The sequence below is a fragment of the Tenrec ecaudatus genome, chromosome 13, assembly GCF_050624435.1.
Source record: "Tenrec ecaudatus isolate mTenEca1 chromosome 13, mTenEca1.hap1, whole genome shotgun sequence".
Lineage (NCBI taxonomy): Eukaryota > Metazoa > Chordata > Mammalia > Afrosoricida > Tenrecidae > Tenrec > Tenrec ecaudatus.
In genome coordinates this window covers 92,147,794-93,301,226 of record NC_134542.1, presented here as the reverse complement: position 1 = coordinate 93,301,226, position 1,153,433 = coordinate 92,147,794, and the positions used below count along the sequence as shown (strand labels likewise).

Here is a 1,153,433-nt window from a genome sequence, read left to right as displayed (position 1 = left end):
TGGGCAGAAGACATGTTTGGCCACAATCATGAGAAACAAATATGTGAAGGACGTTCCAGCCACTCTGAAGACTGCTGCAAGGGTATTTTATGTAGGTCAGATTTGATGATGAAAACTACTCCAGTTGAATGAAGACATCTAACTAGAACGGGGCTGCTTAAACCCTGTGATAATACGGGCCAAGTGCGGCACTTACATGACAGCCTCTTTCCGGGACCTCTCTAAAAGATAGTGGTGAACGAAATTTCTCCTAAGGGCAGAAATTTTATCAGTGAACTTATGTGAGAAACTGAGGACTGGGAAGAGAAGGTATGTGGACAAATTCTCGATACTTATAATACACTTGGTCTGGAAGACCAAGACTTTGATGGAGGAAGGCGTTCACATTTGTGAGTTGGAGATGAATCCGTCACATTCTCCTGATTAAAAATCATCCTCATAATCTGCCCCCATAATAATGCCCCTTTAAAGATGATTCTTACAAGCACATGGCTGCTTGCAATACTCCCAGAAGCTACCTGTTGCTAAGAGCAATCAGGCTCTATTGTCCACCCCTCCCAAAAATGAGTCGACTCCCTTCTGACATCAATCATAGATTGTTCCCCTTGGAGAGAGCTCAGGGACATCCAAGGTTAAGCCACCATCCAAGGTTAAGCCACCAATCTAGTACTTGCCCATCCTGTTACATATGTGCCTCTAGTGCCCGCCCACCATGTTACGTATGTGCTTAACCTTGCTAGCCTCAAGACCATATAAGCCTGTTGGGGTATACATTCACTCTCTCTTGATCCTGATGTCAGAAAAGTGAGCACCCTGCATGTATTGTCTAGCTCATTATTTTCCCTCAATTGCTCCTTAAGACCCTCTTGGTTATAAGGCTGGACCTTACACACCCGGCTGCTCTTTTTGTTTAGAAGGATTTCATACCGATTCATGCAGTATGACCAATTGTATGGCTGGTTGGTCAAGGACATGGAAGGAATGTGATGGAAAAATGGATACAAAGAAAGAGAAAGATGTTTCTGGAAAATCCTCCCTGAGTCAGTCAAAGAAGTGATATTATTTGTGTCTCATCTCATGTAAAAGCTCACTAAAGTCTCTCCAGACATAAGAAGATCTTAACAATTCAGTGGTTAGGGTATCATATTCAAAGGAAACCAGTTAGTCTCTTCCCCAAGTCAGTTCTATCATTTCCCAATCGATTTATGAACAAATTAAGAATAATGGCACTAGTGGAGATTATGCATGGGCTCAGTACCATGGATTTCCATTTTCCAAGGCCAACTTTGATACTACCACTGGCTGCTGGGTGCCAAACCAGCCTACAGTACAGACCAACACTGAAATGGGACCATTTCTCAGGAGATCAGCCAGCAACTTCAGGGCAGGCTGATGACACTGGGACAGTTCCATCACATAAGAGCAACATTCTGCTCATTCTAGAACTTAGCCTAGATATGGAATTGCCTTTCTTTCACACAATTCTTCTGCTAAACTGACCATCTTTGGACTTATAGAATGCTTTATGGCATTCCATACATCATCAGTGCTCTTACAATGTTTCCCATCATCCTGAAGTGACACATGTGATATCATGATGGAACTGCTTTCTAACACCCAAATAAAGTACCATCTTGGTTGTATCCACACCAAATTTATTCATCCTGTATTCTGAGAAAATAATCAGAGAATTGGGGTTAGAGGAAGAAGAATATAGCATCGGGATTGGAGGAAGACTTATTAACAACTTTGGATATGTAGGTGATACAAACTTCCTTGCTGAAAGTGAGGAGGACTTAAAGCTCTTGCTAATGAAGATCAAGGATTGCAGCCTTCAATGTGGGTTACACCCATATTTTCTTTACCTCAAGGTAAAGAAAATAAAAACCTTCACAACCGCACCAATAAGCAAAATTGTGATAAACTGAGAAAGCATTAACATTGTCAAGGATTTCATCTTGTTTGAGTTCACAATCAATGTTCAAGGAAGCAGACAGATCAAAAGACCTGTTGCATTCTGCTGCACAAGACCTCTTTAGAATGTTGAGAACCAAGGATGTTATTTTGCAGACTGAGGTATACCTGGCTCAAGCCATTTTCCATTTCCTCACATGCATGTACAAGTTGGACACTATATAAGGAATAACAAAGAACAATTGATGACTTAGAATTGAAAGTACTACATCATTATATAACTGCCAAATGTCATCATTACATAATTGCCAAACCACTGAGAATCATGGCCCAGCCATATCAATGCATCACCTTAACTATCACAGTATTACTTCCACCTCATTACTATCAGCCCTAAAAATGCACCAAATAATCAGATCAACTTCTGCTATTGGTATAAATGTAAAATGTCAGATAACAAGACAGTCTATTGTATTTTAAGTATTGCAATCTAATACTTGCCAAGGTCCAGAGGCCTTGATTCAAAATTATCCTATAAAGAATAAGTTTGAATATTTAGTTTTAAAGTCCCAAACTTAAAATATGTGTAATAAAATAAACAACTCTGTGATTGTGGTCAAACCTATAACACATATTTTGTCTGAATTCCATCACATTTCCAGCAGAAAATTATAACAAACACATGAATGTGCTGCAGTTGTGGTTGTTGTTGTTAGTGGCCATTGAGTTGTTTCTGACTCACAACAATCTTATATACGGGAGAATGAAATAAAAGCAAAACTGAAATGAATTTGGAGCCTTTAGTGATACATTCCTCTCAAAAAAAGGGGGATGCTAAGGAGGGGTAGATGAGATGAAGTCTCACCATTCTTGCTTCAAAGGAGTAGTCTGGCTGTACTTCTTCCAAGAAAGATGTTTGTTTGAATGTCATATGAGGGTTAAAATAAAAGGAATGGGTAAATACAACGTAGACTTGATACATTCTGTTTTCCATGTTCATGGGTTACACATCCAAGTTCTGTAGCTCTACACCACTTTTAACTTTCCAGACGTCTTACTGTTAACGAATGCCAACTAGAGTCTCCATATCCTGGGTTATGTAGAGAAGCAAAACCAGTGCTAAATACTTAATATATAATATATCAAAGTAATTTTATATCAAGAAAGTGTCTCACATAGTTGTAGAAACAGTTAAGTCCAGTCTGGTTCAAGTTCATGAATCAAGTCTTAACCTGGAGATTTTCCTGACTCCCATAGCTACTGGGATTAATGAAACAGGAAGCAGGAAGACCAATCCAGAAGTAGAAAGACCACAGCCTGGTGGAGGCAAAGGGAGACGAATCCAAGATCAGCAAGGCAGGCTCAGGCCTACAAAGTCAAGGGAATCTAAGGTCAGCAGGCAACATGGCAGGCTCCTGATACCTCCCAGGGTCGGCAGGTCAATGAGCCACATGCAGGATCTGAACCAATAAGAAGAGCTAGGCTTCGCCACAATGTCAACTTTCAGCAGAGTAGACCACACCCCAGTGAAATTTCCTTTCAATTGTATCCAGGTTGTTACCTGATTAGGGAGTATCACTCCACCCTGTTCTTTCCACAATTGCTTGGCTGCTCACAAACACTCCCATCATGGAGTTGATTACATTATTTCAGACCACACCATGGGAGAATCCTGGCCCACACAAGTTGACCCAAAACCTATCACACCACGGCAGATAATGGACTTTTCCTGACAGTGGATTTAGGGGGTTCTCCGACTAGATGTATTTGCACACATGAAGGTAAGTAAGAAGTATTGCTACAAAATCATAGAAACTGTTATTAAACAAAACTATAAAAATGTAATAGCCATTGGACTGCTGATCAAAAGGTTGGTAGTTCAAACCCACTAGCCTCTCCATGGAAGGAAGATGAGGCTGTCTCAACCCATAAAAATTTCAGATTCCCTATATAGGGTTGCTCTGAGTTGGAATCAACTCAGTGGTGGTAGGTTTATTTGTGGGAGGTGTTTTGCTTAGTGTTTTTATGTCCAAAATGTAAAGCTATTGCTTTTCAACATATCTTCCATTTAAGTCTATAAATTTCTGAAAGTGGTGCTTCCAACTCTGTAAGCCCTCCCTGAAGAATTCTGTGCTCTTCAGTTTACACTGCATCTTTGAGGGAGTCAAATCATATTCATTTTGAATATTTTTAAAGTTTGGAGACAAAATTAAGTCTGAAGAGGCAAAATCAGCATTGTAGGGTAGACGGGTTTAAAGTTTACCAATGATGCTCTTATAGGAAAATTCTTGCTACCTTTAAGGACTAAACAGATTCATTATTACAATGGTAGGAAAATACTTGTTCCTGACCTTTTCCTCTTTGATGAAGTTTCCATTTTCTTAAACCCTCTTAATTATAAGCTTGCATGACCATCATGTGTCCTTTGAGAGACTATCAAGATTAACCTTTAAAATCCCCCAAAGAGTTACCCTAACCTTCTGAGATGTGCTTTTTACCTTGAATTTAACTTTCCCAGATGATCCTCTGGGAAGTCATAGTCTTATTAATGGAGCCCCCCCCCCGTCGCCCCTTTTCAAAGGGACTCCAGTGAGACTAAGTCAAGTGAGTTACAGAGAGAACATGTCTATAGCCACCCACAGAAACACGTTTAACATGTTTTGTTTTGAATAAACATATGTTTGTATGAATTGAAACCCTAGTAACAATTATATATATTATATATATTTTTCACAGGATATATATTCTCCAAGAAGAAGGAGGAAAGAGAGAAGAGGAGCGAGAAAAGCAGATACCCCAAGGTGGTGGGGTGGTTTAATATATATTTTAATTGACATATCTTACTCATTCCAATATATCCCTTCATTTCTCATACAGTTCTGTTGTTCAATCCCATTGAATGGGGTTATACAGTCATCAATTCTATCAACTTGCTTCCCACCACACACCCTCTTTCCTCCTCCCCGACCACCACCTCACTTCCCACACCCTCAGCGAACCCTTACTCCTGTCACTGATTCTGAGGGGTTATCAATCTTGACTACCATGTACTGAGCCATCTTAAATATGCAAATGAACATATGCAATTCTAACATGATTAATGAAGTATATCACATAAAGACCTTAATAGCAAGGGAAGGAACTTTGAAAGAACTAGAAGATAGTTATGTGGCTCATCAGTGCCACAGTGCACACTGGATTTATCCTTGTTCCATGAGGCCCATCTAAGAGGGACTGTCCAATTGTCTTGCTGGTGGACTTTGGATCTCCACTACATCCACTCTCCTTCATATTGATTTGATTTTTTGTTGTTTGAACTTCTGATACCTGGTCCCATCAACATCCCATAATCACAAAGGCTGGTGTACTTCTTCCATGTGGGCTTTGTTGCTTCTCAACTAGATGGCCGCTTGTTTAACTTTAAGCCTTTAAGACCCCAGACACTATAACTTTTGATAGCCGGGCACCATCAGCTTTCTTAACCATGTTTGATTATACATCCATTTTGTCGACAGCAATTGTGCCAGGCAGGATCACACAATGAGTATCATGCAATGTCACATTATTACAACAAACCATTTTCGTGAAGAGATAAGATATAAGTAGAGACCCAAAGTCCATCTGCTTCCTTGCTGCATTTACATATCTAAACAAATACACATAGATCCATATATATTTATATATGCACATATTTCCCCTCCTACTCCACTATTATGTATACCTATCACTCACTTTTCAATAATTCCTCTCAGATACAATTCAATTGATCACACACAACCAGAAAAGCTACACACTCCCCACAGTCCATTTTAGAACACTTACTGTTCCCCTGTGCCCCTCTGAGTAACAATACTTTTTGACTTACCCTAAGATCAGTGAAAGCTTCACTCCATAAGCCTTAGGTTTAAGGAACTGATTAGGATATAAGGGAGAAAGAAAATGGCCAAGATTAAAAACAGCGAAGTGTTTGGGCGGGGAAATCTCAGTTGAAAGGTTCCTGTGTTAAAGGCCAAGAATAAGAGGATTGCAAATAGATAAAAATATAAACCAAAATTGTTACCTGGTGGATTTCCCGATGTCTTTTAGGTGCAAGTGGCAAATACACATCTTAAACCTGCTTGAGCAAATATGGGACTTCAGTGGTTCATGGTAGTCACGAATGTGCAAAGCAATAAGCTTTGGGAAGAGCAGGGAGTTTACTGAACCTTTGAAATGACTGGAATCGAGTCTCAACAGCACACTGAACTTTGACTCCTTTTCGACCTCTCTGCCTGCTAATTCTCCCTTCCTCAGAACGACTTTCTTCATGACCCTGATGCCTGACAAGTTTTATTTCTTTCAGGTTTAATCCCTTAAAAAGAAGCTTTCCTCAAACTCTTTCTGACTCCCAGTCCACTCAAGGAAAGGACTCATGAACCTTGGACCAATCAACTGGGACCAGAGGAAAGGCTATCAGGATTTGCCCGGTTGTCAGTTTGAACAAGTCAGGTATAATCTGAAATGGAGACATTAAAGGATAGTGATTTGTTTATTTCTGTGTTCGCTAGGAGGGTGAGGGAATGGAGGATATTCTTAACAAAGCGATTCTGGCAGACAATCCCAAGAACCTGGATCCTCTTATCTGGGCACAGCATAGTGTTACATCCTCCCAGTGTTTCACTTTGGCAGACATTCCTTACTCCTTTATGTTAGTCCAGGTAAACTAGAGAAACAGATCCGGGGAGATTCATATAGGTATAGGAAAGAGCTTTATATCAAAAATTAATTATATATTGGGAAAACATCCCAGCCCAATCCACATGAAGTCCTTAAATCCTATATTAGCCCATATGTCCAATGTCAGTCTATAAATTCCTTTTTTAGACTCATGCAATACATGCAATGATGCTGAATGCAGGAAGATTACAAGCCAGTGGGTAGAAAGTCTTATGGATTCAGTGGTGGTAGAAGCATCTCAGCTCTGGCATGGGCCTCCATGTGGCTCTACCAGCTCCAAGACCCTGGATGCCATCAGCATAGCTCCATGTGGCTTGTCAGCAGGAAAATGAAGCAGAGAGAGTGTGTGTGTGTGCCCTGCCTCCAGGGAAGAAAACAGGAGTTCCCAGAATCCTCAGGAGAAGGCCATGCCCAAACAGAGGCACCATTGGCTATGACTTGATGGACAGGCTAGCCTCCATTCCTTTGGTCAAGTTGACAGGATATTACATAACTGTCACATCCTTCAATAAGGAACATATACAGTTTCCAATCATTGAACACCCTAAGGAATAAAAAAAATTTATAATCTTGATTAAGTTGGATCAAAATCAATACTTGGCCAGTTGACCTCCCTATAGATACAACCTGAATTTGTACTGGGTACAAGTATCTCTTACTTGTTCCGTGACAGAAATTTCCTCCCTGGCTTTTGAATGATGATAGGGGTCTTTTCCTTCTTATGCATTATTAGTATTTTTGTCTTTATACTGTTATGATTTTATCCTTATACTTTCGTGTGATTTTGTTTTCTATTGGGTTTTCCAGATGTGAAGCACAGGAGGAGTGGATGCATAATTAGAATAACTGACGCAAGGGATTGTAGGGGATGCAGAGGTTGGGGGTGGGTGATAGGAAGGGAAAGGGGATTTCGGGAGTAAATGCTGAAGGCAGGAACAGGGAGGGAGCACTCGCACTGATTGTGATTCCACAACTCATTTTAAAGGCGATTTAACCATTGGGGGGTGCTCTAAGATTGATGTGGTGGTGATTGTACAGTTCTTCTTGATATGATTGAATGATTGAACTATTGAATTATATGGCATATAACTTACATGCCAATAAAATTGTTGGGGGGGGGAGAATAAAACCTTCTTGAGGAGCACAGATCTGATATGGAGCCATCAACAAGAATTTGGGGGGACACTTTAGCAGTCAAAAAGGATTTGGTAGATGTCACTCGTTATATGAATTTTCACTGGTGCACACCTAGGAGACATTCTCTGGAAACTGCACAGATAGTTAGGGAGGGCAGAGAGTTTGTCCAGAGACGGTGTTTCTGCTTGTAGTTAGGTACTCCAATCCATCAACCAAAGTCACTGCTTTCAAGTGTAGAGCACCAGCAAAATAGGAATGATTGCTGGCAGTGGAGGACTACTGGGACACAAGAGCATGAGACTAAGAGTAGAGGCTTGGGAGCTAGACTGCGTGTGTTCAGAATCTTCCTGCACCCTATCCTATCCGTGGGGTCTTGAGCACATTACTCAAGCCGCTGTGTCTCCGTTTTCATAGCTGTAAATGGGAATGATAATAGTACCTACTTCACAGGCTTGTTTTGAGGAGTGCCTGATTAAAGGTATATAGTTTCAAATTTGATTTTCCAGATGGTTATAAACAGAGGTCTTTAGGAAATAAAAACACCTCAAAATCCAAAAGAATGAATCTCTAGTCATAAATAAAATTTCAGATATTTATATCTGTCCACAGGATAAATATAGCATAAATAATCCCACTGTTTTGGGGTTTATTTTGCGACTAGGGGTCAGGCTACTTCCAACTCTGATTCTCTTCCTACCATATCTCTAAGGTTTTGATCTCCAGTAGTTTTGTGGTAGGTTGGCACAGTGGTTACTTGCTGGGCTGTTAACTGCAAGGTCAGCATTTCCAAACTGCCCACCGCTCTGTTGGAGAAAGACTGGACTTTCTACTCCCATCTACAGTTACTGTGTTGGAAACCCACAAGAGCAGGTCTAGCCTGTTCTGTAGGGTCACTATGAGTTGGTATGGACTCAGTGGCAATGGGTTTGAAGTTTGGGTTGTTTTGGTTTGGGGGTTTTTTGTTTTGTTTTAAGGAATTTGTAGGCCTGTATTGTGCCTTGGCCCTAATGATTCTACTCTCTAAAACCTAGAACTTCAGAATCTCTGTAAATTACTGGAGGGCGGGCATGAAGATAAAAACAAAGAAGACTGACAAATATCTCACAATGCCCCATTGAAGAAGGTGTAAAATAAGAAGATGCAATGGTCAGCCTGTCTCGAGGACAAGCAATAAGATTCACTTGCTGCACACGACAAGATGGAGGAAATGCATTCATCCTGGACCAGTTATTGTGGCCCTGCAAGAATGGAGCAGCGGGAGGTACACAGTTAATCCAGGTCACCTACAATCAAAAGGGGTGCCAAGCATTTGGCTCAGCTGCACTAGCTCCACCTAAAGCCACAGAAAGGTCAATTCTGACACACCATGGACAGGGAGACTCCTTGAACTGCTGGACTACAATACCCATTCATTGTGAGCACAAGGAATGTTGAGTTTCATATGTGTCTATGTGGGGTTTTTCTTCTTCTTCTTCTTCCTCTTTAAAGGAAGTTGCTAAACTTGTTACTGGAAAGAGCCCGATTCCTTAGATTGTTCCATATGCCCAATGCTGACAGTCACACTGGCACACTTTGAGTCCCCATTTCCAAAACGTGTGCAGAGAAGCAACTGAGCGGCTTCCATGTCACATCCTGTTCTTTCAATCCAGCTTTTGACATTTGCAGAGGACTCATCCAAAGGAATAAACTCAGCACAGAGAGAACTCAGTCTTTTCCCTTCAAACCCGATCTTCCGTTAACATATTCTTCATCAAAGATACACTAGAAAACACTGTCTAGTGCGTAGAGAAGGTGTAATTTTTCAGTTTCTCACTGAGACGCAGGTTGGCAAATAGGTTAATTTTAACTTCACAGATTGCAAGGTGTGTGAATAGCACAGCTATATCAAGAACCAACTAGAGCTGAGAAGACAGAGCTGCTCTGAACCACCAAGCTGTTTCATCCCTAAGGTCACAGAGGGCGTTGGGGGCTGATGCATTCACTACTGAAACAGCATTGAGTTGAGAAATCTAAACAATTTATGCCTCTTTAATCCCTTTCAAGAATAAAGAAGGGTGTGGAACATAAAAGAAAAACAAAAAGGGACATTGACCGTTTGCATAGACAGTAATTATAGCTACCATTTAGTGAGCGCCTACTACATGTCAGGCACAAGGCTAAAAATATTACATCATAATCTCATGTAATCCTTACAATGGCTCCATGCGATAGGTACAGTTTTAGTCCCCTCTTATAGACATGGAAGGAGCCCTGGTGGCATAGTAGTTACTTATTGAGATGCTAACCAGTTGTTCACACCCACCAGCTACTCAAGGGAGAAAGACAATTGTCTCTTCCCACAAAGAGTTGAAGGCCCAGGAAGCAGCTCAACTCCATAGCAGTTGGTTTGGTTTGAGTTTTGTAAGTGTGGAGTCTCTGGGTGTTCAAATGATCAAATAACAACAAGCTGGCAGTTCAAATTCACCCTGTGCTGCCCCATGCAAAAGGAAAAAACTCTGGCAATCTGCTCCTAAAGATGACAACCTGGGAAAGCCTGCGGAGTGAAATTCAACTCTGAACCCATGGGGCCACCATCCGTCAGAACCCACTTCCTGGATGGTTTGCTTGGGTTTTACAGATGAGAAGCGGCCTTGGGTGGTACAAAGGAGTCCTGCTGCTCACTGAAAGTTGGAGATTTAAGTCGGCCCCAAGGCACCTTAGACCTACTTCTGAAAACGTAGCAATTTAAAACCCTCAAGAGAACACTTTTCTTATGACACATGGGATGACCGCGAGTCAGAGTCAGCTCCAGGTGCCTGGTTTACTTGGGGCTTTCGTTTTATAGATGGGGGAGCTAAGACACAGGACACACGTAGCTGACAGGAGATGAAGATGACATTTGCTCCAAGGTGTGTCTGTCTGGCTTCCAAGACCATACACATTTTTCTAGCCTGGCTTGGGGGCATGAACCCAATACCAAGAAAAGGTCTTTCATTGTCAACCCTCCTTGGCTCAGAGGCCTCTTACCTTCAGGCTTTATGGATCATTCAGCCTCTCACCTCTTTTCTCCCAGGGCCCACTTGGCTCCTCCTCCAGAAAAGTGAGTGGGCCAGGGCAAGGACAGGGGAAAGAGGAGAAACTAAGCAGTTTATTTGACCCACACTGGTACCAGACACGTGGAGGAAGTCATTAAAACCAATGGTTGGCGTGAGATTTGAGGATTATCTGCATATTCCAAATATCAAAAGCATGTGCTGTCCCTCATAATCCTAGATAATCAACTAGGCTCCAGAGCAGTTTTGTTTGCCTTGTCCTTCTACTCACCTAATTAGCCCAGACAAAGGCTGCGCTTCTGATTGTAGATGAACAAAAAGTCATTCTGTGTGAAACATAACTGGTTCTACAAGTCATGCAGCAGCAAAGGCCCTACCTAAGATTCATTGCAATTTAGGGCCAGTAATGAATAAGGTCATTAAGTCACTTTAAGTCCTCTTATTCCAACTGCCTATGGAAATTAGGGTGTGCTTACTCATTTCCAAATGCCAAAAAAATTCCCCAGAAAGCTAATATGCTCACCTTAATAGTTAGGATCTTAAAGGGTTTCATGTACAGACAAGTGACATAGATTCATAGTTCTGTCATTCCCTAGGTAAAGATCCTATTCCCAAAGATAGAAAATACAGAGCCACGTATCACCACCAATACCAAATTTTTCAAGGACGATATATTGAAAGATGCAAGGCTTTGATTTACATTTTGTTAAACAACCAAGTCTGAGCTTTGAGATGCTAAGCAGTTGCCTGTTTGATTTGAGACAAGGCAGGCAGGGCCAGGGCAGAATGGAGTGCTGAGGTTTTCCAGCCTTGTATATGAAAATAAATAGCTCTCCTTGGATGAAGTCACAGGGATCTGAATGCCTCGAAAAAGAAAGCACCCTTTTAACAAAATTCATCCCTTGAATGAAGCCAATCTATTCCTACAGGTCACAGCATCCGTTGATTGATAAATGAGCTCTGTGGCAGCGACGGCCGGCTGCTCACTACAACCCGTCTTCCTCTCTTCTTCCCAGGATCGACGCTAGACTCCACGTCCCAACTCCTCTGCAGCTGAATGTGGCCTTGTGCTCAATGGAATGTGAGCAAGAGTAATGGATGCCATTTCCAGACCGGGTCCATGAGAACCGTCCATGCAGACTCCTCTGTGCCCTTCTCTCTGACCAGCTGCAGCCCCCAGGAAGGCAGGTACTGAAGATGACACCATCTTCAGGAGTCTAGGCATTGGACTCCATGCAGGAAGGTCATCCTACTGACCTCTTTTCCCAGCCAGAGTTGTTAAATGAGCAAGCAATACATTTCTACTATGTTTTAGCTATACCTTATTTTGAGACCTATTCTTATGGCAGTTAGCCTGCTCTAACACAGACATTTTCTTTAGGCAAATATCAACCCTAAGTCTGTTTTTCATTCTGGACTGGTCGCCTGGGTATCACTTAGGATAAACACCAACCATCCAAAAAGTGATGGATACCTGCTACATTTAGCTGGAAGCACAAGGACATGAAACGATTGACCATGTGAGACAAATTGACTGCAATGATAGATCACGCCCTCTACCCTTGAGATACTTGACTTATAACTCATATTTGAGATAACTGTTGGCTCTCTCTGTCCAGGGAAGCTTGGTACTTGCAAGGAATCTCTCCCAATTCACAGACTAAGCATTTCTACCTGTGCTTCCATGTTGAACCGTTTTGGAGAATGACTGCCTATCTCTATGGAGTGTTCCCCATCCCCTACTCTCATAGCCAAGCCTCACAAGTGAATTTCTGGTATGACGTAGATAGTTGATGTTTCAAGTTAAACCAAAACTCCCAACTCACTGCCAATGGGTTGATTCTGACCCATAAAGACACCACAAGCCAGAGTAGAACTGCTCCCAGGGGATTCTGGGCCTACAACTCTTTGTGTCTTGATTCCTACTTCAATTGCCAGCATGGAAAGAATTTTCAGTGTTTGAGCAACAGGAGGACCAACTAGAAAATAATGTACATAAAACCAGTGCAAGGTAAATACTGTTTTCCTCAATATTCCATACAATTACTCTGAAGTATGTTTTAAGTAGTTGTAAAAGATGTTTCAAAATGATTTCTTAAAGCTGTATAAACAGCATGTACAAATAATGTACTGAAGCATGCAGATTATTTTTCACATACACCCCCTCCCGGTCCACCTTCCTCTTCCTTCCTTCCTTCCTTCCTCACCACTTGAATGAAAGGATTTTGAGGAAATTGTTGGATTCAGTGGTTTATGGCTTCCTAGATGGATAGAACAGGACATCAGAATAGGAACCAGATCAGAAGCCAATCCTAGAAACAGAGGTTAGGAGGAAGACAGAACAGAGAATGCGAGGGAAATGGGAGACGCGAGCTGAGGAGCATGGGTAAGAAAGAGAACATGTAGGGGTGGGGGGGTCGGGGGGGCATGCTAGGCAGTTGGCTTGGCTGAGGAGGAGGCGACTTCATGTGCAATTTCCTCATAGGTTGCTTAAACAGAGTAGCTAAGTATGTGACCAGTGTATCAGGGTTGTGTTGGCCTGTCAATTAGAAAGTTACAGCCCAGTAATTTTCAATGCTTGTAAATACATAAATATAGATATGAAAACCTGGTGACACTGTGGGTTAGGTGTTAGGCTGATAACCAAAAAGTTGGCGGTTCAAATCTACCAGCAACTCCATAGGAGAAAGATGACACTATCTGTTCCTATAAAACTTTACAATCTTGAAAACTCTCAGGATCAATTCTACAATCTCCTAATGACCCTCCAAGAGATGTAATCAACTTGATAGCAGTAAGTTTTAGAGATATATAATACATTTCTCAAGTTATGATTTTTCACCTGCACAATGTAGTGTCACCAATTGTATAATGCATATTGTGTAAACATCACCAATATCTATGGACAAGTTTTCCAGCACCCTTCCACTCAAATATTAACTAAGAGTTGGAGGTTCAAACCTCCCCAGACAAAGAAACGCTATGGGGGATTTCTACTCTGGCCCATGGAGGTGCTGCGAGTGGGAATTGACTCCTAGCACCGAAAAACAGCACTTAAGTAGAATTCGGTGCTCTCTCAGTAACTCTTTCCCCTGGCCACCTCTCTTGAGCTGCCAGAAAACTACTAATACACTTTGGTCCCTCTATATTTGCCTCTTGTAGAATCAACCTGGTGGCAGTGGATTTGGCTTTGATTTAAGGACACAGAGGTGACCATTTTGACCATAACCAGCTGGCTTCAGTTTCCAAACGGTCAGTATCATTGGTGTACCATTTTCTTCTTCTTCTTCCCTTTGTTTTGTGGTACTTTTTGTGAGACTGTTGGAATCTGTCACATCGGCAATGAGAATTTCCCCAAGGAACATCTCTTCAGCCACCCCCTCAGTTTTTCCATAATGGCTGTAAATTGTGAGGGTAAAATATGAATTCAATAATCCGTTCAACTTCATCCTGCTTCAAAGAAACATGAGTAAGTTCCCTGTCGGTCATGCTAATTTGTACAAATTAGCCTGGCTCTAGAGTCTCAGATCCCTCAAAAAACAGCTTCAAGTCAAAACAAACAGAGAGAAAGAACAAAAAGCAAGACTCTTTAAAAATAATCTTATAACATATTACAAGTATATACTATATTGAAAGATATTAAAATAATAGAGAACATACGTAGGTCCTTGCTGAGATGAACCGGCAGAGTGGCGGGAACAGTGAACCGAAAGACAATTGGCTGGATGGCACAGGCCCTAGTGGGGGTCCATGCTGGTGTGCAGCAACAGCAACATGAAAAAGGCGCGTGCTTTCAAAACGTTTTATGCGTCAGTATGTGTATAAGCCCTTAGGGAAACAAAGCTGCCCTAAAGCATAGCTTTCAACCAAAATTTGGAAGATAACTTATTGGCTCTATAAACCTTCACCCAAATCACAATGAAATGTTTTCAAAAACAACAACTCTTCAAATCACAACAGGCCAAAAAAGTTGGAAAGATAGGAAGAAGACCTTCCATTCTGATTATTGAATGTTAGTTGGCATTGTTTATCAGAACTGGTGTGATTAGGAAAAAACTTTATAAGGAAGCAATGGAAAAGCCAAATTATCATCATTGGATTGAACCTTGCTATGAGATTAGACAGCTCAACTCTCTGTGTCTACTTCTCTTCAGACTAGCAACAGACCCGATCCCTACCTCTTCCTTGCACAGGGCAGGGGTAAGGGATGGTGACTCAGGAGTCTGTGTGAGACCAGCAGAATGATCTCTTACCCCCATTCCACTTCTTCAACTGGAATTTCGTGCAGGTTAGTGCTTCCTGGAAAACACCATGAGAAACAATGCCTCTCTCCCAGAAGAGTCTCCCTAGGCAAGGCTTCCACTGGAAATGAGGGAGGAAACCAGAGAAGAAGGCGTGAGAGCTATGGGGCCGAGTGAACCGCTGCGAGTGAAGAATGTTCGTGTAGAAGCAGAGTGGGTTGGGGTATCAGTTCATGGTTCAGAATACTTGACTTGCATTTCTTCTAGTGGAAGGTGAGGGAAAAGCAACCAATTAGGGTTAAAAGACAACTTTGGGGATGGCTCAGAGTCATGCCCCAACCCCCTGCCCCTTGGCTGTTGCACCTCTGAAGTAAACAGCATATCTTGTTATTATTTTCCCTGTGACCTCTGAGAGTGTGACATGCTAAGGTGCTGGCCGCTACACAATTCATTTTTGTTTTGTCAGGATAGGCTAGACTAGACCGGGGTTGAAAAGAGAAGCGAGCCCACGAGAAGAACTGAGATGGAACTAAAATCTCTCTCAGTGACTTTGCCTGACAAAAGTTGATTCCTCACACAGAGTCCTTGGCAGCTCCAGGCAACTGTCCACAACAGCTGTCCTCCAAGCCTCGGGGCAGCCGTCCCGGCCTTTAGATCCTAGGGTTTCACCATTTCAGCACAAATCCCCCTGTCGTGACTGTGGCAACAGAAGAAAGCCTGCAGAGATCCTTGGCCCTGTATCTCACAACTTGCTGGTCAGAACTTGCCACATGACCACTCCTAGCCTTAGGGGGGACCGGGAAGAGTACAGCCAGAATGCTCCTTAGATGCAAACGTGGTGAGACTTCATCTCACGTACTTTGGACTTCCTGTCAGGAGAGACTAGTCCCTGGAGAAGGACATCATGCTTGGTAAAGTGGAAGGGCAGCAAAGAGGAGGAAGGCCCTGGACGAGATGGATGGACACAGTGGCTACAACAATGGGCTCAAATATAAGAATAATTATGATGGGATACAGGACAGGCAGGATCTCATTCTGTGGCACATAAGTCACTATGAGTTCATGACGCTTAACAACAACAACAACAGAAAGTAAAAGGCTTCCCATATAGCTACAAGAATTGAGTGAGGATTAAAAGACACTTCCACCTGAGTTATGGAAGAAAACATAAGTTGATATTAAACCCAATTTTATTTGGCTTACCAGTCCCTGTTCAGATAAAAATTACTCAGTTCCCCCTGGCAATTAAAACCATTTGCGCTTTAGCCCCTTCTCCAGGATAAAATGCAAGTTATCTGCTTTTGAAGGCGCCCTGGATCCTTCCAGTGCCGCCCTCCCCCCCCCCCCGCCAGGGGTGGTATCACCCACTTTTGGAAACATTGTAGGTTAAATGATATAAAATATGAGAAAATTATCATGATTCTCGCAAGCACCTAAGAAATGATCTTTTTATGCCTTGTGTGAATCAGCCAGGTGCTAAAGTTGCTGAAGACGATTAAACTCATTCCTTACTTTCGACAGGTTTCCAAGGCCGGGTCATTATGTGAAATCGGTGTTATGTGAGAATCAGGGGCATGCCCAGTCTTTGGCATCAGTGCCTTCCTCCCTCCTCCTTGTTCACCACTCTTCGGGTGTCCCCAGATTGTCTTGGGATGTGCAGGGACTGCAAGGTTCCTCTTCCCACCATGTCTTCATCACCAGGAGACTGAAGTAATTAGGGACAGTAGGGATGGGATCAAGGCAGCTCTTGCCCTGAGTGGTGAACCCACTCATTCAGGGGTGCTGCTTATCTTCCCTCTACCGAGGCCCACAGGCTCACCCAGAACCCTCCTCCCCTCTCACCCTGTTTGGCCTGCCCTCCACTGGCCTTCCTGGTACTGTTGGGTACTTAGCCTCTCCCTGCCCACCATGACCCTGCCCCCTCTCTGCCTGAACTGAGATGTTTCAGAAGAACCAGAGAAGGTGTCCCATGGCTTATTAATTGCTATCCCCCTTGAGGCCTGGATGCCACCAGGGTCTCTGTTATATGTCTCTGGGTGTCCCCAAAGGGCACCCTGGGTCTGGCCGAAGCCTTGAGGGTGGTAGGGTGGGTGAACAGACCACTGGAAACACCATTTGAGAGTTTTTCAAAATTGTCTTAAATCCATAAGGTCAGCTAACTCGATAGTGAAGAGTGGGTGTATAATTAATAGACTCCTCTCACAAGGCACTCTCGCTCTTACTGGGCAAACAGAAGATGCTACTAAGAATTGAGGGAGTTTAAAACAGGAGCATGCCAACTCAGTGAAGAGCCAGGACACTCAGATTCCAGTGACTGTTCCATCACATACTGGTTCTATCAACCAGAGTGAGTGAGTACCATGCTCAGGGTCCTCAGCCGAACACTGTGGAGGACAGCTACCCTGAAAGGCTCATGTGAGCATCAACGGAGATGACTTATGGAACAATGTGTTCTTCACACACAATCCTTTTTGTTGTTGTTGTTCACACACCCCCTGTTTCTGAGGCTGTCAGTCTTTATGGGAGCAGATAGCCTCATCTTTCACCCTTAGAGTGACTGGTGGGTTTGAACTCCCGGCCCTACGGTTAGCAGTCCGACACTTCCCTGCCAGTGCCACCAGGAAAGTATCTGCTTAATTCACTGCATGCCTACTTTGTTATAAACACTGGGCTGTACACAGGAGCTGGGCAGTGGGTTTAAACAGGAAGAGAGAAGGGAAGGAAACTCCATTCCATTTATGAGGAGCAGCTGGATTCACAAGGCATGGTGTTAAAGACACAAAGAAGGCGGGAATCACACCAATGGTTCCTAAGTGCTGTGGGAGAACCCCCAGAGTAGTTGTAAGGAGCAGCCCATTGATGGAGAAAGGTTCAAGGCAGACTGAGAAGAGTGGCCTACATCCAGGTGTTAATAGAAAGCCCTAAGAGGTTCTTGAACAGGGAAGTGGCCTGATGAAAACATTGTTTCACAAGATTAATTGGGCACAACATTCAAGGTGGTGTAGAGAGAGGCTGGGAGCAGAAATCTCACTTAATTACATCTTGAGTCTAGAAGAAAGTGACTGGGGCTTGCTCTGGGAACTGGAGAGGAACGAACTGGGCTGCGAGGACAAGAAGCGACACCTTGACCCACTGAGACGTTAAGGAAGATAAAGAAAGAAGAAAGTAGAAGATGCCCCCAAATTTTGACCTGGGGATCAAAGCAATGACTTTGCACTTTTTATCTGTTATTTTAGAAAGTGGGCCATCTTAAATATTTTTCACCCAATGGACACTATTTTAAAACTGAATAATAAAATGAAAGCGTACATTTGAATCGACTCGATGTTATACACCAAAGGTAGCATTATGCATTTTTCATGAGAAAGAGAATTCTTAGTTAAGATTTAAAGAGCAACCATTAAGCTGTAGTCTGTTAGCAGAGAAGTCAGTGGATCAAACCCACCAGTCTCCATGGGATTAAAGACCTGGTGGCCTGTTCTAGTAAAGACTAGAAGAAAATAAAACAAACAAACCCCACTGCAATACCTCTGCAGGACAGAGTCGAACTACCCCATGGGGTTTCCAAGGCCGCACTGTCTGACCTTTCTCCTGCAGAGAAGCTTCAGTTCAAGTCACCAACCTAGTGATCGACAGCTTAACCACTGCTCCATCAGGGGCCCTGTGTTAGACCAGGGTGACTGGTGACACAAATCCAACGACACTCAGATATGTATACGAGAGCTTAATAACAAGAAAACACCCCAGCCCAAACTCAAGTCCATAAATCCAACATGAGTCCCTAAGTCCCTCTTCAGGCTCACGTCACTCGCAATGGTGCAAAATGCAGGAATATCACAGGCCGGTAATTACAAAGTTATGTTGATCCAAGGCAGTGGAAAGGGGGCTGGGCTCCAGCAGCTTTCAGAGTGGCCAGCTAGCAGGAAAGCGAAGGCAGGTGGCGGCGGAGGTTCCCTGGGCCCTCCTTATGGAAGGGCCACACCCACAAGGAGGCACCATCAGGCTACCTGATTGACAGGTTGGCTATCACTCCAATGCTTTCATAAGGCTTCAAGTTGACATGTAATTCTGTAACTACCACAGTCCCTAGGGGGGGAATTGTACTCTTTCCTATAGGGTCACTATGACTCAGAATTAACTTGACAGCACACAACACAACACAACACAACATGACGGGCTTAAATCCGTTGTTGTTGAGTCCATTGCTGCTCCTGGACACCCATGAGTTACATCCACTTAATGTACCTGCCTGCTAACCAAAAAGTTCAAAGTTCCAGAGGGCCCAGAGGCACGCTGGGAGAAAGGCCGGGCAACCTGTTTCTGAAAACTTAGCCATTGGAACCTTCTGGAGCACAGTTCTACTCTGATACACACAGAATCACATCAGTCAGAATCTGCTCATCATTAACTGTTCTTCTAAGCGAAAAGTTGAGAAATATATAGCATACCACTGCGTCACCCCCTTGAAGCCCATTCCCCTGTTACCTCTAAATAAATCCATTCCTGTGCTCCTCAGAAGTCTGGTTCCAACACAACTCTTCGAACCTTTAACTCGACACCAGGCTGCTTACGGTGTCCACAAATGGGCCGTGCGCTGGCTCGCCTCCTTGCCTTTGCTTCTGTAGTTTCCTCAGTGTGGTATGTTCATTCCCTCCTCTGCCATGCCCTGTGTCTCACAGAACTCTGTGCCTTTAATACTCCACATGCATTTGTTTGGGCTGCAACTTGCTAGATGCATGCTATTTTACCTCAAGGCTGAACAACTCGGCCTAGTTTGTCCAGGACTTTTTCCCATTGTAAAACTGTGAGAACCATGACCTGGGAAACCCATCCGTGCAAGGGAAACTGGGAAATTGTTCGTCCTGAACCACCCTGGTTATATTAACATGTCAGAGGTTATATTAAAATGTCAGAGGGCAGAGAGAGTGTTCTAGGCCTTGAAGGCCTATATACGGCTAAGCATAGAACCTTGGACACACTAGTAATTATGCATATACACTCTGTACCTATAAGAGGTATTTCTTTGAGCACTTGCATAATATAACTTAATTCTCACAGTCACTTGATGAGGCAGACATTATTACTTTTTTAAAAAAAACAAATGAGGAAACTAAACTTCAGAGGATTTGAATAACAAACCTAGAAAATAGCAGAGCCTGATTCAGGACCCGCATGGTCTGTAATGCTAAGTCCATCCAACGGATGCCCCGCCATCAGCGGAGCCGGGGCAAGGGAGTGACTTGTGTTTTTCTGTGTTCTTCCTTTAGTTCAATCCTACTTTTCTTAATAAAAACCCAAAATTTGTCCATTTCAGGTGGGCCGATGATTCCTTAGTAAGTGTGGTATCGATATTTGTTGAGGGGTGGTTAGTGGACCGGTCATTATCTACCATGAAGCTCAAGAAAGAGATATGGAGGGGAAGGGATCATGAGAGAAAAAGAATTCATTTTCAACACTACAAAGGAGAGAGAGGATGGCGGGAAGCACCGAGTTAGAGGTTCAGATAAAAGGAAACGTAGCCTGCTTGCTTCCCCAAATCTCACCTGCATTCAATCGGATGGAAACCAGACTCTTTTCTTCAACATTTTCTCAGAACATTTCCAAGTATTCTCATTATTCTTATATTATTCCATTTGCATTTTAAGCATACAGTATAAAGGCTGGAAAACAATGAAACATGCAAATAAGGAAGCTGAAAGTGTTCTTTGAAAAGTTAAGTGATGAAAAGTAATGGCATTCAACTTCTTTAAATGCAATACATTATCTCTTAAATCGACTTTGCTGTGTTTTTCCCACCTTCCCCCCTGCTTTAGTTAGTCTCTGTGTTTAAAAAGAAAAAAAATCCACAATAGTATTTTTATATGTAAAAGTAACTTTCAGAGTTTGAACTATTTGTTTTTAGTATTAAAAACATCATGTTCCTTTTAGGGAAAAAATCTTTTAAAAATCTGGATAGATAATTCTTTGACAATCCTCCATTATTTTTATATGAGCTCGATTATTGATTTAATGCAGACTCAATTGGTATAGAGATTTCTTCAATTTGGAGATATCCTGAGGGTCAAAAGCTTTCTCCTTTTCTAAATTAAGGTCCGTTAGTGACCATCCACTGAAAATGTTTTTATGCAACCGGATCATGGCCTGCTTATTCAGGACTTGATTATGAGGGATCACATATTAAATTTCTGCTCCCAAGCATAAACTTTTCAAATTGCTAGCTCTCGTCATCTGTAATGGAGACCTTGTGGGACAGGCTGCTGTGCATCGGGCCGCTAGTTCCCAAGATTAGCAGTTGGGACCCACGAGATGCTGCAGGAGAGGAAGAGGAGGCTTTCCACTCCTGTAAAACTGGACAGCCTCCACAGTGCAGTTCTACTCGGTCCTGTAGGATCACTGAGCGGATTGGACTCCATGACAGTGAGTTTCATAATCTGTAAACTCTTAGAAAGAACGATCTCAATTATACATTATCAATTTGCTTTTAAAAAAATGCTTTAGGTAGCCCTCCACACAAATTCTCCCTCCCTGCCCGCAAGTCCATTCTGACTCATAGCAACCCGACAGAACCCTGTGGACTTCTGACACTATCACTCTTTCTCCTGTGGAGTGGGTTAGAATAAATATATTTTCATGATGACTATAGACACACGACCGCAGTAATATTCTTTAAGGATGCTGAAACCGTTGATAAAGCATTATCGTATTTTATTTTTTTTAAGTTCAAAAGATCTTTAACTTAAAGGAACTGCTCCTGTGAGTATTCCCTGGTTCTGCCATTGTAATCCCTGGACTGCCCCCCCCCCCAACCCAATTGTTAAATCCAGGCAGAGTTCTTCATAGGTACTAGTGTTCTCTCTAATGTGCCTTCTCTACAGCCCTCCACAACTTGGTTCCTTGTAAAGAAAATTACTTTGGGTGAGCCACAAGGTAGATGAGGCTATTCTTCCTGTTACCTTTAGGGCCTCTGTAGCTTCACTTTCTGCAGCCCACCCCTGCCCAGACCTCGTCTCCCAGCGCTCCAAGGGGTTTCACCTACTTTCCTCTTTACAGCCTACTCTCCAGATTTCGTTGACCTGTTTACTCCCAGGATTATTTGCATTTTAAATGAAAAATGTTTTCTTCCCTTTTTTCCCCTGAATGGAACCCACTTGATTATTTTTTATTATAAAATTGATACATGTTTATTTCATAAATATACAGAGAATGATAACCATCAATCATCCTACCATCTAGATATTGGTGGTATATCCTGCTAGATTTTTTTTTTCTAAAATACAGGTATTTGCAAGGAACTGAGACTACAGCCTACATATGATTTTATAACGTGCTTTAACAGTGCTACGGAGGTACCCTGTAATAAGGTCATGGGACCACATCTGACCTCTGACCACAGGGAGAAAGAGAATCAAACTCAACATCAGCGCAAGGCCAATTTCTGCAAGGCAGAGATCAGACTTGGCTCCATACTTCAAGGTTCTATACCACTCTGACACCAATCATCCCTCCCAGGCACTCTCTGTTTCCCTGCTGGGTTTGAAAATCCATTGCTGTGGCCACACAGAGTTCATACACACTACTCACCATTATGAAGTTTGTTAACATGTTACAATTCAAGATCAAAAATCTCAGGACCCAGTCTTGATAAAGAGCACCTCCCACTCCAAGCTCATTTTAGAAATGCCTTCATAAACACTTGCTAAATCTAAATCTAACATGTTATCTTTTAACATGTTACACAGGTCTCAGCACTGGAAAGCAGCATTTGGGCAGAAGGGTGCCAAGAAAATGTTTTACTTGCAAAATAAATCACACCTGCCTCTCTCTATAGAATCCAGCACAGTCCATCACACCTCAGTGATTTACATTAATAACCTCAATCATCTAATGGCTCTCTAGGCCCCTGTGTGTCCGATACTTCCAATAGCACTTCTGTGCAGACCAATTTGGCTGGCTGTCTTCACCACCTCCCCCTATGTTGGACTCCCCAAAGGGAGGTATCAGGTCTGTATAGTACTAGGTGTAAGGTTAATTCATTAGGTAACAAACCTGACCTAAATTAATTGTGCAATATAGTCTTTATGTATCTGTGTGACTGTACATAAGCTTCCCTATAAAAATATGAAAGGTTTTGATTATTAATGCTGACCCAGACCTTTCTGGGATGTTATGCGATGTTTAAAATATATCCCAAACCAATCTCAAAACCTGAAAAATTCTGAATTTTGTGTCTGCTTTAGGCCCTGAGACTTAACTAATAGATTATGGATCTCTGAATGACAGAACCATGGGAAGAGGAAGCTGCGGCCCCAGGCATTATCTTGTAAAGATCCATGTGTTATCTCTCTAAATTCTTTCCCTTTCCTTCCATGGGATCTTTGATCTCTGCCTCATGGTCAGTAGTTCCAAACCACCAGTCACTCCTAGGGAAAGACATGGGGCTTTCTCCTTCTGTAAAGAGTTAGTCTCAGAATTCATCAGGACAGTTCTAGCCTCCCCAATAGAGTCACTGTGAGTCAGCAGCATCAACTCGATGGCAGTGAGATTGTTTTGTTTTGTTTTGATTTGCTTTATTTTGTTTAGTTGGTCTTCCACACTAACTTTGTCCCCATCTTTATCTCCGCAGTCTGGGGAAGAACGGGTACTCTCCCAAGCCCATGACGGTACTGGGCACTGCTAAATTTCCATTCTGAATGACTCCCACAGCACTCTGCTTTCCCCACACCTACTTTTCTGCAGGCTCCGTAATTCATTGTGATGACCACTGGAGCTCACAGTTGATACTCACAATTATAAGGTTTATTAGGGAAGCTAACAGGTTACAATTCAGGTGAGATATGGTCAGGATACAATTGTGCAGTCAGGGCACTTTCTCTTCTTCCTTGACCACAGGTAGACCTCTTTCTGGCCCTCACCCTCTTGGCCTGGCCTCTGCCCTGCTTGGGCATTGTTTCAAAACTCTTTGAGGACTGCCAGTGCATACGCTAGGGACGAAGCACTCCACTTTAAACCTGGATCCTGGGGCACTCAGCTCTCACTCTGGTCAGCAAGCCAGCTCCTCCAATTCAGTGCCCAGAGGCACCTTATTCCACAAGCCAGCCTCTTGCTCGAAAGCACTCACCTTTATTTGCACTAAGGGCTGGGGAAGGCTAACATTCGGTCTCACCCTCCAGCTCTTGGTTCTGCTTTTTCTGTTTCTCTGCCACTCCTCTGGTATCAAAGCTGTCTCCGGGATAAAGAAGGTTCAATGTGCAGGGACCTCGGAGTCCAAAAGGTGCACTCCACCCCTTCCCACTCCTTCCCCCACCCCACCCCCATCTTCTCTCTTTCTGCTAGTAAGATCTCTCCCTCCTAGCTTCTGAGATAATTTGTTTTATAGCTAGCCACCTGGAAATTAACTGTTAATGCTCCCAGCTTAAGCTTACCGATGTCTTCCCCCACCTTCTCTTACCAGACTTGAGGAAAAGGTTACTTGGTGGGAGTTACAGATTCTATGGCTGTGTTAATCTGAGTAGACTAGAGAAACAAATCCATAGAAACTCATACGTGTACAAGAGAGAGTTTTATATAAAGGGTAATTATACATTAAGAAAACATCCCAACCCAGCCCAGTCCAAGCCCATAAGTCCAATATTAGCTCATATGTCCACTACCAATCTATGAAGGTCCTCCTCAGACTCATGAACCACATGCAATGACACTCAGTGCAGAGGCCAGTGGGCAGAAAGTCTGGATCCAGTGGTGTTATAAGCATCTCAACGCCTGGAGGAATCTCTACATGGCTTCTCTAGGTCCGTGGTTCTGGCTACATCAGGGTGGGTCCATGTGGCTTCTCCTCAGGGATGCCTCGCAGGGAGTCAGTCTTGTGTCTTGTCAGTAGAGCGTCTCCAAGGGAGTCAGCAAAGAGAGAGTCTCTCCCACCTCCAGGGAAGAAATATGGGATTCCCAAAATCCTTAGGGGAAGGCTATGCCCACACAGAAGAAGCCTCACTGGTTACAACATGATTGACAGAGTAGACTCCACCCCTTCACTCAATCCTCAGATTGACAAATGATTACACAACTACCACAATGGCTAAAAGAACCACATGCAAGAATTCACCGCCCGTCACCGGGAGAAAGAACATGCTGGGTCTAGTTCGTCCTGGTACACTAGAGAGAGTTCACAGGAGCAGACTTGGCTTCGGGAGCACAGTCCTCTGGCTAATGAGCAGGACATGTGGACTATTTGACGGGTAATAAATGGTATCCACTGCAAAGACCACCCCACAAATGACTTTCCCAGAAAATAAATGTAAACCGCCATCGTCGGTGAGAGTGGGAGGGGTGTGTAGGGACAGCGAGTGTTTTTTGGGGGGCGGGGTGTTTATTATTATTATTTGAGAGGTTTTTTATGTGGGAGTTTGGGGGGTTAATTTTTTGGGGGGGGTCTTTTGTGCCGCTTTGCATTTTGTTTCTGTATGCACTTACTCTATTTTATTTATTTGTTTCTAAATGATATAAATACACCATTCCATTTACAGGTTACAAATAAGTGTATGTTTAAATAACATTACATTTAAATAATGTCTGCTTTTATTTTCTTACAGAACAATGAACAGTTCATTTAAACTTCTAACTCAAAATTATTTCCACATCAGGTAAAGCACTGATTTTGTCCTAAAATTGGGGAAATAATAAGAACTTTGGGGGAAAATAATAAGGACTTTTTGTATTCTCTTAAAAGGAGACTTTTAGTGTTACTTTCTGTCATCTTGTCTCTCTTGACCTATAAAATAGCACTTTATCATTACAATGAAGCTGTTCACTACTATTCTATTATTTCCTGACTCTGCATTAAAATGGCTGCACTCCAGAGCATATTTCCCGGGAAACTACAATGATGGCAAGTGCTTGCATCTTTAAAATAGTCCAGGTGTGCCTACAGATTTGCAATTCAACATTCCTTCTAATATTTGAGTGGTATGCATTTTATTACCCACTGGTGGACATTTCAGTTGGTGCTACTCTTTGACTATTAAAAATAATGTGTCAGCGAGCACTTATGCATGTCATCTTCGTTGCTTCTTTGATTATTTCTTAAGAAAAAATTCTAAAAGAGAATTGCTGGGTCAGTGAGAAGGCAATGGGCTCTCCCAATCACACTCTTCTCGGGGAATGGATTGAACGCATGTTGTTATAGTTCATTGAAGAACTACCAAAGTTAGCATCTCGGGAGGGGCCTTTGCAAAGCTACTGAGGACAAACAAAAAGGCAAAGACTTTGAGTATAATAATGATTAGAAAATGTACAAAAGACCATCATAAATGTTTAATCATCATGTCTATCTAGATAAGATAGGTGGGACAAGCGATCTGGAGGAAAAAACAACAGAACCGACAGTTCCATTGGGGGGCATGGGAAAGGGGGAGGCAGGGGAAAGGAAGTGGTTATTAACAAACCCAGAGACAAGGGAACAACAAGTAATCTAAAATCGATGGTGAGAAGGGTGTAGGATGCCTGGCAGGGCTTGATCAAGAGCAATGTAACCGAGAGGAATTACTGAAACCCAAATGAAGGCTGAACATGATAGTGGGACAAGAGGGGAAAAGGAAATAAAAGAAAGAACCAGGAGGCAAAGGACATTTATAGAGGTCTAAATACAGGCATGTACATATGTAAATTATTTTTATATAACAATGGGAAATAGATCTATGTGCATATATTTATAGGTTTGGTATTAAGATAGCAGGTGGACATTTGGCCTCCACTCAAGTGCTCCCTCAATGCTAGAACACTTTGTTCTATTAACCTGGCATTCCATGATGCTCACTTTCCCGACACAATTGCTAAAGACAAATGGGTGCATAAGCAAATGTGGTGAAGAAAGCTGATGGTGCCCTGCTATCCAAAGATGTAATATCTGGGATCTTAATGGCTTGAAGATAAACAAGCGGTCATCTAGCTGAGAAGCAACAAGTCCCACATGGAAGAAGCACACCAGCCTGTATTATCACAAGATGTCAATAGCATCAGGTATCAGGCATCAAATAAAAATCATATCATTGTGAATGAGGGGGAGTGCGGAGTGAAGACTCAAAGCCCAACTGTAGGCAACTGGACACCCCTTTACAGAAGAGTCACGGGGAGGAGAGGAGCCAGTCAGGGTGCAGTATAGCACCGATGAAACATACAACTATCCTCTAGTTCTTTAATGATTCCTCTGTCCTACTATCATGATCCCAATTCTACCTTACAAATCCAGCTAGACTAGAAGATGTACACTGGTACAGATAAGAGCTGGAAACACAGGAATTCAGCACAGAGAAACCCCTCAGGACCAATAATGAGAGTAGCGATACCAGGAGGGTAAAAGAAAGGTGAGGGGAGTAAAGAGGAACCTATCACAATGATCTTCCTATCACCTCCTCACTGGGGGATGGACAAGAGAAAAGTAGGTGAAGGAAGATATCAGTGTAAGACATGAAAAATAATAATAATTTATAAATTATCAAGTGTTCATGAAGGAAGAAGGATTGGGGAGGGAGGGGGAAAAATAAGGAGCTGATACTAAGGGCTCAAGTAGAAAGAAAATGTTTTGAGAATGATGATGCCAACAAATGTACAAGTGTGCTTGACACAATGGATGGATGGATTGATTGTGATAAGAGTTGTATGAGCTCCCAATAAATGATTTTTTAAAATTAAAATAAAATAGATACAGTAAAAGTTTAATCATCTTCTAAATGTTTGACTTGAGGACCCTCATTCTGAAAATGCTGATGGGGCTAGAGAGACAGAGGACAGTAAAATTACTGACAGTCCTGCTGAGGGACTTGGAAGATGGGAAGGCCAGGCAGAGAGTGAAACAAGAGCATGGGGAATCAGATCCGTGGAAGGGTTGTGAAGAAGGAACAGGAAATCTACTGAGGTGAAAACAACATTTTTAGATCCAAGCAGTATTTCCCACACCACTCTCAGAAAACAACCACAGAGACTGAAAAACCCACCTTTCCAAAGAATAGATCAAATGCTTCACATATACATTTTCAGGCAGCTCAAAGCATTTCCTCCAGAACTCTGCTTTTAAGAAGTTTTCCCAAAACAAAAGATCATAAAATAAGTTAAAGAAAACAAGTATCTGCTTTCAAATAGTCATTGGGTTTTAGCAATAGTTTTGTGAAAGGTTTTTGTTGTTTGTTTTTTCACTTTCTACTGATGAAGTTTTTCCTAAATGTTAGGAATAAGGTCAGCTGATTTATTTACAAAAGGAAAAATAATCCATTGTCCAGTAATTTATTTCTATTATGGATTACAGTGGACTTCACAATGAGTTTCGTGTCTGCTCCTGATTTCTTTTATGTCTGGATCAGCTTTTTAAAAATGCAAGTCCAGTCTTCCCTGACTTATATGTAAAGGGTAAGACAAGTCAACTGAAAATCTGTAGTGAAGTACCACTGTGAAGAAATGTGAAAATTATCTAGTTGACAACAGGAATTCAAAAGATTAGATAAGATATTTAGAAATCAGAAGTGAGCTTATATTAATGGGAAGAAATAACTCAGAAGAGGAGGGTGCGAATACTTGTACAACTCAAAGATTGTAATCAATGTCAGTGAATTGTACATGTTGAAACTGTTGGATTGGTGCATATACTGATATATATCTATGTATTCAACAACAACAAAATTAATTTAGATTTTAAAACCAAGAAATGTGAAAATGAAACTTTCATTTAGAAATGGTTCCCCACCCAAAGCTATTCCCATTAGCCACTCCTGAGTGCCCAGTTATCTCAGCTGGGCAGACTCGGATTTTCAGCTGCATGTGGAGTCATAAGGTGGAAACCTGATTAGCCTCCCTCTTAATAGAGCCTGAAGCTATTAATAATACTTCCAAGAGATGTAGCTTAATTAAAAAAAAAACACAAAAAAACTGGAAACTATTGTCAGGCAGAAATCACCTAATAAAAAAGTAATGTATAATGTATGCCCCTAATTAATAATTTACCTCCTAGGGTAAAAAAATATATATCAAAAGTAATTACAATTAAGACAACTATTTTTTTTTTGAGGATGATAAGATAATATTAAGAAGCTAAGACCATTTCAAACAAAAATTCAACTGCTACTAACATTAATTTTGGGTCAAAAATTATGATTAATTTTAATGGTTTTTTTAATACCGAGGTTCCCTTACTTCAGCTCATAGTCCATTAAGCTCATAATTGTGACTTTACAAATCTAAAAGCTTTTAAACATAATCTAGTATAATTTTATGCAAGAAAGAGACCCACTAATTTAAAAGGATTTAGGAAACAGCAAATGTTTAAGGCTTGAATGAGAGATTAAAATTGGCTGAAATTAGGCAACATTGAGTTACTGACCTAGAACCAATTTCTGATTAAACAAGAGGCTTCAAGAAGGAGATTAAACACAAACAACCTCCCCTAGGCAATAAACATTAAAAGAACAGGCACTTGTATGTATGTGTAATTGTTGACTTGCCAGCCTCTAGCTAGTAGTACATGGCAAAATTATTCACTTAAAAATGATATGTTAATAAATGAAAGAATAAACCGCTGTAGAATAAGTGTATGAATATAAACAGTCACCGTGCTCTGCTGAGCTGCTCAGCTACCTCTTTTAAGGAAACAAAGGATTTATTCTCCCCAGCTACTCATCAGAGTTACTGGCTCATGGTGCTCAGCAATCATCTCCCTTTAAGGTTTACATCAAATGAAGATTACCTCCTCACCGAAGATCACACCATTCCCCTTCCACATTCTTCCTCATTGCCCCCCAACCCCCACCCCATCCCCATCCCCAGGGGATGCTTATATCCTCTGACCTAACTTTCTGACTATAAAAGGTTCCGTCTCAACTCTGAAAGTTCATCCTCCACTCAGAATTCCCTTTAGGGCTGCCTGAGGCAGTACTGGTTCTGCCCTTTCAGACCAGAAACACTGGTTCAATTCCAGCTAATAAACCTCAGGCACATCCACCGCTCATCCCACCTTGCATGTTGTTCTGATGCTGAACAAGTTTTAGCAGAACTTCAGCCAGGACAGACTAGGAAAGACGCCCTGGATCTACTTCCAAAAATCAGTCAATGAAAGCTCGATCACAACAGCCCGATCCCCAACTGGCTGTGGGTATGGTGCCTGACTGGGCAGTGCTTCAATACATTGTGCTGGGGGTCCCCAAGAGCCGGGATCTGACTCAATGACAACTAAGTGACCTCAGTTGAAACTGTGATAACTTCATTTCTTTCACCTGCCCATTCTTGGCATCATCTGTTACCTCCAAAGGTATGATCCCAAGAACACTTGCTAACACTAATCCACGTTTCAGAGTCTCCTTCCCAGAAACCCATTCTGTGACAAGCTGTACAAAGAGTATTTCAGGTTCAGTGGAGACGACTGATATTTGTAATAAAACATCTAAGAGCATATTTCCCTGAATTTCTCACCCAGTACCCAACATATATCTCAACTCACTGAGCCAATGAAGGAAGGCCAAGAAGGAAGATTTCCATTGACTTGACAGCAACCACCACACCTTTAGAAGCAATTTCTCATCCCAAGTGTGGATTTGATGTTCCTGCGTGCTGTCTGAGAGTAGTGGGATCCCAAAGCACCGTAATGATTGTACAGTCACTAATATCACCTAATCAGATATCCACAACACATGGGTTTGAATTCTTCTTCCCAACTTCCTGGTTAAGTAACCTTGGGCAAGTTCCTTAACTTCCCCAAGACTCCGCAATGGCGGGAAATAAGATAAGAATCTATTGTGAAATGCTTCACAAAGGTGAAGAGAAAGACAATATCCAATAAGAGGGAGGTTGGGAAAGAGTGATGGCAGCAGGGAAAGCCACTGAGAGATTTTCAAGAGTTAAAGACAACAGAAGCAAATCCTATTAGAGGCACAATACTGCAAGAGCAGGGATCTGGTGAACAAGCGGCCATCTGGCTCAGAAGCAATAAAGCCCACAGGGAAGAAGCACACCAGCCGGTGCGATCATGAAGTGCCAAAGGGACCAGGTATAAGGTATCGTGCAAAAAAAAAGAATATATGTGCGTGTGTGTGTATACCATAGTGAATGAAGGGGGATGTGCAGAGTGGAGACCTGAGGCCCAAGTGTCGACCACTGGAGATCCCCTCACAGAGGGGTTTAGGAGAGGAGACGGGTCAGTCAGGGTGTGAGGTAGTACCGATGAAGAACACAGCTTTCCCCCAGATCCTGGATGCTTCCTCCCCCCAACTACCATGATCCGAATTCTACCTTGCAGGGCTGGATAGGGCAGAGGTTGTACACTGGTGCATATGGGAGGTGGAGGCACAGGGAATCCAGGGCGGATGATACCTTCAGGACCAGGGGTGTGAGGGGCGATGCTGGGAGAGTGGAGGGTGAGTGGGTTGGAAAGGGGGAACTGATTAAAAGGATCCACATGTGACCTCCTCCCTGGGAGATGGACGGCAGAGAAGGGGGGGAGGGGAGACTCCGGATAGGGCAAGATATGACAAAATAACAATCTATAAATTACAAAGGGCTCGTGAGGGAGGGGGAAACGGGGAGAGAGGGGGGGAAAAAAGGAAAAAAAAAGAGGACCTGATGCAAAGGGTTAAGTGGAGAGCAAATGCTTTGAAAATGATTAGGGCAAAGAATGTACGGATGTGCTTTATACAACTGATGTATGTATGTGTGTGGATTGTGATAAGAGTTGTATGAGCCCCTAATAAAATGTAAAAAAAAAAGAGCAGCATCTGCAAGTGTATGTTTGGCTAGATAAGGAGGCTTCAGATGAGAACATGGAAACATACAAATATATTTAGATTTGACAGAGGATATTTGCATACATGTAGTTACTTTGGCTACAAATATACCCATACATGTGATGGAATACGCAGGTGACAAAGTTATAACAACTCTGTAAACATAACCCAGCACCTAGAGGGCATGAGTCGGTGGGCCTCGGGAATCAAGACCATACTCTGGAGGGACTCGCACGTCAATTGGCATAACAGAGTTCCCAGACACAATGCTCCACATCAAACTTCTGTGAGCAGTGAAGTAGTGACGGCAGTCTTAAAAGCTCCTGAGCAGCCATGTAAGATGTAACTACTGGTCTCCCTTTGTCCAGAGTGATGAAAATCACGACATGTGGAAAGAATCAGTTTAATGAATGCCCAAAGCGCAGGCTCCACAGCCCTGAGACCAGAACTAGATGGTGCCAGGCTACCCCTACCAACTGCTCTGAAAAGGATTACATTAGGAGGTCCTGGAGAGAGTGGGAGAAAGCCTGGGGGAAATAATTCAAAATCATAAAAGGGACCAGGCTTACTGCTGGCATAGAGACTAAGGGGGGGCCCAGGACGATGACCTTTACCTTTCGGTGCTGAACTGAACTTAACTCTGGGTTAGAATAATCAACCATTGAAAATCCAGGGGACAGCATTTGCCTAGGGCCGAAGTTCAGTGGGTAAGGAACGAAGGAGGAAGGGGAATGAGAAAGACAAAGAGGGAAAGGGAGAGAGATGATACCGTGAGGGATCGCAGTGGGGGACGGTGGTCAGAGCATGTAGGAACTGCTGAATGCAAAGCTATGTGCTCCCTGAAAAACTTTCAATCAATTCACAATAAAACGTTTTACAACAAAAGAAAAGGAAGCAGTGGGTTAGTTGTTTCAACAATCAATATAAAATCTGTTCATCTCCAATGACCAAAAAAAAGCTTTCCACAGCTTTGCCTTAAATGGCTCACACTCTAATCTTCATGCTTGTTCCACAACAAATGGTGCAAACAGTTCAGCTGGTCATAATGAACGCTTATGAAAGTAAAGAGCACACAAGAAGCACCCAGTAAGTGGCAGAGATAATTCACTTTTTTGCCTTCATTTTTACTAGGAATGCAGAAAGATGAAGCCCTCTCATGGTCAATCGCCTAACTTGATCTCATGGAACACCCTTGTGGTTAAGGGCCAAAGAAATTCTCTGTGCCTTAGTTACCCCGCATTCAGAAATGAGAACATTAAACGCTCACAAGAAAAGAAGCAAAGAAGTATAGATAAAGCCTGGAACCTCTGGGCTTCTTGAAAGAGACGGAATCTGGACGTGCTGCCAATGCAGTGTAAGGAAGACAAAGGGACCCTGGAAGATGTCCTCAGCTTTACCCCTACATGCAAAGGACCTGGACACCGCGCCAGCAGTAAAAGCTTGTCATACAGCTGAGCCTGTAAGACTTCCGGTGCCCAGTGTGACCGAATGAGGAGAACTACAACTCTCCCCTCCCAAAAGAAACCATAAAGCTTGAAAACCCCATCAAAAACAACTATTTCAATTCTTGGAATTTGAACAAACCTCCAAGAACCTGAAAAGCATTTATTCGAAAAGACTACTAGCATTGAATAAGGACAGTACACGTCTACAGTATTTGACCTGGGGCGGTTACAATTTCTCCCATCGTTCGTGCCCCTTTGTCCAATCAGGATAAGGCAGACTGAAAACAATACATTTTGGTGCCAAACGCTGTTGCTGCTGTTGGAGGGTCACCTGGTTTGAAGAATTGGTTGCGAGGGAGGGCCAGACCTCATGAGCCCGAGGCTGCTGACCTGTTTGGAGCAAACAATGGACTGGTGGATTAACTGGAGATTTTCCAAGGAGTTGTGATCAATGAGACATCCATAAGGGATTTGATAAACTCTTCAAATATTCTGGGTTGACTAGAGGTTGTGTACCTGACCATTCCTGGTCAACAGAGCCAAGTCTGGACATAGGAAGAGAAGATGTGAGATAGCACGGCAGGAAGTAAAAGCTTCAAAATTGCCCGGCATTCGAATGCACTCCCTGGCCTCCAAATCAATCCATCAGCAGAAAGTATAAACCATCCTGACTTTAGATGTTGGAGTACACCCTCTGACTGAACCCTTAATTATGTAGATTAGGAAGGAGGCTTTCAGGCTCCAATGTAAAAACAAGGAAATAAAACTGAGTAGAAGCTGGAGGGAGACGTGCTCAACATATTTAACCCAGACTATTTATGAAGCAAACAACAACAAATCCCTCACAGGGAAACACTCGGCCTCTAGAATTACTAGAAGAGATTGTCGAAAATGTCCGGTATTCAAAACAAAAAAATTGTGAGACGTGCCAAGAAATAAAAAATTATGATCACTATCTAGGAAGAAAAAAACAGTAAAAACTATGTCTGAGGAAACCCAAGTATTGGCTATAGTAGACAAAGCTGTGGAAACAGTTATTATAAATATGTTCCAAAAATATCCAGGAAAATGTGTCTAAGGGAGGAAAGGGGAATGCGATGGCAATGGAGGACCCCGGTGGTGTGGTGGTTGGTGTTGGACTGAGATCCACACGGTCAGCAGTCTGAAAGCACCTGGGCTTTTACACTCCTGTAAACAGTAAGGGTCTGGAAAACCCACAGGGGGTCACTATGAGTCAGCATTCACTGGATGGTAGTGGGTTTGGTTTGGTTTTGGAATGGTGGCAATGATTCGGCCAAACAGACCATCACTTAAAAACATAAAGCAGACTCGCTGCCAGTGAGTTGAGGGCTCACTGAGTTCCAACTCACAGAGGGCCATAAAGACAGGGTTAAACTGCCCAGGGGGGTTCCAAGACTGTACCTCTTTATGGGAATAGAAAGCCTCAGCTTCCTGCATAAGGGGGGGCTGCTGGTTTTCAAGGCCTGGTGGCATAAGCACTATGCCACCAGGCCTCCTAAGAATTTCAATAGAAAATATTAAAAGAGAAGACAGAAATTGTGGAGTTCAGAAATTTTCATAGCTGAAATTAAAATTTTGCTTGAGGGGCTCAACAGTAGGTGTGACATGACAAAATAATCTGTGGACTTGAAAAGAGATGCATGGAAATGATCTAATTGGAAGAATAATATTTTTAATTTTGGAAAAAATTAACAGAACCTATGGAGCAATATCAAGCACATCAGCATATAATGGAATTGAATGAAAGTTTCAGGAGAGGGGACGGGGAGATGAAAGAGAAAATATTTGAAGACATAGTGACCAAAGCGTCCCAAATCTAATGCAAAACAACCAAGAGAACCAAGCAAGGATTCAAAGCATCCCAAGTGGAATAAATCTATATCTAGAAACACCACAGTAAAACTAATAGAAAATGTAAAAAAAAAATTTTTTTTGTAAGTAAATTCTTGAAGCATCAGAGAGTAACGGCTCTTCACATAAAGGTGAACAGCATTGCCATGACCAACTGACTTCTTATTGGAAGCAATGGAGGTCTAAAGACAGTGGAATGACAAATTGAAACTATTAACAATTATTAAATTGTACACGTGGCAATACATAAAGCTATGGTAGGTAAATTACAGCTCAAAAACTGTGTTGAAACCCATAAGATTAAGAAAGCAAAGCCATACTTTAAACCATTTCTAGAAGTACTCTGACGCTCCTCTTCTTTTTACTCTTTCTTGCCTTTTTCTAACTCCCCTTTTCTCTTCTCTCCCATCCCCAACGTTTCCTTCTGCCCAGACCATGACTTTTGTGGCACCTATAGCCAATCGCTTAGGCCCCCTGCTATAATTGGTAGGTACCATTGAGTCAGTCCCATAGAGACCCCATATATAGCAGAACAAAACCTGTCGTGTTCTGCCCTCACAATTGTTGCTATACTTGAGCCCATTGTTGCAACCACTGCATCAATCCATCTCATTGAAGACCTTCTTCTTTTTCCCTGACCTCTGCTTTACCAAGCATGTCCCTTCCGTCCTTTTCCAGGGACTAGTCTTTCCTGATAATTGGTCTCTCCAACCTATGTGCAACGAAGTCTAGCCATCCTCACCTCCAAGGAGCATTCTGGCTGTACTTCTTCTAAGACAGATTTGTTTTTGGTCTCCTGGTAGGGCACGGTGCTTGTGATCTTCCCTGCCAGCACTAGAACTCAATGGGTAGGCCCATAAGTAATACCAAAGATAAATACACTCTAATCCCAGATCATCTGAAATGAGCCAACTTCATCTTAGATCATTTTCCCTTTTCTTTCCTAAGAAAGAATTTTTATTTCCGATCTAAATTCAGAACTCTTTGCAAAAGAAAAAACAAGGAGGGAGACATATTGAATATCCAAAACTATAATTTCTAGGTGCCCAGCACTTAAAAACAGAGAAGTTTAGAAGCCCAAAGAGTAGAATGAGCATCCATGCTCGATTCTGTCTCCATAAGGTAGCACAACGGGGCTGTTCGTACAGAATGAGTTTACTTAGAATAGTCAGTTCATTTACAGTACGCCCTTCTTTTCCATGTCAATAATTTCCATGGAAAAATAACACCAATTATAGCTGTAGGTTTATTTGAAGCAGATTTGGGGCAAGGATCCCTTCAAAATCACTATATACTGAAGGCAATGTGTTTCTGTAAGATTAGTCAGACACAGGGCACGTTGGGCAGCTTTTCAAAATTAAAGCTGAACATGACAGATAGGGGCTAGCATCAGGTGGGAAAAGTTACACAGTGTTCTTGGAGCCTGGTGTTAATACTGTGCTGGCTAAGCTGGTACACTTGCTTGCTGCAGTATGCTACAAGGACATTCAAATTAAGCTCCTTTTTACAGTGCCGAAGGGACATAATGTGATGCAGGCTTCACAAAACAAACTTTTATCAAAAATTAAATATCAATTATTAGACTCCTAACCAAGCCAGCAGCTTGGTCTGGTGGGAAAATTGAAGGCATCAGGTCTTCATAACAAAGCCTTGGGCTGGAAATCAAGAATTCCTTCTGGTTCTACAACGAAGAAGTTATATAACCTAACCTGCGCCATTTACCTTTTGGGGCCTCAGTTTTCCTGTCTGTAAAATGAGGACCCCAGTCCTGCTCACCCCAAGCCCCCCTTAAACTCCAATATAAATGTAGCTGGAAAATAGTCACCAGTCCCACTCGATTTTGCTCCTTGCTAGTTCGTAAAGCATTTTTTAAATGTTTGCCCAGAACTGATTGCTAACCTCCCTGAACCACCTGGCAGATGATGCTCCAGCAACAGACCGTAAGGGTTCCAAAGAGCGCAGAGAACCACCTGGTACCCAAATGATCACATTATTTCTATCCTGGGGAGCAGCCAGAGCACGAACCTAACTGGGTATGGCAGATCAGGAGGCGAACATCCACAAAACGCCTGCTTCCAGACATCTTTGTCTGTTGTGGCGCGAGATACCCAAATTCTCCCACCCACTTTATGTGGGATTATTAAAAAGGTTAGCGAGCTATGAAGCAGATCCTGATAGTTATTTGCTGCCTGGGGGCCTCACAAAATGCACCCCTTCGTGCTTTCAACATTCTTTTTGAAGGAGCTTCCTTAGGGAAAGGGATACTGCACAAGCAGAGGTGCAGGGTCTACCTCTGACATTGCTTCTTTTAGTAGCTAGCGGTGCCTTGAAGGCCAGTCGCTGTTGTAAGCAGACACCAGAGGAAGAGAAAAAGAGAGATGGAAAACACACTGAGAGGCTGCTCAATCTGCTAACTTCTCAGAGCCACCGAGTCAACGCCGACTCGGAGCGACCCTAATCGTGTAATAAGGCGTCGTCACTGAATCCACCAAAGCTCCCGAGTCTGTGTACTTCCGCAGGGCCTCACTTCTGAAAGCTGTGTTTCCAGCAAGCCAAGTATCCGCATCAAGCAGGGAACATTCTCTCAATGGCAGTAGCTCTAGTCTCCTTTTAGAAGTCTGTCCGGTAAAAGAGGAAGAAGGAAGTTTGCCTTGGAATTCACTGATTGTTCGCAGATATGAACATCAAGTGAGAGAGTATCTGATGGTAAACTATGCATTATCTTTACACGGTCCTTTGCAGGTGGTAGCCAAGATCAGCCAGGTCTGCATTTGGCAAGCAGCAGCATTTACTTCACTCTGAGCCTCGCAGAGTAGCCATGTCACAAGCATCTGATAGGAAATCAATGCTTTATTTGAGCAAATAGATACCATCTTCCCCTCAGCCACCGCTCAAGCATTGCTCTATTTTTTTTTCTACATAGAATTACATTTTTAATAAACTAATATCCAAATAAAAAGAAATTCCTTTCCCTGGCCACCCTCCTCCTATAGACTCAGAGTTCTTTTACCTGCCCAGATCTTGACTGACTATATTGAGTCTCTCCAAGGAGTGGGAGCAAGGTCTCAACTAAAGGAACACAACATTGCACATGATTCGGGGAGGAGAGGCTAGCGGAAGTAGTTCATGGTCACACGCAGCCCTTGCGGCTGACCGAAGCGTCGATTCATTCCTGCAGTCAGAGGAGCCATGACCATCTGTAGTTTGAGTGAAAGATGATCCCGAACCATAAGAAGCAACAGCAGCTGGACTCTGCTTCTAGGGAGAGTTATAGAAGAGCCATTGCATGCATAGCATTTCTGTAGAAAAATCTGATTAGACACAGTATGGTAACAAAAAAAATGTGAACTAAACAGTACAGCTTCAAAAAGTGAGGTTTCCTAGTCTCGTCTGGGTTTCACATAACATTCTGGATGTCATACGCGGAGAGCCAATGTTTCTCTAATTTCAGCAGAAGTGATAATACATTATTCTTGCCATTCCCCATCTCAAGATAAAGTTATGAAAGGTGAAAAGTTAAATCAGGCTATGAAAGTTACAGTCAAGGTTACCCCACAACAATTGTCTGAGTGGGCAGCATGGGGTGGGTCCTACCCAGGTAGAAAATTACATCTTTTATAAGAACTTAAGTACAGAAAGGAACCAGAGAAAAACTGAGGCTTTGTGAGGCAGAAAAGAAAAGAAACATGTCCAATGAATCTTAAGAGTAATTATACTTTTCCCACGATGCTCCTTGAAACAAAGCCCCCAAAATCACACCCTTTTAGCGGATCCCAGGAACAAAACCCGCTCCAGTGCTAGGATCCCGAAGTAAAGACTCAGCAGGCCTCGGAGGTGGGTGCCAGTAGAGAATGTAGGCATTGCATTGCCAGACATCCTGATTCTCAGAGATGCCAGAACTCTTCCGCAAACTCGTCTGACTTTGTCCATGACACGTGGCCCAGAGCAAACGCAAATGCACCTCCGATTGAAGTTCCCAGCCACCAATTTGAAAGCCCTTCATTCCACAGAATGGGGATCCTGACGCTGAAGGATTTTAAATTCAAATGACTACTTATGGGTACATCCTGACCTGATGTCAATTCTGTCTTCTGTGCATACGATCCAGTATACCTTTTCACCTTGAATATGTCAAAAAGGCAAAACCATGGGGAAACAATTTTAATGCAAAAGTTGGTAAGCCCTCTTCCACTCTCCTATTGTATTAGCTGCCTACTTGGAGTTGCCTGCTTAAGTAAAGAAGCCAAGCCTGCCCAGCATGCACACGTTGTAAGCAAATTCTTACAGGTGCAGGGCTATAGATCCTTGAGAGACACACATGGAGACACAGAACGCATCTCAGGATATAATCGAACTCAAGAAGTGGACCATCTTCTAGAATTGTGACACTTTCTGAGCATGACAAGCGTGCTGACACTAGGCAATAAGCACAACTCACCAGGATTTTCTAGGATTTTACCTGGTAATGCCTTGAAATAACAAACGCCCTCTAAAAACATTTGAAAATAACTCATGAAGCAGCATTTACTTGTTCCCGTGGAGAAAGGAGAACAAAAACAACCACCAATGGATACTTGCAGAAGCATCATTGGGTAGATTTTTAAAAGAACATTAGAATTTGGTCGCACTGAGATCAGAGGTGAAATCCACAAACTTCCACAAAACAAGGCAATGCAAAGTAAGAGAAACATTTCCGTCCTGCAATAAAAACGGAAGGGTGGTGTTCCAGGTAAGAGTGGTATGGGGGGCAGTGCCTTGCACCTCAAAGGGTGTGAAGTGCCTTTTATAAGGATTGCAGGGTCACAGCAAAGTTAGGGACTGGCATTTAACAAATTTGCCTTAAAAGAGCCTTCTTCAGTGATGGGCTCTAAGGTGACAATTTAAGTGTGAAATACTATAAGTGCAAATCAAAAGTTGTTGTTTTAAAATATATGTTTTCAGCAAAAAGATGTGATATATATCGAACATGCAACTTTTATGATAACATTGATCATCAAAGAATGACTTGGCCCATTCATTGACTGAATTTTTTTTAAATCCATTTCATTTAGAACTGTCTAATCAACCAGGGAGGAGAGTTGGAAGAAATTCCTTTACAGAAGGGCCAATTTAATTTCTTATCAAGTACTACAATTTAACTGGTCTGCTTGCTGCCACAGCCCAGCTTCAAAAGCTGTTGGGAGAATGAAATAAGTAATGCCTACCCAGAGCATACAACTAAATGTCCGTTCATGTTATCAAAAGAAATCAAATTAGAACCGCAGCACATTGTAAACAGCTGGTCACGTGGTCGCACACAGTAAGCTAGGAGGTCATTTTGTAAGGACATGGGAGCTTTAAAAAGACCTAGGAAGACAGGAAACTGAACCATTAACTAAATACTATCATGATCTCATGCTTCATTTTGGGAAACTGTGCAGTGGCAGTAAAGAGAATTTTCGGACTATTTTAGATACAAGTATGCAAGGCTGGTGAGCCTGCTGTCTGCAAAGGAGCTAACTGCTCACTTATACATGTCAGGATCAACTTCAGAAAGACTTGGGCCAGTATCACATCATCTCAAAAAATAACAGCTATTATTCTTGATCATACTGCAAATGGCATTTCGAATCATACCACCCACAGCAGATTAAACTTTCAAAAGGTAAATCATGAACTTCCGTAATATTTCAGCAGCGCATCTCAAACCAGGTTGGCAAGATCCTGACATTCTCGCCGGCAATAAATGTTTGGCTACTATATTATTATTATGTTCCCCACAGTGAAATAATTTTGCTCTTTCAGAAGTGTTATGCATATTTAATGAGCATTAAAAATAGTCAACATTCTATTGTAGTATTTGTCATCTCTCGGGTACTAGTTCTTCAAAATAAGGACCAGGGTTTGTTTTTCTTTAAATGCCTTACAATCTTTCAGTGCTTTCCACATAGTTAATACTTAACACAAATTCATTGATTAATGTTCATCAAATGCCCCTTTCATTCATCTTCTCATCCATTCAATCAATCTGCTACCCATCTACATAACTCAAATTAAAAACAGATTAAAAGATAAAGTTTCTGCTATCTGCTGGATATTTCTCTGAGGCATCATTCCCCAATGAAGGTTTTTGCTTGGTTTCTTGTTTGCTTATTTTTTAAACGGAGTTTTCTGCAACCCATTGGGTACATTTTCTTCCATGACATTCCTTATATTTCAGTGTGGCAATCCAAGAAAAATAAAATACTGATTTCAAATATAGTGTGTAAAATATGGCCTCTAAATCCGTTCCCTGCATGCCATGCCCTATATGAGTTCTGTCTCCTTATGGAGAATTTACAAGGATAGCAATCCAAGCCCCTTGGGTCATGAATTTTAATCCTGCAGTGTCTGGCCAAATTTAAATTGCAGCACATCCACTATGCCTTCATAATCCAGCAGGATGTACATTGCGTTGCTTCTGAGACCACTTATCTTATCCTCTCGGTGAATGGGGTCCCTTCTCCCTTGTGCCTTGGAAAATACCATTTGACATGGTCCTTTAGCCACTGCTGATTTGGGGTTTTTAATTAGCAGCTTGAGCAGACGGTGTCAAATTCCAACTGTGTTAGGGCAGAGTTTGCAGCCACTCTCTGAGAATCACACCTCTGCTGCCTCCCTACCTCATCCATCTTCAGGCCAAGTTTCAAAGCAACATACAACAATAGGGAAAGAGGCCAAAGTTAGAAAGCAGAAGGTGTGACTTCTGGTCTCTCTGTTCTTGTTAGCTGTTGGGACCCAACTCATAGCAATCCCATGCGTGACAGAGTAAAGCTGCTCTACAGGTTTTCTTGATCTTCATAGCAACAATGTCACTAGGTGCCAATCTTTAGGTTAGCAGTTGACCAAAGCCAGATGATTTCCACAGAGGCTCCTTGACTCATGGTCCTAGTTATCACCCTTTTCCATCCACTACAGGCAGCAACCTTTCAGATCCAGTTCATGAATAAAAAGAAAAATCTCAATTTTAAAAAAATGCATTCATCTCAATTTCTTGAAACCACAATTTTCTCATCTAATAAATGAGGACACTGTAAAGATTAAATTGGATAATACATGTATTAGGCCAAGGATTTACTTTTGTCACTACCATAGCCCACATGCCCAGAACAGTGCCCAATAAATATTATCGTGTAAATCAGTGAACGTTTTATAAAGAAGCCATGAGAATATGTTTCCTCCTTAATGGCTGGCTGCATATTGGTGCTAATCAAGATGATCCAGTAGGAGCCTCCTGAACACTGGTTAGTACTAGCCACAAGGAAGAACATCTGTCCCATACTTTGCATCTTACATCTGGTGCAATATAAAGTCATGGTTTTTGCCCCAAGTCTTTGAATTTCTTAGGTTTCTGGAGTGGGTTATACCCCGATTCTTTGCTTTGCATGCTGAAAGAACTCGTGCCAAAGCATGTTGTGTGAGCCAAGTGGACTTTGATGAAGGAACTGAAACGTTTCAGGTGCTACAGTCTCAAGAGGGTACATGCTATTTCTGGGCAGCATGCCAAGCCTTGAGGAAGCCACCCTAGGGTTCACAAATGGGCACAAACAACCATGTGGAAGAGTGTACCCACTCAGGCAGAACTGGGGAATCCCAGGAAAGGCCAGAAGCCCAAGAACCCTAAGGGCTAAGAGGCTGTGGGCCCTGAGTAGGCCCAGAGAGGATACATGGACACCCACACAGGGGCAGGAGACCTCACCCTACACCTGCTGCTGACCAGAAGCAAGGGAAAAGAGAGTGAGCAAGGGGGCAAAAGGTCGAGAGGGTAAGAGAGCAAGAGTCTATGAGCCCAAGCGCATGTGCATGCCCACCCTCCTGCCTTCCATAAGACAAGGGCAAGGTAAAAGAAAAGGAGGCCTTCCTACAGCCAGGATATTTCAAACTTCTGGCTAGGGAGGCGTGGCTGATGGTAGTGGTTGCCGCCATTGACTGAGTTAGGCCCAACAGTGTGATGTACCTAAGGTGGGTGTGTCCAACATATTGGTTTTACCTGGGTCTAGGGGTCTTGTGTCTGTGCACGCTCACTTTGGGGTCTTCATGGGTGTTCGATGGTTGCCTGGTTTCTTTCCAACCTCCTCTATGGGGGCATTTTCAGGCATAGGAGGGACAACCCCCTGTCCCTAAGCTAGCTACCTATCAAATTCATTAGACAGCAGTGTTAGGCTTGTAGGATTGATAGATCACCCCATATTTCAATGATACTAGTAGCTGCTGAGAACAACTTTGGTCATTTAGTATTAAAGCAACTTGCTTTCAGACAACTGTCTAGCAATGTTTGCCGGTGGTGTTCTATCTCCCAAGATGGCATGAAGTACACATTGATCAAAAGGCCTAGGTTATATGAGACAGATCCAACTTCGAGTTGTCCTATTGTCAGAAACCATGCCAGGTCAAAGGAAAAGGTACATATCTTGGAACAAAAATTGGCACACAACCTTACATAGGAAACTTAGGATGTCATTCCCCAAAGCATTGACCCCAAATGCGAGTTTTCAGAGATGCTCTGGGGCTGGGGGAGGGGAGTGGGAGAAGAGTTCTATGGGAGAATACATGAGGAAATATTGCAAATGCAGCAAATATTAGAGGGTATCCTCCCCCCCCAAAAAAAAACAACAGGAAAAAGCTCTGCTGGGTGGAGCTTTTATAGTACACATTTTTCCCACTAAGCGAGCATTCAGCAACTCGCTCTGAGCTAATGCGCCCAGTGGTGTCACCTGAGAAGTTCCTCTCTTCTTCATAAAAGCAGTTTCACTCGAATCTCATTTTGTTGTGATGGCTGATGTGTTAGTCTGGGTACATTAGAGAAACAAACCCACAGAAACTCATATGTATAAGAGAGAGTTTTGTATAAAGGGTAAGTGCACATCACGAAAACATCCCAACCTAGTGCTGCCCAAGCCCACAAGTCCAGCATTAACCCATATTTCCAACACCAAGCCACAAAGTCCTCCTCCATCTCACAAAACTCACACAGTGATGCCAACTGCAGAAGGAAAGCCGAGTCAGTAAATGTGTAAGCATCTCAGTGCTGGCATCCAGAGCTGCATCGGGGTAAATCGGTATGGATTCTCCTCTGGGATGTCTTGCAGGAAGTGAGCCTTGCCAGCTGAAGCAGGGAACTGGCTAAGGCAGCTGCACTCTGGTCCGACCATCACAAAGCAAGAGACCTGAGAACTAGAAAGGCGAAGCTCACCGAGCCATTTATCCCTCCGCCCTTCAATTAACCCCACATGTGTTTATCGGCCAGGTTGGCATAATACACTTTAACTATCTCAGTTGATTTAAGAGAACAGCAGGAGGCTGTGAAATTTTGTTTCTTGCTCAGGAAACGTGCCGCAGAAACTTTTGTGAGGTTGAACCAGCTTACAAGGACAGCGCTATGGGAAAACACTCAAGTGTACAAGTTGCAAAGAAAATTGAATAAAATCAAGGACATGTGGAAACAATGATCAAGTAGGCCAGTGCCCCACGTAAACATCAGTCTACCCGATCCTGGGATGAGAAGAACTAGAAGTGCCCATTACCACTACTAACTGCTAGGAAAGGGAACGCATTAGCAGGACCTGGAGAGAGCGGGTGGAAAATCTGGAACAAAACTCAGCATAATGACAAATATCAGGCTGACAGGATGATCTCAGGTAGAACACCGGAGATCGTGGCTCTGAGTCATCTTTCAGATTTGGAACTGAACTCACCCCCATCTGCTTAATTTCCAGATCAACAATGGACAGATCTAATGCACGGCAAAACAATAACACTAGAGTGGTGCACAAGCCTTAGAGTAATTCGCCATCTGAAAACAAAAGGGCACCATTGCCTCAAAGGCGAGCTTCAAAGTGGCTAGGGAAGCAGAAGGGATGGAAACAAGGAACACAGAGAAGATGTGGGATAAGTTGGGTTACATTTTGTGGATTGAAATTAATGAGGTGAAGCAGGACAGGTCTGAATTACTGAATGAAAAACTCATCTGCTCTATAAATCTTCACCCAATTCACAATAAAAAGTTTTTTTTAAGAAGTAAAGATTGTGGAGCTGGTAGAAAAACCAACTGGTTTCTTCTCTATAGACTTATTAGTGATTCTTATAGGGTGATATAAGGGAGACCCAAAAATAATACAGAATTTTTCCCTAAAGCTATGTATTTTATTTTTACAAAACATCCTTATTCTCCATTACATTTAATAAGTACATTTGTCAAATCTGTGATCCCATTCTTGGAAACCTTTTTCAAACGCATCTGTCTGGTTGGCTGACAGCACCTCCCTCTCTTCCTTCTCGTCTACGTCATCAGGCCACTGAGATGCCCCTCTTCTTTTGCAGAGATATCAAGAAGCCACGTGGAGCAAAACCAGGTGAGTGAGGTGCATGGGGCAAGAGAGGCATGCTGGTTTTTGCCAAAAACTGGTGCGCTGAGATGGCTGCATGAGCACTTGCATTATCGTGGTGGCAAAACCAGTCCCCCAACTGTCACAAATCAGGCCTGTTTTTGCTGCACGCAGTTATACAATCTTTTCAGAACCTAAATAGAAAGATTGATTAACTGTCTGACCTGGTTAAACTCCAAATGCCCTATGAGTCAACGTTTTTGTCCTTTTGGGAATTGACGTCCCAAATGAAGTTTGTCATCAACCGACATTTCATCTTTTTTAAAACAGGAAAACCACTCATACATTTGATTTTTTTCCTATAGTGCTGTCCTTGTAAGCTGTGTTCAACATCACAACAGTTTCTGCAGCATTTTTTCACAAGCAGGAAACAAAATTTCACAGCTGTATGCTGTTTTCTTTAATAGTCATCACACAAAAAATGAGGTTTATGCCAAACTGCTTTCACAAAAAAATGTACTGTAATCAGACAGACCCTTCCTAGGTGACACCACTGGGTGCACTAACTCAGAGCTTGTTGCTCGGTGTTCACTTGCTCAATTTTTGCACTGCAAAAATTCCACACCACCCAGGGCAATTCCAAGTTTTTTGGCGTACACCCCGATAGATTAATGAGTGACATTTAGCTTCTGCTTTGCCAGGGCCGCCCAAAGATGCTCTGTGAAGAATTAGGTAAGTTGCCCTCTGCAGGTTTAGCTTCCAGTACCTGTGCATCTATACCTTACTTATATTTACAACTCGGTGGTTCCTGATGCAGTGAGAATAAGGGCCATGACTCCATGGGCCAGGCAGTGAAGGAAAAGACAGAAGTCAAAGAAGAAAGATCAGAGATGGACCACAGTGTGTCATGACTGCGTTTTGTGCCAGACTTTTCACATATAGTATGAGCATTCAGTAGGCATGCTTGTAGTTATCCCATCACAAACTAAACCACCTTGCTTCTAGTGGGTTCCATCTCATAGTGACCCCAAATGTGTCAGAGCAGAGCTGTGCTCCATAGGGGGTTCACAGCCTGATTGCTCTGAAGTAGGTCACCGAGCCTGTCTCCCAAGGCACCTCTGGGTATACTCGAACCTCCAATTTTTCCATTCGCAGCCGAATCCTTCAGCCATTTGCACCACCCAAGAAGTGGACAGAACTAAAGATTGAGACTAATTGTAGGTGAAGTCGGTTTACCGAATAGCACAGGTGGTGGTGACAGTGAGGGAGAACACGAAGACCTTTCCAAACTCAAGAATGTCTGTATAGTATGAGAGGATGCTTTCGAGGGAATTTATTGTAACCAAATCCCCAAAGATCAATTCATTTAATCCATGACAAGAAAACATCCTCATTTTACAAAGCCTCTCATTTGCAATGTCTCATCTGAAATTCAAACTGTGTCTTCCAATTAGCCACTAATAACAGCTAACATGCATTGAACTCTCCTTTACATGCCAGGAAGCATGCTGAATCCTGTCCCTACTCTCACCCAGTGACTCTTCTCCACAACCCAGTGTGGGGAGGACCATTATTTTCGTGGTAGAAAGAAAAAAATCTGAGATCCGAAGGCCTTGCCCCAAATCACACAACTTGTAAAGAAGCTATGGAGGCAAGAGGTAGCCTAGGACTGCTGACTGGAGTGATGCTCTCAAGCATAGTGCCAGCCTGCCTTGATAGATAGAGTTTAATTACCTACCACACCACCTCCAACGTCTATGTCTCTTCTGGGTTCAGAGAATGGAGGCTCCTACAGCTTTCCTGCAGGGAAGAAGTGAAGTTCTTGTTCTTACTCACTGTCATCAAGTGGATTCCCACGCATAGTGACCCTGTAGGAGTGGACTGAGTTTAGTTGCCACTATGAGTTTCTGATCAATCTTTATAGGAGCAGAGAGCCTCATTTTTTTCCCCTTGAAGTTGCTAGTGGGTTCAAACTACTGGCCTTCTGATTAGCAGCCCAACATAACTCGCCAAGGTTTCTTGTTAGTACACATAGTGCCTGTCACGTTGGCTCTAGTTCTTGGTGACCATGTGGATGACAGAACAAAGCTTTGTCTAGTCCACCTTCATTGTCATTGGTGTGCTTGAGCTCGTCTCCCAGCACTCAATGGGGCTATTTCTTCAGTGAGCCAAAAGATTTTTTGTTTTAATAAAATTTATTGTTGCTGTTGTTGAAAATATCCACAACAAAACAATTTCTACTTGTACAATTCAGTGCCATTGATTACCTTCATCAAGCTGTACAAAAATTCTTACTCTCCTTTTCTTTTTGTTTTTAAAAATATATTATTGGAGGTGAGCACACAATGATATGAGTTTTTGTTCTTTGATGCCTGATAACTGGTCCCTTCGACACCTCGTGATCACACAGGCTGGTGTGCTTCTTCCATGTGGGCTTTGTTGCTTCTGAGCTAGATGGCCGATTGTTTACCTTCAAGCCTTTAAGACCCCAGATGCTGTATCTTTTGATAGCTGGGCACCATTGGCTTTCTTCGCCACATTTTCTTATTCACCCACTTTGTCTTCAGCGGTTGTGTTGGGAAGGTGAGCATCATAGAATGCCAATTTAATAGAAGAAAGTATTCTTGCATTGAGGGAGTACTTGAGTGGAGGCCTGATGTCCTTCTGCTACCTTAATACTAAGCCTATAAATATATTCACATAGACCTATTTCCCCATCCTCATATATAAATATATTTGCATATGTACATGCCTTTATTTAGACCTCTATAAATGCCCTTTGCCTCCAGCTCTTTCCTCTTTTTCCCTTGACTTTCCTCCTGTCCCACTATCATGCTCAGTCCCCACCAGGGTTTCAGCAATTCCTCTTGGTTACATTACCCTTGATCATGCCCTACCAGACACCCCACACCCTCCTCACCACTTTCTCTCCCTGTTTCTCATTTCCATTTATCCTTCTTTCCTACCCTCCTTGCCTTCTGAGCTTTATCTATGGGAAAATACTGCCCTTTCGGTCTCATCTGGTTGGTTGTTCTACAGGTGTATACCTCTCTGGTTTACCTGATAGTCTATCTTTTGTTTGGGTGAAAGTGAATGACAGGCATGGGTTCAGTTCCAGCTTGAAGGTGTCTATGGCCCATAAGTGGGGCTTCTACCAGTCTCTGTCAGAGCAGTAAGCTTGACTAGTTTGTTTTGCTTTGTTTATGATTTTGAGCTTTATTTCAATTTTCCTCTCACTCTATCCACAACTTTCTGTTGTGATCTTTTTCTGAGCCGTTGACAATGATAGCTGGGCACCATCCAGTTCTTCTGGATGGTCATGGAGGCTCAGGGTCATGGAGGTTGTGGCTCACATACTTCATTAGTCCTTTTTTCAAGCATATTTGATTTTCTTTACACTTCTTTGCTTCAGATGGGGAAAGACCAATAGCTGCACATTAGGAGACTTCTTTCTAGCTTTGAAGACCCATCATGGTAGGACATAGAACACTGTCTTTGTGAACTATGTTATGCCAGTTGATTTAGCTGGCTCCTAAACTCTAAGCACACAGACTCATTACCTTAAGGCAGTGCTTCTCCACCTTCCCAATGCCATGACCCTTGAATACAGTTCCTCATGTTGTGGTGACCCCCCAACCATAAAATTATTTTTGTTGCTACTTCATAACTGGAATTTTGCTACTGTGATGAATGGGGCAATCCAAAGGGGTCACAACCCACAGGTTGAGAACCACTGCCTTAAGGTTTGGTTTTCACTAAGAAGTTTTCCAAATTTTACCCAGATATATCTGTATATATAGTTACAGTAAATATATAGTGCATATACATGTACATATACAGTAACCAGGCATATAGAGTATATATAGTTACAGTTCAGACATCTCCTTTGCCAAACCTACACATGGTCATGGGTGTGGTCCCATTCACCTATCCAAACCTGTTCAGCTTACCTAACTGCCAATATATCCACTTGTAGATTATTGCTTGTTATTACTGATATTGCAGGATTGCATATTTAATAGTATTTGCTTTTGCTTATTCCATTCTTATTCACCTCTCTATGTCTTTCTTGGTGATAATGTGCTGATCACCCTCTTTTTCTAGATTGCCTTTCATTGTACTCAAACTAAGATGTGTCTGTTACCTTCCAAACCAAATTTATTGCCATCGATGGGAACCTGATTCACAATGACACTCCTTCCTCCTCCTGTTCCTGATAATCATCAAAAAAGACTTCTGTGTGTAAACTTTTCCTTGACTTTTTATAGTGGTGACTTCATACAACATTATGGCTGTTTGTGATTGATTTATTTCACTCAGCATGAGGTCCTCCAGGTGCACTCATGTCGTGAGATGTCTCACAGACGCAACATGATTCGTCACTGTTCAATAGTACTCCGTTGTGTGGATGTACCATAGTCTACCCACTTGCCCACAGACTAACACTTATCTTGTTTTCACCTCTTCGCGATTGTGAAAAATGCTGCAGTCAGGTGCTCATTTCTGTGCGTGTCTTGCCCTCACTTCTCTAGGACACATACCTAGTGGGATTGCTGGATCAAATGGGGCTTCCATTTCCAACTTTTTAAGGATGTGCCACATTGTTCTCCACAGTGGCTGTTCCATTCTATAGTTCCACTAGCAGTGGGTGAGAATTCCAGTCTCTGGAGAGCAAATGCTTTGAAAGTGATGAGGGCAAAGAATGTACAGATGTGCTTTACATAATTGATGTCTGTATGGATTGTGATAAGAGTTGTATGAGTCCCTAATAAATTTTTTTAAAAAGAGATATAGAGCTATACACAAAGACACACAATAAAATAAAATAAAGAGAATTCTAATCTCTCTCTTGCCAGCATTTGTCATTTTCTGTCTTCTTGAACTTGCTGGGGTAAAATATTGTTTTGATTTGATCTTTAGTGGCTAATGATCAAGAACATTTGTGTGTGTGTGTTTGCCACCTGAATGTCTTCTTGCGAAAAGTATCAGTCCATGTATTCTACTCATTTTTTAAAGAATGATGTTTTGGTGTTGAAATTTTCTATAAATTTCAAGACTTGTCAGATATGTCATTGTCCCAATATTTGGTTCTATTTTTACCCTTTTGAAGAAGTCTTTTCAGGTATATTGGTGTCTAATTTTTAGAAGGTCCCAGCTATCTGGTTATTTTCTGCTGTTTGTGCTTATTGTGTTGTTACATTTGATTGTCTAGTTATGCCCTCAATTTGCCCCTGGTTTTTCTTTGATGATTTTTTTTTTAGGTTTTTACATTTAGTTCTTTGAATCCATCTTCTATGTAGTTAGTTAGATCCTGGGTGGTTTTTGTTTGTTTGTTTGTTTTGTTTTAAGAGGGCAGCGTACTTGAGGATAAGATTTTTTTATTTTATTGCTAATCTGTTGTTTCACTACAAGGTATCCTCGGGGGATAATGATAGTGTAGGAATTACAGTATGTCAGGGTGAAGTCTTAAGGAGTCTCTAGTCTCAACTGGTCCAGCAAGAAAAGGATGGTTAAGAATGTGAGTCCTATTCCTTTTTTCTCTCATTCTTTCAGGGTTTATCTATTGTGCCCTTGATCAGCGCAGGCAGTAGTCGTAGTAGCCAGCCACTAATCCATAGTATTTTCTTTCTTTTCTTAATCAGGAAGTTCCATTTTTATTTGGTGGGTGCGAGTGACAGCGCAGGGCTACCAAGGCCTTCGTGGATGCAGGGCCGCCGCTGGTCAAGGGGCCATGGACAGGGATGTATTACTGCACAGCCGTGCAGGATGAGGCACTTCTCAGCTACCATAGCCTCAAACTCATCGTCATTGAACTTGGTGAAGCCCCACTTCTTGGAGTTGTGGATCTTCTGGCACCCAGGGAAGTTGATCTTGGCCCAGTGTAAGGCCTCCATCATACGCTTCTTGTTTTGAAGCTTGGTGCGGATGGACATGATAACCTGGCCAGTGTGGACTCGAGCCACCGTGCCTTCATGTTTCCCAGTTTGGGCCCAGTCAGCCCCCATGCATGACAACCTCTTGTTGATGCAGATGACGAGGGAGGGGTGGAGCCGCACTCAGATGTAGAAGCCATCTTTGCCACCAGTTGTCACCATGTACAGCTTGTCACAGATGCTGCTCGCCCTCATCCGGCACCATGTGGCCACCTTTGCCTTCTTCAAGCCCAGGTCACAGATGCAAAACTTGGCATCAAGGGACACCTCGACAGAAGTGGGACTTTGGGTAGGGCTTGTTCTTAAAGACCAGGAACCCATGGCAACACCGGGATCAAGGTGGCACGCCGAAGGAGAAGAATCCATAGTATTTTCATTGGTTAATTGTTAGCAGTAGATCAGCAGATTGTCTTTGTCTGGAAGTTCCTCTGAAATCTGCCCACCATGGGTGAGCCTCTTGGTATTATCTAGCATCCTAGTAAGACATTCGCTACCGCAGGATGCCAAACAGACAGATGATAGGTAGCAAGGGTGTGAGAGGAAACACTCTCTCCTTATCTTACGGCTCTTCTGGGGCAGGATATTTGCTCTGCGCCAAACATTTTCCAAATTTGCATATTCCTAGGTGGTCCATTTACTTTTTCTTGGCTTTGTAAGCAAGGATCGTGTGAAACACTCGCTGGCTCAGAGTGGATGCAGGAGTCGTTTGCTTGTGCTGTGCTGCGGTTCTCTATCTGGAAGTGGCCTTGGTTACATTTATGGTCAGCCTTGGTGCTCCCCCTTATAGATAGGGCTGCACTGAATGGCTATTTTTCAGTGGCTTTCATGGCATGTATCCGATTGAGGTGGGAGCATAATAGGCATAAATCACAAATCTCAGTTCTAGAATAAAGCAAGAGTATCTGCCTCTCCTCAGTTGCCTGTGGCCAAATAACAGCAACAATTCTCACGAACAGATTGTGAGTTTCATTCCAAACAGGTAAAATACCATTTAATCAGTTCTGCTTCACACAGCAATTTCCAGGTCTCCGAGGATAGGCCATAGTAACCGTGCTTTGCTGATCTGGTTTCTACAAAAATCTATTAAAAGAAAATCCTTCAGAACAGATGTGTTCACAAATCCCTGTCCACAAAGCAGGCAGGCTATTTAACGAAAATGTTGGTTCAGTATTTGTTCTATCTGCTATAACTGTATGTGTTTGCCTCATCTCGCTGGGGGTAGAATGGAGGAGGTGGACTGGAGAGACTACGGAAAGACGTGTTCAAGGAGCCAGGGGAGCATGAAAGGAAGTAGGAGTGGGTGGAGTGAGGAGGAGGGGAGAGAGAGAGAGAGAGAGAGAGAGAGAGAGAGAGAGAGAGAGAGAGAGAGAGAGAGAGAGAGAGAGAGAGAGAGAGAAGACAGGGCAGGGCAGCCAAAACCAAAGCTTTAAAGAGAGTGGCCAGATAGCAGGAAAAATGAGACCACGATGCTACCTGTCCAGGTAGCATCCATTCCAACCATTTTCCACCTATCCCCACAATTCAAAGAGTTTATATCATTTCCATGTCACATCTTGTCCTCTCCCAAAGTACCCTCCCTCAGCAGAAGAAGCCCTGGATTTTCAAGCCTGGGATCTGTGAGTTCTCCCTGGCTTCTCTCTCTGTCATACCAGAAATGAAACACTTTCCATCAACTGATGTATTTACTGTTGCTCAGACCTGTTCCTTTCTCTCAACCATCACTTCTCTTTCTCTCTAATCACCCTTCGCCCGTGACTGCTCCCCTGTACTTTGTCTTCCTCCAATCCATTCTTCACTAAGAGCTAGAGGGCTGTATCTACCATGCAGAGAACATAGGACCTAACTGGGTCTCCACACACCGCACCCCAGCCCCGCCCCTGCTTCCTTCCCCTCCAGTATGCACAGACAAGATGTGTGATCCATGCTGTAACTCTCTATCAGAACGTGGCCTTGGCCACATTCAGTGAGTTGCCTAAGTGCTCCCCATGGCATTTCAAATGCCATTTCAAACTTTAGCATGAGAGCGAGACTCTAAGATTGGATCCTACCTATATTCCCAGCACCCTCATTTTTCCTGTCTCTCTTCCCAGCACCATTTTTACTCTTGCCAGTCTCCAAAACTCTTGTTTCTCGGTGCTCTGTGCAGAGCCTCTACAGAGAATGGCTGCTCACCCACCCCCAGACTAACCTTCAGTTCTCTAGCTTTGATGACACATCTTCCCAGACCCTCCTAGGTACCTCTCCTCTGAGTTACCACAGATTTGGGGGGACTTGCCTCTCTCATAGCTATTATACAAGCCATCTTTTAGTGTCCAACTCTGAACTCCATGGGAGCAATAGCTCTATCAGCGCACCCCCGGCAAAAATCCTACTGCCCCCCACAGAGTAGAGTTACTTAGTAGTTGCTTCTTGGTGGAAAGAGTCCACACCCACACCAAAGTGTTCAAAGATGAACTTAAAACGCCCTGCCATTGAATTGAGTCCAACTTTCAGCAACCCTGTAGGACAGGGTAGACCTGCCCCTGTAGGTTTCAAGATTAATTTAAGTTTTTAAGAGAATTTTAAATATTGACTCCATAGCACCTTTATTAGTTTTAACAGATTCAAGAGTGTACACTAAAAATAAAAATCAAAAGTTTCCATACCCAATAGCACTAGGTTTTCATTTTAACATAATTTGAATTTAACAAAGCATGTTAAAACCCTGTCTCATTGATAAAAATGGCACTTTTAACTTTAAATATAAATATGGGATTTTTAAGTTTTGTATTTGAATTGTTCTTGGTGAAGGGGGAAATCCCTTTCTGCAGGTTAATCAGTGTTTATTGATGTTTCCATGAATGCACCCAGAAGGAAGCACGGTTTATTTTCTGGACCACAGAGCTCTAATTCCAACCACCCCAGAGAATACCCATCATTTCCATCCAATTCCTGGACTTCATAGGAGGTCTTTCTTTCTCCTCAATTGGAAGAAGGAGCCATTTACCATCACTTAGGCTCACACTGTGGCCCTGGTGGAAATCCTTTGTGCAAAAGAGAACAATTCATTAAGCACTCAACAATACTACTCCAGGAACCAGGAGGAGAAATTGAGGGCCTGGATAAAGATCCTGCCATTAAAGAACATTCGTTTTTGGATACAACTAGCCAGCAGCCCTGACGTGCTGACATTGGCGCTCTGTGTTCTTCCCTATCAGTCTCCCTTCCTTGTTTGCTTTTTCTCTTCTGCCTTCCTGGCCTCTCGATCCCCTCTCTGGTTCCTTTCTGTGGGTTCTTTCTTACCCTGGCCTGGCCCTAGGCCTGGCACTGATAGTCCCAGGTAACTGAAAGCACGCTTTCTCGGTAATGCCAGGCTTTGCTCTTGTCCCGTCCCTCGGGCTCCACAAGAGGCGCCCCAGCACCCCCCGCACTAGCAGGAACCCTTTGTTAAAAATGGAACTTTCAGCAGCACCGTTTCCTTTTCTATTGATAGAAGTCACATCACACAACCTTTTACACAGAGGTGCCATGAACATATAAGATGTTATGATGGCACTTTATTTACAATAGATTTTGAAAACTTAATACCAGCACCATAGAATGCTATACAAACCGCATAGTCTTGGTGATGCTTAGTTTGTTCGGGTATTTTTTTTTTCCTAAAAAGATAGGGAGTAAGCATGACTTTCACCTGGTCAACATAGTTAAATGGATATTGACTTATACTTCGGACCAAAGCTCAATGCTGCAATTTAAAATGCTTCTAGGAGTAAGGCTGGAGTGGGAAGTGAAGGAGATGGAAGATGAGGTAAATTTGGTAACAAAAGACTGGGATTTTCACAAAATCCCTTTAGGAAGCATTCTCATATGATATAGAAACAATACAACTAAAAGCCACTGCTATCAAGCCAATTCTACCTCACAGCAACATATAGAGAAGTAGGTGTTGGTTGGGTTCTCTAAACCCAGTGACATCTGTATGTGTCTGGATATAGAAAGATCTACATCAAGAAAGGATGCACACAGTTGTCCGAGTGACTAAAGCCAGTCCTGTTCAAATCCACAGGTCATATGTAAACTGAAGGTACCTGATTCCTGTAGATGCAGGGGCTGATGAACAGGAAGCAAAAAGCTGAAGCGGAAAGACCACAGGTTGGTGGATGCAAAGTGGCATGAATCTGAGATCGACCAAACAGATCCAAGACCAGCAGTCTGCTGATGACTCCTGGGATCAGTATGGGATATCACACGAGGTCTATGAGCAAGCTGCAGGGTCCAAATCCAGCAGAAGTGAGCTAGCTTCCACACACTGTCAATTTATATGAACAGTAGGCCACCCTCTGAATGAAAACTCTCAATTGTGTAAAGTCTGTGACCAGAATAAATTGATAAAGCACTGGAGGCATTCACTTATCTATACTGGGAAATTTGGAAAAGATCCAACTTACCGAGAGATCCATATTTGTACCCACTCCAAAGAAAGGTGACCCCACGGAATGTGCAAATCATAGAACAATATCATTAAAATCACATGTAAGTAAAATTTTGCTGAAGCGCATTCAACAATGGGTGCAGCAGCATGTTGGCAGGGAGCTACTGAGAGTTCAGACTCAATTCACAAAAGGATGTGGACCAAGGAATATCTTTGCTGATGTCAGCAGGGAATACCAGGAAGATGTTTACTGGGTTTTTATTGACCATGCAAAGGGATTTGATTGTGTGTATCGTGACAAACTATGGATAGCCTTGAGAAGAATGGGAATTCCAGAGTACCTCATTGTGCTGGTGAGGAACTTGTACATGGAATAGGATATGTTGTGCAAATGGAACAAGATCAAACTGTGAGGCTTAAAATCAGGAAAGGCATGAGTCAGGGTTATATCCTCTCATCATACTTATTCCCTCTGTATGCTGAACAAATAATCAGAGAATGTGGATTATATGGAGACGCGTGTGGTAGTGGGATTGGAGGAAGACTTATTAACAACCTTTGATACTCCCATAAAGAGTTCGTCCTATTAACCCACTGGGCAGTTCTACCCTGTCCTTTACGGCCACTGAGACTCAGAGTCGATGTGATGGCAGTGAGTTGGGCTTTGCGCTTTATCACGCAGTAACACTGCTCCACAGGATTTCTGAGACTATAATCTTTAGGGGAGTAGGCTGCTTCGTCTCGCTCCTTCAGAGTAGCTGCTGCAATTGAACCACCACCTTGAGGCTAGCAGCCCAGTGTCCGGCCACAGCACCACCGAGTCTCCGGATAGGAACTAGTTACTCAAAGTCAAGTTAATAATAGTGTATAATATTTATTAAGTAGCATGCTGTACGCCAGACACTCTTTTAAGTGGCTTACATGTATGAATTATCTGATCCTCCCAACAATCCCGTGAGACACGATTGCTCCCATTTTAGAGAGTGGTAAACTAAAGCACACAAGGTTGAGTTATTGCTTCCATTTTAGAGAGCGGTAAACTGAGGCACACGGGGTTGAGGGACTCAACCGTCTGCGCTGGAACACAGGCTTTTCCCTAGAATGCTCAGTTGCCTTTGCCATCACACTGCAACCAAGTAGATGGGTTCTGGATCAGAATGGCCAAGAGTGAAGCCTATTTTCACGTACAACCGCCCTCAGACGAATGGGATAATACCCCACACCTGGTACATACTCCAGCAAAGCACAGCTGCCGTGTACTACTTTTGCTTTTGAAACAATGAACCGACTATGCTGACTCAAAGGAAAGCCATCTTAAAGGCAATATATATAATTCAAGTAGGTTGCCAATTAGAAACCTATGCAGACGCATAGTGAACAAACTGAACTGAGATCATTAGATGTGTGAGGCACAATTTCCCCGGCTTTAGAGTGGAATGGGGCAGTGAAGAAAAAAACACAAAAACCAGAAGCATTCACATTGCCATTTGCTCTGTGCTAGGATGTCCCTCTGTGAATAGAATTAATTGAATTTTTTGTCCCCGAAACAATCCATTCAGGGTAAAGCAGACACAGCCAGAGGTCGGTCTCTCTAAACAGATCAGGTGAAATAGAGAGCAAGGCAATTTTAGATTATTTTAATGTAGTTAGTCCAGTTGAATAATTTAAGTTAAAAATTTAGCCTTAATGAAGGTTTTTAAAAATGAAATAATTTAGGTAATTGTCCCAGATTTCCATTTCACTGTGCTTGTATCGACAAAGCTTAAATTTGCAATTTAGAAACTCGTCTTGAAGAGGGACCATGAACTTGGCTCTCTGTTCAGGTAAGAGAGAATTCTGCATTTCATATTTCCCCTGACGAGAGCCATCCGGAGCAAGCGTTCATGGGCCCTCAGTGAGTACTTCCTCTAGTCTCTCCCAGAAGAGAAAAGACATCAATTATTTGATCATATGATGCAAGTTACTCAATGTAATACTCCTCGCTGGAGTCTTGGCAATTTGGAAAAGGGCCACTATGTGGGGAAGGCAAAAAGTAAGAAACACTGTTGGGTACATTTCAAATATGCACAGTCGGACTATAACTTTGAGAGGGTGACTTCCCAGCTTCCTGTTAGGGCCACAGGTAATTGTTTGCACAACGCACATTGAAATACTTCGAACATTTTTGTATTTTAAAAAACGAAAATATCGCATCATGAGATGATAAAATCAGAGCAATATGAATGCTCATTAATGGAAAATAGACTATTCAGTACATCCAAAAACTATGAAATACAAAAAGGCATTTTTCGCTAAAATTGTTGGTGTTTTTCTATGGTTTTTAATGTTTTGATATAATGTATGTGCTGCTAGAAGAGTCTATCCAAACGCCATTAAGTGTATGGCTTTTCAGATGTTGTAGGTAGATCAGGCAGTGAATCTGTAACCCAGCTGTGGGTTTGGGGATATAAGAAAGAAAAGAGGCGCTGAAAAGATACTAGCTCATTAAAGAATGCATTTTATCAGAGCAAGTTAACGGGGCAGAATCAGAGTGGTGCAGCTGTGTGTTTCCAAGCACATAATATATAAACATGTGTTGTAAAGAAAAGATCCTAAGTTTTGGAGATATGACATGATGTCTTGAATTTTCATTGATTTCTTTTAACTTTTCAACACCATAATTTTTATGGAAATTATTTCTATATGTTCATATGTATTGCTAGTGTATAAAATTCCAAATCCAGAATTTACAAAAATCGCATGACTTAGCGATCTGGCTACTTTCATCAATAGAACCAGTACTTTCTGTAGCTGTTTACATTGTATGTGTATTGTTGGACATCGCACAATACCAGACAGTATTCCATTTTACCTTCTTGGTATAAAAGTAATTATAAAAGTAAAGTTTTCTGAAAATAACTACGGATTATGTTGCTGTTTGAGCCCAGTTCTGTGATTTGCTATTGAAAAGAAAATGTTTGAATTTAAATGGCAACTCCATAAAGTTCTAATTTCTTCTACAATGATTTAATAATATACACACCTTCCTAATAAGATTGAACTAAAGACTAAGTAAATTGAGATAAACAAAACATTTAATATTCATTGAGTCTATTCTGACTCCTAGTGACCCCATAGGGCAGAGTAGAACTGCCCTTGGGGTTTCCAAGGCTGTAACGTTTTACTGGGGTAGAAAACCTTGCCTTTCTCTGAAAGACCGTCTAGTGATTGTGTACCGCTGACCTTGTAGTTAGCACCCCAGGGTAAGCATATGTGAAGTGAGCAAAATGGTAGTTGGTACTGATCTTGGAACTGATTTCAGAATTAATCACGCACTGCCATCGAATTAATGCTGACATATTGTGACTCCCTGTGGGTTTTGGAGACTGTAAATGTTTACAGGAGTAGAAAGCCCAGTCTTTCTCCTGCAGAGCTGCTGGTGGTTTCAAACTGCTGATCATGCTGATGGAAGTCCAACTTGTAACCACTACACCACCAGGGGTCCTGATAGGGAAGTATAAAATATGCACAAAAATGTTTAGAGTACTGTTAGGGGCAAGATCACTAACTCATATGAGAAATCTAAAGGTTGGAAATCGACTTTATGGGTATATAGAATATGGGAGCATTCAACAAAGGGAGAAATTAAACTACAGAGATCACACACATGGTTGATTTCCATAGATCTTTGGTAAATTATGAAGGACAGGTTTCTCCCTCCTTTCCTTTAGCTTAACAATCTCCCCTCATTGTCACCCTAATGATACATAGAGGTCTAAGGTGATTGGTCATTCAAAGAGCCCCAAATAAGGAGTCAGATAGGGGCCAGTGAGTGGTGGGCTGACAGAGCAAACCAGATCCTTGAGATACATATGTGAAAGAGCCTTGGGAAGGAAGCCTAGGGATATGGGCAATCTATAAATGGCATTAAAAAGAATAAGCTTAAGACAGTCGTTTGTTTATGGTGTGTGGTTTTTTTTCTTTGTTTTTTGCAGCAATTCCATTTGAGAACCTCGGAAATAGAACCATGGAGCCCAAGATGCAAAGTAGCTGGCTCAAGAACCCTGCCATCTTCCAAAACTGGAAGAAACCTGAAATGCAGGCCGTGGGGCAAGGTCACTCTTGTGCCTGCTGAATTAATAGGAGGCTAAAGGGCCCTCTCTAGCAGCATGCCTATCACTCTCAGTGTAATGAGATCACTCATTCATATCTTTTACCAACACTCACTGACTGCCTTCCACATCCTGAGCTCTCTTCTCTGTGCTGAAGCTGCAGAGATGACTAACTCACAGTCCTGAATGGCTCTCAACCTGTTCCCAATATACATGGAAAGTGAGACTCTCTTGGCAACCAGCCATCTTCAGTTTGATCTTTCTTCTCAGTGGGTTATGTAAGCTTCCTGTCGGTATGATGCACTAGAGCTGGAACCTAAATGGGAAGTGATGCCTTCATGCATGTGAGACCACACACTGCCCCTTCACACACGGATAAAATCACAAGAGGTAGAAGGGAACAGTGGGGATGCTTTCAGTAGTTTTTAAGAACCTTTCTGCAACTATGTGGACTTTTAGCAAACAAAGGTTCTAGATCCTTTACTTACTAACCACGAAACATCAGACAAGAAGCATCATTCTCTGGGCTGCTTCAGTTTTCCCACCTCTAAACTACCAGCCATAATGGTATTGACTTCAAAGGCATGAAACAAAATGGGCACTAAATAAAAGTTGACTGTTTTGTTTATGCAGATGGTAAAATTCTAAGACACGAGATTCACTTGATCACAGAGTAAATTTCCTTTCTCCCAAACTCTTTCCAACACATAATCTGGCTCTTCTCACCTGAAAACTGAAATACTGGAAAGATTTCTTCATTATCAAAAATAATAAGTCTTTAGTATCTCAGAAATGTCTCATAGCTTAAAATATAAATAACTGCCATTGGGTATATTCTCAAAACCAAAGATTGGTGAAGGGAAGGAAGGAAGGAAGGAAGGAAGGAAGGAAGGAAGGAAGGAAAAAGGAAGGGAGAGAGAGAGGGAGTTAAATCTACAACTGTAGTGATACAGAGCTAACTGTATTGATATAGAGTTGAGCTGTATTAAACATTTTGTGGGCTTTTTGAAACGTAAAATTATTCAACGGTCAATCAATAGATAGGTCAGAACCTGCTATGGAAAAAACACTGTTCTAAGTGCTAGGGCTTCCACTGTAAGCAGAGCTGCAACCCTAGCCTCACGGAGCAGACAACGAATGGGCAAAGAGGCACAACGCAATTAAGTGATATAATATACTGATGTCATGTGACTCCAAAAGTTATTAGTGAAGAGAAATAAAGCAAGGTAAAGGGACAGAAAGTGCTGTAGGGAATATTGTACACAGGAGTTTCTGGGAAGAGGTAGTATTTGAGATGAAGGACGAAGAAGGAGAAAGGCAACAATATGAGGAGCCACATTTCAGCAAGGGCAAACATCCGCAGTCTGCTGGGGGCGGGGGGAGACCATGCAAAGATCCATGTGGCTATATGAGAGTATGAGTGGGTGAGGAGAGATGCATGAGATGATGCCACAGAGACAGGGAGGGGCCAAAGTACCTAGATCATAGAAAGAGTCTTGGAATTTATTGTAAGTATAATGAGAAAACATAGACATTAAAAATTTTTATTTAATTCGGGGCTCTTACAGCTCTTATCACAATCCAACCCTATAGCCATTGTGTCAAACACATCTGTACATATGTTGTCATCATCTTTTTCAAAACATTTTCTTTCTACTTGAGCCCTTGGTATCAGCTCATTATTTTCCTCCCTCCCCCATGTCCCCTTGATAATTTATAAATTATTCTTTCTCTCCGTTTTGTTTTTTTCATGTTTAACACTGACTTCTATCTACCTTCACCCACTTTTCTGCTGTCCATCCCGCTGGGAGGGGGACCATAGGTCAATTATTGTGATCGGTTCCCCCTTACTCCCCACCCCACCCCCTTCCCTTATCCTCTTAGTATCACTGCTCCCTTTATTGGTCCTGAGGAGTTTATCTGTCCTGGATTCCCTATGCTGCAAGCTCTTATCTGTACCCATATACATGCTCTGGTCTAGCCAGGTTTGTAAGATAGAATTGGGGTCATGATTGGAGGCGGTGGGGAGCATTAAAGAACTAGAGGAAGGTTGCTCGTCAGTGTTATACTGCACCCTGACTGGTTTGTCTCTTCCTTGCGACTCTCCTGACAGGGGATGTCCAATTGACTGCTGGGGGGCTTTGAGTCTCCCCTCTGCCCTCCCCCTCATTTCCATTGATAGGATCTTTGTTTTGTTTCAAGTCCTTGATGCCTGATACCTGATCTCATCAACACCTCATGATCACACAAACTGGTGTGCTTCTTCCATGTGGGCTTTGTTGCTTCTCAGCTACATTCTCATTTGTTTATCTTCAAGCCTTTAAGACCCAGATGTTATATCTTTTGATAGCCAGGCACCATCAGCTTTCTCCACTACATTTGCTTATGCTCCCATTTTGTCTTCAGCGATTGTGTCGGGAAAGTGAGCATCAGGGAATTCCGAGTTATTAAAACAAAGTGTTCTTGAGTTGAGGGAGAACTAAAGTGAAGGCCCAATGTCCATCTGCTGCCATAATACTTTATAAATAAATATGTGTACATAGATCTATTCGCTTATCAGTATATATAAAAGTATTTGCGTATATACGTGCCTGTATTTAGAATTCTGTAAATGTCCTTTGCCTCCCAGTTCTTTCCTCTATTTCCTTGAACTTTTCTTCTGTCCCACTATCATGTTCAGCCTTCATTCAGGCTTTAGTAATTTCTCTCGGCTACATTGTCCTTGATCATGCTCACCCACCCCCCAACCCCTCCAAGTATCCTATGCCCTCCTCACCATCAATTTTAGATCACTTATTCTTCCCTTGTCCCAGGTTTGTTGACACCCCCAACTCCCTTTCCCCCACTTACCCCTCTCCCATGTCCCCCCAGAACCATCAGTCCCATTGTTATCTCCTCTGGATTGTTTATCCCACCTATCTTGTCGAGATAGACATGCATAGAAAATAATGCATGCAAAAACCAAGCAAAGGAAAACATAAAAAATTAAACAACAACTAAGACAACAAAACTAAATAAATAAATAGCCAACAGCATAAAAAAGAAAATCCCAAAAACAGTTCCAGGTCTGTCCATTGACCTTATGAGTGTTTTCCAGTCAAGTCCGCCAGGGTGCCACAAAGCCCACCTTTGGCATTCTTCGGAGACTTCATTGCTTTGCTCCCCTTGCTGCTCTGCTGTACACCCTTAGTGTTTCACCCCTGTGCGGTGGGGTCGGATCGGGCACATCTCACTCACTGCCATGTCCCCAGTGCTGTCCCACTTAGAGCTATCTGTCAGTGAGGGACACCATTGACAATTTTTAAGAGGTTTGAGACATGATCTGTTTTTGTTGTTTAATATCGTTCTAAATGCTATGTGGAGAATAAAAGTCTAGGAGGTCAATATTGATAATCATATGCTATTGAGTCATCCAGGTAAGAAATAACAATGGTTACAGTGGAATCATACAGTAGACGTAGCAGTTATATTAATTGGAGTTGGCAAAGCACAGAGCATGTCATCAGGATAAGAAGACAATCCAGTAAAAAACTGTGGTGTGCAGATGACACAGTCTTGCGTGACAAAAGCGAAGAGGATTTGAATTCCTTATTGATGAGGTTGAAAAACAACAGCCTTCAGAATGAATTAAACCTCCACAAAAAGACAACAAAAATCCTCATAACGCAACTAATATTCAACATAATGATAAACAAGGAAAATGTTAACGTTATTAAAGATTTCATTTTATTTGGACCCACAATCAAGACCCATGTAAGTGGCAGTCAAGAAACCAAACACCATATTTTATTGGAAAAATATGCTTCAAAAAGTGTCTTTAAAGTGTTAAAGAGCAAAGATGGCACTTTGAAGACTAAAGGGCACTTGAGTTGTGGTTAGGTCCCATTGTGTCCATTCCAACTCATAGTGACCTTATATGTACGACAGTGTAACACAAATGCCCAGTCCTGCACCAGGCTCCCAGTCATTGCTATCATTGAATCCCTTGTAGCCACTGTGTCAAATCGATCTTCTTCTTCACCAACTCTCAGTTGGTCCTACCAGAGTAGCATTAATTTGTTGAAACACTTAAATTTGTATGTCATCCGTTCTTGGTGCTGTCTGGCAAGCATTGGATTGCTAACTACAAGAAGGGCGGTTCAACTCACTGGCACTCTGAGATTTACAGCCTCAGCAACTCCACATAAAGTTCCTATGAGTGGAAATCTATGTGCGCAATGGCAGTGAAGATGGGGGCTCGGTGTTGTTATTTTACAGTAGGTCCTGTGTGCACCTTTGACGTCTGGTTGAAAAAGTTGAAAGTTGACCAATTATCTTTGCTGCGGTGATTCTGTGTATCTTTCCATCTTATTTTGATGCTTCTTATGTTTTTCAACATTTTACCCGCAGAATACTTCTTGATTTTTTTCTTAAATTCTTTTAAGTTTAAGAAGTGCATAAATAAGATAAAAGAAAATGTGGGTATATATGCCCATGTGTATTCCTAGAGTATGTTTAAAAGGATGCACAATCATCTACTTACAGGATCATCCCTGTCATGAGAACTGTGAGATGGAAAAAGAGATGCTTAACAAAAATCTGTATCCTCTTGTTCTTTGTATTTATACACCCTGCCTATGTTGACTATGTAAAACATATTTTAAGGAAGTAGTGTTTCCAGGAGGCCAAGTAAAATAAGAACTGTAAAGTATATGACAAGATGGTCATTATGAACAACAAACAGAAACACTGCCATTGAGTCCATTCTGACTCATAGCGACCCACAGGATTGAACAGTTCCTTAGCATTTCAATCGTTATTGAAGTGAACAGCCCATTTTTCTCCCACAGAGCAGCGGGTGGGTTTGAACTGCCAACCTTGTGATTAGCAGCTCAAAGCACCATTAACTTATCTTGAAAAAGTGAGTTGGCTGGGACTCTAGGGAGATAAATATGGTTGGATATTTAATATTTTAATGATATTTTGAGGTATAAGTGGTTATAATGAATTCAATGAACATCTAGAGTAGAAAGGATATTGGTCTTCATTTCAGCCTCTACTCTAGTCATTCCTTATCCTTTCAATGTGGGGAATCACATAATTTTTGTGAGCCCTATTTATTCATGAAATTCAAGAATAAGATAAACAAAACCATGTTTGTGCTACCTACTTGAAACCATTATTATTGGGCTCAGGTAAGAGGGTGTATTTCAATTTGATAAGCTATAAAACTCTATTAGAGAACAATGCTGGGGACACACATACCAGCAACAGGAGCAAATCCAAACCACAAAAACCACTGAAGAGCCCCCAAAATAGACGTCAGACTAGGAGGAACACACATACATGACTGATGGGGAAATAGTCATAAACGTCAGCAACAAACCTGGAAATATGTATGCTTTTTCGATTTTTTTGCTAGCTTTTTTCCCACTCTTTTTGTTCAATCTTTTGTGTTCTTTTTGTTTTGTCTCCATTACTGTTGGTTTGCCTACCTATGTAAGATAGGCATGGGAAGCAAGCCAGAGAAAGAAAAGGGACCAGTGGTTCTGGAAAGACGAGGAGGTTGGGGAAGGGAGTGATGAACAAACAACACTATAGAGAGGGGAACAACTAGGGAATTAAAAGCAACAATGAAGAGGATTTAGAGATCCTGGGGGTGTTGAAGCAACAGCAATATAGCTGAGAGGAATTACTAAGAGGCAGATGAAAGGCAGGCATGATGGTGGGGAGAAGGAAAGGGCAGGAGGAAGGTAAAGGGCAGAAGAAAAGATCCAGGAAGTGGATCTATGCTAGTAGTAAGCTATGGATAGAGTTCTAAACATAGGTGTGCACTTATTTAAATATATTAATTCATAAAAATAGAGGTATTGGACTATGTACATATATTTATATGGCAATACATTGAGGATGTTGACAAATTTGGGGCCTCTGATCAAGCCTTCCCTCAAAGCAAGAACACTTAATTCTAACAACCTGGCATTCTGTGATGCTCACCATCCCAACACAATCATTGAAGTTAAAATGGGTGCATAAACAAACGTGGTAAAAGAAACTGAGGGTTCCTGGCTATCAAAAGATATAGCATCTGGGGTCTTAAAGACTTGAAGTTAAACAGGGGGTCATCTAGCAGAGAAGCAACAAGCCCACATGGAAGAAGCACACTAGCCTGCACAATCATGAGGTGTTGACGGGATCAGGTAACAGACATCAGAAAAACAAAAACAAATAAACATATTGTTGAGAATAAGGTGAGGGGTCAGAAAAGAGACCCAAATTCCATCTGTGAACAATAGGACATCCCCTCACCGAAGGGTCACAAGGAAGGATGAGTCAACCAGGGTGCAGTAGAGCACTGATGAAACACACAATATTCCTCTGGTTCTTTGAAGCTTCCTCACCCCCCACTATCATGATCCCAGTCCTACCATTCAGTCCTGGCTAAATCAGAGCATGTACACTGGTACAAATAAAACTTCATGACACATGGAATCCAGGGGAACAGAAATGGAAGTAGAGATATCTGGATGGTAGAGGGAAGGTATGGGGAAGAGGGGAGGAAATGGGAACCAATTGCAATGATTGACACATAACTGCCCCCCACCCGGGGAGGGATGAAAATCAGAAATGTGGGTGAAAGAAGACAGTGGTCGGTATAAGATATGAAAATAATAATAATTTATCATTTATTAAGGAGTCCCAAGGGGCGGGGGAGACAAGCTGATACTAAGGGCTCAAACAGAAAGTTAATGTTTACAAAATGATGATGGCAACATACGTAAAAATATACTTGATACAATTGATGTATGGATTGATATAAGAGTTATAAGAGCCCCCAATAAAACTATCTTTTTTTTAAAAAAAAAACCTCTTATCAGATAAGACATCATTTTCTTTATTACTACCCAAGCGCCATTGTACTACATAAGAAATCCTAAAATTTGTTAAAATTCTATTTTGGAAAATTGGAGGTTTAAGATTGCTTTATTGGTCTGTGACAATAATGTAACTGCATTATATTCCAGGAATTGGTGGAATACCAATTGAAATGTTTCAACAAGCTGGATAGCACTGGAAACATTCACTCAGCTGGGCCAAGAAATCTGGACAACAGCTTCCTGGCCAACTGACTGGAAGAGATCCATATTTGTACCCATTCCAAAGAGAGATGACCCAACAGGTTGGCCAAGTTATAGAACAGAATCATTACTATCACATGTAAGTAAAGTTTTACTGAAGAACATCCACCAGTGGTTCCAGCAGTACATGAACAGGGAGCTTCCAGAGGTTCAGGTTGGATTCAAGAAAGAATGTGGAACAAGAGATATCATTGATGTGAAATAGTTTTTTGTTCCAAGCAGAAAATAGCAGAAAGATGTTTCCTTGTGGTTAACTGACTATATGAAGATATTTGAGTGTGTGGTTCAGAACAAATTATAGATAGTGCAGTGAAGGGAAAGTTCTTATTATGGGTCTTCTACCCTAGTCCCTATATAACTCCCATCAAATGATTGGATGGGACAATGTATGTAGCATTAATAGAGAGGGTGGGTCAGTTGTTGTTACTACTCCCTTGGTTTTCAGCATGAGCCATAGCTGAAGCAGTGGTAGAGAAGAGAGAAGCCATGAGGATATTGGAAGACCAATGTCAGAAGTAACAAAGGCCACCAAATCCAGATGTATCTGTCTTGCATAAACTGTGCATAGACTGTGACACAAAGACTCAGAGGAACAGTGCTGAGATTATAGAGTACCCTCTCCCTATCTATGAGACCATCTGGTCAACAGTTAGAAACCACTGACTGTTATTCCGGAGAATGATGGTGCTTTCTACTCCTGTAAAGGATTACCATCTCAGAAACCCTATGGGGTCACTATCAATCGGCATTGACTCCGTGGCAGTTGAGTTTGGCTTTGGTTTACTCCTCATTTGGCCAGAGGTTGTGGAACTGTGGGGCAGAGTGGCACACAGACTGGCTTCCTGGACCATGGAGGCAACAGTCAAGAGACCATGTGGCTGAGAGGCAGAGAGCTGAGAGAGACTTGGCTGCTGGCTAAGGAAACCAATGACTGAATCCTTACTATTTGCTGATCCTAACTTGTGGTAACTTATTAACTTCCCTAATAAACCCCTTTGATTTTGAGTTTTATCTGTGCATTCTGTGTAGCCCTTGTAACAAATTAGCGAACCCACATTAGATGTTGAGTGGCCTGGGAGAAAAAGTCAGTGTCCAAATAGGTAAAGAAGGATGGACCATTGAGGCTTGTCTGACACCTGCCTTGTGGCAATAGGGAAGCCAGAGGAGATTAGAGATGGCCCTCCGTTGCCATTTATTGCAGATAACATTGAGAAGAATGGAAATCCAGAACACTTCATTGTGCTCGGGCAGAACATGCATAAGGAACAAAGAACAGTCTTTCAAGCAGAAGAGAGGCATACTGCATGGTTTGAAATCAGGAAAGGTGTGCATCAGGGTTGTATCCTCTCACCATATTTATTCAATCTGTGTGCTGAGCAAATTATCTGAGAAGCTGGATTAGATAAAGAAGACCATGGCATCAGGACTAGAGCAAGACTTAATAGCATTCTTTGGTATGCAGATGACACAACCCAGCCTACTCAAAGCGAAGAGGGCATGATGTCATTGCTGATGAAGATCAGGGACTGCAGCCTTCGATATGAATCGCAATGCAAAGAAAATCAAAATCCTCACAATTGGTCCAAAAAGCAGCATCATGATAAATGGAGAAAGGGTTGAAATTATCAAGGATTTCATTTCACTTGGATCCATAATGGAAGGTACAGTCAAGAAATCAAATAGCTTATTTCATTGGGCAATTCTGCTTCACAAGACCTCTTTACAGTGTTGTAGAGCAAGTATGTCACTTTGAGAAGTACGGTGCAGCTGGCCAAGCCATGGTCTTTTCGATCACTTCGTATGCATTTGGAAGCTGGACAATGCAAAGACGACCACAGAGGAATTGAGGCATTTGGATTATGGTGTTGGCAACAAACATTGAAAATATCAGCGACTCCCCCACCCCCCCCACCGCACCCCCCCCCCCACACACACACCCAGCCCCGGGTTCCCTCAGCCCCACCCGGTCCAGGCCGGTTCCGGGAGGATGAAGTTCGTGTATAAAGAGGAGCATCCATTCGAGAAGCGCCACTCTGAGGGCGAGAAGATCCGAAAAAAATATCCGGACCAGGTCCCAGTGACAGTAGAAAAGGTGCCCAAAGCTCGGATAGGTGCTCTGGACAAAAAGAAATATCTGGTACCGTCAGATCCCACAGTTGGTCAATTCTACTTCTTGATCCAGAAACGAACTCATCTCCGAGCTGCAGGTGCCTCGTTTTTCTTTGTCAACAATGCCATCCCGCCCACCAGTGCCACAGTGGGCCAGCTATACCAGGAACACCATGAAGACTTCTTTCTATACCTTGCCCACAGTGACCAAAGTGTCTACGGTCTGTGAAGCTGCTGCCCTGGAGCTGGGGTGTTCCGTTCTTAACCCGTCCCTCCTTCAGGCTCAAATACCACCTCCCTTCTGCAGGACCTGCACTACTTAATGTCTGCGGCTTTCTCCCCAGCCCTTCCTAGCAGGCGCAGTAATGGTGGAAATGGCCCCTAGTAGCTCTCTCTCCTTTTCTTTCTTCCTCTTTACCTTTCTCTGCCACCTCTCCCACTCCACTTCAGACTTCTTGGTTGTCAGTCTTATATCCAGGGATTGTTTTCAGTTTCTGTTCCCTTTCTAACTAACCAAGGGGCCCAGAACCCCAACAATGCCTTTCACTGCTTTCTCTCTGGGGGGTAGATGGAAGGGACAAAAATTGTGTGGGGAAATAGGCACATCAATAAAGAGGAAACCACCAAGCTGAAAAAAAAAAAAACAAAGAAAGAAAATACCAGCGACTGCCAGAGAACAAACATCTACCCTGCTTTCCCGAAAATAAGACAGTGTCTTATGTTAATTTTTGCTCCCGAAGGTGTGCTAGGTCTTATTTTCAGGGATGTCTTATTTTTCCATGAAGAAGAATATGGTACACATTTATTGTTGAACCAGAAAAAAGGAAATGTATTACCTGTATACGGTATGGTAGTAGTTGTCCTACAGGATCAAGAATTTCTTGTTACTACCATTATTTCCATGTACAACAATCTATGGTAAACTTACTTGCACTTCCTGTCTGCTCTGCGTGTTTGTGGCCAACAGTGAACTGTGTGGCAGTGCCCGACGCTACAGTCGAGTCCAGAGTTACGGTAGCTTCGGGAGGCCTTATTATCAGGGAGACCTTAGGTTTAGGGAAGTCTTATTTTCGGGGGATGCCTTATGTTTCAGCAAGAGACAAAACTGTAAGTAGGTCTTATTTTCGGGGGATGTCTTACTTTCAGGGAAGCGTGGTATCTTGGAAGAAATCTAGCCAGATTGCTTTTGGCGGGGTGAGGAAATGGATATTGGTATCTCATACTTTGGGCATGTTATCAGAAGAGGAAGTAGAAGGTCATGGGAAAAAGAGAAAGATCCAGAAGGAGCTGGGCTGACATGGTCACCGCAACAATTGGACCAATAGACAACATCATGCTAAACAGAAAAAGACTGAGTTGTCAAGAGTTGATTAGGTTTATGGGCTCAAATGTAGCAATTGTAAGGATAGGATAGTGTTTCATTTTGTTATACATAGTGTCAAAATAGACTCAATGGTAACACACAAATACAGCTGGTATGTGTGTTTATATAATTTTCTGAAATTCTCTTTTTTCCCAATGTAGATACATATTCCAATTAAAAACTCATGGTTTTTCTTTGTTTTAACACAATGGTGATAATAGAGAAATGTGAAATACAATACTCCATTAGTCCCATTTCTAAGTGGTAGTCACTATTCACTTAATATCTCCAAACATTTTCTCTACTGTTTCTTCCTTACATAAAATCAATATACAGTGTACATTTACTTTGGATTTAGATGGATACATGTTGACCCATGTTGACACCTCTGAATCCAAATGTGAAACCTTAGTTATACTAGCTCCCCTAAACCCCCACCAAAGTACAACACTCAAAAGCATGACATCCAGATTGGACTTACTGTGAGAAAAACCAATAGTTGGGTGTTTGTTTTATAAAATTTTAAAAAATACATACGTAAAATTTGTAAACTCTTTGGGTATTAGTTCCTTCCTAAAAGTTCAGGCTTCTGAGTTGAACAGAAGTGTAGCAGTTAATTTTCCCCTGTCAGATATTTTTTATTTCTTTAGAAGCCAGGGCAAGAGCGTGGATGAATGCCCTGCAGAATAAGAAGTGCAAAACTTCCTTTCCACTAAGCCCTTTGACCAAGATAATTAGGAATCACCTAATTTTGTCCTGAGCACTCAGTACTGAATAACATATTCCCACTTGAAAGAGAAATTTTAAGACGTAATAAATATTCTTTTTAATCAAATTAATTTTTGTTTGCATAAGCAGACCCATCTCTAGGGCAGGTCCAAGAATAGAATTTGCACATAAATCATGTAAAACACCTCTATCTACAAATGTGAATTTGGTCCTTGTAGAAATTTAGCATGTATTGTGGGGCTGATGATATTTCTGATTTCCTTCTCACTTACTTCATCCAGGCAATATCAATATGTGTAATAAAGCAAAATCAGGGGGACTGTAGCCTCACTTGTCTATGTAGAGGAAACATTCTCCCTTATTAGTAATCCCTTCTAGGTGACTATGAAGGTACAATGAAAAGGGACACACTGGTTACAGAAAGAATGAAAAACAATGAAATGTGCCCTGGACCCAAAGTCAAGAGACATGAATTGTGCTACAACATTCTAGTCCTTGAGCAAGACATTCAATCTCCCTCAATTCTTCCATTTGTTCAAAAGAAACGGGTTGACTAATAGCCCACCACTAGTGCTCCTATTCCAGGTATTCAAAGCAAAAGGGATTAATTATTCTAAGGCTGGTTAAAATTCATTTCTATCCAGCTGTGAAAAGATGATGGAGTTATAACCTCCCTTTCACTTTCAAAAATTTCCTCTTTTCCAACAAAAACCCAGTCTGAGGGTTTCAGAAATAAGGTTTAGTAGCTATTGGAGAGAGAGTTTTAATGCTGCGAGAGCATGTCGCAGGCACACTGCAAGACCACAGAAGAATAGTAGACAGACACTGGGGGATAATCCAATGGAGAAAGTTGGCATGATTTCAAATTCTTGTTTAATATCCTTTAGTCTCACTTTCATCTCTGAATGTACTCCTTTATACTATGATAATGTTTTTATGACCAAATTTAACACAATTAGTTAGCTATCTTTTCACTTTCATAGTGATATACATTTCAATGGCTTAAGCCTCATTTTGACGGTAAAACTAGGGGTACTCCCCCCAAACGAATTTTTTTCCCCTAAAACTATGAATTAATTTTTTTTTACAAAACAACTTTATCACCGTCAAAGTACTCTCCATTAGGGGGAGAGGAAGAGAGAAAGGGGGACCTGAGCACAATGATCAACACATAACCATAAACCCCTCTCCAGGGGGAAGAACAACAGAAAACATGGGGGAAGGGAGGCAGCAGTTGATGTGAGAGATGAAAATAATAAGAGTGGGATGAGCAATCTGGAGGACAAAATAACGGGACCGACAGTTTCGGGGGACATGGGAGAGGGGGAGGGGGGGAAAGGAAGTGGTGTTAACAAACCCAGGGACAAGGGAACAACAAGTGATCCAATTTGGTGGTGAGGAGGGTGTAGGAGGCCTGGTAGGGCGTGATCAAGGGTAATGTAACCAAGAGGAATTACTGAAGCCCAAATGAAGAATGAGCATGATAGTGGGACAAGAGGAAAGTCAAAGGAAATAGAGGAAAGAGATAGGAGGCAAAGAGCATTTATAGAGGTCTAAATACAGGCATGTATATATGCAAATATATTTTTATATCAGGATGGGGAAATAGATCTATGTGCATATATTTATAGGTTTAGTATTAAGGTAGCAGAAGGACATTGGGCCTCCACTCAAGCACTCCCCCAATGCAAGAATATTTTCTTCTATTAAATTGGCATTCTATGTTGCTCACCTTCCCGACACAACCGCTGAAGAAAAAGTGGGTGAATAAGCAAATGTGGTGAAGAAAACTGATGGTGCCCGACTATCAAAAGATATAGCGTCTGGGGTCTTAAAGGCTTGAAGGTAAACAAGCAGCCATCTAGCTCAGAAGCAACAAAGCCCATATGGAAGAGGCACACCAGCCTATGTGATCACAAGGTGCTGAAGGGATCAGTTATGAGGCATCAAAGAACAAAAAATCCTATCATTGTGTGCTCACCTCCCTGATAACGATCACTGAAGACAAATGGGTGCATAAGCAAATGTGGTGAAGAAAGCTGATGGTGCCTGGCTATCAAAAGTTATAGCGTTTGGGGTCTTAAAGGCTTGAAGGTCAACAAGTGGCCATCTAGCTGAGAAGCAACAAAGCTCACATAGAAGAAGCATACCAGGCTGTGCAATCACAAAGTGTCGAAGGGATCAGGTATCAGGCTTCATCAGAACAAAAAAATCTTATCACAGTGAATGTGGGGGAGGGGGGAATGTGGAGTGGAGACCCAAAGCCCATTTGTAGGTCACTGGACATCCCCTTGCTGAAGGGTCTTGGGAAGGAGACGAGCCAGTCAGGGTGCGATGTAGCAACGATGAAAAATACAACTTTCCTCTAGTTCCTAGATGCTTTCTCGGCGCCCCCCCCCCCCCCGCTCACTATCAGGATCCCAAATCTACCTTACAAATATGGCTAGACCAGAGGATGTACACTGGTACAGATAAGAACCAGAAACACAGGGAATCCAGGACTGATGATCCCTTCAGGACCAGTGGTGTGAGTGGTGGTGATACTGAGAGGGTAGAAGGAGGGTGGATTGGAAAGGGGGAACCAATTACAATGATCTACATGTGATATCCTCCCTGGAGGACGGACAACAGAAAAGTGGGTGAAGGGAGACTCGGACAGAGCAAGATATGACAAAATAATAATTTATAAATTATCAAGGGTTCATGAGGGAGGGGGAGGGTGAAGGGAGAAGAAAAAATGAGGAACTGATGCCAGGGGCTTAAGTGGAGAACAAATATTTTGAGAATGATGAGGGCAATGAATGTACAAATGTGCTTTACACAATTGATGTATGTATGGATTGTGATAAGAGTTGTATGAGCCCCTAATAAAATGTTTAATAAAAACACATTCAAAGTAAAAAAGAAAGAAAGAAAGTAAATGTCTAGAAGAGAATAAGGGCAACATATGTACAACATGTCTGATTCGATTGATGTATGGATTGTGATAAGAGTTGTGCGAGCCCCCAATAAAATGATGTTTTAAAGTACTCTCCATTACACCTAATACATTTGTCAAATCTGTGATTCCATTTTCAAACACATTTTTCAAACTCATCTGCTTGGATGGCCAACAGCAGCACCCTCATTTTTTTCTTCACCTCTTCTAGTCATCGAATCACTGTCCTTTCATGTCCCTCTTCATACACGGAAACAAAAAGAAATTGCACAGAGCAAAGTCAGGTGAGTAAGGTGTGTGGGCCAAGAGAGGCATTCTCATTTTGGACAAAGTGGTGCACTGAGATGGCTGCGTTGTCCTGGTGACAAAGCCAGTTCCCAACTGCCACAATTTAGGCCTTTTTTGTTGTACACTGTTATGCTGTCTATTTAGAACCTCTAAATAGAAAGCTTGATTAACAGTCTGAGCTGGTGGAAGGAACTCCGAATGCACACTAAAAGTCAACATTTTCATCAATCGACATTTCACCTTGTTTGAAATGAAAAAACTATTCATACACTTGAGTTTTTCACATAGTGCAGTCCTTGTAAACTGTGTTCAACGTCAGAACAATTTCTGCAGCATTTTTCCTGAGCAGAAAACAAAATTTCACAGCCACACGCTGTTCTCTGAAATTGGCCCTCACAAAAAACAAGGTTCAAACAAAACTGCTTTCATAACAAAAAAAATCACTGTGACCAAAGAAACCTTCCCAGACAACTCCACTGGGTGTACCACCTCAGAGCGAATTGCTGGATGCTCACCTAGTGGGAAAATGTGTACTATGAAAGCTCCGCCAGCGGAGCCTTTTCAGATTGGGGGGGGGGGGGCACCTCCTCATATATAAAGGTCACAGAACTGTAATAGGACACATTTAAGATACTGTGGAATTTGGATAGTGATTAGGAATTTTTATTAGTGATAAGAAGCAAATGCCTGATTGTGATAAGAGTTGTATGAGCCCTCAATAAAAATGATTAAAAATAAATAATTTTAAAAGAAACAAAGCCCTTATAAATTTTAAGTAAAATAATACAAACTTCACAGTTACCAGTAAGAATTTTTTAAATCATTTCATTGGGAACTCATACAACTCTTATCATACCAGTAAGAATTTAAAAGTGCTGTGGAACTGAAGCAATGATTAACTGCCAAAATTAGGTTAGCCATAGAAAATATTTACAGTGACAACCAAAAAGACATAGAAATTATTTCTACATATAAGGGAATTATTTTTCATGATGAATCCAATCAATAGTTTCTCCCTCATGATAAAAAACTATGACATAGTCAATGTCACAATTACATGTTACAATTGTTACATATATACTTTTATGATATTCAGATACACACATAAAAACTTGCGAATACATATGTCTATTTGCAACCCTCCAATGCAGGACATCGCAAAACTCTCAGAGATTCAAAGGTACAGCAACGCTGCACCAGAATAAGGGCAAAATCTAGGGAAGGCACAGGAATTTGGTGCATTTGATGCAATTACCTGGAGAAATGGCTTTATGAAAACTCTACTTCAAGGCTCTTTCCTATGTAATCAAATATCCTCTTGCAACAGAATCTTGACTTGGGCCATGCTTGAGCTTTCTGAGGCAGGCAGGTGTACGGCACAAAAAGCCTAGAAACCATAGGAGAAACCATGCAAAGGGACCCATACCAAGGTTTCACCAACTACCTCCTGTAAGAGGCCATTTCACTGTCATCATAATGTTCAATATTCATTGTAGCTTATTGAATATATATTCATGTTTAACTTAAAGTGTGATAGCACTCATTTCATAGCATGAATTTAATTATTCTCAATTGTATTAAATTCGTTCAGACCTTATTAAAGAATGTTATCTGGCCTGAGTGTTCTCAAAACCTCTACTAACAACTGTAGTCAAGGCTCAGGAAGCCAAAATGATGGGATGAGGTAAATAGCATGCCTACCAAGTGATGCCTGAACAAGTTTCCTTTACCCAGACAGAAGATATCTAAGTCATGCCCATATGTCCTGGGCACCACCTGAAAGTGAGAGAAGGGCACTGAGCAGCATCTGCTAACTCAATACAACCCAATGTCCTTCGTCAGACATGCATCTAGAGGTGCAGCAAGATAGCAGTATGGGGAGCACTTACTGCTGGGCTCAAGTCCAACGGAGCACCAGACAAGGAGTGAGCGGAATGACAGTTTGCGGCATCATAAATATGAAAGACACCTGACCAAGGTAACTTTCCAGGAGTGGGGATGGTAAGCAAGGCTAACAACTTTGAAATTGTCTCTTGGTGCTCAAAATGGCAGGGATTGGGGGTAAGGGGGGGGTATACTTTAAGACTGCCACAAGCACTTGTTGCCCTCTCTCCACCCCTGTAGCAGAGTCTATACACATTCTCCAGCCTCTAACTAGACACTAGCAGCTTGGTGGCATAATTGGTAATCCATTGGGCCACTAGCAGTAAGGCCAGCAGGTCAAACTCACCAACTGCTCCCTGGGAGAAGCATAAGAATCTGCTCTCGTAAAGATTTACAGCCTCTGTAACCCTAGGGAATGCGGTGGATTGTTTGGGTTTGTCTTTCTAACTAGACACTGAAGAATTAACTACTAAGGTGTACATGGCATTATTGCTGATGTCTACCAAGTTAGATCCTGGTTGTACAGTCAAAACTGATATAAGTACACTCACAATGTAGCTAAAGAGACACTAAGTGTGACACTATGCTAAACAGGATATGAAGATGAATGAGACCTGCATGGTCCTTGACCTCAAAATGATTACAACCCTGTAAAAAGGAGCAAATACAATAATAATAAAGTGATAGGACTTATTGGGCTCACCTAATATTCCTAGGGCTGGATCAAGAGCTTTCAAGCACATACAAGATCTCATCTAATTCTTGTATATACACTATAGGATAGATATTATTATTCCCATTTTACAGATGCAGAATTTAAGCTCACAGGGGTTAAGTGGCCCAAAGTTATAAAACTAGTAAGCTAGCCCCAAAGACAGTTAGCTCCTTTCCATGGTCTCACACTCTTCCATGTGTAAAGATCTCTTACAAGATGCCAAATCACAAGACATGGCATAAAGCAGATCAAAGAACTTTGGGATTTTAGAACTTCTAGTTGCAACAAACTGGGAATGTTTGCTGAGTATTTGGCCTTTCAGCTAACCCTTGAGCATCTTCATATTCTGCTTAGCATATTGCCATTTGACTAAATTTGTTAGTGTATGGGAGGGTACCCCCCAAAATGAACTTTTTTTCAAAGCTATGTATTTAAATTTTTTTTTTTTTTTTACAAAATAACCTATCACCTTCAAAGTATTCTCCATTACACTTAGTACATTTGTCAAATCTACAATTCCATTCTTGGAAACATTTTTCAAACTCATGTATTTGGATGGCTGACAGCACCTCCCTCATTTTTTTCTTCACCTCTTCTAAAGTCATCAAATGGCATCCTCATTCCCCTCTTCATTCACGAAACAAAAATATGTTGCACAGAGTGAGGTCAAGTAAGTAAGGTGTGTGGGGCAAGAGAGGCATGCTGTTTTTTGCTAAAAACTTGTGGACTGACATGGTTCTGTGAGCAGGTGCATTGTTATAGTGGGCAAAACCAGTCCCCCATTTGCCACAAATCAGGCCTTTTTGTCACACACTGTTATGCTATCTTTTCAGAGGCTCTAAACAGAAAGCTTGAGTAACAGTCTGACCTGGTGGAAGGAACTCCAAATGCACTGAGTCGACATTTTCATCCATTCTTGAAATTGATGGACGTCCAGAACAAGATTTGTCATCAATCCATATTTTACCATTTTTGAAACAAGAAAACTACTCGCACACTTGAGTCTTTCCCATAGCACTGGTCCTTGGAAGCTATGTTCAACATCACAACAGTTTCTGCAGCATCTTTACCAGCAGGAAACAAAATTTCACAGCCTCTGTTCTCTTAAATTGGCCTTCACACAAAAACATTTTTTTTTAAAAAAGAGGTTTGAGAACAACTGATTTTACGAAAAAAATTCCCTATGACTAGAGAGAACCTTTCTAGGCAACGCAACTGGTGTTCAATGTTCACCTAGCCCCAAAAATGTGTGATACAAAAACTCCACACAGCAGAGCTTTTTTCCAGTTTTTTGAGGGGATACCCCTCCAGATGTCTATCAATTTTGCCTCTTCAACTAAACTATAAGAGCCAAGATCATTCCAGTAATTAGGAGGCACCTAAGTTCAGAGAGCTGAAGTTTATAAAGGAAAGAAATCGTAACGGTCTGTTTTGGTGACAGCCTAGAAGAAATATCATAGATTAGTAGGGAAAGTTAGACCCAAGTTGGAGTCAAGTCGTAATGAATTTCTGTTTGGATTTAGACTATTTAGTAGGGACTACTGGGGAGAAAGAGAGGCTTTTCTACTCTCATCAGTTGCAGTCTCATTGACTCACAGGGTTGTTCTACCCTCCCCTTCAAGGTCACTATGAATGGGCTCAAATGCAGTGAGTTTGATTTTTGGTGTTGACCTATTGAGAAATCTTGCTGGTATTGTAGATTATGAGCTGGGCTACCATCTCAAGGTCAACAGTTTGAAGCCACCAGTCACTCTGTGGGGGATAAATTAGACTTTCTGCTCGAAACCCAAGAGAATTCCTATTTTGTCTTATAGAGCAGCAATGAGTTGGAATTGATATGATGACATTGTGTTGGCCTTTATTGTTGTTTTCTTGCTTGTTGTTCAGTGACCTACTGGCTATTTTTAAGGAAGAAGAACACAATCAAAGCAGTGCTTTAGGATTACGAAGCAAGGAGAAAACAATTCAATGGTGATATATGACAACTCCTATCTCAATGCACGAGAATATCTCTACTGTAATATGAGGGGAGTTCAAAAAGTTCATTAACAAAATTACATTGTCTCTATTACTTCATGAGCTTTTTGAAGTACTCTGGTATCAGGGCAGAGCTGATACCTTGTTTCAGGTGTGACTAGTCCAATAACTGATGATATCTTAACCAGAATTATCACAGTCTAGACTGGGTCAAGAAAACTTAGACTCCATTCCAACTGTTTTGCCTGCAGCAGTTTGATCATCCAGGGAGAAATGATAGAGGAGCAAGGGAAGCAAAATAATAATTTATAGTAATGCTACACTTTAAAATGGAGCTCATACTATGTGCCAGGTACGCCCCATGCACTTGGCAATAGGAATGAAGTGGCTGCTCTGTGAGCCCAGAGTCCATGAAAAGGAGTTGGGTCATCCTGTGAACTATTCAGATCGGGCTGCGTGAGACCAGAGACTTTGCTCACTGTTCAAGTCAGTGCATTAACACATGAGGTCTACCTCCTCTTGGGCAACCGCAGATGAGCACTGAAAAATATTCACCAACCTTGCCTTTCCTAAACTCCATAAGGACCATTTGTCACTAACAGGCTTCCGCTTCCAAGATTACAGTTTATTTTACGTTTGTTACATCTTGTGGTGCTTGTTTCCCAGCACTTCTGTCTCTTCAGTAAACTCTCTCTTCTCCAAAGCACAGTGTAGGATGGGTTATTTCTAGGAAAAACTCCTGCAAATAAGCTGATTCCACCCACTATGTCTTCCTTCTGGAGTCTTGTTCCTGCATGTTGAAGCACTTCTGGAACCTGAAGCTCAAAATCTATCATTGCCTAAACATTCTCATTGTGGCGCACGGGTGCAAGGAGGTTGAAACAAATAGCAAGGGAAAGGTTTCGCAATCCAGATGAGGTTCCTGAGCACTGGTGGCGCTGTTGGGCAAGAATTATGAGTGTTAACCCTAAGAATGAGGGTTCAAACCTACCAGGCTCCCCATGAGAGAAAGATGAGGCTGCCTGCTCCTATGGAGATTTACAGCCTTGGGGGGGGGGGTGAATCCATTAGAATCAACTCAATAGCAGTGGTTTGGGTTGTTGTTGTTGTTGTTGTTGTTGTGGTGGTGGTGGTGGTGGTGGTGGTGGTGGTGGTGGTGGTGGTGGTGGTGGTGGTGGTGGTAGTGGTGGAGGTGGTGATGGTGGAGGTGGTGGTGGTGGTGGTGGTGGTGGCGGTGGCGGTGGTGCTGCTGGTGGTTTATGACATCCCTACGGCAGTCTGGTGATGCAGTGGAAAAAGCATTTACCAAAGGTCAGCTGTTAAAATACAGAAAGGTAGTCTGCTTTAATAAAGTTTGTGTTCTGGGAAACCCTATGGAACAATTTTATCTGTTCTACAATGTCTCCATGCATGGTAATCAAATCAACAGCACTGTATTCCAAGGGCCCTGGATAGCACAAGATGAAGGAACGAACTAAACAATGGAGGGCCAATTCTACCCAAAGACACCTCAGAAAAAAGACCTGGCAATCTGCTTTCAAAAATCAGCCATTAAAAACCTTATGAAGGGATAGCGGGGCAAGAGGAAAGAACAAGGAAACACAGGAAAGAACATGAAGGCAAAGGACACTTATAGAGTTCTAAATATAGGCATGTACATATATAAACATATTTATATGTAATGATAGGGAAATATATCTATGTACATATATTTGTTATGTATTAAGGCAGCAGGCAGACACTGGGCCTCCACTCAAGTACACCCTCAATGCAAGAACACTTTGTTCTAATAACCCAGCATTCTGTGATGTTAACCTTCCCTGACACAATAGCTGAAGACAAAACAAGTGCATTAGCAAACATGATGAAGAAAGCTGATGGTACCCAGCTCTCAGAAGATATAGATAGTATCAGGAGTCTTAAAGGCTTGAAGATAAACAAGTGGCCATCTAGCTGAGAAGAAACAAAGTCCACATGGAAGAAGCCCACCAGCTTGTGTGCTCATGAGGTGTCGATAAGGTCAGGTATCAGGAATCAGAAGACCCAGAGCAAAAAATCATATCAATGTAAATGAGGGGGAGTGGAGAGTGGAGACCCAAAGTCTATCTGTAGACAATTGGACATTCCCTTACAGAAGGATAACAAGGAAGCGACAAGCCGGTCAGGGTGCAGTATAGCACCGATGAAACATGTAACTTTCCTCTAGCTCTTTAATGCTTCCTTCCCCCAACTATCATGACCAATTCTACCTTATAAATCTGGCTAGACCAGAGCATGTATATGGGTACAGATAAGAGCTAGAAACACAGGGAATCCATGACAGATAAACCCCTCAGGACCAATAATAAAAGTAGCAATACCAGGAGGGTAAGGGAAATGTGAGGGGACAAAGGGGAAACTAATCACAATGATCTACCTATAGCCCCCTCCCTGGGGGGGTGGACAACAGAAAAATGGGTGAAGGGATACAGTGGTCGGTGTAAGACATGAAAAATAATAATAATTTATAAATTATCAAAGGTTCATGGGGAGAGGGGGATGAGCTGATACCAAGAGCTCAAGTAGAAAGAGTTTTGAAAATGATGGTGGCAACAAATACACACATGTGCTTGACATGATGGATGGCTGCGTGGATGGATGCATGGAAGGATGATGGTAAGAGCTGTAAGGGCCCCCAATAAAATGATTTTTAAAAATAATATTTTAAATATTTTTTAAAATTAAAACCTTATGAAGAATAGCACGATTCTGACACAGATGGGGTCACGAGAAGTCAGAATAAGGTCAACAGCAACTGAATTGGTTAGGACTAGCAAAGGGGACTAAAGCTATGCTTTTCTCATAGAAGATTGACTACGAGTAAGCTAGATATGTAAGCCAGCTATGCTGGGATGCATTGTGGAGAGCAAATCACTAATTTGCACTCTTCGATATATTATATGAAATCTCTAATGATTGAAATTACTTCTTGGTGTCTCTGGATTGCCTAACACAGTAAACTGCACACTGTAGACACTGAATAAATATCTGCTGAAAATAAGTGAATTCTTTCTTAACAGACTCTAGATTGGTGGAAAAGAGAGGAAGTAAATTTCAAATAGGAACAATTCACATATTTGAACAGTTTGAGTTAAAATACCTAATACATATTTAAGATAGTGGCTAAATTTGAGCAGAATGGGCTTTTATAGAGATATAATAATCTATTCTTTTACATGACCCATATACTGAATACTTTCAATAAAAGGACCCGATTAGTTAATTCAGCAACTGTTGTTTACCAGAAAAGATCATATATATTTCTCCCTATCCCCATGACCCTGCTTCACATATAGTCTTCTCCATTTCAGTGGATGTCTACACTTCCCTTTCAGTGGCTTGCCAAAACACCTGGCTTCATCCTTGGCTTGCCCTTTCTCTCCCACTACCCATTTCTCTACCAGTTTTATTTGTATGTGTCCACTTCTCACCATTTCGACTGCTCCAATAACCCAAACTGCCATCTTTGATCAGCCCCTTAAGGACTGTCCTATGGCTCCTTAGTCTTTTGGTGAGATATCAGACAGACTAACCCTTTTAATACTCTATCATAATCACGTCAAAATACTGTGAGGACTGTTCATTTTACCCAGAAGAAAATCCAGAATCCCCGTGTTGGCTTACAAAGACCCTCGTCAACTCTTGCCATCACCTCTAACTATTCTCCCTCATCCATGGCATTCTGCTCTGCTCAAGCCATAGACACTATGCACCTCCTCTCCCTCCTCCGCACTCCAGGCATCATCCCCACTCAAAGCCTTTTACTGGCTGTTCCTTCCGACTGGAAAGGCATTTGTTCAAGGTTTCCATCATCACCTACTGGAAGGTTTGCTCAATTTTCACCTTCTTAGAGGTAGAAAAGTTATTGACTAAATAAGTGAGGGGATTTTGGCGATATCTTCTGTAAGTATCAGACATTTATTTTGTAAATAGTTTCCCTGTTGTTGCTCTTTTTAAACATATGACCTAGTCTTAGTATCACATGCATATTTTCTCAAGTTGTGTAGATTTAGATCTCTGTCTAATGTCTCAGATGTTAAGTCTATAAAGACCTAATGACCTTGGATGATTTGGAAATATGAACAGCATCCGTTATTTTCCAAAGTAGCGTGGCATACCTTTTGGAAGTAGCTAGTTTGCATTTGAGACATAAGTAATCTTTTCTTTATGATCAAGAAGATAGTTGTAAAGCTCTTCATTCTTTCCAAAGTTACAAACCACTTTTAGAAGCGTAAATGGTGATTAGTTAATGAATAATGTAAGGAAGCATTTAGAAGAATATAGAAAATTAGCTTCAGAAATGAACAGCCCTATCAAAGAAAACTATTTCTCCAATATGGTCAGGATGGTAGCAGGTATATTATCACTACAGGAAGCAAATTTGTCTGTCAAGTTGATGAAGAATAATTACCATTGTCAGGCAGAGAAATGATGAGATTATGGGAAATTGAGCATTCCAAAATTCTCACAAGACTGTTGACTTCATTTAGCATCTCCACATTCATTTTAATGCTATAGAGCCAAGCCAACTCACTTTTCCAGAAATCCTCGTTGCCAGTTGTCAACTTGCAAATTGTGAGATGCTCTAGTGTGATTTTTATGTGCGTTTGCTTATTTATTTGAAAATTTACCTTTACTTTGATTTCTAGGTCATTGTTTAGAGAGGTAAATTTGGTAGCCTTTTAAATCAACCTTGTGATAAGCCTTTCCTTTGGAAAGACCACTATCCCAAGCATCCAAAATAATTTCATAATGCCCCTTGGATTGAGAGTTTATAGGTTTAAGGCCCACACAATTATTTCCTTGGCTACGATATTAAATTGTTCCCAAGATAAACAGAACTTTCCCAAACCATGCTGACAACAGAATTTTCACATCCTAGTGAGTCAGTTTTCAACGGATCGAGTGTCTTTAGAATAAATGTTAAGCAGATGAAACACTTCTCCTAGGCCTTTGGCGACTACTGCGATATGGTGGGCTGCTTTCTTGCTTTTCTATGTACATGGTTTACAGTAATCATATTAGCACAAAACTCCCTCAGATGTCATATGCTGGAAGGCTCTGGAGGCACTGGCCTAGGATAAGCCCCTGAGAGCTAAACAAGGGTCAGACCTGGTATAATTTGCACAATAGCCTACAGCATTACCAGTTCAGACTGTAATTTTGCCAGAGCTTATAAATTAAGCAGGCTTGGCCCTAGTCATTAGCACGGTGGGTAGCCTCCAGGGTAAACCCAATTGCTGTAGAAACTATCATTAAAACTATTATTGGACATCCATCTGGTGCCAAAAATACATCAAACTCATCATAGGCATTTGGATCTGAAGCAAGACAGTGGCTCTGTTCACAGGGACACATGAACGCCTTGACAATTGTCACCAAGGGAAAGGCTGGAATTGAAAAGCACTGGTCCCCGAGGCATCCGAGCAGCTGCACCTTGCCCCTCTGATTCTGGACCACTTGCAGTCTCGGTCCCCTTCTGCATCCGCTTGGGTAGTCAAAACTCTGAAGGGAGGCCCAGGTGTAGCTCAATCATGTTTGGTCAATTGTATCCTGCAAATACTTCTCAGATCTACCTCCTCTTTCTTCCTGCCAAATACCATTGCTTTAGCTCACCATTTCATAGCCAATGACCTGGATGACACAACAGCTTTCTAACTCTTGTCTATGTACCTCCCCAAACTCACTCCTTACGGATCTTTTTTACACCAAAGCTCCACATTAATAAATACCACAAACCACGTGCATAGCAAAACAAGAAAATAACTCACAGTATACTTCTTCCAAAAAAGAAAAAGGAAGAAAGAAACACACATCTGCTCATGTCACTCCCAAGTTTAAAATTCTTCAATGATTCATTCATTTATTCATTCAATAAATCCTCACTGTTAGAAGACTGTTTACAACAGTAAACAAGACAGATACATTTTTGCTTCTTGAAGTTTATTGCCTGTGGGTAAAATAAGAAAGAAGCAGTAAACAGAGAGAAATGGTCCCTGGTGGCACATCAATTAAGCAAGCACTTGGCTGCTAGCTACAAGGTTGGTGGTTCAATCTTCACCAGGACCTCCTTTCAGGAAATATTTGCAGATTCTGTTCACAGAAACATTACGACCTAGAAAGCTTCATGGGGAAATTCTACTCTGTTTCATGGTGTGGGGTGGGAGTGGGGAGTCACTGTAGGTCAAAAATTACTTGACAGCACCGAAGAAGCACACATATGCACGCACACACACCAGCAACATACACACCCACAAGGGGCCTTCAAAAAGTCCATGGAAAAATAGAACTAAAAGATAATGGGATCTTTCCATGAGCTACTTGAAGTCCCCTTGTATAGGTACAGATATTCATAAAATAGAAAGGAGAGGGAGTGACCTGTGAAGGAGACAGCTCTGTAAAGGGAAGTCAGTCAGTGGAGCCTTTTCTTAGCATAGACCTGACATGAGGGGAGAAAGTGGCCTCAGGTGATCAGGAGGATCCTTTCAAGCCAAGGAAGCAACCAGGGAAAAGCTGAGAGAGAGTCCCTGAGATGCCACTTAGGTTGTAGGACACCCAGGCAGCCTGGAAGGGGGATGATCGGTGAAGCACAGTTTGTAAAGAGTTGGGAGACGAAATCAGATGGTGGGGCAGGGCAAAAGTAAGATAAGGATTTATCTCTCAGGCTGTACTAAGAATGTGAATTTTAAGTGTAAGTCTAAAGAGCCCAGTGTCGGCTTGAGGGTCGGGCAATGGGATTATCAAGTCCATGTTTCAGTGGGGTCATTCTTACTGTGGGGTAGAGGCTCGAGTTGAGAGGGAATCCGAGGAAGCAGGGAGACTGAGCCCCGCTGCAATTGTAGAACTCTTGCTGTGGTCCAGTGGGGTGACGGCAGTCGGACTAACTCAGTGATGGTGAGTACCTGACAATGAGGCCTTCCTGGAGGCTTCACTGGGGGCTCAGAGAGAAATTGAGGAATGAAGGACTCATTGCCTAGAGACTAAGACCTAAGCCGAGAACCTGACCTGTTCCTATGTAACACGTGCTTCCTCACCCAGCCTCATCTCCCACCACTCCACATCAGACACGTCGTTCTTCAGTACTTCTGAATTCTGGATATTTCCCTGTCCACATCCCCATATCCCTGAGATGGTGGTTCCTAGTGCCTAAATTTCTCTTCCAACTTAAACAAGCCCTTGTCAAACTTCAAGAAAATTCAGCTCAGGAGTCATCTCCCAAGGAAATTTTTGTTGGGTCCCAAGTTAGACTGTGTACTTCCCTCAGTGGCCAGCAGCCTTATCTCAGCCTTAATCATGCTCTATGAAAATTCTGATTTTTACCACTAGGCCAGTGGTTCTCAACCTTCCTCATGCCACAACTCTTGAATACATTTCCTCAGGTTTTGGTGACCCTCAACCATAAAATTATTTTTGCTGCTGCTTCATCACTATCATTTTGCTACTGTTATGAATCAGGCGACCCCTGTGAAAGGGTCATTCGACCCCCCAAAGGGTTCGCGACCCACAGGTTGAGAACTTCTGGCTAAAGTGACCCTCCTAGGGGCTCTTCATGATGCCAAGTCAGTCTATCGGATCAGACACCAGAGAATGATCACTTCAAAGAGAAATAGCACAAAGGAAGATGCCAGGAGGAACAAACGAGTGAAAGGCAACAAAGGTTACTACTACTACATACACAAAAATACAGGACATTGAAAGCAATCAGCTATGAGTGGATATGTAGATAAACACACACGTGAACAGGGGTAAGGAGGCAAATGGGACTAATTCCATATATAGAAATATAGATATGTGCATCTCTACATGTTTGACAGAGGACATTTCTATTCCTGTTTACTGAAAATATAAACACAGTAAAGCACACACTTCTTAGCCACAACCTAGCACATTGCGGGAATGAGTCACTGAGCCAGAGGGCCCGGGATCTTAGTGTCTGGGAATACTAAAATCAATGAGCCTGACATAGTCCACAAAGACTACCTTCTACCTTGGAGTGCAGCAACCAGAGTCTTGGAAACTTGTGAGCAATCAATCATCCACCCAAAGCAAAGAAGAGTGAAGGAAACAAGATTCAGGAAACAATTGACCCGAAGGATTAATGACTTAAATAAGCCCTGAGACTAGAAGGACTCAGTGGTGCTGAGATACCAGCACTGATTGCTAATAAAAGCATCACAATAGGAAACCCCTGGACATAGTCGGAGGAAAATGTGCAAGAAAGCTCAAAATCGTAAAAAGAACAAAGTTTACTGGTCAGCTAAATACTGGGAGAACTCCAAGACCGTGACTCTTAGATGCCCTTCAAACCTGGAGCTGAACTTATCCTGTTGGATCAACTTTCAGCCAAACAATAGATAGGCTTATAGTGTGAACAATAGCATCAGGGGGCTATGCACACATTAGAACAATCAACTAAATGAGATTAAAAGAGGAGCATTTGCTCATGGATAAAGCTCCGAAGGGAGGAAGGGATAAGAAAGGACAAAGGAAGTGGTAAGCAGAGGGAGGAAGTAAGAAGAACACATTACATTGCGGAAATGTGCATGAATCGTTGAATGCAAACCCAATTTGCTCTGCCAACTCTTGCCCAAATCACAACCTCTAAGAAAGAAAGAAAGAGAAGTCGAGAGTGAAGTGTTCCTAACTAAATCATATTGAGTAGACAGGGGAGCTGGCTCGAGTCACGTTATGGAAAGTTCAGGGAATAACACTGTTACCTCCTCTCTGTTGCACCTGGGGTAACAGACCTCCAGAACAACTGAACAGCCGGGCACCAGCCTCCTCTAACAGAGAACATTAAGAGAATCGGTCTGGAAGCTGAAGGCACATAGTGGTGTTCAGGAGATCTATAATCATGTTACGTAAAGTAGGGTTTATATAAAGTTGACAGAATGTGCTGATGTGAGCCATTTACAGTTCAATTGTAACAAAGCAGTCTGGCAAGCAGTTAGCTTTATCTGGGAGATGATGTACTTTGGATTCTGCTATCAAGTCAGATTTAGAATAACAATCTGAAGCGAACACAATCCCCCCTTTTCAAAATCCTGACTCTTCTTCCTCAGATGCAGGGAAGCAAAAGAAACTAGAAGAGTCTGTATTATTCCAGCAGAGTTTTCATTAAGTTTAGCAGAAATTAAACACTTCTAAAGATTTTTCCCCCCACAAGAAAACATGCTTTGTATATAAACCTCAATTTCATATAGTAGAGGGGAAATTCACACACATATACACACACTTACACACACCTGCTAAGAAATAGGTTCCTACAAACTTAAAAGTTGGCCAGGTGAGTTAATAAAATCCTTCCATATTTTTTCAGCATAGCTTTAGTAGATACTATAAAACACACAGCCAGTGAAAATTCCATAAAAGGACAAAATTCTTGAATTTAGACATGGATGATAAAAGCTACATGAATAGGGAAGTACTGAAAACAAAGCTCCTCTTTTGTCTTGTCGGTCTGTTTATTGGTACACACCATTCTCAGTTATTGGTTTCAAATATTGTTAACTGTTTTAAGTACTTTCTGGTTTGTTTGCTTTTTAATACTTCCTTTTTCTATGCTGACACTCATTCATTTTTATAGTTAAATGTTTCCATATTTCCCTTGGAGGTCTGTGTGTGTGTGTGTGTGTGTGTGAGAGAGAGAGAGAGAGAGAGAGAGAGAGAGAGAGAGAGAGAGAGAGAGAGAGAGAGAGAGAGAGAGAGAGAGAGAGAGAGAGAGAGAGAGACTAACCTTGGCTTTGGGTTTTTTATTTGTAGCTCGATGGTTTAGTTTTTCATGCTGCCTTAGATGGTAGCTGAAGCCAAAGTTGAGTTGTTTTTTTTCAACCTTCTGAGGTAGTTAGTTTATTGTGCCAACCTGGCCGATAAACACATGTGGGGCTAATTGAAGGGCAGAGGGATTAAATGGCTCAGTAAGCCTCGCCTTTTAAGTTCTCAGGTCTCTTGCTTTGTGATGGTCGGACCAGGGTGCAGCTTCCTTAGCCAGTTCCCTGCTTTAGCAGGTAAGGCTCACTTCCTGCAAAACATCCCCAAGGAGAAGCCACAAGGACCTACCCTAGTGCAGCCCTGGGTGCTGGAGCAGCCATGTAGAGATCCCTGCCAGCGCTGAGATGCTTACACATTCACTGACTCGGCTTTCCTTCTGCAGTCGGCATCATTGCCTCTGTTTTGTGAGATGGTTGGAGGAGGACTTTGTGGATTAGTGTTGGACATATGGGTTAATGTTGGACTTGTGGGCTTGGGCAGCACTGGGTTGGGATGTTTTCTTGATGCGCACTTAACCTTTATCTAAAACTCTCTCTTATACAAGAGTTTCTGTGGATTTGTTTCCCTAAAGTACCCAGATTAACACACCTTCCCGTGACTGACTAGCCAGTTATTATCACACTAAATGATCCACCTTTCGGTTGTCTTCTTGAGTCTCCTGGTGGGCTCGCTCCTGGTGTTCATCGTTCTGTTCGTCCCTGTGCTGGAAGGACCACACTCCCTCACGTGACTAACACCTCAATGCGCGCTGGGGGAACTGACCCTGCATCGCTCTTCTTGTGCAGAATTTCATATCCTTTACATTCATTGGCTCTTAGACTTTTCTGAGCACTGTTGATGATATTTATTATCCAGAACTATCTTAAAAACCATTTGGTCAGGTTCCCTCCCCTGACAGACCCCCCACACCCCCAGCCTCACTTGGGGTTTTGAGTAGCTCTGTCATTCACTCCTGACGGTCTCTGCAGTACTGAGCGTTTGTAGCCAAGAAATGCCACCTTCCCTTTCCTTGTCTTCTGTGTGCCTCTCAGTATATTTGATTATTCTCTGCACCGGCCATATATATGTCATATTATTATTCTTAGCTCTTTTAGAAGTTTGAAATTTAGCAATTCTCATTGTTCCTGGCCCTATATATCAAGATTCAACTAAGATATTCGCCCCAACTTTCAGTTGGCCCACCCAGTTAATGTGTCACTTGGTTTTACTTTTTATCTCTTCCTGCAGTAGATGTGTTCTCACTGAGCTTCGTTTGTCCGGGCCTTTGGACCTTCATCAGCTGTGGCGACCTGATAGCTTTGAAACACACTCTCCCGATTTTGAGAGATTTTTTTTTTTTTTTACAGCCTGGGCACAGTCCTTCCAAAGCAAAATGGTGTATGATACACAGAAAAAAAACCCAAAACCCCATTCTTTGCATCAGCCCTATGTTGCGTCAAGCATGTGACTCATGTAAGAGTCAAAACAAACACCACCACCATGTGGAAGAGAGCAACATAAAACAATGTCACCTGTGTGTAGAAATAGATCTCCCGTCAACATGGTAGTGGAGGTATCTGATTCTTTGAGTGGGTGTGGGCAGCAGGGCTCTGGCAGGTGGCCCTGAGCACTATCAGTAACGGTGGTGGGTATCTTTGCCCTGATAGTCCGACAGCTGCGTGGGGCAGAACTCCAGTCTTGACTGTTCCAAAATGTGGCCCTTTCAAACCTGATCCGTGAGCGACCTGAGATACTCATGTTTAATACTTTTCTCTCTTGAAACTAGCCAGAGTGAATTCTGAAAACCCTGACCAATTCAGACTTTAGAAATAGAAATCTACCTAATATCACATAGATTAAAACAAAAATTTTTTTGCTACAGTGAGTGGGTTGGGTCTGTGCGTGTCCTTCCATCCCCTACGCATGTATTTAATTATGGCCTTTCCGATGCCTCTGGCCAGTGAACACATTTTCTCTTTTAATTCCTCAAGTGCTGGTAAACTTGGCTCCCTGGTGTGAAGAGCAAACATACTTCCATGGCACAGGACTTTGATCCTTCTGTTGTTTAATTAACCACGTGTGATGGAGAAAATGTGTGAATTTGTTTTTTTGAGGGTTTTCTCTTTTCTCTCTCTCTGTGAATGTTCTCCAGAAGTCTAAAGTAGGTATTGGTGTAGATACTCTGACACACACTGATTCATGCATGACTATTCATCCACACAGAACATAAACATGTATTATTGCTAAACAGCATGCTGGTCTCAGCTACAGCCTTCACCCTATTTGTTTTACTGGGCTTCCACAGGCCCCATTAATGACTTGAAAGAAAACCAACGTTTCAGAGTCAAACACACTTGGATTTATTGCCTTCGTTTTGGCGTTTTCCTTAATGAAATCCATTGAAGGTAAGAAAGCTCTGTTTTAGATTGCTAGGTATAAAAGATGTAAGCAAAAAGCTGAAGATTATATTTTATTTCTTCATTTTGTTCCATTTTTCTTCCCTCCGCCTCATATACATGTATTCCCTCCTTCATTTTTCTGATCTTCTTCACGCTCTCCACTAGATGGTAAATAAAGGTTCTGTTCCTTCTCCTCCAAGTTCAAAGACACCAAGGATTGTTCTATTTGTCAAGATTAAGATCACCCCTACACATTCACCTCATAATCTGTTCAAGGCATCTGTTCATCCTTAGAAGATCTATTAACTAAGGATCAATTCCCACAGTTCTCACACTTACCTCGAGTGCCCATCTTACTTATCTAGCTTCAGAGCCTCTAGATGGAAAAAAAAAATACTGTACTGAGAGAGTTTAGCACAGTTCCCAGGACATACTGTATAATCACGGAACACTTCCTAAAGGATGTTTCAATGCTAGATTACTAACCAGTTTGTAGAATGTATGAGAAAATAAATTCTAAGGTAGTTTCAAATTTCCAATGTTTTTAGATGGTTTACGATCCAAATAAGGATCCCTCACAGTGTACTGATTAAGCATTCAGAGAATAACCGAAAGGTCAGTGATTCAAATCCCCCAGCCACTCCGTAGGAGACAAAAGCTTGCTCTCATAAAGGCTGGAAGATCAGTAGTTCAATCCCACTAGCCTTGCAAACCCTTTAGGGCAATTCTTTCCTGTTCTATGGGACTACATGCATTGTAAATTACTCAAAGACAACAAGTTTGTTTTGGTTTGGCTTGGTTTGATTATCTAAATATCAAAAATATTTTTAATGAGCTGGGTTTTTTTTCTTTCTGAATTTTACTTTGGAACAAAGAGGATGAGAAGGAAATTTTGTATTTATCTCGAAAGTCCGTAAGAATATGTCCACAAGAATTTCATGGTCCTGCTTTTAAACAAGCAACTATATGCATTTGTTACTCTTAGTTGGCACGGAGTAGATTCTGATTTGTGCTCTAGAAGTAGCTTATTCCCTGTGATGCTGAATCCACAAGAACCATGTAAGGAAGAACTGAAAGGAAACATTTTTTGGCTCCAGTTACCCAATTGTCCTTCTGAAAGAGAAGCCACAGTTCAGGTATTGGTGTCTTATTTTCCCTTTGGGGTGGGACGTGCATTTTTTCTCCGGCTGACCTTCTTTGTTCAGTCATAATTGGACTAACAATCCATAGCAATTGGGAAATCAAGAAGGATTTTTCCCAAGAAACTTGAGAATGTGTGAAAAACTGAAAACTTGAAGGATAGTGACCTTTATAAATAATGCCTTGAAGTCATGTGTTTATTGTCTCAGATAAATCATGTTGCTTGGAATTATTGGCTTGCATATAAGCACAATTAAAAAGCATTTTCGTCTCATATAAAAAACAGATGGGGTAGTTGTTTTCTAATAAAGCAACAATGATGACAGAATGAAAAGGGGGAGAAAGGGACACTCTCCAAATTCTCCTAAACTCTAATTGCTTCTTCCACTTAAAGAATACCAGAGGGTTCCTTTTGTTCCCTCCCATTCTGGGAATTTAGATCCACAATTTGAACCACATTTAGCAGGAATCTTACGACCAAACTTCTGTTCATCACATTTAAGAAGAGAGGACAGAACCATAAATATGTATGTTCATACCTGAGTTTGCTATTTGAGGTCTTTTGAAGGAACATGCAAAAGATCAAGTTCATAGGAGTTCTACTAAGAAAAATTATAACAATAACAACAATTAAAGAGTGGCAGTTACTAATAGTAAGTGGCCACTTAACAGCACAGTGGCTTCTTTCACACATGATGACTCCAGACTGTTGACTTCAGGCTGGGTGACCCAATTCTTGGCTATTTCAAATTTGTGTCAAGTCTAGTGACCTCTTTTCTTTCTGAGCTACTCTTCAGATTAAGGTCACTGATTTTGCATAGAATAATGTGAAGGAAAAAAGAAAGCCCAGAACCCAACTTCAATTTTTTTTAAGTGGCAGTCTACGAATACTGAAATGTAGCTATTCAACAGTCTCTGTGTGCGGAGTGTCCCTGGACGGTGCAAATAGTTAACATGTTCTGTGGCTAAGCAAAAGATCAGAGGTTCGGGTCCAGCTAGAGGCATTTCGGAAGAAAGATCTGCTGATATACTCCCCCAAATCAGCCATTGAGAGCCCAGTGGAGCACAGTTCTACTCTGACAGACGTGGGGTCTGTGAGAGTCAGAATGAACTCAAAGACAACTCCTATGTGTGAAGTGCTGGACTAGATCCCGTAGGAGGAATAGGGAGCAGAAGATAGTAACCATGCCTCTGGAAGAACTCGAAATCCAGCAGAGAAAGAACAAATCTTACCATGAAAAAGTAATGACGTATACCAATAAATGGGAAATAAAATACATATGACCAGCTCGAGTAGGTTAAATGCATGCCCCAAATCCATGATAAATAGGGTATGCCCTCCTGACCTGTGGGGCACAGTTCTCTGCTCTGTCTTTTTGCTGTACAGATGGTTGACCAGAGTCACACACATGCAGCCCACATGTATCAATCTCATACCATGCAGCCATCTCAACAATGCAAATTTTGTTCCAGATGTGTGATCTGAATCACTTGAAACACTTTAAAGCCCAGAAGCATATTCTCGAAAACTCTTTGTTTAAATCTCCATTCTTCTCCCTCTGGTTTAATAAAAAAGCAATTCAAATTAATTCAAAATTTACATTGGACTCTTTAAAAAATGTTAATCTTTCATCTGTGAATCTGGGCCAAACAAGCAGAAGACAATATTAAAAATGAGAGCTGGTTCTGGTTACCCCATGCAGTATCAAAGCGAGCATGGTGTTGCTTCTCCTGTTCATCTTCCCAGGGGGTTGTCCAAACACAGGACAATTTTGGAAAAATCAGGAGACGAGCACAGAGCAGCAACCTGGGGACATTTATCAACCACGCCAGAGTGCGGCTGCTGTGAGCACGTGTCCTCCTTTTCCTACATCCGTTGGCAATGAGAGTCACCAACACATAACATCACATGCGCCCAACTTTGTCAAGCTAAGTTCTCAACTCAGAAATAGTAGATCCCCAGTGGGAGCAGAGTAAGAGGTATGTCGATTCATTTGCAGATAGATGGTAACTACTGTGGATGCCAGCATTTTTGATGGGTTGCTTTTTGTTGCTTTAAAGCGTTCAAAAAAAATGCCATCCATCTGTCCTTAATCTGGAAATGACTCCCCTGTTTAGAAGCCTTTGTTTAAAGCTCACAAGAATGCTACGCATTGACTTGACTGCCTAACGGTGGAACTCGGGCCTTCAATTAGACACCCGAGTGAGAAAATTATGAGAGTCACAGAATTATGTTTTTTAATAACCATTTATTGTCTTCCAGTATATTTAACTTAATATCTTATGTCTTCCTTGACATCTAGTTAAAATGTTAGTCTCATCTAAGTGAAATTGATGAAATCTAACATGTATAATTAATGACCTCCTTTGCAGAAGAGTAGAAAATTAACTTTATTTCTTTTAGAAAAGGTGTTATTCTCATGAATAATCAGATTTCTCTAAGTTGTTGGAAGTAGTTTAGCTTAATAATCTTTTTTTTTAATTGCAGAATTTTTACTCTTCCTTTTGCAGAAGAAATAAAAGCTGCATGCACTGTAACACCAAGGGCCCAAATTAGAAATTGTACGCTGGCTACTTCCCTTTCTAGCCCCCACATTTATCTCTCTGTGCCTCCTGTTCACCCTCTCGTAGTATGCCTGCACTTACCTGTCTCCCCAAAAGGCAGTGCTCTCTGGAAAGCTTAATTCTGAATTGCAGAGTTTGCATCTCCCAATCCAGCAAAGTGTGCATAGTAGGGACTCCAATGTTTATGAGCAGATTTTTCATTCTGTTAAATATACGTGAGACCAAACATTCAGCAATTCAAGCATCTTCATGTGTGCAGTGCAGCGAGGGGATTGCGTTCCTCACGCTGTTCTGCCAGCCCCTTCCCTATGCCCAGATTAGACCATCACCCTCAACAGAAGCTCAGTGTCCTCCGAAGCAGTGCGTTCCTCTCTACCCTGTCCTCCCACCCACTCTTGCTAACCCCTAATAGACAGCGGTCTCTCTGCGCTTGCTTATTTTACATATTTAATAATCAAAGGATTCATACCATATGTGTCCTTGGGTGGCTGACTTGTTCCTTTCAGGTTTTTAAATTTAAGTTAATCCATGTGGCAAGAGACTCTTTCGGTAGAAAAAGTAAGGATTTGTTGACATCATAGCTCTGATGCCATGAAGACTTCCTCATGAGAAGGTAGTGTATGTGCCATCCGTGGCCTGCCTTCACCTCCCTGCGACTTGGTCTGGACCTGCTGTTTGACTCAACCATGTCACATTCCTCCTTACTGCTCTTGATACCAGCATATGGCATGTGCTCCAAGGGTGAGATATTATGCGAGGAGAACTTAACTGTGAGCAGCAGTGCTCTATTCTGAGACAATTGAGGGTCCAGAAAAGGGCCCTCTGGACTGTCCCGGTGTTCTGATCTGTGGGTATCCCCTAGCAGTCTAATATTGCCCAGGCATGACTATGTCCCTGAGAAGATAGTCCCATTGCCCAGCTTTGATTGGACTAAGGGAAGCATTTTTAGATGCTGAAGGTTATTGTAGGGCAGTGCCAAGGGGGTAGCAGTATCAAAAGTGTTTGTCTAAATCTTTATGAGCCAACAATGTTTCTGCAGATCCGGTGCTGTAGCACACTTTGGGCTAAGGTGGCTGGATTCTCAGTGTCTGTGTTAGTCCGAGTAGACTAGAGAAACAAATCCATGGACACTCATATGTGTATAAGAGTCCTATCTATATTAAGGGTAATTGTACATTAAGAAAGCATCCCAAATCAGTCCAGTCCAAGCCCATAAGTTCGACATTAGCCCATATGTCTGAAACCAGTCTATAAAGTCCTCTTTAGACTCACAAAACACATGCAATGATGCCAAATGCAGGATGATCACAGGCCAGTGGGTAGAAAGTCTTTGTATCGAGTGGTGGTGTAAGCATCTCAGCGCTGGCAGGGGTCTCCATGTGGTTCCTCCAGTTCCCAGGGCACGGAGTCTATCAGCATAGTGCCATGTGTGTCAATAGAGCATCTCAAAGAAAGTGAGCAGAGAGTCTCTCCTACCTCCAAGGAGGAAAAACCAGATTTCCCAGAATTCTCAGGAGAAAGGCATGCCCACACAGAGGCCTCCTTGGCTATGACCCGATTGACAGGCTAGACTGCACCCCTTCACTCTTAATCCTCTCAAGTCCCAAATTAATACCAGATTATGTACCAATATGTACCATATTATGTACCAGTGTCCAATCCCAATCCACCCTGACTGAAACCAGAGATTCTCCAGGAGGGAATGAAAAGTCTGGAACAGAAATCCTTTGGGTTCAACGTTCCCATCTCCAAAAGCAGTAGTATCTAGGAGTCAAATGAGCAGGGCTAGCTTGGGGTTCAGAATCCTAGTTCTGGACTAGACAGACCAAGGGGTGGGTCCAATGGAGCAAGCAGAAAACCAGAAGGCATTCTAAACAAAAGGTTTGCAAAGATAGGCAAAAACCTAGGCCATTCATGAGATAATGAAATTCTAGAGAGGAAGTCTTTGATGGAATTTTAGACACAAGCTCACCAACAGTTGAAGAAATATTAAGGACCCTGGCCAGCTTGAACTTGCTCGTTTTATAGTTCCCAAGGATATCCAAAAGCGAGTCAGAGTAGATACAGTCAAGGTGCATGCCCGTCTAGAAATAGTTTTTGGTTTGGACTTATTTGGTTTTCATTTAGTTATTGGTGTGTGTGTGTGTGTGTGTGTGACAAATTTATGTTCCTTTTTCTTTTTGTAATATCCATCTGTGCAAAGGTGTATTCTAAACACCAGTAATAATGTCCATTCCTTCATAGGTGTAAAAATTAGATGGAACTATGCTTGAAATATTTGTTTATTTATTTCATGAAACTCATTATACTTTTGATGGCCTACTACATCTCTATTTCCTTGTATTTGTTACTTCAGTAAACAAACAGGTGGAAAAGGTGCAAAACAACCAGAGGGTGACACGCTGTCATTCATTTTAGCTTTGTGTTATGCCACAAATGCCCACAAAATAGTATAAGTTAATTAGTCAATTCCTAAAAGCGTTCAAAGAGCTAAGAATATTGTCAGCACATTGTTGTAAGCGCACCAGAAGCCAAAAGGAGTTTTTCAAAGAGAGCATAATGTGTTTAGAGAAAAGAAGTCAACTCTTTTCAATCTCCCAAACACAATGACTTTTGTCTAAAATGGCCCACCTCTAAAGGAGCAGGACCGATGCCTACAGGGAAAAGGTAGTTACAGATAAACCACACAGCTGATGAAAAAAATCAAAAATATTGCAAGGGAGGACACCAGTCAAGAAGCAATGTAAAAATATCTTGAATCAGTGTTTTATTGGTTTTTGTCAGGTATTATATAATATTTTTTTCATTAATATTTTAAAACTCTTTCTTATTAACAGTCTAAATCTAGGTTTTGTACCTCTTTTATTGTTCTTATTCACATATAATTGAATGAAAAAATTAACTACTTTTCAGTATATCATTTTTTATACTTAAAATGATCCTCAGGGCAGCCAGCCAATTGTGAGACATTATCTGAATCCCACCACTGGGTAGAGGCTATAACTATGAACAACTGTTGAAAGAAGCTTCCACCAAGGCCATGATGTTTGGCAATTGACTTCTTCAAAGAACACTTGCTATTTGTTTGTTTGATTGTTTACCATTAAACTTCAAGTTATCTTTAAATGAGTATTGGGAGCAATCTAGAAGGATAAAAAAGGAAGCTGTCAGAGAGGGTATGTGTTTCCTGGGAAGCAAAAGTGGCAATAGTTGAGAAGCTGCATTGCCTAGCAACCAGCAGTGGGTCGAGCGTGGAAGCATTGATAGGGAACTCCGGAGCTCTCTGGACCCTTATTTCACCTGCCAGGAGGAAGTCAGTGTTTGCCCTCAGGGTGCAATCAGTCTTCCTCTCTCTATTTCATCCTCAGCTGCTGCTTTCTACCAACACCTTCTCTGTGGGACTGTCTTAGGCCAGGACCTCTGCCTGGGGCTCAGAGAGGATGTGGCAGCTGGGGGAGCATGGGGCCCAGTGGGCTGCCTTTCCTGCTGCCACATTAGCCTTTTCGTTTCCACAAAAACAACACACCAAACTTCACAGACTTAGGCAAATGTCTTTTCTCAAAAATGAATGAAAGTTCAAAAGGGAATCCAGACAGAGACAAAATAAATATTGAAATTTCAGCAACCTCTCCTTCAACTGTCAAATACACCTTACAGATGCATCTCAAAAATTAAACCCTCACAAGGGAAGATCCTTGTGGACCTCTGTCTCCAACTCTTCCCCTAACTCTCTCTCTCTCTCACACACACACACACACACACACACACTCACTGAGGTAGTTTATTGTGCCAAGCTGGGCAATAAAAACATGTGGGGTTAATTGAGGGGCAGAGGGATAAATGGCTCAGTGAGCCCCGCCTTTCTAGTTCTCAGGTCTCTTGCTCTCTGATGGTCGGACCAGGGTGCAGCTGCCCTAGCCAGTTCCCTGCTTCAGGTGGCAAGACTCACTTCCTGAAAAACATCCCCAAGGAGAAGCCACATGGACCTACCCCAATGCAGCCCTGGGTGCTGGAGCAGCCATGTAGAGACCCCTGCCAGCGCTGAGATGCTTACACATTCACTGACTTGGCTTTCCTCCTGCAGTCGGCATCATTGCCTCTGTTTTGTGAGATGGAGGAGGGCTTTGTGGATTGGTGTGGGACTTGTGGGCTTGAGCAGCACTGGGTTGGGGTGTTTTCTTGATATGCACTTAACCTTTATATAAAAGTCTCTCTTATACATGAGTTTCTGTGAATTTGTTTCTCTAAAGGACCCAGAATAACACACACACACTCTCCACCAGGACATCACCATAAGTGCAAGACCGAAAACAATAGGAACCTGTCTCTAGCTTTTCAAACCCACTGCCATTGAGTTGATTCTGACGCAGAACCACCCTACAAAGGGTTCCCCAGACTAGAAATCTTTACCACGCACGGCTCCCTCTTCTCCTGTTGAGACTGGTGTTTAAACTGCTGACCTTGCGGTTAGTAGCTCCATGCCTATCCAGTAATGCAACCAGGCCTCCTTTCTCCAGCTTTTAGTGGCTCTTAAATGTTAACTGCTGGGAGAGGGGAATTCCTCATTCATGGATCTCTTTTTAAATTGTCTGTTTTTCCAGTACTAACTGATCATCTTTTTATTTATCCTTACATTGTGTCTCCAACCTATAACCCATTATTTGGTTTCCAAAAGTCTATGCGGGCTCATTGTTCCCTAAACTAATTATGTTCTTTGCTCAGATATTGGAAAATATCATTTAAAATTCATCTGTGAAATCTCCTCTTTGAACTGACAGTTCGTTGAATAAGGAATGAGAGGCAACAGTATATGAGGAGTTGAATAGCCATTGAATACTCCAAAGTAGAGTGACAGCGAGATGGCTTGGTATTCTCAACATAAGATGCCCGTGGAGAGAAAGAGTTAAATGTATCCCCAGAACACACTGGACCGTGCCACAGCCTGGGAAGGCCACTCCATTTGGCCACTCACAAACATCAAGTGTCATTTTCATTTTAAACATGAAGACTGTCCTAGCTGAGAGTTTCAGGCTCTCGTGTTTCAGCTCAGTCTAATTTGATAAGCACCATCCCTTTTTCTTTGCATGGATTGTTTTCCTGTAAGATTTTTTTAATAAGGTAACATTTTCGTCTAATATTCTCTTTATGCAAATGAATTTTATTTACATATATAAAATTGGTTAAGAAATCAAGATGACATCCAATTGATATTTACAGGCAATTTCATCTGCTTACTTTTCAGTTTCATAGAATTTAAATTTAGCATTTTCTGTCTCGGATTCCGTTAGATTGATACACTTAAGAGTTAAGCTGATTTTCTTTCATTAAAGTTTAGTTTCCATGGTTTAATCAGTGAACATATAATTGCTTCAAGTATTCATTTTATAAGATTTTTCAATAAATTATCAAGGATGTTTAAATCTAAAAACCAGTGCTATTTCTGTACTTGTGGTCATAGATACACAGCACAATCTTTGCAGCTAGTCAGCTTGCTCTACTTTAATCTAATAAACCAGCTGGGGGAAAAATGATTCTGTTTTCTCTCTGCTGGGTTTCTTTTTCCTTTTCCTTCGTTCTTTTTTATATGAATATGTTCTTTTAATACCTTATCTTTCTTTTTTAAAGACCATGAGTTTGTATTTCAGATGACTCCTTGAATAATCAGGAAGAATTAACATACCATATAGAAAGTTCATTATGTGGCAGGCACATAGGAATGGAGTTACTCATTTAATCCTAATAACAACCCTACAAAAGGTTTACTACTATTATCCAAATGGAGAGAAGGGGCCTAATATACAAACAAGTTAACCTTAAGAAATAAAACCTACCATTCCGATATGCTGTATTCTTATTAAATGCAATAGTGCCTATGTAGCACATGTAACTACTGGAGATCTGTCATGTTCTTATTAAATGCAATGACATATGTGAAGTATGTTGCATAATGCCTACATACCTTGAGCAAATTATTTAACAGCTAGTAAGTCACATGACCAAATTATTACCTGGGTGGTTCATGCCTGGAATGCTAATTCTTAATCTGTATGATAAACTGACAGATAAATAATATAATATTGATCCCTCCATCACATCAACACATGTTCCTCTTTCTACCTTACTACATTATGGTGGCACAAAGGCACTCCTCTGTGACCACACTGATTTGAGAATATCATCCAGTGTCAAATCTAGACAGCATGATACGTGCAGACAGAAATACAAACATACATTAAATGGAGACAGTATAGTGCACGCTCTCATAAAATATGAGGAACCCAGATTCAAGATTGGTTAAAATAAGAATATGAGTCATTTAAACTTTGGAGAAAAGGGAATGTGCAAAATCCAAATCCCAAAATACGAGAAGGATGATGAAGCATCTTGTTCATCGCCTTCACCTTGGTTTGCTTAGAGATCGGTACGGAAAGTAGTGCATCACTGCCGTTTATAACCCTTTTAAGATCCAATTTCTCTTTTTGCTTGCTACCAGCTTGCTTTCTGAAACACAAATCTGCTTCCTTCTCTGCCATATTATTTCAGTACTTGCTCCCCACCCACAAGGCTCATGACCTAGTCCTTGTCTCTCCATTCTGCCTCCCACCTTGTGCAGACCACTTGATGTAGTAAAGAAAACTTGGATTTGAAAGCCAAAATTATACAGATTTAATGTTCATGCTCCACTGCTGCAAATGGGCTCATCGAGGAATATTTTTAATCATTTTATTAGGGGCTCCTACAACTCTTATCACAATCCATACATACATCAATTGTGTAAAGCGCATTTGTACATTCATTGCCCTCATCATTCTCAAAACATTTGCTCTCCACTTAAGCCCCTGGCATCAGGTCCTCATTTTTCCTCTTCCTCCCCGCTAACCCCTTCCTCATGCACTCTTAATAATTTATAAATTATTATTTTGTCATATCTTGACCTGTCTGATGTCTCCCTTTACCCACTTTTCTGTTGTTTGTTCCCCAGGGAGGAGGTCACATGTAGATCCTTATAATCGGTTCCCCCTTTCCAACCCACCCTTACTCTACCCTCCCAGTATTGCCACTCACACCATTGGTCCTGAAAGGATCATTCGCCCTGGATTCCCTATGTTTCCAGTTACCATCTGTACCAGTGTACATTCTCTGGTCTAGCCAGACTTGCAAGGGAGAATTCAGATCATGATAGGGGGGGGGGAGGGGGAAGCATTTAGGAACTAGAGAAAAGTTGCATTTTTCATCGTTGCTACATCGTACCCTGACTGACTCGTCTCCTCCCAGAGACCCTTTTGCCAGGGGATCTCCAGTGGCCTACAAATGGGCTTTGGGTCTCCACTCCACACTCCCCCTCATTCACTATGGTAAGATTTTTTGTTCTGATGATGCCTTATACCTGATCCCTTCAACACCTTGTGATCACACAGGCTGGTGTGCTTCTTCCATGTAGGCTTTGTTGCTTCTAAGCTAGATGGCCGCCTGTTTACCTTCAAACCTTTAAGACCCCACACGCTACATCTTTTGATATCTGGGCACCATCAGCTTTCTTCGCCACATATGCTTATGCATCCATTTTTCTTCAGCAATCTTATCATGGAGATGAGCATACTATGATATGATTTTTTGTTCTTTGATGCCTGATAACTGATCCCTTCTGCACCCCATGATCACATAGGCTGGTGTGCTTCTTCCATGTTGGCTTTGTTGCTTCTGAGCTAGATGGCCGCTTGCTTACCTTCAAGCCTTTAAGACCCCACATGCTATATCTTTTGATAGTGGGCACCATCAGCTTTCTTCACCACATCTGCTTATTCAACCACTTTGTCTTCAGCGGTTGTGTTGGGAAGGTGAGCATCAATTCCCATATATTTCTGACCCTTTTATTTCTTAACCTGGTGAGTTAGGTGAGGTTGACTAGAAAAACAAATCTGGTAACACTCATACTTGTATATATGTAAGAGAGAACTTTATAGCGAAAGATAATTATCTATCAAGCAACAACACAGCCCAGTCCAGAACATGTCCATAAGTCTGATACTAGTCCATCAATCCCTCTTCAGACTCACACAGTCACATGCAATGAGGCAGAAGTCAGGACAATCACAGGCTGGTGGGTGCAGAGTTGTGTGGGTCCAATGGCGGTGCCTCTGGAAGATATAAGAGTGACTCAATAATAGGAAGGTTGGGGAGGGGGGAAAGAAAGGAGAAGGAGGTCCCCACGACCTTCATTATAAGAAGGCCACACCCACAAGGCTGCATCATCAGGCTGCAACCTGATTGAGAGGCTAGACTCCACCCTGACACTTTATCAAGTTGACATGAAATTATGGAACGACCACACCTGGGGATGATCATACATATTTTGAAGGCAATAAAATGGGGCTTCAACAAGTTCATGGACAAATGGAATTAAAAGGTAATGGAATTCTTCCATAAACTTTCTGAAACCCTTCTCACGCTATTTGGATTAAATGAAAGAATATGTTTAAAGCCAATAACATGGTAGTTCGCATACCGTACTTGTATGCATTTAATTAGATTTTTCATTGCATATTTTTTCTGTTATAACAAGAATCCTACCATATTCCAAATACTTCCAAATTCCACACTCCTTTAGGCTCCATTTTCACATCTGCAAAATGACCATAAGAGTAAATATTTACCTACTAGAGTTTTCCTAAAGATTAAATAATGAACACAAGCCACTCAATAAATAATAGCTACATTCTTTTCACTTCTGCTACTTGTTGATGATCTACAGCAGCGGTTCTCAACTTTCCAAATGCCGCGACCCTGCAATACAGTTCCTCATGTTGTAGTGATCTCCCAACCATAAAATTATTTTCCTTGCTACTTCATAACTGTAAATTTGCTACTGCTATGCATCAGGCAACCCTTGTGAAAGGGTTGTTCGACTCCCAAAGGGGTCGCGACCCACAGGTTGAGAACCGCTGATCTACAGGCTCCCGCAACAATTCTTATCTTCACCTTACTTTATTACACAGAGGGGTTGCTTACACAGCAGGCTCTCAACAACATTTAAATGTATGAAAAAGGAATTTTATCAGCTCTTCCCTAAGGCATGGAGCTTAAATGGTGTAGTGGTTAAAGCTCTGGCTGCTAGTCAAAAGGTCAGCAGTTCAAATCCACCAACTGCTCTGAGGGAGGCTGATATGGCAGTGTACTTTGCAAAGACTTACAGCCTTGGAAATCCTATGGAGAACTCTGCCCAATAGTCACTATAAGTTGAAATTGACTCCACAGCAATGGTTTTGTTTGGGGGTTTGTTTGGATTTTGTTTTGTTTTTATTACCCTTAAGGGAAAACTTCTTAGGATGCTCCAATTGCAGTGGAATTTTACATCCAGCTCCAACACTAGAGGTTTCAGAACTTCAATTTATTGGTTAAAATCACTAACTCCAGTTGTTTCAGAAGACAACTCCAAAACTTCAATAATATATATTTTTAATAATTTCTTATGGCAAAATATAAAGCATGTTGGATTCTCAATGGTTTGTGATGGGAATAAAATTACCAAAAAATGTGTAAATTCCGATAGAATAGGATCAGTGTTATATATGTATTTATGTGTGTAACTTCTTTAAATACTACCAATCTTTTACCCATAGGAATTAGCTCAGGACCATTACTCCTGTAAAAATTCAGAAGCTCTGTGTTATTTACTAATGGTGGGGTGGGAGGAAGATTACTCCTATAATGATTGACAGTCTCGGAAACCCCCAAAGGCAATTCCGCCCTGTCCCAGGAGGTCACTATGAATAGGAATTGACTCGATAACAGTGAGTGCATCTAACTACACAATAAAGTCAGACTATGATCCAGAGAAGAGCCTTGATGGGGCCATGCATTAGGCAGCTAACCTTACGATTGGCGGTTCAAACCCAACAGCCGCTCTGTGAACAAAAAGATAAGGCTGTTTGCTACCATCAAGACTTCGGGTCTGGGGAAACCTTCAGAGAAATTCTCCTCTACTCTGTCTCATGGGGTTGCTGTGAGTCAGAATCATCTCAAGGACAGTAGGTTTATTTTGGGTTTTTTTTCTGTTCCTTTTATGCAAACATTTTAAGGGGGAAAGTGCCTTATTTTTCAAACCTCTCATTTGGAAAAAAACACTTTTATTTAAAGAAAATTGGATATAAAAGTCTATGTTTTATTTATTTGGTCTCAAAACTCTAAACTAATTGCCAATGATCAACCCCAATTCACAGCAACCCAACAGGACAAGGAAGAATGTAGAGACTATAACTCTACCAGCGTAGAAAGCCCAGTATTTGCTAGCTTTATCTACATTAGTTATCTTCAAAAGAAAGGTGTTTAATCATATCCACATTGGGAAAAATGCTTTGTATACATATCTCTAAGACTTTTACACTAAAGCAAAAATGGTTTTAAACCAGCTTTGTGTATGTCTGACCAAGAATGAACACAGAAGTCTGAATCTTCCCGAGTGCAGCGTCAATGTAGAGACTACGTTGGCGTATAATAAATACTTAGAGAATGCTTTCTATTTGTAAGGCACTGCGCTAAAGGCCTTGCCTGGATGGACTCATTTAATGCATTCAACAAACCACATGATAAAAGTACTATTATTATTCCCGTTAACAGCTGAAAGAACTGAGATGGGGAGAAGCTTAAAAACTTGCCCAAGGACTTCCAGCTGGGGAATGAAGGCGCTGCGATGTAACTTTCAGCTGTCTTTCACAGATTCTGAACTCGTAAACATAGAGACAGAAGAAAACAGTGTATTGTTGGTTTCCAAATAATATCTTGATCTTTACAAAGTAAAAGAGATCGCGTAGAATACCAGGTGGACAGATTATAAACAATCGATGCATAATTGCCTTTTTTATTTTTACTTTTAAAAACACCTGAAGGTTTCATATGGTTCAAATTGACAGTACTTGAGTGAGGAATTTGCTCGGGAACTGCTTCCTTTGGTCCCAGAAAGGCATTCGATTTGCTGTGACAAAATGATACAATCTAGTTTTAAGGATAACATTTGAGCTGAACTCAAGTTTTGTTTTTTAAAAAACAATCTGTAATCTTCAGTTACCAATGGCTGATTTCCAGGTTCTATTTTGAATGTGATAATTAGGCCTAGGACTTTTTTTTGTGCTAATGTTGTTATGTAAATCACACCTTTGGGAGAAAAAAAATTGGACAAAATAATACAATAGCAATAGAAAAACATTTTTCCCCAAAATGATTTTTTTCCCCATCTATTCAATTCGGTAAATATGAAGGCTTTTACCAGGCTCGATGAGTCCTACAGGAATTAAAAACTTACTTCCTGGCTTAAAAGAAGAAGAAATGATCTTTATTTTGGCTACTGCCAGCTCAGATATCAGCTCCAATGCCTCAGGGTCCCATTTTTGACTGGTTGAAGATTCTTATAGATTCGTGTGTGTGTGTGTGTGTGTGAGAGAGAGAGAGAGAGAGAGAGAGAGAGAGAGAGAGAGAGAGAGAGAGAGAGAGAGAGAAAGGAGAGAGAGAGAGGTGGGTGAACGTTTACAGAGTTTTCCTTTCAATAATGCCTACACATTTTGTTTCATGTCATTGATTGCAGTCCCCACAGTGTAACCTTACTTTCACCTTGTATTTCCCATTTCTGTTCCTCCTTCTTTCCTCCCCCTTACTGCCTTCTGAACTTTGTTCTTGGGCAAATGTGACCTTCCAGATCCTGCGTGGTTGATTGTTCTGAGACGGGCATACCCACCTAGTCTTACTGTCCCTCTTGTAGACCTGTCGATCTATTATTTGATTGGAAACTGAGCCACAGGTGAGTTCCAACGCAGTCCTGAGGGTGATTCAAGGTCATTGTCTCAGGGGGTTCCTCGAGTACTTATCAGACCAGGGAGCTTGGTCTTTTCCAAGATGGGGAGTTTTGTTCAACATTTCTCTCTCGCTCTGTCTACGACCTTCTATTAGATTCCTTTCAAGCAGTGGTCACCAACCACCATCTAGTCCTTCTGGTCTCAGGGTCTTGTGGTTCATTAGTCTCATAAGCTTTAGATTAATATAATTTTGAACCCCCAGAAATGTAAAGACTTTCCTCTTTTATATTACTTTTTCATTTTCAACAACTTTTATCTGGAAAAACTGTGAGTTTCCTGTTCATGTTTGCTTTCATTCTGATATCTGCCTTTTTTTATGACTTTGAGACTAAACTACCCAACTTTCAAATACGTTTTTTAGTCAAGACAATCTCCTTTTTCTTTAAACAGTTTTGTTGGCACTTCATCTACAAGTCAAGACAATTTTTAGATACAAATGCTGTTACCTGCATTTCACCGATGGCAGGTGAACGATCCAGGCCAAAGAAAAAGAGAATAACTGTATTGGCTCTTTGGACTGATTCACAGCGGATGCAAAAAGGAAATGATCCTCCCAGCGAACATTGAATGTCCTATTCTGGCTCCTTGAGAAGCAATGTCTGGTTTTGATGGGAAAGTCCAATTTCAATGATAGACTCAAGACATCTGCTGAACTAAATATATCTCTGAGTACAGCACAGCTTAAAAAACAGATCCGATCTGGCTTCAGAACACTGTGCTATTAACCCTTTACAAGATGTAGAATTCCTTGAAACAATTATCAATATAGTTAAAAGGAAAGAAAATCAGTTAGGTCCAAATATTGCCTTGTGATATTCACTTGGTGGTTACATCCTACCTTAAATCACTTGCTGTAGGGCCCCCTGAGGCTTACGCTTGCTGAATCCCAGAACAAAAGAAAAATGATTCTAATTCTGCTATTCATAAGTCAAGGTCCGAATGGAGAGGCTGACTCATCACAGAGTTGTTAGTAAGTCATAGTCCTCATCTTCCATCAGTTTGTTCATGTATTTTTATGAGCGATTCACCTCTTGTTTTTCTTTCTTCATTCAGGCAGAAGCATAAGGCCTAGGCCCGAGAGAATGGAATCCTTCTCCTCTCTCCCAAGTCCCCACTTGACTGGATAGCCAGTCGGCTTACATAGCCAGTCGAACACAAATGCCTTCGCCATTGCCACGTCACCTGCCTTTTCGCTGTCATCCCTTACCCGTGTGGTTTCTGTCTCTTATCTGTTGATGGGGTAAGTTTCCAGAGAGCATATGCTCTCTACATGGCTACATATGACATTTATGATAGTGTCATTTAAATTTAACATATATGATGGTGTTTACCTATGTTGATGGTGCTTCTGACAAAGAGTATTGAAAAGTACCATGACTGCCAAAAGAACAAACAAAGCTATCTTGGAAGAAGCATGGCCAAACTGCCCTTTAGAGGCAAGGATGGCAAGAATTCATCTTGCATAATTTTGACATGTTGTCGTGAAAGACCAGTCCCTGGAGAAGGACTTCATGCTTGGTAAGCAGAGAGGCAGCAAGAAAATAAAAAAGATGAGGGCCTTCGACCAGATTGGTGGACGCAGTGCTTGCACGGATGAGCTCAACCATAGGCACAGTGGCGGCTGCGGCTGCGGTGTTTCCTTCGGTTGTTGTGCACGGGTCGCTGTGAGTCAGAGCTGACCGATGGTACCTAACAACAGCGCATTAATGGAAGTAACTTTCCCTTTTTTCACAATCATCCCATTGAAAAAGACCCTACACGGATAAGGGGACTTTTCATTTTTAAGATCTGAGTTCCAGTGCATCTCAATTTTTGTCTGGGTTCCAGTGCATCTCAAGTTTTGACTCAAAGAAATCTCTTCATTCCTAATTATTTGTCCTTTCTCTGTTCCGTGGCAGTGCCCCTTGAAGAACATCTTTAGGGCCTTATTCTATTCTGTCATGTTCTCAATTTGCCTGTCAGTGGTTTTCAAGTTGGTTTCACATCAGAATCACTTGGGAAAGCTTTATTATTATTATTATTTGGTGTCTGAAACACATGGAAAGCTGTATTGTTTCTAAAGTTTCTTAATTGGGTCTTCCCCTGCCCATGATCATTCTTACTCCCCCACCCCCAAGACAGTTTGCATTGCATAAAATCAACAATGAGAAGGACATAGAGGATCTTTCCGGTGTTGGAGCAACATCAATCTAGCTGAGAGGAATTATAGGCAGAAGAAGGGTGAGTGTGATGTTGGGGCAGGAAGACAGTAAAAGGAAACAGAAGAAAGATTTAAGAAGCAAAACTATGGATAGAGATATAAACATAGGTGTATACATATGCAAATATATTAATTCATAAAAATAGAAGTACTGGCCTATGTACATATATTTATATGGCAATACATTGAGGAAGTGGAAAAATTGGGGGCCTCTGCTCAAATCCTCTCTCAATGCAAGAACACTTAGTTCTAATGACCTGACATTCTGTGATGCTCACCTCCTAGCAAAATCACTGAAGACAAAAATGGGTGCATAAGAAATGTGGTGAAGAAAGCTGATGGTACCCACCTGTTAAAAGATATAATGTCTGGGGTCTTAAAGACATGAAGTTAAACAAGCAGCCATCTAGCAGAGAAGCAACAAACCCACATGGAGGAAGCACACCAGCCTGTGTGATCCAGAGATGTCGACAGGACCAGATAACAGGCATCAGAAGATACAAAACAAAACAAAAAACATTGTTGAGAACAAGGGGGATCAGAGCAGAGACCCAAAACCCCTCTGTAAAGAATGGGACTTCCCCTCACAGAAGGGTCACAGGAAGGAATGAGTCAGCCAGGGTGCAATATAGCACCAATGAAACACCATATTCCTCTGTTTTCTTGAAGCTTCCTCACCCCCCCCCCCACTAACATGACCCTAGTTCTGCCTTTCACTTCAAGCTAGATCGGATCATGTACTCTGGTACAGATAAGATCCCTGACACATGAAATCCAGGGCAGATAAACCCCTCAGAGACAGAAATGCGAGCAGCGATACTTGGAGGCAGGGGCAATGTAGGGAGAGGAGGGGAGGAAGGGGGGACCTATTGCAATGATCAACACTTAACCAGACCCACAACCACACCCAGGGGATGAGCAACAGAAAGTCTGGGTGAAGGGAAGCAGCGGTCGGTGTAAGATATGAAAATAATAATAATTTAAAATTTATCAAGGGGTCACAAGGGTGGGAAGGGGGAGGGAGGGAAAAAAGAGGACCTGATACCAAGGGCTCAAATAGAAAGCAAATATTTAGAAAATGATGGTGGCAGCAGATGTACAAATATGCCTGCTACATTTGATGTATGGATCATTTTAAGAGCGGTGAGAGTTCCAATAAAATGATCTTAAAAAGTTTTAAAAATATCCAGTGGCCATAGCAATGGATTTGAGCTTACCATAATCATACAAATGGTACAGGACCAGTAACATTTTGTTCTGTTATGCCTGGGTCACCCGAGTTAGAGCCAACTTGACAGCAACTAACAATAATATTAGGCACCTGTGGGAGTACTGGCTCAGTTTGAGGAACAAACGGGTAGAGAAAAAATGACTGTGAACACTCGATGCTAAGCCAAAAAATGTGGATGTGTGCTCTCAGTCAGAACATGCTATGGATGCTTCCTAGATAAAAGGAATGTCAGCTACAGCTTTAAAGATATAAATCTGAAAGCATAAAAGGAATAAAATCAATAGGGAAAAGACTAGAGTTCAGTAGACCATTAAGGAGCAAGAAATGAGATGAGGAGGCTGTGAGGTTCTGATTCATGATGGAGGGGAAGGAAGGAACAGATGTATGAGATACCAAGGGAGATGGTCAGGTAGTTGAGTTAGAGGGAAGATGGATGGGTCAGTCCCAAGTTCCATTGCATAAACAGTTGGGTTCTTTTAACTAAAAGAAAGTACAGATTTTGCACGGAAGCTAATGACAGTTGTAAAGTAAGTCAGGTCAGTTCTGACTCATAGTGACCCTGTGTAGAAGAGAATGAAGTGCATCCCAGTTCTGCACTATGCTTCCAATTGTTATGTTTGAGTCCATTGTTACAGCCATTGAGCAGTCAATCCATCTCCTAGATACCTTCCTCTTGCACTGACTCTACTTTTCCAGAAGCATGATGTACTTTCCTAGAAACTGCGCTCTCCTGATAACGTGTCCGAAGTAAGTGAAATGAAGTCTCACCATCTTCATTCACTTCTAAGAAGCAATCTGGCTGTACTTCTTTCGAGACAGCATGTTTGTTTTTCTCGAAGTCCATGATACTTTGAATATTATTTGCCAGTACTATAATTCAAATGTATTTTTTCCTTCTGTGGTTTTACATATTCATTGTCCAGCTTTCACATGCACATTGAGGCAACTGAAAATACCTTGGCTGGGGCCAAACCCATCTTATTCCTCAAAGTGATGTCTTTGCTAGTTAGCATTTTTGAAAGGCAGGATATTTGCCCAATGCAATATCTCATTTGATTGCCATATGGCTGTTTCCATGAGCCTGCATTGTGGGTCCAAGCAAGATGAGATCCTTGACAGCATCTATTTTTTCTCTCTTTATCATGATGTTGCCTACTGGTATAGTTGTGTGGATTTTTGTTTCCTTTACATTGAGTTGTAATCCTAAATCATCAGCAAGTGCTTCAACTCTTCCTTGCTTTCAGCGAGCAAACTTACATCATCTGCATCACAAAGGTTGTTAATAAGCCTTCCTCCTATCCTGATACCAAATTCTTCTCCATAGAGTCCGGTTCCTAAATCATTTGCTCAACATATAGATTGAATGATCATGGTACAAAGATACAGTCCTGACACCTACCGTTCCTGATTTTCGACCCTGCAGTATTCCCTTGTTCTAGACATACAAATGCCTCCCATTCCGTGTTTAGATGCCACAAGAGCACCATGAAGTGTTCTGGAATTCCATTTCTTCTCACTGCTCCCCCAGTTATTTAATGATCCACGCAGTCAAATGCCTTTGCATAGTCAATAAAACACAAATGAAGACCTTTCTGGGTTTTTTTCTGCGTTGAGCCAAAGTCCATCTGATGTCAGCGACGTTCTCCCTCATCCCACGGCCTCTTCTAGATCTGCTTGAATACCTGGCCGTTGATGCACTCTGTTGATGTACATCTTTGTTGATGTACTGTTCCAAACATTGTTGAATTATCTTCAACAAAATTTGACTTCCATATGACATGAATGATGTTGTTCAACAATTTCCATATTCTGATCTGTCCCCTCTCTTTAGACTGGGGACAAATGTGAGTCTCTTCCAGCTGGTTGGCCAAGTTCCTGTCTTCAAAACTTTGTGGCATGGACTACTGGCTGTTTCCATTGCTTCATCAGCTCAGCAAAACATTTCAAGTAATATACTGGCTGCAATGATGAGATTTGTGTTGTCTTTTATCGAACAATTAAACTCAATTTGATTTTGGAAAAATGTAGTATCAAGTTGGAAATTTAGGTCTGAAATTCCAGTTAGATGTATGTTTAAGGTCATCTATATAGGAGTACTAATTAAAATAGTAAATGGCACCATTTCTTTTCAAAAATTAAGGCATTGAAGGAGTGAAGGCATTGGGATCAGCTAGAGACTTAAATTTGAGGATCGATGACTGATTTTAATGTCCATCCATTGAATCTCTCAGCTCAGTAAAGAGACCGCTGAGAGGAATGTGAAAAGGGAAGGCCTGTGAGGAGGAAAGGGACCGTATAGCAGCATCAGTGTGCCCTGGTGGCACTGTGGGTTGAGTGTTGGGCTGCGGACCACAGGTGGATGATTCAAACCCACCAGGCTCTTTACTATGAAGAAATGTGAGTCTACCTATTCTTACAAAGATTTTCAGCCTTGGAAACTCTATATAGGGTGTCTGTGAATTGGAATTGACTCAATGGCTGTGGGGATTTGGGGGGCAGTGGTGGTGCTAATTAAATAAATCATTATTGTCTATGCCAGTGATATGCTAACTGCTATAACAAAAATGTCCAAACCTCAGTGGCTTAGCACAATGAGTTTATTTGTTGTTTATGTCAGAGTGCAATGAGGGTAGGTGGAGGAGGTAGAGAGTTAAGGCATGAGGTCAATGAGGATTTGACTCGGCTCCATGTAGCCATTCGTAAACACTCCTCATCACTGTCAACTGAGCTGTCAAGAGTAGGCTGACATCACCCAACCAGAGGATAGGGAAAGCGGGATTGTGGAAGACTTCACAAAATGTATTCAGAGTTAAGTCCAGAGAAGGTCTACCGCACTTCTACCCACATTCCACTCAATTACATGTTCTACACTTCAAAACTCAGTTACATGATCTACACCTCAAAACTCCATTACATGATCTACACCTAACTGCAGGAGACACTGGAAAATGTAATTTAACTGTGTATGCCCAGGATGAAAGTAAACAGATCTGTTGAACACACGATGATATCTGCTGCATTCTGCCCTCTGGTCACCCTCTGGTCATCTATTTTATACTCCCCATACACAAAAGAAAATCCCTGCCTTCCATTCAGTCAATCACTGTGTCGAGTTCAAAGCCAAGGATTTCTAAGTGATAATCAGACCTTCTATAAAATTGAAGTGGGCTTCTTCAAGCTATTACTATCTCCAATTCTCATATGCAAGTTGAAGCTCTACCTGAAGAAAATTAAAGCAAGTATACAGGAGTCAAAATATGATCTTCAGTACATTCCATCAGAATGTTGAGACTATCTCAAGAACAGATTTGATGCATAAACCTATTATGACTGAAGACCAGAGAGTCCTGGTGCCGTGAGCTTTGAATTGAAAACAACTAACCACAAGGTCAGCAGTTCAAACCTACCAAGCCATTCTGAGGGAGAAAGATAAAACTGCCCCCATGAAGATTTAGTCTTATTTTGTTTTTTTAATTGGGCAAACAACTTCATTCTTTTGTTCATGTGATTACTAATGATTTTTAAAACTTATCGATGATTTATTTTTTGCTTTCCTTTCCCTTACACACACACACACACACACACACGCCAGTAATATGCTGGAAACCCAAAGTTTACTGTAGGGACACTATGTATTAAATCCACTCAATGGAAGTGAGTTTGGTGTGTTTCTTTATTAACAAAAAAGTAATTAAAAGATAGGAATGACAAAAAAAAAAACCAGAAAGGATAGTGGCAAATCTATGACTGATTCTAGAACGTAGAGTTGCTTAAAGCACATAGAAAGTGATGAAATGAAGAGGTGAACAGAAAAGTTTAAGGACAGGATTATAATGAAATATGCAAAGACTCGAAATTAAAAAACCAAAATGGAAGTTCATGCTTACAATGTCTCAAGCAGAAAGAACTAAAGTAAAAAGACTGAAGGTGTGTTAGACCAGGTTGACTAGAGAAACAAATACAGAGACATTCATGTGTGTGTAAAGAGAAATTTATATCTAAGAGAAACTGTAGGGAGGGGAAAAAAGGGGAGCTGATATCAAGGGCTCAAATAGAAAGATGTTTAGAAAATTATATGTACAAATATATTTGATACAATTGATGTAAGGATTGTTTTAAGAGCTGTAAGAGTCCCCCATAAAATGGTCTTTAAAAAAAGAGAGAAAAATTATATATTGAGAATACATTCTAGCCCAGTCCAGATCAAGTCCATAAGTCCAATATTAGCCCATATGTCCGGTACTAGTCTATAAATTCCTCTTCAGAATCACACAGCACATGCAATGATGCTGAATTCAGGAAGATCATAGACCAGTGGGTGGAAAATCTTGTGGATCCACTGGTGATGGAAGCATCTCAGCACTGGCACACATCTCCACATGGCTCCTCGAGCTGCCGGGCTCTGGCTGCCATCAGCATGGCTCCATGTGACTTGTCAACAGGACTGTGAAAGCAGAGGTAGAGTGTGGGCCACCTCCAGGGAAAAAGAGGAAGTTCCCAGAATCCTCATGATTAGGCCATGCCCATAAGGAGGCATCACCAGGCTGTAATCTGACTAAACCGCATCCCATCATTCTTTCATCAAGTTGACCTGAAAGTAAATAACTACCACAGAAGTATTCTATAGGCAAAATATTGAACAATGCAGAAAATATCAAAAGAAGATGGACGGAATATACAGAGTCATTTACCACAATAAATTGATCGATGTTCAACCATTTAGGGAAGTAGCACATGATCAAGAATTGATGATATTGAAGAAAGACATCCATGCGTCTGAAGGCTTTAGTGCAAAATACACCCATTCACCACCACCCCCTGCCATTGAGTTGATTCAACTCACAGAGACCCAAGAGGACAGAGTAGAATTTCTCTGTAGGATTTCTGAGACTAAATCTTTCCAGGAGCAGTTTCATCTTTCACAGAGGAGCTGGTGCATTTGAACTGCCGACCCTGTGACTAGCAGTCACACTTTTAACCACTATATCATCAGGGCTCTCTAGATAGATGATATAAAGGACAGTCATTTAATGATTGCTAATCATCTCATGCCGCTCTTTACTTTCAAATGCAATGCAGTTTCCACAGATTACTCAGGGCAATCAAGAATATTGAAAATTTAAGTGAAGTATACACTATAAAAAAATACTATTATTTTAAATGCCTCTGCAGTTCAAACCCATCCAGCTACTCTGAGGAAGACCTGTCAATCTACTCCCACAAGAAAACCCTCTGGGCAATTCTACTCTGTCACATGAAGTCATTCTGGCATGGAATCCACCCAACACCCAACAATGCTTAGATCACTTATTCTGTGGCAACCCAAGAACGAATGCAAGCTTTTAGCTCCTCAGCTAAGCATTCAGACATCGCCATACTGGCCTTTCCTAGTTGAACTGCCCAACTTAGAGGCTCTGCTCTCCTCACCATCCATTCCTTTTAAAAGTTCTGTGAATAATTACATCTACTTGTGCTTACGTTTTGGAATATCAGCTCTCTTTCGCTCGGTCTATCTAAATCCTACCACTTTTTCCAGTTTCTTACATAACTTCCTATGCAGCGTTCTCGCGGAGTATTCCCACTTCCCTCAATTGCCCATTATCTGAACTTGGGCTCACTACCCATAGACTTACCTGTTTGTTGTTGTTGTTGTTGTTGTTGTTGGGTACCATTGAGTCCAACCGACAGCGACCCTTTACACAACAGACCCAAACCATGCAAGCTCCTGGACCATTCCCACAACTGCTCCTGCACCTGAGTCCACTGATGTAGCCACTGTGCCAGTCCATCTTGTCAAGGGCCTTCTTTGTTGCCACCTCTCCACTTTACCAAACATGATGCCTTTCTCCAGGGACTGGTCTCCCTGACAACACGTTCTTATACTCCTTTTTTATGCCCAGGAGACTTAGAGTGAAAAATGTTTTTAAACTTCTTGGAGTTGGAAATAAAAATATGTTCTCAAGAATTGCATAATCATTTACTTCTTACACCACTGTCAGGACAGCAGGAATTCCAAGATCTCAGAGATTTACCTACAGCCAAGGACATTCAATTTTTTCATCTTTCACCAAAAAAATGTATCCATCTTCTCTGCCACTCCCAATTGTCCAAACTAAATCTGATAACAAATTTATAGTAAGATGCAGGTGCTGAGCATGGCTCCTCTGAGACTGTACTTTCATGATGGTCAGAACTGTTTCTGTAACTGGCAGGCAGGGAGGTAAAACGTAAAATAGGACAGCGAGGTGTGAAGAGCTGTTGATGTCCTTCAGATATACAAGGGCAAATATGGTGGTCCAATGTTGTCCGGTAAAGTACCTCCCTCTGGGGGGGTGGGGTTAAACCTTCCTTAATATTGAGTAATTGAAACATAAGTAATACATAGGAATAATTTTAGCATTGCTCACGGTAAGACCTTTTAGCACTAATGATGTATACCAGTGAGTTTATTTCTGACTGTAGGTGAGAGTAGAGCAGCCCCAGAAGGTTTCTAAGGCCCTGGTGGAATAGTGGGTAAACACTGAACTGCAAACCATAAGATCAGCAATTCAAAACCACCAGCTGTTTCATGGGGGGAAGATGAGGCTTTCTACTTCTGTAAAGAGTTACAGTCTGGAAACCTGGAAACAGGGGCAGCTCTATCCTGCCCTATGGATTCATTATGAGTCAGAATTGACTCAATGGCAGTGAGTTTGGGGTTTAATCTTTTTGCAGGGAAGCCTGGTAGTGTGGTGTGTTGCACATTAGGCTGCTAACCACAAGGTCATCTGTTCAAAGCCACCAGCCATCCAAGGGAGATAGATGAGGCTTTCTACTCAGGTAAAGTTCATAAAAACCTATGGAGATCCTTGAGAAGAATGGGAATTCAATAACACATCATTGTGCTCATTTAGAACTTGTACACAGATCAAGAGACAGTAGTGTGAACAGAACCAGGGAATACTGCATGGTTTAAAATCAGGAACTCTATGTATAAGAGGTTATTTCCTCTTACCACACTTACTCAATCTGTATGCTGAGCGAATCATCAGAATACCCAGATTATATGAAGAAAGGAAGACTTGGAGGAAGACTTACTGACAACCTATGATACGTAGATGGCACAACCATGCTTGTTGAAAAAATTATATTAGCTATGAAGAAGTCACCGATCTTGCAAAATTCCATCATATGATCTTCAGCTTCGTTTCTATTATCCAGTCCATATTTTCCGACTAGTGTTCCTTCCTCTTTGTTCCCAATTGTTGTCTGTCAGTTTGTCATATTGTGGTGACTTGTTGGTTGCTGCGATGCTGGAAGCTATGTCACTGGCATTTCAAATGTCTGCAGGTCCCCCACAGTGCACAGATTTCCACGGAGCTTCCAGACTAAGAACGACAGTGAAGAGGCCCTCAGGTGACCACTGCAGAGGAAGCAGCCACTGAAAACTTCATGTGTAGTTTTGAAACATTGTCAGTTACGGAAGGCCTAATGACTGGAAGCAGAAGAACGTCAGAGACAGTGCTGGAGGCTGTGCCCCTTGGGTCGGAGGACACTGGAAAGGTGACAGAGGAGCTGCTTTCTCAGAGTGGAGTCGAACATGGGGACATGAATTGAGTACAGCCTGAGAGTGTGGAGACTTCAAGATCTGCATTTGCTGATGGGGCAGGACTCAGGCAAAAACAGCTGAAAAATCTGCTATTGACCAGAATTTGGAATGTGCAAAGTATGAATACAGGATGGAAGGCATTAAAAATGCAATGGAATACATAATGATTGATATCCTAGGGATTAGTGAGCTGCCCCCGACTAATAGTGACCATTTTGAATCAGAAAATCATATGATTTACTATGATGGGAATAACATAATTATGGGGAATGGCATTGCAGTCATTGGCAAAAAGGACATTTCAAAATCAATCTTGAAGTACAATGCTGTTTGCGATTGGATTATATCTGCCTTCAAGGAAAGCCAATCAATCCAACTAGTATTCAAATTTATGCACCAACCACAAAAGCTCAACTACAACAACAACAACATCTCAAGTCAAAGCAACCCCCCTTGGGTCACTAGGCTGTAACTGTTTATGGGAGTGGAAAGCCCAGTCATTCTCCTAAGGAGCTGCTGGTGGTTTAGAACCGCCCACCATGTGGATCATAGCCCAACGTTAACCACTAGTGATGAAAAAATTGAAGAATTCTACCAACAACTTCAATCAGCAATTGACCAAACACGCAGTCAAGATGCACTGATAACTAATGGCCATTGGAACGAAAATGTGGGACAGTGCCAGGGACTGCTAAAGGAGCAACCCAATCCGTCTTGGGAGAAGTGCAGCCAGGAAGCTCCTTAGAGGCGAGAGACCTGACCCTGGAGGGCATCATACTTGGTCGAACAGAGGGTCAGGGGAACAAGGAAGGCCCTCGACAAGATACATCGGCAGAGTGATGGCAACAGTGGGCTTAAACCTAAGAACACTGGTGAGGATAGTGCGGGACCGGGCGGTGTTTTCTTCCAGAGCACAGGGTCTCTATGAGTCAGAACCAACTCGATGGCATCTAAGAACAATGACAACACTAAAGATTTACAGTCTTAGAAACCCACAGGGACAAATCTGCTCTGTCCTATTGCGTCGGTATGGAGTTGGAATGCGCTCAGTGGCAGTGCATTTGCATCTTGAAGGAAGCAGATTGCCACCTCTTTCCTGCAATGAGCAGCTAGTGGACTCAAACTGCCGACCTTCCAGTTAGTAGTCAAGCGCCTTACCACTGTGCACCAGGGCTCCTTAACCCTCTTGTAGCTTTCTCTATTATTAGTATCTGATTACAAAACATAATTATATAGAAACTGGCCAGCGACCTAATATAAAGATTATAGTTCTTTTCATTTTTATTTTAAATTTAATTCTTGAGTTAGAGAAAACATGTTTTTTCCTTACACATCATTAACATTTAATAAGAATGAGTTATTAAGAAACAATGCTTTAGAGGACAGCTTTCTGTTAAACTACAAACTGACCTCTTAGGCAAAGGATAAATAAACATCAAGTCATTTGTGCAAATCTGTTGGCCAAAGTACCGTCGTTCAAACCTTCCAGAAGCAGTCCAGTCTTTCTTCTGCGAAAGAAAACTGGGAATGAGCACTGGGGATGTATTTTTAGATGTTGAACCTTGGGTATTTAGAGACCATGCCCTGGCATACCTTTTCATGGGATCATGTAAGTTTTTGACATGCAAGCATAATTCAATATTGATATCAGAAATGCTTCCATCTTTGGTCATGAGCCTGAAGAGCAGAAGAGAAACTGTGCCTCTTAGCTACAGCCATGCCATTCAAGGTCCAGCAGCTTGCTGACCTGAGAACTCTTTCCCCACCCTATCATAAAATAGTGTGTTATGCCAATTACGGGAAACCCATTCAGTGAAATAATTCACAGTGAGAGGGAACGAAGTACCTAGAGAACCAAGGGGAATGTTCGTATAACTGGCCGTGGATGTGAGTGTGATGATATAGATGTCTTTCTCGTTTCAATGACTGCTTATTCCTGAAAATAACAAAATTAGCCATTCATTCCTCTCTCTTAACTACAAATCCAGACACAAATATATGTGAATAGAGGAGTTATATTGAGCACCATTTTTATCCTGAAAATTTTCATTATGGTTGAGGTGAATTCAAAGAAAATTGCAAAAGACAAAAGAGCCAGCGTGTGTGTACGCATATACACACATGTGTGTCTAGTGAATAAAGCTTCATAAGTTTTAATTTAAATTTTAAAACCTTTAGCATATAAGGTATGAACTATTTGTAATATCAAGATAAAAGAAACGTAACTAGCTCTTCATTTACTTAACTGTAGAATGCATCCATTTATAGGTGCTTCCAAGACCATCAAAGGATGTGTCATTAATTACAAAACTGAGGTGACATTCTGATTACCTGCAAAATTTCTTAGCTCTATTATCCCCGATCACACAGAAATGAGGACAATTTCTCTTTCTGTTTTTTATTTCCTTTGTTTTCCTTTTCACCAACTGTACCATCAACGGAATTCATAAGTAACCTGACTGTGAATTTTATAAAGCAAATAGGTAAAACTCTGTAGAGAGAAGTCTTTCTGTTCTCAGACATTCTTCTGTACATCATCTGTGTTGTGTTTATAACAAAAATGATCTTAACTTCTATTTTGAATGACAAACCTAGAAGTTAAAGGGGGAAAAAAATCCCTAACCATTTGTGATGATGCTTTTTCAATTCATTGCAACACCTGACGCACTTTATCTGTCCTATCTCTAATCTCTTCAGCTCAAGGAAAACTCAGAACAGCAAAGAAGAGGATGCTTATACCTGTGAGCAGGGAAAGAATGAAGTCCTGGAGCCTCATCTCTCGGAGGTGCTCTCCTCTGTGCTAACCAGTGGAGATGGCGGGACACGTCGGTGGTAGTAATTTACATGCCCACCCACCTCTGTTCGTGCCTGTGCTAGAGGGGTCTGTTGGAGACCTCATGCCTGTGTTTAAGGACAGAAGAAGGAGAGCATACAAAGAAAGGACTTCTCTAATTCTGGTTATTTCATTGTTTAAAGATGCTATCTATTCATTTTCAAAACTTAGTATACATTACTACAGATCTCTGCTCTCTGCCCCAAAGACAACAGTCAGCCCCTAAGAGTGGTGTTTGCAACACTTCATATAGACAACCTACATCCTTCAAAGGAAAATATCCCCATTTGAGGGGGGCGGTTTTGTTCTGTTTTTTCCTTGTTTATCTAAAAAATGTCTTCTGTGCTTAGAACCAAAACAGTCCTCTAAACAATCTCATGTGGTGGAAAGCACAAGGAACAAAGGATGTTTTAGTAACTGGGTTTTGTTGTGTTAAATAAATGCAGCATGAAGTTTACATATTTGTGTGGGCGTAATGATGTAACCCAATCTCAGAAAACTCATACATTTACAAATTGATGTTGGGATATATGCATTCCTCAGCACCGAGATTAACAATACGTTTATAGAAAGCTACAAAGGCTGATGACAAAGGCAAAATATTGCCACCTTCATAAAAAAGGGTGAAAACAGATCAGTCACTCATATAAAGTGTTTTAATCACTTCTGTTAACTTTCATTTGAATTACGTCGGCTTTCTCCTTCCAGTTTAAGACAGTCCTACACAAGTACTCCCTCAATGCAAGAATACTTTCTTCTATTAAATTGGCACTCTATGATGCTCACCTTCCCAACACAACTGCTAAAGACAAAGCGGGTGCATAAGCAAATGTGGTGAAGAAAGCTGATGGTGCCTGACTATCAAAAGATATAGCATCTGGGGTCTTAAAGGCTTGAAGGTAAACAAGCGGCCATCTAGCTCAGAAGCAACAAAGCCCACATGGAAGAACCACACCAACCTGTGCGATCATGAGGTGTCAAAAGGATCAGGCATCAGGTGTCAAAAGAACAAAAAAAAATGTACCATAGTGAAAGAGGGGGGGAGTGTGGATTGGAGACCCAAAGCCCATTTGTAGGCCACTGAAGATGTCCTGGCAGAAGGGTCTTGGGTAGGTGTCAAGCCAGTCAGGGTGAGATGTAGCAACGATGAAAAATACAACTTTCCTCTAGTTCCTAAGTGCTTCCTCCATCCCCACTATCATGATCCCAATTCTACCTTGCAAGTCTGGCTAGACCAGAAGATGTACACTGATACAGTTAGGAACTGGAAACACAGGGAATCCAGGGTACATGATCCCTTCAGGACCAGTGGTGTGAGTGGCGAGACTGGGAGGCTAGAGGGAGGGTGGGTTGGAAAGGGGGAACCAATTACAAGGATCTACATGTGACCTCCTCCCTGGGGGACGGACAAAAGAAAAGGGAGACGTCGGACAGGTCAATATATGACAAAATAATAATTTATAAATTATCAAGGGCTCATGAGGGAGAGGTTGCGGGGAGGGAGGGGAAAAAATGAGGACCTAATGGCAGGGACTTAAGTGGAGAGCAAATATTTTGAGAAGGATAAGGGCAATGGATGTACAAATGTGCTTTACACAATTGATGTATGTATGGATTATGATAAGAGTTGTATGAGCCCCTTATAAAACCATTTTTTAAAAAGACAGTCCTACAAACCCTTTTCAAGTACTCCTTATCAAGACAATCTTATTTTCTTACCCTATTTTTTTTTCATTTTACACTAAAGTTTCCTCAATTTTTATCCTTTTTTGTTTAAACCAAACAAATTGCCATCAAGTCAACCCTGACTGACTCATGGACATCCCAGATGTTGCAGAGTAGAGCAGTATCCTGTAATGTTTGATGGCTTTGACTACTTGAAAGCAGACCACCAGCCTTTCTTTCATGGTGCCTCTGAGTCTGTTTGAACTGCAAAGCTTTCCGATGGTAGCTGAATGCTCCACCATCTGCACTCTGCCGGGGTTCCTGTTGCGTATGCCCAAATCCAACCCACCGCCATCTCGTCAACTCTCAGGGTTTCGGAGACTGTACATATTTCTGGGAGCAGACAGCTTCCTCTTTCTCCTGAGGAGCAATGTGTGGTCTTGATCCACTCATCTTGTGGTTAAAGTATGACAAATTCTTGTTAACAGTGTGGAAAACATACCCAGTTATACCCCTCTTTCAGTCCTAAGAGCTATGTGGAACTGACTCAACTCCACCTCTGCCAGAGGCTCTGTGTCCAACATTTACCACCCAGCTGCCCACAGTTAGCTTCAAATTGGCTGAGAAGATAGTTTGGGGGAGAAAAAAATGAAAAAGAGAGAAAGGATTAAATACCAAAAGTTACCTGAATGCCCAAATCCCAAAGTGGCATGCTTTACAGTCCCAACACTATTTTGCTTCCTCTTTAGATTCTTATTGTCTCCATAAAATTCTGCGAACAGAATATAGTTAATATTGACTGAGGACTTATTACATATCAGATATTTTATATACGTAATTGTCTTTATCATCTCAATAGCCTTATGACATGGTCTTCAATCTTATTGTCATTTTTCTGATGATTGAAGTAAGGTACAGAGATAGCAAGTAATTGAACAAGGTACAAATCCACATTAATAAGTAGTAGAGCCAGGGTTTGAACCCCAGGTGTGCCCTCCTGGCCACTAAGCAGCACTTCCTCCCACTAAGTACATCAACTCCCACCCTCTCCACCCAATGGACTCCACTTGAGAGTGACCTGTGAGGTCAGAGGACTGCCCCAGAGTATGTTCAAGGCTGTACATTTTTAGGAAAGCAGACAGCCGCATCTTTCTCCTGAGAAGTACGTTGGTGGGTTAGAACCAGCTAGCCTTTTGGATGGCAGCTGAGAACTTTAAGGACCATCCCAGCAGGGCTTCTACTGAGTGTGCCACACATGCTTCGCTTCTGCTTTGTCTTGCTCAATCAATTTTTGAAATGAGAATGAAAGATGATTGCAAGAAACTATCATGAATACATGGGAAGTTAATCGAAAGACCAAGTTAATCGAAAGTCAAGGAAAAAGGAGAGTGTCCTTGATCACACGGATATGCTGTGTCATATCATACACGTGTTTAGACTGTGCTGTGGAAGCTGCCTAGAAATGAGAGCTGTACTAGCTTCCTACGTGGCAGTTAAATCCCCAGTCTCTTCTACGTTCAAATCATGTTCTAAGCCTTCAAATGGATGGTTTCAAGGGTTCCATGAAGACAGGAGGAAGCCTGGTGGCACGATGGATTTCAAGTTGGGTTGCTAGACACAAGGTCAAGGTTAAAAACCACCAGCTGTACCTGATGCAGCTTTCTCATGGGAGAAAGATGAGACTTTCTATTCCCATTAAGATTCGCAGCATGGGAAATCCACGGGCAAGTTCTACCCTGTCCTTTAGAGTTGTTTCAATTAAATCAGGGGCAATGAGTTTGGATATTTTACTCGAGACGGGAAAGTGTCCTGGTGGTGTTAGGGTTAACAGCAAGGGCTAACAGCAAAGTCAGCCGTCCAAACTCTCTGAAGGAGAAAGAGGCTGTGTGCTTCTGTAAAGCTTCTACCTCGCTCAATGGTGCTACTGTGAGTTAGAATTGACAATTGGCAGGGGCTTGAGTTTTTGTTATTTTATATATAAGACTGCAGTTGTGGTGCGGTGGTTAAGTGCCTGGCTACTGACTGAAAGGTCACCAGTTTGAACCCATCAGTCATTTCTTAGGAGAAAGATGTGACAGTATGCTTCCCTAAAGCTTACAACCCTGGAAGCTCTGTGGGGCAGTTCCACTCTGTCCTGTGAGGTGTTTCTGAATTGGAATCAACTTCATGACACAATTTTTGTTTGATGGGTTCTGGGTGGTTTTGTTTTTGTTGTTTTTGTTTATTATACTTGAGATGGGAATAATTTAGTTGAGTATTTGTCTCCCTAAATTAAAGTTCATTGAGATAGGAACTATTATCTTCTATGTCTCTTAAATTGCTTGTCAAGCTTGGTCGCATGGCCTCTCATCTTCAAGGAAACTAAAACCAAAAATTATCTAGTAGATTCTAACTGGTAGTGACCCTATCGGGCAGAGTAGAAATACCCCTTTGTGTTTCCCTCCCACAGAGTGGCTGGTAGTGGTGGTAACTGGTGGGTTTGAACCATTAACCTGGTAGTTAACAGCTCAGTACATAGCCCACTATGCCACCAGGACCCTTTCAAGAAAAGCTCTCATTGTAAATTCAATTATGGCAGACACAGGTTAATATGTAATATTTTATAATGTTATCTCCTTTTGGACCCATTTTAAAGCTGTTTCCATTTTGTTGTTGTTTTTGTTTTTTTAAGTGAACAGGAAATCCATGTGGTTTAAGTCCCTGGTGAAAGCCCTCTGACCATGGACCCCAGAGGTGAAAGCCTTGCGGTCATGGAGAATGCGTCGGAAAGTGAACTGTTGCAGATGCAGTCAGTGTAAAATGATAGCACCCTAGCAATTGTCCTCCCTTGTGAGCCATTTAAACTCGCTATAGTTTTTAATATTTTACACGTTCTTCTCAATTGAGATATTTTACCTGTTTAATTTGTTATTGTTAAAAAACAAAAAGTAATAATTTGTTAGTATTTTATTTGTCTAACAAATGTTTTTTTGTATGTGAAATCCAGGAGAAGTAAATGTATCGAGGCAATAACTGGCTGAATGGTTCCTTGGGGATAGGGCAGGGAGGTTGGGGGGGAACGGGGACCTAATAACAAGGAATGCAAGAAAGAAGAAAATGCCCTGAAACTTGATTGTGGGTGACTGTGCACCTCTTCTGGATGTAATTGAACTATCGAATTGTAATTGAACTATTCGAATTGTATCGAACTGAACTATCGAATTGAACTATCGAATATATGTATAATTGTATTATATGCTAATAAAACTGTTGAAATAGTATTTTTAATTTAGAAAAAGATAATCCTAACAAAAAGAGAAGCTATCACTTACTCACTGGCAACTCACGGCTACCCTATAGAACAGGGCTCTGTGAGTTTCCAAGACAAACTCTTTATGGGATGAGAAAGGCCCATCTTTCTCCAGTAGAGCAACTGGTGGTTTCAAACTGCTGATCTTGTAGTTAACAGTCCAACGAGTAACCATTATACCATTGGGGCTCCTCTAAGAAAAGCTACAGAAGTGAATATATAACTCTTTCTCCCTTGTTCATCAAAGGAAAGAAGAGAGAATGAGTTTGAAATTGCTCTTGGGCTAGCCAACCAACAGACTTCCTTGACCATTTACTTTGTCTCCCTGAGGGCTTGACCTGGGAACCCATCAACATGTGTTCTTTTCCTTATCGGAAGGATGGTGTGATGGTTGGAGGCTGTGACAACGAGACCATCCTGGCTAGGAGTGCAGTTAAGCCTGACACCATCTTGGGAGAGCAGTCTTTTGTATAAGAGCAAGATCAAACAGAGCCAATGCCTTTCTGCCACCAGTTTCCTCTTTGCTGAGGCTTCCCTGGAATTCTGTGTCTGCCACTAGGGGCAGCCCCATGAGGGCTACCCACCCTAAGTGCTGTCAAGGCCCTGCCATGCTTCCAGAGCCCTGCCTTACTTCCTCGGACCTTGGATTCAAATAATTCTGCACTCACTGACTGACCTTTGATCTCCCTGCTCCCCACTTCCCCTTTTGCGATCATCAGCCTGCAGCTACATGAGTCTGAAGAGGACCCCACTAAACCTACGAACTTGAATTGACCTGGGAGTGGGTACCTCCTTGATAGAAAGTAGTTACTTGATAGAAAGTTATTGCTTGTTTGGAGATGATGTCACAGGTTTGTTTCTGCTTTGTATCTCTAGAAAACCCAGCCTTACACAGAGAGATCTAGAACTTAGGGTAAATTCCGAGTGGCAATGTCAACCCTGGGCTCTGCTCCATCATCAGTATCTCTCGCTGCATATGCTACGGCCATTTTCAGCAGGACTAGTCACTGTCCTGTGTGACTTATGACTACTCATACAGAACATTGATCACCACTCCTGGTCCCTGGTCCCACTGACTGTGGCCATCCAAAAGGTCTCCTCTCATTACAAAATGCCCCTCAACAAACCCTAGTTAGCACCTGAGTGCTAAATGAAATTGCAGGACAAAATTCCAGAACCCAGCCGCTAGGTATAGGTAGGGTACTGAATTGGCAAAGAGTGCAGAAAGGACATTTGATGAGGCAGCAGGACTCTCTCAAAAGTTCTGTAAAGTTAGTACCATCCGAAAGGGGTTGGGAAGGGGGAATCCTAAACAGCTTTTCCTCACTAGTTCTTAAGGAAACTGAGATTCTCTGGAGGCCTGGTCTGGTCAGCATGGCGGGATTGCACATCGAGCCATCCAGGCCACAAGGACACTGAGAGCAGGATCCATGTAGTAGGTTTGCTTCTGTTTCTGGAAAAGAAAGGCCAGTGAAGTGAACCCAAATGCACCACCATGGAGTCAACACTGAGTCCTAGGGACCCGATGAGGCAGAGGACAACTGCCCTCCTCCCAGGGAATGTTTGGTAGTTTCGAACTGCTGACTTTGCCGTAAGCGGCCCAAATCATTACTGCTCCATGGCCAAGACTCCTAGAAGGGCCAAAGAGTGCAGATGTTGACACACAAACTCTAAGGTTGGCACCCATTAGTAACAACAGCAGCAACAAGTTCACTGAGATGGTGTTCACATATCACACTGGTCACTCATCTAAGGGTATAATTGCAGTTTATTTGTGTTTGTTTCTGGAGAATTAAAAGTTCGGACTGGGTGATTTCTAAAGGTGTTTACTACTCCGAGAGTCTCCTGCTTGCTGTGTGGTCCCAAGCGGAGGAAGAATGATGGAGAGGGGATTTCCCATATCTGCGATCCGTGCTGCAGGCAAACATTCTTTCCCTGCTTTATCTTTTTTTCATCAAAGACACGGTGCATGAGGTGACACTCAGTGACAGATACCCAACCACACACATGGCTATCGTCGCGTCTGACTCACCATGACCCTTTCAGACAGAGTAGAACTGCCCCTTTGGGTTTCCGAGACGGGAAACCTTCAAGGGACTAGAAAGTCTCATCTTTCTCGCGCACAGCAACTCCTGATTTGAGAACCACCAACCTTGCAGGGAGCGCTGCAAAAAGCGCACTCAGGTCCTCTTTCCTTGTTTTCTTGTCTGTATTTCGTAGGCGACCCTATAGGATAGAGTTCAAAACTGCCTCCTTGGTTGCCAGACTGTGGTGTTTCTTACAGGAATACAAAGCCTTGTCTTCTCTTGCCGAGAGGCTGCTGGTTTGGAACTGCTGCCCTGGCAGGTACCAGCCAAGAGTAACCGTGACTCCACCGGGACTCCTACGTGTGATGATGTTCACTTTATCGTGAAGGATAGTGGGAGACATTGGTTTAAGATGTCTTAGTCACTACCGGCTGTCGTTGAGTCGATTCTGACTCACGGGGAACTTTCAGAGCAGAGCGTCACTAAGCTGCCAAGGGTTCCCCGAGGCTGAAATCCTTACGGCGCAGAAAGCCTCACCTGTGTCGCAGAGCTGGTGGTGGTTCAAACTGCTGACCTTTCAATAGCAGCAGGCTAGTGTGCAACCCACTGAGGCACCACATCACCTGGAATGAGGCACAGCGCCCCTATATATCATTGGGCTCCCTGAGCTGAGAGGGTGAGCGTGCTGCTGTTATGTCTTAAGAGAACAAACGTTCGTGGCAGTTTCTAAGACGTTGAAGAGCAAAAAATTACAGTAAAACGCACTTCTTTTGTTAAATAGGCTCAGTGTGTTCTTTCAAACTTGATCTTTTGTTACTAACAATGAAGATTCGAGGCTTATGCAGCACTTTGATCCACAAAGCACTTCTCAAATGTTAGCTAATTAAACGTCACAAGCACCCTGGGAATGAAGCAGAAAGCAATTATGTTAGAATTCTATGCTTTCTGCAACATGTATATTAAATACTTTATGCTGAGTTCATCAGAATATTACTGACATGGATGAAGAAAATCTCAGTTTTACTAATTACTTGTCTTATGGCAAGGGTTATTGAAAGTATTGATTCGATATTCTGAGATTTTCAGTTAAATGGATTAGTATAGGACTAGACACTTAAGGTTCCCTGGTGGCTGAGTGCTTAAAGTGTTCGGCTCCTACCTAAAGAGTCGGCAGTTGGGCGCCCCAGTCTCTGCACAGGAGGACGCAGAGGTAGTGTGCGTCTATAAAAACTTACCCTCTAAGAAACCCTGTCAGGCTGCGCAACCTTGTCCTAGAGGTCACTCAGGCTGCTAGACCCTGGCCTAGAAGGTCACTCTGGGTTGGAGCCAACTCCATAGCAACAGTGGCTTTCCTTTGGACTCTCCATGGATATCTAGAATGACATACTGAGATTTAAAACAATTTTTTAAAGGAGTGGTTGGTACTAACTGTTGTTTTAAACCAACTGTTGAGAGAGTTTTAAAAACTCAACAATAATAAAGCTGTTAACATTGATTGAGCCTCTTAGCTGACAGCCACTACTCTACGTGGTTTACATTAATCAATTCATTTAATCCTCTTAGCAGTCTTATAAGAAATATATAATTATCCTTATTTCACAGATGAGAAAACTGAGAAATGAAAGGTTAAGTATTCTGCACATGGTCAGATTAACTAATAGGGAGCAAATGCAGGTCCATCGTCTTAAATTTATACGCTGCAAAGGACAAACAAATCCGTCTGGAAGAAACACGGCCAGAGTGCTCCTTAAGGACAAGGATAACAAGACTCCATCTTACATACCTGGGGCATGATATTGGGAGAGACCCTGGAGAAAGGTGGTGTGAGGTGGAGGGGGGCAGGAGCAAAGGAGAGGAAAGCTCTCAAGGCGATGGATTGACAGCATGGCTATGACAGTGGGCAAAGCACAGGAACAATTGTGAGGATGGCCCAGGCCTGGGCACTGTTTCCTTCTGTTGCAAAGGGTCCCTGGGAATCAGAGCTGACAGGAGGGCGCCTGGCAACAACACGACTAGTGTCAGGACAGAGAGAAAGTTGTGTTGTTTTGTTTTAAAGAAGATTGCAACTTAAAGGTCTGAGGATGGTTATTAGAAGATAATGTGTCCAGGTTCCTTAGAAATCTTAACCTGAAAAAAAAGAACTTAAACATAGGTCTTTACACATGGAAAGGGGAAAGGAAATGAGTACCATTTCAGTCTGGGGGAAATAATTATAGATTTCATAATTGCAAGATTGATTTTAATATTTGATCATTATTTTAAGTGCACATAGATTTAAAGCATTCTCTGACACTAAACACAATTATGTTCTGGACCTTCAATTTGTCAATTTGTTCCAAAATAACTAACTGTTCAACTGAACTCTGGGTGAAGAAAACGCCTTATGTAAAATGTCTTTTGTAGTGTGTATTATAATATAAGCAAAGTCCAAGGGTAATCAAACCCTTGTATCAGTAAATAATCAAATATACATAACATTGGTCAACATAGATATCATTTTAAAGACAGCAAGTTCAGTGGATTCTGACTTTATCATTCAATAAGCAGTCCCATGAGTACAACAGCTATTGAATGGTTGCTGTGTATCTTTGGCCAAGAAGGAGAATGTTTGATTTGGATTTTTTTTTAATTATCTAGCATCATCCAGCTTTGCAAAGTGAAAGGGCAGTGAAAAAAGAGGAAATCCCTCCATAAGATGGATTGGCACAGTGGCTGCAACAATGGGTTGAGGGTGGTGCAGCCTGGGCAATATCTCCTTCTGTCGCACACAGGCCAATGGGAGTTGACTCAATGGCACCCCACAAAAACAGCGTCTTATCTGACGACATAAGCACAATGACCTTGGCAGACACAGCAAAACTCATTCACTATGATTACATTATGTGGCAAAGTCCATTGCCCAACAATTTGGTCAAAAGGAAATATCGTCTCATCCTGCAATAAAGAGTCTGATTCTATTGTGGATAAGATTTATACTTCCATCTAATTGTGTCCTTGGGTGTCTCTCTCACTACAATGCAGAAAATGCTAAATGATTGATGGAAATCTCTCTGCCTTCGCTGTTTGAATAGAGGTCCAATTGTCTTGTCCATGTTCAAAAGGATGTCATATCTCTTAGAGAACACTGCAGAATTTTCACATTCTTGTTGACCCAACCAATAACAATTCTCCAAGTCTTTTTTCTGCTTCTCTTCCTGCACTTCTCACCTCCTCCCCTCCCAACCTTCTGTGCACTTTCCCCTGACCCCCCTCTCCAAGGGGCCAAAGCACAGGACCAGGAAACCGTGTACAGACAAAGACATTAGAAAATAACTCAAATTAACAACAACACACTATAGCTATTATATCACATAACTTGTTTTAACTTCCTGTCTCCACCCTGAAACAAGTCCATACTTGTTTGTACTTGAGAGGCATAAATAAATTATTGCATCTGTTTAAAAACAAGATCAAATTAGGCATGGAGATTATAAAACAACCATGTCCTTGATATTTCAAAATTCTTATTAGATTAATTTCAGCTTTATTAAACCTCTGCTTTGAATAACTCATTTCCTTTGCCTTGTCAGAAAGACAACTATTCTAAAGGTATATGTCAAATTAGAAATAACAAATCTTAGTAATGATAACATAGTGCCTAGAAAAAAATCATTACCACATTTTACAATTGTCTTCAAGAATGCAAAGTTCTCAGGGGCCGGCCCCAATCCCAACTACTTAGACAGCCCCCCTCCCCGCAGAAGAACGCACTGCAGAGGACAGCACAAAAGCTATAGCTCAGGGAGAGGGACATGTCTGATCAGAGCACACAGGAGCAAATGAAGGGGGAGGAAGAGAGAGTGGAGCACATTCTGGCCCACCAAGCCCTGAGGACAATATTCCTGCTCAAAGCAGCCAATGCACAAAGAGGACCGTAGGGCTGGCCCCACTACGAGACACGACATCCCTCACTGACCCATAGCACTACAGGAGACAACACTGGAGACACAGTGTGGGAATCGCGCACCCAATCTGACCCCACCACATTAAGGCAAAACACTAAGGGTATGCAACAGAACATGGAAGGGAATAGAGCAATGAAGTCCCCAGGGAATACCAAAAATAGACTTTGGGGTCAAGGTATGGCACCCATCAGACTCAACCAGAAAACAGACTTTGAACTATTTACAGGCTTTTCTTTTGTTGTTGTTAGTGGTGGTAGGTTTTGTTGTTTTGTTTTCTTTTGCTCTGTCTTTTTTTAGTGCATACATATATCTCTGCAGGTCTATCTAAATAAGATAGGCGAGATAAACAAGCTGGAGGAGAAAACACTGGACCGACTGTTCTGGGGAGGGGCGGGGGGTGGGGTGGGGGTGGACATGAGAGATGGGGAGGTGGGGGAAAGGAGGTAGGTGTTAACAAACCCAGGACAAGGGAACAACAAGTGATCCAAAATCAATGGTGAGGAGGGTGTAGGAGGCCTGGTAGGGCTTGATCAAGGGCAATGTAACTGAGAGGAATTACTGAAACCCAAATGAAGACTGAACATGATAGTGGGGCAAGAGGAAAGTAAAAGGAAATAGAGGAAAGAACTAGGAGGCAAAGGGCACTCTAGAGGTCTAAATACAGGCATGTAAATATATATATGTAAATATATTTATATATGACAATGTGGAAATAGATCTATGTGAATATATGTAAAGGTTTAGTATTAAGGTGGCAGATGGACATTGGGCCTCCATTCAAGTACTCTCTCAATGCAAGAACACTTTGTTCTATTAAACTGGCATACCATAGCTCACCTTCCCAAAATGATCACCGAAGACAAAGCAGTTGCATAAGCAAATGTGGTAAAGAAAGTTGATGGTGCCTGGCTATCAAAAGATATAGCATCGGATGTCTTAAAGGCTTGAAGATAAACAAGTGGTCATCTAACTGAGAAGCAACAAAGCCCACTTTGAAGAACCACACCAACCTGTATGATCACAAGGTGTCAACAGGATCAGGTAGCAGGCATCAAGGAACAAAAAATTATATCATTGTGAATAAGGGGATTGCAGAGTAGAGACCCAAAGCCCATCTGCAGGCAACTGGACATCCCCTTACAGAGGGGTGGCAGGAAGGAGAGGAGCCAGTCATGGTGCAGTGTAGCAATGATACAACATTCCTCTAGCTCTCCAATGTTTCCTTCCCCCTCCAAATTCTACTTTACATATTCGACTAGACCAAAGGATGTACACTGGTACAGATAAGAGCTGGAAACACAGAGAATCCAGGACAGATAAATCCCTCAGGACCAATAATGAGAGTAGTGATACCAGGAGAGGAAGGGGAATGTGGGGAGAAAAGGGGAACTGATCACAATGATCTACATATAACCCCCTCCCAGGGGGACAGACAACAGAAAAGTGGGTGAAGGGAGACATTGGACAGTTTAGGACATGAAAAAAAATTATAAATTATCAAGGGTTCGTGAGGGAGGGAGGACTGGGGGAGAGAGAAAAACTGAGGAGTTGATACCAAGGGCTGAAGTAGAAAGAAAATGTTTTGAGAATGATAATGGCAACAAATGTGCAAATGTGCTTGTCACATGGATGTATATATGGATTGTGATAAGTACATGGATGTATGGATTGTGATGAGTTGTACAAGTCCCCAATAAAATGATTTTTTTAAATAATGCAAACTTCTCCCTTCACTTTCTTTTTTGTTTCTTAACTACAAGTTCAGAAAAAGAGTAGTCTTGTACCTAATATATCTGCTATATTAGGGCCCATAGAACCAACTCCACCTGAATGCTCTTATAAATCTTAGCAAAACTCTGTAATTCAAGATATGTGACCTAACTATCCAACAAGTCTTTCAATTTAGGAGTCAATCATTTTGATAAAATCACCAAATTGGTGATGGTAAAAGAAGTTATAGTAAAAAGAATAAAATGTGACAAAACAGCCAGCTACACTATATTCTAACTTGTCTCACTAGGAAATTAATGGGTGTAATGTTTGATCACAACCTAGTTGTTAAGTGAAATGATTATGTGACAAATGAGAAAACATCAGTCTCACAAGGACCATCTAGTTAGTGAGGAGGTGTTTTATACCTAAGAAGTACAACATCCTACGTTAATGTAACGATGAGGTATTGCTGAAACCCAGGTGGGGATGGAGGAAAAGTCAAGGGAAATAGAGGAAAGAGCGGGGAGGCAAAGGGCATTTATAGAAGTCTAGACAAAAACATGTACATATGCAAATATATATGAGGATGGGGAAATAGATCTATGCGCATATATTTATAGGTTTACTATTAAGGTGGCAGAAGGACATTGGGTCTCTACTCAAGTACTCCCTCAATGTAAGAATATTTTCTTCTATAAAATTGACATTCTATGATGCTCACCCTCCTGACACAACCACTGAAGACAAAGCGGGTGCATAAGCAAATGTGGCAAAGAAAGGTGATGGTACCCAGGTGACAAAAGATATAGCGTCTGGGGTCTTAAAGGCTTGAAGGTAAACAAGCGGCCATCTAGCTCAGAAGCAACAAAGCCCACATGGAAGAAGCACGCCAGGCTGTGCAATCACGAGGTGTCGAAGGGATCAGGTACAAGGCATCATCAGAAAAAAAAATCTTACCATAGTGAAGAAGGGGGACGTGCAGAGTAGAGACCCAAAGCTCATTTGTCAGCCACCAGAGATCCCCTTGCAGAGGGGTCTAGGGGAGGAGATGAGTCAGTCAGGGTACAATGTAGCACCGATGAAGAATACAGCTTTCTTCTAGTTCCTAAATGTTCCCCCTCCCCCCCCCCCCACTACCATGATCCAAGTTCTACCTTGCAAGTCTGGATAGAGCAGAGGTTGTACACTGGTGCAGATAGGATCTGGAGGCACAGGGAATACAGGGTAGATGATCCCTTCAGGACCAGGGGTGTGAGTGGCGATACTGGGAGGGTAGAGGGAGAGTGGGTTGGAAAGAGGGAACCAATTACAAGGCTTCATGTGACCTCCTCCCTGGGGGACGGAAAATAGAAAAGGGGGTGAAGGGAGACGTCAGACAGGTCAAGATATGACAAAATCATAATTTATAAATTATCAAGGGCTCATGAGGGAGGGGGGAGCAGGGAGGGAGGGGGAAAAGAAAAGGACCTGATGCCAAGGGCTTAAGTGAAGAGCAAATATTTTGAGAATGATGAGTGCAATGAATGTACAGATGTACTTTACACAATTGATGTATGTATGGATTGTGATTAAGAGTTGTATGAGCCCCTAATAAAACATTTTTAAAAATAGTGCCATAGAAAGGGGCAACATTTTAATGCATTACTTACTCTTTAATATGAAAGTAACACTTCCCTATATATTGCTATATAGTTGTTATTATACTTGATATCTATGTATGTATATGTATATATACATGTATGTACCTCTGTATCTAGCTACATGTATGTAGAGAGAGAGAAAGATCAGTACAATCCAGTGGCCATGAAGTTGATTGCAACTCATAGGATTTCAGTAGCTGATTTGGGGGCAGTAGACTGCCAGGTCTTACTTCTGGAGCACCTCTGTGTGAACTTGAACCATCAACTTTTCAGATAGCAGCCATGAGCATTACTCATTTGCACTACCACCCAGTGACCATCCTGAGAGATAGACATATAAGTGTCTCTGGTATTTGTCTTTTAGTATCACATCCTGCATTATCTTTTCTCAGAGAATGGCTTTCAAGCATCGTTAAGTGTGTCCTATTCTGCTGTACATCCATGTAGATAAGAAGGAAAAATAATAATGAAAATTAGGCAGCCATAGTATACTTAGATAAAACAAACAAAAATCCTCATTGCCATTATTTATGCCTAGACTTCTCACAGGACAAATAGATAAGAATGGTGTTCACATTATGTTTTATGTTGCAGGTGATAATAAACCTTTAAACAATAAAACAAATTAATTAAGCTGAAGGAGGTAAGATCCAGAGGCAATTCTGACTGCAGGTAAGTCTTAAATGAGCAGCTTTATTGCTTTTACCAGCTGTTGCTTTTACCCAATTTGTGTCTATCTCCCCCACTTACCCTTCCTTGCTTTTGATTTTATCCTCAGGCCCAGAAAGTTGCCCCTAATGGACCCACCTCCAGAGGCAGCAAACCCGGCATCCCCAAATTACACCAAAAACAAAAGAAAGATGCCAACAGTGAGATACACATCTTTGGTCCAGGTTGAATCACATACCTAACTCTGAACCAATCACAAGGCCACAGAGATGAGCTATTCATCAACCAATGAGGACCCAATGCAGAGTAAAGAATATGGTCAAATCTACCTACCAAACCATTGACTAAGTGGAGGGTTGGGATGGTGAAATGAATATCATAAGATAAAATAAAATAGTAAAATAGTATGTTGTATACTAGCCTACCACTGTCCTACTGTTGTTGGCTCAGGTCAGCTAGCCTTTAATCCAAAGACTTCACACAATAAAATGAAAATAACGGTGTTGATTCATAGGTGAGTAACAAAGATAATTAAAGATATTTTGATCGTTCATCAATCCACATGAGGTAAGAAAATCCGAAATCTGACCCAAAGGCTCCATAGGAATAATTATAAAGCAATTATAGTCTATCTTGTTTTCCATTTACATAAAACGCAACACTACTGGTCTGCTAGGTTTTCTCCTTAATGAACTCTCTTTTCTATTGAGCTTCCTGTTAGCTTCTAGGTTAGGATGCTCCGTTACTGCAATCGAGGTTAGAAAGACAGAACTGGCCAACGTCTTCCCTCAATGGGCATCAAGAGAGAGGAGAGCCCTGAACGAGATGGAGTGATGCCATGGCGACAGCAGTCGGCTGAAGCAAAGGAACTATCGTGAGGAAAGCACTGAGCAGAGTCTCGTTCTGTTGCGTATAAGATCACTGGGAACAGAAGTGACACGAGGACACCTAAAAACAATTTCCCCAAGTGCATTGTTATTCACAAAAGTAACAACAATGGTCAACTTGCAGTGCTCGTTTACTATGTGTGTAGTTGTTTCCTATATGCCAACCAGTGTGCTAGGAGCATTATACTTGGATCTATGTTTTCACCTAATGTGCAGGGCCCCATTGGGGAGGTAATTTGCATTATTCTCTTTTGAAGATGAAGAAATGAAGTTGAATCTTTCTCCCAAGGTCATTGTAGCACAGAATTCTTCCTATATGTCCAAATGAGAAGAAACACGAGTTTCTACTGGGTCAGTTGAAGAACTCGGAGATGAGACACATTTGAAGTGTAAGAAAGAAAGAGCCTGTGATGTACTTCCGAAAGTCAGCCAAAGAAAACAACATAAATCACAATGATCTGGTCCCCAGTCAATTACAGGGATGATGCAGGACCAGACAGCCTTTCCTTCACTTGTCACCATGACTCAGTGACAGCAAATAACACCAACATCAATTAGGTCTCATGATCTGAGAAACCATGATATAGCAATCGCAGTACTGTGGCTGTAACTGTTGCCTCCAGAATATACTAATTGATGAATTACTATGACTAGAGATGAATTATTATTGTTCAAATCCATTTCTTTAATCTGCAATAGACATATAGACCCAGTAGAGTTTTCAAAATATTTTTACATGCTGAAGCTATACATGTAGGGTCTACCTTTATAATGAAGCCTTTCTGTATCCGTCAGCTATTGTTCCATAACAACCCACCCCAATCCTCAGGTCACGCAACAATAAGCATTGATTCTCAGTCATGTGGCGGGGGGCATCTTGGGTAACTTCCCTTTAAACTCGTTTTTGGTTCCTCTGTTTGAATATTTCATTAACATACCACTGTTAAAATGGCAGTCATTAGCTGCAATGTCTTCTTGTCTTGAAGCAGGCAGAAAAACGAGGGGCCAATCCTACTCCAGCACATTTCCAAATCTTTGCTCTCATCATCTTCTTAAACATCCCACTGGCAGGTCACACAGCCAAGATAAGAAGCAATGGAATAAGGAAATATACTTCTTCCATGAAGGTATGTCAGAGGAAGGGAGTAAATATTTTCTGAACATTAATTTACCTCAACCTATCAAATAAAAGACAGAGATTAACCTGTATTAAATACAAAGAAACACCAAAAATTTCATGGAAAAATACATTCTATTCTCATTCTATTTTGCTATGAGCGTTTTGAAGCCCATTCATTCATTTTACATACCCATGTATTCATCAATGTAGAAATATTATGGAGTCGTTACAATGTAACCATTGTTGAGCTGGGTACTAGGACTGCAGTGGTGAACAGTAGTCTAGTGGGCAAGGCAACTGTTCTTTTCATGTGAATCTTACTAGCACAATAGTAGCAATCAGACTGGTAGATATATTCTTCCTAATTTTACAGTGGAAGACCTAAGGTATCAGAGAGATAACTTAGTCAAAGTCACCCAGGAACAAGTGGCAGAGGTAGAATATGCAGGTTGGTCAGCCTGAAGCTATGAACTCTTTGTATCTCATCCATTCAACTTCTCAATAAAGGATAAATTATCATATGGCCTCAGAAATGAAAAGCAAAGAAGAGATGGCCATGGATATCAGCCAGCATTTGACCAGTCAAGCAGGGCCAATATTGAGAACATTTAATATAAGGATTTATCAGCCCTTAAATGATTGTGGAAATCAGTTGACTCAGTCTGGTGCTGAGCCAGAAAGCCAGTAGTCAGGAAGAGAAGATGGACACAGAGTGGGAGAGACCAAGAATAAATGTGGAACTTAAGAGGGAAACTAGAATTTCCCCTAATCTCACCACTTTCACTATCAATGACTTGGGAGACTTAAGGAATAAACTTGTGATGAAACTCTTTAGCATATATCTGTACATTCTACTGCTCAGGATTCAAAGAATATCCTCCAAATATAATAGATTTAACTTTCTGGTAAAAAGCTTATTTTCTTTCTTTAGTTATTTAATAAATCGTTATATTTGGGGCTCTTTCAGCTCTTATAACAATCGATACATCAATTGTATCAAACACATTTGTACATATGTTGCCATCATTGTTTTCAAGACATTTTCTTTCTGCTTGAGTCCTTGGTATCAGCTCCTCTTTTTTCCTCTCCCTCCCCAACTCTCCTACTCTAGTGAACCCCTGATAAATTATAAATTATTATTACTTTCATATCTTACACTGTCTGCTGTTTCCCTTCACCCACATTTCTGTTGTTTGATCCCCTGGGGGTGGTATATATCAATCACAGTTGGTTCCCTGTTTCTCCCCCTTCTCCTCTCACCTTTGCCCTATCCTTCTGGTATCACTACTCCCATTACTGCTCCTGAGGGGTTTATCTGCCCTGGATTCCATGTGTTAAGCGCTCTTATCTGTACTAGGGTACGTGCTCCAGTCTAGCTTGATTTGAAAGGCTGAGCTGGGGTCATGATAGTTGGGGGAGGAGGAAGCATTAAAGAACTAGAGGAATGTTGTGTGTTCCGTTGGCACTATGCTGCACCCTGGCTGACTCATTTCTTCCTTGTGGCCCTTCTGTGAGGAGATGTTCAAATGTCTACAAATGGGCTTTGGGTCTGTACTCCAACCCCCATCTTTTGCATCGATATAGTCATTTGTTTTGGGTCTTCTGATGCCTGACACCTGATCCTATCAACACCCCATGACCACACAGGCTGGTGTGCTTCTTTCATATGGGCTTTGTTGCTTCCCTGCTAGATGGCTACTTGTTTAACTTCAAATCTTTAAAACCATAGACACTAAATCTTTTAATAACCAGGCACCATCAGCTTTCTTTACTGCTTTTGCTTATGCACCCATTTTAACTTCAGCAACTGTGTAGGAAGGGTGAGCATCACAAAATGCCAGGTTGTTGGAGCAAGGACTTGAGTAGAGGCCCAATGTCCATCTACTACCTTAATACTTAACAATTAAATATATTAATATATTTGTATATATCCATACCTATTATTATACCTCTATAAATGTCTTTTGCCTCCTAGTTCTTTCTTTTACTTCTCTTTACTTTCCTCCTGTTCCATGATCATGTTCAACCTTCATTTGGCTCTGTACGTTCTCTTGGCTATGTTGCACTTGATCAAACCCCACCAGGCAATCTAAGCCCTCCTTACCATCGATGTTAGATCTTATTATTCCCTTGTTCCTGGGTTTGTTGGCTCCCCCTCCCTTTCTCCCCTCTCCTCTCCCATGTTCTCCCAGAGGCATAGCCCCATTATTTTCTCCTTAGGATTGTTTAGCCAGCCTATGGATAGACATGAGAAAAAGAAAAGAAAAGCCTGTAAGGATTTCCAGATTTGTCTGCTGACCCTTATGAATGTTTTCCAATCAGGTCTGGTGAAGTGCCAAGCCCTGCTCACCGATTTCAAAGTCTATTTTTGCGATTCCTCAGGGACTTCAAGTTCCCCGGGGCTGTTGTATCCAAATACCACAGTCTAACTGGTTTAGTAACAAGAATTAATGCTCACGTTGTTCTGGGAGCTAGAAGTGCAAACTGAAGGTGTCAGAAGAGCTATGATCTCCCTGAAGACTCTAAGGCCGCGGTAGGGAAGATTTTTTTCTCCCAAGAGTCATTTGGATACTTGTAACATCATTCATTCAAGAGCCTTATTGGTCAAGCTTTTCATTAACTCATCCCTACCTGAGGACCTCTGGCAGCCGCATCGGGCAGATAACAATAAAGTCAGCAATTTGAAACCATCTGCCGTTCTGCAGGAGCAAGAGAGGACTCTCTACTCCCATGAAGAGTTGACTCTCTACTCCTGTGAAGAGTTACAGCTCCAGACACTCCCAAGGGTGGTTCTAGCCTGTCCCGCGGGGTCCCTGTGAGTGGGCATTGACCCCGATGGCAGGGAGTGAGTATGTGATGACTGAAACGGCTCTGCCTCTCTTTGGTGAAGCCTGAGATATCAGTTGGTATTGATGATTTCTCAGGCCTTCTATAGCCCTCGGCCGATGTTCCCCATCCTGACCTTTTTCTCATCTGATCAAATCATATTGGATTAGGGTTATCCTATTTCAGTGTGATGCCATGTTAACTAATTACATTTCCAAATAAGGTCACATTCACAAGAACTAAGGTTAAGTCTTCACTTTATGTTCTTGGGGACCTAATTCAGCCTATGAGCAAAACCAAAACCAAATTCACTGTCAATTTAATTACAACTCATAGCAGCTCTACATAGGGTTTCCAGGATATTAAATCTTTACAAGAGTGAATAACCTCATTTTTCGCCAGTGGAGTGAATGGTGGGTTTGAACCACTGATATTTCCGTGAGCAGTCTAACAGCAGTGCTCCTTCAGCCTATGATAGAAACAAGTAGGGAAGAAAAAAAAAAGAAGAATACATATCTTTGTAGAAGCATGAATGGATTTTGGATTTGTATTTAATTCTAGCCGTAATCTAAGAAAATATTAGTTCTTATGACATAGCACTAGTTGATGCTTGCCCTCATGAAGAGGTCACTGAAGACATGGGTGCTATAGCAAAGTGTGGTGAAGAAACTAGATGGTGGGCAGTTATCAGAAAGAATAGCATCTGACAATTTTTTTAATGCTTTTAGTGGGGGCTCTTACATCTCTTATCATAATCCATACATTCATCCAGTGTGTCAAGCATATTTGTACATATGCCACCATCATTTTCTTTTCTTTTTTTACATTTTATTAGGGGCTCATACAACTCTTATCACAATCCATACATATACATACATCAATTGTATAAAGCACTTCTGTACATTTTTTTGCCCTAATCATTTTCAAAGCATTTGCTCTCCACTTAAGTCCTTTGCATCAGGTCCTCTTTTTTTCCCCCTCCCTCCCCGCTCCTCCCTCCCTCATGAGCCCTTGATAATTTATAGATTGTTATTTTGTCATATCTTGCCCTATCCAGAGTCTCCCTTTCCCCCCTTCTCTGCCATCCGTCTTCCAGGGAGGAGGTCACATGTAGATCCTTGTAATCGGTTCCCCCTTTCCAACCCACTCACCCTCTACTCTCCAGGTATTGCCCCTCACACCCCTGGTCCTGAAAGTATCATCCACCCTGGATTCCCTGTGTCTCCAGCCCCCATATGCACCAGTGCACACCCTCTGCCCTATCCAGTCCTGCAAGGTGGAATTCGGATCATGGTAGTTGGAGGGAGGAAGCATCCAGGATCTGGGAGAAAGCTGTGTTCTTCATCGGTACTACCTTGCGCCCTGACTGACCCATCTCCTCTCCTAAACCCCTCTGTGAGGGGATCTCCAGTGGCCGACAAATGGGCTTTGGGTCTCCACTCTGCACTTCCCCCTTCATTCACTATGGTATATATATATTGCATGATGCCTTGTACCTGGTCCCTTTGGCACCTCGTGATCGCATAAAGGCTTATTTTTAAACAAGCAGCCATCTAAGTGAGGCATAAACTAAGTCTGCATGGAAGAACACCAGCCTATGTGATCCAAGGATTGTAAATCATGCAATCGAATTCTAAAGGAGGGAATGACATGCGAGCTAAAATTATGAACGCCTGGTTTGCCAAGACTGTGGATGACAGTGCGAGCCCCAAATCCACTTGCAGGGTCCACACGTGGATGAAGCCTCCCGTGAATCTGCTCTGATCACAGTCGAGGGACGTGAATCGGACTGTTATTACAAAATTGGTTGTCGCGCACTCAGTCTCGCCAGCAAGAAGGACGCGCCACAACAGGATTCTTCCACAGGCGTTTAATGCGGGTTCGATTTGCAGATGTGGAAAAAGACCCCGAAGCCCCAAACTACTGCTGCTTATATGCGCTCTATGGGGACGTGCTGTGCATTGATTGGTGCATTTGCCAGAACCCTTATTAGCATACTCCAGGGTGGAGTTATGACTACGTCATCTAAGCAGTGCGCATGCTCTAAGTGGTTGTTTACCACTTAACTGGGCCACCGCCCTGACTGCCCGGCGCCATCTTGTAATGGCGGCGAGAGCTGCGGCTTCCCACAATTGGTCATGAAAGGTAGTTAAATTAAATGCAATGTTTTGTCATTTGACCTCCCTTTTGACCCATTTTAAAGCTGTTTCCTTTTTTTTTTTTAAGTGAATCAGAAATAAACATGGATTGAGTCCCTGGAAAACCCCTCCTCGCAATGCACCAGGGCTGTGAGTAGCATCGCGGTCACGCAGAACGCATTGGGAAGTTGACGGCTGTAGAGATCGTTCGCTTAAATAAAATTGAGCGCCCAATCATTTGTTCGCTCTTATTATCCATTTAAAATTGTTATAGTTTTAAATATTTCTATTTTCTCTTTGCTTGGGGTTTTTAATTGTTTTAATAAATCATTTTATTGGGGGCTCTTACGGCTCTTATAATAATCCATACATCGATTGTATCAAGCACATTTGTACATATGTTGCCATCATCCTTTCCAAAACATTTTCTTTCTACTTGAGCCCTTGGTATCAACTTCTCCCCCCAGGCCCCATGAACCCTTGATAAATTATAAATTATTATTATTTTCATATCTTACACCATCCACTGTCTCCCTTCACCCATATTTTCTGTTCTTCATCACCCTGGGTCGGGGTGGTGTGGTATCATACGTTGATCAAGTAATTTGTTCCCCCTTTTTGCCCCTACCCTCATGGAATCGCTACTGTCATTATTGTTTCTTGGGGGGTTATCTGTCCCGGATCCCCTGTGTCGAGATCTCTTATCTGTGGTAGTGTACATGCTCTGCTAACCAGATTTGTAAGGTAGAACTGGGGTCATGGTGGTTGAGGTTATGCTTTGTTATTGTTGTTAGTTGGTTTTTTTCAGTTAGTGTTTCTATGTATACGAAATCCAGGATAGGTAAATCTATACAGGCAGTAACTGGATGAATGGTTCCTTGTGGGTATGGCAGGGATGTTGGGAGAAAATGAGGCGCTAATCACATGAGCATAAGAATGAAGAAAATGTTCTAAAACTTATTGTGGTAATTATTGTACAATTCTTCTTGAGGTGGCTGAACTATTGAAATGTATGAATTCTATGCCAATAAAACTGTTGGGAAAAAAGAAAAACGCTACAATTTAAGCCATAGGAACTGTTTACAGACTATGTACTTAACTTTGATTTTGCTTACTATAATCCATCTTTCTCTAATCCACTGATTACTGTAAGAACCTAAATTCATGTTGTTTAATTGGCACAAAATAAGATTAGACAGAATCCCTCTTCTGCTGCCACTAGCCTCTGGGAGAATCTCAACATTGAAAATTTCTATTGTATTCTGGAAAACCAGACCTTGCTGATATTAAGGTTTAATATTACAGTAAAATATATTCTAATTATTTGTTCTTCTCTTCAGGCTGAGAATTTTAAAAAATTAAATAATTTTTAAGGGAAATAAAGAGAGAGAGCTATCTTTTTCCTGGAGGAGCGCACAGGAAAAATTCATGGAAACACAGACAGTGCTATAAATCACCTGCACCCAGCTAGCCAGGACAACACAAGAGCACAGACCATTCATTTTGCCAGGGAAGGTTTTAAGACCAGGAGCTGGAAAGAGAAACTTTGGAATCAGAGACCAAGGAAAGGTATTTCAGGAAGCAAAGGTACACCAGCCTTCACTCACCTAGAACTTTGTGGATGAAATGTGTCACTGACAAGACAGGAGACAGTGGGAAGGAATCTGCAGAAAACGAATGGCGGGTGGGGAGACAAGACAGACTGGTACAGACATTCTTTGCAAAAGATTACATAATGGTATCACATGCCAAGGAGTTTAGAAAGATAACTCTGGGAGAAGTAGAAAAGATGAGTGACAAATAGAGGAGACTGACAACACAGACAATACGTGGAGGTTTCGAGATGGCTGCTAAGGAACCTCTGCTAAAACAGTGCAAGTCTGCAGACACTTCTCAAGTTTGGGACGGAATTTACTAGCAATGGATTGAAAGAAAGGCACAGGGAGGAATCAGAATATCACTTCTATATCTAGATCAGAAGACTTGTTGGAAGGAGATAACCATTGAAGACGTTTTTCTTTTAAAAAAGCAGCAGCAGCCTTGAGAGGGGAGAGAAGGACAGGGGTGTATAACAGAGTTATATTTACCTATAATATTAGGTAATCATTTTGTGTTTTAATATCATCATTGTTGGTATTGTTGCTGAGTGCTGTAGAGGTGGTCCCAAGTCATGGGGACTTTAGGACAACAGAAGGAAAGATTGCCAGTCTTGTGCCAACCTCACAATCATGCTACAGGTGAGCCATTGCTTACAGTCGTTGAGTCAAATCCACCTCGTTAAGGGTCCTTTTCTCTCTCTCTCTCTCTCTCTCTCTCTCTCTCTCTCTCTCTCTCTCTCTCTCTCTCTCTCTCTCTCTCTCTCTCTCTCTCTCTCTCTCTCTCTCTCTCTTTACCAAGCATGCTGGGCTTTTCCAGACGTTGACGACTTGGATCTCTCCGACCCACATCATGCGGTTGTTTATCGGACAAGTTGTTTTCCTGATGTTGAGCTGGACTCCTGAGTCTGTCGGCTTTATCTTCATCAGGAAGTGCTTCAAGTCCTCATCGCTTTCAGTGAGCAAAGATTTCATTTTCCTTGGTTTGCAATCAATATCCATGAAGGCAGCAGTCAATAAAATAAGTTACTTATTGGGCAAATGTGCAGTGAAAGACCTCTTTAAAGTGTTAAAAGGCAAATATGTCCCTTTGAGGACGAAGGTGTGCCAGATCCAAGCAATGGTATTTTCAGTCACCTCACGTGCGCAAGAAAGCTGGACAGTGAATAAGGGAGAGCAAAGAAGAACTGACACAGTTCAAGAACTCTGACTGCTCTATGGACTGCTGGAAGAAGGAACAAAGTCATGTTGGAAGATATAGAGCCAAAATGCTCTTTGGAATTGAGAATTGAAACAATTATTTTGATCCAAACAAGGGGAATCAGAGAGGAGACACAAAGCCCTGTAGACAATTGGATAAGCCCTCCAGGAGGATCACAAGGAAGGGACAAGCCAGCCAGGGTGCAGTAAAGCACCAACAAAACATAGCATTCCTCTAGTTCTGAATGCTTCCTCCTTCCCACTATCATGACCTCAGTTCTATCTCACAAAAACTGCTAGACCGGAGTATGTACATTGGTAAAGATAAGAGTTCTCAATGCAGGGAATCCATGTAAGAGAAGTCCCTCAGGACCAGTAGTTAGAGTAGTGATACCATGAGGGTAGGGGGAGGGTGGGGGGGAGAAGGGGGAGAAAGGAAGAACCGATCACAAAGTTGGATATATAAGCAATAATAGAAAGGTGGGTGAAGGGAGGTAATGGACGGTGTAAGATATGAAATAATAATAACCATATATAATTGATCAGGGATTCACGAAGGTGGGAGGGTGGGGGAGGAAGGAGAAAAAAGAGGAGTTGATACCAGGGGCTCGAGTGGAAAGAAAGTGTTTTGGAAATGATGATGGCAACATATGTACAAGTGTGCTTGATACTATGGAATTGTGGATTGTTATGAGATATGGAAGGGCCCCCCAATAAAATGATTTGCAATTTTTAAAAAAAGAATTGGGAATGGCAAAATTTCATCTCATGTACTTCAGACATGTTATAAGGGGACCCAGTTCCGGGAGAAGGACCTCATGCTTGCTAACGTGAGGGTCAATGCAAAGGTGGAAGGCCCTCAGCAAGGGGGGTAGACACGCAATGGCTGCAGCCATGGACTCTGACGTAGCAGGGAATGTGAAGATGGCACAGGATCAGGTGATGGCTTGTTCTGTTTTACATAAGGCTATTGTGAATTGCAACTAACTCCATATGACCTAAGAACAGCAACAACCACCTTTATGTGTAATAGAGTTCCAATGTTTATAGAAAAGGTATCACCTTTAAGGTATGCAAATATACAACAATTTGAGAGGAAAAAAATTCTGACCTCAACTAGTGATCCCTTTATTAAAACTGGAAACTCATATGGTTCAGATTTTTTAGCCTCCATTTTTCACATGGAGTTGTTCGCATCTGGAGAAATACAAAAGATGTTCAATCTTTTCAAATGGTACCTTTTTGATTCATTCACAAAACTAGAGGACTTCAGGGTTTTTTTGGGTTAAGATAAAACTACACTCACTAGAAACAATAATAGCTACATATGTAGCATTTTCAATGGTATTTGGATAAATGTCCTTACTATTGTAAGATAACTTTCACAGCAATCTTATTATATAAGTATGAAAATGTCTTAGGAGAGGTAGCGGAGTATTTTTCTCACTGGATTTCAGGGTGGGGTGTCTAGTCTCATTTAACACTGAGTCTTTTTCATTTACTTCTCTTAATGCATTCAAAAGTTGTTAAGGAGTCTTATATAAAAATATGATTGATTGTTACAGTGACAGTAATTGCATTTTAGCAAAAGTAACCATTATAGTAATTTTCTTCAGGGAAGAGAAATCTAACTAACTAAAGTAGCTAGTTACTTCCTCACACATTAACTTTGAAATTTTTTAACATAAAAAAACTTGATAAGGGAAGTACAGATTGAAGAACATAAAATGGCATGCAATATTTTTAAAAAGACTTCCATTAGGGGGTTCACAATTTTATGTAGCTGTTAATCACAAATTAAGTGAAACAAAATATAGGGGGAAATGGAAATTTCTATACTAGTGGGTCAATTTATCTAAGTCCTCAATTGAAACCTTGTGAAAATGACTCTCGGTAATCTCTCATTTGCATTTATAAACCACAGAAGATAATGCTGGCTTTTTATTTTTGAAAAAAAAAAGATTTATTCCTATCAAGCCTTAGAAGATTGATTCAAATGAATACACGAAGATATTATGATTTCAAAGAAAAACTGCTGTGCATGTGCATAGACATGGTAATACTACATATAATACTGGTGTGTACATGTTAAATCACAAATGAATCAGCATTAGCATTTAATTTCATGTATTTCACTGCACACCTGAATACTAATTAGCAACTAAAATAGGAAATGTGTGGTACTGCATGTATTGATAAAATCTCAGCTCAGTATTCTTCAGACACCAGAAATTTAACATGAATTGCACCCTGGGAAAACCAAGTTCTTTTTTGCTTCTTTGTCTCTCTTTCTCTCTAAGCATTTAAAAAAAATCGTTCTCCTTATTATTGGAAGCAAATATAGTAATTTCAAAATCAATCAAAGGTAGCAAGTGTCGGCTAAATCTGGAATTGCATTTTCTAATATTTATTGTTAACGATGCATAGACAGTAACTGGCTTGACAAGCATAAAGCAGAAGCCTCAAATTCAGCATGCAGCAATCAAAGTAATCTAAATCAACTGCATTAACTCTGAGTTTTCATTTTTAGGGGCCATGGAGAATACTTTATTTGTGTACCTTCTTAACCCTGGTTTTGAAATGGGCCCCACAATTTGAAAAGAACGATCTATTGTTTTTAAGGCTGAGACAGGAAAAAGGGAGTTTATGCTTCATGATTTTTCCTGGTTGCCTCTATTCATCTAGTTACGTCTTCAGTGATATTCTAGTCTCTGCTTAAATTGGCCCTTCCACTGCCATTTTGATGTGTTTTTGGAGTTATTCGTATGGAATGGAATACCATTCACAAAGTCATATCCTTTTTAATGACTAACTTCTTTAATTTTTCTACACTAGACATAGATCGCAGCTTCTCTCCTATTTGTTTGTACCATTTTGCCCATTAATTATACCGATAATGTAAGTTCATTATAATTATGAATGGTACCGAATATAGTAGGGAAAATGTAGAGGAATATGTGTGTGTTTTTCAACTTGACTTATTTTCAAAAGGATTTAGTCTGAAGTTGGCCCCTAGAAGACTTTCAGCAAAGTCCTACTTGCTTGAAGACTGACTGCTATCTTATTTATTTATTAGCCAAGCACAGAGGTAATTACAAAATAATTACACAACTAAACACCAACATAAAATGTTTCAAAGAGAAAGGCCTCACCAATATTTGCTAAGAAAATCACCAGGACTAGATCAGTTAGAAGGACCCCTGATGGAATAATGGTAATGTGTTGGGCTGCTAACCATAAGGTTGGCAGTTTGACCCACTAACTGCTCCTTGGGAGAAAGATGAGTCTTTCTACTCCCATACGGAGTGACAGTCTCAGAAACTCATGTGGGCAATTCTACCCTGCCCTATAGGGTCACCATGAATTGGAATCTGTTCAATAGTAGTGAGTTGAGCGCTATCAGTTAGAACGCTTTTCGTTATGAGCAACAGAAAATGTGCCTCAAACTTGCATGAACAATAAGAAAGGGTGCTGCTCAAGATGCCAAGGACGACGCTCCGCTTGGCTGCAGTTGTGTCAGCTCCTCTCCTCTTTGATGACTGGCACTAGCTTCTTTTCAAGTTGTCAAGTGCCAGGCAGCAGCAGCTACAGCCAACTATGCCACGTCATAGGTCTGTCCTCATTCATGTGCAGGGGTGGATGCCCCAGTAAGCAAGGTCAATGCAGGCTTACTTGTGCTTGCTAACTAATCGGTATAGCTCACCACAGATCAGGGCATAAGCACAAGTAACCCTGTGCTTACCTTGCTTATTGGGTTTTCTCTCTTTCCCAGGGATTCTGCGTTTGAAAAGAGGCTTTGATTCTGTAGGAAATGCTGTGGACTTGGGAGAAAGACAACCAGCTGCAGAAACAAATTTTGATATATAGAAAAATTATGAAATTGTTCACTACAGAGTAGTAAGTAATCACAAGTAAACCCACACTTACCTTGATTATTGGGTAATCTGGGCTGATCCACATGTATAGTTTTTTGCTAGGCAACAATATACTCTGCTAAAATCGGAGTCCTACTACTAAAGAAAAAGAGAACCAATATAAGGGGACAGCTAGGAGTGTTTACCCTGCCGGCATAGTGGATTATGTGTCGGAATGCTGACTGCAAACTCAGCAGTTCAAAACCACCAGTTAAGCCAAGGGAGAAAGACAAGGCTGTCAATCCTGTGAAAATATACAGCCCCAGAAACCCACAAAGGTCATTCTACTCTATCCTTTGGGGTCACTTGAGTCAGTCATCAATGGCAGTGAGCTTAAAGTCTGTTTTGGAAAGTGAATGCCAAAGGCTTTATACACTTGGAAGAAAGCAATGGATGTATCTGCCTGCGGTTTGTAGAGTCCCAATAAACTATGATGTTTGTCCTAGGATAATTTCCAAGATAACATTTCAGATCCTTAATATTATAACTTGGTAAGCTCCCCGCCCCCCACCCTAGTGTCTACCTTATCTTACTCTCTCAACATATACAAAAAAAACAAACTCACTGCCATCAAGGGGGTTCTGATGCATCGTGACCCCCATAAGGCACACTGATGCATTGTGACCCCCATAAGACAGGACACAACTGCTTCTGTAGATGTGTAGGAGAGAAACCATCACCTCTCTCCCTCAATGGATATAATTTGTTTGAGTATTTTCATAAGAGGTGTATAGTGAGAAGACGTTAGAGTCAAAAGAATCGTTACAAAAATTGAGGCTAGCAGGAAAATTTAACAATATGTGGGAGGGACAGAATTACAATTGGGATGGAGGGGGTGACTGCTGCTAGACTAAAACTCTTACCTGCCCTTCTCTGATGATGAGGAGTTTAAGTACATTGAGTTAACAAAAAGTCAAACTAGATTCTCCAACTTCCTGCACAATGGCACAGCCAAAGGAGATTTTGTGTTCCTTGAAAACATGGCGGGCTGTTTAAGAGAAAATTCTTCTCAAGGGGAAAAGGCCTGCCCAGCCTTAAAAATGCTGAACAAAAAAACAAGAGGAAAATTTTGCAACCCAAACAAAAGAAGATGCATCAAACAAACAAAACAATGGTGTTAAAAAGAAAGAAAGAGGGAGTCTTACTTACCTGGTGCTCTTTTAACAAATATCACCACAAGTGAGTGCTTTTAAAGAAGAGGAATCTATTGTCCCAACGTTTTGGAGGTTAGAAGTCTAGCTCAGAGCATCAGCCCTAGGGATGGTGCCTTTCTTGCTGGCAGTCCTGACAGTTCATTGGTGTTCACTGGCCTCCAGTCCCCACCCCCACCCTGTGTATGTCTCTCTGTCTAGACAGCTCTTTTTATAAGATTGAAAACCTATTCTGAAGTGAATAGGTTTAGGACTAGGATGTGTCTTCATTAACATAATAAAAGAAAGCCCCTATTGCCAAATAGAGTCACAAATTCACAAATAGGGCACAGGATTTCGATATAGCTTTTGGGGTTTTCAAGTCAATATATAATACAGATGGGGGAGTAAAAGATTTTAAACATAAACATTGGTGGCTTTGGAGACTATTCAATTCATGGCTGGTCAAAGCTGTTTAAAAATAAAGACCAGTGCAGATCTTACATTAGAGTGCTGGGTGGAGACCCAAAGCCCATGTGTAGGCCACTGGACATCCCCTTACAGAATGGTCTCGGGGAGGAGATGAGCCAGCCAGGGTGCTATGTAGCAACGATAAAAAATATAACTTTCCTCTAATTCCTAAATGCTTCCTCCCCTCCCCACTATCATGATCCCAATTCTGCCTTGCCAGACAAGAGGATGTACACTGCACTGGTACACATAGGAACTGGAAACACAGAGAACCCAGGACAGATGATCCCTTTAGGACCAGTGGAGTGAGTGGTGATACTGGGAGGGAAGAGGGTGGCTGGTTTGGAAAGGGGAACCAATTACAAGGATCTACATGTGACCTCCTCCCTGGGGAACGGACATCAGAAAAGTTTGTGAAGGGAGACGTCGGACAGGGCAAGATATGACAAAATAATAATTTATAAATTATCAAGTGCTTATGAGGGAGGGATTAGCGGGGAGGGAGGGGCAAAAAATGAGGACCTGATGCCAGGGGCTTAAGTGGAGAGCAAATGTTTTGAGAATGATGAGGGCAATGGATGTACAAATGTGCTTTACACAATTGATGTATGTATGGATTTTGATAAGAGTTGTATGAGCCCCTAATAAAATGATTAATAAAAATAATAATAAATGGATTAACAAAAAATATATTAAAAATAAATAAAGGCCAAAGCAGATAGATATTGGGCTCCACTCAAGTCCTCCCTCAACGCAAGAACACTTTGTTCTATTAAACTGGCATTCCATGATGCTCACCTTCCCGACACAATCACTGAAGACAAAGCAGGTGCATAAGCAAAAGAGCTGAAGAAAGTTGATGATGCCTGACTATCAAAAGATATAGCATCTGAGATTTTAAAAACTTGAAGGTAAACAAGCAGCCATCTAACTCAGAAGCAAAAAGCCCACATGGAAGAAGCACAACAGCCTGTGTGACCACAAGGTATTGAGGGGATCAAGTATCAGGCATCAAAGAACAAAAAATCATATCATTGTGAATGAGGGGCAGTGCAGAGGGGGAACCCAAAGCCCATTTGTAGACAATTGGGCATCCTCTTACAGAAGGGTTGTCAGGAGAAGATGAGCCAATCAAGGTGCAGTGTAGCAATGATGAAACATACAAATTTCCTCTAGTTCTTAAATGCTTCCTCCCCTGCCCCCCATCATGATCTCAATTCTACCGTACAAATCCGGCTAGACCAGATGATATACACTGGTACAGATAGGAACTGGAAACACAAGAAATCTAGGACAGATGATCCCTTCAAGACCAGTGCTAAGAGTGGCAATACCAGGAAGGTGGAGGGAGGGTGAGGTAGAAGGGGGAACCAATTACAAGGATCTACATATAACTTCCTCCCTGGGGAGGGACAACAGAGAAGTGAATGAAGGGAGACATCAGACAGTGTAAAACATGACAAATTATAATAATTTATAAATTATCAAGGAATCATGGGAGGCGGACAGGGAGGGAGGGTAAAATGAGCTGAGACCAAGGGCACAATTAGGAAGTAAATGTTTTGAGAATGATGATGGCAACAAATGTACAAATGTGCTTGACACATGGATATATGTATGGATTGTAATAAGAGTTGTACGAGCCCTCCTCCAAAAAAGATAAAGACCAAAAAATGCCATTGAGTCAAAACTAATGATCACCATGTGTGTCAGAGAAGAAGTGTGCTTCATAGGATTTTCAATGGCTGATCTGGGGAAGGAGAGCACCAGGCTTCTCTTCTGAGGTACTGCTGGGTGGAAGCAATTTGCCAACATTTCAGTTAACAATTCAGTGTATTAGCCTTTTGTGATAGGCAGAGACATCTCAAAGCTCTTACTGGTGCTGACGTTATTTAGAATATTACCCCTGCTAATGTTGTGCCTCTTCATAGTCCTCTGATTTTCCCCTGAGCCTTCCTATAGCCCCTATCCATTTTTTAATGGGACGCAAGTGTACTGGAGACTTTAGGTGAGTCCCTCAGATCTACTCTCCATCCTTCCCTACCTTACTTTGTACCTCAGGAGGCTGACCTGTCTGGATGGCACCAGTAGGCTTGCTGACCATCTGGCCTCTTGCTGAATCCAACCAATACGATTGGAGGACAGAGGGTGGGAGGGTTGAGTAGGTGGACTAGGCTGAGGAGATGCTCTTTCAGATCAATTTGGAGGCAGCAGAAGCCTCCCATTGACGAAAGAATTCCAATAGCTAATAACTATCTCGCAGGTAGCATCCATAGAAGATAAAACACCCATGTACATCAAAAGACTTCACCAAGAGAGTAATATTAAGAAGAACCCCTAGCCCACCAAGCCTTGAGGATGATATTCCCACTCAGAGCAGCCAATCCACAGAGAAGGCCATATGGCTGGCCCCATTATGAGACACGACATCCCTCACTGACCCATAGCCCTACAGGGGACAACACTGGAGACACAACATGGGAATTGCACTCAATCTGATGACACCACACCGAGGCAAAACACTAAGGGCTTGTAACAGAACAGCAAGGGGATCAGAGCAACGAAGTCCCCAGGGAATTACAAAAATAGACGTTGGGACCAGGGCTTAGCACCCCATCAGACTTGACTTGAAAACACCCCTAAAGGCCAACAAGTAGTCCTTGAACTAACTACAAGCTTTTCTTTTTGTTGTCGTTATTGTTGTTTTTGTCATTGGCTTGTAGATGATGATGATGCTTTGTTTTCTTTTGTTGCTTGGTTTTGTTCTGTCTTGTTTTTTTGTGTGTGCATGGTGGTATCTCCGCAGGTCTGTCTACATAAGATAGGCTGGATGAACAATATGGAGGAGAAAACAATGGGACCAAAGCTTCCTGGGATGACCTGGGGGAGGGGAGGTGGGGGGAAAGGTAGTGGTGTTAATAAACCCAGGGACAAGGGAAAAACAGGTGATCCAAATCGGTAGTGAGGAGGGTCTAAGAGGCCTGGTAGGGCTTGATCAAGTGTAATGCAACCGAGAAGAATTACTGAAACCCAAAGGAAGGCTGAGCATGATAGTGGGACAAGAGGAAGGTCAAAGGAGATAGAGGAAAGAACTAGGAGGCAAAGGGCATTTATAGAGGTCTAAATAAAGGCATGTACATATGTAAACATATTTATAGATGAGGATGGGGAAATAGATGTATGCATATATTTATAGGTTTAGTATTAAGGTAGCAGAAGGACATTGGGCTTCCACCCAAGTACTCCCTCAATGCAAAAATACTTTGTTCTATTAAACTGACATTCCATGATGTTCACCTTCCTGACATGACCACTGAAGACAAATCAGGTGCATAAGAAAATATGGTGAGGGATCAGTTATCAGGCATCAAAGAACAAAAAATCATATCATTGGCTGCACACCTCCATGATACAATCACCGAGGACAAACGGGTGCATAAGCAAATGTGGCGAAGAAAGCTGATGGTGCCCAGCTATCAAAAGAGAGAGTGTCTGGGGTCTTAAAGGCTTGGAGGTGAATGAACAGCCATCTAGCTCAGAAGCAACAAAGCCCACATGGAAAAAGCACGCCAGCCTGTGCGATCACGAGGTGCCAAAGGGATCAGGTATAAGGCATCATCAATGTGTGTGTGTGTGTGTGTGTGTGTGTGTGTATATATATATATATATATATATACCATAGTGAATGAAGGGGGAAGGGCAGAGTGGAGACCCAAAGCCCATTTGTCGGCCACTGGAGATCCCCTCACAGAGGGGTTTAGGGAAGATGAGTCAGTCAGGGTGCGATGTAGTACCAATGAAGAACACCACTTTCCCCCAGATCCTGGATGCTTCCTCCCCCCAACTACCATGATCCGAATTCTATCTTGTAGGACTGGATAGAGCAGAGGTTGTGCACTGGTGCATATGGGAGCTGGAGGCACAGGGAATCCAGGGTGGATGATACCTTCAGGACCAGGAGTGTGAGGGGTGATGCTGGGAGAGTGGAGGGTGAGTGGGTTGGAGAGGGGGAACCGATTACAGGGATCTGCATGTGACATCCTCCCTGGGAGACGGACAACAGAGAAGGGGGTGAAGGGAGACTCCGGATAGGGCAAGATATGGCAAAATAACAATCTATAAATTATCAAGAGCTCATGAGGGAGGAGGAGCGGGGAGGGAGAGGGGAAACAAAAGAGGACCTGATGCAAAGGGCTTAAGTGGAGAGCAAATGCTTTGAAAAATGATTAGGGCAAAAATGTACAGAAGTGCTTTATACAATTGATGTATGTATATGTATGGATTGTGATAAGAGTTGTATGAGCCCCTAGTAAAATGTAAAAAAAAAGAAAAGAAAAGAAAGAAAATACGGTGAATAAATCTGATGGTGCCCAGCTATCCAGCTATCAAAAGATCTAGCATCTGGGGTCTTGGAGGCTTTAAGGTAAACAAGTGGCTGTCTAGCTCAGAAGCAACAGAGCCCACATGGAAGGAACACACCAGCCTGTGTGATCATGAGGTGTTGAAGGGATCAGGTATCAGGCATCAAAGAACAAAAAATCATGACATTTTGTGCTCATCTTCCAATATGATTGCTGAAGACAAATGGGTGCATAAGTAGAAGTGCTGAAGAAAGCTGATGGTGCCTGGCTATCAAAATATAGAGTGTCTGGGATCATAAAGGCGTGAAGGTAAACAAGAGGCCATCTAGCTCAAAAGCAAAAAAGCCCACATGGAAAAAGCACACCTGTGTGCTACGAGGTGTTGAAGGGATCAGGTATCAGGCATCAAAGAACAAAAAATCAAATCATTGTGAATGAGGGAGAGTGCAAACTGGGGACCCAAGACCCATCTGTAAGCAACTGGACATCCCCTTACAGAAGGGTCACAGGAAGGAGATGAATCAGTCAAGTTACAGTATAGCAACGATGAAACATACAACTTTCCTTTAGTTCTTAAATGCTTCCTCCCCTGGCTCCCATCATGATCTCAATTCTACCTTACAAATCTGGCTAGACCAGAGGATGTACACTGGTACAGATAGGAACTGGAAATACAGGGAATTCAGGACAGATGATCCCTTCAAGACCAGTGGTGTGAGTGGTGATAGCAGAAGGGTGGAGGGAGGGTGGAGTAGAAAGGGGGAACCAGTTACAAGGATCTACATATAACCTTCTCCCTGGGGGATAGACAACAGAAAAATGGGTGAAGGAAGATGTCAGACAGTGTAATACATGTGAAAATAACAATAATTTATAAATTATCAAGGGTTCATGAGGGAGTGGGGAACAGAGAGGGAGGGGAAAATGAGGAGCTGATATCAAGGACTCTAGTATAAAGCAAATGTTTTGAGAATGATGATGGCAACAAATGTACAAATGTGCTTGACATAATGGATGGATGGATTGATTGTGATGAGAGTTGTACAAGCCCCCAATAAAATGATTTTTTTTAAAAGAAGATTCCACAGACTAGGAAAACATCTTTAGCACATCAGATGAAGGCCTTATTATTAAAATCTACAATACTCTGCTATCCTACAATAAGAACAAACAAATAGCCCATTTGTTTTGGGGGCAGAAGACCTCAACAGAAGTTTCACAAGGGCAACAATCTGAATGGTGAACAAACATATGAGAAAATGTTCCCGATCTTTAGCCATAGAGAAATGCAAATTAAAACAACAATGAGATAACACCTAACACCCTCAAAGATAGCCCAATTCAAAAAATCAGAAAGTAGCAAATGTTGGTGGGGCTGTGGTGAGATAGGAACTCTCATCCACTGCGGGTGGACCTGTAGATATGTGCAGTCATTATGGAAATGATTTGGCGATACCTAAAACAGATGGCAACTGAGCTACCATATGACCCAGCAATCCCTTAGTGGGCATATACCAGACCTCTGCACTCCAGTGTTCATCATGGCGCAGTTCACAAACACAAAGAGTTGGATACAACCTAAATTTCCATCAATGGATAAATGGATTAGAAATCTCTGGTATATACATACAATGGAGTACTACGTATCCTTAAAAAGCAGTGATTAACGTATGTAGCACATCGTCTCCTAGGAAGAGTTGGAGGAAATTATGCTAAGCGAACTAAGCTAAGCTGAGTCCACTGAGGTAAACTTAAAATACACAATAGGCATAGGGGAAAGCTTCTAAATGTATAAATTCCTGGGGTGAGGTCCAGGCACTCCTGCAGGACTCAGACCCAACCTAGGGGTACTTATGGCAGTCAACTATAAAGGAGGGGGAAAGAAAAAAAAAGACAAGGGTAGTGGGGGAACAGTGCACTGTACCCACCCAGGGGGAGCTTTTTTTTTATGTCTCCACCAGGAAGGGAGAGAGGGATCAGACCTCATCCCTGTGCACAAGTAGTAAGGGGAACATACTGGCAGGGAACAGTGAACTAACAGAGAGGACTACAGGGCCAGCCCAATCCAAGCTATGTTGCCCCCTCCCTAGAAGAAGTTCCCCACAGAGGACAGCACTAAAGATATATCCCAGAGAGAGTGGGTGGTCTGTCTAGACCACACAGAAGCAAACTAAGAGGGAAAGAGAGAGAGAGAGAGAGAGAGAGAGAGAGAGAGAGAGAGAGAGAGAGAGAGAGAGAGAGAGAGAGAGAGAGAGAGAGAGAGAGAGAACTGCATCCTGGTCCATCTAGTCTCAGGGATGACATTCCCGCTTGAAGCAGCCAATTCACAGAGAGAACCGTAGAGCTGGCCCCATCGTGAGATAAGATGTCTCCTCACTGACCCACAGTGCTACGGGGACAGCACTGCAGACACAGTGTGGAAATTGTGCCTGGTCTGACCCCACCCCGCCCTCTCCACACACACACCTGAGCGAAACATGAAGGGAGCAGAGCAGAGCAGCAAGGGAAGCAAAGCAACGAAATCAGGAGGAACTTCTGACTCAGGGGGCAGGGCTTGGCACCACATCAGACTCAATTGGAAAAACATTCATAAGAGTCAGTCAACAGCATCGTCCCTCACACCCTTGGTCCTGAAGTTATCATCCACCCTGGGGAACTGATTACAAGGATCCACATGTGACCTCTTCCCTGGGAGAGGGACAGCAGAGAAGGGGGGAAGGGAGACTCCGGATAGGGCATGATATGACAAAATAACGATGTATAAATTACCAAGGGCACATGAGGGAGGGGGGAATGGGGAGGGAGGGGGAAAAAAAAGAGGACCTGATGCAAGGGGCTTAAGTGGAGAGCAAATGCCTTGAGAATGATTGGGGCAGGGAATGCATGGATGTGCTTTATACAATTGATGTATGTATATGTATGGATTGTGGTAAGAGTTGTATGAGTCCCTAATAAAATGTAAAAGAAGAAAAGAGAAAAAAATGATTAGGGCAAAGACTGTACAGATGTGCTTTATACAATTGATGTATGTATATGTATGGACGTATGAACTGTGAAAAGAATTGTATGAGCCCCAATAAATTGTTAAAATTAAAAAAAAAAAAGAGTCAGTCAACAGACCTGGAACTATATAAAGGTTTTTGTTGGTTTTTTCCTCCATGTCTATCTATATAGGATAGCCAGGATTGTTTACAATCGCAAGGAGAAAATAATAGGAACTATGGTTCGGGGGGGGGATGGGGGGCAGACATGGGAGAGGAGGAGGTGGGGGAAAGAGAGCACAGAGGCAACAAACCAGGGACGAGGGAACAACAAGAGATCTAAAATAGAATGCCTGAGGCCGAGTTGGGGGTGTGGGGGTGTGGTTGATCAAGTGCAATGTAGCCAAAAGGAATTACTGAAAAATGAATGAAGGTCAAACATGATAGTGGGGCAGGAAGAAAGTTAAAGGAAATAGAGGAAAGAACTAGGAGGCAAAAGACACTTATAAAGGTATAATAATAGGTATGTATATATGTAAATATATTAATATATAACAATAGGGATATAGGTCTATATACATATATTTATGTGTTAAGTATTAAGGTAGAAGACTGACATTGAACCTCTACTTAAGTCCTCCCTCAACAAAAGGACACTTTGTTTTAATAACCTGGCATTCTGTGATGCTCACCTGCCCAACACAATCACTGAACACAAAATGGGTGCATAAGCAAATGTGGTGAAGAAAACTGATGGTGCCTGGCTATTAAAAGATAAAGTCTGAGGTCTTTTCTTGTTTCGTTTCTTTTAGTTTTTAAATTTTTTATTAAATACTTTTATTGGGGTCTCTTACAGCTCTTATCACAATCCATACATTCATACATTGTGTAAAGCACATTTGCACATATGTGGCCATCATTTTCAAAGCATTTTCTTCCTACTTGAGCCCTTGATATCAGCTCCCCATTTCTTCCCCCTCCCTCTCCTGCCCACCATTCCTCATGAACCATTGTTAAGATGTAGATTATTATTTTCATATCTTACATCATCCTCCATCGCCCCTCACCCACTTTTCCATTGTTCATCCCCCTGGGAGGGAGTTATAGATTGATCCTTGTGATTGATTCCCCTTTTCTGTGCCCACCTTCCTCTAATTCTCCTGGTATCTCTATTCTGCTTGTTGGCACTGAGGAGTTTATCTGTCGTGGATTCCCTGTGTTTTGGGCTCTAAACTGTAGCAGTGTGCATGCTCTAGTCTACTCTGATTTATAAGAGTAGAATTGAGGTTATAATAGTGGAGGGAAGGAAACATTAAAGAACTAGAGGTAAGTTGTATGTTTCATCGGTGCTATACTGCACTCTGACTGATTCATCTCTTCCTTGTTACCCTTCTGTGAGGGGATGTCCAATTGTTTGCAGATGGGCATTGGATCTCCACTCCATGTCCTTTCCACCCCCCATTCACATTGGGTATGATTTTATTCTTGGTCTTAGATGCCTGATACCTGGTCCTATCAACACCTCATCATCACACAGACTGGTGTGCTTCTTCCATGTGGGGACTGTTGCTTTTCAGCTAGATGGCAGCTTGTTTAACATCAAGACTTTAAGACTCCAGATATTATATCTTTTGATAGCCGGGTACCATCAGCTTTCTTCACCACATTTACTTATGCACCCATTTTATCTTCAGTGCTCTTGTTGGGAGGGTGAGCATCACAGAATGCCAGGTTTTTAGAACAAAGTGTTCTTGCATTGAGGGAAGACTTGAGTCGAGGCTCAATGTCCATCTGCAAGCTTAATTCTTAACATATAGATATGAGTACATAGTTCTATTTCGCTCTCATTATATATAAATACATTTACATATATACAGGCCTGTATTTAGACCTCTACAAATGTCCTGTTTTCTCCTGGTCTTTTCCTCTATTTCCTTTTACTTTCCTCTTGTCCCTCCATCATGTTCGACCTTCATTCAGTGTTAGTAATTCCTTGTTGCTATATTGCCCTTGATTAAACCCCACTAGGCATCCTACACCCTACTCTCCATTGATTTTAGTTCACTTGTTGTTTGAGGTCCTTTTTGTTTTAATCATTTTACTGGTGTTCTTACAGCTTTTATAACATTTCTTACATTAATTGTATCAACTATATTTGTACATATGTTGCCATCATACTTTCAAAAACATTTTCCTCTTGAGTCCTTGGTATAAGCTCCTCTTTTTGCCCCTCCAACCCTCATCAATCCTTGATCAATTATATATTATTATTATTTCGTATCTTACACTGTCCATTGTCTCCATTCACCCACATTTCTGTTATTTGTTCCCATTGGGTGGTGGTGGGGAGCTATATATCTAACCTTGTGATGGGTTCCCTCTTCTCCCCCCTCCCCATCCCCGACCAACCCCTACACTCCTGCTATTGCTATTCCCACTTCCTGTTCCTGAGAGGTCCTGAATCCATTGTATCAAGAGCTCATATCTGTACCAATATGTGTTCTCCAGTCTAGTCAGATTTGTAAGGTAAAAATTGGGTGATGGCAGTGGGGGCAGGAAGCATTCAGGAACTAGAGGAATGATGTGTGTTTTATCGATGCTATACTGTGCCTTGGTGGAATCATCCCTTCTGGGTTAGTTAAAGTTTATTTTGCCAACCTGGCTAATAAACACATGGGGAGATAATTGAAGGGCAGAGGGATAAATGACTCGGTGAACCTCGCCTTTCTAGTTCTCGGGTCTCTTGCTTTCTGATGGTTGCACCAGGTTGCAGTTGCCTGAGCCAGTTCCCTGCTTCAGCTGGCAAGGCTCACTTCCTGCAAGACATCCCCAAGAAGAAGGCCCATGGATCTACCCTAATGCTGTCCTGGGTGCTGGAGCAGCTGTGTGGAGACCCCTGCCAGCGCTGAGATGCTTACACGTTCACTGATTCGGCTTTCCTCCTGCAGTTGGCATCATAGTGTGTGTTTTGTGAGATGGAGGAGGACTTTGTAGATTGGTGTTGGACATATGGGTTAATGTTCGACTTGTGGGCTTGGGCAGTTTTCTTGATGTGCACTTACCCTTTATATAAAACTCTCTCATATACATATGAGTTTCTGTGGATTTGTTTCTCTAAAGGACACAGACTAATACAACTGGGCTGTGTTACTTTTGTTGTACTTAGGGTCGCTGTGAGTTGGAACTGACTGACAGCACCTAAAAGCAATATAGGATCACGGTCCATCAAAACTGACTCCATGATGAGTGAGGGATTATTCACAATCTTATGTGTTTTCATTGTTTGTCTTAAATATTCATTGGTGCAACTGCCCAGTACATGCGCAGATATATTTCTAAAGGAATGCTGGTGGCATAAGTGGTTTACAACGGGCTGCCAATCCAAAGGCTGATTATTTGAACTTACAGAAGAGTTCCGCGGAATAAAGTGCCGGTGATCTACTTCTGTAAGGATTACAGCCAAGAAAAACCCAGGAAACAATTCTCTTCTGTAACAAATGGGATCTCTGTGAACTGGGAGCCGATTCAACAGCAGCTAACAACATCCTCCCTTTCCCACCCACACCCCCCCCCCCGAAAATGGCACAATTTGTATCTCAACTGATAAAATTCTTTAACACACTAAATTTTAGGTTAGATTGGTTAACTCAGCACTAAGACTTGGGTGACAGCTGGAGCCCTCCAGAAACTAGCACTGAAAGGTGCTAATATCCGGGGAAGCACTTACAGAAGACAAATTGTCTCAGTCTAGTGTAATGTTGAGCACTGTTTATGGAAGAAAAATAAAATGCTGGCAGTAATTCAGCAACCAGAAATGTGTGCCTCTGCCAGAGACAGTTGGACAATTCCTCTAAAAGATAAAAAGATGTAACTCAAAAGTCAAACATTTGCTTCTCCATTTGGTAGGAAAAATTTTATTTGGTCATCCAATCCAATATGTATTATTATTATTTCTTTTTAATGGCATGGGTCTCACTAAGTGGCCGAGATCACCTACGTATCTGAGCTAACATCATCAAAGAAAGCAAGCAAGCTCGGCCCCAATGTCGATCAAAGTCAAAGAAAAGGCCAAACTAAACAGATGAGGCACCATGCCCTGAAAATCAACAAAGGCGATAACTCTTAGATGAAGGAAGAGAATGTAGGAACAGCAGCAACAAGGATTTGCTCTGCCCGTCACGAGCGCCAAACAACTCACTTAAGCTTCTTACACACAAACCCTATGGTAGTGGAATCTTGGTTGTGTACAGTGAGATTTTTCTCTTTACCAGCCTGCATTATAGTGAAGCTCCACGGACCTTCCGTACGTATCCAGGAGACCGTACCAAAATTTTGGCAGCACGGTGGTAGTAATAGCTTTGTGTTAGCTGTTTAAAAAAAATAATGAAGAACAGGTGTTACAAATGGTTAGATGTAATGGCAAGTATGATGGTTTAGGTTTAGATAATACTACATTATTTCTGTCTTAATATTATCACCATCCAGAAAATTCCTCCCACAAGGAACCTATAGCATTTGAACCCCGAATATTCCTAGTCTAGGGTACCAAAGAATCCAAAAATACAATTATATTAAGGTTTGTCAGTGGGAAACTTCTACTTAACTTAACAAACTTCATTCTCTTCCACAGCATCCATTCATATTCCTCTTAGCCATGTATCTTAGCTGTCAAGAGACTCAACGACAAATGATTAAGCAAAGTCATGGGGCACAAAATTAATATGGAGAAGTCAAACAACATCAATATGAATAGACAGTGGAAGAAAGTGTCCTGTTCAAATGCGGGGGGAAGATAGACTACATTGAGTACGAAATGTTGAAACACTACTGGAGCACAAGCAAGACAATCTGACTGAAAGGAAGACGTGCCTCATTGGTCAACGAAACCAACTCTTCTGAGTTATTTTGTCATTTCAATTCAAGTTCAATCATAAGAAAAATAATGACACTGAGTTTTTTAAACTAACAATAAATAACTAATTGGCAGGGAAAAAAACCTGTGAAAGGGGGTAATGGAGAGGATCTAGCTCTATCACCTATTCAAATATATTTATATTATAAAACCTGGTATTTCAAACAGCCTGGTGTTGGTTTGTGAGCATACAAACAAACCAATAAACAATACAGAACATAACTCCAAAAGTATACTGCAATTCAATAGATGGTAAATGTAGCATCTTCAATCAGTCGAGAGGAAAAAAACTAAGAAACAGAACAATTTTTCAGCCAATCATGGTATATCATCCAGGGACAAAGACATTGGATTCAGATCTTGTACCACACTTCGACAAGGAGCCCTGGTGGCGCAGCAATCAAGTGCTCAAATGCTGTTCAAAGAGGCAGCAGTTGGAACCCAACAGCTGCTCTATAGGAGAAAAATGGGGCAGCTTGCCTCCATAAAGGTCCATAGTCTTGTAAACTCTGTAAACTGTATAGGGAGATTCTATTCTGCCCCATAGGTCCAGTTGGAGCTGGACCCTATTAGAGTGTGAACAGGCAAGACTCTAGTGAAACAGGATGGACTTAAAGGCATCAAAGATGTATGTCTAATGAAAGCATGCTAGTCCTTGAAGAGGAACGTGATAGCAAGGCCTTCATATTTCTAAGTCAAAATCCAGAAATTACAAAGGTATACATTCAATAACAGAAATATAAACAAAATCAAAAGATAAATGACTGAAAACCTTACATCGCAAATAAAGATTTATCTCCTTAATACATGAATAGCTATCAGAAATCAGATAAGGCCAACCATAACATTTTTAAGTGACCTGAAATGTATATATTCATGTCATAGTAAGAAAATAAGAATGGCGTGTATATATAAATACGTGGTCAAGTTAACTTATGATAAGAGAAATATGCACTAAAACCACATCGAGGTACCACTTTTCAGAATGACAAACTCTTAATAATACAGTCTATTATTTCTGAGAAAACTAGCCCTCCCTCACCTTAATTTACCAATGTAAATTGGTACAACCCTAAGAAAGGATGTTTTAAGGCCAGATTTGTGAAAATTAAAATTGTATACACTTGCTGACTCCAAAATTCCACCTCTAGGAATTTACTTTCCACCTATGCTTGCCCACGTGTGAAATGTCACTAGGTGGACCGTTTTCTGTGCCAGCACCGCTCAGAATAACAAATTTCTGGAAACACCCAAAAGCCCATCACGACGAGAGAGGTTTCAGTTTTGACACGGTGGAAACTTCAGTTATCTCCAATAAAATGAGGAAGCTCTCTATATATCTAATGTGTTGCTTAATGGGGGGGGGGGGAAGCATGCAATAGGGTGTATTGTATGCTACTTTTTGTCAAAGGAGAAAAGATAGAATTATATACCTGTATTTCCCACAAGTCCCATGGTAGGAATATGGAATATAACGAGGAGGCGTTGCGTGTGCGTGTGTGAGGGAGCGCGTGGAAGGGAGCGTATGTGAGACAGCGGTGTTCATGGTAGCCAGGGAGAAGAGCTGATGTTTAACTGTTCACTTTTTCGACTCAGAAAAGTCTTTGAACAACATGAATAGATGACGTTTGAAGGGCCGAGGAGATGGTACTTGCCAGGAGGAGCTGGCCCTTTACAGCCTCAGTCACAGACAAACCATTTGCTGTTGGGGAGAGTGGGAAGTCAATTACAACTCTCTTCTTCACTGCCAGAAGGGCTCCTTCTGCTTGAAAGTACACCAGTAACGCCATGCTTTGGAATGGGAAATGAGTGATTTACTTTTTTTTTTTTTTTGCTTTATTTCACTGGATTGCCTAAAAGAAAGAATTGTTTTCCCCCAAACTATGTGTCCTCTTAGAAATCGCTCTCTTCTTTTTTGATTCTTTCTCAATATAAAAAGGCATTGGAGTGCCCACGTGGCACACACAGTTAAAGTCTAGAGTCTAGTTTTTATTCGGTGTTGTAAAGTCGATTACCTTGAAGGTAATGGTTAGCTACCTAACAGTTATGCTCCTTTATAGTTTACTGTTGCGCCGCCCCCGCCCCTGGTTAAGCTCAGCACCACCAGCCAAAAGGTTGGCAGTTCTCAGCCACCCCGAAGCATCTCAGAAGACAGGGCTCGTAATCGGCGGAACCTCAAATCACAGCCTTGAAAACCCAACAGAGCATTTTTGCTCTGCACCCACAGTTCTGTGGCTGTCCTTAGGTGCAGTGCAGCTGGTTCCCCCCACCCCCTCCGTAGCGACCGTGTGCACAACAGAATGAAACCCTGCCTGCTCCAGTGCTGGCCTCCCCATTGTTCGGAGGCTGAAGCCCATCGTTTGCAGCCACTGTGTCAATCCAGCTCGGTGAGGGCCTTTCTCATTTTCACTGCCCCTCCCACTTCACCAAGCACAATGTCCTTCTCCAGGGACTGGTCTCTCCTGATAATATGTTTAAAGTAGGCAAGTCGAAGTTCTGCCATCCTTGCCTCTAAGGAGCACTCTGGCTGGACTTCTTCCAAGACAGACTGGTTTGTCCTTTGAGCAGACCATGGAACCTTCGGTATTCTTCTCGAGCACCACAGTTCAAATCCTTCGGTTCTTCTTTGGCCACCATGAAAACGCAATCACTGCTTCCCTGTCAGTGTTAACTCTTAGGGGTCCCCTGCGGGTTTCCAAGACTGTAACTGTTTATAGGAGGAGAAAGCCCAGTCTTTCTCCCGAGCTGCTTCTGGTGGTTTCACACTGTCACTATGCAGATTGCAGCCCAACACATAACCACTGTACCACCGGGTTAGCATGGGTCAGAATAAAATCTGCAGCGAATACCAGCAAAACAGCCCCACGCCTCCTTCGTAACACACTTTCAAGCCTTTTTGTAAACTGATTTTCCCACCCCCTCTACTTTGGCTGATTTTGCCATTCAGTTTGGAATCTTCTGTAATTTGCCTATGAACTTTTGAAATTTCCTGACCCAGAAAGATACCTTGTTTTAGTATAAATCTGTTTACAGATTTTTAAAAATATTTTAGTATAAATCTGTCACATAAAACGTGTAAGGAAAGGTTTGTTCTCAAGCTGAAGTTAGGGGAGTTTCTTTGTACATAGACCTCACTTTGCATTTGCAGTTTAGGATTTCACATCGAGTTTTGAGAATAATATTTTAGCAACATATCAAGTGCATTTCCCTCTCAGCCGTGGACATTAGCATAGCATCTCATTCAGCTTTCCAGTTGTGGAATAACATGCTCTGAATTCCTTCACCCAGGATGCCAATAAGAAGATCAGAAGAAAATTGTCCTCGTGTCAGGTCCCCACTAATTGCTGTTTCATTCATCTCGGTTAGAAATGCAGCCTTTCCTACCTACTTTTGACTGAGATTTTGCCAAAATATTCAAGAACCTACACAAGGTATTAACCAGACCATAGTTATCTGAGAAAATCTTCCCTTTTCTTGAAGCTACTGCAGTTTCCAATACTTCATTATAACTAGATATTCCCAAACTGTAACCCACCTGGATGGAAACTGACACACTGTGAGAGAAATAGGATGTCTCTAGGCTAAGGAAAGAAAAGTGATACAAGGAAATTGGTAGTCTTCTTCTCAGCCACTGTCTCAAAAGAGCTAACACTCGTAGTGGTGCAACTTGCTTTATAGGGTAAAGATAACATGAAAGTGATATCCCAGCAATTAAAGAATGGTTTGATTTGTTTGTTTTTCTCCCCTTGTGCCAACTGCCACCTTACCCTTCTCCCCAGGGTTTTAATTTGGTTTTGGGGTTGATTTGAAATAAAAAGCAGATTAATCTAAAGGGAGAACAATTTGTGAGTAAGCCAAATTAATATGATAGAGTGCCTGAAAAAGATTTCTTTTTAAAAATAAACCTAAGCAGCCTCTGATCATTGTGGATGGTGGATTATGTGTACTTGGGGTTCAATATAATATTCCTCTCCATTTGTATATGCTTTAAAATTTCCACAGCAGATATTAAAATCAAGAAATTTATACACTGTCTGTCTCTTTTGTTGTGGTGAATCTTTTCAGATAGCCTCTAAATCACTCTCCCAAGTCGGTCCTCTGTCCAGAGACAGAATTTAAATGAAATTAAGGTGAATTTTACATCATATTTAATAATATGATGTGAAAAGTAGAGAGATAATAGTAAATTGGCAGTAGTAAAATTCACCTGTAATATACGAAGCCAGGGTCATTTGAACAGGTTGGTGATGTTGTTTGTGAGTTGGGGATGGAGGTAGTACGATAGGGCTTACACAAGACGGCGTCAAGGAGGTAAGGTTTGAAAGAAGCTCAAGATTCAGGTGGTAAGGGTCATTCGTGACTAAAGAAGAGCATGAACAAAACCAGGAGTGACATGAATCCTTAGGAGACTTCTGCATAGTATTACATATCTGAAAATAACATCCCCTCCCCCCCGAAAAAAAAAAAGCTGGTCATGGATTTTCTGTGGGTTCAGTCCTAACAACAAATAGGTAAGTTGAGCTCTCAGGTGCCGACAAGGACGATAGTTTTATCTCAAAGCTTATTCAGGTAAACAGAAGCTCCTGCATCTTCAAGGATATTGTTCAAGAAAGGTTTATCTGCCCTTGGATTGAGGCTGGAAGCAGAATGAATTCGCAAGGAATGACAGTGGCCGAGGGTTCGGGCTTAATGAGAGAAAAGTAAACGTAAAGATTGAGACATTTGCGCGAGCTGGTTTACTGCTTTCAGCCTGTCCTGAGTTAATAAAACAGTATGCAGCAGAAACTCGCTTCAACTCGCTGTGGATTGTTTCTCAACTTGCCCACGAGGATACACACATTGGTTGCAGGACTGAGCAGGTTGTGTGGGTTATATTTAGGCTAAGACCATGGAAAAGGTGTTCTCCGACTCCGAAAAACCAAACTCACTGCCATCAAGTCGATTCTGACTCAAAGAAACGCTATAGGACAGGCTAGAACTGCCCCTTCTGGGTTTCCCAGGCTAAATCTTTACAGGAACAGAAAGCTTCATCTTTCTTTCACAGAAAGACAGGTAGGTTTGAACCACTGCCTTGCAGTTAGCCTCTTAGTATGCAGCGCACTGTGCATCCAGGGCTCCTTGGGTGTGTTCCAGAGAGGGGCGGGGGGGGGGGGCGAGGGCTAGGGGAGGTATGTGCCACGCTAGGTAGACCTACTTGGAAGAGGAATCCCTTCTCACTTGATTCTCTGGATGGTTGAGAAGATCGTGATTTGCTCAAGTCAAGAGGCAGCACATCTGTATATCAATGTTTGTTGCAGCCCTGGCCACCATAATCAGAAGGTGGAGACCATCAACACCTGAATGGATAAACAAAAATATGGTATATACAGACATGGGGTACAACTCAGCCATAGGAGAAATGACGGACGGATGCATGCTAAAACATGGATGGACCTCAAGAATATTGTGCTGAGTGGAAAAAGTCCATCACAAAAGGGACATAGTCTCACCTGTGTGGGATATCTAGACCAGGCATTGAGGGTGAGAGGAAGGGAGTGAAGGGGGAGTCACCGTTTAGGAAGCAGTGTGTCCCTATTTGTTTGGCAACAATGTTGGTGATGACTGTACACCACAATTCCTCTGATTGGCGTCACTAAACCACACACGTGAAAAATGTTGAATTGGCAAATGTTGCATTAAATATATTTTTACAACTACAAAAAAGACATGGTGGGGAGGTTAAGGGTCATGAAAACCTGATCAGAGATGCTTTCTCCATGGGGTCTCATAGTGGTACTTCAACCATTTAGAACTTAATTGCTAGAGCATAAATAAATTTCTTAAGCCCCTTATTCTCTTTATAAATAGCATTTTCTCACATGTGTGCCATTCTCCATTTGCCTGGAAAGCAAATTAAGCCTTTCGAGTAGCTATCCACAAATACATAGCAGCTCTGTGAATCCTATTTTATTTTTCTCACTTATGAGTTCAGCATTGATGCTGAGAATGTACTAATTAAAATGGCCAAAGATGCAGAGTTAGCTCGCAATCCTATTAAGAAAACACAGGATCTACTTCTTCACAATCGTCACAAATTTGAGGACATTTAATAGGGACAAATGCAGACCGAATCACTTCTAGAAAAGACATAGATATTCTAAATTTACATAAGCCGGGCAAAATATTACCTAGCAGCCATGATATTCCAAACCCAAATCAAATTCACTGCCATCAAGTCGAGTGTGGCCCACCATGGCCCTGCAGGGCAAAACTGAACTGCCTTTGTGATTTTCGCAGGGTGACACTCTTTACAGGAGTAGAAAGCCTCACCTTCCCCCGCGGAGAAGCTAGTGGTTGCCCACTGCTGACCTTGTGGTTTGCAGTGCATCTCTTAATCCACTATGCAGCTGAAATGGCCATCCACCACACCACCAGAGCTCCTCATGATATACCAGGGGGTTCAACAGGTTTGTGAATTTTTCCTGTTATCTTTTCATTCCAATTATCCACCAACTTTTTAACGCCCTGTTACAAAAAACAACAAAACCTTTATCCTGTTCACTGACCAGGTCTTACTCGGAGAGTGGTTCCAGGGTAACATCTCATATTTGGGGGATCTGGCAAGACGGGAATCTTTCTAATAGGGAGATTGAGGTAGTGAGTTTATTGAGCCAACCTAGTCGATAAACACATGTGGCGTTAATTGAAGAGTGGAGGGATAAATGGCTTAGTGAGCCTCGCCTTTCTAGTTCTTGGGTCGCTTGCGTTCTCATGGTCGGATCAAGGTGCAACTGCCTTAGCCAGTTCCCTGCTTTAGCTGGCAAGGGTCACTTCCTGCAAGACATCCCCAAGGAGAAGTCACATGGACCTACCAGATTCAGCCCTGGGTGCTGGAGCAGCCCCATGGAGACCCCTGTCAGTGCTGAGATGCTTACATGTTCACTGATTCAGCTTTCCTCTTGCCGTCAGCATCATTGTGTGTGTTTTGTGAGATGGAGGAGGACTTTGTGGATTGGTGTCGGACATATGGGCTAAAATGTTGGACTTTGGGGCTTGGGAAATAAGGTAGTTAGTTTATTGTGCCAACCTGGTCGATAAACACATGTGGGATTAATTGAAGGGTATAGGAATAAATGGTTCAGTGAGCCTAGCCTTTCTAGTTCTTGGGTCTCTTGCTCTCTGATGGTCAGACCAGGGTGCAGCTGCCTTAGCCAGTTCCCTGCTTCAGGTGGCAAGGCTCACTTCCTGCAAGACATCCCCAAGGAGAAGCCACATGGACCTACCCCAATGCAGCCCTGGATGCTGGAGCAGCCATGTAGAGACCCCTGCCAGCGCTGAGATGCTTACACATTCACTGATTCGGCTTTCCTCCTGCAGTCGGCATCACTGTGTGAGTTTTGTGAGATGGAGGAGGACTTTGTGGCTTGGTGTCGGAAATATGGGTTAATGTTGGACTTGTGGGCTTGGGCAGCACTGGGTTGGGATGTTTTCTTGATTTGCACTTACCCTCCATATAAAACTCTCTCTTATACATATGTGTTTCTGTGGACTTGTTTCTCTAATGTACCCAGACTAGCACAGAGATATTCAGAGACATTCAACCAATGTGTGGATGTTTACTAAAAGACAGGAGGAAATCCTGAATTAAGTAGGGTGAGATGATAAAAGAAAAGACAACTAATGTAAAGACAGTCTCTAACATTCCTTCAGTATTTAGAAAAGAATAATAAAGTTTCCTCATTTCAGTAGAGACAGAGATGGGGCAAGTTGCTACAATGGAAATTTAAACAAAATGAATTTTTATTCATAACATCTGTATGATATTGTGATCAGTGAGCACTGAGGGTTTTCATCAAAAGATATATGAAAGAGGGACGGTATTATGGAATTTATTCCCTCCCCATATGTGTTACAAATTCTAATCTTTACAGCTGTTACCACAGTGAGGTAATATTAATATTGTCAGTATTTTAAATCGGTCTCTTTTTAGCTATGAAAGAAGATTAAATAAGGAGGCACACACGGAGAGAAGCTGCAGACCACCTGGTGGACAAAGGACCTAGAAAAAGACGCTGAAAGACACCAGGGAGGAGCTTTCCCCAGAGTGGACAGAGAGTGCCTTCCCATGGAGCCATTCATTCCAATGAGTCTAGACTTGTAACCTTATAAACTGTGAGAACATTAATTTCTTGTCATTAAAACCACCCACAGGTGGCATTTCTATTATAGTAGTACTATTTCTTCTTGTTGTTGTTAGGTGCTGTTGTCATTGCTGACTCATAGCACCTGTATGTACAGCAGCAAGAAGCACCGCCTGGTCCTGCGCGGTCCTCACAATCGCCGAGTCCATTGCGACACCCACTGTGTCTAGCAATCTCCTTGATGGCTTCCTCTTTCTCTCGGACTTCCCACTTTAACAAACTTGATGTCCTCCTCCAGGGACTGTTACCTACTGGCGACATGTCAAAGGCACGTGAGATGCAGTCTCACCATCCTCACTTCTAAGGCCCATTCTGGCTGGACTTCTTCAAAGACAGATCTGTTTCTTCTTCTGGCAGTCCATGGTACTTTCACTGTTCACCGCCAGCACCATCATTCTGCGTTGGCCTTCTTTAATCCTTGTTCCTCTTTCACATGCATAAAAGGCAATGGAAAAGGTCATGGTCTTGGTGAAGCGAACCTTATTCTTCGAAGGGACAGCCTTGTTCATCCACACTTTAAAGGGGTCTTGGAGCTGCAGGTTTGCCCCGTGCAATGCATCATTTGACTACTTCACTGCTGCTTCCACAAACATGGATTGCAGATCCAAGCAAAATCAAGGCCATGACCACTTCAATCTTTTCTCCATTCACCATGACGTTACCTATTGGTCCAGTTGTGAGGAGTTTAGCTTTCTTTCTTTTTTTTTTGCTTTAACATTTTTAATATATCAAAAGGCCTGCTTTTAGTGACCTGCTACTCCCACCAGAAAATACCCCCAAGACACCTGTCGGTAACATGTTTTTAAGTTGACCAGTCAACTTGTATGTCTACACCCGTGTTGTGTGTGTGTGTACATAAGCCCGTGTGTGTCCTATAACTGCCATAAACCATTGCCAGAGGGCCTCCTCAGGTGACTTGCTGCTGGTAACCTTCCACCTGCCGGAGCAGATCTCGCTCCCTTCAGGAGGGTGGGCAGAGAACCCCTCCAGTGCCCTGCCTGCCCTGTTCCTTCTCAAAGGGGGACCTTGACTTCCACCCAGGTGCTGAAACTTAATGATGATCCTTTAAAACAACACACACATACCTATATATATACTTTTTGTTTTTAACATTTAAATATAAAAATACTACTCTGCTTTGTGTTATAAATGGAGGACCAAGCAATAAGAACTTTTCTTCTCTTGAGGTGGGGGGGTCATAGCCACTTTATTCCGAGTGTAATCTTGAGGCCAAGGCTGTTTGCCCTAATCAAGGATGGTGTGACCAAGGGCATTTTCTTTCCTGGCCCCTCCCCTCCCTCTCAGACAAGTCCCCACTTTTAATGTAACGTTGGTTATATTCCTTTTAAGAAATGAGATTTCCCACCAGAAGCAGGAAATCCTGACCTAACCACAGAATGAGTCAGGCCCTATCCCCTATTCCAGCCACCTCAAAGAAAGAAGTCTGTTGGGGGTAGCTAGGCCTACTGGAAAAATACACCTGATTAATGGAAGCAGTGGTTATGGTTTCCCCGCCCCACTAATGCACTAGTCCCCAGTCTTCCAGAAAGCTGGAGACAGACACAGAGAAAGGGAGGTGGTGTGTAGAGAGTAAGAAAGTGACCCCCCACCCTGGGCCCAAAAAAGACAAGTGTTATTAATTGGGCACAAGGAATAAAAAAGACCTTGATATTCTGTCTTCTGAGTTACAGCTAGTAGGAACGAGTGGGAGAGGGGGAAACATGGGTGTGGGGTGAAGAGCTGGGAGGGGCCTGTCGGCTGGAGGTCTAGTCCGCTTAGTTTTTATATTGGAAGGGCTCCTCGCCGGTCTCGTTGAGAAGACACGTGCGGATGAGGGCTTCTGTCACCGCGAAGGGGTCACAGTTGGCAGAGGGGCGGCGGTCTTCAAAGTAACCCTTCTTCTCCTGGCCGGTCATCCGGGGAATGCGGATGCTGGCACCTCGGTTGGCCACGCCGGCTGAAAAGTCGTTGATGTTGGAGGTTTCGTGGAATCCCGTGAGGCGCCGGGCGTTGTCCAGGCCCCCTTTGGGGTCGTAGGCGCGGATGTGGTATTGGTGCCGCTTGCTTAGCCTCTCGATGGACTCCTCAATGTACTTCAGACCATTCTCTTCCCGCATGGCCTTGGTGCTGAAGTTGGTATGACAGCCTGCACCGTTCCAGTTCCCAGGGATGGGCTTAGGATCGAAGGTTGCTATCACTCCAAAGTCTTCACACACACGGTGCAGGATGAAGCGGGCCACCCAGAGATGATCCCCATGTCGATTCCCTCACAGGGTCCTATCTGGAACTCCCACTGGGCAGGCATGACCTCGGCATTCGTCCCTCCAATCTTGATGCCAGCATACAAGAAGGCCCGGTAGTGAGCCTCCACAATGTCCCTGCCGTAGGCTTTGTCTGCCCCCACACCGCAATAATACGGACCTTGGGGTCCAGGAAAGCCATTGGAAGGCCAACCAAAGAGGTGCCCATCTGTCCCCATGAGGGTGTACTCCTGCTCCATTCCAAACCAGGGGTGTTGGCTGGTCACCATGTCCATAATCCGCTTACAGGTGTGCCGTAAATTGGTCTCTGCAGGCTTTCGGTTGTACTTAAAGACTTCACAGAACACCAGCTTGTTGGGGTCCCTGCGGAACGGGTCCCGGAACATGGCAACAGGGATGAGATACATGTCACTGTTGGAGCCTTCAGACTGGAACGTGCTGGAGCCGTCGAAATTCCACTCGGGCAACTCTTCCACACACTTGGGCTCACAGTCCAGGGTTCGGGTTTTACAGCGGAGCCCTTCTCCAGTGCCATCGATCCAGATATACATGGCTTGGACTTTATCGCCCTGAGGCAGAGCCATGTACATCTGCTTGACGCCTTTGTTCAAGTGGGAACTTGTCGAGGTGGCCACGGTGGAAGGTGGCGGCCGCAGGAGGGAGAGCAGGCGGCGAGAGCGAGGTGAGGAGCGGCGAGGCGGCCAGGTGGGCGGCTTACGAGCTCGGCTCCACTCCCATGCTCAGCTCTCGTTTAGCTTTCTTTCCATTGAGTTGTAGTCCAGACTGACGGCTACAATCCTTGATCTTCATCAGCAAGTGCTTCAAGTCCTCACTTTCAGCAAGCACGGTTGTGTCATCTGCACATCGCGAATTGCTAGTAAGCCTTCCTTCGATCCTAATGTTATGTTCTTCTTCATAGAGCCCAGCTTCTTGGATTATTTGCTCAGCATACAGATTGAATTAGTATGATGAAAGTATGCACCACTGACTCACACTTTTGCTAATTTTAAACTACACATACAGAATTCCCTATCGGTGCCTCTTACCATGTACAGGTTCCACGTGAGCACAGTGAAGTGGTCTGGAATTCCCATTCTTCTCAATGTTATCCAGAGTCTGTTATGATCCACGGTCAGAAGATTTTGCATTATAAATAAAACACAAGTAAACATCTCTCTAATATTCTTTGCTTTGATCCATGATCCATTTGCTATCCCTCACTCCATGTCCTTTTCCAAATCCACCTGATTCAGCAGCACTATTAACTAAAGCAAATGACAAACATCCTTCTTTCACAGAGGGATTCAAAGCAGTCAAGTCAAAATTATGTCTATCTCTAGGATCCTGAGATACCTATAGCATGAAAGATGATTATCATTCTTTAGGAATGATTTCTCAGAATTCTAAAACCTCCAACATCCATCCAATGTTTACTAAATTGGTCACTAGCAACACTCTAAAGGAGCTAATACAACAGTAAGTGTGGCAGGAAATAATTATCTGAGGAAGACTCTTAAAAGTTTGAATCCTGACGCTGCTAATTCTGTGACTCTACATACAAGGCGATTCATTTGGAAAATATAACATCTGACCTTTGACTTCAAGAGTTAAAAGGATGATAAGGTAGCATATGTGACAACCATTTGAGACTTGTATAATCATTAGGCAGAGATCCATTTTTTTGTTATGAGTAACCAAACATCAGTTCCAACTCTTGGTGCCCCACGTGTGCAGAGCAGGTTTGTGCTCCACAGGACTTCCGGGGAGGTGGCCTTTCAGAAGCAGGTTGCCAGGTCTTTCTTCTGAGGCTTACACTCAAATTCCCAAGTTTTCCGTTAGAAATGAAGCACTTACACACTTGTATCATAGACAACTCCTTGTATTAGTAGGCCCAACAGTAATAAACATACAATATTTCGATGTCTCAGTGGTATTTCCCAAAAAAGCATTGCTACTAGGGTTTCAGTTTCTACATGCACGGGTTTATTTACAGCAAAATGTTTTTAATTATGTCTCTGCTCTCGAGGGATGGTGGTGGACAAATTCTCTCAGTAATACGTTTGTCTTACTGTTATTAGGTTACCTAAGAAAATCGCCCAATCAAAACAGTGGTTTCTAGTTAAATTAAATGCAGGTCAGCTCCAAAGCTTCTGATGACTACTGTTTCTCAGGATTCCTTAGGGGCAAGATTGCTAGATTTTCTTAAAAGCTAAAGGATGATCGCAGTGACCTGTCAGAAGTTCATTTTAAGAATATTGCATTGGTGAACATCAAGACAGGGAATTCGTGCAAAGGAATTTTTTTTTTTCATCACAACTGTGCACCTACTCCACCTTCTAGGATAGCAAGGGATGGCCAACAAAATGTTCGGTAGGAAACCTCACCCCACCCACCTTACAGCCCAGATCTTACCCCTTCGAGCCATTTGTTGTTCTCCAAGTTGAAAACACGGAAAAAGAACATCATTTGAGCCCTTCCAGGAAGCAAAAACTGCCATTTTGACCTGGTATAAACCAAACAGTGCAGAATTGTTTTTAGGGAAAGGCTAGCGAGATGGAAACGCTATCTTCATGGGTGTATAAAACTAGGTAGCAGATATGTAGAGACAACAACACTTCACATTATGATATTTTTGTTTACTAAGACCTTTTTACCATTTTTATAGTAATTCTTGTTGGTTTAACGTAGGATCCCGTCTGATGAGGCCCACATGTACGAGGCCTTTACGTTGTTGGAAAAGGGCGTTTGAAACGTGGTCTTCCTCTGTTTCCAGTTTTTATATCCCAGTCACCAATAATTGTCCATGCATCTCAGTTGCATGTTTGATCAATTTTAGACTGTAGAAATTGGTGAATGAAGTCTTCCATTTCTTCATATTGGCCAATAGTAGTAGGTATATAAATGTGAATAATCGTCATGTTAACTGGTCTTCTTGGTTGGGATATGAATATTATCTGGCCGCTGCATTGCACTTCAAGGTAGGTCTTGAAGGGTTCTTTGTGAGTGTGACCAGTGCTATTCTTCAACTTCATCATTCTTGGCACAATCGACTAGAGTTGAACACATTTGTCACAGTTAATTTGAAGTCAACTTTTAATAACTTAGATATCCTTTAGTTCCTAAGGAATTCTTGTATTTTCATATAAAATCCTGAAATGTTTGCTTAGCCTATTCTACATTGGTGGTCCCTAAATTCCAAGACCTATCTCCCCAGATCTTTAAGTCTGCCCAAGTCTCTACTCCACTCTTTAAACTCCAAGCCACTCCTTTATACTTCATTTCTCTGAATTTCACCCCTTACAGTTTACAAATCAGCCCAGGCCTTTTAGGGAAATTTCACACATTTTTGAGCTCACACCTGTGTGGTATCCTCAATTCTGGGATCTTAGTCTGTTAGGTCCTTATCACCTTGCCAACATTTGTCTCCTAAGACTGCAATAAATGCAGACTGTCACTGTATTCTTAGCCTCAGTGCTCATGCCATGAATCTGCAAATGTCCTAAGTGGAAAGTTGATGTGCACGAGGGGCTCATTTCAATGCATTTCTCTTTTCTCTGGGATCATGGTTCCTTTTATCCTGGCTTTTTTGGTTCATCTCCAGTGGCTTCAAATAGCTCTTGTGTTTTTAAATAGTTCCCAGCAGGAGAGTTCACGTAAGACAAGCTAGCCTATCATAGCCAGAAGTTAAACTATTTACTTTTAATTTGCAATTTATCTTAATCTCTACTTTCAACACAGTCTTTCTATTGCCTATTTTTCCTTAAACACATTAGTAGTCATAGTTAATTTAAAGTTCCTGTCTAATAACTCAAATATCTGAATCACTGGTTTGAGTTGTAGAGTTAAAATAGAATCAGAAAAGTATGTACCTGGGTGAACTTAAGAGAGATGAGTTAGGAAAACTTTTTCCCAAATGTTCATTTAAGTAAAATTTGAAAAGTTGCTTTCGAAACAATTTCTAAATGATTTGTCTAAAAGAAACCAGAGATAAAAAGATAAATAAATTACCTAGGTTTTTGTCTAATACTCCATTGTCTATCACAGGTTTAGTATCAGTATTGGGAAACAAAATGAAGTACTCTTTTGATTTTGCAAGTATAAATGTTACTGCTACTTTGCAACATGTATTTCATGTTGCTCTTTAAATTCATAACATGTCTTTTCCCTCTAACAACTCAGAAAAGAGAGTTCCACAATGTTCCCTGCCTTAGTGAAAGAAGTAGGTCTCTGTACCATGTTGCATAGGTCTTCTGGATGGGACATGCTCCATTTAGAGCTCCCTTTCCTGCTTAGAGGGACTATTAATATGCTTAGTACTTGAGAAACAGCATGGCTCATTGGACTAAGCTTTGAGTCAGTAGTTTGGAGTTATAATTCCACTTCTGCTACTGATTCAATTTGTGCCCCTGGGCAAGCCACTTACCCTTTGCATTTGTTCACCTGAAAACATGGAATAAAATTATCCATCTATTTGAAAGGGTAACTAGAAATAACTGATTTTAAATATAAAGCAAAGAATACAATATATTTTGACCAATTAAAATGACTACAAATAATACAACATTTCAGCTTTTCCTAAAGGTTCGCTACAGCTTTGATTAAAATTCTTCTGATCCAAGTTAAAATGAAGCACAATAAAGTGCAGTTAAGTGTTTTGTTTAATTTGCATGCTTAAACAGGTGGGAAAATCCAGAGCAGTTAAGCCTGACAAAACAATTAAAAAAATAGAGAGAGAGAGAGGAAAATAATCTCGTTTACCCCACAGGCTTTAAAAAATTGTAAAAGTGCTACATAGCACATGCATGTGTCATTCTCTTTTCCCGAAGTGCAAAATTCATATTCACATATAATACTATCTATTAAATAAACTCACATCTATTATTTTTCTTTTGCTTACTCCTAATTCCTTAGAAAAAAATTTTAAATAACAATTATTTCTAAAATGTTATGATAATTTAATCTCATCATTGGTTTAAAAATGTCCTCTCTCTACGATAATAGGAATCAAATGCTCAGCTGGTTCCTTTAGCCTTACTTTACATGATACAGGCCACTGAAAAAAAGGAAAACTGAACTTTTTATATACCGAGAAATTTAAAATATGCTTGGACTTGTACAGGCTACCATTGAAAGGATGTTTTATGATGGATGCTTTTAAACATTTGGTAAGTAAGACATAAGCTTTCATTTATTTCATAAATTTCATTTTAATTTATTATAGAGGACAACAGCGTGAGCTCCTGTATAACTGCTTTTGTTGTATTTATAGTCTCCCTGAGACTTTTTTCTTTTCCTTACACATAAAATGGTAATAACATTATCCAAGCTGCCTATCTCACAAAGTTATCATGGAAAATAAGTGAGAATGTATATAAAAACACTTTGGAGATAATTTTTCTCTTTAGAGATAGCATTGAGTGAGACCTGCTATCCTTTCATCTCCTCCTGGTAACATCTCCTTATCCTGGAAGTCTTGACGCTTTTACTTGGTGTTTTGACTCACTAGCCTAACGGTTGTCACTATTCTAGGTGCTTTCACCATCCTTGTAAATAGCGCATTCTAATGTCTGGATGCGTTGTCACCCTAATTCGCAGGCGTCCCGTCTCCATTGGCCATTTTCTCTAGCATGCCAATGGTTAATTGCTAGACATTGTGATCACCAGACACAACAGACCATTATTGTCGTTTCTGTTGGTGTTAGGTGCCACCAAATTGGTTCCCACTCATAGCAACCCTGTGTACAACGGAATGAAACTGCCTGGCCCTGTTCCATCCTCACAATTGCCCCTATGTTTGAGCCCATCAATGCAGCCACTGTCTCAAGTAATCTTATCGAAGAGCTTTCATTTTTACCGTGCCCTACACTTTTTAACCAAGCTTTCGCCTTCTCAGCACAGCTTCCATCCTTCCAATTCCCTCCTCGACCTCCATTGCTCCTACCAACTCTCCCTCTACCCACCTATTTATTCCAGGCCATCTCTTCCTCTTATCTAACTCAAATCCTGTCATTCTTCACTATAATAATTCCTATACAATTATTTTACTGGCCTTATACCTTTGAGAGAAAGATGGGGCTTTTTCTCTCCAAAAGAGTTACAATCTTGGAAACACAGAAGTACTTCGATCCTGTCCTATAGGGTCACAATGAGTCAGAATCAACTTGATGGCAGTGAGTTTGAGTCCTCATGTCTTCCTTGCTCAAAATCACTTATCTCACAAATCACCATATGTGCCGATTGCCTTTGCTGTCTTCTTTGGGTGGCCACTACAAATATGTTACAGGAAATGACCATAATTCAGCATTCTCCAGTCTCAATAAACATGTGATTTCCCAACTCAAAGGCACGCAACACTTTCAATCCTATTACAGTGCTTCCCTCTCCATTCTTCGCTCGGATACCTTTTCATCTTGGTCCCTCCACTTTGAGCTGAAAACTCCACTTTGTGTTTTGGAGAAATAAAGAATTCTCGGCCAAGTATTTTCATCCTCCAGTGTCCAGTTTCACAAAATCTTCTGCTTGTGTTTACCTTGCCTTCTTCCATCTGCTTAAAAAAACAAAACCCACATTTCCTCAAAGACCAACCCATCTATCTCAACTTCTGAAGTTCCCTCTTCTTTCCTTAGCAAACACATACATTCAGTTTTCTCTTCCAGTCCATTGTCTGCATTCTTCCCTATTGCCTCACCCCTATCAGTTTGCAAATATAATTTATTCCCATTTAAAGCATAATGAAAAGGAAAATTTAAAAAATTTTTATATTCTCTTCTACTCCTGTTTTAGTTGTTTAGGGCTGCTTTAGCAGAAATGCCACAAGATGATGACTTCAACAAATAATTGATTCTCTCACAGTTTAGGAGGCTCAAAATACAAATTCAAGTCACCAGCTCTAAACGCAGTTTTGTCTGTTGGCTCTGGGATAAGATTCTGGCCCAGCTTCTTTTTTTTTTACTTAATAAAACAAAAGCATCTTTGTTGCAATAAATTAATCCAGTGACATCCACAGATTAGTTGGTTAGTGCAATAAGAGCCTCCACCACATTGCCCATGTGCTCCCGCAAGCTCCGCTCCGCGGCTGCTCTGGAGATCTCCATCTCAGTCATTATCAGCTCCAGATCTTCTTTCTTGATGGTGACTTTTGCCAGTTCCTTCTCCCGCTCCTGTTTGGCTTTCTGTTCCCGGGATCGTCTGTCTCCAATCACGGACATGGCCGTCTCCAGGTTGGAACTCTGGATCTCCTTCTCCTCCGCATAGTCGGTGACTCGCTCCAGGTCCGCTGCGCCCCTATCATGCTTCCGGGGCTTTTCTGGTGGCTGCTCCGGACCACTGGTCTCAGGCTCCAACTCCAGTTCCACGTCCCCCTCGGTAGTCTGGCCCAGCTTCTCTTGGAGATCTCCATCTGTCCTGGCATCAGTCTTCCTCTGGGTCTGGGACATTGGTTCTCAACCTTCCTAATGCTGCCACCCTTTCATATAGCTCCTCATGTTGTGGTGACCCCCAACCATAAAATCATTTTCATTGCTACTTCATAACTGTAATGTTGCACTGTTATGAATCATCATGTAAATGTCTGATAGGCAGGATGTGTTTTCATTGTGACAAATTGAACATCATTAAAGTATAGTGATTCATCACAAAAACAAAATGTGATAATATATTGTGAAATATTTGTTTCTAATGACAAACCAATGAAACTTTGTCTTGAAGTATGGTGCAGCATTGGAAACAGTCTGCATGCTGGGTACTTGTATGTGGTCATATCTGCATGTGGGCAGACCCACCTGGAGACAGAGAGAGGAGCGGTGTCTCTGATCCTAAAACCATCGGAAATATGTGTTTTCTGCAAAGAATGTACAGATGTGCTTTATACAATTGATGTATGTATATGTATGATTGTGATAAGAGTTGTATGAGTCCCTAATAAAATGTTTTTTAAAAATGTGTTTTCTGATGGTCTTAGGCCACCCCTGTAAAAGGGTCATTCGACCCCCAAAGGGGCCGCAACCCACAGGTTGAGAATCACTGGTCTAGGAGCTTCTCCGTTCAGGAACCTGGGTCCAACGTACATGTTTTATTCCCATCTCATCTTTCTTTGTGGTGCTAAAGTTCCTCTACCTGTGCTCATTTGTTAATCTCTCTAATATATATATAGTTTTAAAAAGCAAAACTAAACTAAAAATCTTGCTTGCTGAAAGCAAAGAAGAATTGAATTACTTACTGATTGTATGGACTATGGTAGCCTTCAGAGTAGATTATACCTCAACATGAAGAAAACAAAAGTCCTCATAACTCGACCAATAAACAATATCATGATGAGTAGCGAAAATATTGAAATTGACAAATATTTTCATTTACATGGATCCACAGCCAAGTCCATGAAAGCAACAACCCAGAAAGCAAGCCCTATGTTGCTTTGGGCAAGCTCCCTGTGCAAGACTTCCTTAAAGTGCTAAGAAAGCGCAGAGGATACTTTGAGGGCCAAAGCCACAGTATTTTCAGTCACCTTGTGAAGCAAAGCTATAGAATGGATAAGAAAGGCCAAAGCGGAACTGGTGTCTTTGAATTATGGTGTTGACAAAGAATATTGAATGTACCACGACCTACCAGAAGGATAAGGTGTCTCGATGCCCTATTAGGCTACCTGTTGGGCTACTAACCACAAGACTAGCACGTTAGCAGTTCAAAACCCCCACATGGGGCTTCCTCCTCCTGTAAGGAATTATAGTCTCAGAACCTCACAGGGACAGTTCTACCCTTTCCTGTAAGGCCACTATGAGTTGAAGTTCACCTTGATGGCAGTCAGATCTTTGATCACCAGAAGACTGAACAAATATATCTTGGAAGAAACAGAGTCAAAATTCTCTTTAAAATGAGAATGGCAAGACACTTGGTACATACTTTAATCATGTTGTTAGGAGGGACCTAATGGACTGAGTTAGGTGCTGTCAAGTTGGCCCAGAATCTCACCATCCTAGCTTTGGCAAAACATTTCTAGTTGTACTTCTTCTAAGATAGATTCATTTGTTCTTCTGGCAATCCGTGATATATTTCATATTCTTTTCAGCATCTTAAAATTAATATTCTTTTAAAAAATTAATATTCTTAATCAGCATCGCAAGTCATCAATACTTCTTTGATCTTCTTTATTCATTGTTCAATTTTCACCTGAATACAAGGCTAGGATTTATAATTTATAAGATAATGATATCAGGTTACAAAATTCCGGATAATTTTATTATACAAAAAACCCTGCCTGAAGCAAGTTGACATACATTTTGAGGAACATAATTCAATCTGTAACACTCCCATTTATTTTAGTTTCTCAACCAAATATCTCTAAATAATTGTTTTGATGCTGCCTTGAATTTGCTATTTACCTTTGGTTTTTCCAGTGTGTAAGTCTGGCTTCTTCTGGGACTACTGTCGTGAATAGCTATTCTCTCCAAGATGCCACATCCAGTGCTTACTAATTGTTTTATGGCTAAGTTCACTGGACATCTTAATAGTTTGGAACATTGTCCCTATTATCTTTTTTGTAAAACACTCGCTGTAGCAACTCTCTTTCCTGTCGTTATACGTATATATATATATATATAGTTTTACTTTCATTATTCAGGCTGCAAGTGCTTCATCCCTTCTTCTAGCCTCTAATTCTCCACCTGAGTGTTAAATTTCATCCCTTGCCACACTCTATTTAAATGACTCGATCCATTCCCATAGCTTTTTAAATACCATCCCCGCACTGAAAGCTCCCAAATGTGTATCTCTAGTATTTCTTGTTCTTCCAGACTTCAATCACCTGCATCCAATTACTTGCTTTACATTTCCATGTGGGTGTCTCAAAGGCATCTCAATTCAGCACTTTCAAAACTAAATTTCCACTACTTATCCCTCCAATCTTTCCCCAATAATACAAATCACTCCCCTTAAATCGTCTTCATTTCAATATGTGACATCATAATCCACTTATTTGCTCAAGGAAAAAAACAAAACAAACAAAACTAGACAAAGAAACAAAAACTAGGATTCATCTAACTTATAAGTCCTATTGGTTCCACTTCCAAAAGATGTCTTGAATCCGTCAACTTATTTTCACATTCGTTCACAGAAACACCATCTCTTGTCTGAATTCTTGCAAAACCCTTCTAAACTAGCCTTTTTGATTTTAGTAATCTCTTCCAATTCATTCTCTACACCACAGAGTGAGCTTTTAAAACATAGACCGTTTTATGTAACTCATTTGCTTAACTTTGAATAAAATTCAAGCTTTTTCGATTGATGCAGGATCCCTGGCAGCACACTGGCTCAGCGCTCAACTGCTAGCCTACAGGACAGTGCTCTGAAGCCACCAGGTGCTCCATGTGACAGTCTGTGTCCATACAGTTTACAGACGTGGAAAATCTATGGGGGAAGTTCTACTCTATCCTGTAAGCTTACTGTCAGTCGGAATCTGTTCAATGGCACTCGATTTGGTTACTTTGATCTACAAGATCTTGAATAGTTTGGCCATGGATGTGCAAGTAGACTGGATGATAGGAAAGCAAAACAAAACCCTTCCCAATTAAGCTTGCTATTTTGGTTTTCTACACATTTACTGGAGTTTGAAGGAGGTCATAGTGGAGAGAGAAAGCTCAACCTTACCCTTGGGATGTTACCGAGAGACTAATTGGTTGCTGAGATTCATATTGTTAGTTGGGTTACAATAACCTTTTCCCTCAAAGTGCTGTGTGGTTATTTCCATCAGAGCTCACTTCTCTAAATCCTTCTAACTTACTCTTCGCGCCCTTAAATATTGTGCCTCATGCTTTACCCCTCATTCTTTCTACATTCTTCTTCTTCTCTCTGTGGGTCTTGTTGACCCCACACATGCTGGAAGTAAGTAGAAGGGCGAAGGTGCGATAGAAGGTGGAGGGTAAGCAGCAATAAAAGCTAGGGTGTAGTTGGCTTTCCTCTCTCCCTTGACACTTAGGAGATGAGGATACTTGTGGTACATATGCCGTCTGATGCCTTCCTTTGACTTCCACTATCGAGTTTGCCCCCGTGTATCATGCTTTACACCACTGGCATAAATAAATAAATGTACTACTTGTGCCACCAAAACAAAGTCCATGGCAGTTAAACACACAAACCAAAAAGGACTTTTATATCAATTAGAAAGCAGCAAAAGTGCATCTACCTCGTTTATCTGAAGGAAACTCAACTCTCTTTCATAAGTGACTTGGTCACCTTCCTGAAGATGAAGTAAAATGCAGTTGGCATGTAATGTTTGTGGCTCGTGGTACGTTCAAAGTCAGGGAAATGACATTATATACGGCATATTACCCAATTTCTAAATGCAGTCCCCAATCTACTGCTACGGAGTCAAATCGGACTCATAGCAACCATACAGGACAGGACCAGCTGCCACTTTGGGTTCCTGGGACTTTAAATCTTTAAAAGAAAAACAGCCTCTTTTTTTCTCCTGAGAAACAGGTGGTGGGTTCAAACTGCATTGCTTGATCTCTTGACTGCTGCTTCCATGAGCCTGGACTATGGATCCAAGCAAGACTAAATCCTTCATAACTTCAATTTTTCTCAGCATATCATCATGTTAACTATTGATTCAGTTGTGAAGATGTTGGTCTTCTTTACATTGAGTTGTAATTCATACTGAAGCCTGCAATCCTTGATCAGTAAGTGTGTCAAGTCCTCCTCATTTTCAGCAAGTAAGATTGTATTATCTACACATTGCAGGTTGTTAATAAGCCTTCCTCCGATCCTGATGCCACATTTTTCTTCATATAATCTAGTTTCTGTGATTATTTGCCCAGCATACAGATTGAATAAGCATAAGAGGCTACAACCCTGTCGCACAACTTCATGATTTTAAACAAGGCAGTATTCCCTTGTTCTGTTGGCAAAACTGCCACTTGTACAAGATCCATGTGCAAGTTCTACATGAGCATAATAATGAAGTGTTCTGAAATTCCCTTGCTGCTCAAGGTTATGCCTAGCTTGTTATGATCCACCCAGATTAATGTCTTTGCATAATCAATAAAACACAAGTGAATATATCCTTCTGGCATTCTCTGTTTTGAGCCAAGATCCAGCTAACATTAGTAATGATATCCCTTGTTCCACATCCTCTTCTCAATCCAACCTGAAACTCTGGCAGCTTCCTGACAATGGACAGCTGCAATGGTTGTTGGATGATCTTCAGCAAAATCTTACTTGCTTGTGATATCAATGATACTGTTTTATAACTTGAGTTGGATCACCTTTCTTTGGGGTGGGTACCAATATGGATATCTTCCAGTCAGTTGCCCAAGTAGCTGTATTTCAAATTTCTTGGCAGAAAGGAGTGTTTCCAGTGCTCCATCAGCTTATTGAAGTATTTCCACTGATATTCCATGAATTTTGGGAGTTTCGTTTTTGGCTAATGCTTCTAGTGCAGTTTGAACTTCTTCCTTCACTATTGTTGGTTCTTGCTCATGTTATGCCCCCTTAAATGGTCCAATGCTGATTTGTCCTTTTTTTATGCAGTGACTCTGTATTCTTTCCATCTTTTTCCTGATGCCATAACATCCTTCAACATTGAAGGTGAGGCTTGAATTGTTGTTGAATTCTTTCTGTTTAAGATGTGTTGAGAAGTGGGGAAATCGCGCCTGATCTGATCCTGCCACACTGAGGCAAACACTAAAGGGGTGCAACAGAATAGCAAGGGAACAGAGTGGCGAGGTCCCCAGGGAATGCCAAAGGTAGACTTTGGGGCCAGGGCTTGGTGCCCCAACGGACTGAACTGGAAAACACTCCTAAATGCTAACAAACAGTCCTTGAACTAACTACAAGCTTTTCTTTCTTGTTGTGTTGTGTTTTGTTTTTTGGTTTGTTGCTGTTTTTTTGTGTATTGTTGCTTGGTTTTGCTCTGTCTGTCTAAATAAAATAGGCAGGTTCAACAAGCTGGAGGAGAAAGCAACAGGACTGACAGTTTGGAGGGACATTGGAGAGGGAGGAGGTGGGGGGGAAAGGAAGTGGTGTTAACAAACCCAGGGATAAGGGAACAACAAGTGATCCAAATCGGTGGTGAGGAGGGTGTAGGAAGCCTGGTAGGGTGTGATCAAGGGTAATGTAACCAAGAGGAATTACTGAAGCCCAAATGAAGAATGAGCATGATAGTGGGACAAGAGGAAAGTCAAAGGAAATAGAGGAAAGAGATAGGAGGCAAAGAGCATTTATAGAGGTCTAGATAAAGGCATGTACATATGTAGATATATTTATATGTGAGGATGGGGAAATAAATCTAATGTGAATGAGGTGGGGGAGTGTGGAATGGAGACCCAAAACCCATTTGGACATCCCCTGACAGAAGGGTGGCAGGGAGGAAGCGAGCCAGTCAGGGTGCTATATAGTAACGATGAAACACACAACTTTCCTCTAGTTCCTAAATGCTTCCTCCACCCCCATGCCCAACCCCCACTATCATGATCCCAATTCTACCTTACAAATCTGGCTAGACCAGAGGATGTTCACTGGTACAGATAGGAACTGGATACACAGGGAAACCAGGGCTGATGATCCCTTCAGGACCAGTGGTGAGTGGCAATACTGGGAGGGTGGAGGGAGGGTGGGTTGGAAAGGGGAACCTATTACAAGGATCTACATATAACCTCCTCCCTGGAGGATGGACAACAGAAAAGTGGGTGAAGGGAGACATTGGACAGGGCAAGATATGACAAAATAATAATTTATAAATTATCGAGGGTTCATGAGAGGGGCTAGAATGGGAAGGGAGGGGAAAAATGAGGAGTTAATGTCAAGGGCTTAGGTGGAGAGCAAATGTTTTGAGAATGATGAGGGCAATGAATATTAAAATGTGCTTTACACAATTGATGTATGTATGAATTGTGATAAGAGTCGTATGAGCTCCTAATAAAATGATATATAAAAAAAGAAATATACAATCAAACATTAAAAAAAAAGATGTGTTAAGAGTGTTCTTCCTTTTTGCTTCTAATGCTAGGTCTTTGCGGGAGCTGTAGGGTTAATTACAGCGATCTCCGTGTGCTTTTCTTGCTTTGGAACTGTGTTTGTCAGGGTAAACTAGAGAAAAAATTCATAGAGACACATTATGTGTATAAGAAAGAGGTTTATATACAACAGCATCACAGCCCAGTCCAGATCAAGTCCATAAATCTGATATTCTGATACCAATCTATAAAGTCTTCTTCAGACTCATGAAACACATGCAATGATGCCAAATGCAGGAAGATCACAGGCCCATGGGTGCAAAGTCTTGTGGATCCAGTGGCAAGAGAAGCATCTCAGTGCTGGCATGGGGCTCCACCTGGTTCCTCCAGTTCCCAGGGCACGGGGTCTATCAGTGTAATGCCATCTGTCTTGTCAGTAGAGAGTCTCCAAGGGAGTGAGCAGAGAGAGAGTGTGTGTCTCCCACCTCCAGGGAGGAAGTACCAGAGGTTCCAGAATCCTCAGGAGAAAGCCATTGCCCACACAGTGGCCTCATTGACTATCACCTGATTGACAGACTAGACTCCATCCTGTCACTCTTAATCCTCTCAAAGCCCAAATTGACACCAGATTATGTAACTACCACAGGAACTCCCATGGAATTAGTCACATACTCCTCAATCTTATTGGGTTAAAATAGTTTTGAAACTGTACCAATGTTGGGGTAGGGGTGGGGTGAACTCATATGTGAATTTTTTCTTTTAACAAACTGCTGTTACAACCAAACGCACTGCCATTGAGTCGATTTCAACTCATAGCAACCCTATAGGACAGAATAGAGCTACCCCATAGGGTTTCCAAGACTGTAAATCTTGGTGGAAGCAAACTGCCACCTTTCTGCTGTGGAGCAGCTGATGGGTTTGAATCCTTAAAAATTAGGCTAATGGCTTTAATCACTGCATCATCAGGGCCATATGAGTGTTGTTATTAGATGTTAATAACTTCCAGTGGGGTTATTTAACTATTTAAAGATTAATTTAGAGAAGACGGACTTGTAGCTCCTCTTTGATACTATCTCACTGCCATCCTGTCCATTCCGACTCAAACGACCCTGTAGAACTGGGTGGAACTGAAATTGCAATTGTTTCTGAAATTGCAATTGTTTGTGAGAGTAGAAAGTCTCCTTATGGTAGTTATGTAATCTGGTACCAATTTGAGACTATTAAGAGTGAAGGGGTGGAGTTTGGCCTGTGAATCAGGTCACAGCTTGATGACCTCATTTGGGGGCACCATGGAGATAAATAGCTCGCTGGAGGTAGGACACACTCTCTCCCTGGGAGACATTCCTGTTGACAAGTCACATGGAGCTAAGCTGATGTTATTCAGAGCCCTGGAGCTGGAGGAGCCACATGGAGACCCATGCTAGTCAGAGATACTTCCACTGTCACTGGATCCCCAAGACTTTCTACCCACAGACCTGTGATCTTCCTGAATTTGGCATTATTGCATGGCTGTGTGAGTCTGAAGAAGAATTTATAGACTGGTGTCAGACATATGGGCTAATATTGGCCTTATAGACTTGATCTGTACTGAGCTGGGATGTTTTCTTAATATGTAATGACTCTTTGAAATAAAGCTCTTTATTATACACATGAGTCTCCCTGGATTTGCTTCTCTAATCTACCCCCTAACACATTATGGTACCTTGGGAGTGGGGCACTAGAGAAACAAATCATGAAGATGGAGAGTGGATGCTTGTGTGACTTCTGCCTCATAGTAGTTTTTCTTCTTTGGCTAACCAGAGGTCAGGTGTGGTCCTGCAGTTTACTGTGTTGTTTTCTGGCAAGAATATGGGAAGTTAAAGTTTTGATTCTTTTCTTTCATTGTTGTCTTTGGTTATTCCTGTTTGCAATGGCATAAATGAATGTTGTTAATATATGTTTTGAGCTCAGGGATAGAAATTGTCCTTGAATTTCTCAGAGACCATGCAGCTTAGTGAAAATGGATGACAGAAAGCCTGGACCAGGTTCGATGAAGTCAGAGGCCTAATCCCATATTTTGTATTAATAGAACACTTTAGATGAGGATTTAGATAAGATAGATAAGGATTGAACTTGATTGCTTTAAGAACTGAGTTTAGGATCTGGCTGTACGAGGTTTATACTGTTTTCTTTTGACTATTGTTATTATATAATGGTTCATAGAATTGACTATTGGGAAGTATGAAAATAGAGAGCTTATAAGCCCACTTGTCTTCAGCCATTAAATTTGGATTGTTAAATGGGGTTAGGAAATGCCTACAATGGAGGCTCTGAAAAGATAAGCCCCACCCAGTGTCTTGAATGCTCAGGACATTCGCCTAGGGGGCACATTTTTTAATGTATGCATTTTTGTTTTATCCTCTTAGGTACATATATGACTTTATAATTGTTTTGTTTAAAAACTTGTGCAAAAAATTGTGTAAGGCTATGTAAGAATTGTGTAAAAGTGTCAAGTTGACAAGGGGTGGTCTGTGGTAGTTATATAATCTGATGCCAACTTGAGACTATTAAGAGTGAAGAGGTGGAATTTCCCCATACCAGCTACATGGACAACTGTCCCTGAACCCAGAAGAATTTACTTGAGAGGATGACACTGAAGCTGCAACTAGGGGAGAGGGGCCTGTCTGATCAGAGCAAATGGGAGCAAATGAGGGGGGGGGGAGGAATAGAGAGTGGAGCACATCCTGACCCATCAGGCCTAGAGGACGATAGCTCCGCTCTGAACAGCCAATGGACAGAGTAGACAATATGGCTGATCCTACTACGAGACACGCCGTCCCTTCATGGCCCAGGACCCTGAGGGGGACGACACTGTAGACTCAGTGTAGGGACTGGACCAGACTGACCCTGTGACACCGAGGCAAACCACTAAAAGTGTGCGGCAGAGCAACCGTGGTAGCAGAGTAGGGAGCCCCTGAGGGAATACAAAGGACAGACTCTGGGGCCAAAGCAGGGTACCCCATTGGACCGTACAGAAGGACATGCCTAGAGATAAAAATTCAGACCTTGATCTATTTACAGGGTTTTCTTTCTTCTTAATTTTTTTCTTTTAATTAATTTATTCTTCTATGGGTAATTGGTTTCATTTTTTGTTGTCATTGCTGTGTTCTCACCCATTGCCTGTCTTGTTATGGCTTGATTTTTGGAGCATATTATTATCTCTACAGATCGATCTAGATAAGATAGACTGGATGAATAGTCTGGAGGAGAAAACAATGGGACCAATGGTTCGGGGGGGACACGGGAGATGAGGAGGAGGGGGTAAGGAGGTGGTGGTGACCAACCCAGGGACAGGGGAACAACAAGTGATCCAAAATCAGTGGTAATGAGGGTGTGAGAGGCCTGGTATGGATTCAGCAAGGGCAAGATAACCGAGAGAAATTACTGAAACTCAAATGAAGGCTGAGCATGATGATAGTGGAACAAGAGGAAAATGTAAGGAAATAGAGAAAAGAACTAGGTGACAAAGAGTATTTACAGGGGTCTAAAGACTGGAATGCACATATGTAAATATATTTATATAAAAGTGTGGGGAAACAGATCTATGTGCATTTATTTATAGGTTTAGTATTAAGGCAGCAGATGGACATTAGGCCTCCACTCAAGCACTTACTCAATGTAAGAACATGTTGTTCTATTAAATTGGCATTCCAGGGTGCACACCTTCCCGACATGATTGCTGAAGAAAAATATGTGCATAAGCAACTGTGGTGCAGAAAGCTGATGGTGTCTGGCTATCAAAAGATATAGCATGTGGGGTCTTAAAGGCTTGAAGATAAACAAGAGGCCATCTAGCTGAGGATAAAAGCCCACATGGAAGAAGCACACCAGCCTGTCTGACCACGAGGTGTAGAAGGGACCAGTTATCAGACATCAAAGAACTAAAAATCATATCAGTGGGTGCCCACCTTCCTGATATTATCAATGAAGACAAACATGTACATGAGCAAATGTGAAGAAAGCTGATGGTTCCCGGCTATCAAAAGATATAGCGTCTGGGGTCTTGGAGGCTTGAAGATAAACAAGTGGCTATCTAGTTCAGAAGCAACAAAACCCACATGGATGAAACACACCAGCCTGTGTGACCATGAGCTGTCGAAGGGACCAGGTATCAAGCATCAAGGAATAAAAAATCATATCATTGTAAATGGGTGAGTGCAGAGTGGAGACTCAAAGCCCATTGGCAGCCAACTGGACACCCCCTTACTGAAGGGTTGTGGGGAGGAGATGGGCCAGCCAGGGTGCAGGGTAGCAACAAAGAAACATATAACTTTCCTCTAGTTTTTAAATACTCCCCCCTACACCCCCACTATCATGATCCCACTTCTACCTTACAAATCTGGCTAGACCAGAGGATGTACATTGGTACAGATAGCAACAGGAAACACAGGGAATCCAGGACAGATGACTCCTCCAGGACCAGTGGTGAGAGTGGCGATGCCTGGAGGGTGCAGGGAATGTGGGGTAGAAAGGGGGAACTGATTACAAGAATCTACGTATAGCCTCCTCCCTGGGGATGGACAGCAGAGAAGAGGGCAGGGGGAGACATCAGACAGTGTAACATATGACAAAATAATAACAATTTATGAATTATGAAGGGTTCATGAGGTAGGGGGGAGTGGGGAGGGAGGGGGAAAATGAGCAGCAGATACTAAGGGCTCAAGTGGAAGGCAAATGTTTTGAGAACGATGATGGCAATAAATGTACATATGTGCTTGACACAATGGACGGATGTATGGATAGTGATAAGAATTGCAGGAGCCCCCAATAAAATTATTTTTTAAAAAGAGTGGAATTTAGCCTGTCAATCAGGTCGCATCTTGATGTCTTCATTTGGAGGTGCTATGGAGATAAATAGCTTGCTGGAGGCAGGACACACTCTCTCCCATGGAGAAATTCCTGTTGACAAGCCACATGGACCTAAACTGATGGTACCCAGAGCCCTGGAGCTGGAGGAGCCACTGGAGCTGCTTCCACCGCCACTGGATCCACAGGACTTCCTACATTTGGCATTACTGCATGGCTGTGTAAGTCTGAAGAATTTATAGACTGGCATCATACATATGGGCTAATGTCCGACTTAGTGATTTGATCTGTACTGGGCTGGAATGTTTTAATATACAATTATTCTTTGATATAAAGTTATTTCTTATATATATTTGCGTGCCTCTGGATTTATTTCTCTAGTCAAGCCAGACTGACACACTCCTCTTCCTCTGGCTTTAATACTATTGTTGTTGATGCTCTGCAATCAGTTCCAAACTATGTACAACAAAGGATAACACTGCCTGATTCTGCACCATCCTCACAGTGACTTTATGGTTGAGCTCAGTGATGTAGCCATTGAATCAATCCATCTTATCAAGGGCCTTTTTCTTTGTTGTTGTTGTTGTTCCTCTACTTTACCAAGCATGGTATCTTTCTCCAGGGACTGGTCTCGCCCAACAACATATCCAAATAACATGAGACAAAGTCTCGCCATCTTTGCCTTTAAGGAGCATTCTAACTGTATTATAGAATTTTATTTTTACATTCTCCTACTGGAAAAGTTGGGTGGTAAGATAAGGAATTTATTTTTAAGTTTTAATCTTACTACTTGTTATTCTACTTTCTCTAGCTTCGCAATTCAAGAAATATTATTAAAATGATGCAGAGATGACAGTGGGCCCTGATCCAGGGTAAAGCTGATGGGTTCCTGAATGAGCTGACTCACTGCTGTTGACTCTTTCTCATAGCAACCCAGTGGATAGAATAGAACAAGTGCTCCTTCAGGTTTCGGCGACTAAATCTTTATGGGAGCAGGCAACCTCCTCTTTCCCCGGGAGAAGCTAGGTGGTGGGTTTGAACTGTTGACAAATGGCAGCCCAGTGCTTAACCCACTGTGCCATTAGTGTCCCTGAATAAAATTAATGTGGCTCTAAACTACATTCACTCTACCACTGCAGAAAGATAGTAGCAACTCTTGATTCAGAGAATGGAAGGTTTATATTTATTCCTCTGATCAGCTCATAAAGTTAAGAGAACTCCAAACTATGAGATCATCCAGACTCTAGCTTGGGACTTCTCTGAACTATTATGCAATATCAGTCAAATTCTGTGCTCCACAACTTGAGAACTGGAAATCTTGGAGAGAGTTTAAAGAGCCATGGTGATTATTAATAACCTTGACAAGTTGCAGAAAAGGGCAGATAATTACAGGATGGACTTAATAGACAGAAATACAGAGCCATTTTGAGCAAGAGAGAAAGAATACTACAAATACAATGGAGGCTTGGCTTTGTGGGGAAGATGTAGGAATCAATAAACCACAAGACATGAATTCGGCACATAGTATGGGTTATTTTTATTTAAAAAACACAACAATTTGTAGCATATCTGTAGAATATTACATTAAGGAAAAAAGAAACGCGTCATCTAGTCATTTTATATATGCCCTTATAAAGCACCTCTCTTACGCTAGACTCTTGTGAGTGCCGTAAAAAGAAATGGAGTAGACAGACTCCCTACCTGTATGGAGCTCAGTACAGTGTAATAACTGACAGTTTCTTTCTGTAACCAACATCAAAGCAACCAGTACTGAGACCCTTGAGGTAGCAGTGGCATTGGAGGAGCATGGGGTCAGGGATTCAGACTGCATCAGGCGGCAATGTCAGTGAGGTGACACCAAAATGACAATCTGGAAAAATCTGTGTGCAGAATTTGAACAGAAAGCAATTAATTCTTTATTAGAATATTCCTGTTGCTAAGAGCAAGAAAAATAATTTTTTTTGGAAAGCCTAGCTTTGTGTTGTTTCTCAACATGCTTATGAGGCTAAAACTCTGCTAGTTTACTTTTTTAGTCCTCTAATGCACTCCCAGCCTTGGCATTGTCAGTGGCCTCATAGGTATGTGAAAATTGAGTATGGGAGGCCACAGAGGAATCGATGCATTTGAATCGTGGTACAGACTACAGAATACACCAGGGCCTGCCAGAATGAACAAACCTGTCTCGGAGGTACTGCAGCTCGAATGCTCCTTAGCAGAAAGGAGGATGAGGATGGCGAGACTGCCTTATATACTGTGGACAGGTTACCAGGAAGTCATAGAAAAAGATGACAACTCTCATGGATTAAATCATTGATAGCAGTAATGACATAGCAACAATCCTAAGGATGGTCTAGAACCAGCCAGGTTTCATCCGGCTGGACACAGTTGCTATGGATCCAATCTACTGCATGTCACCTAACAGCAGTCACAAATGCCCTGGCCGGAGCTGGTATAATGACCCAACTATAATGATGTTTGCCATCAATGATTTCATCCGCACTGGTGACAACAATCCTAGTGCTGCCACTGTGAGGTAGGTAGGGATTTTATTTTCACATTTTACACCTCAATCTGGAATAGTTGCTGCACGCTGTAAACTATCAATATGGATTAAAAGGAAAACGAGCTCTAAAATGGCCCCAAACTAAAACAAAACAAAAAAACCCGAAAACACCAGACCATCAAATAGGAGGGCGCTTCAAACACTTCCTGGAAAAATGCCAATATCTTAGAATTCCATTTTTTCCACGAACTTTTTGAAGTCCTACACACAACGCACAGATGGGAAGGATGAGAATCTGAAGTCTTCCCTTCAGCGGGAAACAAACACGGTTTCGAACCTATTGTGTGCTTCAGAGTTCTCCACACCGCGCTTTGTGTAGAAGAGCGATTGGTGGGAATGTATTCAAATTACGCAGCATGATAATTGGTGTGGACATCCTGACTGGGTGGATAAGCCCATTCTCCGTTGATTCCTTCCCCCCTCCTCCACGCCTTTTAGCCGAAAGACAAAACGCTTAGCAGAAGCCACAGGGGTGGGACGCAACGCTCGGTGTGCAGACACCTGCTCGTGTGCAAAACGCACGCGGGTGGGCAGCTCGGCAGGCGCCGTGGACGGGCTCCCAGCCTCGGCTTGCACTCGCTCGCCGCCGCCCGGAGCCTCGGAGCGGGCAAGGCGTCCCCCCAGAGGAAAGACAGGGTGCCGCACGCGCCCCTCGGAGGCGTACGCGAACCCCCTTCACGCCTTGGTCTCCGGCTCCGTTTGGGCTTCACCGAACCACTCGGACTCAGGAGAGGCCAGGGCGCTCGCCTGGAAACCAGAAGGCTAAACCTCCGGCCCCACCGCCAGGGCCCCACCGCCCAGAGACGGCTCCGGGGCTTTGAGGCACCCGCGCCCCTTTCTCGCGGGATCTCTGGCCAAAGAAGGCCGGACGCCCAGGCCTCGCGGTATTGAGCCTCCGTCCGCCCCGCCCCCTCGCCCTCCAGCAGGCCCCGCCCCAGCGCTCTCGCCCCTCCCCCGCTCCCGCCTCTTTTCCCCGACAATCTCCTCGCACTCGCAGCCCGGCACGCGCGCTGCGCTCGGTCGTCGCCACCGCCGCCGCCGCCGCCGCCGCCACCGCCGCCGCCACCGTCGCCACAGCCGCCGCCGCCGCCGCCGCGCGTTCCACCGCCGCGCCAGGCTTCAGCTTTGGGCCGGAACCGGAAGTTTGGGGGGCGGGGCCCGGCAGAGGCCGAGCTTGGAGCCCGGAGCCGGAGCCAGCGCCTGGACCAGAACTTGGCCGCCTTCTGCTCCACTGCCGCCGCCCGCCGCTCCTTCCCCCGCCGCTACCGCCGCCGCCTCGGCCGCCGCCGCCGCGGGCTCGGCCGCCAGTAGTCCGCGGACTTTGGGTGTCCGGGTTGAAGGTCGGTCCGGACGTCGGACCCAGCTTGGTTCCCGGACTGTCCGGGCGGCAGCGGGCGCCGCCGCCGCCGCCGCCTCGTCGCCTCGTCGCCTCAGCCTGGCGTTTTGTTCCCAGAGACCCGAGAGGCGAGCGGAGCTGACAGTGATTTTGACAGTGATTTAACCCCGCTTTTGTTGTTGTTGGCTTTTCGTTGTTTGGTTCTGAGTGCTGTGCGTATGTGTGGCGGTTTTCCCCGTGGTGCAATTTAAAAAAATATTTTTTTTATTGTTGTGCCTTTTTTTTCCCTCCCCCCTTAAGCCTCCTTTTTAAACCCCGTGAACGGTTTTTGTTTTTTTTTTTTTCCTGGACTGGGGTTTCCGAGTATGTTTTATGACGGTTGATTTTATACCAGGAGGTTTGTCTCCGAGGAAGACCCAGGGAACTGGATATCTAACGAGAACTTCCTCCGGCTTCCCCGGCGCCTGGGGAAAATGGGAGCTGCAGCGAAGTTGGCGTTTGCAGTCTTTCTTATCTCTTGTTCTTCAGGTAGGTGCAGGGAGCGCGGCGCGGCGGGGCTGCTGCTGCCATCACCACCTCTGGCGGCGGCGGCTGTTGTTTGGCCGTGGAGCCTGGGGAGGCTCTCCCCCCTCCCCCGAGATTGTGATTGTGATCTGCAAACCTCCATGAATTTCTCTCGGTTTGAGTCAGGTTGACCACCGAGGCGTGTGACTGTGGTTGTGGAAGTGAGAAAGTCACGGTTTGTGGCCATCACACTGGATGACAGCGCTTCTTGGGCTCAATTAACCCACAAATACCACAAGTGACAATTTATGCAAAGGTAGAGACCCGAAAGGCGTGTACAAAAAATGCCACTTCGCGTGGACTCCTCGAGAAATCAGGATGGGTGTGTGTGTGTGTGTGTGTGTGTGTTAATTAGCGTCTCAGAGGTGACTATTACGACACAGATCAGGTCAGTTGCTACTTAATTTTGACCGTGAGAAACAGTGTATCGTATCAGCATTTTCATCTGGGTCTCCTCTCACGTTTTCTTCAACTTCAGTGTCCAGCAATGTTAAAAATAGTTGTAGTTGGAGTATTAACTATATGACCCAGTGCAGAAAAGCCATGCCACTTGCGTGTCGGTAATTTGCTGGCTTTTAACCACCATTTATGAGCCCTTTTCGGGTATAGATTTTGGCTTAACCATTTAATTTCAACGCTTTGTTTTCTGGTTAGAATGGCTCAGAGGCAATTGCCCTTACTGCTAAATACCTGTAATTGCAAAAGAAGTTTTGGCCTAAAGTTGGGAGAATAATCTGGCTATTTTTTATCTGAAATTTGGGTTTATGAGAACATTCTGAGGTTGCAACCAGTGGTTGGGCAAAAAAACCCGAAACCCCAAATTAGTCTTTTGTATTTGAAAATCAGCAAATGAATGTAGCATCTAGCCCAAAGGTGTACCAATGTGCATAACAGGAGAGTGGGTCTGGGAGGTGAAACAATTTTAAAGTCATGGTGGATCCGTTTATCATAAATTTCCGTACACAGTCACTAGATTGTGAGAAAGAATTAGGGGTGGAGTGGGGTGGGGGGAGGCACAGAAAACACCGAATTGACAGGTTTCATGGCCATGTCTTTCTCTCATTTGCCACAGGAAATTAGAGGGTGGTAGTCTTTTCTTTGTGTACCTCAGTAGTGTGTGTTTGTGTGTCTGTCCATCTTCTCCCTCCCCCTAATTTAATAGAATCGTTTGTAATGTATAGAATTTTGCTGAATGGTACATTTCCTTGTGGTTAATAAATGGATAAAGTCTAGTCTTGTGTCTGTAGTGGTATTGATCAGTTCCGGGTGGGCTGAATGTGTTGTGAAATGGCGATCATTGCCAGAGATTAACCAAAAGAATCATGTCTGTTTAAATGGAAGAAGGAACATGCTTAAGGCAGGCTGACAGTCTTTTGTGCATGGATTGGGAAAGAAGACGAACAATGGTGTGTCTAAAATGAATGAAGACCTTGACGGCATTAAACCTCCTGTTTTTGTGCCTTGGCTTACTTACCCAGGTGGTTCTTGTTTTCTCCCTAGTACTCTTTTTGCCTCTGCCTCTGTATTCTCTGGTCAGTGAACTCCCCTTGGTCAAATCCCGTTTCACATCTGCCCTTGAGAAGGAGGGGCGTCTTTGCCCCTGGAAGGAATTGTGGCCTTTATTCCCTCCCAAATCTACCAGAATCGTACTAATTGGTGAATGAGGTTATTCTTGTGCAGTATTCCTTCTTTAAAGCAGGCGATTGCTTCCGATCTTAAAGCTTCTTCCTCTATGTGGTTTGGAAGTGAAAAGAACTGAGCATCAGTTTCTTGAAGGGCTGTAAACAGTGGGCCTGGAGGTTAATGACCACAATTTTGAAATAAAGTCATTTTGGCGACATAGAGCATATGGGTATTCCACCTGAGATGGAACCAATATTAAATGTTTTTGCATAGTTGTTGTTGTTGTTGTTAAATGAACGTTCCCAGTTGAACTAGAATATGTGATTCCATTGAAGGTAATTGAAATAATCAGAAGGACCTTATTTCATATTTATACCTGAATATGTTTAGTACTTGAAATGTTTGATTTTTTTTTTAAAAGAAGTTTTGTTGGGAGTCAAATACACTGTGAAGGGACTCATTGTGTTTTTCCTCTCAGTAGATTTTTGTATAGAATGTATAACCTAGCATGCTGGAAACGTGGATGGCAATTTTTATGAGAATTGAAAAATTTCTAAACTTGTTAGATGTTTCTGGTTGTTTTTTCCTTTTTTAAAAATGGGGGCAGTAGTGAAGAGCAGTTTTATTACAAGTATTTAGGATGAATGCTTATGATTTCTTTTAGCATTTTGTAGACTTTCATATTTCAGTTTCCATGATAAGGCATGTATTTCATAGAACAACTTTGCAGATTATTCTTTTAGGCTCTCAGTACCAAAAAGGCCATTGGATATGACTGTGGTCCTACAGCAGATAGTGAAACTGCCTCCTAGGCTTCCAAGGCTGTGACCCTTACTGAAGTAGAGTGCCACATCTTTTCCTGTAAGAGGGCCTGGTGTGCTTAAACTGAGAACATTTTGGTTCCAGCCAAGTACTTAACCACTGTGCCGCAGGACACTTTTTCCTGTAGGATATGCCAGTGTGTAAGTTTTTCTCTCTCTCGACACAGATCTTTGTTCTCACCTGAGAATGCTTCAGATTTTACTTAATTTTGAATATTTGTTCTGCTTCTTTATATTCTCTGATCCTGCTTCAAAATATGTCAGCTTCATAAAACTATATATGTATATGTATATGTATATGTGTATATATATATATATATATATATATAGCTAAGCACTGTACAGGCAGCCTCAGGTTAAGAACCAGTTCTCATCTTTAAAGTCTGTTTACATAGAATTTATATCTAAGTCAGAACATTTAGTTACGATTCATTAGTCGAATGTCTTAATATTTAGTGTGCTTTTCTATAAACATTAAGAAATACACTAAAATTTTTAGCATGGGAATACAGTAGTAATAATACAGTATATCAAAGTAATGTCCATTTGTTATGAACCACTCTTTGAAACTTGAATTTTTAATGTAGTACGCTAGATGGGTCTTAACTACAGGGAAACTGTAGGTTGTATGTAAATTGGAGGATCATAATTTGGAGAATGCCTCTAGTTAATCTGTATCTTTCTTCACAATTTGTTAAAGTGTAAGGAGGAGATTAATGCTTGCTTGCTCGCTCTTATATTTGTTATCATTCCTAGAGTGATGCACCTTTTATGATCTTTGAGTTCCATTGAAGTAAGCTGAGCATTTATTTAGATTCTATGGGAGCTGGTACAGCCTATTCAATATACTTGATGAAATAAAGTAATTAAGTGCATTTTCTTTAGTTCAGTTAGGCAGGCAGTTGTGTGTGTGTGTGTGTGTGTGTGTATGTTTGCTTGCATTCAGGATTGACTGTGAGTGGAAGGAGAGTTGACAGATTCTCAGATCTAAACTTTGGCAAACAAGTGGTAGATATTAAATACTTTGTTTTCTTAAAGTCTGACTCTCTTAAATGAGATCTGTGATCGAATTCAAATATAATATAATGAAATATCCAGACCAGAATAAAAACAAAACATTTCCCTAATTGATTGTGAATTTGCTTTTACTTAGGATCTAAGTAGAACTTAACCAGCGTTCTCAGCCGTGGTTGATGATTGTCCCCCAGGAGACACTTGGAACACTTTTGGTTATCATTACTAGAAGGAAGGTGCTACTGGCATCTAGTGGATAGAGGACAAGGGATGCGGCTAATTATCCTACGACAAAGATTTTGTCCCGCTCACAATGTCTGTAGTCTAGGTTTGAGAAATCCTAGTCTAGGTTTGCAGTTTGGAACAGCATTGAAATATTAGTGAAAGGGTTCTAGTACCCCCCCTCCCCACTACCCCAAATATAGTCTTCTAAATTGTAGAAATGCATGATGTTGAGAGCTTCAGGTGACCTTGTATTGAAAGTTTTCACCATCTTTTAAAATTAGAACATGATTAACAGAAGCAGGCTATAGGTATAAATAATAGTTCATTCTATTATGCTTTAATAAAAAATAATTAGACTATTTATGAACTCTCCAATCACTTGTTATGATAGAGTCCTCATGAAGGTGGTATTAGCCTGGATAATGAGTAATTGGTTAAGATATCAGGCTTAATTATACTTTCTGTTGATTAATCCATTAGTCTTTTCATATTCATATTTAAGAATATTTTTATCCTTATTGAAATTTGACATAGTGGTATGGTTTTTGTGTGTGTGTGTGTGTGTGTGTGTGTGTGTGTTCGTGTCTGTGCACCTGAAAAATAGTGCCTGAAAGTTTTATATGTTTCATATATAAAGAATTATTTGCATGCACACACAAAAGAATTATTCACTATTGCATGTCCCTTGAATGATTGTAGTATATACATTCATTTTTATAAAAGGATATTTCTTTTGTCTGGATAATTTTAATTTCAAGAATCTTTAAAGTGACTTGTGTAATTTTCTTGAAAGTAATTCAATTTGGGTTACTAGTAGGCTAATTTATAAATTGATAATATATGTAATAGTCTATGACATGCTTTTTAATGTTAAGTCTCGATCATAATTAATAAGTGCTTACCTTGGTTTGAACTCCAGTGTAAGGGTGCTTATTCTCCTAACCAGGATAGACTTAAAGAAAAAAAAAGCCACTGGCCATCCCCATCAAGGGTAAAGTTCTGAGGTCAGTCCCACCAAAGAGTCACATTCTGTCTCTATAATGCATCTTCCCATACTGATCTCTGGTACTGCTGACATTTCACCCCTGGGCGCCCCAAACCCACTCATGAAACATGAAGCATAACTAAACCAAATGAGACTTTAGTAGTTAATAAATTATCTTTCGATTCTAAAATTTTCTTTTGTTGCTATTTACTTTTGCCATCAGGGTTACTGGTTCTCCTTTACTCACTATGTTTGGTAACTTACCATCTTTTCCTTTCCTTTTCATTCAAGTTTTTCCCTTTGCTTTTTTTGCTCCCTCATCTACCTCCCCATCTCCCCTTTTCTGTACGTCTCTTCACTGTAGGCTTATTGCTAGTAGAACCTAACACCTGCTTAGCCTCATGGGTGACACAAGAAGGATCCTGCTGGGCTTAAGTGTGATTGAGTTGGATTTAGAATGCAGGCATACCTTATTTCATTGCACTTTGTTCCTGTATTGTGCTTCACAGATACTGGTTTTGTTTGTTTGTCTTTATGTTTTTCACAAATCGAAGACTTGTGGCAATCATATGTGGACAAGCCTTTCAGTGCCGTTTTCCCAACAGCATGCGCTCACTTTATGTCTTTGTCACATTTTGGTAATCCTGAGAATATTTTAAACTTTCTCATAATGCTTGTGCACTTTTAACATTACAGTACAGTGTAAGCTTAACTTTTATATGCTCTGGGAAGAAAAAAACAATCTCAAGTTATGTGGCTCACTTTATTGCAGGGATCTGTAATGGAACCTGCAATAACTCTGAGGTTTGCTTGTACCTGAGAATTGCCCAGATAGTGTATGTACACACACACACACACTCACTCACTCACTCACTCACTCACTCACACTCACTCTCTCTGTTGGGGGTAGTGTTACTTTCTTGGGATCAAATGACTTGAACTTTAGATTGCTCTTATTTCCTTTTTAATATTCAGGTTTTCTTTAACTCTTTGTTGCTTTCAAAAAGCTTTTCTCTGGTTATTCATTCATCCATTTTGTTTAAGCCAAATTTGACTAGACCAGAGAGTATATTTATTGCCACTGCTGGGACCACATTAGCCTTCCTCTGTGGTAGATTTAATTCTGTTAGGTTATAACAGTCATGTCTAGACAGAACATTGATTTCAAATTGACTATTGAACATGAATGTTCCAGGAATAGTGTATAGAGGAAGGAGGAGAAATCAAAGTAAGAAAAGGACTGTAGGTAGTAATTGACCTCCCTCCATTCTCCAACCAGCTTTGTATTAATTATTTTCATGTACCTGGTACATCTAGTGGTCAGATTTTATATAATTAATGGACCTAAAAGGTAATGTGTCATTTTCTCTGAGGTTGAAGTTTTTGAGCTTTTGGAATAGTGGGTTTAAGGGGCAAAATTAAGTTTTTTTGATCTGGAGCAAATGTGTGGTTGTAGTGGTCAGTAGACTTGGATTCTAGGTGACTGCCCTGCCACTGTTTAGCTCATCTATCATTTCTCTTAACTGAAGTATTATAGTACCTTTCTAGACAAGACTAGCTAGTTGCTGCCTCTTTTCAGTCCATCCATATAACTGCCAAGGTGACCTCATTAAATAATAAATCTGAATTTGTCACTTCACTTTTAATATGTTTCAGTAAATGTGAGTCACCTTTTGCATAAAATCTAAAGTCTTAGAATGGCATACTAAGTCTTTATTGTTTGGCTCCTTCCTATTTTCTATAACCTGTGAAGTGGAGTAGATAACTGCATAGGTGCTGAGGTTAGACTTGTTGACTTAAGTGTTGGTCTGATTCACAACTTCGCAATGGGCAAGTCACTTAACCTTGCTTTGAGTCTCAGTTTTCTCATCTATAAAATGGGCACATTGATGCGGTGTTTCTTAGAGGGTAGTCGGGATATTAAATGGCACATAAATGCTAGGCATTCTGCTGCTCTACTCTGTTTCCTGACTGCCATCCTTTACTGTATTGGGTGCCTTTCTTCGTGTTTTTTCTTCCCCTTCTTCCTCGCTAATCTCTTTCCCACTTTTATTGGACAGTCTCTGTCATCCAACTCAGATTGGGTTAAAGTGCTCTCTGTTCTTCTAATACTTGAAGAAAGTGACCTTGATCTCAGTAATTATTACAAATGTCTATTTGCTTATTGCTATTCTAGACTGTAAACTCTTCAAAGGTATCTTTTCTTTATCCTGACTCATTCTTAGAACCTGGCACATGGTCAACCAAAAAAAACCACACACAATAAACAAAACACTGCCATTGAATTGATGCTAACTCATAGTTATATAGAATTTTGAGACTGGAAATCTTTATAGGAAGCAGTCCCCCCATCTTTAGATCTCTCTCAAAGGTGCTCAGGGAATATTTATTGAGTTAGTCTAGTGAAATAATTTTACTTCTTTGGGCCTGTGCTTTCCCCTTATCTATTAAGTGATGGTGTAGAAAGATCAGGCTTTCTAGTTCCATAAAGAGTTGTAATCTTTGAAACCCACGGTGGCAATCCCATTACCTGTCCCAAAGGGTTGCTATGAGTTGGAATTGCATTGGCAGTGAATTTGGGTGGGGTTTTTTTGGTTTATTTTTGTGGGAGAGGAGTTAAGTGATGACTTTGTATTAGATATTTTCTGAGTTGTTTTCTCCCTAAAATCTTTATGATTTTACAATTATAAGATTAACATCAGTAGTTACATTTAATTAAGTGATTTTTGTATCCTTAAATTTGTTTGTTTTTTAAAATGCTGTATTTCTGATCTTAGATTAAACCTCCTGGCATAATTGAATCATATAGGCTTAGATGCTTATATAGGCTTCATGTTTAGTGACATTCAAACCTTTATGACAAAATACACAATTATATATATATGTACCTGGCAGGGGAGATACCATGATCACGAAGGTGGTTTTCCCAGGGCGAGGCTTATCCATTGCACTCCGGATGTGCTGACCCCTGCGATTTCCCCAAATGTGGGAAACTCGACTGCATAATTTGTGGTAGTGGGGGACTGCGTTCGCGCTCTCCCCTGAAAAAAAAATATATATGTTTCATGCACCATTCATTCTGTGTGGGATACTTTGTTTTCTATTTGAAATAGTGATTGTGACCCATTAATTGAATTAGTAACAAACTAATGGGTTGTAAACTCTGAAAAACAAAAACACTGACCTCATATTATTACACTGGGCACAGAAGGAAACTGTATTAAGTAAATGAATTCAGGAAACTGCATTAAAATATGAAATATATATATATATATTTATAGTTGTGGTGGGAGAGCCAAAAAAACTCACTGTACTACATGAAAGGAAGTCCAAATGCGTTGCTACTAGAGGTCGGTTTCACATGTGCACAGGCTAAGCAAAAGGAGCCCTCGCAGCACCGTGGTTTGCTAACCACAAGGTGGACAGCTTGAAATCACCAGCTCCTTTGAGGGAGGAGGCTTTCTACTTCTGTAAAGTTAAACCGTTCAGAAACTCGCAGTTCGGCCCTATTTTATAGAGTTCTGTGAGTCTGAATCAACTTGATGGCACTGAGTTTTTAGTTTTTTCCAAACAAAAATATGTTTAAGTATGTCTTAGAGATTAGCAAATGGCTGTAGACAAGGTCTTTCAGTAATACCGTTAGCTTAGGTTCCTTGGGGTGCCTTCAGATTTTGAAAAAGGTACTACGTATGCCATGGAATAAAATGATTTTGAGGCCAGGGCTAATACCACATTTTAAACAAAACTCACATGGGCATCTTCCTAAATCATTGAAGCGTTGCAGCTATGAGAATACTGCTCCACATAAAACAACAGTTTGTAGATGGAGTCAAGCAATGTTGGGAAGACCTAAATGATGAGCCAAGAGAGGAAAGACTGTCAACCTGAACGAATGAACACTTACTCTTTCCGTCCAGAAGCTGGTAGAAAATCGTAGATTTACCTTGGATGCAATAGCTACTGAAGTTGAGTTCTCACAGGTTTTTTCATTTTAAGTTTTACGTGAACATATTAGTCTCAGCAAGCTTTAGCTCCATGAAAGTCAAAAGCATTGAATGAGGATCAGCAAGCTGATCTTTTCATCAGTGTTTGTTGATCAAAGCTAGTGAAAGCTAGTTTATGGAGCAAATTGTAACCGAGGATAAGTCTTGGGTTTACCATATAATTCAAAGAGCAGGCTCATTTAAAAGAGTGTCTTCCCAGGGGATATGCTGGCCCAGTTAAATTGACGGCAGAGAGAGGTCAGCTCAGACTGTTTTTAGGAATTCCAAGGATACAGGATGATCACTAGAGCTTATTAAGAAGTTGTACGAAAACTGAAAGCTGTGTCAGTGAAGGCTAGGGAAATTGTTCTAAGGAATTTACTTCCATCATGGTACTGTGTACCTGCTTATTCAAGAATAGTGACAAATACAGGTTATAAGTTCAGGTGGTGACAAGTACAGTTACATTAAAAAGAAAAAAAAAGTAGCAGGAGCTGTTCTATGAGAATTTTATTGATGAGAATTTTGTTGGTAAACCTTATTCCATTCACCCTCCAGCCTTGATCTTGCCCTTTCAGACATCTTTTTGTTCCTCAAATGCAAAGAACATTGAAAAGGAACAAAATTTGAACCTTTTGAGGATGCCAAAACTGCCATTGTGTAAATTGAAGAATTCAGACTTCTTGGCGGAAGGGCTAGAGAGATGGAAACATTGCCTTTAGAAGTATGTAGACCTAGATAGAAGATGTGTTTTATATATATATATTTTAAAAAACCAAAAACAAAATAATAGCTTCATATTTTACAATTTTATTTAAAGTTTTGTTGATCATGCAGCCATAACTGTTGACTTACCTTTAGATGATCATTTAATCTCTAAAAAGGCTGTATGGTGAAGTATGTAATGTAGGCATACATGGCTCAGAGAGGAATATAAAACTACATTGACTGAGCTCTTCTCTCTTCTGGACTAGCTGGATGAGTTAATCACATGCACAGGTTAACTTTAAATGGTAATTTTGCATGTTTTTCATTTAAGAAAGTCCTGTAGGAGAGTATACAAACAGGGAGAAATATCTTAGCAAAAGTCTAAGAAGACGGTTCAGTTCAGTATGAAGGAAAAGGCACAGAATAGGATTAGGACCACAGAGGTAATAAACTGGACTCCAGAAAACAAGATGGGATCAAGGTATTTTGACTAAATCTGAAGAAGAGATTTGTGCGATAAAAGATGTTCATACTTGCTTGATGTAGAATAACAGTTTCAACTGAAGAGATTAAATCTAGATAAAAAGTAATTAAAATCAAAAGGAAGTAGGAGTAGATGATAAATGTAAATGAAGAAACAAGAAGACATCCTATACATATATATATATACATAAAATTACAGGACCAAAAAGCACCTTGAAGAGGAAGTTAGGTTATCAGTACTAAATAAAATTAGTAAAGAAATAACAAGCCAGAATAACATAAGAACTTTATCAATTAAAATTCTCCAGACACATATGGTCTTAAGTAATAAGGATGAGTGAAAATGTAATAATAGGTGTGGAGAAATAATAAGCATGATAGCATGTGATAGCCTCTTAAGAGGCAGATATTATGTAATGAATATGTCTTACTTGTCTGTCTAGTTGAATTTTAAGCATTAGTGGCTCAACGTATTTGTGTTTAAATAATGGTCAAATTGCAGTAATTCATGTAATTCATTGTGCTGATTACTCAGATTATATTCTTTAAAATGTAGGTGAGGCATTTTCTTCAGAGTAAATTATACTGTTCTACAGAAGTAGACTTAGAAACTTTTACATATATACTGTATATACGTGTATAAGCCAGGTTTTCCAACATATTTTTATGTAGTTTTTGTGGTAAAATTAGGTACCTCTGTTGATATTTGGATTGGCTTATACTTGCGTATATACGATATGTAAAATCCTAAAACTTTTCCAGTAATCATTGTTTTGGATTACATAAAAACAATGATTTTTTTAAGTTGGTTATCTTCTTAGTGTCTGTGATTCCATTGGGAATCACTTTATTCTCTAATGTTGCTGAAGAAAATGTTACTGTAAAGCATGAAGTTAATTATTAGAGAAATAAGTTGTATATACAGAGTGAGATTTCCTTTTAAAATATATATTTTTAAATTCTGAGATTCTATGCTGCCTCTAACTTGTGAACCAAGATATTGTAAACATTAAGTCAAAATCATATGCTTCATGATTTAGTAGCCTGTTCATAAGTTTTACATATTAGTTTTCAACCTATCTCTGAAGTTTCAACTAAAAACGTGTGTAAGACATTTTAAAATATAGACTTAGGTGAATTACTGTATATACTCGAGTATAAGCCAACCTGAATATCAGCCGAGGCACCTAATTTTACCACAAAAGCTGCATAAAAATGTGCTGAACACATCTTGGCCCACCAAGCCTTGAGGACGATATCCCTGCTCAGAGCAGCCAATGCACAGACCATATGGCTGGCCCCACTACAAGACACGACATCTCTCGCTGACCCATAGCCCTGCGGGGGAACAACACTGGAGACATAGTGCGGGAATTGCACCTGATCTGACCCCAACACACTGAGGCAAAATACTAAGGACATGCAACAGAAGAGCAAGGGGAGCAGAGCAAGGAAATCCTGAGGGAGCACCAAAAATAGACTTGGGCTAGGGTGTGGCACCCCATCAGATTCCACAGGAAAACACTCCTAAAGGTCAACAAACAGGCCTTGAGCTATTTACAGGCTTTTCTTTTTTTTGTCATTTGTTGTTTTGTTTTCTTTCGTTGCTTTGTTTTGCTCCCTCTTATTTTTTATGTATATGATTATCTCTGCAGGTCTTTCTAGATGAGATAAACGGGATAAATGATCTGGAGGAGGAAACAAAGGACTGATCTTTGGGGTTGGGGAGGGGACATGGGAGAGAGGGAGGTGGCGAGGGCCAGCTGGGGGTGGGGGTGGGTGGGAAGGAAATTGGTGTTACAAATGGGTGTTAACAAACCCAGGACAAGGGAACAACAAGTGATCCAAAATCTATGGTGAAGAGGGTGTAGGAGGCCTGCTGGGCTTGATCAAGGGCAATGTAACTGAGAGGAATTACTTAAACTCAAATGAAGGCTGAGCATGATAGTGGGACAAGAGGAAAGTAAAAGGAAATAGAGGAAAGAACTAAGAGGCAAAGGGCATTTATTGAGGTCTAAATACAGGCATGTATATATGTAAATATATTTATATGAAGGTGGAGAAATAGATCTATATACATATATGTATAGGTTGGCAGATGGACATTGGGCCTCTACTCAAGTACTCCCTCAATGCAAGAACACTTTGTTCTATTAACTTGGCATTCCATGATGCTCACCTTCCTGACAAAGATCACTGAAGACAAAGTAGGTGCATAAGCAACTGTGGTGAAGATAGCTGATGGTGCCTGGCTGTCAAAAAGATATAGCATCTGGAGTCTTAAAGGCTTAAACAAGCGGCCATCTAGCTGAGACGCATCAAAGCCCACATGGAAGAAGCACACCAGCCTTGTGATCATGATATGTTGATGGGATCAGTTATCAAGCATCAAAGAACAAAAAAAATATCATTCATTGTCAATGAGGGTGAGTGTGGAGTGGAGACCCAAAGCCCATCTGTAGGAAATTGGACATCCCCTTAGAGAAGGGTCACGGGGAGGAGATGAGCCAGTCAGGGTACAGTATAACCCTGATGAAACATGCAATTTCCTCTAGTTCTTTAATGCTTCCTCCCCTCCACTATCATGATCCCAATTGTACCTTACAAGTCTGGCTAGACCAGAGGATGTACACTGGTACAGATAGGAACTGGAAACTCAGGGAATCCAGATAAACCCCTCAGGACCAATAATGAGAGTAGCGATACCAGAAGGGTAAAGGGGAAAGTGGAGTGGAAAGGGGGACCCGATCACATATAATCCTCTCCCTGGGGGACAGACAACAGAAAAGTGGGTGGAGAGGGACTTCAGACAGTGTAAGACATGGAAAAATAATTTATAAATTATCAAGGGTTGGGAGGAAGGGAAAAAAATGACCTGATACCAAGGGCTCAAGTAGAAAGAAAATGTTTTGAAAAAGATGATGGCAACAAATGTAGAAATGTGCTTGACACAGTGGATGTATATGTATGGATTGTGAAGAGTTGGAAGAGCCCCCGATAAAATGATTTTTTTTTAAAGTGCTGTAAAACTCGGCTTATACTCGAGTAGGTATGGCACTTATCTGTTCATGGGAGTGATTTTCTGACTAAATGATTCAGGGAAAGAGGTCAATAAAATTAGAAGTTTTAGGAACTAGCTAGAACATTCAGAAATCGTGGTTTGTTTGGAAAGTTTTTTAAGGGCTGTCGCATTGCTCTCAACCTACTAAACTCACTTTCTTCAGGTCAATTTCAACTTATAGCGACTCTGGATGATCAGGGTACAACTGCCAGGGTGGGTTTCCAATACTAGTCTAACTCATTATGGGACTTGAAAGCCTTGTCATTCTTCTTCAAAGCCGCAGGTGGTTTCAAACAGCAGACCTTGTGGTTAGTAAACTAACTGGTAACGTCTATACCACCAGGGCTCCTCTTGTTTCTGTAATGTTCATTAAAAAGAAAATATATCACTGTCACCATTTATTTGTTGGAACTTAAAATATTTCTCTTCAGGAACTTCATTTATCTTGTGCTTTAAAATGTCTTATATGAAATTAAGTCATGAAAGAGTCACAGACCCTTTTTAGATACCAGCTGGTTAAGCTTTTAGTTAAATATTTTGAGTGTGGTATAATATTTTAGACTGAACTTGTACTCAAATTCTCTTTAGTGTAGAAAACCACTAAGGCCTTACTGGTTTCTAAATTAAAGAGCCTGAAGCAGATGTTTATTCATTAAACAAATATTGAGCTTCACTGAGGCACTATAAGGCACTGAGTGCCTGGGATGGAGTAGTAAACAAGACAGGCATGCTTAAAACTTTATGGAGCTTACTGTCATAGAAAGTTGTCAAGTGAGTAAATAATTACAAGTGATCATATGTGATTTGATGGAAACGGGTACTGAGAGAGAAGCGTTTTCTATTTCATTCACATCACATGTCAGAATCTCTAATTATTAGGTTTATTTATTTACCTATATATGTTCATATGAGTTGGAATTGATGGAAGTGAATCTTTTTGTTTTGAAAGTAGACCATCTAATGAGAAAGAATATTTGACTTGTGCTTCACAATATGTCCAGAATGTTTTACAGTTTGCACATAGTAGAAGCTTAATACTTGGCACACTGACCAGTTGTCTGTAGCAATGAATGCAAGGAGACGGGAGAGTGATGAATCATAGAGGGGAGGCTATAGAATAAAATTTCAAGGGTAGTGCAAACCGTTCTAAAGAGGAGCTGCATCTGGGTTATGTATTAATAGGTCACTCGAGAAGCTTGTCTGGAGAGGATGATAGGTGCAAAGGTATAAAGAGGTGAAACCAGGTAGGAAGATGTCAAATCAGTCTAAGCCCAAGCGATTTTCCAAGATCCCTTTTACCTTTGGGCATGTCTAATTGTATTCTATCACTTGCCTACACTTAACCAATCTTCCTCTGAGATTGTATTAGTCGTCTGTTTTTCCTTATACTACATGTTGGGCTACCAGCCATAAGATCAGGAGTTCAAAACCACCAGCTGCTCCAGGAAGAAAGACAAGGCCTTTTACTTCTGTAAAGAGTTGCAGTCTAAAACAGTACATTGGAGAGATGACTATTGGAGATAAAAATGATAAATCTGACTTGAACAGTTAAAACTTTGTCAGTTGATTTCCCACCCCACCTTGGACCTGATCTGGTTTTCAACATTTAACCTTTTCTCTCTGTGTGTATATTCCTTCAATTTGGGGTTTAACTCTGATTATTTACACACACACACACACACACACACACACACACACACGTCATTGGGGGCAGCCCTCTTGAGTTTTTGTTAAATGTTTTTCCTGGTTTTTGGTCTATGAACCCTAGGACTGCTGAACCTCTAGAGACAGCCCGTAGAATAAGGGCTCCTGGGGGGTGCAGTGGGGGAGGGGAGGGGGGAGTAAAGGGAGCTGACATCGAGGAGGTCAAGAAGAAAGAGAATGTTTGGAAACTGATGGTGCTAGCATTTGTACAGCTCTGCTTGGTGTGATTCAGCTGTGGAATATGATGTGATATGATCTACATTAACTCCCAATAAAAGATTTTTGAAAAAAACAAAGAATTACATTGTAGGAAACCCATGGGGGGGGGGGGAGAGGTAATTCTACCCTGTCTTACAGGGTTGCTATCAATTGGAATTGACTCATTGACAGTGAGTTTGTTGTTTTTGGTTTTTACTGTTACTTAAAACAAAAACAATAACAAGGTTGTTAGATTCTTGTCCATGTGGCACAAAAGTAGGTAAAGTGTAGACTAGGTGCTGTGGAATTTCTTGTAGTAAATTCCTCTCTCTGGAACATTGGGTTTACTCTGTCAAAATGCATGTTTTGTTTTTTTTAGATAAGGTCACCTTTACATTTTGTCAAAGATGCAGTATACTGTTATCAATGTGGTTAGAGATTCAGAAGTATATATCAGAGTATTTTGTATGAGTTCTTAAGATTTTAATGTCTTTGTAGATTTTGGAGGTCTTTTGTTTGTTTTTTAATTTTTTATTATGGAGGTCTTATAATAAAAGTTGAAATAATTAGTACTAATGCTGTTAATTTTATTCAGAGCCATGCATACTATCTTTAGGTAGTCAGCTTGAATATTTTAATCCCAGAAAGATTTTGTACGGTTCATTTGGATTCTTTCATTTCAGAAGCAGAGAACTCTATTCATCTTTTATAAAGACATGTAATTTCACCTGGTAAATGTTACAGGCATTTTCATTTGTTTTTACCCCAAATAAAGTAGTTGTAGAAAAAACTGGCTTTAAAGTGTTACCTGGTTAATGGAGTTTCAGACTGTAGAATTAGTGAGTAAAACACATTAATTATTTTTATTGAAGTTAGGACTTCAAATTAATGTACACAGTACACTTTAAAATTATTTGGACAGAAATGAAAATCGAAAGTCTTAAGAGGGAATGATGATATAAAATGAATGAGGCCAGATGCAAGATACTAATTTATATGTGATTGGGTGTGGTCATAGAGCAATTTGATTAGTAGGCCTTCAAAAGTAGATTGCCGCCTTTCTTTATGACCAGGAAAAATGACTGAATAGCCTTTGTACCACCCTTCATTCTGTGTAAGTGTTATATAACAAAATTTACCAGATAATCTTTTAAATTCTCTTCTTAGTTCTTTAGACAAACATAAATCTGGTTAGGGTGTTGAATTAGGAAATTAACTGCTAATTATGTTGTTTGTTAAAATGTACATGGAAATTGCTTATTAGCTGAGAAGATTAGAAATAATAGAAGCAATTGAATTAGGAAGTTTTGACTGTTGAGAAGGGTAACCATCAGGTAATATTTTTTCCAGTAGAATGATTTTTATGAAGAGTAAACTGCTTAAACTGATCGTCACTTACAAAAGGTAAACCAAAAGTAAAAGGCTAGCTGTTAGAGTCAGAAAAATACAGTTTAGGCTTTTTCCCCTCTTAGAATCAGTGAAGGGTGGGTTTTGATGGTTACATACAGATTAATCTTTCATCACTGTTGACAAATCTCCATACCAAGAATTGTAGTTTATAGTGTCTAGTCAGCCTGTTGTGTGCCATTGAGTCAACTCTGATTTACAGAAATCCTGTAGCACAGAGGAGAACTGTCATATAGGATTCTCTTGGTTGTAATCTTTAGGAAAGCAACAGATCTCTAGGCCTTTTATTTCTGTGGAGTGACAGCTTGAACTTCAGACCTTTTCCGTTGCAGCCAAGGGCTTTTAACCATTGTGCCATCAAGGTTTCTTAACAGCACATAGGACCCAAAACCAAACTCATATTTACTGAGTTAGTTCCTACTCATAGCAACCCTATAGGACAGGGTAGGATTGCCCCTGTGGGATTCTGAGACTGTAACTCTTTCTGAGTAAAAAGCCTCATCTTTCTACCATGTAGTGGAGTGACTCATGGTTTCCAACAGTGGTTAGCAGCACAAGCTTAGTGCAGGTAACCCCAGTGGATGGCAGTAGGGCTCCTTAACAGCACGGATGAGGGGACTTCAAATAGTTTGGGGGAGGGGGATCCATGATCTTTTCATTCCTTTTCCCTTAACATTTTGAAACCCCTTCCTACCAGTGGCCACACTGGAAGCCATTTTTTATCATTATTGACCAGGCTTGTGTCATTGGTATATATAGGAAATCAGCTCACTAAACTAACAGCTGCTTTGTATCCCCAGAGAGCAGAAGAGTAGTTGAGCAAAGTCTGGTACCGGTTACAGAATTTTGTGCCATTTGAACAACAGGTAAAGGATGAGGAACCCTGGTGGTGCAGTGGCTAAAGTGATGGCTGCTAACTCTGATATTCCTCAAAGTGAGAACAGCAGGAAGTAATTCCTAAATCTTTAAATTCAAGGGAAGCTATTAGTTACATTCTTTTTCAGTTGGTATAGTAGGAAGAACAAATATTCCTTAGGGAAAAAAGGTGGGCGTTGATCTGGGGTGTGATATGCCTTGTGAGCTTGGGAGACTTGCAAAACCTTAGTTTCTTCACCTGGAAAGTGGTGTTTATAATTCCTTTCTCACAAGATGATAATATCTCTCCACTCTCCCAATGCTGTGAGCTATTTCCTGCTTCCCTAATCTCTCATCCCTACCTCTACGTATTTTATGAAGCAGGCATTTCAAAGCTTCTAGGGGCTCCTGTAGGAGTGGTTTGGTGACAAGATTTAAAACAATTTTATGTATATGAGGCAATTGACCCTACTCATTCCAACCCTAAATATACTAAATCAGCACCAATATTTTAACAAGATTTCCAGGTGATTGTATGTGCACATAATCAACTGAGAATCTGTAAGAATTGCCCAGGGACCTTTTGAAAATGTTGTGTGTGATTTTGTGTATCTGGGATGGAAATGCTAATTCTCAGCAGGTGGCTGAACTGGAAAGAACCGGTTTGAAGCCTTTGTGTCTGGTTAGGGAGGAGGGTTAGGAAGAGAGAAGAGGGGTGGGTGGAGGTGGGGAGGGAGTGAGAAAAGGGTGCCAAGGAAGTTTCTTTTTAAACTATAGGTCACCACCCAGTGGAGAGTTGTGAAATCAACTAAGTAGGTAACCACTAGCAAAACAAGGAAAGTAGAGCGTATCTGACTGCATCTCATGTGGCGAAGTTGTTATTTTTGTGAAACCTCAGGTATGCGAGTGGTTATGTATATGGATGTGTGGGCTAGGTCACAGTGAGACATGTATTCTTGTGGTTTGTAAGTTTGAAAGACCTTTCTATAAAAGCTTGGGATACTGATCATATGTAAGAGCTAAATGAAAAATACAAAGGAAATCTCTTGATGCCTACTATCAGGTACTTTTCATACCATGTTACCCTATGAGGTAGTGTTCTAGGAGAAAAGAGACCTCAATTCAAATGTTTTATAGACACCCCTTTATAAGTCTAAATCAGGATGAGGAAGACAATCAGTATGAGGGCATAATGGTATCCAAGGAATTCACAGCCACCTGACTGCTTAAATAGGACACATAACAAAGGAAATTGTCCTAAATTCATGATGGGCAGAGAGTTCATCACAGTTGCAGACAGGACCCCACTATCAGAACGGAACTTTGATTGGGAAACACACCGCATTGCCCATTAAGAAAGCTTCCTGGATTAGTTCTGAGGTCCTCTGGCCATCTTGTCTAAGATATGACTACTCAACCCTAGTACTCCAATTTCTTTCAAGGACACACCCCTGTTAAGTTCTGAGGTTGAGCTTGCCCTCCTTGGGCTGGCTAGGGGAGTCTGAGCAAAGAGCAGAACTCTGCCTGGAAGTAAAACTTTTGGCATTGCCAGTGGTCAGAAAAAATTCAATGAAGGATGAATAATATGTGGAGATTCAAAATGGATTTGGGGTGCCTATTGTCAATCCTATTCTTCTGTAGGCCCCCTGCTGCCATTGAGTCCATTCTGACCCATAGTGAACCTAACCTGGTGTTTCTCAGGCAGTAAGCTTCCTCCTGCTCCTGCAAACCTAGTGCTCAGACTAAGACAGTTGTTATCTATGTGCAGATGTGTAATTAGGTTCATACAGCTAATAAACAAAGGCTCACCCTGTCTTAGAAGATGTGCCTCATCTCTTAGACCATGTTATATTCTCTGAAAGGAAAGAAGCCATTTTTGACACTAGTTAGTCTTAGAGGGGAGCAAAATCTTACTTGGTAGCAGCTCATGTAACTTTTTTAAACCAAGGCTCTGGCTTTGATTTGGCCACTGGAAAGGAATGAAGGTTTATGATTAGGAATTTGAAGAATGACAGTTGGTAAGATAGGAGACAACTCGACATTTTGCCTATAAAGTTTTCCTCCATTACCTTCTGTACTGCTGACCCTCCTACTTCAGGCCTCCCTACCAGTGTAGGCTGCTCTTCACTTCAGTTAGGAAGAGTAAAGGATGGAGGGTGAGACTTAAGGGGAAAGGAATGTAATTGTGTCTTTAGCTAAAAGGGAAAGGGAAACCCTAGTAGCAGGGGTACCTAGCCATCCGGATAAGTTAGCTGTGCCCAGGTGGCAATTCACTCATTGTTATAAAGTGTAAACCAAAGGAGCCTTGGTGACATTATAGATTCGTTTTTTTGACTGTTAACTATAAGTGTACAAGAGTCTTGGTGGCGTCAAGGTTACTTGGTGGGTGGCTAACACAATGTCAGCATTTCAAAGTGGCCAACTGCTCCCAGGAGGATTTCCATAAAGAGTAACAGTCTTGGAAACCCACAGGGGCAGTTCTACCCCATCCAGTGAGTTGTCTGTGAGTCAGAATTGACTCGATGGCAGTGAGTGAGTTTGAGCTGCTCTATGGGCAAAGATGAGACTAGCTCTTCCCATAGAGATTTATAGTCTCTGAAACTATACATAGAGTCTCTGAGTCAGAAATGACCCTTTGGCAGTGAATTTAGTTTTGCTTTTTTTATAGATAAAAAGAAAACAGAAGGTTTGGTGATACAGTGATTAAGCCATAGTTTCCTCAGCTGAAAAATGGAGATAAAACTGGTGCTTATTTTATAGAGTTATTATAAGGTGAGTTAATATATGTAAATGATGCTTGGCATGTAGCAAGTACTAAACTCAATAAATTAAATGCTGATGCTGCTTGTTGCAATTGCCTAGCATAATGTTTAGCTTGAAGCAATTTATTCAATATGACTAGCAAACAGTAGTGAATCTAAAACTGAGAGCAAGCAGTTCAGGATATTTAATGAGAAACTGTGCTTTTGCAGGTGGCATACTGTTCTATTCAGGAATGACTTTTTTAAGACGGACCATAGTGATGTGTAATGGTTGTACCTTGTGCTGTGAGCCTCAAAGTCCACAGTTCGAAACCAACTGTCCCTCTGAAGGAGAAAGACAGAGCTTTCTACTCCTGTAGACAGTCTTGGGAACTCAACAGAGGCAGTTCTACCTTGTCTTACAGGGGTGTTATGAGTAAGCATTGACTCAATGGCAGTGAGTTTGTTGTAAAATATTAATTTTATTTATTTTTTGACTCTGGGTTAATGTTAGCACATCAGTTAATTTTCAGGGTAGAGTACTGGAGTTTCAGTTATATAATTTGGTGGTATTGTTTTATATAGAGATTTGAGGGGAGTTAAAAATTTATTTTTAAGAAAACTGAGAAGTACTATGTGGAGAGTAGAACAATATCTATTCAGTCAGGGTTCCCTCCCCTTCCCCTTTCTTCCAGATGAGAACACCTCAAAACCTCTCCAAAATAAGAGTAACATGAAGGAAGGTAGTAATGTTAGTAGATTACCCCAAAATTCCTAGAGTTTATCTTGTGGTTTTATTTTCTCAGTATCTTATTAATATTGACTTTTCTGGAAAGTGCCTTTGGTGTCTATGATGCTTTATAGCTTTCTAAGTGAGTTCATGTGCCCTCTGATTTGAGCCTCACAGCATGACATAGTTTGTCTTCTATCCTTCCCCACTGTTAATGGGGTAGTTGCTTTATAGATACTCCCTGTCTCATGTTTTGAGAAACCTGTCTAGAGCCTGGGGTACCTGGAGTAGCAATACAGCACTGGCAGGAAATAGGAACCACCAAGGTAAGTGCTGATTCTAAGGCAGATGTTGTTTTGAACTTTTGTAGTTTAGCTTACATCATGCTTTCATACATCTTTGTGTATTGTTACTTCAAGGATATTTGTTTGTAAATCCAACCCGGAGTTGTTGGAGAAGTGCTTCTATCACTTTAGTTTTTAATGAAGAATGATGAAAGTGGACTTCCTACACAGATAATTTTCACTACACGTATACTTTTTTTTATATTACTACATTTGGGGGGGGGATCAAAATTGAAACTGGCACAGCACAGCCATCATCTAGAACAGTAATATTAATGATTGCAATTTGTTGAAATTGCCATTATTAACAACTACTACTTGTCGCAGGGTTTGAGTGAAAGTACTTTTACATTTTAGTGATTGTGTGACTCATTTTAAAAAATAAATAGTGTCCCCATTTTGTAGATGAGGAAATTGCGACTCAAGTAACTTGTGCAAGGCTATTTAGCTAAGTAAGTATTAAAAGTTGGAGTAATTAATTCATGTCCACAGGGTTTATATCTAATCTTTCTGTTGAAGAACATACACTAAACTTGTAGTTGCCAGTTCCAGAGTAGTGTGATTTTCTTTGAACCTGATCTGTCAGGGTTCCCTCTCCTTCCCCAACTCCCAATAGCATGGCTGTTTCTAGCAGCTTTGGAAACCTGTGTTGTAGTAAAAAATGCTGAATTATCAAATCGAAATGTGTTTTGATGGTCTGCTATAATTTTTTTAAAACATTTTATTAGGGGCTCATACAACTCTTATCACAATCCATACATACATCAATTGTGTAAAGCACGTCTGTACATTCATTGGCCTCATCATTTTCAAAGCATTTGCTCTCCACTTAAGCCCTTTGCATCAGGTCCTCTTTTTTTCCCCTCCCACCCTGCTCCCTCATGAGCCCTTGATAATTTATAAATTATTATTTTGTCATATCTTGCCCTGTCTGACATCTCCCTTCATCCTCTTTTCCGTTGTCCATCCCCCAGGGAGGAGGTCACATGTAGATCCTTGTAATTGGTTCCCTCTTTCCAACCCACTCTCCCTCTACCCTCCCAGTATCGCCACTCACACCCCTGGTCCTGAAGGGATCATCCGCCCTGGATTCCCTGTGCCTCCAGCTCCTATCTGCACCAGTGTACAACCTCTGCTCTATCCAGACTTGCAAGGTAGAATTCAGATCATAGGGGTGGGGGGTGGGGTTAGCATTTAGGAACCTAGAGGAAAGCTGTATTCTTCATCGGTGCTACATCGTACCCTGACTGACTCATCTCCTCCTCTAGACAAGAAGCCAACATAATTTGTTCATTATAAAAAGGTAAATGCAAGTGGGCATATAGCAGAGTTTTCTTCACTTCTAAAATGAAAATTATTGTTTGTCCACAGCTGATTAAAGACTGAGACACAGATATTAGCCCTCTTTGTTGTACAATGAACCAGAATCAAAACTAGGTCAGAATTCATTTGCTCTGTTCACCACTTGAGTAATTAGTGAATCAATTGATCAAAATAAATGCATTAAATTATTATACCTTGATTCAGAGAAGTTGAATTAATTGAAATTTACTAATGTAGAAGACAACGAATCCAGGTTCTTCCTCACTCATATTTGGAAAATCATGTATCGATAGTGGTGGTTAATTGCTCACTCGGTGTCTGTAACCTATGCTATGTGGTGAGGAAGAACATATTTGATGAGTGTGAATGTCTCTGGCATTTGGATTTGTGGTTCTATTGTCTACATTTGCCTCAAAGCAACCCTATAGGACAGAATAGAAGCGCTGCTACGAACCCCTGAGACTAAATCTCTATGGGTGTGAATCAGAATGGACTCAATGGCAGTGAGTTTGGGTTTGGGGTTTGTCCACATTCATATTAAGACATCAATTAAAAAAATATACATATATATATAAAACATTGTTTTTCTAAATCCAGAGACTTCAGTTTTTCATTACTACAGCTTTGCAGTATCAGTTTGCTAGCAGACAACTGAAAGATGGTGAAGAGACCAGGAAGAAGAAATCCTTCTTTCTGTATTTTTCAGGCCAGGGTGCGTGAATAAAAGGTGGTCAATTAATAGTGGAAGTAAGTAATAAATCCACTGGGATTTGATTTGAATTTAGGGCACCGAACATAAAGGAAAACAAATATTAAATCATATCCGTAATCAGTTTAGCTATAAAGTTAGCTAACACCTAAGAGTTGTCTACTCTAAGGCTGCTCATACTATGGAGGTATGAAATCTTTGAGTGTTTAAGAAACTAGTTCACACACTAAGCAAACATACTAAATTTTAATATCTAATATGAAATCAGTTATAATGATTATTAACATTAAGGTCACTATGAGTTAGATGACTCAGTGGCAGGAGTGGGTGAGAGAAGCATGAAGAGATGTATTTTTAAGATGGGATGTTTGGTTCACTAGGTAGAGCAGCAGATTCTCCGTGGTCTGGTAGCTAGCTCAGCTGTATCTAACTGGGCCTGTTTTCTTTCTGAAATTGTTGCTGATTAGATAAAAGCACTATGAGAATAGGGTGGTGATTGCCATGTTTACCTCTGCATTCCTAGTACCCAGTTCCTTCAGTGTTGTGGTGCTCAATAAATATTTGTTGAGTAAATAAATTACTATGAAAGAGATTCCTTTTTATTCCCTCTGCCCTTCCTCAAAGGTTTCCATATTTTGGTGCCTCCACATCTGTACCATTTGTTCTCTCTCTAGCTCACTGTTATGCTGAAGTAGGTTAAATGATTCCCATAATGATTAATGGTTTTCTAATCATCTAACCTAAAGGATTATATTAATTGGTACCTAGTTACTACTCCCTCTTCACTCTTCTCCAACTTTTTTCTTGTCTACTTGTCCTTTCTTGAGCTTCCTTTCTCCCTTTACTCTCCCCATTCATCTCCACTTGCCTTACTTATCCTTGCAGTGCTGCTGTTTCTCAGAGTTCCCTCCTTACAGCATTCTTGTTTTCTGGACCCTCCCCTTAAAAAGCTCTGGTGGCACATTGGATGTGTTCAGCTGCTGAAAGAACAGTCAGCTGAGAGAAAGATGTAGTTTGCTTCCCTAACGATTACAGCTTTGGAAACCCTGTGGGGCATTTCTACTCGATTTTCCTGTGAAACAGATTTAACCTGATGGTTTTTGTTTTTACTACTTTAACCTTTTTGAAGCAATCCCATCATTCCTCTTCAGTTTTTACCTAAATGTCCAACGGTATCTCTCTGACTTTGACCTCCCTCTTGAACTACAGATTTTTTTTTATTATCTAGTAAACATTAAGTATATGTGAGGACTAGGGATAGGGAGATTGATAGTCATCATACGGCGGTTCTCAACCTGTGGGTTGTGATCCATTTGGGGGTGTGTTGAACAACCAACCCTTTCACAGGGGTCGCCTGATTCATAACAGTAGCAAAATTACAGTTATGAAGTATAGTATAGGCAAGTGATACACTGCCCTTCGTCCAGTCCTTTCTGACTGAGAGAAACTCCGTAGGGTAGAACAGATTTGAACTGCCCTTTTGTGCTTCTGAATCTTTACACAACAGACAGCCACACCTTTCTCCCTTGGAGTAGCTTGTGGGTTTGAACAGCTGGCTGACCTATGCTTAGCAGCTCAATCAATGTGTATTGCAGTAGTGGCTGTGATACCCCAAAGCAGTACTTCTCAGGCATTGCTATGCTGATGAGTCACTTGAGGAGTCTTGTTAAAAAGCAGGTTTTGATGTCCAGTGGGTCCTCAAACTCGCATCCAGTTGATGGCGTCTCATAGTGATCCTGTAGGACAGGATAGAACTGCCTATGTGAATTTCTGAGACTGGAACTGTTTACAGGAATTGAAAGCCCTGTCTTCTCTAAGAAGTAGCTGGTGTTTTCGAACTGCTGACCTTGTGATTAGCAGCCCAACTCATAACCACTACCCCACTAGGGCTCCTGGACTGCATCCTAGGGTTCTCAATTTCTAACAAGCTCTTACTAATTCAACTGCCATTGACCACAAAATTATTGCTCGTATAGAGGAGTAAGGAGCCAATAATTGCTGGACATAGGCAGAGGCAACAACTTATTTGGGTACATGAATGGTTGTTGCATGTTTAGGGAATTTTTTCAGCAGTTCTGAATCATAAGGGGCACATATGAGGCATGGCATCGTCAAAGGGAGGTGAGTCTGCAGATAAGTAGGCAGCAGAGTTCAGACTGAGAAGGACTTAATTTGCTCTGCAGCACTAACTTCCTGCTAAGAACTGTGAAAGGGCCATTTTGAGCAGGAAGAGTTACTTTTGCATTTAAGTAGAGTTTGAAAAATTTGTGGTTCATCCTGGTAGGGATGTTAAATAAGTAGTTGTTGATACATAAATCTGAGTTGCAAAAATAGGTTTACAAGTTCAGCCAATAGATGTTCAATTGTAAAAGTCTAGGCAAAATGAAGAATAAGAAGAGAATCACAGATCAAACTCTGTGGAATATTAACATTTTCAGAGCAGTAACAGAATAAGGATGAACTTTTGGAAGAGACCAAGATGGGTTCAGATAGGAAGAAGGAAAACAAGTATAATTGTAAAAAAATATAGTTGGAGGGAATATTTAACAGTGCCAGAGAGAGAAAATAGCGAGCTTAAAAGGTTGCTACTATATTCGTTAATTACAAGACTGTTTGGAACTTTAACAAGAGGATCCTCAGAGTAGTGGAGACCCGCTACAGAGTATGAGGGCTCAGCTGTGATCACTTACTTCGTTAAAGAAGTATTGGCTGAGAGGGATGTAGAGATGGGAAGAAAGCTAACTAAGCTCTAGATCAGTGGTTCTCAAACTTCTAATGCTGTGACCCTTTAATACAGTTCCTCATGTGGTGACCCCCCCCAAACCATAAAATTATTTTCGTTGCTACTTCATCACTGTCATTTTGTTACTGTGATGAATTGGGCGACCCCTGTTGAAATGGTCTCAACTCCCAAAGGGGTTGTGACCCATAGGCTGAGAACCACTGCTCTAGAACTTTTTGTGCTTGAGCGATAGGTTTATAAAGGAATTGTAGAAAGGAAAAAATTTAATTGAAGCCATTTGGAGACAAACTTGGTGCTGTTGTCAACACTTCTTTTTGCTCTTCTATATTTGAGCAATTACTTTAAACTTCTAGTTACCGTCTGAACATGCCTTGAATTTATTCCCGTTTCTTCATTGCTGCCACTGTTAGTTTGGGCTTTACCACCCTTTTCCTGCATTTTTTTTGTGAACTGTCCCCTCCCTACTCCCTAAATAAAGCAAACAAGTACACTTTACACTATAAACCATGGAGATCTCTCAGAAACCAAGTGTGTGTGTGTGTGTGTGTGTGTGAATCTGGCCTGGGCATTTCTACATGCAGTGCTGGTTTACAAATGAGATTGCTTCTGTTTTTAAGAATTGGTAGGCCAGACCAGGTACATATGGCTCTTAATATAAACCTACCTTTAGTGGTTACCTGTTGGGGTGCTAAATGCAAGGACAGTGGCCTCCATGGGAGAAAGGTGGGGTTTTCTACTGCTGTAAATAGTTTAAATCTAAAACTCAGGGAGGCATTTCTACCCTATCCTTACAGGGTTTCTATGAGTCAGTGTCAACTTGATGTCAGTGAGTTTTTTTAAAAATTTGAGTTAGTTGCCCTAAGATCCCTGGGTAAGCCTTGATCATAAAATCAGCAGTTCAAATCTACTAGCCACTCCATAGGAAGAAAAGTGAGGCTTTCTGCCCTGTGAAGATTTGCAGCCTTAGAAACCATATATAAGATTGCTATGGGTCAGACTGGACTCAGTAGCAGTGATTTAGACTACCACGGGCTTTTCCTTTCAAACTTAATTTATTGCCATACACTTTCTTCTTCCACATCTTTGATGCTTTCTCCCACACTTCATTTATCCTGGCCTCAATGCTTCTTTCTGTGTTCTCATAACACTTTATACCTTTACTGCATTTCTTTCCTCTAATTTTTAGAGGTTTTATCTAACTCATCTTTGTTTTCTGAGTGCCTGGCTCAGTGTTGGTAGAGTTGATGTCACATGTGGAGGCATTTGAACTGGACCCGGGGAATCATGGTAGGATTTCACTAAGTGGCCTCCATGGGCCATATTTCTATGCAGAGTAGCTAGTACACGCAAGAATAGTGAAGCAGTAAATAAGATAATATTTATAAATATGCTGATCACTTCTTTTGGACAGAAAAGAAGTAGAAAATGTAATGGGAGCTAGGTTAGAAAAAGAAGTTGGGTACAAATGAAATAGAACCTTGACTTCTGGGCTTTCCCATTAGTGGGAAACCCCTGGGTTATTTAACTGGATGGAACACCAACTCTTTAGTGTTGAGGACATGCTCTATTTAATCTTGAAGTGCTGAAGGTGTGTGTACCTTTTTTTTTTCTTTATGTAAGGTTTTAGTAGTTCTTGGAGCTCTCTTCTTAAAGATTATTGTAATATGTTACCCTTTTGGGATATATTATTACTTCCTTCATTTTTTTTTACCACTTTTAAAGAGCAGTCCTTCGTCACCCACATATTTTCCCCCTTAGAACTGTAATGAACTTGTATTTTTTTTAAATGGTTGAATATTAGAATATTTTATATTTTTATGCCGATTGCAGAACTTTCTGAAAGTGTTCCATTTTAATTTGATGACTTGCTACCCATACTGGCTTATTGAAACCTGTAGGTCTGGGGGTTTTGTTGTACACATGATTTTCCATTATTGGTGAAAACGTTAAAATTGATTTTGTATCATTCATTATTTTTAAAAGATTTTATTGGGGGCTCTTACAACTCTTGTTATAATCCATACATCAATTGTATTAGACCTATTTGTACATATAGTGCCATTGTTCTTTTCTGGACATTTACTTACTTTCTATTGAGTCCTTGGGATCAGCTCCTCTTTTTTCCACCCCACCCACCCACCTTGTGGCCCCTTGATAGATTATAGATTGTTATTATTTTAGTATCTTACACCAACCTCTGTCTCCCTTACCCTTTGTTTTCTGTTGTTCTTCTCCCTGGAGGGGGTGGGGTGCCATTCATTGCGAATGGTACCCACTGATTTTGCATCACTCTTAAGGGAGACAATATCCGTTTTTGCCCTTTTGTTTATCCTCTTAAGTCAACATACAATTGATAACTGCAAAACCTCAGTTGTGTGTGGGTGTATTTAAATTAAATCTAAATGTGATACTGCAAAATCGTGGAAGGCAATCCAGAGATTGAATGTATTTGGAGAATTTTTAGACAAGATTAGGTCAAAGAGGAGGATAGCATTTAAGGAAACAGCTATTTAACAGGATGTGCTTGCTTTATGGGTATCATTAAAGAGAAAAAAACAGAATGAGGTGGCCTATGGTTAGGTTCTATTTGAAGAACAAATTCTACATATCAATCAACAGAGTTATAGTACATATTTAAATGCTAAGTTACAGCTGAATACCAGGTAAGTAACTGAGAAATCCAGGACAATGAAATTTCAAGAGACAAAGTAGCATGTAAAGCTTCATTATAAAGGAAATGGGACATAAGTGAGCTTTGAAAGACCAATTAAAATTTAGATAGGTGGAAAGAGGTGTATGGGTGGTTAGAGGTAGGGGAAGAAGATTGAGCTTAGCGGCTTTCACATGAGGGACAATGAGGATGGCATGTTTACACTAGATTTTGTAGAACTAGTGTGGCCATAAGTCAGGAAGGTAAATTATTACCAGGTTACTTGGGTAGGGCCTTGAATTTCAGAGTAAGGAGTTGGTAAGGAGGGTGTGGGTATGAATATGCGTGTGCATGTGGGGGTGTATGAGATGGTGCTTTTGAGTGATGTGAGAATGTGAGAGGGTACCTGTGGGGAATGTGGGGCATGTGAAGTTGCGGGAGAGTGAGTGTATTCTCTCCAAAGCAATAACATTTACAGTAGAGTGAAAAAAGTCTGAACTGTAAGAAAACCATTAAGACTCAGAAATGCCTATTAGTCTTTGTGGTGTGCTTTTGTAACATAACATCAAATGAAATGCCGGCATATTTTTTCCTCCCCTTAATATTCCACTTGGTCATCTTTATTTGTTATTTCTTTAATAAAATAGGTGACTTTTAACCTCAGGTGACTATACCTTTCTTTTGGATTCGTCTTGAGTGAACTATTGCTTGCCAGAATGCTGAATTTAACATGCCCCTCCAAGTTTTTTATTGTTATGGTGTTTGCTTTTTGAGAGCAGGCGTCCCGTTTTGTATAATTCTTCAGCCTGTCTAGTACCCTGCAGGTTGCCTAAGATGGAGTTGGCACTAAATGTTGGAGATTTAGGCCTTACTCCTTCGACCTCTGGCCTGCTAGACTGTAAAATCACTAAGTGGTGTCTCTGAAAGCCTTAGGTAATAATACAAGGTTTGTACTTGCAAGGACTGTTTAATCTTAATTTCTGTTTCCATTTCCTTCTCCTGTCTAGCTACTTCACTGACTGCTGAGGATAAGACCACCCTTTCCTTCTTACTTTTTAATAGATCTCCCTTTTTGTTTTCAGCACAAGCGACTTTTTGCGTGTGCGCTATTCCTTTCTCTGAAGATTCTCTGCCTTCTTTTGGCACTCAAAAAGTGAGAATCTTTTTCATGTACTTCTCTCACGCCTAATCCAGCGATTGTTTTTATATTTTTAATCTTTATTCACATTTTTAATATACTTTGTATATAAGCATACAAAATATAAACAATCTTAAACTTTTTGTTATGTTTGGTATTCAAAATGGATAGTAGACTCTCCTAGGGAGAAAACAATTTTTTGTTGTTGTATAGTCATACAGTGTTTTGCACACTTTGAGTTCCCAGATATGGCTATTGACTGACGCCTGGTACTCTTGTTCAGTACCTAGAGCTTATCATATATAGAAAGGTGTTTCCCTCGCTACTTCTCTAATCCTATGTTTCTAATGCTTGCTGATTTTTTATGATATTAGTTTATTAAGAAGACATTTTTCCTTCTTTTTGATCATTGCTGAGTAAATGTTGAATTTATATATTAATGCTAGTTAAATCCATTGTTCAGTAAGATGTCTTCTACACTTATCTTATGTTAATCACTTTTTTTTTTTGCATTTTAGTAGCTGTTTCTTTTTCTTTCTTTAGTACCTGATTTCTAAGGAGCTGAATGACATCAAGGACAATTTAATTTGGTCTGTTTCTTAAATTGGGCTTTCTAGAGGAGCTCAACTAGAGATAATGCATACATATAAATATATATAAACCAAACCAAAATAGCACCAACTCCCCCTCCCCCATGTTCACGGAATTCACCTGGATTCAGACATAGTGGCCAGAGTAGAATTATCCCCTACATTTTCTGATTGTAGATCATTACACAAGCGAACAGCCTCATTTTTTTCACACAGATAAGCTGGTGATTCCATTGACTATTATTGTGGTTAGCAGTCCAGTGTATCACACACTATACCCCAGGGCGTATTTCTGTGAATGTATACATACATACATGTGTGTATTTGTATAGAAACATATACATATAACAATATAAATAAAAGTGGGTGTTTATTTTTCGCTTGAAAGAAATGACTCTTACAGATGTGGAGGCTTACAAGTCTCAAATTAATGGGCCAGGCATCAGGCTGGAGGCTTCTCTGGACTCATGCGGTTGCAGGGACTGGTGAACTTAAAACCAGTAGGTTAGACAGCAGCCTACTGGTTCCCATCTCCCAAATTGAAGGTCAGATGTGAAGAGTGGGATACAGGATCCAGAGTGTAAGTGAGCCTTGCTGGTACATTTATTTATACACAAGAAGCAGTTTATACTCCCAGTGTATCTCCCCTTTAAACTAATTGGCTACTTGTATTGTCATATAGATCATAGGTTCCCAAACCTATTTGGTCGTCCACCTCCCTTTCAGGAAAACAATTACTCAGTGCCCCCTGGCAATTAATAACTTTAGACTATAGCCCATATCCAGGAAAAAGCTTAAGTATCTGCTTTTGTAGTCCCCTCCGTCCACATTCCCAAACATTCAAATGCATCCCCAGGTAGTGGTAGCACCCACTTTGAGAAACACTGATATAGTTGATTATATCATAACACATTTCATCGTACAGATGATTACATTATGTTATAGAAGAGCAATCAATCTAATGTTTGCCAAATTAATAAGAACACAACCTAGCCAAGTTGTTATATCACAGTAACTATGACAGCCTATCTTGTCAAGTGAGTACCTGTATACATCTCATTAGGCCATATATAATCTCTGAATAAAAGAACTTTGAACCCATACTTATGTATAACACAATGCAACTAACATCCATACAACTGAAAACGCACTAACTTGTCGACATCTTATATTTTATAAGTAATAGAATAACTAAAATCAAACCAAGCTCACTGCTATGGAGTTGGTTCACCCCATTCGTAGTGACCCTTTTGGACACAGTAGAACGGTTAAGAGTTTTCGAAGGTATGAGTCTTTGTGGGAGGCAGACATGCCTCATCTTTACTCCACAGAATAACTGGTTTGAACTTGCAGTTAGCAGCCAGGTCTTGGAACAAAACTATTGTGATTGCCTAACTCATTTTAAAGGAGATTTAACCATGGGGATGAGGGACAAAGAATGCTTTAAAATTGATGTGGTAATGATTGTACAATTTTCCTTGATACGATTGAACGATTGATTGACTTGTATGATATGTAAACTGCATGTGAATAGACTGTTGGGGAAAAAAAAACAACTTTGATAAAATACTGTGTGTTTGTATTTACATACACATAGGATGGTGTCTTTAGAAGGTCATTCCATCATTCTATCAAGCCAGGGATAGGGATGGACGATAGGGAAATAAGACCAGTGAATTCCACTAGCCTGAGCCCACTGCCACACATTATTTGATGTAAAATGAGTCCCTTCATTTGGGGCAATTCTGTGTGTGATACCATGATGGTGTTAGGTATTCTCTTAGGTCTACAGATGGTAATTTTGCCAGATGCATCTCATGTAGGAAAGGCAGGTCCATATCTGGAGTAACTATCCTTTCCATGATAGAAATGTTCCATTGCAATTAACCTGTTACCAGGTTAATTGTTGACTGATCTAGGAATGGTGCCATGTCATTGACTCAGTGTTAGTCTCTGCTGCTGACAGGACACTCAGCAATGGTTCTACCCATGTTGGGTTTGGTGATAGAAGTCCATGTTTTGAGCCTGTGCCGAACAACTTCATCCATGCTGTCTTAGCTCCTTTTTTTCATGAGCCTTTTGGACCATGCATGACAGGAGGAGCTGGGGAAAGAGGTCAGGGAATTCCCACAGAATGCATCCTATCCACTTTTTAAAAATCTTGCTCTACTTTTGGTGAGCATTCCCAGGAAGCACTATATCTTCACTTCTTTAACTCATTCAGAGAGATCTAGTCTCACATTTCTTCCCTATACCTTTTAATCACCAGTTTCCCAGTCTGTTCATGTCCCCGACCATCCTGTCAAACCAATGGCTACAGCCTGTAAATCAGTATGCAACCACACATTTGGCCATTTCTTTTCTGAATGAATTGAAGTCAGTGCACTGCTTGAAGTTTTGCCCTTTGGAAGGCACACATTTTTGATGCCTCTTTATGCCTCGTGTATATATATTTGTGTGTGTGTGTGTGTGTGTGTGTGTGTGTTTGAGAGAGAGACAGAGAGAGAGACAGACAGACAGAGAGAGAGAGAGAGAGAGAGAGAGAGAGAGAGAGAGAGAGAGAGAGATTCAAGAAAATACCTCAGCAGTTGTTGAGTCTGGCAAGTCTCAAATCCTTGGTGGACAGGTGTTAGGCTATAGGCTTCTTCTGATTCACATGGTTGCAGGGACTCTTGCATAGATTGGCTTATTAGATGGTAGGCTGCTGGCTTGTGGGGCTGCAAAGAACTGGTGCATGCCAAATCTGCAACTCAGGCAGCAGGCTATTGACTCAAAGTCTCAAAAATGGAAGGTCAAATGAGGAAGAATGTAGGATGCAGGATCCAGAGTTACAGTATGAGCTTTTCTGGGACATCCATTTATATCCTGGTGGTAGGTCACACGCACAAGGAAACTGTTCTCTTAATTGATTGACTACATACAGCAGATTTCATTATGGAATTGATTACAGTATATTTATATGGAAAAACAATCAGTCAAGTATCTGCTAAACTAATGAGAATCATGGCCTTAGCCATGTTGACACATACCACGAACAATCACAGTCTGCTTTTTTAAGTTTTGGTTTTATTTAAATGGAAACTTTTGTATCTCATCTTTCATAAAAAGATTGGAAGAGGAGACCTGGGTAATGACATGGAGATAAAGTTCCCTACCTAGAACCCCCTTTGCCTGGCCCAGAGATGGACAGTATATGAAACCCAAGACTGATGAACCTATAGGAGCTGCAAGTAGAATAAGGGTTTCTGGGAGTACAGTGGTGGTGGGGAAAGCATATAAAAGTGAGCTGATGATGTCAAGGAGTTCAAAAAGGAAAAGAATGTTTTGAAACCGATTGTGGTAGCAATTGTACAGTACTGTTTGATGTGAATGAACTATGGATGGATATATCTATATTAACTTCCAATAAAATGGTTAAAAAAAAGATTTGAAGAATATTGAGGCTGAGTGCTTGTATACTAGGTATTTATGATGTAGTTAATATTAAATTAATTCTTACAGCAAATTTACCAATATTTTATGAAGTAAAAATAAGTAGGTAATGAAGTAAAATGAGCATGCTATCTGCTGAATGTAACTCAAAGTATAAGATATCTTCTGTTGAGCTATCTACTGAGTTTTCTTTCTTTTTTTTTATAAATCATTTTATTGGGGGATCTTACAGCTCTTAAAACAATCCATACATCAGTTGTGTCAAGCACATTTGTACATGTGTTATCATCATCATTTTCAAAACATTTTCTTTCTCCTTGAGCACTTGTAATTTCAGTGGAATTGAGCAGATCTATATTGAAAGCACATTACATAACTATTGTGAGGACTAAGTCCCCTCCTAAGCCCTCTGTTAGGTTTCATTTTAAAGACAAATTTCCTCCTGCTTTTTTTTTAAAAAAAACATTTTATTAGGGGCTCATACAACTCTTATCCTCCTGCTTTTTGGTGTCATATTGAATGTTCATACAGTTGCCATCTTCTTGTTCTTCAAGTTGTTATCTTATTACCTTTACTACTAATTTTGTGTCTTTCTACCGTTTTTTAATGGCTTGATTTTATTTGGCCATTGGTCTTTGACATGTGGGTGGCAAATAATTTTCTGTATTGTTTCTATACAGAACGAACCTATAGGGACAGCAAGTAGAAGTGGTGTGCCTTCAAGTGGATTCCATCTCAAAACCACCCTATGTGTCAGTAGAGATTTCCCATCAGGTTTTCTAGGCTGTAATCTTTATGGGAGTAGATCACTCGATCTTTTTTCCCCCATGAAACTGCTGGTGAATTTAACTACTAACCTTTTGGTAAGCAGGTAAATGCTTAACCATTGTGCTGCCAGGGCTCCTGGTGACAAATTTTGTGACAGTTACTTGCTTTTCACAATTAGCAAATATAACCAAATGCCATTTTAGCTGAATTAACACCGCAAACATGGCAGTGTGGTACTGGTATGCATGTGTTCTACCTAGGTAAAATTTATGGTTCATAACTAACTTCTGAAATATGTCCCACCTATCAGTTTAACATCCATTGAAGAGTCCTATATTATTTTGTCACATTGAACTTTATGTAAAATTAAAAAGTAAATATGCCTTCTTACTACGTTAATGGTAAGTTAGATTCTTTGGATATCTGAGAAAGTTGTCATGGCTACATTTCTCATCTCATGCAATTAAAGCATTCTTGATTTGACCTCTTTGACAGAAAAGCTACTAGATGACCATGGTATGGGTCCAAGCCACCCAACACTGTCACAGGGTTATCTGGTGGAAGAAGGATTGTGGCAGATACTGTTTAATGCATGCTTTTTGAAAGTTTTAATGAGTTGTTTTTCTTAGCATGTATGCTAACTCCCAAAATCTTATACTAGAGGAATTGAACGACTGTTGAAAAATGGAATGGAAAGGTCATAGAATTTTTCTATGAGCTTTTTGAAGCCCCTGTTATGCTTTTGATTTTACATATATAATTTATCAATCCAAGTGGTACTTTTTTTATAGTTACTCAACTTTTCTTTTGTTAGAGATAATTTCATTATATTATCTCATTAAAGGTGCCTTTTAAGGACACAGTGGGGGACAGATGAGACTGTCCACTCCTGTAAAGATTTAAAGTCTTGGATACACGAGGGAGCACATCTAAGCTCTGCTTTGTCCTATTGGGTCTCTCTGAGCCAGAATTGACCCATTGACCATGGGGTTGTAAGTTTATAGGATAGAAAGCAATGAGAAAAGTTTCACACATCGATTTCCAAGTATAGTATAAGACTGTCTCTAGAATAAGCAGGGTGGTTTATGTGCTTTTGAATAGTCCTTTAGTTTGACACCTAATTTGTACTTCCATTTTGAGACACATATTTTCAGATGCTGTTCAGATGCTTACTTATGTTTGTGGCTTAGGATCTCCATGATACAGTCTATGAAACAGAGCATTATGAGCTTTGGATGTTGTGCAAACACTATATCATATACAGCCAATTCCCATTCATTACTTAGTAAAATCCCCATAAAATCTATTTTTTAAAATTATTTTATTTTATTAGGGGCTCATACAACTCTTATCACAATCCATGCATATATATATACATCAATTATATAAAGCACATCTGTACATTCTTTGCCCTAATCATTTTCGAAGCATTTGCTCTCTACTTAAACCCTTTGCATCAGGTCCTCTTTTTTCCCTTCCCTCCCTGCTCCCCCCTCCCTCATGAGCCCTTGATAATTTATAAATTATTATTTTGTCATATCTTGCCCTATCCGGAGTCTCCCTTCACCCTCTTTTCTGTTGTCCGTCCCCCAGGGAGGAGGTCACATGTAGATCTTTGTAATCGGTTCCCCCTTTCCAACCCACTCACCCTCTACTCTCCCAGTATTGCCCCTCACACCCCTGGTCCTGAAGGTATCATCCACCCTGGATTCCCTGTGCGTCCAGCTCCTATATGCATCACTGTACAACCTCTGCTCTATCCAGACTTGCAAGGTACAATTCGGATCATGGTAGCATTTAGGAACTGGAGAAAGCTGTATTTTTCATCGGTGCTACGTCGCACCCTGACTGACTCATCTCCTCCCCTAGACCCCTCTTTGAGGGGATCTCCAGTGGCTGACAAATGGGCTTTGGGTCTCCACTCTGCACTTCCCCCTTCATTCACTATGGTAAGATATTTATTTCTGATGATGCCTTATACCTGATCCCTTCGACACCTCGTGGTCACACAGGCTGGTGTGCTTCTTCCATGTGGGCTTTGTGGCTTCTGAGCTAGATGGCCGCTTGTTCACCTTCAAGCCTTTAAGACCTCGGACACTATCTCTTTTGATAGCCGGGCACCATCAGCGTTCTTCGCCACATTTGGTTATGCACCCATTTGTCCTCAGCGATCGTATCATGGAGGTGTGCAGCCAATGAATCTATTCTTTTAAAACCTTATGGGAGCCTGCTAGACAAAGCCTGAAAGCTGCACTCACTGGATACAGGAGGATGGCCTTGCTGAATGTACAGTTAGGCCCAGTGGACTGCATTGGCAGCCAGATTGGGAATTTGCATGTCAGAGGAGTGGACAGGGATACATGGGACAAGAAGAGGTGGCTTCAGGGACAGCATGTGCAGGTGCTGAGAGTGCTGCCACAGCCCTACTGGTGTGGCTGGTTTCTGATCATTTGCAGCTCCTGTTGCCCACAGCCAGGAGCCTACATGCAATGTAGGTCCAACTGGAGGAGACTCAGCTGGCACAGAGGCGACACAGCGAGTTCTTAGTGTAAACAGCATGGAGGTGGACATATCTTACCTTCTCTTGATGTCCTTTGAGGCTAGGGTCAGACAAACCTTGGTCCATCCTTCTTTACCTATTTTCTGACACCAAGTGTTCCTTCCATGCCACTCTACATCTATGCTGGGTTCAATAATTCATTGCAATGGCCACACACAGCTCACAGGCAATGCTCACTAATAAGGGGCTTCATTAGGGAAGTCAGTAGATTGACGCTAGTCAGGATCAGCACATAGTAAGGATCCAGTCATTGTTCTCCTCAGCCAGCAGCCAAGTCTCTCTGGTTCTCAGCCCCTGAGCTACGTGGGAGCCAAGTCTCTTTTTGGTAGCCCTTTTGCCTTTTTCCTCCACGGACTATCTGGTAGTTACATAATCTGGTGTCAACTTTTGAAGGAGTGGAGTCTAGCCTGTCAGTCGGATTGCAACTTGACCTCATTGGGAGGCACCACAGAGATAAATGGCTTGCTCACTGGAGGGCCAGATACACTCACTCCCTGTGAGACCTTACTGACAAAGCTTGATGGATCTACGCTGATGCAGCCAGTACCTTGAAGCCGGAGGAGCCATGTGGAGACCCATGCCACCACTGAGATGGTTCTACCACCACTGGAACTACAAGACTTTTCCACATACTGGCCTGTGATCTTCCTGCATCCGATGCCATTGCAAGTGTTTCGTGGGTCTGAAGAGGAATTTATAGATTGGTATTGGACATATGGGCTAATATCGGACTTAAAGACTTGATCTGGACTGGGCTGATGTTTTCTCAATATTCATTTGCTCTGGTATATAAGGCTCTTTCTTATACACATATGAGTGCCTCTAGGTTTGCTTCTCTAGTCAACCCAGGCTAAAACAGACCCCCAAACCAGTTCATTTGTTGTTCTGTCCCACAGTTCCACAGGCTTGGGCCAGATAAGAAAGTACCCCATAGTCTCAGCACTGCTCTTCTGAGTCTTTGTGCAAAAGTCTGTGATGCATCTGGTCTCAGTAGCCTTGGCCACTTCAGACAGAGATCTTGAACTTGCTCTTCTAAGGTCCTCTGGGTTTCTTTCTCTGGTGCTGCTTAAAAAGCTAGCTTGTGCTTTTAGCCAGTGGTGTGGTAACAAAAAGTGACCAATCCTCTCTAATATTCCCTACTTGCATAGTTCCACGCAATCATCTAGTGGAGGTTACAGAGACTTGGGTAGAAGAGCCATCTTAAAGAAATTTCTGCCCTGTGATCAGAATGGGAGACAAAGGAGTAAGCCTTGCTGTAGGGATTTGGAGGCACTTTGGAGTCCTGGTGGTGAAATGGTTACTCCGACTGTCAGCGGTTCAAAACCATAAGCCACTCTGGGAGAAAGACAAGCCTTTCTATACTTGTAAAGAGTTACAGTCTAGGAAACTCACAGAGCCAGTTCTAATTTGCATCATAGGGTCGCTGAGTTGGAATTGACTCTGCAGTGAGTTTGGTTTCAGTTTGGAGTCCCAAAGCTCTTTCACTCTTGGGAGTCTGGGCTCTTAAAACATTAGGAGGAAATAATAATCAAAAGGAGAGTTGCTTTCCCTCAACAAACAAGTAGACATTAACACCTATGGGACCTTGAGGGATGTGTCATCGAACACTGGCCTAAACGGATGTTAAGTGACATGTACATGGTTGTGTGCCTTGTGATGAAACATTATTTGGGATTTTAAAAAATTGGATTAACTGATACTGTCTTGAGGAACTGGTTGAAAAGATGGCATATGGCAAGTCTCAGGCAGCAGGTGATAGGATAAAGGCATTGGGTCATTCAAGTTCAGAATGATGGAGTATCTAGAACATAGCTGTCCAGAAGAAATGTTAGGCCAGCCGTAAATGTGATCTGCAAATGCAATTTTAGATTTTCTAGTAGCTACATAAAACAAAGTCTAGATGAAAAATTTTATTTCACTCGGTATGTTAAAAGTGTTCTTTCAACATGTAATCAATATGATTATTAAAATGATCATTTTCTTTTTCTGTACTAAGTCTTTTAAATCTGGGATATATTTTATGTTTAACACATTTCAATTCAGAGTAGCCACATATTATTAGACAGCTCTGGTTTAGAGTCTTTGGTGAACTGGTGTGAAAGAACATTGGTAACGATGGGAAACCATCCAGGAGGATGAGGATGGCAAAGATTCCGATGAAGATGAAAATAAGAAACAGTGGAGCTTGACAAATGCAAGTATTCTATAAGACCAATGTAGTAATTCATTATCCTTTTGAAGAAAACATTTTTTTCCCAATCAAGGCCTTTTGGCCTAGGCTGCACATAGTTTGGAAAGGAGCGAGATTATTCATAATAACATCCGAGAGAAACCATTGGTCTCAGTAAATGAAATTGAAGAGTAATAATGTGGGTGTTAGGGAAGCAGGGAAGGACAATTTTCACTAAAATAGTAGAGAGGAAGGGTCTGAAGTAAATGATTGGTTTTTATGAAGTAAGACCTGGACAAAGTTCATGAAAGATTATCCAGAACACCATCTCAGAGCCTTGTCGTAGGCAGGGGTTATGAGGTCCCAGTGAGAGAGACATTCGTCACAGTGCTGAGTGTTGTTAGGAGCTCCCATCCAAAGTTACTTAGTGTTGGCCTGGCCATTTTATTTTGTATTCTTTTGCAGCTTAAAATCATCAGTCCTATTTTTTTCATCAGGGCAGAAGTTAGGACAGAAAAGGTATTTACTATATAGGAGTATATGGATTCAGTGTATTCTTAAGCATGTTATGACTTTCACCTACATGACACACATCGTATTATTTTTCTCTTGGCTCATCCAAAGAAGGAAACAGTTACTATTGTGTTGTCTTCAAATAAATGTTCACACCACATATTTTTAAACTGTTATTCTTTAAAGTAACTTTTCAGAGTTCCATTCGATGAGAACTCTTAATCAGTAGTTGATGAAAGTTAATTTATACTTAATCCCTAGTAGGTGAAGGAAGAACAGCTTTTAAAATTTCATTTTGTATGTGGCGTTGCGTAGTGAAAATGAGCATAAAATTGTGAGCCCTGACGTCTTGGATTGAGTCACATAAGAGTTTTATCGCTTCATCTCTCAATAGGACACAGTTGGCATTGAATTGATGAATGATTCTCCTACTGTGGCTTGCGAACCTTCCAGTATCCAGGATTTCTGTGGGTAATATGTAAAGATGCAGATTCTTAGACTCTATCGTAAACCTTCTGAGTCAATCTGTGAGGGTAAAGTTAAAGATGTTTTATTTAGTACTCATTTGTTGCTCTTATGCATACATCATGTCTATTGTGTTGAGAGTCTAGAATAGTTCAGTAGGACTAAAGATAACCTTTTCTGTTTATCCTTTATAATTACTTTGATGATTAAATAATAAGTTTTTAAGGTTGTAAAAATAGATACGAATAAAAAAATTATATTTTGAGCTCCTATTTGGTTTAAAGACCAATCCCACAAAACTGATTGCTGTCAATTGATTCTGACTCATACGAGACCCTGAAAAACATTTCTCATCAAGTTTTATTTGATGCTAGATCTCCTAGCTATAAAATAATGAGTTTATTTTGACTTCCTCCACCTTCATTTAAATTTTGCTTTTATTAGTTGCGTAGAGGCTAAACAGGTATTTAGACTTTAAAACCAATAAGTACATAATTTAAAAAACCCTAAAAACAACAAAGATTAAGGATTGAATTATGTTCTACCCAAATATAGGGTAGATCTTAACCCATTTATCTTGTAGATCTTAACCCATGTATCTGTGTGTAAGAAGCCTTGTTGATGCTGTAGGTTAGACATTGAGCCACAATTCAAAGTCATCATCTCCTTGGGAGGAAGATGAAGCTGTCCACCCTCAAAGAGATTTACAGTCTTAAAGACTCTGAAACTCTAATTTAGGGGCCTCACCTTTGACTACGTGACAGTGGGTTTATTTATTTAGTTTTTAAATACCTGTAGCTGTAAATTGGAGAGCTCTGGTGGCATAGTCGTTATATGTTGGCCTGCTAACTGCAAAGTCAGTTGTTTGAAACCACCAGCCACTCCACAGGAGAAAAATGCAGCTTTCTACTCCAGTAGAGAGTTACAGCCTCAGAAACCCATAGAGGCAGTTCTACTTTGACTTAACGGGTTGCTGTGAGTTTGGAATTGACTGGATGGCAGTGAGTTTGCTTGTTTGTTTGTGGCTCCATGGCAGTGAGTTTTTGGTTTTAATGTTATAGTAGTTAGGAGTTGGGCTGCCACATTTCCATTTGGGGTTGTGGTCTTCTTTGCTATGTTAATCCAAACATATCAGTGCTGGGTGTGTCTTAGACTCAATCACCTTTCAGATACAAAAAGAACAGATTAAGAACATAAAAATAAGGAGCCTAGGTGGGGAAAAGAGCCTCCCCCTCACCCCCTAGGGAGATGAGCAACAGAAACCATGCGTGAAGGAGGACAGCAGTTAATGTAATATATGAAATAATAATTTTTAATTTATCGAGTCACAAAGGTGGACAGGTGGGGGAGGGAGGAAAAAAGGAGCTGATACCAAGGGCTCAAATAGAAAATAATGTTTATAAAATAATTATGACAACATGTACAAATATGCTTGATACAGTTGATATATAGATTGTTATAAGAGCTGTAAGAGCCTCCAATAAAATGATCTTTGAAAAGAGAACAAAGACAAGGAAAGCAACAGAAGTTGAGAAGAGAAAAGGTTAAGGACCTCTCCCAGAGTTGGCAAAACTTAGAGCCTTTCCATAGAGCGTGAATTTGGACTTCTAGCGTCCTGACCTGAAAGAAAGTACATTTCTATTTGTTAAAGCTGCCCACTGTGGCATTTCTGTTATAGCTGCACTAGATAGCCAAGACAACCAGTATCTGTTCACATTTTTAAGTTTAGAGTGTATTACTGTTATGAATACCCTCTGCCCATCTCTGTGACTCTAGGTGCTTCCTCATCTTATTGCTGTCTAGTTGATACCAACTCATAGGGACCCTATAGGACAGGGTAGAACTGCCCCTGTAGGTTTCTGAGACTGTAGAAAGCCTCATCTTTCTCCTTCAGAATGGCTCGTGGGTTTCAACTGCTGACCGTGTGGTTAGCAGCCCAACGTAAAACCTTTATACCACCAGGGCTCTTGTTCTCTTTCAGGATTATTAATAATCTTTCAACACTTTTTCTTTCCCGAAGTTAACTCCTGCCCTTAAAAAATAAACAAACTGAAAACTAACCCAGAACAAAAAGCCACCCTACTATTAGGGTGTTTTGGGGGATGAAATATAATCTCACTTCCTCCATTTCCAAATAGGGCAAACCACTATGAGGTTACTTACAATATTTAAGGCTTTAGCACATGTTTATTTAATACCTATAGGTAACTTCCTGCTGGTTATTATAGAGTGCAAAAAGAGCCACTTTGGGTGTTTATTGAAAATGCAGCATCTCATACCAGTTATAAGCCTTGCTAGAATCTGATCTAGTGTTTTTGGAGTGGTGCCCCCAAGTCAGCTTTTTAATGATTTTGATTAAGGCTGTGCAGGACTCAGGCTTTGGGAAATATTACTGGTTCTTGTTGACAGCAGATGCATAAATTGAAGGCACTTTCACTAAAGCATAAATTGGAATAGTATACTCCCAGCTTGGAAATGAGCTGTTAGCATTTGTATAATCACTTGTTGCATACCTGTGTGTGTGTGTACGCGCCTGCCCGCGTGTGCACGCATGCCTTGTGATTTCACACACTAAAAGGATGCTAAGGATGGTGGGAAGAATGTATTAAAGCCTGAAAGTCTGTGTTCCAAGAAGCAATTAATTTGTCAATTGTGAGTTGAGACTGAATCACATTGTGGAAGACTTTATAGGATTTAATAAAGATTTTGATTTTTGGTCAAGGGTAGTGGAAAGCTATTGAATGGGCTTTAAGTTAGAGGTGTGACTTGATTTTGTTTGCTTTGATCTGATTTTGTGTGTTCTTGGGTTTCATTCATCTGTAAATTTTTAATTGACGAGCTAGATAACATAATTTGTTGTATTGATGAGGGTGTAGTATTATTGTGTCTTTATGGAGAACAGCCTCTTAGATTTACTAGCTAATAAAACTTTTTTTTAAAAAACTAATAGTCTAGTAGTTTTAAATTTGTAAGGTATCCTCCTTTTTGTTGTATACCTTTGAATCAGTTCCAAGTCAAGTCAGAGTTATGCTGCAGAACGGAGTAGGACAGCCTCTCAGGGTTGCCTAGGCCAAAATCTCTATGGAAGGAGTTCGCCAGGACTTTTCTTCCATGAAGTGGCTGATAGGTTTGCTCTGGTGACCTTTAAGTTAGCATTGCACCACCAGGGTTCCCTAAAATGTAGTGTGTGTGCCTCGAAGGCGGTGGTGCATGGCTGCTCAGTAGGATGAAGTAGAGATGACTAGTGAACACTTTTGTATTCTAACTTTGTTTTACTCAATTTGTGTATTTCCGTAATAAATTTTTTACATTATAAATTCAGTTCCAAGGCAAATAGCTACTTTTTAAAGCCTCTAATATGATTTTTCTTTTTAAAAAAGTTGATTAATACAGAGAAATTGAAGCACTTCAAATTTTTTAATCTTTGTAATCTCCTGTCATTCCTACTTTTATACTTCCTTACAGGAGAGAGTAGGATAGGGATTGATTGAGGCTCAGAATGTGTTTCTTCCTTACTTTAAGCACCTAACTTAAAATCAAACCTCTCATTTTATCTTTCTTCCCAGGTTGGTGTCAAAAATTCCTCAAGCATAGATATTCTTTTCTTTTTCATTTTTCCTGATTGATATGTGTCACAGGACCTGACTTACAGTTATATATTTGTTGAATGCCAAGGTGGAAGACATAGTGTTGTCACCAACATAGATTTTACACAGTGTGACTGCTGGGCATGCAGGGGAAGGAGGTAGAATTTCCTCATTGTGAAGTGGAAAGTGTGCTCTTTTTCCCCCCCTTTGCTTAACAGTCATTTCTCCCCCTGAAGGTCATAAGAAGCCTGTTTAATGCTGCTCAGGATTAGAAGAAAGCCCCTGGTCTTTTCTTAAAACATTACCCCTCAGCTCCTTTGAATGATTAAAAAGAAACAGGGAGACTAAGGTCTGGAAATTTGCAAAGTTTTCATGAGATATCCCAGAATGGCAATCTTAAAGTGGTCCCAGCTGCCATGGAATTGAATGAGAAATCTGGAGTTTTATGATTTACTTTTTCAAGTAAACTAATAAATTAACAAATGTTAAGGAGCTCCCTTACCCCCAGTGGTCCTGCTCGTTCCTTTTATAGAAAAGGAAATTCTGTCATCCAAATTTGCTGTACTTTCAGGGGTTCTAAGACTTTCTGTGGAGGCTTTTAAGAAAATGTACTTGAAAAATTGAGACATCAAATCATGGAGCGAACAATGTTTGTGTTTTTCCTTTACTCCTTATTATGTTTTCAGTTTATTTATATTACTTGAGCTAGATGTATGGAATCTTGCAATATTTTGTCATTCCAATAGTCAGTGTGGAATATAACAGGCAAGGCAAATAAAAAGACCCAAAAAACTCACTCTGGGAAGAATGCCAAAAACTGTTTGTGTTTTCCTTTAGAAGCGATTGTTTGGTGGTGGGAAGGTGCTTAGTTTAGAAAAAAAATAATATCCAGATTGACAGGGCCTAAAATGTTTGTATTACAACACAGAAATTATATTTGAAAACTTACTCTCCTTCCTCATATTTCTAACTTGTAAATCAGATGTCCTTTGGGACATTTTGGACTTTAGGGAAAGGTTAGTGCAATTTCTCTTCTTAATGCTTAAAAACAGCTCAGAACAGCCAGAAGTTGGGAGGTAACTCGACTTCTGTGATGACACCAAAACGAAACCCCTCTGCTGTCAGGTTGATTGAAACCCACAGGGGTTCCAAGGCTGTACTTCTTTATGAAAGTAGACTGCCTCCCATGTTTCCTGTGGAGCAGCTGGTTGGTGGGTTCGAACTACTGGCCTTGTGGTTAGCAGCTCAGTGCTTAACCCTTTGTGCCAATATAGAAAAAAATAGGAACCCAGAAAATCTAAGGAGCATTCAAAAGTTCCTGAAAAGTTCCATTATCTTTCATTCCATTTTCCCATGAATTTTTTGAAGCCTCATATATTTATAGCACAGAAACAAATTTCTTAAGCTGTACAAAGTTGTAAATAATTACATTCCAAAAAGTAATCGAGATTTTCAGAGTAAAAAATACTAGGAATCTACCTCCTTTCAAGATGAAGTAACAAAGTTGACAGTTATTAAAGACTGTGAGTGATTAAAAAATGTTAGAGATCTCTTTGTTTATTTAATGTGAGTAAACAGTATTTTTTCCCCTTTAATAGCTCATTTCTATATAGAGCTACCCTAATAAATATTCTGAATTTTCTTTAATGACTGATTTTAAACCTACTTCTTTTATAAAAACTTATATGTTACATTTTTATTTTTAAAGTTTATTTCTCTTGACATTGCTGATTCTGTAAGGGTAATATTTGCAAATTACTCTCATAGCAGCTGATGTGATTTATTTGTATTTTGCCTGAGTTTGATTATTTATTAAAAGAAAGTCTACATTTTCTCAAGTTATTAAAGCAATGAAGATCTTTCTTAGTCTAAATAGTATCTTACCAGTATACAGTTACTCTTGGACAATATAGTTGAAAATCAAAATATGATTTACAACTGATCTTTGAACAACACAGGTTTGAGTTGTTTGGCGTGCCGCCCCCATTCCCCCCAACTTGTAGAGATGGTTAGCATCACATTACATTTTAAGCAGATACATGTAACACTTTAGCTCACCAGGTAGCAGTGGGGCTAGGGGAAGGGGTGTTTGCTTGTAAACTGGTAATTTTTCATAGGAAGTGGTAGTGCTGTGAGTTAGGTGTTACACCACTAGACCACTAACTGCAGAGTCAGAGTCCAAACCCATCACTAGCTCCAAAGGGGAGAGAGTATGTGCTCTCATAAAGACTTAGTGTTGAAACCCTGAGGAGCAACCAAAGTTTACCTGTGGTTACCATGGGTCCAGAGGAAGAGTTTTTGCTTCGGAGGAATTGAGTTTATTTTAATGTTGGTGGAACCATTTGGAGAGGGATTATCAATGGTTGTACAACACAACGAATATAACCACTGAAAGGTCGAAGTTGTTGAATTGGAGACTGTTTGTTGTGTATATTTTTTGCCACATTGAAAAAATAATATGAATAACAATGAGTAAAATGAGGGGAAAAATGTAAAATTGATTGTGGTAAAGATTGTAAAACTCTTTGTGATGTGATTGAAATCTTGAATTATATGATAGGTGGATGAAGTGCTAACAAAACTTTAAAAATGAATTTTCTCTAATTTTCAGACTTTAACTTTGTTCTTTGTGGTAACAAAATATTGGTCAATTCAGTGTTTTTTACCTGTTCAGTTCTGTGATATTTGTTATGGTCTTCAAGCTGTTGTATTTTCACCACAGTCTCTTACCAGTTTATTCTACCACATTAACAGAAACTCAGCACCCTCTGAGCCAAGACTCTCTCCCCTTTTCTTCCACTCCTAGAAATAAATTTTGTTCTGCTTATTTTATGTAAATAGGTTCCTACAACACTTTTTTCTTTTTCACAATTGTAGCATATTTTATATATTCATCTGTTGATGGACATGCAGGAAATTTTCACTTTGGGGCTGTTGTGAAGAGTGTTGTGGTCAATTTGGTGTTCAAGTTTCTTGTTTGTGGCTCTGTGTTCATTGCTGGTTATAGTTCTAGGTGTAACTTGCTGAGGAGACCTTGCACTTTCTGCAGCAGCCATTCCACTTTGTGTTCCCACTAGCAGTGGGTAAAGGTTCCATTTCTCCATATCCATGTCAATACAGGTATACCTTGAAGATACTGCCATTTTACTTCCAGACCACATCAATAAGGCAAATAAATCACAGTAAAGCGAGTCACTTGAAGTTTCTTGTTTCTAAGTGGATATAAAAGCAATGTTTACATTTTACTGTAGCTTGTTAAGCATGCAAATAGCATTATAAAGAATGTTTGCAATATTGTGAGAATTATCAACATGTAGCACGGAGGCATGAAGTGAGCACGTGCTGCCGGGCAAAGTGGCATCACTAGATGTACTTGAGCAGAGTTGCCACAAACCTTCAGTTTATAAAAAACGCAGTATCTATGAAGCACAATAAAGCAGTGTAATAAGACAGTATATGTCTGTACTTGCTCTTTTCCCTTTTTTTGTTTGTTTTTGGTTTTTAACACTTTCAGTGGGGATGAAGTGGCATCTCATTGTGGTTTTTATTTGCATATTGAGTCACCATGAGTTGATTTTACTTGAAGGCAACTTTTTCTCTTAATGACTAATGATGAGACATTGGTGTTTCATTGGAAGGATTCTCGTGTTCTACGTAGGAAACCCAGGTTTGATTCCCTGTCAACTGACAGTGAAGGCTTGCACATTATAGGTTGCTCACTGGAGTTCTGGAGTAAAGCAGACTAGGAGGAAAGATCTGTCAATCTACTCTTTAAAATCAGCCAATAGAAACTTTATGTATCACAATAGTCTGATCCCCATTGAGTCATGTTGTAGTAAGGATAGTATGGATCAGAGGCAATTTGACAGCAACTGACAATAATGACTGATGCAGAGTGTCTGTTCATGTGCTTGTTGGCCTCATCTTTTACTCTTGGTCTAAGTGCATGCTCACATTTGACATATGTACCATTTTAATAGCTTATTAATTCTGATGTGAATATTGGCTAGCTAGAGTCACAATGGTACGATGAACATATAAAGTCAGAAATCAGTTTTGCACAGTCTAGGTAATACTTGTATGTACTTGTTCCTGTTTTGATTGAGTGCCATAGAACTATTTTAAATCTGAAATCTGGGCATTTATAAATACCCCATTTGCACTGTGGCTATAGGCTATTTTCTGTTGTGCTCTATCTTTGAAGAAAGTTGTTTATTCCCAACGATATCTCTCTCTCTCTCTCTCTTTCTCTCTCTCTCATGAAAGTGACTGAATATCAGGAAGATAGCAACAAAGGGAAACTGAGGATAGACAGGATGTATGCAAGCAAGCATTGTTAGGCCAGGTGATATAAGACCAGATGAAATAATCAGCCAGTCAACACATTAAACTTTATCTCTTCCTTTCTTAAGGGAAGAGAGACGAAATAAGTAACTCATGTATAAGAGCTTGCTCTCTTAACTCTCTAACTTGCCATTTCTTTTGATAACTATAACCATCCAATCAGCCAGGATATTAGCCTTTGACTTTTATTTTGTAGCTTACTGTGTTTCTTCCCATGCCAATACAATTTACTCCTTATTTTGAGAATAATCCTAAAAATGTCACTTCTTCTGTACACTGCCCAGCTTTCACCTGCATATGGGACAGTTAAAAATACCATGACTTGGTTTAAGCACATCGTAGTCCTCAGGTGACATACCATATATTCTCCTGTGTAAGCTGAGTTTTTCTGCACATTACTGGGATTTGACTTACACACGTGTCAGTGGTACCCCAGTGAGGTAACATCTGTGAGTAACATCTCACAGGTGATTGCTGTTCCTCCTCTGTTCATTCAAAGCCCCGCTGACACTCCAGGGCTTTGAATGTTTGTTTACTCACATCTAACCAATCAGAGCCGTCCTATGACGTGGACGGCTACAATTCGCAGAAGCACCCGTAGTGATTCACTTACGCTGGCAGCTGAACTGGTAAGGATGTGTCTGTGGCTGTGCTCCTACTCTCCCCTCTGGTCTCTGTGTTAATTCACATCCTGCATTTTCCACCCTAGGCTTATACTTGAGTCAATCAGTTTTTCTGGTTTCCCAGGTAATAATTAGGTATCTCGGCTTATACTCGGGTCGGCTTATATTCGAGTATATACAGTATTTGCTTTTTAACACTTTAAAGGTCTTTTGCAGCACATTTGCCATTTCTTTGCTACTGCTTCCATAGATATTGGTCGTGGATCCAAGTAAAATAAAATATTTGACAATTGCTATATATTTATATAAACTTTAAAAAAAAATTCTTGATGCTTCTGAATCTGCCCTAGTACCATCTAATACTAAGTCATTTGGGACACAGTCAGAGTTGTTTGTTTTGTTAAACACTCTGAAGATTCCCAACCTTGTTTATTTGGTCACGATCTTCCCTGTCTTCGTGTTAGTTCTTTCTCTCCTTAGAAGCCTGAGCCCCAGTTTAGGCCCATTTCCTCCAGGAAGGCTTCTCTTCCTGTTGTTGCAGGAGATGCAGACTGATTTAGTGCACATTTATTGAGTTTCTCTATTGTACCAAGCACTGATGATACAGAAGTGTGATAAGGGCTTGTTTTAGGAGCTCATAGTCTCTTGTAGGTCCTAGATTGTCATCTTCAAATTCCTACTGCACTATCTACAGTCTAAATCTTGGTGTTTTTAATTACAGCACAATCTTATGTGTATGACCATTATACAGCAATTTTTTTCTATAAAAATTCCTCAAATAATTAGTCATCTTATAATTTATAAGGCTGTTTATATTTTTAGGGTCTGGTTTGCATAGCATTGTAATGTTTGGAGAAGATAGATGAGTTTGAAAGGATTCCAATCACTGCTAGTTTTGATGCTTATGTAGAGATTTCCTGGTATATTACATAAAGGGGGTGGGCAGAGTTTTAACAATTGATAATGGGGGGAGTTAAATTTTTATGATTTGTTGTAAAAGCGTCTTTAAAGGCTCATTTTTTAAAGTTGTATTGTAAGTAGTAACTTTAAGAGATCATGGTATGCGGACCTGTTGTACAGTGAGAGAAGCCAACTGTCTTTAGTTCTATGTGACTACATATCTGTGACAGTATTTTATAGACCTTCAAAGAGTTGCTTCGTAAACAACTTAAATGGAAATGAAGGTTATTGGCTTTAGGATACTTTTTAATGACTCAAAAAGGAATATAGTGAGATGACACTGCTTAAGAATGTTTTTGATATTTGAATACATTGTTTTGAGTAAAATTTGTGTGCCTTCTGATTTTAAGACCTCTCTAAAGCTGAACTAATGAATAAAAATAAGCACTGTTTTATGTAACACATTCTTCACTATTTTATATAGTAAAAGGTTTATATATGTCAACCCCCCTGCCACTGAGCCTATTCTAGCTCATAGTAACCTTATATAGGGTTCTGAGACTGTCAATCTTGATGGGAAAGGGCAGCTTCCCCTCTTTCTGGCAGAGCAGCTAGTGAGTTTCAGCCACTGGACTTGTGGTTAGCTGCCCGGTGTCTACCCCACAGCACCATCAGACCCCTTTATATATCTTTAGTTGGTCAACATTTTTAAAAGGTCCCATTTTGGAAAATTGGAAATCTCTATTGATGCAACTTGCAGGTTTTGGGAGAGTTGCAAGACTACCTAGCATAATGAGAAACTGTTAGATCATTTTGGTTTAAAGAATTGTCTTTACGAGGGTAAGTAGAAAAGTATTACTATTAGGGTTCCAGTTAATAAGAACATGAGTTCATTCCAAACAAAATGTGCTTTATAATGTGCTTACCATCAGTGGTTGGCTGCAGACAAGTTCTATTGGTAATACATTTGCCTTTGTCTCTTCAAACAAGCAAACATTTTTTATGCCATGGAGGGAAATTTGAGGTCAGGCTAATACAAAGTTTTTCATGGAATTCAAATCTTCCAACTCATTGGAGGTTTGCAGCAAATTTGTGAGAATGCTGCCCTACATAAAACAACAGTGTTAATATAGATCAAGCATTTTAAGCTAGGTCAGGAAGATCTCAAAGATGAGCCAAAAGAGGGAAGACTGTCCACCTTAACGAATGAAGGAATTGTGGCAGAAGTTCAGAAATTGGTTGCAGAAGACCATAAAAATACCATTGATATGATGATAGCTACCGAGGGGAAACTCACATATTTGGCATGTTCAAAATTAAGGGAGCCTCTTGGCCTCAGCAAGTTTTCAGCTGGATAGGTGACAAAGCTTTAAATCAACAGTTCTCAACGTGTGGATTGCAATCCCTTTGGGGGTTGAACGACCCTTTCACAGGGATCATCCGATTCATAACAGCAAAATGACAGGAAGTATCAACGAAAATAATTTTATGGTTGGGGGGCCGGGTGTCACCACAACATGGGGAACTGTATTAAAGGGTCACAGCATTAGGAAGGTTGAGACCCACTGCTTTAGATTGAGACCATCCAGCCCTTAGATCTGATCTTTCCACCTGTCTTTTAAACAAGCTCCAACCCAGTGAAAGTGATTTTAAGGAATGAACCATTTTAAGGTTTCTAAGGGAGAAAGATGGACCTTTCTACTCCCACAAAGAGTTGCAATCTCAGAAACCCACCAGGGCAGTTCTACCCTGTCGTAGAGGGTCACTATCTGTCAGCATTTCCTCAAAGGCAGTGTTTTGTTGGGTTTTATTTTATTTTTGCTATGAAAAATTGTACTATTCCAAAATTTCACCATTTCTTTTATTAAATAATTCTTTTGTAAAATGTTTTCTTATGCTTCCCCCACTCCCATCTAAAATTTGTGCTCTAAGATGCTTTGGATTAAGAATATTCAGTTTGATCTGCCTTCTCTAGCTGCTGCTTTTTGAATTTGTGGTCTACCCTTAGGGTGGCAGGATCAGTGGTCTGTGACAGGGAAACAGGAATAGGATTTATTACATTGAAACTCGGTTAACCCTTCCTGTAGGATTGTGTTGCTTTTGAGAAGCACACTTTTAGAGAAGTCATTTGTTTGCATGCCTGTTTTATACTGTACTCTTAGTGGTTTGTAGAAAATTTCAGACTCTGAGGATATTTTCTAGAAGTGAGGCTCAGATTTGTAAGTTGCCTAAGAAATATTTTTAACAATTCTGTGTAATGTTGACAGCATGCATTTTATTATATTTCATTAATTATTTTACTGGGGGGGTGTCCTAAAAGTCTTATAACAATCCATTATTTAATTGTATTAAGCACACATTACATATGTTACTATCAACATTTCCAAAACATTTTTCCACTTAAGCCCTAAGTATCAGCTCCTCTTTTCCCCGCTTTCCCCCACACTCTCTCACCTTCGTGAATCCTTGGCCAATTATATATTATTGTTGTTATTTTGTGTCTTACACTGTGTCTTTACCCACATTCGTCCCACTGTGGGTCGGATAATATATATCTCTTCAATCTTATGAGCACTCCCCTCCCCCTCTCCGCTGCATGTTTTTTTTTAATTGAGGTGGAGAGGAAAGGCTGATCATAGGGCCAGCCATGAAAGGCATTGCCATCTTAGAAAAAATGTTTGAAACACTTCTTAATTGTTAAACGATACTTCAGTCTGCCCATTAGGAGAGGAACAAGTAAAGCTGTAGTGGTTAGTTTCTTTCTCACCAATGCAGTTTTCACGTTTTCTTTAAATTTCTTAAAAATTACAATGCACATTCTTTTATTATTCATTAAGTATCTGCTTATTTTTTTGGAGGGCAAGTAAGATGGATAGTTTTAGACCCATTGGCATTCTGATATTTAAAAAGACACATTATAGACAACTGATTAAAAGCAATGGATACATTTAAAATAAAACACTTCATTTGATTCCAAGTACTGTATATTTTGAAGCTAGGAGGAGTCCTGATTGAAGGACTGTAAGTGCTTTGTTTTGCCTACTTTGAGAAAACTTGAAGATGGATGCAAATGTCAGATTTAGCCTGCGAAGGTTTTTTTTTTGAAAGAGGTAGGCTTTCAAGAGCTGACAGTAGGGTGGGTGGGCATTTAAGGTGTACTTTGACACTATGTCCAGTTGCTCCAGCAATATGTATTGAAAATACTCTCCCTCCACCACTGACTTGCTTTTTCTTCTTTGTCAAAAACTCATTTAGGCATATTTGTGTGGACCTGTTTCTGGTCTTCTGTTCTGTTTCTTTGTCTTCCTCTCCCAGGACCACAGTTGGCTTGATTACTGCAGCTGTATAGTAAATCTCAACATCATGAAGTGTGACTCTTCCACGTTATTTTTCTTTAAATATACGTACATATTTTAAAGTATAGATGTGTATATAATTTCAACATTTTAAAATGTGTGTTTCAGATATTTTCTGATATTTTGATATGAATTACATTAAGTATGTGCATCAATTATGGGCGACTTGACATCTTCAGTGTTGACTTGTGACACATGAACGCAGTCTCTCTGCTTAGGGTTTCTTTCATTAGCGTTCAGTAATTGTTATTCTGATCCTTTACTTGTTTTATAAGATTTGTATCTAAGTTTTATTTTCTTTGGAGCAATTGTAACTGGTATTGGTGTTTAAATTTATGCTTCAACTTGTTTGTGCCAGCATTTATTGATTTTATGAATTGACATTGTATCCTATGACCTTACTGAACTCACTTATTAAGTTACAGGAGTTTGGGCTTTTTGTTTTGTATATAGATAATCATTTTATTCCTTTCCAATCAGTATATTGTTAATTACATTTTATTACTTTATTGAAGTGCGTAGAATTTCTAGTACCATATTACACAAGAGTGATTTTTTTGCCTTGTTCTTGATTGTAAAGGGCAAACACTCAATTTTTCACCATTAAATTCGATATGAACTATAGGTTTTTATTATAGAAGCGCTTTATGAAATTAGGAAGTTCCCTTCTATTCTTAATATACTGAGGTTTTATTATTGTAGGACTGTTAAATTTCATTTTATGCCCCTTTTTCCATCAATTCATATGAGCATAAGATTTTTCTTAGGCGGGCACACACATATACATACAACCTAAGAACACACAGACATTTTTGAATGTTGAATCAGCTTTACATGTTGGTGTGAAAACAACTCATTTGGTTATAATGTATTACATTAAAATATTAATACATTGTTAGATTTTGTTTGCTAAAATTTAAGTGAGGACTTAACATAAGCTATAGCTCATTTACGTATGTTGTATTTGACTTTTTTAAAAATCTTTTTCTGGTTGGGGCAACAAAGTAATTTTGGCTTCATATAAAATTAGTTGGGAATAGTTTCTTGTGTAAAATTGGTATTGATATATTAATTGCAAGGAGCCCTGTTGGTACAGTAGTTACTCAGTTAACTGGGAGAATACTCACTAGAAAATTGGATAGTTTGAAACTACTAACCACTTTGAGGGATTGGAAACCCAAATGGGGCAGTTCATTGTTCCATAGGGGTGTCTTAAGTGGGAACCTACTTGTCAGTACACAACAACATGCTACTTTAATATTGTATGTTTTGGTTTTTTTTTTTAGATAGGATTAGATGCAGTTTCTGTAGGTGACACTTATTTATAAAGAATATCTTAGACTTGAGCATGATTTTTGCATGGATATTTTGTGGCCAAATGCCCTACCAAATGTCAGGTCAGGTGTATGTCTGTTTATTTTTTCTGATGGTAGACAAAGGAAACATTATTAGTCATTAATATGTAAGTAGTGCTTTTGAGTATAAGGACATAAAACTTTCTGATACTGGATTATGTGACTAGATCTATTGATACTCAATTTCTTGAAGAGTTTGGCTTAATGTGAATTATATATAGTTCTGGAAATGAATTTGGAATTTAAAGCTATCTGTTTAATTTTGTAGATCTGTAAACCAAAGCAGTGGAAAGTTTGGTAACTTGTTCAGGGTCACAGTTTATGATGTAGACTCCAAATTCAAATCACGGTCTCCGAAGCCAGTTGTTGTTCACTAGAGAGCAGCACTGTTTCACCCTGGGACTTTGACAAGCAAAGCACCAAATATACACAACACATGTACAGATAAATGGTTCTGAATGGGCCTGTTTAACCCCATATACATCCAAGGTCTCATAGTTTTCTTGCTTATTTTTTAAGGAAAACCAGTTCTTCTCTTGTGCATTATGTCCCCCTAGTTGTTTTGCTAACCACAAAGTCAATAGTTCAAAATCACCAGCTACTCAGAGGGAGAAAGATGAGGTTTTCTACTTCCATACAGTGTTCCAGCCTTGTAAACCCACAGGGACAGTGTTAACCTGTGGGTAAAACCTAGTCCTGTAGGGTTGCTGAGTCAGCATCGACTTGATAGTAGTCCGATTTGAGTGATTTAAAAGGTCCTCATACCCCGACTCTTGCAGCACCAGATGGGATACTGACAAGTGAATGCAGATGATAGAGTTCTGGGTGTGGACTCCCTGACTCTGTCCAGCATGCAGGCAGTGGTAGCAACAGTGGCTTTAGGGCCAGGCTGCTCCTGCTGCCCAAATGGGTGTAACAGCAGGTGTGACTGAGCATACTTTGTTCCCTCCCACCTAGCTTCCTCTGGATCCACTTCCATCAACAGCTGGTCACTCCCTGCTCTTCAGCTGCTGCCATTGCCTCTGCCGCTGCCAGCGATGCTGACCAGGCCAACTGGAAGTGAGCTCCTATAGAGAGTGCTTGCACAGCGTGCCGATCACATGGCGCCCAATTTCACAGACTGCATTGTGACTAAACTACACAAACCTATATTTTCTATATGTAGATTTCAGCTACCCATTGCAAGATTTATCAAATGGAACTCAAACATGGGGATTTGAGAAAACAAATTTTGATATACATCATGGGTTAAAAACCACTGTATTAAACCCTGTAGAGAAAACTTTTATGCTTATTATTTAACAAAAATAGCTGGTGAATTCCTTACAGAGTTACTTTGGTGGAATTAGCCCTATGGGTAGAGATTTAGTTTCAGAAATTTTTTAATTGGGAGATGCTTTTGAAAATAAATGCATAAAATGATTTCTGTTCTTTTTTAAAGAAGTATATTTTTATAGTCACAATGTGAGCTTGACATAAAAGTGTTTATAATTTGATCTGCTATATCTAGTTGTATCTAGTGTTAGGGATCATGTTATATATAGTGTGTACTTAGACATCCAGGGAATAGAGACCAAATAAAGAACCAGCCTTAGGAAGAATAGGGAACCTGCCACAGTTTTCCTTTAGTATCAAATGGTAGTCTAGATCTAGAAAATCCAGAAATCTTAATTTATCATTAAAAAAGACATAATAGAAGTATTTTTTAAAATAATAAGGTTATTCCAGGCAGTCCTCGGATTACATTCTTAATTCTATCTTTAAGTCAAATTAGTATGTAAATTGAAAGGGTCAGGGATAACGCATATCTCATACCAGTCAAATGTATGCAATATAAAATTTATATTAAAAAAAACAAGACAAAAACACTTCTAGGTACACTGAAACACCTTGAACTAATTGGTTATGTTTTTGTTCCAAATCACAGCCACTCTATATACAACAGAATAAAGCACTGACTGGTTCTGGGCCATTCTCATAGTTCTTTGTTTGTATGTTTGTATGCCCATTATTGCAGTCACAGTGCTAGTCTATCTATCTTGTTGAGGGTCTTCCTCTTCTTACTTGTCTCTCTACCAAACATGATGCTCTTTTCCAGGGACTGAGCTTTACTGATAACATGTGCAAAATACCCAGAGACAACCGGTACTTTATTTTTTCTTGACTTGATTGCTGTGTGTCATGAGCTGTTTTCAGCTCTAAAGAACCTTGGTAGTATAGTGGGTTATACTTGGGGCTACTAACCAAAGAAAGGTCAATAATTCAGACACTCCACAGAAGAGTGATACTTGGCTCATAGGGATTTACTGTCTGGGGAATCCAAGCAGGCAGTTTTACTCTGTTGTGTAGCGTTGTCATGAACCAGAATTGATTTGATGGCCTTGGGTAGGTGGTCATTGTATAGGACAAAGTAGAAATGCCTCACAGGATTTCCTAGCCTGTACTGTAATCTATACAAAAAGAAGATTGTTGGGTCCTTTTTCACATCATCAACCTCTTGGTTAGCAGCTCAGTGCTTAATCATCAAGCCACTAGGTTCCTCTTTTTCTAGACTCAGTCCAAACTAAACTCACTTCCATTGAATCCAGTTCAACTCATAACACCATATAGGACAAAGTGGAACCCCCCTGTGGGTTTCAGAAACTAAATCTTTACAGGCGTAGAGAGCTTCATTTTTATCCTGTGGAGCAACTGTTGGGCTTGAACCATTGGCATTGTGGTAAGCAACCCAAAGCATAACCCACTCTGCCACCAGAAGATTGACAAATCCAACCCCTCCTTTTCTAGGCGAGGGTCAGCAAATACAAAGCACTTGTTTTGTTTCCCCTCCATTCCTTTTAATTTTAAGACCCTAATTCAATAGAATACTAAAAGTAGCTATTATTAATTGATTGGAATGAAACTCACAGGTGAAACCTTTTTGGCATTTCTGCTCAAGACAGTGTTCTCTTTTTTGTTAATTTTGTTTAAGTAGTATTCCCGTTCTTCAATGGACTGCTGGCTATATAGGGATTTTTTTTAAATGTGCCCTAGGCATGAAACAGCTCTGGCCACAATCCAGGCATCAAGCTAGGATGAACAAAGGACTTCAAGTTGGCTCTGTCCCTGACTGATATAAGAGCACCACTACCAATCAATTGTCTCTTCGTATATAGGGATTTTAACATAAATTAAATATTTCCCTCCCTGTCCCATCCTTACCCCTACCCGCAATTCTTAAATTCTTAACACTATGAAACACACACACACACACACACACACACACACACACACACACACACACACACACCAGGTTAACTAGACTTTGGAATGAGGAGATTGTTTTAAGACAAGTGCTTGCACTGTCCAAGTCCAACCCCAGCAGGCTGGTTATGCATAGTCCATGAGCTATTTATTAATGTTTTTCACTTTGTTTAATTGAAAAATTTCGAATTAAGATTTTATATGTTCAAAATAGATGAAATTCAGTTTTTAGTGTCTGCAAATAAAGTTTTATTGGACCATAACTGTGCTTTTTCATTTGTTGCCTAAGGCTGATTTGTTCTACAATGTTAAGTTTAATATTTGCAACTGAGACTGTGGATGGCCTGCAAAGCCATAGTTACTTGTCTGGTCACCATAGAAGAAAGCTTGCCAATTGTGTATCATAATAAACATGTGGACAGTAATTGATTGCTGCTAGATTATTTGATAAAGGAGGAAGATTATTCTGTTAGTATTTTCATTGTTTTAAAAAAGAAATAATTTAGAAAATGGCTACTTTTGGTTTACACACATAAATAGTAATAGTAGTAGCCTTTTGTTTATAAAATGTAGTTGACATAGATTCACCAAGCACGGTTTACAATGTCAACTCATGCTATTATTTCTTCCTAGTGGAAAGGAAGTCCCTGAGATGCATACTAGTGGCTTATCATTGCATCTCGTTGTATACTCTAGAATAATAGTTCTCCTTGTTTGTACCAAGACCCCTTTAGATTCTTAAAAGTTCAAAACCCAAAGAGCTTCTGTTTATATGGATCTTATCTTTAGTGTTTACCCTCTTAGGAGTTAAAACAGCAAAATTTGATATACTAATTTATCTGAAAATAATCATACCAAATTACATATTAACAAAAGAACAGATTTTTATAAAACTCAGTTATTTCCTAAAACATAACATTTAGTAAATCTGTTTGGTAGACTACAGTTGGATTCTCATGTCTATTTCTCCATTCAATCTGTTGTGATATGTGTTGATTGGTTTATACAAAGGAAGTCTGGCCACACACAAATGCATAGTTAGAAAATAGAGGCATATTTAATCATTATCAGATAATCTTGGATTATCAGACTTATTGAAGTATCATGTACACAGAGTACAATGTATCTTTAGATGTGAAATTTAGCCATATAAAATGTGGTTAGCCGGTATAGTCTTATGACCTCCAATCCAGTTAAAGTATAGAGAAAGTTTCTTCATATACTCGTGTCATCACTCACCTCACCGTATCTCTAGCTCCTGATTATCTCTGATTCAATTTTTCCACCTATCTTTTCTTTTCCAGAGTGCCTTACAAATTGAACCCCACGACATACTAGACTCTGGCTTCTTAAACATTTGGCGTAGTATGCCTTAAGTTCATACCCGTGGTTGCAGCTTCTACCTGCTGTGGCGTTCATTTTTATTGGAAGGATGCTTGTTCGTTTGCTAGCAACGAACATTGGGCACTTTTTAGTTTTTAACAATTAAAAATGAAACCACTGGGAACACTTGTTTTTGTGTTGCCACCTTTCCTTCTTGCTGAGCAGAATAGGAAGAGCATGCTTGACTATAAGTAGCGCCAACTAATTCTGAAGAGGCTGGGTCATTCTGCGTTTCTTCAACCAGCAGTGTCTACGTACAAACTCAATTTTAAAAAAATCTGTTTTAATAAGTGTGTAGTGGCATTTGTCATGGTTTTTATTTGTATGTCTCTAAGGATGTTGGGTATCTTTTCATATGGAATTTGCCATTCACCCCTGAATCTACAAAGTTATTGTTAGAATATTTTTTCCATTAAAAAGAATGCATAGTTTATTTTTTTATTATTGAATTCTGAGCATTCATTGAATCTCAGTTCTTTATCAGAGAAGCATTTTGCAACAATATTCCCTCATGTATATTTTTAATTTTTGGTCAGATCTAACTAGCTCTTTCCCTTATAGCTCAGAGGCTTTTTGTTCTCTCTGAAAATTAGTTTATTACTGGTCACAATGATTTTTATATATGTTTTCTAAGGGAAGGCTAACAGTTTTAGGTCTTTTGAATTGAGGTTTTAAATTAATTTCTGTGTAATGCATGAGAAATGGATAGAAGTTCTTTTAGCGGGGAGGAGTTGAAAACACGTTTATTGTATACCTGTTGACCATATATGTGTTGGTCTATTTCTGTGTTGGTCTATTTCTGGATTCTGTATTGTTTCACTGACATTTCTGTCAGTGATCAGTGTCTTGATCGTGGTAGCTTTATATAAGTCAGAAAATCAGGTAGTATAAAGTTTCCCTTGTGCCTTTTTATTTTAAAATGGTTTTAATCCCAGTGTCTTATTTTTCCATGAGATAAGAGATTGCTTCTAAAAAGTTCGTTGTACTGTGGGATTTGGGACATGAACATGAACTTTTTGTCCTTTAATAAATAATATTGCTTGGTTTTGCATGCTGAATGGACTTTTTTAAACAAAAAAAACCCTGAATGCTTTTGTTATATCACATGCTATTCATTTGGAAAATACTGGTTCTTTGGGCTCTGCAGGCCATCTACAGTCATTTAAAAATCATGGTTTTTTATATCACCCTTTGAGAAGGTGTCACTAGCAGTGATATGTACAAGTTTCTTGAAACTCTATTTTTCACTTGAAAGTTCAACTTGTATCATTGGCAATATAAACTTTCAGTTGTTTTTCTTCAATGGATGCTCATCTAGGAGACTTTCTGAGACCAGGGCTGCCAGATGCCCAAGTATTAATAATCATAGTTTGTTTATGACTCAATCATACAAGGTTTTCTTCTTGAGGCAACCATCATACTTGAGTATACAGGAGAAGTGCTTTTGCTTACTTTCCAGTTTGTCACAGAGAAGATTGAAAAGAAATTTACTCAAGGGTTGATATTTCATCAAGAACATGCTTAAGTGAATCTGGCCTTTTACAGAGAAATCTTCTGATAAAATATTATAATTTGAAACCTAAACCAAATGTTTTAACACAGGGAAGACAAGTGAATAGTGTTTACATTAGCAACACTGGAAGTTGGTATATTGGGACAACCTCTTTTAAGAGCTAATAGCCATTAATATCAAATTGTTGTTTTCTTATTTTCTAGGTGCTATACTTGGCAGATCAGAAACTCAGGAATGCATTTTCTATAATGCTAATTGGGAAAGAGATAGAACCAATCGAACTGGTGTTGAACCCTGTTATGGTGACAAAGATAAACGACGGCATTGTTTTGCTACTTGGAAGAATATTTCTGGCTCCATTGAAATAGTGAAGCAAGGTTGTTGGCTGGATGATATCAACTGTTATGACAGGTAAGAGTGCTTTTAGTATTTTTGTAAATAGGGCTTAGTATTTTTATTTACTAAGTGAAATGATGATCAATGCATGGATTTTCACTTAAATGTCTCTTACTGTTAAAAGATGGGAATATGCTCTTATGATAGAATAAAGGTTTCAAGTAAAATACTAAACATGGAATATTTATGTTTTTTATCTTGGATTTTTTTTGAGTAATCTACCAACTTGTGAGAATACTAGATACAAACCATTCCTGTACTGATGCTTTTAGGATTATACACCTGCGTGCGCACGCACATGCACCAATTTTAAGAGAAAGCAAGATTAAAAGTTTGTGTAAAAAGGTAGCATATTTGCTGTAGGAGCTGTTCTTACGGAGAATACAACTTAATCATAGTATTTTGTTTCCTCCTTTATATATCTTGGAGGAATTGATCTTGCTGTACACCCTGCCTCTTCTTTTTTTTTCTTGCAAAGTTAACTGTTCTTGACCTCGAGAGGTAATTTACTTCAGAACTCAGTCCTTAGAAAGCTACATTAAGAAAAGAAAATAGCTCAAATTGTTCTGTTTGTACTGGAAATGAGATGTGCATACAGTGATCATTTTGTTGATTACTTGTGTTCTTTCCTTAAGAGGCAAAGGTGGGCCGATCACTGGACTACCTCTAGATGGCCGGCAGGGATATTTGGAGGCTAAAGTCCTATACACCCCCTGAGTACTAGATAGCTCTTAGTCCCTTTGCAGGAGCCTCAGTTGGTTACTGGGAGTTGGGTCTGTTTTCCGTGTGTGATAATATCACAATATAGTAAAGAAGTACATGAAAGCAAAATTTACTCCACTTTTCATGAGAAATTATAGCACAGTAATTCAGTATTTAATTTTTATTGTGTGCCTGCAGATCTGCTAATTATCCAGGAATTATTTCTATATTATGTATCTTAAGTGGACTTCTGCTTATGGAGGAGTCCTGGTAGTGCTGTGAATTATTCATTGGGATGGTAACTGCAAGGTCAGCAGTTCGAAACCACCAGTTGCTCTGCAGGAGAAAGATGAGGCTTTCTACTCCTGTAAAGACTTACAGTCTGGGAAAATCATGGGAGCAGTTATATTTTGCCCTGGAGGGTTGCTATGAGTTGGAACTGACTCGATGGCCTGAGATTTAGATTCTGTTTATTGAAGTGTGAGCATCAAGTGATAATTGGTATTTTGAAAGGTAAGTAGGAAGCTGGGGCCTTGGTAGTTCAGTGGTTAAAATACTTGGCTACAGACGGAAAGGTCCTGCGATTTGAACCCACCAGGGGCTCTACAAGGGAAAGATGTAGTACTCTGCTTCCATAGAGATTCACAGCCTTGGAAACCCCAGGGACAATTTTATTCTGTCCTTATGTAGTTCCTGTGAGTTGGCATCAACTTGACAGCAATGGATTTGGTTTAAATTGGGAAGAAATTGAAGAGGAATGGTAGTGGTGGTATGGAATAGGGTTTGGGGATCATCTTGATCCCAAACTCTTTTGTTAGTTGAAATCAGCATTCCTTATTCTTCATGTGGCAAAACTTTCCTATGCCTCTTGCCTACAACCAGTTTTTCAGTTGCTTGAGACTCAGGCAGTGTAGCCATTTTTGCTGGAGATAGAACTTTGCTATACACATAATAATTACCTATTTATTTGTGGAGTAATATTACTGTACCATTTTTATTTCTAGCTCATTTATGTGAATGTAAAAATAAGTGAGTTTCTGTTTTTATTTAAATTCTATGGGAAAACAGGAAAAGAAGAGAAAGGAAGAGTTGAGATAGCACTGTGACTCTACTACTCAACTACTCAGTGTCATCGGTCAATACCGACTCAGTGACCCTATAGGACAGAGTCCAGCTGCCTCTTGAATTTCTAAAACTACAACTCTTTATGGAAGTAGAAAGCCCGTCTTTTTCCCATGGAGTAGTTGAAGGTTGTGAACTGTTGACCTTGCAGTCACAGCCCCATGTGTAACCACTATGCGGGTTAGTACAGGAAACCCCAAACCAACAATTGTTGAATCAGTTCTGACTCATCACGACTCTATAAAATAGAGTAGAATTATAATTTATAAATTATCAAGGGTTCATGAAGGAGGGGGGAACGGGGAGGGTGGGAAAAAAATGACCTTATGCCAGGGGCTTAAGTGGTGAGCAAATGTACATAATTGTATGTATAGATTGTGATAAGAGTTGTATGAGCCCCTAATAAAACGATTAAAATAAACAGATAAAAAAAAAAAGAGTTGTATGAGCCCCCAATAAAATGATAAAAAAAAGAAATATCCTAATGATCATAAACAAACAACTTTAAAACAAGCAGCTGATACCATGAGGCACAGAGCAAGATGACATGGCAGCTGCTCTAATTGTTGGACTCTGTTTCTTATCTACTGGTAATGAAAATTGTTGCCCACTGCTTAATACTTATGGTCTTTAAAATAAAATTTATTAAAAAAATAGAGTAGAATTGCCCCATGGGATTTCCATTGCTGTAAATTTTTTTGGAAACTGACTCCTTCCATAAAAATTTATTTCTGCTGTAGAGTGACGGATGGGTTTGAACAGCCAACCTCACACTTAGAAGCCAAACTGTTTAGCTCCTGTACTTCCAAGATTCATTTTATTATATCTGAAAATTCACTACCATCAAGCCAATTCTGACTCAGTTGACCCTATAGGACAGGGTAGAACCTTTTCTCTGGGTTTTGGAGACTGTAACTCTTTATGGGAATTGAAAGCCTCATCTTTCTTCTGAGCAAGTGGCGGTTTCCAACTGCTGACCTTGTGGTAAGCAGCCTAACTGGAAACTCATGATATTAGATGGGGATAAGTAATTTTCTTGGATTATCTTGAATTACTAGGTATTTGATCACATTGATGATCTCTTGTATTCTGAAGCATATTTAGAAGTGTAACATTTGTTTTTAAATTTTAACATTTCTTTTACAAATTGCTAAAATAGCGTTCATTTGTCTTTTTAATGGTTTACTGAATAAATATTAGGAGGCTTTAAAAAAAGTTCATGGAAAAATTTTAATATCTTGTAATTCCATGAGCTTTTGAAACCCCTTTGTATTAAAAATAAAGCTTTTATTTCAAAGTATGCTTTGTTAAAACTGCCTCTCTTTTAAAGTTCTTTTTAGAGTTGAAGTTGAACCTTAATATTCTAATAACCATCACAAAAATTTATTGTTTATATGTAATAAATGTCTTTAAATTCACCTGGTGTTTATTAATCATATTTTAAAATGTGATTTGTATTGTATGTTTCTTTTATAGATATGGCTGTTTCTTAGTGGTTGAGTAGGAGAACAAATCCATAGCATTTTGTCCACTTTGCTCTGTATAAAGGCTACCTATCTTCCACTCCGCTTTTAAATTAAGTGATCCAATGCTAATCGTTCTTAGCATTCTTTAGTCCTGTTGTTTGCTATTTGCAGTATTGCTGTTATTTATAGCTTATCTAAATTCTGTTCATTATGCTGTAAAAAATGGCATCAGTCATTCCCATGCCTCGTTTGGTTGTCTGATTTTGTAATATGTTCTCATTAGATATGAGCTTGTATCAATTTTTATTTTCTACTTGTTTATATCTTTTCTGTATCAGTGAAATTGGAAAACTATTTCCTGTGAGCAAAAGTATTCATTGGCCAAACTTTCTCATTGGCTTTGTTTGTCTTAGAGCTTTTTAATAAAGTACAAAAAATATGATCATCCGAGTGGTCCCAAAGGGATCAGTTACCAGGCATCAAAGAACAAAAAATCATATCATTGACTGCACACCTCCATGATAGGATCGCTGAAGACAAATGGGTGCACAAGCAAATGTGGTGAAGAAAGCTGATGGTGCCCGGCTATCAAAAGAGATAGTGTCTGGGGTCTTAAAGGCTTGAAGGTGAACAAGCGGCCATCTCGCTCAGAAGCAAATAAGCCCACATGGAAGAAGCACACCGGCCAGTGCGATCACGAGGTGCCCAAGGGACCAGATATAAGGCATCATGCAAAAAAAAAAAAGATATAAGTGTGTGTATGTATGTGTATATATGTGTATATGTATGTATGTATGTGTATATATATATTATATTAAATGAAGGGGGAAGTGCAGAGTGGAGACCCAAGGCCCAAGTGTCGGCCAATGGAGATCCCCTCATAGAGGGGCTTAGGAGAGGAGATGGGTTAATTAGGGTGTGAGGTAGTATCGATGAAGAACACAGCTTTCCCCCAGATCCTGGATGCTTCCTCCCCCCAACTACCATGATCCGAATTCTACCTTGCAGGGCTGGATAGGACAGAGGCTGTACACTGGTACATATGAGGGCTGGAGGTACAGGGAATCCAGGGTGGATGATACCTTCAGGACCAAGGGCGTGAGGGACGATGCTGGGAGAGTGGAGGGTGAGTGGGTTGGAAAGAGGGAACTGATTACAAGGAGCCACATGTGACCTCTTCCCTGGGAGAGGGACAGCAGAGAAGGGGGGAAGGGAGACCCCGGATAGGGCAAGATATGACAAAATAACGAGGTATAAATTACCAAGGGCATATGAGGGAGGGGGGAAAGGGGAGGGAGGGGGAGGAAAAAAAAAAAAGAGGACCTGATGCAAGGGGCTTAAGTGGAGAGCAAATGCCTTGAGAATGATTGGGGCAGGGAATGTATGGATGTGCTTTATACAATTGATGTATGTATATGTATGGATTGTGGTAAGAGTTGTTTGAGTCCCTAATAAAATGTAAAAGAAGAAAAGAGAAAAAAAATGATTAGGGCAAAGACTGTACAGATGTGCTTTATACAATTGATGTATGTATATGTATGAACTGTGAAAAGAATTGTATCAGCCCCAATAAATTGTTAAAAAAATATGATCACCATAGATTAGTCATTATGAAATGAAGTGATAGTTTCAAAAAACAAGTATGATTGTTACAGTGAATTTAAAAAATTGGACATTTTGACCCTTAAGAATTGATCATTGGATATTGAAAATCCTGAAAGTGAATATAAACAATTTATTTTTATTTTATTTTCCTGTCTTTTAAAAAAATCATTTTATTAGGGGCTCATACAACTCTTATCACAATCCATATATACATCATTGTGTAAAGCAAATTTGTACATTCATTGCCCTCATCATTCTCAAAACATTTGCTCTTCACTTAAGCCCCTGGCATCAAGTACTCATTTTTCCCCTCACTCCCCGCTCCCTCCTTCCTCATGAGCCCTTGGTAATTTATAAATTATTACTTTGTCATATCTTTCCCTGTCTGACGTCTCCTTCACCCACTTTTCTGTTGTCCATCCCCCAGGGAGAAGGTCACATGTAGGTCCTTGTAATCGGTTTCCTCTTTCCAACCCACTCTCCCTCTATCCTCCCAGTATCACTACTCACACCACTGGTCCTGAAGTTATCATCCACCCTTGATTCCCTGTGTTTTTCCAGTTCCTATCTGTACCAGTGTCCATCCTTTGCTCTATACAGACTTGCAAGGTAGAATTCAGATCATGATGGGAGTGTGTGTGTGTGGGGGGGGAAAGAAGCATTTAGGAACTAGAGGAAAGTAGTATTGTTCATGCTACATCACACCTTGAATGGCTTGACTCCTCCCCTAGACCCCTCTGCAAGGGGATCTCCAGTGGCTGACAGATGGGTTTAGGATTTCCACTCTGAACAACCCTCCCTTATTCACTATGGTAACATTTTTTTGGTCTGATGATGCCTTTATACCTGATCCCTTCGACACCTCGTGATCGCACAGGTTGGTGTTCTTCTTCCATGTGGGCTTTGTTGATTCTGAGCTAGATGGCTGCTTGTTTACCTTCAAGCCTTTAAGACCCCAGACACTATATCTTGATAGCCGGGCACCATCAGCTTTCTTCCCCACATTTGCTTATGCACCCATTTGTCCTCAGCGATCGTATCATGGAGGTGTGCACCCAATGATATGATTATTTTGTTCTTTGATGCCTGATAACTGATCCCTTCGGCACCTTGTCATCACACAGGCTGGTGTGTTCTTCCATGTGGGCTTTGTTGCTTCTGAGCTAGATGGCCGCCTGTGTACCCTCAAGGTTTTAAAACCCCAGACACTATATATTTTGATAGCCGGGCACCATCAGCTTTCTTTACCACATTTACTTTTTCACCCACTTTGTCTTCAGCGGTTGTGTCGGGAAGGTTAGCATCATAGAATGTAATAGTAGAAAGTATTAGTAGAAATTTAATAGTAGAAAGTATTCTTGCATTGAGGTAGTACTTGAGTGGAGACCCAATGTCCTTCTGCTACCTTAATAATAAACCTATAAATTTAGGCACATAGATCTGTTTCCCCATCATTATATATAAATATATTGAGGCCTGGTAGGGCATGATCAAGGGTAAAATATATAACCAAGAAGAATTGCTGAAACCCAGGTGGGGACTGAGCATGATAGTGAGACAGGAGGAAGAAAGTCAAGGGAAATAGAGGAAAGAGCTGGGAGGCAAAGGACATTTATATAGGTCTAGATAAAGACATGTAAATAATTTATTTTTGAGCAGAATTTTAGGAAAATACCTATTGTACGTTTAGTATAATATTCGTTTTAATTTTCTCCCTTTGTTTATAGGACGGATTGTATAGAAAAGAAAGACAGCCCTGAAGTATATTTTTGTTGCTGTGAGGGCAATATGTGTAATGAAAGGTTTTCTTATTTTCCGGAGATGGAAGTCACACAGCGTAAGTTCACAAGAAAATGCATAGTACATTTAACTATTTAACTAGTAAATTGAAAATAAAGTGTACTTGAGTTGGATATAGTGATTTATTTCTACCTTTCTAATTAAAAATGAATTACTATTTTTATTTCTACTTCATCTATTTTTCTTAAACTTTGATAAAAAGAATAAAATACTTAAAAAAATTTAATGAGTTGATTTTTTTCCCCCTTCCCCTTTCTATAGCTACTTCAAATCCAGTTACACCTAAGCCACCCTATTACAACATCTTGCTTTATTCCTTGGTGCCATTAATGTTAATTGCGGGAATTGTCATTTGTGCATTTTGGGTGTATAGACATCACAAGATGGCATACCCTCCTGTACTTGTGCCAACACAGGTATGTTAATTGCCTCATTTTGTGTTGTTTGCAATGATGTATATTGGAAGAAAAATTATTTTAGGGTTTTAAAATATGTGGGGATAATTTTACTCCCCTTATTCTAATTGGGAAAAATGCCTTTAGTGATACCTATTATAAAGTTGAAAATAATTTTCTTTTGGAGTTAAATTCTGAATAGTTATTTTCAGATTGTTAATTCTGTGACATTAATTTTCTTTGCCCTAAATTGTTTCTCATTCAAGGGAGTAGGTAGAATAGAATGGAGGGTCATTTCTCTTGTTCTTCTTTGGAGATTTTTACTTTCACCCAGTATGTTTTGTTTCTAGGTAAGCATTCATGATAGAGTAGAAGTGATACCACTATTCTTCCTTTCCCTTCTTTCATCTATTCCTAAGTTTTGTGTCTTTCAAGCCAACTTCCCAACGCATGGGAAGGGGCCCAAGAGCGTGAGGCAGAGAGTGTCACCTGAAAGACAGTCTTTAGCTAGAGCCATACACATTGTTTGTATGTGAGCAGCATTTCTCATTTTGTGTTGTTGATAGTTACAAGTATATACTGTAAACATATGTGTACACACATATTTGTTTATAGCATATCAAGGGTGTACTGAAGCTTAAAATTTATTTTTATTGCCTTTAATTCTTATCCCCTCCCAAAACATTTCTGAAAATATAGGTGTGGTGGGTAAAGATTAAATTCATTAAAATTTCCTCATTCTCGACCATGTAGACATGTAGACAGTTGGCGCTGGTCCAGTATTTTGTAAGAACTGTTTAGTAGGAGTTAATATTCAACAAGTCTAGGAAAACTGATAATTTTTTTATATACTTGCTTGAGACATATCTAACTCCTGCTTTTAGGATTTCATTTAACTCCTTGGATCAGATTACCTTGGCCTTCTGGATATCTTGGTTTATTATAGGTTTTCTAGTACTTGTGAGAGTGATTGTCAAAACTTGGTAGGAGAAAATGGTAAAGTCCTATAACTTAGTGACCAAAGTAACTCCTTTCCTTATATATTTGTATAACACTTCTTTCTCAGTTGTTGCAGTGATTTGTTAGCAACAGATCACTGATCCCTACAATCTCTGTAAGATGTTTATGTGGAGATGTAAACCAATGAAAGCAGTCTTGTTCATGAGTTTGGTAAACATACTCTCATGTGCAGCCCAAATATTTTAGCTTTAAGGTGCTAGTAACTAATTTATGTGTTTACTAAAAATCATACATAAAAAGTGCCTTAAAAGATAACTTTTAGTATCCAGGATATGTGTAGTTTAGTTCAAATGGCCTTAGGACACATTTTCTTAAATTTTTTTTGGGGGGGTGGTGGTAACCAGTTCTTATTTGCTTTAGTATATACTTTTTTGAGGGGTTACCACACACACAAATGGATTTTTTTTTCAGTGCTATGTATTTAAATTTATTTATTTTTTTTACCAAACAGCCTTATCACTTTCAAAGTGATACACTCAATTCAATTGTCAAATCTGTGATTCCATTCTTGGAAACATTTTTCAAACTCGTCTGTTTGAATGGCTGACAACACCTTCCTCGTGTTTTTTTCCCCACCCCTTCAACGTGGTCAAATCGTTATCCTTGCATGGAGTAAGGTCAGGTGAGTCAGGTGCATGGGACAAGAGAGACATACTGTTTTTTACCAAAAACTTGAGCACTGAGATGGCTGCATGAGGAGGTGCATTGTTGTGGTGGCAAACTCAGTCCCCCATCTGCCACATATCAGGCCTTTATTTGTCGCACACTATTATACAATCTTTTCAGATCCTCTAAATCAGTGGTCCTCAAACTTTTTAAATGGGACAGTTCACTGTCCCTCAGACCCGTTGATGGGCCAGACTATAGTTTACAAAAAGAACTATGAACAAATTCCTATGCACACTGCACATATCTTACTTTGAAGTAAAAAAAAACGGGGCAAAACCACCAGGTGGGCTGGATAAATGTCCTCAGTGGACTGCACGTGGCCCCTGGGCTGTAGTTTGAGGATGCCTGCTCTAAATAGAAAGACTGATGAACAGTCTGAGCCAGTGGAGTGAACTCCAAATGCACTGCTCCCCTCAATCAAAAACCAAATGAGCGTGGTCTTCATCTTTGATTTCACTTGCGCTTTTTTTTTTTTTTTTGAGCGAGGTGACAATGGTTTGACTGATGTTTGCTTTGGGGGTCTTAAGAAAAACACCATGTCTTGTCACCAGTCATGGGAACAAAGTCTGGGTCATTTGAAGCTGTCTGTCAAAGCACGGCATGTTTTCACTTGACATTCTTTTTGCTGGTCAGCCACAACCCGAGGCACAAATTTCACAGCCATCCTCTCATTCCCAAATTTTCTGTTAAAATTTGCTGAACCTAGCTCTAAGATGGTCCAGATAACTTCCCCATCTTTTGGTGACAGTTTTGTCCATTTGGGAAGTTTCCAGATGTACGGAATGACGTTTGTCATCAGTTGACGTTTCACCTTTTTTGAAAGGAGAAAACCACTCGAACACGAGTTTTTCCTATAGCGTTGCCCTTGTAAGCTGCGTTGAACAGCACAACAGTTTCTGTGGTATTTATCCTGAGCAAGAAGCAAAATTTCACAGCCACACGCTTTTCTTTTAAATTTTGTGATGACAAAAAAGTGAGGTTCGCGTGAAACTGTTTTTATAATAATATTCACTGTCACCGGAGAGAACCTTCCCAGACAGTGCTACTGGGTGCACTGACTCAGAGCATGTTCCTTGATGCTCGCTCACCCAGAAGGAAAATGTGTGCTATGAAAGCTCCGCCTAAGTGTTGCTTTTTTCCATTTTGGGGGTACCCCCGTGTAGAAGAGACGAATCCACAGTTCTATGATGAAAGAAAACAAGTTAGAGACTATACTTAAAAATAAACTCAATAAAGTTTTCAAAAGATAGGACTTTTAAAATCATGCTGTCGTTTTATTGTCAATATTGGCTTATGAAAACATTTCTACAAATGTTTAAGGCATTTTTTAAGGTCTCTATATTCTTCATAGGGACTGTTTTATTTAGACCGTGTTTATTTCAACGGTCTAGCCTTTTAAAAGGGAAAATGCTTCATGAGTTTCTATTTCTGTAGGCTTTAGTAGATATTCTTGATAGCCGTGATTGATGTGACTATATGCATCTTATGTGGAACCGGGATTGCCCCTGTGGTGAGTGCACATGAAGATATGAATTGCTGAAAGATAAAGGAACACATTTTATGGTTTTTTGCTGGAATGACTTAGAGCGATGAAGCTTTGTTAGGGAACATAAAAGAGATCTCTGACTTTATACTTTTTTTTTCCTCTTGTAAACTACGGTGGAAGAGAGTTTTATCAGCAATGTGGACCTTTCTGGCATCTCTCATGTCTCTAAGACAGAAAGAGTATGCTGTCATGCTTTGCATCTCATTTGTGATAGCTGTTTATACAAACTAGTTCATAGGATTACTTAGTAGGGTACTTCTTAGTTTAGTTTTTCTTGTTATAGAAAGCTAAATTTTATTTCCTAGTTTAAAATAATGATTGAAAGCCACAGTTTGCGTATGTTGACCATCCATTGTACTAGGTGATGTTAAGTTAAATTCTTATGTATGAATGTGTGGAAATATACAAGCTCAAGTTCGAAAGTATATTGCTATTAGGATTCAAATTCATAAATGCTTGTTCACATATGCACTTGTTTCATCTGTAGACTTTTCCAGGTATTCCAGTTCATATGTTTAATTCCAAACAAGGCTTGCTTAAACATGTCTCTGATCAGTGATGCATGACAGCAGACAAGCTCTCTCAGTAATGGACTTGACTTAGTTTTATTAGGGCGCCTTCAGAAAAACAGTCTAATTAGGACCGTCGCTTCCAAGGGCGTCTGCTGGCTCAGTTACATTTATGGAAGAGACGTTTGACCTGGAGGTTATGGCAGTTCGTTTTTTTTATTCTAAAGGGGGTTTATTGGACAGGGTTCTCTAGAGAGACAAACCAGATTGCTAGTAATTATATATAAATATATTTATAAAGATAGATATATAATTCAAGAAATAAACCGTTAAATAATATACAGATAGATAATACAAGAAATTAACATTTAAGTTATAAAGCAGTGAGACACTAGCAGTCCTTCAAGTTTTTGAGAGCTGCCAGTTACTAGTCCCCTTCTGTATAGACTATATATACCCAGGCAGCAAACTGCAAGGCAGGTCCCCAACTGTCATCAACTATCAGTCCCCAGCTCCAGAGATGAACATTCCAATCGTGTGGGCTTAAAGGGATCTCAACTTACAGCAACACAGTCCACAGGCTTGGCGTCCCACAGGTAGTGTACCCCTTTAAACTGAGGCACAGAACAACCAAGGTGAGGCTCACCGAGCCATTTATCCCTCTGCCCTTCAGTTAATCCTACTTGTGTTTATCGGCCAGGCTGGCACAATAAACTATAGCAGGGGGTAATTATTATATATTTTCTTGAGACATAGAATGATCATGGGATTTTATTAGGAAGAAGTTTTAAGAAAATTGAAAACTGTGTTGTTGAGAAGAAGACCAGAAAAGTTACAGTGGGGCGTTTGTTTTCATTATGACAAAGCACTTGCTCGTTCTTCCAGGGTCGCAGGAGCTGTCCTGTAAGAATCTCATCAGGAAAACTTGCTTGATCCGCTCTACATCTCTCATTTTGTCCTTTCAGACGTCTTTTTGTTGCCAAACTTAACTTGAACAACATTGACAAAAACAAAACAAAACAGTATGGGTGCCTAGAGGATGCCCAAACTGCTTTTTTTGACATGGTGTAAATGGAAAAGTGGAGAGTTCTTTGGGAAAGGGTGAGAGAGATGGAAACACCATCTGCAGAAAGATAGAGACCAACATTTCCCTTGGCCAGTGAGCAATACTGCCTCCTGGGTATGCTGGGAAAACCCAGGGGAGCCTACACTTTATCCTGGATTATAAGTTATAGTACAAAAGTTTTTAATTGCCTTGGAAGGCACTGAGCAAATATTTTCCCCCCTAAAAAGTGGATGATAAGGCAAAAATTTTGGAAGCCTATGGTATGTGTAGACCAGTAGTTCTCAACCTGTGAGTTGTGCCCCCTTTGGGGGTTGAACGGCCTTTTCACAAGGGTCACCCTATTCATACCAGTAGCAAAATTAGTTATGAAGTAGCAATGAAAATAATTTTATGGTTGGTCACCACAACTTGAGGAACTGTATTAAATGGTTGCAGTATTAGGAAGGTTGAGAACCACTGGTATAGACTGAGATGGCGGGAGGCTATGTTGAAACACAATTTTATGTTTTGGGAAATTTTGTTTAATCAGGTTTCTATTATTTTGTAGCTATAATTTTCGACTCACCTTCCTATAAGCAATATGCATACTATTGTCAGGTTGCTTCTAGCTCACTGCAATCCAGTATGAGAGTAGATTTAACTACATAGGGTTTCCAAGGGTGTAAGTATTTACAGAAGCAACTCCGCCTCATCTCTCTTCTTCGGAGTGCTTAGTGGATTTGAATTGCTGACCTTTGACCTCAGGTACATCTGTGTCTCCCTCCCAGCCTGGTTAAAGTGCTCAACTCCTACCAAAAGGTCAGCGGTTTGAACCTACCAGCTGCTCAGCAAGAGAAAGGTGTTCCAGTCTGGTTGTGTAAACATTGCAGCCTGGGAAACTTTATGGAACAATTCTACTCTGCCCTATAGGCGTGCTGTGAATTTGTGGAAAAATGGAATGAAAAGATAATGGAATTCTTCCACAAACTTTTTGAAATTCTATGTGTGTGTGTGTGTTGTTAGTACTGTTGTTGTTGTTAGTACTGTTGAATCGGCCCAGACTCAGTGACCCTGTATACAACAGAGTGAAACACTGCCAGGTCACGTGCCATCTTTACAATTGTTGTTATGTGTGAACCCATTGTTGGTAGTCACTGTGTCAATCCTTCTACTTGATCTTCTTGTTCATCGACCCTGTACTTTACCAAGCATGTTGTCATTCTGTAAGACTGGTCTCCTTGTAACATTTCCAAGTATGTAAAATGACATTTCACCATATTACCTTCTTTTTAAAAAAATTAAATTATCATTTTATTAGGGCTCTTATAGCTCTTACAACAATCTGTACATTAATTGTATCAAGCATATTTTTACATAGGTAGCCATCATTATTTTCTTTTTTTTCTCTTTTTTACATTTTATTAGGGGCTCATACAACTCTTATCACAATCCATACATATACATACATCAATTGTATAAAGCACATTTGCACATTCCCTGCCCCAATCATTTTCAAAGCATTTGCTCTCCACTTAAGCCCTTTGCATCAGGTCCTCTTTTTTTTTAACCCCTCGCTCCCCGCTCCCCCTTCCCTCATGTGCCCTTGGTAATTTATACATCGTTATTTTGTCTTATCTTGCCCTATCTGGAGTCTCCCTTTCCCCCCTTCTCTGCCGTCCATCTCCTAGGGAGGAGGTCACATGTGGATCCTTGTAATCAGTTCCCTCTTTCCAACCCACTCACCCTCCATTCTCCCAGCATCGCCCCTCACACACTTGGTCCTGAAGGTATCATCCACCCTGGATTCCCTGTGCCTCCAGCCCCCATATGCACCAGTGTACAACCTCTGCCCTATCTAGCCCTGCAAGGTAGAATTCGGATCATGGTAGTTGGGGGAGGAAGCATCCAGGATCTGGGGGAAAGCTGTGTTCTTCATCGGTACTACCTCGCACTCTGACCCATCTCCTCTCCTAAACGCCTCTTTCAGGGGATCTCCATTGGCCGACACTTGGGCCTTGGGTCTCCACTCTGCACTTCTCCCTTCATTCAATATGGTATATATATATATATACACACACACATACACACACATATATATCTATTTTTTTATTTTGCATGATGCCTTATACCTGGCCCCTTTGGCACCTTGTGATTGCACTGGCTGGTATGCTTCTTCCATGTGGGCTTATTTGCTTCTGAGCTAGATGGCCGCTTGTTCACCTTCAAGCCTTTAAGACCCCAGACACTATCTCTTTTGATAGCCGGGTATCATCAGCTTTCTTCACCACATTTGCTTACACACCCATTTGTCTTCAGCGATCATATCATGGAGGTGTGCAGCCAATGATACGATTTTTTGTTCTTTGATGCCTGATAACTGATCCTTTCAGGACCACTCGATCACACAGGCTGGTCATATTACCTTCTAAGGAAGATTCTGTCTGTTTGCTTCTTCCAAGATAGATTTGTTTGTTCTCCTGGAAGTGGGCAGTGTTTTCAATATTCTTCATCAGCACCATAATCCACATGTGTCCATTTTCCCAAAGTCTTCCTCATTCATTATTTCATGTTCACCTAAAATTTTTCAGCAATTTCCAAATTCTGACTTGGATGTAAGGATGATCTTTGGAATTTGTTAAAAGTATATAAATTCCTGGACTATGTACTTGAAAATATAGAAAGTGTAACCTGGGATATTATGTTTTTAATTAGCTTCTCATGTGATTTTTCTGAAAAGCCAGGTGTGGAAAGCACTGATTTTATTTACTTCACAGGGTTGTTTGTGTAGCTTAATCTTTATTTTATAGAAAGAGAAAGTGAGACATAGCAAAGCCCACAAACACCAGAGCTAGAATCTGAAACAAGGAGTCTTCTGATACGAAAGCTTTGCTTTTAATGCTTATGCTGTTTTTCCTCTTTCTCAGGGAAGCAGATGTTTCAGATGATGCAGTAAGCAGCTCTGCCATCTTAAAATCATTCCATAGGCTACTTTGTTTCGTGCTTTTGAATATTAAGTAATTTATATGACTACTAGAATGAGTAACAGGATCACCTCACATTAACGTCTCACATAGGACAGAAGGAAATATAAACAAGTCATAGATGTATATGCATATGGAGGCTTCAAAAAGTTCTTGGTAAAATGGAATTAAATGATAAATGGAATTTTATCACACTTGTTTGGAAACTACATGGTGTGGTTGTTAGGTGCCATCAGGCTGCTTTGACACATAAAAGCCCCGTGTAACAGATAAATTGTGAGGCTGTGTATTTTTGGCATTAAGCACATTGAATTATTACATTCTAAGAGAATGACATTAAGTTCTTTGTTCAGACACACATCAAATCATACCCAGGTCACTTTTGTTTTTTCGCCTCTGCTGAAACTGCCTTTGCACATGGAGGAAGATGCTATGCAGTGAATAAACTGAATGCAAACTGGTTTTTCTAGTGCCGGTGAGGCATGAATATGAGGAAATTGATGCATTGACTCTATCATTAAGGAGTCTCTTTTTGTGGTTTGAGTTAATGTAGTTTCAGTAAAACTGCGCGTCTTCATAACCATATGTGAGCTTAAATTTCCTGCTTGTGAGATCTATATTTATATTGATAAAAATACTATTTGACTTCACAGTGACTGTTAGGGTCAAGAAATGACTTGTCTTTTGCCCAAGCTATTAAGCTAGCTTCTTACTCATTTTAAAAAATTTCTCTGAATAGCAGCATGTTAGTATTATAATAGAAATATTTTTTCTCAATGCCACTTTGCTCTTCAGTCCCTATGTCATTAAAAGTCATGCATGGTCTTTTGTCTAGGCTTTGGTCTGAGAGGGACCAAAGGCTTTCAAGATGTTCAGGATACCTGAGTTGGGCATACAAAATAATCCCCCTGACTTTAATAGTAAAGTAATAATAGGTTGTCCTTTTGTGCTGTGTCAAATTGCTATCCAGTGAGAAACCCAGCCACTTATGAAAATAATTTATAGGTTTTTCCTATTGAATATGAGTCTATATATCTACCCATTTAAAATTAATAGGACACTGAAAGGGTGGCATAACCTCATTCAGCCAAGTTAGTTTAGGAAAGGATGGTACTACTTTATTTGTAGAAAACGTAGGGGAGACTCATTTTTATTGAGTATTCAATCTCTTGCTAATCTTGAAATAGGTTGGCCCCATATAGTCAGACTTTTAAACACAGCTCTCTCTATTTTTAAAAAACATTCCCCTACTTAGAAAATTAATTATAAGTACAAGGGGATTTCAAAAGGAATTAAAGATAATAGATTTTCCCCCATCTTGAATCCCTTCTTTTTTACATGCTTGTTTTAACAAGACAGATTGTGTAGTTTTTTTTTTTTTAACAAAAGCACCAAAGAAGGTGTGTTGGTAATGCAATGGATTATGCATCGGACTGTTTAACTCTAGGACCAGTGCTTCTTCAGACCTATAGCAGTGCTGCAGAAGGAAAATGAGATAGGTTGTTCCTGTGAAGCTTTATAGTCTCAGAAGCTTCAGGTGCCATCCTGTACTGCCTTGTGGGGTCACTGAGTGGGAATCAGTGTGATGGATGTGAATTTGGTTTACCTTTAAAACAGAGGGGAGAATGAGATCATTACTCCTTCTTTTCCCTTTATCACTTTTCTAAAATGACCAATGTAGTAGATTGGTGTATATCCCTTGACACATTTCTCTAATTTCATGTTTGAATAATGTTTGAGTACATATTTTTCTTTCTATAAACTATAAAAAATTTTTCCACTGTACACTTCTTTAACATTATATTGAGGGCTGTTTTCTGCTTACTTTTTTAGGGTTACTTATATTTAATGATGTGCTTAAAAGTATGAGCTAAGTGTATACTCACAGAATACCAAAATTTGGTATGGTTTATTAACCTGAAGTTTGTGTTGGTTTCTGCTAACACAGGAACTTATATTTAACAAAAATCTTCTCTAGTGTCATGTTTAAAGTGCTATAGATATAAGATTATTGTGTTACTCTTTAGCATCTTTTCCTCCCAGTGTCTGTATGTGTGTGTGTGTATTAGCACAGGAATATTCCAGATGTCTATCTTTTTGGTGCTCCGCCTTTATAACCACCTAGATTAGACCATACTTTTATATATACCTGTAAACAGAGTGAAGGGGTTCTGGTAGTGCAGTGGGTTAAGCATTGGACTGATAACTGAGTGGTGATTGCTTCAAATTCGCTGTCCACTCTGAGTTGGAATTGACTCAGTGGTAGTGACTGGTTAAACAAATTGTAGGGAGAAGTGTCATATTTTATATATACCTATGGAATTTGACACAAAGTTAACAGAAAGTACAGACAGATCCTTAGAGGGTGATTAGCTGAAATACCATATCCTATAGCAAGGTTGGCAGTTCAAAACCTCCAACATTTCCTTGGGAGAAAGACTGGGCTTTCTATTCCTGTAAACAGTTTAAGTCTTGGAATCCACAGTGGTCACTATGAGCCATCATTGACTCGATGGCAGTGAGTGAGGGATAGCAGAAAAGGGAGAAGAAAAGAGAAAAATTGAAATATTTTGCAAAAGCTTATAACAAGTTTTAATGTAGCATGTTAAAATAAATAATTGAAGCCCCTGATTTCTAAACATGACTCATTGTTGATTATTTGAAAATCTTGAGATCAGTTTTCCTTTTGCCTTGGACCAGGGCTCCATCTGCTGATTTACAAATGGGGCTGATACACGTAGATGCAAATACATGATTTTTCCCATCTGGCCAGAAGGTGGTACTTGGTACATAAGAGGAAGTGCGTTTGCTTTTCCCTCTATTCATTTCCTGTGTTTCATCATAGACCCAGGTCTTCATTCCTAGCTGCGTCATCACTATCAAATCATTGTTACTTTAAAATAATGGAAATGAAACAAACGTCAAATTGTTAATGAAAGCTGCTTTGTCAAAGGGACTGGGAAGTACTCAGGAGCGCAGGGTATTTTTTAAAACCCCCCTTGACCATTCACAGTAGGCTAAGCATTGAGCTGATCTGGGTGAGGAACCTGAAGCCATCAGTTCTTGTAAAGATTTACATAGGGTCTCTCTGAGTCAGAATCGGCACAGTGGCAGTAGGTTGGCTCCTGGTATGCTCCTCGGTCCCCTAACTCATGGATGCTGACAGTGTGCAGGTGGCATGATGTGGAGGCAGCCCTTGCTTGCTTGCCCTTCTGTGCCAACAGTTGCTATGTAGATGAACTCAAAACAGACCATGGGTTTGTTTTACTTGGGAGTTGGGCGATGAAGGGCAAAAGAGGGTAAGAAGGGACTTGCTTCAGCACTCTTTAGGCAAGTGATGGAGGGAATGAGGAGCTACTGTCTGGTTCCTGGGGAGAATTGCTACATCTGGCTTTTGTTGTGCTTGGCTAATGTTAAATGCTCATTACATATTAGCTGTTTTTGCCCACACGGGAATCACTTCAAAATTATACTCAGAAGAGATCATTTTTATTGAAATGATTCTGCTATAGGTCAGATTCAGTGTTTAGATTTAGCGTGGCTGAATATTTCATTTTAAAGTACTGTATCAAACACTATACTGAGTACACATATTTAATCTTTCAACATCATACCCATAGGTTCTCTTATCAAATGTATTTTGTAGATAAGAATATTGAGGCACAAATGTGGAGTGACTTGCCTGGGGTCACCCCCATCAAATGGCAAAGTGTTTGTTCATAAGATTATTGTCCATTGAGTTAATTTTAATAAAATGGCTTATTTTAATAAACCAGTAGTTGGGATTTGTTTTTATAGTGAGTGTGTATGTTTAGTGATCCTGGTGGCTCCATCATTCAATGCTTGGCTGCTAACCGAAAGGTGAGTGGTTTGACAGCACTAAAAACTCTGTGAGAGAAAGACCTGGCAGTTTGCTCTGGTAAAAATCACTGTCTGTAAACCCTGTGGGCAGTTCAGTCTAGTCATATGGGTCCCCTGCTCTCCGTTAGAATGGACTCAGCCACACCCACACCATCACAAGTTACTCATCTACGCCTGTTCGGATGTTCACGTGCACAATGCCAATGCAAAAATAGTAAAAATAAAGTTCCTTCTGTACCTAGTCATAAACCTAACAGTAAAAAAAAAGTAGAGTCACACCTATATCTCCTTTAGATTTTTAAACCACAGTGCAGGCTAGCCTGAGTCGTAACTACTGCGTAGGGAACATATGCAGACTCTTCCTTTTAGTCACCCTGGCCCTTTGCCTTGCTTTCAGGAGGAGTAGATGAGAGAACTGTAGGAAGTAGGGTTGATATAGCCCAAAGGCATTTTAAAGATCTAATTGCATAAAATTAATGCCTGTGGCTAGATAATATCTTACTTTTCCAAGCTCAGAAGCATTTAATCTCTCTCCCTCTTTCACACAAGCATACACATAATGTTATATCTTTAAATGTTCCATTTCTCATTTGCCAGCCTTCTTTTGAAATTGTAAAATTTCTTTGAATGTAACTAGATGACTAAAAGGAAACAAATTTAGAATTTGTTCTTAATAATTCAAAGAGGTTGTTGCGTTAGGTATTCAAATTTTAAAAAAAAGCAAAGAAAATCTTGGAATGATTCAAATAGTAAATAAATTAAAAACTGTCTAGCGCTTGTTTTCTGTGCATATATGAGTGTATATTTTCAGTTCAATTGGTTCTGAATCATGACAAGTGACATTATATGTAACAAAACATTGTTGGTCCTACACCATAGTTTATATGTTGGCATGTTTGATTCTATGTTGTGGCTATTAGGTTGAGATCTCTCTCTCTCTCTCACACATTCTCACACATACACACATACATGCACACACGCTTCAAAAAGTTTTTGGAAAAATGGAATTGAAAGATAATAAAAATTTTCCACAAATGTTTTGAAGCTCGTGTGTGTGTGTGTGATCAAAACCCTTGTTTCAAGAAATATTTCTCTAAATTCCAGCTCTGCATATTTAACTGCTACTACTTACCCTCAGATGAGTATTTTCTCCCCCAAACCTGGAACTGGGTTCTCAGTAAAGGTGACTACAAGCTAGAAATCTTGAAGGTGACCCAATATCTTTTCTTTTTAAAGAAATACTATCTTCCCTCTCAGTTTTCAGGGTTCCTTCCTCAGGTAAATCTTCTCTTATTTAACCGGACAGTATGTTAACTCACATTTCTCTTTATAAATATCCATGGTACTGAATTTCTTTTCCTTAATTTATATGTATGCACTTCTTAGTGTGATTGGTTAATACTCTGTCCCCTACACTGCTGTAAGCCCCATGAAAGCTTGGCCAGTCGGTTCCTGACGCAAACAGGGCCCTCAAAAAAGATTTGCTGAATGAATGAATGAATGGAGACAGTCTTTCCTAAAGTTTGGTTTTAGTTATTTCTTTCTCCTCTAAAGAAACCTGCTTCTCATTCAGCAACTGAATTGCTCGATATCGATGTGCTGTTATTACACTGTATGATATTAAGGTTACATGTTATATATTGTGGATCCAAATGGTTTCTGAGAAATATAAATTCATCTACTTAAGTAAATTTATTTCTTTGGGTTCTGTTTTAACCTTTCTTATTTAGTCACATACTATAGACATAGAAGCCTGTTCTTGGAGTCTCATAATTTCCTTGGGCCATATTATAGTTTATTCTAATGTTCATTTATTTAACTGTGTTTTGAGCAAAAGTGCACTTTCTGGTAAGATATATGACCTCACTTCTCAGTGTTAGTTCAGTGATACCTTTTTCTTTCAAAGAATACCTCATGGAAACAAAGACTGAAGGGATTTTTGAGCCCCTGTCTGCAGGTCTTTGGGAAGCTCTCGTGTAACACGTTTTTCAGTTGGCATGCATTTCTTCCAAGGGATGCAATTTTCTCTGGAGTACTGATTAGATGTTTTGATAGTAGGATTAGCTAACCTTCTTGAATTAATTATAAACAGTACTAAGTCATTATCATAGGAATAAAATCAGGAAGGAAAACTAGTTAAGCAAATGAATAGTCAAAATTCTTGATCACAAGTACGCTATTGTTCTCTGTAAAAATATTGTGAACAGGAATGTAGTCAGGGATTGGTTCAATTCACAACCTCTCTTTGTGACACTGTTTCTTTAAAAGTTCTTACTTTATCTACCAGGGGAACTCATAAAGTGGTTAGCACAAAGAGCTGCTCTTTCCATTGTCTTTGGTGGGCGTCATCAAGATAGAAGGTAGTGAAGGTGATTTTACTGGACAAATTGCAATCAGGAACAAATCTTGGATTTACCAATATGCCCAGTGACCAGTGTCCAGGACAGACAGTGACTTCCGAAGGTGTCTACTGGGTTCATGAAACTCCAGTCAGAGGTCAGCCCTGAAGGTTATGGTGACTGTTTTGGTTGGGTTATCAAAGGAGTAATCTTGCTAGATATTCCCATGGTCATTGGACAATTTGGAGGGCTCACTAAGCAGAAGTTATTTTTAAAAGGTGAGGAAAAGGTCTGGAAAATTGCTCCAAGAAATATTTCCCATTGTGTCAGTGCACCAATTCATTCTTCAAGAGGCCTAAGGGCTGTCCTGGGAGCATTTCTCTGGGAAACCTTACCCTTCTACGCCACTTGCCCCTTCATTCTTGTAATTGCTTTTGTTTCCCAAATACAAAGAACAGTTATAAGGAACATAGTTTGATTTCTTTGAGGGTGCCCAAACTGCTGTTGTGACGTGGCCTAAGTTGAAGAGTGCAGAGTTTTTTGAGGGAAGAGTAGAGAGAAGGAACCACTACCTTCAGAAGTGTAAGGATCTGTGGCGCTTGCTTGAGGTGAGAAACAATAGCTTCTTCACACAGTGTTGCTGTTTCTGTTTCCTTAAGGTTTGATCTCAGTTCTCTGTGACTTTCCATCCTTTGTATTTGAGGAAAGGAACCATGGTGGTGCAGTGTGTCAGCCCCCCAGCTGGTAACCCCCAAGTCAGCACTTGGACCCCACCGAGGCCTTTAGAGGAGAAAAGACTTGACAATCCGCTCCTGTACAGATTTCAGCCTAGGAAACGCTATCAGGCCGTTTACTCTTACCCTGTGTGGGCTCTTTGAGTAGAAATTGACTCCATGGTCCATCACAGTAACACCAACTTACTGTCGAATGACTGGACAGACGTAACTCTGGCTGTGCCTCACACTGCGAGGAGTATGGATCGGCATTCTGCCTGAGGCTGCCACTCCTTTAGCTTCTTCATGGTCGACGTGGCCGGGAAGGTCCATGAGCAAGCATGCCTGGTCTGTTGCGGTGTTCCCCTTCACTCCCATGGTCTTGCTCTTTCCCTGTCTATTACTGATATCCCAGTGCATCACTTGTTTTCCACACCCTCAAACATCAGACACATGTTTTTGTTTGCCCTTATGAACCAATGTCTTAACACTAAAGGGGAATGAAGCAGTTCAGGGAGTAGGAGATTCTAGAGATTCTTAAACCAACACTCCAAAAATATGGTCTTAGAGAAACCTTAGCTAGCTCTGAATAAATTGCTCTATTTCTGCTGGCAACAGTTCTTGATAAAGGCAATACTGCCCTCTGGTGTCCAGAAGCCAATCTCAATTCATATCCACAGTTTAATAGTAGATTGTTTTATTGTTATAAATTAGAATCTGTTAGAACAATAGCCATTATTTAAGACTTGGCTTACTTTATTTGCTGGCTTAAAGCCCATGGATCAGGTAATTTGGGTTATATTAGAGTTAAGAATTCGTGTACTGCCCCTCATCTGCTAGGTAATACCAAGAGTCTTTGTTTCTTCATTACTTTCCTGTGGTTTATAAGGAAAGTGTTCTCAATATCCTTATTTAATTAAACAAACAAACAAACAAACAAACAAAATACATTGGATCACTGCCAACTTTTAAAAGCTAAATCATTATTCTTCTTTCTTCACTTTTGTAACTGATGTGTCATTTTTCATTCCATTCTGGATATCAATCGTAATTTCTTTTGCCTGTGTTTTTTCTTCACAAGCACGCCTTTCATATAATGATAGAGGTAAGATGCATTGCTGTTTGTTTTATGGTTGTGGAACTTTTTTGTGGATAAATAAGCATTTTGTTCTTACATTTTTTTTTGTTGCTTTATTGTGCATCCTTAATGTATACATTTACGTTGTAGCAGTTTTTTTACCCATTTTAGTATTAAAAACATAAATTATTTGCCATAGTAATAGTTTTTATTATAAAAGTTATTAAAATTATTTATACTTATTTAAGGTAGAATGGCAAAACTATTTTACCTGATGAGTATTAAGAGAAAAAGTGAAAATACAGAAGTCAACACCTAATGAATAGATTCTAGTCTTAACAACCTTGTATGGTTAATTGTTTTTATTTTCTGTATGGTTAATTCTTGTAGTGTTCTGTTAGCTTAAATTTCAACATATACGAATTTTCAATATGGGTGTTTTGGTCCAGGCCATTATTTTTTAATGTGGAATCTGTAATTTTAGATAGTCAGCATGAACATTATTATCAAATGGACTGAATAGAAAAACATAATCTTGATGGTCTTTACTCTTGATGTTCAGAAGGTTAGGCTATGTTTAATTTAGAACTCACCCTTAAGACAGAGAACTAGAATAAGTAACATGATTACAGACTGATTGACCCCTCCCCTAGTTTATTCCAGTATTGGTTATAATATTGGTTAAAGTAGGCATGGGGAGCTCTTTCTGATTATTGTCTTTGGTTTCTTCCAAATATAATTATGGTGCCATAATTTTTGCACAGGAATGGGTAAAGCAGAGATGTAATCAGAGCCATGTTCTAATGTCTGTATTGTCTAGGCTTCCAGAGTATCATGAATATTGTAAGAGAACTGCAGCTTTAGATAAACTTTTCTGGAATTCTCTACTTCTTATGGTTGCCCAGAAATGTGGTTATTTTATTTAAAATATTTTATTTTTATGTAGCCTGGCAGAGCCATGTTTTATGTATAACATCAGAATGTTGCTCTAGGTAATGAAGTCTAAATTTGTCCCCTGAGCACATGTGAATATTTTAAGGTATAAACTTTTACTCATTGGATCCAGTGTTGAGGGTGTGTGTGTGTGTGTGTGTGTGTGTGTGTGTGTGCGCGTGCATGTGCGCGGGTGTGTGTGTAAGTCAGTGTAATCATGGTAATAAGCTAAAAATCATTTCTAGTAATCTTAGATTATAGGCTGAGTAAAATTTAGATTTTAGATATGTTTTCAGAGCTTTTTATAAATGTAATGATGAGTTAAAGACTGATACAAAAGAAAAATCTAGTGATTTTTCATTTAAAAGCCAAAAGGTACCTATTAGTGTTACAGTAATGATATTGAATAATTTGTCATCTTTATCATATACTTTTTTGTTTTAAAGTAAGCATTAAATCTTATAAGATACAATTTAAAATTACATTTAAATCACTTCTAAATTACATTAAATTACATTAAAAATCAGTTCTAGAAAATTTTGACATTATTCAGGAAAGTGCCTTCTCAAATTTCTTATCAATGAAAATAAACCAGAATTTTCCTTCATTTAACTTTCATACTTACATATAACTTTGAAAGGTGTGTTTTCTGACAATTATTATCTAATATTGAGTAATTCAGAGGAAGATAGAAGATTTCTTTCTGAAGGTATAGTAGTGTAGTTACTTGTCTACAGAGGCCTGGAAATTTGGGGAACTTTGACATGATCGATGCATTTGGACAACATTTAATGATACTTTGCTCCCCCTAAACATACACATTAAAAATTATTGGGTGTTTCCTAAAATTAAGGTTAATTTTATACCATAATTGTATTTTGGATGCATATTCAGATTGAGGTACAAATGAAATCATCTGAATCCTGTTGTATTGAAGAAATCATAGTCATGTGGTTGGCACCCTTAGAACAGACCTTGGGTAATGTGTTTTCTTTCTTTCGTTCTTTCCCTCCCTCCCTCCCTCCCTCCCTCCCTCCCTCCCTCCCTCCCTCCCTCCCTTCCTTCCTTCCTTCATTCTTTTCTTGTGTTTGTTTTCTAGAGAGCCATTATCAGCCTCTGGCTGAATAGTGTGTGGCATAGTTTGTTTTGAAATTCTTCCTTCTAAAAAGTTTAGCTTAATTGTGTTCTTTTTGAAGTTGTACAAGAATTCTTGTACCTTGAAGACTGAATGGTTTTCTTTGCCATTAGAAGATAATTTCTAGCCCCCTGGCCCCTTTCTTTCTGTCTGCATATTTATGTGTATAACACATTCCTTTTGGTAGAGTCTCCCATGACATATGGAGCCGTCAGTGTAGGAGTTGGGGAGAAAGGTGTAGGATTAAAGAAACCTCTCTAGAAATTCTCGGATCCTGCCCCAGTGAGCATCCTAACTCTAGAGAGGAAACTTAGGAGATTTAGACCTGATCTCTTTGACGGGTCATGCCGTTATCCTAACAGGCATATTTTGAGTACAAGAAAGATGTGCAACTTTTGTAGACATTTAAGAAATAAGTATCTTAGATGGAAACAAGTAATAGGTAATCTTCTAGTTAATCTTCCAGCTTTAAAATGGGAATTCTAAACTCCTTTTAAAGATCATCTGCTTTAGGTTAAGACAAGAAAGTGCATATTTGTACTAGTTATACTTCACAATGTTTCTATTTTGAGGGCCATCTAATGCCGGTGCCTCTTTGATTAGTACCAGTACAATGAGACAGTAGAAGTCTAGAGGCCTTAGAAGAAGAGATAGGGGAAGAGAGGTAGAGATAGAGTATTGACACACAGGGACCCAAGATTTATAGGTGTCTTACGTGGCACCTGGAGCCCTGGTGACATAGTGTTTATAAGTTGAGCTGCTAACCACAAGGTCAGCAGTTTGCAACTTCCAGCCCCTCTGATGGAGAAAGTTGAGATTTTCTATTCCCGTAGGGTTTATAGTTTTGGAAATTCACTGGGGCTGTTTTACCCTTTCCATGAATCCGAATTGACTTGAAGGCAGTTGTATGGTTTTGTTTTTGTTAGGTGTCACTTATATAATAGTGCCTATTATTGCCACAGAAATGTTAGTTAGTCTTCATAATACTCATGCAGCCCCTGACACATTTTTACTGCATTTCTTGAATTCTACAGTATGTGCTGCTTTAGTTACAGATATTGTACTGATAAGCATGCTTTCAATGAAGTGCTGCCACTTTATATACTTTGTATAGGGAGGATTCCCTTGTGATTTTAAAATGCTTTATTATTTATAGATTATTGTTGCTTTGCTTTATCCACTATAGTACTATACCTTTTAGTTTACCATACTTTGTTTTCTACTATCATGATAATATATTTTCTGGATTATTCTTCTTTTCTTGCCAGTCAGTCCTAGGGCACAATTTTTTTTAGGGGGGTTGTTTTGTTAAAATCTCAGATCAGTTTGGGGAAGTAATTGTAAGCACAGGTATAACTTGTTAATATGCTTGAAAATTAGAATGAGCCAAACAGTTTGGCTGTAGTCATATTAGCGTTTATAGTTCTTTTATGTGCACTGTATTTGATATACCTATCTGAAATGTACTTTAAAATGTCTATGGTTGTTTCTGAGAGTAATGAAGAAAAGATTTACAGTTGGGGAAGGTAGAAAATTTTGAAGAGAAATTTAGTTTGAAAAATAGTTTCCTGTTTCTGGAACTTTTCAAATCTTGTAAGGAGTGCAAAATGAGTGAAACAATGAAATACCAATAGTATCCTAAAATTTACAGAGAATCTTAATTGGGAAAAATAATAAAACTGGATGAAAAGATGATAGGTGGTTTCCGCTTCTCTACATATATAGAGGAACTCTGTTGGTGCTGTTGGGTGTTTGCTAACCACAAGGTCAGCAGTTCAAACCTACCAGTTCCTCCTTTGGAGAAAGATGCAGCTTTCTGCTCAGTAAAGATGTGTGTCATTGCAAACCCTATGGGTTATACATATATAGCAATAGTGTGGAATATGATATGAAAATTGTTCATCCAAGTTGCCTGCCTTGTGATTTCTATGGCTGATTAGTAATGCTTGAGAACTTAATTATGGCAAGATTCAAACTTTTCACTTGTACTTGTTTATGGCTTCTGTCAATTCTTCCACATGCTCACCTGTTCTATCATTTTCAAATGGATATGTATCATGTGCAGCTTATTTACAATATTACTATTGTTTATCTATAGGATCCAGGACCTCCCCCACCTTCTCCATTACTAGGGTTGAAGCCACTGCAATTGCTAGAAGTGAAAGCAAGGGGAAGATTTGGGTGTGTCTGGAAAGCCCAGTTGCTCAATGAATATGTGGCTGTCAAAATATTTCCAATACAGGTATGTTTATTGCAGTTTTAAAGTCTGTATACAGTTTTGGAAGATGTAACTGGGTAGGCCGTTGTAACTCAGAAGCATTTTGAAAGCTGTGTGTTTCAAAGTGGTTCTGGTGAAACTAAGAAAAGCCATTATCCCTTTTATGTGTGCTTCTTCATCTGAGAAATGGGATTATTAGAATACCAATCATTATTTTTGCTTGCAATGGTGTGATTACAAGAAATTATTTTATAGGGGATATTTACCAATAAAAATTCTACAGAAATGCTAACATTAAAATTTCAATAAGTGAAACTTTTCATCAGAATGCTAAATTTTAATGTCCCACTAAACTAGCTAAAAACAGGAAATCAAGGAGTGAAGAGAGTATTGTGCCTAGTTTTAGAAATAGCTATTTTTGAGGTATATGCCAGGCTTGAATTCATTTTTTCTCTTATTTTGAGTGTTTGTAGAATCACTCCAGTTTTTATTTGGTGAATTTCCAAAAGCATTGAATCAAACCCCCAAATAATTGGTTACTGTTGAATTGGTTTTCTTTCAAAGGGGCTTGGCCCGCCCATAAACTCTGGTCTGTATTGGTCCCTCTGGCCTGCTCTTTTGGTTTACTTTGTTGGATTGGTAGGATAGCTCTGTGATGACCATGACAGCTACAGTGCTGAGAGCTCTTCCTGGAGAGGCTCTTTCTTAGAAAGAGTGGGGAAAAGTGGATTGACTTTGGTTGTTGATATTAGCAATGCTCACTCAAAAACTCATGCGTGTCAATTCTGACTCAGTTACCCTGTAGGCGCCCTCATGGTGTAGTGGATTACACATTGGGATGTTGTGCGAAAGGTCAGCAGTTGAAGAAGCTGCTCTGTGAGGGAAAGATAGGGTTTCCTATTCTCCTAAAGAGTTAGAGTTTCCAAAACCCACAGACGCATTCCTGCCCAGTCCTGTAGGATTTCTTTTTATATATTAATCAATGCAGACAGTATATGCCAGTGCTTCCCAAATAGGTGATAACTGTGTCCCGTGTGTGTGTGTGTGTGTGTGTGTTTGTGTGTGTGTGTGTGTGTGTGTGTGTCTGTCTGTCTCCAGGGCGCTGCAAAAGCAGACACCTACAAATTACCCTGGATTAATCATGGGTAATTGTCAGAGGGACAGTGAGTAATTTTCCCCCTGAAAAGGGGTGATATGCCAAATAAGTTTGGGAACTGCTGTTGTAAACACTAGTATTCAGAGGAAGAGCCTATTCTATTGTTCCAAGATCCATAGATAGTAAAATCAGGGAGGAAAATGCATTGTATGAAAAAGATTAAATTAGGGAAAGGTGTTCGGGTTATACTGATTTAAGAGGAGCTGTAATAACTGTAGCTAAACTTAACATGTTGATAAATCCTTTTGTGGGTTTGTCAGGTAATGGTGCTTTACAAATAATAATCAGAAATAGTATATGTGTATGTATTACATTGGTACATATGTAATGCAACATCTGATATATAACATAGGATCCAGTGGTCAGACCTGTGAGGCAGGCAGTAGTGCTCTTGGGGAGACTTGAGTGATCATGCCATTTGCCAAAGGTGAGTGGGAGACTCAGCTTTCAGACTTAGGTAGTTTGGATCCATTGTGCTAGTGTGCCTCTCATTTTCACTATGCTTTTCATAGTGAAAACAAATGAGCAATTTTTTTATAAGTGGATGTGTTAGGCCTAGATCATGGCAAACACAACTGAATATGTGGCGTGCTTCAATAATTGCATTACATATTTATGTCCCAGTTCTCTCGTGTTGAACTTTCTGAGGAATGTTTGATAATACATCACGCATTGAAAAAAATAAATTTATTTAAATGAAGAGATTCTATCTGAATTTGATCTTCGGACATATTATTTTAAGTAGGACAATGAGTTGTTCACATCATGATAAAATTACACTGAAGTACTAACTTGTAAGCAGAATATGTTCTCACTGTAAGATAAAGAAACACAACCGTTCTAGTTAATCCTACCTGTGCGTGCAAACGAGAAATACAGAAATGCTTATTTTGAGGGGATGAGCATTTTGGTATGGAACTATTAGCTATTTTCAGAGTTGGTTTTTTTAACCCAAGAGAAAGCAAAAGAAAGTTATGATGCTTTATTTTTTGCCTTACAGCATTATTTGAATAATTTCTTAGACATGGTTTATTAATCTGTGTTCTTTGTGTTCTTACCATCCCCTCCACCCAAACTCTAGGACAAACAATCATGGCAAAATGAGTATGAAGTCTATAGCTTGCCTGGTATGAAGCATGAGAATATATTGCAATTTATTGGTGCAGAAAAGCGAGGCACCAATGTCGATGTGGATCTTTGGCTAATCACAGCGTTTCATGAAAAGGTCAAGCGCTTTTCCACTTAAATTTCATTTTGTAAAACCAGGTTGACCTCCCTACTTAATATTGGCTACCGCTCCCTCAGGCATATTTTTTCTGGAGATCATAGGTTGTTTGGGCTGACTGTTATATAACTGAAAATTAAAATCCCTCTTAAATCTATGTTACAAATTAATTTATTTTAATAAAGAGCAAGGATGGCAGCTTTTTACCCAACCCTCTATTCATAACCACAGTCTTACCTGTTGCCCCTTTTCCTGTGCTGCAGTTATCTCTCTCAGCAATACAGATACTTTTTATAAGTAAGATACTACAAATAAGAATTAGTATAGCCAATTTTTAGTAATTTTCATTCATCATTTAAATATATTTTGTGTGAAGTTTTTATGTGGGTTTTGCATCTTAAAACTCCTTAATCAACCTAGTCGAGTGACAAATCAGAGTTATGAACTTTATCTGAGAGGAGATTTGTCATAGACTTTCAGATAGTTATCACTAAAGCAGACTTGTTATTTTGCCTCAAATTTTTCTACTCTCCGAGTTGCTATGACGGCAATGCTTATGAAGTAGGGGATTATATTCTCTTCGGTAATAGTTTTGATAATTGTCAGGTGTAAGAGACTCTTGCTTTATTGCTTGTGGACTTTATTCTTTACCAAAAGAAAGGCAATGATCTCGAGAAAAATATTCTTTATATTTATCTGTAGGTCTTCATTTGTATTCTTAGTGCGGTAAGATGCCTTTGTGGTCAGTACATGTTAATTTTAAAAACATGCTCTGGAACTCTGGATTTTCAGCTTTTTATTTTACACTTTTAAATAGAGAGGACTTGCCTAACTGTCTTTTTATAAACCCTTTAAGATTAGTGCCATTCTTCTCTGGAAAAATGTTTATTGTAGGTGAATTGGAGGGAGGAAACCTTGAATCGTTTCAGAAAGACTGCTTTTTTGGGTAGTATCAGTCACTGAAATGGAAGCTGTGTTATCTTCTAATCATCTTTGTTTGTTTCTCCCTTAGGGTTCACTCTCGGACTTTCTTAAGGCTAATGTGGTCTCTTGGCATGAATTGTGCCACATTGCAGAAACCATGGCTAGAGGATTAGCCTATTTACATGAGGATATACCTGGCCTAAAAGATGGCCACAAACCTGCCATATCTCACAGGTAGATTTAAATTTATGCTGTCTCTCTAATAACTCAGTATTTGTGTATTATTAAAACTTTAACCCCCCCACCCAGACAAAATTGTTTCTCCTCCCTAGATATGTAACTGTGTTGTCAGAGGCAGTAGATTTCCTTTCTTTCTATAAAAAAAAATCCACTGTGATACTGACACACAATGGATAATGCACATATTAGCATCATCAACAAAGTTTAACAATTATTTTACTGTGTAAATTAGCTCATTTCTGAAAGCAAGATTAAGAATGAACACATATTTTCTCACTTTCAAATACGAGAGGAGTCTGTTTTACCCTGACATGATTATAACGAGTTGTTGTGTCATTAGGTGCCAGGGAGTTGATTCTGACCCACAGTGATCCTATGCACACACGATGAAACAATGCGCGGTCTTGCTCCATACCCCGATTGCTCTTATACTTGAGCTCGCTGTGGGGTCTCCTGTGCCACCGCATGAAAGCCTTCCTTTTTTGCTGCCCCTCTGCTTTACCCAGCATGACGGCCTTCTCTGGGGACTGGGGACTAAGGAGCGACTGTGTCACTGTTTGCCTGAGTTCTATAGACTGTGCAAATGTGTGGATCATAATAATCTATGCATAATATTGCCAAGAATGGGAATTCTAGAGCATTTACTTGGGTTCATGAGGAACAGTGCTAGTTTAAGAGGCAGTTGAGCTAACAAAAGAAGGGGAAACTGTGATTTAAGAGCAGGAAAAATGCTTCGTGATTATATCTGTATGAAGAAGTATATGACATTAGAATTAGAGGAAAGACATTAATCTACAACATGCAGATAACACAGCCTTGCTTGCTGCGAGCTGAAGGGACTTTGGAAATAACTGATGAAGATTTTTAAAAATTATAACCTTCAGTATGTAGATTGTAGCTCAACGTTAAAAACATACAAATAGAAACCTTGCAACTGAACCAATAGGTAATATCCTGATAAACAGAAAAGATTGAAATTGTTAAGAATTTCATTTTACTTGCATCTACAAACACCTATGGAAGCAGCATTCAAGAAATCAAATGACGTTCTTCATTGGTTAAATATGCAAAATATCTCTTTAAAGTGTTAAAAAGTGAAGGTGTCACGTTAAGGTCTAAGGTGGTCTAAGGTGGGCTTGACTAAGGGGTGTTCAGTTGCTTTATATGCATAAGAAAGTTTGTGGGAGAGTAGAGGGTGAGTGGGTTGGAAAGAGGGATCCGATTACAAGGATCTACATGTGACTTCCTCCCTGGGGGACGGACAACAGAAAAATGGGTGAAGGGAGACGACGGACAGGGCAAGATATGACAAAATAATAATTTGTAAATTATCAAGGGTTCATGAGAGAGAGGGGAGCAGGGAGGGAGGGGATAAAATGACCTGAGGCCAACGACTTAAGTGGAGAGCAAATGTTTTGAAAATGATGAGGGCAATGAATGTACAGATGTGCTTGGCACAAATGATGTATGTATGGATTGTGACAAGAGTTGTATGAGCCCCTTAAAAAACGATTTAAAACAAAAAAGAAAAGTAATTCTGGGACTGGTAGATGAAGTAATGTAGGTAACATGCAGTGAGTTGCCAGCTAGTCAGTTACAACACATAGGCTAACATGTAGCATGAACGGTTTGCGACCGAGAATTCTTTATAAAGGTAATTAGTGGACAGGATTCCTTGTTATATTGTCTATGTTATGAAAAGGAGTTTGTCATTTTACTCTTGTCAGAAGCATATGGGAATTTTGCATAACTGTCCTTTGTCTCTGTTTCTTTGAGCTTTGTACCTTCAAATACTATTCTGTTACCGCACACAAACTTATTCTTTCCCACTTTCAAAAAATGTTTTAATAAGATAATATGTTTAAACTTACTTTAAATACTCCCATTTTTTAATTTGCAAGGGACATCAAGAGTAAGAATGTGCTGTTGAAAAACAATCTGACAGCGTGCATTGCTGACTTTGGTTTGGCATTAAAGTTTGAAGCTGGCAAGTCAGCAGGGGACACCCATGGACAGGTAAGAAAGAGAATTTCAGAATGTAAGAAAAAAATAAGCATGTTCCATGTTTTCTTAGGATGATACGTCAGGATTGAAAGTAAAATTGTTGTAGTTATTCAATCAGCATCTAATAAAATTACTTTCTTAAGCACTGCATATTGCATTTTCTTAGGATGACGTTTCCATATGGTGGTAGCGTTAGGACCCTCAGGTGATTTTGTTCAAACAGTTGGATAGATGACATGGGATTGTCTACTTATAAAACTAATCAAAGAAGAATCTGGCCCCTGTGAATAGTCTTCAGGCTTGTAAATTTTTGTATCTAACCTATTACTCAGTAGTTTTCATTTGCTAATTCTCTCCCCATTCTAAGAGGAATGGAAGAACAATCATCAATCACTAACCTTCCTGTAGTGCACTAAGTTCCCTTGCTTATTTTCCCAGACAATTATTGTAGTTTCTTGATTCTTGTTCTTTATTATTTCATTAATCCTTTAACCGGCTTCATGGCTTTCTTTGAGTTCCCTTGTAAAGCCTCGGTTGGGTGTGCAACTTTTGTGAAGGAATGGGTCACCTTTAGGAAGGCCAAAGGAGGAAAGAACATCATCCATATTTTTATTCTCAGAAACACTGAAGCTAGGGAAGATGTTCCTACTCCTACTGGATCATCTTGTAATCACGAAAACCAGTTTTTCTGGTCACGCAGTCAAATGATCCAGATTTGGGCTGTATCATTTCTTCATCTTTCAGATGGTGTTAATTATTTGGTCAGCTTATTCCCAGCTTCTTTTTTGCAATATATCCTGTTGATCCCAAAGAACACAGTAAACAGATGTTGGCAATATTGACTAACAATTTCAAAGTGTAATTTAGAGTAATGGTCAACAGGCAGCGAGCTATAGAAAAGTTGACACCACACATCTGGAAGTGAAGGTGGTTTTGTGGAATCTGTTACTGAGATGGATAAGGTTGTTTGGGAAGCCTAGAGACAGACTTCTGAGCTGATTGGTATAATACAGGACTAATTGTTGGCAGCACTTGCATCGTCTGTTCCTCATACTCCTGTTAGGTAAAAAAGATTCAGTAGTACTGTCTTTCAACTCCCTCATGGGCTTACTCCATGAGAGGAAATACCTCATTTTATAGTAACTCTTTAGATTTTGAGGACAAGAACATTTCAGACCTACTTAAAGGGGCTTGCATGCTGTCACATACATTTTATATTGCAAGGAATGACCACTAGGGAAAAAATTACAGATTTTATCTACTAACATTTTCAGTGTACAGAAGAGTACATTTTATACAAAGAGACAGATAAACCATCTCACAATAAAAGAAATACTTTACTGGAATAAATTGGTAGGCTTTTGGGAAATATTCTTATACTGCAGTTAAAATAGTTATTAAAAAATGTAAAGTCATTTTCCCCTCCCCTTCAAAGTATTTTCTGTATTAAATGAATTAAATACGTGTACCTTAGGGTCTTGGTGATTTATTTTTTCCTGTTACATAAATATAAGAAGTCTTGTAAAAGCTCGTGGAGATTGGAATTGACCGATAATGGACATTTCCATGAATTTTTGAAGCCCCTCGTGTTTGTTGGTAATAGTCCAGCTTCTCGTCTAGCATCTGTGCACAGTCATCAGGGAACCACCCCCTCAGGGCTGCCCCTGAATCGACTAAAAAAGTTGATTTGGGTCTACCCAGCCATCTCAGCACCATGCCCTCAGCCTTTATAGATGAATGCTGTCCAGCACCAACCAAAGCCTGTGACATCATAGTTACTGTCTTCAGAAATACTAGGTTACTAGGGAGTGATATTTGTTAAGGACTCTTTAAGGTAGAAGGAAAAACTCATGAATAAATAAATGTACACAGTAACTTTGTCATTTATTTATTTTGCTAATACTTTTTAAAAGTTTAATGATATTGATTAGTTTTTCTAATACAGAGGAAAAAACCCTTACCAAAATTTTTTTCGCTGGACACAGTGGATGTATGTATGGATTATGATAAGAGTTGTATGAGCCCCTAATAAAATTATTTTAAAAAATTTTTAAGATACATTTTAGACATATATGTGAAAAATATGTTCAACTTCTCTATCCCATCTTTTTCCACACAGCAAACCACTGTTCAGTTTCTCAGGATTTCTTCCAGGAAAAGGGAAAATAATTCTAAGACTTGTACCAGTATATATACACAAGGGAGCTTAAAAAATGTGTAATAAAATTTCATTGTCTTTTAATATAGTTTTTCTATGAACTTTTTGAAGCTCCCTTTATGGCTATCCGTGTGTATATTTTAAAGAATCCTCTAAAAGGTTCTCACTACTCATACAGCTTTGTTTCTTGTTTTGCTCTTTGTTAACTCAACAGTAGTTTTAGTTTTTAATGTCATCAACATGTGAAGAGCTAGCTGATGTGTTTAAGGAAAGCCCTTACTTGTGGGTATTTTGGGTTGTTTATAGTGGTCTGGCTGTGGCACTCCCTGGTGTAGAATTGATGTCTGCTTGACCCCACAATGTGATCTTCATAATTCAGTTACTGTTACCTACCTGGTATCAGAACTCATTTCATTTTCTTTGATTCTTTGCACAAAGTTGTAAGATGTTAGTTCATGAAGTTAATGAATGAGTGCTGTTTACTTTCAACATCTTTTTCAGGTTGGTACCCGGAGGTATATGGCTCCAGAGGTATTAGAGGGTGCTATAAACTTCCAAAGGGATGCATTTTTGAGGATAGATATGTACGCCATGGGATTAGTCTTGTGGGAACTGGCTTCTCGCTGCACTGCTGCAGATGGTAAGGGAAATAACATTTTTTTAAAAGATATATGCCTACTACACATGTCTGAAAAAGGATGATTATGCTGAAAATAAATGTAATAACTTAAAGTATACTTTTTTTTACATAAATGGTAGGATGCTGTAGCCTACAGAAGCTTTGAGAGGCAAAGGAGCGTAGTGTGGGTCAGGATAGGTCCTTCCTTTCTAGTTACCAGATACTGTGTTGGGCATATCACATGCCTTTAGCTTCTTTTCTAAAGCAGCTTTGGAAATTTAATTGCTCGTTTTACAGAGGAGGAAATTGAAGACTCTGTGATTAAGAAAGTAATGTGTCTAAAATTATATAGCCAGAAGCTGGTCAATGGTGAAAGCAAGATGTGAAAGCTCTGATTCATATGCAGGATAGGACTTCTGTTTGGCCAAGTCACATGACACCCCCCCCCCACCCCTCAGTCAAAAGTCAGCACTTGTGGTGAGAGGAGATGCCTGTTGAGTGGGGGGTGGGGGTGGGGAGGTTGGATTGCTTCTAAAGATACTCAGGCATTGCTGCTTCAGTACTTAAAGGATGCCAACAGAAATCCCAGGAACCAGGCTGAACAGTCTGCCCTTTGCGACAGACCCCCGAGACCCATTTGGGTAGTTGGAGACAGGTTAAATGTTGTCGCCTTGAAGTAGGATTCCTGCGGGTGCAGTGGGTTCCTTTAGGGCTACTAACCAGAAGACCGGCAGTTTGAAACTCATCAGGTGCTCTTTGGGAGAAAGAGATTTCCCTACAGCCTAGGAAACCCCGTGGAACACTTCTCCACTGTCCTGCGAGGTTGCTTTGATGGACTCTGTCGAAGTGTATTTGGTTTCTAAAAAAGCTTTGAAGGTTTGATCTAGTGCAGACACTGTTGTCCACATTAGTCACATTCCTTAGTACAGAACCTCATATCCAAGGCATGCTGTTCTCTGTTGTTCATATTCAAGTCCTCTATTGCCTTTTTAGGAGGCGGGGAGAGGTAGGCTTGAAGACAGTATTTCTGGTATGACAAAACTAATTAGGATGTGCCAGGTTCTCTGTCATTAGTGCTCCTTTGTAAGGGGTGCCCCCTGGATTTTCAAATATATTACAGTGTGAGAATGTGAGGTAAGCATCCTATCCTGACTGTTAAACACTCAGGCAAATGTAAATCAACTTGATCTGGCTTTCTATTCAAATTTATAATTGACTAAAAACGTCCTGTGCATTATCAAAGCTGTATAAGAAATTGTGTTGAATATATAAAAAGTTGTAACTGACTTAACCTGTGTTAATAAAAATACTTTATTTGCAGCAAGTACTGCAATAGTCTTGTCATCATAAGACTGGTCACCAGTCTGTGGAGTGTGATCTGGGGTTCTGTGCTTTTAAAGGGATCCTAACAGAGTGCTGAGGGATGGGCACCTGTGATTCGGGTATGGTATGGGAGTGGATCCAGAACCTCAGAAAGGTTGAAGCAATTTGGGGATAATTTTAGCTTCAAGTCTATAGGAAGAAGAGTAAGCTGTTCTGTGTATTTTAGCTCAAGTTGAAGAGGAAGTACATTTTTGTGTGTGTGCATTTATGGAAGCAAAACTAGGTCAGGTGGCAGATGTTATAGGAAGATTCATTTCATAAGAATTTTATTCATATGAACGCTCCAAAGCAAACTCTCCTTTGGATTAGGTGTTATGGTGGGTATGCATACAACTTTGTCCTTAGGTAATTTACAATGTAGTTGACTGAATATATCCTGGGAAATGAATTTTAAGCTCTGTTAGAGTTAATGGTCTAGCTCAAGGTCTGGTATAGACTTGTGAGGTTCCCTGAAGTCTATTCTGACCCATAGTGACCCTCTGCACACAGAACAAAACACCGCCCAGTCCTGTGCCACTCTCACCGTTCATCTTGTTCCTGAGCCATTGCTGCAGCCACGGTGTCAACCCATCTCCTTGAGGCCCTTCCTCTATTTCACTGCCCTCTACTTTACCAAGCCTGATGTTCTCGCCAGGGACTGGTCTTTCTTGACAACATGTCCAAAGTATGGAAGACAAAGTCTTATCATCCTTGTATCTAAGGAGCATTCTGGCTGTACTTTTTCCAAGGCAGATTTGTATGTTCTTTTAGCCGTCTATGGTAATTTCAGTATTCTTCTCCAGCACAATTCAAACTGGTGGATTCTTTTTTGGTATTCAAAAAATGTTTTGGGATGAATGTAGTACCTGAGAAATATAAAGCACTGGTGTAGGAGGTTAGGAGTGGGGCATTAGTTTTGGTTGTGGGGAAATGGGAAGATCAGGGGACTTTATATGGAAAAGGAAAAGGGATTGATACATGTTGACATTTCTTAAATACCTTGTATATGCCATGATAGATGAGATTTCAAAGTCTGATGCTTGAAGCCAGGTCATTCTGAGTTGGAAATGGAGGTACATTGTGGTTTTCTATAGGTAGGGTCTGAAATTCTACATTTCTTACAAGCTTCCAGAGGATGCCTGAACAGCTGGACTATGGGCATTCTGAATGGCAGGGATTGAGTAGAGCCATAACCTGTCAATACAGCCCAAGTAGCCTTCATGTATTCATAACATCTGGAGAGAGTTGGGTTAGGCCTCTCCACAATTCATTGTTTGCAACTTGCATTCTGTTCAGGAAGTTTGACAAACCCCAATCAGAAGCTTGAACAAGGTTTATCTATGGACCCATACATGTGGTCATTGAAGTTCCTCATTGGTGACCTATATCTGTGAAAGGGAGAAAGTCTAGTGATTAAAAGCAGAGGTGGGTCTTTAAGTTCTTTGGAGAACTGGGTTGAGATTTCAGTTCTAAACTTTTTAATGCTATGTCCTTGTGCATCTTGTGTAACCTTCCTGAGCTGCTGCTTTTAAAAATAATGGTAATGTTGCTTTCATAGCTGTGAACATGAAATGGAAATGAACATGAATCCTGCTCAGAATAAACATGCATTTAGCTCTAAGTGTACTTTTTTATACATCTGAGGAGACCTCAGACCTAAAGAATGAGGGTATTGAATAAGTCTTGTTGATGAAGGCATGTTCTGACTTGTCAGGAAACTTGATTGCACATATAATGTTGTGATTTTAAAAAATAATAATAAAAGGTAGACTTTTAGCAGCTCTTGTGAGGACAGAGAGGAGGTGTGACTGAGGGATCAAACTCCTTACGTGGTTATAAGAGATTGAACCCAAAGTCTTCAGGGAATAAAAATTTCCAGTTAACATTTTGATATAAATTGCAAGAAGGAATGGGTATCTCAAAGGGGAATTACTTCATTTGCAGATGCTTTGTGTGTGGAATCAAATGCAGGTGAAGATAAGCATTACTGATAAGAACCCCAGTAGGTAAGAAAGCTTCTTACACAATTGTTAATGAGGTAACATGCCAAATCACCAACCTTGTTTCCTAAAGGACCTGTGAGTTACAGTGAAGTGCTGTGACAGTGGACCAGGTAACAACTAGGAGAAAGGTGATACAGTGTATATCTTACAAAGTTTTACTAGCTTGGAAATCAGAGAGATTTGAATTAAAGTAATTTTTCCCTCCTCCTCCTTTTATATTTCAGGGCCTGTCGATGAGTATATGTTGCCATTTGAGGAGGAAATTGGCCAGCATCCATCCCTTGAAGACATGCAGGAAGTTGTTGTGCACAAAAAAAAGAGGCCCGCTTTAAGAGATTATTGGCAGAAACATGCTGTAAGTTATACAGTTAGCTTTTCATTTACATTTCAATAAATCACTCTTCAGAGGAATGGTTTCTCTCTGCATATTTCTCTCTTGGGCAGAGTTTCTGGGGATGTGGTCCTGATAAAGGATGTTCTAGAAAAAACAGGTGTTGTTTGCATACCCACAAGAGAGTGGGTGAAGTCATAGAGCAGTAGCCTGTTTCTATGTTCCTGTACAGATTGGCATGGTCATATTTGGAAACCTTATCAGAAGAAGGAATACTGACCCAGGGGTACTGACCCTGTAGGTAGTTGACTAACCTGCTCTTCTGACGTCGTTGTCTGAACTGCTTATGTAGGTTAAGCAGCCAGTATTCTTTCTCTTCCCCATAGGAGTTGGTTTGGATTTGGGATTGGAAGAATTTCAAGGTTTGAAGAATGCTTTAAAGTTAGAAATGAGGCAGAGGGTAGTCAGTATTGCGCTCATCAATTGATCTAGATAGAACTTGAAGCTTCTTTCAACCAGGCAGTGCATTCCAGAGGATGCTCTCTGACCTTTCTCTTGAAATGCAAACTAGAGAAGCTGATACACACTAAGAGAATAATAAAGGCAGGAAGATTTGAATTGACTTGGTTTGTGAACAGCAGAGAGATTTTTGGAATAAAAAAAATACGTATTCCTGCTGAGATACATTTCATTGTTGACAACAACAAAACCCATGCTTCCCCCGAGTGGTGTTCTTCATGGCCCTGCACATGGTAGATAGTCAATAAAAATAACTCTGTGACAAGCTCCAAGTATCAGTGGCCTGGTTTGAAACTTTTGTTGACTCACACAAATAGCAGTTTCTTCATGGCACTTCTATTTAGTTTTCTGATAGAAAAACCACTTGCTCTGACCCTGTATTCCTCCTTTCAGGGCATGGCGATGCTCTGTGAAACCATAGAAGAGTGTTGGGATCACGATGCAGAAGCCCGGTTATCTGCTGGCTGTGTAGGAGAAAGAATCACTCAGATGCAGAGACTCACAAACATCATCACCACAGAGGACATTGTAACAGTGGTCACAATGGTGACAAACGTGGACTTTCCTCCCAAAGAATCTAGTCTATGATGGTGGTACCATCGGCACGCACTGAGACCCAAGACTGAGCTGGAGCTGCTAAGCTAACTAAACTGCTTAGTTCATTTTCTGTGTGAAATGCGTTGGAGGTCTCTTGGAAATGCAGAAGACCCTCATTGAACAATGTGGCTCTGGGAGACCGACTTCATTGCCTATAGCACAGACGTGAAGGACTTGAGAGAGAAGGAGACCGGTTGCAGACTCTACGGAAACTGCGCATGTGCGAGGAGAGGGGGCCCTCTCCAGATCTCTAAGGAGCATTTGGACCTGGCTAATGGAGCATTCAAAAACTGATGTCAGATTTCTTAATGTCTGTTCGAAGACACTAATTCCTTAAATGAACTGCTATTTTTTTTAAATCAAAAACTTTTCATTTCAGATTTTAAAAAGGGTAACTTGTTTTTACTGCATTTGCTGTTGTGTTTCTATAAATGACTATTGTAATGCCAACATGACACAGCTTGTGAATGTTTAGTGTGCTGCTGTTCCGTGTACATAAACCAAGTCATCAAAGTGGGGTACAGTAAAGAGGCTTCCAAGCATTACTTTAACCTCCCTCAACAAGGTATACCTCAGTTCCACGGTTGCTAAATTATAAAATTGAAAACACTAAAATTTGAATAATAAATTGATCCATGTTTTGTAACAAGGTATTACAAATTCACTGTGTTATTTAAGAAAAAGAGAAAAAGGTAAGCTATGCTTAGTGCCAACAGTAAGTGGCTATCCATAAAGCAGTGCTTTAGTTTTTCTTGTGCTAGGCTTGTTATTTAAGGAAAAATTGTTGTTTTTTGAAATGAAACAAAAATGGTGTCATTTTCCCTTCTTCCCACATCTTAAAGCTTCATCTTATCTCTAGTTCCCCAAATATTGCATACTTACCTAAGTGTGTGTGTGTGTGTGTGTACACACACAAACACATATATAGACGTATATTTTTAGGTGTGCCATGTTTGGGAACTACTTGGAAATTTAAAGCATGGTTAAAATTTTTTTTTTTTAATGAGCTGTGACACTGGAAAGCTCTTCACTTTTATTCTTTTAAAAGATTTTTTTTTCCTATTTATGTATGTAAAATTGTAGGGTGTATCTTTTCCCCAAACTGTGTGGGACATTCTTTATCACTGTTTTAGAATCACCTCAGGAAGTGTCATTACCCAGAATCCCTCACTCTCTGCTGTGAGACTTGTAACTCTATCACTCTACTTTTGCTTGGTGCCATCTTGTCAGAGTAATATTTGACATCTGTGGTATGTCCAGAATTAGCCTAGGAGAGGGACTTTGAATTGAAGCACAGATTTCAGATGTTACTGCTTTAAGACAAATCAGGGACAACAGTTAATCTTATGCAATGACATTTAGAGGTAACCAATGTTGACATAGACAACATAGCTTGGCCTCCACCCCCAAATTGCTTTTACAACTAACTGATATTAATTTAGGATCGTTCATGCCTTATCCTTGCTAAGAAAATGGAATTGATGGTAGATAGGTGCCAAAGAGCCTTTCAAAACAATACTGCATTAGAATACAATTGGACTCATTTGTCAGATTTATCCAGGCCAAAGCAAATTGTTAGTTTCTTAAATCTCAAGATTACTGACCAACAAATAGCCAGTATTATGCTATGTACTTTTTTGTCAGGTCATTTCTAAATTCATACATTAATTTTATAAAGTAATTTTTTACACGTCATCAGAATTGACTTGATGGCAATGAGTATTTGTTTTTAAGTTTTATTTTTTATTTTAAAAATGTAAATCAGGAGCCTCACTGTGAATGTTATCTTCAGATAGTTATTTAACCACACAGTACACACTACATTTTACATGACGTGCACTTACTCTCTGGGAATAATAAACTGTATTATTTATAACATGACGTTGGGCACCAGACTCTCAGCAGGGCGGGAAGAAGGGCCGGCCACTCCATTGTTGTCCGTGTGCCACACGCCACACAGGGCACAGGACCCGAGGGTCATTGTCATTGTAGTCCTGAGAACTCGTGTTCAAGGTTGACTCCTCCTCCTTTACAAAAGTACTGGGCCTCTCAACTGCCTGATGAGGTTTTCCTTTCATTTTGAAACAAATTTAAGGGAACATACTGCGAAATGTGTATAAAAGAAAATGGTTCGTTTCCTGAAGACTTATTTCTATCTGTTGTAAACCTTTAATCCTGTTTTTAAAGTTAAGAAAACAGAAACCAAGGGATGATGTTTGGCTTTTATGTGAGCTCTGGAGGTAAATTTTATAAAACCAACTATTCACAATATAAAATGTTTTCTCTTCGTGGTAGGAAAATTTTTTAGAACTCCTGGGTATTGTACTTAGCTCTAGCTAACCAATTTTAAAACTTGTATCCTTTTGCGAACTATGTTAATAGAATACTTTTTATAAGCAGTAAATAAGAATGTTCCAGTGACTACCTGTCGTGATAATACCTAGTCTTGTTACAATTTCCTTTTGCAGGCCATTGCAGTGTTTGGTTTACAGTAAGTGCAGAGTGGGCAAGTTCGTACCAAGTTTGAGATAGGGATGCTGGGAAGAATAAGAAAAAAAAAAAGTGATTTCTTGGTTTTGGGGGAAACTGAGACCCCAGTAACTTTTTCCTCATGTGTATGGTGCTCCTGATAGTCTTATATTTTGCCTTTCTGATACCCATTGGCAAGTGCTGCTCTAACTGTACTCTTTACCTTGCTCAGATCTCCGTGTGAGGATGGCTTTATGATCAACTGCCATAGGACTGATGGATTAACCAGTGTTTGGCTTTATGCGAAGTCTATGCCCTGACACAGCTCTTGTATGTATTTTAGATGCTAGGAAGTCTTTTCGCATGTGCTGTGTGATTCTTGTTTGGGTGTTTATTACAGGTACCTTTTGGATTCCAGAACAGAGACTGTGCCTCAAAAGTGCTGGTCCTGTGAACTTGCACTATTCGTTCATGGTGACATTTTGAAAATAGAACCAGGAGAAAAATCACCGCGTTGGGATTTAAAGATAGAATCATGACATGAAATTTTGAAAGAAATTTTTCCCCTGCCTTCACCCCTAGTAACATCTACATTTCAGTAAAATGCAGGTGATAGGGAAAACCTGACCAGATGGTAGTTTAGTGGATTAAACTGATTGTTTAAAAAAAAAAAAAGGAAAAAAAAAAAGCTTCTCCACAGATATTTTCCAGTTTCTCTTTTTTACCTTTTTTAAAAATTGCTTTTTAGGAACATTTGGTATAATGTGCATAAATTATTTACCAATTTATGGGCAAAATGATACAAGTAGCATCTTGATTGAACATCATTTACCTCAGATATTGAACCAGCAGTACGTTTTGATGTCCTCTTTGTTACCTCGCAGACATGGGTAAGAAGTTATTTTAGCTTTACTCTGTATTTCTTGTCAGTGTTTTGGGCACAGGTTGTTGTACTACTGTCAAATTGTACTTGCTATTTTTTTCTGCAAGTATTTAACGAAAAGCTTAAAAAAAAGACCCATAAAACCCCACCTTGGATAAGTGATTGTTAAATATTGTACAAATAAAATGTATGCTATCCCCATTCCGTCCCCAAGTTAAATAAAAAGTGAACGTGGTGTGATTTGCACATGCAGTTTTTCTTTAGCTGTTCTTATAGCAGGACTAGTGGCCTTGTCATAGAGAGGCTCACATGTAGAGCTTTCAGTAGGAGGGAAAGGACAGGGTGAGTGGTGGCATTACACCTCCCGCCCCACAGGCTAGCTTGGCATGGGTTACTGACATTCACATTACCTTGACTTTACATATGACGAGAGAAATATGACTTAAGAAACACGGTCTGCAAAGGTAGAAATATTCTTCCTAAATAATGAATTTACCAACTGAATCGGCTGAGGTTCCAATTCTGGTATCTTGCGATAGGGTAACTAGTGCACCAGGGAAGCCAACTTTTATTCAACTATTTAAAGTGTCTAGACTCTCCTTTCATCCTCTCGATGGAAATAAGAGTGTAAAAGCCCAGTTGAGACCACTGAATCCTGTTTTTGTAGGATCGGGGTGCAGAACTGGGTCGCATGTAAGTTCTGCTGGTTAGGAAGAACCAGTGACCTCCACACCAAATGAAAGGGCCACCATGGTGGCATCTGTGTGAAGTTGTTGCAAGTCTGAATTGTTTTCTACCATGAGTTCTGCCAAACACTGATTCTCCGACAAGTTCATAAATACCATCTTAAATACACCATCATAATGCAGTGAACTGGGGCCACACAGGCGTTCATCCCACGGAGCCTTTCACAGGCAGGTGCCATGTCATCTGGAGGCTGTTTTTGGTGGGCCACCTAGAGGAGGAAACTCCAAGAGGCGCTGAAACCGCCAACACCGCCCCACCTATGAGCAGATGGAAGGAGCTAGGGCAGGTTTGCATGGGATTTTGTTTTACAAACCTACATTTCTTTCAGTGACTGGAAGAAATATTTTAGGCTATACTTGCAAGCTCACATTACTCAAGTTTCCACTAGGACATTTCCATTTTGGATTTTACTGATGGGTTAAATGAGAGAATGCTGTACATGCATTTTAGCTTCATTGTACTGGAGAGTACAGGAAGGGTGCATCATCTCTTGCCAAATGCCTTTAGAATACAGACGTATATTTAACTTGTACGGCAATTGTGTAAACTTCTCCGTTTCCTCCTCCAAATAAGCTTTCTTATGGTTTCATGTTTACCTCAATCACTGAAACTTAAACCTGCCTTAGTTTTCCTATCTGTATACCTGAATGTTGCTAACATCTTCTGGAGTACTATGCCTGGAGGCAGAAGACGGCTTTCAGTAGCATCTTAAGTTAACAAAGGATCCCTGGTGGCACTGTAGCTAAGCGTTGGACTGCTAACCAAAAGGTCAGCAGTTCAAACCCCCTAGTGGCTGCTAAGGAGAAACATGAGGCTCTTATTCTTCCACTGAGTATAGCTTCAGAAGCTCTATCTACGGCAGTGGTTCTCAGCTTTCCTAAGGCTGCAACCCTTTCATGCAGTAGTTCCTCATGTGGTGGTGACCCCCAACCATAAAATTATTCTCATTGCTACTTCATCACTGTAACTTTGCTACTGTTATGAATTGGGCAACCCCTGGGAAAAAGGGTCCTTCGACCCCTAGGTTGAGAATCAGCCGCTGCTCTAAGGTCATTTCCATTGGAATCTCCTCGATTGCTGGTTGTTTTCTTTTTAAGGTGGGAGCTGTGTAGACTAAATTCTGCAACTTTATTCAGTGTTTGTCTAAATTACACGCACACTCGCCGCCATCCAGTAGATTCCCATAGTGAGCTGTAGTACCACCTCTACAGTTGTTCAGGATTTTCTTTTAAAAAGGCACAATGACAGCACAAAGAGTGACATATGGGATAAGTAAGATGTTGCTAAGAAGGACAAGTGATCTGGAGACTTGGAAGGCTAATCTTCTCTGCAGGGAGGAAAGGATGCAATCATGGAAGGCGACTTGGATGTACAGAAACCTTCCGTCTCAAGAGGTCATAAAAAGCAAGGTAAGTTGCTGGGGCCTATTTTTTAAAAAAATAGTTGGTAAGGGAGCTATTGTCTTTTAGTGGCTTCTAGCATCCATCAAACCTGGCATGAGTTCCAGGGTTGGTCATTCCGTACCTGTGTGATTTTGGGCCCTGCCACTTCTGAGTTTCCTAATGTGACAGTGTTAGGCACACAAGGTAAGGAAGGGACTCTAATGTAAGCCTTTCCACACCACCCCCTCCCAACGGGTAATCTAATCTTTAATGAAATCACTAACATTGAGTGCTTGCTAAATCTCTAAGGCCTCTGGGTAGTACAAAAGATTTGCCCTTGACTAACCTAGTTTGGTGATTTCAGCCATCTAGCAAGGCTTTGAAGAAATGTCTAGTGATTTGCTTTGTTTTGGTAAAGATTCTTGGTAAAAAAACAAAGGAGCAGTTTTGTGTAACACATAGGGTTGACACGAGAAAGTCTTGATGGCAAGTTTGTTGTTTAAATGTCATTTTAAACATACACAAGTACTTGTAGATCTCTGAATTTGTAAAGGCAAAGCTTCCCTATTTCACTCCATAGGGCTTTATTTTTTATAGAAGTAGCTTCAGCTAACACTACCAAACACTTCCCATTACTTCTTGTGGTTTCCCAGGAATTTCCTAAAGTGCTGATTAAAAAAGATAAAATTAATTTTTTCAGCCAAAGGAGTGAGGTCCAAGAAGCTGCATTTCAAATCCTGTAACTGATTCTGATGTAGATTTGTAAGCAGGACACATTCTGGGAAGACTGGAAGAAAAGGTTTAGTTCGTGGTAGGTCTTTCCACATGGAACCTTTCTTTTGGTCAGACTAATCATTCTCACACCAGAAGACCGGGTTTTGTGTTAGACTCCCAAATTTCTGTGTGTACAAGGGTGTGTGTGTAAGGCAGGGATATCTACTGAGCCCAAAGATTAATTGTTAGCACATTTATTCTTAATAGCTTTGGCTGATAGGGTGAATTCTTCAAATGTACCACGTAAAAAACTTCAGAACGGTTAAATAGGCATATGGTCCAATTACTAAGCGTACTCTTTTAAAACAATCTAAATAATCAGAATTATAAATCATGTAACAGCACATCTATTGAAAGGAAAGACACAGATTCTACATGGTGAAGTCTCCCCAAAGTACAAAAATACATGTTTATAAATACATAAAACCTAAAGTGACGTTATCTTTTAAACAATGGCCTTTTAGTTCTTCAGAGAAGTATGCTTTGAGCGCCAACAGTAAGTCCTTGGAGAATATTCATAGCCAGCTCAGCGAGGACGTTGCCCACTGCCTGACATCTGTAGGACAGTTGGGGTATTTCTGCAGAGCATTCATGATTTGAGTGCTGTCTAGAAGCAGTTTCATCAGCTGGTACTCTCTCTGCGCACTTACTGAAGTTCTCTCCGTGGGCTTCACTAATTCTAGCTGTTGTAAGTGTTCAAAGGCCTGTAAGAGGAAGAGAGTTCATGTTGGGTAGATGGGAAAACAACAAATTCAACTTGGCGACAAGTGAAGGGTTTTTGTCAGTTGTGGAACAATGTTGGGAAATGAAAACTTAATAGATGTCAAAACGACTCATCAATGTCACAAAGTAACTTACACATCACGTCAAACAGTTATCTGTCCCTACAGTGTTAGAAGTGATCATGCATGATACAGCTTTTGTTCATAATTATTCTCATTTTAGGAACCCATATGTTCGGCCAGGACTTCAGTTAATGAAGGATATCTAATTCGATATAAAAACAACTGAATATAATAGGCTAGTACTTTTTAATCAGTTACCTGGGTTATTCAATTTGGCATTTACATTTTGCCTATGTGGATAGGACTTTAAAGTTCAGTACAGCCAACAAAAGGAAACCCCCTAGAGGCTCAGCAGGAAGTAGGTCCCTTGGGCATGGAAAGGGAGGGGACAGGCTCCGTTTTCTTCAAGGAACTTGGCTGAGGCTGTGACAACCTGTCACAGAGCCCCCTCATTTAACATGGCTCTTCTGTGGTTGCTTCTTGTCCCTCAGAACACGTAATGTCTTTTCTAACCTGGATTGCTATTCCATGCATGTAGGGATTTTTGAAAAAATGTGCCAATAAGTCATGATACACCAATCATTAAAATATTGACACTGAAATACATTGCCATTGTGAAATCTATTACACAACTTCACTGTAGGAAAACGAACATTGAAACATGTTCTCTACGTAATAAAACTTCTTTGGATGCAAACAAATAACTTAGACACCATCCATCTGTGAAAAATAAGAAAATTTAATTTTTAATCACTTTATTGGGAGTTCTTGCAGATATCAATAATTCACAGTTCAATCACATCAAGCAGTATTGTACAATTGCTACCACGATCAGTTTGGAAACATGTTTGTTCTTCTTAACTCCTCCTTGGCTTGCACAACAAGCCATGATCTTCACATTAGAGGAGAAAATACCTCTTGGTCCCTACTGAGGATGTGGCGATGCTGCGTACGCTCTTTCCTGGACTCTGGGCGCCTACACATCAAAACCTCCTACTGCTGAGTCAATTCTGACTCAAAGTGACTCGACAGCACACATGAGAACTGCGAGGTCTTTACAGAAGCAGACTGCACGGCCACATCTTTCTCCTGGGAGCAACCGGGAGCTACGTGACTGTTAGCAGTTGACGTTTTTTACCACTGTGTCCCCTAGGCCCCTTACTAGGTAGGACTTATTAGCGACTGCCAAATACCAGTGGGCCTACTTGACAAAGTTAAAAGTTTTTCTCCTCTAAACTCTAGAACTACGTGGTCCATAAGGTAAGCACTGGTTACACATGGTTAATGTATACTTGAAATATGACTGAAGGACATTTCAAATCTAATTAAATATCTGATACCGAATTTAGGAACAACCTAATGCTTGGAATAAAATAGAAGTTAAAATAAAGGTCAAGTATTTTCAGTAAGTATTTGGTACTGCAACACATGACAAATTTTAGACTATACAAAAGGAAGAATGCAAAACACGAGGCACTAGAAACTTTGGGGAAAATCTCCTCAATTTCATTTTTCCTTTCGTGTTTTGAAGCCCCCTTGTCCTTCCTTAAAAGTTTTTCTATTACTGATTATACAGTGAAATATAGATAATATATTTATAAATTAATTTTTGAAAACCTTGTTTCGTGGCTTCTACATTTAAATTCTGTGGCCCACATTATATTTCTACTGGATAGTGGTGACCTAGAGTTTTAATAACTCATGACTCACCCCCATCACCAACACCCTCTAACAACACTCTCTGCATGGTCTATTAGTCAATGAGACGTCTGTCCTTTACTTTCTTAACTAAAGGCTCTTATCTGCATTTTGGTCCTCTTGTTGAGAAAAATCAAACTCACTGCTATTGAGTTGATTCTGACTCCTGAGTAATCCTATGAGACAAGGTAGAATTTCCCCCGAGACTAACTCTTTACAAGACTAGGAAGCTTGGTCTTTCTCTTCTTAGTGCTAAGATACAAAAGTCAACTTTTAGAATGAAATGGTTATATAAATGTCTGTAACGGTTCATTTTTAGGATGCAAATACTAGGAACAGACAGCAGAGGGCAGCATACCTCCACAAACTGGTTCCTCAAACATTTTGAGATTTGTTTGGGGGAGGGAATAAATCATGATTCATAACAAATTTAAAAATTAGTAAAAGAAACAAAAGAACAAATCCAATCTTACCTTCATGACAACTGGTTTCTCAAAATTATAAATGGAATGAGCCTTCCTTTGAACAAACTTCTGAAACTCTGGGTAGAAAGCAAGGAAAACATTAGCACCACCTTTGAACGGAAGGGGGAAGGAAGAGCATTAGAACAGTCCGACTGAAGTCTCCTCTCACCATTGTAGACCATTTGAAAATTAAAGGGCTCCTCGTCGTAGATCTCATTTAAATGTTTCATTGCTATTATAAGACAAATTTCCAAGACTGACAAACCTAGCATAAAGAGAAAACAACAAACGGAGTTATAGTTTACTTAGTGTCACAGAGCACTGGGATCTGTAAAATAGTACAGTATGATTAAAGATGGTCATTTTCAGGGGGAGGAAGGACAAGATGAGCCTCCTTCCCCTAAGAAATCTGTGTCAGTGACAATGAACTATACAAACACAAGTGACTTAAACCCATGCTTAGTTTTCATACCTAGAGGGATATTTATTCATAAAGGAGGCTACAGGATGAGAGATAATATCACCTTAAATCCCACAGTAAATAACAAATAGCAATTAAACTGACTGTAAATCACAAAGGGCTCAGGGGTAGGATTTACTCAGAGCATACCCCACACCTGGGAATCATATGAAATGTCCCCAGAGAGGAGGCTCACTAGATTCTCAATGCTCTTCAGGGTGGAAGTTATAGCAACAGCCTTGGGTAAGGGAGGTGAAAAGGCAAGATTTTTTCACTTTAAATAGGAATGACAATACCTACTTAAAGGGCTAAGTTAGGCTGTGAGAGCAATTATTCTGCATATAAAGCACTATATTAATATGTAAGCTGAATTTATTAAGACCAACCCAAAAAACCCGGCAGGCTTCTTACCGTGCACGATATTTGCTTTAGAGTCCATGCTACACAGCTGACTTGCCTCCATCAGATCCGCTGTCGTTACAAATGGGTGTGACGTTGTAACACGGTTTAAAGCCACCATCTTTGGAAACGTAAACCAGAAAAACAATGATTTCTACGTGGGCAATTTGCAGATGTTACTTTGCAAAAAACATATTAATATGAAGTTCTCATGAAACTCCAAACCCTAATTTGACTCCAACTCAAAGCGACCCTATAAGACAGAGTAATTTGACTCTTAACTCAAAGGGACCCTATAAGACCGAGTGGAAATGCCCTGTGGGTTTCCGAGACTGTAACTCTTAAAGAGAGTAGAAAGTCCTTTGGGGCAACTGGTGATTTCAAACTGCTGAGCTTTTGGTTAGCAGCCCAATGCAGAACCACTGCACTTCCTTCTTCTGCCCTTAGGAGAGTAACAGGAGTGTTATGGTCCGATCATTTTCTAGAGAACCTGAGTGACTTAAGCAAAGAACAAGGTGGAGGATCTCATCAAGACACAACAGCAGTGGAAGCTAGCGGAAGAAGGTGGGCCGCCCAGATGACGGCAGACTCTTGTCGGAATCTTAGCAGATCCCAGTCTTGGAAGTCTCGCAAACAGAGCATCTGTGTGTTGAACAGCTGAAGAGTTTGCATCAGAAATCTGTGTCTTTCATATGAAATTAGTAGACTTTTATGTAGTACATTCTTTTAATGTATTTCCTTCATGTTTAAATGGTATTAATTTGAACACTACATTAAATATCCTGATTCTTGTGGGGGAGCAGAGTAGTACATGGCATGTGTTTTGGATTTCAAAAACAAGAGCTGATAGGGAAAACCCAAGTGAAATTTATCCTAGGTATGCAAGACTGGTTCAACATGGGAAGATCATGTAATCTACAACAACAACTCAAAGAAACATCATATGATCATTATCAATGATGCAAAATACGTATTTGATAAAACTGAGCACCAATTCATGGTACACTTTCACCAAGACACTAATGAGTATACATAAAAAACCTAGAACTAATTATCATTTAGCAGATTAAAAAAAAAAGAATGCTTCCCCCCTTCCCATCAGGAATCAGCAAAGATGTTGGCTGCTGCTTTCCAACACAATGCTGGAGGTTATAGCCATTACAATAAGGTAGCAAAAAGATATTTTATTGGAAAGAAATAAAACTATTTGCAGGTGAGATTGTATAAACAATTATAAAGTATCTTAAAAGCTTCTATTTCTAATAACTGAGTTCAGCAAGGCTGTAGAATGCAATTTAAACACATACCTGTCAAACATAATCATATTTCTAAATACAGTGAAAATGCAAAATGGAAATTAAAAGCAAAATATGACTTAAAATTGCTTCAAAGGAAGTTAAAGACATACATAAGGCTAAAGCATGCATGGATAGATCTATGTGGTAAAAATTACAAAGTACTGATTAAAAAAATCAGATGATTTATATAAAAAGGGAGACATGCTATGTTCCTTGATTAGAAGACTGACTGCAATAGAGATCGTCTTTCTCTGCAAATTTATAAGCTTAGTGCAATTCCCATAAAAATATAATTAGCCAAAAAATATATATATATATAATTAGCCAAAGAATGAGTGACACAATTTAAAAGTAATACACACCAACAGCATATGCAATGACCGTAGGTTTTTGTTGACATTGAAGTGTTTCTGTAGTACTTCCTGTATACTTCTGTCTTCTGAGAGACACTAAAGGGGGGAGGGGAATCCAAATACAGTTAAGGAACAATGTATTTAAAGTCTATATAATCCTGTGCCTCACTGGTTTATGTTCCTCAGTTACACTATACATATTTTAAAATATTACATAGGTCTACTTGCTGACCACTAAAGCCACAATCCTACTTCCAATCTTTATTTTTATCCCTTTTCATTCTTTTAAACACAAAGATAACCCACACACCTGTTTGCCATAATTTTTATTCCAAAAAGGGAAACTACTCCTATACTAATGGAATAGGCAAAATGCAGCCCAACACACAGCAGAGAAGGAAAGGTATGACATACCTGGTATGCCATATGGTAACAAGGTAATATTTGGACAATGTCGAGGCAAAAGTGATGACTCTTAGGAGCTAACATACAGAATAGGGAAGAGCATTTGTTGTTGGACACGGCATAAGCAATGTAAGAAGACAGGTATATTACACAAGAGCAGTCACGTATGTACCCTTGCGTTTCAATTCTGGGAAAAGGATTGAATAAGGAGAAATAGGCAAAACACCTAACTAGGTACAGCTGCAATTATTTATACAAGAGAAAAAAGGGTCCAAATTAGTAAGAGTGGTGCCCAGAAGACATTCACAGAAGCTCAATCAGATAAAGAGGAGAGTGAAGTATGTGAGAGGAGCAAAAGGGCAGGGGGCGACAAGATGACATCAGGAGGGATGGAAAGTCCCTGTAAATGTGAGGTGTGAGAACTGAACAGCAAGTAGTCAATGCTGGGTTATCAATAGTTAAGAAGCAGATTGGAAAACAAGGAAATCAAGGAACGAGGAGAAACATACTAAAGATCTAGAAATCAAGGGAAGAAATTTTCAAGTAGTAGTGCCTAACAATGTTAATTTAACTACTTTGTAAAATTAAAATGAGATCAATTTTTTTAAAAAGGCTAAGACTTTGGAAACTAGGAGATTCAACAGAGTACTCTGAAAAAGCAGTATCTGAGAGAGTCAAGTAACTGTGATGAATGAGGACTGAATGACAAGTGAGGGTCAGATGGCATAGAGTTGTTAGATAAACTAAGAATGAACTAAGAGCCGGAAGAGTCAAAGCGTTTTTTAGGAAAAAGAAGATGGATCTAATTTTTAAAAATCCTCTGTAAGGAGTAAGAATTATTTCTCTGCTAGGAAGGGTAGGGGCAGTGGTTTAAGAGAACTAAACCAGGTAGTTTACTTTTTCTAATCTAGAAAGATACAGATTGACACTTGGGATGAAGTTTTAGGATCTTAGTGAATACATTATCTTAGGGAGGAGTCCGACTCTCTAGCTATTGTCTTTGATATTTTAAAGGGTTTGCTGTCACCACACATGTATTTTCATCATAAACAAAAATATCTTATGAATTACTAGAAAGAACATAAAATGCAAGAAATAAGCTTTAAAAGCACAAGGGGCAGAGGGGAAAAACTACTAAATGCATACATTCCTGGAGTGAGGTCCAGGCGCTCTAGCAGGGCTCAGACCCAACCCAGGGACGCATATGGCAGCCAACTAAGAAGGAGAGGAAAGGGGAAAAGACATGGGGAGGGGCAGGAACAGGGCACTAACCCACCAATGGGAGGGTACTGTTTAGGTCTCCACAGGAAAGGGAGAGAGGGACCAGACCTCAACCTGGTACATCAAGACTTGAAGTCAACATACTGGCATGAAGCAGTGAACCAACCAAGAGGTCTGCGATGCTGGCCCCAAACCCAGCTACATGGACCCCTCCCCAGAAGAAATGCACTACACAGAGCACAGCACTGAAGAAAGTTCGGGGAGAGGGCTGGGTCTGCTCAGAGCTCATGGGAGCAAACTAAGAGGGAAAGAGATTTAGAGAGAGAACCACATACTGGCCCACCAAACCCTAAGGATGATATTCCTGCTGGGCACAGCCCATGCACACAGAGGACCATAGAGCCAGCCCCACCATGAGAACCGAACCTGGTCTCACACCCTGCGCCCCCTGCCCCCACGCACACATCAAGAGGGAGTACAGCAGAACAACAAGGGGAGCAAAGCAATGAAGTCCCCAAAGATTCAAGGAATCAATCCTGACTTTGGGGCAGAGCTCGGCACCTCATCAGCCTTGATTGGAAAATATTTGCAAAGGTCAACAGACAGATCTGGAACTATTCATCGAAACCCCCCCCCCCCCTTTCATGTCTATATAGATATAAGATAGGCAGGATAAACAATCCTAAGGAGAAAACAATGGGACAGATGGTTCCAGGGGAACTGGAATAGGGGAGGTGGGGAAAGGTATGGGGCGACCACAAACCCAGGGTTAAGGGAACAAGTGATCCATAATATATGACGAGGAGGGTGTACATGCCTGGTGGGGTTTGATCAAGTGCCATGTAGCCGAGGAATTACTGAAAGCCGAATTACTTTGTTCTAACAACCTGGCATTCTGTGATGCTCACCTTCCTGACAGGATCGCTGAAGACAAAATGGGTGCATAAGCAAATGTGGTGCAGAAAGCTGATGGTGCCCAGCTATTAAAAGATATAGTGCATGGAGTCTTAAAGGCTTGAAGATAAGTGACCTTCTAGCTAGGTAGCAAGAAATCCCACATGGAAGAAGCACACCAGCCTGTGTGATCACGAAGTGTTGACATGATCAGAAATCCGGCATCAGAAGACCCAAACAATCACTATGCGAACAAGGAAGGAGGAGTCCCAAAGCCCATCTGTAGACAATTGGACATCCCCTCACAGAAGGGTCACAAGGAAGGGACAAGCCAGCCAGGGTGCAGTATAGCACCGATGAAATATACAATAATCCTCTAGTTCTTTAATGGTTCCTCCTCCCCTCAACTATCATGACCCCAATTGTACCTTACAAAGGTGGCTAAACCAGTGCATGTACACTGGTACAGGTAAGAACTCTCCAAACACAGAATCAAGGACAGATAAACCCCTCAGGTTCAATAATGGGAATAGCGATACCATGAGGGGAGGGGGAAAATTAGAGGGACAAAGGGGAAACTGATCACAATAATCAATGTATAATAACCCCCCCTCAGTCCCCAGGGTGGTGAACAACAGAAACATGGGTGAAAGGAAGCAACGGATGGTGTAACATGTGTAAGTCATAATTTATAATGTATCAAGGGTTTATGAGGGTCGGGAAGGGAGGGAAAAAATGAACTAATACCAAGGGTTCACATAAAAAATGTTTTGAAAAGAATGATGGCAACATATGTACAAATGTGCTTGACACATGGATGTATGGATTGTTTGAAGAACTGTAAGTAGCCCCAATAAAATAATTTTTAAAAATGAAAATCTTAATAAAATTAAAAAATAATTCTAACTTCCAATATTCAAGATGTATTAAATTAAAAAATATGTGGCCAAATACCACAGAAAAATGAGTCCCGGCTCCTGTATCTTTGACTCTTATATGAGGTGTACTAAAAATGTTCATGAAAGTACCTATTATGAAAAAATTGATATAGATTTAAAAATTTCTTTACACCAAAACAAACTCATATTACATTGTTGTAACATGTCTGAGACTAAGTTTGAGACTCAGCATGGTAAGACATCAGTCTGAAGAAAGCTTTCATCAGCATGAATTCTTCTACATGGAAGCAATTACATAAAACAAACACCAAGTTCATGGTGAAACTTGCGTGTAAGAATGATGAAAGCACTCATGCTTTCTGATAATGCACCAGAGAAATGAGCAGTTTACAAATCTGTAACTCCTGTATTTTGATACTGAAGGTGAACCCGCCAGTGGCAGCCCTCCCACATCAATTGCTAAGGAAAAAATCACTCTCGTTCATGCTCTAATTGAAGAGGACCTATGGTTAAGAGCAGAAACAAAAGCCAACACCGGACACCTCCTCTGGTTCAGCCTAAAGAATTCTGATTGAAAAATTAAAATTGAGCAAATTCTGTGCTCACTGGATACCGAAAACGCTGTGCCAAGACCAGTGGGAGCTAAGAGCAGAATGTGTTCCATTTCATTTTGCACGACTTCCAATTCTTAGATTATACTTTGTACATTCCATGTCCCAATTATTAATTGATGTTTGCAGCTGTCGCTTCTCATTTTGAGTTGTGCCCCATCAGCAAATGAAGGCCCCGACGGCTTTCCTCCGTCTGCATCATTATGGTGGTCTCTACTTTGAGAAGGCAGCTCTCCCTCAGTCATACTGTAAGTGCCTTCTGATCTGAGGCGCTTGTTTTCTAGAGTTTTCTCGACAATGTTCTACTTTCATTCATTAGGTTTTGAGTAATTGATGATGTTTCCAGTCTATCTCTATGATTTTCAGTGGTTAATTCCTCTCAAGTGGAAAGCCTAATCTTTGCAGCCTGTTCTTAGTCTGGAAACTGCTTAAACCCGTTCACGTTGGGTGATCCTGCTGGTGTTGGAAATACAGTGACATAGACTTCGGCAGCACAGCAACACACAAGCCACCACATTGTGACAAACTCATCTATGTCTTGATAGATTTAAACTCCCAAGACACTCAGTTCTTTAATAATGGGCTAAATTACTGGTATTTTGGCTTATAAAAGTATCCGGAACTTCATGGTGCTTATGTAGAGAAAGATTATATCTTTTACTTTTTATCTTTTAATTTATAAGTAATTTAAAAAATCATTTTATTGGGGGCTCACACAACTCATCATAATCCATGCATACATCAATTATAAAATTGATATAAAATTATATAAAGCACATTTGTACATTCGTTACTCTCATCATTCTCAAAAATGTGCTCTCCACGTAAGCCCCTGGCATCAACTCCTCATTTCCCCACTCCTTCCCCGTTCCTCCCTCCCTCATGAACCCTTGATAATTTATAAATTATTATTTTGTCATATCTTAAACGGTCCGACGTCTCCCTTCACCCACTTTTCTGTTGCCTGTTCCTACTTTTAATCTTTCAATTCTCTTTTTTTTACAAACATTTTTGAAATCTTTGTAGAAGGAGTAAATCAGAATACTTGTGAAAAACTTCAGTGAAATTTTTAAAACTCTTACTTTTGAAAAACAATATTTAAATGATTCTTCAAAGGGTTAATCTTTCTATATTCTGCCTTCCTGCTTACCTCTACATTTTCAGGGCTTTGACTCCAACTCTCCCCCTTTTTTTCCCTGTAAGCTATCACACCTGCTTGTTTCCATAATTACTTACTCTGCTCAAAAACAAACAATAAAAATCCTCTAAAAGATATGTAATTGAGCCATATGAAAAACTAAAATACCAGAAAACTAGCTGCCTAACTTTTCTCATTAAAAAAATGGGTGGGGGCAGTTTTATAACTTTGTTAGACAATAAACGATTAGCTCTCATCCACATTGACTGCCTATTGCTTTTTAAAAATTTTAATCATGGTGACAGGCACGTAGATAACCAGTGTAGAGAGTTTGCTTTGGTGAATCTTCATCCTCGTGACATTTTCTGGACAACCAGCCAAGGACATGGAATGGGATGTTGCGGATTCCTTTGGCTCAGGAAGCTCTGTTAATCCTGGTGTAGATTTGTACATCTAGTGTGCCTATCTCCTTCTTGGCAAATTTCTGAATCTGAATAACTTTGGGGGGCTAGGCAGTTTCTTTGGGGTGTATAATTCTCGTCATAGAGATTTGTCTTACATTGCGAGGCTGAGCACAAACTGAAAGGAAAAAAGAAAACAACAGAACTGCTCAACACAAGCTCTAGTGTTACTAGTTCCTTATGAAACAGACCTGTAAGACATCAAAAAAAGATGAAGGCTAGTACTCATTTTCATTCTTCCCACTTAACCCCTGAATCTAGGATGTAAGCCCCAAACCAATCTCACTGCCGTTCAATCAATGCTGATTCACGGCAACTCACAGGACAGGGTCCGACTAACCCTGTCAATTTCCCGAAACGGTAACTTCACAGGAGTAGAAAGGCCCGTCTTTCTCCCACTGAATGGCTGATGGGCTTGAACTGAGGTTACCTTGCAGTTAGCAGCCACACGTGTAACCACTCTGCCCGCAGGGATCCTAAATCTAGAATGTGGGGTTTTCAGCAAGAAGAGGCTGCAATGCTAAGGCCTAGCCACCATTCTCCCACATGGTTAGCATTTTCTGGGCACAGTTATCTGTCTGCCAGTAACTCCTTTATCTCCTTTTTTCACATTACAAATGCAACATAACTGAAGAAGGAACGAACGATGGTTAATGGCACCGTAAAACCTGAGCAACATAATCATCTTAGGGATAGCTAGTCTAGGGAAAGAGCAAATTTTAAATACTATAAAAGATTGCTTCAATCTATACCACAGGCAAATACCAAACTTGGTTTTTTGAAGACAGGAGTTGAAGGTGAAAATCTACAAGGCACTGAAAAGTGGACACAGGTGGAACACAGGGTTCCTACTGCACATCTAGATGAGAAGAAACAACGGCAAGGGAATGCCAAGTCGAATTAAAGTGTCACTACAGATTGCAACCTTACCATTCCATACAGCACAAGCAAAGAGTTGCTTTAGCTATGTGAAACAGCGGAATCAACGCTGAGAGAGAACCCCTATATAAGGCAGGCATTTCTACAGCGAGGTGTAGTTAAAAGTAGAGCAACAATGATGAACTCGCGACTAACCGTGAAGACCCAAAGGATCGTGTGTAACGTTGGACCTGTACGTAAAAAGAACAAGCTTAACTGCGCATAAGGCATGAAACCTAGATAGCAAACGGTCACTCTGTGGTAAGAGAAGAGGATAAACACGAACGCAAAGGTAAGTCAAAGGCGCTGTAACTACAGTTTCACTTCACACATGTGCGGGTTGATTCCTGACGAAACCAGTTTCAACAGGTCTCTGCTATCAGTATTTCACTTGTCTTAGTCTTCTTTATAGTGCCTAAGAAAAGGATGCTTTTTGTGCAGGAGAAAATGATTTCTCAGGGCTAATATGAAAAATTTAACAAAACTCAACTTCCCAAATCACTTAAGCTTTGTAGCAATTCCCTAAGAAATGCTGCTCCCACATCAAAGACTTTTCAGCTGGATCAGTGTTTTAGGGAAGAGAGGGGCTACTGTCAGCCGCAATGAACGCAGAGACACTGCGCCTGGCTCTTCCTTTCACAAGATGAGAATTAGTTTTTGGAAACCTTTGTCCATGCTTCCTACAGTCCCATACACACTTAAATCTCAAAGCTTAACTATAAAGTTGTGAGAGGAATGTAAGAGAAATAATATTTCAGCTGTCTTTTAACACACATACAATTTGTACTACATCTTTATGCCATAGTAACATTAGAAGATTTCTGAAAATTTTAATTGCTTTCAAATGGTAGAGCAAGACACATAAATTAGCATTATTTCCTTTGTTCAAATTACCTGAACATTCTCATTCCATTTCTCAGCGAAAAGCTTGTCTGGAAATTCTACAGGTAGAGATAGTTGTTCTTTAAATATTTTAAGATATTGTGGAAAACCGAAAGAATTCATTAAGTGTATCTGCCGGTGTGAAAATCGTGACTTCACTCTTTTTTCCAGGAGTTCCAAAATATCCTTAAAAACATAAATAAAACCTCCTGTAAGATGCATGTTATAAAACACATAAGTATTTACTTCTCACTTATAACTAGTGATTCTTATTCTGCAATACACAATGAAGCATTTAAAGAAAATCTGGGGTGAGAGTATAAGAGCAAAGTGAAGTGGGGACGGGGCTATAGAGAACGCCTCAGTATAGAAACAACAGTGTGGGGGGCAGCTGAAAGATAACACAGTAATATCTAGAAAGTAAAAAGTCTGGACATCACCTTGTAGGAAATCAAGGTGGGGCGGAGGAATAATGAATGAAATCTAGGAAGGCAAGGTAGGCAGATGCATGTGGGCAGAGGGGAGATGCTTACTACTCATTTCACCTAAATTTCAATAGCAAAGCTCAGGCTCTGATAATAAAACCAGGCAAAACACAAACAGGCCTGACTAGCTTCTGTAGCCTAAAGGTACAGATTCGGCATGTACAGCCTTCATGAAGTCCTGTGACAGCAACACCTAAACCAGAGGGAAAGGCACTCTTAAATCCCTCCAGCACCACAGAAGCCGTCTATTGTGCTCGCCTGATACACATCATCTGTCTGGAGATGCTGATTTATCAAGATAGAGAGTACTATTTTTCATTGATTCAAAGTATTTTCAAATATTGGAAAATATCTTCAATGTAAAAAGAGGCAAGCAAATAAAAACATTAGCAGTTCTTACAAATCAGTGGTGAAATTATTTAATGGTCCTATTTACTTGGTTAATGTATTTTAACTTCTGTAATTCTATAGGAAAAGGGGGAATATTACTTTACAAGCTAATTTGGACTAGAGCACTTACTGATAATTGTGCTTAATAAGAACAAAAAATCCACTGGACTAAAATAGCCCTACTGTCCTCAAGCATGTGTAGTCCAGTTAGTAGACTTTAATTACTCTGGAATGCTCTATTATAATCAATTTTTAAAAAAATCAATATTTTAAACTACAAAGACTTACCAATCTACATGTAAGACCAATAACTGCAAGTGGAGTCTGTGCAGACTGAGAAATATCAAAAAGATTATAGAGGAGTGTTTGGTTTTTATGATGGGCAAAAAGATCAAATTCATCTAAAATGAAGACCACCGGGCAACTGCTGGTCCGATTACCTGTGATAAAAAAGAGAGTTCTACATTAACGAGCATGATGTGAATCTTTCTTAAACCTCGACAGAGTTGACACCTACTGTACTCAAGCATTTGTAGGCCAGTTAGTAGACTTTGAACAGTTTGATTAAAATATTAAGAATATCATATAAATGACTTGGGCTATTATTTTTCAATTATGTGAACCTAATTTTTTTCATTAGAAAACTGACAAAGACTTTTCAATACCTAAGTAGGATTAAATGTAAAGAAAATCATCAGTAATTTAAGAACAAACCTATTTATTCCAAACAGAGTTGTTAGTAGAAAAGAAGACAGTATCTTCCTATAGAAATAACTTTTATAATCATTGGTCAGATGAAGTTGAAGTCCAACCAAAGAAAATTTAACTCCTTCTAACCACTTTTAGCATTTAACAGTAAGGGAAATTGCAACAGAAGACTTGTCTAACTCTCACATATCCACTGCCATAGTCAATTCTGACTGTTAGTGACCTGAGAAGCTATAGTAGATATATGCTCCTGCCAGCACTGAAGGTACGGCTCAGGGAGAGGGGTGCATTTGATCAGAGCACACAGGTGCACAAAGAAGAGGGAAGGAGAGAGAGTGGAACACATCCTGGCCCACCAAGCCCCAAGAATGCTATTCCTGCTCAGAGCAGCCAATGCACAGAGAGGACCATAGGGCTGGTCTCACTACGAGACACGACATCCCGGACTGACCATTAGTGTTACAGGGGACAACACTGGAGACACAGTGTGGGAACTGTGCCCGATCTGACCCCACCACACTGGGTCGAACCACTAAGGGTGTGCAACACAGCAGCAAGAGGAGCAAAGCAATGAAGTGTCTGAGGAATACCAAAATTATACTTTGGGGCCAGGATGTGGCACCCCATCAGACTCTACTGGAAAACACTCCTAAAGGTCAACAAACAAACCTAGAACTATTAGGCTTTTCTTTTGTTGTCATTGTTTTGTTGTTGTTGATTTGTCTTCTTTTTGTGCTTATTATTGTCTCTGTATGTCTATTTAGATAAGATAGGCAGGATAAACAATCTGGAGGAAAAACAATGGGAGAGAGGGAGGCTGAGGAAAGGAAGGCCAGTGTCAACAAACCCAGGGAAAGGGGAAAAACAAGTGATCTAAAATCAATGGTAAGGAGAGTGGTAGGATGATTGGTGGGGCTTGTTCAAGGGCAATGTAGCCAAGAAGAATTATTGAAACACAGAGAATCCAGGACAGATTAAAGGGAGATGAACCACATTAAAACCAATAATGGGAGTAGTGATGCCAGGTGAGTAAGGGAAAGGTGGGAAGAAAGGGGGGAACCGATCACAGTGATCTACATATAACCCCCTCCCAGGGGGATGGAAATCAGAAAAGTGGGTAAAGGGAGACAGTGGGTGCTGTAAGAACAAAAGAATTATTAATTTACAAATTATCAAGAGTTCATGAGGGTGGGAGGGTGGGTAGGGAGGAAAGGAGCTAATACCAAGGGCTCAAGTAGAAAAAAAATGTTTTGGAAATGATGACAACATATGTACAAATGTGCTTGACACAATGGATGGATGTATGGATTGTGATAAAGAGCTGTACGAGCCCCCAATAAAATGGGTAAAAAAAGAAAAGGAATGCTCCTGCACTTAAGATTCCGACACTATAAATCACTACAGGCGTAGTGTGCCTAATCTTCCTCCAGTGGAGCGGCTGGTGGGCTTGAATTGCTGACCTTGTGTTTAGCAGTTCAATGTGTCTAAGAAACTAGCTTAATATAAGTAGCAATGCTACTTTAGCTTCAAGGCTTTAATTCTGCACAAAAAAGAAACAACAACTCTGTGAAAGGAAGACTTACTTTCACCAGAAAATAAAGCATATACAATTACATAAATTGTTAATACTGACACAAAATCAAGGGCAGTTCAAAAGTCTAGAAATAGACTTCTATAACACGGACATTAATCTTTATAAAGTAAGAGAACACACAAACTGGGGAAACTACTTAGAAAAGGACTAATTCTTAATGGATTAATTTCATAGTCTATAAAAAATCACATCTCAAAATGAAAAATACAAATAACCCCCCAAAAACTGGCACAAGACATGAATAGTCAACTTAGTAAAGAAGACATCCAGGTTGCTAACAACCGCATTAGCAACATGAGAAATACAAATTAAAACAATGAGATACCACTTCACACTGATATTCGTAGCACATTAAAAAGAGAAAACAAATCAAAATAAATGCTGAAGAGCAAGTGGAGAGATTGGCATGCTCAGACATTGCTAGTGGGACTGCAGAATTATATAAACGCTCTAGAAATCAGTATGGTGCTTCTTCACAGATAAAATATAATATTTTATGAGCCTGAAATCTCTCTAGTGGGTGTACACCCTAAAGAATTAAAGAACATGAGTCTTGTGCCCAGCAGGCCAAGCCAGAAAAGTGAGCATGTTAATGGAACCGTGGACCTGATTGAGGGCAGCATGACTGTTAGTACAACAAAGAGGACTTTGACCCTACATCATCATCAGAGCCAGAGACCTAAGAAAGCTCTAGCCAGGAGTGTTTCGTTTGTGCAGGCAATAAGAATTCTTCAGGGTGATGTTGCATGTGACATCATTAAAATAGATTCTTTAGTACGAAATAAAGAAAGATTCGTAAAAAGAAGACAGCGTCTTATTGGCCCCAAAGGATCTACATTGAAGGCTTTGGAATTGTTAACAAACTGTTACATTATGGTTCAGGGAAAAACCGTTTCAGCCATTGGACCCTTCAATGGTTTAAAAGAGGTTCGGAAAATAGTCCTGGATACTATGAAGAATATTCATCCAATCTACAACATTAAAACTTTAATGATTAAACAAGAGTTGGCAAAAGATTCTGAATTAAGATCACAGAGTTGGGAAAGATTTTTACCACAGTTCAAACATAAAAATGTGAATAAACGCAAGGAACCAAAGAAAAAAACTGTGAAGAAAGAATATACACCATTCCCACCACACCACAGCCAGAAAGTCAGATTGACACAGACTTGGCTAGTGGCGAATACTTTCTCAGGGCAAGTCAGAAGAAACGGCAGAAGACGGAAGCCATTAGGCTAAACAAGCAGAAGCTCTCAGTGAGACAAGAGGAAAGAAACAAAGCTTTTATTCCACCTAAAGCAAAACCAGTTGTGAAACCTAAGGAAGCTTCTACAGAAACTAAAATTGATGTGGCTGCTATCAAGGACAAGGTTAAGAAAGCCAAGAATAAGAAACTGGGAGCCCTGACAGCTGAGGCACTTCAACTTAAGATGGAAGCAAAGGGAAAGAAGAAGACAAAGACAAAGTACCATCCAAATGGAAGCCCTTGGAGTGCAAGTTATTAAGCTGTCTCCTTCGGTAAAGGAGTGTGAGGTGTGCTAGGCACGAGTTGCCTTATCTTTCAGAAGAAATACTTTGATCTTTTTTTTTTTTGAGCTTTTGTTTCCTGAAAAGTTCTCTCTAAATAAATTATTCATGTGGTTTTTTGCAAGATTTTGTACTACAAACCAGTATATGTGTCGTCTACGTTGGATCTAAGCATAATTTTAGAAGCCAATTTTTAGGTTTCATACAGAATTTTAAAAATATGAACTATTGTTTAGACATTGTAATTCTCAATAAAATCCAATGACTGGTACCACTGATTAGAATTAAAAAAAAAAGAATTAAAGAACACAACACAGACATATATAAATCTATATTTTCTGCACCAATTTCCATAATAGCAAAAAAGATAGAAACAACCAAAAACTTTGATTATAGAGGAATGGATAAACAATGGAATATTATGCATCAATAAAAAGCAATTACGACTCTCTGAAACACCCTAAGACATGGCAAAACTAGAGAATATTATACTAATTAAAGCTAGTCAATTCTATAGAGACAAACATTTAATTAAATCATAACAAAGGGAAAAAAATGAAAAGTGATTTTCACACCAAAAGCCATGCATTTGAAGACTACTAGGAAGGCAGGGGCAAGGAAAGTGAGAGGGACAGGGAGAGGGACAGGGCAGGGAATTTTGAGGAAGGAAAGGTGGGGGGAAGGAGAAGAGCCACATTACAGAGGGGCTAGGTTAACAGGGTACCGTTAATGATTTGTTAAGATGGGCTGTGTACCTATATAGACTGCTGTTCTTTAGAAACCAACATACACGAAGGAACAGAGTTAAAATTTCAGAAATTAAATGCAACTGAAGTGTCTAGATTTCTTACCACTCGGATCTAAACATTGGGCTGAGTGGCTATAGAAGAAGGTAAAGAAAACTGAAGTGGACTTGGGATTCTTCAGTGATGAGCAAGTTCATTTCAGACATAAGAAAAAAGTTTTGTCTTTTTTTACAAAATAGATTGTAATTCCAAGTGGGGGGAAGGATTTATTTCAAGATGGATCCTCATTTATGTTTTGTAACAAGTTCAAAGTAAACTAGAAAAGTTAAATATAGGAAAACATAAGTAAATGTTTTATAATTTGAAGGGGAGAAAAACTTTTCAGATAAAAGTGACCACTTAAAAATTGTTAATGTTTACTTAGCAGAAAAGTTAAAACCAAATTTTAAAAGAGAAAAGTACATATAAGAATTCCTCTACATGAGCTTTAAGGTTCTGAGTGTTGTCTCAGAAGCAGACCTGTCACACTCCTTGTCTCACCAAAGTAGATCATAAGCAGTATATAAATATATATAAAATCAATAATATGCTGTAGGTAATTATGAGAAAAAACATATTACAGTATTGAGATTATAGGGTTTTTTCTATATACATTTTTTTGGGGGTAAAAGCATATGTTTAACAATAAAGAACACAGAGCATATATTTTACAATAAAGAACATACACCGTATATGCTCAAGCAAAAGCCGATCTGAATATCAGTCAAGGTACCTAAATGTACCACAAGAATTGCATAAAAATGTACTGAAAAATTCAGCTTATACTCAAGTATATATAGTTTTTAACAATGAAGAGTAAAGTAGGATGAAAGCAAATATTTTGATAATTTTAGATGTGGATATTTACCTTTTCTTAAAGCTTCCAGAAGAAAAACAAGGTTTTCAGCAAAGCTTCCCTAAATCGCAACAAAAATAATGCCATTTCTTTAGTAAAAGAAACAATAAAAGACAGTTGTTAGCCTCTTAACACACTGTATCTATGAGGCAATAGACTACTAGATTTGGGGCTACATATTTCCTAGTTTACAATCTAAAATATAGAAGTAGAAAAACCAATCGATGTTGAATCAGTTCCAACTCATGATGAGCCCACATGTGTCAGACTATGCTTTCCAGGGTTTCCAGTGGCTGATTTTACAGACTTATTGCCAAATCTTTCTTCACAGGTGCCTGTGGGTAGACTCGAACTTTCAAATGTTTTGTTAGCAGCCAAATGCATTAACCATTTGTGCCACCCTGGGTGCATTATTGAGAATGGCATGTACTTCTGTTGGAAATATTTTTTTTTCTGAACCAAATCTGTACATATATTAACTTTAAAATAGTCCTAAAAGAAAATGAGAAATTAGCTTCAAATGTTAGATACTATAATAATGTATCTCTATTCAAAACAGTTATTTTCTATTCAAAAGCATGTCTCAGAATTTATATATATACCATATCAAATTTGACAACGTTTACTTGAAACATGGGCAAAATATTTTTGGACAAAACTTAAAAATTCTAGATGGAAATTGAGTAAGTAGCAGATGCAGTGTCCAGATATTCCTGCTTGGGGGTAGAGATCCTATTTAAATTGTTTTTCAGTAAAGACTTTAATTTTCACTTCATTCAAAAACTTTAAAGAAACTGTCATTTTAAAATATGAGAATTTAAACATGAGGGAAAACCCCACTTGTTTATTTCCCCAAGAGAAACACAACTGTGGTTTCTCAGTTTTTAAAAAACCAAACAACTGATACAAGAATAGGGTTACAGAGTTTCAACATATTTTTTGATGATCTCATGCTATGTTACTAATATAATTACCAAGGTAGAGGGTGGAAGAGGTACCATTCATAATTTTAAGAACTGCTTTGAGAGACATGCTGGGAAATCAGTGGATGAAGTTATTTAAAGGTTGTGTGTGGCAGGTCTTTTTTGGGGAAACCACTATGGGAACCCATTAGCCAGTCTGCAAGAGAATGCTGAAGTTTTCTGCTCCCTTAAAAGATTTACAGCCTCGTACACTTTAGGGGAAAAACCTACTCTGTCCTATAGAGTGACTGGGTCAGGATCAACATGATGGTTGTATTCTGACTCATAGTGAACCTATGTACAACAAAATGAAACACTGTCTGATCCTGGTTTTTCTTCTTCTTACATCTGTAAAGTATAGAAAAACAAAAAAGCTCTATATTGAAGCTAGGTTCTTGAAGTCCAGTCTTAGACATTTCATAACCTTAAAACCCAAACCTACTGCCTTCCAGTTGACTCGCTCACCTCACAGCCAGTCTACAGGACAGAGCAGCACTGTGGGTTTTCAGGGCTGTAAATCCTTACAGGAGTAGATTCCCAGGCTTCTGAAGCAGAGCAGATGGTGAGAGGACTTAACCCACTGCACAACCAGGGACCCTTCTATGAACCTTGGCAACCTAATTAAGCACTGTGAACCTCTGCTGTCTAACCTACACAGTGAAGTTAAGCTAATAATCTCTATGTGATACTATGAGAACAATAGGAAGCAACTGTGTCTTTTATTAGTCACATAATTTTATTCTGAATATGTGTATTTACAATTTGCTAGAAACTTCTATGTAGATCAAATGGAAATAAAAAGTCAAACTAAATCTACTGACTAGAAAGAAACTTCGCTTGAGTAAGTATGCTCCTAGGTTTGACATATTCTAACTATAAGGGAGAACACTAAATTTAACAAAGCACTTTGAACTTGCACTTTAAAAACAAGCAGATTGTGGTAGGAGAACATATAATTGGCTTAACATTCTATATGTAAGGATTAAAGAATGCAATTCCTAAATGCCTTTATACTTTAGGAGGCTTAGGAAACATTGGCTGTGTCACTGCAATAAGAGAACACATTTGAGATTATTCTTTGCATGATCACAAGTAACCAAAAATGAACTCAGAATGTACCTAGCCCACCTCTATAGGATAAGTAAGAGAATGGGATCTTTCATTATGAAAATCAAAGCAGCTCCAAATTAAATTATTGTGTGCTTCCTTTAAAGCATATAAAGTAGGCGATGAATTAAAAGTGCAAGAACTAACTAAAAGATTGTAAATCGTATACTCTGAAGTTGAAGGAGGGGATAGTATTGGAGCCTCAATTGTGAGAGTCTGGATGCAGTCGACAGTGGAAGCCCAAGACCCATCTGTGGGAACCACAGAGGAAATAAGCCCGTGGTGTTGCCCTCTGTATGCGATGGAGGGATGTGAGGGAAGTGGACAGAGTGCACTGGAGAGATGACCACAGAAGATCAGAATGACAAACCTGACTGGAACTTGGTAACACCTTGTCAGCTGAGCCCTCCTCTGTTGCATGTTGGGTCTGCTATTGTTTTCAACGTTTTCTGTATTTTGTTGCTTTTTGTTTGTTCATTTGGAGTCTAACTCAGATGTGTTACGTCATTGGGGTCACTCTCTTACATTTTTGTTCCATGTTTTTCAGTATATAAAACCCAGGAGTGATGAAGCTACAGAAACAGCACGTACAATAAAGGTCTCTGTGGTGCACAGGGGGGGTGGTAAAAGGGGGCTGATGTCAAGGAGTTCAAGAAGGAAAAGAGTGTGTTGAAACTGTGGTTGCAGTTGTACAATAATACTGCCCGATGAGCTTGAGCTATGGAAGGATGTGATATCTGTACTCACCCCCAATGAAATGGTTTTCAAAGAAAATAAGGAATGTTTTAAAGTACATATAATCATACAAAAGTTATTATTTTTATTACTGATGTTGACTACTAAAACTGTCAAGAACAGTTTCTGAAAATACATTTACTAAGAGATAATTGACATTACGCAGCACACATTGCCATCCAGCTAAATTTGTTTTTAAAATAGAAATTATCCTTAATAGTTTTTTAGAATAATCCTATGAACTATGATAAAATAAGGCCAACCTAATGAAATATCTGAAATTTAGATCCATATGCCATGATGACCAGCTAGGAAATGATTGACAAAACAATTAAAATTAGAAATTGTGGCTTCATATGTGGGACTTGCACTAGTCTCAGAAGACCAGCAAACAAACTCTGTGATATTTTCTTAGGTGCCATCTAATCTCTTCTGATTCATAGTAATCCCATTAACAACAAAATGAAATAGTGCCAACATTCCTCATAAATGTTGTTATGTTTGAAGCCACCGTTGCAGCCACTGTGTCAATCTATGTTCAGGAATGGGGGTGGGGGTAGTGGTGGTGCTGGGGTGGTGGTGGTATGTATGTGTGTTTGTTGTGTGTGGTGGTGTGTGTGTGTTTGTACCTTCTATGTCTCCAAGTATGATGGCTTTTTCCAGATACTAGTCTCTACTGATAACGTGTCCAAAATATGTGAGTGTCATCATCAATTTGGAATCTCTGAAACCTTTCCTAACCTCCAAAAGATAAGATTATCTACACAAAGTAAAGCAAATTTTACTTTGAAGCTTACTAAAATCAATTGAGATGATACTTACAAAAACTTTATCTTCGACTACATTTTCCAGATTTAACTGCCTTGTGATTTCCTTTAAAGCAATTTTTTCATTTATCTGCAGCAGTCCTGAAATAAGACCCATTTTAAAGTAGTTAATGAAATTGAAGCACATATTTGATGGGATGTAGATTATTTCCCAGGCATGCCCAATTTCCAATATTTTCTATACTTAGCTAGAAAGAAAAGCATCAAAAGTCTACAAATTTATATTATTTCATTTTTAAAATCACTAATGAAGACATTTGGTAAACTCAAAGAAATATCCTCTTTGGGGGTAGTATTTTAAAAAAAGAAAAATCAAGGCAGCAGAGACTTCTTTGGGCTTTATTTTTTAATTATAAAAATTATAGTATAAGATATGATAAAGGTCATTAAACATGCAAAGTTTATCCAATCTAAATATCCTTTTCATTTATAACTTACAGCAAATGTTCTTTGAAATTTAAACATACTGTTGGGGCTTGAACTGTGCTCTCAAATAAAAGTGCTCTAAATCCTAATCTAAAATTGGTGGATGTATATGTTAATGCTGTATCAGTAGAGGGTGTGTCTTAAGCCAATCATCTCTGAGATATAAGATGATCATATTAAGCAAGCAGAGATGGGGGGCAAGATAGATTTCTTACCACATTGTGATTGTCAAGGAAGTAAGCAACAGAAACTGAAAAGAGTTTAAGATTTCCCTCTAGTGTGAACATAGAAACTTCTTGAGTCGGCACCCTGTGAGAAATTATGTTTCTGTTCACTAAAGACACCAATGTTATATTTCTACAATACCAGCACTAGATAATACATAAAAATGAATTTGCTTTAAGAGTATAGAAAGACTACATGGTTTATATTATTTTTAATGACAAAATGAAAATACACTTACCATTTAGGTGAACTTGTAATATGTTTCCACTCACATTTTCAATTTCCATGAGTTCTTTTAAAGCATGATTTACTAACTAAATGAAAATTTATAAAACAATTAACAGTAATAAAAAAGATAAAAAGAAGAGCATTTGCTCTTTTAAATTATAAATATGAAGAACAGAATCTAAGACTATCTTTTCAAATTAACAGGTATATTTTCAGATTCTTAAAATATAAGACAACAATTTAAGTACAACAATTCTTTAATCAGGCCAAGTATCATACTCTCTAATCATTTTGTCAAACTTCTCGTAAATGTTCGAAGTAACCCCAAGTTTTATAAGGAATATTTTTCTGGAAGTCAAGAAAACTATAGTGTAAAAATATCATGTATCAATACTTTATAAATTTTAACATTTACTCTATTAAATGTCATTAAAATCAGCTATAATTATCACACATACAAATAATCCTGAATGATGGTAAAAGTATATACCAAATATTATCAATTCTAATAGAATACTGTCAACTATATTTTGTTATCATGAAACAAAAATTATTTAAAAAATGAGGTTAACTTAAGAAAAAGATGTTCCTCAATTGCTAGTCAGAGAAAGTCCCTACTAAAGAAACTTCAAGATTACAACAAAAAGTATTATAAATATGTATATTCATAATTATACATAGAAAAAATATAAACCTTAACTTCTCAATTCTAAAGCTTCATATAGTTAATGAATTCAAAGCTATATAAGCAGGAGCCCTAGTGGCTAGTGGGTTACACATGGGCTACGAACTGCAGGTTCAGCAGTCTGAAACCACAAACTGACCGGGAGGAGAAAAATGAGGCTTTCTATTCCAGTCAACAGTTATGGTCTCAGAAAGCCAACAAGCATTATAAGACAGCCATATAGGGTCTTTGTGAGTCAGAAATGATTAGCTCCTCAGTGAGTTTGAGTTTTTTGAAGCCATATGCATACGGATGGCGGGGCCCTGGTGGTGGAGCAGTGGTTATTATGTATTAGGCTGCTCAAAGCAAAGTCACCAGTTAGAAATCACTCGCCACTCCTCGGGACAAAGACAGGGCTTTCTACTCCCATAAAGAGTTCCAATCTTGGAAACTAGTTCTATCCTGTCTTATATGGTGAGTCCCTATGAGTTGGAACTGACTTGAAGGCAGTGAGTTTTATGAATATACACTATGACTCATAAGAAAACAAATGTGCCCGAGTCTGGGAGACGATAAGTCTTTACAAGCCTGGAAAGCCTCATCCTTCTGCAGCGCAGCTGGTCGTTGTGGATTGCCGACTTTGTGATTATCAGTCTAACACGTAACCCACTGGGGAGTCAGGATCAACTAATGAGTCTGATTTTTTTTTGGAATCCATATAATACAAAGGGACCCTTGTGGCACAGTGGGTTAAGCACAGGCTTAACCAAGGTTGGGGTTCTAACCTAACACCCATTCCTCAAGGGCAAAATGAGGTTGTTTGGTTCTGTAAACATTTACAGTCTCAGAGATTCTAAGGAGTCCTACTCTGTCTTGTAGCGTTGCTGGGAGTTAGAATTGATTAAATGACAATTGGTGGGTGAGGATATTTTATATAACGAAACCAGTGGAGGTGGAACTCTGATTTAAGGCTGACCTGGCGTTGTTTTCCTGGGTCTCCTGCCTTTGATGTGGTGCAGCCACCGCTTTTTTATAACTCTTTATTTAATGGAAAATATTTGAATCTTCCTCCACTGACATGTTTCCCCGTGATGCGGTCTCACTTTCACCTATATGACTGTAGTTATTCATTATATTCAGCTTTTGATCACTCTTATATTGCAGTATCATCCACAAATGAGCTCCCAAAAGTTCATGAGAAAATGTAATTTTCCCACAAAACTTTGGACGCCCCCTTTTTATTTCTCCATATTATTACTGCATTACATTTTTTAAAAGCTGTAAACGAACAGTATTAAGAAGAGTCAAAAAAGCTTTTAAAAGGAGTAATGATAAGGGCCTGTCCTTGCAGTACTAAGGGCGGCAGTGTCGGCTAGGCACTGGGCTGTCCACCTGAAGACCGAGGCTCAAACGCCCAGCTGCTCTGCGGGAGAGAGGTTCTCTGCTCCTAAAAGTTTGCAACCTTGGCAATTCTAGAGAGGGATTTCTAAAACAACTCAATGGCAGTGAGTATCAAAACAACAGAGTCTGAGCACAACAAAAATTAGTACACACAATAACAAAATTCAGTGAGCACACAAAGGAGTATACAACAGACTGTGACAACTGGAAACTGTTCAGCTAACGAAAATCTACTTATTTCCTTTTACAGTAAGCTGCGTGTGTTTGTCACTGCTACCTCTCTACACACAGGAAAAATAAAATGGCATCCTCTTTTTTATATTATTAGGCTTCATACTAGGAAAACAAAATACGTTAAGGGATTTCTAGTTTATCTGTATAGTTTTTAAAGCATATAGAATTGATTTCAGGTCATAGTTACCCTAGGTCTCAAGAAGAAATAATCTCAAATTACCACCTGCCAATCTATTAGTAAGGACATAGCTGAGAAAATAATTAAAAAAAACACAAAACGGTCTCTGATCACAAGAGTATACTCAGAACGGATTAACTTGGTCATTCAAAATATTGTTTCTTAGTAATAAACACTTCTTTTCCCACCTTTCGGTACTTTACTTATACAATGCATCTGATGGGAGCTGGAACTCAATGGGTCTGCCTTGTTTTGTTTAAATTATTCTTCCCTGAGAAGTCTCTGCCTTGAAAAAGCTTTTAAGTTCCAAATATTTATATTGTTTCTTGCTACAATGATCTACTTTAAATGCACACACACAGGATAAAATGTTTCAAAGTAATTTCATAGCCTTTGAAGAATAAAGCATTATTAGCAATACCTTTATTTACCTGGGCATACAAGTTCTAACAGGTTCATAGCAGCCTTTCCATATTATAAACTCCAAGTTTTTATGCTTTGCTCTATTATGTGTGATCAAATAATAAATTATATATTAGCAAGTATGTCTTCAAACTATTTTTTTCAAACAACAATTTTAATTGGGACCTAGGTATTGATAAACTTTCTATGCAATTAGCTAGATAATCAATGGTATCATTTAAGTCAGCTTTTCATGGCTACATCCCCCACAGAATGGCTGGTGGTTTGGAACTGCTGACTTTGCAGTAAGCAGCCCAATTTGCTACCCATTATACCACCAAAGCTCTTTACCCACAAAACTATTTATATTGCTATACAGAAAAATGTTTTCCACAGTTCACTCTGACTTGGAACTATAATAAAAGATAAATAATAGCATAGGTATTAAGAGTTTCTTATTATCTAGGCAATACCCTACCATATGTATGTCTGATGTGACACATGGTTTGTTTTCAAAAAAAGGAAGTAGTCTCCCTTTTAAAAAATCATTTCCATTTAAGCCACCAGAGTGAAAGAGCTTGGGGCTCCAGGGCACTTTCCAATTCCACAGCATTTCTTCCTGTCATTATGCTGCCCGTCAGGGCACTCATGGAGACTGGCTCTGGGCGGCAGTGGCCACTGCCATCCATGCTCCTGGGACTGGCAATCTGCTCCTCTTGCAGTCTTCTGAAGCCAGCTCTTCACATACCATATACCTCACCCTGCGTACCTGGCAGGGATAGTGTCTTGCAGCTAGTGGATATGCTCGAGCTTTGTCTGGCTCCCATAAAGTTTTAATATAATAATCTTTACAGAGATTTAAATATGAATTTCATGGGGACTGGTTGTATACATTATAGTGTTTGTACAATGGCCAAATCACAATAATGTCCTATCTCACTAAATGAATTGTGGAAACACATACCTATGTTTGAAATAAAACAAACTATACAAAGTATTAACTTGTTGAGTGAATTGTGTATTTTTACTCTTACATATTTCATTCAGGGAGTTGGGTTAAAGGTGGAATTTAAAATGTTTTAAAATTTTTAATTTACATTTAATTACTACTGAATCTTCCTGTAAATGCGCTAATATCAAATTGCTAAAGAGTTGATTCCAACTTATAGCGGTACTTAGAACAGATCAGGACTGCCGCTCAGTGATCTGTGGTGGTGAATCTTCACAGAAGCAGTGTCACATCTTCCTCCATTGCACTAGATGATGGTGTGTTGTGCTGACCTTTTGCTTTTAGCTAACACAACGCCACCAGGTTTAAGAATAAGCTATACTGCACCATTTATTCGATCATTTTTTGCCTCCTCAGGAAACACACAAATACTTAATGCCAAACACGACACCAGTCGTGGAAAAATGCTCTTGTCTTGTTGGCCTCCAATATGAGTGCCCCAGGAATAAATTAAATTATAGAGAAACAAAACACTAACATGGGGTTTTTTGAGAATCCAGTGAAGTCACACTAGATAAATGACTTAAAAGCAACAAAACAGAGCACTTGATTAAGATGCAACAATGAAATAGTTGTCAGTACAATCTACGTATTAGCTAAAAATCACTATTTTAATAGCTGCTTCCTAATTTACACATAAGATAGAAAGGAAGCACTGAACTGATGAAAAAGATTAAGGACAAAAATGTATACTGGAGAAACATGTTTGAAGCTGTCGCTATGTGACTTAGATAAATGCTGAAGGAGAGAGGAGTATAATGAAAGCAGTAACAGTACTCTCACTCTAAACCCAGGCTAAGAACACATATACATTTTAAATAGGTAATTTATTTATGATCTATATCAGATATCACAAACATCTTGTGCGTATAACTAGAAATATAAAAGGCATCATAGAGGATGGTACAGTATGAAGCGTCAGGAATGGTTCTCGCTACTGAGACAATGATTGCACTGGCAGCAACGGTCTGAATCACTGTTTGAACCTCTGGAGTCTACTGAAACATTTGTAGTGCCTGGCAAGAGGTCACCAAAAATGCTAGTACTTTTTGTAAAATTTAATAAAAATATTATAATAAAAAGTAGAAAAATATGGCAATTTATAGAAGGAAAAAAATAGAATAATTTAAAAGAAACTCTCCCACAAGAGACACCGTAATTACCAAACACTACAGTTAGTGAACTAAACAAAACCAGAACAGTAACTCAGAAAACTGATTTCAGATCAAAACCATAATTATCAATAAAAAGATTAAAATGACACAAAAAGGAGGCCAAAAAAAAAAAACAACCTAGAGCTGAAATGTTGGCAGTTCAATACTAAAAGTACTATGGACTTTCCAAATCTGTCTTGGAAGCAGTGTACCAAAAACGCCAGGATGGTGAGATTTCTCACGTACTGCTGGGCATGTTATCAGGCGATACCAGTTCACAGAAAAGGTCACCATGCTTGGTAAATCAGAAGGTCTTGAAAAAGAAGACCTTCAGGAGACTCACACAGTGGCTCCCAACAAAGGGTTCAAACATGAACAATTCTGAGCTCAGCTAGCTCATGATCAGGCAGTATTTTGTTCTATTGTACATAGTATTGCTAAGAGTTGGAACCCACTTGATAGGACTCAAAACATGCTTCATAAAACAAGAATCACTATGCCTGTCAAAGTAAAGAAACACCAGAAAGCAATCGCTTTTTACCATTGTCTTTCCTGATCCACGGGGTCCAATAACGAGAACCGAGTTACTTTCTCCATGGATAGCGGTTCTTTTGAGCAACTCAATTAAGTGTCTGAAATGATATAAGTAAACAAAAATATGAAAAGGTAAGCTGGGATAGTTAGCTACAAGGAGAATTTGTTTTCTAAAAAAATTAACTAATTAATTTTTTAAATGTTTTATTAGGGGCTCATACAACTCTTATCACAATCCATACATACATCAATTGTGTAAAGCACATCTACACAATCATTGCCCTCATCATTTTCAAAGCATTTGCTCTCCACTTAAGCCCTTTGCATCAGGTCCTCTTCCCCCCCCCCCTCCCCGCTCCTCCCTCCCAAATGAGGTTTTGATAATTTATAAATTATTATTTTCTCCTATCTTGCCCTGTCCAACATCTCCCTTCACCCCCACTTTTTAAATTGTATTTAAAAATAATTTTATTGGGGGTTCTTACAGCTTTTATCACGATCCATCCATCCATTGTGTCAGGCACTTTTGTACATATGTTGTCATCATTTAAAAAATATTTCATTTCTATTTGAGCCCTTGGTATCGGCTCATTTTTCTCCTCCCTCATAAACCCTTGATAAATTATACATTATTATATGTTCATATCGTACATTGTATGCTGTCTCCCTTCACCCACTTTTCTGTTGTTCATCCCCCTAGGGGAAGGTTTTTTGTTGATTATTGTGATTGGTTCTCCCTTCTTCCCCCAATTTCCCCCTACGCTCCTGGTATTGCTATTCTCATTTCCTGAGGGATTTATTTGTCTTGGATTTCCTGTGTTGCCAGCTCTTATCTGTACCAGTGTACATGCTCGGGTCTAGCTTGATTTGTAAGGTATAACTGGGGTCATGGTAGTGGGTGGGTACTCCCATTAGAGAAACTAGAGGAATGTTGTTATGTTTTGTTGGTGCTATACTGCACCCTGACGGACTCATCTCTTCCTTGTGACCTTTCTGTAAGGGATGTCCAATTGTCTAGAGTGGGCTTTGGGCCTCCACTCTGCACCCCGCCTCCCTTCACATTGATATGATTTTTTTTCCTGAGTCTTTGATGCCTGCATTTAGATATCTATAAATGTCCTTTGCCTACTACTTCTTTCCTCTATTTCTAAAGGTAAATTTTAATATGCTCAGAAACCAGGCACTTCTCTCGACTTCCCCTTGGAATAGGCCCATACAGAATAGCGTAAGAGACTAAATGGAAATCCAGTGTTATTTTTCTGGAAACCTCAGATAAACCTAAGAATTCCTCGGTCTTCATGATGACACGGAAACAAAAGTAAGAGCACCTAGGACCTGCAGGTACAAAATCCCCTCCTCCTAGATTATAAACTCCTGGCCTTTTACTTCTACAGCTAATGACTTATATTAGGGCAAAAGGTCCAGAATTCTCTGTACAGTATCAGATAATAGAAACAATAGAAAATTGAAAGTTAAAAAAGTGTTAATTTTCCAGATATATCTGCTCTTGCTACATGATAGTTAATACCTCCACATGCAAAAGAAAAATTCCTGTTTAAAAAAAAAAGTCAGATCTAGGAGTAAATCTGTAAATGACAAGTTTTAAAACCCTGGGCAGCATCTAGAAGTGGGTTCATAAAAACAAGAGGGTAGAAGGCTTACTTGTATTGTAACTGTACTCCAAATAGGTTACTGTGAGAACTCTGATGACAAAATCTTTCACGTAAAATTCTTTGTACCTGAAGATAATAAAGTGAAGAAATAAGTGACAAAAAGTGGAAACATTACATATGTGATAATAAACCAATGAGAACATAAATTTTTACCAGATTTGGTACTAACGAACCAACTCAACTCTTCCTAAATATTTGTTCTGAAGAGTTCTGGCACCACTACAAAAAGTTTTAAAATTAAAGATTCTTTTTAACCAACATCAAATCCTAGAGAAAGGGTAATAATTTAGAGCTGAAAAAAAAACCAAGTTAGAAAAAAATCTATTTCCTTGAACACCTTTACGTGATAATAAATTAACCTTAAGATCAATAAAAATATATACTGACCTGTGAAAGGCATTCTGCATGTATTAAGTTGCTATTCTTTGACTTACGACTGTTCATTTCAACAAATTCCGATCCTTTAAAGAAAAGTGAAAAATTTGGCTTAATAGCTACTACTGAAGAATTAGCTACTATGATAGAATCAAAATAAACAACAGTATCCACTAATGAAAACTGCTCCTCTTTCTGAAACTTTTAAATCTTCACTGATGCTTTTTTCCTCAGTATTGGCTTATTTGACACCCCACAGCACACTTCGTAAGTGTCCTACAGATAAGCCACTGCTCTCCTTCAACTCAACTTATTCTCCCCTTCATGATCTTGTCATGGAAGAAGTGCAACAGCACAGCTCCCTTTTCAAGATTATCAGACAAAGAGCGGTATGTAACTTGATAAAACAAGATTGAAGCAAGTTTTTTCTTAATGAAATGTTTAATCCACTGTTTTTTTTTGGTTGTTGTTGTTTTTAATGCACTGAATGATCGTGTGGGTGAAGAATATTGAGTATGTCATGGCAGACAGACAAATGAGTACATTTGTCTTGGAAGGTGTACAACCAGAGTGCTGCTCCCTTGGAAGTGAGGATGGTGCAGGACTGGGGAATGCTTTGTTCTGTGTACAAAGGCATGGATTCAGCGCACCTAACAGCAACAACAAAACTCCTTCTTTGCTTCTTAAAAGTAGCCTTCTGTGCTGAAAACGACGTTTAATCCCTAGCCAGTACTTTTCATCCCTCAGTCATCGGTGGCTTGAGTACTGTTGGACACTGACCTCAGCTCCTCTTCGTGGTACACGTGAGGAGGTGGGAGGTGGGAGTTTTAAACAGGAATTTTTAACAATTTTCACCAACTTGAAGGCAGACCAGTCACTAGTTTTAACATAGCAAGCAGATGTGTCTCTCCACTTACTGTATAAGGCAAGTATCTATGGTTGAACCTGTAAGAGCTTTAGGCTCCCAGTTCCCAAATTGGAAATTTATGGAGAGAGTAGTTAACTGATAATTGATCTCATCCATTAAATCCTGTCTTTCCTTAAAAATCAGCACATTGCAGTAAAAATTTCAACTCAATTCACTTCTGTCACTAGTTGCCTCCACCTCCATTTATATTACTAACATTTCTTAATTCTAAATTTTTAATAGCTTCTTTACTGGTCTCCAAGTCTTACCTGTACTCATATCATTTCCATGAAAAATTCTTTAAATTCTATTCCCAGCCTACAAAATTTCAAATTTCTTAACATACTTTAAAAGGCTCTAAATTATTAGTTCCAAGTTTAATTCACTATATCCTTCTATTAATACTTTGTCTAGAATGATCAACAATTACTCTATGTTCCAACTGACTCCAGCCTTAGGTCTGAAATGAGTATTCCTCTGGGATACTTTCTTTGACCCTTTTAATCCCCATTTTGAGAAAGTCAGAGCCTTATAAATTCCTTATGCATTTTCAGGATATGTGGAATGCTCTTTTTTATAGAACTTAATAGTACAAAAGTATATATTATTGGTTTACTTGTCTTTAGTTTACAGACTCCTTAAAGGAAGAGATCAAGAATTATGCTGTCAAATTCCAGTATCGACACACATTTCTTTTTTTTCTTAAATGCTACCAGGGAAGATGTTCTAAAGTTACAAAGGCTGAAAGCAGACAGGACTATTAAGTAATAAAAATAAATAAGTTTGAACATATGCAATGACTAAAATAGAAAAAAAAAGCCCTACCAACTATCAAAGAATGATACAGAAATATATAGAGTACACCACCAGAGTGGCTATGACAAAAGATAAAATACATAATAATAAGGAACTCAGATTACGAGTTGGGCTGCTAACAAAAAGGTCAGCAGTTTGAAACCACCAGCCGGCTCTGCGGGAAAAAGATGTGGGTATAACGCTCATCAAAAGTTAGTCACACAGTGTGGTAATTTTGTGCCTGATCTGACCCCACCACACCAAGGCAAAACACTAAGGGTGTGCAACAGAACAGTCAAGGAAGCAGAGCAAAGAAGTCCCCAGGGAATACTAAAAATACTTTGGGGTCAGGGCATGGCACCCCATCAGAGTCAACCAAAAAACACTCCTAAATGTCAACAATCAGACCTTGAATATTTATTGGCTTTCTTTTTTTGGTCCCTTTGGTTGTTGTTTTTTTATTTTGTTGCTTTGTTTTGCTGTCTTGTTTTAGTGCATATTATTATCTCCACAGATCTATCTAGATAAGAAAGGCAGGATAAACAATCTGGAGGAGAAAACAAAGGGACCAAAGATTGGGGGGTAGGGCGGAAGTACATGGGAGAGAGGGAGCTGAGGGAGAGGAAGTGGTGCTAATAAACCCAGGGTACAGCAGGCCTGGTAGGGCTTGATCAAGGGCAATGTAACCAAAAGGCATTACTGAAACCCAAATGAAGGCTGAACGTGATAGTGGGACAAAAGGAAAGTAAAAGGAAATAGAGAAAAGAACTAGGAGGCAATTACGGGCATGTACTATGTAAATACACTTATATATGATGGGGAAATAGATCTATGTGCATATATTTACAGGTTTAGTATTAAGGTAGTAGATGGACAATGGGTCTCTACTCAAGTACTCCCTCAATGCAAGAACACTTTGTTCTATTAAACTGTCATTCCATGATACCTTCCTGACAAGACTGCTGAAGAAGACAAAGCGGGTGCATAAGCATATATAGTGAAGAAAAATGATGGTGCCTGGCTATCAAAAGATATAGCATCTGGGGTCTTCAAGGTTTGAAGATAAACAAGCGGCCATCTAGCTGAGAAGCAACAAAGCTCACATGGAAGGAGCACACCAGTCGGTGTGATCATGAGGTGTCGATGATATCATGTATCAGGCATCAAAGACCCAGAACAAAAAACCATATCATTGTGAATGTGGGGGAATGCAGAGTAGAGACCCAAAGCCCATCTGTAGGTAACTGGACATCCCTTACAGACGGGTTGTGGGGAGGATATGAGCCAGTCAGGGTGCAGTATAGCACTGATGAAACACACAACTTTCCTCTACTTCTTTAATGCTTCCTCCCCCCCGCCCCCACTATCAAGATTCCAATTCTACCTTACAAATATGGCTAGACTACAGCATGTACACAGATACAAACAAGAGCTGGAAACACAGGGAATCCTGGACAGATAAACTCTTCAGAATCAATATTGAGAGTAGCCATACCAGGAGGGTAAGCGGAAGGTGAGGGGAGAAATAAGGAACCAATTACAATGATCTACCTATAACCCTGCCCAAGGGTGATGGACAACAGAAAATGGGTGAAGAGAGACATCAGTCAGTGTAAGACATGAAAAAATATTAATAATTTATAAATTATCAAGGGTTCATGAGGGAGGGAGGGAAAAAATGAGCTGATACCAGGGGCTCAAGTAGAAAGCAAATGTTTTGCAAATGATGATGGTACCAGATGCTCAACTGTGCTTGACACAATGGATGAATATATGGATTGTGATAAGAGTTGTACAAGCCCCCAATAAAATGATTTAAAAAATTGTAATCTCTGAAAATCACAGGGGCAGCTATACCCTGTGCAGGAGTTAGAATCAAATCGATAACAGTGAGTTTAGCTTTATATTTTTGCAATCCTGGATTGACAATTCCTGCTAAATATGAAAATATACATTAGCAATACATCTCCCACTTAGAGGTAATATTTCATTTAAACAACCTTTAATTACAAGTATAAAAATTAAGACACTAATTAAATTTATCAAAAATCTACGCTTTTATTTTATTAATATATACAAATAGCCCAATTATTCTCTTTATCGTGACATAAATTTGTCCCAATGTAGAATATTCTCTATTTGCAGTTAGTAGAGGTCATGTCTGAAAAATCTGGCAATATAAATTTTAAAATATATTATTTAACACTTCATAAAACAGGTCCCCAAGTTTCTTTATAAGAAATTGACCTAAAATAAGTCAAAGGTAACGGAAATTAAGATACTAGAATTTTAAAAGGAATGTTATTATTTTCTTAGAAAATAAGTTACTAACGATGAATTAAAAGAAATATGCAAGTGCAAATAAGAACTGGTGCACCTGAATTATAGTGTTAGCAAAGAATACTGGAAGGACCATGGGCTGCCAATGGACAAATCTGTCTTGGAAGAAGTATAGCCCAAATGGTCCTTAGAAGCAAGGACAGCAAGACATCATCTTAAGTACCTTGGACATGTTATTAGGACGGATTAATATCTAGAGGACATCATGCTTGGTAGAGAGAGAGTCAGCAAAAAAAAAAAAAAAGAAGAACCTGAGTCAGGTGGAAATAGCACAACGGCTGAAACAATGAATCCAATCATTGGAACAACTATGAGGACAGCAGGGTTTCATTCTGTTGTAGACAAGGTCACAGTTGAAACCACATTACCAAACAACATTCAAATAAGAACTGTAAGCATGGAGTCATGAAAAAAAAATCACCCGTATACCAAATTTTCAAAGAAATGCAAACTAAGACAAAGCTAAGAGGGTGACGAAGAGAAAGGAAATGATGATAGTGCTTAAAGTCCTCGTGCATGCGCTTGGCCTAGATTTGAATTCTTGTATGTGGGACATGACCTTGACAAATTGAGTTTAGAAACCTGAGAATCTGCATCTCTAGAAAGTTCAAAGATGCTGCTGCTGTTCAGTCCAGGAACTAGACTTGGTGAACAGAGAAAAGTGGTTTGATTTTGTGCATTCTACAATAATGCTAATGAAATTGATGAGTGGTCAAGAAGATGAGACGTCAAGAGAACTCCATGGGCAAGTATCTTATCAAATTATATAAACTTAAGGGAAGGGTGGCTTTGAGGATCATGGGAACGGAGGGAACTGACAGAATCGGGCATAAGGCAGGCATTGGCAGGGCTGAAGGGTTTTGTTCTTGGTAACTTAATAGGCTTTGAAGCCCTGGAAAGCTTCCAATGAGACAGTAACAGAGATAGCACATTATAGGGAACAAGGAGAAGCAAAAATAAGAAAAGATTCCCTTTTTCTCCTGTTATCAAAAGCTAAAAAAAAAAAAGGTTTGGTCCTATCTTGACAATACATACACTTTTTGAGGATAGTACAAAAACACAGTTTTATGATCAGCCTAGGAAACTCTTTTGGTTGGCTGGCAATTCAAACTCTTTTAAAACAAAAGAATAACAATATAGAAATTAAATATTTGTGTGGATGTTTTAAATGCATACGACGAGGTAGCTAAGAAAAACCAGAATAAAAGCTCCACTGGATAGAGCGGAGCTTTGGTAGCATGAAAGGCAAGCAATGGGCAACTTGCTCTGAGTTAGTGCACCCAGTGATGAAAGTTTCTCTCTGGGGATGGTGAATTTTGTCATAAAAGCAGTTTCACTTGAACATCATTTTTTGTGATGTCCGATTTAAGAGAAAAGCATGTGGCTGTCAAATTTTATTTCCTGCTCAGGAAAAATGCTGCAGAAACTTGTGATGTTGAACACAGCTCACAAGGATAGCGCTATGGGAAAAACTCAAGTGGTTGGTTTTCCTGTTTCAAAAAAGGTGAAATGTCAATTGATGACAAACTTCATTCTGGACATACGTCAACTTTCCAAACGGAAGAAAATGTTGACTTATAGTGCATTTGGAGTTTGCTCCACTAAGTCAGCCTGTTAATCAAGCTTATTTAGAGGTTCTGAAAAGATTGCCTAACAGTATGTGACAAAAAAAGGCCTGATTTGTGGCAGACAAGGGAATGGTTTTGCCAACACAACACACCTGACCTGCTAAAGCAGCCATCTCAGCGCACCAATTTTTGGCAAAAAATGAGCATGCCTCTTTTGCCCCATGTACTTGATTCACCTGACCTTGCTCCTTGCAATTTCTTTTTGTTTCCGTGAATGCAGAGGGAGATTAAAGGGAAGTGATTTTAAGACATAGAAGAGGTATAGTAAAAAATGAGGAAGGTGCTGTGAGCCATCCCAAACAGATGAGTTTGAAAAATGTTTTCACGAATGAAATCACAGATTTGACAAATGTGTCAAGTGTAAAGGATATTATTTTGAAGGTGATAAGGTTGTTTTGTAAAAAAAAAATACATAGCTTTGGGGAAAAAAATCCCTTTTTCGGGGTACCCCCTGTATATCATTTTTCTGAGAAATCCTTGTTTTTCATACAGTCTCTTAGGTTTTCTGATGTATGTGTTTTAACAGAATAGAAGAAAAGAGTGTTTTCAAAATGAGTAGAAAGACTTATCAGTCTTTATTTGGACAAATTAAAATGCCTATACCAAAAATATATATTTACATATATAGAAATAAAAGAAAGTTTAAAGGCAATGCCTTAGCATTATACTAAAATTGTTATCAACTAACTTGAAACAATTTTTATAAAAATGAAGAAAAGATCTATTCGAATGCAGAAGATGAAGAAAAATATTTGCTCTAAAATGAAGCCAGCTAATTAGTAGTGCTATGTGAAGATTATAGTATCCTAGTAAAAGTCACAGCACGAATGAGAAATAGTTAAGCAGGAAAGCTCTAGCATTGCGGGAAGACTGCATCAGCCACTCTGGTACCAGCTTGCAAATCAATACTAAAGAAAAAGCAATAGATTATTCAGGAAGAAGTAAATATTATGGATGAATGTTCACACACAAAAAACATCAATCCCCATGTAGCATTCCTGAATCTTTGTGGATAGGCACCTTAAAAAAATCAGAATAATAAATTACTCTGGTTTACTATTAGATTTTAAAAATTCAAATTATTGTCAGAGAGTGTATTTAGTGAGATTTATTGGAAAATGCTAGTGAGATTTATTTTACAAAACCTAGAAAACTTAGGCTTGACCTAGTCTGTCCAGGTGCCATGAACACTAATCTCTTGATCAGTAAATATCATAAATGAGATCCTTAACAGTTATACTAAGAATAGACAGAATAAATTTATTTCTAGAATATAAAGTATGGGAATATTTTTCTTTGTCAAACAAATAGTTTTTCAAACATTGCTTGAAATGAGATGATTACAATAAAAATCATGGTAGATCAGCAGAAATATTCTATTAAGGATAATAAGTAAAAAGACTATTTCACCTTTTATTATTTCAATGTTTTGAAACAGCAAAACATTGTGGGTGTGTATATATATATCTCCAAGATACTTTACTTGGAGATAAAGTATCTGCTTTTATTATGTGCTTGTATAATTGTTAAAATGAAGCCGATGCTAAACTATATAACCGCTATATGTGTAGTAGTTACATAATCTGGTTCAATTTGAGGATTCAGAGTAAAGGGTTGGAATCTAGCCTGTCAATCAGGTTGTAGTTTAATGACCTCCTTTAGAAGTGATCAGGAGATAAATAGCTTGCTGGAGGTGGGATACATGCTCCCTCTCTGTGAGATAACCTTGTGGAGAAGGCACATAGAGAGGCGAATGTAACCTGACAGCCATGTGGAGACCCCTGCCAGCACTGAGATGCTTAAAACACCACTTGATCCACAAGACTTCCCACCCATTGGCCTGTGATTGTCCTGTACTCGGTGTCATTGCATGCGTTTTGTGAGTCTGAAGAGGACTTTATAGATTGGTATCAGACACATGAGCTAATGTTGGACTTACGGACTTCATCTGGGCTGGGCTGTTTTCTTAATGTACAATTATTCTTTATATAAAGCTCTTTCTTATACACATGAGTCTGCCTGGATTTGCTTCTCTAGTCTACCTGGACTAGTGCAATATGTTTCACAATCAGACCAAATGGCTTAGATTATTAGAGTCATTTATTTAAAAAAATAAAATTTAAAGACATTAATAATACTCTTAAAGACTTGTACAAAGAAAACTATAGAATATACCAAGAAATCAACATAAAAAAAATCTCACAACCCAAAACACATAAATACACACATCCCAAATTCAGTGCCTTTGAGTTGATTTTGACTCATAGAAATTCTAAATGTCCCCTGAGAAGAATTTGTTTCAAAGGACGACATTGATTCTGCAGCTCCGGGAGATGGACATATCTGATCAGAGCACACGGGAGCAGATGAAGGGGCAGGAGGAGAGAGTGGAACACAGCAGGGCCCACCAGGCAGTGAGGATGATGTTCCTGAGTAGAGCAGCCAGTCCACAGAGAGAACAACATGGCTGGCCCCACTATGAGAAATGATGCCCCTCAGTGGCTAAGGGCGATACAGGGGACAGCACCGGAGACACAGTGTGGGACTTGCACCTGACCTGATCCTACCACACCGAGGCAAATCACTGGGGGAGTGCAGCGGAACAGCAAGGGAATGGAGTGGCAAGGTCCTCAGGGAATGCTGAAAGTGGACTTTGGGGCCAGGGCGTGGTACCCCAACAGACTGGACTGGAAAACACTCCTAAGGGCCAACAAACGAACGATCCCTGAACTAACTACAAGCTTTTTTCTTGATGTGTTTTGTTTTGTTCTTTGTCAGTGGTTTGTTTTTGTTGTTTTGTTGTCTGCTTGTATACTGTTGCTTTGTCTCCCTCTGTCTTGTTTTCGTGCATGTTATTGTCTCCACAGGTCTGTTTGAATAGGACAGGCTGGATGAACTACCTGGGGGGAGGTGGGGGGGGGTAAGGAAGTAGTTTTAACAAACACAGGGACAAGGGAACAACTTGGGACCTAAAATGGTAGAGGGGGGAGTGGCTGGCCTGGTGGGGAATGATCAAGGGTAAGGTTGCGTAGAGAAGAGGTATAGCTGTAGCCCAGGTGGGGATGGAGTATGGTAGTAGGGCAGGAGGAAAGTCAAGGGAGATGGCGGAAAGAGCTAGGAGTCAGGGGCATTTATGTCGGTCTAGACAAAGACATGTCCATGCAAATATATATATGACGATGGGGAAATAGATCTATGTGTCTATATTTATAGGTTTAGTACTAAGGTGGCGGAAGGACCTTGGGCCTCTACTCAAGCACTCCCTCAATGCATGAATACTTTCTTTTATTAAATTTGCACTCTACGATGCTCACCCTCCAGACACAACCTCTGAAGCCAAAGCAGGTGAACAAGGAAATGTGGTGAAGAAAGCTGATGGTACTGTCTATCAAAAGAGATAGTGTATGGGATCTTAAAGGCTTGAAGATAAATAAGCGGCCATCTAGTTCAGAAGCAACAAAGCCCACATGGAAGAACACACCAGCCTGTGTGATCATGTGGTCCCGAGGGGATCAGTTATCAGGCATCAAAGAACAAAAAAGCATATCATTGGCTGCACACCTCCATAATACGATCGCCGAAGACAAACGGGTGCACAAGCAAATGTGGCGAAGAAAGCTGATGGTGCCCAGCTATCAAAAGAGATAGTGTCTGGGGTCTTAAAGGCTTGAGGGTGAACAAGCGGCCATCTAGCTCAGAAGCAACAAAGTCCACATGGAAGAAGCATACCAGCCTGCGTGATCATGAGGTGCCAAAAGGACCAGGTATAAGGCATCATGCAAAAAATATATATATATATATATACATACCATAGTGAATGAAGGGGGAGGTGCAGAGTGGAGACCCAAGGCCCATTTGTTGGCCACTGGAGATCCCATCATAGAGGGGTTTAGGAGAGGAGATGGGTCAGTCAGGGTGCGATATAGTACCGATGAAGAACGCAGCTTTCCCCCAGATCCTGGATGCTTCCTCCCCCCAGCTACCATTATTCGATTTCTATCTTGCAGGACTGGATAGGGCAGAGGTTGTACACTGGTGCATATGGGAGCTGGAGGCACAGGGAATCCAGGGTGGATGATACCTTCAGGACCAAGGGTGTGAGGGGCGATGCTGGCAGAGTGGAGGGTGAGTGGGTTGGAAAGGGGGAACTGATTACAAGGATCCACATGTGACCTCCTCTCTGGGAGATGGACGGCAGAGAAGGGGGGGAAGGGAGACTCCGGATAGGGCAAGATATGACAAAATAACAATCTATAAATTATCAAGGGCTCATGAGGGAAGGGGGAACGGGGAGGGAGGAGGGGGAGAAGATGACCTGATGCATAAGGCTTAAGTGGAGAGCAAATGCTTTGAAAATGATTAGGGCAAAGAATGTATGGATGTGCTTTATACAATTGATGTATGTATATGTATGGACTGTGATAAGAGTTGTATGAGCCTCAAATAAAATGCAAAAAAAAAAAAAAAGAAACTCTAAATGATATTGAATTGTCTCTGTGGGTTTCCCAGACTGTACATTCTTAGGGGAGTAGAAAGCTTTATCTCTCTCCTGCAGAGGACCTATTGGTTTCTAACTGCTGGTCTTCCAGCCCAGCATCTAACCCACTACACTACCGAACACACACAAACAAAAAGAACCTCACTGCCAGGAGTTGATTCCAACACATAGTGAGAGGGTAGAACTGCTCCTGTGTGTTTCTTTACAGGTGTAAAAGCCCGGATTTTCTTTCAAGGAGTGGCTGGTGGTTTCAAATTGCTGACCTTGAGGTTAGTAGCCTGCTAAGTAACCACTAAGGCACCAGGGTTCCTACTATACCACCACGGCTACAATACTACCCCATAGCAATCTATAAATACAATGCAATTCCAATCAAGATCCCAACTTCATTCTTTAAAAAAATGAAAAATGACTTACTAATTTGTGGAAAAATACCATGCTGGGTATTATCAGTCAGAAGAAAGCTCTACCCAACTGTGTAACAGATCAATTGCTCATACGAAAATTTAGCTTGCAACAGAGGAAAATTAAAACAAGTATAGAAAAGTCAAAACACATATTTGAGTATACTCTACCTGAATTCAGAGACCACCTTGAGTACAGATTTGATATACTAAACAATGACTGTGGCTACATAAATTGTGGAATGATATAAAAGACATCGAAAATTAAGAATGAAAATGGTCATTTAAAAGAAGGAAAAGAAAAGCCTGAAATATTTCAACTGCTTCATATGAAAGCAGCAATCAAGGAATGAAATGAGGTATTGCACTGGGCAAATTTGTCGTAAAAAATCATTTTAAAACATAAATGAGCAAAGATGTCACTTGAACACTAAGCTTCAACTGACCCAAAGGTATTTCTAATTGACGAAGGAATATAACAGAATTGATGCATTTCAATTATGTTTTTGAAGAATATTGACTATAGGATGGCCTTCCAGAAAAAATGAGCAAATCTATCTCAGAAGAACAGCTAGAAGGGATGGTGGTTATACAAACCCAGGATAGGAAAATCTCTACAAAGAAAGTAACTGGATTAATGGTCCCTTGGGGGTATGTCAGGAGAGGCTGGGGGAAAATTGGGACTTAATAATGATAAGAACAAAAACAAAGAAAGTGACTAAAATTGACTGTACCATTGCTCTTGATGTGGCTGAACTATTGAATTCTATGATAGATGAATTATATGCCAATAAAAATATTTTTTAAAAAGGAAGGTGGTGTACTCTGGACAGGTTATCAGAAGAGACCAGTCGCTGGAAAAAACATTATGCTTGGAAAAGCAGAGGGTCAGAAAAAGAGATTGACATATGGCTTCACTAATGGGCTTAAGTATAGCAAGAAGCATGAGAATGCCTTAGGTCTAGACAGTATTTCAATATGTTATACATAATGTCACTACGAGTTGAAGTAACTCCAGGACCCTTAAAAACAAGAGAAACATATACAAAGAATCAAGTTCGCACTTTGTTTCCTCTTCACCAGCTTGCCCAGTATCGTCATAGAGGCCCCCAGAACAAGGACACTTTTAAAATATAAATTCTGGGTCTCAAAGCACCTCTGGTAATCTACAGAATGTTCACTAGATTATTCTGTTACACGCTGAAGTATAAGAACAAGTGCTTTATATATACGACTTTCCTACTGACTTAAACCCTTCTACTCTATTCTGACATATACAACATATGAAATTGGAGAAAATCCTTAATATACCAATTCTCAAACACTTCTACAGAATAAATAAGAAAGCTACTGATCATTTAAAACTTATTTCTGTATTAATATAGGTCAAGAACCAAAGGGATTATAAAAATGTGCCACCTGAACTGACTGCTCTTTGAATAGGCTATCAACATTTCTCCATTATACTCAGACACCTAAGATTTACTTTTATAAATGAAGCAATATTAAAAGAGTAAACTTAAGTACTACATTTAAATTGTATTAGCCCCCAATAAAATTATTTTTAAATTACTATATTTATTATTTGCAAATTTGTAAACAGGTTAAAGCAGAAAAGCTAAATGAAAACATTCAATCATATTTATTATATTATTTCTCAATTGAGTTAGCTTATCACAATTGTCTATTTTTATATATCTCAAGGACATTTTGATAAATTCTTCAGAATTATGAAGTATAAACTTTATTGCTCCGGAAGTTTCATGAGTAGTTATTAAAGCTCTTCTTTATCATGAAGCCTTCCTCTTATCTAATCTCTACTTAGACACCTTTTCTATTTCCCTGACACTCCAAAAATGTTTACTGTAGCATTAGAATAGTATTGGCGAATGGTATCAGGGACTATGTAGGAAAATCTCTTACATTTTGCAATATGTAAGCGGAAACGAATGATAACCTACTCCCACATACAGTCCAATATTCAACCAGATGTTAAATGCTTTCATACCCTAAAGTGAATGCATAAAAGTCTCCCACTGGATATACACAGCTGACTCAAGTTCCTCATCCTAGTCTGGCTCTAATCACCGTCTGGTTAGGCTAACAGAATCGTAACCATAGAAGGAAAGGCAAACTGGGTGAACTGAAAAGTGTCACTTGAGTGGATTTTTTTTTTAAGTCTGGTAAATTCATGAAATACTTCCATGCTGGCTAATAAACTACAACAAACAATATCTACGTTATGACAAGATTACACAATTTAGAAGATTATTGTCTTAAAATAAAGTAGAATTATCAAACCTTACAAGGGCACATACCATGACACTTGCTTTGGAATTCTACCAGCGATGTCTAAGAATAAACTGCTTAGTAAATCATTCAATTGAGATAATACGTTTCAAAGTAGAAAACAGTTTTGCTCCAACTAAATATTGTCTTAAATCACTCTTAATTCTCTTTATGCAGATTTTACATACTCAATTTCCTTTCAGCTGTTTCATTGTATACTAAATATACCTTTGTGATAATGCTGCCAAATTATATGGTGGTAACTGCATGATTAACTTCTTCTGGCCCAAGACATTGTAACATTAGATTTGACTTATTTTCTTAATGTCCTTATGAGTACATGTTTCCCATGTACAAGAGGGGGTCATGCAAAAGTGGGAGTCAAAGAAAATAGAAGTTTTCCATGAACTCTTTGACGCCTCCTGGTAATCATATATAAATGAATTCATAACTTTATTTTCAAGCGCTGATTGAAGAAATATATTTTGCTATACTAAAAGCAAAATTGTTATGGGGAATACATTAAATGGTATATAAAGTGGTGCATTCTGAGAATTAAATAAAAAAACATTTATTTTACACAAAGGCCTCTATGTATTACAATAAACAAGACAACCATGAAATTTATGAAATGGAAAAGCTTCTTTAGTAAATCAATCTAACAAATATTTTTTAAAGTTCCAAACACTGCCATCCAGTCAATGCTGATTCATAACACCTCTGTATTTAGTGAATGTTAAACAACTAACCATTAATTACTCAACTTGGTGAGTAGAGAAATATAAAGGTTTGGCTCTTATATTTAAAAAATTACAATCTGATTAAGAGTTATGAAAACAAAACGAGCAGAAACTACAGCACTGATTCACAAACTCCTCAACTGAACAAAGAACCTTTAACTTGAAATAGTGAGTTTTTCAATAAGAATGGAAATTGAGCAGATTTTAAATGACTTGTCCAATATCACATGGCTGACTTACAGTAGTTGGAGCTGGTAGGTCTGATGACTCCCAATGAAGTCTGTTAAAAACCAAACCTATCGTCATTCAGTTGATTGTATAACTTGCTCTACAGGGTTTCAAAAGCTGTATGACTTCATGGAAGAAGATAGTCACTTTCTGTGCAGCAGTTAGTGGTTCTGAACTACAGACCTTTGGATTTTCAGCAAAGCAATTTAGCTATTGTTCCACTAAGGCTGCTGAAGTGTTGTGCAGTTAAACTTAGATGACATGGAAAACACCTGCAAACACCAAGGTCATCAAACCTTCACTGGGTTTTTACTGTGTTGCGATTAGAAGCTGATGCGTTGGTTCTGACACCATATGATCACGAGTGACCCTCACAATCGTTGCTATAACCGAACCAACTGTTGCCTCTACTGAGTCCATTCTCCTCCTTAGCTCTTCATTTTTTCACTGAGCCTCTACCAAACATGATGTCGTCCTCTGCAGGGACTAACCACAGCTAGCATAGCCGTAAGAAGGGAGCTGAACTCTTCACTATGAAGAGGCATTCCGGCTGTACATCTTCCAAGAGAGATTTGTTTATTCTTCTCGCAGTCCACTGTGGATTCATTTTCTTCACCAACACCAGAATTCAAATGCATCGACTTTTCTCCAGTCTTCCTTATGCACGGTGTAGCTTTTGTATGCATACAAGGAAACTGAAAACAAATGGCTTGTTCAGGAACAAGTTAGTCCTCTAAAAGACACTTTCTGCTTTTTAACACCTTAAAGAGGGCTTTTGAAGGAGATTTGCCCAGCATAAAACATCATATGCTTTTTTTACTACTGCTTCCATGGGTGTTGAAGGTGGATACAAGTAAAATGAAACCCTCAACAATTTCAATCTCTCCATTTATCATATTGTTTACTGTTCCTTGTGAGAATTTCTGCTATCTTTGTGTTGGGGTTTCATATATAATGCAGCCTGTAGGCACAATAATTAGTGCTGAATGCTCTTTGAAATGCTGGTGGTTCAAACCCAGTAGCCACTGCATGAGGTTTCCATTTGCAAGAAAACAGTACCTGCGATATTCAACTGACTATACGTTTCTCTTTGTGTAGCAGCACAACTTAACATGTTTTTTAGAATATTTTTAATGCTATAAGTTTAATTTTTTTCATAACCAAGTAATGCTCCAAACATGGAGAGAAATGAGTCGTTCACCTTTCCCTATTTTTACTAGAGGTTAGTAGAAACAGTACTTAGGAACAGAAGAGTAAAATGGAGTGAGTGGCAGGAAAATGAATGCTCCAGAGCTCCACATTAAATGAGATGGATCATCCAAAGTGCAAGATGATCCTCCCATAGGAACCAGAAAAGTCTGGAATCTATAGGGTGAACACTTAAAATTTCCAGTGTCTGAGATACTTGAATCTTGAATATTTTGAAAGATTATATGAAAGATCCCATGAGTTTCTTCTCCTCTGATGGCACAGTAGTTAAAACCACAGGGGCAAACTAAAAGGTTGCAAGCTTGAAATCTACCACCTAGTTTGCAGGGGAAAGATGTGGCAGTTTACTTCCATAAAGATTACAGCCTTGGAAATCGTATGGGGAAGTTAGTTGGAATGAGTCAGAATCAACTTCCATTGCAATGGGCTTGAGACATGGAAAATTAAATTAAATCCCTGATGTGACAAACACCTTAAATGGAATAGAAAACGTATGCAAACATATAATACAAGTTCTAAAAATAAATGAAGACCTAAATGTGCATATACATTAGCATCCTATATGCCAAATAAAACTGACTTGAGGACTATTAAAACTAGCAATGATTTAAATTGCCACTCAGTCACTAAAGTTTAAGCTTAAACAATTCAAGACTTCGAGGCAGCACAATATCTGTAAGACACTTATGAGAGATAAAATTAAACGCTAACAATCAAATCTATTGTACACAGGGTCACTATGATTTGACGCAAACTCAAGAGCCCTAACAGCAACATTACAAAAAAAATACATTTGCATTTATATATCACTATAAGTTATTGTATTAGCAAGACAAAGAAAGGCAGCACAGTTTAATGGTTAAAACAAACAAACAAACATGCAGATTTGGGAGCCAGACTACCTGTACTTGAATAATGTCCTTTACTTATTAGGCATGTGACTGTAGACACACTATCTTTGCTCTTCTCTCGGGATATGAGGAAAATAGCATTTACACCACGGGAATTCACCAACAGCCATGCTGTTCATTCTAAATGAAAATATCCCGAGAGGAGAACTGCTTCCTTTAACTCCTGAGGCTATATAATTCTCTATAGGAGTATACACCCTAGTTTTTCTTCCAAGGATCAGCTGCTAAATTAGAACTGCTGACTTTGTGACTAGTAGCCCGAAATGTCACCAACTATTATCCCCAGGGGTCTCGTCATGGGAGAGGGCAGTATGCATAAACTGTACAAATACTACTGCTTGACACGTTAGGCTCCATTAGAGTAAACCTATGTACAATAGGAGCCAGCCTTGGTGGTGTCACGGTTACGAGTTAGGTTGTTGCTACTTGCAAGGTCAATAGCTAGAAATAAACAATCTTTGAGAAAAAGACGAGACTTTCTAAGCCTTAAAAAGTCAGTCTCAGAAACCCACAGGCTACCCTGTCCTACCAAGTCACTGTAAGTCGGAATGAACTTGATGGCAGTAAGTGGTGTACAAAGACAGCCTGTTCCTGCACCACCCTCACAACTGTAAAGTGTGAGCCTAGCCTTGCAGCCACTCCTCCCTTGACAATATCCTTTTCTTGGACTTTATACTTTATCGAGCATTGTATCCTCTTTTGGGGACTGGTCTCTTCTGATATGACCACGTTTGTGAGATGAACTTTTGCAAAAACTGCTTCTAAGAGAATTTTGGCTGCACTTTTTCCAAAACAGATTTGCTTTTTAATTCCTCAAGTGACCTACTGACCTCCCTACCTGTGTGTGGGGCCTTGTCTTTCACACCACTGAGTGTAATTTCTTTCTTTCTTTTTTTAATTTAAATAATTTTAGTGGGGGCTCGTACAATTCTTATCGCAATCCATATATACATACATCCATTGTGTCAAACATATTCGTATATTTGTTGCATTCATCATTCTCAAAACATTTGCTTTCCACTTGAGTCCTTGATATCAGCGCATTTTCCCCTACCTCCCCGTCCCCACTCCCAAGAGTGTAATTTCTGAAGCCTGCATGTTTGATCAGGCCACTCTGCTTTCAGTTGAAAACCTTTCAATGTTTTCCTACAGTATTCAGGAGAGTTCACTCACTGGCAGAAAGCTGCCGTTGACCTATCTTCTGACCATAGTATAAAGTTTATACCAAACTCCCTTCAGTTCCTTAACATACCCTTTTCTCTCCAGCCATTCTGTCTGTAAAGATGTTGCTTTCCTAATCCTTCGAGAATTCTTCAAGCCTTAATCTTGTCCCTTTGTTTTTTCAGAATTAAGCCCATTAAGAGATGTACTGTAAAAATTAAGATGGTGAGTTCTTATCCTTTAGAAATTTATAAATCTAAACAATCGCCAAGAAAGCGATGCTAGTAAGTATAAACAGAAATCTCCCAAATACACAAACCACTGGGAAGCCAATTTGTATTCACTGTGTTGTAGTTGATAGTTTCTGGCTGAAAAAGGGCTGTAAGTCGGTGGGATACTAAATTAGGAATGAACAAGTTCTCCTTGGAGGTTGTGGACTTGCCCATGAGAGCAGCAGCTCTTGGAGAGCCATGGACCTAAACCACCAAAAGGCTACATATCTGGAAACCACCATTTCCTTAGTTTAGGGCCAATGAGGTTCCAAGGCCCCGCCGGACAGGATTTCCCAGAGGCTTAACTCGTGAATCGCACAGCTCAATCTCTACCCTTCTGACCGCCCCCCAGATTAATTTGTTCTTATAGAAGCCCAAGGTATTTTCAATATTCTTCACAGCAACAGAATTCAAATGCATCAATTCTTCCTTATTTGATGTGTAACTTTCACATGAATATGAGGTGAATGAAAATACAATGGCTTGCATCAGGCACACTTTAGTCCTCAAAATGACAACCTTGCTTTTCAATGATGTGTTGATGTATTTTCAATGACATATTGCTCAGTGCAATACATCATTTTCTAATTTTTGCTTCCATGTGTGTAGATAGTGGATTAAAGCAAGACAAAATCCTTGACAGCTTCAATCTCTTCTCCAATTGTCCTAATGTTACTTATTAAAGAGGATTTTTATATTGAGTTTCAATGTGTACTGATTGCTGCAGTCTTAGATCTTCATCACCAAGTGCTTCAAAAGCCCTCTTCATTTTCAGCAAGCAAGGTTATATCTGCATATCATAGATTGTTAACACTTTGTCCAATCCTGATCTTACGCTCTTCTTCAAACAGTCCAACTATTCATATTTGTCCAGCAGTGTGAATTAAGTATCGAATGAATACAATCCTGAACCACACCTTTCCTGATTTAAAACCATGCAATATACCCTTGTCCAGTTCCTACAAATGCTTCTTGATCCACATACAGGTTCTTCGCCAGTACATAAGGTGTTTTGAAAGTTTTATTCTTCTCAGTGTCACCCACTGTTTATGGTCCAAGCAGTTGAATGCCTACGTTCAATCAATAAAACACAAGTAAACATCTTTTAGGTATTCTCTGCTTTCTGTCAAGAGACATAGGACATAAGCAATGTTATCCTATATGCCATGTCCTCTTTTGAATCCAGCTTGAATTTCTGGCAGCCCTGTCAACGTATCACTGCAAATGTTTATTATCATCAACAAGACTTGACTTTCATGTAACACTAATGCTAGGAATGGGCACAAATATGGATCTCTTACAGTTGGCTGCGTCCCCAATTACTTGGCATAGGCGATTGAGTGCTTCCAGTGATTTTCAGCTTACTGAAACATATCAATTGGTATTCCATCAATTCCTAGTCTTATTTTTGGATATGTCTGACACCCAGTGCTATATTAAATGCCTACTATTTAAAACATTTTAAAGTGCTAAAATAAAAAGAACTTTGTAAATGGCTATCAACTCATATCATTAAAAGTTAAGCCAGAGGTTCTCAATCTGTGGATCCCGAACCCTTTCAAGGTCGAATGACCATTTCACAGGGGTTGCCCAATTCATAACAGTAGCAAAATTACAGTGAAGTAGCAATGAAGATAATTTTATGGTTGGGGGTCACCACCACATGAGGAACTGTATGAAAGGGTCACAGCATTATTAGAAGATTGAGAACCACTGCATCTAGCCAAATATATTAATAGCAGATAGTTGTTGGAGTGATCGTATCACCATACCCCATCCCTCCAAAATGTCTTGAAATTCTAACCCAGTACCTGTAAGGGTTCTGGTGGTCCAATGACTGAGTGCTTGGTTGCTGGGGGACCCAAAGTTGGAATCGCTCAGATGCCCTAAATGAAACATTGTTTTTGTAAAGATTAGTCTTGGGATCCTTATGGGGCAGTTATGTTGTCTTTCAGGATCCTATGGGTTAGAATTAACTCGACGGCACTTAACAACACGCCTGTGGATGTAATCCCTTGTGGGAATCTGGTAACGAAGTCATGTAGGGGTAGGGTGTGTTCTCAACCTAACCACTTCCATGTTTTAAGAGGCAGTATACTACATAGACAAGAAACAAGGGAAGATAGACAGCACAGGAAGAGTGTCCTGAATTTGAACTTTTAGACTTCCTGAATTGGGAGCAAAAAAACGTTTATCTTCTTTAAAGTGAATGGAAGTCCTTGGAATGTCATGATAGGATTGCCTTTTTTTGGTCCAGTGTTTAGTCTTATTAGTCTGATAGATTAGCATCATAGGTATCTCCAATTTATTTATCTCCTGTTATGTATGGCACTCAATCAAAACCAATTCACATAGCAATCTGAAAGCTCACCCTTGACAACAGGTTTGAATCATCTCTGAGTAAGCAGTTCGCCTCTCCTTTGAGTGCTACGGTAAAATTGATATCTGGAAGTTTTCACCTATTTTTCATCAATGTTCAACGCAATACTGAATAACACCACTGACCACATATGAAGTGCCACTAGTGAAGATGGAAGTGTTCCTAAGAAGCAGAGAAAAAGTTATGACATTACTAAAAAAATGTTGTATTGAATGATATCTACTGTGGATAAGTGTCTGCCTGCAGCTGTGGTCGCCTGTGACTTCAAGATAAATGAATCCAATGTTAAGGATCATTGTTTAAAAGGGGGAAAAAAAGGAAACTCAAGTCTTTGTTGATCTAAGCTAGCAGGCATGAAAACCACCCACTTTGGAGGAAATATACATTACCTTGAATTGAAATGCAGTTTTTAAGTGGATATAGTATATAATACATCTAACAATATGGGTCAACAAGAGGCTACTAGTACTTCAGTTTTGGGAGAGTAAAAATTGTGGAACTTCAAATGGGGTTGGAGGAAAGTGGGTACCCCCATAGCTCCCTTGTACAACAAGGGTTAACTGTAGTTTATAGTGCTAATGAAGAGATGGTGAGAAATACAGGCTGAAGTATTCAAGCTGAGGAGAATATAAATAAATATAAAGAATTTAGGTAGGAACTTCAGGAATCTTAAGCAGTGACTTGTGGTAACAGTATTAGACACATGGGTTGAACTTCAGAAAAAAGTAATGCCTAGAGAAAAAAAAGGGAACTGAGAACTGAGGCTACTAAAATGTCTTGCATGTCAATCTATGGAGTTTAGAACTCTTACCTGGTAGACCAAGGTCTGGTTATATCAGCTCTGAATTACAGATAAATATGGAAATTGGTATTTTAGGGGCAGAAAACATGCAAGAAAACCTACTACAGACTTCCTATGAGAACACGAGGAAGTGGAAGAGGGGAAAAAATAAAGAAAAGGATCTTCCTTTTAATACGTCTATAGAAAAGAACACAAAAAACAATTTACAGGTATCACATAATGGGTTATGTGGTACGCTGCTAAAGGCAAGGTCAACTGTTTAAAACCACCAACCATCTAGCATTAGTAAAATGAGGCTTTTTAAACCATTACAGGCCATTCTACTTGCCCCACAGGGTCACTATGAGTCACAATACAATATGAGTCACAATACTCGATGACAGTGATTGTTTCTTTTTTTATTTTTATTTTGATAGCTTTATTTTTTTAATTATTATTTTTAATCATTGTATTGGGGGCTCTTACAATTCTTATCTCAATCCATACATCCATCCATTGTGTCATGAACAAATATACATTTTTTTGCCATCATCATCCTCAAAACATTTGCCTTCTACTTGAGCCCTTAATATCTGCTGCTCATTTCCCCACTCCCCCCTACCTCGTGAACCCTTCATCATTCATGTTATTATTCTGTCATATATTACACTGTCTGACGTCTCCCCCTGCCCTCTTCTCTTCTGTCCCTCCCCCAGGGAGGCTATACGAAGATTCCTGTAATCAGTTCCCCCTTTCCACCCCACATGCTCTCCATCCTCCAGGCATTGCCACTCTCATCACTGGTCCTAGAGGAGTCATCTGTCCTGGATTCCGTGTTTCAGTTGCTATCTGTACCACTGTACATCCTCTAGTCTAGCCAGATTTGCAAGGTAGAATTGGGATCATGATAGTGGGTGGGGAGGATGTATTCAACTAGAGTAAAGTTCTATGTTTCATCGTTGCTACCTTGCACCCTGCCTGGTTCATCTCCGCCCCACAACTCCTCAGCAAGGGGTGTCCAGTTGGCTAGCAGTGCACTCGCCCACATTTTCAATGATATGATTTATTGTTCCTTGATGCTTGATACCTGTTCTATTTTTAATGGTAAAATATGGTCTGTTTTTATAATCCCCAACTAAATTGCCAATATCTTTTGTACATGTTAACATTCAAAACCAACAAATCTTTTCTAAGAGAAGACTGATTCATTAAAGAGTGTACTATTATAGGCTATCAATGTCAAGAAACATGAATGTTATATTCATCACAGCTTTGCCTGAACTAGACTTCAGGAGCATCAATGAGCTCAATTAACATTTGGCAGATAATTTGGAAACACACCAATGACCAAGTATTACTTTCTTTAACAGTGTTTGTTGACAAAACTCTAAAGTTCTACCAGATGGGGATATTACTCTAAGAAGAGAATCACAAAAGTAGCAGCAATATGCTCTGATAGTTAAAGAAAGCACACGAAAGAGTATACATCACCACTTTCCAATTCATTCAGGTAACATTCATTCAACTGTCTTTTATCTACACTGTAATTCTGCAGGGTTCACATTTTCAAAGAAAGAGTAAAAGTCTAGAATTCTGACTCCTCTCTTCATTTAGAGATGTCTATTCTTAAATAGGCAGTTTTTTAAAGCAAACAAACAACACGACCCCCCCCAAAAAAACTGTCCCCAAATCTCAAGCATTTGTGGAGAAATTTGTAGTTGGAAACATTTTTATGTTTTGTCTTTTTTTGTTGTTGTTGAGATAAAGTTGCGGGGTAGAGGAATGTATTTAAACTGTTTTTCAATGAGAAATTCGTTTTCCCATGCTATGTTTTTCCAGTTTGAGCATTTGTAATATGACAAAAACTGAAACAGGAAAGGAGGGGAATATAAGACACTAAAGAGGTATACAATGAAACAAATAAATACTGTTAGTACTTCCTAAAGAGATCAGGCTGAAACATGGTCTATGGGATTACACAGATTCAGTAAAAAAGTGGGGCAAAGTCTAGAGCAGAGGTTCTCAACCTAGACCCTTTCACAGGGGTTGCCCGATTCATAACAGTAGCAAAATTAGTTATGAAATAGTGATGAAAATAATTTGATGGTTTGAGGGGTCACCACAACATGAGGAACTACATGTATTAAAGGGTCACAGCATTAGGAACCACTATCTAGGGTGAGATGTTTCCTTATTTCTCCAAAGCTGCAGAGTAATTCCAAATTAAGTGCTACTATGTAATTTTTATACAAACTTGTCCACAGTAGCATGAACCAGTCATTGCTGAAAGTTTCATGAAAACTTTTTTCCCTCTTTGTTTCCAGTGTAGATACAGAGCCAAAATTTACTCAGAAACACATTCAGACCAAATAAAAACAAGTTTTAATAATCTTCAGTTAAATCACTTAATGGCATGGTATTTTCATAGACAATTAATAAAAATACTTACACAATGTCTAAATACTCAAAATTGGTCAAATAATTCATGACCGCTTGCAATTGTTCCAAAGCTCTCTCATCTGAATGTTCATTATTGTCTCCTCAATTTCAGAGCAGTGTGTGTGGAAGCAGCCCATTCAGATGAATAACATAAGTATACATGTGCAGAATTTTTTAGTCATAACCCTAACATTAAAAAGAGTATGTACATGCCCCCCCCCGGAAGGTGGGTCAAGTTATACAAGTCACCCAATGAGTAAACACTCACCATAGGATAATCATAGACTTAAAATGAAGTTTTTGATAAAAAAAATACTGTATATACTTGAATATAAGCTGACCCAAGTATCAGCCGAGGCACCTAATTTTACCACAAAAACTGCATTAAAAATGTGCTGAAAAACTTGGCTTATACACGAATATTTACAGTAGTTTACAATCACTTACTACCATTATTTCGGATTACTAGAATTTAAAACTATTAAATATGACATCTCATATATGACAAATATTAATTTTGATGTGAAGGGAAAGGTTAAATAAAAAAGAATATGAGAAAGACTTCTTTAAAATATGCACAAAATGAAAACATACCCTCCTGAAGTATAGAGGCTAATGAAATTATGATAAGTCCAAAAATGTTGCTCCAATAAATCATAGAAACATTTAAACAAAAACATCAAAACTGTGATACTACTTTTTGTAAGCCTACATCTAGATCCATACAAGTCTGAAGGTGGTTTTTCTGTCTAATTCTCCCTGAACAATTGAATCCTCTTTGATTCACATCAAAACAGTAGTCTTGCATCCTTAAAATCATCAAATCGTGTTCTTCTTAAATGCTTTTAAGAATTCCGGGATCAGACAAGATCGGGCGCATTCAAGGTGGTATGGCCGTAGAACTAAGAATCGTATCAATGGGTGTCCACCTCCCTGATACGATCAATGAAGACAAATGTGTGCATAAGAAAATGTGGTAAAGAAAGCTGATGGTGCCCAGCTATCAAAAGAAATTGTGTCTGGGGTCTTAAAGGCTCGAAGATAAACAAGTGGCCATTTAGTTCAGAAGCAACAAAGCCCACAGGGAAGAAACACATCAGCCTGTGTAACCACGAGTTGTTGAAGGGATCAGGTAACAAACATCAAGGAAAATAAAATCATATCATTGAAAATGTGGGTGAGTGTAGAGTGTAGACTCAAAGTCCATTGTTAGCCAACCGGACACCCCCTTACTGAAGGGTTATGGGGAGGAGATGAGCCAGTCAGGGTGCAGGGTAGCAATGATGAAACATGTAACTTTCCTCTAGTTCTTAAATGCTTCCTCCCGCCCACTATCATGATCCCAATTCTACCTTAAAATCTGGCTAGACCAGAGGATGTACACAGGTACAGATAGCAACTGGAAACACAGGGAATCCAGGACATATGACTCCTCCAGGATCAGCGGTGAGAGTGGCGATGCCTGGAGAGTAGAAAGAATATGGGGTAGAGAGGGAGAACTGATTACAAGAATCTACGTATAGCCTCCTCCCTGGGGATGGACAGCAGACAAGAAGGCGGTGGGAGACGTCCGACAGTGTAACATATGACAAAATAATAACAATTTGGAATGATGAAGGGTTCATGAGGTAGGGGGGTGTGGAGAGGGAGGGGGGAAATGAGCAGCAGATATTAAGGGCTCAAGTAGAAGGCAAATATTTTGATCATGATGATGGCAACAAATGTACCTATGTTCTTGACACAATGGATATATGTATAGATAGTGATAAGAATTGTATGAGCCCCCAATAAAATGATTTAAAAAAAGAGAGAAAGAATTCTGGGAACAAAAAGAGGCAACATCAGGGCTGTTGTGTGGATGGGTTAAGATTTCTCAAGAATGTGCAGGTGTCTTGTTACAATGGGGCTCGGGGGTGGAATTTCTCACACAACTTTCCTGGCCTTTCTCGCTTTTTCTTTTTCCTGGCCTTTCTCTCACCAATGTAGTTACTACTAAGCTCATGATTATCTTGCACCCTTCAAAAAATCTATCAAAATTACTCCTTCAGAATCCTCCCGAACATTATATTTTGACCTCTCTGTTTTGAATTTAACTGACCTATCAGATTCTTTTAGAATCCAGAGTTTGAATGAGCCTTGCTTTCTGGATTGTATTAGTAATCTGAAACTGCTCTCGAGTTATGACTTGTTCCATAAAGTCATCATCATTAGCATCTATCTTGCTTCAAACACTTATGGAAAGCTCTACTCTCAGATCTCGCTGGCCTGTATGCATTTCTTTTAGATTGGAAAATCCAGCCAAAATGTGGCTGAGGACAATATGTTCACTTGAAATTGAAAATGGCACCATGTGAAATCCTTACCCTGCATGAATGGTAATCCATCATGTAACTTCACTGGTAATAGCTTATTATTTCATCTTGATATCACTACACATGATGGTAGTCTGTATTCTATGAGTACATGGAATTGGACAAGAAAGATACTGATTAGGAAGAGGAATTAAGCCTCTAAATCAAAATGTGTTTACTTGAATTGATGGAGTATAAAGGCAAAAAACAAAACACCTCCCACAACACCTGAAACAACAGAAGTATTTTTTTAGGTGGGGAGGGGTTGGGGGCAAGAGAAGAGATTATCATAAACAAATTAAGATCTGGGTAGACAGTAGATGCTAATATAAGCACTAATTCAATATGTTCTTCAGAGACAAATCAATACAGCTCAACAGTGACACATAGTAAACTTAACCTTAACGCAGATAATAGCTTCTACCTAAGGAGAGAGTACATACAGTCAGATTTTCTTTGAAAATTTTAAACTGCTTATAATATGGTTCGATATTTTCCTGACAGTAATGATTCTAGTGGCTGTGTGCATTAAAGAGCAATAATTAATAGAATCCTCCCCAGTATTTAAATATTTTCATTTGCCATGTTTACTGTTGAATTTATATAAAATCAATGTCCTACAACTACAATGAATTAACTACCAAATGTTAATGAAACTATTTTTGGAAGGAAAAAAAACCCTGGAAAACAACAGTGCTTTAGAGAAATCATTTGAGAATTTCTAGAAATTATTCAAGTGAAGAACAGTGTTTTCCAATTATGTTTTACGAGTATATACAAAGTCCCTTCCAAATTATCCAGGTTAGATGAGAAAATAAGTTTACATATACAGCAAGAAGATTTTGAAGTATTTCCTGGGGTGGTGGTGTTAAGTGTTCATTCACCACCATCCCACTCTGGCCTTTAATAAGAACATTAAGAACATTACATGCCTAAGCTTTATGTCTTTTTGTTTCAATACACTGTACTACCAAACAAACAAGCAAACTCACTGCCATCAAGTGATTCCAACTCACAGCTACCTTATAGGGTAGGGTAGAACTGCCCCTGGGGGTAGAACTCTAAAATAACCATTAAAATCTAAGTGGCAGGCGATGAACAGAAACATGAGTATAGGGGGACAGCAGCCAGTAAAATATGGAAATAAAAATCATTTATAAATTATCAAGGGTTCACCATGGTGGGAGGGTGAGGAAGAGAGGAGAAAAGAGGAGCTGATACCAAGGCTCAAGAAGAAAGAAAATGTTTTGGAAATGATAATGGCAACATATGTACTGATATGACAAAATGGATATATATATATGGATTGTTTTAAGAGCTGAAGGAGCCCCTGATAAAATGATTTAAAAAAATTAAATGGTAGGATCAGAAACATACAAGAGATGAGGAAAATGAGTTGAGTCTACCCAGATCCAACTTTGAATATCCCTCTAGGACAGTGGTTCTCAACCTTCCTAATGCTACGACCTTTAATACAGCTCCTCATATTGTGGTGACCCTCCCCCCACTCATAAAATTAATTTCGTTGCTACTTCATAACTGTAATTTTGCTACTGCTATGAATTGGGCAGCCCCTGTGAAAGGGTCATTCGACCCCTAAGGGGTTGTGACCCACAGGTTGAAAACCGCTGGTCTAGATACATTTGTTCTTTCTGGCTTTCATTAGAGAAGAGGCTCTCATACTCCAATAAAAGGTTTCCCTTTCCAACTTAGGGAAAAGCTAGTATTTCCACTTTGTTTTTATCACCTCCCAATGATTCTGAATTCCCAGTATCCATGCCCTTGCACAGTCCTTTAACATCCCGAATAGGGCAGAGGGCTGAGCAGTACAAGCACCAGGCTATAGTGGAAATGACGGAGTATGACTTCTGCATATAGTCCTTGAGCTTGACTGGATCACATGTTTGGGAGAAGGTCAGCTGCTATACTGTGAAGGCAGCAGACAAGCAAGTCTGTGGTGAAGTGCAATTTCTAGTATGGTTCTTCTAGCCCAGTCTCTATAATACCAACCCAACGATTAGGCAGGACGATGCAAATGAGGTTGTGAAACATTAGAAGGGATTGGTCAGTTTTGATTGCCATTCCTGTGTGTAAGAGGGCTATCTCTGAAGCAGAAAAATGAATTCTTGGGACCATCAAGGAAGCAGTGTCATCGGCAGTGCATAGTCAAAGATCCCTCACTGAAGTGGTGGAGCCATATGGCCGAATCATAAGGTAGAGCAGGAGAGCTGAGATTGTGAGGCAGAGCAGCTAGTGGGCTTCTTAGGCCATAGAACAAGGCACAGAGCTCGAGGGACCATTTGGCTGTGAGGCTGAGGATCAGACAGCATTGGCTCCTGGGTAAGGAAATGCTATGGATGGCAAGGCTGTATCCTTTAATGTTTCATAATCTCGATTTGTGGTAACCTGTCAACTTCCCTAATAAACCTGAAAATTTAAGGTATTATGAAAAGTTATTAGTAAAGAAGAAAATATACAATTTGTAATGTGCAAAAGAGTTCCCAGAAGTTTTGAGGCTCAAGTTTTAACCAAACCTCTAGAAACACTTGAGAAATTATTGTGAAAGGCACATGAAAAACTTCATTGTCCATTAAGATATGAAACTTTGGCTTCACTCTTATAATAAAAGTGGGTAAAATTAGGGTTAAACAAAAAGCTAACACAGAACTCATGAACAGATATAAGATTCTCAATTATTAGCAAGTAGCATCTGTAAATACCAGAAGTAAATAGTAAATTAGTCATTCACAATAAAACTGAGTTTACAATACTCATTATCACTGTTACTACATACTAAAACACTAGTCAAACAAAACAATTACATAAATTCATTTTTTTTGTGGTTTCTATGTATAAAATGCAGTGTCTTTGGGTGGCACAAATAGTTAACATGTTCAGCAGCTAACCAAAGGGTCTTGGAAAGAAGTGGATAATTTTTGAAAATAAAATATAAAAATATAAGACAGTCCATTTTTAAGCCAAGTATGTAAACTATAAAATGAAGTAAACTTTTCCATAAAAGAAAATGTATTGGAAAAATATGCCTTCTCTGATTGTGACTCTACAGTAAGATTTATAAAACAATGGAAAATGACCAAAGGGAAATATTAACTACTAAAATATACTTTGATCCTAACTCACCTGCTCTCTATTTAAGAAAGCAAATGCTATAAGAATTAGTGAATTAATAAAGTATATATGTACAGCACATATACATATATACAAGTATTTTCTCTTGTATATTCTGATCAGAATATAACTATCAGAAGTTGAAAGATTTCTGCAATATAAAACAAAATATAAGCTGATGGCTACATAATGAAAAGTTATTAGCTTACTGTATATACTCATATATAAACTGAGGTTTTTCAGCACATTTTTAATGTAGTTTTTTTGGGGGTAAAATTAGGCACCTCGGCTGATATTTGTGCCAGCTTATACTTGAGTATATACGGTATTACTTCCTTTAAATGAATGTACATGATAAAGCTTTACACTCACATTTTGAGACTGAGTATACATAAGTAAAAATCTCTCTTTAGATAAGTGAGTCATCATATATAAATAATTATTTCTGGGAGCAGGGATTATAGGTGATATTCATTTTTGAAAAATTCCTCCTATACTGCATGATACCTTTTTTGGATAACTTAAAAAATAAGTATATTGAAAATTTAAATAAAATATTTACTTCAAAATTTAACTATTTAAATGTATAAATTCTAATTATAATATTAAACCCTTAATTCATTTGTTTAAATTTGTTAGGCTTAAAAATATCATTCTAATGAGACACTGCAGCACAATGGTGCTAGTTATAACACTGTGATACAAACAGCTAATGACTACTAACTGAAAACCAGAATTTTAGGGCGAATACTTTTGGCATTTACTCATTATAAAAGAAGTTGACGGTCGCATATATAAACCTAGAAGTCATTATTTTAAAAGAACAATATAAGTTGACATTTCTGGGTCACCTATATAAAAAATGAGTATTTTTATAAATGGTGGAAAGATGAGAGCACAGGGAGTGAAAATGAACAATGTATGGAAAGAAACGCTACCACATTCAGAACTTTAATCTTGCCAAGTATAAATGTAACCTTTCAGTAAAACTTCTTATACTCTTTTCAATGTCCATAATCAAAGACACTGTAAAGAACCACAATTTTGTTTTGTTTTTACTAGGAGTGGAAGGGGAAGCTGGGGAAAATAATGAATGATTAAAAGAAAACTTCAGCAACCACAGCATGTTTATTTGAAGATGAGAACTAGTGGCAGGAATTGAAGGGAAAGGAGATCAAACTAAATGAAAGGATAGGCAGCTATTATTAATTCCACATTTCATCCAATCTAGTTTATAATCTTGAAGCCGTACCTTAGTTTCCCATTTAAGCATTTAGCAAAATATGGGAGCTCTCCAGCCTCATGTAATCCTCTTCACACAGAAAGGAGCCTTAGTGGATTACATGTTGGTAATTGGAAACTCCCAGCCACTCTGGGAGAAAAAGATGAAACTTACTACTCCTGTCAAGAATTACCATGTAGGAAACCCACAGGGGCAGCTTTACTTTGTCCAATTGTGTCAGAGTGGTAATTGACTAGATAGCAGTGAGATCCAAACAGAATAAAGGTGTAACATCAAAGTCATGTAATAACCAGTCTTTCAATTTAATATTTTTAAAGCCGTTTCCAAGGGGACTTGAAGTACTAACAAGGTTCAAATAATGTTGAATGTCCCATTCCACAGAAGACAATCTATATTGGGGGATACTAGGCACAGGTAGAGGGTGAAGGTTCCAAAGAAACACCCCCCCCAAACAGATTGAGTGGGTGGGATGGTTATTAAAAAATGCTGACTCCAGAGATCTCTTTCATGTAGAGTTCAAAGGAACAGCAAACAGGCTTGTAGTCTGTAGCAGAATTTGACATAATCAGCACTTTGTAACAGAGACCAATTCTCGGTTGTGGGGAGTTGTCTATTCATTGTACAGTGTTTAGCAATATACCTGGCCTTTATCTATCAGGTATCAGTAACAAACCGACTACTGGCATGAAAATCAAATATTGTCTCCAAGTGAAAAATCCAACCCATTGCCATTGAGCTGATTTTGACTCTGAGTCACTTTAAATAGAGCTTCAAGACAAAATCTTTACAGGAGCCTCATCTTTGGTAGTGGGTGGGTTTGAATCACATGCCTTCTGCTGTCCAATGCTTATCCTACAGTGTTACAGGCTGGCTCCTTAAATATGAGTCCAGATTATCCGAAATGCCCTTACAAGGCACAACTGAGCTGGTTACAATAACTGACCAGGCAAGAGATTGGAAAACCCTTTCCAAAAGAACCTTACCTGAAATGAAAGCATCAGAATGCCTGTGGATATTAAAGCATCAGTGTTTTCCTTACCCCTAAATGGTCAGCCAATTCTTTCTAAAGAACCATTAATAGCTAACAAGCCCCAAGGAAGCTCAGAACCCAAATATTGCTTTATAATGCCCCTTACTTCAATGTGCATATACTATCAAGGATCATAAAACTGCTAAAGTAAGTCCCAATATGAGAGGACCAAAATGTACAAAGAGAAAGAAAAAATATCAAGCAGACAGATATAAATTTCAAAATCAAAACCTTCTTTGGGGCTCACACTAAATCCTAGAACAATTAGTTCTTACAAGATGGCCCTGTTCGATACTTTCCCTCAGGAAAGGAACACAGAAGATATGGATGCTATAGTGAAGTGTGGTACAGAAATTAGATGGGACCCGGCTATCATATAAAATAGCACCTGGGGTCTTAAAGGCTTGTTTTCAATTAAGCAGCCATCTAAGTCCCTGAAGGATTGCAAATCATGTAATCCGAAGCCGAAGGAGTAAATAGTATCAGAACCTAATGTTAGAATCCAGTTTGCAGAGGGCCATGGATGACAGTAGGAGCCCAGCATACATTTGTGAGATCTACATAGGAAATAAGCCTCCTGTGATTTTCATCTCTCCATAATAGTGAGATGGAAAGAAACTGGTTACCAAACAAGAGTGCACTACAAAGGAGCAAAATAGTTAACCTGACCTGAATGATCTAAACCTCGTCAGTCGATTCCCCCTCTGATGCACACTGGGCCTGATCTGGTTTTCAACATTCTCTGTACTTTTTTTTGCTTTTTGTCCGTTCATATTGGGATTTATCTCAGATGTCATTTTTGTCATTTGGGGTCCTTCTCAGATAGCCTCAAGTGTGTCCTTAAGAACGATTGGTGGGGTTGACCTATCAAATAGGTGGTTTATCACCCTGATGCTGACCCCACAGTGCCATCAAGGAAAATGAGACTTTCTCTTATTCTTGTAGAGAACTACACTTTTGGAAACCCACAGGGCAGTTCTACCTTGTCCTAAGCATTGCTATGAGTTGGAATGGATGGCTGTGAGTTTGGTTTTAGATACTGTGTTACTATACAGTAATAACTAAACCACAACTAAAAAGAGTAACAGAGTTAAATCATAGCAAAATTAGAAAAACATAATTCATCCCCTTACAAAAGAGTCTCTGGGAGGCAACCAGTCAGTCAGGATGTGATGTAGCAATGATGAAAAATACAACTTTCGTCTAGTTCCTAAATGCTTCCTCCCAGCCCACTATCATGATCCCAATTCTACCTTACATGTCTGACTAGACCAGAGGATGTACATTGATACAGAGAGGAACTGGAAACACAGGTAATCCAGGAGAGATGATCCCTTCAGGACCCGTGGTGTGAGGGGCGATACTGGGATGGTAGAGGGAGGGTGGGTTGGAAAAGGGGAACCATTACAAGGAACGTGTGACCTTCTCCCTGGGGGACATACAACAGAAAAGTGGGTGAAGGGAGATGTCGGACAGGGCAAGATATGACAAAATAATAATTTATAAATTATCAAGGGTTCATGAGGGAGGGGGAAGCAGGCAGGGAGGGGGAAAAATGAAGACCTGATGCCAAAGGGTTAAGTGGAGAACAAATGTCTTGAGAATGATGAGGGCAATGAATGTACAAATGTGCTTTACATAATTGATGTATGTATGGACTGTGATAAAAGTTTTATGAGCCCCTAATAAAACAATTAAAAAAATTCAATGCACAGAATTCTATTTTTAATTCCATTTGCCATGGTTACATATAAAGGACTAAAAAAACCAAAAACTCACTCTCATCAAGTTGATTTCGATTCATAGTGAACCTGTGGTTTTTGAGGCTCTAAACCTTACTAGTGCACAAAGCGTCATCTTTTTCCCCAGAGATGCTGGTGGCTTTGAACTGCTGACCTGTAGCTAGTAGCCTAATGCATAACTCACTATACCCCAAGGCTCTTATTCATAAAAGACTAGTTTCAGACAATGATGATGAACAGAACCCACTGTCACAATATAAGGAAAGTCAAACAGATAATAAGTAGTAACCTTAATAGTGTAGCCCAAAAGGCTCATTAAATAATATCAATGCAATAAACGAGGGTTTGCACGATCATCTTTCAAAATATCATTACAAAAGTTATTTGAAAGACGTTCATTTTTAAAAGCATGTATAACTAGAATGTGAAAGATAGTGTTATTTCACTATCAAGATTTACTACGTGTATGAATCCTTTCTTAAATATTTTAATTGATTACTAATTGGAGACACCAAGGACATATAACAAAACATTCACTTATGATTATGGTATTTACACTATACAAGTGGCAATCGACACGATGGCAGTTCATTTTTGCGTAAGGAGTCCTGGGCTGCTAATGGTAAGGTCAGGGATACAAACCACTCTGCGGGATAAATGGCAATCGACTTCCATAAAGATCTGCAGCTTTGGAAACCCTGTGGAGCAGATCTACATTGTCCTATGAGTCTGCATCGACCGCAATGCTTTGTTTTTTTAAAGAAAATTATTGATGTAGCATCTACTTTTAGTAACTGTAAAACTCACTGTTCAAGGACTACATAAGCCCAGGATCCCTCTATGACATTATGGATTAGCGTTAGCTGTAGTAGTAATTCAAGGTATTCCATTCCTGAATCCGCTACATGGCTTTCTTCAATCATTGCAGAATTCCCAAGAAAGGCAGCGAAGGAATTCAAGCAATACATTTGGTACCAGAAGCGGGTCCGAAAATCACACACAGGCTAGTCTCCGTCCGTGGACAGGGCCCCCATCACCCGGCGTTACCCGGCGTAGTCCAACCTCCTCAGAAGGCCCTACATTCGTCAGAGATTCGCCGGCAGCCTCATCCGGAGGCCAAGAAGCCCAATGAGTCCGCTCCATCCTGGCCTGTGTGGCCTAGAAAGGCCTGTCCCATTCAGGCATTCCCAGTTTCCACAGCTTCCATCCTCCCCCTCTCGATTCGCTTTTCGACACTGGCGTTCCTGGCCTTTCTAACGTCACACTATCCCAATTCACCTGTCGCAGAAATTCCTGCTTACCAAGGCAGACACAGGAGCCCAGGGACAGAACTGCTTGTCAGGATCGCCTCACAGCGTACGCAGGTTTGACTTCACCTGCGGCGGCCAACAGGACGTAACCAGTCCCGGCATGCCCTGCGCGCGCACCGCCCCTCCCACACAACCCCCTTCACGCCCTAACACGTGACCTTTTTTCCTCTATCCACGCCCACTTCCGCTCCCCCACTTTCCTTTAGGTCAGAGGAGGGGTCTGGGAGAGTTAAAGAGTAACGACTTCCTCCTTATCCCCGCCCCCGCCCCTCTACCCCCTGCTACAATGTCTTCCGGGTTACGAGCGTCCCAGAGCCTTCTGGGAAACCATCTCATTTCCTCCCCTCCCCCTCCTCCTGCCCTCAACCAACCAGCCTCCCATCAGAGAGGGACATGCGCAGTGAGTGCCTCCCATCTCTTCTACCCGAACCCCCCCTCCCCCCCAAGCAGAGAGACCCCAGCAGCAGCAGCAGCTGATGATGAAGAGAGAGGCAGTGGCAGAGGGGGGGCACCTTTTATTTCTATTTTTAAAGGGACAGGACACTAATTTTACCCCACTTCAACCTTGAATTGAGGGGGGGTGGGGGGAAGGCGACTGAGTTCCTTCCCCCACCCTCCAGCCCGGAGCCCTGTGAGGGGGATTGAGCCTGAGAGAGAAGGAGTTTCTTCTTCGAACACCCACCCCCCAATCTACGACTCCTACCCTCACCCCTCCACTCGCCTCCCGCCCGAGTCCCCTCCACCCTCCTCCTCTTTGGCCGTGAGTGGAGGAGAGAAAGAGACCAAAAGCCTCAGCAACACAGACCCTTTGCTGCTGCTGCTGGTGGTGGTGCTGCTGCTGCTGGTGCTGCTGCTACTGCTGCTACTGCTGCTGCTGCTGCTGCTCCTGTGGCTGCTGCTGCTGCTGCTGCTTGGCCCTGGCTGGAGACATCTCACTACACCCAGGAGCAGCCACTTCCCCAGCTCTCCTCCTCCTTCGCCTCCTCCTCCTCCACTCCCCCCCTTTATTACCCTTTGTGTCATCCTCCACAGCTCCGGGAAGGGACTCCAAAGTGGGGGGCAGAAAAGGTAAGTGTGTCTGTGGGGTTTTCATTGCCTTCCTCTGGCTCTGACTTTCACTCCGGGCAACTGTATCACCAAACCATATACGCAGTGAAGCTCCGGGGTGAGGAGGGGTGGTGCTGGGGGGTGAAGGAGGGGTTGGAGTGGGGAGGGGTGTGTGAGGTAGGGGACCCATCCTGTCAGAGGAGGAAGGGCACTTTTATTTTTATTTGCTGTTGTCAAAAGTGGCTTCTCTTCTCCAGCTTACATCTATCTGATTGTGTCTTGCTCCAGTGGGGGAGAATACAAAAACAACCCCCTCCTTCTGCCAATGAGACGCCAGGGAAAGAGACAGAAAGAGGCACACTTTCTAGATGTCACTTAAAAGAATTCATTCGGAGAGAGCTTTTTCCCCCCTCTTTGCTCAGGAAAAGCTCCACTGCATTTGTTTCTGAGTAGGAAAATGTCGGGATCTGGATTGTATTGTAACTGGTTATCCATTTGGAGACCTGAGCGTTTTCCCCTTTTTAGTTCTGTGTGTGATTTGTATGTTGACTTCAGTGTTGGAACAGACTTGATTGCTTTTTTCTTGCGGGGGGCGGGGAGCGATTATTTTCCATTTTTTTGTTTTGTATCACTTGCTTAGGGAATTTCAAAATGTTACTTGGTAAGAGGCCTTTGGTTAGCTCTTGACTTTGGTGTATTATGTGTTGTTTATTACAGTATCAAGTTTTAACCTCAAAAAGCTTGACGTTGAAATACCATTGGTCTTGTCTCTTACAATATACTTTCCTGATACTTATTTTGCATAAGATGAGGATATTTCTTATATCTTAATTGATCTGGTGGTTTTTCTAATTCTTGTAACTTCTCTGAACCTGTAATCCCCGTTAAAAACTTTATATTGTTCTAGCTCCATGGAAGGCCAAGCCTCTCCATCAATAGTTTGCTGGATTGGTACCACTCTGTTTTAACTGAATTATTTATTTATGTTGTAAATTGAGATGAGTTTTCATCTCGGGGTACTGAACCAAATTGCTCAATATATGTGAAAGGAGACAAATTTCTGAAAAATGTTCTTGAGTAAAAAAATGAAATTGCAGTTAGTATATTAATTGTAGTTAATATGCTATAAAAGATATAGCTAGATTTAAGTCTATATAATAGAAATCTACATTAAAATCATTATTCTCCATTTTTACATGGTATTTTCTTAGCAAATGACATTTTATTTCACAAATACTAGAAAACAGGTTTCTAATGTAGGCCTTGTACTGGAGCTTTCATTGAAAAGTGGTGTTTTGTTTTATACATCAATTTCTTTATCCTTTCCTTGAAGATGGTTGCTCACATACATTTATTCTCTCTCTCTCTCTCTCTCTCTCTCTCTCTCTCTCTCTCACACACACACACACACACACACACACACAAAGATTTTCACACCCTTTTTAGTAACTGTATCGGTATATCTGATTCTATAATTTATGTCAGCCAAAAATAATCTCTGTAAAGCAGCAATTTTGAGATATGACTGGTAATATGAAAACAGCAATTTGATCAACTAGAGAGGTTGAAGAAAAACAAATCTAAGATATTTGACATATATATCATAAAGATAGGATAATACTCATTTGTTTTCTTAATTTTCTTGATGAAAATGCAAAGAGATACTAAACTTAAGAGCATTGCGTATGTAGAAACTTCTGTAAAATTTAAATTACCAACTGTGTGTAAAAGTAGACATTTATACCCTGGGGGAGTGGAGATGGGCGGGCAGTGCTATACAACAGTAAACAATATGGTGTTATTTCTCTGCTTTCTGTTATAAATCTGAACAGTTCGCTTAGCTTTTTCTGAGGTGTAATTGGTGCACTTCAGTAGAAACCTGTACCATGTGCAGGTCTTTCCCACTGCAGTAATAGAATTGTTCTATGTCCACCCAAGGTTTGTCTTCATCATCAAATCCCAGCAACTTTAGCTTAGGAGATAAAAAATAGAACTTAGTAAAGAAATCAATTTTAAGTAAAACAAATCACATATCTAATTGGGATGGTTTTAGATGGGTGCTCAACTACTGAGTGAAAACTAACAGTCTTGAGCCCAACACCTTTCCTTCGTTTTCCTTTGAAAATATTCCTTATTCCATTCCTACCCTCTATCCATGCTTTGGTGGTTTAATAATTTCAGATTTTATATAAATTAGATAATCTATATTTTAGAAAACTACTCTTTTACTGTGGCTTAATTTAAGGATTAAGAACTATTGATGTTGTAGAATTATATTTCTTCAACGGTCACTTTTCTACCTGTTCGTCTTCCATATTCTGGAGGTCAGAAAGCTTGAAGGACATACCCAAGGTTCCATGGCCTGTAAATGGGCAGAGCAGGTACCAGACTCCTAACAATCACTGTGTTATATTACCTCATTTCAGTTGTCAGAAATGAAGCTAGTGCACAGTTCGGTGGATAGCAATTGCAGGTTTTATATGGAAGCATATTCTTCTAATGATGTTATGGTAAACGGCTTTAAAACTATAATTGTGTACTTCATAACTCAGAATTTGTTCTTGATTTTCTTAGGAAATACAGATTTTTACCCACTGTGGACTATTTCTATTTGGGGAGCCATTCCAACTTTTCCTAATGATTACTTTATCTCCTGCACTTCCTATTAATTTCTAAATATACTTCTCACTCTTAAAGGCTCCATATTAAAACTAAAATGCCTATTACAACTATTTTCTTCTGTGCCTTCCTCTGTGAACTACTTAAAGACCAAGATTATTGCTTGTTAACCTTATCTTTCTCACTCCAAGCACAGTGCCTGGTACATTGAACTCCCTATTGGCTATTTGTTGTCATACATTTTAGTTTTAGAGTTAGATATATTAGAATTTTTTCTCACATATATAGGATTCTCACCATTTCTTCCTTTATTCTTTATTTCCCGTTCCAATTTCTTCACTATGATTTCTTTCCCTTTATGTTTACTGCTGCTCTGTTTTCAGTTAGCAGCCAGATTAAATCTTGTTACTAATTTGTCATTTATAATAAGATGTGAAAACATGTGTTCGTTTCTGATCTGTACAGGATATGTTTGGCAGAAGTTAAATTTCTTTTGAATAAGGGGTTATCAAAAAAGTTTCACTTAAATATGCTAGCAAAAGTTCAAGGTGCACTTCAAATTTCATTTCGTTGGATGACTGGTGCATTAATAGGTCATTGGCATGACTAGGCCACTTTTACCAGCTCTAAAACGCTTCTGTTACTTAGGTGACATGTGTCCCTGACTTTGTTTCTTTGGTCCTTACCAGACAATTATCAACTTTCCAGTTTTCTATGGATATGAAGAATTACTCCTAGTCATCAGTGGGACCCAATGAAGTCAGCCAGAAAGCCCCTTTCCAACTTATGTACCTTTGCAAACTTGTCTGGATTTTGAATGTATGTGCAAAACAAAGTTGTATTTGGCTATTAAACATCTATTGAGCACCTACTGTCTGCCAGACATTGTGTTAGGCATTTTAGAAGCAAAGCTTTCCATCAGATTAATATAAACAGATACCTTAATTGTATTCCAAAACTGTATTGGTCCTATCTTTATGTTGATGTTTCTCTATAAATAAATTTCATTATTTAAATGGATACTGTTAGGTGGAAAAATACATATTAAGGAGGTTATTGTTGTATTTTTTAAAGCATAAAGAAAAATTTCCACTTAATACTGTACTCTAGGGATTCTTACTACCCAGAGTTCACTCACTTTAAAGCAGAAAAACAAGTCTATGTGGCTACCATTGATGGGTTTTTAGAGCTAATCGCAGTACTTTTCTTTGAAGCTAACAAACATTGTTCATTAGAGTATCTCTTAGCAAATTGTTTCCCCCAGTACCCAAACTCACTAAACTATTTTTTTCCTGCCTTAAAAGTAACTTTTTCCTTTTCTATCTCATTTAACGAGTTGTTGTTTTTTTTTTTAAACATGATTTATTGGAAGGCGTTACATATATTCCTTTTGGGTGGTTGAATATTTGCTAGCAGTATAGTTTTGTTCTCGTAATTGTTGTGGGTTGCTGCTTTGTTAGCTCCTTCTCATGGTGAGACCTTGCCCAACAACTAGACATTGCCCTATCCAGGGCTGTCTTCACAGTGGTGTGGGCATATTTGAGCCCACTGTTGTGGCCACTTTGTGTTTGAGTGTCTTCTAACCGAGGAGACCTGTTTTATCAGCATTGCACGAGACAGGATTCTATTGGGAGCCATCGGTGTATAGTTTTGGGAAGTAGAGCTCCAGGTCTGTCTTCCTACTCTACCTTTGGAAGTTTCACTGACACATGCCTCCTTTCCATACCAGCCACCGTTAGTATGTGAAATACTAGTTGCAGCTCTTCTAGGGTTAGAGTCTGATCCAAGTCACCAAAACATGACAACAGCAAGTGGGTGGGAGATTGATCATGATCCATATTCCCACTTTAGTGGGAGTTATAGAATGTCTGAAAATTACTAGGTATAGTTCTATAAGAGCCTCATTAGAAACTTAACTAGTTCTGATTATAAATCAGGCCCAATTGTGTGATACTGTTTTTATAACTTTAATAAAATGAGTTAGAAGTTTCTTGATAGATAGATATTTTATAGAACAATGCTATTTCAGTTCCTGTCAGTTCTTTCATACATAAGTAAAAAATATTTTAAAGAAGATGACTGGAACCACCACCCCACCACCACCACCACCACCACCACCACCACCACAGAAGAAAAAAAAAAGAAAAAAAAAAAGAAGATGACTGGATTCCGTTTTCTTTTTTTCATCTTCAGACTTCTGTATTCAGTGTCAAGTTTCACATCCATATGAGGCAATTGAAAATATCATGGCTTGTGTCAGGTACATCTTCACCCTCAAGTAGCATCCATGCTTTACAATACTCTAAAGCAGTCATGTGCAGCCTATTTACCTAAGGCAACTCATCCTTTGATCGCTTCTTTTTTTTTTGATCATTTTATTGGGGGCTCAAAAAATTCTTATCACAATCCATACATACATCCATTGTGTCAAGAACATATGTACGTTTGTTACCATCATCATTCTCAAAACATTTGCCTTCTACTTGAGCCCTAAATATCTGCTGCTCATTTTCCCCCTTCCTCCCCACTCCCCCTATCTCATGAACCCTTCATCATTCATAAATTATTATTATTTTGTCATATATTACACTGTCCGACATCTCCCCCTCCTTCTTCTCTGTTGTCCATCCGGACACCCCTTACTGAAGGGTTGTGGGGAGGAGATGAACCAGGCAGGGTGCAGGGTAGCAACGATGAAACATGTAACTTTCCTCTAGTTCTTAAGTACTTACCCCTCCCCCCCCCACACACCCCCACTATCATGATCCCTATTCTACCTTACAAATCTGGCTAGACCAGAGAATGTACATAGGCACAGATAGCAACGGGAAACACAGGGAATCCAGGACAGATGACTCCTTCAGGACCGGTGAAGAGAATGTAGGGTAGAAAGGGGGAACTGATTATAAGAATCTACATACAGTCGTTTACTTTTCTTTTTTTTACTTTTCTTATAGTATCTATGTTACTATTTTTTTAAAGTACCTCTTGCAGTATGATAAATATAGCCGTCCCATGTTCCAAATGAGGAAACAGTACTAACAAAACAGCAGTTTATCATTATGCAGCAGCTAGGTACTCCGTCATATTAAACTTATGATGCGTTCTAATTCAAACATAACCACAGTTTGTATCAGCCATTACTCTGATAAGTATTTGTAAGAGTGATGGAAATTTTCTGAAAGTTTACAAGGACAGAATTACACAAACAAAAACTAATTCTTTACTAGGAATGTAGACATGGATGTATAACTTGAAAGAAAATGTACGTGAAGTAAGTTTTGTTTATTTTTGGCAAAAGAGACTTTAAGGTTGTCTCTATATTGAACTTCCTTTAGCTGCCATGTATGTATATTTGGCATTTGTTACATAAAGTTTGGAGGCTTTAAAATGAGATCTTTTATATTGTCTAGTGTTTTTCTGTATATATGTGCCGATTCTATCATATGCTTTCATAATTACTATTATTACTGCTTTAGAAACAGTTTTTTTAGTATTAGATTGGAGAACTTGTTGGATTTGTCAGATACCTAAGTTATAAATAGTTTTCCTTAAAACAGCTATTGTTTAAAATACTTTTGTAAATCCAGACTAGTCTGAGTTGATTTTTCATCCTCAGCTTTTAATCAAAAACAATAATTTTAAATAAAATAAAATAATTTGTTGTATTAATCAAATAACTTTCTTGTCCACCTAAAGTAAATACACATTGATCATTTAGGCTTACGTTGACTCGTTGTCTTGAGAATGTTATGTCATGTGTTCTGACCCACACATTTGGGAAACACTTGTACATGCCAAAGGAACAGTCTCTATCATGCGTTATATTTCAGAAAGACAGGTTTAACACCAGTAGGATAGTTAAATCTGGTCCCAGAACACTTTCTTAGAAAACTTAAAGGTAAATTCTTCAAAGTGAAGACTCAACATTTTTAACATTTCAATCTCAGGTAATACTATGTCAGTTAAAATCTCATATAATTTGTAGAAAGGACAGAGTAGGATCCTGGTATAAAGTGTTTCAAGATGTATCTTTTAAGGTAGTAGGATATAATGGAAAAGAAATTCACTGAGAATATTATTCTTGGAGAGAATATATACTTCATTCAAACTTTGATGTGATAGATCTTGATTTGAACCCTTATTTTAGTTGTCCTAAATGACCTTTTTTTTACAGAACTTGTAATTAAGTTCTGTGACATTATATTGTTTTAAAATGAGTTATGTAAATCAGTCACCAACCTTGTAACAGCAAAATATTTTTGTACATCCGTGCTTCATGGAGCCCTTTTGATAAACAACCAGGATTCGAGCGGGAGGAGGGAAAGATTGTGGTCATGTTAAAACAATGTACATTTGCATGCTGTTTTATTGGTCTGAATTTTAATTTAACACATATCTTAGGAACTAGAAGTAAATCTCAGGTGTTTCTTAAAAGTAGCCAAGTGTTAAAATATATTTAGGTTTATCTGTATCCACAACTATTGCTTTTTAAACACCTTTGAGTCCAAAAATATCTCAATAAGCAGTTGGCCTTTAATTAAATCAATATATTCCTAATATTAATGCCTAAAAATAATCAGCTAGACTAAGTACATTGATGTGCGGGTGAAGCGGGAAATACTTCACTTTCAAAAAGAGAAAATAACTGATTTTTTTTAAGTAGTTCCTTTCCTTGGTGTATGCTGATCTAAAAAACAGCTGTTATGGTAGGTGAAAAGATTTTTATTTATGTGAAAAGTTAAACATAAAAGTTTATTACTAATGAATATTAACACCAGAATACATAGAAAGTCAAATATGTGTTCCAGTAATGACAAATTTGGAAGTTATTTTTAAGAATTATTCCAAAATCATTTTCATTTTTCACATTTGTCAAACAGGAGTTTGTGCTGAAGGATTTCTTGGCCATTTTAGACACTGTAATCTAGTTAAAAGGTTTGTTTATGCTTCCCATCTCTGCTCTGCTGATGGTATTAGAATGCAGGCCAAAGCCAGGCATCTAACTGTTTATAACATTCAAACTTCAATTAAAGCTACAGTGTTCCGTTTACTATATATCTGAAAGCTATGGGTATCCTATTGCTAGTAATGATGGCAATGAGTTTGTAAAGCCATAGAGAATAAAAACAAAATACTTAAATGGTCTGGTTTAATTGTATAAAATGGATAAGTTCTGTAGCATAGTTTAGTATTCCCTTGATTGGACTCCTGTGTCCTTCTTGAAAAACTTAGCAATAGTTTCCTATTAGAAAATCCAAGTAACAGATTAAGTATTCTTACATATCTTTGAGAGGAGCCTGTTGTTTGCTGTTTGAGTCGTCAATTCTGACTCATAACAAGCGTCTAAGTCAGAGTAAAACTGCACCCCAACTGAGTATCCTAGGCTATAATCCTCACGGAGCAGATCACAGGGTCCTCTCCTCCCTCAGAGCTGCTGGGAGTTAGAGCACTACTTTGCCGTTGAGTGTTTAACTATTTTATCACCTGTGGTCCGTGAGAGGAGTCTAAAAAACCCCATCCCATTGCCATCCAGTCAGTTATCATTAGTATTGATCTGAGAGGACAGGTTAGAAATGATCACTCTTTATGGTGAGGAGCCTCTGTGTCATATTTGCATAAGCATTTGGTGGTTAATCGAAAAGTCAACTGTTTGAGTCCCATGGCCAATCTGTGGGAGAAAAATGACTATCAACTTTTGTAAAGATTTTCAGCTTTTGAAATGATATGGGGCAATTCTACTTTGCCCTGTAGGTTCTCTGAATTGGAATAAACTTATTGACATTGTATTTGATTTTGAGGTTTAATCTTTATGGAAGACACTGTTTTCTTCATAGCTTTCTTCTCTTTTCATAGCTGTTAAGAATTCTTTAAAAAATATATCTTCAGAAAAGATATTTCTTCAGATCCTTAGTTTTTATTCAATGTACCTTGGTTAATTAGAAAATGACTTACACTTTGTATGTTTAAGAATTCTAATTAGTAGACAAATTTACTGTACAGTTGTGTGTCATTTTGGGAAGTCTGACCCCACATATATATGTGATCCAAGCCCCTGTAAAGCCTGATATATGAACAATTAGTGGGACATAAACTGGTTCATAATAACAAATGGGTACTACTTTATGACAAAACAAAGTCTGTACTGTATTATATTAAAGTGGCTTTAGTGTATCAGTAGTGTTTATTTAATTTTTATGCATTGAGAGGTCTACTATATACTAATTACTAAGACAAAGATTGACTAATATTAGAAACAAACCATATCAATTTAGACTTATATAAACTTGATTTAAAGAAACTTAGCAACACACTCAATCATAATCAAGGACTGCTTGTATATGATACTCACCCAACACCCAAGTCACAGAAATGGATGTCAAGCAATTGATACTGGCTCATAGTAACCCTATAGGACAGGGTAGAACTGCCCTTGTGGAATTATGAGACTGTAACTTAGGAGGGAAGAAGCCCTATCTTTCTCCCGATAACTACTATATAGGCTTAAAACAATTAGATACAACTGAGCTCTAGGTTAATTATATTTTGACCTATACTGACAAAATGTTGACATTTTATATATTCTACATGTACACATGATATACACACACATCTAAAAAATTGAAATAGAAATTTATAGCAGGTATAAATAAAATACCACTTGGGAAATGTAAAATCCTTATTAGAATAAATGAAAACATGCCGAAAAATTTTAAAGCATATGTTAGTTTTCCTGGGCACTGAATAGAATGATTCAGTTGGAAATAATATAACAGAATGTTAAATAATAACAGTGGTAGCTGAACATTAGAACTAGAAAAACACTCAAAATATAGATTTTTAGGGTAAAAACAAGGACCCAATCTCTAAGATAAAGCTAAATTGAAAAGCAAGTCACAAAATAATATACACAATATAATCCCAGTTTTGTAAAAATACCAAGCAAACATGCAGAATAGTACAAATAAAATGTTTGAATATATATTTACATAAATGTTTATTCATATTTTAGTACTATATCACTACAACTTTTTGAAGCCCCCTTGCGTATGTGTGTTTGTGTGATTAAGAAAAAGATTTGGAAAATATGTACCAAATTATGTACTGAGATGTGTTGGGGGGGCAGAAGAGGTGCTGGAATGTTGAAGAATTCATTATATTATGTACATTTGCATTAGTTGGGTTTATTTCTAATAATCATATATTTATATTAATTTTATAATGAAGACTACTTATGGGAAAGTTGAGAAATATTGACCTTGGAAAATTAGTCTTTATTAGTCAAATAAATAACTAGAACGTTTTGAAGAAAATTAAGTAGTAGTTGATAATCTTCATAGTAAATGTCTAATCAATTGGCGAAGAGAAATGGATATCTTTTACCGTAATTTTTAAATAGTTAGCTTCTATTTACAAAATAGAATTTTTCTATTCCAAGATAATGTAGGTTGTCAAGTGGGTGGTGGTGGAGGATGGCAGATATAAAGTGGTGGACAGTAGGTCATCTTCGGTCCGAGATGAGCCATGTATGCCTAAGATAAATTCATTGTTTTAATCCACGGTGCAAATTATTGCATGTTCACTCAATTGGCATAATCACCTAACATTTTCTTTACCTTTTCTATAGTAAAGTACCAGTTGAGATTTTAAAAAATAAAACTCAAAGTTGGAAGGTTTTTGTTTGTTTTTTTTTTTAGTGACCAAAAACATGTACTTGGGGAAAAAACAAAACAAAAAACCCTTAAGAACTTTTATAAAATATCATCAAACTAAATATATAAATTTAAAGAAGCAATTGGAATTTTATAGAGTTGCTCATAGCTGGTTTCCTGGGAGGACATGAGTTCATTCGTGTTTAGATAGGAGAGACTAGGTTAGCAAATAAGAGGATAATTCAGGTAAAGTCACAACTTCCAGTGGAGTAAGGAGATCAGGAAGTTGATTTTACTATTTTTAGTAAGCTAGGATTAAAGTTCAAAATAACCTGGTAAGTGGGGGTAGAAGATAGAAATATACTTTTTGTTGATTTTTTGGAAACTGTATGTTTCAGAATACAATTCAGAAAAGAAATAGAGAGTTTTTATAAAGGAAACAAACACATACACAAAAAATGTAGAAATAAAGATGTCCTTGCAATTATGATTAGAATACCATTGTAGTCTGAAGTAAGCGTATACTGAACATATGTTGCAAGTGAAAGATATTGTTTAAAATAGCAAAACAATAATAAGAAGAAAAGTATCTAAGAATACTGACTTGGGTTTTTTTCTTTCATAATAAAAATTTACTCTGGTCCCTAGGATCCTAATAGTACGCAGTACACAATTAAAATTTTAAAAATTATACTTGTATAAATAAATGCTGGAGGTGACAAAGAATGTAGCTTATGTTTCTTCATTTCTTTATAAACTTCATTTTTTAAATCGTGTTTATTTCCCGTTGTCCCTATAATGTAAATTATCAGCCTACACAGGGGTATCCAGGAATAAATTTAAAAAAACCGACTTTTTCTATTTCTCCTGAAAGCTGGCACGTTTAACGACTTCTGCCATGCAAGAAGACTTCAGAAAGTTTGTGTAAAATGGAATTATAAGGTAATGGACTTCTTCCATGAACTTTCTGAAGCCCTCCTTTGTATGTGCCTTTGTGTTTTGTTTTTAGGTCAAAGTCATAGTGATGTTTTTAAAAAGTAAGAATCATTAACTCTGATCTTATTTTTATTAGCCCCTGTGTCCCAGGGTTTACTTAAATGTTGCCAATTGTTGTGTCCCCAACTAGGATAGTGAGCAAAAATAAAGACTGGATTTGTGCTTCTAAATCTTATGTCTTAGAGAAAGAGAAGATATCACGCAGATAATCGTACCAATAAATGCAAAATTGATCCTATTTCAATGTATTTTTAATTATTTGTTTTGTTAATTTACTTTTATAATAGAAAATATACACAGCAAAACATACATCAATTCAATGACTGCTGTTATATAATTATATGACATTGAGTATATTTTTCAAATTATGTATCCATTTTTTTCCTATTTTTCCCGTTAACATGAATTCACCACTCCCCAAGTGTCCGATGCAATTTTTTGAATTTCTGCTGTTCATTTGATCCTACTTTCTATGGAGAGACCCGCCCAGTTCAAGGCAGCCAAAGCCTGGGGCTGTGCTGTTTTCATGACCACTTGGTATGTTTGAGTCCATTGTGTGCATCATGTTGAAGTTTTTTTTGTTTTGTTTCATCTTGCTGGTGACTAGGTACTTTACAAAATATAATGTACTTTCCTAGTGATTTCTATTAACACGTCCAAAGTGAGTAAAATAAAATCATCATCACATCTAGGGGACATTATGATTGTATTTTTTCTAATACTGGTTTATTCATTTTTCTGACAGTCTACTGTGTTCAATATTCTTCACCAATATCACAGTTCTCGTGCATAACTTTTTCTTCTGCCTTTCATTTCCCAAGTTTCCCATCCATAATTGACAACTGAAAAGATCATGGCTTGGTTCAGATGCACCTTAGTCATGAAAATGACAGTTTTCCTTTTTAAAACTTTCAAGAGATTTTTGCTTAATGTATATACTGAGGGCTATATTCATTGACCTTCATCAGTAAATGCTTTAAGTACTCATTTTCAGCAAGCCAGATTGTATCTTCTGCCTATTTCAAGTTGCTAATAGGGCTTCCTTCTCTACTTCCCGTATTCTTCATGTAGGCTGGCTTCTTGGGTTATTTGTTCAGTGGCAGATTGAATGAGTAAACAATACAACCCTTTTGTATGCCTTTTCGAATTTTGAACCGCACAGTATCCCTGTGTCATCCCCATCCCCTACTTCAGTTCTCTTCAGACTGCTGCTTCTTGATCTGTGCAGGTTCCTAGTGAGTGCAATGAAGTGTTCAGGAATTCCCATTCTTCACAGTGTTAGCCATAATTTGTTATGATCCACAGTAGTTGGATACTTTCCAATGGTCGACAAAACACAAATAAACATCTTTCTGAGAGTCTCTGATTTTGACCTAGATCCATTTGACAGCATTGATAGTCCTTGTTCGGTTTCCCTTTCAAATCCAATTTGAACTTTTGCTTATTTTCTGTCTATGCACAGCTGAGTCATTTTTGAATTATCTTTGCAGAACTTAATATAGCTATTGTGATTTAGGTGATTTAAGTGTAGAGAGCAAATTATTTCCTGATTAGCAACTTATATGCAAATTTTTCATGATCTTGACTGTAATCTTGTCAATGTGTCAACACTTTCCTTTTCCTGTCTTTTAAACTGTGCTTTGGGGCCAGTGCTACCCATTTGTCTGCTGTAGTTGATTGTTCTGTGTCTCCTGGGTATACTGTTTCCCGAATAGGCTTGCCTCTATGCGTCTGGAAGGTGATCCCCGAGAGTAGCTTCAGTTCAAAGTTAGGAGGCTGTCTCAGATCTTCTACTAGTCCCTATTACAAATAAGTATGACTTTTTTTTTAATTAGAATTTTGTTCTACCAGTATTTTCTATTGTGATTCTGGTGAAAACAGTTGGTGGCAATAGCTGGGCACTCACTAGCTGCTTGTTTCTGCTCTCAGCTAATTGGAAGCTGTGGTTCCCTGTGGTCCATTAGTCCATTAGATCATTTGTTTCCTTGAATCTTTGGCTTTCTTTACAGAAAGAAACCAATAACTATCACTTAAGATGGTTGCTCTCAAACTTTAAGATCCCCGTTGCTATTTACCAAAGTAGGATGTAGATGTCCAGAAGTTTGCTAGCATGTGATGTTAATGATACTGTTTGATAATTTCCACATTCCATTTGACCTCTCATTTTGAAATGGAAAGGAAAATAAATCTGTTCCAGTCAGCCAAACAGATATCTTCCAAGATTTTTTGACCTAGATTCCAGTGTTGCCGTTGTTTATTGAAACATCTCAATTGATAGTGCATCAATGCCTGGATCTTTGTTTTATGCCAGTGTCTTCACTGCAGCTCAAACGTCTTTGATTCTTGATCATATCCTTCATCCTGAAATGCTTAAATGTAGACCATTTCTTTTTGGATAGTGATGCTATATATTTTTTCTTTCTCTTCCTTAATGTTTTCCACCCATTCAAGTTTTCACATGTAGCTCTTTTGGCTTGGGACATGCTGACTGTTCTCTCCTTTTGGGTTTTTAGCTCCCACTCATTGTGCATTTGGTACATTGTACATGTACCGAATTTACCTCGTCTTCTCAAGCTGCCTTTGAGATATTCATCACTTTTCCTATTCTTTAGTCAGACTGCAGAGAGAACAAATTTCAGAGTCTCTTCTAAAACTACTTACATCTTCTCTCTCTTTTACATGATCTTATCACTGCCTTCATGGGTAATGCCCTTGATTTTTTTCCTACCCACAATTCTTCTGGTTTTCAGTCAGTAGTATTCAGTGGATCAGAAACATTCTCTAGGTGGTCTCTTAACTGAATTGGGGCATTAGGTCATACATTGGCCCTTACTCACTGCCATCAAGTTGATGCTGACCTTATAGGACACGGTATAGTAACCTTATAGGACACGGTAGAACTGCCCCTGTGTCGTTCCAGGCCTGTAACCATTTATGGAAGTTTATAGAGGGAGTCTGTAAACAAGCCCATCTTTTTCCCAGAGTAGCTGGTGGTTTCAAACTGTTGACCTGTGGATTACAGCCCACTTATGACCACCAGAACTCCTTGGGCTTGCTGAACTTGTACATGGACACATGGTCTGTTCCATGGTTGGCCCCTGATGTTGTAGGACTGTGGCTAACAGTGCAGGATGTTTTAACCACAAGATCTGTGGTTTGAACCCACCAGCTGTACCATTGAAGAAAGATGTGGCAGTCAATTTCCATATAAAGTACAGCCTCATCAACCCAATGGGACAACCCTACCCTCCATGGTCATTCTGAGTTGAAATTGACTTGATGAAAATGGGTTGTTGGTTGATGACCTGTGTCATTTCTTTTCATGGATGCAGTCTATTTGATTCCTATGTAGTTAATTTAATAAGGTCCACATATATAGTAAATCAGTTAAGTTGTCTAAAAATAATATTTTCATTGAAGGAGTCATTGGTGTTGTGGAAATATATCGTGTGATCTCCAGCATTATTTCTTTCACAAGGACTAATGATCCTTCTTTGTTCACAAGTTTTACATTCTAATCACTAGGAATTGATTACAAATACATATTGATTACAAATTGTTATTTTACGGGGATAAAATACGGGGTTTTCAAGTCATGGTCCTTTTGAAGTAAATCATCAGACCCATCTTCTGAGGTGCTAGGTTCTTAAAATATGTTTTTGGACAGTAAATACAATATTGTTTCTCTATCTTGTCAGTTCCAGCATAGTATACCATGTTTGATGGATTCCAAGGCCCCAAATCAGTACATTTTGGCTCAAGACTGCCTAGGTAATATCCATCTTCAAATGTTCCCTTTGATTTTTTGATGATTTTCATTTTTCACTATTTAATAATTTATAAATTCCACATTTCAGTAATTAGTGGATGTTTACCGTGGTTACTTTTTTTTTTTGAGTCATATCACACCAACAAATGATGATCCTGAATGCTTTATTTCATCTGCTTTATTAGGGATCGCTACTTTGAAGAGGCAGTTCTTCCCCGATCATATTTTGGTTCCTTGCTGTATGATGGGCTTATCTTGTAGTGTTTTATTGGGCAACATTCTGTTTTGATTGAGAATTCTTAATGGTTAAATTTTAGAAGTAAATTGCCAAACCACTTCCTAGTTTGTCTTAATATGTAAGCTCCACTACACCTTGGCCACCATGAGTGAACTCACTGCTGGCATGTGATATTCTGCTGGCATGCTTTTTAGTATTGTAGCCAAATGCCACGTTATCACATGACAGATGAGTGGAAGCTGCATATAGCCATCATTAGAGAAGTACAAGACTAAGTTATATATATATATATTTATATTTATATATATTACTATTTCAGTTTATACATACACAGGTTTATTCCAAACAAAATGTGTTTAAACATGTCTTTGTGGTGAATGGATGGCGGCAGGAAAGTTCTCTCAGTAATACACTTATCTTAGTGTCATAGAGTATCTTCAAAAGAGGACGAGTCAAAACAGTGACTTCCAACAGGATCATCTGGATCAATTCAGTTCAAGGACAAGAAGTTAGGTCAGAAACTCATGGTGACTGTTTTTCAGGACTCCAAAAGGATCATCATGATAGATTTTCTTAAAAGACACAGGAAGATCAGACAGGTTTATCATGGAGAACTTTTAAGAAAATAAAACTCTGCAGTAGTGAGGAAAAAGCCAGAAAGGACCAGGAATTTTTTTCCATTCTGACAATGTACTTGCTCATTCTTTGAGAGTGGGAAGGGCTGTCTGCAAACATTTCTTTGGGAAACTTTACTCAATTCACCCTAAAGCCTGGTCTTGTCTCTTCAGATTTCTTTTGCTTCCCAAATGGAAGGAACAGGATTTGAGTCCCTCAAGGATGTCTGCATTTACTTTTTGACTAGGTGTGTTAATTGAAGGGTGCAGAATTCCTAAGGGAAGAGGGGGATGGAAATATCCTGTATTGAGATATGGCTAGACCTAGGTGGAGGAGGGTATGTTGAAAAACAGTATTTTCCTATTTTTGTTTAATAACAGTTTCTTTGATTTGGTTGTAATACTTTTTGGCTCACCCTTTTACATGGTAATTAATATAAAAGGTTTATGGAAGAAGGATTTTACCAATCAGGTAAAGCAAAAGCTTTCGGATACTTTCTTGGAAAAGATCTTAAAGAGTAGGAGTTAACTTGACAAGAGGAGGAGAGGAGTTTTCTGGAAAGAAGGAGCACATTTATAAAGACCTTAAGGTGGCCATATGTATTGGACCTAACTTTTGTGTGTGACCTAATATGTGTGACTATTTTTTTATTAAATAACTTTTTATTGTAAATTAATTGGCAGTTTACATTTCAGATCATCAAATTTATTTTCAACTGTTGAAATTACTAATCACACGTCCTTATAGTTTACCCTTCACCTGCTCCTTGATTTTTCTTCTTCTGGTGCACTAGACTATCCCACTACTTTATCTTCTCTGCCTGGTCTCCCCTTCCTCTTGGCAATCTCCAGAGTGTGTTCCTTTGTAGGTCAATGTGGTAGCACTCAAGAGCAAGAAGGTAGAAGGCAAAAGATGCTAGTAGAGAATTAGGTTGGTCAAACTGTCTTGTAGTCTAAGCTACTCTTTATTCTTAGGGGTAGTATTTAAACTTTAGACTGATATTTTTTATGATCAGTGAGAAACACTTAGAATTTATAAAAGATATATTACAAGAGTTAATTTGTATTTCCATTTAGAAATCATATGTTTTTTTCCTATAGAATCATTGTTAAAACAACTCTATATCATAAAACTCCTTAAACACAGAAGAAAACAATGGAAAATAATATAAGCATACTAAATATAGTAATAGGAATTATGAAAGAAAAGGAAGAAAGGGGGTTAAATTTTTAATCAGTATATACAAAGGAGAATTCCCTGGGTTTAATTGACTAAACAGTGAGTATTAATGGGGGGGGGGTGACATCCTGCTGTAAGTAGGGGTTTATAACAAATTATAGTAAAGGACACATTAGTTGGACAATTTGAGAAGATCCTCATGTGACACCAAGACAGGATAATGTATTGTAAGAAGTTGGCCAAGGTAAAGGAGAACAGAAGATACCACATTCACAAATTGAATATTCTAATATAGAGGTTATTTATGCTTTTATTTTTGGAATACACACATTTTCTGTACCTTTTTGTATCTTGATAAGAAAGTTAGAATTACAGAATGGTAGCAGTAAAGCTGTCCACTCTATCTTGATTATTTTTAGAGTAAATTGCTAAAGTTACATTCCAGGAGAAAGATGGGGCTTCTTACTCCCATAAAAAGTTACAGTCTTAGTAACTCACAGGGGCAGTTCTGTCTGTCTTGTAAGGTCAGGCTTTGAGTTAGAATTGACTCCTGGGCAGTGAGAAATTACATTAACTTTCAGGTTGTGGCTTAAGTATTGAATTTTTTGGTGTATGTCAGAGTAAAAGTTTTGCAAGATGAAATTAAAGTTAATTTTGAGGGGAATGTATGTGTGAAATGTGTAAATATCAAAACAATTGCCATTTCAACCATCTCCACATGTATAGTTTAGGGACATAAATTAATTCATCATACAATTTCATCCATTAACATTTTTTTATATCATCATCACAGTAACTTAGAAATTTAAATTCCTATTTTTTAACTTAGGGAAGTGTCATGATTGTGTTCATTGCATGTTCATCTTTAAGTTTAAGATCTCTTAGGACACTACAGTTTGTGTTACAGCCCAGTTAAGAAATGTGCAAAGTATGAAAGAGCTTCAAAAAAAAACTGGAAAGAAGCAATGAGAAAATAATGGAATTTTTGGACACATTTTTAATTACCTTATCTTATGAACATCGTAACAATAATAGACCAAGCCCTTTGATTTTTACTAGGAACAAGGATGTGTTAAATTTTAAGGAAAGTGTGTAATAAAAAAAAAACATTCACTGAGTAGACAAGGTATATTTTAGTAGTTTTGGTTGATGAATTCTGCCAGTGCATCAGTTTGGTGATTTGAACATTCTTCCTAAGATTGTCTTTTAAGTTTTCTAGTTTGTATTCTCAGATATAGCATACCATGCTTTTAAAGCAGATTAAAATCCCCAAATAAGAATTACAATATTGAGTTAAGTGCTTATTTATAACACATTCTAAAGGTGTCAATATGAGTGGTGTTGGTTCATTTTTCACCACGTGGTGTCTATCAGAACAATGATGTTCCAAAGACCTTTCTTTAATGGTTGAGATGCTTAGTAGGGTGTTTGAAATCTAGTTTACTAAAGGTATCTAATAACACTTAAGCGATGTCTGCTTTCTAAATATGAATGAATATTTATATAGGAATTACTCAGCGATTGAGTGGTTTCTCTGTTTTGGAACTTCCTACACTTGTCTTGCTATCAAAATATATTACAAAGTATATTATAAAGGTACCTTCTTGTCCTGTGTTAACAGGTGTGATACACCCTGAACTCTACTCCCACCCTGAAAGGTTCATGTAGAAACCATGATTAAAGAAAATCACACAAGATTCTTTTTGCCTGGTTTTTATTTAATGCAGTGTCTACCATGGACAGTAATACGTAACTCTTGTAAATTTCCAATACTAATTAATTACATTTGTTGAGCATTGACTTTGTGTCACTCACTGTGCTAGGCAGTTTACAGACACTGCATTACTTCACCCTCCTAACAACCAGAACGCATACCAAGATGCACACGTGAACACTGTTTCATGTTATTTTTCCTGATTTTAAGCACCTATGTAAAATATCTGTTAAGAATATAAAAAGTAAAGCAAACATTATTTTATGTGGTTGCATCTCTATAGCTAATAGCAAGAAGGAAAGAACATGAAATTTAACCTTAACATTTTTTTGAAATTATATATGTTTATACCCTCTTCTAGCCCCAGTATTCAGAATTGATCAACAGTATAAGCATTATGCTTGTTTTAATAATAGGAAACAACCATTAGAAGTTGAAAGCTATTCCTGAGTTTGAGCACTGGTTAGACTGTGATTTAAAAAAGGCCTGATTTGTGGCAGATGGGGGACAGGTTTTTCCACCACGACAATGCACCTGTTCAAGCAGACATCTTAGTGGGCCAGTTTTTGGCATAAAAAACGGCATACCTATCTTGCGCCAGCACCTTACTTACTTGACCTCGTTCTGTTCAACTACTTTTTGTTTCTGTGAATGAAGAAGGACTTGAAAGGACACCGATTTGATGAAGTGAAGAGATGATAAAAAGTAGATGAGTTTGAAAAACGTTTCCAAGAATGGAATCGCAGATTTGTCAAAGTATTAAATGTAATGGAGAGTACTCTGAAGGTGATAAGGTTGATTTGTAAAAAATTTTAAATACATCGCTTTGGGGAAAAAACCCGGTTATTTTGGGTACCCCTCGGACATTCACTAAAAATGTATGTGCTTTCATTTTTCCTTCTCTTTTATTATTAATAATAGCTGTGTTTCAGAATCTTTGTAAAATTAGATTTTACATCGAAATGTCTTTTAGAAAGTAAATGATCTATTTGTGCTAAAACCAAACGCACTGCCATTGAAACCGTCTGACTACAGTGACTCTATATAGGGTTTCCAAGACTATAAACGTTTAAGGGAACAGACAATCTCATCTGTCTCACATGGGGACACGTAGGTTTGAACTGTAGACCTGCGGTTAGCAGCGTAATTCACAGCCCTCCAGGGTCTCAAACTAGTTTGAAATGTTTTTGAATTCCTGCAGCTGAGAACCTGATCTATTTAATCGTTGTGCTTTTGCTACTCTACACATAGCTAATAATGGACACCTACAAACACGAGGAGCCCTGGTGGCATAGTGGTTACATGTTGGACACTGCTAAACGGCAAGATCAGCAGTTCAAAACCCCCAGATAGCACTCCGAGTGAGAAAGATGAGGCTTTTTACTACCATATAGACTTACACTCTCAGAAACCCACGAGTCCTGTTCTACCTTTTCCCAAAGAGTCAACTAGATGGCAGTGAGTTTGGGACTTAGTTTTATAAATGTGGAGCTCAGATAGATCTTAGAGAAATTTGAGAAAATAGTTACAGTTTAATATGACTACTCTACTCATCGTTTACAATCTTGACTTTAGTAGATTTTACCAGGAGTGATTTAAATGCCAATAGGATTCCTTTCCCTTTTCAATTATTCTCAGTAAATGCACAGGGTTGCAAAAGATGTTAACAGCATGGGCTCAGGAGTCTGATGGCTTGGATTCCAACCCAGGTTTCAACACTTTGTAACCATCTAGCATTTAGCAAGTTATGAAATCTCCGGTCTTCTCAGTCTTTAGTAAATTAACCTAATAGTTTCAGGTTGCTGATAAACGAACTGTGTGTGTGTTTGTACATATATACAGTTATTTAATTAAATTATGTATATATGAAGGGACTCCATAATAGAAACTGTGGAAAAATGAAATTAAAAAGATAATAGAAGCTCCTTCATATTTTATCTTATTACCAAAATGTCTGGCATAGGCCAAATGCCATAAAAATGCAAATTCTTACAGCAATTATATATATTGTTCATATATTAGTTGTGATACAGAAAAAATAGCAAATAATATGCCTGGTTAAATGTTTAACTTGGTAACTTTTCATTTTATAGAATAAAGCAAATTTAACTTTCTGTTTTTGTAAGCGGTCTGTAGGACATTTATATAGCATTTTCTGCTTGCTGAATGATTACATTCCGTTGTCACTTGTCTATCTGAATGTTGAGGAAGATAGTAGAAAAACATCCCTGTAATGAAATTGAGATTCCCATAAAGTTCTTACCTGCATAGCACAGTGGGTTGGTGGAAGTGCCAGTGTAGTGAGCCCAGCTATCTACTTACTGATGACTCAAACAGCAAGTATTAGTTGGTCAAATAAATATATGGTACGATGTTCTTTAACAATTTTAATTGGCTGTTATCTCCTTTCATTGTGTTCTCTTTAGATTTACGCCAAGATTGTGTGAAATATCTTTTTTTGAATGGGATTGAACTAATTAAAGTCACCTTTTAAAATGACTATTTCTTAGGACCTTTAAGGACAAAGTATCTTCTCTTAGCTGTCAATGGACTCCCCTCTACCTCCACCTTTGATTAACTAGATCAAAAAATTCTGGGTTACAATTGCACTCTTAAAACTCTTTATAAATAATTGTTTATAAGACAACATTTATTTTGTGGAAAAGCTATTTATTTTAACCCTGCAGTTTAACTTGACACATTGCAAAATAGAAAAGGATGGTTTAAGATTTTGAGAGTATTTTTGTATGGTTGAAATTTTAGGATTATTTATTGAAGAGTTGAACAGTGATGTATATTCCCTGTTGGAGGCTTTGTTTTCTGTGTATGCAATTATTTTCTATAATTTAATGGAAAATAATCACTATAACCAATATGATTTCAATAAGTTTAATTGGATATATGCTTAAATGTATGCTATTCAAAGTATGCTACCTTTTTAAAACTCAAAGCTTTAAAGTGAATATAATTGCAGTCTTTTCATGGGTTTGTCTCCAGCTTTTAGTTAGAAATTTATTAATTTGTGGTAGAATATTAGGATAAACTTTTTGCTCCAAACTACATAGAAAGTTACTTTGGGGGGCCCTTCTTAGATTTTTGAAGCTTTCTTTACTGTCACAAAGAATGAATTGACTAGCCCAACACCATATTTTCTTGTTGAAAGATCTGAGAGAAAGAAATTTGTTTCTGACAAGACCCAAAAAGGTATAGTATTTTATAGACTGCATTATGAAACATTGTGCATAATCAAACTACCTTCTTTTTATAATGTGTTCATATATAAATATATACACATATCTCCAAATGAAACAAATTCCCATTCAGCAGCTTCTGAAACGTAATGTCCAGTGACACTGGTTATAGTCTTCACATTGAGTCAACATCCTTATTTCCATTCTGATTGTTCAGTTCCCCTTCATTTACATCTGTTTCTTCTCATCTTACGGTGCCAACAACCTCTATATCCTATAAATACCTATGCATATCCTGCTGCTTACGCTATGTATGTGAAAAGTTGTAATCCTTGAGTTTGGTTGCTGAAATTTATTTATAAAGGAATATCCTATTTAGGAATAGTGTAAGTAAATTTTTATACTTTCAAGATTTAATTTTGCAAGACATAAAATTTTTAACAAGTCCTGAGAAGGCAGAGGAAATAATATACAAATTGATTGAAAAAAAAATAGAAAAGTTGGATAGTAGAAAACAATTTAATTTTGAAAATGTGAGCTCGGTTTGTAAATATGAATTCTAAAGCCTCCTAATGAACTCGTAGTGTCTGAACTTGCCTAAATTCCTGAAGGATAGGAATCAGAATCGGCATGAAGCTGGTTGAAGTAGACGGCAGACATACTTCCACCCAGCTCTTCTCCTTTTCTCACACCAGCCACCCCCCTCACAGCACTCTGTACTTCTCTGTTGGACTTGATGATTTACTACAGTGATCTCACAGATCATACAGTTACGTGATTTATTAGGAAAGCTACCAGCAACAGCTTGGTCTCAGGCACTCAACTTAGAAATAGCAGAAACCACTTGGGATCAGGATCAGGTCTTTGGTGCAAGACTTCAGATCTGGACATGTTCCAAGGAGGACAACTCCCTCAGGCCCTTCTCTGTTGTAGCAGCCAGGTTCGTGCTGACCTTGCAGTGTGCACACCCCACGTTAACCACATCTCCTCTGAGTCTTGCACACTCACTTTTGGCCTTGCATGATCCTTTGCACGCAGGCCTTTCTGCCCTTGGCATCTCTGTTTTTGGCCTCTCCACTTCAGTCCACGAGTGCATAATGGAACAGTTTACTCACTCTGTTAGTTGCTTCCTTGGGCAGCAGCTGTTTGCCATCACCAACTCTTCCACAGGCCTCTTCTGGGCTTCATGTCATCTTTTGTATTCCAGCCCTTGATTTGAGTAACAGTCCTTTTAGAGAGTTCTTTGCTTTTCTTCTTTTCCTTTTCAATTTTTTGGGGGTTGGCAGCTTAAATAAACAAACTCCATGCGAGTTTCAAGGTAAGGTCCTAGAGGGACAGCAGACTGACCAATCCAGTCAATAGACCTGAAACCACTTAGTTTGTCTAGTAAACCGACCATCACTGCAAGGTGCATAAAATAGAACAGGCACAGAGCAGACTGCAGTTCCAGGCCAGATAAAAAAGATTTTGATTCAGTCTCATGTTATGTACAGCTTACCCAGGAAATGTCAGCCAACCGGGAAGAGAGCAACAAACCCTTTGAGGTGGAGAGCAACCTGAGAGTCCCGCTCCCCCCGCACCGTCCACACTGTGCAGTGCCACAGGGCTTAAGGGAGAATGCTCCCAAGTGTTTTCTCTGAAGAATGGAAGCAACAAGCCACAAAAAAGAAACTAATTTTTTCATGGTATTACAGCTCATAGTTAAACATTTGGTTTATTATTAGACCTGTATATGTAAATATGAAAATCAGTACTAGGGTTGGAATATAGAACATTATATAGACCAAGTCATTAAAACATTAAAAACTGATTTAGGTTCTCTAACCTCATTCATCAAGGTCATTTTATTCTCTCTCAAATCTTTCTCTATCAGCTGGCACTATGAGAAGGTGGGCTTACAGAATCAGTGTTCTCCGAGTATGAACCATTTTCTTAAGGAGGACCACATGTGAATGAAAGATGCTGGGGATCTTGTTCAGGGGAAAGTCATTTCTGCCAAATAGAGTGATGTACCCTACTCCCTTTTATGTCAAAATAGTGTTTGGGTAAATGTAGGCGCTTTTTTTGTTGTTTTCATTTTGCTGCCTAGGATTTTAAATTATTGTAGTACAGTCGAAAAAAATTTAATCAGATTAATTTTGAGTACCTGGGTTTGTTTTTGAAAATATGCTTGTACTCTTGGAGAATTAGCGCCCTGATTTTAAAAAGCCATTCTCAAAATCTAAATATTTCTTAACATTTACTTTTTGTGAAAAATTGTTCCAAGTTTCCAACAATAAACCATTACACAATGAACTTTGGAAAATACATGCTTTACAAAGTGATTAATATCCATGTTTTTTATGTAAATATATTAGACAAACATTTAAATAGTTACTTTTCTTGGCCAGAATTTTACATAATAAAAATCAAATACATTTCCCTTCAGTTGATATTGACTCATAAAGACCCTAGTTTCCATGCTGAATTTTTACGAACTCAGAATGTGAGTTTGAACTGTTGACCTTTCAGGTAAGTGCTTAACCACTGAGACACTAAGGCTCCTCCAGAGTATTGCTGGGTATATATATTTCATTAGTTTAAAAAAATGAAGTTAGATTTTAGAAAAAAAGATTAATGACCACAGGGTGAGAGAAAACCCTACCCTAAGACAAAATGATGTCATTCCTTGGACAAGTATACATTAGGAAAATTATGTAATTTCAAAATGTTAGTAAATATTGATGGTTGTTTAGGGATAGAGTTTTTATGTAACATTAGAAGGAATCATCTATGAGTAATTTCCTCTGTGAAAGTCACAAAAACGAAACCTAAAATTCAATATTCTTCTGTAAATAATTTATAAAATGTATGGGAGCTTTTACATAACAGCTACTGTAATTGTTGTAAACTGGATGAAGCCAATCTATCATTTGATTAAAGAAGTCAGATAATAACTCAATCCAAAGGCATAATATTCCTGCTATATCCCTTATAAAATGATTACATTTTGTAAACAAGTTCTATGAAATGACTTATCTATCTAATGCATTTGCACTTATTTTACTAATTAGAAGGAAAATTAGAAGGACAATCTTGGGGAACCTAATCACTCAATAACACAGTTTGAAAACTCAAATTATTTGATAGAAACTGACATGATTAGACACTTCACATTTCTGCTGAAAAGTATCAAATTCTGTTTCAGTATTTACTTTATGTGTGGCTACAATATCGCAAAGAAATTTGTCAGTTTAACAATTTTTATGTATACATTTTAGTGACACTGATCACGTGTATTATATTTTACAAACATTGACGCTGGTTACCCAGTTATTCCACCAACATTAACAGAAATTCAGTGTCCACTAAGTAGTATGAGAGAGCTTAAAGAAGTTTTTGAAAAAATTCCATTTCCATTATTTTTTTCATTTAATTTTTCCAGGAACTTTGTAAAGCCTCATTGTTCTTCCCATTCCGTACTTCCCCCCATCTTGGTGTCCACTGACAAACAGGATCATGTTTTGTTGATACAGCATGTAGAGTAGTACTTCAGTGATCTTTGGAGTACAGGCTTCTGTTGGTATATTTGCTTTCAATTAGTTTGTTTATAGATAAGATTGGCATTACTAGATATGATGGTTAGGGTTGTGCGTCAAATTGACCTGGACCGTAATTCTCAATGGTTTGGGAGTTATGGTATAGTCATCTCCCATGATTAGAGCTGATGTAATTTGATCACTCCTGATTAAATCTGCTACAAGGAGCCATTAAGTTTTCTAGAGAGCGCTGCCTGCTCGTATGTAGAAATTCTGGCAAAGTTTTTTTAACTGATGAATCCTGCAGCTAACTTGTGATCCTCTAACCTCTGGTTCTTTGGAATTGAGCCAGCCAGTGAGTGGCCTGCTGTATTGACTCCCAATCTTGTTAGCTTCTTTGTTAGCCTCTGCAGCCTGTGAGTTAACAGCCTACCATCTTACCTCCTGATCTTGCCTCCTTACCTATCAGCCTTCACAACCAGAAGCCTATCATCTGAGCTGCCAATCATTTGTCAGCCCTTGGAGTTAAGAGAGTCATGGGAAGCCCCCAACCTGACATCTGACTTGGACCTTGCACCCTCTACAACTCCATGATCCATTCTTACAGAAAAATCTATCTCTCCCTCTCCCCTGCCCTTCTTCTTCTTTATATAATGTACATATATACACATGTACTTATACAAATAAAACCATTACTGGTTTTCCTTCTCTAGCAAACACCACTTAAGACATTTGGTACTGAGAGTGAGTCCAGAGTAACAAAATCATAAGAGGAAGTTTCTAAATTGGCTCTCAAGTCCAACTTGAAAGGTACTTAGAAGGCACTGCTAATTCTAGTATGACATGACTCTCATGCATATATGAGATCACTATGAGTCAGAAATGACTTGATGGCAGCGAGCTTTTCAAATATTTGTAGAAATGTCCCATTGGTTTTTTTATTCCATTTTCCATGAATATTTTGGAGATTCCTTATATAACCTTCACTGATTTTTCTTTTGTCTCTAGAGAACCCAGCATGAGACTCTGGGTCATATAGTAGTTCTGTGCTCTATTTCTGAGATACTGCTAAACTGATTTCCACAGCTGTTGTACGTTTCGCACTCCCATCAGTGTTAATAACGTATCCTTGGTAACAGTTGTTATTTTTTATCACAGTTGTGCTAGTGGGATTGAGGGAGACCTCATTGTGGTTTTGGGTAGTATCCCTAGGGTGACTATCACTGACATGATGTATGTGTTTAGCTATCCTCTTTGGGAAAATACCTTTTAAAGCAGTTTGCCTGTTCTTGTTTTTTTCTTAATTGGGTTGTCTTTTCATGGTTAGGTTGTAAGAGTTTTTAATATATTCTAGGTGTTAAACTCTCATCAGATCTATAGTTCCCAACATCTTCCTCTCAATCTGTCAGTGGTTTCTTCATTCCATTCACAAAGTCCCTTAAAGAACAAAGCATTCTTAAAGTCTATGAGGTCCCATTATTTATTTTCCTTTTTGGTTTCATATCTAAAAACCCGTAGTGAAAAAAAAACAGGCCCCATAGAAATAGTCCTATATTTTCTTCTAAGAGTTTGATGGCTTTCCTATTCAGTTAGGTCCTTCGCCTTTCCAATTGGTTTTCGTATGTAGTGTGAGTTATAGAACATGCTTATTCTTTAAGTGGTCTTTTAAATTGTTGTTCATTGTGAAAAGGGTTGATTCCTTTAGACGTGGGTGGCAGCCAGGAATCTTTTGTTGCTATTATTGCTGTTGTTAGTTGTCAAATCGATTCAACAACACTGACCGCAACCCCATATGTAACAAAACAAACTTTTCTGAGTCTTGGGCTCTTCTCACAATTTTTGGTATTTCAGTCGCTCTCATTGAGGCCTTCTCTTTTAAGTAACCCTAGCCACTGCAGACCTTAGTCACTAAGCAAGTTCAGTATCTGCTCCAAGGGAGTAGCAACAGTTTCATAGTTAGGAATTATTCTTATTTTTCTTTTAATTGTATATATTTATGGAGTTAAGGAAAGAGAGTTCAAGTACTGAAGAGCCATCTCAGATTTTTCAAAGTAGTATTTCGATGTGTATTTATTAATACTAAGTACTTGATATGTGCTAGGTGTTCAGCATATAACTGAACAACATAGTCAAGAATCAGAGTATGTAATCTATTCATTGATCACTAATACCAAAGAAATATTTCCAAGAGTGATACACATCACACAATGCAGTCAAGCCTGGGAAAGGCAAAAACTGTATAGGAGAATCCTATCAGAGATGAAAACTCAAATATGTTCTACTAACAAAGGTAGTGGTAAAGTTGTAAGACAGTACTCTGTCAAAGGCAGAAAACTGGCAAGAGGAGGAAAAGCAAGGCAGTTCCCATGACTTTCCAGCTCTCACAGATTTCAGTGTAACAGTTTTTCAACTGCCTAGAGAATGATGATGTAAGTTGAATTGTGTGGCCGACATTCTTAGGTGGCAATAATAAAGATAACGGGTAATTTTTCACTTTCACCATTTTATTGATAAGGAAATGGAGAACCAAGAGAATAAGTGACTTAAGTTCATTTTGTAAGTGCTAGATCAGGAACTAAAGCCCTTTGCAGTCTAAGCTAGAATAGCTCTCACAGGGGAGCGTCAAGGAGGAAAACCAGGCATGGTGCTTAGAAAGATGGGCCAGCCACTTTGGGTTTGATATAGTTAATATGAGACAACAAACTTTATAAACCTATTTTTTCAAGCTTATTTTTTGTTTTCAATTTAAAAAAAAGCCAAACTCATTGCTTTTCATGAATTAATTCCAGCTCATTGCTACGCTATATAGCAGGGTAGAACTGCCCCGTCAGTTCGGAGACTATGAATCATTATGGGAGTCTCTCGCCCATGCTAGCGGCCCAAAACACAACCACTATGCCAACAGGTTCTTGGTTAGCACTTAGTTACATCCCTTTAGGTTAATAAACTGATAGGTTTGATTCCTGTCTCAACAAAAGAATACAGAATAGAAAACTAGGTACAAATTGTAGTACCTTTTACTTGAGGACAGCAAGGGTCAATCATAGGATCATATTTGGAGAAGTAAATAAACTGAAGTTGAGTTTTCAAAGCTAGACATAATAACAGGAAACATACCACCTACAATGCATATGGCAAAGGCAAAAGATGGTACAGCAGATTTCAGAAAAAAATAATAGCTGGGAGTTAAAGATACTTAATCTGCTTTTACAACCTTAGATCTGTTGTCTCAGAAATAAAAAAAAAATCCGTCCTTATATAAAGGAGCTCTCGTGCTGTGGTCAAGCTCTTGGCTGCTAACCAGAAGACTGGTGTTGGGAAAGCACCTCATCTGGAGAAAGATGTGGCAATCATCCTTACAGCCTTGGAAATCCTATGGGATAGTTCTCCTCTGGTCTCAGGAGAGCGATGAGTCCGAATGGATTGATGACTGACAGTGGGTTTGGCGTACAGATATAATGTTATGTGAACATGTTGTTAGGCGTTGCCAATTCAGTTCCAACTCAGAGCTATCCTTTGTACAACAGAACAAAACACTGCCTGCTCCTGCACCACCCTTACCAACTGTTCTATATTTGAGCCTGTGGTTGCGATGTCAGTCCACCTATCTCATTGAAAGTCTTTTTCTCTTTCACTGATATATTAGGCCAGGTTGACTGGAGAAACAGATACAGTGACACTCGTATATGTGTAAGAAAGAGCTTTGTGTCAAGAAGCAATTGTATAGAAGGAAAACATTCCAGCCCAGTGTAACTAAAGTCCATAAGTCTGATACTAGTCCTTAAGTCCTTCTTCAGACTCCTGTAGCCACATGCAATGATTCAAGATGCTGGACAATCACAGGCCAGTAGGTGAAAAGTCTTGTGGATCCACCTGCAATGAAAGGCTCTGGCCGGTCTTAGCCAACAGGAAGGTAAAAGCAGAGTGAGAGGAAGTTCCCAGGACCCTTCCTCATGAGAAGGCCACACCCCCAAGGAGGCACTATCAGGCAGTGACCTGATTGACAGACTAACTCCCCCCTTACACTTGTAGTTATCAAATTGACACCTTCCACTTTATCAAGCCTGATGTCTTTCTCCACAGAGTGACTGGTCCCTCCTCATAAAATGTCAAGTATGTGAGAAAAAGTCTCACCATGTGCACTTCCAATGAGTATTCTGGCTATACTTTTTCCAAACCAAAGAATTTTATAAGATTTTTTTCCAAAAAAAAATATTTTTAATAAAGATTTTTTTCTTCTTCAAGTATTCTGTTTAATATTTCTATGCTATTTTTAATTAGGGTAGAGTATTTTGGGGTGTTTAAAAAGTTATCATTTTAAAAATCTTATTTGTACTTTTTATATTACAGACAGATAATTTTCACTTTATTGTATAGAATTTTAACAAATTAGTTCCTTAAAAAATTAAATGTACTGAAAATGGTGAAAATAGTTGATTAAATAATCTTTTAAGTAGAAAGTTCTTCCAATATACTTTAAGTGTATAAAATCACTTTCTGTCTTGGGCTAGAAGAGACACAAGCAAACTCAAAATAAATTGTCAGAAGGAACTGCAATTTGACAAATAGTCAGAAATGAAGGTAAAACTATTTCTGAAATTGTAATAGTACACAAATGAAAAATTCCACCTATGGAAGAAACTTGATTTAAAAAATATTCATTGTATTTAGTGGTTGCTATATTTTTATTATCTTTGGTATTCATTGACTATATGCCAATACTATATGGAATAAAGAGTTTTTATCTATTATAATAACATTTGATGAGTACTAATTAATCACAAGAGTACTGGTACATTAATTTGAGAAAACATTACTTTCAACACATCTTTCTGCTCATTGTGTACATAGAAACGCAATGGTCTATAATACTTGGCTTGCTTTTAGTTAATATTCATAGCACTCTATTAATAGGTGATATCTTCTTTAATTAAAAAAAGGGAAAATTGTAGCTAAGTGCACATGCATGGTATCTGAGCATATATAATTAAGAGCAGAGTATCCAACCCTATGATTCTCTATTGCTATAATCTATATTCCTGTACTCTAATTAAATAAAGCTAACACAAGTTACTTTTATGTGTATTTAATGGTATAATCATTGTTGAAATCCGTGATGATTAAGCAAATATCAGTGACAATTCTCTTAATACAGTCAACATCTTTTCATATTTTATCACTTGTACAAACTCTAGCATATGGAGGCTTGAAAAAGTTTGTGGGGGAAATTTTCAATTAATTCCATATTTCCAGTAGCTTTTTGAAACCCCGTCATACAATTTACTTTTTAACCGTTAATGCGCTAATTGCTTACCTCACCCTGCACAATTGGGCGTGATAAAATTATACTCGGCTTCCCTGCACACCTCCGAATCTCGGCGGGTGAGATCCTGGCTGTGCTGTTGTTGGTTCGGTGCCTCTGAGTCCTTTCCTACTTGAAGCAACCCTTTGTACAACAGAACGAAACACTGCCCGGTCCTGCCCTGTCCTTACAATTGTTCATAGGGTTTGAGTCCATTGCTGCAGCCACATGTCAAGGGCTGTCATCTTTTTGTTGCCCCTCTACTTAACCAAACTTGATGTCTTCCTCCAGGTGCTGGTCTCTCCAGCAATCCAGAATAAAGGAGAGGAAGTCTCTTCATCCTTGCCTCCAAAGAGCATTGTGGTTGTGCTGCTCCCAAGAGACTTGGTTGTGCTCTTGGAAGCCCGTGGTACTTTCAGTATTTTAGCACCATAGCTTAAATGCATCACTTCTCCTTAGGTCTTCTTTATCCAGTGTCCAGCTTTCACATATATGTGAGGGAATTGAAAATAGCCATGGCAATGTAAAATACCTGGCTTTAGTATTTGCAGAAGCCTCTTCCAATGATGTCAAAATGCAGCCAGTAGTGAGTCCTCGTTTCAGGGCTAATATTCGGTGTTTCGACTTGCCTTAAAGCTTGCCCTGTGAGTGCAGGATCCTACGTACCAAGCTTACAGGATGCTGTCAAGGCCTTGGCACTGCAGTTTTAGTCTCGTGGGAATAACATTAGAATGTGAGGAGGAATCATTATGAACATGGTGCTTAGATTGTTATCTCTACTTGATATGACAAGGCGGGCAAGGTAGCTGAGAGTCTTCTGTCCTGACTCTGGCTTTCCTGACTCAGTTCGGTGAAGTTGAGGTATATTTAAGGAAAGTGATATTTAAACATACTTAAAAATAGCCAGAATGCTTCTTAGAGGCAAGAGTGGTAAGACTTCATCAGCTCCATAACACACAACAACATTAGCCTCTCTAGTTCTTAAATCTGAAAGGTAGAAGACTCCTGACCACCTGTTCACTTCCTGGTTTCTGTGTACTTTTAATTGTGAGGGGTTTGCAAAAGGTAGATATAAAAGTGCGTTCAGCCTGCCAGACCTCCAGTGAACAATTCAGTTGTAAATAAATAATTAGAATTTGGGGGGTTTGTTTTGCTAAAAACAGAGGTAAAGTTTCTCTGTATCTCCATGTAAACAGTTAACACTGTTACTATCCAAACTCTTAGGCAGATATTACGTTGGTTTAGAAAAGACATGCTTTCTCTTTTCCACATAATTGCCATTAGAGCAGCTAACCAGTTAATGCAACTGTGCTGCTAGTACCTCGCTCTCCTTAGAATTTTTTCCCTCCATTTATTTTTAATGCCCATGTAACATTTTAAAGTTGCATCTGCCTTTACATGACTGATGAGAAGAACAAGCTCCTATGGGGAAAAAAAGGGAGGATTTATGACCCACGGGGAAATCATTTTTCATTAGCTATGAGTAATGTATAGACCACAGATATTTAAAAAACAAACAAACACATTCTTGGATCCCCAAACATATGCGGGTAAGTAAATCATTCTTGTTATTGGAATTTTAGTTCATACATGCAAGGATTTTTTTTTGCAAACATGTTTAACATGTCTCTGTGATCAGTGGGCTGTTGCAGATACGTTCTTTCAGTAGTCCAGTTGTCTTAGGATGCCTTACAGAAAAAGGTCCATTTACACAGTGACTTCCAACTTGGTTTACGGAGCCACTTAAAATCAAAGCAGAGACTGATGAGCACAGATGCTTATTTGCAGGAAGTACAAAGGGGGTAATCTTGATAGGTTTTCTAAAAGGACACAAAATGATTATCGGTCTTATTATGTATTATTTTTAAGAAAATTAAAGATTCCATTAGTGAAATAAAGGTGAGGAAAGTGACACTGAAGAATTTACAAATTTCCTCCCAGCATCAGGGCAATGTACCTGCTTATTTTTCAAGGGTCGCAAGGACTGTCCTACGTAAATTTTGTTCGTAAACTTACCTCATTAATCCTGTAACCCCAATCTTGCCCCGTCAAACTTCTTTTTCTTGCCTCAATCTTAAAGAACATTTGAAAGGAGCGTGATTTGAGTTCTCTTGAGTTTGCCCCAGCTGCTGTTTCGGCTTGTGAATTGAAGAGTGAGAGTTTTTGTGAGGTGGAAACACTTGGCCTTCAGAAATGTATAACTCTAGATGGAATTTATACTGAGAAGCTGCTGCAGTAAGCAGCATGAGGGCCATACCTGACCATCTCTGGCTTCCCTGTCATGAGGCAGGAAACAGACAAGCCTCCTTCTCTACCCTGACATTGACCATTCCCATTGTACTCCACTTCTGTGCTGGATTTGAGAATTCACTGAAGTGGCCACACAGAACTCACAGATAATGAACTCACAATTGCAGGGTTCATTAGGGAAGTTAACAGAGTTTCACAAGTCAAGATCAGCAAACAATAAGGATATAGTCATTGATCCAGAGCAACCTCTTTCCGCAGCCTGAAGTCAAATCTCTCTCTGAGCCTCAGCCACTGCTCCCTTGGCCTGTGCCTCCATGGGCCAGGAAGCCAGCCCTCCTGTTGCTGTGTCGCAGTCAGATAGTTTTTGACTACATCAGGAGAAAGTACCCCACAGTGTGTTCCTCTGAATCTCTATGACACAGTCTCTGGGGCATCTGATCTCTGGGGCTTCCACCACTTCAGAAAGACATGCTCTTCCGAGGTTCTACAATTTCATTATATAGCCCAGGTGGCTTTTATATACCGAGCACCTTGACTGGATGCGTGGTGTTGTCTCTTATTGACCATGTTGTTAGGTGCCATCAAGTGCCGTCAAGTCGGTTCTGATCTATAGCGACCCCATGCACAACAGAGCACCGCACCATCCTTACAATTATTCCAGTTTCTGAGCCCATTGTGTCAGTCCATATTGTTGAGGGTTTTTCTCTTTTAACCTGCCTCTCTAACAAGCATTATAGCCTTCTCAAGGGACCAGTCTCTTGATAACATGTCCAAAGGATGTAAGATGAAGTCTTGCCTTGAAGGAGCACTCTGGGGGCGTACCTCTTTCAGGGATCAGTTGATCCATTTAGCAGTCCTTGGTACTTCCTATATTTTTCTATAGTATTCTACCCTGAGCTCTAGTGTCATAGTGAGTTAAGCATTGGACTGGTAACTGCCAGCTCAACAGTTTGAATCCACTAGCTTCTCTTTAGGAAAAAGATGTAGCTTTCTACTCCCATAAACAGTTCCGGCTTTGGAAACCCAGAGGCAGTTCTAACTGATCATACCCCAAGGAAAACAAAGAATAGTGTCTTAAGTCATACCCACTAGTAAAGTATCCTTAAAGATGTTGTTGCTGTTGCTGTTAGATGCCATCAAAATTGGTTCTGACTCAGTGTCATTAAACAGATCATGGTGAAACACTGCCCAGTCCTGTGTCATCTTCACAATTGTTCCTGTGCTTGCACCCATTGTTGCAGCCACTGTGTCCATCCATCTCTTTGAGGACCTTCCTCTTTTTCACTGCCCCTCTATTTACCAAGCCTGATGTCCTCTTGTAGCCACAAGTCCAGAAAAATAATGGATCACATAAGGAGTGGCATTATGGCTCGAAGGGCCATTTTAATGGACTGTTTCTCCACTACAGCTTCCCATTCTGGTAGTTTTGTGTTTAAGGTTTTGTAGCCATGCTTTTTGACATGCCATTGTATTTAGCCAACCTTTCAAGAACATTAAAATGTTGAATATTTAAGTTATCCAGGCTCGTTACAGTATGCTTGCTTGGTGTTGCTAGGTGACATGACGTTGACGCCCACTCATAGAAGCCCCATGCACAAAAGAAGTAAGCACTGCCTGGTTTCTGTTATTATTATTGTTTTATACGCCATGAAAAACTTAGTTCCTTTCTGTAAAGTGTGATTCTCTACTCAAGAATTAGATTATTTTCCTTGTATAGTCTATGGTGCAGATAGTTCATTTCACCGATATATGTGTATATGATGAAAAGGAGTGGGAGCAGCAAGTCTGTAATTTTAAAATTCTGCTGATAACCTAAGTCACAGAAATGCACACTTGTTCAGGACACCCGATGACCATTTGTGGTAAGAATATGGCCACATGGCTCTGGCCCCTGCATCCCCTTGGCACCAAGTGAAGATGAACAATGCTTAACTTTTCTGGGAGACCTTCTCAAATGGGGCCTCTGGCCCTGCACAAACAGAGTGGGCATTTCTTGATGAAATCTGTGAACTGTCAATGTTGAGAACATGGTTCAGAGCACGAGTCACGAGATGGACTGGGGAAAGATGGCAAGAGGGAAGGTGTCTGTCATTTGAAACAGTACATTCAAAGCAACTTTGGATTTCATAATACGTATACCATAAGCATACAGTATAAGATAAATGAATTAAGCTGATGGGCAGTGACGGGGGCAGGGGGCAAGGATCAACATGGTTAGAAACATTAGATTTTAGAGGCTGAGAAATGCCAGTAAATGGAGAATAGTTGCTGGAGGAAGAAAAACAAAAGCAAGCATGTCAAAAAGCACGTCAGTGAGTAAACACGAGACTAGAACTTTATCTTGTTCCCACAGGTTTCCCAGAGGAAACCCAACACTTACATTTACCTTCTTGCCCCCCCCCCTTTTTTTTTTGGTGGTTGCAGTGGAGGGGTGTTGAGTCATCCTTATAACAGCTGCTACGCTCTAGCCCACTGTCGCAGCCAATATGCTTTTACCCCCCTTAATGACAACAAAGCTGTGCCATTTCTCAATCTACATTACATAGAGTAAAAGAAAATCTGGGAGTATCTGGATGGTGCAAAAGGAGCCCTGGTGGTACCGTGGGCTAAGTATTGGGCCAATAACATCACTGAAAGGTCAGCTTCCCCTCAGAGAAAGAGAAGCCAGTTTGCATCCATCAAGATTGATACCAACAGACGCTCACTGGAGCAGTTTGACTCTGTTTAACCCGGTCGCTGTAAGTGAGAGTCTCCTGCATGGCAGTGAGTTTAGTTTGGGTTGCTGCAAATAGCTTAACACTCACAACAAGCCTAGCATCGGCTTCTAAAGGGCAGCTTTCAAAACCAGAAGGAGCAGCTCTACGCACTCTTGGGGTCTCTGGTATTTGGGCTTGACTCCAAGGCAGCCAGCAACAAAATAAATTTTATGTTAGCAAATTTGGATAGATGAAGGAGGAAAAAAATGCCCCAAACAACAAAGAGTAATTAAGAAAAGTTGCATATTTAAAATGCTTTTGATAAGCAAAATGTGATGCTAATAAACTTTCCTCCATACAACTTTCCTCTAGTGCTTAAATGCTTCCTCCCCCACTGTCATGATCCCAATTCTACCTTACACAACTGGCTAGATCAAAGGATGTACCGGGTGCAGATAGGAACTGGCAACGCAGGGAATCCAGGGCAGATGATCCCTTCAGGACCAGTCGTGAGAGTTGCGATACAGGGAGGGTGAAGGGAGACTGGGGTAGGAAGGGGGCACCTATTACAAGCATCTACATATAACCTCCTCCTGGGGGATGGACAACAGAAAAGTGGGTGAAGGGAGACGTCAGACAGTGTAAGACATGACAAAATAATAATAATTTATAAATTATCAAGGGTTTATGAGGATGTGGGGTTGTGGGGAGGGAGAAAATGAGGCGCTGTTACCAAGGGCTCCAGTAGAAAGCAAATGTTTTGAGAATGATGATGGCAACAAATGTACAAACGTGCTTGACACAATGGATGAATTGATGGATTGGGATAAGAGTTCTACGAGCCCCCGATAAAATGATTCAGAATAAATAAATAAACTTTCCTCACTAACATTAACAATTTTCTAAAGACAGCAAGCTTAAAAAAACAAACAGAACGTGATCAAGACTATTGATGCTGTGATTACTTTTTTTAAACAAACCATTGGGATCCAGCTGTTGGTCAGAGCTTTTGATTGTTTTCTAACTTGGGCTCTGTGGGCCCTCTAAGGCAATTTGGCTTTTATTCTTTCTGGCTTTTAAAAATTTGATGAAAACATTTGACTTTTGATGGGAATACAGGTCAATATAATATATTTTGTATGGACTTTGTTTGGTAATAATTGATCTCTTAGACCAGCGGTTCCCAACCTGTGGGTCGCTGCCCCTTTGGGGGGGTTGAACGACCCTTTCACAGGGTTGTCCGATTCCTAACAGCAGAAAAATGACAGTTATGAAGTAGCAACGAAAATAATTTTATGGTTGGGATCACCACAATATGAGGAACTATATTAAAGGGTCTCGGCATTAGGAAAGTTGAGAACCACTTCCTTATACTATTGGTATCAAGATAACTTATTGCAGCCAATGTATTTTTTATTTTCCCTTAATGGCAACAAAGTTATGCAATTACTCAATAATCTACATTAAATAGAGTAAAAGAAAATCTAGGAGTATCTACTGTGTTTGAAGTTCTAGTGAACTGGCCTTAGCAATGTGCCCTTTCACAAGTCTTCCCTCATCATTTTTGTTCACTATTGAAGTTTGAGGATCTAGCCTCTGGAGCTTTATGAACAGCATTAGTTCTGACTTTGGCCTGGACTTGGAACAAGGTTTTCTCAACCTAACTTCTTTTATGCCTGAAAAAATGTCAAAGGTGTCATTGATGTTATTGAGCATCAGGATCTTGAAGACACCCGGTTGTTTGAGCTTGGTTGATAATCATTTTAATTAAAAGAAATAAGTTCTGAGAAATAAATATTTTAGATCCTGGCTCCATGGGTATATAATGGTATGCAAATTAAGATAAATTCAACTTATTTCTTATCTTATGTAAAATAGCCTTTTTTGCTGTTAAAATGTATCTGCAATTACTCAAGTGTTTAATAGTCATCAGTCTGAGATTTCCAATTATTGCTACTTGAAAGTACTTCTAATACAGAATAATTGAGGGTCGAATCCAATGTGAATTTTGGAATAGCATGATTTATGGAATTGTTTTAAAATATATGCAGCTTTACTTGAAATGTACATAGTGATATGAACTGTCTCTCCAAGAGAGGCATTTCTAGATCTGAATGAATAAGGCTTATTTCTAATGCACATATTAAGTAGTGTTATGTAAATGAATGCTGCTAAGAGATTTTAAATACTTCTTGTGCTTGAAAATAATATGTAAAATTTGACCAAACATTTCCATCCAAATCTTGTTATGTTCTTAATTTTATTTTTCCTGGTTTACTTCTTAGAGAAATTCAGGGTTGAACTTTAGACTAATGGGAACATGCCATTATCTCATTTCAAATTAATAAATCTAGATTAATGAGCTAATATGCTCATGGAGCTAAACTGTTTAGTATTAATGCATACACATTTACACCATGGCTCTGAGAGAGAGTTCTAAGTCTTTGACTCTTACACATTTTTTCCCTATTTTTTAAAACATTTTATTAGGGGCTCATACAACTCTTATCACAATCCATACATATACATATATCAATTGTATAAAACACATCTGTACATTCTTTGCCCTAACCATTTTCTTTTTTTTTCTTCTTTTCTTTTTTTACATTTTATTAGGGGCTCATACAACTCTTGTCACAATCCATACATATACATACATCAATTGTATAAAGCACATCCGCACATTCCCTGCCCCAATCATTCTCAAAGCATTTGCTCTTCACTTATACATTTTTTAATAGCATAAAAGAAAAATGGCTACACTTAAAAGTGTTACCATTTAGTTTAACCTAGTTCCTCAACAGGTGTGTTACGTTGTTGGGGATCCACAGAGGCCAGGTAACATGATAGAGATATAGGCTCAGTGAGCAATTTTTCTTGCTCATAAATAAAATAAATAACAGGTGTCAAGTGAGTAAGTCAGTACCATTTCTGGGTTGGAAAAATACATGCTATTACTAAGTCATTTGCTGATAAAATAAAAAGACCTTTAAATATTCATCTGTGTGGTTTGAAATTTTTTATGAGATTAATTAGTTTAGTAAATATTACATATAAACTGCTAATTTCAAGGTCCTTATTTCTGGAATATATTCTACTATTTTTTTTTCTTTTTAAAGTTTTCTTGAATCATCCAGACAGTGCCCTGGTGGGTTATGCTTTGGGATAACTGCAAGTTGAATAGTTTGAAATCACCAGCTATTTGGAAGAAAGAGGAAGCCTTATACTCTCTTAAAGAGTTAAAGTCTCAGAAACCTACAGGGGCAGTTCTACCCTGTTCTATATGGTCACTTTGAGTCAGAATAGACTCCTTGTCAGTGAGTAAAAAAATCATGCTTCTGCCAGTTATTTTATTGTACACATATTAAATTTTGGCTGGTGATTCACTCTATTCTGAGTGGAAAGCATTTATCATAATTTTTATGGATTAATGTTGAATTAAAATGTTTGGGTCCTAAGGAGAAAAAAAAATGTTTAGGTCCTTTTGATTTTCTGCATGTCCCTTAAGGATGCATATGTAAATATAATACTTAACTTTGTAATGTGATAGATTCTCTTTTATTAATTGACAAAATGGTTAACAGTAATACTAACAGCTAACTTTGGTGTGGTAGTTACATAATCTGTCAAGTTGAGATTTAAGAGTGAAGGGGTGGAGTTTCGCCTGTCAATCAGGTCGCAGCTTGATGACCTCATTTGACAGCACTAAGGAGATAATAGCTCGCTAGAGGTGGGTCATACACTTACTCTCTGCGAGAAGACATTCCTGCAGACAAGACGCATGGAGCTGTGCTAGGGCCCGGGAGCTGGAGGAGCCACGTGGAGCCCCCTGCCAATGCTGAGATGCTGCTGCCATCACTGGATGCACAAGATTATCCACATTATTGCATCGCTGCATGAGTCTAAAGAGGAATTCATGGACAAGTACTGGACATATGGGCTGATATTGGACTTAAGGACTTGATTTGGACTGGGCCTGGATGGTTTCTTAATGTAAAATTATTCTTTATATGAAGCTCTATCCTGTACACATATTTGAGTGCCTCTGGATTTGTTTGTCTAGTCAACCCTGACTAACTCATTATGATACCAGGAGTGGGATACGAACCGATGCGAACATATGTATATTGGACTTTGCTTAATATGATAACTGATGTGGAATCAATATATACTCTGCATTCATTACACAACGCTCAAAATAAGAACAATGATTTATTACCATTTTACAGATAAAAAACCAGATTTCTGCGAACTAACTTGACCAAAGTGCTACTACGGGTAAAATTTAAACTGCAACTAATTTGAGTTCTTGACTTCTTAACTATATTAACTTTTAAAATGACTTTAAAATATATTTGTATTAAAAACTTTAAATATTAAGTATACTATTTGGAAAGCAACACTTTATAAATTTTGACTTATGAAGACACATGAAAGAATTAAGATACTTTCTTATTAGATGCCAAGCCTTGTTAGATGATACTTTTAGTTAGCATTTAATCCTTATCTATGAATTAGGCCTTTAGTATTGATCCTTTTCTACAGATATTAGACTAACTTTCTAAAAGCCACAAATTTAGAATTTCTAAAAGTCACAGTGTCTGGAACCAGAGAGCTTGTGGCTGGTGAATGAAAAACAGTTTAGATTTCCAAACTGTGTGGAAAAAAGGTGCGTGAGCTAGTTAGAAGGAGAATGATGCTTTGGCACTACTACTGAATGTGCAGAAGACACGCCCTGTCGCTTCCTTCTTTGCTGTCTGCTATTGCGTACATTAGGATTTGTTGCACATTACAATCGAGAAATTTTGAAGACTTCTGGTCCTGAATCTTAAAATAGATAATAAAAATGTGTCTTAATCTATGTACATGATCATAGTTAATGTAATCAAATCAAGTGTATCAAGAGTTTGTTGCTTTGATGAGAACATTTTTATGTGCTAACAGTTTTAAGGCAGAAAGAAAATATCTTCAAAGATTTTATCGTGCGTTGAGGAGTCTACATAAACACATCAAATTATTTAGGTAGCATAAGATTAAATTCTACACTGAGTAGTTAGCAGTAAGTCTCACAGGTCCTTAAAATTCTATATTTATATAATCGAATTCATTAGCATCTCACACAAACATATCTTTTACTTATATTTTCTCTTTTGATGATGTCATTCTTGTTCAGCCAGATTTCCCAAGTTAGAATGATCATAGTCCTCTGTAACCTTTCCATTATTTCTACAGTTGTAATAACCTCGTCTATAGGTATAGTCTCCTTCCTAACCCCTAAACAAAGATGGCACTTTGAGGACTAACATGTACCTGAAGAAAGCCATCGTATTTACAGTTGCCTCAGAAGCTTGAGGAAGTTTGATATTGAATAAGGAAGACCAAAGAATTGATGCTTTTAAATTATGGTGTTGGGAAAGAATACTGAAAGTATCATAGACTCCCAGAAGAACAAGCGAATCTTGAAAAAGTATAGCCAAAATGCTCCTTAGAAGCAAGCATGGGGAGACTTCATCTCATGTACTTTGGAGATACCAGAAAGTCCTTGAAATAGAACATCATGCTTAGTAAAGGACATCGTGTGGTAAAGTTGAGAGCAAAAAAAGAGGTAGCCACTGGGTGAGATCATTTGATACTGTGACTGCCACAATGGGTTAAAGTAATCCAGTGGTTGAGATGGCTCAGGACCTGGCAGTGTTCCACTCTGTCATACAGAACACTTGTGTTTCATTCAGTTTTGCCAACCTGATGACACCGAACAATAGTAACAACCCACAATCTCAAGTTCCACATGTTTATGTCATTGCTGCTCAAGCCAAGCATTCTTCATTCCTTGCCTGAACAATGGCCAGCAGTCTCTTGGTAATTAATGTACCTGTAGGATTCTTTAGTGTATCTGTGGTTGAGTTCTGGTGGCAAAGTTTGTTACACATTGGACTGCAAACTAACTGTAAGGTCACCAGTTCAAACCCACCAGTTGCTCTGAGGGAGAAAAAAGAGGCTTCCTGCTCTCATAAAGATTTATAGCCTCAACCCGCAGGGGCAGTTCTACTTTGTCCTGTGTGGTTGCTGTGAGTTGGTATAGCCCCAGTCATAATATGTCCTAGGAATATTGTAGTGAGTAAGACCAGGGGCTTAGGTAAAACTCAGACCCCAATTGAAGGGCTTTGCTTCAAATTCAGACCAAAAGGGATGGGATACATTTCATGGAGGGAAAAACCAAGTTGTGGGCAATGGCAAGTCTGGATGTTTTTTCACATGTGTGCCGCATAGGTTAGGGATAAAAACCTACCAGAAAGCCAAACTGGGAAACTAAAAGTTTAGTTAGTGTTTTTAGAACACATCTTGAGGTATGTGAAATTTTGTAGCAAATAAGCACTGGGAGTACAATGATGAATAAAAATGGGACCCTTCCTTGAAGAAATTCATTTTCAATATATGGAGACAGTCATAAAGAAATAATTATCTTAGAAATGTGCATTAAGAAATTGCAAGGATCAGAAGCCTTTTAAAATATATAAAAGGGAGAATACGGGAATGCCCCAAGTGCAAAGGGATACTTTCTCAAAGTTGGAATTCTACAAATGGATAAGATCATAAGGACTTCCTGGGCTAAAGGAACACCACACGCTAAGACACAGGATACAAAAGCAGCAAGAAGAAAGAAACCACTGTTTATATGAGAACATACATAAGGTTGTTTTAGGAAGTCCCACAAAGCACCTCCAGTAAGATAAAACAGACCCCTCCCAACTAAATCATATATATGCTCTCTTAAAGCATCTTATCAATTTGTTTTCTCTTGGAGGTAGAGTACACTTGGGGGACACCTGTTGTTCCATGCCATCAGATCAGCTCCAAGCCATAGGGACCCTGTGCACAACAGAACCAAACACTGCACGGTCCTGTGCCATCCTCACTATTGTTCGTACGACTGCACCTGTTGATGCAGCCACTGTGTCAGTTCATCTCATTAAGGGCCTTCTTCCTTGCCTTCCCTCCACTTTTCCAAACCTGATATCCTTCTCCAGGGACTGTTCTCTCGTGGCAATATGTCCGAGTTGTGGAAGAAGTTTCACCACCCTTAGAGTCTAAGGAGCATTCTAGCAGCCCAGTGCTTAACCACTACTCCACCAGGGCGTAGTGTAAATGAAATATTGCCTGTCTCCTTTGAATGAACCGAGGGAGGGAGTTAAATAGCACAGACATTCCTGGAAATTTATGAGCAGAAATATCCATAGAATATTCATTGTTGTGGGGTGGGGTAAAAAAAAGGATAATCATTGTTCTAGGATTTTTAAGTACTGGTGTATTTCTAACCTAGTGAGGACTTCGGAAGTACCTTTCACACAACAAAAAGGAAAAAGAATTTATGTATGTTAAGCATTTTCAGTATATCTAGCACTTTTCCCCCCTCATGATTCTTTTTTTTACTGAGAGAATATTTAGGAAATATAAAATTCACTTTGAACCTGTAAGTATCCACTGTTGCACTGGTGTTTAGTATATTTGCAGTACTGTAGAACCTTCACCACTGTCTAATTTGAGAATATTTCCCTCCCCTCAAGACCCTGAACCTGCAATTATTCACACCCCGTTCCCTGCCCTCTACAGCGTACCAGAGACGGAGCCTGCGAGGCACAGTGCTTAAGTCCTTAGCTACTAATTCAAAGGTTGGTGGTTTGAACCCGCCAGCCGCTGTGGAAGAAGGATATGACAGTCGTCCATAGAGATTACAGCACTTGAAACTATGGGGGAGTTGGGAGAAAGGTGGGCTTTCTACTCCTCTAAGGAGTTAAGTCTTGGAAACTCACAGAAGCACTTTTACTGTGTCCTATAGGATCTCTGTGAGTGGTGACAAGTCGATAGCAGTGAGTGAGTGAGTGAGATCATGCCCTACAGGGTCGCTCACTAATCAGAATTACTCAACAGCTGCAGGTCCCCTGGAAACCACTAATGTATTTTCTGCCTTTAAATAAATGAAATACAGCCTTTTGGATTTGGCTCCTTTCCCTGTTGCATTTCTATTATGGCTGATAATTTTTCTTTTGTAGATGTACTTTTATTTTGCTTAGCCTTCATCAGGTAGTGGACATTTGGGTTGTTTCTCCTTTTTAGGTATTATAAATAATCTTGCAGTAAACAGGTGTGTTCAAATTTTCGTATAAACATAGCTTTCAGTTCTTTTGAATATATGAATGTGCTTCAAAAATTCATGGGAAAATTCCATTATCTCTTCCATTTTTCCATGAGCTTTCTGGTGCACCTTTGTACACCTAGCAGTGGAATTGCTGAGTCATGTGGTAATTATATATTTAGAATTTGAAGAACTTCCAAATCATTTTGAATTGTGGCTGCAGGCCCACCAACTGTGTTTTCCCCCATCCTTACCAACATTTACCTTTTTTTATTAAAACCTTCTTTCCTCCACAGAAAAGCAAAAAAAAAATCTTTGCCCTTGAGTCAATTCCAGCTCTTAGCCACCCTAAACAGGCTTTCTGATGGGGTAAATCTTTATGGGAGCAGACCTCAGCTTTTGCACACCATGTAGCTCAGTGGTTCTCAACCTTCTGAATGATGCTACCCTTTCATATAGTTCCTCGTGTGGTGGTGACCCCCAACCATAAAACTGTGTTGCTCCTTCATCACTGTCATTTTGCTACTGTTATGGATCAGGCGACCCCTGTGAAAGGGTCGTTGGACTCCCAGAAGGGTCAATACCACAGCTTGAGAGCCATTGCTCTAAATTTTCTCTTCTACGTGCTAGCAGATACATATATCTCAAACATTGCCTAATTCAAAATCATGCAGATTGGCATTTATTTCTATGAGCTTTATATTGTTAGCTGTTATACTTAGGTATTTAATCAAGTTTGAGTTGACTTTTACATATGATACTAGAGATAAATCCCTATTCATCCTTTTGTCTCTGAGTAACCAGCTTTCCCAGTAATTGTTTTTGAAGAGACTGTCCTTTCACCACTGAATGCTATTGGTGCCTTTGTTGAAAACTATTGACCACAGATATATTTCTGGACTCTCAATTCTAGTCCACTGAGCTTTCTATATCTACATTTATACCACACATGATTTTTATTAATATAACTTCACAATAAACTAATTGTCTTATTAGTATGTTGCCCATCACAGAATATTTTCTAATTGTCCAAATGAATTTTTACTTTTACCCTTTGGTTACTTTTAATTGTATTCTTTAATAGCCATATATTTATTTGGATATTCTCATCGCATTCCATTGTAATATTGAAAACATACTTTGCCCATGTTAACCTTTCTGAGTTTATTGAGACCTGTCCCTAATTGTCTATCGTGGAGAAGGCTCCATGTGCACGTGAGGAATGTTTGTTGTTTGGTGTGAAGTGTTGGCATCTGTTGTACAGCTCTAGCGCAGTACTTTTTTTTTTTTTAACAATTTATTAGGGGCTCATACAACTCTTATCACAATCCATACATATATATACATCAATTGTATAAAGCACATCTGTACATTCTTTGCCCTAATCATTTTTTTTCTCCTCTTTTCTTTTTTTACATTTTATTAGGGGCTCATACAACTCTTATCACAATCCATACATATACATACATCAGTTGTATAAAGCACATCCATACATTCCCTGCCCCAATCATTCTCAAAGCATTTGCTCTCCACTTATGCCCTTTGCATCAGGTCCTCTTTTTTTTTCCTTTTTTTTCTCTTTTTTTTCCTTTTTTTCCCCCTCCTTCCCCTGCACAGTACTTTTAGCATGTGCTGAATGAGCCAAGGCTAATTGTTACTGCTCTACTACAAATAGGGACAAATGATATCTTTCTGTGTAGTGATTCATCTATGTCATTTATGGCTTTCTTTTTTTTTGCATAAAGTAATTCAGAATATCCTCTCCTCTGTATAATACATGTAATATGTAACGTCACATTTTTTTCTTTTCTAACATTGTTTATTTTTGTTGTTTTTGATTAATTTTCTAATGGGAATGTCAGTTTTATTCATATCTTTGAAGGGCTAGCAATTTGAATTATTGATACATGGTACTATACACTTAATTCCTATTTTATTTACCATATATAAACTCGAGTATAAGCCTACAGACCTGAATATCAGCCCAGGCACCTAATTTTACCACAAAAACTGCATTAAAAATGTGCTGAAAAACTTGACTTATACTCGAGTATATACAGTCTTTCTGTAATGATCTATTTTATTCTACTTTCTTTTCTACTTTGCTTTCTTAAATACACGGCTGACTTTTAAAACTTTTTCATATAATGTTTTCCCATAAATTTTTTAGTCCACTTGAACGTATGTGTATACTCAAGTATAAGCCAACTTGTTCAGCACACTTTTAATACCATTTTTGTAGTAAAATTAGGTGCCTCAACTGATATTTGGGTAGCGTATACTCGAGTATATATGATAAGTATGTAAGGTTATTCTATATCTCTGAAGGAGCTCTGGTGTAAGTAGACTGCTGACCACAAGGTCAGTGGTTTAAACCCACCAACCACTTTGTAGGAAAAAGATGAAGTTTCTGCTCTGGGAAAGACTTACAGCCTCAGAGACCTACAGGGGCAGTTCTACTCTGATCTATAGGGTCACCGTAAGTCAGAATCAGCTCACTCGAGAGTGAGTATGTATCTTCTTAAATATTGCTTTAAATATATTCTACCAAGGGTTTTATATGGAAAGTTAATTATTTTCTCCTAAGTTAAAAAAATCTATTAAGATTTCAATTAATCAGGAGCTATTTTCAACTCCTGATTAATTTAGGTTTTCTTTGCCCCAACTTTAGCTGTTCTGCTACTAATTTCTATACATCTAAGAGTCCTGGTGCTGTAGTGGTCATGCTTTGCTGCAATCTGCAGAGTCAGAAGTTTGAAACCACTAGTCGCTCCATAGGGGACCGGGCCTTCTACTATTTTTAAGAAAGTAACTCACAAGGGCAGTTCTGCTGTGTCCTATAGGGTCACTGGGAGCTGACATTGACTAGATGGCAGGGAGTTCAGTTTTTTGAAGTGCACTGTGGTCGTGGAGTGGGAGCGGTAACCGAAACGTCTTTCTTCACTGCAGTTACTGCCATTGAAACAGCGAGCCTATAGGCAGAGTAGAACTACCCCCACTGGGTTTCCAAGACTATATATAACTCAGTAAGGAAAGCCTCCTCTCCTCTAATTAGCAGCTGGTGGTTTCTAGAGGCTGACCTTGAGTTTAGCAGCCTCACATGTAACTCAATTTATTATACCACCAGGACTCCTGCTCATTTGCTTACTAAAGGGATTATAATGTATTTACTTATAATTTTTAGACTCAGAATTGCAATAATTGTGGTCAATTTTTCCAACTTTAAATCCAATATGCATGTAAAGTATATCCATGTGTTTTAGGATTTATAATTTCTGTAGATGTATTAGCAGAACTGTTACTAAGATTTCCTCCCATTAACCTTAGCAGTAGCATGAAGAAAGTTTTGAAAAGAGTATTCCCATTCTTCAAAGACATATTAAAATTTGGACTAGAGTGGTAATTTATTGCTGTTTTCTAACTGGCTTTATTTTGTTCCCTAAGCCTTCTGAGACAAAAACCTATTGATTATAGAAAACTGACATTAAAATGTTCAGTGTGATTCAAGTTTATTTAAGAACAAATTATGTCAAAGATTGATATCCTTCATCTCGTGATTTCAAATACTTTGAAGTCCACGGTGAATGCTGTTTTTAAGGTGCTGCTTTAAGGACCAAGCGCTTAACTCTTGGTACAAAGAGCCCTGCTGGTGCTTTTGAGTAAACATGGAAACCCTAGATATAGGTTCACTGTGCTATGCTACTTATTACCTGGAAGATCAGCAGTTTGAAACCAGCAGCAGAAACTGCAGGAGAAAATGAGGCTTTTTGTTCCCATAAAGAGTTACAGTCTAGGAAACACCACTGGACAGTTCTATTCTGCCCTGTAGGGTTTGTCTCTATGAGTGAATCGATGCGGTGCGATGAGTGAGTTTTCTATATTGAAATCAACTAAATGACAGTGAGTTTGTTTGTCTTGGTTTTAACCCTGGATGAATTATTTCCCCCCACTGCTTTTGAGTCAATTTCAACTCAGCAATTCTTCATAGCATTTCTAAGGCTTTGTGCATCTTTATGGAAGCAGACAGCTTCATCGTTCGTTGAAGTGGCAGACAGGTTTGACCAACCAACCTGTGATTAGTAGTCCAACAGTGATATTAGGTTTCCTTTCCTGAAGAGTTAAGTGGAACATAAATATAAGGCATAATTGAAAACTGAAATAGAGGTAAACTAAAAAGGAAAAAAAATACCTGCCCAAACTTTGAAGTAAAAGTTGTCTCATTTTTGGAAAAATATGAACTGTTATGTGATTGTTCACTGTCCTCTAACTAGTAAGTAGGAAAAACCAGAATTGAAATCAAGTAAAGTGTTCTTGAACGTTTGATTTTTGTCTTCCTATATAATTTTCCATTTGTATCATGCTCGCCAAATTGGAGGGGCATTGAAAAAGAGGAAGGCCCCCAGCAAGATGGATTGACACCATGGATGCAACCATGGGCGCAGGAACAGGAGCAGTTGTGAGAATGGTGCAGGACCATGCGTTGTTTCGTTATTTTTTTAAATCATTTAATTGGGGCTCTTACAGATATAATAACAATCCATGAATGAATTCTGTTTAGCAAACTTGTACATATATTGCCATTATCATTTTCAAAACATTATCTTTCTACTTGAGCCCTTTTTATCCCTCCCTCTCCCATCCTCATGAACTCTTGATAAATTACCTTTTTTCCTTCCTATCTTACACCTGTTGTATCCCTACACGTTATGCGCCTTCCTCAGGGGGTGAGGTCGGGGTGGTTATACATCCAACGTTGCTATCGGTTCCCAGTCTTCCTTTCTGTTGTGCGTAAGGTTGCTATGAATTGAAACCAACTCCAGGGCACCTAACGAAGACAACAACACAGCTGCTGTTTATGACACCATTCTTTAAGTTTTCCTTGTATAGATCCAATTACTTGTCTGATTTTGATAGTTTCACGCAAAGTACGCTTGGTCGGGAAAAGGTATGCTTCCACATTTTTATGTAAAACATTCTGCCAGGTGCAGCTTTGTGTATGTCTATTAAACATGGCAATCCAGAAGAATATAGTAGCTTTGTATGAGTTTGATCAGAATGACGCTTGGCTGTTTAATCTTTAATAAAGGCATTATAGCACAATGAAAGTGTTTAATGAGAGGTACATTGGACGAATACATACATGAATCGATGAATGGATGGGTTAAAATGGTTTTTTAAAATACGATTTAGTCTTCATTGTGTGTCTGTGTAATGATGGTGATGTCACAGACAGGCAACCACAGAAGGAAGACTTCTGGATGAAGATCCCTGGCAATAACTTTTGTAATATGTTTTGATGCTGTTTGCTTATATAGAAAATTAGGGATCTATTTCTATAAGTTTTTATAATATGTTAATGTTAGCAAAATAGACAAAATATATTTTAGCTGAATAATTTTTAATGGTTTGTTAAAATAAGAAAATAAATATCATGAATAGATGCTGGTTTTGATAAGTGAGAAAAAATACAATTTATTACTTGGCTTCTTTAGATACAACAAGCTGTAGAATGTATATATTTGACAGTGGAGTAGCTAGCAAACAATATTTCTGGGCCCTTCACCTAACTGTTAAGTTTGGATGCAATAAGCTAGTTTTCCCTTAATACATTAGGCTATTAGAATTAAAACAATATTAAGTTAGTTATGTAAATATGCTAATCTAATTAAAATGTCATTTAATAGTGTAAATTCAAACACATTTTAAAATACTTTTCATTTAAAAAGTACCAAAAGCAGTTTTCTGAATCCCTAAAGATTTCTCTGTGGTGTAGGGTTAGAAAGGAGTCTTGCTGACTGGTAGATGAACTTAGGGGTTTCATGATTTCAAATGCCTAGAGCCATACCTTAAAAATGTGCTTCGAGAGACACACTTTTTAAATATTTAAGTTATATTTCTATTTCTATTCAGTTATTTTTCACTCATTTGTGCAGCACTTGATAAACTTCCAACTTGTGTTTTCTTTTGCACTAGCAAGAGTTAATTATGTTAGATTGTTCATAAGAAATGTGCACATACGCATAACTGTAAGCTATTTAATTTAGGGTTGAGGTGTGGACTACTCTCAAGTATTCCAAAAACTTGTTTTAGTATTTATCCATTTAAATAATATACTGCCAAGAGTTTTGTTGGAGGGTTAAACAGAAATTTCACCGACAGATGCAGAAATTACTTTTTCTTTGCAATGACTGAGATGGTGTGATTGTTTTCAGAATATATTTTGTCATTTGCCTTTAAATACCTTATATTTCTTGCTGATGTTAGTTGCTGTCTAACTAGCCCCTGTCTCTATATTACCGCACGCACAATGGAATGAAATGTGCCTGATCTTATGCTGTATTCACAATTGAGGCTCAGATCATTGCAGTTCTTAGGATTTTCATTGGCTAATTTTCCTACATGGATTTCTAGACCTTACCTTTCTTCCTAGTCTGCTTTAGTTCAGAATCTACACTCAAACTATTCAGTATCACAGCAACATGAAAGTTTCCATTAATAGATGAGTGGGCACTGGGTGTGAGGTGCGTCGAATGGTATCAAACCATCTTCTGCATGGAAAGCAAGAATGATACCACGAGATTACTAGTGTTTACCTCAGTCAAGTACTGTGTACCGTACATACTCGTATAAGCTGACCTGAATATCCGTGGAGGCACCTAATTTTATCACAAAAGCTGCATTAAAAATATGCTGGACAACTACTATTTTTTTACCTCTCTTCTCAGATTTGCAGATGATTCGATTTGTCCCACAACTTTCCAATATTACTGTCTGTTGTTTTGTTTTTGCTTTTTACTGTCGTTTAACCAAAGGTATATTTCAAACATCAAGATTTTCTTAGAGTTCCGTCCAAGAAATCCAAAACCAATTTTTAAGTCAATTTGATATATAGCCCACATATAGGGCAGAAAGGTCTTGGAACAGATTGGTGGTTCAGACCTATCAATTCCTGCTCTCTGGGAGATAGATTGTCACAGTGATTTCTTTCTTTTATTTTTCTCAATCATTTTATTGGGGGCTCATACAACTCTTATCACAATCTATATATACATCCATGAATCAAGCACATTTGTACATTAGTTGCTATCATCATTCTCAAAACATTTGCTTTCTACTTGAGCCCTTGGTATCAGCTCCTCATTTTTTTTAAATCTTTTTATTGGGGCTCATAAGGCTCTTATCACAATCTGTACAGCTCCTCATTTTTTAAAAGTCATTTTATTAGGGGCTCATACAACTCCTATTACAATCCATCCATACATCAATTGTGTAAAGCACATTTGTACATTCGTTGCCCTCATCATTCTGTAAACATTTGTTCTCCACCCAAGCCCCTAGCATCAGGTCCTCATTTTCCTCCTCCCTTCCCACTCCCCGTCCCTCATGAACCCTTCATAATTTATAAATTATTATCTTGTCATATCTTGCTCTGCCCCACGTCTCCCTTCCCCCACTTTTCTGTTTTATGTCCCCCAGGGAAGAGGTCACATGTAGATCCTTGTAATCGGTTCCCCCTTTCCAACCCATCCTCCCTATGCCCTCCCAGTATCACCACTCACACCACTGGTCTTGAGGCGGTCATCCACACTGGCTTCTCTGTGTTTCACTGGCTTCCCTGTGTTTCCCTGGTACAGTTTCCATCTGTACCAGTGTACATCCTCTGGTCTAGTCAGACTTGCAAGGTAGGATTCAGATCATGACAGTGGGAGGCCGGGTAGAAAGCATTTAGGAACTAGAGGAAAGTTGTATTTTTCATCATTGCTACATTGCACCCTGACTGTCTCTTCTCCTCCCCAAGACCTTCTGTAAGGGAATGTCCAGTGGCCTACAAATGGGCTTTGGGTTTCCACTCTGTACTCCCCCGCACATTCACTATGGTAAGATTTTTTGTTCTGATGATGCCTGATACCTGATCCCTGATCCCTTGACACCTTGTGATCGCACAGGCTGGTGTGCTTCTTCCACGTTGACTTTGTTGCTTCTGAGCTAGATGGCCTTTAAGACCCCAGACGCTATATCTTTTGATAGCCGGGCACCATCAGCTATTTTCATAGAAAATTTACCACCATGGAAACCCCATGAGGCTTTTCTATCCTGTCATGTAATCCAACCTGTAAATCAAACCCATAGTAGCACAGATTAGAACTACTCCTCCGTAAAGTTTCCAAGCTTGTAAATATCTACTGAAACAGGGTGTCACATCTTTCTTTCTCCCTCAGGCTTGCTGGTAGGTTTGAGAAGATAACCTTTTGGTTAACATCTGAGTGCTGTGACCACTCTCAAGCTTAACAAACCAGACTCCCTGTCTTCTAGTCAGTGCCAACTCATAGCGCACCTATAGGACAGGGTATGACTGGCCATGTGAGTTTCCAGGAATAGAAAGCCCATCTTTCACACTTAGATAGGATTAATTTTGATGCTAACACTGTTTATCTCATCCCTGTTTTTTTGTGTTTTTATATATTTTCTTTCATAATCTAAAATAGTTTCCTAATACTAATCTTTGAGCTTTAATTTTGGTACTTTAAATGTTAAGTGTATTAAGTATAAATAATTTCTACTAATTTCATATTTTTCCTGTGTTTTTGAACATTCTCAGAGAATTTTATTTGGGATATTTTACTTTATAAAATATCTTCTTCCTGATTCATTATTTATTATTCATTCACCGAGAGAAATAAAAGTCTCACTGGTCTGTAATTAGAAGAGTAGTGCAGTTGTTTTAAATAGTGGTAATAGTATTCAAATGATCAATAGCACAGAGACCATTTCTTATTGCTTTGATTTTATTTTTATAAGGTTACTTACTTATTTTTATATGTTATTATGGCAAAGCCATTGTTCAGTGCCAGTGAGTTGTTCTGACTCATAGTAACCTTATATACAACAGAACAAAATAATGTCCGATCCTGTACCATGCTCACATTCGTTGCTCTATTTGAGCTCATTATTGCAGCCCATTGTGTCAGTCAGTCTAGGTGTGGGTCTTCGTCTTTTGTAGTGGACCTGCTGCTTTACCTTTTCCAGGAACCAGTCCCTCCTGATAACATGCCCAAAGTAGTTGAGATAAAGTCTTACCATCCTTGCTACTAGCAAACATTCTGGCTGTACTTCCTCCAAGATAGGTTTGTTCATAATTCTGGCAGTCCACACTATATTTAATATTCTTTGCAAACACTGTAGTTCACAGGCACCAATATTTCCCTGGTCTCCCTTAGTCATTGTCCAGCTTTTCCATGCATAGAAAGCACTGTGAAAGCTCTGGCGTATTTGGCTTTTTCCTGTATACTTTCCTTCATTAACAATTAAGGTCATATTTTACACCAGGTTTTTCTTATTCAGCAATGTATCATAGATTAATAAATTGCTTAATGTATTTTGTATATGTATGTACACCATCATTTACTTATCTATTCCTTAATGTAAGATCTTAGGTTGTTTCTAATATTTTTTTATTGTCATCCCATAGCAGTGAATATTTATTACATCAGACTGTCAGCATCTAAACTTCCATAGAATAGATTCCTGAAAATACTACTTCCGAATATGTGTATGCAGACTTTTCAATTTTATTTTAAATCATTTTATTGGGGGCTCTTACAGATATTATAATAATTCATAAATTATATTGTGCAAACTTGTACATATGTTGCCATCATCCTTTTCAAAACATTATCTTTCTACTTGAGCCCTTGGTATCAGCTCCTCTTTTTTCTCTCCCTCCTCCACCCTCTCACCTTCATGAATCCTTGATAAATGATGTATTATTAGTATTATTTCATATCGTACACCTTCTGCTGTATCCCTTACCCATGTTTCTGTTGTTCGTGCCCCTGGGGTGTGGGAGGGTTATACATCCATCATCACTACCGGTTCACCTTTTCTCCTCCTTCCCTCCTATGAAGACTTTTCAAGCTCTTGATTGATACTTTAATTTACTTTTTAAGGAAGATGAGCCTCTACTGGCAATGTATCAGAATGTCTCACTGTACTTTTGAAAAGCTCTGGCATTTTACCTCTTTGAAAATCATTAATTTATATATCTGTGTTTCCAAAACTCAAAATGAAAGTAACTACCATTGAGTCGATGCCTACTCATACTGACCCTCTAGTACAGAGTAGAACTGTCCCTGTGAGTTTCTGAGACTTTTAATCTTCATGGGAATAGAAAGCCTTATCTTAGTCCTTGGCAGTGACTGGGGGTTGCAAACTGCTGACCTTGTGCTGTGGTTAGCAGCCCAACTGGCAACCATTACACTACCAAGATCCTTTTTACATCCTTAGGATATTAAATACATTCCTTGTATTTTGGGATATATCTATATATGTTTTTAAAAAGCTAAATTATTAATTTATTTAGATTTTCTTCATTGAGGGCTTGGTATACAAAATTCCCAGTATATAAGAGAATTTTAAAAAGTTTAGAAAAAGGTAATATAGTGGAATTTTCCCACAAGCATTTTAAATCCCCTTCATATCATGCTGGATAAAACTATTTTCTCATTGATTTGTATATTTGGTTGAAATCAGAACAGTCGCAGAATTCTTACATAAATACTTTCTATAGGCTATTTGAAATGAGATATAATAATACATATATAAGCCAAAAATCATAGTAACAAAAATGTCAAAATGTGAGGTGGTTGTTTCTCAGCATCTCCTCCATTCAATCTATATACTTGCACAGATGTTGTCGTCTTTTCTCTAACCTTCCTTCCCCAAAGAATTGTAGGCTTAGAAAGCAAATATGTTGGGAATGATGAGGGCAACAAATGTGCTTGACATACAATGGATGGATGTATGGGTTATAATAAGAGTTGTAAGAGCCCCCAATAAAATGATTTTTAAATGCACCCCCCCTAAAAAAAAGAAAGAAAGAATTGTAAGTTTACATTTTATACGAAGCCAAAAGGGCAGTTTGGGCAGCCTCCAGAGACTTGAATTGCCTTCCTTTAAAATGTTCTTGGAGTTTGGGGAAAACGAGGTCTAAAAAGGCAAGGTCAGGGTTGCAGGCTGGGTAGGGTAAGGGCACTCAACAAACTGCCTGGGACAACCCGTCAGTGAGCAGGTTCATTTGTTGTGATGGGAAAAAACGCCTTGGCACAACTTTACTCACCTTTTATCATACTTGTCATTTTTTCTAGTTTTAAAAATGTCTTCATTATAAACCTACATTCTTTTCTTGAAACTCTGAAAACCAGTCTCCATGATCTAGGGAACCTGACCCCTCTGTTTCAATTGAACCTTTAAAATATTTTTTTTAAAGAACACCCTAACAACACGAAGACAAGCATATTGCTGAGAGAACCTGTCTGCGGGTACCCACTAATTGTCAAGATATGTTGAGACTTGTTTTGTTGCATGTTTAAACTGGAAAAGTTTCAGTGATGGCACTGTCAGGTCAACTTTGGACTGCTAACTCAGGTCAGTGGCTCAATGCACCAGCCTCAGACGAAGATGAATCTCACTGCTATAGGGGACCTGTATGATCTCACCTCCTATATAGATTTGGAACACACTTGAGGCAGTAGGGATGGTTTTTTTACTTTGATTGTATGAACAGATATCCCAATAGCAATATTTTTTACTTGCCCTCATGAGATTATTGTTGTTGCTGTTTGGCTAGAGAAAATAAGTGACTAAATTTGTATCTTACAGGATCTAATTTGTAAAAAAGCCCCAAAATATATGCTTCCAGCTATCAAAGCATTTATTGCCATTTTTCTTCAAATTTGCACCCTTTCTCAGCTATTTCTGTTTAGAGCTCATATAATCACATAAAGTAATGAGTCCTTTAGCATACTTATTTCAAAAAGTATCCAATGTGCTTTGATAATTTAAACAGAATTTAACTATTCTATAAGATCAAAGTAACATAAAAAACTTTGCTAAAATTCTATTGTAAGTAGAAATGAACAGTACTTTGTTTTACAGATGCATTTGGTCACAGGCAAACAGTTAGCTAGCTGGTTAAGAATTTTTAGTCAATAATAGTCTCTAAACCATGCAAATGATCCTGAGATTTATGTACTAGGTTGTCATGGTTCTTTGGATATCACCTTGCTTTTCTCTGGGGACTTGTGTCAAGTGTGTCTTATATCTCATTATTTTATTTATACCTCTTAAAATGAAATATTGTAGAGTCCCAGTATTGACTTAAATTTTTTTCCTGTAAAAATTTTTAGATGGCTGGATGGGTATAAATAAGTCACAAACTCCATTTGTAATATCTCTTATACAGTTACAATTGCTGCCCTGTTAACAAAAAGTAAATGTGAAAAAGAAATTTAAGAAATAAAGATAAATTATCTTTGATAATCCAAGAATTCTGAAACCTTATTATCTGATTCCTTGGGATCTAGACAACCCTGGTGTGAGAAGCAGTTCACGTAGCCTCTGTTTTTGAAATGTTCCAATAAAGTGCTTTTGACCACTGATAGGGAGAAAAATCACAAATACTTATAAAGAAATTTTAGGTACATATTACTTTCAGAATTTTTTCAGGCTTTGTGGATAGCTAACAAATGTTGCTGTACTTCTCAGAATTGAAGTTATTCTTCCAGTATCTTGAATTTCTGTCTTTTCCTCCTCAGAAATTTCAAAACTGTCACAGGCCTCTTGTCATTGTTTCAGTGCAAATGTTGCCTTTGTATAAAACATGTTGAAATTAGGCACCTGACAAAATTCAGATTTTAATTTCCTTGAGACAAGAGGCAAAATAAATGACAAAAGATGGGAGTTTGGGGACTTGTATTCTTTTCTGAAGGTATTACTCTAATGCGGAAATTTGAAAAAAAAATTTTTTCTCCACAAAGGGACAGATTGTAAATATTTTAGGTTTTGTGAGCCAGATTCTACTCCTGGTATATAAAAACAGAAAACAATTCTTATACTTTTTTTGTCCAAAAAAGCTTTTGTACAAAAACAGGCTATGTGCATAGTTTGATGACTCCGGTGCTAATGCATGTTTTAGATGATAATTTCTGCTTGCGAACACGGACCCTCTTTTAAAACAGGTGATTTTGATAGGAATCTCTAATGATGGCTTTTGCTGCCACTGAATAATACACATATCCTGGAAATCCAATGAATGTACCAATTATAATGTTGCTGCTTCTTTATTTACTTATCTAAGACTTCTGACGTACATATCCTACTTTATTCAGGTCCTGAATCAAGGTATTAGTGATTTATTTCTGCTTTAATTATTCATCTCTTTTCAGCCCAATATCCAGGTACTCCAATGCAAACAGCGTTAGCCTTCTTCGACTTATTACCATCCAGTTTGCTCAGAGCAGACTAAGCACTCTCCTAGCCACTAGTACACTTCCTTTTCCTGACGCCATTAGTCCTTGCGCTCTCAGGCTAGTCCCTAAGAGAGCCCTGCTCATTCCCAACAACCATGCTCAGTGCCATCAAATCAATTGTGGCTCACTGTGACCCTATCTGAAGGATAGAACTGCCCCTGTGGGTTTCCAGGACTAACTTTACAGGAGTAGAGAGCTTCATTTTCAAACTGCAGATCAGATGGTTAACAGTCCATTGAGTAAATCACTACTACACTAGAGCTCACCATATTGTTTAGGATCCAACAAATCTAACAACTAAACTTACTCTTCTCTTATTTATGCCACTGACAAACAGATTCAGTGATCTATATTGTTGAGCTGAAATCTGCAAGGTCTGCAGTTCGAAACAACCACTTTCTCTGTGGGAGAAAAACTAGGATTTCTACTCCCATAAATATTTATAGTCTTGGAAACTCATGGGGCAGTTTTACTCTGTCCTATAGGTTTGCTATGAATAGGCATCAACTCAATGGCAGTGAGTTTGAGTTTTTTGAACTCTGAAATAACCACCTGAAAAATAATAGTCTACTCTGAGTGTGTATGTATATTTCTATTTTAAGTGTCCACAAAAATATATTCTTTTGATTAGTTATATATATATTAAGGTGACCAGATTTTAACATTGGTAAAGCGCGACACCATTGATAAAACTCATATCCTGGCAAAATAGCCACATGGCAGCCAAAAACCGTATACCCTAGCTTGTCATGCATTCTTTCCAAAAAACGGGACATTTTTAAAATGCCCCGGGACGCGGGAAAAATTTTTAAAAATTGGGACTGTCCTGCCCAAAGCAGGATGTCTGGTCACCTTAATATATATGTATATACACATGTACGTATATAAAATAGTTTTATATAAAACTATTGTGTATATATAAAATAGTTTTATTGACAAGGAGCCCTGATGAGTGGTTATCAGTTGGGCTGCGATCCAAATGTTGGCATTTCAAAACCAGCAGCAGCTCCTCAGGAGAAAGACAGGGCTTTCTACTCCCATCAACAGTTAGATACTTGGAAACCCACAGGGATTGGTCACTATGAGTCAGCATTGACTCAGTGGCAGTGGGTTTAGAGAGAGCGTTTTTATTGATATACATTTCACCTATCATTCAATGTAACAGTTCAGTCTTATTAAGAAAGTTGTGCAATCCTCACCACAATCAATTGCAGAATAGGCGACCACTTTTATATTAATATATTTCTTAAAGCGTGCTTGAAGATTGAACGCACACATTACCTGCACTTCCATATACCTTAAATTATGTTGTACTGCATTCATATTCTATTACCCCGGGACAGTGAGAAACTTCGTAACAACCTGGGTAGAGATAGAGCTGCCTAGCCAATATGTGGAGACAGTAAATTTAGGCATTACTTTCTCAAAGGAAGATTTGGGGACTGATAGCTTCTAGCTTCATCCCCATCTTTACATCTACAAAGCCTATGTGCTCAAACCTTGCTGACTGAATAAATGAACGCAGATTTTACTTCATTCAACTAGTAACTGAATTTAAAACAACAAGATTACATTCATTTCCTTTCTTTCCTCCATATTTTCCACTACTGGCTTTAAAAATTTTAAGTACCCAATGGTCTTTCTCACTCGTTTTTAAATTACCAGTAACAAGATAGTAAGTTGCCCTTTTAGGGGCAAAGGTTTAACCAAAACTTCCTCTCTGTGTGAAAATTTGACCATCTATTAGCTATCTAGCTATTTTTTTCTTGCTACCCTGTCCTGATAAAGGTAATAGGTCAACTAGTGAATATTAAAATAATAATGAGAAAAAGACGTCACCAAACCTGTGGCCATCAAGTTAATTACTACTCATGGCAACCTTGCAGGTAACAGAAGAGAACTGCCTCCTGAGGAGATTTTCTTGGCCATTAGCTGTACAGAAACAGATGTTCAGGCCTTTTCTTTCATGTTGCCTCTGAGGAGGAACCTTTCCCACTGTCCTAGGACCTTAAGCAGTGTTATTTATGGTACATTGATGCCTAATTGATAAATTTATCTGGAATGGGGCACTGTACGTTAGGAAGCCATATCTTTGGTGATGTTTATAAAGGGGTGTGGCCCCCGAAGGGCTCCTGGAGGCCATGGAGTAGTTCTGAGAGATTAATTCTAAGACACCATGCGGCCCCTGCGTCAGTGCAGCTACCTTACTTGCTGGTGTGAATCTCATCTTGCACTTAAACCATTACTTAGCGCACCAGTGAAGCTCCCAGGTGACTCTATGCACCACTCCGTGGTCTGCTGCAGGAATGATCGAAGAAGTGCCAGGAACAGCTGATACCATACCTTGCTGGCAAGCATTTGTTATTGTCCTTTAGTGTTCTGGGTAGATCAGTGCCCAGAGTTCACTTATGATTTTGCATATTTAGTTGAACATATTAACTCTTCGTGGGCATTCTAGACATAGATGCCCTTTGCTTCCTGTATCTACTAAGAGCGAAAACGCATCGGAAGAACAAAAGCAAAGATTTTTATTGTTACTGTGCATTGATACTGCCTCTTTGTAATCTCAGTGCCTATATTTTTCACAGTAATGGTCCAAGAGTTCTTTCTGTATTTAGCTGTAGCAAGGATAATTCCTCTTTTTTGTGTGCTGGCTGATTTAAGAAAACAGCAGCAACTGTGAAAACTAGTTTCCTGCTGTGGAAAAATGCCGCAGAAACTGTTGTGATGTTGCATGCTGCTTACAAGGGCAGTGCTGTGGGAAAAACTCAAGTGTATGAGTGGTTTTCTCTTTCCAAAAAGGTGAAATATCGATTGATGAAAAACCTCGTTCTGGACCTCTCTCAACTTCCCCAATGGACATAAATGTTGACATAGTTCATGCACTTGAGCACAAAGACTGATGATGGACCACTGAAGATATCAAGAAGTTATCTGGACTGTCTTGGAGCTCGGTTCAGAACATTTAATGGAAGATTTGAGAATGAGAAGGGTTGCTGAGAAATGTGTGCCTCGGGTTCTGACTGGCCAGCAGAAAGCACCGAGTGGACACATGCCCTGCTCTGAAAGAACAGCTAGCTCAGAAGCGATCCATACTTTTTCCGAGGCGACTGGTGACAAGCCACGGCGCTATTCTTATGACCCCTAAAGCAAGCATCAAGTAAGCCAGTGGAAGATGCCATCGTCACCTCACCCATAAAAAGCTTGTCAAGTGAAATCAAAGATCAAGATGATGCTCATTTGTGTTTTTGATCTGAGGGGAATAGTGCATTTGGAGTTCATTCCACCAGGTCAGACTGTTAATCAAGCTTTCCATTTGGAAATTTTGAAAAGATTGCGTAACAATATGCAACAAGAAAGGCCTGATTTGTGACAGACGGGGGACTGGCTTTGCCACCCGCACAATGCACCTGCTCATGCAGTCATCTTAATGCTCCAGTTTTGGGCAAAAAACCAGCTTGCCTTTCTTGTTCCATGCATCTTACTCACCTGTCCTCAGTCCATGAGACTTCTTTTTGTTTCCGTAAATGAAGAGGGTCATGAAAGGACAGCCAATTGACAATGTAGAAGAGGTGGGAAAAAAATGAGGGAGGTGCTATCAGCCATTGTGTTAGACAGGGTTCTCTAGAGAGACAAAACCAGATTGCTAGTAATTATATATATATATATATATATATATATATATTTATAAAGATAGATATAGAACACAGGAAATGAACTGTTAAATTATATACAGATAGATATGTAATACAAGAAAAGAGCAGTTAAATTATAAAGCATTACAAATGGCTCAGTGCAACTCACTCCCATGAGAGAGTTGTGAGACACTGGCAGTCCTTTAAGTCTTGAGGACCGTCAGGTTGTCCTCTGTAGCGAGAGCTAGGCTATATCAGCACAGGCAGCAAACAGCAAGGCAAGTCACCAGCTGTCAGCCCGGTCACCTACCATCATTCCCCAGCTCCAGAGATGTACATTCCAATCATGTATTCTAAAAGGGGCCTCAACTTACAGCGACACAGTTCCAGACTAGGCGTCCCACAGGTAGTATAGCCGGTAAATTGAGTCACAGAACAAGCAAGACAGCTGCACTCTGGTCCAATGATCAAAGAGTGAGAGACAAGAAAGGGGAGGCTCACTGAGCCATTTATCTCTCCGCCCTTCAATTAATCCCACTTGTGTTTATCGGCCAGGCTGGCACAATATTACTATCTGAGCCATCCAAACAGATGAGTTTGGAAAATGTTTCCTAGAAAGTAATATCAGGTTTGACAAATGTATTAAGTGTAATGAAGAGTACATTAAAGGTGGTAAGGTTGTCTTATTAAAAAGAAAAAATTAAATACATAGCTTGGGTAGGGAGAAATTCCATTTTTTGTGGGGGTTATCCCCTTGTACAATGCTCTGTTTAATCAGTCATCAAATGTTCCCACTGATGTTGCATTAATAGATTTTTTTGTTTTGTTTTATGTGTCACTGATCACATTCAATAGGGTGGAGGTAAAAGATGATTATTGTCAGCAGTGAATATTCAGTGGTGATCTTATTTTACTTTTTTAAAGTTTTTTTGCTATATCACTTTATTTATCATTTGTATTATTTTACAAATGGAATTACTTAATTCTTTTATTTATGATTTTTCCTTTGAGATCATATATGTAAGCTTCTCAGCCCTTGATTATATTTTTAAGCAACAGAAAATATCACCTTTTTAAAAATAATTAAAACACAAAATTATAAATCTACCTTCAGTTAATTGTAGAAAAACTGCATTTTCTCTTTAAAAAATTGTAATGTATGAAAAGCAAGAAAATGCTTCAATATGTTTAATTTCATTGTTCAGAGCTACTGCTAGTATGTCTAATTTTCATTCTAGACCTTTATTGCCCTTTGTGTGTATAAACAGAAATAAAGAGGGAGGAATAAAAATACATTTCTATTTTATTTTCATTAGTATTATAAATGTGTGCATACTGTTATGCAATCTTTTTTACATCAATATATCATGAATAGGTTTCCCTGTCAATACATATTCATCAACATAATATTTTAAAACCCAATAGAATTTTTTCAAATGCAAATACATAATTTATTTGACCAATTCACGTTTGTTTGCATTTGTGTTTTTCCTTAATAGTATGAATATATCTTAGTAACTCACAGCAAATAATCATATAGCCAGTTTTAAAAAGTTATTTCAAGGATTTAACATTTATGTAAGTGTCACTGTATAGTATGTTACCATGTTTAGCAACCATGACACAGTGCTGGATAATAAAGAGCTTGTGGGGAACTAAAACACGCAGTTTCTGTTCATGCAAACTATTATAAAAGAAGAGTTGTTTCATGTCTCATTTTTGGAGTGCCTTCATGAATTAGATAGTAAAATACTGAGTAAGAAATAAAGATAGAAGCAGGTGACACTTCCCTAGAACTTATCTCACCATGGCTTTATCATTCCATTTGAGAGACGAAGGTGGTTAAGCTAGCAGTGCCTGTATATGATAAATTCATATGTATATTTGCGTTACAGTTTAGTGATTTGACATCATTAGTATGTATCTAACTAGTAGATCCGAGAATCAATGCCAACTTTAATATCCAAAAATATCACTTTGTTAAACTTAATATGAATCATTTAGTAAAGACAGTAGTGAAAAGTCCTCAGGCAAAATGATTGTTTTGCCTCCACATTGTTGGACCCAAGGTTGGTGCGGAAACTGGAAGTATGCTACTGTTATTGTTAGGCACTCCAACGCACACTGACCTTACACAACAGATGAAACGCTGTGCGCCGTCCTCACGATTGTGCTATTTGAAATCATTGTTGATAGGATAAAAGGTGTGAAAGTTTGAGGACCATATCACCTGTTCACATTTTAATAACATGTCCATATGTGTATTTTGGGAATCTTATCTTCATTCCTTTATTTAACTTCCTGCCATTACTCCCATTCCACCAAGTATCTAGTATAGTCAACAGCAGTGTTTCTCAACCTGTGGGTTGCAACCCCTTTGGGGTGGTCGAAGGACCCTTTCACAGGGGTCACCCAATTCATCATGGTAGCAAAATCACAGTTATGAAGTAGCAAAGAAAATAATTTTATGGAGGGGGGGGTCACCACAACGTGAGGTTCTGTATTAAAGGGTCTCGGCAGTAGGAAGGTTGAGAACCATGGTTGGAATGATGCAAAAGTCTGGCTACTTCATTAGTGTGAAACCTGGAAATACCATAATATTAAATAGGATTTTAATAAGCTTTTATTTACAAAATAATCTTTTACGATGGAAATGTAAAACTTAACTTATAATACTGTTAATTCCAAGTAAAGTAAAATTATGCAAAACTACAATCACATTTATGTTAAAATACTGAGAACCACTTTTCTTCAAAGTTAAAAATCTCTAATAGCGGCATAGTACATAGTTCTCAAACTTATTTGCCCTACTCCCCTCTTTTTAGAGAAAGAAAATTACTAAGTGCCCCCCCCAGTCACTAAACATTCTTATGTTTTTGCTCACTATCTGGGATCAAGTCTAGATTCCTGCGTTTTCAGCTCTCCTGAGTCATTTCCAGTGCCCAAAGGCCAGTATCGTCCATTTTGGGAAACTGGTCTAGTACCAAAACCAAACTCACTGCTTTGGAGTCAGTGATGACTCATAGCCACTCTATAGGACTAAGTAGAACTGCCCCTCTGATTTTCCAAGACGATAACTGTTTATGGAATTGAAAGTCCGTCTATCTCCCTTGGAGCTGCTGGTGAATTTGAACTATGAACCTAGGGGATAGTAGGCCTAGTTGTAACCACTGTGCCATCAGGGCTAGTTTATCATGAGATTCTCTCCCTATTTCTACTCTTACATATACATTATTCATAGATATTTATATAAACTATACATTTATCTATATGAATATATATGTAGATGTAGACATATGTTCACAATCATGGGTGTGAATAGCTAGAAGGAGCATAACAATTATGAGGCAAGCAATATTCTAAATAATTTCATAGTCTCATCTAATTCTAATAACCTAGTAGACACTGTTTTTTTTTTTAAGAATAGGAAACTGACTAGTAGAGTAAGTAACTTTTCCAAACCTAAAAACAAAGTCACAGCTATAGAGTGGATTCCAACTCTTATCAAACCTGCAGGACAGACTTGAACAGTCACAAAGGCTAGAACTGAGTAAAACTGCAGTGGAAGGCTTCTAAGCCTGTCAATATTGACAGAAGTAGACGGCTGCATTTTTCTGCTATGGAACAGCTGGGTGGTTTGAGCCCATGACCTTTTGATTAGTAACCTAGCATTTTAATAACTGTGCCACCAACCTTCCTAATGTCATAAAATAATTAAATGATAGTATTAGGAACTCAAACTGGGGTCTTTTAGTGGTTTATGGTATCAGAGCTAATATTTAGGCTCAGTATATTTTTCTACCTGTCAGAGAGTTTCTGAACTTAAAAGAACATCTGTGATATTTTCTCTCTGATCATTCTGCATTACTCTTCAGATTGACATTTTAAAAACACATTCTTGGCTGTTAAACACTTTTTAAAAACAAAGCAGTTTTTTGTCCTGTGAATTTTTTATAAAGGATGGTTTGTTAGGTAACTTTTTAAAAGGTGAAATGGCATAAAAGTTTAATGTAATTTTGCAATCGTGTTTTTGTAATTTTTTGGTTGCTTTTTGTATTAACTAAGTGATTCTCCCCTCCCCCCAATACTCATTGTGAGTTTTAATACTAAATTTGAAAGGTTATAAGAAAAATCTAGAAAACGTTATGGACAATGATCTTTTTGTTGTTTAATGTCTTACATGGTCTGATGTTCTCATTCTAGAGGATATCATAGCCAATGTACATATATGTACCTTTGTTTTAATCGCTCTGTATCAAACCCAACCCACTTTCGAGTCAGTTCTAACACCACAGGGTCCCTGTAGACCAGAGTAGAACTGCTTCATAGGGTTTCTGAGACTGAATCTTTTACAGAAGCAGATTGCTCTTTTATCCTGCTGAACGGCCGATGGGTTTGTGCCCCTGACCTTTCTGTTTGCGGCCTTGATGCTTAACTTAATATGCCACCAATATTTATCTAGCTAATTCAGTATATTGATTTGAAGATAACTTGTATTCTGTTCATACTACCAAATTCAATAATAGATTTATTATAATAGATAAATTACCTTGTTATCTACTGGAATTCAAGTAAAGTAACAAACACCTTTAGATAAAGAAACTACATAAACATATATAGGTACCTAAAATCTACATAAAGAAAATGAGTCATCAGTTAAAAATAAGTTTACTTAAATTATACCATCTCTCACAATGTCATTCTTCAAGATAATCTATTTTAAGATGCAAAACACACTCCTCTTTCACCAGTAATCAACATTTAAAAATTAACATGAGCCAAACTGTAGACTTAAGTTTTCACTGGCAAAACTTTGATGAGCTGGTCTGTATCTCAAAACTATCTTTCAAAATATATGTTATACAACATAAAGAAAAATGCTAGATCATTTTATTTTTTTTAATTTTTTAAATTTTATTATGGACGCATACAACTCTTATCACAATCTATACATACATCAATTGTATAAAGCACATCTGTACATTTTTTGCCCTAATAATTTTCAAAGCATTTGCTCTCCACTTAAGCCCTTTGCATCAGGTCCTCTTTTTTTCCCCCTCCCTCATGAGCCCTTGATAATTTATAAATTATTATTTTGTTATATCTTTCCCCTGTCCGGCGTCTCCCTTCACTCCCACTAGATCTTTTTTTTTTTTTAAACATTTTATTAGAGGCTCATACAACTCTTAGCACAATCCATACATATACATACATCAATTGTATAAAGCACATCTGTACATCATTATTTGCCCTAATCATTTTCAAAGCATTTGCTCTCCACTTAAGCCCTTTGCATCAGGTCCTCTTTTTTCCCCTCCTTCCCTGTTCCCCCCTCCCCCATGAGTCCTTGATAATCTATAAATTATTATTTTGTCATATCTTTCCCTTTTCCGTCATCTCTCTTTACCCCCACTAGATATTTTATTGTGATTTGTTTAGGCTTAATATTACACGTTTTCTTTGTTTGTTGCCACACCCTTGGGGTGGTAGATATAACTTAAATACCAACTAAGAGTTTGATTTCGTGGTGAGCTGAATGCTTTTAGGTTTAGTGTAACTTAGTCCTTAGGAAACCCAGGACTGATGAACCTATAGAAAACAGCAAGTATAATAAGGGGTACAGTGGTGGAGGTGGGGTAAAAGGGAGAGGATAATCAAGGAGTCCGTGTAGAAAAAGATTGTTTGGAAATAGGTATAACAATTGTACAATTTTACTTGATGTGATTGAAATACGATATAGGGTTTAAATCCCAACTAATGAAAAAAACAAAACTTAGTTCAAGGTACGTATGAATTAATTGTTTTATGAGAATGGAATAAGATGGCATTTGATTGTTTCTGATAATAGAAGCACTACTTTTTAAGACAGGCTTCTAAATTATGAATGTATCAGATTTACTTATTAATGCAATGTTTTATCATTTCAAGTTTCCAATACGCATGAAATCTATGTCACTTAAGTCTAACTTGGGAGTAATATTTTCTTCCCCAGTGCTAAATGTTTCCATATGCATTTTGAAAGCATTCTAAAACACATTGATTTGTTTGGGAAATATATATATTTATTCTTTATGATTTCTGTTAAATAATCTGGCCAATGTATATGCAGTTGAAAATGTTACCATTTTAATAAAAGTGGCATAGATGATAAACATGAGAGACAGCTGGAATGAATGCTTCCTCTAGACTTCTTTGCAAACCTAGGGATTGGTTCTTTCCCACTAAGCTGGCCAAGAATCTCATAATATCCTGTGCTCCTTGCAAGTATGATATTCTCATTGTGATTGTATTCTGTTGCCTTGTACTTAAAAATAGATCAGATGAAGCTATTTTAGAAGATGAAAGGTCACTGTTGTCTTCATTTTAGATTTACAGTTTTAGGGGAATAGGTCAATCAGACTACCCTTTTATAATATAAGAATAGATGGAAGGAGATTGGGATTATTGTTAATCACGTCAAGTTTAGTGTCAGAGCCTTTGACGAATGTCATTGGTGATAAGATCTATAGATGTTACTCCAACCACACAAAATAAGCTCACTGACATCAATTCGATTCTGGATACAGTGTCCCTATAGGGTAATGTAGAATTGCTCTTTTGGGTGTCCAAGACTGTAACTTTTCAGGAGTAAAAATCCTCATATTTCTCCCATAGACACCTTACTGTCTTCACAGGGTACTTCCTCCAGAGCAGCGTTCTCAACTTGGGGGTCGAATGACCCTTTCATAGGCGTCCCCTGATCCGTAGCAGTAGCAAAATTACAGTAACGAAGTAACAACGAACATAATGTTATGATTGGGGGATCGCCACAACATGAGGAGCTGTATGAAAGAGTTGCCCCATGAGGAAGGTTGAGAAGCGCTGCTCCAGAGGCTTCTTTACCTTAATAGCAACCCAGAGGAGTGCTTTAATTATTTCTTGTAGCAGAGTCTGCTGTAAGGAGGAAGTAAGCCATCATTCTCCTAGCTACTCATGATCATTTACAAATTATTACTACCATATATTCATATAAAAATCATTTTGAGCCACTCGCCTGAAAAGTTTTGGCCAATGGGATTATTGTAAAGATGACTCAGAAAAGGAGAAACCCAGAATATGAGGAGGCAAATAAGAAAGTCTATCCTGTGCCATTGAGTTGATTCTGATTTTGAACGATCTTATAGAACTGTGTAGTAGAGCTGTGTAGTAGTTTCAGGACTATAATCGTGAAACCAGACAGTTACATCTTTCAACCATGGATCAGCTGGTAGGTTTGAACCTGCAACCTTGGGTTGGGAGATGACCACTTCACCAGTGTGCCATGACGACTGATGAATGGAACTCTAGTGTATACTTGAATAAGCTAGGACTTTTATAGTTAGTCTCTGTATATGTAGATAGAGAGAGGTGGGGTAGGCTGGTAGTGTTGTGGAATAAGCTCTAGGAACTAATAGCATGGTCAGTGGATCAAACCCACCAACCGCCCTGTGGGAGAGATGTGAGGCTGTTCTTCCCCATAATGATTACAGTCTGAAAAATACTATACAGAGTTGCTATGAGTCAGCATCTACTTTATGGTACTGTGTGGTTTATATATATGAGGTGACTTTAAAGAATTCATTTAAATAGGATAAAAATATGATGAAATTTGTCCATGAATGTTTAAAGCCCCTTTTGTGTAGGTAGGTAAGCTGTTCAATAGATAGATCTTTAAATTGGATGCACAAGTAAAACCTGATTTTACTCTGCTTAAAACCAAAATATGGGTCTGAGATTCTTCTTTGCTTCCATATCTGACTTTCATTCCATAGTCCATCTTACATAAAATACTAGATGGGCTAAGAAAAACATTAAAAATTGTTTGAAAGGACTGTAGCATCAAGCTATTTGAATTTTTTTCATCTGTAACTATTTCTGTATGTATATCTAAAATACAAAAAATTGATTATAAAATAACCACAATATTATCATCACACTTTAAAAAGATATATAATAACAGACTGGTCCTTGTACAATGACAGATACATAGACTAATGAAATAGAACTTAGCAGCCAGAGGCAAATCCAACTATAGCTAAAGCTGATCTTCAACAAGGGGCAAAATCAATTCAATTGGGAAACACAGTCTCTTTAATAAATAGGGCTGGTAAAATTGGATGTTTATCTGTAGAAAAAAGAAACAGGACCCACATCTCACATAATAAACAAAAACTAAGAATTGATAAAAAAAACTAAATACAATCTAATATAAAATGTTCATGGATTTTTTTTAAGTTCATGGAATAAAAAAATAAGGAGAAGGATAACTTACCATATATACTCGAATATAAACCGACCTGAGTATAAGCTGAGGTACCTAATTATTAGCTGGAAAACCAGAAAACCTGACTGACTCGAGTATAAGCCTAGGGTGGGAAATGCAGAAGCTGTTGGTGAGTTTCAATAATCAAAACAAATGAAAATAAAATTACTAAAAATGGAGACATCAGTGGGGTAATGTATTTAAATATTTATTTTTAATAAAAAACATCAATAAAAGGACAAGTCATTTAGTAAACCAGCACAGTAAGTGGAAAATAGGTTCAACCAAAACAATAAGGTATCAACAATTATACTTTAAGAGTACTATTTCCTGAGCTCAATCCACAACCAAATGTAAAGAGTTAAAGTCCTTCAAAACTGGATTCCTCATCATCATCCGTATCCCAGTGCAGAGCTTCAGCTGGTGTGAGGTCATCATAGACGCTGTCCTCACTGAGATCGCCGTCATCACCATCACTGCTGTCATTTTCATACAAAGCGCAGTCTTCACTGCCATCCATCGCATTACTAATACTACATTTCTGGAAGGCACGTCACACCATGTCTTCTGGAATGTCTTCCCATGCATCTCGAACCCACTTTGCTATTAACACTGTGTCATGCTTCATGAGATTTCTTCCTTTTTGTTAGTCCGGCTTGACCAGATGACATCCATTCATGCCACATCCTTCGCACACGGGCTTTAAAAGGCTTATTCAAAAATACATCCAGAGGTTGCAGTACAGATGTAAGCCCACCTGGGATAACAGCTAAAGTAACTTTACAGGATTTTGCCAATTTTTTATGTCATCCACTAGGTGGGCTGTGAACATATCCCAAACAAGTAACGACGGCTTTTCTTTAAGGCTGTTCCTGGTCGCCGGTTCCAATTTCTTCCAGCCAATTTTTGGTCCATCTTCATCCATCCAGCCTTTAATATGTGCCCGCACCAGTTAATTCTTGGTGGGAAATTGATCTTTTTAGGCAAGGTCTTGCTTTTAAAAATAATGACAGGACGCAGCTTAGTTCCATTAGCCAAACATGATAGAACAACTGTAAAGTGTTTTTTTTCCATTTCCTGTGGTTTTGAGAAAAATGTTTTTTTCTCCTAAACTTGCCACAGTTCTGTTGCTTGGAAGATCAAAAGTCATGGCAGTTTCATCCACATTCCCAATATCTGCCAGGCCATACTTATAAATCCTTCTTTGTTTTATAATAAATGACAAGAATGACATAATTTTTTTTCTTCAAGGTCTTATGGCTATTTCTGGGAAATCTTGATTCTTTGTCTCAAACATAGGCCAATCCTATTCATAAATAGGGCACACCACCCTGCTGATGCAGCAAATTTTTTAATGCTTGGTGCTTTATATTTGTCATCCTTAGCCATTTGTAGAGCACGTATGCGGATTCCCATGCATGTTATGCAGTAACCATTTTGATGACACTCCATAACCCATTTATGCAATTCACTCTCTAGAGCCCCATAAAAAGACGTTAAATCATGACCAGCTTTTTTAGCTTTTGCAATCTGTTCCAGGGCAGCCTTCATTTTCCGTCACTCCCTCACTTGTTTTTCATCAACACAGAATTCCCTACTTGCAATACTGTTATTGCTCTCTTCTGCTCTTGACACAGCCTTCATTTTGAAACCAACCTCATATGACCATCGTTTTTATTTTGGTTCAAGAGTATCCATTTCTAATAGGATTGAAAAAACAAGATTTTGAAAAAGAACTTTCATGGTAATGCCGCCCTTCCCCCCCTGTGATGTGTTAGCCAGGAGGAGTGGGGGAGTCTGTGCAGGCAGGGGATGCTGAATGTGAATTAACACAGAGACCAGAGGAGAGAAGGAGTGCAGCCACAGACACATCCTTACCAGTTCAGCTGCCAGTGTAAGTGAATCATTACGGGTGCTTCTGCGAATTGGAGCCGTCCACGTCATAGGACTGCTCTGATTGGTTAGATGGAAGTAAACAAACATTCAAAGCCCTGCAGTGTCAGCGGGGCTTTGAATGAACAGCGGAGAAATGACAATCACCCGCAACATAATGGGCAAGATGTTACACCTCGCTGGGGTACCACTGACCCATGTATAAGCCGAACCCCAGGTTTCCAGCACATTTTTTGTGCTGAAAAACTCGGCGTATACACAAGTATATAAAGTAAATGTATTAGCAAGCATAACTAAAAGTACACCAACAATTTGCCAATAAAAAATGAGACCTTAAAAATTAAATACCAAGAAACAAAATATTTCACTGAAAGAGTAAAAGTAGGTCCTATCAACTGGGAAACTAAAATATTTATTTGGCTATAACAATCTGACATGGGTTTTATCTTTAAAATATATAGGATACTTCAATTCCTTAGCAAAAAGAAAGACATATAATCCCATTTTGAAATGAGCAAAGGGTATAAATAATTTACCAGTGTAGGCATTCAGGTAACTACCAACCACATGAGGAAATGCAGCATTACTTAACAATAGCAAAGAGATGGAAACAACTCAAGTGCCCATCAAAAGATGTATGAATAAAGTGGTACATAGAATATGTCCCCTCCTCAAGTGGACCCCCCCCCAAAGCTATTTATTTAAAATTTTTAACAAAACAACCTTATGACCTTGAAAGTACTCTCCATTACACTTAATGCATTTGTCAAATCTGCAACTGCATTCTTGGAAACATTTTTCAAACCCATCCGTTCAGATGGCTGACAGCACACCTCATTTGTTTCTTCACACCATCAAATCGCTGACCTTTCATGTTCCTCTGCATTTGTGGAAACAAAAAGAAGTGGCATGGAATGAGGTCAGATGAGTAAGGTTTATGGGACAATAGAGGCATGTTGTTTTTTGTTAAAAGCTGGCACACTGAGTTTAGCTGTGTGTGTACGTGCATCATTGTGGCAAAACCAGTCACCATCTGCCACCAATCAGGCCCATTTTTGTCACACACTATTACACAATCTTTTCAGAACTTGTAAATAGAAAGTTTGATTAACAGTTTGACCTGCTGAAACAAACTCCAAATGTACTACAAGTCAACATTTTCATCCACTTGGGAAGTTGATGGCCACCCAGAACAAGGTTTGTTATTAATTGACATTTCACCTTTTTTTGGAGCAAGAAAACCACTCATACACTTGAGTGTTTTCCCATAGCTACTGTTATAAGCTTATAACACAGTTATAAGCTGTGTTCAACATCACAACAGTTCCTGCGGCATTTTTCCCAAACAGGAAACAAAATTTCATAGCCACTTACTGTGCTCTTAAATTGCCTATCACAAAACTCTAGCTTCTAGCAAACCTGTTTTCATGAAAAAATTCAGAGAGAACCTTCCCAGGCGACGCCACTTGATGCACTATTTCAGAGCGAGTTGCTTGATGCACGCCTCACAGTAAAACAGCTCTGTTCCAACTAGCGAAATTCTGGGTTATTTTTGTATGCCCTTGTATATCCAATGGAATACTATGCAACAATAAAAAAAATAACAAAACATTTTACAACATGGAAACATTTGGGAACGTTATGCTTAGTGAAGTAAGTCTATCCAAAATAGCAAATATTGTATGATGCTAGTATTATAAAAGAAATAGATGTTTACAGGCACAAACTCATTCTTTTTTTTAATTCTATTTTTTTTTATTGTCACAAACTCATTCTTCATTGATTACCACAGTATAGATGAGGAATGGATGAACAGTCACTAACTAGACAAGACACATGGCAATGATGAAGGGAAAGATAGTATGCAATGTAGAGTAAGTAAGCATAACATACTAACGCACAGTAAGACACGGAGAGTAATGGAAGAAGAAGGTCAACTGTGATCATTATTACAACATAGACAATTCTGCAATGATATTAACAAACCATAATTGACAAATGGATAATATTCTAAAAAATGTGGAGGGTATAAGGGAGCACATCCACCTGCAAATGCAAGTTTCTGGACATTTCTGCATACATTGTTTTAAGTGCTACTTGTAAGCACACAAACAACAAAGTCATAGTTACTTCTCAGACATAACCAAATACCTTATGGGATAAAGTTTCTAAACTTCAAGGGCAAAGGACTATAAACTCAGAACATCTATATAAATTGGCTCAATATAGTTCATAAAGACAATATTCTGTATTTTAGTTAGGTGAGTTGGTGAGTAGGACTTAAAAGTTTGTGAATTGCCATCTCCCAATTAGAGCAAAGGAGGGTAAGAAAACCAAACATTCAAGGCAGCAATTAGTCCAAAGGACTAATGAAATGAACCACAGTGTATACATCCCTGAGACCATAAGAACTGGGCGGTGCCCACCTATCACTACCCATCCATCCTGAGTAGGATCACAACAAAGGTTCGAGAGAGAAAAATATAAAACAAAACACCAAGTCTTACTGGTCTGACATTGACTGTAGGAACCCCCAAGAGTCCGGCCCTAAGACACCTTTCTTAATACTGAAACCATTTATGGAGAAAACCTTTTAGCCAAACAATGGACAGGCACATAAGTTAATCTACACTATGAACATATTCTTTAGGGATCATTTGTTTGCAAGGGTTAGAATCTGCTTCAGCTTACTTGGATGCATAATCAATGGTTATGGAACCAGTAGTGAAGATTTTAAGTGAAGTACTGCATTGGGAAAACCTGTTGCATAAGACCTCTTGAAAGAGAAAAGATGCCACTTCAAGGGATATCTAAACTAAAGGATGCTATTTTCAATCACCTTATATGTACAGAAAAGTGGTCAATGAATAAGGAAGACTAGAGGAAAATTGGTATCTTTCGATTGCAGAGCTGGTAAAAAATAATAAATGTATTATGAGTGCCAAAAGAACAAACAAATCTGGCTAGGAAGAAATACAACCAGAATGCTCTTAAGAGGTGAAGATGGTGAAACTTCATCTCATTTACTTTTCAAATGTTATAAGGAAGAACTAGTTCCTAGAGAAGGGAATCACACTTAGTAACATGGAGGGTCAGAGGAAATAGTGCAAGACCCTCAGCAAGATAGACCACATGGCTACAACAATGAGATCAAGCATAGGAATGAGAGCATGGTGCAGTGTTTGTTCTGTTGGACTCATAAGTGGCTATGAGTCAGAACGGAAGGTTCTATTAGTGAAGACATTTAACAAAAACCAACACAGATCTGGCCTGTCTGCTCTGAATTTAACTGGCCCTGTAGATCCCTTCTGAAGACATGACTTTGATCAGACCTTTATTTTGAAGGCATCCTAATGAGTGTATTATAGCGAGATCTATTCTGCAGCCACCCACCAATCACAGAGAAATATTTAATCACGTTTTGTTGGAAACCTGTGGATGCATGAATAGAAACCCTGGTAGCAGTATTTTTTAACTTATCTTCATATACAGGTCTTATTTAGATACTGATTCCAAGTACATAAATATATACGTAAGATAAGTTGACATAAGCAAAGTTATTTGACAAACTAACACAGGATAATTAAGGGGTATGCTTATTTAATTAGGTATGTATTTATTAACCAATCACTTACTATACTTCAGAAGAAAGGTTACAGATGTTAGCTTCCCATTTAATAATCTGAGCATAGTGTTCCGTGACATTGGTTGCATTCACTATAATATGTCAGTATTGTGTCCATTTCTACCCATTCCTTTCTTACAGATTTTCTACCTCTTCTTGCCTTCTCACTTTGTGTTTTTTGGGCAATTCTCCTGTTACTCTCATTAACTGTCTTAAGGAACTCATTCCTCTGCTTCCATAACCATTGATTATGGATCCAAGTAAGTGAAATGAAATTCTTAGCAGTTTGATGATAAAAGTTCATGTTGCAATTCTTCCCTCTTTTTATTATCTGAACTACTTTTATCAAGAGCAGCTCTTCCATGTTAATTATTTGGTCTCTTCAAAATAAAGTTGATAATTTTGTAATTCTTATACAAGAAGATAATACATGCTTTTTAAAGAAAATTTGGAAGATAAATATGGAAATAAATGTAAATGCCATCAGTCTTAAAATGTGTGTATAAGTTAGTTGTTTTTTTGCAGTCAAAACAAATTACTGATATATGTACAGATGTGCTTGCATATCACCCTTTCATTTAATATAAGGATTTTCCTTTGTCATTATTATTTCTATTATTTGTGCTTTCATAATTTGTCATTTTGTTTATTGCCTTATTTATTTACCCTTTCCTTGTTTTGAACCATTTCAGTTATTTCCAAGCTACATTTTTAGAAGTTAATCTACACTATGAAAATATTCTTTAGGGATCATTTGTTTGCAAGGGATAGAATCTGCTTCAACTTAAAGTAATTTATTAGATGTCTACAAAAGTATTTCAAGAGCTAGAAGTAAAGCTGGGTTTTATGTGGAACTAGAAAATCATTAGAATTCTCTTAAGAATCACATTCTTCACTCAGCTTTCATTCTCTGTGAGCAATCAGTAATTCTCCCTGCCTCTCCTCTTCATATTGAGTTGCTTTGTTCTTCTTGCTGATGGGTCTAATATAGTCATTCTAACTTTATGCCACTTCCTCTTGTTCTGAATCCTAATTCCTGGGAGAGTAGGAAATCTATTTGGCTTAAACCAACCAATGGATTGGCTCCCCCTGGTGTTGGACTACATTCCTGGCCACAACAGGTATTCTGGCCCTGGGATGGGTCAGACATGGGAAAATGTAACTGATAAAAGACTGTGAGGCACAAAAGGAAGGTTTGTCTTGTAGCGAGCGCAGATGGCTTGTGTTCTGTATATTCTCAAGCTGTTAAAATTTGCTTCTTGTTGTGTACTGTCAAGTTGGTTCTGACTCGTTGCACCACTATATGACAGAGTAGAGCTGCCCCACAGGGTTTCCTTACTAATCCTTGTGGGAGCAAGTCTCCAAGTCTTTCCTCACGTCTGAGCATCTAGTGGCTTCAAACAACCCACTTTTGATTAGCAGCCATTCGCCTAACCAATACATCTCCAAGGCTTCTCTATAATTGACTTATGTGAAATTAAAATTTATATACTATAATATCTTGTAAAAATACACTTGGAAATTATCATAAAGGTATGAAATGCTGATGTTTATTTAGATAGATATAGATACCTATATCAAATAGAGACAAAAAATTTGAGGGATTTCAAAAAGTTCTTGTGGAAATTCTGTATCTTCACTTTCTACTTTTACACAAACTTTTTGAAATCTCAATATGTATATCGATAAATATAAACCAAAACCAAACACACTGCCAAAGAGTCAATTCTGATTCCTGGTGACTCTATAGGACAGATAACCTCCCTGTGAGTTTCTGAGACTGAACTGTTTTGGGGAATAGAAAGCTTGTCTTTTTCATACATAGTGACTGTTGGTTTTGAACTGCTGACCTTGTGGTTAGCAGCCCAATGCGTAATACATGCCATAACCAGAGTTCATATATGAATAACAGCTCTAAATGAAGATTTAAATAAAAGGAGACTGGTCAGAACTATTGTTATGAATTATTTTAACAATCAAGACCAATAAGTGATCGGACTTATCTTTATATGTATAATTTTTTAATTGCAAAAGTAAAATTAATGTTCCCAACATTGATATAAATACATTTAAAAATCCATTTGTAATGTTATCCTGTTTTTCATTCAGTCCGTATTTAATTGTATTAACAGTCAAAATGGCTAGTATGCAAAACTGGGGAAGAGTCAAGAGTAAATAGCCAACATAGTCAATTTTAAATAACATGTATATGGTTATTTCCTTAATTTACCGCAGAAGTATGACCTTAGAAATTGTTATCCTCATCACCCTGTTCTGGTTTGGAAAACATCACATCGTTTAAATGATTGATGATTAACCGTCATCACCTGTTCAAACCAGTTTGAAACTCATGGCGCTTGATTTTTTTTTGGCAGAGTGATAAAGGTGCTCCTGTCTTCCTGCTTTGTACTGCAGCTTCGTGTGAGCCTTAAAATAGGCTGCATGTCGCTTGGGCGTATGATTGGTAGTCCATTGCTCAGGATCGGCTGTGTGATGAGATAGTGAGAAACAACCACAAAGCCTCAGTGGTTTAAAGCAAGCCAGGTTTATTTCTTCCTCCCCTTGCATATCCATCATGGTCAGCAGCATCTCTTCTCATAATAGTCATTGAAGGACTTAATGAAGCAGCCGCCATCTCAATCACTGCTATTTACCATGTGGAAAGGGAAAGAAAAAGTAAAAAAGGTCTTGGAGGTCTCAAATCTGTACTTAGGTGTTATAGCAAGAAATCACACAGACCATCTAGAGGGTAAAAACCACCTACTAATGATCTGTACTGATGACTAACTGAGCCCTGCTGGCACAGTGGTTAAATACTTGCCTTATAACCAAAAGATTGGTCAAACTCACCAGCCACTCCAAGAGAGAAAGATGTGGCAGTGTCTAAATCTTATGGAACAGCCCTACTCTGTCCTACAAGGTTGCTCTGAGGCAAAATCAACTCAATAGCAATGCATTCTAGTTTGGCTAGTGACTAGCACTATTACTGGACTACTCACAGATGTCTTCATTCATCCACTGACTCATTTCTTTGTGCATTTATCAAATATTTATTGAATGGCTACTACATGCCAGTCATGATACTAGCAGTAGAAAGATAAGGTGAATAGAGCATCCACCCCTTCACTCTAGGGTCTCATGGTTGAGTAGGGGCAAAAGTAAGTGATGCTATTCAATGTTGGCAAACTATTTGCCACAGGCAAAGACCACTCTCTTTTTACGTGAGCCTTAAGCTTAAAGATGTTTAATTTTTAAATACTTTTTTAAGTGTTAAAGGGCAAACAAAGGATAATGTACAACAGGCTCACAAAGCTTAAAAATAATTATTATCTTTGTGTGTGTTCATTTTTACCATCAAATATATTTACTTAAATAATGTCTGATTGAGATGCGTGCTACACAGATTGGAAAAAAACAACCCCACACCTAACCTTCCAAGACATGTTTAAAGAAAACTAATATTTAATGTTGTCAGTTCACCTGACTTGTCTCAGGAGTAGGCACCTTGATTGATGTTTCCTAACTTTTTCTCTTCATTTTGACTATTCACTAAAATACATTTCCAGGTCAACATAAAGTTTTAAAACAAAATTTAAATGATAAAAAATTTTTAAATGATAAATGTCTGAAGTTATTCTTTGCCACTGAAGCCAATTTGCATATATAAAATGCTGGCCTGAATGTTCCACAAAATTATTAATAGTTTGCGTCTCTCTCTTCCAATCTCCAAGCTACTGCCCTTACATTGTCAATACATTGGTCGCGTTTGGTTTTACCCAGCCTCATTCAGCCAGTCTTACATCAGTGATTTTCAAATGCTTTAGAAAATGACAGTAGTGTTGGCTATTCTTGAGGTGGGGTGGCTTTTCTTGTTTTCTGCACTCTTCAGTTACAAGTTTGGAACCTGATATCATACTAATTTCTATAGTGAATGCTTATTGTTAAAACGTTATAACTTTTTCCTATTTTATACAAGAAAAAAATTGGAAATAGAAATTTATGGTAATATGACTAGCATTTTGCTACATATAGTACTGCTTAAAATGATTGGGCAGTTTATCCCCATTTTAAAAATTTTCGGATATTCTGGTACCAAATAAATTCCAATCCTGCTGTTTTACTAATCTGTGTACCTACTAAGTATAAAAATGAATCAAAATTATTTTAGGCAGAATATTTAAAATAAAACTTATAAATAAAATATTATGTATGATTGCAATTATATAAAAATACAACTGTGTAAAATATTTTTAAATATTAGCAGGTAATTTATTGAACTGGCTGTGTGGTTGTATGAAAATGCTATGATTTGGACACCTTCTCGTTTTCTTTTAGGTTTTTATTTTTCTGTAGTATGGTTGCCACTTTTATAAGTATTTTTAAAAATTAAATAAAGATTAAATATAGAAAAATCTATGCTGCTTCTAAATGTGGAAAGTGTTTTAAGCATTCTTACATTAAATATAAAGATACAGTTCATGTATTTAAAAGACTACATTCTTTAGAGCATATTTTCAGCATAAAAAGTAGCACAGTGTCAGGGTACTAGACTGCAAAATCATTTTCATATAAAGGGTTAAATATTGCCATGTTTATTGTCATCTCCAACTACTCTGCATCCCACCACCCACTCACAAAACTCCTTTAGTGAAAAGGTGAGGTTCTTTCTTGCCTTTTTTTTTTTTTTTTAGTTGCTTAACTCTCGCTCTTACCCTAGTTCCTCTCATGCAGTAAAATAATACTGAGTGAATAAATAACACAGAAGGGAGCTATGCAATTAACTGCAATCACTTATGTGTTGATATTTTCCATGTAACTTACTTACATTCCCCATTCTCTTACTTCATCTCATTTGGTTTATATTGCAAACCTGATTTGATTGTGAAACTTATTACAAGGATCAAAGATGCCTTGACCTATTTAATACAGAATGTAGTAATTTGGAGTCAAGCAAGACCAACTTTGTTAAAGCATTATCTCCCTTTTCGTCAAATAAAAACACCCAAGTTATAATAAAGAATTACAGTGCAGTAAATCGGGCAAGGAGCTCTGGAGTGGGGCCAAGGGTTAAAATGCTCCCTGCTAATTTAAAGATTGAAGGTCTAACTCCACGCTGACTTGCCTTAGAAGAAAGACCTCAGTAATCTGCTGCAGCCCCCAAAATCAGCCATCAGAAACGCTACAGATGATCGCTGTTGTACACCGAGCTGACCTACTTCCCTACTGCTTGTTTTGCTGCTGGTGTATTTTTTTCAAAGGTTGCAGTGAGGTAGTAGGATCATTCCATATACGATAGGCGTTTTTACACATCTTAGACTTGGTGCTTTGAACAATCCAAAGTAGCAGCCAGTCAGAAGGCTTCCCAGATGGCCCTCAGCACACTTGTGCATTGTGCCGACACTATACAAGGTGATAATACAATATTAAGAACTTCTAGATTAAAAAATCATACTTAACTATTTTTAGTTTATTGGTTTTGTTTTAGGAATAAATAATGACTTTAAATATTGAGAAATGTTTGCTCTAAAGTGCTTTTATGAAAGGATTGTGTGCATGTATTATTTTTCAGTTTAACCATTAAGTCCTGCTTGATTGAATGCTGGCAAGCATAATTTCTATGTTAAAAATAAATATTAAAAAGTGGACTAAAAGGCAGTTTCTTCAAATTTATATTGTGAGTACTGATAACTTTATAATCTTATAACACATTTCATCCAAATAAGAAATAGAACATCCTAATCATGAACCGATATGCTACCCTGCTCTAACCCAAATTGTTCCTTTTGCATCAATAGTTTACATTGTTTTTTAAAAACACAAATGATCCTGTACTATTTCACTGCAAGAGACTTTTTCCACTAGATAAAAATTTCAAACAATTGAAAACCTGGTGTAGAAATACTCTAAAGTCTCCCATGTAATACTTAGTACAGATTTATGTTGTCTATAAAATACATTGGACTTGAAGTCAAATGCCAAGACTGTTGCTGTTTTACCACTAACATTGGGAAAATCACCTAGCAGTTTCCATGCTTCTATTGTCATATAAAGATGCCACCAACCCTGTCCTTTAAGTCGAACTAGAAGATTATTGGTACATTAAAAATTTTTTAATCTGGTAGAATTTAAAATATGCTGCCCCTTATCAACATGCTTAGTCAGGTTATTAAAATATAGTGCCAAAATATAGCATGTCTATATTAGATCACAAAATGGTATATCTTTATCTACATTTATGTAGCTAGCTTTACCTATGTTTAGCTACATCTTTGAATAACTGCCCACCCACTGAGACTCATGACTAGCCAGTTGACACATAATTTTAACTATCATACATCAGCCAGCATTACACTCATCTTGCATGTATCTCAGTGTTTGTTACTGTCAAGTATATGTTATAAATGTGCAAAATAGTCAGGATTTTTTTGCTATTCATGCAAATGTCAGATAAGAAGACACTAAGTGAGGAGGGAGTGCCTTCCAAAAGCAAGTGCATATAAAAGAGATACTTCATTTTCATGGCCATTGAAGATATAAAAGACTTTGAATAAATCTAAGGTGATATCTTCCTCAGTTTTCTGCATGCTAAAACATAGTTAAATTCTCAGCATTATTATCTTGATTTTCAGTGGCAATTTCTACTTATGAAAAGTATTTTGTCTCAAAAATAAAATCATATTTTTACAGGGTTTTTTTTTAAGATCAAATCATTCATCTTCAATATGTGATTATTTTGTACCACTCAGTGTGATATGAGCTTAGTTTATTTTTGCTCCTCATTTTTGAAAATTTCTTGACTAAAAAAATTCATCACTACCATGAATTCTTGGAATAAAACCATTATGTAAATACAGGGTAAGTTGTTATTTATAGAATATTTTTATTTTATTTTAGTGGTGGCTGACATTTTCTCAGGTCTTTTTTTCCTCCATTCTTAAGTAATTCACTCTCCCTACTCCCAGCTTATATTTTCTTGATCACATCATTTGCATATTTATTTGATAGAAAATTGGCTCTGTTAACAAATTGACAGTATTGTTAAAGGATCATGTTAAATGTTTTGATATCCCTTCCATCCTTCCATAATATTGAAGATTAGAAAAATAATTAATCAGTTCTTTCATTTCACCACTTCAGTGTGAGGCACTAAAATAATGTTTACCTGTAATGATTTTTGCATCTTGTGAAATATTTTGCTAATAACTTCCATTTTATTTGGTTGATGAGGAGTGGGCATGGAATTAAGAAGAGAACATACAGAAGGGAGATATTATTTTAGAAGAGTGACAACAACTTCTGTTGTACCAGTGGCGTGTGATAGAGCAGTCCAAGGAAAGCCAGGAACCAACTTTGACTTAGGCTAATAAGTGGTGACAGAGGAAGAGCTCAGCAAAGACAGCCATTGCCAGCATGCTGGTTACTTTAGAGAGGGAAGGATACAGTCAACAGTTCAGGTAGACTGACCCAGAGATATTGTCTTTATCTTCATCATCATCACTAGTAGCAGTTACCCTTGGTTATTTATGGCAGAGAGGCTATTAGAAATGTCATATTTTGAGTAATATTGTTTTCTAAAATTCAGTCCAAGGGAAACTTTATTCTTGTGTGACATCAGTCTCTACACAATTCTTGGGCATCAGAACAATTGCTGTTATCCATGGCTCTTAAGAGCTTTTCTGCTCTTGTTATAAGAAGCCCCCAAATTTTCTTCTTAAAGGTGGCCATGAAACCATCCATGTTAGGATGTGAAAAGCATAAATGAACACTTAAAAGTACCGTTTTAAGGACTGTCCCGTAACACCGTCACTTATCTCCTTCTCACTGTTTAGGGCCTTGGGCGTAGAAGTAGACCAAGAAGGAATTTTCGTTGATATTTTGAGATAATGTTTTCCTCACAAAGCTTTAGAGTTTTTGTCTTTGCAAAGTAGCATGATTAATGTTAATGTTCTAAAAATCTAATTTAACATTTTGGAAAAAAGACAAAATAATTCATGAATGCCAGCCACCAGCCACGTAGATAGCAGTATTTGAGTCAATAGGTGTGGAATCTACTAGTCAGGAGAGGTAAGTGACCTGACGGAGGTTTCATTGTGCGTTTCAAAGACTGATTTAAGCCCAGGTCGGTCTAATCCCCAAGCCAGTGTGTTTTCCACCACGTCATTACTGCCTCTAAAGCACGGATGGCATAGGAGGTTAAACATTAGACAGTCACTAGTTGCCCTGCAGGAGAAAGGGAAGACTTTCAGCTGCTTGTAAAGATGTGCAGCCTCAAAAATGCCATTTAATGGATTAATTCCGTTCTGTGGTGTGGCTGCAAGTTGTAATCGACAGAAGAGGAATTGGATATTTTTTGTTTGTGCTACCTTGACAGAAGGCTAAACAAATCGTTGTAAGTAATTATTGGAAACTGTCCTTGTGTACAGTGAAGTTGATTCTAATTCATACTCTGTAGGACAGTACAGCTCCCTTGGGCTCCCTGGGCCTGACCTTTGCACATTGCTGGGTCTTTTCTTCCTCTGAGCAGCTGGTAGGTATGAACAGCTGACCTTTGGGTTAGCAGCAGAGTTCTTAACCATTGAGCCACCAGCCGTCCGTGGAAGTTAAATCGCCCTGCTGTGGAGTCTGTGCTGGCTCATAGCAACCCTGTCGGACAGAGTAGAACTGCTCTATCAGAGTTCTGAGCCTGGAAGACTTTTAAGAACGCCAGTTGCTTCATCTTTCTCTGTTGGACCAGTTGGTGGATTCCAATGGCCAACCTTTTGGCTGGCAGCCCATTGTTTAACCCAATGTGCCACCAAGGACCCTTCCTATTGGAGATCGGCAGGATATAAATAAGAAATTTATAAATAAAATAGTGCTAAGTGGTTGCTCTTCGCTAACTAAATGTAATTAAAAGTTCGATATTTTCCTAATGTCTATCTAATCACTTGGAAATGTTAGATCACAATGAAGAAATCTAGATTCAGAAATCTAGCCCTTTAGCATCCCTTTTCCTTATGTTTCTGCTTTTAAAATGAAAACTAGGTAGGGTGAGGGAGGGGCAAAATGAGCCGATGCTCAAGAAGTAGAAAGAAAATGTTTTGAAAATGATGGTGGCAACATTATGCAAATGTGCTTGACACAATGAATGGATGGGTGGATGGATGGATGCGGAATGAGCTGTTAGAGCCCCCAATAAAATGATTTTTTAATTAAAACTACTACCTTATATTAAGGAATGGAGCCTGGTTGTTTGGTAATTAAGTGTTAGACTACAGTCCCATGGTCGGCAGTTTAAAACCATCAGTAGCTCCTTGGGAGAAAGACTGGGCTTTCTACTCCCACAAACAATTACAGTTTTAGAAATGCCCAGGGGCTCGCAATAAGTCAGCACTGACTGCGTGGCGGTGAGTATGTTAAATCACCAACGGCACCCGAAAAATCTAACCCATCAACTGCTCTGCCCGGAGAACGATGTGGCTGTACGCTTCCGCAAAGATGACAGCTTTGGAAAGCCAGGGAGGCAGTTCTACCCGGTCCTGCTGGGTGGCTAGGAGTGAGAATTGATCTAACAATGATTTGGGTTTAGGATTTTTTTCGTGTTTTTTCGACATTAAGTTCAGAAAACTCTAAAACCAAACTCACTACTATCAAGTCGATTAGGACTCATCTCCTAGAACTGCCCCTGTGGATTTCCCAGACTGAAATCTGCATAAGCGGTCACCTCATCCTTCTGCCTCAGAACTCTCGGTGGTTCCAGTTGTTAACCTGTGGTTAGCAGTCCACCGTGTGCCCACCGCAAAGCCAGGGCTCCTGGTAAGTCTGGAAGGAAACTCAAAATAAGTCTAAGGGATCAAAAAGTGATTTATAAGGGCTTAAGTGGAGAGCAAATGCTTTGAGAATGATTAGGGCAGGGGGTATACGGATGTGCTTTATACAACTGATGTATGTATATGTATGGATTGTGATAAGAGTTGAATGAGCCCCTAATGTAAAAAAAAAAGTGATTTATATTTTATCACCTGCTAGATTATTGGTTGGAATAACTCCATGTCACATGACAGTGTTTGTTTGACTGTTGTTATAGTATTGGTTGTATTATTTAATTTCTCTAATACATATACAATCTACTTGCATAAAAATGATGCTTGATTTGCATTAAATGCTGTAATGCTATGTTTAAGATACTGGGTCGCTTCCTTTTCAGATACTTGAAGTTCCCGTCTCTTAGGTGGCAACAACCTTAAAGTTTGTATTTGTAAAGTATTTTGAGAGTGGTATAATATAAATTACTTATGAGCAGTACATGTCTGTGTACAATGTATATTTTAAAATTAATTTTATTACTATGAGTTAGATTCTTTTAGAGTCTTGTTGCTACTTGAGCAGCTTTAATAAAGTTCTGAAAGAAGAAATAGTTCTAGATGTTATTCTGTGATTGGAATGTAAAATATTAATTGGAATCTTTGCGTTATACAGCTACCGTTAATTGCTTAATGTGTGCAAAGAGGGAAGTTAAGGTACCTTTTTCTTGTTAAATGAGAATATACAAAAGCCATCAATATACTGTAAAGAGCTAAAAGGGCAACATTATCAATTTTTAATTATAAATTGTGTCATTGGTTTAACATTTGCAATTTTCCATTTTCTTTCTTTTTTAATATGCTTTTGACCATTTTAAAGCATATTGTAAGTGAGCAGAGAAAGAAGAAAATGACTCACAGATTGACTAGGAATTCTTACCCTAGGCATTTGTTAGGAGTTTGAGAGAAAAGTTTGGAGGTCACTTGCTGAATTCAGCAGGCTAAAATAAGTTCTTGTTCTTCCTTACTTTGGAGCACTGGTTCTCAACTGAGGGTGAGTGTGCCCTTCCAGGCACATCCGGCAACCTTTGCAGGACATGTCTGATGATCCTAATTGAGAGTGTGCTGGACGGGATCTTACTACCGTCGAATACGTAGAGGTCAGAGACGCAGCTAAACTTTCTACAATGCACAATACAAAAACAAAGAATCATCCAGGTCAAATATCAATAGTGTGAGGTGGACCCTTTCCTTAGAAAGCAACCCCACTTGTCATGTACTGAGGTATGTGTGACCGGCCATACATTGCTGAGTAAAATAGCCCAAATTTGAACCGTTTCCATCACAGTCACCTTCACTTATGACACCACGTGCAGCTTTTAAATCACGGAACAGGCTTTGAGTCTTTCACACTACAGTATCGGTTCCCAAACTTTGGCCTGCTGCCCTCTTTTCAAAAACAATCCTAGTCAGTGCCACTCTGGTAATTAAAAACTTGTGTTACGGCCCTCGATACAGGATAGGTGTGGGCCTCTGCATTTGAAGTGCTCCTGAGCTTTCTAGCACCCCCGGGAGGGGTAGCACCCACTTTAGGAAACACCACACGAAAGGAAGGCTAAAGAGGAAGTGAATGCACCTGTTCTGACTCACCTGCAAATTCCACTACTAGGCATGGATCTCTTTCCTAACCCAGGAACTGCCTGGAAAAGAACCATCAAAGCTGATGGTGTTTCTCCATTTTTAATTGTAGTAACTGGGTCAGTATTTTTTCAGGTGTCCTGTTAATACAGTATCTACAGGGGCTCTTAGCTTTGAAATAGCCAATTCATTTTGTTTTAACTAAAACTTTTATTCAGTACCTATTATCAGTGTCTACCCCATTCAAGGCATCCAATATAAACATTTAAAGGTAAAATTAAAGATAAAATTACAATTACAAAAAGAATATGAAACTCTAAAACCCAAGAGATGTGATTCAAAATGGAAATTGAACAGAGACTATCTTGCATATAAAATTGAGTAAAAAACCACATAAATGACCAAGAATAGGGAATACCTTGACACATGATAGTATTTCTTTATAAAAGAGTACTGCATATGAAAAGACAAGTTGGGTGCATAAGAAAATGTGGTAAAGAAAGCTGATAGTGCCTGGCTATATATATAGCATCTGGGGTCTTACAGGCTTGAAGATAAACAAGCAGCCATCTAGCTGAGAAGCAACAAAGCCCACATGGAAGAAACACACCAGTCTGTGTGATCACGAGTTGTCGATAGGATCAAGTATCAGGTGTCAAAGAACAAAAAATCATATCATTGTGAATGAGGGAAATGCAGAGTGGGGACCCAAAGCCCATCTATAGGCAACTGGACATCCCCTTACAGAATGATCATGGGAGAAGATGAGCCAGTCAGGGTGCAGTATAACACCAATGAAACATACAACTTTCCTCTAGTTCTTTAATGCATCCTCCTCCCACTCATCCCAATTCTACCTTCCAAATCCAGCTAGACCAGAGGATGTACACAGGTACAGATAAGAGCTGGAAACGGACAGATAAACCACTCAGGACCAGTAATGAGGGTAAGGGAAAGGGGGTAGAAAAGGGGAACCAATCATAATGATCTACATATAACCCCCTCCCTGGGGCACAGACAGCAGAGAAGTGGGTGAAGAGAGACATCGGACAGTGTAAGGCATGAAAAAATAATTTATAAATTATCAAGGGTTCATGAAGGAGAGAGGATGGGGGAGGGAGGGGAAAATGAGGAGTTGATACCAAGGGTTCAAGTAGAAAGAAAATGTTTTGAGAATAATGATGGCAACAAATGTACAAATGTGCTTGACATGGATATGTGCATAGATTGTGATAAGAGTTCTAGCCTCCAATAAAACGATTTAAAGAAAAGAAAAGCTGTGGAAAATATCCTGGCAAATATCTGATGTCCACAATTGCTCATAAATTCAAAGTGGTGGTACTAGAGTTTTCTAATAAGCAATGTCAATTTCAGAGATCCATTCCTTCATGTAGCAACCATGTTAAAATACCTCTGTGTTTCAAGCTCTGTGCTAGATTCTATGGACCAGACAGTGAGCAAGATAGGCAATTCTTTTCTAACACATAGTCGGAAAACCGAATAGGACAAAGTAGATCTGCTCCATGGCATTTCTAAGACTAAACCTTAGCAGCAGAGAGCCTTATCATTCTCCCACTGGGTGGCTGGTGGGTTTGAACCACCGATCTTGAGATTAACAACCCAATACTTAACGCACTGTACCACCAGGGATTCCTTCCGGTGTATATGTAGTTATATGTACTACTGGAAGCAGGGGATTAGTGGTAGGATTTTTGGATTCTATGCAGGTGACTCCAGTTCAACATGCAGCCAATACCTCTCCTGTGCAGCTTCTGCTGCTCATCAGGGAAGCTTGAATGTCGCTGTGATGCTGACCAGTTTCAGCAGTTTCCACAGTAAGACAAAGGAGAATTTATTAATTCCTCATTAGGACCTGGCCATCTACTTCTGAAAATCAGCCAAAGAAATCATGTGGATCCCAACCACAGTAGATCATGGCACTGGTGCAAAACTGAACAGCATTCTGTTCCATTTTGCTTGAGTTGATATGAGTCTGGGGGAGCTGTAGTGGCAACAATGCTATGCTAATAAACATTATATTTAAAGTATATACGGTAACAACTATGCTATTATACATTATATTTAAAATATATACTGTAACAACTCTAGGCTATTATACATTATATTTAAAGCATATACTATATTGCTAATATACATTATATTAAAGTATATACAATAACAACTATGCTAATGTACATTACATATATAGTATATATTTTAACAACTATGCAAGTATATATTATATTTAAAGTATATACTGTAAATTATATAAAGTATATTGTATGTAACTTTTTCAATTTAGACACTTTGGAAAAATAGAAATTATGAAAGGTGCAAACTAAAAAATTCCCATATCTTACTTTGGAGTTAACAACTCAGAAACCTATACTTTGGATAAAAATTAAGTGGAAATAATGGAAGGATAGGTCATGGTTAGAGAGTAGGATGTGTGAATATATTATTTAGAGGGTATAATGGTAATGCTATCTGGGGTGGTATGGTCATGTAAATGATTTATTGTATTGTAGGGTAAAAATAAGGTCACTGAAATTGAGAAATGGAAAACTGTTGTGTGGGGTAATTTGTAGATCTCGTTGTCACTGTGGTTGACAGCATTGCTTGGATTGGAGCAAAAACCTATAAGAGAGGCTCCAGGGTCTTCAGAGAATAAGAGATGGAAAGGTGATTTGAAGAAGTTTCCTAGTAGTTGACAGCAAAGTATAAAGGCAAAGATTTTACTTCTTGAAAGGTCTTTTGGTTAGGTTGCATATTTAGAAACTACCAGCTACTCCTTGAGAGAAAGAGGAGTCTTTCTACTCCTGGAAAGAGTTTACAGTCCCAGAAAGCCACAGGGACAGCTCCACCCTGTCCTATGGGGCCACTATGAGTGGGGATCGACGTGATGACAGTGGACTTCGAGTTATTGAGCCTGGAGTGGCAAAGAATACTGACGACCTTTCTTAACCCAGAAGTAACCCTTCTCATTCCAGTGTAGACTACTCACTTGAATATACAAGTCCCTCATCTGGTGATAACCATAGGAAGGAGTAAAGTAAATTCCACTTTTGAGTTAATTGTTATAATGAAATCAATTCTTAACTTATTATTAACATGTAAATACAAATGCAAATATTGGAAGAGTATTTTGAAATTTTTAATTAGATGATCTTACTTCTTTTCAAAAATCATGATCCATCATACAAAGGAAAATATTTTAGAGCCATGATTATGTTTATATAGTAGTTTTTATAATATCAAGTAGATTTAAATTTAATTAATAAAAGAAAGAATATGAAGCCAGTACTGTCTTGAAACCTGATGCATGACCACCTGTCATGGTGGCTCTGGGTAAATTAGGAACTATTGGATTTCTGGAAGTTATTGTGAGAGTGTAGAGACTAGGGTAACATGAGGAAGTGTAAAAAATACATCAGGAGAAAAAGGTAAAACAAGCCAGAAGAGCAGTATCCGTGCTACAAAATGTTTTGGCACCCAAATTGATGCTGTTTTACTTCTGAAATTAATCAGATTTGATATATTTTGGTGTAATTTGGTTACTTTGAAAAGGGTAAGATTTATTTGGAAGGTCGTTAGCTTAATTATCTCATTGTTCAGCCCTTTCTAACCAAGTGCAATACCTGGATATCTAGTTTCCCCAATTTCCCAGGATCTTCCAACCCATGTACTCTTCAGTGTGATAGAGGTGGAAAGTTGCATTTAGTCAGTCATTCATCTAACTGATAGTTATTGATCATCAGTTGGTATTTAGTGCTAAATATGCATTGTTGAAAAATAATGACCCATGCCCTTAAGGAGTTTGCAGACAGATAAACAATTGACAGATATTACGATAAATTTACTAAGATCTGATAAGCAGGACACCCAAACTCACTCCTTAAGCTGTTGGATTAAACTTTGGCAATATTGTGATATTTTATATGAGACCCAAGATTTAAACACCCACCCAAAACCTACCATCAAATAGATTCTGATTTGTAGTGACCTTCTGTAGGTTGTCTGAGACTGTAAATCAGTATAGGAACAGGGCACTTTGTCTTTCTCCAGCAAAACTGCAAGTTTAAACCATTTACCTGTGGTTAGCAGCCAGTGCTTAACCCACAGCCCACCACAGCAGGGAGGATAAATGTTACCAGAATATCTAGAGTAACACATTTTTAAGGATCAAAGAGCTGTTTGCTAACTGGGAAAATTATATCTGATGTTAACCTCCTCTTTGCTCTATTCCACCGCTGCTATCAGCAGTATGCTGAGCTCTTCCTACATATATAAATTTATACATGTATCCTTCAAATACAAGGCCTCAATCACTAATCAGGAGCACTAGGATTTCCTTTTTCCAATGATGTAAAACAGCGTGATAAATTACTCACAAGTTTAGTGGCACACCACAGCCACTTATACTCCCAGATGTGAAGCCAGGGATTCAGATGGGCGTAGCAGGAATGGCTCCTATCAGCTGCATGGTGTTTGAAGATCGGCATAACGTGAGGGCTGACGTCATCTGAAGGATCATTCACATGATGCTGGGTTCTAGCTGAGAAACTTAATTCCTCTCTCTGGGCCTCTCCACATGGTCTTTTTTCATGGGCTCCTCTTGGCTTCATCAAAGCATAATGAGCACATGTTTCAGGGAGAATGCGTTATCTGCTTTGTGACCTAGACTCAGAAAGAACTCACTACTTTCTCATACTCTATCGGTTAGAGAAGGCAAGCACTTATGCCCATGTTTAAGGCAAGAGAACATGGAATCCACTTCTTAGTGTGAGGGACGTGTATGGCTAGGTGAGTGTGTGTGTATACAAATGTATGTTCTCCAAAGTAGTAACAGCTGCCCGTGGTCTTTTAAAGTTTTAGCTTATATGTTGGATCATTCGTCCATGATAGATTTGACCATGTGTTTGAGTCGTTCTGTTTGTAACCCTAACCTGACTAGTATGTATAAACACAGAGGGAAGGCTATAAGTGCCACTGAAAAAATCATAGCATTTCATTGAAAATAAGCTTAAAATTTTTTATGATAAAAATATATATTTGGCAAAAGATTTGCCAATCCACCATGAACAAAGGATATACTGAACGCAAATAGTTACCAGACTGCAACCACTGCTTGTATATTGTCATTTTAGACATTTAAATAAGGGGATTCATGATTATCCTTTCACAACCTAGAATGGTTTCAGTAAGGGAAATCAACCCGCAGTATTGTTGACGTCTACAAGCCTATTAAGTATGTAGGACAGTTATTTTTGTTGTTGCGTGTGTGACTGCTTATCTTATGTCATTGCACTGAACCGCTTGCTGGCCTCACCTATAATAAAAATGTTAAAGTTAATGCGGTGTTCTGTCAGTCAAAACTGATGCTTAAGTTGGAATTACAACTGACTACATTTTTGTTTGCCTTCTTTTTGTTGCTTCTGATGTTCTTCGGAAGGAAATCATTGATATGATGTGTGTGTGCATACACACACATGTTGAACAGTCACTGTATGTCTGCATAACTTGTCATCAAGCTTATTCCAATTTGTAGCAAGTCTGTGGTGTAGACGAGAACTGTTCGATTGGGTGTCCAAGGTTATAATCTTTGTAAAAGCACATGCTGTGCTTTTCTTCTGAGATTCTTCTGTTGCGTTTAAACCACCAACCTTTTGGTTAGCAGCCAAGAACTTAACCACTGAGCCACCAAGGTTCTTTGGAAATACACGGAACCACTAACTTGACCCATCAATTGGGTTTCTGATTGAAAATTATGCAGGAAGGTATGAGGTAAATTTTTAGAAGTCATGTAGCTAGCTCTTCTTGATGTCACATTTGCTGTCCTAATCCATTCTCATCCACCCCTCTTCTGCCTCAAATATTGACGGGACAAAGTTGAATTGGGTTTGAGATTATGTAACGAATTGCTTTCCCCTACTTCAGCTAACCCTCAATAATGAATTGCTGACCTGAAAAGGGCCTCCTAATCTACTTTCCTGAAAACTGGATGTCAACTAATTTTAGGGTTGGGGGTGGTCAGGCAGGTTCTTCGTGACCTCCTCTTTCCTCACAACGACCCATTGGAGTCCGTGTTACTTTCCGTTCCCCGCGAAGAAGGCTAAGGTTGGAATAAGTACAGTAGCTTGTTCTGTTTCATGGCTAATCAGTGGTGACAAAAGAGTCTAGGCCAGATCCGCAAACTATATTCTATCAGTGTACTTTTGGTCCATGAAGTTTTTAAAAAAATATTTGAGTTGACATTTCTTAAAAATTTGATGGAACATAAATTTGATGATGAGAATTAAAAACCGTCTTCTTTACTAAGCTAGATGTATATATAAATCTGGATTGTTGGTATAGGGCTTACAAAGGAGAACATTGGCAGTACTAAAAGCTCAATGTCTCTGTTGGCAGATTGAATGTTTTTTCCCCCTTAGCTCTTTGTTATGACCAAAAAAACATACAAAAGAAATTTTGAAAAGCATACTTATTGTATGTTGAACAAGACCAGAACACTCCAACTCCCTAAGAAAGGATAGATGGAAAAATTTAATCAGAATATAGGTTGCCTATAATAAAAAATAACCAGTTCTGAATGAAATCAAACTGTTGCCTTAAAATAAATTCCCCGATTATCCACGTCAGCAGCATGAAGAAAGTACACGTAGGTGATCTGCTTGCATTGTGGGGTTTTTTCTGTACTGGAGCCAAATACAGCCCCAGCTGTGTTGCCACTTGCTTCTTGATACTTCTATTATTTTGCTTTCCATCAGTGACTTTTTTCTCTCATCAGAGTAACATATATGCCCAACGGTGGGGTTTCATTTCTTGCAGAGATCAAAATTAGTGGTCATTGAAAATGTTGTGGCATTGAAAATACTTTCTTTTTTTTTTCATTATCTTGTGCTAATATCTTTTTTATCCTTTTTTTAACAATTTATTGGGGCTCATACAATTCTTTTCACAGTTCATACATATACATACATCAATTGTATAAAGCACATCCATACATTCCCTGCCCCAATCATTCTCAAGGCATTTGCTCTCCACTTAAGCCCCTTGCATCAGGTCCTCTTTTTTTTTCCCCCTCCCTCCCCATTCCCCCCTCCCTCATATGCCCTTGGTAATTTATACATCGTTATTTTGTCATATCTTGCCCTATCCGGAGTCTCCCTTCCCCCCTTCTCTGCTGTCCCTCTCCCAGGGAAGAGGTCACATGTGGATCTTTGTAATCAGTTGAATGTAGTTATTCATGTGTAAATGTTGCTGGAGCCTTAGAAAAGTCCATCTAGAGGTCTGCTGTTGAGATGCACTGTGGACTGGTAGAGGGAGAGCCAGGACAGTGGCCTTAGTTTCAGGGAATATTTTCAGGAAGCCATAGGATCTGTTGCCTTAGGGACACAGGGCCGTCGTGAAGGTGGCATGTTAGTACATGGAACCATAGTCTGAGAAATTTCAAGTTCTAATTGAAAATGAAATATTGACACAATGTGGCAATTAAAATTTTTACAGTTTGTGTATTTTAGTCAAGCAGTCTAAGAAGTTTTATTTCAAAATGCATATAGGGTGTCTTTGCGAATAGAAAGAAGCCCTGGGGTGGTGGGTTGTACATGTGGGGCTGCTAAGTGCAAGGTCAGCAGTGTGAACCCACTATCTGCTCTGGGCGAAAGATGGGGCTTTCTGCTCTCATACAGATTTATAGCCTGGTAAACCTAGGGGTGACAGTTCAACGCTTTCCTATAAGGCCGTAGTTCTCATCCTGTGGGTCGCGACCCCTTTGGGGGTCTAAGGAACCTTTCACAGAAGTCGCCCAATTCCTAACAGTAGCAAAATGACAGTGATGAAGTAGCAACGAAAATAATGTTCTTGTTGGGGGTCACCACAGCATGAGGAGCTGTATGAGAGGGTGGCGGCATGAGGAAGGTGGGGAAGCACTGCTCTGAAGTGTTACTCATTAAGTCTAAGAGTGAAGCATAGCAGGGATAGTGATAGCGTTTATATTATTATGCACCTAGAGTGCTTACTGTGTTCTAAGAACACCACAGAGAGTAACTCACTTAATCCCTAAAGTAATTTAAAAGGTGTCATTATAATCCTCACCTGAGAGATCAAGACACAAGACAGAACGATCAAATAATCTAGTCAAAGTTAGTAGCAGACCCAAAACAGAAATCTAAAAAGTGTAGGACTAGAAATAGTCTTCGGCACCATGCTATAATGCTTCCCCAGGAGGAAGTAAGGTGAATAGTCTGTAATAAGGTTGGCTCTAGATAGATAGAGGATGATGGTATGTTTCTCTGAGATTTTGTCACAAGTAGCTCTAACTGAAGTCTGTGGTCTGAATTCTTAATATTCTCATTTGCGCCACAAAACCTCAAGTCAAGTATTTAAAGTGGTTCTATATTAATAGTGTCATTCTAATAATATTCTCAGGCATATGACATAAACACAAAAAAATCTATTTTCATCAGAGCCTTCAAAATATTTTCATATGTAAACCCCAGTACAAATAAGTAGCTTAGGGTAAAAGAAAATAATTACACAAACACACGCGGAAAAAAAAGTTGCTATGTGATGCAAAAAACAAAAACAAGAAAACCTAAAACATTATGTAAAAGTGCTACTCTTAAGAATTTTTCAGGGAGGGAGGGGAATAAAGGAGGAGCTGATGCCAGGGGCTTAAGTGGAGAGCAAGTTTTGAGAATGACGAGGGCAATGAATGTACAAATGTGCTTTACACAATTGATGTATTTATGGATTGTGATAAGAGTTGAATGAGCCCCTAATAAAATGATTAAAAATAATATTTATTATTATAGCAGGAATTGAGGGGAAAAAGATTTTTTCACATAATAGAATTACTCCACACATTATATAAAGATATTGAATATGTTTCAAGAAAATATGAGAACAGAAACTCTGAAAAAAGTAAAAAACCCAGAATTTCTAGAAATGCATTCAAAGCAAAGCAGGAAAAACAAATTACTGACCAGGTTAAACCATAAATTCAATATAGCTGAAAACAGAATTAAAGAATTGAAATTGAGAAGTGAATAAATTATGCCAAATGCAGTCTTGAGCGACAAAGAGAATATATGTAGCGAAAAGAATACATGAACTAATTCTAGCAAAGAGTGAAGATAGGAACTAGATTAAAACAAAATAGATATACTAAAAGATAAAATATAATTTCCAAAATTGTGATTGAGACATGTACATTTTCTACTGATGGTTTTCTTCTGTTATAAATATCTCAAATGAAAATGTTTTTGTTTTATTTTTTAAGAAATGCCACTGTTTATTAGCTTTCTTGAAATGTTTTCCTAAAATGGCCTCAGAAACCTTCATACCAAGTACTTTCTACTTGGTGAAAAATGAATATGTCTTTATGAATTTTTAACACATTATAAAATAAGCATGATGGATTGTCACATGAGCCTCTTTGCTGTGCATGTTTTAAAATACTTCATAAAAATAGATTCTTAAGTGCTATTTCGCCTAACAAGTTTGTAATTTATCAAATGCATATTGTTGAGTCATTAGCTGCTTTTCCTTTTTTTAATCTACTTTGTCACCCAATCATACTTAATTTTTTTAATTTAAAGGTAATTTTCATCATATTCTCTATATGGCTTGTCAGTCACGTTTGATATATTACAATGGGGAAGTTGAAAAACAAAAAGTACCTTTCAATCTCAATGAACTCAGAAATCGTAAGATGCCCATCTCTGCTACTGTCTAGTTCTAGCTAGCGAAAAACTGCAGGCGTCTGTTTGTTCCTCTAAATTCTAATAAATTACACATCCAAAGGGCAGTCACTGATAGTACTTCTGTAGTATACAGCAAGTCTGCCAGGCTCCCCTCCCCAAATTATTAAGTGTTTTCCACAGCTCTTCTCCCCCAAGCTATACCTGAAAGCACGCTCCTTTTATCGTACAAATTCTCCCCAATTCTAAAAACTGACCGGGTTGGGGTTGAACACTTGATGTTAGTACATACGGCTTCTTCTTAAACTTCAGATTCATTTATTCAATGATGTGTGATTGATGTTTTGCTCTTATTGAGTAACAGGTGCATTGTGTTTCATTGCTAGAAATATCACCTATTTTGAAATTATATTTATAGTACCTACCACATTTTGTTGGCACTTTGTTGGTATCTTCTCACTGCCATCAAATCTCTGACGACTCATAGGGAACCTATAAGCAGGGAGAACTGCCCCCATGAGTTTTCCAGATTGTCACACTTTCAGAATGGAGCCAAAATTCACTGCCATCGAGTCAGTGTTGACTCATAACGCCCCCTTCAGGATTTCCAGGACTGTAACTATTTACAAGAGTAGAAAGCCCAATCTTTCCCCCATGGTTTCGAACTGCTTCCCATGTGGATTGCAGCCCAGCGTGTAACCACCTTCCACCAGGGTTCCTTAGACTGGATTAGAAAGCCCCACTTTCTCTTGAGGAGCTCTGGTGACTTCGGACTGCAGAGCAGTTCAGCACATGATAACTGTGCCACCAGGGCTCCTAATTTAGTGGTGTAGTGGGCGATGTGTTGGGACACGAACCCCACAACCATCAGCTCTAATTCACAAGTGAAAGATCCAAAGAGGAAGTTCTACTCTGCCCTAAAAGGATACTGGGCCCTAGCGGCATGTAGTGGGTTACATGTTGGATTGTTTACTACAAGGCAAGCAGTTTGAAACCACAAGCCACTCTGAGAGAAAAATTAGGCTTTCTAATCTCATAAAGATTTGTCGTCTAGGAAACCTGCAAGGCCAGTTCTACCCTGACCTGTATTGAATTGCTATGATCTGGAATAGACTCGATAGCAGTAGGTTTGTTTTTTGTTTAAATATTTTATAAAAGTAGTGTGTGCATTATCTATTCTATACAAACCATGCACATTAGTGTCTTGTGTGCATTGCATGGAAAACTCCGTATAAAAATGTTGACTTCTGTGATTTGCTGGAAGCTAGGATAACCACAAACCAGAGTCACTGCCATCAAGTCAATTTTGACTCATAATAACTCTGTAGGACAAGGTGCAACTGCGCCTCTGGGTTTCCAAGATGGGAAGTCTTTATGGGTGTAGAAAACCTTCTTCCCCCTCAGAGCTGACTAGTAATTTCAAACTGCTGACCTCTCATAACCCTTAAGCCACCAGGGCTCCAGAGGATGAGGAGTAAAAACAAACAAACCAAAAAACAATCCACTGCCATCTAATCCATGCTGACCCAGAGTGGCCCCCTGTGGGTTTCCGAGACACACTGTTTACTGGCATAGAAAGCCCAGTCCTTCCCGCAGGGGAGCCACTGGTGGTATTGAACTGCGGACCAGCCCAATGAGTAAGCGCTACCCACCCCCACCCCCAGCCTGCTTGAGGAGTATGATAGAGGAACGTAATATGGCATTATCACCTCGTCTGTTGTGGAGGAATATGAGTAGCCTCAATATACTTCCAGAATGAAATTCAACAGCTAATCAGTAGGACAGGATAGGGAAACTGGTTTAATAAAAACATGCCCTTCACTTTACTTTCAAGTTGTACTTTGTTTTTAATCTTAAATGAATAATTTGAAGAATACTACATAAAACATAGAGTTCTGCCTAAAAGATTTTATGCTGAGTAAAATTAGCTTATCACAAAAGGACAAATATTATATGAGAACCCTCACAAGGGTAAAAAGAAAACAAGACAAAGGCTTTGATATCAAAGATAACAAATTTTAGAGTTTGCCAAAGTGGGGAGGTCAAGGCAGGGAAGATACAGCAATAGACTAGAAGGTTGATGGGTGCTAAATTGGGTGAAGTGGAAGGTGGTGGTCCACAAGAGGAAGGAGAGAAATCACGGAGCCTGGGAAATGGTAAACCACTGGAAGGGGTTGAATAGTAGTTTGAATTGTTGAATACAAAGTTACTGATCTGAAGTATAACACCCCCCCCACCTAATATGTACTTTGAAAAATAGTTGTAATATAAGATAAAACTTTTCCATCTTTGATATTATAGATATATTTAAATAGAATCCTGGTGGCTTTATGGCATAGGAATTGGCCTGCTAACCACAGGTCTTGGATTCAATCCCACCAGCCACTCCTCAGCATGATGATGAGACTGTCAGCTCCCACACAGATTTGCAGTCTCGGGAACTTAGTAGAAGTTGCTATGAGTTGGAATTGACTTGATGACAGTGGGCTCATTTACTGTCCTTATGGATGCCATGTGGTAAATAGAGCCCCCACCATTTTTATTTTTATCTATTTTATAAACTCATTTTGTTATTATAAGGTAAAATTTTCATTTTAGGGAATAAAACTTAAATTTAATGTCAGCACTGAAAGATGATAATTTGCTGCTTTTACCTTTCCTTATTTCATGGACTTCTTTTTTAAATAAACCAAGTTCATAGTGTCTATGCCATTTCGTTACTTGAGGTTTTTCCTTAACAGTTATTGTGAACCTCTGTTTAGATTATTAAATGTCCTACTCTACCATTATTTTGTATGGCTAGATAATATAATGTTCTATTACTTATTTTTGAAGTTTATTTTTTAATGAAAATCTTTGTTATGATAGTAGTGCTCTGCAAACAATAAATGGGGTGGGTTTTCTTTTCAGTAAAAAAGGTAATTGGTAAATCAAAGAAGATTAAAAATATACATTTTAATACATAATTTAAACTACTTTTTCTTAGTACTCTGTACTGATAGAAGCCCTGGTGGCGTACTGGTTATGCTTTGGGCAGCTGATTGCAGGGCCAGCAGTTTGAAACCACCAGTTTCCCAGCAGGAGAAAGAAGAGGCTTTCTACTCTTGTAACAAGTTAACAGTCTTGGAAACCCACAGGGACAGTTACGCCTGGCTCTAGAAGGTCGCTCTGAGTTGGCACTGGCTTGACAACAGTTTCGTACCGATACTGGCTAATAAATATACTGTCAAGAGAATGCCAGTAAAAAAGGAGGTGGTTATAAATACTGTGTCTGAGAATCTAGTAGCAAACCATAAAATTGGTAGTGTAGAGGTCTGGAGGTGAAACTAAGTTATTGTCTACTGCATTTAGGAATAATATCATTAGGAATTTTGTTTTTAAATCCTTTTATTGGGGGCTCATACAACTCTAATCACAATCCATACATATATCCATTTGTTGACCTCATCAGTCTCAAAACATTTGCTTTCTACTTAAGCCCTTGGTATCAGCTCCCTGCCCCTCTTTACTCTCCCCTCCCTCATGAACCCTTGATAATTTATAAATTGTTATTATTATTTTGTCATATCTTACACTGTCCGATGTCTCCCTTCACCCTCTTTTCTCTTGTCCGTTCCCCAGGGAGGAGGTTATATGTAGATCCTTGTAATTGGTTTCCCCTTTTTACCCGACCTTCCCTCCACCCTCCAGTATCACCACTCTCAGCACTGGTCCTGAAGGGATCATCTGATCTGGATTCTTTGTGTTTCTGGTTCCTATCTGTACCAGTGTACATCCTCTGGTCCAGTCGGATTTGTAAGGTAGAATTGGGATCATGATAGTGGAGGGAGGAAGCATTTAAGAACTAGAGGAAAGTTGTATGTTTCATTGTTGATTTACTGCACCCTGACTGGCTCCTCTCCTCCATCCTTTGGACTTTTAAAGATGTATTAGAAATAATGCTTATATAACAGCACAGAACATTTTACAAATATGTAAAAGCCATTGGCTACAGGAAGTATTTTGATTAATATGCTTTCCCTTTTCTTTTTTCCAAAATGGGGCTATCTTTTTTTTTTTAAACAATTTATTAGGGGCTCATACAACTCAGGGCTATCTTTATTGATTATTTTAAATAATAGAAAATGATGCATCTGTACTGTAAAACAGATCTAATAGCACATAAATAGAAAACAGCTAGAGTAGCGATTCTTTTGTATAATTGTACTCCTCAGAGATCTCTACTATGAAGTACATATGTAGGCATGCACACAGAAACATATATTTAGTCAGGTAAATTTAAAAGTTTTTGCAGGTGGGATAACATACTCTCTTTCACAAGTGGCTTTTAAACAATCCAATACCATGTTGTTAATATCATGCCATTACTATGTATAGTTTACCTTACTCTCTTAATTTCTTTGTGACAGTCCATGGTATGAATGTGACAATTTCAGTAAATAAGTTCCATATTAGTACTCACTTAGTTTGTTCGCTTCTCAGTTACAAATAGCGATGCATTGGATGTCTTAAACAGATATCTGTGTTTTGTTTTTATTTCCATAAAGTAGATTTCTCTCAAAAGCAATAGAATTACTTTGTCATTAGTAGAAAACAGTAACAAGACTTGAATGTCCAGGGTTAGAACTTGAATTCCAGCAGCCTCAACTGTCTAACTGATTGGCCTGAGTATAAAGCGTATAAGATAATACAAGCTACTTTATGGAATTGTTGAGAAGCTTCACATAAAGCACTATGTACCTTTTGTATCTAGCACAGAGTAGTACAAAAATTCACTCTTACAATTTTCCTTCCTTAGGAAATTTATTTCTTTTATTAATTTTTCTTTCTGATAATTTATCTCATTGATTTGTTGGACAATTTTAAGATTAAAATATGTATTACTCTGCTTTATAAGTTGTAAATATTTTCTTAATTTATTGCCTATATTATCTTGCCTTATGATTTCCCCTCATACTTTAATATTATAGTTTTGTTTAGTCAAATGTTTTAGTCTTTTTATTTTATAGTATCTGGCCTTTGTGCGGTGCCAGGAAAGAAATCTCCCCATGTTCAGGTCTAGAGATTTAATCATTTTTATTTTTTACATGTAAGTATTTATTTAAGATGGCAAGTGTTGTTCCTTCCTTTCCCTGCCCTGGGGGTATATTGAAGATCCTGGGGTTATTTTTGGTTACAACACCACTATTAAGAATGGTCTACTGGCATTCAGTGGTCAGAGCCAGGGGTGATTGCCACGCTTCTGCAATGTGCAGCAAAGTCCCTTATCAAAGAATTCCTGAGTTCGACTTGACTTTTTAAAGTCCTGGCAAGCCTCTAATTCTAAACATTTCTTTCTGCCAGCAACAAATATGAAAACTAAGCATTAGAATTATAATAAAAATAACTAGGGAATTCATCCATTGCTTCTCAGAGAGATTAGTTGGTTTAAAGAATAATAGTTATACCTAAGTGTTTGTAGAAATTGTAAATTTCATGGACAAGGATGACTATGTAGATGAGCACAAATACCACCACCCTTGTTTATTACCCTCTTTTAATAGTGGTATGTTTCTGCTTTATTGTTATAATCTGTCTCAAATATAACTGAAAACAATACTGTAGATTTTCAATCTTAGCCCTGTGATTGGCATTATTTCTTTGGGCACCATTGGTACTGTTTGCTGCTATTGTTCACCTTGACCTATGTCTTTTGTGATGCCAGTTTTACTTTTGTTTCTGGTAATCCTTACTCCTGTAGGTGTCCATTAATTAATAAATACTGTTGACTTGCTTGGGTTTCTTCAGCACATATTTTGGGTTGAGTGCTGGCCCCTCCCTGGCAGTGGTGGTCTGGAAGATGGTATCTTTTAGTAGCTGATACTGATACTGATAGTCTTATGTAAATTCACTCCCTTACTGCATATTACTCTGATCAGGTGAGAGTAAGATAGCATAGTTTGATTTTATGGCTTCTGCTAGTTAATATTTTTTAAGTACCGAAAAAGGCTGAGAAGACATAGTTGACAAGTAATTTCCAATAGGTGTGTGTGTGTGTACATATGTGTATGTAATTTCCTATAAATATCATTTATTTTGGCGGGGTTTTTTATTTTTTAAGGGAATGTTCACAAAACTGGTGACGAGAAAAGAAAGACGCTTTCCTAGAATGTGAAAACACCTTGGGAGATTGTAATAAAAATGCTGCGCTTCTATAGCATTTCTATTACAAGTACCGAAATGGATTTCTCACTGCTGTCTCTTATTTGCTTGTTTAGTTTAAAAATGGAGTTTCTGTAAAGGGCTAAGCTATAGCTCAAATTTGTAGCCTTTTGGGGATTATGCTTTATCTTAACGATGGAGAGTGCATAAATCGCATCACTTTCAAGTAATTTTCCACATTTTTGTTCTCTCGGCTAGACCTTGTACAGAAGATGGATAGAGAGTATCTTTTCTTAATTACTCGTTCAGGACATGGCCACCTGTATTCTTTCAAATCTATATGTTTGTGGGGGTTGAGAATATGTACAGCGGAGAACAAGCACCTTAAACAGCATCTGCACGTACAACTCAGTGATGGGCTGGCAGTCTTCAAGTTGTGCACTCCTGGCTTCTCTCCAGAATTTGCACCAACGCACCACTTCCTGCATTCCCAATATACTCATTCAGGTTGTGATTGCCCAGTGACCGCTTGTAGGTACACAAAGCTTCAAAAGCACACAATGCGTACAGCAGTAATTCTTTACTAATGAAGCTAAACTATTGCTGGGTTAGAAAAGTCTAGATATTTTTGGTTACGGTTTAAAGATTACCTGAAAGCAAGCATTGTGGTGGTTCATCCAACAGCCATGGCTCCAGAAAAGTCGATGAGATTTGCCCCTTCTGTTAAGAATTTTTAATAGGATCTTGGGTCAGAATGTTCAGATTGTATTGAACTTGTTCAGCTTGGCGAGTTTTGTTATTTTAACAATATTAAGGCTTCTTCATAATATGGAATTTCCTTCCATTTATTTAGGTCTTCTTTACTTTCTTTAACCAATGTTTTTATAGTCAGCACAGTACTTGTCTTTTACTTTTTTCTCATAAATTTATTCATGGATATTTTCTGTAATGCTATTATTGTAAATGAAATTGTTTCCTTAAATTTTCATTATGAATACAGTGAAATACAGTTGGTTTCTGTAAATTGATCTTATAACCTGTGACCTTTATGAACTTGTTTCTTAATTATAATAATTTTTCTAAGGAGATGCCATATATAATATCATTCCATCAGCAAATATACCATATATACTCATGTACAAACGAGTTTTTCAGCACAGTCAAAAAGATGTGCTGAAAAACTGGGGTTCAGCTTATACACGGATAAGTGGTACCCCAGCGAGGTGTAACATCTCGCTGCCCCCTCCCTCCCGAGATAACTGAATGTTTGTTTACTCACATCTAACCAATCAGAGCCGTCCTATGACATGTATCTTTGAATAAGCCTTTTAAAGACCGTGTGTGAAGGATGTGGCATGAATGGAGGAACTCTCATGACGCCTGACATAGAGTTAATAGCAAAGTGGGTTTGAGAGGCATGGGAAGACATTCCAGATGACATGGTGTGATGTGCCTCCCAGAAATGTAGTATTAGTAATGCTGTGGATGGCAGTGAAGACTGCACTTTGTATGAAAATGACAGCAGTGATGGTGATGACAGCGATCTCAGTGAGGGCAGCGTCTATGATGACCTCACACCAGCTGAAGCTCTGCATTGGGATACGGATGATGACGAGGAATCCAGTTTTGAAGGATTCTAACTCTTTACATTTGAGCTTGGTTGCCGATTGAGCTCAGGGAATAGTACTCTTAAGGTATCATTGTTGACACCTTATTGTTTTTGTTGAACCTATTTTCCACTTACTGTGCTGGTTTACTAATGTTAAACGACTTGTCCTTTTATTGATGTTTTATTAAAAATAAATACTTAAATACATTACCCCACTGATGTCTCAATTTTTAGTAATTTTATTTTCATTTGTTTTGATTATTGAAACTTGCCAATAGCATCTGCATTTTCCACCCTAGACTTATACTCGGGTCAATCAGTTTTTCTGGTTTCCCAGGTGATAATTAGGCATCTCAGCTTATACTCGGGTCGGCTTATATTCTAGCGTGTGTGGTAGTTTTAGTACATACATTCCAGTATAGACTATTTTTTCCTTGCCTGATATCTCTGGCTGGAATCTCCTATATTGTCGTTGAATATAACTGGTAAAAGTAGACATTCCTGTCTTGATCTTAATTTTAGGGGCAACACGTCATCTTTTTATTTAAGTGTGCTGCCGTTATTTGCTGTAGCGTAATTTCTGACTTATGGCAACCACATGTTGTTAGCTGTGGCGTTTTCATAGCTGCCATTTATCAGGTGAAGGAAGTTCCATTCAGAACTTAGTTTGTTGAATGTAATGATTAAATTATGGACGTAAAAATACATATTACTGCATTTGTCAACTGGATTATACATTTTGAATTTTTAAAGAATCTATATCATACCAAAACTGTAGAAACTAAAATATCCTTCCATTAATTTAGCATTGTAGTATGGTGCTTTGACATTCTGCCTACATGAAATTGAGCAGCATTATTTTTTGTGTACTTGAATTTCATCATTTACAAAGTTAAGTTTGTTAAAATACCCACATCATAAGACTTATCAAAGGTTAAACTACCTTCACGGAAAGAATTTAGGTCAGCACTTGGCCCATTGTAAACAGATATAGTAGGTTTTATTACAAGATGTATAATTTATGAATAAGTTAATCCCAATATAGTTTTTTATATGTATAGTTTATTTAGAAAGCCATTGCTTTCCAGACTTCCTCAAACTACAGCCTGCGGGGCACACGCGGCCCACTGAGGACATTTATCTGGCCTGCCAGGTGTTTTTTGCCCCGTTTGTTTTTTTACTTCAAAATAATATATGTGCAATGTCCATAGGAATTTGGTCATAGTTTGTTTTTAAACTATAGTCCGGTCCTCCAACAGATCTGAGGGACAGTGAACTGCCCCCCTGTTTGAGGACCCCTGCTTTAAGCAAATTACATACTTTATTCAAAGCTTTATTTCAATTTCTGGATTTTTAATTATAATTCATAGTTCTCTTTACAGTTATAATGTTCAAGCAATATATGAAGGAAACCCAAAATATCAGAATTTTTTTCAGAGTTACGAATTTAAATTTGTTTTACAAAACCACCTTATCATTTTCAAAGTACTCTCCATTACACTTAATACATTTATCAAACCTGAAATTCCACTCTTGGAAACTTTTTTTAAGAAAATTAAAAATATATATTTATTTGTTTTTAATTGGGGGGATGCTTCAACTCTTCCAACAATTCATATATCGATTGCATCACATATATTGTTCATATGTTGTCACACATGGTAACATAATCTTTTCAGAACCTCTCAATTGAAAGATTGATTAAACAGTCTGATCTGGTTGAATGAACTCCAAGTGCACTATGAGTGACATTTTTATCCATTCCGGGAATTGACAGAACGAGGTTTGTCATCTATCAACATTTCACCTTTTTTGAAAGGAGAAAACCACTCATACACTTGAGTTTTTCCCATAGCTGCTGTCCTTGTAAGCTGTGTTCAACATCACTACAGTTTCTATGGCATTTTTCTTCCGCAGGAAACCAAATTTCATAACCATACACTGTTCTCTTAAATCTACCATTTTAAAAAACGAGGTTCGAGTGAAATTGCTTTCAAGAAAAAATTCACTGTGACCAGAGAGACCCTTCCCAGGCGAAGCCACTGAATACACTGACTCAGAGAGCGTTGCTTGATTCTCGCCTAGTGTGAAAAATGTGTACTATGAAAGCTTTGTTCTGCCCCTTGGAATTCGTTATTTTTTCCCCTGGGTACCCCCTTTTACCTATTGCTACATATCTAGCATCTACAAAATCAGGTAATTAGAGACTCAAAATCTTTTTTTAATTTTTAAGCTAATGTAGGTTGTATCTCTATGCCTGTCTATTTCTATTATTGTTTCTAGTTCTTTGGAATGTTTTTTGTGTTTTTTCTTTTTTGATTGAAAAGCGTCATCCTGATTTTGATATTTAGTTAGTTAATTACATTACTTCCTAAGAGAAATGAATCAATAGCTATGAAAAGTAGTAAGTAGAGACAAGATCATCACAAAATCCTAAAATTTAAAGAACTAAGTTTCTAGCTTTTTTATATCAGAGTTAGTGTTTTGAGAATTCCTTCTTTGAATGTTAATGGAACAGAGAAAGGAGGAAAATAGAATGCTTTCTTCTATCAGAAAGAATTAGATATATGAGTAGGAGAAATTTCAAATTGAAACTCTGTATTTTTTTAATTAATTAGGATTATCAGTTTCAGCATGTTCATTTTTTTAAAATACTTTCAGATGATCATTAACCAAAATCAAACTCACTGCCATCAAGTTGATGCAAACTCACAATGACTCTGTAGGACAGGGTAGAATTACCCATGTGAATTTCCAAGACAGTAACTGTTTATGGGAGTAGAAAGGTGGTGGTTTAGAACTGCGAACCTGGCAGATTGCAGCCCAACTTGTAACCACTACACCACCAAGCCTCCATTCATATAAGTCATTCTCATCTTATGAAACTTGAATCCATTAAAAAAAATATATTTTTATAATCTAGTAAAACTACTTTTGAATGCCCTCCCCTCAACTTTTGATACGAAATAAATTAGCATACAAGCAACAACTATTTGATCACAACTGCTCATTAATACTTAGTTAAAATAATGTAAAGTCCTAGAACACCAAAATGTTGTCACAAAACTTTTGAATGAAGTCATTCCTGTTCTCCTTAGGTTATCACCGGATTCAGTAATTCTTAAGACAGTTTTCTGGTTGTTGGAGCACATATAATTAGAAGCAGTGTCTGAATATAGGGCTTAATAGACATATTTTGATAGAAATAACGGGTCTCTAATAAGAGGAATTTGGAATAAAAGGACACATAAAGTAATACGGTGACAGTTAATCAAAATAGTAGATTTACTTGAATTATTATGTTAATTTTGTTGTTTGCCTTTCTACTTATGAAAATAGGAATGTGTGTTGTAGAATGCTTTTCTTTAGTAAAGGTTAATTTTTGAAATATTTTTATGTTTGAAGATGTAATTATTGGTTAATTAGAACATTGGTTAACACTTCATTTACTAAAACCTTCATAAATGAGATATATTATTTTCATAACTGTATCCTCAGAATAACTTGATGAAAATAACAGATACCACTATCCGTTCATGGAGCTGAGTGTCTTTGACCTGTGCTCAGTAAACTATATTAGATGTCTCATAAACTGCCAATAATATTTTAAAATAGTAGTTGTAAAAGCCGCCTTATAAACTGTAGGGTACTATACGATGGGGTACCCTCCCCTGCCGAAAAATGGGGAAAATCCCTGCTGAGCAGAACGTTTATAGTACACAGTCTTCCTGTTAGGCAAGCATCAATCAACTCGCTCTGAGTTGGTGCACCTGGAGGTGTTGCCTGGGAAGGTTCTCTCTGGTCACAGTGCATTTGTTCATGAAAGTTATTTCACTCAAGCCTCATGTTTTGTGATGGCCAAGAACAGAATGCAGCTGTGAAATTTGGTTTCCTGCTCAGGAAAAATGCTGTAGACACTGTTGTGATGTTGCACACAGGTTACAAGGACAGCGCTATGGGAAAAACTAAAGTGTTCAAGTGGCTTTCTTGTTTCAAAAAAAGTGAAATGCTGATTGATGATGAACCTTGTTCTGGAAGTCCATCCACTTCCCAGATGGATGAAACGGTTGACATAATTTGTGCACTTGTGCTCAGAGACCGAGCACAGACCACTGAAGAGATGCGGACATTATCGGGACTATCTTGGAGTTCAGTTCGGCGTGTTAATGGAAGATTTGGGAATGAGGAGGGTGCCTGTGAAATTTGTGTCTCAGGTTCCCGCTGAACAGCAGAAAGAGCATCCACTAGATACATGCTATGCTTTGACATAGCAGCCATGCAGACTTACAGCCCATGCTCATTACTGGTGATGAGATGTGGTGCTATTCTTAGAAACCGAAAGCCAGCGGAAGACACCATTGTCAACCTCCCCCCAAAAGCTCTTCAAGTGATATCAAAGATCACAAAATGTTCAATTGGGGGTTGTTTGGGGGGGAGGGTTAGCCGGGGGGGGGGGATGTGAGGGGGATAGTGCATTTGGAGTTTGTTTCCCCAGGTCAGACTGTTAGTCCAGCTTTTGATCTAGAGTTTCTGAAAAGTGTGTGACACAAAAGGCCTGATTTATGGCAGATGGGGAATGCTTTTGGCACCAGGACAATGCACTTGCTCAGCAGCCATCTCAGTGTGTCAGTTTCTGGCAGAAAAACCAGCATGCTGTTCTTGCCGCATGCACCTTACTCACATGACTTTTCTCTGGGTGACTTCTTTTTGTTTCCGGAAATGAAGAGGGATGTGTAAGGGGAGTGATTGGACCGTGTAGAAGAGGTGAAGAAAGAGAGGCAGGTGCTGTCAGCCATCCAAACAGATGAGTTTGAAAAATGTTTCCAAGAATGGAATCACAGATTTGACAAATGTATTAATTGTAATGGAAAGTATTTTAAGGTGCTAAGGTGCTTTTGTAAAGTCATTTAAATACATACCTTTGGGGGGAAAAGCACTCCCCCTTGTATAGAGGTTCATTCTTGGTAATTTTCATCACTTGCCAAGTTTTCATCACTTAAAAGCTGTAGCTTGCCTTACTGTTGATTTCTTCTTTAAGATGCATAAGACATTCCCAGATGTGTTGTTTTTCTTAATTACCATGGAGTGAATTCCATTCATAAAATCCTCGTGTACAATAGAACAAAACACTGTCCAGCCCTGTACCAACTTCATCGTAGTTGCAGTGTTTTGAGCCCGATGTTGTAGGCATTGTGTCAGTCCTTCCCTTTCAGGGTTTCCCTTTTATCAGTCTTCCTCTGCTGTTCCAAGGAGGATGCTCTTCTCCAGGGACTGGTTCCTCTTGATGATATATCCCAAACATGTGAGATGAAGTCTCCCCATCCTTGCTTTTAAGGCGTATTCTGGCCGACTGTATTTCCTTCCATGACAGATTTGCTCATTCATCTGGCAATTCATGGAATACTTAATATTCTTCATCAGCATCCTAATTCAAAAGCATTAATTCACTCATCCATCCTGAGTTTTAAAGAGCTCATCCCAGAATGATTAAAAGCAGCAAAACCTTTTCACAGCTTTGACCAGGAAAAGGGAGACTTAAGGGACTGTTGAACCAAGCTAATGACTCGGGTCTTCTGTCTGAAAAATAGGCTCAGTAGAAATACAACTGACACGTTATACCTAGACTATTGCCACATTTAAGGTGTCACCAAACATTATTAAATAATAGGAACCTTTTCTTGGTAATAAATTTTTTACAATACGGCAAGTGATTATAATGCTGAAATTTGGGGGAAGACTCATTAATTCTAAATCCGTTCCATATAGATTAAGTCTCCGAGGGATTCCCTCTGACTGTCGTCTAGGGCTATGAATGGCCTTGCTAACAGAGAGGATATTGTAAAGTCAATTATGGCAGATATCGTTAGATTAAAGTATAATGACCTATCATTTCATCTCCCTTTTGACCCATTTTAAAGTTGCTACAGTTTTTAATGCTTTCTGCTTTCTCTTTAAAATTTTTCTATGTTTTGTCTAGTCATTGTTGGGGTTTTTGTTTCTTTGGTTTGTATGCTTTATTATGATTGTGTTTTGTTTCTTATGATTGTGTTTTGTTTCATGTGATTTTCTGTATATGAAGTTCAGGATAGGTAAATCTATGGAGACAGTGACTGGGTAGTGATATGGGAGCGGTAAGGCTGGGGAGCTAACAATGAGTACAAGAAGAAAATATTCTGAAATAATTGTGATGATTGCACAAATCTTAATATGAGATATATATGCCAAAAGAGTTTTTTGTTTGGTTTTTGGTTTGTTTTTTAATAAAAACTATTTTACAGCCTCAAAACCCACATGGGCAGTTGAACTCATCCCTCTGGGTACTTAGGCGTCGAAATCAGCTCCATGACAGTGAGTTTGGTGTAGCGTTTTACGGAAGTGTAGGTAAATCAGAAGGTGTATACACTCGTTCGCCTTGCTCTAGTGTAAGAAAAAGAACCCTGGCAGCTCTCAGGTAAGCCTTGGACTGATAACCACAAAGTTTGTGTTTCAAACCCACCAACTATTCTTCCAGGAAAAGATTTGCCTGGCTGCTCGCCTACAAATTTTTTAAAGTCTCCTAATCTGTTTATATGGTCTCTATAAATTGGATCGGCTTAATGATAGTGTGCTAGTACAAGAAAAGATTCAAAACCCTTTCAAAGATTTAAAAGCTATAAATGTATGCAGTAAAGGTAATTGTGATAAACTTCACTGTGGCTGACATTTACTTAATTTTAAAGGAACTCTGGTTGTGCATAGTTACAGTACAGTAATTAAAGCACTAGGCTACTAATCCAAAGGTCTGCTGTTCAAAATCACTAGCCACTTTGTCAGAGAAAGGTTTAGCAGTCTGCTTTCATAAAGATTTACAGCTTTGGAAGCCCTATGCAGTCCATTCTCACCTCCCCTAGATGCAATAGGACAGCAGTAGGGATTTGGCTGTTGGTTACAATTTGTCCAAAAGTTGGGCATTCGTGACTCATGGGCCGCCTGTACGGTCACTGTAGTTCTAGAAGCTAACATAGTGTTAAAGCCGTGGCTCTGGACACAGCAGTTGCCTTTAGAGTATTGTTCGTCTGTGACATAATACAGCAAGTCATGAACTATGCCACTGAAACCTTGCCAAGTTATGTTTGATATGCTGCTTGCTATTGCAGGGACATTTATGATTGTTCTCATAGAAATGTATCTAGAAAGTTTTCACCCAATTTTAAGCTTTCTTCTGAAATGTTCTAGCTTAAAATATTGCCTATATTTAGGGCTTCAAACTAATTTGAACCAGTTCCTCCATGGCTAATGAAGCAAAACTGAAGTAGACACACATTTTTACAATCTGAGTGATGCACACTACTGATAGGACTGGGAAAAATTAGAGGTAGAAGTCTGGAGGAGAGCTCAGGAGCGATGTCTGATGTATTACATTCAATTATTGGCAGGACTGTGGAGAGCAACACAGAGGTGGGATGGGCCAGCACCTTGGAGCCAGCCATGACCAGTCATGGTTCTGACATGGCCCTGCTCGACGCTTGCCCTCATGAGGAGAGAGCTGAAGATAAGGGTGCCATCAGGAAAAATGCCATCTGAGATCTAAAAGGCTTGTCTTAAACCATGCAGCCATCTGAGTGAGGTGCCATGAAGTCCACCTAGAAGAAGCACACCAGCCAGGGATTGTAAATAATAAAATCAAAATCCTATAGAGGGAATGGTATTAGAGCTTAAGTTCTGAACACCGCATTTGTGGAAGGCTATGGACTACAGTGGAAGTCCAAAACGCGATTTGCATATGCATTGATTAACCCGCCAGTGAGCCCCCTCTGACCCTAACTGAGGGATGGGAATAGTCTTGCTATCAGACAGGTAGGGTTATAAAGTTGATTATGGCAGAAATAGTTTGGTTAAAATGTAATACCTTAATATTTGATCTCCCTTTTGACCCATTTTAAAGTTGTTTTTGTTTTAGATTAAGGTTTTTCTAAGTTTTGTGTAATTGTGGTTTTTCCTTTTTTTATTTTTTTTAAACACCTTTATTGGGACTCTTACATCTTTTTTCTGTATTTAAAAAAAATCATTTTATTGGGGCTCATACAACTCTTATCACAATCCCATACAATCCCATACATACAGCAATGTGTCAAGCACATTTGTACATTCGGTGTTCTCATAATTCTCAAAACATTTGCTCTCCACTGAAGCCCCTGGCATCAGCTCCTCATTTTCACCCTCCCTACCAGCTCCCCCCCTCCCTCATGGACCCTTGATAATTTATAAATTATTATTTTTTCATATCTTGCACTGTCCAACGTCTCCCTTCACCCACTTTTCTGTTGTTTCCTTATTTATGGGTTTTTTTAAAGGGGGTAATAATTTGTTTGCTTGTTCCTGTTTGTGTTTTGTATGATTTTCTGTAGATAAAATGCAGGACAGATAATTCTATAGAGATAGTGACTGGATTGATAATTGCCTAAGAGAAGTTAGTGGGAAATGGGGGGAGTTGGGGAGTGAACAACAAGTACAAGAAAATTTTCTGGTATTGATTGTGGTGATGATTACACAAATATTCATAATATGGTTGAATTATTAAATCATATGATATATAAAGTATAACCAAATAAAATTAAAATATTTAAAAAATATGTGCTTGCTGTATAATACACATGATGCTCTTGTTTTCTAAGAGGAAGATTAAGTTTCTAGCCAGGCTTCAAGCCATAATACTGCTTGTTCCTATTAGCTTAGCAGCCAAACCCCATTTTTAACAGTTGAATCCATTCTGATGTCCCTTTGCTTGAGTTGAGCAGACCCAATTGAAAGCCCATTATATGACATAAACAAAATCAATACTGGAAATGCAAGTAACCTACCATACTTCATAGCCTCTTTAATTATCATCAGAAAGAAATTTTGGTGGCTCCTCATTAGGAAGAGCCATAATTGTTTACTAAGACACATATTTCGACGCTAAGAGATGAAAGAAAGGTTCTTTATGATAAGTTATACTGTGGAGTTATTAAAAATGACAGATTTCGTTTCTTTTTGTAGACAAAGGATGTATGTAAGTAGAAAGAAAATCTTTTGAAACGTAGTATTGATCTAGCCCTCCCCCACCCGACAGTTCCAGGAATACTGTATCTAACCAAGTGTGTATCTGAAGCACTACAGCAGAATCCCTCGAGTGATTTCAGAAGAACATGCTCCGGCAGTCTGAGACCTGATAACGGCTCTCCGTAAGGGGCCCGTGGCCCGGTGGTCAGATTGGCCGGTGCTGGTGGTCGCGAATAGGACCAGAGGCTTTATTTGCCTATGTACTCTCCTTCTTCTTTTCTAGCAGTCTTATCAGGTCTGCGCTACTTGTCAGGCTACGTGTGCACCTTGTCCTTTTATATTACCCAAATGTCATTCTTTGCATTTGAAATGAAAGACTTTATACTTAAAGAAGTATAAGGCCTACATTAAAGAGACTTTGTGACCTCTTTAAATCTCTACAGAATATCTTCTCTATTATGGAGCTGTATAACCTAATTGTGGCAAAAGAGTTAATGTCTTAGAGAAATCAATCATTTATAAGTGATTTTCTTAGTTGTTGTAACATTAAAGAAACTAATTAAGCATCTAGCAGAGTTCCTGGCACTTAAGGTAATCACATAATATTTGTTGAGTGAATGGGCAGAAGAGAAGAAAGAAAATAAGTTGAAAAACAACTTGATTCTCTGCTTCCCAACTCTTGAAATCATTTAGGGATAAATTTTTAAATAGAATAAAGGCCACACCAGACTGAAGAAGCCATACTTAGAGTGATCAACTAATACGAGTAACATAAAATTAGTAGAAAGATTTAAGAAATCAAACAGCATGGACACCGACTCCTCCTGCAGTGAGGCAAATAGCAGGACAACCAGTAACCGCTGTAACTATCACACACTGACAGATGTGTTTGTGCGCAGTAAAAAGTACGTCGTGCACATTTACAAATATTTGCGTTCTAATTATCTGATAAAAGTGTCTCATTCCTTGATAATTCCAGATGAACCTGATAGTGTTCAACGTTTTCAGCATGTTAGGTCTTCACATAAGGAGTGTGTGCGTGTATGCATGTGCATATATGCACACACACGTGCATGTGTATTTCCATTTTGGTATTATTTATAATTACTTGGCACATCATTTAGCATTAAATATCTTTTCTAAATTATTTTGTTTTCATTTTAGAGGCATTTAAGTGTGGGACTGCTAACCATTATATGTGTTTCAATCATATGAGGCGCTTGTGGAAGAAAGAGCAAACCGCTCCTGTAAAGATTTTCAGTCTCAGATATCCAACGGACCATTTCTACTCTGCCCCACTCAATGGCAGTGAATTTTATTTTAGAGGAAAGCTTTCAGTTCAGACTTGCACTAAAAGATCCTGCCCCTGCTCTCCCAGCTAGTTGCCCCACTAGTAAAACGGGAATAATTATACTTGCCTCATAGATTTATGTCAAGGACGGAATGAAATAATGCACTGAGCACAATGCCTGGCATGTTGCCTCGCATGTTGCAAGTGCTCAGTAAATAATAAGAAGTATTATTCAAACATTATCAAAAGAGTATAATGCAGATCTTTCCATATTTTGGGAGAGAAGCGGTTAGTTTTTTTTAAGGATCTGCTTCCTTATGTTTCTATTTTTCTAGAAACCTAGTCTACTGCTCTAAACACTGGAATGAAAATTATATATATATATATATATACATATATATATATATATATATATATACACACAATGCATAAAATATACTCTGCTGTCTCTAACTCTTATTGTAAAAGAAAGTTCTGTAGGCTTTCAATAAGAATGGATCTTCAATGAAGAATATCCATATGGCAATTCTGAAATGCAAAAACGAACTTCTTTTTTAATATTGAGTCAGCATAAAAACCAAACTATGTTGCTTAAAAAGGAATACCCATACATATTTTCCCATCTTGCATAGTATAAAAATAGCTATCTGCTTTCACTTCTAAAAATCATATTTGGAAGGTGACTAAGCATGAGACAGTTCCCAAGGAAAATGTCTGAGAAAGTTGTGCAGGAGTGAAAATGAGATCTTGATGTAATCGGTTTTCTAATGTAGGTTAGTGTAGTGAAAATAGCCTGGTGAAATTTTAAACCATGTATTTGTCACAGATCATTTAAAAAAATATTTTAGTTTGTGCTAAAATATTAAAATATGATACTATTTCTTTTTAACTAGAACTTCATTTGTAGGCTACAGGTACTATGTAATTTTTCCTTTTATAGAGAGATACCACATTTTACACAGGTATATCTGTGCATTGACATACAGTGCATTTTACACAGGTATATCTGTGCATTGACCTACAGTGCATTTTACACAGGTATATCTGTGCATTGACCTACAGTGCATTTTACACAGGTAGATCTGTGCATTGACCTACAGTGCATTTTACACAGGTAAATCTGTGCATTGACCTACAGTGCATTTTACACAGGTAGATCTGTGCATTGACCTACAGTGCATTTTACACAGGTATATCTGTGCATTGACCTACAGTGCATTTTACACAGGTATATCTGTGCATTGACCTACAGTGCATTTTGCACAGGTAGATCTGTGCATTGACCTACAGTGCATTTTGCACAGGTAGATCTGTGCATTGACCTACAGTGCATTTTACACAGGTAGATCTGTGCATTGACCTACAGTGCATTTTACACAGGTAGATCTGTGCATTGACCTACAGTGCATTTTACACAGGTAGATCTGTGCATTGACCTACAGTGCATTTTACACAGGTAGATCTGTGCATTGACCTACAGTGCATTTTACACAGGTAGATCTGTGCATTGACCTACAGTGCATTTTACACAGGTAGATCTGTGCATTGACCTACAGTGCATTTTACACAGGTATATCTGTGCATTGACCTACAGTGCATTTTGCACAGGTATATCTGTGCATTGACCTACAGTGCATTTTGCACAGGTAGATCTGTGCATTGACCTACAGTGCATTTTGCACAGGTAGATCTGTGCATTGACCTACAGTGCATTTTACACAGGTAGATCTGTGCATTGACCTACAGTGCATTTTACACAGGTAGATCTGTGCATTGACCTACAGTGCATTTTACACAGGTAGATCTGTGCATTGACCTACAGTGCATTTTGCACAGGTATTTCTGTGCATTGACCTACAGTGCATGAAACCGTGATGCCATGTGTGAAGGATAGTTTAGCAGCATAACGTTACATCTTGTGTACTCATATACTGTCCTTGCTGCTTAGACATAATTGGATAATCCATGTTTAACAACAATATGGTTGTTAGTGGAAAGAAGAAATATTAATAGTACTATTCCATAATGTTACTTGAAAGAAATTGCAGTTTGCTACTCAGAATACATCATTTGGATAGATTGTGCAGTTACTTAAAAGGAAACAAAAATTGTTGCCTTTGCTATTCTTTGGGTTCCATGGTAGTTTATTTTCTCTTTCTTAATCTCTGAAAAGAATATACGTATCTCATTTTGTAGAACATTCTTTGTATAATTCCCTGTTAAGGTAATTCAATGCTATTTAGAGTAAAGAATATTTTTCTTTTCTTTTTTCACCCTCTGCTCAATATTTTAAGAAAATGTGTATTGCCATTTACCTTGTAAACTTTAGATTTAAAGATTATACCATGCTAAATTATTCTCAGTGGAATACTGAGACAAGAGTTACCCTTTTTTATCCTTAACTTTGATTTCTATTTGGATAAAACTTTCTTAGCCTTACCATTTCTGCCTTAACTTGGTTTTATTCTTTATTTTTCTTGTCATTTGAGTTGTTAAATTTAGACAAGGGTAATTTTAGGGTAAATCTATAGTATTTTCAGGAAAGAGAAAACAAGTTGAGCCTTCTATTTTTAACTAATTTGGGGGGAAATTACTGTTCAAAAATAAAAATTATATTAAGATCATTTATCTGCAGAGCAGGAGTAATGAAGGCAATAATCAAATCTATTGTTATGAATTATATAAGCCATATTTGAAATATGAAAAAAGGATGTTTTCTGCTAATGATCATGTATCATTTGATCTTTAACTTAATTAGATTTTAGTATTGACTATTATAAGCTTCTTTTAAAAAATGTTTTCTATAAGTATAAATGTTTATATTTGTTCAAATTCTTGGCACTAAAACACGGAAGATAGAGACTCAGTGTTTTTCTTTTTGTGTTTCTTGAAAAAATATGTATGTCTGGATTTTAATTTTTAGCCCAATTTTATTTTCTGTACAGTATGTTATTTTGTTATTTTTTCTTTGTCCTTATTTTTTGCTCAAATTACTATTCACTTCATGACTTGATTTTAATATTAATTTCATTTGACCTCTGAAAATATAAATTCTGTGCTTTTAATTCTGACATTTATTACCTAAGACATATGAGTATTTCTCTGCCTCTCCTCAAAAACCAGATACACCCTCACCACAGTACTCTGTTCTCCTAGCTCAGTTAAAAACTTAAGGATGTTTTAATTCCCCATTCCATTCCTTATGCCAAATGAGAACTTCAGGATGATTCTGTTTTCCTCTGCCCCTCCCACCTTCTGGAGTTTGCTGCCATAGTTCAGTAGTCATGGCTCTAGATTTATTAGATTCTCCCTTGCCATAGGGCTCTTCTATTTTAAGCGTCTTTTCTTGGCAGCATTATTATAATCATTATGCATTTACGTTTAACACTGTCTATTGCAAAGCTTCTTGCACTGTTTGCCCTTCATGTTCCTTTATCTTAAGATTTTCTTTCTGATTTATGTGTCATTTTTGTTTGTCTCTTTGAGTGTTCTCCTGAAGTCATCATCACCCCTTGCCATCCAGTCTATTCTGATGGGTAGTGACCATGTAAGAGAGAGCAGAACTTCCCCCTAGAGTTTCCAAGGCTGCATATCTTTACAGAGCAGGTGACCACACCGATTTTCTCCTGCAAAATGACTAATTTGTGTGGGCCACTGACCTCAACCTCTACACCCCCAGGACTCCTTGGAAAGGCCAATGTAGTTGTTGTTGTACTTGTCAGGTGCTGTCAGGTCCGCCCCAAGTCACAAGGACCCTGTTTAAAACAGAAGTCAACACTAACTGATCCTGCGCCATCCTCACAATTGTCGTTTAATCCCTTATAGAAGTGGAATAATCTAGCAAACTTTCTATAGCGATTGTTTTCTTACCTATGTAAGATGATTGGTAACTTGGCTGGACATTAAATTATTTGTTGGTATCCTTTAACTCTGTCCGCAGTATTCAATATCTTCCGCCTTCCAATACCGAATTAAGATGCCAATCTTTTTTCCCCCTTTGAATTAATTTATTCCTTTTTTTGTGACACTTGTAAGAGTTTCTCTTAAATCCTTATAATAGCAGGAATTTTACCAAGTTTGGGTATATTATTTATTTGGACTACTAAGGATAAGTCAGGATTTATTGTTCCAATATCATAGAAACTTGTCTTATACAAAATCAGCCCTAGTGTCTCAGCATGCCCTCCATTTAGGGCTTTCTACTTCTGAAGGCAGTGTTTCCATGCCTCTAACCCATCCTTGAAGAATTCTGGGTTCTTCTATTTATACCATGTCAAAACAGCAGTTTGGGTATCTTCAAGGGACACAATCGTGTTTCTCTTAAATGTCCTTTGAGTTTGTGGAACAACAAGGCCTGAGGCCAGACCAGAAGAGGCCAGACCAGGCTGTAGCTTGTATGGGTGGGGTTTCTCAAGGGGATGCCCCTAAGACAGCCCTTGCTGTGCTAGAAGAATGCATGGCTGCGATGGGAAAACCTTTCCATGACACAGCTTTCTGGCCTTTTTCTCAACAGTATTTTTTTAAACTTCATTAGAATAAGCCCCATTATCCCCCTGTGTCCTTTGAGAAAATCTATTATGATTACCCCTTTGGAGTGCCAGAAAACAGTTGCTATAACCTGAGCTGAGCCTTCTGCCTTGAATTTAACTGGCCCAGCAGACTCCCTCGGAGGTTTAGATTGGACTCTTTTTTTCACGGTACCCTAATGAAACCAAGCCAGGTACACTACTAAGAGAGCATGTGTGCAGCCATCCACTGACAGCCGAGGCATGCTCCTGCAGGAGCTCTTGATCATCAGCTCAACCAACTCTCGTCAAACCAGGACATTTCTACGATTTTTTTCCTGTAAAAATGACGGAATAGTCTATTCTGATAACACACTCTTCCTCTCACTCCCATTGAGTTGATTCCAACTCAGTAGGACAGATTAGACATGCTCCGTAGGATTTCTGAAACCATGAATCTTTCAGGAAACAGGTAGTCGTACCTTTCTCCCATCAAGTGGCTGATGGGTTCAAACTGCTGACCTTTATGGTAGTAATCAAGGGTTTTAACCAATGTGCCACCAGATTTCCCCTCATTATGCCTAAAGTCCATTGCTTCTGTATGCTTTCCCGTGGTTGTAGTCTTATTCACCTGAGGTTTCTCCTTCAGTTATTTTCCAAAGCTGTTTTTCCTGAGGATCTTCCTCTCTTTGTGTCTTGGCTCCAAATTTCAGGATATTTTTTCCTCTTTGGTTTTATAGTCCAATAATTTTGGGCTAAACAAGATATGCTCTATTTTAATTTTTCAATTTTTTAAACATTTTATTAGGGGCTCATACAACTCTTATCACAATCCATGCATAAACATACAAATTTTTCTATTTTTACAATTGAAAATTATGTTTTTAAATTCCTGCATCTTGCGTTAAATCTGATAATTGTTCTTTATTACTGTTGCAAAAGTTTTCTTTTGGCTCATCCAATAATTTCATTTCTCTAAGGTCTCAGGATTCTGCTTGTTTTTTTCCTCTGATTATTGGTTCCCTGATGTACTAATATTCCTTTTGCCTAGTAGTGCCCACTCTGTGCAGTCTTTGAATGACAAGAAACCCAGTATCCTCTGCTCTGAGTTTAAGATGCACCAGCAATCAAGCTTATTGACCAGCTCATGAGGTAACAAAAGGAAGCTGCCTTACTCCCGAGTAACCTCAATGACAAAGGTTGAAGTCCCTTTGTTTTAAAATTTTTAACGGTTTTAATGGCATATAATTCAGATACTTTACAATGCAGTGGTTTGATTATATTAAAGAAGAGTTGGGCAGTTCTCACCTCAATCAATTTTAGAACATTTTCTTCATTCTGTTTTATTAGCTCCTCATTTCTTCCCAGCCTCCTCTGACATAGCCTTGAGAAACAATCTATTAACTGTCTGCATAGACTTACAATTCTAGATTTCATATAAATAAAATCATAGCAAAACAAAAAACCCAACAACAAAACACACAGAGATAAAGAGCAAGTTTGACCATCTTTGTGTCTCCTTAGGTCTGCACAAATACCAACTAGGACAGACTCTTAATTTCAGCAGAGCAAAATTGTTCAGAACCTTGGCAGTTCATATAATATAGCTTATGGCCCATCAGCCATGGTCTCTCTAGCCCCTCTCATCCCTAAAAGGGAATAAAATTCCCTTCCTTTGGGATATCCCTCCCATACTCTGAGCTGTTTGTCACCAACCTGTCTACTCGTCAGTGGGAGGGGACACTAAGGCGAAGAAATGCAGGCATCAGGACACACTCAAGCAGCCGTTTTCCCAAAGTAGAAAGACTTTGTTTACCTTCAGCTTTTTTCAGAGAATATTAGAATCATCGTATTATAATTATATTTTGTTTTACAAGTAAGATACTTGAAACAAGGAACTATGTTCTGTTTTTCTATACATTCAGAGTGAATTTATAATCTAACACTCCACCCCCAAGAAATACACAAGTTGTAACTGGAAAAAAGAATCTAGACTTTGGCTTATGCTTAGGGAAGTTTCCAATGAGTAGATATTGGGTATGCTTATAAATGAATAGATTGAGCAGGGGTGATGAAGCAGTGGATTCTTTCAAGATAATCTAATGTTGCTGTGACCCCTTCCAAAAGTCGCAATGTAACTGTCCCTTTTAACTTCTCCCTTACTGGAGCGAGGACAATGAAGAGTATCTTTAGGTCACAAGCATGACTCAATTAGGTGTACGGTTTTATTCCGTGGCCAGAGTAACAGTTTAAGCAGTAGCTGACTAGCAGCAGTGCTCTTATTTAGGAAATCTTTAATAGGAAAATGTTTTGTCTACTTAATTGACTCCAGCTACTTCTTCATCTAGTCTATTTATATTTGATTTGCAGAAACTTGCTTCTCCTAAATTTATTTAGGATCTTTTGCTCAAGTACTTGATCTCCTACAGTTTGTAGCCAGCAAACAATCTGAACCCCTTGATTTTCTCGTTTTCATACATTTTATCTATACCACATAAACTTACATATTTCCAATTTTTAATTAAGACACACAGACGTTAGACTCTTACTCTCTGCTCCGCTTCTCACTATGTCCCTGCACTTGTTGCTTACCTCAACGCTTTGCTTCCTACTCTTCCCGGACTTGGTAGCTCCTACCATAATCCATTCACTCTCTAAATCCTAACCTTTAAGACCAAGGACATTGACAAGATCAAGACACAACCTAAACATCAGAATTGTAAAAAACTAAGTGTATCACCCAAATTATCATTAGTAAATGTTACCATGTATCTGAAAATAATTATGTTGAGATAATTAAATTCTGAGAGGCACATATAGATGATCTGATTTTTCACTTTTGATTGCAACTTTTTTTTTTAAAGGAACCTGAGCCCAGGGGTTAAATGGTTGGCCAAGATTTAAAATATTAGTAATAGACTAGAACTCAGATTCTTTCATTTCTACTCCAGTTCTCTATCTCATCACTCTGGACCTCTAATTTAAATATTATTCCAATAATTTTCTCATTGTATCTTTGCATTGAATTTATTTTCTTTCGTTCTTTTTTTCATCTTTTTTTGGGGTGAAAGTTTGGAGAGAAAATGAGTTTTCCACTCAACACGTATGCACATTTTGTCTCATGACATTGGTTGCAATCCCTTCAGTGTGACAGCACTCTTCCTCCCTGGATTGCCATTTCCACTCATCCTTCTTTCTTGTCCATCCTGCCCTTCTGGCTTTGCTCATGAGTAAATGCTGCCTTTTCATCTTGCACCATTGATTATACTGAGGAGTACATTGCTCCCTATTGTCTACTGGTTGGCTAAAGATGATTCCTTGGGTTTGTTAGTTCAGTTTCAGGTCTGAAGGGTGTCTAAGAACCACCGTCTTGGATTTCATTCATCTCTATGAGACTAAGTTGTTGTTAGATGTCATCGAGTCACTTCCAGTTTTTACTAACCCTGTATCCAACAGAAAACTTCACCTGTTTCCCGTGCCGTCTTCTGTGGGAGCCATTGCTTGGTCCATCTTGTCAAGGGCCTTCCTCTTTTTGCTGTGTTGGCTTTTGGTTTTCTCTGAGTTTGCATTTTATTCTGCATTCATGTTACACGGCTTCACCGGGTCTTTCGGTTTTGACGCTGATCAGAGCAGTCCGTAGCAGCAGCCATTTGGTTGTTAGCTCTCTGCTGGCTCTCTAGTTCTTCTGCGCTCAGCGTAGGGGAGGATGTGGATCTCCTTCAGACTACTTCCTTGAACTTTTCTTTATTCTTTGCTCCAGCTGATGAGAGACTGGTGGCTGTCTGCTTGCAATCTTTTAAAACATGGTCACTATGTGTCAAAGTAGGATGTAGGACAATGGCTTTGTTTCCTGTGTTAGGCCAATTCCCCTAGAGGTCCCCTGAGACTGTATCCTAAGTCCTAAAACCTAGTGACTCCTTTTCCTTACCATGTTTGGTTATGGCTGAGAAATGTTCAGAACACCCCCCCCCTCCTCCACAGAATGCTTCACAGTGTCTTTGGATATGTTTGTAGAGCATACCCATAGATACCTAGAAATATCTTCTAACAAGCTTGTAGATATGAGGGGCTTTCAAAAATGTGTGGGAAAGTTCCATTGTCTTCTAATTCCAATTTTGCATGAGCATTTTTAAGTTCCCTTGTCCTTGTGGGTTTATTGCCAATCACTTTTCCACATCGATTCAACTTGCATGTCTACCTATGCATCCACTTGTAAATATTGCTTGTTATTAGTATTATTGTAGTTCTAAGTATATAATACTCGATAGTACCCAAATGTCTTTTTTCACTATCTTTTTATTGTCAATTGGGTGAGATCGTCAGTTTTCTATCCATTCATTCATAGTACATTTGGTCTCCATCATCTATCTCATCTCAATCCCCTCAGTGCACCATCATCTATCCGACTTCCTCCTTGTTTGTCACTTTTCGTTTTCCCTTCTTTCCTAACCCTAACTTTGTCCTGGGGTGAATGCTACCCTGCAGTGGTTGGTTCGTTTAAGAGTCTATGTTTATCTAAATCAGAGATATCTCTGACTTGAATGTTAAAATACTTTTCTGGTTCAAAGTACTTTTTTTATAATGTATTTTAAGGTAAGAAGAGTAAGACATATATGCAAATACAGTGTCAGAATCTTTGGAATCATCTTAATTTGTTTGAACTTTAATTTGGATTAAAACATTCTAAATTAATAACTTAATTTATAATAAAATTAATTATAATTTTAAATGATATTAATTTACTTATGGAATGTCCGGTGATTGGTATATGTGTTCTAAAACCTTTTCAAAATAGAATTTCCTGTGGGTTCTAAGCAAAGTGGTAAAGAAACTAAGTGCTTCCCAGCAATCAGAAAGAATTGTGTCTGGGGTCTTATAGGCTTGTTTTCAAACAAGCAGACGTCTTAAGTTAGGCACCAGCCAAGCCCACAGCAAAGAAGCACACCAACATGCATGATCCAAGGATATAATATACAGTATATCCTTGAGTATAAGCCCACCTGAATATCAGCGGAGGCACCAAATTTTACTGCCAAAACTGCATAACATATGTACAAATGTGTTAGACACAATGGATGGATGGATTGTGATAAGAGTTGTATGTGCCCCCAATAAAATGATTCTTTTAAAAATGTGCTGAAAATTTCAGCTTGTACAAATTAAGTGTGATGTTAGACTGAAGCCAAAAACCCCATCCCCACCCCCCAAATACCTTCCATGCATGATTGATTCTTTACTTAACTACCAGAGATGTGGTGCAGCTAGATGATCAAGTAAATTAAGCAGAAAGATGGTGTAACTACTGAGAGTAGGGAATCCTGTCCAGGACTAAACAAAGAAATATATCAGGATAGCTGAAATTCACCAAGCTAAGAGAGCAACTAGTTCTTTACTGGGCCCTGCAGACAGCCTTCAGAAAAGAACTCTTTAGGAAACAAGGGGAATTGATATGTTTGAACATACAGAGTCAACATAGGTATGTAGCAGTGATGTTGAAATAGTTATTATAAAACACTTAGAAAATTGAATGAAATTTATGTACTTGGCTGTTCATTTATGAAAAATGTAATATTATTTCTGCATCAGAGATTGATGTAAATGTGGGATAGAAACGTAAAAGAGCAAGTTCTCCCCTTTGATGGTGTCAACCAGTAGTGTCTAAAGTGGTAAGCAATAAAAGTATTGGAATATAATTTCAACATAGCGTTTAATCGCTGAGGAAAGAGCCAGAAAAGCTGAAGATAGTTGCATTTGGGGATATAGAGTGGATATGGATGTAGCAGAAAAATGCTGTTTTTCACTCATAAGCTATTTAAATTGTTTCATTTTTAACTTTGCATTACCTAGATAGAAACAAAATTAATTTAAAAATAGAATATCCCACTGAGAATTAATAATTATGTATTAATTGGACAATAAAAGAGGAATAAAGAATAAAAACCAAACATTTCCATCCCGATTTTTAATAGCATATTAAGTTGTGTCATTATTGAGTTGTCAAGTGTAAGTGTTAGTAACCCTATATGATAGTGAGCCTGCCCCATGGAGTTTGCTAGGTTGTAATCTTTACTAGAGCAGATGACTGGATTTTTTTTTTCCCCTGTAGAGTTACTGATGGGTTCAGATTTCGGATTTTCAGTTAGCAGGTGAACACTGACTTATTGGGCCAGAGCACCTTATATTAAATTAGAGTTGGAAGTTGAATATTGGCTTCTCAGAGATGTACATGCCCTAATGTCTATAACCTGTGAATATGTTATAATACATATCAAGTGAAAGTAAAGAGGCCAATCAGTTGGCCTTCAAATAGGGAGAATACCCTGAATTGCCCATATGGGCCCAGTGAAATCACAAGGAACTTTAAAAGTGGAAAAGAGGCAGATGAGTTGGTCAAAGTGATTCCATGTTAGCAGGGCAAAGCCCACTGTTGTGGGCTCTATCTATTACCTAGTACTGTGATAACAAAAATACTACCAGTAGGTGGCTTTAAGGAACAGGTATTTATTGTCTCATAATCTGGCAGACTATGAGTATGAATTGAGGGTGCTGGAAAGCTAAGCTCTGCCTCGGCAAAGAAAAATTCCTTCCCTCTCAGCTTCTGACCGCTTTGGGCTTGTCTTTGACTTTGTTGCTATGCAAACACATGTTTATATGATGTCTTCCTTTTGTGTGTGTGTACTTACCTTGACTGTTTTCCTTTTTTAAAAAACACTGGGCTTAGGACCCACTCCAGTATGAATTTAACAATATACAAAAAGAAAAGTCCTATGTCCATAAAGGAAACATTAACAGTTGCCAGGGTTAGAACGTCAACATATCTTTTCGGTAGGATCACAGTTGGATCTATAAGAGACGGGAAGGGAGCCGTTAGCCAAGGAATGGGGATGGCCTCTAGATTAAAAGAAGAAGAAGAAGGCAGGGAAACTGATTCTTCTCTGGAGCCTCCAGAATGGAATAAAGTCTGGTCAACACCGAGATTTTAATCTATGAAACTGGTGTCTGACTTCTAACCTACAGCCCAACAAGATGATATCTTGAGGGGGAAAAAAGAAGAGCTGATATCTAGGGCTCAAGTAGAAAGAAAATGTTTTGAAAATGATGATGGCAACATAAGGACAAGTGTGCTTGATACAATTGATCTATGGATTGTTGTAAGAGCTGTAAGAGCCCTGATAAAATTATTTTAAAAAACAAATAAATGAATAATAACGTATAAAGCACTAGGTTCCTTGCAGTTTTCTGTGGCAGCAAATAGGTAATTTATACAATTATAAATTCATTAGAACAGAACAATCACAGATACTGAAAGCTTGCTCTCCTTGCAAATGTTTAACAAGTAGATGAAGTTATGCATAATATGGCAAAATTTTTTCTTGGAATTGCCCATAAAAATGTTTAGGACAACACCCTTCTTATCGGTGATTGTTATTGTGAGTTACTATCAAGCTGCTTATCCTCATGGTGATCCCATGTGTTAGGGTTACGTAGGTTTTTCTTTGCTTTAAAACAAAACCAAGCATAATTATTGGGAAAGCAGGATTATCTGTAATAGGGACCTCCTTGAAAAATTAACATGGAAAATCTCAGTACAAATTACAAATGAGTTTTGGAGTTTGAGGCCCAGTGATGTAGAACCTCTGCTAGGACCTACTATGTTACATTGGCTAAGTTATTACCGTGTATACTTGAGTATAAACCAACCTGAATATAAGCCGAGGCACATAACTACCACAAAAACTACATTAAAAATATGCTGAAAACTTGGCTTATACACGGGAACCCTTATATGCTTTGGGGGGAAGGGGGGGAATCTTAATAACAGAATGTAAGTCATTATATTTTGTTGAAGGTCACATGAAATAATAGATGTGTATAACCCTTTGCATTATCTGACCAATAAGCTGAAAAATAATAAAATGAAGACACTTGATATTAAAAAAGGTCATTCTAGTTCTTCTCATCATAAAGCAAAAGTTCTAGACAATTCAGGACTCCCCAAAGGCATCAATATATTACTTGACATTCCTGTGTCATCAGTATAAATTTACGTTTTTCTTTTTAAAAATGTTTAAAATTTGTGAGTATTGATGCTTAAGATGGCAAACTTTTATACCTGAAATTAATTCATATTAAATTTATATCAAATGTCAGATGAACAAAATACTCTTTTTATTATTGTGGCTCAAGTTCAAACTGTACCATTTCAGCCCTGCACACAGCCATGGACTGCTTAGCCTCTCAGAGCTTAAGTTTCTTCTCTCGGTATTCAGTAAGTGGTGATTGTTCTTATGATTTTTGTTGTAGCCTCCTCTAAAACCTGCATTGTTTAATTACGTCTACAAGGACCAGATTATGAAATCCTCTGGGTTCTTCTTGTCCATTGTTTCCTAAAGTAGGCCATACCACCTCCTGGAGGGCACTGGAACTATCCAGGAGGCTACGGAAGCAGATACCCACCCTTTATCCTGGTGGCATAGTGGTTATGAGTTGGGCTGCTAACTGCAAGCTCAGCAGTTTGAAACTACCAGCCAAGTGGGAGAAAGAGCTTTCTACTCCTCCCAAAAGTTATAGACTCAGACACAGTTCTGCCCTGTCCTATAGGATCTCTATGAGTCCCATTACTTAATAGAAAATTTGTTTTTATTTTGTTGGTCTTTCTTTTCCCTAAACAGAGGGGAAAACCACCTTCACTGACCCTGTTGTCATTCTCATTGCGGCCCTGATGGATTGTGTAATGTCACCATGCTGACCACCAGACCAGGACTCCGAGATAATCTTATTTTTCTTAAGAACCAATGGAAGGGGCTAAAGGAGGGGGTCATAGTTCCTTGGAATTCCCCCAATCCTCTCGGCTTTCAGATGGTATTAACTTTAAATGACTTTTGAGAAAGTCTTGTTGCCTTATCAAACTTCCTTTCCACATTTTTTGCCAGTTCGGTAAACAGTTACAATGTCGGAAACTCACAGGGGCAGTTCTATCCTGCCCTATAAGGGTTGCCATGAGTTGGCATCGACTCAATTTTTATTTGGATGGGCTGTAGTCCAAAGGTTTTTAATTGCCATCTTGGAGGGAGGTGGGCACGGAATAACTTTTAGCCTGAAAAGGGGGATGTAGGCCAGATAAGTTAGGGAATCTATATTCTAGTCCCTTATCCAGTTTCTATGAAATTTGATACTGTTGAACATCATGAAACTCTTTAATCTTCTCTAGTTTTCTACCTAACCCTTTAATTATTCTTCCTTTAAAGACTTCTCTGTTGCTCCTCTTCCTGAAAACTGAAAATATGTCAATTGAGCAGAGACCTGAAGGAGATGAGCCATTGTTTTGGGTTGGAAAAACAGTAGCTTTAATGTGAGATGGAAGTCTACCTAGAATTTGGGGGAAACACTGAGCTAGCCATTGTGTTTAGCTTGTGCAAGGGGCAGAGCAATAAGAAGGAAGATGGGGAATATAAATATCTGGCTTGTGCTTATCTATATTCTTAAAACCTGGGGACTATACTACTTAATTTTCCTGACTCTCATTTTTCTCCTCTGATGACTAGTCAGTCACCATGTTTTGTTTACCCCAATTCCTGTATTACTATCCTCTATTTCCTCATTCTCAATGCTTTTGCTGTAACCTAGGTCTGTTGCTAACCCTCTCACCTTTTATTCAGTACTTATTTAACAGGTGTTACTGAACACCTGGGTTCTAGGCCCTACACTGGGGACTGTGATCAGCACCCTTACAAAATCACAATGTGGTTGTGGAGAAAAACACTCAGGCAGTGATATGACAGTACGTTAAGAACTTTAAAAGAGGGGGTCCAAGCAGTCTTCGGTAGGACATGGGGGAGAGAGGGTGGCTAAACCTTGATTTTTAAGGATCTTTGAAAACTTTCCTAAGGACTTCACAACCCAACTAGGATCCAAAAGATACAGGAATCTAAGGGACCATTTGGCTAATGTCCAGGAAATAGAACCGAAAGAGGCTTAGTTAGCATCATGGCGTAGAAGTACCAAAGGAGCCCTGGTGAGTAAACACTCAACTGATAGACTCAGGGCTGGCGAATCAAACCCTTCTCTGGGAGAAAAGACCTAGCAATCTGCTTCTGTAAAGATTACAACCTCGGAAAAACCTAGTGCAGCTCTCCCCTGTCACACAGGGTAACTTAACAGTTAAAAATTGGCCTGATGGATCCTGACAACCAAAATATAGAGCATGGAGAAGAGGGGCTTCAAGTCAGACGGGAGTGGTATCCAGACGCCAAATCATGGGTGATATCTTACATGTTTGGTTAACCCATTCATCACCAAAGTATCATTTAAGACTTGATATAGCCACTCATTTCTCTTTATTGAAAGCTAAAAATGATTGCCAGTTGACCGGACATTAAATTTAAAGTCCATGACATACCACCATGGTGCTATAATCTAGGTTTCCCCTTCAGCATAAGTTCCCATATGTCCCACAATACCCTGACATACTAGTGCAGAACTGCTTGTCCCCAGAAGAGAGAGATTTCAAGTCTCCATGCCCCAGTGAATGTTTAGAATGCTCTTTGGTCCTTGCCAACCTCATGAAGTCACAATTATCCATCAAAATTCATCTCAGATGGCCTTTCTTTATAGCAGCCTTTCCCTGAAAACTCAAAGAGCGCTAATCATTTCCTTTTCTGGGCTACCTCCCACTTCGTTGCTGTCTTTTTGTTGCACTTATCACCATCTCTAGCAATTTGTTTTTACATTAAACTCCTCATCTAGCGTAAGCTCTTTCAGGATGTTTGAATTTTTGATTTTGCTTTTCTTTTGGCCTAGTCTGTATCCTTTGCCTCTAGCATAGTTCCTGGCACTTAGTTGCACTTAATAAATGTTTGATGTATTTTATTTATACAAAGGGGGGGCTTAGTTAATTTTGACCAAAAACAATGACAACTATTAAGAAGGAATTAGCAACACTTGATGTAAAAAAAAAAAACAAGCGGATACACAATGAAGTAAGGAATCTATCTAGCTCCTTTACTGCTGTGTCTCCAGACTTAGCACAATTCTTGTTACTTTGGAGGGGTATTCTCGAAGTTCTTGATCTGTGATGGCCGAGCAAGTAAATGCATAAAATATTCACAAGGGAATCACAGCCTTTGACCATCTCATCTAAGCCAGTGGAATATAGGAGTTTGAGCTGCGTCTTTTTAAAGGCTCTGAGGCATTACATTCATAATTTAGCAGTGCCTTTAGCATTGACTTGAAAAAACTTTGCAGCAATCACCTTGTCATACTTGGTGCATTATCATTGTCTTTTAATGGTTTTGAATATTCTTTGACTTTTAAGTCATACAGAATGTGTGTGTTTTGTCTTTAGTAATGCCTTAATATGTCTATTTTTGGTTACTTTTTTTTTTTTTAAACCTAGGTTTTAGCATCCTTACTTAAGCATGTTTGCTATAATTTTAAATAGACCCTAAATAAAATCTCAGAATTATTTTATTAGTATAGATAATTTGGAGGAGAAAAAACATAGACAGGAAATAAATATCTAAGAAAGTTAAAACCTCACATACTAATATACCCGTAAGAACCCCGTGGTTCACATGGAGCTGCTGATCATACGGCCAATGAGTCCAACCCACCCGTTGCTCTGCAACAGACAGATGAAGCTGTCTTCTCCTGTAAAGATTGTAAAGTCCCAGAAACCCAAAGGGCAGCAGTTCTAATCCATCCAATAGGTTCACTATGAGTTGGAATTAGCTCATTAGCAGTGAGTACCACCTTAAGATTGATACATAATTTTAAATCTTTTGTCACCATCATTTGTTTAAATACTAATACAAAAAGGTGGGTAATTGTACTATAAGGAGCCTTACACAATAGTGGCTGTAGTAGTTAAACTCAAAGGTTGGTGCTTGAAACACACCAGCCACTGTATGGGAGAAGGCCCTGATAGTCGGCTTCCTTTGAGGTAACAGCTTTGGAAACTCTAAGGGCTATTCTACTCTGTCACCTGGGGATGCTGTGGGTCAAAATCAAGTTGACAGTCATGGGTTAAATGTTCTCTGAAATGGGTTTGCCTAGAAATTACTGGAAGTGGAAATGTCTATCTTTTATTAAGGCAGTTTAACAGTATATATTAAAAGGTTTTAAAGTGTTCATATGCATTTATACCTCAAAGATAAGTAAATATGTATGAATAAGAATGTTTGATATGCAGTATTTTTAATAGTGAACATTTAGAAACTACATGTTTAACAGAAAGGAGTGACTTTATATTACTTCTGTATGCTAGAATAATCTGCAGCCATTACAAATCACATATGAATAGTTAAAGAATTCTGTAAAATGAAGGAAGAAATGCTTAAGGAAAAAGTCAAATGAAAAACTTTGAATGCAGAATTATATTCTGGGCCATTTTGTAAAATAGCATGCCGACAACAAGGCTGGAAGAGAATAAGTGTTCCCTTTTTGAAGCACATGAGACTTACGGTGTAAATGGCATGTTACCCATTGAAGTCTCTATGTTAAGACCTTGCCTTACAGGAACTCCAATTTTACCAGTGATTTGGTCACTCTACTTGGTGCCTTAATGATCATGGGATAAAGAGCCAAGTTAGAGAGGTTGTTACTGATGAAATTGTGAAGTTGTACTTAATGGTACTATCTAGTCTGTCATTTAATTGTACATGAGTTAAATAGGATTTGGGGAGGCTGGCGATATTTTCTGTATGTCTGTCCCTGTACTCGATACTTTCACATCCACCATCTCATGTAACCATCACAGAAAAACTTGCAAAGCAAAAGCTGTTTGCTATCCACTTTCCAGATAGAGAAACAGAGAAATCAAGTGAATTGTTTTGAGTTACCCAGATAATAAATAATTCCCTGTTCCTAATCCAGGCTCTTTCCCCTATACCACATAGATTCTGTGCCTCTGTGCCAGGCTCTGGATATACATCACCAATACAAAGGACATGCATGCACCTCAAATACAAGCATTCCTCAACTTGCAAACAAGTTATGTTTCTAAATCAGAAACACAATATGCAATGGTTTTCTCATGTGGATAGCACTCAACTCATTAAGAACCAACCCCCAAGAGTGTTCCTCAGATCTGAATTGTCAAATACTCTATCCTCATAAGACTATTCTCATGAAATTTGTAATATTTATTGAAGCTTTCCACGTGCCAGACACCATTCTAAATTCTTTACATAACCCTTTAAATTCTTGCAACAACCCTTATTAAATACCAGTATCGTCCCGGCTTTAAAGTAAGAAAGCTCAAGCGTGGGTCACTCAGGTAGTAAGAACCAAAGGCAAGACTGGAATCAAGGCAGTCTGACCTTGCACTCGCCCTGGTAGCCTTCATAACAGCGCCCCAGGGAGTCTATAGTGAGCCATCAAAACTGGCTGCTTAAAATTTGGATCTGTTTAAAAACTGTAGCATATGCCAGTGACTCTCAACCCTGATGGCATATTAGAAGAAACATCTCTGGAATTTTTAGATATATAGAGTTTCAACCCAATTTTAGACAAAATTAGCCCCAATTTTTTTTCAATTTTTATTGTCTTTTGGATAATAGTTTAGATAAAATTGGTTTTCCATTCCACAATTGTTAGACATTTCTTTCATGATATTAATTGGAATCCTCACAATATTAGCAGCTCTGTTCCCAACTTGCCCCTGAGTTTACTTTTTGCATTTGTTCTTCCACTGAGCTTTATCCCTGGTCTATGGGGCAGTGGTTCTGAGTTGAGCCGCAATCTGCAAGGTTGGCCATTCAAAACTACCAGCTGCCCCATGGATTTCTTCCCTTGCAAACAGCTACAGCCTTGGAAACTCACCAGGGCCGTTCTACCCTGTCTTATACAGAGGGTACCCCCAAAAAACGGAATGGTTTTTCAAAGGTTGTATTTAATATTTTTTACAAAACAACCTTATTGCCTTCAAAGTACCCTCCATTATACTTAATACATTTGTCAAATCTGTGATTCCATAATGAAAATATTTTTCAAGCTCATCAGTTTGGATGACTGACAGCACCTCCCTCGTTTTTTTCTTCACCTCTTCTATGTCATCAAATTGCTTTCCTTTTGTGTCTATTTTCATTTGCAGGAAACAAAAATAAGTCACATGGAGAGAGGTCAGGGGAGTCAGGTGTGTGTGGCAAGAGAGCATGCTGTTTTTTGCCCAAAAATGGCATACTTGAAATGGCTGTGTGAGCAGGTGCAATATCATGGTGGCAAAATCAGTCCCCAGTCTGCCACAATAGGCCTTTTTTGTTGCACATTGTTATGCAATCTTTTCAGAACCTCTAAATAGAATGCTTGATTAGCAGCCTGGTATGGTGAAACAAACCCCAAATGCACTACGTCTATATTTTTGTCCTTTAGGACCGTTGACAGATATCCAGAACGAGGTTTGTTATCAATTAACATTTCACCCTTTTGGAAAGGAGAAAACCACTCATACACTTGAGTTTATCCCATCTCGCTGTCATTCTAAGCTGTGTTCTACATCACAGCAGTGTCTGTGGCATTTTTCCTGAGCAGGAAACAAAACTTCACAGCCACACTCTGTTCTCTTAAATCTGCCACCACAAAAAACAAGGTTCAAGCTGACTGCTTTGATGAAACAATTCACTGTGTGACCAGAGAGAACCTTGCTCAGGTAATACAACTGGGTGCACTACCTCACAGTGAATTGTTCAGTGCTAGTCTTTGCGAGGGGGGGGGGGCGGATGCGCACTACAAAAGCTGTTCTCTGCCCTTGCAATTCCAGGTTTATCCAGGGAACCGCCTTGTAGAGTCACTATGAGTCAACATGAACTTGTGCGTTGGTTTTTTCTTTTGCTTTTCTTAACATTTCCCATGTTATCTCCTATATTTGGTTGTTCTGGAGAATGGCTGCATCCGAGGTGTTATTGTTCACCTTGTAGGTCTACCTGTTTGGCAGAAAGTTGAGCCCTGGGGGTGAGTTCGATTACAGGCTTAAACCAGTATCGGAGGGATGTGTTCTCTAGGGTTCTACCAGTCTCTGTCAGACTAATAGGCTTGGTCTTTTATGTATAATTTTGAGTTTTATGCAAAATCTTCTGAGGTGGGTTATGACTGTCTGTGTTAATAGGTTCCACGGATGATTTTGGTCTGCAATCGATCTGTGTGTTTGTGTGTGTGTGCACGCAAAAAAAAAAAATCACATGATTTTACCTTCCTAGCCAAGAGTTTTTCAATGTAAAACTTATGTAAAATGCATTAGCAGAGCCAGTGGTATTTAGTGACTGGTAACATGAGGTCTTTAGCAAGATGCCGACATAACTTGTCTGAACCTTTGGTTCCTGACTTGTGATATGTAGTACACTTCATTGATTAGCTTATATGGTTAGGATCGAGAGAATGCTTCAAGTAAAACAGTTTCGCATATCATATGATTCCTAGGAAGCCACAGCACCAAGCTTGAAGTCATGTAAATGGACCATGGCAAATAGTATGCACACAGTGGCCATTTGCACGCTAGAGAGAACAACCGCAACGGTCAGTGTCCGCTGAGGGTGCTTCATGTCGGAGACGGCCTTTAGAGGGCCCGTACCAAGTATGAGAGGGAGCTCTTGATAGGGTCACTCCACTGCTGGGAAGGTGTTGGAGGGACTCTCTAGGGAAGGATAAGTAGATGAAAATGTCGGTGAGTTTGGGGTTTAAAATTCTAATTAAGAAAGGACTTAAGTCTAAGGGACTTAATATTTGACTTTGAATCTCATTGTTACATAACTTATGTAATTGACTTTTGTGTCCGTTCTTTAAGCATGAACAATGGACTAGTTCATTGCTCTCGTCTCTCAGCTTGCCTGACATTTTGTTTGTTCTCCTGCTTCCATGGTGGTGTCCATATTTGATAGTCCCGATTCCTTTTTTTACGGAAAGCACTGAAAAAGAACCTAGTATGTAATTATGCGGTAGGAATTGAAAATTTTTAATTGAATTGAATTCAGAAAGATGAACTCATTATCTTTTTCAATGTATTTTAATAGAGAAGCTATGATGTACATATAATGCTAACAACATGGCCGTCTAAATAATAAAGCCAGTTGTAGATATACAGAGATGTCTGTATTTCTATTAACATATTGGAACTTCTAGAGTTAGATTTTTTTAACAACTTAAGAAGAAGATTTTGGTAGGTGAGCCCCTTTTACTTCTTTGTAGATATAGTTTAGTCTTAATTTTATATTTCAGTGTTAAGCTATTGATGACTATTTCCATAGTTAGTTTGGGGAAGCTGGCACCACCATATCTAACCTCTGTCTTGGTAGTCAGTGAGAAAGGGGAAGAAAGGTTAAGATTTGAGTAGAGAGGGGAATCTTAAGTGTATATAATACATATTTCCTCCTGACACATACCCCATAAGATCTTACAGTAGTGGGCCGTGAAGTGGGGAGGCTGGATCTGTCCCACCACTGAGAGCTGTGCCAGCTTTTTCACTGCAGAGAGGGTTTTGTTATGTCTCAAAATCCGAAAGCACATTTAGGATAAAATCTGGCATATCCTGTTATATTGTACACTATTTTGTACTGTATTAAATGGATCCATTTTGCTCTTTCTCAAGAGAAAATTGTGAGTTAATGCTGAACAATAAACATTTAATTGAAAAGCTGTCATTGAGATGGATGTTAGAGATGGTAGTTTGGAAAATACAGCTACCACTTGTAGTTTTTTTCATGAGTTCTTATAAGCATTTTCCATATATAACATAAAAATGTGTATTAATATATTTCATTGAAGTTTGATTGCTCTGATTTGAATTAAAACCTCTTTAGACATGAACATGTTAGGAACTACAAACTGCTGTGTGTAAGGGCACGTGGTGACTGCAGTGGTTCTTCCGTACGCTTTTTGTATTCATCCTTTAAATAGGAAATAACTGAAACCTCAAGTTGTACATGGAACTTGTTTTGTTTATTGTAATTCACTATTTTGGAGTTGACAATACATTTCCACCTACCCAAAAAAAAGAAAGAAAGAACTGTGACTAGGTTTTCCCAGAGATCATATAATTCTGATCATTTTGGGGAACGGAGGAGGCAACTAATTTTGGCTCACTGTTGATAACTACATCACTGGAAACCAGAGAATCCATTTAAAAAAATTTTTTTCATAGAGAATTCTAAATTATATCATCATCACTAAGCCCTCCCATGCAGTTTCTAGTTTGGTAGTGATATTTTGAATAAAGAATATTTTACTAAATGAATGTGTGCTACTATATTATCTTTACAATAATATACAAATATACTCATTTCCTACATTCATCTTTTTTCATCTTCAAGTTTTCCCACTTATCATTCGCCTTTGTCCCAATTTCCTCGCTTATTTTTATTTTAAAACGTTACTGGTTTTATACTCTACTATGATCACTTTGAAATCAAATGGACATATAAAGATATGCAGGGATTTTTAATGTCATAAATGTAATTTTTTACTACATAACTTTAAGCCATTCTCAGAAATAACACAAATCAAATTGAATGGTAAAATCCTAACAGTCTTCCCCAGAAATCGCTTGTACTGTTAACCTAATTAAACAATTGTGCATTTGTCAGAGTCTGTTTACACTAACTGTATCACTTATGCAAATGCACTCCCCCAGCCCCACCCTTCTGGGTCTATGTTGGTTGATGGAGACCAATCTTGTCTATTTTGACTTTCATTCTGAGCCAACCTTTGGAAGAGTGGAACTTTTATTTTAATGTTGAAGCCAACAAATACTGAACCCCCAGGATTTGTTAATGAAGTAGTATTGTATTGTTACTCAAATGGATTTTACGGGTGGGTACAGAAACACAAACTGGTTTTCTCATTTTGTTTATAATGGATTTATAAAGAGTTATGTCTTGCCCACATTTCCACTTTTCCTAAAATAAAGTTGTCTTTATTTTAGAAGGTATACCTTTTCTAATGTGCTCTGCTTTTGAGACCAGTAAACTCTCTGAAGTTACATGAAACTGCAGTAGCTTGGGTGTGTTTCATGTTAATGGAATTGCTAAGAATAGGCAAAGATCAGTTCTTAATATTTAGCTCGATTCCAGTATATTTTCTCTTATTCCCTTAGTGAGAAAATGAACTAATGGAGGGATATACAGTTACACAGAAATATGAGTTGGCTTCAAAAATTTGTAGAAAACTGAATTAAAAGATAATGGAATTTTTCCATGAATCTTGTATCTTCATGTTGGGAGATGGTACTTTGCTAATCATATTTCCTGAAAGTATTATTTATTTGAAGATTTATGCTGGGGAGCTCAAATGAAAAGCTTTTCAAATTATAAAAAAAATGAATGATCATATTTTAAAATTTATTAAAGTAGTGAAAAAGACATCCTAAGAAAAAAACGAGGACTCTTTCATCCTAGCCTGTTTTTATTGGACTGTGACCTTCACAGCTCAACCTTCTTTAGCTCAGTGCTCTTTTCATCTGGAAGAGCCAGGAGGAATGTCTGGGAGATTGCTGGGATTCATGCTAGTACTCTCGATTCAGATTTGAAGTGATAATCAACTAGCCACAGGAAATGATTCTTTCTCTCAAGAATTACTGATAGTATTAGATAATTTTCATTGCTAACTGGTCTTTCTAAAATTCATTTGGTAACGTTTTATGGGCCTTTACTACTTTATACATTGTTTCTTTTACAAATATCGTTACTTTGAGAAGAAAAATCGTTCTCATATAAACCCCTCATCCTTCTCATGTGCTGCTACCTCTTCCCTCCAAGAAGAACTGGCCAACCCCAACCAAAGCCCCCAGCACACTCATTTGCCCACACTTTAAAAGTAATGGACAGTCATAACAACCTACAGGGAGAAGAGCTTAGGTGCCCTGACACATTCTGGGTACTTATTCTCTGCAGGAGCAATAAGACCAATGCTCAGCAACTTTGTTGTAGAGATGTAACTCAGAGGAAGTAAATGCATACATAATTGTCCCAAATTGTATGATTTATAGCATAGCATAGTTTAGGCGAAATGTCATTTCTTTCCTTACATACACACCTACTTCCCACCTTTTCCCTCCCCCAAATTTACCACACAAATCACAGCCACAAATCAGTCACACACACACACACACACACACACACACACAATCAGTTTCACAGCTACACATACTGGCCATGGTACAGATACATAGTTTTATATACACATGGATTTTTGCCCTGATATGTGTGCTAAGTGTAGCTTTCAAAGTCTTTAATAAATGCACACTAGTAGATGGGATGTGATCAGAGATGCCCACAGGGCTCACGGGTTAACCATCCAGTCTGTTTCAGCTATCCATTTGGCTACAACCACGAATCTGGAGCGAGCATGTAGAAACATGAAAATCCAGAAATAATCAAATTTAGAATCCCCTTGGCCAAAGGGATCTCTGCTAGGGTTAGCATGCTGGAGGCCTGGGCTTAGTGGTCAACAGCCTGTTTCTGACTCTGAGAAGTATAAATGTTTGGAAAAGCCAGAAAGAAGGAGACCCGAAGATTCAAGTCAGAAAACTACTGATGAGAACACAGAAAGGCTTCAAGCAGGAGGAAATTCTAAAATGGAATAAGAGAAATTTTACTTGGTCTGGTTGGGGAAGAATTGTCTACTCAGCTAAAGTATTTGTAGACCTCTAAATGATTTAAAACAGCAGTTCTCAACGTGTGGGTCACGGCCCCTTTGGGGGTCAAATGAACCTTCCACAGGGATCACCCAATTCATAACAGTAGCAAAATTACAGTTATGAAGTAGCAATGAAAATAATTTCATGGTTGGGGGGTCACCCCAAGATGAGGAACTGTATTAAAGGTTCACATCATTAGGAAGGTTGAGAACCACTGACTTAAAACATATGTACATATATTTTGATTCGTGTGACCTCTGCCTTCAAGCCCCAGTAGAGCCATAGCCATTTACAAGAGGACTGGCCAAACCAATTACTTGGATAGCGCACTTGCTCCTTGCTCTGATATCTGGCATTGCTGTGGTTTGGGCCATGGGGGGAATGTGTACAAATTATTTCTTCAAAGAGTTCAGTTGTCGACTGACATTATCTCTTAAACTTGCCTGTATTTTCTTATATCTTAATACCAGGCACCTAATTGATAACTTTCTCAATGAGCTACAAACTCCTGATACTACGAGGGGGTACCCCCCCCAACAAAAACCGGGGCCAAAGCTCCGCTGGGCAGAGCTTTTGTTATATGCATTTCTCCCTGCTAGGCGAGCATCTATCAAAGTGCCCCAGTGGCTTGGCCTGGAGGTTTTCTCTGGCCACACAGTGAGTTTTTCATCACAGCAGTTTTGCTCAAACCTTGCTTGTTGTAATGGCACATTTCAGAGAACAGAGTGAGGTTGTGATACTTTGTTTCCTGCTCGGGGGAAAGATGCGGCAGAAACGGTTATGATGTTGAACACAGATTATTGCTTATTTTCCATGTCCGTAAAAGAAGAGGGAAAAATCAAGCCCATGTCAGGGTCTCCCAGCTTTTGTTACCTACCTCATCATCTGAGTAACGCTGGCCAGTGGTAGATGTGGACTTAAGAACAAGGGAAAACAAATTCTCAGGAACAGTAAATTTGATGAGGAACCACTTATTTAAAGCCTTTGACAGTAACCAAACCAAAAACTCAAATCATTGCCCTTGATGGATTCCAATTCACAGTAACCCAGCTGTAACTCTTTACAGGAGTCACCCTCCTGGTTCTCCCAGGGAGTATCTGGTTTCCAGCTGCTAATCCTGAAGTTAGCAACCCGACCCATGACCACTACACCACCAGGGTTCCTTCTGTACAAGATTTTATGTCTTCTCAGGCTGCTTTCCCTCCACCCAAGCATGCAAGATAATTTCACGATAGATACCTTTTTGCTTAAATATCATACATTTTTCTAAAGGTTTTTATTTTGTATGTGTAAGGTTTGTGGTTCAGACAACACCAGAAACATTCCGATTATGAGCCCGAGGACCCAGTTGCCTGTGTCCAATCATACTGTCTTATTAGCTAGCTGTGCAACCAAGAGCATGTTACTTCACTTGTTCAGCTCTCTGTCGTTAAATGGGGATGATAAAACTGTAGCCCTTAATATTGTTTTGATGAATAAATGTAACATGTTTAAAATACTGTCTAGCATAGAGTGAATATTCAATAAGTGTAGGATTTTCCCCCATGCATGGGAATTATGGATTGTGGTTACATTAGAATTCATAGAAAAGTTAAGACACATAACTATATAATGATTAGTATAAAATGCATTCGAATTAGTAGACTACTGACTTTAAAAATCAGTGTGCGAAACACGTTCTATTTGTGAATAAGGATCGGTTGCTTTTGCTTATTTTTCCATTGTCCACCTTTATCAATGATCTCGTTATTTGACATTTATATTATTTACAATAATAGTACACCTATCCTACTATTTTGCAGAATAACCGCAAACATCTATCAGTGACAAGGGCTAAAGTGCCAATCACTTCAAGACAAGAGCTATGATAATGAAGGTTGTCTGTTAGTTTGGATGGGCTGTGATTCTTGGTGATTTGGCAATTATGTAGTGATGCAATTCGCAGTTATGAAATAGTGTGATGTGGCAGTTCTTTAATGATGTAATCATCTCTACTTTTTAACCTGATACCAGCATCCATTTTTACATAGTGCCAGATTTTGCTTAATGACCTGGTCTTTGGAACCCTGAGCAAGTCAGTAAATGAAGACAGGGCATATTACTGTGTTTATAGAAGAGGAAGGGAAACTGAATGGATGCGTACTATGTGCTAGACATGTGATGAGATTTCACATAATCCACAAACATTCTTACTAAGTAGCTAGTAATAACGCCATTTCATAGGACAAAGATGAAACTTTAGAAGGATCAGTGTTTCCCCAAATAATACGAGGACTTTGAAAAACTGTGAAAAATTCTGTCTCTCAATTCCATTTTTCCATGAAATTTCTGCAGTATTATTGTAGAGTTTCTATAGTCTGTCATACTCTAAGCTGAAAACCTCTGCCATCTCTGCTTTATTGGAAGTTTAGAGGTTCAACATAAAAGGCCAGTTTCATGGGATATTCTAGCTAATTGACTAATACTGTATTTAGTGCTTCTGTTTTGTTTACATTTAATTCCTCACAGAGCACCTGAGATTTTTTTTATTGATTCACCTTATTTATTTTTTAAGCATTTTATTAGGGGCTCATACATCTCATCATAATCCATACATATACATACATCAATTGCATAAAGCACATCTGTACATTCTTTGCCCTAATCATTTTTTTTCTTTTTTTTACATTTTATTAAGGGCTCATACAACTCTTATCACAATCCACACATATACATACATTAATTGTATAAACACATCCGTACATTCTTTGCCCTAATCACTCTCAAAGCATTTGCCCTCCACTGAAGCCCTCTGCATCAGGTCCTCTTTTTTAGCACCTGAGATGTTAAAAGCTTGCTACGGCACTTGGCCTCTTAACAAGAACCGTGGAGGCAAATGAGTTAGGAGTGTACGAAGGGTATTGAATGTCGGGCTAATTGCCTCCGTGAACATGCTCCCTTCACCAGGAGACAAGAACTGGATGAAGCTTGGTTGCCAATACTCAACATTTTGATAAATGATTCCATAGGAGAAACCTGATCATAAGGAGAGAGATGCAGGGCAATATTTTAAATTCTCATCAACTCCAAACTTTAAACAGCTATGGGGGCTTGATGAATCTCTGAAACTATTGCCCTGAGATAAACTTTAAACCCAAAAATATCCCATGTAGTCTTCTTTAAACTAAATGACAGTTTAGCTTACCTCGATAAAAAAAAACGATCTGCATTGACCATAGTGCTCTTTTAAAAATCTTTCATGGGATCAAATTGATAACTGCAACTCAGTCCATTAGATAGAAAACCTAGGAAGGCAAGAAGTTTATGCTCATGGGGAAGCAGTAACTCAGAAAAGGACAGTGAGGATTGTAGCACCCCTCAAGGAATATAATCCTGGTCTCTGACTTTTATATGTTGAATTGCTTTATTTCTGCTGTGTCGTCTCAACTATAATAATAAAATAAAATAAATCCTAAAAGGAAAAACTGTATAGAACAGCTGGTATGACACATCAATCAGAGAGGTGTCAGAGTATAGAGGTCTCCTTCTCTCTTGGCTAGCCACCTGCTTAATCATCCAACTACAACAAAGCCTAAAGGTTGGGGACCAACCTAGAGAGAAAGAGGGCTACATTTGGAGAAGGTAAAGCAGTAACCATTTTCTAACCAGTATGAAAGTATGTGGCAGAGTGGTTATATGTTGGCTACTAACCTCAAAGTCAGCAGTTCAAAACCTTGAGCTGCTCTGAGGGAATACTTTGTATTTCTATTCCTGTCGAGAGTTACACAGCCTTAGAAACCCCCAGGCACAGTTCTGCTCTGTCCTATACGGTCACTCCTTGGCAGTGAGTTTGGGTTTTGTTTTTTTTTATATGAAAGTTTGTTATAATGTATCATTTTAAACAACTGCTATTGTTCCTTTTGCTCAAATATAACTATATCTGTATTAGGTATGTAAACATTTTATATGCAGTAATAAATAACTAAATAAACCTTCTTGTTACATAGTCTCTGTCCACATCCAAGAAATATAAAAGAACAGTGATTTTCCTGACAATTTACATAATGTGTGAAAACCCCATCTCTTAATTTCATAATTCAGGAAAGTAGAAAATCATTAATACTATCTATTTCACTTGGATTTTTTTTATGTGGTAGAAAAGCATTTGCATTATAGATTTCATTCAATGGATACTTATTTCTTGGTTTCATGTTATGGTATTTCATTGAATTAACTGTTTACTACTTTTGATCTGGACCACATGAAATGAACAATGTTTGATGATTGTTCAACAATAAAAGGGACAATTTCACCTAAGGTATCCCTTGCCAATATGTTCACTGCTGTGAGATAATCAGTTTTTATTATTTCCTATGCGTATGGAATAAATATTTTATTTTGTTCTGTTTCGGTGGCTAATGATGAATTATTCACTCTTATAGATGTTTTATCAATATATATTTTATATTTAATCTGAACTGAAAATGAACCCTTCATACTAAATTTTGCTTTCACAGTCTTTTTTTTGTACCCTGCTTAAAATTCTATATTCTATATCCTCATGTATATAATTTTATCAAAATATCTTTATGTCTGCAAATGGTATCTACATCTATATTCAGTGTTAAGGAATCATCTATAAATTACAGTATTATGACAGACCGTCACACAAGGAACAGTTTATATTTGATTAATTTTCAGTAGCATTTGGAACTTTGCATGAGACATAGCATTAAGATTAAATTCATCCGTATAAACCAAAATGGCCGATAATGTTTTTCGTTTAATCATTTGAATAGTAATTTTTCTGCATTGTCATTTCAACTCATTATAAACAGAGGATCAAGCAAATTTCTGAAATCATCATTTTTATATAAAACTTTGTTTTTGTTGTTTTTTTCATTTTTACTTTCAAAAGATTTAAAATGATAATTCCATTTACTTTTGTATAATTCAAAAGAGCCCACAAAAACAAACATGAAAATGTGAAAACACTCTTAAATAAACAAGAATGACTCAGGAGCTCTTTATGGTTTCTCTTGCTCATATTCTTCTTTCAGTTTTTGATTATCTAATTATCTACCACTGAATCAATAATGACTTCATCTTTGTTTACTGCTGAAGACCATTTGTGTGATCCAGACATCTTTTGGTTTATAAGGATTTTATCCTGTGTTACTGTGTTATTTTCTCTATCAGAACTCATCAGATTTTGGATTGTTGCCATAATATTGAGCTGTATTTGCTAGGGTCTTAAATATTATTTCCTTTTGGTAAAAGATAGCTGAGATTTTAACAGCCAGTAGAGAATCAGGCATTGCTCCTCCTGACTCACAGAATTCCTCATGCAGTACAGTTTCTGTTGCTGTGCCTGCTTCAGAATCTGCAGAAAGTCAGGTCCTAGTGTTTTCCCCAAGCACTGGCTGCTTTGATGTGCTGGTCACATTAACCCCCTTTGCACATTTCACTGAGGATGAGACTTAGGTTTTTCTCTGCATTTGCATTTTCTTTGCTTATCATTTTCTTATTTCAGTGTGTTACTATGTGGGGACTTCACCTCCTTGCCTAGACTCCTACCCACTTCTTCCACATTGGCGCAAACCTCCCTTTTATCTTTTTTAATTTATTGGAAATTACAGTAGAATCTATTTGGATTATACAGGAAATTTTCCTTTTGTTGTTTTTCCTATCTTTCTTTTATATTTTCCCAAGAATCTGCTACTTGTTGCCTTTTTGTCAGTTATGCTAGCTAAAATCTCTTTCCTTGTAGAACAATCCTTTGAGGATTTAATTCCATTAATGATGATTCTTCACTTCCCATTTTTGCTGGGAGTTTTTTTGAGGTGAGGGGCCTGGCAGGAGAGGAGTATAATTTGAAAAGTCTCTTTGGCTAAAGTATGTGTTATATAAAAATATGTATGCTAACATTTCCAATGTCATGAATACAGGAAAGAGAATATTTACATATTACAGACCATTAAAATATTGTATTGCATAATGTTTGATGCTTGTATCTAAAAGTTTATATGCAAGTTTTAATAACCCACAGCTGCATTATTAAGCATTTCCTTTAAGGATCTTTACAAGAGAATGATATTCAACCTGGGTTCACATACTTTAAAATTATATTTTCAATTTTCCCCATAAATTAGTTAAATAATCTTTTCTTTAATTAGTTTTTCCTCAAATTAGTCTTAATTAACAAGTACTAATTAATGAGTCTAACATATCATATTAATTTTTAACTCCCATAATTTGCTTTTGTGCTTATGTAAAAAGTGTCTTCTCAGAAGATTTTTTTTCTGAGCTGCCTAATTTCTGATTCAATATTTTTTTCTTAAACTATAGCACCCTAGTAATTTGTTCAGTGAAATCATTTTTAGACCTATTATTATCCTTGTTACTACCATGTAAATAAAGCATAGTGCGTATTGTGGATCTGGGTCTCTGCTTAGGCACTGAAATAAATTTATGGTAACTGACTGAAATCTGTCTTTACAATAGTGTTTTCCTTTAGGATGGTAGTGTCTTAAGTGTCAGATGCTCAAAAGTGTTGTTATAGCAACATTAAAATATTTGAAAGTATGTGAAGTTTCAAAAATTAAAATCATTGCCATGAGTCAATTCTAGTGTGTAGCAGCAAGCTTATAGAATAGAACTGTCTGATACATAGGTTTCCAAGCCTGTATTCTCTGAAAAAGCAGCCTGCCACAACTTCATCCCACAGTGGCTAGTAGGTTCAAGCTTTGGGGTAGCAGTCAACTGTATTTTTAACAGCAGAGCTTCTAGAAAACAACTTTTTTTGTTTCCCTTTCTCTTTTTTATCAGCACTAACTGTGTGTGTGTGTGAGAGAGAGAGAGAGAGAAAGGGAGAGAGAGAGAGATAGAGAGAGGAAGCGCGCAAGCACTCAATCCTAATTCTTAAGCAGTTTTTTATTTGCTGGTATGAATTTCAGCTTCCCATTCAGTTTTTGTTTTGTTCTTCATGTTGGCCTGTCCATAATTTCTAACGTTTAGTCTTTTTTAATCTTGAGGTCAGTTAAGTGTGTTAGATCACGGATTGCTAACTAATATAATGAATGCATATATTTTTGCCACATTTATCAGAGTTAATGAAATTTTTAAAATACTTAACAATTTTACAAACCTCCAATGGGAGACAGTAGAACATGAGTGTTTTGAGTTATGAGTTCTTTCATTAAAACATTCTTTATTAAGAAAATAAAACATTCTTTGTGTGCTCATACATTTCTTGTGATCATTCTAGGATCATGAACTCATGGGGTTGGCGCTGACCTTCAAGGCTACCATGCAATGACCCCTGCGATGCTTACCGTCCGTCCTTGGTGCCACGTCTCTTACGTAGTCATTCAGTGCACACTTTCAGCTGTATGCCGGACAGTGAAACCGGCATCCGTTTGCATCATTGCATTTCTTTTTCTTCCTCTGCAGGACTTTCTAGCGTTTTTCTAGCGTTGAAAAATTCTTTAGAAAAATATAGCCTACCTAGTCTTGATAGTGATAATAATAAAGAAAAAGAGGAAATTATGTTTGACAAAAGAAAATGGGTTGATAATAGAAGTGATTTTTAACAGTTTTATTGGCTTATAATTCATTAACCATACAATTTAATTGTTCAGTCATATTAAGACTTGTGCAGTCATTGCTACAATCTACTTCAGAAAAATTTCTTCTCATACTCCTTGTTGTTAGCTCGCCATTTGCTCCCAGCCTCCCCTGCCAGGCCCCTGGGTAATTATTAATCCAATTATTGGCTCTATAGCTTCCCTATTCTGGATGTCATATATAGAAAATCACACAAAACATAAATAGGATTTGGGGCGGGGTGGGACAGCAACAATGACAAACTGAGGGTAAAAACCCTGAAAATATTAAAAACTGAAACAACTTCAAAATGGGTTGAAAGGGAAGTCAAATGTAAGTTACTACATTTTAACCTACCTACATCTGCTGTAATCGACTTTCCAATAATCTCTGTGTGATAACAAGGCTCCTCACATCCCTGAACTATGTTCAGAGGGAATTCCATTCACCAGAGGCTTAAGCCATGTGGGGATCCTGCAAACCAAATATTCACAATTTAAGCTTAGATACCATTCCATCCATTGCATTTGGATTTTATTCTTTACAATCCTTGGACCATACAGACTGGTGTGCATCTTCCTTGTGGACTTAGTTCACATCTCACTTAGATGCACTTTGTTTAAAGACAAATCTTTAAGATTTCAGACAATAACCTTTTACTTGTCAACTACCATCTGTTTTCTTTAATACATTATGCTATGACACTCATATTTTCAGTGATGTCTTAATTAGGATGAGTTTCAAGTCAGGACATGTTATAAGAGCTAGATTTAAAAAAATAAATAAATAAATAAGAGCTAGATTCTTAGATTGGGATTAGAATTAATCATGGGCCCAAAAGCCATTCGTATCTTTGGTATATGGTGTATGTACTATATGCCATATATATATATATATATATATATATATATATATATATATATATATATATATATATATTTCACTCTAGAGACATAGCTATCATTTTGTGATAGAAAACATTACAAATCATCCCACTGGCCATAAGGTAATTCTATTGATAGTATAATTAATTTAGCCAATAGTATATAATTTAAAACATTGTCGAGAAAAGTAAATTATACATGTATAGGATGGCTTTTGAGACTGTGATACATGAATTGTTGACTTGTATAAATTAAAGGATTAAATAACTGAACCCTATTTACACAGACAATGGGGATTGGTAATGGGACAAAATTTTCATTAACAAATAGTGATATATTTTTTAAGGCAGTCAAAAAAATAAAAAGAAGTTGCTGTGGAGAAGTCAACCTGAGATTTTTATCTGCAGTGCTCGTATTGAAGGGGAATTGTATTGCTAAGTGTTACGAGACTGTTGAGTCAGGACTTAAAATAAGAGGATAGAAAGAGACCTGTAAGCCAGATAAGTGGAACTGAGGAACCCAGAAAAGAAATTGCGTGCTGACATTGTGGGAGTTGCTACAGGTGTCCTAGGACATTTTGTGTATGAACTATTGATTAGAAAACTAATTGGCTCTTTATAAAATTTAACCTAAGTACAATAAAATATTTAAGCAACAAAAAAATATTTATGACCCTGGAAACCAAGTGGGACACTTTTATTCTGACCTATTGGGATATTATGAATCAGAATCAACATAATGGCTGTGGATTTTGGCAGGACCAAATTAATTACTTATTCCAGAAGAGACCTTAGATGGATGGACACTTTAAACAGCCTGGTTACTATTAACTTACGTAGAAAGAATTTCAGTTTTGTTGTCTTTGATATTCATATTCTTACAGAAGTCAGATCATCCTGACAAGCTGCAAAACTGGCTAAGTGCAAGGCTTTGTTTGGTGGACAAGACTGAGAATCACTTTCGGCTCTGTTTCTTAAAGTGACTTGAGGATACACAGTACCAAGAACTGGTCTGCTATTGGACACATACAACAGAATAGTTACATTAAAACTACAAATATAAGATATGTAAGGTCCATTTATGGAGACTTTTAATCCAGTAGGAAGCATTCATAGAATTAAAATTCTTAAATGTTTTTAATATTTCTTCAGTGTAAGAAGAACTAAATCATTGCAATACAAGGAAGATCTATTTTCTCAATTGTTTTTATTAGGGAAAATAATTTTAGTAAATAATAGAGCATATTTAGACATTCTGAGTGAAATCGATTCACTGCTAATGAAGTTACTATTATCATTATTATTACTAATGCCAGTTAAGGTTATTATTAGGTTTATTCCAGATTTCTCTCTTATTGGAACTTGGGTCCCTTGTATTTTTGTTTTAATGCCACGTATATATTGAATTCCAGATATCCTGAATCAACACTGAAAAAAATGCCTATTGATAAAAGTGCCCTCTATTGTTCTCTGGAAAAGATGATAAGTGTGCTTTTGATTGGTTCTGGGTTGATTCTGACTCACGGCTGCCCTGTAAGGCCCAGTGGAACCACTCCATGGTGTGGCCATTGCTTTCAGTCTTTGTGGAGGGGCTGCTGCGTCTTGGTGCAAGACCAACTGGTAAATCTTCCAGCCGTTCAAACAGCATCCAGATACTTGGTTCCTGCACCACCAGGATGGCCAGTCAGGAAATTTTCTCATAAAAACAAGAATACACATTTAAAATAAAAATGAACATGCTTTAAAAACCCAAGTTCAACACAAAAAACTGTAAAGCACACAAAATTATAAGAGACAAAGGACTAGTAAAAAGAAAAACATGAAGAAAAAGAACTCTCTTGTGTTAAGGCCAGAATAATGCAAAGACTTGATCATTTTAAGAATGTGATATTGAATATGTTTAAGGAAAGCAAAAGGCACACAGAAATCAAAACTAGCGTAGATCAGGAAATAAATGGCCAAAATGCATGGTTCAAGGTGGAAACTGAAAACACGAAACAAAACAAATGACTGGAACTGAAGAAAAAAATAACTGAGTTGAAAACGGAAGAGGAACACTTCTAAGGAGAGTCAGATTAGTGGAAGATAGGATAAATGAGTGGTTCTCAACCTTCCTAATGCTGCGACCCTTTGATACCCTTCTTCATGTGCGGTGACCCCCCAACCATAAAACTATTTTCATTGCTACTTCATAACTGTACTTTTGCTACTGTTATGAATTAGGCGACCCCTGTAAAAAGGCTTGTTCAACCCCAAAAGGGGTCATGACCCACAGGTTGAGAACTGCTGGGATAAATTAACAAGAAGGCAAAATAACTGTACTTACAAGTCTCAAGAGCAACAAGAGAAAAGAACAGAGAAAAGGAAGACATCGAAAAGGAACTGTGGGATTTAATTAAGAATCTAATGTTTTAGGCCGAGTTTGCTCATAAACAGAACCAGTGACACTCATATATTTAAACAAGAATTTTATATCAAGAAAGCAACATAGCCCAGTTCATGGGCCATATGCTACCTGGAGACACCCAGATTCACACAGCTACCATTGAATGAAGCAGGGAAGTGAAAAATGGAGCTTCGCAGGCCAGTAGGTGCAGAGTCCCATGTATCCAAGATCCAGGAGACAAGGCTGGGTGCTGACCACTCTCAGCCTTGGCAAGCTGGATGGGCCACAGATATGAGGCACAAGACCCAGTCAAACAGGATGGTAAAGAAAAATAACGAGAGAATCTAGTTCTCCGTGTGTCTCATAAATAAAAAACCTACATCCCAAGGAGGCAACACGAGACTATGACCTAATTGAGAGGTTGGACTCCACCCTTACCTCCACCCAGGTACCAGCCAGTTGACATAAAATTTAACTATCACACAAACATTAGAATGGTATCTTTCTACCATGACTCGGCACCATGATAAAAAACAAATGGCATATAGACCAATTTTCAAGAGATAAGCCTTAGAATATCCCAATTCAGAACTAGAATTTGCCTGCAAATGCAGAAAATTACCCGAACACCAATTAAGAGATACAGAAAAAGATATTCTGTGCCATATCCTAATTTAAAATTTTGCAAACCAAATACATGGAGAGAATTCCAAAAGTGATGAGAAAAAATGCAATATAACATTTTTTTTGCAATATAACATTCTAATAACATAACAAGAAACTTGTGGAAATCAGTGGGGATTTCTCACCAAGAACTCGAGAGACCAGAAGATAATGGAGCAGCATACATAAAGTACTAAATGAAAACCACTCAATCGTCGGTTTGTCTTTTTGTTTTTAATCATTTTATTGGGGGCTCATTAATTCTTATCACAATTCATCCATCCATCCATCCATCCATCCATTGTGTCAAGAACATGTGTATATTTGTTGCCATCATCATTCTCAAAACATTTGCCTTCTACTTGAGCCCTTAATATCTGCTGCTCATTTTCCCCCTCCCTCCCCACTCCCCCTACCTCATGAACCCTTCATCATTCATATATTATTATTATTTTATCATATATTACACTGTTTGACATCTCCCCCTGCCCTCTTCTCTGCTGTCCCTCCCCCAGGAAGGAGGCTATATGTAGATTCTTGTAATTGGTTCCCCCTTTCTACCCCACGTACTCTCCACCCTGCAGGCATTGCCACTCTCATCACTGGTTCTGGAGGAGTCATCTGCCCTGGATTCCCTGTGTTTCCAGTTGCTATCTGTACCAATGTACATCCTCTGGTCTAGCCAGATTTGCAAGGTAGAATTGCAATCGTGATAGTAGGGGGCGGGGGGAGGAAGTATTTAAGAACTAGAGGAAAGTTATATGTTTCATTGTTGCTACCCTGCACCCTGCCTGGTTCATCTCCTCCCACAACCCCTCAGCAAGGGGTGTCCGGTTGGCTACCATTGGGCTTTGAGTCTCCACTCTGCACTCACCCACATTTTCAATGATAAGATTTTTTGTTCCTTGATGCTTGATACCTAATCCCTTCGATAGCTAGTGGTCACACAGGCTGATGTGTTTCTTCCATGTGGGCTTTGTTGCTTCTGAGCTATATGGCCACTTGTTTATCTTTGAGCCTTTAAGACCCCAGATACTATATCTTTTGATAGCTCGGCACCATCAGCTTTCTTTATCACATTTGCTTATGCACACGTTTGGCTTCATTGATCGTATCAGGAAGGTGGGCACCCACTGATATGGATTTTAGCTCTTTGATATCTGATAACTGGTCCCTTCTGCACCTTGTGGTCAGACAGACTTGTTTGCTTCTTCCATGTGGGCTTTGATGCTTCTCAGCTAGATGGCCACTTGTTTATCTTCAAGTTTTTAAGACCCCAGACGCTATAGCTTTTGATAGCCGGGCACCAACAGCTTTCTTCAGCACATTTGCTTATGCACATGTTTGTCTTCAGTGGTTGTGTCAGGAAGGTAGGCACCCACTGATACGGTCTTTAGCTCTTTGTTGTCTGACAACTGGTCTCTTCTACACCTCGTGGTCAGCCAAGCTGGTGTGCTTCTTCCATGTGGGCTTTGATGCTTCTTAGCTAGATGGCCACTGTTTATCTTCAAGCCTTTAAGACCTCAGACACTATATCTTTTGGTAGCCAGGCACTGTCAGCTTTCTTCACCACATTTACTTATGGACACATTTTTCTTCAGCAATCGCACGGGGAAGGTGTGCATTCTGGAATGCCAATTTATTAGATCAAAGTGTTCTTGCATTGAGTACGTGCTTGAGTGGAGGCCCAGTGTGTCAGTTTGTCTCACTGTGGTGGCTTGTATGCTCCTGTGATGCTGCAAGTATTGTCACTGGTATTTCAAGTGAAGCAGGGTCACTCAAAGTGAACAGGTTTTTGTGTGGGTTTTTTTCTGATATTTATTATGTTATTGTGGGCTCGTACAACTGTTATCACAATCCATACATCCACCCATGTGTCAGGCACAGTTGTACATGTGTTGCCATCATCACTCTCAAAACATTTGCTTTCTGCTTGAGCCCTTGGAATCAGCTCCTCATTTTTAGCACAGCTTTCAGACTAAGAACAGACTACAAAGAAGGACCAAGCTGTCCACTTCAGAGGAATTAGCCACTAACAACTTTATGGATAGAATCAGTATATTGTCAGATACTGAAAAATCCATGAATGACAGCATAAGAATGTCAGAGATTGTGCTAAAAGACAAGCCCCTCTGTTCAGAAGGCACTAAAAACAGGACTTGAGGAAGTGCTTCCTTCTCAAGCAGAATCAACCGTAATGAGGTGGACGAGTGAAGCCTCTGGGACCTGCGTTACTGATGGGGCACAACTCAAACTGAGAAGAAACAGCTGTAAATTATAAAGCAGCATCCTTGGTATCACGTGCAAGTAAACTGTTGCCGAGGGCTGGCCAGTAACGGTTGCCGCAATAAATTGAGAGGGAGCTGCCCAAAATTCAGGCCACTTTCAGAATGGATGTGGAACAAAAGATGCTGTGAGTGGCAGTCACATGGATCTTGGCTGAAAGTGAGGAATAACAGAAAAGTGTTTACTTGTGTTTTATTGACTTTAAAGGTGTTGAAAAGAATGTGAATTGCAGAACACTTCATTGGCATTGTGCTCATGCAGCACCTACACATGGATCAGGAGGCAATTGTGTCAACAGAACAGGAGAATGGTGCCTGGTATAAAATCAAGAAAGGTGTGCATCCGTTCTTTCATCATACTTATTCGATCTGTATGCGAAGCAAATAATCTAAGAAGGTGAAATATATGAAGAAGAAATTGGCATCCGGATTTGGAGAAGGCTTATTAACCTGCAATAGACAGATGGCCCAACCTTTTTGAAGCAAGTAGTTATTCGAAGCACTTACTGATGAAGACCAAGCAGAGTGCAGCCTTCAATGTGGACTACTTAATGAATGGAAACGATCGAATTTCGACTTACTTGGATCCAGAACCAGTGTCCATTGAAGCAGTAGTCAGGAGATCAAACAGTGCATTGCAGTAAGTAAATCTGCCACACAGACATCTTTCCAGTGTGTTGAAAAGTAACCGAGTTGCACCTCGTCCAAGCCATATTTCAGTTGAGGTATTCTCAGTTGCCTCATATGCATATGAAAGTTGGACATTTAATAAAGATACCTGAAGACGAATTGATGAATTTGAGTTGTGGTGCTGGAGAACATGTTGAAAGTACCAGGACTGCTGAAAGAACAAACAAATCTGTCTTGGAAGAAGTACAGCCAGAATGTTCCTAAGAAGCTAGGATGGCGAGACAACTTCTCACATACTGTGGACATGTTATCGAGAGAGACTAGCCCCTTGGAAAGGACAGCATGCTTGGTGGAGTGGAGGAGCATGGACATAGAGAAAGGCTCAACGAGATGGCGTGGCACAATGGCTACCACTAAGGGCTCGAACAACACAAACTGAGGATGGCACTAGACGGGTAGTGTGTTGAGCTGTGCACAGGACCGCTGTGCCTTGAAACCGACTGGATGACACTGAACAACAAATGGAGACAGTTGCCCAAAAAAGAAAAAGATTTTCCCAGCAAAGCTGTCGTTCAAAAACTACAAAGAAATCAAGACATTCTCAAACAAACAAGCTCTGGAAATTTTCCTCCACCAGAACAGCTCCGTAAATGGTATTCACGGAAGTACTCCAAAGAGAAAAATTAGAGCATTAAATACATATTATTGTCTATACATGAGGAGAAAGTGAAAGAGCTCCCCAAAACACAACACGGGCACTTATAAAGGCCAAGTATATATTTTCAGAGGATAAACTCAATAATTAAATCCCATATACCATAGGTTAGCCAGAGGCTTTCTGAGGCACTTAATCCTTATGAGAGCAAAATCGTGTCTTTCTTATGATGTAGACAGATCTCATGTTGAGTAGTACATGTACCCAACAGAACCGATGGTGACTCATAGTGACCCTATATGTACTACCGAGTAGAGCACTCCTCTGGTTTCCAGGGCTATCAATCTTTATGGGAGCAGAAAATCTCAACTTTTTCCCATGTAGCAGATAGTAGGGGGGAGTGGGGTTAGGTGCTGACCCAACAAGTAAACCATTACACCCCCAGGTCTCTTCTGAGTAACTAGGTACAAATGTTTGTGAAAGCATAAATATTCATTGAATCTACAGATATGGGTACTCCAAAAATATAACAAAACACCTTTCAACTTTGGTTTTCTGGTTTTAAAATCTCAGGACCATGGGGTAACTCAATCAACTAAAATGTCATCGATCGCAGAAATCATGATCTGCATCCTAGCGAAGTGAATAGTGTCTGGTGTCTTTAAGAGTGTGTGAACAGCCGTCTAAGATACAACGAGGGGTCTCTACTTGCCAGTAGCAAAACAGTAAGAAAGTAAAGTGCACAGAAGAATCAACCCTGTATAAGCGACAACTTCATTTACCCTGAAATCAGAAAAGCTAGATAGTTTCCAGCTACCACCACACACCATTCTGACTAAGAGTAGTTGGTCCTGGATAAAAGGGGAGGAAAATATGGAGCAGAACTCAAACCATTATTTGAAATCAATAAATTCAAGCCAGGCGGAGCAGTAGAGAACAGAGAATTTCTGAGTGTATCACCCTGTGACACCAAACCAACCCCTGACATCACCTTCTAGCAAGATAGAGTAGCACACAAAATAAAGGACATTACACCTAAGATTGGTGCCCTACTTAAAAACTATCCATGTGATAACAAAAGGTCAGCAGTTACTCAGAAGCAAAGAAGAGAATGCAGAGGGGCGGGGACAGTGGGGGGTGGGGGGAGACCAACCTAACAAAAAGAGAATGTTGACAAATTGTGAACAAATATCCTTGAACAATTTGTATGGAAATTGTCAAATGGGAACTCAATTTACCAAGTAAACTTTCACCAAAAACTCAATCTGATGTTATTCTAAAAGTAAAATACAGTAACCCCTCAATATTAACAAACAATTAGTTCTAAGACACTTACCACCACCCTACCTCACTATCTAAAATCCAAAGATGTTCATGGTCCTTATATTAAAAAGACATGTTTGCTTATAATCTATATACATTTTCCCCTATACTGTAAATCGTCTCTAGATTACTTATAATAACTAATACAAGTAAGCCTGATGTAAATAGCTCTTTATGCCCCCCCAGACTTTATTTGCTTTGACCACTTAATTTCTTCTGTGCCTTCTCTCCATCCCCTGCCCCTACCCAATTGAAATAACAGTGCACACAACACAAGCAGTGGACAAAGGCGCACAAAACACAAGTAGCAAGGAACCCATGTAACCTGCCTTTTAAACAAGTATTTTTAAGTAGAGTAATTCATTGGAAAATGTTAATCTTTGTTCATTTCACTTTAAAAATTAAAAAGTGGAAGTCACAATTGCACCAAACTCTGAACTAACTAAAACTACCTAAATTAATGAGAAAGTTAAGTGCGGTAGTCCTCGGGAAGTGTGGTGGCCCATCCACACTGCATAGAGTGATTTCCATTTCTAAATCTGTGATAGGCACAAGAATTCAAAAGAGAAAAGCCTGATTGCCCAATTACTGTAAAATAATAATACTGAATTAACAGGAATACCCACAGAACAAATCATCATATATTTATTTATTAAATATATTCAGACTGGAGCTGGCTGGGAAGTTATAATTTAGTTGAAGGGGAGTAGACAGGCATGCCAAGACTTAAATATAACAAAATAAGGGGCCATACATAAGGGCCTAATTAATTAGCTAAATAAATTGCAGTAATGGTGTAGGAAATTAGAAGGGGAAAAGGGGCTCCCCGATAGTTGATTGATCAAGGACAAAGCAACATTTAAGCTTACTTTTGATTAAACAACAGAAGAGAGGAAATAGGAAAAGGTAGCTGGAATCAGATAGTGGGAGATCCAACAGTCTTGCCAAAACAGTGAAAATTTATTTAGTAGTACTGCTGAGCTACAGAGGCAGATATGCAGCAAAGCCTGTGGATTTGAGAGATGGGACAGCTTCCCATTGGTAAAGGCATTTGTGAAATCAATGGCTGTTGATTAGGTAGTAAGAAACACTCAGCTTCACTGCCAGTGAATTTATCCCCACTCATAGGTACTTGGAACCTTTGTAGAGGTAGAAAGCATCTGAATGGTGGCTTTGAACTGCTGATCTTGCAGTTAGCAGCCAAAGAATAACCCACTACAACACCTGGGCTTCTTTAAGAAGCATTAGAATTGGGAAAAGATCAACTGTAGTCTCAAATTTTACATTGATTTCATTCTACACAAAATCCTTAAATCTTTCGCAACTTGGGCATGTATGACATAGTTAATAGTGGGAAAGACCAATCAGAGCTCAAGTACAATTTGAAGGCTTAAGAGTTACTGAGGTCACCATATACTTAGCTCTATTAAACTTCTCTTGATATGTGTATATGTGTATGAATATATTTATTGCAGAATATTTGTTGAATATATTTATTGCAGAGTATTTCTGGATCTGTTTATAAGATTTTTTTAAAGGAAAATGTTAACAGCCCAAATTTGGCTATTTTTAGAAAGTTATGTCAGTGTGTGATGAATCAAGACTTTCTTTTTTAAAACATTGTCTTTGTAATTAAACAGAGCAAACGATGCTAGAAATGTTCTCCTTCCCTAACCACCAGGTCTAGGACCAAAAAATAAATAAATAAATTTAAATTCTGCTGCGTTAAGTGATGTTTCTGGATCTATGAGGGCTTCGGTTACATGTTTTATTCTAAAATATATGCTAGTTTCCCTTTTTAAATTATATAAGAATAGTAAAACTTGCACAATTCACCATCTGTAAGTGTTAGTTTAGGTCAGCTACACTAATTTGTTGTCAGAGTTCTGGTTATTACTCTGTTCAAGGCTCTTTCATAACCCAGTGAGTTTAAGAAGAGCTTTTAGATTAGGATTATAGTTACACAAAGACGCTCAGGAAGTACTTGGACCACGTTGTCACCAACGCTAATAAAATAATGACAGTGCAGTAGTTCTGAGAGCCTCCTTGGAGCTCTGTGGACATTGGTTAATCACGGGCTAATAAACCTGAAACCAGAAGTCAAACCCACCAGATGTTTCATGGGAGAAAAAGTGACAATATGCTTCCATAAAGAATTGCAGCCTAGGAAATCGTTTGTGGGTTGGTCCTCCTCTGTCCGCTAGCATTGCTGTAAGTCTGAATCGATACAGGCGTCAATACGTTCCGTTTGATTTTGATGGGTTGGTCTTGGGCATTAGAATAATCTGAGGTGCTTTTAAAAATAGAGAACTCATAGTCTCTGTTACGTCCTTCTGACTCAGAATCTCTTAGAGCGGCATGAGGGAATCCATGTATAAAATTGTAATGTGTTCCTTAGGTGTATTGCAGTTGAAATCCACTGCAGTTACTATATGCAGCATTCATTACCCACTGTAATCTCGGATATTCGATGGTAGTTGAAGTTCAAGAGGCCTTCAAAATGTTCATGAGAAAACTCCATTATATGTAAATTTTGTTTTCTATAAATTTCCTGAAGCTCCTTCATATACTTCTGTGTGTCACAGAGCTTACTTTAAATACTGAGTAGTCAAATTGACAGGTGTTTCGATAGTTGTCAGAGACAACTTCCTTATTTTTAAAAAATAAGCATCTTGCTTTTTATTGGTAAGTGCTGACTCATAGTGATTATGTACATCAGAAGTAAAATTTTCTCAGTCCTTTGGCATTCTTAAAACTCATTGCAATATTTGAGCCTATTGTGGAATATATATATAGATATATAATCAGTCCGTCTAATTAAGGGTCTTCTTCCTCTTTTTTGGCTGACTTCCTACTTGATCAAGAAAGATAGTGTTCTCCAGCAACTGGTCCCTCCTGATACCCTGTATAAAATGAGACAAAATCGTCCATCCTCACTTCTAGGAAGCATTCATGCTGTGCTTCTTTGAAACAGCTTTCTTCTCTCTTCTGAAAGTTCATCGCATATTCAATATTCTCTGCCAACAGCATAATTAAAAGGCATCAAGTTTTCTTCAGTCCTCCCAGTTCATTGCCCAGCTTTTACTTTCATCTATGGTGATTGAAAATACCATGGCTGCAGTCAGGCACACCTTAGTTCTCAAGGTGACATTTTTATTCTTCAACACCTGAAAGAGATTTTGTTGTAGTATATTTGCCCAATGTTGTACATCCTTTGATTTCTTTCTTGCTCCTTCTGTGGGCATTGATTGGGGTCCAAGATGAATGAAATCCTTGAAAACTTCAGTATTTTCTTGTTTATTGTGATTTTGTTTATTGGTCCACTTGAGAAGATTTTTGTTTTCTTATGTTGCAGTCTAATCTACACCACTGAAGGCCTTTGGTCTTCAGTAAATACTTCATGTCCTGTTCACTTTTAACAAGCAAGGTTGTGTCATCTGCATATTACAGCTTGTTAATAAATCTGATCCTATAGTTGTGTTTTTTCTTCTTATATTCCAGTTTCTTAAATTATTTGCCAGCATGCACATTGAATGAGTAAGGTAAAAAGTATACAACCCTGACACGCGTTTTTCCTGATTTTTAAACCATGAAGTATCCTCTTGTTCTGTTCAAATGACTGTCTCATTATCTATTTGCAGGTTCCGTATGAGCACAGTTCTGTGTTCTGGAATTCCTATTCTGCTCAATGCTATCCATAATTTGCTATGTTGCACATAGTCCCATGGCTTAAATAGTTAATTAAACTCTAAAACCTCTTGCTAGGTGAAACGCATTCTGGTATTCTCTACATTCAGCCATGATTCGGCTAATATCAGTAACAAAACCCCTCATTCTGTGTGCTGCTTTGAATCCCTCTTCAATTTCTGGTAGTTCCTTGTCAATGTACTGCTGCAACCATTTTTTAATTATGTACAATGAAATTTTACTAGGGTGTGATATTAGTGATGTTGTTTGATCAGTTTAGAATTTTGTTAGACTACCTTCTTTGAAATTGTCAAATATATAGATATCTCTTGATAGGTTGGCCAAGTGATTTTCTTCTAAATTTATTCCTATAGACTAGTGAGCATTTTCATTGTTGCGTCTCCTTGTTGAACATCTTGATTGGTAGCCTTTCAATGCCTGAATTTTCCGTGTTTTACCAGTGCTTTCAGTGATGCTTGGGAATTCTTCCTTTAATACCATTACTTCTTTTTTTCCCTTGATATAATAATCACATATCATACACTTTCGTACTTAAATCACTTGTTACAAGAGTTGTGATTTAATCAACAGTTATTGCTTCGTGCAGATTGATTTCTTAATTGATTGAGCTGTGTTTGCATGGAGCACGGGGGTTGGTGAGTGGTAGGGAGAAATTTTTTGTATCATGCTGTACTGACATACTGTTGCTTTCAGATTAAAACCTGTCATATTAATGCAAGAGGAGCATTGAGATACTAAATATATGCTGGTTCTGGATCCCCTTTCATTAGACACCCACTAAGCCAGAGGTCCCACCAGGTCCAGTGACCATAATTTCCACTGTCTTAGGGTGGCCATCCTTTGCTTCCTCTCCCCTTAAGAGTATTTCAGCTCTAAGTCCCAGGTACAGGTAGTTTTTTAGGAAGGGCCCACTTCATTCAGTTTGGCTTCCAGGTCATGCTTACATATGAAAAACTGATGGTCTTTTCCACAGTTGACCCTTGGCCTTATTCTGACAGGTCGTGTTGAGCTTATCTAGTGAGAATTCCCACAGATGTGATATATGTGACTTATGGGTGCTTTAGCTGGTGAGATCTTTGTATACGTGGGAAGAAAGGCATTTGCAGTGAATATGATGTTGACCTTGTTTTTAGCTCCAAGGCCAGAGTTTTCAGCTGCTGACCCGTCTGTTGACAGCTTTCACATTCCCATCACTAATCCCTTTCCTATTTTTCAAGCAGCAGTAGTTGGTAAAAATCTTCCATTTCTCATCTTTGGCATTAGTAACTAGTGTGTCAATTTGGGTATGCATTACATTCCTTATAAATCCTATGGATATTATTTTATCGCTGCCAGGATTGTTGTTCAGGCTAGATCTTGAAATGTTCTATTTGAATCTGACAAACATATGGTCTGCTGTGCCAGAAGTGACATACCAATGCAGAATGACATCACACTCATTGTCAAAAAGTATCTTGCCAACCTATTGACGTTAAGCCAATAGTTGCAATGGGATTGTTCGTTAGCCAGAAAAATCGCTGTTTTTCCCTTATGCATAGCAGTTAAATATTATCTAAGGAAAGAACTGGAGCCCTGGTACACACTGTGGTTACACGTTGGGCTGCTAACACAAAGTCAGCTTTGGAAACCACCAGCCACTCTGCAAGTGAAAGACCAGGCTTTCTACTCCCATAAGGAGTTAAGGTCTCTTCTGTTCTACCCTGCCCTATAGGGTCGCTATGAATCAGATTCTACTCCTCAGTGAGTGTGAAGGAAAGAACTATGTCTCACTGTATTTGAAAATTATCTGACATTTTGAATAGAGAACTGCTGTTGGGAAACAGATCTACACTAATGACTAAAAGTAATAGTGATATGGTTACTCAAAAAAATCATTGATGCTTGATGTGAGAATCTATACTCCAAACAACATAGTAACCATGTGGTATGATAGCATCCACAGCCTGTTTCCCTAACTGCATTTTCTGACGTTGATTAAAGAAATGGTTTTAGAAAATCACAACCAACTTCTTTATGCAAAGAACTTTTTTTCCCCTGGAAAATCCCCATTTCTCAATTAGAAGCAATTTGTATAAAAGACTTTCTCTGCTGAGCTTTACTGATTTGTGTAAAGTACTCATTGGGTAGTTTAGGTGCTGACGAGAATAAAATTTTGATTTTCTCATAAAGGACAAAAGATGAATCCTATTAATTTTGCTCTTATAAGTAACTAAAATGTAATTTTTAAAAGCTATATTTGCTTTTTTTTTTCACTAGTCTTGCCTAAACTACCTCACAATTGCCTTTATTCATATTCAGGCACAAATTTCTGTGTCCTAATACCATCTTGACAGGAAGTATCAGATTTAATTTATACATTTATCAAAAATGTATAAAAATACATTTTATAATAATCTATTTTGAGCAGGAAAAGTTATCTACAATAGGGTCATATTTTTATGGGATATCAGTATCGATGCATTTTAAATAACTGAAACTTACATAAGGACTTCAAAACAAAACAATCAGACCAAAAACTCATTGCCATCAAACTGATTATGACTCCTTGTGATCCTATAGAATAGAGTAAAACTGTGCCTATGGTTTTCTGAGACTGTAAATCTTTACGGAAGTAGGAAACTTCTTCTTTCTCTCTATAAAGCAACTGGGTAACTAAAACTTGCATTATAAATAATATTAAACTTTTATGATATTGGTCAAAATAAATGCTTCACAGGTTTTTCTAAAGGGAAAATCATTATTACTGTTGTTTATATTTTAAACTGTGCCATATAACTTTCATTTTCTCCTAGCACTAAGTAATAATAATTTCAAGATCTGCTTTTATATATAAAATAAATGAAACTAGCCATGTAACCTAAGATTTATGAAAATTTTTTGTCTCTTTTAGATGCTCATTGAAGATGTCAGTTTCATTGTGTGGGAAGTAGATATTGAAGGTTAAATGGTTGACAAACAAGATCTTTAAAAAGTTAAACACTCAAGGTAAGCAATAGCTCTAACTCATAAATTAGTTCATTTAAATGCTAAGGACTTCCAGATTGCAATTTGACTTGCTAAATTCGCTTATTTTTGTCACTGGTCCTGCCTAAGCTACCTCACAACTGCCTTCATTCATATTCAGGCACAAATTCTGTGTCCTAATACCATCTTGGCAGGAAGTATCAGATTTAATTTATCACTGGCATTTCATTTAAAACAGAATGAAAGAAAAGATACATTCATATAGAGAAATCCCAACCAGCTAAGAATAAAGGAAAAATGCCTTCCTTTAAACCTGAGAGCACAATTTAGTCGTAGTCAGTAAATTTTAGCTTAAAAATAATTCATTCAAACTATTATTGGTTACTGCACTGTTCGTTTTAAAATGTATACCAAATTAATCTCTTAAGCATGTTATAAACGTATCCTTTGCCTCCTTCCAAGACTACCAGAGCCTCATGTCTTCATAATATCGCCTCAGAATACAAAAATCGCATACTGCATGACCGCCCAAAGATTGTTCTCAATCTCCTGTCTCTTTCCCTTAGCATTTGTATCCCTGCTGCCATGCCCAAGACCGTGTGCATGACTCCGTAAATTTCTGACTACCTTTTGGTTAAATGTTGAGTGAAGTACATGGAGTACAAGCTCAAAGTCCTTTACTGTGCTCCCACCCCTGCCCTCCAAAATATATTTTTAGTCATGTGTGTCAGGTTAGGTTGAACTATATAAGAAAAGATGGTCTATAAACGATGCACTTTTTTTCAACGCTGGTATCCTTGCGAATGGGAACTCTTACCATTTTTTTCAGAAGAAATCAGAAATACAGATTTTATCCAGTGAAAAATTACACTTTTCAATGTCTTGGATAAAATTTTTCCTATGAAGCAATCTACTTTTTCCACTAGATGAGCCAAATAAAGCCGTTTACAGGCCCTGCTACCGAGATTTTTTGTTTCCTTTGTTCTGTTCTTCTTTCAGAGTACAAGTATACTTGGCGCTATTTTTTTCCCCTTAGTTTGCGGTTAGCAGCTTAGTAATTTTGCTAGATTTCTATGATGAATATTATTGTCAGAAATGACTTCTCTTGAAAATATAAGTGATATTACGTATTTCTAATTCCTTTTTATATTTGTATATGGTGAGTTGGGTATTTGGAACAACTATTTGATTATTTTTCTGAATTATCATGATTAGATAATTATTTTCATATTGCCTTCATTCCCATAGTCTAAATTAGATTCTTCTGATATAAAGATAATAATACATATTTTCATTTTTTCTTTTTATGTACTTTTTGTTAAAGGAGGAGTAGCATTGATGACACTGCTCTTCCTGGTATACTGTGAGCGTTGGTGCATGCAATGCTCATCTTGTTGTTTGTGTGTGTGGATAGATAGGCTAGATAGATAGATAGATAGATAGATAGATAGATAGATAGATAGATAGATAGATAGATAAAGAGTTATATAGTTATTTCCATTTTCCTGACTTTTATCTTTAGGAAGTAATTATAAAATTGACATTCTAAAATAATAACCACTTCACTCTGCTTTTTTTAAAATGTCTTTTTATAATGTAATTTTTATTTTATATACTTTCATATTTTTTATTATAGGAAAGATTTCAAAATAATAAAGAAGTAAATGGAAAATTATATTATGAGCTTTCATGTGCTCATCAAGTTATGATCTCATGGCCAAACATGTTTAAATTTATTTTTCTATGAATTCCTATAAAAATATATATTTCTGCCATCAACGCCCGCTCCCCCATCGCACTTATGAACATGAATTTTAATTTCAGTAAATGACATTTTGCTATATATCTCACCCAGTTTGTTACTGTTTGATTTTACTTCACGTAATGTGCTTAACCTTTACCATCTTGAAGTGCAGCATAGTATTTCATAGTCCGAAGCTGCCCTTTTCTCCAGTATTCGTCAACCAAATGGATTCCAATTCCCACTCACCACAGACAATGCCTTGATGAACATCCTCTGACTTACCATTCTGGACATTTGTGAGGATTTCTTCGGAGTAGATTTACTAGATTATAGAATAGATATTCATACTTAACCATGTACGGCCAAACGCATGTCAAAATAGATAACATTAGTCAACTCTCCTACCAGCAAGTCACCCCTTCATCCCTGCTCCCATTCGATGTTATCCAGTCTTCTATTTATAGACTAATGTTCAGTGTTTCTTATAGCTCATTGTTTTAATTTATAGTTCTCTCATCGTTCTCTTCCTGTGAAGAAACCACGTGTGGGGTTGCTGCGAGTCAGCATTGACTTGATGGCTGTGAGTTTCTTTTTTAATCTCTGATGGATCTGAGAATCCCTTCATATTATTAGTCTTTAGACTTTCCAAGTCTGAAATTGTTTGTTCATATTCTTTATTCATTTCCCTATTTGGATTCTTGAGTTTTCATCAATGTTTTCTAGGAGTTATATATTTTAGATCCTTATTTTGTGTTGGTGTGGGGAAAGGACTTCCTTTTACCCTAAAAGAAGTGGTCTTGGCTCATGGCTGTGCGGAGTTAATCCTTGGAGCAATCAGCATGCCTTGGTCTAGTACTTCCAAGTCTCACCTGAAAGTACGTGTTAGTGAATGAGGCTGGCCAAAAGACAATACAAGGGAGCTTCAAAAAGTTCTTGATAAAAAGGAATGAAAAGAAAATGTTTTTTTTTCCATGAAGTTTTGAAGTCCTTTCATACTGTAGTATCTCCCTTATATGAATAAACATATGTATGGAAATTAAAATGGTTGATGATTGCTTTAGGTGGCAGAGAAGAAGAAAAGGGTTTTTTTTGCTTAAGGTGCAATGAATGTATATTCTTGGTGGGAGGCTAGTTTGAAGAAGATGGCTATAATATTTGTACAGCTGGAATGTAATCAATGTCACTGAATTGGACACATAGAAATAGTTGAATTTATATTTGTTTTGTTCTATATGTTTTCACCAAGATTTTAAAAATTAAGATTTCCTTTAGATAAGGAAGGATTAATTTTTGTCGTAATAGAGTGGAATGGAAAAATCAAGAATTATTAGTTGCTTTTGAGTCTACTCTTGGCTTATACAGATCTTATGAATAGCAAAGGGAAATGCTGTTCCCTGGTCCTATTCTGTCTTCATAAGCATCGGTATGTGTGAGTACATTGCTAGGCTATTGTGTCACTCCATCTTAATGGGGGTTTTCTTTGACCCTCAATGTTACCAGCCAGTGTACTTCTTTTCTCGTGACTAGTCTTTCTAGATGATATGCTCAAAGTAAGACATAGTCTCACCATCCTCACTTCTAAGAAATATTTTCGTTGTGTTTCTCCTAAGACTGACTGCTTTGTTCTTTGGGGAGTCCACAGTATATTCCTTTTTCTTCATTAACCCCACTGTTGGAACTCATGCTTTCTGTCGTCCTTTTTCGTTATCTAATTTTTCTATGCATATGAGGCAGTCGAAAGACATGGCTTGGTTCGATGTGCTTTAGTCATCAAAGTGACAGATTTACTCTTAAAACCTCAAAGAGGACTTTCGCAGCATATGTGCTCAGTGCCCTACAGTGTTTTATTTTTTTTTAACTGCTGGGTCCTTGGACATTGATTACTGATTCAAATAAAATTAAATCATTGACAAACTCTACTTATTCTCCACTTACCATGATGTTTATAAATCTAATTCCCAAGATGTTACTTTCTTGACCTTCAAGTGTAAAGTCTTTGTCCTTCATGAGTACGCACTTTTAAGGTTCTTTTCGCTTTTTTGGCAAGTACCGGGCACCATCTGAAGATCACAGCTGTTAATGCGGCTTCTTCCAGTCCTAGTGCTCTTTCTTCATGTAGTCTACCTTCTCAAAATATTTGTTTAGCATACACATTAAATATGTAAGGTGAAAAGATATAATTAACTAGCACACCTTTTCCAATTTATACCACATAGTCGCTTTCATATCGGCTTCTTGGTTCATGCACAGGGCCCTCCTCCAGGATACAGTTCAAATGAAGGCTTCTGCCACCGTTGTGATTGTGTCTCATAGCTACCCTGTGGGCGGAATGGAACTATTCCCCCGAAGGTTCTAAGGCTGATAACCTTGAATGGCTCACTCTCTCATCTTTCTCCCAAGAAGTGGCTCCTGGATTTGAACTTGACCTCATGTTTAGCAACCCAACACCTAACCTACAATAATATCTAGGCTCCTTAGAGGACTGTTAGGTTTACTGAAATATTGTTACCTATAATTTGTTAAGATCCACTCAGTCAAGAGCCTTCACATAGTTGATAAGCAGGTAAACAACTTCTTCGTTTCCTCTGTTTTCAGCCACCCAAGATTAATCTGCCAACAGTAAAAATATCCTACATTCCATGTCCTCTTCTGAATTCAGTCAGTGTATACCTGAAATCAGTTTATAATTTATAGATTGTTATTTTGTCATATCTTGCCCTATCAGGAGTCTCCCTTTCCCCCCTTCTCTGCCGTCCATCTCCCAGTGAGGAGGTCACATGTGGATCCCTGCAATCATTTCCCCCTTTCCATCCCACTCACCCTCTACTCTCCCAGCATCGCCCCTCACACCCCTGGTCCTGAAGGTATCATCCACACTGGATTCCCTGTGCCTCCAGCTCCCATATGCACCAGTGTACAACCTCTGCCCTATCCCGCCGTGCAAGGTAGAATTCAGATCATGATAGTTGTGGGGAGGAAGCATCCAGGATCTGGGGAAAGCTGTGTTCTTCATCAGTACTACATCGCACCCTGACTGACCCATCTCCTCTCCTAAACCCCTCTGTGAGGGGATCTCCAGTGGCCGACAAATGGGCCTTGGGTCTCCACTCTGCACTTCTCCCTTCATTCACCATGGCATATATATATATATATATATATATACACACACACATGTGTACATATAAATATATATATCTTTTTATTTTTTTTGCATGATGCCTTATACCTGGTCCCTTTGGCACCTCATGATCGCACTGGCTGGTGTGCTTCTTCCATGTGGGCTTTGTTGCTTCTGAGCTAGATGGCCGCTTGTTCACCTTCAAGCCTTTAATACCCCAGATACTATCTCTTTCGATAGCCAGGCACCATCAGCTTTCTTCGCCACATTTGCTTATGTACCCGTTTGTCTTCAGCGATTGTATCAAGGAGGTGTGCAGCCAATGATATGCTTTTTTGATTTTGATGCCTGATAACTGATCCCTTCGTGACCACCCGATCACACAGACTGTGTGTTCTTCCTTGTGGGCTTTGTTGCTTCTGAGCTAGATGGCCGCTTGTTTATCTTCAAGCCTTTAAGACCCCAGACACTATCACTTTTGATAGCTGGGCACCATCAGCTTTCTTCACCACATTTACTTGTTCACCGACTTTGGTTTCAGCAGTTGTGTTGCGAGGGTGAGCATCGTAGAGTGCCAATTTAATAAAAGAAAGTATTCATGCATTGAGGGAGTGCTTGAGTAGAGGCCCAAGGCCCTTCCGCCACCTTAGTAATAAACCTATAAATATAGACACATAGATCTATTTCCCCATTCTCATATATATATTTGCATGTACATGTCTTTGTCTAGACCTCCATAAATGCCCCTTGATTCCTAGCTCTTTCCTCTATTTCCCTTGACTTTACTCCTGCCCCACTATCATGCTCCATTCTCACCTGGGCTACAGCTATCCCTCTTCTCTACGCAACCTTACCCTTGCTCATTCTCCACCAGGCCTGCTACTCCCCCCTCACTACCATTTTGGGTCCCATGTTGTTCCCTTGTCCCTGTGTTTGTTGACACCACTACCTTACCCCCCTACTTACCCCCACCCCAAGTCCCCCCAGAATTGTTGGTCCCATTGTTTTTCCTCCATATAGTTCATCCAGCCTGTCTTATTCAGACAGAAACTGTGGAGGCACTAACATGCACGAAAACAAGAGAGGAAAACAAAGCAACAGTATACAACCAGACAACAAAACAACAAAAACAAACCACTGACAGAGAACAAAACACTTCACGAAAGAAGAGCTTGTAGTTAGTTTAAGGATCATTTGTTGGCCCTTAGGAGCGTTTTCCAGTCCAGTCTGTTGGGGCACCACACCCTGGCTACAAAGTCTACTTTCAGGATTCCCTGGGGACCTTGCCACTCTATTCCCTTGCTGTTCCGATGCACTCCCCCAGTGCTTTGCCTCGGTGTGGTGGGATCAGATCAGGTACAATTCCCACACTGTGTCTCCGGTGCTGTCCCCTGTATCGCCCTTAGTCACTGATTGGCATCATTTCTCATAGTGGGGCCAGCCATGTTGTTCTCTCTGTGGACTGGCTGCTCTACTCAGGAATATCATCCTCACGGCCTGGTGGGCCAGGCTGTGTTCCACTCTCTCCTCCTCCCCTTTCATCTGCTCCTGTGTGCTCTGATCAGATATGTCCATCTCCCGGAGCTGTAGAATCAGTGTTGTCCTTTGAAACAAATTCTTCTCGGGGGAGGGGCAGGAATCCACTTAATTTTTGGTGCTGGGGCCAGCCTCCCAGACCTATTCACTGGTTCCCTACTCCACTCCGGGATATTGCATTCACACCTTGGGGCACTGGGTTGAAGTCTGGTCCCACTTTCCCTGTGGAGATATAAACAATACCCTCCCCTTGGGTGGATTAGTGCCCCATGCCCCCACTCCCCTTTTCTTCCTTATATTCATCCTTTTATTTTCCTTTCCCCACCTCCTCCACCATTGTCTACCATGTGCATCCCTGGTTTTGGTCTGATCTCTGCCATACTACACAGTCGTCACCCCACAAATGTTTGTATACAGTAGCTTTTTCCCCTATGCCACTTTTGCATTTTTTTTAATACTTACCTCATTGGGCTCATGTTGTACTTGTCCTTTTGTGTCTGACTTACTTCACTTAGCATGATTTCCTCCAGTTCTTCCCATGCCGCTATGTGCCTCAGACGTTCATCACTGCTTTTCAGTGATTCGTAGTACTCCATTGTTTGTATGTTCCACAATTTTTTAATCCAATCGTCAGTTGATAGAGATTTGTGATGCTTCCAGCTCCTTGCAATTGTGAACTGTACCGCAATGAACATTGGAGCACAGATGTCTGGTCTTGGTTTGTTTCTTGCCTCTTCTGGGTATATGCCCAGTAGGGGGATTGCTGGGTCATATGGTAATTCTATTTCCATCTGTTTTAGGTATCGTCAGATTGATTTCCATAGTGGCTGTACGTACTTATAGTCCCACCAGCAGTGGATGAGAGTTCCAGTCTCCCCACAGCCCCTCCAACACTTGTTGCTTTCTGATTTTTTGAATTGGGCTACCTTTGAGGGTGTCAAGTGGTACCTCATTGTTGTTTTAATTTGCATTTCTCTTATGGCTAAAGATCGGGAACATTTTCTCATATGTTTGTTGGCCGTTCGGATTTCTGCCCCTGTAAAATTTCTGTTCAAGTCCTTTGCCCACTTTTCAAGTGGACTATTGGTTTTTTTCTTTTTGGAAGCTATCAGAGTATTGTAGATTTTAGTAATAAGGCCTTTGTCTGATGTGTCATTGCTAAAGATGTTTTCCCAGTCTGTGGACTCTCTTATTACTCTCTTGGTGAATTCTTTCAATGTACACAAGTGCTTTATCTTCAGTATATCCCATTTGTCAATTTGTGCCTCATCTGTGTTTGTGTCCTTCCCTGTTTCTGATAGCCTGTGTATTCCCTGTGCCAAAGTTCTCAAGTTGGTCCCAATTCCCTCATTGATGGCCCTAATAGTTTGGGGTATAACTTCAAGGTCTGTGATCCACCTTGAGTTTATTCTTGTGCATGGGGTGAGATAAGGGTCTTGCTTCATTTTTCTGAATGTTGATATCCATTTTTTCCAGCACCACTTGTTAAAGAGGGCATCGGCTTCCCATTTGATATTTTTGGGGCCCTTATCAAAGATCAGCTGTCTGTATGCTGATGCTTTTATTTCTGGGTTTTCAGTTCTTTTCCATTGGTCTGAGTATCTGTCATTGTACCAATACCTTGCAGTTTTGAGAACTGTGGCTGCATAGTATGTGCCAAAGTCAGGTAAAGCAAGCCCTCCCACGGTGTCCTTCTTCTTGAGGAGTTCTCTGCTAATTCTGGGCTTCTTCCCTCTCCATATGAAGTTGGTAATCAGTTTTTCCATTTCTTTGAAGAAAGATGATGGTAATTGTATCGGGATGGCATTAAACTTATATAGTGCTTTTGGCAGAACTGACATCTTAACAATATTAAGTCTTCCAATCCAAGAGCATGGGATATTCTTCCATTTGTTGAGGTCGCTCTTGGATAGTGTTCTATAGTTTTCCCTATATAGATCTTTTGTTTTTTCAGTCAAGTGTATCCCTAGATATTTCAGTTTGTGTTTGGCTATTGTGAAGGATACCACCTTTTTGATCTCTTCTTCTGTGGTCTTATCTGATGTGTATAACAGTCCGATGAACTTCTGTTTGTTGATCTTGTATCCTTCCACTCTGCCGAACTCCTCTATTGCTTCCAGTACTTCCCTTGTGGAACTTTTGGGATTTTCCATATATAAAATCATATCATCTGCAAATAACAATAATTTCACCTTTCCTTCCCCAGATGAATACCTTTGATGTCACTTCTTTGCCTTATGCTGTTAGCTAAAACCTCCAGCACGATATTAAATAGGAGTGGGGACAAGGGGCATCTTTGTCTGGTCCCCTCTTTCAGTGGGATTGTGTTAGCCTTTTCTCCATTGACTACCACTTTGGCTGTTGGTTTTTCATTTATAGCTTGTATTGTCTTGAGGAACTTTCCTTCCATTCCTATCTTCGCTAGTGTCTTAAAAACAGGAATTGGTGTTGGATGTTGTCGAATGCTTTTTCTGCATCGATTGATATTATCATGTGATTCTTATACTTTTTCATGTCAATGTGACGAATAATACTAATGGTCTTTCGTATGTTGAACCATCCCTGCATCCCTGGTATGAATTCCACTTGGTCATGGTGAACTATTTGTTTTATATACTTTTGTATTCTGTTGGCTAGTATTTTTGCATCAATGTTCATTAGGGATATTGGTCTGTTGTTCTCGATTCTTGTGGGATCCTTGCCAGGTTTGGGTGTCAGTTATAATAACTTCATAGAAGGAGTTTGGGAGTTTGCCATCTTTTTCTATGTTCTGGAAAAGTTTGTGTAGGATTGGTGTTAGTTCTTTCCTGAATGCTTGGTAGAATTCTCCAGTGTAGCCATCTGGTCCAGGGGATTTTTTTGTTGGTAATCCTTAACAAAAACTTTAAAAGCAAAGAATTATAAAGAAAATATGCTTAACAAAATAGTTAGCCTTACTGTTACTAATAGAGGAAAACTTTTTAATACATATCTTAAAGCATTTACTCATGAATTGATTGTTGTGTTCAGTTCCAGAGTAATCAGTTTTCTATTTCACAATTTGTTTCATGTCATTGATTGCAATCCCCACAGAACAAAATTACTTCCCACTTTACTCTGTTTCCAGTTTGCATTCCTGTCTTTTCTAATGCCTCTTCCTGCCTTTTGAAGTGTATCCTTTGTCCAATACTGCCTTTTGATCTTGAATGGCTCATTTTCCTAAGGAGGGTGTACCTCCCTGTTATTGTTCACTTTATTAAAACAACTGCCATCAGTTAATTCCAGCTACATCTGTGCAGGACCCAGACGAGTGACCTCAGTTGTAGGTCTACAGGGTGACTAAGATGATAGTCTAATGGGCTCTACCACTCTACTCCACCAAAAATAAGTGTGGGCTTTTTTGTGATTTTTAGTTCTCCACAGTTTCTGCCACTCTACAGTGTTTTGTATCTTTGCTTAGGTGTACTTCTAAATATGTCCGCTTCTGAATGGGGATTGCAAATGGTACTGTTTTCCTTTTCAGAGTTCTCTTTATTAGTGTCAATGAAGCCATTCTGTATGTTTTTTATTTCTCTGCTCTGGCCCAGACTTGCATTACAGTAATGAGTAAGAGCAGTGAAATGACATCCTTGTCTGGTTCCCATTGGGAAAGGGAATGCTTCCAGTTTTTCTCTGTTGAATCTAATGTTGGTTTGTGTATATGCTGTTACTTTTGTTAAGGAATTGCTCTTATATTTGCATTTTCTTAAGTATTTTTATCAGAAAAGGATCTGAATTTTGCAAATGCATTGATTATTATGCTGTGCCCTTCCTTGGCTCTCGTGTTGCATTTTGCCTTGAAGTCTATTGTACCTGAGATTAAGGTCACTACTTCTGATTTTTTTTTAATTGCCGTTACCTTTTACTTTTAGTCTGCTTTTGTCTTTGTATCTAAGCTAGGTTTCTTCTTAGCATCATGTTGATGGGTCTTATGTCCTTATCTGTTCTGTTACTCTTCGCCTTCTTGCCTGGTGCTTTTAATTTATTCACATTCAATGTCATTATTGCTACAAATTGCCACTGCATTTTATTGTCTTCATTGTGTGTGTGTGTGTGTGTGTGTGTGTGTGTTTTGGTGGTGACTGTGATGGTTTTTTGTCCCTTAACTTTCAGTGCTGATTGCAGTTGTGTGTGAATTTTCTAGTAATATTTGCCTTGGCTGTTAACCTTACTGTTTATTGTTTTTGTGTGTGTGTGTGTTTTCCTCTTTTTTAAATTTTGATGTAGTTTCCGTGTTCTTTGATGTTATCTTGTTGCTTATTATCCTCTTCCCAGGGTTCTGACAGTCTCTTCTCACTTGGAAACTGCTTCACTTCCTCCCCAATAGAATGTTTCCTGTGCTCTTTCTCTGACTTTGTAATTTTCTGCAATGTAGAGTGATACTTGGTTCCCTATTTTGAATCTCATACTTTCTTTTTACTTTGAGATCTTCGGTAAGTGGGTTGAATTCTGTGTGGTGGCTTCTTGTATATTGATCCCAAGCTGATGACTGCAATTGTTGATTCTCTGTCTAGCAATGTTTAATAAGTTAATGCCTGGTTTTACAAATTTATATCTTTTTTTTGCTTATTTAAAAGTATCATATTTCTCCTACATATTTGAAGGATAATTTTTCTGGATATAAGATTCTTGGTAGGCTTTTTTTCTTCTTCTTTAACTTTTATGCTTACATGATTTTTGCAGAAAAACTCTAGGTTATTTCTCTGTGTTTATGTTTTTAGGGAACTTTTATTCCAGCAGTTCTTGGACTGTTTTCTCTAGTCTTGTTATCCTTATTATCTTTAATAGTGTCAATTCTTAGACTTCTGATATTTTGGCTTTTTATTCAATGTTCTTCACATAGATTGGTATTGAGAGATTTGTCTTCAAGCTCACGGATCGGCTTTCCATGGCTTCTATTTTACTGTTTGGCTTTTTCAAAGTCTTGTCTAATTATAATATATTAGTATTATTCTTATGGATTTCTTTTTTATTTTAGTTTTTTTTAAAACATTTTATTAGGGGCTCATACAACTCTTAACACAATCCATACATATACATACATCAATTGTATAAAGCACATCTGTACATTCTTTGCCCTAATAATTTTCAAAGCATTTGCTCCCCATTTAAGCCCTTTGCATCAGGTCCTCATTTTTTCCACTCCCTCCCTACTCTCCCCTCTCTCAAGAGCCCTTGATAATTTATAAATTGTTATTTTGTCATATCTTGCCCTATCCGGCGTCTCCCTGCACCCCCTTTTCTGTTGTCCATCCCCCAGGGAGGAGGACACATGTAGATCCTTGTAATCCGTTCCCCCTTTCCAACTCACCCACCCTCCACTCTCCCAGTATAGCCCTTCACGCCCCTGGTCCTGAAAGTATCATCTACCCTGGATTCTCTGTGCCTCTGGCTCTTATATGCACCAGTGTACAGCCTCTGCTCTCTCCAGACTTGCAAGGTAGAATTCAGATCATGGTAGTTGGGGGGTAGGAAGCATTTAGGAACTGGGGGATATCTGTATTCTTCATCGGTGCTACATCGCACCCTATATGACTCATCTCCTCCCCTAGACTCCTCTGTGAGGGGATCTCCAGTGGCCAGTGAATGGGCTTTGGGTCTCCACTCTGCACTTGCCCCTTCTTTCTCTATGGTAAGATTTTTTTTTTATGATGATGCCTTATACCTCATCCCTTTGACACCTCGTGTTCGCACAGGCTGGTGTGCTTCTCCCATGTGGGCTTTGTTGCTTCTGAACTAGATGGCTGTTTATTCACCTTCAAGCCTTTAAGACCCCAGACATAATCTCTTTTGGTAGCCGGGCACCATCAGCTTTCTTCGCCACATTTGCTTATGCACCCGTTCGTCCTCGGCGATCTTATCATGGAGGTGTGCAGCCAATTATATGTTTTTTTGTTCTTTGATGCCTGTTAACTGATCCCTTCGTGACCACATGATCACACAGACTAGTGTGTTCTTCCATGTTGGCTTTGTTGTTTCTGACCTAGATGACCGCTTGTTTATCTTCAAGCCTTTAAGACCCCAGACGCTATCTCTTTTGATAGCTGGGCACCATTAGCTTTCTTCACCACATTTATTTGTTCACCCGCTTTGGCTTCAACAGTTGTGTCGGGAAGGTGAGCATCATAGAATGCCAATTCAATAGAAGAAAGTATTCATGCATTGAGGGAGTGCTTGAGTAGAGGCCCAAGGTCCTTCCGCCACCTTAATACTAAACCTATAAATATAGACACATAGATCTATTTCCCCATCCTCATATATATATATTCGCATGTACATGTCTTTGTCTAGACCTCTATAAATACCCTTTGCCTCCCAGCTCTTTCCTCTATTTCCCTTGACTTTCCTCCTGCCCCACTATCATGCTCCGTCCCCACCTGGGTTACAGCTATACCTCTTCTTTACGTAACCTTACCCTTGATCATTCCCCGCCAGGCCTGCCACTCCCCCCTCACCACCAATTTGTATCCCATGTTGTTCCCTTGTCCCTGGGTTTGTTAACACCACTTCCTTACCCCCCACCTACCCCTATCCCAAGTCCCCCCGGAACTGTTGGTCCCGTTGTTTTTCCTCCAGATAGTTCATCCAGCCTGTCTTATTTAGACAGACCTGTGGATTTAATAACATGCACAAAAACAAGAGAGAGGAAAACAAAGCAACAGTATACAACAAAACAACAACAAACCACTGACAAAGAACAAAACAAAACACATCAAGAAAGAAAAGCTTGTAGTTAGTTCAAGGATCATTTGTTGGCCTTTAGGGGTGTTTTCCAGTCCAGTCTGTTGGGGCAAAGTCCACTTTCAGCATTCCCTGGGGACCTTGCCACTCCATTCCCTTGCTGTTCTGCTGCACTCCCCCAGTGCTTTGCCTCGGTGTGGTGGGATCAGGTCAGGTGCAATTCCCACACTGTATCTCCGGTGCTGTCCCCTGTAGCGCCCTTAGTCACTGAGGGGCATCATGTCTCATAGTGCGGCCATTCACTCTGTTGACTGTTGTCCTCTCTGTGGACTGGCTGCTCTAATCAGGAACATCATCCTCATGCCCTGGTGGGTCTTATGGATTTCTATTTGATGCTTTTTTATGACTTCTAGGTGATTTTTTTTTTGCTTTCTTTTTTGATAGCTCTTGTCTGGGTTTTCCGAGTTCTTCTAATTTTTTTTTTTTAACTATAGCTCTGTTTTCTTTTTCTCCATCTAGTTAAAGTACCTGGAAATCATTTTCCGAATTCCTTTTCTGATAGTTCCCATGCTTTTTCTTCCTCAAAAGAGGGGCCTTGATCACTTGTTTGTGCCCTTCTCCCTTTTCCTTCATATGAACTCAATTACCTTTTGTCCCCAAGATAGTGTTTTTTCCGCATCTTTTCTTCCATTTGTCGAATGTGTTGCAATGAGGTGGGGGCAATCCTTGCCCAACAGTTGTCGCTGTTGAATAGGTGGGCTGACTGTTTGTGTGGCCATTTGATTCCATCAGGTGGACCAGAAAAGGAAAAATAAAAAAACACTATGACACGAAGACACACACAAACAGGCCACTGTTTATTATCAAGGGCCCTTTCTTAAGGCTACTTCTGTTGTTGCCAGGGGTCGTTGACACCAGAAAGGTTTCACCCTTCTGATGCTGTAGTACCTGATTACCAAAACAAATTTTTTTTTAAAATCTTAAACGAAAAAAATCCTAGTCTGCCCTCTGATAGAGGAGTCACTTTTGTCGCAGGCTACTGCCCACAGTGCACGTCTTCACCAAAGCTGTGTGCTGGGCCTGAGTGGTAGGTCGAGCAAGGCCTCCAGTGCCACCAACCCAGGTGCTAAGCTGTGGGCCCTAGTTCCTTCTAGACCTCAGAGCACCACAGGGAAGCTGTGGTGGTTTCGCCTTCTGTTTTTAGGTCCCCTTGCGATGTGGCAATCCTGCTTCACTTTCAGGGTGTGGCCATCCTCTGGATGGACAAATGAGATTCCAGTTACTGCTCCCGCACTCACCCAGTGGGTGTGCAACCCAAGGAAGTGGCCACCTAGCCCTTAGCGGGGGTTCCTGAGCTCATTCTAATATGGGAATGGGGTTGGTCATCTCATAGTCGACCAGCTGAGAATTCGCTGTTCATCTTGATATTTTTGCATCGGTTCCAACCTTTAATCTTTTCTCTTGATATTTCGCTCACTTATTTTTCATTCTACAGAGATTCAGACTTCCAGGTTTTCTTCCTCATTTATTTTTTTCCATGTTTTCTTTGACGAGACAGTGTGGTGCATCTATCTAAAGCTCCATCTTTATAAGAAGTCTGGGTTTCCCCCATCCCCACCCCTTTTTTCTCCACCAGTTATTCCCCTGAGATTGTCTTAAGATTGTCATAAGCAACGCAGAAGACAAAGCCTCTCTCCTCTTAGAGCTTGGTGTCTACCTGGGGAGATTATATATAATGTATTTATACATAGGAATGACATGCTCTTTAAAAATTAAATGTGGTAAGAAACTAGAGATGAGTCCTGTGTTATCTTAGATAAGAATTGTCAGGGAGGACTTCTCTGAGAAAATTATATATAAACAGGAATTTTTTGAATTAGTTCATTTGTAACCCATGTCTGTGGGAATAGTATCTTACACAATGAAATAGAACAGCAAATGAAAAGCCAGTTGGGTCAGCAGGAACTTGTCGGTTTGAGGGAATAACAAGAAGTCTAGTACACTAATATGGAAAGATTCAGAGACATAATGGTTTGAAATAGCACGAACCACATATAGCAGAAATTTAGGTGAAAAGGAGCTATTGATGGGTTTTCAGCATAGACTGTTATTTGTGAAATTTTAAAACATTTTGGGAATTCATGTTTGATCTTTTAGGATTGCTAATTTGAGTGGCAAAATTATTATTTCAAAAAGCAACTTTAAAAAAATCATTTTATTGGGGGCTCATGCAGCTCTTATGCCAACCCATCCATCCACTGTGTCAAGCACATTTGTACATTTGTTGCCATCATCATTCTCAAAACATTTGCTTCTACTTGAGCCTTTGGTATCAACTCATTTCCCCCTGTCCCTTCCTCATGAACCCTTGATAATTTATATTTTTTCCTGTCTTACACTGACCAATGTCTCCCTTTACCCACGTTTCTGTTGTCCTTCCTCCTCTAGGGGATTATATGTAGATCATTGTGATAGTTTCCCCATTCTCCCCACCCCCCACCTTCCCCTTATCATCCTGGTATTGCTTTCTCATTATTAGTCCTGAGGGATTTTATCTGTCCTGGATTCCCTGTGTTGCGAGCTCTGATCTGTACCAGTGTACATGCTCTGGTCTAGCCAGATTTGTACGGTAGAATTGGGGTCATGATAGTCGGAGAGAAGAGAAAGCATTTAAGAACTAGAGGAAAGAAAAGTAACTCTTTTATTAGAGTCATAAAATAATGAATTTTTATACTATTAAAACTTAATGGCATTAGTAAAATGTTAAATATCATTTGAGTTATACACAAGGAAAGTAAGAGCAACACAAAGTGTTACAAGATATGCTAATATGCTTACAGAAGTAAAATGAAATGAAATGCAGAAGTACGAAATTATGTTACATAAGTTTTTTTTAATCGTTTTATCACAATCCGTACATACATCAATTGTGTAAAACACATTTGTAGATTCATTGCCCTCATCGTTCTCAAACCCATTTGCTCTCCACTGAAGTCCCTGGCATCAGGTCATTTTTTTCCTTTCCCTCACCACTAGCCCCTCCCTCATCAACCTTTGATAATTTATAAATTATTATTTTGTCATATCTTGCTCTGTCCTACCTCGCCCTTCACCCACTTTTCTGTTGTCGGTCCCTCATGGAGTAGGTCACATGTAGATCCTTGTAATCAGTTCCCCCTTTCCAACCCACCCTCCCACTACCCTCCCAGTATTGCCACTCACACCACTGGTACTGAAAGGGTCATCTGCACTGGGTTCCCTGTGTTTCTGGTTCCTGTCTGTACCAGTGTACATCCTCTGGTCTAGCCAGACTTACAAGGTAGAATTGGGATCATGATAGTGGGAGGGGGATGAAGCATTTAGAAACTAGAGGAAATTTGTATTTTGCATCATTGCTACATCGCACCTGGTCTGGCTTGTCCCCTCCCCGAGACTGCTCTGCAAGAGGATCACCAGTGGCCTACAAATGGGCTTTGGGTCTCCACTCCGCACTCCCTACCTCATTCACTATGGGAAGATTTTTTGTTCTGATGCTGCCTGATACATGATCCCTTCGACACCTCGTGAGCACATACTGGTGTGCTTCTTCCATGTGGACTTTGTTGTTCTGAGCTAGATGGCCACTTGTTTACCTTCAGACTTTTAAAACCCCAGATGCTATCTCTTTTGATAGCTGTTCACCATCAGCTTTCTTCACCACATTTGCTTATTCAACCGCTTTGTCTTCAGCAGTTATGTCGGGAAGGTGAGCATCATAGGATGCCAATTTAATAGAAGAAAATATTCTTGCATTGAGGGAGTACTTGAGTGGAGGGCCAATGTCCTTCTGCTACCTTAATACTAAACCTGTAAATATATGCACATAGATCTAATTCTCCATCCTCATATATAAATACATTTGCATATATACATGTCTTTATCTAGACCTCTATAAATGCCCTTTGCCTCCCAGCTCTTTCCTCTATTTCCTTTGACTTTCCTCCTGTCCCACTATCATGCTCAGTCCCCACCAGGGTTTCAGCAATTCCTCTTTGTTACATTACCCTTAATTATGCCCTACCAGGCCTCCTGCATCCTCCTCACCACCAATTTGTATTACTTGTTGTTCCTTTGTCCCCGGGTTTGTTAACACCACTTCCTTTTCCCCCACTTCCCCCTCTCCCATGTCCCCCGGAACTGTTGGTCCCGTTGTTTTCTCCTCCAGATTGCTCATCCAACCTATCTTATTTAGACAGACCTGGTTACATAAGTTAAATTGTAAAAACATTTTATAAATTTATAATTATAAACTATTCTTATATTTATAAACATATATCTATAGACCTAAACATAATTATAAGAACAATATTATAGAGAAACTATATGAAATAAGAGAGATAACAGAATTCGTGATAAAATTTCTTTGGAATATGAAGAAAGTACATTAAAATAGTAGCTTAATGAGTACCAAATCTATTTGGCAGATAAAGAAATATTTCTGGGTTTAACTCACATACTAATAGAGCTCCAACTACATAAAAATACAAAATTCTATTCTCTAATATGAGGGTAAGTCGGAAAAGTACTGCTACTAGGGTTCTAGTTCAGACGTACCCAGGTTTATTTCAAACGAAACATTTAAACATGTCTTTGTGGTCTGTGGATGGCTGCAGACAAGTTCTCTCCGTAATAGCTTAGTCTTGAAGCAAAACTAAAAGGAAACCATTGTAGTCTCAGATTGAGATGCCGTTCCTCGATAATAAGAATCACGTGCGTGTCTAAATCAAGGTGCTGCCTCTGAAGAACCTTGCTTCTTCCATCCTCTGACAGCTGCTGCACCCCACTGATGACCACTTCATTCCAGTCTCTGCTCCTTTGGCCCCTTTGTCTTCTCTCTCTGTGACTAATCCTCTTCTTCTGGTTGGTTTTCTCCCTCGCTTCCTCCTTGTATTTTTCCCTTGCTTCCCACCTGTGATTGCTTTTAGAAACCCCATGTATACTCCATGTCAATCTTCTGTTTAAAAATCCCCAATTTACTGTTTGTTTTTAAATTTATTATTAGCTAGGTATTAATACGTATATTACTCCATAATTCAGTCACATCAAGCAGAATTCTCTTGATCTCTCTGTCTGTCTGTCTTTGTTTTATACACACATGTATACGTATATCCATACACATCCTTGATTTAACCGCATTTAGAAAACTCCTTTCTCTTATACAGTAACACTTACAGATGCAGGGGTTAGGACATGTCCTATCTTTAAGTGACTGTTACTCATCCTACATGTATATATTGAATTAACCGCCTTCTGCACATAGAGTGGTACTAGCTATGCACTATATTTGGGAGAACTAGCAAAGTATCACCTCAGTAATAATTGAGAAAAAAGTCACACATCATGTTCTGTAGGATTTAATTTTCTTACAGGACCCTGGTTAAAAATGGCATGAAGTGACAGCATAAATAAGATTATAAATACCAGAAGAGGAACCAAATAAATGCTGGAATATAGTTGATCATAAAGGAAGCATCTCATATCAGTGAGAGGAAAATAGAATGTTGGGTTATGAAGCAACCTATCAGCCATCTGGAAAGAGAAGTTTGAGCCACACCTCACAACATACAAGATACATTTTAATTGGGCCAAATATGTACATTTAAAAAAGGAAGCCATAAAGATTCTTAGAAAAATGGATAATTTGCTTTGTTTATTATATTCTTATTAATAACTTAAAAGGGAGGAGATATCTAAACAAAGTTTAGGATATGTGATACCTGGTGGGTGGAGGGGAAGGTGTGGTAGAAAGGGGGGAACTGATTACAAGGATCTACATGTAACCTCCTCCCTGGGGGACGGACAACAGAAAAGTGGGTGAAGGGAGACAACGCACAGTGTAAGATGCAACAAAATAATAATAATTTATGAATTATGGAGGGTTCATGAGGGAGGAGCGAAATGAGCTGATTTTGGGGGTTCAAGTGGAAAGCAAATGTTTCAAGAATGCTGACAGCAACAAATGTACAGATATGCTTGACACAATGGATGTATGTATGGATTGTGATAAGAATTCTACGAGCCCCCAATAAAATTATTGTTTAAAAAAACAAAACAAAAATCTGTATACTAATCTTTGCCACAATTGGGGGAATAATTATTACATGAACAACAGTGACTACAAGGAAGAAGAAAATATTCTAGAATTGAATATGATGACAATTGTACAACTCTTCATATGATTGAATTATTGAGTTGTTTGACATGTGGCTAAAGTGCTAATAAAACTGATGAGAAAACAGAAAAAAAAATTAGGATCCATAAATGGAAATAACTAATAAATCTGACCACATTAATAAAGGAAAAAGAGAAACTGCAAGTACTGAAAATAACTATTTGCGATTCAGATTGATAAGAAGAAGCTAAGTTTCTTAAAATAATAAAAAGGCAAAAACATTATAGGAAAATGGGCAAAGAATTTAAACAGGCTGTTTGCAGAAAAACAAAGACAACTTGTTCTTCCAATCAAACCAAGCTCATTGTCATCGAGCCAATGTGACCCTGCAGCACAGGGTAGAACTGTCCATGTGAGTATGCAAGACTAATTATTGATGAGAGTACAAAGACCTGTCTTTCTCCAGAAGAATACCTGGTAGTTTTGAACTGTTGACTTGGCAGTTGGCAACCCAATTCATAATTACTTTGCCACCAAGGCTCAGTGGTTCTTAAGCATATAAAAATTTCAACCTACTAAACCGATTTAACCCACAATGAAACACTATTTTTTCTTTCTGAGAATTTTCAGGTGTCCCAAAGGTTGCTACATTGCTCTTGGTGACACTGAGTTAAGGTAGACATTCTTTTCTGTTGATGGCGGATGTGTAAACTGGCACCAGCCCTATAGAGGGAGGGTAATTTGATAGTCACCCAATTCAAGAAGCCTGCAGTTTCGCAAAAGGGAACTAATAGATAATGGAATTTTTCTGTCAACTTTTTCCTCCATTATATTGGGAACTCTACAGATATTATAATAATCCATAGTTCAGTTAGATGAAACATGATTGTATAATTGTTGCCACCATTTTCAAAACATTTTCTTCTTGTACTCTTTGGTATCAGCTCCTCTTAATCCCCACCCTCCACTACCCTACCTCTCAAGAACCCTTGTTATTTTAATAATATTATTGTTATTCCTTCCACCCCCCATATTTTACCCATCCAACGTACCTGTTCTCCAGCCATTGTTATTTGTTCTCCTGGAGGGGGGTGAGATAGTCATCATTGCTATCAACCCCTCCCCTTTCTGTCCCCTCAGGAAATCATTACTACTGTTACAATTCCTGAAGGTTTCTCTATCTTGGATTTCATGCATCAAATGATCTTAATTATATACATGAACATATGAATGCATAACAGGATTAATGAGGTAAAACTAAGACCATAATAGTAGGGGGAGGAAATATTAAAGAACTAGAAGATTGCTATGTGTTTCAACGGTGCTATACTGGACCCTGGATGTATCATCCCTTCTGCGTGGCCCTTCTGTGAGGGACTGTACATTTATCTTACAGGTGGTTTACAGGTCTCCACTTTGTGCTTCTTTTCGTCAGTTTGGTTTCTTGTTTTTGAACTTCTGATACTTATTCCCCTCAACACCTCTTTATCACACCGGCTGGTGTGTTTATTCCATGTGGACTTTGTTGCTTCCCTGCTAGATGGCTACTTGTTCAATTTCAAGCCTTTAAGACCCCAGATTCTATATCTTCTGATAGCCAGGCACCCTCAGCTTTCTTCACCACACTTGCTTATGCACATACTTGGACTTCAGTGATCATGCCAGGAACCTATGAACTTTTAATGCTTCCCTATACTTTGACATTTACCTGTTGCTGTCTATATTTCACACATGTATTTTTATAGTTTTCTTGTTTTAGCAGAAAAGTGACATGATCTAAATTAAAATCACCCAGGAAAATTTTAAAGATAGTGGTGCCTTAGACAAGATAAATAGTGGTAAAAGGTGAGAAGCGGTTAGACTTTAGATGTATGTTGCAGTGAGAGACTATATGTGGAGTGAGTGAGAGAGAAAACAGGAAGGGGAAGGTGTGGAAACATTATCTAGAAAAATGGGAGATGAATGAAATAGAAATGTAATATGATTTCCTTAGAGCGCTTCAGTCATTCATTAATTTAAAGTGAGAGCAATCAGTGTGGGTAAGGATCTTTCCCCAGCTATATTCAGCTGTGTGGGATAGGCCTTCTAAGGTGAAGAGATGCCTCTGTGTCGTCCTATGGAAAGATGTGCTTGTTAAATAAAAGGACAAGTTACAGAACATTCGCCATAGAGAATATGTTCACATTTGGGGGAAAACATTTTCAAGAAGCACATATATTAATTATTTCTATAAACCTTAAGTACATTTTCCCAATGTTTAGCTGAACATGGTTGTCGTATGATCATGCTGAAGCACGAAAAACCCTAAATAGAACAACATTGTTATTTTTCCTTTATTTAAAGGTGATAAATATAAGGTAGGTCTCATGTATAATACAGATGTGATAGGTGGATAGTGGCCATTTTTGAGACATGAATGTATATTCTTTTAAACATTAACATAACCTTTAACATTAAATATATTGCTTATTTTATATTTTAATACAGTATTTTAAATTGTTTACAGGAATTGTGCTGTTCAGCATTTGTTTACTTGAAATGATTAAAAGTCATAGTGTGTAAGTAATTTTGTGAAACCTTGAACCAACTCTGATGAACTATCAGAGAAGTCAAATGCATTGTAGTCCCATTGAACCTCTAGTGAACAAAGCAGGGAAAACAACATGAAAGGGGCTTGGGGACACTTCACAATTGTTCAATAGAAATGTTGTAGACCTAACCAAACATATAGACGTTAATAACAAACAAAATATAGAACATAGGTGAACTCCTTGTAAGCCATGATGTTACATCTTTAAGCTAAAGATGTGGAATGAAGACGCCATGAGCCGTTGGAGGCAACATTTCACCTGACCCATAACTGAATTTTAAAGGGTACTAAGTTACTACTTACCTTGGGTGAAAGACAGAAGTATAGTGATCTTTACAAATTATTAAACTTTTGAGAGCATTCAGTCACAGTGGACTATATCAATAAACAGGTAATAATTTATCATTATAAATATCTGGTACATCCCCCTTTTAAAAGCACTCATTGGGCCCTTTGCCAGTGACCCACTGAGCCGTCAAAAAGACCAGATTAAGAACACCACATTTGGGTGAAGCGGCAACATCTTGTGTTGTTCAGCTTCAATCGGTGATGTGACAGAAGTAAAAAATATATACCATATATACTCGAATATAAGCTGACCCGAGTATAAGCCAAGGTCCCTAATTATTACCGGGGAAACCAGAGAAACTGATGGACTCGAGTATAAGCCTGGGTGGAAAATTCAGAAGCTATTGGTGAGTTTCAATCATCAAAACAAATGTAAATAAAATTACTAAAAATTAAGACATCAGTGTGGTAATGTATTTAAATGTTTATTTTAAATTAAAAACATCAATAAAAGGACAAGTCATTTAACATTAGTAAACCAGCACAGTAAGTGGAAAATAGGTTCAACAAAAACAAAGGAGTACTATTCCCTGAGCTCAATCAGCAACCAAGCTAAAAAGTAAAGAGTTAAAATCCTTTAAAGCTAGATTCCTCTCAGCTGGTGTGAGGTCATCATAGACGCTGTCCTCACTGAGATTGCCGTCATCACCATCACTGCTGTCATTTTCATACAAAGCGCAGTCTTCACTGCCATCCATAGCATGACTAATACTACATTTCTGGAAGGCACGTCGCACCATGTCTTCTGGAATGTCTTCCCATGCATCTCGAACGAACTTTGCTATTAACTCTATGTCAGGCTTCATGAGATTTCCTCCTTTTGTTAGTTGGGCTTGACCAGATGACATCCATTCATGCCACATACCTGTGTATAAGCCAAACCTGTTTTTCAGCACATTTTTTGTGCTAAAAAACTCGACTTATCCACGAGTATATATGGTATATCTGGTAGAATATTGGATTGCCATGGATAGAGTTGAGATAGGTCTGTAGTATCCTTGCCCGTAGCAACCACCCCTCTCCCTACCAGCACCATCATTTCTAACTCACTGGCCCACTAAATCTAATTTACCTAGAAGCATTAATGACACACGAGTTAATCATGAATTCAAAAGCTATTAATGCATTTATTAAGTTAATTGTATTTTTAATTTATATCAAAAAGTATACTCACTGTATGTGGGCGTGTTCTCTTAATTAATGTTCTCTATTTTACTTCTCTGGGTCCTTGTTTCTAATGCAATGGCTACACAGAACTCTCAGACAATATTCATTATTAATGGGTTTATTAAGGAAGTGAACAAGTTGTAATGCCAGTGAGAGTTACTCAGGGTAGTGTTGCTTATTATGACATGTTACAAAGTTCTTTCAGGTCTGCTAATAAATGCCCAAAGGAATATATCACTCCACCTTAAGCTTCAACCTGAAGACCTGCAGCTCAAGCTCCAGGGGTCAGCAAACGCACCTCCCTGAATTAAGTGGTCAGAGCCACAGAGGACACCAACCTGGGCACAAAAGCACTGAGCTTTCTTTGCCCCGTAGTTGGGAACTCCATGACTGGTCCTTGCTCTGCTCCCGGGTTTTGCTGATGCTCATCTACTGATGTAGCTGCTTTCTGAATCAGGAGGCTCACAGCACAGCGAACTCGAGTCCAGAGAATCCTGCTTGGAATTACTTCCATGGGAATCCTAACAGTATCCTCCTCACCTTACATGCAGGAAAAGATCATTTGGTGAGAATTAGAGATAATGGCTGGTAGACCCACTTTAAATAACTCACTGCCTCTGTAAGGGTGTGTCAAAGAGCACAGAACACAAATGTGTAAAAAGTGAAGGGTTTTTTGCTCTTGTAAGAAGTTAATCTTGGAAATCCACAAGAGTACTTCTGCCCTGATTTGTAGGGTCACTATGAGTCAGAACTGACTTCATGGCAGTGAGCTTCAGGGGTTCTTTAATTGGAATTTCATTTAGATGGCCATCGCATGGTCTACTAGGTCAGTGATGATAAATCGAAGTGGAATGCTGCCACATCAACAAAAAGAAAATTTCACGATCAGTTCTGAAGTGATGGATTATATTTATATATTGATGGATTATATTTATACATACCTGCAATAAAAACCAGTTAATCCACATATCATTAAAATTTACACAAAGGCAGTGGTGCCAAAGATGAAGAAATTGAAGATTTTTAACTACCTTCAATATGAAATGTATCAAACATGCAATCAATGCATTGATAATTCCTGGTGGTTCGATTACAAACATTGGAAACAAAGAAGGATCTGTGGGTGGGAAATGGGACCTTGGCTATAAAACTAATGCCTTCGACATTATTTTACCAAACCAAGAACTTAGTCATGTGTCTTTATTCATAAACTTCTTCCAGCAACATTAAAGGTAACTATACACATGTATGTGGACTATGCACATGGAATACATAGGAATTAAAGCCATGGTAAAAAAATGATGGAGTTTTGTATTATCCATCAGGAAAAGGCCAGAGGCAAATTTTAGAACAGGACATCAATTAATCGTATGCAAATTCAAATTGAAACTGAAGAAAATTTAAGCAAGTTCACTTGAAACAAGGTAATTTATCCATGAGTATATTCTACCTGAATATAGGGGCCATCCTGATGTATTTGACATCTTGAGCATTAATGACTGAAGACTTGATGAGTCGTGGGTGGCTTCAAGGTCATCAAAAACAATAAAGTCAAAGATCACAGAGAGAAGAGAAAGAAGACCAAACTGAATGTTAGAAAAGACTAACTTCCTCTTGAATGTAGAGTAGCAAAAGCAAGAAATGGTGAAGTAAAAGATCTGAGTAAAAGATTTTTTTTAATTTAATTTTTTTATTAGGGGCTCATACAACTCTTATCACAGTCCATATGTACATCAATTATGTGAAACACATTTGTACATTCGTTTCCCTCATCATTCTCAAAACATTTGCTCTCCACTTAAGCCCCTGGCATCAGGTCCCCATTTTTCCCCTCCCCGCTCTCTCATGAACCCTTGATAATTTATAACTTATTATTGTGTCCTATATTACCCTGTCTGACGTCTCCCTTCACCCACTTTTCTGTTGTTTGTCGCCCAGGGAGGGGGTCACTTGCAGATCCTTGTAATCGATTACCCCTTTCCAACCCACCCTCCCTCTACTCTCCCAGTATCGCACTCTCACCACTGGTCCTGAAGGGATCATCCGCCCTGGATTCCCTGTGTTTCCAGTTCCTATCTGTACCAGTGTACCTCCTCTGCTCTAGCCAGACTTGCCAGGTAGGATTGGGATCATGATAGGGGGGAGGCGGGGGGGAGCATTTAGGAACTAGAGGAGAGTTGTATTTTTCATCGTTGCTACATCTCACCCTGACTGGCTCATCTCCTCCCTGAGAATAAAAGATTTTAAAGGGCAGCTTGAAAATGGCAAATGTTTATAGTGACATATGCCAAGACCTAAAGGCATAGCTTAGAAAACCAAAGGAACAGGAAAAACTTAGCATTTCCCAAACTGAAAAGGTGAAGGAAAAGATTCATGTCTCTATCAGAAAGAATAGTGTCTGGGGTCTTACAGACTTGACTTAAAAAATAGGAGAGGTACACAGGCCTGTGGGATTCAAGGATAGTAAGGATTACAATCCAAGACGAGAAGAAGGAACTGTATTAGAGCTTAAATTCTCATCACATTTACAGAAGAATGGAGTGTTCTACTTGCAGTCTCAGAAACCCACAGGGGCAATCCATTTCCTATCCTCTTGCTATAAGTCAGTATCGACTCCATGGCAGTGAGGGGTTTTTTAAGTATGGATGACAGTAAAAGCCCAAAATCCGTTTGCAAGGTCCCTACATGGATTCGCCTCTGGAGAATCCCCTCTTACTATTGACTAGGGATTGGAATAGCCTTGCCATTAGAGAGCATGGGAAAATGGGTTACTATAGTTGGGGTGAAATTGAACATCTTATCCTCTTTTCTCCCTCTTGAGGCATTGTATAATTTTTCTAGTTTTCATTGTTTTCTGCTTCTCCGTTGAGCTTTTTCTCTTTTATTTTGTTGTTGGGTTTTGTTTTGTTATTTTGGTATGTGTTTAATTATATGAAACCTGAAAGAGATTATAGAGACAATAACTGGGTTACTAATTTCTTAAGGTCATGGCAGGGTTGGTTGGGGGAAAGTGGGGAGTTATGAGTAGAAGAACGAAGAAAATGTCCTAAAATAAACGGAGGTGGTGATTGTACAATTCTTCTCAATACATTTAAGCCATTAACTTATAGGATATGTTAATTATATGTCAACATTTTAAATTTTAAAAACTCAGACCTCATGTAATATTAATGAATTTGGGGGCAAAGTATGAATGATACAGGAAGTGTCCACAGAATCACTGTGCCAAAAAAGATTTTAACATTCAGCAATTTCAGGGGATATGATCAAGAACTGATAGTGTAGAAGGAAGAGTCTAGGTTGAAAGCGTTGACAAAATACACAAGCCTTGAAATTTGGAAGATGATTATCTGTCCAACTAACTGGAAGAGAATCCTATTTATGCCCATTCCAAAGATGATCAAACAATGCAGAAATTATCAAACAATATCATAGAAATAGCACAAGTTCAAAAATTTTCCAAAGATCATTTTTAAATGATTGCATTAGTACATCAACAAAGAACTTCCAGAAATTCCAGTAGATTCAGAAGAGGACCTGGATTGAGGGCTATCATTGCTGATGGCAGGTCAGATCGATCTTCTCTGAAGCAGAGATTCCCAGAAAAAACGCTTACCTCGTAGCATGCTTCAGGTCTTTGCTGATGGTGCACAGAACTACTAGAATGCGCCTTAGGAGGAAGCAGGGGGAGACACTGTCCTGCTAGGAGGGAATAGTTCATTGAGAAGAAGCTTATGCTTGGAAAAGCAGAATAATAAAAAGGAAGACCTTTAGGGAAATGGGTTGATGTAGTGGATGCAACAACATGCTCAAGCATAGCCGCTCCTATGAAACGGCCAGGATCAGCCACGCTCCATTATGTTGCACATAGAGGTGGTAGGAGTCATCCAATCTAACAGCACCTCACAGCAGCACAACTTACTTTGGTTCATGTGTGGTTTGCTGATCATATAAATCTGTTACTTTCACTTTTTATTAACTAATTACACTTTAGTTCCTATGTCGAGCACTTGAAAATATTTTGCAATTCAGAATTAAGTTTTATAGAACTTTGCTTCCTTTATGACACAATAATTAGTTAGTTGATTTTATGTAGTTTGCTTGTCTTGCAATCTGGAAGACACACTCGATAACTGTTAACAACAGTTAGCAACAACTGTGTCTTAGCCTTTCCCAGGTAATTAACTCCTTTGGTAGGCTTAAAGTCATTATGTTGCTTTTAACTGTGTCACGTCCACCCCGAGTTCATCTCAGTGCTCCCAGGTCCTGTGCCATCTCCAAGACAATTTACAGAGTAGACCGTTATGGTCCATAGGATTTTCCTGAGCTGGTCTCAGATCTAGATTACCAAGCTCTGCTTCCTAGTTTATCTTAGTTCCAAAGGTCCACTGAATCCTATTCAGCATCATAGCAATGTTCAAGCCTCCACTGACAGATGGGTGGTGTGTCAGGCCGGGTTGACTAGAGAAACAAATCCATTGATATACACACAGACACACACACATACACACACACATATATATATGAGCTTTATATCAAGAAGTAAGCATGTAGCGGGAAAACATCCCAGCCCAGTCCACGACTCAAGTCCATAAGTCCAATACTAGCCCATAAATCCCTTTCAGATTTACACAATCACATGCAATGATACACAGTGCAAAAATGATCACAGGACTCTGGATGCAAAGTCATGTGGATCCAGTGTCAGTGCAAACTTGGCAGGACTCCAGCAGCTTTCTGGGTGGCCAGCAAGCAGGAAAGTGAAGTCAGAAGGAGAGGCTGGCCTTTAGAGAACTATGTATCTCAGTCACACCTCCAAGTGAGGTCATCAGCCTGATTGACAGTCTAATCTCCACCCATGTCTTCTTACAGGTGCCATGTTGGCACAGAAAACAATGTTTTCCATATGGAAGATGAAAATTCTGCCACTTACTGTCATTCCTGACTAAAGTTATTATCCCCCAAACAAAAACCAAACCAAATGCCATCAAGTTGATGCCAACTCAGAGTGACCCTGTGATACAGAGTAGAACTGCCCCCTATATGTTACCCAGACTGTAACTATTAATGGGGTAGAAAGCCATGTCTTTCTACCGAGCTGCGGCTGGTGGTTTTGAACAACTGACCTTGCAGATCGAAACCTACTTATAACCATTACACCATTATAGGTCTGTTTATTTCTTCTAGGTGAAGTGAGTGATTGGAAACAATTTTGTTAACTTGCAGTAGAGTAAGTCATGTGTAAAATTTTGAGTTATCTACTGTCTTTTTAAAAAATTATTAAAAGATCATTTTATTGTGGGCTTTTGCAACTCATATTACAATTAAGTCTTCTTTTAAGTTGCCTATATACATCCATAGACTATTGTAATTATTTATATACATGCCTTTTGCCTGTTTGTCACCTATATGGACACTTCATTTACTACCAACATGTTTCTCCTTTTTAATTACACATTTTTTTCTTGGAAACTTTAAAACCAAACTTTTACTAATAATGCAAGTGTTTCTCTGAATTAAAGTTAATAGAAATAGTGTCACCAAGTGCCTCTGTTCTATAAATTATAATAAAAAGAACTTATTTGAAACAAATTAAATTTTAATTAAGTGTCTCCAGTTATGCTTCGGCAGGGGACTCTAACATATTTATATTTAATACAAAAATTTTTTAATCCTAATATGATTTTTAACCCTAGCTATTCTCTTCAGTAAATTAGCATAAAATATCATAACTTATTCATGTGATTTTACCATGAGGATAGGGTTTTTTGATTACCTTCTAAATCTGATTATGATGTGGTTATATAGTAGTAATTTGTATAACTGAATTTGTTATCTATAAGCATTTTGTGATACATATATGTACATATATGATACTTTATGTAGTTTGTGACTTAATTTTATATACTAATTAGTTATGCAAAAAATAAAGTATATGTAGATTTCATGTAAGAAATTTAGATGAGATTTTTATCATGGTCTTATTTCTTTTTGTTTGGTCGATGTAAATATTATTTTCATTTCAAAAAGGATAGAATATTCTTAAAACTACATATTTCCTTGCAAGTGTTAGCCAAATTTCTGCATTGCAAGTCAGGCAAACAGGCTGAATCATAAAAGTAATACACTACATTTTCTTCACGTGTGTGTCCTCCCCATCCTCCCGTACTACCTCCAGTATTAATGGTGTGTCATTTATGAAGGCGCACTGAGTTATGTTTTATTCTTCAAACTTACCTCACTATTTTAAACAGACTATTAAAGCAGTGATGTCACCTTTCCACCAAGTCATCCTGGAGGCACAGCAGCCTCAATGTATAACAGAACACACCGTCACCCAGTTTCATGCCGTCCTTACAGTAATTGAGCCTATGGTTACAGGCAGCATCCTGGCTGTACTTCCTCTAGACAAATTTGCTTGTTCTGGCAGTCCACGAACACCACAATCCAAATGTGTCCATTCTTCAGCCTTGCTTTTTCATTATCGAGCTTTCGCATGCATGTGCTGGGGTAGAAAATTACCCTGGGCTTTAGCCACAGCTTCCTTACTTATCATGGTAACATATTTGCTTTTTAACATCTTACCGAGCCATGGTGGCATCCAAAACCAACTCCACTGCCATTGAGTGGATTCTGACTCAGAGACCGTAGAGAACAGGGTAAGACTGGGTTTCCAAAGCCATACGTCCTGGCAGAGCGGAGAGCCTTCATCTCTCTCCCACGCAGTGCTCCTGGGCTGTCCACGCAGACGCCATTGTGCCACTTGGGTTTGTCAGGCTCACCTTTAGCTGAAATATTTAGAAAAGTGCATGATATTTATAGCTTATATTATCCTAAAAGACAAAAATACTATTTTAATTGTTGTCATGATTTATCATATATTAGGATAAATATAACCTGCATAGATTTAGCTTGTATTTGTAAACTTTTGTCTATTTTTGTGTGCCGACATGTTGGAATGGAGTCATAGAGACCCCATGAGACAGGGTGGAACTGTCTCACAGGGTTTCCGATGCTGTAATCCTTGTGGGAGCAGATCAGCAGGGCTGTCTCCAAAGGAGCAGCTCGTGGGTTTAAATCACCAGACTCTGTGTTTGCAGACAAGCACACCACTGCACCACTGGTTCCTTTTGATTCAGATACTAAAATCTAATATTCATATTATTATATAGTTTTTATATATTCAAGCTTACCTGGTTCCTTCCTGCATTGTTCAGTGTGAATAACATACTTAAATAACAACAAAAAAGGTTAGGAGACTAAATAAACATAGTTAATATGGTAAAATCTTCAGTGATAAATTATTTTCGCTGTTAAAATATTGGTGGTTTGCTACTTAAGTGCTTTTTATTTTATTTTCTTAACTTCTCCTTGTGTCTATGTTTTATTACTATTTACACTTTAAACATCATCTTAATGTAGTCCTCTCTGGAGAGCTAACTGTTGAGGTACTAACCACAGGTTGCTCGTTCAAAGCCTCCAGCTGCTACAAGGGAGAAAGATAAGGCTGTCTGCTTCCATATATTTACATTTAAGCCCTATATGAGATCAGAATGAATCAGAGGAACAAGTCCAGGCTGGAAGAAGTACAGCCAGAATGCTCTTTGTAAGTGAGGATGTGTTCATTGTCAGTTTGGGTTATCTGGACGGACATCTGGTCAGCAGTAGGATTTTAGTAGGTAAGTAGTTAGGGGAGTCAAGAATCATCCATGTGTTTATGACTACACAGTAGTTTGCCATCCCAACCTCAGTGTTGTTTAAGGGCCAACTCTGTACATTAGAGCAACAAAATAGAAAGAAGATGGATTTTTATCTCCAGATCTTTTGTATTTTCTGTTTTCACAAGTCACCTTAATTCTGCTGACAGTGTGTGTGTGTGTGAGAGAGAGAGAGATTTATTTCAATCAACATAATGTTCTGTCTTTCAGTTTCATAGTGTTCTGAGGTGTTACTTAGATCCATCATTCATTTAGTGTTCCTTGTATAGTACTGTTTATCCAGTCTCTCATCGATGGACATTTAGGTTGTTTCCTTTTTGTTGCCTTATGCTAGAATTACCATGGGTGTGCATATATCTACCAGTGTCGTGGCAACAGAAGTAAATGATGTTAAATACACAGATGTAAATGATGGTCTGCAATAATGGTTAGCTACCATATCTGTATAGATAGACCAGGAGACTAAACAGGGATAGGAGCATACACATGGGTACTTAGTGTGTTGGATGTGGTAGAGCATACAGGGGACAAAATTATGAAAACGTCTTAGACAGACAAACATCCTAGAGAAGGTGTCGCTGGACCTGGAGGCTCATAATCAGAGTCTTGAGACACCAAGGTCAATTGGCATACATAGTAACAAAAACAATGTTTTACACACTTCTTTGGGGAGTAGTGTCTAAGGTCTTAAGTGCTTGAGCTGCTGTCGAAGCTGCAACTATTGCTCTCTCCCCACCCAGAGGAACCAGTGAGGGAAATCTAAAAGACTTGGAAACTATTAGTTTACATAATGTTTCGACAAGAACTCAATGGTGCCTTGCTACCACTAACCACTGCTCTGAAAAGGATTTCATTAAAAGATCCTTGATAAAGAGTGGAATGAAACTCAAAATCATCAAGGAGAGCAGGCTTTAGTGATCAGATGGAAGCCGGTGGAACACTGGTGACTGTGGCCCTTAGTCACCCTTCGGGTCTAGAATTGAACTCACCCCAGTGGCTCAATGTTTAGCCGAACAATATATGTAATATCAATAATGGGAACAATAATGCAAGGTGCATGTGCACAGCTTAGAATAAACAACCATGTAAGCTCAAATGGGCTGCAATTATCCAAGGAAAAGGTCCAGAAGTGTGTAGGGTTTGGAAGAGGAATGAAAGCACGAAACACAGGGAGGAATTGGATAAGTGATGTGTATGAATTCACAAAATGTGTATGAATTCTTGAATATAAATCTGATGGTCTGCTCTGTCAACCTTCGCCTACTTCACAATAAAAAGTTTAAAACATCAACTTGTTTTAAATTCCTAGAGAACATTTATTCAATAAAATTTTCCATACGTTCACCAATATTTATTGTTTGTATATACTGATTTAAAATTTGTTGAGACTTCTGAGTGCAATACAGTGAATTATTTAATATGGCTCTCCTAGCCTTTTGTGACTCCCACCAAACGACCTTTGTTTTGCTGATGGGCCTTGGTAAAAAGGTGGAGGAATGTAATGATTAAAATATATGCTTTAGCTATATGTGATCAATTAACGGGGTTAATTGTGATTTGTCATCCTGCTGGCTGTGAAATAAGCCATCTCAGAAGCAGTGAGGGAGAATCGCACTGCCAGCAAAAGTAAAGGGATAGGAGTAGAGCGAATTTTTTGGACCCTGAAATTCCTAAGAGGCAAATAAGCAGTGACTGTCCTGGGCCCAGTCCACCAAACAAGTAAAGCTGGGGACTTTGGGGCACGATACTGGCCTGTCAGTGAGATGCCTTCAGGCACTTGAAACTGGGGAGAACAGGAGCTGATTGTGTTCAAGCTGAGGCTTATGGTGGAGCTCCAAAAGATCTTTGAAACATTGCCCAAGCAGGACAGAGACCGGGCCAGGAGAATAGGGGCTAAAGAAAGTCCTACGTGCAGACACAACAGAGAAGAAACTGTCCCGACTCAACAGCTGTATCCTGAGCACTTCTCACCTGATTTTAAGCTGTTCATTTCCCTAACAAAGGCCATAATTGTGAATATCACTTGTGTGTTCTGTGTAGCCATTGCAATAAATTTACCAAAACTGGCTGCAGTAGAGAGTGTTGTGGAAGTCAAATCTCTGATAATTCCTTTTCCTTCTAAAAATGTGACTTTTAAATGTGTTCATGGGCATCTTGAAGCAAGTTTTTGGACTTTATCTAATTTTATATGGAGCCCTGGTGATATAGTGATTCACAATCACCAGCAGCTCTATAGGAAAAAACCTGGGCTTTCTGCTCTTATAAAGTTACAGTCTTAGAAACCCACAGGGTGTTGCTGTAAGTCAGCATTGCCTGGATGACAGGCTTCTTGTGGAGTTATGTCACTAACATTTTCTTTCTGCTTGCTGTCTTAATGAGCAGTCCATGTGTCAATAAATTTCAAAAGGTAAGACTGAGAGTTAACATTAAAATCTAAATACTAATATTTCTAAAATACCACATTGCAGGAGATCATCCATATGACTGAATGGCTGGGACATGAGTGTGCACCTCAGCCCCCTTGAAGAGCCTTGCACTCTTGTGCTATCTACCATCAGCAATGATATCCCGTGTACCACGCCTTCTTCCGAATCTGGCTTGAATTTTAGGTAGCTTTCTCATGATGTGCTGCTGCAACCCTTTTTGAATTAATGAGGTCTTAATGATATTGTTTTAGATTTCAATATTCTCATAAGGGTCCCCTCTCTTTAGAACGTGTACAAATACAGATCTCTTCCAGTCAGTGAGCCAGTAGCTGTCTTCCAAATTTCCTAGCACAGACATGGGAACGCTTCCTGGGCTGCATCGGTGTGCTGGTCCTGTTAGTTGCTGTGGGTTGGGATCAACTCAATGGCAGTGAGTTCAGTTTTGGGTTCAGTGCATCTTGGGCACCTTCCTTCAGGACCATTGATTCTTGATCATGTGCTCTCTCTTTCTTTCTGGCTGTGTATTCTTTCCATCTTCTTTCGATGCCTCCCGAATCGTTCAATGTTTTGCTCCACTCATGACTCCCAGCTGCCGTACAGAACCGGGTAGACCTGCCCCTTTGGGTGTCCGAGACGGTCACTCCTTGCAGGAGTGGTGTGCTTAGCAGACGAGTACTTAGCTCACTCCACTACCAGGGCTTCCTGTTCCTTCAACATTGCAACACGAGCCTTCGATTGTTTTCTTCTTCGGTAATTCTTTCAGCTTGGCAAATGCTGAGTGTGCTCAGTTCTTTTACTTCATTATTTCTCCCATTTGCTTCAGTGACTGATGTTCAAAAGTAAGTTTCAGAATCTCTCAAACATCTATTTTGATCTTTTCTTTCTTGTCTTTTATTGACCTTTTGGTTTATCATTGCATGATCTTAACGTCATCCCCAACTCAACAAGAATTCTGTCATTAGAGTTCAGAGTAGCACATCTGTTCTTGAGATAGAATGTACTGTATTTTGGCTCTTGTGGATTTATTTTAATTTTCTTCAACTTCAAGCTGAAGTGACCTGTGAGCCTCTGATGTTCGGTTCCACAGTCAGCTCCTCCCTCCTCCCACTGCCGTCGTTTTGGTTGAAAATATTGAGCTTCTTTGACATTTCTTTCTACACATATAGTCAATTTAATCATGTGCATTCTACCTGGTGAAGTCCGTGTATACAATTGCCAGTTATGTTGAATTAGGGTATTTGCCATGAAGAAGTAGTTGTTCTTGAAAATTTTTATCATTCAGTTTCCAGTTTCTTTCTGTCACCAAGGCTACGTTTTCCAGCTGCTGTTCCTGCCTATTTGTTACTAATTTGGATGTTGCAATCGCCTATAATAACTGCTGCTTCTTGATTGCATGTTTGATCAATTTTGGTCTAAAAGTGTTGATAGACTTCTTCAATTTCTTTATCAATAGATCTAGTGGTTGGTGCATAAATTTGAATAAAGGTTAAATTAAGTGTGTATCCTTAACTTATATAGATATTATCCTATCACAGATAGAATTATAATTCAAGGTAGTACTTATAATGTTCTTTTTTTCATTTTAGTCTTTATGATTATGAATGCAATGCCATTTCTCTTGAATTTTTTATTCCTGCCATATTAAACCTTATGATTTTCGTATTCAAAATGCCCCAGCCCAGCCCATTTCAGCTCCTTAAAGCACAAGATATCAATCTTTATGTGTTCCATTTCATCTTTTAATGACTTCAAATTTTCATAGATTCATACTTCCTGCATTCTACATTGTGAGTCTTTTTCCCCCAACAGTTTTATTGGCACATAATTTACATACCATACAATTCATATAATTCAATAGTTCAGTCATTCAGTCATATCAAGGAGAATTTTGCATTCACCCGCTCTTCAATTTTAGAGCATCACCCCCTGATTAAATCGCCTCTAAGGTGAATTATGCAATCACAATCCATTCTGGTGCTCCCTTCTCCTTCCTGTCTTCCTTATTTATACCTGAAATTCCCTTCCCTTCCCTAACATCCACCCTTCCAGCCCTGAATTCCGTATACCCCCTTATTATCAGTTATTATTATGCATCCACTCCTCCTGTGCTTCACATGGGAGACCCAACAGAAAACAATAACAAACAAAATTGCGCTAAGGTGTTAAGTTTAAAAACATAATTGTATAGAGATAAAAATACAAATAATGAGTAAGAAGGGAAAGACCCCCCCCCCCCAATCAACATTAAAAAAAAAAAGCCAGGGACGAAATTTCTATCATGGAGCTAGTAAGAGATACTTGCACCCAAAACAGATTCAGGTTGTGTCTACAGGGTGGTCAGCTGGCTAAGTATTGAGTTCAATCCAGCATGATCAAGATTACAACTCTCTGCCTGATAGTAAGGCTTGTGGCTAGAGCAGATTTGCCAGTGGCTCAGGCTGACTAGATATTCTTCAGATGGGTTTAGGGCTCCCACTGTGTCCCACAGCCCCCTACAAATTGGATGCTCGTAACTTTTGCTTTGATGCTTTTTCCTCACATATTTCAGTCTTGTAGTTGTCATCTTTGGATCATTCCAGCTGGTGTGCTTCTTCTGTGAAGACTTAGTTTACTCCTCACTTACATGGCTGCTTATTTAAATACAAGCCTTTCAGACCTCAGCCGCTCTTCCGGTTGATAGCCGGGCACCATCTCCTTTCTTCACCACATTTTGCAGCGTTTTCTTGTCATTTGAGTTGTGCCCTCTTAGGAAATCAAGGCCCTAAAAGCTTGTGCCATCCAGATCATCATGCTAGACTGCTTTGAGAAGGCAGCTCCTCCTTGGTTGGATTTTGAGTACCTTCTGACCTGAGGGACTCAGTTTTCCGCGCTATCTCAGACAACTTTCCACTGCTATTCATAAGATTTTCAGTGGTAAATATCTCTGAACTGGATGTTCAAAGTATTTTTCTGACAGTGTTCCACTTTTGTTTACAGTTTTCAGTGAATCAAAAGAGAACAGCCTATTCCTTCCTTTTAGTCTGTTCTTAGCCCTGGATACGAAGTGGTAACACATTGGCCTGCTAACTACAAGGTCAGTGGTTCAAAACTACAAGCCCTGCCAGGAGAAAGAGAAGGATTTTTACTCCTGATAAAGAGTTAACAATCTCAGAAATTCACAGGGGCAATTCTATCCAGACCACTAGAGTTGTCATGGGTCCGCGTTGACTTGATGGCAGTGAGTTTTGGTTTGGGGAGTCTGTTCTTGATTTGGAAGCTCCACTGGAACCTATTCACTTTGGGTGACCATAATAGTATTTGAAATACCATGACCTAGATTCCAGCACCACCACAACATGCAAACCACCACAGTGTGCCAAATCAACAGACAAGTGGTGATGTAAAGGGTTGGAGAGCAAATATTTTAAGCTATGTGGACCAGAAAGTCTCCGCAACAATTCAGCCTTGCTGTTGGAGTACAATAGCAGCCCTTAAAAACAACACATTCCCTGGTATGTAGCCAATGCTGGCTCACATCAAATCTATAGGCGAAGGTAGAACTGCCCTGTGGGCTTCCAAGACTGTAACTCTTTCTAAAGAAAAGACTTTTTCTCCCACAGAGCTGGTGGTAGTTTCCAACTGCTTCCGATGAGCAGCCCAGTGTGTAAGCAATATACCACCAGGCCCTCAAACCTTAATAGATGTGAAATTGCAGAGTAAAAAGGTATAACGTATTGATAGCAGTGTTTGTGCTTTATTATAAGGAACTTTCAAAAAGTCCAATGAAAATGACATTAAAATAGAAATTTTCGATGAGCTTTTTGAAGGCCCCCTCCTGCTGTGCCCTGTGATTCTTGCAGTGTGCCCTAGATTGTCTGATTGTGCTGAAGACACATGGGGTCCCCATGAGTCAATGGCAGTGCTTTGTTTTTCAGGGCTGTGTTGTAAAGTAGAGTCCTCTGGTGGTGCAAACAGTGAAAGCGCTCACCTGTTAGCTAAAAGTTTTGAGGTTCCAGCCCACCCAGAAAAGTTTGGCAGTCTACTTTAAAAACATCGGACAGCAAAATCCATATGGAACAATTCTACTTTAAGGTACACATGAAGTTGCTATGAGTTCGAATCAACTCCATCTCAAAACCCACTGCCATTGAGTTGATTCTGACTCATAGTTGCCTCTCAGGACAGAGTAGAACTATGGGTTCTAAGACATTGATATTTATTGCGGCCGACTGCCTCGTCTTTCTCCTAAGAAACAACGGGTGGGCTTAGCTTGCTGACCTTGTGGTGAGCACCTCAGTGACGAGCCTGCGTGGCACAGGTCCTGTCAACTCCATAGAAACTGGTTATATAGTGTAAAATTAAAAGGTATTGAGTTTCTGAGTACTGTGGCTTTTGCTTTTAGTCATAAACAGAAGTTTTACATATGAAAGTCCAGAATTCAATGATTCTAAATGGGACTTTAAGAAGAATATTTCAATATTTCCTTAAATGTTCATCTGATTATCTGGTTTTTTGTTTTGATTATCTGTTTTAAGACTGGTAAATTTATCTTGTTTCCTTTTTTAACAGGACCAAGAAAATAAATAACAGGAGCAACGAGCACAGATTATTTTCCTTCCATCAAGTCATCGAGCCCTGCTGTTCTCTAATCCCATCAATCCGCAGAAAGACCGCTTTGGCAAATGGCCACAGAGGATGCCAGCAACCTTTTCAAGGCAAGTCATGCCATGTTTATTTGTACTTTGAACTATCTGTTATTAAATAAAGGAGCCCTGATGGCACAGTGGTTATCCATTGGGCTGCTAACCGTAAGGTCAACGGTTCAGAACCACTAGCTCCTCCTCGAGAGAAAAATGAAGCTTTCTACTCCCTTAAAGAGTTAGTCTCGGAAAACTCACAGAGGTAGTTCTATCCTGTCCTATAGGGTTGCAGTGATTTGGAATCAACTCGATGAGTTTTGAATGATTAAGTGTAGGGAAACGAGTAGAATTATCTTGGGCTTAAAGGAAAAGTAAAGCATAATTTTAATATAATATCATACACACACACACACACACACACAAATTCTCTTCCCTTCTGTCCCCAGCACTGCAGGATGTCAGAAATTATGTTAAACTGCTTTTGTCATTAATTGGAGTCTTATGTAGACTGCTATTTTATGTGGTATCGAGCTTAAATCATATGGAGCTAAACCTACAATTAAGTATTCATCTTTGAAGAAGTATTTTTTTTTAGAATTATAAAAATTTTCTTTTGAATTATCCATAGTAAGCTTAATTTTTTAAAAAGGTTTTGTTTTGTTTTTTTTTAGCTTAGGTAATCTGAGTTACACCCCCCTCACCCCGCCCCATCTTTAACAATTATTCCAGAGTGCTCCAAAATCATGGAACGCCATCCTTTCTATCCCTCATACCCTTACATTTTGTCAGGATTTTTTTATCAAAAGGATTCATTGACTTTTTAGTTAATTTTATGGCATCACCTATTGCTCATGGAATAGTCAGGCAAAGATCACACACCATTATGTCATCTTCAAAATTGAAAATAATTACCTTATCATCTAAAGGGGACGTTTGCTGGTGAAATAATTCTCCATATTAACAAGTATTTATACATATGTGTGTGTGTGTGTTTACACACACACGCAAGCACGTGTGAAGGTGCTTCAAAAAGTTTTAGGAAAAAGAGAATTAGAAAATACGGGACTTTTCCACAAAGTCCTATCATATATATAATAAATCTGCATTCCCTCCTTCATGAAAAATTAAGGCCGATGTTAAAGAAAATGAAATTTAAATGTCGCTGCTATTACTAGGTGCTGTTAGGTCAGTGGCAACTCATAAAAATACTACATCCAGCAGAAAAGCACGGCCTTACCGTGTGCCATGCTCAGTCCTTCCGGGCTAGTCCATTGTTTCATCCCTGTGTCAACCGGCTCATAGAGGATCTTTCCGGTTTTGCTGACCGTCTACTTGACTAAGCCCCTCTAAGGTTGGTTTCTCTGATCACATGTCCAAAGGAGGTGAGATGAAGTCTAAGTGAGGCCCCGGCTTCTAAGGAGTGTTCTAACTATACTACTTGCAGTACAGATTTGTTTATTTTTCACTCAGTGCATGACACTGTTAATATACTTCATCAACATCATAATTCAAAGACATCAGTTACAGTCATCCCTATTGAATGTCAAACTTTTCCAAGCAGATGTTGTTGTTGTGGCTACTGCTGTTGTTGTTAGGTGCCATCCAGTGGTTCCAACTCATAGTGACTATGTCCAACAGAACAAAACACCGCCCCATCTGGTGCCATCCTCACAGTTGTTCATGGGTTGTAGTGCGTTGTTGTGACCACTGTGTTAATCCATCTTACTGAGGGCTTTCCTTTTTTCCTCTGCCCCTCTGCTTCATCAAGTATGATGTCCTTCTCCAGGGACTGATCTCCCCTGACAATGTGTCCAAAGTGTGTAAGATGAAATCACACCCCCCTTCCCTCTAGGGAGCTTTGTGGCCATACTTCTTCCAAGACAGATTCATTTGTTCTTTTTGGCAGTTGATGGTACTTTAAATATCCTTCACTAACACTGTAATTCAAGCACACCAATTCTCTTCTGTCTTCCTTATTCAGTGCTCAGCTTTCACAAGCATATGAGGCCATTGCAGATTCCATGGCTCGAGTCACGTGCACTTTAGTCTTCAAAGTATACCCTTGTTTTTAGGATTTCAAAGGATCTATTGCAGCAGATTTGCCCAGTGTAACATGTTGCTTGATATCCTGCTTTTATGGGTATTGATGTGGTCCAAGGAAAATGAAATCCTTGATAACTCCACCCCTTTCTTCATTTGTCATAATGTTGCTTGTTGGCCCAGTTGGGAGGAATTTTGTTTCTTTATGTTGAGGTGTAATCCATACTGAAGGTCTTTGCTCTTCATCAGTAAAGTGCTTCCAGTTCTTGCTTCACAAGCAAGATTTTTCATGTGCATCTTGTAGATTGTTGATGAGTCTTCTTCCTTGGCTACTGATGTCACATTCTTCTTTTTAGGCCATCATCTTAAATCCTTTGCTCACCATAAACATTGATTAAGTTTGATGAATGGATGCACCCTATCACACCTTTCAAGATTTGCTCTACTGAATGACCACCTCTTATAAATTTAAGTAGAGTATACTAAAATGTCATATTTTCAAAGGATTTTATACAATAAAGACATTTAATTTTTATCATTATCATCATTTTTAAATTTAATGTTAACTCATAGGGCTCAAGTCATCTAGCAAGCATGTTTGCTTTTTAAATTGTGCTTGTTGTAAACCCCCCTCCTGTTGTTAGGTCCCTTCAAGTCAGTTCTGACTCACAACAATGCAACCCTGTATATAACAGGTCAAAATTCTGTCCTGTTCTTTGCCGTCCTCACAAGCATGGCTATGTTTGTAGAAATAATGTAGCCACTGTGTCAGTCTTGTTCAGGTTCTTCCTCTTTTTCACTGGCCCACTGCTTTTACAAGTATTGTATGATTTCCCAAGGGCTGGTCCCTGGTGATAAAATGTCCATAGTCTATGTCCATAATGTGTAAATAATGTGTATATTAAAAAGTTGTGTATAGATAAGTGCTTTCTATGTCAAGAGGTCATAAATGTTTTTCAAATTCAGTATTATTTTCTGAGTTTTCTTCCAGTACTCACTGCCATCAAGTCAGTGCTGACTCACAGAGACCCCTGTGGGTTTCTGACACTGCAACTGTTTACAGTAGTAGAAAATCCAGTCTTTCTCCTGTGGAGAGGCTGGTGGTTTTGAACTGCCTACCATGCGGATTGCAGCCTAGTGCTTAACCACTACACCGCCAGGATTCTGTAGCTAGCAAAGTTCATTTTTACATTTGGGCTGAGGAAAATTCATCTAATTATATTCAAATTAATCGAAAAGTTTTAAAAAGTAAATCCTGATCACTAAAGAAAATGCAGCTCTGTTACATTGCCTTAAAATTACAACAATAGCATTATTATGTCATCACTGGGCTCTACAGAACCATGAACTGGTTCTCCACTGGCTGCCTTTTGGCAGACACCTAAACTTTTCTGAGCTGCTGATAATGTATACTTTCTGTTTTTAAGGATTTTCAAAGTGATAAATTCCATTACTTCCTTCAGCAAACAAATCTAGTGTATCAGCTCTCGGGAACAGAAAATTTCATCTTATAAGCCTTTCCTTACTTTGATTAAGTGACTTTCTAAAATTGCCAGAATCACATATTTAACCATGATTTAAGTAGATTTTTTGTTTGATATAATCCACTTAAGGCTAAAAATGGACATTTGCTACGTTTGTGGGAGTAGTTCCTGTAAGCCCTTCCTCTCCATAAGCAACCTCCTATCAAATGTCTTTCTCTAACATTTTCATTTTCATTTCATTTACATTTCATATATTATTCTTACCTTCAGTTATTTTTTAACCACATAAATATATCTTATGTCAGTTTAATTTTCATTTTTTCACGTTATACAAAAGAGCCAACCTTTTGCTCTCTATAAATTCCATTCTATCCTTGACCGTGTTATTAATGAGCCACAGATATTTATAATTCTATTCAAAAGCACTATTTTATTAATTTTCCATACTTTAAGAGTTATTTGCAAGCTGCGGTGCTTAAAAACTTTCAGTGGTTAGAAAAGCCATTAAGAACATAAGCAGTTAGGATGTACAAGCATGCTGTACAGGAGCACAAATTCACAGAGCAGATGAAGACCAGCTGATCGGCCACGTTGGGCCACCCATCAGCCATGCGCCCTATTGTCTAACCCTCCATTTGCACATCTTTAAAATTTGAATTCTAATAATCATGATATTAATGATTAAGTGGAATGGATAAGCAAGCAGCTTAGATGCTTACCAGTTGCCTTGCCCATCCTTTAAAAGACAAAATTCCACAGTTTTCAAATTATTGGAAGCAGGTTTCCTCATAATACTCCTAGTTCTCGTGAAACAAAGAATATGTCCATTATTCAAAACAAAACAGAAGCCTGCTGTGTCACTTTTGCGCATGGCAATTCCATGTTCCACTGTGTGGAACTGCTCCAGAGGGTTTTCTTGGCTATAATCTTTCCAGAGCAGATCGCAGGTCTTTCCTCTTGCACTGCTGAGTGGTTTAAAGTGCCAGCCTGGAGGTAGTGGTCGAGCACCTAAGCCGTTCCTGTCTCCCAGGAGTCTTGTCCACTACACACACACCACACTTCTTTTACATCACTGTGTCCTTTGGACTGCTAGTGAATTTTTGAAGTTTTCTGACAGCTTATAGTCATGTTTTGAAGTGTGAGATTTCCACTTATCTAGAAATCACTATTTAAAAATCATTATTTCAGTGGTTGTCACCTTTGAATCATATGGAGGCTAAAATTCTACAAGAAATTTTAGGCTGTTCATGGACTCACTATGTAGTCTAAAATTATATCATTGTATCAACCACTGTTATTAGGAAAATACATGATCTGTAGGGTGGAGTGACTTGAAGAATTGTCTTTCTCAGATTAATTATCGTTTGTGTATACCTTCACCAGATGTTTAGTTAGCCTGATTTGATACTTTTCTAGTAAAAATATCAAATTTGGTTTGGTATTTTGCTAGAAAAAGTAAACAGGCATTTGTGTGTGTATTTAACCAAAAACAGAATTAAAAAGGAAAGTGACTCTGCAAAACAAAAAACAGTTTCATTTACCAAAAAGGCTGTTCCACTCAGGGCAAGGCAGATGTACACGTTTTACTAGTGGAAATCTTACAGCATCATTTCTTCAACATAGGTAGTTTCTTGACCATCCGTTGTACAAACTATGCCTTGGTATCATAATGGTTGTGTGTTGGGCTTATCCGAAACCACCAGCCACTCCACAGGAGAAAGATGGGGCCTTCTACTCCAATAAGGAGATTCCAGTCTCGGGAACTCACAGGGACAGCTCTGTCCTACAGGGTCTCTGTGACTTGGCATCAACTTAATGGTAGTAAGGTGAGCTGAGGTGATTTTTTTTAATTATAAAGCTAATAAAAAGATAGAACATCTGGGATCTTAAAGGCTTGAATTCAAGCCAGTGGCCTCTATCAGGGACGCAAATAAGCCCACATGGTAGAAGCACACCAGCCTCTGTGATCATGTGGTATCAACGGGATCAGGTATCAAAAGATCCAAAACGAACTATTATACCAATGTGAAAGAGGGGGCTTGGAGTGGAGACCCAAAGCCTATCTGTAGACAATTGGACATCCCCCCACAGAAGGGTTACAAGGAAGGTACGATTCAACCAGAGTGCAGTGTAGCACTGATGAAACACACATCATTCCTCTAGTTCCTGAATGTTTCCTCCCTGCCCCCACCCACTACCATGACCCAATTCTACCTGAAATATCAGGCTAGACCAGAGTATACACATTGGTACAGATAAGAGCTTTCAACACATGGGATTCAGGACAGAAAAAACCCTTGCGATGAATGAAGTACAGACAGCTTTATTATCTAAGCCTTGTGCCTATATTGCATAATTCAACATATGATATTTCCTGAAAACTTTAGACACAGCATAGCATTCTCATTTGAAATTTAGCTCACTTATTTTTTCCTTTGCTATATGAGAGTAAGTAAAAAGTATTGCTATTAGGTTTCCAGTTCATACGAGCTCAGGTGTGATCCAGATCAGTGAATGTCTGCAGAGTTCTCTCAGTAATGCACATGTCTTACTAAGGTGCCCCCACCAAAAAAATTGATCATCATTGTGCCATGGGAAGAAATGATTTTGAGGTCAATATTACTAACAACTTGTTAAACCAAGTGAAAGTGGGTATTTACAGGAATGCTGCCCGACATAAAACAAAAGTTTTTAGATGGACCATGCATTACAAGGAAGGTCAGAAAAGCCTCCAAGATGAGGGCAGTGAGGGAAGGCTATCCGCCTCCACTGACTAAATCAGAAACTGATGGACGGCCCTAAAATGACAACTGAGCTGACAGCGCTAACGCTGGGATGTCACATAGTCAGGTAGTTTCAATTTTAAGAGAACGTTTTGCCTTCAGCAGGCTTTTGGTTAAATGGGTGTCAAAAACATTGCCCAAAGATCAGCTAGTTCAAAGAACCGGTCTTTTTACCAGGCTTACGCAAATGAAGATTGTGTTATGGAACACACTGTAACAAGGGAAGATTCTTGGTTTTGCCAATATTGGCGCAGTGGGCTGCTAACCACAAGATGGGAGTTCAAACCCACCAGCTGCTCCGTGGGAAAAAGATGAAGCTTTCTGTTCCCATAAAGATTTACAGCTTCAGAAATGCTGCAGCGCAGCAGTACTGCTCTGTCCTACAGGATCACCATGATGGGCAGTGACAGCCAGGAGCCTCACCCAGTCACGTCTAAATTACTCTAGTCTCTAGTGAAAACTGACTATTGGAGAGGTAATCCCAACTCATAGGGACTTTGTAAGACAGAGTAGAAGAACTACCTTACAGGGTTTTCAGACCTGTAGGACTTAGGGAAGCAGACTGTCCTCTTTCTCCCTCTGAGTGACTGATGGCTTCGGTTTTGGGTTTTTTTAAAGCATATGTTTATAAAACTACCTTAGGGGTGAGGGAATAGTTGACAAAGAGAAAAATCACATATTAGATACTACTTGTGTAAAAATCCAGTAGAGACTTTGCAATGCCAGGCAGTATAGAGGGTTTTTTTCCACCTCTGCTGTTGGCCCCAGCGCTTTCTACTTTCTAGCCTACTTTTCCTCTAGGTTCTGTAATTCATGGCAGTGGCCATACAGGACTCACATATGATGCGCGCTATTTGGGGATTTATTAAGGAAAAGAACAGGTTACAAATGCTCTGGGTACAGTTGTCCTATCAGTCCAGTTTCTTCTCAGTTGTGTCTGCCAGCAGGCAGGCCTCCCTCTATCCCTTAGCCTCTTGGCCCGGCCAATAAGTACCAAAAGAGGCTGTTGTTCCTTTGGAGCTGGTAGTGGTCATCCACCTCTTGCTTCTGAGGGGCTGATTCTACACCCAGCAGTGTGGCAAACCAAACTGAACGCACTGGCATCAAGTCAGTGCTGGCTCATAATAACCCTCTGGGTTTCTGAGACTTCCTTTACAGAAATAGAAAGCCCAGTCTTTCTCCTGCAGAGTTGCTGGTGGTTTTGAACTGCCAACCATTGATTCAAAGCCCAACTTGTAACCACTGCCTATTATCAATACTCACACTGAATCATGGTCCCATTAGCATTGCCCCTTATCTTCTTGTGCAGACCCGTATGGAAAACAAAGGTCGTTTAATGGGAGTAACAAAGGGTATCGCTAGAAAAGCCATATTAATTAATTCACTGCATTGCAGCTGAACAGATCTTTTCATAAAATTGCAAAACTTAAAACTTTGGTTGTAATTTTGATTATATTTTACAGTAGATAGTTGTATGTTGAAGAGTAGATCATGATTTTTATGTGGATCCCTGGTAGCACAGTGGGTTATGCATTGGATCACTGACAGAAGGATCAGTGGTTCAAACCTACAAACCTCTCTGTAGGAGAAAGATGAAGATCTCTAGTCTGCCAAAGATTTACAATCTCAGAAATGGCTTGCTTATAGGTCACTGCGTATTGGAATCAACCAATGGCAGTTGGGTTAAATTACTGTGGCAGAGAAATTTATATTAAGAAAATCAAGCAATTGTAGAAGCTAGTAAGTCCACTGTGATTTCAAGTCTGTGCGTTTGAAATTAAGCTGGAGATTTCTTCTGACGTGTAGCTTCAGGGACTGCTGATCCCGGTGTTGGTACAAATATCAAAAGCAGCAGAGGTGGCCAAATTCAAGATCAACAGGTCAGGCTCAGTTGACCGGAAAAGCAAATAAATCCAGAGTCACAAGTTAGGTGTCAGGCTGCTGGTGGCTCCCAGGATCAGCAGGCAGTGTGGCAGGCTATTGACCCAAGTCCAAAGAACTGGAGATCCATGAGCCAGATACTGTGTCCAGGCCCAGGTAAAAGCAAGCCAGCGTTCCTCCGTCATCCTTACATAGGAAGTAGGCCTGTATAAGGGAACGTTCCTTTTCATCGCATCAGAGCTATGACTTGAGTAAGAAGGTTTTGCTCTTCCTGCAACTGCTTGGCTGCTTACAGCGGACCTCCTTATGGAGTTGATCACAGTGTGTTAGGTCTCATCAGGGGGATTCATAGTGCTCTTCTACCAAAGCGCTGAGAGTTCTGGCCCAACCAAGTTGACACAAAGCCTATCAAAAGACTGTGTGATATAGGGAGCGCTAGTAACCGTCAAGGAGATGTCTGTGTTGTTTTACCTGTATTACTGGTGAAAATATTTGGAGAAAATTTTAGGAATTATACTTTTACTCTAAAATGTCTACTTGCCAAGTCCCAGAACAATTCTAAAATTGGAACGGACTGATTTGTGGGCTAGAAAGTTTAATTGCAGCAGTGGTTTCCCAGTGAAATCAAGTAACTTTCCTAAGAGTGTGAACAGTGGTGGCCTTGGTGGTGATTACAGATAGGATGGGGTGGGGGGGCTTATGGAATTGTTAAATCAGATTAGAAAGCCTTGAAGATCCCTTCCAAATGTAATACCAAATGTAATATGCTATCATTGCAGGTATCTATTTAATAGCTGTATCTGCTGGGTACTATGCTACAAATAAGATTTATGGATAATGAGCAGACCTCGATTGAACCAGGTGTAGTACTTCTTACAGTATAGTATCATGGAGACCATTAAGAAACACTTGCTTGTGTAAGGGCCCCAAATAAAATGATCCTTTAATAATTAAAAAAGAATACTTGCATGTAGAAATATTATACATGCAGTGGTTATTTTATCTTTTAGGAACTATCTGTAACATATGACGTAGGAATTACAGAGTATTTAACTATGTAGAAAGAAAAAGACTAGAGAACGTGTCATATCGATCTGGGTCTTTGAAGAGAAACTTCTTGAAATCCCTGTGCAATGTGCAGCGTAGCATGTCTCATGCCGCCTTACGGGCAGCGCAGACTCAGATCCTGTCCTCAGTAGCTGTGAGTGTGCCTTGGGGGCTCATTGACAGAGCTGCGTTGCTCTCAATGCAGCAGATGCATGTTTGTAGTAAGAATCTTGCAGGAAGATTCCGTTTCTTGGAAGAATACTGCTGAGGGTATAGAAGCAGCAATAAGTAAAGGTCTGAGGTGAGGGGCCTTGGGGGATAGGAAATTATTGATTCCTTTATGCCAAACTGTGAAGCCACTCCTGGCGAAAACCCTTTTATTCTCATCTCAAAGAAGCAACGTGAAAGTAACAATGACTATTTTGGGGTGCTATTTTTCCTATATGACATACTATAAAAGCAATTTAAAATAGGGAAATGCATTTGTAAATGAAATTGATCTAACTTTATTGAACTTCCTTATTCTCCATTTTACTGCTTCCAGTTTTACAGGATTTTAATGAGTCACTATCTTTTCTTGAAATGTTTCAACTTCATAATAGGATTCTATCTCTAAGCAAGAAAGGGAAGAGACCACAGAACTAAATACCCACTGACTTAAGAAATTAGCATATTACTGGTAAATTCTTTGGAAAAAGGTCTTTGTGCAAGCTTTCACTTTTAAATTATAAAAGCAATACATATTTGTGTGTATTTTAAAAATAAGAAATAATAGAGAAAATTAAAAGTAACAATTTTCTGCCATATATGTTCCCTTTAAGGGACTTATGTTAACTTTGTTATGTATAATTTCAGAAGCGTTCCTTGTATTTACAAGTCTATATATACGTACATGAGATGTACATACACGTGAACATGTTTTTCATGCTTTTTTAACGAATGTGGTTTTTCATTCTTATTTGCTAGTGGCCTTCTATGGTTTGGCTTTCATTATTGGTTTCCAGGAGCTCTTTCTAGTTAAATAAAATGTGTTTTCTTCATGTATTTTGATTATTTTCGGTTGTTTCATTTTCCCCTTAGATTATGATACTTTATTTTACAAGAGTGAAATTTTAGAAAGTTGCTTTAGTCAAATTATCATTCTCTTCTTGGGTTTATATCAAGGATTATAAAGTATGAAAAATCATGTATTCTTTCCTACCTTTATGACTTCATTACTTTAATATCTAAATCTTTAAATCATCTAAAATTTTGTTGGTTTCCTGGCAGCTTTTATTGAAATACCGGTTTATTTTTCTGTTGTTTAAATGTCAAACTTATCATATATTAGAATTTTATGTATGTGAGTCAGTGCTGGCTTAATAGTACCTGACAATAAATGCATATTAAAATGTTTTTCAATATTCCTCTGGTTCCTGGAGACTTCCTCACCCTCCCACTATCATGAGCCCAGTCCTGCCTTTCACTGCGGGCTAGACCAGAGCATGTGCATAGGTACAGGTTAAAGATAGGAGGTAAGGAAACACAGAATCCAGGAACAGGAATGGGAGTAGTGATACCAGAAGGGTAGGGGGAGGTGGAGAGGGGAGGAAGGGGGAACCGATTGCAATGCTTGACACATGGCCACACACACACACAAACACCCCAGGGGGATGAACAACAGACACTGTTGGGGGAGAGGAACAGTGGTTGGTGTAAGATAGGAAAATAATAATGACATAATTTATCAAAGGGTCACGAGGGTGGAAGGAGGGGAGAGAGGGGAAAATAGAGGAGCTGATCCCAACAGCTCAAATAGAAAGTAAATGTTGAGAAAGTAGTGATGGCAACATATGTACAAATATGCTTGATACAATTGATGTTTGGATTATTGTAACAGCTGTGAGAGCCCCCAATAAAATGGTCTTTGAAAAATTCATTGTAGAATTTTCCACATTGCCCTTGCTTCTCTAGGATTATACTGCTTGCTTACTGTGTCTTTCTAGTAGACTTAATACTTGGAAGAGTTGATATCCCTTTTTACTCTTCTTGTTTCAAATATTCTCCCATACTGTTTAACAAGTGAATTTTACGGTAATCTTTCTAATTCTAATCCTTGGAATATTGATTATTTATATCTTGATAATAAAACACATGTCTTACATAGATTTGGTTCTGTGTATTCTACGTTTTTTTTTCTTTGAATTCGTGCTCTCATTCAAAACATACTATTTTCTAATAATATGTTTTAGATATAGGAAAATCATTGATTTCACATACTAATTTCATAACTTGTCCCCTTTCTAAATTACTTTTTGTACTGGGGGGCTTTCTAAAGTATATTTTCATGTCATCGTGGAAATTAAATATATAATTGCCTTTCCCTCTTAATTATTTAAATTCTTAGGTTTTTTTTACTTATATAATTAGTTTATCCAGAATAATATTAAATATAATTTTTTTATTAGGAGGAGGAAAGGATACACATATTTTTACTTTTCCTGTGTATGACATAGCATTATAGCTCATATAACTCTTATGCAGAATAAATCAACAAAAAGGTATTTGCAAATTATAAAACAGTTCAAAAGAAAATTTACATAAATACTTGGATTCACAGACTTACAAGAATTATATGAACCAAATATCAGTTGGCAGAATTACACTCTCATTTTCCTGCAGCTACTTGAAGATTTCCTGTTATCTCCAGTAATTTGATATGATATGCCTACATGTAGAATTCTTTATAAATTTCCTGCTCGGGGTTTGCTGAGCTACTTAGATCTGTAAGTTGATGTTTTTCATAAAAAGTTGGTAAAATTGTTCATTATGTGTCCAAATATTTTTTCTGTCCCAATTTTTAAAATCTTCTTTTGTAGAGGGGATGTTCCAAGCAACTCTTAAAAACTGACTCCAAGGGCTCAAGTAGAAAGAAAACGTTTTGAGAATGATGATGGCAACAAATGTACAAATGTTCTTGACACAATGGATGTATGTGTGGATTGTGATAAGAGTTGTACGAGCCCCCAATAAAATGATTTTTAAAAAAATAAAGTGTATTTGCTGAGCCAGTTAAATACAAAGCAAAGACTCTAGTAAGCTGAGATGATGATGGTGATTGTTTTGGGGGAGCTTCCAAAAGATAATTGTGATGTATTTTCTCAAAGGACATAGGACAATCATGTTGTGGGAAAATTGAAAAATAAGAAAAAATGGCCAAGGAAGTTGCACTAAGAAATCTTTTTCCAGCACAAACAAGGCACTTGCTCATTCTTCATGGTTAGCAAGAGCTGTCCTCTGAGAATGAAGAGCCCTATGGTGTAGTAGTTACATGCTAGGCTGTTAATGCACAGTCAGCAGATTGAAACCACCAGTCATTCCATGGGAGAAAAACAAGGCTCTCTATTTGTGTAAAGAGTTACAGTCTTGGAAATCCACAGAGGCAGTGTTACCCTGCCCTACAGGGTCAGTATGAGTCAGAATCGACATGATGGTAATGAGATTTGTTTTGCTTTGTTTTGGTTTTGGTCCTGAGTGAATCTTGTTGGGAAATCTTACCACACCCACTGCACAGCACTGATTTTGCCCCCACTAGCATCTCTGTACTAAAAATTGAAAGAACATATAAACATCCTTTGAGACTCCGGAGAATGCAAACTGCCTCTCTGGTTTACTCAAAGTTTAAAGTGGTGTATGCAGGATTCTTCAGGGAAGTCTTAGAGCGATGGAAACCCCACTCTGACACATACCTAGGGTGAGAGTGACGAAATCACCAGTGCCAGCTAACATCGCATTCCTCATCAAAGAAAAGAACTTCCAGCCATCACCTTAGGGGGAATTAATGAAATAGTTGACCAAATACAACAAGCTAATTTTTAAGTTTATAATATTGTATGACCACAACTTCTTTTAGAAATATTCAAATGGCCTTTGACAGAAGAAAAGGTTCCCCAGGAACCTTACCTAGGCGGAGGATGTGTCAAGAAACATTTTGATGTTTTTGTTCAATAAAGATTTCTATGATTGTGTAGCAGTACCTCCCCCTCCCACCCTGCCTTCCTGCCCTGTAACACTACTTTTTGACTTCTCCTCATGTGTGTAATAGATTGCTCATGGATCACTGGAGCTGCCTTCTTTTACTTCTTTTTCTTTATTCATAATTTTCTGTGCATACTTCTTCTAGAGTACTGCTTTGTTTCTCTCCATTTCCAGTATACATTTTTAAAATCATTTTATTGGAGGCTCATACAACTCTTACCACAATCCATACATACATCCATTGTGTCAAGCACGTCTGTACATTTGTTGCCGTCATCGTTCTCAAACCATTTGCTTTCTACTTGAGCCCTTGGTATCAGCTCCTCATTTTTCCCCTCCCTCCCTCATGAACCCTTAATAATTTATAAATAATTATTATTTTGTCATATTTTACACTATCTGACATCTCGCTTTATACACTTTAAGTTTCCAGTATACTTTTAAGACCATTAATGAATTTGCCATCTTGATGTGGTTCTTTTCAATTCTAAATGAATATCTGTACATGTATTTTTGTTATTTTCCATTTCTCTGCTGAAATGGTCTAACAGTATATTTAATCTGATGATATTTTCCTTCATGTCTTTGATAGTATTTACAAGTTGCCTAAAGTTGTTTGGTCATTCCAGGCTTTATGTCAGTGAGTATTTTTTTTCTGTGGACTTTAGGTCACATTTTTCTGTTTATTCGCGTTTGATAGATATAGATATATATATCTTGCTAGCATGTAGATGAGACAATTTAAAGCAGCAGTCCTGAATCTGTGAGTTGTGACTCATAATTACAGTTATGAAGTAGCAACAAAAATAATTTTATGGCTGGGGTCACCACAACATGAGAACTATAGCAAAGGGTCGTGGCATTAGGAAGGTTGAGAACCATTGATTAGAGACTCCAGAATCTGTTACTGTCCTCTAAAGAGTATTGACTTCTTTCCTAGCAGACAGTTAAATCACTCACTAAGTCTTTGGGTCTTGAGCCTAATCTTAGGGTGAGTCCACTATTGCTAGGACATAAGCCACACTCTCACATTGTAAGCCCTTAAAGAAATATATTTAGAAACCATAACGTATTTAACAACCTTCTTAAATCTGAGGGCCTCAAGCTCCATCCTCTTTCTGTCTTGTATGCTAGACAGCAGCAGAAATTCCTGTTTCATCTTTCTAGTTACTGCTTTATACTGGACTCCTCCTGAGAGTCTTTAGCATGCAAGTGTAGCTCAAGGCTCAGACAAGTTGGGGGTGTATATGCAAGGGTTTGAATCCCTCCACCTCTGTGCCTCCGTCCTTTTTGGAACACAGATCTGACCCCTCACTTTCCAGCTTCTGTCACTCCCGACATGTGGCCTCTTGATGCCTGAAACCATTAAGACTATGGCTTTCTGTTCTCGCTACTTCTACAGATTTTTCTCTCCGGGAAAAAGCTATAGAAATGTGGATCTTTTCTGTGACATTCTCTTCTTTCAAGGGTCAAATCATTTTTCTCCTTTTGGTCTCTGTCCTGTGCTTTCAAATAAGTGTGTGTGTGTGTGTGTGTGTTTTCTTTAGCACTTTTCCACAGTGCATACTTATCAATAGAAGAGTTAATCTAATTAAAGTTACCATTATCAGAATTGAATTACTATGTGTTGAACGTTCATACTTATCCTTTCATTGCATTATTTTACATTAATATACATTTTTTTTCACGTAGACTAGGCTTGGTTCCTCCATGTGCCATTCATTATTGAGCTGTATTTAAATTTCTGACACACGGCGTCTTTTACAGAAAGTAGAAATGATCGTATATAACTCACAAGGTTGTTTTTGGATTTTAAATGTGGACATACATGGCACAAGATCTGGAACTTAGTTGACCCTTAGCAAATGCTTCTAACGTTTGCGATCAAAATTAGTTTGTATGGTTGGAAGCTCATCTATCTATTACTACATGGGTGACTACTCCACGATCCTACTGCCAAGTACCAGGAGTACAGATTAGTTAAGTAAACTCTGCAAGATGAGTTTATGCCTCTCTCAGAGACTCCAGTTGCAGGATTACCCCATCTAAGAAGGAGAATTTGCCTGACTGTGATCCGGAGAAGGAACAGCAGAACAAAGATTAATACTAACAAGGCAGTATGGTCAGTGTTCTGACCAATGTCTTTTGTTCTCTCTCTGTGACCTTAATACCCAGCCAACTGACTGGTGACCAAAAATTCCTCTCTCTCCTGTCAGAAAAGAATGATGCTTAGGAAATGTCTGACTCTAGAGCCAGACTGAATATTCAGTGAGACTTCTCTGGCCTAGTAAAATAAATAGCATTTGTGTATGTGGTCAGTGCAGAATGTTTATATATATATATATATATATACATACACACATACCTATGTGCAGAATGTTTTATATATATATATATATATATATATATATATATATATATATATATATATATATATATACCTATGTGTAATGAGCTATTCTGTCCTTGGAGGTTTTTTTGTGACTTTTAAAAATGAATCATTTGAGCTTTGGGCAAACATGTAATTTCAGAAATTGGTTATTGAATGTGCTTTTCTATGAATAGTTAACATCATTGTCTGTTCTTTCTCATAGAACCATGTTTGAATAGTGTGTATTTGTTGTTTGGTGTTATAGTTAAGCAATATATAGGGTTCTGTACAAGGTTTTGAAAAACGTTTTGTTATAAAAGAAGTAATTGAATGTTAAAGATAAAAGAGGAAACTGGTTGAGGTTGCATGAACTCTCTCTCTCTGGCAAGCATTGTTACAGTTACTATTCACAGTTATGCTTGTTCAAATAGAAATGCATCAATCATGTAAACTTAGGGCCAGATTCTGATCGCTAATGCATAGCATGAATTGCTGCGTATCTTTTTTCCACCAAGAAAAATGCCCAGTAACATCTGAGATTAAAATCTGTCTTTTCAAATTGATTTTATTTTTATCTAGAATAAGAAGCAAAATACTGTATCAGAAGAAAAAAATAAAATAATTCTTGTCAGAATGTGGTTTCTTTTTTTCCCTTTCTTTATTCCTTGCTTTCTTTTTCTCTCACTTTTGTATTTAATTCTCACAGAATCAAATGCTCAATACTTCTGTAATCACAATAATGGCAATGAGGAAAATAGAGCATTATTATTTGTCTTTTAAAAATGGAAGACTTATTTATGTACACCAACCTGAATTGAAGGAATAAGCTAGAGTATGAAAAGAGCATTACTAAAGGTTATAACATAAAAAAACAAAGTCTGCTTTCTTAAGAGCATCACGTTTATCTGAATCGATTTAATATTTGTTTTCATGAAAACTTAACAATTTTATTAAAGCAAATCAATAAAATATTGTAACTACTTTGTTCTGGGCAGTGATATATCTGTGTTTTTGGTTTGGTTAGTTTTTTCCTTTTAGTTATAATTGCATAGAAGATTTGAAGTTATCCTGGGAGTGGGAACAGGTAAAAGAGAAGGATGAGGGGGAATTAAAAAAAAAAGCACACATATATGGAAGGTTTAAGAGGATATTGTTGCTGATTTCATTTCTTGAGATAGGCTGTGTAAAAATGTATAGTACATTTCTTTAAATATATATATATATTTTCACGTTTGGACTTATGTAACGTATGTTGTCATGGTGGATAGCCTTCTCGAATCTCTGTGAGGTGTTGTTCAGTGTTTCTGTGTATGAAACCCAGGACTGACGAACCTGCCGAGACAGCCAGTAGAGTAAGGGTTCCCTCAGGGTACAATGCGGGCCAGGGACGGAGGAGCTGATGTCAAGGAGTTGAAGAAGGAGGAGAATGGTTTGAACCTGATTGGGTAGCAGTTGTACAATCCTGCTTGATGTGCTTGAATGGAATGTTATGATGGTTGGATTAGCTCCTAATAAAGTGGTTTGGAAACAAACCAAAAAATCCCTCCAGAATTCCTATTCCTCGAACTGCTAGTGGCTGAAAAAAGGGAAGACAAGTAAAATTGTCAGGACTTGGAGTCTTTAGTGACAAGCAAGTTTTTCTCAAATAACAAAAGATGATGATTTGAGGCTAAAATCTCCACTTAAATTTTCTCTCAACTAATGAGAGTTATTTCAGTTTACATGCATGTTCTGTTATTTTTTTAATCTATGTTCATTAACAACTTATTAAGGGGAAAGCACTGTGTGATGCGTATTTAGGGACAAAGAAATTCATCTGATACCATCCTGCCTTAAAGATAGATATGATTTAGTACAATAGACAAAAACATTTAGAGTATACATGGATCTCAATAGAATGGTGAAACTTTCAGAATGTAGTTTCAAATATTTAATTTCTCAGGTAATAGGGGTGTGAGCCACTTTTATTGAATTTTCGGCTTACAAGTGAACTTGAGGAGTCTGTACTATAGTGCAGTACCATTGCAATAAATGCGCAGAGTGCTGCAAGCGCTCACTCATCTATGTAAGAAATTTAGCAGAAAGCTATCTGGTCCACTGAGTGGAAGAGATCCATATTTGTGCTTATTTCAAAGAATGGAGACACACAGAATGTAGAAATTACTGAACATTATATCATTAATATCACATACAAGTAAAATTTTACTCTAAATAATTTTAAAATACTTCAAGCACTATACCAACAGGGAATTGCCAGGAATTTAAACCCCCTTCAGAAGAAAACGTGCACTAAGAGATGACATTGCGCATGTCAGGTGGATATTGGCTGAAAGTAGAGAATACCAGAAAGCTGGTTACCTGCACAGTGACCGTGCAAACGCATTCAACCATGACATCGCACCAAATTATGGATAGCCTTGTGCAGAATGGAAATTCCAGGATATTTAATTATACTTGTGCAGAACTTTTAGATGATACTAGTGGATGCTAATGGTTTAAAACCAGGAAAGATGTGTCTCAGGGTTGTTTTTCTTACCATTCTGCTCAGTTTGTATCTGAGCAAATAATCCAAGAAGCTTAACTATGAAGTTAGACTGCAGCATCAGGAGTGGAGGCGGGCTCATTAACAACCTGCAATAAGCATATGACACAAACTTGCTGAAAATGAAGAGCACTTGAAGTACTTACTGTGGAAGATCAGAGCATTCTGCCTTCAGCTTGGATTACTGAACATAAAAATCCTCACAAGTTGACCAATAAACAACATCATGATAAACCAGAAAATAGATTGAAGTTGTCAAGCATTCCATTTTACTTGGATCCACAATCCATACCCACGGAAGCAGAAGTCAAGAGATCAAATGACCTGTGGTCCGCTGCAAATATGCTGTAAAAGGCCTCTTTGAAGTGTTCTAAAGCAGATGTCACTTTGAGATCCATAGTGTGTATTCATGATGCTACCCATGGTGTTTTCCGTCACCTCATACACATGAAAAACTGGACAGCGAATAGAGAAGATTAAAGAAAAGTTTGTGCCTTTGGATTATGGTTTGGGCAAAGAATATGAAATATGCCATTAACTGTATCTTGAAAGAAATACAGCCAGAATGCTCTTTAAAAGCAAGGATAGTAGGACTTCATGACCTTACATACTTTGATCCGCATTCAAGGTCAGCAGTTTGAAAGCCAAGAACAGCTGCTCTATGGAAGAAAGATGACACGTTTTACTCCCATATAGATTTCCAGTCTCAGAAACCCACAAAAATAGATCACTATGAGTCAGAATTGACTCGTTGACAGAGTTTAGTGAGGTTGGTTGTCTTTTGTTTTTAATAATAATGTATAGCCCTGAAGGGATAGTGAGTTATGCATTGAGTTGCTAACTGCAACTGCAGCAGTTCAAACCCACTAGAGGCTCTGCAGGAAAAAGATGAGGCTTTCTGTTCTTTTAGAGATTTACAGCCTCGACACTCACAAGGGAAGTTGTGCTCTGCCATATATGGTCACTGTGAGTCATAATTGACTTGATGGCAATGATTTGTTTTTTAGTTTTATAATAGGGTAAGTGCTCAATAAATGGTGGAAACATTATTACAATTACTATTACCATTCCTATATCCCTCCTACCCTGACAATACTAATAGCTTTACTAATAAGAGATGTAGGGTAGGACCTCACTCTGAAACAGAAGTTGTTAGTCTGTAGACGTGAATTTGAATGATGGGTATAAGTAATATTTTTACTCCCAAGGGGTAGAATATCATTTCCTCTACATATATTAAAATGTTGAAATAAAGTATAAATGGAGGCCATGACCTATAAATAAATCTATTAAGCTTGCATTTGTTTTTGCAGCATGAAACCCCAAATACTTATGAAGTATTATTCATTCTATCACGTTTATGTATTCATTCAACAAATTTGTACTGAGTGCTCAGTGCCAGATACTGGAGATGAAGCAGTAAGCATGACAGGCAGTTCTGCCTCCAAGAAGTTTATATGTAGTTGAAGTTGGAGTTCCCTTTTAGCAGACTCTGGTTTGCAAACCCAGCCTTTTAGAGGTGGTTCACAGATGGGGACACGGTCTTAAAAGCTGTGCTGGAGACTTGAGGGAGCAGTTGTCACGTGAATAGGGTTTCCTCCTTACAACGCCACGAGCTGTAACCAGGACTGCCATTGTCAGGCTTGAAAAACTATATTCTAGCCCACCTTCCTAGAAGTTCTATGTAATTGTTCTCTTGTGCCATTCTAAAGAAAATAAATGTTAGAACACACTTTACAAAGTTATGAAAGTCTAGGTACAAATAAATAATACAATTATGTAAGGAACGTACATCATCACAATAGAATACAGCTAGTTTTCGATGTTCTGCTCTAAGCAAAAATTATTAAATTCCTGTTCCTGTCTTTTGAATATTAGAAAACCGGGGCATGGATTGGTATTTTGGTTCACAGCTGTTTTCTCTTTAGAACTTTCTTTCCTATCATTAATCATCCCATTGCTAATTATAGTTTTAAAATTTTATTGATTTAAATAGTCTGCTGACCCTCAGAAAGCACTGTAATTCTCACATTCTCTGCTTTGGTGTTTATTGTTTGCAGGAGAAAGAGCAAAAGAGAATACTTAAGCGTTTGCAGTTTCCTTTAGAATTTAGGTTTTCCTGTAGTAGAATTGGGCAAGTTTGCATGACATTTTTATTCATTTGTAAAGTGCTGTTGACAAACAAGCAAGCAAAAACTCACCTTGTTGTTAATACGATTCATGTTTCCAAATGAGAATAAATTTTAAGATACATGAGATTAATATGGATTTTGCTGACCAAAAAGAAGATAAAATGATGAATTATAACAGCTAATATTAATCATTCTGAATGCCACATGCTTTACAGATACTATCGTTATTTCTCAAAACAGAACTGGAATTCAAACCCAGGTCTGCGTGTTTCTGAATCCAGCCCTGCTCGCACCACATTCTCTCTCCCTGGAAAACTACAGCTCAGCGGGCGGAGTAAGCACCGTGAAGTTTTGAATTCCTTGTCATAGCCTTACTCTTTTTCTCTCTCATTATTTTAAAATCAAATATGAACCTGTTTAAAAATCTGATCATTTTGCATGTCCCCTTCCCTAAGAATCTTTGCTTTTTTTTCCCTAGTTACCTATTTAAAAAAACAACTATTTTTGTTTACGAGTTTTAGACATTATTTATAGATCAAAATCATAGATAATTTTGAATGATCATGGATGGTAACTCAGCTCATTTGTGCCGCCTCGTTAACCTCTCCATATTAATCTCAATAGTTCTCAAAACTCATCTCCATCCATTCTATTATGACTCATAGTGACGGTAGGACAGGGTGGAACTGTCCTGTGCTCTTTGAGACTAACAATTCATTATGGAGTAGAAAGCCTTCTCTGTCTTCCAAGGTACAGCTGGTGATTTCGAACTGCTGACTTTGTGTTTAGCACTTTGTGTGCATAACCATTATGCCACCAGGGCTCCTTGTTTTCTTCTTCCTTAACAGTGAGGCCAAAAAAAAGTGTTTACCTTATGAAAATTTTTCCCATTTCAAATCTAAGTCATATAAAATAATTATATTTGCTTGTACAATTTTTGTATTGTTTAGAGTTTTACTCTCAATATGTTAGGATCTTTTTTAAATCATTTTATTGGGGGCTTGTACAACTCGTACCACACTCCATACATACATCCATTGTGTCAAGCACATTTGTACATTTGTTGCCCTCATCATTCTCAAAACATCTGCCTTCTACTTTAGCCCTTAATATCAGCTCCTCATTTTCCCACTCCCTCCCCATTTTCCCCTCCCTCAAGAACCCTTCATAATTCATAAATTATTATTAATTTTGTCATATGTTACACTGTAGGATCTTTTTTAAATTAATAAAACCATTTATTTCTGCCAAATCCACTTTTCCAACCTCTTATCACTAGTCTTTGAAACCATATTGGTAGAAAGATTAATTTTCATCCAGTTAGGTTTCTTAAATTAGTGTTGCATTAAGTTTCTTGCAAACTCCAAAACCCATTCCTGCCAAAGCATTCCTTGTAATGTAAAGTGACCAGATGTCCCGCTTTTGGTGGGACAGTCCTGATTTTTAACAATTTGTCCTGCATCCCGTGGCCTTTTGTTAAGAAGTCCCAATTTTTAGAAAGAATGCCCCACAAGCTAGGGAACAGCGGGAGAACGGGAAGGGAATATACATAATACATAACACCATTCAAACAGCTGCTGATTTGTTGCCCATAGATGTGGAAAATATTGTTATTAAAATATATTCTTATTTCTATATATGCACTGTGTGCTTTGAAATGCTTAAATAATTTTGTGAAACTGCAGAAGTCAAATATCAGAAAATACTTAACTATCCGTAATAATATAAGCCAGCTAGAAGAACAAGGTGCAATAAACCATGCAGATACCATGAATCACATTAAATAGTTCTATAGCGACTGCATAGATTATTTAGAAGAGTGAATGATATTGAACATTTTCGTTGGATTACTTTAAAACAAGAACCTAATTGGAATGATGTACAAAAATCATTTGATCATATTACTCAAAATTTCCCATATAGTAACATTTCCAAAAATGATCTTTTTAATGAGGTATCATTATTTAAAATATATATTGATAAGGAAAATGTTAAATCTTGGGCATCAGTAAAAATCACAATAGAGAACAAATGGTTAGAAATATTATATCATTTTGAAACAAACCATTTTCCATACAATAAAACACTAAAAATTATGGAATACGCGCTGTCCGTACCAGGAACTACGGCTGCGACTGAATGTGTTTTTTCTACGGTAAATAAAGTGTGGACATCAAAAAAATCACAATTAAGTGTTGAGACTTTTATAGCCCTTTTATGCGTGAAATATAATTTAACAAATTTTTGTGAACATTTTCATGTCCTTTTAAACAATGACAGCAATCTACTAAAAAAATTCACTCAAATGAGTAATATGCCAAAGAATAGAAAATATATTACAATACTATTTTTGCGTTCTATGAAAATTTTTGTTGGTTTATATAGACCAAATTTTTTAATCCGGAACCCACCCCCTGACCCCGGTCAATGGTGTCCCACTTTACCAATGTCAAAATCTGGTCACCTTATTTTAATGCCTGAAGAATCTGAGTCCTTGTTTTCAAGTTTGTCCAACAGCCATATTTGAAACTTATTTTAATTAAATAGAAAATCTTTAAAACAAAGAACTTCAGTGTTTTCCCTACTATTAAGAACCTCTATGGTAGAGGAGTATTTATATTTTAATTATTATGTACTTTTAAAAAGTGAGTATTTTTCCAAAAAATCTTCTAAAAATATGTAACTGCTACATTCTTGACCAGTGAACATCAAAAGAGTGTAATTTGAAGAAACCATTAATTGTTCATTAGCTCTTCAGAAGGGTTATTCTACCCCAGCATTTGTGAATGACCAGTCACAATGATAGCCTAAAGCTAATTAGAATATTGGACTCTTTGACAAATTTAACAGCTACTTTAAATCGAGTGACATTTGAAAATAAAACTTGTGCAACATATTGAGAATATTTTGTTAGCAAGTTTCATTGATGACTTTTTAAAATTCTGAATTCATTGAGCTTAATAACTTCTGATCATAGTTTTATAAGCAAACATGAAAATATCAAAGTTTGAAACTATGTCCTATTGTATCTATTTATTAATAAGTAGCATCATCATAAACAAGATGATCTATTTGAAACTGAAATGAAACATTGCATTTTTAATAACACAAATTTTAAAATATTCTCAGAATCTTTCAGAAAGTAGGAGTGTAAATTGAAGGAAAGAAAAAAATTCAAGATTTATAAAGCAGTCTGTTTTCTTTGGAAAATATTCATGAGATAGCTACAGCCATCTACATGTTAAATTTGTCCTTATACATCTTTTTATTTTATGAATCATGGTAAAGAGCAATAGGAGAATGTGAATCAGTTTAATACTTATATTGTGGTAAATGTATACAAACTGTTGTTACAGACATTTTTGTCTCGTGTCTTCAGAAGAAGGACTAGAGATGGAAAAGAAGACTAAGCCTCTTATTATGAGGGACTCATTGAGATTTGTGTCCTAAAACTCAGCAGTGTCAATAGACTCAAATAGATCCAGGCAAATAGACTCCCTTTGTGATACTCTAGGCCAAAGTCAAAGTAAGAAGTCGGAGCTTTTACACCACCATCTCGTCCACAGACTAAGAAAATCAATAAGGAATTCATTGACATCCATTGATCATCCACTATTTGCTAGATTATAAAAAGAGGCACTTTATTTTTTTAAATTATTTTATTAAGCACTTTTATAGATATAACATTCCATTGTTCATTCACATCAAGGAGTATTGTACAATTATTAACACAATCAGGTTCAAAACAGAAAAGGCACTTTAATTAGATTCATTCACTTATTTGGAAAGTTTTTCTATATCAGGCAATAGGGAAAGCATTGAGGGTTATAATAAGGTATGTCAAGAACTATTGCTATAAAATCCTAGATCCCTTCCAAAGATGACAATAACAAAACCCCAATATGATGAAGGGAAAAGTATCAGAACTTAAATTGAGAACACCCAGTTTGGAGAAGGCTGTGGAGGACCGGGGGACCCAAAACCCATCTGCAGAGTGTCTAGTCAGATGAAGCCTCTGGCAGATCCCCTCTAGCCCCAGGCAAGGGTCTCGAACAGCTTTACTGTCAGGCCGAGATCATAGTAATTTTGATTATGCTGCATCAAATTTGATACTTGGTCAGTTGACCTCCCTCTTGACCCGACCTAAATTTGTTCTAGGTGCAAGTATTTCTTGCTTGTTCCAAGATAAAAATTTCTTCCTTAGATTTTTAAATATTAAAGGTTATCTTTTATTTCTTACTTATTATTTGTATTTTTAATCTTTGTATTATTATTATTTTATACTTACCACCATAAAATCATAGAAACCTTCATTAAACAGAAATATCAAAATAAGAAACTATTGTTTCTTGACATATATTCCATATAGACCAGTATACTTCTGAAGGCAGTGTTTCCATCTCTCTTACTCTCTACCATTTGTACCAAGTGTAAACAGCAGTCTTGTACCCCAGAGGCACCCTCAAATCGTGTCTTTACCTGGGACAAAAAGAAGACGCAAAGGGCAAAATCAGGGCTGTGGGGCCAATGATATCCCAGTGTAACTGGAACCCAAGGTTTCCCAATGTAATTCTTGTACAACAGCCTTTGCTACTCTCAGAGACTGAGCGGGTGTAATGTGGAGATAGAAAAATATCCCTCGGCAGTTTTCTTGGCCGTTTTTTTACTAAAAAGACCAATGCAGCTTGGTTTCTTAAAACTTCTTACTAATAAGCTCCTGTGATCACCTTATATCCTTTGAGAAAAAACAATCAAGATTACTCCTTGGGAGTCACACACACACACACACACAACCCAGAAATAGTCATGCGAGCCTTCTGAACAGAGCCAGCTGCCTTGAGCTGAACTGGCCCAGCAGATTCCCTGGCAAGCTGCTGTTTAGATTTGACCTTTTCTTTTTTTTTCAAGGCAGCCTAACAAGACTAAGACTGGTGTATCACTGAAGAACCTATCTGTAGCCATTCACTGATCACAGAACAGTGTCTAAACACCACATGAAAATATATAAATCCTTGTCTGCATGAGGTGGATCCCCAGTAGCACATTTTATTTTTACTTATATTGCTCCCGAGTCTAGAAACATTCAGTGTTGTGGGGAAACTGAGAAGAACTCAGTTATAACGATCTATGATAAATACTATGACATGGGTTGTGTGTGTGTGTGTGTGTTGTGTGTGTGTGTGTGTGTGTGCTCCACACAAAGTAGACTAGTAGCATATACATGTGTCCCTGCCTGAAGAAGGTGGGAAGTCCCGGATGTCTCCTGTAGGCTGTAACACCTTTAACCCACTGATGCTGAGTCTCTTCCAGCTCATAGCAACCCTATAGGCCAGAGGAGAACTGCCCCGTTGAGTTTCTAAAGCTGCAAGTCCTTATGGAAGCAGACTGCCTCAGCTTGCTCCTTTTGGTTAGCGGCCCAGCACTTAACCCAGGATACCCAGGCAACATCCTAAGGAGACTCACTTTAGATCATTTCAAATTAAACATTTTCAAAAACTGTGGTACGTATCCTTTTAGATCAGAAAACTGAAGAAAGTTCATATGACCATCATAAGACCCTAGAACAGCAGACAATTATTCATACGGTCTTCTTCTCAGGAGCCCTCAGGGTTAGGGTTACACATAGGGATCCATGTCGAAACCCCAAGCCGCTCGTGCAAAGAAGACAAGGCTTTCTCTCCGTGGACAAGTACAGACTTGGGCAGTTTGACCATGTCCTTAGGTTTGTTGACGCGTCAGAGTGGACTTGATGGTAGTGAGCTTGGTTTCATTATTCAAATGTTTTTTATTGACTCATGTCATCATCACTACCACCCTGTGACAGAAACTTTGATCATTTCCGTTTTGCACTTAATAAAGCTGATATCTTACAGAGTTCAGTGAATTTTCCAAGGCCATACATTCACAAAGGCAAAGCTCGGAGATGAACCAAGGCACATTATTCTAGTGTATGTGTGCTTAACACCCACCCTCTCTCTTTCCTGATTGATCTAGTTCAAAACCTCAGCATTCACATACCAGAGCACATGTTAGCACTGGCATTTGGTCAAGTTTATTGTTACTATAATAAAACCAGTAGACCGGAAGGAAACAGGAAGAACTGAACAAAAGGACCTGGAGGAAGGAAGACCAAATGTAGGAAAGCTGGGTGCCCATCTGATGTAGGGAATTAGCAGCTGATGTGTAGAGAAGTGTACCATTGAAGACAAATATTGTATGATCCTACTCTTACAAGAAGAGAAGAATAAAAATGCACACAGAGACCAGTGTGCACTGGTGGCTACCAGGGGTCATCAGAAAAGGGCAAGATCACTCTTTGGATCTGAAACCAAAAAACCAAATGCACTGCTGCTGAATCAATTCTGATTCTTAGCATTCCTATTAGATTGTCCGAAACTTTACATCTCTATAGGAACACGCTCATCCTTTTTTTTAATCAATCATTTTATTGGGAGCTCTTACAAATATAATAATCCACAATTCAGTTAGGTCCACCATCAGTTGCTACCATAAGTTTCAAAACATTTCCTTCTTTAACTCTTTGATGTCAGTTCCCCATTTCCCCCTCCCTATCCTACCCTACAACTCAGGAACCCTTATTCTTTTATTATATATTATTTTTTATTTTTGCCGTATCGTGCACCATCCAGTATGTCCATTCACCTACAATTCTGTTAGTAGTTCCCCTCGGGTGGGGTTCTACAGTCATCATTTCTATCAGCTCCCCCTTTACCCCCTCTCATCCTGTACCCTCAGGGAACTGTTACTCCCTTTATTGTTTCTGAAGGGTTAGCTGTCTTGACTTTGATGTGTCAAAAGATCTTAATTGTACAAATGAACATATGCAGAACATATGCACAAGATTAATGAGGTAAAATTAAAAACCATAATATTAAGGGAAGAAAAAATGAAAGAACTAGAGGATAGTTAAGTGCTTCATCAGTGCGATCATGTACCCTGGATTTAGCATCCCTTCCAGGTGGCCCTTCTCTGAGGGACTGTCCACTTTGTCCACACTCCTTTATGTCAATTTGATCACTTGTTTTTGAACTTGTGATACCCATTCCTCTTGACACGTCATGATCACACCGGCTGGTGTGCTTTTTCCATATGGGCTTTCTTGCTCCCCTGCTTGGTCAGCCTTATCCATGTTCAAACAAGTAGGGATGTGAACTGCTAACCTTGAGTCAGCAGCCCAATCCTTATCCTACAGTGTCATTTAGTGATGAGACATATAGCACCATATATATAATAAATGTTCGTATAATGTGATACCACCAAGCAGCCATGGTTTGTGACACAGAATGTGACGTGTGATTTGGCAATAAGAGCCATAAAATGAGTGTGTGGTCACATATGTATGTGCATAGGCATATATGAAAAGGACTTCTAAAAGTTCATAGAAATATGAACTCAAGAGAATGGAATTTTCCCATGAACGTTTGTAGCCACCTTGTATATGTGTGGGTAGATACAGGTGAGCACAGATGGAAGTATATGTATGTGTATATACTAATATGTTATGCATGTATATGTAGTCATAGAAGACACTCAAATAGGTTGTACATGTACCTATTGTCATAGAGGACTCAGTAACTGTTTTTAAATCATTTTATTGGGGGCTTGTATAGCTCTTATCACAATCCATTCATCCACCTATTGTGCCAAGCACATTTGTACATTTGTTGCCATCATCATTTTTAAAACATTTTCTTTCTACTTGAGTCCTTGGTATCAGCTTATTTTTTACCCTCCCTTCCCCGTACCTCCCCCCCCACCCCATGAACCCTTGATAATTTATAAATCACTATTATTTTGTCAGATCTTACACTGCCTGACATCTGTCTTCACCCACTTTTCTGTTGTCCATCCCTCAGGGAGGAGGTTATATGTAGATCCTTGTCATTGGTTCCCCCTTTACACCCCTCCTTCCCTCTACCCTCCTGGTATTCCCACTCTCACCACTGGTCCTGAGGGGTTCATCTGTCCTGGATTCCCTATGTTTCCAGAGGACTCAGTTACAGATACTTTCCAGGCATAACTTTAGTCTTGTGGAACAAGTCAGTTAATTGCCATAATATAATTCACAATGTTCATGGTCTGTATCCTAGTAAGGTGATTAACATCTGAGTCTTCATAACTTGTAAGCAGCCATCTAAGAGAGAGCACTTGGTCTCTACTCCTCGGGAGAAAAAGGGAAGAAGCCAAAGCCTCAGAAATGAAATGTGCCTACCGACCTAGTAACCCACATGAACAATGGTCTCATCTGCCCTGAGATCAGAAGTATCAGGCGGTACCCAGCTACTACTACCAACCACTGTGACCATGTCCCCCAGAGATGGATCCTGTTAAAATGTTCACAAATGGGTGTATGGATCATTTGAAATTAGATCTTTCTCTAAGACTAATGTCCTCAGCTACTCCAAACCTTCAACCCTAACTAACTCCTGATATCACTTATTAACAAAATAACAGATTGACAAAAAAAGATATTACATTTAAGTGTGGCACTCCATTAAAGAAGCATTTATATGAGACCCAAAATGTCAGCAATTACTCTAAAACAACGATGAGAGAAAATAAGACATCAGGGAAAGGAGAACACTGGAAACCGGAAAACCAGAAAGCAGTAAAAGAGAAGGTTCACATGTTGTGAAAAATAGAACTTAATATCACTCAGAAATTTGTGTAGAAATTTTCCAATGGGAACCTAATTTTGAGAAAGAGGTATTTATCAATTAGGATACAGTTTTTAAAAGCAGAGGAAGAAGATCAGGACTTTATAAATGGAGCATAGAGTGAGAGAGTGAGAAAGCATGATGTGTAAGCAATCGCTCCTGGGCTTTGTGTTTTGAAGACGTTGCGATATTGATAGATCTATTAGAATGAAAAAATACCAGAGGAGTAGAAGGTTTAGAAATCTGATGAGTTTTTAATTCTTTGTAAATGTTGTTTGTGAAAACCCCTTGGGTCCCCGAGTGAACATGCCCAGAAAGCAGTGAGAATTGTGAATCTGGAGCTCAAGAGAACGATCTAGGTTGACAAATGGACAAAAGAGCCAGGCAATAAAATAGAAGGGTATGGAGCATTTTATATTAAAACATGCTGTAGTACAAATCTAAACACATGTGTGAGCTACAGCAACTGAAGGAAGTCAAAAGAGTGAATGAGGTAGCAAAGAAAGGAAACTTAGAAGGCATGTGAAAGGAAAGAGATTGTGAGTATTTAAAAGTTAATATCGCTTTCCCTGTTTGCCTGCTCAGCTTCAGGGCCAAGTTTTGTGCTGATTTATTTATTTGGAAGGGAAGAGAATTGAAAGCAGCTGAGAAAGCTAGACTGATTTACATTAGGAAGGTAGAGAGAGAAATAGAATCAATTTAGAAAGACTCAGGAGAGTATCTATTAGAGAAAAGTCATATTGGGTTGGAGCTGATGAGCCAGTCTGAGAAAGATGGCAGTGAGCGCTAGGATTCTGGAGCAGCTGCCCGCCATGTGGTTAGGAGCCGGAGAGAACGAGAATTTCCCTCGCAGCCCTTCTTCCGAGTTCAGTAAAGATGACTCATGCACTTTTCAAGGGCTTTGGAAGAGTGCCATTTTGTATGTTTGCTTTTATCTGAACACACGGTAGTGAATGTAGTCAAAAGGCAGCTTGGCTTTATATGTTTGCTTATTAACATATCTGTATTACTACTCCAGCAACCGGTCTAAAGCATGAAAGAAAGCAGACATTTAGATTTACTCATAGGAGTTTGAAGTCTGAGAAAATACAAAGGATTCATAGTAATGACAAGTGGTGTTCAAGGTCATGGAAATATCTAAGAGTCCAAACTGGAGCTGTAATGTGAGTCTTGGAATGAGAGAGCACAGATAAGAATTTAAGGTAAATGTGAAATATGTGACATTTTAATAAGATCTCATCAAATCCTCAAAATAGTTTTCACATGAAGAAATTCCAGCTGAGAGAAGTTAGGTAGTCCTAGGTCTCAAGTAAATAGCTGGTATGTAAACCTGATCTGCCTGGCTTTAAAGTCCATGATCTCCCTTTCTTTACCCCCTTCCATCCTGGTGTCGCCACTCCCACCGCTGGTGTTGAGGGTTCGTCCGTCCTAGATTCACTGTGCCTCCAGATCCCTACTGCACCGCTGTGCATCCTCTGGTATAACCAGGTCCGCAAGGCAAGGTAGAATTGGGGTCATGATAATTGGGAGGGGAGGAAGCGTTCAGGAACTAAAGGAAGGTTTTGAGAACCAGTCTCAGAGATCTATGTGTAACTTCCTCTCTGGGAGATGGGCAATGAGGAGGTGGGTGAGGGGAGACGCTGGGGAGTTTAAGATAAGATATAATAATTATTTATAAACTATCAAGGGACCAGGGGGGAGGGGGGAGCAGGGAGGGAGGGGGAGAGGGAAACCGAGCTGATTCCAGGAACCCAAGTAGAAGGTGAATTTTGAGAATGACAAGTGCAACGAATGTATAAGGGCACTTTGCTCAATTGATGTATGTACGGATTGTGATAAGAGCTGTATGAGCCCCAATAAAAAGATTTATTAATTTTAAAAATGTTTTTAAATAAATAAATAAAGTCCATGATTTTTCTAGCAAGCTTTTGAACTACCTAGAAAAATAGTGACAATCCCTGGAATCCAAGCGTAGTTTTAGAAATGATTACTAAGCATTGCAATCATCATTGTCCTTGGTTGTGAAAAGTAGAAAACAGCCCTAGCAAAATTGGAAATGGAAGCTAGAAGTCAAGTAGCGAGAAATCTCGCCAGTATCTCCCCCCTTGGAAAATTCTGCTTGGGAAGCTGCAGCTAATGTCGTTCCACTGACTACTCACTATCGTGTCATTGGGCGTTGCTGCCCGTGGGCACTCGTGGTTTGTTTCTGAATCTGGCTGCAGCTCTGCTGAGTAATCTGCTGGTTTTCTGCATCTCTGTATCTCTCTATCACACTCTAAGAATTCTACGTCCTTGGATGAGAAGATTCATTTAGCTACTCCTAGGTCACATGACTGCCCATTAACAGCCAAGGAACTGAGAAGAGGGCTGTCTCAGAGTTAAGTTTGTTTTGAGAATCTACAAAATAAGAAAGATGTTCAGCTCTGGGCAACCATCCACATAGATCTCTTGCACACAAACACACACACGGCATAAGAGGGAAAGCCCTTAACTAGTAAAGAGATATCTGTACAAAGTAAAATAAAGTGAGCAAAGAAGTCATTTTTTAAAAAGCACAAAACATGCCAACTGAAAAGAGTAAATGACAAACAGTAAATGAAAAAGGAGCCAGACATTATTCTAATTCTATTGGAAGTTAAACCTAATACTGTAAGAAATGGAGAAAGAAGGAGAATACAAGTGGATCTCAGAAAGTTTGTAGAAAACTAGATTATCTTTTCATTCCACTTTTCCACAATTTTTAAGCCCCCTCAGAATAGCAGTATACCAACAAGAGGCAGGACTGTCTCTTTTTGTAGATGTTACTTCTGTCAGCATCAGTTTTTCCCTAGTGGGCCATACTGCCCCTCATGACACTACAAAAGTAAATGCCTCCACCTTTATCTTGAATTTTGGGCTATAATACCAAGGTTTTCATGCCAAGGGGGTCCTGTGTAATTTTTTTCACTAGAGGTTGTGGTAACCCAGATCAGTTTGGGAACTTGTGACTACCATCTTGCCATCTGTGGCCTCCTTTGTCTTCAGTACGCTCCTGCTCGTGTGAGGAGAAGGGGGGACTGTGAAGAGAGAGGGGAGTAATTCAAACGTGATCATCTATTTTAAAACTTACACATTTTAATAACTGCAATACTTTGGTGCTGAGAATATAATAGGTATATCGAAAGAAAAAATATATAACCAAATTTGGCTCAGTAAAGCCTTCAATTACTAGCTATAAAGTTAGCAGTTCAGTTCACTCAGAGGCTTGCAGGGAGACAGACTTAATGGTACATTCTGCTTTCTTAAAGGTAACATCCAGATGGCAGCTATAAAAAAAATCATAAAATTTACCATATGATAGAGATAGTATTTCAAATTAATTGAAAGAGATTGGTTACTAAGTAAATACTTGTGATTTGGAATAAAATTGAACCATAATCTCATTTGTAGCAAAATAAAAATTACATGAATTGAAGGAATTTTCACTTAAAATTTTTCAATTTTGTAATTAAGTATTTTAAACATACTAAAAATTGCAGGTGTAATAATTAACTTTATGACTGAACACAAAGCAGGTGCATAGCAAATGTGATGAAAACTGATGGTGCCCGGCTATCTAAAGATACAGTGTCTGGGGTCTTAAAGGCTTGAAGATAAACAAGCAGCCATCTAGCTGAGAAGCAACAAAGCCCACATGAAAGAAGCACACCAGCCTGTGTGATCATGAGGTTTCAGTGGGATCAGGTATCAGGCATCAAAGAACAAAAAAATCATATCATTGTAAATGAGGGGAAGTGCATAGTGGAGGCACAAAACCCATCTGTAGGCAACTGGACATCTCCTTACAGAAGGGTCTCAGGGAGGAGACGAGCCAGTCAGGGTACAGTATAACAATGATAAAACATACAACTTTCCTCTAGTTCTTGAATGCTTCTTCCCCCCACTATCATGACACCAATTCTACTTTACAGTTCCAGCTAGACCAGAGGGTGTACACTGGTACAGATCATAGCTGGAAACACAAGGAATCCAGGACAGATAAAACCCCTTATAACCAACAGTGAGAGTAGCCATACCAGGAGGGGAAGGAGAATGTGGGAGAAAAAAGGAGAACCAATCACAATGATCTACATATATCCCCCTCCTTGGTGGGCGGACATCAGAAAAGTGGGTGATGGGAGTCATTGGACAGTGTAATACATGAAAAAATAATTATAAATTATCAAGGTTTCATGAGGGAGGGAGGGAGGGAGGGAGGATAGGAGAGAGAGGGGAGAAAAATGAGCTGATACCAAGAGCTCAAGTAGAAAGAAAATGTTTTGAGAATGATGATGGTAACAAATGTACAAATGTGCTTGACACAATGTATGTATGTATGTATGTATGTATGTATGTATTGTGGTAAGACTTATACCAGCCCCCGATAAAATTATTTTTTAATAGAAGATATTCTCAATAATTTTTCTAAAGTGTCTAAAAATAAATAAATAAATAAATGGTTTTTAATTAAATCAAATCACATTAGATCCTGATTTCTCTCCTACTTGTCAATATTTTTAAAAAGTAATAATGTCCTACTGACCAAGTTAAAACCCCTATATCCCTTCTCCTAGCTTTGTTCCTCAAAGGTAATCATCCTTACAAAATTAATGTGTATATATGTGTGAAGGTTTTCATACTTTACTAAATAATATATGTTTCATTTTTTTAATTAATACATTTCAGTACTGCTTTTCATGTTTAGTTCTTTAATATACCTCCAGTTTGCTTTGTGTATGATTGAAAGTAGGAATCTAATCTTATTTATCCCTATTGCTGATTTTGAGTGCTCTCAAGCCACCTTCTCATAACTGCCCCCAAGTAACAACAGAGTACGTGGAGCACTGTTACAGATGAGATTGTGCCTCCTTAAAATATGTGCTGTAAATTCTAATCACCAGGCCTTTAGCAGTGGGTTGTCATTTTTATAAGGCAGAACAGTATATCTTGAATCAATCTCTGTTGCAATGTAAAAGAGATTAAACCAGAGAACAGAGTAGTTGGGAAAAGAATATGGAAATTTTCAAGAAAGCTGAAACACAAGTTAAAGGACACAAAGGTCTTCCTCTAGGGAAAATATTTAGTGAAAGGGCTACATGTAAATATGAACTTGGATAACGGGCTGGTGCGGTCACTAAGCAAGATCTTACAGGGGGCTGTGGTTTCTCTCTGATTCTTATAATAAAATACAAGAGAGAAGAGATGTCTTACAAGCTAAGGACACATGTCCTAGAATTTTCACAAGGATAAGCCCATACATACAAGTATGAGACTGAGCCTATGAAGGATGGACATAATCAGCTACCACTGCAGTTTAGACTGAAGGAGCCGTATCTACCACTTGGAGTTCTAAAGGCAGACAGCAGGTCAAATGAGCTACATCCATTATTCTCCAAGTAAAGAAAAGACCCATTCCTGGAGCAGCTGGGAAATCGACAGCAAAGGAATCAGGACCTTCTTTGTTCTCAAAGGGTGGGATGACGTCCGAGGTTTCACAGAGTCAGAACTTTACTCAGTTGTTTCTAAGATAAGAGGTTCCCTTTGATATATATGAGAAGGTGACACTCCCGCCCAAAGCCCATACTCAGAGAGAAGAACTGGGCATGCCACGTCCAAGGAGGTAGCGTTGCTTCACATATGAAGTAGGAGAATCAGCCACTCAAAGCCAAGCGAACAGGGTTGCCATGCTATTGGGCCTATAAGGTAGAGCTCAAGCCCAAGGCTGAAGGCCGTCCACCTAGGATCTAGATGAGGTGGACAGCACCCAGTGTCTGCAGGCAAGGCCCTCCCCAGATGGTCCCAGAGGACAGATAAGTCTACAGAGGTGTGGTGCTTACTCATGAGGCTGCTAACCATAAGATCTGCGGTTTGAAACCAGCAGCTGCCGTTCAGGAGAAAGACAGCTTTCTACTCCATGAAGAGTCACAGTGGAACTCAGAAACTCACAGGAGCAGTTCTAACCCATCCTATGGGGTCCTTGGCAGTGAGTGAGTGCTAACAGAAGTACCACATGTGAATGGCTTTAACAAGCAAAAATTGATTCTTTCACAATTTAAGAGACTAGAAGTTCAAATTCAGAGGGCCAGCTCTAGAGGAAGACTTTCTCTGTTGGTCTTAGGGCAAGTTCTTTCTTTCTTTTCAACATCTGTGGGCCCAGCATTCCTTGCAAAGATCCATGGGTCTTGATATCAATCTTTCCCTGGATTTCACAAGTGCTGTGATCCAAAGGTAGAATTGCACTCCTGGTACTGCTTCCATTTTGATATTGAGGTCATTCCTTGCCCTCTACTCTGTCCCCTGGTAAGATGAAAGGGTGATGCTCGCCGTACACCTGGGAAACACTCCTGTGACATCAGATCAGGGCTGTGGCCTGAGTAATGGTGTGGTGGCTCAGCATGGTCCCCTTCCAGCTGTTTGGCTGATCACATCAGACTACATAATGGGAGATGATTGCATCTTGACATAATTGCCAAAACATTGAAAATCATGACCCATCCAAATTGGCACATATTTGGGGGGACCCAATTAAATACATGCCAAGAGGTTTCTTTTCAAACCTTGCAAGCTAATGTAAGTTGTTCTTCTTGGTTTTAGATGTGCTTGGTGCCTCCTAACTAATTTCTCTCATATGTAATAAAATTGTCTACTTAGTGTCTGTTCTACCATTGTACTTTGGAATTAGGTAATTTGTATTCTATGTTTCAGAGTTAAAAAGGAATTTCATCCTAGAGTAGAATATAACTACAATTTCACCAATATTTGATTTAGATGATTTACAAAATGATATTTGGACTATGGTGTGGATTTAAGACAGGGGGGATGATATGATAGGGTCAATGTGTTTTGCCTGTACTAAGAACATGGTGTGTGAAATGGAATGTTATGGATTGAATTGTGTCCCCCAAAAATTGTAAACCCTAATTTCTATACTTGTAGTTATAATCTCATTTGGGAACAGTTGTCTTTTCTTTGTTAATGAGTGAGGATTAGTGCAGATTGTATGTTGGTTAATCTTTTTGAGACTGAAGATTAACAAGTGAACAGAAGGTAGCAGATGATACCAAGGCACATAAAGATCTCCAAGTAATCCGGAAGTAAAAGCTGAGAGACAAAGCTCTCCCTGCAAAGCTGACAGAGGGAAAGCTTCTTTGAATTCAGACTCCTAGGATTCAAACTGTGAGAAAAAGCAAAAAACGTTAACACTACTTGCGGTTATTTCTCTTACAGCAGCACCAGATAACTGACGATTATTTATTGTTCAGAAGAGATCATATTTCCCACTTATTGTAATAGTGCACCTTCTGTAACATTTAGTCCCGAGTACTTAAACTTTCTGTTGCTTTTGTGAAATGTTTCTCTTTTTTTGCCACGTTCGTTATCTTTCTGTGTATCAGACTATTTTTAATGACAATTATTGTTTAACAGACACCTTCCTGAACTATTTTCTTAGTTTGGTTCATGCACTTGAAGGTTTTCTTTTTAATATAAATAAGTTAGCATATATACTCAAGTATAAGCCTACCTGAATATCAGCCAAGGTACCTAATTTTTTTTTAAAAACATCTTTTTATTGGGGGCTCGTACAACTCTTATCACAATCCATACATACACCAATTGTGTCAAGCACATTCGCACATTTGTTGCCATCATCATTCTCAAAATATCTGCTTTCCAATTGAGCCCTTGGCATCAGCTCCTCATTTTTTTCCCTCCTTCCCCGTTCCCTGCTCTCTCATGAACACTTGATAATTTACGGGTCATTATTATTTTGTCATATCAGCTAATTTTACCTCAAAAACTGCATTTGAAATGTGCTGGGATAAAAAAGAAATGTGCTGGGAAACTCGGCTTATACATGAGTATATACAATACAATGTAGATACTTTATCTCAGCACCATTATGTTCCACTTGAAGTAATTACTGTCAATTACTTTTTTTCATGGTGTCTTCTTTCTTTGCATAATGAAAATGACAAATTCTTTATAATGCTTTGTCTGAGATTTTTTATTTTCAGTCTGATTGTATTGGCTATTTTTTCCAGACTAATACTCAAGAAAACGGTACATCTACACAGTGTGTAATGTACTGGAAATGTTTTAAATAGAAGTAGACATTGAATTTTATCCAATAATATTAGTTATTTATAACAATAATATTATTTTTCATTTGGACCAATTAATATGATGATTTATTTTATCAAGTTTTCAAAGAGCAGTATGTTTTATCCCCATGCAAACTCTACTCAGTAATATATAATGCTTTACATCTATCTAGTCTCTACAAAAGAGTGGATACTTGTCATTTTATCTAATGTTTCATCCTTATTGCATAATACAGTGCCTGCCATAAAATAAACACGCACAATAAATACTGAGTAAAAATAGGTGAGGTTAATTTTCTATTTTTATTTTTGCTTTGTCATTGTTATACTTTAATAGCATAGAACATTTGGTTTCCTAAAATAAATATGGAGACTTTCTTTTCTAACAACATTGAAAATATTGAAATAGCATAAGAAATACCTGTTTAATTGGTCTTTTAAAGAGTCAGCTTTAATCATGGTTGTTCAAGTCTACCTTTTACTTTCCTTATTGCATTAAGTTCTGTTTTTTGACTTATTCATCTCTTCTTTCCACTTTTTTTAGTTTATATTATTGTTCATTATCACCTGGAATTAGATGTTTAGCACATATAATTCAAGGTTTCTTTTTTTTTAAATCATTTTATTAGGGGCTCATACAACTCTTTTCACAATCTGTACATACGTCATTTGTGTCCAGAACATTCGTACATATGTTGCCATCATCATTCTCAAAACACCTGCTTTCTACTTGAGCCCTTGGTATTAGCTCCTCATTTTTTCCCTCCCTCCCTGCTCCCCCCTCCCCTGAACTCTTGATAATCTATAAATAATTATTATTTTATCATAACTTTACACCATCCGATGTCTTCCTCACCCAGTTCTCCACTGTCTGTCCTCCAGGAAGAAGGTTACATGTAGACCTTGTCATCTGTTTCCTCTTTCTCACACTCCCTACACCTTCCTGACATCACCACTCTCACCACTGTTCCTGAGGGGCTCATCTGTCCAGGATTCTCCATATTTCTAGTTCTTTTCCATGCCAGTGTACAACCTCTGGTCCAGCCAGATATATAAGGTAGAATTGGGATCATGGTAGTGGGGGCGGGGGGGGGGGGAAGCATTTAAGAACTAGAGGAAAATTATATATTTCATAGTTGCTACATTGCACTCTGACTGGCTCGTCTCCTCCCCACAGCCCTTCTGCAAGGGGGTGTCCAATTTCCCCCACATGGGCCCTGGGTCCCCACTCTGCACTCCCTCTCATTCACAGTGCTATAATTTTTTTTTTTTGTCTTTGATGCCTGATACCTGACCCCTTCGATGCTTTGTCATCTCACAGGCTGGTGGGTGTGCATTTTCCATGTGGGCTTTGTTGTTTTTCAGTTAGATGGCCCCTTGTTTATCTTCCAGCCTATGGGACCCCAGATTCTATATATTTTGACAACTGGGCACAGTCAGCTTTCTTCACCGCACTTGCCCATGCCCCCACTTTGTCTTCAGTGTTCGCGTTGGGGTAGGCTGGTGTGCTTCTTCCTTGTGGGCTTTGTTGTTTCTTAGTTAGATGGCTTCCTGATTGTCTTCAAGCCTTTAAGACCCCTGATGCTATATAATTTGATAGCCGGGCACCATCAGCTTTGTTCATCTTCAGGTCTGTAAGACTTCAGGTGCTCTATCTTTTGGTAGCCGGGCACCATCAGCTTTCTTCACCACCTTTGCCTGTGCAGCCATTGTCATCAGAGATCGTGCCAGGATGGTGAGCATCTCAGACTGCCAAATTGTTAGAACAAAGTGTACCTTTGTTGAGGGAGTACTTGAGCAGGGGCCCACTGTCTATCTGTTCCTTAAATTCTAAACCTATAAATATATGTACAGATCTATACCCCCCTCATTGTATATAAATATGTTTACATATTTTAATCATTTTATTGGTTGCTCATGCATCTCATCACAATGCATACATATATCATATATACGTCCATTGTGTCAAGCACATTTGTACAGTTGTTGCCATAATCTTTCTCAAAACATTTGCGTTCTGCTTGAGCCCTTCGTATCAGTTCCTCATTTTTCCCCTCCATCCCCACTCTCCCATCCCTCATGAACTCTTGATAATTTACAAATTATTATTTTGTCATCTCTTAGACTGTCTGATGTCTCCCTTCACCCAATTTTCTGTTGTCCATCCCCCATGGAGGAGGTTATATGTAGATCCTTGTAATTGGTTCCCCCTTTCTACCCAACCCTCCCTCCAACCTCCCGGTATTGTTACTCTAAACACTAAGTCCTGAAGGGATCATCTGTCCTGGATTCCCTGTGTTTCCAGTTTCTATCTGTACCAGTGTACATCTCTGGTCTAGTCAGATTTGTAAGGTAGACAAAGTTTCTTTCTTAATAAATGAGTTCATAGCTCTTAGTTTTCTTCTGAGGCCAATCTTTTTTATTTCTTTATTGATTTTAATCATTTTATTGGGGGCTCATGCAGCTCTTATCACAATCCATACATACATCCACTGTGCCAAGCAAATTTGTACATTTGTTGCCATCTTCATTCTCAAAACATTTTCTTTCTATTTAAGCCCTTGGTATCAGCACCTCATTTTTTCCATCACTTCCCGCTGCTTCTTCCCTCCCGAACCCTGGATAATTTATAAATTTTAATATTTTGTCATATCTTACACTGTCCAATGTCTCCCTTCACCTACTTTTCTGTTGTCTGTCCCCCAGGGAAGAGGTTTTATGTAGCTCATTGCAATCGGTTCCTCCTTTCTACCCCCATCTTCCCTCCACCCTCCAAGTATCACCACTGTCACTACTGGTCTTGGAGGGATCATCTGTCCTGGAATCCCTGTTTTTTCAGACCTTTCTGTACCAGTGTACATCCTCTGGTCAAGCCAGATTTGTAAGGAAGAATTAGGATCGTGATAGTTTGGGTGGGGTGGGGTGGGGGTAGGAGGAAGCATTTAAGAACTAGAGGAAAGTTGTATGATTTGTCATAGCTACACTGCATGCTGACTGGCTTGTCTCCTTCCTCCCTGTGACCTTTCTATAAGGGGATGTCCAGTTGTCTACAGATGGACTTTGGGTCCCCACTCCACACTCCCCCTCATTCACAATGATATGATATTTTGTTCTTTGATGCCTAATACCTGATCCCTTGACACCTCCTGATCACACCATGTGGGCTTTGTTGCTTCTCAGCTACATGGTCACTTGTTAACCTTCAAGCCTTTTAAGACCCCAGACGCTGTATCTTTTGGTAGCCGGCACCATCATCTTTCTTCACCACATTTGTTTATGCATCCATTTGTCTTCAGAGACAAGAAGGCAGTTTATTTGGAGACAAGCCTTTAAAGCCTCAGATGATATTAAATTAATTTTTCCCCATACATGGTTTCTTCTTCTTGTTATTGCTGTTGGTGTTTTCAATGTTAATCTTTTTCTCCTCTTTTTTTCTTAGCCTTTGATTGTCTACATTTCTCTATCATATTGACTTAGTATTTTTTAAATGTTTTATTAGGGGTTCATACAACTCTTATCACAATCCATACATGCATCAGTTTTGTAAAGCACATCTGTACATTCATTGCCCTTAAGTATTTTTTAACTCTTTTTTGACTAGCATTTATCTGGAATTTATTTTTAAGACAAAAGGAGTATTTGTCTTTTTTTGTCTTTTAATAGAGGAATAAAAATCACTACTATATTATATTATTTGCCACCTCTTAAATGTTATTTTGCATTTATTACTTTCTTGTATATTAACTACTTGGGAAATTTTGCATACTGTTTTAGTTTTTATTCACATACATATGTGCAGTATTTTTATTAACAAAATATAGAGAAAATTTCTGTTTCCTACAATAAAAAACAAGCTTTTCCCCATGCTTTAATTTTCTCTCACCTTTCTCTGTAACATAACCAATGTGGAACTGATAATAAATTTGTTTGTCAATTTATGTCAACAATTGGACTTAAAAACAAATTTTAGTTTGGGCTTAATGTTCTTTTTATGTGCTTATTTTTTCTTCCTTCACTTTTTCTATTTTTATACTGTATTTTAGTGTGACACTTAAAATATGTTTCTACATGACTCTCTTGTGAGAGATCTGCTATTTAAATCCTCGAGGTCCTACATCTTCCGTTATTGCTTTTCTTCTTGAGTTCAAGTAATGATCCAAGAAATTATACATAAGAGAAAACATTTTAAGATTGTTAATGTGTGGAAAAGGTCTACAATTTACCCTCTTGGTTGAGAATTGATCCTACTAGATGCCTAGATTCAAAATCAGCTCTTCTCACAATCTTTAATACTGACTCTTTTTTTCAGTGCTCCTAATTAAATTCCTGATAGGTCACTTGCTTCTTTTCTCTAGAATCCTTTAAGATTTCTTCACCTAGTGGTCTAAAATTTAAGACATATTTCTAGATGTCAGGTTTTGTTTTATGTTTATCTACTTTAAAAAGCATTGTTTTAAGGTGAAAGCTTACACAATAAACTAGATTTCCTTTTAACAATGTCTACACAAATTATTCGTTATTATTGGTTACATTTTTGACCGTGTATTATTCTTATTGATTACATTCTGGTTGTACCATTTCAAATACTCTAGATACCTTGATCTTTCACCTTCCTGTCTTCGACAGGGCTCCTCTAGAGAAGCAAAATTAATGAAGCTTATACATGTATATGTATACACACACATGTAGAGAGAGACATATCAGGAAAATGCCGGGAGGAGGGATAAATAAAGAAAATGGCTTACACAGTTGTAGAACCAGGCAACTTCAAATCCAGGCAGTTTTCCAAGTCCATGAGATAGATGTCATGCTCAAAGCTTCTCCTGATTTTTGTAACTGCAGAGGATGATGAACCAAAGATCATCAGGAAGACAAAGATTTGAGACTGCAGAATCCCAAGTCAGCATGTCAGATCTCAGGCCACTGACAACTCCCGAAATTGACAGGCAATATGACAGGTTATTGGCCCAAGTTCAAAGAGCTAGAGGTTTATGAGTCAAATATAGAATCCAGTTCTAGCAAGAATCAAGCAAGCAAGCTTTTCCACACCATTCACTTACACTGGCAGAATAGTACACACCCAAAGAAATGCCCTGCTGTGTGTTGTGTAAGGTTATTTAACTCCATCTAAATCTTATCCCATTATGGGATAGATAGTGGCAGAATAGTACAGAATAGTACACACCCAGAGAAATGCCCTGCTGTGTGTTGTGTCAGGTTATTTAACTCCATCCAAATCTTATCCCATTATGGAGGTTTACTAACAGTGATCACACCATGTTAAGGAAGGTTATGGGAGATACTGGTGTTAACTGCCAAACCAATGAGAATCCTGGCCCAACCAAAATGACACAAACGTTAACTGTCATGTGTCTAGACATCTTCATTTTAGAGTAATTTTCTAGAAGTTTTTCTTTTCCAGGTTTTCAAATTTTTCGTCGTATATCATTTTGATGGTGTTCTCTCCATTGGATTAATTGTAATGTCTCCAATTTAATTTGTTCATTGGGTTTTTGCTGTGTCTATATAATCTTAGGCTTTATATATATATCTTAATATATATATATATATCTTCGACTTTACAAGCATAATGTCTCCAGGTACTGGTCTCTCTTAATAATAAACCTGAGAAGAAGTCTCACCATCCTACCTTGTAAGGAGCATTTTTGCTGAACCTCCTCCAAAGCAGATGTTTGTTCTTTTGACAGTCTTTGGCACTTCCAGTATTCTCTACCAGTACCATAATTAACTTCATCAGTTCTTCCATGGTCTTCTTTATCACGGTCAACTTTTCCATATCTATGAGGCAATTGAAAGATACCCTAGTCCTCAAAGTGAGATCCTTGCTCTTCAGCACTTTAAGGGGATCTTGTGGGACAGATTTACCCAGTGCAATGCAGAGTTTTATCTCTTGACTGCTGCTTTCATGATGAGCATTGATAATGGATCCAAACAAGATAAAATCTTTGACATCTTCAGTCTTTTCTCAGTTTAGCATGATGACCGTTGGTTCACTGGTGACGATTTGGGTGTGCTTTATATTGAATTGAAATCCACACTGAGGGTCGCAGTCCTTGATGTTCATTATCAAGTGCTTCAAGTCTTCACTGTCAGCAAGCAAGCTTGCATTATTTGCATATCAAAGCATGTTAATAAGACTTCTTCTGATCTTGATGCCCTGTTCTTTGTATATTAAAGCTTCTCAAATTACTTGCTCAGCCCAAAGATTGAATAAATATTGTGAAAGGATCCAACCCTGAAGCATCTTTCCTGATTGTAAGCCATGTAATAGTCCCTGCTTTGGAGAAAGCCGTGGCCTTCTATTCCCATAAAGAGTTACAGTCTCAGAAACTCCCAAGGGCAATTCTTCCCTGTCCTGTGGGGTCACAGTGAGTTGGCATTGATGCCATAGCAGTGAGTAGCAGTGGTATTCCCTTATTCTGTTTGATTGACTGCCTCTTGATCCATGAGGAACTTACACACGAGCACAATTAAGGGTCCAGAATTCCCATTCTTCTCATTGTTAGTTGTGATCCACACAGTCAGTTTATCTGTGAGTTTGTCAACGTGTTGCTATTACGCAGGAAGCTGTGCCACTGGTAGTACAAATACCAGTAGGGTGATCAATGTGAACAGGTTTCAGAAGAGCTCTTCCAGACTAAGAACAAGCTATGAAGAAGGAATAGACTGCCCAATTCTTGTGAATTAACCACTGAAAACCTTTTGAATAGCAGCAGAACATTGTCGATAGCTGCCAATAGATCAATTCTGACTTATAATGACCCTGTGTACCATAGAACAAAACATTTTAGCTGTTATAGCATCCCACAATTATTTGAACCTATTGTTTCAGCCATGTGTCCATACCTTTCATTGATGGTGTTCCTCTTTTTACTCACCCTCTTCTATAGGATGAAGGATAGCGTCCTCCAGGGACTGGTCCCTCCTAATAACAGATTTTTACTGCCTTACAGTTACATGTTAAACATGGGATTTGTAATTGATGTGTTAATTTCCACTTTGGAGAAGAATTCTTAGTCAACATATTGTTGTTATTTGTTCTTTATTATTTTTTTCTAAACTATTTTATTAGGAGCTAATCCAGACATCATATCACTCCATAGATCAATTTCATCAAGCAGTATTGTTAAATTGCTACCACACTCAATTTCAAAAATTTTCCTTTCTTTGAACTCCTTGACCTCAGGTCCCTTTCCCCTACTTTCACCTCTCCCACTGTACCCACTAAGAATCCTTACTTATTCTAATTGTTTGCTCTATAAGTGCATCAATCCTTGGTTTCTTTTTAAAAAAATCATTTTATTAGGGGTTTATACTACTTATCACAATCCATACATACATCAATTGTGTAAGGCACATTTGTACATTCATTGCCCTCATCATTCTCAAGACATTTGCTCTCCCCTTAAGCCCCTGGCATCAGCTCCTCATATTTCCCCTCCCTCCCCAGTCCCCGCTGCCTCATGAACCCTAGATAATTTATAAGTTATTTTTTGTCATATTTTACACTGTCCCCCATCTCCCTTCACCCATTTTTATGTTTTCTGTCCCCCAGGGAGGAGGTTATATGTAGATCCTTGTAATTGTTACCCCCTTTCTAGCCCACCCTCCCGGTATCGCCGCTCTTAAACCACTGGTCCTAAAGGGAACATCCACCCTGGATTCCCTGTGTTTCCAGGTCCTGTCTGTACCACTGGACATCCTCTGGTCTAGCCAGATTTGTAAGGTAGAATTGGGATCATGATAGCGTGGGGAGGAAGCATTAAAGAACTATAGGAATGTTGTATGTTTCATCATTCCTACCCTGCACCCTGACTGACTCGTCTCCTCCCCGCAACCCGTCCATGGGGGGATGTCCAATTGCCTACAGATGGGCTTTAGGTCTCCACTCCGCACTCCCCCTCATTCGCAATGATAAGATTTTTTTGTTCTGATAATGCCTGATACCTGATCCCTTCGATACCTCATGATCGCACAGGCTGGTGTGCTTCTTCCAAGTGGACTTTGTTGCTTCTGAGCTAGATATCTGCTTGTTTACTTTCAAGTCTTTAAGACCCCAAACGCTGTATCTTTTGATAGCCGAGCACCATCAGCTTTCTTCGCCACATTTGTGTATGCACCCATTTGTCTTCAGCGATTGTATCAGGGAGGTGAGCACACAATGAAGTTATTTTTTTGTTCTTTGATGCCTGTTAATTGATCCCTTCAACACCATGTGATCATGCAGGCTGATGTGCCTCTTCCTTGTGGGCTTTTTTGCTTCTGAGCTAGATGACTGCTTGTTTATCTTCAAGCCTTTAAAACCCCAGATGCTCTATCTTTTGATAGCCGGGCACCACCAGCTTTCTTTACTACATTTGCTTATGCACCCACTTTGTTTTCAGCGATTGTGTGGGGAAGGTGAGTATCATGGTATGCCAATTTAATAGAACAAAGTATTCTTACATTGAGAGAGTACTTCAGTGGAGGCCCAATATCCATCTGATACCTTAATACTAAATCTATACATATATGCACATAGAACTATTTCCACATCCTCATATATAAATATATTTACATATGTACATGCCTTTTTTAGACCTCTATAAATGCCATTTACCTCCTAACTCTTTCCTCTATTTCCTTATACTTTCCTCTTGTCCCACTATCATGTTCAACCTTCATTAGGGTTTCAGTAATTCCTCTCTGTTAAATTACCCTTGGTCATGCCCTACCAGACCTCCTACACCCTCCAGATTTGGATCACTTGTTGTTCCTTTGTCCCTGGTTTTGTTACCACCACTACCTCTCCACCCACCTCCCCATCTCCCATATCCCCCCTCCCCAGAGCTGTCAGTTCCATTGTTTTATCCTCCAGATTATTCATCCAGCCTATTTTATTTAGACGGACCTGCGGAGATAACAACATGCACAAAAACAAGACAGAGCAAAACAAAGCAACAAAATAAAATGAAACAACCACAACAAGCCAATAACAAAAAATAAAAAAACGTAACAAGAAAGAAAAGCTTGTAGTTAGTTCAAGGACTGTTTCTTGGCCATTAGGAGTGTTTTCCATTCTAGTCTGTTGGAGCTCCAAGCCCTGGCCCCAAAGTCAATTTTTGGTATTACCTGGGGACTTCATTGCCCCTTGCTGTTCTGTTCCATGCCCTTGGTGTTTGCCTCAGTGTTATGGGATCAGATCTAGCAGAATCATCACTGTGTCTCCAGTGTTGTCCCCTGTAGAGCTATGGGTCAGTGAGGGGTGTCGTGTCTCATAGTGGGACCGGCCATGTGGTCTTCTCTGTGGACTGGCTCCTCAGAGCAGGAATATCATCGTCAATGCTTGGTGCAATCCTGGGTTTCATGGACCAAAAAAGAGACAAACACATAAAGGTTCAAAAAGGCTACCCCCAATGACAAAATAATCAGACACCCCATAATCTTTAGTTAACAGTTTAGTGACCAACCAGTGAAATATAGAAATTTGGGCAATAAGTGGAGGTTGTTTGGGGGGAGGGCTGTATTTTTTTGGTAGTATGGAATGTGATCATTTTGGGTAAGCATCTCATGGACATTTGAAGAAGGGTGTCCGTGTATGTTGTCTGTTATGTGCAAGGTTGTATATTTTATATTAATTCTTTCACTTACTCTGGGATACTTTAAATGTAAATGTCTATTGGAGAGAAGTTTTTTTCCCTAAAACAATGTATCTTCCACTCTATGTTCTTGAATTTCAAGCAACTGTTGTTTCATATATCAATGCTATATTATTTGTGGTACAGGAAGTTTCCAGGTTACAAACAAGAGCCATTTCTAACTGTGTCTGGAAGAATTTGTAGATTAGTTCGTCCACTACATGTATTTCTTATTTAGTCATACTTCAGTGCAAGAAAAGGCGTGCTGGTGGGTAGTGGTTTTACTTTAGGCTACTAAACTGCAAGGTCAGAGGTTCAAAACCGCCAGAAACTCAACAGGAGAATGCTGGGGCTCTCTACCTCCGTGAAGAATTAGTCTTAGAAACTCACGGGGCAGTTTCACCTGGTCCTGTAGGGTCTCTGTGAGTCAGTATTGACTAGATGGCAGTGAGTTTGGGTTTGGCTTTTAGTTCAAAGAAAAGCTCTGTTAAGTTTGTTTAAAGTGCACTTGAAGTGAAGGTGATTGTGTTGGAGAATTTGTTGTGAGTAGGGGTGAGGGTAGATTTACATAACATTAAAGCAAGACCTCAACAAGGCACTGCTGCTCAAAGATGACAACACCCACTCAGAATGGCAGCTGGCTGCTCTGTTTGGCACAGCCTGTCAGGAATCCAGTCTTGAACATCAGGCTCCCGAAAGGCTGCACTACACTTCTGAGTCTCGAATTCCAGGACTTTGATCCATCGTTGTTCTCATTGCTGTCCCTGTGATGAATCACTAAATTGTAAGACTCCCTGTCTCTTCTGTTTTGATTTATCCCATGACAGACCCAGTGTAAAGTCCTGCATTTAAAAGGCCCATAGGAGTTGTGTGTAAATTGGACAATCATAAGCCCTGGGTGACTTCTATAAAAGTTCATAAAGATGTTCATCGATGAGCACCCTTTGATGGTATTCTTCATTTTGCCTTACTTTCTAGGGGCCTCTCTTGGTGTTGCCACTCTGGCTTTTGGAGGTTTGCACTTGTGAGCTGTGCCTTCTGCCTCTTCCTTTCGTTTGAACCTGGGCTCAAAATTTTTTAAGGTGCAAGTGTTACAGGCAGCGTGGAATTAGATTCTGGATTATTGTTTTTTCAGCCAAGCCTGAGGGTCTTATGTTTTTGACAAAGAATTTGATGTCCTCACTGTGGGACAAAATACATTGTCTTATTTTATGCTATGTTCTACCCTTGTTAGGGAAAATATTTGTCTCTGCCTTCTATGCTTTATTTTAATTATTTCTTAACTCTTAATTCTAACTCTCATGTAGAAATTTGACATCATGTTTGAATTCTCATACTGATTCAGCCTTCAATGTCATGAATAAAATTATATGATAGTATACAGTGGAAATACATTTTACTTCCGCTGATTCTTATCTTTGACATACACATAGCTTTTTAAAAAATAATCACTTTAGACTTTATAGTATATTTCACATTATATAAATTGTGTTATTTTAACACATAAATTGATTTGAAACCGTGGTACCTGGAGAACAACTCAAATTTTTATTTCCATAAATGTTTCCCTATTTTTTAATTAATCATTTATTAAGGGGCTCTTACAAATCCTTTAACAGTCCATCATTCAGTTGTATTGAGCACACTTGTGCATATGTTGCCATCAACATTTCCAGATCATTTTCTTTTACTGAGCCCTTTGTACCAGCTGCTCTTTTTACTCCTCCTTCCACCACCCTCCCCCCTTGTGAATCCTTGATCGGTTATATTATTATTGTTATTTCATGTCTTACACTGTCTGTTGTCTCCCTTTACCCACATTTCTGTTTCTCGTCCCTTGGGGCTGGGCTATATCTACAACTGTGTGATGGGTACTCTCTTCCCTCCCACCCTGCTCCCACCATTTCCCTTCCCTCATGATATCTCTACTTCCACCACTGTTCCTGGGGGTTTTATCTGTCCAGAATTCCATGTGTCGAGAGCTCTTATCTGTACCAATGTGTGTATTCCAGTCTAGCCGGATTTGTAAGCTAGAACTGGGTCATGGTAGTGGAGGCAGGAAGCATTCAGGAACTGGAGGATTGATGTGTGCTTCATAGGTGCTATACTGCACTCTGGTTGAATCGTCCCTTCCTTGTGACCCTTCTGTTAAGGGAGATGTCCAATTGTCTACAGATGGGCTTTGGGTCTCCACTCCAACCCCCCTCTTTCATATCTATATATTTATTTGTTTGGATCTTTTACCTGATATCAGATCCTGTTGACACCTTGTGATCGCACAGGTTGGTGTGCTTCTTCCATGTGGGCTTCCCTGCATAAAATATTTTGATGCATTTCTTTAAGTTATATTTTCATGGTAGATGTGTGGGTGGTACTGTTCTAGAATCCTTCGTGACTATGAAATGTTTTGCATATTTGAAAATGAGTGCTAGAGGTAAGCTAGGTTTCGAATACTTGACTAGAAATCTTTTACTTTAAAAAATTAACCAAATATTTTTGTTTCCTTATATTGCTTAGGGCTATGTGAGACAATACTGATATATCAACCTGATGTTTTCTCATTTTTTTTATTTTATTTTTTGCAGAGACATATAAAAGTCCTCCCAACCCCACTTTATTCTTTAAACTCAAGTATCACCAGTGTATCCTGGACTTTTTGCTTTTTTATCAGTAAACTCTTTATATCAAAAAGTTCAGATTTTCTTTCATCTCTGGAAAATTCCCAACGTTTCTTCAATTATTCCTTCCCTTTCAGTGAGTAGCTTCTCCCCCTTCAAATTCTTATTTTATTAGCTCTCTAAAACTTGTCTTCTTTTAGTTCGTATTCTAGTAGAACTTCTTAACACATATTCTAAAATCACCTATTTTTCTACTTCCAACATTAATTAATTTTAATAAATGTGATTATCAGTTTTCCATCTGAAACCAGTATTTTCTGATTTTATATTTTCATAGTTGCAACTTTTTTGTATGTTAAGCACTCTTAGTTCTGTTACTTCAGAAACCATTTGTCTTCCCTTCTTCAACATTGCTCCTGAGTTCAATTTTCAGTTGTCAGTTAAAGTATTTATAGAACATTCAGTGCTATTGAGAATACAAAGTAAATGTAAGGTCTAGTTCAATGGACAGTACTCATCTTAGACATTTAGAAGAAACAGTAAGAGTCGATAGAAATTTCAAATCTTGACTCAAGTCTTAGAACTAGAAAATTCGATAAGATTGGGGTAAAGGGAAAAATATTCCTAGAATGAATACAGATCATGAATACGTGACCCTGTGAAACATTTTGTAGAACATTTTGTAGCTCTGCGGGAGAAAGGTGACTTCCAGCTCCCCTAAAGATACAGCCTTGGACACACACAGGAATGGCTCTGCTCTCCTGCTAGTCAAAAATCTCTTGAGGGATCCTCAGAAGGTTTTTGGAAAGGCCCATTACCTTTCTTTATTCTAATTAACTTTTGAATATATAGTTTGCATTTTTTCATATAGTCTGCATGTCTGAGGATTTATGACCTTGTAAGCCCTAGGAGGCTGTTGTATCCTGCAGGGTCGCTATGCATGAATGGTAGTGGGCTTACTCATAAATTGTTTAAAACATCCAGACTATAAAATTAGTATTTCCCAGAGTTGTTTTTAATGTTATATTTTGTTAAATCTATATTATCTGTAATTTTATCTTTTTCATTCACAATGCCTCTTATTATTCCTTTTCTTTATCAACCTTGCAAGAGACTGGTCTACATAATCTTTCTCTTCTACCCTTCTTTCTTTACATTTACTCTGTTTATCTTGTTCTTGATTATTGGTTGAAATATTTAATTGGTTTATTTTCTTAACCTTTTCCTTCAAATTTAATGAGTGCATTTTAAGCAGTCCTTTTTTAGTGTCTCAAGTAGTTGAGCCGGTTTGTTTGTTTAATCATGCAAATTAAGATATGCTTTATGTACAGTAGACTCACCTTACTTTTAGCATATACACACATTTGATTTACTCAGCAATATTCAATATATAGAAGCTCCATTACCCACACAATTTCCTTGGTCTCATTTGTTATCAAACTGCCTCCACAATCCCAGGCTGGCCCTAAAAGACAGTGATCGGTTTCTGTCCTTATAGTTTTGCCTTTTCTAGAATGCCATATAATCATTAAGTCACTTTTTGATTCTGATTTCTTATATCTGCCATAATGCGTTCAAGATTCATCCACATTGTTAGCATGTATCATTAGTGTATTGTGTTCAGAATTCTGCTCTCAATGATCCAGGTTCTTTGATACTTATTGAGACTTAGTTTCTCATCATTTTTGATAATCAATGTATGCTTGAAAGTAATTCTGTGGTTTGGGGTACAAGGTTCTATAATTGTTTTTAAAACTAGTTATGTGGTTTATTTAAGTTTTCTGTATACTTATTAAGAACCTGGTGGTGCTGTCAAATTTACTATGAAATGCTAGGTTGGTGGTTCAAACCTACCAACTTATCCTTGGGGAAAAGATGACGGTATTTACTCTCATAAAGATTTATAGCCTTAGAAACTGTTTATAGTCAAAATGAATCAAAATTACTTCAGTGAGTTTGACTTTGGAATATATTCTTAGTAATTTTGTCCTTTTGTTTGTTTGGTGCTTAGTACCTTAAATTTTATCTTTCTAATATGTATTTTTGTGTATTTTTTCACAAAAATATGAAAAATATGTATTTTTATCATGAATTATTTCATTATATAAGTATGTACCGTATGGAGATTTGTATATACACGACTATGTCACAAAAGACTATAGAAACGAGAAGATATGACTTTGAAAGTAAATCGTGTACACATATATATAGTGTATATATCTATATCTTTGTTCAGTATTTTTTAATCAAAAGATCATTTTATTAGGGGCTCTTACAACTCTTACTACAATTCATACCTCAACTGTATCTGGCTTATTTGGACATATGTTGCCATCATTCTTTTCTAGATAATAACTTTAATAACATTTTACTTGTATTTACCTGAAGTATCTTTTCCATTCTTATTTTAAGAAACTGAATTATTTCATCCAAGATATGTCTCATCTGAGCATCATAAAGCTGGGTTTTATTTTCTAAATCCATTCTTCTATAAGGAGACTTAAATTTCATTTCTGTTACAGGTCTATCTTTCTAATTTCATTCTTCTCCTACCTTATCTATAATTGTAAAAAGTATTTGCTATACAGAACTTTCTTAAGTATCTACTCTCAGGGCCGTTCTCACCAAGAAAGTCTTTAAATGCAACTTTCACATTTATAATTTAGAAATTAGAATATGCCTCTTGGCCCTGCCCATCAACTGTTATGTCCCGTATATACTCGAGTATAAGCCGACATGAATATGAGCCGAGGCACCCAATTTTACCACAAAAGCTGCATTAAAAATATGCTGAAACCTCTGCTTATACATAAGGATATATGATGTATAAGATCCTGCACACTGCTTTCTTTACTTCACTTGTATGGCGCATCGAAACAAGAATATAAACAGATTCTGGAAGTGTGGACCACAAACTCAAATTGAGTGGATTAAAATTTTGGCGTTGCTTTTTTACTTCCCCTATAACTCATTTGTTCAAAGCCTTTGTTTCTTTATATATATTAATAAGGCTTAGCTCTTAAAAGAATTAAATGAATATATAAAACACTGTCATTAGTCCATGCCTTATAATAAACCCTCAATGAAAATTAACTATTAACAGTATTGTAGTGTTGAATTAGCTGCACATTAAACATAAACATTCACCTACAGATATTCTCTTTTGTGGCATATAGTCTAAAATTGTATTTCAGGTAGGTAGGTATTCGTTTGTTCTTTGAAATTGAACACTATTGGGGCTGTTTTACCTTCGCCCCATACATCCTCTTCTTTTCAAGTGATTTAAATGTTCTTCGAAGGCAGTTTTATTTTTACTGCTAGTTATTTTTTCTTATACATTCGCTTCAAGACTTAGCATGTTTATCACATTTGACTCTCATTGTTTAGACTATTCATGTATATATTGACATCAGACATTAATAGTCATATATAGTCATAGCCTAATAAAAAATAATTTAGGTTCAGAATCAAAGGAATTGGTTGCATCCAGTCTCATCTTATGCCTCTGGAGATGGGCTGCTACTCACTCAGCTCACTCTCTGAGCCTGCATGCTGTCATTGCGAAACAGATAGTAATATCCACATCACAGGATGTTTATGAAGATTAAATGAAAGACTATATGTGCGTGCAATCTGTAAATCACCATCGAAATGTAAGCTGTGATTACCTGTCTTCATTACAGCAGCTTTACAGAGCTCACGGAGGTGACCCTGAGGCTGGAAGAGTTGTTAAACCTGAAATTTATCATGTACTTTCTGAATGAAGGGGAAACGGTGAGGTGGGGATTCTATAAACAGTGATTCTTAGGAGATGGCCGTGGTGTAAATATAAATTATCTGATATTTGTGTTCGAGAGTCAGGCTCCTGAAACCAGTCTTAGGATCCTTTTCCCTTTAGCCACTGCATGTTATGTTTAGTTGTCACCTTTTTGAGACAGAAATTAAGTAAACCTCCTTTTCGTTCTAAATCAGTTGAACAAACATTTCCTTCTCTGCGTAGATATAATTATCTTACACCTTCAGTGGACTAATGCAAGCAAATTTAAGGCCTAAGCTGTTATCCCTTAGCTGACAGCTCTGTCTTAAGTTACAAGACCTATGTTTCTCACCTGAGTCATTATGACCTGGTTTCTCCTCCTGGCTCAGATGTAACAGAAACTTCTTGAAGTAGAATATGCTTTGTTCTTGCTAGAGCGAAGCAAAGATTAAAGTAAAATGGCTGCTTCTGGAAGCCAAGGAAAAGGTTAGCACGTATGCATAGAGCTTTACTCAGCTGTCTCTTAACCCCTTTCTTTCTGAACTCTCTTCCAACCTCTTCACACGAAGTTTAAAAACCTAAACAGTATGCAAAGGTAAGGTGTATAGTGACTACCTAGTTTCCACCTCTACTATCTATCCCTACTCCACTTCCCTACTGGAAACTTCTATGACAAATTTCTCGTGTATCCTCCTGATTGTGTATGTAAACAGAAAAGTACCAGTCGAGATGAAGATTTTTTTTCTTAAATCATTTTATTGGGGGCTCATACAACTTTTACCACAAGCCGTGCATCCATCCATTGTGCCAAGCACATTTCTACATTTGTTTCCATCATCATTCTCAAAACATTTTCTTTCTACTTGAGCCCTTGGTATCAGCTCCTCATTTTTCCCCACCTCCCCCCTTCCTCACAAACTCTTGATAGTTTATAAATTATTATTATTTTGTCATGTCTTACCCTGTCCGACGTCTCCCTTCACCCATTCTTCAGTACATTTTCATTTCTCCATCTCTTACTCAAGTAATATACTATGTGTACTACGTTATACGTTTTACTCAACATTTTATCTTAGAAACCTAAAAAGATAGAAAAATAGTTGATATTACTTTTGAGTACCTACATAGTTTTTCCTTTAGGACGATGTGCCCATAGTTTCTTTAACCAGCCCTCTGTGGAAGAACACTTGACTTATTTTCAATCTTTTGCTGTTGTAAACACTGCTGCGGTGAATAACTGAGCATATGTTGTTTTCTATATGTGCAGAATATTTTTCCTAAAGGAAGACGACTGGGTTAAAAAATAAATTCATTAAATTTTTTTCTTTATTATGTCATTTCCCTCAAAACAGCAGAGAGCTCTGGCAGCAGGGATGGAGCCCATTGGTGGAGTTATACAGACAGACCTGGAATTGATATAAATGCCATTCCTCCCTAGCCAAGTGGGCAAATTATTTCTCTTTTCCTGGAAACCTCATCATTCTCCCTATAAAGCTTATAAATGAGTTAATCTCCACCAATACTTGACAATTATGAGATTAGATGAGATAATAAATGTGAATTGATAGCACTACCCATCTCTAAGGTGCCAGTGTCATTAACCTAAAAATGGTCACAGCATCCATAAGCAAATGTGGTGAAGAAAGCTGATGATGCCCAGCTGTCAAAAGATTTAGCGTCTGGGGTCTTAAAGGCTTGAAGATAAACAAGCAGCCATCTAGCTGAGAAGCAACAAAGCCCACGTGGAAGAAGAAGACCAGCCTGTGCAACCATAAGGTGTCAAAGGGATCAGGTATTAGGCAACACAGAACAAAAAATCATATCATTGTGAATGAGGGGGAGTGCAGAGTGGAGCCCCAAAGCCCATCTGTAGGCAACTGGACATCCCCTTACAGAAGGGTCACGGGAAGGAGACAAGCCAGTCAGGGTGCAGTATGGCAACGATAAAAAAATACAACTTTCCTCTATTTCTTTACTGCTTCCTCCCCCACACTATCCGGTATACTGGTACAGATCAGAGCTGGAAACACAGGGAATCCAGGACAGATAATAAACCTCTCAGGACCAATAATGAGAGTAGCCATACCAGGAGAATAAAGGAAGGTGGGGGGAAGGGGGGGAACTGATCACAGTGATCGACATATAATCCCTTCCTTGGTGAACAGACAACAGAAAAGTGGGTGAATGGAGACATTGGACAGTGTAAGACATGAAAAATATAATAATTTATAAATTTCCAAGGGTTCATGAAGAATGGAGGGCATGGGGGGAGGGGGGAATGAAAAACTGATAGCATGGGCTCAAGTAGAAAAAAATGTTTTGAGAATGACGATGGCAGCAAATGTACAAATGTGCTTGATACAATGTATGGATGTAAGGATTGTGATGAGTTGTATGAGCCCCCATTAAAGTGATTTTTTTTAAAAAAAGAAAAAGATGATGACAACATATGTACAGATGTGTTTGACAAAATGGATATATGTGTGGATTGTGATAAGAACTATAAGAGCCCACAATAAAATAAAATTTAAATTAAAATATTTAAATATATAATTTTCTTTATCATGCAGTAAAATTGACATTTCCTATTAATACCCACTGCCATCAAGTCCATTCTGACTCACAGTGACCTTATAGGACGGAGTAGAACTGCCCCAAAGGGTTTCTATGACAGAATCTTTACAGTTGGAATTTACCACATCTTTCCCCCGTGGAGCAGCTGGTGGATTCAAACCAATAGTTGTTAGCAGTCAAGTACTTTACCCCTGTATCACCAAGGCCGCTTTTATTTTATTAGATAGTAACTAATACATATTTGAAATAGAAAGTTGAAAGTATTTGCTCTCCATAAAAGTTGTACTGATGAGCCTTCACTGTGGAAGACAGTGGAAGCCCAACTCCATGGGAAATAGCCTCCCGTGAATTCCCTCTCTACACAGTTGAGTGATGGGGGTCAGGGGTTACGAAACAGTGGGTATTGGAGAATCGAGGATAGAAGATAAAGGCATAAATCTGACTCGACAGTTAAAACTTTGTCAGTTAATTCCCCTTATGATACATGGTGGACCCGATCTGGTTTTCAACACTTTCTGTATTTTTGTTAGGTTTGGTGTTTGTTCATTCATATCAGGGTGCGTCTCGGAGGTATTATGTCATTGGAGGGCACACTGTTGAAGTTGTGTTATATGCTGTTCTGTCTTTCGGTATATGCAGCTCAAGGCTGAAGAACCTGTAGGGACAGCCAGTAAAATATAGTTTTCAGGGAATGGGGGTTACAAAGGTGGAGTGGGGGGGGGAGGGAGACGGTGTGAAGGAGTTCAGAAAGAAAAAATGTTTGGAAACGATGGTAGCAATCGTACAGTACTGCTTGACAAGATTGAACTGTAGAATGATACGATATAGGTATTAACTTCCAATTAGTAATACATTTTAAAAATAAATAAAGTTGTATGCCTTCGGTGCCCTCCCACCAAGCATAGAGTGATGTTTTCTCACGCCCTTGACAAAAGTGAAGCCCGTCACTGTGCACGTGGCGACAGCACTGCTCTTGCAGAGACATCGGCGGTGGACGAGCACAGAAGCTGCTGTGTCTGGTCCCCTTCCCGTAATGGAAGTTGCTAAGCTGAAAATCTGAAGCGAAAAAGAAAAGTAGATGCTAAACAGAAGCCTCGGATTTGAATCACATTTTTAATCAGCTGCTTTTCCCGTCTCCTCCTGGAACAGATCGCACACTTTATGGCCCTGTGTCATTCTGAATAACCAGGTGGTTACTGAAGGAAAGCAGGGAAAGGAGCGCCTAGGTTGCAGGTCTCTACCTTGAGACGGTAACTGCTTGTCACTCACATTTTTTCACAAGCTCAGAGGAGCATGTAGCGGCTCTCTTCTCCAGCCCAGTGTTCGAGCATGGGACCAAAGAATGGTTTAGAACTGTTTGCAACTTTGTATGTCCATTTATAGATTATTTAGAAGAAAGGATCATGTCAACAGGAATTGTGCTGTCTTTGTGTTCTCTATTTTTCTTGTTTGTGTTCCATTGCAATGGCTACACCGAAACTCAGACAAAATTCATGATTAAGTGATTTATTAAGGAAGTGAACAGATTCTAGTGGCTTATACTAAAGGCTCAAGTAGAAAGTAAATGTTTTGAAAATGATACTGGCAACATATATGCAAGTGTGCTTGACACAATGGATGGATATATGGATTGTGATGAGGTCGTATGAGCCACCAATAAATTGTTTTTAAAAAAAAGAATGAGAATGTTTATACAATCTGAAGAATGTAATCAATGCCCCTGAACATTATTTGTAGAAATTATTAAATGGAAATATATTTGCCATAAATATTTTAATTAGAAATACAATCAAATATTTAAAATAAAAACAAACAACATAAATTGTAATGCTAGTGAGAAATGCAATAGTTTACCAGGACATGCTACAAGCTCAAAGGGCAGAACACTGTGCTGCAAGCCTCAACGCAAAGGCATTCACTTCAAACTCTGGGTCTGCAAACCCAGATCCCTAAAATAAGTGCCTCGTGCACCCCTTTGCCGTAAGCCTCATCTCAAAAGCACTCAGCTCCTCTTCTGTAGATCAGCAAGTCCACCTTCCCCAATTTAGTGCCTAGAAGCACCCCACTCCGCAAGCTAACCTCCTACACAAAAGCACTCCTCTTAACTTGCTCCGGGTTTGAGAAGCCCGTTACCCTGCTAGGCTCTGGCTCCTGATTCTGCTGCTACTCCTCTGACAGGACAGCTGTTTTCAGGAGTCAGGAGTTCCACTGCTCAGGGATCTTGGCTCCAGAGGACACGTTCCACTCCTGGCTCTTGCTGGTAATGAGATCCATCCTCCGGCTTCTCAGAGGGTTCAATTTTCACACAGCAGTAGGGCACTCCAGTAATCCTGTTGCAATGACTCACAGGTGAATGCACGCAGGGCAAGGTCATTTGGTGGGAGTTTGAGACTTTGTCTAGAAGAGCCACATTAAATGTTTTACTTTCAGCGGGAATGATGACGTGAGAAAATGTGGGCTAAAATGTTTAAAACATTTTCTTTCTTTATTGTAAATATACCAGCCAATCACATAACCCAGTGTGCCATCAGATCGCTCTTAGCTTCATTTATAAAGTTAAAGCCTAGAACTGAAATAGAATATTCTACTCCTAATAATTGAAATAGTAATTTTCAAGTCAATTGTCAAGCCATATGCTTTATCTAGTCATCTCTAATAATCTTTAAAGCATCCCCAAACCAATATAACGTATCTTTATTCCAAGTTTTCAAATTGCTGGCTTTTAGGTTCTATTTAGGCAATAGGATTGTAGCATTTGTCTTGTACAATCATCTAAAATTGGGATAATTTTACATAAAACTACAAATTTATGGCTTCTCTTAAATAATTAGGTAGCCAACCAAATTGTCCATAGTAACAGATCTTAACTATTGGTTGGGGCATGCACTCTGATTCACTGTGTTTTATATTTGGCCACCTCACTCATTTTTCTCTACTTATTCTTCAAAATATGATATCATTTAAGTGTCTACTAACTTTAACATCAGCGAGCACACATTTTGTCTTCAGTATTTTCAAGTTTCCATCTAATAATTACATATTTAAGTTTTAAAATTACCCTTATTATGGTTAAAGTGTTCTCTACCAACATGAAATCTGTCATTTGACTTGGGTGGTTGGAGCAATGACAGACGTTTCCCATTGCCCTCCTTTTAATAATGAACCTATTTTCCTCCCCTCTTAGGAAGCTGTCATTGAACTTTGTTACTTTCCAAATGATTCTTACCTTTTGGTAATTTGATAGATTATTCCATGTCCATGTTATTTGACTCCTAAAATATATCTTCCCCATCCTCCCCCAAACACGAGCTCTGAGGAACGTTGCAGCGGGTTAATCAAGGTTCTGACCATACTTCAGCGTTTAGGTCTTTGAGGTAATGAGCAGACTCACCATATAACCTTTCATTGATTTTAACCTCCAGACATTGTAAATCTGTATTTATATGGATGAGTTTTAACCACTTGTTTATCTCACACCCTGTCCACATTGTTCTCTGCCTTGTCACAACAAAGATTAGAGATAATGGACATCTCTTTCTTTGTTGTCACTGCATTAGAACTATAAAATGCTTTGTTTATAAACAAAATTAATTGAGGTTTGCATCTCTGTTAAGAAGGGACGCACTTAATCCCCTAATAAAATGATTAAACAAAAAAAAGAGAAGGGACGCAATCTAGTTGTGATCACTTAAGACTCAAAATTGGTTTGTTACTCTTTTTATTATTTTCTAACTAATAAAAGCTCTTTGGTGATGTAGTGAGTGACCCATTGGGCTACTCCCTGCAGAATCAACAGTTGAAAATCACCAGCTACTATTTAGGAGAAAGATAGGCTTGATACTTCCATTGAGAGTTAGTCTCAGAAACCCAAAGGGGTGGTTGATCCTGTCCTCTAGGGCCGCTGTGAGTCAAAAAGGACTCCCAGGCAGTAAAGAGAATAATTGGTGCCTGAAAAAGAACCTAAGTGAAATAGAAACCGCATACTTCTTTTAAATACTAGTGACATGGAAATGGGAAGAAAAGTTTACTGAATCCAATGCTAAATGATTTTCTCCTCATATTTTGACTGGTCAAAATGGCTTTGTATATGAATGTTTGGCTCAATTGTCACCTTCATTTCACCATGGTTTCTGTCACTGTGTCATACTGTGGTGGCTTATGTGATACCGTCATGCTGGGAGCTATAACACTAGTATTTCAAATGCCAACAGAGTCACCCAAAGTGAGCAGGTTTCAGTGGGGCCTCCAGACTAAAACAGACTACAAAGAAATCCTCTGTCCACTCCAGAGAAATTAGCCACTGAGCTCCTTATGCATAACATCCAAACATTGCCAGATGCTGAAGACCTAATGAATAGAAGAAAAACAATGTAAGAGATAGTGCATCACCAAAAGCGACATTTCAAGATCTCTCTTGAGGTACATTACTCCGTCTGATAGGATTATGTCTATCAGCATTCAAGGAAATCCACTCAGTATAACTATGATTATTCCTATTTTTTGCACCAGGATCCAGAGGCAGTTGTTTACGCAGAACAAGGGAATACTGCCTGGTTTAAAATCAGAAAAGCTGTGTCAGAATTCTATCTTCTCACACATTTATTCAGTCTCTATCCTGAGCAAATAATCAGAGAAGCTAGATAACACAAAGAAGAGCTTGACACCAGGATGGCAGGTAGACTGTTTAAAACCCGTGATATGCAGATGGCACAACTTTGCTTGTCAGGAGAACTTGAAGCACTTGCTGATGGCGATCAAGGATGATAGGCTTCAGTATGACTTGCAGTTCAATGTAAAGAAGATCAAAATCCTCACAACTGGACCCATAGGTAACATCATGATAAAGGGAGAAAAGATTGAAGTAGTGAAGGATTTCATTTTGGTTGGGTCGACAATCAGTGCTCATGGAAACAGCAGTCAAGAGATCAAACAAGATTGCACTTGGTCAATCTGCAGAACAAGACTCTTTAAAATGTTGTAAAGCAAGGATATTCATTTGAGAACTAATGTACACCTGACCCAAGCAATATTATTTTCCATTGGGCGTTGAATAAAGAAGACTGAAGAAGAATGGATGCATTTGAGTTAAGGTGGTGGTGAAGACTTTTGGAAGCACCATAGACTGCCAAAAGGACAAATCTGTCTTGGAAGAAGTACAACCAGAATGCCCCTCATAAGATGCAGGGATGATGAGTCTTAGGCTTGTGTATTTTGGACATGTTGTCCGGAGGCACCAGTTCCTGGAGAAGGACATCAGTCATGGTAGTGTAGAGGGCAACAGCAAAGAGGAAGGCCCTCGACAAGATGGATTGACACCGTGGCTGCAACAAGGGGCTCAAACGTAAGAAAAACGGTGAGGATGGCCCAGAACCAGGGGGCGTTTCATTCTGGTGTACATAAGGTCGCTGTGAGTCAGGACTGACTCAGTGGCACCTACCAACAGCATCAGTTTCATTAACTTCATGAAATCTTGTTTATCTTCCAAAATTGACCCTGTAGTAATTTGCATTTTGTCATTTATAGCTCTAAGCAGGATCTTCATAGAACATAGTTTACAACATCCTGCCGGTGATTATTGACCAACAATAATATGTCTCTTGAAGGATCAGGATTGCACTTGTCTCTTCATTGTTAAGCAGGAAGTAATTTTAATTATGGAATAACTAATTAGTAAACAATGCATGTTTTAGTTATGGATTTATACTGTGAAAATTTTTGCTTGAATATTTAGAAAACTGGAATCCCCCAGCTTCACTTTAGTATTCTGTTTATGGGAAATATGTTCTTCTGAGTGGCAGATTCGAGAGCTTTTCTGGTTCATTACAAAAGATTTCCAACATTGCTTAAACTCATCAAATATAAAGTTTATAAAGGGGACCGAAACCGTGTGTATGAAATAGCAGGTGTTTGAAGAGGGTGAGGAACCTCTAGAACCTTCACCCATTTCTGGTAGGAGTGGAAAATTGTGCACTCACTGTGGAAACTTTTGGCAGTTCCCCAAAACGATCATCATAGAATTATTACATGCTTCTGTAATCCCAACCCTAGGTATATATACCCAAACGTGAGGCAGGAACACGGTTACCTGTACATCAGTGTTCACTGCAGCATGGTTAAAAATAGCAAAAAGGTAGAAATGACCACAGATGACTTTATTTAAAAATTCGTGATGACATATTATCAACCATAAACAGAAATGAAGTGCCAGTGTACACCGCAACTTGGATGAAGCTTGAAAACATTAGACTGAGTGAACTAAGTATGTCATAAAAAGACATGCTATGTGATTGGATTTAGACGTAATAAATACGTATGAACTATGGTTGCCAGGGTGGAAAGGGAAGAAGAAAAGTTTTTGAGGGATTTTGAATTTGTTAACCATGGTGAAATGTTTGGATGAGTGATCATGGTAACAGCATAAAAATGAAATCATAATCACTGAGTTGTAAACAAGAAAAATTGTGGTTTTAGCAAATAATTTGGTCTGTATCTTTTCAGTGCAGTTTTTAAGAGAGATTAAAAAATGGTTGTGTGTTTATATATACAAGGGTGAGTCACCAAGTATTCCTCCTAAGGATCCAATTCATACATGTGTGGGTTTGTTCCAAGCAAAACCTGTGTAAAGAGGTCTCTGAGATCAGTAGAACCCCACAGACAAGTTCTCTCAGTGATGCACTTCTTAGTCTCACTAAGGTGCCTCAAAGAAAGACTCATTGAAAACAGGGGCTCAGTGGGATCTGCTGGGACAGATAAATCCAAGGTGGAGATGTCAACTCAGGTTATGACAACTGTTTCTTTTTTATTTCAGAGGGGTAATCTTGCTATATTTTCTCGAGGGACGTAGGACAATCTTGAAGGCGTATTCTGAAGATGTTGTAAGACAATTGAAAACTGCGCTGGTGAGGATAAAAGCAAAACAAAAATTGCGCTGAGGAATTTTGGTTGTTTTCTCATCATGGCACTGCATGCTCCTAAATGCCAGGAAGGATTGTCCTACAAGACGGTCACTGGGAAAGCTACAGCCCTGAGCTTGTCCCTTCAGATTTCTTTTTTTTTTCTCTCCCAGTTTTACTTATAACTGGATTTAAATAAGACACAGGAACTTCTATACTGAAAAAACAATTATAAAAGCCACATATTTCCTTGTATAAAGCCATATTGTATGGTAACTCCAATACCGTTCAGCGAGGTGGCTATAATTAAACCGTACAACTATATACAAAATTTAAACAATTCATTGACAAATTTCTACAGCTGCATGCAGGATACATTTGAACTCAACAACTTCTGGGTAATTTACATGGCAAAGCATAAGTTTTAACAGACATGAGAGTTATTTTTGTTCCCAAATCTCAAAGAACATTTAAAGAAATGAAGTTGAGTCTCTCAAGGATGCCCAAACTTTAGGGAAGTGTTAACAACAACAACAAGAACCAGCTCACTGAGCTGTTCTTTGAAGACGTCCTAATCTAGTCTCCTCACCCGCTTCAAGCACCTGCTGTTTCATACACACTCTTTTGTCCCCTTTATAAACTTTATATTTGATGAGTTTAAGCAGTGTTGGAAAATCTTTTGTAATGAACCAGACAAGCTCCTGAATCTGGCACTCAAAAGGACATATTTCCCATAAACAGAATACTAAAGAATCTGAAGGGACAAGATCGGGGTTGTAGAGTAGAAGAAATTAGGTTTCCCAGTGAAAGTCTTGTAGGACAATCCTTACTGCCGTTAAAGAATACACATTGCCACCTTGAGGGGGAAAAATTCCTCAGTATAATTTTATTTTTGCTTTTTATCCTCACCAGCATAGTGTTTGGTGGTCTGAAAACATCTTCAGAATAAGCCCTCAAACTTTTGGGGCCCTGTGAGGCAGAGTAGCACTGCCCCTGTGAGTTTCCCCGACAGTCTTTACCACAGTAGAAGGCCCATCATTTTCTTGCCGAGCAGCTGATAGTTTGAACTGCTGACCTTGCAGCTAGCAGCTGAACGCATAACCCCTATGCCACCAGGGCTCCTTGTGGAAGGTTGTAGAGATGGAAACATCACCATCAGAAATATATAAACCTGTATGGAGAGGATGCTGAGAAACGGTAGCTTCACATTTTGATTTTTTGTTTATTTAATAAAGATGTTTATGATTTTGTAACACTACTTTTTAATTTACTTACATGTGCTCAAAATTTGGCGGGTTTGGGGGAGTAAAATTAGTACTTTAAAATAGTAAAACTGATGTATCCATAACATTGACTAAATTGAGCTGCCAGGATTGGTACTCACTTTCATTTTTAAAGTCTACTTTCTACCATTCATGATAGATTTTTTTTTCCATTTTGAAAGATATTAGACCAAAATAGTGCCAGGTGACCCAAGATGACATTAGAAAAGATTCATCTAGCACAAATTCATGACAAAAAACTAAAGTGTAGTGGCAAGACTAAGTTGACGCATGACTGCAGCTAACCACTCACAGCAGGGCAAATCTACTACAATTCCTCACAAGCTATTTTGTTTAAAATGAGTTTGGGAGTAAAAATAATATAAACAAAAGTAATATAGAAATGAGAAATATTAAAGCTTTGTAATAGTCAAATATTACAAATACTACTTGAACTTAAAGATTTGTAAAATCCTGACATTTATTATTCAAAAAATTTTTAATAATCTTCAACACATTTAAATTTCCTATATATGTAATCAGCTTTATAGTTAATAAATTTCATTCAAACCTTAAATGATCTCTTTCACCTATGGACTTTTAGAAATAGTCATCTTCCATTTTATTTTTGGCAAAAATTTGTTTGCTGACCATAAATAATTTTAATGAAACTTTTATTTAAATCTCATATTGTGTTTTGCTTTTGTTTTTACTTTTCCAGCCAAACTATATGCCTCATGTATTTTTTCATATTTCCAACATCTGTTATAGTGTCTTATTATGGCTAAAATATTTTGTGACTTCTTCCAAGATGAGAAAAATAAGGCTATCTCCAATTAGTGTATGACATATTTCTCTCTCAAATGTATGCAAAATCTTTGTAGCAAATATTAACCATTTTCTCTAGATTTATATAGAATAGGTTGGGAGAGATTTCATTTTTATTTCCCAAAGAATTTCTAAACAACAATACTAATGAGTGTCACATATTCAGTAAGATATGAAAGAGGTGCAGAAGCAGGTATTATACTTCTGGCAGATGTAAATTGGTGCAACTCTTTTGGAAAGAAATTTATATTAATAATTTTTTTTCCATCTGTCAGTGTACACTTTCAGCTACTCACACGGTTAGCAGTTTGAAACCTCCAAGCCACACTGGGAGAAAGATGAGGCTGTACTCCTATAAAGAATTGCAGTCTCAGAGATTCCCCGGGAGCAGCTCTGCCCTGTCCTGTAGGGAGGCTATGAGTCGTCATTCTGGACTGCTGTGATGGTCTGCTTCCCCACTGCTATGATCTTTCTCCTCGTGGTATCCTCCCCACCCCTTGCCTTCACTTTGCCTTCTCTGAAAAGATTTTCCTTACTTCAGTCTCCATTGCTAATAAAGTAGTCCTTCATTGTTCAAAGACCTCTTCCCCTTGAGGGAGTCCACTGCCGTGTGAGCCAGAGACATTTTCTATTTGCGAGGCGCAAAACACCAACTATTCACTCTCTCAACTACATTTACCTATTCGGCACGAACCCATCATGAGGCTCTGCCAATCAGACATACATACCAAAACATGTGAAGCAACAGCTAACATGATGAAACAGGGACCACAGACTCCACTTCTGGAGAATGCAGTGTAGCGGTTACCTCCAGTTTCCAAACACAGCAGGAACGTGTGGTAAACTAACCCTCCTGGAGAAGAATGTAAGGTACTTAATAGCCTTTAATGCATTTGTTTCCTACTGAAATTACACTGGGGTGGTTTCTGTTGCTAGTAACTAACATATAGGGATCCCTGGTAGAACAATCACCTCTCTGTAGCACCCACAGTGCTTTATTTACAAACCAGTATGGTAATAAGTCATGGTAGAATTTGGGTTAACTGAGTGAAGAGAGAAGGAGAGAACATTCCAGGCAGAAGGCATCACAGGAAGCTAGCTCTATATCTGGAAGGAATATGGAGAGACCCCAGGGACTCAAGGGATCATGTGTCTGGCAGGCAGAGTGAGGAAATTGTTGGAGGAATAGAGTGACTGACCCAGACTTGGTCTACAAGACCATGTAAAGACATTTTAGTTTTAATGTTAAGTTCAAGACCAGTGTAAATCTACTGAGTGTTTAACTGGTAGGTGTCATGCTAAGATTTATGTTGGGGGTTGGGTTCATTGTAGCTGTAGAGAGAAGAATAAATTGGAATTGGGGAAATGCTGGTGATTTTACATGGATTTGAACTTCACACAGTTACGGGGTGTCCTCTGTTGCTCTGAGCTTGACCACTGTACTTACTAATCCTACCTACTCCATTTAGAACTATGCAAAACGAACTCTTTCTTCCCCTGTCAGACAGCCCTGAAACTTTGCAGACGGCTTCGATGCAGCACAGGCTAGAGCATTATTGTCGCCATCTTGTTGTTAGGAATAGCTATTACTAATCACTATATTTACTTTTTATTAGGTCTGTTTAGTTTCATGTAAGTATAAATTAGATTGGATTCTTTTTGATATTCATATATGAAGTAAATTTGGGGGTGGTTGTCTTGCGGGACATCCATATTTTTCCAATCACATTCTAACTTAATATAGCTAATGTAAACTTAAATTCCATTTTAAAACTATATAATGAAAAATAAAAAGGGATGCACCACACTAAAATATAGGCCACATAGTATCTCCATATATTATTTCTAGAGCTATTCAGAAGTTAAAATTAAATTTGAAGATATCGTTGGTATTTCAGTTGGCCTCAGAGAATGAAATAATGATTACAGATGGCTAACCACATAAATGGAACTGATATAGATGGATTTTAATAAGTGCAACTTTCTGGATTTTAGCAAATTCTCCAAGTCTTTATAAAAGGCATTCTGTGGTAAATGAAACATAATTTGGTGTTTGATTCTGAAGAGTAAGGTTGCTCTGCCAGCAAAACTTTCCAGCCTGCTTTAAAAAGCAGAATCCCAAACAAAGGCTCAGCGTTTGCTGGTTCATGTCTGCACTGTTGGTACAGAGAAGTCTTTCAGTAAGCCTGCTCACCACATAGCACAACATACACATGAGCAGGATCAAAGGTTAAAAGCAGAGATAAAGAAGAGTTTTCCGAGTTCCAGAGTGTTATTTCATAGGAAGAAAATGTTTTTTCTACTTCTTAACATATTTGTCCACCCATTTTTTCATTTATTTTAACTGGCAAAAAACAACGTGTGGAATTTGATTAAGAAAAGTGAAAGTATTTATTCCTTTTCCAGTTATATTAGATTTTAACTCTTAAGGATAACTGATAGGTAAGTTTATTGTGCCAGCCTGACCAATAAGCACATGTGGGAATAAGGTCGCAGGTTAATTGAAGGGCAAAGAGATAAATGGCTCAGCGAGCCTCACCTTTCTGTCTCTGGCTCTCTGATGACCGGACCAGTGCGACTGCCTTAGCTAGTTCTCTGTGTCAACTTACAAGCTCCACTACTTGTTGGACTCCTAAGTCATGGACTGTGTCCCTCTAGTTTGAAGTTCCTTCGAAACCTGCTTCGCTACACTGCTGGTGTCTACATCACTTGAGCTGGGGACTGTTGGCCCCTGTCATCTGGCTGACTGTTGGTAACCCTCCCCCCTGCTGTTTGCTGCCTATAGCCAGACTGCCTGTATTGCTCTACAGAAGACTCAGCTGTCTGCATCCTTGACTTGCATCTAGCAGCCCTCATGAGTTGAAGGACTGCCAGTGTATTAACTGTCTCACGAAAGTGAGTTGAACTGATTCCTCTGTACTGCTCTGTGGACTAATTAGCTGTTTATTTTCTTCATGTTCTATATATCTAGATGGATGGATCAGTGATGGGTGGGTGAATAAAACCATAAGTGTCCTGGTTTTGTTTCTCTAGAGAACCCTGTCTAACACAATAACCATGTCCTTAACTTATATTAAGATGAGCCATATAAATTCATCATGTTTATAAGTCAAAATTATTAAATATGGGCATTTTTATGTGGCTCAACTTACTAAAGCCTACCAGTGTACTCTGGAATACCATAATATACCGCCTGTCTTTATTGAATTTGTTCATTCTAAGTAAATTTAGATACATTTTGCTCCCATTTTTACTGTTACTAATAGTTATTCATAATAGAAAAAGTATAATTTTCTCAAATAAATGTAATATTACTAGGTGCCAGAAACACTTGATATGGACATTTTTAAAAGAAGATATAAAACACAAAGGAGACTATTTAATGGTAATTATGAAGCGGCAGGGTTTGAATGAACTCAAAGTCCAAAATTGATGTTCTGACTCAACCAAGGACTGATGTACTGATCCAGGTCCTCACTACTCTCACCTGGTCAATTAGGATTCAGAGATTTTTGTGATACATTACAGAATTAGGGAATATGCACGCACACTGTAGCTATGTATGATTTGTTAAAACCTTCTAAAAGAAGTAATGATAGCAGTGTTAACATTAAAATAGGGGCCTTGATGCTCGAGTTACGCATTGACCTAAGAAACACAAGGTCTATAGTTCAGACCCACCAGCCCTTCCATTTAAGTAGTACTTCTGTGCCAGACGCTATTCTAGGTATTTATACATATTAACATTTACTCACCATACTAACCCAATGGGGCGGGTAGTATTATTATGCCCGTTATGCAGATCAGGATATGTAGAGAAAACGGTTAAGTAATTTGTGCAAAGTTACAGGACAGATGAGCTAAATTCAAACCCATACTTTATGGCACAAGAGTTGTTCCTTATCCATTAGGTAAGCTGCCTCAAACACATTACAGAGGTTGCAAAATTAGTTGAAATACCAGGTTCCTTAATAGAATTTGTTGAGTTGCTTTCCTTTCCTGACTATCCCAGCCAAGACTGAAACCCCATAGAACTTAAGTGCTTATTCTGTAATACATTATATCTATTTTATATTTGTGTAAGCCATTCTTAACATAAATGTTAAAAGTCAAGCATCGCCGATGCAAAGAAGCAGAACATTTCTGGCAGTGGCATGTTGTGTTCGAAAGCAAAGAGGCATGAAGCAGTACAACCCATTTAAGTGAATGCAAGTTGTTCGGAATAGCAGGAGCGTGGAACATACACGAAGATTGTGAGAAAGGCATGAGCCAATTGTTTTACACTTATTGGTGCAAGCTTTTTTATTTTCTTAACCTAATATATACACTTCTAATTTTTTTTCTTTAAGTCCTTCTTACTTTTAGCAAGCAAGGTTGTATCATCTGTATATCACAGGTTAATAACCCTCCCTCAACCCTGATGCCATGTTTTCTTCTTATATGCCAGCGTCTCTTATTATTTGCTCAACATATAAGTTGTATAAATAACATGAGAGGATGCAACCTGTCACACACCTTTCCTGATTTGAAACCATATAATTCCCTTGTTCCATTCATAAACTGCCTTTTGATCCATGTACAAGTTCACATGCGCACAATGAACTAATCTCGAAGTCCCATTCTTTTCAAGGTCATCCATAATTTGTTATGATCCACAGTCTATGCCTCGGCACAGTCAATGAAATGCTAATGAACATTTTTTCTGGTATTCTCTGCTTTGAGCCAAGATCCATCTGACATCAGCAGTGATAGCTCTTGTTCCACGTCCTCCTCTAAATCTAGCCTGTTTTGCAACAACTCTTGGATGATCTTCAGAAAAATTTTACTGGCATGTGATATCAGTCATATTATTCTAGAATGTGAGCATCCTGTTGGGTAACCTTTCTTTGGAATAAGTACAGATAGAGATGCTTTCCAGTCAGTTAACCAAGTGAAGTAGCTGTCGTCCAAATTTCCTGGCTTAGATGAGTGAGTGAAACATTTCACTTGGTATTCCATCAACTCCTGGAGCCTTGTTCTTGGCCAGTGTCTTCAGCTATTGTCGCCTCCAGCATGGATTACAACATAACTCTGAAGAGGAGGACTTAAACAACCAAGTGGATAAGATGGGACGCACTGTGGAGACTGGTCCTCCTTGTTCCTCTGCCACTCCTGTCATCGCCCCATGGGCACAGGAACAAAGTGGACATGGTGGCAGGGATGGAGGTTATGCATGGGCAACATAAACTTCCACTCACCAAGGCTGACTTATCCACTGCCACTGCTGAGTTCCCCATCTGCCAGCAGCAGAAACCAACATTAAGTCCAAGATATGGGACTGTTCTTCGGGGACATCAACTGCCAACTTGGTGGCAGGTTGATTACGTAGGACCACTTCCGATCCTGATTTGTCTTGGAAGAAATATAGCTAGAAAGCTCCTTAGAGGCAAGGATGGTGCGACTTGGTCTGACATTCTTTGGACGTGTTGTTAGGAGAGATTGGTCCCTGGAAGAGGACACGATGGTCCGTAGAATGCGAGGCAGGGAAGGAAAGGAAGGCCCTCAGGCAGAGGGAGTGGCACTGGCTGCATCAGTGGGCTCAGGCTCAGGGCAAATTGAGAGGGCGCTGCAGGACTGGGCCGTGTTTTGTTCTGTTGTGCATAAGGTCGTTGTGGGTCAGAGCGGATTCTGGGGTACTTAAAAATTTTTCTTAGTATCAGTATGCTAAGAGTATACATCCATATACAAACACAGGGACATCAAAAAGTTTGTGGAAATGTTTCCTTATCTTTTAATTTCATTCTTTCTAAGAACTTTTTGAAGTTCCCTCACATAGGGAAAATGTTTGTTTGTTGCTTTAGAGAAGAGAAAAAAAGATCAAACACAACACCACACACACTTGCACCTTGCTTTTCTCTTTCGCCAGGACTTAACTAATTTTTAACAGTTTTATTGTTACCTAATCCACACATCACATAATCAATAGTTAAATCATAGCTAGAAGAATCGTACAATCAATTTCGGAACTCCCCCTCATGATTAAAGAGCCCTTAAAGTCTGTTGTGCGATCACTGTCAGTTCTAGTGCTCCTCCCCTTCATTGTTTACTCCCTAAATCCCCTCACCCCTCCCATCTCCCCGTAACTAATTTTTAAATGGCTTGTGAATATTAAGTGGTTTGAATGTACAAGTTTATTCAGCTATTTCCCAAATGATGGACATTCACTTTGTGTCTAATGTGCTGATAGCTAAGTCAAAATCATGTTGATTTTGCTAACTTCCACTGTAGTATAGTCTAGAGCGATCTACCATAAACTCTTAGTAGATTCAATTATAGAAAAGTGAATTTTGCATTATTAGTTTTTTACTCATTATAATGGTATCTCATATCCTCTGTTTGCTACGAAATGAGTGGGCATTTAGGAGTTTGTCCCCAGCAGTAATGTATTTAAAAATAAAAAACTTTTTTTCAAAATAAAATGTATTTAAATATGTCTCTGCAGTCAGTAGATGTTTGTATTTATTCTCTCAAGATCTCCTTTAAAAAAAATCAAATTCACTGCCATTGAGTTAATTCTAACTCATAACAATCGTGTAAGAAAGGTTAGAACAGCCCTTGTGAGTGTCTGGGATCATAACTCTTTACAGAATAGAAAGCCCCATTTTTCTCTCAAGGAGCTGCTGGTGGTTTTGAACTGCTCAGCTTGTCGTTAGCAGCCCAACAGGTAACCACTACTCCACCAGGGCTCTTTTGAGTGCCTTCAAAATAGGAGAGAGAGTAAAGATTACTGTATGTACTCAAGTATAAGGCAACACAAATATCAGCTGAGGCACCTAATTTTACCACAAAAGCGCATTAAAAATGTGCTGAACAACTCAGCTTATAAATGAGTGTATACAGTAACCAAAATAGTCCAAAATAGTGGCTTTTTTCCCAAGGGGATTTGCTGGACCTATGAAATTTAAGATCAGCTCAGAGGTTATGGCAACTGTTGGGGGAGAATCCAAAGGGGTGGTTTGATACATTTCCTCTGACACAGGACCATCATGGGGCTTATTAGGAAGAATTTTTAAGAAAATTGGAAATGGCGTGGGTGAGAAAAAGGACAGGTAAGTTGCACCAAGGGAATTTTCTTTCCATCATGACAATGAACCTGCTCATTCTTCAAAGGCAGCATGGTTGTCCCGTGAGAATTTCATGTGAAAACCTTATTTTATTGACCCTACACCCCTGATCTTGTCCCTTCTGATTTCTTTTTCCTCCTCAAACTCAAAGAACATTTGAAAGAACTACAGTGAGCCCCTCAAGGATGCCAAAGCTACTGTCTCCATGTGGTGCACCTCAGAAAGCACAGACTTGTTCAGGGAAGGCGTAGAGAGATCAGAATATGGCCTTCAAAGTGTATAGACCTAGAAGGAGGATACAGGGAGGAATAATAGCATCATGATTTAATATTTTAATAAAGATTTCTCTGATTTTGTAGAAGTTCTTTTCGACTTACCCAGGTATAATATAATGTTCCAAAGAGAATTGTCTCATTTAAAATTACAGTATAGTGATACTTTAAATCTTACTTAGCGAGAAATTTCAATAACATTCCTTTTAAGAAGGAAGGAGATGATTTTGATGATGAAGCCTGCAGCAGCCAACCAGCCACATCAGTTTGCAAGGAATAAATTAAACTTGTCTGTGCCCAACTAAAGAGGATCAACAATTAACTGCAGAAATTATCTCACAGAACAGCAGTTCTCAACCTGGGGGTCGCAACCCCTTTGGGGGTCAAGTGACCCTTTCACAGGGGTCGCCCAATTCATAACAGTAGCAAAATGACAGTTAGGAAGTAGCAACGAAAATAATTTTATGGTTGGAGGGTTACCACAACATGAGGAGCTGTGTTAAAGGTTTGCGGCATTAGGAAGGTTGAGAACCACTGATGTAGACCATAGACATCTCAACTGATTTAGCCTACACAGTTCTGACTAAGAAACTTAAATTGACCAGACTCTGTGGGCAATGGGTACTCAAGTCAGGTCAGCTGAAGAGGAGAGCAGAGCTATCGATGGGAAATTTTAAACAAGTGAAATCAAGATCCACAAATATTTGAAGAATTCTAACAGGAAGTGAAATACACCTTTTCAGTTCAATATTGAAGGCAAAGCACAACCAAAGCAAGGGCTACCGAGAGATGTAAAAGTGATCCAGCCAAGGTGAAAATAGGCAGGCCAAGAGCACAGATCATGGCAACAGTTGTGAGGTTTGATAAAGCATTATACTTGGAGAGTCAAAGAAAGATAAAATCCGCTCTTTGTGAGAATGTTATGAAAAAGTTGGCCAAAGCTTTAGCAGGTAAACCCCTGGGAAAGCTTCACCAGAGCCCTCAACCCCAGCAGTGCTGCCGCTCGTTCCACACATCAAATGGAAGCAAGTTTTTGAGACTTGCTCAAATTATTGGGTGTCCAACTTATACTACTGATTTGACTCCTTTTGATTTCTGAATCTTTAAAACATAAAGAAAAAAAATAAAGGGGATACTCATTTTTCTCCACCAACAATGTAAAAAAGATTAAAGTTTAAATTCCCACAACTCCCGGTGGTTTAGGGATGGTCCAAATTTCTAGTATAGTGTCTTGGTCTTGATGAAACTTATGTTAAAAAATAAATTTCTTAAGGTATATTTTTATGTTTTAGTTTCTTTTTTCTGGGAACTTTTTGAAGCCCCACCTGTACACATACACACAGAGTTGTGGAGTGGAGAGATTTCCAAAAGTTTGTGGGAAATGGAACGGAAAGCTAATAGAATAAGTCTATATGCATGTGTGCGGGTGTATGCTTTATTGGTTTTCCCTTTCTAGGGACTCCGTCCAAAGACTAAGTGGTGGCCTTTTCCGCATTCTGCTATATGGTTCATTCACTGGTGCGTGTGTGCTGTGCTGGGCGTTTTAGATGGTTTCTTGCTGTGCATGAGGGCATAGGCTCAGCCACTGCTGTCAAGCTGATCCAGCTCAGTGATAGCGTATAGAGCAGAAGTGCCCCACTGAGCTGCCGAGACTAAATCTGCATGGGAGCACACAGCCTCCTCTTTCTCCCTCAGAGAGGCTGCTGGGTTTGGACTGATCTTGTGGGTAGAAGCCCAACGCATAACCCACTACACCGCCAAGCACCCTTCAAAGATTAATATATAATATAAACAGACCAATAGATATAGTTTTTTCATAGTTATGCATTTATTAGGGAAGTAACCAATTCAGGTTAAGGAACGCTTGAGTATACAATTCTTTGTTTTTTATCGTTTTATTAGGGGCTCATACAACTCTTCTCACAATCCATACATACATCAGTTGTTTGTACATTCGTTGCCCTCATCATTCTCAAAACATTTGCTCTCCACCTAAGCCTCTGGCATCAGCTCCTCATTTTTCCCGTCCCTCCCTCATGAACCCTTGATAATTTATAAATTATTATTTTGTCATCTCTTGCCCTGTCCGACGTCTCCCTTCACCCACTTTTTCTGTTGTCTGTCCCCTAGGGAGGAGGTTATATGTAGATCCTTGTGATCGGTTCCCCCTTTCCACCCTCCCAGTATCGCCACTCACACCCCTGGTCCTGAAGGGATCGTGGACCCTGGATTCCCTGTGTTTCCATTTCCTATCTGTACTAGTGTACATTCTCTGGTCTAGCCAGATTTGTAAGGTAGAATTGAGATCATGATTGTGGGGGTGGGGGAGGAGCATTTAGGAACTAGAGGAAAGTTGTATGTTTCATCATTGCTACATCGCACCATGGCTGGCTTGTCTCCTCCCTGAGTATACAATTCTTAGATAACAGCCTTTGTTTCTTAACCCTGCTTGTATGCATGTAGCTCTTGGCCTCTTGGTTTTGCCTTGCCCAAGTGTTTTAGGTTTTTTTTAATCATTTTATTGGGAGCTCATACAATTCTTATCACAATCCATGCATACATCAACTGTGTAAACCACATTTGTACATTCCCTCAACGTTTGCTATCCACTTAAAGTCCCTGGCATGAGCTCCTCCAATATGTATGATTTAATGTGATATGTGTCTATAAAAGTATTACAAGGCTAGTGATAATAGGATTGACATGAGAAAATAGAAACTAAAGAGTTTGAGTATACATTAATTTACACAAACTAAGCTCTTAGCTTCACTTACAATACTCAAATCTAGAATTAAGGTAGAGTGGTGAAGTTGTTATTGAACATACTTTCTCATTCAATGGCTTGTTTGTAAGCACCTACTATTGTTGAACAAATAAGCTGCTGGAAGAATTAAATGAGATTAAAAGACTTAGCACCGCATACGACATATATTAACCCCCTGCGATCAAGTCAATTCCTACTCAACCAATCCTATAGAGCAGAATACAACTGCACCTTATGCTTTCTAAGGCTTCGAATTGTTCAGGGAGCAGAAAGCCTGCTCTTTCTCCCTCAGAGCAGTTGGTGAGTTTGATCTGCTAACATGGTAAGTAGCCCCACCCATGTAATATCACCAGGGCTCCTTTTGACATATAGTAGAGACACAAATATTACATTTCTCAACAATTTTATATGTTTCTTTATAATACATTAATAAGCATGTGAAAAGATATGCATATACTATGCCTTGTAATTATCTCAAGTAGCAATCCCCTGGGCTGCTAGGAGTCAGATCGCACTCAACATCAGTGGGGGGTTTTTGGTGATGGGTGATTGAAACAGTTCATGGGAAAATGTCTTTATCTTTTGGTTCCACCTTTTCCCACTAACTTTCTGAAGCCCTCATATTACTTACTCAGTGTGGAGGGAAGGGATGAAAGAGAAAGCAATGCGTTGATCAAGGAAGTGTCCCAGTTTGCAGTAGATGACTTCCTGCAGGGTAGTTGTGATGTGACTAATTCCCTGGTCCCTGGTGGTTTCCCATAAACATTTATATTTAGAAATGCAAAAATAAATATAAAATAATACTTTCAATGTAATTTTGAAAACCAATCTTTAAATAAATATGTGTACCTATGTTGCTCCTGTTTCAGAGAGAGGAGGGACTGCCTTACAGGGGCTCGTGAAGGCACAGAGCGCCTGCAGACTTGCTGCTTCCACTACGTTGCTGGGCCTCAAACCACTTGTCGTTCGCATCAATTTCTCTCCACAAGGTGAGAATTATGATTTTTCTCAATAGATTGTCTTCATCCTTATTTTTATCAATAAACTTAATTTCCATTAGCTAAAGAAAGTATCTGATAACTATAAAGTGCTACATGTCTCCAATATTCCTATTACAAAATGGCTATCTATTCATTATTTTTTAAAATTAGCAAAGCAAACCCAATGAGAAAACTCAGGAAAGTACAGTTCTCCTACCACCTGGAGATAACAACTCTTTACAGGCTTGTTTGTCGTTCTGATTTTACTGATTACAGCCACCATCTGAGACAGAGTAGAACTGCCCCTTGGGTCTGGACAGGAGCGGGCAGCCTCATGTCTTGGCCTCTGAGCAGCTGGTGCATTTGCAACACCAGCATTGCACTTAGTCCTCCAGTGCTTAACCTTGTGTGCCACCGCGCTTCCTTGTATACATGTGCATGTGTGTATGTGTGTGTGTATGGAGATGTAATTAGAACTTGAAATGATAGGATATGAAGACGCGTTGGCTAGTCTTCTTTCGGTTAGCATTTTATTGCAGCATTTTTCATATCAGTCAGTATCATCCATGTCACCATTTATAATATTTGTATATGTGTCCCCTGTTTAAGGTTATATAGCAAATTATTGAACCATTTTCCTATTATTGAGTATTTTGGTCATTAACAGTTTTTCTTTGAGTCTTTTATATCTTTATATTTCTTGTATAAATATCCCATTTACACTCCATGCTTAATTTTTCTTCAAGCCTTTGATTCTTTCATTTTTTAAAAGTAATAATGAATGAACCTTTATTATTACCTCTGTAAACATATGTGTTGAATTGCACAATCAATGTCTTCCGATTTTGTCATGTTTAAAATACATTATGGTACTTACTGTGTGTGCTTTAATTTTTGCCCTGGAGGGGCGCCGAGTTGGAACCAACTCAATAGCAGTCAATCTGGTTTTGGTACAGGTTACCACTCATTTTAAGTCTATCTTCTTTTGTGGTTCTGCTATGTGTTTGAGCATTGACGTCCTCGTCCCCGCCCCCGCACAATGTGCGCGCGCACACACACACACACACACATACACACACACACACACTTTATAATGGCAACTTTAAAACACCAAAGAGTAGGCAGACCAGTACAATGAACCGTGACACACCTCATTTTGGCTTCTACACTGAAGAAGTCATAGTGAATTGTTAATCCTCCTGTATCATTTGGAGACAACTGCTAGACATTAATTTTCTTAAATAACGTGTTTTTGTGATCTGCATGAAAGCTTTCAGAGCAAATTAGTTGTGTGGGGTTTTTTTTGTTGTTGTTTTACTTTATAGTAAAAGTATGGTTTAAGGGAAGTTTTATAGAGTAGCTGCTCAGCTTACATCGAACAATTCATGCACACCTTGTTTTAATTCCTTTATTGCAATCCCATCAATGTAACCACTTGCTCCCTGGAGTTTCTGTTTCCTTTCTTTCTCTCTCTTAACCCTCCACCCTTGTCCTTGGGTAAATGCTTCCCTTTTGATCTTAAGTGGTTGATCCTTCTAACATGAGTAAGTTTATTTCCAGACCTGAAAGGGCCCACCAGCCTTGACCCAACCAATAAGCCTGGCCTCTTTTATGGTTTTGAGTTTTATTCTATATTTTTCTCCCCCTCTATCCAGGACTTTTTAATGTGATCCTTTTCAGAGCAGCTGGTGGCTGGTGGGGAGGCACCGTTCAGTTCTTCCGATCTCAGGATTGTGGAGCCTGATATTTATGGGACTCAGTAGTGTCCTTGTGTCTTTCAGTTTTCATCCCCTTTCTTTCCCCTGGATGGGAGAGATCAGTAATTGCACCCCAGGTAGCTGCTCATGCATTTTAAGGCTCCAGTTTGAGCAAATTAGTTTCCCTTCAACAATAAATACACATTTCCTCTCTGTAATTACTAGTTCTGCCTTCATATCCCTTCTTGACCCTTGAGCTTTATCCTGGGCATATGCTGCTTTTTTGCTGTTGTGTGCTTCATTGATCTAAGCGGCACATACCTCTATGGTGCTAAGTTCACCTTATATACCTGGCTATTGTCTAAAAGCTGAGTCACACGGGTAAATTCAGTTCTAGGCAGAAAGGTGACTAAGGACCATAGTCTTGAGGTTCTACAAGTCTCTGCCAAGACTGTGTAAGACTAGTTTTCTTAATGATTTGTAGTTTTGTAACATGTTTTCTCTTACTCTACACAAGACTGCTTTCTTTCCTTTTTTAATCATTTTATTGGGGGCTCATACAGCTCTTATCACAATCCATCCATCCATCCATTGTGTTAAGCACATTTGTGCATTTGTTGCCATCATCATTTTCAAAACATTTTCTTTCAACTTGAGCTCTGGGTATCAGTTTCTTATTTTTCCCCTCCCTTCCCTCCCTCATGAACCCTTGATAATTTATCATTTTCTTTTCACTGACCGATGTCTCCCTTTACCCACTTTTCTGTTGCCCAGGACTGCTTTCAGAACTCAGCAGAAGTTGCTTCTCTGTCCCATTGTGTACACACTCACAGGTCACGGCTATTAGTAATGTGATGTCTGGGACTGCTTGTCTGGTTTGGGGTTTGGTATTAGCTGGTGTTGATGCTTTGTGGGCCTTAGAGCCGATCCACAGGCTGGATGTTTCCCACCCCTTCTCTAGCTAGAGTTTGTAATATAGCAGGATAAACAATTAGACTCTTTCCTTGTATATGATTGTGGGACACTTCGAGCACTTAGGTCCCCTTTAGTTAATAAACCATCTATCAAAATGATGTTAGCTATTGCCAAATGAGTGAATCAACACTTAAAGGAGGACAGTCACCTAGGAATAAGTTAGAGACCCCTGGTGGTACCCTGGAACACCCCTTACCCTCCCCCCCACCCCCGCCCCAGCAGCTCCAGCAGAGAGAAGATCTGGCGATTGGCCGCTGTAAAGATGTGCAGCCCAGGAAACTCTGACGAACAGTTGTACTCGGTCCTGTAGGGTCGCTGTAAATTGGGAAAAACTCAAAGGCATACAGTAGGATTTAATTTTTTTTCTCCTACTAAAAGCAAAATATAGTTTGTCCTAGTCCAAAATTAAAGTTAAAAATTCTTCCTTTGTTTAAGGAATAATAAAATCTCTACATAGTAACAGCACTTCTCTATCATTTGATTTGACCCCAGCTTGTCTCTTAAGCTTGATCATAAATCGTCTCTTACATTGGAATATAAATGTAATTTAATATAGAGGAGCAATAAGTTAACCCTAACCTAGCCTTCTAGAAACCTTAGTAGCATTGGGCTGCTAACCACAAGGTCGGTAGTTCAAAACCATAGCAACTTCCTGAAAGAAACATAAAGTTTGTCTGTATTCAAAACAATTGACAGCCTCAGAAACCTAAGTAAAGTCACTGTGAGTCAGAATCAGCTTGATGGCAGTGAGTTTGGATTTGCTTTGGAAGCTAGCCTTCTTCTATTTCTTGAAGCTCTTATATTTTTTTATTTTAATTTGTCATTAGTTGACAGTGGCCATGATGAGATAAAATAAATATATTCATTTTCTCAATTATTTTTTTCATCCTATAGACTTCTTCCTAAACTACCTCTAGAGCATGTCTAACATTCAATTAAATCCTTATTCCAGATCCCCCCACCTGGTGTTCACTGCCAGTGGGCGGAATGTTACACGAACGTTTTTCCTGCTTCCCTACCCTCAGAAATAGCTGCTTGTGTGCTTGATTAAAATACACTTGGAAATTTTAGTGCTGTTTTTAAAAAAGTGATTATAGCCCATTCTATAAATATTTTTAATAATATGAATATAATCTATCAAAATTCTCTTTGTAAATCCTAGTCATTAAATTTTTTTCAGTGTTACCCTTCTTAACCATTCTGCTCACATGTGTGTGATTTCCCTTTAGTGTATGGAATAAACTAGAAAAAATGCACTTAGAAAGTTGCTTCTTTTTCTATCACCCTTAAAAAGAAATAAGCATGTCTAAAAATTACATGTGGTAACAGTATTATTGTAGATTACTAGGGGCTTTCATTTTGCTAACAAAGATACTTATAGCCCCATAATAGTATGGGAAAGGGATGAAAAGAGTCTAAAATCCATAGCATAATAAATTTAGTAGAATTCTAGAAAAGAATAAAATTATAGTAAAGATAATTTCAAGGCCCAAAGTATAACTATATAATTATGGCTTAAAGAAATTTTGAAATCATTGTGCATTCTTTATAATTAAAACATACTGCAAATCCTCTTTGTCTCATCTCAGATAAGTAAGATTGTAATTTCAGATATCCTTATTATAATATCTGTCTTTATAGTATGTGGGAGTTATAGTTTCTGATTATTGCTAATTACTACAGATGTTTTCATAAATTATACATTTTTTTTACTTATATATTACTGACTATTTACTCTGCGTACACATGGCACTAGAGAGTAATTTTTAAAATACATTTTATTAAGTAAAGAACACTCCTCAAAGATTTTATTCAGTTGACATAATAGATATTTTTAGGATACCGCCTTCTATATTGTGCAGGAATTATATTTTAAATCAGGTTACACAGTTTTTATAAATTGAGCTTGGTGGCTTTACGGAAACCTTCATATTTGTTTCATGTTTTACAGAAACCTTCATATTTGTTTTGTGTGTGTGTGTGTGTGTGTGTATTCTCCTATTCATAGTATTCAAAGCAGTCCATGTGACCTAGATATTGAAAATTGAGGTAGAGTGTGCTGCATTGCTGGTAGATACTGTGAAGCCTCAGATACATTCTGGTTCGACTTGCTAGAATTTCAAGGTACACTGTTTAACCTCTCTGGAAAATCTATATAATGTTTTTTTAAGCATGAAAGGTTATTTTGCAATATGATATTCAAATGAAAAACAATGCTTTTATATCCCAGTTAAAAATGCACACATATCAATGCTGCTGTTCTTTTTTTTTTAGATTATACTGGGTAACATTTTTTATAGGTTTTCTCCCATTATTTTCCTTATGTTTAGAATTATAGTACTTTGTTCATTTAAATTTCTACCTCCAGTAAGATGCAGCTAGTCTCTTGCCTTTTCATTTTATTAGATGAAGTCTGTTAACTTTTAAAAAATAAACATTAATCTAGTGTTGCATTATAGAATTTGGTTTTTCAAGAGAAGTTAAATGCATCATCTGTCTGTTTGGTGTAGAAAATCTCATGGCAAAAAAAAATTTTTTTTTTTACGTAGCTTTTCTGTTCAGGAGGCCATATTCTCCCTGTGAAAAGGGCTGTTTCATTCTTTAATAAGTCAAACTCAGAAAGGAAAGCATTGAATGTGTTAAGGCGCCTGTGCAGATGACTGGCTTGCAAGTAGTAGAGCATCATGTATGTGCATGTTCTTAAGGAGTGTGGTTTAGATTTTCTTTTTCCTTACTGCAAAGAGACATTCTAAAATAGGAGCAATGGCCGTCTGCAGTGGAGTTCTCAGCTGAGGAGAATAAAGCACACATGTGTAGGTTAATTCTGTAGTTCTGTCTGTCTGCTTGGTGACAGAAAGGAAATGAGCTCTCCAAGCAAACTCAGAGGACTCTTTGTATGCCAGAAAGAATGAAAAGAACCAGGACTGATGGCCAGAACCTGTACTGAAAAGTCTAAGGCCGCATACTAGAAACGTAGTGTTTGATTAAACCTGAAGTACAAGAAAAAGGCAAAAACAGCTAAGGATGGCAACTGGGAGAGACAGAATCTGAACAGCAAAAACAAACGCTAGGTCATAAGAAAAGCCAAGCCTCTAACAGAGTGTGGGGCAGAGAAACAAATGCACATCAGTACCTTTTGGGCAGTAGAGACGGGTGATTTATCAACACTGGAAACTTAATTGAACAGTAAGCCCAGCTTTGCTCCGTGCACAGCTCCTGGTGGCTTTTATTCTTTTTTCCCCCTAATTTGGTAATTCTCTAAACTAGTGTTTCACAGAACATTCTTTCAGAAATTTTATCGTGGAAGCTAAGAACAATGAGGACAAGAAGAAAATGTTGTGAAATTGATTGTGAAGATAATTGTACAAATCCTAATATGATTAAATAATTAAATTGTATGATACATGAAATATATGCAAATAAAGCTATTAAAGTGTTTTTATTGCAAAAGGGAGGGAAAATATCAGTCATCAGTTGAATTTAACAGAGGAAAAAAATGCACACTATACATATACATATATGTTTTACTTATTCGGTACCATGGAGTCTATTCTAACTCATGGATGGGATTGCTTCTTCCTAGGGTTTCCAAGGCTGTCTGTCATCTTTTAGAAACATATCTCTAGCCCTTCTCTAAGACATTTCTGTGTGGGTTTGAACTATCAACTTTTGGGCTGGTGGGCCAACACTTAACTATTTGAGCCACCCACAGAGCCAAGTACAAAGGTGGGGCTAAGTCAAAAAGTACTGCATCTAGGGTTTTGCTCCTAGGGTCTCAGTAGTTCATGCACACACAGGTTTATTTTAGACAAGATATTAGAATGTGTCTGCACACAGTGGATGGCTGCAGACAAGCCCTCTCAGTAGTTTCTGAAAGGATTTGGGGGCCAATTGAATTCCAATCAGAGAGGTCAGCCCAGAAGGACTTTGGCATTTGCATTTTTGGGATTCCAAAAAAGTTATCATAATGAATTTTCTCAAAGGACACAGGATGATCACAGGAGTCTTATTCTGAAGAAATGGTAAGAACAGTGGAAACCACACTGTTGAGAAAAAGGCCAGGAAAGTTGCACCAGGGATTGTTTGGGGTTTTTTTGTTTTTGTTTTTTGCATCACAACAATGTACCTGATCATTCTTCAGACACAGACTATCCTATGAAGATTTCATTGGGAAACACTCCTCCATCTACGGCCCTGCTCCTGCCCTTTCAGACTTCTTTTTGTTCTCCAATTAGAAGAACACTGAAAAGGGGCATGATTTTTGTTCCTTGAGGATACCAAAACTTCCATTTTGACATGGTGTAAATCACAGAACACAGAATTCTTCAGGAAAACATTAGAGAGATGAAATCACTCCACTCGGGCTTAGAAGCAGACATCTAAGGTACAACCATTAGTCTCTCCCCATGCAAAGGAAAGAAGAGTGAGGAAAATTGAAGATTCATGGAAATAATTAGTCCAATAGACTAATGGACTATGTGAACATCAACCTCCACAATTTTGAATCCAGAAGAGTTAGATGGTGCCCAACTACCCTTGCTAACTTGCTATGAAAGGAATTATAAAAGAAGGTCTTGGACAGAGTGTAATCAAAATATGGAACAGAATTGATCAGATAGAGACTGGTGAAACCTTCAGGACCATGACCTTAATTACCCTTCAGGACTAGAACTGAACTAACCCCTGTGGGGATGTCTTAATTTTCATTTAAAAAAATAGGTTTTTCACCTTTCCAACACGATTGCTGAAGAAAAAAATGGGTGCATAAGCAAATGTGGTGAAGAAAGCTGATGGTGCCTGGCTATGAAAAGATACATGGTCTGGGGTTTTAAGGGCATGGAGTTAAACAAGCGGCCATCTATCAGGGAAACAACAAAGCCCACCATCCTGTGTGATAATGAAATGTCCAAGAGAACAGGTATCAGAAGTTCCAAAACATGTAAACAAATTAATATGAAGGAGCATAGACAAAGTAGAGACCCAAAACCCACCTGTAAGACCAGTGGGCATTCCCTCACAATAGGGCCACATGGGCGATGTAGCACTGATAAAACACACAACTATCCTCTAGTTCTTTAAAATTTTCTCTCCCACTACTGTATTCTTAGTTTTATACCTCAATAATATTGTTAGACCTGCAAGATCTTTCGATGCATGAAATCCAAGATAGATAAACCCCTCAGAAACAGTAATGGGAGTAACAATTCCCTGTAGGGATGGGGATGGGGATGGGGGGAAACAGGAGAAGGGGGAATTGATAGCAATGATGTCTGTGTAACCCCACTCAAGAGGAATAAACAACAGGATTTTAGGTCAATGGATACATTGGATGGTGTAAGATACGACAAATAATAATATATGTTAAGGGTTTATGGGGGTGATAGGGTGGGGGAGGGAAGGGATAAAGGAGAGCTGATATCAAGGAGTTGAAGAAGAAAGAAATTATTTTGAAAATGTTGATGACGGCAATTTTTACAACTACGCTTGATCTAACAGAACTATGGATTGTGATAATATGTAAGAGCTCCTAATAAAATGTTGCCAAAAAATAGAGTTTGATATGGTGAACAATAGCACTAGGGAGATATGCATTCTTAGAATAAGTGGTATTATATGGTCGGCTTGGCAATCAATGACATGAAACAAAAAGTGTATACATTGCTAAATGGAAAACTTCTCTGCTGTATAAACCTTTCATTGTTGCTGTTGTTAGGTGCCACCGAGTCAGCCGTATGCCACCGTATCGGCCTTATGTACAATAGAACAACACACGAACGCACCCTACGCCGGCCTTGCACTTGTTTCTGTGCTTGCACCCATAATTGCAGCCACTGTGTCAGTCTGTCTCCTCGTTTTCACTGACTCCCCACTTTGCCAAGCATGATGGCCTTCACCAGGGACTGGTCTCCTCTGAGAAAATGTCCAAAGTATGTGAGACAAGAGTCTCTCCATCCTTGCCTATAAGGAGCACCATGGCGGTACTTCTTCCAAGACAGTGCAGTTTGCCCTTTTAGCAGCCCATGGTATTTTCCGTATTCTTCGCCAGCATCGATAGTCAACTGCATTGATTCTCTTCAGTCCTCCTTATTCATTGTCCAACGCTCACATGCATGTGAGGCAATTGAAAATTGCTGCTTCCATTAGGATTGATTGTTGATCCAAGCTAGACAAAATCCTGGACAACTTCAACCTTTTCTCCATTTAGCATGGTGTTACCTACTGGTCCAGTTGTGAGGATTTTGGTTCTCCTTACATTGAGTGTGATCCATACTGAAGACTGTAATCCTTGTTGTTCATCAGCAAGTATTTCAAGTCCCTACCCTTAGCACGCAAGGTTGTGTCATCTGCATTTTGCAGGTTTAAAAAGCTTTCCAAGCCTCCTTGATAGAATCCAGCTTTTCTGACGATTTGCTCAGCATACAGATTGAATAAGTATGGTGAGAAGATACAACCTTTTCCTGATTTTAAACCATGCAGTATCCCTTTGTTCAGTTCACCCAGCTGCCTCTTCTTCCCTGTACAGGTTCTACATGAGCACAATGAAGTGTTCTGGAACTCCCATTCTTCTCAAAGCTATCTTTAGTTTGTTATGATCCACCGTTTGAAGTTAGATAATACAGATTTTATTTTCAAGAAAGGAAAAATTCCAAAATTATGAAAGTATAACAATGAACAATATATTTTTTGATTCTAATAAAATTCAAAAATATATTTCATTAATATTATTGGAGCTGTTTTAATATTGCTCTAAGATCTTTAGTTATAACCACTCATTTTTTTAAACTTCTCAAAGTCATAATCTTGCAAAAAACAAAAACTCTATCTACAAATATTAAGATTTATAGGGGTGTTTAATATTTGTGAGTACTCAGCTAAATATGACCAAACCAGCTTCTATTTTCTGCCAGTATCATAGGGGCCTTGCTGGTGGTTTTTTTTTTTCCTCACAAAGTTGCAAAAGAACAATAGACAAATCTACTTAAATAGGAAAAGTCTTGTTTTGATTACATATGAAAATATTATCAAAATCATGAAAGCATATAAACCAAAGTTTTAGAGAAGTTACGTAAGGATAGACATACTTAAACTAATTTCATTTTATTTATTATATATATTTTATTAATATTAAGGATAAAACACCTAGAGTCATCAAACATGAATACTTTATTTATAGACCTTGTATTTGTTTTTGCACTTCCTTTAAATGGGTATTTTTATTTTATATGTAGCTTTGAATTACTTTCTGATAGCTTTCCCTTCAAGCTGAAGAACTCATACTAGCATTTTTTTATAGGCTGTTTTGCTGGATATGAACTTCTCTGTTCTATTTGTCTGGGACTTTAAAAATTACCGTCACTTTTGAAAGATAGATTTTGTTGCATATAGTATTCTGGGTTGATAGTTGTGTTTTGTTTTTCTCTTATTCAGCACTTTAAATATATCATCCCATTGTTTTCTGCCCTCCAGTGTTTTGAAGAAAAAAATCTATATTTAATGTTATTGGGGACCCATTGTATATGACTGCTTCTCATACTACTCTCAAGAGACTCTTTTTAAAAAAATCATTTTATTAGGGGCTCATACAACTCTTTTTACGATCCGTACATACATCATTTGTGTCCAGCACATTTGTACAAATGTTGCCAGCATCATTCTCAAAACACCCACTCTCCACCTGAGCCCCTAGCATCAGCTCCTCATTTTCTCCTGTCTCCCACTTCCCCCTCCCCCTGAATCCTTGATAATTTATAAATAATTAATATTTTATCATATCTTACACCATCCCATGTCTTCCTCACCCAGTTCTCCGCTGTCTGTCCTCCAGGGAAGAGGTTACATGTAGACCTTGTCATCTGTTTCCCATTTCTCCCTCACCCTCCCTCCACCTTCCTGATATCGCCACTCTCACCACTTTTCCTGAGGGGCTCATCTGTCCTGGATTCCCCATATTTCCTTCCAGTTCCTACCCATGCCTGTGTATATCTCCCAATCCAGCCGGTTATGTAAGGTAGAATTGGGGTCATGATAGTGTGGGGGCGGTGGGGGAAGAAGCATTCAAGAACTAGAGGAAAATTGTGTTTCATCGTTGCTACACTACACTGACTGGTTCGTCACCTCCCCACAACCCTTCTAAAAGGGTGTCCAATTTCCCCCAGATGGGCCCTGGATCTTCACTCTACACTTCCCCTCATTCACAATGCTATGATTTTTTTTTGTCTTTGATGTCTGATACCTGATCCCTTCAGTGCTTTGTCATCTCACAGGCTGGTGTGCATTTTCCATGTGGGCTTTGTTGTTTTTCAGTTAGATGGCCCCTTGTTTATCTTCCAGCCTATGGGACCCCAGATTCTATATATTTTGACAGCTGGGCACCATCAGCTTTCTTTACCGCACTTGCCCATGCACCTGCTTTGTCTTCAGCATTCACATCGGGGTAGGCTGGTGTGCTTCTTCCTTGTGGGCTTTGTTGTTTCTTAGATGGCTGCCTGATTACCTTCAAGCCGTTAAGACCCCTGATGCTATATCATTTGATAGCCGGGCACCATCAGCTTTGTTCGCAACTTTTGCTTATGCACCCACTTTGTCCTCAGTGATCTAGTCGGGACAGGCCGGTGTGCTTCTTCCATGTGGGTTTGTTGTCTCTCAGCTAGATGGCTGCTGGTTTATCTTCAGGTCAAGATGCTCTTTTTATCTGTAATATTTGAGAGCCTGGCTCTGCTGTTTCACTAGAGGACTCTGGGTTTATCCTGCTTGAGCAATGGTTCTGAACTTTCCTAACGTCGTGACCCTTTCATACAGTTCCTCCTGTTGTGGTGACCCCTAGCCATAAAATTATTTTTGTTGCTACTTCATAACTATAATTTTGCTACTGTTACGAATTGGGCGAGCCCTGTGAAAAGGTCAGTCAACTCCCAAAGGGGTCGCGACCCACTGGTTGAGAATGGCTGTGCTAGAAGTTCTTTGAGCTTCTTGTATTTGTAGATTCATATTCTTTGTTAGATTGGGGGAAAATTCTGTGATAATCTCTTCAAATATTCATTTTGTCCCTTTATCTCATCTCCTCTCATTGCCATGGTGTGCATATTAATTATCATGCTGTTGCCTTGTAAGTCCATTCTTAAACTGTGCTCAGTGTTCATGAGCCTTCACTCTTGTTGTTTGACAGCATCTGTAATTTTAATTGTCTTATCCTCTAAATCATTGATTATTTCTTCTACCTGATTAAAATATTTTGTTATGTCTTTCTGTGGTTCATCCTTTTAGTTATTGCCCCTTTCATTTGCCGTGTCTCTTATTTGTAGGTCTTCATTTCATTCTTAACATTATTTCCCTATATTTTAACTATTGACTATGTTTTCACTTAATTCTTTAATGATGCTCATTGCTGTATTATTACTATTATTATTATTATCATTAATTTACTCAAAACCAAACTCGCTGCCATTGAGTCAATACTGACTCATAATGGGCCCACTGGATTCCGAGACTGTAACTGTTTACGAGAGCAGAAAGCCCAGTCTGTCTTCAGTGGAACTGTGGTGGTTTTGAACTGGTGACCGTGGGGATCACAGCCCAACAGCCCACCAGAACTCCCTTCAATGTTGTATTATGGTCGCCCCCTCCTCCTCCCATTTTTGTTCATCCTTACGCAGGTGTGCTTTCACTCCCTCTGTTGAGTTTATTTGGATGGGCCATTGTTTCTCTATTCTTTGTGTGTCCTGTGATTTGTTTTTTCTGGAATATTCTGGCACATTAACTTTATATGTTTTACCTTGTATTTGGTGTTTCCACGCACACCATTTTCTGCAGTACATTCTTAGGTGATAGAGCCTCCACCTTTGGTTAACCTGTCACTCTCGGATCTCTCTGTTAAAACTCTCCCTCTCCCTCTCTGGTTTACTTGGGATACAAGAGTCCCAGGTATCACTCTTTAACTTTCATCATATCCCAGACACTCCTGAGAACGTGCTGTGGGCATTGTGTCCACCAGTGAGCATTACCACTTGAGCGAGACACCGCGTACTACTCATATGTCCACCAGAAGGCGCAGTCACCTCTCTGGTTATTGGTCCTTCCTCTCTTTTTTCCAGTCATGTTTTCAGTCAAAAACCTACACCCAGCAAGCCCTCTTCAGTGTTAGGTGTTGTCTTTCTATTTTTCCCAAGTTCCTTTCTTGGTCTGTGGACGGTGGCATTCAAGGAAAACGTAAAGTTTCTTCTGTTTTAGAAGAAGGTGTTGACATCCCAAAAGGACCTCCAAGGGATCTGCCTTGCTGGTTTTGCCTGCTCCCTGAACACGGCAGCCTTGGTCAATAGTACTGGACACCACCTGGAAGTTAGGGGAGAATACCCCTCACCAGGGAAGCTTATCCTCTGGCTTTCAGGTGCCAGCGATAAGGTGTGTGCGTGAAAGCAGGCAGTGCTGACCAGGGGAGAACATCGCCCTGCAGGCTCCACTGTCGCATTTTACAGCAGACTTGCACGACACAGTCTGTGGGTAGGAGCAGCTCTGTCAACCGTCTGGATGTAGCTCTGGAGAGGTCTACTTCATGATATCAGTCTTCCCTGTAGTATCTTGTGTGTGGTTGAACCTTCACCAAAGATGTCTGCTCCTTAGCAGCAGTGTCAGTCAGTAATCCTCAGCCCCAAAGGACAAATAGCCTTGACCTGACATCCTGAGAGTTTCTTCTGTCTGTTTCCCAGCTGTATAATCTGCAGGGAAGCTAGTAGTGTTGGCTAGGAGCCAATTCCACTGTGTGGAAAGAGAGAGGGTGGGCTGGCACACTCCAAATGGAACCCCACGGAGGTCTGAGTTGTTCTCAGAGCCATGCCAGAATATACCCATTGTGTATCCTACACCCAACATGCTTGCTTCCTAGTGTTTAGCAGCTTTAGTCAGCAGCTCTTAGCATAGACCAAAAGAGGCAGCAGACAGACGTGAATCGAATCCCTGGGAGAAGGTCAGTGTTGGTTGCAAAGCTCCGGAATATCGGGCGCTCAGGGATTCGGGGAGCACATTGACCATCAGAGTAGATTTCACAGTAGATGTGTAGCCGACTGTGTCAGGGGTGGGGAGGTGCTGGCACACTGCAAGCAGACCCCCAGGAATGTTTGCCTTGTTGAGCTGAGTGCAAAAGCTCTTTCTGGAAGCAGGGGCAAGCGGCAGGGAGGGAAAGAGGCTCTTATTCTAGGACCATTTCTCCAGTTGGCAGCAGTCAGAAGGCTGGGAAGAGGACACAGACAGTGAGGAAAGTAATTTTCCTACCGTAGACCACTCACTCAGTGTTGATCCGTGCCTGTCTGCAGTCCCCCGCTGCTTTCCTGTGTTCCGAGTCCCTCGGAAGCAAGCGCCGTGTCTTTACCGTGGTTGCTGTTGTTTGTTTTGTCTTTCTGGGAGAGGGTGTATTTGTTGGTGCCCCCACCTTCCCAACTCTAACCATTTTCTTTAAAAGTCACACACAGTGTAGAACAGTAATAGAAGTTGGATTGCACAACATGGGACCCTTGATCATAGTTGTGTGGCAGCAGTCTCTAGACACTAATTAGAGCATCCAAGCATGTCAGATATTAATTATATTCTTATAATTCTCGGTTAAAAGAATGCCCGTGGAAAAGGCCCTGATGTGGCGTTGTGCTTGCACAGAAAGTAATGTGCCACAAGACACACAGAACCACTGGTGGCCAGCAGATGTGTCCTCCATCCTGGTCTGCCATCTCCTACCTGTAAGACATTTTACAGAATAGTCCTCTTCAGAAAAATGAAGGAATTAATACTTTCCAGGTAGATATTAATGATATGTTTAAGAAATCCAAGTTCTATCACATTGAGAAATTCTGTATTAGGCTAAAATAAACAAACAAGGTTCTTTACTGCATGTTAATACGCATTTGGCGTTTCCAAAAGATACAGATTTAAAGACTTCCTGTTAACCTATATTTGTACTATACATATTCAGTAGTCTTCAGTATGGGAAATAGAGGGCTAAATATACTCAAATTTCTCTTCTGATTATAAGATGTTGCGGTTCAGTGATTTTAAATTGCCTGTTTATGTTGTTCTCCTTTTAAAAAATAGCAGAGGAAGGAGCACTGATAGTGCTGTGGGTAAGGGTTGGACTGCTGACCGTAAGGTCAGGGGCTTAAACCCACCAAGTGCTCCACAGGAGAAGAAGGGTCTGTCCACTCCCTTAACAGTTTATAGCCTCAAAAACCCTATGTAAAGCTCCTGTGATACAGGACCTATTTGATGGCCATGGGTTTGGGGGTATACATTCATAAGCATCAAACTCCAGGGGTATGCTTGTGATGAACCAACGTCATTTGGAAAGCTCACAATAAAACATTTTTAGTTAATTATAAGTCATATGCTATGGTTTAAAGATCATCAAAGTCATTATATAGTATTGATCATTATAATTTCTAAAGTACTCCAAAACTGTACTCTGAAAGTGTTTATACCTGACAGTCTTAGTTTCTGAGGACTGTTGGACAGATATCTCAGAATGAGTGGCTTTAACAAAGAGAAATGTATTATCTTACAGTTCTGGATGCCAGGTCCTCAGCATTATAGATTGCTTCTGAGAGTTTCTGACAGAGGACACCATCCTTGTCGCTTCCTATCATCTAGTGGCTTCTGTCAAAGCTTGGCATACCTTTGCTGCTACAAACGCTTTCTCACACTCTGTGTTCCTCCTGTATGTGTCTGTTTCTATGTCTGACCTCTTTTGTTAGATGTGACTCCGCCAACATTACAATTAGGACCTACCTATGCTCTTGTGACATTTTCTTAATGTAAAGGTTACATTCACCTCACAGGGTTTGAAAACTTCAGTGTATCTTTTGGGAGGATATAATTCAATCCATAATGTTATGTTTAACTCTTAAAGAAATATTAGATAGAGAAGAAACCATGGCAAACTCTCAGCCATAGAGAAGGATAGCCCCCCAGCCCCCACCCACCAAGAAAGGCTATTGACGTGATTCTAATTCACAGTGACCCTATAGGACAGAGGAGAGCTGTCCACATTTTGTTTCTGAGACTGCAAATCTTTGGAGGGGCAGACCGCTTCATCTTTCTCTCCCAGAGAGGCTGGTGTGTTCAAACTGCTGACCTCGGAGTTAGCAGTCCCACACATAACCCACTTATACCTGGCCTCCTTATACAAGAGCGTCAAGAACCATCTAGTTGTTTCCAAGTCATCGTAGCCCAGTAACTGCTACTGTGGGTTTCTGAAGCTATAAAATTTCTTTAAAAAAATCATTTTATTGGAGGCTCGTACAATTCTTATCACAATCCATACATACAGCCATTGTGTCAAGCACATATGTACATTTGTTGCCATCAACACTCTCTAAACATTTGCCTTCTACTTGAGCCCTTAATACCGGCTGCTCATTTTCACCTCCCTCCCCTCTTCCCCCTATCCCACGAACCCTTCATAATTCATAAATTATTATTTTGTCATATGTTACACTGTCCGACGTCTCCCCCCGCCCTCTTCTCTGCTTGCTGCTGTCCATCCCCCCAGGGAGAAGGCTATACGTAGCTTCTTGTAATCAGTTCTCCCTTTCTACCCCACATTCCCTCCACCCTCCAGGCATCGCCACTATCACCACTGGTCCTGCAGGAGTCATGTGTCCTGGATTTCCTGTGTTTCCAGTTGCTATCTGTACCAATGTACATCCTCTGGTCTAGCCAGATTTGGAAGGTAGAATTGAGATCATGATAGTGAGGGCGGGGGGGGAAGCATTTAAGAACTAGAGGAAAGTTATATGTTTCATTGTTGCTACCATGTACCCTGACTAGCTTATCTCCTCCTCCACAACCCTTCAGTAAGGGGGTGTCCGGTTGGCTACCCATGGGCTTTGAGTCTCCTCTCTGCACTCACCCACATTTACAATGATATGCTTTTTTGTTCCTTGATGCTTAATACGTGATCCCTTCGACAGCTCATGGTCACACAGGCTGGTATGTTTTTTCCTTGTGGGCTTTGTTGCTTCTGAACTAGAAGGCCACTTATTTATCTTTGAGCCTTTAAGACCCCAGACGCTATATCTTTTGATAGCCAGGCACCATCAGCTTTCTTCACATTTGCTTATGAACACATTTATCTTCATTGATCTTATCAGGAAGGTGGGCACCCACTTACATGATTTTTAATTCTTTGATGTCTGATAACTGGTCCCTTCTATACCTCGTGATCAGCAGGCTGGTATGCTTCTTCCATGTGGGCTTTGATGGAAGCTGTAAATCTTGATGGAAGAAGAAAGACTCATCTTTCTCCCATAGAGCTGCTCATTTGAACCAGTAACCTTGTGGTTAGCAGCCAAACCCATACTCCATTTTGCCACTCACATTCCACATAGAAGGGCATTAAGAATTGAAGTAGTTTTCATTGTTTAATATAATAATCATTATTGGAATTATTCATCCAACATATATTTTAGGATATTTAAGATTTGGCATTATAGTAATTTTCTGCTATTAAACAGTTGGGGGAAATATTTTTTTCTTTAAAAGAGAGTGTACTGTGAAATGGTTTTTGTTACTCTTTTGTTATTGTTAAGGAAAATTTGCTTGCAAAATATATTTAGGGATGGGAGTCATTTTGAAGAGACTTCACTGTTCAAATCTGGAATGATTTGAGTATCAGAATAAATAATATCATTACTGAAGTGGAGAATGCATTGTTAAAATAGGAACCCATCAGTCAATATGTGAAATAAATAAGCAAGCTCTTCCTTTAGAAGAGTTGTGTATTGAGATATTAAGACAAAATAACACTGCCCCACAGGGGTCTCCTAGCTGTAATCTTCACCTTTCTGGCAAAGGGCCTGGTAGGATTAAACTGCTGTCCTTTGCGTGAGCAACTACTGATCCACCAGAGCGCATATTTTAGAAAAGTATAGACAAGTTAAGATAGACAGAACAGTGGGGTTGAAAAGCATCACTGGATGCTAAAACTAGTGGACAAAATTCCATACCATATAGTTTAAAAGATTGTCCCACAGCTTGCTTACTTATTTGGAAGGAAGACCAGTAATTTGAGAATGGAGAAATTAGTGAACATTAACAATGTGATCAAAAGTAACACCACCAATACTGGATTTAAACTTACATGTTCCTCCTGATATGATGCACTAAGCATCACCATCTCTGTAATGTTCCCACCAAAATGCATAGCCTAAATCTAGTCATTAGGAAACCTGAGACACACTTAAAATGAGGAAGCATTTATTATGAGCTATAAGTCTGATATATTAAAATTTCTTGATTTTGATAACCATACCATGATGGTATGTTCTAAGGAAACACACAAAGAAATGTTTAGTAGTGAATGGACATGTTGTTCCAACTTATTCTCATAGTCCAAAAAAATTAATTGGATGAATGGATGGATGACAAGCAAATAAAATAAAATGTAAACAGTTGGGGAATGGTGTAGATAAAGGGTTGTGAGAGTTTCGCACTTTCTTCTTGTAATTTTCTGTAAATGCAAAGAGATACTGAAACAAAAACTCAGTGCTTTTTAAAAAAAACTTAGTGTTCCCACTGGGATTTGAAGCCTGTTTTACTGTAATGAGCCGAATTATTCCAGGTGTATAAGAATAGAACATTCATATTAGGTTCAAACCTCAGAATTGTATCCTTTGCTCTAGTGATAAAATTATTAATATGATTATTATGTGATTAATAACCCCTGTCCTTCAAGAAAGTGTAATTTGTAGTATGTATACTTGTGAGTCATGTTAAATTCTTTATGTTAAGTGTACCATAAGAATTCAGAGTATTAATATTTTAAGTTAATGCACTTAGAGAATGTACATCGACAGCTATTTCAAGTGACACTTCAAACCACTGTGTCCATTCTCTCCCAGCCCCCACCCTACCTACTCTCTATCTCCTCCTCCTTACCTAAGTCAAGTGTAGCAGACGTAGTTTTCTCTCCTCTGTTTGATACCAAATCACGGTCAACACTCTATAAAGGTGATAGGTTGTGTATTAAATTGCGAAAGATGTTGTTTTATACTAAGAAATTGCCTAATTTTTTACACTGATTTTAAATTACAATTGTGTGTTTTTGTTTAAAACAATAGGCTAATTATTAAATGGTAATTAAAATTTTTGTTAGTATTTCACCTTTTTAAACCTGTATATATATAATATATTTACATTATTTCTTTATGTCTTTTAACTTTCTCAAAGTATAAGTTATATGGTCTTTATCCTCAGAAACATGATTCTATTTTTGTAGCTCAGAGGAGAATAGTACTTTTTGTTTTTAGTGGAAATAAAAGCTGGTAAGTCAAAGGAAAACTCAGATTAAATTGTACTATATTTTAATTTTATTATACATCTATCCTGTTTAATGATCATCATGAGACAAACACCATCATCAATTGAGATATTGCCTGCTATGTTTTTTCAACTAAGACTAAACCAAAAGCATGGGTTAAAGTAGTAAGCTAATAAGAGCCACATATGTGTGGATTTATGAGTATATTTTAAGCAGGACTTTAAAATTATTTTGATATTCCTGTGTGAAAAGAAATATTATTATTAATAATAAATCATTGTTTCAACATGGAAAGTTTAATAGTTCTCAGAGTAAAGATTAATGAATAAGCATTTCAGCAAATGAATTGATTTTGTTTTCCGCTGAGTCTTATGATAATTATTGAGGTTTTTTGGTGGGGTTTTTTTTTTAATTCCATGAAGAATTTCATAGGTTATATTCAAAATGTATAAAGTGAAACATCTTAATCGTATTCTTAATCATTTAATGAGAAAATGACCAGGTGTCATCCTATAAAATCATTTTATAAAATTTTAAATTCTTATTTACATCAGCAGGAATCCAGCAACAATAATCTTTTTCCAATTTTTTTTTCACAAAAGAAAAGCTTGTAGTTAGTTCAGGGATCGTTTGCTGGCCCTTAGGAGCGTTTTCCAGTCCAGTCTGTTGGGGCACCGCGCCCTGGCCCCAAAGTCCACTTTCAGCATTCCCTGGGGACCTTGCCACTCCATTCCCTTGCTGTTCCGCTGCACTCCCCAAGTGCTTTGCCTCGGTGTGGTGGGATCAGGTCAGGTGCAATTCCCACTCTGTGTCTCCGGTGCTGTCCCCTGTATCGCCCTTAGTCACTGAGGGGCATCATGTCTCATGTTGTTCTCTCTGTGGACTGGCTGCTCTACTCAGGAACATCATCCTCATGGCCTGGTGGGCCAGGCTGTGCTCCACTCTCTCCTCCTGCCCCTTCATCTGCTCCTGTGTGCTCTGATCAGATATGTCCATCTCCCGGAGCTGCAGAATCAATGTCGTCCTTTGAAACAAATTCTTTTTGGGGGAGGGGCAGGAATCCACTTAATTTTTGGTGCTGGGGAGGCTGCCCCAGCACCAATTTTGTTTTTATAAGCAAGAACATCACTGTTTCACATCAAGATATGAGCTAGAATTTTTATTATACCCTATTAAGTAACTTATTCTTACTGTAAACTTATTTCTGTAATCTGAATAAAAGGTAGCACCATATCAACAACCAAAAGGTAGGGCAAAAAATACTCTTGGAAGGTAGGCAATCAATACTAGATTATTTTCAAAAATTTTAAATGTTTGCTAAAGCTTTCCCAAACACTGAACTCTGAGGAAGAAATTATTGGAGTGTCCTTTATAGTTGAGAGTGGGAAAGAAGGACCCTGGATTGGAAATCTGTTTCTTACATCAAATGTTTTTGCAGCATCTGCTTACATTTAATGTGAAAAACATTGATTATCTGATCTCCCAACTCTATGGGTTCAAATAAAAATAACTCCATAAAATACACAAAAAAGTACATTTCTTCCTTCCACCAGTATTATGAATCTCTTACTCACCTAGTGACCATCCAATAAAAATAGCATGATAGTAAATTCACCTTAGTGCTAGTGTTTGCGCTCTTGAAAAAGCTGCTTTTACTTGTCTTGATTTATTCATTCAGCATAAATCATGTACTGATGTTTGTGCCAGGTATTATGGTTAGACTAAATTACACACATGGAAGATGTCCTTCCTGTGCTCAAGTTGCTTAACACAGGCAAAATGAATGTTGACCGTGCAATATGGTAAATGAGGTAAGAAAGAATACAATATACTATGGGTGTGTTGATGAAACACCTGGCCCACCTTGGGTGGTTTTAAGAGTCAATGGCTTTTAGCACCGATGAAACACACAACTTTCCTCCGGTTCTTTGGTGCTTCCTTCCCCCGACTATCATGACCTCAATTCTACCTTACAAATCGAATTAGACCAGAGCATGCACACTGCTATAGATAAGAGCCCGTAACACAGGGAATCCAGGATAGAAAAATCCCTCAGGGCCAACAAGGAGAGTAGAGATACCAGGAGGATTTGGGGAGGGTTAGGGGAGAAAGGGGAAATTGATCACAAGGATAAATCTATAACCCCATCCCAGAGGGACAAATAACTGAAAAATAGGTGAGAGGCGATGGAGGACAATGTAAGATATGAAAACAATAATCTTTAACTTATCAAGGGTTCATGGGGGAGGAGGAAGAAATGGGGAGCTAATATCAGGGGTTCAAGAGGAAAGAGAGTGCTTTGAAAATGATGATGACAGCATATGTGAAAATGTGCTTGACATAAATGTATGGATTGTGATAAGAGATGTAAGAGCCCCCAATAAAAGTACTTATAAAAAAAAGTCAATGGCTTTTTTTTTCTCGTATTTATTGAACACTAACACCAAGCAGTGCTAAGTGTTAGGAATACTGCCAGGAACAATACAGACATGATTCCTCCCCTCCTGGGGATTAGGATCTATCTTACAGATTTCACATTTGAAGCAGTGGTTCCCAATCCTAGTTTGAACATTGGAATCGCCTACCCAGGCTTCTCAAACTTTAGTCTGCATAGGAATTATTGTGATATCCTTTTAAAGACAGATTGTGAAAAAACCATTAAACTGGGAACAAAAACTATTTTAATTAGCTATTTTAGAATCCTGGAAAATAAATTTTAAAAGCCATTGTTGCTCAATAGATCTGGAGTTGGACTTGAGATTTCACATTAATAACAAGACTCCAGCTAAGGCTAAGATCTCTCAAGAAGCTAAATCCTAAGAGTTTCAAGGAAAGTTATAGTCCCTTATTTCTCTGTCGCCTCCCCAACCCATGCCAAGTAAAAATTTCTGGGAATGGAGTGATTTAATAAATCGAATATGATTCTGATGGGCAGCCATATTTGAAACCCACTATTTTAGAAGGTTATTTAGAGAATGAGGTAATATCTGAGCCCATTCTTAATCTAACACTTAACATTTCTGTTTAACCATAAAAATCTAACATTGTAAGTTATGGAAGTTATCTTTGTTCAGATTCAAAAGACTTTTTTTTATTAAAAGATCATTTTATTGGGGGGGGTGCTCTTAAAACTCATAACAATCCAAACATCAATTGTATCAAGCATATCTGTAGATATGTGTTGTACAAATATTGCCCTCATTCTTTTCTAGACATTTACTTTCTGTTGAGCCCTTGGGATCAGCTCCTCTTTTTCCCCCCATCCCCCTGGTGACCCCTTGTTACATTATAAATTGTTATTATTTTCTCTCTTTTTCCCAACAGTTTTAGTGGAATTTAATTCCGGTATCACATTCACATAAATACAGATTTACATCTCCTATATTCCTTAAAGAAATATTTTAAAACAAACAAAACCTAAAAAGAATAACAAAGTAAAACAGATAAAAACCTCAATCGAATCGTCAGTAAGGTTAATCCTTACCTGTTCCTCCTTTTGGAGAACAGAGATAAAATGATCGGAGCTCTCATGATACGTGTTTAGCGTCTCCTTGTGGGCAGGACTATATAAAAAAAAAACCTCAATCAAAAAGAAAGCAGAAAATATTAAAAACTGGAACAAATTTAAATGGATCATAAGGTAACTCAAATGATAAGATGCTAAATTTTTTCCTTGATATTGTTTATTTTTAAAATAATTTTATTGGGGGCTCTTACAGGTCTCATAACATTACATACATCAATTGTATCAAGCACATTTGTACATATGTTACCGTCATCATTTCCAAAACATTTTCTACTGGAGCCCTTGATATAAGCTCCTTTTTCCCTCTCTCTCTCACCCTCATGAGTCCTTGATCAATTATATATTGTTATTATTACTTCGTATCTTACACTGTTGTCTCCCTTCATCCACATTTCTGTTACTCGTCCCCTATTCAGGGGCTGCCTATCCAACCTTGTGATGGGTTCCCCCTTCTCCCCCTTCCCCCTCCCTGACTATCCCTGTACCCTCATGATATCTCTCCTCCCACTACTGTTCCTGAGGGGTATATCTATCTGGAACTCCATGTAGAGCTTGTATCTGTACAGTGTGTGTACTCGTCTACCAGATTTGTAAGGGAGAACTGGGTCATGGGAGTGGGTGGGAGTGGGGAAGCATTCAGGAACTAGAGGAAGGATGTGTGTTTTGTTGGTGTTATACTGCACCTTGGTTGAATCATCCCTTCCTTATAACCCTTCTGTGGGGGGACAGCCAATTGTCTACAGACAGGCTTTGGGATTGCACTCCAAACCCCCTTGTTCACATCAAAGTTGTAAAAGACTTACTTATTCTCGTGCAAAATTATTTTAAACTTTTAGTTTGCATTTGCAGCTAATTGGATATTGGTTCTATCCCATAAGGCAAAGTGAACTTGATCATCTACTCACTAAAGTTGGCATAATTACTTGCTAAGAAATGCAGGTGGCCAACAAACAATCCTTGAACTAACTACAAGCTTTTCTTTTTTGTCACTGGTTTGTTATTGTTGTTTTGCTGTATATTGTTGCTTGGTTTTGCTCTGTCTTGTTTTTGTGCATGTTATTATCCCCTCAGGCTTGTCTAAATAAGATAGGCTGGATGAACAATCTGGAGGAGAAAACAACGGGACTGAGAGTTCCGGGGGGACATTGGATAAAGGGAGGTGGGGGGAAAGGTAGTGGCATTAATAAACTCAAGGACAAGGAAACAAGTCATCCAAATTGGTGGTGAGGAGGGTGTGGGAAGCCTGGTAGGGCATGATCAAGGGTAATGTAACCAAGAGGAATTGCTGAAACCCTGGTGGGGCTTGAGCATGATAGTGCGACAGGAGGAAAGTCAAAGGAAATAGAGGGCATTTATAGAAGTCTAGATAAAGGCATGTACATCTGCAAATATATTTATATATGAGGATGGGGAAATAGATCTATGTGCATATATTTATAGGTTTAGTATTAAGGTAGCAGAAGGACATTGGGCCTCCACTCAAGTACTCTCTCAATGCAAGAATACTTTCTTCTATTAAATTGTCATTCTGTGATGCTCACCTTCCCCACACAACCGCTGAAGATAAAGCGGGTGAATAAGCAAATGTGGTGAAGAAAGCTGATGGTGACCAGCTATCAAAAGTTATAGCGTCTTGGGTCTTAAAAGTTTGAAGGTAAACAAGTGGCCATCTAACTGAGAAGCAACAAAGCCTACATGGAAGAAGCATACCAGTCTGTGTGATCATGAGGTGTCGAAGGGATCAGTTATCAGGCATCAAAGAACAAAAAAATCATATAATTTGTGTGCTCACCTCCATGAGACGATCACTGAAGATAAATGGGTGCATAAGCAAATGTGGCGAAGAAAGCTCATGGTACCTGGCTATCAAAAGATACAGCGTCTGGGGTCTTAAAATGCTTGGAGGTAATCAAGCGGCCATCTAGCTCAGAAGCAACAAAGCCCACATGATAGAAGCACACCAGCCTGTGTGATCACGAGGTGTCTAAGGGATCAGGTATCAGACATCATCAAAACAAAAAATCAAATCATTGTAAATGAGGGGGAGTGTGGAGTGGAGACCAAAAGCCCATTTGTAGGTCACTGGACATCCCCTTATAGAAGGGTCTCGGGAGGAGATGAGCCATTCAGGGTGCGATGTATCGACGATTAAAAATACAACTTTCCTCTAGTTCCTAAATGCTTCCTCCTCCCCCACTATCATGATCCCAATTTTACCTTGCAAGTCTGGCTAGACTAGAGGTTGGACACTGGTACAGATAGGAACTGGAAACACAGGGAATCCAGGGCAGATTATCCCTTCAGGACCAATGGTGTGAGTGACGATACTTGGAGGGTAGAGAGAGGGTGGGTTGGAAAGGGGTAATCGATTACAAAGATCTATAGGTGACCCCCTCCCTGGGGGACAAACAACAGAAAAGTAGGTAAAGTGAGACATCAGACAGGGCATGATAGGGCAACATAATAATTTATAAATTATCAAGGGTTCCTGAGAGAGGGGGAAGCAGAGAGGAAAGGGGAAAATGAGGAGCTGATGCTAGGGGCTTAAGTGGAGAGCTAATGTTTTGAGAATGATGAGATCAATGAAGGTACAAATGTGCTTTACACAATTGATGTATGTATGGATTGTGATAAGACTTGTATGACCCCCTAATAAAACAATTTTTTTAAAAAGCAATGCAGGCAATATACAATATAGTAAAAATCTTTTTAAAAACATATCCCCTCCCCCATGGCATTTGATGAAGGGAGAATAAATAATTAACATCTTCCTAATATATTTAATAATTTGAATTTGAAAGGCTAGGCTTTGATAACAACAATACCCCTAACTTTAGAGTAAACATTTAGATACTTTTTTTCCCAGCAGTCAGTTGTTCTTTAGATGTTAGAGATTTTCATGAGTTGATATTATACAGACCTTGATTATGCCTTTTGTCTCTGGGAGCACAACATGTCCTGATATGCAGCTACAGAGAGTCGCTGTCTTCCTTGAATTTCTAGACATGAGTATGCACCTGACCATCCTGGAAACATTTTTCCTGCCACTGCTCATGGAGTTTACATTGTTTCTGGTCGCACAGTAAAGGAGAAACCTATTTCTAACTATAGACTAGCATGCCCTTGGATTTTGTGGAGTGATATCATGGCTTGACTAAAGTTGGATACTTATTTCCACCCTGTTTCTGCCCAAGGCCAGGTGGAATTGCTGTGCCCTGAGTCGTTCTCATCTTTCTAGAAAATGACTGTTTTGGGTTCTATAATATACTCAGAAAAACATTCCTTTCATAATGTCTATTTTCTAGCCTTCCAGCCCCTACATGTGCTTATATTATTGCATATACAAGGGGATAACTCCCCCTCCCCTCCACCCCGTGGAAAAAAAACAACAGAAGTTTTGCTACGTGGAGCTTTCGTAGTAGGGATTTTTCTCACTAGGCAAGCATAGAGCAACTCACTCTGAGTTGGTGCACCCAGTGGTGTCACCTGGGAAGTTTCTCTCCGATCACAGTGATTTTTTTTTATAAAGGCAGTTTCTCTCAAACCTCATTTTTCATGATGGCCAATTAAAAAAAAAATTTACTGGGGGCTCGTATAATTCTTATCACAATCCATACATACATCCATTGTGTCAAGGACATTTTAACTTTTGTTGCAATCATCATTCTCAAAACATCTGCTTTCTTCTTGAGCCCTAGGTATCAGCTCCTCATTTTCCCCTCCCTCCCTGCTCCCCTCTCCCTCATGAACCTTTGATAATTTATAAATTATTATTTTGTCATATGTTATACTGTCCAACGTCTCCCTTCACCCACTTTTCTGTTGTCCAGCCCAGAGGGAGGAGGTTACATGTAAATCCTTGTAATCGATTCCCACTCCCTACCCCACCCTCCCAGTAACACCACTCTCACCACTGGTCCTGAAGGGATCATCTGTCCTGATTCCCTGTGTTTCCAGTTGCTGTCTGTACCAGTGTACATCCTCTGGTCTAGCCAGATTTGTAAGGTAGAATTGGGATCAGGAGAAGAAGCATTTAGGAGCTAGAGGAAAGTTGTATGTTTCATCGTTGCTACACTGCACCCTGAATGGCTGGTCTCCTCCCTGCAGCCTCTCTGTAAGGGATGTCCAGTTGCCTACAGATGGGTCTTGGGTCCGCAATCTGCACTCTCCCTCATTCATAATGATTTGATGTTTTGTTCTTTGATGCCTGATACCTGATACCATTTGCACCCATTTGTCCTCAGCAATCATATTGGGAAGGTGAGCACACAATGATAGGCTTTTTTGTTCTTTGATGCCTGATAACTGATACCTTTGGCACCTCGTGATCACACAGGCTGGTGTGCTTCTTCCATGTGGGCTTTATTGCTTCTCAGCTAGATGGCTGCTTGTTTACCTTCAAGTCCTTAAGACCCCAGATGCTATATCTTTTGATAGCTGAGCCCCATCAGATTTCTTCCCCACATTTCCTTATGCACCCACTTTGTCTTCAGCGATCATGTCGGGAAGGTGAACATCATGGAATGGCAGTTTAATAGAAGAAAGTATTCTTACATTGAGGGAGTACTTGAGTGGAGGCCCAGTGTCAATCTGCAATCTTAATACTAAACCTATAAACATATGCACATAGATTTATTTCCTCATATATAAATATTTTTGCAAATGTACATGCCTTTATTTAGACCTCTATAAATGTGATGGCCAGTTTAAAAGAACAGTATGGCTGTGAACATTTTTTTTTCTGATTGAGAAAATGCTACAGAAATGTTGTGATATTGAACACAGCTTACAAGGACAGCGCTATGGGAAAAACTCAAGTGTACGAGTGGTTTTTTCTTGTTTCACAAAAGGTGAAATGTTGGTTGATGATGAACCTCATTCGAGATGTGTGTGAACTTCCCAAAAGGATAAAAATGTCCACTCGTAGTACATTTGGAGTTTGTTCCACCAGGTCAGACTGTTCATCAAGCTTTCTATTTAGAGCAGCAGTTTTCAACCTGTGGCTTGTGAACCCTTTGGGGTCGAACGACCCTTTCACAGGGGTTGCGCAATTCATAACAGTAGCAAAAGTACAGTGATGAAGTTGCAATAAAAATAATTTTATGGTTGGGGGGTCACCACAACATGAGGAATTGTATTAGAGGGTTACGGCAGTAGTAAGGTTGTGAACCACTGATTTACAGGTTCTGAAAAGATTCCATAATAGTGTGAGATTAAAAAGGTCTGATTTGTGGCAGACAGGGATTGTTTTTGCCAGATGACACTGTACCTGCTCACACAGCAATCTCATTGCATCAGTTTTTGGCAAAAACAAAAACAGCATGCCTCTCTTGCCCCACGCACCTTAATCACCTGACCTCACTCCATGTAACTTCTTTTTGTGTCCGCAGATGAAGAGGGACATGAAAGGACAGCAATTTGATGACACAGAAAAGGTGTAGAAAAAAAAACAGGGGATGTGTTGTCCAGTCATCCAAACACATGAGCTTGAAAAATGTTTCCAGGAATGGAATCATGGATTTGACAAATGTATTAAGTGTATTGGAGAGTAGTTTGCAGGTTATAAAGTTATTTTGTAAAAACAAGTTTAAATACATAACTTTCGGAAAGAAAACTCCAGGGTTTTTTGGGGGGTGGCGGGGTGGGGTATCCCCTCATTTAAATCTTAGAAGAAAGGGCAATTCTGTGGTGTAAAATATATATTTTTAAAAGTTGTTCAGAGATAATCCCATCTTCAGCATTTGCTTTAATGTTTTTAATTGGAATGGTATAGACTAGCGGTTCTCAACCTGTGCGTCACTACCCCTTTGGATGTCAAAGGAACCTTTCACATATTTCTGATGGTCTTAGGAACCAAGACACCACTCCTATCCATCACCAGGCAGATATGCCCACATATCAGTACCCAGCTTGAAGACTGTTACCCGTGCTACATCATGCTTCAAGACAAAATTTCATTTATTTGTCGTTAGAAATAAATATTGCACAGTATAGAATTACATATTATTTTTGTGATGAATCACTATGCTTTAATAATGTTCAATTTGTAACAATGAAAACACATCCTGCCTATCAGGATGATGATTCATAACAGTGCAACATTACAGTTATGAAGTAGCAACGAAAATGATTTTATGGTTGGGGGTCACCACCACATGAGGAGCTGTGTGAAAGGGTCGCGGCATTAGGAAGGTTGAGAGCCACTGGTTTCGACCTTGTAATAAAGGCAGACCTTAGCCTTCTAAAGGAATTACATGTAACTTGCCCAGACCTTGAATAGATTAGAACGGTCAGCCACCCAAAACCTGAGCAAAAATCTCCATAGTGAATACTTACCCAGGAGCTGTTTGCAGTGTGGGGTAGGGAGCATGATCTTCTTGGCAGTTTCAGAAAACAGAATTATCATTCATTAATCTTGATGAAATGTACTAAAAATTCAAAAAATGATTCCAACTGATGAAGCACTTTTGAAATCTTTTGAATTATCGTATGAGTGAGAGCCTTGGGAAATCCTGTTCCATATTAGCGCACTATCTTTCTGTACCCAGTACAAAATAAAGGGATTAGAAATGAGGGAAACATCCCAGTCCTAGTCCTTTTATATGTTTTTGATATAGCTGATCCGATTGGCCTTTTCTTCTTCTTAAACAGAAAAGGGGCCACATGCAAGAAGCAGTGGAGTGACAAAGGCAAGATTCCAGAGGAGAGGCATGGTTAGCAAGAGAACAGGCGCTAAGTGATGTTCAATGGGGAAGCTAAGTGGATGAAACATGGTTGAGCTCAAGGAGCATGAGGAGTTTGATGTTTAAATACCATGAAAATAAAACTAAAATGAAGAGTTGCTAGTACTTAAAGTTCATGTGTTGGGGCAATACTTGTTATTTTCTACAATTCTCCCTCTAATTTTCCACCAACTTTGTTGGCAGGGTAACTGAGAAAAGTAATTTAGCCCGTGAGCCATAGTTCTAATTATCACCCTATAGCGTAATGAAGGCCTGCATCTTATCTTTTAGTTACGTGCTAGAATAAACACATAGTTGAACTATATATAGTCCTTATCTATTTTTCAAAAAGAATTGTGTTGATATGACTACAAAATTAAATTTTAATGTTATTAAGAACAGAAGTTAGTTAAAGAAAAAATAAATAAATTTGGTACTGTCATGCCACTGGAAAGCAAACAGTTTGATTTTTAAATAGACTTAATTAGAACTCTAAGGGAGCAGAGAGAGAATATTTTTAATAAAACTTTTTATTTCCACTCATGATTTTGGTAGAATTCAGTCAACTTGGAGCATAATAGCTCTTGTTCAGTGATAGCTCTGCAGTGTGAGAAATGCATGTTGAATAACCAGATGATGTTTTAACACAGTAATGATCCTTGTGAAATTGAATCTGGTGGGGGGTGGGGAACAAACATGTTCTTTCATCTCCATTATTGAAAGGCCAGGACTTTAAAAGGCGGCGTACCTCATTTTATTGCGCTCCGCTTCATCCCACATCATGGTTATTGTAGTTTTTACCATTGAAGGTTTGTGGCAAGGCTGCATTTAGCAATGCTGTCGGCGACATCGGCGACATTCTCTCAACCATACGTGCTGACTTCAAGTTTCTCTTCAGTTTAGTAATTCTACTAAGAACTCCAATTTCTGAGCACAGCTGTGGCATAAAGATTCATTATGGCTTAACTAGAAAAATGGCCAAAAACTTTCTTACGTTGAATCACCATTTTGGAGACTCTGAGACTGGTTCCATGTATTAGAGGTTTCTTAATGAAAGCATGTATGAGATAAACTGCTCTTCAGCAATCAGGCTCTGACTTTTAAAAAATTTTTCTCATTAAAATTATTCATCATGCCTGAGTTGACTTTGTGGCACCCATCCAAAACTACTGTGGTTCTTTGCCCTCCCTTTAAGAGATGACCCCAGGATGATCTGACCTCAGTACTGATGTAATATGCGGGCATATTTGCTGAGATTGCAGAGATTAACTAGTTGCCAATTTGCCAAACCTAGAATGTTACATGGGAGCGCCTGGTGATACAATGGGTGACTTGCTGGGCTGCCAACCATGAGGTTAGCAATTCAAATCTCCCAGCCATTGTTAGGGAGAAGGCAAAGGCTTTCACTCCCATAAAGCATTGCAGTCTTGGAAACCCACAGGGGCAGTCCTATCCTGTCCTATAGGGTCTCCACGAGTCGGAATGGATTTGATGACAGCGAGGTGGGTTTTTTTTTATGTTTTTAAGGATGTTACAAAGCTGATATTACACAAAAACCATTCATGTATTTCAGACTAAATCCCTGTATGTGTACTTAAAAGCCTGTATGCACCCACTTGACCATACAAATGCCCATTTATACCCATAATACATATATTCTTAGTATATGTAGATGTCTTTTTTTGTTATGAGTCAAAAGTTAAAGTATTCAGTGTGTGTGTGTGTGTGTTTGAAATTGCCTTAAAGTATAGTTAATTAACAAGTATTTAATTGAACAGTTTCCAAGTATAATGTAGTTTATTTTTTTAATAATTGATGAATTTGTTAATTTTTTTATAAATTACTTTATTGGGGGCTCTAATAGCTCATTACAATCCATACATCAATTATATCAAGCACATTTGTACATATGTTGTCATCGTTTTCAAAACATTTTTCAATTTAATTTTTTAATTTTAATAATTCATTTTATTGGGGGCTCTTACAGCTCTTATAACAATCCACACAGAAATTATATCAAGCACATTTGTACATGTTGCCATCATCATTTCTAAAACATTTTCATCTGCTTGAGCCCTTGGTATCAAATCTTCTTTTGTTTCCCTCCCTCCCACCCTCATGAACCCTTGATAATTTATAAATTATTTTTATTTTCATATTTTACACCATCTGCTGTCTCCCTTAACCCACATTTCTGTTGTTTGTTCCCCTAGGAGGTGGAGGAGGAGTGGGGTTGTATGTCAACCATTGGGATCAGTTCCCCTTTCTCAGCTTCTCACCCCACCTTTCCCCTACTCTTATGTTATCGCTACTCTCATGATTGGTCCTGAGTGTAATATACAGTGTAATGTGATATTAAAAGGGAAGCAAATTCAAGGCCAGCTTTTGCTAGCCAGCCGTTCCCATGTTTGTCCACAATAGGAAAGCCTGAAGGTAACAGGTCTGTTCCTTTGCCTTGAGGTTGAGGTGAGAGGAAGAGAATGCCTCCGCTCTGAACTTTGGGACATAGAGAAAAATGAGTTCGGGGGCAGATGTGCAAGTTGACATAAAAAGTAGCAATAATAATGTGGATGAAAGTATTTTCTTTAACTCGACACTCAGAGCTTCCTTTCAATCATGTACATGCGACTTTACTTACATTTTAGAGCATTTCTGCTTTTAACTTTTTAAATGTTTATTTTCCCTTAACATTTGAGAAGAAAACTTTTTTAAAACATCACTTTGAATTCAGTTTAACCTTTAGCAGCATTATTTAATGCCTACCATGTACCACTTTTATGTTAAATACTGATGTTGAAGGTCACAGAGTTGAGCTTGTCTTTCTGCCTCTCTTTCATCTTCTCCAAGTATAATGTTTAATTAATGAAAATGATATAAGCACCAGGCTGGAAAACACCATGGTTTCCTAGCAGCATATAGTAGACCACATTTGGACTGTGACTCTTTAATAACATGAAACAGTTAAGTATTGTTTTTTTCTTTTTTCACATTTTAAGTTTTTGTTTCAACTGATTTTTCATTGCAAACAACTAAATCCTCTGACCAGTTTAGCCAGCATAGGATCATATACAAAGGTGGCCAACAGATTCTAACCAGACCAGAGAGTTATCTCTGAAACTGTCAGCAAGAACTTTTTCAAGCACATTCTAGAAACTACTCTAGCAAAACAACTATTTCCGCCGGCACTAGGCAGTTAGAACGCATGAATCAGAACCCCACTATCATCCCCAAATAACTCAGTGCCGCTAGCAGCATGCCAAGTCTCCCCTAAGCTAGTTGGGGCCCCTGGGTGGTACAGTTAATGAGTTTGGGTGCTAGCTAAGAGGTAGAAGATTTAAGTTCATCAAGAAGCACATCAGAAGAAAGGTCTGGCAATTATCTTCTAAAATATCATACATACAAACCCTATTAAATACAGCCTACTCTGACACACGAGATGCAGGGAATATGAATCGGCTGATTTTTGGAGGAGAGTTGAATCCTCAGTATACTTACTTACAATCCCACATCACGCTCTGTGGCTCTGCTTGCTGAGTAGGTACCCACCTCACCAGAAGAGAGTCTGCAAATGCTAATTGTCTGGTTTCTGCCTTCCCAAGATTAGAGTCATTATATAAAATGCCGAGAATATAAGGAAATTTTAAAAACATTTTATTAGGGGCTCATACAACTCTTACCACAATCCATACATATACATACATCAATTGTATAAAGCACATCTGTACATTCTTTGTCCTAATCTTTTTCAAAGCATTTGCTCTCCACTTAAGCCCTTTGCATCAGGTCCTCTTTTTTTTTTCCCCCTCCCATCCCGCTCCCCCCTCCCTCATGAGCCCTTGATAATTTATAGATTATTCTTTTGTCATATCTTGCCCTATCCGGCGTCTCCCTTCACCCCCTTTTCTGTTGTCTGTCCCCCAGGGAGGAGGTCACATGTAGATCCTTGTAATCAGTTCCCCCTTTCCAACCTACTCACCATCTAATCTCCCAGTATCGCCCCTCACACCCCTGGTCCTGAAGGTATCTTCCACCCTGGATTCCCTGTGCCTCCAGCTCCTACATGCACCCGTGTACAACCTCTGCTCTATCCAGACTTGCAAGGTAGAATTCGGATCATGGTAGTTTGGGGGGAGGAAACATTTAGGATCTGGGGGAAAACTGTATTCTTCATCGGTGCTACATCGCACCCTGACTAACTCACCTCCTCCCCTAGACCCATCTGTGAGGGGATCTCCAGTGGGCGACAACTGGGCCTTGGGTTTCCACTCTGCACTTCCCCCTTCATTCACTATGGTAAGATTTATTTTTATGATGCCTTATATCTGATCCCTTTGGCACCTCGTGATTGCACAGGCTGGTGTGCTTCTTCCATGTGGGCTATGTTGCTTCTGAGCTAGATGGATGCTTGTTTATCTTCAAGCCTTTAAGACCCAGACACTATCTCCTTTGCTAGCCGGGCACCATCAGCTTTCTTCACCACATTTACTTGTTCACCCGCTTTGGCTTCAGCAGTTGTGTCGGGAAGGTTAGCATCATAGAATGCCAATTTAATAGAAGAAAGTATTCGTGCATTGAGGGAGTGCTTGAGTAGAGGCTCAAGGTCCTTCTGCCACCTTAATACTAAACCTATAAATATAGACCCCATCCTCATATATATATTTGCATGTACACATCTTTGTCTAAACCTCTATAAATGCCCTTTGCCTCCTAGCTCTTTCCTCTATTTCCCTTGACTTTTCACCTGCCCCACTATCATGTTCCGTCCCCACCTGGGTTACAGCTATACCTCTTCGTTACGTAACCTTACCTTGATCATTCCCTACCAGGCCTGCCACTCCCCCTCACCACCAATTTAGATTCCATGTTGTTCCCTTGTCCCTGGGTTTGTTAACACCACTTCCTTACCCCCCACCTCCCCCTATCTCAAGTCCCCCCAGAACTGTCAGTCCCGTTGTTTTTCCTCCAGATAGTTCATCCAGCCTGTCTTATTTAGACAGACCTGTGGAGATAATAACATGCACAAAAACAAGACAGAGGAAAACAAAGCAACAGTATACAACCAGACAACAAAACAACAACAAACCACTGACAAAGAACAAAACAAAACACATCAAGAAAGAAAAGCTTATAGTTAGTTCAAGGATTGTTTGTTGGCCTTTAGGGGTGTTTTCCAGTTCAGTCAGTTGGGGCACCATGCCCTGGCCCCAAAGTGCACTTTCAGCATTCCCTGGGGACCTTGCCACTCCATTCCCTTGCTGTTCCGCTGCACTCCCCCAGTGCTTTGCCTCGGTGTGGTGGGATCAGGTCAGGTGCAGTTCCCACTCTGTGTCTCCGGTGCTGTCCTCTATAGCGCCATTGGTCACTGAGGGGCATCATGTCTCATAGTGGGGCCAGCCATGTTGTCCTCTCTGTGGATTGGCTGCTCTAATCAGGAACATCATCCTCACGGCCTGGTGGGCCAGGCTGTTTTCCACTCTCTCCCCCTCCCCTTACATTTGCTCCCGTGTGCTCTGATCAGATATGTCCATCTCCCGGAGCTGCAGAATCAATGTCGTCCTTTGAAACAAATTCTTCTCGGGGGAGGGGCAGGAATCCACTTCGTTTTTGGTGCTGGGACCAGCCTCCCAGACCTCTCCACTGGTTCCCTACTCCATGCCGGAATCTTGCATTCACACCTTGCGGCACTGGGTTGAAGTCTGGTCCCACTTTCCATGTGGAGATATAAATAGTACCTTCCCCTTGGGTGGGTTAGTGCCCCATGACCCTGCTCCCCTTTTCTTCCTTATATTCATCCTTTTATTTTCCTTTCCCCACCTCCTCCCCAGTTGTCTACCATGTGCATCCGTGGTTTTCATCTCGTCTCTGCCATACTACACAGTCTTCACCCCAAAAATGTTTGTATACAGTAGCTTTTTCCCTATAATATAAGGAAGTTGACAACACTTTGGGACAGTCAGGGGCAACAAGTGGCCACACATACCAATTAATTTTTATATTATATTATAAGTTTATTAATTTATACTATATTGAGTCATTCGTGTGCTATATTAATTTTCATTTTTAATCTTCATTACATCATTTAGAACTTCCAGGTGTTAGATACAGGTCACTGTAATTTGCTGGAAAGTTAATCCTTATTTTTGTTACCAGTAATCAAGACTTTTTCTCAGTGAATCACACCAACTGTTACTTCCTCTAACTATAGTCATTCTTGAGCTCAAAGAGATCAGGTTTCCTCATCTGCCACCCTCTTGGCATTTGAACTGGGTGCTCCTCGGACGGGGAAGGGAGCAGTACGATACATAGTAGGATGTTTAGCAATATCTCTGGCTTCTGCCCAGTAGTTATCTGTCACACCCCCTTTTCTCATTATAATAATCAGCATTGTCTGCAGATATTGCCAAATGTCCCATGGGGACAAAAATCCCCCATGCTGAACATCACGATCTGGGAGCAATGTCCTTGCTTGGAGGTGGGGAAATCCTAAGGGGTGTTTCAGGCTTACCTCAAAGGGTCGCACTCTGAGTCCGAATTGACTCCACAATGACGACGGGTGGTGTGCTGTTTGTGGAGGAGACTAGCAATCACTAAAAATAGAAGAGGGCAATTATAGCAATAGACTGAAAACCGTTTGCGCAAATGTCGTCTGCATCCAGTGATTCTGGATCATCAGGCCATGGGAATGGTGGCGTGACTGACGCAAGGTAACAGACTGAGGGCAGCAAAACCGCAGATAAGGGTGAACTGCGCCTCATCCTCTTTCTCTCCGTGAATGGTCTTGACAGTGGGCACCTGGAATAAGGAAGAAAAGTTAGTCCCTACTTTGCATTTGAACTTTGTGTGGCAGAAGTTCTGTGAGCGGAGTGAATACGTATTTCTTTTCTTTTTTTCTTTCTTGAATACGTTTTTCTTAAGGTTGTCATGGAACAAATTAAATAGAAGTATCCATTTTGTCATTACATTAAATTCACTTGAAAAGATGTTCCCACTGTACAGATATTAGCTATTATGTAGTCAAGATTTGGAAGTGAGCCTGGAAACCCTCTCTAAATAACCTTCTTTCCTGTTATAATTCAGAGTATATGTGGAGAACTCGAGATAAGCTATATGAATAGCTTTTTTCTTTTAATTCTTTCTGCAGTGTTCATTACGTTATACATATTTTCACTCCTTAAAAAAATGATAGTTTATAAGAGTAAAACGGATTTATATGTTAATCCCTAACTACTCCAAGCAAAGATAAAATAGTAAAATATCAGTTTAATGACATTTGGTTTCCCGATAAATTTCAAAGTTGACCTGCGTTGTATAGCTACTTTTTCACATTAACCTCCAAAATTGCTAACCTGTTTTAAGAGTTTAAGAGCACAGCTTTGCAGAATTAAAGAGTTACATCAAATTTCCTTATTTTAGTCTTTTCTTTTACTTCTTAATAACTACCGTTTGGTAAATGTGAAGCAATGATTAAATTTCTTTTCAGTAAATAATTCAACTTTTTAATCCAAGTGGCTTAAGTTTTGATACTAAATTAGCAGTGATAAAATATTATTGTTTTCGTAGGGCTGGAAAAATTGACATAAAATGTTTATCTCGTTCTTTTTAAAAAGTACTCATTTTGAATAGCTCTGGGTTAATGTTGTTCCACAGTACCACTATTTTCATGAACACTCACATAGAATTAGGCATAAATTAGAAATAGTTTTAAATGTAATAAAATACTTATTTGTATTTGAGTGATTAGGTATTTACAAACATGGTTCTTGACCATCTATTGGTAATTTGGAAAGTAACAAATTTTCTGTGGGTTGTATTCTTAATATTGGTGCCATTATAAATTTTCATATTGTTAATCCAAATGAAACAACTTTGGAATGATTGAGATACTTCATATAAAATACATGTAATTACTATAATTATATTCAACAGGAAGATAAAGGTATCTGAGGGTTCACATTTTAGCCTCAAGACATATATGGTATGGAGGAGTGGCAAAGGAAACTGTCACAAAAGCATGATTGGTGGCAGATCAGTACATCCCAGCCATAGCAGGGATTGCAGAAGCAGGGACAGGACCGTGTGTAGGGCACATACAAAGTTAGTTAGAAGGGCTTACAAGATTGGTCCGAGTCCTTCAGACCAGGCCCATCAGGGCCAAACGGATAGTGCATGCCTCGTGACTATGACTGTGCAGCCCCTACACCCTCCACAGTACAGTGACCTCCTTCAAAGACGCACCTTGGCAAGCCTCCCAGAAAGAGCCGGCTCCTCCCTGGGCTGGCCAGAGACCCAGAGGAGGCAGTCCACTCTCCAAAGCATTCTTCTGCCTGAGGGCAAGATTTTGTATATCCTTGGTTGATGATCAGAAAGCATTCAATGGAAGCTTAATCTATGTGAGGACTCTACAGGTGGATTCTGAGCCTCCACTGCCATCCCGACCCCTTTGAAAACAGAGTCCTCAGAATCCAAGCTCTAAAACAGAGATGGAATAGAATATTTCCTTAGGAAGGCAATATATCACTATTTTTGCTAGAGTCTTAATACTTTTATGAAAATTTGACTATTTTTGAAAACTTGAATTTTTATTATAAAAATAATACAAAGAGGCTTCAAAAGTTCTTTGGTTTTGATTTTGAGTTTTTATAACAGGAGTTTTTTGGCACATAATTTACAAAGCATACAACTCTGTAGCTCATTGAGGCTTCAAAAGTTCATTGAAACGTCGAATTAAAAGAGAAAAGAAAAAATTAATAAATGAAGCAGCAAGCCAAAACAAAAAAAGGCTGTGCCCTTCCATCACTTTAACAACAACCATAAAAATAACAGAAAAGAACTATTAAACTGAAAGGTAGTAGTGGTTTACCTTTTCTTTTTTCAGTTTTAGCAGTAACCGTGCCTCGGATAAGCCTCACTGGCTACGATACATATCGCCACTGCGCAAAGCTAGTAGTGGTTTTTCATAAACTTTTAAAATCTCCTTCATATAACTATAAGTTTATAAACATTAAAATGATAATAAGATTTTAATTAAAAGATTTTGACTATATCCCAATAGTACAAAACTGTAGTAAGTAGGAAATCAGTATCAAATATCATTTGCAGCAGAAAAACAGATTTGTTATTCTCAAAGGTTATCCAAATATAAGACAATAGAATGTTGTAAAAAGTTTAATATATATCATTGCTAGTTCCCACAGCTTTTTCAAAGAATTGGGAGGAAAAGAAGTAGATGTACTGAAACTAAAGCCTGAGCAGTAAATAGACAGTGTGAGTGGAGTTGTCTTAATGTCAAATGAAAATAATAAACTTTCTCCAGAAAGAAAGTTGGAGGTTAACAACAAGAATGAACACTTGGAAGAAATCCTTTTTTTTATTGTTTTATTCCAGATTATGTCACCTTTCATAGTCAAAGATCATAATGAGCAAGCCACGCCATGGTTATTAAGAGTTAATGGATAGCGAATGGCATATTTAAACCTCCAAGGACTTGGCTGTGAAATAACTGATAGAGGATACATACGAAAATCTGAAATGATTAAAGAAATAAGCAGGTAGCTTGAATTTACAAAAGTGAGTAATTATTGATTGAAAAAGAAATTCTTAGTCAATGACTGTATCAGAAAAATAAAAGTATTCTAGGTATGTTAAGCGATTGCTGTCTCAGAAACCCAAAGAGATTGTAAATCAGAATTTACTTCATTCCCGTGAGCTTGGCATGGTGTTTTTGTCATGCTTAGGTAGGTTAAACAGAGGGAAGTCAATGCAGGCAATTGGTTACACAGGTATTAGAAGGCTTCAGAGGACTGTGAAAAGCAGAGGAGATTTGACAAAACAAAAGGAATAAATGGTGATATTCAGAGGTCAAAATATGAGGAGAAAACAATACACTTTGACTAGCTCCCCCTGAGATACTCTTTCGGTCTATCCTGGATCTACCCAAGTGCTGTTACCTCCACCAAGACTGGCGGTGTGAGTGGCGATACTGGGAGGGCATTGGAAGGATGGGCCGGAAAGGGGAACCAGTTTTAAGGATCTATATGTGACCTCCTCCCTGGGGAGTGGACAACAGAAAAGTGAGTGAAGGGAGATGTCGGACAGGGCAAGATATGACAAAATAATAATGTATCAATTATCAAGAGTTCATGAGGGAGTGGGGAGCGGGAAGGGAGGAAAAAAAATGAGGACCTGATGCCAGGGGCTTAAGTGGAGTACAAATGATTTGAGAATGATGAGGGCAATCAATGTACAAATGTGCTTTACACAATTGATGTATGTATGGATTGTGATAAAAGTTGTATGAGCCCCTAATAAAATGATTTTTTTAAAATGTGCTCATACCTCTTCTCACCCTATCTGATTCCTGAAGCATCGTATCCCTGCTATCAGAACAGCAACTGCTACGTTGTTATTGTCCTCTAGTGCCTCTTACTGAAAGAAGTTCATGGGAGATCTACCAGAAAAACCAAACGTTTGCAGACCTAGTCCCACAAGATACAAAACAAAGCATGCTTTTAAGTGCATTGAGTTGGTTCGGACTCATGGAAACCACATGTACAAAAGAACAGATGCTTGCCCGGTCCTCACAATGGTTACTTCTGAGTCTGTTAGTATAGCCACTGTGTCAGTCTGTCTAATAGAGAATCTTTACTTCTTTGGTGCAAACCTTCTACTTTAGCAAGCATAATGTTCTTTTTTCAGAACTGATCTCTCTCGTGATAACATATCCAAAGTCTGTGAGATGAAATCTCCCTATCCTCACTTCTAAGGAGCTGCACTTCCTTCAAGACAGATTTGTTCGTTCTTCTGAAAGTTCATGATACTTTCAGCGTTCTCCACCAGCACCATAATTCAAATGCATCGATTTGTTTTCTTTCTTGGTTAGGCATCGTCTCACTTTCCCATGCATTTGAAGTAAGTGCAATTACTATCTCATGTGTCAGTGCATCTTAGTTCCCACAGCGACATCCTCGTTCTTCAACACTGATGTCTGTGCAGCAGGTTTGTAATGCTTCGTTTCATTTCCTGACTGCTACTCTTCCATGAGCACTGATTGAGGATCCAAGCAAGAGGAAATCCTTGGCAACTTCAGTCTTTTCTCCTTTGATCTCGATATTATGTATTGGCCCAGTTGTAAGGATTGTGATTTTTAGCTGAGTATAGAAGCCTGGATCAGAGAACTGTAAAAGTAAGTATGTGAGCAGTTGGCCAAGTGGATTATGCAGCAGTTTTAAGTACAGCTGCAGAGTAATTCATGAATTGTAAGAGACGTTTTAAAATGTCACAAAATACTGCATATGAAGAGAAACGAGAAATATGAAAGGTACAGACTTTAAGGGTAAAATATGATAGTTTAAGACTAACAAAAAAAAAAACCAACTAATCATGGCCTTCCGTAAGAGAAAATCTTAAGCCAATGAAGGCCAGTCAAATTTTAAGCACAATGGCCAGAAATTTTCCAGGAATGCTGAAGAATAAGCATCTACATAGATATAATCTCTATATACAAGGTGTACCCCTTTAAAAAAAACAGAAAAAAAGCTCCACTGGGCAGAGCTTTCATAGCACGCATTTTTCCCACTAGGCGAACATAGAGCAACTTGTTCGCAGTTAGTGCACCCAGTGGTGTTACCTAGAAAATTTCTCTCTGGTCACTGAATTTTTTTATAAAATCAGTTTCTCTCCAACCTCACTTTTTGTAATGGCTAATTTAAGAGAACAGAGTATGACTGTGAAATTTTCTTTCCTGTTCAGGGAAAATGCTGCAGAAACTGTTGTTATTTTTTAACACAGCTTACAAGGACAGTGCTATGGGAAAACTCAAGTGTACAGGTGGTTTTCTTGTTTCAGAAAAAGTGAAATGTTGATTGATGATAAACCTCATTCTGGACATCTGTCAACTTCCCGAAAGGATGAAAATGTCTGCTTGTAATGCATTTGGAGTTTGTTCCACCAGATCAGAGTGTTAATCAAGCTTTATATTTAGAGGTTCTAAAAAGATTACATAAAAATGTGTGATAAAAAAATCCTGATTTGTGGCAGACTGGTAACTGGGTTTGCCACCATGACAATGCACCAGCTCATGCAGGCATCTCAGTGCACCAGTTTTAGGCCAAAACAGCATGTCTCTCTTGTCCCAAACACCTTAATCACCTGACCTTGCTCTATGCAACTTCTTTTTGTTTTCTCAAATGAAGAGGGACATGAAAGGACAATGGTTTGACAACGTAGAAGAGGTGAAGAAATAAAACAAGGGAGGTGCTATCAGCCATCCAAACAGATGAGCTTGAGAAATGTTTCCAAGAATGGAATCGCAGATTTGACAAATGTATTAAGTGTAATGGAGAGTATTTTGAAGGTAATAAGATTGTTTTGTTAAAAAAAAAATTTTTTTTTAGGTATCCCAAGCAAGAAAAATAAATTTATATCTTGAGATACTATGTAAAAACTGTGCAACATCAGAAACGAGGAATATTAAAGGCAACCCAGGGGTTAGTGAGGCGGATTGAAAGGACAGATGAATGAAATAGCAGAATTCTCAATAACAACAATGGAAGTTAGTTATAAATGGAATATTTTGAAAGTGCTGAGAGAAATTATTGCTAGCCTAAAACTGGGGTTCTAGCAAAAGATGAAAAAAGATAACGAAAGGTGGAAAGGTCACGGGAAAAAAGTCAATAAAATATTAGGAAAAAATAGATATAATTGTAGAAGCAAAATCAGAAATCGGAAGGCAGATGAGTGAAAAAAATATATTAGAAAACATGGTCACGTCCAAACAAAATCTATGGAGAAAACATTTGCTGCTACTACTACTGTTGGTTTCCGTTGATTCCAACTCATGGGACTTCAGGGGTACAGTGTTTTCAAGGCTGTGACCTTTCAGAAGTATACGAAGGGGAGAGGGGGAGGGTTGTTAAGAGTTCACTAAAAAGTGGATTAAACAGGAATGGAATGTTTCCCCAACTTTGAAGCATTCTTGTGTCATCAGGTCAGTCTTTTGAGGTACCTCAAGGTATACTTGCACTGCCAACCTTTTTAAAAGAGTGTGATATGCAATCTAAGAGAGGGAGAAAATGAAACAAATTTTCAAACAAACAAAATGTATAACAGCCCCCCCAAATTGTTTTTAATCATTTTCTTGGGGGCTTGTATAGCTCTTATCACAGTCCATACATCCATCATTGTGTCAGGCACATTTGAACATTTGTTGCCATCAGCATTTTCAAAACATTCTCTTTCTACTTGAGCCCTTGGTATCAATCAGCTCCTTATCTCCCTCCCTCATGAACCCTTGATAATTTATAAATTATTATTATTTTTTCATCTCTTACACTGACCGATGTCTCCCTTCACCACTTTTCTGTTATCCGTCCCCCAGGAAGGGGTTATATGTAGATGATTGTGATTGGTTTCCCCTTTCTCCCCGAACCCTTCCCTTACCCTCTTGGTATCACTACTCTCATTATTGGTCCTGCGGGGTTTATCTGTCCTGGATGCCCTGTGTTTCCAGCTCTTATCTGTACCCAGGTGCATGCTGTGGTCCAGTTGGATATGTAAGGTCGAATTGGGGTCATGATAATGGGAGGAGGAAGCATTAAAGAACTAGAGAAATGTTGTATGTTTCATCGATGCTATACCTGTACCCTGACTGGCTCGTCTCTTCCTGACCCTTCTGTAAGGGAATATCCAATTGTCTACAGATGGGCTTTGGGTCTCCACCCTGCACTCCCCCTCATTCACATCCATATGATTTTTTGTTCTGGGTCTTCTGATGCTGATACCTGATCTCATCAACACCTCATGATCACACAGGCTGGCGTGCTTCTTCTGCTTCTTCCATGTGGGCTTTGTTGCTTCTCAGCTAGATGGCTGCTTATTTATCTTCAAGCCTTTAAGACCCCAGACGCTTTATCTTTTCATAGCCAGGCACCATCCGCTTCCTTCACCACATTTGCTATGCACCACACCCATTTTGTCTTCAGTGATCATATTGGGAAGGTGAGCATCACGGAATGCCAGGTTATTAAAACAAAGTGTTTTTCCATTGAGGGAGTACTTGGGTAGAGGCCCAGTGTCCATCTGCTGCCTTAATAGTAACATATAAATATATGTACATAGATCTATTTCCCCACCATCCTTTATAAATATATTTACATATGTACATGCCTGTACTTAGAGCTCTATAAATATCCTTTGGCTCCTAGTTATTTCGTCTATTTTCTTTTACTTTCCTCTTTTCCCACTATCAGAACAGCCAAAATTTTAAGACAAGAGGTGCGTTTGGGTCTACACTGTAAAATTGGTGAGGACGGAGAGCGGGGAAAGAACCAAGGATAAAGTAGATTAAATTTTCCGTGCATGTCATAATTTTTATAAAGCTTTAAGATTTGAGGAAACACAGTATTGTTGCAACTGCTTGGTCTCCAGAACTAAAAAATGGACTCACGGGACCACAAAACGACAATCAGAAAGCAAAATTTATTTGGAAAGAAAGAAATGCACCTGACACAGCAGTGGAGACTCAAATAAGTTACAGATGAATGAACTGTGTCTAGGGGTTTTATCAAGTGCGGGATATTTGACCTGTCTGCATCTGTGGGTTATGAATGGATCGATCCCGGGTCTGGTCCTATTTCTCTGGTCCAATCATAAGCCTGGTCATACTCTCCCCTCAACTGTGTTGTGCCTGGGCGTGGACAGGGAAGTAAGCATGCAGTGTGCAGCATAAAGACTCAACCTTGGAGTTTAGAAACAGCAGGGGGATCCTCCTAGACTGTTGAGATTGCCCTTCCAGATTCCCGGAGGGTCCTAACACTTCCCATCACCGGGCCTCTTTCCCTCACGGACTTTCTGTCTCCTGTCTTTCAGTGTCAACAGAGGGATAGACAAAATGACCAAAGAAATAAAATACATTTGTTTTTTAAAATATTTTGTTTTTGAGACTATACAGCAAAACATATACCAATTTAATAATTTCTGCATGTATATTTACTGACATTGATTACATCCTTCAAACTAAGTGTCCATTCTCGCCTATCTTTTATGAATTATTCCTTTACCTAATGTTTCTATCTAATCTTTCAGCTTGCTATTATCAATTTGGTTTCATATAGTTTAAAAACCAACTAATGACAGCCATAAAAAAAATCCATTGCCTTCAGTCAGTTCCAACTCATAGTGAGTGACCCTACCGGACTGGGTCGAAGTGTCCTTGTGAGTTTCGGAGACTAACTCTTTACAGGAGCAGAAAGCCCCATCTTCCTGCAGTGGGACTGCTGACTTCAAACTGCTGTCCTGTGGTGAATAGCCAGATCTTAACATTCCTGGGTTTCCTGGCTTTGTTTCTCGTTAGTGATTTTCATTTTATTTATGCACCTCTGGTTCCATTGTGTCCGTTGTCCTGGTGGGTTTCAGCTTAGTTTTCTCTTCGTTTGCTCCTTCCTAGACTTAACAAGTAGGCTGTTCACCTGACTGTTCGTCCTGCAGGTTGGCAGGTGTTTCTGTAAGTCTCTCTGAGTGCTGCCTTCACTGCGTTTCCTAATGTGTTGTGCTTTCATTTTCTCTGGACTGTAGGAAATTCGTGATTTCTCTTTTGAGACATTTCCATGACACATGAGCAGTTTAATGTTGTGTTGTTAAATTTCCATAAGTTTGGGTGTTTTCCAGGGTTGTTAGGTTTCTCTTTTATGTCTATATATACTCCAGTGTCGGCAGAGGAAGTACTTCTAATCATGACTTTGTCACCTAACATGTAGTCTTTCCTAGAGAATGAGCCATGTACATTTATGTAGAATGTGTATTGTGCTGTTTGGGGCGTGCGTGTTCTCTATATCTGTCGTTGAAATCTAATTGGTTTATAGTGTCACTCAGATCCTCTTGTTTCCTTCTTAATCTTGTTTCTAGTGGTGTATTGACATCTCCATCTAATACAGTAGTACTATCAATTTCTCCCTTCAAGTTTATTAGTGTTTATCATGTGTATATATATATATGTGTGTGTGTGTATGTATGTATGTAATGGTCTGGGTGCATATAGTTATTAAGTATTCTTCATTAATTGACCCTTTTTTTCAACATATACTCCCCATCTTTTCGGAGAGAATTGTCTTGCGTAGGGCTTACTTTCCCGATCTGCGAGGCTGCTTATATCTGAGCCAGCATTCAGGAAAAGCACAGGCAGACTTCCTTTTATTTCCTGAGAAGAAAGGGCTGGTACTCTCCCTGACGACCTCCAGGAAATGTCTTGTCAGTTTCAGAGCCTCAGTTGCCCTGTAGTGATTGGGGCAGGGGAGAGGAGTGGCATATTCTACTTAAGTGGCCTATCTCCTGACTCCACTGTAGGGAACCTGCTGTAGGAATTTATATCAGTTCAGCAGCCAAGAGTTACCCATTGGAGCAAGACTTGTCACACTCGGTCAGGCCCCCAGGAAAGTCCTGCTATAACAGCCCGCCCTGGTGTATGCTGACTGTGGGTATAGTTTCCACTCAAGATGCCTATTGTTTAGCAGCCTCACTTATAAGTCTTCAGTACCAACTAGCAGGAGCAGCAAACCAAAAACCAAGCCCACTCTCTTCAAGTCCACAGTGACGTTATAGGATAGTGGCACAGCCTCTGATTTCCTAGACTGCAACAGGAGTAGAAAACCTCACTGGTATTTAGAAATTCTTTTTTTCCCCAGTCTTTTGGTCTACTTTAATATTTTTTTCTCTGTTCATTTTATTTATTTATTTATATTTTCCCTTTTATTGGAGGCTCTTACATCTCTTATCACAATCCATACATTCCTCCAGTGTGTCAAGCACAGTTGCACATATGCCGCCACCATCATTTTCAAAGTATTCTCTTCCCACTTGAGCCCCCATTTCTTCCCCCTGCATACCCTCTCTTATGAACCCTTGATAAGTTATAGATTATTGTTTTCATATCTTACATCATCCTAGGTCACCCCTCACCCACTTTTCTGTTATTCATTCCTCTGGGAGGGGGTTCTAGATTGATCCTTGTGATCTATTCCCCCTTCCTCCCCCTGCCTCCCCTAATCCTCCTGGTATCTCTACTCTTCTTGTTGGCCCTGCGGGGTTTATCTATCCTGGATTCCATGTGTTGCAGGCTCTAATCTGTAACAGTGTGCATGTTCTGGTCTAATTCGAATTATAAGGCAGAATTGAGGTGGTATTTAGAAATTCTTATAAACCTTTTTAGTAATTCCTTTTTATATTTTTCTGTTAAAACCAATAAAATGTCCTTTATAAAATGGAAGGAGTGCTGGTGGCACTGTATGTTAGCCATGGGACTGTTAGCCAACAAGTCAACTCTTCAACATACCAATCCTTCTATTGGAAAGATGAGGCTTGCATCTGACCTTGTACTGATTACAGTCTCAAAAATCAACTCTCTGGAAGTAGATTAGGTTTTTTGGCTTGGAAATAAAGTAGGAAACCCTGCTCCCATAACAATTGTGCATTGAACTACAAACTGCAAGGTCAACAGTTCAACATTACCAGCCACTCCTCAGGAAAAAGATGGGGCTTTCTACTCCTGAACAGAGTTACAGTCTCAGAAATGCACAGGGGCACTTCTGTCCTGTCCCATCGTTGAGCAAGATAGTTACATACTACTAACAGACATATTCTCAAATTAGTCTGCAGACGTCTGAAAAGTCTACATTTCAAACCTGTAAACTGATACTCCTAGAACTTTATTATAATTATTGTAGTTCGGGTGAAAGTTTACAAAGTATTCTGGTTAGTTGTCCATTGAATAATTAATTCACATTTTGTTTCCTGGCATTGGTTGCAGTCACTTCAGTGTAATAGTACCCTTCTTCCTCCCTCTTTGGGTTCCCAGTTTCCATTCCTCCTGCTCTCTTGCCCCTTCTAGCCCTCTAAGCATGGTCTTTTAGGCTCAAAACAAAAATCCACTGCCATTAAGTCAATCTTGACTCATAGTAATTCTTTTTAGGTTTACCACCTCATCTTTCTCCAGAAGAGCAGCTGCTGGGTTTGAACCACCTAAACCATCAGGGTGTGTGGTTGACTCTACTGAGGAGTGCATTCCTCCCTGGTGTCATGATTCCCTCCATAGGTCTGCCTATTGTGAGCCTGAAAGTTGATCCCTGAGGGTGGGTTCAGTTCCAGGTTTGAAGAGTATCTAAGAGTCATGAGGGTTTAATCAACCTGTTTCAGACAGTAACTCTGGCCATTGCACATTTGTGGGTTTTGAGCACCATGCAGTTTGTCTGGTCTCCAGGGAGTGAAAGCTGTTGTTCTTACAGTTCTTTCATTTTCGGGTCTAGTGATTTCCTCGAGTCTTAGTTTCTTCACTTTTCTTTGTTCCAAATGACCCATTCAGTACTCACTGAAGTGGGATAGAGAACATTGTCTTGTGGACTGTACTAAGCCAGTAGACCTAATTATCCCCTAAGACTGTGGGCCTAAGTCTCCAAGCCCCAGGAGTCACTCCTTCAAGGTGTTCTGTTGTGTTAAGTTTTCAGAATTTTGCCTTATCCTCTATTTTTCAGATATTTCGGGGGGAAAAGAAACACAACAATATATCCTCTGCACAGACACACATGAATGCACACAGGTATCGGCATATTCCCATTCACCCCCGCTTACCTGTTCAACTTCTCTGCCTACTTCTGCATCTCCTCAGAGACGTTGTTACTGCCATTGCAGGATCCTATGCAGCCTGTCAGGGCACCCTCATTGCTGTGTCTAATCTCTTGTAAGGTAGTGAGGTTCCTACCCTCCCTTTCTCTTTGTGTGGAAAGCTATTCTGTACTTCTTTTAATAGTCTCAAAATGTTCATCTTTTGGAAATTGCCTTCTTTCACTCACTATATTGTCATTCAGGTTTGTTCATACAATGATGTGTTTTCATGGATTCCTCATTATTTTTTAACATTGCATAGTGTTCTGTTACATATGTGTGTGTGTGTGTGTGTGTGTGTGTGTTGTTTCTTTAGCCTTTCCGCCAATGTTAGTCACTTAGGTTGTTTTTGTCATTTTGCTCTTGTAAATAGTACAGTGAACATGGCTGTGCATATATGTGTTCATGGCCCAGGTTTTCCTTTTTTAAAAGCATTTTATTATCACAATCCATACATCCACCCATTGAGTCAAGCACATTTATATATTTGTTGCCATCATAATTCTCAAAACATTTGCTTTCTACTTGAGCCCTAGATATCAGCTCTTCCTTTTTTTCCCTCTCTTCCCACTGCCCCCTCCCTCGTGAACCCTTGATAATTTATAAATTATTATTTTGTCATATCTTACACTGTCCGACGTCTCCCTTCACCCACTTTTCTGATGTCCACCCCCAAGGGAGGTTATATGTAGATCCTTGTAATCAGTTCCCCCTTTCTACCCCACCTTCCCTCCGCCCTCCCTCCAGGTATTGTCACTCTCACCACTTGTCCTGAAAGGATCATCTCTCTTGGAGTCACTGTGTTTCCAGTTCCTATCTGTACCAATGTACATCTTCTGGTCTAGCCAGATTTGTAAGGTAGAATTGGGAGCATGATAGTGGGGAGAGGAAGCATTTCAAAACTAGAGGAAATTTATATGTTTCATCGTTTATACCCTGCACCCTGACTGGCTCATCTCCCCACAAGCCTTCTGTAAGAGGGTGTCCACTTGTCTATAGATGGGCTTTGGGTCTCCACTCTGTACTCACCCTCATTTACAATGATAAGATTATTTTTTTGTTCTTTGATGCCTGATCCCTTCGACACTTCATGGTCACACCAGGTTGGTGTGCTTCTTCCACGTAGGCTTTGTTGCTTCTGAGATAGATCATGGCCCATGTCTTATTGCTGGATAATATGGTATTTCTATTTCCAACTTTTAAAGGAAATGCTATACTGATTTATACTGTGGTGTACCACTTTACAGTCCAACCATCAGGGTAGGATGGTTTCCACCTCCTTCCACACCCTCCTCAGCATTTGTGATTCGCCCCCCCCCTTTTTTTAACTTTGCTGTTGTTGACTATGTGACATATCTCATTGCTCTTTTATTTTCGATTTCTCTGATGGTTAGTGATCCTGAGCATTTGTTAATGCATTTCTTGGTCACCTGTATATCTTCTTTGGTGAAGTATCTATGTCCTCTGCCTATTTTTTATTTAGATTGTTTGTCTTGTGTTGTTGAGGTCATGAAGTTTCTTATAAATTTTAGAGATTGGTCCCTTTTCAGATGTGTCATTGCCAACTAGTCTCCCAACCCTTTAAGGAATTTAGGGACGAGAATAAATTGTTCTGAGGTTTCTAATTATGTAATTTTAGCTAGTGTCAATTTTATTTAAAGGTATTTTCTTTCTTTTAAAGACTTAGAGCAATGGTTATTTTAGTTATAAAAACATTTTAAATAGCAGTATTTTGGAAGAATATAAAATAGGTTTTTAAAAATAGATTGGTTACCTGAGTTTATACTATAGTGCACACAAAAAATATTTTGCAAGTTTAATTTTCAGCCTAGCTATATTTTTGACATTTTCCTACCTCATTCAGACTGACTAACTCACTGACTTAAAATTTCTCTGCATTGACTACTAGGGGTTATGCAAATACCAGGATGAATGAATGTTATTTATCCTATTCGAGTCTCCTTTTCCTGCCTGAGTGTAACTTTTAGCTTCAGAATGTTTTTCTTGTGGTGTCCTATGTACAGTTGGCTTTTGAACAGCATGGGTGTTTGTGATGTTAAACTGCCCCCCAGCCATCGAACATTGGCATGTAACTGTGACTCCCCAAATCTTACAGACTAATAGCCTCCTGTTGACTAGAAGCCTTACTGTAATATAAACAGTCAATTAACACACATTTTGCGCATCATATGTATTATATTCTGCGCTCACATAAAAGTTACATTTCAATACATGATAAGAAGGTTTCGCATAAAATGTACAGGGTTCTCACCCCTGCGAAGACATACAGCTTCACAAATTTATTTTATTATAATGGTTCTTACTCTAGAGTCATTTGTCATGAAAAGGCAGGCAAGCACAACGGCATACCCGAATCTACAGTCCATGTCAGGCATTTCACTTTTTCATGTAACGTCATGACTTTTCTCCGCTTCTTGGGACCGCTTATTGGGACCACTTCCAGCATCACTTAGGACTCTTTGTATGGTGTTATGTGCTGAAAGTCGATGTCCCTGGCTTTCTCTTCCTAGGAAAAAAGGTAGCAAGTTTCTCCCGAGTGATTTGCTACCACAGCAGAGGGAGCCATACACACAAGGCGTTAAGATAAGGCAGCATGAAACAGACAGTAAGCAGAACAAAGGTGTAATAAGCAAAGTACACTTCAATCAAAAAGCAGATCACCTCATGATTTGAGGAAGCTGACCACATCTAGGGGGTCCACCCTGAACTTTATAGAGCTTGGGTAGCAGAACTCCAGTGACCTCAGTCCCTATCCTGCTTTCCCGTTGGCCTTTAGTCTTGTATCCTGATTGTTTCTTATTCAAGCATGATGGTTGGTCGGAAGTCCATGGCTTGTGTACCTCATTATCATGCAAGATGGTGGTAGTCAATAGGTGAGCTGGATATAAACTCTGGAATAGATAAGGTGAGGCACTTTGGGATGAGGCATCAAGACCTCTAGGGTCTAGCCGTCCTTGACATGACCAGTGGAATAGGCAATTCTAGACAGGTCATTCAGATTTCATAGGCCATCAGACCTATAGCTGACCCTGACATATGGATCCTGTGGGGTCATATGGCGTTAGCCAAGGCTTACTCTTGAGTTATAGTCAATGAATTGGCCCCTCCTAGTCATAATTCTTTAAAGCTTTCATTCTGGACCCTAGATGCCTGTGGCTGTGGTCCCATTTTGGAGGGCATCTCACCTATACTAATAGACATGATTAGAGTGGAATTAAGACCACATTTTAGTAGACGGCGTGGCCCAAACCACACCCTTTGTTTCCTTGGGGACATCTTTGCAGAAGATGTGGCTTAAGATATCGTTTGTTTAAGGCCTGGTACCACCTTACACGTATTGCCTCACCTGAAAGCCAGACCCCAACTTCCTGACTGATCTTTGGTAGAAGCGAGAAGTCCTGCTGTTAACTTTTGAATATTTTGGCTTCTGGCTCTGGACTCTGAATTTGGTTCACCTCAGACCTTTGGGTCTGGGACCGAACAGCACCCCCCACCACATGAGCCATTGTCTCAAAGTTTCTGTGTGATGTTGCAGTGAATCACAGAACCCAGGGATGTGAGCGCTCTCTAGAAGTGGGAGCAGGGCGGTGGAGGTGGGGATGTGGAATATAATAGCATCTTGGAAGAGTTGGACATTTGTCGCATCTTAAATCTCCAACCCCTTGGGACTAGACTGAAATTCTTTGGAAAGAAATTATTACCACAACAGTATTGCACTAAACGATGAAAAATGATGGGAGTCACTTTTTGCTGTGATACCCAGTTTACTGGAGAGGTGAACTGCTCGTACTGTAAAAAGTACTGTATAGAAAGATCCTGATCAAAAGGGGTAAATAGAACAAATTATAAATTCTCTTAGACTTCTTGAATCTATGATGGTTGGATGAACTCTTGAAATATTTCCTTGAGATCTATAGGGTCTTTAAACCTTAACCCCAAAATTTCCCCTAAAGTCTTTTAAAAACCAAGTGGTAGTTTAGTAGAAAAGGTCTACCTTCAGCATTGTGCTACTTCAAGAACTAGCCACGTGGGATCCCACTGAAAACAACATGAAAGATTAGGTGGAAGCTGCTGGGGGAGGAGCAATTCAGAAAGGAATGGGAATGATTACACAACTCAAAGGTCATCCATGTTGGCAAATGAATAGTACGTGTAGGAATCCCCGAATTCGCATACATTTGCTGTATGTATTCTCAATAGCAAAAAATGGATAGAATTTTGAAAAATAGTAAAAAGAAAGGAAATAAAAATTATGAAAACTTGTAGATATTTTTGCAGTAGATATACTAAACATTTGTCCAATTACTGTATTCTGTTCCTTGTCAAGACTTAAAAGCCTGAAAGTTCATAGATGTATTGATAATCTTGTCAGATAAGAGCAAATATTTACAAATTGTAGTTTTTAAAACAGATAAGTTAATATTCATTTGTCTTCAGTTTTCCCATTTTCCTCAAGGGATATAAATATACAGCATGTATTTTATAAAAATATATTCTGTTGACTGTGTATCCACTCCCCTGTTTTCTCTCACTTGTATTGAATTATTTAACAACAGTGAAACTTAATTTTATGTTGTCACTTCAGACTGGTACACTTTATGAGGGAAATTTGGACTGGTAGGCAGTCAGAGCGAGAATAGCAGTTGGGAATCACTGAGGGGACACAGTCATTGTGAATCGAAGGGAAATAATCATCCTTCTAAGAACCCTGTTGGTGCCGTGATTGAGTGCTCATTTGCTGATTGAAAGGTCAGCAGTTTGAAAAGGTGTGGCCATTAGTATTTATTAAGATTACCAGAATCAAATCAAAAGCCATTGCCATTGATTGAATTTCAACTCATAGCAATCATATACCACAGAGTAGAACTACCTCATGGGGTTTCCAAAGTTGTAATATTTGGGGAAACAGGCGGCAGCTGGTAGATATGAACTACCAGCCTTTTGATTACCAGAGAAGTACTTGACCAGTATGGGACCAAGTACCCTCTGTACAGATCACAGCCTTGGAAACCCCATGGGACAAAACAGTTCTCTGTCTGGCAGGGGTACTGTCCGTCAGAATCTACTAGATGGCACATTAAATAACATTATTTACACTTTTCATTGTTTTCTATTAGAAATCTTCTGATAAAAGGTTTAACAAACAGTGAAATACATTTTTGTATCAGTAAACAGATGGGTTCTATTCTTCTTGTCTAATTAATTGAACAGTTACAAGTATTGTACTGTTTTTATCTTTCTTTGAAATCGAGATGACATTAGCTTCATAAATAAACTGGATAGTCTTTGCTCTTTTTTTATTTTGTGGAACAACTTATATGAAATAGGAATGAACAGTGCCTTGTGAGTTTGATAGACTCTGATCGGTAGGCCATCTGGTCCCGAGGCGTCCCCTGAGAGGAGTAGTCTTTCCTACTGCCACTTCAGTTTCCTTATTACTTACTGCAATTCTCTATTGATCCTTGTCACTACTGGGATAGCTTGCATGTTCGTGGGAATTTGTTTCACCTCTGTTTTCACATCTTTTAGCATATACTAATTCATAACACTACTTGTTTAACCCCTGGCGGTAAGCCCGAGTGCGGCTCGGGGTAAATGTTAACTATCAGAAGCGATAACCCCAAGCCACACTCGCGATTACACTGCAGAGAAGTCCCTTAACAAAATGACTGACAGAATTAGACCGCCAGGGAGGTTAATGGCTACAGTTTTTTTTCCCTCTTTCATTCTGTGTTTTGTTTACTTGTGCATTCTGTTTTTTGTCTTTTTAAAGTCTTTCCAAAAGTCTGCTTATTTTATTAATGTCTTCATAGAATCAGCTTTTGATTTGTTAAATTTCTTTTTTGTTTTTTGCAACAGTTGGGATTGTTGAAATTTTTATTCCATTTTGCCCTTATTTTCTCCCTTGATTCTTTAGCATTGTTCTGTGACTTTCTCAGCTTCTGTAGTTGGATGCCTAATTCACTCATGCATTTGCATCTTTGTTGTTTCCTGATGAATACATTTGAAGAGAGAAACTTCCCTGTGATTCCAGCATCACTACCATGTCCTTTCTTTCCCAAGATCACTGAACATTTGATTTCCCTTCCCATTCCAGGCCCGCCTTTTCCACTCTGACTTTCCCTTTACTCTCCTGCAGTCTTCCTTTTCGTCGTCGTCTTAGTGTTGGAGCTGGGGATCCAAGAAGCATAAACACATTCATGTAAAGAGAAAAACAGTATAAGGATACAGTAGGTCAGAACTGTAAAGCTAGCTGATACCAAGAGAGCTCTGTCTTAGGATGCTGTATCTGGTCTTTCAAGTCACCTTTGCCCCTTTGCCTCTTTGTATACAATTCTGCCCTCTTCTGCTTTGCTCTAAAACAATTCTCCACCTTCCTAATGCCTTGACCCTTTCATACAGTTCCTCATGTTGTGGTGACCTCCCCCCAAACATAAAATTATTTTCATTGCTACTTAATAACTGTAATTTTGCTACTGGCCTTTGTTTAGTCAAACTTCACCACTCATATACATTGCTACTCTTCAGCTGAAGTTCAAGCATTAACTAGACATTTATTTCCCTATATCTAGTTCATGCTCCTAATAAAAAGAATCCAATTAGCTCAACTCATTTTCATAACAGGTAAGAAGGTCATTGTGAAACATATGCCTGCCATTACTGAGTCATCTGTTTTGAGGAATCACACCATACCCAAGTAAAACATGATTATAATGAGCAGGACATTTTCCCTTAGAAATTTCTATCAAGAAAATGGCTTACGCAGTTGAAAAAGCAGTCAGATCCAGTCCTATTTCAAGTTCGTGGAGCCGGTATGAAACTGCAGGCTTCTCCTAACCTTCGTAACTTTGAAGGCTGGTGAGCCCAGGTTTGGCATAATGCCACAGGTTGCAGAGGTAGATGAATTCAAGGTCATCAGTTCAATGGCAGGTCAGGTGACAAGCACCCAGGATCCACTGTCAAACTAGAAGGCTGCGAGCTCAAATCCAAAGAACTTGAGATCAGTGATTCCAGTGCAGGATCCAGACCCAGTAAAAAGCAAGCAAATTTCCCCACAAAGTTCACTTAATTAGCAATTAGACGCTCCCCCTGAAGAAACTTCCTTTCATTTGGGCTAAGATCTCAGTCAGAGGGTTCCTGACCACTCTAACCTTATAACCGATTGGCGGCTAACAGCAGATCCCCTTATGGAGTTGATTGCACTGTGTTACATAACATTATGGGGGATTATTAGACCCTAACCACCAAACCACTGGGAATCCTGCCTCATCCAAGTTGACAAAAATTCTGTCACAAATCCCCAGAAACATATGATTAAAAAAATCAATTTCATAGCAGGTAACTCAAAAAAACTTGTCCTGTCATTTTCCTGTGACCTTCCTGTGATTAACTGAGGAGCACATATACTTGCAATTATGTACCATTAATCAAGCCTGTAATCTCACATACATGTTATGCACGTATCCCTGATAAATCCCATACCTCGGTAGCCCATCTTTGAAACTCGCTTGATTCTCTTTTGCGTGTGTGTGATTTAGGTGGGTTTTACATTTCAGATGATCATTTTTTATATTCAACAACTTAAATACTTCTCAATCAAATCTCCCAATAGCTTGCCCAGTGTCCCCCAACCTTTTTGCTTTGTTTGTCGTCTTCTCCCTCTTGCAGAATGCCATCTTCCACTTCATCCGATTTCATCGGTCTGCTCTCCAGCCTCATTGCTTCTCTTTGCCTCCTGCCAACCCTACTCACCATCTACGTCTGATCGACTGGATGTTTTCTTTTATAACAGTTGTCTTTTACAATATTGGCCCTCTTGTGATAGACTAACTTCACACAGCATAAGGCTCTCCAGATCCACCATGGCAAGGTGTTTCACAGTCTCACCTTTATTCTTTCGTGACGCATTGGGCCCCATTCTGTGTACATACCAGTTTGTTTATCCATTCTTCCACTGGTACACATTTAGGCTGTCTCCATCTTCTACAATGAACATGGGTGTGCTTAGATGGTTCCTGCTATGAGTCTTACTTCTGCCGGTATTTCTATTCAGTTGGTTGAAGAAGCACCAGACTGCTTTCCACAGTGGCTGCTCAGTTTCAAGGTACCACAAGTAGTAGATGGAGCTTTAATCCTTGCTATCAGTGCAGAGGGGTGTGTCAGTGGTATGTCATTGTTGTTTTGACTTGCTTCTCTTGGATGGCTGGTGTGACCGTGAATGTTTTTTCATGTTTATTTGCTGTCTGGATATCTTTCTTGTGAACGCTCAGCCCTCTGCCCATATTTTCATTGAGTTTTTCATGCTGAGGTGCAACAGGAGTTCCTTGTTCACGGTATAATTCACCCCCAGGCTAGGGGTTCTCTCTTGACTCATTCGATGAAGGTTTTGATGCACATAACTTATTTCCAGGAGGTCCCTGTCATCTATTTTGTCTTCTGCTGTGTGTGATTTTCTTTATGTTGGATAGTGTTTTTATGTCATATATTAGGGCCCTTAAGTTGTCCCCTTTTCAGTGATAATCTTTATAGTTCACTTGTTTACATTTAGATCTCTAATCCATTTTGACTTTTTGTATATGGAGTGAGGTATGGGTCCTTTTACAAATAGAATTCCAATTTTACGAGCATATTAGTGTATTTCAGAAGCCCGTTGTCTGCAGGTGGTTGGATATATTTCTGGGTTCTCTATCGTGTTCCCGTGGTCTACATATCTAACTTGTGCCACTAACAGGTTGTTTCGACAACAGGAGTGTGTAGGTTTTGAGGTCAGGAAGTGAGAGGCCTCCTGTGCTTTTCTTGTGAAGTCGTGCTTTGTCTACCCGGAGGCTCTTTCGTTTCCATGTGAATTTGGTGATCAGGGTTTCTGTTTCTTTAAGGAATAGCCCAGGAATATGGATCGGATATTGGCCTACTTAGACGTTACTTTGAGTGTGTTGGCACATTCCCAGTGTTAACAGCATCGAGCATGAGTTTGTTTCATTCTCCTGCAGATGTGCTCTGGGACTGATATTTAGGCCTGTGATCCATTGGGAGGTTTTGGTTTTGGTTTTGACATGGGACCAGGTATAGGCCCTGCTTCATTCTTCTGCATTGAAGATTCCATTTCGCCTGCACCATTTGTTGCAGAAGCGCTCTCTCTCCCTCTCCTTTTTAGTTCATGTTTTGGTCCCTCTGTCAAACCTAAGTGGCCTGTAAGTGGACGGCTCGTTTAGTTCTGATTTGTTTGATCGTTAAGGTGTTTTATTTAGTTGTTTTGTTTATATTGATGTTGAACGATCCATGCATATCTGGTATGATTCCCACTTGATCGTGGTGTATTTGTTGAATTCTATGGGCACACTGGTCCAACCATCAGAGAACAAGACACAAGAAAGGCGAAGCTCCCCGAGCCATTTATCGCTCCCCCCATCAATTAATCACACATATGTTCATTGGCCAGGTTGGCACAATAAACCTTAACTATCACAGGAGGTTTCTGTCCTTTTTTAATTTTCTGGAATAGTTTGTGTAGAATCAGTGTCAATTCTTCTCTGAATCTATTAGAATTCCCTCGTAAATCATTTGGTTCTGGGCATTTTTCCATGACCTGATATATTTCTTCTTCTGTTATGGGTCTGTTAAAGTTTTCTACCCCCATGAATTTAGGTAAGTAGTGTGTTTCTAGAAGTTCATCCATTTCTTCTAGGCTCTCACATTTGTTGTAGTAGACTAGTAGACGTCCCTTTCATTCTTATACATTCAGTTTCACTCCATTAGTGCCACGCCTCATACTTTTAACTTTGTTTGTAATATCTGAAAATATATCTTGATTTATTTTCATCTACTGACTATCAACTCATTCTCTTTCCCCCTCATTCGTTACTTAATATGTTCACTACCAGATTTCATGGAAATCAGAATTTTCTCTCCAAGAGCAGCAGCTATCTTCTAATCGCCATGTCTCATGAACATTTTTCCATCCTAATTTCAATGACCTTCTTTCAATATTTACACCGTTGGCAACTTTATTCTATAAATACTCTCCTGTCTTGATTTCTGTGAAGATTTCATGCTTTTGCATATAACCTTCTGGCTCTTCTTATACCTTTTCCTGATATGGGCTTCTTTCCCTAAGTCTCACTTTGAATACTGATATTCTCCTGTTTCCATAGTTACCCACCCTTTATTTCCTGCTGTGTACTCCTCTTGAATGATCTCGTCCACTTGTAAAGTTTCAACGATCACCTGTAAGCTGATGACTCAACCAGAGTTCTTCCTGTGCTGAGTTGGCATGTGTGAAATATTATTGTCACTAGACCTCAACCATGGCACACTAATAGATAGCTAATGGTTTTACTGACTTCGAGTTTGTTCTGCCCATATTCACTAACATAATCAAAACCGGTTACAATGAAATCCTGGCTCCCATTATACTTCTTCAGAAGGATTTTTCAAGAAAATTTCTTGTCTCAAAGGCATTTGAAATTTCCATCTATAATACAAATTGATTCATTCCCATTTTCTATCCATGAATTAAATCTGATGAATAACATATGGACAAACTTCCAGCTTTATCAGAAAAATTCCCCATTCTTATACAAGCTAAATAGCACTCTCTGATAACTCTGAAAGTTGGATTCACTAGGATAATAAATTTATTAGGAGAATTTAGAAAATAGAATATACCCAAATATAGAAAATTGAAATCATATGTATGTACTTTGGAAATTGATCATCACACCATCCCTCACACTCTCCAATACCTTGTTATCCTAGGACTTTCACATTCAAACACAAATTTCAATCCTCGTGGCATTTCTGCCAGTCACAGTGATTATTCCTTTAATTTCAGATAAAATTCAGAAAAGCTAAGCAACCTAATGAAGTATATCCATCTGTCTCATGAAAACTTGTGTTCTTTGCACTATGACATGTGATGTGAAAGTTTGTTACCAAATTCTTATATGGCTCATACTTTAACAATTTTGTTTTCTTTGTTAAAGGGGTATTTTGCTTTCTATCCTTTATATATTTTCACCACATACAGATATCCATTTACTTTATACATATCTCTAGAAACATTGAATTCACTAGTTCACCAAAAACTCAGATTCTGTAACTATGAACTATTAGGGAGTTCTAACTTTATATCGTAAAATAAATAATTTCTTTTTGTAATATCCTTCTGGAGCCAGGCACAATAATTACACTACCTCTCCTACATGACAATTCACCATATCTCTGAAGAAAACTGTCATGTTCCTCATGTCTTCTCTTCACTAGGCTAGACAACTCAGCCATCCCACCTGCAATAAAATCTGCCCCTTCTCATGTATCCATGTTCCTTTTACAATGTAGTATCAAGCACTGAACACAACTCGAGGCAGGATCTGATCTCTCCACACTTCTGTCAGTGCAGCTAAGACTGTGTCAGCCCTTTCCCAACTCTTTGTACTGCAGCACTTACTGAATTCACAGTTAGCCCAAATTCCCAAATCCTTTATTATCATATAAATTGTATCTTGTACATCATTGATTTAATCTTGTGCAATTTTTTATCCCTTTAAGGATATTTAGATGCCAATTCAGATCTATAATCACCATCCATCCTTCTAACTCATTGTATCTAGGTAATTGATATTGTCTTCATCCTTGTTAGTGGAAAATATTTATTTAGATAAGCTTGCAAGAAAAAAACAAAAACCCTTTTTTAAATAGGAGATTGAAGCAGGACAGTAAGTCTTGAATCTGGGAGAGGTCATCTAGCTCTTACTGTACCGTCTGGTACTCTAGAGGATTTTCAGTGACTTTAACAAATGCCGTCTTGAAATAAAAATTACAATATCAGAGCAATTTTCAGATCTGTCAACCAAGTAATACTTTCAGACACTGATTGAACTTAGTATGACATGACTTCTTTTTGGTGAAGCCAGACTAGTTCATGGTTATCACTGTCTTACTTTCTAAGCCCATATAAAATGATCTATTCACTAATGCCTTCTAGGAATCCTGCAAAGTATAACAAAGCAAGTTTTAAGTGTAAAGGCTAGTTTATAATAGGAAGTTTCTATATTCTCTAGGGTTTAAAAAATTAATTCTCCTGTCTCCAACATCTCTTCTAGTTACTCCTCTTTTTCAGAGTTTACCTTCATCAATCCAGTCATTTCATCCGTACGTCTTTTCATTCATTTCTTTCAGGAATTCATGAGTCAAGGTGCGTGACCTAATTTAAAGCACAGTAGCGATGTCAACTGTTCTTTTTACCTGACTTTGCTTGTGTTGTTTTTTTTTAAGGGAAAAAAATCTGGGTGGGGTGCGTGGAATATTTTTGAAGTGCCTTTTGACCTCGAGAAGAACTGCAGGCGTAGTAGAGAGCATTTCTGTGTGTCATACCTGTTGTGTGCCTTTAAAGCGGTTCCAATCATATGGACTCCGCAGAGCTGGATCGCCCACAGGGCTTCCGAGGCGGCATTCTTCCCCGGAGGAGATCGCCGGTTCTCTCCCTCCCAGCGGTTGGGGTCTTTCAGGAAACAGCTCAACTGGTGTACCCCAGGACTCTTCCCTCTTGCTAACTTCTCCTAGTGGTGGTTTCTTGCTTGAATTACCATAATCCAATCATCAAAACCAAGATACAAACAATACCACAGACAAAACCATAAACTTTGCTCTGATTGCATCAGTTTTGCTCCTAATGTAGTTGTGAAAATGGTATGCTGGTGTCTGCACTGCTCTGACCTTCACCAGGTGAACAGAGTTGCCAACAGCATCAGCTCAGACCTCGTTTCCTTTGAGGCAGAAGTCAGGCATGGCTCTGCTCCCCGATCGCCACCAATTCGGACACCAGCCAACCTCTCCTAACACGTTCTACTTCTCTGCTGTGTTCAGTTACTTGTTGCAGTGGCCATACGTAGATTTAGGATACAGTTCTTCTACAAGACAACATCTTCGTAGCCATGTCGCAGGCAGACCACACTCTGGTCTTCTGCCCCTCTACAGATCTTCTTGTGATGGCCACACCTCCACCCAGCTCAAGCAAATGGTGCAAAGTTCTTTAACTCTGACAGGTCTCTGTCAGTGAACCTTGACCCAAACGAGTTCAGCTTTAGCCTCATTGGTCTGCCAGCCTACCTCCACCAAGTGCCTCCGCCCCACTCTATCAGCACACCTCCTGCTCAAAGGTGCTCAGCTTCCTCAATTAGTGGACCAAGAAGCCCACCACACCATCTCCTATTGGTCTCTTGGTTCTACTACCATGCTACCACCGTTTCTCTGCCACTGCTTCTCAACATCTCTCCAGCGTTAACAGCTAGCTCTCTCTGCCTCTCCAATGTGTTCCGCTCCCAGCTCATCTCTCTTCATGGTCTCTATATCTCTTTTCTGCTTTGGGAATCAGACTCTCTCTCTCAACCCCTTCCCCTTTGGACATTTTTTTTCCATTGTGGTTTGTGTGACAGTTTAGAGAACAAATTGGTTTACCATTCAACAATTCATATACAGTTTGATTCATTGATTTAAATCCCCACAATTTAACAGCTTTTCCCATGATGTTGACCATTTCTAGTCTTCCTTCTTTCCTACTCCTTCCTGCCTTCTGAGCATATAAGTCATTGATTCTCTTTAAGCCTCGCATATCTGACCAATGCCCCTGCTAGGTTCCATGGATGTATTTGCATGGTCTCACTCCTACAAGCGTGAAATCCCCTTGGTAGAACACAGGCATTTATTTTTTTAAATCATTTTATTGGGTACTCATACAACTCTCATCACAATCCATACATCCATCGTGTCATGCACATTTGCACATTTGTTGCCATCGTCATTTTCAAAATATTTTCTGTCTACTTGAGCCCTTGTTATCAGTTTCTCATTTTCCTCTTCCCTCTCCCATACTCCCTCACTCATGAACCCTTGATAATTTATAATTATTATTATGTCATGTCTTACACTGACAGATGTCTCTCTTTTCTGTTGTCCACCCCCCAGGGAGGGGGTTATAGGTAGATCATTGTGATCAGTTCCCCTTTTCTTCCCCCACCTTCTCCTTCCCCTCCTAGTATGGCTACTGTGAATATTAGCCCTGAGGGGTTTATCTGTCCTAGATTCCCTGTGTCTCCAGGTCTTATCTGTACCCATGTACATGCTCTGGTCTAGCCAGCTTTGTAGGGTAGAATTGGGGTCATGATAGTGGTGGGGGAGGGAGCATTAAAGAAATAGAGGAAAGTTGTATGTTTCATTGATGCTATATGCACCCTAACTGGCTCAGCTCCTTCCCGTAACCCTTATTTAAAAGGATGTCCAATTGCCTTTAGATGGATTTTGGGTCTCTACTCCGCACTTGCCCCTCAGTCACAATAATATGATTTTTTGTTCTGGGACTTTGATACCTGATACCCAATACTATAGACACCTCATGATCACACAGGCTGGTGTGCTTCTTCCATGTGGGATTTGTTACTTCTCAGCTAGATGGCTGCTTGTTTATCTTTAAGCCTTTAAGACCCTAGATGCTATAGCTTTTGATAGCCAGGCACCATCAGCTTTCTTCACCACATTTGCTTATGCACCTGCTTTGTCTTCAGCATCCATGCCCTATTTCCTTAATCTCTTCTACTAAGTTTCTCCATATCTCCTTACCTTTCATGACCATGGCACTTTACTGGTGAGGCATTTTATGGACTGTCCTTCAATCCGAGTGAGTTTTCTATTTTCTCTTTATTACATTGATATTATGCCTTTAGAGGGGAAGAATACTCAGAACTTATTTGCAAATTCAGTATATCTTAGTTGAGGTCACATGGTGTTGGTTTTTCTTATTACTGAAGATGTTAACCTTGCCCACTGATGGTAGCAGATGCCTTTCATGTAAATTTGATTTTCTGATTACAAGTAATAAATGTTTGGTGCTGCCATTTGGATGAACCATGAACGCATGCTGAGAGAAAGAGAGCAATGACTGAAGGACTAATATTGTATGATCTCATTTACATGAAGTAAGAAAATACATCAAATCCAAAGATTAGTAGTGGTTAGCACCCATGAGGAGGGGAAGGAGAGCTTTTTGTCTTACAATCTGTTTGTTTTCAATGTCAGGGATCTGTACATTTAGAAAGTGTTGAGAAGTTATATGTTTTTACCACTTTAAATTTAATATTTGTAAGGAGATACTTGGACATATAAGAATTACTTCTCCTATTACTGACTTGTTTGTTTGTTTGTTTGGTAATCTAATTGAGATATAGAATGCAGATTTCATAGTGGTTAGCATTGCGCTGAACACCACCAGGTTCACAGTTTGAAACCACCAGCCACTTGGCAGGAGAGAGACAAGACTTTCCATCCCCGTCAGGAGTTACAGTCTCAGAAACCACAGAGGTGTTTCTACCCTGTCCTTTAGGGTCACTGTGTGTCAGCCTCATCTCCGTGCACTGAGAGAATTCTTTATTGAAGTAACACTGATGTAAAATGAATATATTTACAAGTACAATTGAATGTCTTAACTTAAGATACTATAATCATTATAAAGAACATAGCCACAACCATCAAAAGCTTCCCTGTGCTTCTTTCTAATCCCTCCCTCTCATCTCTCCTCGGGTGTCACTCCACAAGTAACCACTGATCACTGTCACTATAGATGAGTTCATATTTTCTATAACTTAACATTAATAAAATAATACATTATAGATACTCTGCTTTCATCTAGCTCATTCACTCCGGAGAACTAGTTTGAGCCTCATCTTAACTGCTGAATGAATTAATATTTCTTTTTGTTCTGTTTGGAATTCTTGATATGTACTCTACTACGTACTGCAATCAGTTTATTCTCTTTATCTGGTGATTTGGTTATTTTCCGTTTGATGCATCGCAGATTACTATTTCTACCTTCTTTTGTCTTTTGCTAGTGTGTTTATCTTAGTGTGTGTCTTACAGGTTGCATCTTGCTTTTTTAATACACTATTTGACAACCTCTGCCTTTTAATTGGACTTGTTGGACCATTTATAATTTGATTATTGATCTGGTTAGGTTTAAGTGTATCAAGTGACTATTTGTCTCATCTTTTCCATTTTCTATTTGTAGCATCTGGTCTTGGTTCTCTCTGTCTTCTCATGGAGTACGATTTTATTCTAGTTTTCTTCTTTTGTTGGTTCTTTAGCTGTAATGGTTTATTTTAATTGTTCAATGATTTATAATATACACCTTTATTTTTTAGCACCATTTTGTTTATGTGATACTGAGTAACTTCATTTATTAGAATCGTACAATAGTGTACTTCCATTTCCTCCCTTCCGGCCTTTGTGGTAGAAAACCCACTGCCATTCAGTCAATTCCAACTCATAGCAACCCAATAAAACAGAGAGAACTGCGCCAGAGGGTTTCCAAGACTAAATCTTTCCAGAAATTGACTGTCACATCTTTCCCCCACAGGGTATCTGCACCACCCTATCCTGAGAAGTTACAGTTAAACTGAATCAAAATTTGTGTTGATCACCTAGGGACCTTGTTAAAATGTAGGTTCTATTTCAGTAGAACTGTAATACACCAGTTTGAAGCCCTGGTTAAAACTGTTGATGCTCATGGTAGTGTCCAAGTGCTTTAGTCACTCACTATACTCTCATTCTGTAGTATTTGAGGGTTGTGTGTGTATGTATAACTTTTTTATATTTTATAAATCTCACTGCATTGTTATTTTATTTAAACAGCCAATTATCCTTAGTTGTTTTCTTAATTTAAGAAAAATATCGATTTGCCTGTATTACAATTAGCATTTGTGGTGGCCATCATTCCTGTCATAGATCCACCTTTCAGGCCGTTATCATTTTCTTTGATGTGAAGCGCTTCCTTTACTGTTCCTTTCAATTGCTGGCCTGCTGGTGGTGAGTGCTTTCAGCTTTAACATATCTGAAAAGGTTTTAATATGACCTTTGTTTTGAAAGATACTTTTGTATATCGAATTCTAAGTTGACAAGGGTGTGTTTGCTTGTTCATTTCAGTAATTATGAATTTAATGTCTTCTCACTTGCATTATTTCCCCTGAAAAATTTGCTAGCACTCTTAAATTTATCTTCTGTAAATAATAGGTCTTCTTCTCTGTTTTGAAACGTATATCATTCATTTTGAACACTGGTTATAATGTACCTCAGAGTTGTTTGGGGGTGGGTTGGTGGGTAGGTTTGGGGATTTTTTGTTGTTGTTTTTCCGCCTGATTTTTGTGATTGGGATTTGTTGTGCTCCTTGGATTTGTGTGGGATTTTCAGTTCCATCGTATCTGGAAACATTTCAGCCACTAGCTCTTTAAATACTTTTTGTACCATGTGTAGTTCTGTATTTGGTCTGGTCACTGCTATATTACCTGGTCCTCACCCAGGAATGTTTATGTACTGTAGCTTTTTCCATATGCCACTTTTGCCTTTTTTTTTTTTAAGCTTATCTCAGCAGCCTTTGAAGTCTTTCCATCTTTAAGTCAATGCTATCTTGAGGTCTGTATTTCTCTATTTTGCCCTCTGGGTGAGGTTGTTCTATGTAGTGGCCTCTTATTTATGCTTGGTGAGTGTTGTTCTTCTGCCCATAGTGGGTCAGCAAGGATCTTTGTAGGGCTAGGTTTCCTTTAATGTATTCTTTGAGTTTTTCCTATCTGGGGACACCCTCTTACTTCTCCATCTATCTTGATAGATGATTTGGCTGGATAGAGTATTCTTGGGTTTGTGTTATTTTACTTCAATTTTTGGAATATGTTATTCCACTGTCTCCTCTTCTTCATAGTGTTTGCTGATAGGTCTGAGCATATTCTTATTTGGGAACCTTTCTATGTGATTCCTTGTTTTTCCCTAGCTGCTCTCGTGATTTTCTCCTTTTCCTCAAAGTTGGATAATTTAACTATTCTGTGCCTTGGTGACTTCTTCTTGGGATTTAGTCTAGTTGGTGTTCTTTCAGCCTCCTAAATGGTTGCCTGATTTTCATTCATTAAGCTGGGGAAGTTTTCCTCCAAGAATTCTCTCACTATTGTTGCAGGTGACTTTTTTGTTGTGTCTTCCTCTGGTAAGCCAATAATTCTAATGGTGTTCCGCTTCATAGCATCAGACATAGCTCTTAAGTTTTCTTCAGCTTCTCTGATTATCTTATTAGATTTTTGTTCGCGTTTGTTAAAGTATGCTTGGCTGTCCTCCAAGTCACTGGTGCGGTTCTCTGATTCCTCCAGTTGCTTCTCGAGGGCCATGAGTCTGCTATTGGTGTTTTTTTTTAATCGCCTCCCTAAGCTCCTGTATTTCCCTTTGGTTTATGGCTCTTATCTCTTCTATCATTTCATCCTTTTTCTGTATTGTAAATACTTTTTCGATTTCTTCTCTCTTCCTTACAGAGCACACCTACAACAGACCACTTGTTTTTAGTCTAGGAGATCACTGGTGCTCTGTGGGTCTGCATTTGTTTTCTTGTTTTTCCTCAGCCTTGTGTCTCCTTTTCACACATTTTAGTTCTCTTCTCTAGAAGTTCACTTTGGGTCTCTTAAAAATAAGTTATATCATTTTGCTATTATATAATGATATAATATACCATTATAACACAGTTACAATAACTGTATTAGTACCCCATTTACATTTGACACCTGTTCAGTTCCGGATCACTTTCCGTTGATCTTTAATGACAATCTTTAGTGAAATAATTGTAGACACATGTGCAGTTTTAAGAGGTTGTTGTTAGGTGCCATTATCATGTCAGCTCCAACTCACTGCTGCCCTCTGTACGACACAGCAAAACACTACCTGGTCCTGCACCACCCGTACAATTGTTCTCCTTGAGCCCATTGTTGGATTCACTCTGACCATCCATCTTTCAAGGAGCCCTGCTGGCATGGGTATGCACTGATCTGCTAATCGCAAGGCTCCAGGTTTGAAACCACCAGCCACTCCTCAAGCAGAAGGCTTTTGTAAAGAGGGTATACTCTTAGAAACCCACTGGGCAAGTTCTATCCTGCCCTAGGAGGTGTTTGAGTTGGAATTGATTCGATGACAGTGAGTTAAGTAGGACAGAGAAATTCCATGTTCCTTTTACCCAGTCTCCCCCAGTGGTAAGGTAACATTTTACAAAATTATAGTACATTTTCACAGTGAAAAGATGTTGACATAGATACAATCCCTGATCTTGTTCATATTTCCCCTATTTCATTTGCATTCGCTTGTGTATTTCTGTATGTATTTACATGGGAGAAAGATGAGTCTGTCTGTTCTTACCTTCCATAAGGATTTACAGTCTAAGAAATGATGACTTTAATCAATTCGGTATCAGTTGGTGGGTGTGTACTTAGTTCTATATAAAGTTCTCACATCGGTAGATTCACATATCTACTATAAGAGTGGAGAATCACATTGGTTCTATAGCTCATGTTGCCCTTTAATTACCAAATGTATTCCTTTTTTTCTTTTCAAATCATTCCTTCCTCTTTATTCACCCTCAAGCAGTTTCCTCGCATGCCTATATTGGTCAGTATGAATTGTATATTCAAAAAGAGGCCTTTGTAGATCCCCGTATTTCTCTCTCATAAGACTCTTCAGCTTTATCTCCTCAACCGAGGGACTCTGCTGGGCTTCAACTGGGCACAGCCTGGAAACTCTCACAGTGCTTCACTGGGGCATCGGAAGGTCCAGCTCCATGTTCTCTGTCTTTGAGAGCTCACTGTGCTACACTGTGTGGTATCCAGTGTCTTAAAAACCATGTCTCTTTTTTTTTTTCCTTGTCTTTTTTATTATTTCAGGCAAGAGCGAAAATCTAGGCCCTTTTACTCCTTCTGGCCAAATATCAAAGTCTTTTATGACTCATACTTAATAAAATTTATTAAGTTTGTTCCCTCTAATCAAGAAAATAGAAATAAAATGAAATGGGGTTTTTTTTCATCTCATTTTTTTATTAGTGATCATCCTCCAAGTAAAGTTTTTTCCTTTCCTGTTTGTGTTGTTCCCATCATAACTTAAAAGGTTCATTTTCTAGTTTTTGGATGGTTTTCCAAATTTTACTCATTCTTTAATTGATAAAATTTTATTCACTTAACTTTTCATTTGTCCTCACATCTGTACTGCCTTTGTTCCTTCTTTTGATTCAAGAGTTATTTTGAGGGAGCCCTGTATTGTGCCAAGTGTTGTTAGACTACTAGCCACAAGCTTGGTGGTTTGAAACTCACCAGTCATTCCTCAGTAGAAACATGAGGCTATTTGCTTTCACAAAGATTTACCCCTTTGGGAAACATACTAGGAGGTACCCAAAAAACCCAGAATTTGTCCCTCTTTTTTTTAAAAAAGCTAAATATTTAATTTTTTTTACAAAACAACTTATCTCCTTCAAACTCTCCATTACACTTAATACATTTGTCAAATAAGCGATTGAATTCTTTTCTTTCTTTTTTTAGCTGCATAAGGCATCTTTGCTGCTTAGGAGACGAGACAGGAGTTATGTGGAACTTTCCCCACCACACCATCCTCCTTTATGTCCATGGTTGAAGGCAGATCATAGCCTAAGGTCCATCAGCATCTTCTGAACTGCAAAGCCTCTCATGCTAATTTTCTTGCCATGACAGGATAAAAAATTTTTTAAAGCATCTCAAATGGGAACCCCTCAAAGAACAATAAGGTCATTTCCAACCCAGAAATCCACTTCCCAGAAAGGTAAATGGGTTCCATCAATAGGCTAAGGGCAGTGTTGTTTCTTTTACCAGTCTTTCATTAAACACGTGTACATTCATGAGTTTAGCTTCCAAACATAAGTCTATCGGTCCTTACCTGAACGGAAAAAACATAATTATCAATGAACTGGATATTTTTTCCGAGAAAAAGTGAACACAATTTCCATCTCTAGGAGACAAAAAAATATCCCCTTCTCTCACATAAAAATTGTAGTTTACATATTGCAATACCTCACAACAGTACAGACTGTGATGGTTTGTTCACATATGATAACCCCAAGATCTCTTGCTTTATGCTTCTTTATCAATCAAACATTTAATTGCAAAATTGGATTTTTGTTTAATCAGGAAATATGTCATGAGATGTGGTTTGAATATGTGCATCATGTTTTACTATCTCTTTTATACTTCAAATGCGACTGTATATTAGAACTTACTGCTTCCGGATGAAGTGTGCTTTTCCTGATAATGGCTGAAACTGGAGGCATGGCAAAAACAACAACAAAAAGCCAAACCTGAAGTCATCCATGTTTGCTGTATCGTTGGTCTTCTTGTAGGGAACAAAAAGAGTTCACAATACCACCATCAAAGCAAGCGCTTCAAATTTATGTTGGACTTCGGCTTTCAAAGTAATTTCTTTACAATTAAGCCACCAACCGCAGAAGTCCCAGGTGAGCTGCTTCTTCCTGGGGAGAAATCGGCATGATGACTGCATCGGAAGGGCTGCTGGGGGTGAATTTCAGAGGTGGAACAAACTAAGGGAAAGCAGCCTTTTCCATTTCAATCCTGGAGGTCAACCGAAGAGAGGCGACCCCATGCTTGATGAAAAGGGAACGTGGCGGGATAAGAGGCAGGACTTACCTGTACCAGGACATAACATGGAAATGCTTGCCGAGTCCAGAGTTCAGAATGTTTGTTTTCTTTCTGAGATAAAGAAGATATAAAAGCACCTGAAGGTCAAGGAAAGAGTTCTTCTCATGAAGAGGAAGCCCCACCCTCTGTCAGACGCGGAACTCGGCAGGCCCGCTGGTGCTGAGGCGCACCTCCCTTCGCTGGGCGAGTCCATTCTGGGAAACATGTTTCAAACTTATATATTTGGATTGCTGGCAGCACCTTCCTCTCGTTTTTTTTTTTTCTTCGCCTCCTCTATGTCGTCAGATCGCTGCCTTTTTATGTCCCTCATCTGCATAGAGCGAGGTGAGGTGAGGCAAGGCAGGTGCATGATACAAGAAAGGGATGTTGTTTTTGCCCCAAACTGGCACACTGATATGGCAGCATGATCGGGTGCATTGTCATGGTGGCGAAAACAGTTCCTCTTCTGCCATAAATCAGGCCTTTTTTGTTGCACAGTTACACAGTCTTTTCAACACTTCTAAATAGGAAGCTTGATTAACAGTCTGACCTGCTGGAACAAACTCCAACTGCATTATGAGTCAACACTTTTGTCCATTCGGGAAGTTGACAGACATCCAGAATGAGGTTTGTCATCAGTCGACATTTCAACTTTTTGAAATGAGAAAACCACTTGTACACTTGAGTTTTTCCCATAGCTCTGTCCTTGAAAGCTGTGTTCAACTTCACAACAGTTACTGCAGCATTTTTCCTGAGACAAAACTTCATAGCTACATGCTGCTCTTTTAAATAGGCCATCACAAAAAACGAGGTTCAAGTGAAACTGCTTTTATGACCAAATTCCCTGGGACCAGAGAGAACCTTCCAGGCAACACCACTGGGTACACTACCTCAAAGCAAGTTGCTTGATGCTCACCTATGGGAAAAATGGGTACCATGAAAGCTCCACCCAATGGAGCTGTTTTCCAGGTGTTTTTTGGTTGTTATTGTTTTTTTTGTACCCCCTTGTATATAGGATTGCTATTACAGGGGAGGTGGGTTTGTTTAGTGTGCCGGGTGCTGTGCTAAGCACTGGTCATAACCCAAAACTAAGGTGACCAGATTTTAACATTGGTAAAGCGGGACACCTTCAATAAAACTCATACCCTGGTGAAATAGCCACATGGCAGCTGAAAACCATATATCCTAGCTTGTCGTGCATTCTTTCCAAAAATCAGGACTTTTTTAAAACACTGTGGGACACAGGACAAATTGTTAAAAATCGGGAAGTCTGGTCATCTTACCCAAAACCCAGGTCACTGCCATCACATTAAAGATGAAGCTCAGCCAACGTTTGGATGACTTGCTTCAATGTAAGCGGTAGGCTTTAAAAAATAAACACATAAGCAACACATGGAGAAAATAACTACTTGACATTGTAAGATATTATTTGAACTAAACTATTAGTCCGGAGCAGGAAAAACCAGCTGGAATCAGAAGAGTGCTTCAGGCAGAGGCAGTAATAATGGCCTAACTCCGAGTCAAGAATAAGCTTGCCGTGCTCAGGAAACAAAGATGGCCGAGCATGACGGCGGAGTCGGCTACAAAGAGAAGTGTGGCGCGTGAAGAGCTCAGTACGCTTTTCAGAGGTCAAGTCGCTTGCAGCTGTGAAAGATGAATCTTGGTTTACATGTCATTCCCTTTACTTTTGAAATGTGGCCTCTTTGTTCAGAAGCCTCTTACACATAGTTCCTTCTGTAACCACTTTAAGTTCTATGTGTGTGTGTGTGTGTGTGTATCTGGTTTCTTCATCTTTGGGCTTAAGTGAAGATTTATTATCAGAATTTCTGTATTTTAACAGCTTTAAAACCTTCTAATATCTGTTTATATTCATAATGACACATGCTGGGTTTGCACTTTTATCTGCCTCTAAATACTTTGAAATATGCTTTCACAAAGTCTAAAATTCCTGACAAACCACTCCCAATGTGCCCTTCCTTGACTGTTTATAATCTCCGAGGAAACATGATTCTTTCTCCCAACCATTCCAGCTTAGTCATTATTAAAACCCAGGAAATCATTTTGAGATATATATATAATAAGGCAGCTAAAATTGTATCAGGTGATCAGCCTTTATCACAAACATGTCTAGCAGATTGCTTCTTCTAATTCATTCTCAACACAGCGGCAAGGAGTATGTTCCCAAAGTGCCTGTAAGATTTTCTTTTATGCCCTCTATTTATACTCCTCTGATGGCTTCCCTTGCAGCTTACACACAATTCAGAACATGAATATGGCTAATAAGCCCTTGTATTAATGTCCTCCCTACTCATTTCTCCAACCTCAACTCCTTGCCTCCTCTCCCTAATCCCTCCTTAAACTCCAGGATTTAGGGCAGTGGTTCTCAACCTTCCTAATGCTGCGACCCTTTAATACAGTTCCTCATGTTGTGGTGACCCCCAAACCATACAATTATTTTCATTGCTGCTTCATAGCTGTCATTTTGCTACTGTTATGAATCAGGCGACCCCTGGGAAAGGGTCATTCGACCCCCAAAGGGGTCGCAGCCCACAGGTTGAGAACCACTGACTTAGGGGCTTCTTGAGTTTCTAGAACTCATGCAGCTTTTTGCTGGCTCTTTCGTCTGCTGGGAGCGCTCACTCCCTGAACCTCTCCTGACAAGCGCCTCGCTCCTCCTTCAGTTCTCACTCAGATGTACCCTCTTTTGAAAAGTCCTCCCACCATCTAAAAAAAGGCCTTTTTCACCCCTCATGCTAATTGTCTTTTCATCTCTTCTTTATTCCTTAACAGCATGAATTTGTTTTGTTTTGTTTTATTATTTATCTGTCTCCTGTATAAGCGTCGGGAGCATACTGATTCACTGTGGCCCAAATACTATTTCATGGATCTGTTACTGAACCAAATGGAAAAGATTCTAATCAGTGTTAGCATCTTACAGCGTGCATTTTTGCTAAGCATAGTTTAATTATTTATTACACTGACTCATCTTGTATTTCGTAAGATTAGTGAAAACTTTGTCATGTGAAATTTCCCAAAAGCTCTCATATTTTATGTAGGTATTTTTAGGCTGTAGATTGAAGTTGTCAGGAATTTTTTCTCTCCTTAAATAAAATTTGTATGATAGTGAGTGGTTTGGTAATGTCTGATGTAAAAACCAGGGTTAAAAATACAAAACACAATGGAATTTTATCTCTTTAGTATTCAGTATTAGTCACATATTGTTATTAAATCACAGTACTTATATCCTGGCTTTTTTTTCTTTCAAAAGAGTCATTTTCTTTTGAAATGTTCATGCCTAAAATAATACTAATTATTATGGTAGTTGTCTATTGAAGTATTTGTGCTTAAAACATTAGAATTACTTGGGTCACATCTGTGGATTTATTTGTTGCTTATTACTAATTTGGTAATGTAAATGTTTATTTGATGATTTCAGAGTGTTTTTCTTACAAATTTGGTTAATTCCTTTCATTTGATCTGGTTTTAGTATTTTGTAGTTGTCTGCTGCTATGTTTGATGATTTATATGTCAACATCTGATTTCTGATTCCAATTTAGATTTCTTTTCTGAGAAAAATAGTCAAACAATAGTCAGTGATACTGCTTGGCCATGAACTAGAATTAATACATTCTCCCCCCAAAATTATATATAAAATGTTTCCCAAAGACAGGGACTCTGTAGGTTATTAGAGACTGGTTTCTCTGATTGAGTCGTGTGCCACATCACCATCCACCTGAAAAACTATAGAAATGTGAAGATATATCCCTGTTGATGCTTTTCCTTTCTTTTTCGTTTTAGCCACAATAAAATCTTCAAATGATACGCACAGTTAAACCTAAAGACAACTGTATCTCCTTATTCTGCACCTTTGCTTCTGTATCAGGTTGCCATGGAAATTTTTTTTCATTAGCATTAGATTGATTTGCCCAGAGATGAAACTGCTTGCATCATGTCATCTCCTAATGTTCCTAAAGCCTCCTAAGCCAACTTTAGTGTTTTAACCTCCAAGTCGTTTCAGAATCCCAGGAGTTTCTGCAATGCTGAGTATTCTTGAAACTCAAATATAACGCATTGATGTGTTCGATGTTAGAATCAAGGTCGCTGTCATGTTTTTATCCCTATTTGGTGGGGGCAGGGCGAAAGCTTTTAAAGCACTTTAGTCATCAAGGAAAATCTTTGAATTCTAAACTGAACAAATCCAAGGACATTTAAAAAATAAAAGTAAAGAAACAGTCAAATGCTCTTATAAAGGCTTGTATTTGCTGCTCTGGGTTTCATTTATTACTAGAGAGGGTTGAAGAGCATGTTAGTCAACATAGAAAAGTGTCATTTAATTTGAGTCATTGTGCTCCGTGTGCTTCTATATTATCTATTCAAATTCAAATCTGACTCAATGCCCAAAAGTAAATATTAACTTATAAAGGTTGCCCCACAATTTGTCCCTTCTTAGTACTAGATGATGGGAACTTCATGCAACTACAAAGCCCCTACGTGTCTTCCAAGAGGTATTGCACAGTTTTTGAGGTTCTCGGTGATGTATTTGTTTTTGATTACCTAGGTATTTAGGAGGCGCCCTTGTGGGACAGTGGTGAAATTCTCGACTAGTAGCTGAAATGTTAGCCATTTGCACCCACCCACCCAATGACTGTGTGAGAAACAGACTAGGTGATTTGTGCCCAGAGATCAATGCCCAGAAAACCCGCTGGGTCAGTTCTGCGCTGTCACATGGGCTCACTAAATCCAATCCTCTTGCTGGCACCTAACAAACGAGAACAGACACACAGGGGGCTTCCAAATTGTTTGTGGAAACAGGGAATTGAGAGATAATGTAGTTTTCCCACAAACTTTTTGAAGCTCCCATATATAGTAGGTGCTCACTACCTTTTTTAAAGGTAACTTTATGATCTCAAGATTAAGAGTCAAAGATTTCATATACTAATGCCACCCAAGAAAAAAATGAATTAAACATGAATGGCATTTTAGGTGAAAAGGTAGCCATTTTCACAGTCTATGAAACTAAAGTACTACGACCTCTTATGCATGATACTTAAATGTTACTTAAAATGATTTTACAGTCAGAACACATTCTTCTATTCCATTTTCCCTACTTGATATATATCTTGCAAATCTTTTATCAAAACTTCAGATGTACCCCTTTTAGCTGCTGTATTCTGTTTCATAGCAGGGATGTTTTATGAGTTATTTCTCCATTCCCTAATTAAGAGGAATGCAGTTCTATATTTTCACTGTAATGGCAAGGGTTGCAATGAATATAATGTTGTGGGACTCGGTGCATTTCTGTGATTGTTTCTTTAGGAACAGTGAAGACAGGAGTGCTAATTCAAAGAATACGCACATCTTAAATTCACATAGATTCTGACACGTTACTCTCCCAAAAGGATGCAGCAGTTTGTCCTTCCATCAGTAGTTAAGGACACTCGCTACTTTCCTATACCCATGACAGAACTTGACGTTAGCTGTGTTTTAAAAATGTTTACGGACCTTATGAATGTAAAACACATTCCTTAGTTTGCATTTTTCAGATGTCCTTATGTTTACTAGTCTGTATATTTTCTCTCCTTTATTGGGCTGTTCTTCTCTTTCTCATGGGTTTGTAGGATTTTTAACACGTTTGAGATACTAATCCTTTGGATATTATATATGTTGTAAATATTTCTCCCTGGCTAACAGTTTTCTTTTCACTTATTATTCTTTTGCTGAATGGAAGTTACTGTTTTTGGTAAAGACATACTTACCCATCTTTTGTATGAGGGCAGCTAGTCCTTGCTCCAGGCTTAGAGTATGTGTTCTAGATCTTCGGTCACGTGGTTGCCTATATCTTAAACCTCACTAATTCTCTGTCATCCACCCATCAATCTGCAAATCACAGGCCATATTTGTTTGGGGTTTTTTTTGTTTTGTTTTTCTGACATTCTTAAAACCTTGTTTTGAGATGATTTCATACTTAGTGAAAAGTTGTGGTATAACAGCTCTTGCCTTCATACACAGTCAGCAATTGTGGCATTTGTTTTATCTCACTTGCCTCCCTACAAATGTGAATGTTTGTTTTGTTGTTTGTTTTTCTGAACAACTTGCAAACATAATGCGGTTCATTTGGCTTTTGCTCTTTCCAGATTGGTGATAGAGTTCTCGCCTCCATGGAAAAGACCCAGGCTTGAATCCTAGCCGTAGTAGCGCAATGCTAGCCCCCAATGGATTACAGTGATGTGGCACAGATTTCAGCCTAGCCTCCAGATAAACAGAGCCTAGGAAGAAAGACCTGCCTATTTAATTCCAAAACTCAGTATGTATCACAAAGGAATGATCCCAGGGTGCATGAGGTCGCCAGGAGTCAGGGGCCAACTCACCAGCAGCATGATAAGGCAGAATGTCCAGATCTACCCATACTGCTCTCTAGTTTGAGAAGTAATAAATTTCTAGAGAAGATCACATTAGATTCTGCCATGTATGCATGTTCACTGACTTCAAACTGGCTTTCAAGATTTTCTGTCAAACTTAATTTGTTGCCTGATCAATCTTTAAAAGAACTATGCCAAAACTTTATTCACCTTTTTGTACCTTCAGCTTCCCCCCTCTGCCCTTCTTCTCCTCAGACTCTTCTGGAGTTTCCTGGGAAAGTTAGAAGTCTTTGGATAGACATAGTGTCGCCTACTTGACCAAACACACAAACCTATCTTCATTTATACCTGTCACCTTTCACCTCTTTTGAGTCAGTCATTCAATTTTGGAAACAAGATGTACTCTATTTCCCTTTCAAACTCCTGGATCATTTTTGTTGTGAAATTTTGCATGGTGCTTAAGTGCTTGACTGCTAACATTAAGGTCCGAAGTTCCAACCCACCAACCACTCCACAGGTCAAAGATGGGTCAGTTGGCTTCCGTGAAGATTATACCCATGGAAACTCAGTGGGCAGTTCTGCTTTGTCCCATGGAGTTGCTATGAATTGTAGTTTTATTTAATATTGCCAAATTATCATCCATGTACTTGTATTGATGAATTTAAGCAATATTAGTTTAAATTTGGTCTTACAAAATAAATTTCTACAAACAGGCCTCTTTTTCGGGAGAAATTATATTTTCATATGATAGATTCCATTCAAATCTTTTTAGACAAAAGAGGTCTACTGCTAAAATGATTTGAAATTGCCTATTTGATCCGATCCCTTAGTTGAACAGATTAAAGTTCAGGTTAAGTAGCTTGCTCTCGAGTTATCCAGCTTGAAGATACCCAACAATCTACCTCTTGTATGACTTGCTTCTTCATCTCTGAAGTAGCACTTTTGTAAGTGCCCACAGTCGGTATCACGATAGTTAACATTTCATGACTAGGGCTGCCTAAGCCCAATGATTTATTCAGCAATTAATTGTTGAGAATATGTTTTCTGCCCCATTCTTCTAGGCTTAGGGTATATCCGCTGAGTCTGAAAACTGCCATAAATAAAATGAAAAAAGTAGATTTTATTCTCTTTTCATGTATGATTGGATATATTCCTTCTACTAGTCCCCTACCCCCCTGTGTGTCTTTGTGTTCTACTGCGTGATTCTTAACATTATTCTAAACAAGAAATGTCTATCTCTTGCTTGCATTTTAGGGGAATAAAATCAGTTCTTTAGTATTTGGGAAGAGGAGACAAAAGCGAAATTAATAATTCCGTTCAAAGCATATTGTTTACATACTCTATGATTTTGTTGGGCTGCTAACCACAGGTCAGTGGTTAGTCTAGCAAACCCACAGGGACAATTCTACCTAGTTCCATAGGTTACTATGAGTTGGAAGCGACTCAGTGGCCGTGTGTTTGGCAGTCAAGAGAATGGAGGTGAAAGCAACAAGGAATGTGTAGACTTGAAAAGAGTGTGATCGGTGCTGCCACATCCATGTAAGCAGCACTGGAGGGTGACAAGGGAATGAACAAGTCACCCCTGGCACGAGCCTGGAGAGCTGGCCATGGAGTCTCATTAAAGAACCTGTGGTTACTTTAAGAACATGGATGCTTTCTTTCTATGCTCAGAGGACAACGCATGTATAGGCATGATGCTGGGAAGGGATCTGCCATTTCATAGAAAGCTTTGTGCAGCAGGACATTGGGGTGTCTTGGGAATAGTAGGGAAGTAGGCATTTCTAGGCATCATCAATCAAATGATTAAAAAATAGAAGTAATACTGTATGAGTACATCTGTTTTGTAATGTGTCCTGGTGATTCCTTGTGCTTCCACATTATTTCTTTTTCTATGTTTCAATTTACTTGACAACAAGGACCATGTTTTGTATTTTCTTACGTTAGGGTGACTAGTACTTGCTGAGCCTGACTTACTAATGAATTGTGCCCATCATTCACTCAGCACATCTATGTTTTGCTCCAGTATGCGTAAAAATCTGTACTTTGAGCTGTGAGAAATAAAAAGGATGTGGAGCAAAGATAGTCTGTAGGAATCTCTGTAACCCAAAGCATCTTCTCAGCTATGACTGCTCTGTTCACGTGTTCACAGGGCTTAAATTCCCATCAGGGAGACAGACAATAGAGAACACTCAAATACAAAGGAACGTTAAAAGTAGATCATGGAATTAAGCGCGTGTTGGTTGCGCGCATTCCAACTCATGTACGTGGGTCACAGTGGCGTGGTTTTTCATGGCTTGTTGTTGGAAGAGTTCACTAGTCCCAAGGCCCCTTTGGGTTGACTTGAACTTCCAACTGTCCAGTTAGCAAGCAAGTGTCTTAACCTTCCGCACCACCCAGGAACTCCACCTGCAGTAAGTTCGATAGTAATTAATACTGAGAAAGAAAAAAATCATAATGACATTTAAAAAGCAGGTATAAGGTGTCAGAGAGAGAAGACCATTTAATTTCCAGTGCTTCGGCTTCTCCAAGTCCGGAAGGGAAAATTAAATAGCCTCTCCTTCAAAGAGCTGTTAAGAAGGAGGGAGTGGCCTAGTTGCATGTATAAAGTGTTCGGCACAGTTCCTAGAAGATGGCTAGATAAATGTTAACTAATACTATTTACACACTTGCCTAAAATAATGTTAGCACAGTAGTCATCTTGCTTTCACCACATAAGGACCCTTTTTATTAAAAAGTGCATTTCCCAACATGTTTTACTACTCTATCTCTTGGCTAAAACTTTCTCATCCGTGCCTTGCTTCTTTCAGCTTCTGCTTCCAATGCACTCAAATCAAAGATTACTTTTTCACCGAAGTAAATCATTGTCCTTTGATATTACTTCTTCTAGAAAACAATATTTGCTTATCTAGATGGCAGGTCATCATTTTTTATTTCAGGCATCAGGCAGGCATCCAGATCTTCCTGTGGAAAATATTCATTAATGCTTCATCACTTTGCGTATCTCAAGGTTAAAAGGTCCCACAAAATGAGACCATTATGCTTGTTTAGCAGCTAAAAAATGAGTATGATCATGGAAACATTGTTAACAGACAACAATGTAAAATCTTCCATTTTAATCTTTTAGAAGAAATATCATTTGCTTGGATTAGATGACGTTTCATGTCTCCTACCATCCTTTCTTGGCCTACATACCTTTAGGCACCCTTACATGGCTCCTGGCTACCCCCTTCTCTGGTCCCACTAATTCTTTTTTTATTCCTCCTTGCCACTCTATCTTCAGCTTTGTCATATCTGAAATCATCCAACCCTCTACCCAAGACAGTAAATTCCTTGAGATGGACTCTGTATTCTTTATGTCTGGGTCCACAGTACCCATCACGGTGCTTCACCCATAATGTTTAATAAATGCTGAACACATTCAATATATTGCTTAGACGTCCACTCTCTGAGGATTATAGAAAGAAACCTAGCCATGGAGCCAGAATCCAGTGCCCTTGGCTGTTCCTCTGGGGTGCTCTCTAAGGAACAAGCACACCCCATTCTGCACACTCTCTTGTCCTGCTCAGACTCAAGAGTCCTTTCCAGATTCCTGAGCAGCAACGTCATGGTCAGGAGAAGGTGGCACAAACCCGGAACAAGGTAAGTGAAGACCACAAGAGCGCTGAAGGCATTCTGTGCCACAGTTAACTGCAGAGGGTCGCCCTTCCCTCTTGAGGTCTGCTCTGCCTTTTTCTATGTTGGTGCCACCTTTTTTCCCCAAGGGAAACAAACTGTTTTTACCATTTCCCTCCAGGGTGATAAACTGCTTGGGTGTGGCACAAACCATGTCTATTTACAAGCGGTTATTTCATAAGCCAGATGACCTGTCCATTTCATTATTTCCGGTGACTGAACTACTTGTACCTGCTATCCAGGTCACTTCCTTGATGATCTCAGAGCATCTGTGAAGTCCATCTGAAAGTGACTGTAGGAACAGAACAAAATGGGTTACACCGCCTCCAGCTCGCTGTTACTCAGCCTGTTTGGTCTCACTCAGAGTACTGCAGTGCTCCCCTGATGGCCAGCAATACAAAGTCTCAAGCAGACACTGGAAAGCCCTTAAGCTTTTCCCCCCTTGCTACCAAAAAGGAAGTTATTTTTTAAAAAACCACAGACTAAGGAGAATATCAGTGGTACTTTATAAATCTTGAACATAAATATGTATAGTTTGGTTGAATCATGCTGTGGTTCCGATGTGAGTTCCTAAAAGCATGGTAAGGTGTTCTTGCCAGTGATGCCGCTCTGGAAGAAGAGCAGGCAGAGTTCTCTGTGCCTGTCCTCTACCTCCTGCAACTTGAGAATCATCAGAGGCTCGAGTCAACTCAAGCTCACGAAGAAAGCTAGCCATGTGCTTATAGTTCGAGCTGGCTTACTGCCACTCTGCACCTAATCATGCCGCATGGCAATCTACAGGAAGACCGTCCTGCACTCCTTTGAAAAACAATTAAGTGTAGCTTCCGTGATCATGATAAAAATAAGATACGGTTGTACCTCTCCTTAAGGACTGCATTGGGTCCTTCAAGCCTTATCTCAGGGTCCTTTCTTATTCCAGAGCCTGGAAGCCCAGTGCCTGCCCAGGCTGGTGGGCATGAAGCAGGAGGTCCCAGCAGTGAGCGGAGAGCCAGGTCCTTTTGGAGGGTGGCCCTGCTCCACTCCAGATAACTGTTGCAAGGCAGGCCTGTCGACCTAGGGTTACCACATTGCCCAGTTTGTCAGGTAAAGCAGGAAATCCAAATCATCATGTGAAATCTTTTTATTTAAACACTGGCAGTTAATTCGCTTTCGTTATTATTGTCAAACAGCACTGCTGCAGGTGGGATTTGGCCTGATGTCTCATCATTTACAATAGTCTTGGTCTTATACTTTGCTTACCTACTGGTGAAATTAGAGACTTTCTTTCCAACAGGTTTGGCGTTTCTTCATTATCTTCTCTAAAACGCTCTGTGAATAATGTTGTGCTGTGGACGCTCTGAATGCTTTGTGTGTACATTTTCTTTGGCTGCACATTTTTTCCTGCCATCCTGAGCGTAGCAGGGAGCAATCCCTTGAGGCCTTTCCCAGTGGACATCACTAAAACATCCACCGACTTGACTGCGTGCTTGGTGTGTGACCGAGATATGAGCTTCACAAACATAAAAAATGATTGTTTCAAGGTACTTAGCATATGGTCATTGGGCTTCCCTTTCCAAAATGCATATGGAGACATCTTTTTCCTTCTGTTTCTTCAAGCCTTACCAGACAGGAGTAGTGGGTTAGATTTTACTGTGCTAATCATATTTACTAAAAATGTTGACTGGATTTGAGTTGACCTAGACATGTACACATGCAAGCAATATCTTTTAGATGAGTTTTTTTTAATGACAAAGGAGTTTTCTTATTTTTACTGTTAGGAATAACCCGGTTCTCTGGGTCTTTACCTCTGAACAGCGTCGATAGGCCAGGTAGGAGGCTGACTTCCACTGCCAAGTGAACTAAAGAATGCTAAACATGTTTAGAGCAAAAGTGAATTTAAAGATGACTTGTCTTAATAAGCTGCACAACCCCAAACGAACATGATTCACACTTGTTTTATTCTTGAAGACCAGTTTTGGGAAAAGCAGTGTGAGCTAAATCAATTTTTTTCAGCAGTGATTTGACCTGCATCTATTGAACTGCATTTTAGTGGCTAAAATACCAGTAATGGATGATAAGATAGGAAAAGTATCCCTTACAACCTGCTTAGCACATTCTTAAGTAGATCCTTAAATACATAAGTATTTATTTTATCAATATTCCATAAGAGAAACGTTATTCTCCTGCACAAAAATCAAAAAATATAATGTGCTTCTTGCTAATTTATCAAAATAAATCTTAAATAATTTTTCTGTCAGAATTATGGTGACTTCTGAATCAATCCAAGCAGGACCTGTTACTATTCTTTAAAATAATAGTTCTTTAGAGTTTTTTTTTAAAGATAAGTATTTGGGAACTCGTAACTTATATTTGCATTTTAAGAAAGGCAAGCAAGACAGAGTAAGTGTTGTCTACGTTTGCTTGCATATCCCTCACTTTCCACTTGAAGTTGCTTTTTTTTGGTTGTCATATAGGATGACAAGGACAAAGAGAAACTTCAGTTACATGTAGGAATTCATATGGAGGAAAAGACTAGCCATTAATGTAGTCCTCTGGTTCTCCATATTTTCCTCCACTGGGTTGATGCAGAAAAAGAAGCAATAGTAGAACACTGGTTTATACTTATTGAAAGTTTTTAGCTGCTTCCCTAAAGTTTCCCAGGATTAAGGAACCATTAATCAGCTAGGTGTTCCGTCATTCAGGTGGTGCAAAGGTTTAGCGCCCAGATGGTAACCAAAAAATTGTCGGTGTCAGTTCTGACAATCTACTCCCATAAAGATTACAACCTAAGAAACCACATGAGGCAGGTTTAGTCTGTCATCTGAAGTTACTGTGAGTCAAAAATCAACTTGATGGCGCCTAACAACTATATAGATCTAACATTTCATTTTTTAAATAGTATTTCTTCCTGAGAGCCAATACATGTTTGTTATATAACACTTTGAAGATCGAGAAAAATCTTACAAGAAAAAAATCATACGTGTTCATAATCGCCAGAGACTGGTACTGGTAGGATAAAATCCTATCACCAGAGAGTTGACTCTGGCTCAGGGCAACTCGGTGGGCTTCTGAGATGGTCATCTTTACAGCAGCGGCTCATCTCCTCTGTCTTCCACGGTGACTGGTGGGCTTGAACCCTGGGGCCACCAGCCCAACTCGTACCCAACACCGCCGTCTGCTCTTAGTTCCATATAATAACAGCACTGTTGAAAATTAAGATTATAATCAGTCATGGAGCGTTGTAATGTGTCTGCAACTAATAGCAATATATATGCCCAGTGCTATTAACTTGTTTGTAACATGATTTCACTGTCTGTGCTTAAAGGACAACAATTTGGGTACTTACAAGGTGGTTGAAGGCACTGTTTTAAGGTGTTGTGAACTTTCATTTGCTTTATCCCCAGAACAACTCCTTGAAGGCACAATCTGTTTTGTATAACAAGGAATGTAAAAGCTTACCCCAGAGCCTCCAGGGCGTACACCGTACCCAGTAATGCTGCACTGCCCTCAGCACTCCACTGACTTTAAGTCAGACACTATTGCAGACTGGCAGGTTGTTGCCATGTTATTTTTGGATATTGGCCATAATACTCATGAGTCTGTGGATTGGTAGGTGAGGCGGCACTCGAGTAGGACAATAAAGCCAGTGTCACATGGTGCTAAGACCTCAGTTGATTGGCTGCACTGGCTGAGACTAGTTCTTCCCCCATATTCTCTCATCCTCCAAGTTCCATGGTGTAAATAGATCCCACCTCTGATTGGAACAAGCCTCAAAGCACCTGTGGACCATTGACTAACTCTCACGCTTAGCAGTTAGCTCCCAGAAGGCATCTGTGATAGTGGAATGTGAAGTTGCTAAATTTTTGTAGTAAGAAAGGTCTGAGACAAAGAATTATCCTGTGAACATTGAGTGTGGGCTACTGATAATTCCCTTGACTCTAAGGCATAGCCCTACTCTCAGGAGCCATTTTTTTGTATTTTCAGAGTTTGGGGGAGGAGAATGTAGCCTTTGTACATGAATGTGAACCCTTGTGTGGAGGAGGTAAATTTAAAATCTTTGCTGTAAGAGCAGGGGATTCTGGAATTAGTTCCCAGAGAAGGAACGGTACGTTAAGAGTGTCCTGGCACAACTGTACAAAACAAATGTCAATAAGCTGGGTCTAGTTTTAGATGAGTTACTGAAGCCTGAGAGAGACATTAGGTCTCTTAGATGGGATGTATCTTAGGTGTATGTTTTAGAAGAGAAGGCTGCACAGAGAAGATAAGAGCCAAATGAAAATAGTAACCTGAGTGTAGATGAAGTTAATCTATGGGAAGGTTTTTAAAAAATGAAAGAAGATATAACTGTAGGATAAGTGTGATCATAAAGAAAATATATAGGTTGAATATGTGTATGAAAATGAAACAGATGGGGGAGTTGCATGAGGGACCAGCTAAGGGCTGTGGAGGAGCTGTTTAAATAATTGATATACTGGTGACGATAATTGGAAAGGGGGAAAATGTCATGAAGGGTTTCTCATAACCAATCAACACATTTTATAATGATGGAACAATTTTGAGCTTGTTCACCTATTACCCATTCAAATAATAGTTATGTAATAGCCACCCCGCCATTGTTCTCTAAAAATTCTATTGAAGTTGTTATATCTTAATCCAATTACTTATATATTTTGATATATATACACATGTATATACATTGCTTTGGAGTTCAAGTATAGATCCATGTTTCATGTAGGGTTTGTTCCAATTGGAGAACATGAAACATTCACTCTCGTAATTGTAAGAATGGAGTGGGCTTACCTTTAAATATCTTATGAGCTGATGAGTTTATAATCATAATATTAAAAACATAAATGATGATGTTTTATATAGTTTTCATCACCTCACCTTGACAAGTCAATAATATATAGGGTGTCACTTCTGTCTGAAGGGATTTTCAGGAATCTCCACAGGGTAGAAGATGAATGTGATGTCGTAGTAGTGGGGTGTATTAAAAACATCACATGACTCAAAAATTAATTTATTGTTATCACTGTTAATCATTTTGTTGATATTTTTCAACAGGCTTTATGGCATTTGTTTGGTATTACCATGATTTAGGGCTTTATGAAGAATAACTATTTACTTAGTGTCATGATGTGTTTTCTGATACATTGTCTTTGCGATGCTTTTAGTGTAACTTCAAGGAGACTTTAAACATTGCACAGGTAGCTAAGTTCATTCTCGAGTTGACAAGAATGGTAATAATGTTGATTTAAAGAATTTTTTTAATAAAAAGGAAGCCTGGTTCATTAACTAGCATCAAGGGTTAATGTTAGGTGATTGAGGTACCTAGCCACTCAGAGAGGGCAACATCAAACCCGACTTCCAAATACCCAGAGAAAGCCACCTCTGCCAAGAAGAAACGAAGTCACTAAAATTCATTTCCCTAAAGCCAGGTCTCATTGAGAAGCAAGGTGCATATTGAAAAGAAGCAAGAAAATCAACACCCTGGTAGAACTCTCTCCTATAGCCACTCAGAACACACACACACCACCCCTCTCCCACCACACTCCTTTGATTAAATTATCACGCTTTAAGCCTGTGTGTGGAATACATTTTTTTTAATGCCTGTGTCCTAATGAGAGGGAGGTTCTTTTCAAGTCTCAGCATCTTTTCTGTTTAGCCTGTGTCTGCTGCACTTAAGCCAAGCAATAAGCTTGGCAGACTGGTTGTAGCAGAATCTTTAGGGAAGGTGAGAGACAGAATATGTAAAACATATTTTCAAAACATAGCAGTATAATATTGAGTGTTGAATTCTAAAAAGGGGGGTGTACGTTTCTACAAAATGCAGACTATAAAAATAAAGCTTGACTAAATCTTGGATGGTGTGTCTCTAAAGAGATGAAATTGTCATAATTTTAGTGACGAGTGGAATAGATTCTTGTGCATAGTAAAAGACGGCGTTTGTTTGAAAACATTGGGAAACATAATCTGAGATGTTTACCTAAAATTACCCTCCTGGTACTTTAAGAAATGTATCAGAATTCTAAAATTACACAGTCTGTCTTAACAAATAATTCTAAATGAATTATCAGGATAGGCACAGATCGATGTTACAGAGATATTTTTCTCAGAGTTCTTTGTAATGGTGATTATTTGGGAGAAAATCTGCCTACTAAAGGGAAATGAGTAAATAAATTTCATATGAATATTCAACAAAATTCTATCTATTAACTAAATATTGTATGTTGGTAAAAGGTTTGGTGCCCTAGGAAATGCTCAGGAAGAAAATAAATGTATAAAATGTAGTGAGTCAATATTCAACGGGAAAGAGAGACCCTCATTCACACATAGAAAAAGTTGAGATGAAATTGATTCTTCTTTAGAGAGCAATTTGGCAATGTTTGCAAAGTTGAAAGCGTCCACAGCCTACAATCCAACATTAGTGTAATTGCTATCCCACTAAATAAATAGCTGTGTAATCAAATGGTGGAATACTATTCAATTGTTAAAAATTAATGAATTGGATCTATATATCAGAAACCGAGTTAGATCGATATATATCCATACAGATAGCTCTGAAAACAATATTGTTTTAAAAAGCAGAAAGTGGAATGATGTATTTGTAATAGCTGTTATGTAAAGTTTTAAAACGTACGTAGTAGCCACACCAAATACTGCGTGCATACCCATGTATGGAGTACGCATAGGAAAGATACAGCTGAGTTGTAGTGCTGGTGTCTCTGAGGTGACAAAGAGGAGGGCTGAAAAGAAAAATGGGGTGGGGGGTAGTATTTGAATTATCCCCAATATTTTTTTAAGTCTTTTATGCTTACATTGTAGATTTCTAATTGCCTCACATTATTGTGTGTGCTTTTAAAGCTAAAAACCAATAGTTGAAAGAAAAGTGTGTTCATCTTTATAGCGTTTATTATTCAGAAGTGAGGCTGGGCTGGGATCCTCACGGCTGTCAGTTTGAAACCACCAGCAGCCCAGTGGGAGAAAGCCTCTTTACCCCCAAACAGGTACAGCCTCCGAAATCCACAAGAGGTCCCTGTGAGTCAGCACTGCCTCCATGGGAGTGAGTTTGGTTTTGATTGGTAAGATTACAAGGGAATATTCATTTTCAGTCTCAGACTGACCTGTATTTTCCAATGCAGAAAGCGAAGGTTGCAGTCAGAAAAACAGTGCCATGTACAGATTAACTAAACAATAGTGGGATGGTTGGGGGCCTTCTCCACGACAGCCCTTACCATCTTGCTGTGCCAAAAGGCTGAAAGCATGAAAAAGGATGGCGCTAGGTGGGACAACAGAAAGCCGTGTGCTCACTCGCTGCCTGCCCTGGGTGGCAATGGAGAGAGCGGTGGCTAGGTCCTGGGAAGGGCCCCAGGTGGTCAAAGCTGGTGCTTCTCAAACTGAAGCAAGTATCACAATCACCCGGAAGCCTTGCTCCAGAAGAGATTGTCCCCAGAGTTTTCGGAATCAGTGTGTCTGGGACAGGCCTGTGAATTTGCATTTCTAAGCGATCCTCCAGGTGTTCCTACTGATGGTGGTAATGCAGGTCCCAGGACAGATCTCTTTGAGAACTGCTGGTGTAAGCAAAACCAGGCCATGCAATATTTGTATTTATGACTACTGAAATGTGAGGGAGACATTTGGCATGAATCACTCCAATGTCATTATCTGGCAGATCCACAAATTACTTAATGGAGAGAGCCAGCCAGTCTCGGGGAAATTGGAGCCACATATAAGGGTAGGCAGATAAGCAATAGGCATCAAATGATCGGAAATATCCAAAGTAGGGAAAGTGGGCGTGGGTCCAGTCTAATAATCAGAAACCACTTCAAGAGATAGCTTTTGGAAATGCAATAAAAAGGCATGAAAAGAGAGAAACTGTTTATTTTAAGCACATTCAGTCATAAGAGTACTTAGCTGGTTACAAAGTCAAGAGCCGTGGATGGTCTGAATTTCAGCTCTCCACATCTTTCACTAAACTGGGAGCTCCTTAGAACTGGGATAAACCCTTCTTTGTTGCCTGGGACTTCTCCGTCTTCTCTCCATTCCTTCCCCTCCCTTGTCCCTTTCTGCCCTTCTCTATGACGTGGGACCCTACCATCTTTGTACTCCCAGTACCTAGCACAGTAGCTAGTAGATGCTCACTGACTGCCGGACGAAACGGGGGGCATCATTTAAAGTGCAATGGATGGGTATCAAACTTGGGTATTTTGTCTGCACATGGGCCCTTTTGTAAGACATGTAGAATGCAGCAGGCTCACAGTGCAAATTACTGTCTTGAGACTTAACTACTGAGCCTGAGCGTTTTCTTTATATTTCACATTTTCCCCAATACTGGGTTGCTGTTTCTCCCATTACCTGCTAGTGTTTTCCACACTCACTCACCGTTCCTGGCCTTTCATTAAATGAGTGCATGCTGCATTGAAATTCCTTCAGCTTGTCTCAGAGTTGAGTCTGCTAATAAGGGGTACGTACGTCTGAGTGCATGAGAGCCTAGACCATAGTGCAATATTCTGCTGTTCCAGTGTAGTGGGGCAAAACAGGAGAGCTGGAAGATTCAATGTTTGGGCCACTAGGGTTGTGTAGACATTTAGGACTACTAAGAAATTCTGCATCTATTTATACTTCTAATGGTTGATTAAGTTTCATTGCAGTTTTGAAATCTTGTGCCAAAAATAATAGATAGGTTTGTTCATTTAAGTTCCATGCAATAGTTTTGAGTCCATACTGTCCTGTGAGTCTTAAATCATCTGACAGTTTTCCACCTCCTCTTATGGCCTAAGCTTTTTATTTTTTAATGCAGCATTTTTAAAATCTGTGGCTAATGCTGTCATGAGAAAATCATCATATAGCACAAATTAGTTTTTCAAATGTATCTTTTAATGTAGTTCCATGAGGCCCACCATGTCTTTAAACGCTGGTTCACAGCAGCAAGCACTGCTGCTACCCGTGGCACCCTATGACCTACCCGGATTGGGCACTAAAACTGTTTCCATCTTGTCACCTTTCTGTGTGTAACCCATCAAGACGACTTGTATGGATATTCCTGTGGTTTCAAACCAATATGCCTTCTGCCAACTGAACCTGGTAACGCAACAAATTAAGACTGCATCCCCCAATGTAAGGGTTTTATGACCTCTTGACTATAGGACAACTCCAACTCTGGGTCAGTAGCACTGAGCTGACAGTCTTGTCTGACTTAGGGACCAGACTCTGTTTGTTTCTTCTTTCTTTCTTTCTTTCTTTCGTTCTTTTTCAAAGCTGCTGTTCTTTCGGCCATTATACAGACTGAAAAAGAAAAGTGAATCACAGACTTACATGGAATTAAGACATGAATAAGATGTAGCTCACAATTCTCCGTTGTCAGGTCATAAGAGGTAATGGATGTGTTTTTGTGTGCTAGGAGGAAGAATGTGTGTGTGTGTGTGTGTGAGAGAGAGAGAGAGAGAGAGAGAGAGAGAGAGAGAGAGAGAGAGAGAGAGAGAGAGACCATAATTATGGCTCTACATGTAGTAATTACAAACTTAGGTATGGTGAAGAACAAGAAAATTGGTATAACTGAAGTAAGTAAAGCAAGTTGAAAGAAGAAACTAAGTTGAATTCATCACATAATTTGATGACAGAGAACCTCAAAGTGGTTTGGTACAGTTGGCAGTTTATTCTTTTTTTAAATTGTGTACCTTCTTGGTTTTTCAATGTTAAATATGCAGTCTGTATGTTATATATGTTTCAGGCTATATTGTTGGAATTTTGAAGACATGAAAACATCAGATGAGCCAACCTGCAACAAGGTGGATTCAGAGGGGAAGAGAGAGAGAAACTTTAAAGAATGTGGACGATAAAGACGGGTGGTACCTGGAAATAACTGACTCACACTATAAAAATGAGACTGCTTTCTAAACAATAGAGATTATTTTAGGCCGCCATCAAAGTTCAAGACAAAATGTTGAAATAAAAACTTTACACTCCCCACCCCCTCCCTTCGGGCAGGTACCAGCATTGATGAATTATGATTTTCCTTAATCAGAAACGTGCATTTTTACCCATGTAGACCACCTATAAGAATTCAGTATCAGTTATTTAATGTAGACTAATAATGGGAAACTGATTTATCACAATGGCAGATTGTAAGGACTTGGTTCCAAACTGAGCTGAAGCTTCCCAATGCATTTTGTACAGTCTGGGAAACACTGTGCTGCGCTGGCCTGTGTGTGAAGGCCATCATGCCATGTAATGTAAGGATATCATCTTATTGCTGATATCTTTGAAGAGTCCCAAGCAGACACAGAAAATGAATGGAGGCAAGGAGTGTGACGGAGGGGACAAGGATGGATGTCTTCCAGCTATTCAAGTTCCTGTGGGCTGGCAGCGTCGAGTGGATGCCAGTGGAGTGCGCTATGTCAGGTGAGCGTTGCTATGTATGACCTAGGCTGCCTCAAGGTTGCAGACCTAAGGGTGAGGTGTAGCGTCTCTTCCGTGAGCAGAATACCATGACTGATAGCACGTTAAGGAAACTTGAATCAATGACCTTTGTGCTAGAAATATTCATGTGTGTTTATTCTGCACTGTTTTGCTATGTAAATTGCTTTGAGTTACCAGAGAGGTTTTGTGCATTACTTGCGTTTAAAAAAAAGGTGTCATTCTACATCTCTCTTTTTACAAACTAGAAGGATAGAGAAGAAATATGGAGATTTCTAAAAGAAATATAAAGCATCATTACCACATCCATCAAAGAAAGTAAAATACTGAAAATAGCCCCAGTATCTGTTGACAATGTGATTCTCTTCCTCACGATGCTTCAGTTGACTGTTCCGATAGAGGTTGAGTGTGCTTATCTATAGGCAGTTTCAGTTACTATGTTCCTGCCTGCCTGATGTTGCCTAAAAATAAATTCCTTATTATTTTCTGCGCAGTTTTTACTCGATTCGGTTGCACGTGGTAATTAAAGAGAAAAGGTCATGATGGGAGTGGTTCTTCATCTCACGGATAAAAATTACACAAATATAGCAGAAATCCCTGTTTCCGATTTTGATGGCATGTATCTCATGTAGAATAAATTAAATGGAATAACTAAGCTGTTGGCAAGTAGTTTTCGTCTTAGTTATTATATAATTGCCAAGTTTCATCACTTGTACCATTTAGTCTGTCTTTGTGACATAATTGAAAATAGAGTTAGAACTTTTAAAAACACACCAATTCCCATCCTTAAACTTACTTCTAATGTGATTATTGGTATTATTGTATTGTACTATTTGTATTTTTATATTATTCAACGTAGTCCTTTATTCCTCCAAAGATGGATTTTATGTGAAAGAGGTAGTCTCTGTTACAGAAAAACAAAGCATATCATACCATAAGGACTCAGAAAGTCAGTTCAGATTCTAAGTTTTGTAGAAGAAGTGTTTTGAGCTAAATTTAATTCCTAATTGAAATTCTGGGTTCACCGCTTTTTTCCTCTGTAACATTAAAAGTTATACACTATAGTAATCGAGGTTAAAGGATAAAAAGTCAAGGAATAAGGACTTCATCTCCTATTTTAGTAGCCTTAATTAGACATGATGGAGAAGACACAACAAAATAACTTTCATCAACTCTTCCTATTGCCGGTGCTGTTTGCAAAGGGCCAGAGTGCCTTTTTATAAATATAATGCACATTTCTAGTTTGTAAAGAGCAGATATAGATTCTGCTCATAGCAAATGGCTGTAATATCTGGGTAGTTTAATACTTATGAAAGGCAAGTCAGCTTTTCCGATTGCTAAGAGGGAGAAAAAACAAACCAGGTCAAGAATCTGTTATCTTGTGTATGAGTTTCCAAGTCTAGATAGACATCATTATTTGATTTGTGAGTTCTCCGTGTCCAAATCTGTGCTAAGAACTATTTTGGAAACTAACTTTCCCTGATAGGTTAAAACACTTTCAAATTAAGCCAGCATGGGCTTCATCTGTTTGTGTATAACTCCTTAAGTTGCTACTGAAGCCACATAGAAGGCTAGCCCTACCTTTGTAGCTCCCTCTTCAATGTGCAGCGTGCTTTAATTTTCAAGTTAAATTTCCAGCTGCTCCTGCCTGAGGGTGGCTTCAAGGCCACGCATTGCATTTCCCACCTGCTCCCACTCTTCTATGTTGTGTCCCAAGCCTTGGAACTATGTTTTACATTAATTATTACTCTCAAAAGTTAATTAAAGAGCTATAACTGAAGGAAAGAAACCAACTGAGTGATTGAGAGGAAGTGTTTTTAAAGTGTTTAGAGCAGAGGGCTCGAATAGGAGTCGGGACTGCTTGTCTTCAGTTTAATTTTAAAATTAAATTCTTTTAGGGCTCAATCCTTACAAATTTAGCTACAGAATGTGGGGCTGTTGCTTTTCACAAAACTCGTGAACTTCTTGCATGGGAGAAAAATGAAGATGCTGTTTAGTGACAAAATTACAAGACTCCCCAATCCTCTCATTGTCCTTCTTTCCTATGAGGAAGGCAGGTCTGTGTTATAGGGAATTAGTCTTTATGTGGCGTCTACAGCAGTGTTTCCCAGAATGGACAATACCACCACCCGGAGGCCCTGGACCAATCCAGGGGGCTTGCAGAAGCAATATTACCTGTACTTTAGCCTGGATTATGAACTGTAGCACAAAATTTTTTTAATTGCTAGTGGACTGCTGAATTAAAAAAAAAAGCCTGTAAGTTTGGGAGCCTGTGATCTACAGGGGGAAAAATACTAGTGAAAGGTTTAATTTATATTTTTCTGTATGCATAAATGGAAGAAAGATGAGACTTTCTGCCCCTATAAAGAACTAGCCTCACAGATTCCTGGGGGCAGTCCCACCCTGTCCTGTCGGGTCGCTACGAGCAGGAATCGACTTGATGGCACTGAATCGAATTACACGCCTAAAAAGGTGCTTTGACGGCATAGCACACTCTATGTTGGGCTGCTGACCTCAAACCTGTAGGGAAAAAACTGAAGCACCTGCTCCCATCAGGATTCACAGCCCTGGAACCCCACAGGATCCCTGGTGGCACAGCGGGTTACACACCGGGCTACTAACTATAAGGTCAGATCAGTAGTTCGAGAGCATTTTCTCTGGGCCACAAGAGAAAGAGGAGACTCTATTCCCCTGAAGAGTGACAGTCTCAGAAGCCTACAGAGGCAGTTCTCCCCTATCCTACAGGGCCGGGATGAGTTGATGAGATGGCAATGAGAGTGAATAAAACGAAATAACATTGTTGTTATTTTTTGAAAGCAACAATAAAGATTTACTTCATGCTGATTTCACTACCTGGTCTGTAGATTTGGTTCACAGTGTCATAAAGACTTTTGTGGGCCAGCCTACGGTCCCACTTGAAATTCACGTCCTCAAAAATCCCCATCTTGTGTCGTCAATTCTGCTTGGCTCCTCCCTTTGCAGTTTGTCTCCTCACTAAGAGTTAGGCTACCTGGTCTGTCCATAGTCAAAGCAACTCGGGAAGGGCGAGAAGGAAACGCAAAAGGTCTTGCATCAGGACAGCTTGGTTCTCAGCTCCAAGATTCAGAGAGAAGTACTAGGGAGGCCCAACCTCTGGGGACTTTCAGAGTTCCTGGTTTGACCTCCAACGTGTTCCTAAAAGTGCAGTTTTCCCTCACACCATTTTAAACGGCTCTTCATTTAAAATGGCAATGACTGCTGTGTGGAGTTCTCTCCTTGCTTTTTCTTTCTTTTCCTGATTCCAACTGTCCTTTCTGTGGATCCGCAGCCTTTCTTAATAGAGCTTTCCCATCTTCAGTCCATCCTCAGTCCTAGTTTTCAAAATACTGCACATCCTATGGAGATTGGCATTTCCCTGAGAAGATTTTTGCTTCTAAAGAGAGAGCTATAGTGTTAGAGACTGTAATTTAGTAGCTAACATTATATTGACAAAGAAAATTATTTTCCCTAGTAGGAAAATATTATCCTGTGAAGGACAGTAGGAGGCGTATAAATCATACCTGTTTTCATATAATATTTGCGGTCAGAATTATTTCCTGATTTTTTTTTTTACTATTTTTACAGTCCCAGTGGGTCTTTGTTATCTTGCTTGGAGCAGGTTAAAACATACCTGCTTACTGACGGAACATGCAAGTGTGGCTTGGAATGTCCTCTTATCCTTCCCAAGGTAATCATTTCACAACAGAACGGTCAGCAGTTTGTTGTTGTTGCCTTTTTTTTTAAGGTGTATAATATATGTGCTTTCCCCATTTGGTATTTTGTCTTTCTATAAATGCTTCCAAACATCCATACAATGTAGATTTTTACCTAATTCAACATCTTTTGCCCGCCTTTTGCAATGGTTCAAATCCAAGAGTCATTTTTTGTAGGTGGCAAACCTGTGTTCATAACAAGTATTTCATTATAACCACTTTTGTGCCTTTTTACGAGAGCTATACTTATGCTCTGCCTTTAAGTAATGCAAAATCCCCTTTTACAACTACGGCTGCACAAATCTGCAGCGTTATTTTTAGTGCTAGTGTTGGTAGGTGGTGTTGATAAATCTGCCACAGATCTTTTCTAAAATCCCAAAGCTGAACCTTTGTAGCCAAGGTGTGAAGCTGAATTGCTCCTGTACAAAATTAAAAGTAAGATCATTTCAAACGGCAATGTATTCTTTACTAGAGAAACAGGCCATTACTTCTAGATGTCCCGTTATCGTGCTATATTTAGAAGTAAATATTAACACACAATGCTTCCCTTTTTACCTATTTATATATCTCCTCATTCCAAAAAGATAATTTGAAGCATCTTACAAAAATTTGAAGGAGAGAAATAAATTCTTAAAATATGAGTGAAATTGTAATCTTATTATTAATAATAAAATGAGTTCAAGTAGAAATATCATAGCTTTTGTTTTGGGTGTTGTTTTTTTTTAACTCTTCGATCATTTATTATATTCTTACAGCATGAGAAAGTACATAACTAGGAAACAGCCAGATAACATAGCTTTCTATTATTCCTCTTCAGTCTCTTAGACTTAAAATAATTTTAATTAGTTACTTTACCACTAACAATCTTGAGCAGAAATATTTCTTAAGTTATATAAGATTGCTTGACTTAAATTTAAAAGCTGGACAGAGTTTTATTCTGATTTATGGCCCAATCTACTCGCAGTAGCTTTCTTCTTTTGTTCAGAAAGCGTATCTTTTTATTGAATGTCTTAACAGACCTATTCTAAACAAAGAGTGCTTTTTCCAGGTGTTTAATTTTGATCCCGGAGCTGCTGTGAAACAGAGAACTGCAGAGGATGTTAAAGCCGACGAAGATGTCACCAAGCTATGCATACATAAAAGAAAGATTATTGCAGTGGCCACACTTCATAAAAGCATGGAAGCCCCACATCCTTCTCTGGTGCTCACCAGTCCTGGAGGAGGGACAAGTAAGTAATCGTGGTGAAGGGTTTACAGATGCCCACCCTGGTCCACTCCTCTCCAGAAAAGGAATCATTTGAAATCACTTTGCCAAACATGGCCCCTCCTACTTTTCAAATATGGACAATGCTTTTAGTTCCACATGTTCTATCAATTTATTGCAAATAGTAAATTTGTTCCGAAAAACTACCAGAAGGTTGTTTCCCCAAATTTCCTGTCCAGATCACCTAGTTAAACAAGCAGAATAAACACTAATTAGCGCATAAAAGTGGGTGCAAATGTGTATCGCTGAGCTAACAAAAGAGAAAGTGTTGCTGCATTTTAGGAAACAGTGTAGCCTTTTTCTTGGTGGTGAGATTGGAAAGTATGGTATCAAGTCTCCAGTGTAGCAATTCAGAAACTAGCAGCAGTGCTCCCTCACTGAGCACCTGCGGACCAGAAATCACTGTGCCAAGAACTTTGTATCTTACACACACACACACACACACACACACACACACACACGGGAGGGGGTACCTGCCCCCCAAAACAACAGAATTGCACTGGGCAAAGCTGAGATGTCTTAGTAAGCATTTTTGCCACTTGGCCAGTATAGAGCAACTCACTCTGAGTTTGTGCACCCAGTGGCATCACCTGGGAAGGTTCTCTCTTGTCACAGTGAATTTTTTTCATCAAAGTAGTTTTGCTCCAAACTCGTTTTTGGTGATGGCCCACTTAAGAGAACAAGACATGGATCTGAAATTTTGTTTTCTGCTCAGGAAAAATGCCACAAACTGTTGTGATGTTGAATACAGCTCTAAAGACAGTGCCATGGGAAAAACTCAAATGTCCTAGTGGTTTTCTCATTTCACAAAAGGTGAAATGTCAGTTGATGACAAACCTCCTTCTAAATGTCCGTCAACTTCCCAAATGGACAAAAATGTCAACTCACAGTGCATTCAGAGTTCTTTCCAACAGGTCAGACTGTTAATCAAGCTTTCTATTTAGAGATTCTGAAAAGATAGTGTAACAATGTGCACCATGACAAAAGAGGCCTGATTTGTGGCAGATGGGGCACTGGTTTTGCAATCACAACAAAGCACTTGCTCACACAGCCATCTTAGTGCTCCAGTTTTTGCCAAAAAACAGCATGCCTCTCCTCTCCCGAGCATCTTACTCACCTCACCCTCCCCATGTGACTTCTTTTTGTTCCTGCAAATGAAGAGGGGCATGAAAGAGCAGCTATTTGATGAAGATGTAGTAGAGGTGGGTAAAAAACAAACGAGGGAGATGCTGTCAGCCATCCAAACAGATGAGTTTGAAAAACATTTCCAAGAGAAGAATCACAGATTTGACAAATATATTAAGTGTAATGGAGATTCCATTGAAGGGGAAAAGGTTATTTTGTAAAAAAAAAAAAAATTTAATTCATAGCTTTGGAAAAATAATTCCAATTTGAGGGGTATCCCCTCATGTGTGTGTGTGTGCACATATATATTTTATATGTGTTGTATATATATGTACACATATTCAAAACTGCAGGAAAATTGCAAGTGTACTACATCAAGTACCCACCTCGGTTCACCAATAAGCATTTTGTTTCGTTTCCTTCCTAGTCCCTCCTGTGCTTTTTTTTTTCTTTTGAAGAACTTTTTGGCAAGTTGTAGATACTGTGAATTCATCTCCAAATATCCCAGCACACAAGAACATCTCTTACAAAACCACAATATAATTAAATATTTACAATTTTTCATTTATCCAAGTAGTGCCCTTTATAGTATTTTTAAAAACCCCACGAGTGTTTTATTTTGTTTGTTTGTTTGTTTGTTTGATCCAGGATAACTCAAAGGTTCTGCACTGCATTTAGTTGTTGCGTTTCTTTCGCCCAGATTGGTTCTCCAGCCTTTGTCTTTCAGAAATTGACATTTTTAAAAGGTCCAGGCAAGTTTTGCAGATTTTGGAATTTTCCTCATTTTGGATTTGCCTGATATTCCCAAACACATACCCTCAATTATATATACAATGGTAAATGAAAAATATTGCTAAAAATCATAGACACGTTATTAAACAGATATCAAAATGTGAATCTATTGCTTCCGATATATCCTCTATCTAAGTCGATACACTTCTGAAGTGATGTTTCCAGCTCTCTAACCCTTCCCCAAGACTTCTGCATGCTTCCATTAATACAACGTCAAAACCAAGTTTTAATATCATCCTTATAAGTCCAAAGAAGTGCGAAGGGCCACAATCGGGGCTGTGGGTGGATGGGGTAAGGATTTCCAGTGAAAGTCTTCTAGGACCGGCCTTGCTCCCCTTGACAAATTAACAGGTACATTTTCATGAAAGAAAAGAAAAATTCCTCGAGGAGAATTTTTTGGCCCTTTTCTGACCAGTACACTTTTCAGTTTTCTAATCACTTCTTCCCTTTATTGTCCTGTATTTTTTTTTTAGGAAAGCTATCAAGATTTCCCCATGGGAATCCACCCCCCAAAAAAGGAGTTAACCTACACTTCTGAGGTAGCCTCTCTACCCCAAATTTAACTGACCCAACATATCTCCTTGGGATTCATTGTTTTGATTAAATCTTTTTTTTTTCCATCTAGTAATCCTAACCCTATACAGACTAAGACAAGTGTATTACCAATAGCCCTTGTCTGCAGTGACATGATTAAGCACATTCCTTTGAAATAAACCCATTCGTGTATGAACTGGAACTCTCTGGGCAGTACTTGTTTACTTTCCCTCCTGTCTGTGTGTAATATAATATGATAAATAGCTATAAATTAAAACATTACACACTATAGGTGTGTGTGTGTGTATTATGTTACACCTACACAAACGTTTTGGTAGGAATGCTGCATAGGTGATGATATTTATCAGGAGGCACATAATATCAATCTATTCCATTTTGATGGCTACTTAGCTAATTCAGCATGTGATCATCTGAATTCTCCGTTATTAAGATACCATTTTCCTTGTATGATTAATATGTAGTATTCATTGAGTCTGAGGAGCTTCTTTTATGAATATGAACCTAGGTAAAATTGAGAAGTACTTCAGGGTAAAATATGGCTAATCCTTCCTAAAAGCAGCATAGAGTTCTTAGCCAATAAGCGTCTGTAGATTAACAGGAATAGTCAGCAGGGGGTGGGGTGAGGAGAATGTGCTTCTGTAAGGTACATAAGGAAAACTCTCAGGCAATTATTGATTTGGGTTCTTGCTTTGTTTTGTTTCTCTTTCAGTGGGCTATTCTTATATATTTTTAAGTATATATATATATATATAAATAATTTTAAATGAGTCTTGGAAATGCTGTTGGAGTCCTGATGATGTGGTGGTCACCCATTGGGCTGCTAACCCCAAGATCAGCAGTTCGAAACCACAAGCTGTCCAATGGAGAAAGGAAGGCCTTTTTACTCCTGTTCAAAGTTACAGTCTCAGAAACTCACAGGAGCAAATCTACCCTCTCCAATAGGGTCACTATTATCTGCCAATGCAGTGGTATTGTCTCAATGGCAGTGGTAGCACTGTCAGATAAGCATTGGACTGCTAACTGTAGATTGGTGGTTCGAACCCACCAACTGCTACATGGGAGAAAGATGAGACTTTCTGTTTTCATAAAGATTTATGACCTCAAAAGCCCTATGTAATGTTCCTGTGTGCCAGAGTTAACTCACTGGCAATTTTTTTTCAAGCTAAGTAGGGGGGTTTTTTTGTTGTTGTTTTTTAAATCATTCATTGGGGACTCGCACAATTCTCCTCACAATCCATACATACATCCATTGTGTCAAGAACATACGTACATTTGTTGCCATCATCATTCTCAAAACATTTGCCTTCTATTTGAGCCCTTGATATCTGCTCCTGATTTTCCCCCTTCCTCCCCACTCCCCCCTTTCCCACGAACCTTTCATCATTCATAAATTATTATTTTGTCATATATTACACTGTCCGACGTCTCCCCCCCTCACCCCCCCCCCCCGCTTTCTTCTCTGCTGTCCCTCCCCCAGGGAGGAGACTATACATAGACTTCTGTAATCAGTTCCCCCTTTCTACCTTACATTCTCTCCACCCACCAGGCATTGCCACTCTCACCACTGGTCCTGGAGGAGTCATCTGTCCTGGATTCCCTGTGTTTCCGGTTGCTATCTGTACCAATGTACATCCTCTGGTCTAGCCAGATTTGTAAGGTAGAATTGGGATCATGATAGTGGGTGGGAAGGAAGTATTTAAGAACTAGATGAAAGTTATATGTTTCATCGTTGCTACCCTGCACCCTGACTGGTTCATCTCCTCCGCACAACCCTTCAGTAAGGGGGTATCCGGTTGGCTGCCATTGGACTTTGAGTCTCCACTCTGCACTCACACACATTTTCAGTGATATGATTTTTTGTTCCTTGATGCTTGATACCTGATCCCTTTGACAGTTCATGGTCACACAGGCTGGTGTATATCTTCCATGTGGGCTTTGTTGCTTCTGAGCTAGATGGCCACTTGTTTGTCTTCGAGCCTTTAAGACCCCAGATGCTATATCTTTTGATAGCTGGGCACCATCAGCTTTCTTCACCACATTTGCTTATGCACACGTTTGCTTCATTGATCGTATCAGGGAGGTGGGCACCCACTGATATAGTTTTTATCTCTTTGATGTCTGATAACTAGTCCCTTCTGCACCTGGTGGTCAGACAGGCTGGTTTACTTCTTCTATGTGGGCTTTGATGCTTCTCAGCTAAATGGCCACTTGTTCATCTTCAAGCCTTTAAGACCGCCAGATGCTATATTTTTTGATAGCCAGGCACCATTAGCTTTCTTCACCACATTTGCTTATGCACATGTTTGTCTTCAGTGGTTGTGTCAGGAAGGTGGGCACCTACCGATAAGGTTTTTTAGCTCTTTGATGTCTGACAACTGGTCCCTTCTATAACTCGTGGTCAGCCAAACTTCAATAGCAATTTTAAAGTGATGTTGAAAATTAAATTATTTAAAATGTACCATCTTCCTGCCACCTTGACATATAGCTATTGTTAGGAGTTTTTTCGCATTGCCTTGCCACCTGTGTGTGCACATACTCTCTGCTGCTATAGTCACTTCATATTATATTGTAATTGACCAATTTCTGCAATCTTCTGCAATTATAAGTGCCATTTTAATGACCCAGACTGAATCTTCTTAGTCCTTTGCAATCTATATAAATGCAAGTTTAATTCTTGAGAAGTAAATATTTAACTAAACAAACAAAAAGAAAACACATCGTCATCAAGTTGCTTCTGATTCATAGCAGCCTTCTATAGGAGGCAGAGTTGGCATGTCCCCATCTTCTACAAGCACATACACTTCAGTGGATTTATTTCCAGTGCTGTTCTTCCACTACCTTCAGGTGGAACTTTATTGTTCTTTCTAAGTTTTAAAATATGCTATTATATGATTGAAATTTAATCGAAAGTTCAAAAGATTTGTGTAGTTGTTTTAACCTCTCCTAGTTTTGCACGCATAAATATATATTTAGTTTCTGTTTATTCTCTTGAAAGGGCCACTTGAGTACACTTGATGAGTGACTAGCATTTATAGTTGCCAACCATATGTACTTTAGTTCCTAACTGTAACATCCCCTCACCTAGCTTTCGTTTGATTAGTATTCCTGTTATTTAAAACATGGTAATAACTACTATTCCCCAGATATGGAAGAAAGTCTTTCCTAACTACAATTAATTTCCAAAATTATGTTGGATATGAAAAATGACCAATGTATATTTTAAATCATTGAGTTGTAGACAACTAAATATATAAATATATTGAAACCAAAAAAAACTTAGCAAGTCACTAGTTTTATTACTGAAGATAACAGTGAATTCATGATAATGCTAATAATGTTAGTACAGTTCTTGCAGGCATACCTCAGAATTATTGCAGACTCAGTTCCCGACCACAATAAAGCATACGTTGAAATAAAGCAAGCACCACACATTTTGGTTTCCCAGTGCATATAAAAGTTATGTCTGTACTATAATTTAATCTAGTCAGTGTGCTGTAGCATGATGGAAAAGTTGGAAATATTGTGAATGTTAGCAAAACATGGCACCAAGACAAGAAGTAAGAATATGCTGTTGCAAAAAGGCTGCCCACAGACTCGCTGGAGGAAGGCTGTCATACCTTACATGTGTAAACTGCAGAGTCTCCATGGCACAGTAAAACGAGGAAGGCCTGTGTGTCAAGCACAGCACCCCCAATAATGTCTATGCATTATTTCTTAAGTTACAAATTAAAAAAATTAAAGTCTTTCTTAAACGGAAAATGAGCTTCAATGTTGTGTATAACTGCTATAATTTTCTTACACTGTTGATTCTCAATTTTTTATAAGTTATATTCCAGAAATTTCTCGATCCAACGATCTGAACACCAAACTAGAAAGAGAAAGCCCACATTTCTCTAGGAATAGATATAGATATATGTATTTCTTAAACATGTAATTACTCGTGTAAATAAGTATACCTTGGAAAACGAAGTTAAGTATACTTGTTAATAACTGGAGAAGTAAAAAATGCTGCTATAAAATTGTAGTAGCCTTTATTAAACAAAAATTTTTAAACGTGAAGCTGTGTTTCTTAATATATCCTTCATCTAGGTCTATACAATTCCGAAGGCTTTATTTCCATATTTCCCCAAAGAATGTTACACTTTTCAGTTACAGGAAAATGGCAGTCTTGGCATTCTTCAGGGATTCAAATTGCTTTCCTTTTAAATGTTCTTAAGAGTTTGGGGTCAAAAAATGCTGAAGGGGCAAGATCAGAGTGAAGGGTGGGCGAGGTCAGGTTTGCCCACAAAACTCTCATACACCAGCCCTTGAATGAACAGTACATTGTCATGAGTAAAAATTCCTTAGGGCAAATTTCCTGTGGCTATTTTTTTTCACCAGTGCCATTTTCAATTTTTTTACACCTTCTTCCCAATAAAACCCCTTGATTATAGTTTGAGAAAATGTATCAAGACTACCCCTTTAGAATTTTCAAAACAGTTGCCATACCTTCTGAGTTAGCCTCTTGCTCTTGAATTTAACTGACCCAGTAGATTCCATTTAGAAGCCGCTGTTTGAATTATAGCTTTATTTAATGATTCTTAACCCTAATGAGATTAAGACAGATCACTGGAAAACTTGCTGGCAGCCAAGTCACTGATCACACAATTAAGTTTATGCACATGTTTATTCGGCATAAACGCATGCACGTAGGAACTGGCATCCTGGTAGCAATGCTTGTTGAATTGCTCTCGTGTTGTGTAAGTCACAGGACAAACATGATGAATGCAGAGTCTGAATAAGCCACTTCCATCCCCTGTGCCTGTGATAGATAGCCACATTGGCATTTGTTCATGGAACCAGCTCCAGCCCAGCATCCTTTCAGCACAGCTCTCTGGGCAGCCACCGCCAACCAATTGATGAGAATTGGCAGATGAAATGCATTGTTTTTGCTATTTCTATTTTAGAAGACACAACTTTATAAAATAGTTAAACAACCTTGGGGACTTAAAAAAAAACCTGCTTAAACTTAGAATTCTAACATGATAGAGTGGAAATTCTGTATGATGAGCCAGCTTGCTTTTGTTGCCTGTATTCTCTCTGATCTCCAAAAGAACTGAAGGGATTTTAAAAATCAGGGGAGAGAGAAATGTATTCGTGTCAAAAGAGAATACTCAATTGGAACCTAGTCTGAAGGTTTTAGCACTCTCACTGTATTTTTGCTTCCGGATTCTATGCTAATAAAAGAATTGCCATCTTTTACCTACATTATTTGGCAAGTCCGTTTTTACAGTAATGACTGATTAAGGACAAATAAATTAATGATGCCACAGACATGATACAAAATTAAACATGATTGTAATATCATTGCATTTTCTGTTGTCACCAGTCCCACCATAAAAGAGCCAGAATCCCATTCACTGACTTGACAACAATTAGGACTCTTTTTACTCTCGCAGTGAAGAGATGTTGGGGTCGGTGTTGCTGTAGCTATCCTGAGGCGGTTTTAGTAGAGTAACAGAAACATATATAGGGTACAGATTTTCTGGTAGAGTGGCAATTTATTTAAGTTAGCTAAAGAGGTATTATGCCCCACAGATTACCATTTCTATTATAGTTCTAAAAATTTTCAGATTCAATAAGCGAACCATTCCCATGTGGGCTCTCAATCTCAAATTTGCACAGACTTATCTTAATTATTAGAGTGGCCAATATCAGTGTGTGCTGTTATAAATCCCCGTCCTTTATTAGCAGGTGAGGTAAGTAGTTATCAGGGACCTTTGCTTAAGTGTACATTCTTTTCCTCAAAATTTAATATTAATTGCAGAAAAATGTTACTTGCCTAGAATGATCGCTTCTATTTGCAAATCTCCATTCCCAGATACTCTACATGCTCTATTTCCTCCTTTCCTCCCCGCTCCACCCCCAGGCCCCACTGCTAGCATATAGCCACAAAAGAAGAGAAGCTGTTAACAGATGTTTTTTTTTTCCCCTCTCCCTTTCTCTTTCACATCAGATGCAACTCCAGTAGTACCTTCTCGGGCAGCAACTCCAAGATCAGTAAGAAATAAGTCGCATGAAGGAATTACAAATTCTGTAATGCCTGAATGTAAGCATCCTTTCAAGTTAATGATTGGATCGTCTAATGCCATGGGAAGGTTGTATGTACAAGAACTGCCTGGGAGCCAGCAACAAGAACTCCACCCCATCTACCCCCGCCAGAGATTGGGCAGCAGTGAACATGGTCAGAAATCTCCATTCCGTGGCAGCCATGGGGGCCTGCCCAGCCCAGCGTCTTCAGGATCCCAGATATATGGAGATGGCTCAATCTCGCCAAGGACTGACCCGCTTGGAAGCCCCGATGTTTTCACAAGAAACAATCCTGGTTTTCATGGAGCTCCCAATTCTAGTCCGATTCACCTGAATAGGACTCCACTTTCTCCTCCTTCAGTAATGCTCCATGGCTCTCCTGTACAGTCATCCTGTGCAATGGCTGGAAGGACTAATATACCTCTTTCCCCAACCTTGACTACAAAGAGTCCAGTAATGAAAAAGCCAATGTGTAACTTCTCGACTAACATGGAAATACCACGATCGATGTTCCACCACAAACCACCCCAAGGCCCACCACCCCCTCCTCCACCTTCTTGTGCTCTTCAGAAAAAGCCATTAACATCCGAGAAAGATCCACTTGGCATTCTTGACCCTATTCCTAGTAAACCAGTGAACCAGAACCCTGTTATCATTAATCCAACCAATTTCCATTCAAACGTCCACTCTCAGGTACCTGTGATGAATGTAGGCATGCCTCCTGCTGTTGTTCCTTTGCCGAGTAATCTCCCTTTGCCAACTGTAAAGCCTGGTCACATGAACCACGGGAGTCATGTACAAAGAGCTCAACACTCAGCGTCCACCTCCCTGTCCCCTTCTCCAGTGACATCCCCAGTGCACATGATGGGGACTGGAATTGGAAGGATTGAGGCATCCCCCCAAAGATCACGTTCATCTTCCACGTCATCAGATCATGGAAATTTCATGATGCCACCTGTAGGACCCCAGGCCACTTGCAGTGGTATTAAGGTTCCACCCAGGTCACCAAGGTCAACAATAGGGTCCCCAAGACCATCAATGCCATCAAGCCCTTCTACCAAGTCCGATGGATATCACCAGTACAAGGATATCCCTAATTCATTAATTGCTGGAATGAGTAATGTACTAAATACTCCAAGCAGTGCAGCCTTTCCTACTGCACCTGCCGGAAGTGGTTCTGTAAAGAGTCAGCCTGGTTTGCTGGGAATGCCTTTAAATCAGATCTTGAACCAGCACAATGCTGCCTCCTTTCCAGCAAGTAGTTTACTCTCAGCAGCAGCCAAAGCACAGCTAGCAAATCAAAACAAACTTGCTGGTAACAACAGTAGCAGCAGTAGCAATTCTGGAGCTGTTGCCGGCAGCGGCAACACTGAAGGACATAGCACTTTAAACACCGTGTTCCCTCCTACTGCCAACATGCTCCTCCCAACAGGCGAAGGGCAAAGTGGTCGAGCAGCACTAAGAGATAAGCTGATGTCCCAGCAAAAAGACTCAATGCGGAAAAGAAAACAGCCACCTACCACAGTGTTGAGCTTGCTCAGACAGTCTCAAGTGGATAGTTCTGCAGTTCCTAAGCCTGGACCCGACCTGCTAAGGAAGCAGGGTCAGGGTTCATTTCCCATCAGTTCCATGTCTCAGTTACTTCACTTGAGTAGCAATAGTACCCCGGTTTGTGGGGGCTCAAATACTGCTTTGCCTTGCTCTGCTAACCAGCTGCATTTTACAAATCCCAACATGAACTCCAGTGTTCTTCAGAACTCACTGGCACAGAACATCCCTCTGAGAGGGGAAGCTGTGCACTGCCATGATGCAAATACTAACTTTGTTCACAGTAACAGTCCAGTCCCGAGCCACCGTCTTGCAGGTTTAATAAATCAGATTCAGGCTAGCGGGAACTGTGGGATGCTCAGTCAGTCGGGCATGGCTTTAGGAAATTCATTACATCCCAATCCACCTCAGTCAAGAATTTCAGCGTCCTCCACGCCAGTGATACCAAACAGCATTGTTAGCAGCTATACTCAAACAAGTGCTGAAGCAGGTATGGTTTTATTAGAAAAAAGTACCCCAAGGTACTAAACTTTTCTACTTTTTTAAAAGAATTTGTACCAAAATATTTATTATTATAACAGATGATCCTTCCCCGACCTCCCTCCCCCATTGTGAAATTCTCATCACTTCTTTAGTATTTATGATTTTATTTACAGAACGCTAAGTTGTCTATTAGAAAGATTGGCAGCCAAGGGGATCCGGGGCGTTTCCGTTATTTGTTGTCTATCTGTGTCATTTTGAGCCTCGTGTGACTTCCGGTTGGGGGGTGATCTTTGTGGACTTTTAAAGTGCGAAAGAAGCCATAGGAGGCAGGTTGCCTGGTTTGTCAGAGAAGCCTGTGCTAATTGAAAAGCCATTCTGTCGAGCGTTGGCCTGCACACAAGTAAATGAAGCTCATTTTGGAAACCCCCCAAAAGTGAAAATTAATGCATTTTCCCCCTCGCTTTCCGACCAGAAATAGATGAAGGGATAGGAAAGGTAACTAGAGTTTGTATGAAGTAGAAAGCCCCCCGCTAATGTTTTCTTAGCCCAGTGTGCTATTCCTTACTATTATTTGCTTGAGAACATTGAAGAATGGATATTGGCTCTCCCTCTATTTAAAGAATTAAATTTTCCAATAAAAAGGCTGAAAACACGATTTCCAGAATTTCTGATCTTGACGTTATTTTAGAATTTATCTTCTAAAATGCAACCTTCAATTTTACCACGAACATTAAGATTGAGCCCAAACTTACTGCACCTCTTCATCCACTTATTAATGTACGAGACAAATTTGTTTAAAAGTAGGCACATTAGGAAAAAGAACTCTGTTTGTGCACTTGAGTCCCCAGAAATGTTATAATGAAGCTATATAGATGCACAAGAGAGGTACAGTTACTGAAGCATCAGATAATTTGACCCTGAAAACATTAGAAAGTGTATGCAAAACCCAACACTAATGATTTGAGAGGTTTGTGAGAAATGACAGGAGGGAATAAAAGGCAATTGAAGAGATAATATTATTCAGATCTGAAAGCAGTGGGCTTTAAAAACCAGATTGCTGCTGGAGATGAAAAACTGCTGAGGCTTTTTTAATAATAAGCGATCATATAGATATGTATAGAGTGTATTATGCCACCATCCTGGAAAAACATTATAACCCACTTCTCTTTTGTTGTAGCTCAAAAATCAACTGTTTTCCTTCCCAGTGTCGCCATTCATGCCTGCCACCCTCTACAATGTGTTTTGTATGTTTCTGTTTTGATGTTAATATTTAATGAAGAAGTGTTCAATGTCCTCTTATGTTAAAAAATATATAAGGTTTAGAAGCTATTTTTAAAATATATAAGGTTTAGAAGCTATGATGAGCACCTCCTTGATAGACATTGTCTAAGAAATCTCACAGAGCTTCATTTTTTATATGTTTAGCAGGATATTTATACTATCAGGAGCTTCCAGGTTTCCAGGATCTTCATTTGCAGATAATTCCACACAAATGAGAATTTCATCTTATGCATCTAGCAGATCCAAGATAGATAGAGCCAAACACTGTTTTCTAAAAACACCTTATTTATGAACATACCTTTAATCGTTATATCTTTAAATTTTGATACCCCTTACTTCAACTTATTTCAGGTCGAAGTGCGTATGTGCAAAGTGTATGTATTTTTTAATGATGTATTTTAATTCATTTAAAATGGGAAAAGAGCAACATTTATTTATATGTCTTGTTTCTTCCAATTGTCACATTTAAACTTACTTCACACAGTGTTAAAAAAAATTTTTTTTTCCTGTTCCATACATTTCTATCAAACATCTGACCTGGCTTGCCAATGCTGGGAGTGTCAAAACACACAGGTTGAAATTTCATTAATATAAGAAAAGTGTTAGCATATAAATAGGTAGAATAAATGTCTCATAATGATGTGGATGTGGTTAATCATGTGTAAGCTAACAAGAATATGCTTAGCGAAAGCCTAGGTCAGTCAGAATTTATAAAATACAAAACCTAATAAAATTAAATACTAATTAATGTGCATAGGTCTGATATGCAACTGGCTATAAAAATGGATAGGTTTACTAATTAATATAACTCTTTGATGAGCTAAGTATTGAAGAGGTTTCTAATGCCCTTTTGCTTTTTGATGTGTAGTAAACTGTGACAACTGAAAGTAATTGCCCAGCCTAGATATCTGTTTACACTGACATTTATTCACTATCAAGGAGTCATGTAACACAGAGGTGGGCATTCAGAGTGCACTCACAGTCACAACTATCCATGTAAGTTTTGCTAAGTACTACCTCGCATGCCGATCAGATAGCTATTAGAGAGGGGGGATCGCTTTTCATTTTTAACATGTTTTTAGGGAGTGCAAGATGATTTACCTAGACTATTTCTAATTTGTACACCTTTCAAAATACAAGGCTTTATTGCCCCCGTTTTATAGACAAGGAAGCTGAAATGCTGAGGACTTAAGTAACAGCCCAGGATCACACGTGATTGAGTCAATATGTGAACCCAGGTTTATCTGATTCTAAACTCCCTGGCTACATAGATTCTATCCGGAAACATTGCATGAGCAGAAATAACTTTCCCAATTTTGAAATCTTTAGGCTTGTTAAACATCATGAGTTAGAGCACATTTGTGAACGCGCAGCCACGTTTGAGAACGTTGGATGCACTTTGGGTTATCAACAAACGTCAGTTATTTTTGCTTCCTCTCTTTACAATTTGCCAGCATAGTACACACTGAGTAGAATGTTTGTGTCAATCTTGAGAGAACTTCCCCTTGCCTGATAATCATATTTGGTAACCCTGGTTATAAGTAATTACTCTCACAGCACTCAGAGAAGAGTGGGTTTCACAATGGGTGACAACAGGTCAGTAGATCATTAAAAGAGGTGGCTGCAGACAGGTACTAGCCAGGCCATTCCAAGAATGGTGGTGAAAGCGACTCACTGCCTACATGACCAACTCCACCGCTCTTCCAACGACGAGACCACAGGCCCCAAAAGATCCCAACTCCTTTTTCGTAGTCTTCTAGGTAGCAGCTCAAATATAATCTTCCACAAGACAGTAATTAAGATGAGAAATCACTTGCTCTCAAGATACTTAATTTGACTGCTTGATCATTTATTTTCAAAAATATCTTTAAAGAGAGTTTTATCATCATAACCCAAATGCTGATTTATGGGCCTATCTATAAGTGAATTCTGTGAGACATTTTAAATGTATTCCTGCACAAGTAGGGGAATTAGAAAAATTAGTAACAAAATGAGAAAAGAGAACATTTAAAAGTTCTAAGAAGAAAGCATATACAAGGTTGTATTAGTTCTCTTCGGTACCGTCAAATTACCATGTCACTAAAGCCCTCTGACCACTTGGCGTTAGAAAGTTTCCAGATTTTACTGGCTTTTTCAGCATGAAATTACAAGTAAAGCTTAATATTTTTGTATCACAGATTTGAAAACTAGGATGTTTGAACACATAACTCAAGTTGTAAAGCAAAGTTCTGGTGGGTCAGAATCTTACTCCAGATACTCAGACTGCCACAGGCAGGTACGTTCTTGAAGTCCATGGGCAATGGACATTGAAAGCAACTTGAAGTGTTGGAAGAGGGAGAGTTCAGCATTAAAGGCCCTCCGGCACATGCCTTGCGGCCCTCTAGTTGAAACCAAAATCAAATGCCCTGGACTGGCAAACTTCATCAGGCCCACATCTCTTTGGACCACGTCTCTCTAACAAAAACACAAGTGCCTCCCCTCCAAAAAGAAAAAAAACACAAGTGCCAGCAGCCCAGGCTTCTACAGAATGCCTGCCACTGTCCACAAAACCGCCCAGACCTTCTGTGGCCTTGCCATTCTGTGAGACATATCAGCAGCTGACCCATGTATGGCGGAGGAGAGCTGTCCCATAGGATTTGGGGGGTTGTGTTCTTTACCGAAGGAGTGTGCCGGGTCTTCCTCCTGCAGAGCTGCGGGGTCGGCTCGTGCCTAACCTTTCAGCTAACAGCTGAGCACAGCAGTTGACCCTTACCTTCCTCCAGTGTGCCAAGTCGTTAAATACAATTTAACTTTTTTCATTTGGAAATGCTTTTTATAGTTGCCTACTTTTTTCTAATCAAAAGCACTCAGTCAACTTTTCTAAGCGCCTGAAGACGTAGTCCTTTGAACGGACAGTATGGGTTTGAACTAGGAGAGAAAATAATTAAAACACTTATTTGCCTTAACTCTTAAAGCTATACATTGACTAACAAGAATATAAATAAACCTATGAATAAATTAATGTTCATGAATATATGTATATTTTTTCACTGTGGAGAAGAAAATTCTTTCAGCACAAAATGCATTTCATTGACTCAAGGTGGCCTTTGAGATGGTAGGTATAAGAATATGAACTAGACCATAAGAGGATACTGTGGGTTTATAAAGAAAGACTGCAAAGTAAAGAGTTTTGTTGAAGTTGGGTTTGGGGTTGTTTTTTGTTTTCTTTTGTTTTTGCGGGGGGTGGGCAGGGGTTCTATGTAATAATCTGCTTCAAACCTATATTAGGTATAATACACTGGAAATGTGCCAATAAAGAAAACAAAGGGAAGTTCGGTCAGTCTCATGTTGTCTAGATGAGACTACATCAACAGAGAGGTGACAAGGTGGCCATGATCAAGGGTGGTTTGTGTAGATTAGCCCTCTCAAGAGATGAGGAGTCTGTTTAAAAATACTCTTCCAGAGCCCTCTGTAGACTGACGTAGAACGAACAGTGCAGAGACTTGAAGGTTGTGTATGAATATATAATAGTTACTTTTGAAATATTTCCCCAAAGCTGTAAATGTTATGGCTGCTGTAAAGGCTTCTAGGTGAAAAGTTGCCCTCAACTCTTGTTTTAAAACCATGTACCAAAACTGAGTTTCCCCACGATATGAAAATCTCGATTGTGTGCTGAAAAAAAATAATCCTTACCTATTCGCGTCATTAAATTTTTACAAAATAAGCTATTTCTTTGCTGTAAGATACTTTTACTACAGACAATGCCTTGCTGTTTAAAAGCGTTTTCTTCATTGCAGGGTTTTACTACTTACTCTGTTTACAGATTTCAGGTTTAATGCATCCTTGCATATTAAAGAAATTAAAATATGTTTGCTCCTACACATTGAATCTGTGTAATCAAGGTCATAACAGAACTCAGAAGTGGTTAAAATTTACTTATTCAGTTGTATATTTTGTACCCTTCAAGAAAAATTGTCCCAATGTGTACATTGGGAAAATTGTATTCCAACCCAACACACTAAACAAATACAGTAGAAAGGATGTAGACAGTCTTCAGTTCTCCAGGTAAAGACGCGCCCTGGGAGTACAGTGGTTCCGGCTTTTGTTAAACTGGTAGCTTAGAAGTTTAAATCCTTGAGCCCTCCACAGGAGTGCAATGTAGCTCACTGCTTCTGGAGGGCCGTCCTACCCTGCCCGACAAGGTCACTCTGGTCAGAGTCAACTTGATGGCCATGGGCTTGATTTTGGTTTGGGTAATTAAGGGGGCAGCATTCTATCTCATTCTCCTAAACAGCAACGATGGTTTGGATTTTATCCAGCAAAGACCTAAACTATTATCTGCTAAAATCAAAGTGATTTCAAAATGTTTAAGCATCCTGTAAAAGTACTCAGATTCTAGGGAGTAAAAATTAGCCCTCCAAGAATTTAACTCATTAAGAGTAACGTTAAAAAGATATTTCTATGGTGTCATGAAAATGAATTCCATTTCCACATGATTAATCAAATTATATTTATAATAAATTATAAATAAATTTCTTACATTCTAGGAACTTACATCAAGCAACACTAATGCCAACCAAGCGAAAAATAAAACTAATTTTGAAAGAGCTATATTAGTTACTTTCAGATTCAATGGAATAGCTCATCTTTTTACAAATTAAAAGTGGAACTAGCCAAGGGAATTTTTGAGGAGTTGCTGAGGTCCTCTGAGGGTTGGAACTTATCCACAGAAAGTCAGATGATCTGTCCAAGACGCATGCATAGTACAGTATCACCAATTACACACAGCCGAGCCTCTGCTGCACACCTCCGCGGAGATGCCGTTCATGCTGAATGGTAGGATAAATGTGCTCCCTGGGGCACAGCTTCAAAGACCACTCCCAACACAGGAGAGCAACTCAGAGGCTTGGTCCTAAAGTAGTGGTTTTCAAACTATCTTTCCGTTCTTCCCATCGCAAGAAACTAACATATTACAATCCAGTAGACGACACATATTGTTGGGTCTTTTTTGTTGTCTTCAGCTTATTACTGTGCGTTAGCTTAAAGTCTTCAGAGCAGATCATTGGTTTACACTCAGCAGTTCACATCCCTTTTCTTTCAGTTCATCCATTTCAATCCCCTCAATGTAACATCAGCCCACAGCATCCCCTTGTTTCCATTTCCATTCCTTCACATTGCCTAACCTTCTGTACTTTGCCCCTGGGTAAATGATGCCCTTTGATCTTAGAGGATTGGGTAGTCTAACGCAGGCTAGGCCTGGTGTCTTAGGACTTGAGGTTCTGTTCCACATTTTTAATCCACTCTACTCAAAATCTTCTCGTGATCATTTACAGAGCAGTTGGTAGTGGGAGGTGGGCGTCCTGTAGTCCTCTTGTCCCAGGATTGTGGAGACCTATATTGACGTGGCCTGTGAGTCCACTTGGAGTGCCCATGTGTCTTTCAATGTCATTGCTCTTATTTCTTAAAAGCCCAGACGAGGTGGCTTTTAAGAACCCACCTGCTACTCACCAAAGCAAGATGACATACATGGCTTTTAATGTATATCTGAAATAAAATTTTCATGAAAAATACTCCTTTTATGTGACGCATTCTGATAAATTTTGTAATCCCATTTTATCTTGTCCTGTCTTCCTCCTCCCCCCCCCCCCCACCCCAAGGCAGCCATAACCCACGGAAGTGTTTTTCTCATAGGCTGACAGGTCTTGTGACTGTGAGCAACAGAACACGTTTGCACAGATACTGCTTACTCTGGGTATACAGTGTAAGCTTTCTTTTCTATGTAGTCTATTTTTTAAATATTGCTTGGGGTCTGCTAAAATGATCGCATGGCTGACTGATAGATCTCAGTGCTGTCTTGGAATATTCATGAGGTTATTCAGCAAATATTTATTGAGCATCTTGTATATGCTAGGCTCTCTTAGCACTGGATAAAGCCATGAACAATGGAAGGATAAAAAGTTAACTAATAATCTGGCAACTCAGCTTTCTTTGCCCAGGAAACAAAATAGATAATCCAGCAAGCTGGAATATTAGTGTGTATTTTAACTATACCATTACTGCATATTTAGAAACCAACAGTCTTACCAAGCAAGAGCCTTATCAAGACTTGTTTCATCACAAATATTAAAGATGTGATAAAAAGTATTTATCTTAAAAAAAACTTATACTGCTGTCAACAGTGAAAATAATCAAGCATTTACATTCCAGCTCTTTTCAGAGAATTATGATGTAAACAGCATGATCATCAGCAAAAAGAATCCTCATATTTTTCTGCCTCCATTGCCACCATGAGACTGACATAGTTGGCAAAGTCCTCACAGCTCAGACATCATGTTCCCCAATTCCATCTGCATCCCTTTTAAGTTGTCCCTATGTGTGCCCAGCACTTCTCGGTTGCTGATAAATGGGGTGTAAGAATGTAGACCAGCATGCAAAGCAGGGAGATAAAGATGGATAGATCTTTGTAAATGCACATTACCATGCCCTAGTACTAAGCCTTTAGAAAATAATGTCGCAACGTCTAGATATCGCCTAAAAGTTCTTTTGACTATTTTAAAGCAGTCTTAAATATAGCAGAGGAAGTTTCACTGTCTCCACCACAGTGAAAAGGGAATCATTTATTAGATTGACTAGGCCATGATACTTTCTCTTGCCTCTCGAAGCATTCATTTTTATTGAGGATTACCAGTGACCCTGTTTGCAATTAAAGTACACTTGCAAACGCAATTGATACAAAAATTGATGGGGATATTTACCCCTCACATGATTCATATTTTAGGTTCTTGTGTTTCATAGATAAAAATCAGTATGGGAAGCATGTCAAAGATGTTTTCTTACATAAAGTGTTCATTCAAATTTGGAGATGTAGATTAAACTGATAAGACATTTAAAAACATATTGTTAATCCATTTGCTCTTATATGCATACAGGCGATGTACCTATATTAATATCTAAGGGCCAGCCCTGTAGTACAGTATGGACAATGACTTCTCATAAAGAATATTAATGACTTGGAAGAACAGATAAAACTTAGAGTTACACACTATGGTTTTTAACAACTTAAAACAGCATCTAAGATTTATTAATAGGGAAATAGTCTAGGAGATTGTACTGATCCTTTTTTCTATAGAAACATGCATACACAGCATAAGCAATATGCGTGCAAAGAATACAGTTTGCCATATCTCAGAAACTGCCCCACTGAGCACAAAAATCCTGCCATTTCCTCAGTGCACTAGACCATCTCCCTCTGAGATCCAGGCATGTGATCCCTCACTGGAAAAGTTTATTTGAGTGACTTTTCCAACCTTCTTGCCTTTGAAGCCATCTCCCTCTGAGATCCAGGCATGTGATCCCTCACTGGAAAAGTTTATTTGAGTGACTTTTCCAACCTTCTTGCCTTTGAAGCCACAGAGACACTGAAGAGAAGAAATGCTGCTGGTGGTGGGACAGTTTTTTCAATTACAGTACGTAAGCAACTTACAAACTTCTTCCAAGCTTCCAGTTTGCTTTTGGTTATTGAAACAGTCCAATGCTTAGTGAATAATTTGATTTTTAAGATTCTCAACAAGTATCCTTTTATTAAGCACGAAACATCTTGGCTGCCAATTTTTAAAACAATATTAACAAAAAAAATTCCTTACATGCAATAGCATGTAAGGTTATTAGAGCTATGAAGTAACTGTTCAAGATTACCAAACCCATAGCCAGTGCATCAGTTCTGACTCCTTGCAACCCTGTGTAGCGGCATTTCCCATCATGCCACGCCCTTGGGAGGTGCTGTAGCAGGGCACTCCCAAAGCAGATACCTACACTTTATCCAGGATTACAAGAGGTTTTAATTGTCAGGGAGTGGTGCTGAGTAATTGTTATTTTCTGAAAAGGGCAGTAGGTCAACTAAGTTTGGGAGCAGGGAGTCTCAATTTTCTGCTGGAGAGCAGTTAGCTACCGGGGTTGAACCGCTAACCTGCTGGCTTGAAAAGCAACCCAATGCTTCTCCCAATGTGGCACCAAGGAGCCTTTTTAGAGATTAGGTAATTCAGAAGTAAGCAATCGCCAATCCTCTCACCCCCAGCCTTAAAAATCCACACAGACTGAAGATCTAGCTTTTGGAATGACCCCCAAGCCTTCATGAATGACTAAGAACCCGCGGACCACTTTGTGGTAAGCCTCTCCGTCTCTGTCCAGTGACTGGAATGCCTGGGATCCTGCTAGATTGACTCGGCCTCTTCCAGTTAGGGGCTTCTTCCCAGTGTCCGAGCTCTCCTGGCATTGGGCTGATAGGCTGAAGATTCCATTTTGCTGTCTCTCTTTCTACACACACTTGGCATCAAATCCTCTGATTTGGGAAGGGAAATTATGATCTCGATAGATCCATTCAACTAACATTTTTTGAATGCCAACCACGTATCAGAAACTATTAAAAATTGGGAATACAGAGGGAAATAAGAAATGATCCTTGCTTTTAGGAGTTTAGAAAGATAATTTCAATTTTCTTTCAACCGTGACAGTGGCCACAAGTTTAACCATCTGTTGAAGGTGGGAAAGCACCACACAGTATTTTCAGGCTTACTTCTTTGGGGAAACATCCCTTTCTCTTAGGAATTGGATTATATCCCCCCAATGTAAATTTTGTCAATTCCCCCCAATGTAAATTTTGTCAATGCTGACTTCCAAGCCTGTGGTTCTAATCCCATTGGGGAAACTGGTTGTCTTTGTTACGTTAATGAGGCAAGATGAACGTCAGGTGTATCTTGAACTCCTTGGCCAACTCAGGACAATGAAACAGTTGAGCAGAGAAACACTGGGATCAACTGGGTGTCAAGCCACAGGCGGATGGATCTCCATGGTACCAGCAGTAGACGCTGAAATGCCTAGGATGAGGCCCTTCAAGAGCCAGCCCCAAACCTTCCAGTACAGCCTACACTGTGATTTTGAATTTCTAGTCTCCTAAACTGAGAGAAGAAATTTGTTTGGATAACTAAGACACGTTTATATATTTTACTGTCTCCTTTTTGAATCACTGCTTCTCCGTAGAACCCCTTTCTATCTCCGTTTCGCCTTTCAAATCCCAGGTCAAATGATAGCACTGTGTAGTTTTTCTTGAGCACTTCAGTTATAGAATTAGACCCTTGTTACATCCCTGCACTAGCGCATTGCATTCTAGTTACACCTAACATAAGTGTTTTGAAGTTGCATGGCTGTAGTAACCGCTCAGTCCGTATGAATCTGAGAAAGAAAAGGGGATGTATCTACTTATTACTATGCCTAACCTCTGCGTGTGTGCAAGAAAGGCAGTGTTTTCATGTTTCTTTCACCACATAGAGCTCACTGTCCAGCAAAGTATACCTGTGTGTTGAATTGATCTGTTTGGAAAATCAAAGGAAATAGAAAATAGGTTTTAATCTACATATTATCTTTGAATGAACTTGTTGCCTTCTTTGTTATCAGGAAAAGCCCCACCCGAAATAGCTATATTTTCTTTATCATCTCAGGAATATTTAAATGGCGAACTTTTAAAATCATGTCATAAAATGGCTACTTCCTTGAATCTTAAATATGGATGTCTGTCTTGAAAATGAAAGAAATATTTTTATTTATGTAGATAAGGAAAATCTTATCTACAAAGCCTTGTACACTGTAGAGCACTCTGAAAATGTACTCTGACTCTGGCTACAGAAGTGGTGATCTGTACATTTAAATCTGTCATTATTATTTAAAAGAAAGGCAAAATGCCAGGGACTGTGATTACTGGTAAATAAGATTTTTTATTAGCTCATTTTAAAAGATGGCTTTTGAATGCAAATCATGCACAGTACCTATTTAAGGAGCTAGCAGTCAGGTTTAAAACGCAGTGAAATGTTTAAGAGGTTGATTGTTTTATAACAAATCAGAATTAATATTTAAAGCATTGTATACCATATGCCTCTTTCAGCATTTGGTATGTCTTCCTGCCCTCCTCTTTGTGGACAGTCATTATTTCATGATAATATTTCATAAATATTTATATATTTTCAAAGATATATTTTTAATCTCACTCTTTAAATGAAATGCTGAGAGCTCACGCTAAAAAATAAAAAAGAAGAAAAGCACACCGTGACAGCCAGACTTGCCTTAAAGATGTTCTAAAGGCATGTTGAATATTCTCATTTATACTTACAGACTTTTACTGTTATCGTCACACTGCCACTTCTGTTACCCAATGACGTCTCCTTTATTTGTGTGGACTTTACCACATTACAAACCTTTTGCTTCTGTCATTTTGATTCCCACGGTAACGCCAACAATGGAAATTTTCCTAAGGGGGAAAAAATCCGCAGGAGTGAAAAGATTTGCATGAAGATGTTCACCTCTGTTGTGTACAATGATGAAAATATAAGTTACAGAATGGTATGTTATCAATGGCCACTCTGTGTTTCAGGGTTAAGAATATAAATGCAAAGTCTGTATGTCAAAAAGGGAAGACACTTCTGTTCTTCTGTTACCTGACAAGGACAATGTAAAATCGTGTTTGTACTACCATTACCACTGAAAATATGTGTGTGTCAACTCAATCCCAGTTGTAGTATGAACAAACATAAAGTTTCTTATGATGGCGTAGTGCTGTAGTAGATTGTTCAAATGTTTTCAAATTGTTTAGTCATACTGCAGTTGTTCATTTTGTCCTATCTATGTAAAATTTTAAAATAAACCGAGTGTGTATTATATAATAATAACAAAATCTATTTCAGATGCATGTATTACATGAAACAGTGCATCTCTTAGGGAGAAGACCTTAGGCAAAGAGAATCAGTTCGGAGCCATGGTGACCTCATGAGTCTAGAGTAGAACTGCCCCATCGGTTTTTAAGGCTGAAGCTTTTGGGAAATAGAGCTCAGGTATCACCATTTTTAAACTGTTTTCAAAGTGATTATACTGCACAGCTGGACTTGACAAGCACTAGGAAAAATAATTGAGATGTTATATTTTCAAATAGTAAGTTCCCTGAATTTTCACTGCTAGCATATGACTTTTAAGAATATAAGTTCTGTGTTAAAAACTTTACTTATTCAAATGAAGCCTGGTATGATTTAAGGAGTCATGAATACAGAGTATCTTTACACTATCAGAGTGACCAAAATTTTTAAAATGATGATATGGCACAGCGTTGGTGAGAGAAATGATCACGGTTATCCACCGAGTTGAATGTATATTAATCCACTGCTGGAGGAATTGACAATGTGTATCCAGAGCTTTTAATATATGTAAACTTTTTGTTCTGGGAATTCCACTTTTAAGAACATATCTTCAGAAAATAATCTGTGAAGCTAGCAGAGATGTGTTAATAAAAATGTGTATGATTGTGTTGCTTTCAATATATTTTTTTAGTGCAGTAAATCAAAATATCCACAACTGAGTGAAGAAATCAGATAGTACCCAGGTTTCAGGAAGAATCTTAAAAGCTTATCTCAGAACAAGAAACCGTCTACATGAGGTGTCAGCTAAGTCCACACAGAAGGCATACATCAGTCCATGCCATCCAAGGGCTGTAAATAATAAACTCCAAGATCAGAGGAGAGGGTGGTGTTGGAGCGCACACTCTGAGCCCTTGGTTTGCAGAAGGCTCTGGATTTCAGTGAAAACCCAAAATCCATCTACAGAGCCCCCACATGGAGTTCCTTCAGCCCGCTGACCAGCGATGCAACTAGTCTTATCCTCAGTGCTCTGGAACGTGGATTATTTGTGGAGATAGTTTGGTTAAAAAGTAACATGCTGTCATTTGTTTTCCCTTGGATTGATGTTTGTCTGTGGTTTTTTGGTCCATGTTTGCTTTGTTGTTGTTGTGAGGGGTTTGGGTATGACTTTCTGTGAAATCCAGGATAGGTAAATCTACAGAGACAGCAGCTCAATCAATAGGTTCTTGGGGGCATGGCAGGAGAGGTTGGGGGGATATTAAGAATAATGAGCTAAGAATAATGAGTACAAGAATGAAGGAAATATTCTAAAATTGATTGTGGTAATGATTGCGCAACACCTTTTCACATATTTTACACCACTGAATGGTATGGTATGTGAATTTTATGTCAATGGAACTGCTCAAAGAAATCCACAACTTGGAATAAGTTCATTGTGGCATATTCAAAAATATACTAGTAAAATGATTCTTCAATTATATATGTATTACATGAAAAAGTAGAATATGTTGATAAATGAAAATGTTACAAAACTATAGTATGATTCCATTTTTGTTTAACAATGTATGTATTTGTAATGTTTGTATATATTTGCATATTGTATATATTGGAAATCCAAGGAAACGCTACATCAAAATATTAATAACTTATCCGCACAGGTACTTTTCATTTTTCTATTATACTTTTATGCATCTTTAGCTTTTTTTTTTGCTTATTGTGTTCCCCTCCACTAAGAGCAGATACTAGTTTAACAAATAAAAAGCCAAAAGCATTTTTAATGGAAACAAAACCTTTTTTTTTAATGAAACACTGTAAATTTTATCCAGCCATATGAACAAATAAAAACACAGCCTATTTTCACCGAGTCTGCCTGTGGAAAGCATGGCTATTAAATAGTTAGCAACAGCTATCTCTGAAGATGCTAGCATTCTTAAATACATTTATTTGCAAAACAGGTTTTTTCAAGTCTAAAGTCAAACTGCTTTTCTCAGTAGCATGTCACGTCATCTCTGATTACAATTAGCTGGATTACCACGGGTGAACGTTCCATGTAATAGTTCCTGGAAATGGTTGTTACTTCCTGGCTGTCGGGCGGTCCACCTTACGTCTGTTATTAATCGATGCGGCTTTGTCACTATCGTTTCCCAGGTGGCTCAGGACCGTCGTCCTCCGTAACGATAGCTGGCACCAGTCATCCTGCCATCACGAAGACAACATCTGTCCTTCAAGATGGCGTCATAGTCACCACCGCAGCTGGAAACCCGCTGCAGAGTCAGCTGCCCATTGGGAGTGATTTTCCTTTTGTTGGCCAGGAGCACGCACTTCATTTTCCACCCAACAGCACGCCCAGCAGCCATCTTCCACACCCCTTGAACCCCAGCCTCCTCAATTCTCTGCCCATCTCTTTGCCAGTGAATCAACAGCATCTCCTAAACCAGAATCTATTAAATATCCTCCAGCCTTCAGCAGGAGAAGGCAAGTCTGAGATCAACCTCCACCCTTTAGGTTTTCTCAACCCGAATGTAAACGCCGCGTTAGCTTTTCTCTCCAGTGACGTGGATGGGCAGGTTTTGCAGCCTGTCCACTTTCAGCTCTTAGCAGCCCTGCTTCAGAACCAAGCCCAAGCAGCTGCCATGCTTCCCCTGCCTTCTTTCAATCTGACCATCTCAGATCTCTTGCAACAGCAAAATCCCCCTTTCCCCTCAGTAACACAGATGACAGCCCCACCAGACCATGTGCCAAGCAATCAGTCAGAGAACAGCCGAGCTGAGACCCTTTTAACCAGCCCCCTGGGGAATCCTTTACCAAGCTTTGCAGGCAGTGACACTACTCTTAACCCCCTGTGCCTCCCAGCTGTCCCTGGGGCCTCAGGATTAATGGCCTTGAATCCCCAGCTGTTGGGAGGTGTCCTGAACTCGGCATCCGCCAACACGGCTGATCATCCAGAGGTTCCCATAGCAACCTCCTCCCAGGCAACCACTACCACAACCACTACATCATCAGCAGTGGCAGCACTGACTGTCTCCACACTTGGGGGGACAGCAGTGGTGTCAATGGCAGAAACATTGCTGACTATATCTAATAAGGCTGGGAACACAACGGGTCCAGCTAAACTCGACAGTAACTCTGTGCTGCCACGGCTATTTAACCCTCTACTGGGGACAGGCCTGCTTGGTAAGTGAAATTGTTCCACAAATATTTACAAAAGAAACGTTTTTCTAATTCTCTCTTCATCTTTTTTTTAAATGAAAAAAAATCGACATTTTGTCACACTTAAAAAATTGCTTTGTTATGTCACAGTTTGCCTAAGGAATCAATAGAATAACACCCACATACTTTCACAGTTGTACCAACACGAGGATGACACTTTCCTCTTCTCCTATTCCAGCGACACTAAATGCCATTTTAACCTACTTCCTCTTTCCTGCTAATTCTGATGCCACCGAAACCTAACTGCCCATCACTCTCTTAAGCCAAGTAGAGTCTTATTCTCCTAGCAATTAAGCACAGGTCCGAAATGTAAAATGTAACTCTTTGATTTGAATTTTAGTTGGTGTGGCATCACAGGGTTAGTATGAGCAGCTGCACTGTGGATGGAAACAATTTGAGGAAGTATTTTCCAGGTGAACTCTAAATAAGCGAAAATAAATGCTTATCCCAACAAATTGTGAAGTCAGACATGAAAATACTCAAAGCTTGACCAAGGTCAATGGAACAGCCCAACGCTGCCGCTAGATTTCTGCAGATGGCGGTTTTCCTGAGATTAGAGTCTTAAAAAGAGATTCATTTAGGAGCTATAATGATGCCAAACAAGCTAGAAAATCATGTTAGTACATATATATATGATCATATGTAACACTGTGTATGCTATGTTTATGAACAAACTACAAGCACATGCCCTTAAAGTGTGAAGATTTGTTCAGGTATCTTCAATATATTAAAAATTATAATAGCATTTATAGTTCCTGATGTTATGGAGAGTTAAAATACAGCAAAATTCCATATATTTAGCGTGGAAATCAATGAATTAAATCATCTGAAAAAGAGTATAGTTGTACATATCTCAAGTTCCAGGTCAGATTATCTAAGCTTGTTCTCAAGATGACTTCAAAGTAATTTCACTTAAGGCTTTACATGAAATGTTAATGATTAATTAGCTAATGTGGTGATCTAATCATTCTTTTTAATGATTATGAAGTTGAACTTAAATATTACTTAAAAATATGACACAAGCATAAGTTTTCTGTTATATTGTTAGCTTTTTTTGCAGCTTTAATAATAAGTGACCAATCTTTACTTCCAAATAAAATGTATTTTCCTAACACAAGTCCCTAAAATTATTGGGTGATATTTATTGATGATTCTGACTTGAAAACGGAAATATTTAAACAAGGACTTAGACCCGGTCGGGACCACTCATCCAAATCATCTCATCAAAGACTTATGCGTGCTAAGATATTCTACAACTAATGTCAACCTTTCATTTTAGGTGCACTAATAAAAAATAATTTCAAGAAATCATATCACACAGACACTTACTATAGAAGAAATTGTATGTGGATAGAACACCAACTCAATAGTCTCTCCATGATTATAAAACCAGAAAACTAATTATAAAAGACAAAACTAAATGATGTGCCTAATCTTTCCTTACCACTTAGTAAAACTTTAGGTGCCCTAGTGGGGCAGTGGTTAAGCACTTGGCTGCCAACCATAAGGTTAGCAGTTTGAAGCCACCAGCCACTCTGAGAAGAAGGTGTGGCAGTCTGCTTCCATAAGACGTATAGCCTTACACACCCTCTGGGAAGTTCTGCTCTGTTCTTTAGCGTCCCTGTGAGTCAGGTGAAAGAAGAATGACCCACATGATTCTAGCTGTAAATTTTTGTTTCAGGAATCCTCAGTTACAAAGATAAGGCATAGGATGTCTGAAGAATCGCACTGACTTACCTTTCATGTTTTTCAAACTACAGGTGACATGTCATCATTAAACAATACTTTGAATAACCATCAACTGACGCATCTACAGTCCCTGTTAAACAACAATCAGATGTTTCCTCCAGCTCAGCAACCGCAGCAGCTTCTCCAGGGTTACCAGAATCTCCAGGCATTTCAAGGACAGCCCACAATGCCTTGTCCGGCAAACAGCAACCCCATGGCTTGTCTTTTTCAGAACTTCCAGGTACTTGCCTTCCCTGGGTCCCGGTAGTAGAAAGCACTGTCTGGATTTGCCTAGACACGTCCTTTGGTTCAAGGAGGCAAAGGTGAGACACTTTCACCGCCACCTGCTGTTGCTTCTCGTTAATGGGCATTGTTGAAACGTTCCAACTATTGGTATAAACTGTTTTGTCTGAAAAAATCTCAGTAATCCTTTGGGAGCTGTTGGTTAAAAGCTGATCCTGTTACGTTCTGTACCCCTTCGTGCTTTCCCATAGCTCTCAGGATTAAGACCTGCCCTCTTAGCAAGCCCAGCTTGTCAAGCACAGTCTAGCTCAGGCCCCTCTTCAGTCTCCCCTGGCTGTTCTCCCTGCCTTCAGCCCCGTGGTCTTTCTTTAGTTCAACAAACTGAATTAAGTTCCTGATATACCACAGACCTACATGGAGAGATTAGCACTAAAAGAATATAAGAAGAAAAATATAGAAAATTATATATGTGTGTATAACTTTGTGGTAGAGGAGCTTCTTTATGCAAGGCATACACCCATGAAACTAAAAAGATCAGGAATAGTAGAGTTGAATATAGAAAACTTTCACATCTCTCTATTATAAAGGGTAAGGAGCCCTGGTTGTGCTGTGGGTGGAGCACTGGGTTGCTCGATGCAAGGTTAGTGGTTTGGACCCATCAGCCACTCGACAGGAGAAAAGGGAGTCTGATTTCTCTCATAAATAGTTTCAGCCTGGGAACCCTTAGGAAGCACTTTCACTCCATCCTACAGAGTTCCAATGAGTCAGAATCCAATCAATGACACTGAGCTTATGAGCGGATAACCTGATCTTAGCAGCCCACGGTTAGTACAGACAACGTTACAGACAAATGGCAAACCAGGAGAAAATATTCACGTAGCACATAACAAAGAACTAGCGATCCAAATATAAGTAGAGCTCCTACAAATCATGGACAAAAAGATACTTGGTTAGAAAAATAAGCAATGGATACAAACAGGCATTTCACTAAAAAGAAAAGAAAAGATAAACGAGGAATAAACATGGAAAGAATGTTCCAGTGGCAGCACTGGTGCTTCCACCAGCTTGAGGACGGGCCTTTCGGAGGCTCACTTCACAATGTGCCAGCGTTTTGGAACATACATGATATTTTCTACCCAGAAGTTCATCGTTTTTATATTTACAGAAATCCTCATAAGTGAACGTAGGGCACATAACAAAATAGTCATTACAACATTGGTTTTGTGTGCCACAAATTTGAAAACCTCAATTTTTGACACACAAAAAAGGCAAAACTTAAGAAACTCTAACTTTTGGTTCGCCAATGGGGAAATCATTAAATGGATTCTAGTACAGTCATCAGTCCAGTAGCTCAAAAGAGTGGGTAAGTCCCGTGATCTGACACGACAGAGCTCTGAGACTGCAGATCCGCACTCACTGTTACTGAGCTGATTCTGATGCATAGCTGCCCTCCGAGGGCTTCCCAGACTGTCAATCTTTACCGGAGCAGAAGCCTCATCTTCCTCCTGAAGAGCAGCTGGTGGGTTTGAACCACTGTCCTTGCGATAAGCAATCAATGTTTACCCTTACAATGCCACCAGGAGCACTTGTGCATACGAAGAGTACAGCCCCGCTTAAGAGAAGGGAGGGAGGGAATAGACGCACACCTCAACGCCGTCATGGATTAAGACGTGTGAAGGATGTACCTGCACTGGCTACTTCTGTGCAAGGAAGTGGGGTCAGGTAGGAAAGTATGGGGTGGGCAGCAATGATGAAGAACATTTTCCTTTAGTGACTGAAGATATTGATGCATTGTGTAATCAATTAATTTAGAAAGGAGGTGGAAATATCCAATCACGCCACAGAGAAAACCAGTAAGATAAAACCCAAAGTGCCTCCATTAGATTCCCCCATTGAAAAAACCCCAGGTGATTGAATGCAGTCTTGGTAGAACGGTGAGAGCAGAAGCTAAATTGCAGTGGACAGGAGGGTGAATGAGAGGTTAGGAATTACACAGGTGAGTTACACCTTCAAACACGTAACTGTGAGGCACACAGAGAAATGGGTGGTGCTCCAAGGAAAGTGTCAGTTGAAATGCAAACACTAAACATACAGAAGTCATGCAAAGATGCTGAAGCAAAGAGGCAGAAGGGTAGATGTTGAACAGAGATGAGAATGGATGGAAGTTGAGGCAAGGTCTTTGACTGGGTTGGTGTTTAGAGCCCAAGTGGAGGATTTAACCTCAGATCACAGAAGAAGTCCTTGCACTGAGAAGCATGATAAGATTAAGGATATAAATAATTACATATATTTGCGGAGAAGTACGTGAACAGGAGCAGGGGAGTGTAGAGAATAAGAAATTCGGGGAGAAAGAAAACCATTTTCGCTGTTGAATTCTTCTAAAAACAGTGCAGGAGATGGTCTAGAGCAGGCTTCAGTGGATGAATGGCTATTTGGCTAATTGTGGAGAATGCGTGCGATACATCACTAGAGGATCACAGCAGTGATGGGCAGCCGTGATCCCCCAGCTGAGGGTAGAAGCCATACATTCCCGTACCCAGTATTGCTCAGTCTCTCACGGTACCTACTAATAAGACTGTTGCCTGGATCGAAGAGTGGGATTTCACCTGCTAGGTGTGCACAGAGGATGGTGACAAGAGAGGTGTTGGTATGTGGATGGGTCTCCAGTTCTGGTTTAGGAGGGAATGATGTAAAACAGGAATTGATCATTGGCCACTGAGGTATCAAGGGCCTGAAGCAGTACTTCTTAGGTGAAGGTTAGTACATTTAGAATAAACTTCCACGACTTTTGAAAACTGCACTGAACTTTCTGTCCCTGAGGTTCGGGTATGCTCCCCCGATGGGCATTTCCTGCCTTCACGCTTATCAATCCACTGTCGTTCCCATAGAGAGCTGTTGTCCTGCTGAAATCGTGTTCTTTGGTTCAGCTTAGGGGCTGGAGAGCATCCGTTGCTACTGCACCTGAAGGCTTGAAAAACGGAGTGTTAGGTCAGACGTGTGTCATTGCTTAAGAAAGAAGAGAGAGAGAGAGAGAGTTTCCCTTTGGTTTATTTAGTTAAATAGAAACGACAGTAAATTAAGAATGGTGTTCAGGCACAAGCTCCCTTTGTCATCTGAACAGTGCCCGTTGGGGTATGTGTTACTGGACCATCTCTTTGAAGCCCAAGTTGCAATGGCACGAATCATGGTTAGTTAGTTATTACCTGAAGAGATTTTCTGTCCAAACACCTGAAGTCGTTTTTTTCTAGTGAATGTTTCATAATGATTTAAAAAACAAACAAACAAACGTTGAATACTTTCAACCCAAGAGACAACAGCCAAATAGAACCAAGACAGACGCCCTTCTAGGCAGAGGGAGGTTTCATTTGCTTTTTTAAGTAGCATTGTCTCGTTACATTGCCTTTCTTGTTATCCCTGTCTTCGGGTGAATCTTGGAAGGACCGTCTTTCTCTGTGAGGCCTTCCAAGCTTTGGCTCTCTCTCACTGCGCCCTGTCTGTTTCTTCAAGGTGAGAATGCAGGAGGATGCAGCTCTCCTAAACAAGAGACTGAACAATCCGCCCGGTCTCACAGCGCTTCCCGAGAACCCCAACACTACACTTCCGCCTTTCCACGATGCACCTTGTGAGCTGCAGCCGCGGAGAGACCCACCTCTTGGGCAGCCAGTGAAGGACGGCCTCGTCGTGGGCGGCCAGGGGGATGCGTCCGTCGATGCCATTTACAAAGCGGTCGTGGAGGCAGCCAGCAAAGGCATGCAGGTTGTCATCACCACTGCCGTCAACAGCACCACTCAGATGAGCCCCGTCCCGGCGCTGAGTGCCATGAGTGCCTTCACCGCCTCCATTGGTGCCCCGTTGAATCTCTCCAGCGCCGTCAGTGCGGTCATCCATGGGCGGAACGTGGGAGGGGTGGACCCCGAGGCCAGGCTGAGGAACACAAGAGGGCCTCGGCTGCCCGCGAACCTCGACCACGGGAAGAACGCCAACGAAGGAGATGGGTTTGAGTATTTCAAATCAGCAAGTTGCCAAGCATCCAAAACACAGTGGGATGGGGAACAGAGTCCTGGAGCGGAGCGAAACAGGTGGAAGTGCGAGGAATTTTTCGATCATTCAGGCCGTCTCCACAGTAGTCCCTGTCGTGAACGATCCAACACTGTCTCCACACTGCCCTTTCTGCCTGGGGAACAGCACCCAATAATGTTACCGCCAAGGAACTGTCAAGGGGACAAGATTCTGGAAGAAAATTTCAGGTATAATAACTACAAAAGAACTATGATGAGTTTTAAGGAGAGACTAGAGAACACGGTGGAAAGATGTGCACACATTAATGGGAACAGAGCCCGACAGAGTCGGGGCTTTGGGGAACTGCTGAGCACAGCAAAGCATGACCTAGTCCTAGAGGAACAATCTCCAAGTTCCTCCAATAGTTTGGAAAGTTCTCTGGTCAAAGACTATATCCATTACAATGGAGACTTTAACTCCAAAAGCATTAACGGGTGTGTGCATAGTCCATCCGACGCTAAAAGCGTTAGTAGTGAGGATGGTCTAAGGAATGCAGACTCCCCTTCTTCCAATGAGTTGATACATTATAGGCCAAGGACGTTCAACGTTGGCGACTTGGTCTGGGGCCAAATCAAAGGACTGACTTCTTGGCCTGGAAAATTAGTAAGAGAAGACGACGTTCACAATTCATGTCAACAAAGCCCCGAGGAAGGGAAGGTATAGCAATCTCTCTCCATTGTCAAATATTAACCTTTTCTCAGTGATTGTTTTATGTGGCCATCATTTTAGATTTGAAAGTAGGCTCCTTGGTGACTCTTTGAGCTCTCAGAGTCTTCTTGGGGGCGTGTTGGAACAAATTTGTAGATCCAACTAGGGCTCAGGGTGACTCTAACCCAAGAACTACATTTCCAGAGTTCCCTCAGTTCTGCCTTCCTCCCTGCACTTACCTAAACCTTCCTTCCAAACCCAGATGAGGAGGACATGTGGTGATCATGGGGGGGGGGGTACCTATGGGGGTCTAGGTGTGTGGCAGAGCTGGTGTCCTTCTACCCATCCATCAGGTGACAGGAAGTGTGTCCCCAATTGCCAAGGGGCAGACCCTCCACTGGCTTACATTTGGGGAAGCTGAGAAAGAGAAAATCCCAGTCAGGGCTGCGGCAGTTTCTGGTAGCAGCAGGTATGTCTGAGTCCAGAATGGTGTCTCCTTTCAGGAACAGATCTGGGGCTTTGTAGCATATGGAAATGTTTATCCACATAGTCTGGTTCTACTTAACACAATCTGATCCTATAAATTAAATGAAAACTCCTCCATGAAACTTCCATTCAATTTAGAAGAAATTAGTAGGGGTCTTCTGGATACTTTCCCCTCGTAAATGCTTGCTTCTGAGAAAGGAAATGGGATTGGGGTGAATTGGCTCACTAGGCAAGAAATATGTAGAAAATGTAAAGTAGATAGATTTATATCTGACCAAGAAGAGATCATTATGCACATTCCCCACATATAATGAAAAAACATCTCCCTAGGTATTAAAAATGATTCTTAAAGGTAAATACACATAGATATGTATATTATTCTCTTAAAGAGGATATTGTGTGAAGCCATTTCAACTCCACTCAAAATGCCACTGGCACTTACTTAATGGCAGGAAACCAAAAGCATTTTTTCACCAGTACAATAAAAGGATTGTCTTTTTCCAAGTGGCTAGGAGGTCCTTAGAGCCTTGGCTTATGATGCCTGATATGTACTGGTCAGGATACACTCTGGGCATAATGCTTTTCCCTTTGATAAGAAAATGAATTCCATACTCTTCTCCTCAAAATGTTTTATTCTCTGTTCTCTCAGAGACCAGCCTGGCATTCTTCAGGTTGACAAACCTAAATGTTATTGACGGTTTATTCAAGAAATAATTGGAAGCAGCTCAAATGAGCTTGTCTAGCATAGGTGGTACCTCTACAAACACAAGAGGTGGACTTTGAACAATTCCGCGCTCTTTGCCAACGCACCATCTTTCATATGTGCCAGTTTACAGAAGAGCTTTAACTAAAGAGAAGTTTATGGCCGGCCATCCTGGAAACATTCTCCCTGCCCTAAATACCTTGTCTAAATATCTTTGTATATTCTTGGGAGAATAAAGGCATGCACGTTTATCACGCTTCACTTTAAACAATGGCCCTAATCTAGTTTTTTATTAAAAATCTAGTTTTTTATTAATAAAAGGTACATTTGCTTCTGTAAATCAAGTGCCCCTTCTCCCAACGATTTGCATTGTGATTCTGCATTTTCAAGTGAAAGCCTTCATGATAAAACTTATTCTAGTAATTTAGAAAAAAGCTTTGAGGCACACATTTACAGGTAAAAACAACTAGAAGCATAGAAAAAAAAAGTTCAAGGTCGTGCACGAACTATTTACAGGTTTCCTTGCTCTCTGAAAGTAGCGCATCCCCTTGAAAACTTTTGAAAGCGGAATTGGCATCAACTGAACACTCAGTTACCAGTAGCTTATATGGGACACATTGTTACGCATTCCCAGACCCCAAAATTATCCCACCACATCAGACCCAAGAACACACAAACCTAAAATAACACCAACATGCGGTGTTCCCGGACACCATCCAGAGCTGTGCAAGCGGATGCTGAAAGGAGGAGATCCTGGGAAGGACTTGGTGACCCCCCTCGAGCCACCCCGAGGTGGCACTGCCCCCCCAAAAAAATGCTGGAGAACAGTTCAAGTTTCAACTATTTTGTAAAATCAAAAATCCTCTTCATCTTTGTTCCTGTTAGAGAAAACAGATACTAATTAATGTAGACCTTTTTTGAAAAATTAAATCATTTTATTGGGGGCTCTTATAGCTCTTATCACAGTCCATCCATCCATTGTGTCAAAAACATTTGTTCATATGTTGCCATCACCACTTTCAAAGCATTTCCTTTCTACTTGAGTCCTTGATATCAGCTCCTCATTTTTCTCTCCCTCCCCCACCCTCCCTCCTTCATGAACCCTTGATAAATTATAAATTATTATTATTTTCATATCTTACATCATCCATTGTCTCTCCACCCACTTTTCTGTTGTTCATCCCCCTGGAGTGGGAGTTATATGTCAATCACTGTGATCAATTCTCCCTTTCTCCCCCCACCTTCCCCTTATCCTCCTGGCACCTCCATTCTCATTGTTGGTCTTGAAGAGTTTATCTGTCCTGGATTCCCGTGTTGTGGGCTCTTATCTATAGCACTGTGCATGTTCTGGTCTAGTCAGATTTGTAAGGTAGAATTGGACTCATGATAGTTGGGGGGGGGGACGGGAAATGTTAAAGAACTAGAGGAAAGTTGTATGTTTCCTTGGTGCTATACTGCACCCTGACTGTTTCATCTCTTCCTTGTGACCCTGCTGTAAGGGGATGTCCAATTGTCTACAGATGGACTTTGGGTCTCCACTCAGCACTCCCCCTCATTCACAGCCATATGATTTTTTTGTTTTGGGTCTTTGATGCCTGATACCTGATCCCATTGACACCTTATGATCACACAGGCTGATATGTTTCTTCCATGTGGATTTTTTTGCTTCTCAGCTAGATGGCCATTTGTTTTATCTTCAAGCCTTTAAGACTCCAGATGCTATATCTTTGGATAGCTGGGAACCATCAGCTTTCTTCACATTTGTTTATGCACCCGTTTGTCTTTGGCGATCATGTTAGGGGAGTGAACATCACAGTATGCCGGAGTAGTAGAACAAAGTGTTCTTGCGTTGAGGGAGTACTTGAATGGAGGTCCAATGTCCATCTACTACCTTAATATTTAACATATAAATATAAGTACATAGATCTATTTCCCTATCCTTATATAAAAATATATTTACATATGTGCATGCCTGTATTTACACCTCTATAAATGTTGTTTGGCTCCTGGTTCTTCTATTTCCTTTAACTTTTCTCTTGTCCCACTATCATGTTCAGCCTTCATTGGGGTTTCAGTAATTCCTCGCTGTTACACTGCCTTTGATTAAGCTCTACTAGGCAACCTTGGCCCTTCTCTCCATCAATTTTAGTTCATTTGTTGTTCCCTTATCCCTGGGTTGGCTGGCACCCCCTTCCTTTCTCCCTTAATGTAGATCTTTCGGAAAAGCAAACTGGGGAAGGTGTGGAGTATCTAGTAAGTAAGGTAAGCAAAGACTTATTTTTGCTTTCTTACTCATTTGTACAGTCAGCACAAGTAAGTAAGCACCAATAAGCCCATGCTTACCTTGCCTCCTGGGAACTTCAGCACTGTCAGAGTTTGTTAATTTGAAAAGATCCTTTTGAGTCTGCAGGACAGTGCTGGGTTTGGGAAATGGATGCCAGCCATACCTAGAAGCAAAATATTTGATGTGGTGGATAGTAAAATTAGTAAGTAAGCACAAGTTAAGTCAGTGTTTACCTCGATTATTGGATAATCGGACTCTGGGTGGCAGAAAGCTGTATTGTTTAAAACCCAGTACAACAGCCTTAAAAGCTCGAGGACACTGAACTTTTCCCCCGCCCTACTTGTTTCAGGACCTCTTTTTTTGCACACAAGTACTACTTCACAAACACTTTTTTTTAGCTTGCAGTTCATAAAACAAAGGTGCATTCTGGACACAAGTCTGCCTGACTCCAAACCAAGTAACCTTTGCCTAATTCAGTGATGGTCCTGATGCACCAAGAAAAAAACTCACATACAACATCTGTATAAGACAAACTATGATAAAACTGAGAAAAAATTTGGCAGTATTTTTTGTCTGTACTCTCAAACAAGTAAACCAATTACAATGTAAATTTTATTTACATAAGATCCCTTTGTCCCCAACAATGTTGGATGAATGAAATCTTCTTGGTTAATAACCAGACTTCTGTTTTTGAAAAGATAAGCAATGCATTAGTTTCCCATCTGTTTGCCGTGGAAACATGTAAGAGACAGAGAGATGACTCCGTAAACAATGTATTTATTAAAGTGAAATCTTATTCACTCCACCTTGCTAAGGTGGGGCCAGTTTCTCCTGGTGTGTTATCTTTGTAGTGTCTCAGAAGAAAAGGGCTTCTAAACACTTTTCTTACACATTATTGTTTTTAAAAACTTTTAGCCTTCCAACTCTTCCTAATCTATTTCTATCCCACCAAAGGGAATTTATCCAAGATTCTGCCAGATCACACCAGATAAAATCTATGTTAATTCATGTTTTAGAATGAATAAATCATCTCTCCATCCCACAAACCTATCAATTATTATCTTCCGTTACAATCTTTGTTCTCAGCGTCTGCAGTCTTTTTGGAAGCAGGCAGAAGTAGAAAAATAAATAAATAACAAGATGGCAGGTTACTAATCCAAAACAAGTCAGATGCCTCTGCGTTTCTTCAGGTTGTATGAGGCTAATGCCGGAATCGGAGTCCTGATACTAGCCAAGGGCCCAGGCCTCCACATGGTCCATTCCCAAAGAAAACCCCTTGACATCAAGTCAGGTCTGCCTCCAAGTGACTCTGTAGGACTCTTGTTAGGGTTTCAGAGACTGTAACTCTTCATGGGAGCAGAAAGCCTCATCTTTCTCCCACGCAGCAGCTAGTGGGTTTGAACCACTGACCCTGCAGCTAACATGGTGCTTTAGCCTCTGTGCCATACCTCCTGCATTTTTCCTAGTTGATATTTTAGCTGCTTGTGTTTTTCAAGATAGTGAATGACGTGGTTGGCTTTTGATCTTGTTGTTAGATAAGCAAGTCGCTTCTGTCTCTTAAAAAATCCCACACGTACTGCCATCGTTTCCGTTCCAACTTCTAGCAACCCTGCAGGGCAGACGAGAACTGCCACTGTGGGGTTCCAAGGTTCTGAAACTTTATGGGGACAGAATGCTTCAAATTTCTCACTCAGAGCACCTGGTAAGTTTGAACTGCTGACCTTGTGGTTAGCAGCCCAACCTGAAATACACTGCTCATAGGGACTATGTACAACCGAGGGAAAGTACAGCCCAGTACTGAACCATCCTCACAATTGTTGTTGCTGAAGCCTATTTTTGCAGCCAGGGTGTCAGTCCATCTCCTGAAGAACTTCCTATACTTCACTGGCCCTCTACCAGATGCGCTGTCCTTTTCCAAGGAGTGGTCCCTCTTGATAACAACCAAATTATTTCAGACCAGGTATCACCATCCTTCCTTCCTAAGGTGCATTCTGGCTGCACCTCTTTCAAGACAGATTTATTTGTTCTTTTGTCAGTTCACAGTATTTCAATATTCTCTGCCAGCATCATAATTCAAATGCACAGATTCTTCTTCAGTCTTCCTTTCACACACATAGCAGGTCATTGAAAACAGTATGTCGGGCATTTACAGCGGTCTACCTATGTCGGGCATTTACAGTGGTCTACAGCATGTACATATGTAAATATATTTATATATGATGATGGGGAAATAGATCTATGTGCAAATATTTATAGGTTTAGTATTAAGGTAGCATAAGGACATTGGGCCTCCACTCAAGTACTCCCTCAATGCAAGAATATTTTGTTTTATTAAACTGGCTTTCCATGATGCTCACCCTCCTGACATGATTGCTAAAGACAAAGGGGTATATAAGCAGAGGTGGTGAAGAAAGCTGATGGTGCCCAGCTATCAAAAGATATAGTGTATGGAGTCTTAAACACTTGAAGATAAACAAGTGACCATCTAGCTCAGAAGCAACAAAGCCCATATGGAAGAAGCGCACCAGCCTGTGTGATCACGAGATGTCTAAGGGATCAAGTATCAGGCATCAAAGAACAAAAAATCATATCATTGTGAATGAGGGGCAGTGCAGATTGGGGACCCAAAGCCCATCTGTAGGCAACTGGACATCCCCTTACAGAAGGGTTGCAGGGAGGAGATGAGCCAGTCAGGATGCAGTGTAGCAACGATACAGCATACAACTTTCCTCTAGTTCTCAAATGCTTCCATCCCTCCACTATCATGATCCCAATTCTACCTCACAAATTCGGCTAGACCAAAGGATGTACACTGGTACAGATAGAAACTGGAAACACAGGACAGATGATCCTTTCAGGACCAGTGGTGAGAGTGGCGATACTGGGAGGGTGGAGGGAAGGTGGGGTAGAAAAGGGGAACCGATTACAAGGATCTATATATAACCCCCTGCCTGGGGACGGACAACAGAAAAGTGGGTGAAAGGAGATGTTGGAGAGTGTAAGATATGACAAAATAATAATAATTTATAAATTACCAAGGGTTCATGGTGGGGGGGAGGATAGGGAGGGGAAAAATGAGGAGCTGATACCAAGGGCTCAAGTAGAAAGCAAATGTTTTGAGAATGATGCTGGCAATAAATGTACAAATGTGCTTGACACAGTGGATGGATGGATGGATTGTGATAAGAGGTGTACGAGTCCCCAATAAAATTATTAAATTTTTTAAAGGGAAACAAAAGTAAACAAAGAAAGGCAAAGAAAACACTGTGGCATGCGTCAGACTCACTTAAATCCTCAAAGTGACATCTTTTCTGTAACCCTTTTCTAACAGGTTTGTCCAGGGCAAAGTATGGTTTGATTTCCTGACTGCTGCTACCATGAGCATTAATTGTGGATCCAGATAAAATAAAGTCCTTAACAACCGCAGTATTTTCTCCATTTATCTTTTTTTTTTAATAAAAGGTAGTTTATTATTTTATACAGTTAATATTAAATAACAATGAAAGGATACAAAACTAGATTATGTTGTAATAAATAATTTGAAAAGAGTAATAAAAAGATTAAATAATATCTGACAAAACAGTAAAACTGTCATTTAAGATATTTCCAGATTGCTTCTTGATTGGTGTCCTCACTTGCAATATTATTGGCTTTTGTAAGAGCATCATGAACTGTGTGTTTTATCCTTTTTTTTTCTTTTCTTTTTTTACATTTTATTAGGGGCTCATACAACTCTTATCACAATCCGTACATATACATACATCAATTGTATAAAGCACATCCGCACATTCCCTGCCCCAATCATTCTCAAAGCATTTGCTCTCCACTTAAGCCCTTTGCATCAGGTCCTCTTTTTGTTTTTTTCCCCTCCCTCCATTTTCTCCATTTATCATGATATTGTCTACAGGTTTAGCTTAGAGGATTTTGATTTTCTTTACATTGAGTTGCAATCCATACTGAAGGCTGCAATTCTTTTTTTGGCCTCTTACAGCTCTTATAACATTCCATACATTAATTGCATCAAGCATATTTGTACATATGTTGCTGTCATTTTCTAAACATTTATTTTTATTTTGAGCCCTTGGTGTCAGCTCCTCTTTTTTAGCTCCCTCCCCCCACCCTCGTGACCCCTTAATAAATTACAAATTATTATTGTTCTCATATGCTACTGGCCACTGTCTCCCTTCATCCACTTTTCTGTTGTTTATCCCCCTTTGCTGGGGGATGGTTTATGTGTTGATCAGTAGGACCAGTTCCCCCTTCCCTTCCTCCCCACGCCTTCCCCCAATCCAACTGGTATCATCACCACTCCTATTTCTGTTCCTGAGGGGCTTCTCTGACCTGGATTCCATGTGTCTTGAGCTCTTATCTGTACCAGTGCACATACTCTGGTCTAGCCTGAAGTGAAAGGCAGGACTGGGGTCATGATAGTGAGGGGGAGGAAGTCTCAAGGAACCCAGGGGATATTGTGTGTTTTGTCAGTGTTATACTGAGCCCTGGTTGACTCATCCTTTCCTTGTGACCCCTCTGTGAGGGGATGTTCTATTGTCTGCAGATGGGGTCTCTGCTTTGACCCCCTCATTCTCAACAATATGTTTTTGTTGTTGTTTTTTTGGGGTCTTCTGGTGCCTGTTACCTGATTTCGTCAATACCTCATGCTTTCCCAGGCTGATATGCTTCTTCCATGTGGGCGTGTTGCTTCTGAGCTAGGTGGCCACTTCTTTAACTTCAAGCCTTTAAGACCCCAGATGCTAGATCTTTTGGTAGCCGGGCACCATAGCTTTCTTCACCACATTTGCTTATGCACCCACTTTGTCTTAGCGATAGTGTTGGGAGGGTGAGCATCAGTCGAGGGAGGGCTTGAGCAGAGGCCCAAAGTTTGTTCACTTCCTCAGTGTATTGCCATATAAATATAGGTACATAGGCCAATACCTCGACTTTCATGAATTAATGTGCTTACACAACTCCACACCTATGTTTATACCTCTACCCATATCCATAGCTTTGGTTCCTGCACCTTTCCTCTGTTTCCTTTTATCTTCCTCTTGCCTCACCATCATGCTCACCCTTCTTCTGCCTCTTAGTAATTCCTCTCAGCTGGACTGCTGTTGTGCCAACACCACCAGGATCTCTATGTCCTCCTCATTGTTGATTTTAATTCCCTAGTTGTTTCCTTGTCTATGGCGTTGTTTGCTCACCTCTCCTTTCCCCTGTCTCTTCCTACCCCCAGGTCCCTCCAGAATCATTGGTCCTGGTGCTTTGTCTTTGGGCTTGCTTCCCATGCTTATCTTATATTGGTAGGCAAAACAACAAAAACAGACAAAGCAAAACAGAAAACAAAAGGTTGAATGAAAGAGGGGACGAAAACTAGCTTAAAAAAAGAACCAAAAGTATACACAATTCCAGGTCTGTCCGCTGTCTTTTATGATTATCTCCCCACCAGTCATAGGGGATTCTGGGAACTGACCCTCCTAAGGGCTACAGTTCTTGAGCTTCATTAATAAGTACCTCAAATCCTTGCTCTCAGGATTGCAAAGTTATATCACCTGCATATTAAAATCAATGCCACCAAGTGGATTTCAACTCACAGTGCCCCTATAAGTTAGAGTAGATCTGCCGCTATGGGTTTCCAAGACTGAATTTTTACAGGGTAGGAATCTACTGGGAGCAGCTGGTGGAATGTGTCACCCAATGTGCCACAAGGGCTCCCTCAGCTGATATTAGAGGTTGGAAAGAGCCTTCCTCCTCACAAAATCCAGCTTCTTGGATTATTTGCTCAGCATGCCATTTCAATAGTGTGACAAAAGAATGCATTGCAAACACGCACCTTTTTCCGATTTTAAACCATACATTACCCCTCTCGTTCTGTTTCCAGGACTGACTCTTGGTCTGAGTACAGGTTCCACATGAACAAAATGAAATGTTCTGGAATTTCCATTCTTTGCCATGTTACCCCCAGTTTGTTATGATCCACACAGTCAATTTCCTTTGCGTAGTCAATGGAACACAAGTCAACATCTTTCTGATACTCTCTGTTTCCAGCCAAGGTCAATCTGCTGTCGACAGCTATATCCTTTGTTCCATGTCCTTTTCTGAAGCCTGCTTGAATGTCTAGTAGCTCCATGTCGATGGACTGCTGCAACCATTCGTGAATTATCTTCATAATTTTACTTGCATGTGACATTACTGATTTGTTTGAGAATGTCTGCATTCTGATACCGCCGTTCTTTGGAGTGGGCACAAATATAGATTGCTTCCAGTCAGTTGGGCAGATAGCTGCCCTCCAAATTTCTTGGTGTGTCCAATGAATGCTTCCAGCACTGTTTCATCTGTTGAAACGTTTCAACTAGTGTTCTGTCACTTCCCGGAGCCTTGCGTTTTGGCTAATGTGTTTACTTTAGCTTGTGTTTCTTCCTCCAAAACCATCAAGGATTAATCGTGTGCTGTCTCTTGAAATCGTTGAATTTCACCGATTCTTTGTGGTCCGATGACTCTGTATACTCCTGCCATCTTTGGATGCTTCCTGCCATGTTCAATAGTTTACACTTGGACTCCGTGAGCTCTCTCACCGTGAACTCTCCCATCTTCAGAAATGTTGAGTGTGCTCTTTTGGAATTCAGACTCCAGGTCTCTGCACATTTCCTTACAATATTCTACTTCATCTTCTCCAGGTTCTCTTTGAAGTTCTCGTGCAGCTCTTTCCCTTCCTCGTTTCCTCCATTTGCTGTAGCCACTCGACAGTCAAGACCAATTTTGATCATCATCAATATGTCAGAGTCTCTTCTGACATCCACTTTGGTCTTTTCGTTCTTACCTGTCTTTCTAATGTCCTGTTGCCTTCTTGTTTGATGTTCTTGATAAACTCCCACACTTCTGGCCTTTAATCATTGGTGTTCAGTGTGTCACATTTGTTTTGAGATAGTCTCTAAAGTCAAAGTCAGATGATGGGTCTTGTGGACTTGCTTTCATTTTCTTCAGCTTCAACTTGAACTTGCATGTGAGCAATGAATAATCTATTCCATAGTTGCCCCCTTAGCCTAGTTTTAGCTGATGATGTTTAGCTTCTCCATCATTTCTTTCCATAGATATGGTCAATTTTATTCTTGTATATTCCATTTGGTGAAATCCACAAGTATAGTCACTATGTTTATGTTGTTAAAAAATAATATTTGAAAAAAAGAAAAAGAATATTTGTAATAAAGGAATATTGGTCTTGTAAAGTTCTTTCTTCTACTCTGTTTATATTATCAAGGCCATATTTTCCAACTTTTTTTTGGTTTTCAAGATTGTAGCTCTCTCTGGTTTGTTTTTTACAGTTTACTGATGTTCTTTATTTTATTTTATTTTTTAAATCATTTTATTAGGGAATCATGCAACTCTTATCACAATCCATACATACATCAATTGTGTAAAGCACATCTGTACATTCATTGCCCTCATCACTCTCAAAACATTTGCTCTCCATTTAAGCCCCTGGCATCAGGTCCTCATTTTTTCTCCTCCGTTCCTGCTCCCTCTTCCCTCACGAAACCTTGATAATTTAAAAATTATTATTTTGTCATATCTTGTCCTGTCCGACATCTCCCTTCACCCACTTTTCTGTTGTCCATCCCCCAGGGAAGAGGTCACATGTAGATCCTTGTAATCAGGTCCCCCTTTCCAACCCACCCTCCTTCTATGTTCCAGTATCGCCACTCACACCACTGGTCCTGAAGGGATCATCCACCCTGGTTCCTATCCATACCAGTGTCCATTCTCTGGTCTAGCCAGACTTGCAAGGCAGAATTGGGATCATGATAGTAGGGGAGGAGGAAGCATTTAGGAACTAGAGGAAAGCTATATTCTTCATCGGTGCTACACCGCACCCTGACTGACTCATATTCTCCCCTAGACCCCTCTGCAAGGGGATCTCCAGTGGCTGACAAATGGGCTTTGGGTCTCCACTCTGCAATTCCCCCTTCATTCACTATGGTAAGATTTTTCTGTTCTGATGATGCCTTATACCTGATCCCTTTGGCACCTCGTGATCGCACAGGCTGGTGTGGTGTTTCTTCTATGTGGGCTTTGTTGCTTCTGAGCTAGATGGCCACTTGTTTACCTTCCAGCCTTTAAGACCTCAGATGCTATATCTTTTGATAGCCGGGCACCATTATCTTTCTTCCCCACCTTTGCTTATTCACCCACTATGTCTTCAGCAGTTGTGTTGGGAAGGTGAGCATCATAGAATGCCAATTTAATAGAAGAAAGTATTCTTGCATTGAGGGAGTACTTGAGTGGAGGCCCAATGTCCTTCTGCTACCTTAATACTAAACCTATAAATATATGCCCATAGATCTATTTCCCCATCCTCATATATAAATATATTTGCATATATACATATCTTTATCTAGACATCTATAAATGCCCTTTGTCTCCCAGATCTTTCTTCTATTTCCCTTGACTTTCCTCCTGTCCCACTATCATGCTCAGTCCCCACCAGGGTTTCAGAAATTCCTCTTTGTTACATTACGTTTTATCATGCCCTACCAGGCCTCCCACACCCACCTCACCACCAATTTGGATCACTTGTTGTTCCCTTGTTCCTGGGTTTGTTAACACCTCTTCCTTTCCCCCCACCTCCTCCTCTCCCATGTTCCCCCGGAACTGTCAGTCCCATTTTTTTCTCCTCCCGATTCTCCATCCAGCCTATCTTATTTAGACAGACCTGCAGAGATAATAACATTGCACAAAAACAAGACAGAGCAAAACCAAGCAACAATATACAATAAAAGACAACAACAAACCAATGACAAAAAACAAAACATAACAAGAAAGAAAAGCTTGTAGTTAGCTCAAGGATCGTTTGTTGGCCTTTGGGAGTGTTTTCCAGTCCAGTCTGTTGGGGCACCATGGGCTGGCCCCAAATTCCACCTTCAGCATTCCTTGGGGACGTCGCTGCTCCATTCCCTTGCTGTTCTGTTGCACCCCCTTAGTGTTTTGCCTTGGTGTGTCGGGATCAGATAGGGTGCAATTCCCACACCGTGTCTCTGGTGTTGTCCTCTGTAGAGCTGTGGATCAGTGAGGATATTTTCCAACTTCTGATCTTTCTTCTTTGTTTCCAACCTTTGCCTTCAAATCACCATTAATTATCAGTGCATCTTGATTGCATATTTGATAAGTTTTAGACTAAAGAAGTTAGTGTAAGTTTTTAATTTCTTCACAAATGGTTTTAGTGATTGGCATATAAATTTCAATAATAGTTATGTTAACTAGTCTTCCTTGTAGGCATAAGCCCTTTTGGTGTAGTGGTTACACGTTGGAATGTGATCTGCAAGGTCAGCAGTTTGAAACCACTAGCAGCTCCTCCAAAGAATGACAGGGCATTCTATGGATATAAACAGTGACAGCATCAGAAACCCACTGGGTGTAGCAGTGAATCAGCATTGACTCAATGGCCGTGAGTTTGGGGTTTGGTTTTGTACGCACATAGATATTTTCCTATCAGTGTTCTATTTCAAGATAGATCTGGAAATATCTTTTTAACAAGGGGCACAGCAGCAGTCCTCTTGGCTTTGTCATTCCGGACATGATGAACCACATGATTATCCGGCGCAATAGAAAATACCATGGTGTAGGTCAGGCTCACCTTAGTCCTCAAACTGACACCTTTGCTCTTTCAAATGTCATAGAGGTTTTATGCAGCAGATTTGCCCAGTGCAGTGCATCATTTCATTGCTTGACTGCTGCTTCCATGGACAGTGATTGTGGATTCAGGTAAAATGAAATCCTTGCCAGCTTCAGTCTTTTGTCAGTCCATCACAATATTGTCTGTTGCTTCAGTTGTGCAGATTTAAATTTTCTTTACTTTGTATTGCAATTCATACTGAAAGCTGCAGACTTTGATTTTCATCGGCTGGTGCTGAAGTCCTCCTTTCAGCAAGTAGGGATGCATCGTCTACAAATCATAAGCTGTCCATAGGCTCTCCCTCAGTCCTGACGCTGCATTTAATCTTTGATAGGTCATGTGTCAATATGTAGCCAAATTATTGATCATGTATTTGAAATGTTCTGCAGCCCTGGGTTGATATTTTTAAATGATCATTTCTAAGGCTCAAATATTATAAAGCAGAGTCTCCAGAGAAAGCAGGGTGTAGCAGAAAGACCCATGACCTCGGGCATTCAGACCGAGTTTAAATCTCAGTTCTGTCACTTACCTACGTGCTCCGACGCAGGTAAAGTCATCTCCTGCAGTGGCACTCTTCTCACCTCTCACGTGGGAAGTCTCAGTCCTAACTCAGAATGCTCTTTTCAGGATTAAGTAAAAGACCATGCATTATTCAGTGTATGGCACAGGCTTGGTTAATATTAGTCTCCTTTCCTCATTCCGTATGTTAGGCAAGCTTATTTATTTGGATTTCACCAGCTGTGGAATTGTGATAACTTGACCATGTTCTTTGCCTGTGAATGACCCATGAGTAAAGGGTTTGCTTATCAGAGTGAAGGTAAAAGTATCATAAGGAATGTATTTAATGTATTAATTACTTTATAACTATTTTTTGAGTTTCATTATATTGCATACAAATTTGCATACAAAATTATAAGTTAATATTAGATATTTCAAGCAGGACCTCTCTGACACATTTTAAATAATATAATTTATTAAGTTCACATGAAAATTCACCTTTCCAATGTCTTAAAAAATATGATTAGCACAAACTTGCATCTTCTACCCCTCCCCCAGCACAGACACCACAATATTAATGTACAGGTGTGTTTCCTAGGGTCTTCTGGACTGTTTCTCAACCTTCCTCATGCTGCGACCCTTTCAAACACCTCCTTGTGTTGTGGTGAACCCTGACCATCAAATTATTTTTGGTGCTATTTCTTTTTTTTTTTTTTTTCTTTTTTTTTTTTTTTCTTTTGGTGCTATTTCATAACTGTCATTTTGCTGCTGTTATGAATTGTAATGTAAATATCTGATATGCAGGATATATTTTCATTGTTACAAATTGAACATAGTTAAAGCATAGTGATTAATCACAAAACAACATGTAACTATATATTGTGAAATATTTATGTGTTTTCCGATGGTCTCAGGTGACCCCTGTGAAAGGGTCATTAGATCCCCCAAAGGGGTTGCGTGACCCACAGGTTGAGAACCACTGACTTATTAGAAGCTGATTATCAGGTATAGCTTCTGAGGTGTCTCTAGATGGATTTGAACTATGAAAAGTAGGGGTGAAACACTTCTATATATTAGATCTATATATCTTTGAAATTATCAAAGCCATTTGACAACACAAGCAGATGACAGTAGACAGCCTGTATTAAAATTCAAGCAGTGCTTTCTTCAAAGTGTTTCCATTGGCCTCCAGTTTGTAATGAAGTACATTTATTTGGGGAAATATTTCTTTATTATTATTAAAAATTAGTTTTATTGGCATCTACATAGCATATTATACAATTTAATCCTTCAGTCATATTAAGATTTGTGGAAAAATCACCACAATCAATTTCAGAATATTTTCTTATCATACTCGTTGTTAACTCCCTGTTTCCCCATATCCTCCTCTGCCATGACTCTAGGCAATTATCAATCCAGCTAGATTTCATACACCAAAGCCATATGAAACACAGCAGGAAGTGAACAAATACTCGACATCAATGACTACAAAAAACATAGAAAAACCTTAATCAAAAAGAAAGTAGAACATACTAAAAATTGAAACAGCATTTAAATGGGGGAAAAGGGACGATCACATGATAAGGTATTGCATTTTAACTTGACTGCGTCTGCATAATTGACTTTACAACGTCCTCTGCCCAATAGCAAGGCTGTTCACATCTCTCAGCTGTGGTCAGAGGGAATTCGCTAGAGGTTAATCCAGGTGGGGACCCGATAGCTGGATTTTTGCTTTCCACTGTCACAGCTTTCTGCAAACCATGGGGCGATATTTCTACCTGCTCTACTAAGTAGTACGGCTTTCTTTCTAAACCATTGACATTCATACTTTAGTGGGCAAGAAGAAAACCCATGTTGTGCTACAGCGCAGAGTCTTCCAGATGGGAAATCTAGATGTACTTCCGACGGGAAATTCATGGAAAGAAAACTGGCTCACCTAGAATTACATCATGTGCAAACATTTCAAGATTATGCAACTATGGGTATGGAGGTAAATAAGGTTTTCTTTATGTAGGTATTTCATTAATTATTTTAAAATAAGAAAAATGCTTTTGTTTTCTAAAATGTATCTTATTATTGACACCTTCATCTTTTAAATTGCATTAACTGTCCTAAAAGAGTACCTCTCAAGTAATAATTTTGAAATGGAATTCTTCAATTGATCTAGAAGATTTACCAATCACAAATACATATGCATCCAACATCAGGGCACCTAAACAGTTGTAGAATTGGTGGGAGAAATAGAGGTACAGTAATTCTTGGAGATATCAATACACCACTTTCAATATTGGACAGAACATCTGGAAAGAAGTTCAACAAAGAAACAGAGCACCTGGATGACACTGTAATCCAGTAAGATGTAACAGACATATAGAGAACATTTCTTGTCCAAATAGCACAAGATGAGGATAAGTCCCAAAGTTTTGCTACTGGAGCTCCAGCTTACACATGTGAGAGTGTATTCCAAGCATAACATGTTTACACATATTCCCGTGGCCTGTGGATCACTGTAGACAAGTTCTCTTAGCAACATGCTTGTCACAGTCTCATTATGGTGTGTTCAAATGAGAGATTCTATTTGTAACCTAAAACATTGATGTTGAGCTCAGAACTAATACCAAATATTCAACAAAACTTGAGTGAGCATCTTCCAAAATCATTGAAGCACTGCAATAAGTTTATGAGAATGCTGCCTCTACATAAAACAACAGTTTTTAGATGATCAGGTCAGATATGTTAAAGACATGTGAGAACAGCTCAAAGATGATCTTGAGGCGAAGAGGCCATCTCAGAAATTAATGGTGACTGGGTTTTTTTTTTAATCCCCAAAGGTAAATCTTGATAGATTTTTCTCAGGACACAGGATGACCATGCAGGCTTATTAGGAAGAAGTTTGCAGAAAATTGAAAACTACATTGTTGAGAAAAAAAGCAGTACACACAAAACATAAACCAAGCAAACAAACTTAAGCCCTCTAGGGTACTAAAACTTCCACTTTTCCAGTTTCATAACTTGAAGAGCACCGGACTCTTTGGGAAAGGGTTCCTCAGGTGTAAGCACCGACCTCAAGAGAGCATAGAGCTAGGCTGACGACGTGTCAGGGAGCTGTAGCTCCGGTTTTAATATTTCCATTGAGTTAAGATTTTATAACAATACTTTTTTACTCACCTTCATACACATTCTACTCTGGTGCACAGGGATCATTCTCCAGAATAGACCACATTGAAGTCAGAAAATCAACAAAACCAGAAGTTGGGTTTTTGAAAGGATAATAAAGTCAACAAGTCTTTATCAACACTGACAAAAGAAAAGATTCAAATAACTCAAATTAAAACAATGGTCCTTATGAAAGCAGAGAAAATTATCGGAGAATGTTATGAACAGCTGTATTTCATCAAATTAGATCGTCTAGGTGAAATAGATAAATTCTTAGAAACATGTACTTTACGTACAAAGACTCAAGAGGAAATGGAAAATCTCAGAGAGTCAAGAACAAGTGAAGAGATTGAAGCAGTCAACCAAAACCGCCAAGCAACAACAAAATCTTGACCCCGTGACTTCACTAGGGAATTTTTTTCTCAAACATTTTGACAATTAACACGAGTATTATTTAAACTCTTCCAAAGGTAGAGAAGAAAAGAATGCTCCCCAGTTCATTTTATGAAGCAAACATGAACCTTGCTGCCCAAACCTGACATAAACACCACTCTCAAAAAGAAAATAAAACTACAAGACAATATTTCTTAGGAGTATAATGAAAACTCTTCAACACAATAACAGTGGATAGACACCACTAGCATTATTGGAAGAGGAATATGCACCACGAACAAGGAGGACTGGTTCCTGGAATGCAAGGTGGTTCCAGCTAAGGAAATCAAGCAGCGCAATGCAAGGCAGTCAAGAGAGCAAAGGAAAAGAGTCATATGATCACCTCTCTGGTGCAGAAAAAGATTTGATAAAACCCTACATCTTTTTTGATGAAAGAAGATGGGAATAGTTGGAGAATTGCTCGGCATGATTCAGGACATACATGAAAACTCAACAGCAGTACATGATTCAGGACATACATGAAAACTCAACAGCAGTACATGATTCAGGACATACATGAAAACTCAACAGCAGTATTATACTTCGTAGACAAAGATTGAGAAAGTTTTCTGAAAATTGGGAAGGAGAGGGTTCCACTCTCATTACTTCTGTTCAATATTGTATCAGAAATTTTGACTAGAGCAGTAAGACCAGAAAAAGTAATTAAAATTATCCAGATAGCAAAAGGAGTAAAATTATCTCAGTTGATAGGTGATATGACCCTATATGTAGAAAACAAAACAAAAATGCCACAAGAAGATGTCAAGAGCTAAAAGAAGAATTTTGCAAAGTTGACCTTTTAACAAACAAAAATAAATTGGATTTTTATTCACCGTAAATGAGAATTAAGGAAACAGTTACATTCACAGTATCATCTAGGAATAATACTAGGGATGTGAAGAACTGATTACAATGAAAACTATTAAGACAGTTGAGAGAGATTAATGAAGACTTAAATAAATGTAAATATGTTTATGGATTGGAAGACAATTTTCAGATGTCACTACTACTCAATATGATTCTAGATTTAATGTAATCCCAATCAAAATTCCAGTTGCCACCTTTAAAGCAATAAAATATCTATCTTCAACTTTGTAGGAAATTGTTAGAGACCCCTAATAGCTAAAGTAATATTGAAATAGAAGAACAGAGAAGAAATACTCACCCTTCTTCAATGTATAGTATACAGCTACAGTAAGCAAAACAGCCTGGTCTGTAACAACAGTAGACACACATACCAATGAACTAGAACTGCGAAACCAGAAATAAACACACACATCTATGGTTAACTGATTTTTGACAGGATGTCTATTATATTCCATGGGGAAAGAAGAGTCTCTTCAATAAAGGGTACTGGGAAACTCCATTTCCACATGCAGAAAAATGAATCATCATCCTTGCCTGACACAAAAACAAAATAAAAATGGATTAAGGGCCTTGATATATGAACAAAAATTGTAAAATTCTTAGAAAAAATAGGGACATTGAGAATGACGAGTGCAACGAATGTATAAGGGTTCTTTGCTCAATTGATGTATGTATGGATTGTGATAAGAGTTGTATGAGCCCCAATAAAAAGATCTATTAATAACAAAAAAATAAATAAAGCGGGAAAAAAAGAACCCATATGTTATGTGACAATAAAAGCTTATGTTTTATTGATTAAAACAAAAAAAAGAAAGAAAGAAAAATAGGGACAATGCTATAATACCTAGCTTTCAGCAATGGAATATCTAATATAATAATAAAAACACAAACAATAAATATAACCTTATACAAATTTAAACTTTTGTTCATCAAAAGGCTTTATAAAGAAAATTTAAGACAAGGTACCAAATGTGAGAATATCTTCAGTAACCATATATCTGAAAATGATGTAATAACCAAATGTATATGTATATCTATAATTTTGACAAATTAACAGCAAAAAAAAAATAATCTTAAAATTGGCCATGTACTTGAATGGGCAGTTCACCAAAGAAGACATTCTAATGAACCCAAAACACATGAAAAGATACTTACCATTATTAGCCATTACAGATGCAAATCACAACTACAATGAGCTATGTATTTCACTCCCACTGGGATGGCTCAAATTTTTAACAACAAAATTAAAATATTGGCCAGGTTACGGGGCAATTGGAACCCTTTCCTATTTCTGGTAGAATTGCAAAACAGTACAGATTGTTGCGAAAGCATTACGGTGGTTTCTCAAACATCTGAAAATAGGACTACCGTATGAAACAGAATTGCGCTCCTAGGTACACACCAAAAAGACTCGAGAGACCCAAACAGATGCATGTATCACATGGGTGATTGTAGTGCTACTCACAATAGCCAAAATGCCCATCACAGAGAATAGGTCAACGAAATATGGTACATGCAATCCAGTACCACTCAGGGAATGGGGGACATGAAGTCTTGAAGCCCACTACAGTTTGGATGGACGTGGGAGACATTATGGTGAGTGTATTAAGGAATCACAAAAGGAAAAATAATATTATTTGACCTCATTTTTATCAAGGCAAGAAAAGATAGAGGACCAAAGTTTACTAGCATTACAAAGGGCAGGAGGGAGAGGGAGAAGGGAAATTAACAGCGATGGGAAAATTGCGTTAATTAAGGGTAGGGTTACACAACTGGTTATTGCTGTGGTGTGTAAACCAATGACAAAAACAAAGAGTCACTGCTAAGACCGCCTAATGTGCAGCCAAGCTCCCCACAGGACTGGAGACCTTAGTTTGGAGGTTTGGGCTGCTAGTTGATGGGACATCCCAATTAGTTGACCTGATGTGTTCATGCTTCTGTTGTACATCCTAAGTCATTGCATAGTGTTCACGGTCTTAAAACTGCATGTATCCATTCAAGGCATTACAGTTGTTCTGTATTTATCTTGAATAACAGAGAAAGATGCAGAGGCAGGAATAGGAAGCAAGTATGGAATGTGGGTCTACTTGCCTCAAGTAAGCAAGTACCTTTTTTGCCAAGAGGTCAGCAGAACTAAATGGTGACTGGCTACCTCTACTGCGTCAATCCATTGTTGTTTTCAGGTGTCACCAAGTTGGCACTGACTCATAGAGACCTGGCGTACAAAAGCACAGTGCCCACTTCCATGCCATCCTCACACAGTATTATACTCAAGCCCATTGTTGTGTCCCCACCGTGTCAGCGATGGTCTTCCGGTTCTCATGGACATTTTACTTGATCCAGCCTGGTGTCTTCCTCCAGGGACTGCTTCCTCCCCTCAACAAGTACAGTATGGGAGACAAGATGTCACTACCCGGGATTCTGAGCAGCATTCTGGCTGTACTTTTAACCAAGACAGATTTATTTGTCCCTCTGGAAGTCAGTGGTACGTTCGGTATATCTTGCCAACACCGTAATTCAAATGTATATGAGACGATTGAAAATACCATGACTGAGGTGAAGTGCACCTTAGCCCGCAGGGTGAGGGCTTTGTTCTTCATAGAGGTCTTATGCAGCATATTTAGCTACAGCGTTAATCATTTTGGAATGGGCACAGCTATGTATCTCTTCTAGTAGTTTGCCCACATAGAGGTCTCCCTAATGTTTTGGCATCCATTAGTGTTTCAGATGCTGCATCCAGTTTGCTGAGACATTTTCATCGGCATCCCATCAATTCCTGGAGCCTTGGTTTTTTGCTAATGCTTTCGATGCAGTTTGAACTTCTTCCTTAAGCACCATTGGTTCTTGATGAAATGCCACCTCTTGAAGTGGCGCCCCGTTCTTTCTGGTATAGTGACTTGATGTGTTCCTTTCCTCTTAGTTTGATACCATCCATCATTCAATTTTTTGCCCATAGACTCCTTCATTATTGAAACTTGAGACTTGGATTTTTCCCTAATTTCTTTCAGCATGAGATATAAGGATGTGTTCTTCCTTTCTCATTTTCTAACTCGACATCCTTGTACATTCCATTAAAATGCTTTACTTTGTCTTCTTCAGCTGCATTTTGAGATTTTCCATTTACCTCTTTTACCTCATCATTTCTTCCCTTTGCTTTAGCTACTCTGTATAGTCAAGAGCAATCTTCAGAGTCTCTTTGGACATACACTTTGGTCTTTTCTTTCTTTTCTGTCTTTTTCAGCGCCTCTTTTTTCTTCACATATGGTGTTAATATCATCCCTCAACTCTTCTAGTCTTTGATAATTAGCATTCAATGCATCAAATCTGTTCTTGAGATGGTCTCTAGATTCAAGTGGGATATGCCCAAAGTCATATTTTCACTCTTGTGGATCTCTTTTAAGTGTTCAACTTCAGCCTGAGCTCGCCTAGGAGCAGTGATGGTCTGTACCCCAGGTGGCGCTGGCCTAGTTCTGCTGATGATATTTAGCTTCTGTGCAGTCTGTTTCCACTTGTGTAGTCAGTTCATTTCCTGTGTGTTCCATCCAGTGAGGGCCCCACATATAGTGGCCATTTGCGTTGTGGAAGGACTGTCCTACAGTCCTTCCCTGGTCTTGTTTACGCTGAGGATATTGAGTTTCTCCATAACCTCTTTCTGCAGCTGTAGTCTTTACTTGGCTCTGTCGCTCCATCTAGCCTTTTATGCTGTTGAAAAGGCTATCAGCAATGAAGAAGTTGTTGGTCTTGCAAAATTCTATCATGCACTTTCCAGTTTCATTTCCAACAAAATCACGCTTTCCAACTGCTTCCCTTTTCTCTGTACTTCCAGCTTTTGCATTCAATCACTCTTATCGTCAATGCATCTTGATTGCATGATTGATCGATTTTTCACGGAAGAAACTGGTAGAATTCCTGAGTTTCTTCATCTCTGACTTTAATAGTGCATACATTTGAATAATAGTTGTATTAACTGGTCTTCCCTGTAGGTGTGTAGCTATTATCCTCTCACAGACAGTATGTACTTCAAGGTAGAGCTTAAAATACTCTTTTTGAACAGCCTTATTCTTTCTAAATTTGTCATTCCTGACATAAAAAAGCCATGTAATGTCCAACTCAAAATGGCCAATGCCTGTCCATTTCAGCTCATGAGTGCCTAGGATCTCAATCTTTCTGTGTTCTTTTTTCTGACTTTTAATTTTCTTATATTCATACTTTGTATATTCCACATTCTGATGATTAATGGATGTTTGTGGCTGTTTCTTCTCATTTTGAGCCATGCCTCATCCACGGTTGAATGTCCTGCAAGCTTTGCTCTATCCAAATTGTTCAGGTTGACTCTACTTTGAGACCACAGCTCTTCCCCGATTGTATTTTGAGTGCCTTCAACCTGGGGTGCTTTGTTTGGCCCTCTATCAGACACTGTTCCACTACTGGCAATACGGTTTTCAGTGGCTAACCCTAGTCTGCCCTTAGGAATCGTGCGGTGCAGTGGTTATACACAGGCTGCAATCCGCAGGGAACCAGCAGTCGCTCAGAGAGAGAGTGAGACAGACAGACAGAGAGAGAGAGAGAGAGAGAGAGAGAGAGAGAGAGATGGCTTTCTACTCTACAAACAGTTACAGGCTTGGAAACCCACATGGGCCCCTGAGGAGTCAGCATTGGCTTTATGGCAGAGTTTGTTTGTTTTGGGATTTGGGGTTGTTTGTTTTTGGAGACTATCCTTAAGCTAGAAGCTCTGATGAAACATTTGTCCCCGTGGGTGACCTACCTGGTGTTTAAAATACTGGTGACCCGCGTCTAGCATCATCACGGCAGCCTAGAAGCCATCACAACACAACAGTCAGGCAAACGAGGCAGTTTTCATGTAGATAGCAGCAAGTGGAATCGCAGGCTCGAGGCAAATTTTTGGTCTGTTACATGAATTTGTGAACCCTGCTCCTTTAGAAATATGAGCTTATCTCAAACAGTTTATTCTAAAAATGGGCTGTGGATCAATATGAAATTTATCATGATATTCAAAAGAGATTTAGTCTAGTCCTCTTGTAATGTTGTTCTCCAGAACATTTACTTTCTATTTGAGCCCTTGTATCAGCTCCTCTTTTTACCCTCCCTCCACATCTCCCACCCACGTGACCCCTTGATAAATTATAAAACTTTGTATAGGTGATTCAACTTTGTCAAATTATTTTAACTAATTTTTATTTTAATATTTACTGTTCAGTGAATATTTGGCAATAGATGCCTTGTACTTACTGCTTCAAAACAGTTTCTCAAACTCCAGCTAAAGCGTATATCCTCTATATTATTATTTATTAAAATTTTAAAATATTTATTCATTCAACAAATAATTATTGGATCTATATTGTGCATCAGGCACCATTCAAGACACTTTTAAAATTTAAATAACATTCTGCATTATTCTATAGTATAATATATGTAATCAAAGGCTATATGTAAAAATATGTGTGTATATATACATACATACATACATTCAGGGAAGCTGGATTATATGAAAAAGAGCATGGCATCAGGATTTGAGGAAGGCTTATTAATAATTTGCACTATGCAAATGACACATCTTTGCTTGCTTGAAGTGAGAAGGACTTGAAATACTTGCCGATGAAGATCAAGGATTATATCCTTTGCCATGAATTACAACTCAATCTAAAGAAAATAAAAATCCTTAAAGTTGGATCAATAAGTAACATCAGGATAAATAGAGAAAATACTGAAGTTGTCAAAGATTTCATCTCGTTTGGATCCACAATCAATGTTCACAGAAGCAGCAGTCAAGAGATCCAACAACACATTATATTGGGTAAATCTACTGAAGAAGACCTCGTTAAAGTGTTGAAAATAAATGGTTGATAATGAAGGGTGTTCCTCTGAGGACTAAGGTGTGCCAGACTCAAGCCATGGTATTTTCAATCACCTCATATGCATGTGAAACGAATAAGGGAGACTGCAGGATTGATGCGTTTGAATTATCCTGCTGGTGAAGAATCTGGAAAGTTACCATGGACTGTCAAAAGAACAAACAAATGTGCCTTGGAAGAAATACAGGCAGGGTGCTCCTTGGAGGCAAGAAAGGGGCACTTGCCTTACATGCTGTGGGCTGTCAGGAGAGACTAGTCCCCGGGGAAGGTCGTCATGCAAGGTGAAGGAGCGAGACGGTGAAAAGGAGGAAGGCCTAGACAAGATGGATTTGCACAGTGGCTACAACAAGGGGCTCGCACAACAATTGCGAGGATGGTGTGCGACCAGGCGGTGCTTCGTTTCGTTGTATGTAGGGTCACTGTGAGTTGAAACGGACTCGGGGTCACCTAACAACAACAAGCATATATAAGAAGTAGGTATTTTGGTTACTTGTATTTCGATTCATTCTTTGTATGTTTCTAATATAAATTCATATGACTATAGAACTAGTCCATATGTCTGTCCACGTTCCTCCTAAAATAATTTTACCCACCACCGCTGGCACTATGGGAAAGACTGCTTCTGTGTTTATAAAGCGCCTTCAGGTTCATTGTCTTCATTGATCCCCTTAATGATCTTAAAGATGTGTGGAATTATCCCCATTTTACAGATGCGAGCATGGAAGCAAAGAAAAGTGGCATTCTTAATGACCCACAAATCTTAGGCAGTTGAGCCAGGCCCCAACTTTGGTCTTTGAACTTGTAAGCCTGGTCCTCCTCCCATTATCCCAGTGCCCACCTCCAGGAGCTGGTGGAGCTATGGAACTGGAGCGGGGATGGAAAGCAAGATTTGGGTAGCTGCCCTTACTGTTGTGAAATGTGTGCTGTGACTTGTGTTCTAACCTTGCACCGTATTGTGACAGCTTGGCCTTAGCACTAAGTAGTGGCAAAGTAACCACCAAAAGAGATGTTATTGGGACCAAAGCCCCAGGGATTTTGACATCATCTCCAGTGAACCGCCTCTATTCTAGAGTCGTGTAGCTTAAATGATCCAGGTTCCTCTAGTGGGTACTGTACCGTAGTTTTAGAGGGTCAGTTTGGCTTCGGAAAGATTTGGGTTTCCTCGTCATAATACGCTTAGATTACTTCTGACACACTCCGTATGCTGCTAGCCTGGCTCCAAATCAAGCTTTTCATGAAATTGCCTAATGTTTAATACGTGTTTTGAACAGAATCTAAACAACCTGAGAAAAACTGGTACAGAACATCTTCCAGTCCTGTACCCTGTGTACTGTGTGACCTCACAGGCAAGTTTTAACACTGCGGAACAGGAGCTAAGACGACTTATATTGAAGAATCACCATACTGCTATATCTAGAGAATTTGAGGAAATAAGGGATTTTGAGAGCTAAAAACATTCAATGTATATGTTTTTTAATATGGGCTAATATGTGAACTATGAATACATATAAATTTGGGCTTGCTTCTCTTTTTTAAAATCATTTGATTGGGGCTCTTACAGCTCTTATCACAATCCACACATCCAGCCATTGTGTCAAGCGCCTTTGTACATAGGTTGCCATCATCATTCTCACAGGCTAGCTTCTTATTCTTAAATGACATATATAAGGAATTACTGTGTGATGTCATTAATATTATTATTAGAGTGAAGATATGCAGGCACATTATGAGTAAAGATAAAATTATAAAGTCCTCTCCCAATTTCTCACCAAGATTGGAGTTAAATAATGTATAGAACTACTGACTTGTAGGTGTATAAGAATATAAGATTATTTTATAGATAAAAGCTTTAAAGATCTTAAATTACTTGCTCTATAGTATAAAAATATCTTGTGTGTGTTCAAACTTCTTAATGCTACATTTATATACTTGATTTCTTGGTACTTTCTTGATTTACAAGTTAGTTAAGTAATTTACAAGGAAATATTCATTAACTCATTAAATATGATTTCTATATGACTAGAAATGAAATTTGTTTTGTTTTTCTCTGATGCCATATCTTTAAAAACAATCTTTAGCATAGCTTAACTATTACTCAAATGTGTGACTACTTCCCCAAACCAACACACACATTTCATATCTTATATTTCACAATACAGTGAAGTATTAAAATTCTGAAACATAATAAACTATGTATTTATATCCAAACATATTTTATCTTGTCATATCAGAAATATAGAGTAGTGTTGTACTTTATATTTAGTTTCAGTATATTTTAAGAAAATCTTGGAGTCTTGGCCAGAGTTAAGTGATAAAATTATGGTGGAGAATTACTTCAGAAAACTCACTAGAAATTATCCAGACTTGTTTATAGACACATGTTGCCTTTCTGTTTAAATTTTTAGAAGATAAATTTGTCTAAATTATTATCCAAGTTTTCAAAAATACATACTTTGATTTCAATTTGATGTAATTTTTAGTGTATGTGTGTGCTGACCAGTCTCTCCCTTTCCTCCTTCCCTTCCCCATTCCATCCCCTTCCCCATTCCATCCCCTTCCCCGTTCCATTTCTACACTATCACCAGCTCCTGTGCTTGCGCAGTGGTGTAAGAAAAGTGGAAAGGGCTTGCACGTTAGAAGACTGACAAGTCAGAGGGCCTGGCTTCCCTATCTCTCATTTGTGTGCCATGAAGATGACCTGTTTTCTGACCTTCGGTGTTCTCATCTGTAAAATGGGGATAATTGTGCACATCTTTAAAGGTTCTTGAAAGGATCGAGGGAAAATATTGAACATGACGGTGCTTTTTAAACACCAAAGCAGTCTTTCCCAAAGTACTCAATGGCAGTGGCGGTGGTGGTTTGACTGCGCGTCTGGGCTCGAGTGTGTGTGCCAAGGTGGCAGTCGCGTTGCCCTTAGGAGCCATTGAGTGACTCAGTTCTAACTCAAAGCAACCCTGTGTGCACTGCCGTAGAGCTGCCTGGTCCTGCACCATCCTCACAATTGTTCCTAGGTTTGAGTCCACTGTTGCAGCTATGGGTCCATTTATCTTCCTCTGTGGTCTTCCTCTTTCACTGACCCTCGGCTTTCCCAAACATGATGTGTTTTTCCAGAGACTGGCCCCTGGACAGTCCAAAGTTTGTGAGCCCAAAGCCCAAAGTAAGTCTAAAGCATGTGAGGCAAAATCCAAAGGAAGTGAGATAAGGATGTCCAAAGTATATGAACCAAATATGTCACTAGCCTCATTTCTAAGGAGCACTTCGGGTTGTATTTCTTCTAGAATAAATGTGTTTGTTCTTCCAGTAGCCCAGGGCATATTTAATCTTCTTCGCTAACACCATAATTTTAAAGGCATCACTTTTTTTGACATTTTATCGGGGGCTCATACAACTCTTATCACAATCCATGCATACATCATGTCAAGCACATTTGTACATTTGTTGCCTCATCATTCTCAAAACATTTGCTTTCTACTTGAGTCCTTGGTATCAGCTCCTTATTTTTCCCCTCCCTTCCTGCTCCCCGCTCCCTCATAATTTATAATTTTATAATAATTTATAATTTTATGATAGTTTATTAATTATTATTTTGACATTTTACACTATACAATGTCTACCTCCACCCACTTTTCTGTTGTTCATCCCCCAGGGAGGAGGTTATATGTAGATCTCTGTAATTGATTTCCCCTTTCTACTCCACCCTCCATCCCCTCCCCTGTATGGCCACTCTCAGCACTGGTCCTGAAGGGACCATCCATCCAGGATTCCCTGTGTTTCCAGTTCCTGTCTGTACCAGTGGACATAAAGGCATCACTTCTTCGGTCTTCCTTATCCATTGTCTAGCTCTCCCATGCCTTGAGTCAGGCGCATTCAAAAGGACATCTTTGCTTTTTGCCACCTTACAGAGATCTTTCACAATAGAAGTGCCCAATACAACATGTTATTTGATTTCCTCACGGCTGCTTCCATGACCTGTTCTTGACAACTGTTGTGGTTTTTTTTTTTCCCATTTGTGGTGCTGTTATTTTTTGGCTACCTATGAGGATTTTGTTTTCTTTATGTGGAGATGTAATCCATACCAGAGGCTGTATTCTGTGATCTTCATCAATTAAGTGCTTCGAATGCTCTTCACATTCAGCAAGCATGGTTTTATGTTATCTGCATATCTTAGGTTGTTAATGAGTCTTCCTCCAATCTCGATGCTATTTTTCTTGCTATCGATCCACTTTCTTGGATCATAGAGGAGAGTGGTGGTGTAGTGTGTTACGCGTTGAACTGCTTACCACAAGGGCAGCAGTTTGAACACACCAGCTGTACTGCGGGAGCAAGAGGAGGCTTTCTACTCCTAGACAGTCTCAGACACCCGCAGGGGCAGCTCTACACTGCCAGGTAGGTCTCTGTGAATCAGAATCCACGTGATGGCAGTGAATTCGGTGTTTTTTCTTGGATTATTTGTCAGCAGGTAAATATAGGGAAAGGAGTAAGTATAGGGAAAGGATACAGCCTTGACACACTCCTTTCCTAATTTTAAACCACACACTAGCTATCCTTTGCTCTGTCCAAACAACTGCCTCTTGGTCTAGGTATAGATTCCACGTAAACACAGTTAAAGTGCCCTGAAATTCCCATTGTCTGCAGTGTCATCCATAATTTGTTATGATCCACTCAGTCTAATACCTTTGCATCATTCATAAAACACGGGTAAACATTTGTCTGGTGTTGTCTGCTTTTAGTCAAGATCCATCTGACATCAGTAATGATTGCCTGCGTTCCACTTCCTCTTCCATGTCCAGCTCGAATTTCTGGCAATTCCCTGTAGATGGACTGCTGCATAACTTGAAATTTTTATCTAAAAAGTTTGACTGGCATGATTGTGCTATTGTTCAATAATGTCTACATTCTGTTGGGTCACGTTTCTTTGGAACGGGCCCTCTGAGTTGGTTGGCCAGGTGGCTGTCTTCCCAATGTCTTGGTAGATCCGTGGATTAGTGACAGCCTCTAGCCCTGGGTCCATTTGTTGTAAATTCTGTCAACTCCTTTAGCTTTACTTTCTAGCAATGCCTCCCATGCAACTTGGTGTTCTTCCTAATTCAATGAATTCTTGCTCATGTGCTACCTGCTAAAATGTTTGAACATTGGTCATTTCTCTTTGGCACCGAGCCTCTATGTATTCCTGCCGTCTTTTGATGTTTCCTGCATTGCTCAGTATTTCCCCCTGGAATCCTTTAATACTGTACTTCAGGACTTGAATATTTTCCTTGTGTTTTTTCCCTTTCTTTCCAGTTTGAGAAATGCCTGTTCCTCCTTTTCAGTTTTCTAACTCCAAGCCACTACATATTCGCTCGAATACTTTATCTCATCCCGCTGTCTTTGAGGCCTTCTAGTCCCCTCTTTGAATCATTATTTCTTCCTTATGATTTAGCTTCTCTGGTTCCAGGGCAAGGTTTAGAGCCTCCGCTTTGGTCTTCTCATTCTTGTCCTTCTAATGACCCTTTTGATTTCTGTCCTTGATGTCATTCCACAACTACTCATTAATATTCAATGCATTAAATCTGTCCTTGATGTCATTCCACAACTGCTCATTAATATTCAGTGCATTAAATCTGTCCTTAAGGCAATCTCCAATACAAGTGGAATATACTGAAAACCCTATTTTGGCGCTTGTGGATATGTTTTAATTTTCTTCAGCTTCAACTTGAATTTGGATATGAGCAATTGATGGTCTGCTCCACAGTTGGCCCCTGGTCTTGTTTGACTGGTAATTTTCAGCTTCTCCATGGTCTATTTCCACAGATGGGATCAGTTTAATTCCTGTGTATTCCGTCTAGCAAGGTCCACATGTATAGATCGCTGTTAGCATTGTTGAAAACATTATTTGCAGTGAGAAAATCATTGCCGATGCAAAATTCTATCATGACTCTCCAGTGGGTTTTATTTTTTATCAACAAGACATATTTTCCAACTTCTATATTTAATCACCAATAATGATCAATGCATCATGAATAGCATGATTGGTCACTTTCAGATTGCTGAAGTTGGTGAAAACTCTTCAATTTCTTCATCTTTAGCATTAGCTTTTAGCGTGTAAATTTAAACAGTAGTCATATTAATCGGTCTTCCTTGTAGGTATGGACATTACCCTATCACTGAGAGCACTGTACTTCAGGACAGATGTTGAACTGTTTTTACAGCAAAGATTATGCCATTCATCTTCAACTGGTGGTTCCCAGCATATCACTGTCTGATTAAAAATGGCCATTACCAGTCCATTTAAATGAATAATCTCTAGGATATCAATCTTTTTGCATTCCATTTTGCTTTTGATGATTTAAAATTTTTCTAGACTGATATTTCATATACTCCACCTTATAATTGTTAACGTAAACAGCTGTTGCTTTTCATTTTGACTCATGCCACGTCTGCAGGTGGATGTTCAGAAAGCTCTGCTTCCACCACGTGGTTAAGCTGAGTCTTCTTCAAGGAGCTTCCTTGTTGTATTTGGAGTACTTTCCAGCGTGGGGCCATCTTCTAGCATTCCATCTGACAAAGCTCTGTCCCTATTCATAAGTTTTCAGTGGCCAGTTTATTCAGAAGTGGATCGCCAGGCCCTCCTCCCTAGTCTGTCAGTTCTGTTAAAACCTGTGCACCATGGGTGGCCCTGAAAGTACAGCGTCCAGCATCACAGCAACACGGAAGCCACTGCAGTTAACAAGCTGACAAATTAGTGATGCCTGTGTGTAATGGTTACATACTTCAGTGTAGGCTGTCATGACGGTGGTGGGGGAAGATTGAATACTTTAAAGTCAGACCTGAGTTTTAACTCTGGCCATGTTACTTAAACTCACAGTCTCATCTGTGAAACAATAAAAATGATCCTGGTTATATAATTGTACTATAAACCAATGTCTTTCAAGTGGTAAATACACAAGAACTCTTTTTTTTACTGTTCCCTCTTCTTTTTCATTTAAATAAAAATATTGAAGACCTAAACAGTCCTTTAACCTAACTTAGATGTTAAAATGAAGACCTCTGGAGTAAGTGTCCTCTCTCTGACTCAGTGTGACTCTGCTGCCTGTTGCGTGAATGGATCTCTTTTGAGGTGCCTCCTTCAATCACCCAGGGGCCCTGTTTGTGTCTAATACACATTTTGTTATAGAAGAGCTTCCTTCCTTTTGTCAAGAAAGTCATTTAAATATAAGTGGCGTTAACAGCAGATTGCTTTCGTGTGTGAAGCATCTCTCATATTCCCTACATTTCATGTTAGAAATTCTCAACTGAGAATGCAAGATGGAGCCTCATTTCTAACAAGAAATGTGAAAATATACCCAGGCATCTTTCTCTTTGTTTTTGTTTGTTTTTGCAACACATGACATGTAAGGTTTTCCAGACATCACAGAAAGACACTTTCTTCCATGGCTCTTATTGTAAGTTACTAGTGAGATGTTATTGAAGCTAAGTTATGTGTGGGCATACAATGGGTTTGGTAGCCCCAATGTACTCGAATACATCTAGATCCTTTTAACTGAGTGCAGAATTCACGAGATGGAAAACTCCCAGTGGTTTAGCAGCTTTTCTCATTGAGTAATTAGAAATGCCATTTTCAGACTTATTATGGAAACCTTTCGCTAATCATTACTATTTGAAAATATCAAAACCAAATTCAAAATAATATTCGTGATCAGTCAAGAAGATTTAAAGAGGATAATTGATAGTTATCTTGCTTAATAATGATGTTTACTTTCTTACCTGTGAGGGATTGTTGACTTTTGAATTTTTGTATAAAAGTGGCTGGGTGTGGGGGCGGAGTTGGGAGGAACGAGGGTTAGAGGCGGGCTTTGAAACTGTGTTTGCACACCAAGCAGCACTGTTTCAATTGCTTCGTTTTTTGGTTTTGTTTTTAACAGGTCGATAAAAATAGCAGTATTTTCCTACAGGCGTTTTTATTCATGTCATATCTAAATTGTTTTATTTATTCATTGTTTTTTAGGAGTAACTTCAGGAGTCATGATAGAAATTACTGGGCTGGTAGAGGGGGCCACTATGAGTCGCAATCAACTTGCCAACATTGGGTTTAGAGGGGGACGGACAGACAGCCCTCACCCCATCTCCCAGGCACCAGTTGGTGGGCACCCTGTTGAGAGATGCTAGTCTAACAGGGGTAAAGCAGGACCAGGAGAAGACACGCCCATAAGATGCAGACACACCCCGCTCCCATTTCAGTAAGGACTGTGGATGGCCTAATGACCCACTTGTTTTGTGCCCTCTGCAGAGCCTAAGGAAGATTTACTTACTGCCAGCTAGTCGATGCCAACTCACCGCGGCCCTGTGGGACAGAGTAGAACTTTGGGTTTCCAACACTCTATAGAAGTTGATCATCCCATCTGTCTCTGATGGAACGAACAGTGTGTTCCCACCACTGACCTTGCGGTCATCCCACCACTGGCCTAGCTCAGTGCATCGCCAACTACAACACTAGGGATCCGGTCATGCATGCGGGGTAACCATCGTCTCTGGGTGCCAGTCCAGGTGGTCAACATGATTTGACGTACTCAAATCCTCACAGTTGCAGCAGAAAGATAGGTATTATTGTCTTGTCTTAAAGAGGAAGAGACCAAAGTTCATGAAATCCAAGCATGTTACTTATGCCAGAAAGTGAGAAGGCAGAATTCGAACTCAGCTCTACCCGCCCCAAAGCCCACACGGCTCACTAGAACCACCCCTGTTGTTGCCCCTGGAGGGCTCCCAGATGTGCAGCTTCCCAGCACCGGTTAGGAGAGAAAGCAAGGCAGGATCACTGAGGTCTGTAGTTTGGGGGAGGCTATTTAAATTTCAGGTTTTGTTCCCAAACATGATTTTCAAAATGTTGACAGTGTCAAAGCTACTTGATCTTTCATTCGCATTGATTGCGACCCAGAGCCACATAATCAACCTAGGATGGCCCAAGGACAGGCATTTGACAGGGTGGTGTAAGCTAAGCCTCTTCCCCCCAGCACGGCACCTGCTTGAGCATCGGGGGAGGAGAAACAGTGTCTCAGCATTTCCGGTCTGGATAATGTGGTTTGGTCTTCACCCCTTCATCAGGCGGAGTCGGAGAAGTTGAAGGCGCCAACGGGAGGTCTGGAAGCGTACAGCCGAGTCCGGAAAAGGAACAGAAAGTAAGCCCCTCCCTTTCTTTTCCTTCTTTGTGTGTCAAGGGTATAATTTACTGGCTTCCCCTCAAAGGGATACTGAAATCTCGCTGATTTCATCCATCTGTGGCCTGCCTAAGTGCACTTCAGTAGCGATCACCGAAGAAGACCATTGCACATTAGCTGTTACAGAAATTCTTTCTGAATCATGTGTTGATACTGGGGTGGGGGCGTCTCTTCATCAGCTCCTTCCTCACTTCCTCCTTCCCCTCCCTCTCTTTGAACAAGAAAGAAACTGATGAGTGGCCATCATTTGTAGTTACCATTGGCAGCCTTTAAAAGTGTAACGAAGCCTGCGACTCGAATATTTGAGAAGACCCCCAGTGGGGCACATGTAAATAATTGTAATAAAAACACTTATTTCGCATTAAGAGAGAACTACCGGTGTAATTGTGGATATGTGCAGTGAGGTGTATTGAAAATACATGTGACATACCGTACCCCCTCAGTTGCGATAATTCACACTGCGCAGCAGCCAATGCTGGCGTGGTAATCAGTGCTACCCACTTTAAAACGGATCCCCTCCTTGCTCCCCAGACATTGGCACATAGCCTTTTTATACCTTATCATCGTTTTTAAAATATCACTTTAACTTTTGCTTGTGCATCAAGCTTTACCACGTGGATGTCAGAATGATTCACCATGAATTGCTTATAAAATGACTACATCGTGATTTCAGTGACATCGATTCAAGGAGTCACTTTTGGTGGTGTCTTCAGAATTTCCTGCCAGAGGCAACACTGTAGAAGTCAACAAATCATGGGGACAATCTCTTCATCTCAGCCAAACAAACCTAGTGCTCTGTTCCTAAGTAGATTGGCACTGGAAGCATGACTGCTGGCAGTCCAATGCTTACCGAGCAAGGTACCCAATATGCCACCAAGGTTCCATAGCTACTGAGTTCCAAAAAGAAAGCCACACTGGCTGCCGTCCAGTCGATTCGGATCCGCAGAGACCCTATAGGACAGGGTAGAACTGCCCAGTGGTGGGATTCAAATAATTTAACAACTGATTCACTGCCGTAATGACCATTTTAAGTTGTAAAAAAATGATATACCTAAAGGTAATTTATTATCTCATATAGTTAATACTTAAATAAGAACAATAAAAGAAGTAGCTTATATTGTTTTTTAAAAACTTGAGTAAAATAATTAGGTTCTGTTATAAGAAAGAGGTTTAAAATATTAATGAAAAACGATAAAATAAAATCTGGCAAAGAAAACAATGAAACTGCTACTGAAGGTATTTCCATATTGCGTCTTCTTCCTTTTTCATATTTCTACTTGAGTGGGTCCTTCTGTTCTATCCAAGCATCATCAGTTGCGTGATTTATCCGTGACTTTCTTTACACTGTAGGAGGAGGGTCCCGTTCCTTCAGGGTTGGCCAACTAGAGAATCGTCATCGTGTCTGATGGATTAGCAGCAGGCAACTTCTCTCTGAACATATTATGTTCTTTGAAAAACCCCTTCCCGCTTCTGCTGAACTGACAGCAATTGTTCTGACACTATTTTTAGCTCTTTCAACTTTCAAGAGTTGCATAATTTACTCGTAATATATCATGGGAATTTGGGGTGTAACACAAAGCTGAAACAAGTGACAGCTTGTGACCTGATTGTTTGGCAGTTTTTCTCTTTATGTTATATGTTTGTTTACTGAAGGAACAAAAGCAAAGGAGTAAAAATTTAGTATTTAACCAAAAGTATAGTGAGTTTTATAAAAGCAATAAATAGATACTACAAGCATAATTCCATCTTAAATTTTATACCCACAGACAGGATGGACACTACTACAGGTGCTTAGAACGCACTGGTGCACAGATGAGTGTTCACAGCCCAAAGTGCAATCCACTACACAACTAGTGGCCCACAGAATGTTGTATGTAAAGGAGACCACAAGGGTAAAAATCTGTGCTTTTGTGCAGGATTCCTTTAACCAAAATTCCAAGCTTATTGCCATTGAGTTAATCCTGACTCAGCATCAACCTTCTCTTGGGTTTCTGAGGCTGTACGTCTCTACCGGCACAGTTAGCATCAGCCTTCTTCAGTGGGTGAACTGGTAGGTTTGAACCCCTGACCTTTCAGTTAACGGTCCAATACTTATTCAATAGAGTCACACCAGGGCTCCTTTGGAAAGAAGCACGTTGGCTTTGGTTGTGGTGATGGCAAGTGGGTTGCTAGGTAACTTCCCTTTAGATCTGATAAGGAACTCAGTGATCTCGGTGCCCTCTACCTATCTGAGGTGACACTTCCCAATGCAGAGCGTAGTAATAGGGCAAGACCTGGGGCTGTTTGCTGTGGGACCGTCAACACAACCTTTTCTGTGCTAGTCCAAAGAAAACATTTCCTCCAATGAAATTTCCTAGTTAGCTTGATTATGTGCATAATCCCCAAAACAGAGTTGATTAACCCCAGGATGAAATTACTGCTACTACAAATATTTAGGTAAACCACCATTTTTCTCCTGTCTTTGCTGCTAAAGCAGTAGCGAGCAACACTTTAATGTTTCTTCAGTTAATTTACTATTTTTGGTGAACTATTATTGACCCTAAAAACCGAGGTAGTGTTGAGTTGCTAACCTAAAGGTCAGCAGTTCCAACCCACCAGCAGATCTACAGGAGAAAAATGAGGCTGGCTACTTATCTTCAAAGATTTAAAGTGTTGGAAACCCAAAGGGGTAATTCTCTGCCTTCTAGGGTCACTATGAATCAAAATCAACTCAATGACAATGTGTTTCAGTTCTGAGTTTCATTATGGCCTGAAGACACCGTGAGGACATTTTGGACTGCTAACCTCAAGGTCAGTGGTTCAAACCTACCAGCTGTACCAATGAAGAAAGACAAAGTGTCTTGACCCTGTAAAGTGTCACAGCCTGGAATGCCCATGTAGGACCATCAGGAGTCAGAAGTGGTGCTGCGGCATTGGGTTGGATTTTTGCTCTGGGAATATGAGCGCTAAATGGCACCACAGAGACGAAGTCTCCTGATAACCATACCCATACCATTTGGATTGGAGGGGGAAAGGAGAAAATATGAAGTAAATCTTAATAACATCTTTATCTTACATAACTAAACTGTAGATGCCTACTAGACTACTTTACATGTGACTGCAAAGCCATTCATTTAGCCTCCCAACTACAAGCAATTAATCAGAACGACTGAGCCAATTAACAGATGAGGACATTTAGACTCAAATTGCTTAAATAACTAGTTGACGGTTACATAATGAATAATATGTGTTTGATCCAATAATTTGTCCCCTAATAAAAGACACTAATTTAGGGAGAAAGAAATAATAAAAACAAAACTATGCCAGGCACAGCACTACTGGGCCGGATTCTCTCTGTTTAATGAAGGAGACAGATCCAGAAAGAAATAATACACCACAGATATTCACTGTGACAATAGTGACAAAGCTGAAAACCAGCCCTCTGTCACTGAGCCAGTTCTCACTCCTGGCGACCCTAGAGGACAGGGTAGAACTGGCCCTGTGGGTTTCTGAGACTATAGATCTTCACAGGAGTATAAAGCTTTGTTTTTATCTAATGATTGTGATAGTTATTGTGTATTTTGAGATCACAGAGACAGGACATCTTCCTAGAGGAGATGGCGTGTGAGTCAATGTTCGACGTTACTTAGTTATCAACCAAGTCAAGTAAACAAACACAGAGATGCGGTGGGTAAGTTTACCTATTAGATGAAACCAACAGTTGGCTTTGAGGACTTTAAAAGATCAGGAGGGGAGCTGTAAGAGAGAGAGCAGAGATGCGGGAACCAGATCTTGACCGACCCTGTAAGAGCCAAGACGATCCATTATGCCACTGGGAGTGCCTAAAGGGGGAAGGTGGTTCCATTTTCACCTCCGGCTGTGTGGACGGTGCTGTGAGAAGAAACACAAGGGAGCAAGAGGAGTCAGGAGAAGTGCAGCCCAGGGGGCATGGGGACTCCAACCAGGAGGGAGGACGGAGGATGGGCCTGAAGGAATGTTTCAGAGGGAGAGCCCTGGTGGGGTAGGGGTTAATTGGTGGAGGAGGGCGGGGCGCTCCAAGAAGAGGGTAAGAATGGTTTCACAGCTTCCAGAATGCCCTGGAGGTTACTGAACTGCGGTGTGCACATGGTTGAACTCGTGTATGTTTAGTTGTGCACATCAATGAAGCTTTTAGCAAAAAGTTTTTTTTGTTATTATTTTGTTTTTAACTGGCTGAGAACACATAGATGCTCTTACAATTGGCAGAGTACTGGCCTAAGAATTGAACTTTTTAGCATATGAAGATTTAAGAAAGCAAATGGAAAGATTGGTCTACAGGAGGAGGAGAATCAGGGGGAGCAGAGTTTTAGAAGCCAAAGACCAAGAGAATTCCAGGATGATGGAATGATTCACAGAAGTCCAGTAAGACAACTAAAAATATATCAGCTGGCACAATTAAAAACAGAATTGTGTGAATAACAATGAGTACAAGGAAGAAGAAAATGTATTGGAATGATGTGGGGATAATTGTACAACTCTTCTTGCTATGATTGAATTATTGAATTGTATGGCATGTGAATGAAATGCCAATAAAATTGTTAACAACAACAAAAAAGAAAAAGGAAACTTCGGCTGGCAGTTTGAAAGCCATTGGCAGCCTCAGTGAGATCCGTTTCTAGTAGAACAGTGATTGTAACCACTGCGTTGGGTTGAAGAGTAAATTAGAGTCAGGCCATAGGAGAGTTACTGTTTACTCTTTATTGTCTTGAAAGAAGTACAGCCAGTGTGCTCCTTAGAGGTAAGGCTGCGGAGACTTGTCTCATGTATGTTGGACCTGTTGTCAGGAGAGGACAGTCCCTGGAGAAGGACATCATGCTTGGGAAAGTAGAGGAACAGCCAAGGAGAGGAAGGCTCTTTTTTTTTTTTTTTAAAAACGTTTTATTAGGGGCTCATACAACTCTTATCACAGTCCATACATATACATACATCAATTGTATAAAGCACATCCATACATTCCCCGCCCCAATCATTCTCAAAGCATTTGCTCTCCACTTAAGCCCTTTGCATCAGGTCCTCTTTTTTTTCCCCCTCCCTCCCCGCTCCCCCCTCCCTCATGTGCCCTTTGTAATTTATACATCGTTATTTTGTCATATCTTGCTCTATCCGGAGTCTCCCTTCCCCCCCTTCTCTGCCGTCCCTCTCCCAGGGAGGAGGTCACATGTGGATCCTTGTAATCAGTTCCCCCTTTCCAACCCACTCACCCTACACTCTCCCAGCATCGTCCCAACCACCCTTGGTCCTGAAGGTATCATCCACCCTGGATTCCCTGTGCCTCCATCCCTCATATGTACCAGTGTACAACCTCTGCCCTATCCAGCCCTGCAAGGTAGAATTCGGATCATGGTAGTTGGGGGGAGGAAGCATCCAGGATCTGGGGGAAAGCTGTGCTCTTCGTCGGTACTACCTTGCACCCTGACTGACCCATCTCCTCTCCTAAACCCCTCTATGAGGGGATCTCCAGTGGCCGACACTTGGGCCTTGGGTCTCCACTCTGCACTTCCCCCTTCATTCAATATGGTATATATATATATATATATATATATATATATATATATATATATATATATACACACACACACACACACATATTCTTTTTTTTTTTTTTGCATGATGCCTTATACCTGGTCCCTTTGGCACCTCGTGATCGCACTGGCTGGTGTGCTTCTTCCATGTGGGCTTTTTTGCTTCTGAGCTAGATGGCCGCTTGTTTATCTTCAAGCCTTTAAGACCCCAGACACTATCTCTTTTGATAGCCGGGCACCATCAGCTTTCTTCGCCACATTTGCTTATGCACCCATTTGTCCTCAGCGATCCTATCATGGAGGTGTGCAGCCAATGATATGATGATTTTTTGTTCTTTGATGCCTGATAACTGATCCCTTTGGGATCACTCGCTCACTCAGGCTGGTGTGTTCTTCCATGTGGGCTTTGTTGCTTCTGAGCTAGATGGCCGCTTGTTTATCTTCAAGCCTTTAAGACCCCAGTCACTATCTCTTTTGATAGCCGGGCACCATCAGCTTTCTTCACCACATTTACTTGTTCACCCACTTTGGCTTCAGCAGTTGTGTCGGGAGAGTGAGCATCATAGGGTACCAATTTAATAAACGAAAGTATTCATGCATTGAGGGAGTGCTTGAGTAGAGGCCCAAGGTCCTTGAGAGGAAGGCTCTTACAGAGACAGATTGCCACTGTGTCAGCAACAATGATTTTAAGCTTAGGAACAACTGTGAGGACGGCGCAAGACCAGCTGTTTTTAGTTCTGTTGTGTATAAGGCTGCTATGGGTCAGAACCGACTCAATGACCAAACAACTTTACTCTTTCTTCTAGTCTTCATGTAAGAAGTTTATTAAAAATAACATGGGAGAATTTTTAAAAATCATTTTATTGGGGGTCATACAACTGTTATCACAATCCATATATACATCAATTGTACAAAGCACATTTGTACATTTGTTACCTTCATTATTCTCAAAACACTTGCTCTCCATGTAAGCCCCTGGCACCAGCTCCTCATTTTGCCCCTCCCTCCCCGCTACCCCCTCCCTCATGAACCCTTGATAATTTATAAGTTATTATTTTGTCATATTTTACACTGTCGGACGTCTCCCTTCACCCACTTTTCTGTTGTCCATCCCCCAGGGAGGGGGTTATATGTAGATCCCTGTAATCAGTTCCCCCTTTCTACTCCACCCTCCCTCCACCCACCTTCAGCACTGGTCCTGAAGGGATCATCAGCCCTGGATTCACTGACTTCCCAGTTCCTATCTGTACCAATGTACATCCTCTGGTCTAGCCAGATTTGTAAGGTAGAATTGGGATCATGATAGTGTGTGTGGGGTGGGGTAGGGGGGTTGGGATGAAGCATTTAGGAACTTGAGGAAAATTGTATGTTTCATCCTTGCTACACTGTTCCCTGACTGGCTCATCTCCTTCCCGTGACCCTTCCATAAGGGGTTGTCAGTTGCCTACAGATGGGCTTTGAGTCCCCACTCCACACTTCCCTCATTCACTATGGTAAGATTTTTTGTTCTCTGATGCCTGATACCTGATCCCTTCGACACCTCGTGATCGCACAGGTTGGTGTGCTTCTTCCAAGTGGGCTTTCTTGCTTCTGAGTTAGATGGCCACTTGTTTACCTTCAAGCCTTTAATACCCTAGATGCTATATCTTTTGATAGTCGGGCTCCATCAGCTTTCTTCACCACATTGCTTATGCACCTGCTCTGTCTTCAGCAATTGTGTTGGAAAGGTGAGTACCATGGAATGCCAGTTTAATAAACAAAGTATTCTTGCATTGAGGGAGTACTTGAGTGGAAGCCCAATGTCCATCTGCTACCTTAATACTAAACCTAGAAGTATATGCACATAGATCTATTTCCCCATCATCATATATATAAATATATTTATATATGTACATGCCTTTATTTAGACCTAGCTCTTTCCTCTATTTCCTTTTAGTTTCCTCTTGTCATGGGAGAATTTTTTTAATGGCATAAGATATGCTGCTTTTGTAGCCTGAGGGGAAGAGATTGGAGCAAAATGGTTAAGTGGTCATGATGACCTGAGTTCAAGCCCTATTTTTGCCACTTCATAGCTGTGTGACCATGGACACCATTCTAAACATCGCTAACATTCTTCGTTTCTAAAATGAGCGTATTAATAATTATCTCTTAGGATTGTTATAAGAACGTAATGAAATAATGTAGAGAGAAGTTTACTTCCCATAGCACTTTGCATGTAGTGTTAATAAAGAGACTATTTTGAAAGCAAAGGTGGGGAAAAAAACAAACTTTTCTGAAGTTTTTCCAGCCAAAATATCCTCCACCAACATAGGACTTTGGAGTTTGCTGGAGTCATTTTAATCTGTACTTTCATTACTGGGAGGTGGCTCAAGGAGCCTCTCCACTCCTTGTTCCCTCTTGCAAGAAATATTTCATACGAAGGACAAAATTCAGACCATTGCCAGAGAAAAGGGCTGAACAGAAAAGAAATCCAAAGAACCCTTAGTCTAAAAGGCCTGGTAGAATGTAGAGTCGAAACTTTCCTGCTGCTGATAGAGGAACGCTCACGAGTGGGTCATGTGCTGTGGGCTGGTCTTCTGTAGTGTCCCTCCTCTTCCCGGGTGTATGCATTCCTACACCCCAACACCCAAACACCCCAACACCCAGACTTCAGACTCCATGCGGTGCTCTTGTCCTGTGTCAGTCCAGATAGACTGGAGAAACAAATTCATAGACACATGTGTTTAAGAAAGAAGCTTGTATATAAGAGCAATTGACTATTGAGAAAACATCCCAGCCAGAGATGCTTTCTGAGAGGATCACAGTCCAGATCAAGTCCATAAGCTTGATATTAGCCCATATGTCCGATACCAAGCTATCAAGTCCTCATCAGACTCAGGAAACACAGGCAATGAAGCCGAATGCAGGAAGATCACAGGCCAGTGGGTGCAAAGTCTTGTGGAGCCAGTGGTGTTGTAAGCATCTCAGTGCTGGCAGGGGTCTCCACGTGGTTCCTCCAGCTCCCTGGGCATGGGGTCAGTCAGCATAGCACCAGGTGTCTTGTCAGTAGAGCATCTCTCAGAGAGTGAGCAGAGAGAGAGAGAGAGTCTCTCCAGCCTCCACATTGGCTGTGATCTGATTGAAAACTAGACTCCATCCCTTCACTCTTAATCCGTGCAAGTCCCAAATTGATGCCAGATTATGTAATTACCACATGTCCCCAGACCCTAAAAGACCAAGGGTCTACTCAGTCCTTGTAGGGTTAGTGTGACTGTCCTGGCTGTTTCTAGTCAGCCTTTTCATCATCTCTGTCTCCTCCATGGAGGAGGACATGTCCCAGCTGCCCTCACCTCCTTTGTGCTGAAGAGGGATGTGGGGACATGCCTCTCCCCCTCCTTTGTATTACAATTCCTGCCATCCTCACCTCTCCTTCCTTTACCCACCTCTGTCTAGCTGATCCTTGCTAGAAATAGTAAATACATCTCTTTAAAATGGTGTGCATAATCATGAAAGGAGTTTTAACATATTTACTTAACACACTGAGAAACTCACTGCCATCGAGTCGATTGTGACCCATAGTGACCCTGTAGAAGTGCCCCTGTGAGTTTCCAGGACTGTAATTCTGTACAGGAGAGAAAGCCTGGTCTTTCCTCCCCGGAGCGACTGGTGGTTTCAAACTGCTGACCTTGTGGTTAGCAGCCCGACATTGCACGTGTGACTCGGGATCATTTTATACCTGCAATTGGAAATAGCTTCATTAAAGAAAAAAATCCCACTGGTTTTAGATCTGTTAGACTTTTTGTGTTTTAAGTGAAGGATGAAATTTGCCCATATGCATATATAAATTTATTTGGAAACTGGATTTTTTATGCAGCTAGTAAATTATTAAGTAGGGGGGTGGGTATCACACTGTCACCTCGGAGCCAAACAATAATGCTTAGAAGGTTGAGTTTTCTTCAGCTCGCCTACTTTCTCTATGGGTTTCAGAGTCTAGGACTTGGATCTCACCCAAATCTGTGGCTGCATTGTTAGTTCCTTAAATTCTGAACTGTGATGTAGAACGACATGCAATTTCTCACTTGCCACTTATTTCTGACACCGTTTACAGATGTGTACCTGGCCTTTTTTTTAAATTAATGGAGATAATGGGTAACAATACATGCAATGAAGATGAGAAGTGGCAATTATCTCCATTAATAATTAGAAATGTGATTATCTGAACATCTATTGCTTAATCAAGTAGGTTTTAGAGTATCCATCAGTAAAAATGTTTATTATTAAATGTCAGCAGGGAACAGAAAATACTAGAAGAAACTCCACAGGGAGGCCCTCTGGGCTGGAGACTGGATTTTTACTAACTGCTCACTTCGGGAGCTCCGGGAGCTCTCTCTTCTTCACTACGTTTCTCCTTCCCTTTCCTGAGCAGTCCGTCTAAAGTATTCTCTGCCAACGTGGTAGCTGGGAGATTGACTCTTTATCTCTTGGCTCTCGTGACGTATTCAAGTACAGCCCATCCTTATTACTCATGGGTTCTGTACTTGCAAATTCGCCTACTTGTAAAATTTCTTTTTCACCCCCAAATCCAGTACTCACAGTCATCCATAGACATGTACCAAACTCAAACTACTCATTTCCCTCAAGCAGATTTCAAGTCATTGTGACCTTCCGTGGCAGAGTGGACCTGCTCCCAGGGTTTCCTGGGACAAGAAATCTAGATGGGGATAGAAAGCCCATCTTTCTCCCGAGGAGCTTCTGGCGGTTTCAAACTGCTGACCTTATGGTTAGCAGGCCAGTGTGTAGCCATTACGCCACCAGGCTTCTTCACTTAAAAAAAATCATTTTATTGGGAACTCATACAGCTCTTGTCACTATCCACCTATCCATCCATGTGTCAAGCACATTTATATATTTGTTGCCATCATCATTCTCAAAACATTTTCTTTCAACTGGAGCCCTTGGTTTCAGCTCATTTCCCCCTCCCTTCCCCACCCTCCCTCCCTCCTTCATGAACCCTTGATAATTTATAATTTTTTTTCATGTCTTACACTGACCAATGTCTTGCTTTATCCACTTTTCTGTTGTCTATCCCCCAGGGAAGGGGCTATATGTAGATTATTGTGATCGGTTCTCCCTTTTCTCCTTCCACCTTCCCCTTACCCTCCTGATATCACTACTTTCACTATTGGTCCTGAGAGGGTTTATCTGTCCTGGATTCCCTGTGTTTCCAGCTCTTATCTAGCCAGATTTGTAAGGCACAATTGGAATCATGATAGTGAGGGGAGGGAGGAAGCATTAAAGAACTAGAGGAAAGGTGTATGTTTCATCAGTGCTATACTGCACCCTGACTGGCTCATCTCTTCCTTGTGACCCTTCTGTAAGAGGATGTCCAATTGTCTATAGATGGGCTCTGGGTTTCTACTCTGTACTCCCTCTCATTCACATTGATATGATTTTTTGTTCTGGGCCTTTGATGCCTGATACCCGATCACATCGACACCTCATGATCACGCAGGCTGATATGCTGCTTCCATGTGGACTTTGTTGCTTTTCAGCTAAAATAGCTGCTTATTTATCTTCAAGCCTTTAAGACTCTAAGTGCTATATCTTTTGAGAGCCGGGCACCATCAGCTTTCTTCACCACATTTGCTATGCACCCATTTTGTCTTCAGTGATTGTGTTGGGAAGGTGAGCATCAACGAATGCCAGGTTAATAGAACCAAGTGGTCTTGTGTTGAGGGAGTACTTGAGTAGAGGCCCAATGTCCATCTGCAACCTTGATTCTTACCGTATAAATATAAGTACATAAATCTATTCCCCTCTTGTCCTATATAAATATATTTACATATGCGCATGCCTGTACTTAGGCCTGTATCCATGCCCTTTGCCTCCTGGTTCTTCCACTTCCTTTTACTTTCCTCTTATCCCATCGTCATGTTCTGCCTTCATTCGGGTTTCAGTAATTCCTCTTAGTCCCATTGCCCTTGTTTAAGGGCATCCTATGCCCTCCTCGCCATCGATTTTAGTATACTTGTTGTTCCCTTGTCCCTGGGTTGTTAACACCCACTTTCTTTCCCTCTCTCCCTCATCCCCCCAGAACCATCGGTCCTGTTGTTTTCTCGGCCACACCAGGTCTTCTTCTAGACAGGCAAGAGCAGTGAGAGCTTTGAATTGTCGGACACACAGCAGTGAAGCTGAGCAGAGCAGAGCTCTGCTGTCTTGGGTCAACTCTGATAGGGTTAAACAAAAACAAAACCCCAAAGTGCCCTTTGGGTGGTATAGAAAGTTCCAAGTGTTTCAAAATGTTGTGCTTCTTGTTGGCAATCCACTGTTTGAAGTGGCCTCCACACGTAGTGCTGAGAGACTCTCTAGTGTTCTCAATGCAAGAAGGATGTGCTCTGCCTTAGAAAATGTTGCCAAGCTTCATTCAGGTTTGGGTTCAACATTAATGAATCAACATACATTAGGTGACATATCTTTAAATAGGAGCATACATAAAACAAGGTTACATTTTAATCAATTAGTGAAATATAGTGACTTGTAGCAACCTAAACTTATATTTCCCTTGGAGAACTGACTTAGTATTCACTATTTTCAGTGATGTTATAGGACATAAATACCACAAATAAGAGTCTTCGGTAATTTCATTTCCCATGAATATATATTTATTTTCTCTTCCCAAAGTAGGTGCCTTGCCCTTGACTAACTAGTGTGCAAAAGATCACTATAATAATGTAGGTTAAATTCACATAGTGTGTTTACAAACATTTTAAATAACTTGTTAAAGAATGAAATTATAAAGGCCCTAACATTCTACCTTTTCATTCAACAAAAATGGTTATTGGATCATTTTGGTAATTTAATGGACCTACTGTTGTAGTTTTCCATCATTATGGAACAATTTTCCATGATCCTGTTTATTACTTTTAAAAACTATGTGTACTTAAATATTTGTCTTTTATATTACAAGGTAGTGGATGAATGTTTCCTCAATTTTTCCTGAAAGTGGTATGATACTTCAGGCAACTCCTCTCCCGACTTGACTGCATAACACTGCATGTAATCAGTTGGACTAATACCTTCTCTGTAGGATTGTCAAGAATGAAATGAGAACATGTAGAAAAAGACACAGAAAGGGACAAAGATTTGACGCAGCTTTTAGCACATGGGAAAACTTCAACAGAACACAGCAAATTTTCTTATAAACAAACAAGAGAACCAAGGTACTTTGACAGTTTTTCTTCGAAAGATTTTAACTTCTTTTCAGACGCTTAGAACTTTAAGTAGTCACTTTTATTCAAAATATTTAAGAAATAAATACCTTTGCAAACATGTTCATACTTCTCAATACAAAAGAAACATTAAAGATTTATCTGTCTACTCAGTACATTATTACATTTGTGTGTTATTGCTGGGCCGCTAAGAACTGTGAGAAACTATCAGGACCCTGGCCAGCAACCCACAGAATGGGCCCCCTCCCGCTTCTGCCAACTTAGCTGACCGTGCCAGGCTCCCAGAACTGGATTCCCACCAGTCTCCCAGGATTGTTCTTATTAACAAATCAGCAAACCTCACTGGTAGACAATCCCACTTGAGCTTACAAGATGACCACGGCCCCTTAAGATTCAAGTGGGTAGTTAAATAAAAGTATGTGTCTATGTTATGAAATACTTACAGAACACCAGGTAGAAGGTACGAATCGGTCAGACCAGGTTAAACAGTGCTCAAAACAATGATAACAGAGACAAAGTTGCAGAAGATGTATACAGGTACATGTTGGAGATATTGCAGGTTTGCTTCCAGGCAACTACAATAAAGCAAGTCACATGACTTTTAGAGCTTCTCAGTGCATATAAGTTATGTTTACACTACTGTCGTCTATTGACCGATAGACATCTACTGATGAGTGTGTATTAGCATGATGAAAAAAACTGAAACCGTTTGAGAAGATCGACATGAGACACGGAGACACAAATTGAGTGCATGCTACTGGCCAAATGACTCTCAACAGGCTCGCTTGATGCCGGCAAACCGGCAATTTGTACCCAAGGCCGTTATCTGTGAAGCCAGGAAACGAGGCAGGGCTGCATCATGACACCGCGTGTGTGTCCATGAAACACAGAGCAGCACAGAGCAGCAGGGAGGATCTGCAACCAGGGACCCTGAGGACGAGAAGTGGAAGCGAATGATCCCGGGGACAAATGGAAACGTCAGCGTATTATTTTGTAAAATACCAAGGCCATCAAGGAAATATATACTTTATTTACAGATTTGGGAAGTGAGTATTCAGGAGGTGGGGTTCCCTTTTTTCTGTGCATTTTACTGCAATTTTTAAATTTCTAAAAGTAATTGGGAAGAAATATAAAAAGTAATTTAAGAGTCATCCAAAGAGGTGGTGGGTGCTGTATCCCCCTTATAATGTGGCTTAAATCAATACATTAACCTTTTCTTTCAATGAAACTGAGTTAAGTACATGTATCTTTTCCAGAGTTCAAGTACATTCCATGCTAGCTCTGGTCAAATCTTTTAATTTAGAAATTAGATGAGCATCTACTGTGTGTCTAGCAATATGAAGTGTTACACGCCTCCCCCCAAAAAGGTGGGAGTAAAAAGCTCTGCTGGGCGGAGCTTTCATAGTACCCATTTTCCTTGCTAGCGGAGCATGGAGCAAGTCGCTCTGAGTGAGTGCACCCATTGGCACCGCTTGGGAAGGTTCTCTCTGGTGCGTTTTTACATAAAAGCAATTTCACTAGAACCTTGTTTTTCGCTGTGGCAGATTTAAGAGAATAGCATGTGGTTTTGATATTGTATTTCCTGTTTGGGAAAAATGCCGCAAAAACTGTTGTGATGTTGAACACAGCTTACAAGGACAGAGCCATGTGAAAATCTCAAGTGTACAGAGTGGTTTTCCAAAGGGTGAAATATCGACTGACAACAAACTCATTCTGAACATCCATCGACTTCCCAAACAGATGAAAACATTGACAAACTCCGTGTACTTGTTCCTTGAAGACCAATTATGGATCATCAAAGAGTTGGGGAAATTATCTGGACTACCTCGGAGCTCGGTTCAGCAAATTTTAACGGATGGTTTGGGAATGAGAACGGCCGCTGGGAAATTTGTGCCTTGGGTTCTGATGACCAGCAAAAAGAACATGGAGGAGAGACATGCTGTGTTTTGACAGAACAGTTCCGAAGCAACCCAGACTTTTCCCCCCAAGGTCATTTTTCCCAAGGTCATTACTGGTGATGAGACCTGGTGCTATTCTTACAACCCTGAAAACAAACATTAACCAAGCCAGTGGAAGACGCCATTGTCACCTTGCCCCCCAAAACTGGTCAAGTGAAATCAAGGATCAAGATGACGTCCCCCCCTTTATTTTCCTGTGGGGGGGGATAGTTCATTCCACCAGGTCAGACTGTTAATCAAGCTTTCTATTTAGACGTTCTGAAAAGATTTCGGGAGTGTGTGACAAAAAAGGCCTGCTCTATGGTAGACTGTGGACTGGTTTTGCCATCATGACAATGCACCTGCTCACACAGCCATCACAGTGCACCAGTTTGTGGCAAACATCAGCATGCCTCTCTTGCCCCATGCACCTGAATCACCTGACCTCTCCTCCATGTGACTTCTTTTGTTTCTGTGAATACAAAGGGACATGAAAGGATGGTGATTTTTATGATATAGAAGAGGTTAAAGAAAAACATGAAGGAGGTGCTTTCAGCCATCCAAACAGATGAGTCTAAAAAATGTTTCCAAGAATGGAATCGCAGATTTGACAAATGTACTAAGTGTATTGGAGAGTACTTTGAAGATGATAAGGTAGTTTTGTGAAAATTTGTAAATATATATATCTTTGGGAGAGGAAATTCCCTATTGTGGAGGGGGGGATACCCCATCATATGTTGCTCAGATATTGGAAACCCAGAGTTCAAAAACACAAAATATCTAGTTTCCAGTCCTGTGCATGAGGAGGGAACCTGGTGAGCACTGGGGTAAACCAAAAGAGTGTAGCTAAAGGCCTTCAGGTTCCAGTTTGTTTGATTCATGATAGTATCCCAACTAATGAGATTGCTAGCTGAATTCCCCTGCACCTGCAGCTATCCAATCGCCAAATAGCTGCTGGCGTAACACTTAACCCTTGGAAAGCCTGGCTCTGAAAAAAAAAAGTTTCTCTTCTGTAGTTGTCAGGACAGGATAAGTGAAATGAATCACCTTTGTATTCAAAATAATTGGGTGATTTTTTTATATGTATGCTGAGTGCCACTAAGTCCATTCTAACTCCTAGCCTATGGGGCAGAGTAAAATTGCCAGGTAGGGTTTCCAGAGCTGTCACACTGCCACATCTTTCTTCTGCAGAGTGGCTGGTGAATCCAGACGGCTTACTTTTCAGATAACAGCGAAATGCTAACCACCACACCACCCTGGGCCGAAAGAAAGGAGAATGAATAGGCTGGCAGTCAGAATGGGCAAAGGACACAGTATCTGAGGAGTGACGCGTCTGGTTTTGACTGATTTTAGTCACCAGTTCAACAGTCTCCTAAGATGGGCGTTTCAAAAATGGCCGATGAACAATGTGTACGTCATTCACAACAAACATGAAAAGGAATGCTGAGTGGGGAGGGAAAAATATCAGACATGCGATAAGCAGTCTGCTGATCTGTTTATCGGTTCAAACAGCGACATCATTTTGGTCTCTAGGAAAATGTGGCGGGCCCAGCCACAGAGCCTCAGGTGCGGGCCAGGTAAGCGGCTTCTCACCTAGAAAGCACAGCAGGATGTTAGTCTTCTTTCCGGAACTCCGGAGGCCACGACGCTCAGAGAGCAGAGGGAGCCCCCTCGTGGCCAGAGTCTGCAGTTCAGCCCCTCCACCCTCCCACCAACCTAGCCTGGCTGCGGGCCTGAGGCTGGGCAGGTGGGACGGAGGCCACACAGTCAGAACCTGGGCTGCATTTGTGGGAAGAAGACCTGCAGCCCAACCTGCTGTCCAAACGACCAGATCGTGGAAGAAACCTGTGAAGAAGAAATCATTCATTCTCTCTACTTCATGTGTTCATTAAACTATATATCGTGTGTGCGACTTGATCATGTTTTCAGTGGAAGAATCCCAGAGTGATGTTTTGTCATCTGAATTTGCCAAATGTGACTCTGAATTGACTTCCTCTGGTGGAGTGGATGCTTTTGTTTTCAGATTAGGAAATTAAGTTGAGATTTTGTCCCTTTACTGTGTTAACCCGGTCTGTGTCTCTCCCTTTCAGAAGCGGGCAACTAAATAACCACCTAGAAGCTGCTATTCACGAGGCCATGAGTGAACTGGACAAAATGTCTGGGAGCGTAAGTGAATTTGTTTTTCCATTATGCTGTGCTTAAAAATTAAATCATATCCCTTTTTGGGTAAATATCTCTTTAATGTTGTCAAGCAACTCACATTGTAGCAGTAAGTAAATTACTGGACTCGAAAAAAGATGGATATTTATTTTAAAGTATGACTTAGCTGTGGCAACTATGTCTTTTCCCTGAGATAAGTAACCTCTGCATTTCCCACATAATTTTGAATGTTGAAATGGAAAATATTGAAGCTCAAATCATGTTCTCTACATTTGGACCTGGATAGCAATGGCCATTTACTGTGGACTAAATAGTCAGGCATTCAAATTTCACTTTATCCATGGAGCAAAAGAGTGGAATTGAAAAGTCTTTATGGAAACAAATTGGCACATCTTTCTCCCGTGAAGCAGCTGGTGGGTTTAAACTGCCAGCCCTTCAGTTAGCAGCCGAGTGAGTGCTTCACCACTGGGCCACCCTTACCAGAGACTGGGGGGGTGGGGGAAGGGTGCAATCTGAGAAACTCATAACCTAATTTTAAAAGTTTAAATATTATTTGTAAAAAGCTTTCTGTATTTGGGTTCTGAATAGCATTGGCCAACCCACTGTTTTCAAATGTACCACTGAGGTCAAAGGAACCTGAGCATTCTGGAACCTGAACCTCTTTGATCTTAAGCCTGTTGATTCAGTTTGACTTTTTGTTTTGTGATGGCAAGAAAGTTTGCTTTATCGGACATTGTGACTGCTTGTTTTTTTGGTTTTTTTTTCAGAAACCATTTTACGGGCATATAATTCATATATCATACAATTCAGTAATTGAATCACATCAAGAAGAGTTGTACCATCATTACCACTATCGGTTTTAGAGCATTTTCTTCATTCTTGTACTCTTCCTTATTAGCTCCCCATTTCCCCCCAACCTCCCCAGCCATGGCCCCAAGGAACTGTCTCTATAGATTTACCTCGCCTGCATTTCATACAGTGACTGTGCTTAAAGCTACAAGCAAGACAGATTACAGCTGAAAGAGCTCTGGGGTTGATGATTTTCACTCTCCTCCCATAAAACCATTCTCCTCTTAGATTTCAGTACAGTTGGAGACAGCCTACATTTGGTAGAGAAGCCTGGGCTAATGATGTATGGGAGCCAGCCTGTAGCAGATCTTGAGAGTTGACTGTGCACATCATTTCCCAACTGAGAGTTTCACGACATCACACTGATAGTTTGGAAGTATTTACAAGACTAACATTGGTGGACACAGCAGTGGGCTTGCATCCTGCATTGTGTATCCCTGTGCCCCATCCCCTGCAGAGAGCTGGTTGTGGGGCATATGCGACACCACTTTCCCACTCTGGGCCTTGACCTTGCTCACTCCCATCAGCGGTCATGGCACCAGCCAGGGAGCCCAGTCACATCCCTAACTCTTCCCCTCTGCCCTTCAAAAGCCTAGTGCTCTAATGCCTGGCAATCATACTTGGATGCTGCTCAACATTGTTCAATCCAACACACAGCTCTAAGCACGACTGCCCTTAAGTAACGAGAGAGCAGTGTTGATTGGTCTTCCTAGACTACACAAGCTGAGATCTGCCGACAGATGGTGGTGCTCTTCTGTTTTCCAGCCTGATCCATCTCATAGGTAGACCTCCTTGGGTTGAGCTCCCGCACATGCTCTTGCCGTGCCACCCCTCTGCAGAGTCGTTCATTAACTCGGATGATGAAGTGAAGATGAAACATGCTGGGGATGTATTGTCTTGCCTGGGCAGCAATAAAATTGGTGATCTAGTGATAGGCCTGGGATGGGAAAGGCTGTATTTTTGTTCACAGTCTAGCCTGGAAGGCACAACTGCATGTTGCGTTCAGCACACTTGCTTTTCTTGAGTCGTCTTTTGTGCTCCGCTGTTTATTGATGTCGTCGGAGTGTTCCTCTGTGTCTTACCTGTTTCTAGGATCCCTGAAGTGATGTGGGCGCACTGAGATCGGGGTCCTGATGCAAACATCAGTGCCTCAAGACAATCAGTAATCGGTTCTTTGTCTTCAATTACTAAGTCAGAAATTGTGTCCTGTTTATGATTTCAACCTATTTCTCCCTTCCCCCGTTTGTTTTTTTCTAGGTTCACCAAATCCCACAGGGAGACAGACAAATGAGACCCCCCAAGCCCAAGAGGAGGAAGATCTCCAGATAACAGGGACTTCCGCACTGATGCGCAGCGTTCATCCAACACATGCGCGGAAGTATCCGTATGCTGGTATTTGTACCATGGCCAATAGCGACCGCCGCCGCAGGGTGCTAAAAGAGAACAGTGATCCAATATTTTTTGATCAGGAAGGATAATGACTGCTGGAAAAACGAATCAAAAGGCCCCGAAAGAGGAGAGCGGTGAATGGTCACGCGCTTACGGAGAAACTCTTTTTCTATAATACTACAATTGTGATGATATGAAATAGTCCAAATGTTTCTGAGGAATTTTCAATGTTGTATAGAGAAAATACAGAATTTCACGGTGATATCAGAGCTGTAAATATTGTACAATATTGTCATGTACAAGCGTACCTAATGCACACTTTATCTTTTATTGTACAAAGAAATAGTGTACAAAATTCTTTGGTTTCTATCGAGTACACCTACCAGAGACTACCAGTGTAAAGTGATAAATAAAAATACAACCTAAATGCTTTTCTATGATAATGTAAAAGATGCTGGTTTTGTATGTAACAGCAGAGAGGAGGCAGGATGATGATACCCGAGTGATGGGAGCCATCACTTGACACCACGGAGTGTCCGTCTACGCTGTCTGTCCAGAAGGAACTTACCCGAAGCATTGCGCTCAACACCGGGTGTCTAGGAAATCGCAACCTTGCCGATTTCTAAAGGCAGGAGGGCTCACAGGTCTCAATTAAGAATTCAGAAGCTGCAACCGTTTGTTGCATATTTTTTTTACCTAAGTTTTAAAGTAGAATAGGTTTTATATTAAAAAAACAAAGAAAAGAATCTTAGATGTGATATTTTATTCAGTCATTTCTAGAGGCAACGTGTCATAGCCACCTGTGGAACTGATAGCTTGTGGGCACCGCCATTGATGCTCAGAATTGCATTTGGGGTCAACCTACAGATGACAAGGTCAAACTTACTGTTTTCAGAAGTGGAGGCAAAAAAGGTATTTTGCAACCATGTCAGAATCAACCCCTTTGGGCCCATGGGGCATGCGAGGGGGCTGCAAAAAGTTGGTGGGAAATTCCACTTGTTTATGAACTTTTTGAAGCCCCACCACGTTGGGCCTCTCAGATGGGAAACGCCTGTCCCAGTTTTAGTACATGCTACCACCTGGTGGAGATCTATGTAACTGCATGAACCTGAAGACAGGCCTTCCTCCACCAATCCTACCCCCAGAATCCCCGTGGCCCACACAATTATGTCAAAATCCATACTCACCTCAAAATATTCTTTCCCCTTGCCTTCCAGCATGCCTTCCATAACTGGAAACACCTTTGTTATCAACAAAAAAATTCAAAGTGGAAAATAATTCGATCATGAAAGGGTTAAAGTTGATTGTGATTCTGGACAGCTTTTTTTGGGTTTGTTTTCATTTATTTATTTTTGGGGTGGGGGCGGGGATGTAGTGACAAAAATGAATACGAATGACCACAGTAATTTTCATATTCATTCCTCAGTAGCACTTAACCCAAAAGACAAGGTGGCTTATAAAGTTATTAGCAATGGTAATTTTTATCAGTATTATGTAACATATCAGATTTATTTTATTTAAAGAATTATTTATACCATTAGAAGATTCTTATATATATTGATGTGGCTGAAATGTGCAGGTTAAATCTATTAACCAAAATATTTATATTATATTAAGTAAAACACAATGTGAAACAAATCTAGAGCAAAATAGTACATTACAAGTATACAAACCTAAAACTGTGAGCCATTGTAAAGTACAAGGTAATTAATAAGAAATGTAGCACAACATCATTTTCCGTCTTTTTTTCACAACGTGGTGGCGGTATACAGAGCCTGACCTCCCGGCAGGAAAGCAGAGTTGCAGGCCTCCAGCCTGACTTCACGTGATGGCTTGTCAACAGAAGGGTTTCGTTATCCATTTATTCCAACCCCACCTTGAACGCCCCGACAGTCACCCCTCAGGCTCCGGGGTTCACTCAACAGCATGCTGATGCCCAGGCTGCTGGGAGGCTCTCACCACCCCACTGCCCACCACCTCCCAGCCGGCCTGCTCCTCGCCCTGACACTCAGTCCTTTGACTGAGCGGAGTTCCCGTAACTCAGGGAGAAAAGGAGACCCAGGGCATTTCCTCAAGTTGGTTTCTTGGGGCCACAGCACAGAGCACGTCACCCGAGCTCACTTCTGATCGCAACAACTCGGAGTTCTTCCCAGTCTCTGAGTCCCGTGGTCGCCCAGTCCGCCCCACCAGCCCCTCACCTCCCACACTCCTACTCCCAAGCCGGATGGAATGCAACTGGTTACACTGGGCTTCACAGCCGGCATGCAGGCAGGAGCCCCGCCTTCTGGGGGAGGTTCCGTTTGTCTTTGCTCTGATGGTGGGACTGACTGCCTCCACGGCCCTTCCTTGAGAAAATCTTCTGTGTAGGCCCGTTGACACGTTTTTGTTATGAGTTAGTCAGTGTGCTTGGTGTATTTAAGTCATTCATATTGCCCTTTATTTATCTATTTATCTATTATTTATTGATTGACCCATTCACCTGTTTTTGGAGGAAGGGGGGCCCTTCTGGGTTGGGTGTGTCTGTGTGTATATGGCGTGTGCGCGCTGAGGGGTAGGTTTTGTGTGTGTGTGTGTGTGTGTGTGTGTGTGTGTGTTTCTGACTTTGCTTTTGCTATCCTCAGGCTGAGTTTGTGTTGCCCAAGCCTTCTCGGAGGTAGTTTCCAGTACTTGGGTTGCACTGCCCTCCGTTAATGCGGACTTGGCCTCCGTAGACCTTGTCAAGTGTGTGCCCCGGGTTCTCTGGTGGCTAATGACTCGATGTGGGTATGAGGCGGAGTTTCAGTTCCCACTGGCTTCTCCTGCCCACCCCCTTCTCTATTTTACAGTTTGATGATCTCATGTAAGCAGTCAATGTAAATATTGTTAGCATTACAGGTCATGCGGTGCGGTAACATTTTTTTAAATGTTGCACCTACTTTCCAATTAAAAACAGTTGGTCACTCATTCTTGAATTCTTCCCATAGAGCCATTGCTTTTTTTCTCTTGATATTAAAACTAATTCACTTTTTTAAAATAATGAAGGCCAGCCTTTCTGTATTAATTTTTCATACCCATGGGGAAAAAAAACAAAAGATCTTTCAGGGGGAAAAAAACCAAGGATGGAACCTCTTTTCTTTTTTAAGTTCCTTTAGAGAATGTAATGGTCCCTTTTGGAAAAGCCAGTCTATTTCATTTGTGTCCTCAACTGTCCTGGGAAGCACAAGGAGACGACACTACTACACCCTGAAGTAGTTCTTCAGCATCATTTCAAACCAGGGAACGAAACAAGCAGCTGCTGTGTGATTTGTCTTATTTGTGCCATTCAAGTCAGCGCTTTTATTTATTTAAAGGGACAGTTTTGGTTTGTCCTTCTCAATCCCGTTCACCTTTGTGACCTCACAGACGAGTTTTCCTCTTTCATCTGGACCCTGACTTTGAGTTGTTTACTCTGCCTGTTAGTAAGTAAACAACCTTCCTGTGTGAACATCACCTGGCGGTCAGACTGTGGGTGAGTTCACTCTCTGTCAGCTGGCTGACGCCTCTCAACTGAGCTCTCCCATGACAGGATTCTTCTGTTCACAGCAGACCCCGGATTACACGTTGTGTTTTTCACTGGGCTCGTTTTCCATGAGTTTTGCTCCGCCCCCTTCCAAATGACAAGTTTGCAGTAGGATTGTAAAATCGAAGCTCTTTCAGGTGCTGGTGATATTGCCTCTCCGGGGTGTGGGGGAGAAAAGCTAAGATTCTCGATCTTACTAAAATCTGGTATCATGTTTGTTTTGCCTACCCATTGCCCACATGGTATCAGACAAGACTGGCGACTTACCAATGTCGAGTGTGAAGTGAGTTGTGTGCGTCCTCTGGGGGCTGTGAACAAAGACATATCAACCAGTCAGGCTGTAATATGGTCCTAGTTCATCTTTTTCTTTTACCGACACCATCGTATCTGCATTAGCCAAAGAAACAAGAACGTTAGTCACTTATTTGTGTAAACAACCCAGAAGTGAATATTAAATCAGTGAGCCAAAAAGCAATAAACAACTCAAGCATGGGAAGTCCTGCTGCCAGTGAGGAGTCTGATTGAGCAACAAATATATAAAAAGCATTATCTTCAAATATGAAAGATTAATTTGTATTTATTGTAAATATGTATTATCAGCCTTATCTGCTTTTTATACACACTGTGTGTGTGCCTCAGTGATCTTTTATAAACCGGAAATATGGTTGGTTTAATCATTTGTTTGTAAATACAAAGTTGTCTATAAATTGGAAAATTTGATGCCGGATGGCTTCACAATATACAAATGTGTTTTTGTAACATCATGCCTTCATGGATTAAGTATAAATACACTGGATTGTCTGTGCAGAAGAGTAGCAGTCTACATTTCACCCACATTACAAACGGCTACTTTTGTCCAAGTGGCTGTCTTTTTAGGGAAAGAAAACGACCTGCACGTTTCGCTGTGGAAAACAGATGTGGCTTTGATGGCCCCAAAGCACCTTTCACACTCGAGTCTGTCTCATCCCAGGCCACGCGCTTGGCCTGACGGGATTCCACTGGCCCAGGGTGGCCTTGAACGAGGAGAACTCCCTAAGCTAACCTTCTCTAGGGACAGCCTATGTGTCTTTCTTTCCAGTCACCGGCAGAGGAGAACCACAGTTTTCTTAAAGTTTTTTCTTTTGACCTTTTATGCTTTGTTTCTGCACACCTTAGAGAGCACCACAAGATAAGTCCAGGTCTCCTGAAAGGAACCCGGCGGCCCAATGGGTAAGCATTTGGCTGCTAACCCCAAGGTCAGCGGTTCCAACCCACCTCTGGAGAAAAAGCCCTGGGGCTCTGCCCCCATCAAGATTTCAGCCCAGGGGACCCTGTCGGGCAGTTCTGCTCTGTGCTCCAGGGTCCCTCAGTCAGAACCAACTCAACCACAAAACAAGAAGGACAACGGGTGTTGTAAACCAAGGTGGGGACAGTATCCCCCTCAGGTAGACGTTCTCAAACTTGGCACTATTGGCATTTGGGGCTGGGTGACTCGGTGGTGGCGAGGTTCGTCCTGTGCATTGTAGGGCGTTTAGCATCATCCCTGTACTCTGCTCAGCAAACGCCAGGAGCAGCCGCTGAAGGTCTGAGAAGCAGACGGGCCTCCAGATAGGAACGAATGCCTCTTGGGGTGAGAAAGGGGAATACAAGGAGATTTGAAAACACAGCCCTCGGGGAATTAGCTGCAGAGTGTACACCCTTGTAAAACACACCCACATTTTGCTTCCTGCAATCACCAGGAAACTTTCCTGGATGCCATCAAAATCGGTGTCCAAGGTGTGCTGCCCAGTCCGCAGTTAGAGACGTGACCACATTACCATCAGCTTCATTCTGAATACAGGGGTGCTTCTGATCCTTGACTGCCCCAGGACAGCCACGTGTGGAGAGCACCCAGCTAGTGGCTTACGAGAATTGCCCAACTATTTGGGGGCTCCCAGTTTGCAAGATGCCTAGAAGCCCATCCTAGGCAATGCACAGTACTTCGGGTTGTGAAAGGCTTCCAGGTCACCGTGTCGCTGCCTCCCGTGGGTCAGGATGAGAAATTTGTCTGAAGGAAACATGTATATACTTAGCAGCTACCTAGTTCCTGTAGCAAGAGTTTTGGTGTGCTCCACTTACAAGTTCTGACACAAGCAGTCCAGTAACTATTGGAGATGTCATTGATAGAGTCATTCCTTTAATAAATTTATTGATACCTGTGCCTAGCAAAAAATGGTACTGGTGGCACAGTGGATTAAGCATTTGGACTGCTAAAGGAGAAGGGGGCTGTTCAAACCCACCAGCCACCCAGGAGAAAGGTAAGGCCGCTCTCAGAGAGACGGACAGTCTCAGAAACCCTATGAAGCAGTTCTCCTCTATGCTTGCTATAGGGCCATTGTGACAGAATCGACTCGAGGGCAGTGGGTTTGTGCTTGGCGTGGTGAATAAGAAAGGCCCCCACAGAGCTGTCACAAGGGATGAGTGATTAAACATCAAGTATAATAAAGGGTGGTGAGGGCTAGGACGGGGAGACAGGGTAGGTCCCCGGGGATGAGGGATTGAGGGAGGGAGGGCTGAGCTCGGCTGGGGTAGGCAAAGGAGAAATGGGTGGCACGGGGTGGGCGAAGAAAAGCCCATTGGAGGCCTAGGGGGCAGCATGCGCCCTGGCTAAGGGGGTGCTAGAGGACAGTGAGTGAAGACTGGCTAAAGGGGCACACTCAAAGGGGTACACAGAGGAGAACAGCTGATGAGAAAAGCAGGCGCTCTGGACAAATTTGGCATGTAGGTCATGGGGCGGTGGTGTGGGGATCTATTAGGTTGTGTTTCGATAGATGCTTTCTGGTGCAGTGTCGACAATGGACAAAGGAAGGGGCCACTCCTGAAGAGCAGGTATCATGTCAAGTATCACGTTTTTTTAAAGTTTCTATCATATAAAAGTTCATAGACACACACCTAGGCATTTTAATCATCAAGAAATGCTCTTTGGTACACTTATACCCATGCGAATGGGAAAACTTTTGTGTTTTGTCTTTGATAATCAGATGTTGGAAAAATTTTAAATCCCAAGGTCCCTTGTTAAAGTGTCATGAAGCGGGGCGTGGTACCCAGAATGCACCAAGGCAGCGTAGGTGGGATACAGTTCGCCCTCTGGCTTCATCACCTCGGTCTGCACAACTCCAACTGGTGGCTGCGGAGGAGCACGGAGGCTGCCCGAGGAAGCAAGTGGGCACTGTGGATCACGAAGCAGGACCACGAGGAGGCTGTGGCCCTGGGCAAGGCCATCAGGCAAGGGGTGTCTCTGCCCCACAGCAGGGGGTGGGCAACGATAGCCTTTCATTATCAATGCAGCCCGTGATTATGTGCAAGCTCTTTGAAGTAGCCCAGAGCCCTAACCAGGATGAGTCCCCTCCTAGACCCCTTGCACGTTGAACTTGCAGTAGCAGGCCACTGCTCCAACGATTGGAAGGCCATCTCTTCTGCACAGCGTCCTCGACACAGGGAGTGGGCCCTCAACGGGGAGGCAGCTGGTTCTCCCTCTCATAAATTGGGCCTTGTGGAGTGGGGGTCAGCAACACTAAAATCTAGACTGTGGCACTGCCTTGTGTGTTTTGAGGGCTTTTTTGGTCATGTGAATTAACCCATCAGTGATTGGCTTTCTCATCTATAAAATAGGCATAATAATAGCCAGCACATCACTGGCTTGACTAAGAGTAATCAAATAATGCAGATCATCCTCAATGCTTCCAAATAGCAGGCGCTCAGAATGTTTCCTGTGAAATGGCAGTTGAGAAGATTTAGACTCGAACATGGAACTTCCCGCCAGGAAAAGGCCTTGTCAAACAACAAGTCACTGTCTCCAGTTGCTATCTCCCCACCCGAAATTTTAAAGGTAAGTGGTCGGTGAATCGTTTACCTGCTGAGAGTAGTTCTAACAGAAGAGAACTGTGTCCTGGGAGCCAGATCATGCATCTGGCTCTTCTCTGACCTGATTTGCCAATGGCTCAGCCCTGGGAGTCATCAGCCTGTCGTCTGACCTGCCCATTGAGTTCATGAGGCTCCGCAAGCGTATGGCTGAGGAGACTTTTCCAGACAGACGTGTGGCCCCTGCATCCAGCCTTCACAGTCACATGTGCCATTTCCTTGATGGCTCCTGAGTCCTGTGAGATGTTGTGCTGAATTACAGAATCCTAGGGTGGAAGGAAGAATACTGAAGAAGGGAGGAAGGGCTCATGGATCTACTATCCACAGTGTTCCTTAGGTTAATCCCACTGTCACGTGCAGGAAAGGGCTAGGAAAACAAGTCTGAAAAACGATTTCTCCAGGAAGTTACATGAGTTGACTGTAGTAACCAGGGCCGAAAATAGAAGCAGGCCCAGAATTCAGAAACTTCTCACCTGCGATCTTGGAGTAGGGCTCAACTTGGCCAACACAAGGTAGCTCAAGACTTGAAACATTCACATAGCCTAAAATCAAGTAACTAGCAGAGTAGCTGAGTTATTTAACTAAGAGACAGAAGTCTGGGATCCGAATTGGAGATACGAATGAATGAGAGGCTGGGTGTGAATCCCGCCTCTCAGAGTTAGGGGTCTCAAGCAAGTTATTTGTCCTCTCTGTGCCTCCGTTGCACAAGTGGGAAAAAAGAGGATGGCAAGTAACTGACCCACACAAGCACTTGAGGATGAAATCATGTGTGCCAAGGGCTGCAAAGCGAATGGAGGAACCCTTGATTGTTATTGGTTAGAAGGTAAAAAGGTCGCCCAAAGGTGCCTAGAGATCCATGTCTGCTAAATCAGCCCTTGAAACCCCATCAAAGTGCAGCCCGACTCTGGACCCACAGGGGTTCCCGTGAGGCAGAAGGGTGGCTGCGGGGCTGCTTTGGCTTTTGTACCTTGTTTTGATGCGTGTCCATGATCGGGACTGCGTCTCGCCGAGTTTCTGCTTCCTTCGATGGGAATGAGGCATCCCTTGGCCATCTTCAAGAAAGGAACCAGCCTTCCGTGGAGTGGTCACTAAGACAGCCCTGCTGTTCCCCTGACCACCTCTTCGCGGGTTTCTTTCTTTCCCGTTAATGTGAACACCGAGGCCTTTGAGGTCGGAGTCCGTGGGGGATGATTCCAAATGGTTAACCCACGTGTCCGCTCACCAAAAGGTGGAAGGTTCAAGGTCACCCAGAGACCTCTCAACAAAAGGGCTGGTGATCTCCTTCCAGAATCCCAAACCCGCCTCCATCACGGTCTCCCCTGAGCACGTGGGGCCGCTGCAGAAAGCAACTCGCTGCCCCTGACCGGGGGCGGGGCGCAGGTGGGGGCGGCGATCGTGGGCCGAGCAAGCGTTCGGAAGGTGCCGGCAGATTCATGGGCATCAGGTTCGGTACAAAGGTAAGGGGCGAGCATGGCTCCCCTAGCATTCCTATCAGACGACTACCGTGAACAGAACAGACGAGGAGGGGTCTGCTTTTAAAAGGGGGAGGGGCAAAGAAAACCAAGTTCACTGTCATCAAGGGGGTGCCCACGCAGAGCGACCTCAAGTGTGGGGGAAGACTGCCCCGGGGGGCGTCGGAGCCTGCAACTCCTTAGGGAAGTCGAAGCCACTGCAAATGTAAAATTCTGCTATTTGCAAGTGCTGCGCAGCGTTTCCAGGAGCCCTGGTGGCCTAGTGGGGTATATGCCGAGCTGTTAACAAGGTCAGTGGTTTGAAGGCACCAGCCACTCCATAGGAGAAAGACAAGGTTCCTGTTCCTGAGAGCTACAGTCTCGGATTGACAGCCTCAGGGCACCTCTACTCTAGCCGCTAGGGCAGTGCTTCTCAACCTGTGGGTCGCGACCCCTTCGGGTCGAAGGACTCTTTCACAGGGGTCGCCTAATACATCCTGCATCTCAGATATTTACATTTTGATTCACAACAGTAGCAAAATTACAGTGATGAAGTAGCAATGAAAATTATTTTATGATTGGGGAGTGTGGCCACCACATGAGGAACTGTAAGGTCACGGCAATAAGAAGGTTGAGAACCACTGCTCTAGGGTCACTTCGAGTCAGAATCGACTCCATTGTTGCGCCTTCAATTGAAAGTGTATGTCCAAGTTGACTTTACCTAGGCTTTTCTAGACTGTGAAGGTTGGGGCACATCTAGTGATGGGGTGGGGTGAGGTGATGCTCAGAATTTGATAAAAGGCTTTGAAGGAGGTCTGCAGCTGAATGCGTAGCTCCCCAGGGCCTGGGCCCCTGCAGGATTTCCTGTCTGTCCTCTGGCTCCTTGGGCCCCCGTGGGGCGCTGCATGTGGAGAAGGCCGCCAGGAGGACCGTGACCAACCCCCGCATATGTAGCTTTCCCCTCAGAGTTAATCTTGAATAGCTTTCGTGGTCGGGAGGATATCCTTAGGAAATCTTCTGTGACCTTTAACAGACTCTGCCCCTCCCCCCTTTTCTAATCAAATAGGGATTATCTAGACTCTGCAGGTTCCTTCACATTTCAAAAAATAAGCCCAGAGGTCAGGAGGTTGTAGTTTCAGGCTAATTCTCATTATTCTGGTTTATTTAGCAAAGAACGGGCAGCCAACAATCACAGGCCCTTGAAAGGAAGGCTTGAAAGACATGGAATGGAGAAATGAACAGGGCTCCAGACAAGCCATCTGTCCAGGCAGGAGGCAGCAAAGGCAAGGGAGAATGTTCCTCTTCCATGGCTCTTCCTCCATGTCCAAGGGTATCAAGCAGGGGATGAGGCATTCAGAAGGAGGGGGATTTTTTGTTCTTTGATGCCTGATACCTGATCCCTTCAACACCTCGTGATCACACAGGCTGGTGTGCTTCTTCCACGTGGGCTTAGTTGCTTCTGAGCTACATGGCTGTTTGTTTACCTCCAAACCTTTAAGACCCCAGATGCTATATCTTTTGATAGTCGCTACATCTTTTGATAGTAGGGCACCATCAGCTTTCTTCACCACATTTGCTTCTGCGCCCATTTGTTTTCAGAGATAGTATCAGGAAGGTGAGCACACAATGATATGATTTTTTTGTTCTTTAATACCTGATCCCTTTGGTACCTCGTGATCACACAGGCTGGTGTGCTTCTTTCATGTGGGCTTTGTTGCTTCTGAGTTAGATGGCCTCTTGTTTACCTTCAAGTCTTTAAGACCCTAAACACTACACCTTTTGATAGCTGAGCTCCATCAACTTTCTTCACCACATTTGCTTATGCATCCGCTTTGTCTTCAGCGATTGTGTCAGGAAGGTGAGCATCATGGAATGCTAGTTTGATAGAACAGTGTTCTTGCATTAAGGGAGTACTTGAGTGGAGGCCTGATGTCCACCTGCTACCTTAATACTAAACCTACAAATATATGCACATAGATCTATTTTCCTTTCCTCATGTACAAATATATTTACATATATACATGTCTTTATTTAGACCTCTATAAATGCCCATTTACCTCCTAGTTCTTTCCTCTATTTCCTTTTACTTTCCTCTTGTCCCACTATCATGCTCAGCCTTCCTTTGGGTTTCACTAATTCCTCTTGGTTACATTACCCTTGATCATGCCCTACCAGGCCTCCTACACCCTCCTCACCACTGATTTGTTTCACTTGTTGTTCCCTTGTCCCTGGGTTTGTTAACACCACTTCCTTTCCCCCCACCTCCTCCTCTCCCATGTCCCCCCGGAACTGTTGGTCCCATTGTTTTCTCCTCCAGATTGGTCATCCAGCCTATCTTAAACACACCTAAATATATAATATAATAATATGCACAAAAACAAGAGAGCAAAACAAAGCAACAAAAGAAAACAAAACAACAACAACAAAAAGCCAATGACACACACACACAAAAACCCCACCAACGAGAAAAAAGAAAAGCTTGTAGTTAGTTCAAGGACTGTTTGTTGGCTTTTAGGAGTGTTTTCCAGTCGAGTCTGATGGGATGCCATGCCCTGGCCCCAAAGACTATTTTGGTTGGAAATGAGCCTTTCTTATTTGACCTTTTCTGCTCAATTCTGATTAAATGGGAAAGAAGCCATTCCTTAAATAAAAAAATAAAAAAACCCTGCTAACTGTGTGAAATCTCCATTTTCTGTTTCGGTATGTGACGAAGCTTGACCTTTCTCTGAACTCAAAGTTTCTACTGAAATTGATCTCTTTGGAGATCATTAGCAGGTGCTGTAACCTGCTCAGGAGGCTCACCTGTCCAGCACGCCCTTCACAGCCTTTAGTGGGAGGAAGACGGCGTGGTAAAGCTGTGGTCACACTTCTGGGGCGCAGACCTGGGCAGCCACCCTGTGTGCACATGCATGAGTACGCCACACGCCCCTCAACTACACAGGATCGCTCCGGGACCTTTTCTTTCCTTTTTTGAACATTTTATTGCATTATGTGTGAAAGTTTACAGAGAAAATTAATTTCCCAATAGACAACTTATACACACTCGTTTCAGGACATTAGTTGTAATCCCCTCCGTGTATCAGTGTTCTTCCCACTGCTTCCAGTTCCCCGCTTCTCTTTGTCCTTCTTTCCTGCCCTGCATGCCTTCCGAACTTTGATTTTGGGCAAATGCTGCCGGTTTGAGAGGCAGCTGATCGATCTGAGAGACATGCTCCTCGTGAGTGTTACTGTTCATCTTATTGGTTTGTCTATGCTTTGGTTCAAAGGTGACGGTCTCTGGAGCTGGGTTTGGTTTTAGGACTTGCACCGGTGTCTGCCAGATTGGCAGGTCTGGTCTTTTCTTTGATACTGAATTTTTCACATTGTTCTCCCATTCTGTCCAGAACCTTCTGCAGTGATGAGCCAGTCCGAGTGGATGAGATTGGGAGCTGAGCACCGTCTAGTTTTTCGGCGCTCAGACTCATGGAGGCTATGCTTCCTTGGTCCTTTGTCCTTGGGGCTAATGGTTTCCTTATGTCTTTGCATTTCGTCACACTTTTTTGTTCTGGATGTGAAGAGATCTGGAAGAACATCTTAGGTAGCCACACACTCAGTTTCCTTGACAGGTACCCAAGGAGCGTGGTTCCACAGAGCTCAATCATAAGGCCATGGTATTGTAGGAAAGGCGTTGAACTAGCTTCTAGTTCCAATTCTGCTTTTACCCATGTGACCTCGGACAAGTCTGTCCCTGGGGGCACTGAAATTACTTGACAGGGTTATCATAAAGATATGACAAAATAACGAGGTATAAATTACCAAGGGCACATGAGGGAGGGGAGAAAGGGGAGGGAGGGGAAAAAAAAAAAGAGGACCTGATGCAAGGGGCTTAAGTGGAGAGCAAATGTTTTGAGAATAATTGGGGCAGGGAATGTATGGATGCGCTTTATACAATTGATGTATGTATATGTATGGATGATGATAAGAGTTGTATGGGTCCCTAATAAAATGTAAAAAAAGAAAAGAGGAGAAAAAAATGATTAGGGCAGGGACTGTACAGATGTGCTTTATACAATTGATGTATGTATATGTATGAACTGTGATAAGAATTGTATGAGCCCCTAATAAATTGTTAAAATTAAAAAAAATCACCTAAATACATAGATGAAGGTGCTTTTGCCAAAACTGCAAAACATGGTACAAATTACGTTCTAAGGTACCCAGACCTTTGTATTAAGGTCTTTTTGATGCAAAAAAAAAAAAAGCCAACCTTTTCCTTGAGATCCTGTAGCCAGGCAGCGGAGTCATTTTCATTTACCAAGTCCAGCTCCAGGTAAACAAGGTCATAGTGGGTTACTCTTCTGAACCCAGAGCCCTGGAGGCCTTGGTAGCCTAAATAATGAAACCATCCACGAAGCAATTTGAGTAAATTTCCATGCTTTCAGGCAACGCTGAGCTTTCCAAGAGATGCTGTTTGCTCATTCATTCATCCAACATATATTAATAGACCACCTTGTCTGGAATAAAGTATCAAAAAAAATCCCTCAAGGAGTTCATGTTCCATTCAGTAAGAAAGGCATGTAAACAAACATTCACCCTTATAAGACAGTAACAAAAGCCACAGGCTGCATATGAATCACACCTTGGTGGGGCTGATTCTTCGCTGCAGCCTTGGCCATTCTCCTTTCTAGATTTTGCACTCAAGACTTGCCAAAGCCTTTACAATTCCCAGGAAATCGTGCTTTCTCCACGCCCATTCCACCTCTGCCCCCTGTTCCCTCTCCCTGGAATGTTCTTCCACCTGCTGGCAATGGCTGAACTCCTACCCTTCCGTAAAGCACATAGCTGATTCCCTGGTATGTAAGCATCCACTGCACTGGGAGCCGGATCGCACAGCTCAGGCACCAACAAGCCTGGGCTTTGGGGAGGGCCCATGAGGAGGGAGTGGGAGGGGCAGATGGCTGCTCTGCCCGCACCTGCCGTGACCAGGACAATGACCAACTCACGAAAATGCTCCGTGTGGCTGGTTGCAGGTGTGTGGAAGCTGCAAAGGGGTGGAGCGTTGTACCTACGCAGAACCTAAGAAGCCCAGGGATGTAGCAAGGAGCCGGACAGAGGGTAGGGAAGGGAAGGTAGGGAAACCATAGGGAAGCCTACAGGTTGAGTTTAGGTCATAAGTGGTCTAAAGATCCAGAGGGCAAAGGCCTCTCCAATGGATCATATTAGATGAGCCTGATCTCCCCAACGTTCACCTGGATTCTGGGGTTTTCAGCCCCCCTAGGGCCCAACGACAGTAAACTGCTCTCTGCCTGAGTCTTCCCAGCCCATGCTGGTGCCTGCTGAAAGCCCGGAAAGCCTGATTCATGGAACTTGGGGCAAGCTGTATGGGAAAGGGTAGGCCTGGGCTCCCCAACCTCCTCTCTCTAGGAGGTGCAGGGAGGAGAACCTGCAGCTGCAAGAGGAGTTGGTACCAGAACTAGAGCCCACCTGGCTCTCTTCCTTTCCAACTCTTTTGTTTCCTAAGCACCTGCTCTGACTCTTGGCGGGAACCACAAGGTCAGCAGCTCGAAATCACCTGCCGCTCCAAGGGAGAAAGACAAGGTCTTCGACTCCTGGGAAGAATTACAGTCTCAGAAAGTCACCAGGGCAGCTCTACCTTGTCCTATATGGTCACTATGAGTTGCCACCAACTCAATGTCAGTGAGACTCTTGAAAGACTGGTCACTGGGCAGTTCCCCCCCACCCCCCAGTAGAGAAGCATTCCTACGGCCACCTGTGGACTGTGAACATGGAAAATCTCAAAAACCCAAAGTCTGTCTTGTGAATTGGCTTCTGATCAGTGTTCTCTGCACACCCTTCTTGATGTAAAAGAAGGAGAAGCAACATCCACCCGCGCATGTCCCAACCTGCCTGCCTGTTGGCTATGGCTCATGTCGCTGACCTGACCTGGTGGAGCGAATTGCTCCACTGTCATGCTTTTGGTCCCAGTTTTGAGCATGAATGCACAGTATGATCCAACTAAAGAAAAGAAATGCTTATACTGAAATGAAACATGAAGTAGGTGAGAAACTTTACTCTCATGGTCTCCTTCACTGAAAACTTAGACCGTTGTGCTTAATATGTGATATTTCCCCCAAATATGCCCGTATATTCATGAGGATCTTCAACATGTTTGTGGAGAAATGGACTCAAAAGAGAGTGGAATCTCCTCCTAAGCTTGAACCCCCTCGTGTGCACATACAGACGTCTCTGCATATGTTAATATATTTTAAAAGAATCTTACTAGAAAGCAGACTTAAAGGAGGTATATTGACCACCGGGATGCTCACATCAAAGGAGAAATTTTAGGCTCCAGTTCCCATTGGTGCCTTTGGACCACAAGCCACCAAGGCAGAGGGTCTCCAGATGATCTCACTGCCACCTACTGGCTTCTCCTCCAGCATAAGCAGTTGGCCTCTGTTCACCTAGAGCAACAAAGGAAACCACACAGTTAGAAATAGGAGGAAATGGGACGTGTGGTTACTTGCTTCCAGAAATAGCTGCCCCCTTGGCCTCAAGACCAGAAGAACTGGATCATTCTTCAAGTGGGGGACATGCAGAACATTTAAAAATAATTCATTTTTCTTCTTGGAGCATCTCAAATTCTCACAGAATCCAGACTGGGTACACGCTAGAAAACCTTGCCCAGAGAGCTTCCTTAAGCCTGAAGGCCCAAACAAAGAGCATATCCCCCTGAAGACTTCGCTAAACCAAGCAACAGTTTAGCTTCATAAACAAGAAAAAGATCTGCCTTGGGCTTTGTGGTGTTTTGAGGACTTTCTGCATAGGATCAAATTGGGGGGTGACACCAAACCTTAGGCAGGAACCCCCAAGGTCAGTTAATGGAGGAGGAACGGCTTGGCAGAGGAACGGGAGGAGGGCTGAAGTTCTTGAAGCGTGCCACCCGTGGCAAGGACTTGGGCCTGGGGAACGTGTTGACCTGGCGTGTCTTCTGCTGTTTGTGTGTTCCCACAACAAGCAAAATGAATTCTTTCCTAACATTCTTCTCCATTCTCAGGCCTTCGCCTATACGGCGAGCTGGCATTCTCACACCGGCAGCAGAGCCGCAGCCAGTCCTCATGGCTAGGATGGCAGACCTGCTGCTTCCTGCACAGCAAGGAGTTGGCTGCCAGGAGAGAGAGCTAGGAGCCGAGATGAGCTTTCTCCGCCACTTCTCCCAAACGTTGCAGTTGTTCGTTGGTGAGTCAGCCCTGGCTCCTGATGATACTATGCACCGCAGAACAAAATGCTGCTATGCGGTGCCATCCTCAGGACCACTGGCTGGCTCGGGCCCATTGTTGTGGCCATTATGCGGTGCGTGAGCGGCTCATCTCCCAGCATCATGATCGGTGTGCTCCATAGGGTTTCCCTTGGTTAATTTTTAGACATACGTTGCCAGGCTTCTCTTGGTAATCTGTCTTAGCCTGAAAGCTCTGCTGAACTTGTCCATCATGAGCGACAGTGCTGACCTTTGAAATACCAACTGGTGACACCTTCTAGTGCCATGCCAGCCACCAGTGAGCTGACGTAGGAGGGGGCAGTGCTGGGTGGGGAATGGGGCCAGCTCAGGGCTTCTAGCTGAAGCTCCTCCACGCGAAAGCAGGAGGCGGCCAAGGTGAGGCAGCCTGCAGCAGGTGAGAGGCTACGTTTCTCAACACCCAAACTCAGCTCGGCCTGCATACCCCCATCATTTCCTCCTGCCTTCCTGCTGCAGAGGAGACCGGGGTACCTCTCCAGGATACCTCTCCTTCTCCATCACCCTTTGCAGTCAGTTTGTGGGTCTGCTAGGGGTTCTCTCGTCAGAGACTAAAGCGAACATCAGAAGAAGACACGGGAAAGGCTGACTCCAGAGAGCAGCTGGCAGGGAAAGCAGTGTCGATAGCATGGGAAAGGCAGCCTCCGGCGCCCTCTGAAGGAGCGTCCCAGGAAGTTCCCTGCCCAGCCCAGGGCTGTGCTCCTTGCTCTCTGCAAGAACCTGCACAGCCAGCTTAACACCCACAGGGGACAACATCTTGTAGCTTTATTGTCACCGCTTGTATTTGACCCCAAATAGTGTTGTGTAGCTAAATTACCCTCTCGATTCACCAGATGCGCCCCTGGCTGACATTCAGTGGTCCCTAAAATGTGTGGCAGGGAGGAGGTGAGTATCACAGAGTGCCACATTTTTAGAACAAACCATTCTTGTACTGAGAGAAGATTTAAGTAGGGGCCCAAAGTCCATGTACTTCCTTGTTGCATTTGCTCATCTATACACATGTAAACAAACACACAGATATTGATATATTTGCATATATAAATATATATTTCCCTTTCTTTCATCTTTTCCTTGTTTTTCTCTTGCCCCACTATTCACCACTTAGCAATTCCTGTCCGAAAACAATTTGACTGAAGGTCTAGACTCTCCTGACAGTGTTTCCTTCTCTCTGACCCTTCCCTGAAGCATCCTGCTCTCTTCGATTTATACCATGTCAGAATGGTAGGCATGGCATCTGGGAAGGAGTCCAATTGTGTTCCTTTTAAGTGTTCTTTGAATTTGTAGAACAACAAAAACAGTCTGAAGGGGCCAGCTCAGGGTTGTAGGTTCGTGGAGGAAGATTTCCCAACGAGATGTTCATAGGAAGGCCTTGGAAGAATCAGCAGGTGCGTTGTTGGGATTTGTGTGTGTGTGTGTGTGTGTGTGCATTGCTGGGATTTAAAAACAATCCCTCATTACAACTTTGCCTGGTTTTTTTTCTTACCAATGCACTATTCAGCTTTATGAAAACCTTCTCATAATAAACTGCCGGGTTGGTCATGTGACCTCTGAGAAAATGTATCACAATGACCCCTTAGGGTTGTGGCTAGCTGCCATCGAGTTAGTTCCGACTCATAGCAACCCAATGTGCCCACCCCATGCCACCCTCAGAAGGCTTCTTATGTTTGAGCCCCAGATGACCCCTTAGGATAATAGAGTTAATTGCCGCAACCGCCTTGGTCATTTCCGTGGTCTTTTCTTTTTATAAATCATTTTAGTGGGGGCTCTTACAGCTCATAACAATCCATCCATCCATTGTGTCAAGCACATTTCTACATATGTTGCCATCATCCTTTTCAAAACCTTTGCTTTCTACTTGAGCCCTTGTTATCAGCTCCTCTTTTTCCCCCTCCCATCCGCGTGAGCCCTTGATAAATTATAAATGATTATTGTTTTCATATCCAACGTCTCCTTTTCTAACCCTGTGTTTCTCCAGCTTCTTTTTCCTTTGAGACTTCTTGTGGCGAAAATATACATAGCCAAACATACCGTCGTCTTCATAACGTCGAGAGCACTCGCTTCTGGGGCTGGGATTTACCTGACCCAGCTGAGCGCCAGCAAACCGCTCTTCTGATGGGGTCCTTGTTGAAGGCAACCTAACAAGACTCAGACAAATGCATTAATGAGAGAGCCAACCTCCTCCCACCGCTCGTAGAGCTGGGCTGCACTCGCCGTATCTGGAGAAAACCAGGCGTGTGTGCACTGGGATCCTAGCAGCAATGATCTTCCAACCACCCTCCTGTGAGGGGTGTCCCCAAATGGCTGAACTCAGATGGAAGGTGACCGTGCATTTCAGGCTGGAGATGCTACCGAAGATCAGGCAGGATAATCATCGTGATGAAAAAAGTAAGGTGACATGAGAGTTGTTAGTTGTTGTTAGCAGCCATCGTGTCAGTCCCAACTCACAGTGACCCCACCTGCCATCGTCACCGGTGCAGTTAGGGTTGGGCTCATTGTTGGCAACCACTCTGTCTTTGAGGATTTTCCCCCCACCCCCCACCCCCCACTGACCCTGACCCTGACCTCACCAACCATGACGTCCTTCTCTAGGGACCAATCTTTCCTGAGAACGTGTTCAAGGTACATGAGACAAAATCTCACCAATCTCCTTTTTTCATTTATTTATTTTAAATCATTCTATTGGGGGCTCATAACATTTGTATCTTTTCTAAATACTTGCTTTCTATTTGAGCCTTTGGTATCCACTCCCCCCCACCCTCATGACTCCTTGATAAATGATAAATTATCATTGTTTTCATATCTTTCACCGACCACTATCTCCCTTCACCCACGTTTCTGTTCTTCATCCCTCTGGGAGAGGGTTATGTGTAGATCATTGTGATTGGATTCCCCTTCCTTCTCCTCTGTCCCCCACCTTCCGCCTACCCTCCTGATATCGCTACTCTGCTTTCTGTTCCTGAGGTTTATCTGACCTGGATTCCGTGTGTCGTGGACCACGTGTACAGGCTCCAGTCTAGCCAGAACTGAAAGGCAGGACTGAGGTCATAATAGTGGGGGGTGAGGAAGCCTCAAGGAGCCAGGGGAATAGTGTGGGTCTCATTGATGCTGTACTCCACCCTGGTTGACTCATCCTTCCCTGCGACCCTTCTAGGAGGGCATCAGGTAACAGGCACCAGAAGATCCTGAACAAAACCATATTGTTGAGAATGAGGGGGGTAGGTATAGAGACCCCAGTCCCATCTGTGGACAATGGGACATGCCATCCTCACTTTTAAAAATTAATAAATCATTTTATTTGGAGCTCTTACAGCTCTTATAAAAATCCATACATCAATTGGATCTAACAGCTTTGCACATATGTTGCCATCATCGTTTTCAAAACATTTTCTTTCTACTTGAGCCCTTGGTATCCGTCCTCTTTTTTCCCTCCCTCCACCAGTCTCCCACCCTCATGGACCCCTGATAAGTTATAAATTATTATTATTTTCATAACTTAAACTGTCCACTGTCTCCCTTCATCTGTTATTCCTCCCCTGGGTGGTGGGGGTGGGTGGGGGTGTGTGTTAATACATCTATCATTGTAGCCAGTTCCCTGTTTCTCCCCCTTCTCCCTCCACATCCCCCTTCCCTCCTGATAGCTCTACTCCCATTACTGTTCCTGACGGGTTTATGTGCTCTTAGGAGCAGTCTGGATGCATTTTTTCAAGACAGATTTGCTTGTTCTTCAGTATTCTTTGCCACCAGCACGGTGTGATATGATATAAAACGACACTGGCATACAAGCTGGAGATGAAGCGGAGACCACCCTGCAGACAGCCTGTCCGGAAGCTTGCCTTTGAGTTGTTAGTTGTTGTTAGCAGCCATTGTGTCAGACTCTCGCCCGATGGTTTCTGGGTGGCTCCCACTGCCGTATAGTTCTTGACCCATAGGGATCCCTGTGGTTTCCGAGACTGTAACTGTTTACGGGAGTAGAAAGCCCGCCTTCTCCCGCGGAGCGGCTGGTGGGTTTGAACTGCCGACCAGGCGGAAAAGCAGCCCAACAACGCAGAATCACTAACACCATCTGTCGGGGTGGCCGCTGGGATGATCTCTTCAGCATAGATTCTAGGTCGGCCCATTTTTTAAAATCTTGACACTTACTAATAATTATGTTTCCGTAAAGTTTGTATCTGGTGCCTCTTTCTTAGAAAACTCTGAAATGTCTGTCGTGGCTTTACCAAGGCGGCAAAGGTCCGCAGAACGCGGTTCCCACGGCCTACAGAATCCCTGGGTGTAATAACAGTTCCGGCCGCCGGGGGCGGTCGTGGACACCGTGAGACGAACGGCCCCAAGTAAACCCCAAGGTAACGGCCACTGTTTCATTTTGTTGTTTCCCCTCCCCCCAACAGTTTTATAGGCATATCATTCACATGTCATGCAATTCAATAGTTCAATCACATCAAGAAGATTTGTACAATCACCACCACCGTTAGCTTTAGAACATTTTCTTCAATCTTACACTCATCGATATTCACGCCCTATTTCCCACCAACCACTCCTGTAATACCCCCAAGGGACTATTAGCCAGTTTCTGCCTCTACAGATTTACCTATCCTGCATTTCAGATGCAGAAAACCATTAAAAGCACCCAAACTAACAAGAATAACAAAGGAAACATAAAACCGCACTTGCAAAGAAAGCAGAAAAAGTTAAGAACTAAAGCAAAGTTAAGTGGGACGTAAGGAAGCGCAGATGACAGAGTGCTGAGTTTGGACCTAACTGCAGCTGCTGCAGAACACGTCCCACGCGAGCCGGGCTACTCACGTCGTGGCCAGACGGGACTCCAGGGTGCGTCATCCACGTGTAGTCATGAAAGTACCTCACCAAGGGCCCCGCGTAGAGTCCGCACTGACGCAGCTGAGCGCCCAGCTGACCTGGCTCATGTCTGAGGATGTGCACAACTGTTCCCCCAAGACCTGCTAGGAGAGGGGGAGGCTGAAACACCTGTAATTCTTCTTTCTTTCACAGAGTGGCTGATGGTTCAGAACTTCCGGCCTTGTGGTTAGCAGCCCAACCCATATCCACTACCCCTCCAGGGCTCCACCACCTTTCGGGTCTTCCTTTGGGGCTCAAAAGAATTCTTATTGTTAGATGTCGTCACCTCAGCTGCACCACAGAGCAGCATTTCATTGGTTGATATTTGGAAGTACTCATAGATAGCCAGGCCTTTCTGCCTAGTCTGCTTTGGTCTAGAAGCTCTGTGCAAACCTGCTCAGCGTCAGAGCAACACACAAGCTTCCCGTGACTGATGGGTGGGGACTGCACATGAGGTGGCAGGACTCAGACCCGGGTCTCCTACAGGGAAGTAAGACTCCCATTATCTAAACCCTTCTCCTCTCCACTGAGAGACGGCTGCTTCTTCTGAAGGCTGCTGCCAGATGCACGTTTTTCGAACATCCAGAATGTACTCAGAGCTGAGGACACGGCCACACAGATGTGGAGGCCAGTCTGGCCATTTGCCTTGAGCTCATTATTTGGTTCAGGAACAAAATTCCTCTTTAGTGAGACAAGAAGAACTGAAAGGCTAAATATAAATTGAACGGTTGACACCACTATTGATGGCCACGTCTCAGCCTCTGTGACCTCCAATGCCCTTCCCCTCCCCTGGTCCCCAGTGCTTCTCACGGCTCCACGGCTGCCTCCACAGAGATGGGTGCCAATGAGGAAATAGGAGGGTGCTGCGAAGAGGGTGGGTTTGGGTTTGCTGACTTTGATTTTCTCCCCCTCTGTACAGACCCCTTAGTGGTGCTGTTGGGTTAGCATTGCCCTGTTAATCGCCCTGTTAGTCAGCAGTTCAAAACCACCAGCCATTCCAAGGGAGAAAGATGAGACTTTCCACTCCCATGGAGAATTACAGTCTCAGAAACCCACAGGGGGCAGATCTGTTCTATTCTTTGGGGTTGCTGGGAGTTGGATCAGCTCAATGGCAGTGAGTTTGTTTTGTTTCTGTTTTTCATATGGAAGCCCTGGCTGCTCTATCAGGTAAGCCTTGGACTCCTGTTAACTACAAGGTCGGCAGTTCAAAGCCACCAGCTGCCTCACTGGTGGGAGAACATTGAAGCACCTCCTCCCATAAACATTGACAGCCTCAGATACTCTGTGTTGAGTCTCCATGAGTCAGCATCGAGTCGAGGGCAGTGACAGACGGAAGAGGAGTCTTGGCGACTCAGTGGGTTCAGCAGTGCACTACTGACCAACAGGCTGGCCATTCAACACTGCCAGGCCCTCCTGGGGGAGTGACAAAGAAGAGTTGGGGTCAATATGGGGTCCGGGGTCCACAGCTCAGGGAGACCAACTACCAGTGTCTTGCCCCAAACTGCAGTGTAAGTATGAGAGGCAGGGTTTGAACCCAGAGCTGTCTGATGCCAAGGCCCAGGCATTTCTTTTTGTGCCTCTAGAGAGTTCCCTGCTTACACACGGGAGCCCCACCCAAAGACTTAGAGGAAGAAAAGGGCACAGTGGTCTTAGACAGGTGAGGCTTGTGGAATGGAGAAGGGGGGGGGGGGAGGGAGGGTGGAACGGTGGGTCCCGCAAGTCTCAGTGCAGGGCTGGCATGCTCTGCTCCCCTGGGGCACCCAGGCAGTCACAGAGAGCCTGCGAAGTACTTTTTTCTCTCCCCAAATCCAAGTCAGAGTCTCTGGAAAGGGGAGAAGCACCTCTCCAGGTTTCTGAGTCGGCAGCCAGGAGGTCAGCCAAAAAGCTTCCCTTTGGCCTCCCTAAACCTCCCTCAGCTGTTCTCACCAGCACTCACTCTTGTTACGCAAACCAAACTCACTGCCGTGGAGTCGATTCCGACTCGTGGTGACCCTCGAGGGCAGGGTAGACCTAACCCAGTGGGCTTCCCGTACTATAACTCTATGGGCGTAGAAAGCCTCATCTTTCTCCCATGGAGTAGCTGGCTGGTGGTTTCAAACTGCTGACCTTGCAGTTAGCAGCCCAACACGTAAGCATACTCAACCAGGGATGGGGTGCTTCACTGCCGTCACTTCTGGCTCATAGTGACCCCCTGTGTGTAGAGAAGGGCTCTCCAGTCTGTGACCGTTCAGAAGCAAGTGGCAAGGCTTATCTTCTTAGGTGCCCCAGGGTGAGTTTGAACTACCAACTTTCATGCTAGCAGTTGAGCACTTAACCATTTGTGCCACCCCAGGACTTCCAGCATTCCGTAAGACTGATAAAAGAGCGAAAGAGGAAAGTCGTATTTCTCAACGGTGCTATACTGCGCCCTAACTGACTCTTCTCTTTCTCGTGACCCTTCTGTAAGGGGATGTCCAATTGTCTATAGATGGGATGTAGGTCTCCACTCCATACACACTCCCCACCCCCAAATCACATTGGTCTGATTTTTTGTCCTGGGCCTTTGATGCCTTATTCCTCATCCCATTGACACCTGTTATCACACAGGCTGGTGTGTTCTTCCATGTGGACTTTGTTGCTTCTCAGCTAGATGGCTGCTTGTTTATCTTCAAGTCTTTAAGACCCCAGATGCTATATCTTTTGATAGCCAGACACCATCAACTTTCTTCACCACATTGGCTTATGCACCCACTTCATCTTCAGTGATTGTGTCAGGAAGCTGAGTGATGAAACATACAACTTTCCTCTAGTTCTTTAATGCCCCCACCACCAACTATCATGACCCCAATTCTACCTTACAAATCTGGCTAGACCAGAGCATGTACACGGGTATAGATAAGAGCTGGAAACACAGGGAATCCAGGACAGATAAACTCCTTGGGACCAATATTGAGAGTAGCCATACCAGAAGAGTAAGGGGGGGGGGGTAAACCAATCACAATGATCTACATATAACCCCCTCCCTGGGGGATAGACAACAGGAAAGTGGGTGAAGCAAGACATCAGTCAGTGTAAGACATGAAAAAACAATAATTTATAAATGATCAAGTGTCATGAGGGAGGGCAGGTGGGAGAGGGAGGGGGGAAATGAGGAGCCTACACCAAAGGCTCAAGTAGAAAGCAAATGTTTTGAAAATGATGATGGCAACAAACGTACAAATGTGCTTGAAACAATGGATGCATGTACGTATTGTGATAAGAGCTGTATGAGCCCCCAATAAAATGATTAGTAAAAAACAAACTAAAGCCAAGGGGAAAAAATTCAATTCCTCTATAAAAAGGCAGAGAGCTAGAGAGAGAGAGAGAGAGAGAGAGAGAGAGCGCTCGGGAGCTCAGGAAGGAAGTGGGAGCAGAAGGCCCTGTTCTAACCTTGAAACGATTGAAACCAAATTCACCAAGGACATCTTGGAGGGGAAAATGTCCAAGGACCTTTTCTGCTGAGCGGGGAGGTGAAGGGGCGCCCGAGGCACCGAGGGAGCTAGAGGAGGTGCTCCTGCCCAGCAAGCTGTGGGAAACATCCCTCTCGGCTTCCTCCTTCATGGCCTCCCTGCGAGCAGGGCCAGGGCCAGCTGGCTCTCAGATAAGCTAGAGGTCCTCGAGCACACAGCGCTTGCCCACCCTCAGTGAGAACATCGTGAGCAAACAGCAGTGACGTGCGTCTGTTCCTTCATGAACAGGCAGCCACGTGTACAATGTAGTGGTTAGGGGGTCTTGGTTTGGTTTTCTTTAAGAAGATAGAGAAGCCCTGGTGACCTAGCGAGTACGAGTCGGGCTGTGCCCCGCAAGCGCTACAATTTGAGACCACCAGCCTCTCCATGGGGGAAAAAATAGGAATTCCCTGTAACTCTTTACAGGAAGGCACAGTTCTACTCTGCTTGATTAGGGCCACTGTGAGTCAGCATCAACTGGGCTGACTAGAGCGAGTTGACAAGAAGATATCTGTGGAGACCAACCTATTAATCAAATCACAGCCTAAGGACATCTCCTTGGGGGGTGTGGACTCTTCATAAGAGAACTGGTGGCAAAGTGGTTTCGCTCCCCTCTGCTCCTTCTTGTTTGATGGGATCTGTGTCTGGCTTCGGGAGTCAGTGGCCTTCGTGGCCTGGTGTCCCAGGAAACTTTCGGTGCTGTGTCATGTTCCTGCTGACTCTGCACCCACTACAACTGTCCTGTAAGCTCCCAGCTTCTCGCGTTTCCTTCCTGCTTTATCCATTGGCAACTTTATGAGGATGGAGGGGCCTCTAGGTAGAATCAGACCCATAGACTTGAGTTGGACTTGGCTGAGCCACTTCCTTGAACTAAATCTTCTTTGTTGATAAACAGTCCTTTCTTTTTTTTTTTCAGTCCTTTCTTATACATACACGAATACCACTGGTTTTGTTACTCTAGAAAATGCATCATACGTAATAACATTTAAGATATTAATAATATAAAATCAAATGATAAAATTAAAAATGTGTATTGCCTATGAGTAGGAATTGCAATCTGTACTTCCAATGGCTTGGCTTATGCATACTTGGTCTAACCCCCCCCCCAAAAAAAAAGAACACCCCAAACTCACTGCCATCAAGTGGAGGCCAACTCATAGTGACTTTACAGGACAGGGTAGAACTATCCTTGTGAACTTCCAAGATTGTCACCCTTTTTGGAATTAGAAAACCCTGTCTTTCTTCCAAGAAGCGGCTGGTGGTTTCGAACTGCTGGCCTTGAAATTAGAGACCCAACTCATAACCATAAAGCCACCAGGGCCCCTGGCGTGAGCCTTTACTAATTATTCAGGCGCACAAGCCCTGCACGAACGTGCCACACACAGCGGAGGTCTTAATGAGCACGGGATATCTTCAGAGAGCATCGTTTTTACTCAATATTGAGCCATTCAAAATATTCCAATGTAGATAAGAACACAGCTGTCTTATGGCACAATGTAAACTCCACAAGAATTGTGAAAAGCAAATGCAAAGCTTAGGAAAATTCTTCATGGACACTTTGTGCTCTGGACCACATTGCCAAGGTCCCCGTCTTCTGAGGCTGTGAGCTCTTGGTGAAAGACGTTTGCAAAACAGTATTTCTTTTTTTTCTGTTAAATCATTTTATTAGGGGTTCATAAAAATCTTATCCCAATCCATACATACATCAGTTGTGTAAAGCACATTTGTGCATTCATTGCCCTCATCATTCTCCAAACATTTGCTCTTCACTTAAGCCCTTGTCATCAGCTCATTTTTATCTCTCCCTCCCCACTACTCCCTCCCTCATGAACCCCTGATAATTTATAAATCTTTTTTTAATTAAATACTTTTATTAGGGGATCTTACATATCTTATCACAATCCATATAATAATCCATTGTGTCAAGCACTTTTGTACATATGCTGCCATCATCATTTTGAAAGCATTTTCTTTCTGCTTAAGTCCTTTATATCAGTTCCTTATTTCCCCCTCCGTCCCCTGCCCTCCCTCCCTCCCTCCTGAACCCTTGAAAAGTTATAGATTATTTTCATATATTATATTGTCCTCCTGTGACCCTTCACCCACTTTTCTGTTGTTTGTCCCCCTGGGAGGGGGTCATATGTTGGGCCTTGTGATCGATTCCCCCTTTCTTCCCCCATGTTCCCCTAATCCTCCTGGTATTTCTATTCTCATTGTTGGCCCTGAGGGGTTTATCTATCCCAGATTCCCTGTGTTTTGGGCTCTTATCTGTAGCAGTGTGCATGTTCTGGTCTAATCTGATTTGTAAGGCAGAATTGAGGTCATGATAGTGGGGAGAAGGAAGCATTAAAGAACTAGAGGAAAGTTGTGTGTTTCATCAGTGCTATACTGCATCCCAACTGGCTCATCTCTTCCTTGTGACCCTTCTGTGAGGGTCCAATTGTCTACAGATGGGCTTTGGGTCTCACTCCATGCTCTACCCCCCTCCCCATTCACATTGGGTATGATTTTGTTCTGGGTCTTAGATGCCTGATACCTGATCCCATGACCACCTCATGATCACACAGGCTGCTGTGCTTCTTCCATGTGGGCTTTGTTGTTTCTCAGCTAGATGGCTGCTTGTTTATCTTCAGGCCTTTAAGACCCCAGATACTCTATCTTGGAAAGCTGGGCATCATCAACTTTCTTCACCACATTTGCTTATGCACCCATTTTTTCTTCAGCAATCGTGTTGGGAAGGTGAGTATCACAGAATGCTGGATTATTAGAACAAAGTGTTCCTGTGTTGAGGGAGTACTTGAGTCGAGGCCCAATGTCCATCTGCAACCTTAATTCTTAACATGTAAATATAAGTACATAGGTCTATTTCCTTCTGGTTATATATGAATATATTTACATGTGTAGATGCCTATATTTAGACCTCTATAAATGTCCTTTGCCTCCTGGTTCTGTCCTCTATTTCCTTTTACTTTCCTCGTGTCCCATCATCATGTTCAGCCTTCATTTGGGTTTAGTAATTCCTCGCTGCTGTATTGCCCTTGATTAAGCCCCACTAGGCATCCAACACCCTTTGGTTTTAGTTCACTTGTTGTTTCCTTGTCCTGGGGTTGGTTTCCCACCCATCCCCCTTCCTTTCTGCTACCTCCCCTTCTCTCATATCCCCCTGGAACCATCAGTCCTGTTCTTATCATCTCTGAATTGTTTATGACACCTGTCTTATCTAGATAGACATGCAGACATTAATAAGCACAAAAACTAGGAAAAGCCGAACAAAACAACAAAGGAAGTCAAAACCAACAAAACAACAACCATAACAACAACAAAAAGAAAGCCACTGACAAAAATGGAAAGGCCTATAAATAGTTCAAGGTCTGTTTGTTGGCCTTTATGAGGGTTTTCCAGTCAAGTCTGATGGCGTGCACACTCTGTCTCCAAAGTTTATTTTTTGATATTCCCTGGGAATTTCATCACTTTACTCCCCTTGCTGCTCTGTTACATGCCCTTAGTGTTTTGCCCATGTGATGGTGTCAGCTTGGGGACAGTTCCTGTACTGTGTCTGCAGTATTGTCCCCCATAACGATATGGTTCAGTGAGGGACATTGTGTCTCATGGTGGGGCCAACCTTATGGACCTCTCTGTGCATTGTCTTCTCTGAGCAGAAATATCGTCCTTGGGGCTTGCTGGGCCACGACGTGTTCCCCTCCCTCTCCATCCCTCGCAAAACAGTGTTTCTAAGTGGAGGCTATTCAGCCCCGGGATGAGAAAGAGTGTTTAGAAACACTGTAGTGTTGGGCGGCTGGATGTTAAATGAGAGCATCTGTGTTTTCACTCTTAGTAAAATGCCTTAGTTTCCCCATGTGGCTATAACACAAAGGCTCAGAATGGGTAGATTAAACACACAATTATTTTCTCATAATTCTTGGGGTTAAAAGTCCAAACCAGGGTCTTGGCCATATTGATTTCTTCTATGAGTCTGTCTTCTAGTTTTTGGTGTCTGACATCAATTCTTGCTGTCCCCTTCCTTGTAGACAATCCTCACATGCCGCCTGTCTTTCTCCCTGGCAAGTGTGTATGTATATTCTGCTTTGTTCTATATACGTTTATACATACATATAAATAAACTCAACTCAATCAGTTCAGATCATTCCAGTGTCAAGTGGATCATAAACCTAATTGTATCTGATATTGACTCAACTGATGAGATTATTATATATAGGTATATATATCTGATATAATAACTCAGATACAATTAGATGTAATATATCTATCTGATATCAACTCAACTAATTGGGTTATATAATCTCTCTCTCTATATATAAATATATATAACCATATATATATATATAACCATATATATATATATATAGAGAGAGAGAGAGAGAGAGAGAGAGAGAGACAATTAGGTTTAAGATCCACCTTACTACACTGGTATGACACAATTCAACTGAACTGATTGGGTGATCATATTGTCTTAGATTATATTATGAAAGATCATTACATAAGCCATCACTCAGGGAACTTTATGGGGGCCACATCTGATCTCCTCTATACAAGGAGAATCAGTTCCACATCAGCCTGCGGCCAATCCCCACCAGGTTACACCATGGTAAAGGCAGTTCTCTGTACCTTAACTCCTCTTCTCAGCCGTGCTAGCAGGCACGTCTCTTGCTGGTCCGCAGGGTTTTTTTCTCAAAACGAAACTCAATTCTGACTCATACTGACATATAATGCACATATCATACAAGTCAATAGTTCAACCACATCAGGAAGAGTTGTACAGTCATCTCCACAATCAGTTTTAGAGCATTTTCTTCATTCTTGTACTTCTTGTGATTAGCTCTCCATTTCCCCCCACCCCCAATCTCCCCGCCACATCCTCAGGGACCATTAATTCAGTTACAGGCTCTATGGATTTACCTATGCTAAATTTCATATTCAGAAAAACGTTTTTAAAAACAATCAGGCAAAAGTAACAAGAATAGCAAAGTAGATCATACGGAAACCTCAATAGAGAAGAAAGCAGAAAAAATGAAAAGCTGGAACAAATGTAAATGGATAATAAAGGAGATCAAATGATAGGGTGCTCACTTTTAACCTCACCGCCGCTGCAACAACCCACTTTCCAGTGTGTTCTGTGACTCTTCATGCAAGTACAAAATCTCGTCTTTCTCCCCAGAGAGGCTGGTGGTTTTAAACTGCTGACCTTGTGGTTAGCAGCCCAACCCTTAACCACTGCACCACCAGGACGCCTCAGGGGGTTTGCTAGGTTACCACAAGTCAAGATCAGCATACTGCAAGCACACAGTCATTGGTCTCCTCAGCCCTTCCAATGTGGTCCCTTGGCCTCCGCTGCCTTGGCCGCCAGAAAGCCAGCCTGCCTGTCAGGGCTGCTCCTCTGAGCCTCCATGCCACAGTCTCTGGGGCACCGTTACATTCGACAGGGATCTTGGACATGCTCTTGCAATGGCCCTTAGCGCCTCTGCCCCGCACAACCCTTATTCAGCGAGGAATGACTTTTAGGAGGGTGTGGTTTTCATCTTAGCCACACCCCCAAGGAAAATGAAGGCTGGTGTCTCAAGTCACACCCTCGAACAAAGTTGTAAAGATGTCCCAAGGAAATGACAGATGTGACTTGGTTCACACCACTCACTGAGGTCTTCACCGTGCCTTACTCCTGTCACAGAGAGCTCCCTCTGAAAGGGGGTCCCAGCCACAGACATGCCATCCAGAGCTACCATGCATCGTGTAAGGAATTAGGGCGAGAAGGGCCATGCTAATTGACTCGATGGCCACAGCAACCAGACTAGGCCCCATTCCCAAATCCCTGGAAGTCATAGCTTAGCCAAATTGATCAATGAAATTAACCATCACAAAGCATCTGTTTATTCATTCATTCCGCAGAAATTTACCATGGAAGATCCTATGCTTGTTATTTGCAAAAGACTCATCGTTAGAGTACCAGACTCATTGCGGAAGCACAGTGGATGTGTACTTCTACTTGAAAAGCCCAGGAGAGGCTTGTTTAAGTGCCCTCTACCTTCATGCATCTGTCTCTACAGCTGCAATAACGGTTACACTGAGGATAAAAAGGGCGAAACACGTTGCCATGAAACTTGCCCTGTGCACGCAGCATAATACAAATTAGAAGCATAATTTCTTCCATCAGAAAATACTGACTGAGCTCCTACGTGGCCCAGGCTAGACATAGTGGGAAGGCTGAAGACGGTTGTCATAGACGTTGCATAGGCTGCATTTTCTTCCTGTGACCCAGTCTCTGATTAATTGCTTAACATAAAGACTGAGTAAGCATGGTGACAGCATACAATCCTGCTGCACACCTTTCCTGATTTTAAACCGTGCAGAATCCCTTTTTTTTCGATTTGAACAACTGCCGCTTGATCCACGCACAGGTTCTATAAGAGCACAATTTGGTCTTCTGGAATTCTATGATTCTCAAGGATCTCCATAGTTTGTTATGATCCACATAATCAAATGCCTTGGCATCATCTATAAAACACAGGTGAACATTTTCCTGGTATTCTCTGATTATTCAGAGAATATTATTTCCGCCAAGATCCATCTGACAATACCAGTAACACTATCCCTTGTTCCATATCCTCTTCTGAATCCCACCTCAACCTCTGGCAGCTCCCTGTCAATGTACTGCTGCAACTGTTGTTGGATGAACGTCAGCAGAAGTTTGCTTGCATGCGATATTGTTCTATAATTTGAGCATTCTGTTGGGTCACCTCTCTTTGGGATGGGTATAAATATGGATCTCTTCCAGTCAGTTGGCCAAGTAGCTGTCTTCCAAATTCCTGGCACACAAGAGTGAGTGCTTCCGGTGCTTCATCAGCTTGTGGAACATTTAAGTTGGTATTCCATCAATACCTGGAGCCCTGTTTTTGGCTAATGGGTTCGTTGCTGTTGGTTGGGACTATAAAACTTAACCAGCTCCTAAGCAAGATGGCAGGAATCAAGAATGTGGCGATCCAACCAAACCGATCAAAAGGAAAAACCTATCTGATTTCAAATGCAGTTTTGCAGCCGGCGACGGGAAGTCCCAGCACGCGGCAGCTGTGCGGATCCTGTAGGGCCGGACCCAGAAGCAAAACTTCCATGAAGGGCACCTGGGGCTTCCTCTTCCTTAAGAACCCAAACCAGTTGCCATCAATTAGGCTCTAACTCACATCAACTGTGTGTCAGAATCGGGCGACGTGGTACAAGGGGTTGATGCTGGTGATTTTGGAGGTGGGTCCCTGGGCCTTACTTCTGAGGTGCCTCTGGATGGCCACGTTTGGTTACCAGCTCAGGGTGTGTGTTAGGCTGGGTTGTCTAGAGAAACAAAGCCAGTGGCACTCATATGCATACAAAAGAATTTTATAGCAAGGACTAGACTAATTTTTTCTCAAGCCTAGTCTGTCTCAAGTCCATGGGTCCGATGCTGCTCTTCAGACTCACACAGCTGCAGGCTGATGATGCAGAAACGTGGAGTGAGGTACAGGGAAGTCACAGGCCAGTGGGTGCAGAGTCACGTGGAGGGATAGCAGGACACCAGCTTCCAGAAAGGGGTGGTTGTGCGGGGCTGCCACTGGAGGCAGATACAGAATTCCAGCAAGGAGGAAGGTCAAGAGCCGGTAGAGAGAAAAAGAGGTCTTTTGTATAGAAAAGGAGCCCTGGTGCTTCAGTGGTTACACTTGGGGCTGTGAGCTGCATGGTGGGCGGTTCAAAACCACCAGCAGCTCCCTGAGAGAAAATCTGGGGTTTCTACTCCTGTAAACAGTCACAGTCTCAGAAACCCACAGGGGGTCACTCTCAGTCAGCTCTGACCTGATGTTTGGCGTTTGCTTTCTTATAGAAAAGGCTACCCCCCCTCCCCCGCCCCCCCCCCGCAAGTAGGCATTATCAGGCTGCGACTTGATCGATAGGTTATACTTTACCCTACACTTTCACGCAGGGCCAAGTTGACATAACATCTACCTGCCATAATGTGCTGTTCGCACTACCTGGGGCCTCCTCTGCAAGGACGACTCTCCTAAATTCGTATTTCTCATCGGCCTTGGGAAAACTCCGCCTTTTTCCCAGGGTGGTCCGTAGGATGCTGCATGCTCTGGTTGTGAGATCTCTGTCACAAATAGGACCAAAGTTCTGAAAAGGCAAACATGGGGGAGCCGCTCCTGCTGTCTCAGTAATGGAAGTTTCCCTGGTGCTCCGCATAGCGGGTGCGCTTGCGCGTATTTGGTCTTTGCAAACCCCATCACTTCACTCCCCAGGCGGGGAAGACTAGGAGGGATCTGCTTTGATCTATTATCAAGGAAGATTTTGCTTTTATGTAGGATTAGCTCATGCTAAAAATATTACTGTTTGGAGAAATATGGGCCCAACTGTGGTCTCAATTCTAATATTTAAAATGATAGCACATTAGTTATCTTGGAGCACTCAGCAGTAAACAAACGGGAAACGTTCTGCTTCATTTTCCAAATAAAGACAATATGATGGGACGCAGAGCATCCAAGGGATTGTGAATGCTTCCAGCTTGGACTCTTGAATGGAAAGCTTCCTTGACGCTTGACCCTTGACCCTAATTGGCAGGGGGATGCTCTTCTACTCAAGGCTCTGCTGATGGAGGGCCAAGACTTGGAAACCAGACCTATCCTTCTGGGAACTTCCGTGTCAGAAAGGAGTTTCTTCCACACTGTGGTCCAGCCCATGAGAATAAGATTTGAAGCAGGGCACTGGGCTTGAATCTCAGTGCCGCCATTAAACAGCGGTGACGTGGTCGGCTTGGGGAGCCCTTAGCCTCGGAGTCTGTAATCTCTCATTGTAAGAGAGGAATCATTTGTTTGATCGTCCTCCTCCGTAAGGCTTTCGTGTGAATCAAAGGGAAGAGTGGACGTAAAGGTGTTTGTAAACTATAAAGTATCATTGTCTCGGGCAGGGGACCTTTGTTATTTTTGTCAGGCAGCATCTCTAACCCAAGAATCCTCTTGATAACCACCCCCATCCTACTCCCCTGGGAGGGCTTCACATTAGGCTCCACCCTCCGTCCCGGGAGCTAGGAGTGTGGCTCAGAGCTGCCCGAGGAAAGACTTATGCCTTTCCAGTCTCCTACCACGGACCATGTCCCGCCTATCCCGGTACACTATTCTGCATTACACAGCCTACAAACTATGTTTGCCAGACTCTCCTGCGGCAGTGACTGAATGAAAATTCTTATCAAACATTTTCCACTGAAACTAGATCTGATGGCAAAGGAGCACATGTGTAGGTTGTCTCCTGTATCGGGGGGGGGGGGGTGTCAATTTTGTCTTGACTGTAAAATCAAGTTGTGGCAATGGCAGAGTTTCCATCAGCTTCTTGGTCATCTTCACATCTTTGAGACACAAATATGGCATGGTCCTTGCTCTCCATGGCTGGCGTGGTACCCTACTGGTCCCCTTCCGTGCTGATTACTTCTAGGATCATGGTTTGTAGGTAAGTTCTACTGTGTCAGGGAATCACGTCTGGAGATGCAACCTAGAACTTACTCCACCAGGCTGTCCAACAAGTCTGCATTCATTCATTCTTAGCGTTAAATCCCCCTCGGCTGGAAATATCGGGTGGCTTCTGTATTCTACAAATGAACCTTGTGTGAGAAAGATGAAATGGAACCCCTGTTGGAACCAACGAAAGAAAGTCGGCACAGAGTTGTAGTCCAGCAGTTGAGAGGAGAGGTTAATTTGCTGATGGGCTCCGCAGGCCCGAGGCCAGAGTACCGGGCAGCCCTGTTGCCTTCCCCAGAAAGACATTGCCTGAGAATGATAGAAAGCTTAGCGGGACCATGCCAAAAGGCTGAGAGCCCCAGGTGACACCAATCGAATTTCAGAATCAAGCAAAATGGAGATTCTGCATCAATGTATCTGCTCATCTACCATGGCTCTTATGACAGTCCCCATGGGGGCAGCGGTCTTGAGAATGACTTGGGGATGCTGTAAAAATGGAGATTCTGATTCAGCGTATCTAGGGTGGAAAGACAGATTCTCAAGGAGGGGTCCACCCAGAACGACCCAGTTTAGAGCCCGGATTGGAACCAGCAGATGAGAATCCCATCAAGTGAAATATTTCAGCCCAGTTTATGTAGTACGCCAAAGCAGCCAGGACCATTAGAACAAAACAAAACAACTCGTAATAAATAAACAAACACAGAAGGAATCCCTCCAGTCGCCAGCTCTCTGTTCTGTGTCCTCTCAGAGCTGAGATGCTTCTCTTTCTTATCATTTTATTGGGGGCTCGTACAACTCTTAATCACAATCCATGCATACATCCAGTGTGTCAAGCACATTTGTACTTGTTTCCCTCATCATTCTCAAAACATTTTCTTTCTACTTGAGCCCTTGGTATCAGCTCCTCATTCTTCCCCTCCCTCACCACCCTGCTTCCCTCACAAACTCTTGATAATTTATAAATTATTATTTTGTCATGTCTTACACTGTACATCTCCCTTCACCCACTTTTCTGTTGTCTGTCCCCCAGCGAGGGGGTTATATGTAGATCCCTGTAATCAGTTCCCCCTTTCTACCTCCACCTTCCCCTTCCCCTCCTGGTATTGCTACTCTCGTTATTGGTACTGAGGGATTCATTTGTCCTGGATTCCCTGTTTCTAGTCCCTATCTGTACCCATGTACATGGATTTGTAAGGTAGAATTGGGGTCATGACAGTGGGGGGCAGGAAGCATTCAAGAAGTAGAGGGAAGTTGTATTGGCTTGTCTCCTAGCTAAGCTTTTCCAACTTCATTCTCTGGTCCCCCCAAAAGAACAGCAACGTGGGGGGGAAATGTTGAGAGGCAGCGCTCCGTGAACAGAACAACTCCATGGCTGCTCTTCACTCCAGAAGGCACGGAGGTTTTGTTTGGAGGGTGCTGATTTAGAACAACTCTTTTCTGGAATCAATATTAATTATTCCACACCAAAGAGCCCTCTGAACGGAGAGGCAAATAGGACATAGCAGCAAGGGAGGCAGCCCTGGGGGAGTGGAGTCACCGGGTGTCCCTCAGTCGGTTCTGCTCTGGGGCACCCCATGTGCGTTTCTGATGACTGCTTTCTCACACACAGACTGCTGGCCAGGTCTTCTGAGGCATGTGTGAGGAAACCCGAAACTTCAACTTTTCCGTGAGCAGCCGAGAGTATTGGCTATTTGCACCAGCCAGACTCCTGTGGAGGGGAGGGGAGAGGAGGGGAGGGGAGGGGAGAGGAGAGGAGAGGAGAGGAGAGGAGGGGAGGGGAGGGGAGGGGAGGAGGGGAGTGGAGGGGAGGAGAGGAGAGGAGAGGAGGGGAGGGGAGGGGAGGGGAGGAGGGGAGTGGAGGGGAGGAGAGGAGAGGAGAGGAGGGGAGGGGAGGAGGGGAGGGGAGGAGAGGAGAGGAGGGGAGGGGAGGGGAGGGGAGGAGAGGAGAGGAGAGGGGAGGGGAAGAGGGGAGGGGAAGGGGGGAGGGGAGGGGAAGGGGGGAGGGGAGGGGAAGGGGGGAGGGGAGGGGAGGGGAGGAGGGGAGTGGAGGGGAGGAGGGGAGAGGAGAGGAGGAGGGGAGGGGAGGAGAGGAGAGGAGAGGAGAGGGGAGGGGAAGGGGGAGAGGGGAGGGAAGGGGGAGAGGGGAGGGGAGGGGGAGAGGGGAGGGGAGGGGAAGGGGGGGAGGGGAGAGCACCTCAGAGAGATGATCGAGCATCTGAGAAGTACCCGACCCAGGGGTTGGGGGGACCCAAGAAAAACCAGGCAAACCCCATTGAAGCTGTCAGCCTAAGGAAAAAACGGGCTTGGTTGAAAAGCACAATTATCTCTAAAGGGTTTATCTTTGGAATCAACTCAATTACCTGAAGGCAAATATGCAGAGTGAGGTGAGAGATTCAAGTAGCTGGTTCTAAAGTCTGGCTCCTGGGATGCCTCTCAAATCCGTTCCCAAACTTCTGACAATGGAGGATCTGGCATGCGTACGTCATCTCCTGAGCTTCTCCTTCGAAAGGACAAGGTCGTCGAGATGTCTACGCTCCAGTCGGGGCTTCCTTGGCTTGGCCTGGTACAGTCAGTGCCCGGGCTGTAGACGTCAGACTGACGGACGATGTGTGCTTGCCCTTCAATGCTATGTACATTTGCCCTCACTGTGTTCTCACGTTTAACTTTTACCGTAAGTTGCGATTTTTGGAGCCACTTTACCACTCACCCGTTTGTACTCGGTTGCTTCCTGGCGCAGGCTGCAATCCCCACCGTGGAAATGCAGGCCCCTCCCTTCCTCCTCCTGGCGCTTCCCCATTTCTATTCGTCCTTTGGTTCTACCCCTTCCTGCTTCCGGAAACTTGTCCTGGGACAAATTCTTCCCTTTCAATGTCTAGCAGTGGTTCTAAGCTGCTCAGACCTCCCTGGCACTCTGCTTCCCCTTCCACACCCATCTAAGGAGCCCCGGGGCCACCGTGGGTGAAGGGTTCGGCTGTAAGCACAAGGTGGGGGTCTCAAACCCACCTGCCAACCCACAGGAGAAAGGGGATGCTGGATGCTCCTGTGAAGTATCGGTCTCAGAAGCCCCACCTGGAGTCAGGACGAGTCAAGGAGGCAGGAGAGAGCTGGGAAGGTAAATTCAACGAGCCCAAGGCTCATCACCTCCGAGGGTCCACCTACTGAATCTGACCCGTGAGCTGGTTTCTATGCTGTGACCGTGATTTTGTCGGGTGCCACATTTGACTTCCACTCAGTGCAGGGCCTTCTGGACACCCTTGCAGGGCAATCGGGAGCGGTCGCTGGGCATTATAAATTCTCCTAGGTCGCAGGGTCATGGAGGTTGAGGTTCTTGCGGCTCATTAGTCCGTTCTAATCATTATTCTCATGTGCCTTTGATTTCCTTCCCTCTTCTTCACGCTGCTGGGGCAGAGAGACCAATGGGTGCTGTTTTGAGGGCCGCTCATAGCCTGTAGGATTCCAGGGGCTACGCACCAAGGTTGGAGATAGCACATTTTCTTGGTGAACTGTGTTATGCCAATTGACCTTGATGTCCTGCAAGGCTTTGGTCCAGAGTCCTTAGACCCAGGAATTTCTTTCAAGGTGCTTGCTCAGTGGCTAAGACACTTTTTTAGCATTGGTTCCTATAATAGACGCCCTCTCATTTAAACAATGGCAACAACCACCCCCCCAAATCCCCTTCCCTCTGCCCTCCCCCCACCCCAGGGATTCTGAATCATAGTAGCTCTGGGGACCCTATTGGAACGAGTAGACCTGTTCTTTGGGGTTTTCAACACTGTAAATCTTTCCAACCACAGATCTTTCTCCCTCAGAGAGGCTGGCAGGACAGCGGGGCATTGGGGGGTGGGGTGTCCAACTGTTGACCTGGTGGTTAGCAGGTCACACACTTATTGGTGTGAAGCCCATTACACCCCCAGGAATAACACCCTGTACGCACAAGAAACTCCTCATTACAGCAGCCTTCACCCGCTGCGCGTGTGGCTTTTAAATCATCGAAAAGGCTAAACAAGGCTCAATACACATCGTCCACACCTGTTCTGACTTACCTAAAAATTCACCTTCAACACGTACTTAGACTTTAAAGACACATTTGGGAACAGATCTTATTTGTACTCTGTGAACTGCTTGAATTGTTTTTCTTTTTGTTTGTGGAAAACAAGCCCCTTCGCTGTTAGGCTCACCTTCCACGAAGCATGTGACCTTGGTGCTTGGGCAAGCAAGATTCAATGCTCAATTGATGGAAGTTCCCACTAAACTCAATTTCTCTAAGCCTTCTCCAGATGTGTATACTTATTAGACTGTGTAAACATTGCCTTTCCATCATATTGGCTCACTGCCTTTACCCAGGTGTTTCCTACCCAGACTCCCTTGGGTATTGTCCGCATCGACTTGATGGCCGGGAGTCTGGCTTGGTTCGGTTGGGTACTGTAGGGTCTCTACTTCATACCAACGAACACTCGCCTCTCTTGGGATCTTCTTTTTGGCCCCCTCACTGCAGACCACTGCCCGTGAAGCCACCCACAGCCATTTGTAGCGAGCTTTCGGAGAGCAGTGCATCCTGGACCCTCATGCACCTCCGCCTGTGCAGGCCTTTGCCCACTAGGCTGGGGTCTCCGAAGCCCCTAAACAAATGGCTCGTTGACCTTCTGTCTATAACTTCTTTCCAGCCTACTCCCCCGTGTTCAACCGCAGCCTTCCTCCCCACCCACACATTCAGCTTCCTGTCTCTATGCAAATGGATCCCTGCGTGCCCTCCGCTACCACTTCGAGACTATCCCAGGTGGTAAACCCCCTGAGACCACAGGAACCTACAACGGAAAGTCAGGCCAAGACCTCATGGGTGGGAATTTCTCCTATCACTTCTTTCAGTTGCAGACAGAGGCCAAAGTTGACATTTAATTAATGCAATGGCAGGTGGGCAGGGAGTCCACTGAAAGGGAAGGGAAAGGACCTGCCAGTAGCACGATGGGACATGCCTGGCAGACTCCAGGGTCGGGGAGGCTATACATAGATTCTTGTAATCAGTTCCCCCTTTCCACCCCATATTCCCTTCACCCTCCAGGCATCGCCACTCTCACCTGAAGGAGTCATCTGTCCTGGATTCCCTGTGTTTCCAGTTGCTGCCTGTACCGGTGTACATCCTCTGGTCTAGCCAGATTTGTAAGGTAGAATTGGGATCATGATAGTGGGGGGTGGGAAGGAAGCATTTAGGAACTAGAGGAAAGTTGTATGTTTCATCATTGCTACCCTGCACCCTGGTCGGTTCGTCTCCTCCCCGGAAGGGGATGTCCAGTTGCCTACAGATGGGCTTTGGGTCTCCACCCCACACTACTCCCTCATTCACAATGATATGAATTTTTTTTGTTGTTCTTTGGTGCCTGATAGCTCATCCCTTCGATACCTCATGATCACACAAGCTGGTGTGCTTCTTCCATGTGTTCTGCCGAGCCGATGGAAATGTAATTACCAAAGGTATTGCCTGCAGACGTTCATTGAATTGGTTTGATTGTGGGAGCTGCTCACAGGCTGCTTTGAAATCTTGTGGTGTTTGAATTCTTCATGATAAAGATGGTTCCATCCCAACAAGCACGTTTTCAAAACCGTCTGTCTACCTTATAGGGTTGTGAGGAAAATCTAAATTTCTGATGAGAAGAGCCAACTCTCTCCTTCCTCTCCCCACTCCCCAGCCACTACCCCAGGAACTGTCTAGAACTGTGTATTTTATTTGACTAGTGGAGAAAAGTGATATATTTCTATTTAGCATGAATATATTATGGGGTACATTTGCAAAATTCACATGAATTTTTAAGCTGGCACAAGAAGCTTCAAAGAAATTTTCTACTTACTGCTCCGGGCTTATGTTTACTCTTGTTAGGCATACTTCAGCAGAAAAAGTTGAGAAGTTAGGACGTGGGCACTGGGGAGCCACAGCAAAGCTTCCTTGTCGAGAACCAAGTGGATCACACTTGTGTTCTAGAGGAATAACTCTGAAGGCAGCACGATGGGGTGGAAGATTGCATGAAGGTTAGGTTGCTGAGCTTGGATCCTGCCTCACAATGGTACCAGTCACCTGCTGAATCCACGGTATCCTGCATGCGGTGCTAGCGAAACAACAGGCATTTCTCTTTCGTTCTCACAAGACCCTTGCTATCACAACAAAGTGGTCCTCAGAAGGATGGAGAGCGCCAACACACAGTCTGAACTCAAGCCTAGGCCTACTGACTCTCACCATGCCTGCACCTTCTGCTCTCCCTTCCTCCGAAACCGTGGCTCCCAGATACCCTGTGACTTGGTCCACCAAGAGAAAGCCATAATGCCTTAGCTGCCTGGGTTGTTCTCAGGGCCCTTGGCTCACCCTCCAGGACCCTTACTCCCAGTCCACTTCACTTATTGGCTCATTCTGTGCCAAATGGCCTCAAGCCTTCCAAATCTGACTCCTGGCTAAAGTCACTTCATGATTTTATCCAGAGCCATATGAGGAGATGGAATCCTGGTGGTTTTAGCAGACCTTGACGAAAAGGAAGTATTCTCACGCCCTGCTTCAAGAAAAAGGGGGCCAACGTGACCCTAAAAAGAGAGGCTCCACATTCCTTTGTGCAGGGAGAAAGGTATGCTTCCTTGTGGCCACATCTTTTCTTAGGAACTCGAGCTGTTAGAAATTCTCATGTCCACAAGGTGGTGCTAACTGCAAGGTTGGAGGTTAGAATCCACCCGGAGGAACTATGGAAGAAAGTCCTGGTGATCTTCCAATAAAAAAAAAAAAACACAAACAGCCACTAAAAAACGCTAGAGGACAAACATCTGTCTTGGTTGGAAGAGTGCTCCTTAGAGACAAGGGTGGTGAGACTTGATCTTGTACACTTGGAACATGTCAGGAGAGACCAGTCTCTGGAGAAGGACATCATGCTTGGTAAAGCAGAGGGGCAGCAACGGCGAGGCAGACCCTCCAGGAGGTGGAAGGACACTGTGGCTGTAACAACAGGCTCAAGCAGAGGAACATTTGTGAGGATGTCACAGGACCGAAGATGCTTCGTTCTGTTGCGCACAGGATCCCTGAGTCAGCACCGACTTGATGATACCTCACACCGCCATCCCTAGGGTGCACCGTCCTACACCAACACATCGGGGGGGGGGGGCCGGGGGGAGAACATGAGTGAAAGGTTAGTCAAGGTCAAGTGGTTTCAGGGACAGAGACCCATGGTGCCCACCCTCTGGGCCTCAGAGCTGGGTTTGTCCTTGATGCCCAGGAGAGAGCATGATGTGAGGAGTGAAGACTTCCCTTGTGGCTGAGGAGGCGGAAGGACAAGGACATTTCCCCCCTGCTCCCAATGGCTGGTGAACAGGCACAAACGAGCTCCAGCCTTTCTTCCTCTTAGCCTTTGCCTTCTGTTTCAAGTCTGAGCCCTATATCTTTGAGTCAAAACCATTTGAGAACAAACAATAAAAACAAGCCGCTTCCGCGGGGAGAAGGTTCTGAATTCCAATAAGCCAGTCTCCCTCTGTGTAAGGCAACAGCATCCCTTCCAGCTTGCAAGTTAGACTCTGATTTTATCTGTACTGCTTTCTTTCCACGCTCTGCCCCGAGCCAGGGGGAGCTGGGTAGATGGGGACCTGCAGAGATGCTGTAGAGGCTGATTAGGAGCCTCGAGGGCTGAAAGGGGCCACTCTCTTGGGAGCCCTCCACAGTGGCTACACGTGATGGGCAGTCACCTATGTACCTATCCACTGTGTGTCATGCCCTCAGAGGTGCCTGGGACAGTATGCAGTGATACGGACGCGTCGTACTCTCCTTAGACTGAGAGTCTAAATGGGGCAGAGAGATGATTATATGGAACATTATGAAGAGAAGGGCAATGTACTCGGGGTAAATGAATGTCACTTGCCTAGTGTTGAGTGAGGGTAAGATACTGTCACCTCAAGGAAGTGACTAAAAGAAATGACTTCCTTTAGCTAAGGGAGAGAGTGACTCAAGGCTCCAAACCCAGGGTCAATAGATGGAGAAACCCCTGAGGGGAGAATGTGGCGTGTGTAAGGAATTCACCGCGTCCATGTGTTATGAGCAGCGACGAAGAGAAAGGATGATGGACAGGAGGTAGACAAATACATGGAGAAAATTAAGGACCAGGGGAAGCAAATGACACGTCAGAGAAAAGTAAAAGATACTGATTTGCATTTTTAAAGAATAACTCTGGTCGCTGGGAGGAGAATGGAATTACAAAGAGGAAGAAATCCGTTCAGGGAGGTCTGTTACGGGCTGTTGCAATCACTGGGGGAGAGCCAGGGATGAGTTGCACTGGGGTGACCGCAGGGAGGGAAGAAAGAAATGGCTATATTTCATACAGAGACTGGGGAGGTGTTAGGGTGGAAGATGGATTAGACTCAGTTCTCACTTAAAATTATTAGGTGGTGAAAATGGCCAGACTGCTAACCTAAAGGCGAGTGCTTCGAGTCTCTCCAGTGGTACCGCAGAAGAAAAGTCCTTGTGATCTGCTTCCATTAAGATTACAGTCAATGGTACTGATGAAATATGGAACCTTCTTCTAGTCCTTTAATGCTTCCTCACCCACTCCACCCCACCCCCTCATTATCATGACAGGTACAGATAAGAGCTCGAAACAAAGGAAATCCAGGACAGACAAACCCCTCAGGACTAATAATGAGAGTAGAGGTACCAGGAGGGGAAGGGGAAGGTGATGGGAGGGGGAACTGATCACAATGATCTACATAAAACCCCTGTTTTCTGGGACAGAAAACAGAAAAGTGGGTGAAGGGAGATAGCGGTCAGTATAAGAAATGAAAAATGTTATAAACTATTAAGGACTCATGAAGAAGGAAGGGTGGGGAAGGGGGGAAATGAGCTAATTCCAAGGACTCAAGTAGAAAGCAAATGTTTTGAAAATGATGGTGGCAACAAATGTACGAATGTGCTTGACACAATGGATGGATGCATGCACTGTGATAAAGAGCTGAGTGATCATGGGGTGTCAATGAGATGAGGCACCAGAAGTTCAAAACAAGCATCCAAATCGATGTGAAGGGATGTGAATGTAGTAGAGACCCCAAACCCATGGATAATTAGTCCCCCTCAGAAGGGCCACACGGAAGGGATGATAAATCTAGGGTATGGTATGGCACTGATGAACCATGTAACTATCCTCTATAGTTCCTTAATATTTCCTCCCCTTGCTATTATGGTTTTTATTTGTTTACCTCATTGATCATGTTAAATTTGCATATGTCCATTTGTAATTTTAAGATTGTTTGGTACATGAAAGTCAAGAGAGATAACCCATCAGAAACAGTAACAGGAGTAATGGTTCCCTGAGGGTGTGGGAAAAGGGGGGACGGGGGTGGAAATGAGGAGCTGATAGTTCTGATGACCCTATAACCCCACTAGATGAGGCTGAACAGCATAAATGGATGTGAATGGATATATGGATTGTGTAAGATATGGCAAAAAACCATTATAAGGAAAAAGGTAATAACTGTTCTTGGGGGTATGGTGGGAGAAGGAGGGGATAAAGGGGAGCTGCTGATATCAAGGAGTTCAAGAAGAAAAAAGTGTTTTGAAACTGATTGTGATAGCAATTGTACAACACTGCTTGATGTGACTGGATGATGGAATGTTATGGTATCTGTAAGAGCTCACAGTGCAATGATTGAAAACGAGTACAGTCAAGGAAATGCTATGGAGCAGTTCTACTCTATAAGTCATTGGGACAGTATGAGTTGGAATCATCTCAACACCAGCTAGCACCAGCCGTTCTTCCACCAGTGACTTAACAGACCATTGTATGGGTTAGGATATCTTGGTACTAAAGCCTCTGGTTGTAAAACACAAACAGGTTATACAACTGTAAGAAAATTGATTCGATCGTGTCATGGGAAGTCCTGAAACAGGTGGACTTCTAGGTTGCCTGATTCAGTAACTCAGTACTTGTATCAAGAGCTCAGGTTTTTCCCTATCTCTGCTCTGCTGTTCAGTCATGGAGCCCTGTTCTGTAGTGGTTACGGCTGTGATCCACATGAATCGACAGTTCACAACCACCAGCAACTCCGTGGGAGAAAGACTGACTGGGCTTTCTACTCCCATAAACAGTAACGGTCTCAGAAACACACAGGAGTTTGACACTGACTCTATAGCAGTGAGTGACCCCTTGGTCAGTGCCGTACATCAGTGCTCTCATCTGTTCAGTAAGTTATTTTCCCAGTCAAGTTGCCTACAGTCAGTTCCAGCTCCTGGCACCCAAAATCTCTGACTGAAAAAAAAAAAAAAAGCCCGTCGAGAACAGTCATGTATTAACTCATTCGGTCATTTGAAACATGGGTACGGATCACTTTATTCAACATAAGGAGTGCCAGCGTAGTGCAAAATGGTTAAGCATTGGAGACTAACGGAAAAGTTGGTGGTTTAAATGCACCCAGAGGTGCCTTTGAAGAACATTCTCGTGTTCTATTTCCAAAATTCACAGCTTTTAAAACCCCTCTAGAGCACATTTCTGCCCTGAAACATACAGGGTTGCCGTGAGTTCATTGGTTCTACTGAGATTGGTTTCCATGTACTCACAGAGAATTGCCACCTATTAAGAAGCAAAATGGCGCACAACAAGAATGGGCCCTACCACAGGGTATGGGCGGTTGGAGTATTGAGGTGGCAAAGAGTGTGAGCTAGAGGCTCATTGAGACAGACCTGCCCAGAAACCTACTGTGTGACGCCAGAATGCGAGCTGACTAGGGCCAGTGCAGAGTCAAGTCGTCTCCTTTTCAAATTTCTTGAGGTTTGACCCTTAAGAACAGGTCAGGGTTTCACACAGAGTCAGGCTAGCATGCAGATTCTGCCCGGAAGGATGAGCTACGTGGTTCCCTCCCCCAAACCAAACTTAAGTCCATCCAGTCCATATCAACTCCTAGCGACCCTATAGGTCAGGGTAGAGTTTTCCGGTGAGTTTCTGAGACTGTAACTGCTTACAGGAGTAGAAAAGGCCCCTTCTTTCTCCCACGGAGAAGTTGGTGGTTAGAACTGCTGACCTTTGGAATCACAGCCCGACTCTTAACCACTGTGTATGGTTCCCTTGAGCCTCAGAAAGACGACTGTCTGTGCCCACAACCCATCCATTCTCTGCGGGAACGATGGCTGAATCCTCTTGGAGCACAGATGGACAAGATGGTGGTTCTGTCTGTGCCTGGTTGGCCGGGGAAGATCTCAGACTGGGCCTGCCTCTAGTGTCGAGTGGGGTGCACAGGCCCCAGGCTCAGCTCCCACAGGAAGTGGCTCTACTTCTATAAGAAAATGTATGTCTTTGCCTTTATGGAACATCCGTGAACCTGGCCTTGGGTCTGTAGCTCAGCGAATCTGGCTCAACATGGGGTGGTTCTGAGCTCCTTTTGGGGGTTCTCCCGTCTTATAAACCGAAAGGAAGCAAGAGCCTCGGCTTGCTGGTTAGAACCCCCACTGCCCTCCCGCCTCATGCAGGACGTTGCTTAATGAGCTCCGAAATAATTACCCACAACGACCAGATTTCCTACTTCAGGCCTGTGGTTTCCTGCCCTTCAGGACTGCCCCAGGCCTCGCCCTCCCCCACACCGCTCACCACCACATGTTTCTCCCTGGGCTCAGGTGCTCCCAGCAGCCTCCACGCTCCTCTCTGCCCCGTTTCTCTCCCCCTCACGCTTGGCTCTGAGACCCATTTTCTTGCTCCCCACGATTGTGTTGAATATCATCTGTTTGCTTTCTGTATTCGTTTTTGCCGGCTGCCGGAGCAAAATATGACAAACTGGGTGTCTTGTAAAAGCAGAAATGTATTGTCTCATCTCTGGATATTAGCAGGGTTATGGTCTCTCTGAAGATTTTAGGGGAAGATTCTTTTTTCTCCCCTCTCAATTCATATTTAGAGTACATGAGCAATATTTTCCCAACAGTTTTATTGGCCTATAATTTACATAGCATACCATCCAGTAAGGGGAAGAGTGCTTCTTGTCTCCCACAGCTTGTGGGAGCCCCCGGGCTTCCGTGGCTGGCAGGGCAGCAGCTCTCTGTTCGCACACGGGCATTTGCCTTACATGTATCTGGGTGTCTCTTCCTTTTCCTAAAGACAGCACACATATAAAGACTCATGCATCTCTGATGGGAGCGCATGGTAACATAACTTATAACACTTTCAAAGACCCTCAATCCAAACAAGGAGGCGCAGACTCCTGATATGTTAGGGTCGCAACATCATTCCCAAGCTCACCGCCACTGAGTCGTTCCTGACTCACAGTGACTTTGTAGGTCAGAGTAGGACTGACCCCTTTAGGTTTCCAAGGCTGAAAGTCTTTACAGGAGCAAACAGTCTCATCTTTCTCCCGTGGACTAAGTAGCTGGTGGGTTTGCATCACTGACCTGCAGCTCAATGCATCATCCACTATACCACCAAGCTCCCCTATCTTTGGGGGGTACACGATTCAACCCATAGCACTTTCAGAAGGTGTGTCCACTGTCAAAGTGGTCTTACTATCATGCCCCCCCACCCTCTGGATTGCCAGCTCTGAGGCTGTGCCCACTCCCCGCGTACCTTTCATTTCTCCCCCATCCAATGCCACCAGGAAAATCCAGGAATTGCTTTTGTAGAGCCTCCTCTCTCTCCAGCCATGAGCTCTAGCGGGCGCCTAGATCCCTTAAACTCTCTTCCTGAGTCCTGATCAAGTGAATGCTTTCATAAGTCAAGGGAGCGCTGTATAGGTTTAAAGTCATGTGAGGCGGCATGTTGACATTCACTGCCTAAATCTTGCCCACCCCAGGTGCTGTCCCCTCACAGAACCCAACCCCATCCCTCCTGGCATCCTAGTTGGCACTGTTATCCTTTTTAATTGCCTGCCTCTCCATGGCTAGAACGTCAAGTCCATGAGGGAAGGGCCCTGTTTGGTCACCATTAGCTGCTGAGGAGTCCGCCCCTGACTCATAATGACCCATGCACAATGGAATGAAATGCTGCTTGACCTTGTCCCATCCCTATGATTGGCAGGAGATCAGACTGTTGCGATCCACAGGGTTTGGGTTGGCTGATTTTTTTTAGAAGATCACCAGGCCTTTAACTCCATATTGATCTGGAGGCTCCTCTGAATCCTGTTCAGCTTCACAGAGACACACAGGCCTCCTCTGACAGGTGGGTGGAGTGGAGCATGAAGCCCATTGGCCAGGAGTTGAGCCCATGCCTCCTGAATGGAAGGTGAGAAATCTGCCATCCAACCACCAGCTACTCTTGTTCAATGGCACATAGTTGTCATCCAGTCAGCTCTGACTCACGGTGATGTTGTGCTAAGAGAACAAAATGTGGCATCTCCATGATCCTTGGTACGTTTGAGCCTATGGTCGTGGCAATGGTGCAGTCCGTCTCATTGCATTGCCCTTGTGTTACGTGACCCTTTCCTGGTGACTGGCTTCTCCTAACGAGGCGTGTAAGCTAGACAAGTCAAAGTCCTCACTTCCAAGGAGCATTCTGGCTGTAGTCTTTCAAGACAAAGTTGTTCATTCTTTTGGTAGTCCATTGTATAGTCAATCTTCTTTGCCATACCACAATTAAAATACAACGATTCTTCTACTTCCTCTCACTGTCCAGCTTTCATGTGTAAAATCGTCACTGAAACTACCCTGGCTTGTGTGAGACACACCTTCACCACAGCAAACACCCAAGGAACCTGTGTTGAATAAAACAAAGAGCTGAATGATTAAGGGAAGACTTTCAACTCTTCGTAGAAAACGAAAACTCCTCTGCTGTGGGGATGTGGTAGGGCTGGTGACAGGGAGGGCAGTGGTCAGTGGTCAGAAACACCAAACCACTGATGTGGCATTAATTCCAACTCACAGTGACCCTGTAGGGTGGCATTCACCTGCCCCTGTGTGTTTCGGGGACTGTCGAGAACCTCATCTTCCCCCCATAGACCTTGCAGATAGCAACCCAATGAGAAAGGCCCGGGAACTCCTGGGCTCCTGTAGTCAGTGGCAGGGAGGAAGAAGGCTATTGTCCATTTAATTGTGGAATTCCAGTGAGAATGCTAGTGAAGTCCAGGTCTGTCTTGATTCGTGCCATTTTGTGATTTCAAGTTCCCTGAAGTTCAAGGACCTTACCACTCTTGTTCACATTGTGGCCCCACCTGGAATGATAGCGCCGAATCCAGTGACTGTCATTATCACCCAAGGGCCACTTTAACCAGCACAACCCAGGGCTGGGGAGAATGGGCAGTGGGCAATGGGCAGTGGCCCTGGAGTGTCCCTTGTGCCCATAAACTGCATGTTTGCAGCAGTAATGTTCTTGCTCAAGCCCTGAACGTGGAGGCCACACATGTAATACATGTTCATCATCCATAGACCCCATACAAGGCCCAGTGTCACAGAGTGGTGCGGGATTACAAGATAAATATCCCTGAGATGATACTTTTATGAAATGGATTAATTAGGAAGCAAAACCTTGTTCATAGAAACACAACAACTACTTGAAGGCAGAAAGAAGTCCCGTTGAACAATGCTATTGGGATTCAGAGAAAAGAAGGCATCCATATGAACAAGAAAAAAGCATAGCTGGAGAGTGTTAAGGGCTGTGGAACTAGGCTGTGACGCAAGGGGAGGGACGGTGTGTGTGTGTGTGTGTGTGTGTGTGTGTGTGTGTGTGTATATGGCATTTGCGGGGATGCACAGTGAACAAGATTGTGAGCAAAGACTTGGCAATGGGCATACGTATTTTGGACAGTCAACCCTTGACTGCATGAGCAGAGTGCACAAGCCATGTAATAACTGTGTGCCAAGGTAGACTTGGACCTTCTTACTGGGGAACAAACATTTCTCTTTTTAAAAAATCATTTTATTGGGGGCTCGTACAATTCTTATCACAATCCATCCATACATCCATTGTGTCAACACACATTTGCACATTCGTTGGCATCATCATTTTCAAAACATCTACTCTCCACTTGAGCCCCTGGCATCAGTTCCTCATTTTTACCCTTCTCTCACCATTCCCCACTCCCTCATGAACCTGATAATTTACAAGTCATTATTATTTTGTCATATCTTACACTGTCCAATGTCTCCCTTCACCCACTATTCTGTTTTCTGACCTCCATAGAGGAGGTTCTATATAGATCCTTGTAATCAGTTCCCCCTTTCTACCCTACCTTCACTTCACTCTCCTGGTATTGCCACTCTCACCACTGGTCCTGAGGGTTCATCTGTCTTGGATTCCCTGTTTCCAGTTCCAGACAAACATTTCTTGATGCCAAGAAAGATGAAAAAAGGTTGGGTTCTGAATTAAAGATGAAAATACCAACTTTTTCAAAGGGTATTTATAGAGGTCTAAAGACTGAAATGTACATATGTAAATATATTTATATAAGAGAGTGTGGAAACAGATTTATGTGCATATATTTATAGGTTTAGTATTAAGGCAGCAGGTGGACATTGGGCCTCCACTCAACCATGTACTCAATGCAAGAACACGTTGTTCTATTAAACTGGCATTCTATGATGCTCACCTTCCCGACACAATTGCTGAAGACAAAGCGGGTGCATAAGCAAATGTGGTAAAGAAAATTGATGGTGCCCAGCTATCCAAAGATATAGCGTCTGGGGTCTTAAAGGCTTAAAGATAAATAAGCGGCCATCTAGCTCAGAAGCATCAAAGCCCACATGGAAGAAGTACACCAGTATGTCTAACCACGAGGTGTAGAAGGGACCAGTCATTAGACATCAAAGAACAAAAAATCATATCAGCGGGTGCCCACCTTCCTGATACACTCACTCAAGACAAACGTGTGCATAAGCAAATGTGGTGAAGAAAGCTGTTGGTGCCCGGCCATCAAAAGATATAGTGTCTGGGGTCTTAAAGGCTAAAGATAAACAAGTGGCTACCTAGTTCAAAAGCAACAAAGCCCACCAGAAGCACACCAGCCTGTGTGACCACCAGCTGTCGAAGGGATCAGGTATCAAGCATCAAAGAACAAAAAATCATATCATTGTAAATGTGAGTGAATGCAGAGTGGAGAATCAAAGCCCTTTGGGTAGGTAAGTGGACACCCCCTTACTGAAGGGTTGTGGGGAGGAGAAGAGCCATTCAGGACACAGGGTAGCACCAATAAAACATATACCTTTCCTCTAGTTCTTAAATGCCCCCCCCCAATATCATGATCCCAATTCTACCTTACAAATCTGGATAGACCAGAGGATGTACATTGGTACAGATAGCAACTGGAAACATAGGGAAACCAGGACAGATGACTCCTTCAGGTGAGAGTGGCGATGCCTGGAGGGTGGAGGGAATGTGGGATAGAAAGGGGGAACCAATTACAAGAATCTATGTATAGCCTCTCTGGGGGATGGACAGCAGAGAAAAGGGTGGGGGAGACGTGGGACAGTGTAATATATGGCAAAATAATAATAATTTATGAATTATGAAGGGTTCATGAGGTAGGGGGGAGTGGGGAGGAGGGGGGAATGAGCAGCCGATATTAAGGGGTCAAGTAGAAGACAAATGTTTTGAGAATGATGATGGCAACAAATGTACATATGTGCTTGACACAATGGATGGATGGATGGTGATAAGAATTCTACGAGCCCCCAATAAAATGATTTTTTTAAAAAAGAAAATACCAACTTTTTGTTCAACTTAGAAAATAACATCTTTAGAGCTTGGCAATATAATGATCACCACAAATAAAATAAAGTGGTAAGTAATATACCATCGTCAAGTTATCATTAAAAATAATAGAAAGTGGCTATTGGCAATGGTGGACCAGAAATATGACTCTCCTGGGGAGCTGATATCATCTGAGAGCTGGCACACTGGCTTCTGGCTGGCTGGCTTATCCTTGTTTCTTCGCAGTCAGTCGAGTGCTTGCTGCACCCCTTATGTGGCTTACCCAAAGTAGACCCTGCTGAGAGTTTGCCTATAGTACACCCTCCTCATGTCCTTTGGGGGAAATGAACAGTGTGAGTTCATTTCAGTCTAAGTTAATTCACTGAAGGAAGACAACCAGCAATAAGGGATTATCTTGAGATGACATTAATACAGAATCAATTTCCAAAAAGAGATGAGCATTAGCCACCAAGATTAACATGGGGGAATAAATGGATGCACGCCTAAATGGCTATTCAACCAACTGTGTTCATAGCAGATGATTGTTTTGGTAATGACAATCACAGGCGAATTGATAACATGCTGTAGAGGTTATTAATTGATGTTTTAGATACCTCCCCCACCACCAAAGGCAGAAAGCTAAAGAAAATGTATAAGTAGCTCCAGCTTCTTCCACTTCTGATCAGTAAGTATACCTCTTTGCAAATGAAGTGCCTTCGTTTCCCCAGCCTGAACTCATCCATCTCTCAATTCTACGTGTTCATTTACTGTGGATCTCTAGAACCCTCTTGCCTTTCCATAGGACACATGAGACTTAGCAGCTCAATTGATCATTAGATGCTTAATTACTGTCACTTTCATCACTCCCACTCAGATTTGGGGTCCTTATATAAGAGGAATTATTACCAAATGTGTCTGTCTCCTTTACCATCTATATCTTTTATGACTTGTTGCAAGTAGACAGAAGTGAATTTTTTTTAAATAGGCACTTGACGAGATGCAGGGACTACATATTATATCCTGTTTGAAAGATGTGTGGAGAGTACTTAGCACAGGCTGTCTTGTAGTGGCAAAAAATAATTTCCTACTGCCTTCCTGAGGTGACCAAAATATAGCAATGAGATAAGTGAAGAGAGTAGAAACATGCACACTTTCTTGTTGTGTGTGCTGTCATCACATAACCTGATACGAGAGAGTAGAGGTGCCCCAGAGGTTTCCTAGGCTGAAATCTTTTTATCTTTTTTAATCTTTTTATTGGGGGGCTCATACAACTCTTATCACAATCTATACATACATTTGTATCAAGCCATACATACAAATGTATCAAGCACATTTGTACATTTGTTGCCCTCATCATTCTCAAAACATTTGCTCTCCACTTAAGCCCTTGGTATCAGTTCCTCATTTTTCCCTTCCCTCCCTGCTCCCCCTCCCTCATGAACCCTTGATAATTTATAAATTATTATTATTTTGTCCCTAGGCTGAAATCTTACCAGGAACATAACATAAAGCCTTTTCTTCCATGTAGCCGACGGTGAGCTTGAACCACCGATTCTGATTCACAGTCGAGTACTTAATCATTGCACCACTAGGACATGTCATACACACTGGCAACCTTTTATAATTCAAGTACTCAATGCTTGGCTGTGTTAGTCTGGGTAGACTAGAGAAACAAATTCATGGACATTCATGTGTATATAAGAAAGAAGTTTATATATAAAAGCAGTTGAATATTGAGGGAAAAAACCAAGCCAGATCAAGTCCATAAGTCCATTGACTCATATGTCTGATACCAATATATAAATTCCTCTTCAGACTCACGCAGCACATGCAATGATGCCGAATGCAGGAAGATCACAGGCCAGTGGGTAGAAAGTCTTGTGGATCCAGTGGCAGTGTAAGCATCTCAGCACTGGCAAGGTCTCCACATAGCTCCTCCAGCTCAGGGCACTAGTGTAGCTCCATGTGTCTTGTCAGCTGCAGTCTCCCAAGGAGTCAACCTTATCAGTAGAAAGTCTCCAAGGGTTGAGAGAGAGAAGTGTCTTCTGCCTCCAAGGAGGAAATACAGGAGTTCCCAGAATCCTCAGGGGAAGGCCATTCCCACACAGAGGCCTCATTGGTTATGACCCGATTGACAGACTAGACTCCACCCCTTCACTCTTAACCCTCTCAAGTCCCAAATTGACACCAGATTATGTAACTACCACATTGACCAAGGAAGGAAGACAGGGGAAGATTTAAACATGGAAACTGCCCATCAGTTCTGCTCATTAAAGGTATGGTAAAACTCAGGTAAAATTGTAAACCATAGGTTAGCACATAAGTGCAAATAAGACCATGCTTATCTTGCTTATTGGGTAATTGGCAGGCTCTGCTCTGTCCTCTTGGGTCTCTGTGTCTTCCCACATCTCAGTGTAAGCATCCCATTGCTCAGTATGATTCTTGCATTTAAAAAAAATCTATGTTTTCACAAGTTATGGCTTTATCCTGCATGAAAGCCAGCGATGCCCCGACCCCTTAGTTACAGAAGCCTGCCATAACAACGAGTAGAACACACATGAGTGGTTTTCAGGGACAGCTATTTATTTTCTCTCAGATATGAAGGCAAAAAATCTAAATCAGGGTCTTGGCCGTGTTGATTCTTGTGTCTGCTCCTGTGCTTGTAGATGAGTCCTCACATGTGTGTATCTTCATTTTGTGTGTGTGTGAGTCCATTGTGCTCTTTTCTAAGACACCACTCTGAAGGGATAGATTTAGGACTCATCCTACTTAGGTAGGACCTCACTAATTCAAAACAGAAGACGTCTCTTTCCAAACAGGGTCATTTTTACAGACACAGGGGTGAGCAATTCAATATAACTTCTTGAGTGGAGGTGGGGACAAAATTTAATCCATAACATCATTTTTTTCAAAACCATTTTAGTGGGAGTTAAACAGATATATCATTCCATAGTCCAATCGCACCAAGCAATATTGTACAATTGCTACCACAATCAGTTTCAAAACATTCTTTTCTTTCTTGAACACCTCTTCATCAGCTTCCTCTGCCCACCGCTGCATTCTCCAGAAACTCTTATTCGACTTGCTGTTTCCATGGATTTGTCAATCCTGGGTTTTATAAACTAAAAACATATAACAAAAATACAAGAGGGTCACCTCCCCCCTAATGAGAAAACACAGCTGAGATAAACCCCAAAATGAACAAACAAATGCAGAAAGTGTTGAAAACCACAGAATGGATTGAAATAGTGACTGTAACAATGGGCTCAAATATCACAATGATTGTGAGTCTGGCTCTGGGGCAGGTAGGGTTTCTGTCCATTATTAGGAGGTGGAAGTAACTGGGCTGGCACCTGACAACAACCAGCTTGCCTTCCTGAATTATCCCAGGTGAGCCCAATCTAATCACATGAGTCAATTTAAACAGAGCCAATTCTCAGAGATGGTCAGAAAGACAGGCGACCATGAGAGGAATTTGCCATCTGGTCGTCGCTGGTTCTGAAATGTAGGAGCGATAATGCAATACGCAGAGAGGCCTCTACAAGCTCAACAAGGCAAGGAAGGAAATCTCCACTAGCACCTCCAGGAGGGATCCACCCTGCTGTCCTCTTGATTTGGACGCGCGAGAGACGGTTGGGTTTCTGGCCTGTGCAACAATAGAGTGGCATTGTCTTCAGCACAAAAAAAGGGTGGGGGGGGGGGCGAGGAGAGAAAAGAAACAAACAAATTGCAAGGGGAGAAAGGGGTGAAGATGAAGGAGGTGCTGGATCAGGATCAGGAAGTGAATTTCCCTGGCCGATTCTTCCAAAATCCTGGAAGAAGGTATCCCTGACTTTGTCCCTTTCCCCTTGAGACAGGTATAAACATCCAGACAAGATCTGGACTCTCCTGTAGAAGAAGCCCAGGCAAGAAGTCCACCTTCATGAGAGACGAGAGCAGGCCAGAGGCCTTGACTGACAGGGTTGTCCTGCTTCAGCTCCAGAGGCTTTGGGGACTGTCCATCTTTCCATCTTAGCACGTTCTAGTGGAAGTTTCAGCAACTGGATGCAAACCCAGCTTCCGTCTTCCCTTTTAGTATCTCTTTATAGCATCTGCCTGAAAACGAGAGTTCAAGTTCCCCTGAGGATGCTCAGCCTTGTCAAGGGGTACAAGTCCATGAAGGATTTAAAGGGAATCCACTTTCAAGGTCTTATCTTCCAAAGTACTAACTTCCAATATCTACTAACTTCCAATATCATCCTATAAAACCATCACCCGTCGGAATCCAACGGGGGACCTTGCTCTGGAGTGTAAAACCCTCCTGAAGCCCCAAAGCAGACGATGGCTCTGAGGTTTCAGAGGAGTTCCTTTAATGACTCATCATCTTCCCTTCGGGTTTCCTGCCTTACATAGAGCTCTGTGAAGGGTGAAGTGTGGCCCACATGGGGATGCTCTAAATTTGGAACAACAAAAGTAGAATGGGTTCATGGCGCTACATTTCTTACATGATTTCTTTCCGATTCACCCTGCATTATTCAGTAATTAAAACCTATCTTATCAAACCACCTCATGAAATATTTATTATAATTATAGTTAGCACTCATTCCATCTTATGAAATGCTTAATCTTTTATAGCGCCTAACAAAAATAAACTCTTAAACCGAGGCCGAGGCATTTAGATGTCAACTTTAATTTGCTCAAGAGGAGGCAGAGTTCTTGATAACGGTTTTAGGAAGTTCACGAGGAAAAACCTTTGGAGACCATAGATGAAAGCCATCCTGCTCGCCCCCTTCCTTTATGCCCCTCCTGCTTTTTAGAACTGTGCTGTCTACACAGCAAGCCACCCACAGTGATCAACATTCCAATGAAAGGAAGACTCGCCACATTTCAAGTGCCAGGTGGCACCATATGGCGTCTGTCCTTGTGGTTGGGTACCACCGAATCTATTTGGACTCAGCAACCCCATGCACAAGCTCCTAGGACAGAGTCGAACTGTCCCTTGGGGCATTCTTGGCACTGATTGCTACGAAAACCCACCATCACCAGCTCTGTCTCCTGAGAGTAGCCCGATGGGATCAACCAAGCTCTGAGTTGGCAGCCAAGTGCCTCAGGGCGGGGCCACCAGGGATCCTTCACACGTGGCTACAACAGAGCAGACAGGGCAGAGAGACTATTTGCCTCATCACCCAAAGTTCTCTTGGGCCTCAATGGTCTAGCACAACCTGGCAACTTACAGAGCCTCTAAGGAGCAGGTACAAGCCCCCAGGCAAAGTGTGACATGGGCAACAATCTTCGGTAAGTTTTTTTTTTAAGTCACTCCAGTGCATGATGATGATATATATATATTATATATATATATATATATATATAAATTCTTCCAAGAATCTTCTACTCGAATAGAAGTGTAAGTTTCAGTGCCCTGTGCTCATTTTTAAGCACTGGAGGCAAATATTCCTTGGCATTCCTCCCACTGAGAGAAAGGGTTGATGGTCCTCCTCCCCTTGAATGTGGGCAGGCATTTGATGGCTTCAGTCATGACAGTGAAGCAGAACTGACATGGTGACTTCTTGGGCAAGGTCATAGAAGGTCATGCAGCTTCTGCTTTCCTTGCCAGAAAAGTAGCTCTTGGAGTTCTGAGCTGCCCTGAGAGCTGTCTGACGACTCCTCCGCCTGGGGTGCTGATGAGACCAGCTGTGGGCCACATCACTCCTGGCTGAGCTGTCCTTCAGCCATGACAGCCGGGTCACCAGACCTGTGAGCAAAGAAGCCATCCTGTGACTCTCCTGAGAGAGGTTTTGCAATTGGACTAGAAAGTGTGGTGCAGAAATCTGCCACAGATGCTTAGAAAATGAAACAAAGCAACTCAAACGTGAGATCATTAGCAACTTCAAGAAAAGAGAGAGCTGACCTGTAAGGGAAGAGCATCGTGTATGGTTCAGCGGTGAGTGCTTAGTCACAGTACTGCTAGCCCTGAACGCTGCTTGCGCCCAAACTGGTGATGTAACTACATCGGGAGGGTGGAAGGAGGGAGAAATGTGCATTTGATGCAGAAAGGCAATAGAAAACGTCTAAAATTGAAAAGGCTAAAAATAGCTGTAGTATTTAGAAGTACAGATATAAATTATAGCAGAAACAGATGGGAAATACTAAAGCATGAATATATGCCTCTGGGTATGATCCACTGGAGACGGAGATGCCAATGGGAATAGTGCTTCAATGAGGCGAGGCAGCACAGCACCGTCGGCATGGCGGAGGAAGGGCATCTCTGACTAGAGGGGAGGAGGACGAGGAGCTGGCGATGGGGCTCTGCTTGTAGATGCTTATGTAGGACGCATTATAGATAAATAGCTTCTCTCTCAGTGAAGCACGACGAGCGCTCAGCAGCTGGGAGCAAGAAGCAAGGTGTGTCGGGAGAGTTTTAAAGATGAAAAAAGTATGAAAAGTCACCTCAAAAGACTACAAATACTGATTTTCCAGGAACAAAAAAAACAAGCAGTACTATTGCTGAGTAGTTTTGAGTGCTCCCTTGAGGTCTATGATCATAGGCTGAAGTCAAAACAGGCTGCTGGCATGACTTTGCCATAGTAACATTAAGTTGCTTGAGCATTAAGAAAACAAACTCACTGCCATCGAGTCCAGAGAACCGCCCCTGTGGGTTTCCAAGACTGTGAATCTTCCTGGGACCAGAAAGGCTCATCTTTCTCCAATGGAGGAGTCGATGGGTTCACACGATTGACCTTGTGGTTAGCAGCCCAACATGCAGCCCACTATCCCGCTAGAGGTGCTTGAGAATAGATGTAGAGAAATGGATGGTTGGACCGCATGTTCTTCAGGTGGCTACGCCGGAAGGTGCTCTGATGGTGCCTTGCCAATGCCAAGGCTGGTGGTTCAAATCTGTCACCTGCTCCGTGAGAGAAAGATAAAGCTATTTTCTCCTATAAAGATACAGTTTCGCTGCTTGTGGGAGCAATGGTATAACACTGCTTGATGCGTGTGAATGGTGGAACGTTATACTATCTGGAAGAGCTCCCAATCATGAAGAGCCTCCTGCTTACCTTGTGATCCCCAAAGCTGAACAAGACTGGACTTACTCACTCCTGCAACTTTGTGAGACAGTTTTCTTGATTCGTGCCTCTCTCTTTAAATGCCTATCTAAGTCCCACTGGTTTGGCTTCCGTGAAGAACCTACGCCTAACCCAAGGAGGGACCAGTCCCTGGATAAGAACCTCATGCTTGGTAATGTACAGGATTGATGCGGAAGAGGAAGACCCTCGAGGGCCGCAACAGTAGACTCAAACATAGTAGTTCGTGGTTGGGAGGGCTGTGCGGGGCCGGGCGATGTTCTGTGCTGTGTGGTTAGGGTCCCTGTGCATCAGCACTCACTCGACAGCATCTAACAACATGCCAGAGGGGATTCTGACGCTGAGAGTGTTTGAAAAGGAGGATGTATAACGATGGGCCAATCCTCTACGGTGGACAAGAAAAGTGAACACACCTGGTGGATTAGAGGGTAATGAGGCCGAGGGAGAGGTCTGAACAGAAGTGTGGAACTGTGTTGCAGCAGATCCTTGAACAAGTGCATTCAATATGGGGAAGCTGTGGAAAGGGGTGGGCTTGAAGAGGTACAACAGTCTCTTTGGCTGACAAGATTCAGGTGATGGCCATAAGATTGCCTGCAGGGAGTAAAGGTCACTGGAGATTAGAAGGTGAAGGAACCGAGAAGCCAGGGTCCTAGGTGGGCACCTTTGTGGCCATTCGTATCACTGAAAATGACAAATGGAGCCTGGCAGAGAGGGAGTTAGGGAGCCAGGAGGTGTGGTCTTCGATGGCTAAGGACATATGGGAACAAGTGATCGAACCAGGTTGCAGGACCCAGTAGTGGTAACAGGCATGGGTTCATGTCATAGGAATTATGGTCTGTAAGCACCAATGAACAAGCAGGTACCAACTCTTCCTCCTGACCCTGAAGTTCAGGGGCTCAAAAATGGCTTTGGCCTGAGGGAGCCATAGGAAGGCAATTTCCTAGGGAGCAGCTAGAAAACTCGGTTAACTGACTCACAGAAACCCCATGTTGGTCAGACGAGAAATGGGCCCCAAAGGGTTTTCAGTGGGGATCTTTCTAAAGGAGATAACCAGGCCTTTTTCCTGACGTGCCTCTGGGTGGGCACAAACTTCCAACCTTTCAGTGGCCAGGGCGTTAACCCATTGTGGCCCACCCCCAGAACTCTATGGCATAAGCTAGGCTCCAATTAATGCAAAGTGGAGCACCTGGGTATTAGGGCTCACTAAAGGTATGCCCACTAACCTAAAAGTTGGCTGTTCGAATCCACTCAGGTGCCTTGGACGATCCCCAGCCGTGAAACTGTTGGAGCAGAGGTGGAGTCAACTCTCAAAACACCTGGGGTTGAATTGGCTCTGTCATCTGGTTTGGTTTTGATTTCAATGAAGTGGTTTTGATTTCAAGGAGTAGAGAAGAGGATCTGATAAAGGCGGAGCATGTGCAAAAGTATAGATCTTGGTCTGGAGGTCCCAGGAAGTGCCATGGGAAATGAAGAGGGAGGGTGAAAAGGGCGATGGGACCAAACAGGAAGCGAACGTGGGCCTGGGTGATAATGGAGGGCTAGAAGGACCTGTGGTTCGGGTGCAGAAAGCCTCTGCCATGAGTCCATTGCCACTCATGGCGCCCCTGGAGGGTGGAGCAGATTTGCCCCTTTGGGTTTACAAGTCTATAAATCTTTATGGGAACAGAAAACCTCATCTTTTTCCCTTTGAGCGGCTGGTGAGTTTGAATTGCTGACTTTGCACAGGGCAATTCTGACCTTGGCACTTCCCTACTTAGAATTTCCCGAAGGCTTTCAGCACACTTAGACTACAACAGAACTCTGTACACGGATCCGTTGGCTCTATGTCAGTAATTCCTAAGCCTGTACCTGCCCCAGAATCACCTGGAACCTGCTAAAAGTGCAACTTCTTGAACCCTACCCAGCTCTATTAAATCAGAGAGCTGGGGCGGGGTCACCTGTAGGTGATTTTGTTGTGCTGTACCTCTGGGAACCACTCGCGCGTATGTGTAATCTGGTCCCCGCCTCTCGCTCTGACTTTCCCTTCTCTTCATTTACTAAGCTGTCTCCAGACACCCTGGATTTTCTCTCTCTTCCCAAGTTCATACTCTCTTTGGGCCCTTTGCTCTAGCCGGGCCCTCTGCCTGGACTCTTCCTGTTTCAGACTTGGACCATCATGGGCTCCCTCCCTCTCACCGTGCAACTCTCAGCTCCACCAGCACAGATCCTCCCTGAACATCTGTATCTCTCTCCAACCCCCAGCCAGGTACCAGTGCATTGCCCTCTTACTTCTCTCAGCCCGGAACACTTCCTGAAGTACTTTGCTTTAAACTTGTATATCTGTTTTCCCCACTCGATTGTAACCTACATGAGAGTTGGGAATTTATCTGTTGTTTTTTAACCACTTTGTCCCCAATGCCCAAAGTAGAGTGCTCAATCGTTATTTATTGAAAAGATAAACAGATGAGGCATGGAAGGATTAACACTGTGACTCTGTCGATCACGGCTTCTCAGATTTTAATGAGGATCGGTTACCATATGGATTCTCAAATGCTTCGGTCTGTCTGGGATGAGACCTCAGACTGCATTTCTAACAAGTTCCCAGAGACACGGGTTCTTCTGTTTCATGAACTTTGCTTTGAGAAACAAAATCTTGAACGGGCTTTTCCTGTTTCTGTGTCTCAAATATTTGGCAGTTTGGTGGCTTCCAGGCAATATCCTGAATATCCAGTTAGAGCTCTGAAGATTCTGTTTGAGATGTTTGCTGGCCAGGAACAATAGTACTTTTCCTGAACCAGTTCTCCTTGGGTAGGAGATGTGTTTGGGCTCTTTCCAAAGATTACAGAAAAATAAAAAGCAGCTTACTCAGAGCTAACTCTGCAGAAGCTAACTTCCAGTTTTCGAGCTTAATTTTAAAAAGTCTAGATGATTGTAATCTGCAGCTATTAATCCAGTGATTAATTAAAGAATTGTTTAAACCTGTCCCCAAGCAAATGATTTGCTAGAAGAACCAAGAAACAGTGAAGTTTCCAGTATGAGCTTTCTTTCTTCTCTCTCCTGCTTATATGCTATGGGGATGCTGATTTACTAGGGAAATAGACATATCATGAAGGATTAAGATCATATTAGCTGAAAGTTGGTTAATAAAAATACTTAGTAAGAACCATAAACAGCAGATTTTCTATGTAAGCATTTCTCAAAGTATCTTGTTAATATAATTCTCATGCTCTAAAAAGTTTGAATAATTCCAGATTTTTAAACAAAATTGAGCTTCCTGCCCCTAGGATATCTGAGAGGCATCAATATGCTAACTCCAAGGGCTTTCAGTACCCAGCATTTCCCAATCTTATTTGACCACAAAAATGTTAAGAGTATTTTGTGAAACTCAATCCCTAGATAACTAAGACAGTTCCTTGAATTGAAAACTGAAAACACCACTTGTGGTCTCTCTGTTGTAGCAGCACTAGATAACAGTAGACAATGAACTAACTCTGACAGTTGTCCAGTGCCGCTATGACAGAAATGCCCCCAGTGGATGGCTCCAAGAGAAAATAAATGTATTCTCTTACAGCTTACAAGGGCACCAGCTCTAGGGGAAGACCACTTCTCTGTGTCCACCCTGGGGATAGATCTTTGTCTCCTTTCAACATCTGTTGGTGTTGAAGATCCCCATGTATCTTGGAATCAATCTTCCCCCGGGTCTAGGCGGTTCTCAGGTCAGGGACCCAAAGGACATGCTCTGCTCTCAACTCTTCCGGATAGTAGAGATTGTAGACTCTTCTACTCTGCTCTCTGCCCACTCCTCATTCCTTACACTCCTCTCTTGGTTCTACTGCTGTGATTTTTCTACTGTTGCTTATCACCGTCTGCACCATTTCTAGAGTGATAGCTCTTTTCACTCTCTTCTGAACCCTCACCAGAATTGTCTTTGATGTCCATGCTTCCACCCACAGTCTCCTCAAAGATATCTAGACTTTTACTGTTGGGCACTGGAGAATTCTTCCACCCTCTCTCTACTTGTTACCCAGTTCCCAAACTATGCCAATACTGTACTTGTTAAAGTAGTTCTCCACTCTCCTGGTACAAAATTCCAACTGAGTTGTTTAGTACTTCTATCGCAAAACTCTCATCACGGAGTAAGTTAGCCAGCAGACATTTAGTTTCCCATATAGTTTAGGGGCTACAAGTTCAATGGAGGGTGCACATGGGCATGGCTTTCTGTTGGCTGTGGGCAAAGGACCTCATCTTAGTTCAACATCTGTGTTCCTTGTCCTTGCAGATCTCTAGGTATCGTAGTATAATTCTTCCCATCTTAGGAGGGTCCAGTTCACAGACCCCCAGGGCTGAAGGATGTGCTCCACTCCCAGCTCTTCTCTTGTCTCGTGTCTCAAATGATAGTTATACAAGCCATGGAAACTCCCCTTACATCACATAAGGATTACAACCTGTGGAAAGCACTTGCATCCCACTCGAATCCCCTGATCGGCTGATCACATCATGAGGGTGATTGCATCATTACATAACTGAAAACTACCGAGGAGTCTAGCTCAGCCAAGATGGCATTTTGGGGAGGAGGTGCGATTTACTCCATGATACCCTCCCATGGGTGCTTATACTTTAAAGAAGATATACGGAGTACACACATGGACCCAAATGAATGGTTCTCTAGTAGAGTATCCAACTGGTGGGAAGAGTTTTGACTGAGAAATCGGCCTGTATTTACTGAGGATGAATACTGCTTGCTCCTGGAACTAAGGGTTAAGGGTCTCAGTAAAGAAATGGCTCTTCATCTAGTTTACCTTGCAAAGTTTGATGGAGAGACTATGTGTGAGCTTCTCTTTTATGTTCTGTTTCTAGCTATGGGTTTATGACTCCTCCCCAAATGAGGGGTGGGTTCACAGTTCTCTCTGTGATTGGTCTGTTTTCTATACTTTGTAGAGATTGGTTGATTTGTTATGCAAATAGTGGCTTCATGTCCACGCATAGGCATGACTGGCTTTGGATTCAGCTAGGGGGTGGGCCACTGTTACTGTGCCACTAGATTTACACAAGGGAATTCCAGAATGTTCATGGCAACATTTCATTATATTTTTATTCCATTTTCCCACAAACTTTTGGAAGCCTCCTCCTATAAGGGCCAATCCCAAAGAGGTTAAGGTGGATCTCATGACCCATCAGGAAGTGTCTATAATGGACTGGGTCCTCTGGATCAAGCTCCCTGTACCTCATAGACCAAAAGAGACAATTGCAACACTAAAGACTGAAGATGGTGTGAGGTGGCAAGAAACAGCAGCAAAGCACAGTAGGGTCTGATTGCAGAAAAGAAGCAGAGAAGCAGCAGGAAGAACTACAAGACCAGAAAGAGTCAACTGCAGTGAGCTTGCCAGCTCAGAGAGAGAACGAGCTGAGTACCCTCAGGAAGGTGGCTTGCTGGCAAGACGGATGTCTCGGACTGTGGTAGTCCGGATTGACTAGAGAGACAAATTCATAGACACTCATATGTGGATAAGAGAAAGTTTTATAACAAAGAGCATTTGTATATTAAGAAAACATTCCAACCCAGTCCAGATCAAGTCTATAAGTCTGATACTAGTCCATAAATTCCTCTTCACACTCATGCAACACATGCAATGATGCCAAATGCAGGAAGATCACAGGCCAGTGGGTGGACAGTATTGTGGATCGAGTGGTGGTGGAAGCATCTCAGAGCTGGTGTGGGTCTCCACATGGCTCCATCAGCATAGCTCCATGTGACATGTCTCACAAACAGTGTATGCCCCACCTCCAGGGAGGAAGATAGGAGTTTCCAGAATCCTCAGGAGAAGGTCCACACAGAGGCCTCGTTGGCTATGACCTGATGGACAGGCAAGGCTCCATCCCTTCACTCAAGTTGGCCGGAGATTCTGTCACTGCCACACTTGTAGATGGAGCTAAAAGAGCAGTAGCATTTGTCTGGACAGGGCAGAGACCTAGTAGCAGAGGCAAGGTCTTGCAGTAGAGCCAAAGTTGATGGAAGAAAGATGCTGTTAGGAGGGAAGTAGTTAAATGGGTTGTGATCCTGAACATGAGTTGGGCCAGTTAACAATTGAGAGGTCCATGATTGGGAGGCCAAGGGCAGGATCGAGAGGGGCTATTGGCTACCACAGCACGAAGGCACTGAGCTCACCTAGCTGAAAGTAGTGCTGATTAATGAAGTTGATGTGTTTCCTGAACTTTATGCTGGTGTTCCCAATTGGATCTTGAAATTGTAGCCTGTGACTTCACTACTTACCTACACAACGGTGCATATGAACTGTGAGTTCTGTGTCTGTGTGCCCATTGCAACCCATGATTAGATCCAGCAAAGAAGTGGAGCGCCATATTGTGTGGAGAACATTGGTGTCAGAAATGGTGATGGAGAGGAAGAGTGGAAGCATGTCTGACCCCCACCTCTCAGGCACCCCAGCTTTATGTCAGGACTCGGAACCAGAAGGAAAAACTGAAACCTGAGTTTAAAAAGGGAAAAAACAACAACAGTTTTTCTGAAACAGAAGTGAATAGAAAACTTTTTTCCACTCCTCTTTTCAGCTCATCAATACTTTTTAAGTTGTAAGCATGACCATGAGTCATTCATGTTTGATTTGCCTCTGGCACCCATGTAAACAAAATGTTTCTCTGACATGTTCCTGGTTAGGGCCCAGTTCATCGCTTCAGCAAATGTAGCTATAGGTCAAAACTCCTGTTTTTCGAGATAATTCACAGCCTGTCTGCATTCACTAGTTCAGCCTTGTGTTTGAGCTCTTTCACAGCTGTGCCTACCAATAATTTCAGAAGCACTTGGCGATTGAGAACCTCGCCATCAGGAGGCCAAAAGAGCTCATTAAACAACCCTGAGTTCTTGAACAAAATTTCACAGAAATGAAATTTGTCAGGTGAGTGTAAACATTTTAAATGTACACTATTCACATTGTTGTGTGATATTTAAATTTAGGAAAATAGCATATTATTTGGCTAATTTCATTCCATTTTTATTTAATTACACAATCACCTAATGTTTGTAACCATATAGTTAACTTTTGTGTTTATCTCACAAAGCGAAATGTTAACAAACATCAGCAACTAGTGGAAGGAAAATGAATGTTTAAATTACTTTGTTATTTCACTGAAAACCAATGGTTTGAACTGGTTCATTCAGATTTGACCCTTGCGGAGAATTTGCATTTCTGCATAGATATCTTGAATCAGAAGCTCAATTTTAACCCCAAACATCTGGCTGAAAGTCCTGAAGAAAACAACTTGACCTCACTGTGGAGTGAGAGTTTTCTTTAGACAGAGAATATCATAAAGTAGCGCTTCAAATGGGGAAAATAGGTAGAGTCTGGGAATGTCAAATGGAAGTTATTCTGGTCTTTCTAATATACTGATGATCTGTGGCTAGGAGCATTTTTAAATGCACTGGCTCTGATTCGTTTCTGAAAGTATACCGATCAATTTTAGCCACTAGTCCAGTGGTTCTCAATCTGTGGGTCGTGACCTCTTTGGGAGTTGAACAACACTTTCACAGGGGTTACCCAATTCATAACAGTAGAAAAATCACAGTTATGAAGTAGCAACGAAAATAATTTTATGGTTGGGGGGTCACCACAACATTAGGAACTGTGTTGAGGGTCGCGGCATTAGGAAGGTGGAGAACCACTGCTCTAGTCCCTTCATAGGAATCCTGATGGTGCAGTGGGTTATGCTTTGGGCTGGTAATCGCAAGGTCAGCTGTTCAAACTCACCAGCCACTGCCAGAGAATGATAAGGCAGTTTGCTCTCATAAAGATTACAACCTGGGAAACCCACAGGGACAGTTCTACTCTGTCCTATGTGGTCACTATGATTGAGAGTTGACTTGAAAGCGATGAGTTTGGTTTTGGATTTTTTGTATTCTCTTTTTGTTATAAAAAAAATTCCAAGACTTGTTTTTACTATAATGCGCTGTAGTGACTATGATATATGCCCTAGTATAAGCAAGAACCAGTGATACTGGAGGAATAAATCCAAGCTGCACCGAAGGCATTATTGAGAAAAAGAAGGTGCCAGGACTTGATGGTATACCAATTAAAATGTATTGAGGAAGCACCGGAAGGACTTACTCACTTATGCTAATAAATTTGGAAGACAGCCACCTGGCCAAATAACTGGAAGAGATCTATATTTGTACCTATTCTAAATAAAGAATAGGTATGCATTTCCAAATGGAATATAACTATCATCAAGCAATATCATTAATATCACAAGCAACATTTTGCTGAAGATAATTAAAAATACAGCAGTACATGGACAGGGAGCTGCCCGAAATTTAGACCGGATTCAGAAGGAACCATAGACTGGATTCAGAAGGAACCAGGCGTATCTTGGCTGAAAGAAGAGAATAGCAGGAACAATGTGTTTCTATTTCATTGACTATACAAAGGCATTCAACTGTGTGGGTCAACAACATATGGATCTCCTTGAGAAGAATGGGAATTCTAGAACACTACTGTGCTAATGCAGAACCTGGATATGGATCAGTAGACAGTCATGCAAACAGAACACGAGAATACTGCATGGCTTAACATCAAGAAAGATGTGTGTCAGGGTTGCATCTTCTCAACATACTTATTCCATCTGTATGCTGAGCAAATTATCTGAGAACCTAGACTAGTTAAAGAAGACAACATTAGGACTTAAGGAAAGCTCATTAACAACCTTCGGTGTGCTGATGGCAGCACCTTGCTTCCTGAAAGTGAGGAGGAGTTGAAGCACTTGCTGATGAAGATCAAGGATTTCAGCCTTCAACATAGATTGCAAGTCAATGTAAAAAAAAAAATCCTTACAAGTGGCTGAATTTGTCAAGGATTTCATCTTGCTTGGATCCAAATCAATGTTCAAGGAAGCAGCCATCAAGAAATCAAAGGACATATTGAATGGTGTAAATCTGCTTCCCAAGACAACGTTAAAGTGTTGCAGGGAAGGGTTGCCACTTGTGTGTCTGATGCAAGCCAATTGCTTCATACGCATATGAAAGTCGGGCATTGACTAAGGAAGACTGAAGAAGAATCAATGTATCCGCATTAAGGAGCTGGTGGAAAATATTGACCACGGGCTGCCAAAAGAACCAACGAAACTGTCTTGGAAGAAGTGCACCCATAATAATTCTTAGAAGCAAGGACGCCAGGCCTTCAACTCTGGATGTGTCATCAGGAGACACTCAACTTTGGAAACTAACATCATGGTTCGTAAAGCAAGAGGACAGTGAGAAAGAGGAAGCTCCTCGCTGAGACTGACACGGTGGCTGCCCCAAGAGGCTCAGCCCGGGCACCAATTGTGAGGATGGCTCCGGACTGGGCAGTGTCTGTTCTGTCGTACATCGAGTTGCTATGTGTTGGAGCCCATCCAATACTGCGTAACAGCAACAACATTAATATTATTTCTTATCTCTTCAATTCTGGCATGAGACAAACAAGGGAAAATCCGTGTTGAGAAGTTTTCAAGCATGAAAACTTGCAAATAAAAGCACATGTAAAATTTACAACATCGCTGTAGTTGGTGACCACAACGTAGAGACACAGCTGAAGCGTCATCATGGATGAATACAATGCAGGAAGAAGACAAAGAAAACGTCAGAATAGACAACAACAAAAAATTAAATGAGTTTGTCAGTCTAGAATGGCTTATAGTGAAATTAGATAAACAATTGTCAGTGCATGTGTTGAATTGGTTACTGTGAATGGTTGTTTGTTTGAGTTAATTGAGTAGGCAGGAGCCTGTAAACTTTTAAATGCAATTATTGCTTCAATTGATCAAAACATTTTCAAGCAATTCAGAGAGCATCAGGGAAATGATGCCTTACTTATTCTCAAAATGTGGCTTCAAACTGTAGTAGGAATCTGAATAAAAGAGAGAGAATATTCTCTTTGAAAGTGGGTGTTGCCAGTAGATGGAGTTGGTCAATTCTAGGAATTAACGCTTATTTCACACAAGATGGTAAGATACATGAATTGAGACTGGGAGTGAGAAAATTAAAACATAGAAGCCTGTACATCAAAACTTTTAAGAAGTACATTTATTTACAAGTGATTCTGTAATGGCTTGAATATGATTAAATTTCTTGTTTTGATAGTGAAATCAAATGGCAAATGTCAGGGGTCAATGGCAATTTTGAAGTGCAGACATGAACCATTTCAAAGTGCTGTGAAAGCAACAAGGTTTCTAGAAGAAAATTGAGTGGCATAAGTGTGCTGGACAGATGCTTCAATGACCATATTTTCTGCACATAATGTGCTGGCATAAATAACAAATATATAGCATGCATAGTACACATACGAAACTAGCAACGAGGTGTGCCGTTTCAAAAACTCTATAACTTACACAATATTTGTATAGAAAACATTAGTTACTAGAGGCACAATAAAGAATGCTGAACTGGAAGAATTTTTAGGAGAATACTGTGAATTTGTTTGAATACTTGTATTCCTCCATTGTCTATCAAATTTTTTGGAAACTAATTTAAGGATGCCTGTACTAGATTGTTCAACAAGATGGAACAGTTTCTAACCATGTTATAAACCTGGCTAGGAAGCAAAATGTTCTGAGATAAATCTATGAGATATTTTTCTTATGACAAATAGGCATATGTCAAATTAATTTTGGAAAATTTAAAACCGTAAAAGAGAGTGATGGTAAAATTACAAAGTGAACAATTAACTACAAATGAGATTTGGCATATGTGGGTGGAGATTAAGCTAAAATTAAGAACTCTTAGAACAACTGGAAACACATGATTGAAAAATATAATATGACAAATATGAGGGAACGTGCTATTGAAAATAGTTTATTAGGAATAATTTATCTCGATCCTTATTATCAAATTCTAATTAGTTCTGAACTTAAAGTGAAGGCACGTTACATTTTAAAATCATTTGGTTAATGACGGAAAATTTGAAGAGGATCCACCCTGAAAAGTCTAACAAAGGAAAGCAATTCAGAAAATACTCTTGTTTCAAATGACAATGTTGGTGCGATGGAATTAGTTCCTAAAATGAAGAAAAGTTAAAGTGAAATCAAATGACTGTTCTGTTACTATTGATACTGTTAACAAGATTTGGTATGCAAAGAGCTGAGCAAAGAATAAAGGAATCTTGAATTTGGGGAAGAAAACCATTTACAATATTCATAGTTATATAAATGTGCTATTGACATTTTGGGTGCTACTCAGATCAGTGCTGACATTTCTCAGGTTTGGAATTCATCTTGTGAGACAATAGGGATAGCTTAAGTGAAAAAAAATGAGAGGATATTCTTTTAATTAGATGTAAACGTGTTTATTAAGATATTTCTTAATAACCTGCATAAGTGTATATGAAGCAAATCTATATTTGTAATATTTATGTAATGCTATAGCAATTATTCAATGGATACCTGGGATGAATATTAAAGTATTAAATCTTTTATTGCACATTGTCTTTATGTATTGATAAATTTAGATATGATAGCAGTTTGTAGGTCTAGTGTTTTGTGAATAAATTCTAATCCATCTTGTATGACTGTTAAGGATTAGCTGCAAAACGTCTCCTACATCAAAATTAATGTTATTTTCCGTGGATTTTATAGCATTAAATTTAAATTTTCCTACTAAAGTCTTCAATGTAATATTCACATAGCACACAGGAGTGTTTTGATTAGAACACTCTTCTATAAATGACTCAGTGCTGCACTGTATTCTAGTATGTTTTTTAAATAGAATTCTTAAAATAATATATTTTATACTGTGTCTTTCTTTGTGTTGAAATGTTTCAGGACAGTGATTAAAATTGAACTTCATCATCACTTGAGATTTCAATATTAGGGTGTTGAAAGAAATAGTTTAATATGGCTACTTTCAAAACTTGTTACAAAGTCTTGAGATGAACCAAATTTGAGCTAATAAAAATGCTATATTATTTGCAATATAAGGAACAAATTGGGTAGCTATATTTCTTCAGAAAAAATTGCTTCAGGCTATCCATCTGCAGAATATAAATTTGAGATCAGAGAGTGAAAAACAGCTATGAACCCATTCGAACTGGCTCAGTCATGGTTGACAAATTGAAACCAAAATAGAACTGAAATTTAAAATTTGGGGGGAACTGGAATGGAAAAAAAATAAGGTCTAAAGTCTCGCTCTGTACATATCCTACTTCTTCTGATCCGTCATGGATACAGTTATCTTCAAACGCTAGGTTCCAGTCGAGGATGCTATTGTTGCTCCACCCAGTTGAGTCCCTGGAAAATGCTTTCTACCGTTGCCAGACAACTTGTCAAGTAGAACCCAGCTCTCAGCAGTTTGCGATGATGAATTTGTCCCCTACTTTGTATGTATGTGATATTTCTAAATCAAGTTCCTTTCTATTTTTCTTCCTCTGAACTTCACCCTTTTGACCTTAGAGCCATGCATTTCACCTGTAGTAGAAAGTCACAGGAGAATATGCCATGGAGTGGGAATGGCGAGACGGTATATGTCATTTACTTGGGATGTGTTATCAGGAGAGACCAGCCCTGCAAAGAAGCATTGAGTTTGGTAAAGTGAAGGGCAGAGAAAAAGAGGGAGACTCTCAAGGAGACGGTTTGGCACAGTGGCTGCAAAAATGGGTTCAAACAGCAACTAAGAGGACAGTGCAGGACGACTGCACGGTGCTTCCTTGTGTCGTACGCAGGGGTGCTGGATGCACAGCACCTCCCAACTTAGTCAACAGCAGTACGGAAAGTGACCGTGCCAATACTGTCAGGGAAACGGTTTGTATTTAATTTTTTTATTTGGGTCACGTATCACTTGGGTAGCGTAAGATGAAAAACCGTTTTTGCTCTCTTTTTAAATACAACCTTGAATTCCTCAAGGAAAATGGCCACCATCTTTACTCAAGAAAAATGACAAATGTCTTATACCCTGTTGTGGATTGAATTGCCCCCCTCCCCTATTCCCCCCTTCCTTACCCCCAAAATATGTTGGAATCCTACCCCTTCTATACGTGTGAATGGAATACCATTGTGTACAATGAATTTATTTGCCAGGCTCCTTAGAATGTACCCAAACATGCGGGGATTTTAAATCTAATAACTCCTTCAGCTATAGACAGAACAGTTTAGACGCACGTGGGGGGAAATAGCTGCCAAATGAGGGTGATCTCCAGGACAAGGAACCAAGGAATACTTGGGGCTACCTACAAAATTACCGTGACCCCACATTGATATAGGCAAGCCCCCGATTAGGACTCTCAGGCTCCAGAATGATGAAAAAAATTATGTTCTTTAAAGTCTCCCATTTCATTAGAATCACACACATTTTACTGTAAAAGAACCGGGGGGGGGGCGGGGGGACACATGATTAATCACTCTGCTGCTAACTCAAAGGGTGGCTGTTCAAACCCAGTCAGTGGCCTCGTGGGAAAAAGAAGTGGTGACCTTTGGAGAAGTAAACCTTATGGGGCAGTATTACTCTGGGACAGAAGTACCCTGCCACATGAATTCACAAGGTGACATCACCTTGGCCCCCCACTGCTGCTTGGGTCCCTGAAGAGTTGGAGCTGTCAGCAGTGATTGTGTTACCTGCCAGAGACCTGGGCCAGCAGCTTGGTTCCATCTTGGATGGAACCAAAAATATATGCTTGAGCTGGTGAGCCCATCAAATTTAATTATCTACAGGGTTTCTCCTGTATCCACTCTCCCCTAAAATTCCCCCCTCCACACACACACACCAGTGACTCTGCTGAGTCCAGCCCCTTTTGTGGTCCGCCTAGCCTGTTAGGTTGCGTTGTCTAGAGAAACAAACCAGTGACATACATATAGGAAGGAGCCTATCACGTAATTGTATATCAAGAAGGCAGCCCAGCTCAGTGCAACTCAAGTCCATGGGTCCGATGCATGCTAGCCAGAACCCTCTTCAGACTCATGTAGCTGTACATTGATGACGCAGAAAGGGGAGGCAGGGAGATCACAGGCCAATGGGTGCTGTCTTATGGGTCCAAGGTCTGTGGAAAATGGGCCAGCCCCTGGGGGCAGGTACAGTTTCCGTGAAGTCTCATTGTGAAGGAAGGTGAAATGGCAGGAGGAATTCCCGGCATTTCTCTTCTAAAAGACCACATCCCCACAAGTTCACACAAGGTCAAGTTGACATAAACTCTGATGCCACACCTAGCTAGGTATGTGAGGATCAGTGTAGGGGCTGCGCATTTATCTTCCCGCCTCTCCTTACAATCGCCACCTCCTTTGTCCCCATCTTTCTAGCTGTCCACTGGATGAGATCGCTAGCATGTTTCTTAGACTAAGGTACCCTCATTTTTATGCTACCTCCTCTCTGGGTTTCTTCGAATGTCCAGGAAACGTTCTTCATATCCCGTAACAGGGCGTCTCAGGAAGGTGGGGGAAGGGTGAGAACCCTGTGTCTTGCTGCGGTTCATAGCCCAGCCGTTTTGCATTTTGAGTTTTTTTTCTGCCTAAGATCTGCCCCAAAGATCATCCCTTGATTGTAGGGAGAGAGCTAAGGAGCCTGGGGTTGCAAGCGGTGGGCTGATATTTCTGCCTCCCCCTCAGTCTAGCTCTGGGGTCCTTTGTGGAGACGCCGGGCCATCCTGCAGCCCCAATGGGACCGAGCACCATTTGCTCGGTTTCCAAAGGCATCAGAGCCTCCTACCAAAGAACTCAAGCCTCGGAGTCTTGTCTTTCTAGAATATCTGAAGACCATAGTGCCCCACACAGCTGGGAATCATTAACCAGGAATCCAGGAAAGCGAGGCGTCAAATATGGCCCCAAATAGGGCCCGGAAATGTCCCATTGAGCCCCAGGCAGCCTCCAGGAGCTGCAGAATCGAGCTAAAGGGACCTTGCTGATGTCAACCTGCATGTTAAGCAGGGTGGGCCGGCCCAGGGACCTCCAGCCTCTCAGCACCATGTGCAAAAATAAAATCTCCTTCAGGAGGGGGCGTCTGAGGGTGGTCAGGAATGGGTAGGGTTAGCTCTCCCTAGCACTTCCCCTATCACTTGGCCACTTGGCCTCCTCAGATTGCCTTTACTTGGCACCTCCCTGGCTCTCAAGGAGTCGAGAGAACACCGACCTATGGCAGACTCAATGTGTACAGGAACTTGTCGGGGGACCCCAGTCGGGGTAATGCCACAGAGCCTATTCCGCAGGGCTGTGCTCATGCCCGTGGGGAAGTCACCTGACCATGCTTCAGTGAAGCCTATATGTCTGCTTGGGAACACGAGCTGGCTTCATGACTTCATCGAAGTTTCTTCCCAGCTGCATGGACTGATCCTTCTCCCAGGAACAGGAGGCTTGATGGTGCAGTGGGTTGTGAGCTGGACTGCCAGTCACAAGTTCAGCCTCCTGTAAAGATTTGCAGCCTCAGAAATCTACAGGGACAGTTCTCCCTGTCTTCTCTGGGAGATGTTCTCAATAAAAGGAAACCAAACGCTTTGCTATTGGGTCAATTCTGCCTCTCAGCAGCCCCGTAGGCTAGAGTAGAACTGCCTCTTTGGGTTTCCAAGAGTAAATCTGTAACTTTACAGGAGCGGTCAGCTTCATTTTTCTCCTACTGGTGGGTTCAAATCATTGACCTTGAAGTAATAATAGCTCAATGTGGAGCCAACTATGCTACCAAAGCTCCTGATTAGTTGTCCTTTGAGTTGGTAGTGACTTGACAGTGATTGAGTCCCCTTAGGAATAACCCGAATAGCCCCCACCTTGGGCAGAGGCCCTCCTCTGTAGCTGCTTCTGCCTCCTTCCCCCAGCCTACCCGGTACCCTACCACGAGTCCTTCTTCCAGCATCTGTCACGGAAAGCCTCTGGAATGCCTCCCCTTCACAAGAGGTGACATTCTTACTCTTCTCAGAGGCTGGCCTGAGTAGAGATGATGACAGAGCCTCTTCCCTTAAAGGACTCCTGGACGCCTGGTAAGCACTGGAGGGGCATGGTTACCTCACGCAAGCTCCTTCTCCAAGTCCCTCAGGAGGGAGCGCCTGGGAGGGCCAGGAATGTGCTGTTACAGACCAGACTTCCTGCCTCAGTGCCCTCTGACCTCCAGTAATTACAGCTTCAGAAGTGGTAGGCTCCCCATCTAGAAAATGGAGATAATGAGCCCCAACTTCTTAGGGCTATTGAGGTTTAATTGATTCATGGTGGCCCAGTGGCTGGCAATCCTGGCCTGGAATTCAGCTAAGGCTGCTCCATGAAGGAGGCAGGGAGCAGGCCCAGGGAAGCAGTCCTTTGTCCAGCGGAGGGAGAGCTGGTCGGTTGCTGGCCCCTCTGCACCCCCTCACTCCCCTCCACCCCCAAATTCTTCTAATTAGTCTCAAGTGTTCTCCGACCAGGACCTCAGTCTGGTCAGGGTGGTCTATTCCCAGCCGCCTCATATTGCCACTTCCCCCACCTGGAATGTCGTCTTGTTTTCCTGTCTAGGTCATTTGAATCCTACCCCGCTGAAATTCCATCTTACCTGTAATCATTACTGTGTACACCAGCCTGGCCTGCTTCCTTCCCTAGAAAGTTCTGTAGACCAGCGCTTCTCAAACACTAATGTGCAAAGCATCTTATTAAAGTGCAGCTCCTGATCCAGTGGGTCTCGGGTGAGGCCGGAGACTCTGCATTTGTACCAGGCTCGCAGTTACCTCCTGGTGCTGCCAGTCTGGTCCGTGCAATGCACTTGGAAGGGCAAGCCATGAGCTTTAGGCCTTTAGCTGGCAGTTGGCCAACTTCTTTTTACTAGTGCAGACCTTCTGTCCCGCCATCCCCCTCCCAATTAAAAGTAGTATTTAATTAGTTCGATTTTATAAGTTCAAATTTAACAACATTTACTTTTAAAGTCAATTGAGCTGTTTAAGAAATGGGAAAAATTATATATATATGAAATTGAGTCCTGTAGGTGACAGTGGTAGCCTTGTATCACCTCCAGTTTCCACATTGATTTTCCTGTTTTATTGAGGAAATCCTGATACATACAGAATTTGGGAATGGTTAGTAGGATTTTGGCTTTGTTTTGTTGGTAGATGATGACTCCCCGGACATTTCAGACTACTTTTCACAGTGGGTAATCTTGTTAAGGAGTTATTCACCTTCTAATGACTCTGTCAGGAAGATATAGCCCAAGTTCTCCCCCAAAACCATTTAATTTGATAGAGCAAGTTAATACAATTGTGAGGACAATTTACTATCTAATAACATGGAGCTTGTTTGTGGTTTTATTGCTATTTTTATTAAATGCATTTTTAAAATAAAATTCAAATCAATTGTAGGACTGGAAACAATTGAGCAGGTTTCTCAGCCTCAGCATTGTTTGCTCCTTGAGGCTCGTTCCTTCTGGGGTGATGTCCTGCGCAGTGCAGGTGGGTTAACAGCATCCTGGCCTCTACCCACTAGATGTCAGCAGCCATCCCCACCCAGTCAAGAGAAGAAAATATGTCTCCCGGCATTGCCGTATGTCCCTCTGTGGACAAAATAGTCGCTTGCAACTGAGAGCTACAGTACTGCATTCACTTACTCACTCACTCACTCACTCACTCACTCACTCACTCACTCACTCACTCACTCACTCACTGCTGTCAAGTCCATTCTGACTCCTAGTGAGCAGCCCCACAAGACAGAGCAGAACTGCCCCTTGGGGATTCCAAGACTTTAAATGTTGACAGGCGTTGCCTCATCTTTCTTTCCCGGAACCACTGCTGCCCTTGTGGTTAGCAGCTCAGTGGGCAGGCCACTCTGTCACTAGGGCTCCCTTTGGATGTGGAATTCCCAATGGAACACAGTCTGGACTTTCATTAGGACTCAGTATTCAAACTGTCTGCCTGTGCATGCAACAAATCCAACAATCCTCAGCCATCCGGTTCATTCTGACTCCTGACTCTGTAGGGTTTCTGATACTGCAAATCCTCATGGAAGCAAATGCTTCATCTTTCTATCCCCCAGAGCTCCTGTTGAGTTTCAACTGTTGACCTGGTGACCACATAAACCAAACAACAAAACTTGTTGAGCTAATTCTATAACTCATAGTTACCCTTCAGGTTAGAGTAGACTTGCCCTGTCAGTTTCTCAGACAGTCTGGAGCAGAAAGTCTCACCTTTCTCCCTTGGAGCAGCTGGTGGTTTTGAACTGCCGACTTTGTGGTTAGCAGCCCAACTCATAACCCACGGTGCCTCCAGGGCTCCTATAACATTCTTTGCTAGGCTGTTGTGTTAGTCTAGGTAGACTAAAGAAACAAATTCATAGACAATCATATGTGTAAAGGAAAGAACTTTACATACAAGAGCAATTGAAAATTGAGAAAACATCCCAGTCCAGATCAAGTCCATAAGTCCAATATTAGCCCATATGTCTGATACCAATCTATAAAGTTCTCTTCAGAAAATACATGCAATGACGCTGAATGCAGGAAGATCACAGGCCAGTGGGTGGGAAGTCTTATGGATCCTGCGGTGGTAGAAGCATCTCAGCACTGGCAGGAGTCTCTACATGACTCCTCCAGTTCCCAGGGCACCGGGTCTATCAGCATAGTGCCATGTGTCTTGTCAGTAGAGCATCTCTCAGGGAGTAAGCCTTGTCAATAGAGAGTCTCCAAGGGGGTGAGCCAAGAGAGAGACTGTCTCCTGTCTGCAAGGAGGAAATATAGGAGTTCCCAGAACCATCAGGAGAATGCCATGCCCACACAGAAGCTTCATTGGCTATATCCTGATCGATGGCCAGACTCCACTCCTACAATCTTAATCCTCAAATTGACACCAGATTATGTAATTACCACAGCTGTAAACTCCTAGACATCAGGGCCATGAGTAAATCCTCTGTGCACAGTGACTCATAGGGGCTTTGTAATGTACACTTACACATCATATTTTGTTAATTGACTGATGCAGACACTAGGATCTGCCTGGTCTACCTTTTATATATTTAAGGGAAAGCTGAGGTGAGCATGTTTGAAGGCATGAACATATAAAAATATATAAGGTGTTCATGGAACCGCCAAACTGTGTTCAGTCATTCAAAATTCTTTTCCAATTATCTTATTCCAACCAGAAAGATGAACCAAGAAAAAATTTTTAATTTAAGTTTATTTCTAAAGTTTTCTTTCTTAGAGTGGTGCTCTGCCATTTATTAGCTGTGAAATTTTCAGCAAATTATGTTATGCCACTGAATCTCAGTTTGCTCATCTATAAACTGGAAATGATAATATTCATGTCATAAGACTGTTTTGAGGACCGTATGAAGTAATATAGGTAAATTACTAACCCCCAAAGAAGTCACAAAGGAAACAGTAAATGTTGTGTTTCTTCTACCTTTGGAGTGTCTTCAAACATTCCCACTCTGAAGAGAAGCCATGACAAAGGTAATATAAAACAAGAGAGATGCAGAATGATTTTTCCCTTTAGCTTCGGGAAACCTAAATTCATATCTTCACTTCCTATACTCATTTACACACACACACACACACACACACACACACACGTCTATCCAGGCAGCCTTTCTCACCGCTGTGCATCTAAACGTGAAGTTATCTTTTCTACTTGCACTCTTGGTTATGGGCTGAGCTGTGAAACACAGGGTCAGCAGTTTGAACTTCCCCACTTCTCCAACAAAGACGAGGCTTTCTGTTCCTGTAAAGATTCACAGCCTTGGCACACAACATTTGTCAAAGGCCACACCAGAAGGATTTGATGTGGAAACCCCACTAAGCAAACAGAGCTCTACTTCAAACTCACCTGCAGCAGATTTAAGGAACAGACCTGCTCCATTGGACTTCAGGCTAAACGTCCCTAGTGTGAGAAGAAGCAGGTAACTGGTATCCTAAGGTTATAGAATCGGTGGTGGCTGGAGTTTGGTTTAGTTCTCTTGCTTTGAGGATGTCCAGTGAATAGTGGCCTTGGCCTAATGTGGATTTACTATTTTGATGCCCTCCTTGCTTTCTTATAACGTGTATTATTCTGGTTGGCATGGGTCTGCTTTTGTGAATGAGTGTTCTTGAAAGTTTTCCCAATCACCAACCACCACTGTTTCTATAAGTAGTGTCCAACAACTCATGTATTGCAGTCGAAGCCAACAACTCATGCATTGCAGTCGAAGCCAGCTTATACTTGTAAAATTTCCTTTACTCAAAAGTGTCTTAAATTCTGTGCCATTGGCTAAATTAATGACACAATCAATAGAATGACCTTATGACACAGAGGGATGCTTTATAACGTTCTCTTTCACAGAATTATCATGATGTCTCTAAAGGGAACCAGGAACATACATAAATCATAGATAAATGATTGGCTTTGGGGCTCATCCTTACTTCCAGCCCCAAACTATGAACAATTGGTTCTTATGATATGGTCCAAATGGTACCTGTCTATCAAAGATGAGTTTGTAAAAGGTTTGTCTTCAATCAAACTGTCATCTAAGTGAGACATCAATTAAGTTCACATGAAAGAAGCATGTGTGATCCAAGGATTGTAAATAATAAAATGAAAATCTGAAGGACGGAATGGTATCAGAGCTTAAATTGTGAACACCCAGCTCATAGACGGTTATGTATGACAGCTGAAATACAAAATATATTTGCATGATCCTCACATGAATTAAGTCTCCAGGGAAGTCCCTCTGATGGTAGCCCAGGGGTGTTAACAGCTTTACTATCAGAGAGTGTTGTAAAGTCAAAAATGTCACGTGTCGTTGAGATAAAATGGAATGCATTACATTTGAGCTTCTTTTTGACAAATTTTTAAAGTTGTTTCAGTGTTTTATATTTTCAGCTTGTTTTCTTAAAAAACAGTTTTATTGGGGATTCATACAACTCTTATCACAATCCATCCATCCATTGTGTCAAGCACATGTGTGCATTTGTTGTCATCATCATTATCAAAACATTTGCTTTCTACCTAAGCCCTTGGTATCAGCTCCTCATTGTCCCCTCCCTCTCTGCCCCCTGTTCATGAACCCTTGATAATTTATAAGTTATGATTATTTTGTTATGTCTTATACTGACCGATGTCTCCCTTCACCCACTTTTCTGTTGTCTGTCCCCCAGGGAGGGGGTTATATATAGATCCTTTTAATCGGTTCCCCCTTTCTACCCTACCTTATCTCCACCCTCCTGGTATTGCCACTCTCACCACTGATCCTGAAGGGTCCATCTGTCCTAGATTCCTGTGTTTCCAGTTCCTATCTGTACCAGTGTACATCCTCTGGTCTAGCCAGATTTGTAAGGTAGAATTGGTAACATGATAGTGGGTGGGAAGGAAGCATTTAGGAACTATAGTAAAGTTGTATGTTTCATTGTTGCTGCACTGCACCCTGACTGGCTCATCTTCTCCCCACGACCCTTTTATAAGGGGATGTCCATTTGTCTACAGATAGGCTTTGGGTCCCCACTCCACACTCCCCCTCATTCACGATAATATAATTTTTTTATTCTTTGATGCCTGATACCTGATCCCTTCGACACTTCGTGATCGCACAGGTTGGTGTGCTTCTTTCATGTGAACTTTGTTGCTTCTCAGCTAGATGGCCGCTTGTTTACCTTCAAGCCTTTAAGAACCCAGAGTGGGGAGAAAGAAAAGAAAAGAAAGAAATGGGTAGTGAGGGAACAGGGCACTAATACACCCAAGGGGAGGTTATTATTTATATTTCCACAGGAAAAGAGGGACCAGACTTCAACCAGGTGCTCCAAGTTGTGAATGCAACATACTGGCATGAAGCAGGGAACCAGGGGAGAGGTCCCAGGGTCCAGCCCCAATCCCAACTATGTGGACAGCCACCCCTCCCCACAGAAGAATTTACTTCAGACAACAACACTGAAGCTCAGGGAATGGAATATATCTTATCAGAGCACACAGGAGCAAATGAAGGGGAAGGACGAGAGAGTGGAGCACATCCTGGTCCACCAAGTCTTGAGGAAGATATTCCTGCTCAGAGCAGCCAATCCACAGAGAAGACCATATGGCAAGGCCCACTATTAGACACGGCATCCTTCGCTGACCAATAGCCCTACAGGGGACAACACTGAAGACACGGTGTGGGAATTGCACCCAATATGACCCCACCACACCCAGGCAAACACTAAAGGTGTGCAACAGAACAGCAAGGGGAGCAGAGAAAGGAAGTCCCGAGGGAATACCAAAAATAGACTTTGGGTCCAGGGCTTGGCACCCCATCAGACTCCACCAGAAAACAATCCAAAAGGTCATGCTTTGTTTTGCTCTATCTTGTTTTTGTGCATATTATTATCTCTGCAGGTCTATCTGTCATATGTAAATAAGGTAGGTGGTGCTATAGTTTATTGTGCCAGCCTGGCCAATAAACACAAGTAGGATTAACTGAAGGGCAAAGGGATAAATGGCTTGCTTGTCTGTGCCTCAGTTTAAAGGGGTACACTACCTGTGGGATGCCTAGCATGTGGACTGTGTCGCTGTAAGTTGAGGTCCCTTTAAGCCCACACGATTGGAATGTTCATCTCTGGAGCTGGGGACTGATAGTTGATGACAGTTGGGGACCTGCCCTGCAGTTTGCTGCCTGGGTATATATAGCCCAGCTCTCTCTACAGAAGGGGACTAGTAACTAGCAGCTCTCAAAAACTTGAAGGACTGCTAGTGTCTCACTGCTTTATAATTTAACTGTTAATTTCTTGTATTATCTATCTGTATATTATTTAACGGTTTATTTATTGAATTATATATCTATCTTTATAAATATATTTATATATAATTACTAGCAATCTGGTTTGTCTCTCTAGAGAACCCTGTCCAATATAGTTGGGCTAAGCTACTGGAGGAGAAAACAACGGGATCGATGGTTCTGGAGGGACACAGGAGAGGGGGAGGTGGGGGAAAGGAAGTGGGTATTACCAAGTCCAAGGACAAGGGAAACAAAAAGTGATCCAAAATCAGTGGAGAGGATGGTGTAAGAGGCCTGGTAGGGCTTGATCAATGGCAATGTAACTGAGAGTTATTACTGAAACACAAATGAAAGCTGAACATGATAGTGGGACAAGTGAAAAGTAAAAGGAAACAGAGGAAAGAACTAGGAGACAAAGGTCATTTATAGAGGTACATGCATGTACATATGTAAATATATATATGATGACGGGTACATAGATCTTGGTGCACATATTTATAGGTTTAGTATTAAGGTAGCAGATGGACATTGGGCCTCCACGCAAATACTCCCTCAATGCAAGAGCACTTGCTCACCTTCCTGACTGAATTGGTGAAGACAAAGCAGATGCATAAGCAAAAGTGGCAAAGAAAGCTGATGGTCCCTGGCTATCAAAAGATCAGCTTATTTTTTTATTGAAAGTTTCCTCTGTATTGTGTAGTCATTGTTGCTTTATTTTTTGTTTGTTTTCTTGCTTCATGTTTATGTTTTGTGTGATTTTCTACATATGAAATTCAGACTATGTAATATAGAGAGACTGTAACTGGATTAACATATAGAGACAGTAACTAGGAGCAAGGAGGATGAGAGGCGGCTAACAGCCAATAAGTATGAGAAGAAAATGTTCTGAAATTGTTTGGTTGATAAAATCATATTATATGTGAAGTCTATGCCAATAAAACTATTTGGAAAACAGATTTACAGCCTTGGAAACCCACAGAGGCCGTTCTACTCTGTCTTATATGTGGGGCCCCTATGAGTCAGAATCAACCTAATTAGCTTGGCACATGCTCTGTCCCTTGAGTCCCTCTGATCCATTCCAATTACCCAAACCAGAAACCATGAGTGGTCCTTTCGCTTATCAATTTCCAGTGTCTGATTTCACTTTCCAAAGTGGATCACCTCATCCTCTGGACTCCAGATTTAGGTCAGGTCTTCGTCAGTGTCTACCTGAACTGTTGCAATTGGTGTCTAATATTTTCCCCACTGTCCAAGTCCAAAGGCTCCCCAGTGATGCTGTCAGGGAAGCACTGGCTTGCTTACTGTAAGGTGCTATCGGATCAGCAATCGGAACCCACCAGTTTCTTCAAGGAAGCAAGTTGAAGTCATCTGCTATCATGGAGATTGACAGCCTCAAAGATGCCGTCAAGAGTGACTCTGAGTTGGAATCGACTGGATGGCAGTGGGCTTAGTTCAACTGCATCCCTTCTGAAACCATGTCTTGTGTTTTAAGGTGGTTCTCCCCTGCTCAAGGCAGTTCAATGCCACTCAGTGATTTCTCACGGCTCAGAAAGATCAAGTGAGGAGATACCAAGACTTGGCCAAGCTCCATCTCTCCAGCTTCAACTCCTTCCTCTCCTTGCACTATGCTCTTTGTGATAGGTCCCAGTGTCATCTCCTCCCTTTCCTTAGGGGGCAGGGGCAAGTGATGACACATGAAATACACCCAAGCCCCCAGGAACACCAAGGTTAAAGACACTGGAACAAGGGCCATCCCCCAGAGACAGTATAGGCAGCGCTTTCCCCTATAGCTGGTATCTTTCAACTTCCTACACTATGAGAAAACTTCTAATCTTTAAAGCCATCCCCTTGTGGATTTTCTGTGACAGCAACACTATGAAGCTGAGACATGTTCCATTGTTACGCATTCTGTACAAACCATGTCTGGTTTTGTGGACACATTCAGCCCCTGATTGGACTAGCTGTGTCCATGCTACCTGTTGTTTGGGAAGTTCCTCTTCACTCCCACCAAATGCACTTGCCATGACAACCCTGGTATAGCATGTAATCAAATGACATAGTGGGGGAGGGGAAGCAAATGATAAAATGCCCCCTCCCCTGTTATCTTTCTCAGCATCCCTGAGAATAGTCGGATACTCATAACTCATATTTATAATAAGAAACTTAATCAGCAGCAGTTTCTATGCCACGTAAAGCAAATGTGTGTGGACTGGCTTCTTGTGAACTCTCACTCCTGGTATATACCGATTCACTTCCCCAGCCCCCACTCACCCTGCCACTGAGGCACCGCTTCCCGGGATGACGTGTGGAGTTTGGGGTACGCATCCTTGCACTATGGCCTTACAGCTTCCCAGGTTGACGTGTGGAGTTTGGGGTACGCATCCTTGCATTATGGCCTTACAGCTTCCCGGTTTTCTCAGCAGTCCTCTGTCTGTTTTTGTCCCTCTGGGACCCTCGCTAATGAGTCATCTTTGAAATATTGTCCTCTCTCCTTCTCCAGGGGAAGACCTCCCCTCTTGGCATGCCAAGGTATGGGGCTCATGGGAAATCCTCTTCTATCCAACCCCTCTTCGTTCTTCCTTCCAGACCCATCTTTTTTTGCCCCTCTCCACTTCCCTCCCCATCTTCTGGATTTTATTTTCTCTACTTTTATATCTGCCTGAAAACATGAACTGACTCCTGTCTCTGGAAGTATAAAAGCAGAAGGTCTAAAATGCTCTACGAGTGAATATTTCTTGAGCACCTTGTGATATAGTGGAGTCCTGGGTAGCACAAAGAGTTATATACTTGACTACAATCCAAAAGGTTCACAGTTCAAACCCATGCAGAGACATCTGGAAAAAAGGCTTGGAAATCTGCCTCAAAACCCAAGAACACAATTCTTTCAAACTGGCTCTCTGGCTATTTAAAAATAGATGCATCTGGGACTGTGTGCTAAGAGCTTCATATGTGTCAACACATTCCATATATTTGCAACATGCCTGTGACAGAGGAGTGCATTTTAAAAAATCATTTAATTGGGGGCTCCTACAATTCTTATCACAATCCATATGTCCATCCATTGTGTCGAGCACATTTGTACATTTGTTGCCATCATCATTCTCAAAACATTTACTTTCTACTTGAGGCCTTGGTATCGCCTCTCGTCTTTTCCCTTCCCTCCTTGCTCCCCCTCCCTCATGAACCCTTGATAATTTATAAATTATTATTTTGTCATATCTTACACTGTCCGACATCTCCCTTCACCCACTTTTCTGTTGTCCATCCCCCAGGGAGGGGGTTATATGTTGATCCCTGTGATCCTTGTGATCTGTTCCCCCTTTCTACCCCACCTTCCCTCTACCCTCTTAGTATTGCTACTTTTCTAGATCAGGAAACCATAACGCAGTGAGAGAAAGTCACTTACCTAAGGCCACATAGCTCATAGGGGCCAGAAAGAGAATCTGACCTCAATTACCTGACTCTAGGGCCCCTACTGCCATATTCCTTCTGGTGCATCCTATAGTGTTTCCTACTGAACCATATTTCCGAATCCCCCACAGATGGTTATGTTATGACTCTTCCTGGCCACTGTGTGGACTTGAACCAGCCTTCTCTATTTGACTTCTTTGGGTTCTAACATCCATTGCAATGGCTACACAGAAACTCACAGACAAAATCCTTGACTGAAAGGTTTACTAAGGAATTTAACAAGTTGTAATGCCAGCGAGAAATGCTCAGGGTGGATGTTTACCAAGATGTGTTACAAACGTTGGGTGAAGAGACATCCCACTTTTGGCGGGACAGTCCCAATTTCTAACAATTTTTCCCGTGTCCCGTGGCATTTTTAAAAAGTCCCGATTTTTTTTAAAGAATGCATGACAAGCTAGGGTATACGGGTTTTGGCTGCCATGTTGCTATTTTACCAGGATGAGAGTTTCATCAATGGTGTCCTGCTGGTGTCCTGCTTTACCAATGTTAAAATCTGGTAAACCTCAACCCAAAGGCATTCAGCTCAATCTCTGTGAGTTAGCAAATCCAGCTCCCTGAATTAAGTGCTCAGAATCACCCTACTCTAGTAAACCTCAGCCCAAAGTCACTCAGCTCCACTCCTATGGGTCAGCAAGCCCAACTTCCTGAGTTAAGTACCGAGTGGCACCCCACTCCATAAGTCTCTCCCACTTGTGCACAAAAGCACTAACTTGTTACATAATTTCATGTCAACTTGATAAATAGAATGTAGGGGTGGAGTTCAGTCTCTCAAGCAGTTCACAAGGTCACATCCTGATCAATGCCTCCTTGTGGGCATGGCCTTCTAATGAGGATTCTGGGAGGTTACTGACTCTTTGTTTCTGCCATCAGAGGAGGTGAGCCTCTCTCTCTCTCCTTCATCTTCCTGTTGAAAAGCCACATGGAGCCACACTGATGGTAGCTAGAGCCCTGGAGATGCTTCCACCTCCACTGGACCCACAGGACTTTCCACCCACTGGCTTGTAATCTTCCTGCATTCGGCATCATTGCGTGTGCTATGTGAGTCTGAAGAGGAATTCATGGGCTAATATTGAACTTAAGCACTAGATCTGGACTGAACTGGGATGTTTTACTGATACATAATTATTTCTTGACATAAAGTTTCCTCTTACACATATATGAGTATCTCTGGATTTGTTTCTCTAGTCAACCCAACTAACATAGGAAGTATATCTCTCTGGTGAGCTCTGGCTCCTGGTTCTACTGCTGCTCTTTTAATGGTATAGCTTTCATCTGCACCTAGGAGGTGCACTGCACAGGGATGTTGGGTCCAGAAGAAACGCTCCACTCCTGGCTCTTGTTGTAATGAGATCCCTCCTCCTGCTTCTCAGAGAGCTCATTTTACATGCAGCAGGTTGGCATTCCAGGGAATCCTGCTTGCAATTACTCACAGGTAAACCCTACCAATATCCTCCTGCACCCCCTTACCAGACCCATGCAAGGAAGGGCATGTGGTGTGTTAAGACATTAGGTAGAAGAGCCACATGACGTAATTCACTGCCCTGCAACAACCTCCCTCCAAAGGGAGGCAAAACAATAAAAAATAGGGCTGAAAACAGAAAAGAATGATTGAACTTTTCCTCTCTACTGTTTTTACACGTGCTTTTAAAAATCATTGCATATAAACCCAAACCTTCTGCCATTCAGATGATTCCAATTGATAGCAACCCTGTGTAGGACAGCATAGAACTGCTCCTTAGGGTTTCCAAGACTCTAAGTCTTTACCGAAGCAAACAGCCTTGTCTTTTCCCTGCAGATTTATAGTCTCGGCTGGTGGGTTTGAAATACCAATCTCAGAGTTAGTAATCTGAGGCTCAGCCCCCAGTGCCAGCCACCCAAAGGAGAGCAGACCAAGGGAATCCACTGCCATCGAGTCCATTCCGACTCACAGTGACCCTGGAAGGACAAAGGAGAATTGACCCTGTGGGTGGCCTAGATGTAAATCTTAAAAAAAAAAAAAGAAAGAAAAGATAATCCACACATCAATTGTATCAAGCATATTTGTACATATGTTGCCGTCATCCTTTCTAAAACCTTTTCTTTCTACTTGAACCCTTGGTATCAGTTCCTCTTTTTCCCCTCCTGCCCCCACCCTCCCACCCCCATGAACCTTTGATAAAGTATAAATTATAATTTATCAAATTCTTTTTTTTAATTATAATTATTTTCATACCTCACACCATCCGCTATCTCCCTTCACCCACGTTTCTGCTGTTTGTCCCCCTGGTGGGGTGGGGGTGGGGTGTGTATTATGTGAATCATCTCGATCAGTTCCCCTTTTTTGAGATATAACTCTTTATGGGAGCAGAAAGCCTCATCTTTTTCCGATGGAGCAGCTGGTGGTTTTGAACGGCTGACTGTGCACTTAGCAGCCTAACACATAACACAGAACCCACTACCCCAACAAGACTCCTGATTATTGCTTATGTCACACTTCCTGAGCGGTCACACTTTGGAACTGCTTTCTTAGCCACCCTCTTTCCTGAGATATTGGCACTTGGGAGAGTTGTCTAGATAAAGAGATTTTTGTAGGACCAGCCTGATCACTTAGTGCTAATTGCCAGCTCATCCCACCAGCAGAGGCCTGGTTTGTCTGTCCAGGGGGATAGCTGACTGACACCACACGACAGAAAGGGGTTGATGGGTCAGCAGAGGATGAGAAAGGCTTCCGGTGGACGGACATAGCACCCAAGGAACAAGATGCAGACAAATGCACTACAAAAATATCTCTGCCCGAAGCCTGGCCATACCCTGTTTGTCCTTCTGTCACACCAGATGGCTTCTTGATTCTGAGCAGGGCAGGTTTACCAAGCCACTCATTGATAAAAACCCTCTGAAACAAAGAAAAATAAAATAAGAGTGTTCCGAAGGTTAGCAGAAATGTGCCCTGTGGCTCTAATTTTACTCTGGGCTGGGAGGGAGCTGATGAAAGCAGTGTGCCTGTGTGTAAACATGTGGCTTTGGCAACCTGCCACCGCCACACCTCACACTGTGTGGTGGGGTTTCTTAGTATCACCACATCCTGCCTCTGTTAATGTTAAGAGTTGCTAAACGACTCTTCTACTGGCTAGATTGATCAAAGGAGGCTCCTGGGTCTTCTGAGAGCATCCTAGCCCCAGCACTATGAAAAGGAGTCAGCTAACACTGCCCGGGAGAAGAAGAGGAAGTGAGGTTAAGTCTGATGGCCTCATGGAGGACAGGGCTGTGCTCTGCAGTTCCGTCTTCCTCTAACTACAAATTCCAGTCTTGAGAAGTAAATCCATCTGCTTGTTGACAAGCAGGTTTTAAAGCCCAGGCTTTGTAACCAGCAGAGAAGAGAGCAAATGGGAGTCTGTCTATTAGGGAAGTGGCCATGTACCCAATGAGACACCACATCTGAGGGAGCATCTAGGTTGTCCCCCCCTAGGCTACCTGACGACTTTCAGCGTTACACAAGCATCCCTCCTATAAAGCAGTTTCTCCTGTGTGACAGGCAACCAGGGAATGGCTGAAATACATGCCTCCCGTCACCTCCTCCCATGCTAGCACGTGGCCCCTCACAACTGCTGCTGTTGTTAGTTGCTGTCCAATTGCCTCTAACCTACAGAGAACAACAAAAAGTTACCTGGTCCAGCATCGAAAGAGATAGAGATGCTGACTGTCCAGTGTCTTTGTTTGACGGGCCTCTCCTTCTAGTTCTCTCTGCATACCAGGGAAGCAGCAGCAGAACATTCTTCATTGACCTTTTTGCTTTATTTTTGTTCTTTCCGTCATTCCCCCTCCCTTTGTCCTTTCTAATGGTGACCTTGAAACGTGGAGATATCCACTTGGGAGTGTGAAAAACCTGCTGAAAACTTACCAACATAATTGCATTTACAATAGAGTAATATGGTATCTAGGAGTACACTGAACCAAGGAGGTGACAGATTCGTGTACTGAAAATTATAAAACATTGCTGAAAGAAATGGAAGGAAGCCTAAGTAAATGGAAGGAAACCTAGTGGGGTAGTGAGTTATGTGTTGGGCTGCTTATTGCAAGGTCAGCAGTTCAAAACAACCTGTTTCTCTGTGGGAGAAATATGATGTTTTCTACTCCCACAAAGAGTTTCAGTCTTGGAAACCCATAGGTGCAGTTTCACCCTGTCCTGTAGGGTCATTATGAGTTGGAAAATGGTAAGTTCTTTTGTGGACATGGTTTTACATTTATTTTTAATTTCAAAATTATTTTACTGGGGGCTCATACAACTCTTATCACAATCCATACATCCATCTATTGTGTCAAGCACATTTGTACATTTGTTGCCATCATCATTCTCAAAACACTTCTTTCTACTTGAGCCCTTGGTATCCTCATTTCCCCCCTCCTCCCCTCCCTCATGAAACCTTGATAATTTATAAATTATTATTAATTTTTCATGTCTTACACTGACCAATGTCTCCCTTTACCCACTTTTCTGTTGTCAATGTCTCCCTTTACCCCTGGGAGGGGGTTATATGTAGATCATCGTAATCCTTCCCCTTTTCTCCTCCCACCTTTCCCTTACTCTCTTGGTATCATTACTCTCATTATTGGTCCTGAGGGGCTTAGCTGTCCTGGATTGCCTGTGTTTCCAGCTCTTATCTGTACCAGTGCACATGCTCTGGTCTAACTGGATTTGTAAGGTAGACTTGGGATCATGATAGGGGTAGGGAGGAAGCATTAAAGAACCAAAGCAGTGGTTCTCAACCTTCCAAATGCTGTGACCCTTTAATACAGTTCCTCATGTGTGGTGACCCCAACCTTAAAATTAATTTCGTTGCTACTTCATAGCTGTATTTTACTACTGCTATAAATCCAGTGACCCCTGTGAAAGGGTTGTTCAACCCCAAAAGGAGTCACGATCCACAGGTTGAGAACCACTAAACTAGAGGAAGGTTGTATATTTCATCAGTGCTATACTGCACCCTGACTGGCTCATCTCCTCCCACAACCCTTCTGTAAGGAGATGTCCATTTACCTACAGATGGGCTTTGGGTATCCACTACGCACTCCCCCTCAGTCACACACAATGATATGAGTTTTTGTTTTTTGATGCCTGATATCTGATCCTATCGACACCTCTTGATCACACAGGCTGGTGTGCTACTTCCACATGAATTTGTTGTTTCTCAGCTACATGGTCGATTTTCTATCTTCATTTTATTGTTTAACTCATTTTATTGGAAGCTCAGACCTTTAAGACCCCAGATGTTATATCTTTTGATAGCGGGCACCATCAGCTTTCTTCACCACATTTGCTTATGCACCCACTTTGTCTTCAGGGATCATGTTGGGAAGGTGAGCATCATGGAGTGCCAGTTTAATACAACAAAGTATTCTTGCATTGAGGGAGCACTTGAGTAGAGGCCCAAGGTCCATCTGCTACCTTAATACTAAACCTTCCTCCCACCAGAAGAATTCATTTCAGAGGACAGCACTGAAGCTACAACTCAGGGAGAGGGACATGTCTGATCAAAGCACAAAGGAGCAAATGAAGGGGGAGGGTGAGAGAGTGGAGCACGTCCTGGCCCACCAAGCCCTGAGGATGATATCCCTGCTCAGAGGAGCCAATGCATAGAGAAGACCATATGGACAACCCCACTATGAGACACGACATCCCTCACTGACCCATAGCATGATGGGGGACAACACTGGAGACACAGTGTGGGAATTGCACCCGTCTGACCCTACCACACCAAGGCAAAAGACTAAGGTGTGCAACAGAACAGCAAGGGGAGCAGAGCAAGGAAGTCCCAGGAGAATAGACTTTGGGACCAGAGTGTGGCACCCCATTAGGCTTGACTGGAAAACAATCCAAAAGGTCAAGAAACAGACCTTGAACTATTTATGGGTTTTTCTTTTTGTTGTTTTTGTGGTTATAAGCTTTTCTGTTGTTGTTTTCTTTTGTTGATTTGTTTTGCTCTGTCTTGTTTTTGTGCATATTATTATCTCTGCAGGTCTAGCTACATAAACAATCTGGAGGAGAAAACAACAGGACCGATGGTTCCTAAGGGAACATGGAAGAGGGGGAGGAGGGGGAAAGAAGTGGATGTTAACAAACCCAGGGACAAGGGAACAACAAGTGATCTAAAATCGATGGTGAGGAGGGTGTAGGAGGCCTGGTAGGGCGTGATCAAGGGCAATGTAGCCAAGAGGAATTACTGAAACCTAAATGAAGGATGAACATGATAGCAGGACAAGAGGAAAGTAAAAAGAAGTAGAGGGAAGAACTAGGAGGCAAAGGGCATTTATAGAGGTCTAAATACAGGCATATATGTAAATATATTTATATATGATGATGGAGAAACAGATCTATGTACATATATATATATATTTTTAAATCATTTTATTGGGGGCTCTTACAGCTCATAACATTTCATACATCAATCGTTTCAAGCATATTTGTACATACATTTCCATCATCATTTTCTTTTTTTTTCCCCTCCTTTTTAGTTGGCTACCATATGTATCCCTAGATTTTGTCTGGCCCCTGCCATACTACATGGACCTCACCCCAGGAATATATGTATACAGTAGCTTTTTCCCTGTTTCTTTTGCTTTTTTAAGCTTACCTCAGCGGACTCATGTTGCATTTATTCTTCTGTGCTTGACTTACTTCGCTTAGCATAATTTCCTCCAGTTCTTCCCATGGAGCGATGTGCTTCATGCATTCATCACCACTTTTTAGGGATAGGTACTACTCCATTGTATGTACATGCCACAGTTTTTTAATCCATTCAACTGGTGAAGGAAATTTGGGTTGTTTCCAACTCCTTGCAATTGTGAGCTGTGCTGCAATGAACATTGAAGCACAGATGTCTGGCCATGGTTTGTTTCTTGTCCTTCTGGGAATATATGCCCAGTATGGGGATTGCTGAGTCATATGGTAGTTCAATTTCCATCTGTTTTAGGTATCGCCAAATCGATTCCCACAGTGGCTGTACATCCCTACAGGTCCACCAGCAGTGGACGAGAATGCCTATCTCCCCACAGCCCCTCCAGCACTTGTTGCTTTCTGATTTTTTTAATTGGGCTCATCTTTGAGGATGTAAGGTGGTAGCTAATAGTTGTATTTATTTGCATTTCTCTTATGGCTAATGATCAGGAACATTTTCTCATATGTTTATTGGCCATTCGGATTTCTGCCCTTGTGAAACTTCTGTTCAGGTCCTTTGCCCACCACCTTAGTGGGCAATTAGTTTATTCTTTTTTGTAAGCTTGCAGAGTATTGTCGATTTAGTAATGAGGTCTTTGCCTCATGTATCTTTGCTAAAGATGTTTTGCAGTCCATAGGCTCTCTTATTACTCTCTTGATGAATTCTTGCGATGTACACTGGTCTTTTATCTTCAGTATATCCCACGTGTCAATTTGTGACTCATCTGTATTGTGTCCTTCCCTAGTTCTGATAGCTTATATAGTTCCTGCACCAAAGTTCTCATTTTAGTCCCAATTCCCTCATTGATGGTCCTAATAGTTTGCAGTTTTACCTGGAGGTCTGTGATCCACCTTGAGTTTATTCTTGTGCATGGAGTAAGATAAAGGTCTTGTTTCATTTTTCTACAGGTAGATATCCATTTTTTTCCCAACACCACTTGTTGAAGAGGGCATCCACTTCCTATTTGATATTTTGGGGGCCTTTATCAAAGTTCAGTTGTCTGTATGCTTATGATTCTATTTCTGGGTTTTTGGTTCTTTTCCATTGGTCTGAGTATCTATCATTATACCAATACCATGTGGTTTTGACCGCTGTGGTTGTATAATAAATATGTACTAAAGTGAGGTAAAGCAAGTCCTCCCTCTCTGTCCTCCTTAATGAGTTCTCTACCAATTCTGGGCTTCTTCCATCTCCATATGAAGTCGGTAATCAGTTTTTCCAATTCTTTGGATAAAGATGATGGTATTCAAATCAGGATTGCATTAAATTTATATAGTGCCTTGGGTAGAACTGACACCTTTACTATGTTGAGTTTTCCAATCCACGGGAATGGGATATTCTTCCATTTGTTGAGGTCACTCTTGGTTTCTTGTAACAGTGTTCTGTAGTTTTGCACATACAAATCTTTTGGTTTTTTTAGTCAGGTATATTCCTAGATATTTCAATTTGTGCTTGGCTATTGTGAAGGGTACAACATTTTTGATCTCCTCTTCGACTTCTGTTTGTTGATCTTATATCCTGTCATTCTGCCATGTTCCTCTATTGCTTCCAGTACTCCTCTTGTGGATTTTCCATATATAAAATCATATCATCTGCAAATAATGATAGTTTTATCTCTTCCTTCCCAAGGAGAATACCTTTCATGTCTTTTCTTTGTCTTATGCTGTTAGCTAAGACCTCTAGTAGGATATTAAATAAGAGTGGTGACAAGGTGCATCCTTATCTGGTCCCTTTTCAGTGGGATTGTTAGTCTTTTCTTTTCTTTTTTTTTTTTTAATTTTAACAATTTATTGGGGCTCATACAATTCTTTTCACAGTTCATATATATACATACATCAATTGTATAAAGCACATCTGTACAGTCTTTGCCCTAATCATTTTTTTCTCTTTTCTTCTTTTACATTTTATTAGGGACTCATACAACTCTTTGTTAGTCTTTTCTACATTGACTACCACATTGGCTGTTGTTTTTTTCATATATAACTTGTATTATCTTGAGGAATTTTCTCTACAATCCTATCTTCTTGATTGTCTTAAAGAGGAATTAGTGTTGGGTGTTGTTGAATGATTTTTCCACATCTATCGATATTATCATGTGATCCTTATAGTTTTTCATGTCAATGTGGCAAATGATACTAGTGGTCTTTCATATGTTGAACCATTCCTGCATCTCTGGTATGAATCCCACTTGGTCATGGTGAATTATTTGTTTTATATACTTTTGTATTCTATTGGCCGGTATTTTGTTAAGCATTTTTCACATCAATGTTCATTAGGGATATTGGGCTGTAGTTCTCAATTCTTGTGGGATCTTTGCCTGGTTTAGGTATCAGAGTTACACTAGCTTCATAGGAAGAGTTCGGGAGTTTGCCGTCTTTTTCTATGTTCTGGAAGATTTTCTGTAGGATTGGTGTCAGTTCTTCCCTGAATGCTTGGTAGAATTCTCCTGTGAAGCCATCTGGTCCAGAGGATTTTTTGGTTGGTAATCCCTTGATGACCTTGTATATTTCTTTTATTGCTATGGGTCTGTTGCGATTCTTGACATCCATCAGGGATAGTCTAGGGAGGAATTGTTTTTTCCAAGAATTTTCCCATGTCTTGTAAGTTATTGAATTCATTGGAGTACATTCCTTTGTAGTACTGTGTAATTATCATTTTGATTTCATTTGGTTTTGTTGTAATGTCCCTCTTTCATCCCTCATTCTTGCTATTGAAATTTGTTCCTTCCTTTCTTTGGTTAGGTTTGCCAGGGGTCTGTCTATTCTGTTTTATGCTATCAAAGAATCCACTTTTAGCACCATTAACTTTTTCCATAGTTTTCTTATTTTCCCTCTCCTGAATCTCAGCCCTGATTTTAATTATTTCTTTTCTTTTGCTATTAGCAGGTTTGTCCTTTTGACTTTGTTCTAGTTGCTGTAAATTTTGTGCGAGCATATCAATCATGAGTCTCTCTTCCTTTTTCATGTGTGCATGTATTGCTATGAAACTTCCTCTGATAACTGCCTTTGTGGTGTCCATAAGTTTTGGTACATTGTCTTCTCATTCTCGTTGGTTTCTAGAAATTTCCTAATTTCATCTCTGATCTGGGACAGTACACACTCCTTTTGCTATAGAGTTATTCATCCTCCAATCGTTTGAAAACAAATCCAAAAGAGCCAAAACACTACACTGAGTATATGCCACCTGAATTCAGAGAGCATGTCAAGAATAGATTTGACCCATTGAGCACAAATCACTGAAGACCAGATGAGGTGTGGGATGAAATCAAGAACATCATGCATGAAGAAACCGAAAGTCATTTTACAAGGCAGGAATGAGAGAAGAAACCAAAATAGAAGTGAGCAGAGAATACAAGACTTGCTCTTGAATGTAGAGTAGCTAACGTGAATGGAAGAAATGATGAAGTAAAAGCTGAACAAAAGATTTCCAAAGGCAGCTCAAGAAGGTGAAATAAAGCATTATTATGAAATGTGCAAAGGTCTGGGGTTAGAAAATGCAAGAGGAAGTACATGACCTGCATATATCCAACTGAAAGAACGAAAGAAACTTTGAAGCTCATGTTGCAATCCTGAAACATTCCATGGTCAAAATATTGAACAAAGCAAAAGGCATCAAAGGAAGATGGAAGGCATACACAGAGACAGTGTACCAAAAGATGTAGTCAAAGTTACACCATTCCAGGAGGTATCATATGATCAAGAATCAATTATAGAGAAGGAGGAAGTCCAAGTTGCCTTGAAAGCATTAGCCAGAAATAAGGTTAATGGACTTGATGGAAGACCAATTTCAACAAATGGATATAATCCCGGAAGTGTTCGTCTTTGCCAAGACATTTGAAAGGTAGTTACTTGACCAATTGACTGATTGGACAGACCTCTAATCTATATTCTTGCCCATGTCAAAGAAAGGTGACCCAACAGACTGTGAAATTATTTAATAATATCATTAAAATCACACAAATGTAAATTTTTCCTTAAGACAATTGAGCAAAAACAAACAAACAAGCAAACTGCAACAGTACATGGACAAGGAATAGTCAGACATTCAATCTCCAGTCAGAGAGAGTGTGGAATGCGGGATGTTGTTCTTGGTGTCGGATGGGTGTTGGCTGCAAGCAGAGACTAACAGAAAGATGTTTGTGTTTTGTTGAGTATGCAAATAAATTATCCAAAAGAAAGTATCCAAAATAAATTATGGATAACATCGGAAGGAATGGTTATTCCAGAACACTACTTGTGCTCACGAGGAACCTATACGTAGACCAAGCAGCAGTCATTGGAACAGACCACGGGGAGATTGCAGACTTAAAATCAGGAAAAGTGTGCCTCAGAGTGGTGTCCTTCATCATTCATCATAGGTATTCACTCTGTGTGATGAGCACACAATCTGAAAAGTTAGGCTCCGTGAAGAAACTACACTGCCAGCATTGGAGCAAGACTCAGCAACAATCTGAAATATGCAGGTAGCACATGTTTGCTGAAAATGAAGACAATCTAAATACAAAGGAAAATCCTCACAACTGCACCAGGAAGCAACAATGTGATACATATATTGACCTTGTCAAGTATTTCACTTTACTTAGATCCACAGTCAACATCCATGGAGCAGCAGTCCAAAAAAATCCAATGATGTAATGGGCAACTCTGTTGCCAAAGATCTTTTGAAAGTGTTAAAAGCAAGATGTCACTTTGAGGACAGGGATGCATCTACCCCAAGCTGTGGCATTTACAATCACTTCATACGCATGCAAAAGCCGGACAGTGAATAAGAAAGACTAAAGAAGAATTGATGCCTTTGAATTACAGTGTTGCTAAAGATCATAGAATATTCCATTGACAGCCAGAAGAAGTAGCCATTTGTCTCAGGAGAATTACACCCAGAATGCTTCTTAGAAAAGAACATGGTGAGACGCTTCTTGTGTACTTTGGACATATTCTCAAGAGGTACTATTCCCGAAAGAAGGGCATCTGCTTGGTAAAGTAGAGGGTCAGTGGGGGAGAGACCGTCAATGAGCTAGATTGACTCGGTGGCTGCAACAATGGGCTCAGACATAGCAACAATTCTAAAAATGGTGCAAGATTAGGCGATACTTCTTTCTGTGAAATGAAGGGTAAAAACGGACTGCATGGTACTTAACGATAACAACTCGTCAACATACAATAGCAGATTTGCCAAGATGAGAAATGGAGGCAGGAAGACCTATTGCGTGGAATCATTCTAACAGGTGTGAGGTAATCCGGATCCATCCTTTGGTAAGAGACACAGTTCTCTAAGAAAGGATCGTGTGAGGTAAGGCTACAAAAAGCCAAGGCAATAAGGGAAAATAGAAGTTAGTCACTTTGTAAATATCTAGCCTTTTCTCGTGGAAGGAAGCATAGTTAGTTAGTTAGGTTCCACACAGAGAGACCAAGTATTTCAACAGTGAATAAACAGGTGCACACTGTAAGAAAGGAAACAGCCCTAGAAACCAGAGTTTCTGAGTCTCTGTGCCTCTTCCACATCCCATTGTCAAAAAGATTTGGAAGGTAAGGGCGGGGAAGCTATAAAGGCAAAACTATTGGAAAACAGTTCCAAAGGGTGTGGATGGTCTCTGTTTCTCCAAAGAAGATATGGCTTTGCTTCTGGAGGGCAGTCTGACTAGAGCTGTTCTTGGATTGATCTCATCAGAAATTGATTTTCAGTCTTGGTGAGGACAGAAGTATTTTGAGTGCTTCTTCCTTCCTCCTAGGATTCCAACAGAGGGCCTGAGCCATTTACCCATCTTTTTCCCTCCATGCTGAGCCCAGAGGAACCTTGGTGGGAGAGTGGTTATGTGTTGGGCTGCTAACTGCAAGGTCAGTAGTTCACAACCAGCAGCCGCTCCAGGAGAAAGATGGGGCTTTCTACTCAATTAAGAGTTACAGTCTTGGAAACTCATGTGGGGAAGTTCTACCTTGTCTTGTGTGGTCTCGATGAGTTGGCATTGACCAGATGTCAGTGAGCTGGGTGTTTGGGTGTTGCTGAGCCTAGAACTACAATTTTGTCTCTTCAACCCTGTAGAACTGCTCAAAGCTCCACTCAGCATCTCTTGGCCATCACTTTCTGCTTGACTACTCTGCCTCTGAGTTCCATCCTCCTGTGAGTCGGTGAATGCCTGGAGGGAAAATTAGCCCAATGTTTGTGTCACCCCATGAATTTCCTTTCTCTCCATGACCATAGCTCCGATTTCGGCCTGTCTTGGCTACTCTCTGATGACTTCAGACAAAGGGATTTTATTTTTAAATTTCAAGCTATTCTATATGTCCTCAGCAGGCAGCTGTCTGAATAAATGGTAGACTGTTGTTGCCAGACGTGGCTATCCAATTAATGAAGCATTTGTTGAGCATCTACTACCCGCTTAGCATTCTGGGGCTTCGGGGCACGTAAGAAATGGAAGGCTCATTTCCCGTTCTTCATGTAGTAGCAGAGATAAGAACATTGGAACAATTACAGCGCATGGCAAAAACAATACATCATCAGGAAAGAAGTGAGACAGGAAAGTAAGCTTCGGTAATCAAAGAATGTTTTTTTCCTTGTCCCCTACACCTGAACAATGATAGGGTCCCCTTGGCTACCTATGTGTGCTGGTGGGCGTGATTTTGTACACACACACACACACACACACTTAAGAGGTAAGGGAACATAACTTAGGAAATATGAGGCCAAAGCAGCCCCAAGTGGAGGCTCTGCCTGTTGTCTCAGCCTTGCTTTGACCAATTAGTTCTTCAGACTAGGAGGCGCCCACAGGAAGTACTGCCCTAAAGAGATGCTGCAGCATTAAGCAGCGAGTTTCTGTTGCAGCCTTTCATTGGTTCTTAAATTGCCTGCTGTTCCTTTCTGAATCTTCCATCAGAGCTATACTGACATGTTTCTGTTGAAGTAGATGGGGCAATTTGCCTCCAAATGGCTTGTGGAGGCAAAGACAGGTGGCTGGCAATTATCTCCCTTAATATTTCCCACTGAAGCAGGAATTATTTCACTTATCTGACAAATGAAAGAGTAAAAAAAAAGTACCAAACACCTTTCCTTTAAGTCATAAACATTTTGACCAGACTTTTCTGGTGTTTAAGTGTCAGTTGGGAAATCTAGGAATCCTTCTGGCAGAGTGAGTTACGAGTTGAGCTGTTTAATGGTGCAAGGGCACCAGTTCAAAACCACCATGAAGCTTTCTACTCCTATAAAGAGTTTCAATATCAAAGAATTCAAGGAGAAAGAAAATGTTTTGAAAATGTGGGGGCATGCAATGGAGTGGTGGGGGAAGCAGAGCAAGGAGGTCCCAAGGGAGTATAAAGGATGGACTTTGGGGCCAGAATGTGGCACCCCATCAGACTCGTCCTGAAAATACTCCTAAAGGCCAACAAACAGACCTTGAACCACTAACAGGTTTGTTTGTGTGTTTACTGTCTTTTTGTTTTGTTTTTTCTTTTTTTCTCTTCTTTTAAATTTTGTGTCAGTGACTTTTTTGTTTGTCAGCATGTCCGTGTTGCTGCTGTCGACACCATGTTCTTATGTGCCACTTTGGTGCTGTCAAAGCCATCTGTATTTGTATGTACATATTACTATATCAGCAGGTCCACCTAGATAGGATAGGCTGGACAAACAATGTGAGAAGAAAATAACGGGACCAATGGTCCCAGAGGGACATGAGTGTGTGGAAGGTAGGGGAAGGGAGGAGGTGTTGGCCAACCCAGGGACAAGGGAACAATGAGTGGTTCAAAACCAGTGGAGGGAGGGGATGGGAGGACTGGTAGGGAGTGACCAAGGGCAAGGTAACTGAGAGGAATTACTGAAACCAGAATAAAGGCTGAACATGGTAGTGAGACAGGAGGAAAGCATAAGGAAATAGAGGAAAGGAGTAGGAGGCAAAGGGCATACAGAGAAGCCTAAATACAGACATGTACATATGTAAATATATTTATGATTATGGGGAAAATAGACCTATGTGCATATATTTATAGGTTCAGTAGTAGGGTAGCAGGTGGGTATTGGGCCTCCTCACACCCACTCCCTCAATACAATAGCACCTTGCTCAGCTAAATGGTCATTCCATGATACCCACCTTCCCAACATGATCGCTGAAGACAGACGTGTGCATAAGCAAACGTGGTGAAGAAAGCTGATGGTGCCTGGCTATCAAAAAGATATAGCGTCTGGGGTCTTAAAGGCTTGAAGGCAAACAAGCGACCATCTAGCTCAGAAGCAACAAAGCCCACAGAGAAGAATCACACAAGCCTAAGTGAACATGAGGTGTTGAAGGGATCAGGTAGCAGACACGAAAGAACAAAAACCATCATTGTGTGATCACCTTCCCCACATGAATGCTGAAGATGAATGTGTGCATAAGTAGGTGTGGTGAAGAAGGCTGATGGTGCCCAGCTATTGAGAGATATAGCGTCTGGGGACTTAAAGGCTTGAAAGTAAACAATTGGCCATCTAGCCCAGAAGCAAGCCCACATGGAAGCAGCACACCAACATGTGTGATCATGAAGGGCTGAGGGGACCAGGTTTCAAGCAACAAAGGCAGGGGGGGAAATCATATCATCGTGAATGAAGGGAATGCATGATTGGGAACCCAATACTCATCTGTAGACAACTGGACATCCCTTGCAGAGGGGTAGTGGGGAGGAGATGAGTCACTCAGGGTTCAGTATAGCAATAATGAAACTCACAACCTTCCTCTAGTTCTTAAAAGCTTCCTCCCCTACAACTATCATGATCCCAGTTCTACCTTGCGGACCTGGTTAGACCAGAGGATGCGCAGCAGTGCAGCTGGGATCTGGAAACATAGGGAATCTAGGACAGATGAACCCCTCGGGACCAACAGTGAGAGTGGCAATACAGGGATGGAAGGGGGTGTAGAAAGGGGGAACCAATCTCGAGGATCTACATATAACTTCCTCTCTGGGGGATGGGCAACAGGAAAGTGGGTAAAGGGAGACACCGGGTAGTGTAAGATAAGATAAAATAATAATTTATAAATTATTAAGGGTTCATGAGGGAGGGGGGAACGGGGAGGGAGGGGGAGGGAAAAAAGGAAAATGAGCTGATTCCAGGAACCCAAGTAGAAGGCGAATTTTGAGAATGATGAGGGCAACGAATGTATAAGGGTGCTTTACTCAATTGATGTATGTATGGATTGTGATAAGAGTTGTATGAGCCCCCAATAAAATGATTTTTTTAAAGAAAAAAAATAATAAAATAAAATGATGGTGGCAACAGTTGTACCATGAACTATGGATTGTCACAATATCTATAAGAGCCCCCAATACAATTAGGGGGGAAGAGTTTCCATCTCAGAAAACCACAGGGGCAGATCTGCCCTGTGCTATCGGGTCACGATGAGTCTGCATTGACTTGATGGCAGTGCGTTTGGTTTGGTTTACTGGGAAGGCCTGGTGGCATAGTGGTTAAAGCTCTCAGCTGCGAATCAGCAGGTTGGCAGTTTGAACCCGTCAGCAGAAAAGATGTGGCAGTCAACGTCCATAAAGACTGCGGCATTGGAGACCCAACGAGGCCCTTCTTCTCTGTCCTACAGGGTCCCCAGGAGTTGGAATTGACGCGGTGGCAGTGGGACTGCTTTTCCGGAAAGCAGCGGCAGTCTGCTTCTGGAAAGATTTCAACCTGGGACAACAGATAAGTGCTCTGTCCTACAGAGTTAAGAACCAGAAGCAACCTGGTGACAGTAGGCTTGGGTTTTGGTGGCATTTTCAGCTCATCCCACTAACCTGTTTACTCACAGAGAAGCTGACCACTTATCTCTGGGTCAGTGACTGTCTTTCTCTGTGGCAATGGCTTAGAGGGACAAAGGGGTCGCAGCAGGTGTCCCAGCAGCCCTTTGAGAAAGAGGCTAGATAAGCTGCAGCTTTAGTTTTCCCATGAAGCAACAGGTAGTGACTTAAATCAGAGTGACTTCTGAGGAAGGTCAAGGGAACATGCCAAATGGGGTTAACAGCTTGGGAGAATCGGTGGGGAGTGAGAGGGATGAGGATGTGAACAGTAGGAATGTGCTTTGTTTTCCCATCGGGCTGATGGACAGACTCTGAAACCTGGTCACCAGTTCCACTTTCTTCAACAATGGCTACTTCCTTTGAAGGATGGTGGAACCACGGAGACCAATGTGTTGGGGGCAAAGGGTAAAATGAAACGGGGAGAGTCTACACATGGTCCAGTCAAGTCTGCTGCTGGGAGAACAAGAGAGAGCCCAGTCCAGCCCTGTGCCCACCCAAAATTTGAAGCACACTGCCGCGAGTCAATTCTAATTCCTAAGGTCCCTAGGTAAGGCCTGAAGCTTTGTAAATCTGAAGCTTTGTGAAGATAGCCTCCTCTTTCTGCTGAAGAGTAGCTTTGAACAGCTGCTATTGGTCACAGCAAGCTGACACTGATCTGACAACATCCCAGGGATCCTTCTAGCCCTGTACAGCAAAGAAAAGACAGTCTTCTCTGAAGATTGAGAACGCAACTCCTTCTCAGCCTTCTTTCCCCAGGTGATTACGATCGTTTTCTTTCAGTAAAGAAACAGAAATTCAAGGAAGGTGGGGGCTGGGGCAAAGAAGGTGCTCTAGTGGCCAGTGGTCAAGCATTTGGAATGTCAGCAGTTTGAACTCACCAGTTGCTTTGTATTAAAGAGGTGTGTGGTAGTCAGTTGCCATGAGGATGGTATTGAAGATCCTGGGGGCAGGTTTACTCTGTCACATCAGATTGGAATAGGTCAGAACCAATTCACTGGCACGCAGCAGCAAAGGTAGATATGCCTAATTCTAGAAATGCAGTGCACTTAAAAATGTAATTAAGAACACAAAGTATAGGTTCAAGTCAAGGTATAAGTGAAAAGGAACATCTTTTATCGATTTATGCATGGCCAAACAAGGAAGTACCGCCTGGCAAAGAGAAGGCTGTCTACCTTGTTCATAGACTCCTGCTCTTGCTAATACGCCACCATACAGAGGACGCCTCTTCCTGTGAATGTCCCCATTTCCAGATGTGCTCATGGTACAGGGCTGTGTGCAGCCAGGGCCCCAGAATTCCGAGGCGCTGGCTGTTGCCCTTGTGTTTATCCCCAGCTGTCACTCTTGTGTGTGCCTCTAAGAAACTGGATGCTTCCATTTGAACTAGCATCTTCCAGCTATCCAGAGGGATGGCCCAGAGAAAGACGTCATGAGGATAGAGATGGAGGAGGTCTAACATCCACCAAAGAGGCTGACAATGTGACAACATGCCTTTCATAGTAATGAACTAGGGATTTCATGAAAATTCCAGAGCCCCAATGTATCCAAACCCTGATATTAAAAGGATACGTTAGAATGCCACACTACTCCGGTAAGAATACAATGTACTATATCTTGTATGGTAGATACAAAGACAATAATATGTATTTATGGATGGTCCTACCACACATTCTTAGGGGGAATATTTACATTGGGAAAAACAACAGTTGCCATTAAGTTCATTCTCACTCAGTGTGACAACCCCACACATGTCAGAGTAGAATTGACCATCGCAGGCTTTTCAGTGGCTGGTTTTTTTGTGAGCAGATTACCAGATTTTTCTTCTGCGATGACTCTGGGTGGATGTATTAGGCTGAGTTCTCTAGAGAAGCAAAATCAGGGATACATATATGCATACATTCATACATAAACACACACAGCAAAGCCAGTGATATATGTTAACATATAAAAATATATTGCATAGAAACAATATAAAGAAAACGGGTCACCCAGTTGTAGAGGTGGGCAAGTTCAGTCTGATTCCAGGTCCATGGGTCAGATGTTAAGGTAGAGGCTTCTCTGCTTAGCTTTCAGGGGGGCGGGTGGGGGAGGCTGATGAACCCAGGATTGGCAAAAACACTGCAGGCTGCAGAGGTGAATGAATCCATGGTTGGCAGGTTAGATGGCAGGCCATTGACTCAAGCCCAAAGAACTGGAGGCTACACTCCTGAGGAAAACTCCTTTCAAGTGCATCAGGGTTGTGACCTGACCTGAGTACGGGGAATGAATTCCACCCCAATCTTCTTACAATTGCCTGGCTGCTCAGAGCTGACTCCATCATAGAACCGAATACATTGTTAGGTCACATAGCCACATTGACACGAAACTCAACTTTCACAGTGGATTTGAATCTTCAACCTTTAATTAACAGCCTAGTGTGTTTACCATTGGTATCACCCAGGGACTCCTACTTTAAGCCACAGGTTCTCAACCTTCCTACTGCTGCGACCCTTTCATACAGTTCCTCATGTTATAGTGATCCCCCAACCATAAAATTATTTTCGTTGTTACTTTGTAACTGTCATTTTGATACTGTTATGATTCGGGCAACCCCTGTGAAAGGGTCATTTGATCCCCCCAAGGGGTCGCGACCCACAGGTTGAGAACTGCTGCCTTATGCTTATAGTCTCCTAGCAACCCTACAGGGTAGACCTGCCCCAGTGGGTTCCCCAGACTGTCAAGTCTTTCTTCTGAGGAGCTGCTGGTGGTTTCCAGCTGCAGACGTTGTGGTTAGCAACCCAGCACGGAACCTACTATGTGTAACCCAATACCTTGATGGCAGTGAGAGGTATGTCTACAGACATGCACACGTGCATAAAAGCCTCCTCAAGCATAGGATGCTCATCCAACATTCAAGAGCTCAGTTCCGTTGCAACCGTCATGCCAACCAAGGCAGAAATTTTTAAAAGGCCAACTTGAGTGACTTAAATAAAACAGCTAACATTTGGATACTGAGTGGACTGTGGACTGTCAGAAGAACTAGCAAATCTGCTTTTGCAAGAAGTACAGCCAGAATGCTCCTAGGAGTAAGGATCACAAGCTTTTTCTCACGTCCTTTGGCGTCTTATCCAGAGACACCAGTCTCTAGAGGAGGACATCTTGCTTGGTCCAGGAGAGGATCAGCAAAAAGGAGAAAGATTATGCACAAATGAACCAGCATAGTGGATAGAACGATGCTCTCCAGCATAGCGATGGCTGTCAGGCTAGCGCAGGACTGGGCAGTGCTTCGTTCTGTTGTGCATAGGGTGGCCATGAGTTGGGACCTACTCCGCACCACCCACCAACAGCATGTAAGAACAAAGAGGGGAGTTGCTCTCACAGAATAACAAAGTCCACGAGATTTCTTTCTTCTCCTGGGGTGTCACTGTCATGCCTGAATCCAGCTCGGAAAGCATACTGTCCTACCTCACTGCCCTCTGGGCTTCCGCATTTGCTGCTGAGAAGATGGTTCGCAAATGGTTCACTGTAACTGACTGTGAAGCTCACAATGGAGCTAGGGGAGTTTCTTGGTCTCCCCTGTTTCTAGGAAGTCAAGTGGGACTTTGTCATGTCATCACCATTCCTTGACTATTTGAAACAAATATATATTCCATTTAGTCAACATTTATTAAGAACTTGAATGCCCCAGGCATTCTGGGTAGGACTTCAAAGACTTTCCTGGTGATCGTCATTAAGCTATTCAACACATCATTTATTAATTATACACTTAGTAAAGTACACTTAGCATTGTGAGAGAGACTAAACCCTGGTCCCAGTCTTAAAAAACAGGAAACAAGGATCTACATTTAACCTCCTCCCTGGGGGATGGACAACAGAAAAGTAGGTGAAGGGAGACGTCAGACAGCATAAGCTATGACAAAATAATAATTTATGAATTATGAAGTGTTCATGAGGGAGTGGGGAGGGGCAGGGATGGGGGAAATGAGGAACTGATATTAAGGGCTCAAGTAAAAAGCGAATGTTTTGAGAATGATGATGGCAGCAAATGTGCTTGACCCAATGGATGTATTATGGATTGTGATAAGAATTGTATGAGCCCCCAATAAAATGATTAAAGAAAACCAGGAAAGAAGTTCTATCCGTTATTTACATTGCCATCTCAATGAACGTAATGTTCTTAGGTAGGTATTGATGACTGTGATGTAGCATTATAACTATATCTGTCGCCACCTTTCAACTTTTGTTCACATGCATATCACCTAGCAAGGTTTTATTATTATTATTTATTATTCCAATGCCTCCAGTCTTACCCAGTCCAATTGAAATGAAATTTTCTGGGAATAGAGTCCAGTATTAGTTTAAGTTTAAAAGACTCTAGGTGCTTCTAGTGTGCATCCAGGTTTGAGAGCAGCACTTTAGCGCTTCTATGTTAGACACTCCCCATGAAAGAGTATCTGGCTTAATGTAATATTTTATCCATGTTCACTTCTGACCAAGCTGCTCGTACAGAGCTTAGTTGTTGTCCAGCTGACTGCAACTCACGGCCACCCTTTAGGGTTTTCAAGGAAGTGATCGCTAGGACTGTCTTCAGAGGCACTTCTGGGTGGATTCAAACCACCACTCGTTTTGAACTACCAAGCTTGTGGTTGAAGGCTGCACCACCCAGTGACTGCAGCACAGCGTAAGAGCACACTAACTGGTCGGTTCCTTCCATTCTTGCTGAAAGGTTCCTGGTGAAACTAGAACACATTCAGAGGTGGGGCTTCGAAGGTGCTTGTACACATTGAAAGACTTTCAAGCCCCAAGAAGTGATGCCCAAGTTCTCTATGATTTACAAAGACACAAGACATTACTCTCGCCTTCAGTGTCCACCTCAAGCAAGCGTGGGAAGGATAGTTGGGGAAAATGATAAATATGCAAATACGTCACAGAGAGGAAATGGTGACACTATTAGAGCCTGGTATGTTTTCTACTCAGGATGGAAACCTGGGAATAAGGAATTTGAATGAGCTAAAAATAAATCCGTTTCCTCTTATAGCTACATGCTGGAGTGTGCTTCACTGAAAAGGCGGGATCCCCATGGTGATGCGCAGCACAGCACTTTGTTGTTGTTTTTATTTGGTCTTCTTAGTAATCAATCCGTTAATCATTGGAAATCCCAAAATATGCCTTTGGTCTTATTCTGGTATTAAACTAAAATGCCAACCCTGATGCTGCTGTGTTAATTCTGACACACAGTGACCGCATGTATGACAGAGTAGAACCCTCCAGAAGGTTTTCTTGGCACTGATCTTGGAAGCAGATCACCAGGCCTTTCTTTAAGGTGCCTTTGGGTGGGTTTGAACAGCCAACCTTAGGTTAATAGTCAAGTGGAAACTTTGTGCCATCAGGGCTGCCTCATTCTGGTGCTGGGATGGCAGAAAGCAGCTTTTGACAAGAATCCAGTGTATCCACAGGGGCTGAGTAGGGAAGGAGGTTTCTAGTCTTTTGCCCACAGGGGAAAGGATTTAATTAATTAATTCTTGTTGGGTAATTAATTAATGCTTGTTGGCTATTGACTAAATAAATGAAGGAAGGAACAGGAACCTGAAATGGTTAATAGAGTCAGTCCATCAGGCCAATGTTTCCCCGAGAACTATGTAAAAAAGGAGCCCTGGTGGCACTGTGAGTTAGGGGTTGGACTCCAAACCCAAAGGTCAATGGTTCAAACACACCGATTGCTCTTAGGGACAAAATACGAGGCTGTTCATTCCAATAAAGCTTTACAGTCTTGCTCCAGGAGCAGCAGGCATCAGCACAGACAGGGACAATTCTAAAAACCACACCATGCCCAACCAATCCGGGAAATGGCACAGAAATGGCATCAAGAAACTCCACTCACAAGAATATGAATCTCTTAAAAGGGTAGACCCCATGTTCCTGAGGAGTATGCTCTTTGACAAGAAGAACAGCAAGAAAGGCCTGAAGAAAATACAGGGCAACAATGCCAAGGGCCTGGATGCTCTTGACAAGACAATCAAGCCCAAGGAGGTCAAGGCTAAAATCCCAATGGACCTCAACTGCTGCCCAGTTGATTAGCCTACATCACCTATTCTACACTTAACAGCTGGGCTCAGACACCTTGGTTCTGCCAGTCAAAGTCCAAAGCCAAGTTTAAAGAAAGGCCAGTACTCCAGCCAAGGTCTCGACACAGTCTCAAGCTCCCAAACAGGCCCAGGCTCCCACAAGGTGGAAGTCGCTATCTGAGGACAAGACAGACTGGTGTGGACCCCGTGGAGCTTGCGTCCTCCTGTGCTATTTGTACGTAGACACTAAAAAAAGAAAAGAAAGATTTACAAACCTGTGTAGGGTCATGCTATGAGAAGGGATTGACTCAATGATTTTCTATTTGTAGAAATGGACCTTTTTTTTTTTTGTAACTCAATTCACCATAAATCTTTTCCTTTTCATGGATGTTTATCTCTTTGGGGCTTGATAATTTCACAGTAGAGGACAGGTTGCATTTCTGGGCCAGAGAGTACAGTGGAGTGAGGTGGTAGAGATCTGGTCGGAAGAAGGGAAAACATGAATGCTATTTTTATCTAATTCTTAGCCTCAAGTCAGCTGAAGGACCACAAGGCATGGTTTGGGGTTTTGGTTTTAGTTGAAACCGATGTGTATTTTCTACCTATATAAAATAAGCTTCTATTTCCTAAGTCTTCTGTGTAATGTGGTGCCCCTCAAAGACTGTGGAGGGAAAACACATGAGAACCTAGTGTTTTTAATCTATCAGAGACCTCTGGACCCCATTCTCTCAGCCCTGGGATATTCCTTTGAAAGACAACTTTTAGATGAGCAGGGAATAGCTAAGTTAGGTTTAATTGGCTTTTGGCAGGGCTTCTTAAAATTTAATATGTATAATAATCACATGGAATTAAGAAAAACTGCAGATTCCAGTTGAATAGAGCTGGGGTTGCCAGAACCAGGTGACGTCAACTCATGGCAACTCTGTGTTACAGTCCAGTTGCCCTTCACAGGGCTTTCAAGGCCGTGGCTTTCTGGAACAGTGCTAGAACTTTTACGAGGAGCCTTTGGGTGGGTTTGAACTGCCAACGTTTCCATTAGTAGTCATGCACTTAATGATTTATGCCAACCAGGAATTCCTTTACCTGGTATTATCTCCTGAAAAAACTGTATTTCTTACAAGTTGCCAGGACAGGCCAATGTCCAGTAGCCATGCTTTTGATTTGTTTTTATTGTCGTCTTTATTGCTATTTAAAGACATTTGCAATTCAGCATTTTGTGCATGTACAACTCGGTGGTATCGATTATGTACATCATGTCGTGCAACTCTCAAATGATATTACCACCATTTAACAGACATCCAGTACGCTCTAAGCAATCAATCAATATTCCCCCCACAGCCCCCAATAAAACTTGGCTGCCCAATCGATTCCACTTCAAAGGGACCCAACAGGACAGAGTCGAACTGCCGCACAAGCTGTCCAGGGAGGGCGGGGGGAGAGGGCTGTGCACCTCTGAGAGAGCTCTGGAGGCATAGTGCCTTAAATGTTTTCACTGCCAAATGCCAGCTGTTTGAAGCCAACCAGCCGCCTGCAGGGAGAAGGATGAGGCAGTGTGTTTCCGTGAAGAGCTACAGCTTCGGGGACCTTAAGGAGCCTTTCTACTCTGTCTTGTCCTGTCATTCTACATCAATTTAACGGCAGTGGGTTTTGTGTGGTTTGAAATCGTTATGGAAGCAGAATGCCACTTCTTCCTTCTACAGGAGTGGCTGGCAGATTTGAACCATTGATCTTTCAGGTAGCAACCAGTACACTTAATCACTGTGCCTCTGGAGTTCCTTAGCAAACACTCCTCTGCGCCCTCTTTCTCCCACTTCTAACTCTCAGACTCACTGCCATCGAGTCCATTCTGACTGTTGGGGACCCTGTGGGGCAGAGTAGAACTGCCCCTGTGGGTTTCCAAGGCTGTAAATCTCTATGAGCAGAAAGCCTCAGCTTTCTTCCAAGGAGCAGCTACTGGCTTTGAGCTGCTGACCTTGCAGTTAGCAGCCCAGCGTGTAACCAACGATGCTTCTTTTCTCCCGTTTCCAGACACCACTAACACTTTTTGCTCTTTTTTTTTAGCCTAGTGTCTCTCTGTACCACAAAACAAAACACTATCCAGCCAGTCTCATAATTGTTTTTCTGTTTGAGCTCCATTGTGCAGACCCTGTTACTGCGTCTCCTCAAGGGTTTTGGCTCTCTCTCTCTCTCTCTCTCTCTCTCTCTCTCTCTCTCTCTCTCTCTCTCTCTCTCTCGATGCCCTTCTCTCATGGCTGTTCTATGCACTTGCCTATTTCATATAAATCACCAACAGCATTTTCAGTAGCAAAGCTTGCAAGGGCCTCTGGCTGGTGGTGACATATTTCTAGAATCTTTTCACCTCTAAGTCTTCTTAGAGTATCCAGAACAAATCTGTTTTCTTTAAATACTTGAAGCAAAGATCTTATCTGAAATAGCTCCTATACATGTCTAGCTGTGAAGATAGCAAATGTTCCTTGCCAACAAAAAGCTAATTAAGAGTTGTATTTTATGTTAATAAGTTTAAGATTTAATCTTGAACTCTGGTGACCAGTGGTTGTTTTGTTGTTGTTGTTTGTTTAATTCTGGAAGGAATTACCCTGCTATTTTCTCTCTTCAAGAGAATGTTATCTTCAGCCATCCATGACAATCAATACTCTTCTTCAGCAAAGGCAATAATCTATGGACCCATCAGCTAAACCTCCCCAGGCATCTCACACCTCCTGACCAAGCCCTGTCTCCTATGACTAAGAATAATTGCCCGACAGAAACTTCACTGGGAGTTTTAGACTTGGTCAATAGTATTTACTGCTGAGGCAGAGAGAGAAAAGCATCTTAGAAACCGAGCTCTCTCAAGACCAGTGATGCTAATGGTCACTGCCTCCCCAAGGCTAAAGGCACTGTTAACTAGAAGTCACAGGGAATGGAGATAGATAGTGGCTGTGAGTAGAAGAGGGACGGAATGTCTTTGGGGGATAGTAAAACTGTGCTGGAATTAGTGGAGATGGTTGCACAACCTTGTGACTATCCTAAAAGTCATTGAATTTTACACGTCAAAGGTTGAATCTGTTAGGTAGCTTGAGACAGGAACTAGGGTTGTTCCGCTACATACCAAGACACCCTTCTTTCATCTTTCTGGTCGTTGAAAGCCAGTAAGGCTAAGGTGCAGGAGATAATTCAGACCCTGAGGGGGTGGGCGATACACCTGGGTGGGCTCAAATTAGGCCAGGTGGGCTTAGTTCAGCCAATGGGGTCAACCAGTACCTTCCACCATGCCTCCCAGCCGAAAGCCCCAAAGGCTGGAACCTGGAGACCTCCTCCTCTTCCCCTACAGCTGCTTCTCTGCTTTCTGCTGGCTGTGCCTTGTCTCTCTGGCCTCAGGCCGCCACGTGTGCTGTGTGCTGTGTGCTGTGTACTGTGTGCTCCCACGAGGTTGCATTGTTCCTGACTGTAAAACCTGGAATGTCCTGTCCTTCATAAAAACCCCACTGGGATCACAAATCAGGCTCCGGGGTGAATTCTTTCTCATAGAAAGCCAAGAACGAAGGTATTTCCCACCTAAGAAACCTAACAAATTTTTCAGCAATGTGAATGATACCTATATTTAACTCTCTCTCTCTCTCTCTCTCTCTCTCTCTCTCTCTCTCTCTCTCTCTCTCTCTCTTAAAGGAACTGAAGAGGGAAGGGGGCTAGCTAACACGTTGGCTATTGTAGGATTTGCTTTTAATTTTTGTCCTCTAAATTGTGCAGCTTTCAAGGTTGCTAGATAATGAATCCTTTGACATGATCGATCCATTTAGTGAGAGATTTGCGATTGGTAATTAAGCAAGGCATTTTCTCAGGATGAAAGTGTCGTTCAGTGCCGTGGACTCAATTTGTTCTTACAAGTCCATGTTCAGCAGGATGACACACTGCTGCGTCCTGCACCATCCTCATAATCGGTGCCGTGTTTGAGGCCATTGCTGTGTGTGCCGGGGCTTCCTCTTTCCGGCTGACCCTCTACTTTGTCCTGGCAGCATTATGGATTAGAGATTGGGTTGTCGGCACAAAATTGACAGGGCAAACCGGCAGCAGCTCTCGGGAGAAACAGGAGGTTCTCTGGTCCTATAAAGATGTACAGTCTCAAAAATACTAGCTAAGGTCACTGTGAGTCAGAGTTGACTCAATGGCTATGGGATATTGGTGTTTGTTTGTTTCTGTTTTACCAAGCACTGTGGCTTTCTCTGAGGGGTGTCTCCTGATACACATGTCCATATATGTTAGACAAAGCCTCACCATCCGTACTCCTAAAGAGCATCTGGCCGTGCTTACAAAACAGATGTGTGCATTCTTCTCCAACATCTTACTGCAAAAGCATCAACTCTTCACTGGTCTTATTTATTGTCCAGCATTCACATGCATATGATGCAATTAAGAATAACATGGCTTGAGTCGGGCACCCCTTACTCCTCACAATGACATCTTGGCTAGTTAGCAGTTTAAAGAGGTCTTTTGTAGTAGATCTGCCCTTGCAATACGTTGCTGAACGCTACCACACTCTGTCAGTTTATCTTACTGTGGTGACTTATGTTGCTGGAATGCTGGCAGCAATGCCACCAGTTCAAACCCCAGTAGGGACGCTATTGTGGACAGGTTTCAGCAGAGCTTCCAAACGAAGGACAAAGGACGGTGGCCTACATATAAAACAGCCAGTGAAAAGCAACGGAATATCCCTGATATAGACACCCTCATATTGGAAGGCACTGAAATAGGACTAGAGAAGGGATGCGTTTTCAAAGGAGAGTCAACCTTAACGATGTGGATGGAGTAAAGTTTTCAAGACCTTCATTTGCCGACGTGGCATGAGTGTGAAGAAACAGCTAGAACTATCTATTGATTATTAGTATGCAAAATGTGCCAAGTCTGAATCTTGGAATACTGGGAGTTTGTCAAAAATAAAATGGGATGCTGCAGCGCATTGGATTATTTGCCAGGACTCTTTTAGTCCTAGTTTTTATGACCCCCACCAAAGGATGGGTGGAAACATGCAAATGGAGTATATAGATGGGCTTCATGTGTGAGGAATGGCCAGTCTTGCCAACCCATGAGGTATAAAATGAGCCCTCTCAGAGGCAGGAGCAAGGGAGTCATTCATAAACATCACTAAAGAAGAGCCAGGAGCAAGGCCCATCTTTGGGACCCCGGGACCTGCACTGAACCCCTCGATCCCAGAGGCAGAGCTGTGACACCAGAAACAACAAGAGACAGGAGAGGAGTGTGGAGAAGTGGTGACCACAGAGGCAGTCACACCAAGAGCACAGAGCGGAGTGGCAGCCTTGCGAGGCTGAGAGTCAAGGTTGATGCAGCAGGAGGACCACTGGCAGAGAGCACTGCTTCCAGGCAACTAATCAGAGAGACTAAATTCCCTTAGGGAATGTATTGGCAGCCCTAAGAGAGCTTTATAGCCTTGTCTGAGCTGGGCTGAGCTGAGCTGAGCTGAGGCCAACGGGTCATGTGGCCCAGTAGGCCAGGGCCAGAGAAAGGTGTGTCTGTGCACACTGCTGAAAGGAGGTGCTCCTGACCAGAGAAATGCTGATTCTGATCCTGAATTATAATCTGCTAACTTTCCTAATGGACCCAGTCATTGTGAGTGCTGTCTGTACTTTCTGTGCAGCCATCGGAACGGGCCACAAAGGCAGCAGAGACGGGGAGTGCCCTGCGAGGGACCGGTGGTGAGGGAATAAGCTGGAGGAAGCTGGCAAACCATTGGGCAACATTGATCTTAAAATTTAAGTGTGCATTCTTTCTTTTGTAAAAATTTTCATTGTGAATTAGGTGAAGGTCTTTAGAGCATATCATAGGTTTACATTCAACCTTTCAGACACATTCTGACTCACCTGAGCCAGGACAATCTCCTTCAAGTATCAACTTGTATCCTACTTCCTCCTTGTGACTCCTCTGTCTGTTCCTCCTTCTTTCAAAACCCTCTGAACTGCGTGTCCTTTGATCTTGATTGGTGGATTATCCTAACACGCAGAGATGGGTTCCATTCCAGAGCTGAAGGGCAAGGGCCATCGTCTTGAGGGTCCCTCCAGTTTCCATCTGACCAGTAAACTTGGTCTCTTTGGTGATTTTGAGTTCTGTTCCTCCTTTTTTCTCACGCTCCCTTTAGGAACTTTAGACACATTAGATCCTTTTCAGCCAGGACAGCCGGAATCTCCTCTTTGACTCAGCAATTCTACTTCCTTGAACTGGCCCTGCACATATTTACAAAGTGAACTATAATGCGTACCACAGAGTTCCTGATGAGAACAGAAAATCTGGCAACAACCTAAGTGCCCATCATTTTGGGAACTGGCTATCCAGTTGTGTGATGGAATACTATATAGCCACTAAAAGGAATGAGGTCTGTGACATATTACTAAGTAAAAATTCAACTTTTGGGTAAGTACATTGGGGATGGACCCACTGATTTTAAAAGGAGACACTTTTAGGCTAAAGGCTTACAACAGGAATAAAAGCCTTTTTTTTTTTTTTTGGCTTCCAGCAAGATTTCTCAAATATGTACTCAAAGAGGCACACAAAATAGAAATCTATTTACTCTGTGTGCCTTTAGCATAAATGGAAATTTAAACCCAAATGCAGTGCCAAAAATACCTGTAAACTAAAAACTCAAGTTAATTAATGTAACAGATGATATTATGCTGAAATGAAATCTTATATGAGAATACCATTGTAAAAAGCTGTAACCTCAAGTCCAAGTTTATACTAAATCATTTTCAATTTGAATTTTATTTTATTCTTTGTTTTGCTGTTTTGCTATAAAAATACGAAAAACTACAAGCCTGTATTTGTAAATTTAAGATAAGCTGCATTTAACCAAAACTTTGGACCAGTTTTAACGACAGGATGCTAACTTTAAATTAGTCTTGTTCACTTTAAAAGTAAAGTTAATAATTAAGTTTTAAAAACTAAGCAAAAATAAAAATGACAAGTGGGAACAGGAAAATAAGTGAATCTTCTCTATTTTTTGCATATGTTGAAAATGCACCATTTTAACAAAGGATTCATAGTGTAAGTTCTAAGTTTGGACAGAATGTGATTTTAAAGTAATGCATTTATATAATTTAGGAAATAAACATAATCATATTTTCCATATATATAAACTATTATATATATATTACATGGTACTTCTATCCTGCCTGCAATTGAAGCATTCACGCTTCCACCAGCCTCTCGTGTACAGCCTGCTGCATGATGACCTGTGGTTTTAGGTGGCTCGAATACATTCCCCCCTTGTAAGTCTGCTTCTGAGCTTTCCTCATTACTCCTAATTAATTAAAATAGCACACTCCTTATTTTAATGACATTAATTTTCAGGACATCAAACCCAATTCTCAATTTAATAAGTGATTTAAGAACCTTAAGTCTTTGTATGTGAAAATGCCACAGAATGGCAAATCATCATAGCCAAAGAAAGTTTTATCTTGATAATGAGAAAAGAATTCAGCATAAGGAGAATAGTTATCATTTTGATGTTGGGACCTGCTAACTGAATGGCTGTCAGACCAAGGTCCCTGAAGAAGAGATGGAAAGGGCCTCATGGAGGCTCCCAGGCTGCGATCTTTATGGATGTGGATTGTCACGTCTTTTCTGCTGACGGGTTCAAACTGCCAACCTGTTGGTTAGCGCCTGAGAGCTTTAGTCACTCTTCTCCCAGGACATCCCAGGAGACGCTTAAAAACCAGAAGAGTGTGGTCACGTTGTCTGACTTCAAGGGCTGGGATTCCAGTGCTTTTTCGTTGCCCATTGATGTACTTGAAAGCTTTAAACTAGTCTTGAACATGTATATATGTTTCAAAATAAGCACGATAGCCAACCCACTCTTCCCACCCTAACGTTTTATTGAGTTTAGGTGAAAGCAAATGAGGTTATCATCCCATAACTCCCATTCAAATTCTGTGCCGTTGGTTACTGTCCATACAATGGGTCAGCAGCTCACTCCCCATTTCCATCCTGCCTTCCTGTTTCGATCCCTCCAGTAATCCCTCCCTGCTCCTCCTTGTCAACTCATCTCTGTTTGGGGCAAATGTGGGTAGTCTTGTCTTGTACAGTTGACTTAGCTCTTTTTCTCATGAGTGTTACTGTTTACCTTGAAGGACAATCTATTGTGTTGTGGAAAGTTGACCTCCAGGAGTGGCTTCAGTTCCAAGTTAAGGATGTCTTAGGACAATAGCCTCAGGAGTTCCTTCAGTCTCTATCAGTCCAATATATCTGATCTTTTAAAAAATGAATTTGAGTTTTGTTCTATATTTTTTCTCCCATTCTGTGGCAGTTACAGTCTCCTGTCAACTTGTGAAGGGGTGGAGTCTAGCCTGTCAATCAGGCCATAGCCAGTGAGGCCTCTGTGTGGGCTTGGCCTTCTCCTGAGGATCCTGGGAACTCCTATCTTCCTCCCTGGAGGTGGAACAGATACTCTCTCTGCTTAGTCTCCTTGTGAGACATTCCTGTTGACAAGCTAGATGGAACTACACGGATGCAGCCAGGGCCTTGGAGCTGGAGGAGCCATGTGAAGAGCCATGTCAGTGCTAAAATGCTTCCACCACCACTGGCTCCACAAGACTTTCCACCCACTGGCCTGTGATCTTCCTGCATTCAGCACCTTTGCATGCACTGCATGAGTCTAAAGAGGAACTTATAGACTGGTAACAGACATCTGGGCTAATATCAGACTTATGGACTTGATCTGGACTGGGCTGGGATGTTTTCTCAATATACAATTGTTCCTTTATATAAAGCTCTTTCTTATACCATATGAGTCTTCCTGGAATTGTTTCTCTAGTCACCCTGGCCTAACACACATTCTAAGTGGGTTCTGTGTGTCCTTCAGCAAAGCTTTGTTGGTTGGGGTCCCTCAGTACCATCCACCTCCTCTGGTCTCAGGCTTGAGCAGATGATGGTTTAGGTGGGTCTTTCGTCCTGATTGCTTCCTCTAGTCTTTGGTTGTCTTCACTGTTCTGTTCTCCAGACAGGAAGAGATCAATAGTTGTATCTTAGATAGCTACTCTTAAGTTTTAAAGACCTCAGATCTACTCACCTAACTAGGATGTAGCAAATTGTCTTTATGAAATATACTACATCAATTAATCTAGATGCCCCCAGAACTAGTTATTAGCCTTCAACCTCCGTAACTCAGAACTATGAGATGTTTGCATATGTCTAAAAAGTCTCCATAATCATACTTCTTATGTGTCCTGGCTGTGTAGTGCTTACACATTGGACTGCTAACCAGAAGGTAAGCAGTTTGAACCCATCAGCCACTCCTCAGGAGAAAGACAGAGCTCCCATAGAGTTAGAGTCTCAGAATCTCAAAGGCGTAGTTTTACCCTGTCCTATAGGGATGATATGAGTCAGCATCTGTGTTTTAAGGAGTTGTGGTGGTGCTGTCAGATAAGTGTTGGACTGCTCACCAGAAGGTCAGCAGTTCAAACCCACCAGTCACTCCAAGAGAGAAAGATGAAGCTATTTTCTCCCATAAAAATTTACAGCCAATACAAATTCACTTATTGTATTAAAAATATTAGCCAAAAATAGATTACAGCCTTGAAAACCTGATATTGGGTCGTTATAAAGGAGCCCTGATGGCAAAGTGGGTTGTGCACTGGATTATTAACCACAAGGTCGACAGTTAAAATCTGCCCACCGAATAAGACTTTCTGCTCGTATAAAGATTTATAACCTCAGAAACTGACAAGGGGAAGTTCAGTCCAACTTATAGCGTTACTATGAGTCGAAATCAATGAACTTGGGTTTGAGTATAAACACACACACAAACGTATACATAGCAATACATATATGTTTATACAAATGCCCACAATTATAGCTATATATACTTGTTAGGTGCCATTGAGTCAGTTTCAATTCAGAGTGACCCTATGTACGACAGTATGAAACACTACCTGGTCCTGCACCATCCTCACAATTGTTCTGCTTGTGTATATTGAAAGAGAGAGAGAGGTTTGGGGATGCTACTCAAAAAGACACTAGTTTAAACCCACCAGCTGCTCCACAGGAAAAAGATGAGACAGGCTGCTTCTATAACGATGTACAGTCTCCGAATTCCTAAGATATTTCTATTCAATCCTATACGGTTGCTTTGAATCAGAATAGGCTTGTGGGCAGTGGGTTTGGTTGAGGTGTGTATACCTATAAAAATATGTACATATCTATAATACACCTCATTCACAGAGATAACAGAGATACGCCGCCCCGCCCCCAGTCCCACCGCCCACAATCCATGTCTGAAACTGCAGAGAACCTTATATGTTTTTATGGTTCTAGTTAGGTGCCACTGAATCATTTCTGACTCATAGCCAACCTATGTGCAACAGAATGAAACACTGTCCAATCCTGACACAGTCTTTCACTGTTTGTCTTGTTTGAGCCCATTCTTGTAAACACTGTGTGAGAAACTTTTCCTGACTTTTGGCAATAGTGGTATACAATATTTGTCTTTCTGTGGTTAACGAGTTTCATTCAGCATGCTATCCAGGTTCACTTATGTTATGAGGAGTTTTGCAGATTCATAGTTATCCTTCAATGCTATGTAATATTCCATTGTGTGTATATATACCATTATTTATCTATTTTTCCACTGAAGGACATTTGGGTTATTTCCATCCTCTTGCTATTGTGAATAGTGTTTCTATGAATATAGGTTCTTTGTCTTTTTTGTTGTTTAATTATAGGAGTTCTTAATATATTCTATATGCCATGCCCTTATAAGATACATAATTTGCAAATATTTTCTCCTGTCTTGTGAATTGTGTCCTCACTTCCTTAATAGTGTCCATTGACACATAAAAGATTTTTATTTTAGGCCACACCAGAAGGACTGGATATAGAAACCCCACTGTGATACTTAGGTTTATTGTGCCAACTAGGCCTACATAGGCTCATGTGGGTGGAGTTTGATTGGAGGGTGACCGAGATAAATGCTTTTTGAGGCCAGCATCCCGCCTCTTTTTCTCCCTGATGATCAAACCAGCATGCTGCTGCTTAAGTGCTTAAGTTAATTCTTTGCCTTAACCGTGTGCTGCACTACCTGTGAGCCAAGCCATCCCATGGATCATGTTGCCTTGCTGTACATCATTAGAGCTTGAGGCTCCTACAGGGTCTTCTGGGCCATGCTGCTGGTGGATTGGGTTGCCGTGAGTACATTGCTAGAGCTCAAGACCCCAACTGGGCCTGATTTGCTCCCTGCTGTCTGATACCTGCAGGCCAACTCTACTTTTCTTGCCTGAGAGAAGACTCCACTGTATACTTCCTGACTTTGGACCAGCAGGCTGTACGAGTTGCAATACTTTCAGTATATTAACTGTTCTATGAAAGTGTGTTGAACTAAGTCCTCTATACTGCTGTGTAAACCTCTCTCTCTCTCCAAATATATATAATCAAAAGTGCCTTGGTATTGTTTTTCTAGAGAACCCAGCCTAACACACCCACCAGGTGAACTGGGCTCTACCTCAAACTCGCGTATTTCCCTTGGACTTAAGGCTGAAAGTCCATAGTGTGAGAAAAAGCAGATGAATTCTCTAGCAAGAGTATAAAACTGTCGGTCTTTGGACTTTGGCTTGGATCTCTTGCCTTGAGAGTACCCAATGAATGGTGGCCCAGGACTACTATGTACTTACTATTTTAATGACCCCCCCAAATTTCTCTATCTATCTATCTATCTATTTCAAATCATTTTATTGGGAGCTCTTACAGATTTTATCACAATTCATACATCCTTCCTTTGTGTCAAGCAGATTTGTACATATGTTGCCATCATCATTTTCAAAACATTTTCTTTCTACTTGAGCCCTTGATATCAGCTCCTCATTTCCCCCTTCCCCACCCTCCCTCCCTCATGAACTCTTGATAATTTATAAAATTTATTTCCCCATGTCTTATACCGACTGCTGTCTCCCTTCACCTACTTTCTCTGTTGTCCATCCCCTTAGGAAGGGGTTATATGATCCCCCCTTCTCCCCCTACTTTCCCTTACCCTCTTAGTATCTCCATTCCCTTTATTGGTCCTGAGTGGTTTATCTGTCCTGGATTCCTTGTGTTGCAAGCTCTTCTCTGTAGCAGTGTACATGCTCTGGTCTGGCCAGATTTGTAAGGTAGAATTGAGGTCATGATGGTGAGGGAGGGAGGATGATGCATTAAAGAACTAGAGGGAAATTGTTTGTTTCATAGGTGCTACACTGCTCCCTTACTGGTTTGTCTCTTCCTTGTGATCCTTCTGTAAGGGGATGTCCAATTGTCTACAGATGAGCTTTGGGTCTCCACTTCCTGCTCCCCGTCATTCATTGATATGATTTTTTTTGTTCTGGGTCTTTGATGCCTGATACCTGATCCCATCAACACCTTATGATCACACAGGCTGGTGTGCTTCTTCCATGTGGGCTTTGTTGCTTCTCAGCTAGATGGCTGCTTGTTTATCTTCAAGCCTTTAAAACCCCAGATGCTATATCTTTTGATAGCTGGACACCATCAGCTTTCTTCACCACATTTGCTTATGCACCCGCTTTGTCTTCAGTGATGGTGTCAGGAAGGTGAGCATCAAAGAGCGCCGCTTTATTACAACAAAGTAGTCTTGCATTGAGAGAGTACTTGCATGGAGGCCCAATGTCCATCTGCTGCCCTAATACTTAACATTTGTATGTAGATATATTTCCCTATCATTAGATACAAATAATTGTTTTATATTTTAAAATAGTCCAATATATAAATTTGCTTGATGGCTGCTTATGCTTTTGGTAAGAAACTATTACTTAATCCAGGGTCACAAAAATTTCAGCAAGGGTTTCTGACTGTGTTTGGTCCTGACAACCACCTTGTGCTCATCTTTTTCCCAAATCTCCCAAAGAAAAATAATAATAACCTGGACGGTAGGCATCTGAACCACTGAGAGATGGCACAGGTCAACATTCAATGCTGGTGATTTGGAATATCACTAAGAAATTCATGTTTATTAATCTATGCCTGTTCTAACGAGCCTGATGTAGTGCAAAATAATTTGGGCAATATGGTTTTTCACTGTATAAAGGTGTCCCCTACACTGTAAGACATTTAATATCTCACCAAAGTCATCAATCATTGTGACAACTGCAAGCTCCCCTACACTTTCCTACACAGACCTGTTTTGAGGCGCTTGATCCCCTCCCTTCAGCATTATTTTTGCCTTTGAGGACAGGAAACTCACCACCCTCTATGGTAGGAAAAAGTCTAAAGATGCCCCCCAAGATTCCCATTCCCTGGTTATTAAATCCATCACTAATCTAGGTACCTCTGTGAAAGAACTTTGCAGATGTAATTAAGGTTGCTAATTGGTTGACATTAAATTAGAGAAACTATCCTGGATTATGCACAATATAATCACATGAATCCTCAAAAGCACCAGAAGAGTCTCAGAGATTTGAAGCAAGAGAAAGATTCAACCTGTCATACCTGTCGTTGCTGAAGAGGGTGATGGTGTACATGGAAAACGTGGGAAGAAAGGAGGGTAACCTCGAGGAGAAAGGACAGGCTACTGGCTGTCAGTCAGCAAGGAAACAGGGAATTCTGGTGGTAGGTTCCTTCCTACAACCATAAGGGACCAACTTTGGTCAATAACTTGAATGAACTTGGAAGTGAATTCATCCCCAGAGTTACCAAAATGGAACAGGGCCATTCACACTTTAATTTCAGCCCATGAAACGCTGAGAAGAGAAGCTAGCTGGAGAGTGTTATACCCAGTCTACTAACTTACACAACTGTGAGATAATCAGTTTTGTTTTGAGCTACAAAATTTTGATGATTTGCTATAATAACAATAGAAATCAATTATACCCTCCCAAGAAGCTTTGACTAGCATTCATTATAAGAAAATATGTCCTTAGTTATTGCACTGAAATCTGGATCTCCATTCCTTCCATCATTAAATCTAATGGTATCTCTTGGAGCCATATAAACAGCTCTTGTTATATTAGAAGACAGCCCAACTGAGCCGTATCTCCTTTAGACCAATGACTCCCTGGGCCTTCTCTATTCTGGTTACCAGTTGCCATTAAGTTGACTCATGGCGTGTCAATGGCTGACTTTTAAAGAAGATCACCAGCCCTTTCTTCTGTGGTAAACGTTTGGTTACCAGCTGGTTACTTTTCTCAAAATGTATCATGTTTTGTGTGGGTCTATAGATTTACATGGTAGAGAAATGGAAAGGTACTTTAATAACAAAATAAAAGTTGAAAGTCTTTGCCGATCTAGGATATCTAACTCTTCTATGATAAAGAATTTTTCCATCTTTATGACAAAGGGGAACTTTTTTCTGAACCATTGCCCATAATTTTTTAAAATTGCCAATGTACATATATTTATATGTTAAGTATTAAGATAGCAGACAGACTTTGGGCCTGTACTCAAGACCTCGCTTAACACAGAACACTTTGTTCTGATAACCTGGCACTCTTTGATACTCACCTTCCTGACACCATCACTGAAAACAATGTGGGTGCATAAACAAATGTGGTAAAGAGAGTGGATGGTGTTCGGGTACCAAAAAATATAGTGTCTGAGGTCTTAAAGGCTTGAGGCTAAACAAGCAACCATCTTGCAGGGAAGCAAATAAACCCACATAGAACAAGCACACCAGCCTGTGTGATCATGAGGTGTCCACGGGATCAAGTATCAGGTATCAAAAGATCCAAAACAAACAACTGTATGGATGCGAACGAAGAGGGATGGAGTGGAGACCCAAAGCCCATCTATAGACAATTGAATGTCCCCCCACAGAAGGGTTATAAGGAAGGGATGATTCAACTAAGGTGCAGTATAGCACCAACAAAACACACATCCTTTTTCTAGTTCCTGAATGCTTCCTCCCCCTAACACCATGGCCCAGTTATACCTTACAAATCTGGCTAAACCGGAGAACACACACTGGTACAGATAAGAGCTCTCAATGCATGGAATTCGGACAGATAAACTCCTTAGGAACAGTAGTGGGAGTAGCGATATCCTGAGGATAGGGGGATGGTCAGAGAGGGGGAAGGGAGAGTAAGGAAAACCTATCACAAGGTTGGCTCTATAGCACTCCCTGTCCCCGAAAGGGGTTGAATAACAGAAATGTAGGTGAAGGGAGATAATAATAATAATAACAATATATAATTCATCAAAGATTTACGAGGGTGGGAGGGTAGTGGAGGGAGGGGAGAAAAGAGGAGCTTATTACCAAGGGCTCAAGTAGAAAAAGTTTTGGAAATAGTGATGGCAACATATGTGCAAATATGCTTGATGCAATTGATGTATGGAATGGTATAAGAGCTGTAAAAGACCCCAATAAAAATTATTTTTAAAAGGAAAACAATTAAAACATCATTTAGGATGACCTGGATTCAAGGAGAAGGAAGTAGAAAATTAACAAGAAGTTTCCAAAAGCAGGATTCTGTGTAAGCATTCGGGCTTGTGCTACATTATTAGGTTTAGAATTCTATGCTTAGGTCATTCAAGGAAAAGTATCATATGGGAATTAAGATGTAGTTCTTCTGTCCAGCTGGGCTTCTAATACTGTCCTTTCTTTGGTTCTTGGAACGTGGATCAGTACCAGCAGCTCTGCCAAGACACCAGCGGAGGCAGATGGGATGATTACTGCCATGGTCCCCAATCAGGAACTCCTGAAACTCCCGGGACATGGGTCATAACCAAGTAAAAAAAAAAAATTTAAGTGGGTAAAATGAGAAATAAACTTTAATATGGAAAAAATATATAAGAAGTCTAATAGGTAAGGCAGCATCTGAAACATCACTATGGCGATCAACTATTCCATTGAAACAGGCTGACACGAGGGACTCTGGATTATCGAGAATGTTTTGGAGAGTCACCAAGAAAAGACGCTAGACTCAGCTCTGAGAGCGAGCGAGTGAGTTTCCTGCTGGCTTTGCACTGCAGTTGACCTGTTGCCAGTTTCATGCCTGTATAAGGTGTCTTTCCTCAGTTTGAGTCTCAACTCTTTTGGAGGAAAGACTTGTGTCTTAAGGTTTCTTGAATAAAATAAATCGCAAGTACTCACAAAATACTCAATTAATTGAAGTGAATGAAACGGCCTGTTGACTGACTGAGTTACAAGTGGAATTGTCATTGCTCTAATTGGAATCCACGTCCTTTGGGACAAAGCTAGATTGAGCCAGAAGAAACCGTATGTTCCTGATTCTTCCATCCTTCCTCCTTCGATGACCTACTGCTCTGGCGTGTTTTTCAAAGAATCCAAAGACTTCTGCATTTCCATTATCTGAGAGTGTTTGTTGAAATGTGAAGACTCCTCCCCTCTATTGCTTTAGACCCATGAATAAGAATCTGGAGGGAGGGCATTTGTGTATTCATAATATTTAGGTGTAATTTATGCACAATCAGATGCACAGATTTTTATGAGCATCGATCGATGAGAATTTACAGATGCAGACACGCTGCATTATTACCACACCAATCAAGACATCTGTCACCTCAGAAAATTTCCCTAGGACTTTTTCCAATTAATCACACCCCTGCCATCCCTCCACCCCCCAAAAGAAGGCAACGTTTCTACTTCTATATACTCTTTTGAGTCAGGCTTCTTTAACTCACAGGCATGTTTTTGAGATGCATCCACGTGGTTACACATATCAATCATTGTTCCTGTTAGCTGCTCTTGAGTCAGCCGGAAATCAAGGGCCACTCAGCGCACGAAAAGATGGGACCATTTCGACCCAGAGGGTTTTAATTGACTGATGTGTGGGAAACAGACCTCCAGGTCTTTCTTTGTCGTTCATCTTGAGAGTGGAGAAATCACTGGCGTGTGTTCAGCACCATAGTAATACGGAAACGTGAGCTGACCGACGAGCCATGACTGCACGCATACTCCACTGCTCCTCAGCAGCAGAAGCTCATTCCCTTTTATTGTCAGGTAACATTTCATTGCAGGAATAGGCCATGTTTTGTTATACCTTCACCAGTTGACGGCCATTTGTGTCATGTGTCTTTGCTGTGTAACAAATCACCACGGACCTGGCAGCTTAAAACATTCACATGTATTGTTTCACAATTCCTATGAGTTAAACACCCAAGCCCAACTCAGCTGGATCTTCTGCTCGTGGTCTCACAGAATTGCACCAAGGTGCCCCAAGTTGCCAGGCCGCGTTGTCTGGTTCTTAGAGCACCCTTCCAAGTTTGCGTGGCTACTGGGAGATTCCATTTAACTCCAGTGAGGGGACCGCAGGCTTCTGCACCTTAGTGGCTGTCAGCTGGGGGCCGCCCTCAGCGGTTCGCTGTCATGTGGCTGTTTGCACAGGCAGCTTACAAAGCAGCAATTTGCTTCCTCAAGGTCAAGGGCAGGAGATTGTACAAGCTGTGGAATGTTGGAACGGGCCACCTAAGGGTGTTTTGCTTCTAGTGTGGGGCTGTTTGGAATGAAAGCAACTGTGAACATGTGTACGCATCTTGGCATGAGCGATGGCCATATGCTTTCCCTTCTTTTGAGTCAATACCTAGAAGTAAAATGATTTGGTAAACAGTAGGTGTCGGATCAGCTGAATCACAGGGGACATTTATTAAACATGCAGATTTGGGGATCCTACTCCAGACATCCCGAGTCAGCATCCTCAGGGGTATAATTTGGAGCGCGCATGCCTGGGTGGTGTGAACGGTTAACCATGCATGGCTGTTAACCTAGAGGTTGGGGGTTGAATCAAACCAGAAGTCCCTCAGGAGAAAGGTCTGGGGCTCTGCTTCTGTAAACCAGCCAATGAAACGACTTGACCTATGTCGGATTACCAAGAGTTACACCTGACTCCATGCCAACTGCTATTATCCAACAGCCTCTAGGACTAGGTGCCCCTTTGCCCATCCACCGCCTGTGCTGAAGTGGCTTTCCGTGAGCTGCCCGTGGCTCTCTGAAGTGGCCTTAGCACTCTGAGGGGGACTTTGACCCCGGCACCCCTTCTTCAGGAACAAAATCGGCGAGCACACCCAGGGGCTTCTTTCCTTCCTGTGCATCTTTTAAGCCGAAGGGCTCCTCTTCGTGCAAGATGAGAAGTTGGGGGATGGTGTCCCCAACGTTTAGCTGTACTAACAACCCAAGAAACTTTTATGCAATCATTTTATCGGGGCTCGCACATCAATTGAAGCAGGCGCGTTTGGACCTATGCTGCCCTCATTCTCTTCTAATATTCCTGTTATTATTAAGGCCCTTTTCCCATTTCTTTCTGAACCTGATAACCTCTAATAAACTTGGTTCCCTACACCTTTGCCTTTTCGGGCCCTTTTATATAGATGAGGGCATCATATGCTATTTATACTTTTTTTGTTTTTTAACATTTTTATTAATAAATCTTTTTATTGGGGTTCATACAACTCTTATCACAATCCAAGAAAGTTTTAATAATCCCAAGGAACACTTTCCTTAGACTTGCCTTTCTTTGAAAAGTACAGGCTCCGTACGAGGCCCTCCCATGTGAGGGTGCGCACTGGACCCAAGGCCGCCGGCAAGGACACAGATCCGACCCACAGCTGTAGCGTGCCTGCGAAGCGCCTGGCGAGGGGGAGGGCCGGGGTTTCTGGGGACGCACAGCAGGAGCGCCTCGCTGGAGGACAGAGTATACCAGAAGTTCTTCCAGTTCCTCCTTCAAATGACAACACACACCCCGCCCCGCCCGCCCGCCCCACACACCGTTTTAAAAGGCTACTTTCATCGGAGTAGATGGGACGGACTCCGCTCTGACCATCAACCTCAGGTCAGACCCCGGTAATGATCGGGAATGTGAGCGCACCGGGAAACTGATCCTCATCTCAACAGCCCAGGAGTGGGGAAGGGCAGCAGGCTGAATAGACAGGCTGATGGACAAGTGCTTGTTTCACAGAGACCCTCATTGGGGTTCATAAAACTATTGCTTCCTCCGCAGGAAAAATAAGCGAGAAGTTGTCTCGATAGAGGGTGTCTGAGACATCTGGTAACATCGAATACATCTGTCTTTAACTAATATGCTACAATACTTTCCAATCAGACATACAATGGTATTTTTCTTCAACTTCCAGACACATTTTCAGGTAAAATTCCTCCTTTATATGTCAGTACACTCCGACCGAACTCACTGACATTGAGTTGATGTCAACTCATAGTGATCTTAAAGCACAGGGTGAAGTGCCCCGGTGAGTTTCTGAGACTGAAACTCTTTATGGGAGTAGAAAGTGCCATCTTTCTCTTGCAGAGCCACTGGTGGTTTTGAATTTCTGACCTTGGCATTAGCAGCTCAACTCATAACCACTATGCCACCAGGGCTCTTGTCAGTACACTACAGGGGGTTTAAACAAAAATCTGGAAACAGGAAAACAAAAGCTTACTTACTTTGTCAGTTGAATATGTAGACTCACTGCTTTAAGGTTTAAACGTTATTTATACAAAAAGGTGTCTGGAGATTGACTAAACCTTATGAATGTACTTCAAACCTAACCATCCTTTCCTGAAGTGGGGCACAGGGAGAACAGGAACAAATGTATGTAGGCCTCTTCCATGTGATACCCAGGCAACTTATAAGCTTTCTTCCCTCTCATAAACAAGTAAAAATTTACCCCTGCTTTGGGATGCTTAAGAACTATGGTGGTGTAGTGGGTTAGACACAAGGTTAGCTGCTCCAAACCACCAGTCACTCCTTGGGAGAAAGAGGGGGCTTTCTACTCCTAGAAAGATTCAGTCTCTGAATCGGTGAATCTAGAGCCCACAGGGGCTGGTCTACCCTATCCTATAGGGCCACTACGAATCAGAATTGACTTGATGCCAGTGAGTTTCTTAAGAGTCAAAAGGATTTGTTGTTGTCTTTAATGTCTTAGAAAAGAAGCTTAATATCCCAGCAGGGGCAGCAGTGGAGGGAGTTCTCAACTTCCCAGGTTTGATTCCCAACTAACACACCTCTAGTGTATGTTGCTACAAGGATGGGCAGGTTCTACTGGAGTTCCCAGAACAAGACAGACTACTAGTAACAGATCTGACCATCTACTTTTAAATAGCCAATGAAAAGCTGATGAATCACAATGGGCGGGAGAGTGCTTTGTCCCATTGTGCATGGATCAGGGGCTAACCTGTCAGCCGGTAGCAACTAAACTATGTCAACCTTCAAAGTGCCTTTTGATGTAGCATGCTCTTTCCCTCTAACTGGTGTCAGAGAGTTGTCCTCCTGTGTGTACCTTGTCTCTATTCTCTCGCCCTCCCACCATTTACCACAGCTCTCTCTCTCTCTCTCTCTCTCTCTCTCACACACACACACACACACACACACACACACACACACACACACACACACACACACCACCCCCCTAATGACTTTAGTGTTCCTCAGGTAGGCATTTTTCATGAGCATAAACAAGCAGTGCACTCAGCTCACACAGACATCCTCTGTCCTTGCATGAAGTTCTCAGCGACTAATGAATGCCTCCCCGGGGCTTCACAGGAAGTGGAGGGCAATGCAACACTGGGGGCCCAGAAGTGAATTATAGATCTCTTGGGGCCTCAAGTGTCTTAATGAAGTAAGAAAGAGCCAGCAAATAGCCCAGCCCTTAGAAAGCCATGTCAAGGTTGCATTGTTTACATCCTTAATAAATGTGTTCTCCTGCCTCGTCTGTGAGAAACAAGAAATGCATTCATCCGCCCACTCAATAAACATTTTGAGTACCATCCTTGCTTTGTGCCAGGCACTGTGCAAAGTGTGGTAGATGCCAGAGGTCGGATCTGCTGATGAGTAAACTGGCATGGTAACTCAAGGGACTGGTGAGCTGGTAGGAGGAACACTGCCCCAGAGCCAGGTGTTAACAGCTAGTTCACAGGTGGAACTTCTGTAGGAATTAGCTCCTACATGGAATCAACACGTGAAGAGCCGGAGCCATGTTGGCTGGCACCCATTCTTACTGGTCGTGAACTTTCCCAACTCCACACGCAGCAAAGTCACACCGTTGACTTGAGAGCAGTCAGAACGGGCGTATTTACACCACAGAAATTGGCAAATACAACTAATCAGATCTTTTTTGCCCCCAAAGAGCCAGTTGCTAAACATTTACCTTTGCCTCTCAGACAGGATAAAGAGTTTGGTGAGCCAGGGCAAACTGCCAGCAGGTCAGTGTGTAATAATGAGGTTGGTTAGTAATGACACGTATGGCTGGGTCAAAGGGTCGGGCCATGACATGCCTCCCGGGCCAGGCAAAGAAGCTTGAGAGTGACATTGTCCTGCCAAGATACTTGTAGTGACTATCTGTTGCTTTTGTTTTTCCCGCCCCCAGCTCTTTGTCTTCAAGTAAAAGCAGTCAGTCCAGTGTTCCTCTTTGGAACTCCTCCCTCGCCCTCTCAGCTCTCATGGCACCAGCAGGTTCTTAGCCCCACCTTTGTATTTTGGAAGATTCTAATTCCCTTAGTTACAGCTGTCCAATGAGAGCTAGCCTTGAGACTGGGGCGAGGGCCGGAAAGCCAGAATTGCACTCATTCTGCTAGGATGCTACACCTGACACTAGCCTAGGGCCATCTTCCCCTTGGGAGATGAGAGCCTCCCTCGGTGTACAACGAACTTGAAATATGGAGAGAGACCTATTTTTGTTTGTGTATATTTTTAACTTTAACGGTTTTAGTGACATATAATTACATACACTTTGTAGGTTAAGCCTATTTAAAAGAGTTGTGTGATCACCACCACAATCAATGTGAGAACATTTCTGTTCATTCATGTGCTCATTATTATTGGCTCTCCATGTCCCCCAACCCCCTGTGCCCTACCCTAAGAAACTACCAATCCAGTTATTCTCCCTATAGATGTATCTATCCTGGATTTCACGCTAAGAAAAAACATACAAAAACTCTCCCCAGTAACAATAACAAAATAAAAAACAAACAAAAAACCCTCAATAACTGCCCCCCCATATTTAAAACTAGAAAAAATTAAAATGAGACAAATGATGCCGTCTTAAATTTCAACCTTACTACATCTTCCCTAATTCTCTTCAATACCCTGGACCTGATAACGAGGCCATTCACATGCTTGGCAAGTGGTTAAAGGGGATTCTCAAATGAATTTTAGGCTTTCGCTCTCATCCATAGCCTTCTGCAAACTAGGTGGAAAGTGACATCCTGATGACATAATTTGAGCACCTTGATTTTGGACTTCTCAATCATATGACTTATAATATAATCATGTTTCATATTCTGTTTATGCTGGTTTGAGTTGAATCACAACTTTCGGAAACAGAAAGACCTACTACAGTATCTCCTCCCGAGTCTAGCACTTTCTTTTAAAATATATCTTTCAGTACTCCAAAAACCAAACTTACTGCCATCAGGTCTATTCCAACCCACAATGACCCTAAAGGACAGGGTAGAACTGCCTCTGTGGATTTCTGAAGCTGTAGTTCTTTTTGGGAGTAGAAAGCCTCATCTTTCTTATGCAGAGTGGCCGGTGGTTTCAAACTACTGACATGACGGTTTGCAGCGAAGTGTGTAACCCACCACGCCACTAGGGCTCTCAGAAGTGTCTTTTGAAATGTGATTACATTATTTAAGAGTAAAATAGTAACTTGGTATGATTTCAGCATGGATTAGTTAATCAGTGGAGAATGTGTGTGGTACACATAGTAGACATATACAATCCAAATCTGCATTATCACACTCTAGCAGGCAAGGAATTATTGAAGCCTTTTATTAAAAGTCCTTGCCTGAGTCTATGCACAGCTTGTTCTTTCCATAGAACATTTAATTTGATATCAGCTCAATTGGACCTTCAGTTTCCTCATCGATACTACTGAGAGCAATCCCTGGGTGGTGCAAAAGCTAAGTGCTCAACTATAAAGTCTGGAGACTTGCACTCACCTTGTTGGGGTGCTAACCACAAGGTCAGCAGTTCGAAACCACCAGCTACTCCTTGGGAGAAAGAGGAGGCTTTCTACTCCTGTAAAGAGTTGCCATCTCAGAAACCCACAGGGCGGTCCTACCTGTCCTATAGGGTCGCTAGCAGTTGGAATTAACTTGAAGGCAGTGAGTTTGGTTTTGGTTTAGTAACATGATCAGTGCTTTAAAACACACACGCACACCACTTCCCGAATTCCACCCACACTCCCCAAGTGAAGGTCTTTATTCTCAAGTGCCTCTGAAAAATTCTTGCCCATTTTCCTAGTTGTAAGTGAATACAGGGCAGGCTTCTTCTGTGAGGCTGGGACACCTTTGAGAGGCTTGGCGTACATTGACTCCCAATTAAAAGAAGACTGTGCAGTAACTCCCCCTCCTTCCTGAAGCGGATTTTATTCTGATGAACGCTCATCAGTGATTTCCTAAAAATATTTTCTGCAAAGGCTTAAGCATTTGGCTACCTCCCTAAAGAGAGAAAAGCAAAATGCACCATGAAAATGGCATCTGATGTCAGCCCCTTTGAGTCTGTGATGTCAGTGCCGTTGAGTGACAAGCAAGCGAAATGTTTTGGAGAAGCTAACTTAGTTTTGATTTGTTACCAGTAAGAAACTACTTGGATAATGTTACATTTCTGTTGTTGTTTACAGAGAGACAGACAAAGAGAGAGAGAGAGAGAGAGAGAGAGAGAGAGAGAGAGAGAGAGAGAGAGAGAGAGAGAGAGAGAGAGAGAGAGAGAGAGAGAGAGAGAAATATGCCAGACAGAGTTTCCTTTCACTTCCCTGGGAGTTTTCAGCAGGAGAAAGGAAAACTTCATGGGCTCTCAACAGTCTCAGAGCCCTTTCCTGGACATCCTGACCTTCCCTGCCGTTTCCCAGGGCTGAGGATCCTGACCGTGGTGGGCGCGAGTCTAGCAGCTGAGCTCTCTGAAACTGGCAGCCTTTGGTATCTGTGAAGAAGCTGCCATCAAGCTCAACCGCAGACTACGAAGAGGAAGCGATGGGCCAAGAACTGAGAAGGAGAGAGACTCAGGGAGAAGATTAAGAGCATAGTGTTATTTTCACTCCCCCACAGTCATAGTTCCTGTCTCCTGTGCCAGTACTGACATAAAGGCCAGTGGTTCAAACCCACAGCTCCTCTGCTGAAGGGAGATGAACAGTCTGCTCCCATAAAGATTTACAGCCTCAGAACCCCTCAAGGGCAATTCGACTCTGTCTGATAGGGTCCCTCTGAGTGGACAGAATCAAGTGAATCGCAGGGGTGGGGTTAGGTGCTCAGTGCTCCTATAACAAGTCTGGAAACCCCCTGCATCCCACCCAGACAACTAGGGATCTCTCTCACGCTGCCTCCAGCATGCCTCTGGACCAAGAATTAAACTGCCCACGTCTTTTTAAAATTGACCTTCTTGTAGCTGTGTTGCTGCTGGCACGCTACTGAGTTGGCTGCAAGAATCCTTAGTCTTTGGGGGGAGTGAGCAGTGGTGGGATTCAGTTGTTTCGCACCGATTCAGCAGAACCAATACCTCGCTTTTTGCTGAGTGCGGCTACCAATTGTTGAAATGCATGTTGTAATCAGGATCTTTCTAGTGTGGGCAGCTGCCCAGCTCACCCCCCAATGTGGAAATCACAAGTTTACATTTCTTTCTCTCTTTTAACGTCTTTGTAAAAAAATGTGCAATAGTATACTCTAAACACCCATCTTAATTTTCATTCCATCCATAGGTATAAAATAGTAGACAGGATTATGCTTGTAACATTTGTTTCATAAAACTTGATACACTTCTGATGAAATATTACATTTTTATTCCCTTGCATTGGTTACTTCAGTAAAGTGTGCAAACATATACCAATAAGAGAAAATTACCAAGCCGCCAGAGGCGGACATATTGTCCTTTGTTTCAGCTTTGTGTTATGCTTCAAATTCCCACAAGATATATTATGAGTGGGTTATGCCATTCCTGAAAGTCTTCCAAGAGCTAAAAATATTGTCAGAGCAATTGCTGTCAGTTCAGCAGAAGCGGAAAGGGTTTTTTGCAAAGATGAACATAATATGTTCAGAGAACACAAGTCTCTTGTTTTGAATCTATCAAACACAAAGACTCTTGTCTAATTTGCCTTCCTGTAAGGGTTGGGCTCCTACCCCGTCCAGTGAAGAGAGAGTTAAGGATAAAACACACAGCTGATGATACTCAGATAAAAGGAGGTTGCAAATAAGGACACCAAATCAAGGAGCAATAGGGAAATATTTTAAATAACAGCTTTATTGTTTTGTCAGGTACTATTGACTATTTTTCATTCATATTTTGAACCTCTTATAACATAACCTAGTTTTGTGTACCCCCTTTATTGTTCTCATTTAAGTATTAACCATATGAAATAATGAACGAATAGATCATTTTTTAATACTTAAGATGGCCATTAGAGTTGGAAACCTAATGTAGAATTAGGGTGTCCAATTCTTTGCATCCCACCACTGGGGTGGAGGTAGCGTAGCAGACTCGGACACCTGGCTGCTCCGGAGAGAATTGCTTTCCCCTTCGCTTTGCCAGAAAAGCCTCCTCCTCTTTGCATCTTTATTTGTCTCATACGCAGTTGAAATGTTCCTATCACATTTTGTTTCACTCTTTAAAATGTTAATAGGCTTTTGAAGTCCACCAGCTTCCCTCTAACACCTCTGTCAGTGTGAGTTCATTTCCCAGCTATTTTTCCTGGTGAGCATTCAAAATGTTCCAACCAATTGATCATGCCATGCTGAGCAGAATGTCCCCCAGAGTGGAATCTAAGACGCCAATGCACAAGTCCCTACACAACCTTCATAGTGATACCCATTCACACTTGGCTCATTCATAACAATGACAACTCTGCACAAGTGCAGGGAGAAGCCCATCACTATCACCCCTCCCAGTTCTCTAGATATCTCCTCCTCCCCACGGTATGGTATCTTCTCTCACGCTTGTTTTTCTGAGATTAGAGACAGGATGAGCTTTCTGAATAGGCAGGAATTACAAAATATATTTTGGACAGCTTTGAAAAGATACCTCTACATGTAATATATTTCCCTCATCGTATTGGCTGGGAATGCTTTCCGCTGCAAGTAACAAAGATCTACCTGTGGTTTAAGCCACACAAATATGAACTTTTTATGGGAGAGAGGCAGGTCCAGGGTTCCATCAGCAGTAAATAGAGCCGTGCCACCCTCCCCCTGAGATAAACTCAAAGAGATGGCTTTTCTCCTTTCAGCTTGCTGTCTTTTGTTACTCACCCCAGAGTGGGTGTACAAACAGGGATTTCTTCTATTGAAGTTTCAGGAGCAAGTATTGAATTGCCTACTTCTTGTTTAAAGTGTCCTCCTCGCAACTTGTGTTTCTGTGGCTTTGTTTCTAATCTGACAAGGGACACGAGAACTCGGTCCCTTGCTCCTACCTAAACCAATCATTGATCGAGGACAAGTGCACTGTGACCATCCAGCTCTCATCCCGTGGGGCTGAGAAACAAAGACAGAGACTAGATGAACGTGAACACGGGAAACTTTACTTGGGTTGGTCAAGCAAGCCAAGCCGAGACTGGAGTTGCCAAAACAAGCTCCCGGAGGAGAAAAAAAGGGGTGGGGACTTGCAGTTTTATACACGTACCCCAGAAAGTAAACTGAGGGCATTATGAACATGTAACAGATTTCCCTGGAATGGCCACGAATATACATTAGGGCAGGATTATGATTCTTGACAGTAAATGGTTTATAGGACCTCTTGCTTTCAAGTGTCTTCGGAGTTGGTCTGGTGACATCTTTCTGGCAACTTTTGCTTCTTTGACCTAAGTGCTTTTGCTCTGGGGTGCCTGGAAAGTTATGACTGTCTCGTCTGCACATACTCGGCAGGCCAGGACTGCTCATAACCACTGCTCCCTTTCTGTGATATAAAAGAGACAGGTTATCAGTAAGGAAAGTATAGGCTAATTGTGGGCAACGCATGAGGTATCTATTCCAAGCTCCCGTATCAACACCTTCTACCCGAAGGGTAGGTTCAGTGGCAAACTGGTTAGTCACACAGGGCTAACCCAGTTGGGGAGTGGTCTCCACATTAACCTGAGTCACGTAGATCACTCATTTTCCATGGGATTCCCTCCCCGGAACTCAGGGTAATGGCATTCTCTGTTAAGGAACGATGGACCAGGGCTGGTGCATTAGCAGCCCATAGCAGGGGTGACAGCCAGCAAGCCTGCTGAGGTCTGGAATCTCACAGACAAGCTCTCCTGTGCTCCTGGGTGCATTTACTCATGAGGAGCACGGTTTCAGTGGAAGAAGACTCATTACATTTTGAAGACATTCAACAAATACTTAGCTCCTCATCCTTTTTAGAGAAATATGGAACAGAAAATTGGAAAACAAGGGGAGAACGCCAAATAGTTATTCCGAAAGGCATTGTGCTTATAAATACTTAACTCCCAACTAGGGGATAGCACCGATTAGTGGGGTTTGCTGATTTATGGCAGGATGGACAATTCCATCATAGCTGGTTTCAATTGCTCATGCTGTAGTAACTGACTAGCAAAATGTCTGCAAATAGAACAACAGGTTCTTGTGAGTTCATATGAACTCACTCCACCTTCTCACTCACTGTGCCTTCTCATGTGAAAGCATTGTCTTTTTATGCAGGTACTGTCACCTTTAATACAGCACCTAGAGCATCTTGTAAAGTTCATATGATCAGATTTTATATATGGGAAGTGTCATAGATTACAGCCCAGTTCATGAGACTGTGCATTCAAAGCTGAAAAACAAAAAACCCCTCTGTTATCAAGTTGAATTCGACTCATAGTGATCTTATAGAGAAGAAAACTAATCCGCAGGGTTTCTAAGACTATACATCTTTCCAGCACACAACCTCATCTTTCTCCCATAGAGCACCTGGTGGGCTTCTATCACCAAGCTGGTAGTTTGCAACTCACCACTTAACCCACTGTCCCACCAGGGCTTCCTGAGGAAGACCCATGCAACCATTTTACCAGGCTGCCAAACCAATACTTATCACTAGAAATGTGCACCAGCAACTTTTCATGTCCTTGCAGTTATCAAGACTAAGGTGAACTGAAAGTCCCTAGCTGTCATTAGGTGCCTTTGAGTCAGTTCTGACTCACAGCAAAGTAACAGCATGAGCAGCAGAAAGAAAGCTGGTCCAGTCAGTCCTGCACAGTCTCATAAATCGTTACGAGTTTGAGCTCGTGATCGCAGTCACTGGGTCAATCCATTTCAGAGAGGGTTTCCTCTCTTCTGATGGCCCTCTACGAGGGCCATGAGACTCTTTTCCAGGGAACATTCTCTCCTAATAGTAGGTGCAGAGTACACAAGACAAGACCTTACTCGTCTTGCTTCTAAGGGGCATTCGCTCTTTCTTCTGAGAAAGATTTGTTTATTCTTCTAAGTCAGGGGAAACTTTGTTTTTTGAAGATGGTGGGGTGAGGAAGTGAAGATTTCATCAGAAACTCCTAAAGCAGGATACCGTCCTGTTCTCATTGTAATTTTTCTACCTGTGTGAGAAAGGTAGACTGCTCATAAAGAGCTCATATTGGCATTAATTCTTATCTATTCCTAACTTTAATCAAATATCAGCATCTTCAGTGGCTCAGCTATCTGGGTATCTTCTCGATGTGTGAACACTGAGTCAAAATAAACTTAAAACAGTGACAATAATCCTTACTTAATATTTCGTTAAGCACTGAAGTTTACTGTTCCCTTTGGCTACCTCAGTCAATTGTAGTGAGATTCACCCACAGTGTGGTGCAAATACCCCAGAAATTATGGTATTATCTTTTAAGATGTAACACATTATTGTTTGCAGTATAGTAATCTGTGTTGGCCCAAGGTGAATTTTCTCTAGTTGTGTTAGTCTGGGTACTTTAGAAAAACAAACCCACAAAAACTCATATGTGTAAGAGAGTTTTATATAAAGGTTATGTGTACATCAAGAAAACATCCCGACCCAGTGCTGCCTAAGCCCACAAGTCTAACATTAGCCCATATGTCTGACATCAATCCACAAAATCCTCCTCCATCTCACAAAATACACACATTGATGTCAACTGAAGGAAGAAAGCTGAGTCAGTGAATGCATAAGCATCTTATTGCTGGCAGGGGTCTCCACACGGCTGCTCCAGTACCCAGGGCGGCATTAGGGTAGGTCCATGTGTCTTCTCCTCGGGGATGTCTTGCAGGAAGTGATCCTTGCCAGCTGAAGCAGGGAACTGGCTAAGGCAGCCGCACCCTGGTCTGAGATCAGAAAGCAAGAGACCTGAGAACTAGAAAGGTGAGGCTCACCGAGCCATTTATCTCTCCACCCTTCAACTAACCCCACATGTGTTTATCAGGCAGGTTGGCACAATAAACTCTAACCGCCTCACTAGTTAATGAGTTTTTCCTCAAAATAACAGCTTTCTGAGTCCTGATTTGGTTCAGATTTTATCATTTTCTCCCTTCTAACCATTGGCCTATCAGGTTGGGAACAGTCCATTGATTCCAGCTCACCCTTGTCTGTCGGGTTGTCATCCTGCAGTGGCATGTGTGTTGCTGTGATGCTGGAATGAGGTGAGTGGTATTTCAAATCTAACCAAGGGCACTTGTGGTGGACAGGTTTTGGTGGAGCTTCCAGGCTAATGCAGACAAGGAAGAAGGATCTAGCCATCAACTTCTAAAAAATATTGGCCACTGATGGTGGAGTGATTGCGTGTTGGACTGCTAACCGTAAGGCCAGTAGTGCGAAGCAACCAGCGGATTCACAGGAGAAGGATGAAGCTTTCTACTCCCATAAACAGGTGCACACTTGCTCTGCCCTATGGGGTCGCGAGTCAGAACCAACTTGATCGCGGTGAGTTTGTTTTGTTTTTGTTTTTGAACTTATGAAAGAAGCAGGATGCTGTCTGATGGGGTGCTGGAATAGAAAGAAGCTCCCTGGGTGAAAGGCACTCCAAATATAACTGGGGAAGAGCTGCCTTCTCAAAGTAGAGCGAAGCTTAATGAAGCGGGTTGAAGAATAAAACTTTCCAGACCTCCATTTGCAATGTGACACACTTAAAACGAGACATAACCATTGCAAATAATTATGAGTAATTGGGAGGTAAACAAAATATGAATCTAGGAAATTTATAAGTTGTCAAAAATGGAATGCATTAGCCAGCTGAAATGGATTGGAATAGACCACTTTGAATTGACAAACGTATGGTCTGCCATGTAAAGAATGACATACAAGAGGAATGTGTCCTCGTTGTCAAAAAGAATATGTTAAGATCTATTCTAAAGTATAACAATGTCAGTGACAGGATACTATCCAAACTCCAAAAGGAAGACCAGCTAATATCGTTATTATTCAAATGTATGCACCCACCACTAATGCCAACGATGCAGGTATTGAAGACTTTTATCCACTTCTGCGATCTGAACTTGATCAGATGCAGCCAAGAAAGAGGGATACATCCTGGTGAGCTCAAACCTAGCAATTGTGAGAATGGTGCGAGACTGGGAGTGCTTTGTTCTGCTGTACGAAGGACTACCAAGAGACGGAAGCAGCTTGGTGGCACCTAAACCATCAGAGCCTTCGAGAGGGGCCATACCATCGACCACAGGAGCGGTGACGTGAGACTGCTCTGGGCCCTCTGGGACTTCACTCCTGTGTCTTGTCCAGTGCTTCATGTCCACCTTCTCAGAGTAAGCCCTGCTAGTCAGCAAAGGCTTTCCGTTTGGGTGTAAACCTAATCGCCAGGTGGGTGACAGGTCTTCTCAGAAGAACTCTGGCTATAGCATTTGGAGCCAGGGTAGTGCCAAAGGGACAGAGTTCTGTTTTCCCTGACAACAGTCAAATTGCATTGATGTGTCAAATATGGCTCGTCTCCCTGTCTGTCTCTCCAATCATCCATTTTAAAAAAATCATTTTATTGGGGACTCTTACATCTCTTGTTACAATCCATACATTGAATGCATCAGGCATGTTTGTGCATATGCTGCCTCCATTCATTTCCAGATATTTACTTTCTATAGAGCCCTTGGTATCAGCTCCTCATTTTCCCCCTCCCCACCCTTACCCCCTTGGTAGGCTATAAATTATTATTATTCTCATCTCTTACACCAACCACTGTCTCCCTTCCTCCATGATTTCTGTTGTTCTTCCCCCCTGGAGAAGGGCATATGGCTATGTGCCGACCATTGTGGTCATTTTCCCCTTTCTCCCTTCCCCTCCTTCCTTTATCCCACCCTTCTGGTATCGCTATTCCCACTCCTGTTCCTGGATTCCGTGTGCCGTCAGCTCCCATCTCTTTTCTGTGTCCATGTTCTGGTATAGTCTGAATTGAGAAGCAGTACTGGGGTCTTGATAGTGGGGTGGGGTGGGGTGGGGTGAGGAAGCCTCAAGGAACCAGAGGAATATAGTGTGTTTCATCGATGCTTTACCACACCCTGGTTGATATATCCCTTCCCTGTGGCCCCTCCATGGTCTAAACATCCAAATTTTACCTGCATTGTCCTGTCTCCAAGAAACCCTGCCCCAGGATGAGGCACACAAATACATCATCCTAGGAGATTAGCATTACCCATGGGGACTTGAGAGACAGGCTACCCTCTTCACTCTTCCTCGTCTGCACACACCGAGAATAATTCTATGGCTGAAACAGCCTTTAAAGGAATGACTATGTTTTTCATTTTGAAAGCAAAGACTCCTCTCCCAGATCAATGGAAAAGCCCTAATAATTGCCTTACTCATTGAGATGCTCTCTCCCAGCTGTCAGCAGACATTTATTGATTGGCCACTCAACACTACCACGAGCACCTGGAGAGAGAAGACAAGGAAGTGAGGGCTCAAATCAGACTAGTGGGAAGCAATAGAATTTGTGTTTAATGGCCGATTTCAGTTGCAAAGTAAAACATCTCCCTGAATTCCTGCTGCCTCCTTCACCCCTGCAAAAGCAAACTCGTACTTCTGAGTAATCTGAGAAATTGGAATTAGAGGAAACCAGCCAGACACAAGTGCTTCTTCTTGAAGCCTGCTGTTGGAATTTTATGCAAAGAAAGGTGGATTTTTAGAATCCGTGCTGCAATAATTTGTATACAAACAAGGTGAAATAAGAATGGCTGATCTTGAGTACAATGATGTCTCTCCTCCACCACGTTCCTTTTTTCCTTTTCCTTGAAATATTTTCCCGTTGCAGGTAGGCCTCATTTGAGAGGTGTGTTGTCTGGCCACAGGATGCTGTTATTGGTAGACGCTGTTGCGTTGGCTCCCAGGCACAGCAGAATGGAACCTCGCCCAGTCCTGTGCCGTGCTCACAAATGCTGTTTGCTTGAGCTCATTGTTGCAGTCGCTGTGGCAACCCACCTTGTTGAAAATCTCCTTTGGTCCCGGACACTTTACCAAGCATAATTTCCTTCTCCGAGCACCGGTCCCTTCTGATCATGTGTCCAGAGTAGGTAAGATGAATTAGAAGATAGTTACTTACACAACTCCTGGACATTTCCATTGCAGGATATATTAACAGCGGCTTTCTAAGAGGGATCTACATTCCATGACTCTTTTATGGAGGACTGAAAAGGTGGAATCCATTTTCATCCTACTACCAAAAACCCAAACCAGAACCCTTTTGCTCCTGAGTCAGTTCTGACAAGGTGACCCCATGTGCTACAGTGTAGGATAGTACAGTTGGAAACTTTACCGAAGCAGTCCCCTAGGACTTTCTTCCATGGTGTTGTTGGGTGTTTGGAAAGGCCAACATCTAGATCAGCAGAGCCCAGTGATTTGGACCACCCAGAGAGCTTTCATTGTAATCCTAAGATATTATTTGCTTTGGTTGCTGTAATGATATCTGTACCGAAGGTTTAAAAACCAAAATAGTTAAACCTGCCGATCCTTAGCATGAATCAAGATTTCAGTGCCAGGTAGTAATCACTGAAAACTTTACTACCAAACCTGCTGCCATCGAACTGATTTCCATTCAAAGTGACCCTCTAGCGCAGAGCAGAACTGCCCCCACGAGGGTGCCAAGACTAATCTCTGTGGAAGCAGACTGCTGCCTCTGTCTCCTGCGGAGCAACTGGTGAATTTGAATGGCCAACCTTTTGGTTAGTGGCCTAGGACTCCTTGCAATAAAAAGAAAAGAAAGCAAGTCTGAAGCATCCGACTGAAATCGGTCATCACAAGAGGACAAATATTGTCTGGCCTCACATATTAAAAAAGAGCAGGCAAATGTATAGAGATCAAAGTTTCTTAGTGGTTACTGGGGAGGGAGGAAGGGGAAAGGGAGGATATTGCTTCTGAATTACTGAGGTGTGGTTTACAGAGATGGAAACTCACATTGATTAAGGATAGGGTTGCACAGCTAACTAACCTAAGTGCTGTCACTAAATGGCACACCGTAAAGAGTTGAATCGGCACTTTTTATAGGTGTACAATTAGAATGTGTGTAGACGATTACATCCCTAATGTATGATACAGTTATAATATGAGATAGATAGGTTTACAACAGTCGTCAGAGAGAGTGAAGTTGCTGAGACTGCACATGTATAACCAAATACTCCCTGAAATTGGTTCCTAGGTTTAGAAGTTTAGGCTCCTGGTTTCATGGGACATCCAGTTCATTGGCTTGATAATGTGTTTAGTGCTGTGTCCTTGTGTTGGGCCTGGGTGTGAAAACCTGTAAGGCACAATCTTGGTCTGTATTTGCATAGGCCCTAGAGCCATAGAGGAAGAAGGAGCATCAATAATTGGCAGGGGGTGGTGAAGAAAGCTGATGGTGCCCGGCTATCGAAAGAGATAGTGTCTGGGGTCTTAAAGGCTTGAAGGTGAACAAGCGGCCATCTAGCTCAGAAGCAAAAAAGCCCACATGGAAGAAGCACACCGGCCAGTGCGATCACGAGGTGCCAAAGGGACCAGGTATAAGGCATCATTCAAAAAAAAAGATTATGTGTGTGTGTGTGTATATATATATATGCCATAGTGAATGAAGGGGGAAGTGCAGAGTGGAGACCCAAGGCCCATTTGTCGGCCACTGGAGATCCCCTCATAGAGGGGTTTAGGAGAGGAGATGGGTCAGTCAGGGTGCGATGTAGTACCGATGAAGAACACAGCTTTCCCCCAGATCCTGGACGCTTCCTCCCACCAGCTACTATGATCCGAATTCTACCTTGCAGGACTGGATAGGGCAGAGGTTGTACACTGGTGCATATGGGAGCTGGAGGCACAAGGAATCCAGGGTGGATGATACCTTCAGGACCAAGGGTGTGAGGGGCGAGGCTGGGAGGGTGGAGGGTGAGTGGGTTGGAAACGGGGAACTGATTATAAGGATACACATGTGACCTCCTCCCTGACAGATGGACGGCAGAGAAGTGGAGGAAGGGAGACTCCTGATAGGGCAAGATATGACAAAATAACAATGTATAAAGTACCAAGGGCACATGAGGGAGGGGGGAGCGGGGAGGGAGGGGAAAATAAAGAGGACCTGATGCAAAGGGCTTAAGTGGAGAGCAAATGCTTTGAGAATGATTGGGGCAGGGAAGGTGTGGATGTGCTTTATACAATTGATGTATGTATATGTATGGATTGTGATAAGAGTTGTATGAGCCCCTAATAAAATGTAAAAAAAAAAAAAAAAGAATTGGCAGGGGAATGGAAGATGTGGTTAATTTTCTATAAGCCCCTTTGCCATGAGATCAGCAGAACTGGTTGGGACCCAGCTACCATTATCAAATATTTTGATGAAAAATTCTATAGAAAAATCTTGATCAAAAGGAGGAAATATAGAATTGAATTTCAAATTATCACCAGCTGCAGACTCTCTAGATCCGTGGAGATGAGATGAAGCCCCTAAATTATTGTCCTCATATAATATCTAAACCTTAAATCAAAAATAGTCCCAAAGTCTTCATCAAACCTATAATAGTCCAGCTTAACTAGTAAAGAATATATGCTTGAAGGATGTGTTCTTCTAAGAAGTACACGTAATATGTTATCAAAGAGAACCCAATATCTTGAAAATTTAATTAGGAACCTATGGGGCATGAGTTCATGTTAATAGCGAAGGAACAACCCAGAAAAGGAGGGGGGCAATTGTTGCACAACTCAAAAAATGTGAACAATACCGTCTCAGCCTCACTTTGATTCAACTTTCAACCAAATAATAAAACTCACCACCATCAAGTCATTACCAACTCACACCCATCAGAACTCTAAAGGACAGAGCAGAGCTGCTCCCTAGGATTTCTGAGACTGCAGATTTTTCTAGGAGTAAATAACCTCATTGTGCTGGTGGGTTTGAACTGCCCATCTTGCCATTAGCAGGCCAATGCTTTGCCCACCACAGTACCAGGCATCGGTACCCAAACAATGGAAAGGTGTAACATGAATCCTATAAGACAGAGGAGAACTGCCACTGTGGTTTTCCAAGACTGGAAATCCTTATAGGAGTAGAAAGCCTCTCTCTCCCCGCCCCCCTGTGGAGCAGCTGGTGGTTTTGAACTGCTGACCATGTGGTTAGCAACCCAATGGGTAACCTACTACCACGCCAGGGCTCCAATGAGTTAGAGTGGACTCGACTGAAGTTTCTTTGGGAGTTTTTATAAAGTGAACAATAACCCTGGGGTGGGATGCACTTATTAGAATAATTAGCTATTTGAGAACCAAGGTCAGCAGCTTCCCAAGGACAAGTTCAGGAGACATGGAAAGATGAGCGAGCAGAAATAGCGAACCCAGGAAAGAAATTGGATAAGTTATAGTTTGCTATGGGATTGCAATCAAGGACCTGAAACAAAGTATTATGAATTTTTTAATGGAAAACTGATTTTTTTCTGTAAATCTTCACCCAATTCACAATAAAAAGGTTTTAATATATATAATAAATAGTATCACTGAATTGTCCATATAGTAGCTGTTAATTTGGTGTGTTTTGTTTTTTAAAAACAGAGCTATGGGGGAAGTTTACAGAGCATATTGGTTTTCAGTTCAACACTTCTTGCACATTTTGGTTTGTGACATTGATGTCAATCCCTACGCTGTCCCAGTACCCTGCCCACTTCCTCCGTATGCTTGCCACATGCCCTCCTCCTTCTTCCCTGTTCCTGCCTGCCTTCCGAACGTTATCCCTGGTCAAATGCTGCCCTTTTGATCTCATATGATTCGTTGCTGTAAAGAATCCTTAGCTGCCTGGTCCACGTTATACGTGTATCTATAGTTTGACCAGGAGCTCTGGTTTCATGGCAGGCTGCGAACTGCAAGGTCGGGAGCTTGAAGCCACCAGCTGCTCCCTGGGAGAAAGATGGGGCTTTCCACTGTCTTAAAGAGTTACAGGCTCAGAGACCCACAGGGGTAGTTCTACCTGGTCCTGTTGGGTTGCTATGGGACAGCATCCACTCCTTGGCAGTAAGTGTTGTTTGACTAAGAACGCTGGTGTTGTATTGGGTTACACATTAGACTACTAGCCACAAGGACCAGCCGCTACATAAGGAAAAATCTGAGGCTTCCTACTCTCATAAAGAGTTATCATTTTTTTTTACACCTACAGGGGCAGTTCTGCCCTGTTCTATGGGGTCCCTGTGAGTTGGAATCAAATCTATGCTTAGTTTTGGATTGTTTGGTTGCAAGATGAGCTATAGAGATGAGTTCAGGTCTAAGCTTTAAGGATGTCTAAGAACCATAATCTTAGGGGTCCCATCTGTCTCTATCAAACCAGTAAACCTAGCCCATTTGATGATTTTGGGTTTTGTTCCACTTTTTTCTCCCACTCCATCCAGGACCTCTGTGTTAGGCCAGATTGACTAGAGAAGCAAATCCAGAGACTCTCATGTGTGTCTAAGAGAGAACTTTATATAAAAGAGCAATTGCATCTTGAGAAAACATCCTAGCCCCGTCCAGATCACGTTCATAAGTCCGATATTCTCCGCTACGTCCAATATTAGTCTATAAATTCCTCTTCAAACTCATGCAGCACATGTAATGATGTCAAATGCAGGTAGATCACAGGCCAGTGGGTGAAAAGTCTTGTGGATCCAGTGGCGGTGGAAGCATCTCAGTGCTGGCGCAGATCTCCACGTGGCTTCTCAAGCTCCCCAAGTGTAACTCTTCAACAGGAAGTTCCAGTATCCTCATCAGAAAGTCATGCCCACAAGGAGGCATCATCAGGCTGTGACCTGATTGCCAGGCTAGACTCCACCCCTTTACTCTTGACATGAGATGACGTCACTTCCACAACTTCCTACTGTGATTCCTTTCAGAGCAGGCTGCCAGTGGTAGCAGGGCTTCATCTGGTTGTTCTGGTCTCTGGGGGCTGGCCTTCATGTGGTTTATCAGTCCTTTGGACTAATTGTTTCCTTACGCCTTTGCTTTTCTTCATTGTTCTTTGCCTTGCTTGGGGAGAGACCAATAATTAGATGGCAGCTGACAAAAATTTAGGACCCCAGTTGCTACTCATCACAGTAGGGTGTGGAACATTATCACTGTGAACTATGTTGTACCAATTGACCTTGGGATCCCCAAGACTATGATCCTGAGGCCCCCCAGGTCCAGCGACCCAATATTTCAAGGTGTTTGATTATGGCTAAGAAGTTTTTATAACTTTGCCCCTGTATGTTTACTAGATTCACGGATATATTTGCACGCGTCTAAATGAATATGTAGAAATGTTTCCTGTCAAACCTATGCAGATTTATGGGTGGATTGCATTCACATCCCTACCGCTCTTTAGCTTGGGTGTCTATTAATTCACCTGTAGATTCTTCTTACTGCTATTGAACAATTGGGCAAGCAATAGTATTTCCCTGGGTTCCCTTTAACTCTGTGCTTTTAAATTCAGTGCCTTTTGCCCTGAGCATTTTGGGCTGATCTCCCCCTTGCCTTCACCCGAGTTAATAAATGCCTGCCCTCCAGTTAGTGATTTATCGCCCCTCCTCTTTCCACCACTGGTAACTTTCTTTCTTTCCTTTTATTAGGGACTCATACAACTCTTATCACAATCCATACATATAATTGTGCAAAGCACATTTGCACATTCATTCCCTCATCATTCTCAAAACATTTGCTCTCCACTTAAACCCCTGGCATCAGGTCCTCATTTCCCCCCTCCCTCCCTGTTCCCCCCTCCCTCATAAACCCTTGATAATTTATCAATAATTGTTTTGTCATATCTTTCCCTGTCCAATGTCTCCCGTCACCCACTTTTCTGTTGTTCGTCCTCCAGGGAGGAGGTCACATGCAGATCCTTGTAATCGGGTCCCCCTTTCAAACCCACCCTCCATCTACCCTCCCAGTATCACCACTCACACCACAGGTCCTGAAGGGATCATCCGCCCTGGATTCCTTGTGTTTCCAGTTCCTATCTGTACCAGTGTACATCCTCTAGTCTAACCAGACTTGCAAGGTAGAATTGGGATCATGATAGTGGGTGGGGGGGGGGAGCATTTAGGAACTAGAGGAAAATTGTATATTTCATTGTTGCTACTTCACACCCTGACTGGCTCATCTCCTCCCCGAGACCCTTCTGTAAAGGGCTGTCCAGTGGCCTACAAATGGGCTTGTCACTGGTAACTTTCAAATAATTATTCCTTTTGTGAGTAAATCTTTTCTTGACTTTTTCCAGTAGTGGTGTTGTATAACATTTGTTATTTTGTGATTGACGAGTTACCCTCAGCACAATGCTCTCTAGATCAATCCATTTTATGAAGTGTACAAATTCATCATAATTTTTTAATGTGACATAGTATTCCATTGAGTGTATTTACCATAATTTCTTTACCCATTCATCTGTTGGTGGGGGCTTGGGTTGTTTCCATCTCTCTGCTATGGCAAATAATGCTGTAATGAATTTGAATGTAAGTCCATTTGTTCACATCATGGCTCTTATCTCTCTGGGATATATACCTTGTTGCTGGATCATCTGTGTTTTCTATTTCCAACTCTTTAAGGAAGAATCCTATCCTTTCCCACAGTGGATTTTTTGAGTCCCACCAGCAGGAAACGAGGGTTCTTCATACCCTTCCCAGCGTGTGTTGCTTTCTTGGTGTTTTGAATTTTTCTTTTAATGTGGAGGTAATAGCTCATTGTTGTTTTGATTGGCATCTCTCGAATGGCTTAAGATTGTGAGCATTACTTGATATGTGCTGTACTGCGTATATTTTAATTAAAACAACAAAACAAAAAAATAAAACCGTTCACCTTTGTTTTAAATTTTATTTTTTAACTTTTTTGGTGTGAATTAAGTTGGCTTCACATATATTATAATTTTGCATTCAACAACGTATCAACCCTCCCCATGGCTTGCCCTATTTCTGCTCTGCCCTTTTCCTTATCCCCATCTTTTAGGATATAATCTTCCCCTTCACCCAAATTAACACAAAGCCCATCTGTAGACAACTGGACATCCCTTAACAGAAGGGTCACAGGGAGGAGACGAGCCACTCAGGGTGTAATTAAAAATTCAACCTCCCTCTAGTTCTTTAATGCTTCCCCCCCCCCTATTATCATGCTCCCAATTCTACCTTGCAAATCTGGCTAGACAAGAGGATGTACACTGGTACAGATTAGAGCTGGAAACACAAGGAAGCAAGGACTGATAAACCCTTCAGAACCAATAATGAGAATAGAGAGGCCGGGAGGTGAAGGGGAAGGTGGGGAGAAAGGGGAACTGATCACAATGATCTACATATAACTCCCTCCCTGGGGGATGGACAAAAGAAAAGTGGGTGAAGGGAGAAAACAGACAGTGTAAGACATGAAAAAAATGATAATTTATCAGGAGTTCATGAGGGATGGAGGGTGAGAGAGGGAGGAAGGGGTAAAAATGAGGAGCTGATACCAAGGGCTCAAGTAGAAAGAAAATGCTTTGAGAACAATGATGGCAACAAATGTATAAATGTGCTTCACACAATGGATTCATGTATGGATTGTCATAAAAGTTGTATGAGCTCCCAATAAAATGATTTTATTTTAAAAGAATAGGTAGTTGTTCAAATAGAACCAGAAACAAGGCTTGGTTTAAAATCAAGAAAAGTGTGCGTTGGGGTTGCATCCTCTCAACATCCTTATTAAATCTATATGTTGAGTAAATTATCTGTGAAGCTGGACTATATGAAAGAAAAACACAACGGGATTGAAGGAAGGCTTATTAACCACCTGCAGTATACAGATGATGGGACCGTGCTTGCTCAAAGTGAGGATTTGAAGCACTTGCTGATGAAGGTCAAGAATTACAGCCTTCAATATGGATTATGACTCAATGTAAAGAAAACCCAAATCATCATAACCGGACCAATAGATAACATCATCTAGTTCTTCAAGTCTCAGGATAATAGAGGCTGAGGTTCATCTAGTCCATCAGTCCATTGGTCAGAGTATTTCCATACAGTTTTCATTTCCTGACTCCCCTTTGCTCCAGATAGAGGGCAATGGCTCAACTTAGAAGCTCATGACCTTTTAAGATCTCAATCACTGCTCTTCAATGTACGATTTAGAACAATTTTTTGTTTTGTCCCTGGATGCTCTACTACTTTCATGGATAAATGCACAACAGATATAGAAGTATCTTCTGCCAAACATAAGTATATACCTAAATACAGTCCCATTCTCCTTCCTATTCCTGTTCAACTTGAGTGTCTGTCGATGCACCCACTCATAGACTATTGTTATTACAGGATTGTTAATATAATACTATTTACCTTTGTTGCCTTTAACTTCTGCACTACTCCCAGTATCTCTTTCCTTCATCTTTTGTTTTGCTGATCGTCCTCTTTCAAAAACTCATCAGTATTTTTTTAATGTTGGTACTCTTCCATTGTGCATATGTACCATAGCCTGCCCATCATGTCATTGATGGACATTTAAATTCTTTCCATATTTTTGCTAGTATGAATAATTTTGTAACAAACATGAGTGTACATAAGATACATACTTAGTAGTAAGATTGCTTGATCATATTCTATTTCTATTCCCAATATTTTATTATTATTTCCCCCCAAAATTTTAAAGGAGAGCAAAACTGGTTGAATCATTTTATAATCTGATAAGCAGTGTATGAAGAGTCTAGTCTATCCACACGTTTTTTTTCAGAGATGAGAAGATATTTATTATGGACACAAATATCATTGAATACCTTATTACAATTTCTCTCCACTTCCTTTTCTCAGAATGGATAGATTTCTGGAAGAGAGACAGCATTTTATAGAAAATGCCAGAACACTATACTGGCAAAGAGCTGGGTATATAAAGCTGTTTTTAATTTTTTATCATTATGAATAATTTTATAGGAGCTCTTATAGATGTAACAATTCATAATTCAATGAAATCAAGCATAATTATATGCTTACTGCTGCCATCTGTTTCAAAACATTTTCTTTCTTCTTGAACTACTTGATATCAGCTCCCAGCTGTCCCCTCCCTACCCCTACCCACACCCAGGAACCCTTATTATTATGTTATTTTTTTCTGAATCTTATACCATCCAATATATCCATTCACCTACAATTCTGCTAGTCATTCCCCTCAAGTGGGATTATATAGTCATCGTTACTGTTACTAACAGTTCCCCTCCCTCCATTGCCACCCCACTCCTCTCTTCCCATACCCTCAGGGAATCATTACTCCCATTACTGCTTCTGAAGGGTTATCTGTCTTGACTCTCATGCATCCAGCGATCTTAATTATACTCTCCATACTCTTACCGACAATTGTTTTCTGTGTTTTTGAATGTTGTGGCTAATGCTGGAGTGAGATAACTCATTGCTGTTTTAATTTGTGTCTCTCAATTACTAATTATGAGAGCATTTCTTCAGATGTCTGTTAGATGGTGATCTTTGGTGATGTGTCTGTTCATGTCCTCAGCTCTTTTTTCATTGGTTTATTTGCCTTGTTTTGTTGTTGAGGTGTTGAGGCTTTCTATAAATTTTAGAAAGTATTCCAAACAACTCCTTACACTTTAGCCCAGCATGACCTTCTTCTCTTCTCTCATTTCTAATCTCTGTGGACCAGGTCAGCAAGTGCCAATGGAAGATATCCAAACTTTATTATTTCAGCTCCCTGGCTTCCACTCAACAAGTAAACCCAGTGGTCACCAGTGAGCACATTAGGCTGTCTACTCTCTGGCTCCCTTTAAGTCCTTGCAGGGGGTTTGATCTGTTGGGCAAGAGCATTTCCTGCTTTGATACATCCAATGGCAAACTACTTGCTTGAAATTTAAAAAACAAAAATCTTCTTTCTTTCTGCATGGTCCAACAGATGTATCCCACTCCTGACTCTTCTTTCTTGGTGAATAGTGAAATCCTACCCCTTTTCTGCTTCTGAGATGGCTCATTTTATACCCACGGGAGGGCAAAATTGACCAATCCCCATGTTAGAATTCCAAGTTTTCACAATGACAATGAACCCTGTTAGTAGTCAAACCAAGTCATATAATACTATCAGCATCGTCTCTCACCTTCTCTTACTCATCATGAAACGGTAAAATATATCCCGCATCACATTGCCCCATGCAGGTGGATGGTGGGGGTGATAAGGATTCGACTACAAGGGCCACATCAAGCTAATCACGGCACCACTGCATTCTTGCCTGGGTTCTGCCCGCAAGGAGATGCTTTCAGCATCTCTCTTTGAAAGTATACTTGCTATTAGTGTTGTATATGTGCCCTTCGTTCTTTGTTCATGAGCAGCATGGGTCCACAAGCTTCTTCTTACTGATGTCTCTGCCTGGTTCTGAAATCGTGGGTATGCGTGTCATAAAATGAATTTCGGAGTATTCCACCCTTTTCTAATTCTTGAATAATTTGAATAGAATTATTGTCAGCTATTCTCTAAATGTTTGGTAAAATTCACCAATAAAGCCACGTGGGCCAGGACTTTTTAGTTGGTTGTTGGGAGTTTCAGGTTGTTTTTTTTTAAGTGATTTGACACCATCTTCTTTTGTTGTAGATCTGTTTAACATTTCTAACTCTGTCTGTGTTTGTTAGTTTAGGTAGGCAGTGTGTTTCTAGAAATTTGCCTGTTTCATCAAGGTTTTTAAATTTGTTAGGGTACAATTCTTCAGAATATTCTATATTATCTTTTTTATATTTCAGTTAGTTCTGTTGTCACTTCACCTATTTTATCTCTTATTCATGTTAATTACATCTCCTTTTCCCCCTTCTCAGTTATGTCTGTGGTTTGTCTATTTTATTAATCCTTTTAAAGAACCAACTTCTAATTTCGTTGGTGCATTATATTGTTTTTCAGTGTTCTGTATCATTTATTTCTGCTCAAATATTCTTTATTTATTTTCTTCTGATGGCTATAGGCTATTTTTCTGCTCGTTCTCATTGTTGATGATGATTGCCTTGTGTCTTCTTTTTCGGTGTGCATGTTTCTTACTATAACTTACCCTCTGAGCGTTGCTTTTGCTATGTCCCAAAGGTCTGGGTGTGTTGTATTTTCATTCTTGTTTGATTCAAGGCATTTTTATCTATTCTATTACCTAGTAGTTTTTAAGCAGATGTTATTCAGTTTTCATGTGTTGACATTTCCGCTTGACCTCCAATTGTTAATTTCTAATTTTATAGAATTGTGCTCTAAGATATTGCTTAGTATTTTGATGTTTTAAATTTATTAAGGATTTCTTTTGTGGCTAGTATGGTAGTTACATAATTTCATGGCAACTTGAATATATATCAAAGTGTGGGGTGGTATCTAGCCTGTCCGTCAGGTGACAGCCCAGTGGTGCCTCCTTGTGGGTGTGGCCTTACATAAGGAGGGTAACTCCTCCATCTCTCTGCCTTCACCTTCCTGCTGGCTGAACCTGCAAGCTCTATGATGCAGCCACCGCCATTGGAGCCACATGACTTTGCACTCACTGCCTGTGATCTTCCTGCATTGCATGTGGCTGACGAGGTACTTATGAACTAGGATTGGACTTGTGGACTCGATCCATACAGGGCTGGGATGTTTGTTTGACATATAATTATTTCTTGATATAAAGCTTTTCCTTAGACATATGAGTGTCACTGGATTTGTTTCTCTATTCAACCCAGTCTAAGACACCTATAACACACATATGATCTATTCTGGAGACTGTTTCAGAAAAGAATGTTGAGTTTTTTGGATGTGGTGTTCTATGCTTAAATATGCCTACAACGTCCAGTTGGTTGACTGTTTCATTTAGTTCTTCTGTGACTTTGTTGGAACTGACTCAAAGGCACCTAACAACAACAATATGAACCAGACACTGTGCTAAGTTCAGGGCGACTTGAAGAGTAAAAAAACCCACTACACACACACACACACACACACACACACACACAAAGAAAATAAGCTATGAAGAAATGGTATGCAATTCTATAAGAACATGTAATGGCCCATTGATCTACTCAAGTTCAAAGAAGACTTCTAAGACACATTAGTTAAATTTTGAAGGTGAGTTCTCAACGGAGGACAATTTTGCCCACCACCCCTTCAGGGGACATACAGCAATGCTGAGAGACTTCTCTGGTTGTCACATTGTGGGAGAAGGTGTTAATGTTTTCTAGTAGATACAGCCCAGGAATGCTACCTACCAGTCTACACTGCACTGGAAAGACCCTCGCCGCACAATTACCTGCATCAAAATGCCAGTGGTGCTGAGACTGAGAAACTGAGATCGGCAAACGATTCCAGCCAGGGGGAAGAAGAGGTTAAAAAGCTGGCCTCCCAGCCAGCCTGCCGCAGAGAAGACACCCCGCACTGAGCAGAACTTCTGGTGTGCACTGGTTGAGTTGTCACCTGCACTTGGTTTCCTTTTTGTCTATCATAACTTCTCTTGGGGAAACTTCTGCTTTGTAACATACTTGGCGGGAGTAGGAATGAACATGACAGAACTATTTCTCTCCAAAGTGTATGTGTGACCGAGAGCTCGGCTCCAGGAAGAGCGTGAGACACAGCTGATGGCTGCGAGGATGTGCAGTTCCACGTTGAGATGAATGTCGCTTGAAACGAGAAAGTGGCCCCTTTACACACCTGATGACATGACTCTCTAAAAGTGGACCTAGGACCCTATGTTGGGGGAGCTATGGTGTAATTTTGGGTTTTAGGAACTACAGAAAGTAGGAGATGAGGGACATAGGGGAAAGGGAAACTAAGGCTTATTAAGTGCTTCCTATAGCCAAGGCCTGCTGGTACATTACTCATGTATTCAACAACCATCCATTGGGCTCACCTATCCTAACTGTCCGGGCATGGACAAAGAAAAGACTCGGGACCTAGGCAAGAGACAGATGAACAAACAATGGTAGTACAGGATGATTCTTGCCCCAACACAATCAATTCAGAGAGCTAACTGAGGGAGGTTCCCAAGGACTTGTCTTCATAACGAAGGCGTTGAGCAGAAATTTGGTAACATGTGCTGAAAGAAGAAAATTGTGAAAATGCACGGCCCATTTTGGGTACAGGTATATGATAAGTAAAAAATATATATGAAATTTTGGGCTTGGGAATGATAGATGCGGAGAAGCGATAGTGGTGAGATCAGGGATTGTGGTACGTTGTGCTAAGGCAGCAGGGAAATACATGAACAGATCTGCATGGTCAGAACCACCGTCCCGACACCATCAGAGAGACTTGCGGGGAGGAAGGCAAAACTGGAGAAGAGACTCTATTTGGGAGACCACTGGAACTAGGAGACCACTAGGGGTCCAGGTGAAAGTATCTGCATGTGCAGAGATGTTGCTGTGGGAGAGACTAGTGAGTAAGCCACAAGAACGTCGAGGCTACCACATCCACAGGAAATTAATTCATTTTATCTTTATTTTACATGACCTTCATTTTGTAGATACGGAGGGAAAATACGGACTATAATTTGGGCTGCTAAAAGGATGAACAAATCAATCATCTTAGGACTAAAACCAGAGTTCTCTTGGTAAGTAAGAATCATGAAACCTCAACCCTCTTACTTTAGGCCCAACGTCGGGAAAACACTTTGCTAGAAAAGCACATCCCGTGGCCATTAGGTCCATTTGAACCCCTGGTAGCCTTCCAGAGCAGAGTAGGCCTGCTTGTGAGGGTTTCTGACGCTGTCAGTGTTCGCGGGAGCAGACAGCTTCATCTGCATCCCACAGAGTAGCTGGTGGGTTTAAACCTCTGACGTGTGGTTAACAGGCCAACACTGACTTACCCCACTGTGCCACCAGGGCTCTTGGAAAGGAGATCATGATTTGACGGTACGTAAAGCCAGTGAGAATGAAGGAAACCTTCCATGAGAGAGGTTGACACAATATCCACACAATGAACTCAAGTGTCCCAATGGCCATGAAACTATCACAGGACTGGGCAGTGTTTCCTTCTGCTAACACGTGTGGTCACCAGGAGTCAGAGCTGGCTTGACAGCCACTAACAACGACCATTGTGCAGACAATCCATTGTCAGTAACAATCAAGAAGTTCAGCATAAAACAAAATAAAAACTGCCAGAAATGTAGAGATGCTAACACTTACATGTCTACCAGAGAGCCGTTAAGACATGACTGCATGTATGCATCCCCGTAATCAACATAAATTGTTTTGGCCTGTGTGGAATGGGAATTTATTTCACTCAGAGACAAGTCATGTACTCTGAGCCTCAAAACAGAATCGAATCTATTGGGATCTTCAGGTATCAGGGGAGCTGAGAATAATACTATATATTGCCCTACATATGTTGGTGGCACAACAAGAAATACAAAAATAGTGGCCCCACTGTCCAAGCCAGAGGACAAACTTATCAGTCCATGAAAGAGGAAAAGCTGGAAATATGCAGAGCTGGGCTTCAAATTTTAAATATATTTAAAGCCAATTTAATAAACTGAGTTACAGGTGTACCGTATCTTTGCTCAACTAACACATGTGTTTTACTGGTTTTCCCAAACCTTGCAATGCCTTCATGTGTCAGTTTCCTATATGCATCATGTACAGATGTGACAACAGTGGCAGTGTTTACTAGGTGTGTGCATAGAACTTAACTTCACTGCCATTGAATTGCTTCTGATTCATTGCAACCGGACAAGACAAATAAAATCAGCCCTGTAGACTTCCAAGGCTGTTAAATTTTATAGGAGCAGAACTCCTCATCTGTCTCCTGTAGAGTGGATTTGAACTACTGACCCTGCAGTTGACAGCCCATTGAGTAACTCAGTCTGCCACCAGGACTTGGGTACAGTACTAATGTGTGTGGCTCACAGAAGGTAAGACAGGTACCTGGGAAGCAGTGGGCACTCTCAGTGAAGGCTCTTCTCAACCTGTTGCAGGGTGGTTCATGCCAACCCCATAGTGAGAGGTTCAGGCCTGCCATGATTTTGCTCCAACTTATCAATAACAATTCCTTGCATTTATTTTTTTATGGTTTACAAAGAACTTCGCTCACTCTACTACATTGTATATTCACAATATAAGTGTTGATAGATAGCTACTTTATAATTTGCAAGGTGAAAAATGAAAACCATCAAAGCACTTTAACCCAGGATCCGTTAGCAGGCAGACCCAGGGCTGAAGGCGTTGACTTTCCAGTCACCACACTCCATCCTCCACTTTTCAATCCTGGAATGTGTCCTCTCCTCCCATCTTCATACTTTTGTTCACATGCTGCTTTCTACCAAGAATTCACTTCTTGCCCTATTTCTACCGGTTTATACATTTTTTTTCATGGTTCAGATACCATTTCTTCCCTAAAAGTTTCCCTGACACATTCCCAATCCTATGAGACAGAAATTGTCTCTTCCTCTCAGAGCATCACAGCAAATGTGCGGATGACCCAGGAGAGTGCAGTATTCACTGGCCCCTCTTCCTCCCGCTGTTCTCCCTACTCAGCCGCTGTTGGTTTAGTTCACTTCCACCGTGATTGGTTTGCCAACAAGGCTGAAGCAACATTATTGGAAGATCCTACATCAGGAGTCAGGAGACCTGTGTCTGCATCTGGCCCCAGGCGGACCTGGCAGCGTGTGATCTTATTCAGATTGTGACACCGTCTTTGGCCTTCTTGTCCTCATCTATAAAGTGAAATGGTTATATGAGACATCCATTTAAGCTCTAAAGTTGTACACATTAAGAAGAACTCGGATCAATCTTCCATAAGACTTCAAGATGAACATAGCTAGATGTGAACTATAATAGTTTTTCATATTTACAATAGGTTACTTTTTTCATTATTATAAATTGAACTATATCTTATCTAGAGTCAAAATGAAATGATGGTTTTTGCTATGGTATAAGCAAAGGTGCCTGAATGGTAAAATACAAACTTAAAAAAGAGATTGTTTTCAATGAAGTTATTTTCTTAAATTTCCTTGCTATTAACACTCTAACTTGTTTTTGAAAAGATGATGGCCTTTGGAAGAAACTACTAAAAAGTTGTTTGTTTGTTTTCCCAGCTCAACAATAGGAAGGGCTAAAACACTGGGGTTTTATGGACGTCATTAGACTTCGGTTTGGGTCTCTTGCCTTCAGGGTGCCTAATGAATGGTGGGCCCGGACTACCATATACTTACAATTTTAATGCCCTCTTTGCTTTAAATTTGTATTAATCTGGTAGGCATGGTTCTGTTATTGCCAATAAATATTGAAAGTTTTGCCCTATCAGCAATACCTAGTGATTGTGTAAATAGTGTCCAGTCACTAAAGAGTCTAGTCTGTACAAGTCAGCAATTCATGTATCATGGCTCATAGATCGTCTATACTTATGAAATTTGCATTCCTTACCAGTGTTTTAAATTATATACCAGGGATAAATTAATGACACTATCAATAGAATTACCTTATGCCCCAGGGATATGGTTGATAATATTCTGAAATATAACATGACAATGATGTCTCTAAGATGAGCGAGAAATATATAAACCATAGATCTATGAATGGATTTTGGGCTCAAACTTAATTCTATCCTCAATCTACAATTAGTTCTTATGACAGGGCCCTACTTGATACTTGCCTCAAGAAAAGATCACGGAAGATATGGATGCTATAGCAAAGTGCAATAAAATAACCAGATGGTGCCTATCTATCAAAGAATAGCATCTGAGGTTTTAGAGGCTGGTCTTCAAATAGGCAGCCATCAAAGTGAGGCATCAACTAAGTACACACAGAAGAAGCACACTAGCCTGTGTGATCCAAGGATTATAAATAATAGAATTAAAATCCTAAGGAGGGAATGGTATCAGAGCTTAAATTGTGAACACCTGGTTTACAGAAAGCTATGGATGACAGGGTAGGCCCAAAATCCATTTGCATAGTCCACACATAGATTAAGCCTCCAATGAATTTTAAAAATATAAATAAAAGTTGTTTCAGTAAAAAGAAAAAAAAAGTTAAGGAGAAATACATGTGGATTAATCCGCTAGTGAATCCCCTCTGATCATGGACCAGAGATGTGAATAACATTGCTATCATGCATAGTGCATTTGAAAGTGGATTATTGCAGATGCATGTAGGGTAAAATTTAACAACTTATTATTTGATCTTCATTTTCCCATTTTAAGTTTATTCTATTTTTAATATTTACTGTTTTCTTTTCAATTAAGGGTTTTCTCTTTTACTTTGTTATTGTTAGTTTTGTGTGTGTGGGTATTTGGGGGTGGTGGTATGTTTTTCAGTATATATAAAGAGGAAAAAGGAGCTGATATATAAAAAAAAGGGAACTGACACCAAGGGGTTCAAGAAGGAAGAGAATGTTTTGAAACTGATTGTGGTAGCAATTGTACAATACTGTTTGATGTGATTGAACTATGGAATGATATATTTGTATTAGCTTCCAAAAATGGTTTTGGAAAAAAAAAGAAAGAAAAGAAAAATAGAATCGGTAAATCTACAGAGAGAGAGAGTAATTGAATTAATGGTTTCTTGGGAAGATGGCAGGGGAGTTGGGGGAAATGAGGAGCTCGTAACAATAAGTATAAGAGGAAAATATTCTAAGATTGATTATAGTGATGATTATATAATTCTTCTTGATAGAACTGAATTATTGAATTGTATGAGATTTGGATTATATGCTAATAAAACTTAAAAATATAAGATCTAAAAACCTAGAAATATTGGGGTTTTATTATTACCATTAAGTTATGTTTAGATGTTCCTTAAATAATATGGGAAATATTTAAATTTTTTTCAAAACACAAAAGAGATGATAAATGAAATGGAATGAAAACAAATGGGATTCTTAGGAAGGAATTTTTGTTTGGTGAAGAAATATCAGCTTTAATGGTAATTTCAACAGAAAAACATGAAGGAATAGGGGAGATTTAGGCAAGAGGGAGGAAATACACAAGACAACACTATTTTCGGCTTTTTCTTTTCCTTAATAGGCTTTCTTTTTAAAAAATTAGGCACTCATACAACTCTTATCACAATCCATACATACATCAATTGTGTAAAACACATCTGTACATTCATTGCCCTCATCGTTTCCAAAGCATTTGCTCTCCACTTAAGCCATTTGGCTTTTTTTTTTTTGGAGCAGGCACAGACTAACCATCTGAATAAGATCGCAAGGCTAACTAGTACCAGGGCCAACTGCATACACAGGTCTCCTGACTCCTGATTTAGGGTTCTCCAGATGCTATCACTTGAGCCTTTGAACAATCAATCATGGCAAAAGTGAACAAAATCAGCCAGTGAGCAGAGACCCAGGGCAGGGCGTGGAGGGAGAGGTCCAAGGAATACTGGACTCTCATTGATTACAAAGACCCTTGGTAGGAAATTAAGACACCGCTTGCTTCAATGCCGGGTTAGCTGTGAGTATTTTCAATGCAGTGTCTTTTAGTGGGGAGAATCAAGGCTTGGAGCAAGAGGTTCCTCTTCTTTTGTCTCTGGTGACCACCCTCTACTGAGGAAGACTATAGAGGAGTAGGTGGGACAATCCATGGGCTCTGGTAAAGGAGTCAACTGAATACAGAAAAACCTCATACTGGCTGAGAACACAGTTCCAGGCTTGTGACATCGGCAGGGTTTTCTTTCTTCTCTTGAATTTCCAAGCAACTATCCATCCCTGCCAACACCCCTCCCCAGCATCGTCCTGCTCACAGCTAGCAACACAAGCAACCACAGCATAGAAATATTGGGGGTGGATCGATACACAGGGGGGAAAAAAGGAGACTGGATAGGTAAGCAGTTCAGGGAGAATAAGAGGAAATGAAAACGTGGGAGAAAAACAGGCAAGGAAGAAAATAAGCAAAGAGGAGGAATTGGGTAAAGTATTCTGAGGCAGAATTACCTGGAATGCTTGTTAAATGCACATTTCTGGGCCACATTCCAGACCAACCAAATTGGAATCTATGGGAGTAGCACTTTAAAAGTAAATGAAAAGCTTTTTGATACAAATAACTACTTCCCTTTTTGTTCATTTGATTTCAAATTTTAGTTTGATTTTAAAATGTTGCAAATCCATTTGCTTCTTTAAAGCTGAGCAGGGGCTGGGGGAGCATATTTCATTTATTTGTCTAAAAAGCATTTCTTCTATTATTTGTTTTACAAGAGGAAGGCACTGGCGTATTTTTGCAAACATCAAAACAGCTCTGAGACACAGTACCTCCCGTCAAAAGATTCTTGTTCGAATGAGAGTAGCACAATACCACCAGAAACCAACCTCTAATGCTGGGGGCGCCTGTACTGTGGGTGCTAGAAAATCCATAGCCCGTGCTAGCAGTGTGTGCTTTGTCTTCTCTCTTGGGTCTATTTGTTAAGATGTTTTCTAAATGACAGATCATTTGTTCGACATCAAGGTTTTTCTCATGAGCTCTTGGCTGAAGTCAGAAGATTGCCGGCCATCTTTAGCAGTCTCCCTGGGAGGCGCTATCGTTTCTGGTCTGCAGAGCCTAACTTGACTGTCTCCATTGTGTCTGCAGTCAAGTATCGCTGTGGCAGAACCTGCTGTGCTAAACGACCTTGTGCAGGATGTCTCCACCTGAGTACACATGAGGAGTTCAGAAGGATAGCCGCATCTCCCTCAAGCTGCTCCTGCAGGGATGGTGACTGCACTCGAGATGCATGCAAGTTGCCTTATTCACTATAGACATGTTAGGAATTCATATTGGAGCGCGACTGTGGTGTAGCGATCATATCTAACCAGATTGAACGGTGACTCCTGGGTAAGTGATCATGTTTTGTCTCCATATCTAGCTGGGCCTGCTGTGATAGTGATCATGTTGTCTGTTATTGTGCGGCCCCCCTGGGAATTCATTGCTATAGATCAGGTGACGGGCAGAGGAGAAGCCACTATTTGTGCCTGCTCTGGACAATTAACTGTACAATTGAGAGCACGTAACAATTCCAATATGGGAAACAAATCGTTGGTGTGGGAAATGAAGTTGACATTTTCAATTCTAAGTATTTTGGGCCCAGTTCCTCTCTTCATTACAGAGCTTACGTGGTGCAGTGGTTAAGGACTCAGCTGCTAACAAAAAGGTCGGTGGTTCAAAACCACCAGCTCTTCCACAGGAGAAAGATGTAGCAGTCTTATTCCATAAAGATCCCAGCCTTGGAGAGTCCATGGAGAATCTTCCATCCTATAGGATTGTGATTCGTCTGCATCAGTCTGACACCAATAGGTTTCCCTCTCTTCTGGCTCGTTCTTGTAATTTCCAATTTTTTGTAATTGGGGTAAAGGTTACTCTAACAATGATGAAATTGATTCTGGAATACATTATATTATGTTTAAGTAGAATGCCTTTAGGGCTGTACAGAAGTTTATTTAAAATACTACAGAATAAATTCTGAGAACACATTGCTGAATTGGATGGTTATTCTTTCTTGGCTAAACTCCTATCTGAAAAATTCTCTCATTGTTCAGGCAATGAGAAAAGTTGGTAAAACCAAGACTACCAGTTGTGTGTTCAAATTTTCCTCCGAATTAAGTTGTACCAATGGATAATAAAGAAAACACATCAGTGATTAATTGGCAGGGCTGGGAAGTACATCCAAATCAGTGTGGACCTTCCAAATGGAGACTTGGCAAGGTTATTGTGTTTTTGGAATTCTTCTTTTCAGAAAATTGGTTTACAAATGAAGGAAGAAAACGAGTGTCATTACCTCCTTTATGATACAAGGAAACAAACTACTGAATGGCTCACTTACATTACTCACCAAGTTTGTCCTGAGGGATTTCTGGCTCTTTACAAAAGTAAGATGGATGTATACAAGGGCATACACTATTAAGGCAGATCTAGCCTGACAGAATTGCCATTAAGTCAATTCCAACCCACAGAGTCCCAACACGACAGAGTAGAACTGCCCCGGTGGCTTCTGAGACTGTAACTCTTCACTGGAGTAAAAACTCATCTCTCTCCTGCAAAGCAACCAGTGACTTCGAACTGCTGACCTGTCACCTAGCAGCCCAACACATGACTAAACATTATTTTCAAACATCACTGGTAAATTCTTATGAGAGTTCTCAGAATAGGTGACGGGTGCTATGATTCTTGCTAGGATCCTTTATGAATAAAAACATCATTTGACAGATGATCATCAACTCAGACATAAGCTAGTTCATGGATTATGAGATTTTTCATGGATAAGTGGTTCATTTCTTTCTGTTTTTTTTCTTTGTTCTCTTTCTGGTTTTGAACAGGATCTAATTATGTTGCTGTTGAGACAGAAACTAGAGCTTTTAAAATTAGCTTTAGAATTTCCTATGGAAGGGGAGGAAAGAAAAGAGGAGAAAATTTGAAAAGAAGGGAGGATAGAAGAAAAGGTAGGATCTCTTCCATTAAATCTAATCTCAAGATCATGTGATTGATATAGCATAGTTATTGAAGAGAACTTTCAGGTACTGAGAAACGAATCTGATTTTTCGGTGAGTCTGATTAAGTATTTCAATTTAAATGTACCCCTTCTTAAGAGAGATATGTTTTTCTCATTTTGAAGAATTGGATATTATCTCTTTAGCTGGGCCCTGTAATTATGATGAAGGTGCCTTGGTGATACTGTGGGTCAGAACTTTGGACTGCTAACCATAAGGGTGATGGTTCAAACCCACCAGGCTCTCCAGGGGGGAAAGATGAGGCTGCCTGAACTTGTAAAGACTGAATCTTACAGGGCAGTTTTATTTTGTCCTACAGGGTCGCTGTGAATTGGAATTGAATTGATGGTATTGGGTTGGGCAGTGCAATGACGATGAGCTAGGCTTCTCACTAGAAGGTTGGCAGTTCAAACCTACCTGGTAACTTTGTAGGAGAAAGACCTGACAATTGGACCCCCCAAAGATGATAGCCTGAAAAACCCTATGGGACACTTTTACTCTGTCAAATGGAGTCGCTATAAGTCAAGCAGACCCAGTTGGCACTGAACCAGAGAGAAGAAAAACGTTTTGCTCGACTAAGTTAAAAATGAAAGAATTTTTTTTTGGTAAACCCATAAAGCAGAGTGGAAACTTCAGGTTTCATTTTATATAAGCTACACTTTCTAGTTTTAATGAAAATCAGGAGGCAGAGGAAAGGGAAAAGAAATGTTAGATTTAAAGTTGGTTCAGCCTCTCAAATTTGCTAGGCATGCTTTGTATCATGTTATTTCATTTTGCTCTCATATGGAGCTTGTGAGATAGGCACATCATATCCATTCCACAAATAAGATCACAGAAGTCAATAATATAACAAGGGTCATGGAATACATGGAGACCGTCCTTGCTTGTTTTCAAAGCCCTCGTGTGTCAATTATCTGGCTTTAATGCTTTAAAACAAGGTTGGTTTTAAAAAAATAAAACTTCCGAAAAGAGAGGCATATGGAATAAAGAATTAGGAATTGCAATCTCATTTCTGTGTTTTGTTGTGTAGCCTGTGAGACTTAGCTCTAGGCCTAAAATTGGTTTTAAATACTCTTTTCTTGGGTTAGTCACTCAGACTGGTTTTAAATGACTGAAGCTGTTTCATACATGAATTGGAACATACTGTTTAAGCCATTTTATCCCCATAAAATAGGGAAGGAGCTGGTGGGTGTTGGGGGGGGTGGTGTGTAGTCTGAGAAACTCAATAGGGTTTTGAAGCATCAAGCTCTGTCCAAGTTCAAGTTCCTCCAAACTTAGTCAAAGGCATGAATAGGACGGTGAAAATGCGTTTTCAAATCCACATCCCACGGCTGGAGTTACTGTGTCCTTACAGGTCCTCTTTAATGACTCCCGAATGGCAGGTTTGGGTCATCTGAAGGCATTGGCCTGCACCACAGCCCCAGGAAGCATGCTCAGTGTCGCGGTGAACTGGGGGAGGGGAGACTTGGGGCATACGTCCTTGTATGGCCTTGAGTGTGAGGATGTACTGGGCACAGAGAAGCTGTTTTCTCTCCAGCCAGCCTGCTGAGCAATCAAAGCTGCCCACGGTGAGTGCCAGTCGGAGATGAGTAGAAAGCAAACACTGGGAGCAGAATCGGAGCTAGAAAACAAAGCTGGCAAACAAGGGCCACTGCTGCTAATTAAATAAGGTCTTTGGGTGGAGGCAGTGAACAAGAACACATTCACTCTTTCCCTCATTGCAGATGAACCTCTGGGTAAGAGCCCCACCCCCAATGCCATCCAACCACAGATCCACCTCGGTTGTGCAAAGGCCAGATGACCTCTGGGCTTTGCAAGAACAAGCAGGGCAGTTTTCTATGCACTCACTAGTCCTTGTAGGGTGCATATCTTCACGCCCTCATCATGTAAGGCATAGGAGTCGTCCTTAATTGGGCACTTGGAAAAGCCATATTTCAGGCAATTAGTACAGAATGCAATTTGGAACGTACTGCCAGTTTTTTGGTTTTGTTTTTCAATCAGTGGGAAGAAACCCTTCTCAAGGAGGATCGCTTGAAGATCACGGTGTCCACTCATACTCCGGCAGGGCACATCCAGATCCATTCTAACTCCTGCAGAATTGTTTGAGCTGGATTGTGTAATATGCCAGCAGCTTATATGGAAATCACTATAAGGAACAGCACCTAGCATGTCCATTGTGCGTCTATCCAGGATTATGCTCAGTTGTCCTGCTACACCACCCAGGTGCCCTGTTATGAGGACCTCTGGACATTGCAATTGAGATCAGGAATAGTTGAAAATCTCCTGAGCAATTGTTTCATCTCATGGATATTTTGAGCTCTGATGCGGGCAAGGTTTCCTAATGTCACTTTCAACCCGAGAAGATTTAGAGCCCAAGCACTATCCTCGCACATTTCAGCTGCTTGCAAAAGCTGCCTTAAATCTTCTCTGAAGCCAGGTGGGTGTTTCTTGCCTTGCCAAAGTCACCTTTAGTGGCTGGTGAAAGACAAGTAGACTTGTCTTCTAATTTAGAGACGGCCAGTGGCTTTCCTTCCTGCCTCCCATCCAGTCACTAGAGAGTTCAGAGGACAACAAAGGGAAGATCAATAAAGCAAGGCTCTTACTAAATCAATTCACCAGTGTTCTCTAATGCAGGATTCCAACCAGTCTCCATTCACAAATCTGGGCTTGTAAGCAAGTGTCCTTGGGGGCAGGGGAGGTGAAATCGAAGTGAGGGCAGGCACCCCTAGGACAGCAACCAGTCTCCGAAGCAGGGACTGCTCCTCTGGAAAGCTGTGGGACCGCCATGCCTCTGCCATGGAAGCTGTCTGCGATGTGCCAGGAAGCCGCTGCGATTAAGCTGCCTTCCCAGAGCAAGGCACCTTCCAAGGTCTGCTTTAGAGACACTCGAGGAGAGCAGGGGGAGCAAGTGGAGCAGGCCAGAGAAGGCAGGCAGGACGAATGGATGTTACAGAAGCCACGGAGCATTGGCAACTGTTCCAGGATACCCCCTGCAACTCCCTTTTGAAACTACTGTGGAAGGTCCAGCTCTCTCTAGGAATGTAACTGTTTTAGTTGAACGGCAGCTGCGCTGAATTTGAAGCTAGTTTCCTCCAAGAGCGGGGTTTTTCAAGAGCAAGGTAGCTGGAAAGGATCTGAAAGGATCTTGCCCCCCCTACCCCCCAGTTTACCTCCTGTGGCCTTGCTCCACTGAATTGTGTTTTCCTGCTGCCCACGCAGCCATTTTTAAATGGCTCACCATCGTGCACTTTACCAAAACACATAGGATCGTGGTTAGCACCTCTCAGAAATCCCAAGTCCTGAAAGTACATCGACTCAGCTTGCTCACTATTTGCACGCAGACACGGTTGTCCCAGTCGGATTCATTAGATCTCTCACCAGAGCTTTGTTTATTTCTGGTCGCTCCTCCAAGTGCCTGAGTGAGCTGTGTCAATCTATTCCATGTGTGGGGCAGTGCGTATGTTTTCCGGTCAGGGGTGGGGCAGTGAATGAAGCAGGCGGTCGATGTGATTTCCAATTGAGTGTCGCGGACCCTGAGAAGCAGTGTGTTTTCAAACCGGTCTCCCTCAGTTACAGCTGTCTCATTTGTCCATGGTTAATAAAACGCAGAGCTTTCGGCTGATTAGTTTGGGGTATTTGCAACCTTTGTGGAACTGGGAAGTACATCGTCAGCTTATACACAAGGTGGCACCCTGTGATTCCAAGCAGGGCTGAGAACAGTCGCTTCTAAGACACTCAGCCACAGCCTCACATTTTTATTTACCATCTGGTATCCCCACTGTGGGGAATAAAGAAGTGGACGCCGATGTCTGGCATGTCACTTGAATGCAGTCTCGCTCTCTACGTTTCAAAGATTCAGAGCTGCCTCAGTCACGGACTGTAGCCAAGGAAGTGACCCTGGCTGATGGCTTAAGGAAAACAACAACGCTTTTCTGGTGCTGGGTTCCTCACTGGGAACAGAAGGGGGGAAGAGTGGGGCGAGCAGCTCACATACCAATCCAATTAACTTTCAATTGGGTTTGCTGAAATAGGGAGCCAATTAGAAGGAACGTGACATTTACAAAAGTCTGAAATAGTTGAAAAGCAACTGTGTTTACTACTTTTAGGGTTCCTTTCAAAAAGTAATTTGTCATTGTTTCGAAGCTGCCTACCCTGAGCATAGTACAGAAAATAGAGGATGATCCCAATTCATATAGTTTTACTCGACATTTATGCTAATTTAGACTACATTTTGATGGTGTGTTTTTTTAAAAAATATTTTTAATTAAAAAAATCTTTTGGTGGGTTTTATTTTTGATACGGCTTTAAAACTGGTTCCAGTTCTTGGGTGTTTATTTATATTATACATTCTGGGTTGAACACATTTTATCTGGAATTGGTCCAGGGAATATTTGAAGTGACTATCCTCAGGAGTCCTGGTGGAATAGTGGTTACACATTGGGCTGCTATGCCCAAGGCTGGCAGTTTGACACTGCCAGCTTTTCCTTGAGAGAAAGATGGGGCTTTCTACTTCCACAGATCTATAGTCTTGGGAACTCAGAAGAGCATTTTTACCTGCCCTACAGGGTCATTATGAGCCTCTGAGTCAGTACTGATGGGATGGTAGTGAGTTTAGTTTTTTTAATTTTATACTTAGTGCATTGGGTTGAAGTTACAGTAGGCTATTAGGCGACACCACTATTTAAAACAAGTTTTGCTAAAGATATTTAAAGACAGTCTGCTTTAAAAGTTAAAAAGATGTTTTGTGTTTAGCACTAACAATTAAATGGGTATTCAAGAAAGAGATTAGAAGTAAGCATTACTTTATGAAAAAGTAATATTTATATACAAATAAAAGCTACTTTCCAAATGTGAAACAAAGAAATATTCTAGGTTGAGCACCAAATTAGAAGCCAAGAAAACACAGGCTGTGTCTCACTTGAAAAGTGTATTGTATTCTTGGCCCCAAACTGTTTTATTCCCAGCTCTATAATCATTGCCTACAGGGCAAGAAGAAAATGGAGATTTGGAGAAGAAATGTATTAGTGGTCAAAGTAAAAGAGTAACAACAAAACAACAACTGCTGTAGCAAAAATCCATTCTTATAATGAAATTTTAGATTTCAAAACAGTTTTGTTTTATCTAGTTCTAAAATTCCTAAATTCAAAGGTAGGAAGCTAGAGAGCAGGGTAGTCCATAACAAGAGCAAATACTGGCAACAATGCCTCATTCAGATGAGGAGAGACTGAACTCCAGACTGGAGTCAAATGGGGTCCATCTCAATGAATTTCCTGGGGTGGTGCCCGTCCCTGGTGTCTGTGAGGTACCCACTCTGTGTGAGACAGGGAATTAGAGATTAACAGAGGGATGAGCAGAGCAGCTCCTATTCCCGCCCTCCTTGAAGCTACATGTGTAGGCTCGGGAACCTAAAAGCTTTGAGAGGAAACCCAAACCAAACTCACTGCCGAGTCTACCCCATAGGACGGGGTAGAACTGTCCCTCTGGGTTTCTGAGCCTGTCACTCTTGACAGGAGTAGAAAGCCCCTTCTTCCTCCCGTCGGTGGCAGGAAGGTCGTCTCAGTAAATGACTTTAGATCGGGTTAGTGAGTCACTTGGGTAGCAGTGTACCACTGTTGAGAAAGCGTGTTTTAGAGTCAGACTCAAATGGGATTTGAGCTCACTTACTAACTACAACTTATTTGCACAGGCAAATTATATGTCTGAATCTTAGTTTGCTTAGTAGTAAAATGATAGCATTTCTTCAGAAAGTTATAATGAGAATTAAGTGGAATTCCACTAAGTTAATTTATATGAAGCACCATATATAGAATAGTGGTACTTAATTTTTTTTAACTCACTGCTGTCCGGTAGATTATGACTTATAGCAACCCTATAAGACAGAGTAGATCTGACCCCACAGGAGCAGAAAGCCTCATCTTTCTCCCAAGGAGCAGCAGCTGGTGGTTTCCAAGAGCCCTTGTGGTTAGCAACTCACATGTAACCCACCATGCTACCAGGACATATACATAAATCTATGGTACATATATGTTCACTGAGTGGTCTGAAGAGTTAGGTGCTCAACTTCTAAACTGAAAAGTTAGCGATTAAAATGTTCCAGAGGTGCCTCAGAAGAAAGACCTGCTGATCTTCTGAAAGACCACTCAGACGCACTGCGATTGAGTCGATGCCGACTTATAGTGAAGGGACTCATCTATAAGCCAGGGCAGAACTGCCTTTATGTTTCTGTGACTGTAACCCCATCTTTCTCCTGCGCTGTTCTGTACTGCTGCCTTGCAGTTAGCAGCCCAAGGCATAACCACTATGCCACCAGAGCCCCTGGGAACCCTCTGGGGCTCAGTTCTAAGATACGGGAATTCTCCATGAGTGGGAAGCTTTCTTCCCCCCCCCCCACATTATAATGTCTCGTATCTTTTAAAACAAAAACAAACAATCCCCACTGCTATCAGTCAATGTCTGCTCATGGCGAACCTATGTAGGATTTCTGAGACTATAACCCTTCACAGGTGCAGGTAGCCTTGTCCTTCTCCCTAGGAGTAGCTGGTGGGTTTGAACCACTGACCATACGATCATAAGCCACAATACGACCAGAGTATAGATATTCAGTATTTCCTTTCCCAAGAGTAATAATGAATATATCCACCCTCTGCCACAAGTTGAGTCCGACTCAAAGCACCGCTGTAGGTCAGGGAAGAACTGCCCTTTGAGTTTCCAAGACGTGACTGTTTTAACGGGAGTTGAAAGCCCCGCCTTTATGCACCGGGGATGCCGGTGGTTTTGAACTGATTTTTTGAATCACATCTCAACGTAAAACTCCTCCGCCACCAGGGCTCCCAGTGACCCTATAGGGAGTAGGAAAAGCTCTGCTTTTTTAACCCGAGAAGCACTGGCAGTGTCAACACAGCTGGGACGGCTCATTCCTTTCTTTCACTATCGCCATCTCAGCCTCGAACTCAATGCCAACGCCCTCCCGACTACTTCTTACTCTTCCTTGCAGAGGATTCACTTGGAGCGGGACATGCCCATAAACTGGAGGAAGAAGAAATGAGTCACAGAATGGCCATTGTTTCCAACAACCAAGTGCATGGAAAACACTCAAGTTTCACAATACAGTCCTTGGGAGTCTTGCTGGGCCAACTGATGAGATTGTTTAGACACTCCTATAAAATCCATACCCATCGGTCTGCCTTCCAAGGAGGCAGGGGGCAGGGGTTGGCCTGGGAGGAGAGAACGGGTCTGAAAAAGAGAGGACGAAGTGAGGAAGAAGGAGACGATGGATGGAGAGATAGTTTTGATTTCGTCGAAATGAATGAATCAATCGTTTCGCTGCTGGACTTTAGTAGGAGTCCACTTTCCTCTCAGCCCAGGACAATGTTTGTTTGGTTTTTAATCGGCGTTAGCAAATGGTAAAATTGATGCAAGTATCATGGGGTTTAGGAGAAACTTGTCATGCGTTCCTCAACCCGAGGTTGAAGTCAGCACTATCCAAATGATTCGAGTCAGTTTAATTTCCTTCCTCTAAAGCGTTCTCCGACCAACCAGGGCAAACGCGGTATCCCTTTCTCTGAACTCGAACAGAGGGGCGTTCTTGCCTGTACAAGGCATTTGATAATGAACCATGTGCCACGTACTGCCTGGTGTCCTTTACTGTCACTCGCTGGGAAAGATTCCACTCGGTTTCATCGCTTGCTGTTAGCATCTTTCCGACTGTTTTATCATCCCCTTAACGTGAAAGCTGCGAGGCCCAGGGATTTCCTCCCAAACTTCTCTGCATCTTCCCCAGGCCCTAAAGTCTCAATACTTCAGAGCTGTCACTTGCGGAAACCTGTGCTCCCTTGGTCAAATGCCGTCATTTTGACGTTTAAATGTTTTACTTTAGAAATCTGAGAACGATCGGCCATCTAAGTGACACTACTGGAGTTCGTGTGACAGGTTCAAGTACACTTGTTGCATCCACCAGCCACATCCCTTCTGCACCCATTAGCATTCTCCCGGTGGGGGAGGACACCCAGAGGCGCCTCATCTTGGGAGAGCTCAAACCGTCCGGTGCCGACGACAGGATTCGGGCCAGGGGCGGCTGGCGGGACCCCACGGGTCGGCTCCCCTCCGGGTGTGCAGGCGCAATGGACCTTTCGCACCGCCCCGGGATGTGCAACTCGGAAGATGCGAATTAGCCTGCGCTCGCGGCGCCTGGGAGGGCGATCAGCGCGTCCCGAGTCCAGGCTCCGGCAGTGACAGCGGTGGCCCTAATCGAATCGGCACCTCCCTTTCCCGCTCAGACCCCGGCTCCCTCGCTCCGGACTCCGCGCCGCGGTGTTTCGTCCGCCGCCGTCTCCCTCCGGGACGCCCGGGGAGCGAGGCAGGGTGGCCGCGGCGGCGGCGCAGGCTGCCGGGCGCGGGTGAACTTGCGCACCTGGCACCTGCCACCCGGCGGGAGCGCGGGCCGGCCGGCGGAGGGGCGTCGTCGCCCCCGCTCCTCTCCGCGCCGCGGCTCGAGGCTGAGCACGCTCCCGCGGGCCGGCCGCAGCGCGGCGAGAGTGGGTGGGCAGGCAAGGGAGGAGAAGGGAGAGGAAGGAGGGAGGGAGGCAGGGAGGGAGGGAGGGTGAGGGCGAGGCGCGTCCCCGCGACGGGGGCGCGCTCTCGCGCGGGCTGCCGGGATCGCTCGCCGCCGCTGTGGTAATGTCCGCCATGTTGGCCATGGCGCAGGGAGCGGATCGGGCGGGCGAGCGGCGGCTCTAGTGTGTGGAAGCGGCCGCGGGCGGCGGGGGGCTGTTTTCGGGTGGGGTGGGCGCCCATGCTGTGGCCGGGGCCAGTGAGGAGGAGGAGGAGGAGCGGGCCGGCCGCGCTGCACTGAGGAAGGAGGTGGAGGAGGCGGCGGGAGTCCTCCCCCCCCCTCCCCGCCCGCCCCGACGCCGCCGCCCGGGCTGTTCCTGTGAGGCGGGGAGACAATGAGTAAACTCTCCTTCCGAGCGCGGGCGCTGGACGCCGCCAAACCGCTGCCCATCTACCGCGGCAAGGACATGCCTGATCTCAACGACTGCGTCTCCATCAACCGGGCCGTGCCCCAGATGCCCACCGGGATGGAGAAGGAGGAGGAATCGGTAGGGACTCGAGTGTTTATTCCCCCCCCCTTCCCTCCTCCCCCCTCCCCTTTGTCAGTCGGGCCTCGCCATTCACAGAGCGCCTTACGCTCGCTGGAGGGCGCCGCTGCCGCTCCAATGCCGGGGCCCCTACGCCGGCGGAGTAGCGTAAACCCTCCCGGCCGGCGCAGCGCCCGCCCGCAGCCGCCATGTTGTTGCGTCCCAGTGTTGTGATTAGCTCGCCGCGCTGCTTACGCTGCCGTAAGGGGGCCTTGCCGTAAGCGGAGGCCGGGAATGGCGCAGCGGGACGCGCTGGGCGCCGGTGGCGTACGGGCTCTGTTTACCTCTCCCCTCCCCCTGCGCCGCTGCGGGCCGTCCTGGGCGCAGGGGCCCTCTGCGCAGGGAAGACTGGGTCCCCCTTGCTTCCTTTGCAATGCGCGTTTGCACTGGGTTCGCTGGTTGGCATTGGCGCGGATGGAAAGGCCAAGTGTTGGCTCGCCGCAAACCTCGTTTTGCTCCCAGCCAGGTAACCCTCGCTGCTGGCTCCCCCGCCCGGGCGGTGCGGCACGGCACGGCGGCGGGGCCGCGCGGGGCTAGCGTTGGGGCGACGCGACGGGCTCGCACCGCGGACCCCCGGACGCGGGCCGCGGGGCCGCACGGCCCAGCCCGTCTCGCCGGGACGGCGCCCGCTCAGCGCGCTGCGTTAGGAACGGGCGCGGGGCTGTTCGGGAACGTGCCGCGGCCGCCGCTGCCCCGGCTCAGAATTGTCATTGGAGGGGGGTCGTTTAGAAGTTGCAGACCCAGTGCCTGTCATTTGGCCATTGTTTATTTGACGGTACCGTGCGTTTTGGCAAACATGCGTCGTCGGCGGCCGGGCCCCCCACCTCCCCCGTAGATAGAATTTCACGGCTTGACAGTGTTTGGCTCTTGTGTGGTGTTCCTTGCGTGCCAAGTTCATAGTAAATGCACCCTCAAGAATTTCTTCAATGAGCCCACGGTCCCGCCTTATTGTCAACCCCGGGTGCGTGTGGATTGGTTCGTCTGCTTCGGTGACTGTCAAAAGAAGGCTCGAGGTTTCCTGATTGGTTTTCTCTTTTGACTATTAATATTGCAGGAAATGCTTTTATGCCTTTGATTGGCTGGTCCAGTTCTGACCTCATTATATTAGCCTGTTATTACTATTTTGCTGTGATTTAATCGCATTTCTCCTTGGTGTTAAGATTGCTTGATAGATAACCTTTTCGGTAGAAAATGAATCTAGTCTAATAGGATGAGCATTCAACATTTTAAAAACAAAGTAGAAACTCAGCCGAAAGCTTAAAGCTAAATGATAACATGAATTGGTAAAAAGAAATGGTTCCCAATTTAGCTCAGTTTTCCGTGGAAAGGATAATTAAAACACAAAAGTTATATTCAAGAGTTAGTTGAATTTTGGAATCATAAGTATCAATTTGGCATGTAATTACTTGGATTCTATTGTGATTTCCAAAGAACTTAAGAAATCCATTCTAGAATGAACAGTTAGATCCTGCAAGATTTTATGCAAGAAACAAAATCTAGAATGAACAGTTAAATCCTTGAAAGTTTTACACACACACTTGTAACTTGTTTATTATATAAACGTGTGTGTGAGCGAATTAGGGGAGTTTGCAGGAAAATGGAATTAGAAAATGGCACCCCCCACAAAATTCTTAAAGCCCCTTGTATTAAACTATATAATTTTTTGCAAACACTGATCAGAAAACTGTGGTACTTAGTTTGTCATATATATCTTGGAATTTAGCTAAATTTGGGACGAAAACGCAGTTTACTTATTGTTTTCACGTTATATAAAACCATAAGTGCTTTACCCCTCTCACAACCCCAAACTACTAGTAGTGAAACTTGTGAGATTTCTATGTACTGCCACAGTTGGAATCTTTCCCTCTCTTGCTTCAACTCCTCAGTTTTAAGAGAAAAGAACCAGTCTTGAAATCTCAAATTCTGCTTCTGTAGTGTGACAAAAAGTGGATGTCCTCACAATCAAGCCATCTCTGACCCTTAGAGGTAAATGCTGTACGGTCTTTTGCCTCAGAGATAAATGCTGCTGGTCCTTGGGCCCTTGCCTCCCAGAGTGTCCTATTGGATGGTGCTTTCCTTCCATCTTTTTTTGTAAATTAGCATTTTTGTCAAGAGACTTGGGCTTTTGAATGACAGTCTTTCAGTCTGATTTACAGGACTTCTGTTACTAAGCAGAATCATCTATGTGTTAAAAGGTTTTTCTGGCCATTTTAGGAGTATCACAAATGTTTTGTGTTTCCCATGAGTTGTATATTTCAAACCAACTTCCAGGATCTACTTGTTTTAATTAATTACCATTGCCATTTGTAGAAAAATTTTAAGGAGTCCTGGTAGTAGATAAAAAAGCATTCAGGTGCTAACAGAAAAGTCCATGGTTCAAACCCAGCAGCTGCTTCCAGAATTATTTGCAGAGTGGAATCCTCGGGGCACTTTCACACTGTGCTGTAAGGTCATAGTGAGTCGGAATGAAGGGACAGTGGGTTTGTTTTGTTTTGGGTTCAAAAGAAATAAGCCCACTGCCATCCAGTCAATCCTAATACATAGTATGGTTTTTTTGCAAAATAATTTTAAATCACTGATTAAAAAAAGTTATGACATGGATTTACTAATTTTTGCTTGACATTTAAAAAATGTCCATAAAGTATTCTCGTTCCTTTTTGGCAAAATCCCTTGCCTTAATAGGGAAGCCTTCATGCATGTGCATTTTCTTTACTTCACCCTCCAAATGAATTAAGGACTCTGTCCTTTGTGTGTCTCTACTGGATGGCCTTTAGACTTGTGGTCCCAGACAGAATTTGAGTCGCATTCAGACCGTGCCTGGTTGAAGTTATCTAGGTGTTCTTTGGTGTTGGTAGCACTCTTAATCATTACTGACGATGTTATTTTCTTCGTTTTTTTCCTTTTTTTTTGACCAGGCAGGCACCTGGCTACTTTCCTGCCCTGTTCTTATTTTAATCTTTTTGCCTGACATTTGCCAGTTGGGGTCATCCTATATTTTGTTCTGTGTAATCTAGGTCATGGCATTTGGTCAGAATCTAAATAACCAACCACCTTTTCTAATTAGCCATTTTGCCACCTTCTATAAGTGTTAATCTTTTAAATAGTATTTACAATTTATTGATTATTTCCTATGCTGTTGTTATTGACTTGAGGGTTTTAAATACATTAACACATTTAATCTTTTAAAAAATTTTTATTATTAGCTGGGATTTTGTATTAATACAGGTATCATTCCAAATCTCAACCATATCTAGTAGAATGTACAATTACTACCACGACCAGTCACCAAACATTCTTTTTCTACAGTGATTTCTTGACATTGTCTCTCTTTTACTCCACCTTCTTCACTGTACCCTCTCCCCCAAACCCCCTCTTCTACTTGCTGTCCCTCTAGGCTGATTGTAATACATATTTTTAAGGTACAATAAAAGCATACATGTTGATGAATTTGGATGTGTGCCAGCACCTTGAGAAATCTCACAACAGACAATGTGTAGAACTTCTTCAGCACTCCAGGGAGTTCCTTCATGCTCCTTGGCAGTAAATCCCCTTCAGTTCTAGCAGCTACTTTCTAGCAGTTTTCTTTCTCTGTCAAATTGATTTTGCTTTTTCTAGAATTTCACATAAATGGAATTGTGCGTGTTCTTTTCATTTAGCGTCTTGCGCTCATTGTAATGCATAGTGATGCATTTGACATTCACCCACGTTGTATGTGCTCATAATGCTTTTATTTCTGAGTAATATCCTGGTGAACTTATACATAATGTGTCTGTTTTCTGTTGTATATTTAAGCTGTTTATTTATCATTATAGTCTCTTGAATCGATGTACTGTATCCATTTTCTATTATATAGTTAGGTTATTTCTTTGTCGTGTTGAATCTTTGTCACACCCTGCGACGTATTTTGGCTGCTGTTTTATAGATGAAACTGAGGGACCCACTAGTAAGCAGCAGAGCTAGTCTCCAAAGCCCATTCTCATAAACTATGTTTCATAATGACGTAGTGGAAGTCTCCTCTGTTTTATATATATATATATATATATATATATATATATATATGTATTTCATTGTAGTTTCAGTAGTATTTAACATTCTGGTTGTGCAACTTACAAGATGATTTTGAATTGGTCAGAATATCTTTTAAGATTTTTAGCTTTTTTATCGGGACATTTGCTCTTGGCTTTTCAGATTTTCTGGGGTGTGTGTGTGTGTGCACGCGCGCGTGCGCATGTCTCAGTTTATACCTTTGCCTCTCTTTGGCACCATTGTGGTATCATAAGCATATAAGAAATTGGTAGGAAACGGTCCTATTTTATTTAGGTTTTCTCCTGCAAGTTTGTAATCTCTGTAAACTCAAAGTATCTTTCTTTGAATTTTCTTATTTCATCCATTGTCTCCCAGATCCCTCAAACTGTGCCTACCACCCACGTTAATATAAAACACTCACTGCCATCGTGTCCATTTAAAATCATCGTGGTTATAAGGACAAGGTAGCACTGCTCCTTTGGGTTCCGAGACTAAATTCTTACAGGAGTAGCCTTACTTTTCTCATGTGGATTGACGGATGTGTGTGAACTGGAGACTTTGTTGTTAGTAGCCTAAAGTGCAATCCACTGTGCCACCAGGGATCCTGGCATGTGATACATGTTTGATAAATGTTTGCTAAGTGTTGAATGAGCTGTTTCTTTTTCTTTACCAAAAGCTACGCTTTTATACACTGGTTCCATGGACCTGCGGAGGAGGGAGAGACTTTCAAACAGTTCTTGAAAACATTCCTTTATCATTCCATTTTTCCACACTTCTTCATTAGTTAAATTTGGGAAATTCTTCTAGGAATTCTTTCTTGGTCATCTGCTTTATTGCTGCTGTTGCGTTATGAAGTTCCTATTCATCCAACAGAACGGAACACTGCTGTGCTATCCTTATGGTTGCTATAGTCGAGTCATTGTTCAATCCATCTTGCTAACTTTACCAAGCATGGTCCCCGGCTCCAGACAGGTCCCTCCTGATAACATCTCCAAAGTGCGGCAAAGTCTGCCCTCATTTCTATCTAAGGGGCATCCCCCCCCCCCCCCCCCCCCCGCTTCTTCCAGGACATATTTGCTCATTCTTCTGACCACTAACCAACTTTATTACTATGGATTCCTAAGGATGCATATTAAATCTTGACTTTTTCTCTCGGATACTAAACCTCTTTAAATATAAAAATTGAGTATAGGTGTGGTTGCAACATTAATCTTTATCTTGTGCTTAATTAACACAGGTGTGTGTGGTAGTGATTTGTTGTTATTAATTATTGTTGAGTCGTGACAACCCTGGTGTGTAGATTTTTATGAAGTCTCCCTTCCCCAATATTTCATTTTTTAGGTGAAAGTTTTCACAGTGAATTGGGTTCTCATTTAGCCTTTTTTATACAAGTTTCATGACATTGGTTACAGTTTCATAATGCGTCAGCATTTTCATTATGTCAATTCTGTTTGTTCTGTTTCCATTGATCTAGCTTCCCGTCCCCTCTGAGCCTTCTTTACTTGGGTAAACGCTGACCATTTGGTCTCATACTTGTCCTCAGGGGTGATATTGTTTACATTCCCATCTAGGTGGCTGACAGGTGGCCTCTGAGAATGGTTTGTTTTTAAAAGGGTATGTTAGGGAGATAGTCTTGGGCGTCCTCCAGTCTGTATCACCTCAGAGGTTGTGTGCTCATTATGAATTTGAGTTTTGCTCAAATGGGGGTTTCCCTCCCATTTTCAGCAAGACATCTATTGTGCCTTTGGTGAGAACAATCAGTAGTTGTAGTTTGGCACCAACTACTTCAGTGTATCTGCTTCCAAATACACTAAAACATCTTAAATATAGTAATACGACCCCTTATAAAAATACAACCATAAAGGTAGCTGCATATGGTACTATACTGAAGAGGGTCTTTTTATGTGTAGATAACACAGTGCAGTTTCCCCCAATGGTTTTATTGATATAAAAGTCACATATCATCAGACACAGTTAAGACACTTCTTTTAAAAGAATTGTAAATGCATCGTGACAGTCAGTTCTAGTGCACCGTCCCCCTTCCTGTATTCATTATTTGCCCCCCATGCCCCTCAACCTCCCACAGCTATTAGTTTGGTGAGCTACTCGAGTCTTTGTTTTTCCTTCTTTTTTATACCAGATGAAAAGAAAGCAAACACATTTTTGTAATTTCTAAGGGAAACGGTGATTGATTTAGTTTCAATTTCTCTATATATTGTCCATTTTTCCATTAATATTTAAAATAATGTTTTGAATGATAGTATTAATGATATATTAAGTCTTTCTATGCTAGAAAATTATTTTTGGCACTAGCACATGTCATGTTTTATCATAGAGGCTTTTAAAAGATATAAAACATAATTTTACAAATTATTATTTAAAAAATACCAAGCATTTTTTTTCAACAAAGTAAGTGCCGTGTGACAGTTATTATCTAAATGCCAGTTGTTAACTAGCTAAGATATTGAGAAACTATTTAAAGGGAGAGAGTCTGTATTGGCATTTCAAAGGTTGTAAGTGAGATCTGTTCCTAAGTTTGTCTTTAAGTTGGATTTGTAGGTAATTTAGAGCAAGTACATAAAAGTTCTTTTGTGTCAAATATTTGTTTTAGTCTATGCATTCTATTTTTCAATGCACTTAAAACACTTAAACACTTCCAGATACACTAAAACATCTTAAACACAATAGAGTACACCATAAAACAGTAATGAAAGTAACTATGTAAGATACTATACTAAGAGAGAATCTGTGTGTATAGGCATACAGTACTGTGACAAAATTAAACAGTTCTGAAAACAATTCAGATAGAAAAGAAAAAAGGTTCTTTTTTTTTTCTTATCCCATCAATTTAAATCCTTTTTTTTTAAAACAATTTATTGGGGCTCATACAATTCTTTTCACAGTTCATACATATACATACATCAATTGTATAAAGCACATCTGTACAGTCTTTGCCCTAATCATTTTTTTCTCTTTTCTTCTTTTACATTTTATTAGGGACTCATACAACTCTTACCACAATCCATACATATACATACATCAATTGTATAAAGCACATCCATACATTCCCTGCCCCAATCATTCTCAAGGCATTTGCTCTCCACTTAAGCCCCTTGCATCAGGTCCTCTTTCCCCCCCCCTCCCTCCCCATTCCCCCCTCCCTCATATGCCCTTGGTAATTTATACATCGTTATTTTGTCATATCTTGCCCTGTCCGGAGTCTCCCTTCCCCCCTTCTCTGCTTTCCCTCTCCCAAGGAAGAGGTCACATGTGGATCCTTGTAATCAATTCCCCCTTTCCAACCCACTCACCCTCCACTCTCCCAGCATCGTCCCTCACACCCTTGGTCCTGAAGGTATCATCCACCCTGGATTCCCTGTACCTCCAACCCTCATATGCACCAGTGTACAGCCTCTGTCCTATCCAGGCCTGCAAGGTAGAATTCGGATCATGGTAGTTGGGGGGAGGAAGCATCCAGGATCTGGGGGAAAGCTGTGTTCTTCATAAAAAGGTTCTTTTTAAGGGTAATTCTTAACTCCCATTCCATCAATGCCTTATGTACTGGAAGGGATCTTTGAGCTAATCTAATGTTAAGATGATGATAATTGGATGGTGTAAGAAATGAAGATGGAGGGGTGACTACTCTTGGAGGTGATGGTTGTGGTGTTTGAGAGGATGGGCCTCCTGCTGTAGAATGAGGTTTTGACTCTGCTTCTAGAAAATAGGGGTTACTAGTGTGATCAAATTTTGAAGTAGGCATCTAAGGAGTTTGTACAGGGGTCTTTTTTCCCCCTCATAAATGGTCTTGTAGTAGCCGAGGCCCTTGGTAACTGTATGTCAATTTTGGTGAACCCATGTGTATTAGGATCTTCGCCATCCCTGTTTCAGTGAGATGAAAGGCTTCAGCTAACTTTTCATGAAACACGTCCTTGGTTCTAGAGTTTTTAGGTCCTGGTCTTCTTCCTTAAATGCTATTAGTTCCAAAAAGTCTTCATTGGTTCTTTGGCGTGGAGGTTAAATAACTCCATGCCATCCTTTTCACTGATGTTTAACTGCAGTTGATTACCAATATCAACCACAGCTAGCCTGGCTGTGATGGTGGTGACAACTGTAAACCCTTGTAAAGGCACTGAAATGGGAGCATAATATGTTCCATACACCTTTCATACAAAGGAACACAAACAAGTTTGTGATTCCATTTTTTCCATGAACTTTTTGAAATTCCTTTGTATTTGACTGCGTCACCTCATCCCAAGAATCAGCAGTAATTCTTATGGCACCACAGATGCTTTAATTCCTCCAGAACTGCCATAAGCTCACCACTTCATTTTGGGTACCTCAGAGTGCTTGTGAAAGGAGTCCTAAATACTAGCCTTTAAAGGAGTCCATTGGCTGAAGTAGTGTGTGTAAAATAGGATTTTTACATTCATTGTCAAGCCCAAGAATTTCTAAAGGAATTTTCTTTACCAAGCAATCATGTTCAATAACTGGGACAAATAGTTTAAAAACCAGTCCTCAAAGATGGCATTTGTAGCTCAAGGAAAGACTTGACATACCTTAATGATACAGTGAAGTGCCCATGGGTGTAGGGTGTGATACACAGCAAAGGCTTGAACTTAGAATCCTTAGATGTGGTACCTCCAAGGCAATGGAATCAGCCCATCCTTTGATGCCTTGTTCCTAATGAACCCCCCCCCCCACTTTCGAAATGTACCTGTAGGTCCTTTCAGGTATTCCTCTCTCCCTAATCAAGCCTGTGTCAAAGAGCCTCTTTGCCCAATCATTCCCCAACCCCCACGTTTCAGGAATCTCACTTGAATCACTTACGTTGGCACTTCTTTCACACTTAGGTGTTATGTAAATTTGTCATGCCTTTGAAGCAATTGAGCCAACTCCTTACTGTACCAAGTTCTTCATAATAAATTATTGTCAGCTTTTAAATCATTAATATATATGCTTGTCTTTTCTTGTAGTTTCAAAACAACCCTCCCAAACCCAAACCTACTGCCATCAAGATGTTTCCCACTCATAGTGACCCTAGAGGACAGAGTAGAAAGGCTCTGCAGGATTTCCCAGACAAAGTCTGTACTGGAGCTGGACAGCCTTATCTTACTTCTGGAAAGCAGCAGTTGGTTTTGAGCCCCCGACTCATGGTTAGGAACCTAACAATTAACTCCCAGGCCACCAGAGCCCGTAGACATATTACTCAGCCTTTGATTGTTTAACGAAATTGCCAGCAGCCTTCCATTTCAATAATTAAGCCATTTTGTTGCTTAGGAATCATTGTGGGTTTTGTTAGGGCAGAGCCTTTCACACGTTCCATTATTCTTTATCCTTAAAAATTTTTCTTTTCATTTATCAATGGGTGGATGCCTTTCCAGTGACATGACATTTCATCTCTTACCAATTGCTTTATTATTCCCACTTAATTTTCAGTTGTGATTATTCTCTTTTATGCATCACCAACACTTACATTGGATTTGCTCTTTGGAGACATGGTTACAAGGATAAATAAGAGGCAAATTTAAATTAAGGTATACAACATAGTCTTATTGGCAATGGGATATGATTTAAAAACAAAACCATGGATGCTGTTCTTCCTCCAGCCAGTGAGCTTCTGAAGCCATGCAATGTGTTTATCACTATCATGAGTAATGCCTGCGGTCATTATTTTGACAAACGAGTTAATAAAAAATTTCACACAATAGGCTTTCTGGCATTCCATTCTGAAGTACCTTTTCTTTAACCTGGGAACTCACTGCATGTCAAAAAGTATGTGTAAAATTGTGCACAAAAGTGTGGTTATGATTAAAAAGGTTAATAAAATATAGACCTGGACTAGTGAACTCGAATGGGGCATTGAGCTGAAAAACTCATATTTGGAAAGTTGGCAAAAACTACTAGGGTGCTGGAGCACTAGAAGAAGTTAAGTGTTGATGTAGTTGAGAGAAGAGATGTTACAATTTGGGTTTTTAGTTTGGTTGTATGGAGAAAGCCAAGAGACTTTCCAATTGTGGTGCACGTTGAAGCAAATACCAGAGTATAGAAATGTTTAAAGCAAGTTCTATGGGTCTTAAGAAAGCTAAAGGAAGCTTAGTGTATATACAAGAGACCTTCGAAACGTTTGTAGAAAAATTCCATTATCTTTTAGGTACATTTTTTTCCCCACAAACTTTTTGATGCTCTTTTGTGTTTTGTTTATTCTTGCCATCTCTCTGGCTGATAGAAACTTTGCAAGAGTAGGGATTTTGTTCTCTGCTGTTTTCTCAGCACTGGAAACTGTTTAGAACAGGAAGTCAGTAATATATGGTCATTGAATGGATGAACGTTGGGGTAGGGATTAGATTGAGAGTAGTAGTGTATCAGAGGATAGATCGTTTTGAATGTTAGGTCCATGAGTTTGTAGGGTGGTGTAAAAGGAAGAACACTGAGGTGCAATCTGGAGTTCTAGCTCTGTCCTTAAATTGTCATATAATATATAATCGAGGAGCAACCTACCTTCTCTGGGCTTCAGATTATTGTTCATCACTACCATTGTAGCTGGTATTATTGTGCCAGTGAATGTGTTGAGTTTAAGGGGGCTTCACAAATTCATGAGAACGTTTAATTATATTTTGATTCAATTTTCTTATGAACTTTTTGAAGCCCTCTCGTGTTGCCAGGAGCCCTGGTGACATAGTGGTTATAAGTTTGGCTGCAATCCGTGAGGTCAGCAGCTGGAAACCACCAGAGGTTCCAAGGGAGAAAGATGGGGTTTTCTACTCCTCTAAACAGTTACTGCCTCAGAAACTCACAGGATCGCCACGAGTCAGCATCAACTCAGTCACAGTGAGTTTTTAGTTTTCTTACGTATTAGGCACTTTGCTAAACTCAGTAGATGTTTAAAGCTCAATATAAAGTCTAGGATGTGAACTTGTTATTGTCTCTCCCAGAGGTAAAGTTTACACTAACTTGTTCTGAGTTACCTACTTAGACTAGAGTAGGTTTAAGCTGGAATTTGAACTCAGGACTAAGGCATGATGAGTGATTCCAGGGCTCTGGCCATCAACAGAGTGTGTTACTTCATCTATAAAATAAGTGAGTTGAGAATATGCTGATTTTGAACTAAATTCTATCTAAGGTCCATTATACCTTTCCTGTGAAATCATTTACTACCACACAGACATAGAGAAGCCATTAAAATTTTTTGCCTATAAGTGTGATATTTTGAAAGCAACTCATAGCAAACTCTTGTAAAGCACATTCCTAAAAAAATTTAAAGGGGTGATTCATTTGTAGTCTGAGTTTAGATTTCTTCATCTGCTTTTTAAAGTGACATAACTATTTGACAGATGGAGTTATTAGGTAGGTTTCATGTAAAATAAATCATTGGTTACTGGCCGGGTACTGGGGCTTGTCTCACAGACTCCAGAGAAGTTGTACATCGAAGGCTTAGGAAGTGCAGGAACCCTTTCAGCAGCAAGCGACATGAATGCCCCTCGATCCTGACAATGCCAATCTCTGAAGAGCAGGGTAGGGCAGTAGTTAAATGCCTGTGTTCTGGAGCCAGACTGTGGGACTGAGTCGTGGGGCAGGTTAACTTCATCTGTGAAATCTCTTCATGTCATTGGGAGTATTGGATGAATCACGGTGCTTGGGTAGATTTTTTTGTGGTATTATGTTTCTGTCAATTCAAACTACAACATTACTTAGATAGTGTGATTGGTCTGGTTTGTAACTGGTATCTACCAGTCAAGAGATTAGGATAATTAGTATGAATATGCTGCTAAGAGCTGCCTTCCAGGGAATGAGGTCTTAGCCAAGGAACTGCCTTGTTGTTATGGGCTATTGGATCACTTCCGACTCATAGTGAGTGACCCTATGTGTAATAGAACCTGTTAATAGACCCTACATCTAATAGAACCCTGGACCTGTGCCATCCTGGCAATTGATATGCTCAAGTCTGCCGTTACAGCCACTATGCCATTCCATCTTGCTGAGGATTGTCCTCTTTTTCACTGTCTCTTTATTTTGTTAAGCATGATGTCTTTTTCTAGAGACTGGTCTCTCCTGAAAACATGCCCAAAGTGCATGAGAGAATCTTACTATTCTTAGCTTAAGGAATATTCTGGCTGTATTTTTTCAAGACACAGATTAGTTTGTTCTTTTGGAAGTCCATGGTACTGTGAAAATTCTTGACCAGCACTAAAATTAAAATGCATTGATCCTTTGGTCTTTATTCAATGTCTTAACCTTCACATGCATAAAAGCCAATTGAAAAGATGGCTTGGGTCTTAGTCCTCAAAGTAACATCTTTGTTTTTGAATACTTTAAAAAGCCCATGTAGCAGATTTATCCAATGCAATGCGTCATTTGCTTTCTTTTGCTGTTCATTATAGTGTTACCTGTTGGTCCAGTTGGGAGGATTTTTGTTTTCTTTACCTTGAGGGAGTAGTCCATTCTGATGGCTACAGTTCGTGATCTTCATCAGCAAATGTGTCAAGTCCTCCTCACTTTGAGCAAGGTTGTATCCTGTGCATAGTGAAAGTGGATAATAAACCTTTCTCCAGTATGACGCTGTGTTCTTCATACAATCCAGGGTTTCTGATTACTTGCTTAGCATACAAATTGAATAAGAATAATGAGAGACTGCAACTCTGACTCCCACCTTTTCTGATTTTAACCATGCAGTGTTCCCTTGTTTTCTTCAAACAACTGTCTGTAGCACATGTACAGGTTCCACATAAGCACAACCAAGAGTTCTGGCATTTCTTCTCAAGGTATGAGTATCCATGGTTTGTTATGATGCACCCAGTCTAATGCTTTGGCATAGTCAATAAAACACAAATAAACATCTTTTTGGTATTCTCTGCATCAGCAATCACATTCCTGGTTCCACATTCTCTTCTGGATCTGGCCTGAATTACTGGAACTTGTTAGTGTACTGCTGCAACCTTGGTTGAATGAGCTTTTTTTTTTTTTTTTTTTTGGTAACTCCGAAATATTTATTTTGCTCCACTTATTACCTCACACGTACATGAGTCTTATAGTCAATGAAAAAGAAAAAGTGCTGCAATGTCCAAGAATATTTGAGCCATTCAAATACCAATGTCTTTAAATGTTTGCTCTTTCACAATACATTGTGTCAAACACATTTGTACATTTGCTGCCCTCATAATTTTCAAAGCATTTTGTTTCTACTTGAGCCCTTGATATCAGTTCGTCATTTCCCCCATCCCTTCCACTCCCTCCCTCCCTCATGAACCCTTGATAAGTTATGAATTATTATTTTCATATCTTACATCATCTACTGTCACCCTTCACCCACTTTTCTGTTGTTAGACCCCTGGAGAGGAGGTTATAGATTGAGCTTTGTGATCGATTCCCTTTCTCGCCCCACCTTCCCCTTATCCTCCTGGTATCTCCCTTCTCATTGTTGGCTCTGAGGGGTTTATCTATCCCGGATTCCCTGTGTTGCAGCCTCTTGTCTGTAGCAGTGTGCATGTCCTAGTCTAATTGATTTGTAAGGTAGAATTGAGGTCATGATAGTGGGAGGAAGGAAGCATTAAAGAACTAGAGGAGAGTTGTGTGTTTCATCCGTGTTATACTGCACCCTGACTGGCTCATCTCTCGTGTGACCTTTCTGTGAGGGGATGTCTTCCTCCCACTCCCCACCCCCATTCACATTGAGTATGATTTTGTTCTGAGTCTTACTTAGATGCCTGATACTTGATTTCATTCTGATCACACAAGCTGGTGTGCTTCTTCCATGTGGGCTTTGTTGCTTCTCAGCTGGATGGCCGTTTGTTTATCTTCAAGCCTTTAAGACCCCAGTGCTGTATCTTTGGATAGCCAGGCACCATCAGCTTTCTTCACATTTGCTTATGCACATTTTGTCTTCTGTAATCGTGTTGGGAAGGTGAGCTTCTCAGAATGCTGTGTTATTAGAATCAAGTGTTCTTGTGATGAGGGAGTACTTGAATCCAGAACCAATGTCCATCTGCAATCTTAATTCTTAACATGAATATATGTACATAGATCTATTTCCCTATCATTGTATATACATATATTTACATATGTACTTGCCTGTATTTAGACCTCTATAAATATCCTTTACCTCCTGGTTCTTTCTTCTCCTTCCTTTTACTTTACTCTTGTCCCACCATCATGTTCGACCTTCATTTGGGTGTAGCCCCACTAGTCACCCTACGCCTTTCTCCATTGATTTTAGTTCACTTGTAGTTCCCTTGTCCCAGAGTTGGTCCCTTCCCTTCCTTCTCCCACCTCCCCTTGAGTTGAATGATCGTAAGCATAAATGTACTTGCATGTGACATTAATGATATTGTTGATGTAATGTACACATTCTGTTCGGTCACCTTTCTTTGGAATGGGTACAAATATGAATCTCTTCCATTCAGTTGGCCGGGTAGCTATCTTCCAAATTTCCAAAATTGTTGAAACTTCCAAATTGTTGAAACATTTCACTTGAATTTTATCAATTCCTGGACCCTTGATTTTGGTGAATGCTTTCAGTGTACCTTGGTCTTCTTCCTCCAGTATCATTATTAATTCATGATAATATGCTACCTCTTGAATGTTACATGTTGACTAGTTCCTAGAGATGAGAAATGACATTATGATAAAAAGTTAAATGGTTTTAATCCATGGTTTGTTCCCAGATAAGTTTGTATACTTAGTATGTTTTTAACAAACCTGAAATATTTTTTACTTATATTTTATGTATTAATTTTTTTAAACTTTTGTTTATTTTTTGTGTATTAATTCTTAAATGCAACTTAAATCAAGGACTCTAATGGAAATTTCCGAAGCCCTTTTAAAGAACCCAAATTCTTCACACTTATTAATTTTCAAAGTAGCAAAGGATGAGTTTTATGTGACCGTGAAGAAATTATTTAACCTTTCTGGCCCTTAGTTTCCTTAGTTTTGAAATAGAATTGGACCAAATGATCTCTTAATGTATTTATGCTCTAAAAATTACTTGCATTTGTGAATGTACATGTCTGCCTGCTGAGTATATTGTCTAGAATATTAATCAGATGAATATGAGCAAATGTGAAACCTAATATTAGGGTGATTTTAATACATAAGATTTAACTCTTTAACATACTGAGAGGCTATCAATTTGATTTTGAGTCTTTTCTATGAGGATCAATTACATTTGTCCACTGGTACCTGTTTCTCCTAAAGATGAGTAGAATAAACCACTCTGTTTTGAATGTGATTAGTTTTCGTGCTTCATGAAATTTTCTTTGATCATTTTTATTACCCATCACTATAAATCTCTGGAATTTGATAGTGCTTTTAGTCCATATCACTTGAATCTATTTTAATTTTAACTCATATTTCTTGAAGTTTGAGAGGCTTGTGGATGTGTGTGTGTGTGTGTGTGTGAGAGAGAGAGAGTGAGAGAGAGAGGGAGAGAGAATACATTCCCAACTTAAAGACTAAATGCATAAAGTCTCACCTTGTGTACCGAATATACTCAAGTATAAGCTGACCCGAACATCAGCTGAGACACCTAATTTTCCCACAAAAACTGCATTAAAATGTGCTGAAAAAACTCAGCTTATACACAAGTGTATGCGGGGTGTTTTGTTTTTGTATATATGGTATTTTGTTTTATTCAGTACTTGAAACAGGTGTGGCAGGTGGAGTTGTTCTTGGGCGGTGCTGATTGTTAGCGCACCAAGGTGCTAATCAGAAGACTGCGGGTGTGAGCTCCCCAGAGGTGCCTTGGAGGAAAGGCTTGTTGATTTTCTCCAAAAATAAGTCTTTGAAAAGCCACTGGAGCACAATTGTACTCACACACATTTGTCGTGAGTCAAAATTGACTTGACAACAACTATTTTTGTTTTTAAGAAGATGGGCTAGCGACCTATCAAGGCACTTAAGTGATAGAAAGTTTGTAAGACAATTATTGACCATGACCTTGAGCACTAGGATTTACTTTGGTTGTATTACTACACTTTCAGCTTTGCATCTTTATTTCAATTTAAATGTTATATAGAGTTGAGATGGAAAAATGGTAATGGGGCCACAGGAAATAGTATGAAAATAGACTAATAGTAGGTAGTAGTGAAGGAGACCAATAGTAAATGTCCACCATGATTATTTGGTTTTGTTTGAAAGCTTACCTCTGATTATTGCTCTGTGTACATTACTTAGGTAAAATTTGCTTTTCCACTGTAAAGATTGTGTGTTTCTTCTGGCATTCATACTGTAGAGGACATTGGCAGTCGTTTTCAGATTCTCCTCACCACCATTTCCTTTCAGCTGCTTTTAGGTGTCTTACTTTTCCCTGTCAGCATTGCTGTGCAGTGAGAGGGATGCAGAAAGAAAGCGTCAGCCTGTCGGGCAGCTTTCTAATTCATACCTTGGTTGCCAGTTGCCTTTTCTTTTTGTGTATGGGGCATGAAGCTTGTGATTGTAGAAAGCTGTGCTCCGTGATTGCTGATTTGATGAAGTGATTGGAATTTTGAACTTGTGATTTGAGGTTCACTTCTGGTCCTCTGGGGAGGGGGAATTATTTAATAATTTTAACATGGATTTTTCATCTGTATAATGTTGAGTATCAGAAAAGGTACTTTTAAAGAGGAAATTTTTTTTTGTTGATTTAAGTTAGTGTCTTTTATAGGCAGTCACAGATTTTTATTAATAACAATTTTCAGTTATGGAGACTAAGAACTAGGAAGGAGTGTGGCTGGGTAAACTACAGAGTGTTCCCACATAATAGTGGCCCTTCTTTCTTCTGCCAGTCACAAATACATTTTTACAGCATTCAAGCCTTAATAGATTGATAGATGTATTTATTTTCCTCCTCCTCCTCTGGTTTCTGGCAGTGCAATTAGTAGATTGATTTAAACATTTTAAAGACTTAAAAAATTAGCAGCCAAGAGAACTAGGTCAGCTAAAACTCAATAATAGTTGAGTCCTAAATAATTGATAGTCAAAGATTACATTTGTTCAGACGTGATTTTTGAATTGGTTGGTTATTGGATTGGGAAAAAGAATTGATGATTAAAACTGTTCAGTGGATGATGTACACTGGAGAAAAAAAGTGGAGAGGGACATTCTAATACACCCATGAACTCTTTAGGGTGAACACGCAATTTTGGGAACTTTTGGAAGCAATGGTACTGGTGAGGGTAGTCATGCCATTTTTTGATCTTTTATTTGTCCTGAGCTGGGACACTTTTTGCATTCAGTTTATAATGGAACCTTTGCATGTACAACAGGAAGTTTCTCTAGCCCCTCACGACCGATTTCTTAAAGCATTCTAATTGCAATGACCCCAAAATGCTTCCTCCCTCAACTTAAAATGGAGGTTTTTGCCTGTTTCCAGATTCACTAATTAGGGATTCGTAACCTTTTCCTGTTACGGATCTTTTTTGTAGTCTGGTGAATTCTCTGATGTTTCAAATACATAAAATTAGAGAGCCTAATTATACAGAACATAGTTTTCAAAATACAGCAATGTGTTATTTTCACAGATCAGATGTCTGAGTGCCAAACTTTTCATTTTGAGACCACAAGCCCACTTTTGTGGTTTGTGTGTGTGTGTCACACACACACACCACCCCCCCCCCCCCGCCCCCGCAGTGATGCAGGTCCCAGCCCAAACTTCCAACACTGGTCCCCCTTGACTCCAGTGACTCTGTTCTCGGCAATTTTCATAACACTCTTTTTTAAAAGACAGGCTGGATTCCTATTAAGGAACTTAAGTGATAGAAAGTTTGTAATACTTAAGTGATAGAAAGTTTGTAATACAATTATTGACCAAGAACTTGAGCACTAGGATTGAGTTGGGTTGCTACTACACATTCAGCTCTACATTTTAATTTCAGTTTAAATGTTACATAGATAAGAGTTGAGGTAGACTAATGGTAATAGAGGCACTGGGTAGTCTTGTAAAGTGGCAGTGGAAAAGTATGTGTCTGGGTGCCCAAACCGGGCACCCTTGGCCCACAGCATCTTTTCCTCAGAAAGGTTTTCATAGGCAATCTGGCTTTTCCTGCATCAGGCTTATCAGGGAAGGTTGCAAGAGCTGGGTAAAAGTTGGCCAACCACTCAACCTGAGGTATCTCCAGCAAGAGCTCCCGGGGGTAGTGTACCCCAAGGACACAGATGTTCATTCAAGCAACATCCAAGTCACATAGCACCCTTTTTTCCAGAACCTGTTGTGGATATTAAGTCACTCATATCTGTATTAAAATTATATATAGTGTGTGTATATGTGTGTGTGTACCCTATACACATAGTAAAGAATCAAGAGGTCTATCCATTATCTTAAATATGAGTTAGTGATGAGTATAAGCAATATTTTGACAACTGTAACCACTGTACAATACATAAAAAAAATCTATGATTTCTTTTGTTGGTAAAGTCAGAGGTATTGGTAATACTACTGGAGAATGTTGCCTACTTTACTAATGTTAAACTTAATATAGAAGTTAATGACATTTAAGAAATAATTATTCGTTATTTAAATTTATGGACTCCTGAGTTCTTTCAGTGGATGATATTCAGGGATCCATGACCCCAGGAATGTTTCTATGGTCCAGAGAGCACTTTTATTTCTGTGTCATCGCCTTAAATATGAGGGGCTTCCAAACATTTGCGGAAATTTTTCATTATATCTTAATTCCATTCATGCATAAACTTTTTGAAGCTTCCTTGTATATAGACAGGTTGCAGGTTTTATTCCACTATTATAAAGGAGATGCTGCTGCAAACAATTATATTTTAAGCTTTTAGACATTTTAATACTAAAAAATTTGAAAATATGCCTGTGATTTAAAAATTAGCACAAATGGTTTTACATGAAAAATAAGTGTCTTTTCCTTCACTAAATTCTTAGACATTACAGAGGCAGCTACTATTAGCAGCTTGTGTTTGTTTTCAAAGGTTTCTAGACAAATGCTTTTTACTTGTTAAAGTGAGCAAATATTTTTCTCGGTATACTCATTTTACAACTGATTAATTTGTGACCTTAAAATTATTTTCTTAGTCTGCAGTCAAAGTCAGAGAATTAAGTATCTGCGGTTGAGCATTAGCGATTTGAAGTTTTCTTTTGGGTATTTTGGTAGGTATGCAACCTCTTGTCGTTTCCACAAAGTCTTGCATTATATGTAGGACTTTTATTTAAATTCCTATAGACATTATATAAAATATTAACATTGGATTAACTGCTGATTAAATGACTTTCCAGTACATTCTAATATTTATTTGTGTCCTAGAGTTGGGGGGTAGAAGAAGAGCATATTTCATTAATTTGGCAAACCAGAGTGTTCATACAGACCAGACTCTATACTCTCAAACTTTGTGACACTTACTCATTCAGTAATAGCTCCATGACCACATGTCATTTTGTACTTCCCATCATCCGTTATACTGAATCTACACATGGTTGTTGCTCATTAAATGTTTGTTGACTAAATGATAACAATTGCTTTGTATGTAGAAAGAAAAGATGTAATGCTTGTCTTCAAGCAGTTTAAGGCTAAGGATTTGAGAGGAAAGTAACTCACTATGAAATTTGAAAAACAAAGGTATTGCTGACTGAGGGACGTGATTTGAAACTATGTGTATGTGAATTAATAGCTAATTTAGTAGTCATGCATCACATAACATTCATTGGACAATGTTCAGCCATGTATATATCTCCTTGTTCCCATAAGGTTGTAACAGTTTTTAGAAATCCCAGTAGGAAAACTGGACTTAAGAGAAGTAACTGGATGTAGCTAATTTTGACAGCTACTTGGAAAACTGGACTTAAAGATGTAACAATGTAGCTAATGCTGACAGCTACTTGCATGCAACATTTGTATCTCATGTCTAACAGTTACACTGTAGGCCATATTTATATGAGGGAATTTCAAAATTCCATCATTTAATTCCATTTTTCCACATACTTTTTGAAAACTCATAACTTAATACATGTTTTTTATTTTTTTTCTTAATACATGTTTTTTTATTAAATACTTTTATTAGGACTCTTACAGTTCTTATTACAATCCATACATTCATCCATGTGTCAAACACATTCGTACATATGTTGCTATCTTCATTTTCAAAGCATTTTCTTTCTGCTTGAGCCCTTTATATCAGCTTCCTTATTTTCCTCTCTCCCTCTCCCACCCTCCCTCCCTCATGAACCCTTGATAAATTATGATTTTCATATCTTACACCATCCTCCTGTCTCCTTTCACCCACTTTTTTGTTTGTCCCCCTGGGAGGGGGTTCTAGGTTGATCCTTGTGATTGATTCCCCCTTTCTCCCCCCACCTTTCTGTTATCCTCCTGGTATCTCTATTCTCATTGTTGATCCTGAGGGGTTTATCTGTCCTGGATTCTCTTTGTTGTGGCCTCTTAACTGTAGCAGTGTGCATATTCTGGTCTATTCAGATTTGTAAGGTAGAATTGGTGTCATGATAGGGGGGTGAGGGGGAGGAAGTATTAAAGAACTAGATGAAAGTTGTATGCTTCATCGGTGCTATACTGTATCCTGACTGGTTCGTCTCTTCCTCGGTACCCTTCTGTTAAGGGGATGTCCAATTGTCAATAGATGGGTTTTCGGTCTCTCTACTGCACAGCCCCTCCACCTCACCCCCCATTCACATTGAGTATGATTTTGTTCTAGGTCTTAGATGCCTGATATATGATCCCATCAATACTTAATGATCACGCAGGCTGGTGTGCTTCTTCCATGTGGGCTTTGTTGCTTCTCAGCTGGATGGCCGTTTGTTTATCTTCAAGCTTTAAGACCCCCAGATGCTTTATGTTTGGACAGCCGACACTATCAGGTTTCTTCACCATATTTGCTATGCACCCACTTTGTCTTCAGTGATTGTGTCTGGAAGGTGAGCATCAACAGAATGCTGGATTATTAGAATCAAATTTTCTTGCGTTGAGGGAGTACGTGAGTCAAGGCCCAAGATCCATCTGCTACCTTAATATTTAACATATAAATATATGTACTTAGATCTATTTCCCTATCGTTATATGTAAATATATTTACATATGTACATGCCTGTATGTAGACCTATAAATGTTGTTTGCCACCTAGTTCTTTCCCCTATTTTCTTTTACTTTCCTTGTCCCACTATCATTTCAGCCTTCAATTGGGTCTCAGTAATTCCTTGCTGTTAAAAACATTGCCCTTGATCAAGCCCCATAACCTTTGAGTATACCCTTCTCTCCATCAATTTTAGTTCACTTGTTCCCTTGTCCCTGAGTTGGTTGACATCACCCCACTTCCTTTCTCCTACCTTCCCTTCTCCCATGTCCCACTGGAACCTTGGGTCTCATTGTTTTCTCCAAATTTATCCCGCCTACTTTAGCTAGATAGACATGCAGAGACATTAATAAGCATAAAAAAACAAGCAAAGTCAAACAAAACAACAAAGGAAGACAAAACCGACAACACCCCCACCCCCCCCAAATAACAAAAAGAAAGCCAATGGGAAAAAAGGAAAAGCCTATACATGGTTCCAGGTCTGTTTTTTTTTTTTTTTAACTAGTAGGAGTGTTTTCCAGTTGAGTCTGATGGGTGCCACACTCTGTCCCCAAAATCTATTTTTGATATTTCCTTGAGACTTCATTATTTTGCTCCCCTTGCTGCTCTGTTGTGTGCCCTTAGTGTTTTTCCCCAGTGTGATGGGGTCAGATCTGGCACAATTCCTGCACTGTGTCTCCAGTGTTGTTCCCGGTAGCACTATGGTTCAGTTAGGGATGTTGTGTCTTGTGATGGGGCTGGCCCTATGGTCCTCTCTGTATATGTCTGCTCTGAGCAGGCGTATTGTCCTCCGGGCTTGGTGGGCCTGGTTGTATTATACTCACTCTCCTTCCTTCTTCGTTTGCGCTAATCAAATGTGCTCCTTTCCCCAAGCTGTTGCATCAGTGCTGTGCTCTGAAGTGCATTCTTCTGGTGTGGGGTGGGGGTGGGGGTCCACATAGTTGGGATTGGGACCAGCCCCACATACCTCTCTTGGTTGCCTGCTACATGCCAGTGTATTGTATTCACATATTGGCACGCCAGGTTGAAGCCTGGTCTCTCTCTCCTGTGGAGAGAAAAACAATACCTAGCCTTGGGTGGGTTAGTGCCCTGCTCCCCCTACCCACATCTTTTTTTTCCTTTTCTTCTCTTTCTTTTCCCTTCCTATTTAGTTGACTGCCATATGCATCCCTGGATTGGGTTTGGCCCCTGCCATAGTACCTGGACCTCACCCCAGGAATAATACGTGTTTTTATAGTCATAATAAAACACCTGTTTCACTGTCTTATGTAATGTATGTTCTACCATTATCTTAATGTGGACTTTCTCTACTTAATAATAAAAAGTTTACCATATAGCAATGTATGCACTGGCAGTCCTTCAAGTCTTGAAGAGAAGATTCAGGCACCCTCCATCTCAGTAAAATTTCTAGGGATCCAGTGGTGTGGGGCATGTCGAGATACTGCTACTAAAGTGAAGGTTAAGCTATTGCATTAGGCGTCCCCAACAACTAAAAAAGAGGCACAAAGCCTAGTGGGCCTCTTCGGATTTTGGAGGCAACATATTCCTCACTTGGGTGTTCTATTTCGACCTATTTATCAAGTGACACGAAAAAAAGCCTCCATTTTTGAGTGGGGCCCAGAACAAGAAAAGGCTCTTCAACAGGTTCAGGCTGCCGCGCACGCTGCTTTGCCACTGGGACCATATGATCCAGCTGACCCACTGGTGATAGAGGTGTCAGTTGTAGATAAAGATGCAGTGTGGAGTCTTTGGCAGACCCCTATTGGTGAATCACAGCGTAGACCGTTGGGATTTTGGAGTGAAGTTCTGCCATCCTCTGCAGACAACTACTCCTCCTTTGAAAAACAGCTGTTGGCCTGTTATTGGGTCTTGGTGGAGACTGAACGCTTCACCATGGGCCACCAAGTCACTATTGAGGCCTGAACTACCTATCATGAACTGGATATTGTCTGACCCACAGGATCATAAAGTTGGACATGCACAGCAACACTCCATTGTTAAGTGGAAGTGGTATGTACGAGATCGGGTCAAAGCAGGACCTGAAGGAACAAGTAAGCTGCATGAAGAAGTGGCCCAAATGCCCACATTTTCCACTCCTGTCACATTGCCTCCTTTCTCCCAGTCTGCACCTGTGGCCTCCTGGGGAGTTCCTTATCATACTTTACCTGAAGATCAAAAAAGTCAGGCTTGGTTTACGGATGGCTCTGCACGATATGTAGGTGCCACTTGTAAATGGACAGCAGCAGCGCTACAGCCCCTTTCTGGGATCTCCCTAAAGGACAGTGGTGAACGGAAATCTTCCCAATGGGCAGAACTTCGAGCAGTGCACCTGGCCGTTCAGTTTGCATATAAGGAAAAATGGCCAGATGTGAGACTGATACTGATTCATGAGCTGTGGCTAATGGCTTGGCTGGATGGTCAGGGAATTCGAAGGACCATTATTGGAAAATTGGTGACGAGGTGTGGGGAAGAGGTATGTGGATAGACCTCTCTGAATGGGCCAAGAAAGTAAAGGTAATTGTTCTCTCACGTGAACGCTCACCAAAGGGTTACCTCCGAAGAGGAGGACTTTAATAATCAAGTGGATAAGATGACATGCACTGTGGAGACTGGTCCTCCTCTTTCCTCTGCCACTCCTGTTATCGCCCAATGGGCACATGAACAAAGTGGACATTGATGGCAGGGATGGAGGTTATGCATGGGCACAGCAACATGAACTTTGACTCACCAAGGCTGACTTGGCCACTGCCACTGCTGAGTGCCCCATCTGCCAACAGCAGAAACCAACATTAAGTCCAAGATATGGGACCATTCCTTGGGGAGATCAACCAGGAACTTGGTGGCAGGTTGATTACATAGAACCGCTTCCATCATGGAGGGGAAGTGCTCTAGGTTCTGAAGAATGAAATTCCCAAATAGACAACTTCCCACAGAAACTTCTTTGGATGGGAAATAAGACCCTGAGAACACCCTAATTTCTCAATCTTAATCTGCTGGGATCGAAAACAATGAGAAATACAACAGAAGTCCCTACCTGTGCTGTCAATGACATTCTGGAAGATTCCATGCCTCCATCTTACTGTCCACAAAATGGGCCTAGTGCTGCTAATCCTGCCTCACTCACGGTGTTAGTCTGCCTCACGGTGTTGGTCTGCCTCACTCACCGTGTTAGCACTCATGTATGTGTGCAAGAGAGAACTTTATATCAAAAGACAATTGTACATTAACAAACCATCCTAGGTTAGTCCAGATCTGCCACTCCTGTTATCGCCCAATGGGCATATGAACAAAGTGGACATGGCGGCAGGGATGGAGGTTATGCCTGGTCACAGCAACATGGACTTCCACTCATCAAGGCTGACTTGGCCACTGCCACTGCTGAGTGCCTCATTTGCCAGCAGCAGAAACCAACATTAAGTCCAAGATATGGGACCATTCCTCTGGGAAATCAGCCAGCAACTTGGTAGCAGGTTGATTACATAGGACCACGTCCATCATGGAGGGGACAGTGTTTTGTTCTTACTGGAATAGACACCTACTCTGGATATGGATTTGCCTTCCCTGCACGTGATGTTTCTGCCAAAACTACTACTCGTGGACTTACAGAATGCCTCATCCACCGGCATGACATTCCACATAGCATTGCTTCAGATCAAGGAACTCTCTTCACGGCAAATGTAGTGCGGCAATGGGCCCATTCCCATGGAATCCACTGGTCGTATTCATGTTCCTCATCATCCTGAAGCTGCCGGCTTGATAGAACGATGGAATGGGCTCCTAAAGACACAATTAGGGCACCAACTAGGTGGCAACAACTTGCGGGGCTGGGGCAATGTTCTCCAGGAAGCTGTATATGCTCTAAACCAGCGGCCAATATGTGGTGCTGTGTCTCCAATAGCCAGAATTCATGGGTCCAGGAACCAAGGGGTGGAAGCTGGAGTGACACCACTCACTATTACTCCTAGTGATCCCCTTGCAGCATTGTTGCTTTCTGTCCCAGCAACCCTGTGCTCCTCAGGCCTGGAACTCTCCCACCTGGAAACACAGCATGGATTCCACTGAACTGGCAGCTGAGAATGTCCCCTGGCCACTTTGGGCTTCTCATGCCTTTGGATCAACAGGTCAGGAAGAGTGTCACTGTACTAAGTGGTGTGATTGATCGTGATTACCAAGGAGAAATTGGACTGGTGTTACATAATGGAGGTAAAGAAGAATATGCTTGGAATCCAGGAGATCCCTTAGGCCGACTCTTAGTGTTACCATGCCCTGTTACTAAAGTAAATGGTAAATTACAGCAACCCAATCCTGACAGGACTTATAATGACCCAGACCCCTCAGGAATGAAGGTCTGGGTCATACCACCAGGAAAAAACCACTACCAGCTGAGGTGCTTGCTGAGGGCAAAGGTAATACAGAATGGGTAGTCGAAGAAGGTAGTTCCTACCTATCAGTTACAACCACGTGATCAATTGCAAAAGCGAGGCTTGTAATAGTCAATGTATTTTCTTTTTATGTGCTTATTGCATATCTTTCCTTTGTTCAGGTATGATATATCATACAACTGGACTCAGTGTGGTTTCATTTTTATGTATGATAGGTGATTGATGATAAGTATAATTTCATCAATGTCCGGAAAGTAGATAATTATATGTGGCTAAGAATTGTGTACAGGTGCCAGGTTGGCAAGGGGTGGATTGAGATAGTTTATTGTGCCAGCCTGGCTGTTAAACACATGTGGGATTAATTGAAGGGTGGAAAGATAAATGGCTTGGCGAGCCTTTCCTTTCTTGTCTCTCGCTCTTTGATCATCAAACCAGTGTGGGGCTGCCTTCCTTGTTCTGTGCCTTAATTTGCAAGCTACACTACCTGTGGACTACATGTGTAGCTGTAATTTGAGGTTCCTTCAAGACCTGCTTTGCCACACAATTGGAATGTACATCTCTTGGGCTGTGGACTGACTGTGGCTGACTGTTGGTGACCTGCCTTGCAGTTTGCTGCCTGTGCCCGGAATTTCTCTACAGAAGATTACTCGGCAGCCCTCAAGACTTGAAGGACTGCCAGTGTCTCACATCTGTTTCACGGGAGTGAGTTGCATTGAGCCATTTGTACTGCTTTATAGTTTAACTGTTTATTTCTTGTGTTATATATCTATCTATCTGTATAAATATATTTATGAAATTCTTAGCAATCTGGTTTTGGCTCTCTAGAGAAGCCTGTCTAACACATATGCTTGGACTCAATAGGTAACAACATCCAATTCTCATGTGTAACATGTTTCTTGAGAGTTGTTGCATCATGCTTCCCAAATGTAGCAAAACCAATACTAGCGATAACAGCAAGAGGCAAAGAAGTAGTTACTGATTTCAAAGTATAACAAAAAGTTATTAAACAACAGAGGTGGAAATTCAATGAATGCTATTGCTTGTGAGTTAGGCATGTTTGTATAATATCCTTATCACATATTATATTAGAGCAGACTATGTCATGGACTTAAGGAACATGTGACTATATGATGTACAGGTTCTGCATGAGCACAATTTAATGTTCTGGAATTCCCATACTGGACAGTGTTTGCCATAGTTTATATTATGACCCACACAGTCATGTCTTTGCATAGTCAATAAGACACAAGTGAACATCTGTTATTCTTTGGTTTAATTAGGATGCATCTGATTTCAGTCATGATATCCCATGTCCCATGTTCTCTTCTGAATCCAGCTTGAACTTCTGGCAGCTCTGTGTTTTGGTGTACTGCTGCAATTGTTTTTGCATTCTCTTCAGTAGAATTTTATTTGCATGTAGATCCCTGATGGTGGAGTGGATTACCAGTTGAGTTACTGACCACAAAATCAGTACTTTGAACTCATCAACTGCTCTGAGGGAGAAAGATGAGACTGTGTGCTCCTACAAAGATTTATGGTGTTTTAAAATTGGTAGGGCTAGTCCAATGGTTCTCAACCTTCCTAATGCCATGACCCATTAATACAGTTCCTCATGTTGTGGTGACCCCCCAACCATAAAACTATTTTCATTGCTACTTCATAACTGCAATTTTTCTACTGCTATGAATCATATTGTAAATATCTGATATGCAGAATGTATTTTTATTGTTACAAAATGAATTAAAGGATAGTGATTAATCACAAAAACAATATGTAACTATATCATGTGAAATATTTATTTCTAATTACAAATAAGTGAAATTTTGTCTTGAAGCATGGTGTAACATGGGTAACAGTCTTCACACCCGGTACTGGGATGTGGGTGATCTGCATGTGGACGGACCAGCCTGGACACAGATAGAGGAGTGGTGTCTCAGCTCCTAAGACCATCAGAAATACATGTTTTCCGGTTGCTTAGGTGACCCCTGTGAAAGGGTTGTTTGACACCCCCCCCCCCCCATAAGAGTCACAACCCACAGGTTGAGAACCACTGGGCTAATCTCATCCCATTCTTACTAGTGTGTGTGTGTATGTGTATTCTTATAATTATTTCATATAACCCCAGAGAAAAAATAACATTGGCGTTTTTATTGGGATTCAGTTTACATTTGTAAGTGAACTTTATGTATCTTTGTGGTATGGTTTGTCTCTTGCTTGTTAAAGTTTACTTATGCATCCTTCAGGACTGCTTTTCTTAATATTGCACGTTTCAAGTTTATTCCTAGGATGTTTATTTGGTTGTGATTTAAAATGGTGTCTCCTCTTCCACTATATCATCTAGCTTGCTCTTGCTTGTATTTACTAAAGCTATTGATTTCTGCATGTGTATTTTTCATCTTTATAAAATTATATATTTTTTTGTACTTTTGTATTGATGGTCTTGGGTTGTCGAGGTAGATATCTTAATAGAAGTAGTTTTCCCTCCGCTTTTCCAAGTACTGTTTCTAATGATCTTACTTCCATCTCCATGGAAAATAAAATAGTGGAAATAATAGTTATCTTTGTTATTTATGTTAATGCCTCTAGGTCAGTGGTTCTCAACTTTCCTAATGCTGCGACCCTTTAATATGGTTCCTCATGTTGTGGTGACCTCCAACCATAAAATCATTTTTCTTGCTACTTCATAACTAATTTTGCTACTGTTATGAATCTGGCGGCCCCTGTGAAAGGGTTGTTTGACCACCAGGTTGAGAATGCTTTTCTAGATGGTTTGGGGGGCTGGCAAGGGAGGGACTGATAATATGTTATTAGCTGCCTTGGGGTCAGCTGCTTTATGGCATGTCTTATGTCATTCTCACAACTGCTGGTTTGTCCATTGTTTTGGCTATTTGTCTCACCAACTGTCCCCTACATTCTTGCCATCTAGCCCTCTGCTTCAACAAACAGGATGTCCTCTGTAGTGATTGATCCTTTCTGATGAGGTGTCCAATGCAAGCGAGCCAGGCAGTGTTTTGTTGTGATCTATAAGGTTTCCAATGTTCAGAAGTAGATCTCTAGGTCTGTTTTCCTAGTCTTGTCTTAGTCTAGAAACTTTACTGAAATCAGACTGGGGGTGATCCTGATAGCATTTGAAGTACCAGTAGCACAGTTATTGGCATCAAGGCAACGCATAAATATGATCAACTCACAGATTGGGCTTCTGTATGTGAAGGTAGGTCTGTGTACTTCTGAAGACTGTGTTTCAACTGCATATTTGGAATTTGTGGAGGTAACCACGTATTTTTCCCCATAGGTATATTCTTTCTTGATGAATATTATAATACTGAACTATCCTAGAATTCCTGGAATGAACTCCATTTTTAATGAGGCATTAAAATATTTTTAACTATTATTTGCTTACCTGCAAAGAGATTTGTAGAACTTTGGTCACTTCTTGGCAAATTGCCCACCCCCATAGTGTCTAAGTTTACATCTCTATTTAAGCATCCAGCTCTGGCTCAGTATATGCTTCAGTCTCATTTTGTAAGTTTCCAGTCGATTGAATATGTTTGGACTAGTAAGGTATCTAGCTTGGTTCAGGTAATATGGTTAAAGATAGGAGGGGGTGATTTGCCAGCTTGCTTGATGACAGACAGCTTTCTCCTGTGTACCAGGTTGGTAGTAGCTCTTAGAGAGTGAAATTTGATGTGAGTGGGACACATATCTCAAAAAGTACTCACTGTGGTTTTATGTGTTAGCAAATTACAGTTTTATTGTATAGATTCATTTTTTGCTAAGTGGCATTCTGTCCCCTGGATCAACTTCCTTTACCTACCTCACACTATATGCTTTCATGTAGAAATTTGAACTAAAAGACCCAAAAGATTTTGAATCTTACTGTAGGTGTAATGCTGTGTACCTTGAGCAAATTACAACAAATTAGAACATGTTAAACATATAATGACATTGTTCTAGCCAGAATTCTTAATGTAAAAGGTACCTTTTAATTGTAGATTAGGCTGTCATTGACAAACAGTAGTTGCTGTCTAGTTTCAACTCAGGGGTGAACTTATGATATACCATATATACTCAAATAAAAGCCGACCCGAGTATAAGCTGAGGTACTTAATTGTTACCTGGGAAACCAGAAAAACTGATTGATTTGAGTATAAGCCTAGGATGGAAAATGCAGAAGCTATTGGTGAGTTTCAATAATCAAAACAAGTGAAAATAAAATTACTAAAAATTGAGACATCATTGTAGTAATATATTTAAATATTTATTTTAAATAAAAGCAAAAGGACAAGTCATTTAGCATTAGTAAACCAGCACAGTGAGTGGAAAATAGGTTCAAAGAACCAATAAGGTATCTACCTTAAGAGTACTATTCTCTGAGCTCAATCAGCAACCAAGCTAAAATGTAAAGAGTTAAAATCCTTCAAAACTGGATTCCTCATCATCATCTGTATCCCAATGCAGAGCTTCAGCTGGTGTGAGGTCATCATACACGCTGTCCTCACTGAGATCGCTGTCATCACCATCACTGCTGTCATTTTCATACAAAGCGCAGTCTTCACTGCCATCCATAGCATTACTAATACTACAGTTCTGGAAGGCATGTCCCACCGTGTCTTCTGGAATGTCTTCCCATTCATCTCGAACCCACCTTGCTATTAACTCTATGTCAGACTTCACGAGATTTCCTCCTTTTGTTAGTCGGGCTTGACCAGATGACATCCATTCATGCCACATCCTTCGCACACGGTCTTTAAAAAACTTATTCAAAGATACATGTCATAGGATGGCTCTGATTGGTTAGATGTGAGTAAACAGACATTCAAAGCCCTGCCCTGTCAGTGGGGCTTTGAATGAACAGCCGAGAAACGGCAATCACTGGGGAGATAACGGGCGCTCGTCCTTGTCCCATTGGGGGTGGGGGGGGGGGTGGACAAGGGAGATGTTACACCTCGCTGGGGTACCACTGACCCGTGTATAAGCCAAACCTAGTTTTTCATCACATTTTTTTGTGCTGAAAAGCTCGGCTTATACATGAGTATATACAGTAAACTCTTTAAAATGTAGAAGTGAAATTTGGCAAGTGTTATGTATGTATATACCTATGAAACCATCAGAGTCCAGATAGTGAATATACCCATAATCCCTGAAAGTTGTTTGCTAATACTTAAGTACTCTCAATCCTTGTTCCTCAAAGTGACACCCAATAATACAATGTGTCTTTTGACCTCTTTACTGCTGCGTTCATCAGCATTGATTGTGGATCCAAGCAAGACAGCAAAATCCTTGACAACTTCAACCTTTTCCATTTATCTATTGCTTACCTATTGGTCCAGTTATGAGGATTTTGGTTTTCTTTACATGGTTTCGTAATCCATCTTTAAAGCTTCAATCCCTGATCTTCATCAGCAAGTACTTCATGTCCTAGTTTTCAGCAAGCAGGGTTGTATCATATGCATATTGAAGGTTATTAATAAGTCTTTGTGTATATAGATACTTTTTGTGAATGACCGAACTATCAATTCTTAAAACGTGTAATAATAATTTCCGAAGGAGTTTTATAAATCATAGGTAGAATTTCAAGTAGTGCTTAATCAGACTAGCAACCATAATTCATTTTGCCCACTGTTTGGCATGTTCTGAGCTCCTGCTAGGAGCCCTGGTGGACAGTGGGTTAAGCATTGGGCTGCTTAACAGCAACATCTACGGCTAGAATCCGTTAGCAATTCACTTATTAAGAGAAAGATGGGGGGACTCAACTGCTGTGGGTTTTGGTGTTGGCTGCTGGTCATTTTCACTTTTCTTCCTAAATCAGTAAATTGTTTTCGTGTTGAGGAGGTCTTAATCAGCCTTAGGAAACCTAAATTTTAAAACCAAGTATCAAAAGCCCAGCAATTAGATAAGGGAACAGGGAGTAAACATTTGTTACTTTATAAAGCTTAGTGAACAAAATTCATATTATACAACTTAAACTTGGATTGTTTTTCAAAAGTTGATTTATGTGTGAGATATTCTAGAATCATCATCATGCTGATCTTACTCTAGAATTGTAATCCTTCTTGTGTGTCTGTATAATGTGATTGTTGCCATTTTAAAATTTCTATTTAAGGAAGTTACCAGTTACTCAGACCATTGAATTCCTCTTCTCATTTTCCTTAAACTCTCCAAAGGCAGTTAAGAGAAACTATGAGTTATTCACCTTTGGTTCGTCTAAAATTTACACCATTGTTTTTCAGGAGAAAATAATTTTACCTTGCTAAGTTCAAGAGGAATTTATATTTCAAGTGGGCACTTAATTATTAGTTGATCAATAGCAAAGTAAAACATTAACAGGAAAGGCTGGAACTTTAATAATGTGGCTGTTTATTTTTATTTGTATACCATTTGGTATACAAGTCAGTGAAATGCATGGACATTTACTTACAAAGGCAGTTATGTGTTTAGAATACTAGCAAAATGGGTAGATAGCATGGCCTTTTACCAATGTTTCATATATAGGTGAGCGATCAGTGATTTTTAAAATTTTAGTTCATTGTATACTAAATTTATAAAGTACAATAAAAATTACCTAGAGATGAAAATTTTGAAAAAGAATACATACCTACAATTTAAAATTGTTAAATTTAAAGATAAAACATTTCAATATAATTTTGCTGTAAAACTTTGTGAATGCTTATTCTGAATTTTCTTAATTCTATAAGAGTGTGGACTTTGTAGAGCTTCCTTAGACCTGTGATTCTCCCAGCATCAGCATCACTTGATAGACATGTTAGTTGGCCGATTCCACCCCAAACCTACACAATCAGAAATTGTGGGGTTGGATCCAGCAATATGGTTTGAAATGAAAGGCAATCCGTCAAGGGCCATACCAGAAGGACTCAACATGGAAGCCGGATTGAAGGAGCTGGGTCCTACACATGTACCCTGGGCCTTAGGCCTGAAATACCCTGATGGGACAGGAAGTGGATGGCCACCCCAATACTGTGGAAATGGCAATCTTTGGACCTTGGGTGGGACCTCTTGCTTAGTGGGTGTCCAGTGTATTTAGTACTGCAGTGCTCCCCCTTGTATTAATATGATAGGCAAGGATCTGCTCTTGTAAGAAATGGTGCAGGGAATTTTCTCCTAGCACCAAATCCCATACTCAAGGTAAACAGAGCTCCATCAATTAAGAAATCAATCTGTATAAAGCAACAACTCATAGATTGCAGCTCGCAGTTGGACTGTACTTGAATAAACTCATATCAACAGTACCTTAAATTCTATGCCATTCAATAAAGTATTGATGTTATCAATGCAATTGCCTGATATCTAGGAGGAGGATGATTGACAATGTTCTTTTTGGGGGGCGGGGAGAAGTGGGGAGTTAGGGTTTTTTTATGGTTGTTCTTTTTGGTTTGGGTTTTGATTTTTGTCATAATATGACCGATGAAGTAAACCAGGGTTGTTCATAGCCCATGGACAAGCAGATGGAGTCTGGGCTCCCATTTAATTCTAGTCCTAATCCAAGAACAGTTCTTATGACATGGCCTTGCTAAATACTCTCCTTCATGAAGGGGTCACTGAAGACAAGGGTGCTACAGCAAAATGTGAAAAAAGCAGATGGTGCTCACCGGCTAGCAATTGTAACAGTGTCTGGAGCCATAAAGGCTTGTAGTCAAACAAGCAGTTATCTAAGGGAGGCCTTAACCAAGTCCACATGGAAGAAGCACGTCAGTTTATAATCCATGATGATAATAAAATCCAAATATGAATGGGAAAGTACCAGAGCTTAAATTGTAAACACCCAGTTCGGAGAAGGCTGTGGAGGACAGTGGGAGCCCAAAATCCTTCTGTAGAGTGTCTAGTCAGATTAAGTCTCTGACAGATCCCCTCTAGCCCCAGGCCAAGGACTTGATCAGCTTCACTATCTGAGATTATTGCAAACTTAATTAGAGTGTATTGAACCATCGTAAAGCATGGTACTTTGTCACTCGACCTCCCTCTTGGTCCAATCTGAATTTGCTCTAGTCTCATAAGTTTTTTGCTTGTTCTGTGACAGAAATTATTCTCCGACTTTTAACATATTGGTGGTGGTGGGGTTCTTTTTTTGCTTTGTTTTTCTCTTAGGTTTCCCAGTTTATGAAGCACAGAAGGAGTGAATGCATAGAGACAATAACTGATGTAGTGGTTTATTGGGGAGGGTATGTCTGTGTGATGGGAATTAGGGAGCAAACAATGAATGTAGGAGGGAGCAATAGAATGGATTATGATGATTTTATCTATACAACTCTTAACTATGTGATTTAACTATGGAAGGATTATATCAAGAAAACCACTTAATAAAAAAGAAAAGAGACCAAACTTGACCATTGGTTACCATGGATGAAGAAGGAAGAATTTTTTGCTTAGGGGGCATGCAGTTTATGTTAATGGTGGCAGAATAATTTGGAAAAGGATATCAATAATGGTTGTACAATATGAAGAGTATAATCAATTACACGTTGAATTAGAGAACATTTTGTTGTGTATATTTTTGCAACAATTTAAAATAATGACATGAATAACAATGATTTTAAAGAAGAAAATGTTCTAAAATTGATTGTGATAATGATTGCACAACTCTTGATGTGATTGAACTATTTAATGATATGTGCATGAAGTGCCAATTAAACTATTAAACAAAGCCAAAACTAAGAAGACTGGTCATTTGATTAACACTAATGTTTGCAAACCATTGCCTTAGCCTTTCTCAAGTGATTAATCTAGTAGCATGGTCAGGATGACATACATGTAAAGTCTAACCTCAAATGTTCAAGTGCCAATTATGTTAGACTAAAAGAAATAACTTAAATGTCTCAGATTCCTAGTTAGCAAATAATGCATGCAACTGAGTAAAGGCTTTAGTTCAGATGTTTGAAATATTCTATGCTTAGTGAAAAGGGAAAGATTTGGGTATTTAGATACTAGGTTTATAGATAAAATAATTATTTCTGTCAATAAATTCAAGTGCTTGACTTGACTTACATAGATGAAGACTGTTCATCCAAACATGTTGCAGTGAGAAGACCTAGGTCTGCGTGTAGCTATGTAGCTACTGATACATTGGTGTAAGTTGCATGTGTGACAGATGGTTTCAGTATACATAAAATGAAACTAGCACACTGACATATTTCACACCATTTCAAATGGAAATAGAATCTTTGGAGAGATTTGACTTGACTATTGCTTAGTAGTTAAATGTTGGGTTGCTAACTGCAAGGTCAGCAGTTTGCAACCACCAGTTAGCTGCTGCTCTGGAGAAAGACAGGTGCTTTCCACTCTTGTAAAGAGTTGTAATCTATGAAACTCACAGGAGCAGGTCTACTCTCCTCCTATAGGGTTGCTATGAATTGGCATCAATTTGATGACAGTGAGTTTGGTTTTAGTTTTTTATTGTAAGCTTAAAGGAGCCCTGGTGTCTGGTGTCTGCTAACTGCAGCATCATTGGTTCAAACTCCTGAGCCTTTCCACAGGAAAACGACGAGGCTCTCGGTTCTGGTAAAGATTTACAGAAACCCTATATATTAGGGTCACTATGAGTCAGAATCAGCTTGGTAACATGGATTTGGTTTGAGTATTTGAACTTACCTTCAATGTCCTGTTACCTGTAGGTAGTAAATATACAATTGATTTTGTATATTGATTTTGTATCCTGCTGTATTGATAACATACATTTTAGTGACTTTTTAAAAATAGATTCCATTGAGGTTTTTTTTTTACCTAGATTATTATGCCATTTGTGAATACAGGCAGTTTCCCAGTGTGGATAAGCTATCATTCCTAACTGCATACTTCTTCTTTTTCCTTCTGCCTAACCAGAACCTTGGATACATTGTTAAATAGAAACTCTGCCTTGTTCCTGGTCTTAAGGGAATGAACCAGCATTTCACTATTAGATATGATGATAGTAGTGGGTTTTTGAGCTTTATTTTTTGGTGAATACCATTCTTAATCTGAGGACATTGTACTTTATTCTTAATTTCCTGAGAGCTTTAATCCTGGATGGATGCTGTCCTATACTTTTTTTGGTTCTGTCTGTGTGCCATTGAGCGAATTCCGACTACTCAGATCGATCCTGTAGGGCAGAGTAGGACTGCCGCAGTAGGGATCTTCTTGGTTGCCACATTTATGGAAGCAGACTGGATCTTTCTCAGCAGAGGTCTTTCACTGAGTCTTTCCAAAAGTCACTGCCATTGAGGTGAACTTGATACAGTTTCCTGAGGCTGTAAATCTTTAAGGGAGCCCAGTGTCATCCTTCTGTGGAGCAGCTGATGAATTTGCATTGTCAACCTTGGCGTTAATAGCATCACAAGGGCTCCTTCCTGGGTCTTATCATTCACAGTCATTGAGTCATTCCAGCTCAGAGTGACTGTGGGACAGAGTAGTACCTTTGGATTTGTGAGGCTGTAAGTCTTTTTGGAAACAGAAAGCCTCATCTTTCTACTCCAGCGTGGTTGGGAGGGTTCAAAATACTGATGCAGTCCGCAGCTGTCTGCTCACTCAGCACTCGACTTTTCCCACCTGTCTACCATAGCACTCTATGCTGGTGCTGTAATTCATTACAGTGGCCACATAGAACTCACAGAGTGTGCTCATGATTATGGGATGTCTGTACGATAACAGGTTACAATTCAAGTGGAAATGCTCAGGATAGAATTGTTCAGTCAGTGTTACAAAATTCCTTTAGGAATGCGAATAAATGCCCAAAGGACAGTTGAGCAAGTTTCAACAGAAAGAGTCTGAGCTCCAGGCTCATAGATCAGGGAACCCATCTCCCCAAATTAAGTGACCACAGCCCCTCTCCACAAACCAACTTCCTCCCCGAAAGCACTAAACCTGTATTTTTGTTCTGTGAACTGGGAATTTACTGCTCTGTTTCATACTCTGGTTACTGGGTCTGCTCTTCCTCCTCTGATGCCAAAGCTGTTTCCTAAATCAAGAAGGTTCACTGCACAGAGATTCCAGGATTCAGAAGATGCACTCTTCTGGTGGCATTTGCAGGTGGTGCAGTTCCTACCCACCTCCCCCTCCCCTGAGATGGCTCACTTTATGTGCATCAGAATGGCAGTCATAGTGAATTCTTAAGCACTCACTGTTGAATCCTATCTCCCCCAGGCCCATCAGGAGAGGTCTTTGGTGGGAGTTAACAGAGACTATGACTACAAGAGCGACATTAAATAAGTCACCATCTTTAAGGCTGTCCTCTGGCTTTTTTAGCTATTGTTCTCTCATACATGAAGGGTTAATCCCCCCCCCTTTAATGGTTTAATTGTTTCACTGTAAGAACACCCATGAAAGCTTGTAAGCCAGCCACTTCAGACCTTTATCTTTATCCACTCTAGGTATCCAGTATCTAAATTGCCCATCCCTATCAACCTAGCGCTCTGAGGAGCCAAGAATAGCTCTTGATGTGAAGGCTCTTCATTCCTGGCTGAACTTCGGCCATGTATGTTCATAAAGTCTAGTCCAGAGCCAACCATCAGGTTTCAGTGTTTTATACCAGCTCACCGTGTCGACCATTTCTCTTTTCATTTTGTCAGGTGCTAATCATCTCAGCTCTGTCAATCAATGCTAGGTCAAGTGGGTACCTGCTGCAAGGTGAATATGTCCATACACATTTTCTTATGCTTCAAACTAGCTCAACCACCACCACCACCCTTTAAACTTTAATCTCTAGTTTTTTTATGGACCAGCTCAACTTAGCTAGCTTTTCACTGTTAAATTCTCCCCAATCCTTTCTTGTAAGTGGACCCAGGTAGTTCCTACTGCAAGCATACCAGGCTGTCTGCTCACTGGCTCCAGACCGTTGGAGGGCCAGATTATAGTTTAAAAAAACAAACAAACTATGAACAAATTCTTATGCATACTGCACATATCTTATTTTGAAGTAACAAAACAGGCAAAAACACCTGGCGGGCTGGATAAATGTCCTCAGCGGGCCTCATGTGGCCCGCGGGCCATAGTTTGAGGACCCCTGTGATAGACTATTTTTCTCTGCAGATCTTCCTTTCACTTATAAATCTGTTCTCTGAGCAGTTCTGAGTGGGACTCAGATTTCTACCCAAGCCCTTTACCTGGATTTCTGATTTAAAATAAAGCCTGTTCTTTAGGGCAATTCCTAATTCCTTGTTAAGTGTTTCCAATCAAGGCCGGCTTACAAGCCCTTGTAATCATGATGGTTTTCCTATTTTACAACACCACGTAGGAGAAACATTCAATATCCATAGTGCAGTCAAGTAAAAAATAACCCTTAACCCCTTTAATGATACCCAAATTAAATATTTTGTGCATCCTTGGATTTCATATATATTTATGTGCGTATGGCTTTGGAACTCTGGCTGGCTGGATCCAATAGGCCCTCGTCCCTGATCAATCAGGGTTTGCTTAATTAGCTTGGCTTTTGCCCCAGGCCACTGTTGTTATGCACCACTGAGTTGAGGGACCCTATGCTGCAAGGTACTGAGCCATCCTGATAATAGTTCCTATGCCCGAGCCCATTGATGTAGCCACTATGTCAGTCCGTCTCAATCTTTTTTGCTGCCCCTCCGCTTTACCAAACATGATGTCCTTTCCAGGGAATGGTCTCTCCTGACATGTCCAAAGTATGTAAGATAAAGTCTTGGTATTATTGCCTCTAAGGAGCACTCTGGCCTTACTTCTTCCAGTACAGATAACTTTGTCCTTTTAGCAGTCCAGTATTCTTCTACAGTCTTCCTTGTTTGATGTTCAACTTCCACATGCATTTTGATCATAGAAAATACCATGGCTTGGGTCAGGCACACCTTAGGCTTCAGAGTAACAACCTTGCTCTTCAGTGTTCCAAAGAGGTCTTATGCAGTAGATATACCCAATGCAGTGCATCGTTTGAACTCTTAACTGCTGCTTACATGAGCATTGATTGTGGATCCAAGCAAGACAAAATCCTTGACAGCTTCAATTTTCTCCATTTATTATGATGCTGCCCATTGACTGTGCTTTGATGTTTAATTTCTTAACATTTTTATTGAAAGATACCACATTTATTGTCATGAAACTGTTCAAAATATTATCTGGGATGATAATACTATGAGTCTCCCTAGTGTTGCTAATTTGTATCTTCTCACTTTTTTTCCTGATTAATCTGACTTATTCATTTGAGTGATCATCTTAAAGAATCAGCTTTTAGGATTTTTTTTTTGCCTTCTTATTTCTTTGATTTCCACTGTGATCTTTTATTTCTTCTAATTCCTCTGGATGTACTTTACTCTTGTTTTTTAATGTGGAAGCTGAGATAATTGATTTGAGGCCTTTAAAAAATTATTTTTTAGGCCTTCTATTTTAACATACTCGACTATAAGCTGACCCGAGTATAAGCTGAGGTACATAATTATTACCTGGGAAACCAGAAAACTTGATTGACCCAAGTATAAGCCTAGGGTGGAAAATGCAGAAGCTATTGGTGAGTTTCAGTAATCAAAACAAATGAAAATAAAATTACTAAAAATTGAGACATCAGTGGGGTAATATATTTAAATATTTATTTTAAATAAAAGGACAAGTCATTTAACATTAGTAAACCAGCACAGTAAGTGGAAAATAGGTTCAACAAAAACAATAAGGTATCAACATTGATACCTTAAGAGTACTATTCCCTGAGCTCAATCAGCAACCAAGCTAAAATGTAAAGAGTTAAAATCCTTCAAAACTGGATTCCTCCTCATCATCCGTATCCCAGTGCAGAGCTTCAGCTGGTGTGAGGTCATCATACACGCTGTCCTCACTGAGATCGCCGTCATCACCATCACTGCTGTCATTTTCATACAAAGCGCAATCTTCACTGCCACCCATAGCATTACTAATACTACATTTCTGGAAGGCACGTCGCACCATGTCTTCCGGAATGTCTTCCCATGCATCTCGAACCCACCTTGCTATTAACTCTATGTCAGGCGTCATGAGATTTCCTCCTTTTGTTAGTCGGGCTTGACCAGATGACATCCATTCATGCCACATCCTTCGCACACGGTCTTTAAAAGGCTCATTCAAAGATACATGCCATAGGACGGCTCTGATTGGTAGATGTGAGTAAACAGACATATAAAGCCCTGCCCTGTCAACAGGGCTTTGGATTAACAGCGGAGAAACGGCAATCATGGGCGCTCGTCCCATTATGGAGCGGGGGTGGAGGGGGTGGGGAGGGGAAGACAGAAGTGAGATGTTACACCTCGCTGGGGTACCACTGACCTGTGTATAAGCCGAACCCAGTTTTTCAGCACATTTTTTATGCTGAAAAACTGGGCTTATACACGAGTGTGTATGGTAGGTCTTTTTAAAAAATTATTTTATTGGGGGCTCATACAAATCTTATCACAATCCATACATACATCAATTGTGTAAAGCACATTTGTACATTCGTTGCCCTTATTCTCAAAACACTTGCTCTCCACTAAAATTAATATAGGTCTTTAGTGCTACAGATTTTTCTACCTGCTGCTGTAGCCACATCTCACATGTTCTGGTGTGTTATATTTTCGTTTAGTTCCAATTGCTTTCTAATTATCTTTATTGTTTCTTTTGTCATCTGGGAGTTATTTAGAAGTAGTCGTCCCTGGGTGGTGCAAAGTTGGTTGTTTGAATCAACCCAGAGATGCCTCAGAAGAAAGGCCTGGCAGTCCACTTTCTAAAGATCACTGCTTTTGAAAATCCTATGGGGTCCAGTTGTGCCCTGAAACATGAAGTTGTCTTGATGCCAATTTGTTTGGTGTGTTTAGTTAGCAGTGTGTTATTTAGTTTCCAACTATTTATTGATCTCACAGAGATCCAGTCAAGATTTTTAATTCTACTGTAGTTTGAGAATATACTTTATGACTTGAATCATTTTAAATTTATTGAAACATTTATTGTGGTTCAGGATATATTCTACCTTGGGAAATGTTTCTTGTGTACACCTTCTTGTCACTTACTAATCACTGCATTATCCACCCTGCTGCAGCTGTCACAGAAAAAAATGTACCTATCGCACATTAATTTTTAAGTCTGGCAATAATGAACACCAACTTGAAGAGGAGAGAATAATCCTGGTTGTGATGGTTAAAGTTATGTGTCAGTTTAACTGTGCCATAATTATTAATGGCTTGGCAGTTGAAGTGATGATTTAATTTGGCATTATATGTCATCTTCATTTTAGTGATCTGAAGTGATCATCCTCCATTTTTATATAATGGCAATTTTCACATAATGACCTGGTCTTTTCACATAATGACCTTATCTTTGAAATGTAATCATGCTAGTAAGTGAGGAATCAGTGTGTACTGCTTTAGAATATAACTGTCATTCAAATTGTTATATGGTACTCTTCTTACAGTTTACTATATCCTTCCTAACATTCTGTCTACTTAAATGGATAAACAAAATATGGAACATATTTTTTGAGAGAGAGAAGTATTGAAATATGTGGTTGTAGTATAAAAATCTATGGTCTTTAGTTGTAGGTTGTCTGTTTCTCCGTAAAGTTAAACCAATTGAAATCATTATAAATTGTCTTTTTTCCTTAAAACAATTTTCAATTCCATTTACTTTAGAGCTATTATGTAAAAAAAATTTTGGTTTTTTTAAGAAATATTAGAAATATTTATTAAACAAAACATCAAAATGTGAGACTATTGTTTCTTGATAATACCCTCTTTATGACTACAATTTAGTGACATCGGTTATGTTGATTATGTTGTTCAACCATCATCATCATCTGTTTATGAAGTTTCCCATCATCTTTTTTTTTTTTAACAATTTATTGGGGCTCATACAATTCTTATCACAGTTCATACATATACATACATCAATTGTATAAAGCACATCTGTACAGTCTTTGCCCTAATCATTTTTTTCTCCTCTTTTCTTTTTTTACATTTTATTAGGGACTCATACAACTCTTATCACCATCCACACATATACATACATCAATTGTATAAAGCACATCCATACATTCCCTGCCCCAATCATTCTCAAGGCATTTGCTCTCCACTTAAGCCCCTTGCATCAGGTCCTCTTTTTTTTCCCCTCCCTCCCCTTTCCCCCCTCCCTCATGTGCCCTTGGTAATTTATACATTGTTATTTTGTCATATCTTGCCCTATCCGGAGTCTCCCTTCCCCCCCTTCTCTGCTGTCCCTCTCCCAGGGAAGAGGTCACATGTGGATCCTTGTAATCAGTTCCCCCTTTCCAACCCACTCACCCTCCACTCTCCCAGCATCGTCCCTCACACCCTTGGTCCTGAAGGTATCATCCACCCTGGATTCCCTGTACCTCCAGCCCTCATATGTACCAGTGTACAGCCTCTGTCCTATCCAGGCCTGCAAGGTAGAATTCGGATCATGGTAGTTGGGGGGAGGAAGCATCCAGGATCTGGGGGAAAGCTGTGTTCTTCATCGATACTACCTCACACCCTAATTAACCCATCTCCTCTCCTAAACCCCTCTATGAGGGGATCTCCATTGGCCGACACTTGGGCCTTGGGTCTCCACTCTGCACTTCCCCCTTCATTTAATATGGTATATATATACATATATACACATACATATATACATATACACATATATACACATACATACACACATATCTTTTTTTTGCATGATCCCATCATCTTTAATAGAAGCTCGTTGTTCCTTTAACCGTGAGTCCCTTTTCCCCTCCCTTTTTCCTGGCCCTGGTAGCCACTTATAAATTTTGATCTCTATAACTTGCCTTATTATCTAAATATTCCATACAGATGGGATCATACAATAATTGTCTTTTTGTGTCTGATTTGTTTCACCCTACATAGTATTTTCAACTTGTCCATGTTATAGTATGTCCCAGGACTTCATTTCTTTTTATGATTCTAATGTATATATGTTCCATTTTTGTTTATCCATTCATCTAACTTTAGAGTATTTTTTGACTCTTTATTTTCAACTAGTCATAAAAGAATGGTTCTTTTTAATTCTAGAACATTTTCTTTTTTCTTGTGGACATTGTTGTTAGCGCTCCATTTTCCCCATCTTCTCCTACCATGCCCCTAAGTAATTTTTAATCCAGTTACTGTAGATTTACCGATCCTTGATTTCATGTATAGAAAAACATACAAAGCCAAGAAGTAACCAAACAAAAGAACACAAAATAAGAGAACAATCTCAGAAAGCAGAGAATGTTAAAAACTAGAAGAAATTTCAAATGGGCCAAAAGGGAGATCAGATGATAAAGTATTACATTTTAATCTATTTCTGCCATAATTAACTATACATTTCTTTGTCTGATAGCAAGGCTGTTCACATTCTTGTATATGGTCAGAAGGAATTCACTGGAGGCTCAATACACACAGGGATTCTGCAACTAGATTTTGGGCTTCCATGGTCATCCAAATTGTTCAGAATTTAAAGCTCTAATACCATTTCCTCCTCCGGATTTGGGTCTTATTGTTTATAATCCTTGGATCGCACAGGCTAATATTTTTCTTTTGTGTGGAATAAGTTGATACCTGGAACCAATGTTTTTGACTGTTCTGTCATTTTCATTAATTTACCCCTTTTATTACTGTCAAATAAGCACATTTATCCTTTGTAATGCTTTTTATTCCTTTTTTGCTAAGTAGAGCATTCTTTTCCATTCTTTTACTCTTAGATGTTTTTTTAATTTTCTTTTCAAATCAATTTATAGTTGACTTGTACTTAAAAAAAATCCATCCTGGAAATCACTGCCTCTTAATTATAGTATTTTAGAACATTTACATTTAATGTGATTTTTGTTAGGATTAGATTGGAGATTTGTCATCTTGGTATTCTGCTTTTTGTTCCTGTTCTATCTTTCCCTGCCTTCTTTTAGAGTAAAAATAATGCTTTACAATGTTTTCACTTGCATTGCTTCTGATGAGAAATTAGATGTCTTCTTCACCTTTCTTTTATATATGGCTTATCCCTCCCAGCTATAAATTCAAATTCAGCCCACTGAAGTGGGTTTCGGATTTTGAGGTGGTTGTTCTTAATACACACTGTCACTGGTTTTGAGCAGTTTGATCTTCATGGGTCTTGGTATAGTTTTCTTGTTTTTTTGTTTTTGTTTCTTTGAGAGTATATACTCTTGGATCTATGAGTATATGAGGGTGCTTCAAAAAGCTTCTTGAAGCCCACTCATACATACAGTTTTTGTTGTATTTGTAAAAAATCTGGGGACCATTATTTTTTCACATATTTTTGTCGTCCTGCCAGTTTTTATAAGGCTGCTTGAAGTCCCACATTTCACTTATGACCCTTCTCCCCACTCTCAAGCCATACCCTTTTGTATTATTTTTCTTTGTGTTGTCATTTTGGATAGTTTCTTTAATGCTTGTTAATCTTCCATACTGTTAGATCTATTTTTAATAATATTCAGCTTAGTTTTCATCTGATATATTATCATTTTCAGCTTTTTAAATTGTTCACATCTTTTATATCTTCCATGTGTACATAACTTTTCATTATGGAATAGAGTTATAATTGTTTTAATTTCCTGCTCATTATAATATCTGTCTCAAAGTTTGGTTGGTCTCTATTGATTGATTAATATCTTCCTGTAGGTTTATTTTCCTATCTTTTTTATGCCTGATATGGCTAGTGTTGGTTTTATTTAGTTGAGTGCTGGATAAGTTTTGGTATTTCTATAAATCCTATGAGCTTTGCTCTAGGGTTCTGTTAACTTGTAAAGACTTTGATCTTTTTGGTTCTTTCTTTAATGATTTTGGTGTTGAAGTGTAGTGGTCAGCTGAAGATTGATTATTCTCTACTAACGAGCCAAGACTTTTCCTAACAGCTAATTAATAACCAATGCGCTGTAATTTTTAGATCTTTCCAAGTCTGATTGTCAGGAGCAGGCACTCTTCCTGACCCTATAAAGGTGCTGGGTATTGTTCTTTGTAACCTTTTTAGATGGTTCTTTCCTCAGCCTCAGGTAAGACTGATTTGTACTCTGCAGAATACTTATGGGAATCCTTCAAATATACTGGGTTCTAGCTTTGTCAAGTCTTTCCTCTTTGTCTAGGGACTTTGTCCTGTGACTCACCGTGCATTGGTCAGCCTCCTTGGACTCTCAGCTAAAACCTTTCTACTGGTGTAGTCTTCTGGGAGCTGTCTCTGTTAATACACCTCTTGCATAGCCTGTAAACTCTTGGAGCTCTAAGTTGAGGCAGTAGTAGAGCCTCATGTTTTCCTGTCAGAATTCACTGTTTTGTTTTTTTGCTGCCTGATGTTCAGTTTCTTGAAAATCAATCCTTAAGTTTGTTTTAGTTCCTTCAGATGAAAGGATAAATGTAATTTATGTCACTTCATCTTTTTAAAATAATTTTACTGGGGGCTCGTACAACTCTTATCACAATCTATACATATATCCATTGTGTCAAGCACGTTTGTACATTTGTTGCCATTATCCTTCTCAAAACATGTGCTTTCTACTTGAGCCTTGGTATCAACTCCTCATGTTTTCCTTTCCTCCATTTCTTCCCTCCCTCATGAACCCTTGATAATTTATAAATTATTGTTTTGTCATATCTTACTGTCCAACGTCTCCCTTCACCCATTTTTCTGTTGTCTGTCCCCCAGGGAGGTTATATGTAGATCTTTGTAATCTGTTACCCCTTTCTACCTTGCCTCCACCCTCCCAGTATCGCCACTCGCACCATTGGTCCTGAAGGGATCCTCTGTCCTGGATTCCCTGTGTTTTCAGTTTCTATCTGTATCAGTGTATATGCTCTCGTCTAGCTGGATTTGTAAGGTAGAATTAGGATCATGATAGTGGGGGAATGGAAATTAAGAACTAGAGGAAAATTACACGTTTCATCCTGGCTACACCACACCCTGACTGGCTCGTCTCCTTCCCGGGACCCTTCTGTAAGGAATGTCCAGTTGCCTACAGATGGGTTTTGGGTCCTCAACTCTGCACTCCCCCTCATTCACAATGATAAGATTTTTTGTTCTTTGATGCCTGATACCTGATCCCTTTGACACCTCATGATCACACAGGCTGGTGTTCTTCCATGTGGGTTTTGTTGCTTCTGAGATAGGTAGCTGTTTTTTTATCTTCAAGCCTTTAAGACCCCAGACCCTGTATCTTTTGATAGCCAGACACCATCAGCTTTCTTCACCACATTTGCTTACGCACCCATTTGTCTTCACCGATTGTGTTGGGAAAGTGAGCATCATGTAGTACCAGTTTAATAGAACAAAGTGTTCTTGCATTGAGGGAGTACTTGAGTGGAGGCCCAATGTCCTTCTGCTACCTTAGTACTAAACCTATAAATATGCGCCCATAGATCTATTTCCCCATCATCATTTATAAATATATTTACATATGTACATTCCGGTATTTAGACCTCTATAAATGCCCTTTGCCTTCTAGTTCTTTCCTCTTGTCCCACTAACATGTTGGGCCTTCATTTGGGTTTCAGTACTTCCTCTCGGTTACATTGCCCTTGGTCAATCCCTTCCAGGCCGCTTACACCCTCCTTGCCACTGATTTTGGGTCAGTGTTGTTTCCTTGTTCCTGGGTTGGTTAATACCACTTCCTTTCTCCTGCCTTCCTCTCTCCCATGTCCCCCCAGAACCATCAGTCCTGTTGTTTTCTCCTCCAGATTGTTTATCCAGCCTATCTTATCTAGATAGACATGCTATCTAGATAATAATATGCACACACAAAACAAAGTGACAGAAGAAAACAAAACAATGACAAGAAAACCAATGGCAAAAAAGAAAGAAAAGCCTGTAAATAGTTTATGGTTTGTTTGTTGACCTTCAGGGGTGTTTTCTGGTGGAGTCTGATGGGGTGCCACACCCTGGCCCCAAAGACTGTTTTTGGTATTCCCTCAGGACTTCCTTTCTCTGCTCCCCTTGCTGTTCTGTTGCGTGCCCTTAGTGTTTTGCCTCTGTATGGTGGGATCAGATCTGGTGCGATTCCCACACTGTGTCTCCAGTGTTCCCTGTAGGGCTATGGGTCAGTGAGGGATGTTGTGTCTCATAGTGGGGCCGTCCATATGGTCCTCTCTGTGCATTGACTACTCTGAGCAGGGATATCGTCCTCAATGCTTGGTGGGCCAGGATGTGTTCCACTCTCTCTTCCTCCCTTCATTTCTTCCTGTGTGCTCTGATCAGACATGTCCCTCTTTCTGTCACTTCATCTTAAAGAAAACCTTTAAAATTTGAGATAAGATTACCATAAAATTCATAATTTTAAAGTGTACAATTCAGAGATTTTTAGTGTATTCATAATGCTGTGCAACTATTGTGTTACTTTCATTTTAAACTTTTTGCCATTTTGATTATCATACCTTGATAATATATTTTAATAACCATCTCTTACTATGTGCATTCCATGGACCTTTCTAACACTTTATTAACTTAAATATTTATCACAATTTTATGAAGTTTGTGTTATTTTAAGTTTTACATAAGCCTCAAATCACTGTTTTCTTTTTTTTAAAACATTTTATTAGGGACTCATGCAACTCTTATCACAATCCATGCATACATCAATTGTCATCACTGTTTTCTAAAAGAACTTAAGTTTGTTTCTTCTCCCATCTTTCAGGATAATTATATGAATATTCCTTTTTATTTGTTTTAGCTAAGTTTATTTGTTATTATTTACTGATTAATCATTATTTTATTTTATTTTTGATGTAAATATACTCAAAGCCTTTTCTCATGCCATAGCTTCTAGTTAGCCTGATTAGTGGCATGGCTTGCATTGGTGTCAATATTCTCATTATTTTTTGTTTCTAGTTTTTTCACTTAGATTTACTGAATCTCCCTGGCCCCCAGTCTTTTCATCTGTGGTCTAAAATAGCCGTTCACCTTTTTATTTTACCTAGTTTTCTCTCTTTCTCTCTTCTTACTCTTCAGGCTAAACGAATACTTCCTTTAAGGTAACATCAGGGTACCGTTTCAATTCAAGGTTTGGTGGTCAACTCTTAATCTCTGGAATTCCTCTAGCTTCGGTAGATTAGTAATCCTGGATTCTTTAAGAATTTTGAAGTTCTGGTTCACGTTTTCCTCTTTCTATTAGGAGTCATCTATTGTGTTCCTGGTCAGAGTGCAGTATTCTAACGGGGCACCATCAAGTCCTTCTGGTGTCAAGATGGAAGGGGGGGGGAGGCAGTGGTTCATGTAGACCATAGGCTACCAAATTTATTTGTCCCATACTTCCTTTTCAGGAAAAAAAAATTACTCAGTGCTACACTGGGAATGAAAACTTGTATACTATAAACCTGGATAAAGTATAAGTATCTACTTTTGTAGCCCTCTGGGATCATTCGTTCAAGCATCCCTGTCGGGGCAGTATCACCCACTTTGGGAAACACTGATGTCGAGAATTAGTATCATAGTTGCAGTTTTTTCTGTCGTTCTTGGATTTTCTTTATTTTTTTGTTCCAGACCATTAAAGATCAATATTGTAGATAGCCACTTACAAGCCAAAGTGCATAGGTGGATGTGTGTAGGTTAGGTTATATGCAAGTGCCTTATTCACCACTTTTAGTAGGGCCAGTTGGCTGTATTGTGGTGGCTTGTGTGTTGCTCTGATACTAGGAGCTATGCCAGCTGTATTTCAGATTCCATCAGGGTCACTCATGGTGTACAAGTTTCAGCAGAGGTTCTAGACTAGCGGTTTTCAACCTGTGGGTTGCGACCCCTTTGGGGGTTCAATGACCCTTTCACAGGCGTCGTCTGATTCATAACAGTAGCAGTATTATAGTTAAGAAGTAGCAATGAAAATAAATTGTTGGGTGGTCACCACAGCATGCGGAACTATATTAAAGGGTCGCGGCATTAGGAAGGTTGAGAATACTAAGACTTGGAAGAAGGAGTGGACTACTGAGGGATTAGCCTCTGAATTTGAAAAACAGGGGAACATTGATAATAGTGTCAGAAGAGGAGCCTCTAAGGTTGGAAGGCACTCAGTACAGTGGAGAAGAGCTCTTTCTCCTCAAATTTAAGGTTGACCTTCATGACATCGTTGGAACACAACTTTCAGATATGCAACAACTCAAAATAAGAAGATATGGCACCAAACATCTATTAATAATGGGAACATGAAACATGTAAAGAATAAATCTATGAAAAATTGGAAGTTGTGAGGAACAAAATGGAATTTATAAAGATTGAGATCCTAAGCATTTGAAAGCTGAAATGGACTGGTATTGGCCATTTTGAATCAGACAGTCAGATGTCTTACTGTGTCAGGAATGACAGATTGAATAGGAATAGCATGACATTCAATGTCAAAACTAAAATTCTATGATTTGTCCTGAAGTACAGTGGTGTCAGTGATAGGAGAATATCCATACACTTACTATAAGAATGACCAGTTAGTACGACTGCAGTTGACTCTATGGAGGTGGACCTCTTCTGACTTCCCTGTTCCCCTGAAGAAAATATCAGGAATGCCTCCACGCTTCATCCTTCTATACCTGCTCTGTCCCCAACCATTTCTTCCATACCACTCTGTGTCTATACTGGGTTTGATAGTTTGTTAAACCATGGCCACACTTAACACAGACAGTACTAGAAATTAAGAGGGTTCACTAGGGAAGTCAGTAGGTTACTCGGGAAGTCAGGATCAACAAACAGTAAAGATATAGTCATTAGGTCTCCCCAGACAGCTGCTAAGCCTCTCTCTAGTTCTTAGGCTCTTGGTCTTTGCCTCCATGGGCCTGGAAGGCAGCCTGCTGTCACTCTGTCCCACAGTTCCATAATCTTGTGCCAGATGAAAAAGTACCCGATAGTCTCAGTGCTACTCCTTCGAGTTTCTGTGCCAAAGTCTCTAATGCATCTGGTCTCAGTGGCCACTGCCATTTCAGACAGGGATTTGAATGTGCTCTTTCCCAGTCGTCTGGGTTTTTCTCCCTTCTGCTTCAAAGATAGCTCATCTTTATAGTTAGGGGGTGATAACAAAAACCAACCAATTGAAAACTAATTTCCCCTGTTGTTACACATGCTTTGTTTGCATCGTCCCACCCAATCATTTGGTGGGAGTTGTAGAGACTTGTCTAGAAGATACAAATTAAGAAACTTTGCTCTACCACAATGACTACTCAAATATACCTACTAACCATTAAAACCAAAAGGGAAGAAATAAATGATTTCTACCAATTTCTGCAGTCTCAACTTGATCATGCACGCAGTCAAGATCCATGGAAAATAACTGGCGATTAAGTAGGATAGTTGGATACAAAGAGGAAGGATGGGCAGTTGGGAAAATGTAGTCTTGGTGATAGAAAAGATGTGGGAAAGTGTCTGATAGAAATTTGCAAATCGGGTACCTTTTTTTCAACAACATAAATGGTAACCATACATGTGTATCTTGGTCAGATGTAATACACAGGAATCAAATCAATACATCTCTGTGAAGAGACAGTGGAAAAGCTCAATATCATCAGAACAAGGCCACGACCCATCCGCATCAGAGAACATCAACTGCCCATATGTAGGTTGGTCCAATTTGAAACTTCAAAAATAATCAGTCCATGAAAGCCTGACACAGTAAGACATATGACTGTCTGATTCAAAATGGCCAATACCAGTCCATTTCAGCTTTCAAATGCTTAGGATCTTAATCCTTATAAATTCCATTTTGTTTCTCACAACTTCCAATTTTCATAGATTTATTCTTTATATGTTTCATGTTCCCATTATTTTTTTTTCTTTTTTTAATTATTTTTTTTTTAACAAATTATTGGGGCTGATACAATTCTTTTCACAGTTCATACATATACATACATCAATTGTATAAAGCACATCTGTACAGTCTTTGCCCTAATCATTTTTTTCTCCTCTTTTCTTCATTTACATTTTATTAGGGACTCCATCATGTTCCCATTATTAATAGATGTTTGGTGCCATATCTTCTTATATTGAGTTGTTGCACATCAGTAAATACTTACCCTTTCGTTCCTGTGATTGAGTAGACTCTCTGCTATCCAGGTGATTCTGACTCATAACAACTCTATAGGACAGGGTGGAGCTGCCCTGTGATTTTCAGAGACTAGGAAGCCTCATGTTTCTCTTGGAGCAACTGGTAGTTTCAAACTGCTGAATTTATAGTTAGCATTCCAGTGCAAAACCCACTGTGCTGTGTACGCACCTTAATCTTCCGTACGCGTGCCATTGAGTTGATGCCAACCCATAGTGACCTTGTTCTGTAGGTTTCCAAGAGCATAACTTTTTGAGAGTAGAAAGTCCTGTCCTGTCTTTTCCCAAGGGATAGCTGGTGGGTTTGAACTGCTACCCTTGCGGATCATAGCTCACAGGTATCCACTACGCCACCTTGGCACCTATTCTAATCGTGATTAATTTAGAGACCATCTTAAGAATACATTTGACACACTTCAGAATACAACTAATGACAAAATCATAAGTTGTGGGGTATAGTCAAGGATAATCAGGCACGAAGAAATTAAAATTCATTATAAGAGGTTTAAAAAAAAGACCAAAATGGATGTTACAAGAGGTTGTGCAAGTAGCTCTTGAATGTGGAGAGGCTAAAACTACTGGAAGAAGAGATGATGTAAAAAAGCCAATCAGAAAATTTCAAATATAGTTTGAGAAGACAGTAATGTCATGTGTAAAGACCTGGAGTTAGAAAACCATAATGGAATAACATACTCAACATTTCTGAAGCTGAAAGAACTGAAGAACAATTCAAGCCACGAGTGGGTTGAAATATTGAAGGATTCAATGAGCACGTATTTAATAATATTTTCTTTACTTACTGACATCAAGTTGATTTCCAACTCACTGTGACTCCCCCTCCCCCCTCCCTTTTAGTTTCTGAGATTTAAATTTTTTACTGGAGTAGGCAGCATTCTCTTTCTCTTGTAGAACAGCTAGGAAATTTGAACAGCTAACGTGATGAGCAGCTCACTGTGTAGTCCACTGTGTTACCAGGCCCCCTTTGAATTATGTAGGAAACATTTAAAAGAAGTTAAAATGCACAGAATTGGCCGACATTCAAGCATTTCATAGTAACATTCATTGAAAATATCAAAATGTGAAACTTGTTTCTCAGCTTCTCCATGCGTTCTCTTTATACTTTTTTTTGTTGTTCTTATTTTACATTTTATTAGGGACTCATACAACTCTTGCCACAATCCATACATATACATACATCAATTGCATAAAGCACATCCATACATTCCCTGCCCCAATCATTCTCAAAGCATTTGCTCTCCACCTAAGCCCCTTGCATCAGGTCCTCTTTTTTTCCCCTCTCTCCCCTTTCCCCCCTCCCTCATGTGCCCTTGGTAATTTATACATTGTTATTTTGTCATATCTTGCCCTATCCGGAGTCTCCCTTCCCCCCCTTCTCTGCTGTCCCTCTCCCAGGGAAGAGGTCACATGTGGATCCTTGTAATCAGTTCCCCCTTTCCAACCCACTCACCCTCCACTCTCCCAGCATCGCCCCTCACACCCTTGGTCCTGAAGGTATCATCCACCCTGGATTCCCTGTGCCTCCAAGCCCTCATATGTACCAGTGTACAACCTCTGCCCTATCCAGCCCTTCAAGGTAGAATTCGGATCATGGTAGTTGGGGGCAGGAAGCATCCAGGATCTGGGGGAAAGCTGTGTTCTTCATCGGTACTACCTCGCACCCTAATTAACCCATCTCCTCTCCTCAACCCCTCTATGAGGGGATCTCCATTGGCCGACACTTGGGCCTTGGGTCTCCACTCTGCACTTCCCCCTTCATTCAATATGGTATATACACACACACACACACACACACACACACACACACACACACACATAAACACATATATCTTTTTTTTTTTGCATGATGCCTTATACCTGGTCCCTTTGGCACCTCGTGATTGCACTGGCCGGTGTGCTTCTTCCCTGTGGGCTTTTTTGCTTCTGAGCTAGATGGCTGCTTGTTCACCTTCAAGCCTTTAAGACCCCAGACACTATCTCTTTGATAGCCGGGCACCATCAGCTTTCTTCACCACATTTGCTTATGCGCCCATTTGTCTTCAGCGATCCTATCATGGAGGTGTGCAGTCAATGATATGATTTTTTCTTTGATGCCTGGTAACTGATCCCTTCGGGACCACTCGATCACACAGGCTGGTGTGTTCTTCCATGTAGACTTTGTTGTTTCTGAGCTAGATGGCCTCTTGTTTATCTTCAAGCCTTTAAGACCCCAGTCACTATCTCTTTTGATAGCCGGGCACCATCAGCTTTCTTCACCACATTTACTTGTTCACCCACTTTGGCTTCAGCAGTTGTGTCGGGAGAGTGAGCATCATAGAGTTCCAATTTAATAAAAGAAAGTGTTCATGCATTGAGGGAGTGTTTGAGTAGAGGCCCAAGGTCCTTCTGCCACCTTAATGCTTAACCTATAAATATAGACACATCGATCTATTTCCCCATTCTCATATATATATTTGCATGTACATGTCTTTGTCTAGACCTCCATAAATGCCCTTTGACTCCTAGCTCTTTCCTCCATCTCCCTTGACTTTCCTCCTGCCCTACTACCATGCTTCATCGCCACCTGGGCTAGAGTATACCTCTTCTCTAAGCAACCTTACCCATGATCATTTCCCACCAGGCCTGCCACTCCCCCCTCTCTACCATTTGGGGTCCCATGTTTTCCCTTGTCCCTGTGTTTGTTAACACCACTTCCTTACCCCCCTACCCCCCCACCCCAAGTCCCCCCGGAACTGTCGGTCCCGTTGTTTTTCCTCCAGATAGTTCATCCAGCCTGTCCTATTCAGACAGACCTGTGGAGTCACTAACATGCACGAAAACTAGACAGAGGAAAACAAAGCAACAGTATACAACCAGACAACAAAACAACAAAAACAAACCACTGACAAAGAACAGAACAAAACAGTTCACAAGAGAAAAGCTTGTAGTTAGTTCAGGGATCGTTTGCTGGCCCTTAGGAGTGTTTTCCAGTCCAGTCTGTTGGGGCACCACGCCCTGGCCCCAAAGTCCACTTTCAGCATTCCCTGGGGACCTTGCCACTCCATTCCCTTGCTGTTCGGCTGCACTCTCCCAGTGATTTGCCTTGGTGTGGTGGGATCAGGTCAGGTGCAATTCCCACACTGTGTCTCTCTTTACACTTTTAAAGATTGTGTTTCCATTTTTTCTAACCCTTCCCCAATGATTTACTTCATGTTCAAACAATAATTTTATTATTGAGGGAGTCAATTCTTTTCAGGGTTCTTTGAGCTTGAGCAACAAAGAGCATTCTGAAGAGACAAGATTACGGAATCGTAGGGTAGTTGGGCAAGGCTTCTAGTGAACTTCTCTAGGACAGTTATTGCTACTCTTCGAGAATGTCATGGAAATAAGTCCTTGACACAGCACCCCTGGCCTTTTCCTCACCGTTAAAAATTTCAGTTTTCTTTAAAACTTCTTTAGTTCCTGTGATTGTCTTGTGTACTTTGATATGATTGTTAATATTATCCCTTTGGGATCCTCCCCAGAAATTCACCTTGAATTTAACTGGTTCAGAGGTTCCTTTGTAAGTCACTGTTTTGGTTGAACCTTTGTTCTCTGTTTCTTATTAAAATTTATCTCTATTTATGATTATTCTATAAAATTGTTAGCTTCCCTTTTGTTTAAAAGACTGGTCTAAAGATCAGTTCTTTGAGCTAGTTGGTCTTCGCACAACACTTAACTGCACCCATCTACCAAAAAACTTGCTGGTGTTTGCTTAGCCTTGAAAATGCTGAACCGTGTGAAATCCCAACTTCAGTAGCTTATTTTAGCAATGCTTATTCTACAGTCTTCCTCCAACAGTTTCTGGGTTCCAGTCACAGTTTCTTCATTCATCAAGGTTGAAGGTCGTTCTTAATTTGGCTCGTCTTTGAGATCTTTACTAAAAGCGCTTAATCCATCTGAAAACTATTGATTTATGTGGAGCAGCATTCCTGCCAACTTGTAAAATTTCAATGATTGGAAAAATTCACTTGAGTTTTGTTAAGAATTTTATATTAGATCTGACTTTAGAGTCACTTTTTCCTTTGGCATAGTTTTTCGAAGGCTTCCGGACAAGACTACATTGTTGAGAGAGTTTGTCTCGAACTATCCAATGATCACAGACATGTTTTATACAAGCTTTGGAATAAATTCGTTCATGTATGAACACAGTAGTGTTACTTTTGTACTTAGCCTCATATATATAAGAGGTACTTTATTATGCTTTTAAGGCCTTTATTTTGTGTTTTAAGCCCTTAATTTGTCTTATGCTGAAACTAGTATACTAAGGTTTATTAGTGTTTGTATCTACAGGCTCTTGCATATTCTATAGCCTTTGCTTTGTGTCAAATGCTGGTTGTGTTAATTGATGCTAAGATTTTTGATAATATGGGATAATAGATTGGACAAGTTGAAAGGAAGCATGTTTTTAAGCTCAAGAAATGGAATTTCATCCTGCAGTTTCTGGTGTGCTAGCTGGGCATAGAGGACAGAATGGTGGGCATTGAACAGACTGTTTCTGCCCACAGCCCAATGAGGGAAGGAGGCATCAATCTTGAGAACAAAAACAAATGTAAAACTCTAAGTCGGAGAAGACTTACATTGAGAAAGGTATATGGTTCTCAGGGAACTGATAAAAAGGCATTTTTGACTTAGGATGGCCAGAGAAAGTTTCATTGAAAAAAAAAAATGACATTCAAAAATGTCAACTTAAAGATGTTATAATCTAAGGATGAGCTGGGTAGAGGTGGGGATGGATTTGGCATTTTCTTAGTTTAAAAACCTTTTGAAGACCATATTTATTTTTGTTTTGCTTTTGAGGCTTTATCTAAACAAATTAGATGAGAAGCTTGAATGTATGTGTTTTAAGAGATTTTGACAAGGACCAACAGTAAATAAATACATTTTGCACACCGAAATAAATGTTTCAGAAAATAATACTATGTATAGTATCTTCTGATACTTTTCTGTCGTGTTTAAAAATTTTTTGCTGCCTGCATCCTATTAGTGGATGTTTGAAAAGCAGAAACCAGGTGCTTTATGGCTACCACCACATTGTCATTTTATCTTTGTCTAATGATTACTAATATTTGTTATTTTTATCTTCACTATTAATGAGTTATATTTTTTCATGTAAGACCCCAGATGACTTATTAATGCTTTGATGCTAATGGAAAGGTTAGACGATTGAACCCATTTGGGAAACAGATTTGGCAATCTACTTTATGAAGAATTGTGCTTTAGAAAACCTGTGTGTGTTCTAATTTGCTCTATAACAGTGGTTCTCACTCAACCTTCCTAATTCCGCGATCTTTTCATACAGTTCCTCCTGTTGTGGTGACCCCCAACCATAACATTATTTTCATTGCTACTTCATAACTGTAATTTTGCTACTGTAATGAATTGGGCGGACCCCTGTGAAAGGGTCGTTCGACCCCCAAAGGGGTCATGACCCACATGTTGAGATTGACTGACCTTTATTTAGGGTTGTTGGGAGTACAATTTGGATGGACGGACATAAAGGGGGTTTACTGTGGTTGGCATTTGCCTTGTATTTGTTGACTACTAGGTAATGTAGTGCCTACACTAGGGTTGTAGAAGCAAACAAAACAAGCAAAATCCTTGAAACTCTTGGAACGTAAATTATGCTTGTGGGAAAGAGTCAATAAACAATTAAGATCAATGTCATATGGTGCTAAGTCGTATAGAGAAAAATCAAGTTAAGAAAAAGGATAGAATGCTGGACTGTGGATCTCTTAGATAAAGGAAGTAACAGAGGCCTCTGATGAGCTAAGACTTGAAGATTTTTTAGAAGCAAGCCATTTGAATATTTACCAATATTCAAACCAGTGAGAGGTAGTATGATTAGAGTGATGGGTGGGAGGGGAGAAATATAAGAGGTATAGGGCCTTAGAGGTTTTTGTGTGATTTAAATTTTTACTCTGATTATCAGATTCACAAGGAAAGTGACAGGACCTAATTTACCTTCTAAAACATAAAGTTACTTTGTTGGGTAAAGTCTATACTTGAATAAGTGAGATGTAGGGAAAATATTTAGACGATTTGTGATTAGAACCTGATGTATTTTATGGGAAATTTTTGGTTTACCTTTTGTTTAGAAATCATTTCTGCCATGATAATGTAATCTGTTGAACACATATATTATTCAAATAAAACTTATTATTCAAATAAGTTTCGGCTATATAAATGTAGATGATCCTTAGGATCTGTAATACAAATTCTTCTGTGGTTTGCGTATTTGAAAGTGATAATAAACATCTGGGTTAGTTTAGAAAATGAGACTTGAATTTTTAAATTGAAATTTTTAATTCTGGTCTGTGAATGTATATATAATAATTTCTTTTAAAAATCTGTTAATATAATCATTATTGGTTATCAGTAAAAACGCAAATGTTAAAGAGAAAAAAAGACAATGTTTTTTAGGTCCCCATTGCAGAACTCTGTATGATCCATACTTCAAGCATTTTGCAATTATGTAACATAGTAACTTTGAAATAGAATTACTCATTGAATTAATACTGTTACAGCTTGACATTGTTTACTTTACTTCTTTCAGGAACATCATTTACAGCGCGCTATTTCCGCACAGCAAGTGTTTAGAGAAAAAAAAGAAAGCATGGTCATTCCAGTTCCTGAGGCAGAGAGCAACGTCAACTATTACAATCGTTTGTACAAAGGAGAGTTTAAGCAGCCAAAGCAGTTCATTCATATTCAGCGTAAGTTTGTTAATTGTTTTTTGTCATTTAAATTTATCAAACAGTTGAAATCTTTTCTTCTGCCTAAAGATTTTAACTTTTTGATTCATGTACACTGATAGAAATGTAAAACATTAAAAAAATGAAAATCCTCTATGGGGAGCTTGCAGAATATTGCCCTTTGAGTATTTCATCTACTAGTGATGTTTGAAAGAAACATTTGGTGATTATGTAGTTTGGATTTTGTGTCGCACTTACGCTTTGTCATCCAGCTGTGAGCTTGTGTATTCCTGCACCCAAATAAGATTTTAAAGGTGCACTTTCTTGTGGTTGTTATGTCCAGGAGTTAAGTTTTGTGAAATTATTAATAATCAGATTTTGAACCTCTACCATCTAAATTTTATATGAACTCTGCCACCTCAATGTCTTTTTCTGTATCCCATTGTTACTATTTTAGATTGTCATTATTTCTTAACTAAATGAACGATGTATTTACTGGGCCCTCTTCCCTCCTTCTTGTCTTTACTCCCTTGTCTTCTCTCCACAAAGTCCAGCAGCACTGAGTGGTCCTAACAAGTCATTCTGATCAAATTATTCTTTAGCTTAAACTCCTGTTAATTGTCTACGAGTTTTCAGCTGATTTTACAGACAAGTGCTAATAACTTGGTAACGTATCTGATTATACCAAAAACAGTTCTCCAAGTAATTTTGCATCACCACCAGATCTGAGACTGACTTGTAAGGTCTATTATTTTTATTGATTGAGAGCACACATTTTTTCCATCTTTGAAATACGATTGTGCCTGAAAATCGCCGTTGTCCTGGATTGAAGTCCAGTTCTCTAGAGGACTGCCATTTGTTTCTGCCAGGCAGATCTGGGACTACCACCTAGAAGTCTTTCCTTATTTTGTTTGGGACCACGCTGTTACCTGTAATTTAGGCTGCACGCCTGCTTGTGGTTGTTCTGAAAGGGAGATTTTTTTTCTCTCTCCCACTCTGTATGGATGATTTTTTATCTCTCACTGAGAACATTGCCTTTTGATAGTGTAGTTTTATGCAAGGCTATACTATTTTAAAAGGCTCCATTATTAAACTTTTTTGGATGGTGTTCATGAAGTAAGGGTGCACCCAATATGAAACAATTGGCCGTTTAGATAGAATTCACTAACAAACTCAATTTTGTAGTAGTATTAATAAGGCCCTTGATTGGTTTTGCCTACCCCACTATCCTCATTGCCCTTGGCTCTTCCTCTGTGCCATAAAGACTACTTAAAAGTACCCGTCTCTGCCTTGTTTCACATTTCATTGAACTGTCCAGCCTTCTTTTCCTCTAAGTCCTTCATGAAGCCTATCGACTCTTCTCAGCTTCCTCTCTTCTTTTTTTACAGCATGGTCTTGTATTGACCCTTATTAGAGGACTTGCTATACTTTACTGAAATTATTTGTAAACTTTTTTTCTGTTTAGATTGTGAGCTCCTTGAGGGCAGGGACTGTTACTTTTATTTTAAAGGTGAAGTGCTTGATCTACAGTTGCTCAATAAATGCATGTTTGTTGACTGGATTATTTTTAAATGGCTCTTTTGAAAACTCTTAGGTGTTAGAATCTCTTTCAGCAATTCATATCTAAAAAATTCAAGAGAAACACAACTATTTGGTTTGTTTCCTTTGTGTCTTTGACTTTGTGTGGCCTTATAGCTTGTTGAATTTCCCATTTGGATCAGTTAAGAAGGAGACAATTGTTGATGATAATAGGAATTTTAACAATTCCTTTTTAGCCAAGTTATCATCTTTTCATAGGCCTTACTGTATGTGGACAGCAGGAGCATATATAAAAACCATCTTGGGAAGCCAGAAATCAGAGTCTGGGTTTTGGGATCAGGCCTACTATATACAATAAAGATCTTTCATTGGCCTTTTGGTTTCACTTTATTATCATAAATGGAATAAAAATAGAAAACTTTTAACTATTTTTTCTTTTATCAACATATGTCATCTATGCACTCTACAATACCATACAACACATGGTTTTTAAAAAAAATAGTCTTTTTTACATATATTTTAAGTTTCTCAGGTCTCTTATTTTGAATGTTTTTATAACTTTCAAGTTGATATTCCATGTATTTCATATCTCTATGCCTCTTAATGGACTTGAGGTTATCTAGTAAACATTTTTTAACTCATTAGATTTTTTTCAGAGAAGGCTTTGTTACCAACTTCTTAAATTTAAGGAATTTCAGGAAAATGTTCTGGATATTTTTTCTGTGTCTTTTAATTACAGATTTGAAAAAAGTTCCATATACCTGGTTTGGGGACAGATTCACAGTGGCCACAGCGCTCAGCAAGAGTGTCTGAATTTAGGCCAGTCATGGCGCTTGCTGGGACTCTGGCAGAGAGAGCCTCCTGGTTGTTCTCTCTGCTTTAGTCTTGGTACAGCTAGTTCACCGTGCCACTATTGGGATTATTGCCCATTTCAGAATTTTCTGAAGATTCCTATTGCCTATAGGATATGCTATATGAAGCTCCTATCTTTCCCCCTTTGTTAGTCTATTGAGCTACATTTTTTTTGCTTTCTTCTGACACCTAATTGAAATTCACTGTTTAATGATATTTCTTAAAAGTGCCTCAGGATTAGGAACTTCTATCATTCAGTATTGTGTTATTATCCAATGTAGACCCAAAATATAGTCTCAGTAATTTTGTGTACCAATTTCAGTAACCCTCACATTTTAAGCTATACAAATAACAAGTTTCTTATAGCTCGTGGATGTAGGCCTTATGTTATGTTTATTTATCTTCACACAATACTTCTCCATTTGTCAATATACAACTAGGTAGTTCTCAGTCTTGCCTCCAGGATTACCTCTAGGACACTGTTTCCTAGAAGCAGAGCTCTTGGTGCTGTTTGCCTCAAGCCTTATTGTGCATGCCTTTGTTGACCATAATTATGGTTGTTTGCCTTTACTTCTAAGAGCAGAGACTTTTTTTTACAACTCTATTGACAAACCCATTGCTCTTCAATTTTTGATGCCTAACAATCTTACAGGACAGAGTAGAACTGCTTTGTAGGATTTCAGAGGCTGTAAATTTTTATAGAAGCGAACAGCTTTATCTTTCATCTGTAGAGCACCTGGTGAGTTTAACTACCAAACTTTGCTTAACAGCCCCAGCACGTAACCCAGTGTGCCACCAGCGCTCTTAATATGTGTTGAACAAATGAATGCAGAAATAACAGAAGATAAAAAATACACGATTGGTATTACTGAGACACTAGTCTTAAAGGATTCAAAATTGTACACAGAATCAAATATAAGAGATTGTTAATGCATACAGTGAAAAGAAAATTGAGAGACCAACTCTTCATTTGCATGGCATTCCAGTTGATCTCTCTTACCAAAAAATGTTATTTTTAGAGAAAAAGAAAATTCCAACAAAGGAGTTAGGAACAGAGGAATTGTTGGTTAGTATCTTTGTCCCTTCCTGTCCCCGTCATCCATATTGTTGTTCTGGGAGTATGCAATCACAATACTTTGGAGTGTTGCTGTCAGGTTGGAAGTATCTTGAGGGTGCACAGTCTTTGACGATCCATTGTATAACACATGTCTACTTCCATTTCACTTGTTGTTACAACACATTTACTTTGGCCAACTTAGCCTAGATTCTGTCATTCCTATTAGAGTTCAGTACTGTCAATAAATCCAAGAGCTAAATGGTTCACCTTGAGAAAATAATTTTGTTTACATTGCAATATGTTCATCATTTGACCTCCCATTACCTCACTTAATATGACAGTAGTTTACAGTTGACCTTGAATATCTCAAAATTTTAGGTCATAGAGAACTTTGAGATATCGTTGTTTCTTAATAGCCTGAAGTTAGTGTGCATACAGTTTTGTCCTGAAATATTTCAAAATTTTCAGTGAAATGGTTGTTGGTAGCAGGACTGTGTTTCTTATTTTGAAATGAAGGGTTACAGGCTCCCTCACACTGCATTTGAAGTATGACGGTGATGAGGAACATGGAAAGTACCATGGACTGCCAGAAAAACAAACACATCTGTCTTGGAAGGACAGCTAGACTACTCTTTAGAGCCACGGATGGCAAGACTTTATCTCACATACGTTGGACATGTTATCAACAGAGACCAGTCCCTGGAGAAGGATATCATACTGGGTAAAGTGGAGATTCTGGGAAAAAGGAAGATGAATTGACAATGGCTGTAACAATGCTTAAATATAAGAACAGTGGTGCAGGACCAGGTGCTATTTTCAGTCTGTTGTACAGAGTCAGAAACGACTTGACATCAACTAACAGCAATAACAACAGACACCAATCATCTCACTCATAGTGCTTGACTGAAGGAAGGGGATACATATGATAAAAACCTATGCTGTTAGTTGATTCTGACTCATAATCTGAAGGGTAGAGAGGGTAGAACTGCCCCATAGTGTGCCCAGAGCTGTAATCTGTACCGACCAGATTGCCCATCATACCTTTCTCTTACTGAGTTGCTGGTAAGTTCCTACAAATAACCTGTTAGTTAGATGAATGCTTACCCAGGGCTTCTATAAAACCCACTGCCATCAAGTCCAATCTGACTCTTAGTGACCTTCTGTAGACATTCCAAGGTTGTAAACTTTTAGGAGGGCAGATAGTATTTTCCTCCCTCAAATTAGCTGGTGGGTTTAACACCCCCCCCCCTCCCAACATGCGCGTGCGCGCAAACACACACACAACCCCCCACCCCTCTCTAATCCTTCTTGTTAACAAGATGAATGCACTCAGAAAAATTGAATTCTCCCATATGTACCTCGTAAGGTCTTAAGGAATGAGAACATTGTATGTGTGTGCATGTATATACTGCTTTATACCTTAATATTCTTTAAGCTGACTCCTATCATTCTGATAAAGCATTGTCAAGTCTACCCTGGTAGCAGGAAAAGTTACATATGTTCTATGTAAAGAGAACACACCGATATATATCCCAGTAAGTTTTGAGCCCTAACATCCAACACACTCGGTGTCCTTAAAATGTCATTAATATTTTATGTTCTTCCCTTTTGGTGATAATAATTCACCCTTTTGTTTGGTAAGGGCAAATGTGCTTTGGTAAGAGTTGAATAAATTCCCAAATAAAGAGTAATGGTCCATTTATATAGTAAAACTATTGACTGAAAGAATACATTTTAGGAACATCCATTTCTTGTAAAAACATCAAATCCCAAGTAACGACATTACCAATTTAAATAAATGCTGTAAGCCCCGGGAAGACAGTGATACAATTAGATAAACACTTTTGAGGCAGACTTGATAAGAGCAGATTATATGACATTTGGCAAACGTTCCAGGTGAGGTGGGGTCTCAGGTTAGAATCCAATGAGCGAGGCCAGACCTTCAGGGCAAACCAAATTCAGGTCAGCTTGCTGTAAGAGTCTCTCAAGACTGTGCATCTCTAATTGCCTCTATCTTGGGTTAAACCTATCAGTCTGGACCTGGAGAGGTAGAGCAGTATCTAGGTAGCTACTAGTCTAGGAAGGCGGAGGTCACAAACCAGAAGATACTGCTAAAGTAATACCAGGGGTTTTAGAAAAAAGCAAACGAGTGGGCTGGATCAGAGACAAGGATGAGGAAGTTAGAGCTATAAGTATATATTTATGTTCACTTTCAAAGAAAAAGCCCTACTGGTGTAGCAGTTACAAATTGGGATGCTAGCCACCCGGTCAGTGGTGTGAAACCACCAGGCTCGCCTCGGCAGATAGGTGAGGCCTTCTATTCTCTTACAGGTAGACAGCGTCAGAAACCCACAGGAGTAGTTCTGCTCTGCCCTGTATGGTCGCTGTGAGTCAGAATTGACTTGATGGCAGTCAGGTTTTAATGTGTGGTTTTTTTTTAAGCTTTATTCTAAGAAAAAAAGTTACTAGTTGAGGTAACTTTGGATCAGATACAACACACAGATTAGAGACCATGGTTAAAAGTGTCCAGGGGAAAATAAAGACACCATAAACACACACTACCAAGAAGTTGATTCTGATTCATAGCAAGCAACCTCTGGGACCGACCAGGACCCTAGGGTTGTAACTGCAAGAAGCAGACTGCCGTATCTTTCTCATGAGCACTGCAGTTATACCAGCCCAACCCACGGTACCGCCAGAGCTCATGAAAGACCCCATAGTAAGCGCTAAATTGGATGCACAGAGGTGCGTATTGAGGACCCTCTCATGAATAGAAAACGCAAAAAAGCAGAATTGGCCCAGAGTGCCTACTGTAGTGTTTCTTGGCTCTGAAGTATTTGGAAATCTCCTGTGTGACCTCATAAAAAGCCATGATGTAACTCTGCACACCGGATTGGGCTAGTAGTGGTTGCCAGGAACAGGCCTCTGCAATATTCACCTAGCAGCTGGCAGCCCTGGGAAAGATTCTGCCGTTATGCCCCGAGAGATGGCACTTTTCAGCATCCTAGCTTTCCACTCCTTGTTAACCATAATAGACTAAAGGAAATTTGCCTTTTCATTTTATCCCAGCAATGTAATTGCATGAACCGACTCCAAGGACAGTTTCCCCCTAGATGCCTATTTTCTGAAAAGTTGAATAGATTACTGAAATATTGCAATTATGGGCTGGTGACTCACAGCGGCCTATGGGAACCCCTGCAGGACTGAGTTGAACTGTTCCTTCGGGTTTCCTGGTGGTTCGTTCTGAAGCAGACGCCTTTCTCACTTATCTCACAAAGTATAATGGCTGACTTTTACTGACCTCGTGTGTGTGTAGGTGCTGCTTTACCTTTGCAGATTTTACGTTAATTACTCCTCAGAAAAACCACAGGAGAATTATCCATAGGATTCTGAGACTAACTTTTTATGGGAATGGAAAGCCTTCTCGTTCTCCCTCGGAATGGCTGGTGGTTTTAAATTGCTGACCTTGCAGTTAGCAGCCCAGTGTGTAACTACTTCCGCTACCAGTGCTCCTCGGAGGAACCTTATGGGGCAGCTAATTCTTTTAAGCGATAAATAGCCCAAGGTAATATAGCTAGTAAGTGGAAGAGTGAGAATTAGAATACAAGTCATCTGGCTCAAAAGTCTTCCCCATTAACTGTCTTGTTATATATACATTAAACTTAGATAGAACTCCATTGTCATTCAAATATGCCTAGTAATAGAATCAACAATTGGGTAAGTGATTCCTTTTTTGATGGATAATTTCAGAGTAGAGAACAGACCTGCTGATTGACAGAAAAGGGAGCCCTGCATCTAAAAGGCCAACAAACAACTGTAATGAGACACTCTCCTGGTTTGGTCTGGCTGAAAGAAGACCTGGTGGTAAAGTGGCTTAATCCCTGGGCTTCCAACAGAACGTTTTATGGTTAGAACGCACAAGTTTATCTGCAGGAGAAAAGTAATCCTAAAGATGACTAACCTAGGGAACCTTATGGAGTAGTTCTGCACGGCCCTAAGAGGGCCACTGTGAGGTAGACTCCCCCTGACAGCAGTGGGGTTTTGTTACATAGATGGGCGAAAGGAGCCCTGGTGACACAGTGGATACACCTTTGAAACTGGTTGATTAACCACCTCACCTGCTCTACTGGGAAAATAGATGGCAGTCTGCTTCTCTGAGGAAACCCAAGTAGCTGTTTGACTTGCCCTATGTAGGTTCATTATGCATTGGAATCAACTTGAAGGCAATGGTTTAGGGGGTGGGTATAGTATGTATAAAGAAGTGAAGGCAGTTGCCAGGTAGAGAGAAAAACTTAAAGAAATGAGAACTGCGAGTAATAAAACACACTTAACATTTTCCAAGATTAAAAAAAAAAATGCTGCCGCTTCAGAAATTGACTGCCATTGAGTCAATGCTGACTTAGAGTGCCCACCTGTGGTTTCCACGACTGTAGCTGTTTAGAGGAATAGAAAGTCCAGTCTTTCTCCCTCGGAACTGCTGCTAGTTTCAAACTGCTGACCATATGGTTCGGAGCCCACCACACCACCTGGGCTCATGCCACTTCAGCACGGAAAAAAAAAAACGTGAAATAAAATCCACTAGGACCTTTGGGCGTTTGGAAGGCAAAAGCCAACCGCTAGAGAACCTTTTCTGGTGTGTCTGGGCATCGTGGCCTGTTCTAACAAAAGTCCAGCCCATCTTTGAATATATTATTACAGCCGTATTAAATGAAGTCGGAATGGGCATTCCTGTAAAACCCCATAGTGCTGGGTTTAGCATATAATAAAGTTGATTTTGATGGAATAAATTGGACTGTGTAGGATCTTGGCCAAGTGACTTTATTTTCTCTGTTTTTGAAAAGACATGTTTTGGGGATCTCCTGACTATCCCAGAAGAGGCTAAACTATAATAGTGATTTAATAAAAGATAAAAATAGAGACTCGATGGTGTTTTTAAATAGTCAAGATAATATTTTAGTGACTATTATGCTTTGATAGTGGTTTTCTTATTGACATTCTTTTTGTTGAGTGAAAACTATAGGGAAATAAAAGCCTCCACCAATGTAGTTTTAAGGATGGCTTAAGAAGACAGACAGACAGTACGGCAGTTGCAGATTAAGAACATTCCAAAGAGTTGCGAACCAAACTGTCTTAAAAGTGTCTATTACAGTGATATCTCAGTCGTTGAACAAGTCCAAACCTGAACTTTTCACTATTTGAAAAGCAAAGTGCTAAAAAACATCTGCCCGAATTCGTAACTGCTCAATAGTTAAACTGATAATCTGACTGAAAAAACCTGTATGGCCCGGGTGTGAGTCACACTTCTTGTCTTGCAGCGGACACAAAGGAGTGATGCTTCAGTGTAAGCACTGCTCTCAGACACCATGCAGTGCTTGCATGAGTGCATCAAAATTCATCGTGCTGCGTTGCTTTCTTTTGTGATACTTTTTTTTTTCAATCAGGTTGCTGCTTGCCTGATTTGGTGTTGGACTAAAACATGGCTAAGTTGACATTATCAATGTTTTTGGGGGGTGTGAGCAGAGGGGAGTGATTACAGTGGTTAATGTAGAGAAAGACATGAAATAGTTAATCACGGGGTGGGGGACCCCCGACTGTCAAACAGGTTGATTATGAACATGCTCCAGCAGTGGCCCCTTTTCCTAATGGTCCCAGGAATTCTCCTTGTTGCTACTGCTTACAGAAATGACTCATTCTTAAAGCCTGCGGAATGCTAACTAAAACTGATCAGTCCCCCATATTAGTGTTTCATACACCACATTTGTGTGATCCTGCTGAGTCATGGTGAGTTTCAGAGACATAGAAGAACCATAGTAAAAAATGTCACTTCACCACAGACACCCTTAGTCATTGTCTGTTTCATATATGAACAAATAACTTTCCTTCCTGTTTCATTTACATCTTTTACAATTAAGTTTCCACAATCCTTTTTTTTTTAAATTGAAAGATCGTTTTGGGAGGCTCCTACAACTCTGCACAATCCATATATCAGTTGTATCGAGCACATTTGTACACATGTTGCCATCATTCTTTTCCAGACATTTACTTTGTCTTGAGCCCTTGGTATCAGCTCCTTTTTTCCCTTCCTCTCCCCACCGTTGTGACCCCTTGATAAATTATAAATTATTTTCATATCTTAGATTCCTTTTTATCACTCACACCTGAATCATAATCTGATCAACATCTTCCATCACCGTTTCTTCCTCAGACCCATTAGGAAAAGGGAAAACTATTCAGTGGGGAATGCTTTTTCCCTTATTTTGAGATTAAATCCTCTTGAAAGCTAAGCCAGCTACTTTGTGCCATCATCCCTCCCTGTTAAGGGTCTCTTAATTACTAAGTTGTTACTACCTTTGAAGCCAGTATTCTGAGACGACTTGCAAGTTCTTTGAACAATCTTTATTCCATAATCAAAGTCCAGTTTGAGCTGGCCATCCATCAAGACTGCAGCAATGTACACCAGCTGCCAGTGTCAACATTATTCTCTTTTCATCTAATTGGATTCTGGTCATCTCAGTCCTAGCATCCAAAGCAGGTCAGGAGGGTCAGAACATTTGGCCTCTTCAACAGTCATCAGCCTTCACCCCCTGCGGCAAGGTCGTACCTATAGGCTCAGAAATTGGCACAACTATTTAAACTTCAGCCATTCTCTCTCATTTCAAGCATCTGTGGTGGCATAGTTTTTTGCTCAGCTGCAATGCACACAAGGATGGCAGCTTGAAACCACCAGCTGCTCCTAAAGGCCAACCCCACTCTTTTCTATGTAGACTGGGTGGGTCTGCTTGGCAATGCCCTGACACTCAGCGCTCTGGTGGATGCTTGCCTTTCCTAAGCTTTCTTAGTCAACTTTGTCTTAAAAAGCCTGTACTTTTTTTTTTTTTAAGCCTTTAGGACAATTTCTGGCTCCTTTTCAGCAAAGCCAATCAAATACAGGTTTACAAGTTATAATTAGGTTTACAAGTTCTCATTCTCAGTATTCATTTCTATTGCACATATGTCAGTGTTTTAACAGTATGTAGGGGAAACTAATATCCATAATTCAGACAGCTAAATTTAGCCCTAACCATAATCTTTTTTAAAACAACACTCAAGTTCAATCCTCTCTTCTCCATCCCAGACTACCTCATTCACATGCTTGTGACTGTAGATCCGTGGCAGGATATATCCTGCAGATTCTGGCCAGAAGCAACTTTTCTCCCCTCAGCTGCAATTAAATACCCCTTCACTTCCCGTTAGATAGAACAGTCAAAGAACCAAGAGTTACACTTTCCATCCCTCCTCTGGTTCCTCCCCTCTCAAAGGCCCATGCTTCCAGGAGCCGGTAGCCATTGCAGTGAATGCCACATTCTTTCCGCCAATTGAGAAAGTGGCATGGAGGCTAACAAGGGAGAAGACTCCTCCAGATAAAGCGAAAGCCGACTGCCGTAAGGCAGAGCTCAGAAATGCCATGTTGTTTCACCTTACCACAGGCTGAACTGAAAGGACAGTGGTTCAAACCCACTCGCTGTTCTTTGAGGGAAAGATGGAGTAGGCTGTGGCCTTGGACTTTCCAGCCTCATAAACCCTATGGAGTTCTCCTTTGTCCAATATGGTCATTGTGAGTCAGAATTGACCTGACAGCCATGTGCTCTAGACTATCCATTTAGAATAAAAATTTTTTTAATTTCGTATTTTTCTTCAAATACTGTAATTGCCAGATTTATATCTAGTATTTTACTTGCTTTCTGGTACTATTTCATTAGTTTTTAATTTCAAGTTCCAATTGTTCATGGCTAATATAGAATCTGATAATTAACTTTGTATATTATTAACCTCATATTCTTCAACCTTACAATCACTATAATCGCTTATTAGTTCCAAAAATGTTGTGTGGAATTTCAATAATTCTTTGAAATTTTCCATATTGAGAATCTCACTTTTCTTTCTTCCTTTCCAGTCTATGCCTTTTATTTTCTGATTGCGTTACAAAGGACTGCCAGTGCAGAGTTGAGCAAGGGCGGTCAGAGAAGTCATCCTTGCCTTGTGTCCCATCATATGGGGATCGCATCTAGTTTCTTACAATTAAGCATAAAACCTTGGAAATTTTTTGTAGATGTTCTTATTTACAATGAAGGAAGTTGCTCTTTAATTAGTTTGCTGAGTCTTTAAGCATGAATAAGTATTGGATTTTTAAAAATGTCTTTTCTACCTGTATTAATAAGGATTTGAATTTTCTTCTCTAGAGAGTTGGGCATAGTACATTACACTGTTTTGTGGGTATTGAACAACCTTGTATCCTTGAAATAAATTCTACCTGGTTGAGTATATAATTCTATTTATTCATTGTTGGATTTTATTTGCTAATTTTTTTTTAGGGCTTTTGCATCTGTGTTCCTGAGAGCTAATTATGACTTGTCGTCTCTGTTCCTTGTAATCTGGTTTTGGTGAGGGTAATTCTGGCCTGATAAAGTGAATTTGAAAGTATTCTCTCGGCATCTGTTTTCTGGAAATTGTGGAGAATGACAGTTCTTGAAATGTTTGGCAGAGTCCTCTAGAATTGAAGTCATCTAAGCCTGCATTTTTTTGGAAAATGTATTCATTCAATTTCTTGAGCAAAATATTTATTGTTTTGAAAATTTGAAAGCTATGAAGCTTTGCTTTGGTAGTGAGAGGGAATGTGTTCCGTGCATCCCAAGCCTAATTTCGTGTTTAGAGTGTTAAAGTTGTGCAATCCTAGCTGCTGGGTATGTGTGGTGTCATTACTGCAGCAAAATGAAAGTCAAAGTCAAAACTACATGGTCAAATTTACTTAATGTAAAAACAGCTATTCTTTAGGCTACACGATGAAGATTTACCTCTCATTTTCCTGTAAGAGTCAGACAACTTCAAAGTTGGTAGAGACCTTAGAAATTATGTTTATCAACATCATAACACAACTATTGGTTTGATAGATTGTTGGAAATCCAGAGACAATTACCCTTCTCTAAAACCAAACTAAACTAGCTGCAGTTGAGGTGGTTCTGACTATAGTGACCTCACAGGATGGTGGAACTGCTGCTGTGGGGTTCAGAGACTAACTCTTACTCTTACGGGAGTAGAAGGCTGGAACTCAACTCTCCCCTGTGGTTCAACTTCCACCCAAATGATGCGATCGGCTGTAAGGTAAACACAAACACTAGGGAGATACACACGCTAACACAATCAACCACACAAGCTCTGAAGGGCAACATTTGCTCAGGGACAAAGCTCTGAGGCAAGAAGGCATGGGAAGAAGGGCCTCTGCAAACTTGTAAACACGTGGAAGAAATGGGAAGAGCGCTGTTACACTTGAGGAGATTGAGTCTGAGTTTTAACTAGTTCTCCAGGTGATACTTAACCAGGCTGGGCTCCGTTAGTGGGAGACTACTATGTTGTTGTTAGGTGCAAGTCAGTTCCAGCTCATAGGAGTCTGTGTGCAAGAGCAAATACACACTGCCTGTCCCTGTGCCCTTCTCACAGTTGTTGTTACTTTCAGCCCATTGCTGCAGCGACTGTGCCAATCCATCAAGTCCAAGGTCTTCCTCGTTTTACTGGTCACTTTACCGAGGACCAGCTGCTCTGATAACATGTCCAAAAATGTATGTAACACACTGGGGGCCACATCAGCTCCCAAGACTGATAGACCACAAGGCAGAGGTCAAAGGAGCCTGCATCCTCAATCCTTTTATATGCACTATTCTCATACCACTGCCCCTCCCATGGCATTCAACTTCGCATGCAATGGCCACACAGAGTCCCCAGGCTGTGCTCCTAACTGTGGCATTTATTAGAGAAGTTAAAGGGTGAGAAATTCAGGTGAGAAATCCTCAACACAGATGTTCGGTCAGGGCAGTTTCCTTCCTGCCACCCCTGCAGCAGGCCTCTCTTTGGCTCTGAGCCTATTGCCCTGACTTCTGCCCTCTGCAGGAAATGCTACAAAGCACTTTTAGGGTTGTCAATAAACTCCCAAAGGGCACACCACTCTGCTATGAGCCTCAACCTAAAGACAATTATTGTTCCATAGGTCAGCACACCCAACTCCCTCAATTAAGCACCCAGGGGTATCCCAATCTATAAGCCAACCTCCACCTAAACGCATTTAGCTTTACTTGCTCTGTGTGCTGGGGATCTGCTCCTGTTTCATGCTCTGGCTCCTGGTTCTGTTGTTACCGCTCCTCTCTGATGTCAAAACTGACTGCTGGATCAAAGAAGTTTGATGCGTAGGAATCTTGGGTCCAAAAGGTATGTTCTACTCATAGCTCATCTAGCTTGCTGCTAGTGAGATCCTTTCCCTCTGCTTCTTAGGTGGCTCGTTTTATACTCAGCGGATGACAATCACAATTAACCCAGTTAAACACTAACACTCATAGCTGAATCATATAATCCAATCAGTATCTTCCCCCTCCCCTACTTCTTAAAGCGAAGGCCACTTGGTGGGAATACCAAAGACTGTGACAAGAAGAGACATACTAAATAATTCACTGCACTGAAGTGGGAGGTGCGGTTTTGCGATTTTTGCTTTTAAGGAACATTCAGGTTGGACATCTTCCAAGACAGATTTGTCTGGTTGTCTGTGGTCCATTCAGTGTTCTTCTGCAGTACCACAATTCAACTGCATCGGTTATTCTTTGTCCCACTTTCCCACACACACAAAGTGATGACGATGGCACGTGTCAAGCGTCAACTCTCAAGGCGACACCTTTGCCTTTTAACGCCCGTTACAGAGATCACCTGCAGCGGATTGGCCCAATGCCACATGCTGCTTGATTTAGCAGCAGACTACTGCTTCCTGAATGTTGATTGTGGATCCAAGTAAAAGAATCCTCCACAGTGTCGCTCTTTTATCCATTCATCATAATGCTATTAAATTTTGGAAAGGCTTTCTGAACCTAATCTAATCAGTAATTTCATTATGTTTTTATTAAAACAGATTTCGTAGTATAAAAACAGAATGTTGTGATTTACAAATTTGCTCTTAAAACCGTTTCAGAGAGAAGCCTCGCAAATGCTTTTCTGACAGTGTAGTAGACTTCATGATCATGAAGGATTGCTGCTCTGTGCTAGCTGGCTGGTGCCGCTCAGAGAGCCCCCGGCAGACCTTTTAAACGGGGCCAGTCCACTGCCCCTCAGACCATTGGAGGGCCGGACTCTGGTTAAAACAACAAAACTGAACACACTCCTATGCACACGGCACATATCTTATTTCGAAGTAAAAAAAAACAAACGGGGCAAAAACACCTGGCGGGCCGGATAAATGTCCTCAGCTGGCCGCAGTTAGAGGACACCTGCCCTGTAGGATGCAGTAGAATGTTCCATAGAGATTCCTAGTATGTAAGTCATTACAGGAGTAGATTGCCAAGGCTCTTCTCCTACAGAACAAATGCATGGATTCAAACCTGTGCTCTGTAAGGTAGCAGCCTATTGCTCTATCAGTGAGCCTTCAGGGCCCTTGCTTGAGGCTTGAGGTTACTCCTTTGTACATCATCAAACCCTTTTTAAGTAAAAGTCTAATTTTTAAAAAATCCTTAATTAAGCAAAAAATTTGAGGTTTTTCACTGTTCTCTGAAATATAATTTTAACACAGCAGTATATACAATTGGAGAATTGCTTTTTCTCTCCTTAACTGTTATTCATTTATCCAGTATGTATTATAGAATGTATTATACACTTTTGTGTATATCCAATATGTATTATACACTTTCGAATGTATAAAAAAGTTTTTTATTTTACCCTTAGTCAAGAATTTCCTTCCTAGGCCTGGTAGAGCTTGATTAAGGGCAATGTAACCGAGAGGAATTACTGAAACCCAAGTGAAGGCTGAGCATGATAGTAGGGCAAGAGGAAAGTAAAAGGAAATAGAGAAAAGAACTTGGAGGCAAAGGAGAGATCCAAATACAGGCATGCACACAGGTAAATATATTTATGTGTGAGGATGAGGAAGTAGATCTATGTGTATATATTTATAGGTTTAGTATTAAGGTAGCAGATGGGCATTGGGTTTCCACTCAAATACTCCCTCAGTGCAAGAACACTTTGTTCTATTACACTACCATTTCATGATGCTTGTCTCCCCGACAATTGCTGAAGACAAAGTAGGTGCATAAGCAAATGTGAAGAAAGCTAATGGTGCCTGGCTATCAAAGATATAGCATCTGGGGTCTTAAAGGTTTGAAGATAAAGAAGCGGCCATCTAGCTGAGAAGTAACAAAGCCCTCATGGAAGAAGCACACCAGCCTACATGATCACAAGGTGTCGATAGGATCAGATATCAGGTATCAAAGAACAAAAAAATCATATCATTGTAAATGAGGGGGGGTGTGAATGGAGACCCAAAGCCCATCTGTAGGCAACTGGACATCCCCTTACAGAAAGGTTGCAGGGAGGAGACGAGCCAGTCAGGGTGCAATGTAACAACGATGAAACATACAACTTTCCTCTAATTCTTTAATGCTTCCACCCCCCACTATCATGATTCCAATTTTACCTTTCAAATCCAGCTAGACCAGAGCATGTATGTGGGTACAGATAAGAACTGGAAACACAGGGAATCCAGGACAGATAAACCCCTCAGGACCACTAATGAGAGTACTTATACCAGGAGGGTAAGGGTAAGGTGGAGTAAAAAGGGGGAACTAATCACAAGGATCTACATATAACCCCCTCCCACGGGACTAACAGCAGAAAAGTGGATGAATGGAGACGTCGGACAGTGTAAGACATGACAAAATAATTTATAAATTGTCATGGGCTCGTGAGGGAGGGGGTTAGGGAGGGGGAGAGGAAAAATGAGCTGATACCAAGGGTTCATGTAGAAAGAAAATGTTTTGAGAATTATAATGGCAACAAATATACAAATGTGCTTGACACAATGAGTGTATGTATGGCTTGTGATATGAGTTGTACGAGCCCCCACTAAAATGAGTTTAAAAAGAAATAATAAAGGAATTTCTTTTTTGTTTGGTAACTACTCACTTGCTCTTTCTGAAGACATTTATAGGCATTGAAAATACTGCAGAAGGAACTATTGATTGGCTAAGGTTTTATATTAGGAACTCAGAAATCCCATTGCTGATGATTGGAATGATTTCTAAAGGAAGGATCAAGCAGTACAATGTTGAAGAGGTTGCTTTGAAGAGAAAATGGATAAGAGGAACATTCATGAGTAAGAAGCTAGCTGAAAATTTATCTCTTCCTGATCACCTAATCGATTGTTAGTTGACTGTTTTGCTTTATTGGACGGCTTGCTTTTCTATTACATTGGCACTGTCTAATATACTGTGTAAAACAGCACAAACTTCATTGCCATCAAGTTGATGCTTACTCATAGCCTCCCTGCAGGGCAGCGTAGAACTAAAGACAGTTAACTGTTTGCAGGAGTAGAAAGGTCCCATCTTTCTCTCTGCAGCGCGTGGTGGTTTTGAACTGCAGACCATGCAGTTAGCAGCCCAGTGGCTAACCACATGCCACCAGGGATCACAAAGGAAATATTGAAATACTATGAACTTTTCTAAATTTTAATTGAATCTTTAATGTCTTGGAACTGGTTTTTGTTATATTAGACTACAGTGTATGTTCTGAGAAGACTGCTTTAGCATGAAAAAAATTTAAATTATGGTTTAATTTTCATTAAAATTGACCTAATTTTCATTTTATAGAAAAATTAATAAGATAGCACAATGATTATACTTACACTCTTCTTCATGATTCACTAAGTATTAACATTTAATCATAATTGCTTTATTTTTTTCTCTCAGCTCTTTCTGTCTGCTTTTGGTTCCTCACTATAGTTATTTTTGTTCAGACTCATAAGGGTAAAGTACAGGCATCATGCATTCATTTATAGAACCAGAGCACAGATACCAAAATCTGAAATTTATCAGTGATAAATTTTAATATTTATCCCAATAATGTTCATATAGCAAAATAAAAGCCCAGATCCATGCCTTATAAAGAGATATGACAACTGAATATATAAGCTTGTAACTCTTTTACTTCATTTCTTTGATATTTTTGCAAAGTTTCTTTGAGACTATATTGTCTATATTCTCTTTAACAGAGTCTTTTTAATAAGAGAACTTATTCATCGCGCTCAATTTGTTTTCTTTTCCAGATCCATTAAAATTTTTGTTTCAAGCCATTGTTATCTTCTGTACACTGTGTTTATTTCTTTGTGTCTTTAATACTGTGCTAATATTAACACACCAAATGTGTTCAAAAGCATACTGTTAATTTAACTTCTTTCTCAAATACCTGGCCATTAGTAGTCTATGGCAATAAGGTCTTTTTCTCTTATTTATATTATCACATACTCTTAATAGAGTTTATATTATTATGAATACAGTATTTTAAATTAGTTTGTGCTCCTTAAACTAAGGTACTGTATAACCTTGTATCTCAAAAACTGCTTTCTCAAAAACTCACTGCCATCAAGTCTATTCCAAGGCTTTGAATTTTTTTTAATCGTTTTATTAGGGGCTCATACAACTCTTATTACAATCCATACATACATCAATTGTGTAAAGCACATTTGTACATTCATTGCCCTCATTATTCTCAAAACATTTGCTCTCTACCTAAGCCCCTGGCATCAGTTCCTCATTTTTGCCCTCCCTCCCCACCACCCCCTCCCTCAAAACCCTTGATAATTTATAAATTATTATTTGGTCATATCTTTCCCTTTCCAACGTCTCCCTTCATCCACTTTTCTGTTGCCCATCCCCTAGGGAGGAGGTCACATGTAGATCCTTGTAATTAGTTCCCCCTTTCCAACCCACTGTAGGGATCATCTGCCTTGAATTCCCTGTTTCCAGTTCCTATCTGTACCAGTGTACATCCTCTGATCTAGCCAAATTTGTAAGGTAGAATTGGGATCGTGATAGTGGGGGGAGGAAGAAGCATTTAGGAACTAGAGGAAAAACATTTAGGAACTATTTTTCATTGTTGCTTCATTGCACCCTGACTGGCTCATCTCCTCCCCGAGATCCTTCTGTAAGGGGATCTCCAGTGGCCGACAAATGGGTTTTGGGTCTCCACTCTGCACTTGCCCCCTCATTCAGTATGATATGATATTTTGTTTTGATGATGCCTGATACCTGATCTCTTGGACACCTCGTGATCGCACAGGCTGGTGTGCTTCGTCCATGTGTGCTTTGTTGCTTCTGAACTAGTTGGCCTCTTGTTTACCCTCAAACCTTTAAGACCCCAGATGCTATATCTTTTGATAGCTGGTCACCATCAGCTTTCTTCGCCACATTTGCTTATGCACCCATTTGTCTTCAGCGATCGTATCAGGGAGGTGAGCACACAGTGATATGATTTTTTGTTCTTTGATGCCTAATAACAGATCCCTTAGGCACCTCTTGATCACAGAGGCTGGTGTGCTTCTGAGCTAGATGGCCGCTTGCCAAGGCTGTAAATCTTTACTGGAGCATAAAGTCTCATCTTTTTTCCATTGAGTGGCTGGTGGGTTCAAATTACTTATCTTGGCAGTGGATGAGGAATTCCAATAAGGATGAGCCTATTTATGATCCAGTTTTCCTATCCAAAGAGACTTGGATTGTTTTCAGACTTCTGTGGTTATAAGTGAGTCCCTGGACTTTGAACCCATCCAGCTTGAGGACACCTATTTTTTAAAGTTTTACTGGGTAAAGCTCTTAAAATCCATACATCTATCTGTTTTGTCAAACACTTCTGTACATATGCTGTCATCTTTTTCAAAAGATTTTCTTTCTACTTGATCCCCTGGTATCAACTCCTCTTTTGCCCCCCACCCTTACCCACCGTCCCTCCCCCATTCCCCCTTGATAATTTATAAAATATTCTTTTTTTTCTCATGTCTTATACCAACTGCTTTCACATGTCATCCACTTTTCTGCTGTCTGTCCCCCGGGGATGGGGACCATATGTAGATCACTGAGATTGGTTCCCCCTTATTTCCCTGTCCTCTTTACCCTCTAGTATTGCTGCTCCTCTTATTGGTCCTGAGGGGTTATCTGTTCTGGATTTCCTGTGTTGCAAGCTCTTATCTGTACCAGTATACATGTTCTAGTCTAGTCAGATTTTTAAGATAGAATTAGGGTGTTGGTAGTAGGGCAGCGGGGGAGGGAGCATTACCGAACTAGAGGAAGATTGTCTGTTTCATCGAAGGACACCTAGTGACCCTTTAAGCAGGGCTTCATATTTATTCTAATAGTTTTGTCTTGCTTGACAAAATATAATGAGAACCCACCCAAATTTCTACACTTTGCATGATTTACCACAGTAACTGGAACAGAGAAACTTAAAGGTTGAAGGCCTTGAATGGGAGACTTGGAAGAGGGGCAGATGTAGTGAACCCTTTCAGGAACTTCCTGTGTGAGACTGGATTATTGGTAGCATGGTGGAGAGCCACACACATTGAAAGCAGAGTTGTCTGCCACTGCTTTGAAAGGGGGCATGACAAGAGGGAGCGGCTGTTGTTTTGACTCCTGCTCTTCAGGTGGAAGCCCTTGCTTTTAATGTTACATAGATTTGTATTCACTTTGAAACACAATCACCTTCACTTGCTGGAAATGCAACTTTTAAATCATTCTGTGGAACAGCTGATAGGTTTGAACCACTGTCCCTGTGGTTAGCAGCTTAATAATATGTAACCCACTATGCTAACAGAACTAAGTAAATATAACCATTGAGTTAATTCTGACTTAGAGCCACCCTGTAGGAGTAGAGCTGCCCTATGGCCTATGGTTTCTATAGTTATCATCATCTCTAATTTTGGCAAGGAACAATTGTTAATTACATTAAAATGAATTTTAATTTCAAAAATGGGAGGTGAATGTAGTTACTTGGCTAGTCAGATTTTTAAAACTCACAACAACATGGAATAATCTTAATTGTATAAGCCTGGAGCTTTTTTAGAAATAAATAGATGGACTCTGGTCACTGCATGCCCTCCTTGAAGATGGCTTTGAAATCTTCTGCGCTGTTTATCTTTATCTGTAAAATGGAGGGTGGCTCTGAAAAACTCAAAACTTAACGATTCTAGGAAATTTAGGAGAACCAAAGTCCTGGGACCAAATGCAGAAGTTCTTGGTCCTACTTTGAGAGCTGCTGGCTTAGAGGCTAAGTCGGAACCATGGAGAGCTCCGTGCATTGCATGCTTGGGTTGCTTCTGAATTTCATTGGCAGTCTGGGAGGTGTGTAAAGTGTGAGTACTTTTAAATTATTTAAAGTTTAAAAATTCATTACACTTCACATTGGGCACAAATGGAGCATGTAAAATTTTAGTGCAAAGATTGTAGGTTTAGAGCTGTGGTCCTGAATAAACAGTCCAAAATCATTTGGTGGGAACATGTGAGAAATACAAATTATCAAGCCTCACTGCAAACCTACTGCATCAGAAACTCTAGAGCCCTGGGTTTCAACCTTCCTAAAGTTGCGACCCTTTAATACAGTTCCTCATGTTGTGACCCCCCCCATCCATAAAATTATTTTCATTGCTACTTCATAACTAACTTCGCTACTGTTACGAATCAGGTGACCCCTGTGAAAGGGTCGTTTGACACCCAAAGGGGTCACGACCCACAGGTTGAGAACCACTGCTGTCAGTGATCTTTTCATTTTTTCCATGTATTTAAACTAAAATTATGATTACTATATACCTTAATAAGGGCATTGATACTAAAAGAGCTTGTAAAGTTATGTTGAACTTTTATTTTTTATTTCTGCTAAATTACAGGACATTCTCAGCCTACTAATGGAGTAGACTTCAGCAAAACAGCCCACCTTTAGAGAGCACCTACTTTGTTCTGGGTTCTATGATCTTATTTGATGTTTAAAGGAACCTTATGTGTGGTAGATGCATTTATTCATCTTATTTTATAACCACTAACCTGAATGTTATGTATTCTTGAAATATTTAACATTTAAATTATAAATGAAATATATTGCATGTAACCTTTTGTGACTTTTTCACTTAGCATAATTTAGAATTTTTCTACTTAGCATAATTTCCTTAAGATCTATTAAAAGTTATTACAATAACCTGAGATTATTTATTGCTGAGATTAATATTTATGATATGCATAAACCCCAGTTTCTTTAATCATTCATCTTTTGGAAGACATCTAGGTTGTTTCTAGTTTGGGGCTTTTAGGAATAAAGCCGATAAAAATATTTTTGTACGTATTTTTAATAGGATTTTGTTATACATGTAATACTTTTGTACAACTATCTCAGTTTCTCTGTCCCCTACAAATGGAGATTAGGTGTTCTTATTTGGGTTTTTTTTATTCCTACTATGAATAATATTGCAATGAAGAGCCGTTTGCGTACCTCCTTGACCATACTTGTGGTACAACTCTAAGCTCAAATTGCTGGGCTTCCGAGAAGATGCCTGTTTACTTTCACTAGAAGCTGCTTTTGCCAGCAGTTGATACTTTCGCGAGGAGTATGTGAGCGTGCCTGTTTTCCCTATCGAGCTTTTACTACCCCTTGGCATTGTTCAGAATGGCCTTGGTGTCATGGTATAGTGGGCTGCTGGCTGCAAGGTTAGCAGTTTTATCCCACTAACCTATCAGTAGCTTTCTTTTCCTGTAAAAATTTACAGCCTCGAAAACCAAAACATTTCTACTCTGTCCCATGGAGTCGTTAGGTGTCAAAATTCACTCACTGTCAGTAGCTTGTGTTTGGTTGAGCCAGTGTTAAATTTTATCATCGTTGTCAATCTGACTTGTGTCAAATGATCTTTGTTAATATGTCATTCATTGGATGCCAGTTTTTAAAACATCTTTTAAAATCTTGTATGATGTTTTTGGTGAGCGATTACAAAGTAAGATAGTTTCCCATTCCAGAGCATAAAGTGTTCCATGACATTGGGCATATCCCACAATGTAACAGCGCACTCATTTCCACCCTAGCTTTCCAAGTTTGATTTTGTCTGCATGAAATTTCTCATCTTGCCCACTCATCTTTACTTTTAGGCAAATGTGGTCTTTTTTACCCCATAGAATCGACTATTTTAAGAAACATGTTGCTATCAGGTATTATTCTTTATTTTATGGAATTACTAGTGGCATAGTGATTATGTGCTGCCCTGCCAGTTGTAGGGTCAGCAGTTGGGAACCACTAGTTGCTCTGTGGGAGAAAGATGGGGCTTTCTCCTCCTAGAAAGAGTAGAAACTCGGAAACCATCTCAGAAACTCACAGAGATAGGCAGTTCTACCTGCTTGCATATAATTGTTAGGAGTCGGCGTGGAGTCTATAGCGTGAGTTTGGTTTACGGTATGTCTGAAAGTTGTTTTCTGGAATGGCTTCAGTTCCAATTAAAAAGAGTGTCTTAAGGCTATAACCTTAGGAGTTTCTTGCAGTCTCCGTTAGACCAGTAAACTGGTCTTTTTTTGTGAATTTGATTGTCTTGTTCCACGTTTTCTCCCTTTTTCTCTAAGACCTATTGTGATTGCACTTTGCTTCATAGGCACTCTGCTTCATGTGGGTACTACCTAGTTCTTCTGGTTTCAAGGTCATATAGTTCATGTTTTCCATTAGTCATTTGAAATACTGTATTTTCAAAATTATTGTCTTGGAACCTCTAAGGAGTAAGTCACTATGTTTCTCAATATAATTATGTATATTTGAAAATTATTATTGTTAGTAACAGCACTACAGGATTATTTGTTATACTAATTATACTTTATTATACTAGTTACCATGAAAAAACCAAAACCAAAACCTGAAGCGTTTGCCCTGCCTTCAGGTGGATTTAGATTCATTGGGATGATATTTTCACAATGTAACGTCTTCCTATCTGTGTGGTGACTTTCTCTCATGTATGGAGACCTTTTTTCCCCAGGGGTGTTCTATATTTTTATATCTTTTACATCTCTGATATATTTATTTCTAGTTTTGTTTTTAATATTTGGGGACTGTTATAATTAACAACTGTTTCTTAATTTCCTTTTCAAAGTAGTCATTGATGCTGTAGAGCAGTGGTTCTCAACCGTCCTAATGCCGCGATCCATTCATACAGACTTCATGTGGTGGTGACCCCCAACCATAATATTATTTTCATTGCTCCTTCTTCACTGTCATTTTGCTACTGTTATAAATTGTTATGCAAATATCTGATATGCGGGATGTATTTTTATTGTTACAAATTTAATGTAACTGTAATGGCATAGTGATTAATCTCAAAAACTATGTAATGGTATATTTTGAAATATTTATTTCTAATTGCAAACAGATGATTTTGTCTTGAAGCATGGTGTAGCATGGGTAACAGTCTTCCCGCCAGGTACTTGTCTGTGGGCATATCTGCATGTGGGCAGACCTGCCTGGAGACGGATAGAGGAGCAGTGTCTAGGTTCCTCAGATCATCGGAAACGTGTTTTCCTATGGCCTGAGGCCACCCCTGTGAAAGGGTCCTTTGACCCCCAAAGGGTTCAAGACCCACCGGTTGAGAACCGCTGCTATAAAGGAATCCATCTCACTTTTGAATGTTCTTGTGTCCTGCTATTTTACTGAATCTATTACTTTCAGTGGATTTTTTTCATGTGGAATTTTTTACGTTTTCTATATAGAACCATATCATCTCTAAATTGGAATAATTTTACTTCTTCTTGATCGATTTGAAGTGCCTGTTGTTTCCTTTTCTTGCCTTACTGCTTTAGCTAAGACTTTGAGTATAGTGTTTAAAAAGTATGATTAAAAGAAAGATGATAAAGGAAGGGCGTTCTTGAATGCTTCCGGGCTCTCGGGAGAGGGTAATGGTAGCTGGTTGTCTTGTATTGTGGTGGGATGTCCAACTTTCTTGTCTTTCACAGATTTAGGGAAGTATTCGGCTTGCAAATCTTTGGCAGTCTCCTTTCTTTTTGGGTAAGTGTGTGTCCCGTCCGCACGTGCTCGCAGACCTCCTTCCTGTCTGGAATTCCAGTCATGGCGTCACTTTCTTGTCGATAGTGTCCCACTAATTCTTAGGCTTTCTTTATATTTTTCTTCTATTTCCTCAAATTTGTGTCAATATTTCCTCCATTTTGCTAATTTAGTATTTCATTGCTTTAGTTCTGCTCCTAAGTGCTTCCATTCCAAAGTACAAACTCACTGCGGTCCCATCGGTTTCAAAGCTGCGGCCCCACAGCAGAGAGCTGCCCTTGTGGGTTTCTGAGCGCTTCATTTTCTGCGAGCAGAGCAGCTGGTGGGTGTACACTGCCGGCTTTGTACGTAGCAGCCCCAACTCATGACCTACTCTGCCACCAAGGCCCTTGGGTGCCTTTCTGTCAAGTTGTCACGGTCTGAGTTTTTGTTGTTAATCTTTTGGCTATTTCGTGGCTCTTTTTGTGTAGTGTCTGTTTATTGTGCTATTGCTTTGTTCTCCTGCAATCTTCTATTGCTTTCTTTTCTGTGTTCCACTTGTTCTCTTGAAGAACTCTCTATATAGTAGTCTTTTAAATTTTTATTGGATGGTTCTGTTACCATTTCTTCTTCAGACAAGTTTCTGATTTTTTTGCTTTGATCGCTTTTAGGAGCCACCTTGTCCTGCTTCTTTATGTGACTTGACTATCTTTTATCTCCAATACATTAAGGTATTAAATGGATCTCTTTTTTATATGCATGTGGTATGTATCCTGAGTTTCTGCTTTGCTTTGTTTTGTTTGAATAGAGCTGAGTAGATGGGCATGTGGGCTATTTAGACCTCGATGGTTGGTCAACCATGAATCTCTCCCCATCTGTTTATGGGAAGCTGCAGGGAGTGTCAGGATGTAGCTGGTATTGCTGGCGAGGTGATATGTCTGTCTGGCCATTCATCTGGCTGTGGGTGCACTCTCACTGGTTATTGGGTTGAGTGTTGTGTGTGCACACTGCTCGTTGCAGGATGTAAGGACACTCTCACTGGTGGTTGTGGGCAATCAAGGTTGGGGGAGGTTTAAATCAGACATCAGTTTTAGTTGTAGTGGGGAGCAGAGTGGGAGGCAAGGCTAAGGCAAGGCTGAGTGACGCCAGTCTACAGATCCACTAGGAGAGTGTGTCCCTGGCTGACTGACACAGAGCACGTTGCAGGAAAGCATGTGCTAACAGTTGCTGACCATAGGTTGCATAGGTAACTGGAAAGAGCCAGTGATTTGAAATTCTCCATTGTTTTGTACAGCCCCTCCTTCCACTTGGCACTGAGCTCACTACTCATTTAGCTGGCTGCTTGTTTTATGACAAGCCTCTCAGACCCCAGTTGCTGTTTTCCTGATAGCTAGGTACCATCTTCTTTCATCACCACACTGTGTTACAATACCGTGTCCTCATTGATTACTTAATGGGGTAGGTATTGAGTAGCGTCCTGTCATAAGAACTAATCTTTCTTAGATTGGGGTTATGATTAAGTGTGAGCTGAAAATCCATTCATAATTCTATGGCAGGGGCCCTCAAACTTTTTTTAAACAGGGGGCAAGTCAGTTCACTGTCCCTCAGACCTGTTGGAGGGCCGGACTATAAAAAAAACTGAACAAATTCCCATGCACACTGCACATATCTTATTTTGAAGTGAAAAAAACAAATGTGGCAAAAAACACCCCAAAGGCCAGATAAATGTCCTCGGTGGGCCGCGTGTGGCCCGCAGACTGTAGTTTGAGGACGCCTGATCTATGTATACACACCCACACTTACTCCCCACCCCCACCCCCAAAATGGGAAAAAGCTCCACTAGGCCGAGCTTTTGTAGTACAGGTTTTCCCCACTAGGTGCTCATGGAGCAACTCACTCTGAGGTAGTGCACCTAGTGGCGTCAGCTGGGAAGGTTCTCTCTGGTCACAGTGAATTGTTTTGTAGAAACAGTTTCACTCCAACCTCGATTTTTTTTTTTTTTTTTGGTCATGGCCAATTTAAGAGAACATCGTGGGGCTGTGAAATTTTGTTTCCTGCTCAGGAAAAATGCCACAGAAACTGTTGGGTTGTTGAACACAGCTTCCAAGGACAGTGCTATGGGAAAAACTCAAATGTATGAGTGTTTTTCTCATTTCAAAGAAAGGTGAAATATATCGATTGATGACAAACCTCATTCTGGATATCATCAGTTTCCTGAACAGAGAAAAAAATGTCGACTCATAGTGCTTTTGGAGTTTGTTCCACCAGGTCAGATTGTCAATCAAGCTTTCTATTTAGTTTCTGAAAAGAATGCATAATAGTGTGTGACAGAAAAGACCTGATTTGTGGCAGATGGGCAGCTGGTTTTGCCACCACGACAATGCATCTGCTCAGTGCACCAGTCTTTGGCAAAAACAGCATGCTTCTTGCCCACGTACCTTGCTTATCTGACCCCACTCTGAGAGACTCCATTTTGTTTTCATGAATGAAGAGGGACAGCAATTTGATGACATAGAAGAGAACAAAAAAATGAGGGAGGTACTGTTAGCCATCCAAATGGATGAGTTTGAAAAATGTTTCCAAGATTGGAATCGCAGATTTGACAGATGTATTAAGTGTAATGGAGAGTGATAAGGTGGTTCTGTAAAAAAAATTTTAATACATACCTTCGGGGGGAAAAATTCTAGGTTTTTGGGGTACTGTGTGTGTGTGTGTGTGTGCAGGTTCATTTTAAAGACATCATTATTTTATGGAAGGACAATATAAATTTCCCCTATGGGGCACATGATAGTTCTGTTGATAATTACCTTTAACTACTGTTAAAGAATTTTAAAAAGTTGTCAAGGGGAAGAATCCATTGATCTGGGTTATTGATTTATACAGGTTAACATGTTGGAGACAGGGCAAAACTTTCATCAATGCTTTTCACAAAGGCAAAGATAATCATTTCAGCCGTAGGCACATAGGAATATTTTTATATCTTTAATCTGCGACCTTTGTGTTTAAGATAAAGTCCAGTTCCAAATCAAATCCTTGTGGTGTGGTCTATGAGGGGCATCGTGTGCCTGGAAAGGACAGATTCTAAAGTCCTGGTTGTCTATGGTACACGGCTTGCGTCACTGTCCATTATCGATTTCATTTTTTTACTAACTTTTGAAAGCAGTTTAAGAAAGAGAAAAGAAACCTTAGGAACACAGTTTTTCTCTGACATACTTTAATACTCATTGATATCTAGTCATTTGTGACTCACAAAGACCCTACCCTATTGGACAGGGTAGAATTGCCCCCTGTGGGTTTGGAACACTAACTCTCGACAGGAGTAGAAAGCCTTGTTTTATACGCAAGGAGTGGCTGGTGGTTTCAAACTGCTGACTCTGTGAGTCTAACATAACCACTACAACATTAGGACTCAATTGCCCCTGATTTTGTGGTTCCTATGGCATCATTTCAGCTGGAAATACTTCATTCTATAGCTAGCTCTGAAGGAAAAGGTATAGCCAGGAGGCTTCTTAGAAGTGAGAGTGGCGAGACCTTTTTTCATTTATTTTGGACATGTTATTAGGAGGGACCGGTCTCCAGAGCACATCATGCTTCATAACATAGAGGGTCAGGAAAAAAAAGTCAAATGAGAAGAATTGACAGAGTGACTATAACAAAAGCGTAAACATTAACATTAATTGTGAGGACGGCATAGGAGCTTACAGTATTTGCATTGCAGTGAGTAGAGACTGGCTTGACAGCATGTAACCAAACAACAAAGACGGGAGGAATCTCCCTTTCTCAATATAATCACTGAACTATTACCACAATTCTTGGCTATACTATAAATGTGATCTCTTTAGCTCCTTCTTTTGTAAAAAAGAACATTTATTTGAATTGACATCCAGAAAATAAAGCAATATGATTATATAAGAGTTCAGAAGTATTTGCAATGTAATCCTGAAAATGTCATATGGCTCAGTATTGGTTAATGACTTTCTTTTGACTCTTCTTTTACATCAGCAATCAGGGACTTCTGTAGGAACCCTGCTGTTTCTGGGAACTGTACCCCAGGGTCTGTAAGTGGTTGAAGAGGGCTAAAGCTTCTTTCTCGAGAAGCACCCCGCTACAGTGAACGGAGAAGGCAGGCTCGACTGGCACTCTGTTGCGCTCATTAATGTAGGCTGCACAGGGATCAGACATGGGGCTAACACACAAGACAGAAGCCAAACACAAATTGTTCTTTCTTTCTGAGTGAAGGCTAGTGCCGTGATGTACTCCCAAGGTGAGTCAGAGGAAGCATGAGGGTAAGTAAAACATCGCTGCTTAAAATCATAGAATAGTTTAAAATACAAAAACAGGTAGCTTTTATTTTCAATGTTGCCGTTTGTCTGCCTATGGTCGGGAATGCCCCTTCTCCACACTTTCAGAGATCACCTGTTGCTTTCAAAACTTTGCAAAGGGGGTCAGAGTTTCCAGCTGTTCTTCCCCGACCCTGAGACGGGTTTCAAGGCGCCTGCAAAACGTCCCTGGATCTTTTCAGTCCCTTTCCCCCAGGAACGTTTTGAAGCACCTTTGTACATTTCTGCTTTTCCCTTGTCTGCCAATCTGTATTCTTTGTAACTCCGAAAATTCGATCATTTCCAACTGCTTACTCCCATTCCCTCAGGGAACGTCTGTCACAAGGGGGATTGCTTTTTTAAAAGAACTTTCAGGAGGAGAAACAAATACACATGTATTCTGCTTTATTTTACCAAAGTGTCTGTTCTTAGGTCCCCCGTGGCCTGTGGCCTGACTGAGGGTCGATTGCTCATCTGTGCTACAATTCTCTAGGGCAGGGCTCCTCACTTTGTAACCAGGGGACCCAAAGTTAGCCACCTGTCACATGTTGAGCGTGGTTCTTCCAATGTTGGGGCAGTAAAAGCCTGTGCTCTGTTTCAAACAGTGCTCTGCTCTCCAGTCTGGGTTGTGGAATTCATCACAAAGGCCCGGCAGCACTCAGAGACAATCGTCATGCTTAAAAAGCGTACTAAGGAAGTTAACAGGTTTCAATGTAGTGAGAAATGCTCAAAAACACATAACAAAGTTCCATCACACAGAAACGCAGATTTCACTGCCATCGATGCCATCGATACTGACTCGTGGTTACCCTACAGGACAGGGTAGGACTGCCCCCTGGGGTTTCCGAGACTGGAACTCTTTATGGCTGCTAATAAATGCCTAAAGGGCATGCCACTCTGCTAGAGACCGCAACACAGCACCGCGGGTCAGCAAACCCAGCTTCCCTGAATTAAGTGCCCACAGCCAGCCTCTTGCCCCAAAACACTCAGCTGCTTGACTTGCTTTGTGGGCTGCGAAGTCCACCACTCTGGTGCATGCTCTGACTGCCGGTCCCCTGCTGCTCCTCTGAGGTCACAGCTGTCTTCTGGATCCAGGAGCGCCACTGCACAGGGATCTCAGGGCCTACATGATAGGCTCCATTCCTGGTTCTTGCTGGTAGTGAGAGTCCCCTCTGAGTCTGAGAGGCTTTATTTTATAACCAGCGAGATGGCAATCACAATGATCCTGTTAACAGTTACCCACAGGTGAATCCTATCATTGACTTTGGTTAGAGTGACATTAAATAATGTACTGCCTCCGCAAAACAAAAAACAAGAAAAACTCAGCTGCCACCAAATATTCACTAACTCATAGCGACTGGTTAAGACAGTAAAACTGCCCCTGTGGATTTAAACAAACAAAACACTTGCTGTCATCGAGTCAGTGCTGACTCAGTGACCCCTGTGGGGTTCCAGACTGTAACTGTTAAGGGAATAGGAAGCCCAGTCTTTCTACCACCCAGCTGCTGATAGTATCGAACCGCCAATCATTCAGATTGGGACCCAGTTCGTCACTGCTACTCTACCAGGCTACTAAATCTGTAGGAAACCTTGTTTCTCTCCCACCGATTCAAACTGCTGACCTGTCGCCAGCAGATTAGCAGCCTAACTCATAACTCAGTACACCACCAAGGCTCCTTGTGGGGGCTGCTGGGCAGCACTAAGTGAGATTGTGTTTCTGTTTCTATACTGGAACTAATTGAGAAATAGACATATAAGACTCTGATTTATTAATAATATAAAAGTGGTATTAGACGAATCTTTTTTGCTCCCTAATTGATTGATTGGTTGGTTAATTAATTAGCATGCTTAACTGGCCCAGCAAGTCTTCCTGTTCAGAGGTGGAGTCTGCTTAGCAGAGAAGACAGACTGTACTTTGAAGGTATTGAGTCAGTGAGATTCTCCTCGGCTGACAAGAGAATGAAGTACGGTAGAGAAAAGCCGAAAGCTTCTTCCCATGTTTTTGCCTCGTGGAGAATGTATTGGAAATGTATGGGGATTAGAAATGATTGGAAAGTATAAATGTTTCTCCTGGCATACAATATAAAGTAGGCATGATAACAGAGACTCCTTGCAGGCATACCTTGGAGATACTGCTGCTGCATTCCAGATTATTCCAATAAAACAAGTCACACAATTTTTTTGTTTTCTAGAGCATATAACAGTAATGTTTACACATTATCTGTGTGTAGAATAATAGTGCGATAGTATTTTGAAAACGTTTGAAATACTTACAGAATTACCAAAATGTGACGCAGAAGACATGAAATAAGCACATATTTTTGGTAAAATGGTACCAATGGAATTGCCAGACAGGGTGCCACAAATCTTCAATTTGTGGGGTGGGGCAGGGTTGTGGGGGAAGGAAAACAAAACCCACAATTATTTATGAAACACAATAAAACAAGGTCCAACCCATGCATATGTAGCATTGAATGACCACTTGTTTTGCACGAAGCTTGGTTAACTCTCTCAGTTAAAAAATTTCTTGTCCTTGTCATTTTTTTGTTGTTGTTCTGAGAGATTTCTTTTACATTGGGTGGGGGTAGTGTGTGTGTGTGTGTGTGTGTGTGTGTGTGTGTGTGTGTGATTAGAAAATCATACATGAATATGGCCAAGTAAATGGCACTCTAGGACTTTGAAGAGTAAATTTAACTAGAAGTAATTATTTGCTCTACAGCTAATTTTAGACTGTCGATATGTATTCTCTAAACTATCAGCAATTTTTGGATGTATTTTGTAGGCAGACAGCTGTTTATAGCTGCCTCCTTCCCTGCACAGTGCTCTACCTTCTGTGCAGTGCTGACCAGCCCCTGGAGGCTAGTACAAGGGACGTGCTGATCTCCTTTCCTCCCCTTCCACTCTTTTGTCTGTCATATCCACTCTTAGGTTCCCTCGCTTTTTTCTCTTGTGACTCATTTGGCCTCGCCACAGGGTGTCATCTATGCATGCGCACAAAAACATGTCCTTATTCGGTTATTTATTTCTAAATTCTGTTGGCCAGACGATATCAAGAAACTGTTCACTGCTGGCCCTGCCGCTCCTTTCTGCAGGGGTGGGTACTTGATTCTGTTGGTGTACTGCCTGTGAAATAGTATACTTACTCTTCGTACAGTTTTTAGTGGGAAAAGCTTCTGAGTTTCAAAAATTAAAGTGCCAATAAATGTGGAAAGCAGAATTCTGTTCATAGTTAAAGAGAATCTCTTCCTATATGTGTATATATTTTAAATGCTACTTTTACTCAGCGTCATTTGGTGCCCACTCTTGTCGTAAATGATGAGCAGGAGGGCTACAAGAATGGCTAGAATAATCACTGCTTTTAAGAGTTTTGCCTTTTTGTCTGATAGGAATGATGACCAATAATGAGGTAAAACAAGGTCAAAATTTATATTGATGTTCTTGTGTAGTTCTTGAATAAAAGGAGAAAAGCAGTATTAGAATACTTACAGTGCTAGTGAACGTCTTTGCCCTGGTTCTGATTTAACGCATTGTCACATCTCACTATTAATTTTTCTAAACTGTTTCCCAGCTTTTCTTGCCCCTCCCCCTGCCTCACAAGCTGGGGTGCTGGCTTTTGTAAGAATAGAATAAGAAGATAGAGCAGATAGGAGATGGAGGAATGAGAGGTGAGTAAGACCATGTAGGTGTATGAAAGATGGTCATGTATGCCTTGCCCTTTGAACTTTTGAAACCATATTATCATAGAAATTCAGTATATTGGGCTAACTCAATCCAAAGTCTTTCTTGAAAAAGCTGTCTAGTTGTATGAGCTACCTAGTTTTATTGACTATTAGTGTGCGGACTTTATAAAGGCACACAATTGTGTTGTCACTTATGTGCATTTACGAACATAATGACCCTTGGGGAATGGAGTAAATTTTAGAAATCAGTATTTTTTGGATCTATATAATTTCTCATTGAATTTGATAGCTTTAATGGACTTAATGAAAGATTGTGAATGGTGTGAATTATTGTTAATAATAGAATAGTGCATAAGAATAGGAAGAAATCTATCTGATTTTCAGGGTGTTATAATGAATATTCTAAAAATCTGTACAACTATTTCACCTATAGCTTCTTTAATGAGTTAAATTGACTGTATAGTATATGGTACACATTAAATACAATTTTAAACCTTAGGTTAGTATATATATGTCAAAGACTTAAAGAAACAGTCCAAATATCCTATGGTCCGTGTGAACCACAGTATCCACTAGCATGTGACCAGAGGACTAGATGATGCCCAGGTTATACCACCACCCATCCAGTCTGATAGGCATCACAACAGAAGGCCTGGATAACATGGGAAGACAATTGTAGAACAAACTCCCTAGACCTTGGCCCTTTAGAGGCCCCTCAAACCTGGAACGGAACCCACTCCTGGGGATCACCTTTTAGCCAAACAATAGATAGACCTATAGTGATTAACAACACCCATTAGAACTTGCATCTCAAATCAATCAATCATACATGGAAAATTCAGCTTTTTTTTTTCACCTCCCCATTACCCCCCTCCCCCCAAAAAAAACCAATTAGGAGGGTCAGCGGAGATGGGTGAATGGAGATGGAGAGAACCCTAGGAAGAAGTGGGATGAGTGCTGTTACATTGAGGGGATCACAACTAATGTCACATACCAAAATGTAAGTTGTGGCATATAAAGCTAAGTTCTGTAAAGTTTCACCCGAACTTAAAAAGTAGTCTGCCTTAAAAAAAAGAATGGGGAAAAATTAATATATATAAGGCACTTAGAACACTGCCTGGTCCATACTAAATGAGTCTGTGTCTGGCCTATAACAAGTACTATATTAGTTTATGAGTGTTAACAAATACATTGATTTTGTTTTTGTTATTATATAGTGGTATAATTTCTTTAATTAATTAGACTTCAGTTTTTGAGATATAGTTAATTGTTATATTCTTCCCTTTGAATATTTTAGATCTACCCTTACCTGTAGTGGAAGGGCTGATTTTATTAAAATTGTACAAATTAACACAGCCTTGCTACTGTGTTGAGTACTATCTTTAATAATATCGTGCTGAATATGAAGGTGCCAGACATTTTGTAAGGAATGATGTAGAGTATTAATTTATGCTTCCTGGTAGACAGACAGCCTTTAATCCTATTGATTGCTATTATCTCTTTGATTGCCTTGCACCACATCTTACCATGTGATTTCAAAACATTTGTAGTATTTGTATTTCTCCCACTTTATTTACATTTTAAGAATTTATTCCTAAAGGAACAAAGAAATATTTTAATGTTCTGCATCATCCTTCAATCCCCACCCCCGTAGTCACCCTACTCTGAGAGAGCTATTATCAATTTCTTGTATGTTTTTCCAAAATTATTCAGTGCATCTGCCTGCATTTGGACATACTTTTCCCCTTAAAAAAAACTTAGTGCACTATAGTGTGTATATATTTATTTAGTTAGTTACTTGTATTATATTATTTTACTATAAACAAGTTAAAAAAATTATCCTGGTATGTATGTGTGTCCTGATCTCTGTATAAATCTATTCATAGAACAAATTCCTAGAATTAGAATTGCAAATCAAAGAGCCATGTATTTGATTTTGTTCTTGAGATAAAGGAAGTAAAGCATACATTAATTCAGTCATTTGTATAGTTACCATTTAGTGACATTAATTACATTCTTCGATTTGTTCAACTCTTATTCTCATTTTCTGGGTTGTTCCTTCCTCGTTAACATAAATTCATTGACCCCCTAAGGTTCTAAGGTTCCTGGGCTCTATTTCAAGTTATTGTGTATTTGATCCCATCAACTCAGACTCACTGCCTTTGAATCAGTCTGACTCACAGCAATCCCACAGGACAGTGTGGAAGTATCCTTGAATTTCTCAGACTGTCACCATGAATCAGAATGGACTTGATGATAGTGAGTTTTATGTTAGCAAACTCCCACCTTTTATTAAAAAAAATTAATTTCATGGGTCAGTTTAATCATATACTTTGTGCTTGAATAGTCTAAATAAATTTAAAGCATTATTTTTTCTGTTCTTTTAAAACTTTAAATCATGTGGATTAAAGTTTACGATGCTAAATGAAAACATTGATATAGAATCATACAAACTTTAACAAAAATAAAACCATTATTTCTTGGCACATCCTCTTTTTATACAAGGGGCTTCAAAACATTCACGGAATCGTAGAATGAAGAGTAATGGGATTTTCCACCAACTTTTGAAGCTGCCTTGTGTACTTGAAGGCAGGTTTTCTTTTAATTCCTTCCCCCCAAAATATGTCCTTTTTGATAAATGCCATATCGAAATGACGTTTTTAGTGACCTTGGGAGACCTAGTGGCATGATGGTTACTCGTTTAACTGCTAACGGCAAGGTGGGCAGTTTGAAACCACCAGCTGTTCATGAAGGAAAGACTGGGTTTTCTAGTCCTGTAGAGAGGCAGTCTAAGAAACTCACTGGGGCAGTTCTACCATGTCCTATAGGGTCGCTATGAGTCAGCATTGGTTTCCATGGCAGTGAGTTTTTGTTTTTTTGGAATTCAAATTATGAGCCCCCATTGGCTTAGTGGGTTACGTGTTAGGCTGCGAACTGCAAGGTCAGCAGTTCAAAACCTCTATTAGTTCTGTGGGAGACAGGTGAGGCTTACTACCATTAAGATTTATAGTCTCAGCAACCACAGAGGGGCAGTCCTAGAGGGTTGCTATGAGTCAGAACTGACTCAATGGCGGTGAGTTTGTTTAGAGAGGGGCCCATCATTTTTTTTTCATTGCATTTTGGGAACCAAAAGACATTTGAGGGGGGACACGGTCAGACTACAGGGTGGGTAGGATAAAGTTTCCCAAAGAAATTCTTGTAGGATAGGCCTTCTGACTCTTAAAGGAAGAGCATGTTCACTGGTCCTGGAGGGAAATAGTTCCCTAGTGCAACTTTGCTACCCTTTTTCTCATCAGTGAAGTTTTCTTCACATTTCTTTTTAGTAAATGCCTGAGGCCTCTTAACATCGTGTGTCTTGAAGAAAAGTCATCAAGATGAAGAGTACTTCTTTGGGATTCTAAAAAACATTCAGCATAACCTTGCGGAGCTGACCTCTCTGCCTTAATTTTCCTGGCCCAGCAGATCTCTGTGGATGCCAGTGTTTTGTTTTTTTAAGACACCTTAAGAAGGTTAAGATAGTGCTTTAATGAGGAAGAAAACTCGTTTGCAGTCATCCATGGGTCACAGCAAAATGTCAGAATAGGTTTGGTTTGCATAAATCCATGCATATATGGGTTGGAAACATAGTAGCTTCCATCCTGTGACCAAGCTTGAAAGGTTTGCTCATGAACTCCACTTTAGTCAATGTACTGTAATTTTAAAGTATTTTGTAGTTAAATATCATAAAATGTGTAACTTTTTTTCTCAGTTTGAAGAATTTTTTTTCTTTTCTAGCCTTTAATCTAGACAACGAGCAACCAGATTATGATATGGATTCAGAAGATGAGACTTTATTAAACAGACTTAACAGAAAGATGGAAATTAAGCCTTTGCAATTTGAAATTATGATTGACCGCCTTGAAAAAGCCAGTTCTAATCAGGTATTGTATCACATAAATGCCTCTTGCTTTATAATTAATCCAATTAACAGTTTTAGTATTTCATTTTCTTTAGCTCTGAATACACTGTATTTGCAAACTCTTCAATTTCTTCTCCCGCTATCTCAGAATTTCTATTTACAGCATGCTCCTTTAAGTGAATACATAAGCATAGTTTATTTGATTTGGACTGTGAAGAATAGTAATGTTCCAACATTTTTTCTTTTAATATATCAATGATACCAGGTAGAAGGTTCTAAGATGTTATGGGGACTGTCTTTTGCTTCCTTAGTTATTAAATTACCTGGGTTGGAGCCCTACAGCAGTTATCTCGTGTCAAAGCAAATATACTCCATTGTTCGGGATCATATTAAGGTGCTTTTATTAGCACATTAAGTAGATTTTAGTTTTAATTATTTATCGAATTTTTTTTCAAGTGAAGAAAAAAATATATATACCATTAAGAATTGTCTTTAGCGGGCTGTTCTTACACATGACATTGAGAATATAAAATAGAAAGCATTCAGGCAGTATAAGACAAGAGTCTTAAAATGTTTATACCCTTTGATTTAATCATCTAATTTATAGGAATTTTTCTTGAGATAACTATGAGAGGGGGCTTTACAAAGTTTGTGAGAAAATTGCATTATCTTTTAATTCAATTTGTGAACTTTTTGGGTCCTCTCTTAGTGACAGTGCCGATGATCTTTGAACGGGACATTCAGAATAAATTAAAGAGTATCTGTAGGATGGGATATTGTAAGGCTATTAAAAATAATTGTTATGCAGGATATCTAATGCCATGGGAAATGTTCTCTTTATAATATCAGACTTCAAAAACAACATGAAGTTATTTATGTGGAAAAAATGAGCTTTGCTTGCAGCATTTATATTTATACAGGAACGTAGTCTAGGTGTGCTACAGAATCCTCCTTGTTCTGTCAGCTAGCCTGTTTAACCAGTGTGTCATTCTCTCAGCCACAAGGGTATGGACTCTTTCACGTAAGAAGTCCATAAGAGTCCTCCTCTACAGTATATTCTTGCTCCTCCTACTTAATGACTCCATGGGAAGACCTCATTTCTCCTGTATTGGTAATAGCACCATGGTAGCCTCTAGTCACTTGTTCTTTGTAAACATTCTATCTTTGTTTTGTAGGATCTACTTTTATTCGTCACCCTCTTCCCATTTTATTGTGTTTTTAAGTTTGGTGAGGGGGTATTGGAATTTTTCTTTGTGTGTTTTTTTTTGTTGGTTGTTTTGATTTTTTTAAATCATTTTATTGGGGGCTCTTAAACAGCTCTTATCACAATCCATACATCCATCCGTTGTGTCAAGCACATTTGTGCATAAGTTGCCATCAACATTTTCAAAACATTTTTTTTCCATTTGAGCTCATCTTCCCCTCTCCCCCCCCTCTTACTTGCATGTGTTTTGTCTTATTCTATTTTTCATGTTCAGAAATTACTCATGTTGACTGGTGATAACATCAAAAGCTCTTTTCTGTCATTTGTTTTCTTTCTCTCACTTGTTTCCAGTCAGTATTACTTGTTTCGTATCCAGGTGAACAAGACAGGTGACAAAAAGCCATATTACTTTATAAAGCTTATTACCTAAATGGGGGACAGGGCGGACGAATGGACAGGATAAACATAAAAACTCACACGTTCCAGTTATATAGTATAAAACACATTTTCACAGAAAATTAATTAACATGCCACATATAATCAGCACCATCCAATTTTATCACTTCCTAATTTAGTTGTATTTGCTCAATGATAAATTTGTAGCGTTTTCCTCCCCCCCCCCCCCAAAAAAAAAAAAAACCTGGTTAAACTCAGAGCAATATAGCATCTACTTTTAGCAGTGGAGATAAAGGTATTGTCTTACAAACAAAAAAAAGTCCTTATTATTAAAACCAAGAATTAAAAACATCAGGGGTTCTTTCATCCCAAGTCTTGTTCTATAGATTCATAAATCTCTAGTTTTTTGTCTAGGAGTTTGCATTCCTAGGGAAAAGACTCAAGTTATGCTTAAGCTGGTATTTATTAGATTGATAAAGACATAAAGATTGAGTGAAGCAAAGCTTCCGTCCGCCTCAGTCCATGGAGACCATTTCAGTGAAGCCAGTGTTGCCCAAAGCCATAATCATTTCCATTGCTCATTGTTGAGCAGTTTCATTCTTAAAACTGACTTTGTCTTTGGTTTCATGAATACAATTCATTCTCTAGTAATTTTCTTACTATTACTCATAAACATTTAGTCTTTCTTTTTATCAGCATTTAAGATCGTGTTAATAGCAGGGTCTCACTTATTTTCTTAGTCTTCTTATTTTGGCTGACTTCATTGCCTCAGTATTTTCATGGATGTAATACTACAAGGGGCCTTAAATGAGTTCATGGAAGTGTCCCCACGAACTTTTGGAAGCCCCTTGCACGTGTGTCTTTGCCCTTGGCCTCTTTCTGGAGCCCCAGATGTCTTTATTTTCTGCTGCCTTTTGGATATGTCCGTTTGGCGGTCCGCAGACCTTCCAAGTTTAACTTTTCCAAACAGAACAGACTCCCTTGCTTCTGATGATCCCTTTCCTCTTCAGGGACTCCCAAAGCTGGAGGCATCCCTGTATTCCCATCCTTAAATGGAATTACTTTACCTCATTTAAAAAATTTTCTTCTTAAAATCACTTCTTGCAAACACGGCAATTAATTGTAATCCTTGACCTGAGACTAGATCCTGTAACAAGAACAAAACAAAAAATGCCACGAAGATTATTTTTCAGTCAGTTGGCATACAGATAGATAGTAGATTGGATTAAAATATCAATGTGAAATTTATCCAAGATAATTGTACTGTGATTATAAAAGGGAATACTCTTATTCTTAGGACACCCACACTTTGGTTAGAAGTAAAGAGCCATGCTATGTATGAACTTTTGTCTCAAATGGATTTTTTTAATGTTATGCATTATAGGAAAATCATGCAAATAAATATTGAAACAAATGTGTATAAAACTACTACTAAGTGAATCTAGGTAAAGGGTATAAGACTGGGGAGTGGTTGTTTTTTAAACATGTTTCACACACGTTGCTCAGTGACATGGGTTTCATTCTTCACGATGCATGAACGTTTTCATGATTTTCCCTCTAGCTGCTGTTTCCATGAAGGTGGTTTCCTGCTTCCTTGGCTTCATTGTTTTAAAGCAATCATAGACCGTTTGCTCTCATAGAGATGATTTTTTTGAAGGAGCACGGTATTCAATGGTGATATTCTTGATTCGGTGTCTTAGTTGTTACTCAGCTCAAACTAGCCCCTCATATTTTAGTTTTGGTTTGAGGTGTAAAGAATCTCTTAGGGCAGTAGTCTCAGGAGTTTTCTTGTCTCAATTAGTTCTGAATGCTTAAGGAATTTGAGGTTCTGTTCCACATTTCTGTACCGTTCTATAAAGATCCGTTTCTTATGGCCGTGATGTGAACTGTCCGTAGTAAGGAGCCAGGCACCATCCATTTCTCGTGGTCTCAGGGTAGATGAGGCCAAGGTTTGAGTAGGCTCCATTTTGTAAACAGCGTTCCTTGTGGAGTCTTTACTTTCCTTCTTTCGGTTTTGCAGAGACCAGTTATTTTATCGTAGAAGACGCAGAGCCTGCTCACCTCATTGGGATGTGGAATGTGCACTTAATGGACTATTTCATGAACATAATTGTCCCAGGAAATGGTGGCCCTAAGCCTTCAATCCCAGAAGTCTAAGAAGTGTCCATAACTCTGCCTTCTATGTGCACACATACACACTTGGACACACAGGGAGGGCTTCAAAAATTTGTGGAAAACTGGAATTCAAACAATGGAATCCTCCTATAAACCTTTTGAACCCCCGCATACATACGTACATAGTCTGCCTTCCACACATGTGTTGAGCTTCTGTAAACCCTGTCAACAGGTGGGAAATGTTATAATGATGCGGTGTGTAGTCATTCCCTAGTGCAGTCTCTTGCCCTCTCACAGGTCCTCAGTCTCCAGCATTTGTTTGAACATGGTTCCCGTGTCTCCTTCCTTTGATTTTGTGTGTATTTTTGTTTCTGTGAAAACATAGCTCCTAAAAAGCAGTTAAATATAAGTGATCAAAATAATCACAAACACTTAGAAGGAGCATAAAATGCTGTTATGTAACATTTACATTGTTTTAAATATTATAAGTAATTGTGAGATAATTTAAAATAGATATGAGCATATGCAGATATTAGCAAATACTATGCCATTTTTTAAAGAGTAGTTGAGTGTCTATTGATTTAGGTATCTGTGGGGGTCTTGGAATTAATTCCCCATGGATGTTGAGGGATAACTGAACATAAACATAAATGTGTGTATTCCCACATTTATAGATTTTGGTTTTACAACTATTCTTTGAAGTGTTTTTATTATTACAGGTTTTCTTGAAATTATATTTCAATGCTTGAAATTATATTTAAGTAAAAGTTCATCTTTTTTTAATACCACAAACTACCCATTTCATAGAGTTTCCTTTAAAATATATACTTCATGTTTTCTTTCTAACTTGCAGACACATATTATCTCCTTCCATAAGCAGATAAGACTTTATTTTCCATTAATTAACATTCTCTACTTCATTGATCATCTGCTGGTCTCCGTGTAAATTCCCATAGAATTCGATTATGTCATGACTTCCTTACTTCCATACTTGTGTCCGAAACAGAACACCCCTTGCCACCAACATCACCCATGGCTTTGAACTGTAGGCTCTCATTCTTGGATAGAAAGGTAAAAAATGAGTGTTTGACTATTTCTAAATTCCCCAACCATCCAAAAGTTCACTTTTATAAAACATGTACATTAGTACCTTTTTTCCACTAACTGAAAAATCTGGAGAGGAATTTTGAATTTACACCTCCCGCCCCACCCTGAAAAAGCTCACACATGTTCCCACCAAGATCAGTGGTGTTTGCACCTTCCCTTTAAGCCGTTTAGGTTTACAAAAGGTTTCGTAGAACACGTTCAGGTCACAGGAAAACCTTTCTCTGGAAACCTGACTTTAGCAGTGGTATACAAATAGTAAGCATCCATTATGAAAGGAATGACATGTAGTATGAAGAGATAACTTACTGACATGGAAAACAAATTTGGACACGCTCAAATGGGGTGTCTTTCTGACTACCCTGTATCTGATTGCACTACTACTCAGTACCATAATTTTCATATTTTCTTATTGCTTAGTAATATATTTGTCTTAGTGTATGTTTCTTAAGGAATAAAGTAATGGAAAAGGTTTTTTCCGTACTTCTCCATATGGAAAATGATGGGCTTGTAGCTAATTATTAAATACTTAGTGATTGATTCATGGGGAGCCCTGGTGGTGTAGTGGTTGCTGCCAGGTTGGCAGTTCAAGACCACCAGCCACTCCTGGAGAGAAAGATGTGGGTTTCCACTACCTTAAAAAGTGACAATCTCAGAAACCTACAGGGTTCAGTTCTGCCCTGTCCTATAGGGCGGCTGTCAGTCTGCATCGACTTGATGGCAGTGAGTTTGAGTTTGGGGTTAGGAATTAATTGACGTAAATTTAAAATATTGGGTTGTTGTGTTTTTTTAACATGTAATTTATTTGTGTATTCACATGTACTTGAATCATTTGATGTATGGATTGTTGTAAGAGCCCCCAATAAAATGATTTATTAAAAGAGAACATACTAGACCATGAGATTTGTGTATATTAATAAACTAAATAGTCTGGGTCTCTGGAGCTAAGAGCAGTCTATAAGTTCCTCATCATAAATCCAAATGTTATTCCCCCATCCTGAAGTTTACAAAATAATTAATGAGGTGAGTCAAACTCAGAGTTGACTTGGAAATAATAAATGTAACACAAATCTTTTTGTTAGGTGAATACTGATTCCTAGGATTTTCATATGGATAAAGTGCTGAATGGCAGAACATTTTCTGTTGGGGATAAATGAAGTAGGTTATGGGGATTTTTAGTCCTGTGATATAGTTAGTGACTGCTTACCTGCAAATTGCTCTGCCCACTCCACTTGTTGCCGCCATCCTCATAGCAGATGTGCACTGATGTTAGTTGCCTTAGTGCAGATTGGGTGGAAACCAAGATTTTATCAAAAATAAAAGTGTGCTTCAGAACAACATAAAATCAGTTAAACAAGAAAATGCAGTTTTAATTAGAAATGTCAGCAGGTTTAACTGTGTACTGTATGTTGCATTCCTATTGCCAATGACATAATGAGGGTACTTAACAGCAAGGCAGAAAGTTGGTGTCAGCAGGAGCAAGAAGCACCATGGGGAAGAACCTGAGCAGGCATTTCGCTCCTCAGACAGGTCAGTCAGAAGGCTTGGGAGTAGTGTTAATTTAATAGTATTGTTAGGTAAGAAATTCATTAATACTATGCTGGTTGTTGAAAAGAGATCTTATCTTCCTGATTAACTCTAAGGTTAATTAAGTTCTAGGTGTATTTAGTGAAGCTTATAAAATTTTATTTGAAACAGAACAATTGTTTTCCTTCAGTCCCAGAATACGTTAGAACTGCCAGTGATGCTGTCAGCGTGCGGTAGATTTTCACTTTTCCAGAAAGTCAGTTCTTGCCCGTTAATGATTTTGGAGTGTATCTCACCATTCTAAAAGAACTTCACCCAAGAGTAGAAAGAGATCTGTTTAGAGATGATATGCGGACGTATTGGTGGTGGTTTTCCTGTCTCAGGCTCTGGCCATCCACCTTAAAGACCAGATACACTCAGGTACAGTGAAGTTGCCTCTGCTGAGACGTGGGGTAAACCAGTCATGTGCACGTAAATTCGCGTGGCAGCGTAATCTCTTCCTCAGCTCCACTTCTCTGGACAATCAAGTATGGAACCTTAGAAATCACCATCACAAGATCTGAAATGCGAAGGATCAGTTATCCTACTGTGAGAAGGCAAATCACAATCAGGAGTAATTTGAGGCCATGCCTCTTTTAGACAACATGAAATTGATTTACATGTTCATCTTAGTTTCAATTGAGATATTTTTCCCCTTTATCTCTAGGGAAACAGTTTACATGATGTATCTCAGCTTGTTTTGAAAATCAGTCTTCATCTCTAAAGTGTAAAAATACATCACTGTTATGAAGCTTTCTAGTCCCTATACTCCATGATCTTTTTCTGAAGTTCACTGTGAATTAATATACTTAACTTATATTTCAAATGTGATTGGCCTAAGTATGCTACCAAAGAAGCAAGGTAACCAATGTGACCAAGTAAAATGCTAAGATCCTTGGTTTGAGATATGTTGGCATACGCTAGTTATGTTGACAAAGTAGAACTAGATGGATCCCCGAGACACCAGCGGCCGAGGTTCTCTAGGGGGACTGTCCTAGTGTCACTGCCCTAGATAACGTCCATAGAGCGATTGATACTTCCTTAGTACTTGACCAGCTGGAGTAGAGGAATTGCTTTTATATGTAATGGTAACAAGGAATTCAAAATTACATTATGTTAAAAGTTCTAAAAGCTTGCTGTTTGTCTTTTGTCTATTCCTACAGAAGTATGTTTATGTTGCCATAAGAAAGGCTTCAAACAATTCCTTGAAAATTTATCATTTAATTCTGTTTTCCCACACTTTTTTGAATTCCTTTGTATAATAGAGAATATTTTTCTATTCTTTGTCTTGGGGGTGGGTGAAGATATTTCTGCATTGTGTTTTCTGTTAAGAAAGAAGCTAGCAGAGAATTAAAAACTAGTTAGATATTTAAATTTGTAATTATAGAAACCCAGAATTGGAAAGACCCCTGAATCCCTTTATAGTCCAAGTCTTACTTGAATAATGATAATTCTGTTGTCTTCCAAACCATTGTTCCTCAAGGCTTCTTACAGTTTTTTCAGTCCAGAACTGCCTTTCAGAGCAAAATACTAATTTTTTTAAAATCTCATTTTTTGGAAATCCTTTGTTAGGAGTTAAGCTCTTGGGTGCTAACTGAAATGTTAAAGTTTCAACCTACCAACAACCTTGGGGCAATCTCTTTATAAAAGGTTGTTTCGAACTTTGGAAACCCTTAAGGCAGTTCTACTGTGCCCTGTAGATTCTCTCTAAGTTGGAATTGACAAGGTGGCGGTGAGTTTGGGTTTCTGTTTATTGTGTTTTGCTAGGCTGACCTGAAATATGTCCTCTTGTCCTGTCATGCTGATCTGATTATAGTTGTTAGAATTGACCACATTTTTTCCCTATAGCTTCAGTTTAACTCTGATATCTCTTTTTCGAATACTTTAGTTGATAACATTTTGTGTTTTCCATTTAGCTCGTGACACTTCAAGAAGCAAAACTGCTGCTAAATGAGGATGATTACCTTATTAAAGCTGTATATGACTACTGGGTAAGAAAACGTAAAAACTGCAGGGGGCCGTCTCTCATTCCTCAGATCAAACAAGAGAAAAGAGACGGCTCCACCAACAACGACCCCTACGTCGCCTTTCGGAGGAGAACGGAGAAAATGCAAACTCGAAAGGTAATGTGCAAATTAGATTTAATGGAACGCAGCACCGTAGCGTGTAACAGATATTTTTCTGCTAATAGCTTGAATCTTTTTAATGAGGTGAGCACAGGGGGAACTAGATGTCAATGAACTTCATATTAGAAATCCTGACAGTTATTTACAGATTTTACTCAATACCCATTTCTTATAAATCATGTAATGTTAGACTTGAAGTAGAAGTGATAAAAGGATTTACTTGTCCTTATGAACTTGGGAAATTTTGAGTTTGTCAATAAACTATGTATCTCACTACCATAGATCTCCTCTTTGAGGGAAGCTGGTATTTTGAAATGCTGCTACTTTTCCATGTTGTGAGTTGAAGCGCCCACAAATCTTATACGTGAAATTCTAATTCTTACAGTAAGAATGCACCCTGCTGCTTTCAGCGACATCTGGGGAATGAATGTGGAAGAGTTTATTTTAAGGCTGCTGAACCAATCATCAGAGGCAAACCCTATAGAACCTTGCTCCCATTTTTAGGATTTCCCATTGTGTCAGATTTCAGATTGATGATCACTGGCTTTCAGAAGCTATGTGAAAAACTTAACTAATAGAGGAATAGGTCTCCTACTGTACAGTGATGTGCTCGAGAGGCAGGCATTTTCTCAGAGGTGTAGAAGAATCACGCCTTTTTATTTAATTAAGAGTAAGACAGGCACATTCTCTAACATTGCCAAGTATCAGGAAAATTATAAGCGGAAAAATCATGATCAATTATAATAGGAGTCAGGATATTTCCCATGGATTCTGTTTCTCCAGACATGGAAAGGTTTTCCTTGGCAGCTGTTATGTAGAACAGTTGTGAAGCTTAACAACTGCCAGAAGTTTTCCTAGTGGTTAATGACCAGAATTTCTACTAGTCTTTCTTGTGGGTATGATTGTCTTAAAACGCTGTACAGTGATTTTTCCCAAATACTGGTGGCATTCTTTAACCTTGACTGAATTGTCAATACGATGCTCTAATTCTTAAACTAAGGAACTCTATGCTACTTCATGACAACTTAGTACCTTGCTCAGAGAAGAATAGCTCAAATTTGTAAATACAGTAAAACTTTACAAATGTGGACTATTGGGCATGAAAAAAGAAGACTCTCCAAACCATGAAAATTGATTCAGATAGATTGCAAAATATAGACTCTTAACAGTGTCTTTTTAAATAAAAGGTTGTTGGGCTTCTTTAATGAATGGGTAAGTGGATGGGCTGCACAGACAGCCTTTTAACAGTTCATATTTCATTCAAACTCATGTTACTCGGTTTGGATTTTGTTTTTTCCCCCAGAGTATCCGTATCTTTGTTTAATCCCTCTGTTTTCGCTTGTGGGACCAAAAACATGTCCCCATTGTTATGCTGTTGCTAGTTAGAAAAGCTTATGCGCTTGTATGTGTTTACAAACTGTGAAAAATAAACGTCGGATATTCTTCAGACATCAGCTTGTCTGAGTCCATGTTAGCTGTGACTAGCCTCTCCCAGCCCTGCAGAGTTCTCCTCCCTCTGGAGGCCCAGTGAAAGGGAGATGGGCTTAACTCCCAAGTTAATGGTTCTAGATTCTGACTCACATAAAAATCACCTGTGGAGTATTCTTGGTTACAAAACCATCTGCACTTAGTTCTAATATGGAGCAGTTGGAGAATTACTTCCTTCCCAGTCTAGCAGTAAGCCCAGAATGAAAGGTAACGGAATTGGAAAAGAAGCCCCAACGAGAGAAGTTACAGGAAAAGATAAAATGAGTGCTGGATGGATTAGAATATAAGAACTAGGAATATCTCAATATAAAGAAAGAATGTCAGTGTCCTTTTAGCTTTTAATACGACAAAGCTAAACAGAGGTATGTATGTGTGTATGTGGATGCATGTGTTATCTGCATTTTTCCTAGCTCTCTTCACTTGGCCACTAGAAGCAATGGCCCCCTGTAGCAGTGGGCATGTCTGGCATGCAGATAATGATTTTAAGTACCATTTTCACTTAAAATGAGCCAGGGTTCCTTGGGAAAATGAAGGTAAACCTAGATCTTGTCTGCTGCGCAAGAAAGTAGGGATGTGGTTAAGGAATGCGAAAAGGCACGTCAGCAAGACGCGGGCTCATCATGGAGGACACCTACTTCCCCTGGGCAAATGTGGAACATATTCTAAAATAAATAACAAGACTAATGGGTTACAACCCACAGTTAGGTAATTCACGGGCCCACACAGAAAGTAAGTGGTGGATGGATGGATATATGTGAAACAGAGAGGAACTAGGAAAGGAAGGCTTTTCCTTACAGAATTCCAGTTTACAAACATAGATGGAATTAAAAAGCTGGAAATTGACCAGTTGTTAATGAACTGATTTCAGACAAAAATTAGAATTCATAGTCACTAAACAAATGGGAAATTTGATGAGAAAAGAATGCTTTTACAAAGACTCACAGCATCTCTGTTCATTTAAAAGGGAAAATGCTAATGGTTATTAACAATGGTACAGGCACTACAGAGAATGATATGGTCCTTGTTGGTGAAAACTAGAAAGAGAAAGACCGTAACATCTAGCACTCCCCTTGAGACCAAGACCCACTGCCGTTGAGTTGACTCATGATGACGGTGGAGGACAGGACCCAGTAGAACTGCCCCCGTGGGTTTCCAAGGCTGTAGCTCTCCATGGGAGTTGCATACCTCATCTTACTCCCGAGGAGCAGCTAGTGATTTCACACTGTACTTTTATTGGGGAGGCAATCTGTAAAATGTGTAAATCTGTGCTTTAGATTCTTCCTTTTGCCACATAATGCTTAGGGGGAAAAAGATTAATTTTAATAGAAGGATGATGGATTAATACATTATAGTTGAGTGTTCTGTAAGCCCTGGTGACATCGTGGGTTACATGTTGAGCTGCTAACTGCAAGATCAGCTGTTTGAAACCACCAGTTCCCCATGGGAAAGAGAAGGCTTTTTCCTCTCACAGAGTAACGGTCTCGGAAACCACGGGGCAGGTTCTGCCCTGCTCTGCTCTGTCCATTTGATTTTAGTGACATGAGAACCGTTTTCTGACATCGAATGATAATGTTTCAAATGCAAGAAGCTGTACCCTAAAGGACAAAGTGGAAATTAGAATCTCCTTCAGTTTTTATTTTTATTACCCTCCAATATGAAACTTAATGACTTTTCCAGACTCTTCAAATTCAGATTTCTAATGAACTCAAGGATAAACAGTTGCAGTTGTAGCGGGACACATCGATTGAGGAGTAATGGTGGTATTTTTAACCCAACAGCACTGCACCCAATACAAATCGCTATACTTAGTAAAACATTTTTACAGTAATCTTTATATATAAAGGGATATTGCTAATTATAACAGCCTTTTGTAAGTGATTACACCAGACTTTACTTCGTTAAGGGACTTGCTATGCTTGAAAGTAGCACTTCCTAATGTATTCTGAAGTTCAGGATTTTCACTTCATCTCTTTTGTACTGTGCCATTCCATCTTTTTTAACAGCTGATTTTAAAAGTGAATATTTACTGGTAAATATTTGCTTGCTCTTAGATTCTCAGTGTTAGGTAGATTCTCCTAAGTAATTGCTGTTTAAATGATTTAGCATGTTTAATTACATAGGACAAATTTGGATGCGTTAAGATTTTGGTGAATAGAGGTAGAGATGTGGGTAATTGGGTTCATTGGTTTTTCTAAAATTACTGTTTTCGATAGAATCGGAAGAACGATGAGGCCTCCTATGAGAAGATGTTGAAGTTGAGGCGGGAGTTTAGTAGAGCTATGACAATTTTGGAAATGATTAAGAGAAGAGAGAAAACAAAACGAGAACTGTTGCACTTGACCTTAGAAGTTGTCGAAAAAAGGTAACATTGTTACTATTACATATTAATGACCACTTACTTTTAAACAAATAATGGACACAATGTAAACCTTTTTGGTGTTTTTTTCAGTGCTGTATGATAAACATTCTGTAACAAATTTGTATTTATGTTACTTGCCTCCTCCCCCACTGTACCTCTCCCTTTCCAATTAAGATACGGACTTGCAATGGAAATTTTTGTTTTTGTACATCTTACAGATTCTCTAGTACAGTTAATTCTTTGTAGAATTATGCTTTTCTTTAGAAAAATTAAAGAATATTTTGTCCAATTTTATGTTTTGAAGTATATTTTGTTTTCTCTGTAGGGAGAAAACACATTTTGTCTCAACTCTTAGAAATGTGTTTCCAAGTGTAATTAATAATCAAGTTACTGCATCATTAAATAAGCCTTATTCTTCCTATAAATGTTTTTTTCAAATAATTTAATTAATTGTGTGTATGATTTGATTTGATAATGTTCCAATACTTGAGGCATCGCTTGCTTTTCTTCATTCTTAAACTATGCCATGTATTTTTGCCTCTTAAAGGTATCATTTGGGAGACTATGGTGGTGAGATCCTGAATGAAGTGAAAATCAACCGATCAGAGAAGGAGTTATACGCCACTCCAGCAACTCTTCATAATGGAAATCATCACAAAGTCCAGGAATGTAAAACTAAGGTGGATATTTTCTGGGAGAAGCATATAGTATAGTATTGAACAATTCATTGTTCTTGCACTTGTCTTTATGTGGTTTGGTTAAGTGTACAAGTTAGTACTGTACATTTAGTTTTTGCTATTTGCCAAAGAGTTATTCATATATGTATTGGCCCATTAATAATTCTTAACAGTCCTTTATCTGTGTGACTTTTGGATTACACAGCTATTTCATGACAAAGTCACAGTTGGACTCTAGGTCTAACACACTAAAGTTTATGCATTCCCCACTGTGCTGCTTGCTTCCCTAGAGATTAGTTAAAGTTTAGTGGTCTACATTAGCCTCAGCGAGCCTTGCAGCATAGTAGCAGACACCAAAAATCTGAAGTGAAACTTTCTTCATTAGGACTGTTCAAAGATACTCTTGTCATCATCGTCGTCAGACCAGAATGTGTCAGCTACTGCGTAGAGCCCTAGTGGTGCGGTAGTTACACACTGTGCTGCAGTCAGCAAGGTCAGCAGTTCAAAACCACCAGCTGCTCCTAGGGAGAAAGACAGGGCTTTCTACTCCTGTAAAGAGGTACGGTCTTAGAAATTCACAGGGGCAGTGCTACCCTGCCCGTAAGAGTCGTGGAGTCCGAATTGACTCTGTGGGAGTGAGTGGCAGTGATGTAGTTGAATGACTTGAGACAATCTTTTCTAACTTCTTATTTATGCCCAAATAAGAGCCAGGCTAAGCAATTACTTTGGTTTCTTAGATGCAATAATTTTGTATCTTTAATTATTTATGTATTTAAGTTTACCTGAATAGATAGATATGTAGCTCGATGAGTAGACTTCAAAAGTTCATGGAAATACGGAATTTAAAAATAGTGGAATTTTTCTGTGAACTTTTTGGAATTTCCTTATCTATTCAGTACTGATACCATATTAGATCCATTGTGATAAGATCCAACCATCCATATACCCGTGGTGCAAACCCCCACCAAGCATATTATATTACAAATTGAAGAAACATACATACAGTATCTTATTTGTAATATGCATCAAAACATTTTTACTGTAATTTTTATATATACATGGAAAGATAATGATATACTGAGATGCATTTGAACCAACATTAGATATCAACTGTGTACAAAATAGACTTAAAGGCAGCTTTAGGAACTTAATTTGTTAGTAATATAAAGACTGCTTCTATATAATGTGGTATTCACATGCTTTACAAGTCATATAATATGCTATTTCACAGAATCATGGATGTTAAGTGCTCCGTGATGGTATAGATAGATTAATGGCTAAACACACACACACACAGACTATTAATTAAAGTGTGTAATTGGGAGATAGAAAAAATAAATATTTTACTTTAAAGAGCTTAGATTTAAATAAGAAACAAGTATTGACTGGAGCATCTCAAAACAGTTTGACTGCAGTGAAATTTATATTAATTATTAATATTTGAAGGTTTGTGAATTATAATCATATAATATGATGATCTGGACCCCAAATTATTGTTGGAATTAGCCTTTAATTTAGTGATCTTTAATTTCAATCTTCCCTTGGAAGAGGAGGAGACCTGGTGGTGGTATACTGGTTTAGGCATTGGGCTGCTAAACTCAAGGTCAGCAGTTCGAAACCACCAGTGTGCAGGAGAAAGACTGGGCTTTCTACTCCCATAAAACATTATACTCTCACTGACTTGATGGCAGTGAGTTTGGTTTGGGAATAAGAATAAGCATCCTACTTAAGTAGACTTACCGAGATACAGTTGTCTGCATTGTTGACCTGTGCCGTTGAGATGCATAGATAACTGTGTTAACTTTTGTCACATCATACCTTAAATGGATAGTTTTTACAAAGGTGAATTTTTGTTTCAAAAGGTAGTATCTACCCATTATAGGAAATGGTGTTCCTTTAGATAATTTCTCACTTTAAAATATTTTCATGTGTACTAACCTAAAATAGCTCTACCACTTGGATTACATGGAGAACATCTTTATCCTTTTTAAATAGCCTGCCATAGAGCACTCATTTTTAAAGTGGTTCTAACACCTTGTTATAAGGAGGGCCAGTGTGTCCAACAGGAAGTAATGGATGTCTGGTTTGCGGAGAGCAGGCAACTTGGCCTGGAAACCCCCCCTTTGGCGCTTTCCGTGGCCGGCGGACCTCCCTGGAATCTCCAGAGAACCTTGTGCCTCTTGAGGATAGTTTATTCTTTGGTTGGGACAATAATTATGCATTCTAAAATATGGAGGGTTTTTCCTTTGCTTATAAGCTCATTTTTCTCAAAAATTAGCTAAAGAAATATTTTTAATTGGTAAAAAGTGTAGAAATGAATGAGAAATACAGTTCATGTTATTTGAGAAATAAAAGGTTATTAATTCATTAATTAGTAGATTTAACTAAAGTAGAATCTGAATTTAAGTAGTTGGTATTGTGAAAATAATAGAGGAACTTTTAAAAATCACTAACTATAGTTTAAATATCATAATTATAAAAGCTAATTAAGTTCCATAATTATTTTTCATCAGAACTTGTAGAGAGCAAAGCACTTTTCAGTCTGATCCCAGAATAAGTTTTGCATATTAAAAACCAAATCAAATCACCTCCTGGGTGAAAAATGCATGTCATTCAAAACACAGTATAGTTTTTTATAATGTCTAAATGCCTTTAATTTCTTCCTTTTTCTTCCATCCGTAAACAGCACCCTCGTCACTTGTCTGTGAAAGAAGAGTCTTCTGATGCGGTTCGTCAAAAGAAGAAATACCCAAAGAAGCCTAAAGCAGAGACTTTGATAACACCCCAGCAATCGGCCCCGGAGACTTTGCCTGTGATCAGTGCGAGCGACATTAAGCAATATGACTTTCACAGCTCAGAGGAAGAGGAATTTCCACAGGTGCTTGTTTTAAAACTATTTGGGGGAAGGGGGAACTATTTTATGCATTTTCTTCTAGTTTTTTTTTAAATTTATGTATTACTATCTTTTAGAGAAACGATTGACATTTTAGAGTTTTGTCTCCCTTCTTTGTTCACTCCAATGTTGTAGCATAAACATCTCTCATATTCTTTATATAGCCACTGAGAAGTACTTATTTTTGTTATTTTCCATTGATAGAATTTATTCTATTGTGGGATTCGGTTGTGGAGCATTTATGAGATTATCTGTTTCTCCCTTTGATAAAAAATAAGCATTATTTCTTCCCTCTGTATTTAAAATAATTTTAGAAAGAGAACCGCTGAAACAAAGATTATCAATACATTAAGACATTTAATATGTAATTATAAATTTTACATTGCCATCAAAAATTAATCCACCTGCATTATATTTTTGCAACTTTCATTGTGTTTCAACAGCATTCTAGTAAAATGTTTGCAATTTGAAAGTCTTTTTTTAAAAGGAACATTTCTGTTTTCTGAGGTTTTCATTTGACTATTTTTGATCTCAATACTGTGTAGCTCCTGGTAGAGCCGTGCCTTTCTTTCTCTTCAGTGTGACAGAGAAGACCTCAGGCATTTTTGTAACAAAGACCTTGGACCCAGCACTTGCTTTCTCATGGTTAACACTGGAACTCACTTAAGTCATTTTTTTGAAAGAACAGATATATTTGTAAACAGAACTATTTATAAAACACTTGGTTGCAGTGATTATTTAAACCTAGCATTTACTTAAAATAGGCCCTTTGGGGCTGGGTTGGTTGTATTTAAAAGGAGCCTGGTGGGATGGTGATGAAGAGCTGGGCTGCTAAAACTGTCAGCCCTGTCAGCGGTTCCCTGCAAGAAAAGCAATTTGCTTCCAGCAAAGCAAGATGGCAGCCCGGGAACTCGTAGGGGGGTGGGGGGATCGTTCCCTTGGCCCTGTAGGATTACTGTGCGTCAGAATCCGTTCTGCAGCACACCGCAAGAGCATATATTATTTTCACATTTTTCCACTGCTTTAGTTTTATTCCCCCCAGATAATATTTTGGCATTCCTGTGCATTATACTAAAGATATATCAGAAAACAGCGAAAGAAAAGAGGGAGGTAGAGGTGAGGGGAATGTTTGCTTGGAGTAATAGACACATGGCTTCTCAAAAAATTTTAGCAAGACAATGATGTGTTTGGAAAAATATATTCATTGTAGCCTTATTTTTTAGTACTAATGTAAGCTTGGCGTGTTTTTTAATATATTCCCTCCCAGCCCTTTAAAAAGGATGCCATGGGAAACCATGACCAATGGAAGAAAAAAGATGTTACCTATTTTCCATGTTTGGAATGAACTTGTATGTCACTAAAGGCTCAGAGCCCCTTCAGGTTGCCTTGACTCCTCGTTTAGGCACTCAGACCGCTGTTCCGAGCCGGTGAGGGGGTTTTCCCAGACGCAGAAAGGCCAGTTTCTATGTCCCATAGCATTCGAGAAGCTGTATTGGAACCTCAAACAAATGTTTTCCTTTCTCGCTTAGAAGACCCTTGCTCGGTGGTGATTACTACACTTGGGAAATAATAGAGAGAAAGCACTTTTTGCTCTAAAATTGGGAAGAGAGGGATTTGTAAGGTTCAAAATTATGCAAGTATATGTGGTTGAGCCAGTATTTTCAGAAAATGAGATGTGCTTCAAAATTAAGTGCAAAAGAAGATATTTTTAATTTTAACCCTGTGGATGGAAATATATTCTTCTGAAACACACATATTTGCTGTATGGGATCATAGTGCTCAGATCTCATTAGGGTTACTTGACCTGGTATCAGATGGCCCCCGACAGATGCTTGTATATATCCTGATGTTGATCGATGTGACAGTGATGTAAACATCTTCTCCGTGACGTCCCTGCACTAACTTGCATAGCAGACTACGCTAGCACGGCATTTCTGCACACACAGGTCAGGGCCGCTCGCTACGTTCTCAGCTCTGCAGCCCTTCTCGCTCTTCTGAGTTGAGCTGCTCCTCCCGGCCACACTCAGCACCCCTAAATTCCCTGTCATCTCTCCAGTTACTTAGGGCACTGTGCTCCCTTACAGGCAGACTACAAGAACACGCTGGTCGATACAGGCAGACATTCTTTATTAGTGAGCAAACAGTGTTTTAAATATGTAACAGCCTTTCCAGATTCCTTCAAACCTTGTCCTGTCAGATTGTGGGCTTCTCACTTCTTTCTTCATCCAGTCTAAGCACCCTTAGCAGAAGGTACTCTGCTTCTGATCTGAGCTTGAGACATGATTTTCAAAGAATGAGTAGGGAGAATAGAGTGTTCTCCTGTGAATAAGAGGAATGGTCTTTGTATCCTTTCTTTTTTCATAAGACTTTTTTTTCCCTTTTTTTTTTGTTTTATTACGGGCTCTTACAACTCTTATCACAGTTCATACATATACATACATCAGTTGTATAAAGCACATCTGTACATTCTTTGCCCTAATCATTTTTTTTCCCTCCTCTTTTCTTTTTTTACATTTTATTAGGGACTCATACAACTCTTATCACCATCCATACATATACATACATCAATTGTATAAAGCACATACATACATTCCCTGCCCCAATCATTCTCAAAGCATTTGCTCTCCACTTAAACCCTTTGCATCAGGTCCTCTTTTTTTTCCCCCTCCCTCCCCGCTCCCCCCTCCCTCATGAGCCCTTGGTAATTTATACATCGTTATTTTGTCATATCTTGCTCTATCCGGAGTCTCCCTTCCCCCCCTTCTCTGCCGTCCCTCTCCCAGGGAGGAGGTCACATGTGGATCCCTGTAATCAGTTCCCCCTTTCCAACCCACTCACCCTACACTCTCCCAGCATCGTCCCTCACACCCTTGGTCCTGAAGGTATCATCTACGCTAGATTCCCTGTGCCTCCAGCCCTCATATGTACCAGTGTACAACCTCTGCCCTATCCAGCCCTGCAAGGTAGAATTCAGATCATGGTAGTTGGGGGGAGGAAGCATCCAGGATCTGGGGGAAAGCTGTGCTCTTCATCGGTACTACCTCGCACCCTGACTGACCCATCTCCTCCCCTAAAGCCCTCTATGAGGGGATTTCCAGTGGCCGACACTTGGGCCTTGGGTCTCCACTCTGCACTTCCCCCTTCATTAAATATGGTATATATATATATATACACACACACACATATTCTTTTTTTTTTTTTGCATGATGCCTTATACCTGGTCCCTTTGGCACCTCGTGATTGCACTGGCTGGTGTGCTTCTTCCATGTGGGCTTTTTTGCTTCTGAGCTAGATGACTGCTGTTTATCTTCAAGCCTTTAAGACCCCAGACACTATCTCTTTTGATAGCCTGGCACCATCAGCTTTCTTCGCCACATTTGCTTATGCACCCATTTGTCTTCAGCGACCCTATCATGGAGGTGTGCAGCCAATGATATGATGATTTTTTGTTCTTTGATGCCTTATACCTGGTCCCTTTGACACCTCGTGATCGCACCGGCTGGTGTGTTCTTCCATGTGGGCTTTGTTGCTTCTGAGCTAGATGGCCGCTTGTTTATCTTCAAGCCTTTAAGACCCCAGTCACTATCTCTTTTGATAGCCGGGCACCATCAGCTTTCTTCACCACATTTACTTGTTCACCCACTTTGGCTTCAGCAGTTGTGTCGGGAGAGTGAGCATCATAGAGTACCAATTTAATAAACGAAAGTATTCATGCATTGAGGGACTGCCTGAGTAGAGGCCCAAGGTCCTTCCGCCACCTTAATATTAAACCTATAAATGTAGACAATTAGATCTATTTCCCCCTCCTCATATATATGTTTGCATGTACATGTCTTTGTCTAGACCTCCATAAATGCCCCTTGACTCCCAGCTCCTTCCTCCATCTCCCTTGACTTTCCTTCTGCCCCACCACCATGCTCCGTCCCCACCTGGGCTACAGCTATACCTCTTCTCTACGCAACCTTACCCTTGATCATTCCCCATCAGGCCTGCCACTCCCCCCTCACTACCATTTTGTGTCCCATGTTGTTCCCTTGTCCCTGTGTTTATTAACACCACTTCCTTACCCTCACCCTCCCCCACTCGGAACTGTCTGTCCTATTGTTTTTCCTCCAGATAGTTCATCCAGCCTGTCCTATTCAGACAGACCTGTGGAGTCACTAACATGCAAGAAAACAAGACAGAGGAAAACAAAGCAACAGTATACAACCAGACAACAAAACAACAAAAACAAACCACTGACAAAGAACAGAACAAAACAGTTCACAAGAGAAAAGCTTGTAGTTAGTTCAGGGATCATTTGCTGGCCCTTAGGAGCATTTTCCAGTCCAGTCTGTTGGGGCACCACGCCCTGGCCCCAAAGTCCACTTTCAGCATTCCCTGGGGACCTTGCCACTCCATTCCCTTGCTGTTCAGCTGCACTCCCCCAGTGCTTTGCCTTGGTGTGGTGGGATCAGGTCAGGTGCAATTCCCACACTGTGTCTCCGGTGCTGTCCCCTGTATCGCCCTTAGTCATTGAGGGCCATCATGTCTCATAGTAGGGCCAGCCATGTTGTTCTCTCTGTGGACTGGCTGCTCTACTCAGGAACATCATCCTCACGGCCTCGTGGGCCAGGCTGTGTTCCACTGTTTCCTCCTGCCCTTCATCTACTCCCGTGTGCTCTGATCAGATATGTCCATCTCCCGGAGCTGCAGAATCAATGTCATCCTTTGAAACAAATTCTTTTCGGGGGAGGGGCAGGAATCCACTTAATTTTTGATGCTGGGGCCAGCCTCCTAGACCTCTCCACTGGTTCCCTACTCCACGCCGGGATATTGCATATTTCATTTTTCATTGCATATTTCATTTTTAGCATCATTACATACAGAGAAATTATTAGATAGAAACACACTTACCTAGAGCTGGGGTCCAACTGGTAAACTGTGATCACAGTATAGAGAGAGATAAACTGTATGTTAATCTATATACACCTGCTACCTGAGTTTAAGTCCGTGACACGTACTCAGGAACAATTCAGCAGTACCATGCATACTTACCTGCAGGAAGTAGTCCACTGAAAATTATTTTTAACATGCTAGAAAATGTTGCTGGTCTTGAAATATTTGGGGAAATTTATTGCCAAGCATATGTAATATAGGAGTGATTTACAATTTTGAGAAGGATTTTAATTTTGGATTGTTTTAAAAATTGGTCCATGAACTTTTAGATACCTCCTAAATAGAAGGCCTCTTTTGCCTAGGTACCATCTCCAGTCTCAGAACCTGAAGAAGAAAATGATCCGGATGGCCCCTGTGCTTTCAGAAGGCGGGCAGGATGCCAGTATTACGCTGTAAGAACTTATTATGATGTTTTTGTAAACTTGAATTAACAGGTAACACATGTAAAGATGATTTAGACTTGACCTAAAAGCAAGAAGTTCCATCAGATATTGCTTATTAATACCCTCTGAATACAGGAGCCCCCAGGGTTTACCAATCAGATTTACCAATCTGATTAATTCCACTTAGCTGCTAACTAGAAGGTTGGAGATTGGAAGAAAGGCCAGGTGATCTGTGTAAAAACCAGCTATTTAAGTTTAACTATAACGTTCACGGTGGCTGAAAAGTGTTCAATATATCATTGCTAAAACTAAGCCCCGGATTAGTAGTTACTGAAACGTATTATGCATCAAGTCCATCTTGTACATGCATTCCCAGTAAGTTATCAAGCAGAAAGTTAACTTTAAAATTTTTAAAATTTTTATTAAATTCTTTCATGGCAATATTTTGCCTAATAATCATGTATTCATTTTTTGTTTTTGTTTGTTTTGTTTTGCACACTTAGAACTTGCTTTATGCTATTAAGTCCAGTTTTGGTGGAACATTATACCAAGGAGTGACCCTCACTTTCAAATGCTCAGGGTAACTATAGAGTAATGAGGCTGGCTTTCATAATGTGACTTGTGGAGACTGTTTGTCGTATTGCATTCTGGTAAACATACACTGATAACTGAATCGCGCGCGCGCGCGTGTGTGTGTGTGTGTGTGTGTGAGAGAGAGAGAGAGAGAGAGAGAGAGAGAGAGAGAGAGAGAGAGAGAGAGAGAGAGGAGAAAGACTGTAGAAATAGTGGGAAGCTGGGTGTGCGTTTTGCTAAGTGAAGAGGGAAGGGGACATAAAGGGGGAAGGGGACAAAGGTAGCAAGACACAGAAGAGAATGATGGAAAGGAACGGGAGGGCAAGGAGATGGGCTATAAGTTCCTTTCAAAGGAAGCTTCAGTTGGACCCAGGCATGCTTGACGTCCAATTTTTAGTTGCAGAAAAATTTCTTCTGTTTTATCCTAATAGGAAGCCTAGAAATTACTGACTTTACTACCTCTCTACTCTTACACGTACCTATTAAGAACTGTATTACTCTTTAAAGATCTATTTATTGTAAAATACTTCAGTTGGGTTGTCTTAGTGAATGAATTTTTGGTTTGATTTTGAAAGAACTTATAAACTAAATTCCAGTTTTACATTTAGATTTTAATTGTTCAAATGCTCCAGTTACTTTTTTTCATATTAAGATTTACCTTTTCTTCATTTCAGATTTCATCGATAATTTTGTTTATTAGTTTTTTTCCTCTTTTTCTTTTGCAGCCTCGTTTGGACCAAGCTAGCCATTCAAGTGAGACTTCAGAACTGTCAGACGGGGATAAGCTGAGGTACAGGCACTGCCTTACAACGCTTACAGCCCCGAGAAGATGCATAGGGTTTGCAAGGAGACGAATTGGCAGAGGTGGCAGGTGAATTATTTATTTTGAACTGGGTTTTGTTTGCAATCTAAAAGGGGATGAATAGAGCCAGTGTTGGTAAAATTAGTTCCCTTAATATTTGGTTTTATGTTGTGTTTTTCCAGAGTAATAATGGACCGAATATCCACAGAACATGACCCAGTCCTGAAACAGATAGACCCTGAAATGCTGAATGGTTTTTCAAGCTCTTCCCAAACTGTAGACTTTTCTTCTAATTTCTCTCGGACCAATGCTTCCAATAAACCTTGTGAAAATAGACTGTCCCTTTCTGAAATATTACGCAATATCAGATCATGTCGACTACAGTGTTTCCAGCCCAGACTACTAAATTTACAGGACAATGATAGTGAAGAATGTACCTCAAGAAAGCCAGGGCAGACTGTGAACAGTAAAAGAGTTTCGGCAGCATCTGTAGCTTTGTTGAACACCAGCAAGAATGGCATATCAGGTAGGCCTCCACTTTGTTAAGAGTATATATATCCTGCTATTCTCTTCTCATTTCCGTATCTGCTACATACAATCTCAGGGGATATAGTGAAGGTTTATTTTTCTAACTTAAGAAATAAAACTCTATTAATTATTTTTCACATTTTAACGTACCTGTCCCCGTATCTATAAAACCAAGAACATGGAGTTTGAATGTGTACGAGGGGCTTCCCTCCCACCAAAAAAAAACAAAACTGGAATGCTTTCCCCCAAAAGTTATGTGTTTTAATTTTTGTACAAAACAACCATATCTCCTTTAAAGTACTCTCCGTTACACTTAATACATTTTAAATCCTCAGTTCTATTCTTGGAAACATTTTCAAATTCATGTTTGGATGGCTGATAGCACCTCCCTCATTTTTTTCTTCACCTCTTCCACGTTGTCAAATCGCTGACCTTTCATGTCCCTCTCCATCTGCAGAAACCACAGCAAGGTCAGGTGTGTGGGGCAAGAGAGGCATGCTGATTTTTGCCCAAACCTGGGTCACTGAGAGAGCTGCATGAGCAGGTGCATTGTCGTGGCAAAACCAGCCCCCATCTGCCCCAAAGCAGGCCTTTTTTGTCGCAGTGCTATGCAGTCTTTATAGAACCTGTAAACAGGAGTGACCTGGTGAACAAACGCCAAGTGCACTATGCGCTGTCAGTTTTCATCCATTTGGGAAGTTGACAGGCATCCTGAACGAGGTTTTGTCATCAATCGACATTTCACCTTTTTTGAAATGAGAAAACCACTCCTACACTTGAGTTTCCCCCATAGTGTTTTCCTTGTAAGCTGTGTACAATTTCACAGCCACACTCTGCCCTCTTAAATTGACCATCACAAAAAAAAACAAGGTTCGAGCAAAACTGCTTTTACGAAAAATTCACTGCGACCAGAGAGAATGTTCCCAGGTGACGCCACTGGGAGCAGACTCAGCACCTTGCTTGATGCTGAATGTATACTACAAAAGCTCTGCTCCATCCCGTACAGTTCCAGTTTGGGGGCAGGTACCCCCTCGTATGCCTGGTATAGTGAATTTGGAGGCAGAATGGGTAAGGGGTTCCCGATGGACAAGCTGGCTATATTCTGCCTTCAGGTGTCATACCACTATACTGTTTGCTTTTAGTAAAGATACTGTTTCATTTATGTGTGTTACCTTTGCTTAAATGTAAGAGTTCCTCCTTGAGAGAATCACTGAAAACTCCTGAAAATGAATTTTTTTTTAAAGAAGGCTTACTATGAAGAGATGTAACTTTTGTCTATAGTCTCTAGTTGAAATCAAAGATGTTTTTCCATTTTAAGAGACAATATACACATTAATTTAATATTTTTATGGTATGTACATTTATAAATAATGTATAATATCTATAGAATCTAAAGTGTAATTTCCTATCTGACTTCTGTGACTATTCTTCCCTTTTTGATTTGTACAAATATTTATAATTTATAAATATCCTTGTACACATTGTATATAATGCATGGTATTAAGAAACAAAAATAACATGTCATGTGACTTATACTGTCTAAATGATTTCTTTCTGTAAATGTATGTATTTTCTAAATTATGTCCTGAGTGGTGCATTTTAGTATGTGAAATAATATTAAACTGATTGAAAGTGATTTTAAATCATTTTAGCTTGAAATTTGGTCTCAATAGTGTTCAGTCTTTCTTAGTTACTGAACTGCTTATTTTCAAACTTGACTTAGACGTTTGTTTAAAGGTTGTAAAGGAAAATTGAATTTGTTTGAATGATTAAAAGTTGGCAAATCATTTTGCCAAATTAAGTTGGTTAATTTTCTCCTAAACGAGCGTTAGGTAAGGAAAATGGCATCCATTATGTAAAAATTCATGAGTCTCTGAAGTTTAATGAGCTATTGAAGCTGAAATGGATAAACACCTAGATCAAAGTGGAAGATTCATAGAAATCGAAAGATAGTAGGAAGTTGACAAATATTAGGTCAAGTGATTTTTAGCCAACTTCAATAAATTATTTCAGTTGGTGAAATGAACTAGAATTCCTATACCAAACAGTGTTACTCAAAGTCGTTTTGTACAGACAGTTATACAATGAATCAGAAAGTCAATCACCATTAGATTTGTGTGATTAGCATGCTTTTCATCTCTACCAATGTATGTACCATACCAAAAAATCATTTTGATATATTCCTGCTCATCTTGTTCATGGCCAGATATTTGCAGCTTTCTACTATAAAATTCTAATAAATTATTTTTGAGATGATGTTCTTACATTAACGTTGTTCTATTCCAGAATCTGTGCTGTGTGTGTGTGTGTTCTCAGGACTTCGTATCTTTGGGCATAGCTTAACGTAACCTAAAGGAGAGCCCTCGGGTGGCTCAGCGGTTCAGCGCTCGGTGGCTTATCTCAGGCTGGCAGTGGGAACCCACGCAGCGCCTTCATGGCAGAGAGACCTGGTGATCTGCTTCCCAGCACACCCAGGAGACAGTCCTACTCCGACACATGGGCTCCCACGAACACAAAGATGTAGCTTAGATATTGCCATGCAATTCAGCGGTAGAAGGCCGTATAGCTATTGATTTATTATCAAGAATTACATGTTCAGTTTTAAGTATCCATTATTTCATTTATGCCTTTTACATCACTTCCTTAAGTTTGGGTTAACCTTATGTGGGTTCAGTTACAGTTCAGTACTGAGAAATTTCTATCAGCTACCTGAAGAGAAGGATTTAGGTGTTTTTAGAAGTTGTATTTTTACATTTGATGAGCACAAACAAAATAATGAAACCCTTGTATGTATCGCTTTCTCTTACTTTATATTTTCGTCCACTTTAGTTTTTAGCCTTCTGCTCATTCTTAGTGACCTTGAAGACATGAAAGTACGTGTTTCATTAGGAGTCAATACCGACCATAGACTTTTTTTTTTTTAATCAACAAAGCAGACCACCAAGGTAGACAAACTACAGGTAATTACTTTTCCACTCACAGCTAGGAAATTAGTAATATGCAACAAAGGAAGAGTTTAATTTTTTTAAAAAGAAAAACATACTATATTTAATAATATTTATATCACTATTATGTCTTCTCAACTGAGGGTGCATGGGGACTCCAGTTTGAAGACTTTGGAATTTCGTGTGTGATGATAAGGTTAATATTATCAAATCATAATCTGTATCCTAAATACCTGATTATTTTTTATATTGTGAATATTTTTATGCCAACTGACAAGAAGGCTAACATTGAAATGTGTGTTCCTTGGTACTAGAATAACTCCAGCTAAAGATTTTTCATCTTAAGATGCTTTATTAACTTTTAAGTAACATAGAGGTGCTTTCTTAATTCAAAAACTATTCAGTGTATAGAAGCAAGTCAGAAAGAGAGTGTGGAACATAGCAAGTGACTAAGGAACATTAATTTCATGCCTAATTACTTAGGATCTGTTCTATGAACATTACTGTGCTGTGTTTCAAAGTTTCATAAATACTATTCCTTACCTTCAGAGAGTTTGTATCACATGGGAAATATCACATACATGGACGATAAAGTGCTTAGTCACTTGAAAATGACTATTTGTTCTTTGAGGTACTGAGACCACACTCAGTAGCACCGAGCAGATTTCCTGCAGGACAGGGCAGAGCTGCTTTACAGTGTCCGAGAATAGTAACTCTAGGAGCAGAAAGTCTCATCTTTCCTCCTAGGAGCAGCTGGTGGGTTTGAAGTACTGACCCCGTACTTGGCAACCTAATGCTTAACTCACTGTATGACTCAAAACTCAAAAAAAATAGGTTTTACATCCCAAAATAGCCTCCCTTGTTCAGATGTGAAGGACCAGAATTATTTACATTTATCTTTGTTTTTGCGTAATAGCTGTACATTAATGTTTGGTGTCTTTTTCTTTTCTGACTCAATATACGGCATAAATACCAATACTTTGACAGATTCCAAATATCTTGGAATTGCCAATTTATAAATTTAAAATATTAATATTTTATAGAGCTTTTTTTTTTAGAGACCTTCGGGTTTTTTTTAATGTCCCGATTTCCTCTTCCTATTTCTTATTAAGCTGCAATAAAATGTTTACAAGCATAAAAGTTTTGTGATAGACAGCACTGTGCTGCACCAACCAGCCTATGGTACTCACACTTATTCTAGGCTCAGGGTTGCTGTTAAATGTGAGGAATGGATTCAGACTTCAGGATCTATTTACTTGCTAAAGAATACAATAATGAAATCTCAGTTGTAACTCTTGAGCTAGATGTTGGACGTTTAAATAGATCGCTAGTCCATTCTTACTATCTTCATATCTTATTTTCTTCATTTCCCCACTTCCTCAGGTTCCCAGTTTATTCTTCAGTCTGTCTTTACCTGTGAGAGTACAACATCATAGGCTTTCGGTAATCCTGGATAGACAGTGCCAGTTTTAAAGCATTCGATTTTTCTTCATAGTAATTGCAGTGGTTTATGTGAACTTTGATCTGACTCTCAATGCTTTGAAATCCAACTAGTAATTGGATCGTAAATCCCCCGAATAACAGAGCCCCTTATCTGTGCCTGAAAACAAATTTGCGTTGACTCCCCTTTGCCTCATTCGGCACGTATGGTAAAATTCCTGGGCAGAAGAAGTGCTGCATAGTATGTTCAAGTATGTTCATTGTGAGATTAAGATAGCCACATTTGGTGTTCTTCACTGAACTGAACACCTGGTTTGGGCCTGCATTTCTCTAATTGGAAGAATTACCAAGAATACTTGACTCAAGAATACCTGAGGGGCGAAGTTTCAGAAACAGTGCCCTTACTGCACGAGTGTAAACCACGTATTTGGTGGGTGACTGTCAGAAGAGAGAGGTCAACTCAAGGCAGACTAGGAGGGCCAGCCTATCTGAATGCTGAAAATGAAGTGAAGCACCTTTGGAAACAGGATTAGCATTCTAAGGGATGGTATTCTAAGGGTATATAGATTTTTCTCAAGAAAAAAAGAATGATTGATAAACCGAAGGATAGGTAATGAGCTGGGTACAGAAAGATTATAGGCCTTAGGGAAATGAAAATCAGATTTTTTTATAAGCTTTATATTTTAAGATGCAATTATGTTACTAGTGTTTAGAATGATGTAATTGGAGTACATGAAAGACAAAATTTTAAATTGCTTACTAAGGAATAGGGATACTTCACTTGAAAAGTGAAATATTACCACCTTGATAAGACAGCCAGACTTACAGATAGGACTTGCAAGCGTTTAAATATTTATTCTTGTCATTTTCAAAATACTGGCTCTAACATTTTCCATGTATGTCCCTATAGCAGAATGGGGGAGGCCCTTGGTGTTGCAAATAGTCAGACCCCTCCACTGCTTTCCAGGAAGGCCGCCAGCAGATGTCTTGGAGGCACATCTGCAGAGACAGGCCCCGGTCTACCTGCACAAGCTCCGCCATTAGAAACCCTGTGGATCTCTACTCTGACACACACCCGGGGTCGGCAAGAGCCAGAGTCGATGGGACAGCGAGTAGTTTTGGTACCTCACACAGAACTGAGCCCCAGCCTCTGCTTAATTCCTAAACAAATGTGTTCCTGCTGCCACTGAGCTTTGCCTGGTAGGAATGAATGCTTGCCCTCAATGAAAAGTTATTGAAGAAATAAATCTCATGAGTGTAGTGCTGTAACTTAGGAGTCCTGGTGGCTTAGTGGTTACAAGTTAAGTCTGTGATCCAAAAAGGTTTGAAGTTCGAGAACCCAAGCTGCTCCTGGGAGAAAGAGCTTTCTACTCCTTTTAATAGTTAAACAGCCTCGGAAACTCAGGGGCAAATCTAACCTGTCTTACAGGGCCTCTGTCAGTCAGCATGGACTCAGTGGCAGTGGGTTTGGTTTTATTATTTTATGACAGGAAAAGTAATTAGCAGATGTGTTGCTTTCCACCTGATTCCTACCAACTAGTAAGTCAGCCCTGAGGCTGTCAGTTAAAATGTTGATGTCCATGCCGTGAAAATTGTAAGTTCTTGCCCCTTTTCTGTCATTCTAGGACAGTGAAAGGAGTCCAAAGGGGCTTTCATGTTTTTGTGTTACAAGTACTGTCTGCTGTTTTTGTCTAAAGAGTTGGAGTGATTCTAAACCTTGTTCGACACCATTCTGGCACAGACACAGCAGCTTATTTCAAGTACAGGCCACCTTATTAAAGTAGAGAAAGCGCTAGATGTCAAGAAGGGAGAGTTCCTATTTGGAACGGGGTGGGGGGTGAGGGAGAGAGAAAATGAATGTAATTTCTCAAAGCATATCCATTTTATAAAATTATGTTTCTATCATTGATATGCTACCAAGAGTGAGATTTGTGGCAAGCTTTCTGGTGTCAAAATCAGCCAGCATTAGGGTGAGAAATGGTGGCTCATTGGTTGTAATTAATTTGAGTTAAATCTGGGACAGACTTGTAGAATTCTGTGGGGAAATGAATGGTCGTGACAAGGCGGGGCACTACTGTAGACCTGTTTTTAAACAGGCAATGTGTCAGCCCTTTTTTACGTGACAAATGATCGTGGAAGCGCATTCGCCGTGATTGGCAGCACTTTGTTGAGTACTTTGTACAGTGTCATCAACGACGGCAAATACTGGATTGCTAGGTCCCCTAGTTTCCATACTAGTTGATTCTGAACTAGGAAGACTTCATTGTCTGACTTTTTTGAAACTAAAGAGACTCTCATTCTTTTCATAGAAAGATTTATCTAACAAACGATTTTATCTAATAAACGATTTCTCATCTCTTGTCCCAAGGTTTACAAACAGCTGGATATTCATGAGCACTTCAGATATTGATTTGATTTTGAAAATTGGAAATTTAGAAGCCCCTCCCCATTTACAAATAGATCACTGACAGTGAATTGAACATATGCATAGAAAGACATTTGATTATGTTTATTAAGATAACTAATGCATACTTCACAGACACAGGGAATACCACAACTTCCCAGTGAGCGCTGTGAGAGCTCCAAGTTTTCATGATAACGTTAGGGGCCCTACATATAAAGATTATCCCTTATCTAAGTCCTAGGAGTTCCCTTAGTAAAGAAGTTATTCCATGTATAACTTGTTGTGGGTGGAAGAAGCGGCTTGAACTCACGTAGTGGTGCCACGGAAAAAAGGCCTGGCTACCTACCTCAGCAGTTACAGCCAATGAAAAGCCCGCGAAAGCAGGCCCGTGTCACATGGGCACCGTGATTCAGAATCAGCTTGACTGGTGGTGGTGCTTAAGCATAACTTGTTATGTGTCTAATTTCCCTTAAAAAAACAAACATTTTAAAAATTCTTATTTGTAGTCCTACTAAGCAGAAATCTTTGGGGGAGTCAAGTGCCCTGGGGTGATAGTATAAACTCCATTCAGTCACGTTGATCAGATTGTTCATTTGTATGTAAAGGTTGGCTCAACTTAGTGTTCCCAGTTTCCTGCAGAGCTCGTGTCAGGGGACCTCTGCATTATTTATTCCCCCTTTGTTCACTACAATTCTTGATGCCCCCACACTGCACTGTAGTAAATATTTACGGAGTGAGTAAAACATTCAGGAGGAACAGAGATCAATCAAAATATGGCAACATTACTGCATGTATCTTGTGATTTAATGTTTCCATAGCCTAACAGTGTTCTACTGTCTATGGAAATAGGTTTGTGTCTTCTAAATCACTTTATCTATCTGACCTATGTAAAGATCAGTTAATGAAGGTTTGTTTACCGTATACACTCGGTTTTGTGGTAAAATTAGGTACCATAGCTGATCTTCGGGTTGGCTTATACTCAGGTATATACAGTACATCTTTTCCACGCAAATCTGAAAGTTTTTATATCGTTGGATTTGGGGGTTATGCTTACAGTGGGTATCTGTACAACAGAGTTGCACCTTGGCAGTGTCCATACCTGTTGTTCAGTGACGGCAGTTCTCTTGCAGAATGGGTCCTTGTACTGTTCAACAGCTTCTCATGTGGAGGTGACCCCCCCACCACCAAAAATTATTTTCATTGCTACTTCATAACTGTCATTTTGCTACTGTTATGAATCGGGCCACCCCTGTGAAAGGGTCGTTCAAACCCCACCCCACCCCCAAAGAGGTCACGAACCACAGGTTGAGAACCAGTGTTTTAAAGTAATTGTTGACCTTTTGGTCTCGTGTAGAATTTTCTTTTTAATAGAATGCTTTACTGGTGGATAATATCCTTCTTTTTCTTTTTTGGCCAATCTGTTGATTTGCTAAAAAGTGGCGTGGGGTAGTTTTAGCTTGACTTTTACGTAAAAGTTTCCAATGTCTTGTTTTCATTGTAAATTTACTAACTTTTAGCATACTCTATTTGGTCGAAAGAATTTATTACATCTAACCATAACATCCTTAAGTTCATCAACATTTCTCTTGTTCTCAATGAGTATTTTTATAGATCAGACTGGCTTAAACTATGATTTATTGTTTTGCTGGATGAATATTTACGTCCTCTACTCTGACTTACAATCAGGAAAGCATATTCACTGCACTGTCATAGATGAAAACCAATAGTAAGAGTCATTTAGAGTCTTGCAGACAGTCATGTTTTCTTATTGAGGGAATATCATTTATATTAATAAATAAAAGTTTTTTCCATTGCATAATTAGCATACATGATACTTGAGAGAGAGCTCAAAAGAAACTAACTGAATAAAAGACAGAGTCCAAGGTATCGAGCTAAACAGCAAACGCTACAGATGACAACCTTTCTGTGTGCATTACTAAGGGTGTCATGGTTTTCAGGATATCATGTAAACCAATTTTGTTGAAACGTATCGTTTTTATTGGGTTCTTTACTGATGATGTATATTGTGATTGTAGTTGTGAAATAAGTTTGTATTGCATTCTGCTCAGGTTATTAAAAATACTTTTCAGATTTATTTATTTCTGAAATTAATGTCCTTTACCAGTGACAGGGGGTATCACAGAAGAGCAGTTTCAGACACATCAACAGCAGTTAGTTCAAATGCAAAGGCAGCAGCTGGCTCAGCTTCAGCAGAAACAGCAATCTCAGCATTCCTCGCAACAGACCCATCCAAAAGCACAGGTAAATCTGCCTTTTTACGTCGTGATTACGCCTCTTGCTTTGTTTCCTAGTACTTCTGTTCAATTCTGATCAAGTCGTAGAACATAACCTTGCTATTGGTACTCTTGGTTTTTAAACTATAATGTGTTTCTTTCCAATTTATTTCATTTAAGTGACTAGTGAGGGGGGGTGCACTTCCATTGAGTCAATGCCAACTCATAGTGACCCTGTGATTTCTGACATAGTAACTGGTAAAGAGAGTTGGAAGCCCCATTTTCCTCCTGAGGAACGGCCTGCAGTTTCAAACTGCTTACCTTGCGGATCACAGTGCAACATAAAATAACTGTGCCGCCTGTACAGATGTGCTTTATACAATTGATGTATGTATGAACTGTGATAAGAATTGTATGAGCCCCTAATAAATTGTTAAAATTTAAAAAAATTTAAAAAAATGACTGTGCCGCCTGGGCTCTCGGAGAAGGCCCTAGAGATCAGAACAAAACAATTTATAATTGGGAAATCTATTTGACATTTGAGGCAGCTGAAAAAGAAGTTTTACGGCACAGGTCTTAAAGCTGTTGCTCCATTTGCATTGTGGCGTTATTGCTGTCATTTGACTCTTGATGTATCCCTTCATTGGATGATCAACTTCCAGGGTACTGGTTGTGACAAGCTCGGTCACAGCTGCGCTTGGTGAGCTGTTAAGCCAGGATCTCCCCAAAGTGGTTGTGCTCATCCTCAAAGGCCGATCTCAGTTGCCAAAGCCTCAAACTCAGAGTACAAGTGTTTCTTTGTAGGGCATGCACTGACCTTGAAGACGAAGTTCAATAACCGGAAAATCTCAGTGGCTCTAAGACATATCACACACTCCTGTGGCGATTGAGTGGATCTAAGACTGGCCCACAACCTAGGACTACAGTGACCCTGTACTGTCTTAGAAACAAGGACGAATGGTCATTGGCTCTCCTCTGTCTGCTTTTTCTGAGTCTCGTGTATAGTCAGCCTAAAATGTTTCAGTCTACTGTGTGATTAGGGCAGGATTCATTTTCACATTGTGGCAAAAATGACTGTTCATCATCTCTGTGATTTCAGTTAGATCATAGTATCTAAATTGTCGGCATTCATAAGGAAAATTTATATAGCATTAAAACCCCCACAACCCCACTGCACAATGTCTCGCTCTTTCTCAGAAATAGTAGGTGCCCCGTGTTTAGTCTCTCTCATGCCAGAAATTGTTGGAGCCGTGGGTCTCTATATCTCAACACATGTAACTTTAGAATTAGAAGGCAGAAGTCTGTTAGAGCCGCCTTATTCTGTGGCATGTTCCTGATACTCCATCTTGAGCATTGAGTCTCACTTTATTAATCTTACAGGGCTCCAGCACACCTGACTGTCTGTCTAAAACACTTGACTCAGCCAGCGCCCACTTCGCTGCATCGGCAGTGGTCAGTGCACCTGTTCCGAGCCGCAGCGAGGCGGCCAAGGAGCCGACCAGTGGCCACAGCAACATAAACGGTGTTGTCCAGCCTTCAGGTAAGGTCGGGCTTTCACATGGCACTGCTGGCTTCCATGTCACTCAACGACTTGGGGTCTAGTTTTTGTGTTTTAAATACTTTTAAATTCAAAGGAAACAATGGTGTAAAAGAGGCCCACCAGTTAGTTCTCTACATTATTTCTAAGGGTTAGTGTGAGGGGAATTGCCACCGCTCCTCATGTCATCCTAGCACATTAGAAAACCCAGTGAGCTGTTCAGCACCCATCGCCATTGAAGCACCCACGCATTGCTTGGCATTGGTAAACAGATGGTCTGTTAATGAACTCGCAAAGGGATTTGCCTTTCCACCCTTAGACCTTACTAGGTAGACTTTTTGCAACGTCTTCCTCTCCAGCTATGCTATCGTTTTGAAATCCTGTCTGCTTCTTGCCACCCTCAATCCTAAAAAATTCTAGCTGTTTCTATCATCTTTCCAATACTTCTCAGATCCCAGGGTTTCCCAGTTGCTTTTAATATGCATGCGTGGTTGTCGATCCTTACTAATGCTTGTGCATCTCTAACTCTCTCATTTTTATCTACCTTCACCCTCCAAAAAGGAACTCTCACCAGGGCCTCCCTGCCTTGTTCTGCTCTCGTCCCAAGGCCCCAGCACGGAGGCAGCCGAGTGTTTGCAAGGCTATCAAAGGAGGGTCTTTGGGCAAATAACACATCAGACCTGCTCTCCAGAAGGTCTCTTGTGAGAGGCTGTAGTGTGTGAAATTAACTTATTTAATTAGACTCATAGTTCGCCCATTTATGTTCAGTGTTAATTAACAGTTCAAGGGTTTTATCCGTGCCCCATAGCATACATTGAATGCTATTTTTCTCTTTTATCAGGAACCTCTAAGCCATTGTACTCCACCAGTATGGCTTTATCATCCAACCCAGGGATCTCAGCTGTGCAGCTTGTCAGGACAGTCGGCCACACCACCACAAACCACTTAATCCCAGCATTGTGCACAAGCAGTCCTCAAACACTTCCCGTGAACAATTCCTGCCTGGCCAATGCCGTGCACCTCAGTAATGTCAGTGTTGTTTCGCCAGTCAATGTGCATATCAATACAAGGACTTCAGCACCATCGCCAACAGCCTTAAAACTTGCCACAGTTGCTGCCAGCATGGACAGAGTGCCAAAGGCTCCACCCAGCAGTGCCATCAGCAGCATCGCCAGGTGTGTGCACGGGGGGGGGGGGGGTGTTGTTCCGAGCACCGCTCCCTCCTTTCGTTCTGGCTGTTCTGTCGGAGGAAGAAGTCGTTGTGCGTTACTAAAGCAGAGGATCCGTGGACAGATATTGAAGGTCTTCTTAGTGTGAAGCTCTGTGATTTTCATCACTTGAGTTAGCTGGTAGGACGTTAGCGCCAACCAGATCTGTAAAACCATCCTATATTTAACCAGTGCATCTAAGCATCCTCTCTTAGATTTCTCTTTTGTAGCTGTTGTTTGGTGCCCTCGAACACTTTCAGACGTACAGTGACCCTCTCTGTACAATGAAGTGAAACACCACCTGGTCCTGTGCTGCCCTCACGATCCTTATGGCTGCCCCTCAATGCAGCGACTGTGGTTTCACTGGGTCAGCCCATCTCCTGGCAGGGCTTCCTGTTTACCACTGTCCCACTGCTTCTGTGGTGCAGGACATCTCAGTGGTTAGAGTTCGCACTGACTTCAGTGCTATGGTTCAGAAGTCCCTTTTCGTCAGTGTATTACACGGGAGGCCCAGTGGCAGCAGTGGGTTAACTACTGGGGGCTGGCCCTCTGCCTCCATGAGGATGTCCAGCTTGCCAACCCAGTGGAGCACTTTACTCTGTCTCTTGGGTCACTGTAGGTGAGGTCAACTGAATGGCAATAGATTCAGCATTGTGCACAAAGAATATTAAAATAATTTAATCTGTTTGTAAATTTGTATTGAGAATTTTCTGATACGAATTCTGATCGTGTATTTTGGAATGTGATTTTATCGTCTTGTTTTCTGTGATGCAAAGAGAACAGTGAATCAGAAAGGGAGGGGAAGAAGATTTGTGTATGTTGATAAGTACGTGACCTTAAAACCATAAAGGGAGGAAATTTAAGTAATATGCTCCTACTGGTTCTTCTTTTTGAGTATCATCTGTCCCGTCTATCTTGTTTAAAAAAAAAAAAAGAAGACCTTGATTATCCTGTTGGAGTTCTTATAAATAATTAAGTTTATCCTTGGCTTCTACTGAAATAACTGATAAATTTTTACCTTTCCTAAATAAATAATTACCATCGAGTGATTAGGAATTCTGAGCTGAAGAAGGCTTCCTAATTCCTGCCCTGGATTAGTACATACGTTCTTGCAAAGCACACATTTAGTCACATTTAAAATTCCTGCAAATGCTAAATATCTTCTTGTAGAGAGTGCTAATCCCAATTTTCACTCTTTGCTTTATTGCAGAGAGAACCATGAACCAGAAAGACTGGGTTTAAATGGAATAGCAGAGACGACAGTGGCCATGGAGGTGACCTAACTGCAGGCTGTGGCTGTGGCGATGGTGTGCAGGCATTCATATTCCAGCTGAGCGCAACGGCGACTCACAGCGCACGATGGACCTAAACGGACTGCAGTGTGTCGGACCTTCGATCGATATATAATGTATATTTTGTAAAATTGGGAAAATCACTACCTTGTAAAATAGTTTATTTGTATCATCAATATTATTTCTGTTACTTGAATAGTAGATATTCATCATCATGCTTTTGCACTTGAATTTGCAACTGAATGGATTTTTAAACATAATTCTTTGATGGGATCATGAGCATGAAACGGGATCCTGCATCACTTGTTTTAACTATTTATTTTGCCATGTTTACATTTTGTATCTTGTAAAACTAAATCCAACGTTGTGTCTAATACCTTAAAGATTCATAGCTAGGAAATGAAATCTTGTAATTTTTTTCTAAAGGAACTGTAAAGTTTTCACTTGGTTCATTTCGTTTCACTATTTGACTACATGGACTGTTTGGTAAGTACTTTAGGGGCATTTCACTGTCAAATATGAAGTTCACGGCAAAATAGTATTTTCTATTACTGTGCAGGGGAAAGGGATGGATCGATACATGCAAATTTAATGTAGTAACTCACTTTTCCATATATTTTGAATGTATATTTCTATTTATAATACCAGTTTATACAAAAATAATTACACAGAAAAAATGGACTAGGAAAAATTATGCATCTAGCACATTTAAGCTGTGCAGATAAAGAAAATTTTTCAAGGATTACATTTTATCTGAAGACTGCGTATTTTAACTGGCTTTAAAACCGCAACACACCACATAAAGGATATTGGACCAGCTCTGTATTGCTTTCTATCATTGCAATGCTTCTTGGAAGTCTAGCTATCGAGCCATCCCAGGTGTTGGGAGGGGGGAGGGTTGTGGCAGAATGTCTTTTCAATTTTGGAAAGTTTTCCTGTGGCGACAAGGCAAGTAACGGGTTGGAAAAAGTCTGACTGTAAGCGTTGGACACCTTCATAGTGTAGTGTTTTAGTGACTTTTTTATACGGTTCTTGTAAATTAGATACGTGTAGTGGTGTTTCAGAATGTTTGTTTATGCACTAGTTCAGACAACTTTCCCTGTTACTTGTTCTTGATGAGTGAAAACTGCAGGGAAATAAAAATACATATCAAAGCATGGACATGCTGCATATGTGTTTATTTCACCATGTGCACACAGGAGCAGTGACCACGTGAGGGGACGAGAGCGCTTCACAGCCCTGTCATGGTCACGGCGCTTTGCAAGTGGAAGGATATGGATTCTAAGCAGCTCATCTGGGGGCATTATTGGGTTTCAGATAATCCAATATAAACGACCTTTGATAGGAAAAGTTCTTAAAGCTATTTTACTGAACGAATGTAAGTAATTTGCCGCAAAACATTCATTGAACTCTCATAAATGAGCCTCATTTTATAAATAAAAGTTTAGAGTAGAATTATATTGCAAAGGGGTTTTGTCAAGAAGTCCTGGGAAATGTAAATATTTTTAATGCATACAATTAAAACCATTTCAAACTTACATAATTTTATACTTTACATTTTTATATCCGCAGTCCTGAAAGTTGTAAATTAATATGCCAGTTGAATGAATGGACCATGTTTTCTACCGAGAATGGTTTTATTTGGGTCCCAAATGTGTAAAACAGTTTATGGCCAACACCACAGGAAAAAAAAAATGAATTTCATTTCATCATTGGTTGTGACCTGATAGGACCCTTACTCGTTTCTGCCATACTACCTCTGGAGTTACTCATTGCTGATTATATAAAGGAAATAATTTTGATTTGCTATGTATTATGACTGTGTGTTCATTCTGCTTATAGTTGGATTGTATCTCCTTGCTATTAAGAACTTAAATCAACTTCCGTGCCAATTTTGAAGAAAGTTTTTTTTTAATTGAAGTAAAGCATGACATCAATTGCCTTATGTGATATAATATACATGTTTTAAATAATTTAAAATGAACTGTCTTTCTGTACAGTTTCTGGAGGTGACGGCACTCAGAAGTATCAAAGATGGGTGACTAACTTAGTCCTTTTGGTGTGGTGACTGGTCTGTAGAAGGCAGCTCCGTTACTTGGACACACACTTTTCCAGTGTTTTTCAAAAACTCCAAGAAAAGGTTTGCACCGTCCCTGCCCTAGTCAGAAGCACCATCTCTTGGTTTTCTGAGGACAGGAGCACTGGTGCTTGTAAGCCATTAAGTGTGTGTGTGTGTGTGTGTGTGTGTGTGTGTGTGTGAGAGAGAGAGAGAGAGAGAGAGAGAGATGGGGAACGAGTGTATGTGTGAGAGAGAGCGCCATTAAGTTCTCAACTCCTTGGGTAATGTATGGAGTGATGGGGAACGTGTGTGTGTGTGAGAGAGAGAGAGAGCATTAACAAGAGTAAATCAGAGTTAGAATTCATGTCTTCTTAAAAAGAACACCTCTTCCTTTCCCAGTAATGCTGGGTCATCATTATGACCAATTATGGTGACAGAGCTCAAAATATCTTAGAAGTTAGAATACATAACCTTTTGCAAAAGAACATGGGAAAAATAAAAATATGTGAAGGGTACATTGTAAAAGCACAAGTACACCAAACACATACGTAGAGGCATATTTTTTCTGTCTTTTAAAAATTGAGAATAGAGTATTTGCATCTGTGTGCTTAATTAACTATTTCACTCCCATTGGTGTGGGGGAGAAGAGGTAAAGGGGACTACCATTGCAGACAGAAATGAGTCCCTGTTACCTATTGCTGTATTTTCATGTAAGGTACACACTTCTCAATTGGTTTGTCTTCCTCAACCGATCTGGAGAAATACTGGATTTCAAAAGGGAAGGGTGTGTCGAGTCATTCTGAATATCAGATTTTCTAAGAATAGATGCTTTTTATCACCAACAAAAAATAACAAAAATAGCTTACCATCATAAAATAGGCAAATTTCTCTCAATGGCCTCATTTCATCCTAATAACCATTGTGTGAAGTACTATGCTCTCATTTGACAGATGAGGCGTGTGAAGCTTGGTGAAGGCCAGGGCTCTGTATCACGTAGGTGGTAATTGACAGAGCCAGGACTGAACTTCTGCCCACTGCTTCCCATCTTTAACCCAAAGGTGCCCGCCTTCCTCACAGAAGCTCCCCTGCTTCTCAGGCCGCTTACAGGCCGCATCCACAGCAGTTTCAAGGTTCATTTAGAAAACAGCTACTCACATTCCTACACGGCCAGGCCATTCGTGTCTTGCTCTTTGTTAGTGTTGGTTTTCCTCCCTCTTGCTTCCCAAACTGAGTCCGTCGGTGTCCTCTGCCCAGCAGACCCGAGCCAGTGGGGTTCTCTTCTGTCAGGCAGACCTAGCCAAGGACGTTTGCCCTCAGTCAACCCGGGACCAAGGGGGCTGGGTGTGGGCTTGCCTGTCTCTGGACCTCAGTCTCAGCAAGTACCTGGCACCACATGGAGGATGCCTTAGGGAAGGGACACGGGTGGTTCACAGGGCCTTCCTGAACGCTCGGCACTCTCTAAAGCGGTTTTTAAGCCAGCGCCACCAGGGCCAAATCGCGTGTGATAATTGCATAGCGTTACATAAAGAGCTCCATGAATTCTAGTCAACTTCAGTGACTACTAGTTATGAAAGGCCACTGGAACTTAGTCTGACATTTCTGCCAGTTCCGATGCCGTGGGAGTCTTGTGTCTCTTACACACACCCCCCCCCAAGTTCGCAGCTAAACCCTCCGAACAGTCCTGGTTGTCTGAAAGGAGCCAGGTGTTCCAGACAGGCTTTAAGATGTTATAACTCACTTCACAGCTAGGCATTTGAACGGAAAAGGTAACACTAGGCCATGTGCTTCCCAGCAGTGGCTGATTTAGTACAGAACTTGAGGCTTGGGCTGCCTTGAAATGTGCCACAATTACAAGTCCTGTGTGTGCTTGAGAGGCCTTGTCGGGTCTCATGGGCCCTCCCTGGTCGTCCTAAAGCGTGCTTGGGGAAAAGGCGGACTCCCCTGGCTGACTCCCAGTGACCTGCCAGGGTGAGACAGGCCGCCTGGAAAGGCGCCCTCAGAGGGCACCCCTGCTGTCAGGCCGAGGACTCCAGCCATCTCGACCTAGAGCAAAAGGGGCGAACCCTGGTTCCTTAAAAACCATGCATCCCCCTTCGGTGCACAGACGGCTGATTGAATGAACGACATTCTGCACTTCCTATTTCCTACGGGCCAAGCTCGAATACGTATAAATGCTACAGAACCCTGTGTACCCTCCATTCTCGGCCCTGGCGAGCGGCCCATCTGAATGCTTGTCTTGCGGGTGCTTTCCGCGCGGGCAGTACCGGGTTTGGGTCAATGGCCAAGTAGGCGCTCCATTTGGGACACCCCAGGTGCGAGCTGGAGTGGTCCTGAGAACCAGACAGGACGTCCGATGTGGCTACAGACTGCCGAGTGGCCAACCGCCACGCGAGTGAGGCGCCACCCTTACCCTAGCGCACGACTGCGAAGCCAGGAAGGGTAGTGTCCGCGCTGGGTGTCCCCTCAGAGAAAGCCAGTGTGGGGTGCAGCCAGAGCTGATGCAGCGCGGAGGGATCCTGGGGGCAAAGCTGCCCCGGGAGGTTGGCTAGTCCGAAATCTGAGAGAGAGCCCGGGACAGGCCTTGTTTCCCATGGACCAGCTGGTGGCTTTGAACTGACCCCGTGCTCGACCATTGCTCTGAAAGGGCTCACCTGATAAAGCTGGGCGCACCCGCGCGGGCTTCCAGCCAGGTGCTCCTCATCCAGCTCTCCTGTTGGACCGGAGCCCCGCCCCACTGAGTTTGCCGGGCTGCACTTAACATAGGAGTTTACGGCCGTCGCCAGAAAGACTTGTATGGCGGCGTCGCTGCCTTCTCCAGATTCATCCTATGCCTCTTCACGCCCCTCTCGCCACCCTCCAACTTCACTGGTGAGTGTGCCTCTTGACTTCAGCAAACGATCTTCTGCCCCAGTCGTTTGTAGAAGGAATTGCCCCAAATGCCACATTTTGCCTACGTACCTCCCTGCCCTTTAGGCCTGAGAGCCCCCTTTTCAGAGATGCTTTCTGACCACCCCATCTACAGCGTCTCTCTTACTCTCTGCCCCATCCCTTATCTGCGAGTGCTGTGAAAGAAAGACAAGGGGTACCCCCAAAAGATTCTCCCCCCTCCAAAGCTATATATTTAAATTGTTTAACAAAAAAACCGTATCGCCTTCAAAGCACTCTCCATTACACGTAATACCTTTGTCAAATCTGTGATTCCATTCTTAGGAACATTTTTTAATTAATCATTTTATTGATGGGCTCTTAATGAGTCTTTTAACAATCCATCGTTCAATTGTATTAAGCACACTTATATATGTTGCCATCATCATTTCCAAAACATTTCCTTTCTACTCGAACCTTTGGTATCAGCTCCTTCTTCCCTCCCTCCTCCACCCTCCGTCCATCGCGAATCCTTGATCAATGATATATTACTGTGATTTCGTATCTAGCCTCCTTTCACCCACAGTTCTGTTATTCGTCTCCCTGAGGGGGGGGGCAGTTATATATCCAACCTTGGGATGGGTTCCCCGTTTTCCTCCTCCCCCCTCCCTATCCTTATGCTATCACTACTCTCACTACTGGTCCTGAGGGATTTATCTGTCCCAGACTCCATGTGTCCAGGCCTCTCATCTATAGCAATGTGCGTACTCCAGTCTAATCAGACTTGTAGAACTGGGTCATGAAAGTGGTTTAGGGAGAAGCATTCAGGAACTAGAGGAATGGTGTGTGTTTCCTCAGTGCTGTACTGCGCCCTGGTTGAATCCTCTTTTCCTTGTGACCCTTCTGTGAGGGGATGTCCAATTGTCTACAGATGGGTTTTGGGCCTCTACTCCAACCCCCTCATTCGCTTCAATATAATTATTTGTTTTGGATCTTTTGATATCTGATCCCTTCGATACCTCATGGTCACACAGATCGGTGTGCTTTTTCCACGTGGGCTTTGTTGCTTCTCACCTAGATGACCACTTGTTTATCTAAAACCCTTTAAGGCCCCAGATGCTATATCTTTTGATAGCCAGGCACCATCAATTTTCTTCACATTTGCTTTTGCGCCCATTTTGCCTTCAGCCATCATGTTGGGAAGGTGAGCATCAAAAAGTGCCAGGTTATTAGAACAAAGTGTTCTTGTGTTTAGGGAGACCTTAAGTAGAGGCCAAAACCCATCAGCTATCTTAAGACTTAACATCTAAATATATATGTACATTGACCTTTATCCCTATCATTATGCATTAATGTATTTACATGTGTACATGCCTATACCTCTATAAATAGCTTTTGCTTCCTAGTTCTTTCCTTTATTTCCTTTCGCCTTCCTCCTGGCCCACTGTCCTGCTCACCCTCATTTGGCTCTCGGTAATACCTCTCGGCTACATTGCACTTGATCAAACCCCACCAGACATTCTATGCTCTCCTCACCATCAATTTTAATCTCTCCTTCCCTTCTCTGAGTTTTTTGGGTCCCCAGACCCTGTCCCCACCCCCTCCTCTCCCATGTCCCCCAGAACAGCCGGTCCCATTGTTTTCTCTTCGGGTTTATGTATCCTGCCTATCTTCTATAGATAGACATAGGGCGAAAGAAATAGAAAACAAAAAGCCTATAAATAGTTCCAGGTATGTCTGCTGACACTTATGAATGTTTCTCAGTCGGGTCTGAGGAGGTATGAAGCCCTGTCCCCGAGTCAGAAGTCTCTCTTCAGGGTTCCTGAGGGACTTGGTTACTTTGATGCCCTGTTGCACTCCCGTCTTGCTTCACCCTGCTGTGCATGGGGCAGATCGGACACACTTTCCACACACTGTCTCCACGGCTGGTCCCGTAGCACTGTGGGTCAGTCTGCTGGTGGAACTGACCCTTCGGTCCTCACTGTGCATTGGCTGCTCCGAGCAGGGACGTCATCCCGAGGGATTGGTGTGATGGGGTGCGTTCTCTCTCTGTCTCTTTCTGTGTGCCCATGGGGTCTGAACGGACAGACCCACCACTCTCTCGAGGCTGTATCCTCAGCGTTGTCCTCTGCATTACCTTCTTCTGGGGAGGCGGTCACCATAGGTTGGCTTGGGTCCGGCCCCCGTAGAAACATTGTCAAACATCTGTTTGGATAACTGACAGCGCCTCCCTCCATTTTTTCTTTCTTCGCCTCTTCTAAGTTGTCAAATCACTGTCCTTTCAAATCCCCTTTCATTCACATTTTTTTTAAAGTTGCATGAACTGAGGTCAGGTGAGTGGGACAAGAGAGGCATGCCGTTTTTTGCTAAAAAGTGGCTCACTGAGATAACTTTGTGAGCCGGTGCATTGTCATGGGAGCAAAATCAGTCCCCTGTTGGCCACAAATCAGGTCTTTTTGTCACACACTGTTAGCAATCTTTTCAGAACCTCTAAATAGAAAGCTTGATTAACAGTCTGACTTGGTGGAACAAACTCCAAATGCACTATCCCCCCTCACATAAAAAAACAAAAACAAATGAGCATCATCTTGATCTTTGACTTCACTTGACAAGCTTTTAGGGGGGTGAGGTGACAGTAGTGTCTTCCACTGGCTTGATTGATGCTTGGGGCTCGGAATAGGACCATGTCGCGTCACCAGTAATGACCACGGGGGAAAAAATCTGGGTGCTTTGGAACTGATCTTTCAAAGCGCGGCATGTTTCGACTCAACGCTCTTTTTGCTGATCAATCAGAACCCGAGCCACACATTTCACAGCCACCCTTCTCATTCCCAAATCTTCTGTTAAAATTCAGTTCAGCTCCAAGGTAGTCCAGATAACTTTCCTATCTCTTCAATGGCCCGGTGTCAGTCTTTGAGCACAAGTGCATGAATTTTGTGGACATTTTCATTAGTTTGGGAAGTTGATGGACGTCCAGAACGAAGTTTGTGATCAATCAACATTTCACCTTTTTTGAAATGAGAAAACCACTTGTACACTTGAGTTTTTCCCATAGCTCCGTCCTTGTAAGCTGTGTTCAACATCGCAACAGTTTCTGCGGCCTTTTTTCCAAACAGGAAACAAAATTTCACAGCCATACATTGTTCTCTTAAATCAGCCCTCACCAAAAAAAAAAAATGAGGTTTGAGAAAAACTGCTTTTACAAAAAAAATCACTAGGACCAGAGAGAACGTTCCCAAGGCAATGCCACTGGGTGCACTAACTCAGAGCAACTTCGCCCAGAGGAGGTTTTTCCAGTTTTGGGGTATATCCTCGTGTGTATGTGTGTGTGTGAATTGTGGTTTTGGTTATTTTACGTGGCAAATTAGATTCCTGTCACCATTTCCATACCTGGTGTTCACTGACATTTGTAACGTTTTTAATAGTTTTATTGGCATATACTTCACAGACCATACAATGTAATTGTTTAATTATATTAAGATTTGTGTCATCATCACCACCAATTCCAGATCATTATTCCTATATTCCTCATGCCCATCATCATCCTCCTCCATGTCCCTCAGCTACTATCAATCCAGGTACAGTCTATGTCTACTTACCCAGGATTTCATACACAGAAAATTATACGACCGTAAATAAGCAATCAAGCAAAAACAACTTCTAGACAAAACATAAAAATTACCTCAAAAGGATAGCAAAAAATATTAAAAAGTGCTTTAAGGTGAGTCAACCAGGAGAGCAAATATAAGATGCTGTAGTGTACCAACCACCCCTACATCATCAACTTCACAACTCTGTGGATTGAAAGATTCTTCACATGTCCCGACCTTGGTCACATTTTTGATCATTGGAAAAGCCCTCGAAGTTTTTGCTCAGGTTTATGACCTTTTTGCTAATTTAAGTTTTCCCTACATCCCACTCACCCTCCCAGCTTTCCTTTTATCAAATGCTGACTGTTCTCATGTAAGTGTTTTTTAATAGCTCAGTACTCATCGGAGGTATTATTTATTCATGAACCAGCTGGCTGTGTAAAGTTGCTCTCCGAGAGGGCTCGCTGCCCAATGAGCAGGGTACCTCAGGAAGAAAACCTGGCGAGTCCCGGGTCTCTGCCTGTGCATCCGATGGCCTTCCTGCCCCTCTGCTCACGGGCCCTGACTGACACCTCAGCCTGCTCCACTGCGGAGCCTTCACCAGCGCTGCCGGGCGACTCATTGGTGCGCTCTGCAAGGATCCGTCCAGGACAGGTGACGGAGATGCGGGAGAGTCCTCCGCACTAACTACTCTATTTGGGCTAGGGGCTCTATGTGCTTACACACTTAATTTCTGGGCGCACATGATCAGTCTTATCGCAGAAAGAGCAGAGCAGTCAGGCGGTGGAGCGGAGGGAGAGAGCGTGTGGTGAACACACTGTGATTATGGCCAGGGCACCGTCTGCTGTCGGCTCTGGAACCAGGCCTCACAGATAAACCCTCATTTACAGCCCAAATCACCACGTAGAATTCCTAGACCCGGGTAAAAACCTTTGACGTCACCCCTGACCACCCAGAACAGCTTTGTGAGGCAGTGCAGTTCCTGCCTTGGTGGTTGGTGATTGGAGAGGGGAAGGGCTAGCACCGGGAGACTGCAGACACCGGTACCCCGGCGCCTAGAGAGAGGGGACCACTGGTCTCCTCGTTGCTGTGAGGAGTGGAACCTGGTGAGCCCCACTTCCGTCCTACAGGTTCTTGAGGTTTGTTTTGTTACTGCGCAGGTGTCTTCCACAGGATGTCAGCCGCTGGAACACATGCACCCCAGATTGCTGCTGGCATCAAACAGGAGTGATGGCCAGGTCGGGGCATTCTGTGCACTCCTGAAGGGTTAGTCTTAGACACGAAGACTCAATACTTAGTTCCTCTCCCCATCATCCTCATCATTCCTCCCCTCCTTTTATTTGTTTATTTATTTATTTATTTAGTCATTTACTTATTTATTTATTTTTTTGGTATCAGACCTTCAGTTTCTTCTGTGTGATCATTTACTTTTTAGAGTCTACAAACATTTCCTTCCCAGCACTTCCTGCAGCACAGTCTAATGGAAAAGCCAAGGAGAGCCCCACCTGCCCTGAAGACAACGAGACTACCATATTGCACCTCCCGTTTGGGTGACTATTCTGCTTGGTGCTTCTGTAAAGTCTTTGTAAGCCGAGGCCTCTGTCCCCTGGACCCACTGACCCGTTAGTCTCTTCCCCTCTTGCTCCTGTGTCATCCTAAGTGCCCCAGAGAAGAACGTCTAGGGATGGGGTGGGAGATGGGAACTCTGGAAGAGCCTACGAGTGAATCCAAGATAAGCAGATCAGGAAAGTGCCAGGGTCAAAAAGGACGACAAGGAAAATGATCCATAGAAGAAAGTATAAGCTATAGAAAGATATATATAAAATGGCATGAGTCAGTACATAGTGCCAGTTTCATTTTGGACATGAAAAGAGATCTGTGACACAGTTCCACAGTGTTAACTTCTTGTCTTTAAGCAACATGGAAGAGGCAGTCACAGGCCTGGAAGTGCTCTTTCCAGAGGTAAAGCCTCCACTACCTTTCATTGTGGGAAGGGTTCCCATGGATACTGACCCGTCTAGTCCTCCGTATCAGGAGGGAAGTGCTCAAGGCTCTGAAGAATGAAATTCCCAAATAGACAACTTCCCACAGAAACTTCTTTGGATGGGAAATAAGACCCTGAGAATACCCTAATTTCTCACTCTTATTCTGCTGGGATTGAAAACAATGAGAAATACAACAGAAGTCCCTACCTGTGCTGTCAATGACATTCTGGCGGATTCCATGCCTCCATCTTAACTGTCCACAAAATGGGCCTAGTGCTGCTAATCCTGCCTCACTCACGGTGTTAGTCTGCCTCACGGTGTTAGTCTGCCTCACTCACCGTGTTAGCACTCATGTATGTGTGCAAGAGAGAACTTTATATCAAAAGACAATTGTACATTAACAAACCATCCTAGGTTAGTCCAGATCTGCCACTCCTGTTATCGCCCAATGGGCACATGAACAAAGTGGACATGGCGGCAGGGATGGAGGTTATGTATGGGCACAGCAACATGGACTTCCACTCACCAAGGCTGACTTGGCCACTGCCACTGCTGAGTGCCTCATTTGCCAGCAGCAGAAACCAACATTAAATCCAAGATATGGGACCATTCCTCGGGGAGATCAGCCAGCAACTTGGTGGCAGGTTGATTACATAGAACCACTTCCATCACGGAGGGGACAGTGTTTTGTTCTTACTGGAATAGACACCTACTCTGGATATGGATTTGCCTTCCCTGCACGTGATGCTTCTGCCAAAACTACTACTCGTGGACTTACAGAATGCCTCATCCACCGGCATGACATTCCACATAGCATTGCTTCAGATCAAGGAACTCTCTTCACAGCAAATGCAGTGCGGCAATGGGCCCATTCCCATGGAATCCACTGGTCATATCATGTTCCTCATCGTCCTGAAGCAGCTTGATAGAACGATGGAATGGGCTCCTAAAGACACAATTAGGGCACCAACTAGGTGGCAACAACTTGTGGGGCTGGAGCAATGTTCTCCAGGAAGCTGTATATGCTCTAAACCAGCAACCAATATGTGGTGCTGTGTCTCCAATAGCCAGAATTCATGGGTCCAGGAACCAAGGGGTGGAAGCTGTGTTCCTCAGGCCTGGAGGTCCTGGTCCCGAAGGAAGGAACTCTCCCACCTGGAAACACAGCACTGATTCCACTGAACTGGCAGCTGAGAATGTCCCCTGGCCACTTTGGGCTTCTCATGCCTTTGGATCAACAGGTCAGGAAGGGTGTCACTTTGCTACATGGTATGATTGATCGTGATTACCAAGGAGAAATTGGACTGGTGTTACATAATGGATGTAAGAAAGAATATGTCTGGAATCCAGGAGATCCCTTAGACCGACTCTTAGTGTTACCATGCCCTGTTATTAAAGTAAATGGTAAATTACAGCAACCCAATCCTGACAGGACTTATAATGACCCAGACCCCTCAGAAATGAAGGTCTGGGTCACCCCACCAGGCAAAAAACCACAGCCAGACGAGGTGCTTGCTGAGGGCAAAGGTAATACAGAATGGGTAGTAGAAGAAGGTAGTTCTACCTATCAGTTACGACCACGTGATCAATTGCAAAAGCAAGGCTTGTAATAGTCAATGTATTTTCTTTTTATGTGCTTATTGCATATCTTTCCTTTGTTCAGGTATGATATATCATACAACTGGACTCAGTGTGGTTTCATTTTTATGTATGATAGATGATTGATGATAAGTATAAATGTGATTTCATCAATGTCCGGAAATTATATAAGTATATATGGCTAAAGAATTGTGTATGGGTGCCAGGTTGGCAAGGGGTGGATTGAGATAGTTTGTTGTGCCAGCCTGGCCGATAAACACAAGTGGGATTAATTGAAAGGCAGAGAGATAAATGGCTCAGTGAGCCTCACCTTTCTTGTCTCACTCTTTGATCATCGGACTAGTATGTGGCTGCCTAGCTTGTTCTGTGCCTCAATTTACAGGCTACACTACCTGTGGGATGCCTAGCCTGTGGACTGTGTCGTTGTAAGTTGAGGTCCCTTTAAGAACACACGATTGGAATTTACATCTCTTGAGCTGGAGACTGAAGGTTGGTGACCTGGCTGATACTTGGTGAGCTGCCTTGCTGTTTGCTGCCTGTGCTGAGATAGCTTAGCTCTCTCTATCTACAGAGGACGAACTGACTAGCGTCTCACAACTCTGTCACAGGAGAGAGATGCACTGAGTCATTTGTACAGCTTTATAATTTAACTGTTCATTTCTTATATTATATATCTATCTATCTGAATGTAATTTAATAGTTCATTTCTTATGTTACATATCTAGCTATCTTTATAAATATATATATGTATAATTATCATCAATCTGGTTTTATCTCTCTAGAGAATCCTGTCTAATACACTAAGTCTGATATTACCCCATATGTTAATACTAGTCCATAAGTTCCACTGCAGGTTCACCCAGTCATGCAATGGCGCTGAATTCAGGAAGATCACGGGCGGGGGTAGAAAGTCTTATGGATACAGCAGTAGTAGCATTTTAGTGCTGCGTGGATCCCCACGTGACTCCTCCAGCTCCAGGACTCTGGCTCTATCCACGTAGCTCCATGTGGCTTGCAGGAATATCTCCCAGGAGTGTATGTGTCTGGCCTCCAATGAGCTCTTTATATCTGTCATGCCTCCAAATGAGGTCATCAAGCTGAGGAATGCCAGAGCATCTCAACTGTGGGTGTGTTAGGGTTCTCTAGAGAAACAAAACCAAAGGGCTAATACACACACAGATAGAAATAAACAAAATTAAATTATAAAGCAGTACAAATGGCTCAGTGCAACTCACTCCCCTGAGACAATTGTGAAACACTGGCAGTCCTTCAAGTCTTGAGGGCTGTTGGGTAGTCCTCTGTAGAGCAATTCAGGTTATCCAGGCACAGGCAGCAAACAGCAAGGCAGGTCACCAACAGTCAACCAGATGACAGGGTCCGACAGTCCCCAGCTCAAGAGATGTAAATTCCAATAGTGTTGTGAAGCAGTTCTTGAAGGAACCTCAAATTACAGTGACACAGTCCACAGGTTAGGTGTCCCACAGGTAGTGTAGCTTGCAAATTGAGGCACAGAACAAGCAAGGCAGCCATACACTGGTCCAATAATCAAAGAGCAAGAGACAAGAGAGGCGAGGCTCACCGAGCCATTTATCTCTCTGCCCTTCAATTAATCCCATATGTGTTCATTGGCCATGTTGGCACAATAAACGTTAACTATCTCCGTGGGTTAAGTTTAATTTACAAGGGGAGAAAAAAATGTACCTTCCCACAGTCCTCCCACATGCAAAAGGAGACGAGGAAGAGCAAGCAGGCAGCTCTGTGTTTACAGATGTCCTGAGGTCAGACTATAGCAACATTGGAGAGGGACAGAGGTCTGGTGATTTATAAACCAGTAGAGAAGCAAGTACTGGATTTTCATTTTTAAATAAACCAAGGCTTCCTTTGGGAACATGGAACCTACATGTGTTCCAACTGGGACTGGATGGCACAAGTCACTTCAGGGTGCACCAAACACCATGGTGGCAGCAGCAGCTTGGGAGAGAGCCAAAGCAGAGCTGATGAGACTGGTGTCCCTGCTGATTGTCCCTGGTCTGGTCCAAGAAGCCAGGTCCACCTGTTTCTTGGCGGGGGCAGACTGGAAATGCTACCTTTGCCCCATACAGCCTTTGTTTGGGCCCCTGGCTTCTCAGCCTGCTTTGCTGCTCATGTCATTTGCCTTACTGGAGAGATGGTCTCCCCAGCCTCTGTCTCAGGAGGCGTGGGCTACAGGAAGCAATTGGTTTTATTTCTCAAACAAGACTTTATATATATATATATATATATATATATATATATATATATATATATATATATATATATATATATATATATGGATCTTTTAGGCACTGGCTGTTCTCATCTGCCCTGATTCTGTAGCATTCTGTAGTTTGGGTCCCAGCAAAGGTTTGCCTTGAATTGGTGAGTCCAACTAAACGTGGGCCTGTGAGTTCTTTCTCCACAGCCTGGATAGTCCCAGGAATCCCTACCGGCTCTGGGATAACACTCAGGTGGGTTTACCTGGGCTGGAGGTCATTGTTCTCCGCTTCCTCACTGACAGGGAGTCCTGGTGTGAGTGCTGAAGGTTGAAGGGGTAGACAGTGCTGGGGACAGTGCTGGGGGCTGTGCTGGCATGAGGTGGTGAGGATTTGTATCTCACCACGAAACGCTGGGAGGGAAAGAATGTCCACATTGGTAATAATACCTGGGACAGCGTGCCATGTCCTTTACCAGGACACAATAAGGGGAACTCTGGCTTTCTTCACATTAAAAAGTCCAGAGGCATGGGAGAGGGGGAGGCAGGGGAAAGGAAGGGGGATCCAAGAAATCAAGTGACAAGGTAAGTGATCTAAAATCAATATCAAGAGGGTGTAAGATGTCTTTGGGGACTTGATCAAGGGTAATGTAGCCAAGAGAAATTAATGAAAGCCAAATGAAGGTTAAACATGATAGTGGGACAAGAGGAAAGTAAAAGAAAATAGAGGAAAGAACTAGGATGCAAACAAAATGTATAGAGGTATAAATACAGGCAGGTACATATGTAAATATTTATATATAATGATAGGGAAATAGATCTATGTACATATATTTATATGTTAAGTATTAAGGTAGCAGATTGACATTGGCTCTTTACTCAATACTACATCAACGCAAGAACACTTTGTTCTAATAACCTGGCATTCCATGATGCTCACCTTCCCAAACAAGCATTGAAGACAAAATGGGTGTGTAAGCAAATGTGGTGAAGAAAGCTGATGGTGCCAAGCTCTCAAAAGATATAGCGTCTGGGGTCTTACATGCTTGAAGATAAGCAACAAGCGGCCATCTAGCTGGGAAGCAACAAAGCCCACATGGAAGAAGCACACCAGCCTGTGGGATCCGATGTGAACCGGGGAAGGGCAGAGTAGAGACCTAAAGCCCATCTATAGACAATTAGACATCCCCTCACAGAGGAATCACAATGAAGGGATGGGCCAACCAGGGTGCAGTGTAGCACCAATGAAACACACACTATTCCTCTAGTTCTTTAATGCCTCCCCCACCCCACTATCATAACACCAGTTCTATCTTACAAATCTGGCTAGACCAGAGCATGTACTCTGGTACAGATAAGAGTTCAAAACACAGGGAATCCAGGATAGATAAACCCCTCAGGACCAATAATGAGAGTAGAGATACCATGAGGGTAAGGGGAAAGTGTGTGTGTGGGGGGGGCGATCAGAATGATCAACATATGACCCCATGCCCAGGGGGACAAATGACAGAAAAGTGGGTAAAGGAAAACAGTGAATGATGTAAGATATGAAAACAATAATTATAAATTATCAAGTTTTCATGAGGGAGAAAAGGGGAAAAATGAGCTGATACCAAGGGCTCAAGTGGAAAGAAAATGTTTTGAAAATGATGGCAACACATGTACAAATGTGCTTGGCATAATGGATGTATGGATTGTTATAAGAGCTATAAGAGCCCCATTTGATAAAATGATTAAATACAAAAAAGTTAAAAGTCCAGAGGCAAGGTCAACCCACAGCCGGAGTGCTCTTGGTGAAGGAAGGTAATCAGACTCTGAGGTTCGTGAGCCTGAGTTGATCACAGGCTAGAGATGCAGAAACAGGACACATGGGCTGTGCTAACAGTCAGGGACCAAGGAGGGTTGAAGCTTGGAAAAGAGAATCAGGAAAGAAATGGGCAGAGAGGTTGCTCTGAGCATGTAGGATGGACTACTGTTATGGCCACCTAATACTCTGCAGAGCGTGCCATCTCCGTGTCCTCCTCTGACTTCCCAAAGAGAAGCCAGGAGCCGGAGAAAGACAGGGTGTTAGTTGCTTCCTTGTGAAGCAGTGTAGGTGACTGTGGGACACCGTTAGCTTCTCACTAGTTGCTCAGGATGCAGGTTCACTCACCAGCCCAGCCAGCCAGGAGCAGGGGGTAGCTGGAGTCACTTCCTCTCGGGGACCCCAGGACTTGGTACAATGACAGGAGGCAGAAACATCAGGATGCAGAAAACTCAGGTTGTGTCCCTGCTCTGAATGGTGATTCTTTGCCTACAGGATGAGAACCCACCACGACTGACGCCTGCCCTGCCTGCCTCCTCTGGGTCCGCTCCTGATGGATGCTCCAAAGAGATTAAAGCAGGGCTGCGAGAGGCACATCTTCCTGCCTGGTTGGAGTTGGGGAGACACCCATGCAACAGAGGACAGAGGACAGACTGAAGGAAACAAAGTATTTCAAAAGGGCTCACACACCTTGACTTGGGGTGTCCCGGACCATTCCCATGGTCCCCACGGGCTCCCGCCTGTCCCATGGCTTGGGAGAAGCAAGATGAGCTGGAACCAGACTTTAGGACTCAGAGTTCTCAAAAAGGTCAAGAGCTGAGAAGAGGCGCGGGGAGAGCCAGGTGCTCATGCAGGAGGGCATGGAGCAGAGGAAGCCTTTCTGGGGTGTCCCAAAGACTAGCACAGCCCCGCCTGCTCCCCCTCCTAGCATGTCAAGAGGGTGAACATCAGCACAAAGCAACCGCTTCCTGCCGCAGACGTTAGGGATCCATCACCAGGGCTCACTCAGGATCTTTGGGGTTCACCTCTGGGCCTTTGGAATGACGTCATGGGGAATCGCCCTGAGCATCCGGAGCCCTTCCTTTGGCCCTTTTGGAGGGCTTCTTTCAGCCCAGCTTAGGAGACGAACAGTGGAAAGACGTTTAACTTCTCCAAGCATCATTCTGCCTGGGAACCATTGGTCCTGAGGACAGACCACGCCTGCTTCATTTGCTACCTGTGCATCCTGGCCCATCCAGGGAAGGCAAAGACCACACTGAACACAAGAGGTGGGAGCCCACTGAGTAGCTGCTTTCTGTACCACCATACAGCTGGCTGGGCCTTTGGCACTTTCCTGTCCAACAAGGCCTAACGCTCCACCTAGTCTCAGGTGGGGATGATTCTGATGACACCTGCAGAGTTAGAAAGGGAAGATGGAAAACCCTGAGCTGTCATGGAGAAGGGCAAACTGTGAGATCTTGCTCAGCTCGTGAGGAGCTAGCCCATCCCAGTTCTAGAGATGTTTCCGCCCGTTAGTAAGTAGTCTGTCTGTTTGTAGATACTCAGATATGTTTCCAGAAGGAGACAGGTTATTGCCAGTGACCCCCTTCCCTTCCTTGTCCTCCTCGTCTACTATAATTTCACACAGGTCCTGACCAGGTAAGGGGCATACTGGTGGTTTTTGAGACTCCATGACGCCCAAGGTCAAGTTTGTAGACAAGCCACCGGGGCCAGGCCCTGGGTTGACAGGATGGGAATCAAGATAAGCAGGAAGGGAAGCAGAGATTTGTGGTAAATACTACTGTCCGCTGAGCTACAACAGGGATTGGAAGGGAGAACCAAGAGAGAGGTCAGAACAGACTCACAGTAACACCCAGACACTCAGACACATACAAAGACTCAAAGATGCAACACAGAAATACTACAAGGCAAGGTGAAATGAAGAAAAACCCACCTGCGTGGACAAGGCACACCTAGTCAGACATGCTCAAGGAGACCGGCACACACACGCACATGCACGTCCAAGGCAGATGTACACGCGTAACCGACAGCCCATCTCTCAGACCCCCGTAAACCCAGCCTAAATGCACCCTTCCAAGCCCCATTCCCCCACCTGGGACCAGGCTTATGTGTCTTCTCCAAACTGGTTGTAATTTCTCTCCCATTGTTTGCCTTTAATCCGGAAAGACTTCGATTCACGTAACGCACTGGGTTTCAGCAATTTGGCGGTGTGCTCTGTAAAATGTGTCGAGCTGGTAGTGAGTTCACTGCCCTCGCCAGCAGCTTTGTCCTTGACCTCCACGCCCCTGTCTCTTCAAAGGCCCTCCACCCTCCACTAACCGCCGGCCCCACCCTGCAGGATTCCGATTCCTGCACAATGGACATGGTGGAAGGTGACAGCAGGGGAAGAACAAATCAGACAGGCAGACGCTGTGAGGGCAGTCTCAGGGAGCCATGGCGACACAGATCCTGGGTCCCCAAAAGGGAGAGCTGGGGACACGCGGTGTGACGACGACGACATGTGTAACTCCAGCCCACATGTTCATGTCACTCCAATCCCACCCTCCTCAGCCCACATCAACTCCAGCCCGATTCGCAGACACAACTCGGAAGCAAGATGCTTTCAAGAACAGCCCTTGGAGGAATTGCAGCTCCGGCAGGTGAGCGGGGCATTCTGTCGATAACCTGAGGGCTGGCAGGTAACGTCTTCCACAGCCAGGCCTCCAGATGAGAACGCAGACTCGCCAACCCCGTGTCTGCAGCCTCGTGAGAACACAAGCCAAAGGACTCAGCTAAGCCAGGCCTGAACTCCCAAAGCCCCCACACACTACGGTCTGAGTGTGTGTGGTCTGCTGGTATGCAGAAATATATTCGTTGTATATATAACAAAGCAAAGTTTTGCCATTCGAGGTGAAAAGACTCAGCCACAAGGGCAAGAGAAGACCATCTTGCTGTGTCTGTGCGGCAGAAAGGCACGCGGGGCAGTTTGGACTGTGTGGGCGTGCAATGCAAACGCATTCTCAGAAAAGCCCTGCACAAGTTCACTGCCAAGCTCGACAAGTGCAAGAGTGTGTAGGAGGAGGATATGTTAGTCTAGGTAGACCAGAGAAATAAATCCAGGGAGACTCGTACATGTATAGGAAAAAGCTTGATATCAAAGAGTAATTGTGTATTAAGAAAACATCCCAGCCCAGTCAAGATCAAGTCTGTAAGTCTGAAATTATCCCATATGTCTGATATGAGTCTATAAATTCCTCTCTAGACTCTTGCAGCACATGTAATGATGCTGAATGCAGAAGGACCACAGGCCGGTGGGTAGAAGGTCTTGTGGATCCAGTGGCAGTGGACGCTGGTGCAGGTTTCCACGTGTCTCCTCCAGCTCTCTGAGTGTGTCAACAGCAGAAAGGGAAGGCAGAGGGAGTGGGTGCTGCCTTCTGTGAGCTATTTGTCTCCGCACCTCAAATGAGGTCATCAAGCTGCAACCTGATTGACAGGGTAGACTCCACCCCTTTGCTCAAGTTGACAGATTATGTAACTGCCACAGAAAAAGGAGACTTCACAGAAGAGCCTAGACAGGTAAAGAAAGACATCTGGGGAGCCCCTCCTAGGCATCTAGGAGCCCCTCCCCTCAACTGTCTATAAAGCTAAATGTCTGCAGTCCTGTGAGCAGGATGGGGACCCTCGTCCTGCATGCTAAATGCAAGGCCCCCTGGTGCCATCATGTGATAATACACGACACGAGAGGAACAGATGTCTGGAAAATGCTCAAAAGCAGACAACCAGCACCTAATGGGTGTAGAAGGAGGGAGGGCTGTCCAGACAGCAACAGCAATCGTGTAAAGGAAAACTTGGAAAAGGGAGTCCGAGGAAAGCAGTCCAAAGGAAGCTCCAGGCTCTATCTGAGCTCGGGAAGGAACAAAAATCGAAATGGATCGTGCTGCTTACAAAGAGCAAGACTTTACTAGCTTATGATGGAACAGATGCCGCAAAGCTGACAGGAGCAAACGAAGGGCTTCCTGAGATCCCAGCGCCAGCCTCCCCGGTCTCATTCAACACAGGCAAAAGGCCCCCAGGCCCCGTCTGCACCACTTGCTTCTAGAAGCGACTCAGTCACCAGCTCATAGGCCCTGGGCCTTCAGAGGTGGCGTCTTCACAGCGTGTGAAGGCGAGCAGGAATGAAGGCAGGTCTCCCACGCGGTAGCTACGGGTGCTTTTTCTGATCATAGGCAGGGCTGCTAGCGTGTGCGACTTAGCCGCTTTCCACAGTCACAGTGAAGACAGGACCACAGTGATCAGAGTCGACAGTGCCCTGCTTCGATGCTCCGCCACGTGGCTCTGCGTCCTGGCCCACAGGAAAACACAGGGCCTGCGGGCACAGTTTCCATCTCTAACATTTCTCCCACTTTCACACCACAGGGATTTTGGTCTCCTGGAGGGGCTCAACTCGTGTGTCCTTTAAGTGTTTAGTTTGGGGAACAAAAAGTTCTTCAGAGGGAAAACCAACGCTGCAGTTGGACGGGGTAAGGTTTCCAAATTCGCCCAGGACGGCCCCTTGCCCTCCTCCCAGAATGGGCAACTGAGCTGCCTTGATGGGAACACTTCCTTGGTTCGACTCTCCCAGCCTTTCCCTCATCAGAGCAGCTTTCCTTTTCTTAAGACGTCATGATCAGTCCTTGTTCATCTGTGTCCTTCAAGAAATCTATCGCAAATGTGGTGAAGAAAGCTGATGGTGCCCGGCTATCAAAAGATATAGCATCTAGGGTCTTAAAGGCTTAAAGATAAACAAGCAGCCATCTAGCTCAGAAGCAACAAAGCCCACATGGAAGAAGCACACCAGCCTGTGCGATCATGAGGTGTCAAAGGGATCCGGTATAAGACATCATCAGAACAAAAAATCTTACCATAGTGAATGAGGCGGGGAGTGCGGAGTGGTGACCCAAAGCCCATTTGTCAGCCACTGGAGATCCCCTTGCAGAGGGGTCTAGGGGAGGAGACGAGCTAGTCAAAGTGCAATGTAGCACCGATGAAAAATACAACTCTCGGCCCACCAGGCCGTGAGGATGATGTTCCTTATTAGAGCAGCCAGTCCACAGAGAGGACAACATGGCTGGCCCCACTATGAGACATGAAGATCCTTAGTGACCAATGGCGCTACAGAGGACAGCACCGGAGACACAGTGTGCGAATTGCACCTGTACTGATCCCACCACACCGAGGCAAATCACTGGGGGAGTGCAGCAGAACAGCAAGGGAATGGAGTGGCAAGGTCCCCAGGGAATGCTGAAAGTGGACTTTGGGGCCAGGGCATGGTGCCCCAACAGACTGGACTGGAAAACACTCCTAAAGGCCAACAAACGATCCTTGAACTTAAAAAAAAGAAAAATACAACTCTCCTCTAGTTCCTAAATGCTTCCTCCCCCCAACCCCCCACCTATCATGATCCGAATTCTATCTTGCAAGTCTGGCTAGACCAGAGGATATACACTGGTTCAGATAGGAGCTGGAAACACATGGAATCCAGGGAGGATGATCTCTCCAGGACCAATGGTGTGAGTGGTGATACTGGGAGGGTAGAGGGAAAGTGGGTTGGAAAGAGGGAACCGATTACAAGGATCTACATGTGACCTCCTCCCTGGGGGATGGACAACAGAAAAGTGGGTGAAGGGAGACCCCGGAAAGGGCAAGATATGACAAAATAATAATTGATAAGTTATCAAGGGCTCATGAAGGAGGGGAGAGGGGGGAGCGGGGAGGGAGGGGAAAATGAGGACCTGATGTCAGGGGCTTAAGTGGAGAGCAAATGTTTTGAGAATGATGAGGGAAATGAATGTACAGATGTGCTTTATGCAATTGGTGTATGTATGGATTGTGATAAGAGTTGTATGAGCCCCTAATAAAATGATTAAAAAATAATGAAAAGAAAAGAAATCTATCGCAATGGTACCTTTGGGATTCCCCTAAAGCAGTCACCATAACCATATGAGCTGACTTCTCTGCTTTGAATTTATCTTATTATTATTATTTTATTGGGGGGTTTTACAGCTCTTATCACATTCCATCCATCACATTTGTACATATGTTGCCATCATCATTTTCAAAACATTTTCTTTCTACTTGAGCCCTGGGAGTCAGCTCATCCCCCACCCACACCCCAACTTTCTCATGATTCCTTGATACTTTATAAATTATTATTTTTTTCATATCTTACAATGACCATTGTCTCCCTTCACCCACTTTTCTGTTGTTCACCCCCCTGGGAGGGGGTTATATGTCAATCATTGTGATCGGTTCCCCCTTTCTCCCCCTACCTTTCTCCTTAACCTCCTGATATTGCTACTCTCATTATTGGCCCTGAGGGGTTTATCTGTCCTGATTCCCTGTGTTTCCAGCTCTTATCTGTACCAGTGCACATGCTCTGGTCTAACCAGATTGGTAAAGTAGAATTGGGGTCATGATAGTTGGGGTGGGGGGTGCGGAAAGCATTAAAGAACCAGAGGAAAGTTATATGTTTCGTCAGTGCTATACTGCACCCTGGATGACTTGTCTCTTCCTTGTGACCCTTCTGTAAAGGGATGTCCAGTTGTCTACAGATGAGCTTTGGGTCTCCACTCCACCCTGTCCCCATTAACATTGATATGATTTTTTGTTCTGGGTCTTTGATGCCTGTTACCTGATCCCATCGACACCTCATGATCACACAGGCTGGTGTGCTTCTTCCATGTGGGCTTTGTTGCTTCTCAGCTACATGGTTGCTCGTATATCTTCAAGCCTTTAAGATATCTTTTCATAGCCAGGCACCATCAGCATTCCTCACATTTGCTTATGCATCCATTTCATCTTCAGCGATTGTGTCAGGAAGGTGAGTATCATGGAATGCCAGTTTATTAGAACAAAGTGTTCTGGAGTTGAGGGAGTACTGGAGTAGAGGCCCACTGTCCATCTGCTACCTTAATACTTAACATATAAGTATATATATATATAGTTCTGCTTCCTGATCGTTATATATTGTTCTTTCTCTCCCTTGAATTTAAAAGGCCCAGCTGATCCCCTCAAAAACCACTGTTTTGGCAGAATCTTTTTTGAAAAACAGCCTAATGCAAGAAGGATTTGTATTGGACAGGGTTCTCTAGAGAGACAAACCAGATTGCTAGTAATTATGTATAAATATATTTATAAAGATAGATATATAATTCAAGAAATAAACCATTAAATAATATACAGAGAGATAATACAAGAAATTAACAGTTAAATTATAAAGCAGTGAGACACTAGCAGTCCTTCAAGACTTGAGAGCTGCCAGTTGTCAGTCCCCTTCTGTAGAGAGACCTGGGCTATATATACCCAGGCAGCAAACAGCAAGGCAGGTCCCCAACTGTCATCAACTGTCAGTCCCCAGCTCCAGAGATGAACATTCCAATCGTGTGGGCTTAAAGGGACCTCAACTTACAGCGACACAGTCCACAGGCTAGGCATCCCACAGGTAGAGTACCCCTTTAAACTGAGGCACAGAACAACCAAGGTGAGGCTCACCGAGCCGTTTATCCCTCTGCCCTTCAGTTAATCCTACTTGTGTTTATCGGCCAGGCTGGCACAATAAACTATAGCAGGATTCTATTTCTCACTTTTCACTGTAAGGAACTCATTGATTGCACAGACAGGTGTGAGCATATTTTTTTTGGAATGAGCCATGGTCTTATGAATCAGACGCTAGTTTGTTTATATGACAGTGAGAAAGAATGTGTGATGTATAGATCTTGGTCAAAAGCTACATCTCGGTGTAGGTTTAATTTAGACTTCTCTAACAGTGAAAGAGATTGAGCATCTTTTCATATTATCTAAAGGTGACTTTTATGGCTCTGTTTATATTACTGGGGTTTTGTCTCAGAAATGACTTATGTAATGGAAATTTTAGCCTTTTGCTGCTAAAGTAGATATCTTCTGATTTTTCTCATTATATTTTTATCATGTAAAATTTTGTTCTTTCAATATTTATGCAGTCAAGCCTGTCAATTTCTTTTTATGCCTTCTGGTTAAGAATCATAACCTTATTTTTACCCTGATATTATGAAAATGCTTAATTGTATTGATTCTACATAATTCCCTTTGATTCCCAGCTACTTCCCATGGTGCCATCACTGTGCTTCCTCTACATCCCACTTTCTCCCCCATTTGTGTTAAATGTGTTATGTTGAGTAGAATTAACAACACTAAGCACCTATTCCAATCTTTCCCTGAACGACTAGGGTTTGAGTAGTCCTTACTGTCTCGTAAGGCCCTTGGGTGGTACAAGCAGCTATGCTCACCTGCTAACCTGTAGGTTGGTGGTGTGAACCCAGCGGGGGGCACAGTGAGAGAGAGGCCTGGTGATCTGCTTTGGTGAGGATGAGAGCCGAGCCGAGGCCGTGGAGGAGCTCTGCTCCGTGACGCCCGAGTCGGCAAGGACTGCGAGGCAATAGGCTTGCTTTATGTTGCGTGTGTGTGTGTTTATTGCATTAGAGGTACCAATTTCTAAACAGCCATGGTCCTTCTTATGACTTTCTTTCCATTTGAATTTCAGAATCACTTTCCAAGGGAAACCATGTAGGCAATTGACTTGGAATAGCATTGGATTTTAGATACACCGGGTGGCCTGTCTCTGTAAGTATTTTTTAATATTTGTCTTACTGCTGGTTTTGGTTTTGGTCGATGTGACTTAGTTGGAAAACGATGGTTTCTACATTAATCAAATGCATACCTTTCCATTATACCAACGGAATCGCCTGACCCCTTGTCCCTCCTTGCACTTCCTCCAAAAGTGGGACCTGCCCTCCAGTCTTGCAGGGTACCTACTTCCTCTACTCAGTAACCACGGAAGCCATTCATCTCACCATCCTCCACCTCCATCCAGCAGACGCAGGCCTAAGGCCACGTAGCCAATCAATTATCAGGACCAAAGTTATCCTTGTCCATCTTTTCTGATTTTAATTGATTAAGCTTCATTGTTTTTAATGAAGAGGTTGCTGCCCCAGCTTTGGGTAGTTAATGAGACCCTGAGCTGGTCGTGGGAGAGGAGAAAGGACAATAAGGAGCCCGTTTGCAGGCAGAAGGTTCAGTACTTGGAGTGCCAGCAATAAGCGGGTATGCCCTGGAAGTTGAAGGCGCTTTCTCTCATCTCATGAGAACTCTCCGCAAAGGGCCCAAGTCCCAGACGACTAGAGGATGTGGCCCAGGATTTCAGGTCATGGTCGTACAGTAGCGGGTGTTCCTCCCACCTTTGACAAAGTGTCTCCGTACAGCGACTGCTACCTCTGGCCCTCCGCCCTCCGCAGCCTCACCTGGCCCACCTTCCACACACAGCCCCGCCCTTCCCTGTGCGGCCCATCTGGGCTTCCATTCCTGAGCACAGCTGAAACTTTGCCTGCTGTTTGCCTCTAGTTTGCCACAGGGAGCTTGGGCTTCTCACAGCCTCCCCGTTAGCTAGAGGAGTTCCTGCAGGCTCCTGGATCTGTGCCAAGAAGCCTCTCGCACTAATGTACAACCACAATGTCCAAGAAGGCTAACCTTGAGAATGTCAGTGAACCACGCACACATCCCTCCCCCTGTGCTGGCAGTCACACCAGAACGCCCAGGGGAGAAGGCTTCTTGGGAGTGGTGCCCAGCACAAGGCTATCTGCAGTCTTCCACCTGGTCCCCTCATTGTGTACCACTTGGCTGTTCCATGCAGGTTCCATGCAGCTGTGTGTCTGTGCACAGAAGTGGAGCCTAGGGTCCAGCCCAGCCTGGGCGAGGAGCGCCTGAAATAATGCTAATTGTGTTGGGGCACCAGGACGGTTGCTGGATTTCAGAAACTGAGGTAGTTCTCTCTCTCTCTCTCTCTCTCTCTCTCTCTCTCTCTCTCTCTCTCTCTCTCTCTCTCTCTCTCTCTCTCTCTCTCTGTTCAGAAACTGCTTCAGCATGATTTTTTATTTTCAGTCATGTCAAGATCTCCCACCTTCCCACCCTCCTTTCTTCTAGATCCTGATGAGCAAATGCCAGTCCCCAGTGAGAAGTGCTTTTCTACACCCAGAACAAGGCCTCGGACCGTGCTTTGCTTCATTATCACCCAGCTCTCAGGATCGCTTACTTTTGTTGCTGTTATTTAAGGGTTTTAAACCCAGCTGGTAAGTGTATAGACCAGCACTATCCGTTAACAAAGCTATCCAAGACTGAGATGGTTAAGATTTATTGTGCCAACCTGGCCGATAAACACATGTGGGGTTAATTGAAGGGCGGAGAGATAAATGGCTCAGTAAGCCTCGCCTTTCAAGTTCTCGGGTCTCTTGCTTTCTAATGGTCGGACCAGGGTGCAGCTGCCTTAACCAGTTCCCTGCTTCAGCTGGCAAGGCTCACTTCCTGTGAGATGTCCCTGAGGAGAAGCCACATGGACCTACCCTGATGCAGCCCTACGTGCTGGAAGAGCTGTCTGGAGACCCCTGCCAGCGCTGAGATGCTGACACTGCCACTGGATTCAAAGACTTTCTACCCACTGGCCTGTGATCCTCCTGCATTCGGTGTCCTTGTGTGTTTGAGGAGGACTTTGTAGATTGGTGTCAGACATATGGGCTAAGTCGGATTTATGGGCCTGGACTGGGATGCTTTCTGAATGCACACTTACCATATATATATGAATTTCTGTGGATTTGTTTCTCTGGTTTACCCAGACTAACACAAAGACGCACATATAATTTTTAAAATTCTAATAGTCACAGAAAAGATGTAAAAAGAAACAGATGAAATTAATTTTAGCGAGATATTTTAAACTCTCCAAACGTAAAACAAACTCACTGCCCTCAAGTCCATGCCGACTCATAACCACCTGCGGACAAAGCCGAAATGCTCTTGTACTTCCCCATAATGGTTCATCTTTAAACTCAAACATTCACTGCCCTCAAGTCAATGCTGACTCGTGGCAGCCCTATAGGACAGGGTAGAACTGCCTCTGTGGGTTTCCGAGACTGTCACTCTCTACACAAATAGAAAGTCCTGTCTATCTGCTGTGGAGCACCTGGTGGGGTCCCACTGTGGACCTAGCAGATTCCGGCCCAATGAGTAACCACTACACTATGAGAGTAAATGTTTACAGGAGTAGAAAGCCTCAACTTTCTTCAGAGAAGTCCCTTGTGGGTTTGAACTGCTGACCTTGTAGTTAACAGTTCAATACAACCCACTAAGCAGCTAGGGGACCTTCTTTTAAACTCCATATATCCACAAAATTGCTATTTAAGCATGCAACCAATACAGAGATTAGTTAATCACATTTTATATTCTAACTATGTTTAATGAAATAATATCTTTGCTGAAGATTTAAAATTGAAATTTGCACGAACTGAACCTAAATCAAAATATTTATTTGAGAGTCTCAGTCACATTGACCTCAATTCAAGTGGCTTGTAGCCAGGGGCTACCGTATGAAACAGCACAGGTAGACAGTAGACTAATGAGCTGAGTTGATTCTGACCCATTCCGCCCATTTGGACAAAACAAAAAAGAAAGTAAATGTTTAGAAAATGATGATGGCAACATATGTACAAATATGCTTTATACAATTGGTGTATGGAATGTTGTAAGAGTCCCCAATAAAATGATTTATTTTTAAAAAAGGACAGCCGGTTACAGATGGACAAAGAGTTAAAAAGACATTTCACAAAAGAAGAGGGAAGATTGGCCAATGGACACATGAAAAGGTGCTATAGGAAAATACAACTTGAAATCCCCGTGGGAGATGTCCTCCCCCACCGGCACAGCTGGAGTCCAGAGGAGTAGTGATTCTCTGGATGGTGGGTAACTGGAACGCTCACTGCAGGTGGGCCTGGAACAGGGCCACTCACTTTATAACTGTGCAGTTGTTTCTTCTGAAGCACAGCACAGACTTTCAGCAGCACCCAACCACAGCCCAGAAGAAATAAAAACCCTGTTTTCAGAAAGATTTGTTGATATGTGTTTGTAGCTGTCACACTGTGGCCACCATGTCCGCTAAGTGTGAAAGGCTAAACCAATTCACGCGTGTGACTAAGCATCAAAGTCAATGAATTACTGATACCACACCACAGGAAAATCTCAAAAACACGATGTTGTGAAAAGCAGCCAGCCACTAAAGCATTTCTTTTGAATGATTATGTTCACATGAAGTCCAAAACAGAGAGATTTAATCTCGGGGGAGAGGAAACAAACCAGTGAGTGAGTGAGTGAATGAGTGAGTGAGTGAGTGAGTGAGTGAGTGAGTGAGAGTGAGTGAGTGAGTGAGAGAGTGAGTGAGTGAGTGAGTGAGTGAGAGAGTGAGTGAGTGAGTGAGTGAGTGAGAGAGTGAGACCGTGAGTGAGTGAGTGAGACAGTGAGTGAGTGAGACAGTGAGACAGTGAGTGAGTGAGACAGTGAGTGAGTGAGTGAGACAGTGAGTGAGTGAGTGAGTAGTGAGTGAGTGAGTGAGTGAGTAGTGAGGATTGATTACAAAGATATGATGAATCTTTATTTCAGAGCCAATTCCTTCCTCTGTGTGACACCAGGAACCAACATTCCTCTATGAAACTGGGAATTCCTCAACATTCTTCCAATGATTGAACGTATTCAGATTCTGGGACTATGGCATTGATGGGCCCTGAAAGCATGATGCTAAACAAATCAAAGTCAGACACGCAGATCCCAACAAGATAGTTCACCCACATGTATGAACTAGCTAGACCAAGAGTAGACTTAGTGATTGCCAGGAGCTTGTGTGTGGCGTGGGAAATGGGAAGGAATTGTTTAAGGGACACTGGGTTTCTGTTAAGGGTGATGAAAAATAGTAGAGATGGGTAAGTGGTTAGTTGTGATGTTTGGCGAATATAATTGTCACGGAATTATACACATAAAAGCAGTTAAAATGGAGTTATCTTGTTATATATCTCTCATCATTGGAAAACAAAATGAACAAAACGTACATAAACATAACAATTATCAGAGGTTTGTTGAAACCTATATTTTAGACTTTGAAGCGCTTACCCTTTGAATTAGAAGGCCAGTTCAAGATGTTCTTGAAAAACCCATTGAAGAAAGTGGTTTGTGTGTTTTAAGATAGATTCTTAAGTATTAGGTCAAAATCTTTTCCTAAGTAATTAGTTTGAGCCTTGTTTTTACTTCTACTGGCATCCAAATTTGGAATGGACTAATTTCAGGTTTACCAATGAATGAGATGCAAACAACATAAGTATACACTATACTTGCTGAAAGTGTATAATTTGAGACATTTTGATAAATGTACACTGTAAAACCATTACCACAGCTAGGCTGATTTTTTTAAAATCAAAGTACTGTGGTTTTCCCTTAAAAAACACACATACACGCACGCTCACTGCACAAACACTACAATGATTTTATATGGTAGAAAATCTAAACTGGTCAGAATTTATCTACAGAGAAAACATACATACAACGCTAAAATGTTTATTGATTTCTTTTAATATACTTATTTTGAAACAGCTTGTTACTTACAGAAAAGATGTAAATACACAACTAACCATTTATCTGTCTCTACTATTTTTTCTTCATATAATAGAGTTTTCATATAATACCCAGTTTCCCCTATTATTGAAATATTACTATGATGTTTGTTACCATGAATATTTCAGTGTTGATGCATGATTATTAATTAAGCTATATTTTATTACCACCACTTATCTGTCAGTTTGCTGATGGGAACTATGTCACTGGTATTTTCAAATATTAGTAGGGTCATGGAACGTGAACAGGCTTCAGCAGAGCTTCCAGACTAAGAGAAGACGACCAAGAATAGAGCAATGGTTAGCTTTGACACCCTTCTGGATAGCATCGAAGCATCGTCAGATCCTAAAAGCATCGTGCGTATCTGCAGAACACTGACAGATGCAGAGCCCAAAGATGAACTCCTCCGGTCAGAAAGTGCTCAGACCAGGACTGAAGGGAAGCTGCCTTCTCCAGGTGGAGCTGTTGGCCATGAGCTGGATGGAGTAAAATCTGCAGGACCTTCATCTCCTGTGTTAATGGAGCACAACCCGACACGAAATGGCCACAAAACATCGATGAGTGATGGGAACTTTGAATGTACAAAGTATGAGACTGGGAAAATTGGAAACCATGAAAAGATCCAATGGAACACGTACAGACAGGTATCCCAGGCCTTAGTCAACAGAAGTGGACTGGTATTGGCCACTGTGTGTGTGTGTGTGTGCAGAATATCAATTTGCAATATTTTTGTTTCTTTTTTATCATTTTATTGGGAGCTCTTACGGATGCTATAACAATCTGTAATTCAATTAGATCTAGCATAATGTTACAATTGCTACTACCATCAGTTTCAAAACATTTTCTTCTTGAACTTTTTGATATCGGCTCCCCTTGGCATTGGCCATTTGGAATCAGAGCATCGTATGGCCTACTGTGCGAGGAACGACAGGTGCGAGAGGAGTGATGGCACACGT

The 1,153,433-nt window shown here is 40.3% G+C and overlaps 4 protein-coding genes, 4 non-coding genes and 5 pseudogenes across 18 annotated transcripts; 8 read left to right on the top strand and 5 right to left on the bottom strand.

The window, feature by feature from the left end:
• Positions 1-51,108: 51,108 nt before the first annotated feature.
• LOC142424032 (large ribosomal subunit protein uL16-like) lies at positions 51,109-55,826 on the bottom strand (annotated as a pseudogene).
• A 13,168-nt stretch (positions 55,827-68,994) lies between these two features.
• LOC142424489 (gamma-aminobutyric acid receptor-associated protein pseudogene) lies at positions 68,995-69,345 on the top strand (annotated as a pseudogene).
• A 103,579-nt stretch (positions 69,346-172,924) lies between these two features.
• Positions 172,925-180,068, bottom strand: LOC142424031 (glutamine synthetase pseudogene; annotated as a pseudogene).
• Positions 180,069-180,461: 393 nt separating this feature from the next.
• LOC142424030 (huntingtin-interacting protein K pseudogene) lies at positions 180,462-180,960 on the bottom strand (annotated as a pseudogene).
• Positions 180,961-196,174: 15,214 nt separating this feature from the next.
• On the top strand, positions 196,175-301,283 carry ACVR2A (activin A receptor type 2A). The gene is made up of 11 exons (XM_075529841.1): positions 196,175-196,742; positions 257,229-257,436; positions 264,044-264,153; positions 264,378-264,532; positions 284,439-284,582; positions 286,796-286,939; positions 287,952-288,097; positions 290,005-290,119; positions 292,767-292,905; positions 296,474-296,604; positions 297,493-301,283. Exons 1-11 carry the CDS (start codon positions 196,688-196,690, stop codon positions 297,685-297,687), a joined length of 1,542 nt encoding a protein of 513 aa, XP_075385956.1. The 5' UTR covers positions 196,175-196,687; the 3' UTR covers positions 297,688-301,283.
• LOC142425083 (U1 spliceosomal RNA) lies at positions 204,327-204,490 on the top strand. Its single transcript, XR_012779459.1, has one exon. It is a non-coding gene; the product is annotated as a U1 spliceosomal RNA (small nuclear RNA).
• Positions 253,907-254,046, bottom strand: LOC142425273 (small nucleolar RNA SNORA48). Its single transcript, XR_012779622.1, has one exon. It is a non-coding gene; the product is annotated as a small nucleolar RNA SNORA48 (small nucleolar RNA).
• Positions 301,284-304,129: 2,846 nt separating the features above from the next.
• On the bottom strand, positions 304,130-370,245 carry ORC4 (origin recognition complex subunit 4). Of its 4 annotated transcripts, XM_075529839.1 has the most exons (15): positions 369,095-369,241; positions 354,510-354,584; positions 335,329-335,402; positions 334,931-335,007; positions 333,276-333,366; positions 327,703-327,778; positions 326,809-326,894; positions 323,195-323,243; positions 318,001-318,152; positions 316,850-317,023; positions 309,418-309,504; positions 307,770-307,878; positions 307,068-307,163; positions 306,908-306,975; positions 304,130-304,655 (listed from the first exon to the last, which is right to left on the bottom strand). In XM_075529839.1, the coding sequence occupies exons 3-15, from the start codon at positions 335,383-335,385 to the stop codon at positions 304,467-304,469; spliced, it is 1,311 nt and encodes a 436-aa protein (XP_075385954.1). In that variant the 5' UTR covers positions 335,386-335,402; positions 354,510-354,584; positions 369,095-369,241; the 3' UTR covers positions 304,130-304,466. The 4 variants fall into 4 exon arrangements, with proteins under 4 accessions (XP_075385954.1, XP_075385952.1, XP_075385955.1 ...); XM_075529837.1 differs by lacking the exons at positions 354,510-354,584; positions 369,095-369,241 and adding an exon at positions 370,115-370,245; XM_075529840.1 differs by lacking the exons at positions 354,510-354,584; positions 369,095-369,241 and adding an exon at positions 369,909-370,047.
• LOC142424736 (KRR1 small subunit processome component homolog pseudogene) lies at positions 320,561-321,519 on the top strand (annotated as a pseudogene).
• MBD5 (methyl-CpG binding domain protein 5) lies at positions 369,467-827,423 on the top strand. 8 transcript variants are annotated; one of them, XM_075529830.1, is made up of 16 exons: positions 369,471-369,503; positions 370,136-370,171; positions 531,084-531,178; positions 569,203-569,348; positions 589,811-589,904; positions 644,947-645,066; positions 734,181-734,851; positions 738,470-738,572; positions 739,646-739,826; positions 748,329-750,440; positions 764,515-765,540; positions 767,337-767,545; positions 771,055-772,263; positions 805,296-805,369; positions 822,184-822,259; positions 824,360-827,423. In XM_075529830.1, the coding sequence occupies exons 7-16, from the start codon at positions 734,739-734,741 to the stop codon at positions 824,429-824,431; spliced, it is 5,175 nt and encodes a 1,724-aa protein (XP_075385945.1). In that variant the 5' UTR covers positions 369,471-369,503; positions 370,136-370,171; positions 531,084-531,178; positions 569,203-569,348; positions 589,811-589,904; positions 644,947-645,066; positions 734,181-734,738; the 3' UTR covers positions 824,432-827,423. The 8 variants fall into 8 exon arrangements, with proteins under 8 accessions (XP_075385947.1, XP_075385945.1, XP_075385949.1 ...); XM_075529834.1 differs by lacking the exon at positions 370,136-370,171 and adding an exon at positions 533,410-533,481 and having other exon boundaries at positions 369,481-369,503; XM_075529831.1 differs by lacking the exon at positions 369,471-369,503 and adding an exon at positions 533,410-533,481 and having other exon boundaries at positions 369,525-370,171.
• LOC142425240 (small nucleolar RNA SNORA21) lies at positions 553,421-553,555 on the top strand. The gene has a single exon (XR_012779589.1). It is a non-coding gene; the product is annotated as a small nucleolar RNA SNORA21 (small nucleolar RNA).
• On the top strand, positions 667,488-667,617 carry LOC142425171 (U8 small nucleolar RNA). The gene has a single exon (XR_012779531.1). It is a non-coding gene; the product is annotated as a U8 small nucleolar RNA (small nucleolar RNA).
• Positions 827,424-992,915: 165,492 nt separating the features above from the next.
• Positions 992,916-1,124,789, top strand: EPC2 (enhancer of polycomb 2). Its single transcript, XM_075529824.1, has 14 exons — positions 992,916-993,347; positions 1,050,357-1,050,516; positions 1,086,537-1,086,682; positions 1,094,962-1,095,168; positions 1,098,873-1,099,021; positions 1,099,566-1,099,698; positions 1,102,382-1,102,573; positions 1,107,829-1,107,918; positions 1,109,208-1,109,353; positions 1,109,467-1,109,810; positions 1,118,727-1,118,863; positions 1,120,216-1,120,375; positions 1,121,214-1,121,547; positions 1,122,791-1,124,789. The coding sequence occupies exons 1-14, from the start codon at positions 993,195-993,197 to the stop codon at positions 1,122,861-1,122,863; spliced, it is 2,424 nt and encodes an 807-aa protein (XP_075385939.1). The 5' UTR covers positions 992,916-993,194; the 3' UTR covers positions 1,122,864-1,124,789.
• Positions 1,124,790-1,153,433: the final 28,644 nt, after the last annotated feature.

Coding starts and splice junctions, on each gene's coding strand:
- ACVR2A (XM_075529841.1), top strand. CDS start 196,688: ATGGGAGCTGCAGCGAAGTTGGCGTTTGCAGTCTTTCTTATCTCTTGT. Junction 264,154..264,377: donor GGAGATGGAAGTCACACAGC/GTAAGTTCACAA, acceptor CCCTTTCTATAG/CTACTTCAAATCCAGTTACA. Junction 288,098..290,004: donor AAACCTGCCATATCTCACAG/GTAGATTTAAAT, acceptor TTAATTTGCAAG/GGACATCAAGAGTAAGAATG.
- ORC4 (XM_075529837.1), bottom strand. CDS start 370,196: ATGAAAACCCCACAGACACACTTACCTTTTCTGCCCCCCACTTTGGAG. Junction 335,008..335,328: donor ATGCAGAATGCCTTTCACAG/GTCAGTATATAT, acceptor TATTATCTTCAG/GTACAAAGAATTTTACGTGA. Junction 306,976..307,067: donor TTTTCAAATGGTCTACAATG/GTGAGAGGAGAC, acceptor CTTTCTACCCAG/AGTTTCAGAAGTTTGTTCAA.
- MBD5 (XM_075529832.1), top strand. CDS start 734,739: ATGAATGGAGGCAAGGAGTGTGACGGAGGGGACAAGGATGGATGTCTT. Junction 772,264..805,295: donor AAAGCCCCGAGGAAGGGAAG/GTATAGCAATCT, acceptor CCCCTTCATCAG/GCGGAGTCGGAGAAGTTGAA. Junction 822,260..824,359: donor TGGACAAAATGTCTGGGAGC/GTAAGTGAATTT, acceptor GTTTTTTTCTAG/GTTCACCAAATCCCACAGGG.
- EPC2 (XM_075529824.1), top strand. CDS start 993,195: ATGAGTAAACTCTCCTTCCGAGCGCGGGCGCTGGACGCCGCCAAACCG. Junction 1,086,683..1,094,961: donor AAAAAGCCAGTTCTAATCAG/GTATTGTATCAC, acceptor TTTTCCATTTAG/CTCGTGACACTTCAAGAAGC. Junction 1,109,354..1,109,466: donor CGAATTGGCAGAGGTGGCAG/GTGAATTATTTA, acceptor GTGTTTTTCCAG/AGTAATAATGGACCGAATAT.